Consider the following 982,426-nt stretch of genomic DNA (forward strand, 5'->3'; position numbering starts at 1 on the left):
ACAAGCATTGAATTTCCTTTATCCGTTTACAAACTACACGGGTACCGGAAACATTTCAGCAAATACCCATTTCAGGTAATTGAGGTGTTCCCAAAGTACATATCGTGTGGGGCACTGTACATGGAATCGAGCCATAGCTTTCCACAGGATCTACAAGGCTGAAAATACCTTGTTTTAAAGAATTGGACACCCTCTGCAATCCTGAAGCAACCAACTCCATACATGAAGCTGCTGTAGGATGAGAATAGAGTGAAGATTTGCAGAACGAAATCTCCAGAAGCTGGACGTTTCTGAAGTTGACTGAGGAGAGCTATGGGGTGCTTCCTTCATGCATGACATACAGTAGAAACCTGAGGTATGGTGGCCTCTGAGGGAGTATTGTTGGTGTACTCTGGCCTGCCCGGAGCAATTGAGTTTGTCTGCTAATAAAATACTAAACTGGGCTGCTTGTACAGCCACATTACATATATGCACCAAGACAAATTGCCCAAATACTATTCCAGGTACGTCATTATACTCTGAAATACATCATACAATGCAGATTGCCATGCATTCTTTGAAGATATTTGTGAAATATTCCATTTCCATTCTACAAAACAGATTAATACAATTAGACATTTCCTGAACACTAGTAAGTGCAGTGGGAAGATCAATGTGGTTATAGTGAAGCATGTTAAAATGCCCCAGGGTGCATTAATCTCGTTACTGTGGTGTCAGTTGTTCACAGACTCTATTTCTATGCTTTACTTGTGATTCCCAGTTACTAAACCACATAAGTGGACAATGGAAGACTAATGCTTAGTCGCTGACTGCAGACAGTAAAAGCTTTTCTCTCTTTCTACAAAAGTACAGCACCAAAAACAACCACTACAGCAACAAATACTGCACAAACTGCATGAATAAATACAGCACAATCCATATATTCTCCAAACAAAATTTGCTTCATCACTAGAGGCTAATAATCCAGTTGCCACTTCCAGGGTGCTGCATATTATACATAAAATAACCTGCAGCGATGATGCAAGCATAACCAGTCCCTAAATACCATTAAAAGGTTGCACATACTGACAGAAATACGTATAGTGTACTTTTCGCAGGTGGAAGTACCTTGAAGGAAGCATTTGCTCGTATGTATTCCACACCTAAGATAACCAGAACTTGAGGGGTTGCAGTTCAGTGATTGTGTTTTGGAACAATTTATTTAGCTAAAAATAAATCCTTGCATCCCAAATGGACACAGGATGCATTTTGCACTAAAATATAAAGCTAAATGAAAGCTTTGCTTCTCTTGTGATTGCACATAATCATCCTGAAATTTCATGTAATTGTGTGAATGCAAATTACACACATCTGTAGCCTAGAGTCCGTGGACTCTAGACAACCATAGTCAAAGCCAGTAGGTCTAGCTTACAACTGAAAAAGTAAGCCAGATCTGTTGGGTTTGCCAGTGCTTGTTTATGGAAGGCCCTTATAGATCGCAAAGCTGTATTTAAACTTTACATGCCAGAAGGGCGTGCAAATTAAGTTTTTTAATGTGAGTTATTTGATTTCATTTGATTTGGATCAAAATTATCTGCATAGATTTCTTTCTGGGTGGGCTAGATGGTACTGGGATACCAGTGAGCAGTGCTTATTACAATCTTTGGGACATGCGAGAGTCTGAACAATCGTAACAAAAATGGAGGGGGGGGGGGGTTGTTTAATTTGGATAAGAAGAGTTTAAATAAGACATCTACTGCTTGCTTTTTCACATGGTCCTTGGATGTCAGGTTAAAGTCTAAATGGAAGAAATCACTATGTCCACTAGGTGGAGCAGGAAGAGAAATCTTTTGTGTTCATGTTGATAAGCAAATTCTGGATCTGTTGTACAGTTGTGCTGCCTTTGAGTCTTGGCTCAGCCCCAATTTGATTAGGTTTTAGGTTTACAGCACAATTTCAGGTTTGGTTTGTTTTAAGGCAAGATCTATGGTGTTGGATGTATTTGTTAAGCGACGACTCTAGAACTGTCGGTCATGAGTCTCTAAATGAAGGGAAAAGCACCTGGTGGGAAAGCAAGGTCAACAAGGGAAGGTGCTGTAGGTGACCGGAAGATATGTATCTAGAGGAGGAGTTTTGGACAAAATTATGTCTGTCAGACAATGGAGGTATCCATTTTCGGGTGGAACCAATGATGCCAATGTCGAGTGGTTTCTCTATGTAAGCTTGGTGGTCAGCGGTGTCCAAGACAAGCAACAGTTCAAGCAGACAAGGATATATTCTAGCATGTTAGACCACCTAAATGGTTGTGTTCTCATTGCATCAGTGGGAGCAGAAGCTTGTGACGGGCACTGTATTTTTGGATTTGGATGGCGACTTCACATTTGAAACATAAGACCAGGAAGGACAGTGGGTTCATCAGGTGTTAACTAATTTAATAATTTTTAGTCCTTTTCCTTCTTCCCCCTCCCCTGTCCATCAGGTTACAAAGAGGACTTTCATTGCAAGGAGGCAGTCTTGGGAGAGGAGCCGTTTAACCTCCATGAAAAATGAACACCTTCAGTGCTTTGCTGACATGTGTAAGTCAGCAACCTTGCCTTCTGTGTGCACATTCATAAAACATTATTATTGGGATCTTCATACAAGAAGATAGTATCAGGTTGGACAGATCCTTTTAAAGATGCTGTTTAACTCCTCTATTCTCACTCAAAGTCCACCATTATGATGGAGATGAAGGGAGGACTTTACCGTCAATGCACTGCACATGAATATACAATACAATTTATGCTGCAAGCTGGAAATATTGTATGCCTATAATCATTGGCTTGCAGTTTCTAAAAGCATTGGACAATGAAAATGTCAGATGCATTATATACGTGCTTCCAGAGCAACATGCGCATTTTATGCTGGTGGGAAAAAACAATTAAAGTGGAGGCTGTGTCCATGATCGGCTTCAATGTGACATAAGTGGTGAGTCATTCTAGCCCTACCCAAAGCTAAAGAAAGACTTTGGAAAGAAACCAATGACCTGCAAGTTTCCAAATAGCACACAAGGTGGCAGGACTATACAGAGCATAGGAAATTACAACAAATCAAGCTTCAAATAAATGGAAGGATGTAATTAACATTTTATTATAATTTCAAATGTGTAATCTATTAATATTCATAAATACTGGATTTAGCAAGAGTTCATTTAACTGGGGTTCACGCACATTGGTCTTAGAACACTCAACAATATTTGTTTTTTAAAGTTATGGTAATTTGCTGCAGTTCTATATTTGCTTTAAGCCATCATATCTTAAAATGTAGTGTGACTATTCAGGTTACTAAGGTTACCTAAATGTAACCCTCTCACCTCATTCCTCTCAGCTACAATCCTTAACCCATTTGGTACAGACCCTTGTATTTAATCTGTTTATTGAACATTTATCACCTCTCTCCATTTTTGTACACATTCAGTGCCGAACTAGTTTTCAAACAAGTTGTCACCAGGAAACCCAAGACTAGCTATCCATCTTGAAGAAAGTGAAACCCTTTCTTCCAGACACCTAAAGAATCCTGGAAAAGCAAGCACATTAGTTCCACCAGTATACATATTGCTTCTCTCTACCCTGAGCGAGTCCACGACCCAACCTTATTATCTTTGCCATCCTTACCAGACGTCCTCAGTGGGCCTGTAAAGCTCAAGCTCTGCATCATCTCGGGTATCCGTGGAGGCTTCAACAGATCTGTGCCTCCTGGGATGCAGATTTCTTGGGGCCTTGGCCTTCCTCTCAATGGCTTGGGGGGAGCTGTACACTTGTGTCCCCTTCTGAATGACTGTGCCCCCTTTTTCAAAATCAAGATGATTCTCACTGCCAATCTCCTTTATTCTGAATGAATCCTATGTTAAATGTATGGAGGACTCCAAAAACATTTCTGGCCACACAACATGCCCCGCTTGGTTACAGTGGGGAAGTTAAGTGGTTGGCAAGAGAATGCCCTACTACCCCTTCCCTAACCCCATGTACAGTCTCCTGTTTATGCCCTCCTCTGCTTGAGATTATGGCTGCTTTCTCTTAAAATGAGATTATGTTCACCCCACCATATTTACCCACTCCTAACTATAATAAAAGATTTCACAATTTTAACACTCTAGGACACAGATAGAAGAAAGGTAGAGTCAGGCAGTTTAATCTTTATCAGTATAATACCCTCATTCACTTATCAGCTGCCTCCTATTGTGGGGTAGCAGTTTTGACTGTAACTACTTCAACCTTGTAGCCGCAGTGTCGCTTATTGATAGGGAAGTACATTTTGTTAAAAATATGACAGTAAGGCTCACAGTGGACATCATTTATACACCAAATCAAGAAAGAACAGCTTCTTGCTGAAAATAATGCACTCTGACAACTCTTATTAGCAGGAGACATCAATCAGATAATTCATCGGTGTTAGGTCAATTTTGAGAGAAGATATATCCAAGATTGCATATAAAGACTTTAAGGAAGCATTACTAGAAATAGACTGTGTGGATGAGTGGAGGGCATTACACCTGAAAGGCAGAGTTTACAGTTTTCTAGCATTCAACACACTTGCTCAAACATTTACTTACTAAGTCTGTTAAATGATTTTGTGAAGTTAGTTAGAAACTAGACCAAGGTTCTCCAAAGTCGATCATGGAGGGCTGGATCCATGCCAGATTTTTAAGATGATTACATGTTCGAGGCATATGAGCTGCAGAATACATACTTGTGCATAGATCGCCATCTGGTGAAAGACTAAGTACTAGAACAACAATCCCGACACTCTTTTCCATTCTCTGGGATGCAATGTAAACAATTGAGAGGGAAACTCCTAGCTTTAGCTTAGACTGCCAAATGATACTGTTTTTGTTACAATCTAAATTAAATGATCTAAAAGGAGCAGAGTAGGGGTAAATACCAACATGCTCTATATGTTGGTTTTGATGACAATTGGCAAAATCTAGGGTCAACTCTAGAATGTCAGAAAATGCCCTACTACCACTTATGCAGAAAATATCTGAATCTCGCCTATCGCCCATACGTTATTGGCAAGGAGGCTAAAGATTAAACAAAACTGTAGGCAAACTCTTGGTCTGATGAAATCTAGAGGAATTTGTGTTTCCATACTGAGAAAAGATGGGATTTTTACTGTCTACATATCCTAGCAGTAAATGAGAGCCAGAGAACGCTCCATGGTGCCCCATACAGAGGAGATGAAAATGCATAAAGCTGTCAAGAGTTTTATATCCCATAAAGCTCTGGGCCCTGTGTTTTTTTCCAGGGAATTTTATAAAGCATTTGCCTCTAAATTGGTCTACTTTTTGACAAGCCTATTCCATTCATGTGTGTCTGTGAATGCAGTAACACCGTGTGGAGGAAGATGTCATGGTTATCTTCAAACCTGAGAAGGAGCCTCTCAGTTGTGCCTAATATAGGAGTATTGCCCTCCTCAATGTGCATGTTCAAGTTTGCTTGAAGATCCTAGCTGATGGGCTTTCACAGGGGTTGTATGACATTACAACAAATACCTTTACCACACATATGCCTTTACAATGAAATGGTAAGTGTATATAGAGAAAGTGAAGAAAATAATATATATATATATATATATATATACCTGTGGAAGGCAATTCACCGAAACGCGTCGGTCCTTACTGAAGAGAAGTGAGGACTGTGTGAGGAAACACGCTCTGAATATGTGCAATAAGTAATAAAGAATTTAATTCACCCAAAAAAAGATGTGTCGCTGCTTGTAGCAGTGTGCCGCTGAAACTCACTTCAGTGAGGAGGACACCAGAAGGGAAACATATATATATATATATATATATATATATATATGTCCTCCAAAAGCACTCTCCGAACCTCCACACTGGTGAACAGAGAGAAATGGACCCAGAGAATTATGGCAGGTAAGATGTTTTATTGTCCTCTCACTCCGTGACGCGTTTCGAGCACCCTGTGCCCTTGTTCACACAGAGAACACAATCCGCCTTTACAATTTTAAATGCTGGGTATCCACCCCTGTGTCACATGACAAATGCAATGTAAGAAATACTTTGGTGCAGGCACATAGCGCATTATACACAACTATTCAATGTAATCGCACATAGAAGGAAAAATATCATGATATTATGGGTTGTTATTAATACTTTTGGCAAGTTTAAAAATTAATACATCTGAGTAGCAGTAGTACAATATAGAGGCATCTGTGCAAAAATACGAAATTGTGCACATGTGCATATATAAGATTCCATATGTGCAGATATTAAAAAACACTTCAACTTTTAGAATGTTTTCTAACCATTTGTGCGATGATTGATAAAATAAATACCCACATCAAATTAAATTTGTGTGTATCGCAATCATTCCTGCATCTAATGGTGGCTACAAATGGAATGATGCATGTTGCCACAGCTAGTTGTCAATAATACTACATCCTGCGCCTCACATAAAGTGATCATTTCACAGATAATCCCAAGACCACATTGCCGCTCTTGTTACGTTCTCTCAGCATAAATGCTTGTAAAAACAGTGCCATTCTGTATTGAACCAGAATTCGATATGTTCTGTATAAAATCATCTACAGTACAGTGATATTTGCTTGCTTTAAATTGTATTGCGACTAGTGCCTAAAACTTGATTTAAAGTGCTTCCGTGCCTGGCAGCTCATTGAAATATGTAAACCTGTGTTATTTATAAAGTGCTAAGTGCTCCTAAAATATCAATCTAAAAACCATGCTAAACTATTCTAAATTCTAAAAAAAAAAAAAAAACATGGACCTAAAAAAACACCAAGATATACAATCTTGTTGACACCCCACATCTATATTGATAGCGACTAAAAGCAGTGTATTTAGTCACTATAAAAGTGCATGGAGGATATTTAATAAAAAAGATGTAAAAAATGACTTATTAGAATTGATATAAGATAAAAACAAATTCATAGTTATTCCTACTTACACGAAATTACTAGAAGAAAACTTAATTTGATCGTTGTTACTCATCATAAAAAATTGTGCATATCGTCAGTAGTGTTAAGTCCATTCGGTGCCTTACTGTCTAAGTCTAAAATGGTACGTGTTTCAAGTTGTCTAAGGAGTTTTTCCCTATTGCCCCCTATTCTAAGGGGTGCAATGGCATTGATCACGTAGTAAGTAAGGCAACTCAGCTCATTGTCATGTGCGGCTTTAAAATGTCTCGCGACAGGGTAAGAATTATCATTGTTCACTATCGCTCTGAGATGCTGCAAAATCCTGACATGCACCTGCAGCTTGGTACTCCCAACATAACACAGGCCGCAGGTGCACGTCAGGACATATACAGCAAACTCAGTCCTGCAGTTGTAACTGCCTTTGATAGCCACACTTTCCTCTGAAAATGGAGGAAATATAATGAGTAGTGTTAGTGCCAAACTTGCAGGCATGGCATGAGGAACATTTATAAAACCTTGCCTCGGTTTCAGCCATGTACCTGCTGTGCTCAATTCTGGGCTATTTCTGACTAGTTGGCTCCTCATGGAATTAGGTTTTCTATACGTGATAGTAGGTGAATCTGGGAGTCTAGTACCTAATACCCCATCCGTAAGGACAATAGGCCAGTTTTTCCTAATGATGGACTTTATTTTTCTTTCTAGTCTACTATAGGTGGTAATGAGGTGGGGGGTTTCTTCCATGTTATTGTCACCACTCTCCGCCTCCTTAGTTTGTAGTAAAGTCTCCCTTGGCCTTTCTTGTGCTTTAGCTATAGCTTTAGTTAGCACCTTTTCACTGCAACCCCTCATTCTCAGCCTTTTCATAGTATCTTGTGTGCATCTTTCAAATTCTTGTGGCGTACTGCAGATGTGTTTGAGTCTGAGTATCTCGCCATAGGGTATACTTTCAATAAGGTGTTTTGGGTGTCCACTACTTGCATGCAATGTGCTATTTCCTGCTGTGGCTTATCTAAATAGAGTTGTCTCCAATTTGTTGTCCGTAACTAAAACCTGTACATCTAAAAATTCAATCTTAGTGCTGGAGGTGAAGTTGAGGCTGCTAGAATTAACATTTAAAGTTGTAATAAAATCCTTAGCACTATCCTCATCCCCCTTCCATATGATGAATACATAGTCTATATATCGTTGCCAATGCAGCACATGATGCACATGGTGGATCTTTTTAAGGACCTGTTCCTCCCACCAGCCAACATGCAAGCATGCATAGCTGGGGGAGAAACAGGATCCAATAGCCACTTCCCTAATTTGCTTCAGGGTCTCTTTACCAAACAAGAAACAATTATTGTGTAGGCACCATGAGATCAGATCTAGTAACATTTTGTTGTGCTCATAATATTCACATGCTCTGCTTTCAAGAAAATGTTTGACAGCATTGAGTCCAGTTCTATGATCAGTGCTTGTATAAAGCGACTCAATGTCCAATGTGATTAATAATAGGCCTTCTTCCCATATGATATCATTGATTTTGTTTGTTTATTTATTTATTTATATATATATATATATATATATATATATATATTAATTAATGCTCCAAGGTTGCCCAACAGTGTGGGGAGCACTCCGAGATCGGCAATACCTCTTGGTCTCATCAGTTCACGTGGAGCGGCCTGACGCGTTTCGCTGATAGCTTTTTCAAAGGCCGGTCACCTCCGTTGTCCTCCGTCATGCGCAAACACTTTAAATCACTGCTGCTGCCTGCTGATAGGTCATGCAGTCTTCCATAGCATTATGGTCATTGTAGTGTCCGTGTTGCGCTCTTAAACCTTGGATAGGTACGGAACAGCAGAGGATCGCTGATGCATTTCCCTCAATGAGCCCCGTGTACTGAAAAGTCCTGCTTTATCGGTGCCAGTCTCCCCGCATAAGCCGGGCAGATTCCCAACTCTGCGGCCCGCTTACATTACAAGCAGTGGTGCTACCCCCGCGGCGGGACGGCCGCGTGTAAATTAATGCTCCAAGGTTGCCCAACAGTGTGGGGAGCACTCCGAGATCGGCAATACCTCTTGGTCTCATCAGTTCACGTGGAGCGGCCTGACGCGTTTCGCTGATAGCTTTTTCAAAGGCCGGTCACCTCCGTTGTCCTCCGTCATGCGCAAACACTTTAAATCACTGCTGCTGCCTGCTGATAGGTCATGCAGTCTTCCATAGCATTATGGTCATTGTAGTGTCCGTGTTGCGCTCTTAAACCTTGGATAGGTACGGAACAGCAGAGGATCGCTGATGCATTTCCCTCAATGAGCCCCGTGTACTGAAAAGTCCTGATTTATCGGTGCCAGTATATATCCGAATACACCGTCAATCTGCAGCTTCGCGCCAAGGACGGAGACGGACCACAGTTAAGTGCCAGAATGCGTGATTTATTTAGCCTGTACGGTCTTGACGCGTTTCGGTTCGAAAAATGAACCTTGATCACATGATATATATAATTTCACTGGAGGGGGAATGTTACAGTGACATTATAGTTGGGCTCAGATTTCACTCGTACAAAATCCTAGCATTTCAGTAGTTGTAGTTACCTGAGCAAATTATAAATTACGCCCCTGCAAAGCACTGCTTATGACCTCACATATCACGAATAACATGGTCAGTGACATCACTGATGACCTCATCCAGTGAGTGTAAGTATTTTCAAAGAGTTTGATTGTTCAACATATATTCTAAGCTACTACAAAAGTCAAATTAGTATACTAAGTGTACTACTAATGTGTGAAACTGATTTTAACATATATTATGTGAGTGGCTGTGTGAATGTGTATATTCGTGTGCGAGTGTTTTCTGAGTGCCTGTATTGGTGTATAAGTGGGTGTGTGAGTAGCTGTGTGAGTGAGTGAGTTACTGTGCGAGTGACTATCAGTCAGTGGCTGTGTGGGTGGGTGAGTGAGTAGGTGGGTGAGTGGGTGTCTATAGGTGGGTGAGTGGGTGTCTGGCTATATGAGTGAGTGAAGTTGTGTTAGTGTTGGTATGGGTTAGTGAGTAGCTGTTTTAGTGGGGGTTTAGTTAAGTGAGTGAGTGTGTGAGTGGCTGTGTTGAAGATAGTGTGTGAATGGCTGTATGTGTGAGTGAGTGGATGTGGGAGTGCTTGTATGGATGTGTGCATGAGTACATAAGTGGGTGTGTGAGTGTTTGTATGGGTGAGTGAGTGGCTGTCTTGAGAGGCTGTATGGGTAGGTGAGTAGGTGTATAGGTGAATAAGACCAGTTATATGAGTAGCTGTATGTGTGAGTGGCTGTGTGAGTGAGTGGGTATGTATGTGGCTGTATGAGTGAGTGGGTATGTGAGGCTCTATGGATAAGTGAGTGGTTATGATAGTACTTGTATGGGTTTGTGAATGGGTATGTGAGTGGTTGTGAGAGTAGATATGAGAGGCTGCATAGGGGTATGAGTGGTTCTGTAGGTGAGGTCATAACCGTGCATTGCGGGGGTGTAAGTTATAGTTAGTTTAGGTAACTATAACTGCTGAAATTCTATGGTTTTGTACAAGTGAAATCTGGGACCAACTATAATGTCCCTGTACCCTTTGGATTTTTTCAGTACATTTCTAAGGTTTATTAAATGTTATTTTCTAACTGTAATGTTCCTGTTTTTTAGTGAATTTCTATGTTTTGTAATGTTATTTGCCAACTATAACCTCCCTGTAACTTATGATTTTTAAAGTGAATTTCTAAGTTTAAAAAAAATGTATTTCTTAACTGTAACCTTTAAGAGTGAGTGTTGAGTAACTACATGAGTGTCTCAGTGGCTGTGTGAGTGAATATGTGTGTCTCTCAATTGGTGTGTGTGAGTGAGTGTGTGCATCTCTTAATGGGTGTGTGAGTTGGTATGTCTCAGTGGGTCTGTGAATGGGTGCGTAAGTGGATTTGAGAGTGCCTCCATGAGTGTGTAAGTCAGTCTGTGAGAGTGCATGAATGTCTGGGTCTGTGAGTGGGTGCGTTAGTCTCTGAGTGGGTCTGTGCATGGTTACACAAGTCTTTGAGTGGGTCTGAGTAGGTCTGTGAGTGGGTGTGCAAGAGTATGAGTGGTTCTGTAAGTGGCTGCATGAGTGTCTGAGTGGGTGTATATGTCTGAGTGGGTCTGTGAGTGCGTGCAGGAGTATCTGATTGGTTCTATGAGTGGATGTGAGCGTAAGTGCATCTGTGAGTGGTTGCATGAGTGCCTGAGGGGGTCTATGAGTGCATTTGAGAGTGTCTGAGTAGATCTGTGAGTGGGTGTGTGAGTATATGAGTGGATCTGCGAGTGGACGTATCAGTGTCTGAGTGGGTCTGTCAGTGAGTGTGTGAGTAGCTGAGTGTGTGAGTATCTGTGTCAGTGACTCAGCCACAATGCAACCACCTCTTCATCCAAAAAGAGCCCATAGATTTGCACTAAATATCTACCCAAGTGGAGTACTTTCTACTGGTTAATTACTAAGTGCTGCCTCTTAGGTCAAATGCCCAGTATATATTCTACACTACAGATGTGTAATGGAGCATGAGGAAATTACCCCAGGGAACTTGTGTGCATTTTGGCAATGTGATTGTTCCTCGTGCGTCTTTATCCAGACGTTTGTGATAACATGAATGTGCCTGTAGAGAAGACGACAAGAGTGCAAAAAGGTGAATCTCCACCAAACAAGCGTCCTTCCTCTTAACCAAATTAAAGTGCTTTTTTGTTTGGTGGAGATGTCCTAATATTCCTCAGCATCAAGAATGTGTCTCCAAAATCGGCGGGGAAAAGCACTTGGGGCGGAGGGGCATATTGGTAATCTGCCCGTCATCCTAGCAAAAGGCAGGAAAACCATTGCGTATTATTAAGGTGGACTGGGCATGGTCAAACTGGCAGAGCTTCAGGTGATTTTGCACATTTGTAGTCATTTAAAGAGAGAACCATGGACTCTGCTCTCACCAGTTAAGGACAATAAAGTACCCTCTTGTCACAATCACTACACATTGCGCTCTAATTGCTCAGCGATGCATTCACCTCCATGAAGCTTTTCAGATTGTCTTTCAATGTGGAATTGCAGAGAAAACACACTTGCTTTGCCTTTATCAAGCCCAGGAGGTCAAGGTCATTAGTCCTTTACAGAAGTTGAGCTTCAATTGGGGAACCTGCTATGTTTATATATGTGTTTTCCGTTAAGGTTTAATTTCTCCCAAAAAACAGGATGCCCTTGTTACAGTTCTCCTGTCCAGTTTGCCTGTAGTCCTCTGCTCCCTGACTTCCTGCTGCCCTCTGTTTCCCGACTTCCTGCTGTCATCTGTTTGTGCCTTCTCTGATAGTTTCTTGCTCTGTTTTGCTTTTTCTTGTTTTTCTGCCCTGTTTTCTCTCCTGCTCGTTTTTCTGCCCTCTGCGTTTCCATTTCTGATCTGTTTTCTGTCCTCTGTTTTGCCTTTTCTGCTCATTTTATGGCCCTCTGTTTTGCCTTTTCTGCTCTCGGTTTTGCCAGGGAGATTGGTGGTCCCTAGGGCCTAATGGGGTACGGGAGGGGGCCCAAGCAGCCCCCTCGGTTTTTGACAATTTTTGGTGCCACTGGGGAGGTGATTTCCCTGTGTGGAAATGAGCCTTTTCAGGGGCCCACCAGTGCAGGGTTCACCCTTCTCTGGCACGGGTCCTAAAACCACCAAAGAAGAAATTGCCACTGAAGCTGAAATATCAAACAACATGTTTATTCATTATTCTTGAGTGGGACTACATCAATACAGAACCCTCAGGAACTGTATGAGGTAGTACATAGAAGTCACAGAACACAGGCCTTATATAAAGCTTTTTCTGCACTAAAAGGGGAGGTACAGGCATATACAAGAACAGTTATTGACAAACATGGTCAGACAGAAATCATTTACCCAGCAGAGTGGGAGGAGAAACCAAACCGCTTACATCAGTTAAAATAGCCTGACAGTTACACTCTTAGACAGGTGCATTCTAGCAGCTGCAGGCCTTTCTGAGCATACATTGCTCTGGCTCAGTGCTGAAGGAGTTAACTATAGTTTATGACTCAAACAGAATAGAAAAGCAGGCCACAGTAAAGACGGAAGAAGCACATGGCTAGCACGTGACTAACTAAAATGGCTCACACAACCAAAATGGCTTCAGCTTATGCTAACGGTAATTTCTGCGATTTCCATAGATGGCCCTTCTAGCATTAGCTGAAGACATTCACTATGCAATAGAGGAAACATGAAAGTTATCTCCTATATCCACTAACATCAGTTGACTAATCTGTAGTCGGGCATTTACATTTTTGGTATTTTGTTTGACTGGAATACATGAGGTAGCAGCACAGCATCGGGCCACATTGTATACAAAGGTAGCGGGGGGGAAAGGATCGCAATAATTATATATAGGGCTGATAATAACTTCCAGCCACAATCGGAAAACCGTGTCCAAAGCTAACCAGTCCAAGTCCATGTCACTGAGTTCTGGAAACAATCTTTATTTTGGAGGACCAGGAGGTCCGAACGGAGCCATGGGAATTAGGACGAGGAGCTGCAAAGGGCTGCTCCTCCTCAAAAATGGAACGACCAAAGGGGTACATTGCTAACAAAAAGGTACTTGAGGAATCGAAACCGCTCACTATACAACCAGCCAGAGGGGAGTCTTCTCCCTGTGTCCGTCTGAGCCTCGCAGGCAGGCTCTTATCGTTCATCAAGTGTTCACTTCTCACACGGTGGAGCTGCACAACTTGCAACCCAGAACAACAATCACAGCCCAGGCTAAGGGAAAAGTTTATGTTTTTTAGGATAGGGCAATCCCCCTCCAGGGCAAATACCCTCAACGATCCTGTCCAGTGTCTGACAGTGCACCAGTAGTCTTCATTCTAATCTAACAGGCACCAAAGGCACAGCACCTGTACCCTGAACTCAAGTCCTTCCCTAACTCCTGTGTTGTTCCGCAGGCGCACTGCTCTTTCATCAGGGCCACAGATTGTACCTAGTGTGCCCAGGCACCTCTTGATCAACAAACAGTGGTGCAGACTTGCATTCACTTGGGGACCAGGACTCCGAGGCCTGATGCTGGAGTATCTGAAGCAATCCTGCTTCAGAGGGGGTCACCTCAAGCAAAGCCTCCTTGCCGTCCTTGTCGGTCTGTGACTCAGCCGGGCATCAAAAATCTCATCAATGCAAAGGATCAATTTTCCGTCCTGATTTATGACCGAGTCTTTCCCACAAGACAGTGGTAGGGGTACATGCTTCACATAACTTTCATGAACCGAGTGCTTCCGGCCTTCTACCTTCACTGCGGTCCTGGTTGCCAGCAACGCCTGTGCTGGTTCCCTGGTTGGAGCTGATGTCCTGACTCCTCTGGCAGTGGTTGTAGGGCAGCAGATATCTATTGGTGAACAGAACAAAGATCGTTTAGACAAGGCATACACATAATCTATCAAGAGAGAGGATACTCTATTTCAGAAACCTTCTTTAGTCTCGGGGCACCCCATACATTAGCAGGACGCCCAAGAACCACTTCATCTATCTGAGAGTAAAAACACCCTGGACCTATTAGCGAGTATAAAAGGAACTTTTAGTGAACTGACAAGAGTAAACGTTACATGATTTGATTTGTTTCTCCCAAGCAGCCAAGGAAGTCTGTGCTTATTTACTAAATTCTGAGAGGAAAAGAAAAACAATATGGACATACTCTGAATCCTTACATATGTATATTCCTATATTCTTCATCTGAAGAACCTCAAAAAAGGGAATTTAAAACAACTATTCTCTTGTGCTTCTTGTCTTAGCAAGATTGTGTTTCAGAAGTCATATAGTTCACAACACTTCTACTTTTGAACCTTCCACTACTGTACAGGACTTCAGACACTTCTAGAATTCTTTTTCTTACGTAAAAACTCCTACATTTTGCGCTTATGACCATGCTCATGTTATAGGAGCTGCGGGAAAATCTGAAAACTGCTAATTTAACAGGGATCCTTACTGCATGAATAACTGGCAAATTAAAACCAACATAGTGGGTACATGAATTTCTCCAGCAGAACTTGTTGTAGCAAACAAACTCCTATAAAGCAATATTTTCCGTCAAAATGTTTTCTGAGGATCACACAGGCATCTTTCCTAACATTGTGAACCCTGTGCATCCTACCTTTAACGATCTGGACTATGTAACTTCAGGGGAAAAACCTATACACCAGCTATACACCAGCTCTAGTAAGGGCTGTCAGCTCAATTACACAGACTAACTAATAAGAGACTAGTGATGCTGCTGTAAAACTGTATATAGCAGGAGAATAACATGAACAATAATGGTGGTGTCACCTGAGATTGTTGAACAAAAACCACCGACATATAGTTCCCCTTAAAGGTCAAATAAGGGAACATCAGTCTATTCTACCCATCCTTTCATCCTTATCTAATTCCAATGTTATCAGTTTACAGACAGGATGGGCAGTAACATGGCGTATTTATTTATTCATTTTGTTAATTCTAACAATTTGTTCAAACATTATTACTTAATAGCCAATTAGATGTGCACAGTTGAGGTGCTTTGTCTCTATTTATTCAAGAATATATTCACAGCATTCTGTGAAATGAATGACTAAAGCGAGCCCAACCAATTGTCTCATGGCCATTCCTAGACAGCCTCTCTCTCTCTAGAGAGAGAGAACACAGCAACTAGCTGCCCTGCGTACTTTTCTATGCAGAATAGCTCACCAAGCATAAAAGCAAAAAAAAAAACTGTGTACTACTTAATTTTGCTTACCCTTAATTTGCCCAGGAGGTAGTCTTCTACCCCCCTTCGACAGTAGGTAACCTAAGCAGGTGACCTCCTGTTGACAATATTTACCCCCTTTTTTGGCAGCTGGACACAAACAGACTTGTAGTAGGTAAATAGCTAGGGAAATCCAAACCAAGGAGGCCATGTCCAATACTATGGGACTGTATCACTTTGTAAATTTTACTACACAAGCACATTGAGCTAACTAACAAACATTAATCCAATAACCAACTACCAATTTCTATAGCTATTGTACTGTTTTAACATGATGGTGCATGAATGCAAACTGAATTTCATTGCCTTCTTATCTTAGCCCTGGCACAGTAATCTTTAAGTTAAAACCATTATTTCTATATGCATGACAGAGCTGCTCTCTGCACATGGCCCACAGACGCTGCTGCCCCTCCTTCTCTCCTATGACTTCATAGAACCTACCTGGTCTTTTGCCAAAAATAATAAGCAAAGCTTCTCTCTCTCTCTCGCTGTCACCCCTTCCTTCGGAATGTTTTCCAAGGCCTAAGTGCCAGAGCGAGCCTATCAGAAAGAAACCCTCCTATGTGGGTATTTTGCTTTCAGCCGTGCTAGTCTGCTAAATACAGAACTTGGCTTCTGATCCGTAAACCTGTTGCCCTTTATCTAAGCAAAGTCATCCCCATGTGGGCATTGCAATTTAAAGTAACTCTCTAGAAGCATGACTGAAGGGCATCCCTGCTCCGTGCCTGTGTGCTGATAATTTAAAGGTAGGATGTAACTTGTACTCTTTATTATTTTTTTCTTTTTCTTGTGCACTGTGCGTTCTAGCACCTAAAGAACTAATTCAAAATGTTAGTTTTCATAATGCCATAATACGCCCAGAATTCTTGTGCATAAAGGCTTGTAATGTAATTCACGTGTCTCTAGAGCTACTCTTTTTGTATAACTTTTAATTGTATTTGAGACTGCAGCCATTAGGCCATACTAGAAATCATATTTTAAGTTTGTTCCTAAGATACAGTAATATTTTCATTGCTAGAGAAACTAATATTCATCTTTATAATTTTGTAGCACAATATATTTAACAATTTAGACATTGAAATCTTAACGCACACTTTGCACAGGGTAATTTTCTACATTGCGAAATATTATTGAATTTTCTCAGTGTTATTAGACATTATAAAGATCATAATAATGCGAAAACAATTTTAGTGCAATAACTTTTAACAATTTTTTTCATGTAGTTATATTTTGGGGAATAATGATCACTAACCCTTTTGTTTCCATATATGAAAAGCAAGCCTTATTCCTTTCCTTTTGCCTTTAAATGCATTTATTTATAACACTTACAAAATGGCTTTTTAAACTAAGCACAGAAGCTTTACTGAAACATAGAAAGTTTGTGTCACTTTTTAGAGGGCAGTAATTATTTACCATCAGATCCACAGATGTGCTTATTAGGAAAGCAACAAGAAAGAAAGTCCTTACTTTTATCCTTTCTCTTTTATCCAAAATAATGAAGCTGTATCTCTAACTTTCAAAATCAGTAGTCTTTAATGCACGTGCTTTTATACCATTTTGTACTAACTAGCTTGTGCCGGGTAAAGCCATGTGTTATTTACTCAGCTGTGGTTTATGACCATCAGGTGTTAGTTTCTACGCTTTTTCAGAAGAAAAAGGCCTTGTGCTCTAGGACTGATAAATCCTGTCTGACTTTTCATGGCACAGGGCCCCTTATAATGCCATCTGTTTCCAATATGACAGCAATGTGCTGTATTCTAATGTCCTCCCAGAAACCCCAATAAGTTGATAAACCATTCATTACCTCTGTCTGCTCTGACAGACAACTTCCTTCGGACAGGCAGCTTTGAGCAGCTGTTAAAAAGCTCTCTTTCTGGTGCTGGGAATGAGCACAGTTCAGTCTATTTAAAACCCAGGCATTCCAAGCCAGTCAAAATCTATTGTTTACAGTGTGGTACAAGGAGGACACTTTTATTTTGTCAGCAACCAATTACTCAGATAATGTGAATGCCTTTTAGTATTTAATATAATGTACCCAAGGATAATGCTGTAACATTTGTATTGAGTCCTAGTTGTGTAAAACACACATTCGTTTTTTTTCTGTGAGGCCTATTTTTTCCTATTGAGTTTTAATTCTAATTGTTTACCATTGTGGGAATATAATAATTGAATGTTCACACATCTATACTTTGTTACTGCTTTACTTTAAATAGTATCGTGCAGCTACTTAACATATTTTATTGAATTCATTCTTTGAATTTTTAAGTGTAATTTTTCCAATGACATCTGTAGAACACAATGACGGCAACAAACCAAATTGAACTCTTTCCAGACATTTTCAAGAAGGGGGCCACACACTCCTAACACACAACACAGCTTGCAAAGGCAAGCCACCCTTACACAAAGAGCACAGTTGCTACTCACTCAAACAAGTACTTCATATGCATCACCACCGGTGTCAGTCCACAAACCACAGACACTCAAACACACAATCAACCCACAAATCAACACTTAGGACAAAAACAAGAGGCAGCTCACAGACTGTACTCAAACCAAACCAATTGTAAATCATATTTACAAACAAAAGAGCTCTCAAAAGCAGTTTAGAGACTGCACCAAGACAAGTAAACAGCTCAAACACTGTTCCTTTTTCAAGAAGACAGGCCCTAGCCCCAGACCTTTTCCAAAATACGCCGTTTTACCAGTTCGTCTGGCAGAGTGTTCGCAAACAGTCTGTGTCTTTACCAAATCATACTTATTCCAGAAGGATTGCCTATTACAGGGGTCCACAAACTCACCCAAAACAAGACTAAGTGTGTAGATCAGGATCCTTTGTTCATATATTTGTTCCACAGTGTACTATACATTATGGAAGAAATACCGTATTTGACATACATATGCCTATCGGGTGTCCCCTCTGGGGGAGCTGGCTGACTTTTTTTCTAAATCCATTGTGGTACCACCAATACAGCAACACATCCTATGAAGTGCGCTAATAGCAGGCATGCCAAAAATAATATAATAAATATAATATTATCAGTTAAATAGTACTATCCCCATATATAATACCGATCCGAATATACCAAAAGTAGAGAAAAAAAAAATCTCCTCATTACCTGCCCCTTTTTATTGCAATAGAAAGGTCCAAACCAAACCAAAATCTTGGCCAAGCAAATCCAGAGTCAAAAGTGTCTCGACCTTACCAAACAAGTCTCCAGCTTTCAACTGCCAATCCCTTGTGTGACCTAATGGTCTCTACAAACATATGCCACAGGAAGTCTAAGTCGGGACCAGTCACAACCTGGAGGGTCAGATCGAGAAAACAGGAATAACACGTCGGTCTGCAAAGACAAAGTGTCTCCTCGTGCAGGGTACCTCCACAGTAGAATTCCGTTCCTCCATCCAGACCATTCCTTCGGGTGGCCACTTCTCCGATGAGCCCTGCGAGTTGGGTGCAAATTTGTGGAAATTAGCCTTTTCAGGGGCCTACTGGTGCAGGGTTCACCCTTATCTGTCCACGGGTCCTTAAACCACCAAAGAAGAAATTGGCACTGAAGCTGAAATATCAAACAACATGTTTATTCATCACTCATGAGTGGAACTATTTATCAATACAGAACCCTCAGGAACTGTATGAGGTAGTACATAGAAGTCACAGAACACAGGCCTTATATACAGCTTTTTCTGACTGGAAGCATTGAGACTAAAAAGGGGAGGTACAGGCCTATACAAGAATAGTTATTGACAAACATGGTCAGACAGGAATCACTTAGCCAGCAGAGTGGAGGAGAAACCAAACTGCTTACATCAGTTAAACTAGCCTGACAGTTACACTCTAAGACAGGTGCATTCTAGCAGCTACAGGCCTTTCTGAGCATACATTGCTCTGGTTCAGTGATGAAGGAGTTATCTATAGTTGATGACTCAAGCAGAATAAAAAAGCAGGCCACAGTAAAGACGGAAGAAGCATATGGCTAGCACGTGGCTAACTAAAATGGCTGCCACAACCCAAATGTCTTCAGCCTTTGCTAACGGTCATTGCTGCGATTTCCACACCTGGGGCAATTGGGAAATAGGGGGGGGGGTCTATGTTGCCCCCTCTTCTTTTAATTCCAAAGCCCCAGAAAGACTCCAGGAGCCTCTAAAGGCCTAAGGAGGGGGGGGCCACCAAAACTTACCATGCACAACTAGGCAGAGTAGGGCACTTTTTTCTAGGAAAATTTCATGAAGATTCGTCAAACCGCACCAAAGATATAGGCAAGTCAAAAAAATGATTTTCCTATGGAAACTAGGTCCTAATTAGAACTCTCAACTGGTAACTGCCAGTAGGTCATATCTCTCTCTCGCTCTCTCACTTTCTCTCTCTCTTCTCTCGCTCTCTCTCTCTCTCTCTATATACATATATATATATATATATATATATATCGGAAAGTTCAAATTCCTGCTACTTCCACTCAACGGCGGCGAAGAAGGAAACTCGGACCCCGCTGGACTTCAGGTAAGATGTTTTTATTGCAGATCACAACCCACACACGACGCGTTTCGGGCCTCAAGAGCCCTTGATCACATGCAAATTAACCCTTCACTTTCCACTTTTAAGTGTGTTTTGAGTGTACCACCCACTTCCCCTAGTTCCGTGTCACATGGTAATGAACAAGGTAGAAAGACTTACGATGGGCGCTAGTGTAAGCTAACTCCATTATAGGAATATGTTTACATGTAAGTCTTGATTCACGTATATGTTTTTTTATATTCTTTTACATATTTGTATCGTGCAATCAATACAATTTACAGGATAAATCCATGGAATTATAAAATAGAGCAACAATATAAGATAAAAACGAACTCTTTAACTGGATAAATCCAGTACCATGGCAGACAAAGAAAGTGCATAAGTGCAATAGCAGCAAGAAGGACAATATTAATGTGCAAAATGTGCAAAAAAGTGCAAGAAATGGTGCAAAATGCGCAAAAATATTTCATTATACAGTGCTTTAGGTAAAATACCTCATAAAATCAGTTACAGTTTAATAAATATGTAAACAATCACGAATATTGATAACAGTAAAATTCCATTTTTCTATAGGAATATATTTTTAAATACTGTAAAAAAGCATATACTGTAAGATTGCACATATTCAAAAAAAAATATATTCTTTGGTTTTTTTATTCTAAAAAACTATTTTGTCATAGTTTTTTTGATTCCTTTTGTGAGTTGGTGGCGACAGGTTGTATTCTTTATGCTATTCTTTCTACAACGCACATCTTTTTGTAAATATTAAGTACAGATACTCTATAATACTATTGATGGTAATTAAAAAGATGAAACATGGATCATGACCAGACTCTGTTGTCATATATTCCCCTTTTGTAATTTTACTGAGTCTTTTTTAGTGTACCCATTCATAGGAAGTTGTGCATATCCTCTGTATTATTCAAACCGTTTGGCCATTTACTGTCGAATTCCAAAATGATCCTAGTTTCTAACTGTCTTAATTTACGCTCCCTATTCCCACCCCTTCGTGACTTGGGGACAGCGTTAATGACAAAGTATGTTAGACAGTTGATATCGTTAGCATGGATTCGCTTAAAATGCCGTGCCACAGGATAAGCTGGATCACTGTGTAAAATGGCTCTAATATGCTGCAATATCCTGACGTGCACCTGTAGCTTCGTACTCCCGATGTAGTTAAGGCCACAGGTGCACGACAGGACATATACAGCATATTCGGTTTTGCAGTTGTAATGGCCACGTATTGGTATTGGAGATTCACTGAATGGGGTTGTGTAATGGGTCTTGTTACAGCCAAACTTGCAGGCTATATATATATATATATATATCTATATATCACATACACGCGGCCACCCACCCTTTCCATATAATTAAAAGATATGGCTCAGGCCCCAGGGGCCGGGGTCCCTGAGACCCAAAAGGGTCAAAGGAAGGGAGAGCTACACAGCCCCCTTCCTAAAATAAAAATAAAAACAGAAGCTGGCAACTTGCCAGAGGTCCCACCCCCTTATTCCACTGCTCTGCAAACGCGCCTCCTGGTGCGCTCTTGGTTAGGGGATGAAGTACCCTTCACTGTTGTGGGTCATTAGGGGCCAATCGGCCCACCTGTTACATCCAGTAAGCTCCACACAGTGGGATTGCTGAGAGCTGGTCGGAGGCCCAGCCCCCTTTCTCCACCACTCTGCAAACATGACTGCTAGAAAAAAACCTTAGAAATTCACATAAAAAATAAAGGTTACAGGGATGTTATAGTTAAGACTTAGCATTTTGAAAACCTTTGTGCGTGAGGCAGGTAGTTCTGAAAATGGGCTCACAATTCAACTGGGAGCCATTTCAACTGTGTGAGTGCGGGTGAGATATGGTCATATTGTTTTACTCCGGTGACCATTCTTGCAGCTGCATTAAGAATTGATCGGAGGGGAGCTAGGTGTGATTTTGCTGTGCCTGTGAGGGTTGCATTGTCGTAGTCTAATCTGGAAAGTACCAGGGATTGAGTCGCTTGTTTGAGGTTGTTGGTCGGGATGAAGGATTTAATCTTCTTGAGTAGTTTCAGGTTGAGGAAAGCGCTCTTTGCAGTGTTCTTGATGTGTTTGTCCATGCTTAGTTTAGGGTCCAGGGTGATTCCTAGCGATTTGACGGAGTCTGCCAGGGAGAGATTGTCGTTGAGAGCATCAATTGCTTTTAGCCATTCTGCGACTTGGGGGTTGTCCGTTTTGTTGGAAATGAGGAGGATTTCTGTTTTGCCTTGATTCAATTTCAGGTGGTTTAAAGAGAGCCAGTGTTGGACTTCTCGAAGAGTGTCGTTGAGTCTCTGGATGTCTTCAATGGAGGAGGTTTTGAGATAAATCTGGGTGTTGTCTGCATAAAGGTGGAAGGGAATGTTGGATCTTTTGAGAATAGTGGTGAGGGGTTCCATGTATCTGTTGAAATGTTGATGGGAGAGGACTGATCCTTGGGGGGACGCCTCAGCTGACAGGTTGAAGGTCAGACAAGAAGTTTTTGATTTTGACTCTTTAAGAGCGATTCTGGAGAAAGGAGCCGAACCAGCGTAAGACCACTTCTTCAGTCCCTAGCCTTTCTTGGAGTACCTTAATGAGTAGTTGATGGTCCACCGTATCGAAGGCTGCCGATGGGCCCAGTAGGATGAGTAAGGAGCATTGGTCTGTATCGAGGGACTTGCATACATCATCTATTATATTAAGGATCGCTGTCTCTGTGCTGCAACCTTTTCTGAAGCCCAATTGGTGGGGGTCCAGGAGGTTGATGTTGTCCATGTGTTGAGTCAATTGAAGGAGAACGCACTTATCCATTGTTTTGGAGAGGGAGATTGGAGACGGGTCTGTAGTTGTTCAAATCCTTGGTGTCCAAGCTGGTTTTTTTCAGTAGAGGAGTGACTTGGCCAACTATGAGGCAATTTGTAATGACTCCAGAGCTCAGGGAGCTGTTTATGATCCTGGTCCAGAGCGGTGCTAGGGAGAATTTCAGCTTCTTGGCCAGTTGGGCAGGAATAGGGTCCAAATCATGTGTGGAGGGTTTAGAGGTAGAGATCAGTTTGACTATCTCTATTTCTGATACGGGGTTGAATGATTTCCACCGATTTGGGGGGTGATTGGTTGTGTTGCCCTCTGCTCTTGGGGCCAGGCTCCTATGGACGAGGTTGCGGTTGATCACCAAGGAGAGCTCAATCTTGGAGATTTTGTTGTTGAAGAAGTTGGCAAAGTTCTCGCACAGGGCATTTGAGGCCTGTGTTGAGGATATGGGGGGGCTTGGAAGTTTGTTGCCTGATGAGGGTGAAGACCTCTTTGGGTCTGTTTTTAGCGTTTTCAAGGGGGTTGCGAAAGAAGGAGGTTTTTTCACGATTGATGTGGATTTTGGACTTCTTGCGTTTTGCTTTGCGTTAGTCCAGGAGGATTGGGGACGGATTGTTCTGCCAGAGTCTTTCTGCTGCTCTGAGTTGTCTCCTTTTGGCATTTATGTCTGTGTTGACCAGGATCTGGATGGTATAGGAGATGACAGGATAAAGTTTTGTTTTCCCTCGTCTTGATGTTGGCGGTAAGACATTCAAAAGTTTTGTACTTGAAGTCTTCTGTTTCCGTCACGGAGATGGTGTTCTTGTGTATGATTGCTATGCCCCCTCCGTGGTGGATTTTTCTGTCTTTGTTGATAATTGCAAAGCCTGGGGGCATAAGCATGTCCATGATTGGAGAGGAGAACTCGTTTAGCCAAGTTTCGTTGATGAACGGGATGTCTGTCATGGGTCAGGATGGTTTCAGCCAGCTCTGTGGCATGTTTGATTGCTGTTCTGCAGTTAATAAGCATGCAGTTGGTGTTGGTCTCTCCGTTTTTGAGTTTCTTTGTTGTGGAGGCCCTCGGAATGGTCATGAGGCATGTTGGGGGTCTTGGAGATCTGGGTGGAGAGTGATATCTTCTAGATCCAGTGATGACCTGGATCTGTGGATTAGGGGTGACAGTCCGGGAAGTATCATAGGAGGAGGCAAGGTCTAAGGCTTCACACATGGACATTGCAGCTATTGTTCTTTTGGATCTTTGTGCCAGGTCAAGGAGTGGGGTTGTGTTCCAACAGGGCCATGGAGCCCTAGAGTGCATTAGGTGTTTATTGTTGGTAGTGGTAGGGGTCGGGAGCGGGTGTTGGCTGTGCCTACGGAGTGAGGAGAGGTTCATTGTGATTTCAAGTCAAGTCAAAGTATGCTTTATTCGAATTTCATTCATAAGAGCAGAATACAAATTACAATAAAAACAATACATACAACATTTTAAAATAGAATTAAATTCCAGTCAATAACATCATAATTCAAAACATACTTCTCAATATTTTCTGACTTGGTTGCTAAACCTATATAAATAGAATGCACTGTTCCGTTGGTAGTGGTAGGTTATAAAGAGTGATGAAAATAATTTAGATAAAAGTAATTTTAAAAATGACATACAGAATAAAAATGCAGAGAAAATTGGCATAGCAGAGAATAGTCAAATGACTAGCAGTCTCTATCTAGTCAAGAGAATAGTCAGGTGACTAGCAATCTCTGTCTAATCAGCCATGCCCATCCTAAATACTTTGCGGTGGCAACTGAAATCCAAGTCAAAGTGCTAGTGCATATAATACGCAGAGCTACAATACTACTACTTGTCCCTAGGTTTTTACACATCGGGGACAACCAGATACGTCTTGGAACCGCGTAAGATTTACAAGAAAATAAAAAATGACCGATGGTTTCTTTAGTAATACCACAAACAGGGCAGCTATCACAAGATCCACCTATCCACTTGGCTGTCAAAGATTTGAGGGGGGGTGCACCTGCTCTGAGTTAAAAGAGGAGCTTCCTTTATCCAGGCCTAGTTATAATATCCCAATAGGGTTCTAGACAGGGGTACATCTTAGCCTCTAAAAATTTTCCAGTCATGGAACCAGCACTGGAGCTACTCCAGTGCCGGGAGGCAACCATCTCCCAGTATGTACTCTTTAAAATGCTTTTAGATGGAAAGGTTGCTCTCACCGGATCTTCCCAAAGTGAGCACATTCCCAGCTCATTCAGGGATATCTTAAGTGATTTTAACCATCCAATTTTGTGGTATACATCGGATCGTATGATATCTAAAAAGGCCTCAGCGTAATGAGAGAGCACAGGAGTCGTCCATAGCCTGTCATTAATGTCAAGAATGTCAGGCATGTCATGGAATGGAATGTCATGTCTTATGAATAGAATGTCATGTCATGGAATGGAATGTCAGGAATGTCATGGCTTAGAATGGAAGGTCAGGAATGTCATGTCATTAATGTCAAGAATGTCAGCAATGTCACGAATGTCATGGAATTGAATGTCAGGAATGTCATGTCATGGAATGAAATTTCAGGAATGTCATGTCATGGAAAGGAATGGCAGGAATGTCATGTCTTAGAATGTCATGTCCTGAATGTCATGTCATGAATGTCATGTCATGAATGTCAGGAATGTCATGTCATTAATGTCAAGAATGTCAGGAATGCCATGTCATGAAATGGAATGTCAGGAATGTCATGTCATGGAATGGAATGTCAGGAATGTCATGTCTTAGAATGGAATGTCAGGAATGTCATGTCATGGAATGCAATGTCAGGAATGTCATGTCATTAATGTCAAGAATGTCAGGAATGCCATGTCATGAAATGGAATGTCAGGAATGTCATGTCATGGAATGGAATGTCAAGAATGTCATGTCTTAGAATGGAATGTCAGGAATGTCATGTCATGGAATGCAATGTCAGGAATGTCATGTTATTAATGTCAAGAATGTCAGGAATGTCATGCCATTAATGTCGAATGTCATGCCATGTATGTCAGGAATGTCATGTCTCAGAATGCAATGTCAGGAATGTCATGTCATTATTGTCAAGAATGCCAGCAATGTAATGGAATGTCAGGAATGTCATGTCTTAGAATGGAATGTCATGAATGTCATGTCATAAATGTCAGGAATGTTGTCATTAATTTCAAGAATGTCAATAATGTCATGGAATGTCATGTCAGGAATGTCATGTCATGGAATGGAATGTCATCAATGTCATGTCTTGGAATGAAATGTCAGGAATGTCATGTCTTAGAATGGAATGTCAGGAATGTCATGTCTTAGAATGCAATGTCAGGAATGTCATGTTATTAATGTCAAGAATGTCAGGAATGTCATGTCATTAATGTCGAATGTCAGGAATGTCATGCCAGAAATGTCATGTCTTCGAATGCAATGTCAGGAATGTCATGTCATGAATGTCAGGAATGTCATGTCATTAATGTCCAGATTGTCAGGAGTGTCATGTCATGAATGTCATGTCATGAATGTCAGGAATGTCATGTCTTAGAATGCAATGTCAGGAATGTCATGTCATTAATGTCAAGAATGTCAGGAATGTCATGTCAATATCCAGAATGTCATGTCATGAATGTCATGAATGTCATGTCATGAACGTCAGGAATGTCATGTCTTAGAATGCAATGTCAGGAATGTAATGTCAAGAATGTCAGGAATGTCATGGAATGGAATGTCAGGAATGTCATGTCTTAGAATGGAATTTCAGGAATGTCATGTTTTAGAAAGGAATGTCAGGAATGTCATGTCTTAGAATAGAATGTCAGGAATGTCATGTCATGGAATGTAATGTCAGGAATGTAATGTCTTAGAATGCAATGTCAGGAATGTTATGTCATTAATGTCGAATGTCAGGAATGTCATGTCATGGAATGTCATGTCATTAATGTCGAATGTCAGGAATGTCATGGAAAGGAATGTCATGTCTTAGAACGGAATGTCAGGAATGTCATGTCTTAGAACGGAATGTCAGGAATGTCATGTCATTAATGTCCAGATTGTCAGGAGTGTCATGTCATGAATGTCATGAATGTCAGGAATGTCATGTCTTAGAATGCAATGTCAGGAATGTCATGTCATTAATGTGAAGAATGTCAGGAATGTCATGTCATGGAATGCAATGTCAGGAATGTCATGTCATTAATGTCAAGAATATCAGGAATGTCATGTCAATATCCAGAATGTCATGTCATGAATGTCATGTCATGAATGTCATGTCATGAACGTCAGGAATGTCATGTCTTAGAATGCAATGTCAGGAATGTAATGTCAAGAATGTCAGGAATGTCATGGAATGGAATGTCAGGAATGTCATGTCTTAGAATGGAATGTCAGGAATGTCATGTTTTAGAAAGGAATGTCAGGAATGTCATGTCTTAGAATAGAATGTCAGGAATGTCATGTCATGGAATGTAATGTCAGGAATGTAATGTCTTAGAATGCAATGTCAGGAATGTTATGTCATTAATGTCGAATGTCAGGAATGTCATGTCATGGAATGTCATGTCATTAATGTCGAATGTCAGGAATGTCATGGAAAGGAATGTCATGTCTTAGAACGGAATGTCAGGAATGTCATGTCTTAGAACGGAATGTCAGGAATGTCATGTCATTAATGTCAAGAATGTCAGGAATGCAATGTCATGGAATGTCAGGAATAGCATGTCATTAATGTCGAATGTCAGGAATGTCATGTCATGGAATGGAATGTCAGGAATGTCATGTCTTAGAACGGAATGTCAGGAATGTCATGTCATTAATGTCATGAATGTCAGGAATGTCCTGTCTTAAAATGCAATGTCTGAAATGTCATGTCATTAATGTCAATGTCAGGCATGTCAGGAATGTCATGTCAATGTCAATTCATGTCTCAGAATGGAATGTCATGTCATGGAATGGAATTTCAGGAATGTCATAGAAAGTAATGTCAGGAATGTCATGTCTTAGAATAGAATGTCAGGAATGTCGTGTCAATAATGTCAGCAATGTCAGGAATGTCATGGCATGGAATGTCAGGAATGTCATGTCTTAGAATGGAATGTCATGAATGTCATGTCAGGAATGTCATGGAATGCAATGTCAGGAATGTCATGTCTTTAATGTCAAGAATATCAGGCATGTCATTAATGTCAGGAATGTCATGGAGTGGAATGTCATGTCTTAGAATGGAATGTCAGGAATGTCATGTCATTGTCATGGAATGGAATGTCAGGAATGTCATGTCATTAATGTCAAGAATGTCATGTCTTGGAATAGAATGTCAGGAATGTCATTAATGTCCAGAATGTCAGGAATGTCATATCTTGGAATGCAATGTCAGGAATGTCATGTCATTAATGTCAGGAATGTCATGTCATGGAAGGTCAGGAATTTCATTTCATGTCATGGAATGGAATGTCAGGAATGTCATGGAATGTCAGGAATGTCATGGAATGGAATGTCAGGAATGTCATGTCTTAGAATAGAATGTCATGTCATTAATGTCAATGTCAGGAATGGAATGTCATGGAATGGAATGTCAGGAATGTAAATGTCAGGAATATCATGTCATTAATGTTAAGAATGTCAGGAATGTCATGTTATTAATGTCCAGAATGTCATGAATGTCATGTCGTGAATGTCCTGTCTTAGAATGCAATGTCAGGAATGTCATGTCATTAATGTCAGGAATGTCATGTCATGAATGTCCTGTCTTAGAATGCAATGTCAGGAATGTCATGTCATGGAATGTCATGTCATTAATGTCGAATGTCAGGAATGTCATGGAAAGGAATGTCATGTCTTAGAACGGAATGTCAGGAATGTCATGTCTTAGAACGGAATGTCAGGAATGTCATGTCATTAATGTCAAGAATGTCAGGAATGCAATGTCATGGAATGTCAGGAATAGCATGTCATTAATGTCGAATGTCAGGAATGTCATGTCATGGAATGGAATGTCAGGAATGTCATGTCTTAGAACGGAATGTCAGGAATGTCATGTCATTAATGTCATGAATGTCAGGAATGTCCTGTCTTAAAATGCAATGTCTGAAATGTCATGTCATTAATGTCAATGTCAGGCATGTCAGGAATGTCATGTCAATGTCAATTCATGTCTCAGAATGGAATGTCATGTCATGGAATGGAATTTCAGGAATGTCATGGAAAGTAATGTCAGGAATGTCATGTCTTAGAATAGAATGTCAGGAATGTCGTGTCAATAATGTCAGCAATGTCAGGAATGTCATGGCATGGAATGTCAGGAATGTCATGTCTTAGAATGGAATGTCATGAATGTCATGTCAGGAATGTCATGGAATGCAATGTCAGGAATGTCATGTCTTTAATGTCAAGAATATCAGGCATGTCATTAATGTCAGGAATGTCATGGAGTGGAATGTCATGTCTTAGAATGGAATGTCAGGAATGTCATGTCATTGTCATGGAATGGAATGTCAGGAATGTCATGTCATTAATGTCAAGAATGTCAGGAATGTCATGTCTTGGAATAGAATGTCAGGAATGTCATTAATGTCCAGAATGTCAGGAATGTCATATCTTGGAATGCAATGTCAGGAATGTCATGTCATTAATGTCAGGAATGTCATGTCATGGAAGGTCAGGAATTTCATTTCATGTCATGGAATGGAATGTCAGGAATGTCATGGAATGTCTGGAATGTCATGGAATGGAATGTCAGGAATGTCATGTCTTAGAATAGAATGTCATGTCATTAATGTCGAATGTCAGGAATGTCATGTCATGGAATGGAATGTCAGGAATGTCATGTCTTAGAACGGAATGTCAGGAATGTCATGTCATTAATGTCATGAATGTCAGGAATGTCCTGTCTTAAAATGCAATGTCTGAAATGTCATGTCATTAATGTCAATGTCAGGCATGTCAGGAATGTCATGTCAATGTCAATTCATGTCTCAGAATGGAATGTCATGTCATGGAATGGAATTTCAGGAATGTCATGGAAAGTAATGTCAGGAATGTCATGTCTTAGAATAGAATGTCAGGAATGTCGTGTCAATAATGTCAGCAATGTCAGGAATGTCATGGCATGGAATGTCAGGAATGTCATGTCTTAGAATGGAATGTCATGAATGTCATGTCAGGAATGTCATGGAATGCAATGTCAGGAATGTCATGTCTTTAATGTCAAGAATATCAGGCATGTCATTAATGTCAGGAATGTCATGGAGTGGAATGTCATGTCTTAGAATGGAATGTCAGGAATGTCATGTCATTGTCATGGAATGGAATGTCAGGAATGTCATGTCATTAATGTCAAGAATGTCAGGAATGTCATGTCTTGGAATAGAATGTCAGGAATGTCATTAATGTCCAGAATGTCAGGAATGTCATATCTTGGAATGCAATGTCAGGAATGTCATGTCATTAATGTCAGGAATGTCATGTCATGGAAGGTCAGGAATTTCATTTCATGTCATGGAATGGAATGTCAGGAATGTCATGGAATGTCAGGAATGTCAGGAATGTCATGTCTTAGAATAGAATGTCATGTCATTAATGTCAATGTCAGGAATGGAATGTCATGGAATGGAATGTCAGGAATGTAAATGTCAGGAATATCATGTCATTAATGTTAAGAATGTCAGGAATGTCATGTTATTAATGTCCAGAATGTCATGAATGTCATGTCGTGAATGTCCTGTCTTAGAATGCAATGTCAGGAATGTCATGTCATTAATGTCAGGAATGTCATGTCGTGAATGTCCTGTCTTAGAATGCAATGTCAGGAATGTCATGTCATGGAATGTCATGTCATTAATGTCGAATGTCAGGAATGTCATGGAAAGGAATGTCATGTCTTAGAACGGAATGTCAGGAATGTCATGTCTTAGAACGGAATGTCAGGAATGTCATGTCATTAATGTCAAGAATGTCAGGAATGCAATGTCATGGAATGTCAGGAATAGCATGTCATTAATGTCGAATGTCAGGAATGTCATGTCATGGAATGGAATGTCAGGAATGTCATGTCTTAGAACGGAATGTCAGGAATGTCATGTCATTAATGTCATGAATGTCAGGAATGTCCTGTCTTAAAATGCAATGTCTGAAATGTCATGTCATTAATGTCAATGTCAGGCATGTCAGGAATGTCATGTCAATGTCAATTCATGTCTCAGAATGGAATGTCATGTCATGGAATGGAATTTCAGGAATGTCATGGAAAGTAATGTCAGGAATGTCATGTCTTAGAATAGAATGTCAGGAATGTCGTGTCAATAATGTCAGCAATGTCAGGAATGTCATGGCATGGAATGTCAGGAATGTCATGTCTTAGAATGGAATGTCATGAATGTCATGTCAGGAATGTCATGGAATGCAATGTCAGGAATGTCATGTCTTTAATGTCAAGAATATCAGGCATGTCATTAATGTCAGGAATGTCATGGAGTGGAATGTCATGTCTTAGAATGGAATGTCAGGAATGTCATGTCATTGTCATGGAATGGAATGTCAGGAATGTCATGTCATTAATGTCAAGAATGTCAGGAATGTCATGTCTTGGAATAGAATGTCAGGAATGTCATTAATGTCCAGAATGTCAGGAATGTCATATCTTGGAATGCAATGTCAGGAATGTCATGTCATTAATGTCAGGAATGTCATGTCATGGAAGGTCAGGAATTTCATTTCATGTCATGGAATGGAATGTCAGGAATGTCATGGAATGTCTGGAATGTCATGGAATGGAATGTCAGGAATGGCATGTCTTAGAATAGAATGTCATGTCATTAATGTCAATGTCAGGAATGGAATGTCATGGAATGGAATGTCAGGAATGTAAATGTCAGGAATATCATGTCATTAATGTTAAGAATGTCAGGAATGTCATGTTATTAATGTCCAGAATGTCATGAATGTCATGTCGTGAATGTCCTGTCTTAGAATGCAATGTCAGGAATGTCATGTCATTAATGTCAGGAATGTCATGTCGTGAATGTCCTGTCTTAGAATGCAATGTCAGGAATGTCATGTCATTAATGTCAGGAATGTCATGTCATTAATGTCAATGTCAGGCATGTCAGGAATGTCATGTCTTGGAATAGAATGTCAGGAATGTCATGTCAATGTCAGGAATGTCATGTCAACGTCAAGAATGTCATGTCATGAATGTCATGAATGTCATGTCTTAGAATGCAATGTCAGGAATGTCATATCATGAATGTCAGGAATGTCATGAAATAGAATGGAATGTCAGGAATGTCATGTCTTAGAATAGAATGTCAGGAATGTCATGTCTTAGAATGGAATGTCATGAATGTCATGTCATTAATGTCAAGAATGTCAGGAATGTCATGAATATCATGGAATGGAATGGAATGTCATGTCATGGAATGTCAGGATTTTTTTGTCATGGAATGTCAGAAATGTCATGTCATGGAATGGAATGTCAGGAATGGCATGTCTCAGAATGGAATGTCATGTCATAGAATGGAATGTCATGTCTTAGAATAGAATGTCAGGAATGTCATGTCAATGTCAAGAATGTCAGGAATGTCTTGTCATTAATGTCAGGAATGCCATGTCATGTCATGGAATATCAGGAATGTCATGTCATTAATGTCAGGAATGTCATGTCGTGAATGTCCTGTCTTAGAATGGAATGTCATGAATGTCATGTCATGAATGTCAGGAATGTCATTGATGTCAAGAATGTCATGTCTTAGAATGCAATGTCAGGTATGTCATGACATTGTCAAGAATGTCATGAATGTCATGGAATGGAATGTCAGGAATGTCATGTCATGGAATGCAATGTCAAGAATGTCATGTCTTTGAATGGAATGTCATGTCTTAGAATAGAATGTCAGGAATGTCATGTCAATGTCAAGAATGTCAGGAATGGGAAGGAGGAGCCTAGCGCGCATCCAAGATGGTCGCGTGAGCACAGGGCTCCCCGGACCCTCGCTGCTCCTCGGAATTTATCCTGACAATATCCTGATTTGGTTTATGGAATCTGGGAGATGACGACCGGCTGAGCACGTATCTCTTTTCAGAAATTTAATTGGACCCGGGAATCCTGAGCTATCGTTGTTTGAACTTTTGGGACCCACCCGACGGAGGTGCCCGGGGCGAAGGTGGGCCGTGGGGCCGTGTCGCAGTTGAACAACAACGGCTGCGGCGCGGTGCCAGGGGCCGATCGGCCACTTTCGGTTTCACTTTCAGACCTCAGGGGGCTGGCCGGTGGAGCGATTGAGGTGGCGGGGTGTTCCCTGACCTCTGCACAAAGCTTTGTTACCACCTGCCACTGGAGTGCCTATCGCCTTGGGTCCCCCCGCACCGCCATATTGTGGCCTCGGGTGAGGCGCTGGTTTCCAGGGCCGGTATCCCAACTACTTTTGATCGGCGGTCCCCCTCGGAGTCCGTGGCCGCATGGGGGGCAAGGGGGGCCCCGAGGGGCGCAAGACTAAATCCTCCCTCCGTGGAGGATCGGTCCAGACCAACAACATGGACCGCTACACTCAGGGCAGAGGCTCTCCTGGAACGGCCGGTCCCCCCTCAGACGTCTCCGGTGGTGGCACATCCGTCTCTTCGGAACTTTCCCTACAGGACATCATGGGCGCCATTGATGGCATCAGGGAGACCATCGCCACGCAATACGAGGCCCTGGCCCGCAAGATCGATACGGTGGCGATTGATGTCACCTTAATACGGGCGGACCTCTCCAAAACAAACGAGAGGGTTCAAACTCTCGATGCGCGGACCTCCACCCTGGGTGCGGATGTGTCGGACCTGCGGGCCGCGCTTGGCGACATCAAGGTGGTCAATGAGCAGATGGCCCGGCGGCTGGAGGAGTTCGAGGGACGGGCCCGACGCAACAACATCCGTGTCATCGGCGTACCGGAGTCCTCCGACGACCGCCCGGTTGATCTCCTGGTCGAGGAACTCATCCTCCAACAGCTGACCCCTGCGGGCTTGAGTAAATTTTTTGCCGTTGAACGGGCTCATCGAGTTCCGGGCGGGCGGCCACGGCCAGGGGCCCCCCCGAGGCCTATCGTGGCCAAACTGTTTTACTACAGAGACCGGGATGCGATTCTGCAGGCCTCGCGGGTCCATGGCCCGGTTCGACATGAGAACTCATCCATTAACTTTTATCCGGACTTTACTCAACTTGTCCAGAAACAGCGGATGGGATTCCAGGGGGTGAAGCGTCGTCTTCGTGAGCTGGGCCTAAAGTACTCTATGCTCTACCCTGCCAAACTCCGAGTGGAACATGAGGATCGGACTGCCTTCTTTGACTCTCCTGTGGCCGTGAGTGACTGGTTGGACTCGCTCCCGGACAGAGGTGGCCGTCCCGGGCCCTCTGCAGGTGCCAGCGGTGACGGGTCCCCTTTGGAGTGACTCTTGGTCCTTGATTTTGCCAATTTGCACTGCTCAGCTGGGTTGTACTTCTTTGGTTCAGTGTGTTTTGCTAGTACCTGTATGGGGGGCGGGCGGGGACGGGTCCCTTTCCTCCTCCGGGGTCTTTTTGTAGACTGGGGTTAGTTGGGCGACAGGCACACTGCAATTTGGGGGGGTTTTTTGGCCCGCAGGGGTGCAGGGTGGGGGGAGTTGGGTGTTGGGGGGGGTGGGGGGGAAGGAGGGGTTGTTTTGTAGTGTGGTTTTTGTTTGCAGGGCGAGGTATTGATTTTCTGCCACCTTTGGGACTTGTGCCACTTGCGGGGGGACCTCTGATCTATTGGAGGGGATGGGGGGGGACGGGTTGAAGCTGATGTCATGGAACGTCAATGGGTTGGGGGACCGTATCAAACGGGGTGTAGTTCTGCAGTATTTGCGTCGTCTGACTCCTGATGTGGTGTTTATCCAGGAGACGCATTTGGTTGGCAATGTCTGCCATGCAATGAACAGGGGGGGATACCGCCTCGTGGCTCACTCTGGTTTCACAACTGGCTCCAGGGGGGTGGGCATTCTCCTGCGATCCTCACTTCCGTTGGAGATCACGAGGGTGGTCTCAGATGACAGAGGGCGTTATGTTTGTCTGACTGGGAGGTGGGAGGGGCATCCCCTTGCCCTGGTCTCAATTTACGTCCCACGGGCCTCCAGAACTCAACCTTCGCGGACTTGGGTCGAATGCTGCTTGAACTTCCGGATGGCCTTTTGCTTATGGGCGGGGATTTTAACTCGGTGGTTTCGGGTGACCTGGACCGTCCCCCACCCAGGGCCCTCCCCGCTGCCCAGGCTTGGCTAGGTGGTCTGTTGGAGACCTTCGGCCTGGTGGATAGTTGGCGATTAATGCATCCGACCCAATGTCAATACACCTTTCACTCTGGGGCACATGGGAGTCTTTCTAGGTTAGACTATTTCCTTATGCCCGCGGCGCAGACGGGTCGAATTCGAGAGGTCAGGCACCTGGCGAGGGGTATCTCCGATCATTCCCCGCTGTGGCTTCTCTTTGACACCGAGTCGCGGTCTGCAGGGCGGATCGCTCCCATTAACCCGTGGTACCTGCGAGACCCTACGACCCGCGAGAGTCTGGTTAAGGCTATGGACCAATACTTTCTTGAAAACGAGGGGTCTGTGTTGTCTGCAATGTCCCTGTGGGAAGCCTTTAAAACCGTAATCCGCGGACACGCCCTCTCCCAGATAGTGGTGGCTAAGAAGCTCAGGAGTGAGGCGGTGGTGAAGCTGGAGACTGACATCTCGGGGCTGGAGTCGGCCTTGGAGGTGGGTGTCACTCCGGACGGGCTCCATGCCCTCAGCCTGAAACAGTTTGAATACAGATCTCTTGTCACCGACTCTGCCAAAACTATGTATAGGGAGCAGCAGGGTCGGTTGTATGATGCCGGGGACAAGGCGGGAAAGCTGCTTGCGTGGCTGGACAAGAAGGAGAGAGTGAATCGTGTGGTCCCGGAGTTGCGGGTCTCGGATGGAGTGTGTGTGACTGAGCCTGGTGAGATTGTGGAATGTTTTGCCGACCACCTCCGGACTGTGTACTCCCCGGTGACTGATAGGGATGAGGAAGATTCTCGCCTTCTCCTGAGGGACATTGCTTTGCCTGGCCTTTCTGCCGAGGACCGTGAGCAGCTGGACGCTCCCTTGTCGGTAGATGAAATCGCGACTGCGATTCGGTCCCTTCGCTCGGGCAAGGCCATGGGTCCCAACGGTCTACCTATCGAATTATATAAGTTGCGCCCGGATAAACTAGCGCCCTTCCTCCGTCGTATGTTTCAGGAGTCCCTTGAGGCTGGTTCCCTTCCGGTCGACCAGCGACTGGCCACGATAGTCGTGATCCCCAAGGACGGTAAGCCACGGGACCGCTGTGCCTCTTACAGGCCTATCTCACTGCTAAATGCAGAGCCTAAAATCCTGGCTAAAGTCCTTGCCAATCGTTTGTTGAGCGTCATCTGCGATCTGATTCATCCTGATCAATGCGGCTTCATCCCACATCGCAACACCGCCCTCAACTTGCGGCGTCTCCATGGCGCCCTCGCCAGGGCAGAGTACCTCTCCGAACCGGCCGTGCTGGTTTCTTTAGATGCCACGATGGCCTTTGACACCATCGAGTGGCCATTCCTCTGGGCTGTCTTGACCAAATTCGGCTTTGGGGAGGGATTTCTTGGCTGGGTGAAGCTTCTCTACACGGGACCCATGGCTCAGGTGGTGGTTAATGGGCGGGTCTCTCGGCCCTTCGCTCTCGGTAGGGGTACGAGGCAGGGGTGCCCGTTGTCCCCTCTGCTCTTTGCTCTCGCCCTGGAGCCACTCGCCGCTTGGCTCCGCTGGGAGCCCTCGATCAGGGGGATCCGGTGGGCCCCGGGCTTTGAGGATCGGGTCTCGTTATATGCTGACGATATCCTCCTGTATCTTACCTCGCCGCGGCAGTCGCTTAACGTTCTCTTCGATGTTCTGACTTCCTACGGGAGAAATTCGGGTCTCACGATTAACTGGTCTAAATCCTGTGTCTATCCTATCTCCGGTGGCCCCCCTCTCCTGCCGCCTCGGCTTCCGATCCAAATATCTCTGTACGGCTTTAAATACCTGGGGATACACATCTCGTTGGACCCGGTAGCTCGATATGAGCACAATCTCCTGCTTCCACTTCGGCGTTTGAGGGAAGACACGGCTCGGTGGTGTAGGCTGCCCCTGTCCCCACTGGGTCGGGCCGCATTGTTTAAAATGATGTCCCTTCCCAGGTTCCTCTATGCACTTCAGAACTCCTTCGACATCATTCCAGTGGCCTACTTTCGGGAAGTAGAGAGCCTGCAGGGGAGACTGGTGTGGGACGGACGGGCGCGTATTGCCCTGGCCAAACTCACTCTCCCCTGGTACGACGGGGGCATCGCGCTTCCCGACATTCGCAGGTATTATTGGGCCTCACAGCTATCAGCCATTAACCATGCCACGTATGCGCCTGGCTTGAACCCGGCGTATGAGATGGATAAATTCCTGCTTCCCGGCGGTAACTATAACAGGGCGCTTTACTCCCGCTCGGCTGGACGGACCCTGACGGGCCCCACTAAGATCGCGGTACGGATTTGGAAGGCGGCCAATGTAGCCATGGGCTGGAGTGAGCGACTAACATGCGCTACTCCTTTATTTGCCTCCGACCGACTGGGAAGCCTCTGGACAACGAAGGGGTTTGACCGTTGGGACACGATTGGCATCAGTAGAGTGGGAGACTTATGGATGAAGGGCGCGGTTAAGACCTTCGCGGCGCTCCAGAGCGAATACGAACTCACGGAAAAGGAGTTCTTCCGATACGCCCAGGTTCGGCATGCCCTGCTCTCTGTCTTTGGGGAGGGGACCAAGATCCCGGCCTCTTCGCCCCTCGAGGACCGCATACTTGATGGTCATGTTCCCGACAGTACTATCTCCTTAATCTATAAAAAACTCATTAATAATCGGGCTGACCTATTGGTGCGCCTTCGGGAGACGTGGACGGGGTGGAATTAGACGACGAGGACTGGCAGTCCGCACTATCGTCCCCCAAGGAAGTCGCCATTCCAGCCAGTCTCCGCCTGGTCCAGTTAAAGATTCTCCACCGGGTGTATGTGACGGGCCCCCGTCTGGTCTCGATGGGATTCTCGGAAGATGGGCTCTGCAAGCGGGGGTGTGGGCTCAGTGCCACCTTTCTCCATATCCTTTGGGAGTGCCGGGAGGTGGCGGAATACTGGCGTCGGGTTCATGGGGTCATGGGACAAGTCACCGGGGTGGCGCTGCTGCCGGAGGTGCGTCGCTGTGTCTTGAATGTGTGGGAGCCCAATGATTATAACGCGGCGCAGACTCGGTGGGCGGCCCTGGGCTACATGATTGCTAAGAGGGATATAGCGCAGCTTTGGGGCTCCCAGCGGCCACCCACCGTGTCAGTATGGAAGGAAAACATGGATTGGTGTATGTTCAGGGAGAAGACTGTATATGTGGCCCGCGGTAAACCCGGGGCATGGGGTAGAATTTGGGGGCAATGGAACGTGTATCGTGGGAGTATCTGTACGCCCCCCCTAGTGGACACCGATATTGCCTTGTCCCCCTGACCCTTGATGGTTCCTTGCAACTGATTGTAATAATCGAATATAGATGTTCCTTTCCCGTTACCCCCCCCGATCTTCCAGTACTCCCTCCTGTTGATAGCTAATTGAAGGTTTGGAGTAAAGTCCCCCGGATGTGGCCTGACCCACGCTTTTTGCCCGTATGCCTCGCCTTTTGTTTTTTGTTGTTATTTATGTTAAATGTGTGTCTCCTGCTTCTCTCGAGCTATCCTGATCCATTTCCGGGGCTGGGCCCCAGGTGTCGCCTACTGCTTTAACTAATGTACGATCCTTTCTGAGTCTAGCGGCCGGCCCTGGTGGTTGTAGGCCCATGCTTGTAACTGATTTATTGTTTTAATAAAACTTTTTGAAAAAAAAAAAAAAAAAAAAAAAAAAAGAGAATGTCAGGAATGTCATGTTGTTAATGGCAAATGTCATGGAATGAAATGTCAGGAATGTCAAGTCATGGAATGGAATGTCAAGAATGTCATGTCTTAGAATGGAACGTCAGGAATGTCAGGAATGTCATGTCAAGAATGTCATGGAATGGAATGTCAGGAATGTCATGTCTTATGAATAGAATGTCAGGAATGTCATGTCATGGAATGTCAGGAATGTCACAGAATGGAATGTCAGGAATGTCATGGAATGGAATGTCAGGAACATCATGTCTTAGAATGGAATGTCATGAATGTCATGTCATGAATGTCAGGAATGTCATGTCATTAATTTCAGGAATGTCATGTCATTAATGTCAAGAATGTCAGGAATGTCATGTCTTAGAATGCAATGTCAGGAATGTCATGTCTTAGAATGAAATATCAGAAATGTCATGGCTTAGAATAGAATGTCATGTCATTAATGTCAAGAATGTCATGTGTTGGAATGGAATGTCAGGAATGTCATGTCTTAGAATGGAATGTCAGGAATGTCATGTCAATAATGTCAGGAATGTCATGTCATTAATGTCAAGAATGTCAGGAATGTCATGGAATGGAATGTCAGGAATGTCATGTCTTATGAATAGAATGTCAGGAATGTCATGTCATGGAATGGAATATCAGGAATGTTATGTCTTAGAATGGAATGTCAGGAATGTCATGTCAGGAATGTCATGTCATTAATGTCAAGAATGTCAGGAATGTCATGGAATGGAATGTCACGGAATGGAATGTCAGGAACATCATGTCTTAGAATGGAATGTCATGAATGTCATGTCATGAATGTCAGGAATGTCATGTCATTAATTTCAGGAATGTCATGTCATTAATGTCAAGAATGTCAGGAATGTCATGTCTTAGAATGCAATGTCAGGAATATCATGTCATTAATGTCAAGAATGTCAGGAATATAATGTCTTAGAATGGAATGTCAGGAATGTCATGTCTTAGAATGGAATGTCATGAATGTCAGGAATGTAATGTCAGGAAGGTCATGTCATGGAATGGAATATCAGGAACGTCAGGAATGTCATGTCTTAGAATGCAATGTCAGGAACGTCATGTCATTAATGTCAAGAATGTCAGGAATGTCGTCAATGTCAAGAATGTCTTGGGTATGTCCTGTCTTAGCAATGTCATGTCTTTGAATGGAATGTCATGTCTTAGAATAGAATGTCAGGAATGTCATGTCATTAATGTCAAGAATGGAATGGCGTGGTGTGACGTGGCATGGAATGGAATGTCGTGGAATGGAATGAAATGGAGTGGCGTGGAATGGCGTGGAATGGAGTGGAGTGGAGTGGAATGGAATGAAATGGAATGAAATGGAATGTTGTGGCGTTGAGTGGCATGGAATTAAATGGAATGGAATGGCGTGGAATGGCATGGAGTGAAGTGGAGTGGCGTGGAATGGAACATTGTGGAGTGGCGTGGAATGGAATGTTGTGGCATGGCGTGGGATGGTAATGTTGTGGCTTGGAATGCAGTGGCATTGAATGGCGTGGGGTGGAGTGGCGTGGAATACAGTGGCATTGAATGGCGTGGCGCGGGGTGGAGTGGAGTGGAATGCAGTAGAATGTCGTGGCGTGGAATGCAGTGGCATTGAATGGCATGTCGCGGGGCGGAGTGGCATGGAATGCAGTGGCATTGAATGGCGTGGCACGGGGTGGAGTGGCGTGGCATGGCACAGAGTGGCATGGCATAGAGTAGGGTGGAGTAGAGTGGCATTGTGTGGTGGTATAGCGTTAAGTGGATTAAAGCTTCGGAGAGTGTAGTAAAGCTTTTTCCATGCTTGAATTTTGCCAGGTAGTACCTGCCAAAATTTTTATTTTGGAAACTGGTCATGAAGAGGAAAAATGTGTGGAAATCTAATGTTATAACCCAGATTCCACACATTCTTTATTTCTAAGAACCTCATTTAGAGCTGTCTGTAGTGGTATACATGGTGGAATATTGCTCTGGGCAACAACAGGTTTTTTGGCATTTCTGGGCCCCGAGATATCGGGTCCTCAAACTTCTGAACTGATTTTTCTAAGCCAAGAGACACAGGATGTGAAGACTTCCTAGGAGCATCGGGGCTGCGGGAGGCTGCTGTGCTCAGACACTGCCCACACTCATATTTCAGCATGGGAAGGAAAATGCTTTTCCCAGCGGAAGTTAAGGAAACTGTGCCTTCCAGCCACTCCTGACCCCTTCTACCGAATATGACACTTTACCCCGCATTTTTTACTTCGCAAAATCTTTTACAACACAGGGCTTTACATAAACGCAATCCATTACAATGCATTGTCCTTTACAACACAATTTACTATTCTAACTCCACTGGAGCGTTGTTATGGTTTGCGGTGTAAAGCCCTGCGTTGTAAAAGATTTTGCATGGTAAAAAATGTGGTGTAATGATATGCTTTGTAACGCAGACATTGTAAAGGATGTTTACCCTTCTACCCCCGGCGACCAAGAAAATTAAAACCCTCATCAAATCTACCACCTGTTGTAAGAAGGTGGTAAATGTATGTGAATTTAAGCCCATTTATGCCCCAGAAAGGAGAAAACATGCAGAACGGGCGCTGCAAATATATGATCTGCATGTTATTTACCATTCCGGGGGGGGGGGTGAATTTGTAATCCTTTTTGGCTCAAGGGAGACACCCATTAGTATACCCTCACAGATATAACAGGGAAGTGAGAATGAGACAAGATGTGTGATTTTGAATGGTTCCTAAAGGGAAATTAGCGCACTGTAATTCTTCGAGGATCAGAATGTGGACCTAAAAGAGGAAGAGGACTGGTAAATTACTGATAACTAATCCATTAGTATGACCTGAGAAGCTTTCACCTCCAGAGCTAAATCACAATTGCACTACACATGTTGACAGTGAGAGAATTTGGAACGTTTTATCTAGCACTAATATCTCATTCTAAGCAGCGGGTGCAAAATCACCCTGGCACAAAAACAAATAAATTGGGTCCGTGGTGTGTCTTTACACCAGATTTACAAGTTAGTGTGCGCGCAATCAGTTTTTGTACTTCACCATTTATGTGCCATGTTCCAATCTGCAAAAACAGGTGGAATATTCATGCACAAAATGCCAGTGGGCCCAGTTTACACCTGAATGGTAATCGGTGGAGGGCAAGGGCGAGCATAAATTCTTTTTATACCAGTTTTGTAATTCAGGTAAAATTAATGCTGCATAGCTAATTCTTGCCTTTTGCCCAAATATGACAGTGAAAGAAGCACCATAATAGTAACTACTCTTTCTGCAAAATAACGGGTGTTACTATTACCCACCTTATTCGTGGTAGGTTTAAAAACTGTAGAAGAATGGAAGGTTGAGTAGGTTTTATTGGGTATCCAACACATGACCTACAGATTGGCACACTTTTCAGCATCTAGCGCTTAACTCACTGAGCCATTTTGACAAAGGGAATTGAGGTATTTTGGCAAAAGTAGCGGTTTAATAATCGTTTTCCTAAAATTTCTAACAATGCAAACTGTAATGTAATCAAATACGCTCACTTCAGAAATACTTAATGCCAAGGCCTTCGTTATTATTTGTGTGGGAAAAACATATTGGTAGTTAGTTACCAGTACCATATGCTAAAGTAATTTTAGGTGCATAGCTCCTCAGTGTTATGCACTATAACATGAGGAAGAGAGAACCGAATACAGCTTACTGCTTTAAAAAAAATCAAAAATACTGCACTATTTCAGTTAGATTATCAGCTTCTATGTTCGACAGAATTAGATGTCGATATTCAGTTTCAGAATACAAGTCAAATTAAATTAAATATTCTCGTGAGCAGTTCAGTGGGTTTCCATAAACCTATAAGCCTGCAACAGGGTACAGTCCACACTATTTTTAACTGGTAGAAATGGGCTGACTGTTTTAATGATATGTCATTTTTTAAATGAAATGCTATAGAATTATGCTACCTCACTTCCTCGGGGTATTCCCCACTTTACAATGCAGTATTTGTTGCATGTGGGAAGCTAGAATATAAAGTCCTACAAGTATAATGGAATCCCTTCTTGAGGAGCCGTTAATTATTCTGTAAATCAATTCTACACATCTTTTGTAAATAAACCAGAATTATTTTTATCATTTGCTGTTGATATGTTCTAATCCCTTAAGGGAAATATACTGCATAAATAAATATGGTTGATTTAATTTACACATCCCAGGTATGTTTCTGCAAGGGGCAGAGCTTTCTTGGAGTTTGGGACTTTTAAAATGCTAGGTCTTCTTGAAAGAGCAATTGGTTTGAAAGTGACTCCAGGATGACAGCTCGCCCCAGTCACAGCATGAGGCAACTACACTTAACAATGCGGTAATTAGCACATCTCTTCACCTGGGCTAGGCTGCGCGGCACACCCTTCCTTCAACAGTAGCACAAAACACGAGTTGAAGGATTTCATTAACATATCTATAGTTGCCGAGCAACTGCTCCCACCCCCCACCGGAATCTCCACGCATTAGCAGGACTTTAAGATGCAATGTGCCTTTGGCCTCTCCAGAGCAGCAGTATAAAGTGTATTTCAGAGTGAAGACTGGCAAGGTATACATCCTGTAGGAAATGCTGGCTGTAGTTCAATTATTTACAGGTATACAGCCTTACAATTTGTTTTATTATTAAATATACATTTTGCTACTGTGTGTAATAAAAATGTAGTTTTAAAACATAGTGACTCCTTTAGTTTGTAATGACTACAGATAAGATGCTTTAACTCGTATTACTGCTCGGATAAAAGTCGCAATGATTTTGTATTGTTGAGAAATATTTGTTTAATCGATGGTGTCATTAAAATGTCTGTCAAGCAGTTGTATTGCAGTCCACAGCGTTTGAAATTATTGTAATGCACAGAAGCCACCCTAGTTAAAATCTATCTGTGGTTCCATAAACTGTTTAAATAACGAAAATATTCTTATTTTTTATAATCATGCACATTTTCTTTAAATGAAAATGCCAGCAACATTGAGAGGAAAAAGAAAGAAAATGCGCACAACCTTTAAAAGCATAGGTCGTAAGCAATCCCCAGTTTTACTTTCTCAGCTTTGGTTTAGCATTCAACCTATTGCAACCTAACATACAGAGATAATGTGGAATGGCCTACACAAACTAGCCATTAGTACAATTTGATATTACACTAGCGCTAATATAATTTGCGCACACAAGCAGTCTGGCAATGCTGCGTACTAGAAATACATAGCAACAAAAATGATTTTCCTATAGCGGAGCGCAAGAAGTGAGTCATTTGAACATGCTAACCTTTAGCATATGTTTACTATATAGAGCACCAGAAATTTAAAATACAAAATGTTCTCTGATAAGATAGGTAATGCAAAGCGGTACGTTGGTCCTGGTTTTAGGTTTTGAGATAGATTGAAGGTTGGTAAGAACAGAAAATATGGTATGGTATGGTACGGATATTGTGTAGGGCTAATACCCAAAGTGCTGAAGTGACTTGTAGACAGATAGTACGCTAATCTATATGCGGAGTTGCAGGTTATCATGCACAACATTTACAGACTATAATGCTTTTATTACATGGTTAATATGCATTTGTTTTTGTGTCACTGATTAAATGTATGAATATTACAGACTGTTGTTCAAACTTCACAAAAGGGATGTTTTCTATATTGGAAATGTTGTGTGTAGTTAATTACAATTGTTACACTGTGTATCACACAGTTGTCAAGAAGTCTCCAAAACCTTAGATCAGAAACTAGTTTCCAGATCTACAAATCTCTATTGCTGTCAAACACACCTTCCGATTGGCAAAGCGCCAGACTAACTGACCTATTTTGTGATGTCAAATTCGCAAATTAGCTGGATTTGCAAAGGCAAACTAGGTTTTCCCTATCTATCAATCAGTTTTTAGGAGTCTGTAAATTTATACCAACTCCTAAATTGGGATTTAGAATTGCTACCAACTGGGCTGAGTCACAATTTGTAACCTATGTCATTAATACTAATGAGGTAGCTTGGATTTTGAGCCACTTTATACTGGAATCTTGCAAAATTGCCTATTCATGCATAGGTCAGTTTGCAAAATCTAACTGGATACACAGTGCGACTAGTTCTGGTGAATTCAATCTTAGTACATCTGGCCCATAATCAGAGGATCTGCAAACTCAAAAGGGCATTTGCTCTTCTTTCTGCAATGCAAATAGGTAGGATCATGAAAGAGGTGTGATGAATTACCAAACCCTGAGTTGGGTTAGTATCTGATTCGCAAAGGGTACACTCTCCCCTTTTTAAATCGTGCCAGAGCCATTGGGGGCAGTAGAAATTAGTCCAGAGGAAACCTATTTTTTTTTTTTAAAACACAGGACTTGTGCTATAAATGGACATCAACTTGCTGCTTCTTAAAAAAAATGTTGAACGATGAAGGTCTGATATGCTGTAAGCAAGTCGTTTCGCCAAGTGGATTCTCCTTCAGCACATCCCTTGTTAGTGAACGGAAATGATACATCTGACTAAAGGATATGTAAATTGTCATGATGTTCCTGCAAAGGGGTTACTGACTGTCAAGCTCTTTATACAGTGATTATAATGCTGGGTGTGACAATCTGCATGCAGTTTTTTTGTCTAATTTGTTTTATATATATATATTACCTACTGGCGGTCGCCAGTAGGTAGTTATAGTTAGGACCACTTTTCCATAGGAAATCCGCAACATTCTATTTTGAATAACTTTGGCGCCGGTTGACGAATCCTCGCGAATTTTTCAAAATAGGTGGGGCGCTACGCTCCGCTCCTACCCTGAAAGTCTCGGGGGGATTCGTCAAGCGGGGGCTGAGATAAAAGGGGGGTCCCAAAACGCATTTTTCCCATGCATTTTTCCATAGGACCTTTAGACACAGCAACAGCCCGAACGGCTGAACAGAATTACTTGAAATTTGGCAGAGAGGTAGTCCTCAGGTCAAGGAAGTGCCTTTTGTAGGTTTGGTGTAAATCTGTTCAGTAGATTCTGAGAAAATAGCCTTTAAATCAATATATATATCTGAGCCAGCTTACGGTGCGCTTACGGTACGCTTACCGTACGCGTACGGTGGCGTGCGCGAGCGCGATTCTGATTGGCCCTTAGATCTTAGTAAACATTCGAATCGGTCGAAACCAGGAAGCGGCGGCCGCCATTTTCTCTCTCGCACTCTGAGGGGGGAGCTGATAAACAAATGCCAAAAACATATAAAGGGGCTGTTTAGACAGCGCCGATGCACATAACCATGTTAGTTGAGTCTTGAAAGATCCCCCAAGGCAAAAAACGGTAATTTTTTATTTTTCGAAAATTTCGCCGAGTACGCTTACCGTACGCTTACCGTACGCGTACGGTAAAAAATTATTTAAAAAAAAAAAAACCCACTCTCTCCACCCCGTGTGCAAATGGTGGCCGAAGGCCACCATTTGTGCATCGCATATAAGAGCACAGCATTTCCCCCAAAAATTTCAACAGATTACCTATCACAAGGAAGCGCATAATATGTCCTCCATGTGCGCACGGTGCGCGAAGCGCATCGTGCGTACATGGCCCATCTAGCGTAACGTGGGCAGCGTGGGTAGCGCAGATTTCAATGAACTGCATACTTGTTGAATTGTTATTTGTTTGAAAAACTGCAGTTCTTAGTATTATTCATGCTTTACGAAGGCACTAACTGCGTAAAGTGGGCGCGCGGTGCGCGAAGCGCACCGCGTGCTCACAGTGCGCGCACGGTGCGCGAAGCGCACCGTGCGCGCACGGAACGAACTGCGTTAAGTGGGCGCGCACGCCACGAATGGCGTAAAGTAACTTAGCATTTAAAAAAACGTACAAATTCACTGAAAAAACCATAGGTTTCACACACGTTATAGTTAGGAATTAGCATTTAAAAAACCTTGCAAATTCACTGAAAAAACCATAGGTTTCACACATGTTATAGTTAGCGGAAATTTTACTGATAAAAAACCAATGAAATTCCCCCGTTATAGTTAGTGCAGGAAACTATAACTCACGCGACCGCAATCTTCTGCTGATGACATATGTGTCTTTATGAAAAAAAAATATTTGTAATATATGTATAGCTAAAAATTTATGGAAGAAGACATGGGCAAATAAGTGTCTAAATACAGTATTAGCATCAGCAGAGGATTGCGGTCGCGTGAGTTATAGTTTCCTGCACTAACTATAACGGGGGAATTTCATTGGTTTTTTTATCAGTAAAATTTCCGCTAACTATAACATGTGTGAAACCTATGGTTTTTTCAGTGAATATATATATATATATATATATATATATATATATATATATACACAGATTGCTCTGCACATTTATATAAAATCATCCTCACAATATTAGTAACTTTGTCATGCATAAGGAAATTGGTTTGCAATACTGTTGTCACAAACAATGCCATTTAGTTGGGTATTTATGGTTTTTGTAAGCAGCTATGCATTATGTACTGTCTTACAGAAGAAGGTAAAAAACGGTAATTCATACAGCACCTACAGTAGTAGAAATACTATCCAGTTACGGAACACTAGCTACTATCCTAGCAATATTTGTAGACGCCTACAGAGCCTACAGTAGTAGGTCTGAGAGGCCCACTTGGTAAGGAGTAGCTACCCTAGTGATAGCTATAAAGGCCATATAGAATGAAGCCTTGGGTTGAATGTGAGAAGTTGGCCTGGCATATGCTGGTCACTAGTTATAGTGGCCACCTTGCACCAGTCCAATTTGACTCTTATGGTAGATAGGTTTAAGACAACCTTTTAAAGAAAGCTATCCTAGTGGTAGCTGTGGAGAGCAGCCTACAGGCTAAGTCTCTGAGGAATGTAAAGCAGCTTGTTTTACCTTATAATCTCTCGAATTACCAAATGAAAGGACACCACACAGGTATATATATCAAATATATATGTATTTATTTCTAGACACACTCTACTAATCTCTTTATGAGATTAGAAGTCAGGAACACATTCAAATATCAACGTTTCACAATAAGTTAAGCACAAATATGGCTGGAGCCCTAGGGGCGTACCAGACCATATACTAAAAAAATGGGTTAAGAAAGTCGACTTGCAAAATGACAAGGCCTAGGGCCTGTAGAATCGCTGGAGCTTCACTACTGCAGTGAAAGCAGGTAAGTAACAGGCCCACAGGAGATGCGTGCAGTGTGTGAACACAGCAGCGGGTTCCCTATTGATTACAATGGAGCAAGTCGCGGTTTGATTTTTAAAGTTTTAGGGTACTTCGAGGAAGTCTACAAGCAAGCCACTTACAAGGTAAGTAATTCGAGGGCCAACACACACTAGGGCACCGGAGTGCACGAGTTACCTCACCCACGGAAGCCGGGTGCATAGGTGTCTTTTGGTGTCGGGTCGCGTCGCTGTTTTCTATGGAGACCAAAGAAGATTTGCTGCTTGCGTCGACTGGAGAAGTGTCCGGTGGAATCCAAGGGTGGATTCAAGATGGAGATGACCTGAAAATTGAAGGGACAGTGTTCAAAGTCACTTGCCAGTGTCTGGTGGCCAGGAAGATGGCTGACCACGGATGTCGGGTGATTTCAGGTCGTGGGTGGTGTTTTGACTCTTCGCTCACAAGGTCCAGGAGAGATCGACGATGACCAGCAGCCGGATTCGGAGTGTCCCACAATATCTGCAGCTGACTGAGGTGTCGGCAACCGGATTGGAGCCAACAAGCCTTGGCAACAGCAAGTCTTGTGGAAATCAAAGAAGGTCAGCGTTGCAGACCAGCAAGGTCTGAGGGACTCACCCAGCAAGGGTGAGTGATGGTAGGCCTGGAGCAACTAGGGGAGCCCTTTGAGTTGATAGTCTTCGGGGGACCCACGAGCCAACAGGCAAGAGATCGCAAAGACGCCTCTTGAGGAAATGCTTCACAGGAGCCCACGGTCACTCGGGACGGGGTAGGCCTCTGATTTTCACTGCAAAACCTGCTGAAGGCTTGGGCCACAAATGGTCCAATGCACAAGTTTGTAGTCGTGAAGGGGTTGCACTTGACAATAGTGCACGGTACCCAGGTATTGCTGTTCCTCGTCACTCGTGGAATCCACTCGCATCAGCTCTGCTGGGGACTCACAATGGCCATTGAGAAGTCAGGAAATATACTTCTGGGGCTGCAGGGACTTCGAACTCCAGCGGGAGCGGGAAAGTTTGCGACCGTTGATTAAGGTTTCTGGTGCCTGCCAAGCAGGGGAGTCACTCCTTGACTCCAAGGGAGATTCTTCTGTCTTCCAAAGGTAGTGGAACATCGAAGGGCCAGGATTCTTCTTTGTAGAGCGTCGTCCAGGGTTATCTGCTTTGCAATGGCAAAGTTTGCTATCTTATACTGAAGATAGGGGAGGGACTAGCTCTATGACCACTCCTCTGGGAGGGCCAGGGTTGGGGGTGGTTACACCCACTTCCCTTTGTCCAGTTTCGTGCCAGAGCAGGGACAGGTAGCCCCTGAACCGGTTTGAGCTGGCATATGCACAGAGGAGCCTACTGCTCCCCCAGTGCTGGACTTCAAAGCACCCACCCAGCTCCAATACACTAAATCCTGTCTGGAAGGTGGTGACACCTCCCTGTGACAGGATGCCTATTGTTGGGCCTCCTCCACTGCGAGTTTCGGTCAGCAGCAGGAGGGCAGCCAAGTGTCTGTGCTGGTGGCATCCATTTTGTGATGCCAAGGCTCTTTCAGATTTCTACCGTGTTAACACAGTAGGTACATGTCGTCCCCTCTAGAAGGGTGGGATCATACTCCCACACCAGTTACTGGTGTGGGGGTATGATTCCAAGTTGTTTGACACCAAACACAACATGTTTTGATGCAGTCATTCCAAAGTTAGCATTTATCGTTGGGTTATAATGCACTTAAGAGTATATGATTAACCGCATTTACAAACAGCCACAGAGAATAGACTCTGCCAGCAGCAGAGGGGTCCTGCTCATGCAGAGGCACCCCCTAACATAGTAAACCAAGCACCCTGCCCTCAGGATTGATAGGTCCTGCCATAGGGGTGGCTGATAGGTTTATATGTGTGTGTATGGTGAGATATAGAAACCTATACCTCTGTGAGGAGTGCTAGCACTACCTCACCCAGGCTGCAGTAGCAGGCCTGTGGTGTCTGCTTCCCAGGGGTGGCATAATACATGCTGCAACACCTGGTAGGCCTGTGAAGTACCTATGCCCCAGGTACCTAGGGTACCATATACTAGGGGCTCATAAGGTACCACAGTATCCAATCACTAGTGCATCTAATATGCACACCAAGTCGTTTAGAGAGAACAGAGAGACTGGGGCCCTGATTAGCAGGGACCCAGCAAGACTATAGCCAGAAACCAGTGTATACATCAGAAAAAAAGTGGGGGCAACATAAGTGCAGATCCTACTCTCCTACATTGATAAGACCCATTCAGGACTGGAAAATGTGCTATCTTATGACGACCATGATGTAATCCAAGCCCACAGGTGTAAGACAGAAACCTTTTGAACCAAGGATGTCATGGGACTGTGAATTGGGTTTCCTTCCAATTGAACACAGATTTGTTAGGAAGCAGCAGTAGCAGCTGCTACTGAGCGGGGGTGGTGGGCGGGAAGGAAGAGGAGAGGAATAAAAAATTTAATAAAATGACTTACCTGGGTGCCACCGGCTGCCGCCTCTCCTCCGTAGTCTTCTCTGAGCCGCAACAGGAAGTGTACAGCCTCCCAGAGTCCCCTGGCCAAACACAACGCTGCAATGCAGCGTTGGTATTGGTATGAGCATCGTGGTCCAGCACTCAGACGGGAACATTTAGGCTATGCATGTTCCCCACCAGGCTGTGTAATGCATCCTGGTGGGGAACATGCAAAGTGCGCAGGACTAATTGTTCGGCCCAAGAGGACCGGGCAAACCGTCCTGAACACTTTAGAGTGTGCTTAACACTCCTCCCCCTGGCCCCTGCTCTAGCCAGCCCAGCCCCACCCACCACCCTGCCCTGCACCTAAGCAGGAAGGAAAACGAAAATGATAATATTAGTTATTATCATTTTCGTTTTTCTTTTTAAACTGCTCCCAGAGCAGATGGGAGACGATCCTCCGCCTTAGCGGAGGAGCCATGGCTGGGAAGCAGGGACTCCAAATTGATTACTCAGAAGTGGTGTGCCTGTATCAGAAAGAGATAACCATTGTAGGTTTGTGGCCTGCGGCTCTATCGCATCTTAAAAAGTTCAAGAATAGATGATGTCACAGGAAGAAGCAATTCATTCAGGGATTGCACTGGGATGTTACATAGCCCCAAAAACCAGTCTTTCCAGGTTGTTTTCCCACAGGTTAATCTAAAACCTATCATTGTTATGATTTATGATTTTTCAGAATTGCCAGTCAATCTGGGGCCGTAATACGAATATGGTGCATTTTCTTTGCGCCAGGGTGCACCTTTCAAAAGGGGTGCCCTGCGTAAACAAGGAAAGTGTGCCATATTAGGATGAAGGCACTGCCTCCAGGGCAGCTGCCCCTAGAGCAGCGCATTCAAGTGAAATACAGAGCACCTTTAAAGCAGCTGCTCCGTGTTTCACTGTGCAGGTGGCAAGCCACCTGCACTTTTACGAGGGGATAGAGAGCTGTATGCAGGTGGGTATAGTGAGTGACTGCACCCGCCTGTAAGGGGATGTCTGGGGGGGTCTGTAGAGCCCCCTTTACCCCCTCCAGAGGTCTGCCATTAAGGGGTGTACTGACTGTGGGCTACCTTTTTGTGGAGCACTCTCAGTGCACCTCCTGAGTGCTTCTTTGTCCTTGCGCCCGCAGTACGGCATAGAGGCAAAGAGACTCCCTCCTTTGGATGGGGCTATGCCCCCATGCAAATGAGGGAACAACCTCTGATGATAGTGTAATAAATGCACCAGTGCTATCTGTAGTACAGAAGGGGTGGCACAAGCATTTGCAGCCTCTTTTGTAATACCAAAGTGACTCGGACGCGCAAAGCAGGTGCAAACGCCTGTTGCGCCCCCGGGGCACTTTGTGTAGTAAGGCCCCAGGTGTGCTCTTGCCACCTTGTATGTGTTTTTCCTACTATTACCTGTAACACACCATGCGATGTTGCACGCATGCAATACATGATAACCCCTATTGCAGTGTAGTGTGCAGTACTAATCCCTTGTACTAACTAGCTCTTAGGATATGACTTATATGAGTAATGATGTATATTTTGGTTGAGTGTATTTTGCTACATATTATAGTGTATCTAACAGAAATGATTTAATCATCCTGTGTTGTGCCTATAATCACATAAGCTGTACAATCTCTATCTGTCATACTGGCTGCCATGCCATTCTGCCCACAAATGGCTTATTAAATGATTTACTCAGCAATAGGTTTTACCAATCCTTACGCAGCAAATGCTAACCAAGACCTTCATCTTACAGTAGGTTGCCATCCAGACTAGGCGCCATGGTATCTTGGAAAAAATCTATATTGCCATGTTTTTAGCTAGTGAGAGGGGAGGAGGACTCTTTCTACACACCTGCAAGCTGTGCCGGTCCAAATATATTTTGCACTAATTCGCCAGAACCCCAATTAGACAACAAAAGGGGTCTGCGATACCTGGCTTTTTCTTTTTCCGTAGAAAAAATGGCTATTCCCACCTCTCTGGGAGCTGTGGATGTTTAACTGGGTGCACTCCCATACTAAGAGTGGACATGCTGAACAGCTAGCTGGAAAAAACACCATTGGTACCGCTGGAAGGTCCACTTCAGACTCAATTTTATTTGACAAAGGATGGTAAAGAAAGGGATGCTTACTTTTTGTGAGATGTGCTTCTTCTCACAACATTTGCCATGATGTCTTGTCAGCATAGGATTCAGGCTCCACTTTACTTCAAAAAGTGGATTTGTGCACGGCTGGTGTTTCTTTAATTTACACACAGTTACATTTTCCACTACCTTCAGATCCCAACTCATTCGCTTTATAGTTGACTATCCCCCTGCTGCCTTGTGATTACATAGTTGTCTTCTACCTCATGGGTGTAATAATATTTGTGAAAACCGATATGTTGCCAGCAGTGTTATACACTTAATTAAAATATGGTTTTTAATGTGTCTTCCAGTCTACTACTGCCATGAGTATTTGGCTCAGATACTTGTAATTATTAGGGATGTGGTGAATTTGCAAACCTTATTTTTCCCCAAAGTTACGCAAAATTTCAGAAAAATAGTTGCTCAATTACACAATGTGCACCTCACATGACTTTTCTAGGTGATAGGTGATGGCTGTGGGCATACCCAGAACAGAAAAGTTACAAAATGTGCAGACAGACAGAGATTGGCTTAAGCAGAAATTGACTAGTTCATGGATAAACGGCCTCCCTGCTAGACAACTTCTATTCAAACCAGCATCCAACAGGCTGTCAAGAATACCTGTCATGCGAGGGGAGGAAAACGGTAACCAGCGAAAACGGACTACATCTCCCAGGATGCTTAGCGGTTGAGAGGTTATGTAAACAGGAGAGCTGTTACATAACTCAAGGAAACACGCCCTTATGTAAACAGGAGAGCTGTTACATAACTCAAGGAAAACACGCCCTTATGTAAACAGGAGAGCTGTTACATAACTCAAGGAAAACACGCCCTATAAAGGGAGGAACCGGGAGGTACAACGCTGTCGGATATTGTGTTTACACCGACGTACCTGCTTAGTGAAGAGCAGTGTTCCGGAGTGGTGCTCCAGTAAGGCAAGAACGGAGGTAGGTCGAGTCGTTACTCCCTGGGCCGTGTCTTGCCCCATCGTCACCTGTGAAGGACCCGGAAGCTCTACCGGTCAACCATTGAGCTTCGCTTTTTGACTCGGCTGAGTCAAAGCGCAGTGGCGCTTTTGCTGGTTGGAGTCGTAACTCCCAGCCCGACCAGAGATACAGGGACTGCCAGCTGTAACGCACACCAGGAGGTGTTTGCCGCGTTACAGACTCGGAAGTCCACAGGATCGATCGAGCGGCTGCTCTCGGTTCAGTCTTCTTTGCTTGTGCTTGGGGTATCGGTGACGCATCACCAGGAGGTGACTCCGCGTACCGGTGCAGTCTGAGGAAGAGGTTGAGCGGCTGCTCCCTTCAGGTAGAGACCCCGGCTGGGTGTTTCCCTGACTCCTCGATTCTCCCCAACACTCTTCGTGCCCCTCACAGCCTACCGATTGGCATTGTCGGCCATTTCATTTCTGCCCTCTGTTGGCATACGCCGGGATCGGCGTATATGCAGAGGACGGGTAGGACCATCCGTGCTGTGGGCTGGTAACGTACTTAGCCTGGAGGATTCCAGTGACTATAACCTTTGTTTATTCCTTGTATTATTTTTGCCTTCATTAAAATAACTAAACCTTCACAAGTGGTTGCGTTCTCATTATCGTGTCTGTTAAACGATCCTGAGACGTTCAGGGCGTTACAAAATATCCGACCTTAATAACACTAACTGTCTCCCGGTCGATAACAGACATGGCAACACTTGATGATGTGCTGGCTGCTTTAGCGACCGTGCAAATTGAATTGGCTGCCTCCAGGCAAGAAACAGCCGATGTAAAAGCCAGACTGGATGCTATCCAATTGGACCCGCTCACGCCCAGCACCTCCCTCACGAACCAGACCCCTGCGGTAGTAGTGGAAATGCCGGTAGCCGTCCCCTTGGCAACACCAGAGAGGTACAGTGGGGATCCTAACACAGTGCAGGTATTCCTCACACAAGTGGCGCTACATTTATCGTGCAAACCAAGGGCGTTCCCCACGAGTCAGGCTCGTGTGGCTTTCCTTATATCCTATTTGGCTGGAAACGCGGCACAATGGGCCGTACCTCTGGTGAGCAGGGACGACCCCATCTTATGTGATTGGGGTGCTTTTCGCGAGGAATTCCTGAAGGTCTTCGACAGAAGGGCTGACTCGTACACGGCGGACCGTGAAATGCTTGAGTTGAGACAGGGATCCAACGACCTGGTGCAGTATCTCAACGCGTTCCGAAGGCTGGTTGCGGAAACCAAGTGGCCTGTTGCTAAACAGACGGCGCTCTTCCATCACGGGCTGTGCGATGAGCTCAAGGACGCCGTGGCTCATATTGACCCACAACCCAAGACATGTGAGGGCCTTATCAACCTGGTATTACGGCTGGAACATAGGCTAAGTGAAAGAAAGGGGGATCATGGGAGAAAAGGAAAATCCCTTCCATCCTATGTGACAGCGGGAAGTCCTGAAACTTCCACCGCATCCAAGGGAGAACCCATGGACATCGGCGCAATACGAGCGAGCCTCACAGCCACGGAGAAAGAGTCACGCCGTAAACAAGGATTGTGCCTATATTGTGGCAAAAAAGGCCACTACGTACGTGAATGCCCTGCCAAACCGAAGACGTCACGTTATCGGGCCAACCGGTCGGTAACAGCCGTGGTGGACGTACCGGCGGAAAACTAGAGGACTCCCAGACCAAAGAAGGGGCATCTCGGAGTCACTCATCCATCCCTTCACTTTCCAACTCGGTCACTAAGGGACAACGACACCTGTTTCTCACGGTGCACGTGGGAGTGCATGACCAGTGGATACCCGTTGTGGCCATGGTGGATTCAGGGGCCACTGGCATGTTTATGGACCACAACGAGGCATGCAGGCTAGGGCTAGTGCTTCTTCCCAAAGCTGTACCCGAAGACGTCTATGCTGTAGACGGAAGGCGATTGGTGACGGGGCCCATCGGGCAGCACACGGGGGTCCTTCCGATGAGATGTGGGAGGAACCATTTGGAACAAATCGATTTTAACATCATCCGAGCGCCCCAATATGGCGTCATATTGGGATTGCCGTGGCTACAGAAACACAACCCCTCTGTGGATTGGCCAACACATCGCATCGAAATGACGTCACCGTATTGCATCCTGCATTGTGGAATAAGAACGGAATCCCTTGACGCAGATGAGAGCGGGAGTCAGACGGTGGCTACAGCGGCAGAAAAAGATGTGGCTCTCCCCCAGGCTTATCACAGTTTTGAGGATGTATTTGATGAGGTGAAGGCGGAAGTGCTACCACCACATAGACAGTTTGACTGCCAGATCGACCTGGTGCCAGGGGCCAGCGTTCCCAGCGGCAGGCTGTATGCCCTGACGGAGCCTGAAAACGTGCATCTCCGGGGGTACCTGGATAAACTCCTCAAGCTAGGATTCATCCGCCCGTCCAAGTCTCCGGCCGCCTCGCCACTCTTCTTCATCCCGAAGGCTAATGGGGAGCTGAGAGCCTGTGTGGACTTTAGGGCATTGAATGCGATAACCGTAAAGAATCGGTACCCCTTGCCTCTCATCAGTGTACTTCTGGAACAGGACAAGAAAGCTCGTATCTACACCAAGTTGGATTTGAAAGGGGCATACCATCTGGTGCGCATGAGGGACGGAGACGAGTGGAAGACCGCCTTTAAGACCAGGTTCGGCCTTTTTGAGTACCTCGTCATGCCGTTCGGTCTGCAACGCCCCGGCAGCCTTTCAGTACTTTTTGAATGAGGTATTCAGAGAGGAGTTGGATATCTACGTGGTCGTATATATCGACGACATCCTCATCTATTCGTCCAGTGTGGAGGAGCACGTACACCACGTCACAACTGTGCTCCAAAAGCTGAGGGAAAACATGCTGTTTTGTAAACTCAGCAAGTGTGACTTCCACGTCACATCCGTGGAATTCCTCGGAGTGATGCTGAGTCCAGAGGGACAGGAGATGGCAGAACGAAAGATCAAGGCGGTGAAAGAATGGCCGGTGCCCCAAAGCGTGAAGGACGTCCAAAGTTTCATTGGCTTCGCCAACTTTTACAGGCGGTTTATAGATGGATTTTCAGGATTGGTAGCCCCAATCACACAGCTACTGAGGAAGTCCAAGGAGTTTGTCTGGTCCCCTGAAGCGAACAAAGCCTTTGAGGCCCTGAAAAGCGCCTTTGATAAGGCGCCGGTGTTGGCTCACCCCGATCCGGATCTCCCCTACGTGGTGGAAGCGGACGCATCGGATGTGGCGCTGGGGGCTATCTTGTCCCAACGCAACCACGACACAGGGGTGCTTCATCCCGTTGCGTACATGTCCCGCAAACTCAACGACGCCGAACGCAACTACCATATTGCGGAGAAGGAGCTTCTCGCAATCAAGGACGCCTTCACCGAATGGAGGCATTGGTTGATGGGGGCAAGACATGTGGTATCGGTGTACACGGACCATCGGAACCTACAGTTCATGACGGCCACAAGACACCTTTCTCCCAGACAGCTGCGGTGGATGATCTTCTTTGCGGGGTTCAACTTCCGCATCACATATCGGCCGGGGACGGAAAACCGGAAGGCGGACGCACTGTCCCGTCAATCTGCAGTTAAGGAACCATTGCCTGCGACCGAGCGTTCCATCATTTCCCCGAGGATGGTATTGGGGGTTATCCAACCGGATACTTTCCTGAGGGGAATAAAGAGAGGGATCGGGTCATTCGCATGGCGGAGGTGGCTCCTCAGTCACAGAGAATGGCAGCTGAAGGACGGGATACCCCTGAAGGGCAGGTGCCTATTGATACCCACGCCTAGGCTAAGGAAACAAGCGTTCATCTGGTGCCATGACTCTCCATGCGCAGGTCATTTGGGCTTTGAAAAAACGGTGGCTAGCATGGGACGGCATTTCTGGTGGCCAACCATGAGAGTGGATGTCAGGAGGTGGGGACAGGAGTGTCCTACGTGTGCTACCATGAAGGCCGACCATGGCCGAACCCAAGGGCTCTTACATCCACTTCCGACCCCGGATAGACCATGGGATAGCATATCACTGGACTTCGTGGTGGGCCTACCGGTAGACCAGGGGATGACGGCAATACTGGTGGTGGTGGATTACTTGACGAAAATGGGGCACTTCATCCCCTGCAAGAGAGTCCCTACGGCCGGGGAATTGGCGTCACTACTCCTAAAGAATGTGGTACGACTGCATGGATTACCTGGGGTGATTGTGTCGGACCGGGGGTCGCAGTTTACTGCGCAATTCTGGAAGACTTGGTGCACTGCGCTGCATGTTAAGACCGCCCTGTCCACCAGCTACCACCCTCAAACGCACGGCCAAACCGAGCGCCTGAACCAAACGCTCAAACAGTATATGCTTTGTTTTGTGGACCAGGGCAGGGAAGAATGGGTCGACTTGCTATGGGTTGCAGAGATAGCCTATAACAACGCCACTCACAGCTCCACACAGTCATCTCCGTTCTATAGCAACTATGGCCAACATCCCAGGTTCTTGCCATTTCTACATCCGTTCAGAGAGGACAGGATTCCCGCCACAGCGGACAGGGTGGCACACATAAAAGACACGTTGATGCGCTCAAGGGCTGTCCTAAATGAGGCCAAGAGAAGATACAAGGCTGCGGCAGACAGGAAGAGAAGGCCCGGGCCACTGTACCGCACTGGAGACTACGTCTGGATATCCACAAGAAACATGAGGTTTCGAAAGAACAGTGTGTTCCATCCCAAGTACATGGGCCCCTATCGAATTACCAAGTGTAGGGGTCCCGTGAACGTGAAGGTGTGCTTGCCCCAGTCATTGCGGATACACCCTGTCTTTCATGTATCATTGCTCAAACTAGCACCCTCCAAGCCGTCTGGGACACCTAGGCCGGTATGCGTGGAGTCGGAGGTGGAGTATGAAGTGTCGGGCATACGGGCGTCCAAATGGCGCAGGGGGAAGCTGTGGAACCTGGTTGCGTGGAAAGGCTATGGCCCGGAGGAGCGGTCATGGGAACCAGCTGAAGGGGTTCATGCTCCGCGCTTGGTCTCCTTGTTCCATCGGCGTTTTCCTGCCAGCGCTGGACCCGTGGGGAGCCGCTGAGAGGGAGGATGTACTGTCAAGAATACCTGTCATGCGAGGGGAGGAAAACGGTAACCAGCGAAAACGGACTACATCTCCCAGGATGCTTAGCGGTTGAGAGGTTATGTAAACAGGAGAGCTGTTACATAACTCAAGGAAACACGCCCTTATGTAAACAGGAGAGCTGTTACATAACTCAAGGAAAACACGCCCTTATGTAAACAGGAGAGCTGTTACATAACTCAAGGAAAACACGCCCTATAAAGGGAGGAACCGGGAGGTACAACGCTGTCGGATATTGTGTTTACACCGACGTACCTGCTTAGTGAAGAGCAGTGTTCCGGAGTGGTGCTCCAGTAAGGCAAGAACGGAGGTAGGTCGAGTCGTTACTCCCTGGGCCGTGTCTTGCCCCATCGTCACCTGTGAAGGACCCGGAAGCTCTACCGGATAACCATTGAGCTTCGCTTTTTGACTCGGCTGAGTCAAAGCACAGTGGCGCTTTTGCTGGTTGGAGTCGTAACTCCCAGCCCGACCAGAGATACAGGGACTGCCAGCTGTAACGCACACCAGGAGGTGTTTGCCGCGTTACAGACTCGGAAGTCCACAGGATCGATCGAGCGGCTGCTCTCGGTTCAGTCTTCTTTGCTTGTGCTTGGGGTATCGGTGACGCATCACCAGGAGGTGACTCCGCGTCCCGGTGCAGTCTGAGGAAGAGGTTGAGCGGCTGCTCCCTTCAGGTAGAGACCCCGGCTGGGTGTTTCCCTGACTCCTCGATTCTCCCCAACACTCTTCGTGCCCCTCACAGCCTACCGATTGGCATTGTCGGCCATTTCATTTCTGCCCTCTGTTGGCATACGCCGGGATCGGCGTATATGCAGAGGACGGGTAGGACCATCCGTGCTGTGGGCTGGTAACGTACTTAGCCTGGAGGATTCCAGTGACTATAACCTTTGTTTATTCCTTGTATTATTTTTGCCTTCATTAAAATAACTAAACCTTCACAAGTGGTTGCGTTCTCATTATCGTGTCTGTTAAACGATCCTGAGACGTTCAGGGCGTTACACAGGCGAATATAAGTATAAACTTGACATCATGTGAAATGGTGAGCATTTTGCACATTTTACATAATGTGACATTTATAAATTACTTAGGATTTCACCCAACTAATGAAGATTATGCACGGGCCTAAATGTTACCTGACACTTCCATAGCTCACAATTTACTAGGCAAAGTAGCACTTGATCTGCACCATTGTACTGACCTATGATGAGTCACACCTTTTGGAATGGGAAATAACTATGCAGATGCGAAATTACAGTGTGGAATTCTGCACATTATTCCCAGCTAGTTTTAGCGGATTGTAAGTAGAAGTGGTGGCTTCCGAGTGGGTGGAGAAGTTTGGAAGTTTGGGGAGACAAAGGGAAGAACAGTTCTGGCGGGGGGGCAAGTGAATGCTTCCCTCTCACCAGACAAAATGCTTGTCCAGGATTGGGGATGAGGATTGTATGCTGTTGCAGCCAAAGCTTCATTCAATTTTTCCAGCTGGAAATTTCAACCAGGAAAATAAGATCTGGTGTTCTTGTACCCAGGAAAACTACGTGTGCGAAACCTGTCCCAGTCGTGATAGGGCAGATCTGATTTCCAAATGAGAATTCTGCTCTGTCAGACACATAATCAGTACCTTACAGGTTATATCTTAATTACCCACTGTCATACTCTTTCTCATCACAGGCTGTACTAATGAGGTGGATTACACCTCAGAGAAAATAACTTGCATTTATAAACACTAAAAATCTGTAGAAGATAGTTTTCTTGCCCACCAAATAAATTTGCTAAAAGAGAAGCTGGCCAATTATAGAAGCATTCCAGGCAAAGCAAAGCTCTAGGTGGAAATATGTTTGTTAGGATGTAAAGACTATGACAAAGAAGCTTGGACTAGAAGAATTGGAGATTACCATTAAGCAATCTAGGCTTTACATAAATACTGCTATTCCCTGTCACATTCTTTCTAATCAGGTATGTTAAATTAGAGTTGTTCTGGCCTCAGACTATCCTGTACATGAACTAAGAGGTTTGAACCTGCTTTGGAACTGGGCCAAAGTAAGCAGCTCTGCTGCAACACCACATCCTCTCTCCTGTAGCACTCTGAAAACCCATAGTGGTTCAAGGTTTCTGACTTGACTTCAGTCTAAGTAGTCAGTCAGCATTGTATTTGTGGAACAACAGGGCCAGTGAATGTTACATTTTAAGACCGCAATTGATAAAGTATGCAGCAATCTGAAGATTAGACCTCCCTCTTTCTTCAAACGCCAAAATATTCACATACCATCCATAGTAAAGGAAGTGTTGCTGCTAACAATCAAATACCATAAATGAATTATAGTGGCCTGACAAAGCAAGAAGTAAGCCAATATAACGAGGACACTGAGTTAGGGGTGACACTTAGACTTTTCCTTGCTTCCAAAATTATGTGAATTTGAAGGGCAGATCGCCTTCAACTCCTTACTTACCAGCTGCTTCGTGGGTCAGGCTGAAGTGTTCATCCACGTAGGTGTATGGAGTTATCCTCCAAGTAGCAGGAAGGCTACTACCTCAGACAGGAACTCCATGTAAACCTGTAGGGTGGGTTGGCTTGAAGCCAACAAGTTGGACCACATACTACTAATGACAACCAAGAGTAGCAAACGACATGGATCCCTTATGCTGAAATATTTTTAACACAGCCAAGAATGAACTGAGTAGTTATACTGTCAGATTTCTCTTTTATCGTTCTGGGGATCTTGATGGATCATATCAGAGTGTCTAGTTCAGCCATCAATCTTCAACATACTGAGACTTTGTATCTAGCAGGTCAGCAGAAATGTTTTACTTTTATGGTGTATTGGTATTGGAAGACAAGATAATTTCTACACTGAGCCTAGGAAGCTTTTCAAGAAGTTTACTTTGATTTAAGGTTACAGAGATTGTCACTCCTAATTCCATGGTTTGGTAGAAAAAAGTGAACATAGTTAATCTCCAAGACTCAAACATCTGCAGGAGGTTTATGCTTGATGTGCATGGCCAGATCATCAAGGAATTTTATGTCAAGGCAGGAGGCTAGCATTATGCATAATACTTTTATTTCCCACTTCTGAGCAGCACCTTTAAAAGCTCATGGAATCTTTTTAACATCACAATCTAAAAGAACTTTCACAAACATAAATAGCATGAGGCCACCATCTTCCTCCGCTTTTGTTTGCTGCTTCTGAGCAGATAAGTATTCATGAAGGAAGAGTAATGTAATATATATTACGTGTTAAGGATGAATGGATGCTGTTGTGTGATGTTGGAACCCAATTTATGGGTGAGATGAGTGGTGTTTGATGAAGTTAATTAGTATGATTATTAAGATATAGAGGAATGAAGGATTATCAGGATGATATTCTTTATAATACGAAATGTGTACATTTACAGGAATATGAACAAAGAAATTAATGCTTAGCAGGAGATGTATTTGCGTGCAACCTTGGGAATGAATAAGCAAAATATCTTTGGTTAGTTATAGCGGGGGAATTAATTTGAATAAATAATAGCAGATCGCGAGTGAGAGCAGCTGAATTTTTGAAATATTTAAGTAAAGAAACGAGCGAGTCGCGAGTGAAAATAGATGTATAGAATGTAAATAAGGGAGGCTCACGCTTACCGTGTATTCATTTGAAGGGTAACTGTGAAGCGAGACGGCTCAAAATAAGAGCCGAGGAGTTGACGAATGACACGTGGATGCGTATAGATGAAAGGGGATTGGCTGATACTTAGCTCTATTTCTAGAGGAAATAGAGCGTGTATTCAAACGCTAGTAGAGTTTTTGAAAGGAAATAGGTGTAAGAGATTCTTTGCCATAGTAGCGAGAGATCGAGCAACGCGAAGGAGACAGAAACCAGTAAATTGGATGAGGAGAGTTCAAAAGAGAAATAGGGAGGATAAAGAGAAGAAAGAGTTTAAAATTAAAGGAAAGAAAGGTGGAATTAAATATTATAAAAGGAAAATGGAAAAGTCAGGTGAGGAGCAGAAGAAGATTATAAGAGAGATAATAAATAAGGATTTGAGAGACTCAATACAGAAAAGTGTAAAACGGGTATTAGGTAAAAGGAGAAATAATGATGAGGAAGAGTATTTTTCAATCTCTGATGAAGAGAATGATAGAGGACCAGGAGGAAAATGTTTTAAGAAAAATAAACATTTGGTAGAGAGAAAGGAAGTGAGTGGAGTCCAAAGCGGCTCAAAAAAGAAAGTTATCCTAGGCGGTACGCAGGAAGGCCAGATAAACACTGGAAGGAGAGAGAATCCATCGGAGGATGCAGAAAGTGAAGAGGAATTGGATGAATACATCCTGGATTTAGAATATAAAGATGGTCTAGGAAAAGAAAATGAGAACAAGAATAAAGAAAAAGTTAAGGAGACAGTAGTTGATCCTTTTGGGCAAGTAATGTTTAACCCGAAGGAGATAAGACACCCAAGAGGGAAGGATTGGTGGCCACTTGAACATGTGGCGAAATACATAAAAGGAAGACTGCGTAAGTCTCTGGAAATAGGAGAAAGGAATATAATGAGAGAGGAATGTTCAAGACCTAATATTGAAGATAAAATAATAATGACTCCGAATATTGACCCAGAACTGATTACATACCTATTCAAGATGGGTAAAGATCCAAGGAAAGGGTTAGATCGTTCTTTGAAACCGTGTCAGGATAAGGTTCTGGATAATCTTGGGCCTTTGGCAAAATTATTTGACGCTGTGGAAGAAGCGTATTTGAAAGATTTAAATCTGGATCTAACCTTGATGCGCAGATGGTGCCAGAGAGCAATTTATTTTTTAGGGAATGCGAATGCAGGAATTATATCAGAGAGAAGGAAAACTATCCTTATGAGGATAAATCCAAGATTGGGTAATCTGGCTTCTAAGGAGTCGAGCGAAGAAGCAAAGGGTCTTCTATTTGGAGACGGAATGGTGAAGTCATTATCAAAGTTTGTGAATACTTTCACATGTCTAGATAGAGTGCAATTTAATATGCGACGGGTATTTAGCCATAACAGCCATGGTTTATATGGAAGGGTCGGAAGAAGAGGGCAATCTTTCAGCCGTGGAAGCTACAGGGCCCATTACCAGAACCAAGGAGGAAATTTCGGAAGATGACAGAATAGTTATAACTTCTTTCCTCAAAGAGGAAGAGGCAGAACACGCGGAAATAGAGGAAGAGGTCAGAGTCAGTCACAGAATTACAACCAGGGTGAGTATGAAGACTGGTACTTTTTCTATCCCGGAAAAGTTAGGGTGAAGATTGAAATACTTCAAAGAGAAGTGGAAGGAAGTGACGAAAGACGCGGGGGTCCTAGAGACAGTAGAGGGATTTTGAGTAGAGTTCAAAACAGTTCCATTTCAGGAGATAGAACCAAAAGAGTTGAGGTTTCAGGAGGAATTAAAGTTAATAGTGGAGAAGGAAGTAAGTTCAATGTTGGAGAAGGACGTAATTATTCCAGTGGGGGAAGAAAAGAAAGGGTTTGTAAGTACCCTTTTTCTAGTAGAGAAGAAAGGAAAAGGTTGGAGACCAGTGATAAATCTAAATCAATTTGTGTCTTATCGACATTTCAAGATGGAAGGAATTCAATTTTTGAGAGACGTTCTCAGGGAAGGAGATTGGTTGGTAAAGTTGGATCTAAAAGATGCATACTTCACTATTCCAATTGCGGAAGAGAGTCAAGAATTTCTTCAGTTCAGATGGAAAGGGCAGTTGTATCAATTCAAAAGCCTTCCTTTTGGTCTTTCGTCTGCCCCTTGGTGTTTCACCAAGTTGATGAGGACAGCCGTGGGATATTTAAGAGAGAGAGGAGTAAGGATGATAATTTATTTAGACGATATTTTGATTATGAATCAGGAATGTGTAGTTTTAAAAGAACAGTTGAGTTTAGTGATGAGCTTTTTAAAAGAATTGTGATTTTTGATAAATTTAGAAAAATTAGTTGTGGAACCAGTAAGGAATTTTGAGTTTTTGGGTTTCATGATAGATACAATTTTGTGTCAGTTGTGTCTGCCAGAGAAAAAGATAAAGAAAATAAAGGAAGAGATACAGAAGGCATTGATCAAAGAGAGGGTTACCTTGAGGAATTTGGCAAGGATAATTGGTTTGTTGAGTTTGTCTATTCAGGCTATTTTCCCAGGGCCACTACATTACAGAACATTACAAAGAATGAAGAAAAAGGGATTGTCAAAAGGCTTATGGAATGGAGTTATGGTGGATATTACTATGGAGGCGAAAGAAGAATTGATTTGGTGGAAAGAGAACATGGAGGCATGGAATAGAAGGGCGATTTTTGGGACATGCCCAGACTTTATTCTAGAGACAGATGTGTGCAACTTAGGTTGGGGCGTAGTTGGTTTGGGAAAAGAGACAGGAGTCGTCTGGTCTCTTTCGGAGAAGGAAGATCATATCAATTCATTAGAAATGAAGGCAGGCTTATTTGCTTTGAAGAGTTTCAAAGAAGGTTTTGTAGGAAGATCAGTTCTTCTAAGGATGGATAATGTATCAGCTGTTTCTTATATAAACAGACTGGGTGGAACTCGGTCGCGAGATTTGGCAGAATTAGCGAAATAGATATGGGAGTTTTGTTTAGAACACAAGATTGGATTGAAAGCAGAGTATCTACCAGGTGTTTGGAATGTGATGGCAGATTAGAATTCAAGGAATATGAGGGATTACAGCGATTGGAAACTGAAAGAAGAAGTTTTTATTCAGTTGAGGGAGAGAATGGGTCCTTTGGAGGTGGATCTGTTTGCGTCGAGACTGACAAATCAGCTAGACAAATATGTGAGTTGGAGACCGGATCCAGGTGCAATAGCAGTGAATGCGTTTCAACAGGATTGGAGGAGGTGGAAATGTTATGCATTCCCACTGTTTTCAATGATTCAGAGAGTTGTGGTTCAGGTAAGGAAACAGAAGTGTCAACTTGTGTTAGTAACTCCTTTGTGGAAGAGTCAAGCTTGGTTTCCTTCAGTGATGGAGTTAGCGGTGTCAGAGCCTATAATAATTTGGGCTTTCAGAGGCCTTTTGAGGAATGTGGAAGGAGAGGAACATCCCTTGGTGGAGTCAGGTTCTCTCAACCTTCTAGTTTGGAAGATATCAGGGGTTCAAGAGCATTCTCAGATCTTTCAGGAACGGCTGAGGAGTTGTAGTTTGAATCCTGGGCGCCAGGAACTAGAAGAAGGTATCCAGGATCATGGAGAGTGTGGCTTTGTTGGTGCGTGGAAAGGGATTTGGATCCCTTGGAGACAGATGAGGTTCAGGTAGCTAATTTTTTGGCTGGACTTTATAAAAAGAGTTTGTCATATAGGACTATTAATTGTTATAGATCCGCAATTTCAGCTGGTCACTCTTTAAGTCATGTTATGACTATTGGAAGGAGTAATTTAGTTTGTAGGGTCATGAAAGGAATCCGGGTTAAAAGGCCACCTCTGTCGAAGTATAGGTCCTTGTGAAATGTGGATTTGGTACTTAAGTTATTTGTGGAGTGGCCAAGTAATACGTTTTTGGATAACAGGCAGTTATCTTGGAAGTTAGCTACTTTGTTATGTCTCATTTCTTTTAGGAGAGTTTCAGATGTACAGGCTTTAGAAATTTCACATAGATTTTTTCAACCAAATGGTGTAATGTTTGAAATTTGTAAAAGGACAAAGACTATGTCAAGTTCCGTCTTTTATCCAATGTTTGATGATTGTCCAAGTTTGTGTGTGGTTAGATGCTTGAAAGAATATGAAAGCAGAATGTTAGAAAAAAGGAGAGATGGAATAGATCATTTGTTGATCTCTTATGTAAATCCATGCGAGGCAGTTTCAAATGCGACGATTGCAAGATGGGTTAAAAGTTTAATGAAAGAAGCTGGTGTGGATGTTAGTAGATTTACTGCTCATTCTGTACGTGGAGCAATGGCAAGTAAAGTGAGCATGCTAGGAGGTAGGCTAGAAGACATTATGAAGGCAGCGGATTGGTCTTCAGTTTCAACCTTCAGAAGATTTTACTTTAAAACAGTGGAACATGTTTCTAAATGTGTTTTAGAAAGCTTTGAACATGCATAATGCTAGCCTCCTGTCTTGACAAAAAATTGCGATTCTAATAAGTTTTACTGAATTTAGAATCTGGATTTTATTAAAGACGAGGAGGCTAGCATTATCCCTCCCACCCTTCCCTGGGTCTAAAGGAGGTATGTTTTAAAGACAATTGCAATCTGATGTTTTTAAAGGAGAAGTTGGGAATTGTAGACAATTGAAAATAAATTTATGTTTTTCTTTTATCTTAGAGAATTAATGTTGGATGATTCTCATCTGGATTCATAAGAAGAGTGTTTGAAGAAAGTTAAGAGTTGGAAGAGGCAAACAAAAAGAGTAGGAAGATGGTGGCCTCATGCTATTTATGTTTGTGAAAGTTCTTTTAGATTGTGATGTTAAAAAGATTCCATGAGCTTTTAACGGTGCTGCTCAGAAGTGGGAAATAAAAGTATTATGCATAATGCTAGCCTCCTTGTCTTTAATAAAATCCCGATTCTAAATTCAGTCAAACTTATTAGAATCGCAATTACTAACAACTCTAACATCAGTCTCAAACTATTGTTGCTATCCTTAATTAGTTCCCAGGTTGTACCTTCTGTACAGTTTCACAGTGCCTGCTTGCTGTTGCTGGAAAGGATGAAAAACATACATACAAGATTACAAAGATGAATTCAGTTAAAGTCTCAAACTAGAGGAGTATCCATGTGAGGATTCATCTCCTCTAACTTCTGTGCAAATCATTTGGTGTTGCTATTACGGTTTCTGTGAACAATGTAATACGTTCTGAGTGGGTTAAGGGCAAAACTTGTACAGATTAATAATCTGCTATCTATTTAACTCTAAACATGTACCCCTGGGTAGTGTGCTACTGGCCTCAAAATGCATCAACGCCTCATCAAGGGTAGTAAGCGTTCTATCAATACAATTTACAATTACATGACAAAATATGCCACCATATTTTTAAATATGCAGATGTACAAAGTAAATTATGCTATTTTATGTCATACTTAAGGGAGGGGCGTCCTGACTCATGAGAACTCAAAGACAACGTTGACAGGTTTGTACCCTGTCCAAGTAGGGAACTTTCCTTCTAGTCAGGGTAAGGGGGCTTACACTTGTAAAATAACCTTTGCTCGCCCCCTTGGTACCTTGGCATTAGCAGACAGGCTTATATCAGAGGCAATGTTTAAGCATTTGTACATAAAACACATAGTAACACAGTGAAAACACTACAAATGGACAGCACACCAATTTAGAAAATTAAAATACCTTTATCCAAACCAAACAATGACCAGAATCCAACACACATATATCAAGATATCACTTTTAGAATGAGTATTGCAAAAATAACGCTTGTAACAACATATAGGTCCAACTGGGGCTATTACGACATTGTGACAGGCACAAATCCCAAGTACGCCGCTGACTGCAAGGTCTACAGGCCGGCCACCTACCTATTCACATTGATCCCTAAGTAACAGTACCTTGGAAATCAGAGTCAATGGATGGTGCACAGCATCACGGAGGTGAAGCGTCAATGGGCCAAGGCGAGGGCTGGCTTCTTACTGCCACAGGGAGGCGAGACATTGAGTCCATGAGGCATCGATTCCATTCAGCAGTCAGTGTCGATGAGTTCGGGAAGTCACCCACATCGGTTATTGGCTTCGCGATGATGAGATGCAGTCGCTGGCGCCGTCCGGTGTCATTGCGAGCGCTCGCGTTGGGAAGAACGATAACTTGCAGGTATCGGCGGTTGTCAGAGCTGCGGTGCAGTCAGGGCAGTGCGTCGTATACTTCATGAAACAGGTGCCCACGGCCTCAGTGTATGTTGCAGCATTGCTGGCAGCATCGCTCCCCCAGGATCTGGAATTGGCAACCAGGAGTCCAGCAGAGGAAGCCAGGTGTTGTTTAGCAAGTTGCAGGTAAAGTCTTTGTGTCCCTAAATCAACTTCTACTTCAAGCCCTTAGAAAATCTTCTTAAATAGGATATACAGCAAGGCAAAAGTCCATCCTTTCCACTGCCCACAGACAGAAGCAGCAACTGCAGGCCAACCCAACAAAGCAACACTTGTTCCCATCGCTCCGTGTAATGCACAGAGTCCACGCATTCGATCAGCATGTAATATGCACACATTTATGACCCAATGCCATGCAATGTGAGAAACTCTCACTGCCCTCATCTTCAACTACAAAGGCCTCAACTGAGCCCCAAAAGGAATTGCCATCCCCAACCCAAATTCACCCAGACACCTATGGGCGACTCAGTTCACAGTATGCACTAGACAAGAATTCTATGTTGCATGAAAAAACCCACAGAAAAATAACATCTGGCAAAACTAAATTACACTTGGGGAATGCAGCATGAAAAACATGTGAAATGTAAACAGGGACTGCATTGCTAACATGGATTACTGTTGGTCTAGTGCCAAGGCTTAAAACTGGTTACCCAGTTGCACTGTCTACAGCGCTGGCCATAACACCACATCATGGGAAGAGGGAGTAAAGCAGGCACAAGCCACATGACTTGTTTTTTTTGGATCAAGGTTCTAACATAACTTCAAGCTGATTCAGAGCCAGGATTCAGGCTCAAGCCTGACTCAATATTTCAGTATCCTGAGCCATCTCTAGTTTGTTTGATTGGAGAATCAGGTCTTCAGCTTCTTGCAGAATTCAAGAAGAGAACAAAGAAGGAGGCTCCGATGTGGAGTGGGAGGTCATTCCGCACTTTAGGAGTGATGTAATAGAACGCACATCATCCTAGTTCTGCGTATGCGTGAAATGTATGCAGATTGGAGTCCTGTGGAACAGTGGTGTCTAGTCTGTCTGGTGGAAGGAGATGCAACTATTCAGATACGTGGTGTCTAAGTTGGCTAGTGCCTTCGGTGAGTGTGTGAGGTGTTTAAAATGAGTGTGTTTGTGTATCAGGAGTCAGTGGAGCTCCCTGAGGTGTGGTGTGGTGTGATGTGAGCACTATGTGGGATGCTGTGGATGAGTAAGACTGCTGAGTTCTGAATGGATTGTAGTCTTCTAGTGGGTTGCTTGGTGATCTCAGAGTAGAGGCTGTTCCGGTAGTCTAACTTGCTAGTGACCATTTTTCTAGTGTTGCTTAGCAGCCATTTTGAAAATACTCCTCAGCATTTCCAGAGTGTGGTGATGGTGTTGACTTGTGCATTTATGTCCAGTATGCTGTTGATGATTTTGAGGTTCCTTGTATAGGTGCTGGGTGTGGTTGTGGGTCCGAACTTGGCTGGTTAGCAGTTGGAGTCCTATGGCGAGGTGTCTTTACGAAAATCACTAGTTCTATCTTATCAGTGTTAAGCTTGAGGCAGTTGACTCTCATCCATTTAGCAACTTTGGTCATGCATGCGGTGAACTTGACTCTTCTGTTGGGTCTCTTGTCGGAGAGGGAGAGAATGAGTTTTGCGTATTCGGCCAGTGGCAGTTGGTGACATTTAAAAGCAGCATTTTGTAAACGTTGGTTATGGTTTTTATGTAGGGAGCAAAGAGAGCAAGCTTAATGGACAAACATGAAGTTTGGGTGAACCTCCTCCCAAGAATAAAAAAAAAAACAATTGGCGCAAATGAATTTAGTGAGAATGTAAGCTTTCTAAAGCAGTGGAAACATATAGTCTTAAAATATTAAACAAATTGAAAATGTCCCCGTATCTTACTGCATTAACATGCTCAACAGTGCCTGTAATGTGAAAATTGAACAGCGCTACAACTTCAGGCCAAGCGACTTGCACTACATGCAGCATCGACTTGGAAGAAAATGATGCTCTAACCAGGTTTCAGGAAGCACCCACACCTGCTGGCTGCAATCAGTCATATGGAAATATGTGCAGACAGGTTTGAAAGTGGGATGAAAAAAGTGGGGGCTCGCTAAAATGGGAAATGTAAAATCCATTTTGGTTTCCCATAGTTTGTCACTCAACCAGCATTTTGGTTTCTTTCTGAAATGTTTCTGTATCCTTGTATATGATAATCCCTAAAACAATCCCTTGCCATCCAAAAACCCATACAAATGCAAAACCCTAATAAAATCATTATCACCCAAAAACCATACCCAACCTAAACCCTAAAAATTCCTTATCACACAAAACCCCATACCCACCCTAAACCATATAATTTCCCTTGCCCCACAAAAACCCACACCCACCCAAAACCTTAAATATTCCATTGCCACTCAAAAACCCATACCCACCGTTAATCATACAAAATCCCTTGCCACCAAAAATCCCACACCCACCTTAAATGATAGAAATTCCTTGCTACCCATAAAAACCCATACCCACCCTAAACCCTAAAAAAAAAACCTTACCCACCAGGGAAGGACACGCAGGCTAAAACGGGTTCCCTTTATCTCTGCTTTGCAGACTTAAGTAGGTCCTTTGATTTGGTTGATCATTCGATTCTTTGGGCCAAATTGTTAGAAATGGGCGCGCCAGAAGGAATTGTTTTTTTTCTTGCCCAATTATATACCAATCTCCGAACTAATATACGATATAGTACTAATGGGGAGTGTACGACGAAGTTTAGGCTTCGCCGTGGGATTAGACAAGGATGTGTTCTTGCCCCACTTCTTTTTACACTTTTCATTAATGAGGTAGATGTTGTTTTAAAGGGGGTGAGCGCTGATGTTCCTAAGATTAATGGCCTTGACGTACCGGTACTGTTATATGCAGACGATGCCGTGTTACTGGCAAGGACCCCATTAGGGCTTCAACGTTTGATGGATAGTTTCTCTATTTTCATTGAGAATAGGAAACTACGCATCAACAAAACTAAAACTTTTATCATGACATGTGGGGCAGGGTCTAGGAGACCTCACTCCTATTTTTTAGACGGGCACAAGGTCCAACAAGTAGATAAATTCTGCTATTTGGGAATCATATTTGCAAAGGACAGTAGATGGTCCAATGAAACCACCAATGTGCGGACAAAAATGGCAAAAAGTGCCCATGGAGTTTTTAAATTTGCGGCTAAATTAGGGGAAAGACGTATATGGGACATGCTACAAATTTATCAAGCGCGTAGCATGTCCACTGCCCTTTATGGAGCAGGGGTTTGGGGATATACATCGAACAGTACTTTGCAAGTGGAGGAAAATCTTTTCCTCAAAAGGCTCCTGTGCTTGCCTAAATCAGCCCCTAATGAATTAATCCATAGAGAGCTAGGGATCAACCATTTGTCCGATTTGATCTCCTTAAGGCCACTCATGCTGTGGCGATCTGTATGGTTGAAGGAAGAGACCTCTTTAAATAGAGCAGTTGTAACTGATTGTCTCTCCCTTGATAACTATCTCAACATCCCGTGGCTAAAATATGTTGTCTCCAGTTTCCGAGATATCTATGGTATAGATATTACTGTGGATTGCTAAGCTGCCTCAGTTTTGTCAAAACCTGAGATGAAGAATATATTTATGACTTACCAGGGGGAGAAACGGAAGGAAAGCACTGGTCAACTAGTTACTCGTATATTTTATAACAAATTTGTGGATGGAGATGGCTATCAAATCTATCTCAGTAATGTAACTAGAGCATCTCACCGGTTTGTACTGACCAGATTAAGGTTGGGTATTGTACATAATCTGGTAGCCTTCCCCTCCTCTAAATTACATCCTGTTGGTCCCTGCCCCTGTGATGGCATCTCAGCACAAAGCACTTTACATCTACTTTTGATATGTAAATTGTACCATCATTTACGAACATATTTTTTAAAACCTATTTTTGTAAAATATGGTGTACGTACTGTGCACGATTCAATGAAACTGCTTTTTAATATGTATGAAGTAGATATTTGTTTTTTACTGCTACCTACCTTCTTAAATGTATCCAAGTAAGGAAAAGCATGGTGTTTTAATTATCCGGATGGCTTAGTTGTATTATTATACCCTGTAATTATTCTATATGGTGATGTTATGTAGTTTACATGTGCTTTTATGGTCATTTTTGCAATGTATCGAATAAAGCTTTATGACTGACTGAAACCTTACCACCCAAAAACCTACACTCACCCTAAACCCTAAAAATTAACTTGCCACCCAAAAATCATACCCATCCTAAACCCTAAAAAAGCTCTTACCACCCAAAAACCTATACCCACCCTAAACCTTAAAAAATCCCTTTCCACCCAAAAACCCATACCCACCCTAAACCCTAAAAAATACCTTGTCACTCAAAAATCCATACCTACCCTGAACCCTAAAAATTCCCTTGCCACCCAAAAACCCATACCCACCCGAAACCCTAAAAATTTCCTTGCCATCCAAAAACCCATTGCCACCCTACACTCTAAAAAAGCTCTTATCACCTCAAAACCTATTATCAACCTAAACCCTAAAAAATACCCTTCCACCCAAAAACCTATACCCACCCTAAACCCTAAAAAATTCCCTTGCAACCCAAAAACCCATACACACCCTAAACCATAAAAAAAGCCCATATCGCTTAAAAAAAAAAACATACCCACACTAAAACCTAAAAAAACCCTTACCAACCAATAACCCATACCCACCATAAATCCTGAAAATTCCCTTGCCACCCAAAAATCCATACCCACCGTAAATCCTAAAAAGCCCATATCACCTAAAACCCATACCCACCCTAAAACCTAAAAAATCCCTTACTGCCCAAAAACCCATATCCACCCTAAGCCATAAAAAGCCCATATCGCTTAAAAAAAACCATACCCACCCTAAAACCTAAAAAATCTCTTACTAACCAATATCCCATACCCACCATAAATCCTAAAAATTTCCTTGCCATCCAAAAACCCATTGCCACCCTACACTCTAAAAATTCCTGTGCCTTCCAAAATACCCATACCCACCCTAAACCCTAAAAAACTCCTATCGCCTACAACCCTATATTCACACTAAACCCGAAAAAATACCTCAATACCAAACACCCATACCCACCCTAAACTCTAGAAATTCCCTTGCCACCCAAAAAGCCATGCCCACCCAAAACCCTAACACAAACCTCACAACCCAAAAACTCATAACCACCCTAAATCCTAAAAATTCCTTATCACCGGAAAACCCATACCCAACCTAAACCATAAAATGTACCTTGCCCCCAAAAACCCACACCCACTCTAAACCTTAAAAATTCTCTTGCCACCCAAAAACCTATGCCCGCCCTAAACCCCAAAATTTCCCTTGCCACCCAAAAACCATACCCACCCTAAACCCTAGAATTTCCCTTGCCACCCAAAAGCCCATACGCACCCTAAACCCTAAAAAGACCATATCACCTAAAAATCCATACCCACCCTAAAACCTAAAAAATCCCTTACTGCCCAAAAACTCATATCCACCCTAAACCATAAAAATCCAATTGCCGCCCCAAAAAATCATACCCACCCTAAAATATCCCTTACCATTCAAAAATCCGTATTCACCTTAAACCCTAAAAAATCCCTTGCCGCGAAAAAACCCATACCGACCCTAAAAAAATCTTTGCCACCCGAAAACCCACACAAACACTAAATCCTAAAGATTCATTGCCACCCAAAAACCCATACCCACTCTAAACCCTGAAAGTTCCCCTGCCACCCAAAACCTATGCCCACCCTAAACCTTAAAAAATCCCTTACCACGCAAATACCCATGCACAACTTCTTTTTCTTATAAAATGCCGTACTCTCTATAAGATCATCGCATGAGTAGTACTTCTTTTAGTTAAAAGTCTTTTAGAGCATCAGTCTTTCCACATCATGGTGTCCTTCCCCAAGTCAACAACATCGTACAGTACTAGGCAGTGTCCCGTCCTTTTAAAAAAGGTGTAGTGCTACTTCTCATATCACCATCTACCATTATTGCGGTCTACCATCATTTTTAGACCACAGAAAATTAAATAAATTAGCGAGAGTCACAGAATTTTTTCAACATTGCTCTGCACTTGCTGAGCAAAATTTCTCAAATTCCACCACTTCACATACTATTGTGTCATTTGCAGCAACATTTTACTTCAAGTACATGAGTATAATGCGAATGGTAGCAGGGTTTTGGGTGGTGAAGCTGTAGTAGATCTGCCTGATCTGGTGGTAGAAGAGGGCGCCAAGTTTTTTGCAGAGGTCTTGGGAGGGTGGGATGTATGTTGACTTCTCAAGTCGTCCGCACTCATGGTGGGCGGGAGTGAATCAACTGGCTTTCTTCGAGTGTTGCTTGCCTGGTGTCTTCTGGAGGGGGCCAGAGTGTCGGCTCAGGTGGAGATCCATTGGTGAAGGTTTTCCGCTACGGCCTTGGTGTCTGTTGGTGTTGGCGGAGTGGTTGTGCTGAGGAAGTTGACGAAAAGATCTTCTGTGTCCTTGTTCCAGCTACGACGGGGGATGATGAGGGTGATAGTGTACGGTGGACATGGCAAAGGCGAGATGCACGCAGTGGTGGTCAGTCCAGCCGAATTTGGTGGTGTGACTGTAGGTGATGTTTCTGCTGGCAGAGAAAATGGGGTCAAGCATGTATCCAGCTGAGTGAGTCTGTGTGCTGACTAACTGATTGAGTCTGATTTTGGCAAGGTTCACCAGTAGGGAGGCAGTGTTCTGGTCACTGGGGCTGTCCAGGTGGAAGGTGAAGTTTCTGAGTAGGATATAATCGGTGGATACTAAAGCCTGGGGTACGATGAGGTCTACGTTGGTGTCGGTGAAGAGCTGGCGGTGGCGGGCGCCTTGGGGGCCTGTAGATGAGGGTGCTGCAAAGGGTGTTGTTGGTCTGGATCTGGAAGTGGAGGTGTTCCATGATTGTCATTTGGTCGTTTGAGTGCATGGTCAGTCGGAGCGTGTTCTTGTGGATGATGGCGATGCCTCCTCCTGGTCGGTCGGTGCAGTCCTTGCAGGTGATTTTGTAGCTGTCGGGGATAGTGATGGCGATGTCCGGTCCGTATCAGGGGTTGATCAAGGGTTCCATGAAGAAGGTGATGTCGGGAGAGGCCACGTTGAGGAGGTCCCAGATTTCTGTGGCGTGTTTGTGAAGGGATTGCACGTTGAGGAGTATGCAGTTGAGTCTGTCGAGTGTGCTGTTGGTCAGTTGGGCAGCAAGAGGATCTGGCATGCTGGCGTGGGTGAGGATGGGGCTGCAGTTCTGGCAGAAGTGGTGCAGATCGGAGCTTCCGAATCCCCTCTACTTCCACGGACGGAGTGATCTCACAGTCACACACGAATACACATATCACACGCTGGTGGGGCCCATTTCACCAACATTCATCCTACCACTCTTATCCGTGCCATGTATAAGGGGAAACACACCTTTTAATACCTATCCAATCTGCCTGTACTTTGAGGTCAATGGCATCTACTTAGTTGCTTTTAAATCTAGCGAAACATTTCAAAGAATACACAAATAAATTCAATAAACATGACCAGAAATAATCACCCGACAGAGATTCAAACAGAATTATTTGTTTATCTAAAATTGTAAGAAAAGCCAATTAAATGCAAATTCATTTCTCTCATATTTACCTATTCTGTCTAAATGTCAGATCCTAAATCAGAACTGGTCCTCTGTAGAAGAATTAGAGTTTCCTGCCGTCATGTAGAGTCACCGTCCTCTCCGTCAGCATAAGGACCTCGGATCATCAGTTCGGGAAGAAGTGGCGCTAGACCTCTCTAGCCTACTAATATTTATACTAAAATTTACATTCTGTAAAGTTACAATTCATTGTTCAGAACGGATGAATGGCGGAAATAATGTCATCTTGGTACATTTACGATACTTGTGCGAGATTTTCTCACACTTAGATTGTCCCAAATAATGAATAGGAAAATTGAATGTCCATGACTAATTCGATACATCTACGGATGTTTTATAAGATAATTTGTATCCCAGTGGTGGGATCAACAGTTCATAAGTTCAGTTTTCACTTTTGCAACAAACTTCATGTTCAGGGGCACTTGGCAACCATCCTGGATTTGTCGTCATGATCATGGCTTTTCAGTTTTGTCGAGTGGGCAAGGTCACAGGCAGCGCAAAGCTTCCTTTCAAAAGTTTCCATCAACTCAAATGCAGGCTGTGGGTGGTAGCCATTTTCTGGTAGGCCACATTAGTCAACTTAAGTGAAAATAGACATAAAACAGAATTACTGCAAGAGAATGATTAAACCGTGTTATACCCCTGCTAATACCCTTATGTATATGTATTTATCTAGCCATTTGCAACATCAAAAGCCATTAATGCATATTAATTATAAGCGCAAACACGATGACATCACATAAGCAACATCGATTTCTGTCAGTTTGCTCACCAACTTAGTTCACTTATTATTTTAGCCATGCAATAGCATTCCCACGTGTAATTCTCTTGTTAATAAGGTTGGTTAGACAACATTTGACAAACTTTTAATAGTTAATAATTAATCAGTAGTACTTTTAATTATAACATGCGAAAATGAAACAGGTATTCAATTTTGAAGAAAAACCCTGCTCCATCAATCCCCCCTTTGGTGATATCTAATCACCACAAAAATCAAAACCCCAAAAATCTATTTAGTTTCCCCTTTTGGAAGAATTCAAAATATCTTCTTGTTCATTTTTTTTAAACCCTTGTTTCCATCTCATCTTCCTTTTTAGTTTCTATATACATGCTTTCTCTTAGCTCTTCTAATTCTATTTCTTGTGGATCTCTTTCTGGTTTCTTTTGTCTCCTTTTAAAATTTTCTTTTGTGATTTTCTTTTTATTTCTACAACACATACACCCTAATCTAAGGATCAATAATGCAACAATTACACAGGTTAATGGAAATAATATCTTACCAAAAATGGTACTACCTATTTTAGCTATAAAATTCTTAATAGCAATCATCTTATTAGCCATTCTAGTCCAGATACTTTCATCTTCCAGTGGTACTAATTCTTCATGCAAATCAGTAATATTTTTTATATAAACCTTTAGATCTTTACTTTCGTTAGGAATGTAAGTGCAACAATGTTGAACTTTCAGCATTCCACAGACTCCACCCTCTTTTGCCAAAAGAATGTCAAGGGCAAGTCGATTTTTCATCGCCATGGCATGCAAAGCAACCATTTCTGTATTAACCAAAAGAAAGCCTCCAGCGGTGCTTGTTGACAAGCGATCCACCACTGTTGACAGCTTCCGAATGCCAAATGCATTTAAAGAAATTCCCACTGCTGGAATTAAAGCTCCCAAAATATCTCCTACAATTTCTGTCCATGTTTCTCTTCTATAGCGTGTTAATAGATTAGTTTGTTCCGCATCATCTACTCTATCCATGTGAAAAATCTTTGGAAAGACCAGGCCAACATAACATGTACCAAACCAATGGTCAGGCAAACGTTAATAAGCCTTGTTCCCACAAATATAATACACTCCCGGGAAAAATGGATCTTCTCCTCCTCTAAATCCCCATCCGGTTGCAATAAAGTATGTATCATGGCACTCACTAGTCCCTATGACATAATCATACTGGGATCTCTTCCTGGTAATGCACAGTTTACATTTCTGTGGGGCATCTATAGCCATAGTTGGACCGGCTCCATTTTTCAACTCCTTTTCTTTCTCAATATCCCACATTGTGTCACTCATTTTATGCCCTTCTGCTTCCTTGTGCATGTTCAATATTCTTCTCTCAACCATGTCTAGAAAATTATTCTCTTCTCCCTTCAAACTGCAAGTTAAATTATTTCTAAAAACATATTCTAAGGTTAATTCTTTGGTTTCTAAAAAAATCTCTCCTAAAGTGTTAGCTTCTTTTGCAGGATTCAGTGCTTTATTCATAGGCAGTTGCCCAAGAATATTATCTACATTAGACATATTATAATCTAATTTCCCTAACTGGTAAAATATACTAATCAACACACTACAGGAAATTCCATTCGTAGCCGGAAGATGATGGTAAGTCACTCCTTCCGAAACAGAGGCAGGTAATTGCATGCAAACGTAGCAATCCCTTACTTCCATTGTCTTTACGTACTCATACAACAATTTAGAAAAAACATTGCTAGAAAAATCATTAATTGACCTATCCTTATGTATATGTATATTGCTAGTTCTAGTTGGTACTATTTTGTGTGAACCTTTCCCTATATTAGTTTTGTTCTCAGTATGACCTTCTAAAGTGTCTATAGTGACTCTAAATGAAATCAGTAGAGCAAGCACGCTCCAAAGCAGCATTAATAAACCTGTACAGCAGCAGCACATTTTGCACCATCTTTTCAGAAAGGTACATCTACTTTTATTATTCTCAGTGTTAGCCATTTTGTTAATTTGACCGTGTCTTTTGACTTAGCCTCTTCTACTCCTCTACCGAACTTTTAAGGGCAGCAAGTACCCAACAGATTTTTACAATCTACTAGTTTTAATATTACTTCTTTTCTTCTTCCCTCCAAGCGATTTTCCTTGGATTTACTCAATTTGGATTTTCATCACTTTTCACTGTCTCTTCATCATCATCAAACTGTATCAGGTCCTGAACATCCGTCTCTTCTCCAATGTCGGACAAGATAACTCTCAGGATTCCCACAGCTTCTTCTTCAGCAACCTCTTTCAGTAAAGCCTCCTCTGGACTTCCTTGGCTGTCCGCCTCTTCTCCTTGTTCAGGCAGTGCCACATACGTCCATTCCGGTGACTTGTACCTCTGGTTTGGTTTCCTTATTCTTTTAGTTCTCTCAGGTATCTTTGTTTCTTCTTCTTTAGTTGGATTTTGACTTGACACTTTGTTCACTTGTTCAGCTTTCGAAGAGTTAACTCGTGTCAGTCTGCACCTCAGTCTCTTTATCTTATTTGGCCAGAGATCACCTTTAGCATTTCTCTTTTGTTTTCCCTCTTTATTGTTTCTTTCTCCAAGCCAAGTTCTCTTTCTCAGAACTCGTTCTCCATGTATCTCATTGTCACTTTCATCAGACTCTGTCTCAGTTGCCTCTTGTTCATTAACAGTTTTCTTTTCCCCAACAACTTCCTTTTCTCCAACAGTCTCTTTTCCCTCCTCGGGTCTCCGACACGCAATCTTCTTGCTGTCTACTTGTCCCTTCACCTAGCTTGTTGTTGATGTTCCCTACACCTTCTCGGGGTTTTTCCGCAATCTGTCCCTCACTGTCTTTGTCTGTCCCCTTTTCCTCAATATTTATCTCAGGTGGAACTTGTCCAATTTCCCCATGTGATTCAGGTGTCTCTTCTGTTGGAATGTTCTTTTCTTTTCTTTCTTTCTTTTTGTGTTGGTCACTGTCAATTGGAACCTCAGGTAATTCTTCTGAGTCTTAACTTGCTTCTGCAGTTTGCACTGTTCTCTTCAGAACCTCTTCTGGTGGGATGAAAATTTTCCTTGACTCACTTTCCCCACTTTCAGGATTCTTTTTCCTTCTTACTGTCTCACTGTCTTGCATCATCACTGGAATCTGATTCTTCAAAGTATTCTTTTCCAGTACCATCTCTTGGATTTGGAACTCTCAGTGTGTGACTTGCATGTATCCAATTTTTCACTCCAGCACACTTCACAGCAGTCGTTGTGGTCAAGATGACTTGTCTTGGCCTTCCCCACCTTGGAACCAGGCAATTCCTTCTTCTGTGGACTTTTATCCTTACCCAGTCCCCTGGGCTCAGATCATGGGCTGGTTTTCTTTTCAAGTGTGGTGGCGTCTTCTCCAACCTGGTGAAACACAGAATGAACTGCGTCAGCCAGGCCTTTACAGTAATCCAAAATCATGTCATCAGTTATTGTCATCAACTTGTTGACTGGTCCAAATGCATGTCTCATTGCACGTCCCATGATAATTTCATGTGGACTCAAACCTGTCGTTCTGTCTGGAGTAGACCGAATGGTCATCAGGACTAGAGGCAAGACATCGGGCCATTTCATTCCTGCGGCTAAGCACATTTTGCCAATTCTGTTTTTGATGGTACCATTCATTTGTTCAACCACACCAGAAGCCTCTGGTCGGTAAGCACAATGTAGTTTCTGCTGTACACTCAATGCTTCACAAATTAGACCCATGATTTCATTATAAAAATGCCCTCCTCTGTCTGATTCAATGGTTACTGGGAACCCGTACCTTGGGATGAACTCTCTTAACAGTAATTTGGCCACTGTTATCCCATCATTTCTTCTTGTTGGATATGCCTCCACCCACCTGGAGAACAAACAGACCACCACCAGGACATACCTCAATCTGTTGACTGGGGGCATTTCAATGAAGTCTATCTGCATTCTTGTGAAGGGTCCTCCCTCCCTGCCTATTGTTCCTAGGCTCACCACTGTTTTCTTTCCAGGATTGAATTGCTGACATATCAGACATCTCTGGCAGAGACTTTCTGCTATCAGTCTGAACTTTGGACTGTACCAGGTTTGCTTAAAGGCTCTTATCATAGCATCCCTCCCCAGGTGTCCTTGGCCATGATACATCCTTGCCATTGTTGATGGCATGCTATTTGGCATGACTGGTCTTCCATCCCTATAGACCCACACATGATCTTTCTCTCTAGGTGCACAACCTGCTTTCACGCAATCTCTCATTTCTTCATCTCCTGCCTCATCCTGTAGCTGTTTTACTTCCTCCCATGTTCCCACCTCATTAGTAAACATTAAGGAACAAGAAGATATTTCTCTCTCTTTACTCCTGTTAATGGAATGATTGTTTCTTGCACAGTATTGTGCTATGTCATTAGCAAATTTATTTCCCACAGTAACAAAATCATCACCATGAGCAGCACATTTTACAACTGCTAGTTCTTTAGGCAGCTGTATCGCCTCTAGCAGTTTTCAAACCACTTCAGCATTCTTTATGGGAGTTCCACTTGAGGTCAGGAAACCTCTTTGTAGTCATAGCTGGCCAAAATCATGGACAACTCCGAAGCCATACTGGCTATCAGTCATCACAGTCACTCTCACACTCCTCCCAATCTTGCAGGCTTTTGTCAGTGCCACCAATTCTGCCACCTGAGCGGATTTAACTCCTTTCAAGGGTGATGCTTCCACAACTTCCGAGACTTTACACACAGCATATGCAGCACTCAACACTCCTTCATCTGTTCTCAGACCAGATCCATCCACAAACAACACATGATCACTTTCAGGCAGTGGCAGATCTCTTATGTCTGGCCTTGGCTTTGTACAGTAATCAAGTACATCCAGGCAGTCATTTCTCACTCCCACACATTCAGCATCAGGCAACAGTGTCGCTGGATTCACATTCACACATCTCTCCAGGCTTACATTGGTTGCACCAAGAATGACTTTCTCATATTTAGTCAGCCGACTATGAGACATGAACTGTGTCCGGCTCCTTGTTAAAAGGATTGCCACATCATGAGGTACAAATACCCTTACAGGATATCCCATTAGGATTCCCTCACTTTGTTCCAAACTTTTACAAGTAGCAGCTACTGCTTTCAGGCAACCTGGTAAACCCACAGCTACTGGGTCAAGAGTTGCTGAGAAATAGGCAATTGGCCTCCTCAGACGTCCATGTTTCTGGATTAACACTGAAAGTGCACATCCATTTCTTTCACTACAATACAGCTCAAATTCCTTTTCATAATCAGGCATTCCTAGGGCAGGAGCTTCACATAGTCTGTCTTTTAGCTCTCTGAATGCAGCCATTTCTTCTGGGTTTAGTTCCAATGGGTCTTTCACCTCACTTTTGGTCAATTTAATCAATGGTTTGGCAATCGGGGAAAAGTTACTCATCCACTGACGACAGTAACCCACCATTCCCAGGAACATTCTCACCTCTCTGTGTCATTGGGGCTCTCATTCCTCTAATGATTTTGATCCTGTCAATGGTCACTTTTCTCAGGCCTTTCTCAATATTATGTCCCAGATACTGGACTTCTTTCTTACAGAACTGCAATTTGGCTGGAGATACTTTTAATCCTCCATCTGCCAAGTGATTCAGTAATGCAATGGTGTCTACTTCACAAGCTTCACGTGTTTTTGATGCCACAAGTAGGTCATCAATATACTGGACCAAGAGCGAATTTTCAGGCAAGGCATTGTCAGACTTTCCAGAGATTTCTTTAGCAATTGATTAAATATTGAAGGGCTCTCTGTATACCCCTGTGGAATTCGGCACCATGCCAAAATCCGCTCTCCAAATCTAAAAGAAAATATTGGCTGGCTGTCATGATGCAATGGGATTGAAAAGAAAGCATGACACAAATCAATTACAGTATACCATTCTGCATCATGGGGAATCTGATACAAAATCACTGATGGATTTGGTACAATAGGACAACATGACACAACAATCTTGTTAATTTTTCTCAAATCCTGTACTATTCTGAACTTTCCATTAGGTTTCTTCAGTCCCATTATTGGTGAATTACATGGGCTGCTCAATATTTCTCTAAACACCCCCTGCTGAATCATCTTTTCAATTATGGGTGTTATTCCTTCAATTATTTCAGGTGTCAGTCTGTATTGCGGTATGTTTGGGTAAGCCACTCCCTCTTTTACAGTAATCTCTACTGGATCTACATTTCTCATCAGACCCACATCTTCTCCAGTAAAATCCCAAACTGCTGCTTTCACTGTCTGTTTCAATTCTGGGGGTAATGCATCTGGATTAAATATTGCATATGTTCCCAAAGCCTCACATTCCCTGTTATCCATGGTCATTCTGTATAGAACATCCTCATCAGGTGTCTCAAATGTTATTCCATCTGGAGTACAGAAAATAGTGCAATTCATCTTGCATAGCAGATCCCTGCCTAGCAAGTTCACAGGACTTGTGTCACACACCACAAATCGGTGCATGTCTGAAAATTTCCCTATTCTAACCCTTACTGGTTCAGTAAGTAGAGTTTTAATCTGTGTGTTGGACACACCAACCACTTGGATTGCTTCGTCCGAGAGAGGAAGATTCTTTATATCAGCTGACCTGACAGTTGATCTCGTGGCCCCTGTGTCAACTAGAAAAGTGACACTTTCACCATTAATTTTCCCATCTACAAAAGGCCCTGCCTGGTCTATTTCTAGAATTGCGCCAAGTACGCACTCCTCTTCCTCTCTTCGGCAACTTCAGAAGTCTCCTTCGGAGTCGCTTCCCTCATTTTTCAGCCAGTACTGAGAAACTGCGATTGAGCGTTTTGGTTTGATTACCTGCTCTTCATCGTAGAATCCCGACTCTTGGCTGTACTTCTGAGATCCTCTTCTCTGTGGCAAGGGTGGTTTTGGCACCTGATTCTGCTGCTTATCAGCCTTCTGCTGTTGCCGATGCTGACCACACCCCTCACTCTGCACCTGTGAATTCAATGATGGATTATCATCATTAGTAGACGGTGGATTCTTACACTCCGATTTCCAGTGCCCCAATTTTCCACAGTTGTGGCATGGGAACTTTTTCTTGGCTTCCTCGATGTTCCCCTTTCCTTTTCCTGGACCAAACCTGGGTTTATTTCCTGGGTTATTTGCCTGTTCAACCAACTGAGCTATCTGTCTTTCTGCAACTTTCACCTGTGCCCACATTGCCTTTTCTTTTAGCTTCCTCTGCTTTGCCTCAATCTCATCACTGAAGTATTTTGCATGTCTCAGAATCTCATCAATCTTCTTGCTCTGCCAGTCTACGGTATGCTGCCTTATCATTTCACTGATTTCCGGCCGCAAACCGTACACAAATCTATATACAAAATGGCTCAGGTCCTTGTCACCCAGATGTTCATCTCCACTGAACTGTTTGAAAGCTAATATTAATCTTTCATAATATGCATGGACCGATTCCTTCAATTCTTGATGTGTTCGATCTTTTTGAACCCAATCGGTTTCCTTGGGAGGTACCTTATTTTTCAAGAAGGCCATAACCTGCTCATACTTCTTCATTACCTCCGGGTCTGGAGCTCCTGTCTTTGGATCTCTCGGGTATTCCTTAGTGGGCCAGTCTATGACTATTTTACATTCTGCCCACAGGTCTGCTGGTACAATTATATCAAACAGACTATTCAGGTCAATCCACAGCACTTTTGACAGCTTTACAAATCTGTCGACCTGTCTGTACCACTGAACGGGCTTTTCCCTTAGTCGAGGGAAATCATTTGTAAATGATAAAATATCCTGTCTGGTCCATGGGACATGTACGTACCCACCTCCTGGAATCTCTCTCATGGGGTAAGCTGTCACTGCCTTCTCTTTTTCTTTCAGGGGGAATGCCGAGTAAGTTCTATCTGCCCCATCCTCTCGCTTTCGGTACCATCTGTCTTTCCATCTTTCTACATCTCCCCATTTCTTCAGCAAAGCAATAATTTCCTTAATCTGTCCTGTTCGGCCTGCATTGTTCAGATTCTCAATGTCCTTATCTGTAAAATCCACTCGGTAAGGCTTTTGTAAAGCTTTTACCTTGTCCATGTCAATTCCCAATTCACTGGCTATTCCTTTCAATCTGTTATGTATGTTCTTTGCTCTCCATGTAATACTTTTGCACAGGAAGAGGATCTCCCCTTCCTGATAATTTTTCAGTGTTTCTGTAGGGATTGTTCCTACTATCATCTCTTCCATTTCCATACGTAGTCTAGCTACATCAATTCCCTGTGATTCCTTTTCTTTTCTTTGTAAAGTTTTCAGCCAATCATTCAAATCTTCAGCAGTTATCACAGATTTTTCTGCACCCCCTGGTTCTGTCACTCTTTGCGGTTCTAAAATTGATCCTCTGTTCCCTTCCACACATCCAGAATTCAAACTTGAGTTAGTCTGCACACTCAATTCTCCTCCACATATGGTATGTCTCCACTGATTTTCTCCTGTTCTCCACTGTGTTTCTCCTGCTCTCATTTCTGCCTGCTCCGGAGGAACAATCAATCTATTGCCCACATATGGTACTGTCAAACCATTCTCACCCGTCCTCTGCTTGTCAAAAATTGGCATAACCAGGCCTATTGTCACAGGCACTGTAACTGCCTCAAGATTTTTAGTCAGTTCTCTGATTTTCTCTGTCAGTTCAAAGGTAGTTCTTGCTAGTTCTCTGGTCTTTTCATCCTCAAGTTCATTCTCCTTTTCTATCTATCTCTCTCTCTCTCTCTCTCTCTCTCTCTCTCTCTCTCTCTCTCTCTCTCTCTCTTTCTCTCTCTCTCTCTTTCTCTCTCTCTCTCTTTCTCTCTCTCTCTCTTTCTCTCTCTCTCTCTTTCTCTCTCTCTCTCTTTCTCTCTCTCTCTCTTTCTCTCTCTCTCTCTTTCTCTCTCTCTATCTCTCTCTCTTTCTCTTTCCACCAGAGAACAACTGCTTTTCAACCCAGGGGTGGTACCCTCTGTCTTAATAATCCGCAGGGTATCTCTCATCGGGGTCACTGCTGTCCCTACCTCTGGTTCTCGTCTATACGGAGGTGGTCTTTTATGTAGCATGTCCTCCAAGACATCATCATCAGACTCGTTTGCCCCATATCTCCTGGGTTCTATATTATGTTCTTTCTCTGTACACTTTCTCCCTCCTGATTCCTCTGCCGTTCTTACAGGATATAATCCCTCGGTCATACTGGCATCACGCCACCTTCTCATCCGGTCATGATGGGTTTCGCGATCATACTTTCGCCCAAACATGTACCTGTAGCTACCCCCACCCCTCTGCTTTTCTCGTTCATGCATTTCATCTTCCCATTCAGTCAATGCCTCAAACTGCGTCGGCCTAGGCCGAGGCTCTAGATTCATCATCCGTTCCCATAAGTTCCTCAGTATGGCCAGATTAAATGAGCCATGTTCCGGGAAAGCTAAAACCTCATCTTCCCTTGTATACTTCACCCAGTTATGCAACCAAATACAGGTATGATACCCATACTTTGCAACCATCAAGGATGCCGGGGTTCTTATCGGGGGCAATAACTGTCCTTCCCTGGTCACTATATCTTTATCGTTGTCGAACCAGTTCTTTACTTTACTAAGTAAAGATTTTTTCTTCTTGTCCTCAGCCTGATAGTACATTTTTCTTATCTCTCCCAAACTACTTGTCTTTTCTACAGCTGTACGATCTCCCGTACAATTGCAGCGCGACTCACACTAACGCACCAATCCTGGAGCGTCTACGTCACTGACTCAGTCCGCGAATCCCAGCGCGACTCACACCAACGCACCAATCCCGGAGCGTCTACGTCACCCTGTATGTCTCCCAATCCTAGCGCGGCGTACACTAGCACACCAATCACCGTGCTTCCACTGTTCTAACCTACTGTCCAATCACAGCGCGGTCTCCCTGACGTCAGCAGTCGCTGCAGTCGCTTCTGCTCCCGTCTCCTGTCCTTCTCGTCTACCCCTCCTTTACAAGACTACTCGGTAGACTTTGTTTCAACTTCTACGAGTCTGTTAGTTACAACATACAAACATCTCCATTGTCTGCTTCGCTAGCCACAGAACAGCAAAAGACCTTTCCCACGAGAATTCTGCCTTTCCCGAGAGCAGCGCTTACCTCTGCCCTACTACACAATCGTTACTTCCGTTGATAAAGTAGCACATCCCTCTACTTTACCCTTCTAACAAGCACCAATTAACTGTTTTCTCCGTAATGTTCCTAAGAGTTTCACAATTAACCAGAATGCCTTCTCATTCACGCACTTTCATACCAGAAAATGTAGTTCATTCACACAGAATTCTGTCTTTCCCGAGAACAGCCAACAGTCTGTCCTACTACAGAATTATATCACACGTTAACAAAGCAGCGCTTACCTCTGCCCTGTCCTTCTAACAAGCTCAGAGAATACCTATTACCTCTCTAGTGGTAAGCTTTAACGGAATGCCATACGGATCCCTGAGACCTAAGACCAGAGCTTCACAGATAACCTTCGCTATCATACACACCTCTCCCACACCGAAAATAAGTTTCTAATGGCAACACACGGCGATGCTACCTCATCGAACCCAGACAATGCGACGCGCAACTTCAATTGTCACACGTTTTCCCCTGTCTGCATACAGGGCCAACAATCCCGCCTTTTTCCGAGAGCAACACTCCCTCTGCTCTACTACGGAACTGTCACCGACTCCCTACGTCCCAGAAGCCGTTCACAATACATAAAACTCAACACGACTCCAACATATAGTGTTAGTACAAATATCAATCAATAATCAACAAGCCTATATACACGCAATTTCGCCAGACCAAGACAATAGTAAACCATCATTCTGCTACCAAGAAACTGGTGCAGATCGGAGCTTCCGAATCCCCTCTACTTCCACGGACGGAGTGATCTCACAGTCACACACGCATACACACATCACACGCTGGTGGGGCCCATTTCACCAACATTCATCCTACCACTCTTATCCGTGCCATGTATAAGGGGAAACACACCTTTTAATACCTATCCAATCTGCCTGTACTTTGAGGTCAATGGCATCTACTTAGTTGCTTTTAAATCTAGCGAAACATTTCAAAGAATACACAAATAAATTCAATAAACATGACCAGAAATAATCCCCCGACATAGAGATTCAAACAGAATTATTTTGTTTATCTAAAATTGTAAGAAAAGCCAATTAAATGCAAATTCATTTCTCTCATATTTACCTATTCTGTCTAAATGTCAGATCCTAAGTCAGAACCGGTCCTCTGTAGAAGAATTAGAGTTTCCTGCCGTCATGTAGAGTCACCGTCCTCTCCGTCAGCATAGGGACCTCGGATCATCAGTTCGGGAAGAAGTGGCGCTAGACCTCTCTAGCCTACTAATATTTATACTAAAATTTACATTCTGTAAAGTTACAATTCATTGTTCAGAACGGATGAATGGCGGAAATAATGTCATCTTGGTACATTTACGATACTTGTGCGAGATTTTCTCACACTTAGATTGTCCCAAATAATGAATAGGAAAATTGAATGTCCATGACTAATTCGATACATCTACGGATGTTTTATAAGATAATTTGTATCCCAGTGGTGGGATCAACAGTTCATAAGTTCCGTTTTTCCTTTTGCAACAAACTTCATGTTCAGGGGCACTTGGCAACCATCCTGGATTTGTCGTCATGATCATGGCTTTTCAGTTTTGTCGAGTGGGCAAGGTCACAGGCAGCGCGAAGCTTCCTTGCAAAAGTTTCCATCAACTCAAATGCAGGCTGCGGGTGGTAGCCATTTTCTGGTAGGCCACATTAGTCAACTTAAGTGAAAATAGACATAAAACAGAATTACTGCACGAAAATGATTAAACAGTGTTATACCCCTGCTAATACCCTTATGTGTATGTATTTATCTAGCCATTTGCAACATCAAAAGCCATTAATGCATATTAATTATAAGCGCAAACACGATAACATCACATAAGCAACATCGATTTCTGTCAGTTTGCTCACCAACTTAGTTCACTTATTATTTTAGCCATGCAATGCATTCCCACGTGTAATTCTCTTGTTAATAAGGTTGGTTAGACAACATTTGACAAACTTTTAATAGTTAATAATTAATCAGTAGTACTTTTAATTATAACATGCGAAAATGAAACAGGTATTCAATTTTGAAGAAAAACCCTGCTCCATCAGAAGAAGGGTCCTTGGGTCTTCAGTGATGCGAGGTTGCAGGTGTGATGGCGTTCTGAGTTGTGGGTGAGGAGGGTGCTGGCATCATAGCGGTGGAAGGTCCGAGAACCAGGGTCCCTGGCACTGGGCATGGTCCAGGCACAGAGAGGTGCAGACAGGCCTGCCTTTGGCATCCCAGTGGTGCAGCCGCGCAGCAGCTGCCATTAAATTGTTCTGGGGGCTGGACAGCTAAGAGGCAGGAAATGTAGGAGAGGAAGGGTCACTGGAGGGGTCAGGCCATGGGGATCACAGCAACAGGAACAAGGGTGGCAAACAAAGGAAAGAAAAGGTAAAAAAAATAAAAGCTGAATAAAGGCAGAAATCAGAAAAGAGAGGCAGAGGGACAGCCCAGCAGCAGAGCAGTGACGCTCTACCACTAAACCACCAGATATGAAGCGCAGGCAGGGGTCTGCAGGTGGAGGTGGGCCTCGAGCTCCTGACCAAGGGTCAGCAGCAGGAGCAGGGGCAGCAGCAGCTACCAGGCAGAGCTTTGCTATGAAGGGATCAAGTCCACTAGAAGGTCAGTGTTTGCTACTTTCACTCCAATCTAAGTAACAGTAGGGAAAGTGTTGGACTTCAGATGGGTTCAAATGACCATTTTCACTCCAGTCTAAACAACAGTAGGGAAGGTGTTGAACCTCTGAAGGGGTCAAATTTACTATTCCCATTCCACCCTAAGCAAAAGCAGAGAAAATGCTGAATTTCAGTGAGGTTAGATTTACTATTCCCACTGCAATGTAAGCAACAGCTGGGAAAGTGTTGGACTTCAAAAGGATTAGATTTGCTATTCCCACCCCAATATATAGATAAAACAGAAGGAAAAGTGTTGGACTTCAAAGGGGTTATATTTACAATTCTCCTTCCATCCAAAGCAACAGTAGGGAAAGTGTTGGACTTTGTAAGGGTTATATTAACTAGCCCCACCCCAATTAAGGAATAATAAGGAAAGCATATGAATTGGATGGACTAGACTTACTGTTCCCACCCCAATTTAAGCAACAGTAGGGAAAGTGTTAGACTTCAGAAAGGTTACATATACCTATCCAATACAGTCATTAAAAAAAATATTTAAATACCTAAAAACATAAAATGACTAACCATAGATAAATTAGTGAACATATATTGTGCACATTTAAATAAAATGCACAATGTATTATAAATATACAAAATAAATGCATAATTAAATGAAATATTTAAATAAACATACGTAGAATTCACTTCTCTCAATACTACTGAAAAACCCACAAACACCAAGAAGATACATTAAAATATAAATAAAACAATAATTAAAATTAATTAAACATAAATATAATATAATATACACTTGCTGATATGTATTACTAATTATTTCTTGCATAGTCTAAATAAAACTATTCTTTCATTTTAAAGATTCAATGAAAAATTATATAATGATGTATACATTAAATATTTAAATAACAAAAAATTAATTAAGAAAACTATTTTCATTTAAATAATTTCTCACTCTATTCCCCTACAAACTGAACATGCTGCTAAATTATCTATAACTAATTATACCATAAAAAATATAAATTAAAAATCTAAACTTAAACCCAAATAAATGAAAGAACAATTAAAACATTACATACTGAAATTAAATATTCACGAATGTAAGTTTATAACAAGCACTGCTTTTATATTAAATGTGAATTGTAATAATTTGTATTAATTATGCAATCAACTTGAACTTGATACATACTGACCATTTATATATTGAATTTACCATACATTAATTAACAATAAAAAAATTGTTAAAATGTAATTACCCTCCCACCATATTCCCCTAAAAACCCAATATCTCCCTACTGAATTATAAACTACTTAACATAGGTATTTGTAGATCGCACATTAACTCTTAGGTATCTTGGTGCTAACAGGTGTTTATTGTTACCCAATAGTACTGAGCCACCAGACCCACCTAATTACCTATTGAAAATTCAATTACACATTTAAAATTGCAAACTATATTTAAAAAAGACAATTTTACTAATATTATAAGTATATATATATTTAATTAAAAACAATGTTTATTACAAATATACTAAAGTATCCAATATTAATCACAACAATTGTCTTCATTACCATATTGTAGACAATAAAACCTGCATGTCTATAATTAAACACTATGGTGCCAATTACGATCCGGTAAAAAAATTCCCCGTGTGACTCGTATCCGGTCTTTTTACCGTACGAATCGTACAAGTGCCGTACGAACTGGCAATCGCGATTCGCATGGTAAAAAGTCCATACGAACCGCATTGGGAATCATTCCCCACACGTCCTCGGGTCGGAAAATGTGTCCGACACGTCCTCGGACGATTTAGCGTACAAATGTGAAAGGCGAAGTCCGACCGAGGAATCACGATCCATCCTGTGCGTCCGATTTCACAACCGTATGGAAAAACACACCGTCCGCACCGAACTCCCATAGCAACCATGGAGACATGTGCCCGCATACGTGCCCAACACTCCCCCCCCCACCCCCGTACGTCTGACACGTACCCCCCGTGTATGTACACCCCCACCCTTGTATGTACACCCCTGTACGTTCGAGTCCTACCCCCACCCCTGTACGTGTCGTACCACCGTCTATGTACACCCCAGTACGTTCCAGTCGTACCCCCACCCCTGCACGTGTCGTACCACCGTTCATGTACACCCCTGTACGTTCCAGTCGTACCCCCATCCCTGTACGTGTCGTACCCCCGTCTACCTACACCCCTGTACATTCGAGTCCAACCCCCACCCCTGTACGTGTCGTACCCCCATCTATGTACACCCCAGTACGTTCCAGTCGTACCCCCACCCCTGTACGTGTCGTACCACCGTCTATGTACACCCCTGTATGTTCGTCGTACCCCCACCCCTGTACGTGTCGTACCCCCGTGTACCTACACCCCTGTACGTTCGAGTCCTACCCCCACCCCTGTACGTGTTGTACCACCGTCTATGTATACCCCAGTACGTTCCAGTCGTACCCCCACCCCTGTACGTGTCGTACCACCGTCTATGTACACCCCTGTACGTTCGAGTCCTACCCCCACCCCTGTACGTGTCGTACCCCCGTCTATGTACACCCCAGTACGTTCCAGTCGTACCCCCACCCCTGTACGTGTCGTACCAGCGTCTATGTACACCCCAGTATGTTCCAGTCATACCCCCACCCCTGTACGTGTCGTACCCCCGTCTATGTACACCCCACTACGTTCCAGTCGTACCCCCACCCCTGTACGTGTCGTACCACCGTGTACCTACACCCCAGTACGTTCCAGTCGTATCCCCACCCCTGTACGTGTCGTACCACCGTCTATGTACACCCCTGTACATTCGAGTCCTACCCCCACCCCTGTACGTGTCGTACCACCGTCTATGTACACCCCAGTACGTTCCAGTCGTACCCCCACCCCTGTACGTGTTGTACCACCGTCTATGTACATCCCTGTATGTTCGAGTCCTACCCCCACCCCTGTACGTGTCGTACCACCGTCTATGTACACCCCAGTACGTTCCAGTCGTACCCCCACCCCTGTACGTGTCGTACCCCCGTGTACCCCCACCCCTGTACGTTCGAGTCCTACCCCCACCCCTGTACGTGTCGTACCACCGTCTATGTACACCCCAGTACGTTCCAGTCGTACCCCCACCCCTGTACGTGTCGTACCCCTGTCTATGTACACCCCAGTATGTTCCAGTCGTACCCCCACCCCTGTACGTGTCGTACCACCGTCTATGTACACCCCTGTACGTTCCAGTCGTACCCCACCCCTGTACGTGTCGTACCCCCGTGTACCCACACCCCTGTACGTTCGAGTCCTACCCCCACCCCTGTACGTGTCGTACCACCGTCTATGTACACCCCAGTACGTTCCAGTCGTACCCCCACCCCTGTACGTGTCGTACCCCTGTCTATGTACACCCCAGTATGTTCCAGTCGTACCCCCACCCCTGTACGTGTCGTACCACCGTCTATGTACACCCCAGTACGTTCCAGTCGTACCCCCACCCCTGTACGTGTCGTACCCCTGTCTATGTACACCCCAGTACGTTCCAGTCGTACCCCCACCCCTGTACGTGTCGTACCACCGTCTATGTACACCCCAGTACGTTCCAGTCGTACCCCCACCCCTGTACGTGTCGTACCCCTGTCTATGTACACCCCAGTATGTTCCAGTCGTACCCCCACCCCTGTACGTGTCGTACCACCGTCTATGTACACCCCTGTACGTTCCAGTCGTACCCCACCCCTGTACGTGTCGTACCCCCGTGTACCCCCACCCCTGTACGTTCGAGTCCTACCCCCACCCCTGTACGTGTCGTACCACCGTCTATGTACACCCCAGTACGTTCCAGTCGTACCCCCACCCCTGTACGTGTCGTACCCCTGTCTATGTACACCCCAGTATGTTCCAGTCGTACCCCCACCCCTGTACGTGTCGTACCACCGTCTATGTACACCCCAGTACGTTCCAGTCGTACCCCCACCCCTGTACGTGTCGTACCCCTGTCTATGTACACCCCAGTACGTTCCAGTCGTACCCCCACCCCTGTACGTGTCGTACCACCGTCTATGTACACCCCTGTACGTTCCAGTCGTACCCCACCCCTGTACGTGTCGTACCCCCGTGTACCCACACCCCTGTACGTTCGAGTCCTACCCCCACCCCTGTACGTGTCGTACCACCGTCTATGTACACCCCAGTACGTTCCAGTCGTACCCCCACCCCTGTACGTGTCGTACCCCTGTCTATGTACACCCCAGTATGTTCCAGTCGTACCCCCACCCCTGTACGTGTCGTACCACCGTCTATGTACACCCCAGTACGTTCCAGTCGTACCCCCACCCCTGTACGTGTCGTACCCCTGTCTATGTACACCCCAGTACGTTCCAGTCGTACCCCCACCCCTGTACGTGTCGTACCACCGTCTATGTACACCCCAGTACGTTCCAGTCGTACCCCCACCCCTGTACGTGTCGTACCCCTGTCTATGTACACCCCAGTATGTTCCAGTCGTACCCCCACCCCTGTACGTGTCGTACCACCGTCTATGTACACCCCAGTACGTTCCAGTCGTACCCCCACCCCTGTACGTGTCGTACCCCTGTCTATGTACACCCCAGTACGTTCCAGTCGTACCCCCACCCCTGTACGTGTCGTACCACCGTCTATGTACACCCCAGTACGTTCCAGTCGTACCCCCACCCCTGTACGTGTCGTACCCCTGTCTATGTACACCCCAGTATGTTCGTCGTACCCCCACCCCTGTACGTGTCGTACCACCGTCTATGTACACCCCTGTACGTTCCAGTCGTACCCCACCCCTGTACGTGTCGTACCCCCGTGTACCCCCACCCCTGTACGTTCGAGTCCTACCCCCACCCCTGTACGTGTCGTACCACCGTCTATGTACACCCCAGTACGTTCCAGTCGTACCCCCACCCCTGTACGTGTCGTACCCCTGTCTATGTACACCCCAGTATGTTCCAGTCGTACCCCCACCCCTGTACGTGTCGTACCACCGTCTATGTACACCCCAGTACGTTCCAGTCGTACCCCCACCCCTGTACGTGTCGTACCCCTGTCTATGTACACCCCAGTACGTTCCAGTCGTACCCCCACCCCTGTACGTGTCGTACCACCGTCTATGTACACCCCTGTACGTTCCAGTCGTACCCCACCCCTGTACGTGTCGTACCCCCGTGTACCCACACCCCTGTACGTTCGAGTCCTACCCCCACCCCTGTACGTGTCGTACCACCGTCTATGTACACCCCAGTACGTTCCAGTCATACCCCCACCCCTGTACGTGTCGTACCCCTGTCTATGTACACCCCAGTATGTTCCAGTCGTACCCCCACCCCTGTACGTGTCGTACCACCGTCTATGTACACCCCAGTACGTTCCAGTCGTACCCCCACCCCTGTACGTGTCGTACCCCTGTCTATGTACACCCCAGTACGTTCCAGTCGTACCCCCACCCCTGTACGTGTCGTACCACCGTCTATGTACACCCCAGTACGTTCCAGTCGTACCCCCACCCCTGTACGTGTCGTACCCCTGTCTATGTACACCCCAGTATGTTCCAGTCGTACCCCCACCCCTGTACGTGTCGTACCACCGTCTATGTACACCCCTGTACGTTCCAGTCGTACCCCACCCCTGTACGTGTCGTACCCCCGTGTACCCCCACCCCTGTACGTTCGAGTCCTACCCCCACCCCTGTACGTGTCGTACCACCGTCTATGTACACCCCAGTACGTTCCAGTCGTACCCCCACCCCTGTACGTGTCGTACCCCTGTCTATGTACACCCCAGTATGTTCCAGTCGTACCCCCACCCCTGTACGTGTCGTACCACCGTCTATGTACACCCCAGTACGTTCCAGTCGTACCCCCACCCCTGTACGTGTCGTACCCCTGTCTATGTACACCCCAGTACGTTCCAGTCGTACCCCCACCCCTGTACGTGTCGTACCACCGTCTATGTACACCCCAGTACGTTCCAGTCGTACCCCCACCCCTGTACGTGTCGTACCACTGTCTATGTATACCCCAGTACGTTCCAGTCGTACCCCCACCCCTGTACGTGTCGTACCACTGTCTATGTACACCCCTGTACGTTCGAGTCCTACCCCCACCCCTGTACGTGTCGTACCCCCGTCTATGTACACCCAAGTACGTTCCAGTCGTACCCCCACCCCTGTACTTGTCGTACCACCGTCTATGTACACCCCAGTACATTCCAGTCGTACCCCCACCCCTGTACGTGTCGTACCCCGTCTATGTACACCCCAGTATGTTCCAGTCGTACCCCCACCCCTGTACGTGTCGTACCACCGTGTACCTACACCCCAGTACGTTCCAGTCGTACCCCCACCCCTGTACGTGTCGTACCACCGTCTATGTACACCCCTGTACGTTCGAGTCCTACCCCCACCCCTGTACGTGTAGTACCAACGTCTATGTACACCCCTGTACGTTCGAGTCCTACCCCCACCCCTGTACGTGTCGTACCACCGTCTATGTACACCCCAGTACGTTCCAGTCGTACCCCCACCCCTGTACGTGTCGTACCACCGTCTATGTACACCCCTGTACGTTCGAGTCCTACCCCCACCCCTGTACGTGTCATACCACCGTCTATGTACACCCCAGTACGTTCCAGTCGTACCCCCACCCCTGTACGTGTCGTACCCCCGTGTACCCACACCCCTGTACGTTCGAGTCCTACCCCCACCCCTGTACGTGTCGTACCACCGTCTATGTACACCCCAGTACGTTCCAGTCGTACCCCCACCCCTGTACGTGTCGTACCCCCGTCTATGTACACCCCAGTACGTTCCAGTCGTACCCCCACCCCTGTACGTGTCGTACCACCGTCTATGTACACCCCTGTACGTTAGAGTCGTACCCCCACCCCTGTACGTGTCGTACCCCCGTGTACCCACACCCCTGTACGTTAGAGTCGTACCCCCACCCCTGTACGTGTCGTACCCCCGTGTACCCACACCCCTGTACGTTCGAGTCGCACCCCCACCACAACCTCCTAAGTACGGAGCGCACCCCATGCCCCAACATCACAACCGCATGTACGAGTCGTACCAAGCCACACACAAGGACAGCACCGTACAACCAAATGGCCCATGTACACACCGTACACACGCTAAAAACGCACGTACACAACCAGGACAAACCAAAACAACACAAGAATACACCATTCGAATGGCACTAAGCCACTAAACATGTCCAACAACCACTAAAATAACACATTCACTGACCTGCAACTGCCAAAAACAAACAGAGGCCCAATACACCACCCAAACTTCAAACACAGCCACACCCACCAATGGACCAATAAAAAGGGCCCACACACACAAACCATGAGCCTTTGCAACAGACTCACTGCTGCCAGACACCACAGACAACCTACAGCACCATACTACAAGCTTCACCACACCTTACACTTGCACACCTTCACACAACCACCTTCACAAACACCCCCTCATCACATTCACACACACACACACCTGCACAACCACACCCACACACCCACAACCATCCACACCCCCCCACCATCCACACACACCCCCCACCATCCACACCTACACCCCTCACCATGCCCACTACCAAGAATCCAAAGTTCAGTAACCGAGAGTTGGAGGTTCTTGTTGATGAAATCCTCAGTCGAGCCACAGCTCTTTGGAACATTGGTCAGAAACACCAGCATGGCAGCTAAAACAGCCATGTGGCAGACCATCATCGATGCTGTGAATGCTGTTGGGGACACCAGAAGGACCAGGCATGAATGCCAATCCAGGTGGTACGATCTGCGGAGGAGGGTCCGAGCCAAGATGCAGGAGGAACACAACCAGGCCAACGCCACTGGAGGAGGGTGTGAGGTTTCAGGTTCCAAGGCGCCTACCTAGCGTCTCGGGACTACAAGTCCCAACCACCCTAGAACCAGGAAGTGGGCGGCTACATAAGGCCGGCACGCACGTACGGAGGCGTGCGTTATTTTGAATTCCAGTAATCACCCTGTTCGTTGGTTGGAGCTCGGCGTCCACGGCGAAGCAGGTACGGAACGGCGCATCCGAAGGAGGAACAGCGGAGTACTCTTCCCCGTCCCTCGGAGCTTGGCGACCAGGCGGGGAGAGTATTTACAGGCCTACAGCGGGAAGAAGGGAGGAAGGTGAGAGACCCGTATCTCGGCGGAGATACCGCGGACGGCCCTCAGGGCGGATCTCATTAACTCGTCTTGTTCCTAGAACCCATAGGAAAATCACTGCTGCGTATGGTATTCTATCCCAGCAGGGCGGTGTGGAATTAGGCAACCACGTTTGATTAAAACGCACAGGTGTGCGAATGATAGCAGGATTAGGAAACTAGCTCGAGACTTGGCCTGAACTACGACAGGGAAACAGGCACTTTAGGAGTGAGCATTAGCGCGTTGATATCCCCGGGGAAGGAGCGCTACAACGTAGGAATCCCAGGCGACGGTGTTCTCACCGCGGAAGCCGAATCACCCCGGGAAGGCACCCAGGACATACCCCATTGAGGGAAGAGGAGAGAGACCTTAAGTAGGGGTTCGAGTTCAGGCAGCAGAGTTCATTGCGATTCAGCGAGACTCACAGAGAGTAGACTGTATGATTTACTTGTGTTTTGGTGCTTATTTTATGTCAATGCTCACGGAGAGAGAGCTGTGAAGTAAATGGTTGGTAGCACTGGCGTTAGCGAGACAAACAGAGAGTAGACTGTTGGCTTACATATTGTTTGGTTGTTATGTTGTTTTCTCGTTTCAGGACCTATTCCCTGCTGACCCTTCCCCTTTCCCTGTCCCTCGCCTGATCCCCTCTGGGCTCTGTAACCTACTGGTTGGAGCTCGAGGCGATCTGGAGGTGGAACTCTATTCTTCACCACCCGGATTCCGAGGAGCTCTGTAGAACCTGACAGAATAACGCACCCAAGTTCGGTGCTCCTCCCGGTCCGGGGGGGGAGGCAGAATAGAGTATGACCTCATTAGAAGATGTGTTGCAGGCTTTGACATTGGTTCAGCAAGAACTGGTGGCTTCCCGGGTAGAGGCAACGGCCTTACGGGACAAGGTAGACCGGCTGTCACGCAATCCGTTTGACGTAGCCGCGCCTGTTGGGAAACAGATACACGTGTCCGTACCCCCTCCCATTCCTTTGGCCAGTCCAGAACGGTATGCGGGTGACCCACAAAAGGTACAGATCTTCCTCACGCAGGTGTTATTGCATTTCTCTTGCAGACCCTCGTCTTTTCCCACCAACCATTCTAGGGTGGCGTTCGCCATCTCTTATCTAATAGGGGACGCCGCATCATGGGCGGTTCCCATAGTCAGGAATAATGACGCAGTCCTCTCCGATTGGGACGCCTTTAGGTTGGCGTTCGAAGGGGTGTTCGATAGACGCACGACGACGTTCAGCGCTGACAAAGAGCTGTTGACGTTAAGACAGGGGAAGACCGATTTGGTATCCTATCTTACTACCTTTAATAGATTGGTGGCCGAGGCTGCGTGGCCGGAAGAAAAACGCATGTCATTATTTTATCAAGGGCTGAGCGAGGAGTTAAAGGACATAGTGGCACAGATAGACCCCCAACCCGTAACCTGCCTGGCCTTGATGAATTTGGTTTTAAGACTAGATGGCCGATTGACGGAACGAGGGGGTGACAGGTACAAGGGGAGTGGGATGGTTAATAAAACCCCACGGAGAGAGATGAACCCCGTGTCCCCTAATACGGAACCTATGGAGGTGGGGGCCTTGAGACCGGCACTGACCAAGGCGGAAAGAGAAAGCAGGAGAGCATTAGGGCTCTGCATGTACTGCGGTAAAAGAGGGCATTTTGTTCGAGAATGCCCTGCTAAACCAAAAAATACGGGGATACCGTTTCGAGGGAAGAAAGCGGCAGTGTCCTCGCAGCTAACAGCAGACAGCACCCCAGAGCGGGTTTCCTCTTCTCCACCAGAGACCACAGTATGGAGGATTCCGTCCTTAGCCAATACCAAGTCCACGGCCACGGAAGCACATATAGTGTTGACCGCAGGACTGGAGGTAGGGGGACAGGAGCACCAGGTACTAGTCATGTTAGACTCGGGGGCCACAGGGAACTTCATAGATAAAGGACTGGTTGATCTGCTATCCATTAAGGCGGTACCTAGGGAATCCCCGGAGGAGGTTCTAGCTGTAGATGGCGAACCTCTCAAGTCGGGTAACATCACGATGCATACCGGGGATTTAAAAATGACCATGAATGAAGGAGACCAACAACAGCAGGAATTCATAGAATTCAACATCATAGCTGCGCCACAATACGAAGTAATATTGGGGATGCCTTGGTTTGTTAGCCACAACCCCTCCGTTAACTGGAGGGAACGAACCGTACGCTTTGACTCACACAAGTGTATCGACAGTTGTTTAAAGGAGCCACATTCTCAGGCCCTGGCGCTAGCGGGTCCTTTTCGCTTGGCTACAGCGGCTGAAAAGGATGTAGAGTTGCCTGCGGCGTATGAAGAGTATGCTGAAGTGTTTAATAAAAGGGAGGCGGAACAGTTGCCACCGCATAGACCCTTTGACTGTAGGATCGATCTGATAGACGAAGCGGTGGTCCCGTCTTGTAGGGTGTATGCCTTGTCCGATCCCGAAACCCGCCACTTAAGAGAGTATCTGGACAAGTATTTGTCCTTGGGGTTCATCAGGCCTTCTCGTTCCCCTGCTGCCTCGCCGCTCTTTTTCATAGCGAAAGCTAACGGGGAATTGAGAGCCTGTTGCGATTATCGAAACCTAAACAAAAACACCGTACGAAACAGATACCCGTTGCCACTGATCAGTGTCCTGCTAGACCAAGTAAGAGGTGCAGTGGTGTACACACGTTTGGATCTCCGAGGGGCCTACCATTTGGTAAGAGTTCGGCAGGGGGACGAGTGGAAGACCGCTTTTAAAACCAGGTTTGGTTTGTACGAATATCTGGTTATGCCGTTTGGGCTGTGTAATGCCCCGGCGGCATTTCAGTATTTCTTAAACGAGGTACTGAGAGAGTACATGGATATCATAGTAGTGGTCTATATCGACGACATTTTGATATACTCTGCAGACAAGCGGGACCATACCACACATGTTAAAATGGTCTTGGAAAAGCTAAGGACCAATGGCTTATACTGCAAACTCAGTAAATGCGAGTTCGGGGTCACCACAGTGGAGTTTTTGGGCGTCATCCTAACACCAGAAGGGCTGAGCATGTCGGAGAGGAAGGTGCAAGCCATACGAGACTGGCCTATTCCCCGTTCAGTGCGGGAAGTCCAGTGTTTTCTCGGATTTGCGAACTATTATCGCAGATTCATACATGAATTTTCCTTAACAGCGGTACCCATTACTCGACTGTTAAGGAAAGGAGTACCTTTCCGGTGGACGACGGAGGCGACGGAGGCGTTTGAGGCACTAAAGACCAGCTTCATGACAGCTCCCATCCTTCGACACCCACAAGCGGATGGACAGTTCGTCGTTGAGGCGGATGCATCGGAGGAAGCACTAGGGGCGGTTCTGTCCCAAAGGGACCGGGAGACAGGCCGGCTACATCCGGTGGCGTACCTGTCGAAGAAGCTGGACAAAGCAGAACGCAACTATACGATTGCCGAAAAGGAACTTTTGGCAATAAAACGGGCGTTTCAAGAATGGCGCCATTACCTGTGGGGGGCGCAACATCAGGTAGTGGTCTACTCCGATCATCGGAATCTACTGTATTTGAAAACAGCACGCCACTTAACACCAAGGCAAATGAGATGGACCCTCTTTTTTGCCGAGTACGATTTTATCATCACCTATCGCCCAGGCACCGAAAATCGGAAGGCAGACGCCTTATCCCGCCAGAACCTAACGGATGGATGCATCACCCCAGCGCCTATGCCAATCATCCACCCGGACAAGGTCATCTGTGTGGTGAGGGCAGAGGACTTTTTGACGAACCTAAGAGCCAGTAGATCGGTGGAAAGGTGGGAGGCTTGGAGGCTAGGAGCACCGAACCGACGCCTCAAGGACGGGCTTCCTTTTCAAGGGCAACAGTTGTTCCTCCCGACGAAGATATTACGACGCCAGGCCTTTCAATGGTGCCATGATTCCCCACTGGCAGGTCACCCCGGGTTGCAAAAGACAAGGGTGACAGTCGCCAGACATTTCTGGTGGAACAACATGCAAAAGGACCTCCGGCTGTGGGTGGCTGCATGTGAAGTGTGCGCCAGGAATAAGAGTGAAAGAGGGAAGAGAAAAGGACTATTACTCCCGTTACCCACTCCTCACCAACCATGGCAAGCAATCAGCGTTGACTTCGTCACTGGCCTACCGGAGGATGACGGGCAGTCAGCCATCTTAGTGGTAATAGACAGCTTGACAAAGATGGGGCATTTCATCCCCTGCCACAACCTACCCACGGCGGCTCAAACGGCGCAACTGTTATTGTCCCAGGTGGTCCGCCTTCATGGGTTACCAGGTGTGATTGTGTCAGACAGGGGCCCCCAATTCGTGGCCAGTTTTTGGAAGACGTGGTGTAAGGCCCTGATGATCGAATCAGCTACGTCTACTAGCTTTCACCCTCAGTCGGACGGGCAGACGGAACGTCTGAACCAAACACTAAAGCAGTATTTACGATGCTACGTGGCTCACACCCAGGATTCGTGGGTATCCAAGCTGTGGATGGCCGAACTAGCGTATAATGGAGCATGGCATAGTTCGATAAAGAGGTCCCCATTTCAGGCCAATTTCGGTTATGAGGCTAAAATCCTACCTGTGTCCTGGCCGGAGAATCTGAGGGATCAGCCGGCGGTTCATTCCAGGCTACAAGCATTACGCAGGATTCACAAGCACACGCAGGGGGCGTTGAAGAAAGCGAAACTGCAGTACAAAACATGGGAAGACCGGAAGAGGAGAGCGGGTCCGGAGTATCAAGTGGGCGACCATGTGTGGCTTTCAACCCGTTATACACGGTTTAAACTGCGGAGTGTGTTCCACCCGAGGTTCATAGGCCCTTACCGGGTGGTGAAAAAGATTAATCCGGTGGCCTACAGGCTTAAGTTGCCGGGATCTCTACGGATTTACCCGGTATTCCATTGCAGTTTACTGAAACCGGCCTTGACGACCGCCAGAAGACCGCCCCCCCCGGTGTGGGTGGATGGGGGTCTGGAGTACGAAGTGGCCTGCATCAGAGACGCCAAGTACAGGAAAGGTCGGGTGTGGTTTTTAGTTTCCTGGAAAGGGTACTCCGAGGAGGAAGATTCCTGGGAACCTGCTGACGCGGTGCACGCCCCTGCAGCGGTTCGGAGGTTTTACGGCAGACATCCGGAAAACCTGGCTCTAGGAGGCGCTTGGGGGGAGGACCTACTGTGAGGTTTCAGGTTCCAAGGCGCCTACCTAGCGTCTCGGGACTACAAGTCCCAACCACCCTAGAACCAGGAAGTGGGCGGCTACATAAGGCCGGCACGCACGTACGGAGGCGTGCGTTATTTTGAATTCCAGTAATCACCCTGTTCGTTGGTTGGAGCTCGGCGTCCACGGCGAAGCAGATACGGAACGGCGCATCCGAAGGAGGAACAGCGGAGTACTCTTCCCCGTCCCTCGAGCTTGGCGACCAGGCGGGGAGAGTATTTACAGGCCTACAGCGGGAAGAAGGGAGGAAGGTGAGAGACCCGTATCTCGGCGGAGATACCGCGGACGGCCCTCAGGGCGGATCTCATTAACTCGTCTTGTTCCTAGAACCCATAGGAAAATCACTGCTGCGTATGGTATTCTATCCCAGCAGGGCGGTGTGGAATTAGGCAACCACGTTTGATTAAAACGCACAGGTGTGCGAATGATAGCAGGATTAGGAAACTAGCTCGAGACTTGGCCTGAACTACGACAGGGAAACAGGCACTTTAGGAGTGAGCATTAGCGCGTTGATATCCCGGGGAAGGAGCGCTACAACGTAGGAATCCCAGGCGACGGTGTTCTCACCGCGGAAGCCGAATCACCCCGGGAAGGCACCCAGGACATACCCCATTGAGGGAAGAGGAGAGAGACCTTAAGTAGGGGTTCGAGTTCAGGCAGCAGAGTTCATTGCGATTCAGCGAGACTCACAGAGAGTAGACTGTATGATTTACTTGTGTTTTGGTGCTTATTTTATGTCAATGCTCACGGAGAGAGAGCTGTGAAGTAAATGGTTGGTAGCACTGGCGTTAGCGAGACAAACAGAGAGTAGACTGTTGGCTTACATATTGTTTGGTTGTTATGTTGTTTTCTCGTTTCAGGACCTATTCCCTGCTGACCCTTCCCCTTTCCCTGTCCCTCGCCTGATCCCCTCTGGGCTCTGTAACCTACTGGTTGGAGCTCGAGGCGATCTGGAGGTGGAACTCTATTCTTCACCACCCGGATTCCGAGGAGCTCTGTAGAACCTGACAGAGGGCCCTCCCGCAGACCCGTACACTACCAGCCCTGGGAGGAGAGGGTGATGGCCATACTGCCGGTGGAGGCAGTGGACGGATTAGAAGGACTCCGAGACCCGGGCGAGTACACAAACAACGCACCTCACATGGGGGGAACGTCATCCACAACCAAAATCACTAACAGGCACGCAACCACCCCAAGCTATCGCATGACTCAACCACACTCCATGAACACGCACATGCCACTGCCGCCACCATGCCCCATGCACCCAGCTGGACAATGTCAAGTCACAGGCCCCAGAAGACAACAACACCTGACACGGTAACCCGGATGGCGGGAGGGTGGGCCACAAAATCCACATAGTGCAACTCAGAAGCAGACAACAATACCCTCTGCCCATATGGCCTAGGTCACAGCCAGACAAACACTGTGTCCCCACACAGGAAAGACTCGCCAGCAAATGGCGGACGCCTTGCATCAACACATGGGGGTGACGGCACGTTCTTGCACATGACAGCAGCTAATGAACAGCCAACATTGTGAAAGAGTGGCAGCACACACCACCACAGCAGCAGCAGCGCACAGACACACACTACACCCAATGGGTGCCTGGAGATCGGAAACAAACTCACATCAACAAGCCAAGGGACATTCAAAGATCTGCTAACAGTGTGTGCCCAGGAAGCTGGCCTGAGGTGACAGAGGGTGACACACAGAGGGAGGGAGAGGGGGACAGAGAGGGAGGGAGAGGGGGACAGAGAGGGAGGGAGAGGGGGACAGAGAGGTAGGGAGACACAGGAAGACGGACAGAGGGAGGAGGCTGACACACAGGGAGGGAGAGGGGGACAGAGAGGGAAGGAGAGGGGGACAGAGAGGGAGGGAGACACAGGGAGACGGACAGAGGGAGGAGGCTGACACACGGAGGGAGGGAGAGGGGGACAGAGAGGGAGGGAGAGGGGGACAGAGAGGGAGGGAGACACAGGGACACGGACAGAGGGAGGAGGCTGACACACAGAGGGAGGGAGAGGGGGACAGAGAGGGAGGGAGACACAGGGAGAGCAAATCAGCCGTGTGGTGTGTGCGAATGTCTGCTCGTCAGCAGGTAGACTGCGTGCATGTAGCCAAGGGTGGCCAGTGCCAGAACCCCCCCTCTTCTCCATGGCAAAACACAGGGCCATGTCACAACCTGTTCACGAGCACAACGACAGCTACCTGCATCATATAAGTGTGTGGATCCACTCCATGTGCACATGTACAGTGCTACACGGAAGGCGCCAATGCATGGCTCGCCACACCTGCCCACTCCACTGCTGACTGCAGTCACACTTGACGCAGCAAGTAAGACTGTGCCACACATAGTTAAAGGGGCCAAAGTGGTGCCCAAGGGACACACCCATGCACAAGTGCACTGTGAGTGGAATGCAAGACAGATCCTAATTCCAAGAGGAAATGTGCCAACTTTGAAACTGATGAAACATGGATGTTGCATGGACCAAAATTAACATTGTCTCTCTCACACACAGGTCAACGTCGTGGATCACCCCCCAACACTGGGGGGGAAGACTCACAGGACCCGGCTCTGCAGGATGACGGAGCCACCGGCAGCGACGCCTCTCACCACTCCGTGGACGAACCCGACCCGACCGACCTGGCCCCTCTGGTGTCCAACGACCTGCAGCACCTGCGTCAGGTACAACTGGGCCAACCACCACCCCCACTCCTGACACATCCCAGGAGACAGCCAGGATCCCTGCCCCAACACCACAATGCAGCCAGGCTGGCCAGGAGGGACACGGTGTCCCGGGCACCCAGGAGGAGGCAGGCGACAACGCCAATGCCACCCCTCAGGGGTCCCGGAGACCCGATGTGCCCACAAGGGCAGGCCAGGTGCAAGTGGGCAGGGGTGGTGGGAGTGGAGGACGGCGGAGGCGCGAGCCTGACCAGTTGGCTGGGGAACCGGTATATTCCCATGTCCGTAACATCCTGGACACATACCGGCAGGACACCACGGGCATGGCCCAGGTTGTGTCCATCCTCGAGGAGATCAAGACCCAGCAGGCCCAGCAACATGCCTGTCTACTGCAACACCAACGGAGGATGGAGGACAGACAGGCTGAGCAAGTGACGGTGTTCCAGGGGATTCACAATACACTCCGTCGGATGGCCGACAACATGGGCAACCCTCCCTGTGCCAGAAGGCGGAGAACATCACCACCCACAGGGAGGGATCAGGAGGAGGAGGAGACATCCGACGGAGCATCCCAAACATCATCACGGCCTGCTTCTGAGGGTCCCCGCAGGAGGCCGGGTCATCCACGGAAAGGACCGTGAGGGTCGGCGCTACATCACCATCTCCCAGGACACCTGGCCTGGCACCTGGCCCACTGGAGCAACAGCATCACAGCATCAAGAGACATTCTCTGCCACATGGCCCTGCTGGTCACTCTCTGACCAATGTTGACAAAGACTGTGGCATGGACTCTGAGGATTTCCAATGGCAAGGACACCAACTCCCCTACTGAACTTTGGATTCCAAACTCCCGGAAAGCCCCTCACGTTATACCCCCCCCCCCACAAAAATAAAATATCACACCATGAAGAGAAGATGCCTGCTGGTTGCATTATTACCTTACATGTGTCTTGTAAAGTCTAAACATGCCTGAGTTCTCTTTTGACTTCAACCATCCACACCCTGGGGCCTGAGTCTGGCACAGGACACACGGGTCACAGTGTATTAGGCAAGACAGACATGGAGCACCATACACACCCGTGATGGGCCCAACCAGCTGAGGGGGTGGCCGCACAACCTTGCTGACACACATTGAGTACAGCAACAGTCATGTGCAGAGGTCAGGGATCATGTGGAGTGTCCTGGTGGGCACCCAGGTATGTGTAGACAGGTGGCAGAACCATGTCCTGCAAGCTTGAGTCCGGTGGATGCAGAGAATGGGGGCCTGGCCAACGTTGGATGCATGGGGATGGCACATGTCACAATACCCACACAGTCATGGACATCATGCCCAATACACAGTCTCAGCCCACACACACAGCTTGCATCTTGCTACTCGACACATCGACACATAGCCACTATCCGGGAAAACCATGCCAGACATGCTGGATGCACCGTGGCAACACACCAGCATTGACTGAGAAGAGGCACCTTGGAGGCATAGGGACACCTTTATTAGTCATGTTTTCGGGATTGCAGAGGCAACTTGAATTACACATGAACACTTCTTGTGGAGTAACATGTGGGTCCAACACTGGCACCCCCCTTCTGCAGCACAAATGCGTGTTAGCCATGGAACTGGCACACAATTGTCGGCTAACAGCTAAACACCCACAGCTGCTCACGGAGAGACTGCCATACACCATTGATCCGCTGATGTAGAAGTCCCACACCATGTCAAGCCAATGCAAACCGTATGTGTCCGAGGGCAGTGTTACACACATTGATGCCATCATCACAATCCACTATCCCATCACTGATGACTGTCAACCAGTCTGACCATCTATTCAGGTGTACACAGCTGCATGTCGTGTCCCATGGTGATGCTACATGTCTGCAGAGGAACCAAACATCGACAGGAGCAGTGTGCATACATCGTGAACACCTGCCACACCCAATACACCCCTGATGCATCCCTTACCCTAAGGAGACTTCCAAACTTGTCCGTGCGTGTAACGCTGAGTCAGCACACCATGACGTGTCCATGAGGAATAGCAGTGCCACAACAATGCAACCAGCAGACGCCATGCGCAAGTACCTGGGCAAGAGAGACACACAAGAAGTCAGCCACAAAAAACACAGCCACTTGCATGTGCATGAACTCGACACATGTATGGATGACAACATGCTAGGTCACAATTATGACTGGGGAAATACAACCATCACTGCCACCATCACTCCAGTGACACACCCACACACACCTCTGACTCACGTGCCATACATGCAGGTGGAGACACACATCACAACACATGCAACACGTGGAGCAATGTGTGCACACTCAGACACTGGTACTCACCATTAAGCAAAGAAGTCGCGTATGAGCCGAGTCCGGATGTCCTCCTGCGGCTCCACATCCTCCACATCACTAGCCCCATTGCCAAGCCCTTCGTCCTCCACGGGTGGATGGTCCTGATCATCTTGATCCAGGATGAGTGGCACAGCTTTCTCAACTGCCATGTTGTGCAGCATGCAGCAGACCATGAAGATTTTGCAGACCTTCGCAGGGGCATATGGGAGCGCGCCGCCGGTCTTGTGGAGGCACCGAAATCGGCTCTTCAGCAGGCCAAACGTCCTCTCTATCACTCGCCTTGTCCGGCCATGGGCGGTGTTGTAGCGGAGCTGGGCCGGCGTGATGGGGTTGCGGAGAGGTGTGAGCAGCCATGGCATGTTGGGATAGCCAGCGTCTCCTACATGGGAAGCACATGGACATCGTTAGAACTGGTGAAGTGGTCGTGCTGGTAGGCTATGCAAAATACAGGACAGACAGACTGTACCCACCAACAACACATGCTTGTTCGTTGCGCAGCTGCATCATCATTTCTGGCATCCTGCTACGCCTCATGATGTAGGCATCGTGTGCTGATCCTGGAAAACGAGCACAGACATGTGAAATCACCATGTTGGACAGACACACCACAAGGGCATTGATGGAGTGGTAGTGCTTCCGATTGCGGTACGCTACCTCCCGTGCGTGTGGTGGTACCAAAGCTACATGTGTACCATCTATGGACCCAATGACATGGGGCATCCCTCCCAGGGCATAGAACTCACGCTTGACACCAGTCAACATTTTAGGGGTTGGGAACTTGATGAAGTCATCCAGGTGAATCAACATGGCCTCTAAGAAATCATGCAGCACAAGGCAGAACATGCTCTGGGACATGCCACCAACATGAACTATGGTATTTTGAAAGGTACCCATGGCTAGAAAATGTAGGGCTGCCATTACCTTCAGCTTGGGTGTCAGTGCCGTAGGATACCTGTGCAGCGGTTCCAGGTGTGGTGCCAGTCTCGCCGTCAACTCCAGAATCAACCGTCGGGGGAAGCGGTAGTACCGGATACGATCATTCTCCCGCATGACAGCCAAGTCCGGAATTGCTTGTGGAAGAGGCGGCGCTCTGCAGGAATGTGGAAGTGACAAGGAAGAGTGAGTGCAGTACAACAACAATTTATATGTACTGAGCACATGTTAATCTGTCAATACACATATGCTACATACGGAGTCAGGTATGTGCTACATGCCCTGGACACGTATGGCTGGCAGGTGACACTCCTACCAAGACCCAGCTACACACGGAGATTGAGAGCCTCCACATGCCATGCCATGGGATTAGCTGTGTCCCAGTGCAAGAGAACAGCCAGACGCAACACAGGAGTGACATACACCCACACATCAGCAGAAGGAGGATGCCGATTGCAGAGACTGGCAGCGGAACACTAGAGACACAGGTCACATGACATTACACTAGGACAGCCCACACACCTTGCCATGAAGGTGCACATGTAATGACTCACCACACATTCATAGAGAGGATGCAGACATGTCCTTGTCACGCTAATCCGTGTCCCATGCATACATACGCACCTCACATCCGATACCACATGTGGCATGGTGTGCGGAACAGTGTCCAATGTCAATCTACACACATACACATGTTGGTTGCTGCAACAGCTGCAGCTTTTGAGGGTGCTCCAACATCAACCTAATGGGAACCCCCCACACATACATGACATAGTCACATCGTGCACCGTGGGTAGTGACAAGTCAGGTGTGGTAACCCCTGTTCCGGCCATCAGGGGACATTTGCGTGTGTTGGTGTCCGTGCCATGCCAGTGACGCTCATCCCCAGTGTGCAGTACGACATGCACACATGTCAAAGGAGTGAAGGGCATGCCTGGCACACATTGCACCATCACACATTACATCTGTACACATCTCATCATACATCTGGTGCCTTCTCCACTCAGGAGTAATGTTCCACATCACAGCCTGTCACACCTGTGCCCCACACATGTAGTACTGCCCAGACAATGCCTTGATGTCCATCCATGGACAAGTATGTCATCCCTATTCCTTCCTGTGTGCTGCCTGTCACCACTGTGATGTGTGAAAACCGCCGTACTGCTGCTAAGAGGGCCTGTGTACGTTCCATTTTCACTATGGGAGTGCTGCCGTATGTGTACCCATAGTGATAGTGAGCGTACGCACATGTGAACGGTCCGTATCACTATGGGTACGCATACGCGATAACACCCATGGTGGTACGGACCGTACACACGCCTGTACGCTCACTATCACTATGAGTACGCATACGCGAGAACACCCATAGTGATAGTGAGCGTACGCACGCGTGTACGGTCCGTACCACTATGGGTACGCATACGCGAGAACACCCATGGTGGTACGGACCGTACACACGCCTGTACGCTCACTATCACTATGAGTACGCATACGCGAGAACACCCATAGTGATAGTGAGCGTACGCAAGCATGTACGGTCCGTATAACTATGGGTGTTCTCGCGTATGCGTACTCATAGTGAAAGTGAGCGTACGCACGCGTGTACGGTCCGTACCACTATGAGTACGCATACGCGAGGACACCCATACTGATAGGGAGCGTACAGGCACGTGTACGGCCCTACCACTATGGGTGTTCTTGCGTATGCGTACTCGTAGTGGTACGGACCGTACACACGCCTGTACGCTCCATATCACTCTGGGTGTCCTCGCGTATGCGTACACGTAGTGATAGGGAGCGTACAGGTGCGCGTACGGCCCGTACCACTACGAGTACGCATACGCGAGAACACCCATAGTGGTACGGACCGTACACACGCCTGTACGCTCACTATCACTATGAGTACGCATACGCAAGAACACCCATAGTGATAGTGAGCGTACGCACGCGTGTACGGTCCGTATAACTATGGGTGTTCTCGCGTATGCGTACTCATAGTGAAAGTGAGCGTACGCACGCGTGTACGGTCCGTACCACTATGGGTACGCATACGCGAGAACACCCATGGTGGTACGGACCGTACACACGCCTGTACGCTCACTATCACTATGAGTACGCATACGCGAGAACACCCATAGTGATAGTGAGCGTACGCACGCATGTACGGTCCGTATAACTATGGGTGTTCTTGCGTATGCGTACTCATAGTGAAAGTGAGCGTACGCACGCGTGTACGGTCCGTACCACTATGAGTACGCATACGCGAGGACACCCATACTGATAGGGAGCGTACAGGCGCGTGTACGGCCCTACCACTATGGGTGTTCTTGCGTATGCGTACTCGTAGTGGTACGGACCGTACACACGCCTGTACGCTCCATATCACTCTGGGTGTCCTCGCGTATGCGTACACGTAGTGATAGGGAGCGTACAGGCGCACGTACGGCCCGTACCACTACGAGTACGCATACGCGTGGACACCCAGAGTGATAGTGAACGTAGGCACGCGTGTACGGCCCATTGCAATGCATTTGGGGTGCCCTAGGGCCCCGGAACGCACCGTACCTGTGTGTGAAGCTCCAAATTACATAGGGGACACATGAGGGACAAGTATTAAGGCCTACATGCATGCTGGTTGTCATGGAGACCAAGTTCAAATTTTGAATTTGTTCAGGAAGCTGCACGGCAGAATTCAGTTGGAATAAATCTACTTTGTTGCAATGTGTTTGTGGGGCTGACATCATGCAGGACAAAAAAACAGATTGAGAACCCACAGACTGCTAGGTTTGAAGGGATTGGAAGAAACATAGGATGCAAATGTGAGTGACCAATCACTCTGTACTCCTGTGCATGAGATGGGCCAGCAAGGCAGATATAAGGCAGCAAGGTCCCATGAGGGAGCACTTGCCTGCACATCTCTGTATTCCACGACCCAGCTGCTGCTACTGATTCCCTGGAACCATGTCAAGGGCTGTGGAGAGGTCACAGCCATTCACCCTGGCGGAGAACATGGCTTTGGTGGATGTGATCCTCCCACGGTACCCCATGCTGTACGGGCGACCAGGTTATCAGGTGAGTGCAGTGTCCACTGGCACAGACTGTGTCCCTTTTGAGTGACTGTGACTTCTGCCATTGTGTCCAGGTGTGACACACATGCTATGTACTGTAGGGGGGGTCCCAGGGGGGGGAATGCCTGATGTCTCCCAGCAGTGCCCTGAGACAGGAGGGGTGGGGGCCTATCACTCCCAGCAGTGCCCTGAGACAGGAGGGGTGGGGGACTATCACTCCCAGCAGTGCCCTGAGACAGGAGGGGTGGGGGCCTATCACTCCTAGCAGTGCCCTGAGACAGGAGGGGTGGGGGCCTATCACTCCCAGCAGTGCCCTGAGACAGAAGGGGTGGGGGCCTATCACTCCCAGCAGTGCCCTGAGACAGGAGGGGTGGGGGCCTATCACTCCCAGCAGTGCACTGAGACAGGAGGGGTGGGGGCCTATCACTCCCAGCAGTGCCCTGAGACAGGAGGGGTGGGGGCCTATCACTCCCAGCAGTGCCCTGAGACAGGAGGGGTGGGGGCCTATCACTCCAAACAGTGCCCTGAGACAGGAGGGGTGGGGGCCTATCACTCCCAGCAGTGCCCTGAGACAGGAGGGGTAGGTGTGATGCACAGTGTGAGCCTGGATCATTGATTGTGTAGTTGCCCTCATTCCACCTGTGTCCTTTCAATGGCACGTACTGCTTTTGGCCTTCCCCCAGAGGATCATGTCCCTATGACAAATGTGCAATGCGTTGGATGCATACTAGGCCTTGTTGTAAACAGCGAATGTGTTCTAATCTGTGTCCCTGTGACATGTGCCAGGTGTATTGATGTAGTGTCACTTGTCCATCCTCACAGGTAGACGCCTCTGCCAAGGAGCAGATATGGCTGGACGCCGTCAGCGCCGTGAGGAGTGCGGATGGTCGGAAGCGGCGCCTGTCCCAGGTGAGGAAACGCTGGCAGGATATCCGGTGCTGGACGCGGAGGATCGCACGGGTCCTGCTGGGGTACTCACCTGAGAGCCATAAGAACCGCGGGCTCCGCCGTCTCTCCCACATCCAGAAACGTGTGCTGGCGGTGGTCTTTCCTGACTTGGACAGGCGCCTACAGGAGATGCAGCAGCCGGAAGGGGGTAGGTACATGTGTGTGTTTGTTGTGTATCACCAGCATTTGTAAGTGCACTGTTCCATGGATAAACTTCCATGGTTTATGGTGCTGTGCAGATCCTGTTACCCACAGTGTTGCAGGGCTCTCCTGCCTCCCTTCCCCACCTTGCAATGTGTTCCCTGGTCTCTGTGTAGTCACTCCATCACAAAGTTATGTAGCCTGACACCTTCTCCAAGTGTACAATGCCTGCAGCATCATGTGTGGGGGTGGTGTGTGACAGGTTTAGTGACCTTGCCTGTGCCCTGTCCAGTTCTGGACTTGTGGGTTCCATGTCAGTTGGCACTAATGCTGATTCCAGACATGGGAGTTAATCTATCGAGTGTAAGGCCTTCCAGCAGGCATGTCCCATGTGGTGGCCTGTGACATGATGTGCATGATAGTGCGTTACGCATAGTGCAGGGATGTTAGCGTGTGTTGCAGTCATTCCCATTCAGGAGCATGGAGTTGTGTGGCCACTACTGTCCCCAGGGGCATATTTTCCTAGGTATCATGTGTGTAAGCCGAGAATGTCGACAATCTCTGTGTCTACAGCATAGGTTGTGCTCTGTGCCATTGTCCCCTGGCACCATGTATATTGACGTGAGATGTATTGCAAGTGTCCACTGTCCAGCCTGACCTGATTTTCCTATTACATACTCACGGTGGCCATTGCCTTTGTGTCTTGTTGCAATCATCTGCTGATGGCCACTTGTACATGATAATTTGGACAGCCGCACCTTGGGTAGTTTGTGTGAAATATTGAAGTTTTGCATCCCATGTGTATTTCACCCTGACTAAGAGATGTAAGTGCTTCCTGTGTCTCCACAGATTTGTCTCATGTAGGGGGTGGGTGGTGCGGGCATGGCCTACATGTCAAGACCTGTCATCTCCTTGCTAGGACTGGCCAGTGTGTGATGTTTGTCTGGACATACACTCAAGGTGCATTGTGCCAGTCAGGGTGCCCATGTTCTCAGTATTACCTATGCTGCATGTGCCTCTAGTTCCTGGATGTGGTCCCTGCTCATCCCTATTGCCTGCCACGCTGTGTGGTGCAGATGCAGTGCTGGATTGTCCCCAGGGCCTTGCTCCTCAGTCAAAATTCCATGTCATCTCATTTGCTATTGTGTCATGCTCTCCATAGTTTTTCCATGGCATGGTGGGTCACACAACTGTGTCTTGCAGGGCCTACATATGTACCTTGTTTTGTAGTTGTAACTCTTCCTTTGTTTCAGGCTATGCACTGTGACCTAAGTAGATTTGACTCATGTGACATATGTATACAGGTGTATGATTAATTTCTGTCTCTTCACCCTGCCCACAGCATCGTCGGGGGACACGGAGGGAGACATGGACACAGACGGCGCGGAGGGACCGAGCACCAGTGCCAGCGGTGGCATCGTGCCTGGCACTTCGAGTGGGACAGAGGCGGAGGAGAGTGAACCCGGGGACCTGTCGACTGGCACTACAGAGTATGAAGCTGACGGGTCCGAGGATGATCTCTCCGAGTGGGCGGTGGCTGCACCACCATCTGACAGCAGCTCTACATCTCGCACCGCCCCCTCCATTGGCATCAGCCGCCTCCCACTTGCTCGTGTCCCTTCCCAACGTGCCCGGTCCCCACATGTCTCCTTCCTGCCAGGCACCGCACCCCCTGCCCCTGTCTCCACTGCTGCCGCCAATGCTGAGTCTGTGGACATCCAGCGGCAGTTGCAGATTGGTCAGACTGCGATCCTTAATGTCCTCCATGGCCACAGCCAGGTCCTCAACAACATGGAGGCATACTTGGAGGGCATTCATTCATCGCAGGCTGACCAACGCAACTTGCTGAGGTCCATAGACTCCACACTGACTGCAGCAGTGGGTCTCCTGCAGCGCTACGTCCCACCCCCACCCCTGCTCCTTCCACAATTCCCACTCCCATGCCTGTCCCACATACACACAGACGTATGCATGCACCCACCACAACAGACACAGGCACCACACCAGCAGGGAAGGTCCGCCGCACACCTCCTGACACGCACACACAGGGTGAAGTAGGCACACCCACTGGGTCGGGGGGCAAACGTGTGACACGCAGCCAGAGTGGGAGTCCGCATTCCACCCAATCCACTCCCTCCAAATCCCCTCCCCTCAGCTCTCCTGGCCACATCTCCCCCAAAGACTCCTTCATGGCCGCTCTGTCCCTGAGCCCCACAGTGACACCACCCCGCAAGCGGTCAAGGAAGTCCCCGGTCAGGGTGCTTGAGTCCCCCCCCTGTCCACACCCTCCCCCAGTGGCGCTGCGACCCATCCCTCTGACCCCCCCCCCCTCCTTGGGGCCTGTGGTTCCTTCGGGTGCAGGGGAGTCCCTGGAGGACCTTGCCAAGGTGTGCAGCGCGCTCCTAGAATCCGCCTTTGGCCCTGCCCCACCCCCTGTGGTGGAGTCCTCCATCCCTGCACCCACGTCACATACCCTTTGCCCTCCTGTCCCTGCGGTGCCTGTTCATTCCCCCCCACTTGATGCCCTCACCCCTGTGGAAGACAACAGCTTGTAACTGTGCAGGCAAGCTAGGGGACACGCATCCCACTGTGTCCCCCATCCAGCTGTGACTCCTGGACTGCCCTATGGGCTTTGTAAATATTGAACTTCCTACATACCAGTTTTTGGATCATGCTGAATAAAGCTATTTATTTTTTGCGCTTGGGACACTCCTGCTTTGCTGGCATTGCTGTCGGTGGGGCTGCTACATGGTTGTGGGTGGTGTTCATGTGTTGGGTGTGTGGGAAATGTAGTAGTGTGCTGCTCATAGGGGGGACCATGGGATCTGTGTGCCATCACACGGTGTTAGCTAGCTTTCTCAATTAATGTAAGCAGTTGCTGCATGTTGCAATTGTCCCAAGGTGTTTTCCTTCCTCTGTGTACCCTGACATCTTCCCTGCAGGGTGTTCCCAATATTTAGCGCCGAGCTGTGTGTACATTAGCTGGGTGTGTGACGGACTCCTTCAACTTTGCACATGCATGCTGAGCCATTCTCCATCTGCATCATTCGTGGCATCCTTGGTAGTCATTGTACTTGTGTATGTGGACTATTGACATGACTTCATGTGTACATGTTTTCGTTTTGGCCCTATGCATGCGTATACTTCCAGCCTCGCACACATGTGGTACATGTACTGCAGGGTCTTTGCGCACCTGACTGACATTTGTGGGCATGGTATCTGTGGCTACTCCACCCTTTGCGTTCCATGGGCACTGCTGGGAGTGATAGGCACCCACCCCTCCTGTCTCAGGGCACTGCTGGGAGTGATAGTGTTAGACGGACCGGGAGGGTCGGCCGAGGACAATGGGAGAGGTCTCCGGGGAGAGCCGTCTCCAGCGATCGTACAGATGAATAACTTCCCCCCCACAGATATACACCACACAAGGATAGGATTTAACGTTCTTTATAGGTGATTTCTTAAGGTACGATGAAATGGTACAAGGAGGTCTGGACTCAGGGGTCCCCTCGATTCTAGTCTCTTGGTTTGGGAAAAGCGGGTAGCGGGACAGTCTGGTTACCAATCTGGTAGCTGAGATGGTATGGTGGATAGCTCACAATCCTCGAGCTCGGTGTTCTAGCTTGGATGGGCCGCGGCAGCGCCAGCAGGTCCCGGTGAAGGTGGTCGTTACACGGTCCGCGGCAGCGCCAGCAGGTCCCGATGAAGGTGGTCGTTACACGGTCCGCGGCAGCGCCAGCAGGTCCCGATGAAGGTGGTCGTTACAACGGTCCGCGGCAGCGCCAGCAGGTCCCGATGAAGGTGGTCGTTACAACGGTCCGCGGCAGCGCCAGCAGGTCCCGACGAGGATGGATGATGCAGAAGGCCGCGGCAGCGCCAGCAGGCAGGACGATCTTTCACAAGGCAGGGCTACGGCAGCGCCAGTAGTCCGTCAAGGCTGAGTTCTTCTCGGTGTCTCTCGACTCCAGGATACAACTGCCTTCCTGCTCTGGAGCTGCCCTAGTTATAGGTCTGGTGCCCTTTGATGTTCGGACCCTCGCACTTGGAGGTCGGGGGGTCCGGGATGAGGGAGTCCAGACACCCAGCAGGGGGTGGAGCCAGCGCCTGGGGGAGCGGGAGGGTGATCGGCACCTGGCGGGGGAGAGCCATCGACACTTCTTTCTCCCATTGACCTGCCAAGTGGTCCGTTCACCTCCTGGGTGGATGGTGGTGCCGGGATGTCGGGGCCGGCCAGGCCCAGGGTTAGGGTCGAGCCGAGGCCACACGGCCTCGTGGCGCAGTGTCCAAGATGGCGGCTGATCCGGCTGGGGGAGCCGGTAGTGGTTCGGCCCCATGATACATGGCTGTCCGGGGGCAGGAGTTCCGTTGGGAGACGGGGTGCGGGTTGCCCTTGTGGGTAACACCTGGGAGTCCGGGGCTTGGGCCCTGTCATGCGGGGAGGGAGCAAGCCCTTCATGTGGCCTGTCCAACAGATAGGCCCCCACCCCTCCTGTCTCAGGGCACTGCTGGGAGTGATAGGCCCCCACCCCTTCTGTCTCAGGGCACTGCTGGGAGTGATAGGCCCCCACCCCTCCTGTCTCAGGGCACCCGCGTATGCATGAGCGTACCCCCACCCCAACATTCTAAGTACGGAGCGCACCCCAGGCCCCAACATCACCACCTTCACACAACATCGCACATGTACGAGTCGTACCAAGCCAGACACAAGGACAGCACTGTACAACAAAGTGGCCCATGTACACACCGTACACACGCTAAAAACGCACGTACACAACCAGGACAAAGCAAAACAACACAAGAATACACCATTCGAATGGCACAAAGCCACAAAACATGTCCAACAACCACAAAAACACATTCACTGACCTGCAACTGCCAAAATCCAAAACAGAGGCCCAAAACACAACCACTCCTTATAACACACCCACCCAAACTTCAAACACAGCCACACCCACCAATGGACCAATAAAAAGGGCCCACACACACAAACCATGAGCCTTTGCAACAGACTCACTGCTGCCAGATACCACAGACAACATACAGCACCATACTACAAGCTTCACCACACCTTACACTTGCACACCTTCACACACCCACCTTCACAAACACCCCCTCATCACATTCACACACACACCTGCACAACCACACCCACACACCCACAACCATCCACACACACACCCCCCCACCATCCACACCCACACCCCTCACCATGCCCACTAACAAGAATCCAAAGTTCACTAGCCGAGAGTTGGAGGTCCTTGTCGATGAAATCCTCAGTCGAGCCACACCTCTTTGGAACATTGGTCAGACAGACCAGCATTTCAGAAAAAACAGCCATGTGGCAGACGATTGTCGATGCTGTGAATGCTGTTGCGGACACCAGAAGGACCAGGCATGAATGCCAAGCCAGGTGGTACGATCTGCGGAGGAGGGTCCGAGCCAAAATGACCGACGAACAAAACCAGGCCAACGTCACTGGAGGAGGGCCGCCCCGCAGACGCGTAGAATACCATCCCTGGGAGGAGAGGGTGATGGCCATACTGCCGGTGATGGCAGTGGACGGATTAGAAGGACTCCGAGACCCGGGTGAGTACACAAACAACTCACCTCACATGGGGGGAACGTCATCCACAACCAAACTCACAAACAGGCACGCAACCACCCCAAGCTATCGCATGACTCAACCACACTCCATGAACACGCACATGCCACTGGCGCCACCATGCCCCATGCACCCAGCTGGACAATGCCAAGTCACAGGCCACAGAAAACACCAACACAAGACACGGTAAGCCGGATGGCGGGAGTGTGGGCCCCAAAAATCACATAGTGCAACTTAGAAGCAGACAACAATGCCCCCTGCCCATATGGCCTAGGTCACAGCCAGACAAACAGTGTGTCCCCACACAGGAAAGACTTGCCAGCAAATGGCGGATGCCTTGCATTAACACATGGGGGTGACGGCACATTCTTGCACATGACAGCAGCTAATGAACAGCCAACACTGTGAAAGAGTGGCAGCACACACCACCACAGCAGCAGCGCAGACACAGACACTACACCCAATGGGTGCCTGCAGATCAGAAACAAACTCACATCAACAAGCCAAGGGACATTCAAAGATCTGCTAACAGTGTGTGCCCAGGAAGCTGGCCTGTGGTGACAGAGGGTGACACACAGAGGGAGGGAGAGGGGGACAGAGAGGGAGGGAGAGGGGGACAGAGAGGGAGGGAGAGGGGGACAGAGAGGGAGGGAGACACAGGGACACGGACAGAGGGAGGAGGCTGACACACGGAGGGAGGGAGAGGGGGACAGAGAGAGAGCGAGACACAGGGAGAGCAAATCAGCCGTGTGGCGTGTGCGAATGTCTGCTTGTCAGCAGGTAGACTGCGTGCATGTAGACAAGGGTGGCCAGTGCCAGAACCCCCCCCCCTCTTCTCCATGGCAAAACACAGGGCCATGTCACAACCTGTTCACGAGCACAACGACAGCTACCTGCATCATATAAGTGTGTGGATCCACTCCATGTGCACATGTACAGTGCTACACGGAAGGCGCCAATGCATGGCTCGCCACACCTGCCCACTCCACTGCTGACTGCAGTCACACTTGACGCAGCAAGTAAGACTGTGCCACACATAGTTAAAGGGGCCAAAGTGGTGCCCAAGGGACACACCCATGCACAAGTGCACTGTGAGTGGAATGCAAGACAGATCCTAATTCCAAGAGGAAAAGTGCCAACTTTGAAACTGATGAAACATGGATGTTGCATGGACCAAAATTAACATTGTCTCTCTCACACACAGGTCAACGTCGTGGTTCACCCCCCAACACTGGGGGGGGAAGACTCACAGGACCCGGATCTGCAGGAGCCCGATCCCACCGGCAGCGACCACTCTCACCACTCTGTGGACGACCCCGACCGACCTGGCCCCTCTGGTGTCCAACCACCTACAGCACCTGCGTCAGGTACAACTGTGCCAACCACCACCCCCACTCCTGCCACATCCCAGGAGACACCCAGGATCCCTGCCCCACCACCACAATGCAGCCAGGAGGGACACGGTGTCCCGGGCACCCAGGAGGAGGCAGGCGACAACGCCAATGCCACCCCTCAGGGGTCCCGGAGACCCGATGTACCCACAAGGGCAGGCCAGGTGCAAGTGGGCAGGGGTGGTGGGAGTGGAGGACGGCGGAGGCGCGAGCCTGACCAGTTGGCTGGGGAACCGGTATTTTCCCATGTCCGTAACATCCTGGACACATACCGGCAGGACACCACTGGCCTGGCCCAGGTTGTGTCCGTCCTCGAGGGGATCAAGACCCAGCAGGCCCAGCAACATGCGGAGCTACATGCCTGTCTACTGCAACACCAACGGAGGATGGAGGACGGACAGGCTGAGCTCGTGACGGCGTACACGGGAATTCACGATACACTCCATCGGATGGCCGACAACATGGCCGACCCTCCCTGTGCCAGAAGGCGGAGAACATCACCACCCACAGGGAGGGAGCAGGAGGAGGAGGAGGAAACATCCGATGGAGCATCCCAGACGTCGTCACGGCCTGCTTCTGAGGGTCCCCGCAGGAGGGCGGGTCGTCCACGGAAAAGACCGTGAGGGTCGGCGCAACATCACCATCTCCCAGGACACCTGGCCTGGCACCTGGCCCACTGGAGCAACAGCATCACAGCATCAAGAGACATTCTCTGCCACATGGCCCTGCTGGTCACTGTCTGACCAATGTTGACAAAGACTGTGGCATGGACTCTGAGGATTTCCAATGGCAAGGACACCAACTCCCCTACTGAACTTTGGATTCCAAACTCCCGGAAAGCCCCTCACTTTATCCCCCCCCCCCCCCCCCCAAATAATAAATCACACTATGAAGAGAAGATGCCTGCTGGTTGCATTATTACCTTACATGTGTGTTGTAAAGTCTAAACATGCCTGAGTTCTCTTTTGACTTCAACCATCCACACCCTGGGGCCTGAGTCTGGCACAGGACACACGGGTCACAGTGTATTAGGCAAGACAGACATGGAGCACCATACACACCCGTGATGGGCCCAACCAGCTGAGGGGGTGGCCGCACAACCGTGCTGACAGACACATTGAGTACAGCAACAGTCATGCGCAGAGGTCAGGGATCATGTGGAGTGTCCTGGGGGGCACGCAGGTATGTGTAGACAGGTGGCAGAACCATGTCCTGCAAGCTTGAGTCCGGTGGATGCAGAGAATGGGGGCCTGGCCAACGTTGGATGCATGGGGATGGCACATGTCACAATACCCACACAGTCATGGACATCATGCCCACTACACAGTCTCAGCCCACACACACAGCTTGCATCTTGCTACTCGACACATTGACATATAGCCACAATCAGGGAAAACCATGCCAGACATGCTGGATGCACCGTGGCAACACACCAGCATTGACTGAGAAGAGGCACCTTGGAGGCATAGGGACACCTTTATTAGTCATGTTTTCGGGATTGCAGAGGCAACTTGAAGTACACATGAACACATCTTGTGGAGTAATATGTGGGTCCAACACTGGCACCCCCCTTCTGCAGCACAAATGCGTGTTAGCCATGGAACTGGCACACAATTGTCGGCTAACAGCTAAACACCCACAGCTGCTCACGGAGAGCCTGCCATACACCATTGATCCGCTGATGTGGAAGTCCCACACCATGTCAAGCCAATGCTAACCGTATGTGTCCGAGGGCAGTGTCACACACATTGATGCCATCATCACAATCCACTATCCCATCACTGATGACTGTCAACCAGTCAGACCATCTATTCAGGTGTACACAGCTGCATGTCGTGTCCCATGGTGATGCTACATGGCTGCAGGGGAACCAAACATCGACAGGGGCAGTGTGCATACATCGTGAACAACTGCCACACCCAATACACCCCTGATGCATCCCTTACCCTATGGAGACTTCCAAACGTGTCCGTGCCTGTAACGCTGAGTCAGCCCACGATTACGTGTCCATGAGGAATAGCAGTGCCACAACAATGCAACCAGCAGACGGCATGCGCAAGTACCTGGGGAAGAGAGACACACAAGAAGTCAGCCACAAAAAGCACAGCCACTTGCATGTGCATTTACTCGACACATGTATGGATGACAACATGCTAGGTCACAATTATGACTGGGGAAATACAACCATCACTGCCACCATCACTCCAGTGACACACCCACACACACCTCTGACTCACGTGCCATACATGCAGGTGGAGACACACATCACAACACATGCCACACGGGGACCAATGCGTGCACACTCAGACACTGGTACTCACCACTAAGCAAAGAAGTCGCGTATGAGCCGAGTCCGGATGTCCTCCTGCGGCTCCACATCCTCCACATCACTAGCCCCATTGCCAAGCCCTTCGTCCTCCACGGGTGGATGGTCCTCGTCATGTTGATCCAGGATGAGTGGCACAGCTTTCTCAACTGCCATGTTGTGCAGCATACAGCAGACCATGAAGATTTTGCAGACCTTCGCAGGGGCATATGGGAGGGCGCCGCCGGTCTTGTGGAGGCACCGAAAGCGGCTCTTCAGCAGGCCAAACGTCCTCTCTATCACTCGCCTTGTCCGGCCATGGGCGGTGTTGTAGCGGAGCTGGGCCGGCGTGATGGGGTTGCGGAGAGGTGTGAGCAGCCAAGGCATGTTGGGATAGCCAGCGTCCCCTACATGGGAAGCACATGGACATCGTTAGAACTGGTGAAGCGGTCGTGCAGGTAGGCTATGCAAAATACAGGACAGACAGACTGCACCCACCAACAACACATGCTCTTTCGTTGCGCAGCTGCACCATAATTTCAGGCATCCTGCTACACCTCATGATGTAGGCATCGTGTGCTGATCCTGGAAAACGAGCACAGACATGTGAAATCAACATGTTGGACTGACACACCACAAGGGCATTGATGGAGTGGTAGTGCTTCCGATTGCGGTACGCTACCTCCCGTGCGTGTGGTGGTACCAAAGCTACATGTGTCCCATCTATGGACCCAATGACATGGGGCATCCCTCCCAGGGCATAGAATCCACGCTTGACCGCAGTCAACTGTTCAGGGGTTGGGAACTTGATGAAGTCATCCAGGTGAATCAACATGGCCTCTAAGAAATCATGCAGCACATGGCAGAACATGCTCTGGGACATGCCACCAACATGAGCTATGGTATATTGAAAGGTACCCGTGGCAAGAAAATGTAGGGCAGCCATTACCTTCAGCTGGGGTGTCAGTGCCGTAGGATACCTGTGCTGCGGTTGCAGGTGTGGTGCCAGTCTCGCCGTCAACTCCAGAATCAATGGTTGGGGGAAGCGGTAGCAACGGATGCTGTCATTCTCCCGCATGTCAGCCAAGTCCAGAATTGGTCGGGCAAGAGGCGGCGCTTTGCAGTAATTAGGAAGTGACAAGGAAGAGTGAGTGCACTACGACAACAAGTCATATGTACTGAGCACATGTAAATCTGTCAATACACATATGCTACATAGGGAGTCAGGTATGTGCTACATGCCCAGGACCCGTATGGCTGCCAGGTGACACTCCTACCAAGACCCAGCTACACACGGAGATTCTGAACCTCCACATGCCATGGCATGGGAATAGCTGTGTCCCAGTGCAAGTGAACAGCCAGAAGCAAGACAGGAGTGACATACGCCCACACATCTGCAGAAGTAGGATGCAGATTGCAGAGACTGGTAGCGGAACACTAGAGACACAGGTCACATGACATTACACTAGGACAGCCCACACACCTTGCCATGCCGGTGCACATGTCATGACTCACCACACAATCATTGTGAGGATGCAGACATGTCCATGTCACGCTACTCCGTGTCCCATGCATACATGTGCACCTCACATCCGATACCACATGTTGCATGGTGTGCGGAACAGTGTGCGATGCCCATCTACACACAGACACATGTTGGTTGCTGCAACAGCTGCAGCTTTTGAGGGTGCACCAACATCAACCTGATGGGAAGCCCCCACACATACATGACATAGTCACATTGTGCACCGTGGGTAGTGTCAAGGCAGGTGTGGTAACCCCTGTACCGGGCATCAGGGGACACTTCCGTGTGTTGGTGTCCGTGCCATGCCAGTGACGCTCACCCCAAGTGTGCAGTACGACATGCACACATGTCAAAGGAGTCAAGGGCATGCCTGGCACACATTGCACCGTCACACAGTACACCTGTACACATCTCATCATACATGTGGTGCCTTCTCCACTCAGGAGTAATGTTCCACATCACAGCCTGTCACACCTGTGCCCCACACATGTAGTAATGCACAGACGATGCCTTGATGTCCATTCCTGGACAAGTATGTCCATCGATGGACAAGTATGTCCATCCATGGACAAGTATGTCCGCCCTATTCCTACCTGTGTGCCGCCTATCACCACTGTGATGTGTGAAAACTGCCGTACTGCTGCTAAGAGGGCCTGTGTACGTTCCCAAATCACTATGGGAGTGCTGCCGTATGTGTACCCATCGTGATGGCGAGCGTACAGGCATTTGTACGGTCCGTACCACTACGAGTACGCATACGCAAGAACACCCATAGTGGTAGGGCCGTACACACGCATGTACGCTCACTATCACTATGGGTCTCCTCGCGTATGCGTACTCGTAGTGGTACGGGCCTTACGCACGCATGTACGCTCACTATCAATATGGGTCTCCTCGCGTATGCGTACTCGTAGTGGTACGGGCCGTACACAGGCATGTACGCTCACTATCACTACGTGTACGCATACGCGAGGAGACCCATAGTGATAGTGAGCGTACATGCGTGTGTACGGCCCGTACCACTACGAGTACGCATACGCGAGGAGACCCATAGTGATTGTGAACGTAGGCACGCGTGTACGGGCCGTTGCAATGCATTTGGGGTGCCCTAGGGCCCCGAAACGCACCGTACCTGTGTGTGACGCTCCAAATTATATAGGGGACACATGAGGGACAAGTATTAAGGCCTACATGCATGCTGGTTGTCATGGAGACCAAGTTCAAATTTCGATTTTGTTCTGGAAGGTGCACAGCAGAAGTCAGTTGGAATTCTTCTACTTTGTTGCAATGTGATTGTGGGGCTGACATCATGCAGGAAAATGAAACCGATAGAGAACCCACAGACTGGTAGGTTTGAAGGGATTGGAGGAAACATAGGATGCAAATGTGAGTGACCAATCACTCTGTACTCCTGTGCATGAGATGGGCCAGCAAGGCAGATATAAGGCAGCCAGGTCCCATGAGGGAGCACTTGCCTGCACATCTCTGTATTCCACGACCCAGCTGCTGCTACTGATTCCCTGGAACCATGTCAAGGGCTGTGGAGAGGTCACAGCCATTCACCCTGGAGGAGAACATGGCTTTGGTGGATGTGATCCTCCCACGGTACCCCATGCTGTATGGGCGACCAGGTTATCAGGTGAGTGCAGTGTCCACTGCCACAGACTGTGTCCCTTTTTTGTGACTGTGACTTCTGCCATTGTGTCCAGGTGTGACACACATGCTATGTACTGTAGGGGGGGTCCCAAGGGGGGGGAATGCCTGATGTCTCCCAGCAGTGCCCTGAGACAGGCGGGGTGGGTGCAGAGTCCTCCCAGCAGTGCCCTGAGACAGGAGGGGTGGGGGCCTATCACTCCCAGCAGTGCCCTGAGACAGGAGGGGTGGGGGCCTATCACTCCCAGCAGTGCCCTGAGACAGGAGGGGTGGGGGCCTATCACTCCCAGCAGTGCCCTGAGACAGGAGGGGTGGGTGTGATGCACAGTGTGAGCCTGGATCATTGATTGTGTCATTGCCCTCATTCCACCTGTGTACTTTCAATGGCACGTACTGCTTTTGCCCTTCCCCAGAGGATCATGTCCATATGACAAAGGTGCAATGCGTTGGATGCACACTAGGCCTTGTTGTAAACAGCGAATGTGTTCTAATCTGTGTCCCTGTGACATGTGCCAGGTGTATTGATGTAGTGTCACTTGTCCATCCTCACAGGTAGACGCCTCTGCCAAGGAGCAGATATGGCTGGACGCCGTCAGCGCCGTGAGGAGTGCGGAAGGTCGGAAGCGGCGCCTGACCCAGGTGAGGAAACGCTGGCAGGATATCCGGTGCTGGACGCGGAGGATCGCACGGGTCCTGCTGGGGGACTCACCTGAGAGCCACAAGAACCGCGGGCGCCGCCGTCTCTCCCACATCCAGAAACGTGTGCTGGCGGTGGTCTTTCCTGACTTGGACAGGCGTCTACAGGAGATGCAGCAGCCGGAAGGGGGTAGGTACATGTGTGTGTTTGTTGTGTTTCACCAGCATTTGTAAGTGCAATGTTCCATGGATACACTTCCAGGGTTTATGGTGCTGTGCAGATCCTATTCCCCACAGTATTGCAGTGCTCTCCTGCCTGCCTTCCCCTCCTTGCAATGTGTTCCCTGGTCTCTGTGTAGTCACTCCATCACAAAGTTATGTAGCCTGACACATTCTCCATGTGTCCAATGCCTGCAGCATCATGTGTGGGGGTGGTGTGTAACAGGTTTAGTGACCTTGCCTGTGCCCTGTCCAGTTCTGGACTTGTGGGTTCCATGTCAGTTGGCACTAATGCTGATTCCAGACATGGGAGTTAATCTCTCGAGTGCAAGGCCTTCCAGCAGGCATGTCCCATGTGGTGGCCTGTGACATGATGTGCATGATTGTGCGTTACGCATAGTGCAGGGATGTTAGCGTGTGTTGCAGTCATTCCCATTCAGGAGCATGGAGTTGTGTGGCCACTACTGTCCCCAGGGGCATATTTTCCTAGGTATCATGTGTGTAAGCCGAGAATGTCGACAATCTCTGTGTCTACAGCATAGGTTGTGCTCTGTGCCATTGTCCCCTGGCACCATGTATATTGACGTGAGATGTATTGCAAGTGTCCACTGTCCAGCCTGACCTGATTTTCCTATTACATACTCACGGTGGCCATTGCCTTTGTGTCTTGTTGCAATCATCTGCTGATGGCCATTTGTACATGATAATTTGGACAGCCGCACCTTGGGTAGTTTGTGTGAAATATTGAAGTTTTGCATCCCATGTGTATTTCACCCTGACTAAGAGATGTAAGTGCTTCCTGTGTCTCCACAGATTTGTCTCATGTAGGGGGTGGGTGGTGCAGGCATGGCCTACATGTCAAGACCTGTCATCTCCTTGCTAGGACTGGCCAGTGTGTGATGTTTGTCTGGACATACACTCAAGGTGCATTGTGCCAGTCAGGGTGCCCATGTTCTCAGTATTACCTATGCTGCATGTGCCTCTAGTTCCTGGATGTGGTCCCTGCTCATCCCTATTGCCTGCCACGCTGTGTGGTGCAGATGCAGTGCTGGATTGTCCCCAGGGCCTTGCTCCTCAGTCAAAATGCCATGTCATCTCATTTGCTATTGTGTCATGCTCTCCATAGTTTTTCCATGGCATGGTGGGTCACACAACTGTGTCTTGCAGGGCCTACATATGTACCTTGTTTTGTAGTTGTAACTCTTCCTTTGTTTCAGGGTATGCACTGTGACCTAAGTAGATTTGACTCATGTGACCTATGTATACAGGTGTATGACTAATTTCTGTCTCTTCACCCTGCCCACCGCATCGTCGGGGGACACGGAGGGAGACATGGACACAGACGGCGCGGAGGGACCGAGCACCAGTGCCAGCGGTGACATCCGGGCTGGCACTTCGAGTGGGACTGAGGCGGTGGTGAGTGAACCCGGGGACCTGTCGACTGGCACAACAGAGTATGAAGCTGACGGGTCCGAGGAGGATCACTCCGAGTGGGCGGTGGCTGCACCACCATCTGACAGCAGCCCTACATCTGGCACCGCCCCCTCCATTGGCATCAGCCGCCTCCCACGTGCTCGTGTCCCTTCCCAGCGTGCCCGGTCCCCACATGTCTCCTTCCTGCCAGGCACCGCACCCCCTGCCCCTGTCTCCACTGCTGCCGCCAATGCTGAGTCTGTGGACATCCAGCGGCAGTTGCAGATTGGTCAGACTGCGATCCTTAATGTCCTCCATGGCCACAGCCAGGTCCTCAACAACATGGAGGCATACTTGGAGGGCATTCATTCTTCGCAGGCTGACCAACGCAACTTGCTGAGGTCCATAGACTCCACACTGACTGCAGCAGTGGGTCTCCTGCAGCGCTACGTCCCACCCCCTACCCCTGCTCCTTCCACAATTCCCACTCCCATGCCTGTCCCACATACACACAGACGTAAGCATGCACCCACCACAACAGACACAGGCACCACACCAGCAGGGAAGGTCCGCCGCACACCTCCTGACACGCACACACAGGGTGCAGTAGGCACACCCACTGGGTCGGGGGGCAAACGTGTGACACGCAGCCAGAGTGGGAGTCCGCATTCCACCCAATCCACTCCCTCCAAATCCCCTCCCCTCAGCTCTCCTGGCCACATCTCCCCCAAGGACTCCTTCATGGCCGCTCTGTCCCTGAGCCCCACATTGACACCACCCCGCAAGCGGTCAAGGAGGTCCCCGGTCAGGGTGCTTGAGTCCCCCCCCTGTCCACATCCTCCCCCAGTGGTGATGCGACCCATCCCTCTGACCCCCCCCCTCCTTGGGGCCTGTGGTTCCTTCGGGTGCAGGGGAGTCCCTGGAGGACCTTGCGAAGGTGTGCAGTGATATCCTGGCCTCCGCCTTTGGCCCTGCCCCACCCCCTGTGGTGGAGTCCTCCATCCCTGCACCCACGATGCCTACCCTTCACCCTCCTGTCCCTGCGGTGCCTGTTTCCTCACCCCCACATGATGCCCTCATCCCTGTGGAAGACAACGGATTGTAACTGTGCAGGCAAGCTAGGGGACACGCATCCCACTGTGTCCCCCATCCAGCTGGGACTCCTGGACTGCCCTATGGGCTTTGTTAATATTGGACTTACGTCATACTAGTTTTTTGCTCATGCTGATTAAAGCTATTTATTTTTTGCCCTTGGAACACTCCTGCATTGCTGGCATTGCTGTTGGTGGGGCTGCTACATGGTTGTGGGTGTTGGTCATGTGTTGGGTGTGTGGGAAATGTAGTAGTGTGCTGCTCATAGGGGGGACCCTGGGATCTGTGTGCCTCACACGGTGTTAGCTACCTTTCTCCATTCATGTATGCAGTTGCTGCATGTTGCAATTGTCCCAAGGTGTATTACTTCCTCTGTGTACCCTGACTTCTTCCCTGCAGGGTGTCCCCTGACTTTAGCACAGAGCTGTGTGTCCATTAGCTGGGTGTGTGACCTAGTCCTTCACCTTTGCACATGCATGCTGAGAGATGTCTCCACCTGCATCATTCGTGGCATCCTTGGTAGTCATTGTACTTGTGTATGTGGCCTATTGACATGACTTCATGTGTACATGTTTTCTTTTCTGCGCTATGCATGCGTATACTCCCAGCCTCGCACACATGTGGTACATGTACTGCAGGGTCTTTGTACACCTGACTGACATTTGTGGGCATGGTATATGTGACTACTCCACCCTTTGCGTTCCATGGGCACTGCTGGGAGTGATAGGCCCCCACCCCTCCTGTCTCTGGGCACTGCTGGGAGGACTCTGCACACACCCCTCCTGTCTCAGGGCACTGCTGGGAGTGATGGGCCCCCACCCCTCCTGTCTCAGGGCACTGCTGGGAGGACTCTGCACACACCCCTCCTGTCACAGGGCACTGCTGGGAGGTCTCTGCACCCACACCTCCTGTCTCTGGGCACTGCTGGGAGGACTCTGCACACACCCCTCCTGTCTCAGGGCACTGCTGGGAGTGATAGGCCCCCACCCCTCCTGTCTCAGGGCACTGCTGGGAGGACTCTGCACCCACCTCTCCAATTGCACAATATGTACGCTCATGACATGCACGGATGTGGGTACGCTCCATGCATTCGAGGTGGGGGTACGTGTCGTACTTACACTGTTGGGGTGGGGGTACGCTCCATGCATACGGGGTGGGGGTAGGGGTCGTACTTACACTGTTGGGGTGGGGGTATGCTCCATACGTACGCGGGTGAGGGTAAGGGTCGTACATACACGGTTGGGGTGGGGGTAGGGGTCGTACTTACACTGTTGGGTTGGGGGGTACGCTCCATGCATACGCGGGTGAGGGTACGGGTCGTACTTACACTGTTGGGGTGGGGGTACGCTCCATACGTACGCGTGTGAGGGTACGTGTCGTACTTACACTGTTGGGGTGGGGGGTACGCTCCATACGTACGCGGGTGAGGCTACGTGTCGTACGTACAATGTTTGCATGGGGGGTACGCTCCATGCATTCGAGGTGAGGGTACGGGTCATACTTACACTGTTGGGGTGGGAGTAGGCTCCATACGTACGCGGGTGGGGTATGGGTCGTACTTACACTGTTGGGGTGGGAGTATGCTCCATACGTACGTGGGTGGGGTACGGGTCGTATTTACACTGTTGGGGTGGTGGTACGGTATGTGCATACCCTGTTGGGGTTGGGGTACGCTCCATGCATACGCGGGTGAGGGTACGGTACGTACTTACACTGTTGGGGTGGGGGGTACGCTCCATACGTACGCGGGTGGGGGTACGGGTCGTACTTACACTGTTGGGGTTGGGGGTACGCTCCATGCATACGGGGGTGGGGGTACGGTCCGTACATATCCGTCCCCACGCTATGTGATGCTTGTGCGGGCCGTACCCAGGCCTTTGCCACGTGGGTACAGCTGTCCCGCCATTGTTGGGGTGACGTAGGTGTGGGCGTGGTACGACGCGTACCCACGCTCTTAAGGCGTGGGTACGGGGCGTACCTGTATTGTTGTGTTGCCGGTTCGCGTCGTCAGGCACTTCCGTTGTGGCGGACGCTGGCTTTGCTGGACACGCCCCCACCCCCTCGTAGTGACCAGGGCATGGGGGTCAGGTATGTCCAGGGCATGTGTGCTGTGTGACTTTGGTGGTGGTTTTGTGGCCTGCCCCATGTCCTGCCCCCCCCCGCCTTTCCCCCCCTCCCTTAGTTGTTCTGACTATCTGCGGCGTCTGCGTCGGAACCTGTAGAGGAGGTCCACTGCTGTGAGGGCCGGGATGACACGTAGGTTTGGGTCCTGTCTGTCCGTCGCGTACGGGTCCTCCTTGTTCGCGTCGTCCTGTGTGTCCGTCGCGTACTGGTCCTCCTTGTTCGCGTCGTCCTGTGTGTCCGTCGCGTACTGGTCCTCCTTGTTCGCGTCGTCCTGTGTGTCCGTCGCGTACTGGTCCTCCTTGTTCGCGTCGTCCTGTCTGTCCGTCGCGTACTGGTGGTCCTTGTTCGCGTCGTCCTGATTTCCCGGCAGTTTTTGGCTGCTGGAAAATATTCACCGTGCGGGATGACGTCGGTGCGAATCGTAATTCCTGGTTCGTGAATGGCAGGCTGCGAGCGTCCCGACGTCAGGTCGGCGCTTTCCCGGATCGCATTTGTAGGATTATTTTGTTCGGTGGGGTTTTTTTACGATTCGTACGGAAATGGTGTTCCCGTGCGAATCGTAATTCCATGTTTGTATTTTTTTACGACCGGGTACGCGTCAGACGGAGAATATGCTCCGTCCGACGGTTCGTACCCGGTTTTTACTGGATCGTAATTGGCACCCATATCTGTGGGGACCCGGGCATGTCTATAATCACACACATTCTCTTTGGCAACCGTGGTAATACTATAGTCACACACCATCTCTGTGGGGACCTCAACATCTCTATAATCACACACTATCTCTGTGGGGACCCGGGCATGTCTATAGCCACACACTATCTCTGTGGGAACCTCAACATCTCTATAATCACACACTATCTCTGTGGGGACCTGGGCATGTCTATAATCACACACTATCTCTGTGGGGTCCTGGGCATGTCTATAATCACACACATGCTTCTTGGCGACCGTGGTGATATTATAGTCATACACCATCTCTTTGGGGACTTGAACATTCCTGTAATTACATGCAAGCTCGGTTTTGGCTTGAGGATCATCAGCTTCGCTTTCTCTGTATGGGACTATGTGAATACAGACAAGTAGTAAAGTTAGACTTTTGGTCTAAGTTTACATTTGTGAAACTGAAAAGTAGAAAAGTTAGATTTTTTGTCTACGTTTACCTTTGTGAATAGGGCCCTATTTTAATGAGGACTTAAACACAATCATCTTCATGCACTATCTCTGTGGGGACTTAAACATCGCTATAAAAACACAATATATTTGTGGGGACTTGAAAAAACTATAATAAAACACTATCTTTGTGGGGACTTGAACATCACTATAAAAACATACCATCTCTGTGGGGACTTGAGCATTCCTGTAATTAAACACAAGCTCTGTTTCGACTTGAAGCTCCAGGGGGTGCCACAAGGCACAGGGTCCAGACTGATTTGCATATAACTGGGTCTGAATTGGGGTGGCGAAGTGAGCTAAAGAACGATGATGGATTCAACCCAGATCTGTGACTGGGGGTGAGTGACTTAAAAGTTCCAGCACTCCGTCCATCATCTCCTTGTGTTTGCTTTGACTTGAATATCATCAGCTTCACATTCTCTGTATGGGGATTTGTGAATATTCAAAAGTAGTAAAGTTAGACTTTTGGTCTAAATTTACCTTTGGGAATACTGAAAAGTAGTGCAGTTAGACTTTTTGTCTAAGTTTACCTTTGTGAATCGGGCCTTATTTTCATGAGGACTTAAACACAATCACCTTCATGCACTATCTCTGTGGGGACTTAAACATCGATATAATAACACACTATCTTTGTGGGGACTTGAACAACACTGTAATAACACACCATCTCTGTGGGGACTTGAACATCTCTGTGGGGACTTGAACATCAACAACACACTATCTCTGTGGGGACTTGAACATCTCTATGATAACACACTATCTTTTTGGGGACTTGGCCGTTCCTATAATTACACACAACCTCTGTGTGGACTTGAACATCATTAGCTTCATACTCTTTATAATGGGATTTAAGCTTTGAATGTACACACTATTTCTATGAAGACTTAAGCACAATGATATTCACCCACTATCACTGTGGGGTCTTGAACATCTATTTTGGCAAAAATGTAATCAGCTAATCGAGCTCTGGACTCCACTTGACCATTTTCCTTGGTTCCATATGTTAATTTCTTTATGTATTAGTTCCATTATCTCCTAAGATTTGAAGCACTAATAAATAGGTTAAATACAGCTTTAAGTGTCTTTCTTTAAGCATGATATGATATTTTCTGGCACATTAACATAATCTGCCTTTAATGTATACCTCTAGTATATATGCATCAATTCATATATGAATAGATTATAATGATGTTTGTGTATATTGTTGATAAAATAAACATTTAGCCATGTGCCTTTGACTGTATTAAATCACAAATAGTGTTACAGACTAGGTCACCACAAGGATGGTAGCACGTGTTCAATTCCCCACAAGGATGGTGCTGTGCGCACGATAAAATAACAATATATTTGCAAATTTGAAGCAGGATCCTGTATCATAATTTTTTTCTTAACATTTTTCTGTTATTAGTGTAGTTTAAAAACATTGGGAAAGGTTATTCCCCACAGGGCAGGTATTCACACATAGTCCCCACAAGTGTGTGTGTGTGTGGGGGGGGGGGGTTGTGTGTGTGTATGTATCTCATGCCACAATTCATTTGGCGTGCTTTCTTTCACTAAATTGACTTGGACTCCTTTAGTTGTTGCCCAAAAGCAATTTTATTCAACTTTCATTTCCGTCATAACCCGTTTCGGCCGATTCACATGGCCTTGATCACATAAATGCAGCAGCTCCATTTTGTTTCATATATACTCCCACATTGTATGGAAAGCAAGATCAGACTTCTAGTTGTAATTGTTATCATTTACACTTTTCTCCAATTCACTGCTATTACACATATTATTATAAAATAAATGTAATACACTATAAATTAATCTACAGAGCAGAATTTATTTCTTATTTTCATATTTAAACCTTGCATGTTGTGTAAATCTCCACATTTCTTTGTTCATACTCCGTTATCATCACATCAGTAATAATGTCATTTCTTACATATTTCATCCTATTCAAAAGGAATCTGTAAATATACCAAAAATTCATTCCGCCACCTAATTATAATTATATCATTATCAACATTGTTTTACGTGTGTGTATACTAATGATTTCTAAAATATTGAATATATCAAACAGAGTTAAGCCCATAGTGGACTGTTATTCACGTCCATGTAACCTTCTTCTTACGTAAACTCAAATGTGCTGGGAGTGTAGGCGATTTTTCTGGTAATCAATTTTCACAAAATGATTGACTATTTCTAAATTTAGAACTAAAATATAAACAGGATGCAGTGTGTAGGAAAATGTCAAATTATAAACATTTATGTAAATCCTCTTCACTGTTTACTCCATTTAGTACCTGGGAATCTAAGTTTAATATATACATACTCTCCAATTGCCTTGATTTTTTTCTCTCCCCACCCCCCCTTTTGTTTTGAGGGACTGAATCTATCACATAGTATGTTAGATGTGATACTTCACTATTGTGTACTAACGAGCAATGTCTCACAACAGGATTATTGTTGTCTACATGTTTAATGGCTCGCGTGTGCTGCAGTATGCGCTTATGCACCTGCAGTATAGTGCTGCCAACAAGTGTCAGATTACAGCTGCAAGTCGGGACATAAACTGTATGAACGGTTTTACATGTGCACATGCCCTCAATTTTCTTAGGCACTCCATTAAAGGGTGTATGGTATTAATTTGTGTTTGTGCCTATGGTGCATGCTTTGCATCTTGTACATGTATCGAACGCTTGCACGCTTGCCATTCCTGATAACTAATTCTCAGATCTATTGATTTCCGGACTAGTTTTGACCAGTTTATCTCCCATTGATACTTCTCTCCGGTATGTGATTTGGGGCTTTTTGGGCACTAATGCCCCTATTATTGGATCAGATTGAATGATGTTCCAATTCTTCGTCATAAACTCTATTTCCTAGCCTTGATTACTTACTATAGGTGGTTATTGGTCTCACCATTCCTTTCTTTTGTGGTTTCTTTTAATTTTTGGGATAGACAAGGTTGTCTTCTCTTGTTAATGTGTTGACTTTGACCCGTGATTCTCTATGGGCACTGTCACTATACCCTCTATATTTAAATCTACCAATCTTCAGAAAATAGTCTGTATCTTTCACAAAAGATGGTAAGTCCTGTACATGCAAGTGCAAAAAGTAATCAATGTACTTAGATATATTTTTATATATTCCCACAATGGCAGAAATAATTGGTCTGCCGGGGGCTTTACTGGGTTTTTGTGAACTTTTGGAATACAAGACCAGAATCCTCAGATGGTCGTTTTGTAAGAAAAGGTACTCTTCCTGGGTTAGTAGTCGTTCAATGTGCCACTTCATTAATTGGTCTTTCACTCGAGCTTTTAATTGGGCCCAATGTTCCCTTTGTCCACTCATATAACAAACCTGATCATTAAGTTGTAATAGAGCTTCTTCTTTATAGTCATGACTGACCACAAAACAATATTGCCTCCTTTGTCAGAATTTTGTTACAGCCTCATCATCCCGTGTCCTGAGTTATTTGATCCGTGCATGATATTGTCTCTTTTGTTTCTTTCTCTGCCACTGTATTATGTTGCTGCTATTATGTTTCTGCATTTGCCTAACTTTTTGATCCCATCAATCAAAATGTCATTAAAAACATCTATGTTATCATGTGGTACTGATAGTGTTGGCATTAACTTAGAACTCAGTTTAAATGGTGATTCACTGTCGCCCCAAATAGTTAAACCTTCATTTTCAATCATTATGTCTGTTGCAATTGGTTCATTTATTCCCAGACATTCGTTTTCCAACGTTGTTAGTTCTCTTAACAAAATCAATATCAGCCACTTGTAAACCCCTTTGGTTCAGGGGTTAATTGCTGATTGTATACTGTTCTCCAGGTTGTCTGCAAGACTGCTTTCCAGCATAGTATTTCATTAGTTTGAGTTTTCAAATACATTTGAATACATCTATTCGTATCTGTCCATATTTTAATGAACTTTCAGGGCAGTATGAAAGACACAAAATTAAAATTTGACGTTCAGCTTTCAATAATGTTATGTCTGACAAATTTATGATGGTTTGTGAGTCCATTTGTTTTTCTGTTGTTTCTTCTATTTTTTCCATCTGCGGCTCGCTTGCATTGCCACTCCCTCCTTCTTTTATGTTTCTGTTCTTTGGATCTCTGGGTCTTAAAGTTTGTCATCTGTCATGCCTTAAAAAATCAAATTCTTCGATAAGTGTTGTTTTTGTGCTGCAGCTCGTACCTGGCGGACCTGCATTTTTTCTGCTTTCCTCTGTGTTAGTATCTAGCTTTAACTTGTCTCTGTGTCAGTTGCTCTGTGTTCCTGCAAAGATCTTTTGGTGTTAATTAATTTCTGTTGCTTGAGGGTATTGAATCGCTTGGCAAAGGTAAAAATTTGCCCACGTTCATAATCTAATTTATTGCTTAGGAATTGCTGGGGCTTGTGTGCTTTTATTTTTTTTCTTGCTTTTTTTAACCTCTCAATTGCCTCCTTTTTGCATAGCCACCAATTCTTGTTGTGGATCGTTATTAATTTTATCACTTAGCCCATCAAAATGAGGTTGTAATTGGACCCTGTCAAGGTCTGCATATTTTGACTTGGATGCTCACCACCCTTGTAGATACTTCTAAATTACTTACCACTCACAGAGAATTTCAGGGTTAATATTTTTGAAACTTGGAGCTACTAGAATTCACAAGCCTCTCAGAATTCGCCCGACCTCCAGGTATTTCGTCAGCGATTTATGATCCCACCATTTTGTTATCCCGTTTTTTTCAGTTTCTCCCAAAATTTTAATTTACTCTGTACATTATTGCCATTATATCCCTAAACCTACTCCCAAAGCCTAAAAACACCTTTCCCACCCTATACCCACCCCTAAACCCAGAAAACCAACCCCCCAATACCCTTACCCATCCTAAAAACACCCTTACCACCCAATACCATTTCCCTCCCCTAAACCCTAAAAATGCCACTACCACCCAATACCCTTACTCACCTGTACACCCTAAAAGTGCTCTTACCACTCAATACCCTTTCACACCCCTAAATCCTAAAAATGCCATAACCCTAAATATAAATATATATATTCACTGAAAAAACCAAAGGTTTCAGGGGCGTTATAGTTAGGAATTGGCATCAGTGATGTCACTGACCATGTCATGAGTGATGTAATATGTGACGTCATCAGCAGTGCATTGCGGGGGCGCGAGTTATAGTTAGCTGAACTAACTATAACGGGGGAATTTCTAGGGTTTTGTACGAGGGAAATGTCCAGCTAACTATAACGCCCCTGAAACCTATGGTTTTTTTAGTGAATTTCGAAGGTTTTTTAAATGCCAATTCCTAACTTTAACGTGCATGAAACCTGTGGTTTTTTCAGTGAATTTCAAAGGTTTTTTAAATGCTAATTCCTATCTATAACTTATCTCTGAAGATATCATGTTTAATGATTTTGATTGGATTTCTATATTTTTCAAATTCAGTGTGTCAATTTCATTAATTATCTTTTTTTTTAAATATTTTTTTATCACCATTTTTTAAACTTATTTTTTCAATTAATTCTTTTAAAAATTAAAAAATGTTATTTGAACTTAATGGGTTTTACAAACATATTTTTTTTATATTTTTCAAAATATTTTTTTAACTATATGTTCAAAACTGTACCTTATATATTTTTTTCAATGTTTTTGGATCCGCGCACCCTATGCGCACCGTTCTCGATCCCTACGTGATAGCATCCGCGCATGGTACGAGTTGGGTACGTGTTTAGTGCGCGATAGCAATGCAACAGGTACGTGACTCCCAGCCTATACGCGACACGTTCGATGTACGTAATGCGACGTTTACGCACTTCCGCGATGCGTCATCTGCATCTATGATGCAGTAGGTGCGCGGATCCCACGAAATATTTAACATTTAAAAAAAATATATGTATGTATTTCATGTGAATATTAATTGAAGACAAACTCTAAACTAGTCTTAAAACTAATATATTTTTACATCTAATCCTATATTTCTTTTTAATTGAATTTCGCGGATGCGTGCTGGGTGCGTGCTGCGTATGAGCAGGGTGCGCGGATCCCATGTGACCTGCAAAAAAAGAAATTTGATTGGTTCATTACACTTCCTCTTCTAACTATTGAAATACCCCACCCATTTGAATCATTCTTCTTTGACCTTCTTTAGAGCACCATCTCTTTGGAGAGAAGAAGATTTTTTACACTAAGTTTACACTTAGCTCTAACTTTTTTCAACCAAAAATGGCTTCAGGGCAGCAGGCATCATTTGCATCACCTCATACTTCTGAGGATGAATTTTTGCCGGAGGCACCACCCAAAAAATGTTTTTCTTCAGTGATGTGGAAATTTTTTTACTTTTCCCGAGGGGCAGAATAAGACCAATGCCACCTTGGTCACGTGCAAGATTTGCAAAAGAGTCCTATCGAGAGGGGATCCTAACAAGAAATACTCTTGCGGCACGGCAAGTATGATGAAGCACATGAGAACCCTTCATCCAAACAATCTTGCACAAGAAGAGTGCCGACGGATGAGAAACACTCCTGCTCCTGCGCCATCCACCTCATCGCAGCCGAGCACATCAAGAGTGCATCCATCAGCCCAAACCTTGGACATCCGTCCTCAATTTCAATTTTTAAAAGTGCTCTGCACTAAGTGCAATAATACTTTGTGCTATGGTGAGCAGTCGATCGATCTGATCTGCCGCCGGCAGGAAAGTCACATTTGCTAGATTTTTTTTTTTTTATTGTTCCCTGAAGTTCATTGTTTGGTTTCTCCTGTTTTGTTTTTTGGTGGTTTTTTTTTCAGAAAAACCAAAAAAATAAAAAATTGTTCAGAAAATCCCAAAAAAATTATGAAAGAAGAAAAAAAAAAAGTTCTTGTAAGAACTAACTTTCCTGGTTTAAAAAAAATCTAAATTTCTTTGTTAGTGTTAGTTTAGATGAATGTATGTGTAGTATGTAATTGACTTAATGAATGCATTAGTAGCGTATGGTGAATGTATAAGTGCAGAACTATGAGGAAGTGCTGCAGCATCACACAGTAACCTCTTTAACTGCAGTGTGCTGTAGTACTTCCGAAGCACAGGGATGCAACATATGTACATAAATATGTTGCAAATCTATGCTTCTCTGCACGGCTGCTAAACTGCAGCCATGTGGTGACACAGGCACCCTTGCACCATAGCGCAAGGATATCTGTGTCATGTGCGGTTTGTTTTTCTGCAGGAAGACACACCTTCCTGCACAAAAACAATGAGAAAATGCATTTTCCTTCTTCAATGTATGCTGAACATTTCAGCATGCATTGAAGATGTAAAAATGTGGAGAAAATAAAACGATTTTCCTTGTTGTGCTTTCCTACACCCATTTTAGAATGGTGCAGCATTCACACACATATCGAAATTTATGATTTCTGATAAATCTAGACATGTGTCTTCTTCTATGAGTATTAAGTGCAATCATGCACAACAACACTTATAGAACACCCTTTCAACACAAAGCAGTGTGCATGATGAGGTTATATTTACATGGAGTATAAAAAGTGCACAGAGTGTCTTTTCACTCTTTGTAAATGTAAGAGTATCTTGCACAATAACTATGTTACAAAAAGTGATATATTTCCATTTTTAAATTTCCTTGCGAATGATAGAAGGTAAGCACAGAGTTTTGTCTGCAAAGATGTTCAAAGAAGAATGATTGAAATGATTGCGGTCCTTCAACAGCTAAAAAGGTAAAATATTATGAACCTCTGAAATCTCTTTTTTTGCAGGTCACATGATATCTGATTATGGTCAGATTTCAAAACTACATAAACAGAGTGTTTTTAGAAACGTGTTTCAAGTTTGTAGCTTCTTGCAGGCCTCTTCATTCTGCATATTGAGACTTAGTTAAACTTACCTTCACAGTAATAGGAATAAAAAATGGTATACATTTTTTTCTGTTTTTCATTCAAATATAAATTCATATCAATTGCTTATTTTAAAATTTGGATCTGTGAAAGAAAAGGAAAAAAAAATTATAACATGTAATAATACATTTTTTTACAACACAGCATAATTTCCACAAAGTAAATTTTTTGCCTTTTTTGCTGTTCTCAGAATATATTAAATTTCACTAAAAATAGTGATTTCAATCGTACTCATCACTTAACAGCGGGCAAAAAAAACACAATCTCAAAGATTGTTAAAAAAAAAACATGCCATTCTCAAAATACAAATCACAGAAATATAAAATGCACACAGCTAACACAATTTTTTAACTTTGACTTACAAAAACTGTAAATGATGTCGCTATAAAATATTCACCAAATCTAAAGTTGAATTTTTGGAGGATGCACCACGCCCACAACGTTTTCCTTCAGTGATGTGGAAATTTTCTACTTTTCTCGAGGGGCAAACAAAGACCAATACCACCTTTCTCATGCACAAGATTTTCAAAAGGGTTCTGTTACGAGGGGATCCTAACAAAAAATACTCATGCGGCACAGCAAGTATGATGAAACACCTAAGGACCCTTCATCCAAACAATCTTGCACGAGAAGAGTGCAAACAGATGAGAAACACTCCTGTTCTGTATCTGTAAAAAAGAATCACAAATAAATGTATATTAATAACTTTCAAAATTATACTATTTCATTACTGTACAAACACATTTTATATAAATACTGACAAAGAAACTATGTCCCTGAACCACAAGTGTGACGATGGTTAAAACACCACATGCATAGTGCATACTACTTTGAAGCAGTTCATGCCCTAAAGCCTACCTCACTAAAACTCTACATGCTAACTGACTAAATGATTACAGTACTATAAGGAGACACACTGGGTGAGTGACAGGGTGTTTGCTAGAAGAGGATGAATACTAACTAGGGAATTGAAGGTGTGAAACACAACTGTGTAGGTGATTAGAGGACTGCATCCATACTGCATAGGCATTCAAAGCAGTCCATGTGCTAAGGCCTGGCTCACTGCATGACTACTTGAGTACTGACTGAATGATTAGAGTACAGCAAGGAGAGTGCCTAGGTGAATTTATAAGTGGCTTTTCGCACAGGGAATGGATTAGTACTTGGTACTGAATGGGTCACTAGAGGAGTGCAAAGGCAGTGACAAGATGTTTGCTGGACTGTATGGATACTGACTAGGAAATTGAAAGTGTGAAAGACAAGTGTCTAGGTGTTTAGAAGACTGCATGCATAGTGCATAGGGGTTTGAAGCAGTCCATGTGCTAAGGCCTGGCTCAGTGCATGAATACTTAGGCACTGACTGAATGATTAGAGTACTGCAAAGATAGTATCTTGGTGAATTTATAAGTGTTTGAGTTTTCGCACAGGGAATGGATTAGTACATGATGCTGAATGGGTCACTAGAAGACTGCAAAGGGAGTGACAGGGTGTTTCCTGGAAGTGTATGGATACTGACTAGGTGTGAAAGACAATTGTGTAGGTGGTTAGAGGACTGCATGCATAGTGGATAGGGGTTTGAAGCAGTCCATATACTAAGGCCTGGGTCACTGGATGAGTACTTGGGTACTGACTGAATGATTCGAGTACTGCAAGGAGAGTGCCTGGGTAAATTTATTAGGGTTTGGCGCAGTGAATGGATTAGTACATGATGCTTAATAAGGTCACTAGAGGAGTGCAAGGGGAGTGACAGGGTGGTTCCTGGAAGTGTATGGATACGGACTAGGGAATTGAAGGTGTAAAAGACAAGTGTATAGTATGTTAGAACACTACATGCATACTGCATAGATATTTGAAGCAATCTATTTGGTACTTAGAAACTGACTAAATAATCAGACAACTTCTAGGACAGTGCTTAGGTAAAACTTTAAAATTTTCAGTTCTGCCACAGTGAAGAGAATAGTACATGGTACTGCACCTTAGTGGCAAACCCTGACTCATTTTATCAATGCATAAGCAAAGACTAGCTTCTAATGCAACTAAAACTTGACAACATGACAGGTTTTAAAAGAGTTATCTACTAAAAAATACACGATGTTATCAAATGCTTCTCTCACAGTGGTTCCCAAATGCACACAGACTCAGTGTGATTCTAGACAACAACCACTATACCTAGGAGTTTACCAAAAATCATTCACTACTGTGGAAGTGGTAAGGGAACTGCACACAATCTTCATATTTCAGGACTGCACTTTTGTGTCAAAGCCTGACTCATTTAATCAAAGCATAAGCAAAGACTGGCTTCTAATGCTACTAAAACTTGACAACATGACCGGTTTTAAAACAGCTATCTGTCAGTAAATACACGATGTTACCAAATGCTTCTCTCACAATCCTTACCCAAATGCACACAGACTCACAGTGTGATTTTAGACAATCAACACTATCCTAGGAGTTTAACAAAACTCATTCACTAGTCTAGAAGAGTTAATGGTACTGCACACAATCTACATATTTATGTACAGCACATCAGTGTCAAAGCATGACTCATTTAATCAACGCATAAGCAAAGACTGGATTCTAATGCTACTAAAACTTCACAACATGACAGGTGTTAAAAGTTATCTGTCAGCAAATACATGATGTCACCAAATGCTTCTCTCACAGTGATCCCAAATACACACTAACTCACACTGTGATTCTAGACAAGCACCACTATCCCTAGGAGTTCACCAAAACTCATTCACTACAGTGCAAGTGGTAAGGGAACTGAACACAATCTACATATTTCAGGACTTCACTTTTCTGTCAAAGCCTGACTCATTTAATCAAATCATAAGCCATAACTGTCTTCTAATGCTACTAAAACTTCACAACATGACAGGTTAAAACAGTTATCTGTCAGCAAATACACGATGTTACCAAATGCTTCTCTCACAGTGGTTCCCAAATGCACACAGACTCACTGTGAGATTCTTGACAAACAACACTATCCCTTGCACTATACCAAAACACATTTCTTCATCTAGAAGTAGTACTACATTTTAGTATAGAAACATAACATAACTCATTTCACAAATTCATAAACAATGACTGGTTTCTAATTCTACCAAAATATAAAAACAGCACAGTTATCTGTCTGCAAACACATGAAAAACACAAATGCTTATCACAGAATGGTTTCTACATGCACACACACTGTCAATAAGATTGTAGAGAAAAAAATTCCTCCCTACACTTTAGCAGGAGAAATACATTAGTCTGATTAAAATCAAAATAGTCTACATAAATCCCCTCACAATTAAATAACTCATCTTTCAAGTTCTTTTGTAGATTAAGAAGTATATCAGTCACTCACCATATTTTCTTTTACAGAATCTCTGCACTGTGCACCTCTCAGCGAAAACAAAGAATGGAAAAGTTTCCCTTTCATTTTCCACATATATGCATGTAAACATCAAATCACAATCCTTCACAAATAAACTCAAAAGCAAACGCACATTTCTATCGGTTAAACATTTCAACCCTTTCCAACTCAAATACATTTCAACCCTTCCCCCAATCTGCCTTCTGCCTGTTACCATAGAAACAGGTCATGGAACACTGCACTAAGCACACAGGTCAGAAGTTCAGCACACAATGTTCCTACACAAGAGAGGAAGTGTGCTTCACTTTTCAACATATCAGCTAATCATATATAATGTTCCTTACAATCTGTTTTTGTTAACCAATAAGAATCATACCTTTAAAAAACAGAAATATACACCCTACCTTTCAGTGTACAAAGTAGTCATACAACCAATGATTTCTTGTCTTTTTAAAAAAAAAATCCATGGATCCTCGCACCCAACGCGATAGGATGCGCGCACCGTACGCGCATTTCGCGTTTTTTTTATAAAAAAGGGGGCCCCAGGGGTCCTTCTGGGACCCCCTAAGCACCTCTAGTGGGTCAGAATATTTCCACTCTGCCCCCTTTATATGTTTTACACACTTATTCCCCTTGCTTCTTCAGCCTTGCCTCTACCGAGGCAGAAAATGGTCACCAACAGTTCCTGGTTTCGAATGTAGAGAGACACTCGACAGCCAATTAGCATTCAGCGCGCGATCGGGAGGGTGCGCGCTCAGTTCGGGGAGGGTACGCGTACGGTGCGTGTACGGTCCGCGGATCCTCCGCGGCCATAGATATTTATGTACTTTTAAGTCAAATTTTCTCAGGAACTACTGAACGGATTCACACCATTAATGCAAAAGGCACAAGTCTGAAAAGAGGACTACCTCTTTGCCAAATTTGGTGTCATTCCGTTCAGCCGTTCGGGCTGTAGCTGCGACAACAGATCCTATGGGAAATTGCATGGGGAAAATGTGTTTTGGGACCCCCCTTATATCTCGGCCCCCCCTTGATGAATCACCACAAAACTTTCAGGGTAGGAGCGGAGCAGACCTGGCCAAAAGTTTGGAAAATTTCGCGAGGATTCGTCAACCGGCGCCAGACTTATTGGGAATAGAATGTTGAAGATTTCCTATGGAAAATAGGTCCTAACTATAACTACCTACTGGCGACCACCAGTAGGTAATAAATATAAATATATATATATATATATATATATATATATATATATATATATATATATAATCTACTGGCGGTCGCCAGTGGATAGTTATAGTTAGGACCACGTTTCCATAGGAAATCCGCAACATTCTATTTTGAATAACTTTGGTGCCGGTTGACGAATCCTCGCGAATTTTCCAAAATAGGTGGGGCGCTACGCTCCGCTCCTACCCTGAAAGTCTCGGGGGGATTCGTCAAGCGGGGGCTGAGATAAAAGGGGGGTCCCAAAACGCGTTTTTCCCATGCATTTTTCCATAGGACCTTTAGACACAGCTACAGCCCGAACGGCTGAACAGAATTACTTGAAATTTGGCAGAGAGGTAGTCCTCAGGTCAAGGAAGTGCCTTTTGTAGGTTTGGTGTAAATCTGTTCAGTAGATCCTGAGAAAATAGCCTTTAAATCAATATATATATCTGTGGCAGCTTGCGGTGCGCTTACCGTGCGCTTACGGTAAGCTTACCGTACGCGTACGGTGCCGTGCGCGAGCGCGATTCTGATTGGCTGTTAGATCTTAGTAAACATTCGAATCGGTCGAAACCAGGAAATGGCGGCCGCCATTTTCTCTCTCGCACTCTGACAGGGGATTGAAAAACAAAGTCCAAAAACATGTAAAGGGGCTGTTTAGACAGCTCCCAAGCACCTAGCCATGTTGAGGGAGTCCCCAACGATCCCCCAAGTGAAAAAATGCAAATTTAATTTTTTGAAAATTTCGCCGATTACACTTACCGTACGCGTACGGTAAGAAATTTAAAAAAAAAAAAAAAAAAATATCCACATTTTCCCCACCCCGTGTGCAAAAGGTGCCCGCAGGACACCTTTTGTGCATGGCTTATAAGAGTTAAATCAAACATATATTTTACCTGTCACAACGATGCTCATCATATGTCCTCCATGTGCGCACGGTGCACGGTGCGCGAAGCGCATCGTGCGTTCATGGCCCATGTAGCGTAACGTGGGCACGCGGTGCGCGAAGCGCACCGTGCCCGCACGGAACGAACTGCGTTAAGTGGGCGCGCACGCCACAAGTGGCGTAAAGTAACTTAGCATTTAAAAAAACGTACAAATTCACTGAAAAAACCATAGGTTTCACACACGTTATAGTTAGCTGGACATTTTACTGATAAAAAACCAATGAAATTCCCCCGTTATAGTTACTGTAGGCAACTATAACTCACGCGACTGTAATCCTCTGCTGATGACATATGTGTCTTTATGAAAAAAAAATATTTGTAATATATGTATAGCTAAAATTTAATGGAAGAAGACATGGGCAAATAAGTGTCTAAATACAGTATTAGCATCAGCAGAGGATTACGGTCGCGTGAGTTATAGTTGCCTACAGTAACTATAACGGGGGAATTTCATTGGTTTTTTATCAGTAAAATGTCCAGCTAACTATAACATGTGTGAAACCTATGGTTTTTTCAGTGAATATATATATATATATATATATCTTGGTCCAGTTGAAGGCATTCGCCGAAACGCGTCGACCGTCCCTGCTGTTTTGAACCTGGTGTTTGAAGAAAATGAAATAATTATAAATTAAACTACCTTGCCGGGCTGTGGAATCCCTCTGTGCTGTGGATACTCTGGTGGGGGACACTGCCGAGTTGCTCTGAGGATATATATATATATATATATTATCTACTGGCGGTCGCCAGTAGATAGTTATAGCTACAACCTAGTTTCCATAGGAAATCTCAAAATTCTATTTAGAATAACTTTGGCGCCGGTTGACGAATCCTCGCGAAATTTTCAAAACAAATGGGGTGCTCCGTTCAGCTCCTCCCTGAAAGTCTCGGGGTGATTCGTCAAGCGGGGGCCGAGAAAAAGGGGGGGTCCCAAAACGCGTTTTCCCCATGCATTTTTCCATAGGACCTTTAGTCGCAGCTACAGCCCGAACGGCTGAACAGTATTACGTGAAATTTGGCAGAGAGGTAGCCATAAGGTCAAGGAAGTGCCTTTTGCAGGTCTGGTGTAAATCTGTTCAGTATTTCCTGTGAAAATAGCATTTAAATGCATATCAATATCTATACGCGCGCACCGTGCGCGCACTGCGCGCGCACCCTGCTGTGCGCGAGCGCAATTCTGATTGGTTGTTAGATGTCGGTAAACATTCGAATCGGTCGAAACCAGGAAGTGTCGGCCGCCATTTTGTCTCTCGCAGTCTGAGGGGGTGAAAAAGAAAGGTGGAGAACGTGAAAAGGGGGCAGAGTGGACAGTTCCTGACCCCCTAGCCTTGGTCAGGGGGGGTCACAGAAGGACCCCCAAGGGATAAAAAAACTTTTTTTTTTTAAATCGCGAGTTGCGCGCACCTCGCTCTGCGAACCGTGGGTGCTCGGTACGCGCACGGTGCGCGCACGGTGAAAAACCTGAAAAAAATAATTAATAAATACATAACTTAGCATTTAAAAAAACGTACAAATTCACTGAAAAAACCATAGGTTTCACACACGTTATAGTTACGAATTAGCATTTAAAAAACCTTGCAAATTCACTTAAAAAACCATAGGTTTCACACATGTTATAGTTAGCTGGACATTTCACTCGTAAAAAAACAATGAAATTCCCCCGTTATAGTTAGTGCAGGCAACTATAACTCACGCGACCGCAATCCTCTGCTGATGACGTCAGATATTACATCACTGATAACATATGTGTCTTTATGAAAAATAAATATTTGTAATATATGTATAGCTAAAGATTAATGGAAGAAGACATGGGTAAATAAGTGTCTAAATACAGTGATGTAATATCTGACGTCATCAGCAGAGGATTGCGGTCGCGTGAATTATAGTTGCCTGCACTAACTATAACGGGGGAATTTCATTGGTTTTTTACGAGTGAAATGTCCAGCTAACTATAACATGTGGGAAACCTATGGTTTTTTAAGTGAATTTGCAAGGTTTTTAAATGCTAATTCGTAACTATAACGTGTGTGAAACCTATGGTTTTTTCAGTGAATATATATAGATCTATATATATTTTCTACTGGCAGTCGCCAGTAGGTAGTTATAGTTAGGACATAGTTTCCATAGGAAAAGCGTATTTTCTTTTACAAATAACTTTGGTGCCGGTTGATGAATCTGTGCACAATTTTCAAAACTAGTAGCCAGCTCTGGTCAGCTTCTACCTTGGAAGTTTTGGGGTGATTCGTCAAGCTGGGGCTGAGAAAAAAGGGGGGTCCCAAAACACGTTTTCCCCATGTTAATTTCCATAGGAAGCTTTAGACAAAGCTACAGCCCGAACTCCTGAACGTAATTACACCAAATTTGGCAAAAAGGTAGGTCTTGGTTCAGAAAGAGCCCTTTTTAAATAGTGTAAATCCGTTCAGTAGTGCCTGAGAAATTAGAAAAAGAAAAGGTTCAATATCTGTCCTCCATAGGAAATTTTAGACAAAGCTACAGCCTGAACTGCTGAGTGGAATTACACCAAATTTGGCAAAAAGGTAGCACTTGGTTTAGAAAGAGACCTTTTTTTAAATGGTATTGATCTGTTCAGTAGTTCCTGAGAAATTAGAAGAAGAAAGTTTCGAGCACTGAGGAGGGTTCACAAACCCTCCCAGCATGAGCTTCACTCTGATTGGCTGCCAACATTCAAAACCAGGAAGTGTTGGCAGCCATCTTGTGACTCGGTAGAACCGAGTCACAAGGAAACAATAAAACAAATATAAAAAACAAGAAAAGAGGGCAGGGATAAACACCCTGACCCCCTAGGCCTGCTCAGGGGGTCCCACAAGGACCCCCCAGGGCCCAAAAAAGCATTTTTTTAAAATAATTTTGGGGGAATTTCCGTTGTGTGGGCAAATCCAGCCAAAATTATTAAACAAAAATGAAGTGTGGGCTCTCGTGCTTCATTTTAATGAGGCCCCCGGGTGGGCCAGGTCCTGGGGGCATTGTCAATAAATAATAGCAGGGGCCCGTGGGGGCCTCCACAGCCACGGGGACGGCCACCTCCCCGGGGCTATGTTGATTATGTGCAGGGGAGCACACACCCCCCCGCAGCCCCAGGGACCGCCACCTCCCCGGGGCTTCATTAAATAAGGGTGGGTGGCCTCGCAGGCCCCCCCAAGTCCCGGGGACCACCACCTCCCTGAGGCTGTCAAAATTAATTAGTGTGGGGGGCTCAAGCCCCCCCCCACACTGCCCCGGGGACCACCACCTCCCCGGGGCTTTGCAAATGTTGGGAGGGGGCCACGCGGCCCCCCTCCTGGAGCCCTTGATGGCCTTGGGGACTGCCACTCCCCAGAGCCGGCTCCTGCAATGTTCCAGGGTGCCCACCTCTGGGACACTGCTGTTTGCTATGGCAGGGTGCTTACTGGAGGTACCTGATGTGCTAGTTGGCCACCAGGTACTTCCTGTAAGCGCCACAGAGCTGCGTTGCAAAGAGGTATTCCGAGGCAACTCCCCTTTTTACACCACTCTGGAAACTTGGCTTCTTTGCTACAAGAGGCATTATACCACGGAGCGGACGTAGTCCGCAACCGATTTTCCCTTCTCTCTGTGCAGAAAATATCTTCAATTGCTATGACCAGTTTGTTATGTATATCAGATGCCCTACCTAAGTGACCGATATTCCCCATCTCTTCAATGAATGGAGTAATGATCTCATATAATGCAGCAAGTTTGCTGTCGGACATCTGGAATTCTGGCCATTTAACCCTACGTCTACTATTTGAGATAATAAGAGGAGCTGTGGCACAATTTTCACGCAATGTTTGACATTTCAACCCGAAGCTCCCCATCTTTAATGAGAGTACCAGGGCATTATGGTCACTGTCAGATCTTTCAGTGACCCTAAACTCATGCACCCTATCCCAATGTCTAGCTTCTACAAAGATATAATCAATAATTGAGGACTGGTTTAGTCGATTAAATGTGGCTTTCCCGGGTCTATCGGGTTCAACCCTCCCGTTACATGCTCGTAGAGAAGTGATGAGCGCAAATGACTGTAATTGTAATACTAAGGGGGTCCAAGCCTTAACCCGAGTAGTCAATGGCTCGGGGATAATCCACAATGAATCAACATCATCCAGGCCGGCCGTATTCGTGTCCATAAGTGGTTCAAAATGGCAATTGAAATCACCTCCCACTATTAACACAGTGGAAGAGTCCATTGACTGGATAAGGGTCAGCAAGGTTTCAATAGCCTCAGACACAAGGCCCCGCCTGACTGGCCTTGAGTATACATTAATCAAGGCAATATTTGGCCCTTTTAGAGTTGTCAGCAATACGCACTGGACATCCAACAAATTAGTTGGAATTTGCGATGCCTTAGCTCCCAAGTGCGTGCCGACCCATATAGACAATCCCCCCATAGGTCTGCCCTTCTCACCCTTACTTTCCAAAATATCGTACACAGCAAATCCCTGGGCTATACTTCTTTTTAATGCCCAAGTTTCCTGCAGCATACAGATGTCGTGTAGGGCCATAAAAGAGCCCCACTCCGGAATAGGCAATTTTCTCTTGAGTCCCGCCACATTCCAAGAAAGAATTTTGACATAAGCAGACGGCAGTTCTGGACTAATTGAATCATAGTCCAAGGAATCAGAAACATCATTAGTCACTACAGAACTAATTTCTATTGCCGGCTCATTCTCACAAGTCAGTGAGAGTTGGTCAGTAGGGGAGGGGGCAGTTACAGGATGGATAAATTGTTCCAATAACAAAGTTTGCACTGGGGGGATTAACTTGTCATTCAGAGCCTGATGCTCGGTAGTGGGCGGCATACCCTTAGGGGATCCCCCCTGTCAGTCGCAATCATCGAAGCCTGAAAAGGCATCAAATCTGTTAGTAACTTCCAACGGGGTGAATGGTAACTGATAGTCTGTCCTCCTAGAACTATATCTATAGCTCCTGGGGGGTACAGTATCCCATCCAGGTGCATTTTCAATAGGCACGGGATTGGGTGCATAAGTTGTATGCCAATTATTTAAAGGTATAAATGGAGCAGGCAGTAATAACTGCGGACACACTGTAGCCCCAGGGTACATCATAGGGGTCGCTAGGGGTCTCGGATAAAAATATGTCAAATCACACGGGAGAATTGAAGTGCTAGTTTTCCCTGGGATATAATTTAAAATGTAATTAACTGCTCTAGGATCTCTAAAGTTGATAACAATTAGGTCCCCCTCAATGTCTTTGGCTCTGCATCCCAACCAGGGGAGTCGCCGAACGTGCAAAATCTCGCCATTAACATTAGGAGGAAGGGGTCTATTTTGGCTAAGCCAATACATGGCTTTATTTTTTAACTGAAAGAACCCTTCCCTCCTACCCTTCTCCAATATCGGAACTCCCGTAAGCACTATCACATAGGGAACCGCTTCAGGAGGTAGTTGAACTTGGCGCCTCTTGTGATCCACAGCCCTAACAGGGCTGGTGCTTCCCCTCTCATCTTGCAAAATTCCTATAGGAGGTCGATTCCTACCCTTTGAAGCTTCGCCAGAGTCAGGCTGTACCAGTTGTTGAGCTATTTTAGGTGGAATAGCTCCACGTTGAGCACTAGTAATGGAATTACTATTTATGCTTACGCCATTGTGAATATATGACATAGAAGGGATCACTGGTGCAACAGAAGGGGGCGCCAAATTTACAAAGTCCTTAAGTAACCCCACATTATTGCTAACAGCCAATTCTAGGTCCCCCAACCGTTGCTCCATCTTTTTTAGCCTCTCTAATATGGGTAATACAAGTGACCTTATTAAACATTCAATACTCTCGAGGGCAGCAGCAGGAAATATTTCCTTAGTCAGACAATGTGAAGAAATGGCTGGGCCAGATGAAGGAGATGCGACTACTGCTGAAGCTTTTGGGGCTATAGCTGTTTCTAAGGGAACCAATAAAGGTGAAGTAGTCAATACGCTGGACTTTGACGTAAGTGCAGTCGTTATAGGGGCCCTTAATGTTTTACCAAACTCAGAATGGTTGATCTTACATCTTTGTGGAACACCTACCCTCTTCCTTCTTTTAGTAGGCGGAGGTCCTAGAATGTTAGACTTAACAGTTTTCCCAACCTTCTTTTTAGCAACCTTAACCACCGGTGAAGGAGGTTGTATAATCGTATCAATTCCCATAGTGGGATTGCTAGGGAAGGGTACATTATTATTTATATATGAGCTGTTGAGAATGTCAAAGAGGGGGGGAGAATCTCGTAAAAGTATGGGAACATTATCTGTAAATAATAAATCCTGAGTTCCAATAGGGTAACTTACATTAGGGGGCAAAGTTTGGTGCATAGATTCCACAGACGATCTATTTTTCATACATTCAATGGAGCGGCGCCGTTCCGCCCTGCGCTCTGCAAGTACACTCTCCCTTGCATTATCTACAGCAACCCTAGGAAAATAATCGTCTAGTGTCCCCTTGTTACTACCCCCTACATTTAACAGTAAATGTTTGTCCACAGATGTAGCCATAGCAATATTACAACAAACTAGAATATGTACCCAGGGAGTCTACAACAATACGTTAATATATAGGCCCGGTCTCCTCGTGCCTCTGAGGGCCACAGAGGGCCCGCCCTCTGCCCGGGCTTAGCCCCGGACTGCGCCCCGCACGCGTCCCGCTCACGCGAGACTAGGCGTGACTTAAGTGGACGTGAGGAGGAGGGAGGAGGAGCCGGGAAGAGGATCCAGGTGCGGTCAATAAAGATGCAGCAAAGCACACTGGTCCTCGCAGTCCCAACAGTTAATATCCCCGCACAGGAAGAGTCGGACCTTCAGTTGTGGCCAGTCAGCTCACCCAAGGCAACCTGCAGATTAGAGAAGGTAAAAGAACAATGTCCTCGCCTGCAAGATCGCTCCTTGCGAGACCACGGACCCGTGGAGGGTGGTGTATACACCGGAAGAGCACCCGGTATTCCAATATTCAGTCCGTCAATATGCGATAATAATACACTCTCAGGCTCCAGAGTAAATGATAAATAGGACGTTTATTTCCACGCTACGCGTTTCGGCTAAACAGCCTTGTTCACACCGGGTCACATGTATAATAAGATGGACTTTAGATAATTTTACCTTTCCTATAATGTATGCCCACTTGGGCTTGCAATGTGCAAATAATGCGTAGGAATACCAAAGAATTGAAGTTTGTTTTTTATTTAGTATAATAATGTGTACATTTAAAAAGCTTCAATATTTAATGGGCATTAGTCCTGCATCTAGATCATAAGTTGCTGCTGGGTGTCGATGTTGTGCTCTTTTCTGCAATTGTTACTTAAAGCGCTATAAATTGATTACGTGATGATTATTTAAATCTATACAAGGCTAATGAATTTTATAATATTTTGTTTAGATTTTGAGGCAGCACAAGCAAAATGTTACATTTATTATAATTTAAAGCCTGAGCGAAAGGAAAAACTACGAGTCTTTTTTCCAATGCACTTCACTTGTAGTTGATCATGTGACATTTGTTATGGATGGTTTAAAAATGGTGGCAAACTTTATTCACACTGTTGGTGAACAAGCCTGCAGGTCAGGCGAAACGCGTCCAGCAGCTGATAAATAAACTCATTATTTACACAAGACACTGCGTCGTCATCCTTTGCTACAGGATAAGGAACTTTTGAGAAATATCTATATATGTATATATATATCACTTTGACACTCTTCCACCACTTCTCCTTTTCCTCGGATACTGGATACAAAGAGCACGGACCACAAAATCCTTAAAATTCAGCTCGGTTTATTTAACGCATCTTACAAAGAAAGACGGCAGCCATTACGCATTTCGTCCCTCCCTGGGGACTTGATCACATGACTATATATATATTACCTACTGGCCGTCGCCAGTAGGTCATTATAGTTAGGACCTATTTTCAATAGGAAATCCGCAACATTCTATTCCCAATAACTTTGGCACCGGTAGACGAATCTTCGCGAAATTTTCAAAACTTTTGGCCAGCTCCGGTCCGCTCCTATCCTGAAAGTCTCTGGATGATTCGTAAAGTGGGGGCCGAGAAAAAAGGGGAGTCCCAAAACGTCTTTTCTTCATGCAATTTTCCATAGGAACCTTTAGTCGCAGCTACAGCCCGAACTGCTGAACGGAATTACACCAAATTTGGCAAAAAGGTAGCCCTTCAGAGTCGTGCCTTTTGGTTAAATGGTGTAAATCCGTTTGGTAGTTCCTGAGAAAATCAAAAGTAAACTCACATATATATCTATGGGCGCGGTGGATCCGCACACCCTAAGCGCACCCTGCGCCCACCCTTCCAATCATGAGCTGCATGTTTTAATTAGCTGTCAACTTGCTGTCAACACTCCAAACCAGGAAGTGTTGGCAGCCATTTTGTGCCTCAGTGGAACCGAGGCACAAGAATTCCTTGAAAAAAGTGCGCAAAACGCGAAAAGGGGGCAGGGTAGAAACGGGAACATGCGTGAATGGTGCGTGGAGAAAAAAAACGAAGCGCGGGCTTTTCATTGGTAATTAGCCCCCAGGGGGCCATGTCCCGGGGGCAATATTTTTATGTGAATGGGGGTCCCAGATGGGCCCCCCAGCCCTGGGGACCACCACCCCCAGGGCTTTATAAAACTATGTACAGGGGGCTCACAGCCCGCCCCCAGTCCTGGGGACCGCCACCCCCCGGGGCTTCAAAATTCATGGGTGGGGGTCTCAAAGCCCCCCCAAGCCCCGGGAACCACCACCCCCTGGGGCTTCTTTAGAATATATGCGGGGGGCTCACGGCTCCCCCGCATCCCCGGGGACCGCCACCCCCCGGGGTTTTTCACGCGCAAGCTCCGCATAAAGTAATACTTATGTGTCGCGTATGCGCCTGGAGTCACGTACTAGTCGCATAGCGATCGCGCACGAAAATACACACCCATCGCACATCCTATGCGGATCCTACACAACAATCCTAAAATGGCACCTAGGTTCCGCGCAGTGATCGAGAAAGGTACGCTTTGGGTGCGCGGCTCCCAAAAAAAAAGTTGAAATACATCAATAAAGAAAATAGTATAAATATATTTAAAAAAATATTTGAAAAAATATATATATATTTATATTAAAAAATATATAATATAATTTAAAAAGTAAAATATGTAAAAATAAATAGTTTAAAAAATATAGAAAATCACTATAAAAAATATATAACTATTATTACATTTAAAAATTGTCATTTAAGGAATCTTTTGAAATTCACTGAAAAAACCATAGGTTTCAGACATGTTATAGTTAGCAATTAGCTTTTAAAAAACCTTTGAAATTCACTGAAAAAACCATAGGTTTTAGACATGTTATAGTTAGTAATTATCATTTAAAAAACCTTTGAAATTCACTGAAAAAACCATAGGTTTCAGACATGTTATAGTTAGGAATTAGTATTTAAAAAACCTTAGAAATTCACTGAAAAAACCATAGGTTTCAGGGGTGTTATAGTTAGCTGGACATTTCACTCGTACAAAACCATTGAAATTCCTTTGTTATAGTTAGTTCTACTAACTATAACTCGCACGCCCGCAATCCACTGCTGATGATGTCACATATTACATCATTCATGACATTTCGTTTTGTACAAAACCTATGGTTTTGCAGTGAATATATATATATATATATATATATATATATATATATATATATATAGGGAAACAGCGTTTACAACGCTGCTGTTACCACGCAGGTAGGTAACAACACAGTTGTTAAAACGACCGCATTGTTACCACGTGTGGCTTTACATCGCAAGTCGTTTCTACGACTTGCGCTAGGTGATGTGCAACACCAGGGAATGAGTTGGATTTTAAGTCCAACACATTCCCTTCTGTTGCGCTAACTGGAGTAGGAATAGTAATTTATACTATCAAAGAGCATGCCTCTCGAGCAGGGAGTACCGCAAGGCTCCATATTAAGCCCGACCCTCTTCAACCTATATGTAAGTCCGTTTGCCGAACAGGTCGAACAACATAATGTGTCTATCGTCTCATATGCGGACGACACACAACTAATTGTCCTACTGTCTCAAACAGATGAACTAGCAGCCACCCGTTTCTCTAACTGCCTATCAGAGGTTGCGAAATGGATGTCAAACCACTGTCTTAAATTAAATGGGAATAAAACGGAGGTATTGATTGTGGGGAAATCACCTACCATTTGGTCATCTGCCTGGTGGCCAGCCTCCTTAGGCCCACTACCCAACCCTAAAATGGAAGTCAAAAATTTAGGTATCTTTTTTGACGCAGAGTTGAATTTCATCAACCAAATACATAGGGTTGTGGGTAAATGTTATGGAGCGATCAAGGTTCTGAGGAAAATTCTGAACCTCATGCCCTCCAATGCTAGAAAAACCATTGTCCATGCAACAATAACTTCACAGTTGGACTATGGCAATGTTCTCTATCTTGGAACTACCAAGGGAGGACTTGCCAAACTACAGAGGGCACAGAACGCTGCTGCTCGATTGGTACTTGGCTTACCCAGAAGAGCTAACGCAGAGAATGCACTGAAGAAACTCCACTGGTTGCCAGTAGGAAAGAGGGTCATATTCAAGGCGTTATGCTATGGGCACCGCATCCTCATGAAATCCGGCCCTAAGTATCTGCACTCACTCCTTGAGGAATACAAACCTGACAGAACTTTACGATCATCGGACAAGGCATTGGCTAAAATACCCAGGATACACAGAGCCAGGCAGGGAGCACGGTCCTTCAGGTATCTAGCAGCAAAGACCTGGAACACTCTTCCAATAACCTTAAGAACAGAGACGTCTGAAATACGTTTCCGCAAACAACTCAAAACATGGCTCTATGGAAAAAAGAACTATTAGAGTTCTTATTAGCATCTCCTCACTGCTATTTTCTTTCTCCTGTGTCATAGCGCGGGGACACACCGTTTGTGGTGTAACCAGGCGCTCTATAAATGTGTTATAAATAAATAAATAAATATTCCTAAGTCCAGCGCGCCATGTAGCGCAAGTCGTAGAAACAACTTGTGATGTAAAGCCACGTGTGGAAACCTACCACGTGGTATTTGCTCGCAGTGTAATGTCATACATTTATATATATATATATATATATATATATATATATATTCACTTAAAAAACCATAGGTTTCACACATGTTCTAGTTAGCTGGGCATTTCACTCGTGAAAAACCAATGAAATTCCCCCGTTATAGTTAGGTCAGATAACTATAACTCGCGCGACCGCCACTCTATCACAAGGATGATGTCATTGGTGATGTCATGAGTAATGCCACTGACCATGTCATGAGTGATGTAATATGTGACGTTATGAGCACTGGATTGCGGGCGCGCGAGTTATAGTTATCTGACCTAACTATAACGGGGGAATTTCATTGGTTTTTCACGAGTGAAATGCCCAGCTAACTATAACGTGTGAAACCTATGGTTTTTTAAGTGAATTTGCAAGGTTTTTTAAATGCTAATTCCTAACTATAACGTGTGTGAAACCTATGGTTTTTTCAGTGAATTTGTACGTTTTTTTTAAATGCTAATTTATGTATTTATTTATTTATTTAAAGTTTTTTCACCGTGCGCGTACCGTGCGCGCACGGTGCGCTTCGCGCACCATGCGCGCGCTGTGGGCGCACGGTGCGCTTCGCGCACCGCGCGCCCACGTTACGTAGTTCGCAGAATTTTTCCGCTTCTACCGTGCGCGTACGCAACGCGCATTCGGCGATTTTTCGTAAAAAAGTTCAAATAAATTTTTGCCCTTGGGGGTCCTTTTGGGACCCCCTGACCAAGGCTAGGGGGTCAGGAACTGTCCAGCCTGCCCCCTTTTCACGTTATCCACCTTTGTTTTTCACCCCCTCAGACTGCGAGAGACAAAATGGCGGCCGACACTTCCTGGTTTCGACCGATTCGAATGTTTACTAAGATCTAACAACCAATCAGAATCGCGCTCACGCACGGCAGCGTGCGCGTACGGTAAGCTTACGGTACGCGCTCGGAGCGTGCCCATAGATATATATATTGATTTAAATGCTATTTTCTCAGAATATACTGAACAGATTTACACCAGACCTGCAAAAGGCACATCCCTGACCTGAGGACTACCTCTCTGCCAAATTTCAAGTAATTCTGTTCAGCCGTTCGGGCTGCAGCTTGGACTAAAGGTCCTATGGAAAAATGCATGGGGAAAACATGTTTTGGGACCCCCCTTTTACTCTGCCCCCGCTTGACGAATCCCCCCGAGACTTTCAGGGAAGGAGCGGAGGGGAGCGCCCCACCTATTTTGAAAATTTCGCGAGGATTCGTCAATCGGCGCCAAAGTTATTCAAAATAGAATGTTGCGGATTTCCTATGGAAACACGGTCCTAACTATAACTATCTACTGGCGACCGCCAGTAGATAATATATATATATATATATATATATGTATAGACATACATATATATGTATAGACATATATATATAGACACACATATATGTATATATATATTCACTTAAAAAACCATAGGTTTCACACATGTTATAGTTAGCTGTACATTTCACTCGGAAAAAAACAATGAAATTCCACGTTATAGTTAGATCAGGTAACTATAACTTGCGCGCCCACAATAAACTGCTGATGACGTCACATATTACATCACTCATGACATGGTCAGTGACATCACTCTTCACATCAATGATGACATCTGAAATGACACATTGTGGATTGTGGTCGCGCAAGTTATAGTTACCTGATCTAACTATAACGTGGAATTTCATTGGTTTTTTACGAGTGAAATGTACAGCTAACTATAACATGTGTGAAACCTATGGTTTTTTAAGTGAATTTGCAAGGTTTTTTAAATGCTAATTCCTAACTATAACGTGTGTGAAACCTATGGTTTTTTCAGTGAATTTGTACGTTTTTTTAAATGCTAAGTTATTTATTTATTTTTTATTTATTTTTCTGGTTTTTCACCGTGCGCACCCCCTGCGCGCACGGTGCACTTCGCGCACCGTGCGCGCGCTGTGGGCACTCGGTGCGCTTCGCGCACCGAGCGCCCACATTGCGCAGTCCATACCGTGCGCGCCTCGCCTTTTTTTACACAGTAACAATTTTTTGTTCTCCCTTGCGGGTCCTTCAATTTATTTAATAAATGTGATTATTTCTTTTTATTTATTTTTATTGCCGTGCGCGTACGGTAAGCTTACAGTACGCGCACTCGGCGATTTTTTTTAAAAATTAATAAATGTATTTTTCGTACTTTTGTGTCCTTCTTTGACCCCCTTTCAAATGTTATGGGGTCTATAACTCTCTTCCTTGCCCCCTTTTCACGTTATCTCCCTTTTTTTTTCTGTGTGAAACACACAAAATGGCGGCCGACACTTCCTGATTTCGTCCGATTCGAATGTTTACAGTCATGTGACAACCAATCAGATTTGAGCTCGCGCACGGCACCGTACGCGTACGGTAAGCTTACCGTAAGCGCGCGTAGCGCGCTTACAGATATATATATTGATTTAAATGCTATTTTCTCAGGAACTACTGAACAAATTTACACCAAAAGGCACTTCCTTGACCTTATGGCTACCTCTCTGCCAAATTTCAAGTAATTCTGTTCAGCCGTTCGGGCTGTAGCTGTGTCTAAAGGTCCTATGGAAAAATGCATGGGGAAAACACGTTTTGGGACCCCCCTTTTTTCTCATCCCCCGCTTTACGAATCACCCCGAGACTTTCAGGGTAGGAGCTGAACGGAGCGCCCCATTAGTTTTGAAAATTTCGCGAGGATTCGTCAACCGGCGCCAAAGTTATTCAAAATAGAATTTTGAGATTTCCTATGGAAACACGGTCCTAACTATAACTATCTACTGGCGACCGCCAGTAGATAATATAGACATATATATATATATATATATATATATATATATATATAGACACACATATGTGTATATATATATATATATATACACATATACACACACACACACACCACCTCCCCCAGTTGCAGTTGCCACTAGGTTGTTATAGGTAGAACCTAGTTTCCATATTCAACACATTTTTTGTTTTGTGAATAACTTGGGCTCCTTTGGGCAATCTTCACAAAATTGTCAAAACTAGTACGCCAGTCACTTCAGCTGCTGTCTGGAAAGTTTCGGGGTGGCTCGTTAAGCAGGGGCGCAAGAAAAATGCAGGGTCCCAAAATGTGTTTTCCCCATGCAATTTTACATAGTGATTTTAGGCATGAAGCACTGAACGGAATTAAACCAAATTTGGCAGAAAACTAGGTCTTAGTCCAGAAAGATTTCTTTTTGTAATTTGGTGTATGTTTGTTCACTAGTTTTGGAGTTATTAGAAAAAAAATTATATATATCTAGAGACACAGATCCACTGTGGTGGGACTATGGAATCCACATCTGACCACCTATGATTTAGAAGATGCAATTGCCGGTTTTTCTTCATGGATTAGCCTTGGTGTCAGGGCGGTGTCAAAAGCCCCCTCTGCTAGCCGGCCAAGGACAATTCCATCTAAACCATGGTATTCAATTCAATTTCAATTCAAAGTATGCTTTATTCGAATATCATTCATAAAAGCAAGAATACAATAACAATGTCTTACATAATTAAGAATAAGATTAAATTATGATCAGAAGATCAAATACAAAGCATACATGTACAGTTTTTGTCTTATATAAGACCCTATAAAACGTACTATTCTTTTTGGCGGTAAATGATTTGATTTTTAAAAAGCACAAGATAAATAGTTGAATAAAAATACTTTAAAACCATAATAGAAATGCAGAGAAAGTGACATAGAACATGGGAGAGAATAATCAAAAGACTAGCAGTCTCTCCCTAATCATGAGAATAATCAAACGACTAGCAGTCTCTGTCTAATTGACCATTATCCTCGCTTAGAGATCTTAAACTGGCATGCAAGGCATTGGAGCGACACTGGCGTCGGGACTACTGCCCTTTGGCCAAAACCACCCTGCGTAAAGCCCAGAGGAACTATTATGCAGCCATCGGTGCAGCTAAAAGCAGCTTTTATTCTGCGCGAATTGCTAAAGCTGGTAACAATAGCAAAGAGATCTTTTCTATTGTTAGAAGTTTTTTATCTCCCGTCTCTGAACAAACCACTCTCCCAGCCACATCTGAATTGTGTGAGGAACTGTTCTCCTTTTTTATTGAAAAAATTCAGATGATCCAAGATAGTCTTGGACCAGACCCTCCCTCATTGACTGACTCTTCTTACTTGCTACCCTCAGCTCCCATAGCTCCCTCCCTTCTTTTCACTAAGTTCATGCCCGTAGCTGAGTCAGACACCTTGACCATATTAAAATCTCTTAAATCGGGGTCTCCATCCGACCCCGCTCCTGCCAGGGTGTTGGCTGGTGTTGCTGAGGTGGTCTCTCCTGAGGCCAATAGAATTATAAATTTATCTCTCCAGACTGCTGTTGTTCCGAGGAGCTGAAAACCCTCAGTAGACCCGACTAAGCTAGCTAGCTACCGTCCCATTTCTCTTCTCCCAGCTATGGCTAAAGTGTGTGAGAAGGTGGTCTTTCGGCAGTTGGAGGCTTATGTGGAAACAGCTGGCCTTCTCCACCCAGCGCAGTCTGGGTTTAGGGCATCCTACAGCACCGAGAACGCTTTGGTGGAAATGGCCGAAGCAATTCGGGAGTGCCTCGACACGGGCGGCAGAGCAGCCTTGGTTCTACTCGATCTCTCTGCCGCCTTCGATACGGTTCCCCACCAACTGCTTCTTACTCGTCTATCTAATATCGGTATTGTTGGTTCTGCTTGGGATTGGATGAAATCTTTCCTCGACAATCGGTCCCAGCAGGTATGAATGCCTCCTTTCTCCTCCACTGCCAGGAAGATGTCTACTGGTGTTCCGCAGGGCACTACTTTGAGCCCTCTGCTTTTTAATATCTACCTAACCCCCCTAATCTTTCTGGCAGAGGAGCTAGGTGCAAAAATAATTGCATATGCGGATGACACTCAGCTTCTTTTCACTTGGAAGGACTCTGATTTGTCAACTGGGACTGCTCAGAACTGCCTATCTGCGGTCTTTCGGTGGTTGGCTTCCGCCCAATTGAAATGTAACAAGGACAAGTCCGAGGTCCTCTTGTATGGTAAATTTCCATCGACCTTCAGAGAATCTCTGTGGCCTCCTGACTTTCCTCGCCCGAATTCTGAGGGTGTTCCAGCACAAAAGTTGGGGGTTTGGTTTGAAGAGGACTAACGGTTTACCCACCAAATTAAGAAACTGGCTGGAATGTGCTTCGGCATTCTCAAGTCCCTGAGAAGGTTCCTACCGTTGCTGCCACAGTCAGCTAAGGAAACTGTTGTTCGCGCCCTTATCCTTTCCTGTCTCGACTATGCAAATGCTTTGTATGTAGGGATTCCGGGATACTTACTTAATAAATTGCAGACTATACAGAATGCCGCTGCCAGACTCCTGTTTAACATCTCAGGCAGACTAAGCGTAAAAAAATATCTGCATGATCTGCATTGGCTGCCTGTTTCCAAAAGGGTGCAATTTAAAGCTCTTACTCTGGCGCATAGAGCATTGCATGACGCCGGCCCTATGTATATTCGGAAGCGGTTTGCCTTTTATGTCCCGAATAGAGCGTTGCGGTCAGCCTCCCTGCGTCGGTTGTCGATCCCGCACTTTCGTAGGGCTCGGCTAGGAGGCCAGTCTCTATCAGTCAAAACAGCCGTCGCCTGGAACTCTCTGCCGCAGAAGCTACGGAATATCCAAGATCTTAGACTTTTCAAAAAACAATTGAAACTTTTCTATTCTCAGAGTCGTGTTAATGGTCTTTCCACATCGGACTTTCTTTGGCTCTCGCGCCAGGACACTCTCGAGTACCAGCGCGCGGTATAAGTTTATTATAACATAACATAACACACACCCCCAGCAATGCCATGATTGGCTGGCCACAATATGAGAACCCCTCATGAGCAAAAAATTGCCCAAAATGCTTTTTGGGGGGCACATGAGAATCCACGTATCCACTGTAGCACTCTGTGGGGCCTCCATGTGAATCCACAATGTATCGGGATTCAACCCTCAATTAAAAAACAAAATCTACCCCCCACACAACCACTCCAACACCCACTGATAGACCCACAAAATTACTCACACACCCACTTACCGGCCCATTCATCCACTGATGCACTCACTTACAAAGCCACATTGCCACTCAAACATCCAATCACACCCATTCAGCCACTCACAGATCCACATAAACACTCATGCACCCATTCAAACACCCACTCACACACCTATTGACATACTCACACAGCACTTGACCCACTTGCACACCAACTTACACACACCTTCAGTTAGTCATCCACTTATGCACCTACACACTCACACACCCTCTCACAGACCTTCAGAGCCACTCACACATTCATTCATAGACCCACAAAGCTGCTTACACACGCTCACATACCAACACAATCTCACACACCCATTTACATACTTACACAACCATACACACACACATACAGCCACTTACAAACCTACAGAACCACTAACACATTTACTCAGACCCACACAGTTGCTTACACACTCTAAAACACCCACACTATCACTCACTAACACCATAGCTGCCAATGTTTCACATTATGTGTGACAGTTTAATAATTTCAGTGTAATTATGAGTGACATTTCAACAACTATGAGTGACCCTTTCTCTCAACAAAAAAAAAATCAAGCAATGAAGATGAGGGAAACGTATAAATATCAGAAAATACACCCAGTTGAGCAATAATAAACTCCAAGAATAACTGCAAAGCGACAGAAATGGAAGGGTACTAACCTATGGTCTACAGTTACCTCCTGGGTTTAGTGTCCAGCGTGCCATGCCAGGTCAATGTGGTGGTGGGTCAGTTTCTCCTTTATTTGTGCTTGCAATTTCTCCTGTTTAAAAGATTTATATTGGTAGTTTTATATAGCATTAACTTGTCCCAAGAGCATCTGAGTGCTTTACATGAGCACCAGAGTACGTTACACAAGGTCAGATTAAATTTATTGGCACATGGAGATTAAGCGATTTTCCCCAGAATCACAAGTTGCTGTGCTGACGCCAACTCTCAAACTTGGTTCCAAGTTCCAAAGTTGACAGATTTGGCCTTTAGTCCGCATAACAACTGTTGTGCTCCATGCGCTCAGTGCCAACCTAAACATATACCATGTATGAATGTCTGTTTATCACAGACTGACATTTTGTGGAATAATTGTCCTTAAAAGCTGAACAGTTCATTCCAGGCATCCGCGTATTCCTGTGCTTTCTTGTCCAACTCAACAAACAATGGTGCTCACTTTATTAACCTCAAAAAGGTGAAAGGGACAGCCAGCCCTGCTGGGACCCAAAACCTGATAATCTGCAGAAGTATTTATGTGAAATTTGTAGTGCTCAGCAGTGATCCCCCCCACCCACGACTCACTTCCTGTGTCGCCCACCATCTCATGTTCTAGTCTGCAACAGCGATAGCATGCCAGGTATACGGTAACCTTCATGGGTCTGTGGTATGGCTGGTGGCTTAAGTTCCCCAATAGGCGGCTCCCAAACTTCCATAGAATATACTTTCAGATTGCACGTTCTCCTAAAATTAAATGAAGTGGATTGTGTTGGTCACACTGTGACTGACAGGTAGTGGCTGGTGGTTATTCTCCTAATTACTGTTTTGTGTTAGTGACTCCACCGGTGATGACCGGCCTATTGCTCTCATGCGGTGTGCTGACTGCATAATGCAGCCAGAGTCCCTGGCCTCGAGTCGGCAGGCCCCTACTGCTCGGAAATAATTTGCCATCGGGTGGCACAGCGGCCAATAATTTAACCTCTGTGTCCCCACAACACCACTGGCCTGGCTGGGCAGGTGTGAGCAGCAGTGTGCTGCGAGCCAGCAGCCGAGCACTATGATTTCTGAAACCTGTTGGCACCGCCCACGAGCCCAGACCTGGGACCCAGGCTCACTGTGCCACTAGATTCAAGCTATCTTGGCTGATGAGGGGTGAAACCCTGAAACCAGTCCTAGGATGCTTGTTTCCGGTCCAGGGAGGACCTGGCTAGGCATTTCAGGCTGGACTGTTGCCATGAGGCACAGGGTCAAGACTGATTTACATATGGCCAGGTCTAAACTGGGGTGGCATGGTGACCAAACGAATGATGTATTTAACCCAGATCTCTTGACTGGGGGTGAATGTTTTGATTTGTTCTGAATTTAGTTCATCAATTGTGTTTCTTTTGCAACCAGTGTGAGTGAGACTGAGAAGACTGGTTAGTCTGCAGTCCTTCCTCACAAAGTCTGAGTCTGATCAGGACATGACATCTCATTCCCCCATGGCGCTATGGCCAGAAAGACTCCTTAGTCACTGAACCTGACTGGGGAAGGCCCCGGCTGTAGGTATTGGGCGCTACCTGGCTGGGCTATGATGTCAGGCTGTCTACTGGCTCAGTACCCCAGGCTGCGGCGCTGCAGGAATCAAAACATACATTGTAGCAGTACTGCCTCTGTGAGCCTTGAGCTGTTGGGGGCACCCCAAGCTTACGGGAGCAGCCCATGCAGGCCACTGGCACTTGCTGCCACACACACTGTTTGCAGCATGCTTTCTGTGACAGCTTGACTATGCAGTATGAGTGATCATGCATTTCAGTGCGGTGATGCGGAGCACCACACTGAAATGCATTAGTCTAACAATGATGGGTGGTACTTTGCAGGACTGTGACACACCCATTCAAACACTTACACATCCACTTATATACCCACACAACCACTCACACACCCATACAGCCACTCTCACACCTACTCTATTAGGTGTGTTGTTGTTTTATATTAAATGTGTGCTTTTGGTTGGGAGCATATCCGTCACAGATCTACCTGCAACATAGCCAGCAGACCCCTTATTTAGCCGAGTATCCACGGAGAATCCCGGATCTGAGTGAGAAATTTGAAAAAAGGATTTGAAGAAAAAAAAGAACCAGAATGTGGGAAAAGGGTTGGCTCTGAAAAGAGCCTCTGTGTTTGACGTGTATATGATAATTACACATAGAACAGGATGCAGGCTTTCAAGATATTGATGAACATCTTGTTGCCTCCGTCTGTGAAATGGACTCTGTCTTTTCGATATATTCCGTACATATCTAAGCGTAAGTTGTTATGGTATATAGAGCCCATGTTATGGTCTCCGAAGAATGCAGAAACAGTTTTATTGACATGTTTCCTGGACTTCTCTATCTGTAGACATAATTTGGTTGACCACTACCACTTCTGTCTTAACCAGATGTTTGAAAATACCAAGGCAGTATGTGGGAACAGTGTCATTAATTTACCAAAGGTATCCTTCATTAGGATTTGCAGTCCTACCCTAGTAATCGTGCCTTGGTCATTGCCACCGTTGTGCACAATCCTGAGTTCTGGATGTTGGCCATCTGCTATAATTTCATCCCAAGGCAGCCACTGATGTATGTATTCAAGTTGATGCTGGGTACACCTCCCTTTTATTTCTCCTAGACTTAACTGCGGCTTTTAATACCATCTCGCCTACGAGGCTAGTTGGCCATCTCAAACATATTGAGGACACAGGCTCCGTTCTGATACTTCTCTCCTCATATCTTACGGATCGGGACCAAATGTTTAAGCTGGATCACTTCTACTTTGACGCCACTCATACCTTTTGCGGAGTTCCACAGGGTTTATCAAGAAGCCCAAACTTGTTTAACATCTATGTCGCTCCTTTGGCCAAGGTTATCAGATCTTTTGGGCTGGAGGCATTGTCCTATGTGGATGACACACAAATTATTGTGTCAATCACCAACAGCATTGAGGCGTCTGCTGCAGATTTCGAGAGCTGAATGCAGGCTGTGGCCTCCTGGATGGTATACAGCTACCTGCAACTCAATGGGGACAAGACAGAAGTTTTGATGTTTAGCAGCCAACAAACTATATGGTCCTACTCCTGGTGGCCGGAAATGCTCGGCTCATGCCCCCTTCCAGCCTCAGCAGCAAAGTATCTTGGTGTCATTGTTGACAGCTCTTTCTTTTAACCCCCAGATGAACAGAACGGTTTCTACCTGTTTTGGTGTCATTAGGATTCTGAGGAAGGTCTTGCCTTGTCTCTCCTTTTCCTCATGGTAGCAGGCAGCGGTGGTCCTGGTTCTGTCCATTTTGGATGATTGTAGTGCATCAATAAGAGTTCCATCCACAAACTGCAGCTTGTACAGAATGCAGCAGCCAGACTTGTAATGGATCTTCCCAAATTTCATCCTGTTTCGGCATCCATTTGTAAGCTGAACTGACTTCCCATAGAAAAAAGAATTCAGTTCAAGGCCCACTGCCTTGTTCATAAGGCCCTTTACAATACGGGCCCCAAAGGCAATAAACAGCTCTTCCTATGGTATGTCCCTACCAAACAACTGCGGTCTGCCAACAAAAACTGGTTGGTAGTTCCAAGGTTCAGGAGAGCCAGGTGTCGGGAGGGAGGGGGGGGGGTGGGGTGGTGGTTGCCTTTAAGCTCTGGAATTCTCTCCCCCTATCGATCTCTGGGCAAGACTCACCTTTCGTTCCGCAAGGTATCAAAAACATGGCTCTTCACTCTCAATTGCTAGGCCTTTTCTGTGCTACTTCCGACCTCCCGCTCTATCCATAGCGCCTTGATGCCTTTGGGCAAAGTTTGCGCTCTATAAGACTAATATTCATTCATGCCACTTTAAACCATCTCTGGCCAACCCAAGTAATGTCTACATTAGGTAAGCCTAGATCCCTGTCAATTCCACTCTTTCTAGCACTCTGTCTCTTGCTGACTGAAGGGCTTTGCCCTTCACTCAGCCATCAAGTCTTTCAGAAAAATTAACTCTAATTCCTCCCAGCCACACCTCCTGACAGGGAGTCAAAACGTGCGGATACCTTTGGAAAGTTAATGTTCTCCTCGGCCAGCCTTGCCTTGCGATCTGTCAGTACGAACTGTGTTCTTGGATGCTACATCGAAGCCCTTTAGGACATGACTGGTGAGATCCTACCCACTGTCCTCGACAACTTATGTGCTTTTTAGCTCTAACCATTCAAGAAACCGCAGATTGTCTGGATAGGGCTGCAGGAAGTAGCATGTTGCTCAGATGTCATGCATGGATGAGGTGCACAGGCTTCTGTGGAACTGTCCAGGTGTCCTTAATGGAGATGCCATTTAGCAGCCAGCCTTTGGTTCCACCGCCAGCACAACAGACCTCCCAGCCTTTCCAGGTCAGGGCTGTGGCCCCAACAGACAGTGTGGGGCAGTGCTCTTCCCAGTCCTCTGATACTCCGGCAACAACCTCTAAACCCCTGTAGTGCAACTTTAACAGTGCACAGCCATCCAGTAGGAGGCAGGATTAGCCACTTCCAGTAGGGATATTAACACATTACATCATACCCATAGATACTGCAGAGAGCCTACCGGGGCTATGTCCTGCCATTCTTTTCGACGCACCACACCTGCCACTTACTCTGTTCCGCCATCTGGAAGAAGTGGTGATCAGAGGACTCTGGTCTCAGATGGAGACTCACCTCCACATCAGCTTGCTCGAGTTCTGGGTGATTTGCTTGGCTTGAAAGGCCTTCCTACCAGCCATCAAAGGGTAGACAGTGCAGGTTCTCATGGACAACACCACTGCCATGTGGTTCTGCAACAAGCAGGGCGTGCTGGGATCATAAATCCCAAACCAGAAGGCTGTACTTCTTTGTAATTGGCTGAATCATCAGGGCATTTCCACGGTGGTACATTACCCGGTGGGATCTTTAAACGCCAGAGCGGACAAACTCAGCCCATGATGCCTGATGAATTACAGAAGGCAGTTACACCCAGCAGCAGCACAGAGCATCTTCCAACAATGGGGAGGATCCTGGCCTGATCCTTTGCGGCTGCAGAGAACACGCTAAGAAGGCTCTCCCTCAAATACTCCTTCCACATGCAGCGGGACACGGGACACCTGAATGTGTTCCCAGGCACTAACTCTTGTGGCCTGAGTTCTGAAGATCAGAGTCAACTGAACCCAAGTCATCCTAATGGCTCTGGATTGGGGCACACGAGTGTGGTACCCAGAACCTTTGGCCCAGAGCATCTGTCCTTTGATTAGATTGCCACTTTGGGTGGATATTCTTTTGAAGCAGTAGGGCAGGCTATTGCACCCAGACCTGCACAACCTTCACCTCCATTCATGGAGATTGAGCAGCGACAGTTAATCTTCTTTGACCTCCCTCCCGTATCTTTGTGTCATACTGGTAGCCCGGAGCCCTACCACAAAATCTGTGTATGCCAGGCAGTGCGATACATTTGTGGTGTAGTGTAGTACTCGTCAGACATACCCGCTGCAGGCCAGACTGCTGGATGTATTGTTGTTAGTTTTGTCTTTGGCCCAGTAAGTGATTGTTGCTGGCATTGTTAAAGGTTATTTGTGGGCCCGGTCAGCCTTTTTACGTTTGCCTGGCCAAACACCCTTGTTAAAATTACTGGTTGTGATACATTTAGTTAAAATCAATTTAGTAGGTTGTGATGACATCTGCACGCCTGCTGAGTGAGTTTCAGTCCCTTTCAGTTAAGCATCCTTATTTCTTCTTTTTTTCCGACAAACTGGTGTTAACAACTCTAGCAGTGTTCCTGACACCATTCTTCCGACCTTCTTTGCTCTTCCTCATCCCTCAAAAGAAGAAGAAAGACTTCATGTCATGGACCCCAAAAAGAGCACTTAGCTTTTACATTGGTTGTGGCAAGAAACATTAGGTAGATGATAAATTACTTGTGGGGTTCTCTGGTGCAAACAAAGGCAAGTCTCTGCAGAAATGGACATTCTCAGAAAGGAATGTCTTCTGCATTAAGATCTGCTATGCATTGGCTAAGTAGGAAGAAGCTTCTAGAAGGTCTAAGGGCTCTTTCCACCAGGGCTAAGACTGCTACCTTGGCACACAGTATGCCTGTCCTGGATATCTCTCAGGCTGCTATGTAGACATCAGTGCACATGTTTATGAAGCACTACTGACTTGACAGTCAGGTTCAACGGGATGGGCATTTTGCCTATTCAGTCATGCAGGACTTTTTAGTCTAAGCCATTGTGAGACCCACTACCTTGGTAGGTACTGCTTTAATATCTATTCACAAGGTAAGGAATCTGGGGTTAGAAGTATCCATCAGAGCAAGTTTCTTGCTTTCAGTAGTGCTCTTTCTGATGGATACACTATCTAACTTCAGATTCCTCACCGTCCTTCCACCTCCCCAGTCTGTGAATGGTTTCCTTCCTCTTTAAAAAGTCCTACTTATACGAGTCTGCGCACTGGTTGTTCCAATGGGCTGATTGGCCCCATTTCTGAGAGTGCAGACAGTCTTATGAAAAAACGGATGTCAGTAAGCATGTGTGGCGCTTATCAGTGGCTCAGTTGGTCACTTCTGGGGCATAATGGATTTGCGTGATGCCACATACCAGCACACAGTAGCACTGCTGTTTGAGTTTTTGGATCCATTCTGCCATCTGGGGATATTTTAGTCACAAGGTGAGGAATCTCAGTTTAGACAAAGTAACCACCAGAAAGAGCAATACTGAAGGTAAGTGTGTTTTTCTTCTTCGCTAAGTTTACCCACCACAGGGTGTACAGGTAGGGATGCTAATATTTATTTGTCCTGTCCACTGAGCTGTGTGCTTGTAGCATACACAACTCCCCATCAATTAAGGGGATTTCGTATAGCAGTACTGACTATATGAACTCCCTATTTGCAGAAAAAGTCAATTCACACTCATTTTTAGTGGCTTCAGCCCCACCTTTGCTTGACATCATGACTGGCTTGGAGGAAGAGTTGGGCTATAAAAAAAACATGGAAAATAGATACTGATGCCTCTGAACTTTGGAGACCTTCAGATGTAGCATTTGAAAAAATAAATGCAGTGCCCTGCTAAGAAGACAATCGATTTAGCAACATACTTTGTAAATTGTACGTGGCTGACTTACCTGTTTTTATATGAAAAAATAAAAAAGAACTACACTGATGAGACAATGATTAAAATGAATATGTTTTAGTGGTTAATGTATGCTTTTCAAGCCGCCCTGGTCCTTGTAGGAAAAGCCTTTACTGACCTTCAGAGAGATCTCTTTGACTTCGCACTGCGGCTTTTGAGTCACCTTATTGGGTTTGAGGTCCTTACCCCAGGTTCCATTATGTTCATGCCCACCTTCTTGGAGTACTGCACCATTTTGCCCACACATGAATCATGGCACAACTATTTGGGGATTTCTTTGAGGTGCTGCTTAAGTTCTTTGGGTTTTGACCATTATAATCTTATGGGGCTTTACCTTGCAAAGCTTTGCCCTCAACCTTTTGTGTAAGGGCTTTATTTGTGGGGGTTTTTGGCTCACAAGTTTACCACCCCTCCCCCTTTCCAGGACTCATGATTCTTTAAACCACATGTGTCCAGACCAATTCCACTTATTCCTCCATTACATTTATATCTCACCATCTTCTCCACAGGAATAGGAATTAGTTTCACTGTGCCAGCTATCCAGTCAATCTCCCATGGGGTTTTATCCAATATGTCCATGGTGCTGCCCTACTCCAATGATACTATCAGCTTCATTTCCCCTATCTCGCCAAATCATTTCACTAGGACTCTTGTTCAAGCTTGGGCTGATATTCTGTTTACATCTGACATTTGTAGGATGAACTTTGACTGAGAAAACCTGTGTGCTTACTTATTACTGGAGCTCTCTCAATGGTATGTTGCACTTTTTTGGCTCGTCCCAGTATTGAAGACTCCATCTACCTTAAAGTTATAGCCTCTGCATTGGAGGTTTATCCGGTGTAGTGTATTCAATCATCATTGCAGGTCTATCATAATTGGGCTGTGTACATGACCCTTTTATAGCCCACTCCAACTGGTCATTTCCTTGTGTCTCCTAGACCTTATGTGACCTTAGTCTATGGCTATGTGGTACCTTTCAAAGCAAGTATGACCATTGCAGTGACCCTGCTTGATGTGTGATCTCTTCTTGGACATCCACCTTCCTGCTGTAGGACTAAGGTTTTGCCCATCTTTGGTGGAGACCACAAACATATTTCTTTTTTTACAGAGCACATTTTATTGGTTTTTGAAATAAGTATGGCGAAACATACCATAGCAACAATACAACAAAAGCGCTGTATTACTGGAGCCCTGATTCCCTCTCCCGCTCATCCCCAGACAATACATCTAAATCTGTGTGACAGTTGCCAAATGTAGCCCTGGACACATAAATGTTCGGATTTCACTGTCCATAGTCTTTGTGCAGGGATTGATCCTTGTAGTAGTAATACCCATGAACTCTGTCCACATCCCCAAAACCTTCTCATGCTTTTGGGGGCTCCCTCTGGCCTCGTATAGTGCTGTTTTCTTGTCATTCATCAGTCCAGTTTCTTTTTCCATTCTGCGATGGGCAGTGTGGACTCTTCTTTCCATTGCCTTGCTATATCCACATTTTGCCACTGATAACCCCAGCCAAAGGAATGCCAGCCTGTGGCGACCTAAAGCTAGATTACTGGTGATATGGAGAAGGGTCAACTTGGGCTCTTACGGGATGGGGTGGCTTAACACATATTCTAGGCAGGAGAGTACCCGTTCCCAGTACAGGCGCAGTTTTGTACATCCCCATGTAGTATTCAGAAAGTTACCTTCTTGTGTGTTTGTACAGTATGGAAAGGGAACAGTGTTTGTACAGTATGGAAAGAGAACAGGTAATCAACCACATCCGTTTTAATTGGTGTCTCATTAGATATGTTCTGTGAAGATAGTTTTACTCTATGAGGCAAAGCCGGGTGGCGATCACTGCCTGTCTCTGAGATGCCCTAGCCTCCACCCAGTCCTTGCATTGGAGGGTTTCTGCATCGTACTTCCAGGCCATTCTTCGTGCTGCAAACATATCAAGTGTGCGATGAACAAGGTTGCGATAAACCTGTGCGATTTTATGGTCTTATACTTCCCCCATGGGTAGTTCAGGCTCTAAGGGGTCGCATTCCCGAAGGTCATCTAGCCCTGTGATGTATGGTGTGAGGGTATGCCTTAATTGTAAATACCAAGAGAACTGATTGTGATGAAGGGCTATTCGGATTGTAACATCCGATAGGTTTTAAGTGTAGTGCCCTTTCTTCAGATCCCCATTTGCGACTGGGCTACGACCTACTTGAAGTAGGTGGTAAAATGCGAAAGTTTTGTGACCGCATTCCTATCGCAAAACATTCACACATCACATACCACTGCGAGTTGCAATTAGGAAGGGATGCCCTTAACACACCCCTTCCTAATACCGGATTGCAAACCCATTTTGCAGTTCGGTAATAGGTTACCGAATTGCAAAATAGGACTTTGTACATTCAAAAAGGCTTTTTGCGGTCGCAAATGCCTCAATTCTGCGAGACGGGCCGTTTAAGACCTAAAAAAAAGCTACGTACATCTGGCCTTCGTTCTGTTGTCACTCCATTCCAGAACTGCAGCAAAGATTTATGGAACCCTTGTAAGCAAATTATCTCGGAAAGAGTCCAAGGATCAAGGTGGATTGGATTCTCCTAACATTGTTACGTTATATTAATAGATTTTATAGAGCGCACAAATACCAAGAAGACTTCCTGGTGCTAAGACTGAGATAGTACTAGGATTTATACAGTAAAGTGGTGCATCTTGAGCAGCTTTCTGAATGCCAAATGATCTCTGTCAAATGATCATTGTCAACGCATTACTATCTATCTAAGCACAACAATGCTGATCTTGTATCATCTGTGCCCGTCAGTACATTAATAACTCCGATCCTTCTGTAAATAATTGGAAAAATAGAAAAGAGTGGTAAGATTAAAAACATAATAACCAGGAGTAAGGACCATCTTTGTCTTGTTATTTTGAACTTTCGGCATGCCAAGGTCCTCTGCCCAGGCCTTCTCCACTATTTATCCCCGCCTCTGAATTCTGTGTCCACTGGCATCGGGTTATGACCTGATTCTCCGTTTTCAATTTTCTCTTTTTTGACTCAAGCCTTCCCTGCCATCTCCTCAGTATTGTAAATCTCTTGTAGCAATATGCAGCAAAGATCAGTGGAAGCCTGGCACTCACCGTGTCTGTAGTTCTTCCTACGTCTTCATAACCAAGGGGACTTCAAGAGCCCCATCGCCCCACCATAGCTATCTCCAGGTCTCTAGTGTCCTATAAGGTTCCAGTTTTTACTCTTATTCTTTCTACTCTACAAAGGCCAGGTGCCCTAAGACTACAGTGTTACCTGAGGAGTCCCAGGATTAGGTCCTCGTCTGTGCTCTACCTCTAGGCCTCCCATTCCTGGCCTGGTTTTCTGTGTGGGCCCCAACATTAGAGTTTTATGTCCCTGTGCTTGACTATAGAAACCCTCAAAGGCTTTTTACTTAAAAAAGAAAGGCCTTTCCGGTCTTATTAAAGGCAACTGGTTGCTGAATGATCTTAATCGCCTACCTTAGTTAGCAGGTTCCATTGCATGGTCTATACACTTGTGGCTAAGAGATCTTCCAACTCTAGTTTTGCTACTGGAACTTGTAAGGAGTCTTTTGTTTAAAGTGAGCAGCTCTGGCTGTGTATCTTCACTCTTCTGTAAGTACTTTTGGCAAGAGTTTTGAGGAACATGGAGTCAATCAGAGCAATTTGAAAATAAATCTGAAAGAGACTGAAGGTGTGTATAATTCCTGAGGTGGTACTACATAGGGACTCTTACCTTGTTTCATAGCAAATAGTAAAAGCTCTCTGCGCCTTGATTCAAATTTGTCACTTTATCCTGCTTGTTCTTTCTCCTCCCTGCTTACCCTCATTTTTTATGTTCTACTGCACCTCCACAATAGTGACCTTTTATACTGTCCTCAATGTATGTTACGTCTTAAGTATTACATTGTCATTTCACGTAAATAAAACCTGAAAACAGCACAAGAGTAGATAATCCATCTCTGGAGGCGAGGTATCCACTCAAGTACATTTTCCTTTCAAGTGCACTGTTCAAAGTTCCTCCACTGCTCTTCTGTGCCCACTTTCCCCTTCCCCTTAGCCATAGGTGGGAAAGACCTTTCCATTGACAAGTATGCTACCACAGAACATTTTGTAGCTCCTCTGATCTGGCATAATCCTCTACCAAAGAACATGTTTGGGGTCCCATAAAAGTTTTCTTCTATGTCTCTCTGTGCTCTGTCATCTGTAGAACTACACTTGAAGCCCCCAAAACTGAAATTTCTTGTTATGGCATGTTGTCGTCATCATCTTACGATTCTCTGCGTCTTGGCCCCGATCCAGCAATAGGACTATCCTATTGTCTTTGTATGTAAGAGCGTCATCTTTCTTGTTGGCCTTTCACATGATCTTTTTCTTCCATTACAAATAACATTGCCTACACAAGAAGGAAGTTCTCACTCAGACACCAACTTTTGATTGACACCCAAGAGCTTGAGAACATAGCATGTGTGCAGCAAGACCCTTAACTCGCATTCAGAGTCTAACCGGTGAGTAGTCGTGCTTTACAAGAAACTTGATTGATTGAAGATTAACATATTTCGGGAGGCTAAAATATAGCAAGGTATCTGCTCGGTCCTGTAGAGAGCCACTCGGGCTCTCCACTACAATGTATCCATATCGCACACGCATCCACACACCCCTGGGGCGGGCTCGCCCGAGGGGATAAATAAAGGTGGGCGAGACCGCACGTGGTCTCTATGGTGTAGCCCAGCAACGTATTAACTGTGTGGTGTCCTTTACTCATGCTGAGGTAACTGCGACCCTGGGCCTGCACCTCTACACTGGCGACGAGGCCGGTCGTACCTGTGCGTGCGACGCTACTGCTGGTGCTCCCTCCTCTTCTCTCTCGCTACCTCCGGTGCCCGCCCGCGTGGTGGATGCAGTGGCCAGCGTCCGGCTGAAGCCTGCTGTCGGCGGAGCCCACCCGCTTGCTGGACCTGGAGCCGCTGGTGTCATCGTCTTTGAGGCCGGGTGAGTGGCAGGCATCGCGCGCTTCCCGGAGCTTCCCGGCGGACTGCCTTCGGTGAGGGGGCCTTGGCAGGCTGCCCTTCGTGCTGCCTGCCTGAAATTTGCTCGTCTTGCTGCTCGCTGCAGAGTGGAGTCTCCCGGGGGGAGGAAGACGATCGTGAGCACGAGCGGAAGACGCCCAGGCCCCAGTAAACAACCATTGGCTGCTGCATTTCCAGGACTTGGAGGACAGCCATCCAACAAGCATTGGCAGTTGCAAATCCAGGCCTGGGAAGACCTCACTGTGTTTCACCGCTCCTGAGGGCCAAGAAAGAGGAATACTCACACCCCATCAGGACTTGCGCTTCAGCACAAGCGTTCCTCAGGCTGCCCCACGCCCCACCATGTCCACACCGCCGGTTACCGGCGCTGGCACATCGCAGAGGAGCGGACCCGCCGCGGTGGCGGTCAACAATCCGCCGCCGCCTTCGGTGGTCACCCACACGGCTGTAGCGCCGTTACCCCCTTCAGCGAATCATCTGACCCAGCCACCGCCGCCCCGTGCTGGAAAGCATGGGTGGGTCGTTTGAATCACTACTTCCGAGGGACCCGAGAGACGGACGGAGCAGTGAAGAGATCGTTACTCATCTACTACGGAGGGGCGGAAATCTACGAGCTCTTTGACACGCTTCCGAACACCGGTGAGGATGACGACTACGACGCCGCAGTTGCGGCGCTGAACAAGCACTTCGATCCCCAACTGAACCCGGACTTCAAAAAATTCAAGTTCAGGAGGGCGTGTCAAACGGACGCAGAGTCGGTGGACATGTTCTACGCGCGGCTGCGCCGGCTGGCCAGCACGTGCCCGTTCGCCGATCAGAGGGCTGAGATAAGGGATCAAATCATTCTAGGGTGTCGCTCCAAGCTCCTCCGGAAGCTGATCCTCCGGCAACCGGGTATGTCGCTGGATGACATCCTCATTCTGGCCCGGTCTCACGAACTCTCCGATGCCCGGGCGGAAGAAATGGAAGCCGCCCTCCACACTCCCGTGGCAGCGGGACCAGGGCTCAAGAGCGTGCCCATCAAGGAGGAGAGGGTTGAAGCGATACAACGGCGGCCTCCCGCGCCTCGCTCGACGCCCAAACCCGCAACGTCGGGCCTGTGTGGAGACTGTGGGGAGGACCACCCGGCGACGGCGATCTGCGGAGCAAAAGGCAAGACGTGCTCCCGCTGTGGGAGGATGAACCACTACGCCCGGGTGTGCCGAGGCGGACGCTTCCGGCAGCAGTCCGCGAGGCCGAAGTCTGGACAACAACAGGTGCGCCAGATCGAACACGAGGATCCTCCGCCCACCGACCGATCCTACCGCCAGGCGCACGACCCGGTGTATGAGGACGAAGACGACGAGGTATTCGTGGTGTCGTTCGTCGGCAGGATAAGCTCCCGGAGGCGGCCGCCGCCCATGTGCTCAGTCTCCGTGGGCCGTGCAGAGATCCAGGCCATCATCGACACCGGTGCGTCCGTGAACTTCATGGACTCGGACCAGTATGACCGACTATCTCCAAGGCCCCCGCTGGCGTCGTCGAAAGCACGAATATACACATACGGTGGGATGGATCCCCTTCCGCTCCGTGGCGTCATTACCACCACTGTCGCCAGCGGAGGATACTCCACGCAGACGCAATTCTATGTCACGGAGGGCAAGAAGGGGACGCTGCTCAGCTGCCACACTGCCGAGGACCTGGGCCTGGTCTTCTTTGCAAATCAGGTTCATGACTCCCACGCAGAGGACATACTTCAAGAGTTCCCGGCTCTCTTCACCGGCCTGGGCAAACTGAAGGGCAAAAGGTTCAAACTGCACATAGACTCCAACGTGAGGCCAGTAGCCTTGAGACACCGGAGGGTACCGTTCAACCTGTGCCCGCAGGTGGAAGAGGAGCTGAGGAAACTCGAGGAACTGGATGTAATCGAGAAGGTGTCTGGCCCCACGCCCTGGGTGTCCCCGCTGGTTGTGGCGCCCAAGCCCAAACAGCCCGGAGCCATTCGGCTGTGTGTCGACATGCGGTTGCCCAACACCGCGGTGAAGAGGGAAAGGCACATCACCCCCACGATGGACGATATAGTGGCTGATCTCAACGGGGCCAAGTGGTTCTCGAAGCTGGATCTCAATGCAGGATACCACCAGCTGGAACTGGACCCTAGCAGCCGTTACATAACGGCCTTTTCAACCCACGTTGGTCTCCGCAGATACAAGAGGCTAAGTTTTGGCGTCTCCTCTGCGGCAGAAGTGTTCCAGAACGCCATTCGAGAGTCATTGTCTGGACTGCAAGGGGTGATCAACCTCAGTGACGACATCCTGGTCTACTCCACCACCCTGGAGGAGCACCACGCTCACCTGAGGGCCACGCTTCGACGGCTGGAGGAGTGCGGGTTGACCCTGCACAGAGCAAAATGCTCGTTCTACCAAGACCGGATGGACTTCTTCGGGTACACCTTCACGCGTGATGGACTGCTGGTAGATCCGAAGAAAGCGGAAGCCATCCGAGCGGCACCCACACCGCGGAGCCCGACAGAGGTTTGAAGCTTCCTTGGAATGGCGACGTACTGCGGGCGGTTCATTCCCCGACTGGCCGCTCTGTCAGAACCGCTGCGCGCCCTCACGCGCCAAGATCGCCCGTGGGAGTGGACCCCGGAAGCTCACAAAGCGTTCCAAGAAATCAAGGAAGGGCTCCTCGATAAGACCATCATGGAAAACGGAACTGGTGGTGGACGCCAGCCCGGTGGGCCTGGGGGCCGTCCTCCTGCAGGAGCACAGCTCAGAAGTATGGAAGCCAGTGGCATATGCCAGCAAGGCGCTGACCGACACGGAGATGAGGTACGCCCAGATCGAGCGAGAGGCACTGGCAATCAAATGGGCGTGCCAGCACTTCCATCTGTATCTCTGCGGACAGGACTTCACCGTGGTCACCGATCACAAGCCTCTACTCTCCCTGTTCACGGGATCGACGAGGCTCGCCCCGCCCCAAATCGAAAGGTGGGCCGTCCAGCTGCAAGGGTACCAGTTCAAGGTGGTGTACCGGCCAGGGGCCCACAACCCCGCGGACTACCTGTCCAGACATCCGAAGCCAAGTCTCGAGGCTGGAGTGCAGGAGGACACAGGCAACACGGAGGCGTTCGTGAGGATGGTGTCCCAAGGAGCCTGTCTGAAAGCAATGACTCTGGATGAAATCGGCATAGCCACACGGGAGGACCCCACTCTGACCAGAGTCCGAAAGGCGCTAGATCGTGAAGGATGGACTCATTTCCTCGACGGAATTCGAGCCCTGCGGCCGGAGGTCAGTCATGCTCGTCAGCAGCTGTGGCATATCCGGAGTGAGCTCAGCGTGGGGGACAAAGACATCATCCTGAGGGGGCGGCTGATAGTGGTCCCAGAGAGCCTCCAGCAGAAGGTTCTAGCCCTTGCGCACGTGGGCCACCAAGGCACGGCCAAGACCAAAGCACGCCTCCGAGACAAGGTATGGTTCCCAGCGATGGACGCCAAAGTCGATGAAATGGTCAGACAGTGCCATGCCTGCACCATCACTGGAGGGGATCCAGCACCCGCCCGGGTGATCACTGAGGAAGCGAGCACGTCGCCATGGACGCGCCTCAGCATAGACTTTGGAAGTTTTCCGGATGGGCGGCATATGATTGTTCTGGTCGACTCCTTCTCCAAGTTCCCGATAGTGGAAGTCATTGCATCCACCGCGTTTCCCCATGTCAAGAGGGCCCTGGATCGCGTGTTTGCAACCTTGGGATTGCCCGAGGAGATCAAGTCGGACAACGGGCCCCCGTTTCAGGGGCGGGAGTTTCACGAATACCTGGCGAGTCAAGCCATCCGGCACCGGAAAATCACACCCCTGTGGCCACAAGCTAATGGGGAGGTTGAACGGCTGATGAGGACACTCAACCGGGCACTGCGGATTGCCGTGGAAGCTGGGGATGATCCAGAGGCAGCCCTAAGTCAGTTCCTGGGAGTATACTGTCAGACCCCCCATAGCACCACGAAATGTGCACCTGCGCATCTCCTGTTCAGAAGAGCCCCGAGAGACAGTATCCCGACGGATCCCGCCTGGACCCCCGCCGAGCGAGATGATGTCGCCATTCAGGCCAGGAGAGAGTTGACCAACCAAAAGGCGAGTGAAGCACGCCGAGCCCAGGACACTGGGCTCAAGGTCGGAGACAGCGTGGTCATCAAGGACCGGCACCCGGGCTGGAAATTCCGAACACCCTATGAACCTGAGAAATGGACAGTGACGGGGGTGCAAGGGACCATGATCACGGCACGTCGTGGCCAGCAGGCCATCACGAGGAATGTGTCCAGCTTCAAGGTGGTGCCGGAGACGGGCCGCGAGGTCGAAGATCCGGATCTGGCTCAGGGCGGGGCCCTGGCCGGAGATCCAACGTCTCTCACCCAAACAGCTTCCCCTGTGGCCGGTGGACGATCGTCCGAGTCAGGTGAGGAGACCTGCCCGAGGTCCGGGAGTCAGGACAGTGGGGCGGGTGAGTCTGGGACTCTTTTGCAGGACAGGTCACTTGACTCTTACTCCAGATGCCCGAGGTACGGGCTGCGCCCCAATCCGGCGCCTAGCCAGAGACTAAGAGACTATGTATAGACTTTTCCCAAGTATGGATCGTGTGTGGGCTGTACAGCTAAAACAAAGGAGGGATGTAGAGAGCCACTCGGGCTCTCCACTACAATGTATCCATATCGTACACGCATCCACACACCCCTGGGGCGGGCTCGCCCGAGGGGATAAATAAAGGTGGGCGAGACCGCACGTGGTCTCTATGGTGTAGCCCAGCAACGTATTAACTGTGTGGTGTCCTTTACTCGTGCTGAGGTAACTGCGACCCTGGGCCTGCACCTCTACAGGTCCCAAATTTAACAGCACAGACACCTCAAACTTACGTCAGCTCCACAACATAAATAGGTCTTTTCCATTTTACTGTTTGGTGCTACATGGTAAGAACTGCAGATGGAGTTTTACTCTTGGCTTGCCTGAGGCTAAGCCGACCTGAATCCTTTCACACCTACAATAAGGTTATATCCGAATATTAATTAACCCACCCTCTATCGGAGTACGTCTTAAAGTTAGTATTCTCCTTTTTACCTCTTAAATAAACCCACTCTATTCAAATTTAATTCTATAAAGTGAGCGAGCAAAGACTTCATTGCAGAATAAGTACTCTGTGCACAGTTAAGAAATGGAATATTGTCCACAATTGTAGATGGTGTAAAAAGATATTTTCTTTATCGACTCTTAAAATTAGGCAACTGAAGGCATACAGATGGAAGACTGTTTGACCCAGCTCTTTACATTTGTCTTTCAGACATTACATGTAACCTAAAGCCCTGTTTAGGCTTATGACACCTTTTGTAAAACCACTACTGATTCACGCTATGATTGTCTCTAGGTGAATTAAGGCAAGTGTAAATATTTCAACCTGGAGTCTACCTCACAAACACCATGGTAAGAATACCCCACTCAGACTCCACTATTTGATTCCTGTGTCACCCTTTAGTGAACAGTTTTTCACTCGTATACTGTTCTTTCTAGGACCAGATTTCTCTTCAGCCTATTCAGTTAATCTCCTATGTTCTTCCTTTGATAGGATTTGCACCTTGTATGAGTATTTTTCACCCTCTCCCACAGGACACATTCGATTTTCATTCTGAGAGTGCCACACTGAAATCCCTCTCAGCAATCAGGAACATGTGGAAAGAAGACTCGGATACTTCCATGCTGCTTAAAGATAGACTCCTTGCGGTTCACCCGTTTACTTAAGCCTCCTCACCTCATCCAGAGCTGTTCTGAATAAGGAATGGAGATCTGTTCACTTGTTGTAACCTTTTTATCCAACTTGTCCATTTTGTTTTCTAACCTGGATATCGATTGGCCGTTATCACCCGCTGCCAGTTCAGTCCATGAAAGGGATTCAATGATTGGACGCCTTTGTGTAATGTGATGGTAAATATTCATGTGGAGCAACCAGCCCACTTTTGTTCACTTTTCTGTGCTTTAGGCTGAAAGAAAATGAAAATCCATTAGCTCTCTTTTTCAGTTGCCGGTTTGTCATTTAAATTCCAATGCAATTTCAAACAAGCGAAACAATTATTTATATGCATTCACGTCAATTGCCTTATAAAGCATTGACTTGCAACAGGTAATCAATTCGTAGCTCCTTGTAGTATCACTTCCAACTACAAGGTGAAACCAAATTACTAAGTCATACTGTGTGTAGTAAATCTAGGGCTTGGTTGTGTGGAACTGCCCCGCATATTACCCCAATACTTAGTACAGATATATATGGAGGGTGTTAGATTTATGTATATCAAGCAAGTATGACATAGGACGTTATTCGAAATGCATTAGTATAACAGAAACTTCCTAAGATTTTGTTAAATAAAACCCGCCTTTAACACGTCTCATTGCAGTGCTTGTTTTTTTTTTATAGTTGTATTGTATTTGTATTTATATAGTGCTTACTACCCCTGACAAGTCGTCGAAGTGCTGTTTTGGCGAGTAGCACGCTACTCTGAAACCCAAAAAGGATTATTGGTGAACTAGTATAGTGAGATATGAAATTAATCTGAGGGGTGGACATGTGAGTTTATTTGGATTGAAAAAGGGTGGTGGAGGGATAGAAGAGGGAAGGGTTTGTATTTATATAGCGCTTGCTACCCCAGATGAGGCGTCAAATCGCTTTTAGGAGGGTAGGATGCTACTCCGGAACCCAAAACCAGATAAGTGGGCAATTAGAATAGGTAAATATGAAATTAATTTGAGCAGAGGATGTGTTAGTCTGTTAGTTGGATTGAAAAGGATAGTGGAGAGATAGAAGAGGGAAAGTCTAGAGAGTGTTTTTTGTTGTTTTTTTGGAGCTCCTAGCAGTAGGAGGACGTTTGAGTAAAGGGGAGGTGGAGAGGGGAGAGTCAGAGAGAAGGGATTGGAAAGGCTTGTTTTGGAGATCTGAATAATAAAAGAGGTATGAGATTATGCAAGGAGGGGTAGAGGAGGGAAGAATCTAGAAACAGGGGCAGCTCCTCCGCTATGGCGGAAGAGCGTCGCCCTGCCCCTGCCAGCTCCCTCCAAATCATGAAAAATAAAACGGTAATAAAACGGGTTTAAAACCTGTTTTAGTATTGTTTTATTTTCCTTTGCCGAGTCGTGGAGGCGTGGCCACAGTGACAACTGCCATGAGTAGAATGGTATGTGCACTCCCTTCACTGCACATGATGGTTTGGCCAGCCGTTTCAGGCCGGCCAAACCATCATGCACAGGGAAAGTTCTCTCCAACCTAGCAAAGCTGCTGGGTTGGAGAGAACAGGCACAGACTCAGTCTGTGCTGGGGCGCAAATCGAGGGCGCTCAGGCCAATCCTGAAGCTGCTCTCATGTGAGAGCAGCCTCAGGATTGGCTGCACGGCAGGCTGGGAGCCTATGCCTTCGGAAGAAGAGAGGAGAAGTAGAGCGCAACCCGATGGAGGGCAGCAGGTAAGTTTATTTTTTTATTTTTAACATTGATCCCACTCATCCCCCTTTCCAACCCCCACCATCCCGTCTCTTTTCCGTGACACGAACCGTGGCTGCTAGAAAGGGTTATCACAGTAGTAGAATGGGATTTGGAATGAGTCAGAGAGTGGAGGTAGAGGATATATTGAGAGAAGTATAGGGTGAAAAATAGGGTAGTGCATTGGGGAAAGTAGTGGAATGAGGGTTGAGATAAGTCAGAGTGGAGGTAGAGGATATATGCGAGAGGTATAGGGTGAGATACAGGGTAGTGCATTGGAGAGTGGAGGAGTGTGGCTCAATGGTTAGAGCGGCAGACCCTGAAGCAGAGTTCTTGCCAGGGACCAGGGTTCGATTCCCGCCTCGGCGGGGCTCGGGCTCAATTTCCTCGGACCTGTCTATTCTCGCCTCGGTGCCTATTCTAATCACGGGCCCCACGCTGCAACTCTGGGCAATAGCTTGCTTAGCCTCCACACCGGCCCCAACAGCGCTAAGGATGCCTGGCTTCACTCTGGGGGTGCCCAGGAGTGGACACTTCACAGGGAAAGCCAGGAGGGGTTCCACAGCGGTATGAGTATCAGCGCCAGGAAACCGCAAAGGCGACACCGCAAGGTGTCCGTCTGGTGACAGTGCGCTCTATAAGTACCTTGACATTTACATTTACATTTAGATGCTGAATAAAAGTAAAGTAATAAATATAAAGATACATAAGTGCATGGAAGGTATATATGTATAAGGGAGGTAATATACATAGATTTTACTGGTATTTATTAAACTCTGACTTTCAAATGTTGCTGTACTTTTAAGTTAATGTATTTATTTATTAATTTGGAATTCAATAGTGAACCAATTGTAGATAAATAGTTATGATAAAAGATTCTTATTTATGCAGTCACCTATATACATGTGAAACATTTAATATAAAAGTAATGTGGGTGAAAAGCGCACTCTATTTTAAAACCTAAATCAGTGTGAGACGATATGCGTGCTGTGTTGCTAATATGCCTGCGATGCATATGTGAAATAAATTAAATAAGTGGGCTAGACCCTGATTGGTGACTAGGACTGCAACCTGCACAGCTGATAAATTTTCTTCCATTTAATTCAATTTATTAATCAACGATTGACAGTGAAATATGAACATAATAAACAATAATAAACATTTGCATGTCAAACATAAAACTTTCAGTAGAAGAACAAATTATCCACATTGTGAATTATCCACATTGTATTTTCTTTGTGCGCCACAAGATTATTTCATACACGTCATCGCGTTAGCGTTAATACCAGGAAGTCCTCTACCCGCATCGGAGTTTGAACGCTGCTTAGTCTCTCACAGATGGTAGACCGGCTTCAGGTTTAGCCACTGACACGTCCCGGTGCCACAGAGCATCTCGATTGTTTGAAGAAATTCTCAGCTATTTACGTAACAGCCTGCATGACTCGCTAAAAATTCATATTTATTCAGCTTGTGAGGTGTCCCACAGAGTAGGCATGAGATTGAAATACTGATTATTCACACACGTACAGCTATCAGAGTGGGGACAACTTCGTGGAGTCAAAATAAATACCCCTGACGAAGGGACTCAGTGTCCTGAAATGCATTGGGTGTTGGTGCCGCAATAATCTTGTGGCGCACAAAGAAAATACAATGTAGATAATTCACAATGTGGATAATTTGTTCTTCTACTGAAAGTTTTATGTTTGACATGCAAATGTTTATTATTGTTTATTATGTTCATATTTCACTGTCAATCATTGATTAATAAATTGAATTGAATGGAAGAAAATTCATCTGCTGTGCAGGTTGCAGTCCTAGTCACCAATCAGGGTCTAGGTCACTTATTTCAAACATTTAATATAACCATAAGTAATATGTATATTTAAGCAGAACTAACGATTATCTATATATTTATAAGCATAATTATACATGTTATACAAAGCAATACACGTATGTAGGTACACATCTATAGTTCAAATAAATGCTTATATACAGAGGGATATGCTGTATATTTATGTTTGAGTATGGTGGTTATGTGGGCAAGAGCCAACTCTTGAGTAATCTTCTGAAGCTAATGCAGTTTTTAATACAATAATGAAAACACCAGTCATCCCCGATGCTTAGCAGCAAGGCTATAAAAGAGGGGAAAACGTCATTTTGTAGACATGCACATACAGAATGACTTAAGTGCTTTTTTTCTCTTTTTGTTTGCCGACTCGAGATAGATCAGTAACCAAAAAGAAAAAAATGTAGTGCAAGCCGGTATGGGGCAACAACACGGAGAAAGAAATAGAATCATGGAGGACTTGAGAGGGGAAGTTACAAAATGGCACGGGGAGCAACTGGGGTGGGAGGAGGAGCGACGGTAACACAGAGGGTGCTAATGGTAGGACGCAACACAGTTTGGGTAGTGCAGGGAGGGAAGCAAACTGAAAGAAAAGGAAGTGGCAGTAACCATTCGGAGAAGAGGGAGTGCAATGTGGAGAGGAGAAGCACACAAATGACAATGCAACCCAGGGGGAGTACATGAGAGTGAATGCATCACAGGGTGCGGGGAGAAGCATGCTGTCAGAGAAAGGGGAAGTGCATGAGGGAGACAGCTGAAAAAACACATTCACTATTGTGAACTGCTTAAACAAAAACAAAAAAATAGCCCCTGTAAAGTTAGCAGTGGAAGAACACAAGTAATGCATTTATGCTCCGAGGGAGGGACAAACATGGTGAGAGGAAGTAAAGCCAGCACGAGCTAACAAATTAGAGTGACAATGAAGCTAACCAATGGTAAGCAATGGGCGGGCTCTATGCCCACTGTTAGCTGACAATACCATCATAACAGGCAGTGCATGGGCTGTCTAGTAGGCGAGACCTAAACATGTCTGGTCTTTCTAGTTTTAGTAATTATTATATATTGTTTCTCCATGACTGAGACTGTATTTGTACCTGTAATCTTGTCGGGCTGTAAACGAAACAAGATTACCTTTCTTAAATTACTCAGGAAGTAGTGAGGGTGGTTTAATAAATGTACCTTGTTTGATGCTGATAGTCTCATTTACAATTTCTCACATGTATATTATTTTCTTGGATTTATCACTCTCACCAAGAAAGTGCTTCAACGCCCCATTAGGGGTAACAAGTGCAATATAAATGCAAACCTTTGCTCCCTCTTTTATCCTTCTCAATCCAAATAACTGACTAATATCCACCACTCAAATTACTTTCATATTTCACTATACTAATTTACCACTAATCTTTTATGGGTTCAGGAGTAGCGTGTTACTCATAAAAAAAAAAAAGCGCTTCAACACCCCATCAGGGGTAACAAGCGCTATATAAATGCAAACCTTTTTCCCTCTTCTATTCCTCCACTAAACTTCTGAATCACAATAACTGACTAACCTCTCCACCACTCAAATTACTTTCATATTTCACTGTACTAATTCAACACTAATCCTTCATGGGTTCCGGAGTTGCGTGCTCTTCGCAGAAAAAGCGATTTGACGCCTCGTCAGGGTAGTAAGCGCTATATAAATACAATTACAGTTCTTGGCTATGTAGCATTGACCTAGGCAGTCAACAGCATTTACTGATGTCTCACTCCATTCTGAAAGTGAAAAGTGTAATTAGGATGAAACATGCCGTCAGATTTCTGCCGCTATTAAAAATAGAATTAATTCTCTCTTGGGGTCCCTCATACATATTTTATTCAATTTTTGCCTATTTACTCTTTTTAATTGCCAGTTGGGTCTGCTTCCAAAGAGCACGAGTAACTGATATTGAAGAACTCTCCATGGGGAATCGTCTCATGGAACATCAAAGGGATGCTTTGAAGAGATCATTTTTTCCCAGTTGGCAGTGGAGGGAAAAAAATCTCAGCATCTCAGCACTGATTGTGTGAACTTGAGCACTGTTTGCTTGACCAGCGCATCCGGGCTGCGACCACTCAATGCAATTAGGGCTGTGTGTGGTGTAGAGAAGCTGAGTCTGCGGTTCCTGTGGACCTCATGTTTATGAAAGTACCCAAGAACCTCAGAGAGCGGTGCATTTCTATGGCGATATTTAAACTCCATTTGTGCCACAGATGGCAAATGACCCACGAAACATTTGTGGAAGCTCTACTATTAAGGCAATAGGGTTGTCACCTGTCAATCAATCAGCCAATATGCTATATTATGCTTAGCGAGACCCAATGGAGCCCAGATGGTGGGTAGATGTTCTCTCTGACCCGAACAAAGATGTATCCAAACACGACATTGTTCCTATCGGGCAGGTGCTCTACCAGACTCTGACACTGACGCACTCACAACATATGTCTCTATGTGGCAGATGCTTCCCCTTGTCTGAACATACATTTATCTAGAGCCAACACAGCATAGGTCCATATGGCCCAGGTGTTCAGCTGACCCGAACAATGATTTATTCAGACCCAAAACAAAACGTAAGCCCCTGTGGGGCAGGTGAACTCTCTGAGCCACACAGGTCACTCCTAACAAAACTTTTCCATCAAATCGAGGGATGTGCCAATGTTATCTTTAAGTAGCTTTCCGGCTTTTTAGGCCTTCCAGAAGGTAGCTCAGTTTTGCCTTCTATTTGTAAAGTTTGGATAACTGTGCTGTCCTATCTTTGTGCTATGCAATTGAGTTGGATTAGTCTACCCTATTAGTGAAACCCCCCCCCATTTCTCTCCAAAACCTCAGTGTTTACATATGCACATGCACACATAAATATACACATGCACAAATACATATGCACTTGCACAAATACATAGGCACATGCATAACTACATATACATATGCACAAATACATATGCACATGCACAAATACATATGCGCAAATATCTATGCACATGTGCAAATACATATGCACATGCGCAAATACATATGCACATGCATAAATAAATATACACATGCACAAATACATATGCACAAATACATATGCACATGCACAAATACATATGCGCAAATACATATGCACATGTGCAAATACATATGCACATGCGCAAATACATATGCACATGCATAAATGAATATACACATGCACAAATACATATGCACATGCACAAATACATATGCACATGCACAAATACATATGCTCAGAGTACTGTTAAGATTTAGTCAGGTCCTGTCAGAGAGAACTTTGTTGTGGAAAAGTGCCCTTTTTGTTTGGTCATCCCCCTCCTTCAACATTTTGCTCCCATGCTGATGGTTATGGCTCTGATAGTGCACTGGAGTCTGATGCCCAGACCCCAGTGCCTGTGCTCTCTCCCTAAATCTGTTATGTACTTTACCCCCTTAAAAGTCCCCAGTATAAGGTACCAGTGGTAACCAAGGCATGGGTAGTAAAGGGGTCCAAGAGGCTTGCAGCACTGTTTGTGCCACCCTGAGTGATCCAAGTAAACTAATGACAGCAAGCCTGCCACTGTAGGAACAGTGTAAACTGCTCCATTTTTACTTTGCCCTCACCATGTGTATCAAAGGTAATGCACTGCTTTTTAATAGATGTCAGTCACTCCTAAGGAAGGCCTCCTGAGCCCAGGAGGCAGGGTGCCTTATATTAAAGGTTTGGGCATGTAAGTTCAAGCTTATATGTCCCTTTAGTGGCGTTTACCATTAAAATACACTATAAGTGATAGGGGTCTATAGGATAACTTGGGTTGACACCCGGACAAACCCGAGGTTGGCAGCTCCATTACAGTACCACCTAAATATGTCGTGTTTGACAACAAACAACGTGCCTTATAACACCTAACATGAATCTCATGTCAAGGGTGATGTGGCATGCACCCAGGTGGCTACCTTAGATGTTGCCCACCTGGTTGCCCCAGCTTCTCTGTGCTCTGGGTGGCAGCCTGCGCTTGCTGTTGCCAAGACAGGATTCTGACCTCCTGCCAGGTAATGTGATCACTCCCAAGAGTCAGGAACAAAGGCCTGGGCAGGAAGGTGTTCACACCTTCTCCCTCCCAGGAAGGCTAGTGAAGTGGCACATCAAGGTGGGGAGCTTCAAAGGCTACACCACCTCTGATACGCATTAGGGCTGACTCCCAGTCAAGTAAACAGCCCTCTCCCCTGCCCCAGGAACATTTGCACCTGGGCAAGCGGGAAATTAAATAGGCAAGGAAGTGTACTCCCCTAGATGGCTAGGCACATCTCTAGGGTGGGCAACCCGGTCTGTACACTGAAAGAAGCGTTCTGCCATTTTTGGAAGTGGCAGAATAGAGTGTTCTGGGTAGAAAAGGTGACCCACACCCCCGGATGTGGTGAGATGGGGTGATCTCAGGGTAGGACTAGCTGTAGGGACACGCAGCCCATTGGCTACTTGCTCCCACACCCCTAACTCCCCGAAATCTATGATATAAGAGATTCCTCTGACACCAGAACCTCTGTTCTGAACAACCTGCATAGCAGAGGACAAAGAAGAGACCTGTGTCTGTGACAACAGGACTTGCACAATGCAAAAGAGGGATACTCTGTGCCTGTGGCAACGCTCCTGGAACTGCCTGATCGAGACTCGTCTTAGGCTAACTCTCAGTTCCCCTAGACAGAGAGACCCCTGTGAGAGCCTGAAGCACTCTCAGACTCCCCTGGACTAGTGGCACTCGTCTCCTGTAAACTGCAGGTAAAACAATACTCCAGTGTGGACTTTTGTATGGGCCTAGAAATCTCTGTCTTTGAAGCTAGGGGATGTCCTCAGAAACATTATAAGATCTGGAAGCGGTGGGCCGTTTATAGTGGTTTATGTTTGGAGCCCCCTCTCTCACCTCCTCACATCATGGACATGTTGTTATGAATCCAGTGCAATGGACTATGTGTTGTATACCTCCTAACTGTGATTCTAAGTGGTACGGCCTTTCCGTATGTATGCGACAATTCTAATTCTCTCTGGTGGAAGCAATGTGGCGCAGTTCTTTGTTCTCTTATTATTTTCCTTTGTAATAATTTTCTTGTGTTACTGTTCTCATGCTCACGCTAAAAATGTTGATGTCCATCTTTGTTACTACATACGTGTATTGTGGGTGCCGTGTGAGGCATTCCTATTGCTCTGGCTTTCAACAATAAAATTCTGTTGTGAAAAAAACCCAAAAAACAATACTCCAGATCCAAAGAATCGCTGACCATTGGCCCCTCCGAGGGATTGGCCATATCTAGATGTTCTAGTGCATTGTGGGAACTATATTCCTGCCTTACACAAAGTTACAGGCAGCTACCTCAGGGAGGACTAGCTGTTAAAACAGGCAGCCTATTGGCTACTTGTTCCCACACCGCAAAAAAGGGATAATCGGCACCCGTGGAAATGCTCCTGATTGAGACTTGTCCTAGGGTAACTTTCGGTTCTCCCAATTGGAGGAGCTCCTGTGAGAGCCTGAAACACCCTCAGACTCCCTTGGACCAGTGACACTAGTCCCCTGCACACTGCAGGTAAAGCAATGCGCCGAAGAATCGCAGGCCATCGGGCCCTCCGAGAGATTGCCAAAATCCAGATGGTCTAGTGTATTGTAGTCATGCCTTCCACAAATTTACAGGTAGCTGCCGCATTCCCCGGGCCTCCAGATGGCATAGTACCTTTTTCCAAGGATTATCACTGCCATGGCTGGTTTGTTGCTAGCATGGCAACCGACCCCTGCACTTGACTCTGCAACTAGAAGGAACTGCATCCGACCTTCGACCGCTGCCAGTAGTCACCCCGTTGTTGCGTTTTTGCATCTTGTTCCCGGTAGCCCTATGTAATCGGTAAAATGAACACTCCTGAGACTCCTGTTCAGCACCATGGACAGCCAGCACAACTCTGCACCCGGGCTCCACGGGGCAGGGAAAATTGAACTCACTGTCGTGGCCTGGTCCTAGGACCCACATCACCTTTACCCTGAATGGGTACCACGTAACTCGACCTGCAAGTGACCAATTGTCACTAGTGGTTTTTCCCATTGACCGCAATGATAAAGTTTGATTGTATTAGTCTGCACTGATTTTATATTGCTTCTAAAATCCATAACTCCGGTTATACGTATGCTATTATGTTTGTTTTGGTGCCTAAATAAAGATTTTTTCCAAAACCTATTTTTTTTAATAAACTGGTGTTGGGTTTCTCTCGAGTTGTCAATTACTTATCGTCCATGTTGGTACTCTGTAATGCTTAACACATGTTCCTATAGTTGGGCTTGACTGCTCTTTTCCACACTACCACGACTGAGCTAAGGATTTATTAGTGTGAATCCAAGGACCCTCTTTGGGGTTTGTGATAGTATTGCATGGTGGAGTCTAACCAACTTCACCACATAACACTCCACCTTCCTACATGTGTAGATTAAGCTACATCATGCATCAAGAGGATGCAGGTGTCTACTCTTGATTTATGAAAGAAGTGGACAACAACCTGAGGCATAGCAATACCAACAAAAGTCAAAAGTCAAAAAGTAGTGGTAATTGTCTCTATATGTGTTATGTTCTGATATGAGAAGTGAATCCTGTATTATTTGTTCCTTTTTCTTTCAGGGAAAGTATAAAAAAAAATGTACTTAGTCCGAATATTATTTGCAATTGATTTATGACAGCAGTTCTTAAACGTTTGACTTCTATGGACTCCCACTAAATCATTACTGTAAGCCGAGGACCCCCCTAGCCAATTTCTATAATTTTAAATTCAAAATATTTTACAAAAAGACAGAAATAAGTATTTATCAAACAGATACACAATTTTTGAATCATTTTAATAATTCACAAACACAAAAAATGGAAACATCGAAATTTTCTGTAGGTTGGAGCATTTGCAAAATTTTGTTCTAGTTCTAAATGATGAAGCAACTGTTAGACTCTAGCGTAATACTTTTAGCCTTTTTACTCTAGTGCATGCTCTCTTTTTATTGGTGCGTACCAGTGCTGCTTCAGTTGAGGCCAACTATCGTCCATATTATACTCAGTTTGTCACGAATCAAGATAAAGTTAACCACTGACTTTTTAGCTTGCAATTTAAAACTAAAACTGCTTGCATATACATCATGTTTAAAATGTTTCTTTTTATGTGTATGTACTCTATTTATCAGCTATTATTATTTAATTTTCTAAACAGTCGCGGTCCCCTGCATCCTGAGTACGCGTCGCTGACTAAAAGCAGATCACAGGTCAAGAGCCACCTTAGATGTCATACATTCAATAGATACTTATTGTGAGAACAAGCATTGGACTCCTCTATACCCCCCTTGTTGAAGATATACCCTTCAGCTAGAAGCAGTTCAACTCTGCAAAAAACTTTTGCCAGAATCTATGGAAAGATTTCCAAGACCTTGCCCAGGTCGGCAGTGCAAATTAGAAATTCTGTGGAACTGACCGTACGAAAAGTACACAAATGTCCCCTATTCATATACAAATATTAAACTGTGCTCACTAATTATATTCCAAATTCTTGAGTATTCAGGAAACGATGCAATTTAAATATTTCTTAGAGTTGCAAGTTGAACATAATCCTTTCTGTTTTTGCAAAATGCAACAAGGTGGTATGATAATCAGAGTTCCAAATTCACAGACCTGTTTGTGTGTGGTGTACCAAGATAGGTGTTTATGAGGGCAAAATCATGCATATGATTCATAGAATCAAGAGTGTTGAGATTTTGGCCGTGCAAAGCTATTTACTAACATAGGGATTCAGTAGGGGCTGATGTGTTGATAGAGTGGCGGAGCGGGGGACAGACTGGGGGAGGGTGGATGACGAGGAAAAAAAAAACACTTACCTGCCAACCTGCTTCATTGCTTTCCTCTCCACTGGGGGCACAGGCTCCTAGAGTCAACCGTGTCCAATCCTGATGCTGTTTTCATGCTGCTGAAAGCAGCGTCAGGATTGGCCTGGGCGCTGATGATTTGCACTCCCAGTTAGACTGGAAGCCTGTGCCTGCTCTCTTCAACCTGGAAATGCAGCTTGGGTTGGAGAGACCTTCAGTGCGACGGACAGTGTGGCCATCCTGAGACAGCCAGCTAGACCGTCATGCGCACTGAATAGCAGTGCAACAACTACTCCACCATCCTCCGGCACCGCGCCCAATCCTGGGCTTCAAGAGCAAAAATAGAATGAGAATAAGGAAGGGTTTATTATCGTTTTATTATTCTTTTTTTGCCTGCTGGCAGGTGGGGCAACGCTCCTTTACCATAGCAGAGTGGCCGCCACTGTAGGGATTCCACGAGTATCTGTTCGTCGGGGTGTGTTTGTGGGCCTTTCAGGGTGCTTCCAGCAAACTCGCAAAGCTTGCGTCTATTCATCAAAAGGCTGTCTACAAAACTGGAGAGCTTTCGGTCTGAAGGTTGTTCAAGTTTTAGACTGATATGTGTATCATCTGCACAGTGATAGCAGATGAATTTGAAGGAGTAAATAAGGTCGGCAAGTGTTGGCAGATATATGTTAAAGAGGAGAAAAGTGATAATGCAGGCCTGACGGATACCTACTTTAGTGCTGAATGTCCCACAGTTGTAAGGTGGTGACGTGACAATTTGTGCTCTATAGGTGACAAAGGAGTCTATACATTTGAAAATGATTCATTGAAATCTGTATTTTTTAGTCTTTGCATGAATAGTTGGTGGTCCACAGTGTCAAATGCTGATGAACAGTCTAGAAGAAGTAATGCTGTAACTCCATTCTGGTCTATTTCCAAATCCTGTCTGACTGTCATAGAGGAGTTTTTTTGTTAAAAAAAAGTTTGAGATCTGGGAGAATTATGTTTTTTTAATGAGTTTATCAAGGAACGTACAGATGGATATTGGTCTGATGGTTGCATTGCCTGAGTGATCATGTGACTCCAGTAAGACAGTGCCTCTGCCTTGAAGCTGTTTGCCAGTGCTCCAACAACTGTTCAGGTTGGACTCCGACCAGAGCCAACCAGCTGATCATGATGATGATGGGGTTGATTTTGTCCCCCCATTATGATGACATTTTTCACTTGGACCTACAAGTGGCCAGTGGGCAGGACACTTTCCCTGATGTGTTAGGTTCTCCCGCTGGTCCTTCCATTGAAGAGTTTGCTTCATTAGTCATGATCATTAGATGAGTGGCTGAAGTCTTGGATTTGTAGTTGAGGGAAAAGCCGAAGTCCCCACAGAGGTTTTACCACCCTGAAAGACATCATCTGAGCTCTTACAGCCATTCCATGAAGCCCTGACCGGCCCCTTCTTGGGCACTTTGGCTAAACCCTGCCCCTGCCACCTGTAAACAAACAAGTGACACATACTCACAGATCTGCTCCGGGTGACCCTGCTTTCCTGATGCAGCACCTTACAACCAAGAAGCTGGTAGTACCTGCCTCCACTTGCAGGTTTAACCCCAATTCTTTTACCATGCCCCCCCAAACAGAGAGTCAAAAAGGATTAAGGCAGCTGAGAAGAGGATGTTTTCTTCTGCTAACCTCTAACCCCATCAGTCAATGTCAGCTGTTTGCTGGGAAAGTGCGTTCATTCCTTGTGGGACATGGTTGTTGCAATCTTGCCAGAGGTCCCAGAAGAAGTTCACACCAACTCTGCACAAACCATTGAAGATGGCCAGGATACTGCCAAGTATGTCATACAGTCAGGCTGGGGCACGACTGAATGTTTAGGCAGAACGGTCGGCACTAGCGTGGTACTCTGACGACATGCATGGATGATATCTACTAGCTTTTTTGGTGACGTTCAAGCGTCGCTAATGGATATACCTTTTGACAGGTCTTGCCTTTTTGGTGAGAAGGCAGACTCCGTCCTCAAGTGCTTCAAAGAAAGTAGAGCCACTGCGTGCTTCCTTGGTCTCTCCACCCTGAAAGGCAAAAGCCCCAACAGTTTTACACCTTTCAAGGCATTGCTAGGGATTTCGCCTACAGGAAGTGTCAAGGCCCACCACCCAAACAGGCAAACCAGTCCGCTTGGTTTAGGCGATCCAACAGACAACCTCCGGGCTCTCAGTGACTGCAAACCTCCCAAGTCCATCCGGCAGCAGCCTCCAAGCTGCTTTAGGTTGCCCTTATGTGTGTACAACCACCTTGTGAGCAGCAGAGTCATTCTTTTTCTTCGCTGGTGCGAGGCCATAACATCTAACACATGAGACCTGCTTCTAGTCCAATTGGGCTACACCATGACTTTCATTTCCATCCTACCTGCCTCTTTCGTAGCGGCTTTCACAGGACCAATAACTCATTTTACTGCTGGAAGTCCATGTTCTTTTGAATACAAGACCAATTGACAAAGTCCCAGTCTCAAAGATTGGAATTGGGTATTACTCCCATTATTTCCTAGTGCCGAAAAAGGGTGGAAGCCTTTGCCCTATTTTAGATCTCTGACCTCTCAATTTTGTTTTCCTTTGGAAAGACAGATTTAAGATTCTCATGCTGGCCAAGGTTCTATACACCCTGATCCAGGTAGATGGTAGAGCTGGACCCTCAAGACCCCTATTTCATGTTCTTGTCCGGCAGGCCCACAGGTGTTACTTGAGGTTCAAGGTGGGCCCCAAGCATTTTCAATTCGCTGTGCTCCTTTTTAGCCTCACCAGTGCACCTTGGCTGGGAGTTCACATGGGTGGTGGCAGTGGTCGCAATATACTTTAAGAGGTTGGGGGCACCAGTCTTCCTCTACCGAGATGATTGGCTGTTGAAGAAGGGGTCGCCACAGACAGTCGTGGACCACTTTCAGACAACAGCGAACCTCTTTACAGTACTAGAGATCATGATCAACATGAGGAAGTCACACTTGATTCCTTCGCAGAAGCTCTCTTTCATCAGAGCCATCGTGGATATGGTGCATTTTCGGGCCTTTCCTTTGGATCAATGAGTCAAGAATATTTAGGATATTATCTTGATATTTCATCCTTGATCCTGGGTCTCAGTGAGGGTGACAGTGAGGCTTCTTGGCCTTTTGGCCTCCTGCCTCCTGCTCGTCGACCATTCTAGATGGCACATGCAAGCTCTGCAGTGGAATCTGAAGTCTCAGTAGGCCAAGCACCGAGGGAACCTGTCAGATTCCATTCAGATTTTGTAGGAGACTGCAAAAGATCTGCAGTGGTGGCTGCTCTACCTCAATTGGACCAGCAGCAGACTCCTCTTCCTATTCCACCCAGAGCTGATGGTGGTGACAAATGCGTTGCTAGTGGGTTGGGGGAGGTCATCTGGGAGAGATGGAGGTCAGAGGACTCTGGTCTCTGGCAGACACCCATCTCCACATCAACCTGTTGGAGTTATCGGCCTTTCACTTGGCTTTGAAAGCCTTCCTGTTGTCCATCAAGTGAAGGCTGGTTCAAGTCCTCAAGGACAAAACCAAAGCCTTGTGGTACTGCACCAAACAAGGGGGAAAGTGGTCCTGGGCCCGTGCCAGAATGCCTTGAACATCTGGAAGTGGCCAAACTGTCAAGGCATTATGCACCTCCCTGTAGGATTTTTAAACGCCAGGGTGGATGAAATCAGTTGGCAACCCCTAGCAGATCACAAATGGCAGTAACTCCCGAAATGGCGTGGAGTGTCTTCCAGCAATGGGGAGAACTCTGGCTCGATGTCAGAACTTTTGCGCACTGGAGTGCCCAAGAAGGCTATCTTTCGGACATGCATTGTGCCTTGAGTGGAGCCACTACCTGCCCCGAGATAGGAAGTTCAGGAACGACTTGCCAAAGTCATCCTAGTTGCTACGGACTGGGCCAGTAGAGTACCTGGAACTTCTGGGCAGATAACCTTTAGCCATGCCATTCCGCATCTCCCCTATTTAGTGTTCTCTCTTATCCTTCCACTTGCCTGCAAGAAATGAGGTCTGATCACTAAGACATCCTCTGAGTCTACTACAATCTCTCGGACCGACTCGATGTTCTGTCTTATTCAAGGGTTACCCCCTAAATAACTCTACTATGCCTCACTCCACACTGTTCTGATTAGCTCAGATATAAATGGGTTATTTCAGTTTAGGGAAGGTATATTTGTTATTGGTGGAATGGCGTATCAGACATCTTGTTGCTTCTCTGACAAAACCGTCCTCCCCCTCCTTCCAGCCTTATTGTTGTAGGACGAAGAATGGTGTTTTGGTGCAGCCCTCCGGGTAGTTTTGCCGACACACCTGGACCGTTTTACAGCTGAACCACCAGAAACGCTCTACCTCACCACATCCTGGGAGATTTCTCCCACTGCACTAAAGAGACAGCAACACCTCTGTGTGTCGACCGACTCTCTATCCGACCTGTACACACCGTTGCCCCACATATGAGAGTCTTCCTCTCTGAAGAGGACACCTCTTTCTGAGATATACGGCCCTCAGGGGAAGGTGGTGGATCTTTACCTAAATGTTTGCACCCATATACTGGGCTTTCTGGACCATGAGAGCTACCATAGGGCTGCTATGCATCGTCAGAGTATGGCTCCTATTTCAGTGTGTAGTGAGCTTTGCCCCACTACTGGAAACACAACATGCATGTTTTATGGATTGACTGCACTCTCTCCATAAACGCTCATATCGTCCACACCATCAAATTGGTTCTACCAGTTCTATTCTTTCTAAAACGCTTCAGACCTTTCATCAATCAGTCACCCTTTGCTACCTAATCTAAGCCACTGTCATCTCAAAAATTGATTTAAATAATGGGTTACCCACAGGAGATAATAAAACCTCAATGGCACCTCTAAACGCACTCCTGCATTCTGCTACTTGTCTTGCAGCTAACACCAGAACATATGTCCACCTTACCCCCATTTTGAGAGACCTCCCTTGGCTACTGCTGGAGCTGAAGATTTAAATCCGTCTGTGTGTCTATCAAAGTATTGAAACTTGGCTAACTGACCTACCTTCACCCCTTGCTGGCCAACTCCGGTGGAGCTAAGAAGGAGGCTTCTGCCTCGAAAGTAAGACATTTAAATCCTACCAGCGTTCTCCTGAGCTGCTTCACGCTTTGTAACTCTCTCCCCGAGGAGATCAGACAAGTAGACGACCATAGTTATTTCCAGAAGAAGCTGAAAACCCTCCTTCTTTTGAGACCGCCTTTAAATGTTTACATTTCACCCCTGTGACTAACCTTAACCCGAGTTTTCAGGCAGCTGCGCGCTCTTTTATCTTCCACCTACCTTCCCCTTTCCTCAAGAAACCTTGTGGATTACAATTCGACGTTATTCACTTCTAATAATTGTTAAATTGTTAGTACACATCAGGTTCCTCGGGAGTTGTTGTTTACTTTTAAAGCACTCTGACACCCCGGAAGTCGATATTTCTTTTTTTTTAATACATAGTTTCAAAACAGTAAAAAACTGTGATAGCGCTTCGTGTATTTTAAAAACGTGTTAAATTACACACTGGATTTTGAAAACCAGGCAGCGTACTGTATTTCAAAGCAGACTGTAATGCAAGCAAATGCAGTCAAATTAGACAGAAGTATATGTAGGAAAAGCTGTAGTAAATATCGCCCATGCACTTAAGAAACAAGCATTGGCATAGCCAATAGGTCTCGCCTTTGGGACCTTATAAGTGTTTAGCCATGCAACAGTTGATGTTTTTGCACCAAGGATATTGTGCTGGATAACTAAACACTTATAAGGTCTCAAAGGCGAGACCTATTAGCTATGCCAATGCTTGTTTTAAACATAAAATTGGGCTCTGGGCTCAAACATAAAGCGCAGCACCCGTGTTGTGAATATAAATGCGGGCACCAAGAAGAGCCAGAGCAGAGACAAAGCGGGATGGAGAGGCAGGGGAAGGGTCTAGAAATATGTCTACTGTGGTGTATTGATTTCACAAACCTTACAGTGGAATTTTACATTAAAAACAGGAGCACTTGTAAAAAGCACAATCTATGAAAAACAAGCGTTTGCGCCGAGCGAGTGGTGTTCGTGCGACGGCAAAAGTAGGCTGGGCGAGTGGTGCGCGGGTGCCTGCTACAAAAGTATTAGAATAACGAAAGAATGACGAGGGAGTCGGAGAAGGGAGTGTGTGGGGAGAGGATTAAAAAAACATGCTTAAAGACATCTCGTGGCCTTGAGCAAAAGTAAACAAAGCTGGCGGCTCGAAAGAATGACGAGGGAGTGTTGCGGTGTCCATCTCAGCAAAGAAACCATTGGTTGAGCACGTCATCGCGCAGCAATGATTGTGGAGAGGCGTAGCGAGTTTTCAAAGTGCTGCTGAAGGCTGGCGGTTCGAGCGTGCACGCTCGCGTGAACGCAAGCGCTAGGCCAGCCAGCAGCACTTTGAAAACTCACCTACAAAATGTCTCTCCAAGCAGTGCATGTGCGCTGACTCAGCGAGACCTAAAAATGGAGAAGGCGAAATTGGAGGGTATCTTTAAAACAGCTTTAAATAGCTCTTGCATTCACGCGGGTTTGAGCTATTGGCATTGTAAATGACAATGCCTTTTATTTATGTTTTGAGTTTTAAAACATAAATAAAAGGCATGGTCATTTACAATACTAATAGCTTAAACTCTTGCAAATGCAATACCTATTGCATTAAAGGGCCTTCACGACTGCTTGTCAGATTGTGCATATCAGAGGGAGGGACCGGCCAGCAACGTCTTCAAAGTGGTGATAAATAGTGCAGTAAAGAAGATGTGTACGTGTTGTAAATTACACTGAGACAAAGTGTGAAGTGAGAGTTACATATGATCCGAGCTATAAACACTAACAAAGTGCTCCAACACCTTTCGCTCTGTGATTACACTGTCGCTGCTCAGGAGGAAGAGCGGGTCGGGGGCTATTTCCTGCCCTCTACGTGATTTGAGTGTGCAGTTTGGCATTGCATAATGTCATTGCTATCTTTGGCCCAATGAAAAACACTTCAACTGTAGTAAGGCCCTGGCTTCACCTACTGGTGCAGGGCGGGCTGTGCTTTATGGCAGGCATGGAGGGAGCGAGGGAGGGATGGTCTAGGCTGGAACTCCAGTCCCATACAGTGCCTGCTTTTACTAATGAGCGAAAGGCACTGAGGTGGTGGTTTGGTATTAGTGGTGGTATTGGTATTTGTGGTGGGGGTGGTATTGGTGGTGGTGGTATTCGTATTGGTGGTGATTGTATTGTGGTGGTCTTGGTGGTGGTATTGATGCTGGTATTGGTGAAGGTGGTATTGGTGGTGGTAATGGGGGTATTGGTGGTGGTGCTAATGGTGATATTGGTGGTGATGGTATTGGTGATGGCATTGGTGGTGGTAATGGTGGTGGTATTGGTGGTGGTGGTATTGGTTGGTGATGGTATTGGTGGTAGTGGTATTGGTAGTGATGGTATTAGTGGTGATGGTATTGGTGGTAGTGGTATTAGTGGTGGTGGTGGTGGTAGTGATATTGGTGGTGGTGGTATTAGTATTGATGGTGGTGGCATTGTTAGTGGTGGTATTGTTAGTGGTGGTATTGTTAGTGGTGGTATTGATGGTGTTGATATTGGTATTGGTGGTTGTGGTATTGGTGATTGTGGTATTGTGGTGATGGTGGTATTGGTGGTGATGGTATTAGTGGTGGTATTGGTGGTGGTGATGGTATTAGTGGTGGTATTAGTAGTGGTGGTGGTATTAGTAGTGGTGGTGGTGGTATTAGTATTGGTGGTGGTGGTATTTTTAGTGGTGGAATTGGTGGTGGTATTGGTGATGTTGATATTGGTATTGGTATTGGATTGGTGGTGGTATTGGCGGTGGTGGTATTGGTGGTATTGGTGGTGTTGGTGGTATTGGTGGTGTTGGTATTGGTGGTGGTGGTATCCTGGAGGTGGTGGTGTTGGTGGTGGTATTGGTGGTAATGCTATTGGCAGTGGTATTGGTGGTGGTATGCGGGTATTGGTGGTGGTGGTATTGGTTGTGGTGGTATTGGGGTGATTGTATTGGTGGGGGTATTGGTATTGATATTGATGGTGTGGTATTGGTATTGATGGTGGTGGTATTGGTTGTGGTGTCGGTGTTTTTGATGGTATTGGTGGTGGTGGTGGTATTGGTGGTGGTGGTGTTATTGGTTGTGTTGGTGTTGGTGGTGGTTTTGTGGTATTGGTAGTGGTATTGGTGGTGGTGGTGGTATTGGTGGTAGTGGTTTTGTGGTATTGGTAGTGGTATTGGTGGTGGTGGTATTGGTGGCGGTGGTATTGGTGGCAGTGGCATTATAGGTGGTAATACTGGTGGTATTGGTATTGGTGGTGGTGGTGTTGGTGATGGTGGTATTGGTGGTGGGTGAATTGGTGGTGGTATAAGTATTGGTGGAAGTGGTATTAGTGTTGGTGGTGGTATTAGTATTGGTGGTGCTGGTGGTGTTTATGGTGGTGATGGTATTGGTGGTGGTGGTGTTATTGGTGGTGGTGGTGGTGGTAGTGGTTTTGGTAGTGGTGGTCGTGGTCTTGTTAATAAAACAGGCTTTTGAAAACAACCCTTCAGGTGGCTTTAGTGCAGATGACATGTAACACAGATTCAGGCCATTAGCACAGGATTATGTGCTACCTGAAATTCACATAACTTAATTTGCTAATCATTTCTAAATCCATTTTACTTGGGGGGTTGAAACAGACACGTGATAATGCCGGGCTAAAGTGATTGAAAGCAGGCGCCCGTGTTACTGGGCGGCCGTACTGCTTAAAAAAACACTATAGGTGTCAGCTGAAGCAGTGCATGGTGGCATGCAGTAAGAGAGACTCAATAAAGTAAATAGTGCTTACAGACTAAGTAACAGGTCCAGTGTAACAACCAAACTAAAGGGGCCAGTAGCCATGGAAGGTTACAAATGAAGACAAGGCCGTACTAAGGAGGGACTAACAAGCCTATTAATATATCTGAAAGCAGCATTTACGAAAGACAATGACACAAGCCAATAAAAAATGTGGGCAGAGAGTGGGCACAGCTTCTCTCCCATCCTCTACCACAGCAGTCTCGCAGAGCGAGGAGCGCATGCACGCTGCTGCTAGGCTCAACCTAAAAATGAAGCCCTCAGCAGGAAGTATTTGGTGGATTCACATATCCTTACACTGCCAAGGAACTGAATTCGTTGGAGTGTATGGGATGTAAAGCATCCACTCACTGCAATGGAGAATGCATTCTTCCCTTTCTTCTCCCTCTTCATCAATTATCTACTTCCTTTTCCCATTGATGGGAATTTTGATGGGCCAAGTCTCATAATTATTTAGGAACACATTTTAATGCAAATCAGTCCGCTAGGCATCAACATATCAATTTATTTTCTAGTGATTACCTCTCATGGTATTCATCTGATTCTTCAAGCCTCGTGTTTGGAGGAGGGACTTGAATCTAAAACGTAAAGCAAAGCCTCAGAGGAGGAACATGTGCCTGCTTAATAATATTAATAATAATCTGATTCTAATATAGTGCTTCATACTGTTGTTTAGCTGTCTCAACACAATAACAGATGGTTGTGGGAATATGTAATTGGCTTATAAAATAGGAATGTTACGTGCCTTGTGTGAGAAATGGATAAGAAAGATCCCTAAAGTTAATTAACACCATCAGCTGCATTAAAGTCTCCTGAGTACCCAGGCGTATGCTGCACGAACAACTCTTCCAATGTGGGCTTGTTTCTGTGCACATTGATGAGTGTCCAGCACTGTGTAATCAGTGTCATTTGTTAGGAGACATAAAGACTATTTCCATAAATGCCCCATATCAAGGAAGTCCATACAGCTGGGCAAGACTTGTTCTAAGCCGTTCACTCCTAGAGACGGGAGCTGAAGGCATGAAAGACACCGCTGAAACTAAATACTGAACCACAGAAATAATGACATAAAATAGCTCATTCAGTGGACCCTCTTCACAGAGATGGTGCTGGACAATTAAGTCAATGACCAAGGTTACCACCTGTTGCAACTGGAAGAGCCATCTCAATGACAATTTATTTTATCATTTTAGCTTTGTTGTGTTACTATATAGAAAGAGGTACCCCCTAGAAGTAATTTGTAGGTCAGGGAGTAAGGGGGGAAAAGCAAAAAAACTATAGAAAACTCCCACAACCTGTATTCCTTCTCTGAAGGCTCGCTAGAGCTCTATGGGCTGCCCATTACTAAGATTATTAAGTCATGAACATAGACATACTGATATTTATCATTTTATTATATTTTTAAACTTGTTCCTATTTTTTCAATGAGTTTTTCTGTTTATACAAAGTTAAAAACATATTTCTGAATCCACAAGAAATTCATGAATACAAATATACAGTTCTACCACATTGTAATACATCAGATGATCGTGCGATTACGGATATCTCTTGAAGTGTTATCTCCGTGATCGTCATTGGTGTATGTATGTAATTGTAGTTGGGTAGGTCCTGTATGAGATGAGAGTGTTTTAGTGTGTTGTTGCCTATGAGGTTAGAATGGTTATGTGCGATTGGTTATAGGGGGCCTCCTATATGTTTCAACACATATGTATTGTTTTCAAATGTGTCTCATTGTGATAGGACAATCATCTCTTGTATTAATGTGGAAGAACTGTATATTTGTATTCATGAATTTCTTGTGGTTTCATAAATATTTTTTTAACTTTGGATTAATTCTCCCATAATTTCCTTGAGTAATCTTCTAAGATATGCCAGCCAGTGAATATTATCAGAATAACACAGGGAAGGGCAGTCATTTATAAGATCTCTTGTAAATTTTTGTTTCAGTCCTGCTCCAAATGTTATACTACTCTACTAGAGCACAAAGGTCTACAGTTCCTCAAGGAAGGTAATATCCAGATTCCTGTGAACATTATAAGATGATATTGAGTGGGGAACGGCAAGTAGTCTGCACAGAAAAGAGTTTTCTTGTTTTTGCATGGTTCGGGTCTCCGCCATACCCCATAGGACTGCCCCATATGTGGCCATTGTAATACACTTAGTCTTAAACAACTGTAACATCTCACGTGGGGGTTTGTTACTAATTTCAGTGGCAAATCTAAATGAGATTGGTTGTGTCTATATGAGGTCCCCAGTGTCCAGATCTTGAAACAAGCACACCAAGGTAGGAGAAGATGTGTACCTCCTTCAATCTATGGCCTCACACAGTGTGAACTTTCTTCTACGCCTTCCTCCTCCCACATACCATAGTGAAAGGTTTTGCCAAGTTTAGTTTTAAATCTTTCTTCTCCATATAAGCAGCAAAACCATTTATCAATTTTTGAAGTCCAACACAGGGGTAGAATGAGATGCTATTCTAGGCACATTAGTGGCCATTTCTTATAGCTTTCCATCTACCCAATTTATATTGAGATGGAATAGAATTGCGGCTAGGATACATCCTTGCCTTATGCCTCTGGTAAGCCTGTAACATCTCACGTGGGGGTTTGTTACTAATTTCAGTGGCAAATCTAAACAGTGCCTCTGTGGTTCTTTTAAATTTGAGATTGGTTGTGTCTATATGAGGTCCCCAGTGTCCAGATCTTGAAACAAGCACACCAAGGTAGGAGAAGATGTGTACCTCCTTCAATCTATGGCCCCTCACAGTGTGAACTTTCTTCTACGCCTTCCCCCTCCCACATACCATAGTGAAAGGTTTTGCCAAGTTTAGTTTTAAATCTTTCTGCTCCATATAAGCAGCAAAACAATTTATCAATTTTTGAAGTCCAACACAGGGGTAGAATGAGATGCTATTCTAGGCACATTAGTGGCCATTTCTTATAGCTTTCCATCTACCCAATTTATATTGAGATGGAATAGAATTGCGGCTAGGATGCATCCTTGCCTTATGCCTCTTGTAAGCATACATCTGGGACACAAATGATACTATCTCCACTGGGACGCCCATTTCGACCAAAGTTTTCCAGGGTTTATTATGATTAACAAGGTCAAAGGCACTACTGAGATCTACAAAACAAAGGTGTATTTGACCCTGCTTGGCTAGTGTGTATTTGGAGATTAAAAGGTGGAGGTTAATGCATTGCTCTTGTGTGCCTATATCTTTTCTGAAACCGTACCTGGAGTCTTTCAAGATGTTATTATCAACTACCCAGGAGTCTAACCTCTCCAAAATGATTCTCCCCAGTGTTTTAGCTGAGGAATTCAGGAAATATATTGGTCAATACCACTTAGCATCCTCCTTATTACCTTTTTAAAAAATAAGAACAATAATGGAGTCAGTCCAGGTAGGTGAAATAATACCCTTTGCCACTGTATTAAATACTTGCATCAGAATAGGTGCCCACAATGCTAAACTGGAATTGAAAGCATCCACAGGGACCCCGTCTGGGCCTGGGACTTTCTTGGAAGTTGGTTTTTCTATGGCATTTTTCACCACTCTTAGACTTACTCTATGTAAGGGAAGTATCATTGATGCATCACTCGTGTCCTCGGTAGTAAGTGATTGTTCTGTCTGAGGATTGAATATATTCTCAAAGTGATGTATCCAATACGATGGGGAGACTAGAGTCTCAATTCTCAGATCTGAACTATCCCTGAGGAATGGGGAGTTAATTATTTTCCAAAAAAGGGTATTATCTTTAGTTTCTGAAGCTTGCTGTAGACCAACCCCTGCCTGTTCCTGCAATGCTTTCCTTTTTTGACTTAAAGCGTGCTTGCAGTTTGATCTCAATATTTTGATCTCCTCCTTGTCCCTTGGTGTATGGTGTAAAACCTTTTTAGCTTATGGTTTATTTGTGTACAATTATGATCAAATCATCCGATGGATTCCCTCTTTTTCCCCGTGTTGGTCCTTTTTCGGTTTTCTGCTATAGCCATAGTGATCTTACTGAAGGAGTTCACAATCTTGGCAGGGATAGCCTCTGGGTTAGTTCAGACTTGGAAATCTTCCTTGTTACTTTTGACCACCTTTTCCAAGAGGGCTACTTCATTGATTCCTGTCCATTTTAAACATATCCTGTTTTTCTTTGCGATATAGATATTGACTGACATATGGGAGATCTCACATAGCTTGTAATGCAAAGATAAGTTGAGTCCAAGAGGAAAATTTCCACTAAAACTGGTAGTTTCTACTACCAGTGAGAAATTTGTGGAGAGCAGAATATGATCTATAAATGAGCTACTCCATAGAATGTTGGTAAGGGACTTTTCCCACTAACTACACTTTGTTGCAACAGATCAAAATTATACTTATATGGTTTAGGCAATCACTGTATCTATTGTGAGGAAAGTGTGCCTGTTTATTACATTGAGCATTGATAATACTGCAGATTCCTGCTGATGAAGAAACACAGGGTCTAATATTAAAATCACCGGCCAAGATAAATATAAATTCTTCCCCGGAACCGTTAACAAAGTTTTCAAGTGATCAATCTAGGTCCTTAGACTTGTGGCGGTGCCACAGAAGATGTTACTATCATAGTTTGTGTCCCACTCCACTGTAGCACAATGTACCATACTCTAGTTTACTCTACCTCACCGTGCCTGTGCAACACTGTACTCCACTCTATGCCACTACATTGTACTCCACTCTACCACAGTTTCACGCTCTAGAACACGAATAGCACTCCACTGTATGGCATGCCACTACACTCTGTAACACTTTACCTCACTGTGTGCTATGCCGCCACAGTATTCTACACTACAAAGCACTGTACTATATGAGACACCACCATGATACTTTAGTCCACTCTACACCACTCCACTCGACTACAATGTACGACAGTTAAGCCCACTGTATGCCACTGTATGACACTCCAATATATGCTGCTTCACTCTGCAACACTCGACTGTACTCTATAAAACTGCATGCTACAACACTCTACTACAGTCTATGCCACTGTACAACACCGTACTACACTGTATGCCCTTAGACTGCACTGTACAACACTCTACTCCACTCTATGCTATTCTACGACATTCTGCTCAACTCTTTGCCACTAAACTCCATGACACTCGACTCCCTGACGCTGCAGTCCACAATACTCCACTGTACAGCACTCACCTGTACTGTACGACACGACACGCCACTCAACTGTACAACACGCCACTGCACTCTACAATACTCCACATGACACCCCACAACCATTTCCCTATATAACACTTTACTCCACTATACACAACGCTACTCCACTCTTCAACTCCACAACACTACACTCTGTAACAGTACACTGTACGACACTGTCCTTTACTATACTCTAAAACACTGCACTTAATAGCACTCAATTAACTGACACTCAACACTATGATTTGAAACAGATTCTTATTAAAAAAATAAAGACCATTTAAAGGTTATGAAAAAAACAAAAGTTACAGCTAAGTTATAGTTAGGAAAACATTATTCTTTATATACAAATCCCAACTTAAACTATACAACTGGAGAAATTATAAAGTTATAGTTATAACTTAAATTTATAATTTACGCACCAGTAGATTAACTTAAATTTATCATGTACACACCACCTTCAATTTACTATGTCATGCACCTACGTACACATTCTTCTTGCATCAAACACAACATTACATTAACTATAACTCACCACTCTTCTTTACAATATGTTTTGAGAAATTGTAATTTCAGATGTCATTATTCTTGTTATGACTGCTATGATTTCACATGCTGTAAGTTATATAATTTGCAAGACTATACCCAGTGCATAGAGAAAGGGCGAATTATAGTTAATGTAGTGTGGAGATTTCTCTCTCTCTCTCGCTAATCACATGCTATAAGTTATATAATTTGCAAGACTATAACCAGTGCGTACAGAAAGGGCGAGTTATATTTAATGTAGTATGGAGATTTCTCTCTCTCACGCTATATATATATATATATATATCAAGAGAGAGAGAGAGAGCTAACAAGATGTCAGGATGAAATGACCAGCAGATTTCTAGAGAGGGGATACAATATCTTGATAATAGAGGCAGCTCGAAAAGCAGCGAACAAAGAGAGGAGAATGACAATCTTATTTTCCAAAGAAAGGGAGCAAAAGGCTCCAATAAGATTTTTTAACCACATATAATGAGCAGGACAAGGAGCTTAGAAATTGTTGAAAAGAACTGGCACATAGCAAAAGCAGATCCAGTCATAGGTAATTTATTACCTAAACACCTTCTAATCACATATCGGAGAGCTCCATCATTAAAGGATGCGGTTGTAAAAAGCAGCCCAGTGATAGATCGCGAACAGAGCTGGCTAAGACCACTACAAGGTTTCAGGAACTGTACACATTGCAGGGCCTGTACTATAGGCCAAAACATCACATCATACCACACTCCATTTGGTAGAGAGGAAGTGAAAATTAAGGGAGCATACAACAGCAAGACAGATTTTGCTGTCTACGTATTAACATGCACTTGCAATTTAAGATACGTTAGCAGCACAACGATACCAGTCTAATTCTCCAGCACATGATGGCGGATCGCACTTATCCAGTGGCACGCCACTGTGAATTTTTCCATTAAAAAAACCGAGAGCAAATCAGGTAATTTTTAATCGATGCAGTTCCTGTAAATAGGAGAGGGGGTGACCACACAAGATGCTACGAGAATTGGAAACTAGGTATATAATCATGTTAGATTGCAAAACACCTAATGGGCTAAATTATAATGAGGAGTTACATTCCTGCTTGTAAATACGAGGTTTCAGAATAACAATCATGTCTCTTGACCAAACCATGCACTAGCATGGCCTGACAACAATAGCCCTAATGGGCTAAATTATGATGAGGAGTTATATTCCTGCTTGTGATTACGAGATTTCAGAATAGCAATTATGTCTCTTAACCAGACTATGCATGCACTGTCAAGGCCTTTTAACAATAGGGAATTTTATCATGTATAATTTTGGCATACAGTTTTGAATTTGTCATTTTTTACCTCCGACTCAATCAAAGAGCAATGAAATAGGCTCTTTTAGTACCAATATAAAAACCAAGACATTAGCCAGTAAATTTAACCCCTTGCATGCCCGCCCCTTTCCCCGCCCAGTGCCGCGCTTTTTATTAGCGGGCGGAGTTCATTTCGAGCTGGACTCGTCATGGGCACAGCGCCACCGCAGCCCATGACGAGTCCAGCTCGTCATGGCACTGAAGGGGTTAATCATGTGACCGAGATTTTATTATTTGAATTAATATAGAAATTTGATGCAAAAATCATGGAATTTAAAACCCCCACAGGGCATAAGGGGCAATTACACTATGGGCATATTTAAAGATTCTTGTAGTATATAATGAGGTACTGGCCTGAAATTATTCATAGAATTGGCACGTAAGCACTTTTTTGTACATATTTTCATGTGTTTTTGTTTTTTTAAACAAAATTATGAACTATAGAAGTTATATAATGATACTAGCCGGCAGTATGAATTGTAAGATACCTGAAGTTAATAGGTAATTTGCCTGATATTATCCATGGAATTAGTACTCATGCACCCTTTACACGTAGTTTCCTATATTTAAATATAATGATTAACAATTGATCTCAAAACGGGTCGCATCATATAACATTGATTTATGGAAGGATTTTTTTTTACAAAGTGAAACAATGAATTATCATTGTTTTATGAGAGAAAATATGCAAATGGGAAAGTCTTGTTTTTATGTTGTTTATCAATAACGCACGTAAATTGCTTTGCACAATGCGTACATGTCATGTGACCAAGGCCATCAAAGCGGCCGAAACACGTAATGGTGGACGGAATAAACAGAAGATGAAGTGACCGCATTTGTGTCTGCTCTGTAATGAATCACAGCAAACGTTGAGTGAATATATATATATATATATATATATATATATATATATATATATATATCTCTCCCAACAACAGACTTTGCCCCAATGATAATGCCCACACGGGTGAGTATTTCTGTATTCATTTATTGAAGACTGCAGCATCAAACAGAAGAAACAGCAATATTCTCAAGCCGACGCGTTACAGTCCCCCGCCCTTTGTCACTGGCTCGGTTCTGCAGCTGTGCACTGACCATTAGTGCGCCCATATTTCATCAGGTACCCACCTCAGTAGGTGTGGCTGCTGTCGTGGCCCTCTGGTACTTGTGGTGCTTACACTTTTATTCCTCAAGTGAGTTGGCATGCAGGCTGTAATAAAAGTTTATAAAATACCGCAGTGGGTTGCTGCAACCTTGTTGCTTCTGCTCCGCTGCGATGATCAGCCTCCAAAACAGCACCTGTCCCGTAACCCGTGTACCACTTCCCCAACACCCGGGTCCGTTTCTTACAGCGGGGCTTCCATCGCGGCTGGGCCAGCCGCTAAACATCCCAACAACAGAGTTTGCCCCAATGATGGTGCCCATACGGGTGAGTATTTCTGTATTCATTTATTGAAGACTGCCCATCATTTGGGCAAAACTCTGTTGTTGGGATATATATTTATATAGTAATATAAATATATTACCTACTGGCGGTCGCCAGTAGGTAGTTATAGTTAGGACCAAGTTTCCATAGGAAGAATTTTTTTTGTTTTGCTTCTAACTTTGGCGTCATTTGATGAATCTTCATGATATTTTCCAAACTAATTCTTTGTTCATATCAGCTCCTATGTTGAAAGTTTGGGGGTGATTCATCAAGGGGGGCCGAGAAAAAAAGGGGCTCCCAAAAACGTGTTTTTCCCTGTTAATTTCCATAGGAAACTTTAGACAAGGCTACAGGTGGAACGGGTGAACGGAATTACCCCAAATTTGGCAGGGAGAAGGGTCTTGGTCTAGAAAGCATGCTTTTGTTTATTTGGTGTAAATCCATTCAGTAGTTTTGGAGAAATATTGAAATTTACAGATATCGATATTTGGGAATTCTGCCTTCTGATTGGCTGAGGCGTTATGAGCACAAGCTTGCTGCTTATTGGCTGCGAGCAGTGAGAGCGGTTGCAACTAGGAAGTGTTGGCAGTCATTTTGTGATTCTGTTGAAGCGAGTAAGGGGAAAAAAGGGCAAAAAAAGTAGGAAAGAGGAGGGTAGGAGCACTGTAACCTCTGTGGGGTGCTTAGGGTGTGCTATACAGGGGTGCAAAGCGAACTACTCATCCCTACCGGGCTGAAAGTGCTGGGCTACGGAAATTAGGTGAGGTATTGCCCAGAGTCTGATGCTGCTAAGGTGAGCTGCTGCGGGACTCGGGGATTGAAGCGTGAGCCCAAACTGTGTGTCTTATGTTGTGAAGTCAGGTGCCCTCTCCGTTGCACCACACCTGTGGAAGTAGTGTCAGCATGTGTTTATACCTACTAGGACAAACTACGGACCCCTATTGGTCTGAAAGTGCTGGGGTACGGAAAATATGTGAGGTATTGTTTAGAGACTCATGCTGCTAAGCTGAGCTGCTGCCAGACTCTGGGATGAAAGCGTGAGTCCAAACTGTGAAGTCATGTGCTCTGGCCGCTGTGCCACATATGTGTAAATAGTGTCAGCATGTAGTTATACCTACTCGGAGGAACTTTTGTTTCGAATATTGTAAGTTGTTTATGGTGTTTAGGGGGGTTATACAGTGTGTGCGAAGGTAAATTCGCGCGTATCAAATCAATTCGGTATTTGGAAAGTGCAAACTACTCACTCATATGGGTCTGATGGCGCTGGGGGCGTAAGCTGAGCTGCTGCCGGACTCGGGAATAAAGGCGCTGAACTACTGACCCCTACCGGTCTGAAAGTGCAGGGTATGGAAATTAAGTGAGGTACTGCCTAGAGTGTTTTTCTGCTAAATTGAGCTGCTGCTGGACTCTGGGATGAAATCGTGAGCCCAAACTGTGTGTCCTATGCTGTGAAGTCATGTGCTCTGGGTGCTGTGTCACACCTGTCCAAGTAGTGTCAGTAATATTTTATATGTAGTAGGAGGAAGTTTTGTTTGGAACACGGTCATTTGTATATGGTGCTTAGGTGGTGTTATACAGGGAGTGCGAAGGTAAATCAATATGGTATTTGTAAAGCGCACACTACTCACCGCTATGGGTCTGAAGGCCCTGGAGGCTGGCGTGGAAATTGTGTGAGTTATTAAGTGAGCTATAGCCAGCTACGGCACACCTGTCTAAGTAGTGTCAGCATGTGTGCATACGTACTAGGAGGACGTTTTGTTTTAAACAGTGTGACGTCTGTAGGGTGATTGGGGGGTGCTACAGAGGAAGTGTGAAGTTCAATTCTGCCGTTTCCAATCAATCCGTTATTTGTAAAGTACAAACTACTCACTCGTACGGGTCTGCAGGCGCTGGGGGCCGGCATGGAAATTAAGTGAGCTATTGTTTAGAGTCACATGGTGCTATCCTGAGCTGTCGCTAGAGTCAGTGATCAAAGAGAGAGCTCTGTGCTCCAAAGTCAGCTGGTCTGCCCGCTGCACCACAGCTGTGTGGAGAATACATTTTGGCGAGGGTGCGGGAGTTGCAGTTACCTGGCCCTAAAATAGTGGGCCTAAGTTGACAATTATAGGGCGGCTCTAAAAAGAGCCCTTGTGTTTATTAGTTGGAGCTACATATAAGTGCGGATGCACAGCTTCAGGTTATTCAGAAAAACTCGATTTCCCTGATCTGTGAAGTGTACTTCATCACTTCTGTAGATATCAGCCATATCAAAACGTATGTTGTTGTTGTAGATTGACCCCGTTCTATGGTCTCTGAGGTATGCAGACACAGCTTTGTTGACATCCTTCCTAGATTTTTCAATCTGAGGACAAAATTTGTTTGACCATTTCCACTTCTGTCTTTGGCATATATTGGAATATACAAAGACAGTTTGAGGCAAAAGCAACATCAATTGTCGAAAGGTGTCCTTCATTAGCATTTCCAAACCTACCCCAGTCAATGTGCCTAGGTTGTTTCCACCACAATGCACAATCATGAGGTCAGGGTGTTGGAGATGTAAACAGATTTTAACCAAAGGCAACAACTGGTGCCACTTCAATCCTCTCTGTGCAAACCATTTAATGTCCACATTTTGTAAACCTAGGTCTAAGTCAATACGTCCCTGACCTGCATACCACTTGCACCAGAAAACATAGCTATGTCCTACGATCCACACCATCATTTTGAAGGTATGGCTGGAAGGTATGGAAAGATGTCTGTAGCTCATGCAGTTCCTTTGTAGAGTAAGAGATATGTTTAAAAGATGGGGAAAAATCTTTTTTTTTCCACAGAAAACGATAATTGATTGGAAGATAAGAAGCATTGGGTACTAAAAATCAGGGTGCATATTAGTTGCGTGAAAAAGCATGCTTGTCATTGGTTAATAAAGAGCAGTCTAAACGTGGAGTCCATACGATAGGATGAAATGTGCTCAGCTCAACCAGACGTGCTACTTGCATTTAAAAGGTACATTTGGAACTTAAAACAATGGTGAACTTTTAACCCGCAAGTGCTGTTAAATGTTCGAGGATATGCTGAAAAAAAACCTGTTATGTTTTAAAAAATCATGAACTTTTAACCTGCAGGTGTCGTAGAATGTTCCAGAAAGTGTGGTGATAAATAGGTTGAACTTCTGACCTGTATGTGGCGCGGAATATTAAGTAGCTTTTCAGATGGAAAATTCAAAAATAACCAATGGAGATAAGTTTTGGAATGTCGATGAAGGAATGAAGTATTCTGATTTGTTCTTTACATGTATTTATATGTGGAGCGACAGAGAAATTGTGCCGTTACTGGTTCCATTCTTGATGAAAGCGGTGCATTACGTGTACTGTGTGACAAAGAAAGAATCGCATGCATGTGTGACATTTGAAATCTGCATACCAACTACAAAGGTGAGGTAGAAATGTACAAGGTGTGTTATGTGTTCTGTAGTGATTAAGTATTTGAGGTGATATTTTTAAGTTTTAAAGTATTTCATATTTCAATAAAATATACTGTTATTAAAGTGTGGTGTTTCCTATTGGTTATAAAATATGCATAAAGTTTGACCTGTTGTTAAATAAGTACTTTATATATGTTTAGGAATTTTTCACAAAGAAGAAATGTAGTTTGTCATCTTTAAAGGACTGTATGGTTTTGATAATGAGGTACAGCGTTAATTTGGGTTTGCTAATGTATTCAGGCGAGATAAACAAAATGTCTCACGTTTGCAAATTATACTTTTTGTGGAAGTAGTGGGGAAGGGGGGTAGGATATGTATGTGTTATTAAGTTAAAAGCAATAAAACCAAACCCAGAAATGTTATGTGGACAGGTTGTGGTCTCATTTTTGACAGTGAGAGTTACATTTGAATATAAGTCTAGGTAGGGTGTTGTACTGTAAGGCCGTCTACAGTATTTGGAGATTACATGGAGAGGAGATGGAGATAGTAAAAGTGATAAGTTCCTTTTATATGTACGCATAGTTTGAATCATTTGAACATAGGTTGAGATATAATATGAACATGGTTTCTGGTTTGCATTTGGGTATAGTTAATAGTTTTAGTAGTTTCTGACTAGTGAATAATAAAAAGGTAGATATACTAAAATATATGGTAGTAAATGTATTAATGATTGTCTGTTCTTATGAAATAGAAGGGGTTGGGAAGTGTTTCTTTAGAAGAGATGTTTTATAAATGTGTGAGAGATAAAAAAAGAAATGAAAATGTTCAGTATATTTTCTGTATGACTTTCTTGACATTAGTAAACTACATGTGATTATAAGTGATACTAATTGTCAGGCTGGGTCCCTGTGCTGAATATACGTAGGTGTTTAAGTGGTCCGGATTTTACCGGTGCTCAGCTTCACTATCCCTTTTGAGACACTCGTCAATTTTTTCATTCCATTTAATGTCCTTAATATACATACAGTAAAGGGACAGTATATCAAAAGTTTGGGAAGTAGAACTTTGTTTACTCTCCCCATCCTCTGCTATACACTCTACAGATTGTTTAAACAGCTTTATTAACATACAGATGTCTAGCTAGTAAAGGTGGTGTAGTGCCACTGGGTCCATTTATAAACCGTGCTATGGGATGGTTTATGTTTCACCCACCAATTAGCATGTTTGAATGCTTTTTGCTGATAAGCGTTCCGGAAGACACCTGTTAAAATTAAGCCAGTGTATGGGTTTAGTGGCGCTACTAGGAATGGTGGGGATTTCTGTTTGATTTTGTACGGTTAAGCAAGGGCGGGGATGGGGGTGGGGGAGGGGGAGGTGGGTATGTTGGTGATTAAAACACAGACTTTAGTAGCGTGCAGATGTCTAGCTACTAAAGGTGATGTAGTACCACTGGGACCATTTATAAAGCGCCCTATGGCATGGTATATGTTTTACCTGCAAATTTGCATGTTTTAATATGTTTTGCTGATAAGCGTTTCGGGAGACATCTGTTGAAATTAAGCCTCTGTATGGCTATAGTGGCGCTTCCAGGTTTGCTGGGGCTCTTTGTTTTATTGCGTAAAGTTAAGCAAGGGCGGGTGTGGAGGTGGTGTAATAGTACTGGGACTATTTATAAACCAAATTAGGTAGAGGAGGCACTCCTTTTTTTAAATATAAATATTTATGAAGACTTTAATTTAGTTGATAGATAGCGTGCTGCTGGGAAGGCAAGCGACAGTCAATACTTGCAAATGTATGCACAACAAAATAAAGGGTCAGTGGGACCCTGTCTCAGCGCACTGTTGCTATTGGAAATTCCAAAATTTCTTCCAAAATTATAAATCACTCATTTGTATAACTTCTGCTCTTTTAATTCACAGTTGAAATAAAGCATAAACAATATTCTGAATTCAATATATCACAATTATATTCATTGGATATAATATAATTCACTTCATTGTTGTTTAAATTGATAAACTCCTCGGTTGATCAATACATTCTTTAGGTTGCCCTATGCATTTCGAGCCTGCTTGGCTCTTCCTCAGGGGCTTGAAATTCTAGGATAAAAATAACAATAACGTTTGACTTTAATAATCAAGATGTTAAGAAACGCGTCATACCAGTCAAGTCAATACTAAAAATGCTGGTTAGTGTGTCACTCATAAAAAAAGGATGTGTGTCAATTATACCTCCACCAGGGAAAATGATCGTATGGCTTCATGCAAGAGAAATAATTGTTGCATACCTTGTTCGAGACTGAAAAAATGTCCGTTAGAGATCGTAGTCTGCAGAGTCTCTGAATCTAAGATCGGTACTGGAGAGTGAGCGAGGGTCCTGTAGCCACGGTCTTCATCGGATGATGTTGGGTCAAAGTCGGTAGCTGGAAGAAATACTTCCGGGTATGCTGGTGGAAGCGTTGAAATCTCGCGACAGTGAAAATGCTGTCAGGTAAAAGCTAGAGTGACTCGGCGGCCATGTATAAGAAATGTACCTTACATTGGGAAAAGCATTAACGCACTGATCACGGGTGAAAAAGATAGACTAGGAGAGCAACTATACTCGAAAGGAAGGCAATATAAATGAAAGGAAAAGATCGGAAAAGATCGGGAAATCAAGTGAAGAAACGAAGGAAAAATCGGAATCTAGTGGGGGAAGTTGAATGAGAAAAGAGCGGCCATCTTAGAATGGTTACTATACGGAAATAGTACAGGTCAAAAACCTAAAAAAACCTGATGGAGGAGGGCTCAAAAATATGTGTGAACACTTAATCAAAATGAATATCACATATGTCTAAAGAGAAAACCAACATTCAGAGGTCATGCGTCGAGGCTAGACAACACACAGTTCTATAAGTAACAGACATAATCAATTTTGTCATTCATTCCCTTATTAACTAAAGTGTCCAGACGCTTGATCCAATATGTCTCTCGTTGGAGGAGACTTCTGGTAAGATCTGTGTCTAGGTGTTGGTCCACTAGTTCAAGCACGGAAAACTTTAGTTGGGCTATGTTGTGTTTCTCCTCGTTCCAATGGGTGGCTAAACTGCTGTTTTTGTTCTGTAACCTGATTGTGCTCTTATGTTCGGATATTCGAACTTTGATCTTTCGCTCAGTCTTGCCAACATACAGTTTTCCACATGGACATTTGATGTAATAAATTAGTTTTGATGAATTACAGTCGCAATTGTGATAAAGGTTGATCTTCTCTCCTGTGAGAGGGTGATTTAAAGTATTCCCAACTATCACATTATTACAATGGACGCAGTTTTGGCATTTGGTCATTCCTTTGTAGTCGGTGTAATGTTGTTTAGTGGGTGTATTGATAATTTCTTTGATATTTTTCGAACGTTGATACGCAAACATTGGTGGATCTTTAAAGATATCGTTGAAATCTGGTTCATTTTGAAGCATTTCCCAGCGCTTTCTTATTATTTTCTTTATTGTGCTGGATGCAGTGGAATATTTAGACACAAAAACTTGTCTTGTTGTTTGTTTGCGTGGTTGTGTCTTTAATAAACTTTCTCTGGTGTATTTGGTTGAACGTTGTTTGGCATTTTCTACCACTTCCTCGGGATATCCCCTTTTCCGAAACATCTCTTGCTGTTGTAGAGAATAACTCTCCGTGTCTTCTGGTTTGGAACAGATCCTTTTTATTCTTAAGAATTGAGAGAGTGGTAGGTTTTGTTTAAGACTGTTGGGATGAAAACTTTGAAAATGTAGCGCACTGTTGACATCTGTTTCTTTTTTGTATACTTCAGTTTTGAACTTGTTTCCTTCTTTAATGAGTGTCACATCAAGGTACGATATCTTGGAATGGTTAATTAGATGTGTGAATTGAATATGTTCATCTTTTTGGTTCAGTTCTCTTATTTTTTTCTCGAGGAGATCCTGAGTGTTTGTCCATAAAATGAATATGTCGTCTATAAATCTACAGTATAGCAGTGAATTGTGGGTCCATTCAGTATCATTGTATATATGATCTGATTCGAATTTAGCCATGTACGTATTGGCGTATGCCGGAGCCCCGGCAAAGCCCATAGATGTTCCTTATTGTTGCAGGAAAAATAGATCATTCCAGAAGAAGTAGCTATGGTATAAGCAGAAGTGTAAAAGTTCTAGGATAAAAACTTTGTCCGCTCTTAATGAGGATTGGCACAACAGTGCCCATTCTACTGATTCCATGCCTGCTATGTGTGGGATAGAAGTGTACAATGATTTTACATCTATTGTACAAAACATCATTTCTTCAGAAGGAATAACCTTCTCTAATTTCTGAAGAAAGTCTTTAGTGTCTTTAACGTATGAGTGCCAACCTTGTACAAAGGGTTGCAAAAAATAGTCTATGTAGTGACCAAGAGGTTCAAAAAGGGTACCACAACCTGTCACAATCGGTCGCATTGGAGGATTCATTAGATTTTTATGAATCTTCGGGAGCATATATAAAATAGGTTTCCGAGGATACTCCACTGTAAGATATTGTTTAGTAGCTGTGCTGATCCATCCCATCTCAAAAGCATGTTCTAAAATGCTTCCTAAGGTGTTTTTTAAATCTGTTATGGGATCTTTGTCCAATTGCAAATATGTTTGAGTGTCTGCCACATGTTCTTGTACAGCATTGGTATAAAAAGAACGATCCATTAACACTATAGCTCCTCCTTTGTCGGCTCTTTGAATTTGTATTTCAGAATCTCTTTGTAATGACTTTAAAGTGTATATCTCATGTTTGGTTAAATTCGTTCTTTTAGATCTTTTAAAATTGATTTGTTGAAAATCTTTCCTTACTAGGTTGTCAAATGAATCAAGTATCTTGTGAGAGACAGGTGCTTGATATTTTGATTTAGGGCGGAATTCTAAAAATTCTGCGGTTTCCTCTTCTGGTTTAGGAGGAAGAACATTGGTGAAAAAGTGGCGTAGTCGTAATACTCGTACAAATTTGAAGAGAGCTAGTTCGCACTCCAGTGAGTTTGTGTCATAAGTGGGAACATATCCTAATCCTTTGTTCAGTGTTTGAATTTGAGCTGGAGTAAACTCTTTTGTGGAAATGTTCACTACTAGGTTTGTTTCTGGCTCCGTGTGCGTGCTGTTTTTGTTGTGACTTCTCCTGGTTTTACGTTTTTTGACGGACCTGGTGGTTGATTGGAATCTTGGTCCCTGGATAAAAAATGTGTTGAACTTGGTGTCACTGATTGTTCAGTATTATCTGTAGAGGTGTCTGAAGCTGTAAGTTGACTTTTTGCTGATGGTCTAGTTGTTACTGTGTCCGTATCGGTGACTAGACTTTCTTCTGATGAGGTAGTTGTGGATTTCTTTTGATATGTTCTACGTTGTGCATAGACATCTGCCCACGTATAGACCTCATTCAGCTTATAATCCAGTGTATCCCTCTTAAATTTACGCAATTTTCCTTCTTGGATTTCCTTAGTATATTTATCGAGTCTGTTGTTGATGTCTTCCAAGGCTTTTTTAAGATCTTCTTCTCCCATGCGTGAGGACAAGTTATGTTTGATTTTGTCTATCTCATGGGATAACTCGTTGATTACTTTGGACAACTCTTCAACTAGTAGTAAGATTAAATCTAATGAACATTTGTTCAGAATTGAATACCACCGTTCCATAAAGTCTTTATTCAAATGAAACCTGAACAGCATGGGTTTAATGGTCATTCTCAAACCTCGTGGTATCCTTTTTGCTCGATGATATTGTATCAATGTGGACGCATGAAGACGTTGGTTCATTTCTCTCTTAACTGTGTATTCTAACTGTTTAAGTTGTTGAATTATAGAACTTCCTTGTAGATCAGACGCTTTAACATCTTGGATGAGAGCATAAATTTCTGATGCTTGTTCAGAGGTGTAGGCTAGAGTGCTAGCTCTGTTTTCTGTTAAGCTTGAAATTGTGTCAAATGACATGGTTCGGGTGCTCTCGTCTGTTGACTGTAAACTGAACACCAAATTAGGTAGAGGAGGCACTCCTTTTTTTTAATATAAATATTTATGAAGACTTTAATTTAGTTGATAGATAGCGTGCTGCTGGGAAGGCAAGCGACAGTCAATACTTGCAAATGTATGCACAACAAAATAAAGGGTCAGTGGGACCCTGTCTCAGCGCACTGTTGCTATTGGAAATTCCAAAATTTCTTCCAAAATTATAAATCACTCATTTGTATAACTTCTGCTCTTTTAATTCACAGTTGAAATAAAGCATAAACAATATTCTGAATTCAATATATCACAATTATATTCATTGGATATAATATAATTCACTTCATTGTTGTTTAAATTGATAAACTCCTCGGTTGATCAATACATTCTTTAGGGTGCCCTATGCATTTCGAGCCTGCTTGGCTCTTCCTCAGGGGCTTGAAATTCTAGGATAAAAATAACAATAACGTTTGACTTTAATAATCAAGATGTTAAGAAACGCGTCATACCAGTCAAGTCAATACTAAAAATGCTGGTTAGTGTGTCACTCATAAAAAAAGGATGTGTGTCAATTATACCTCCACCAGGGAAAATGATCGTATGGCTTCATGCAAGAGAAATAATTGTTGCATACCTTGTTCGAGACTGAAAAAATGTCCGTTAGAGATCGTAGTCTGCAGAGTCTCTGAATCTAAGATCGGTACTGGAGAGTGAGCGAGGGTCCTGTAGCCACGGTCTTCATCGGATGATGTTGGGTCAAAGTCGGTAGCTGGAAGAAATACTTCCGGGTATGCTGGTGGAAGCGTTGAAATCTCGCGACAGTGAAAATGCTGTCAGGTAAAAGCTAGAGTGACTCGGCGGCCATGTATAAGAAATGTACCTTACATTGGGAAAAGCATTAACGCACTGATCACGGGTGAAAAAGATAGACTAGGAGAGCAACTATACTCGAAAGGAAGGCAATATAAATGAAAGGAAAAGATCGGAAAAGATCGGGAAATCAAGTGAAGAAACGAAGGAAAAATCGGAATCTAGTGGGGGAAGTTGAATGAGAAAAGAGCGGCCATCTTAGAATGGTTACTATACGGAAATAGTACAGGTCAAAAACCTAAAAAAACCTGGTGGAGGAGGGCTCAAAAATATGTGTGAACACTTAATCAAATTGAATATCACATATGTCTAAAGAGAAAACCAACATTCAGAGGTCATGCGTCGAGGCTAGACAATACACAGTTCTATAAGTAACAGACATAATCAATTTTGTCATTCATTCCCTTATTAACTAAAGTGTCCAGACGCTTGATCCAATATGTCTCTCGTTGTAGGAGACTTCTGGTAAGATCTGTGTCTAGGTGTTGGTCCACTAGTTCAAGCACGGAAAACTTTAGTTGGGCTATGTTGTGTTTCTCCTCGTTCCAATGGGTGGCTAAACTGCTGTTTTTGTTCTGTAACCTGATTGTGCTCTTATGTTCGGATATTCGAACTTTGATCTTTCGCTCAGTCTTGCCAACATACAGTTTTCCACATGGACATTTGATGTAATAAATTAGTTTTGATGAATTACAGTCGCAATTGTGACAAAGGTTGATCTTCTCTCCTGTGAGAGGGTGATTCAAAGTATTCCCAACTATCACATTATTACAATGGACGCAGTTTTGGCATTTGGTCATTCCTTTGTAGTCGGTGTAATATTGTTTAGTGGGTGTATTGATAATTTCTTTGATATTTTTCGAACGTTGATACGCAAACATTGGTGGATCTTTAAAGATATCGTTGAAATCTGGTTCATTTTGAAGCATTTCCCAGCGCTTTCTTATTATTTTCTTTATTGTGCTGGATGCAGTGGAAAATTTAGACACAAAAACTTGTCTTGTTGTTTGTTTGCGTGGTTGTGTCTTTAATAAACTTTCTCTGGTGTATTTGGTTGAACGTTGTTTGGCATTTTCTACCACTTCCTCGGGATATCCCCTTTTCCGAAACATCTCTTGCTGTTGTAGAGAATAACTCTCCGTGTCTTCTGGTTTGGAACAGATCCTTTTTATTCTTAAGAATTGAGAGAGTGGTAGGTTTTGTTTAAGACTGTTGGGATGAAAACTTTGAAAATGTAGCGCACTGTTGACATCTGTTTCTTTTTTGTATACTTCAGTTTTGAACTTGTTTCCTTCTTTAATGAGTGTCACATCAAGGTACGATATCTTGGAATGGTTAATTAGATGTGTGAATTGAATATGTTCATCTTTTTGGTTCAGTTCTCTTATTTTTTTCTCGAGGAGATCCTGAGTGTTTGTCCATAAAATGAACAGCTTACAACTTACAGCTTCAGACACCTCTACAGATAATACTGAACAATCAGTGACACCAAGTTCAACACATTTTTTATCCAGGGACCAAGATTCCAATCAACCACCAGGTCCGTCAAAAAACGTAAAACCAGGAGAAGTCACAACAAAAACAGCACGCACACGGAGCCAGAAACAAACCTAGTAGTGAACATTTCCACAAAAGAGTTTACTCCAGCTCAAATTCAAACACTGAACAAAGGATTAGGATATGCACCCACTTATGACACAAACTCACTGGAGTGCGAACTAGCTCTCTTCAAATTTGTACGAGTATTACGACTACGCCACTTTTTCACCAATGTTCTTCCTCCTAAACCAGAAGAGGAAACCGCAGAATTTTTAGAATTCCGCCCTAAATCAAAATATCAAGCACCTGTCTCTCACAAGATACTTGATTCATTTGACAACCTAGTAAGGAAAGATTTTCAACAAATCAATTCTAAAAGATCTAAAAGAACGAATTTAACCAAACATGAGATATACACTTTAAAGTCATTACAAAGAGATTCTGAAATACAAATTCAAAGAGCCGACAAAGGAGGAGCTATAGTGTTAATGGATCGTTCTTTTTATACCAATGCTGTACAAGAACATGTGGCAGACACTCAAACATATTTGCAATTGGACAAAGATCCCATAACAGATTTAAAAAACACCTTAGGAAGCATTTTAGAACATGCTTTTGAGATGGGATGGATCAGCACAGCTACTAAACAATATCTTACAGTGGAGTATCCTCGGAAACCTATTTTATATATGCTCCCGAAGATTCATAAAAATCTAATGAATCCTCCAATGCGACCGATCGTGACAGGTTGTGGTACCATTTTTGAACCTCTTGGTCACTACATAGACTATTTTTTGCAACCCTTTGTACAAGGTTGGCACTCATACGTTAAAGACACTAAAGACTTTCTTCAGAAATTAGAGAAGGTTATTCCTTCTGAAGAAATGATGTTTTGTACAATAGATGTAAAATCATTGTACACTTCTATCCCACACATAGCAGGCATGGAATCAGTAGAATGGGCACTGTTGTGCCAATCCTCATTAAGAGCGGACAAAGTTTTTATCCTAGAACTTTTACACTTCTGCTTATACCATAGCTACTTCTTCTGGAATGATCTATTTTTCCTGCAACAACAAGGAACATCTATGGGCTTTGCCGGGGCTCCGGCATACGCCAATACGTACATGGCTAAATTCGAATCAGATCATATATACAATGATACTGAATGGACCCACAATTCACTGCTATACTGTAGATTTATAGACGACATATTCATTTTATGGACAAACACTCAGGATCTCCTCGAGAAAAAAATAAGAGAACTGAACCAAAAAGATGAACATATTCAATTCACACATCTAATTAACCATTCCAAGATATCGTACCTTGATGTGACACTCATTAAAGAAGGAAACAAGTTCAAAACTGAAGTATACAAAAAAGAAACAGATGTCAACAGTGCGCTACATTTTCAAAGTTTTCATCCCAACAGTCTTAAACAAAACCTACCACTCTCTCAATTCTTAAGAATAAAAAGGATCTGTTCCAAACCAGAAGACACGGAGAGTTATTCTCTACAACAGCAAGAGATGTTTCGGAAAAGGGGATATCCCGAGGAAGTGGTAGAAAATGCCAAACAACGTTCAACCAAATACACCAGAGAAAGTTTATTAATGACACAACCACGCAAACAAACAACAAGACAAGTTTTTGTGTCTAAATTTTCCACTGCATCCAGCACAATAAAGAAAATAATAAGAAAGCGCTGGGAAATGCTTCAAAATGAACCAGATTTCAACGATATCTTTAAAGATCCACCAATGTTTGCGTATCAACGTTCGAAAAATATCAAAGAAATTATCAATACACCCACTAAACAACATTACACCGACTACAAAGGAATGACCAAATGCCAAAACTGCGTCCATTGTAATAATGTGATAGTTGGGAATACTTTAAATCACCCTCTCACAGGAGAGAAGATCAACCTTTATCACAATTGCGACTGTAATGCATCAAAACTAATTTATTACATCAAATGTCCATGTGGAAAACTGTATGTTGGCAAGACTGAGCGAAAGATCAAAGTTCGAATATCCGAACATAAGAGCACAATCAGGTTACAGAACAAAAACAGCAGTTTAGCCACCCATTGGAACGAGGAGAAACACAACATAGCCCAACTAAAGTTTTCCGTGCTTGAACTAGTGGACCAACACCTAGACACAGATCTTACCAGAAGTCTCCTCCAACGAGAGACATATTGGATCAAGCGTCTGGACACTTTAGTTAATAAGGGAATGAATGACAAAATTGATTTTGTCTGTTACTTATAGAACTGTGTATTGTCTAGCCTCGACGCATGACCTCTGAATGTTGGTTTTCTCTTTAGACATATGTGATATTCTTTTTGATTAAGTGTTCACACATATTTTTGAGCCCTCCTCCACCAGGTTTTTTTAGGTTTTTGACCTGTACTATTTCCGTATAGTAACCATTCTAAGATGGCCGCTCTTTTCTCATTCAACTTCCCCCACTAGATTTCGATTTTTCCTTCGTTTCTTCACTTGATTTCCCGATCTTTTCCGATCTTTTCCTTTCATTTATATTGCCTTCCTTTCGAGTATAGTTGCTCTCCTAGTCTATCTTTTTCACCCGTGATCAGTGCGTTAATGCTTTTCCCAATGTAAGGTACATTTCTTATACATGGCCGCCGAGTCACTCTAGCTTTTACCTGACAGCATTTTCACTGTCGCGAGATTTCAACGCTTCCACCAGCATACCCGGAAGTATTTCTTCCAGCTACCGACTTTGACCCAACATCATCCGATGAAGACCGTGGCTACAGGACCCTCGCTCACTCTCCAGTACCGATCTTAGATTCAGAGACTCTGCAGACTACGATCTCTAACGGACATTTTTTCAGTCTCGAACAAGGTATGCAACAATTATTTCTCTTGCATGAAGCCATACGATCATTTTCCCTGGTGGAGGTATAATTGACACACATCCTTTTTTTATGAGTGACACACTAACCATCATTTTTAGTATTGACTTGACTGGTATGACGCGTTTCTTAACATCTTGATTATTAAAGTCAAACGTTATTGTTATTTTTATCCTAGAATTTCAAGCCCCTGAGGAAGAGCCAAGCAGGCTCGAAATGCATAGGGCAACCTAAAGAATGTATTGATCAACCGAGGAGTTTATCAATTTAAACAACAATGAAGTGAATTATATTATATCCAATGAATATAATTGTGATATATTGAATTCAGAATATTGTTTATGCTTTATTTCAACTGTGAATTAAAAGAGCAGAAGTTATACAAATGAGTGATTTATAATTTTGGAAGAAATTTTGGAATTTCCAATAGCAACAGTGCGCTGAGACAGGGTCCCACTGACTATTTATAAACCGCCTTATGGTATGGTGTATGTTTTACTTGAAAAATTGCAGTTTTCAATACCTTTTGCTGATGAGCGTTCCGGCAGACACCTGTTGAAATTAAGTCTATGTATGGCTATAGTGGCGCTAACGGGAGTGCTGGGGCTCGTTGTTTCGTAAGGATAAGCAAGGGCTGGGGTGGGGGTGGGAGAGGTGGGTATGTTGCTGATCATAACACGGACATTTGTAACGTGCACATGTGTAGCTAGTAAAGGTGATGTTGTGTCACTGGCTCCATTTATAAAGCGCTCTATGGCATGGTATATGTTTTATCGGGAAATTGGCATGTTTTAATACCTTTTGTTGCTGAGTCCCTGTATTGCTATAGTGGCTCTACCAGGTTTGCTGGGGCTCTTTCTTTGATTTCGTAAGGTTAAGCAAGGATGGGGATGAGGGTGGGGTAGTGGCACTGGGCCCATTTATGAACCGCTTTATGGTATGGTATATGTTTTACTCGCAAATTTGCATGTTTTAATACCTTTGGTGATGAGTGTTCCAGCAGACAGCTGCGCAAATCACACAACATTTCTGTGGATAACAAATCTTCGTGCTGATAGACACTCTTGCACTGTGGTAGAAGGCTGCCAGCGTTGATGGCAAATTATGAAACTTGGTGCCATTGTACATTTAAATGGAAGCTTGGACCATTTCTTTGTTACTATGGTACAGTCAGGGCTTTAGGTAGGGAAAAAACTGGGGGTGTTCTAAAAGGGGCGGGGCACAACTCTTAAAGGGGCGGGGCTATCCAAGTAGGGGCGTGGTCTAAATCAAGATAACTAGCATTGTGTGCTTCAGAAAATCCCCTCCAATTATCCTACGTTCGGAAAACACACTCTTTAAAGGATTTCCCTTCCTCCTACAACGTGGCTCACCTAGCATGATGTCTCCACTTCTCAGTAGTGAGCAAAATGAGCATGCACACATCGATGTGCATGCTCTCACTGCAGTCCAATAAAAGAAAACTGATTACCTTTGCGAGGGCCGAAAATAGAGCCCTATAGAGACCCGTTTCGAGGCCTTCTGAAAATAACTGCCGGTGCTCAGAGCCGGCCCACTTAAAGCCTTGCATCCATCCTAAGCACTGCGCCATCCAACCATCTTTCAATTCATCCATACATTCCTACTTACATACATACATACATCTGTCCCTGCACTTATCCTAAGCATCTATCAGCCCACTCACCTATGGTAAGCCCTGTGCCATCCATGCAGTCATATGTCCATATATCCATACATACATCTGTCCCAGAACCAATCCTAAGCATCTATCAGCCCACCCGTCTATCCTAAGTACTAGTTCATGCATCCATTCATCCATCCATCCATCCATCCATCCATCCATCTAGCTATCCATTCATCCATCTGGCAATCCATCCACTCGCACTTCATTCAACTATCCGTCCTTATTTCTGTGCACCTTCCGCCCCGATCCTAAATACCGCGTACTATACTCATCCTCCCAGCCTCTTAAGGGGCCGAAAAGGCTGGCGATAAGCATTGACAGGCAGATGTTTCTGATAAAGAACAAGAAAGCTTTGAGTTGCTCTTTGTGGACCATAGTTCACCACCCTTCTCTGGTGGTGTTTTAAACAAAGGTTGATCCAGCGAAAGAAATGTTAAGCAGCTTTTCTGTGTAAAACGTTAATTTAGAAACATAACGGGGCATATTATCGAGAATGGCGTTAAAATTATCGCCTCTTTAGCGGCAGGAAACTGCCGCTAAAGCGGCGATAATGGGCTTGATAATATGCCCTTGTGAATTCCCATAGCAGCCCAGGTTCTGGTGTGAACCTGGGCTTCTATGCGAATTCACAAGGGCATATTATCAAGCTCATTATCGCCGCTTTAGCAGCAGTTTCCTGCCGCTAAAGCGGTGATAATTTTAACGCCGTTGTTGATAATATGCCCCAATGTTTTGTCCATTTCTATATAGGAACACTGTTTTAAACTGGCTGTGACTGACAGATAGTGAATACCTGTAGTTCTTACATTTGAGAGAGTATACCAGACAGCTAATTTGGGGTGGTGAGAACCTGCACTTCTATATTTCCATGTGAAGCACAGTATAGGAATATAAAGGTAATTCTAAAGCTACTATCTTCGTATTAAAGAGGGAGTGTGAGAACAAAGGGGCATATTATCAAGAATGGCGTTAAAATTATCGCCGCTTTCGTGATTATGGGCTTGATAATATGCCCTTGTGAATTCCCATAGCAGCCCAGGTTCTGGTGTGAAGCTGGGTTTCTATGGGAATTCACAAGGGCATATTATCAAGCTCATTATCGCCGCTTTAGCAGCAGTTTCCTGCCTCTAAAGCGGCAATAAATGCCCCTAAGTGAGCTACGCAAAGAGTGTGTTTTCGTAGCACTAAAACAAGACACTGTGAAAGGTGAGAGCAGGGTTGTGCTGGAGTTGGCTGCATGTGGTCATCTCCAAAGGCGCAACCAGAGTGAAATTTCGGGGGAGGCTAATTCTTTCAGCAACAGGCAGAGTGGGGATGTAGGGGCTCTAAAAAGGGGTGAAAAAGAACAGAGCATCATTTACAAGCAAATGGTCTTTTGAAGACCTGTGAAGTACTCTGGTGCGGCTGTGTGTGTGCGATTGGGAAGCTGTCTCAGGGAGTCCGGGGCAATGGGCGTTGCGCTGGTGGTCTCTCTGCTAATCACGCCACGATGATGGTGCTCCTACGCTGCGAAAAGAGAAGGGAAATCCTGAGAGAAAATGGCTCTTTAAAGGATTTCTTTTCTACTTAAATGAAACTCACCTGGCATGATGTCTCCACTTCTCAGTAGTGAGCAATGTGCATGCTCTCACTGTCTCACTGCAGTCCAATAAAAAAAAAAAAACCAATGGACTGCCTTTGCGAGGCCCGAAAATAGAGCCCCATAGAGATCCGTTTCGAGGCCCCAAAAATAAACTGCCGGTGCTCAGACCCCCACAGATCCCCCCTCCCCACTTAAAGCTTTGAGTGCAGTGTTATGTATGCGAAGTTGTAGATAAAATTGTTAGGCTAATAATGGTAATTTTTTTTCTGTGTGCCGTTTGGTTGATAATATCATTCTAAGTACATAGAGTACAATTTTTAAAAATACTATCTATAAAGTTGTCTGCGGTGGGTTGCAGAGGGAGTGCTGTGGGGTGGTGGGGTGCGGTGGAGAGGTGAAAAGTACGAGGTAGTGCAGTTATATGTAAATTGTAAAGGTGTATGTAAATAATTAAATAAATACTTGCTGTATGTTCTATGGCACTACCCGTCATCCTACTGCTCCCCTGCCCTGCTCCATCACGTTGCAGCACTGCCTCTGGAAGCCGTCAGTAGAACTTATGTAATTGTATGTTATTATTTTAATATATTGAACAGATGTAAAAAATAATTGAATCTATTTTTATTTTTTTTCAGAAAATTATTTTGTTTGGATTAAAATTTGAAAATGCCTAGAAGAACTGGAAAAAGAAAAGAGAAAAAAAATATATTTGAACAAAAGGAAAGATTTTCAAAAATAACAAAATGAGAGTACTACACAAACAGTTTCTTCTGGTAAAAACACTAGACAATTTCTGAAAAAAATATTACGAACATTTAATGAAAATAACATCACACAATAGAAAAAGAAGAATTTTTCAAGTAAGGAGAAGGAGACTTCACCAGGAAAAGAAAACATGATAAAGAAACCGTATCTGTTACCCGGAGACAAGAACAATTTCAAGAAATTCGTCAGAGACTTTTTCGAACTAGACTGATTCAGAATTTAATGAAAACATGCTGCAAATATAAAAAGAAAGTGCTGCAATTCAAACAGAAGCAGCGTATTGAAAGTATAGTGGATACTGCTTTCACTTTAAAACAGAAGTTATTCATTGTGATTTTGAAGAGGATCAAAGTGTTGTATAAAATAATCAAAGTATTGAAAGAGAAAAGTAGAAGAAAAAGACTTGTGAACAGAACCAACTTTCTTTAGTGGACATTGGAAACATACTTCTACTAGTGAGCCTTTTTTTAATGAGGAAAGTTACTTCCAGGAAAATAGTTTACCATTTGCAGTTGATACTGGAGGTCGTTGCTATGAAGTTCAGGATGGTTGTCCCCTTCCAGAAGAGGAATTGGTTGGTATAAGTGCAGAAGAGTTAATAGCTGAAGAAGTGCAAGTGAAACATACACAAGCTCCTGTGTATAAGTGGGGCTGTAGCAGTATTTGTAGTATTCAACAGGAATCTATTGATACAATGCAAAATTTGCTACGAGAATATACACAAAAAAGTATTAAATAGAAGATTAACAGGCACATGCATCAAAGGAAAAACCGGTCGCAAACGGGCAGATTCTCAGAATCTGCCCCTTTGTGACCGGTATTTTTGCATTTGGGATGCATCATCCCAAATGCAAAAATCACAATTTAAGGAATCTCTAAATTGCGATTACTTAAATTGCGATTGCATTTAAGGAATCCCAAATTGAGATTCCTTAAATGCAATGCATTAAAGTAAAAAAAAATTAGCGATTTCGCTAATAGGGGGAGCAAATTACCATGAAGTTGAACTTCATGGTAATTTGCAAAAACTTTGAAATATGCACTTTTGTGCATTTTTCAAAGTTTCATGTTGCGCACACACATGCCCTTAAGGCATGTGTGTGTGCAACATATGTGCACAGATCAATTTCAGGGGTGCAAAAGGGTGTCATTTTGACACCCTTGCACCCTTGAAATTGCATGAGCAATTTGCGAGTACCTACTGGTACTCGCAAATTGCTCAGGCAATCTCCAATTCATTCCTATGGGCCTGGAGGCCCATAGGAATGAATGGGACGGCATTCCTTAATTGCGACTCGCAATTTGTGAGTCGCAATTAAGGAATGTGTAGGAATCGCTATTTTTATAGCGATTCCTACATGCATAGGCTTTTGCAATTCCTTAAGTGCAATTCTTTAATAATCGCAATTAAGGAATCGCAAAAGCCTACGTTGATGCATGTGCCAGTATGTTGTTGCAAGGACTAGATCCATGTAATGTAAGAAAATATACTGAGAAGCATGGGCATTCTCTGGCTTGTCTTTCAAGAAAAGTGTGTAAAAGTGTTTTTCATCACTTGAGGATGTTAGCAGTACACCATTCAGAAATGCGGAAGTTTGAAGGAAACTGTACTATGTAAAAAGTCCTGCATTATGTTTAAGTGAACTGGATACAGGTCTTTTACATGGTTCTTTATCAGATGTTCAAAAAAAGTGTGATGATATTGAAATGCGATATTTTGGTTCAGAAGAGCAGTCCATAGAAAGTGAAAGTTTGACAATTATAGATGTTGAAGAAGATGGGAAAGTGATTAGCGCTGATCAGTGTGAAGAAGGAATTGGAAAGTTTAATGTAGTGTGCTCTGAAATACTAAACTATGTTTGTGTTTGTTGTCGATGTACTCATTATAAAAGTCAAACTAGGAATGTTGATTTGTATTTGAAAAGTGAAAAGAAGAACAATAGTAAGTGGGAAGAATTTGCAACTTACTTGTTGGTGGAAGGTCGATGTGAGTTAGGTAGTGATCAACGTATATGTGATTATTGTTACTACAAATTAGAAGAGAACAAAATACCTGCTAGAGCAATACATAATAACTTAGAATTAGAAGCTATTCAGGAGGAACTGGCAGAATTGAATACATATGAGTCGGTTCTAATTCAATCTGTTCATCCTTTTCAAACTATGATTCGGATGGAGCCTAAAACAGGTAAACTGCCACCAACAGACTTGCAAAGAGGGCTGAAAGGAAGAGTGGTGTACTTACCTTTGGATTTTAAGAAAAATATTGAAACTATTGCTGGAGAGAAAGAGGAAAATGAGGCAGTAGTCATTCAAGTAAATGATGTACCAACAAAGAGTCGGAAAATATGACAAGAATTTGTGGATGTTAATAAAGTCAAAAAGGCTACATTATATCTTATAGAGAACCATATTTATTACAAAACTGTAAATGTGGATGAACAGGTGACAAGTTTAGAAGATGAATGTGAAATTTCAAGTGGTCAAATAGAGAAAGTGGACAAGTCAAGGACTGAAGAGATTTATGAACATTACACAATATGTCCTTTGCATTCAAAAGAAGTAATAGGAAGCAGCATTGAGTTATTTCAAATGAAAAAAGCACAGGGAACTCCAATGAGTGTATGGGAGAAGATCTTGGCAGCTCGTTGTTTTCCACAGCTGTTTCCTACTGGAGAAGGTGGACGATATGATGACCGACCTGTACGGATTCCGGCTTTAGAATATCGGTCAACAAGATTATATTCTGAAGATCCTAGATTTCGACAGTGCATTCCATACATATTTCACCTTTTGATTGAAAGTGATCTATCTTCTTTGTCGTATGCAGTGAACCACATACTTAAAACTGGAGTTCATCAATCACTTCTTTCTGCGAAAGAATTTGTGGAGAAAGTTCAAGAAACAGATGAAAATTTAGAAGCACAGTTAATCAATTTGATGGCATGTCAACGTGGAACAAAAGTGTATTGGTATCGTCGTCATGGAGAACTCAAGTGTATGTTACAGAACTTAGGTACACCAACATGGTTTGTCACACTTAGCTGTGCAGAGTATGCATGAGAAGATTTGCTTGAGTTTCTTAGAGAAGTGAATTCCAATATAACATTTTTTTGAAATAAAGACTCCTGGTGAACTGTGTTCATTGGATCCTGTAAACGTGTGCAGATATTTTAATCATAGGTTTCAAGCTATGATGTCTTTTATCTGCAATAAAAAGAATCCACCTCTTGGAGAAGTTACCGATTTCTTTTGGAGAAAGGAGTACCAAGCAAGAGGTGCACCTCATATACATATGCTACTATGGGTCAAGGATGCACCTAAATTTGGAACTGATTCTGATGAAACAGTATTGTCTTTCATCGAACAGTATGTGACATGTGAGATTCCAAGAGAAGAAGGAGATAGAAGCTTGAGACCGCAAGTTTTACGTTTCCAAAATCACCATTGTGTAAAGTACTGCAGAAGAAAGTACAAGTCTAAAGGAAAATTTTACTACCAAATGTCGGTTTGGTTTTCCACGTCCAGTCATTTGTAAAGGAAGAGTCAATTCTTTTTTTTCCTCTGTAAGGCACACATTAACTCGGAAATCTCCAAAGAATACCTACAACTTAAAAAGAACAGAAGTGTCAAAGTATATCAATGACTACAATCCAGTCATTTTAAAAATGTGGAATGCGAACATGAACATCCAGTATGTTGCTGCTAACTCAATTGCTGTTGCATGTTATGTTACATCGTACATAACAAAATCAGAAAAAACAGATGAAACAAATGTGGGAAGAAATTGCACAAGAGAAAAGCCTTAGCAAACAATTGTACAGCTTTACTTTGAAAATGCTTTCCCACCGAGAAATTTCGATCCTATGGATGTTCAGACCACTTGTGCTCTTCAAGTTTATATTCAAAGTCACGAGGAGTCATTTGGATAAGTTTAGGTCTTGCCTGCTCACGGAATAGAGTGTTGAAATCATTAGAAGAAATTGAATACTTAGCAGAAAATGAACCAGACAGTACAGACATTCTTAAAACTAATATGTTGGACACATACTATCCAAAAAGGAGTTGACATCTGGAACAGCTATGTCTGTAAGAAGTACTTCAACATTATAGCTTCAAAAGAAATGTTAAACAGAATTTAAAAGAAGGAAAATATGCATTAATTGGATGTCATGGTTGTTTAGTAAAACATGCAAAGGGTAATCTTATAAACCACAAGAAACTAAGTTGTGAAACTCCAGATAAGCGAGAATGTTACTATTTAGCACTTCTCCAACTCTTTAAACCATGGCGTAGCAAACGTGAATTACTTGGAGACTTTGACTGCTACGAAGATTCTTTTAATGCATGTAAAGATAGCATTGCATGTACAATTTTAACTAAATATTTAAAAATGTTGAATGATGAAGTTGAACAGGAAAAGACTATTACAACTGAAATAGCTAATGAAAGTTCTCAAGATAGTCGAAGTAGTGGTCAATGTAGTCAAGATCCTCTTGGACAACCAATACTGGAAAAGGAAGCAGCGATTGCCATGCATGAAGTCGAAATTGCAATGCAACAAGCACACAAGGAGAATATTACATTGGAAAAGTTAGAAGAACAACTAAATGTTGAACAGAAAGAAATATATGTACAAGTGAGAGAAGAGGTAGAACATGGTTTGTTGCATGAAAAAAAGAATGTGTGTGTTCATCTTTTAAACCTCTTCTGATGTACATCATTGGTCAAGCTGGGACAGGTAAACGTTTTTTAATTAAAGTTTTCACCAGTTATCTTCAAAAAACTACTGGTTCACATTTATGTTCTGTGGTAACAGCTCCAACTGGATTAGCTGCACACAATGTTAAAGGAGTTACTTTGCATAGATTACTGATGTTACCAGTTGAGCATTATAATAAATTATAATATCAGAAGTTGTCTGGAGAAGCTTCTCATGAAGTGTCAAGAGTGCTGAAGAAAATGAAACTATTAATTATTGATGAGGTGAGCATGGTCTCAAACTTAATGCTTGCTTTTGTACACTTAAGATTGCAACAGGTATTAACCCCTTCCATGCTGCGCAAATTCCGCCGCTGTGCTGACGGAATCTTGCGCGGGCGTGGTCATGACGGAACGGTTCCGTCATGAGCACAGCTCAACCGTGGCTCATGACGGAACCGTTCCGTCATGAGCACCGAAGGGGTTAAAAACAGATTACGACGTTCTCTTTGGAGGAAAACATTCAATTGTATTTGGAGATCTGCTACAACTAACCCCTGTAAAAGGAGAACCAGTGTGTAAAACTCTTCTACATGAAGACACAAATAAATCTCTGGGAAGTATTGGAAATGTGAATCTGTGGTTAAATTTTGAAGATAAAGAACTCACTCAGATTGTGCGACAAGCAAGAGATGAAGATTATGCAAATATTCTAAAAGATGTAAGAATTGGTGTTCTAAGCAAACATGGTACAGAAGCTTTTCAAAGTCGTCTACTAAAGAACTTGTTTACAAATGAAAACACACCAGCAGAAGTAATGTACAAGAAAATGAAAGAAAAAAAGTCTGTAGTTTGCTTAATGCCTACAGTGGAAGAGTGTAATACATTTAATAGAGAGCTTATGAAATTAGAAAATCAAGAAATAGTTCACATTGAAGCTATTGATAAAATCGAGCATCAAGGAATAACAATACTTCTTTCAGAAAACCTACTGAATAAATTGGATTCTCTGGATAAGTCTGTATCAAAAACTGCTGGCTTAGAAAAAAATGTAGATGTATGTTTAAACTGTCAGGTAATTTTGAGGCGTAATATGAATGTAGAAGAAGGTTAAGTGAATGGAGCAATGGGGAAAGTTGTTGATTTTGTGAAATATCACAATAGAAATGGAATTGAATTCTTGAAAGTTAAATTTGATCAGATTACAGAGGTAAAACAGATTGCGCGTTGTGCTGCATGTTTATTGCTTGGATAAGATTTGTATGTTCGTAGAAAACAGTTTCACTTCTGTTTAGCATATGCAATAACTATTCATAAATCTCAAGGTTTAAGTGTAGATAATGCTTTCGTAAATGTAGGAAGAACTGTGTTTAAAGAGGGAATGGTATATGTTGCATTATCTTGAGTTAGAACATTGTCTGGTTTGTATTTAATTGATTTTGATGAGAACAAGGTTAGTGCTGATGTTAATTGTGTAAGAGAATATAATCCTTTGAGAAGGCTTTATGCTCCAAGTTTAGGTGAATATCCTATTTATGAGAAACGTGTTGTGTGTTCAAAATGCAAACTTGTTGAAGGATCGACTAAGGTTGGAAAGCAGAAACAAAATCAAGAGAAAAAAAAGATGTAAAGAAACAGAAAATACAAACAAGTGATGATGTTGTCGGATACCAATTAGAAAATGCTTCTGGTGTCAACTGCTATGGTAATGTTATTCTAAACGTTATATTTTATCTTGAAGATGTTTATGGTGAAATTATGGAAAGTCAGGAAAAAAGATTATGTTTGGCACTTTATACTTTAGTTCAAGAATTGACAACTGATAGAAGTAAGATCCATTCTGCTTCTGGTATTCGCCAAGTGTTGGATACATGTACTGGATCTTTAACGTTCAGTGCTTGGAGTACTTGAAGATGAAGGAATTCAGATTGAGAGTTTATTTGGACTCAGTTACAAATGGGAACATAAATGTGAACAGTGTTCATTAACTTCAGGCGCTATAGTTGACAGCGAACGATTTCTATATTTGACAATACCTGACTGCAAATCTGTACCATTTTCCAAATTAGTAAAAAGCTGATCACGAGATGACCTGTTCTCGTTGTAAATCAACAATGCTATCTACATTATGCCTACAAAGATATGGAAAATATTTGATTATAATGCTGCAACGCTGTAGACCAAATGGAAGAAAAGTGGAAACCAAAATTAAAAATGTTGTTGCTAGTCAAGTATCTATTTCTGGAAGAACTTTTGCAACAGTTGCTATTGTTTTCCATGCTGGAAGTACTACCACAAGTGGACATTATACAGTTTATTTAAAGTGTAATGATGGTTGGAGTCACTGCAACGATACACACCTGGAAATGAAACCGAGATTGCCTTATGGATTGCCCAACTCTTGATACTTGATATTTCTGAAACAAAGATTTTAGATACATCATTCGGCCTAGTGGGAAGGTGTAAAGATACTTTAAGGAATTCATACTAGATGATTTCAAAGCGAAATTTTTGATACATTATTTGGCGTATTGGAAAATGTGAACAGAAACTACAAAGTAAAGGTAAGATTTGAAGATTGGAAATAGTATTGGATGTGTTATTTGTGTTGATTTTGTATTATATTTGTGAGAATTAGGGATTTGGTTTTTTTTTAACAATCCAGTTGATTGTTTTTCCCCCTGCTGTTTATGATGAAACTACACTGACATCACTGTGAATAGTGAAGCTAAGTAGAAGCTGATGACAGCAAAAAAGGGAGAAAAATTGTTTTGTGAATGTTAAATTATTTTGTATTATTTAAAAACTCACTGTAATTTGTGAAATACATTACATTACATAGCAGTTTTGCAGTTTATTTTATGTAGTTGAAAAGTTAGAAAAAACAATACTAATGACAAATAGCACAATAGTAGTTCGATATTTAAAAAACCTTTGAAATTCACTGAAAAAAACATAGGTTTTACAGACGTTATAGTTAGGAATTTGCATTTAAAAAGCCTTAGAAATTCACTGAAAAAACCATAGGTTTCAGGGACGTTATAGTTAGGAATTAGCATTTAAAAAACCTTCGAAATTAACTGAAAAACAAAACGTTTTTACAGACGTTATAGTTAGGAATTAGCATTTAAAAAAACCTTAGAAATTCACAGAAAAAACCATAGGTTTCAGAGATGTTAAAGTTAGTTGGACATTTGACTCATTTAAAACCAAACCAAATATGAGATTCCAAATTCCTGTTGTGCCTAGGATCCCCCAAGGAAGTAGGTACGGACCACAGCGTGTTCTTCTTCAAGTGCAGTTTATTGTATTAAAATTCTCAGCATTTCTTAATGTATCAGCATTACGCGTTTCGACAGTGAAACACTGTCTTGATCACATGACATGCTAACGGCCCAACTGAATTTAAATACTGGTGAATAGACAGTGAAAAAAGACTCATTATGAAGTCAATAATAAATGCCTACAATTTAGACAGTGATATTGCTACATGTTATAACCACAAATATTGGCATTCATATTGTTCACAATCGCAATAATTGATAAATAAATATGTAAACATGAAAAAGTGCAAGTGCAACAAATCATATTAAAACTTCACCAGTTATTTAAAGCAGCATAACTGTTGATAAAAAATATACAACTAGATTTTAAAACAAGTGTTATTATGTGAGAAGCCTATTTACTTGTGAGATATAGAATTAAAGTTTTTATCTCAAAAGATAGATACCATGTTTATATGATGTTGAACTATGGTTATCCCCTGTGGGTTTATCATATAATCAAACTATCAACCTGAATAATTGCCTAGTGCTTATACCTTTCGAAAGTAAGTTTTTTTCAGTCGATAAATATATATATATATCGAGAGAGAAATCTCGACACTACATATATATATATATTGTAAAGGCATCTGAAGAAGGCAAACAGTGCCGAAATGCATCATGCTGAATTGTTCCATTAAACACAGACTTCCTCTGAATCCCTGCTGTGTCCTTCGGTTTCTTTGAGAGAAGCAACCTGTGTGTGAGATATATATATATATATATTAACCCAAGGATTGATGTATTTATACAAATGAGATTCACTTAAGCAACTTTATGTTTGTGGCAATGATTTACATGTATGTGCATTCAATTTCATTAACCGTTTAAATATAGCGGTGATATGAACAAGTTATGACAATTTCATCAACATACAATCAGCTTGAGTACTTCTGTAAATAAATGCTGCGACAGATAGTGTTTTTTCAATGTCTATCACAGGTGATTTGCAAGCAATGATATAAAAATAGAAAGCGGACTGCGTTTCCGCATGTGATCAAGGGTACGTTGTATGCCCGAAACGCGTCATATGGCTTAAAAATAAAGAAGTTCCAGCCACGAAACTTTGGGTCCGTGACTCTATATTCTACGTTCAGGAGTCGCTTTGCAATATATATATAATATATATATATATATATATATATATATATATATATATATATATATATATATACATATATACATATACATATATATTCACTGAAAAAACCAAAGGTTTCAGGGGTGTTATAGTTAGGAATTGGCATTTAAAAAACCTTAGAAATTCACTGAAAAAACCATAGGTTTCAGGGGTGTTATAGTTAGCTGGACATTTCCCTCGTTCAAAACCCTAGAAACTCCCCTGTTATAGTTAGTTCAGCTAACTATAACTCGCGCCCCCGCAATGCACTGCTGATGACGTTACATATTACATCACTCATGACATGGTCAGTGACATCACTGATGACATCACTGATGACATCTCAAATGACATCACTGATGACATCACTGATGACATCATCCATTGAGTATGTGTTTCTGAACAGTTTTAATATGTTTAATAGATATAGGGAAAGGCCTGTTGAAAAATAAGTGGGTGTACAAGTGTGTGAATGGATGATTTTCTAGGTGCGTAACTGACTCTATAAGTGAGTCATTAAATGTATCTTACTGCAGACTAGTGACTAAACTGTGTGAATGTCTGTATGTGTCTATGTGTTGGTGTATAAGTGACTGCATGGTTTTGTGAATAGCTATATGAGTGTCTATATGGGTTATTGATTGGTTGTCTGAGTATCTGTATGGGTGCCTGAGTGTTTGTGTGGGTAGGGTGTGTGTGACTCTGTGACTAGATGTGTGAGTGGGTGATTCAGTGGGTGCATGGTTTTAAGAGTGCATCTGTGATGGACTGTATGGTTGGGTGAGTGTATGTATGGGTGTGTTAGTGATTGAATGTATATCTCAGTTGTACATGTGTCAGTAACTACATATGTGAAACGCAGTGTATATATGTGTGAGAGTATATAACTATCTATATGTGAGAGTGTGTGATTTTGGGAGTGGCTGTATGCGCCATAGTGCAATGATATCTGTGTCATGTGCTGTTTGTTTTTCTGCAGGAAGACACAGAATTTGTTAGTATTTTTATGAGTAAGTGAACTTGAGTGTGTTTAACTGTATAGGTGAGTAAATTGGACTGTGATTAATTATTTGCATGACTGACTAGATGTGTCAGTACCTCAATGGATGATTGGCGGTGTGTGAGTGTCTATATAGGTGTATAAATGCACAGAGTGACTGTAAGTATGAGTGACTGTACAGGTGAGTGAGTGGACATGTATGTAGACCTAAAAGTCAATGAGTGGGTGTGTAGTTATTGGTATTGGAGTATCTATGGTTGTCAAAATGGCCGTTTGAAATTTTGAGTCGGTGTATCAAAGGATATATTAGGGTGTGAGAAGATGCACTAATTTATCACATGGATGATGCCATCAGCGACCGCAATCCTCTACTGATGACGTCAGATATTACATCACTGTATTTAGACACTTATTTACCCATGTCTTCTTCCATTAATCTCTAGCTATACATATATTACAAATATTTATTTTTCATAAAGACACATATGTCATCAGTGATGTAATATCTGACGTCATCAGCAGAGGATTGTGGTCGCGTGAGTTATAGTTGCCTGCACTAACTATAACGGGGGAATTTCATTGGTTTTTTACGAGTGAAATGTCCAGCTAACTATGACATGTGTGAAACCTATGGTTTTTTAAGTGAATTTGCAGGGTTTTTTAAATGCTAATTCGTAACTATAACGTGTGTGAAACCTATGGTTTTTTCAGTGAATTTGTACGGTTTTTTAAATGCTAAGTTATGTATTTATTATTTTTTTTTTTTCAGGTGTTTCACCGTGCGCGCACCGTGCGCGCTATGTGGGCACTCGGTGCGCTTCGCGCACCGAGCACCAACGGTTCGCAATGCGTGCCGTGCGCGCACCTCGCGATTTAATAAAAATGTTTTTTTCTCCCTTGGGGGTCCTTCTGTGACCCCCTGACCAAGGCTAAGGGGTCAGGAACTGTTCACTCTGCCCCCATTTCACGTTCTCCACCTTTTTTTTCTCCCCCTCAGACTGCGAGAGACAAAATGGCGGACGACACTTCCTGGTTTCGACCGATTCGAATGTTTACCGACATCTAACAACCAATCAGAATTGCGCTCGTGCACGGTGCGCGCACGGTGCGCGCATATAGATATTGATATGCTTTTAAATGCTATTTTCTCAGGAAATACTGAACAGATTTACACCAGACCTGCAAAAGGCACTTCCTTGACCTTATGGCTACCTCTCTGCCAAATTTCACGTAATTCTGTTCAGCCGTTCGGGCTGTAGCTGCGACTAAAGGTCCTATGGAAAAATGCATGGGGAAAATGCGTTTTGGGACCCCCCTTTTTCTCGGCCCCCGCTTGACGAATCACCCCGAGACTTTCAGGGTAGGAGCTGAACGGCGCGCCCCATTAGTTTTGAAAATTTCGCGAGGATTCATCAACCGGCGCCAAAGTTATTCAAAATAGAATTTTGAGATTTCCTATGGAAACTAGGTTGTAACTATAACTATCTACTGGCGACCGCCAGTAGATAATATATATATATATCTATAAATATATATATATATATATATATATATATTAGTCCACAAAGTTACTCCTTCTGAAGTTCAAGCCCCTATGGGAGGGGTGGCGCGGACCGGCAGAGACAACACAGATTGGAGTCCCAAACGCGCTCTCGGAGTCAAGAAATCACCAGGGAACAGGAGGTCACTTAGACACAGGTAGGTTTATTAACGTCATAAACCTGCTGCAACGCGTTTCACCCGCGAACGGGCTTGTTCACACAGCGTGTTCAAAACAAATGCCACATTACATACCGATTCGTATAAACATAGTTGTCATAGAGAGAGGACTTCGTAGCTCCCATTCAAAGGTACATGTATCAACAATTTGAGTTACATACAGCGCCATTTTGCACTCTGTTAGTACTACTGGTCAGTATTGTAAAATAAACATTAAATGCATTACATTCTTAGCAATTCGTAATTGTACGCAGTAAAAACCAATACTCTAAATAGTAATACAATAGTGTGGCAAGGTAGAGCGATAAAGTAAGAATGACACAAAACCTAAATTCATGGTCCAAAAGTTGCGTAATAATTCGTAAATTTAAGTGTTAAGTTGTCCTCCGCTATGTGTCATTGCCAGCGTGGCATCTATTGTGGCACCTTGGAATCAAGCAAAGTTACTTTTACTTTGTGCAAAGAAAACTTTATACAGCCTCGTGTTCAATACACAATCTATTGTAATCGCCTAATAGTGGCAAGAGACTGCCTGTTATAAAAAACGCTTTGCCGCCCCTTACATACGCATATCCAAAGAATGTGTAAGAAAATGCTAAGGGGCGCTGACCCAACAATGCAAATAAGACGATGTAAAAATAGTAACATGTAAAACCAAAGGAGTGTCATGTTCGCCCAATAGTGGCACAACACAGAATCTATTCATTCAGTCATATACGTAAAAAGTTTAAAGGTGTCTAGGTGTATGCAAATAGTGCAACCAACAGGATCCATCCAAAAGGGATTACCTTATCGTAACAGGGATCAAGACACCTAACTCACGTCTGTCAGATAGATGTGGTCTCACAGTATGTAAGTGGCAAGTTGAGTTGCCCTGTTCACTCTATATTCCTTAAACACCATCAGTGTAGGCCACAATCAAACAATATAGAAAAACGGAATCATATTAGAGAGGGAGAAAAGAGTGCATCTTTGTTTCCTAAATAACATGAGGTCAAATGAAAGGTTAGAGCATTAACATATCTGATTAGTACATATAAGATTCAATTCATTGTTAAATACTCGGAACCGCAACTTAAAGTCAAGTGCTTGATAGTTGTCAAAAGGCCAAATGCCCGGAAGTGAGAGCGAAGAAAAGGGTAGGGACCCCCTTGGATCCTCTAGGCAACAGTCCCTTCCTTTCCTCCTGCAGACAGAAGAACAAGACAAAAGAGAGAAAAGAAGCACAATGAGAGAAAGCCAACGGAAAGTCATTGGTCATTAAAAACACATGGTCAAGTTCAAAAACAAGTTCAACTGTGAGAAACATGTCAACACATTGCATATTCTGTTCCTCTGGAATACTCTATGTTGCTAACCAAAACGAGAACCTTATAGTTAAGCCTCATGGTTATGGTCATATAAAAAGGTTAATTAAAACACAGGGAGAAACACATGGTAAAAAGCGTAAAGGGAACTTTAAGGCAAAGAAGAGGGAATTGCAATACTTTCTGCATGACATTCAATCTGATTGTAAGTGAATTGCCATCTCTTCATCCATGTTATGTCCATTTGGAAATCTGGTACACATCCCAATGATGTGTCTTGATTCCCTTTGCCTAAGACGTAGGGTGCGGTCCCCGCCTCGTTTGTTCGGTAAGATTTGTTCTATCCCATAATAGGATAGTTTTTTGTAATCTGAGAAATGAAAGCTTTCGAAGTGTCGAGCGATAGGATATTGTTTGTCTTTATTCGTAATCGCTCTCATATGTTCCAGAATACGTTTTTTCGCCATGTGTGTTGTACTTCCCACGTACCTTAACTTACATGGACATTCTAGTACATAGATTACAAAGGTAGTATTGCACGTAAGAAATTGGTTGATGCTGATCATAGTATTAGTACTGGTGTCCCAGAATTCCTTCACCATGCGACTATTGGCACAGGCCTTACAGTGTCCGCATGGGAAGAAGCCTTGAATGTTGATACCTCTCGGGACAGTACTAGATATTAGATCACTATGGATCAGCAGGTCTCTAAAAGTGCGGCCCCTCCTATAGGTGATTTTCGGTCTGTCTGGTATACTGTTACCTATTATGGGGTCATTTTTTAGAAGCTTCCAATTTTGTGTCAGAATCTTTTTTATAGGTTCAGAGTTCCCATTGAATGTAAGAATCATGCGTGCAGAATTAGATTCATCATCGTTATCTGAGTGTTCTTTCAATTTGTCTTTTAAGAGAGTGTTTCTCTCAACATTGGATATTTTTTCCATTGCTCTTTTGAGTACCCACTGCGGGTAACCTCTTTCTCTGAATCTTTTCACCATTGTTTTTTCTTCATTCTGGTAGTCGGTCAGATTACTGCAATTTCTTTTAGCTCTGAGAAGTTCTCCGTACGGAATGCTCCATTTCAAATTATCTGGGTGGCTACTCATGGCATGGAGCAGTGTGTTGCCTGCCGTACTTTTGCGGTAAAGAATCGTTTGTAACTTGTTCTCCACAACTCTTACTTCGGTGTCCAGATAGTTGACTTGCTTATGACTGATGGTACTTGTAAACGTCAGATGTTTATCATTCTGGTTCAGAGATTGAATGAAGAGACTCAATTCATCCTCTTCACCCTGCCAAATGAAAAAAATATCATCTATATACCTTAGCCAAAGAGCAACCTTGGCTAAAGTATCGCAGAAGATAGAGCTCTTATGAAGGTCCTCCTCCCATGCTCCCATGAAGAGGTTCGCAAAACTAGGGGCAAAGCATGTACCCATTGCCGTCCCTAGAGTCTGCTTGTACATCTCGTTATTGAACATAAAAAAGTTATTGCATAGGCAAAACTTGATCATGTCAAGAATCATGGCTGAGTGACTTAAAAAACGTATATTCCTCCGTTTGAGAAACCTGGCGCATGCCTCAAGGCCTTGTTCATGGTCAATCACTGTATATAAGGAATTGACATCCAAAGTGACCAAGATGTAGTTTCGCTTCCATTCGAATTTCTCTATTTTGCCTAAGAAATCATTGGTGTCTCTGACAAATGAGGGTAATGCGTGAACAAAGTCTCTCAGGAAATGATCTACGTAACGGGAAACGTTTTCTGATACACAACCTCTCGATGAAATGATAGGTCTCCCTGGCGGATTATCCCTATTCTTGTGTATTTTCGGGAGTAGGTACATGACTGGCAGTATAGGATGGTCTTTTTTAAGGAAACAATATTCCTCCCACTCAATCAATCCTTGATCTTTCCATTCAGATAATTTCTCCCAGATGTCATTGATACTTTCATTGTACTCAGCCCTGCTGGTCGGGGTATATGTGGTACTGTCGCTGAGTTGTCTCAAAGCTTCTGCGATGTACATGGTTTTAGTTAGAATTACGATATTGCCCACCTTGTCTGCGGGTCTTATGACAATACTGTCATCTTTCGCCAAGTCCTCCATTGCTCTTTTTTGGGAGTATGACAAATTGTAGTTAAAATTTCGTAATTTCTTGGGCCAGTTCTTTTGCCTAAACTTGAGAAGATCACTGCCTACAACCCCCTGAAAAGTATCAATATTATCATGGTTCATTTTGGGTAAAAATACAGACTTGGGCTTAAATTGGCTACACGCTGCTTTGTCATGTTTAATTTCTAGCTCCTCCAGTATGAGTAACGAGTCTGCACTCATTTGTGAGCCATCTGGGTTATTTTGTAATTCATGAATCGTTACCATAGCGTCTATGTCACCAATTGAGAGATTGGATTCTTGTGAGGGTCTTTCTGGTTGATGGAAGTCACGGTTTTTAACTGGCTTGAGTTTGTGCCACTTTTGTAATTTCAACTTCCTGCAGAATTTAAAGATATCAATCCTACTATTTACATAGCTCATAGGGGCAGCTGGACTAAATGATAACCCCAGACAAAGAGTTTTCTTATCTCTATTACTAAGAACTTTAGAAGTTAAATTAACGATAGTTTGATTTACCATTTTTTCTTCCATCAATAGTTCTTCTTGGAGCGAGTTTGCCTTTTTCCCATGTGCTCCACTGCATCTCTCATATTTCCTCTTCCTGTTCCTCTTCCTCCTCTTCCTCTTGTATCCCTTCCTCTTCCCCTTCTTCTTTCTCTCGGTGCAGGGGAATCGTCTCTCTGATCTGGTCTGGACGTTGATCTCGTATCTTGTCTGCTCTTCTTCAAGAGACGGTACTCGTCTAAAAAAGTCGATTTTGGACGTGTTGCATTGTCTCCCGTCTCTTGCAGACTTTCGGTAGAGGAGGTGGTAGCTGACAAATCTGTGTTTGTATCACTGGTGTCGGTTATGATATTGATATGTTGATTGTAGGATTCAGTCGGTTTGGTAGCAGGTTGCTTCCCACTGTTTTCATACAAGTAATCATATTTTTTACTATAGGTCAAAATCCTGCCTGTTTCATAGTCGCCGCAGTCACGGTGCAATTTCCTTTGTTTTCTCCTTTTAATTTCCTCTTCAAGAGACTTTAGGCGTTTACGCATCTCTTCCAAGAAAGTCTTGATTAATTCTTGTTCTTTGTGTTGATTCAAACTCTCTCTCATCGCTTCAATCTCTTTCTTGATATTGTCTCTGTCTGACCAGGCATATTTCACCAAGATGGTCAGCATATTTTTAGAACTACTAGCTGAGTTAGCGGACCATTCTTCCAGCATCTGTGGATCTGGAGACTCATATGATGGCGTTATGTGAATTCTGAGGCCGCGCGGTACCATTGACTTTTCTACATAGTCTTGCAGTGATGTGGCCTCCCACCACTTGGACATCTCCTGCTTGTGTAGTTTCTCAAATTTGGACAGTGTGTCCATAATTGTTTTTTCTGATGCCGTTATTGTTGGTATAGGACGGCCTTTGCCAGGTGCTCTGGCAAACAGAGTTGCTGCCGCCTCTCTTCCCTCTCTCTCGTCATCCATGTTAAAGGTGCTCGGGAAAGATTTTCCTGTCTTTGTGACCCCGTAACCCTGGTAAAGAGTACTCCCCCTTAATTAATGAAGGGTTCCCCTTGCTACTCGAAATCCGGCACTTGAGGAATCACTGTTGCAAAATTCACTGCGTGCCTGGAAAAGCGTTACGGAATTTCACTGCACCCTTACACGAAATAGGTAAGTATAAATGTTCTTACCTGCACGGTATCGTCCTGTGTGCAATATTCTTGTAATCCGGGTGCAAAAGTAATCCGATCTGCAAAGTAGCGGCGAACTTCTCTGATTCAATTAGTCCACAAAGTTACTCCTTCTGAAGTTCAAGCCCCTATGGGAGGGGTGGCGCGGACCGGCGGAGACAACCGGCAATTTTATCAACACAGATTGGAGTCCCAAACGCGCTCTCGGAGTCAAGAAATCACCAGGGAACGGGAGGTCACTTAGACACAGGTAGGTTTATTAACGTCATAAACCTGCTGCAACGCGTTTCACCCGCGAACGGGCTTGTTCACACAGCGTGTTCAAAACAAATGCCACATTACATACTGATTCGTATAGATATAGTTGTCATAGAGAGAGGACTTCGTAGCTCCCATTCAAAGGTACATGTATCAACAATTTGAGTTACATACAGCGCCATTTTGCACTCTGTTAGTACTACTGGTCAGTATTGTAAAATAAACATTAAATGCAGTCATGTTTTTAGGTTTTGTGTCATTCTTACTTTATCGCTCTACCTTGCCACACTATTGTATTACTATTTAGAGTATTGGTTTTTACTGCGTACAATTACGAATTGCTAAGAATGTAATGCATTTAATGTTTATTTTACAATTGTTGATACATGTACCTTTGAATGGGAGCTACGAAGTCCTCTCTCTATGACAACTATGTCTATACGAATCAGTATGTAATGTGGCATTTGTTTTGAACACGCTGTATGACGTTAATAAACCTACCTGTGTCTAAGTGACCTCCCGTTCCCTGGTGATTTCTTGACTCCGAGAGCGCGTTTGGGACTCCAATCTGTGTAACTTTGTGGACTAATTGAATCAGAGAAGTTCGCCGCTACTTTGCAGATCGGATTACTTTTGCACCCGGATTACAAGAATATTGCACACAGGACGATACCGTGCAGGTAAGAACATTTATAATTACCTATTTCGTGTAAGGGTGCGGTGAAATTCCGTAACGCTTTTCCAGGCACGCAGTGAATTTTGCAACAGTGATTCCTCAAGTGGCGGATTTCGAGTAGCAAGGGGAACCCTTCATTAATTAAGGGGGAGTACTCTTTACCAGGGTTACGGGGTCACAAAGACAGGAAAATCTTTCCCGAGAACCTTTAACATGGATGACGAGAGAGAGAGAAGAGAGGCGGCAGCAACTCTGTTTGCCAGAGCACCTGGCAAAGGCCGTCCTATACCAACAATAACGGCATCAGAAAAAACAATTATGGACACACTGTCCAAATTTGAGAAACTACACAAGCAGGAGATGTCCAAGTGGTGGGAGGCCACATCACTGCAAGACTATGTAGAAAAGTCAATGGTACCGCGCGGCCTCAGAATTCACATAACGCCATCATATGAGTCTCCAGATCCACAGATGCTGGAAGAATGGTCCGCTAACTCAGCTAGTAGTTCTAAAAATATGCTGACCATCTTGGTGAAATATGCCTGGTCAGACAGAGACAATATCAAGAGAGAGATTGAAGCGATGAGAGAGAGTTTGAATCAACACAAAGAACAAGAATTAATCAAGACTTTCTTGGAAGAGATGCGTAAACGCCTAAAGTCTCTTGAAGAGGACATTAAAAGGAGAAAACAAAGGAAATTGCACCGTGACTGCGGCGACTATGAAACAGGCAGGATTTTGACCTATAGTAAAAAATATGATTACTTGTATGAAAACAGTGGGAAGCAACCTGCTACCAAACCGACTGAATCCTACAATCAATATATCAATATCATAACCGACACCAGTGATACAAACACAGATTTGTCAGCTACCACCTCCTCTACCGAAAGTCTGCAAGAGACGGGAGACAATGCAACACGTCCAAAATCGACTTTTTTAGACGAGTACCGTCTCTTGAAGAAGAGCAGACAAGATACGAGATCAACGTCCAGACCAGATCAGAGAGACGATTCCCCTGCACCGAGAGAAAGAGGAAGGGGAAGAGGAAGGAATACAAGAGGAAGAGGAGGAAGAGGAACAGGAAGAGGAAATATGAGAGATGCAGTGGAGCACATGGGAAAAAGGCAAACTCGCTCCAAGAAGAACTATTGATGGAAGAAAAAATGGTAAATCAAACTATCGTTAATTTAACTTCTAAAGTTCTTAGTAATAGAGATAAGAAAACTCTTTGTCTGGGGTTATCATTTAGTCCAGCTGCCCCTATGAGCTATGTAAATAGTAGGATTGATATCTTTAAATTCTGCAGGAAGTTGAAATTACAAAAGTGGCACAAACTCAAGCCAGTTAAAAACCGTGACTTCCATCAACCAGAAAGACCCTCACAAGAATCCAATCTCTCAATTGGTGACATAGACGCTATGGTAACGATTCATGAATTACAAAATAACCCAGATGGCTCACAAATGAGTGCAGACTCGTTACTCATACTGGAGGAGCTAGAAATTAAACATGACAAAGCAGCGTGTAGCCAATTTAAGCCCAAGTCTGTATTTTTACCCAAAATGAACCATGAAAATATTGATACTTTTCAGGAGGTTGTAGGCAGTGATCTTCTCAAGTTTAGGCAAAAGAACTGGCCCAAGAAATTACGAAATTTTAACTACAATTTGTCATACTCCCAAAAAAGAGCAATGGAGGACTTGGCGAAAGATGACAGTATTGTCATAAGACCCGCAGACAAGGGGGGCAATATCATAATTCTAACTAAAACCATGTACATCGCAGAAGCTTTGAGACAACTCAGCGACAGTACCACATATACCCCGACCAGCAGGGCTGAGTACAATGAAAGTGTCAATGACATCTGGGAGAAATTATCTGAATGGAAAGATCAAGGATTGATTGAGTGGGAGGAATATTGTTTCCTTAAAAAAGACCATCCTATACTGCCAGTCATGTACCTACTCCCGAAAATACACAAGAATAGGGATAATCCGCCAGGGAGACCTATCATTTCATCGAGAGGTTGTGTATCAGAAAACGTTTCCCGTTACGTAGATCATTTCCTGAGAGACTTTGTTCACGCATTACCCTCATTTGTCAGAGACACCAAGGATTTCTTAGGCAAAATAGAGAAATTCGAATGGAAGCAAAACTACATCTTGGTCACTTTGGATGTCAATTCCTTATATACAGTGATTGACCATGAACAAGGCCTTGAGGCATGCGCCAGGTTTCTCAAACGGAGGAATATACGTTTTTTAAGTCACTCAGCCATGATTCTTGACATGATCAAGTTTTGCCTATGCAATAACTTTTTTTATGTTCAATAACGAGATGTACAAGCAGACTCTAGGGACGGCAATGGGTACATGCTTTGCCCCTAGTTTTGCGAACCTCTTCATGGGAGCATGGGAGGAGGACCTTCATAAGAGCTCTATCTTCTGCGATACTTTAGCCAAGGTTGCTCTTTGGCTGAGGTATATAGATGATATTTTTTTCATTTGGCAGGGTGAAGAGGATGAATTGAGTCTCTTCATTCAATCTCTGAACCAGAATGATAAACATCTGACGTTTACAAGTACCATCAGTCATAAGCAAGTCAACTATCTGGACACCGAAGTAAGAGTTGTGGAGAACAAGTTACAAACGATTCTTTACCGCAAAAGTACGGCAGGCAACACACTGCTCCATGCCATGAGTAGCCACCCAGATAATTTGAAATGGAGCATTCCGTACGGAGAACTTCTCAGAGCTAAAAGAAATTGCAGTAATCTGACCGACTACCAGAATGAAGAAAAAACAATGGTGAAAAGATTCAGAGAAAGAGGTTACCCGCAGTGGGTACTCAAAAGAGCAATGGAAAAAATATCCAATGTTGAGAGAAACACTCTCTTAAAAGACAAATTGAAAGAACACTCAGATAACGATGATGAATCTAATTCTGCATGCATGATTCTTACATTCAATGGGAACTCTGAACCTATGAAAAAGATTCTGACACAAAATTGGAAGCTTCTAAAAAATGACCCCATAATAGGTAACAGTATACCAGACAGACCGAAAATCACCTATAGGAGGGGCCGCACTTTTAGAGACCTGCTGATCCATAGTGATCTAATATCTAGTACTGTCCCGAGAGGTATCAACATTCAAGGCTTCTTCCCATCTGGACACTGCAAGGCCTGTGCCAATAGTCGCATGGTGAAGGAATTCTGGAACACCAGTACTAATACTATGATCAGCATCAACCAATTTCTTACGTGCAATACTACCTTTGTAATCTATGTACTAGAATGTCCATGTAAGTTAAGGTACGTGGGAAGTACAACACACATGGCGAAAAAACGTATTCTGGAACATATGAGAGCGATTACGAATAAAGACAAACAATATCCTATCGCTCGACACTTCGAAAGCTTTCATTTCTCAGATTACAAAAAACTATCCTATTATGGGATAGAACAAATCTTACCGAACAAACGAGGCGGGGACCGCACCCTACGTCTTAGGCAAAGGGAATCAAGACACATCATTGGGATGTGTACCAGATTTCCAAATGGACATAACATGGATGAAGAGATGGCAATTCACTTACAATCAGATTGAATGTCATGCAGAAAGTATTGCAATTCCCTCTTCTTTGCCTTAAAGTTCCCTTTACGCTTTTTACCATGTGTTTCTCCCTGTGTTTTAATTAACCTTTTTTATGACCATAACCATGAGGCTTAACTATAATGTTCTCGTTTTGGTTAGCAACATAGAGTATTCCAGAGGAACAGAATATGCAATGTGTTGACATGTTTCTCACAGTTGAACTTGTTTTTGAACTTGACCATGTGTTTTTAATGACCAATGACTTTCCGTTGGCTTTCTCTCATTGTGCTTCTTTTCTCTCTTTTGTCTTGTTCTTCTGTCTGCAGGAGGAAAGGAAGGGACTGTTGCCTAGAGGATCCAAGGGGGTCCCTACCCTTTTCTTCGCTCTCACTTCCGGGCATTTGGCCTTTTGACAACTATCAAGCACTTGACTTTAAGTTGCGGTTCCGAGTATTTAACAATGAATTGAATCTTATATGTACTAATCAGATATGTTAATGCTCTAACCTTTCATTTGACCTCATGTTATTTAGGAAACAAAGATGCACTCTTTTCTCCCTCTCTAATATGATTCCGTTTTTCTATATTGTTTGATTGTGGCCTACACTGATGGTGTTTAAGGAATATAGAGTGAACAGGGCAACTCAACTTGCCACTTACATACTGTGAGACCACATCTATCTGACAGACGTGAGTTAGGTGTCTTGATCCCTGTTACGATAAGGTAATCCCTTTTGGATGGATCCTGTTGGTTGCACTATTTGCATACACCTAGACACCTTTAAACTTTTTACGTATATGACTGAATGAATAGATTCTGTGTTGTGCCACTATTGGGCGAACATGACACTCCTTTGGTTTTACATGTTACTATTTTTACATCGTCTTATTTGCATTGTTGGGTCAGCGCCCCTTAGCATTTTCTTACACATTCTTTGGATATGCGTATGTAAGGGGCGGCAAAGCGTTTTTTATAACAGGCAGTCTCTTGCCACTATTAGGCGATTACAATAGATTGTGTATTGAACACGAGGCTGTATAAAGTTTTCTTTGCACAAAGTAAAAGTAACTTTGCTTGATTCCAAGGTGCCACAATAGATGCCACGCTGGCAATGACACATAGTGGAGGACAACTTAACACTTAAATTTATGAATTATTACGCAACTTTTGGACCATGAATTTAGGTTTTGTGTCATTCTTACTTTATCGCTCTACCTTGCCACACTATTGTATTACTATTTAGAGTATTGGTTTTTACTGCGTACAATTACGAATTGCTAAGAATGTAATGCATTTAATGTTTATTTTACAATACTGACCAGTAGTACTAACAGAGTGCAAAATGGCGCTGTATGTAACTCAAATTGTTGATACATGTACCTTTGAATGGGAGCTACGAAGTCCTCTCTCTATGACAACTATGTCTATACGAATCAGTATGTAATGTGGCATTTGTTTTGAACACGCTGTGTGAACAAGCCCGTTCGCGGGTGAAACGCGTTGCAGCAGGTTTATGACGTTAATAAACCTACCTGTGTCAAAGTGACCTCCCGTTCCCTGGTGATTTCTTGACTCCGAGAGCGCGTTTGGGACTCCAATCTGTGTTGATATATATATATATATATATATATATATATATATATAGCGCAAGAGACTGAGACATAAACATCCTGAGAGCATCATATATACACAAAACACACCACCAGACAATGCATTTAGATTATTTTCGTTTATGGATATGAAACGTCTACTGCAACATATCTACAGGCTTTCTAACTATAGGGTTGCAGTGTGGGACACAAATATTTTTAACTTAATCTATACATTTTATGTAGCATAATGTTCATGCTATATTTATGTTATTAGATGACATGGCTCATTAAAGTATGTTGTGTTGCAATGTCAAATTTTAAATAAAGTATCTCTTTATAGTAATGTTAGCTAATGTGTACAGAGACTGATCTTCTTTTTGCTCTGTTCAGGTGAGGCCCCAACAAAATATGAAAATCTGGCAGACCATTGCCAGGAAATTGCAGGCCCTGCTGGTCCATAGGTGCCACAGCCTGCACTGCAGAAAGAGATGGGAAGACCTCAGACCCTGGACAAAAATAAAAGCAGAAGTCCAGCTGGGAATGTCTTCCTGGAAGAGGCAGTGGGTGTGACATTGTTTGACCCCCTTGATGTTGTGTATACTGAAGGTGGTCTACCCATAGTGGATGGGGAATAAGAGTATGATTTGCCTTGCTATACATTTGTCATATAACCACTCCTTTTTTTCAGCTTCAATTAAGAGGTTAAACTGATGGCTCCATTCTAAGGATGCATAATTTGGATAATTTGGATAATTTCTTTTGTTTAAATGTTGTTTGGGTTATGAAAAGTATCTTAAAGAAATAAGATATTTGTGTGGTTATATAGAGTTTTTGTCTGGAGCAATAACCTTTATCCTGTCTAGTTCAATGTTGTGTGCAGGAATTTATTATGCTAACATGTAATGAAATGTGTCATCAATCATGTAGCCAGTAGCCCATGTGAAGAGTGTGATTTCAATTGATGCACAATATGTATATAATCAGAATTCAGAATTGGGGTGTGTATAATTTCTTTTTGCAGGTAGTGAAAATGTAATTAATTGAAGCAAAACACATAAAGGTTTTTTTTTTTTAGCTTGAGGGCCTGTTTTAAAATTTACCAGACAGATTACTCCTTCAAAACTGTGACCAATATCCGATCCACACATATTGCAAGAACATTATATTGTATGGCAGTTTTCAATAAGGTGGACAGGATATCTGTTAAGCACCCCTTTCAAAAAGTATAACATTTACCCTGCGTTCATGATTTAGATTTTCGTGGAGGGATTACTCCTTTAGAAAACATAATGGATATCCCATCTGCATTATTACAAGTGCCATAGGATGTAATGCACTTGTAATGAGGCGAACGTGATATTCATTACATTCGTGATGGAGTGACCCCTCCGCCAAACTCTAAATCGGGCACGATTGTGTATTTCATTTTGTGCTGAAAATATATCCAATGCAAATATTTGCAAAGTCATGTTGACAGTCTGCTCAATTTGAAGCAAGCACAAAATGCAAGTGATTTATAACCCATGTAAATATATCACTGTTGTTGGCCTCAAACACATTCTTTACTTTTACAGGTCCAAAAATATTTACTGGAAGGTTTTAATTTGTTTAAGGTGAATGTGTCACAAAAACAAACAGAAATCTACAGAATTTTTAAACATCTTGCACAGTTAACGTCTTGTTACGTTTTAGCAGTGTTTAACAATCTTGCGACTCACATGGGCAACAAATGTTTTGATATCATGATGATATAAGTCCCTGCAAAGGTAGGGGTCTAGCATCCCAGATCTTACTAATGCATTAGGTTCTTAAGGAATACCGACGTGCTGTAGGTGGGATCCATAACATATGCAACCGGGAAGAACATAAAATCAAAACATAACTGCACCACAAAAATTAATAAATCACATTTAAAAATGTATAAATGAATGAATGGCCTCATTGAGACTTTGCAAGATGGTATACTCCCTCATAAACATGACCAATATTGTGTACACCATATTACTAGTGCATTAAATCCTATGTCACTTGGAATATGCTGTATAGGATATATGTCATGTGATGAGAGTATGACGTCTGGCAAAGTTTGCATAAGGACCAAACCTTTATAATAAAGTGTATTAAAATGTAAAGATAGTTGAAGTATACTCTGTTGTTCCTGATAAACAAATACGTGTGCCTGATTTTGAGTTTGGCAGAAGGGTTACTTCATCACAAATGTGATGGATATCCCTTCCACCTTAGTATAAATAATATAGAAAATGATGCACTTGTATAAAGACAGACAGGATATCTGTCATGTTTACAACCCGTCTGCCAAACTCTAAATCAGGCTGTAAGTGGACAGATAAAACAACATATATTATAGAGCATAATGCTATTCATGTATGGTTATTTTTAACTTCAGCTACATCCAGGGCAAGCGAAGGAGATGTTGGCCAAGAACCTGGCTGACAGGACAGCCGATTGGAGTCTGAAGGTGGCAACACTGAGGTATGAAGCAGCACTGAGGGTGAAGATACTGGGCAGGAGGCCAGTACCTCATCAAACTCTGAGGCCTCCAGCTAATGCCAGCCCCATGTGGTGGTGAAGATAACATCTATGATAACATCTAGTTCTAACTCCATCACCACCAGTAACATCAACAGCCTCCCTCCTGATACCCCGGAGATGGGCCGAAACCCAGCCCGCAAAAAGGCTAAGGTCTCCGTTGCCGCAGGCACCTCACCTCCCACCCCTGTCCACCCAGCAGTGCTGTCCAAGGAGGCTGTGGATCTTTTACGAAGCCTCTCTATAGGGCAGACTGCACTGTTGTGTGCCATCTAGGGAGTCAGTCAACAGCTGATTTGGGTAATTACCTTCCTGGATGGCATACACTCTGTCTGCCTGCCATGCAGAGAGACTTTCTTCAGTCCAGAGCACCCTCAGAAACCACTGCCTCCCACATACCAGCACTTGCCCCTCCATCTGTTCACACCCAACCACCACCAGAAAACCCAGCCACACACCCAAACCCACACCTTCACCCAAATCCAAACGATAAAAATACACTTGTTAATGCATGTTTTGAAAGTAAGTTCAAGTGCTAATATAGAAGGTCTAACATCTTTGCATTAAGATGAGGATGAGTAACAACAGTGACAGACAGATATGTACTATATACATAGTATATCTTTTACACAACTCTACAGGTTGGATAGAAAGTATACACGAGTATTTTAAAAAACACGTTAACTAAGCTTTTGGAAGCATTACTACAATTGTGGGACCTAGCATAGGCTTTTTTTAATAAACTAGGTTGAAATGCAGTTAATGTCACTTTGACCGTAGTGAAGGCTCATATTTGACAAATGTCATTAGACATAACCATGAGTGATTCAACCAATACAAAAATGTACATACATGTAAATAATTATTTGTAGTTACTACTATTCTATATTGCACAAATATTTCATCAGGGTATAGGTTATGATAAGAGGGATTTCGCAGGGTAGTTTATGATTGTGTACAGTGTGTGAAATGTATGAGCTACTGTCATGTAAATGTATGTCTTATAGTATTAATTATATATTATTACACAAACTAATGAAGACAGATATTTTGACTTAGGTCTACATTGCACATATATTTATTTCAAGAATAGGAATATATTTCTAGCAAAATGTTGATGCAGATCTAGGTAGAAGGTTCACATTTAGAACTCTGAAATCTTAACATCATGACTTCTATTTACATTGTACATTTTCCAAACAGTGACTCATTACAGATGACAAATATGACTAAGACACTGAAAATATGAATTATGTCGTTTTAAAGGGTAAATGAGTTTTTGTCATTAGATAGGCTCATAGATTTTTGGCCTACATATTGTGTCAAACAGTATATACTATGGTATTGTAAATATATATAAAGTAGGCCATCAAGGGTAAATGTATGTTAGGGGGAGTTTATTAATGACATATGACCGTTTGTGTGTTAAGATAAGATGCGAGAAACAAAGCTTTACATGTGTGCCAGCGTGAGACCTAAGCTATGTGACCATAGCGTGTGCTATTAAAAAAACATACAAGTCCTACATATGACCTTGTAGTGTGATTGCTTAATGTTCTAAAAATTATTCACATTCATTACAAAGACAGCTGTGTCACCATGGAAATGGAAGTAAGACTAAATAATAGTAAGTCTGGTTAAAATTCGTTTGAGACATGATATTGTGAAGATTAAAGAGGATTATTTTCAAATGCAAGAATACAGCCAATGTGTGCATGGATGTGTCATTTAGTGTTAAAAACAAATAAATCTCTAACAGATACATTAGGAATAGCAGATAATTACACTTAAAGTCAGACCAATGAGGTGGCTGATTAAAGGTGTCTGCCATACTTTATCTGTCTGTAGTCACACGATTTTCATGTACCATCAAAAGTATCTTTATTCGGATATTAAAACATCCATAAAAGAACAATGTATTTACACATTTCACATATAGTAATCTAAACAATTCATCTTAAAATATTAAAAAAGAAAACATATCTGATGGACCATTCCAGGATATCAATTGGGCTCAGGATTTAAACTAAATTTCATGTTAAAAGTTATAAAGTGCAGTGCGATGACATCTGTACAGGTAGGGAATACCAAACTTATAACAGTGAATAAAATACAGGATCGTAGTTCATATAAGATCAATCACGTTAAAAATAAGCCGTAGCCTAATTAAAACAAACTTCTTATAGCATCCCAGGTACTGTAAACATTACAGTTCATCCTTTGTGTAAACTCCATGAATCCTCTCCTGTTCTGTGTACAATGTAAGACTATCGTACGGGGGGCCTTTTAATCCGGATGCCTACAGCGCCCGGCAATTAAACTCACTTACATCTCCCCTCTAGATTTCCTCAGTTTCACGGCTAGTCTTAAAAAATTTACAGTACAGAGCAGTGTGAAGGGTTCCACAGCCAGTTTTAAGTATAAAAGGGCCACTCTAACCTGGGTAAATTTATTTGCCCTTAGGATGCTTTTTAAAAATAGAGCCCGCGGATATTCATAAAAAGGGCAAAAGAATACAAAATGTAAGGTATCCTGTGGAGATCCTAGATCGCAGCCACAGGGACCCTTTATACCAATTTCTTTCGTGTACCCCGCGGGAAGTGCTAAAATATGATGTAAAAGATCCAGTCTAAATCTGGTCATTAAAAATCTATCATTTTTGTTATAGATTAGTGCCAGGTAGGGTTCGAGACCTACAACAGATTTAGTTAATATATGAGATCTCACTGACCCTTTCAGAATTTCGCTATCTTCCCTGGCACAGGCTATCCGCCTCATGTATTCTACCTTTAAAATGCCCTTTAGCTGAGGTGTTAGTGTCGATGGTTCCCTAAAGTATTTTGCACATCCCAGCCACTCCAGTTTATCCTGAACATATTTAAGCCATGGAATTTTATGACCTTTGTCCCTGTTAATGCAGTCTGTTATTATTTCTCTGCTTAGGCTTGCTTCGGGGTTGGTCCAAATTTTGATCCAGCACAGTAACGGCCTAAAGCTTAATCTGTCAGAGATATACGGGATCCCTAGCTCCTCGTGAATGATGTGGGCCGGTGTACTTTGGGGAACCTGCAAGATCCTCCTAAGGAACTTGTTTTCCTCTAGTTGTATGGAGTCCACATTTCTAAATCCCCAGACCTCACTCCCATACATAATTTTAGAACAACAAATTGAATTATATAAGTTCAATATTTCCAGCACTGACCATCTACCTAATCTCGTGGCACGATTCATGATTGAGCCCATGATGCTCGCGTGCTGTTTGCATTTATCAGTCGCTAGTGCTCTAAAATTAAGATGTTTGTCGAAGGTAATCCCTAAATAATTGAAAACCTCGACCTTCTCTAGTTTGTGTCCCCCAATTTTACAAATAAAATTCTTGGTTGGTCTTTTTCCTACTTCCATAATGTAGGATTTTGTGAGGTTAGGGGATAGATCTAGGTTTGCCATAAACTCGCAGAAGCCATCAATAAGAGATTGCAGACCCCTCCCTGTACGTGAGAGGAGTACTGCATCATCTGCGTACAATAAGACCGGGATACTTCTACTTGCGACTCTCGGGCAATCCACTCCCAGTGTGCACAGGGCCTTATCCAAACCGTTTATGTATAATGTAAACAAGAAAGGCGCCAAGATGCAGCCTTGTCTCACACCCCCTGTACAAGAAAAGTGGTCCGTTAGGTTCCCCTCGTTACTATACCGGACCTGAGCTGTGGTACTAAAGTGCAATGATTTTAAAATAAATAACAAGCTCGAATCTACCCCTAGCAACTCTAGAATCTCCCATAATTTCCCTCGATTAACCCGGTCGAAGGCTGCTGTTAAGTCCATAAAAGCTAAAAAGACTGTACCTTCGCCAGCCACCGTGTATTTAGCGACCAGATTATATAAATTGAGGCATTGGTCAGTAGTTGAGCGGCCCATTCTGAAGCCATACTGGGTGTCTGTGACAATATCTTTTTCCTCTGCCCAGTCCATGAGACGATTTAATATCACCTTCCCTAAAACTTTTGCAGACACATCAATTAAGGAGATCGGTCTATAACATTGTGGGTTACTCTTATTTCCCTTTTTAAAAATGGGGACAATATGGGCAGTTGACCAGGACCTTGGCAATCCCTCTTCCACGGCTGTATTAAAAATTCTTACTAATATAGGTGCCCACAGCTCGACCTGCGATAAAAATAGATCTGGAGGAATCCCATCAGGCCCCGGGGCCTTGTTTCTTGTCAGGGCACAAATTCCATTTTTTACTTCCTCCACTGTAAACTCTACCCATGAATTTGGCAGAGTCCCCACATCTGTGGCTGATTGGGTTGGATCACTGACATGATTGTATAGCTTGCTAAAATGAGAGACCCATTCATCTGGGAGGATATTACAGACCATCTTCTCACTATTTGATGTCTGAAAAATTGGGTCATTTATCACCTTCCAGAATTTAGACATGTCTCTCAGCTCCGCTGCCTCCTTCAGATTCCCCCAAGCCTCAGATTGGATGGTTTGTTTCCTCCTTTTTATGGCCAGCTTATAATGGGCCCTACATTCCGAGATCCTGCACTTATCTTTCGGTACTTTTTTAAGTGCCCGTTTTAATTCTTTTTGGGCACTAGAGCAAGCTTTGTCAAACCATTTCGGTTGACTGTTGGCCGTGGATGGTGCTTTAGCCCTGAGTAACTTATCGATTTCCTTTGCCATATATATGAAGGCGTTTATCAATTTTTTGCCTTTCACATCCGGGTCTAGACACATCCAAATCCCACTATCGGGGGTTGCAATAAGATTTTTGTAAAATACTTCCCCATCTATATTCGACCAACGTATGCGCCTGCCTTGATCGATTGCTTCTAGTTTGCCCCTCGTCATACTGTCCTTTGCCTTAGCGGGTCCATCCTCAACCCTTAATAACAGCACCAGGGGATTATGGTCACTAAAAATACTAATCTGTATACTAAAATCTACAATCCTGTGTTTAAGATCATTTGAAATAAAAATAAAATCTATGATGGTGTCCCTCCCTCTGCCTTTAAACGTAGGATTAATCACATTAAAGTGAGTAGGCTTAATTAACTCCATCGTAGGAATCAGATCATATGAGCCCAGGATGTTACCAAGTTTGCTACCTTCTAGTGTATGTTCTAGGTGCCAATCCTTGGTAGAGGGGCAACAATCCCATTTATCCCCTTCCCATTTTAAGTGTGGGCATTGGTGACAATTAAAGTCGCCCGCCAGAATCAGGGTTGGGGGGTTGTTTCCTCCAGCGTGTAAATCTGATAATCTATCCTCGAGCTCATTCAACCTATGCGTTGGCTGGACTGCATTATAAAAATTTAATATGACAAAACCCAAGCCCTTCCTGCGGTAAGAAATACCCTGTAGATGATCCGAACTCCAGCCCATGACCTCCCAGGATCCTTGTAGTTTGAGAGACACATAAATCATTAGTCCACCTTTCGCTCTTCCCATATTAGATTTCCGTGCTGGTACGAAAAACATTTTGTATCCCTCTAGATGTACGGTACTACTATCTGTCTCCCATGTCTCTTGCAAACAGATGATATGGAATTTCTGGCTGAAATCCAACCACTCCTTATTTTTTAACTTGGAAGATAATCCTGCGATGTTCCAAGAAACCACCCTAAGCTCCTCCTCCTCGTGAATTGTTGGCCTCCTTACTAGGGTGGGCTGATTTAGGTCGAGGGTCCCTGCAAAACAAGTCTCTTCCATAACCACACTGGTAACTAAAGGAGTTGGTGAGGTTTCAATTCGCCTGAGGGATAATTCTAGAGTGTTTCCCGTACTATCCAAACATTCCCTGTACTCTAAATTGACTATGGGAGAAAGGGGCTCTAAAAGCTCTTCATGAGCCAGTCAGTCCAATTCATCCATCACTGCTCTCTCACATAAAGGGGTGAACCGATTGGGGCCAGACCACGGGCTATTATTTCTTGTGGTGAGCTTTTCCCTTCTTCTCCAGTTCATTTGTCTTTGCTCAGCTCGGTAGTCCCTATAGAAAAAATTAAGTGGGAGCATTTTAATTGTCGACCCACCATCAAAGAACCCGCAACTAAAAGCCAGTAGTTCTTTTACCATTTGCGGGTCTCTGAAGTTGACAACAACGCAATCTCCAGAAAATTTTTTCTCTGATGGTCCTACCCAAGCTACCCTTCTAGCCATAAGAATATGAGTGTTCCTTGTATTAACTCCCCTAACGTTATTCAATAACCAGTGATTAGTTTTATTTATCAGGGAGCTTGTCGATTCTTCTCTGTCGGGGTTTTGGGCTGGAACTCCCGCCAGGACTATTGTGTATGGGCAGGAGGCTGGGGGCAAGTCCAATGTCTGAAGACCCGAGGTACTTTTGGCCTGTGCATCAGGAGGACTGTGAGCTGTTACCATCCCACTATTCTTACCCTCCTGCTGTGATCTAGAGGTTGCCGTAATGGGAGGTGTAACTCTGTCCTTATTCACTATAGTGGCAGCTCTCGTATTGCTCCCTGCCAGCCTACTTTTATTTAAGTCAGCGCTGTCTGGACACAGGTCCTTCCTCGGCCCTTCCTGACTTGCATTATTTCGGGCCACCGGCTGTTCCCTATTTTGTGCGTCCAATAATCTAATTATTTTCCCCTCTATTTTGTTAATATGATCTGCTAGAGGGGCCAAGTGTTTGACAAGAAGGGCTTCTATATTGGACTCTATTACTTTCATTGCTTCCGTTAACCATTCCTTTCTAACTACCGTTGAACAAGTTTCACATTGTGAGCAAGTAAATTGGGATCTTGTGTCTTCAGTGGCTATGGGCTCATTCCTAGGTATACCTTTTTTGGTTTTATTAGCGTTTCTGACTTTTTCGGTACCTTTACGATGTACATTTGGCAGGGACTTGGTATTCGTGATAGGACCAGAGACTGGGGTGGGGACTGTCCCTAGTAGTGTTTTTTTCGATCGGGTAATCACTTCACTTTCTCTCCCTAGTGGGATGTCAGGATCTCTCTCTACCCCCGTGGCGTTCCCGGCTTGAACTTCGGCTCTATTTTCCCTGATGCCCGGGGCTGGTGACACCACCTTATTTGAACTCGAGGGAGAAGTATGATGTTTACATGGGGAGGTTATAGACCCTTCCAAAATTATTACCTCTTGTTCCCCCTCGACTACCGTTGGAGTATGAACTAGCGCTGTAGTCACATGCTGGGTATTACTATTGCTATTGGCTAAGGTGTTTTGACCTTCAAGGGTGCCCCCCCCGGGTGTGACACATTCAGCGATTGCTCCCAGTGACGATCGTTTGTGGGCCAGGAGGGAATCAAGAGATAGCCTCCGCTCGGTCAATAATATTTCGTGTGAGAGTAAAGATTCTGCCCGTGTTATAAATGCGTCAAGGGTTCCCCTTGCTCCTCCCGCTGGTCTACTCTGGGGTTTTTTCGGTTTTACCATAGTCCAATTTTATCAGAAACAATAGGTGTTGTCCGCCAAAAATGTGTAGCCACAAAATTGCCCCCTGCAACTTATCTCCCCTGTCCTCTGTCCTCTTGAGGATATGACAGTGTTTTGGGAATGGCTCAGGAACCAGGAGTTGTGGCCCGGCCCGGCCTCCTCCGGCCCTGGACGGCCACAGACGGTCCCGCCCTTGTCCCGGGCTTCGCCCGGGCGCTGCCCGCGCGCGTCCCGCGCTGCGTGGGGCCTGAGAGTAATTTATACAGCCCGGGCGCTGCCTGATGACATCAGCGGCAGGCGCCCGGAGCTGAGGGTGCTGGGAACTGTGGTTCAGCTGCCTCCCGGCGATGTCCCAGATCGAATCGGATTGGTTATGGCCCCGTTGATGATGCCGTTCCCCTCACGGCGAGCCTGGTTCCAAATAGCAACAGTGGTGAGTTCAAAAAAGCGCGTCCCCGATTTTCATGTACATTTTTTAAAGTCTGAAAATATTTACACATTACAAGAGTAACAGTGGGCCATGCAGATGTGGCCTTCTGAAGCAAGTGGTACATCCTTTCCTTCTATGGAAGTGTATCCAAGCAGGTCTTGATTGCTCTCAGACTAAAAAGTGTGCTAGGGCGCACATAGTAACACAAACCCTTAATTAGAATTATTTTATGAAACCCCCCAAAAATTTTTGCAAAAATGTATGTCTGATATTATTAATAGATTTTTTAGTTTTTCTATGGATCAGTAATACTGATGAAAATTATATGAATATTTTTATGATTTAATTTTTAAATAATCATGTTAAACACTGACAATTTTTACATATTTTATTTTATATTGATATTTTCAACATCGGTGAAAAGGCAACTGTAAAACACCTAAAACTACACAATCATGAAATTGTGAGTAAATATAGTATGTTCAAACGGGTACCAATGGTTTTACAAAAACAAAATCCATTTACAAAATGCGTTAGCAAAGAAAGGGCATTATAAACAGCTGAACATGGGTATAGAGTATTGTATTTTCAACTAAAATGAAATAAAGGCTAACACATGCATTTTGAAAGGAACAGCTGTCTCGAATTTGAAGTGAACTGCAAACTGTTTTTTTTTACCTACCATTCCGTCATGGTCGGCGTGGCTCATCATCCATAACGAGCATAAAAAAAACGAACCTTAGAGCATCAGGTTGATCTTGATCAAGTGACTGAATAAGGTAGGGTGGTTGTGTTTGAGTGTTTTATACTTTCAAGACTGCCAGCTCAGGTGTGGAAAGTTACCTGCCATGAAGACGCAGATGGAAATCTGAGCCAAAATTAGCCGGACCGAGTCATGGCCTCCGTCAACTGCTTTTACAACAGTGCTCTGTTGATAGAATAGAAAGAGGTCGACGGAGACATTAAAGTTACAGAGATTTGTCTGTCATACTACTAAAAGCAAAATCTAGAGGGCGGACAGTCATGGCGGAGAAAGGATACACCGTCCGTATGCCACCGCCAAACTCTAAATCAGGACAAAAGTCTCATCTACTTTAAACCATTTGGTGGCCCATGAGTGTGCCTTAGAAAAGGGTGAGGTAAAGTAAAGTTCAGAGCATAAGACAGTGAAGAAAAGAGAAAAACATTAAAGAGAATACAACGTTATTACTGTGTATGGACAATCTGCTAAGCTTTACATACACAAACCATTGTTATAAAGTCTGTTAGTCAAGTAAAGCGAACCAAGATTGCAACACTGAGAATGCATTTTGCTGCAACAATAATGTCAAGGACTGGAAACGTTGTCCATGATGGCGTGGAGGGAGGTGGCCATACTAGCCATTCCTCTCTGCTCTGTTCACCACAGTATATGTACCTACTACAGCGATCCCGACAAAGCTCACACTATTGACGGTGGTTTTAATGTAGATTAGCCTTAATCTCAAAATTGAATACTTTGGTCCTCGCCCAGTACATTCTTCTGTTAAGGTGACTGTATTACTTCACTATTCTCAGTATGGCATTCTGGTGACCTAAAGTTAGTTGCAGACACATTTTGTGAGAAATATCATCATAGTGGACTGGTCAGTGATATCTTGTCACTATAGTTGTGTCTAAATTGTACTGACAATGATGTTGATCATGATTAAATAAATATCTGTATTCTCAACAGATTACCCCTTCCGCATTTTTAGGTTTGAAGCCATCTAAAGGTTTAAAGTACTATCAAACTGAAAATTGACTAACCCCCACTACTTGCATCGGTTCTTCATGGTTTTGTGAATCGGTATCGAATATGATAATTGTTCAATGTTACTATCTTCTGGTTGCATGTCCTGTTCATCTTCAAAAGCATTATCCATTGTGCATTACTGACCCAAATCTAAATGAAAGCCAGATGCCCAACTCTTACAAGAAGTTGCAACTGATGCTAAATAATCAAGCTATGATTAACCAAAATAACTTCAAACTATGAATGGTCTACTTTGCAGTGTTAAGATAAAAGGATTGGGTGGTGCCATGTCCTGTTGCCATGGTGCCAAGTGCCTAAGGAACAGTTACATTGTTTAGAAGGTGAATTGCAGAGTGTTTTGTAATATTCTCTTATTGAAAAAGTGTTAATATCAGTTATATGCAAACTTTTTTTTACTTAATAAGACTAAAAGAAAGTTCAATATATTTCAATGTACAGTTTTACTTTGCTTTATAACTTTATTTAAAAACTTGCTTTTCTGAATATCTCCTATGTATTCATCCCACATAGGCTTTACTGAACTGAAAGTTCATTTTAAACTATTTTAGTCATGGTTTGCTGCCTCTCTGAAAATGTAATATTGTTTGATTGTTCCATTTCAACAAATCTGTTTCCAGTAACACATTTTAACCCTCTAATTGCTGTATGTATTCATTTAAATGTTGTAATATGAATGGTAGTTTACTATGTTTTTGCTTTGACATCTGCACATGTACAGATTTGAAAGTGTTGTAATTTTAAGAACTTGTAAGGTTCTACTGCACTGAACATGGTTGTTTACACTGTAGGGGCATTGTACTACATTTTGTGTGTGCCTTTCACAATGACAAAGCCGAAAGGACAATAATGAGTGTAAAAATGTCTTCTTCAGCGATCGTTTCTTATGTCCCACATGTAGTGGCAATGAATGAAGGATATATTTTCAATTCCTCTCTTTCTAATAGAATCTATAACTGATTCCATTGCTATTAGGAACACACATTTTGTTGAAAAATAGTTCAGTATTTTCATTTTGAGGTATTGTTCATGTTTATTTTAATGCTCAAACACTGAGTATGTTAGACCATTGTTCCTGCGAAGAAAATCATAAATTGGGCAAAGTAGTGTGGTGAAAAGTGAAACTCTATAGTTTGGTAATTTTTTTATTTCACAGTTTTATATGGCTGTCAAGAACTGGATGGGGAGAAGTACTGTTGAATCACCTCCTAGATTGCCGGATGAAAGGGATACTCCTCCAAGTAGCTGCACTACACTTAATAATACAAATATAAGGTGTCAAGTAGCTCCCTAAAAGAGAGCCAAATAAGATGAAAAGGACACAAAGGGTAAAAACCTCATTGGCAATTGTGTGGCTCTTGAATGTAGAGCAAATATTACAAGGCAAATAGCTTTCCAATACTTCAGGGAAGAGGAAAATCCATGCAAGAAGAATCCAGAAGAAATCCAGCAGAGTCTTCAAATACAAAAGATTTAAAAATCAGAGACAAAAACAGTAGCAAATTGACGATGAATGGAATGGAAAGGAAAAGAAGGGATGAGACATTTTGCAACGCATCCATTACTTGTAAATACCTCCTTATGTGTGATTTTGACAGGAACTGAAATCACTGGAAGTAAACTTCTTCCATTTTGGATTGGGAATCTAGGGTTGGTTTTCCGGTATCTTAATATGGGGTTTTGTTTCTCAGTCTTTGAAGGGGGTGCTCTTTATATAGCTGCCTGCAGTAGCTAGCAAATGGTTTAGTGATTAGCAGTGCACCAGTGAAAAGTTCTTTCCCATTCTTGAGAATGGCATGGACTATTTTGGTATCCACATCATTGTTGGCCAGTCAGCCTTGTCTCCCTAGTTTGCTATTTCTAGCCCAGGAGGCTGTTTAAACTAGTTTTGCAACTGTCAAGCAGTCACTGTGCAAGTGAAGATCTATCAGCCTCGAGCTGTCTGAGGGTTTCATTGTTAAGTGCTGCAGTCTGCTTTAGTCTGGTAATAATTTCTTCACGAGTTGTCACTTCCTATATCCTGTCCTTAGGGTTTCTGCCCAGTAGAGACTTGTCCTGCCCCCCAGTTAACTGTTTTGAAAGCTTCCCAACAAACTTGCTCTTGAAGGCACCATGCCCATATCGAGTTCAATGTATGACACAACTTCTTCTCTGTTGGAGGCTGCAAATTCCTCATCCATTAACCACCTAGAGGTCTTGTACAAACTTTCCTCGGGTCATGGATAATTTTATTTCTATAGAGTAATGATCAGATTTGTGCTGCCAACATGCCAGACATTTCTGCCTCAATGGGGAAATAGTCAATTTGGGAGGAAGGGTGATGTGAGGTTGAGTAATTGGTAAATTTCTTCATCCCTGGGTGCCATTTCTGCCATGTGTTGCTATTCTCAAGGAATGTTGGCATATTTAGTGAAATTAGCCATCCTATGCAGCACAGTAGGACTGCTGATATCTAGCTTTGGGACCATAAAGTCTACGCCAAGAGTATCATTCTGCCTGGGGATTCAATCCTCATAAAACACCTTTAGGTATTGTCAATTAGTGTGGCATGGACAGACACACTGATGAGGATCCATGTTTGACCTTCTAATGTTCCTGTCACCATTACAAATTGCTTCACATCAATGGGAACCGCTGACACTACCAGTTGGAAGGATTTCCAGAGTTGAATTGCCTCCTTTCATGATCACCTGGTAAATCCTACATGGTAAACTCTAGTAAAGCCATATAAACCCAAGAAAATACAGTTTGCGCTCAGAAAATGTGTCTTCAGGTGAAAGAGCAGCACCTCTGGGAAATAATTTTTTGGGTATACTCTAAAACTGCACCTCATTTCATCATATTATTGAAGCCATTTTCATTCCAAGATCTAATCTGTTATTGCCCAGGTGTAATAGTTGGCGTGCATGTTCTGTTGTGATTAGATGCTTTCAACTGCCTGAACCTTGTTACACCTATCTACTCCTCCCAACTCCCCCACTCCTTCTTGACCTTACACTCTAACCTTGAAGCATATGTTGCTCATATATACTTTTTTGTTAACTTTAGGGAAGAAACTTTATTTTGGCATGTTACCACTTTTTAGTGCCTACCTTAGCCCAGCTAAGGCCCTTGTAGATTGTATAAACCCCACATATTTCTTGAACCCCAATTACAGGGATGAGTCTGCCTCTACAGTGGTGTGTACGTTTAGATTGCAAGCCTTGCTAAACTATAACAAGTGCTATCTTCTCAACCGGTGTTGCGATCTCTTGAGTACTGTTCCATGCCAAGGGAGTGAGTTTTTTCTTCTTTACTAGCTCTTGTTGTGGAAGATTTGTCTCATCTCCCGGATGTTACGCCCACAGTGGGACATCTAGTAAACCTTCGATCCTTCAGTGGTAAAACTGTCCTTTCCTCTCTTGCGGTGGTGGGAATATAATGTTTGGACAATCTCCCATATAGCAGAATACTCATTTGAAACCAATCCTTGTTAGGAAAAAGTTTTTTTTTGCTTTACGCCCTTTACTTAAAAAGATAAATGCCAGGTATGGGCTAATAGAATAACAGCAACAATAGTGGTTAAATCTGATAGAAAAATCATGGAATTTCAGGATTTGGATGAAATAGAGAAACTTATATGTGGTCTGGAGGAATTCCAATGGAAATGACCGTGGCCCTGCATGATAAGGCCATTCTCTGTACTGGGGAATAATACCCAAAGCGTAAATGCTCATCAGACACTGAACCTGACCCTCAATAGTAATTGCACTATGGAAATGTTATCTAAAAAAGAAAAGGCTAAATCAAGATCACCATTAAAAGCATAGATCGACCCCTGCCCTGATGACAGTAAATGCACTTGCTGCAAGAGATTCCTTTATATATTTAGTGTTCTGCCAATGTCCACAACACACACATTATTGCGATCCATGGATCGGCAAATCAGTTCAAAACCTAGATTTGGACAGATATAAAAACTATGTTAACAATGTCTAAATTGTATGCTGGTGCAGGGGACGTAACATTACCTAATATTAAAATATACTATGTTGCTCATCAATTATCACAACTTGTGTACCACTTCCAAACAAACCTGGAAACACTAGACTGGGGATTCCTAGAGCGATAGATGCAGCATGATGAAGTTGGACCAAAACGTTCTATACAGGAACCAAACAGAGACTAGAAATCTAAGAAACCCTATTAAACAAAGTTCAATCCGCAGTTTAATCTCAGTCAATACATCTTTCAAACAGAATGGCTTATTTATCTCAGCTCACTGACATGGTGATATGGAACAATGTGGAGCTGATTATAGGGGATGAAACCTTTGAATGCACCACATGGTCTTCTAAAAGAATTCTTAACATTAAACAGGTTCTGGCAGAATAATTTTTCTGAGACTTCTGTGACCTCCAAGGAGTGCTCAATCATGGCAAACATCAACAATGGAAATACCTTCAACCTAAACACTGCATATCTAAGAAACTAATAGAGCCATCATGCACAATATCAACTTCCACCAAGCATGATTACTTAGTGAAGCGGGGCAACTATAAGACATTAATATCAAGTTTATACCATTTCATAATTGATGAACTATACTTCAAAAGCATGAGAAAACTCCTCTTTAAAAATACATGGTGAGCAAAATATCCAAAAAGATACACTGAAGAAGAATGGCAGGCCTCTTGAATATGGATGACAAAGGCTTACGAAAAGCATTATTAAAATGTAGTTATTTTAAGATATTAACAGCGGAGACCTTTCTGCTAAGGCAGAGAAGCATCACTCCACTGCTCTTAGATCAGTGGAAAAAGGAAAAATAAAATGATAATAAAACAACGTTATTATAATTTTATTTTTCATTGCTAAGGGACTAGGTTAGGGCAGGGCGTGGCTTGGCGTGGCATGGCTGGAGTCACAGGGAGGAGTGGTTTGTGCACCATAAGCGTGCATGGCGGTCTTTGGCCACTTAGGATGTTCTCCAACTGGCTGAATTTCACAGCCTGGGTGGAGAACATGCACAGACTCTCACTCCCTGTCTCAGCACCAAACCACGGAGCTCAGACGAATCACGTGGCTGATGTCATGCTGGTGACAACAGCATCGTAATTAGCTTAGGGGTGCCTGTGTGCTTCCTGCTTCTGGGACTCGGAGTCAGGAAGGGAAGCGAGCCGACGGAGGACAGACGGTGGCCGTGAAGAAGTAAGTGGGATTTTTTTATATTTTGTTGTTTTTCAAACTGCCTCCCCTTCGCCACCCCCGTTCCATACCAGCCACCACTGGATCTTAAATGACTGGCATTAATCTCCTTTCAAACCGCACAGAGCAACTCTCATCCCCTACCTCCTGTTGTTGGCCAAGTGGCCACCCAGAGCAGTGCTGATCCATATGCTTTGGTCATACCCAGATATCACCTTGTATTGTGGAGCTATTGCCACTTCTATCATGTTTGATTTGTCTATGAACAAATCAAACAAGCTAAACATTCAAGGACCTGGAACAACAGCCCTGTATCTATAAGGTCATCCCCAACACTGCTGCAATTTAGGATAGAGCTGAAGACTCACCTCTTTATAGAACACAACATTATAAAGCATTAACCATTCGCAACCCAGATTTCTTTTCTATCACTTATTGTCTTTATGATTGTGCTCTGCTTCCTTTTGACAAGGTCCGTACTGTATAAATACCATATACACTTATACATACATTCAACCAACCAGCTCTGGAATTAGTGATACTATGTGACAAAGACAAAGTCAGGGGATCAGTGACCACAAGTTAAGATGGATACATTCTTCCGTAGCTAACTACCTCTACCAGCTAAGCTGTGTGTGCATAGAAAATGGAAATCTGTTAATCCTCTGATGCATTCGGAATGGAGGTAAACTCTGCCTACCGTGGCTGCATTTTAGAAAGCGATCAACAAACTGAATGATCAATTACAGATATATGAGATATGTGGTCTTTTTTTCGCAGACTTGTGTGATTAGATGTAAACACCAGAAACAGACTGCATTGAAAGCGAGTGAAATTGGTTAAACTGTATTGTATTCTTGGTCTTACCACCTATGAGTCCACTAGACGATTGTTACTTAATGGGCTATCCGCAGATTAAATGTTGGTTGACTTGTTTCACAAAGATGGGATCATACTGGCACTGATGGTAGATATACTTAGCCCATTCCAATATGTACTATTCATGGGGCAACCTTTTTATATATCCTAGATCTGTGTTAAGTAATGCCCCTTTGTTTCCCTCATCTCCTTCTCCGACTCCTTTTATAGATTTATATTTTAAGTGTATGTTAGAACTTTACAGATGTTTATTTTGATCTTTTTGAATGATACTATATTGCTGGTAAAATAGCGCTGTTTGTTTCTACAATACTTTATTGACCAGTCTCACCTGTTGCACTCATGTATGAAACCTACTAAACTGTTTTAACTGCTAAAACTCAATCGAAGTATTCAAATTGAATTGAACTATCTTCCCACAGCCATTGTATGAGGCCCTCCATTTTGTAAATGCTCTGTGAAATCTTAAGTGTTTACCGTCATGCCACACACTACTACCTTTACCTCACCCACTAACCTCATTTGGGAGAAAAAACAAATTCAAGCTCTTATGTCTTCAGGAATAGCTTTGCCTCATCTACAGATGAGAAGTAACTTCAGACCTTGTGATGCTGCTAGAAAATATAAGCTGTGATCCCTTGCCAATAGGCCTGGTCATTCAGCCTGCAGCAAGGGGACTTAGTACTTGTTGACCACTGAGGCACTCGCAATGATGAGCCATACTATGATCCTCTGCCATTGGAGATCCCGGACCTCCCAGTATTAAAGGTCACTGCATGACAAGATGCCCACACTATCACCTGAAATGCATCCTTCTTCAGAACTCTAAAGGGGGATCCATCTTCCGTGGAGGATCTCTCAGTCTTTGGCAAACACACTGAGATTGACCACTGCTACGGAGAATTTTAGCTGTGATGGGGAAGCTAATCTGCCTAGTGCAGCATTATATTTAGAATCTGACTCTTGCTTCCTCAGCTCCTGGGCATGTCAATGTTTTCTCTCTTTTCCTTATTCCGTGCTTATTATTTTGTCCTTCTCAGTTACTTGTCCAACAAGACATGTTAAGCCTCCTGAGCGACTCATCACTGCTCTGGACTAAAGTATGTTTCTCCATATGTTAAAGGGGTGAATATAGTGTTTTAGCAAGCCAGCCAAGTATAACGCATCTCGGGTTAGACTAACACATTTTCAATAAATATCTGGCATTTATCACACAAATCAGCTGAACAGCTCAGCAGACAGCGTGTTTTCTCAGTGTTAGCATTTATTTCTATTCTCACTCTCTAACTGTAAAGGGCCAGAGAGTTTCAGTTAGTACTTGCTCTTTATTGAGTAGTTAGTTCAGGTATGGCAGGTCTCTTTTATTCATACTGGTGCAGACAGACAGTGATACAACCCGGCTGGACATATCTTATGAGAGGTGGCAGCTTCATCACCTGTTTGCCACTTACACTCAATTCTGGTGAGCTGAACCTGGACTGCTGTTTAATGTCCACCAATATTGCCTATAAATTTGTGATGAGCCAACATCACAGAGCACTTTCCATCAGGCTCCTGGATATCAAAACAGTCTGTGATCTTTGTGTGAACGTAGGCTCCATTCACTGTTGTATGATAGAGGCACGCATGGCTAAACCACGCGCGCCTCTACAACGCTGCCTTAACCATGAATGCGTCTAAATCACGCATTCTTTTACCACGCATTTCTTTACCAAGCATGACTTTACCACGCATGCATTTACCACACAGTTTCGTGGCAAAGGCATGACTGGTAAAGGGATGTGTGTGGTAAAGTTCACACCTGAGCCCTGCCCTCTAAGTCCTAAATCTACCAGAAACTCCTAAGCCCTAAAATCTACCCTGCACCCCCGAGACCTAAAAACTAACCCAACCCCCAGCTCTAAAAACTTGCGACTCCACCTGAGCCCTAAACAGTTCCACGAATTCCCCAAGCCCTAAAAACTACCTTGCTCCAAGCTCTAAAAACTACCCGACCCCCCTGAGTTCTGAAAACTTTCTCGAGCCCTAAAAACTATCCCAAGCCCTAAATAGTACCCTGACCACGCATACCTCAAAACTACCCTCACCCCTCCATAGCCCTAAAAACGTCCTGACCCCCCAATCCTGAAAACAACCCCTACCCCCAGCTCTAAAAACTACACCCAACCCTTAAAAACTACCCCCAATACCCGGCCCCAGCCTCCCCCTTACCTCACTGCATCCTCTCCTGACTCTTCCTGTTCCTGAGCCCACCCATTCAAGAATCTAGACTGGGCATATGCCTTAACTACGCATATGCGTGGTTAAGGCAAGTGTGGTTGCGCTTGCGAGGAAATGGCACGTGTGTCTTTGCCGGCATTGTAAAGGCTGTTTCTGTCCATCCACATTTCACCTGAGGCTTGGCCGCTTACAAGGAAAGAGCTCTTGTATGCAGCAGGCCTGGATGGCAAGAGAGACCATAGCATAGAGTTCAGCTGAATTGTGCGGTGTGCAGCAGTGAAAGTGTGCATCACTTCCAGCACCAGAATGCATTGTGGCGAGTGTAAAGCCGAGAGGCACCTAATCAAGAAGCAGGTAGGAGATGAAGGTTGGGGCTAATCGCCTGGGTCTTCATATCCTTACAATAGAAGATTGCTTACATGCCAGTTGGTGGTCAACTTTAGAGCCACTAAAAACATCCTGGACACAGGTAAGCCTGAAGGAAGTCCACAAACCTATGAGTTTAACGCTGGTCTGTTTGAAATTGTGCTTCCTTGGCTGGCACTATAAGGCTTTCCATTGGTTTACTTGACTCAAAATAATGTTTTTACTAGCATGGCTGCCAAGCGCTATATAATAGGACGTATTCACAAACAGCATTTGGTAGTATGTTAGCAATACTACAAAATGCTACTCACAAACCTACATACAGAACATACAAACAGACATACACCTCCACCTCTCCTATCTTTTATGTGCAGAGATCTCCCCTGACGGAGGAGATGTCCACACAACTGGATATATGTTTTGGAAAGTAAATGTGGGAAGGACAGGGAGGTGTGGCAGGAAAATGGGGAATAATGTCTACTAAAGTGGAGGGGTAAAGGGAAGTATGAAGGGCTTAAAGGGAAATTACGGAGGGGTTTAGGGAGGTGCATGCACCCACCAACAAATAACTAAGTCCATTTCTATTCACAAACTATACTTCTAGAGTTACTACACCCAAAAAAGGGCTCTAAACAGTTGTAAATGTAATCCCGCTCAGTGCTAGAGTAAATACAACACCACACATAGTCAACCACTGGTACAGCAACACTTTCCCGTAGAACAAAATAGAGGAAGGAACTTAAAATAAAAGACCATAGTAACTAATATTAAATTAGATTAACTTATTTTAACATAATAAATGCATTTAATTTTGTGTTTAAATATATATGTAATGTACATATATAATTGTATTTATTTATATATATATATTATGTGTATATATTACCTACTGGCGGTCACCAGTAGGTAGTTATAGTTAGGACCAAGTTTCCATAGGAAGAGCATTTTTTGTTTTGCTTATAACTTTGCCGTCGTTTGATGAATCTTCATGAAATTTTCCAAACTAATTTTTTGTTCATATCAGCTCCTATTTTGAAAGTTTGTGGGTGAATCGTCAAGGGGGGCCGAGAAAAAAGGGGGGTCCTAAAACGTGTTTTCTCCATGTTAATTTCCGTAGGAAATTTTAGACAAGGCTATAGGTCAAACGGGTGAACCGAATTACCCCAAATTTGGCAGGGAGAAGGGTCTTTTGTTTATTTGGTGTAAATCCGTTGGGTAGTTTTGGAGAATTATCGAAATTTACAGATATCGATATTTCGGAATTCTGCCATCTGATTGGCTGAGGCGTTACGAGCACGAGCTTGCTGCTTATTGGATGCGAGCGGTGTGAGCGGTTGCAACTAGGAAGTGTTGGCAGCCAGTTTGTGATTCTGTTGAAGGGAGTAAGGGGAAATAAGGGCGAAAAAAGGAGGAAAGAGGAGGGTAGGAGCACTGTAACCTCTGTGGGGTGTTTAGGGTGTGCTATACAGGGGTGCGAAGCGAACTACTCATCCCTACCGGGCTGAAAGTGCTGGGCTACGGAAATTAGGTGAGGTATTGCCTAGAGTCTGATGCTGCTAAGGTGAGCTGCTACGGGACTCGGGGATTAAAGCGTGAGCCCAAACTGTGTGTCTTATGTTGTGAAGTCAGGTGCCCTCTCCCTTGCACCACACCTGTGAAAGTAGTGTCAGCATGTGTTTATACCTAATAGGAAGAACTATTGACCCCTACTGGTCTGAAAGTGCTGGGGTACGGAAAATATATGAGGTATTGTCTAGAGTCTCATGCTGCTGAGCTGAGCTGCTGCCGGACTCGGGGATGAAAGCACGAGTCCAAACTGTGTGTCATATGCTGTAAAGTCATGTGCTCTGGCCGCTGTGCCACATCTGTGTAAGTAGTGTCAGCATGCAGTTATACCTACTCGGAGGAACTTTTGTTTTGAACATTGTAAGTTGTGTATGGTGTTTAGGGGGTGTTATACAGTGAGTGCGAAGGTAAATTTGCACGTATCAAATCCATTCGGGATTTGGAAAGTGCAAACTACTCACTCGTATTGGTCTGATGGCGCTGGGGGCGTAATCTGAGCTGCTGCCGGACTCAGGGATAAAGGTGCTGAACTACTGACCCCTACCGGTCTGAAAGTGCGGGGTCTGGAATTTAAGTGAGGTATTGCCTAGAGTGTTATGCTGCTAAATTGAGCTGCTGCTGGACTCTGGGATGAAACCGTGAGCCCAAACTGTGTGTCTTATGCTGTGAAGTCATGTGCTCTGGGCCCTGTGCCACACCTGTCCAAGTAGTGTCAGCAATATTTTATACGTAGTAGGAGGAAGTTTTGTTTGGAACACGGTAACTTGTATATGGTGCTGGTAAGTGATCCGCAGCACTTGTAAAGGCAGTGCACCCAGGACATGTAGCAGACATGCACGGTATAGGTGGACGTGAATGGAGTCGACCATTTGTTCGGGATGCCCTGCTATGCGTCAGTGGCTCTGCTTGTAGCTGCACTGGCTTGCCATGTGCCAGTCTTCTGGATGAAATGGCACAGCTTGGTGCAATGAGCCGGGTCTGTGTGCAATGGGTGCAGGGCAGGCTTGAGGTGGGAGCACGTGTGAAGGCCATTTCACGCACGCTAACTACGACAAAGGACTTTTGAGTGTGGGATGTCCACTCGTTCTCAAATCGGGCAGTGGGTAGTGTGGGAGACCGATGCAAATATTATCGTATCTGTCTGGGGGGGCTGGCTATTTGCAAGTTCCTTCTTGGAGCAGCAGATGTGTTAGCGCAAGATAGCTCAGACAAAGAACCTTTCATCCTTACAGTAACTTCTCCAGGTGCATTCATACAGGGTGTGTACAAAGGCCGGTCCTGGGTGTTGTGGGATGTCTGCGACCCTGGTCATCATGGATGAGATGCCCAGCACGTGGCACATGGGCGGGTTCACTGTGTGTTATGTTGCCAAACAGCTGCTCCTCCCTCCAACGAGCACCCACACTTTTGTGCGCTGCGTTGTTGTATCCTGTGCACTCCTACGGCACACCTTTGTAATGCCTATTGGCGCATGTCCTGCGGCATTCCAATCACACTGTGACACTGCCGTTTGGAGGTGGTGCATGCCACTTTACAACATCGACTGCTGCGGCCACAGCAGAACACAGTTACACTTACTGCACTTCTTGCACACGGACATGTGTGAGACACCCCGTTCCCTTTGCTGCTTGTGCATGCAGGAGGATGCGTGCGTAGCTACATCTCCAGGCTCACTGCCAACGCTGAGGTGACATGGTAACGTCCGCAGAAGACAGCACACTGTGATGTCGCAGGGCCGGTGCCTATCATGCTAACACAATGACTACACAGGCATACTTGCTCAGATGCGAGTTCGGGGGGCGTTGGCGGTCCTGGGGTTGTTGCAAAGAGTGTTATGGTCCTCATGGGTATCCGTGTATCATTGTTAATTATCTCTATGGCACCTGTGGTTATTCAGGTGTGGCTCTTGGCTGTGTTCCTTTTCATGCTGCAGGTAGTCGTCCTGCTTAACACCAGCAGAAAGCAGGTGTAAAATCTCTGGTGCTAACGCGGCTTATCGCCGGAATTTGTTTCGCTTTGCACTTTTTGGCTTTTGTTGTGAAAGTTGTGAAGTGGTTTTTTTGTGTGCAGTAAAATAAACGAACTGGGCAGTGTATCCCGTCAAGATCCAGCACCTGACCCACTATTCCCAATTAATATAAATACAATGAGATTTCTTTATTGATTTTGTGTGTACACTGTAAATGCACCCACAACAGTGAAATTCAATACAGGATTTTAGTAATTAGAATAGATCGCAAAGGTGTACCTCATGTGTTTTTGCACGGGAACGCCTACTCTGCATCGCATTATCAGCACTTTAATGCAACTAAAGTTGAGATAAATCTAACACACTATTCAGAAGCTGGTGCAAACCACAGACATCACCAGTATTCCTGCGATAACTGCTCCAAAATTTAACACCATTGTGGACACCACCAAATAACAGTAATAAGAACGAGAAAGAGTGACACAGCACTTAACAACCAAAAACTTTATTGAAAATTAAAAAACTCAACACAACAAGGCGGAAGACTCCTGTCGGGTCCATCAATGTCGACGACACAGCCTGGAAAATAAAGCACAAAATAAGGATGTTTGTAATGCGCATATCAGAGGAGTGAGACACAGAGAAAGAGAGAAGGAAAAAAAAGCCAGAGAGAAAAAGAGAGGGAAGGAAAGGAAGGGAGTGAGAAAGGGAGAAGGGAGAGAGAGAGATAGAAGGAAAGGAAGGGAGTGAGAGAGTGAAGAGAGGGATGTTAGAGAGAGAGAGACACTGCCATCCCTGCGCAGCCATGACCAAATAATTACCTGCTGCCACCGGAGTGTCTATCAGTGGGCACTCTATGTGCCCGTCCAAACTCCGCGGCTCGGCAGATCGCACAGATGTTGCTGAGTCCTGAGTCATGAATGGCGGAGACCACATCAGCTTCTCCGCGGCCTGGCAGATCTCACACATGTCGCTGAGTCCTGAGTCATCAATGGTGGAGACCACATCAGCTTTTGGGGTCGCTAACCCTGTGCACTGCAAGTCAGCGCCACGTGGTGGTAGGCCGCTGACGGCCATACAACTTAGGGTGCGACTAACCCTGTGCAACTCAAGTCGGCGCCACGTGGTGGTAGGCCCCTGACGGCTACATCAGCTTTGGGTGGCACTAACTCTGTGCAAGTCAAGTCCACGCCACATGGTAGTAGGCTCAGGGTGCGACTAACCCTCTGCACAACTCTTCATGGACTCTTTATGATTCAGACCCGTGGAGCGTCCGCCATACAGTCACCACCGGCAATAAAGGATGTGACGTTGTCGATGCATTATATTTGCGTGGTCACATGGCCTGTGACATATGTGCCGGATGGGTGTGGTGTGTGTGCAAACCTGCCCTCAGGGAGTGGCCGTGACATGTTGACAACTAGAGCACTGACCTGCACACCAACAGCGAGTACGCCTGCATCAGGTAGGTATGTGGGGGTGTGAACACGTGTTTTCTCAATGGATTTTCCATAGGAAACTTTAGACAAGGCTACAGGTCAAACTGCTGAACGGAATTACGCCAAATTTGGCAGGGAGCAAGGTCTTGGTCCAGAAAGCGGGCTTTCTCGCATCGAGTGAAAATTTAAAAGAAAGGTCTCGGGGGCAATTTAATATACCGGAGCTCTATTTCTGCAAGATAACTCTTTCACGCTGCCTCTGCCCAACATCACCACTTCGCAGCTATGCCGTTAGAAGCCAGTCCGTCGGCTCGTAGCTCTCTACCTTTGTGAGCTAGTACGCTACTGTGCCTGTACCTCTGCGAACTACTACGGTGCTGTTCCTTTGGGAGCGGTCGGCTTGTAGTACTGCGTCTGAGTCAAGCGGATGGGCGGCAGTTGTCCCTCTGCGAGTCTGGGTGCAAACTGTTCATAACTCACACTACATAAGCATTGAAAAACCATTTTGTGAACCACTCTGTCAGCTGGCATCTGTCTGAGGCATTTCTGAAAACATATCGAAATTCTTTCTGTGAGAGATGCCCCCTTTTTTTTTGCAGAATTTTATATAGCGCAAACTTGACCCGAATCCAATCGGGTATCAGAGCGCTTTACATAGCACCAGTTACGTTACATGAGGACACACATTCATTTTTTGTCACGCTGCCTCTCCCCACATCAGCAGGTAACGCACCCTCTTCCCACATTACCAACATACCCCCAACAACCTTCTTGGGCCCGGAAGTGTCCCTGTGCAGTTGGACAAATAAGAATCTTAGTCTTGTATAGGTTTACATATGAAACATTTTATTTAAAGAAAACAACAACAAATAAAACTGAAGGGAGTCTGGTGCTGTGGTCGCTGCCACGAAGTTGGGGTCACTGCCATTCAGGACTCAGGACACAGTTCCACATGTGAGATTGGCTTGTGTTGAAGAGGGTTAGTGGCACCACGTGTCGCTGGCTTGTGTTGAACAGGGTTAGTGGCACTTCGTGTCGCCGACCTTGCATATGGATATATGCCTAACTGATCGAAGGGAGTCTGGTGCTGTGGTCGCTGCCACGGACTTGGGGTCACTGCCATTCAGGACTCAGGACACAGTTGCACATGTGGGATCAGCTTGTGTTGAACAGGGTTAGTGGCACTACGTGTCGTGGCTTGTGTTGAACAGGGTTAGTGGCACCACTTGTCAACATTTCAAATTGCGAGCTCTGTTGCTCGCAGTGTAGACTGTTGTTGAGTGCTTGTTTGCACTTGAAGATGAATTTGTGGATTGTACTAAAGGTATAGCTGATATAAAAAAAGTTCTTGAAGCAAGGATACTAAAAGGATATTAGGTAGGTTTTAGGCCTGTGATAGTTACTTGCCTAGTGAACTCTGTAATTAATGAATCAAGATTTAATTTTAATTGTGAGCCCTACTGACCGCAGTGTAGGCGTACCATGAAAAGATGAAATATGTATAGAATACACTGTTGAAGTGTATGAGCCTGTGATGCTCCTTGGTGCGGATGGACCGTAGTGGGTGCTATGTATCTTGCCTACTGCGTCATCTGCAATCCTGACTGTATCTGAATTGTGAGTCCTGCTGCTCGCAGTGTAGGCCAGAGGTAGCGGTGAGCAAGGGCCTACAGCCACATGCATAGGTTGGTGGTCGCTGCTACGGATTTGAGGTCACTGCCATTCAGGACTCAGGACACAGTTACACTTGTGGGATCGGCTTGTGTTGAACAGGGTTAGTGTCACCACGTGCCGCTGGCCTTGCATATGGAAATATGCCTAACTGACCAAAGGGAGTATGCTGCTGTGGTTGCTGCCACGGACTTGGGGTCAGTGCAATTTAGGACTCAGGACACAGTTACACATGTGGGATCGGCTTGTGTTGAACAGGGTTAGTGGCACCACATGTCGCCGGCCTTGCATATGGAAATATGCCTAACTAATCAGAGGGAGTCTGGTGCTGTGGTCGCTGCCACAGACTTGGGGTCACTGCCATTCAGGACTCGGGACACAGTTACACATGTGGGATTGGCTTGTGTTGAACAGGGTTAGTTGCACCACATGTTGCCGGCCTTGCATATGGAAATATGCCTTACTAATCAGAGGGAGTATGCTGCTGTGGTCGCTGCCACAGACTTGGGGTCACTGCCATTCAGGACTCAGGACACAGTTACACATGTGGGATAGGCTTGTGTTGAACAGGGTTAGTGGCACCACGTGTCGCTGGCCTTGCATATGGAAATATGCCTAACTGAGCAAAGGGAGTATGCTGCTGTGGTCGCTGCCACTGACTTGGGGTCACTGCCATTCAGGACTCAGGACACAGTTACCCATGTGGGATCGGCTTGTGTTGAACAGGGTTAGTGGCACCACGTGCCGCTGGCCTTGCATATGGAAATATGCCTAACTGATCACAGGGAGTATGCTGCTGTGGTTGCTGCCACAGACTTCTGGTCAGTGCCATTTAGGACTCAGGACACAGTTACACATGTGGGATCGGCTTGTGTTGAACAGGGTTAGTTGCACCACGTGTCGCTGGCCTTGCATATGGAAATATGCCTAACTGATCAAATGGAGTATGCTGCTGTGGTCGCTGCCACAGACTTGGGGTCACTGCCATTCAGGACTCAGGACACAGTTACACATGTGGGATCGGCTTGTGTTGATCAGGGTTAGTGGCACCACGTGCCGCTGGTCTTGTATATGGAAATTTGCCTAACTGATCAAAGGGAGTATGCTGCTGTGGTCGCTGCCACGGACTTGGGGTCAGTGCCATTTAGGACTCAGGACACAGTTACACATGTGGGATCGGCTTGTGTTGAACAGGGTTAGTGGCACCACGTGTCGCCGGCCTTGCATATGGAAATATGCCTTACTAATCAGAGGGAGTATGCTGCTGTGGTCGCTGCCATGGACTTGGGGTCACTGCCATTCAGGACTCAGGACACAGTTAGACATGTGGGATCGGCTTGTGTTGAACAGGGTTAGTGGCACCACTTGTCGCCGGCTTGGGTTGAACAGGGTTAGTGGCACCATGTGTTGTGGCTTGCATTGAATTCTGCTTGAATAAGTCCACGTGGTGATGACTTGTGGTGCAGTGAGTTAGTGGCACCTGAAGCACTCAGCGTGTGCGCACCCTGCGGTGATGCGTGGTCCGGGCAGACCTCACTGGTAGCAATGTCTTTACATGCTTTGAAAGAATCTTCATAGCAGTCAAAATTTCCAAGTAATTCCATTTCAGTCCTCCAAGGTTTTAAGAGTTGGAGAAGAGCTAAACAGAAAAACTCTCTCTTATCTGGAGTATCACAACTTAATTTCCTGTGATTAATCAAATTTCCTTTGGCATTCTTTAAGAAACATCCATCAGATCCAATTACAGCATATTTTACTTTATTTATTTTGTCTGTAACATTTTTTCTAACACTATAATGTTGCAGTATGTCATATAGACATATCTTTTCCAGGTATGGACTTCTATTCTGGATAGTCTGCAACATATTGTATGTCCTATTGTATTCCACATCTTCAAAATTACTGGATTGTAATCATTAATGTACTTTGATTATTCTGTTCTTTTTATATTATAAGTATTTTTGGGTGATTTTCGAGTGATAGTATGCCTCACTGACATAAAACTGTTCACTCTTCCTTGCGATGACTTATGGTGCACTGAGTTAGTAGTACCTCTGGCGCTCAGCGTGTACGTACCCTGCGATGATGCATTGTCCAGGAGGGCCGCATTCGGAGCAATGTCTTTTGTCTATTGAATTCTGCCTCAGTAGGCGACGTGTCGATGTCTTGTGGTGCACTGAGTTAGTAGTACCTTTGACGCTAGGCGTGTACGTACCCTGCGATGATGTGTTGTCCGGGAGGGCCGCATTCGGAGCAATGTCTTTTGTCTATTGAATTCTGCCTCAGTAAGGCGACGTGTCGATGTCTTGTGGTGCACTGAGTTAGTAGTACCTTTGGCGCTCAGCATGTACGTACCCTGCGATGATGTGTTGTCCGGGAGGGTCACATTCGGATCAATGTCTTTTGTCTATTGAATTCTGCCCCAGTAAGGCCACGTGGCGATGACTTATGGTGCAGTGAGTTAGTGGCATCTGAAGTACTCAGCGTGGGCGCACCCTGCGATGATGCGTGGTCCGAGAGGGCCGCACTGGGAGCAATGTATCTTGTGTACTGCACTGCGTCATCTGCAATCGCTACTACCATCTGAATTGTGAGGCCTGCTGTCCGCAGTGTAGATCGAAGACAGTAGTCTGTACAGACATAAGTCTGTGGTGCTGTGCCGCTGGGTTCGCAGGGGGCCTGTGTCGAGGAGAGCCGCGGTCATGGCGGCAGCCTCGTGGCAGGGTGAGGCCCGCCGCTCTGGCACAGTTCTTGGTCTTCACAGTCCACAAGTGAACCACGCCCAGAGCCCCGGCCTATTTATTCACACTCCTACGCTGAAGTGGCGTATGTCGGACCAGCCCACTCCGGTTACTCTTATGCTTACAGGGGGGGACAATACAGCTACATGACTGAGATCGTCCCTAGTGTTCGACATGTGCACATGGAGCGGTGTGTGTTCTGCATACTGAGATGTGTCCAGCACATCACCGCTACACTTTGCATTGTGTGCATTGTTATTCATGGGTGAATTGCTTCCTTCACATATAGTTTGTTCACACCTGTCCCAATATTCAGCTATTGCGTGGCTGAGGGGTCATGCCGTTTTCAGAAAGTTCGCTGTCTTGTTCTGCGCTGCCTCGGTGGTGGGGGGTTCCTGAGTGTGGTGGTGGGTGTTGTGGCGTTCTTGGGTGTTGGAGCTGCTTTATCAGTAGGTCTATGACATGTGTTGGTCTTCAGATGTGGCTCTAGGCTGGGCTCCCTTTCATACTGTATGTAGTTGTTTAATATTTAAAAAGCAAGAAGACATTAAATAATAAATATATAAAATACAAAAACAATTTTTAGGATATTAAAGTTACAAAATATTACATTTTTTTCAAAATTACTGAGAAAAACATAGGTTTTATGAACATTATAATTAGAAATTAGCATTTAAAAAAACCTTTGAAATTCAGCGAAAAAAACATAGGTTTCAGGCACGTTATAGTTAGAAATTAGCATTTAAAAAACCTTAGAAATTCACTGAAAAAACCATAGGTTTCAGGCACGTTATAGTTAGAAATTAGCATTTATAAAACCTTAGAAATTCACTGAAAAAACCATAGGTTTCAGGGACGTTATAGTTACTTGGACATTGAACTCATATAAAACCATAAAAATTCGCCTGTTATAGCTAGTTGAGCTAACTATAACTAGCGCGCCCGCAATGCACTGGTGATGACGTCACATATTACATCATTCATGACATGGTCAGTGACATCACTCATGACATCACTGATGACATCTCAAATGACATCACTGATGACATCATCCACATGGTAGTCTGACACACCTCCTTACACACTAATATAACCTTTAAAACACATACTCTAAAATACAGACTACCATTTTCGAAACCATAGACACACCAATAGCAGATACTAGATATCCATCCACTGATTCCTATCTATGTATTGTGAGCTATACATACACTCATACAGTCACTCATACATGCTGTCACTCATCATTACATCAGTATAATATCCACTCATACACCTATACATACATTCACACCGTGCTACTGATCCATAGAGTTACTCACACATCTACTCAGTCATGCCAAAAATCAATCACACCCATGTACTCACTTCCGCAGATATATACACACCACCTCCCTTATTTATATAGACGCTAACACATACTTACTCTCTTATACAATCACTAATATAAGTACACATTCATGTATGTAGACACTCTTGCAATCACTCTCTCTCACGTATAGTCAATTATACACTCCAACACTCACATATACATAAAAACATATATAGTTACTCATATATATACAACTGAGACATCAATTCACTAATCAACACACCTGTACACACAGTCAGCTACCCATACAGCCCTTCCAAGATGCACTTTTGAATCTATACAACCAGTGAATCAGCCATTCAGACATATATGCACAGAGTGAGACACCCCCCCACCCACCCACATAGACACTCAGACACCCATACAGATACTCATACAATCAATCAATAACCCATATAGACAATCATGTAGCTACTCACCAACCCATGCACCTGCTTACACAACAACTGAGAGACTAATATAGACATTCACACAGTTTAGTCACTAACCCATGCATTCAGTAACATACGTTTAATCAGTGACTTATACAGTCAGTCATTCATCTACTAAATAATCCATTCAGGCACTTCTACATCCACTCATTCTTCAATAGACCTTGGTATAGATATATATGAAAAATATTTAAACTTTACAGAAACACACATTCACTGGATGATGTCATCAGTGATGTCATTTGAGATGTCATGAGTGATGTCATGAGTGATGTCACTGACCATGATGTCATGAGTGATGTAATATGTGACATCATCACTAGTGCATTGCGGGCGCACGAGTTATAATTAGCTCAACTAACTATAACAGGCGAATTTCTCTGGTTTTATATGAGTCAAATGTCTAAGTAACTATAACGTCCCTGAAAACTATGGTTTTTTCAGTGAATTTCTAAGGTTTTTTAAATGCTAATTTGTAACTATAACGTGCCTGAAACCTATGTTTTTTTTCAGTGAATATATATATATATGTAGTTATACGTATATATCTATATATATATATATATGTTTATTTCTAAAACCTAATTATTAGCATATTATTAAATAGGTCGGTAACCTTTTTAAGTTGCAAAATTAATGTACCTTTTGTTCTGTAATAAAATTGTTGAATTCATTTATATTAATTCTGTACATAACTTTTGATAATTTACTACATAATAAATAAATATACTTTTAGGTGCATGTAAAAGACGTTAAGATAATTCATGTCAGCAATTTAGTACCTGTTTAATATTTTTACGTTTTAATTTATCTTTCATTTCCTAAGAGTGTCTTATATTTCCAGGATGTTGTGTTTCTATATTTTTTTGTGAAGTATATTTCTCTTGTATAGTGCACACTTCGAACAGAGTCGCTTCTGTCCGTGGCAGAGACCACAGCAGCATACTCCCTTTGATCAGTTAGGCAAATTTCCATATATAAGGCCAGCGGCACGTGGTGCCACTAACCCTGTTCAACACAAGCCGATCCCACATGTGTAACTGTGTCCTGAGTCCTGAATGGCAGTGACCCAAAAGTCCGTGGCAGCGATCACAGCAGCATACTCCATTTGATCAGTTAGGCATATTTCCATATGCAAAGCCGGCGGCACGTGGTGCCACTAACCCTGTTCAACACAAGCCGATCCCACATGTGTAACTGTGTCCTGAGTCCTGAATGGCAGTGACCCCAAGTCTGGGTGCTTATAACAGGCCATGATTGAGAGCTCTGAAGTTGAGGATGAAGGCAGTATGTGTTTTTAACAGTGTCTGCCAGTGGGTCAAAATGGTATTCAGAATGCATGGTCATCCAATCTTTGGTCTTCATGCACAGCGCACAGACCATTTGTCGTGTTTCCAGTTGCAGTGGTGATTCTGTGCAAATCAAAATGCTGACTTGATGAAAGTAAAAGAAATACAGTGCTTACAGGTAAATGGGTTTCTTTTGTGTTTTGGGGGGTGGTAAGGTGAAGGCGATGCAAGGAATTGCATTCAGGAGTGAGTGAAAAGAGGGTGCTTAGCAGGAAAAAGATAGGATGTAAGATGTGCACATGGATGCATGTTTGAGAGAAAAAGAGAACAGCTTTCCCATTTCCTCAGTAATGTTGAATTCACATTTCAGAATGAAACATTATCACGATTATTTGCAAAAAATAATTGTTGTTACTCATTTATCTTAAACTGCTAACAACCATTAACAAAGCCTATAGTGCTGATTTCTTTTTGGGTGTATGTCATTTGTTGTGTCAATAAATCTGGATAAAATAACAGAATGAAATACTGGTCGGTGGCACACAATTGAAATCACAAAATATAGTTAATGTTTTTAAGCCACGCCCTTAATAATATAGACCACGCCCCTTTAGAGACCCATCCCATTTTTTGATCCACTGAAAGCCCTGCAGCTGTCTGGGATGTCTGTCTGATCTGGTCATCATTTCCTATGTGCGGCCGAGAGTATAAGTAAATGGGAGCTGAGACGCTTGTGGTCACTCCTGATAGTGTGCCCCGTATGTGGTCTGAGCAGTGCGCATGCAGCATTAGGCCTGCCCTTTCCAGGTTCACTGGCAATGAAACCGGAGCTCCTTGTGGGACAGTAGCCCTGTGCCTGGTAAGTTAGTGCCCTACCTGACTGATCACCATAGTCAGGAGGTGCTTCTCTCATCTACTGGTCCACCTCAACTCTCGCCGAGGTGCAGGCAGTCATCCAGGCTAATGTAAGAGTGTCCAGTACTGCACACAACCTGACAGCAAGGGGGTGGTAGCCCGCAGACCCAACACCCTGCGATTTTGTGCCACAGGGGCTGGACATGAGCGTTTCTCTCCATGGCGCATTGTCTGATATAGGGAGAACCAGCACCCCGCCTAGTGGCACTCCGGTGGTACTGCACCCAATATTGCTTCCTTCCCACACCAGGAAACGTGCTAAAGGCCTTTAAGGCCTGAAAGAGGACTTCGTGAGAATCGGCTGCAGCGCGGAAGATAATATTGGGCACTGAGCACGTGCATGGCACAGGTGCATTCACTCACCAGCCACAGCCTCACCACATTCGCCACTGGCAATAGACCCTGAGTGAACAGGTTCTGCATGCCATGGTTCGGAGAGGGCACACCAGGAAGGGTACAGGAGAACAACAGGAATGCACACGGCTTACTGGACAGCAGGAGACTAAAGGCGGACGATGCACTAGGAGCTCCAGCACCCGCTGAACACTTTGCAAATAGCATCAGCGTCCATTGCAGCACTTCCGCCCTTCAGCGAGCTCATGGATCTTGCCACAGCAGGTCCCAGGTGGAAGACATGGGTTGGCCACCTCAACAACTTCTTCAGGGTTGCCTGAGAGACTGATATCTCAGTGAAAAGGTCAAGCCGACTTTTCGAGTTTCTCCAAGCAACAGTTAATGATATTGATGCGTATGCGGAGGCAAGCACAGCACTTAAGACACACTTCAACCCCAAGCTGAACCCGGACTTTTGAAAGATTCAAGCTGATACAGGCCTAACAGTGTAAGGGGAGACAATTGACGACTTCTATGCTGGCCTGCGGGAGTTGGCAAGCATGTGCTCGGATGATGATCAGCTGACGGAAATTAAGGAACAGCTGATACAGGGCTTCTGGTCAACCACGCTGTGTCACCTAATCCTCTACCAACCAGGTACTAAATTAGAGGACATACTGATCCTTTCCGGGTTGCATGACCTCTCAAGCACCTGTGCCTAAGAAAAGGAGATGACCCAAACTAAGGGTCCATACCAGCAACACGCCAACCTCAAAATTGAAGACCGTGGATGCCATTCAGAGCCGGCCAGCCCCCGGCCCATTGGGAGGACACAATAGGAACCCGGCAGATGTTGCAGGAACTGTGGACTGGGATCCCATGCAATGGACAAATGCCCAGGGCAGGACAAGTCATGCTCCATGTGTAATAAGTATAAAGACAGGTGGTCCCAGCATACAGTTCATTGAAAACAAAACATTCACATTAATGGGACATAATATAGACGGATGACTCAAAAAAGTTCGAATGTTATTTAATCACATCGAACATGTTACATTCTTTCAAATAGAATCAAAAGGGTTTTTAAGCAACAATTTGAAAAAGTAAAACATGTGCCCAAGGGAAGGATGGGGGGTGAGTGAAATAGTGCAGAATTTGGAAGGAAGTGAACACAGTGGTAAACGTTACTGAATTACACTCAAATTGGACGGCATATTAGAGTCAATGCCGTATTTCGAACACAGATTCAATCATAATCACAATATTGACAATTCGGAATAATGCCATATAGAAACAATCACAGTGCAAAATGTACTGTTGACGATATTGGCCAAAGATGTTGAGTCGACGTTTCGACCCCTTGAGTGTTGTAGGTATTGGATGTAACCTTACGAAGTGGGGTCTTCATCAGGACTGGGATAGACAACGAGGGAGGGTGGGCACCTGAAGAAACAAAAGTTTAAATGAGTAGGGACTCATCAATCTTTTATTTAGGGGAGCTAAAATATATTAAATACTCAACAAGAGTTACCATGTCCGTCGGAGGACAGGCCTCTAAGACGTCCGCAGGTCGTCAGAGAGAGAGGGAATCAAAACTCCTCGGTGGTAACTGATAGGCGTAGAGAGTGGTGGACACCTAAAATATAATAAGGTGAGTCAAAATGGTGAACCAGACTAGTTAGTTCAATGAATGGTCGCTCCCAAAGTTTAGCGGGAAATAATTTACCATCGACCACAACTCGTGGGGGTTAAGTCTTGAGGTTAATGAAAAAGCATTGCCTGGAGATCAATCCAGGTGTTGTGGATGGTCGAACTGCTGGAATCAAATCACTGCTAGTTCACCAAAGGAAAGAATCTAAACAGAGAAAAAGACAAATCGGTAGGTGTGAGAGGGGGAGGACCTGCTAATGGAAAAGTGCTGGAGAAATCACTATTAGAGGGAGGTATATTATAGGACTGGTCGTTCGTATAAGTGAGTCCCGTAGGATCTCGTGGACAGTGGAATTGATGTTAAGAGCATGGCTGGTGCTCGGAAGTAGATAAATTACAAAGGGAGAGGAAGTGTCGGGAGCCGACACGGCATGTCACATAATACATGCGGAGAAAAATATACCATAATAGGCAGAGCAGGGTGTCTCAGACAAAGTACAAACACCAAGGAGCCAGCATTAAAGTTGGAGATACCTTACCCTACGTCTCAGCGTCTACTGCATCAATGATTGGGAAGTGCTTGCCCAGGGCGCATCATTAAATAGGGAGACGCGCGGTGAACGCGTGGTCTCCGTTAACGTGCTGGCGCTAGATGCCGGTTTGGCAACCGTAATGAAGAAAAGACTATGGTCGGTAGCGTCACGGAGTAGACAGCGTATTGGAAAGTTGCAGACACGGAAGAAATGTACCGCGTGAGTTTAAACAGAACAACTAGAAGATGTTGATTACCCAACCTAGAACATTGTGATTTGTATAAACAATGTATAACAATACGGTTAAACAATTTTCAGTACAAAATCAGAGAACGACAAAACCATACATGATGATAATCCTGTTGGGAAGAAAACACGTATCCATATGCAAAATGTCCACACAATCAAAGTGTTTAGCAGCACTTAAGCACGGTAAATATGTAAGCATTATAGTGTATACTAAATGGTGGCCAGCAGCTCCTAGCACAACCAACCCAACTCATAGAACAAAGTATGTTTGTCATATGTAAACCTGTGGTTAGAGATGTAGCAGATGGGCTCCTCATATTAGTGGTAGACATAATGACTCATATCCCTCGGGAGAGGAGAGAAACAGTTATATCGAAACCAGATATAGCTCACATTAATTAAATACGGAGGACTGCTAATTGGGCGTTACTGCCATCAAGTTCATTAAGCCCATTAGCCACCGTGTCCATCATAGACATCCATTTGGATTCTCTCACATTGAGGATGGCTGTTAGATTACCGCCTCTGGGGCCCAGCTTAACCTTCTCGAGAAATAGCCATTTGAGATCATCTGGTTTATGATTTTTTGAGGTACAGTGTTCAACGAGGGGGGCTCCCGCCACGTTGCACCGGATTCTGCTATGGTGCTGCAAAATTCTAGCTTTCACCTTTTGTTGTGTCTGCCCAATGTAGAGTAAATCGCAGGGGCAACTGATGCAATAAATCACATTGGAGGAGTTACAGTTCGTAAAAGAACTGAGAGTTATCGTGTGTCCTCTATAGGTAAAGTTCTTCGTCGAGTCAGTGGAATCGCAGGCTTTACAGTGGCCACACTTAAAGTGTCCGATCACTGGTGGTAGACTCCAAAGTTCTTGGATGGTCTGTGTTGTTGCTGTTTCAAGAAACGAGTGGACTACATAGTCCTTCACATTCCTCGCTTTCTTGAAGGAGTGCATCGGCGGGTTCGGTTGGTTGATGTCATCAGCTACTAATTTCCAATGTTTGTTGATCACTTTCTTAATTTCATTACTCCGTGTTGAGAACGTAGTGACACAAATCAGTCTCTGTAATGCTGTATCTTGTTTAGCTTTGGGTGTTAGGAGGGTTTCACGGGGATTGAACCATGCCCTCTTACGAGCCTTCTTAACCAATCTCCTGGGGTATCCCCTTGATAATAGACGATTGCTCAGGTCCTCAGATTCCACAAGGTAATCTTCCTTTTTGGTACAATTTCTGCGGATCCTCAAAAACTGTCCAAAAGGTAAGTTATCCCTAAGACCACGTGGGTGGTGGCTACTGTATCTAAGTAGGGAGTTACGTTCTGTGGGTTTCCGATATAACGTTGTGTGCAATTTATTGTCCTCACAATAGATTTTGATGTCCAGGAAGGCAAGTTCTTTGGCATCCGAGTGTATCGTGAACTGGATGTTGTCATTGCGTAAATTGAGCCATTCATGGAAAACTGCCAATTCTGTGGCATCACCATTCCAAATCAGGAGAATATCGTCGATGTAGCGTCTCCATAAATTGATCTTGCCAGAAAAAGGATTGTTGCTGAAGATAAATTGACGTTCAAAGTGATCCATGAAGATTATTGCTAGATCTGGAGCAAAGGCAGCTCCCATGGCAACACCTTTAGTTTGAAAGTAGAATTCTCCTTGGAAGATGAAAATTTTTTTTTGCATAGCAATAGTCAAGAGTTGAATTATAAACTCTGTTGGAACTCTCATAGGTGCTGGTCTAGTATTAAGGACTTCGGTCATCACCTCCAGTGCCGGTATCTGGGGAATGCTGGTATACAGGGACACGATGTCGCAGGTCACCAGTAGCTGGGTATTTGGATCAAAGGGTAGTTGGTCAACCAGGTTGATCGTCTGCATCGTATCCCTAAGGTAGGCCTCAGTTTCCTCTGCCAGTGGTTTCAGGAAGAAATCGACATATTTACATAATGGTTCCAGTAGGGAGCCGCATCCCGAAACAATCGGGCGTCCAGGCGGTTGCTGGAGATCCTTATGAATTTTGGGTAAGGTGTATATAGTAGGTAAACGAGGGTATTTCTGATTGAGATACTCAAACTCAAGTTTACTAAGTATACCTTGTCCATATGCCTCGGAGGTAATTTGTAAAATTTCTTCTGCCAGTTCTTTAGTTGGATCGGATCGTAATTTGGAATAGCTCACGCCATCCTGAAGTTGCCTCAGGATCTCATCCTTATATGCCGTTGTGTCTTGAATGACGATCGCACCACCCTTATCAGCAGCCTTTATTACAATGTCTCTATTGTTCTTCAATTTTGTTAACGCTGTTCGTTCCAATTTCCTGGTGTTGGGGATGGTATGTTTGTAGTTGCCCAATAGCTTGTTTACGTCGGTTAGTACCATGTTCTCATAAGCCAAGATCTTGTTGGACATTGCACTCGTGGGTGGGACAAAAGTGGAGGGGGGCCTCAGCCCAGTGGCCGACTGTATCGTAGCAGAAGTTGAGTGTTTAAAAAAATATCTTAAACGAATCTTTCTAAAGAAGGCATGTAATTCGACCCTAGTATCAAAGCTGTTAGGATGAGACGTCGGTATGAAGGAGAGCCCCTTAGAAAGAATACGTTCTTCATCTTCAGTTAATGTGTATGATGAAATATTCACCAATGGGTTATCCTTTTCTACCATCTGTAGACCTTGCGTCTGGTTGATATCTCTCCATGGTTCTCCGTCTGAAACCGCACCTGCTTGCCTGCCGATGCCCTGCCTCTCTCCCAGTTGGTTGTGTTGTCGACCTCTCTGAGGGCCCCTTTGCCAAGGGCCCCGTCCTCTGGGGGGTCTCCATTGGCCCTCGTCTAAAAAAGAGGGAGGGTAATAGCCTTGTGGTGGATACCAATTATCACGGTAACTTTGATCAGAGCTGGTAGATGGTTGCTCGTTGTCACTTCCAGAGCTACCTGAAGATTCAGAGAAGTTGGTAAAATTCCTTCTGCCTCTGTAAGGGCCTCTGCCCCTTCCGGTGAATCTGCCTTGATTGTCCTGCTTGTAATAATCCTCTGATAGGTAAGGATAAGTGTTCTTTTTCTCATAAAAGCGAATGTCTTTCGCAAGTTTGTCCAATTTCTTGTTCTGAGTGGTGAGCTCAAAGTCTTTCAAAGATTTAGCCAAATTAGCCAAGGCCTCCTTGGCGTTAGCTAGGGTAGAATCACCGGCAATTTCCTGTTTGAGGGAGGAAATTTCTCTGGACAATGATTGTACTTGCTCCGCTGCCGTCTCAACTCCCAACACCATCCAGTGTCGTGAGGCGTTGTTAGCCACAAAGCTAAAGCCTTCTTTAAATTTTGGTATATCAACAAAAATCGCTGGTTCGTTCTTAATCTGTAGACCGACTGGTATTACATTTGCCTGTAGATATTTCGTGAGTAAGTGGCCATGAAGGCGAGTACGTATTAACTTCTTCTCAAGGCGTTCTAGACGTGCCACTTTGTCGTTCAGTGTAAAGTCAATATTGGGGGTATCTGACGATAAAAATTGATTAGCAGGGTCCTGTAACAACCGATTAATATAATCCTCTGTGTAAGAAAGAGTCTCACTCTCTGCCATCTTCTAGAGAGTGATTAATCACTGAAGGACCTCGCAGGTGTGCACCTGCTCTGAAGTAGAGAACATAAAGGGTCAACCCATATGAAGTCGCTGGGACCTGGGTAGGGAACAGTATAAAGACAGGTGGTCCCAGCATACAGTTCATTGAAAACAAAACATTCACATTAATGGGACATAATATAGACGGATGACTCAAAAAAGTTCGAATGTTATTTAATCACATCGAACATGTTACATTCTTTCAAATAGAATCAAAAGGGTTTTTAAGCAACAATTTGAAAAAGTAAAACATGTGCCCAAGGGAAGGATGGGGGGTGAGTGAAATAGTGCAGAATTTGGAAGGAAGTGAACACAGTGGTAAACGTTACTGAATTACACTCAAATTGGACGGCATATTAGAGTCAATGCCGTATTTCGAACACAGATTCAATCATAATCACAATATTGACAATTCGGAATAATGCCATATAGAAACAATCACAGTGCAAAATGTACTGTTGACGATATTGGCCAAAGATGTTGAGTCGACGTTTCGACCCCTTGAGTGTTGTAGGTATTGGATGTAACCTTACGAAGTGGGGTCTTCATCAGGACTGGGATAGACAACGAGGGAGGGTGGGCACCTGAAGAAACAAAAGTTTAAATGAGTAGGGACTCATCAATCTTTTATTTAGGGGAGCTAAAATATATTAAATACTCAACAAGAGTTACCATGTCCGTCGGAGGACAGGCCTCTAAGACGTCCGCAGGTCGTCAGAGAGAGAGGGAATCAAAACTCCTCGGTGGTAACTGATAGGCGTAGAGAGTGGTGGACACCTAAAATATAATAAGGTGAGTCAAAATGGTGAACCAGACTAGTTAGTTCAATGAATGGTCGCTCCCAAAGTTTAGCGGGAAATAATTTACCATCGACCACAACTCGTGGGGGTTAAGTCTTGAGGTTAATGAAAAAGCATTGCCTGGAGATCAATCCAGGTGTTGTGGATGGTCGAACTGCTGGAATCAAATCACTGCTAGTTCACCAAAGGAAAGAATCTAAACAGAGAAAAAGACAAATCGGTAGGTGTGAGAGGGGGAGGACCTGCTAATGGAAAAGTGCTGGAGAAATCACTATTAGAGGGAGGTATATTATAGGACTGGTCGTTCGTATAAGTGAGTCCCGTAGGATCTCGTGGACAGTGGAATTGATGTTAAGAGCATGGCTGGTGCCCGGAAGTAGATAAATTACAAAGGGAGAGGAAGTGTCGGGAGCCGACACGGCATGTCACATAATACGTGCGGAGAAAAATATACCATAATAGGCAGAGCAGGGTGTCTCAGACAAAGTACAAACACCAAGGAGCCAGCATTAAAGTTGGAGATACCTTACCCTACGTCTCAGCGTCTACTGCATCAATGATTGGGAAGTGCTTGCCCAGGGCGCATCATTAAATAGGGAGACGCGCGGTGAACGCGTGGTCTCCGTTAACGTGCTGGCGCTAGATGCCGGTTTGGCAACCGTAATGAAGAAAAGACTATGGTCGGTAGCGTCACGGAGTAGACAGCGTATTGGAAAGTTGCAGACACGGAAGAAATGTACCGCGTGAGTTTAAACAGAACAACTAGAAGATGTTGATTACCCAACCTAGAACATTGTGATTTGTATAAACAATGTATAACAATACGGTTAAACAATTTTCAGTACAAAATCAGAGAACGACAAAACCATACATGATGATAATCCTGTTGGGAAGAAAACACGTATCCATATGCAAAATGTCCACACAATCAAAGTGTTTAGCAGCACTTAAGCACGGTAAATATGTAAGCATTATAGTGTATACTAAATGGTGGCCAGCAGCTCCTAGCACAACCAACCCAACTCATAGAACAAAGTATGTTTGTCATATGTAAACCTGTGGTTAGAGATGTAGCAGATGGGCTCCTCATATTAGTGGTAGACATAATGACTCATATCCCTCGGGAGAGGAGAGAAACAGTTATATCGAAACCAGATATAGCTCACATTAATTAAATACGGAGGACCGCTAATTGGGCGTTACTGCCATCAAGTTCATTAAGCCCATTAGCCACCGTGTCCATCATAGACATCCATTTGGATTCTCTCGCATTGAGGATGGCTGTTAGATTACCGCCTCTGGGGCCCAGCTTAACCTTCTCGAGAAATAGCCATTTGAGATCATCTGGTTTATGATTTTTTGAGGTACAGTGTTCAACGAGGGGGGCTCCCGCCACGTTGCACCGGATTCTGCTATGGTGCTGCAAAATTCTAGCTTTCACCTTTTGTTGTGTCTGCCCAATGTAGAGTAAATCGCAGGGGCAACTGATGCAATAAATCACATTGGAGGAGTTACAGTTCGTAAAAGAACTGAGAGTTATCGTGTGTCCTCTATAGGTAAAGTTCTTCGTCGAGTCAGTGGAATCGCAGGCTTTACAGTGGCCACACTTAAAGTGTCCGATCACTGGTGGTAGACTCCAAATTTCTTGGATGGTCTGTGTTGTTGCTGTTTCAAGAAACGAGTGGACTACATAGTCCTTCACATTCCTCGCTTTCTTGAAGGAGTGCATCGGCGGGTTCGGTTGGTTGATGTCATCAGCTACTAATTTCCAATGTTTGTTGATCACTTTCTTAATTTCATTACTCCGTGTTGAGAACGTAGTGACACAAATCAGTCTCTGTAATGCTGTATCTTGTTTAGCTTTGGGTGTTAGGAGGGTTTCACGGGGATTGAACCATGCCCTCTTACGAGCCTTCTTAACCAATCTCCTGGGGTATCCCCTTGATAATAGACGATTGCTTAGGTCCTCAGATTCCACAAGGTAATCTTCCTTTTTGGTACAATTTCTGCGGATCCTCAAAAACTGTCCAAAAGGTAAGTTATCCCTAAGACCACGTGGGTGGTGGCTACTGTATCTAAGTAGGGAGTTACGTTCTGTGGGTTTCCGATATAACGTTGTGTGCAATTTATTGTCCTCACAATAGATTTTGATGTCCAGGAAGGCAAGTTCTTTGGCATCCGAGTGTATCGTGAACTGGATGTTGTCATTGCGTAAATTGAGCCATTCATGGAAAACTGCCAATTCTGTGGCATCACCATTCCAAATCAGGAGAATATCGTCGATGTAGCGTCTCCATAAATTGATCTTGCCAGAAAAAGGATTGTTGCTGAAGATAAATTGACGTTCAAAGTGATCCATGAAGATTATTGCTAGATCTGGAGCAAAGGCAGCTCCCATGGCAACACCTTTAGTTTGAAAGTAGAATTCTCCTTGGAAGATGAAAACATTTTTTTGCATAGCAATAGTCAAGAGTTGAATTATAAACTCTGTTGGAACTCTCATAGGTGCTGGTCTAGTATTAAGGACTTCGGTCATCACCTCCAGTGCCGGTATCTGGGGAATGCTGGTATACAGGGACACGATGTCGCAGGTCACCAGTAGCTGGGTATTTGGATCAAAGGGTAGTTGGTCGACCAGGTTGATCGTCTGCATCGTATCCCTAAGGTAGGCCTCAGTTTCCTCTGCCAGTGGTTTCAGGAAGAAATCGACATATTTACATAATGGTTCCAGTAGGGAGCCGCATCCCGAAACAATCGGGCGTCCAGGCGGTTGCTGGAGATCCTTATGAATTTTGGGTAAGGTGTATATAGTAGGTAAACGAGGGTATTTCTGATTGAGATACTCAAACTCAAGTTTACTAAGTATACCTTGTCCATATGCCTCGGAGGTAATTTGTAAAATTTCTTCTGCCAGTTCTTTAGTTGGATCGGATCGTAATTTGGAATAGCTCACGCCATCCTGAAGTTGCCTCAGGATCTCATCCTTATATGCCGTTGTGTCTTGAATGACGATCGCACCACCCTTATCAGCAGCCTTTATTACAATGTCTCTATTGTTCTTCAATTTTGTTAACGCTGTTCGTTCCAATTTCCTGGTGTTGGGGATGGTATGTTTGTAGTTGCCCAATAGCTTGTTTACGTCGGTTAGTACCATGTTCTCATAAGCCAAGATCTTGTTGGACATTGCACTCGTGGGTGGGACAAAAGTGGAGGGGGGCCTCAGCCCAGTGGCCGACTGTATCGTATCAGAAGTTGAGTGTTTAAAAAAATATCTTAAACGAATCTTTCTAAAGAAGGCATGTAATTCGACCCTAGTATCAAAGCTGTTAGGATGAGACGTCGGTATGAAGGAGAGCCCCTTAGAAAGAATACGTTCTTCATCTTCAGTTAATGTGTATGATGAAATATTCACCAATGGGTTATCCTTTTCTACCATGTGTAATAAGGCCAATCATTTCACCCTATAATGCTGAGGGGATGACAGTAGATGCAGACCAAGAGGCAGGGTCCTGCCGACAACTGCTGTCCGACAACTCACCCTGAAGGAGAAGATACTGTCAAATCTCCGAGATCACTGGAGGTGGAGAGTCAAGCGACCTGAAGACAAAGAGACAGACAATGAAGAGGCATTAATCATCTCATGTACATCCCCTGGGAAGGAAGGCCAGTGACCACAGCCAGTCTGTGAAGCGAGAGTCACGAGCACCCCGTCACATTCCTCTTAGACGCAGGTGCCTCTGTAAACATCATGAATGGAATCAAATATCAGAAATGAAGCTGTAGGAAGGTAGGATCATTCTGCATGGTTACCCACCATGTTTTGCCTGGTGCTAAGCTGTTTTTGGACTAGTCTGACTGGGATGCTACTAATCAGGACCCCAGTCTCTCTGCTTTCTCCCATAACTTAAATTGTTGTGACGGAGTCCATTCTCCCGGGTTGTCAGTGAAGCAGCCATATACCATATAGAGGGGCACAGCGTAATTACACGATGGCCATCTCGAAACTGGCTGCAACGAATCCTATCATGTTTGATATCAACCCACACCATAAACGGTGTGAAAGGTATGATTCCAAGCACTGGAAGAGCCCTCCGTTAGGCTCTCCATGTGCCTGGTACCAGTCTTCCAGACCCGGACAACACAAAATGGTTGCTCTCGAACAGAGACACGATTCTGCCCTCCTGCTGCGGAGCCAACCTCGAGCAGGGAAGGGCAGAACAATAGGTATCCTATCACAGACAGGATTTAGTGTACTGGGGCAGGGTGGGTGCACTTGCCAGCGCCACTCAGTCTGCATGAGGGGCACATTTGGTGTCTCCCTGCCTAGTTCAGTTCAAATCAGTTCTGCAAGCCGTTGGCTCCCGATCTGGTGTGAAACTGGACAAAGGACATGGAAGTAACCTACCCCACTGTCCAGACCCTCCCCTGGGAGTGTCCCCTGAATCATCCCAGCACTTTCCATAGGGTACTTAAAGGCTTACCTGGGTGTAGGTCCCTAGATCCGTCATGGGATAAGATTCAGATCAGACACCACTTCTACTGTCTGTGCACCCTGGACTTCGCTTGGGTTCGACTTCATCTCCCTTCCAGTCTGCTGCATCGTCTGTGCCTGTGCACCATACAGGAACCTTCCAAGGCCTGTGGGCATCAAAGACACCTGAATCTCCATTGAAGTGAAGGAGTCACTCCCCTGCATCCGCAGGCACCGCAACTAAGTTGACTGGTCTGCTGATCCTGAGCTCCTCGGGACTTCGAAGGCTCTGCAACACAGTTGGTTCTCCACAGCTCCCGAGACCTGCCCTGACCTCTCACCAAGTTTAAGGCCAATATACCACGTGGGGGTTGCAATAACCGGAACCCTGTGCACTGCACCCACTTGCAGTTGCAAAGGCTTGTTGGCCTCCTTCCAAGAAGATCTTGGGGCTCTAAGTAGCCCTAGCCTCGAGCATCTTTAGTGACCAAAATCTTGGGCCACACTTCATCGTGTGCATCGTGGCCTGCATCTTTTGGTGAGCTGCTTGAGGTCCTCTTGCGACTTCAGTGCCTCCGGCCTGTGGGTCCATTTGAGGGTCACCTTTGCTTCTCTTGGGCTCCACTGATTGCTTGAGGCCTGCCCTGACTATCCTGCTTGTGGTGAGTCCCCTGGACCTTGCTGGTCCCGACGTTGCTACTTCTTCAGCTCCTGAATTGGTTACATTTGCCAAGGTTTGTTGGTACTCCCACCAGACACCGACCCCTCAGCACTGGACATTCTTCATGGGACAGCTTGTGCACGGCTCCTGGTCCTCCTCAGCATTGCCTGGTCCTCACAGCTGCAGAGTCAAGGTCATCATCATCTCCCCTGCAACATCCGACATCGGAGAGCATTTGTCTTCCAAGTCTCCTGGTCACTCCTGAGTGACATAGACTCTGTCCCCTCTGCTTGCAGATACCGCTCATCTAGAATATTTCTCCCTCTTCAGCAGCGGCACTTTCCTGAAGTCCTCCATTGGGTTCGACGGCGGTTTCCGAAACCACTTCACACGTATGCACTCGGCTTCCCTGGTGTAGGTAACATGGGTACTAGGGTTTCCACGAGTGGGGGGGGGCTCTTAAACCTTCTGTCTTCTATGGGGTTTCTTCAGGGTCCACTGGGAAGGGTCCTTAATCTTTAAAAATCCAACTGTGACTTACACGTAGACTTGTACAGAGCATGCGGTTGTGTTCCCACACTGCACACGCTCTCCATAGGGTTCCTAGTCACTCACCTTGGGGGGTTCCTTGGGTCCCCAGCACTTCTACGTCCTCTCGACATTGTCTTGACCCGAGTCATGGTTCTTATACCACTTTCTTAGTATATGGTTGGGTCCGCCCTGGGGTCCACTGTGTATTACATGTTATTTGCTGTGTATTACATGTTATTTACTGTAATTTTCTTTGCAAAGTATTGTGTGCATTGTTCGTACCTCCAGGTAGAAGATATTTGTATGTGTTAGAGAGTATTATATAATAAATACATATTTTTTAAATACCTTGTGTGGTTCTTTTTCACTTAATCTATACTATAAGATTGTATTCTGGTAAAGCAAACTGCTTTACACTCCTTCTGAATTAAGCCCAAAGGCTGCTTTCCACAGCTATCACTTAAAGAGCTTTCTACGGTTGTCTAAGACCTCTTAAATCACAATAAGGGTTGTCTGGACTGGTGCAGGGTGCCCACTTACATAAGTGTTATAGCAAACAAATGATGAACGGAATGCTGACAATGCAAACATTCTCCCCCAGTCAAAAGATCTGGGTTAAATCCATCGTTCTTTTGCCCAATACGCCACCCCAGTTTGGACCCAGCCATATGCAAATCAGTCTTGACCCTGTGCCCCATGGGAACAGTCCAGACCGAACTGCCAGGCCAGGTCCTCCCTGGACCGGAAACAAGCATCCTGGGACCAGTTTGAGGGTATGTCACCCTTCTTCAGCCAGGCTAGCTTGAATCCAGTGGTACAGTGAGCAATTGATCCACGTCTGGGCATACCCATCCCACTTAGGGCAAAAAGTGTTACAGCAAACAAATCATGGACGGTATGCTGACAATGCAAACATTCTCCCCCAGTCAAAAGTTCTGGGTTAAATCCAAAGTTCTTTTGCCCACTACGCCACCCCAGTTTGGACCCAGCCATATGCAAATCAGTCTTGACCCTGTGCCCCATGGGAACAGTGAACAGTCCAGACCGAACTGCCAGGCCAGGTGGGGTGGCGTAGCGGGCAAAAGAACAATGGATTTAACCCAGATCTTTTGACTGGGGGAGAATGTTTGCATTGTCAGCATTCCGTCCATCATTTGTTTGCTGTAACTCTTTTCGGCCTAAGTGGGATGGGTATGCCCAGACGTGGGTCCCTTGCTCACTGTGCCACTGGATTCAAGCTAGCCTGGCCGAAGAAGGGTGACATACCCTGAAACCGGTCTCAGGATGCTTGTTTCCGGTCCAGGGAGGACCTGGCCTGGCAGTTCGGTCTGGACTGTTCCCATGGGGCACAGGGTCAAGACTGATTTGCATATGGCTGGGTCCAAACTGGGGTGGCGTAGTGGGCAAAAGAACGATGGATTTAACCCAGATCTTTTGACGGGGTAGAATGTTTGCATTGTCAGCATTCCGCCCATCATTTGTTTGCTGTAACACTTACATAAGTGGACATCATTTACCAGGCCAGCTTCTCACAGAATCTGTGGCCCTCTTCAAGGCCATAAAAGAACAAGATCTACGCTTATGGAGGTCAGCGTCCGCTTCCCCTGGCAGGAGTGATAGACACAAGTGCATGCCATTTCGAGAAGGAGACACTGGAAAGATTCCATGTCACCACAGAATGGGTGGGGACACTCCTGGGGTTCCACGAAGTTGAAGACATGGGCCTTGTGCTCGTTACCCAGGAAGTACACAAGATACAGGAGGACGACCTATGGGACCACTTCCCACAACTGTTCAAAGGTCTTGTGTATCTAAAAGAGGCTCCCCATGCAACAGCATATCGACAAGACCATTAAACCAACCGCACTCTAACACAGGTGATCACTGAAATAATATCAATACATACAATATTGAAACACAAACATATTGGAAATTAAATAGCTATAGCAAAAATATCCACTTTCTATATTTAACTAGTAAAACCACAAATATCGAGAACCCTAATATCGCTGTTAAAAATATCGATTTTAACCTATATCGAAAACAGCAATTTCAGAAACAAAACTATTGTTGCATTTATATAAACATATATGTCAAAAATATCGATTCACAAAACATCGACTACAATATTATCGCCAAAATAATTAATCATCGATAAATATTTGTAAAAATCTCTTCATACATAAAACAATTATTGAACATAAACCTAAAATACTTTATACATGTTCAAATTAAATATAACTATATTACATCAACAAAATCATTACTATTCACCCCAAAAATTTATATACCTAAAATTATAACAATACAATCCCAAAAAATATTACCATTAACTACAAACATTTAAACAACAACCTAACGGCTCCACCAGGGAACCACCGTTACCTGGCAGTGGGCCAGAGGTCAGGGGCTATGTAATATGCAGGTGGTGCAGCTGCGGCACCGCCATGTATATTACAAATTTTAGGACAGCTAGCAGTTTCATGGAGCTCTTTCCTCTATGAAAAGGCTGGCGGTGCAGAAAGAAAAGGGGCCCGACAGGGCACCGTGTGCCCCTTCAGCCTGGGGATGCATGCAGGGGGGCATAACATGTGACCCCCCATATGCATGCACCCAGGTTCTTGCATTGCATGTACTGAAAAGTCCATGCCGTGCAGGAACCTCGTTGGCACTGTCACGCCACTGCTCTGCCAGAAGTCATAATGTGGCCCTAAAGGGGTGACATTAACTATCCCCACTCCAATCTAACAATGTTAGGGGAAAGTGTTGAACACTAAATTGGTGACATTTACAATTCCCACTCCAGTTTAACCATATTGGGGGAAGGTGTTTGAAACTAAAAGAGTTACATTTACTATTCCCACTCTAATCTAAGGCTATTTGAAGAAAATGTTAGACGCCAAAGAGCTGAAATTTACTATATATACTTCAATCTAAAACAGTTTAAAGTATGCTTATACTAATTAAACATTCTATATATACAATCAATAGTCCATACACAAACACAGTTTCTTAACTAGAAAATACAATATAATTGAATCTAAAATGCACTATCCAAAACTACAGACCTATATATACATGTTCAAATGTCAGGAATTCAATTAATCTAATTAGCAGAAAAAGACAGAAGACTAATCAGTCAGCTCCGTAGATTTTGGGACATTTTCTTTGAAAATTTGACAGGAGTTAGTGTTCCGTTTTGGGCACATGTGCGGAACACGCATTTGAAGTAATTTAATCTTTGATGAAGTTTTCATCGCGTGGGCAGACACGCATTTGCTGAAATTGAAGTTTGAGCATTTGGCAGCTTAAAATTGAAAAAAATGCGAAGAACATTTACGAACTAGTTAAGGCACTTGAATATTCCTCTGGTTCTTTGAAAAGGCAGCGCGGTAGCGCATCAGAGAAGGTATTTATTTCTATTGTTCAAAAATGAAAAGACTTTAAGCTAGTACTAAAGCGCTTAGATTCAGGAGCAGAGTTTAGAGTAGCAATACTCATTTAATAGAATTGAGACCCTACAAAGACTTAGCCAAAGAGATACAAGGATAAATTCATCACTGAAGAAAAGACTTTAAAAGAATGAGAAATTCAGCTGATTAAAAGTTATTATTTAAAGAGACAGCAACAAGAAATTTAACAACAGTACTGTTGCAACCGGGGTGAGAGATTCAGTAAAGATCTTTACAAGTACAAATTTTAAGATAAGAAGAAGGACAATAAATCAACTAATACTGATTCAATAAAAATACAGACTACGAAAGCAGTCAGAGCTCATCTTAAAGTACCAAATTCTGACTTAAATAAGAGAGAGGCTCAATCCTTATAAATATTGGGTAAAGGTAGAAATAGATAAGATTTACAAATAGGAAATGTAAAAGGTTTAGTAGAGGGATAAGGATATTGTATTCTTCTTTTGTATTCACAGGTACATTCCTTCATATACCCAGGTCAAGATACTTAGAGGAGGTTAAGGAAAGCAGAACATCATCCTCTATAAGGCAGTCTCTCTTGTCATTTTCTCCACCTCCCCTTTCCCCCAAACTGTTGTTCAGTGCTGACAAGTTTTTCATTTGCAAGCGCAGACAGTGGATAGGGGGACTTGGGAGTTAGCTTCAGCTCCTGTGGATCTAATTCAGGTACACTGACATCAAACATCAAAATATTAAAAGATTATTGCAAATAATAATTAATACAAATATATTTTTAATGACTACCATTCCTAAACTTCACATCATAAAAAATAAATAAAATCATAGTCCAAAATTAACAATCATATTTAAACCAATTTTTTATTTAAGCACATTTATAGTTTTGAAATATTATTAAAACGTGTTTCAGAAAAATGTATTCTTAAAACATGCTATAATTGTTTTCCTAATAATTTGAATGTAAAAGAAAATTTAAAACAAAAATTCTTTTTTTCATAACGTACAATTTGTTTTATATTAAAAAATATTTTAGTTTAAATTTAATGCCATTAGCATATATTGTATTTAATAACAAATTAACATGTATAAAAAATTTAAATAACAAAATACATATCAAATAATTGTATAATTAAAAATGTATTTACCAGAAATGGCTTTACTACCATATATTTAAAATATTTTCTTTTGTAAATTATTTTAATAAAATTATCTTTTTTTACAATTAAAATTGTTTTTTACACTCAACATTAATATATAGTTTAATTAATATTAAATGTAATTTATTAAAAACAGAATTACAAAAAAAATTGATTATAAATATTAATGTGCATATCATTAAAATTGCTACCATAAATTTTACTTTAAAAGGTAAATTCTTTTTTTTAAATCTCCCCACCCTTATCCCCTAAAAACCCAATATCCCGCTACTATAGAAAAGTATAAAACCATTATTTATATACATTAATAGAACAAAAAAACAAATCTCAACAATTTCATAAATAATAAATAATCGTACTACAAAACCAAATAAAAAAAATTAACAAACATATACAAACACACTACAGTTAATAACATACAAATTACCACTTACGAACGATATTACATATGATATTTTCTACACTGATATTTTTTACAATGATATAAAAACCAACACTTAAAGCAATATTTTTACCTTCAATATTTCAGTTGACAACATTTCCGAAATTCTGATATTCATGAAACAATATTTTTAAATCACAATATTTTTTGTCTGATATTTTGTCGAGATACCAACACAGGAGAGTGCTGTTTCACCTACTGACACTGGTGGAACATGAGCTTCAGATGGTGGAGAAGATGGATGTCATAGAATGAGTATCAGGGCCGATGTCCTCAGTGTCCCCTACGGTAATCAAGGAGCAGACCAAACAACCAAGGACCATAACACTGTGCTTCAACATGCTCCTGCTCAACCAAGCCATTAGGCGTGAAAGATACATCGCTCCCACCATGGACGACGTAATTGTGGACCTGAATGGGGCGTAGTGGTTTTCTAGACTAGACTTAAATGCTGGGTACCACCAGATCAAGCTTAATGCTGAAATTCGCTACATTACTAAATTTTCTTTTTTTTGTTCAGAATCTCTATATTGAAATTTACAAGTCAGTAGAACAAAGTGCGACAGATTCGCCAAATACATCATAATATGGCAGGAGATCAAGTGTCACATGGCAAGTAGACTGAGCGCATAGGCTATGCAATTGAAATACACAAGATCAGTGGAAAATTGGCATAATTCAAGATCATCCGCAATACAGCGTGTCCCAGTACAAAAGAAAGAAAACAAAAAACACTGAAACAACGGGATACATCAACTGCAGGTCAAGACGATCAATGTGCAAGTCAAATCAAGAATCAGTGTCGTGATGGAGTGTAAAGAGTGTGTCCTTCACATCTAGATAGTGATCTACTAGGCATAGAGGCAAAACCCCAGTGGGAGGGTCAATTAAAGAGCTGTAATGCCCTTAGTTTCGTCTGCTTGAAACAGGTGAATTACAGGCGTGTGAGGAATTGAATCAGCGAACGCCAGACAGATTGGAATTTAGTCTCAGTCCGAGTTAAGTTATGGGAGAGTTGCTCCATTGCCATCACATGCCATAGGTGAGCGAACAACTGGGCAATGGAGAGGGGGTGATCTTTTTCCAAGCTAATGTCACGAGCTGCCATGCTACATGTAGCTAAGACGTTTCAAGTCAGCGTGGGTCAAAGCTTCCAGGGCAATAGGTTGGACACCAAGGATAACTGTGAGGTAGGAGGCAGGGAGCAGGAACCCCACAGTGACTTTAATGTGACCCAGGATCGCCTTCCAATAGGTAGTGATGAGGCTGCAGGACCACCATGCATGGCAGAAATCCCCCACTGCCAGGTCACATCGCCAGCAAAGGGAGGAAGTAGAGGGGTAAGTGGTGGAGAGGGGGACCGCTGTATAATAACATTGAAACATAAGCTAATACGCTGAGGGATATGCTCTGGTATGTTTTGATGTTTTGGGTATATTCCGCCATGGGGTCTCTCATTGTATGAGTGAAATGCTCTCAGTAATAGTAGCCTGCCGAGTAGACTGGTATGTGTGGGTGCAAGGGAATGTGGAGTGTTGTGCATGTGGCATATGTTGGAGATGAGTCCCCTAGACCTGCCATACACTGTCACCAACTTCTCAAAGGGGGTTTAGGGCTGGACAACAACAGGATAAATGGAAGGGTGCAGCGCCCATGTGTCGCAGCTGGCAATTTTGCAGTCTCACTGTCTCCGGGAGGTGGTAGTCAGCCCTGCACTGGTCAAATGACTTTGTGGAGGCCCCAATAAAAAGGTCACACAGTGTCCTACAGTTACCATCCCTCCAGCTGTGGAAGGATTGGGGCGACAGCGCAGGTGTGAAATGAGGTGAGGGGAAGGTTGTAAGTCCCCACATACGTGCCAGTCTGTCCGATATGTCGAGTACTGTCTTAGTGGGGATAGCAATATAAGCAATGCGCAGCTTGGGTAATCAGGCTTGATACCACGGAGATCGACAGGCTACTGCCCTGCCCACGTGGAACCAGTGCTTTTCACTATCGTGTACCACCCATTCAGAGATGTATCTCAAGTGGGTGGCCCAGTAATACTCGAGGAGATTAGGGCAGGCCAGCTCACCCCTGTCCAGAGGCTGCATCATTAGGACGTTGGAGATCCTTGGGCGCTTTCCATTCCAGATGAAAGAACGAATTTCCTGTTGCAAGTGCATGATATATTCTTGTGGGATCGGAGTAGACAGAGTCTGGAATGGGTATTGAGCCTGTGGAATTGCATGCATTTTCATGACATTAACCTGGTGTGAAGAAGTACAGGAGGCAGGGTAGCGTTGAAGGTTGAGTTGTTTATTGTAGACTTCAGGTACAGCAACGTCCTATCCACAGGGTGCACTGCAGTAACTGACTTCTGAACACACAGCTCAGAGTTTCAAGAATCAACATTCTAGATTACATAAATGTTCTACATGGAACTAGCTGCCTGACACACGGCAGCATGTCAGGCAATTACCACACACCTTCCCCCCAAACCTAAAGCAAGAACATAACAACACATAGAAATAACAAGGCATGGGCAAGCTCACATGTAACCTAAAGCTTGCGAGTCACAAGAATATGGGAGAACAATCAGTTTAAAACAAAGTCACGTAAAGCCTCAGGAGCTTCACACATGCGAGGGCTCCTGCATAAAGGAGAGGAAATCTTGGAGGGAACAGGTAGGTTATTTTGTTCAGAGGGAGTAATGGGACGCATGCTGGTAATCATACCTAAATTGCATATGCGCCCATCATCGATTTCACAGCATTACGAAATAGTTTGGTTACCTTAAAAGGTGGAGAGAATTTTGCACCAGCAGATTTCTGAGGATGACGTACTTTCACACGGTCACCCACGCATACCTTCGTGTGAGAGACAGCATGTCTCATGTCAAAGTTTGCTGACTTGAGATCCTGGAGTGCCAACAATTGAGCTCCCTTGCGATCTTCAATGCCACCACTTTTCCCTCTCATCCAAGACTGAAACATATAAGTGTAGGCAATGCGGCCCCTAAACAATTCAAAAGGGATTTTCCCAGTGGTAGAGTGGGGGGTCAAGCGATAGATCATCACTCTTTCTATTATTCCAGACCTCCAGTCCCTGCCTTGTTCTTTAGCCAGTTGAATTGACTCTTTTAGTACACGGTTGAACCTTTCTACCATACCATTGCACTCGGGATGGTAGAGGGAACAACACTTGTGTTTGATCCCCTTTTCGGTTAAGAACTCTTTCATTTCTCTTGACACGAGCTGAGCGCTGTTGTCAGTCAAAAGGGATTCTGGGAGCCCTTTCCTGCAAAAATATGTCCTCCAAGAACTTGGTAATGCCCCTAGTTTCTATGCTCGGTGTAACTTTGACTTGAGGCCATCTTGAGTACATGTCCACTAACACAAGGACGTAAGATTGGCCCGCTTTACCAGTGACAGGCCCCAAAAGATCCAAGGCTACGTGTTGCCAACATCGTGTGGGCGCTTCTCGTATGACCATTGGTTGTACTCTAGTCTTGTAAGCCTTATCACAAGCATTGCACTCCATACAGTCTCTTATTACTCGCTCCACTAGGATATCAATGCCTGGCCACCAGAAGTGCAAACGAACCCTTTCCTTGGTTTTGGAGATACCTTGGTGCCCTTGGTGGGCCAAGTGAATAATTTTCATTCTAACAGTTGATGGAGGAATAAGCCTGGTGCAACTCCAAAGCAAGCCACCACTCATGGAGAGTTCGTCTCAAACGTTCCAGAACTTCCGAACACTTTCACTCAAGGGTCCTGATGCCTGTCCAGCCTTCGGACACCAACCTTCATACTTTATTCATAACCAAGTCACTCTTCATGGCGCCTTTCCATTCTGCCTCGGAAATTACTCCTTCCACAATCTCGCACACCTTGTAGTCATCATCTTTCCTCGCATCCTCGGGGTCAATCGGGACACTCCCACACTGTTTGGAGACAAGGTGAGAGAGACAGTCAGCGACTTTGTTCTCTGCGCCGGGTATATATTTCAAAACTAAGTCATAATCTTGTAGAGCAATCACCCACTGACATATCCTGGAGGAGACAGTGTCTAAACTCCTTTTGCAGAACACGTCCTTTAACGGTTTGTGATTTGACTGGACAACGAACAAGCTACCCCAGAGAATTTTTTTGAATTTCTTGATGGCCCTGAAAATACACAGTGCTTCCTTCTCAATCACGGAGTATTGTAGCTCTGGACCAACAAGTGCTCGGGAAAGAAACATGATGGTTACTTCTTTGCCGACTTTCACTGGTTTAAGGACGGTGCCCAAACCCCTTGAACTGGCATCGGTGATCAGAATCGAACTCGAAGAAGTGTCAAAGCTCTGAAGAAAGGGAGCAGAACCTAGTGCCTTGACACCCTCAAACTCCAACTGGCACCGAGGAGACCAAGGAAACTTCACTCCCTTTTTTAGGAGGGATCCTAACGTGAAGGTGCGACATGCGAACTGGGGAACAAATTTATTATAGTACTCCCCCATCCCTAAAAAGATGACTAGGTCGTCCCTGGATCGTGGAATGGGGAGCTCCTCAATGGTTTTCACAAGGCGATTCCTAGGTCTAACAACTCCCTCAGTCAAACTGTGGCCCAGGTAATCGTCTGAGAGGTTAAACTTGCACTTGTTCTCACACAAGATCAAACCTCTTGCGCTAAATCTCTCGAGTACGGTCCTAAGTCTCTCATCATGTTCCTGTTGAGAAGTGCCATGAACCAGGACGCCATCCTGATATATCTTAACCCCCTCCACGCCACACAACACGTCTTCCATGACTCTTTGAAATATGGAGGCTGCAAAGTTCAAGCCAAAAGGAATAAAAGTGAATTTATAAGTTCCAAAAGGGGTTATGAAGGCCGTCTGGTCCATGGACTCATCATCAATTTAGACCAGATGATAGACCGCCTTGAGATCCAGAGTGGAGAAAACTCGGGCATCCTTTAATTGAGCTAGCATCTCTGAGATGTTGGGAAGAGGGCACTTGTCAGATACAACTGCCCAGTTGAGGGCACAAAGGTCCACACACAATCTCACTTCTCCAGAGGCCTTGCGTGCAAGAACGACTGGAGCCAACCACTCACTCGCTTCTGTCTCAATGATGATCCCTTCTTTCCTTAACTTCTCGAGTTCAGAGTGCATAGACTCCCTCATGGTCAACGGTACACAGCGCACCTTATAAGTCACGGGAACAGCACCAGGTTTAAGTGTGATCTTGTGTGTGCAACCCGAGAGGCATCCTAATCTCTCACTGAAAACGCTTTTGAACTCAGTGCATAAAGTACAGCTTTGACCAACCTCACCTGAAACAACATTCAAAGGGACAGGATGCGGAGAGATGTCTCTGAGGATGATGCAGAGATCGTCACCAGGAACCAACGACACACCCAAGTCAGCCTGGGGAAACCAGCTAATTATACTGTCACCTCTACAGGAGATATACATTTTCCCAGCAGTCGGTCTCCCTTTGTATTAAATGTTGCCCATAAAATAACCAAACAACTTTATGGGTTGACCACCATAAGCTAGTGGCCTAATATCAGGTTTGTAAACTCTCACCTTCAGATTCAATTTCTTGTCAAAGAACTCTTTGGGGATGAGGGAAATTTTCGCCCCCGAGTCGAAAAGCATTTTGATGTTATAATCATTCACTTGTACCTCATCAACGGGACCCTTGCACTTGTTCTGTCCATTTTGTACTAAAACTTCCCCACAGTGCAACTCATCAGAATCAGTCTCATCCTCTAGAGAAACTTCTTTGACACGTCTGCCCTTCTTGTTTTTTTGGGCTCTACAAGCTTTAGCTAGGTGACCAACTTTCCCACAATTGAGACACCTAGATGTGAGAGCAGGACATGACTTGTCATTAGCAAGATGACCAACCATGTCACATCGGTAGCACTTCCTTCACCTTGTAGTTTCCCTTGGGTTTGAGAGTTGGAGAGGAACGAACGGGTTTATGCTGTTTCAAAGCAGGTTCACACTGTTTCAAAGCGGGTTCACGCTGTTTCAAAGTAGGTCTTAGTGAGTTCTTTGTCACAGCGTGCACCTTTTCCTCTATGACACCATTTTCCTTCTTGATGACTTCGACACAGGTAAGAGAGTGTTCAATCCTCTTAGCCATGGAAATCATCTCATCTAATTTAGGGTCATCCTTCTGCCACAGTTCATCTTTAATCTGTTCAACATTGCATCCTAACATGAACTGATCGTGTATGCGCTCGTCAAGGGACCTATCAAACTTTCAAGTGGCACCTAACTTACGGAGAACGGTAATGCATGCCTCAACAGATTCATCTGGCTTTTGTATTCGCCTTCCAAAATGGTAACGCTCCAGAATATTGCTGACTTTTGGGAGGCAGTGTTTATCAAGGTTCTTTAGGCAAATCTCAAAATCATTGAGACTATCAGACACACTCTCGCCCAATTCAGGAAGATGCTCGAACACTTCTTGTCCTTCAGGACCCAGACAATGTAAAAGTAGTGCTGATTTTCTCTCTGCGCTTAGCAATACCCCACAAACTCTGGCGTAGTTAAGGAAAACTTTTTTTCCATTTAGACCATCATATGACAGGGTCACCAGGGTTGGAGAGAAAAAACGGGGGAGGAGTAACATTTTGCATTTTAGACAGGTGTGTAGACAAGTAAAAATTGTTAAAATTGGTATAATTGTAATAGAGATAGGTAAGTACTTTTCAATACGAGGGTGTACTTGTCACCGTAGTGAAGGAAATGGTGTGCTTGACACCAAAGAAGTAATTAAATAACCAGCTGTGCTTGTCACCAAAGAAGTAATGATGAGCTGTAAATTGACAAGCGGGTGTGCTTGTCACCGTAAAAGTTGTGTTTGACACTGTAGAAGGTTTGCTTGTCACCGTAGAATGTTATGCAGGAGGTTGATGAGCCAGTCACTTCAGAGGAGAAATTAGGGTTTCACATATAGAGTAAGAGTATAACGTGACTTTTTTGAAGAAGGCATGCAGGAAAGCTTCAACGAGTAAGAACTTTTGTGTTCTTGTGTCTTAATTCCAAGACGATATTAGGAATTGTGCTGTACAGTACAGTAGTGTGCCATTGACATTAAAGGTAGCTGGTCTCTTGAGTGCAAGCGGTATTAAGAGGCCAGGCAGGCCTGGCAGGCAGCGCTTGAATGTTTCCCAAGCGCGTTGTCAGAGAAGCAGAGGGGTTTCTGAGGGCAGCATTGGTGGCTAAGAACTGGTTACTTAGCAACGACAAGGAGTTTAGCGTCAAGACATGGCATGTCAAGTACTTTGTGCGGCACAATGGGGTGACGTCGATGAAGCAAAGGAGGCGCGCAGGAGAACGAAGACAGCAGACAGCGCTCAGCGTACTCTGTACGGCACAAAGGGGTGACGTCGATGAAGCAATGGAGGCGTTAAGGAGAACAAAAGGAGCTTGCGGCGCGTGCAGGTAACGATGCAGGTTTGAATAATGCAGGTCTACAGTCAGGTAGAAATAACAATAACTTTGGAAAACGAGCTATGATAAAGATGTTTGAAGACGCACTAGTTGAAGTGTGGCTGAAAGTCTGGTGCTGTGAAGAAGCGATTGAAGCATTTTGATGCGCAAGCAATGTCAAACAAGTAAAGTGAAAGGTTGTCTCGGCAGAAAGTGAGTATGGGGGCCAATCGCTAATAAGTAATGGAGCAGCACGGCAGATTAACAGTTAGCAGGCTTATTCTCATTCTTTAGATTTCAAATAAAGACTTAGGGGCCGATTTCGATGGCCGGTTGGACAGCTGTCCGTAGCCTTACCCTGCGACCGACACGTACCCGGAGCCGGTCCGTCCTGTATAGGAAGTACGATGCGCATAACTGCCAAAAACACGACCGACACGTAGGCTGTGAATCAAGACCCATTCTCCGTCCGTGCCGTAACTCCCAAAGAGGAACCGTGTCGCCCAGAAGCAGTATCCATAGCAGTTTCTGGCATGACAAGTACGATGCGTACTTCCTACGCGCCGGACGGGTCGTCACGTATGGCACGTCACAGCATCCGGAAAACAAGCATATCAGCTACGATTCGCGCCACAACTCAATACACAGCTACGAGACGGAACAGCTTGCAGTGGGTACGAGACGGAGCAACAAGCAGCGTGTACGACACGAACACATCATGAATCCCATCGCGCAGGTCATACCAGTACTCTACATCTATGACCGGATCAGGGACCGACACCGACGGTGCAGACGGTAAGTCAGACACCTACCACATAAACAAACGACACGTACCCGCAAAATGGCACACACACACAGGGGATACATATCCTGGCCACTAACAACAGCCCACCATACGGGTTGCATGGCCAGCACCACTAACACACCCACCCATAGGGGGCCTGTTGCCCATCACCCCTGCCACCCCTACTCACAGGGGACCAGTTGCCCATCACCCCTGCCACCCCCACTCACAGGGGACCTGTTTCCCATCACCCCTGCCACCCCCACTCTCAGGGCTTATGTTACCCATCACCCCTGCCACCCCCACTCATAGGGGAACTGTTGCCCATCACCCCTGGCACCCCCAGCCATAGGGGATCTGTTGCCCATCACCCCTGCCACCCCCACTCACGGGGCTTATGTTTCCCATCACCCCTGCCACCCCCACTCATAGGGCTTATGTTGCCATCACCCCTGCCACCCCCACTCACAGGGCTTATGTTTCCCATCACCCCTGCCACCCCCACTCACAGGGGTGATGTTTTCCATCACCCCTGACACCCCCACTCACAGGGGACCTGTTGCCCATCATCCCTGCCACCCCCACTCACAGGGCTTATGTTGCCCATCACCCCTGCCACCCCCACTCACAGGGCTTATGTTGCCCATCACCCCTGCCACCCCCAGCCATAGGGGACCTGTTGCCCATCACCCCTGCCACCCCCACTCACAGGGCTTTTGTTTCCCATCACCCATGCCACCCCCACTCACAGGGCTTATGTTGCCCATCACCCCTTCCACCCCCACTCACAGGGCTTATGTTTCCCATCACCCCTGCCACCCCCACTCACAGGGCTTATGTTTCCCATCACCCCTGACACCCCCACTCACAGGGGACCTGTTGCCCATCACCCCTGCCCCCCCCACTCACAGGGCTTATGTTGCCCATCACCCCTGCCACCCTCACTCATAGGGGACCTGTTGCCCATCACCCCTGCCACCCCCAGCCATAGGATGGGTGATGCGCAACACATCCAGCATACGCAAACATCCGGTATGTCCGCAAAATACATCCCCCACGACATCATGACAACAGTGTGTAGATTGTGACAAATGCCCACAACAGTGAATATGGCTACGAGCATACAATGTATGTAACAGCACATGTGTGACCAACACATGAGTGTGACAAACACAAGGCAAGCATCACCATAGCACTGTGGCAATGTAAAAAGAACACCCCCTCACTGTGTAGAACAGAAGTCAAGTGGGGGCTCACAAAATGCAGCAGATGTGGAGCATTGTGGTGATGGGGACCAAACCCCCCTCAACACAGTGACCAAAAGGTAAGTGTCATCATGGTCAAAGCTGCAAATAACTAACAGCATGTATGATCCCTGCTCCCAACACATCAAACACTTCTGGGGGAAAATAGTGGTTGTGTCCCATACACACAGAGATGTGTTGAGGCAAACAGTGCTGTGAAAAAATAATACTCTCGGCCATGTGCAGAAAAGCACCACACATGGGAGCTGACAATGCACACAGCGTACAATGACACAACAGCAGAAGTGACCATCACAAAGCATGCACACATCTCGAAAATAGACACACCAACCAAAACAACATGTGTAGACGGTAGGTGTCAGCTCACTAACTCACATTCCATGCCAGCAATGGCACCCAACAACCAGGATGAATGTGCAGAATGATGTAAAATGACTCACAGGGACAGCATGCAAAATCACAGAAACAGCATCCAGACAAAGGCCCACAACAGCAATACCAATGCACTGGTGCAGATGCACAAACACAAACAGGCAAACTCACACTGCACATCAGACACAACATGTGTGTGTGTGTGTGTGTGTCACAGTATCCACAGGCAACTACACAACACATGAGAGGGGCTGAACCACAGTGACACAGATGTGGACACAGTGCCATACAAAAGTAAACCATCATTGGGACACCCTCAGTGGGCAATCAGGCGTTGGGAGATGAGAGGGAGCGCAACAGACACATGTGACACTAGCTGGAATGAACACCAACTAACACAGCAAGAGACTGACACACAACAGCACAATCCCCAGGGACAAGACATTGGTGTGACACAAGCATGCATGACACCTCCACTGTGATGACAAAGGCAGATGTCATACAAACTGGGAAAACCGGACATGTGTCCTGTGCCACAAAGGTACATCACACATACACAAACACAAATCACTCAGCATGGCCCCTCATCCATGGACAAACGGGAGCTGAGGGACCATCCATGCAAACATTCACATCAATTCACCATCAACACCACACACCTGAACTACAACAATGTGAACCTGTGAAGCCCACATGGACAGGTGACATTGCACATGACAAACACAGGAATGTTGGCAGAAACTAAGGTGCACACACACATCACACAAGGACTGTTTACAACCCTGGGGAATGACAGACACACTGCACAGTATGCGGTACATGGCCATGACCTCAAAGCTCATGTGACTTTCACAATCCCTGCCACTGTCCCAGGACTATGCAGATGCCAAGGAGGAACACAAGGCACCCATGCTGACACCTGCCAGCATCGCTGCCGTGAACCCGACAAGTGGGAGCAGTCACACACACATACAAATGTCTCAATCACTGAAAACTACCACCTAGGGACAACTACATGATATTGCAAACAAAAAAGTGCCTTGAGGAACCCTCACTGTGTCCCATCTGTGTCTGACAACATCATCAACACTCAGAACTGACAAATCCCAATGATGATACACCAATTAACAGGAGTGAGTCATGCACCCACACATCTGGTAGCCCATTGGAAAAGTAGTGGGATTAACCCAGTACCACTCAGCAAGCATCAACAATACGAACATATCAAGGGAACACTGTCTGTGTATGAACAGGGATGTGGACACACACACATGCACATACAATACACACCATGGGCCCAGGCCATGTCACTGGACAACACACTAACTTGAGGGGACACATCTCCCGTGGGAATATAGAGCAAAACCGGGCACACGTAATAGATAAACAGTTGATACAAAATGAGAAATTATCTGAAGGTCGACAGCGGAAGTTCCATTAAAGCAGTTTTATGTAAGCAATATTCATGAGAAAAGCAACAACGCCAGCCGACACGTGTTTCGTCAACAGGTCGATGCCTGTGACTCTTCAGGGCTGGAAATGATATAATGTAACATAATCATGATATGTGAAAAATATAAGCATCTTGAACTAGTGTGGTGACATCACACAACACCCAAATAACAGTGAAAAACCCATAAGAGAAAATTGACTAGTAGTTCACAGTACTAACTTACCGCAAGACAGTAATCGTGGATTTGGAAAGAAAAGAAAATTAACCAAGAGGAAAGAAGGTCATCAATGGGAAAATGTGCATATTGCGCATACAATGAAATGAAAAAAGAAGGCACACCTGAGCGCGAGTGAAATAGGAGAGTAAAGCAACTAGTAATGCGCGCACGTCAGAGCGACATGGCTTGTAAAGCACAAAAGCAAAACATATCAGTGTTGAGCGAAAATACACAAATTAAAACAATCATTTAGATTAAGAAGAAAATTGAGCACAAGTGGCATAGGTGCTGTACTGCAGATGAAAGTGTTCTTAACAAATAGCACAACATTATTAACAATCAGGATGAACAGGAGAAAAATTAACCCCAATGTATTACATCATACACAATTAGAGCTACATTTAGGTAAAATTGTGAGCGGCAAAGTAAAAGGAATGAACACGGTGTAGCCAGAATGCTACAAATAAGCGATAGCAAATAAAAAGGGAGGAGGTGTGCATGGTGGGCTAACAATGCAGGAGGCTCGACTAAAACACAGTGAAAAGGAAAACACAGAGGAAAACAACAGCATGCACGATGGTGATGGTCGTGTGGTGAGAAAGAAGGGGATAAAAGTACCCGAGTAGAGCGTTATGCGGGTATCTAAAATGGGAGCAGAGGAATGAAAAAAGAATAATAATAAACTCAATTAGCTCATCGGAGCATACCCAAAACTGGGCAAAGACCAAAGAAAAGTGAGTGAAGGGTAAATATATAGCGTAAGCCAAGTGAAGGAGAAAATGTGCGACTCACCGGTGAACCGTTGATAAATCCGACCCGGTTAAAGGGTAATGGGAGCCGAAGGTAAGGCTATGAAGGTACTGGGAGAACACGGGCGCGTACGTCCGTGCACTGGCGGAGCCTGTAAGGAAGCACGAGTAACCGGTAAGTGTACTGGCACATCGAAGAGGGAAACTAAAACTCAAATTACACGTGGGTCGAAAGTGTGCCTTACCTGTAAGTGCAGGAAACAGCCTATGCTCGTCTCGTAATTGAGAATGGGAGGCCGGGTGGAAACAGGAAGTGGTATAAATCCTGTTTGGAGTCCAACGACTAGAGTGCTAACCGTGCTGCCTATTGTTGTGTACAGGAAGTGATGGACACAAGGATGAAAAGTGAAGGTGGTGTATAGGAAGAGGGGAGGAATAAGGCAACTGGAAAAATGCAAAACGAAAAGGTTTAACATATTACTACACAATAATGATGTCACATGAGTAAGAGCCGACTTTACAGTATAGCAGTCGGTACAAACGGGAGTATTGAGAACGAAGGAAACATCACGTTCTTGAACTGCATAATTGTTAACAATGAAAATAAAATTAACCCAATCTGTGCATATATAGTAGGACATTGAAATAAAATGATGACATGTGTCACCAAAAAAAATATTTTTTAACAGGTTACAAACAATACAACGTCAGAAGGAATCATGCATATAGGGCAATTTATCGAAGATGACTTCGAATCGCGGAAAACACGTAAATATTTGGTTGGTGAACATGAATCACAAAAACATAAATAAATATGCTAGAGTAAGAAATAAGGAATTGGAAGAAGAGCAAATGACAAATTCAATAAAATAAATGAGTTAAAAGTATCTTGGCAAGAAATGTGCAACTAAAATAGAGCGAAGGACTATTGTAATGAAAAAAGGAGGGGACAGAACAAAGGGCAAGTGAGTCATACCTTCTTGACAAAGAAGGGTATGGGAGATGACTCAAAGGGATCCCCATTACTCAGTATAAATCATCATAGAGAATGCTAACAAAAAGGGAAGGTGGGGGGGGGCCATGCAGAAGTCCTAAGAGCCCAAAAAGTATTGTAATTCATGGTCAGTGTTCTGGCCATGTCTCACAGTGTGTAGGTGCATAATCCAGGTCGCCTCAAGTCTTCTCAGTCTAAGTTCTCGGTTACCCCCCCCCCCTTATGTTAGGTTGGGCCACGTCAATTCCAAAAAAGGAGAATCTCTTGTGCGTGCCCTGGGATGGGCCTGATGCAATGTGTAGTGCCATGGGGTACCGTGTGTCCTGTTGGTGAATTGCTCTAGCATGTTCACCAATGCGGTCTTTAAGTGCCCTGATGGTGCTGCCCACATACTGGCTAACGCAGGAGCACTCCAGTACGTACACTACGAATTTGGTGTTACAGTTAATGTTCCCTTTGATTTCATAGCGATGTTTGTGGTAACTCTTGAATTCCTTGATTCCATTCTGTGCCCATTTGCACACTCCACAACACCCACATTTGTGAAAACCTTTGGCATGTGGTGTGAGCAAGGTGGTGGTTTTGGAGCAATGTGGAACAGTGGGACTCAATCTATTTCTCAGGGTCCTGCCGCGTCTGTACGCAATGAGGGGTTTAGTAGTGATGTTTTCACTCAATGCTTTGTCAGCTAGTAGGATGTTCCAATGTTTCATGAGGCTCTTTCTGATCACTGTGCTGAAATCATTATAGTCTATTATCAGTCTGGTTTGCGTAATTTGGGGTGCCTTGCGTGTATTGGGTCAAAGTATGCTGTCTCTTTTTAATCTCTTTATTCTGGTCGTGGCCTTATTGATCGTTCTTGGTTTGTAGCCTCTTTTGAGGAATCTGTCTTCCATGTCAATCATGCAGTTAATGAATTCAGTTTCCTCACTACAGTTCCTACGCGCCCTGACGAGTTCCCCATAGGGGATGGATTCTTTCTGGTGTGTTGGGGGAGAACTGGTCGCATGAAGAATTGCATTGCAAGAGGTCTCTTTACGAAACAATCTGCTATGTAAACAATTGTCTTTAACATAAAGTTCCAAGTCAAGGAATGTAATGAGGGATGTGCTCTGATTGCATGTAAATTTCATATCCATGTCATTGGTGTTAAGGTGGTTACAAAAGTCATCAAGTTCTCCTTGTGTATCGGACCAGAGGAGAAGACAATCGTCGATGTATCGACCCCAGTAAACAATATTGTTAATCCATTGGGCACCTTTCTCACCCCAGATCCAGATTGCCTCTAATGAGCCCATGTAGAGGTTGGCGAAAGAAGGTGAAAACCTGGAGCCCATGGCTACACCTTTGGTTTGTTTGTACCATTTCTTGTCGTACATAAAGCAGTTATTCTTGAGTATGATGTTCATCATGATGATGAGCATGTTCGTGTGTTGCCACAGGGTGGCTGGTCTCATGTCAAGATATTTGCTCACGGCCTCTAGGCCTTTTTCAGGTTTGATCGAGGTGTACAACGACACCACATCAAGTGTAGCCATAATCATACCTGGTTGCCATTGTACGTCACTGAGAATACCTAAGATGTGTTTTGTGTCTTGGATGAATGACGGGAGGTTTTTGACTAAGGATTGAGAAAAAGGTCCACGTCTTCTCCCAATCTTTCTATCGGACCCCCTATACCCGATACAATGGGTCTCCCAGGTGAAAAGGTGGATTGTTTGTGAATCTTCGGGAGGGTGTAGAGCCATGGTGCGATGGGTCTGTCCACTCTCATGTATAGGACCTCATCATCATCTAATAGACCTGCCGAGTGCCAGTCATTCCAGTGTCTGTTAATGAGGATGAGAAGAGCGCCTGTAGGGTTATTGCCCAGTGGTTCATAGCAAGTGGGATCATGAAGTTGTGTGAGAATTTCATGATGGTAGTCTGTTCTGTTCATGATGACGACGATGCCGCCCTTATCGGCCTCTCTCATGTTCAAGTCATGGTCAGAGGACAGGGTTTTAAGGGCCATGCTTTCATTTCTTGTAAGATTGTCTGAGTAATTACATTTGTGTCTGTTGAGTCTTTTCTCGTGTTTGTCAATGTCCTCTAGGACCAGGTTATAGAAGGTGTCAACAGGGTTACCACCTGGCAGTGTAGGGGTCCATTTGGATTTAACCTTAAGACCACTAGCAATAGTAGTGTCAGTTTCAATGTCGAGTTCCTGAAGAAGCTGTTCAAGTGTGTATGGATGCTCATCTAAGTCACTCAGTGTCATGAGCAAATGAGTGTCTTTGATGTCTTTGATGCTTTGCAGAGTCGGGAGGGGGGGGGGGATTGCTAGGGTTTCCTGTGGGAGCCCAGCTGTGCCAAACATATTCACCGCAAGTCCCACTCATTTTTTTTTTTTTTTAAACTTTTTATTGATTTTCGAGGTTTCACGGTACAAAGACACCATAGTATACATTTGTAGCATCCTATTTCTTTACCTATCGTACTCTACTTCATGCGTAGTAGAATGCCATCGCTGTATAGTTACATTCTTTTTACCCTAGGATAAGTGTTACAAGGCCTGCCGGGGTATCTGTCCCCGCTATAGGTAATGTCTTTGCAATATTACCGCAAGTCCCACTCATGTCTGCAGAACACTTGGTCAGTCAGCCATCAGTTACTGCACAATGAAGGCTCTGGTCACAACAGCCTGGGTACGTGAGTCTCCTTTAAGTCATCTGCACATACTCAATACATATGTACAGCAAGTTGCACAGAGGACCCAGTTGCTCCTATACCAATGATGCCCACACCTGTAGGGCCAGTAGTGATGAGCACGAAGTATGTGGAAGTGACAATTTGGACAATGGGAAGCACATCATATGTGCAGGGGTGCATGCCACAGATGTGACCATGGCAATTAAATGCTCACAGAGAGACGTACACAAATGGTTAATCCAGACACACCCAGGTAGCTGCAAAGGATGACATGGATACCCACCAGAATAGGATACATATATCATGGACCACAGGGAGTACCTCACATCAACACATCAGTATGCAACATTGTAAACCAAGCATTACAGGTGCAAGGGCATCTAAAACAACCTCAACATGATGTACAGCTAAATCAAGTTCACAGGGACAAAGTAAAAAGCGTTATTCAGCATATGAAAAGTGAAACGTCTGTTCCAACAAAAGGCCAATGGCCTGTCCATGTCCAAAGGGCAAGGAGTGAACTAGAGTCACAAATTCAGTATATGAAATTTGAAACGTCTGTGCAACCAAAAGGCCAATGGCCACTCCATGTCAAATTGCCAAGGAGTGAACTAGAGTGACAACTGTCACACCTTGCTTGCCTGCACTGCTAAGGACGGGGTCATCCCCTCGGAGGGGCATACATGGGGGCAGGCCAGGCACTGCTGGGACAGGATCAGGGCGCAGCAGAAGGAGGCAGTGAAGAGGTGGGGGATGCAGGCGAGGCACTTGCAACTGCAGTGGAGATGACTGAAGTGGTGTGTGCTGTCACAACTGTGGGGCACAAGTCAGATGGGGTGGGCTTGGACTCGAAAGCAGTGCCTACATCCATGGGAGCGCAAAGGGGGACAGGTGAGGTCTTCAGGGCAGGGGGTGGTGACACGGTTCCCTAATCAGTGGCAGCAACTGTCTGACCAGGTGTTGAGGAGCAAGTGCTAGGGGGGGATGGCCTTAGAATTTTGAGGATGGTGTATATGTGTGTGGGGGAACCCGGGGCAGGGAGTGGTGGGGGAACCTCTGGAGTGGTAGCCTGGGGGATGGAGGATGGAGACTTTGCCTTGGAGCTGCGTGCTGGCGGGGGGGTCTTGCTCTTCTTGCGCCGGGGGGACTTGCGGGTGGGCGTCTCGTCTGAGTGCGCCTGGGGGAGGGTGTCCAGGTGTGAGGGGCACTCCCTTCTGTGTGTGGGGACTTCCTCTTCCCCTTGTAATCAGGATCAGCTGGGTCGGTGGGGAAGAGGCCAAGGTCACAGAGGAAGAGCTTCTGGGGGGATGGGGTTGCAGGTGAGGCAAGGGAAGGGGGCTGGGAGGGAGAGGTCTCGGAGGACTGTGGAGTGGTTGTGGATGACTGTGTGTGTGTCAGCAAACCAGCCCCTGTGAGTGTGGAATCAGTCCCCTGTGCTTGCTTGTGTGCACGTCTAGACCTTGGTTTGGGGGTTTCGGGGCTTTGGACAGGTAGTGTGCTAGGAATTGTGGGTGCTGCAGGGGTAGGAGGGGTGTGGGACTGTTGGAGGAGGGACACTGCTGCCGTCAGGGAGGAGGCCACGGACTGGTTGGTCCTCTGTAGGGCACACATGCCAGAGTAAATGCCCTCCATGAATGACACCAGTTGTGTCAACAGACCTGTGTGTGCATGGAGGACCTTCAGCATCGACGTCTGCCCCACATGCATCTGTCTAAGTAAGTCCACAGACTCCTCACTCAGGGCAGCAGGGGACACAGGGGCAGGGGTGCGGTGCCTGGCACAAAGGAGACATGCTCACGAACACGGGAGCCCACAGGGACCTCTGGGATGAGAGCCGATGGGAGGGGGGTGGTGGTGGTGGTGGCGGTGGCGGAGACTGCCTCACTAGCTGGGGTTTGGTGGCTGCTGACACCCGCCTCCACTGGGGAGTCATCCTCAGAGCTGCGGTGGCCTTCAGCTGGGGGGGTGGTTCTGACGACTCCTCTGTGTGGCTGAAATCGCCCTCCGTGCCACTGGGTCCACCTGACTCCTCTCCTTCTGTCCCTGTAAGGCTCTGTGGCTCCTCCTGTTCCGTGGAGCTGTCCCCTCCTGTGGCCTTGGCTGTATCTGGATAGAAATAGGAAGTAACCGAACAACATCAGTCACCTGCACCGACTGCACACACCACAGTGAGTACATCACATCACAGGGCAAGCCCTGGCATCATCAGCTGAACACAGCTCAAAGTGCCAACACTGTTTAGAATAAGACAGTTGTCATTTCCAACATCAACCATGGCACACATATCCCTCCTTGATTTGCACACATATGTCTGTTGCATGTTGTATGCTAATACTCCAATGTGCCAACATGCACCACCCACACATTAGTTGTACATGCAAGTGAACATGTAGGAGTATGTCACTAGACCCACAGCGCATCTCTTGCGACTGATTCAGCACAGGTGTCCGGATGAAGGGATGGGCAGAGACTCATTTCACATGCTTGGGATGCATGCCAGCAACACACACTATGATGTACTCATGTCCTGATGGGCAAGGCCACAATGGGGTGCATGGTGCACACTTGAACACAATGCAGGCTCACTCATAGCAAGTTCAATGCCATGGCACTGGGATGGCCTGTAAGGCAGTCAACACTGTCTCCTGTCACAGGGGCAGGGCATCCAGACAACAACAATATGCACTGACTCACAATCCTAGCTCAGGGGCAAATCTGACTCTGCAGATGACCGGCGCACTTGCCCATCCCATGAAAACAACATATCCAGGACCCAGAAGACCTCACATCATGAAAATCAGACATGTGAGTCTCAGAAAACACGACTCCATGTACATTAACACATCACAGTCTGCCATGCATATAACCCAGCTGCATGAGGGACAGAGTTGCATACACCATTGTGCGCTGTCAGATGCTCACACACCTATAGGTCACACAGGTCTTGTCTACCACAGTCACATTGCAGATGTCATGCTAACCCTCGGAATCATGGACACCCCAGTTGTACGTAGCAACAAGCCACTCCCTAATGACACAGAGGCACACACCTGAGGGCACATGTCACGAAGCACAACCTGCAATTTCACACACAGGAGTGGGATTACAGAGTGTTTCTGAATGCCCTTGAGGGGGCAGGACTGGGCAGGACTAAGTGAAACAGTGTTTTTCCCCGGACAGTAGTCAGGTGGCTAAGCAATTGTGGCATACTTGCCATACCTACTCCTGATGCCCAAAAATTGGCGTACCCTGCCTCATGGTTTTGTATTGAATACCCCAGAAACATGTTGCGAGTCAGACCAGCAATTGGTACACATCTCAAGGGCACATACAGTTCACATGTCAGATCTCAGGCATTGTGTAAACAATTGATCCACCCATGACACACACAACAGAGTCACGGGAACTGATGCTGACTGGTACCTGATACATAGCTGACTGCAGGGACACAGTGCCCTAGTGACACAATCCAAAGACTGTAGGGGCCACACCTGTGGAACAGATGAGGAGGGTGCATCACACAGATGAGGGACCTGATTTGGGGACTACAAGACCTACGTAATGTGGAAGTGTGACCCGGACAAAAGACTGCTATGTGCATGTCAGACATAGTGCACAGATCAGGCATTGACTTACCCCCTTCCTGCTGCTGTCTGGCCTTCAGCTGCCTATCCAGGTCCGGGAAGACCACCGCCAGTATCCGGAGCATGTGGGGAGTCAGGGTCCAGTGTGCTCCCTCCTGCGTGAAGGTGACAGCTTCAGCTGGACTCTAGCTATCCTCCGGGTCCAGCCACGAAGATCCTGCCACCTCTTCTGGCAGTTGCGGATGTGGCGCTTGTAGACCCCCACAGAACGAACAGCCCGGGCGATGGTCAGGCAGATCTCCTGCTTCTGGTGGGCATCAACCTGTGAGGAGGACAAAGTGAAAAGTACATTAACGCACATGGCCCAGATTTGTACAGCACACAATTAGATATACATGTCATCATCACAAAGGGAAAATAATTACACAGATAGTGCAACCATGGGGAATGAAAACTCACAAGCATGTCTGACATGTTAACAATGCATGGATAGTCTAAGCTGGCAAAAATGCACTTTAGCAGCAGGAAAAACATTAAGTACATGTCCCTACACACTTTGGGGGATGAAAGTAGTCAGTGATAATGCTTGCCACTGCTGTACACACTGCTAGTACTGCTAGTCAGACAACATGCTTAATTAGGAAGGCAGTGGACAGCACACTCAACTGCTCCCCTGGTGTCCCATAGAGCTTTCTGTACTCTGGAAGGAGCCCGTCCAGCAGGGCCTGGTTCTCCTCCTCAGTGAAGGCTGGGGCCCTCTCCAGTGTACGTGCCATAGCAGGAGCCAGAGGATGTAGAGACAGCAGCAGTGGTAGCAGGGATGTGGTCCAGTAGCATGTAGTGCAAGCAAGTGAGCTCCCTGGGGTCCAGCCAGCCTTATATCTGTGCTGCAGAGGCAGACTCTGTGCCATGTGTCCAAAGTGATAGGTCCAACACGGTTGCATTCTATGAATCTGGCCAATCCATTTAACAGTACGACTTGTACACGCCTTCCGCATCGTTCAAATCTTCACCTTCGTGGAACACTTAAAATTGCAACATTGTTGTAGGCATCCAACTGAATTTCCAGTGCACAACTCGTACAAGTTTTCAATCCGCATCCGTCTCCATGACAGTCCTGAGCCAATGGGTGCGCCCGGCTCGTTCAACTGATTGTACAACGCGTATTTTGAATGTACACATGCACCCGTCTCCATACGATTCAATGGCCAAGGTGTACGCACGGCTCGGACATGACCCGTGCAATGCGTACGCATTGTCACCCGCGTCGGACCTCATTGCATTCAATGACAATGCATACGCACGGCTCGGACATGACCCGTGCAGTGCGTACGCATTGTCACCCACGTCGGACCGCATTGCATTCAATGACAATGCGTACGCACGGATCAAACATGACCCGCGCAATGCGTACGCATTGTCACCCGCGTCGGACCTCATTGCATTCAATGACAAGGCGTACGCACGGCTCGGACATGACCCGTGCAATGCGTACGCATTGGCACCCTCGTCGGACCGCATTAGTGTGACTATTAGATGGATGCAACACACATATACTGGCCATGGACACCTGCACACACCTGCCACACTATAGCATTGGCCACACAGTGTCCCATGGCATGTGAGGCTGCATTCCCTGGGTGTTTGAGGGGGCCACAGCAGTTTTTTTGTCTGGCACTTTGTGCAGCCACTCCCAGGCTGTTATCTTGTACATGGGGGGAGAGTCCTTTGTGTGTTGTGCACATTTGCACTGTGATGTGCAATTGGACAGTAATTGGCATGAGTGAAGGCCACAGTGTCAGGTTGGATATGTTTGGGGCATGTCACATACACCCTGAGTCTTGGGGGTGATGGCATGTACGTCACAGTGAGACCTGTAGCCCCAATACTGATGTGCACCCACAGTCTGTGTGCATGTTGTGTCTCAGATGTGTCTGATCACATGTTACCAATGGTTGACAGTCTCCACATCCATGTGGTATATGCATCAACCTTGATGGGGTGTGTGTCTAAAAGACGTACATGTAGGGCCGGCATGGACAACAGTGGCCACTACCTGTGGGACTTACGATTGCCTTGTGGTGTGTACGTGCTACGCCATGTCCATTGCTATGTTGATGTGGCAATACAGGGAACCTGGGTTTCTGCATGGCAAAGATCTGTGATGCCTGGGAGACATGAGTCCTCATTAGTCACTGGGGTGGGTTTTTTTAACGTTGCAGCAGCACATAGGTTGGGTGACACAGCCAGATGATTAGCCCATTGCACTACATGGGACTCATGTGGACATGTGGAATTGAGATGTGAGGTGGTGGTCTTGTAGGTGACATATGTGTTCATGACCAACAGCACACACCTCAGTACATTGTGTAATGTCATGAACTAGCATGTGAGAGTGATCGTGGTCATGGCCACATGGGAGGATGTACTGACAATCTTCCTTTGTGCATCTCTGTACTGCAGGGCACCAGCTGTGCATCGTCCATTGCCAGACCTTGCAACCATGCAGGAACGCGACAGCATCAGACGGTACCGCTTCACCAGGCCACTGATTGAGGAGTTGGCGGAGCAGTTGGCGCCACATCTGCTACCTGGCCGGACATACCCTACAGCACTGACCCCAGAGGTGAAGGTGATGGCAGCCCTGCACTTCTTTGCTACTGGTACCTTCCAGTACACTGTGGCTACTGCTGGTGGTATGTCGCAAACGATGTTTAGTCGGGTGCTACGTGATGGCTTGGAGGGGATGTTGCAATTCTTCGACCTGTATATCAAGTTCCCGAGCCAAGATGAACTCCCTGAAATTAAGGATGCCTTTTATACACTGGGGAGGATGCCAAACGTCATTGGATCCATTGACGGGACACATGTTGCCCTGATACCACCACAGGCACATGAGCAGGCATACCGTAACAGGAAGCACTACCATTCGATCAATGCTCTGGTGGTCTGTCTTGCTGACATGTTGATCACACATGTGTGTGCACGGTTCCCTGGTTAAGCGCATGATGCCTACATAATGAGGAGTAGTCACATTGCAACGCTGATGTCACAGATGCCAGCTCAGCGTGCCTGGCTTGTCGGTGTGTACTGACTGTTTCTCATTGTATGTGTTTGTCATTGTTGTATTCCACACTCCTACCAAACTCATCTACTTGTTCATTTTTGTGTGTGTAGGTGACTCCGAATACCCCAACATGCCGTGGTTGCTGACACCCCTCAGGAACCCTGTGACACCAGCCAAGCTGCGCTACAACGAGGCACATGGTCGGAGCAGGAGGGTGATTGAGCGGACATTTGGCCTCCTGAAAAGCCGCTTTCGCTGCCTGGACAAGACCGGAGGGGACCTCCCATATGAGCCTGCAAAGGTGTGCAAAATAATACTGGTCTGCTGCATGCTACACAACATGGCAGTGCGGAAGGAGGTGCCTCTCATCCTGGATGAGGATGACGACGACCAACGTCCGGCACCTGTGGAGGATCCCGGCCTGGGCCAGGATGCCAGTGATGATGAAGATGATAGTGACGTCCGCTCCCAGCTCATCAACAACTTCTTCACCTGAAAGTGAGTTTCCAGGAATGTATTGAGCCAGATCTGTTGCTGTCTGAGTGTGTCTGTGTGCCACTTGACTGGATGCGTGCTGGGATGTGTCCATTCAGGTGGTGTGTACTCCACAATAGGGTAGTACTGCTAACTAGTGTTTGTGTAGGTGTTTTGCAACATGTTTTGTGCATGTGTGTTGCATTTCTCTCCTGTTCGTCTGTGCTTTTGACTGTATCTTGTCTGTCCTTCCCAGGGTCTTTTGCCTGTTGTGTGGTCGACACTGACCCCCAACACCCAGAAGCCAACACCAGTGTGGAAGTTGAGAATTCCCACCAACTGATGTACCACACATCCCTGGACTTCCATTCTCCAAAACATTGTGAGCGTGTGTCCACTGTTACGTAGAATTACCGTGCAACTATTGTGGAATAAACATGTTGCTGGTGTGTAATGAACCTGTGCTACGCTTTGTTATGTGCGTTGTCTGACTTCCCACATCTGAGTGACATCTGCTTACCTCACCTGTGGACTTGTTACCACTGACTGTACTTGGTGTTGTGTCTGTGCATGCCAGTGTCTTTCAGGTCAACATCATTGTGTGTGATGAGTCACATGGCCATGGGGAGTATGTTTTGTGTTGCCATAGTGGTGTGTCTCTCTCACATGTGTCACATCCCCATGACTGACCTTACGTTGGTCACATTGTTGCAGTATTTGGCATGCACTGTGTTGTGTAGCAGATCGACTTCGCCCTGAACATGACAAGTTTGAATCACAACAGAGGCAAGTATGGTGTACTGGTGAGTTTATTTACAAACATGTGTGAGTGAGGTGCACAGGATGTTGGGTGCTGTACAGTGGTTTGGGAATCCAAAGTTCACATTTGAGTTGGACGTGCTGGTAAATGAAATGTCCAGAGTAAAGTCCACAGTCATCTGATACATTGGCCCAACATGAACCCTCCATGTCATGTGGGCGAGTTGTGTGCGATTGGACAAGGTGAACGGGTTGCGCACAAAGAACATTGTCCAGAACAGGTTTAGAGGCCCTGGGGGATGTGCTGGGACATCTGCCTCTCACATGTCCTTCTTCGGACGACCCCTGTTCTTCCGGGGGGGGGGGTTGGGATCCTCAGGGGACTCTCCGCCAGAGTCCTCCTCCCTCCCTGTGGCGCTGGCAGATGGTGTTGCGACAGATGTTGTGGGCACACAGGGGGGTGGGAACAGGTTGGTGTTGATCTGGCGGAGGCGTTGTAGTATGTCCCGATGCACCACAGTAAGGGCATCCCACTTTGCCTCCATGCGGGCATGGTGGGTGACCTGCTCCTGTTGCATGTCCTTGAGGATCCCCACTACCTGGCCAAATCCTCCGGTGCTATCCTGGTGCGCATCTATGATGCGTGCCAGTTGGGGGTCATCATGCAGTCCAGACCCCTCTGCAAGGCGTGCCCTGTGCCTCCCACCCCTCCCAGCACCCCTCTCCACACGGACAGGACCAGCGGCGGTACGCACAGGTGACCCTGGGACCCCTTGGGTGGTGTTGCTGGTGGTGTTGGCTGTAGCTTCCGGGGGGTCCTGTGTCCCTGTGCTGTGGGTGTTGATTGTCCTTGGTCTGTCCGTGTTGGCGGGGGTGCCCTCTCGGTGTCCAGATGGTGGAGGCGTGGGTACAGGGGGGCATATGTTGCTGCTGCTGGTGCTGTATGATGGCTCACACCGGAGGGGCCAGGTTGGTCGTCGTCATCCGAAGAGGACAGTGAGAGAGTCAGACCAGAGAGCTCAGTGTCCACCAGAGTCTGGGACTGGGTATCCTCGTCATTTGTCAGTGGGTGCCCAGCACCACCTGTGTTTGGAAGAGACACACAATGTGATTTATGTTTCTACATGCATCGTTGGTTCACAAACATGACATTTTCTACTTTTATAACAGATGCCTGCCTGTACACTGCTTTTTCCCAGCTTGTCACAGAGTTTGATCTTGTTGTTGGCCATTTGCCAGCATGGCCTTGTGCTCCCCACAACAGAGCCCAGTGTCAGACAACTTGTCGGTCCCTTCCCACTCCCTGTGAGGCGAGTATGGTTCAGGTTGATCTTGCTGGGCCATGTGGGTGGGTGTAGGTTGGGTGTGACTGCAAGTCCCATCATACTCTTGGCTACACCCCCCTACCCAGCATGCCCATGCTTCCTCCCTCTTGACTCTGCTTCCCTATGAGGGGGTGTGACAGCAATGGCAAGATGGCTGACTGTGGAATCCTGGTGTTTGTTTGGCTAGCAGTCCCAGCATGGCCTTGTGCTCCCCACAACAGAGCCCAGTGTCAGACATCTTGTCGGTCCCTTCCCACTCCCTGTGAGGCGAGTATGGTTCAGGTTGATCTTGCTGGGCCATGTGGGTGGGTGTAGGTTGGGTGTGACTGCGAGTCCCATCATACTCTTGGCTACACCCCCCTACCCAGCATGCCCATGCTTCCTCCCTCTTGACTCTGCTTCCCTGTGAGTGGGTGTGACAGCAATGGCAAGATGGCTGACTGTGAATTACTGGTGTTTGTTTGGCTACAAGTCCCAAGTGAGCCCCTGTGCTTCACACAGCAGCAGCCAGTACGGTGGATCTTTTGCTGAGATTTCAATGAGGTGTGTGTCAAAGCATTGTACCCGGTGAGTTGTGTGGAGTTTGTGTTGGGGGGGGGTGTCTCCCCATGCTGATTAGTATGGTCAGGGCTGTCAGTCCTGCTTCCATTGTAGGGCGTGCAAGTTGTCTTTCAGGATGTCAGTCAGTGGTGTCCTGCTTCTGATTTGTACACGACCCCTAGCAGGAGCCAGTGTCAGCCATCTTGTCAGTCATTTTTCACTGATGTGGGCATGTTTCAGAGAGGTCTTGATGGGCCAATGAGGAGGGGGAGCATTATCTGTGACTACAGGCCCCATCATGCTTTTGGCAACACTCACTTCACCTGCATCCCCACTATTCCTTCCTGACAGTCAGCTGCACTGTGAGGTGGTGTGTTTGTGGTGGCAAACTGTCTTGCTGGATGTATTTGGCTTAGTGCCAGTGGCTTGCTCTATTTGTTTGTAGGTTGGTGCATGTCATGACAAAGTCCCCAGTCACCATGAGATGGCAGGTATTGTGTGACTGACATACACATCTTGGGTTGATTATCTATTGGTTAGTGTAGGTTTGCTTGGGGTGCATGGTTTCACTGTCCCCTTGCCAAACAATCTTGGGTTTGTTGTTTGTGTATTCACCAGTCTCTGGGATGTCTGTTAGGCCATGGATGCTCTCTGGTGGTAGGATGTCCCGCACCTTCTCCTCCCAGGTCCTGAAGTAGACTGGTTTGGCAGGAGGGTTACCGCCGGTGTGCTGACTCAAGGCTTGATCTTTCTCGATGTATATCTTGACCCTCCTGCGCACGTCATACCACCTGTTCTGGATATCGTCCTTTGTGCGCAACGTTGGTGCTTGTGCGTTCACCTTGTCCACAATCCTCGCCCACATCTTTGTTTTCTGTGAGATGGGGATCCTTTGAACCAATGTACCAAACAAATGTGGCTCTACTCTGATGATCTCGTCTACCAGCACTTCTAACTCACTATCTGTGAACTTTGGATCCTTCTTTGGGGGCATGGTGATGGGTGGTGGTGGTGAGGGATGTGTGTGTGAGGGTGCAAGTGATGATGGTTTGGTGTTGGTTTTGCTGTGTGTATGCTTTTGTATGAGGTGCTGATGGTATGTGAGTTGTGTGATGGGTGAGTTGTGAGTGTGTCTGTGGTTGCTGTGCACTGGTGTTTGCTGCTGGCTGTGTTTCCTGTTTGCAAGGGATGATGGTAGTGATTGTAGTCCTTTATATAGTTGGAGTTGTGGGTGTGTCTTTGTCCAATTATTTTGTGTTGGGTATTTATTGGCTTAGTCATTGCTAGTTTGGTCCTTTTTTCGTGTTTTTTCCTTTGTGTTTTGTAGGCATGTAGGAGACGTTCATGTGACGGAAACGGACGCTGCTGTTGTCTCATGCGGGCTTCTCCGCCTCGTTCATGCTGCATGTCTTCTGTGTTTGGTAGGCGTTGTTCGCGGCGGTCTCTATCGCTTGTGTGCTGGGTTGTCTGTGCGTGTCGGTCGTGCGGCTTGGTCTCCGTGCGAGTCGGTCTGGTTTTACACGCATTGCATTGTACTGCGCCAATCGTACATCGCGGGTACGGGTCGGTCGGGTTGATTCCGGGTTCGTGTCGGTCGGTGAATATCGCGTCGGTTTTCCGGCCGGATCACTATTTTCCCTCCGGCTCGGTCGTACGGCTTGTATTCCTTACGTGACGGTTGTAATTCACTCGCGTTGCATCGTACTGCACGGGTCGTATGGCGCTGGTCCGTGTCGGTCGGTATTCAGTCCGGGTCCGTGTCGGTCGGTTCGTTTTGCAGCCGGAATCAGAATCGGCCCCTTAGCTGTGTTAGGACGGTTGCTGTTCACGTAGGATTCGTCTTGAGAAATCAAAAAGTTGGCCTTTCTTGGGTCCTATGTTCTTCGCTCATTGCCACTGTGAAGAAGTACAGGAGGCAGGGTAGCGTTGAAGGTTGAGCTGTTTATTGTAGTCTTCAGGTTCATCAACGTCCTATCAACAGGGCACACTGCAGTAACTGACTCCTGAACACACAGCTCGGAGTTTCAAGAATCCACATTCTAGATTACATAAATGTTCTACATGGAACTAGGTGGCCGACACATGGCAGCATGTCAGGCAGTTACCACACCTGACCCAGCCAAGAGATATATATGGGTTTCCACCATCTAAGATCTGCCAAGATGGATCAATGGAGAAGTGGCCAGTTAGCACATGTCCAAATTACCATGTTTTCAATGCCTTGGTACTGTGGTGCTACCAGAAGTTGAATTTTAGGATCTCCTCAGCAGTGGAAATGTTTCAAAACACTATAAGAGAAACACTTTCAAGACTTTAGGTAGTTCTGAACATTAGCAAATATATCCTCAGCCATTTAACAATCATTTCCAAATTCAGCCCACCCTGCAGCGACTTAGCGACCATTACTTCATACGACACAGTGACAAGTGCTCATTGTTTGAGTCTAGAATCAATTTCTTCTGATATGTTTTTTCTATAAACGACCTACAGATGGAGCAACGGACTTAGGCGCCATCAAAAGTGTGCCAGCCCTACAAATGACACCAAACTCCGCAGTTTTCTCAGAATGGCAACCTCAAAATATCACACCCCAGTGGTAACAGGCACACGGAGACAAGAATTGTTTCACACCAATACTCAACAAAGCTCTCAGGACTCCTGTTGAACAGGGGACGAACCTAGAGCAGAGCATGTCCCATTTCCTGCATGCATGCAAAAACATGCCACACTGTACAACATGTTGCACCCTTCTCATCATGATGCTAGAAAGACCCGTGAAAGACAACATTCCTACAGAGCCTGACTGGAGACCATGCTGCTTTGACCCCTTTGGCACTCAAGGGTGCTGGCTGCAGATCAACGAGCAAATCAGTTACTCTCGGAGAGCAAAGGCACGCGTCATAGCATCGGAGACCAAGGCCTGATCCAAGACAAGCACCTGGGTAGGAAATTCTGAACTCCTTTTGAGAAGTCTCAGCCACCTGAGAAAAAGAGAATACCATTCAAAATGTATTGTGGTTGAGGAGGGTGGCCCCACCAGTTGAGTAGAAAACTGGAGAGCTGGTGCCAGAGCCAGGAAGACCCACAAGCGAAAGTAAGACATCGCTGAGGTCAACTCTGGGGACCCAGCACCAGTCCCTCACCCCAAATGCCAGAGACTCACCCTTCAATCCGAGACACTCTGAATGCCAATGAGCACCCGAAGGTGACCCGTAGCCAGTGTCATGGCCTGAGGATTAGTCCAGCTCCCACCCAGTGCTCGGAGACTATGTTTGCTCGAAGCATTCCAGGCAATCAATCAGGATTTATAAAGTGCTGCTAATCACCCAATAGGGTATCCAGACACTTGCAGGCTCCAGAGGCTTTTTCGAACAGCCAGGTCTTGAGGACCATTGGAAATTCCGGAAGTGAGGTGATGGTGCGGAGGTGCATGGGGAGGATGTTCCAGGTCTTTACTGCAATGTGGGAGAAGTAGCGTCCTCCACGAGTGGTTTGGTAGATGCGGGGAGTGTAGGCAAGTGAAAGGGAGGCAGAGCGTAGTCTTCTCAATGGTTGGTGGAAGTTCAGGCGGTGGTTAATGTAGGCGGGTTCTTGGTTGTGTAGAGCCTTGTGTGCTTGGGTCAGCAACTTGAACTGGCATCTCTTCTGTACAGGGAGCCAGTGGAGTTTCCTGATGTGGGTTCATCAGGGAAGGCAGAGGATTAGTCTGGCTGCAGTGTTCTGTATGGTCTGAAGTCTATAGAAGGTGTGTGAGATTCCTATGTAGCAGGCATTGTTGTAGTCCAGATTGCTGCTGATAAGGGCTTGTGTCACGATGCGTCTCGTGTGTACAGGTAGCCACTTGAAGATCTTACATAGCATGCACAGAGTTAGGAAACAGGCAGAGGAAACAGCGTTAAGCTATGATTTCATAGTGAGCATGTCAGTGATGATTCTGAGGTTTCTGACATGGTTGTAGGGAGTAGGTGCAGGTCCTAGGTCTGATTGCCACCAGGAGTCATTCCATGTGTTGCTGCTGTTGCCAAAGGTCAGTACTTCCGTCTGGTCTGTGATCAGCTGCAGGCAGTTCTTCTTCATCCAGTCAGTGAAGTTTGTCATGCATCTGTGGAAGTTGGTTCAGATGGTGGTGGGGTCGTCGGTGAGTGAGAGGGTGAGTTGGGTGTCATCTGTGTAGGAAATGATGTTGAGACCGTGGGATCTGACGATGTTGGCAGCAGGGTCATATATGCGTTGAAGAGTGTGGGGCTGAGGGATGCACCATTGGGGACACTGCAGGTGATCTCCTTGGGTTCAGAGTTGAAAGATAGGAGGTGGATCCTCTGGGTTTTTCCAGTGAGCGCTTCCCCTTGGATGCCGATGTGGTGGAGTTTTTCGATCAGTGTGTAGTGGGATATGGTGTCTAAGGCTGCTTACAGGTTGAGAAGGATCAAAGCTGCTGTTTCTTCTCAGTCAAGGAGGGTTCGGATGTCGTCGGTGGTTGCGATCAGGGTGGTTTTGGTGCTGTGATTGCTGCAGAAGGTGTTGACTATCTAGTTGTGATCTAGGTGTATCGAGTTGATTGTTGATGAACTTTTCCAGTAACTTCGCTGGGAATGGGAGTAGGGAGATCTGAGGTGTGTTGGAAGGGGTATAATGAGCCACTTAGCCTCTACCTCATGTGGAACACCAGCAGCGTGCAAACCCACAGCCAGGCATGGGAATAAATAAATGGGAGTGGAGCCACTTGTGGTCAGTCCTGATAGTATGCCCCATGTGCGGTGTGCTATTTGCTGCCCATGCATGCAGAATTTGCCTTTCTGCCCCAAGTACAAGCACCTGCTCAACAAACGTGAAGTGTCACTCACCTGGCTATTCTGTGATCTACTTTAATTGCTATAAAAACAAATTCATGCTGTTCGTGATGATCATGCAATGAGATAATTACACTTGCATACAAGCAAACCTTCACAATTCATACGGGAAACTATCGATTTCAAGGCTAGTCTCTCACCTCCCCATTCCTGCATGCAAAAAACAGATTTTGAGTTTTGTAAAACTGCTAAAAATAAAATGTTGATACCTGTCTCACATGCTCCAATCTCCTCCATGAATTACCTGTGACATTTCTGGTTAACACTTTGGGCCTCCTTACAATAGCGGTAGGACTGCAACTGACGGCTCGTCAGTTGTGGTCTGACCACCATCACCTGCTGTGGTCTGACCGATGAATTACGATGCGTGCGGTTGGAGGCAGCAGTCGGAGAGACCGACCGACGCTTTCCTGGCAGTCTGAAACTCGCCAGAATCCCAGAAGGACACTGTTTCTGCCATCGGGATTATGATATTGGTTTCAGACAGAAAGTTAGAAAGTGACATTGGGGGCCCCTAGCAGGGCCCCCATCCCTCCGGTGCCTCCACATTTAGGCCTGGGGGACACCTATGGTGCCCCCTATCCATTCCTGCACCATATGGCAGGCAATGTGAGGTGCCTGCCACATGGTGCAGGGATGTTTGGAAACATCAATTTTTCTATGGTAGCCTATGCTTTGGGCATTTTCCGCCCGCTGCACAGGCTCCCATGGGAAAATGTATGTTACCGACTGCACTGTGTGCAGTCGCATCCTAATGATGTGGTTGGAACTGCCGACATGAGGTCGGTCAGTTCCCAATCCTCAACGTTGCCGCGCAGATGTTGAATTAACATTTCAGCTACTACGGAGCCACGTGCACGAGATTCAAAGTGGTTGAAGTCACGTAACCCAGACAACTCGGGATACGTCATCAGTGACTTTATTTGTTTGACCAATGGGACTGAGCTCTCGTGTATTAAAAATCTACGATGTGAGACGCTCTGTGGTTTCCGACATTGAAAAAGGCGAAATTTCCGCCGAAATGTGTCTGTCTAATAAACAAGGATTTGAAACCGTGAGTGCTCCCAAATGTTCCTTACTAGGGGGCATTGTTGATGAGAAATTAATTACCTTCAGCCACTTGCACAGTGTGGATGCACCCAGTCTGAAAAGTGTTTGAGAGTCCAAAGTGGCATTTGTTGGTATTTGTTAAAAGAGGACTGTCAGAACCGTCGCCAGCCTGGAAAAGGGTATTCATACCTGGCACCAAGCCCACATTACTGCAATGTACAAGCGTGAGTTACCATAACAAACGTTTTGGGTTGTACGTCCCTGATCTTGGCAAGAAGCGGCCAACCGAGGGAGTAAAATGAAATTTCTTTGAAACCACTCACACTTTGAAGCATACTATAAAATCAACAGGCATCAAATACATCAAGGTGCATTGTGGAACTTGTACTCACTGAGGGTAATACCAGCTACTACGAAGCCACGTGCACGAGATTCAAAGTGGTTGAAGTCACGTAACCCAGACAACTCAGGATACGTCATCAGTGACTTTATTTGTTTGACCAACGGGAGTGAGCTCTTGCGTATAAATATCTACCATGTGAGACGCTTTGTGGTTTCTGACATTGAAAAAGGTGAAATCTCCACCAAAACGTGTCTGTCTAATAAACAAGGATTTGAAACCGTGAGTGCTCCGAAATGTTCCTTACTTGGGGGCGTTGTTGATGAGAAATGAATTACGTGCAGCCACTTATTTTGTGTAGTTGTTGTGGAACAGAGGCGGACCCAACCCCGTCTACGAAGGCACCCGCCGCGTGTTCGACTGCCTGGGTGAAGCAAGATATATATAGTAGAGTCCGTGGATAGAAAAGACATACTCAGGGATGAGACCACAGTGATGGAGGATACTGGGGATGCAGAAACCAGGGTGATCATGACCTACAATACGGAGTCTGATGGCATCAGACATATCCTGTCAAAAAATTGGAACACACTAAAAAATGACAACAGCATAGGACACACTTTCAAGGACAGACCCAATATCACATATAGGCGAGGAAGAAACCTTAGGGAAATACTAGTACACAGCGACATCACTCTGACTCAAGACAGAGGTATCCAGAACCTCAGAGGCTTCTTCCCATGTGGTCACTGCAAAGCTTGTTCGGCCAGTACATCACGTAAAACATACGAACAAGGTCACAATCAGAGAGCAATAACCCAGTTCCTCACATGCAGTACCACATTCGTTATATATGTGATAGAATGCCCATGTGGACTTTACTATATAGGCAGCACTACCCTGATGGCCAAGAAAAGGGTACTCGAACATAAGCGGGCCATCACCAATAAAGACCCAAAATACCCGGTGGCGAGACATTTTCAAGAACGACACTATTCCAACTCCTCACTACTGAAGTATTTTATTTTGGAACAAGTCCGGTTAGATCACAGAGGGGGTAACAGGACACTCAAACTCAGACAGAGAGAGTCAAAATACATTGTAGATCTCCAAACTAAGGCCCCTGGCGGTATGAACCAGGATGAGGAACTGTCAATACATCTGAAAAAAGAGTAATTCTTTACGTTCTGACAGTTTACAGGGGATGTCTTGTATTACCCAGGATGTACCCACTTGTGTTCTATTTTGTCTTGGTTTTCACATGTTTCTCTGACTTGTCAGCTAATGTTTATCTCATGTTTTTTAATTGCAGGAGATAAGGAAGGCACCTAACCACTACACAGGTGCCTAACCTTTTCTTCGGAGTCACGTCTTCACCTTCACTTAGAGAATTGGGGCACTTGATTTACAACTGGACACTTCAAGAAGGGCCTTGAGAGCAACAGGATAAGTGAAATTTTGGTTATCGATTGACCCAGGGCACTTGCTCATCACTGTTTTTCTAACATGTTTTTTAACTTGTTTCTTATCTTGGCACACTGCTTATTTCATTCCTTTTGATTTGAAAGACCTGGTGTTTTGCACTGTATGAGCACTATGCATGTACTTCAGATCATGGATTTATTTACCCATGAACTGTGTCAGGGTTAACTTTTCACTTCGTGCAACGAGCACTAGACGTGACATTGGTCTGTACTATTTAACCATTGCTCAGTTGTCAATACCATCACTGACTCTTTTTTGTCACCATAACATCCTTTATTGTATTAACTCGTAAGGGGTCCAGTTCCCCCTTTTTCTGGCTACTTAGCCACCATCCTATGCAGAGCGGATGTTTATTACTTTGCAGTGCTTCCACACTGGCCTAGTGTTCCCAATTTTGTAAGACGCAGAATTACGATGCTCGCAGTCCACTAGGTATTCATTTTACGATGAGTTAATTATGAGTCATCTGCAAGTGCTCCGATATGCTATTGTTTTTCGAGACATACACTTTTTGCGGTCATTCGATCTATCACTAATGTAACAGTGGGGCATGTTTTTTCGTTCAACTGTACTGTTGGTCGTTTCTGCATTACGTTATTGTGAATTTGCATTGCATTTTGCCTTTCACTATGTTCACCAATGTTGACCTTTCTAAGATGGCGGACGCTTTCTTTCTCTTAGTCCTATTTTGATTCCACTGCCCTTTAGGTTGTGTCCTTTGTATATATTTGCATAAAGTTTTCTAGTACACGGTTCCATGTGAGCAAGGCTGCGGACGCAGTCGAAACGCGTTATGGAATAAACCTGATCACTACTATAACCTGGATGTGTCGTTTACTTACCTGAGAGCGCACGTATCTTTGTACTTTGGTGATAATTTTGCCGGCTGCTTCGCCGGCGTGTACGCCACTTTCCAAGGGGGCCAGCTGTCCGGAAGAAGCGTTTGTGGATTTTGGAGATATATATATATATATATATATATATATATATATATACATATATATATATATATATATATATATATTCCCAGCGTGTGACCAAATCCAATGGTGACTAATTGAGGCGCACACTGACACAGTAAGTTCTTAAAAATGTATTTAGTTACTCGAATGTATGGACAGACGCGTTTCGGCTACACCTTCCTCAATGTCACAAAATTAATTTCAAAGTGATGCAACTTTATAAAGAAAATATATCAACAAAATCATAAAAATCAAGAGAGGACTCACAGTTCATGGAAAAGGTAACATAAACGAGGGACAAGAGTGAATGTGTTTTTCAAATCAACATAGCGGCCATATTTGAAGGTCTTTTAAGTTTTTCCTCATTAACCATTTGATACAATGATGCGAAAATAATCACAAATTTCAATCAGTGAGAGATATATATATATCTACATATATACAACACCTTATATTAAATTCATTCAACCCATGAATAATTATTCAGGTCAAATCATACATGTTAAATACCACATGGTTGTTACAAGTTATTTGATTTTTTGCCATGTATAGGCAATAGCATCATTTAGGACCGATCTCGGTCGCTCTACACAATTGTGCCCTGAATGGGCTTTTTGGTCACACTTTCGCCTGGGAACCTATTTCCTTATCTACTAACTGTCTTAGTGTTGGTCCATATGGGTATATTTATGTTTCTCATCTCTATTCTATATGGACCCAAAGCTCCTCATCATTGTTTAAGTCCCGTGGGGCTTTGGTTTGTAATTCAATGATGTATTGGGATTCGAGTTTGCGTAATGCTCTAACTCTATCGCCTCCTCTTTCTTTTTTGTTGACCTGATCTAGACAAAAGAATTTGAGCAAATTGGCATTCGATTTGTGTTGTTCTTCGAAATGTCTCGCCACAGGATATGCTGCGTCATGATTTTTTATAGCATGCATGTGCTCCAGTATCCTTTTTTTTGTGGGATGGATCGTGCTTCCCACATACTTCCTGTTGCAGGGGCATATGAGACAATAAACCGTATGGTCTGAATTACAGTTCATCAATTTGTTAATCCTGTGCATTTTCTTCCTCCTTGGTACTGAGAATTCTTTCACCTTGCCGCTATTCCTTCATGCCTTACAGGCCATGCAGGGATAGAAGCCGGTAACCATATCTTTTTTCCTTGCTGTTTTGGAAAAATAACTTCTCACCAGCTGATCTTTTAATGCTGGACCTCTCCTTTAGGTGATAAGGGGGGATTGTGAAATTAATGAGCCTATGACCTGATCTGCGCTCAAGACTTTCCAATTCCTTCGGAATATTTGAAACAACTCAGTGGACCCTGTTGAGTATTCGGTTATCATCCTTATTTGTCCTGTAACTTCAGTTTTCTTGTTTTTATCTGTAGTGGATATAAGATTTTCCCTCACTATCTGTTTCATTTTCTCACTGGCTTTTTTTAGAGTTCCTCTCTTGTATCCTCTCTTCGTAAAGCGATCAAAGGCTTTTTCATTCTATGTCTTAAAGTCTTCATCAAGTGAACAGTTTTGTCTTAATCTAATCAATTCCCCGTAAGGGATTCCATTGATCACACTTTTGGGGTGAAAACTGTTCGCGTGCAATACACTATTTCCCGCTGTGGGCTTTCTATATAGTGTAGTCTCGATCCTGTTGTTTTTTATGAACACCATTAAGTCTAAGTAAGGCACACTACTTTTACTCAAACATTCAGTGAATTTAAGGTTGACCTCATTGTTGTTAAGCTCTACTATGTACTCTCTGGCCTTCTCCATTGACCTTCTCCATACAATGAAGAGGTTGTCAATGTATCTTGATCACAGGATCACTTTATCTAACCAGATTTCATTCCTCCCCACCCAGGCCATGTGCTTCTCCCACCAGCCAACGAACAAGTTTGCGTAACTGGGGGTGAAGCACGTGCCCATCGCGGTGCCCTGACGCTGTTGAAACAGTTCACCCGCAAATAAAAAAATGTTATTTTCCAGGCAGTATGTAATCAATTCAATTAACATAACGTTGTGCTCAAAATATTTCAGCTCTCTCTTTTTCTGAAAAAACTGCACAGCCTCTACACCTTTTTGATCTTCTATGCTCGTATAGAGGCTCGTTATGTCCAGGATCAGTAATAACATGTCTGGTTCCCACTCAATGTTGGCAATTATTCTCAAAAAATCTTTGGTGTCCTTGACATAGGAGCAGAGGTCAACCACTAGTGGCTTCAAAAAACAGTCAATAAAGATGGAGGTGTTCTCCAGTAAGCTGTTCTTAGATGATACAATTGGCCTTCCCGGTAGATTTGAAGCAGTTTTGTGGACTTTTGGGAGATGATAAAAGGTGGGTAGTTCTGGGGACTCACAGTAGATAAACTTAAAATCATCCTCCCTAAGTATTCCTTTATCTCTCCATTTCTTTGCCAGTTTGTAAAATTCTTGGATACTTCTTTCATAGTTATCCCTTGTGGTTACAGTGTAGCATTGAGTATCAGATAATTGTCTCCGTGCTTCTTTCAAATAAGTCAGTTTGTCCATAATGACAACGTTTCCTCCCTTGTCAGAAGCTTTTATTACAAGGTTGTTATCATCACCTAGATCCTTTAAAATTTTCTTTTGTTGAGTGGTTAAATTTTCTTTTGTCAGATTTGGGCCTCTCGCCTGCATCTTCCTGAGGTCCGCTATGACCAGGTCCTGAAACATATCAATGGCATCATGTGCCGTCTGTGGGATGAAGCGGCAACGTTTCTTTAAGGTGCGTGTTGCTCCCTTTTGAGTAATTCCCATTTCTTCTAAGATGTCAATTGTCACTATTGGATCATTTTGACTACTGCTCAATTCCAATTCCAGTTCTCTCATTGCTCGTAGAGCGTGTAGTTCTGTTCTGATTAGTGCACCACTTTCCTCCATACTAGTGATATTGGCTTCCTCTTGTGATTTCTTTGGATGCATTGTATGTATTTTTAGCAGCTTCAATTTTCGGGTGAATCTATATAGATCTATTCGGGCCTGTGTGTAGTCAAATTGTGTGGTCGGACAGAATGTAAGGCCCATCTCTAAGACCTTAATTTCTTCAGATGTAATAGGTCTACTTGAGAGATTGATTGCTGTCTTTTTCTTTCTCTCCATTCCTTCTTCTAGTTCCGTTTTCCGCCCCGTTTGCTCCTTGCTCGACGTCCTACTGGTGACGAATCCTTTCACCTTCCTTCCCCGTCGAGTTTTTCATTTCTTCTTTACGGGGGATGTGTCCTTGCGGCTGGGCGCTGTTTTGCCTCTCTTAGGAGTTGGTATTCGTGAAAAAAGTAGTTGTAGTTTTCACAACCTGTGTGTTTTTCTCCTTTCTTCTCCCAGTTTGCTCCCCCTCCGATAGCTCTACTTGAGATTCTGATGTGTCATGTGATGATGCATCAGTTGGTTTTTGGAGCATCAGCTGCTTTCTTGGCATATCATATTTTTTTAGCAAACGTTAGGATCCGGCTTGACTAATAGTCATCTTCATCGCGTAAAACTTTTGTTGCTTTCTGTGTCTTATTACGCCCTCATAATCCACCAATCTCTTTTTCATGCGTTCTTGTAGATCTTCTCTTAACTTGCTGTCTTTATCCAAAGCTATCAGAGCTTCTATTTCCTTAATCTCCTCCAATCATTTCTGCCTATCACTCCAGGCGTACTTTATGAGGATTTTAACCATTCCTTTGGCTGACTCCGCTGTGTATTCTGCCCATTCTTGTAGCAATAGCGGGTCAGATTATTTTTTATATCTCCCACTTACCTGCTCTAAAATGTTGGCATGTATGCACTTGGGTCATAGTCCAGTCAGTTTCAACATATCTTAAGGCAGCAGACGCTATGTATTTTATGGTACAGGGTGAATTTGAGAATGGGTGTGACTTTTTGCCTACCAACCAAATGTCTAAATGAGGTTTAGAATGTGCACACCCAATGCATTGCCATACACGTAGCTGCAAGATCTTCCTTTGTCGAGGATGGATAGTATGTTGTCATACCTGGAACCTCACATGGTTGCCACCATGTGACACTCGATATCAGCTCTCTTTACACAGTCTCCTGGTGAGGAGCCGATATCACACTGTGGCAGAGACAACGAGCTGAAAACCACTGTAAATAATGGGTTTCCAGCTCGTTTTCTAAAGCTTTGTAATGCTGACTTCTATTAAGGGGTGTGAAAACACCCCAGGATATCGGCACCAGCTTCAGAATATATATATATATATTTTTAGGTCAAGCCTGGCCAGCACATGCGCTGCTCTGCGAGGCATGCTATATTCAGGTAGGGACTTGAAGCTCCACCCACTCTCCACCTATCTTTTCAATTGGCTCCTGCTACTGTCCTTTCTAAATGGTTGCTTCTGATCAGTTAATAGGCTTGTTAGTCCCGCCTTAGTAACGCCTTGTCTGTATTTGTAACCTCCCATGAGGACTGGGCTTTTTACTTGTGTTGTTACATAGCCTGTTTTAGCTACAGTCTGTGAGCACAGTTTTCTTTAATGTCTTTATTCTAGCCACTTGTGCAGGCACGACAGGCTCTCCCTAACCCACCCTGTTTTCATGACAGCACGGTACCCGATCATGGATGCTGCGCTTTATCTTCAAAAATGTTCTCTGCACAGTGCAGCACCTCTGCATGTCCTATGCTGCTTAATAAATGCATTTTATTTGTAAAAGCTGCCCAAACTGCGGTTTTACTTTAATGGAGGCAACACCTTTCTTTAGAGGAGCCGCGTCTAAAGCAAGGGGCGTGGCAGACATCAAAATGAAATCGCAGCATGGGGAGCTTTTACAAACAAGCATTTGGAACGCAATAGGTCTCGCATTTGCAAGAGTTTAAGCTATTAGCATTGTAAATGACAATGAAAACATAAATAAAGGGCATTGTCATTTACAATGCCAATAGGTCAAACTTGCGTAAATGCGGGAACCTACTGAATTGCAATGGTTGTTTTTTTGGGGGAGGGGTAGGAAGAGCTTTGGGGGCAGGGTGGGGGTTCAAAAATGCCTCTTAGGTACTTCTCAGCACGAGGCCCCGCCCCCTCCGCACACAGTGAGATTCTATGGCAGGACCGTAGGCTCAGATTTGATTGGTTAGTGAAGGAGGCGTGGTTCAAAACCTCATGGGATATGTAGTGTTTTACAATGGTTACTGTTTTTTCATTGGCTGGTATTTGAGTAGTAAAGAAATTGAGAAGCATAATCCTCGCCTCCGTGTCCTTAATAGAATCAAAATTTCTTATATTTTGTATTGTTTCTCAAGTTGGCAGGTATGTGTTATCGGTTAGGGTAGCACGCCGTACCGGTTTATTTAGCTATGACGCTGGACCCCTAATTTGAAAACAGGATGACTTATTTTAAAGAGTGTGTTTTTCAGCGATTTGGAGAAAATAATAGGACTATATAGCATTCAGCATCATTTTTTCTGTTACTGATAATCTGTTTTCAAGTCAGTGTTTTTACAATTATGAACAATATTTTTACATTAGTAATACTCTACATATCGACTTGATTTCTGTTAGTTAAAATTTATATTTCGTGAATAACCACTGTTCCAATATTTACATTATCTTAGTGAGGTTCATAGCATTTAAATCTGAGTATTCCATTTTGAGATGGCTGTCATTATGGCGCACACGTCCTTTGATAGCAAGCGCTAGCAATACCTAGAAACAACGGACCGCGCATGGTTCCTAATCAAGTGCAGATGGCGGCCATCTTATGCGTAGAGAAACCTATATAATTATTTGCGAAGAGTAGGTGGAGCAAGTAGACTAGTTCCGTTATCTGATAGGGTACTGTTTTGTTTACCTACGCCTTATATGGCAGGATTAGCCACGCCCATTTAGTCACCTGTCGGCTCAGCAATGGCCTGGCTTTGGTTTTGCGCCTGCGCAGGAGTAACGATAGCTTGCGTACAGAGGCAAGGCTGTCAGACTGCTTTTGCAGGGCTAGGAGCAGGGACTGCTGAGCCTCTTCCGCCAGGGGGTGTGTGCGCCATTCAACAAGGATCGCGGGCGGGTAAGCCTTCTCTGGACAGGAAGAATAACGTGGATAGTATGTTTGCAGTATGCATGGGGGGCACCAGATAGCACCATGATGGGTGTTGTTAGACCGCCGCACACAGTCTGTTTTAGCCCCAAACTTCTCAGCAGAGCCAGACACTTTCAAGCCTCTATGGATGCGCCGGTCTGGTTAAATTGTAAATCTTTTGCAAGGTATTATGTCTCTGCAACGTTAATGGTAGCCGCAGACGTATAGTATGTGTGTTGTTTTAATTTCACAAATATTTGGGGTGTATGTCGGATATTGTTAACTGGTCAAGGGGGTCTCCCTAGTTCAGGAAGACTTAGTGCTTTGCAAAGATAAACATCTTCGTTCGGTTTGGCGAGCCAGGAGAGAAGGACAAGTGAATTTACTTTACGAGAAGGGGATAGTTAGACCTTAAAAGTGTGTAATAAAATTACAAAAATCAGGTTGTTGCAACAAAGCTAAGATTATCTTCATAAACATAAAGATACGTACACCTAGCTCCGTCCCGAGTTCACCATTTTAAACCTATAAACATGTTGTAGCTAAAGTTGCCGAGTGACAGGGAAATAGTGATTTGGCAATGGTGACGCAATTTGGTCAAGTAGAAAAGCCGAGATTCGACCCCGGTGGCAGGCTTAATAATGTAATCAATAGACTGCACGCAGTATATTTTTCAAGCATTATTGGTCGACGAGAGGGTCAGACATATGTCGGTCGATGAGACATGCATGTTTATCTTCGGAGTGCTGTAATGTTAGCACCCATGGGCTTTGACAGATGCACAGATGCCAGCGATCAGTGGAGGAAGTGCGGTTGATTTGTTCCCATTGCCACATGAGCATTTTACATAAAAAGCAATAGATTGGAGTTGGAAGCATGGAGCTCTTACCCGTTGCAATAATATACATATATATTAACTTATATTTCGTAATTTTTCATCTTCAGGTTATATAATGTTTACATGTCAATTACTGAATATTTGTATACATTTTCGTGAGGTATGTTATTGAGGCGCACTTCCTCTCTTTTAATACTGCACACAAGTGGAAGTACCCAAGAGCAAAGGCTGTAAATCCCCCAAGAAAGTAGTCGAAACTTACTGGGTTCTAAAATAATGCAGATAATAATTTCGAGCAGCTCTTGACAATGATTTGAGGTCATTTAAGTGGCTTGTGCCATTATGCAAATGTCCAAAACAGTGTAAAGAAACAGTAGAAGCGCAGGATATTGGGAGTCGTTTGCCCTGAAGTTGGGATATGCTGATGCGTCTTGAGGCTTTCTGGCCTGTCTTACACACTTATGGTTTGTTTCACGGTCTGGTGCCTGGTTGTGCAAGTGTGAGGCGTGCTGTGGAATCTAGTCTTGAGGCGTGCTGGGAGTCTTGAGGCATGGTGTGCAGTATTGATTATCTTTGCACAGTCTTGCTGCCCACTGAACAATTGTTCAGTGTTGTGGGTTGCTGGACAATATTGTGATTTATTGTGTAACCTTGGTGCTCGCTGCTCAGTCTGGTAATTTTGAGGCTCAATGGGCCATTGTGCAGTTGTCTAGCTTGTCTAGTTATCATGAGGCTAGATTATTAATATTGTAATGTTGGGGTTTTCTTGTAATCTGGAAGAATGATTGTCAGTCGTGCAATGTTTCTTTCAGTGTGGGGGCTCCTTGTGCGAACCTGCAGCTTTCACTTATTAATCTTGTAATATTGAGATTCACTGAGAAATCTTGCAGTCTTGATGTGAGCTGGGCAATCATGAGTCACGCAGGCTTCAGTCAATATTACAGTTTTGAGCAGATTCGCCCTGCAACCTTGAGGCTTATTAGTCAATCATGCAGTCTTGGCCAGTCTTAAGGCTCACTGGGCAATCTCAAGGCTCCCTGGTAAATCTTGCAGATTTGAACCTTACTGAGCAATCTTTCAGTCTTGAGGTTGGAAAGGAAATGTTGAATGTTTGGTCAGTTTTGCAGTCTGGAGGCTCTCAGGGCAATGTTGGTGCTCACTGGTATATTAAGGCTTGCTGAGCAGTCTTCTGCTCTTAAAGATCGATGATCATTTCTGCCATCTTGGGGCCCGTTAAACAAACTATAGTCTCGCTGAAAACGCGTGCATTGCTGAGGGGCACTGGTCAATCTTGCCATCTTGGGGCCCGGTGGACAATCTGGAGTCTTGCTGGTTACGCGTGCGTTGTTTAGGAGCGCTGGTCAGTCTTGCCTTTTCGGGTTCTGTTGGGCAATCTATAGTTTCATTGGTTACGCTTGCGTTGTTGAGGAGCGCTTGTCAATCTTGCCATGTTGGGGCCTGTTGGACAGTCTATAGTCTCACTGGTTATGCGGGTGTTGTTGAGCTTTGGTCAGTCTTGCCATCTAGGGGTCCGTTGGACAGTCTTTAGTCTTGCCGGTTATGCGTGCATTGTTGAGGAGTGCTGGTGAGACTTGCCACCTCTGGGCCCGTTGGACAGTTTATAGTCTCACTGGTTACGCGTACATTGTTGAGGAGCGCTTGTCAATCTTGCCATGTTGGGGCCTGTTGGACAGTCTGTAGTCTCACTGGTAATGCGGGTGTTGTTGAGGAGCGCTGGTAAGTCTTGCCATCTCGTGGCCCATTGGACAGTATAGTCTTGCCAGTTACGCATGCATTGTTGAGGAGCGCAGGTCAGACTTTCCACCTTTGGGCCCGTTGGACAGTTTATAGACGCACTGGTTACGCATGCGTTGTTGAGTAGCACTAGCCAGTCTTGCCATCTTGGGGCCCGTTTGACAGTCTATAGTCTTGCTGGTTACGCATGCATTGTTGAGTAGCATTGGTCAGTCTTGCTACCCTGTTGTGTATTACGAGGTACACTGGGCAATCTACAGTTTAATTGGTTAAACTTGTAATTTTGAGATTTACTGGGTCGTGTTAATATTGAGATCGTTGCTGAAACGATGATGTGGCAAGATTGTAAGCAACATGGGATAAACTGTTTGGTGTGCGACAGAGAACATATTGAATACTCCCACCAAGCAAAAGGCACCCTAAGCTGGCACGCCTGCCATGCCCATAACCGGAGTATCACAAAATGTTCTCCCTGCACCAGGATGCACGAAGCTTCCTTTAAGGTCATGTTTTACAACGCTGCCATATGGTGTTTGCAAGCACACACTGCCTGATGGCGCACCGGCTCCTCTCCAAGAAAGTAAACAGCTTTTACTTCCTAAATGAGACGCTTGTTCGACCTATCATACGTTTGATACGTTTGTCTTTTTTTAATTTAAGAAAGCTTTATTAGTAGCCTAGTTACTTTTTGTGTAAGACTCTCCTTTATTGAACGTGCAGTTTTGTGAGGTACACATATTTGCAGCAGTTCAGTTCCGTACAAATGGCCACATGTCAGGCTGCAGCATACTGTTGGTGTGTCAGTCCTGAGATCTCTAGCCTCCTGACCTGGTATGTTATATTTGTGCAGACTCACTTTTACTGTGTGATTCATCGAGGTTGTTGGTATGCAGCGATGACGCGATTCACGTATGGGCCATCTGGCTTCCTGTACACGCCACGCAGTGGTTAGTATCGCAGTAGAACCACGCATCACCGCGCCAGGTGAACGTTGTAGCATCTACATACAGAAGACCTACCTCACGCAGTAGAGTATTGAAACGAGATGTCCTTAAATGTCTCCATTGAACCAGACCTGCATCGTCCTAGTAAACATACTGCTGCAGTATTTTCCTGGGTGGTCTTGAAAATGTAATGTGAAGAGGGGGGTTGCACTGCCTGGAAAAAGTGTGTATGATCCGAGCGTTAAGAATGTCCGAGAAAGCGTCATGTCGTTTTCAACGTTTTTAGGGCAGGCGTGCACAACAACTTTCTACGTTTCTAGATAACAATTGGGTATGCAAATGATGTTAACTGGCATTCATTGTTTGTAAATGTATGTCCTGGTTAGCGTGAACGGATGGCATCTTTGCAGCTCTGTTGGACCCTTGTGGTACACCCCAGATTTAGTGGCTTGTCAGAAAAGACGAGTTATATTACAAATGCTACTAATAACCGCCAGCTGTCGAAGTAGCTATTGTGGTGTATTCTATTGTATTGTAATTGCATTGATATAGTGCTTGCTACCCCTGGCGAGGCATCGAAGCGCTTTTTTCGGCAAGTAGCACGCTACTCCAGAACCAATAAAGGATTAGTGGTGAATTCGTATAGTGAAATATGAAAGTAATTTAAGTGGTGGATATGTTAGTCAGTTGTTTGGATTGAGCAGGATAGTGGAGGGATGGAAAAGGGAAAAGGTTTGCATTTATACAGCGCTTGCCACCCCTGATGAGGTGTTGTCAATGTTTCCGAACAGCGGAAGCTACAATTGGCCCTTACTGCTAACTCTTAATTGGTGGGGCGAGCCTTTCATCCTTCCACAGCCGATGCAGTGTGCGTTTGATAAGCCGTGCATCCTTCCGAGGTCGATAAAATGTGCAACTGAGTGGCTAATACACTAATAATTCGCAGTGTTTTAAGGGTATTATTATCACACCGGTTATTTGATGGGCTGCTAGAAGTCTTACTGAACTGAAGCATGCCCCTGTTATGATGGAGGCTATGCAGTACCATTGAAGCGCGTGTAGTCCCTTCTAGAACAGACCTGGCAGTCCTGAAGACGCTTTCTGCGGCTTTAAGACTGCTTTTTGGCGTGTTGCATTAAGGGAAGTGCCCAAGGCCTCCTGTTCAGGTTTACTAGGAGTCAGACACGCCTCAGCTTGAGCATAGGCGAGTTCGCCCAAAGACAAGGAATGGGAGATTTTTCGCCGTCAGCTTGCCCTCAGAATACTAATAACATCGACACGAGGGAGTTTTTAAATAAACCACTGTTGGCCGCTGCTTGTAACCTGTTGTACTGATACAGCTCGCGCTAGAGCGGCTAGACAGAGCCCCCTTCGCCTTTAGGCGCACAGCAGGCATCCGAAGTCGTATAGTTTGCCAAGTGCGGCTATATCAGGGGCACTGTGACAAACTGGCATACATTATGGTTACAACGGGATGAAAGTAGCACAGCCTAAACACAAAACGCACACTGTCATGCGAACCCAGAGCATCATAAGGCTTCGAACGGGTTCGCTATAGAAAAGGCACTCGAGCCGAGCAAAGGGAACTGATCCACCCAGCCAGGGGCCTTTTAAGGATTTCGGGGGCCCTGGGCAAGACATGCTTTAGGGGCCTCTATCCGGACCAGTTTTGTATTTTGTTGCTCGTTTTCTGCTAATTCAAGCCCAATGATTATAAGTAATATTGAATGATGCTTTGAAGGGTGGGGTGGGGAGGGGTATAGACATATGTGGGAATGGATAGATTGTTCACGTTCCCAGGGGGCTCCTTGGAAGATTGGGGGCCCTGGTTGAGTGTCGATTTTACCCACCCCTTAAAGTCTCTCTACCTAGCCAAAACAACAAACCGCTTCGAAGGCCAAACTCGATTTATTTCATTGGTAATCCACACCAACTGTTTTGAAACGGAATTCTAAAGAAATCTTTTTTTTTAATTATGCACAAGCGGTATGAAACAAAATACACCAGCAAACAGTGATTCCTAAAGTTCGATGGGTGCTCTTTCCAGATCACCACAGAAGGGTGCCCAGATAGAAAACCTGCTGCAGTGCCATAATAAGGGTTGTTGGCGCTATGCAAATGCAAACTTACAACAAACAGTGGTCAGATGTTTCAAAACAAGTCGCCGCGTCAGGACTTTTGGTGCCACCTTTGGATGTAAGAAGTTGAACTGCACATATATTGGATTTCTATAAAGGTATTGATGATACAGTAGTGCTGCGAAAGATGTAACCTCGCTGCATAAATAAAGCACATTTAAGTTGTGCATGTTTACAGCATTGGTCTGCCAGCGTGGGAAGTAAGCCTTTTAGAGCTTCAACTGTGCCGTTCGTATACAAATAAGAGAATAGCTGGCAGAAAACGTCAGTCTTGTGATGCATCACTCTAAATAAAATCAAATAAACTTTATTCGGTTTTACATCGGAAAACCATAAAAGTTACACGGATACAGGTGCATAAAAACAGTAATACATTAAAACATGATTAAGAAGTCAGAACCACTTACACAATTTATAAATAAAAACCCACTACCCACCTGCCCAAATTTATTCGAGGCCTTAACCCCTTCCCCGCTCATGACGGAACCGTTCCGCCATGAGCCACGGTTGCCGTGTGCTCATGACGGAACGGTTCCGTCATGACACGCCCGTTGGCGGCCGCTCCGCCTACGCGGCGCTGTTTCCCCGCCTGTGCGGGGGGACAACGCAAATGGGCGGAGTCATGACGGAACCGTTCCGTCATGAGCACAGCTCAACCGTGTCTCATGACGGAGCGGCTCCGTCATGAGCACAGGCCCACCGCGTTGGCCCCCTGCCCCCCCCAGCGCTGCGGCGGAATGTCCGCAGCAGCGAAGGGGTTAAAGGGCAATGTACCAGAAAAGCATGACTTCCAAATGTATTTACTTTATACCCAGCTAGATTAGCTAAACCAATAAAACATACCCAGATCATCCAATGTCTACACATCCATACAAGCCCTAGATTTCACAGAAGCTTTTAAAAACCCTACTATGAAAATGATGCAGTCCTCTTTCAGCAGTTGAAGATACATAAGGGCAGGACGGGCCTGTCTAAAATTCATTCCTTAAAATGGGAACAAGAAAATGCATTCGGGGGGGTTTCATACAACTTACATAGAAACATAAAATGCAGCAAATCCTGTGGAGACTGTCCGTCGCAGCTGCAGGGAGCTAGCACTTGACCTCTGCTGTATCCCTTAGGCCTGGCTAACACAAGGTGAAACAGGCTCATCCGAAACCTATTAATAAAAACTTCTCGTGTGTTGATAGAAACCCCATAAGATAAGGTTCCATTGTCGGGGTTGTTTTGAGCATTAAAAGCATACGCACACTAGTTTTTAGCATCTCCTGCGCTTCCCTGTCCACTTTCATTGAGGTCAAGAAGGCTACCCTGATTAATTCCACATCCTTCTTGACAATGGATTCAAGCTTACAAAATAAATCGCCGCGCCCTACCCCTTCCAAACTGCTTTTTATGTACTTAAGCCAAGGAATTCGGGCTGCATTGTCGAGAGACATACACTCTCTTAAAATTAAATGGTTGAGAGTTAAATCTTTGTTCAGCCAGCACTTCAATAAAAAAACCAAGGGGTGCGGAGCAAGTACATCGCTTAAGTAGGGAACTCCCAGTTCCTCATGGACCGCTAGGTTAGAGGTTCCACGCGTAACACACAATAGGCGCTTCAGAAAGTCATTCTCCGCCTCCTGAAGGGAGTCCGCAGCAGTATATCCCCAGATTTTGCTACCATAGGTAGCTATGGCCATGCTTTTGGCTTGATAGACTTTCAACATAGCTCCTGTTGGTTTCTTCACTATTTTGGAGGCAAAATTAAAAATTGCTGCATTTGCCCGGGCCAGGTCCCCCTTTTTCCTTGAGATTCAAGGACCCCATTTTAATTGGTCATCAAAAGAAGCCCCTAAATAGGAAAATGCATTAGTACGGGGATCTTAGCAGGACCAACACTAAATTGGAAACTCTTTTTGGGATGTTGTCCCACTTTCATTACATAGGATTTGGAATTACTTATTGCCAAGTCCCGATCAGTCATGAATCTAGAAAATGCTATTAAAAGAGATTGCAAGCCCATTGCAGTTCTAGATATAAGGATGGCGTCGTCCGCATATAGCAAGACGGGAATACCACACCGCCCTACACATGGGTAATCAACTCCAGTTGCTCTTAGTACAGTCTCCAAATCATTGATGTAAAAATTAAACAGAAATGGAGCCAAAATGCATCCTTGCCGTACTCCCCTCTTAATCTCAAGGTCCCTAGTGACCCGAAGGTCCTGAGAAAACCTGACAGCCTTGGTTGATTTATGCAGGTCCTCTAGGAAATTAACAATACTGTTATCCACCCCATTGCCCTCATGGACTGCCACAATGTAACCTTGTTAACGCAGTCAAATGCGGAGGACAAGTCCATGAAGGCAAGGTAGATAGTGCCGGGGCGTGCAACAGTATATTTGCTCATCACAGATAGATTGAGACACTGAGCAACAGTAGAACGTCCCAACCGGAATCTATACTGGACATCCGGCAGGATCTCATGCTCCTCTGCCCAAGTTGAGGATCTCTGCAAAAGAATATGTCCTACCAACTTAACTACTGAGTCAATGAGGGAGATCGGCCTGTAACGGTGGCTACTGTTCCTGTCACCCTTCTTGAAAACGGGGACTATAGTGGAAGAGGCCCAAGACTGAGGACAGCCATTCTTTGCCACTGCGTTGAACACAGCCTCCAGTATCGGGGCCCAGAATGGAGGGTCGGACTTAAATAGGTCCGGAGGAATCCCATCTGGGCCCGGCGCTTTATTAATGGATAGCCCTGCAATACCAGCCATAACCTCACCTTTTAAAAAAATTATTACAGGGACATTTGTGTCCCGACTCTCTTGGCAACTATGCTCGGTAGGGCAGTCAAACATAGATTTAAAGTGAAGCACCCACTCCTCCTCTGTGATGTGTGAGTCTATGGCCCCCCCACACTTCCTGACCAAAAAGGGGTCGATTCACAACATTCCTGAACCTGGAGCTGTTCCTAAGAGTGCTTGAATCAATCCGCTCCCTCCACGCCTCCTCCTTCAGAGCACCCTTCCATCTAACCAGAGCTGACTTATATTCTTTACGACAAACGCATACCTCGGTTTGAGTTCTTAGTTTAGCTGACAGAGCTTCCCTCAGCTTCTTTGCTGCCTTGGAGCACCTAGAGTCAAACCATCTGGGGCCGTGAATGGCAGTTCTGCTAGCCGGGACACTTAAGATTTCGCCAACTTTACGTGCTATTGATTCATATGCGCCAATAATCTCATATGAGGAGGAACCTGCAGCTGTGCATAGTGCTAACTCGGGGGCACAGGATACATTTACTTCGCTGTAAAATTTACCTGGGAAATCTGAGACCATTTAGGTCTTTGCTTGCCATCAGTCGGTCTCAGTGCACCCCTGGTTGAGACATCGCCAATTCGTACTGATAATGGGCCCAACATGTGAACACATAGTGGGTTGTGGTCTCTAAATACGCTCTCCATAATATTAAAACCATGAAATAAGGATTGCAAGGGAGAGGAAATTAAAATAAAATCTATAAACGACCCCCTACCACGCCCTTTAAAAGTTGGCACAGAGAATTTAGTTTGCGGCTCAGTTAAGGACATCAAGGCCACCATGTCCAGCTCATTTATCATATTATTCAACAATTCCCCCCGAGCATGATGTTCAAAGTGAAACCCCCTCATACGGGGGGGGCAACCCAACTCAGAAATACAGGATAGTATTGGGTTACCAGAGGGATGTATGTTAAAATCACCAGAAACCAAAAGATTATGTAGAATAGGGCCAAAAGATTGTCTTATAAATGCTCCCAAGGTGGTAATGTTACAAACACCATGAGGACAGGCCACCGAATTGTAGAAGTTAATAAGGCCCCATCTGATGCCCCCTCTTTTGGCTGGCAATGCCAGAATTCCTGGGTTTGTGGATGACGCAACCTGAATCTGGCAATCGACAGCCACAGATATGTATACAGCTAGGCCACCCTTGGGTCTTCCACTCACCGAAGGGGTGGCTGGGACAAAAAAGCCTTATAATCTTCCAAGAGTAGGTCGCAATCCACTGACCATGTTTCTTGAAAGCTAATTACCGGAAATTACTTCACAAATCGGACCCACAATGGGTCTTGAAGCTTATTTGCCAGCCCTGCGATATTCCAAGATAGAAAGTGGTTGGGTCTCTCACCTGTGGGCCCCTCAACTACCTCTACTGGGGACTGGGTAAGTACAACAGGCTCAATCTCGGAGGGAGTGGAGATCCTTAGTCAGTCACACTCCTCCTACCCGGTTAAGTCAGAAAACCTATTATTTAGTTCCAGTGAGGGATCGAAACCAGTCTGACCATCTGTTACAAAGGATGAGTGGGCCATAGAGGTAGGCTGTTGCCTAGGTGCTATTCTATTTGACCACCCACCTCTGGGAAGTGCCCTGGGGATATTATCAAACATATCCCTGAGAGAGAGGGACTGGTTTGCAAAAAAAAAAACCCAGAGGACAAACCCTGATACCAGATCCAGAAAGGGGAGCGAGGCAAATATCCTAGATAAGATCCTGCCCACAGTGTGGGGGTTGTCAAAGTTTACAATAACAGTCACCCGTGACCATTTTTCGCGAGCTCCCTATCCAACTCACCCTGCGGGCCATAAGAATATTTTTAGCCACACGGGCACCCAGAGTGGTGTTATATGTGAACCAATGAGTTAGTTTGTTTATCAGCTGCCCATAGTTCTCGCTAGCCCCTTGGGGGAGGGAGGGAACACTCCCCAAAACCACTATGTAGGGGGTGGATTTCGGTGGGAGGTCGATAACTGGGAGACTTGTTGGCTGTAACTCCCTTCTTTCTAGCCTCCCAACCCTTGAAGGCGCAGAGGACCCTGCTCTTGTAGGGGACTGATGAGTGCAAGCTGGAATATCAACACTACTAGGCATAATGTTGTTGGAGCTACTCCTCGGCTCTTCCTATTTTTGGAGGGGGATTCATTAGTACGGGTTGGCCTCAATTTAACTTTCTACCCTCTGGTCGTAACTTTAGGTTTAACAGGGCTGGATTCTTGGTCAGAAGATGAACAGGAGGCAAGGTTTGTCACTGAATCCGGAACAACATATGGGGACTGACTAAGCCGGGATGGGAATACATCATGGATGAATGCCACCAGAGATTCAGAGATTGTGGGAGTTAAAGAGAGTCTAACATGCGAAGGTTGGGGCTCAAGAGATAACCTTCGTTCAGTAAGCTTTATCTCATTAATGAGTGCTGATTCTGCCCTCAATATGAAGGCATCTAAGGTTCCAGCCACACTTTTACCTATACTCTGCTTACGTTTACTCATGTTAGCCGTATATGTACACGCTGTTATATTATGAAATCCCTGCTAAAGTGCTTCACAGCTTACTGGACAAGGTGCTATATGCAATGTGCTAAATACAATACAGTACTAGATCACAAACCATAAAATGCCAAGTATTAAGACTATCAGGAAGCCTGATGTTAACGGTTAAAGTGCAACGTGCATAAACGTTTTTAGCAGCAATAACAATAAAGGCATTTGGACAACATAATGTCACTAAAGTGCAGCGTGCGGTACAGTGCCCTGGTTCGAAAAAGGCTGGACCCGGAAGTCCAGTTGAATCACATTTAGTATGAAAAGTTTAGTCACACCTAATCCGTTAGACCATAGTACATGTGAGTTTTGCTGATAGCGGTAGGGTACAGTTGCTGCAGGTAGGTGCAAATGATAGAGGCGGCAAGATGAAGAAGCACACAGTACCTGTTAGCCGACTCCAGATGCGGAGCAAGAGCCCAAGGCCTGGGGTGAAAGGGGGGTGGCCCTGCCCTGCCTCTTCCTGGCACTGACTAGCAAGGACGGGCCCGCCCTTGGCCCGGGCTTTGCCTGGGCACGGCCCGTGCGCGTCCCTAGCTGCGGGAGACTTGCGGCATTTAAATCACGCCTCCAGGTGCGCTGTTGGGCGTCAGAACGGGGCGGGGAATGCTGGGGGATGTAGTTCTGGCGAGCCGTTCCCCCTCACGGCAGGTGAAAAGAAAGGAAAACCCTGCAGCGTTGGCCGTTACCCTCACAGCGACAATGGTATGGTGCTAATGCCCCCTTCGCTGCTGCCCAGAGTGTAGATCTGCTGTTTTCCAGATCACCACAGAAGGTTGCCCAGATAGAAAACCTGCTGCAGTGCCATAATAAGGGTTGTTGGCGCTATGCAAATGCAAACTAACAACAAACAGTGGTCAGATGTTTCAAAACAAGTCGGTGTGTCAGGACTTTTGGTGTCACGTTTAGATGTAAGAAGTTGAACTGCACATATATTGGATTTTTCTAAAGGTATTGATGATACAGTAGTGTTGCGAAAGATGTAACCTCGCTGCATGAATAAAGCACATTTAAGCTGTGCATGTTTACAGCGTTGGTCTGCCAGCGTGGGAAGCAAACCATTTAGAGAGTCAACTGTGCCATTCGTATACAAATAAGAGAATAGCTGGCAGAAAACGTCAGTCTTGTGATGCATCACTCTAAAATGCCATGAAGATGAAAGGCCTACATCAGATGAATCAGCTTCCTCTTCCCACATGTGTTCTTTTGTTCCTAGCAGCTCCCCTGCATTTTTAGGTTTCGCCTGCACAGCGCTTCAGCTGTGCTTGTGAAATCTATAGTTTTTAATATAAACTTAAAAGGGGCTTAGATCCCGCTCCCTCTCATTCCTGGCTTTTCGTTGGTTCCTGTGCTTGCCACTTACTTTTCCTCGATTCCTATTGGCTGTAGCATATTTATCTGCATTTACCAATGCTTGTTTACTTTCCCGCTTAGGTTCAGGACCTTATCTAATGTAACAACCAATCAGCAAATCTGGTGCACCCAGAGCCACTCCTGGAGAACCGTAGGATAGGAAAGACCACAAGCTTGTGTCCTTATCTCATAGTGTCAAGAAGGCACCCCCTTGACTCTACTTTGTTTCTGGCTAGTGCAACATATTCATAGTGCTGGTGTACAGAGTCAGACTGGTGACTACTGCCCACCCTAGTGTAAGTAAATCATGATTAACACTGGTAAGAGAGACCCCTTGTGTGTATGTGTGCTTTTTTTAAAGTGAATGTTTCTGATTATATGTGTTGTGATCACATTAATTATCACAAACACTGGAACGTGCGCCGGTGCAAAAAGGGATTGTGATCGATCTCTCTCGCGCTCTCTCTAAATAAGTTTAAGATGAAGGATAAACATTGCCCCCTGAAAAGACAGGAAAATCCCATCCCATACGTCTTGCTCAGGGACTGTGTAGAGGGTATACATACGTTCAAGTCAGAACCCTTTGTGTGGTGGCACATGGCCTGCAGTGCATGCTGGGAGACAGACAAGCCAATCTGGTCATGCCTCAGCTGTGGGAATTTCAGCTATTAAAGATTTCCCTCATGTGATTGTCAGTAGGCTGCTGTGCAACTCAAAAAACAATAACAGGAAGTAGGGCGGATTGGGCAAAAGAGTACCCACTTATCATAGAAACCAAAGCACAACTCTTCAAAGTCCAATCACTCAGTTACTAATGAAAATGATTACCATCCCCATTTCATTATTTTATTTACCCCAAATTCATTAGTGAATAATTATATTATTTCTTTGAAAAACAGAAAACAAATGATCACAAATCATACATACATTCTAAACCCAATCCACCTAACTCAGCTTTGCCCCTAACATTGCAGAGTTACCAAATCCAAAAATGAAGAATTTGGTAAAAACAAGGCCTCTGCTGTAGCCACATAGTCCAGGTGTCACAGAGGTGGATTGTGTTCTTTTTTTCCTTATGTGGCCACGAGCAGTAGGCAAATTAAAAGACGCCAACGTACGTTTCGGTGGATCATCCTAATTTTCCTTCCACCTTCATCAGGACCCGAAACAATAACAAAATGATACAGAGATAACAGATCCTCAATCTCTCAATAAAGTTGCAAGGGAGTCTGTCAAAAACAAAATAATACAAACAGATAATCAGTGTCATGACAGATCCATATATTGACACATTATATGCATTGACAAAATTAATTTCACCACATCTATATACTAGGTAGAAGACATTAGTGGAGGAAAGGAAAATTGTCAAATAATCCAGCATTTGAATACCATCATGCTTCAAACAGTCTCAAAATAAAGAAAGACCTATACCCGCTCTACTTTACATTGTTGCACATTAAATCAGTGTTTACAAAACATCACCTCTGAAAAGCAGCAGATTCCTCATAATAATTAACAGAATGAATAGCAAACTCTCATACAGGTGCAAACTTTCCAGTCTTCTTTGCTTATTGCCATGCATGCACCCCAAACGTTCCATCTATTAAGAAACATTGCGCCCCACTTCAAATACTAGTGTGGTAATTTACCAGAGGAAAAAAAGACCTCTAGAAAATGGTTGTACCAGTCATCACATCCTGGGAATCTCCAGGGAAACAAGTTGTTCCCAAACCACAAACTGCACCAATAGGCGCACGATCAAACGGAGCAGGGGGCATTCATCACGGCTCTAAGGCTGCGGTGCAACTGCCATGGTCTTTATATATAAGTTGAAGGTTCAGTCCAGCTCATTGAAGACCTTCACATCACTTAGACCTGTGGACCCCCTTCCTCAGTGCAACATGAAGTCCAGGTGGCTCAGTTTTTTTCACTAGGCTGGGATTTAGCCAGATTCCCTTCTAAAATCTGCTAGCCTGCCAGGCAGTGTTGCTGGCCTTATCACCTGGAAGTCCACTGCCAGCTCAAGGACCCCATGATGCCCAGTGTAACTCTGCAGAGGTTCAGCTTGTGCTGGCCTGCTTTCCAGCCAGATGCGGAGCTCGAAAAAGGTCCTCGGTGGTCATTGTGTGTGTATTGTCCTTGTACTCACATGCCAAGTTCCCCCTCATGTCTGAACGTTGTCATCCCTCTTCACTATATTTATCTACACTTCTTGGACTTAAACTTTTTGACCCAATGACGTCAGCTCCTGGGCGTCAAAAGAAATGCAATTTTGAGGGTTCTGTGAAAATCATAACCCTAAATTGGGAGAAAGAGGCAGCTTGGATGGACACTCTTGCTTGCCATCCCTAAGAAGCTTGATATTAATGGGTCTTATTGAAGTTTTGCAGAGGTTGCATTCATTCTTTTGTGTTTTGGATTGTAATTTTAATAGTGAACATTCAGTCAATGATCAGGATCAGTACAGCAAAGGACCTAGGAATCTGGTGATCGGGCTAGGAATTCTTTCAGATCCGGGAGAACAATGCTTTTTGGGTCTGGCCTAGAGATGCCTTTAGGTGTTTCCCCAGCCTCTCATTAAAAAATAGTAAAATAAAATACCTACATATGTACATCCCTGCAGGGGCTTCTGGTCCACCTTCGACAACCAATGGTTTGTCCAGGCCAGGTGTCATTCATATGTTGCTTCTCTCCATCACAGGATAGAGCAGTGGGTCCGCGCACCTCATACGCTGGGTAACGTGAACTGTGAGTGATGACCTCTTGCCTGATCGTAGGCGACCACCTACTTGAAAAGCAGCTCACTAGCTGTGCCTGGGCTGCTGGTCTCTCCTTTATTTTCACATTTTTTGTATGTTTGGCAGTTGTTTGGATATTGCATATGTTTGCAAAAAACATAGCAAATAAAGCACTGCACTGATGCCTAGACCAGAACTATTGGCTTTGCGAGTGATTGTCTTAATATGCGCGAGGATCGCGGTCCACGCATTGTGAACAGTGATTTTTAATCCACAGGTGATTTTGCGGGTGCAGCGTCAGACCACCTCCACTCTGTGTTGTTTATTTTGAGTAAGGTTTGGGATGTTTGCTCGTGAACCGACTCTTGATTGTGGGGAGCACAGTATTTGCAATCAGTGTAGTGAAACCAAGCAATGTATCCTTATTGCAGTTTGGGCTCCCATTGTTGCTATCTTTGGTGAAAGTTTACATATTTATTGTGTTGTGGAGTTTCTGCTGTTTGTTTTTATTTTTTCTGTGTCTGTTTTTGGTGTTGCAGGGGGGGGGATTCCAAAGATTTACTAACATGTTGGCAGTCCTGGTTGAGGCCTTCCGAGCCTCCAGTTTCATCCATCACTGGGCCACAGGGATAATATTCAGGCCTTCATAAAACCCTTTCCAGGAGCGATCTAATAATGCCAAGTTGTTTATGTAAAAACAGGTGTCGCACTGCAGCGTGGCGAATATACAGCAAAGTCCTCCTTGTTTGTAATGATGAACACACATTGAAACTGCAGCCTCGCCTCTTAGTGTAAATAACATAAAGCATGTGAGTAACTGAAACAAAAATGAAATCTGTTGACAACACAAAGTGAGTCTGATGCCAACACATAACACAAGCTCTAAAGGTACGAAAAGGGCACGCTCCGTTGTGCAGCTGGAAGACTTTTTTTTTTTTTTTACTATTGAAGGATGAACGTCGGAGCCTGCCATGCTGAGATTTGAGCCTTTGACTTTGGAGATATCGCAGTGCTCAGCAGCGAACACTTAACTCGTTGATCTAATTTGAAAGTGCTTGCACAAATTAATTTACGTCAAACACTTTAATCGCATATGTTAGGAATACCTGGGCACCCCAGCACATGCTTTTTTTGCTGTACGACCTTAAGGTGAGAATGGTTGCAAGTTTATTTTATGGCTTTATAGTAGTTTACAAAGCGACATGTTGCCCCCTGATATCATTGCAGTGTTGTTCATCTTCCTAAATTACTGCTCCGGCTGGATAATGTACCTTAGACAGCTGCATTATACACAGTGGTCGAAGTGGGGAAAAAAAAGTAGGGGAACTGTGGGCGGAGAATGAGAGGGCGGGAATAAACCGAAGATTGGATCAGTGGGCGGAGTCAGAGGTGTGGCTAGAAATAGCAAAACATATTAATTTTTAGTACGTTTGGCATTTCACTGACCAGTTACAGCTTATAATGTTATTTAATTCAAACACTGGATAAACATGTTTATTTGAGGTTTAATATACAAGTTGTTTACATTTAATACATTTACAATCTGGGACATGTTTCCAATCACAGAATGTTCCAAATACGCTTATAAGTGGAATCATAAGACATTTGTGTCCGAGCCATGCAGTTTCTTTCATCAGCACTTCTCCTCCCTTTTTCTAACCATTTCTGAACATAAAATTCAGGTTTAAATTCTATGACAGGAGACCCCACGATTTTTCTGAACATTATAGAAGACAGACGATTGATTGATATTCTGTTCCGCAGTGGTGTGAGCACCTCATTCATTACACTAAAGCCCCGTTCACATTCAGCAGTGGAGGTGCAAAAGGTGTCTATAATGTGCACTAATGGTTTTGGGCTTCCAGGGAGGCAATTTTTATTTTGTTTGTACTCGCTGAAACCAAGGATGTACTGCCTAGTATCAAATACCTGCAACCTGCTACAATGGTTTAGTAATTCTGCCTCACCATATAAGATGTCTACTGGATCTGGCCAATAAACATGTTGTAATTCTATGTACCAACTCTTTGTATTCCATTTCGTCATTGTTTGTGGTTGTGCATCTAGAAACATTTGATGCATTAGTCATTGTCATCCTTTTTCGCAGGTTATTTGCTAAGCTCCTAAAGAACTGTGCCCTTTTGATGCTAACACAACCTTTGTTCTGTTGCAGTCCTACACCAGCAAACTGCATCCCTTCAGCAGCATTTAATGCGATTGTAGCAAAGGGCCCAGGTGAACCAGGCATTGATTCAAGCACTAAAATCTGCATCAGTATTGAACGATCCACCTCATATATGGTCATATCACGCCGCAGCAGCCTTCTGGATAGGTCACCCAGCTGGAACTTTGCATTGTGCGTGTACCATGTTGCAAAGTGCAAGCATGATGCAAGGCCCTTGTAAACATTCCCCTTAGTCTGGTTTGCATGCAAATCCTGCATTGCCAATCCCTGATGAGTTGCATTAGTACTGCTGGAACAAGGCAAATCGAAGCACCAATGGGTGAGGCGGACTGGCCTCGAGGGTCCTGTGAGCTCAGTGGCAAAGTCACTGCTGCTCTACGGTGTGCTGCTTTGTAGGCCTGCCCGCAAGACTGGAGGTGACCTTCAGTATGGATTGTGGTGGACAGGGCTTCAAGGTTAACCAACACTGGCCACCGGTAAGGTCCATCTGCCGGTGCTAAGAGAGCAGGGCTTCTAAGTTCTGGTAGGGCATTCTAAGGTCTAGTAGGGGAATGTGCTCCTTCAGGAGAGTGGTCTGATGGACTAGTCATGAAGGCTGAATCAGGTTTCCCAGTTCCAAATTCTGTAGCTCTGGCCATAGTGCCACATCCTATCCCCCCGAACACCCTTCTGCCCCACTGAGTGAAACTCGCACTGTCTTCAGCTGCAACCCAATTCTGCCCCATTATAAACACCTGGATGTGACTCAGATGTGAAAATGCAAACACTCATAGGGAATGCAGGATTATGTAAAGCATGCGAAATATAATCAGGAACGACATGTTACCTTAACACTTTTACTCTCATTGTTCAGAAATCAATGAGTATTTTTTTGTCTCAAACATTGAGGACATGAATACAGGGCTCCTCCTGTACACATGTGTTAAGCAGGGCTCAGCAGAGAAAGTGCCTCTTCAAGAGAATCTGATCTGACTCATGGAAATCCACAAGGGCTCCTTTATATTCATGTCAGCTAGCTAGCTGCTCAAACATAGTATAGTACATATGTATTCAAGTGTCCTGCAAAGGATACCTTTTGAATTGTCCTGCTTGGCCAACTCTTCTACTCACAAAAAACAAGAGCGATATTGGCGTTGCAGCGCAAAGCGCTGTCGATGGGTGTGAGAATTTGTAGGAGAGTAGATTTGAGAAGGGGACTTGAAGCCCCACCCCTCATTTTTATTGGCTGACGTCACCGTTCATGCTAAACGGTGGCCTGCCATTGGAAATTAGGGTTTTTTGTTTACGCTCTTTGGCCTCCGATTCGGACTGGGTCGCCTGCTTTGCTGCTTTCGCAAAGCACTTTCTTATCTTTATGGGGCCATGTGTTTCTAGATAGAAACACATGGCCCTATAAAGACAAGAGATCGATGCTTGTTTTCTTAACCATGGTGGTTTGGAGTAATCAGCCGGAAGGTGATGATAGGTCATTACTTGGGAAGATGAGAGGCTGTGCGTTGTAACTAACTTGTAACACTGAACAAAACTGTTGAATATTAGAGAAACCACGAAGCAGGTTGTCGTTTTACAGCGCGTTCATTCCCACAGTGATGCAGGACGCCGACGTTGCTTTAGATGACTCGTATGCAGGGCAGGCTTTAGGGCAGTGCGACTGGTGCAGCTGCACTGGACGCTGACCTGTGGAGGGGGCGCCGACCTTTATGTTTAGCAATAGTTTAGGTGTCCCCTCACGTTTAGCAACACCCCCCGTATGACCTACGCAGACTAACACAAAACCCGAATGTATTTCTGCACAGAAACCTTCATGCACCCTGCGTGCAGAACGCCAGCATTTGTCAGCCATGTACACAGCTGAACAGAGGCGCAGGCGCGTACAGTCCAACCCGGAGTGTCTCATATGAAGAGAATTCAAGTATACGTACAGTACCAGATAAAGCTCAAGGGGTATTCGAGAGATGATTTTAAGATGGACAGAAGGCTGTATGGATGAATAGAGGTAGGTTTCATGTACACTTTATGCACAGGAAATAGAATTCGAAGTAGAGAACAGAGCAGAATGCTGGCACCCATACAGTCATTGGCCTCTCCTTGGTACGTCCATTCACATCTAGTAGTCAAAGGCCATAAAGTGGAGGATATTTTTTATAGAACTGGGGGGAAAAACAGTCACCATGAACAGCATGTGCTAGCCTTGGGCTATCTTGTAGTTTGTGTTTCTATCACCTGGTCCTGTTTGATTCTCACTTGATACTCTCTCTCATTCGTGAGGGCTTCCCACATGATTACTGGCAAATCTGAACTTCCGTTTAAGATTACTTTGTTAGGTGAGGCGAATCGGAGTGTCCAAAGGATTACTGAGTGATGTGAACTTTAGAAAAAGAAAATAACTCAGTTGTTTTTTAAAATGTTGCCCGTGTCATCCTGTTTCAGTAATGACTCACTACCAAGCAATATGTAATCTGGGAAAGGTTGAAACTGGTCCTTGAGCAAGAGGGATGGAATCCAAAGATTGGGACAAGGAAGACTTGGAGTAATGCAGATTTTCATTCCTGCATTGGGGAGCTGGTACATTTAATACTCAACTGAGCCCATTTGCTGAGGAACTCGCATTCAAAGCAGAGAATGAGTAGTATATCAATGCCCATTCCATCCATGGCCTCTTATAGTAGAAATCCCTTGCACAGCGTGATGGAAGGCTTTGCTGCAAAGTGAAATGTCAGGGACCCTAATAGATTTCCCGTGGCTCCAGGCTGCAAAGAAAATAGACTGGTGCCTCATAACTCCTCCATCAAATCTTACATAAAGTACACATCATTTGCGTTGGACAGTCCTGTCAGAGAATGGAATGGTTGTTGGTGAGTTCCCCTCAGCCTACCCTCCTGGTTAACACACAACTGAAAACATATGGCTTGGAATACTAATGGCTTCCCCACCATATAAACATATGTACCAAAATAGAAAAATTACAAGTAAATTACTCACAGCAATCTTAAACAAGCATTTGCAATGCAATAGGTCGCACATTTACGAGAGTGTAAGCTATTGGCATTGTAAATGACAATGCTTTTTATTTATGTTTCAAAAACAAACATAAATAAAAGGCATTTTCATTTACAATGCCAATAGCTAAAACTCGTATAAATGCGAGACCTGTTGCATTGCAAATGCTTGTTTTTTCTTGGTGGCGACCGTCAGTCTGCGTGAGCCTGAAAATAAAGGGCAGAGGAGGTCAAGGGCGGGGACACCAAAGTATCCTGACGTGACCATTGTATTGGTCACAGTGGGTGCTGGCAAGTAGCGGCCCCACCAAATGAGGTGTGAATCAGGCAGCAGCAGGGCCATCAGAGGTAGCAGTTTTCGTGCTAACCTAAGACTGATGGCCCTTTGGTGATGTGTTGCAGGCCCCTAGACACAGAGGGGAAGCGGGAGGAGGTCGTGGGCACTTCAGAGGCCTTCCTCGATGTGCACCACACAGGCTGAAAGATAAAGTTGCAATTTTAAAAGTAGGGCTATTCCTGCAGTCCCGGGACGCTTTTTTAAAACAAAGAAGTAGGGGAACGGACTGAAATGATTTTTAAAAGTAGGGGCACGCCGTGCCCTTCCGTTCCCGCCCACTTCTAACACTGATTATACAGTGTCCTTAAATTCACATCACCTCCTTTGAGCTAGGCCGTGCCAGCACACCCAGGCTACAGTGTAGAGTGGAAGAGGATTTCGAGGCCAGCTTTGCCTCTCCGACCAAGTATTCATGGTCCTGGCTCCCAGGGACCACATGTAATCTCTTTGTTTTGTGTTACGAAGTGGGCTCTACAACTTCACGGACCTGGGGAGAAGCCTGGCAAATACGACGAAAAGATTGTTTGTGTCGCCATGATATCGGTGGCACTTTGTTTCATGGCAGCGAGTGTTGAGTTGTTTATAGGAATATTTTTTTAGAAGAAAATACTTAACTAACCCCACCTGAACATTGCTGAGCAAAGTATTTTGTCCTCAAAACCCTCTTGAGGTCCACCCCTCAATTGATCATAAGTGAAGAAAAATGTAAGCGGCTTCTATGGGTGCTCCCAAGTCCATAGAAATGTCTTCCTTTGCAGCCATGCTTAGCTTAGTGTGACAGCCCAAAAGGCGTGTTGTGTAACCCACAGCTTTCGATGACTACTTTGGCTATTTGCTTGCTCGAGAGGACGTTTCCGTGTAGAGTCACTGCTTTGTTGAGGCGGCCGAAACGTGATGGTCCGAAGTCCCAGACGGAGGTTGTACAATTCTGGTCTGGTCTTGCATGATGTCAGAGATCATGGTGAAAAACACACAGAGGTCACTTCCAGAAGGTAAGAGGATCCGGGAAAAGGTATCCGAAATTTGAAATAGTTCAGTGGTCTTCAGCTCTGGAGATCTGTGAAGACGAGGACCAAAGTGAGTTTCACTTTGTCATCGCACAAATCCAGGTCTGGAGAAGAAAGATTTTCTAGTTCCATTGAAATCATCCAACACTTTTTTTCCCCCCACCAGTCAGAAACAGCCGCCGTAAATGGGGGGTCTGAGGGGCGCTACTTCAAGACTATTTGAAACATTCAAAGGTTTTGCTATTCTCTCTGGGTTGTGAATAATCTGAGACACGTGTATCTGGTTTTCTGGCCTCCGTTGGGCCATTATACCTTTAATTACTTGAGTATTTCACTATGCCACGAGAGCGAGGAACTGTAGTGTCTATATACTTCGAATTGTGAGAATACATTTGTGTAATAGAGAAGTCGAGTCATTAGTTGGGCACCTCCAGTATCGTCTGGCCAGAATGCATATGAAGAAGATATGATATACCGCATTGGTTGCTGTGCAGGTTTCAAACTCTAGCCGTATTTTACTCTAAAAAAGTTTGACAGAATATTTGCCACGCGAGGTTGTGCTACAAAAACACCATTAAGCTTCAGTGGCTTTGAGTAATGCAACTGGTGCTCATGAAAAGCGCTCCAATACCTTCGTGTCAAGTTTGCGCTGAATAAAACTGCAAAAACAAACAAAAAAGAACAGTGCAACCCACATTCAATGACAGTACTTTACTGGATGCATACATTAATGAGCACAGTTGAGCAAAAATTGCTCATTGGACTGTCTCGTAGAAGGCAAGGTCGCCTATCTGATTTTAAGAAGGCCTCCCATGAAAGGTTGGGATAAATTCAAAAAAGGACTGGAAAACTGTTTCATTTGTGGCAGACAATAACATCTCTATTATAGAGCTGCGCCAAAAAAGGCCCTTTAAAGTGATCGAGACACCGAAGTCAATTAGTGCACCATCCCTGTGGGACTTCTTTTGGGATGCAAAAATGAGGATACAAGGAAAGCTCTGACAATGTCAGGTGGTCCATCCACTTCCAAAACATCACCAAATCCGTATTTAAGTTTAAGCACTACAGGCAACTCTGTTCTTCTCACCCACAAGCGAATTACTTACCAGGCAGATGTGGCTTGCTATGCCGTTGTTGTGCCTTGGGTAGGTCTTCATTTCAAGTCACAGATTCTGGTTAGACATGTCCAAAATGCACGGAGCCTGATCTCTCAACTGTAACTGACCCATTCAAGAAACTGCAGCGATGGCTTCCTGGCCAGGGGGATGCATTTAATTCCCAGCCAACGCTGATTGCGATAAATGCTGGCATGGGATGTTATTGGGTGATCCTGGGGGCCTCTGTAGGGACAGAAATGCAAAATACCCCAAACTAGAGAGAAGTTTCTGCAATAATTAATGCTACAGTTGCAATTTCCATCTCTTTGAAACAGGGCCTTCTTAATGTACTTTGGTGGCCTGGGCAAGTTACTTTTATTTCCAGTTGCCCCCTTTTTTTTAGCAGCCATGTAGGCATGCCCTGTTCAGAAGGTTCATGAGTGTGGCCTCCTCACAGGAGGCACTATTTATACACACCAGTAATATCTGTGCATGGAAATGGCTTAGCTTTGGAAGAGGCGACTGTATAAATTAAAATTGACATCCGGATGGCTGTCCATTTTTTCTCCTCTATGAACGCCTTTATTCGCCTGGCACTATTCTGCAAAATATACATGCTCAGTACTTCCCCGGTGATGGATATGTGTGGTTAAAAAGAGGACTGTCATGTGTTGCTAAGAATGTGTTATTTATGAAAATGGGACAGTGACCATTGGGGAAGAACTCTACATCTTTCATGTGGCTAAAGGATCCAGTATTTGTCTCCCAGCTTTATACCTTGTTGCCAAAGACATTGAAAGAGTCAAGGAGATGTGGAGAGGTTCTGATTGGAGGCCCCACCTGTGGCACTAGATGACGTGATTTCCTCTTGCTTGGCCGGTGTCTTACAATGTCCAGGGTGTTGAGAGAACTCGAGTCAAGAATTGATGGGATGGACCTGTATCCTTCATGTCTCCTGAGCTGTGAGGAGTTTGTTCGTCCTTGTATCTGTACCCCAGCATTAATTGTGTTTCTGGGCCTACCTCACTTTTGGCTTTCTAGTCCATTGTGGACCTTTATTTTATGGGTTGTGCTGTTCATCTGCCGCATTCTAAGCCCATTGTGTGATTGGCTGGAACCAAGTCATTTAAGCCCATTGCGTGATTGGCTGGAACCAAGTCATTCTAAGCCCATTGCGTGATTGGCTGGACCCCACTCATTCTAAGCCCAATGCGTGATTGGCTGGACCCCACTCATTATAAGCCCATTGCGTGATTGGATGTATCCAAGTCATTCTAAGCCCATTGCGTGATTGGATGGATCCAAGTACATTCTAAGCCCATTGCGTGATTGGCTGGACCCCACTCATTATAAGCCCATTGCGTTATTGACTGGACCCCACTCATTATAAGCCCATTGCGTGTTTGGATGGATCCAAGTCATTCTAAGCCCATTGCGTGATTGGCTGGCCTCGGTTATTTCAGTAGTTCTCAGCCAGTGCCTAGCCGAGGTTTTGTTCTAAACTCAGTGGCTTTTAATGAAAGGCTCGATTCACGTGCTCTGTTGTGTCAGACAAGCCTGTTTTTTTAATCACATTTTTGATTCTTTATATTTTGGTTGGAGACGGTGGACATGATTTTGTCCAAATACTCCCTTGTGATTTCTTTGTCTCAGCTGCACAAATACGCTGTGGATGTACACACCAGCTGCATGATAAAATAATATAATGTGAGCGCTAAAATCGAGCCGCATCCTTTACTTCACCATGCACCGTGGGATCGTTGCGTCTTTTTGGTACATTTGCGTTTTCCACTCTGAATTAAACCGAATGTTTTCTTTCTGAAAGGACTGTTGCCCCGAGCAGTCATTTGGCCCAGATCTTTTTATTCCTTCTTTGCTTTCAGATGCGTTCTGCATCGTCCGGTTTGTACCTCTTGGCTGCCTGTCCGGGACTCCTGCAAGGAGCAGCTGCTTCGGCTGATGCTGATAGTACAGGGAGGAAGAGTCACTGATCCCTTTGCTGCCCCTGTTACCCCTCTTCCTATTCAGGAGCGAGATGAAATGACTGTTCAGCTATACACAGTATAGTCCCGCGGTCCCTGTATCGGAGAAATTCATACATGATATTTGCCTGTCATGGCTTGATCATATACAGCTGCCCACTCCCCAAGGCAGCACTGGAAACATTTTTTCTGTGATATCTGGGAAGCTAACACTTCATGGTTCGCGGAGCCCAACCTTTTATGAAAAAATCTTTATTTTCACTTTCTATCTTTCTCTACATTTTTTTGCCTTTCTTTCCATCCTTCAGTCTTCTTCTTTCTTTCTTTCTTTCTTTCTTTCTTTCTTTCTTTCTTTCTTTCTTTCTTTCTTGATCTGTTTCATATTTTTTAATCCCCTTTGTTTCTGTACTTTTCTTTCCTGCTCTACTTCTCTCCTTTGTTTTTCTTCTTCTTTAATCCTTTCTCCAATTTGTCTATTTTTTTCTCTTGTTTCCGCTGTTTTTACTTTTTCATTCTACTCCTTTCGATCGTCATTTTTTCTGTCTTCCCCTGTACTCCATCATTCTTTTGTTTCTTTCATTTGTCCTCAACTTTCATTTTCTCCAATCTTTCTCTTTCTTTTTTCAATCTCATCGTTCACTTATCATTTTGTAATTTCTTTTCTTTTTCTTTCTTTGCTTCTTTCATTAGTATTCTTTCGGTGTCCTGGCTTTACCCTGTCTGTGTTATTTTTTATGTTCTCTGTGTTTGTTTTTTCTTTTTCTTCCATTCTGTACTTCATTTTCTTCCTTTTATTGTTTCTCTTTTTCTTCCTTTCTGCGTTCCTCATTATCTTTCTTACTCTTTCTATGTCAAGACTTTCTCTTTTCCTCTCATTTTTTATTTTACTCTTTCTTCCCACCTTCCTTTCTCTTTTCCCTTCATTATTTGTTGTCTTTTATTAAAAGTTCTTAGCTTCTTGAAGAAATTTCTGCATGAATTATTTTTTGTGTTGATTACCGGACAGGTACACCCCAGGGGCGACTGCAGAGATATGTTTACTTTTAGAGAGCTATGAAGTCTGCATATGCCTCGCAAAATATATTTTTACTAATGGCCCTAGTTTAGGGTGCCAAAAAGACATTTTTATAATTTGCATGTTTTTGAGATTAACCAAATTCTTTCAGGGCAATTAGCCAGAGAGGAGAAGTCTTTCAGACTTTAGCTCTCAAAACAAGAGCATTGTCATCTCATTTGTTGTATGACAAAGACAAACCAATTAAACTCTTGCCTGTGAGAGGAAATTCATACACAAGACCAAAGGGATACAACAGTTCCTGAGGACAAGGCAGGTAAAAATGTTGCCATACTGCCCTTGTGCTATTAAAGCTGTATGCTCACTGGGATAGGACTGGGGTACTACTGAGGCAGTGTTAAGTTACTAAGGGTCATGTGTACAAAACTAGTTTGCAGTTGCAAACGTGCCAATTCGCAGAATCTGCCCATTTGTGACTGCAAAAATGCATTTCGTAGTGTACAAATGCCAAATAGCGATTTAGGAACCTGTTACCAAATCACAATTTGGTTTAGCGAACCAGTATTTGGAAGGGGCATGTTTAGGGCACCCCTTCCAACTACTGAATCGCGGTGGTATGTATTAATGTTTTGCGACCGAATTACGGTTTCAAAACATTCTTTGTTCACCGACTACTAAAGGTAGCGGTGACCATTCGCAAATGGGATTGGTTCCCAAGGAACACTTTGCCCTTTGAGAATGTAAAAAAAATAATTTTTAAGAGCAGAGATTGGTCCCATGGACCGCTGCCTACTCTTAAAAAAAAAAAAATGAAACTTCAAAGTTTCATTTTCTATTTACTTTTGTTTAAATGCGTCCTGTTCCCTTTAAAGAAAACGGGCTGCATAAAAAATCACGGACCTGGTGTTCTGCTGACTCCAGCAGGCCAATTTCACTGTGATGGCCATCATTCCTAATGGGTCGTGAACTGGGACCTATCTCATTAATATTCATGAGTTAAGTCGATTTGCGACCTACTGTAAGTTTTCTTACATTAGGAATTGTAATTCCTACTTCTGTAGCCCTTAGTTTTTATATACCCTGATTGAATCCTGGTAGTAGGCAGTAGTTCTGGATGGTTGTCCATGAGTAGAAGTAGCTCTCTCTATTGGAGAGGTTGGAGATCCCTGGTGTTGTATCTGTATTGAAACTAAAACCCACAAAGGTTGTTCCTTGTGGTGTCAACCAGTGACCTTGGTTGGTGTCGTTTTCACCCCGTGGAAGAAGGCAGGGCCAGTATGAGTAGAGATTATGCTCTATGCAGGACAGTCTTAGAAGCACTTGACCGCTGTTACCACCTCTTCCACTGTATTCTTCACAGTGGGATCCTGCATTCGGGAAGGCCCGTACTTCTGGAATGTAGTGTGCTCTACACTCTTCTGGAATATTCTGTGATTTAATTTGGGGGTTATTGACAATGTTTCCACGAAATCCTGCATTTTCGCCTCTTGCCATAAAACCTGTTAGAGCGTATGGATGATGGGTATTCACTGCCTCTCTCCAGGTGGTCATTAGGTCTTGAGAGAGGTAGAAATTTGTTTCTGTTCTGTTGGTGTTTTTCTTCACCTTTTTACATGCTGTACTCCACTGCTTCTCATTGATAGTCGCTTACTGACCTTCCCTCTGCCCTCATGTTATACTCGCAGAAAGGTGTCAAGGGAGGTTTATTTTAAATATTCGCGATAAACCCGAGACCACTAATTCTGAGATTTTGAGCATTTATTCTGCTTGGTTTTGATAATTCAAAAAGACATTCATAAATCAATTGGACATGTCTTTTAAAAGGAAACGCCACATTAGTAAATCACACAATTGCAACACATTTGTATGCGTGATTTAGAACCATTTCTTTTGTGAGACAATATATACAACACATACATAATACCAAATGTTATTTGTGACAAAAAGATAAACAACAAACCAATGATCACAAGACAAACATCGATAAATTATGTGTACCAGCCTGAAATTAAACCAGTCCTGCATTTGCACTGAAAACACAAGGCAGACAATTGCTTATTCAAAGACTCATGTCTACTGTCTTGACTGTGGGAGGGTGGGGATGCATATCCTACTTGAGGGTATTGACAACCTAGAACAAGGGGGAAATAATTTCTATTCAGTCCCCTCGTGGCATACCCTGTTCTACTGTCCCCCACACTCAATAGCCAACGCGTTTCGAATCCCCAACAATTCCGGAATTCTATTCAGGACTCGGACTTGGTTTGGGCTCTAAAAAAATGAAAAGAAAATTTTTTGCTATAAATCTGACGACCCCTTGTATGACCAGAACTTAATGGCCAGCACATGTATGATAGGTACCTCAATTGTGCTGCAGACAGATGTCCATTATCTGTTCTTCAATTCATAGTGTTAATCGAGGCTACAAAAAGATAGACATCAGGGCATTAAATGTACGATGTACTACATGAGAAGCACATCGTATTTCAAAGGATCATGGAACGGGGTTCCTACCTTAAATTTCCTGGGCGTGTGGAAATGCTTGTGAAGCTCCGGCACCCCTGCTTCTCATGTCTGGCGCTACTTGCTCCTAACTAGAGGTGAAACCACTGCGGGACTTGATCTACCTCCCCAGATTCACTTTTATGTATTATCGCCGTTTTTTAAACTTCAATTGTTGTTTGGTGAAACCGAAAAGCTTTTATTGTTCTTACTTGCACTGATTGCATTTTGCACTGACCTTCGTGTGCTGCTATACTTCTCCCTCATGGTTAGCCCTGCCCAGACCCCGTTCCGCCGAGGCTTGTGCCGATTGTGCGGAGGGTCGACTGGCAGGATACACTTCCGGTAGTGGAAGTCGCAGGTTGGCGCTCTAGTGGCTGAGCTGCCCTGGCTTCCGCTATTTAATCAGGGCAGGGGCGCGGACACGCGCAGCGGTGCTTGTGAAGCTCCGGCACCCCTGCTTCTCATGTCTGGCGCTACTTGCTCCTAACTAGAGGTGAAACCACTGCGGGACTTGATCTACCTCCCCAGATTCACTTTTATGTATTATCGCCGTTTTTTAAACTTCAATTGTTGTTTGGTGAAACCGAAAAGCTTTTATTGTTCTTACTTGCACTGATTGCATTTTGCACTGACCTTCGTGTGCTGCTATACTTCTCCCTCATTGTTAGCCCTGCCCAGACCCCGTTCCGCCGCGGCTTGTGCCGATTGTGCGGAGGGTCGACTGGCAGGATACACTTCTGGTAGTGGAAGTCGCAGGTTGGCGCTCTAGTGGCTGAGCTGCCCTGGGTTCCGCTATTTAATCAGGGCAGGGGCGCGGACGCGCGCAGCGGCGTGCCAGCAGCGCGCCAAAGGCAAGCCCGTCTGCGCCCGTCCGCGCCTGACCGCCGCCAGCCGCAGGGACCCTGGTCATTTTTCTGGTGATCTTGCGCATGTTTGGTGGGAATCCTTCCTCAGTAGTGTGTGTTTTCTCATAATAATGACCATTTTGCAATATTCAAGGGAGAGCTTACTTGAAATTAACTTATCCATTTTGGCCCGCTCTGACAGTCCTATAGACAGCCCCGTGATAGCCTCGGGCATTCCCCACATAATCAGGCCTGTTAAGCCGGCTCCACTAGGCACGGTAGATGGACAAAAATATCAACAACTCCAGGCCGTTTACCTGAATGCCCGTTCCATTCCTAAGCATTCCACCGAACTATGGGCCCTACTAGATCAAGAGGCCCCTGACATCTTCCTAGTCACGGAGACAAGGCTTCATGACTATAATCTGCCTGATATACATGTAGCGTTTCCCCCTCAGTATAGAATAATCAGAGCAGATAGGACTCAGACAAAGGGTGGAGGCCTATTAATAGCTATCCGGGATGACTTGGACCTAACCGTTTTGGAGGTCCTTACTGAAAGCTGCCTTGAAATTTTGTATTTTTAGACTCAAAGCAGGCCGACACGGAACTTGGAGGGGGCTCTGGTATATCGCTCGCCGGGGCCCAAAGGTAATTTCACTGAAAAGCTTTTGGAGCTCTTAGCACCTCACGTCTTGGCTGCCGATAACTTTCTCATGATCGGGGATTTTAACTACCATATTGATGTGGGTGGCAACCCTGATACTGAAAAATTGATCTCCTCCATGGGTGTTTTAGGCCTCACCCAAGTGGTGCATGAATCCACTCACAGGGCCGGCCACACTTTGGACCTTCTTTTCACTAATCAGTCTGGCATAGTTGTGTCACCCCCCGCTCCATTACTATGGACGGATCACTGCCTCCTAAAATTTCTAATTCCCTATATGTCCAGTGAAAATAAGTCTCTGGAAACTGACTCCTCGTGGCGAAGACCTTGGCACAAAGTGACCCTGCCCACTTTTCTAGAACACTTCTCCCATGACTCAATAAGGCCTGACCAAAATGTAACCCAGATGCTGGACTCCTTGGAGGAAGCAGTTTTAAACACGCTGAATATTATAGCCCCATTGGCATTGGTAAAGACCAAGATAAGAAACTCCCCATGGTTCACGGACCACCTTAGGGCCACTAAGACTATGTGTCGCATTGCAGAGCGTAAATGGCGCAAGAATAAAAGTTCAGACGATCATTCCAATTATAAAGAACTCCATCACAGATATATGCAGGAAATCAAAACCGCAAAAAAACTGTTCCTTGCTAACAGAATAAACATGGCAGGTAACTCCACTAAGGAACTCTACAAGGTCTTGAGCGAATTCACCACTCCTAGGAATCCTCAGCCTGCTCCTGTCTCATTACAATGGGTGGACTCTCTCTCTAAATATTTTGAAGAAAAAATCTTGACCATCCATCATTCTTTTATGTCCAATATTAATAGTCTTAACTTAGGTAATGATCCTCCTGCTTTTACGACTCCCTCCCACCATTTTGAGGAATTCATTGCGGTGGACCCAGAAACAGTCCTCAAAACTCTACAGAGGGTAAAATCTGGTTCCGCTAATGATCTGATTTCCTCTAAATTACTGGCAACGGTTGCCCCTTCCCTGGTTGGCGCTATTACTGATCTGTGTAATAAATCCCTATCAGAAGCCGTCTTCCCTTCTAACTGGAAAACTGCCTGCGTGAAGCCTATTTTAAAGAAACCCATGGCCGATCCCAGCCTCCACTCCAACTACCGCCCGATTTCCTTACTCCCGTATCTCGGGAAGGTATTAGAATCACTCGCCAATCAGCAACTTGTCAGTTATTTGGAGAATCATGAGCTATTAGACCCCTCACAATCAGGGTTTAGAGTAGCTCATAGCACGGAGACTGCCTTGGTCGAGGTCACCGACAACATCAGGCGGGCTCTGGACAGACAACAACCAGTAGTCCTGGTACTACTTAATCTGTCAGCCGCTTTTGACACCATCTCCCATAGCATTCTAATTCATCGGCTCGAGGAGATTGGTGACAGCGGTTTGGCTCTGAACTGGTTCAGAAGCTACCTTTCGGACCGTAGCACTACCGTTCAGCTGGGGCTTAGTACTTCTTCTACCAGACCTGTCACCATGGGTGTTCCGCAGGGTTCCATTTTGAGCCCCACTCTTTTCAATCTTTATGTGGCTCCTTTGGCTCCAGTGATTAGAGCATACGGATTTGAGGTCATATCGTATGCTGATGACACTCAGATCACAGTCACGCTGGGCCCGGACCCTAAGGAAACCATGATGCGTTTCCAAAATTGCATGTCTCGCGTCAATAGGTGGATGAAGGATAACCATCTGCAACTGAACGGTGCGAAGTCCGAGATTATGCTTTTTGGGAAAGCCTCAGAACACTGGTCTTCAGAATGGTGGCCCCACGACCTTGTGCTTGTCCCGCCCCTAAGGAGGTAGTTCGTAACCTGGGTTTCTACATGGACAATCAATTGTCCATGCGGGCCCAGGTTAACCATGTGGTCAGTTCCTGTTTTGGAATTATGCGTACACTGCGGAGAGTGTTTAAATGGATTCCCCTGGAGGCAAGAAAACCGCTTCTTCAGGGCCTGATCAAAAACCGAATGGATTATGGAAATGCACTTCTGCTATCCATAAATGAATCCTTTTTAAACAAGCTCCAGGTGTTACAGAATATTGCGGCCAAGATGATTTTAAATCTCCCCCAACGTACCTCCTCTGCTCCATGTCTCAGAGCCTTACATTGGCTGCCAGTAAAAAAGCGCATCCTTTTTAAGGTTCTTTGCCTTACCCACAAATATCTTTATGGAAATAAACCTCAGTACTGGGCCAGAAAACTCTGCTGGTACAAGCCTCAGAGGGCACTGCGGTCAAGTGCTAAGTCCTTGCTCACCCCATTTAGAGTCTATACAACCAGGCAGGGTGGTAGATCCTTTTCACACCTAGCTCCGTTTTTGTGGAACAAATTGCCCCACGATTTGCGTTCCATCCCCGTCCTTAAGTGTTTTCGAAGCAAACTCAAAACCTGGCTGTTTGATCAGTAGTCCTACCCTACCTCTGTCTCTTTGCTTTCAGCCGCTGCAAGCGCCTTGAGACTCTTCGGAGTGATATGTCTGCGCTATAGAAGTGTTGTTGACTTGACTTGACTTGATAATGATTTAAAAACGGTCCAGGATCTAGGGATGGTAAGTGAAATTTATTATCAGTACTGACTCTCCCTGCATTCTGTGTGCGTATTAGAGTTCAACCGTGAAAAGCTGACTCGGGCTACAATGTTACCTTGAGACTCGTGAAATGTAGTTGGAGCCCCTGGGCGCATCGCCCTGAATTTCTTCTGCAATAATCCTGACTGTTTCCTGTGCGAATGGAAAACTACATGAAAAGAGTCTCCTGGATTTTGTGAAACCCCAACTATCCCGGCAGCAGACTGCCACTTGCCTTTCATTTCAGCCATGCGAAGGCAGTTAGAAAATCATCTGGCTCCTCTCATTCAAACCGGCAGCACTTGGTAACTGCCACTGATACTTCCTTAAACAACCTGGAAGCGAAACTGTGAGATCAAAGGCCCTGGGAAATGTGGGCCATGTAGTCCATGTTCAAAACGTGTGACATTTCAGAGTTTAGTAATTTCAGATAACTCATTCAGGCCGTCCAAGGCCGTGTTAAATTTCATAATGAGAAATGCCTCTCTTTGTGCCAATACTGTCTCAGGGTCACCACCTCTCAGGTTGTTCTTTGTTGTCAGTGACAATACAGTCCATGTAAAGTCCTCAAATCTGTGGTTCAAAGTTATAAAATGTTCCACCATGGGGGCAGTAAGAATTTTATTCTTCAAACGTGAGCGGTGTTGCACAATCCGATTCCGTACTTCTTGCAAAGTTTTTCCAATATAAATCTTATTGCACGGGCATGTAACTGTGTACACCACGTTTTTGGATTTGCAATTCATAAATTCATTTTGATGCCAGTGCCTCTGGCCTTCAGTGAAAGTGCAGCCCTCAGTGGTGGAATTGCATACATTTATGATGCCCCTGCACAGGTGGAAGATTTAGCATGGTGCAAAGTGTAGACGGTTTTTTACTTTGGCCTGCTGTGTTGGCAATTTGTTGCCCAATACTTCTGTTCTTTTTTCAAAGCGAAGAGGGGTGGTCCGATGTTAGGAATTGTACCTTTAAACATGTGCCAGTTGTTGCGTATAATTATCTTCACGGGTTGTGTGTAGGGCCCAAACGTGGAAACACACACAATAACATCAGTAGGTGACTTGATTTTTTTGGTTAGCAAATGTTCCCTAGGTATGAGCCATGCCCTTTTGAGAGTGTTTTAACAATTTCTTAGGATTCCCCCTTTCCCGAAGTTTGTTAACAAGTGCTTCTGCATGGACCTCGCAGTCTTCCCTTCTTGAGCAATTACGCCGTATGCGCAAAATTGGCCAAATGGCAAATTGTCTTTGAGGTTTCTGGGATGGTAACTTCTGTAGTGAAGGGCATTATTTGTATCCGTGGGTTTTGTGTGAAGTGTGTAAATTGACCCACTGGGTGAGGTTTTCACACTCACGTCCAAGAATGCAAGACTGATTGCTGTATTCAAGGCTAAATTTGATGTCTGGGCTGTGATCATTCAACCGTGTTGAATTCTTGTAGGATGTTGGCGGGCCCCTCTCACAGGCACCAAACGACATCGCGAATATTTAAAATAAACCTCCCTTGACACCTTTCTGTGATTTCAATATTTGGGTGGTCCAGTCTGGGGAGTTCAGGACCCAAGCCTTCCTTGTTTTAACTCATGTTATACTCTGCAGCTTCTTGTTGATGGCTCCTTCCTGTCCTCTCTTCCTCTCTTATTTTGTCTTCCTTCTGTACTCCTTTACTTGCCTGCTCTCCCTCTCTGTACCGCCTACTCACAATGTCAGCCCTTGTTGGGATTTCCACGTTCGACTGTACACTGGACCAGAATTCTGGCTGGATCATTTCCAGTTCTTCAGCACAGCATATACAATGTCAGTGGATTCTGGTTTCTCCTGGAGTGCAGCAGATGTTTGGTGAGTTTGAAGGGGTAGGGAGAGCTGCCAGGCCTAGGAGAAAGCACGGCCCTGTCACACTTGTCTTGACCAATGCACACTAAAGGTAGCAGTATGAAATTGACTGTTGTGAAACTTGTGCTGCCTCTGTAATCTATGTATGGACATATCATGTGCAGGGCATCAAGTGAGCCAAAGAAAACTCTTTAATCTATTTCAGGCTGCAGCAATGCTGTTATTTTTTCACTAAGGAGTCTTATAAATTAGGATGCACTGCGTTTTGCCTTTTCGCTCCTTCAGAGCACTTGGCAGAGGAGAAGACAGCCTGATAACTGTTAATGATGCCATGAGTCAAGTTGGAGAGAGTGCTAGACTGTGTCCTATAGTCTTAATAGTGACACCTCCCTGTGTAGGGTTCAGTCAAAGTTAAGCCTGAAAAAAACTTTCTTCAAACGTTTCCTTAAACTCTTGTGGTTGGGTTAAGATCTCAAGATCAGGCTTAGAGCTGCTGCTGCAAAAACAACATGGTGACGGAATGAATACTAGAATTCATCTCAGCCATTGGCAATCACTCTGTGCTATGCCGCTCCAGACAGAGACCTACCATATGCAAATTAATTCTGGACTTGCTCGAATAGGAAAAGTCCAGCCTGAACTGTTAATGCAGGTCCCCTTTACATGGGAACACAGCATCCCAGACCTGTTTTGGCCTACTTAAGTGTCATAAGAGTGGTTTACCTTGAGTCCTGTAGCACCGTGAGCACGGGAACCATGTCTGGACATACTCATTTCACCTAGTGCGTCTCCTGCAAAGACGGTGATGAAAGAAACACTTGGATTGATCTCAGCCACTGATAATCCCTCAGTGCCGCATTCCATATCCTCGTTTTTACCCACTACAGAGACCTACCAGATGCACATTAGCCTTTGTCTTACTCCAATAGGAACACTCTAGCCTGAAGTTTCAGACCTGGTCCCTTCATTCCAAAATGTAAGTCCTTGAACCCCGTGATCTGCCTTTGTATTCTTCATTCTCTTGTACAGCTGTTGGTTAATCGTATGGGCAAATAATGAGTCCAGGACTCTAGTTGGGGCGAAGTGTGATATCCGTATCTGTGGGTAGGCGGGCCTTTTGCCCCAGTATGGTTAATGGACCGTTCATCAGACGTGTAATACTGGCAACTCTTGGGAGCCAAGGGAGTGCTCTTAGGGCAGGCTTGATGGAGTTTGTGATTTAGTTTTGACGTATACTTTTGTTTTGCTTCTGCAGTGCATGGTATGAATATCATTACCACACTAAGAGAAAAAGAAACCAATTACAATTAAGATATATGTTCTAATTTCATGGGCATTTTTATTTTGTTTTTCTTGGGATTTAATCTTCCTCAGATTGCGTCATGTCTTGGCCTGTAATAAGGGTTAGCATGCACCCTTTATTGGAATAGTAGTGTTGCAGGTCACACCGCTCTCTTTCTGTGGATGTGACAAGCATCACAGAATAGCATCAACCCTCCTGTTTGCACTCCTGAAACTTGAAGTAGGCCAAGTCCTGAACTAAAAGCGACTAGGCAGAAAAACATAAACAGATGGAGATGAGCTTTGCTCTGAATGGCCTTGATTAGGCCTTGGGCTTCCTTGCATCAGCCTCCCCCCCCCCCCTCCCCCCCCTCCACCCACGGGAACCTGCCTTGATCAGAGATCAGTCACAGAACAAGTCACACACTTGCCACTCCAACCTACTGTCGCCCATATTTACATTTTTGGATGTTCTCTGGGCACACTCTGGAGTTAGCACATTCTGTACTTCCTGATCTTCTTGTTCTTTTCATTAGTCAGTGCTGAGCTGCACTCTCGCGTCCAGTCCTGAAGAAGGACATGAAATGGAGCCGGCTGTCCTCCCCAGTGTAGTTTCTGGGGCTGCTCGAGAAATGATGGCTCTGGAGAACAAGAGCTCCCTCTGCATAGATGAGCTGGCCGGGTCTGGCTTTGGAAGATAAACCCAGCACCTGTATATCAGTTTGACAAACAAACATTAGTGAATTTGAGCGCTACTGAGTTCTGCAGCCTGGAGCTAGCGTGCAGGACTCCAACAGATTTATAGTGGTGCCAAAGAGCTGCTTTTTCCCTGTTAGCATAAAAGGACGCCATTTCTCAAAGGCAGGGCTTATAAATGTATTTTTTATTCCTTTTGAGGTAGGAGTTCCTCTATTTGTTTCCCTCCGCTTCATTTTGTTTGGAGAGGTGATGTTGACTTTGAATTTCAGGGTCACTCATCCAATTCTGTTTTGCACGGCACTAAGGGCCAGATGTACGAAAATAGGTATAGCAATTACCTAATTGCGAATTGCAATTAGGAAATTGCTATTACTAATGTATGAAACTCTTTTGAGATTAATTAGCGATTCTATGTGGTGTGCAAATAGACCTACCTCATGAATATCAATTGTTTGTGACCCCTTACGATTCGCTGCCATCACTGGGATGGTGGCCTGTGGAGTCAGCAGACCACCTTGTCTGTTATTGCTTTTATAAAAAGCAATCTTTTTTTTAATGTCTTAATAAACACATTTCTTTTTCCTTTAAGGAAAACTGGATGTGTTTAAACAAAAAACTAAAAAAAAAACTTTAAAGTGGGACCAGTGCCTGCTCTTAAAATATATTTTGCAAACCATGCTCAAAAGGGAAGAGGGCCTCCTGTTTTTGAGGTTACGGTGTGTTACTTCCTCAGGATTGGCACAATGTCCGGAAAGGCCCTCCTTCCATTACTGACTGTCCCTATGAAAGCATTTTGAAGGGAACACTCTAAGATGAGAAACTTTTTAGACACTCACCCCCAGTGACTATTAGATTTGAGTGCCTTTCTCACTGTGCCACTGGATTCAAGCTAGCCTGGCTGATGAGGGGTAATACCCTGAAACCGGTCCCGGGATGCATCTTTCCAGTCTATGTGTGACCTGGCAGTTTGGTCTGGACTGTTCCCATGAAGAACAGGGTCAAAACTGATTTGCGTATATCTGGGTCCAAACTGGGGTGGCATAGTGAGCAAAAGAACGATGGATTAAACCCAGATCTGTGACTGGGGGTAAGTGGTTGAAATGTTTCAGCACTCTGTCCATCATCTTGCTGTGTTTACAATTTTGAAGTGGCCAGTTGAAGAGAAGGGTTTGAGATGGGGACAGCAGAAGAAAGAGACCTGTAATGACAGGAGATCAATTAGAGAAGCAAGAATACATACAAAGTGCTTGCCTTGTGAAATACTCTCTCACCTCCCTACAGAACTCTTGTCTTCTGCCCAGATGAGAGATGTATAGTATGCTTCAGTGAAGCGAAGTTGTTTTGGGGGATACATACTACGTGAGGAAAGAACAAAACCACCGCATTGAAGAAGCAAATGCCCTGTAACGCGAGCATCAGTAGGCTAGTAATAAGTGCAAAAGGATAATGACAGCTGCAGACCAGATACTGTGCCGCCAACTATTCCAGGATATCAGCACCTTCTCTCAAAGGACAGGAATGGGCACACGTGAGTTGGCGTATTTACAACAGCACATGCGTTCACAGGTCTTTTGCCTGATCATCCGGTTTCAAAACCACTTTCAGAGCAACAGTGTAAATGTTGCACGAAACAGGATATTCAAATGGGACAAAATGCTAAAAGAAGTCCAATGTATAAGGCATCCACAAACGGTATACATGTGCAATGTACATTATTTTTAGTGAAGATACTTCTTGCCTCTAAGCACAGTCTTACACATATCTTATATACTTTGCAATGAGGGAAGACAATAGTCCCCAGAGTTTCTAAACTTGTGCACCACCTGCACTCCTGCCAGCATTCATGTGCACCGGTCTCCATGCTCTCCAGGAATGCCTCCATAATTGACTTCACAGGATAGCAGAAAGATGACGTGGGACGCGATCACTCATTCATTTAGTCTCTCTCCTTCGCAGTGCTATCAGGATGCTAAGAGTGCATGCTGGACGGAGCTCCTTTTATAGTGAGGCCACTCTTGGGATGCTGGGACTAGTAGTCATGTTGGTGCTGGGTTTGCACTGCACCTTGTAGCTGTTGCAGGGTGTTTCCTACAACATAGCAATACCACCAATGCTTACAGTGGCTTAGGAATCCATGTCTTAGTCCACAAACCCTCCTGACAAGAGTCTATAATTTCAGCATCCTAGGGTATGAGGGGGGCTCAGCCCGTGTAGTGGGATGAATTGGCGGCAAACTGTGAGATGAAACCGAATTGCTGGTGTGTGACTCAGTTCCTCAGATTACCTCGTTAAACTACCATAGGATCCCCGGCATTGTTCCTTTTTTTTTGCAGCGTTTGAGTGGATTCTAATTGCAGATCTAGTGAATCCTTGGGGACACCCTTGGCACAACCCACGAAGAGAGACCCTTATCATTTCTCCCCACCCTTCTCTCTAGAGTGGAGGACCTTGTCCCTCTTACCCGGGTCCATTCTGTGGTAGCATTTGTTTAGCTTAGGGGTAGATTGCTGTACCTGGGAGTGATGTCTGCAGGCCAGTTGGCCTCCCAATGTAAATTAAATCTAATGACCTCTGATAAAATGGGCCCTTTGTGAATGATAATGTATGTGGTCCATTATCGAGATTGCATTTGTAATAATGATCTTGAACATCTGAACAAGTGTGGAGGTGAAACTGATTCATCTCTACAGAGAAATTACATTTACCTGCCCTTCCCACTCCTTCTTCCTCTCTTGCTTCTTTGTCTTCAGGATCTGCCTGAAGAGAATACACAAGGTCTTACACCAGCGTAGACCTTTGCAGTATGTGTCTGTCTGGGTTCGCAGAGGCACCAGCTTGTTTCATAGGCTGGCTAAAACTGATCGGTGGGAGAATCGCAGTCCTCCATGTTAATAAAATAATGTCAGCAAAAGGTTTTTGTGTGTAACGTGGGTGAACATGTTTGTTTATGATGTACTGTTGCTTTATGGCTTGTGACATTTCCATTGTTTGTTTTTGCTTTTTACTGTACATATTTATGTACCCAATGAGTTATTAATTTGTTAATCCTATGCACAGAAACTCAGCTCGGTGTGGACCTTAAATCTTTATTGCAACGTGAGAGTTGGTATACTGTACTTCTACTCACCCCTCACACGAAGCTAGGCCTCTACTGCTTGACCACTCTACCCCAGTGAGTCAAGAAGGCTTTCAAAACTAAATTTCCGTCACAGACTGAGTACCTGGTGGTCTGGTGTTTTGGGGAACCCGTGCAAGCTCCAATTTGCTAATACTAAGTGACGTGTTCACTGCAAGTGTCTGGGAAATACTCCTGGCACTAAGAGAGGGTTGAGATTTTTTTAACGCTGCATTGTGATTTCCTAACCAAAATGAGATTTCCTAGCAATGAAAAATGAATAATATATGTCCCGCCATCATGTTTAAATTAAAAACCTATTGTTTGTATGCCCCTCAGAGATGGTCCATGCAACAGAAAAAACATGCTGCCTGTTAGACCTGGCACATTGGCGTGAGTCTCCCTTCCATTTTTACGTTGTGCCTCATGTATTTTTGCTGGTGTTAGCTGCTCAGGGCACTGTGCCACTGCTGTCCAGTGCCACAGTGCAAGTGCTCCCTATTGTAAATTCATGTATAATTTGTGATTTCATGATTGGTTGGTTTGGTTTACCTGTCAGACCCTAGTACAGTGCACCAGGAGTGCCCAGGGCTTGTAATCCAAATGCTGCTGGTGGGCTTGCAGCACTGGTTGTGCCACCCACAGAAGCAGCCTGTAAACATGTGTCTAAGGTCTGCCATTGCAGAGCCTGCGTGCAGTCTGGTACTGTCATGCTGACTGGGCAAGTGCACCCACTTGCCAGTCCCTAAACCTTCCCTTTTCTTCATATCAGACACCCCTATGGTAGGCCCAAGGGCAGGGTGCATTGTAAGTATAAGTTAGGACATGCCCTGGTGTGTGTGGCATGTTCTAATAGTGAATTACAGCCATTTTCGTTTTTCACTATTGCAATGCTAACTGTTCTCCATAGGCCAGAATGGGCAGTTTGGTTATGACATTTTATAATCCTAACTGACTCAGGGAACATTGTAGATAATCGAATTTAGTATGCCTGAACTCAGGATGGCAAAATACATCTTTTAGTAAAGTTGGTTTTAACATTCTGTGTTTGAAAATGCCACTTTTAGAATGTAGGCATTTTCTTGTCTAACCATTCAAACCTGCCTCTGCTAGGCTGTGTGTATTCATTTGTCTGGAGTTTGAGTGACAGGGCTGGGGAATTCCAGGAGACAGGGTGAGGTGTACCAGTGGTGAATAGAGAGATCTGCATCCAGATGGGTGGGAGGAGTTGCACCTGGGAGCTGAATAGGGCTCCACTTCCTGGGGAGCGGATGATGTCTCTGCCCTGCACAGTGAATGAAGAGAAGGAATCCTGTCAACAAAGTGCTCCAGTGCTGTACTTGCCTTCCACAATGCTGGCTCCACCTCCTGTGGGGCGTCTAATGTTTCTGCCCTGCACTGTGAAAGGAAAGGAGAGGTCTGGTAAACAGAGTGCTCAGGAACTGGTTTGGACTGGGCAAAGGCCCCTCTGCCTTCAGAGGACAAAGTATTTCTTGGTATAAATATTGGGACCCTGATCCCAAGAATTTAGATCACTTTGGGAAAACAAGAAGAACCTCTGCTGAGGGAGGAACCAGAAGAAGCTGAGGAGGAAACTATCCCTGAACCTGGGAATTGGCCTGCAGTGGTTGCCTTACTGCCAAAGAGAGGAGAAAGGAACTTTGTGTGTACTTTTGCTCAACTTGTGAAGGATCTCCAAGGGCTTGGAAAAGAGCTTGCCTCCTGCTGAAGTCTCAGGAACAACAGACTTCACCCCCCAGCTCCCCAGAGTTTTTTGGAAGTGCCTGCTGCTGTTGTTGGGCCTTCTGAGGGACTGCGTGTCGCAAGGAGCTGGAAGCGCGACTCGAGAAGGAGAAGCGTGCCGCCGTCGGAGCTGTTGTCGTCGCATCTCGTAAAGTGTGTCGCCGCTGCAGCATCGCATCGAGCGGAAGCGTCTCGCATCATCCAGGAAGTGTCCCGCAACGCCGAAGAAGTGTGTCGCCATCGCAGCCATCGTAGCTGACGCATTGCACCGCATCAAGAGAAGAGTCTCGCATCGAGGAAGAAGCGTGTCCCCATCACAGCCATCGTAGTTGTCCTATTGAACCGCATCAAGAAAAGCACCTCGCATCCACGGAGAAGCGTGCCGCCGTCGGAGCTGCTGTCATCGCATCGCGTAAAGGGGTGTCGCCGCTGCAACATCGCATCGAGCAGGAGCGTCTCACAAACGTCGGAGAAGAGTGTCGCTGCCAAGGCCGCTGTCGTCGCATCGCGTAAAGGGTGTCACCACTGCAGCTGACGCATCAAGTCGAGCCTTCTCGCAACATCGGAGAAGCGTGCCGCATCTGGAAGATCTTCACGTCTTTGTTTCTGTGCACCAGAGCTTTGCCGCATTTCCATCGCTGCGACATTGCTTGTCGTGGAAGCGCAACGCATCTAAAAGGTACATTGACTTAAAGTGTCGCATTTAAGAACGTAAGAGAACTAAGCAAACTTCTACCATCTAAAGTAACAGTATTGTGTGTTTTTGTCGTTTAATGGTCTTGTGGTAAATCTATATAAAAAATACTTAATTTTAATACAAAACCTGTGTGGTGTCCATTTGTAGTGTAGTCACTTGGTTACTGTATGTGTTCACAAATGCTTTACACACTGCCTCTGAGATAAGCCTGTCTGCTCATGCCAAGCTACCAAGGGGGTGAGCAGGGGTTATTTTAGGAGTGTACCCCCTTACCCTGACTAGAGGAGAGGGTCCCTATTTGTCACAAGTGCATACCTGTGCCAACTAGAGACCCCCCAAGTCTAACACTGCCCAAAAATGTTTTTTGTATGATTATATGTTTAATAAAGTAAAAAGCTAGAAATTCAGTTGAAACAGAAAACACAGAAGATCAGATTTCTCTTTTAAATTGTAGTCTAATTCAGAACAAATCTCGCTGTCAAGTAAGCTTCTTATTTGAAACCTGAAAGGCAGTCGAAGATGGAACAGATCCAGGATACGTGTTCCAGATCTTTCCTGTGAACCTGCTTTTGACTCTACACTGAGACCAATATTACGAGCTGCACCCACCTCTTTACACCCATTCGCTGCTTTGACATGCGCATGTCTTGTCTCCACCTCTAAACTTCTAAGTTGGCTTGGCAGTGGCTGGGAAAGATCACTAGTTAATAACCTCGTACTCTGAGGATATTTACAAAAATAGGCTCCTCTTCTAAAACATAGAGGTGAATGTGGGTGTTGTCCCTGTCTGCCATAGGCCTTCTCTCCGTCTCTTGATGGCAGATTCAATGCTGCGGTGAGGAACATCCGTAAAGTGCCAGTTCGTGTAAAGAAAATGTATGCAATGTATAGCCAGTCACTCAAAGATTTCTTTAATTTTCTGCACGTGAGATCAACCGTACAGTTGACTGATTCCCTAGAGAAATGGAAGACAGTCTGCATTGTTATACTACATCATACATGGGTAATGGGGAGATGACCAATTTTGTAGAGAAGATTCGTGCTATGTGGACACTACAATTGTGCTATGGAATTTCCCATATGATCGATCATCTATAGAGCATTGTCTTTTATGTCCTGTTTCATTGTTGCTACCCTAAAAATGTATATAGTCACTTTTTTTTAAAGGCTCCGTCGTCTGGTATGAGATCCAGGAATTATCTGGATCGGTAGGAACATGGGGTTGGTCTCTTCGGATGATTAGGGACAACTCTCTGCTCTCTACTGCACTTCTGAAATTGGATCCTAGCCAAAGTTTAAAAAAAAGCTATAATGCCTATAGGGTGGCTTGCCTTCCTGTGGACATAAACATTTCACAGGGCTCTGTGCTGGTACTCCAGCCATTAAATGTGTTTAGCAAAATGCTGGAGAAGTCATTAGACTGCTTGGCTTGCAGTGTCTTAAGATGCTGATGACCCTCCAGTGGTTTTCTACTACATAGGGAGACATTCTGCCATGTGCACATTGTTGGATTGCTTTTAAGCAAGCAATGAAGACAAGTTTAGTCAGTGATTTGATAAGTGCCCATTCACTAGAGCTCTAGCATTACCAATGCGGAAGACAGTACTCTAGGACTGTTGTCTAACTGCAACTTAATCAGGTTTCTAATACCGGCAAATACTTTCTTGTTTCTATTACAGATTTATATTCATTGGCCTCATGCCTTTGCCTCGTAAGTTTAAATTTTGAGTTTGAAACTATGTAGCGCTGCCACTTACATGGAAAATATCAAATATTTTGCCCATGGAGAAACAAAAACCAATTTGCATTATAGTTAGATTTTTGCAAGCATATATTCTACACAAGAGCATGCTAACAAAGACCTGTAACTGTCCATTCCTTCCCTATCCTGGAATCATTTGAGAAATCCCAAAAAGACAGGAATTACTTCAAACCTCCTACTGGAGCACATTTTCATTTTTTCTTTCGGTTTTTATGCAAATAAGGCCCCCAATGATGACATTCTGCAAGTTGGTCGATTTGATTAAGCATAAATGCCACATGGTTGACAGCTGTTTGTTGTTAGAATTTCTTTTTCATGCTGCTGAATTTTGATGTTCGTAGCAACATATTCTGCAGTGATTGTCCATCTAAATTGTTTTATTTTTGTTGCCACATTGTGGCCTCTAATATGCCTCTAAAATAAACAACATAAACTTATTTTTAGTGTGAAAATCTTGAAAGTGCAAGTCATAAAGGTATGGCTTCTCTTTCCAGATGGAACCTTTATTACACTCCTCTTGGACTCTCTAAAATGTGTTCTTCGATTTCAGGAGCATGTTTCAGATGCACGCATCCTATTGGGGACTGGCTCCATATCTGCTTTGCATGGCCGGCTTTAGCTGAATTTTGGAACCAGGTGCATCAGTGGCTTAGCAACAAGCTCGAAATAAATTTAGCGCCCGAACCAAGTACTGCTCTTCTCGGATTGTCTAATACACTTGCCCTACCAATACGACAACAACTGTATGTTTTTATTGCATCACTTGTTGCTAGGTCGCTGATCTTGCAAAGATGGAAGGAGGCTGATCCTCCAACATTTTCGCAATGGTTGGTTAAGATGTCTCTTGTCAAGGCGAAAGAAAAACTATATTTGCAAAGAGTAGGAGCCTTAAGGAAATTCTATCAAATATGGGATGGGGACTAGGTCTATGCATACCCTTATCCATGTTAAGTCCGCTTTCATCTACACAAGTATAGATTCGTATTTATGTTAATTGACGTGTATTTATCATCTATAGTAATGATAATTCTAGTCTGATGAATTGCTTATTTATGTCTGCCTTTATTAACTGAAAATAAAATAAAAAAAAGAGATTGCATGTCAGTCCTTCTTTATATTAAGAAAAAGGCTGTGAACAAAACTAAAATATGCAAGGAATACTGTATTTAGAAAGTTTTTAAAATCTACTGCCAAGCACTAGGAAACCATATCGAAGTACTTATGGGGAATATATGTTGAAAGGGATTTAAGCCTTACTGTTAGTGAAAGTGCAGCAATAGTCTCATTAACCTTTTACACATACATCAAAAATAGAGAGGCAAGGCATAGCTGTTCAGCACCCCAACAAATGTGGTATCCCTTACACACCAGCCCCTTTTGTCTTTTTATCTAGAGTTGCACTACTCTGTTTTATTAAAATGCTGGATTCTGAACATTAATGGCTGGACATGAAACTGGACTACTTTGGTATTAGGAGCCTTTCATCTCTAAGGGCATAGGCTCTACTCTGACCCCAGCCAGTGAATTAATCCTTGTAAATATGAGAAATGAGTTTGGGGGGATCTCTGCTCGGCTACCGGTGGGTGCGCTATGTCTTTATCATGTACTAGTACATTTCCATCACAAAAACAACCCTGCTAATTACGCATAGCCAGAACATTGAGGTTGCTTGTGCATCAGCAAAAAGGCTTAGGAATTCACTGGGTGGGTGAGAAGTGACTGTTCTGTCATTTGACTGTCAGATGAAACAGTACTTTCTGAGGTAATGCCCCTCCAGCACCACTAAGCCTAGCCAGTCCTCATTGTAGAGCTTGGTTGACCGACCTTCCACCCGCTCTGGGACCCCTAAGTCATCCGTTTTCGCTGCCATGGCCGCATTGTCTGCCTCCAACTTCTCAAGGTGGTCCTGGGCACCTCCCCACCACTGGCAACATCTGCGTGAGGGTGCGTTCCGCGGCCCCTACTCTCTCCGCCTATTTGCTGTGGTCGGCTCGCAACTGCCCCACCTCCTAGGTTACTGTGTCAATTTTGAATTCAAAGGTGATTTTTGTATCCCGATGGCCGCCAGAATAGCCGCAGTATGGGCCCCTGTCTGTGGTTCGCAGCCTCGGAATGAAAACTCCTGTGCTCCTTTGCAGCCACTTAGGCTCCTCCTAGCTCTTCTATTTTGCTCCATTCCTGCCGCCAATCTTCAGGATGCAGCCCTCCCTACATTATGTACTATAGATCAGGGGGCCCATCCGACTAGGATCCATGGCTCCCCCCCCCATTCCCCGGCGCTGATTTTGGGCCCCAGGCCCTCCCATGCCATAGGGTCCGTCCTGCACCACCAAGAACTGGGGCAAAGCAGGCCTAGGGTACCTCGCAGCTGGTACGCTGCAGCCCCCCCCCCCCCCACTCCCCAGGAGCCTGCATCTCACCCCTACAGGCCACAGCCAGATCCCCGACCTCCTCCCCCAGGGAGGTACCAAAGGGGAGCGCACACTAGCTTCCAGGAAAGGCGCCCCAGCCACCACCGCAAGGCACAAGCAACCCGATGCACCACCCTCCTCTCACCAAAGATGCGGTAGTCGGCAGCCACCGGGCCCAAGGTCCCTTGTGCGGTCAATACTTCTCAGTTCCCCGGGCTAGTCCGCCTCTGTACTAACTGGGCACTCATGGGCATGCCAGGGTCAGGCAGGTCCCCCCTTTTGACGCCAGACCTCTTCTGGTTAAACCCATCGGGCCCTCAAGCCCTCGGTATCTCTGGCAGGCTGCCCGTGATGGGCCAAGAATACTTTGCACCAGGCCTCATGCCCTCTGTAGCACTGCTGTACCACCGCCGTACCAGGGCCCCAGCAGTTAGCTCTTCCCACTGTCCTCCGAATGCAGGAGGCCACCGCCTCTCAACTGTGGGTCTCCTCTCATGCCACCACTCTGCTGCCATTTTGGCACTGATCCACCTTCAGCACTCTTTCGTCACAGGAGAGATTCCCCTGCCTGGGGAAATTAATTCGGCCCCCCCCAATCCCGCATGGACTCTGGCCACTTCCCCCCTCGACAAATTCGGGTCCCGGGGCTCAGGATAATTGTGTCTGCGGGCCGCTGGCTCTGGAGCTCTGTGCTCTTACGACCAGCTGCATGCGGTTCCAAGCTACACCCCTTGCTTAATTAGACTTTGGAGATATCATGGACCTGTATTTGAGTGCACCCTTTGAGAGTAGCACATTGCTTAAAATTGGAACAGCTTCTTGATTGGCATCCAGTGCAGTTCTCTTAGGCCTGCTCTGATAGATGCACATCAGGGGATGTTCAGTAGCAACTATGCCGCTAAGTTTCGAGTTCTCTGCAATCGATTTAATATTGACTGGAATAGTCCCAGGCAAAGAAGATTACTATATTCCAGTTGTGAGATTACTAGATCTTGAATTACAGTGTTCTGAGCCGAGCGAGGTATAAACCTTAATATTTTCTTCAAGCATCTCAGCATCCCAAAGCATTTGGCTGCTAGTGAGTTTACCTGATCATCGAAAGTAGAATTTTGGTCTAGCCAGCCAAATGCAGGTCCATGATATCTCCAAAGCCTAATCAAGCCATGCATCTAGCTCGACTCCTAAGTTTTTTGCTATGGGTGTGGAAAAGAACCAAGTTTTGCGGTCCACCAGGCAGGAGAACTCGACTTAACAGACTTACAAAGAGACAACATCTCCTCTTGTTGGATACAGTCAAACAGTTTATATGGCAAGTGATATCTGCATGCTTGTGTGTGCTCTCTTTACAATATGAACATTCTTACACATGCCCCCTAAAATAATAGCAATGTCATGATTTAGACCAAAAGACATTATGATGCTGATAATAATTGATAATCCCATGTTAACATCCAGTCCTGCTGAGTTATATATTTTAATGAAAGGGTACTGGGGAGACGTTGTGGCTATTTTCCTTGTATCCCAGGTCATCTTTTGTAATGGTGCATGATTTCTGACTTGCCTAAACTATTTACAAAGAGATCATCACTTGCTTTCACAGTCTGTTTTAATGCCCAATATCTATTTTCTACTACCCTATAGGTCCTTGACTCAACACACAACTTTCTGCTATGAAAAAATGAAAGGTCTGATTTGCCATTGACTGTCTTATCACGGGTCTATCTCAAAGAGTATCTTTATGAAGGATAATAAACTAGTATAAGATCTGACGTCTTTATTAAAAAAAAAGCTGAATGTGGTTCACAAGTCCATAAAAGGAGACATGTGCAATGTACAACACTGGGGAGTTAAGAGTTAACATCATGGTTACAACTGAAGGTTCTGGAGCCTGGAGAAAGAAGCTGACATTGGAAATAAAGAGGCAGAATTGTGAAGGAAGAATCGGGAGACCCTCTATTATCTGAAGCAGGGACAATGTATGGTTAACAGCTCCATTTTACTTTAGATAGTGCCAAAGAACACATTAAGCAGCATTTAAACTTTGTTCCTTATGCTCATTCCTACCAGTACCCATATGACATTTAAAATCTTGTTTGTGCTTCATAAAACCAAGAAGACAAAACTTCAGATGGAAACAATACTACTGGGTAGCTTGTGCCATTTTGTTATTGTAGATTAAAGGAAATTTGCTAATAACATTTTGTCAGTTGACTAATTGGAGAACTATTAAAAGCAGGATCACCTACCCAGCGTAGACTAGGCTTTATTGAATGGGACGAAATTCAATGAAATCCAAATTTATCCAATTACTTTTTTGATTAACACTCTGGGGCTCCAACCTTTGGCCTGGATATTCCTTCATATTATTGAACGATTTCACCATATCCTCTCCTTCCAAATTGGGATTTACTCTCGAGTTCCATTAAAATAATCTTACCATTTCTTTTCCAGTGGGTGGGGAAATTATTTCCTTCGTACTTGATGTGCTGCTATGCTCATTTTCATTCATCTTCAAATGTGTCGTCTATCATAGTTTTAGGAAGGTTTTGTTGAATTCCTTTAAAAAAAAAGTCTATTGAAAGATGTTTAAAGGTATTCAGCCTCTAGATACAACAAAGTAGATTGAAAGCAGTAAACGCCTGGATTTTGTTAATCTTCCCAAACGTATGTGCATTCAATTTGAAGTAGTCTATTTGAAAGGCTTTCTCTTCAAGTTGCAAAGTTTGCAGATCAGACCGCTGACAAGTCTGGGAACCAGAACCATGGGAAATAGATAAAAGGGAACCTGCACATACATAAGAGCCGATAGTTCAGACTAGATTTCTCTTTTTTGCATTGTGTCACATACTTCTAGGAAAGGAAGTAATTCAGCAGATAGATAATGGGAGCTTCCAGCTTCCCTTTTGTTTAGAGAAATTTGCCACCATGTAACAGAAATTTGCAAGCCTACCTGGAATTCTTGTGTTTCCTTTTGTTTGTTTCTTTTACAATGTTTTGTGAAAGCCATTCATTCTCTGGTTAAAAAAAAATTGTAATGCAATGCACACCGCACGTGCTTTTTCTGCTTTTTTGATGGAGCACTTGGCAAATGGTTCAGCGACGATAAATATGAAAAGATTACTATCCTAAATTTGCTGATTACAGTCGCTTTGTTTGGACTGCAGTTCACTTTTCATTACAAGATTTGAGATCCCCAGTCAAAATTGACAGAGCTGGCATTTAGTTGGAAATAATGTTCTATTTCTTGGTATAGGAAGTCAGCGACAGGTGAAACAGCGTTTTAATTGCATGCAATACATTGCATGCCATTACAACGTGGTCGTTACAACGACTGCGTTGTTACATCACGAACAATTACATCGCAAGTCATTACAGCAACTTGCTGTAGGGGGCAGAAGGTGTTGGATTTACAATCCAACACCTTCCCTGCTGTTGCACAAACTGGAGTAGGAATAGTAAATTATACTATTCCTAAGTCCAGCGTGCCCCCTACAGCAAGTCTTTGTAACGGCTTGTGATGTAATGGTTCACGATGTAACAACACCAGATGTTTACCAGTTTCCAATTCCTGTTCGTCTGGCTTGGTCCAAGAAAAACTCGACTGGAGAGCAATATTGCTCCCCCTTGTCAGTACCTTCATGCCAGATATTTTCATCAACTGTGTCGCTGGTTAAAAAAAACCATAACCTAGCATGGAGAAGGAACAAGAGGTGGACAAATAAAAGGTATAAGCCTCCACTCAAGGGTGCCAATGTCGCCAAGCATCTTGGATACCTACTGCATCTGACCATTCGCAGAGAAGTGACGGTCTGATTGTTCCGGCAGCTCTGTGTTTTTGGCACCTGGGTCTCCATCCATATTGGCATTGATCCCCCTCCAGTTGGTGTGGTACTTTGTGGGGTATGTATAATCTGTTCAAATAGTTAACGCAGGGTCACTCTTATCATGAGTGGGTGCGCATAAACGCTGATGAGGGTACAGGGATGGCCACAGAGAGCTCCTGTTACCCCAAGAAATCACATATAGAGCTCAGCGAGTGTGTGTGGGTTTTGTTTTGTAACCTGACCATCTCTTGGGTATTTCTTTCAATATATTGTATCACTGAACCACGTTTTATTTCATTATTCATGCCATTAATAATTCACATCAATGTCAGAAATCTATATGACTTTCTTATAATGTAAATCCTAGTAGAGGGGCAGGGAATTACTATCCTGAGCTCACTCACTATGTACTAGTAATTTACACGTAAGATTTGTGAACTTATTGAACATCCACCCCACTAACTGCCCCCTCCCAATACTTCCACCCCAGAAGCTTCTGCCTCCGCAAGAGAACCAGTCACAGAAAAGTGTCCTAGTGCCTACTCGCGCACAGGGCGAGAATATATAATTACTTCAATATATTTCATCACACAAGTGAGTTTATTATTTTGTTAGGATGAGCAAGTATTTGCGTCTTTCTCAACACAGTTTCATGTTGGCCAACTTCTTTAATACACTCTGGGTGATCAGTGCTTGTTTCCACCCCTATGTTAGGCATTTGGACCTCGACCTGGGTCGTTTTCTTACTGTGATGTGGGTGACTCAAACCCTCTTTGTGGCTGGGTGGCTGTCGGATCAATTACCTGAAATCTTCAAGTTTGTTCATCACATGATGGAAACATTTAGGAGCCAGGCCACTGAACCATGGCCTCTGCTGTTAATTGTATTGCAGGGTCGTGGGTGTGGGGATTCCCGGCTTCCTGCACAGGGTCTCGCTGGTCTCCTCACCATGGACCCAGGTGACTTTCCTCGACCCCGTCCCATACCTCCTCTGATCATTCAAAGAAGAATTAATTTTGGCTGGAGTATAACTTTGAGCTGAGCTGGCTACACTAGCATGTAGCATAAGTTCACTGCCCGTAACTTCTGTTTCAAACCCTCAAATGAGCTGCAACACTACGGGCACATGTTTGGTGTAATCTAGAAAAATCATGAGGCCTTTGGATTCAAAGACAAACTCATCTTTGCCATGAGCCGGTGTCAGGATTGTGTTATGTGTGATTTATGATTTAGAGCCTGGAAAATCATTAGTCCAAGGGTGGTGGGGAGACCAGTGTGCATTTCTAGGCCAGTGCCCAGTGGCTAAAACCATAGTTGGAAACTGGAGGGCTGTCTGTTAGGAAAGTTGGAAAGATCTTTCCCAGCTTCTTGTCATCTTTAATCATGTTTATTCCTATGTAGCCAATGTATTTCAAGAGGTTTAAAACCCCTTTGGTTTGGGTGTAATGAAAAAACAAAATGGCGGATCCCCTCACTCACACTGGGTGACACACATCATCATCGGAGACTCCTCCAGTGCCCTGTGTTTTTTAGAGATGATTGGTAATTTATGATGAGTCATATGGAGGGCATTGCATTATAGAATTAAAATTGTATTGGGGCAAGAAGCTCATTATTACTTTATGTTAACACTCCTGTACTATCCAGGGTTAAAAACAAAAGAAGGCAGAGGGGGTCAATGTAGCTTTTATGTTCCTTCCGCGCTACCTTTTTATTTCTCAACATCTTTCAGCTCTGCTTCTGTATTGGAAGTATCTCTGGGCTTTCTTCAGCTCTTTTATCAAACCCTGCCTTCCTTCAATAAAATTTGTAAGAAAGAACAGAAGTCCATTAAACACCTATCTTTAAACACAGGGTCTCTTACTGTGTATTTCAGTAAAAGAGTATAACCCACACATTAACTTTAATGTTGTTAAAAGGTCGCAGTGTACCAATCACCAACCCCAAAAATGCTCCATCATCACACGTGAGATAACTCCACTGTGAACTGTGGCACACTCTGTTAACTAGTCAGACCTAGCTACTGATTCTAAGTAGCTTCTGGGGCATGTGACATCTTGACAATATCATTTAACAAATATACCATCACACATGGATTATTCTTTTAAGACTCTGGGAAACAGAAAACATTCTTCATTATATTCAATGATTTGTTATGATTTAAATATTTTATCCACAGTTTCCAAGGCATTCTTAGGCATACATAAGACATTTCATTATTTACTCAATCATGGATCCTAGCCAGGTGTCAAAAGCTGTCACTTTCTGTTGGATTCCATCCACTTTCTTGTAGAGCTTCTCCATAGATTCTAATAGTGTCCTCTTCCACTACAGACAAGTCTGAAGGTTCACCTCCTAGAGCACTGCTCGACGCAGCTGCATCTTCCATGGATCGAGGTTTGTGATGAAAATACACCTTAAGGGGGTAGGTGCTGTAGTAGATTTTTGCACTGGATTTTGAGCATCCTTTTTCTAGGATTTGCTTGTTGGTTTTCCTCATTGTTCATTTACACTGGAGTGTAAGGGCCAGTCATCTTCACGCCTTTCACCAAAACAGTTCCTCTCTGTCTGATGTTAGGCTGGAGGGATAGCGCGTGCTCTTCAAAGCCAAGTGTGCATCTCTCTAGATAGTTCTGTCTCCTCAGATAGGAAGTCACCCCAGGCATTGGCCCTATGCCCGTCCCAAAGCTTATTTGTGTGACTTTCATGTAGCACTTACCGCGTCAGCTCTAACTGCCTCTAACCACTTCTGAAGGGAGGGATGAAGGCACTTCATTGTTGCTTTGCCTCGGGTTCAGTGTGACGTCCAGACTACTGTCCCACCAATTGTGACAGCCTAGATTCTGGACTTGCAAATGTCCCTGGGTACCCGCAAAGGCTTGCCTAGTATTCTACTGGGAAATCAGGCCACAGCTCATCTCAACAGTGGCTCGTGAGGCCACACCTACGATTGACTAATTTTGTTCTTCTTGAGCTGATACATTATTGATGGACATAAATATGGGGGCAATAGGCCAAAGAAAGTCCAAAGAAATCCTATATTATCTAACTTCTGCAGAGTCATCTTGTAGATCTTTCTTTTTGCCCTCATCAATATAAACAAATCTCCTTCTTGGTTATAAGTCTGAAGGCTTTGCTTGGTTTCATCATTGGAACCATAAAAGCACAACAGTTACAAAATACATTAAATATTAGATAAAAAGAACAATTAAAAGTCATCATTCACAAATAAATCTTAACTAAGTTCATATGTGTCCACAGGCATATCACGTGGGAGTTAAGAGTTAAAAAGTGTTCAAAACATTGCACAAATACAAATCAGGTTTATCCATAGATAGCTGGGTTGAACGCCAGCATTAGTGGGTGCTTATTTTCCTGTTTATCAAGCCAGAATACCATGAAAAGGTAGATCCGGCTAGGCAAATGTTATGGGTAAGTAATTGCTGGAGAAAAATCATGGCTGGCCTGCATTGTCTAAATGAAGTCCTTCGCAAAATTGATAGGATCAATTGCGTCCTCGGTTTCTCATAGCACTTACAAAACGGAACAAAGTACATTGTGCAGTGTTCGGATACATTGTCACATGGGCACCTGTCAAACACAGCGGGCCAATCATCCTGTGTTGGAAACTACACAAGTCAATGGATAATGTTACATCTAAATGTTGTTAACACAAATCTTAAATGTTCTAGGGTAGTAAGATTACTGGATAGAATGACATTTTTCAATCTACAACAGATGTCCTTAAATTACTTAATCCAGTTTTATTTTAGAATATTCCAGGGATAGACAGTCAAGGGCTAACTCTTGTATTCAGAATTGCCTCTCTCTGTCCAAATTCTGTGCCATAACACACTTGGGCAAATCCTGATAAGATCTTCCAGAAAAGGAAAACCCATTTTCCTATGGCAGAAGTAGGTGGAAGTACTGAGAGATAATTTCTTAACAGGTTTTTTCGACTAATTGTAATTTTCTAAATTACCATAGCCCCAAATGCCTGCTCCATAAGTCAGTGAGGAAACATATTTTGCTCTGTAAACAACACCCAGTTCTTTTAATATCTTCATCCCTAGTTTGGCGGAAACAGAATTAGTCGGCACCATTTGTTTTCTAGCTGTAATTTCCTAGCTGTCATCAGCTGCGACCAGGTGCCCAGTGTGTCAGAAAAAAGACACTATGTTGGTAAGATTAACCCTTTCAGTTTTAAACTGTTACTTTGTGTCAACATTTGGACCACGTTTTTTCATAGCCTAGGTTTTAGTTAAATTGACTGCTACCACAAGAACCCCAGAGTTTTTTTTTTTTTAGACAAAGTTTTAAAAAGCCGGCGGGACGTGAGGAGGTATAGGACACAAACTCCCTTTAATGACTCTATCACCTCAAGTGTCCTACACATATTCGTCCATCTCAGCGGTAGGTTAAAATTATTAAAAGGTGGAGCACTGTCCTGGTACAGGACATCAGTCAGTTTTGTTTAGAAGACCACCCACACACCATATTGGTGTCGTGCATCATCATCGGGCCTCATACTGGTCCCTAAAAATCATGATGGGGTCAACCATATCACAGAAAGCACTTTACGATAAAAATACCTAGAAAACACATAAGATATCCCATTTATTGGTGGTGTTTCTGGTATGATTAAAATGAGAAAAATTAAGGGGGGTATATGGAAATTATGATCCTATGCCCTCTCTATGTGAGTCAACCTGTTTCAGTCCCGGTTTTCATTAGGCCAACAGGTCCAGGGCTTACATCTGGACTATAAATTAATGTTTATATGCCCTGGGATCATTCTGTTTCCTATGCAGGTAAGGCCTGTTTTTTTGCCTGATCCAGTAAATCTTTCTTAAACTCTCCCAAGTTTCCCTCTGGTCATTTGTCACAGGGGCGGGGAATTTTTCAATACAACTATATACAGGGTAGCCTGTGGGTGGAGGTCTAAGATATGTTAATGGCTAGTACTTTGCTCTTTATCCAACATAAGGTTATGTAGTGGGTTGAAATTAGACCTTTGAATCTCAGATTCTCCAGACTGTGTCGGGATCCAATTGAGGCCCCCAACCTTCCCAGGGTTATCCCGCCCATCCTTCCAGGTTGGCACAGATATTCTAGCTTGTTTGACTGTTGATTTTCTGGATTACACACCAATACTTTTATGTCTTGAATGTAAGTGGCTCCCTACATATACAAGCAGTTGGAGTGGCTGAGTTATGTGCACCCCGATCTCCCTTCTCACCACCAGGTTGCTCAACAAGGGCAATTAATGTAGGTACTCCAGTAGTTTCAACTACTGCTCTTTAGGCAGATACCAATCCCTCCTCAACATTAGATAGCTCTCTGTCAATGACACCCATGGCATTAAAGTTGGTTATAGACCTTGGCATTTCTCCTGAACCATTGTCTGATGGACCCTTACCTTCCTCTTTCCCGGGAAGAAGATGGAGGGCAATAACTTGATTCAGGCCACGAGAAGGAGCCCAGCCCAGTCGCGTCCATACACGGATTGGCGCAGACGGACACTCTAGGCTCAGGTGCGTCCCGCGCTGCAGGGTCCAAGTCCAATGAGAAAATCCCACCGCCGCCTCCATCTGCAGGGTTGTAGGAGAGAGAGCCCTTCCTCCCACTGGCAAGAAATCAGCATACCACGCTGCGGGATCTGAGCGTGCTGAAATGGCGCTTTTGAGAAAATCCCTCTGCCTCCTCCACATGCGGGGTTGTGAGAGAGCGAGTCCTTCCTCCCACCCGCAAGAAATTAGCATCCTTCTTGGATCTCAAAGTGAGCCACATTTAGGAGCAGGGTAGACTTAGAAGTCTTAATTGTTCCAGTGTCAAGGCGGCTACCTGTAAGGGGTGCCTTTTAAGTTGTAAAGGGTTTACCAGCAGCCCTACTGTATTTCCCTATCCAGTCCACCTTAGATTGAAACTCTTGAACTAGACCATCGTAATACTTTTTAGAATGAGTCACATTGGGGGAAATAGGTAAAGTTATCATCTCTGTACAGTGGAGAGGGCCTCTTTGGAAGAGTGCATATAACGTGGTTACCAGTTACTTTTTTTCTGTATCGCAATATCTATTCATACTGCACGCTGACACATTTCCCGTGGCTTGCAGGGCTTAATTCACTTGACTATATTAAAATATATATTTTAAAGTACATGAAGTTCAGTCCTATGGGTATATCATGAGTTGTATAAATATAGCATTAGGAAAGTTGGCTGCTGGCTATGCCATTCTTCCTTTTATAATTGGTCTCAAATTCTGTGAGTAGAAAGAGTACCCTCAAAAAAAGAATCAGAACAAGTTAATTACATTATCCTTCTTACTACTTCTTACACTGAGAAGTTATCATGGCGAGGGTCAGGGATAAAGAGATCAGTGTCTTATCTGCACCATGAGATCCTTCTGGGGGCCATATGCTCCAAGATATCCTGGCTGTGGTGCTTGCTACAAATGGCATAATGTTTTCATTCATTCATTTATTCATTAATGTGTAAGAGGACACACTCTAGCTTGGTCTTCCATATACAAGTCACAACACCTCCTCAGAAATGCAGTATGCACATTGTCAACATGTATACCCTTATTTGTTTTTGGCTGCATATTTGAAGTACATCCCCTGTACTCCCCCTTTATACACTTTACAGTATGTATTTCATTTGAAGACCACTCTAAAGGTTCAAAGGTCAGAATCAGACACAATGATTGGTACTTCCCACTTTAAAAGCAGCATCAAAGGCTGAGGCGCAGCGCTCTGTTCTATTCACTTTAACAGCAAGCAACCCGCTTCATTGTGTTTCACTTCTGTGCTAGCAACAGACCCCCTGGGTAACACTGTTGCTCTGTACTCAGCTGTACCCATTATTGTGTATGGCACTTATGTGCCTAGAGAATGCCAGGCATAATTGATTACTCTCTTGTTTGCCATAACTCTGTGTATGGAAAGCAGATATTGTCTGCCTGTGTGTTAATTTAGAGCAGTGCATAAACCAGTTCACTCTGTAATTAAAAAGTATTAAAAGGTCACTTTGCTTGCATGGAGAATATATAAGGTATGTATAGTACACCGTAGCAGTTGCTTTCCCTTATAGAATATAGGTCTCTGCCTGGAGTGAACATGTCTTTTGACTTGATGATTTATTTTAGACCTGGCGACAGAGTAAGACAGCCCAGTTAATGCACTTAACATAAGTAACTTTCAGGCCAGCCCAAAGCTACTGAAGGAGTGGCACGACCAGAGGTGATGCTACTGGTTACAAAAATGGACAAGAGTCTCTGATTAAGAAGCCTGTAAGTCCTGTGGCAAGTTGGAAGGGCTACCTGAGAAAGCTGACGAGGACCTTCAGACAGGCCGGGCCTGAAGAGTGAAGTTGATAGTCCAGGTAGGCAAGTGCTGGAATGTTTCCCACCGTAGCATCAGATTGGTGGAGGGAGTTTCTCAGCATCCTCACCAGGGTGAAGGCTTTTGCAAAACTGACTGCCTTGACTCCCAAGAATCAGCCCCATCATGCCAGTTAGACAGTTGAATGCCAATACTTGGTAGACTCCAGTAAGTTCTGGATGAAGTCTGTACTTCTCGCACTTAACAACAGTAGGCCCTTTTTTGTACTGACTTATGCCTCAGACAAGACTATCAGCGTGCACTTGGTGCGACAGAACTACATGGTCAAGGAGCATCTGGTAGTTGTCATCCGATTCTGCCTTCTGCCCAGTCAGCAAACAGAATGACATGAGGGAGTCTTGAGTCCTAATTTGCCTTTTGAAAGGGTTCCATCTCTACTTCCTTGGGGAAACCTTCTCCATCCAAACAGACAACAAGCTCCTGAGGCAGAAGACGACCACGAAATGTAACAACCCGAAGTACTCCAGTAGTCTATTTCTTCTTAAGTTCTAGATTGCACTGTAGAACATAAGTCTGGATTGTCACCCAGGAGGGCAGAGAATCTATGTTTATTCTATTAGATGGTGGAGCATTGTCTGGCCAGGAGTAAATCTCTTAACACGTCTGAATTGTGGAGAGCAGGCTGTAGGGCCAGAAGTACACCTTGCGATCTCTTTGTTCCATCCAGATCCTCATTTCATCATTCTGTTTGAAGCAGCATGTTTTCCTGTGTTGTGTACTCATCAGTAGTCCCCTTGCAGATGCCCTACATGATTTTTATGCTGCTCTCCAAAAAGCTGGATACATTTGGAATGTAGGGGTCCACCCAAAGTGCTATTTCCCTTTATCATGGGTAACTACCATCCCCATGGCCAGGTCAGAGCACAACTAACTGGTACTGGCAGCTGATTTATGGAAGTGCGCCCCTAAGTGGGGAGGTTGTTATGCACATGGGAATTTGATATGAATATGAGTGAGCTAGGCATATAGCATGTTATAAACTTTAGGGAAATGTATAAATAGTGGACAATTTTCTTTTTACTTGCTGGGACGGTAAACTGCTCTGCATGGTAAAGACGTTTACCCCTGTTCTGAGTGCCCAACTGTACTGTTTGGATCTTTAATGCTGATTTGTTTTTGCCAATGGCGATCATGCATGTGCGCAATGACCAAGACCTGTCTCACTGATTGCGGTCGTGTTGGAACAGGCGTGTCGTCCAAAGTAGTGATGGAAGACTAGTGTCATCACGAGAGTAAAGCAGCACTAGTGTGGTAGTGGCAACATACCGTGTACTGATCAGTAGTAGTGAACAGGCCCTTCTCAGCCTTTGTCACTGGAGTGAGGCCTACAGGCTCACTCAAATATTTTGTTTGTTGTTGATTTTTTTCACAAGTTCCGTTGCTGTATGCTTAACTCACCCCTGGCCTACATCAGGTAGATGTAGAGTGCAGTACAGCGCAGGAGCCGCGACTCTGCGCTGGATGTATGTGTACCTGGGACAGGTACTGGTCAGGGCTAGAGTAGTACTGTGCAGTACATGTGGGATTAGTGCATGTGCTGAGCGTATGTATGCCAGCAAGGAATACATGACATGAAAGATGTAGTAATGTGCAGTGCATGCACAGCGGAACCATGTGCTGGGTGTATGTGTGCTTACGTGAAGTACAATACATGAAAGGTGAAGTGTTATACAGCAAGCACATGGTGAGTGTGTGCTGGCAGAGTGTGTGTGGTAAATAGCATACTCTGGTACAATATAGAAACGCTGCAGTACTGAGTAGTGTGCGCAGAATGTATGTGTGGCTGTAGTGGCACAGTACTGGAGAGTAAGTGTGCTGTGAAAGTACACTGAGTGTAAGTATTCCTACAGTGGTACATTACATTCAGGATCCCAGGTTCCACTTTGGGAAGCCCAGGCCTGCCTGGTGAAGGCATAAGGAGGAGAGGAATCCCACAGACAGATCTGTGTATTGCTGCATTCCTGGTAACTGGGTGGGACACACTAAAGGAAGGGAGGAAGGGCCTCTCCCGCTACTCTTCAAAAGGTTGGTCTTTGAATCCGTGATGGAGCACAGGAAGGGGCCTGGACACATCTTAGGAAAGGAGATGGGGCTAATAAGGGAATCGTAAAGAGTAGGGAGCCTTGGATTAACCTTTTGATTCACATATCACTGTGGCTGACATCCAGGTGTGAACTCTGGTCACTCCCATGAATCGTGGTGTGGGTCAATCCGCTTCAGTCTAGCTTGCTGTGACAGACATCCTTTCAGGAGGAAACGAGAAAATTAGAAATGTATACTTAAAAAGAAGCAGAACCCCAACATAAAGCTTCAAAGACTCAGACCCTAAATCCCATTTGGTGTCTGGAAAAGGACTATAAGAAGGGGAGGTTGAGACACCAGAATCTGTCATCTGCCAAGCAGCCAGATGGGCTGTGTCCAGTTGGAAACTGAGGGATTGAAATCTACCTCCCGTCCCCTGCTTGGTAGAAATTGCCTTACTACGTCTTCGTAAGCTGGAAGCTGCTCCTGTTGTTGGGCAGAGCCAGCCGCTCCACTCTGGAGAGAGAGCCTGCGCCTGCCTCGTGCTGCCGCGGGTGCCGCAAGCTGCATGATTTTGAGCAGGATCTGAACTCCTGAGTGCTTGTGCCCAGGGCACTCGCTAGAACACCGAGAGTTTCCGTGCTGCAGGCGCAGTTAAGACTTGAACTGGGCCTGTGGAGGATTTGTTGCAGAAGGTGCTGTGGCACCTTAGACACTTTCGATTAATTTCTAAGAGTCAAAGGACAACTCTTGCGTATGCCTATTAGTGGGTATTTCCTAGATTCAGCCAGCCGGGAATGGGAAATAATCCCCAACCATGTTATAAGCGAGAGGGTGGGACAGGGACGTGCCTGACAACTATTAGAACCCCAACCTCAACGGATTTTTGTTTTATTGCTTGTGAATGTCATTTTTCCTTTGAATGTGTAAAGTTAGAAACGTTAAAAATAAAATATTTATTTTTCTTAGAAAAGTACACATTGGACTGGACATTAATTTTATTATTCTTAAGGTGCGCACTTTGAGTTATGAGTCCTGTTCCCTTACTTGTATCTACAATACCCTCCCTCACCACTCCCTGGGAGCCTTTGACGTGTCGTCCACAGCTACCACTTGGAGTCAAGTGTAGAAGGGGTACTTGGCCCAGTTTCCCAGGATCCATAGTAGGTCGGGCCGCTGGACATGAGGAGTAAAAGGCCTCAACCACCACGGTATGGCCCAGTAGCTCCTGCGTGCCCCATGGCCCTCTGAAAGGGGTTCTGAGAGCACTCCAAGTCAATTTAAAGTGTCTTTAAAAGGCAGTTACTTAAAAAAAGTATTCAAAGATCTATTCCAACCCTGCATCTTACCTGAGTCCCCACCTCATTCCGCCATGTACCCCATGCATGCCCCCTACCTGACACTTTTTAGGTTTGCAGACCTATTATTTCCAGTAATTTAACACATATGTAGAGTGTACTTTGGCTTCACCCACAGCCACAGGAGTATTTCTCTCACCATATTCTAATAGCCGTTTGGTGTTTATTTCTGCATCCTATGGAATGCTTGCGTTCAAACGCATGAGGGACTATTTTAAATCTCAAAAGTACACTGTATCATAACTAAGGCTCCCTGTTTTCCATTTTTACTGATTTTTACAGTTAAATACAGACAAAAAAACATTCATTTTCTTGTCTGTATTTATCTTCAAATGTAGATAAAAACGGAAATTAGGTTGCTTTTTGAATAATTCTAAATACTGTCTGCCGTGACTGCCAGGCCAATAGATGTGTGGATTGATAGATAGGGGTGTTAAAAAACAAAAGGAATTGTAGTAAACAGGTTTTAATAGCAGTAGATATGTACAAGGTTGACATTGAAATTTGCATATTTTCATATAAATGCACTGATTTATCTTCTGATGGTGTTCACTGCACTGAAACCTGGCAGACAATTAAGCATGAGTGCATATTTATCAGTTAAATAAATGTGGAAATATACTAATTTCAGCTTACTTTTTCCACAAATCCCCCCGCCCCCCAAATATGGATAAGTCTAGATAAAATCAGCAAAAAATAAATATGGATAAATACAGACGAAACCAGGTGCCCTAATCATAACGCAGTAAATTATTTATCTAGTTGTTGCATTTTATACAAAAAGCTAATTTTCTTTTGTTTTTCCACTGCAAAAGGCATTTCAAATGATTTGGTCGTGACTTAAATGCAAGCCAAACCTATGGGCTTTTGACAATGCTTATTTGATGCATTTCTGCAGCCCCGTAGGAAGATTAGGATGCACAACATTGAGACCCCGCACACTAGCCCTGCTGCCATATTTACTGCCATGGCTTCCCTTCTCTCCATCAATTCTGCAAGTAGGGCTGGGGAAGTGCCAGTCCCCTCTAGCGCCATACGAACTTGGTGCTCAGGAAAAGCACCGCGAGGCTTTAAATTCTTAAGAATTCAATTTAGGCCTTTGACACCATCTGACAGGGTACCAACTGAGATGATAAAGAGCTTGTTTCAGACAAATGATGTACTTGGGTGCAGCTTGGCCTTTTGCATCCTTTCATTTCATGTAAGCCTTTCTTTCGAACTGTAGCGTCATCTGAATATCATGGAGTCTGGTCAGATTTTAATAAGACACTACATTAAAATTAAAATGCTGCTGTAGGCATTTTGAGATGCTGCCGTGGGGCTTATAGCTGTAAATGATTAGACAGATTGCAGAATTGTTCCTCAGATCTCGCGCTTGGGACTCATCACGTGCACACCGCTGATCTGCTTATGGCTTTTATTTCTTCTCACTCGTAAATCTGCTTATGGTATGAAGCCAGTGATTAAAATAAACTTGGAGGAGCGTAGGTGACTCTTTGTGCTGGAAACAAAGGACGGCGAAACAAAAACACCGCGTTTAGAATCTTAAATATCTCACTGTCTAAAAAAAAAAAGGGCTCTCCTGATGGGGGGTGGCAGGTGGGCTCCCACTTGGCAGGCAGAGTGACGCAAGGGTGGTGTCCCTGGATAAACCAATGGGAAGACACCTTCAGTTTTTGATGTTTAAAGAGGAACTCCAGCCCCATGGGTTATTGTGTCTTCTCACGACCCCTTCCACAAGTTCCCTGGTAGTCTGTGTACTTTTATTTTACCCCTGGTATATGATAAGTACAGTCTGTAAATCAGTAAGGGTGGAACTACTGGCCACTGTAATGTTTCAGGCCGCACATGGGAGTGCCTATACACATATTACAAAAAAGGAGAAGGAACAACTGGCTATTTTGAACAGGTCCAGCATACTTAGCCCAGTCACAAATATAAATATCTAAAGATATGCTGTTCCTCAGAAAGTGATATGAAAAAAGGCCTATAATGATATGTGAGTCAGTAAAGTCAGGAGGAGTTACCTCCTTTAGGAAAAAGACCCTCACACATCCAGCAGACTAGATGTCATACTTCGTCATCAGATAACCCAGATGTCATGTTTCATCATCAGGTCTGCTCCGAATCGGGGCGGCGCTGCAATCCCCGATCGGCGACCTTTGTGGCGCCTTTTAATGGAGATCTTTTTTCCTTTATCTGCCGGTTGGTGTTGTGCGGGTGAGGGCCCTAAAAGTAGTGTGTAATAAGAGACATTCTAAAATAAGTAGTGGAGGTCCTAACTGACAAAAGTTTAATAAAGAAGGTCCCACTCTTAATTAAAAACAAAAATGTGCGTAACCCTACAGTGAAGGTGTCTGGTTTACGCTACAATGGTCAATGGTGGGTACAAATAAACTGGTGGGACTGCGCAGAGGCATCACAGCGCTGAGCTTGTGAATACCGCTACCAGGGGCCCATCACAGCGCTGACCTTGTGAACCAACTTCAACTGTGACAAAGTGTCACACATCAATAAGAAAACCGAAACAGCGACTAAAAACTCAAAATGAATGTGGAGTAATGAGGCCACTGCCTCGGTATCCAAAACCTCATCCCTGTCAGAAGGCATCTGACAGACGAAGACAAGACTCTCTCCGCAGAGGCAGTCCCCGCACCAGACGGCATCCTGTGTCATATATGTCTTCATCAGTGCCCGCGCTGTGCAGGCCTCACTCCAACACTTAGGCTCAGCTCTTGCGGAAGAGGGTTGACGTCGGACGGGATCTACTGCTCATCACTTGGTACACAGAAGGGCCAAACAGCCGATAAGTTTGGTAGAGGAAGGCAGTGTTGTGTCGTGGTCAGCGCGCCTCTGCCCATTAGTAATTGCTATGAGCAAACAGAGAGCCTCGCAGCGTTGAATCCAACACCCACACTGCATTCCTGCATAAATGTGCAGCATATGCTTGGTGAGCACAATTTTTGGAGCGCTCCAGAGTCAAACATAAAGGCCCAATCACATATCACCACCCTACATGACGTGGTCACCACATGACAGCTAACATCAAGCACACAGTACAGACAAGGGAAATAAAAGACTGTGCAGAATTCCTGTAGACACCCTAAGTTGCCACGGGAGAGGCCGCTGCGTGTCTAGCAGCCCCGCAAGTGCAGTTCTGCACCAGAACAGGAGAGGGGAAAGAAGGAAGTCTTCCACCCCACCCTAGGACGATCTAACCTCATCTGGCAGCAGCAACCCCGGCAGCGCTACGAGTCTCAGATATCTACACTCATTTATTTTTTTAATTTTTTTTGTCAAACCATTTTTATTGCAGGACCAAGTATATTGTACAGCAACCAGAACGCATGTCAGTGATGCGGGTTTCCCGTCCCCCCCTTAACCATTTATCCGTGCAGCATACACAGCCGTACTGCCCACATCCCGGAGGCCGGGCGGCATCACTTATTCATATGGCACATTGATACAGTACTGACAAGAACGAACTTCTGGTGGGGAGACCCGCTGCTCAGATATCTACACTCATGACGTCAGTGCCCACCTTCAAACCTTTCGTCATAGCTGCTGCACCATCGTCCCAAGCCACAAAATGGGCCACGTGGGTGGACCGCCTAGAGACGTACTTCACCGCGGTAGATCTCGAGGGGAGACAACGACCAATGCTTCTGCACCTCAGAGGCGCTGCTGTTCACAAACTGTCCAAGAAAGTGTAGGAAGCTGGAGCCCCCCACAACTACGACATGCTTAATTAAGAAGGCTTTGATGACTCATTTTGCACCTCTAGCTAATCCAGACTACTCCGACATCCCAGCAAACGCCAGAGGAGTAGAATGAATTCTATGCCAGCCTCTGTGATTTGGCAACCACGTGCACTCTCCCTGACTAACAGGATGAATTCCGCGCCCAATTCATCTGGGGCTGTGCATCAGCCAGGTTGCGGGAACACATCTTGCAAGTGCCTCGGATGTCAATGGACGACATCCTCACCATGGGCAGGTCAAAAGAGCTGTCTAAATCATGGGCAGCCCACATAGAATCCACGCTCCAACGAGCTATCAAGTCTGAGCCCGTCAACCAAGTAGGTGCCTCCTCCTTGCCTCAAAAGAATAAAGAGTCCCAGAATTCACCACAAGCAGCCAGGCCATGCAGATGGTGCGGCGGCCCAACCCCACATGAAGGAGATTGCACAGCGAAAGTACGGAAGTGTTCGGCCTGCAGCAAAATGAATCACTATGCGAAAGTCAGCAGATCGACACCCACAGCAAAAGAGGCGCAAAGTACGGCCAATCGGGTGGATGCCGAATCTGTCGTATCCGAAGATGACGACATGGATGAAGATAAATCCGAAGGAACAGTCCATGTCATCCACATAGTAGAGCCTGATCCAAGCCAACTCCACAGAGCCCCTCACTGCCAAATCATAGTCGAAGGACAATCGATAGTGGCACTCATCGATACAGGCGCCTCGATCTGTATCCTACCTCTGGCACTACATCAAGCCATGATGTCGCCCCCTACCACCACTGTTGTGTACACATCCAGCGTCTTTATCTTTCTGCATTTGGGTGTCTACCTGTTTTTGCTCTGGTAAAGTGTGAGCGGAAAGAATTAATGTGATTGCTCAGCCTTACATTGTGTGGTAGAAGGAAATGGGATTTTGGGTGCCTTTGAGGCTATGTCCACATTAGAGAACATTTGGAGTGATGAGTGAGTGTTAAATGAGGGCTCCGGTGGAGTTGGCGTACTCGTTTAATATTGCTGTACCAACGTCATATGTTACCTCTGAGGCAAGTTGAGACCCATGGTGTGCCATAGTTTAGCCTCCTGTTGAGGCTTGTCTGCAGAGGTCGAAGCGGGCAGGTAAACGGGGGACGACGTTCCTAAGCTCTATGAAATTAATAAAAACAGTTACCATACTTTTTTTTAATTAATTAAAAACAACCATTACTGAATGGTTGAGTAGCCCAGGTTGAGTTGAGTAGCAGCTAAAAAAGAAACTAACCTCTCTGTCTGATATTTGAAAGAAATGTAACTGCAAGCAATTAGGTAATCTGCAAATCTGGAGGCTACTCTTTAATTGATAGATTCGGGAATGTGCCCTTTTAAAGGAAACTTATGAGAAACCTTTGCACTCGGTGCAATCAGCATGTGACTAAAAACAAACATTTTGAAAGCACTGCAAACATGCAAACAAAATTTTTTATCTTATTTTGTGACATCTTATTTACACTGCGTGCAAATAGTCATATTGTGTATTAAAACAGCTATTGGATAAATCACTAACTTATTCACAGTGCTTTCTGTCATAGGCTTGGACTTCTTAGCTCTATAAATAGCAGCTATTATTTCCCCAAAGCACCGGCCAGGATTCCAATCACAGACCATCTGGTTACAATTGCAAGAATCTGAAGTCCTCGCATTAGCCAACTGAGCTGCCCTACCAGACAGAACGTTTCATACAGACACATTTAAGTTGCATTTGTTTTTAATTTAATAGGTGTACATAATATTTTATCTGCAGTTACCTGAAGATGAAAGACCAATAAGATAGTTACAGAATATTTTGTTCTTCTAAGCCAGGTCTCTGACCCCGCCCCCTTGGTACTCAAGATCACAGTTCCTATACTTTCTTTTATACACTTTGACCGCTGCTGGTCTATAAAGTAGCGAATAACAGGCATTGTATCTGGTGTCACGCCACGTGCGCATTCATTCTTTGCATCCGCCTTTGAAACCCCCTCCCCACATGGACAGCTACTGCGCGTGCCCATAACTGGGGGTGGGAGGGTAGAAGCATTTAAAATACAGTTGTATGTAAATCAAATATTTCAAGGTTGAGGGCAGGGTTCCCCTCCTTACACTCTTCCATTGGATTTTGGGCACAATTTGGCCCCTAACTAAAGCTATTTGGGTACTGAACTATGTCCACAACTGGTTGCCTTAGCAAGCGCACACTTGTTTTGTACTCACACAAAATACTTGAGTTCAAAACTCAAAAAATGTGTGTGCACGTAAAATACATGTGTGGGGCAGACATACCAAAATTGTGGTGCAAGGTACTGGCTAAAATAGTGCTTAAGATGCTGTTCTGACGTAAAACGCGCGCCAAGGCCTGCTGTGCCTCTTCCCATCACAATGCGGCACTTGGAATTTCTCCCACGTGTCTTTGTAAAGTGCACCTAGGCAAAAATGTTGCAGCACTAGTGTTCCTTAATAATCGCTATTAAGGAATTGCAGTTCCTTTGCTTGATGCATGTGCCCCTAGATTCCATGTAGCAGATTAGTAGAGATGTTAATTGTGGCGGAAACACTAAAGCAGGGCGGCATTGTTTGAATTTATGGTCACGAAAAATAGGCAGAATTTTTATTTTCCAAGGTGTCTTATACAATATACAAAAAACATTACGTGCAAATTGCTTTAATCAGATAATCCATCACACAGGTATTTTGGTAGAGTGAAGACCAATCAGTGGTTTTAGGAAAAGTTACAAGTCGATAGAAAATATCTAGTCTAAATGTTGTCAGAACAAAACCTATTTTGATAATTATAAAGAGATGTAAGATAAGGTTGCATGCCATCAGTATCAAGCACCATTTGCTTTTTAATAACACTATGTTTAGCTAAGTCCACAGATAGCCTTCCTTCGTCAAACAAGATTAAAACATTGTTTTAACTCCCTCCTACTTATATGGTGTACACAGAGTCCGGGTTATCAATATATTCTAAACATCCTAATTCCAAACACGTCTGTTTTATGAATTTCAGCCATGTGATTTGCAAAGACAACAACAACTTAAAGTCATTAACAATCTTTCAACTTAAAACTGTGTCTTTACAAATCCAGATCTTATGCCATAGTAGAAGTGGTTGAATTCTAATCGTGTCAGCTAAGAATGAGACACCAAGTTTTTTGTGGCAAGCAAAAGAGGAATAGCTTTAGGGAACCGAAAGAAGTTTCCTAAAAAAGGCATTCTCAGCCAATTAGAGGGGCTTGATGTTGCTGTATCCCCACACTCCTATCCTATACAATGCCACAGATACACACATACCCTTCTAAATAGTGAAAACTTAGTTCAGGGGTCTTTTGTAGAATTTAGTCGTAAAATTAAGCCACGCAGATTAAGTTTTTATAAAGTGCGGCTTTCTGGTATCAATGGCCTGTTTCCAAGAACTATGTGCCTCAAATAAAACCCCTAGGTATGAAAAAGTAGAGGTAAAATTTAGCTTAACATCACCAACCTTGAAATCACGGCACTTCGTAACTTTCCCCCACATTTTATTGTAAACATGTTGCCTTAATCCCAAACCCTATATATAGTTAACAAAACAGGTGAACAACCGCTGCAAACTCATGGGGGTACGAGACATGACACAGCATCTTTGGCATAGAGCAGGGCTGGAATCAGGCGCTGTTCGATCAGAGGAAGGTCTGCACATCGCTGTGTCAAATCTGTACTCAAGCTGTTAATGTACAAATTAAACAGAAACAGTGCAAGAAAAACACCTCTGTGTAAACCTTCTTTCAACCAAATTTGCGAGTGCATTCACCCCATAGTCCATAACATACCCTAACCCAGCTCCTGGTATAGATCTTTCTAAAACAATATATATATAAATATATTATCAGTGGGTCAGCCACCTAACTCTGACAGTACTTTCCACAACTTGTCATGCACCACACAATCAAATGCCCTTGATAAATCGACAAATGTCAAAAACAGTAGGCCCTTTTTGATTAGAGTATAATTCCCAATTAAAAGGTTTAGATTAAGTCCTTGTTCAATCTTCCCCAATCCCCCTACGAAAGCCATAATGTATATCCAACAGAATATAATGATTTCAGTACATTCTTCTAGTTTTCCCAATAATATTCTACCTGTGACTTTCACCAAAGAATCAAGTAGGGAGATAGGGGGTAGCAGCTGTATTAGAACGGTCCCCTTCTTATACATGTGGCCTATTAAAGAATCTGACCATGTGTTCAATATGTCTGATCTACTGCAAAGCTCCTATTACCTTAATCAGTATTGGCCCCCAGAATAAAATATTAGCCTTAAACATATCAGTAGAGATACCGTCTGGACCAGTCACTTTACCACCCTATCCATAAGAGCCCTGTTAATCTTATCCAATGAGAAAGATAGACGTCTATGGTCTTGTAGTAATTCCTCCACAACAGCGTGATCTGGCCCCATAGATATCAAATTAGAGATAGAATACATCTTTGAAAAATGGGCCACCCTGTTGGTTATTTTAATAACAATCTCCAGTCTAGGGGCACTTTCATCCCATAATAGGGGGGTTATTTATCACACGCAAGAAGCTTGAGCAGTGTTTAGTCTTCCTTGCTTCAAGTAATGTCTCCCAAGCAGCATTAGTTCACTCCCCCCCCCCCCCCCCCTCTTTGTAGGCTTGACTGTAATCTCGTTGGTATGCCTTAGCTTCTAAGGTACACCTAGCGGATTTTTTAAAGAGCTGCTCTAAATCGCTTATGGGTTTAAGAATATTTATAATCAAACCAGCCTGCTCTATTATGCCCAAGTCTAGTTAAGTGTTCTTTGATCCCACTAGAAATACGAAGAAAAGTTTCCTTAATAGCATTGTCGTTGGAAGAATTGTCTAAACATGTGTCAAAAACCTCTCTTAGATCAACAATCAGTCTTTCAACAAAACTAACCCGTTAGAGCATAAGAAGATACTGTTATGAGTGGCTATTTCAGTATTGTCAACAGTACACATTGGGAGTCTAACATGACCTCTCTGAAGGTAGTGATCACTCATCGAAATAAAGTGAGTTGTGAAGTTAGATAATAGTGGACTAAACTTGTATGATGAGATTAGATAATCTGTAACCATATTATAATCTGTGCCATTAAATGTACAATTAAATGGAGTGGGAGGCACACAGTTTATTAGCAAAAACAAGATCATATTTAGACATCAAATCATTCAACTTAGCTTTGTAAACATTTGAGATAAAATGGGATTGATTCTTATTATGTATGTCCGTCTTGCCACAAACCTTTTTGGAAAGCAATTAACATAACCATTAAAGTCACCTCCCAAAAGAATAAAAACCTCTTTCCCTTTGCGGAGGCATATAGAAACCAGATCATGATCCAATTGTAGGTCATTGAGTATGTTAAGTAATAATGCATTGTTATAAAACATTAGAGCGAAACTAAGCTCATATGAAATATTGATATCAATTACTTGATAATATGGAGACCCAGTCACTGATTTCAGGATAGAGTCGGACAATAAATTCGAAATATAAATAGACAAACCCCTGTAGCTTTGCCTGCTGAGGAAGGTACCACTGGTAAATGGAATTTCATGAAACCATTAATATAAAAGCACTCGGATGCCCAAGTTTCCTGGAAACATAAAAGAATATTTAGCAATAAAATCATGCCAGTCCGAGAGGTGAACCTTAGAGCGTAGCCCTGCCACATTCCAAAATACAGTACTACAGTGTGATTGGCCCTTCCATTAAGATTAAAGTGGAATAATTATCCAAGGCAGTCAAATGAGGGGCGAATGAAGTCCTGTCGCAACAAAAGGACCCCTAGGTTATGATGTAATTGACCCATCTCCAGGGACCATAAGCTCATCAATTGGACCTCCCTTCTCTGTATTCTCATTAAGTAAATGCACACCTACCAGTGCGCCTAATGGTGCAAAACAGTAATTTGTTGCAACCTCTGGGTACATTTCGTTCGACTACATAAAGGTACACTATGAGGAGATCATATCTATCTGTCCATCTATTGAAAGCCACAGGGCACTGGAAATAACTGGGTAGAAGAGCAGAGACGTGATGAGGTGAGATATCTGGAGACCAGGTTCTTCGTAAAATAGTATCTACCAATCTGAGGGTCTTAAAGACATGACTACGCAATCACCAGATAATACTTTATCCCCCCGCCAACCCACTTTACTCTCCTGACCATTTTGATATCGTCAAAGAGGGCTCCTGTGCTGTTTTGACCAACCAATATATTGATTTATTCCTCAGATTCTCCCAGGTCTCAATATCTGGTTGATCTAGTGTGGGAACATTCGTCAGCGCCACAACAAAAGGGGTAGCTTCCAGAGGAAGATCTAAAAATGTTGCCAACCCACTAGCTGTGGCAGATCCCCTGCAGAAAATCTAAAAGTGACACTCCCAGGGACCCGTTGTGTATCCTGCTTTTAAATAAAATGTTGTTGTGATTTGGCATTTGTTGTAAAGGTATGGGAGGCACTGGCTACATTCTGTTTAAAGTTAAGAGCCTGAACTAAAGTTAGACTTGGATATTTCTAAACATCCTCAATCGATTTTTCCACTTGTGCTAGCCTCAAGTAGAATGTATAAGGCAAGTTAAGTTTTACAATCCTCTGAATTAACAGGAGGAGATTTGGTATCTCTAACCTTTTTACTAGACTGTTTAAATGATTCATTGGCAGCTACGGCTCCTAGCTGTGTGTTGTTACCCAGTACTTTAGAGGTAGGTCCTGGTGTCTATTTGCGCTTCTGCAGTGGCTGGGATAATGAATCGGACGGAGAAATAGAGGTGATGGAGTGAGAGTTGCCTTTCACACACCCATTGACCAATTTCATTGTAGAAGTCCCATGACCCTGATATTTCTCCTGGGAGAGGTGCTTAATAATAAATTACTTTGTAGCTCTGAGTAAGACCAGTGGGAAATTACAAGTCTCTCCTCAACCGTGTTAATTTCTTTGTCAATTACCCCGATTGCACTGATTAAAAAGTTAGTAATCAAAGTGGAAATCTTTACTGGGGCCTTTGCAATTGCAGGGAGGTTTTTTTTCACCATGGTTGAAGAAATACACCAAAACATTATGGAACAAAACTGAACCAAACAGCCAAGATAGTTGGCCCCGCCCTGCCTCCTCTTGGCTCTGTCTGGTGCAGCCAGGCCCGCACTTGGCCCTGGCATTCACCTGGGCACATCCAGGGCTTCCCTTGTGCTGCTAAGCACTCACCCGACGTTGGAGCCCCTCCTCCTGGGCTCTGGTAATGAGTGCTGGGAGATAGTCTCCCTTCACAGGCAGCAGCAATTCAGGCAACAATTGGGGAGTATTTACTCAGTTAAGGATGCACGGATGAGGTCTGTGAATCATTGGTGCGTACTTCCTCCATACAAGACGTTGGTCAGGATCTTGACTAGATTTGAAGCTTTCATTTTTTTGTATCCTCTTCTGGGTGCAAAATATGAAGATGAGAATGGAGTCCTTGGAGGTTTGAGAATGGTCATTTGCATTTGTTCTCTTGCATACTTGTTATTTGAGATTTACGGAATAACAAATAGTTGTTCTCAAACATGCGGGATCAAATGCAGTGCTTCATGTGGCTTCTGAGCTTAATAGCTTGCTTCAGATGCCAACAGTTTCCCTTTTTTTATTGAGTGCCATATTGATGATTTTCTACATCATTTTGACAATGTTGGTAGGCTTGTCCCAAGATCTTTCCCATGCACTTCATGTTGGTGAGCTCCTTGTTGAGTCACTTTTGAAATTTAAAGCCCTTGATTTATTTAGAATATATATTTAAAGAGGACAACCTTGAGTGGCGTCTTAGATGTAAAGGTGTAGACGACTTTCAAGAAGTTGACTAGTTCATGTCGGCCAATGGTCCACACTGATCCAGCTGTTCTAGAATGTGTTTTAATTATTCTGTCCCTCGTGGATTGGAAGCTCTTTCTTCCTGTGGCATGTTTATCATGTTTGAAAGTTGAAAACTGTGGATCTTTCTAACCATGTTTGTGGAGCATTATAAGGTTATCTGTTTTGAGCTTATTTGGGAAAATTACGATCAGAATATGTTCATCGGTGTGCGCGGGGTGATTGAGAAATTGGTTGACGCCAAAGACTTCCAGATTATCTCCCCATTTGTTTTCCAGTATTTATATCAATTGCTTGAAGTATTATGTACTATTTTCTTTAACAACGTCTGCAGGTAGAGTGTTCTGCTAGAGGACCTCTCCCTTGGAGGCCTCGCTATAGACTCTGTGCTGTAGATGAATGCAACTGCAAAGTGATAATAATAATAATAATAATAATAATTTAAAAACCTTTTTACATGCATTGCTTCATGCCATACCTGCGCTGGTGCATATGCCCTTTAGAGATTAAACCCTTTATTAACCAAACACAAACATTGACAGAATAAACGTGCACAATTAAACTGCAAAAAATGTGTAAGTGCCATCTGATCTCTCTATTGGTTCTACAGTAGTATAGTTATCCAGAGATCTCAAGAAAAAGAGTCCAAGATAAACTGAGACCATGGCTAAACTGCTTGTGAGTGAAGCCCAGCTCAATGTGGGGAAGAGTAAGGAACAGTGAGGCAGATCCTGGCCTCTGGATCCACCGCTCCTTACGTTCCAAAACTTCAAACCCCAAAAAAACTCTCCATCGAGCCTTATGACAGGTAGTTATATCCAATAGTTTCTGGTCTTCGAAATAATAACCTACAATACTTCTGTCACTTCTGGATCAGCCTTTTTTATCCTTGACTTTTTTTGGACTCTACTTGGTTTTTAGCTGCAGAAGAGTTCGAGACCATACTGTACTCCCCGACCCCCAATCTTGAATTCGCAACTTCGCCACAAACCATTTTGACAGCTCCATGCCCATGGCTAAAAGATTCCTTTTCATACTCTAAGTTCTTGCCTTCTGATTAAAGTAGTGTGGTTTATGTTTTGAAAGATGTGGAACCTGTTACCGCAAACTCTCAAGTCTTTCCTTTTTATTGCTGCACAAGTGATCATGTCTTGCAAAGTGGGGAGCCAAGGTCATCCATCGTGGTGAGCTTGTAGCACTAACCCAAGGCGGGCCTCTGGTTGGGCAATACACTATGCTTGGTTGTGCCACCTCGGTGTTTAGAAATTGCTGGTTTCAAACCACTGCCTGGGTCGGCCAAAGTAGGTAGCCTCAAAGTTTTAAGTACTTTTTTGTAGGAGCGGCAAGCTTTTTACTCACTTCCATGGTATGGCAGTTGAAATATTCCACATCTCACTACATATGAGCAATGCTGTTTGAGATAATTCTATTTTTCACTACGTAGAAGAGATCGTTGGCTCAATGTGCCTTGTTACTCTCTGCACTGTGACAGTGGTGGACCCATCTCTCCTGTGCATGATGGGGCAATACCACCACACGCCACAAGACGTTTTGACTTAGAACAAAACAGTCCTTTTTGGATTTTAATGATAATAATAATAATAATAATACCAGTATTTGTAAAGCGCGAACAATTACCCGAGGGCCGTCGGGAAGATTAGGCGAGCTATTGCCCAGAGTCACATGGTGCTGGGCTAACCTGACACCGGCACTGGGAATCAAACCGTAAGCCCCCGTGTTCTGGAGTCAGACGCCCTGGCCGCTGCGCCACACCTCTTACTTATCTGTTTCTGCCTAGGCTCCTTGAGGCATCCTCAAAGTATAGCCACACTGCCTCATGCAACCCTAACAGTGCAAAGTGGTGGAAAGCTACTCCCATCTGCTCTGCCCCACCCAGTGGTCGAAGTGGGGGAAAAAAAAGTAGGGGAACTGTGGGCGGAGCCTCAGGGGGCGGGAATATTCCGAGGATTGGGTCAGTGGGCGGAGTCAGGTGTAGCTAGAAAGAGCAAAATATCCCAATTTTTAGTATGTTTGGCATTTCACTGATGAGTTACAGCTTATAATGTTATTTAATGCAACCAATAGATACACGTTTATATGAGGTTTAATAGATGAGTTATTGACATTAAAATACATTTACAATGTGGGATACGTCTTCAATCACAGAATGTCCCAAATACGCATATAGGTGGAATCATAAGCCATTTGTGTCCGAGCCATGCAGTTTCTTTCATTAGCACTTCTCCTCCCTTTTTCTAACCATTTCTGAACATAACATTTGGCTTTAGATTCGATAACAGAAAGCCTCACGTGTTGGGGAGCACTGTTGATGACATCATTCTGTGCCCCACGGTCAATGCAAAATTGTATTCATGTGTTTTTACATGCTTCACGCAACATGTCATGAAGCCAGCATTAGATGCCTCTTAGTTTCCTGTTATTGTATCTAGACCTACCACTCTAAAACAACCCAGACCTGTTGGTTTTGCAGATGCTTTTAGCAGTATCAGATGAATGAGATACAACTATTTTATGAGTAGTTTGTGTAATTACCACTCAAGTTAGATAGCAATCAGAATTGCAAATGCATCAATTCTGAAATTATGAGACTCAAACATTGGTAGAGTCAAAAATAGGTAGTGGTCCTCAGATTATTTCAATCGGTTATTTTCTCCCCTACAGGCTACTATCCTCTGCAATCACTATTAGGCACCTTCCTCCTTTGTCTTTCCATGAGCACTGTAGGTGTCTAGGAATACCACGTACCAGAGACAGCATGAGAGAAGTTCAAACATGAATGGCAAAATATCCTAGTTTGCAAATGTTTTCCACATAATTATAACTCTGCCGTGCTTCATAAGCTGATGGTTTTACCTAAAAATTTGTTTGTATCTCAAATGGATCAAAACAACGTGACTTGTGTTGCTGTGAAGTGGAGGGCCCTTTACAAAGGTAGACTGGTCACGTTCTCAGGGCTGCTATTAATGAGGCGAAAGCTTTGCAGAGACTGTTAGTATGTGTAAAAATTTCAAAATAAAGTATCAGAAAATGTACCACATTAAGCTGCAGTCTTTCATTGCTGCATAATTTAGTCAACACTGCAACATCATTTTGCCTTCCATTACTGCGTAATTGCAGCGGCCCCAAAGCAGGCAGCACATGTTAAAAGTGCTTGCTGCTTGAAGCAAAGAGACACCGTGAAGTTTGAGAACTTAGGGACATATTTACAGGAATGGTGGTGCAACGCATAAAGTTACTTTGCTGTGCTGCGTCACAGGGAAAGGGCAGAAATGCACTGTCTTTATCCAATACGGTGCATTCCCGCCCTTTCCAAGTGTGCTGGTGCCGTTTCGTCAGCCTAGCGCCAACACAGGCACCCTTCCACCATGGTGCAAGGGTACCTCCGTTGCATGCAGCATTGTTTTTGTGCACAAAAGCAAACCTGAGAGGCTTTTTCTTCTTTGTATGAGTGCTGCACATATAGAAAGAGGAAAACAGGGAGAAATAAAGATTTTTCTCCTTGTTGTGCCTCCCTTGGGGAGGTGTAAGATTTTGAATCAGTCTCAGGTTTACAAGTCCTTGTAAATATGGGAATGCATAAAAAAACGTGAGAGTTGAGTGGGAACACCCACTGCAACGCCTCCCTTGTGCAGAGTAAGTCAAAGCAGCAATTTGCGCTGTGTTGCATTACTCCAAATTTATGAAAAAATTCAAAGCCATGCAAAGTGACTTTGCGTGGCTTCATAAATATGACTTGCAGATTTGTGACGTGCATTTACCACGTTCCGTGGTGCAAGCATGACGCAAGGCCCTTGTAAACATGCCCCTTAGTCTGGTGTGCATGCAAATCCTGCGTTGCCAATCCCTGGTGAGTTGCATTAATACTGCTGGAACAAGGCCAATGGAGGCACCTATGTGTGAGGCGGACTGGCCTCAAGGGTCCTGTGCCCTCAGTGACAAAGTCACTGCTGTTCTAGGGTGTGTGCTTCGTAGGCCTACCCGCAAGACTGTAGGTGAACTTCAGTATGGATTGTGATGGACAGGCCTTCAAGGTTAACCCACACTGGCCACCAGTAGGGTCCACTTGCTAGTGCTTAGAGACCAGGGCTTCTATGGTCTAGTATGGCCTTCTAAGGTCTAGTAGGGGAATGTGCTCCCTCAGGAGAGTGGTCTGGTGAACTGGTCAGGAAGCCCGATTCCCCAGTTCCAGATTTGGTAGCTTTGGCCGTAGTGCCACATCCTATCCTCCCTGAGCACCCTTCTGTCCCACTGAGAGACACTTGCACTGCCTTCAGCTACAACCCAATTCTGCCCCCTTATTAACACCTGGCTGTGACTCAATTCAAATTACGCACTGCCTGAAAAAAGTAACAACATCCTGGAAAAAGCAAACACTCATAGGCACAGGAAGATTATGTAAAGCGTGCGAAATAAGCAGGAACGACCTGGCTACTTTCGTTTTTACACTCCTTGTTTAGAAATCAATGAGTGTTTTTTGCCTCAAACGTTGAGGACATGAAAACTGTGCTCTTAGTGTACACAGGTGTGCCTTTGGTGTACTCGTGGACAGCAAGGAAGGGCATAAGCAGGGCTCAGAAGATTAAGGGATTCTTGAGGAAAATTTGATCTGACTCACAGAAACTCACAGGGCTCCTCCACATTCATGTCAGCCAGCAAGCTGCTCAGACATCGACATTATGTATTCAAGTGTCCTGCTAACTATACCTTTTGAACTGTCTGGCTTGCTATCTCTCCTACCCACAAAAAACTTGAAAGAGCTCTTGAGGGTAAAAGGCAAAATTATATTTTCATTTGGGAAGTGAAGGATACATCCAACTTTATTTTTTGTGGTGACACAATCGTACATTAGTTAGGCTGTAATGCATTGCTAAAACAAAATCACAAACCTAAGAGGTCCCAAAGGCAAGACCTATTTGGCTTTGCCAATGCTTGTTTAGATATCTCATTTGTTAAATGGGGCACTTTTAATTTGGTGCCAGACAGGGCCAAACTGGGAACCCAAAGCAGCCCTGGCACATTTGTGTCCATCCCCTGCACAGTGTGATGCATGCGAACGCAGCAAGCAAGCCTGATGACTGCAAAAGGGACACGGGGAGAGGGTGTTCTCTCCCCGAGAAAATTTTGGAAAAAATTACATAAATGGTGCATTCTACAACACATTGTATTATGTATTCCATTGTATTAGCTTTTAGAGAACAGTAAATGATGACCTTACGGTGCACCAGGATACGACAATCTTGTTGGGGCCCTTCAAGGATTCCCTCACTATCACCCTCCAACAGCGACCCTCATCTCTCCACTGCCCCTCTCTCACATGTATTTAAATTGTTTTATAGTGCCTCTCATACCAGTGAGGGACTTGGAGCACTTTACATCATGCACACATACAGAGACAATTAGTCTTACGTGTGTAAATCAATGTTTAGAAAATGATTACAACACAAAAAGGGCTACAAGGTGTTAGGATTCACATGCCATCAATTCTGGTTGGCATTTTTTTAGGATCTGGAACACAACCCGAGGGTTCAAAATGTAACACAGTAGTTGGATTTTCTAATAAGAATGTATTTCTTCCCAAACAAACCAATTTTAGCAGTATTAGGATAATGAATGACTGGGGAAAAAACATAACTTCCAAACCCTCACCATACAGTTTGCATGCAGCTCTCTGTGACAAAAGCAGCAACCCACTGAGCTTTGCCCATTTAATACAGTTCTGTGATTTCTATGGTACAGGTTCTTTGCAGCAGGCATTTTAACCCTCTGCGCTACAATGGATGGGTCAAAACTGGCAATAGACAATACTCCAATCTCTCTCCAACAGGAAGATCAACCACCAGAGATATAAATCTGGACTCTTTTATTGTTGCCTGAAATCTGCTGGGCTTACAAGGAATCATGCAGTGATTTTTGCGTTTTTGAGAGTGTGAAGTGAGTCATTGTGCTGGACTTCCCTGCGGGTTTTGTTACTGGGGTCGATTTTGCAGCCTCCAGTAATAAAACCAGATGCCCAGTACACCAGACCGGCCTTGGAGCCAGGGCTTATTTCTTTTCACAGTCAGACCCTGGATGGGGTTCACAAGGGGCTCTGGTGCTCGGGTGTCACAGAAATGGACACCTCGGGCTGCTTTTATGTTATATCCTTAGAAAAGGGTAAACAGTATTTTCAAAAAGACCACATCCCTGAACATAGACACAGGGCCGGCTTTAGTGCTGGTGGCGCTCTGTGCGACAATGTTTGTTGGTGCCCCCCCCAATGACCACCTCCACCACGGATTCTCTCACTAGCACCCTTTAACAGTGACCAAGTCACCATAACCACACTCTCTCAGATGCATTGAATTAGTTATATAGCGCCACTCATACCAGTGTAGGGTGTCCGAGCACTTTGCATCACACGCACATTACACAGAGACAATCAATCATACGTGTGTAAATCAGTGTATAGGAAATGTTACATAAGCCAAAGGAATGAAAGTGTAGGAGTCACATGTCATCCATACTGGTAGGCAGTATAGTTTAAGAGTGGTTGGTGTGGAGAAGCACAAACGCAGAGTCGAAAAAGAAACAGCATAGTTGTGAGTTTTCTTTAATAATAAGAATCGATTCTAGCCAAATTAACCCTTTTTGCAACATTAATCAATGTTCTAATAATGTATACTTTGCAGTGTGTATGCAGTTCTGGGATGAAAGTTAATAGCTCACTATTCTATATTAGGACTTAAGTTATAAGTTGCAAGTAACAAAAGGTTGTCTCTTTTGAAGGCAGTAATCTGCTGGTCTGTTTACATCATATGCGCTCTGTAATCTAATTGTTACACGTTCTTTGCAGCAGGCATATTAACCCTCTGCACTAACTTCACCTAAGTCAAAACCTCAACTTTACAAAACATTGATCTCTCTCCAGGAAGATAATTAATCACACGAGTTTTCTTGACATTTATGTGAGGCCTGGTAATTGCCGAGGAAAGAAACGCTGCAGCAGGTGCTTTAAAAACATAATAAACTTGCAAACACGGCGCCCCCAGGAAGCCAGCACCCGGTGCGGTGGCACCGGTCGCACCGCCCTAAAGCCGGCCCTGCATAGATAGAGAAGCAGTACACATTTTATAAAATATAATACGGAAAACAGCAGATAAGACATTAAACATTTTCCACATTTATTTTAAAACGCGCCAAGGTTTGAGCACAGTCTGCCACGAATTCCACATGAAGTCCTCTTCCTTTCCGTGTGGTATTGTCAGTCTGGGTGAGCTGGAAAATAAAGGGCAGATGAGGTCAAGGGCGGGGCCGCCAATGCGTCCTAATGTGTCCATTGTATTGGTCACAGTGGGGGCAGGTGGGTGGCCTCCTCACTAAATGAGGTGTAAATCACTGCCCATCAGAGGTAGCCGGGTTTTTGTGCCGATTGATTGCTCCTCCAGTGCACCACGGCTCCTACAGTGTTGCTGGGCATGTCCCTGCCCACAGATACAGTGGGGGAGGGGGTCCTGGCAACTGCAGAGGCCTTCCTCGCTATGCAGCACACCGGCCTGGATGATCCTTTAGGTTTTTTTTTAAACTCCGAGCATTCCTGCCGTCCCGGGACGCATTTTTGAAATGAAGAAGTAGGGGAACGGACTTTGTTAAATTAAATAAGTAGGGGCACGCCGTGCCCCTCCGTTCCCGCCCACTTCGACCACTGGCCCCACCCCTTCATCCAATGTGACTCCGTTCTGTCACAGGTCCGCCGGTCTGCTGAAAGCAGCCTCGGGTGATAACTTCACTTCTGGATCAACAGCTCTGTCCGGTCTTAGGGTGAATGCACTGAGTGGGTCAGAGAGCAGGGCTTGGGCAAGTAACTCTGGTGCCATATTTCCGGCTCTGTTGGAGGCACCCAAGAGTGGCACTACCCTCCACATCCCCCGAGGGTCCGCTTCAGGACCGCATCACAATTTTGTCTCTCAGCAATGGCCCCGTGAACTCAGCAGCTCACAGAACGAGTAGCTCTCCAGACTCCACTTGCTTCTAGGCACTTTATATGACAGTTTTAACTACTATCCAGTTTAATACTACTTAGTTTAATGACCTCGTCAGAATAAAAGTTTATAAGAGGCATGAAATGATTTGAACTGGTGACCTGCAAATCACTGGAGGGGTCAGTGGGGAACACTTGTCTGGTTGTGCCACACTGTGCCCTGTAAGGTGTTATTTATACAATATGCAATTTGCGGATAAGCACTCAAAGACCTCGTATTTTAGCTGGATCTTTGTGCCTGGCACCTCTTCGGGGAATATCGACACCTTCCTCTTCCTGGTTGTCTGTCTGTCTGTCTGTCTGTATGATGGATGGTTCTGAATGATGGGGCAGATAGCACTTACTGATGATTGCATTGTCTCCAAACCATGTTTCTGTGGACCTGTGACATAGCATGTGTTTTCTCTTATTAAGATGTGGATGTAAGTGAAGTGTTTCTGCTACAATTAAGTGTTGTTTTACCCGATGTTTACTATGTTTGAACATTGGGGGGATACGCTTAGTGTTTAATTTTTATTGGTATCATCCACATGCCCTTCCCAATTTGTGTTGTGCGGCCAATTGGGCTCATTCTGAGATTGATGTGTTTGGGAGTTCGAGCCACATATGTTACCCAGAGGTACCCTAGTAGGCAGCCTTTACTGGCTTCTCTGTTTTTGGACTGTGGTTGGGGGCCTGAGATGTTGGAAGCAGTGTTTGGTCATCTCAATGGTTGCATCAGTAATCTTCCTGTAATGGCTCCTTCAGCTGCCTCACCCATACATCGTATGTGATTTGTTACCCTGTGATGTTGGTTTCCATTACGAGTGGTGCCCGAAAGCGGGCAATGTCTGTATGGTGGCAGAGTATTTTTCCTGTATAATTCTCAATGCTAGTTCCATCTTTGTATCAAGGGAGATCTTTCTGAACTTGGTTTTCAACTGCTTATTTGGTTCTTTCGAACATTCATGACTTCTAGGTTCTATTGAGTTTGTGTTAACTTGGCTTCCCTGTTTTATTGGTGTTTCCGTTTTGAGGCTACCTTCGTTTATGATGTTCTTTAAATCTTAGGTTATATGGCTAGTAGTAGGATCAGGATATGCAACATTGGTTAAGTGACCTTAACTTTTTAAGTCTGTCTTGACTGTTGTCAGACCTTATGCGATCAAGCAAAAAACAGAGCTTTTATGAGTACCACAGAGAGGGGCATTGGCCCACCCTCATGTTAGTAGCCATGTTTACACAATTTGATTAGGCAGACGTAGTGTGCTTCCCCTGAAAGAGTGCTTGTATTGCTGTCCTGATGGCTGTTGGAGGTTTTCCCTTCACCTAGTATGTCCGCCATGTTAAAATGGGATGACACCGATGTTCAAAGGAAATCCTCATAATGCTGCAGTCCTTTTGCGTGTGCATTCCTCCCTGGTAACGCCCATAGACTGGCTGAAACCGGTGCATTGCCCTTAGCTCCCTCTTTTTGCACCAAAAAGAGGGTCTGCTTCTCTCTGTGCATGTGACCTCTCACTGTCCCGCCCCCACAGTGTGTGCGCCCCTTTCTCTATTGGTCTATTGACAGAATATGTTGACAGTGTTGGCCTGGTTCTGGATCAAGGGCTTTTGACTGCCTCAAATTGTGTCCAGACCTAGGTGCAGGGTGAAACGCTGTACCTGCGAGCCAGGTACATCGTCTCCATGCTCCCTCTGATGCTTGACTGTTCCCGTGAGGCTGCTCTTCGAGACTTTAGGAGGTGGATGAATGGCAGGAAGAAGGGGTGGTCCAGTGACCAAGGTGGATGCCATCGTTGTGGTGATGATGGGAGATGGGTTCATGAGAAGGTAAGGCATGAATATGACATGATGTGTGGTACGATGGGAGGTTGACAGTAGAGATGGCTTATAGGAGGTGACGTAGGGGAGTGGTCAGTGGAATAGTGTAATGCTTTGAAAGGGTCATGAAGGTTATACCGAGGTGAGGAGGACGCCATAGAGAAGGATGGCCAGAGCAAGTCATGGCAATGGGTGTGTGGGTTGTTGAGTGATAGAAATGACATGACGTGGTATCATATTTGATGTAGACATAAAGATATGAGATCGGGGAGGCACTAGAATATTTACCACTTATAAGGTGTATGCCAAGAAATGTGGTGGCAGTGGAGGTGGGTGAGGGGTGGCATGGCCTGCGATTATGTGGGGAAGGGTGATATGTCAAGATATGTAGTGGTAAGATGCAGCATTAACGATACATCCTTATACAACTAATGGGGCGTCGGGTGGTAGAAATGATGCAGGAGTAAAGGGAATACGTTTAGGAGGAGGGATGATGGACATGCGATATGACACGGGGTTGTGAGGAAGTGTGATCTGGGATGTCTTACTGATAAAGAGGGTGACATCGCTGAGGCTGTACGACCCTTTCTACTATTCTACCAGAAACCCCTGTTTTCCTGCCCATTATTTTTTATGACCCCCACTACAGGAGTCTTCTAATTCGTGTGTCGAGCTTGGGACTCACAGGATACCATCCACATAATTCTGGTGCTCAGCTTAGTTGAAACCCATTTGACATCCATTTCACTGACAACGGATCTTCCACAGCACCTGGTACTCTGCTACCGCTTCTCCCTTGGCACTGCCACCCACAATCTCCTCACCTGACTCTTCAAGCTACCTGTTTTCCCTCAACATCGGGGTATGCCCAGACGTGGGTCCCTTGCTCACTTTGCCACTGGATTCAAGCTAGCCTGGCTGATGAGGGCTCTTAGCCCGAAACTGGTCCCAGGATGCTTGTTTCCCGTCCAGGAAAGACATGGCTTGGCATTTCGGGCTGGACTGTTCCCATGAGGCACAGAGTCCAAACTGATTTACATATAGCTGTGTCTGAACTGGGGTGGCGAAGTGAGCTAAAGAACGATGATGGATCTAACCCAGATCTGTGACTGGAGGTGAGTGTCTGAAAAGTTTCAGCACTGCATCCATCATCTCCTTGTGTTTGCTTTGTTCGGCATAAGTTGGCTGGGTATGCCCAGACGTGGGTCCCTTGCTCACTTTGCCACTGGATTTAAACTAGCCAGGCTGATGAGGGCTGTTAGCCTGATAGCGGTCCCAGGATGCTTGTTTCCGGTCCAGGGAAAACATGGCTTGGCAGTTTGGGCTGGACTGTTCCCATGAGGCACATGGTCAAGACTGATTTACATATAGCTGTGTCTAAACTGGGGTGGCGAAGTGCGATAAAGAATAATGATGGATTCAACCCAGATCTGTGACTGGGGCTGAGTGTCTGAAATGTTTCAGCACACCGTCCATCATCTCCTTGTGTTTGCTTCCCTGAACAGTTCTACCTCAAAGCTATTCTCCACAGCCTCCGTGACGTTGCACTTTATATTGTTAAACACATCCAAAATGGCTGCTTTTTCTTTTGTCAAGCTTTTACCACCAGCTGTTGTTTGCCTTTCTTCGAGCCTGACTAAATACTTGCATCCTCAGCCCACACCCCCGTAGGACATCACAGACCCTGCATTCGCAGTTCCTAGTTTTTATTTTAAGAAGATCCACTGCTTCTTCCTGTTTAACCTACCCATGCCTTATTATTGTAACTTCTTTTTGTTGATATTCTGTTCGCTTTAAAGTACCTTTTATGAAAAGTGTTGCATTAATTAAACGTAAAGTGTTTGGGGCAGGGCCAAGACAACAATATTTATTCCTCCTTACTCCATATTGTACAAAATGTACGTGTTACTACCCAGTCCTATAGTTTATTCTACCCTGGTATTTCTACCCAATATCTTACTGGGCCTTTCCATCTGTTTCATTTCCTTATTCTCTTCAACACCCAACCCCTTTTTTCTTCAACAACGATTTGGTATACATAGTGCTTGGAGGAGGGCATGAGTATAGGATATTAAGGAAGACAAGGTGGAGGTCCGGGATCTCTTTCCATCCTGTGCCTCCTAACCCCTTCAGTTTTAGATGATCCTTCTGATTCCATTTTCCTATCCTATAAGCCTTTGCTGATGTAACACTTATTTTCTTTTCTGAGAGTTGATCTCCATGTCGGTCTGGACATGTTCTACCATCTATCTCTTTAGTGTTCATATCGGTCTCTCAGTACCTTCCTACCTCCAGTACCTTCTCGCCTTCCAGTGGGTCCATCTCATAATCTCCTCGCATTTTTCACAAAAACCCTATGTCTTTATAGCTTTTGTGGCCCTCCTCTTCAGTCATTAACACCTTTCCACTGAGAAGGCTTACAACATCTGCAGAGGAGGCTGGTCCTACATGGTGGCTTGGCACCATTAATGTTGCCATCTCTTCAGGGAACACTTTGCTTAGCATGCTTTTGGTGTGCAGGCCCAAAGGGGTTGTAAACGATGATGGCTGCCTCATGGCAGCTGGCTTCCTCCCGGCCGATGATATAGCGTCGTCATCCATGTGGGTAAAATATTCATGACTGGGACAATCTCGACAGATGTTGTTTTGTAACGTTCAATGCACCACCTTTTTGTGCACTGTCACATCTTGTATGGCACGTTACGGGCCACTCGCGAAACAGCATTTTTTTTGTTTTTTTTACCATTTCTTCAAGCTGTATTGAGATAGCAGTGTCAATTTATAAAATGAAAATGTGCTGCTGAGTTCCTGGTATTGGCAGAGAGAAACAACAGTGATTGGGCCTTTAGTCAGACTATGTTTCTCTCTAAAAGCTCATGTCATTGGACCTTGCATTTAAATTGTTAAAAGGCAATAAATGAATGGAACTGACATTCAGTGGATTTACATAACTTAGCAAACAGTAAATCTGTAGCTATAGGTCTATTTATGGATCAACAGGGTTGCAAGTGTGGTAAATATTTAATCGGTCACATGCCAATCAGAGGTTATTGGGCTTATATTGTGACAATCAGAGCCATTAACCACTGGTGCCTTGGGTCTTTGCCTTACTGTTGGACCCAAAACTGATCTCCAAATATGCACCTGACCCTCAGGGTAGAGGTGTCGAGCCATCCAAAGGTTTCTTATGGAGTTGGTTTGTTGTGTAGACTGTTAAGCATGTAACAGCGATCAATTTATTGTCTGGCCAGGGCTTTTACCTATAAAGGAAAAGTACTTTATTCCCAGCACACAGTTAAATACTACACATAAAACATGTAGATTATATAGACACAGGTCTCACCAGGGAGCCTGTATTACTTTGTGATTACTCCCAGGTAACCTCACAGTACTGGTGCGACAACACAATCATTGGATCCAAGGGTTGATGGGTATATTTCTCCTTTGGTCCCCCTTTACCCCCAAAGCAGCAATTATGCAATAATGAGACTATGAAGTTAAGGCCTGCGTAGCATTTCTAGTTATAGATGGCCCGCCCGATGCCAGTAAAAATTATTTGTGGTCACCACAATCCCACTCTATCTTCAAGACACTAGTGCGCGTGGCTCTCAACCATTGTCCTGTCAGCTGAGCTGGAAATGCGCTCTGCCGGGTTGCGCGCTCTCTGGAAGCCGCCCCTCTGCCGGTTTGCATGCTCTCTGGGGAGCGGCAGTGCTTGTTTCTGCCCCAGCCTGCTCTTTTTTTTTTTTACTATGTTCTTTTGAACATTTCTGGGCTGGTGATGAAGCAACCAACCACTGGCACATATTTCTCTAGTGTCATGTCACTTTTCTTCTTCTTGGAGTCTGTTCTTCTGAGTCACTTCCCTCCTCTGTGGTTGCTGTTCCTCCACTCCTCACACCCACCAGGAGTAACTGAACTGCCGTAAAACTACCGATTTTGTGAGCAAGTTGTCTGGGCACGCTGCACATCTCAAATGTTCAAAGTACTGTCACTCATTAAATTATCCATCTCAAGCATTATAGTCAAAGTATTTTTTTTTTTTGCTGGGGTAGGCTTCAAGTTTTAGGCATTATTTAAACTGCAAGCGAAACTATTGGCTTTGCCATTGCGTGTTGTTTTTCTCATGCCCGTGGGTAGGTGTTTTTCTAACTATAACTGTTTCTTTCTTTGTTTTGCTTTCTCAATCGTTTGTTTAGACAATACTTTGGTCACTAGTTATTGGCCACTGTTTTGCTCTGTTCCTGGCCTCTCATTTGATGTGTTTTTCCTCTATCTTTATTTTAACATCTGTATAATTTTTATGTGCAACGCCAGATTGACTCAACCCTTTTTAGGTCTCACCTAGTGTGGCAGCGCTTGCGCTGCTCGCTCGGCGAGATTCATTGTTAACCTCTTCAATGCCCGTGACGAGCTGGTCTCGTCATGGGCCGAGGTTGCGCTGTGCCCATGACGAGACCAGCTCGTCACAAACCCCGCCCGCTAATGAAACGGCCGGCACAGGGCGGGGAAAGGGGCGGGCACTGAAGGGGTTAAGGAGGACTTTCAGACGAGGGCTTGGAGACCCGCCGTTCATTCCCATTGACTTAAACGGTGGCCTGCTATTGGAAATGAGGGTTTTGGGTTCACGCCCTTTTGCCTCCGATCCGATCCGAGTCGCAAAGCACTTTCTTATCTTTATGGGGCCATGTGTTTCTAATTAGAAATACATGGCCCCATAAAAACAAAAGATCTCCATGCTCTGGCTGCAGCGCGGTCCTCTTTCACTTTCGGGACCGCGCTTGTTTCTTTTTTTTGGGAGCCACTCTCACTGCAGGCACAACGTGTTTTTTTTTTTTTTTTTAGTTAACGGAGCATTGCGCTTTAATGCAGTACTGGGCTGTACAGAGCCCTCATTGCTGTGCGTGCGCTACATGAACGGATATAATAGCTCTTGCTCTACAAGGTCTGCTGGCTGTTTGTTTAGCAAATTCATACAGCGCAAACTGAACTAAAGAGTAGTAGAGACCTTTACAAGACACCCAGTAACATTACACAAGAGCACATTCACACAGGAACACATTGCCTTTTAGAAGATGAACTAATTTGCCCAGAATCACACATTGGTAAATCAACGCCGTGACTCAGAACAACACCAGCTTCCGCACTCGATCATCATGCGTGATTAATCAATGAATCGTACGCGATCATCATGCGTGATTAATCAATTAATCTCCCCATGGTCCCCCTGTGTACTAAAAACGGGGTGCTAAGGAACATTCACATAAGCTATAAGAAGGGACCACCCCGTTAAATCTGTTTCGTATTCTATCTACTCGCCGTTTTCTTGTTTCTAATATTCGGCCTCTTTCTGCTCTCCCATGTGCCCCCTTCGAGATCCTCCTCTCCTTGCGCATTCTGCCAGCACCCTCCTACCCAATAGTCGTCCACCACCACGTCCACCACCACGTCCACCACCACGTCCACCACCACGTCCACCACCACCACGTCCACCACCACCACCACCACGTCCACCACCACCACATCCAACACCATCACCACCACCACCTCCACCCGTAACAGTTAAAGTGTCAGTGGAGGGCAGGGGTAATAGGAGTGTCAACCCCGGCTGCACATGGAACATTTAAGGATGCATTGGGTGCGAGAAGACGGGAATAGGGGCTAGAACTTCATTAAGTTAAAGCTATTTGCTTTGCTATACAATACCATTAGCAAAGCAAATGTCTTTAACTTAATCAAAGGCGAGACCTATTGCATTTTCAATGCTTGTTTCTTCCTCCCGTTGCTTGAGGTATCGGTTTTGGGCATTTTAGACCTCCTATCGCCTCTTTCCTCTTAGACGTTTTTCGTGTTTGTTTTGAATTCTTTTTAGTTTGTCACCTGCTTCAATAATGAAGTGTTCACGGATCTTTAGTAAGTATTTTTTGTGTAATTTAAGAGTTCAGATATGTCAAGTGTATGTCCCCTAGGAGCGTTTCATTTGCCATAACCACAAGATGGGTTCCAGAGTAGCGTGCTACTCACTGAAAAAAACAATCCAACCACTCATCAGGGGTAGCAAGCGCTATATAAATGCAAACATTGTTTCCCTTCTTTAGCCCTCCACTATCCTTCTCATTTCAAATAACTACTAACATTTCCACCACTCAAATTACTTTCATGTTTTCATTATACTAATTCACCAATATTTCTTTATGGGTTCTGGAGTAGCGTGCTACTCGGCAAAAAAGCGCTTCAACACCTCATCAGGGGTAGCAAGCGCTATATAAATGCAAACCTATTCCCTCTTCTATCCCTCCACTAACTTTCTCAATCCAAATAACTAACATATCCACCACTCAAATTACTTTCATATTTTCACTATACTAATTCACCACTAATCTTTTATGTGTCCTGGAGTAGCATGCTACTCGCCGAAAAAGCGCTTTGACGCCTCATCACAGGTATTAAGTGCTATATAAATGCAATTAGAATACAATACAAGAAATTAGTCAAATGTGACATCCAGTCCTGCGCGTCCTTAGTATACAGCAAGAGTCTTTCCAGAATTTTTCTCTTTCTCGTACGATGGTGAGAATTTGCTTGCACTGTTTCCTGGTGAATCTTCAACACTGCATTTTTCAATCTTTTCTTTAGTATTAGTCAGCTAGGATATGGAGTGCTTAATTTGTGCCGGTGTTGTCTGGTGCTTAACATCAGACCTTATATCTAGACACCGGGACTTATTCATGACAGTCTACCATGTGGTGGTGCCATCTGTATATTTCTGAGCAGAGCTAATGAACAGCATGCCCGGTAGACATAAAAAATGAGATCCAACCATATTTACACCATTAGGTGACGTAGAATAGTCAAAATGTCATACTTGCATTGTGTGATGGCTAGTACTGGGCAGTGCTGGCACGTTCAGGGGGTAGTGGCAGCCACGAGGTCCTCCTGAGAAATATCTTAGGCACTGACGCTTACATTTTCACAAATTAAGCACAGACTGGATCTGTTCGTAATACTGAAAGGCACGGCTCTGAAAGGTTGTGCCGTCAAAGGTCTGTGGTTGGGAGTAATTTACCTATCGTGCGTTTGCCGCCTAGTAGAAAGTACTAGATTGTTGCTGTTGTCCTTGTAGTTTGGTGCATAAATCACTTCTATCTTTCCTTTCATCTCTTGTGTATTCCTTATTTATTTGTGTCCTTATTAACGTAATGTATCTTGATTTTGCTGTTGTACACTTTGCTTTGATGTTTATATCGATTTATTAAATTATGCAAGAGCTTTTATTTTCCGTCACTTTTGATATTGCTTTTCTCCAAGTGCCTTGCTTTGAGACGGCCCTGGCTATATTTATTTTGTGTCTGAATTGAAATTGCATTAGGTGCTCTTTACTGGCCTCAGACAGTGGGACACTGTACCAGTGTAAACAGTGACCTCTTTCTTCCGTCTTCCTCATTCAAGATGAAGGCTGAATCTTTTCATAGTTTTTCATGCAATCCAATGTCTCACATGAAGTATCAAGTCAACCATTTTGGAAGCCCTCTGGCCATGCAAAGCAGCAGAGGTAATCCCCACATTGCTGCAAGCGGCCTCCTCCAGCTGCAGCCACCCTTGCCGCTACTGCTCTCCACCACACCTTTAGCCGTTTAAGTTCTGCTAGCTGCAGGCACCTCCCTCGACTGGTGACCTCATGCTTTGCCATAATACGTGTCTGCAGTATCTTCTAGTGCCTACCTGGGAATTCCATGTTTAAGCATCTCTCCCCCATGCTTGCTCTAGTGCAGGGTTCTCCAAAGTCGGCCCTGCAGGGCCGGATCCATGCCAGATTTTTAGCATATCCCCGTTTAGCTAAATGTAGTTATCTTAAAAATCTGGCATGAATCTGGCACTCCAGGATTGACTTTGGGGAGCCCAGCTCTGGTGCAAGAGTGGATGTGCATTTTAATGTTGCAGCACTGCTGACCTCCAGGGAATCTACAGGTACATCTGCTTCCCACAGCATCTGGCCGTCCATTGGGTGCTGCCTCTAAAACTCTGAGGTCCTGCTGAGAAATGCCGCGTTGAGATCCCAAAACCCAGAACTTCAAGAATGACGAGTTCATTTCAGTCCATCAACACGTATTTTAGATCAGCTGATACCTCTTGTATCTGTTGATGGCGAGCTTTTATGCAGGATCTGAATATACCAGTGGTACATGCCATGCCCTTGTAGCATCACGGGAAATAAGTGAAATGTAATGTATACACGGATACTGTCTTTGTGAATGACGCTGAAGGTAGTCAATGGGCTGTTAATAAATTACATTGCTATCATTAGTTTCCAGGAGTGACGTTCTAGCGCCACTAGGGGGCAGACTGTGGCACTGATATTACCAGGAGTGATGGATAAGGCAAGAAGTGATAAACCACTCCTTATGTCTTGGCCTCTGTAAAGGATTCCTTCCGTTCGTGTGCGCCATGTTTTAATGCTCATCCCTGGGAGCGTGGCACACAGATCCAGTTTTATGCAGACACATTTCTCTGAGCTGAACAAGAAATGAAAACCTTTGCTGTGACATTCTTGCTAATAAATGATCTCATTCGGGGAAAACCCTCAAAGATTTTCTTAGACTCCAAAATTCTTTGTAGAAATTGAGGAATATAGAACAACATTCCAGGTTAATGCTGCAGACAATTAATTGGAAGCAATTTAAGAATATATAACTTTTATCTTGGATTTCATACAATGGCAGTGGAACATAGTGAAAGAGCCAACAAGTCAAGCATCTCAAAATGAGCTTTGTTTACTTGTAATGCAGCAAGAGGGCTTTTGTATAGCACCTTCTTTGCAATTTGGGTGTTCCAGCAATGCAAAGTCCATAGACCATTTCATAAAGGTCGAAAAGGCTTTGTAAAGAGAAGGTTGATAGGAGAGAAAGCAGGTACTCCATGATACATGTGTTAAATGGAACATGTTATCTGATGTTGCGATGCTTCAGAAGGAGGGGACTAATCAAATTTTACTAGGTATTTCATTCTATTCAGAAGGAGCAATGTGTTGTGATATATCGGGGCATGGTGCGATATATCGGGGCATGTCTGGATATATCGGGCATGTCATGATATATCGGGGGGGGCGGGGGTATTTGTGATATATCGGTCATGTGGGGGATATATCGGGGCATGTTGTGATACATCGCTGCATGTTGTGATATATTGGGGCATGTTGTGATATATAGGTGCATTTTTTGATATATCGGGGCATGTTGTGATATATCGGGGCATGTTGTGATATATCGGGGCATGTTGTGATATAGCGGGGCATGTTGTGATATAGCGGGGCATGTTGTGATATATTGGGGAGTTTTTAGCTCAAAAAAGCAACTGCTACAAAGCTTTCTTGAACCACCTGAGATTTTGGGTTTGCTTTGCATGTATTTTTCCCTGTTTAGTTTATGCTTTAAAGAGGATAAACTTTGATAGGGAAATGCTGTGTGGTTACTGCAGTAGGAACCTGAGATGTTTAAGTTCTGGAGTATCTTGGTTCCATTTTCTGGTGTCCATGGGTAATTTGGCTGCCGCATTGAGGACCACCTAAATGTGGTTATTGTTATTTTGGGGATGAATATGTGATGTTACATCGCGTGGTAACGCCACTCAGTAGGTAACAACGTGGACGCTACATCGTCCGCGGTGTTACCACGCATGGCATTACAATGCAAGTCATGTCTACGACTTGCAACAGATGGCGCTTTCTTAGGAATAGTATAAATTACTATTCCTACTCCAGTTAGCGCAACAGCAGGGAATGTTTTGTAGTTAAAATCCAACACATTCCCTGGTGTTGCACGCCATCTAGCGCAAGTCGTTGAAACGACTTACGATGTAATGCCATGCGTGGTAAACATCCGCGTTGTTACCAAAGTGCAGGGTACTGACAGCATTGTAAATGCTGTCTCCCTTTGGCGACGCAATTGAGAATGGATATTCCATAGTCTAGTTTGGAGATGACCACTGCATGGACAGATTGATGAACAGTGTGATATGTAGGTCAATGTCTATTTTGTCGTGGAAGGTGAAGCCGGAGGGTTTGTCTTTGTGAATAATCTCTGTGGTTAGATCCACTCTTGATTCTGCTTGCAGCGGTTCATATTGATGCTGATCCAGAACTCCTTTTCTGGGTCGCTTAGTTTCAGTTGTTGATTGGTCATCCAGCCCCTAATTTGGGGTAGGCAGTTGTTGATCTGGTCCATGGATGTATGTAGGTTTATTCTTAGATACAACTGAGTGTCGTCTGCATGTTGGGGATAAAATACTCCGGGTGTGCTTAAGAGTTTATTCAGAGGCTCAAGATGGACAGGTACTTGTGAATACACCCATCATTATCCCCGGCACACAAAGGCGCACATGCAAACTACACCGGTGAATGTACCATGAGAACGCATGCACAAAAGCAAAATAGCAGGGTTTATTAGGAAGTGGCTACCTGAAGAGAGAGAGTGTAATGCTGCCAGCATCAAAACGTCTAGCTCCTCCTCTCTTTCCTGCTCTTCTAGCTCCTCCTCTCTCCTGCTCTTCTAGCTCCTCCTCTCTCCTAGCTCCTCCTCTCTTTCCTGCTCTTCTAGCCCCTCCTCTCTTCTAGCTCCTCCTCTCTTTCCTGCTCTTCTGGCTCCTCCTCTCTCCTGCTCTTCTAGCTCCTCCTCTCTCCTAGCTCCTCCTCTCTTTCCTGCTCTTTTGGCTCCTCCTTTCTTTCCTGCTCTTCTGGCTCCTCCTCTCTCCTGCTCTTCAAGCTTCTCCTCTCTCATCTTCTTTCTCTTCTGGCTCCTCCTCTGCCCATCTCTTCCTCTAGCTCCTCCTCTCTCTCTGCTCTTCTAGCACATCTCTCTCCTGCTCTTCTAGCTCCTCCTCTTTCACCTTGTATCTCTTCTAGCTCCTCCTCTCTCCTGCTCTTCTAGCTCCTCCTCTTTCCCTTTCTTTCTCTTCTGGCTCCTCCTCTCTCCTGCTCTTCTAGCTCCTCCCCTTTCATCTCTTCTTCCCCTTCTAGCTGGGACCCTCTGCCCCGATCCCTCTGCCTAGCTAACACCTGGGTCCAGTACAGGGCTGCCTGTGCTGCAGATTACCAGGGGAGCAAAATGATGGGCACGTCTTCCTCCACCTCTAGCCCACTAGTGCCCTCCACGGAGGTAACTATGAACTATGACGCACCTTCCATGCACAGCTCTCAGGTGACATTCGGACAGGGATCAGTCTGATTTTTAACTCGCATTTCAAATTAAGTTAAAAAATATCTCAAAGATACTGGCGTCGGATTGAAGGAGTCCTGTCCAAGGTCCTGGAACAACGACCGGTTGATGGGAATCGGCCACAACGCGGCCATTACCACGCATGCATTACAACGCATGCGTGGTTACAACGAAAAGCCTTTACCACGAATACCTTTACTACGAGATTCGTAGTAAAGGCATGTGTGCTAAAGTTTAAAGAAAAAAAAGGAGGGGTTGGGGGTCTCTTCCCCCCCCCCCCCCAAAAAAAGTGTGGGATTAAAAAAGGGGGCGGGGGCACCCCCCAAAACAAAATATTTAAAAAACGCACCTGTTTCCATCATTTAAAGGAGATGTGGAGGCAATCTGTGTCGTTAGGGGAAATGGAAGTACACTTCCACTTCCTCTTAACGATGTGCAACGTCACCAAGGAAGATCGAGGAGAGGTAAGGGGGAATGAGGGGGTGGTGTCGCACAGGAGTAAATTTAAAGGGTAAATTTTTAGTGTGATATCCTTTAACATGAAAATGCCATTAACATGCATAATTTAACAACGAAAATCGTTGTAAAAGGGATTTTCGTGGTAAAGGATATGCGTGGTGATGGCATTCGCGTTGTAACGCATACGTGGTAAAGGCATGCGTTACAACGGAATGCGTTGTAAAGTCATACAACCCCGGTTGATCTGACGCCCAAGATCCCTCTCCTGGGAATCCCGGAGAGAATTGATGGGACCCGGGTGAACAACGCATGGTGGGCGTGGCCACCTTGGTGGCAAAGAGACAGTGCACACGGTTGGAAATCTCCAGATCCCCCCTCCTCCCAGCGTTGTCCGAGTGGCACAGGGGTCTGGATTGGTGCACCAAACGAGAGGAACGACTTTATAGAGACAGGGGTTGTCCCCAAAAGCACGCCAGGATCTGGGGCAAATGGTGGGATGGACTGGACTGTACGCATCCTCTCGGTAATAGATTGTATGAGGTGGGGTGTACACTGGAATTGCAATCATCCGTTAGTCAGATGATGCTAGAATGCACTGTTTTGTTTTCATTGTATAAACTCAATACAATTGAATTAAAACATTCCAGGCGTCCGAATCACAAAGCAGCCTGTCGTCCTCAGTAGGCGCTCACACAGAATCGTTTACAAGGGCGCGATTCACAGAATCAGCAGGAAGGAGTTGCGCTCTTGAAGCTGGGTTTAGTCACACTCAAGACACCAGGATAGCGTCATTTGAAGTGTGAGTGAATCTTCTCACGTTAGGATTGTGCATGCTACAGTGGGGACCGCCACAGAAGGTGCTGGACATCCGCTAACGTGTGAGTTTGCAGTAAACGCGTGTCGTTGAAACCCTTCATCAAGTTTCTTATGTAAAAAGGCAGGAGTAAATCTGTTTCCTCGGTGGGTAAGACGAGGGAGGAGCCAGGTGTAAGGGTGTAGAGTCAGGAGGTTCTAGGCAGGGGGGGGAAATCCCATTGGAGAAGCAGCGAAAAATGTTAAACCTTGCAAAAACCCTCATACCTATGTGGAAATATAGACTTTCTACATTTTGGTAGCAGTAATTATTTACATTATACGAGTATCCTTGGAAAACGTTGCCCCTTACAAATTTTCATGGCTGCTCTTTGATTTGCTTTTGAATCTCGAGATAGTTGGGAATGTGCTCCAAGCATAGAGAGTCACCCGAGGAAAGAACTTTCCAAACTCTTTGAGAATCGGCCCCTGAACTTTCCTCCAGCCAGGCCCACGCATTATCATGGACATTATTAATTACACTCGGATTCCTTTATCAGTAGCAAACAACCTTGCATCCAGTACTAGGCCATAGGGGGGGCATTCGCTCTCATTCCCGTAAAGTGGCTGCAGACCCAAATTCAGGTGTTACGAAAGCCGCGCCGGCTTTGGCCGCATCTTTAGAGCCGAGAAAGTGATAGTGACCACACCGTCATCCGCTTCAGTCAACACGCATCCACAGACATCACCCAAAGATTACACTGACACTTTATTTGTGGGTGAAGAACTGCTGCAGGTTTATTTCATACAACACAGTATGATAATAAAATTGGGTTATCTTACGGGCGATCCAGGGCAGGCAGCCCCTTGCTGCCCGCCCGCCTGGTGAGCCAGCACACACGGTGGGTCGATGCCCGGCAGTGTGGCACATAAATATTTGCAGATCATCCACTGGGTCACGTGATCTGCCTCCTACTCCCGCCCCTTCCGACAGGGGCGGAGCGTGTTGTGGCCACCCCCGGTTGGTCAGGCCCCCCAACCGCCCGAAGGACTAACGGGGCGCCGTCGCGGTCTTCCCAGAACCCCCTTCGGCTCCTGGACCTTGGCTCGGGCACCCTTACTGTGCCGGACAGGGGTACCCTTACTGTACCGCCTGTCGCAGAGGTACCCTTACTGTACCAGTCTGCATCCAGATCGCCCTGTAACTCCGCCTGCAACGCAAAAGAAAGAAAAAATTAAACATTCCAATAACGCGCTGAGCCTGACACGCGGGGTAAGAGGAAAGGGTGGGTGAACGCGTGTCCAGGCTGGTGCGGCGCGCAGGAGACAGAGGAGGAACTGGGCGAGAGAGCCAACTAAGTAGGGGGGGTAAGCCGCGCCCCCCCGGCCCGCCTCCAGCTCCACGCGATAGGGAGTTTTACCCGAGTGGGCGTAGGCCTCGCGCGCGAGGCAGCAAGGGGGGGGAAGGCTCCGACGGGCGGCCACTAGAATGCTGCCCCGCTGATGTCCCATTGCTTGGGACGCGGGCAGCGGCATAGTGACCACACCGTCATCCGCTTCAGTCAACACGCATCCACAGACATCACCCAAAGATTACACTGACACTTTATTTGTGGGTGAAGAACTGCTGCAGGTTTATTTCATACAACACAGTATGATAATAAAATTGGGTTATCTTACGGGCGATCCAGGGCAGGCAGCCCCTTGCTGCCCGCCCGCCTGGTGAGCCAGCACACACGGTGGGTCGATGCCCGGCAGTGTGGCACATAAATATTTGCAGATCATCCACTGGGTCACGTGATCTGCCTCCTACTCCCGCCCCTTCCGACAGGGGCGGAGCGTGTTGTGGCCACCCCCGGTTGGTCAGGCCCCCCAACCGCCCGAAGGACTAACGGGGCGCCGACGCGGTCTTCCCAGAACCCCCTTCGGCTCCTGGACCTTGGCTCGGGCACCCTTACTGTGCCGGACAGGGGTACCCTTACTGTACCGCCTGTCGCAGAGGTACCCTTACTGTACCAGTCTGCATCCAGATCGCCCTGTAACTCCGCCACAGCTCTGGGGAGGCTACCGTCGCTGCCAGAGCCCCCCTCTCCCAATAGGTGTTACTGATGTCCCTTGCTAGCCCGTGCCTCTTGTACGTCAAGCAGGAACATGTCCATCCCTACCCTGGACAGGTGACCCCGTCAGCCTCATAATACCCCTCAACCTTCTCCTGGATCAAAGCATGTCGCTGCCAGAGCCCCTCCTTCCGCCCTTCGCTGTTCTAGGTGCCCTGCCCCTGCGAGCCAGCTTCTAGTGGGCTGAATTATGGGTCCTGTTCTGTAACCCGTAAATATACGGCATTAATTTGCACATTACTCAGGAGCCCAGGGCAGACTAACAAAGAATGTCTTTTGGCCCCACTGCCGTTCAGCTTAGACGTGACTGGTGTTCCTAGCTTTCTTAGCGATGCCACTGGAGATCTTCCTAACGTAATTATGGGAAGCTCAAGCACCTACATATGGAGCCAGAGCTGAACCATAGCTGGATTCGTCAAGCCATAAATCCCCTTCATATCCTAGCACGAAGGTTATCATTTCCACTTTGTCTACAAAGGTGATGCATAGATAGCGTCATGGTTCCTGAATTGCTGCTGCTGCTGCTGCGGGGATTGCACGATTTCTAGCAGGAGAAAACATTTTAACGTAACTGCTAAAAGGGCGTATTCTTTTATCATGACTCCGGATAAAGCCAATATGACTGACTGAGGTGCCGGAGAATACATCGCTCAGCTCGGGACCCAAAGCTGTGCCCGTTACCCACCTCCCTGGAACCAGGGAAAGGCTGGCCGGGAAGAGCAACACCTAAATCTGATTCTCAGGCTGAAAAATATGGCATAGGTCACAAGGCAGTGGTGAAATAGGCGCTTGTGGACCTGCAATCCTGTTAAGCTTCTTTCCATTGGCCAAATTAAGTGCCTACCTGGCTTGGAATAGTGTGCCCTGCGGCTACAGCACAATAAGCAGGGTGAAGGTAACCACCCTACCTACGTATCTAAACACAAGCTGACACCACGGGTGTCTAAATTTGCTTCCTTTCACATCGTATTATCCTATTGTTTACTACAAACTGACCCCTATCTTAGCAACATCTCCTCGTTTTAGCCTTTCGACTTGCAAATTAAGGTACTATTAGGATAACTTCATGTTATCAATAATTTGTTGTGAACCCCAGTTATGATTCCGTTCATATCCTCATAGTTGGCAGGTCTCTATCTTATGTCAGTGGAGAGCAGCACAACTCCGGTCCTGCTTATTTCAGAAGGTGTTAAGCCCTTCCCATTACCAGAAAGGTTAAGTGCAAAATTCAAGAGGTATGGTCGCTCTCTGCTCTCTCAATTATTACCATGTAGATGAGGGCATCAAATTCAGCCAGCCACCCCCTAGGTGGAGGCTTGCACCCCCCCAAACTTCTGCTAGTGTAACTCCCGGCCTCACCTCCGGTCCAGTGAAGTTTAGTAATTCGCGACACTGAAAACCCCAGGGGCCAACTACTGGGCTGTGCAAATGCAGCCCAATCTCACCATGAACAATTAGCTTGGAGTTGATGGGTGTTAACCCAGACTGGCTGAAGGCAAAACCTTTGACAATCACTCCTGGCAAGGTGTGCCAACGCAGGTAGAATAAAGAGTTATCCAGCCCGCCTTACTTCCTTTCCCAGTTTGACACAGGTCGAAGAAGAATGCCCCTTCCAGAGAGGTCATGGCCTTATCCCTGCAGCCTATCCATACAGCATTCTACCGGAAATCTACAGCATTGCTTTGTAAAGCTTTACCTGGTTCCACGATTCATTATGGTCGATATCACGTCGAGGGGCAATAACGCGTGTCCAGGCTGGTGCGGCGCGCAGGAGACAGAGGAGGAACTGGGCGAGAGAGCCAACTAAGTAGGGGGGTAAGCCGCGCCCCCCGCCCCCCCGGCCCGCCTCCAGCTCCACGCGATAGGGAGTTTTACCCGAGTGGGCGTAGGCCTCGCACGCGAGGCAGCAAGGGGGGGGAAGGCTCCGACGGGCGGCCACTAGAATGCTGCCCCGCTGATGTCCCATTGCTTGGGACGCGGGCAGCGGCATTCTTGAGCTGACGCTCGCTGCTTACATCTTGAAATCACCAGTTTATATCCAGCCCGTTCAGACTCACCATCCGCACGAGATTGTAAACTGAGAACAGTTACATTTGGTAGCAATAATATTTGTGATGTAGTGTGCTTAGAAGCGACAGATGCGCTCTATATAGCGCTATATAATACATAATTATGGTCAGCACCTTTTAGTCTGAGCTTGTCTCATTATTTTAGTGTAGTGCGTCTTTGCCTCGGACAGCAGAATCAGCCCCCTTTATTTTTTTTATTTTTTTTATTTACAGTTTTCTATAGCGCGACTCGACCCGGTTTTGGAGCGTTTTACAAGAGCACCAGTTACGTTACACAAAGACGCATTCATTTTTTTTGGTAGGCAGGGGGAGATTAAGTAATTTACCCAGAATATTAGAATGTTGAACCGATGCCGAGACGTGTTCCCCAGCACCAAAGTCCGCAGCTCTGGCCGTTAGGCCACATCCTCTCCCTTCAACTACAGTCTCTCCAGGCCTTGTGTTTTAAACGTCCAGAAAGCGGGTAGTTTAGACAAATCTTCGGCGGCCGGTGGTGTATTTTCAGCCACGCAGAGCCCCGGCCGGGCCTCGCCTGCTTGCCTTGTCGAGGGTTTGTTGTAAACCACGGAGTTTGTTTACGTGAAGGGCCCGCTCCCTCTGAAACGCGCTGTAAATTCTGGAAGACAGCAGACGGGTAATAACCAATAATGATGGCCGTGCGGCTCGCCCCCTCCCGCCTCCGAGGGGGCTGCCCTTTGCGGCGAGGCTGCAGATTGCTCGGAGATGGGCTCTTCTGACACACGCGGGGCCGGGGAGACAGTGGAGGAAAATGTCAAAGCAATCCGAGATCATTAGGGCGATGAGTCACGCAGAAAGAAATCCGTGGGTAGCGCTGCGGAGAGTGGATTAGCCCAGGCCATCTCCCCGATGGAGCGTGCGCTGTCAGAGCCCGGCTCGCAGGCCTCGCTGCCCGTTTCATTATCACCAAAACACGGCCGGGAATGGGGGCAGCGGGGGCTTCACGGGGTCTCAGTCGGGTGAGCAGTGACTGGAGCCTAGGTGAGAGCCAGGACAAGTCTCACTTCGTTTCCGGAGCCGATGCATTTTTTTGTTGCACTTGCACTTTTTATATAGTGCGAACTCTACCCGAAGGTTTTGGAGCGCTTTACATGAGCACCCGTTACGTTACACAAGGACATATTCATTTTTGGGAGGATGGGGGATGAAGTGATTTGCCCATAATCACAGGATGCTGTGCCAACGCCGAGACTCGAACCTGGTTCCCCAGCTCCAAAGTTGGCAGCTCTGGCCCTTACGCCAGTTGTTCAATTTCCTGTTCTCTAAGGCCTGAATATGATTTCTAGGTTTGCCGAGAAGGAGCATTTGCCAATTCTGTGTAGTTGTGAGGTAATAACGCGTGCAAAGCCTCGTGTCACACAAGCGGAAGTACTGAAGTGACGTCTATCTAACACGCCACAGAACGGGAAGTCCCATCTGAGGGAAGGCTTTCCTCAGGGCCTCTGTGTGCGCCTAGACTAGAGATACCCGACACCGGTGATGTTTATACAGTGTGTGTGCGCGCGTGGAGCCACTAAGCATCTAATATAAACAGTTTTGTGTTCTCAGGTTGTGTGTCTACCTAAACTAGCCTCTTGGTACAGTCCAGTATTTTTGAGGCTGAAGTTAGCCACTTGTTCGCCCAGCCTCATAAGTAAGTATCCACCCTTTGTCTCTGTCTGCACTATGGACGTTCTACAAACAGTGAATGGTCACACTCTGTGTGTGCTCCCAGATTAAGCGGATCACACAAAGGGTGTTCAGAGTCTGTCCCTCCCTGGTCTGCAATTACTGAAGTGTGCACCGTGCTTGTCTACCTCCACAAGAATACTCCACAGCCAGTGAGGCCCTTAGTCCGTGTCTGCCTACACACGGTACACACAGTGAAGGGTCTGCAGCAGTGGTGACTGGAAAGTACGGCGATTGGAGGGGAGGAAAAAGGGGTTAATATCAGGGCTTTAAGTGGGATGAAAAAACTGGGGGGGGGTCTATCAACGGGGTGTGGTCAATGTAATTAAGGGCGTGGCTTAAAAACATGTAAGCTAAAAATCTATGTTTAGCACAGTGTGCCACCCTACTTGTATTTTGCTGTTCCTGTCACTGCGTCCAGATATATGATACAACAAGTCGCATCATACCTACAAGTCAGGACTCTTGGCTTTGTCAATGATTGCTAGTTGCATAAGATAAATAAGCTGCAACTAGGGCTTGTATATAATATTGAAAAAACGTACACTTAAAGCCCTGGGGACACCAGGACCATGTTGCTGCTCCTGAGTTTCAAAAAGAGAAGGGAAATGCAGAGAAAAAACGACTCTCATTTAAGGACTACCCTTCCTCTACAATGCTCACCACTTGTACATCGGTGTGCCTGGTGTCACTGCGGTCTGGAAAAAAAAAAGCGACCGCTTGTGCCAGGGCACAAACAGAGCCCAATAGAGACCCGTTTCGAGGCCCCCTTAAAAAACTGCCGGTGCTCAGACCCGGTGAGACCCGGCCCACTTAAAGCCCTGGTTAATATATATAACCAGCATTAAAAATGCAACAGGTCTCGTCTTTATTAAAGTTAAAGTAATTCTGTTTGTATTTATTCTGTTTTTTAGTGTTGCTTCTATTAGTGTTTTTCATACTTTCATGTCCTTAACATGCATATGTATATATGTATATTTATGCCTGCATTAATATTTGTATTAATATAAATATGCAGATGTATATATTTGTTTCTAAATGTATGTGTATATATACATATAAACATACATATTTCTAAATGCATACGCATATATATATATATATACATACATATGCATATGATGTACATGAAATCTTGAATAACAGTAATAAAAGCAAACCAAAAAAGCTTCCTTTGCTTGTTCTCTAGTGCCTTTAGTCAAAGAGTAAAGGGTTTGAGAAATATCACGCTGTTTTGGCATATTGTGTTTTAGAGAGTGAGTAGTTGACAGTGAGTAGAGTGGGTAGTAGAAAATGAGTAGTAGAGAGTAGCAAAGAATACGAGAGAGTAGCAATAGGTAGTAGAGAGTGTGAGTAATAGAATAGTAGTGTGATTAGTAAAGTCCGTAGTAGAGTGAGCAGTAGAGTGAGCACTAAAGAGTATTAGACAGTATTAGTAGAGAGTGAGTAGTAGATAGTATAGAGTGAGTAGTAGACTGTAATAGAGAGTAGAGAGGAGTACGCAGTATTAGAGAGTGACTAGCAGAGTAGTATAGAGTGAGTAGGAGAGAGTAGTATAGAGTAGTATAGAGTGAGTAGTAGATAGCAGAGTAGTAGAAAGTGAGTAGTAGAGAGTAGCAAAGAGTACTAGAGAGTAGTAGAGAGTATCAGAGTAGTAGTGAGCAATTAAATAGAGTGAGTAGTAGTGAGTAGTAGATAGTAGATTGAGTAGTATAGAGTGAGTAGTAGATAGTAGAGAGAGCAGTAGATAGTGATTAGATACTTGAGTATTTGACTGAGTAGTAGAGAGTACTTTAGTGTAGTAGATAGTGAGTAGTAGATAGTATAGTGAGTAGTAGAGTGTGTCGTAGGTACTAAAGGTAGTAGAGAGTGAGCAGTAGATAGTAGAGAGTAAGTAGTAGATAGTGAGTATTGCAAATAGTAGAGAGTGAGTAATAGAGAGTAGTAGAGAGTAGTAGAGAGTGAGTAGATAGTACTAGAGAGTATTAGAGGGAGTAGACAAAAGTATTCGATTGAGTTGTAAAGAGTGAGTAGTAGAGAGTAGTCTAGTGAGTAGCAGAGAGAGTAGCAGAGAGTTGTAGTAGGGAGTGAGTAGTAGATAGAGAGTAGTAGCGAGTGAGTAGTAGTGAGTGAGGTTGAATTGAGAGTATTAGAGTGATAGTGAGTAGTTGTGAGTGAGTAGTAGAGAGTGAGTATAGTAGTAGTGAGTAGTAGAGAGTGAGTAGTGGAGTGGAGTGTTATAGAGAGTAGTTGAGTGTGAGTAGTAGAGGGTGAGTAGTACAGGGTGGCTAGTAGATAGCGAGCTGCAGCTGATAGAGATCATGGTTAGTAGAATAATTTGATCGCACATTTTTGCGTGATTACAAGACAAAGTACAACTTTATGATTAACATTGAGTAGAGGCTACTTTTAAAATACGTTAAAACAGGTGCTAAGACGGCAACACGATAAATTATTACAATTGCTATGTTATTGGTAGACTTACCGTTTTCTAGTAACAGAAGTGGATCAGCTCACAAGGTATACGGAATGTCGCCCTGACAAGAAATGGTTCCAATGGTTGCAAACTCCAGCTTAAGTATACTGAAATTAAAAAAAAAGGGCAGTTACTTGACATGAATAACAAAAGAGGGCAACACGTGTTGTTTATAAACTGCATGTAGGTAAGATGTTGTTGGCTAGCTGTATGTTAATTCTTAGGTGGGAGCCTCCTTCAAAGGATGAAAGGGATGTCTAGGCGGGAGGTGATTGAATTGTTAGTGGGGATGTGCGAGTCGCGTTGAAACTGAATGTGAAAGCGTGCATGTAATCGATGGTGTTGGTGTGAAAGCGATGTGGCTCCAAGTCGTCTGCCTTGGCAATCCGACGTTCCGCATGTAAAAGAAAGAAAGAAAAAAAACATCAGCAGAAACAAACCAAACCAACACCGCTTACCTTACAGATGCAGGCATGGCTGCATACATACCGGCGAGAGGCACCCAGTCCAGGACGCTCGGTCCTTCTGACACGGCCGCGGTACGCCTGGAAAGTAAAGGGGGAGAAAAAGCATTAGCAAAAACAAACAAAACCAACAGCGCTTACCTTACAGATGCTGGCAGGGCTGCATACATACCGGCGAAAGCAGTCAGTCGTCGCCGCTCGGTCCTTTCGACGGTCCGCCTGTAAAAGAAAGAAAAAGACTTTAGTGACAAAGGAAAAAGTGTAAATAAAAAAAAAATGTGGCTTTCTTTGCTTTTACATTTTATCGTCCGGCACGTAGGATGTTGTTATCTAGCCGTATGTTAATTCTTGGGTGGGAGCCTCCTTCAAAGGATGAAAGGGATGTCTAGGCGGCAGTTGATTGAATTGTTAGTCCGGATGTGCGAGTCGCGTTGAAACTGAATGTGAAAGGATGCATGTAATAGATGGTGTTGGTGTGATAGCGATGTGGCTCCAAGTCGTCTGGCATTGCTATAAAGTACTGTTGTTTTCCGGAAAGTGAAACGCAAGTATGGCATATAGAAAATAAAAGCATGCACCCCAAAAACACAAGCACATATCCTAAATTAAATATAATTGAAAAAGATAGAGAGTCCTACCTTCCGGTGGCTTAGCACAACCTACTTACCTTAAAGTTGCTGTGCACTGCCATGACGTATCGTTACTTATGGAACTTTCACGAACATACCAATGCACGCAGATTCAACAATAAAAGAACATCAATCTACAATTCTGAAAAGCATATTCTAAACATTGACAGCAAGCAAATAAAAAAAAAATGTAACATAATTCAAAAAGAAAAGTAAGCAGACTAGCAAGAAAAACACACGTTATCAATACTTTATCTAAGCACATGTATAAGGAAAATATTTAAAAAACCTCACACATACATTAGATTAGATTTACCTTAAAGTGTATATGCCCCGCCCCTGTATCGTAAATGGTGGAACTTTCCGGAACATACGAAGGCACGCAGATCCAACAGTAAAAGAACGTAAATTTACAATTCTGAAAAGCATATTCAAAACATTTACTACAAGCGAATCACGGAGGGAAAATACAATAAGAAATTAGAACGAAACGTACGCAGAATCGAGGGAAACAAACGTATTAATTCAACAAAATTACATTTATAAGCAATACATAAAAAAACTTACCTTAAAGTCGCTGTGCCCTGCACTTGTACCGTTAGTTCTGGAACTTTCATGAACATACCAATGCCCGCAGATTCGACAATAAAAGAACATAGGTTAACATTTCAGAAAAGCATATTGTAAACCTTAAAATAAAAACTACCCAATGTCACATTGCTGACCTTACAAAAAACGTAATCACTGACTCAAATAATAAAGCGATTTTTTAACAGATAAATAACTTAGCCAGAATCAAGAAAAACATGGAAATGTTAAAAAAAACCTCATAGATACATTATACACTTACCTTTAAGTTGCTGTGCCCTGCCCTTGAACCGTTAATTATGGGACTTTCCAGAAAATACCAATGGCCGCAGTTTCGACAATAAAAGAACGCAGATTAACAAATTTGAAAAGCATATTCTAAACATTTACAACAACCCAGTTACGGATAACAAATTATAAGAAATTACTACGAAACTTAAGCAGAAGAGAGAGAAACATACACATTACTAATTTATTAAAAGTACAATTATAAGTAAAATATATAAAAATATCACATATACATTAGACTTAACTTAAAGTGGGTGCGTAACGTGAATTATGGGACTTTCCCGAAGATAGCAATGCAGCAGATTCAACAAGAAATGCGTAAATTAACAATAACAACAAGCATATTCGCAACATTTAAAACAACACACGTACGGCGCAAAAAAACTAAAAGAATACATAAAGAAACGTAAGCAGAGTGTAAAAAAATACATTCATTAGTAAGTTATAAAAATGTAATTTATAATCTACATATATACAAACGTGATACATACATTAGACTTACCTTAACATGGCTGTGCCCCGCCCTGCTCTACCGCGTAGAAGTAAAAAAAAATGAAAACATTCCAAATATCAAAAACACGTTTTTCTAAATAATAACTAAAAAGTACTTGTACCTTGTAACTGTGTGTCCACGTGTTGCAACTGATCGCTTCCTGAGGATTATTCAGAACGCTCGTTTACCCAAAAAAACTCACAAATTGCAGACCAAAAACCAAAAAAACTGTCAGACAACAGAAAAGCACAATGATGGAACGTTCCTGAACATACCAATGCACGCAGATTCGACAATAAAAGAACTTATCCCAAAAATCTGAAAAGTATATCCAAAGCATTTACAATAAGCGCATTACAAAGCACAAAAATATAAGAATTACAAATGATAAAAAATGTGAGTAGAGAGAAACACACGTATTAATAATTTACTCAAAGCATATTTATAAACGAAAAGTAAAAAAACCTCACACATACATTACGCACTTACCTTTAAGTCGCTGTGCCCCGCCCTTGAACAGTTAATTATGGGACTTTCCAGAAAATACCAATGGCCGCAGATTCGACAAAAAACAAAAGCATATTAACAAATCTAAAAAGCATATCCTAAACATTAGCACCAATCCAATTACGAACATACAAAATCTAAGAAAATACTAGGAAAAGTAAGCAAAAGAGAGAGAAACATACGCATTCATAATTTATCAAAAGTACATTTACAGGGGGGCGTGGCCAAGATGGCGGGGTGAGCGGACGCTTCCTCCCGTAGCTCCTCCGGCCCGGCCAAGCTAAAGCCTTTTTGTTATGCTTTTCTCCCCCCGCTGAGGCTCAGCGCGGGAGAGGAGCGTGGCGGAACATCAGGGGCACACATCGGTGCTGTTTTGGTCCGGATCGCCCCGGGGGAACCCCCCCAAAAGTTCGTCTGAGATCAGGGGACGACGGCGGTGAGCCCGAGGGGCGGAGCGTATTGGAGAGCTGTCCGGGCGCCTCGGTTGGGCCTGGTGCTGAAAGCTGCGGTCTGGAGGGGATCTGGCCCGCCGCTCGACGGTGACTGAAGGAGCCTGGCGGGAAGGGGCCCGACGGTGTGGAGGGCTTGGGACGGGTGCCCCGGCACTCGGACTGGTGACGGCGACACCTGGCACTGCGGAGGCCCTGACCCCTAGCCGAGGTACGGCGGACTCCTTGTTGGGGCCGGATCATCTGGCCCCCTGTGCGTGACTAACGGGGGCCGGTGGTGGAACTTATTTCACGGCGGGGCACCTCGGAGGCCCCGGGGGTGTCGCCGGGCCTAGTCGGTGTGGCTTGCTCCGCCCGGCCGCCATTTTGTCCCCGAAGGAGCAGTGGTGGCGACCTCCGCTGAGCCCTGGATGCTGGCTGCACACGACCTCCCGATATTGCTGTCTTGACTACCGGAGGGATGAGCTGTTGGGACCCCCTCGCTGCGGCCCCCTTGGTTGTCTCACGCTAGCTCTTGCGGCTGACGGTGACCGGGCTCGGCCGCCATTTTGTCACCTGTGACGCAGCGACCTCACTTGTGGGGGATCCCCCGGCCCGAGTGCTTGCCGGCGGCTGAGCATCTCTGGGGCGCCTGGATCGGGGCCCGACTGCGGAGCTGACGATGGCTGGGAAAGGAGGCCCGAAGAAAGGGGACCGTACTCTGCCGGACATGCTTGGCAGGGCCCAGCACTTGCGGGACAGGACACAGCCCTCGCCGGGGCCCTCCCGGGCTCCGGCGGATGTGACTGGAGGGGAGCCACCCGTCACGAGGGCCTTCATGGAGGAACTGTTTAGCTCCCTCAGGGAGGACTTCCAGACACTGAAGCGGGAGGTGGCCAGCGAGGTCCGAGAAGTGCGCAGAGAGGTGGAGGGCCTAGGTGAGCGTGTGGAGGCGGTGGAGACGGAGGGCCAACAGCGAGCGGAGGAGATAGTCCACCTCCAGCAGGACGTTCTTCGCCTCCGGGAACAGTGTGTGGAGCTCCAGGCCCACTCTGAGGACCTCGAGAACAGATCTCGGAGGAACAACATCCGAGTGCGTGGCGTGCCGACTGCGGATGAGGGGTCCGATCTGGGGGGCTATCTGCGGGCCCTGTTCCGAGAAATCCTGGGGGAGGCCGCGGACTTTCCCATCAGCATCGACAGGGCGCATAGGGTTGGCCGCCAGCGCCAGCCATCGGCACCCCCACCGGACATTCTGGCCTTCCTGCCCGACTTTCCACTAAAGGAGCGTATCATGGCTGAAGCCCGCAGGAAACAGCCCCTGACCTTTCGGGATCGGCCGGTGGCGCTGTACCAGGACCTCTCTGCCATCACTCTCCAGAAACGCAGGTCCTTTAGGATTGCCACTGACTTTTTGCGCGAGCATGAGACGCCGTACTCTTGGGGTCACCCCTTCCGCTTGATTTTTCGGTGGAACGGGGTATTGCATCAGCTACGCTCCTTGCAAGACATTTGTGGTGTCCTGGGGCTCACGGCAGCGGAGGAAGAGGGAGCTACGCCGTCGTGGAGGTCCTCGGAGGGACGGAATCGGCGGAGGTCATCGAGGCGGCGCTCAGCGACCAGTGCAGGGCGCCCGGACTCCCCTACCATTAGGGCGGACATGGCAGACGCCCTGAGGGCGGCGGCCGGGGACTCGATCGGCTCCTCTAGCGTGGCCTTGACGGCCTAACATACACTCCGGGGGGAGATGTCTTTAGCTTCTTAACATGCTTGGCACGGGGCGGGGGGTTGGGGGGGAGCGGGCGGAGGTGAGTGGCTGGACGTCCACTTTGCTATTTTCTACGGACTTGCCCGTTTTGGGGCTTGACTGAGACTATGGGGTGTTTGAGTTTGGGGATGGCTAGTTGCCAAGGTTGTGTTTTGGGTGGGGGAGGGGGTTGTTTTGGGGTTGGGAAGGTCCCGTCCGATGTTGTCTTTGCCCGCTTTGTCTTGGCTTGTCCCGCGCTGCGGCCCCGCGCGCCCCACCCGCTGATTCCCTACCCATTGCATGGCGCTCCCGATCCCTGCGAGGAATGCCGGGCCTAAAGGTAGTGACCCTTAATGTTCAGGGTCTGAATAACCCGGTGAAGCGCAGGGCGATCCTGTCGTTGCTGGAGGGGACGCAGGCGGACATTTGCCTTTTGCAGGAGACACACTTATTGCCCCGAGACTGCCACAGGATGCGCTCTGCTAAGTTCCCCACCCAGTTCTTTTCCCCGGCAGCGAACAAGACGGCAGGGGTAGCCATTCTCCTAGCGAGCTCCTTTCGGGGGGAGGTGTTGCATAAGTGTGCTGAACAGAAGGGGAGGCTCCTTGCGTATCGCATGAGCCTGGGAGGCATAGCATTTACGGTTGGCTCCGTTTATAGCCCAAACGAGCACCAGGAGCGCTTCCTAGACTCCGCGCTGGTGGATGTCACTGCTTCCCCGGACCGACACGTTATCTTGGGCGGAGACCTCAACATTGTCTTTGACTCTGGGATGGACAGATCGGCGCAGCGCTTCCCGCAGACGGGGGAACTGTCCCAGGCTGGGAAGGCCCGAATTGCGGACATGGACTTGCATGATCTCTGGCGCTCCCTGCACCCCACGGATAGGGACTACTCTTTCTTCTCGCACGCACACCGCACTTACTCACGGCTGGACTACCTCCTGGTGAGTGGACCGATGCGTGCCGCTGCCACGGCGGCGGACATCGGGGTCCTGACCCTGTCTGACCACTCTCCAGTTATCGGCGTTTTCCAGTGGCCGGCGGCCTCCCCCTCTCGGGGGGTGTGGCGCCTCCGGGACACACTTCTACACAAAAAATCGGTGGTGCAACGCATCGGAGAGGTCATACAGGACTATCTCACTCACAATAGCAACACTGACACCTCGCAGGCGACACAGTGGGCGGCATTGAAGGCCGTCCTACGGGGGGAATTCATCTCTATCTCTGCAGCCGAGAATAAGGAGCGACAACTGAAGAGGGATGAGTTGACGGCTCAAGTTCGGGAGCTTGAGCAGGTCCACCGCCGTACGGGAGCGCCGAGGGTCTGGAGGCAGTTGAAGGCAGCGAGGAAGCTCCTCTCGGCTCTGGATCTTGATAGGGCGGAGTACGCCGCCTTACGTTTGAAACATGCCTACTACACTGGGGGGGACAGATGTGGCAAGCTCCTAGCACACCGGCTCCGGGTCGCGCAACAGCGCAGCGTCGTGAAAGAATTGGTGGGCGCGGACGGGGGGGTTGTCTCCGGGGACGCGGAAGTAGCGGAGTCTTTCCGCGGCTTCTACGAGGCGCTGTATGCTGAGGAGCCCTCCCCGCCACGGGAGACCGATAGCTATTTGGAGTCGGTGACCCTCCCGGTACTGGACCCGGCTCAGGCTGACCACCTGGAGCGGGACATCCATGTGGAGGAAGTGATTTCAGCTATTGCGCGGCTGAAACATGGCAAGGCCCCGGGCCCGGACGGGTTCACGTCGCTATTCTACAAGACTTTTTGCACGGCCGTGGCCCCTGTCCTTACGCGGCTGTTTAACTCTTTCTCCGCACCGGGAGCCATCCCTCCGGATCTCCTGAGGGCGACGGTCGCGGTAATCCCGAAGCCTGGGAAGGACCGGGCCCTCTGCGGCTCATACCGGCCCATCTCTCTCCTAAATGTCGACCTCAAGTTGTACACGGGGATTCTCGCAGCCAGGCTGGGTCCACACCTCCCCGACCTGGTGGAGGCGGACCAGGCTGGTTTTGTGCCCGGTAGACAGACGGTTGACAACACCAAGAGGGTGACACATGTTCTGGAGAAGGCCTCAAGGATCTCGGGGGAGCGGATGTTGTTGTCCGTTGATGCAGAGAAGGCCTTCGACAGAGTTCACTGGCCGTATCTTGAGCGGGTCCTTAAGAAACTGGGAATCGGCGATAAGTTCCGCACCATGGTATTTAATTGCTATAAGCATCCTTCAGCGTCGGTGCGGGTAAACGGGTGTAGCTCTGGTAGCTTTGCCATCGAGCGCGGCACGCGGCAGGGCTGCCCTCTCTCGCCGCTCCTGTTTGCCCTCTACATGGAGCCGTTTGCTCAGAGGATTCGTGACAATCCGGATGCTGTCGGGGTCCGGATGGGCCAGTACGTCCACACCGTCAGTCTCTATGCGGACGATGTCCTGCTGACTTTGGACGACCCTAGGAGGTCGCTGCCTACTTGCCTCCGAGAGTTGGACGCCTTCGCGGGGGTGGCCGGCTTCAAAATGAATATGAGCAAGTCGATGGCACTGGACGTGTCCCTGGCTGCGGAAACCAGGAGGGATCTTCAACGGCTCTTCCCCATGCAGTGGTCCTCGTCCACGGTGCCGTATCTGGGGATTCTGCTGGCGCCTACACTGTCGGAGATGGTTACGGCCAATTATGCCTCCCTCAGCAGGAAGATCAAGGACGAGCTTGGCCGCTGGAACAAGGGCCTGCTGTCCTGGCTGGGGCGAATCGCGGCGGTCAAAATGACGGTGCTGCCCCAGATACTATATCTTTTCCGGGCCCTTCCACTCCAACCCCCGGTGGGCTGGATACGACAAATGCAGGCTGACATCTCCCGCTTTGTCTGGCAGGGCCGCAGGCCACGCATGAAGAGGGTCCTCTCCACGCTTGCTCCGGAAGCGGGGGGTCTCGGCATTCCGGACCTCCGTAAGTACTTTCAGGCGGCACAGCTCCGCTATCTGGTGGAGTGGAGCAGGTGGGAGTCCGACAAACATTGGCTCTTCCAAGACCAGGCAGTGGCGGGCCGCACCTTACAAGAGGTTCCATTCCTGCGCCGCGCGCACCGCCCCGCTAATCTTTACGCTTCCTTTGTTACGCGGGTCCCCCTGCGTGTGTGGGACGCGGTCTGTGAGGCCCGGGGCCTTACCACCTTCCCTTCGCCGCTCACGCCCATTGCGGGCAACCCGGACTTCTCCCCTGGGATGGAGCCGGGGGTTTTCTCCCACTGGGTGCAGGCGGGCTGCAGGGCACTCTTCCAGATCTATGGCCCGGAAGGAGTGGTTCCTTTTCAGCAACTCCGCCAGGAGTTCGGCCTGACGGAGCTGGACAGATTGCGCTACATGCAAGTTCGGCATTGGGCCCTCCAGCCTCAGGTGCGTGCCGCCGCTGCCCGTCCAATTACACCGTATGAGCGGTGGTTGGCTACTCGGACCTCCGACGCTAAACTGATCACTGATCTGTACAAACACCTACAACCCCCGCCGTTTCACTACTACAATCCGGGGAGGGAGCGTTGGCACAGGGAATTGGGTAGGACACTCAGCCACAAGGAATGGGACAAAATTGCGTATCGGGCGCGGCACTCTGCATACCACACGGGCCTTACGGAAACCTTCACTAAAGTGTCCACATACTGGTACTATACCCCGGAGAGACTGTATGAAATGCATAGACACACTGACAAGGGGTGCTGGCGGAGCTGCGGGCAGGAAGGTACCCTTACACACATCCTATGGGATTGCCCAGTGCTGACCGCCTACTGGAAGGAAGTTCTGGACGAGGTGGATGAGCACTTTGGCATAGAGCTGCCGCGCCTCCCGGCGTATGTCCTGCTGGGCCTCCCCAATGACCTAATGTACCCACTGAAGTCCCGCAGGGGTAGGCAGATTGCGATAGCGCTGGGGTCTGCGGTTCAGAACATTCTGATCCACTGGCGCACATCCACCGCCCCCTCCATCACCGGTTGGTTGCACAGACTCTGGCATGTGCTGGGGATGGAGAAGCTGTCGCTTACGGTTGCGGGGGAGATAGACCAATTTGAGGAGCTATGGCAACCCTTTCTAGCGCTGCTGTCCACTGAATTCCGGGAGCTCACCTGCCCGAGGTATCTTAGGCTTCTCAGGCTGCGGCCGCCGGTGACCCCGGCGGACTAGCTTACATGTGAGATGGGGACCCCCGGCGGGGGGGGGGGGGGCTGTGCGGGGCTTCCTGGTTAGGGCTACTTTGCTGCGGGACCATAGGACGGGGGGAGGGGGGAGTGTTGTTGTTTTTGTACTGGGAGGATGGGGGATGGGAGGGGGGGGACTGTGTTCTGTTGAGGGGTTGATTGGGGGGGGTTTTATTGCTCTGCTTTTGGGTGTCGGATACGCGCGTGGGATTCCACAGCTTGTAATTCTAGCGTTCATTTACTGTGTTCTTCCCTCTGAGCCAACGCTTCACCTATTGCCAACCCTCTGGAGATGCATCCCTTCTTCTTTGACTGTATTCCACGTATCCTGCCTCCTGTCCCCCTCCCCCATGGTTTGTTTTGTCTCAATAAAAACGTTTTAAACATAAAAGTACATTTACAAATCAAAATATATAAAAACATCACACATACATTAGACTTATCTTAAAGTGGTTGCATCCCATCCGGCCGTAACGTGAATGATGGGACTTTCGTGAGGATGCCAATGCCAGCCGATTCGACAATAAATACATAAATTAAGAATGACAACAAGCATATTCGCAACTTTTAAAACACGACTATTACAGCGCAAAAAAGAAAAACACAAGAATAAACGTAAGCATATTAGAGAAAAAAAATGCACTAATAAGTAATGAAAATGTAATCTATTAACCAAATATATAAAAAAAAAAGTGATACATACATTACACTTACCTTACATTGGCTGCTTCCCGCCCTGCTGTACCGCCTAGAAGTAAACAAAAAGAAAACATTCCAAATTCCCCATAACAGGTCATTGTAATTAATAAAAAAAGAACTTGTACCTGTGTGTCCACGTGTTGCAACTCGATCGCTTCCTGGCGGTCCATCGGAACAGTCCTAAAAAAAAGAACACACAAAAGTTAGGGACAAAAAAGCCATTGCAATTACAAACGCAAAGGGCAGACAACAGAAAAGCACACAAATTAATATCTTAACCAAAAACGCAATGTTTAAACAAATTATATAAAAACATCAAACATACGTTATGCTTACCTTAAAGTCGCTGCGCCCGGCCGTCTCACGATTTATGGAAGTTTCAAGAGGATACAAATGACAGCAGATTCGGCAATAGATACGTAAATTAGCAATGACAACAAGCATATTCGTAACATTTAAAACAACACAATAACGGCGTAAAGACCAATAAGAATACAAAAAGAAACGTAAGAAGAGTAGATAAAAATACACGCATGAATAAATTATGCAAACTAATAAGATAAACCAAATATATAAAAACGTGATACATACATTAAACTCACTACATTTATAAACCAAATATATAAAAACGTGATACATACATTACACTAACCTTACATTAGCTGCGCACCGCCCTGCTGTACCGCCTAGAAGTAAACAATAATAAAACATTCTAAATACCCAAAAACACGTCATTGTAATGAATAAAAAAAGAACTTGTACCTGTGTGTCCACGTGTTGCAACTTGATCGCTTCCTGGCGGTCCTTCGGAACAGTCCTAAAGAACACACACAAGTTACTTATACTTATATATAAGAAAGAAAAACATTAGCGTAAAGAAAAAAAAACAACTTCGCTTACCTTACAGATTCTACCATGTCTGCATACATACCGTCAAAAGCAGTCAGTTCTCGCCGCACTGTCCTTCCGACGGTCCACTTGTAAAAGAAAGAAAAAGACAAAAACATTGAAGAAACAAACAAAGCCAACATCGCTTACCTTACAGATGCTGGCAGGGCTGCATACATACTGGCAAAAGCAGTCAGTCGTCGCCGCTCGGTCCTTCCGACACGGGATGCGGTCCGCCTAGAACGAAAACAAAAAGAAAATATTACGAAAACAAACAAAGACAACATCGCTTACCTTCAATATCCGAAAAGCACACAGTCGAAAACAGGATTACGTCCGCCTGCAAACAAACATCAAAACAAAGTGAAACAGAACATCCCCCCAAAAAATTATTTGGCCCAATAAAAAAAGAAAAGCACGCCCAGTAAGATAAGAAATCGTTTACCACAAACGTAAAGCAAATGAGCCAGTCCAACTGGGACGGCTCTAAAAGAGAAAAGTGTACGTCACTAGACGCTCTTTTCCAATGGCTGGCCACTGTTTAGCATAAATGGTGACGCCAGCCAATGGAAAAGAGGGGCGGGGCTTAAAGCCCACTAGAGAAATCTACCCTAAAACATTTAATCTCGCCAGCGAGACTGCGCATGTCTGCGCAGCCTACGCTAGCCGAGACCTAAAAAAAGACATAAATACAAATAAGTACACTGTCAAGAATTCCTGTCATACGAGGGGAGGAAAACGGTAACCAGCGAAAACGGACTACATCTCCCAGGATGCTTAGCGGTTGAGAGGTTATGTAAACAGGAGAGCTGTTACATAACTCAAGGGAAACACGCCCTTATGTAAACAGGAGAGCTGTTACATAACTCAAGGGAAACACGCCCTTATGTAAACAGGAGAGCTGTTACATAACTCAAGGGAAACACGCCCTTATGTAAACAGGAGAGCTGTTACATAACTCAAGGGAAACACGCCCTTATGTAAACAGGAGAGCTGTTACATAACTCAAGGAAAACACGCCCTATAAAGGGAGGAACCGGGAGGTACAAGGCTGTCGGATATTGTGTTTACACCGACGTACCTGCTTCGTGAAGAGCAGTGTTCCGGAGTGGTGCTCCAGTAAGGCAAGAACGGAGGTAGGTCGAGTCGTTACTCCCTGGGCCGTGTCTTGCCCCATCGTCACCTGTGAAGGACCCGGAAGCTCTACCGGTCAACCATTGAGCTTCGCTTTTTGACTCGGCTGAGTCCAAGCGCAGTGGCGCTTTTGCTGGTTGGAGTCGTAACTCCCAGCCCGACCAGAGACACAGGGACTGCCAGCTGTAACGCACACCAGGAGGTGTTTGCCGCGTTACAGACTCGGAAGTCCACAGGATCGATCGAGCGGCTGCTCTCGGTTCAGTCTTCTTGCTTGTGATTGGGGTATCGGTGACGCATCACCAGGAGGTGACTCCGCGTCCCGGTGGAGGAAGAGGAAGAGGTTGAGCGGCTGCTCCCTTCAGGTAGAGACCCCGGCTGGGTGTTTCCCTGACTCCTCGATTCTCCCCAACACTCTTCGTGCCCCTCACAGCCTACCGATTGGCATTGTCGGCCATTTCATTTCTGCCCTCTGTTGGCATACGCCGGGATCGGCGTATATGCAGAGGACGGTTAGGACCATCCGTGCTGTGGGCTGGTAACGTACTTAGCCTGGAGGATTCCAGTGACTATAACTTTTGTTTGTTCTTTGTATTTTATTTGCCTTCATTAAAAGAACTAACCCTTCACAAGTGGTTGCGTCCTCATTGTCGTGTCTGTTAAACGATCCTGAGACGTTCAGGGCGTTACATACACAAATGAAATAAATAAAAAGGTACTTACCTTGTTTTCCAGAGACACGTCCTCCTCACTCCGTTGTCTTCTCCTGACGTCACCTACAGCTGGGCTAAACCAATCCTGGGTCTGCGTGAGAGCAGTGCCACAACTGGAGGGAGGGGCCTCTCTCGCCATTCCAGAGGACACTGGAGGCTTGCCTGGGTTCTCAACCCGGCTGTTTAAGACAGCTGGATTGAGAGGTTTATAGCGCACATGTCAGGCTGGCCGTCACAAGACAACCGGCTAAAGGGACATGCGCACTATAAACTAGGGCACGGGCAGCCGACCACTGCTGCCACTCAGCAGGCCTGCTCAGTCCTTACAGCAAATAAAATGGTAGTGAATTAACTTCATTACCATTTTATTTTTTGTCTCTGGGGCAATTAAGTGGGGTGACGCTCCTCTGCTCAAATGAAGGAGCCGCCCCTGGTCTTCAGTCCGTCTTGTTAGTTATGTTCTGTTAAAAGGGACTTATAAAGCACGCAGCTACTCAAAAGTGTCCCGACGCTAACAGGGCAGTAAGGGTAAATGTGAGAGTGAGCTCCGGTCTACTGGACAAAGAGCCAGGCTTTAAGCATTTTCCTAAACAGTCCCTCCTCCTCAGTGAGCCTGTGTTCTATATGAATATTAGTGTAGCCCACCGGCCCCAGAAGATGGAAAGATCGCCTGCCAGCTGTTGCGAGGCGGACTCTTGGAATCGCGGCCAAGTGATTATTGAAGGAGCGCAACTTTCTCAAAGGGTTGTAGTAAGAAATCCTAGAGGACAAATAGTCCGGTCCAGAGTGGTGTAGCGCTCTGTGCACCAGCAAAGAAGTCTTAAATAGAATTCGCCTGTGTATAGGAAGCCTGTGCAAATGTGTAGAAATGTGCTTCCTTCTAGGTAGTCTAAGAGCAAGCCTAGCAGCAGCATTTTGTACTGTTTGAAGTTTTCTCACAAGATATTGTGACAAACCTATGTGTAAGGCACTGACATAGTCCAGCCTGGGCATGACCAATGCCAAGACCACAGTATTCCTTATTAAGACCGACAGGAAGTTCTTGACCATGCGTAGTATGCCGAAGCATTTGTCTACCACAGAATTAATTTGATTATGGAAGGGTAGTTCATTGACAAATTTCACATCCAGGTTATGTACTGTTTCTACTTGCGTATTGGGAGGAGTTGCCCTCTCTGGCCAGTGCACATCCAACTTGAGGTCAAAATTATGCCCTACACCTAGTACCTCAGTCCTCTCGGTATTGCACTTCAGTTGGAAGAGGCTCATCCAACGGAAAACGGCAGATAAGCATGGTCATATAGCATCTTGTTCAACAGGTACCCCCTCGTCAAAGGAGAAAACAATCGGGGTATCGTCAGCATAGGAGATTCTTTTGGCCTCAAACGACTCAACCAATTCAACGAGAGGGGTCATGTAAATATTAAATAATGTGGGGCTAAGAGCCGACCCCTGAGGGACCCTGACCGAAACATTTTGGCTACCAGCAGAATAGAGAGGTAGCCAAATCTCTTGCCTCCTATCCTATAGGAAAGATTCCATCCACTTCCAAGCCTTGTCTCTGAGGCCAATCTCCTGAAGTCTGTCGAGCAGCCTGGCATGCAGGACCACATCGCATGCTGCTGACAGGTCTAGCAGTACCAGGACTGCCCTATCGCCAGCATCAATGGTGCTTTTAGTCCGTTCAGAGACCCTTCAGTAGGGCTGTCTCTGTAATGAACCTTGGCCTAAAGCCAGATTGGCCAGGATGTAATAGTTTATTAGTCTCAATATACTTGGAGAGTTGACAATTCACTAACTTTTCCAGCAACTTGAATGGTTCAAACCAAAGGGAAATGAGCCTGTAGTTGCCTGAAATGTCTGGGCCCACACTTGGCTTTTTTAAAAGTGGTAGAATTTTAGCCTGCTTCCAGCTGGATAGAACAGATGCTATAGCCTGGGACTTATTTAGGATAGCGTTCATAATGGGATCAATAACGTCTACCCCCAAGGCCAAGAGGGAAGGTGGGCAGGGATCAGAAGGTGAGCTGAATTTAAGATGGAGGATCGCCCTTCTAGAATCTTCAAGAGAAATCTCATAAAACGTGGTCATCAAACAGAACATAGAATTAGGGGATTGAGTTAATCTGAGAGCCTAGGCATGAAATGGCAATGATATATTGTTAGACTGTTCTGGATCTCCTGTATTTTGTTGTAAAAAAAAAAAGAGGCCAATTCTAAGCACCATTTGGCCGAAGGAGCCTTGCTTCTGTGACATGCAGCTGGATCCGAGAAATCATTTATGATCTTAAAAATTGCTTTAGATTTGCTGCTTGCCATTTTGATCCTACCTTCATAGTACTCTCTCTTCGAATGGTTTATCAGCATCACATACCTTTTGAGAGACTTTTTATACAATGCTTTACACTCCCGCACTGTAGTTTTTTCGCCATTCTCCTTCAGCCCTATTTCATAATTTTTTCTTCTGCCTGAGCTCCTCGCAGAACCAGGGGCTCAAATTCCTAATTCTGCTAGGCGCACAACCTGAGACGGGAGCTACATTTTCTGCTGGAGTGTGCAGCCAGTTGTCAACATTCAGCTTATCTGAATCAATGAAGCCCAACCGGATCAGTCTGTTGTTTTCCAGGGCAAGCAGCAAGCTGCTTTGAGTGATCTTAAAGAAAGATCTAGTAGATCACGAGCTAGCATGGGACCCTGGACTGCCCTGAGGTGAGATAAGCTAATTGAATTGGATCCAGTAGTGATCTGTCCAAGCCAGAGGAGTAGGGTCAGGTACTGCTTAACTGAGATTAGAAAAAACAAATCAATAGTATGGTCCACCTAATGAGTGGCGTTGGCGACCCATTGAGAGAGTCCCAATGGGGACATAATGTCAATTAAGGTGCATTTGTCCTTATCGGATGAAAAGTCCAAATGAATATTGAAATCTCCAAATATGACGCAATGGGAACATCAAAAAAATAACCTGAGAGAGAGCTTAATTGAGGGAATTTGAAAACGTCCCAGGAGGTCCCATGAGGTCTGTAAATCAACAGGCCCCCTACCGACTTTTGGCCATTTTCCGAGAGGCAGAATCCAAGCACCTCTGCTTCCAAAAGTTCTGAAATTGGGAAGGAGGAGCAAGTATGGATATCCTTGTAGATAACAGCAATGCCACACCCTCTTCCGAGACTTGTCTAGATTCAGCATTCAGTAGGCCTGACCTCGTGTAAGGCCTTCTTACCTCATCTTCTTTAACAAAATGAGCACAATGGCAGGCGCTGGGCGCTTCCAGGATGCTGATGGGGCAGACGGGCTTGCCATAGGCATGTGGCAAGTGTTTACCACGTGTCTCTGCAGTTACTGAGCACTCAGTACAGATAGTGAAGTGTTTCCTATCTATATAATTATCAAACACAGGCTAACCCCAAATAAATACTATAGGTTTCTGGAAAGGGAAAAAATGAAACAATCAATCATAGTAAGTCCCGCTTAACCTATTTGTCAATTAAATTAATGTAAGATGGAGAGAACTGAAAAATGTCATTTACATTGTTATTTTATTTTACATGATTTATTTTCAGATGTTCTTATATTTATATATTTCATTTTTATGTAAACTTTCTTTTATATAAATACGGTGCTATAAAAATCATTTAGATTTCACAAGCAATACTACAGTGAATACAATATCAAACCAAACATATAAATCATAATACGTTTTAATCTCCCCACTCACCAATCACCATGTTTATTATGTGTCTCTGCAGTCGCTAAACACTTGATACAAATAGTGAAGTGTTTACAATCTATCACTGCCTGTACTAAGAACTTGATACAAATCGTGAAGTGTTTATAATCCATCTCTGGGCTGATTAAGCACTTGATACAAATAGGAAAATGTTTACTATGTGTCTCTCTAGTCACTTAGCACTTGTTACAAATAGTGAAGTGTTTACAATCTATCTCTGCCTGAACTAAGCCCTTGGTACAAATAATGAAGTGTTACTATGTGTCTCTGCAGCGCTTACTACATATAGTAAAGTGTTTATAATCTACCTATGCCCTCATTAATCACTTGATACAAATAGTGAAGTATTTACCACGTGTCTCTGCCTGCACTAAGCATTTGATACAGATAGTGAAGTGTTTACAGTCGCTCTCTGCCTGCACTAAGCATTTCATACAAATAGTGAAGTGTTTACAATCTCTCTCTGCCTGCACTAAGCATTTGATACAAACAGTGAAGTGTTTACAGTCTCTCTCTGCCTGCACTATGCACTTGATACAAATAGTGAAGTGCTTACAATCGATCTGTCTGCACTAAGCACTTGATACAAATAGTGAAGTGCTTACAATCAATCTCTGTCTGCACTAAGCACTTGATACAAATAGGGAAGTGTTTACTTTGTGTCTCTACAGTCACTAAGCACTTGATACAAATAGTGAAGTGTTTACTTTGTGTCTCTACAGTCACTAAGCACTTAATACAAATAGTGACATGTTTACCAAGTCCCTGCAGTCACTAAGCACTTGATACAAATAGTGAAGTGTTTACAGTCTCTGCCTGCACTAAGCACTTGATACAAATAGTGTAGTGTTTACTTTGTGTCTCTACAATCACTAAGCACTTGATACAAATAGTGAAGTGTTAACCACGTGTCTGTGCAGTTACTAAGCACTTGATACAAATAGTGGTGTTAACAGTCTCTCTCTGCCTGCACTATGCACTTGATGCAAATAGTGAAGTGCTTACAATCTATCTGTCTGCACTAAGCACTTGATACAAACAGTGAAGTGTTTCCCACGTGTCTCTACAGCCAATAAGCACTTGATACAAATAGTGAAGTGTTTACCACGTGTCTCTGCAGCCACTAAGCACTTTATACAAATAGTGAAGTGTTTACAATCCATCTGTGTGCTCTTTAAGCACTTGATACAAATCGCAGTGTGCTTATAGTCTAAGCGTCTGGGGCACTAAGTGCATCATAATAAAGTCATGTGTTATGTCTGTCAGTGAACACAGAGCACATCATGTAAACAATAGTGTTTACGGTCCCTGTCTGTTCACACCAAGTACATAAGACAAATAGTAATGCATTTACAAAAGCCTATCATATGTTGTGTTATCTGGCATTTCTATTGCGCTTTGTACTTCTATAATTCTGTGTCACAGCACTCAATCTTTTCGAAGTCATTTCCCACAGACCAGTATGTTTGGATGATGACCGAGTATGTGGTTGTAACATGGTGATGGTTGAGGTCTAATGCTTGAAGACATCGAGCGATACAATTAATGCATGTTTTATTCTTGACAGCCAGTGTCTTACCACGCAGAGCACATGATCCCCATAGTGCAGTGTCCTCTACCGGGCTACATTAATCGCCGCTTACCATTCATGGTCAGTAATTGAACAGCTAGAGACATATTAATAGGCTTTGCCAATGCTTGTTTCAGTCTATCTCAACTAGAACTCTGGGTACCTCGAATCAGGGGCCTCTGCTGTCTTGTGTGATGCTGAAGGCATGCTTGTGTGATGGTGCACAGGTCACGAGGAGCTGATGACGTGAAACACAGGTTATCGGCACTCCAGTGCACCTGTAAATCTGTTTTTGATGCTGTTGTGTCGGCCAGTGCTGGTAACTTCTAAGTTCACCTGTAAATGTGTTTTTTTTTAAATGTATATATTTTTTATTAACATTTTCAGTTACAACCATTGCTGCAATACCATATGTCTTCATTGTTGCATACATTATATTATTGAACAGTAGCCGAACCGTAAACAGCAAGAATTTAGTAAATACACATTTCGGGTTTTCTTATGCACCCTCTCTTTGTTCACATTTATATCCAATGCATTAGCACCTGCTATTGTCACAGTAGCTAGTCAGTGTCTTCTGATAGTAATTCTTCTTGTGGGGGATCACAAATGTTGCCTCAATACACATTCCACTTTCCCCACACTCGTGTCCACTTTTTGGGGCATCTCCTATGTATGTACACTGATTTTTCGGTGATCATTACTTTGTCCATATCCCGACACCACCTACTGACGGTGAGGGTCTGTCTGGCTTGTAAATGTGTTTTTGATGCTGTTGTGTCGGCCAGTGCTGGCAACGTCTACGTTTAAGCTTCGTATTACGCGTCTTTATGTTTAATGCTGTTTCAACGCAAGTGTGACAAGAGTGCGTCTAGGGAAATATATTCGAGTTCTACACCGTAATATGTCGAGAAATGTTGCAGGTCTGCAAGGCTGTTAATGTTCTCTTTGCTGGCTGTGTGGAGAAATTGCTGCAGGGGTCTCGTGACTCATGTCCAGACTCATATTGGTTTAATAAATCTATAGTTCAGTGTCTGTATCCTATTTTTAATTTCTTCACAGTTCAGCATCTTTTTGAATTCGCATTTACCTTGGCTTCTGTTGGAGTACATAGGTTTAATGAAGGGGAGCGCTTTGTATAAGCAGCGGACAAGGCACTCGAATGCATTGAAAAAGACCACTAGCCTTTCAAGAAGACCACCCTTCAGATGAGAAAGGATTGAGGTGGCACAGTGGTGAAAAAGGTCTCATTTAAAAGGTTTTTCTCAGCTAATTGGTTTCCAGTCCAAGCCCTCACTTTTTGTTTATAATGTTCCGAAATAAGGCATATTCATAGTTCGTGCCTTTTTGGATAAATCTTTTATTTCTTCTGTGCTTTCAGTAGATAGAAGAGAACTATGGTTTTCATTTGCATTTAACTGGGCTTGTGCAAAGTGTATACGTTTAGTGCAGGGGCATTGCCCAGCGGAGAAGGCATTCGAAGGTATTGGCCATAGGCACCGTAAGTGCTACAGACTTGTTTACTCCCTTCCACCTCATTGAAAAGAGTTATACACTTACATTTCCGCCCTCTGTCTTCTTGAAAGGAAGGTACCAGACTACTTTATTTGCCCTTGATATCATGCTAGACCGTGTGCAGATGAGTTGAATGTTTTATTGAACCTTGAACAAGATTGAGCAGTAGGGAGAGGGGCCAAACCATTCAACTATTAAAGAAACCTGGACACAGCCCAACCCACTAAGGCTGTTGCTGATTCCTAATTGCCATAGTGGGACTGCCGCACCTCTGGCGGTCGATCCCGTTTGCCGTTATGGTGGCGGGCGGACAAAGTCTGCCCGCCATCGTAATAGGCCCCTTAGTCTCACAACCGGTTCGTAGTAACAACCTAGGGTGAGTCGAAACCCGCATCCTTATCTGCGACTACCTTTGTTAGAATCCTATAAATTAAGGATTTTAATGCTTAGAATGAGCTTATTTGATGTGGGGGAAATAGTCCAGAGATGGAAACTCACATGGGCGGGAGATTCCTGCTGCTTTTGCCCTTACCAGAAGGAATCACAGGCCCATGTATTGTGTTCCTTCCCCGAGTTTGCATGCGAAAGGCAATTTTGGCTTAAGCCATTATTTCGAGAACTGAACATTTTCTTATGTCCGGATGCAATCGACCACTGTTTGGAGGGAAGGGATTGCCAGCTTACAGAGCGCTTTGTGAGGTTTATGGACACGCCTCACTAGCGAGCCCTACACCCACTGAAATGCAGCACATCCATGACCTCTGAGACTATAATATATGGTCCTGCACTTAGATTCATATTTTAGAATCCCCTTATTAAGTTTTAAACACCCGACAACTGCTTGGTACATATGAACTGTGGGTTTTAGATGCATGAACTCTGTATTTTAAAGAGTTGATTGGTTTTAATTAACTATCAAAAAGATTTTATTATTATTAAACAAATTAATTATAAATACTATTGTGCTAGAAAGTTACCACAACGTAACAGAGAGGAAGATGCTGTGGGGAGTTCTCATTATTTTACCAAATGCTTTGACTTTAAGAGCCTGTGTGTATTACGCTTAAAATGTGTTTGTCTAAATATTAAGAACTTCACTATTATATCATTTTAAATGCCTAGCGTGTTTTCGATTATATAAATTTGTAAATTGTATTAATTGATTTATTTATTTATTTTGTTAAAAACATTTTTCTTGATGCCCAAAGTTTCATATTGGAAGGAAATAGACCCTAACAAAAATTGCAATTGGCTCTTATATTGGCTATTGATTTTTTTTGGGGGCGAAATCACCTTCCTTCAGAAAGCCATCTAACAAATTAACTTGCTACATTAACGTATTGATGTTTATTTGGATATGGCAAATTAGTACTATCCCTAGCTCTTTTAATACTAATGAATATGTTGTTACATTTATAACACTTGCAGAACTCTTTCCCTGCCTCCTTTGAGTATAAATATTCTTAATCTCATTTGATTGTAATTCTTAAAAGTATCTTGTTATTTAAAAAAAAAAAAATTATTGAGGTTCTAGGTAAGTGCCATTTTTAAAGCTCATTCTACAAGTTCTTGTCAGTCTAATCTTTCTTTACCTCTAGAACATCTAAGTTTCCAAACTGGTGCGTAATCTTAGTTTTATATATAACTTCTGTATTACTTTCAGCACTTTTGACGCCTCTTCTATCATTGGAATCAGGATCTAGTAGTTACATTTTTGCCTTTTTGCCCCCAGGCTTGATATAGGGCGACCACACCAGCCTAGTTTACTTTTAATATCGCCCTAGCATAATTTCAAACTCATAGCAGCTTGCATGCATTTTTAGTTGAAGTAGGCCACATAGAGACAGTGGATGCTTAAATGAAGACAGGTTTTCTTCATATCACTGTTTTTGCGGAACTCATTTAAAGGTTTTGAAGAAATAATATTTTAATTTGACCAAAGTGAGGTGGTCCTTTTGCTTCTTACTATATTGGTGTGCGTCAAGAAGATATTTTATATTTTTCCTATTTTACAATGCGTTTAAATACTCTGCATTTTTATAAACAGTTGTTATTGAATAATTGAAATGAATAACCATTTACCAGTTGGTGATGAATAAAATGCACACTAATTTATTGTATTTGAATTGGTGACCTGCATTTCTCACACAAATCTCTTCCGCCTGAGGGCTGTTTCAAAGAGTTGTTCTCAGTGAGTTATTTCAGCAGCTACAGTTACGCCAGATAATCACATGGGAGATCTTACGGCCTTAGGGCCTGATTACGAGTTTGACCGCCAAACCTGTGATGGAGGTGGTGGTCGGGGACCACTGCACGAGTGGTCTGCTCTACATGTCACCGCCGCAACCTCCAGGGATCTGCGATCACTAGCAGTGGTGCGGCGGTGTGATGCCACAATGTGCTTGGCAGGGCCTATGCGACCCGCCAAGCAGATTACAAGTTTCCTCACTGCCAGCGGTCTCATGGCGGTGTTCACACCATGAAACTGCTGGCAGTGAAGAAACTAATGGGGCCCTAAAGGGCCCGCTGGTACCTCAGGCCATGGGGATGCATGCAGGGGGTACATGCTGGCTCCAGTGTTTGCATACAAATCCAGTTCCAGCACGACATGGACTTAACAGTCCATGCCGTTCAGGAACTTGCTTTGGCCTTCCCATTGCGGTGCCTTTTTCAAAGGCACCACCATGAGACTGCCAAAGTACTGCCTGCTAGACAACAAGGAAACTCGTAATCTGGGTGGGCAGCCCTCGGTCGAGTTTGGCCGCATGGGAGCAGGGCTGTGGTGTGCTGTCCCGCTCCAGCACTGCCAAACATGTGATCAGGCCCTTATTTAGAGTTGTGTAGATGGAGACTCCATTCTAGATGAGGTGGCTGTCCCATCCACTGTATTGCAAGTGCATTACAACCTGTGGCACTTTTAATACGGCGGCGGGCTACCCGTCCTGTTTTGCTGGAATACCCTATCCGGCAAAGTCTAAATAGGGCCCTTGCGTTCTGCACTTTTTTGCATACTGAACAATTCAGATAAGTGAAAAGAACTGAGGGTAAAAACAGACCTTCTGCTTTATAAACTAAGGACCTGCAACCCTTAATTGAAATGAAATGTGAAACGTTCAGGGCTTAACTTTGTTGATTCTATGTATAAATTCAGAATGGCGTCATCTAAATAAAGGAAAAATTACTTTAGAAGTGGCGAGGAAGACCGACCTCTCTTTAGGGTATCAAACAGTGCAGAAATAAAAGTCTTAATTTAGTATAAAAAGTTGTTAAACATGAAAATTACATAACCCACGGACCTGTTGACCACGTTTGTAAGAAATAACATTTTTATTTGTCTTCCGACGTGATCAGCATAAAAAACAGTTTATTGAACTGTAAAAGCAAATCACAGTAGCTTTGTTTCTTGTCACATGAAGTGCAGCTGACTTGTGCAAATTCTCAGTTCAAGTTGCAAATCAAAATCACTTTTAAATGGTTCTAATTTTACATCATTGTAGGGGTGCACATTTTATGGAAGCTAGCATTTATTGTTTTTGATCTGGTAAGATGATTTCATCTACTTTTTAAAGGGATAGGCATTTTCTGGACCATACATTAAAGGATTACAACATTTACATAATTAGTCCCAGATTTGCAAAACTACGGAGGACGTTTTGCGATGAGCACTTTGCCCCCCAAAAGCTGCTTCCTAAAACAGCTCGATTCACCCACGTGACCTCTGTGTCCGGGATTACTGGGGGCGGCCTCAGTGCTGCTCCAGATCCGCGCGCCCCGGCTGCCCCTGCATATTGCAGTATTGTTGGGCCAGGGCGCTGCTGCTTCTCTTGTTTTCCTGATGCACTTTGGGAAAGAATATAGCATGGGGAGTCCCGCGCACCGTGGGTAAGAATTAACTGCAATGTGCGTGTGTGTTTTATGCTGATACTTAAATTGCAGTTTAAAGCAGAATAAGCAAAAATATGTCAAAAGCATTGCGACTGAGTTTAGCATCACATCTCTGTTTTCTGGAGGCCTCTGTTTTGCTGATCTTTGTGTTTATTTTTCACAGAGCTCTAATATTTGTCAATGTCTTCAATTTCCCCCCTCCTCCAGTTGCTCCTGTTTCCCGTTGTTTGTTGGCAGTTTCCCCCTCCCTGCCTGCTCCACCGCTGCTCCTTCTCATTCTTTTTAAAGTACATTTTTTAAATCTTTTAATAAAACAATAAAACTAACCTTGTGCACACTTTGGTGCAATCTTATTTTTTACAAATGTATTTATTTATTGATCCAAGATGGGCTTTTGCCACAGTGGAACTGTAAATCTTCCAAGTGTATTGCCAGAATATTTTTTTACAGAATAAGTGTCCTCTGCAAAAACACATACCATAGACATAGAGCAGTGATTCTCAAAGTACGGGGCAGCGGCAACCCTCCTTACCTGTATGTGCGGCCTCGTGCACTTAGCTGCTGTTCACTCACCTGAGCAATAACATTTATATATTTTTTTTAAACAGGCCAGTATTCATGTAAAGGTTAATTGAAGTTAAAGAAAGAAAGTAACTAGGGAGTCTTGTACAGCTTAACTTTCGAAACACCCTCATTTTTAAAGACCTCTTACAGCAAAAGCGTAAAAGTATCAAGTCTGTTCAGAATCCAAAAACTGTACTTTATTCACACGTAGAACCATTTTTCCTAAGTACATCTGATTATATCAGTGAGAAGTATTTTTTTTAAAGTGGTAGTTTTCAAACATTAATTTAGAAACATGTATTCCTCCCCCACACCCTGAAAACAATGCCAATAGTTCACTAAGAGGCAAGTTAGTTGATTTTTGTTTGGGCTAGGTTTCTATTATACATGAACAACATTACAGTTCAAGAACAGAAGATGTTGTACATCACACATTCTGAAGTAATGTATTCTGAGGGCCTCATATTCGATATCAAATAAATAGGTGGTAAAGTGAAATAAAACAATTGCCTTGGATCATCCAAATTGGTTAAATGTAGAAGCTGATATTAATCCCAGGTTTTTAGTTTCACATTGTGCAGTTCTGACACTAGAAATATATTCTCGCTTCCTCTCCACCCCCAACCCGCTGGCACCAATATGGCCCTCAGTCACATCACAGACCAAACTTTGTGGCCCTTGGAAAGTGTCTGCGAGTACCCATGCCACAGAGTGTAGATTTTCTAATGTTTTTTTTTTTTTTTTTTTTTTTAAGTTTGAAAGAAAAATTTTTATTGAGACAAATAAAGGTATCCGTATTACAGGGAATAACAGTAAATACATATCAAGGTAATCCATTGACAAAGAGCAAAAAGAAAACGACAATTTCATGCCATCACATTATAATCAGCTTATACTGCATAAAAATAAAAGACAAACTCATGAGTAGGAGATATGCTAGTAATGCATAGAAAATGAATCAGCACAGTATTAAAAATTTGGAAATAAATCTGGGAACGTGTGGGGGGTTCATGGGGGCTTCAGGACCTCAGGGTGGGACGGCTTTATCTGAGAGGATTTTTTGGCACACATGTCGAGGAATAAGGTAACAGGGGACCACAGTTCTAGACGCTTCGTTGCCAACTTCACGGGATATACAAAAGAGGTGTCCAGCCTGTGATTATGGCAGATTACATACCACCACGCCTTATAGGAGATTTTAGTGGAGTCCTTCCAGTTAACCGTGATCTGCTGAAACGCAGCCGCTAACAACAGATCAACAATTTTGGTTTTACCTGGGACATTCTCCCAGCAGGGTGCGAGACTCCCCAAGAAAATATGAGGGGTAGAAAAAGGAAATGCAGTGTCAAAAATCAAGTTTATTTGGGACCAAACTCGCTCCCAAAAGCTTTGTACAAGTGGGCATAAAAACAGCGCGTGAAATATGTCAGCGTTTGGGGACGAACAAGACCAGCACGTGTCTGGAGTAGATGCGAATCTTTTGCTCAAAGCACTCGGTGTAAGTAGAATACGATTATACACGAAAAATAACGTTTGTGTGAGGTTTGCTGCCCTGGAGGATTTACGCAGCTTGAGCCAGATATTGTTCCAAAGAGAAAGTGGCCATGAAAGTTGAAGATCGCGCTCCCAAGCTTCCTCCACCTTAGATTTCTGTCTAGGGGTACCTGCTCCTTGCAAGTGTTTGTATATGCTAGAAGCCGAGGGTTTAGACTTAAGTAGGGAGGAGAGTTGTGAGGGAGAGGTCTGAGAAGCGGGGACCTGAGGCAAAGCAGATAAGTGATCAAACCTATCCATCACAGCCGATTTGAGCAAAGGATATTTATGCGCGAATGAGGCAGGCAAGTCAAAACGCTGTTTAAGCAGGTGAAAGGACATTAACTTTGAGTCTGAAAAAAGTTGGTGTACCCATGCTAAACCCTTTCGACGCCAGGTTTTCCAAAAGAATGGTTTGCCGCGAATAGTCAAATCTTTATTATGCCAGATTGTTGAACTTAGGAAGTGGTCGATCGAATCTGGAGAAGAAGGAGGAGGGGACAACAGGAGTTTGGAAGTCAATTTAATTATAGGAGAGGACACCGCCTGCGGTTTACGTGAAAATGAAAGGTATTCAGGGAAGGAGAAAGGAGAGAGGTAAAGACGCTCTATCCTAAGCCATAAAGGGCAATTCTCCGAGGGGTCAAGCAACCAAAGTGAGGCTTGTCGTAGAAGGAAAGCTTTTTGATAAACCTGAAAATCAGGAAAATTAACTCCTCCCTCAGCTTTTGGGCGAATCAGCTTAGCTAATGACATACGAGGACGCTTTGAATTCCACAAGAAGGAAGAGAGGGCGGAATTGATTTTTTTGAAGAATTTGACCGGAATGGGGACTGGGATGTTGGATATGGTGTATAGTGCAATGGGTGCAAGCATCATCTTTATGGTGTCTAGCCGACCCCACCACGATAAGTACAGTGGATGCCACCTGGCCGTTAAATCAGTGATTTTTTGTATAGATTTTCTAATGTTAACTACATTCAGGCGCTGTTTTAGTAGACTGTGTTTACGACACCATATATCTCTCTTCACCCAAGGGTTGAATTGTGCAGTGGACTGTACTATTTGGCCTTAAACAGGGCTTTAAGTGGGGAAAAAACAGTAGGGGTGCTCTAAAAGGGGCGTGGCAAATTTCTTAAAGGGGTGTGGCCTATCCGAGTAGGGGAGTGGTCTAAATCAAGATAACTAGCACTGTGTGCTTAAGAAAATCATGAAGTCACATCCAGCAAAGGATAATAAAATGGGCAAAAAGGTATATTTATTAAGTATAAGCCATAAAATACCAAACACTTTAAAAAACAGGTAAAAATGATTTACATTACTTAGAAATCTATTGCAGGATTTCCCAAAACCCTTGAAGATCTTCACTGTGTCTATTTTGCTGGGGTTTCTCATAACAATTGAGGCCTGAAAATAGAGCCCTGGGGGTGCTCAGACCCCCACAGACCGCCCCCCCTTAAAGCCCTGGCCTTAAATCTTGTATTCCACTTGAGCCAATTGTGTGACCCGGTAGTGGGATTCTTAGTAACATGGTGCCTAATTTGGCCGCACCTAATTCTTTTCTGTGTGTTCGTCACAAAATCCTCAGTCATATGGATTAATAGACTGTGATGCCACCCTCCCCCACAATAATAACATTCAACATTGATGTAGCAAACATCAGAAATCAAATGTTCTCATGGCGTCACCCTCTGCGTATCATGGAGTCTTATAATCTTTTCTAGGTTTCGGGCCTCTGCCTTGTAATCATTTTCTGTGCAGTGACGTAGTGCAATCCAGAACTGTAAAAAGTCCTCTTAAATTGCTTGATTCCAGTGCCTTTGGTTCTTAGAGTTAGACCGAGCACCAGCCTCCGCTTTCTCAACGTACCTCTAATTTGCGCCCATCAGCCGCTTCGGGGGAGGGACAAGGCCTGCTGACGTCCACCTGTGTGGTTCAGGGAGCACATTTACTCAAGTGGATTTTGAAGGGTCCTCTTTAATAAAAATAAGTATGAATAATTTTGTGACCACCCTAACTAAGGGGCACGATGATATGCAGCCAACAAGCACTTTTGGCTTGCACGAGCCTGGTCTGCCAGGGTCTTCAGTGCAAGCAGGAGATTCACTTCCGTGTGGCCCGCCACTCCCCCGGTGCAGATCTTGCACATGACCAGCTTCCGTGTATGTCCGCTCACATACATGGCAACATTTCAAACTGGGAAGTTGAAGATTTTGAAATCAAACCAGGGGAATGTATATTCCCAGTTGGCTAAAATTGAAGTAGAGGTAATTTTGGGTGGGAGACACCTAAAATAAAGCCATTTTCGAAAATGGGTGGTCTCCTACCTGAATTGAGTGCATTGTCATTTATTTATGCACTCCGTGGCAGTGCAGTTTGCCCATACACAACTACACAATCACCTACGAAGTGTACTTTTTCTCCCCAAAAGGGAAGTGTAATTTTTGTTGCTGGATCTAGATTTTGATTTCCAGGCAGGAACCCCTGTGCCGCCCCCGGAATCCTGCTCGCCTTACCCCGGATGTACTTCCCTACGAAGCTGCAGCTCAAGGTCACGCGCTCCCAAGCAGCAGAGCGCGACCATCCTGCCGTTCTCACAAAGATGTTTTCGCAACATGCTCCAGAAATGTCCTCGCATACTCACTCGGCTGCTTTCTCCTTTCCAAATTAAATATGTTCCTTGGCACTTGTCTGGGTGATAAGACAAAGGGTACACTATCTCTGCTGGGGTTTTTTCCACCCTGTAGAAGGTCATTCTCCGCATTTTGCTATCACACCAGCCCTGTGACCGAGTATGGTATTAATAGGATAATATTGACTTAATCCGCGAATTAAACGTCTCCAGAAGCTGGAGCTGATGTCCCCTTCGCCAGAGACTGCGTCCTTGTCTTGTATTCGCCTGGTGTCCCAGAAGAAGCCTTCACAGCAAGTCTGCATATATTATTTTATGAAGTGTTTGACTAAGTATCATAATTATTATAATAGAACGTGCGAACAAAAAAACCACAGAGTGTTCATTTAGGGAAGTTGTGTGTAAGCCAGGGCACTGGTTCGGCACCAGATCTCTCCGCCGTGGCGCTGGAGCAGTTTTCAGAGTGGGGGTGCTGCCATCAGTGTGACCCGACTGAACTCCTGGGATTGTGAAAAATCAAAGTGGCACACATAGAAGGAGTGTAGCAGATGGCCACGTTCATTCAGCCGGAGAGTGGTAAGGGTGTAGCATGGAGCTGGTGTCAGATACAGACTGGCATAAAGGGCAGTCGGGCAGTACCTGATGGGCTGGTTTGACAGATCAGTGCGTGGGCCGGTTTTTAGCAGCTGTGGGACACTGGCAAGGTGGGCCGGTTTTTACTGTTGATTTCCCAGATATTACTTCTTTTTTTTATATATGCTAAGATAAGCGGGACCAATATTATTTTGGTGCCTAGGGACAATTTTTGGGCCCAGTCTGACCCTGGCTGGATGATGTTGCATTCTGGAGCTCTTGGTCACAAATACATCATCAAACCACGGTGGTGCAGTAGCTCACGATCGTTTGCAGACAGCACATTTTTCATTGAATTGGCCGCTAAATGTGTACCGTCATGCAGTTTTACTGGTAAAACTATATGGCGCACAAGGAGCAATGTGTGGAAATCGGGTTTCAGTGAATGATTATCATTCGCACATCACTAAGTAAAGTGTTTTGATTTATTTTGATCCTGTTCAAATGTTTTTTAATCAGAATCATTAGAAAAGTGCTTTATTTGTGCTTTTTTTATCTGCTGACATATTTTGAACATTTGTACAGTCCATTTACGGGTATTTAGATTTTGTGGTGTTTGAATTTTTTTTACATCCTGCAACCTTTCCTTTAATGCTCCCTACACGTCTGCGAGATTGTCACTTACTTCCCTTTACAAGATCCTCTCTCATTGTAGTCAGAGAATGAAAAGTAAACATCAATCCATATGTTAAAAAAATAAGCAGCTATTTGTCTGACATAGCTTGACATTTGACCTTTGTCTTTGAACACAGCAAAACTAACAAGAAAAATACAAGATTTAAGAGCATCTTTATTGCTTATTCACCTTCTAAACTCCAGCATCGTTATTTCTGGGGGTGCTGCAATCATTTACCCCACTCCACACTACGCCACTCCACACTACGCCACTCTGCATTGCGTCACTGTACTCTACTTTGCACAATTCCATTCTACACCACTTCACAACTTTCTACTCTGTACGTCTCTACTCTGTGGCAGTGCAATCTACCTCACTGTACTCTATGTACCACTGCTGTAGGAGAGTAGGATCTGCACTTATGTTGCCCCCACTTTTTTTCTGATGTATAAACTGCTTTCTGGCTATAGTCAGGCTGGGTCCCTGCTAACCAGGGCCCCAGTCTCTCTGTTCTCTCTAAACGACTTGGAGTGCATATTAGATGCACTAGTGATTGGTTACTGTGGTGCCTTATGAGCCCCTAGTATATTGTACCTTAGGTACCAAGGGCATAGGTACTTTACAGGCCTACCAGGGGCTGAAGCATGCATTATGCCACCCCTGGGAAGCAGACTAAATCTTACACCATAGGCCTCCTACTGCAGCCTGTGTGAGGTAGTGTTAGCACTCCTCGCAGAGGTATAGGTTCCTATATCTCACCATACACACACATATAAACCTATCAGTCACCCCTATGGCAGGCCCTATCAATCCTGAGGGCAGGGTGCTTGGTTTACAATGTGAGGGGGGTGCCTCTGCCTGAGCAGGGCCCCTCTGCAGCTTGCAGGGTCTATTCCCTGTGGCTGTTTGTGGATGCGGTTAAACCATATACTCTTAAGTGCATTATAACCTCGCGGTAAATGCTAACTTTGGAATGACTGCATCAAAACATGTTGTGTTTGGTGTCAAACAACTTGGAATCATACCCCCACACCAGTAACTGGTGTGGGAGTATGATCCCACCCTTCTAGAGGGGATGACATGTACCCACTGTAGTAAAACGACAGAAATCTGAAAGAGCCCTGGCATCACAAAATGGATGCCACCAGCACAGACACTGGGCTGCCCTCCTGCCGCTGACTAAAACTCGCAGTGGAGAAGGCCCAACAAAAGGCATCCTGTCACAGGGAGGTGTCACCACCTTCCAGACAGGATTTAGTGTATTGGAGCTGGGTGGGTGCACTCTTACAGTGCTTTGAAGTCCTGCACTGGTGGAGCAGTAGGCTCCTCTGTGCATATGCCAGCTCAAACCGCTTCAGGGGCTACAAGCCCCTACTCTGGCACAAAACTGGACAAAGGGAAGTGGGTGTAAACACCCACCCCCCTGACCCTCCTAGAGGAGTGGTCATAGAGCTAGTCCCTCCCTTTCGTTCACTATAAGATAGGTACACCGTGCCATTGCAAGTTAGATAACCCTGGATGACGCTTTACAAGAAGAATCCTGGCCCTTCGACGTTCCACTACCTTTGGAAAACAGAAGAATCTCCCTTGGAGTCAAGGAGTGACTCCCCTGCTTGGCAGGCACCTGAAACTCTAATCAACGGTTGCAAACTTTCCTGCTCCCGCCGGAGTCCGAAGTCCCTGCGACCCCAGAAGCGGATTTCCTTACCTCTCGTCGGCCATTTTGAGTCCCCAGCGAAGCTGTGCCGTCTGGACCCCACGAGTGACGAGGAACTGCAATACTTGGGAACCGTGCACTATTGTCGAGTGCAACCCCTTCACGACGTTCAACGAACTTGTGCTTTGGACCATTTGTGGCCCAAGCCTCCAGCAGGTTTTGCAGCAAAAATCAGAGGCCTACCACGTCCCGAGTGACCGTGGGCTCCTGTGAAGCATTTCCTCAAGAGGTGTCTTCACGATCCCTTGCCCGTTGGCTAGTGGGTCCCCCGAAGACTTTCTCATCAACTAAAAAGGCTCCCCTGGTTGCTCCAGGCCTGCCCTCACTTACCCTCACTGGGTAAGTCCCTCAGACCTTGCTGGTCTGCACGATAGAGTTTCTTCACTCTACACAAGACTTGCTTTTGCCAAGGCTTGTTGGCTCCAATCCGGTTGCCGACACCGCCATCAGCTGCAGTCGTCGTGGGACACTCCAAATTCAGCTGCTCGTCATCTTCGATCCCTCCCGGACCTCGTGAGCGCAGAGTCAAAACACCATCAACGACCTGAAATCACCCGACATCCGTGGGCATCCATCTTCCTGGCCCCGGGTCACTGGCAAGTGACTGTGAACACTGTCCCTTAAATTTTCAGGTCTTCTACATCCTTGGATTCCACCGGACAATTCTTCAGTCGCCGCAGGCAGCAAAAGGCACCAAAAGGCACCTATGCACCCGACTTCCCTGGGTGAGGTAACTCGTACACTCCGGTGCCCTAGTGTGTGTTGGCCCTCAAATGACTTACCTTGTAAGTGGCTTGCTTGTAGACTTCCTCGAAGTACCCTAAAACTTTAAAAATCCAACCGCGACTTGCTCCATGTAATCAATAGGGAACCAGTGTCTGTGTTCTCACACTGCTCGCGCCTCCCATGGGTCTGTTACTTACCTGCTATCACTGCAGTCGTGAAGTCCAAGCGATTCTACAGTCCCTAGGCCTTGTCATTCTGCACGTCGACTTTCCTAAACCTCTTTTTTAGAATATGGTCCGGTACGCCCCTAGGGCCACAGCCATATTTGTGCTTAACTTATTGTGATACGTTGATATTTGAATGTGTTTCTGGCTTCTAATCTCATAAAGAGATTAGTAGAGTGTGTCTAGAAATAAATACATATATATTTGATACATATACCTGTGTGGGGACCTTTCATTTGGTAATTCAAGAGATTATATGGTAAAACAAGCTGCTTTACATTCCTCAGAGACTTAGCCTGAAGGCTACTCTCCACAGCTACCACTAGGATAGCTTTCTTTAGGTTGTCTTAAACCTATCTACCATAAGAGTCGAATTGGACTGGTGCAAGGTGGCCACTATAACTAGTGACCAGCATATGCCAGGCCAACTTCTCACAACTGCACTCTGCACCATCACACTGTACACCACTCCAGCACAGACTACTCCACTCTACTCTGCAACACTGCACTCTATGCCACTGCACTCTACACCAATGCACTCTATTCTGTACCACTTTATGCCAGTGCGCTCTATGCCAATCTACTCTGCACCACTGCACTTTACGCCACTCTACTATAGGCCACTGTATTCTATTGCTCACCTCTCCACTCCTCGTCACTCTACTCTGAAGCAATTCACTCTGCGCCATTCCACTGTGCGCTATACCACTTCACTCTGCACCACTCTACGCTACTCCACTGTACTCCAAACTACTCTACTCTATGCCCCTGTACTTTATTCTAAACACTGCACTCTATGCGACTGTGCTCCACACCAATGTACTCTATACCACTTTACTCCTCACCACTGCACTCTATGCCACTATACTCTGCAACACTCTACTCCACTGCACTCAATACTACTCTAAGCCATTGCACTCAACATCACTGCCTTCTATGCCACTGTTCACCCGTGCACTTTACGGCACTTCACTGCTCTACTATATTCTACCCTTATTCACTGTACTATATGCCACTGCTCTCTACGCCACTCTATTCTGTCTGCACCACTCTACACCACTGCACTGACACTCTTCCCTGCAACAATGCCTTCTGCGCCTCGGCATTTTGCACCACTGCACTCTCCCCTTTGCCAATGCACTCTATGCTTTTCTATTCTAATCTGCACCACTCTACACCAATGTGCTTTACCACACTCTACTATGCACCTCACTCTGCACCACTTCAATCTAGGTCACTGCACTCTTCTCTGCGCCACTTCATGATACTCCATGCTACAACACTCCACTCAATACCACTCTACTCTGCAATACTGCACTCTATGCCTATGTACTCTACTCTGAACCACTCCATGCCAGTGCAGTTTATGCCACTGCTGTTTTCCACTGCACTCTATCCTGAACCACTCAATGCCATTTTACTCTGAAACGCTACTCCACTCTACTTTGCACCTTTCTACCCCACACCACTGCGTTCTATTTTGCTCTACTCTGAACCATTGCACTCACCACCAATGCACTTAACACCACTTTATGCACCAATGCAATCCACACCCCTGAACTGCACTCTATGGCACTCTGCAATACTGCACTCTCTGCCACTCTACTCTTTACCACTCAACTCAATGACACTCTACTGCACTCTATGCTACTCTGCTCTGCATCACTCCACTCTATGCCACTACACTATGTCACTCGAATCTTCTCTGCACCACTCCAATCAACTCTTCACAACTCCACTCTACCCTTCACCACTCCACGCAACTTCACTCTACTCTGAAACAATTTGCTCTGCGCCACTCCACTGCACCACTCTACCCAACTCTGTGCCTTTCACTCTACTCTGTCACTCTACTGTACACCACTTTACTCAAAACCAATTCACTCTATGCCACTGCACTCTACAGCAATCTACTATGTACTTTGCACCACTTCACTCTAGGCCAATCCACTCTGACACTCCACGGTACTCCAGTCTGACACTTTACTCCATTAAATTCTACACCACTTCGACACTCTACTTCACTCTGTGCCACTCCACAACACTCTACTCCCCTCTATGCTGCTTTATGACACTACTCCACTCTACAACACTACTCCATTCTACGACACTCTACCCAACTCCCTCAGCGCCACTCCATGCCTCTTTACTACACTCTATTATATGAAGCAATACTCTACGCCACTCCACGATACTCTGCTCCACTCTCCACCACCCAATGACACTCTCAAACACTTTACTCCACTCTAATCCACTCTGCGCCACTCCACTCTACTCTACTCCACTCTACACAACACTTTACGACACTCTACACCCTCTATGCCACTCTGTGCCTCTTCATAACACTCCACAAAACTCTACTTTACAACACTCCACTCCATGCCGCTCTCCTATATGCCACTAACTTTTAGCCATGCTGACCAGCAGCCTCACTGGTGTACAACATGGCTAAAACAGATTGGCAAAGTCAGTAGCTCTTGCATAGGTGCAACCTATTGGCTTTGCCAATGCCTGCTTATTTTACTCTTGCAGGTAAATAAATTCCAAATGTTTTATTTACCGATTCCAGAATTATCATCAACCTTGAATCGTTTAGTAAAAAAGCAAGGCAAGTGGCTCCCACGTCATTCTGCTGGGATATCTATGGTATCACTCATGGGCATTCCAGTGGAATAACACAATAGCTAGCAGCAAACGCGTCATTGCACTTTTTTTTTTTTTTTTTTTGCTAATGCATTTAACTTTTTTGGCACAGCGTAGCCAAAAGGCATTGGCAGAGCCAGCGGGTCCCACATGCGATAGCTATCGCTTTTGCAAATACTTGTTTTTGGTTTGTGTTTACTGCACTAGTGCAAATGTTTGCTCATATACATCAGCTCCGTCATTTGCACGCAGTGAATGCATTTTGCAGGACACCGGATTAAATTGCAGGCATGTTGACAAGATCTTTCACTGCATGAAGATGGACGAGTTCTAAGCAATAAACTATAATCCCTCCAGAAACGTTAGTTTGATATTTTCTGTCACCTTCGTCATTAAATGGAATATCTGGTTGTAACATAGTGTAACAATATTCTGTAAAAGGACACAGACGCGTGGGATAGCTCATAGAAGTCTAACACACTTTAATGCAAAATAGTCAGGAAGCATAAAAAATAAACTAAGGGTAAAACACCATATCCAGGGCCCAGACCAGCACCCCCTGGTCAGTTGAAGAAGAAATCTAAAATCCATAAATTTTGATGCAAAACTTATACTTTGAGAAAACAATGTAAACCAATACAGGAAAGAACACATGGCATAATAAAATTACAGATAGGGGCCAGTAGGAAGAACGCGAGAAGAGCTTGATGACTCTGTACTAGAGTAAAATATCTGACTTCACTCATTTCTGCAGTTCTCACTTCCTTGTGTTAACTCCAGAACACGGTTACACCTACTGGAACAGTTAGGCAAAAATGAACAGTGTACAACATAGGATAACAAGACAGCAGTGCATGTAAAATATGTGTAGATGTGCAATAATGATTTAATGGGCTTTAAGCAGGTATAAAAACGAAATCCCAGTTAATGCATAGTGATACAAATACAATTTTACGTCAATTATACGTTTCTACAGAAATACTTTCTCAAACTTGATGATAACTAAGATGTAGAAACTATTTTTTTATCATGAAGTAGATTGTTGCATATGCCGTCTAGTGCTTTGTTGGCTTGTCCCTGGGTGGTAGAAAGGACATGGCCACCAGTTTAGTGTGCGTAAAGGAGGCATGACGTGAGCGCCCACTTCCTTTTAATTTGGCTTACTCACATCATGTGATGCATCTTAGGGGTTGGGTGTTGTGTGCTTAAGTGACGGCCTCTGTGAAATTGGCCACTCATGTTAAAATGTCCTTATCCACTTTACGTTCCTGCTAAACCCAAATGAGACAATATTGTCCAAAGGTGAAAATCAAAGAATAGGACAGAATGATTAGTCTGCCTTTATCACAAAGTAACACCAGCAGGATTGTGAGGATTGCTGATTCCCACCAGCTGCAAAAGGACATTGCCACTCCTCTTCAGGATTTAACTTGTCTGGTGATTAAGGGTAAGAACACAGTTTGTGTACATGTCAAGAATGTGACCACCGCTACTGGTCTACTGCAGCGCAAGCTGCGGGTTAATGCCTGGGGAGCTGGGGGTTAGACATCCTGGCTGATTCATGTGACAGTTCATGGTCAGTGGTCAACAACTCAAATCATGCATCAGAAATGGAGTCAAATTTGTACATGATGCTGCACTATTTGAGATGCTAAATTTCTAAAGGCTGCTGTTGAGGGACCTGGAAACGTGTCGGCAGAGTTCCTGGAGTCTTCATCAGGGCTTTCTCAGAATCTTGTATTCAGAACATCTAACACATAGTGGTGTGACATTGATTTAGCACCACAGGACGGAATGTTGGCTGTACTGGTGCTCCATGTGGGTCACTGCTCAATCAATCAATACTGGACCGCTGAAGTAGCAATGAGACATTACAAAGTGATTCATGTGACACTTCCTTACTCGTGGATCCTTGTTATGTTATGCTGAGTACTGCAGAAGAACACTAATGAAGTGAACAAGTCTGTTGTAATAGTCAGGCTGTTCTTGCGGAGTGCCACTGTGCCAAGGATGTTTCAGGTGGCGACTGCAATACGCTTTCAAATGGAAGTATTAGAGTTTCATTATCACCAGTTCATCACACTTTCCTGGGTTTGTTACATTTGAAATGGAATGGAAGCAGTTTACTGTGAGATAATCTAAAGCCAGTATTTGTAAAGCGCGAACTACTCACCCTTACGGGTCTCAAGGCGCTTGGGGCAGTCGTGGAAATTAAGTGAGCTACTGCCCAGAGTCACATGGTGCTGAGCTGATGTACTTCGTGGTGGTACAGTATGGCACCTTCCTTAAGCATAGACCAATAATCCCACTGTTAAAAAACCTTAGCACTCAGGGGGCACTTTTGGGGCAAGTGTCAACCCTACTCACTGCTGCAGCATGGCTTTTCTGTCCGCCGAGGGTTGTCTTCCTTGGTTCTCCCTCACAAGGGACTTCTTTGATTGTCAGTGGAAGTGTGGACCTCCTGCTGTCTGAAGTATTTCGGAAAGATATCCCCCCAGCATATCAGGCAGCAGGAGAGCTGGTTCGGTCCTCCTCATGGCCAGAGCGCGGACTCTCCTTGTCGCCATTGCTGTGTCAGGATGTTGCTGGTCAGCGCAGAGGCACAAGGGGCCGGGGCACTGAGTTAGTATGGGTAACTGGAGCCGGGGCTCGAACTCCTGACAGCCTTTTAGTGACCTATTAATGCCCTGTGATACTGGTATGCTGATGGAGGTAGTTCTTTAGTACAGATATTGTAAAAGTGGATTCTATCAGACATTAATGGTACACTGTACACTAGGCCCAGCTTGTGGCCACAGCAGTATGCGTCTGTTCCATTTAGGACTGTTCCTCATTTAACCAACATGCCTGTCTTGGTTAATTTTAAAAATACTGGGAATTCAACTGGCATTTTTCTCATCTATAATAGGTCAGTACATGATGGCCAAAATGTCCTTTTTTTCTAGATGTGGTAAAAAGATGAGAACTTGGTAATGTGTTCTTCTCATTCCCTGTGTCAGACATTTTCTAGACTGCCTGTAATTGCACATTTCAGATGCATTCAGAGGGAGAGTCTTTGAGAAGTTGATGCTGAATGGTCCACTGAGCAATTCCCAGCAGGCAGTGGAAGAGCTGTCCCCCGAAGGGGTCCATGCTGTCACAGTGTGTGTGCGCGCACTGTACACGGATCCCGCTCCCAGGGAGGTAGCGTACTGCTGGCCGGCCTCTCCCTCCCCCTCTCTATCAGCCTGAACAAACATTAGCTCTGTCTCACAATGTCAGTCTTGTATTTTATGGGGGGGGGCTGTGCTTTAGAATATGGCAGGGCCCTGTCAAGCATTTGGGAGCACAAGGGGTTATTTGTCACAGCATATCTACATAACCCCTCCTCTTTCTATTGGTTCTGGTCAGCTTCATCTTAACCTCCTTCCCTAGTGTCCCTTCCTGTAGATCTTTAATCCAGTCCGCCACCCTAGGGTCATCCGGCATATTGCAATCCGCCTCATCGCCAGCAGAAGCTTCAGCTGTAGAATGGACCTCTTAGTCTGACATTGAGCCCTCGTGACCGGGATTCCTTACACTTATGCTTTAGGAAGCAGCTATACATACCTACCCGAAGGTGCTTATTAGATCTGCATCTTACTGAACCCCAATAAGACAATAAAGAGGACAGCCGCATGCTGATTAGAAGAAAGTACCACTTCTCTGTTTGCGTTTTGGGCCGCTCCTGTCTCTTATACGGGCTAGTTTATGTAGCATTGCCGGTTACGTATGTTTTGCCTAGCATGTTCTAGTGGGTAAGGCGAAATCTAGCCATGTAGGAGGCCTGCTGTATCTATAGGAGGGTGTTGTCTATCTATGTATATTTCCCTTAATCCATCTTCTGATTTAGTCACACCAGCAGTGGCTGCTTAGGCATATTAATGCAAAGAGTTGTGTAGAGACTAGTGAGCACCCCTCTGCCCTGGTGGGCTGAGGCCATGTGAAACTCGGGGGCACTTGTACTGTCCCTCAAATCTGCCTGGCTACTCTAAGAGTGCAGTAGTACAGTATGAACTGTTCGCTATCGGTTAAAAAAATGTGATAGTACCATCCTGGGTGGATAGCAACACCTGTTCTCCTACTACTTTCCTGCTGTAAATCTTACACCCACCCCTTTTTTCCATGCGGTCTAGTTCATTTTATCTTCTAATCTGCCAAACTCTGGCAGTATCGAAAGTGGTAATTGCTGTGTGCAAGAATATCTGGTCAGAACAATCTCCAGCCTGGCCTCATCCTCTTTACCAGGCACGGCATGTTTTATTCACATCTCCAGTATGGGCAAGGGTAGCCTGCAGCTCAGCCCCTGGCAGCCGGCCTCCTACCAATTCTCTATCTATACTTACTGTGGCCTTGATCCAGCCAGCAGCACATTGCAGTTGGGCAGCTAAGTAGCAAGTCTCCAATTCAAGGACCTATAGACCCTTGTCACATTTGTGCTGCGGCGTATCCACACCAGGACTGTTAAAGCAATCTTTGGATCCTTGAAGTTCTTCCGCAGGGCTGAATGCATGACGCTTTGGACCGTATAAATATCTAGGAAACACTAACATCTTGGTTATTGTCACTCCTGGCCAGGGAAATCAGTAAGGCTATCCAAAAGTCTACTGGCGTGTAATTGACATTTAGCATTTTATTAGCACTTAATTAATGCCATCTTTTATTAGTCTGTGTGACGTTAATGCCAGGGTGGCGGAATAAGTCATACAACCAGGACCTTCCGAACTGCAATAGTGCTCCAGCGTCTGCTCAGCCAAGGGCTCTCAACAGGAGTATCTGTGATTTGTTTCTTCCTCTTCAGTCCAGACTGATGCCTGAATAGCTCCTATCAGTCTCTCAAAGATTTCTAATGATACCAGTGGTTTTGTTATTTATACTTGCAGGTTGTCAGTGTACAGCGACACCACAAGCCTATAGCTCTAAATTTCTATTGACCTTTTACACGGATCATTGTGTAACTGACAGGCCAAGTGATCAACTACTAAGGCAAATGGTAATGGAGACAGGTGGCACCATGTCTCCTTACTCGCTCCATTTCCCATACAGACTGGTGGTCATGGCACTTGCCATGGGCAAAAGCTTGACAATCTTACTGATGTGGCCAAAACTCATTGACTTCAACAGTGCATCACTCTTGTCGTTTAGTGTCCTGATTATGAATTGAATTTGCCCCGAGAGATGCTACAAAGTTTTATGCAGTAGAGGAAATGTTTTATTCCAGCTGTGTTCTGTCCCCAAATTTTCTTCCTGACTTTACATGCTACAGCTTTACTTGCTGTTTGATAAAATAGATCTACCCAGAGAGGAAGAATTTGTTTGGCAAGTGGAGGCTTTCCAGATCAGCCAGTCCGTAGCAGGATATGTCAGGCTAGCATTGATAAAGTCAAGTCTACACCAAAGAAGAAATCTTTTATCATATAATGAGCTCCCTGAAACCCATGGGAACTGAAACTGCTGTCTCTCTGTCCTCGGACTTCTTTTAAGTGCTCTGGTTGGTAATCTAATCCCAAAAAGTAGCTGTTTGAGGGACTTGGGCAGTGGAATACGTATACATTGGTTATCACTACAGGTCCATTAGTTGTAGTCTGTGGGTGTGTTCATGTGTCCACCCTTCCCTCTGAGCTCAGATGAGATGAACCGTTTGATGCTGAGACTGTCAAAGCAGCTTTCTAAATTATTGCTGTGAAAGGCGGGAAAAAGAAGTCTAAAAAAACCTGGTTTAGGAAGTTGGGTAAACGGGTATATCTGACACAGATTACCTAGTACATGCTCAAACAATGACTGTGGGAAGAAGAGCAGCCTTCTCTGCCCTCCACGAGCATGAACTTCAACAGCTTTGCTGGAGTCCATTCAAATAACAAGCATTGGCAATTCCAATAGGTATGCCTTCTGAATGCACTGTCGAGCCAGACCTAAAAATCCATGTGCGTTGCCTGCCCTCCTTCCATCTGTGCTGCCATTCGAGGGAAACACCATAAATTATCTAGCATTTAATAGCATTGTAATGCCATGCATGTGCCCCTCAAAGTTCACGCTCCGGCATCTGGATAAATAAAATGACCACAGCTGTGTGAAGGGCAAGCACTTTTTTGTGGAAGCACACAACTTCTGCCCAATCAAAACCGGTACTCCTGGTTCCCAACCTGTGGGTGGAGCCAAAGCCCCTCTCCTGGTGATACTCATAAAACTGTCTGGCGACTGCTGTGTTGTCAAGCCAGACCATACACATTGATGCTCATTATTGCACCAATTGTGTTAATAAAGGGATGATATATCTCAAACATTTTTGTAATAAAATTCCTAGTTTCTGAGTCAAGAAACTAGAAAACATAAGATAGATAATATTCTTTATTTGGTAAAAGAACCCATGAAAGATGCAAATCAAACAAATTATACACATATGATGTCAAGAAGATAGATCACTCAGCCTCTCACTGTACATAATGTTATAGTCAGTAAACCGTCTCTATCGATGTTATTTACAGTTAAAACCTGAGATAACATCAAATAAAAACCATACACATTTTTGCGGTTAAACAGTCGACATAGTGAAGCCATATTTAAGATTCAATAAGCTTGTATATACAATGCATAATTTAAATAAAGTGATTGCACAATCAAAATGCATCCTTGCAAGCCAAGGAAAGTACCAATAGAATCATAAAGTGAAATCGATATACCGTTCGTAGCAAGCAATGCTTGGGCCAAAAAACCTAGAGGCTTTTATATTCCCAAACGCATACTGGGCTTAAGACGCTGCATTATGCCTATAATGTATGTCTCTCCATTTATATCTGTATTAGAACATTGGAATGTTGGGAGCTCCATTGAAAACAATGGAGTGCTCCAGGCTTATAATGGCTGGTATAAGCCCGGAGCACCAACATTCCAACGTGTCTTTGTTCACAGCTCTGGCTGTGAACAAAGACTTCAGGGAGCCTGAGGGAATTTCAATCCCCTCGCGCTCCCTGAAGCCTTTGTTTTGTTAGAACATTCTGCCCTATAGTGGTAGAATGTTATAATAGCCTTGTAGCCCTTCGTAGCATGGCTATACCGGCTTTTAAAGTCCCTCTGCTTTGTTAAAGTCCCTCGCCTTCGGCTCGGGCCTTTAATGCTGCAGCGGGCCTTTAACAGCCGGTATAGCCCGCTACGGCGGGCTATAAGGCTATAATAGTTGTTGCGAGATATCCTAGTCACCTTGGACGTCGAATCACTTTACTCTAATATTCCCCAAAGGGAGGCCTGCAGAGTGGTTAGTAACATCATTGCCACCGATCCCTCCTTGGTAAACAGCACTTTTCTGACACAATGCCTTGAGATTGTTTTGGAGGAAAACTTCTTCGAATTTGACGGGCAACTCTATCAACAAGTGCAGGGAGTCAGCATGGGTGCTGCCTGTGCACCGAGCATTGCATGCCTGTACATGGGTGATTATGAGAAGAACAACATCTTTAATGAAGTAGCTCCTTTTTACGAGAACGTCCGACATTGGTCACGTTACATCGATGATGTTTTTTTCATTTGGATAGGCGACCAATCATCTTTGAATGATTACATTGAATGGCTGAATGCGGCGGACCATAACATCAGGTTCACTGCCCATGTCAGCACCACCAAGCTTGAATTCCTTGACATCTGGATTGAACATCACGATTGTAAACTTACAGTATCGCTGTATACGAAGCCCACAGCGAGAAACACCTTGCTTCATTTCGAAAGTTTCCACCCTAGGAGCCAAAAGGACGGGATTCCGTTCAGTCAATTTCTGCGCCTCCGCAGAAATTGTACTTCCGTTAAGGATTATCTTATTCACGCGGAAACGATGAAGCTTAAGTTCATCAGTAGAGGCTATCCTCCCAGAATGGTGAGAAATGCCTCCAAAAGGGCGCGTTTTTACAACCGCGATGCCATGTTTGAACCCAAACCGCAAAACAGAGTTGACAAACTTGTTTGTGTCACTAAACATTCTCCACTCAATAACAAACTTAGGCAAATCATCAACTCAGAGTGGCATCTGTTAAATCTGGGTGAGCAAACTACCCCTATCCCAAAACCAATCTTTGCATTTCGTAAAAACAAAAACCTCAGAAATCTGTTGGTGAGAGCTAAAGATTCTGATCAAAACACTTGGATACAAAAATCAATTGATGGTCCATCACCTGTAAGAGGCAACCACAAGTGCGGCTCCTGCCATGCATGCATTAATGCCATTATTGGTACCTCCATATGCATCAATGGCTATACCGCTGATTTGAGGGAGATGACTAACTGCAGAACATCTAACTGCATATATGTGATTCAATGTCCTTGTCTGCTCTCCTATGTGGGCGAAACCTCTAGAGAGGTCAGGGTTCGAATAGGGGAACATAAATCCAATATAAGATGTTCCAAATATACTGCACCTATTGTGACCCATTGGATGGAGAAAAATCGTACAGAAAACGAGCTACGCTGGTCTATCCTTGAAAGAATTCGTCCCCAAAAGGGATATAATCCAGACAGCATTCGCAAAAAACGCGAAGTTTTTTGGATTTTTATCCTTAATACAAAGGAAAGGGGACTGAATGAGTCCCTTCCATGGGAAAATGCGCTTTTATAACTTGATCTGGTCTTCCCTATTTTGACTGTATAGTTCGGGGTTTACCTGTGCGAAATTTTGACTTAAATCGCAGAAATTGTTTCTTTATTTATCTTTTTGTTTTTCCTTCATTCATTTATTGCCTTTGGGTATCTATCTGCTTTAAATTAGCCCGCTCACCGCCACTACCGATTCCTTTGTAGTTCTGGTATCTCTGTGTATTCGTTTTCGTTTTTATTTTATTTTATTTTTATCCTTTCTTGATTGTTAGGAATCCTTCCCCTTTAAATCCGAGGCCATAGTCTTTTGGTCCACACCCCCGATTGATGCCCTTCCGATTGGAGGGTTTAAATAGCCTGATCTTTGCGGGCTTTTTCACTCGTTAGCGACTGCTCTTTCCCGGACGCCGCTTCAGAGACGTTGGTCTATCCGTTTTGGAACGCCCGTTGAAAAATTGAGGTATTGCTGCTCCTCCTAGCTCCTTTGTGTCCCTTTGTGTGGTGCTAGTATTCAGAGGGCTTATTGTGTAAGGTTTTCTGACTCGTGTTCGTTTTGTTTTATTATTTTAGCATATTATCGGCCATTTTGCCGTTTTGCCAGTTCCCCGCATCAATCGATGAATCTGGCTTACATCGTTTAGCATTTCTGTTTTCTTTCGCACGGATTAAATGACGTCCCCGGGTGTTTTTTGTAAATAGGTGAGTTCAGACCCTTACGATATTTCAGACGTGGATTTTATCTTTATTTGTGGCCTTACGATTTTTCTATCTTGCCCTTTTCTGTTTTTTCATCTTTTTCTGCATTAGCGGCGACTTGACAAGAGACAGGTTCCTTCGCTGCTGCTTATCCGCCTGCATTGAATTTCTGAAATTCTTGGCGTGTTGAGTCTCTAGCGGCGTTATTACCTTTGAGTTTTCCTGGACTTGAACTCTATCCTGGTAAATACCTTCAGGGTTGTATTTATTTCTTTGCCAGTTTATCTGTATATATATTCGCTGTCTACATATACTATTATTTCTTTGTTGGTTCAGCTTGTAATCGCTAAAGTCACCCTGAAATCTCGAAGAAGTTATCTTGCAGATTTTTGTCTCTTCTATCGACGCAGGTAATCTTTTGTTCTAAATAATGTTTGTCTGCATATTGGTCTTTTTGAAGATTCGTTATTGTTTTTGTTTTGTTTTACTTGCATCTACATTCTCCTTGTTTTTCTTTTATTTTTGTATGTTTTATCTGTTTCATCTCTCTTTTTTTGTCCTTATCTTCAGTGCGCACGCTTAATCTCCTGATTTTAATTACATTATTGTATATATTATTCCTTTGATGCAGCTGAGATACTCTATTGTGAGAATTACACACAGGAATTATTTTTCATTGATTGCTTCAGTTTTTCTTATGTACATACGTTACTTTCCTTTGTTTCTATTTCAGGTCCCTTCTTTTATTTGTGTGGTTCTGTTTTTCGCCCTGAAGAAGGTGGTTCTCCGCTCCTCGGAGTTGTTTCACCGAAACGCGCGTCGGCGTTTTTCACAAGAGCCCCTCCCTCTTGACCCTCTATATTGGACTCAACATCCAGACATATTGTCCTCCTCTGAAATCTTTATTCCATCTAGAATTTCTATACTCATTTGTGTTCTTGAGTAATTTTGTGAAGACTTCTTTTGAGGGCTGGGTCCTTGGTGTTTACCACTCATTCAGTTTTTGCATAAACAGTACAGTTGTATATATCTTGATGAATGTGTGTGATTGGTTGTGAATGAATGTGTATATGATTAGATTTTTCCTCCTTTGAAGTGGGAACCTGTGTTTTTTGAATCTGTTTTTTGAATCTGTTTTTTGAATTTGTTTTTGTTTTCTGAAATTTGTTTTACTTAAAAGTCTTTAATGTATTATATCTATTTACATCATTTATCTAAAAGCAATGCAATAAATATTTGTATAAAATTTCAATCAAAGCTGTGTGTGTACTTATATATGTATTCAATTGTATGTTCTTTGTTCTCCTTCCTTTGTGTGTCTCTAGCTTGCATCTAAAGATACTTATTGATACTGTGTACTTTTTTGATAAATAAGGTAGAGTTTTTCTTCGTTTGCTTTGAATTAGTCTCCCCATTGTCTCTACCTTTATTTGTGTTGTTTGGGGCCCCCCTTTTTGTTGATTGGCTATAATAGTTGTTGCGCCCTATGTAGCTGGTATATACAGTGCTTATGTTCAAAATTGCATGTGCAGTGAAAAATATGCCGTCTGGAGGTAGTTATGAGACAGTCAAAAAACAGTAAAGATATAAAAGCTGGTATTTCCCAATGATCTTACGTTGCTTGACAGAAGACGCAATGTACCTTTAGACTGTATGACACACCATGTCTGTTTGAAGTAATTGTATGTATAACAGAGATGGTCTGCATTGTTTGATATTTAGGCTCCTGGCAGAGGAACAAGTAAAGCCTTCCAGATCTTGTCCTACAGGCCACAAAAAAAGAAAAAGTGTAGCTGCGACCTAACAGAGTTGGAGCCGCATGGGCATGCTATGAGATCCTGGTCACGGCTGGCTGTAGAAGGGTAGTCAACCAGCAAATGAGACATATTAAGACGAAATCTCATTTAATAATATCGGTATGAACTAGAAATAGTGAACAAATATGGTTCAACACGTCTGGTCGCTACCAGCATACCATATGACCTGACTGACTGCTTGCCACTCTTCCCCCTTCCTCAATTTTTCTCAGCATGTGGCGTATCCATTCCATTTTGACCATTGCTTTCATGTGCCTTAAAATACGTGTGAGGTTGTTGAAAAGTTCTCGTCTCCCTATCAATTGGAATTGAGTTTTGACGTATTCCAGCCACTGGATGTTACCTGCCTTGTCTAACTTCGGACAGTCACTAATTACCGCTTTGGTCAAGGCTGCTTCTGGTATATTCCAAATGGAGATCCATAGTATAAGTGGGGCTAGCAGAACAGTGTCTCTCATATGGGGGGGACCCAATTCTTCGTGACATATAGATGCTGGTACAGGCCTGGGTAATCATAGCAGTTTGTGTATAAATTAATTTACAACAACTTAATATTTTACTGGCTCCTGTGTTTCCCAGATACCTGCCTCTTAGATGGCTGCTGAGACACTTCTGGCCATCTATATATTGAGCAGTGCACCCCTAGGTTAAGATCCTAGCTTTTTAACAAACTTGTCAATAGCGGCCACATTTTGTTAAAATTAGTTGCATCTGACCTGGCCAAGCCGTTTCCAGTTGCATTCACTGTCAAAGGGTAGCCCCAAATACATAACTGTATTCACAGTTTGTAGTCAGGTGCCTTGAATATAGAATGGTCTCGTCTTCCCCTGGGGGTGACCACAAATCATGGTGAACAACTTTGTTTTATTGGATTGCAACACTAGGGAGCCCATAAACCCCACCAACCGCTCTAGCAGTCTCTGGAAACCCACACCGGTCTTCGACATGAGAACGCAGTCATCTGCATACATTAATACCGGAGTAGCTCTTGACCCTGCCCTTGGTGGATCAGCCACAATCTCTCCTAGATGTTTCTCCAAATCATTGATGTAAATGCTGAACAAAAATGGGGCAAGGACACAGCCTTGGCACACTCCCGCCCTGATGTTGATTGAAGTGCTACATTCCCCATGGGGCCGTACCTAACGCAGGCCACAATGTCCTTAGGACATACACCAACCCCACCTCCGTCCCCCAAGTTTAGCAATTTGGACCAGAGTGTGCCTCTGTCAACATTGTTGAATGCTGAACTTAGGTCCATGAAGGCCTGGTATAGTTTTCCCCTCTTAGCTCCTACATACTTGCTATGCATGATAAGAAGATTTAGACATTGGTCATGCCTATTCCGCTCCTAAAGCCGTACTGGGCAGGGGTTAAGATGTTTGTCTGTTGCCCAAGTCTCCAAACGCTCCAATATAATCCTGTCCAACACTTTTGCTGTACTATCTATAAGCAGAATTGGGCGGTAGCATTTGGGATCCTCTCTTTTTAAATGTGGATACTATGGTGGCATTTGACCAAGACTTGGGGGAGGGGGTGGCACAGATATGATTTTAAGGTGTTACCCAGTATAGGAGCCCAGAGCTCTGTGTTATCTTGAAAAGGTTAATTGGCACCCCGTCAGGTCCTGGTGCTTTACTATTTGGGCATCTAGTCACGGATAAGATGACTTCGTCTAGTGTGATGTCCAGAAAAGGGCCAGTCCCTAGATCCAAAATTAAGTTTGCAGCCGATTGACCTTGGTTTGAGTAACTTGTCATTAAATAACTGTGTGAAATGTGTCACCCAGGCAGTAGATTGAATGGGAATATCCGTGCGGCAGTTGTGGCCACTTGCAAAGTATGGGGAATATACCACTTTACAGAACATTTTTGTGTCTTTTCCCATGCAGCTGCTCCCAGGCTTCCTTTCTTATGGTCTCTTTCCTAGTCTCACGCATGACCGTGTAAGAACATCTACAAGATTGTATACTCTCCATGTCCCTGGGGAGTCTTCCAGGGCTTTCTTTAGCTGTTTGTGTGCTCTAGAACATGGGTCGTCGAACCACTTGATGGCCTTTATCGGATGATGAGGTGCAGGAGTTTTATTTTTATTTTTTAGTTTAATTATTTATTTTGATGTACCATATACAATCATAAGAAATGTTACAGGGTTAGCCACGGGTGGTGGCGATCATTATTACATAGCTGCTTATGTAGCTTCCCCTTACTTTTATCTTATGAGAGTGAAAGAAGTGTAAGGAGGAAAGGATAGGAAAATTAAGTGGTGAAGCCATAGAGGGATAGGACAGGCATGTAGAGAGGTACAGAAGTTTGGTATTACATTGGTGGCAGCTATACATACTGCATTATGACTTTTCAGATATACGGTGACTGTGAGTCCACTTGCGAGCCTGCGCGAGACTTGTTTCGGTCTGCGGCTTTGGCTCGAGGTGGAGGAGTTTTTAACAGCTCAGAGATTCGCCTACATAATCCTGAGTATGCCTCCACGATGTTTGAAGGATTAGCATCGCCGTCCAAACAGGTTTCTATTTTGCTCCCCACAAGATGTCTCAGAAGCTCCCCTGTATCCACCTCCGCCCACTTGCACCCGAGTCCCTGGTTTTTATATTAGTCTGCACTATGGGCGAGATGAGTAGGTGCGGACGTTGTTAATCCCAATTTTAATTAAAGGTCTTGTGGTTTGTGGTCACTCTTATCACAGGGTAAAATAGCGTGATTGACAATTTTCTCTCTTATCTGCTTTGGGACTGCTATAAAATCAATTAGGCTACCAGAGCCTTTCCTTGTTTAAATGAAACTTGTCTGTCAATGTTATCACTTGCCAAATCAATGGTAATCAATAGATTATAGCTTAACAAAAGGGTGTTTTAGAGCAGTACCACAAGCACTGTGATGGAAGTGCGAGAGATCTGGTGAGTCAGCCTCCCACAATCTGCAAAGAAGATTACTAGTAAATCGGCACAACCTTAGCTAAAATCAATATATGAATATCCCCTGACATGTTTCCCATAACTTAATTAAAAGCGGAACCCAGTAAGACTATAACAGTCCTCCAACCTTTTCTGTAATAAGAGCTACTTATGGTAGATGAAAATCACCCGAGCTTCTAATATTAGAGTGGTAACAGTGATCATGTCAGATAATATTACATTAGTGGCCACCACAAGCAAGATGTACCAGCAGCGATCACTTCATTGCATCAAGCAGAGTTGCCAGCAGTAATGGGGGAAACGGCTTTATGAATTTGGAATGCCTATCTATGGTTAATACATTACAGCCATAGCTGCAATTACCCTGATGAACTAAAATTAGTAATAAGTCTCCCCAGTGATGCATGATCAAAGAATTGACTATAACCTTTTCAATTGTGGGACACATACATTAAATGAACCAAGCAAAAGCTTCTAATTTAGTTGGGTGGGCTGATCACTGGAGAGCTATTTACAAGTGGCTGGTGAGCTACCAGTAGCTCACGAGCCACTCGATGGAGAAGCCTGGTCTATAATCATACTGTCATTTGCATCAAAGTTATTATGGTAAAAGTTAATCAGGATCTCTGCAGACCTAATTCCTTGCGATATGCATATAAATTGAAAGAAAGGCGGATCTGTAACGGCATCCATTATTTTTCAGGGAAAAGTCGTGCTAATTAAGGTCTATAAGTGCAACTATTCTGACCATGCGTGTCGAGACCGCTGGAGTTGAAGTGGCATGATACCCATTCAAAAATAGGTCTCCTTGAGGCAGATTATCTGATATTCAGTAATCATATTTAGCCACACTATATGTTGTAGTTTATGCACAATACCTGCAATGTTCCTGAATAAAAACCTTTGTGTCTCACCCTCTTGCAGAAACATGTGTATCTATTATCTTGAGATCAGCAGCAGTTTGGGTCTCAGGGGCAATAGTAATAGACGAGACCTCATCACTCGGCCTACATTTGTCATGTGCTGTGGGAACAGTGTTATCCAGTCAATCAACATCTGCAAGTGCTGAAAAGCGATTGTAGGTTGGTACTGAATAAGTGGTGGCCTGATGATTACCCAGAGTAGACCTCACTGCAGCGTTATCTGGGAATATGGAAGTGTTAGGTCTGTAAAAAAAAAGAAAAGCTATGTGGAATAGCTTTTACATTCTGGTTGTAATCATTGCAATTAAATAATTGGAGAAGATGGAGTCGACTAAGTGGACATTAGTGAAGTTGACAATGATACAGTCACCTTGCTCGCTTTTTGGCATGTTGCCTATCCATTGAATTCTTCGTACAGTAATGATGTCGTGTAAAGCAAAATTGCTACTCATATCGCCTAGCGATGAACATAGCCAATGAATTGCCTTGTTCTTTAGTTGGGCCTCATTTTCAAGCTGGCTGAGTAGCAAGGCAGGTACATTGTTTTAAAAAATGACCAGCCGTGAGGCCTCAGGAGGCAGGTGTATGATGGGGAGTGCTGAGGAGTGAGGCATACTTGTATTACCAGCATGGCAGCTTTCATGTGGGACTGGTTTAGAATGTACATCTGACAGAACATTTATCATCGAAACAGTTGAGTTGCGGTGTGATAATTGCTTGGAGGCAGTCTCGTTTGATAACCCATTGGTTTGGCCAGTTTGTGCCCCTGATGATACTCCTTTGGTTCCACTAAATTTCTTTTGTCCCAATACCCGACCCTCGTTGTTGTTAGTGTGGGGCACTCCCCCTGTTGGCTTGCTGGTGCTTTTAGCAGAGAGATCAGTTAGTTGCCCTTTGATATCCTTCAGTTAGTTTCATCCCTTTTAAGACAAAGTACCGGATTAAAGAATAAAACGGTCTCCAATAACTCAGTGTTGTCCTTTGGTTCAGTAGCCAGGATCAATATGGAGGAGGTAGCATTGGATTGACCACCCTGGTGGAAATCCTTACCCAATGCTTCCCCTCTAACAGTCATGTTTGATTGAGTTCTGATGACAGGAGAATTCTTTAAGCACAGTTTGGTTTGTTTTTTAATATGTCTTTGCCATTTAGGGGGCACAGGTCCATGGTGCTGGCTCAGGATGTGTCTCATTCTCGATTGCCTGTGTGATCCACAACGCACCCTTAAATATACACAGCTTACTTGCGCTCTTGCCACCGCCAGAAGGCAGTTGGTCCGACTCCTCGCTTGATGCCAGCCTGACTGAGAGGTCTTGTTCATTTTCTGTATTACGACTAGTAGGCATGCAAGTATCTTTTACAGAAACACTACTTGTAGAAACCAGCGCTAAAGCTTTTTTTGAGGCATCCAATCTCTCTTCCACAATCTCAATTTCATTGTTCATGCCTTCCTTAGAATCAGTCAGGGTGCCGCTTCTTACTTTCCTCACCAGAAACAGTGGATGCATCAGATTTCCTCTTACCCATGGCAGTAGACATGGCATTGTCTTCAGCAGGCTCCAAAACACAGGCCTTGGTCGGGTGCGGACGGGCCTGCCCTTGGCCCGGGCGCAGCCTGGACAGCAGGAGTGCTGGAAGCCCCTTATGCGCCTGTTGGCGCTCTGAAAACAAGCAGGCGGCTCTGGCCACAAGGATCACTCGAGCCCATAGTCCCGGGCAATGAGAAGGGCAACATAAATTAAAGAAAAGTTGATAGTGAGTCTCTCTTCGCCAGTCTTAGACATAGTAAATGGACTACATGAAAGCAACTCCTAAGAGGCAAAACAGTAAATAGTACTCCGGGCAGGGTCCAAATGTATGCTTGAAATAATCATGTGTGCTACAACAATCAAGTAAAATTTTATTTTACAGATAGAAAATATAGATGGAAAAATATCATGTATCAAATTTAATAATCAAATCTTACTGCCGTGAGTTTCTTTCCCTCGATTGCACCTTTACGGCAGAACACATTATGCGATGCTAGGATAGGTAGTTTAATGCTAACTCCAGACCTTGAATATTCGGGGGGAGGGGAGAATAACATTCTGCAAAATATACCTGAATGCTCAATAATTATTGTAACTCAAATCTTGGAATATTTTGGGGTACAATAAAAAAAAAAAAAAATCCCAAATATGGCAAAATAGGGTTGAAATGTTGTAAAGGAGTGCCTTATCACAATCCTGTTTGCTGCTTCCTGGTGGAGAACCATGGAAGGCAACACAACAGGAATAGGCTAAAATATGTAATGTAAATTTTATCCAGCTCTGTGTTAATAACTGGTAATCCCAAGATAATGGAAGCAACAATTTACAAAATATCAACAGACTCCTGTTCATCGGCCTCATTGAACCCTACTGTAGTCGAGTCCAAACGTTCCATCTATTTGCTCTTATATGAACAGCGTATGCTTTGAATGTCACCTCTGCAAGTAGGATTGGATATAGGTTCAATCGCCTGCCATCTGATTCCATTTTTAGTATGGTTTCGTTAAATGATGTGTGAGTGTGACCCATGTGGAGTCTTTACAATTTTACAAGAATCTTGCACCCATATTGCCCTGTTTTCATATTTTAACTCTGTCCAATTTGAAAGAGATCACAAGGGTCCGTGTACAGTGGATAATCCCACTGGCATTGTCACGGTATCGCATTTGAGAGAGTGGGTTACATTTATGTGCTTCAGGGTGTTGGTGTTGAGTGTGAATAGTCAGACATACCTGCCACATTTGTAATGGGCAGCAATAGCAGGAAGACCCCGATAGGTTGAGACCGTGTTGATTGCACTGGGGGAAATTCAGTTTGTGCAAAAAAACTGTTTGCTAATTGTCATGGCACATTCTGGGAAACTGACTGTAGAGTATTTGATATTGAATTGAAGCTGAATCCGGAGAAGTCTGTTCTTCAGTTGCTCCTGGAACTACACAAATGTTGTAAAGCTAGGTTACGAGTATTACCAGCTAAGTAGACTACAGCCCCTTCTCCCTAAGGATAACTTATTTGCAGTTGTTCAAGGTTTTACTCTTTTTCTTTTACATAGTCAAAGGAGTGCCTTCTTTTTTTATTAGTTATCTTCTACATAATAATGTTTAAGGTAGTGAAAAATATTTTGAATAGATAGCTATGCTGGACATTTCAAGTTGGACAAGGTCTGCAAAAAGTACATAACAGTGTCGGTGAATGTAAAGAGACTGAAAAAAACACCATATTAGATTACATAGAAAGGACAACATCCAAAGCAATAAGGATAGATGGAAAGTGGCTGGAAAATGTAAACAATCCTACACCTCTAACAAATACTTAATTCTAATGATATCAAATCTTTTAAAACATCTGCTCCATGTACATTTTTTTTGTACAAAAACACATTTCAAGTTTAGGAATAACATCTGACTTCTATGGTCTCAATATTTGTTTTTATAGCCACAGTTATTGCACGATTGAAACACAAAACTTGGCTGTGTGAATTCTCTTCTAGTAGTGAAATAGTGCAGTAGAATCAATAGGGAATATTTAGCAAACGATTATAACAAGTACTAACTCCAAATGTTCCATTGCCCCAGTCCAAAAAAGAACCACTTTTTGAAAGCTCCACAACGTGTCACTTTACATGTTTCTTAGGGGTTTGGGAGAGTAATGGACTAAACAACCTCACTCTTAACCACTGTACTTTCCATTCAGTTTCCCTCTTTCTCATCCCCTTTTTTGCACAATTTTCCAATTATTCATTTATTTTTTTAAAGGATTTTTTTCTATTTTTTTTATATATTATAGCTGGACTTTGCCATTAAGCATCACCAAATTGACTTTTTTTTTTTAAAAAAGAAAAAGAATTACACGGTACAGGTTAATGCATATTACTTTGCCATCTCCCAATGCCCTCCCAGAAAAATGGGAGGTGTGTAGTGATTACTCATTCTCCAATGCATTGGTCAGGGATTCTGGATACTCCGTCTGCACCACCTTCTTAAATTTCTTCTTGCCTTTGTTCAGCTTGTTGAGTTTGGAATAGCTAATTTCCAAGCTGTATTTGCCTTACGTTTGGAGGGTTGTTTCTGTCAAGAGTGTTTAGTGTATTCCTAGATACATGTCTAGTTTTTCTGTGAGAATAGACCTTAAAGTCTAGTCTTTGTCGGTGGCATCAACCAAGTGATTTGAATAGTACTCGGCATAAAAGTTGTAATTTTTGGTGCAACTTTGAGATTATGTAACTGCCTTTTGCAAGGTGGTAATTTGACTCAATCAATGAAGAGAAGGGATTGGATAGGCCCTTAATGAGTTAGTCAGACTTCCGGATGGTGGGGTGGCCTCACTGGCAAAAGCAACCTGCAAAGGGGCCTCAGCAGACGCATCATAGATCATCAGTGGCAGAGCCTGATAAATTGGAATGCAATCTGTGTATGTTTTGAAAGGTCTCAACTTTGTTATTTTAATTTGCTTCAGAGCAAACATTCACGCATACCACAAAAGTCATTGACATAAATGTATCATTTCTACATACTCATCCTGATTCCACAGCACTGAGTGAAAACTTGTTTATGAAACAAAAATACTCTTTCCGAACACAACTATGTAACAGCGCACAGCGGACCCTAAAGACAATACAAGAAGGAGCAGAGAGACCAAGCAATAAGAAACACTATCAGAACTATTTTCAAACTATTGCCACATGGATCTCATGCCGCTCCCCTCCTATAGGAGAAACCCTCCACCCACTAAGTCAAAGCAGAACTATCCTAAGCCCATGCTCAAGACCATAATTGCAGCCTCCAGCAGTCCCCCAATTTCTATATTTAGGCTGTCCAGGAAGGCAGTGTCTAAACGGTGTGGCAATAAACGTTGCTTTTCAAGATGCTCCATCTTCCCCCTTGCCTGGAAACCCAAAGAAGCCTCCAGTCCCTTTGCCACCATGTCCTTCTTCATCTTCAGGAGTGATTGCTTTCTGGTGAAAGTTGACCTCTTTAAATTGGAGGCTGCAGGTGATCACGGTGCTCAATCTTCTCCTCAAGGCTCTTGCCTCTCTCAATGACTTTAGGCCATGAAGGTGGCTGTGTCCTGCTCAGCAGAACTAGACTGCTTCATCTATTCGAATCTTGAATCCTGCGTTTATTTTACAGTGCATTCTGCTAGAACGCTTCTCAAGAGTCTCTTCCACTGTTTGACCCCCGTTTGAATATTCGTTGTCTTTTCAGTCAGATTAATTTGTGGATAGATTGGGAGGGGGTTTCTCACTACACGCAAGGCCTGCATCTTCAGATGAGTCCTCTGACTGCTGTGCTACCTCTGTCTAGCATCCCGTCCCAGCCCCCCTGAGTGGCTTAGACCACTACACTTCATTTCTCTTTTCTGACTTGGCTGTGCTCTGTGAATAGCCTGGAACTGCTAGAGATTATTTGTGGGTAACCTGGGAGGGTCTTAACAGCAGTGACAGGACTACTTTTGTCTCCAATGGGTAGAGTTGTGAATTCCAAAATGCGGACACTAACTTGATTGTTTTAGCATTTTGTGGTACTCCCACTGAAGATTGCTGCTGAGTTCTTCAGAGAATCGAGTTCACTCTGATATGTACTTTGATATGGGGGCGCAATAGGCAGAGGGTGGCATTGAGGAAAGCACTCCGTCTGCTTGATGGGGTGGTATGGGGGCCCCCAACTGTGAGTGATATTATTTATTGATGCAGTCACAGTGACCTATGCGGTGGATAGAAAAAAACACAGATGCAGAAGGTGTGGAGGTGAGGAAATCCTTTAGGAGGTTGGCTGTGCTGAATGTGTTAATGTGTAGAATGAAAGTAACACATATACATCATTGAGCCCTTCATGTTTCACGTTGGTGTTGGAAACTGTACTTATTGAGGGTGAAACTTCAATCAGCATACGCCCCTGAGATACCCTTGTAGAGCCTTTTGAGATTGAGAGATGGAGAACACATTTACATTGAGCAACTTTGGTTGGATGCGGGATTGACTAGTAGGGGTCTTGTATAGTGAAGGGGCACGCTGCTCATTCGACATTTTGCAGGACCATTTTCGGTCTGTGTGCTGGCCAGTTCTTCGTGTTTGTGGCTAGAGGAGTCGATGAGCCCCCAAGGAACGATGTTCTGACACTATTGCTGACACACGGGTCGTGTACAAGAGCAGTGCTGTCATTATATACGTTGCTGTCACCGGTGTTTCATTCTGAAATATTAGGGGTGTGGAGGAAATGGGAGGCTAAACCTCCATTGTGACCTGACTGATAAGGAATCGCTCTGTATGCTTGACTATGTTAAAATCACGATCAAAACAACAGAAGAGTGTGCCTTTCAAACAGTGGATGTAGAGCACGACAGAAGAATCCAACTAGGTTCTTTATAAAGCCCTCCCTCACCAACCTAGTTGGTGACATGCTTCATCATTGGGCCCCACCAGGAGAGGCCGAATGCCACCCTGGTGTGCTACAACGCCAGAATTACTGCGGAGCTGGTTGTTCGTGTTTAGTGAATGGTGAAAGAGTCAATTTAAAAGTATCACGATTGTGTCAAAAAACAAATTTATTAGAAGCCAATCGGACACAGTAAAAACAAAGTGTGGGACAGTTGAGCTGAATAAATTGTTCAGCAAAGTCCACTTATGAAGTGGTCAGCATGTTTCTGCCTATGTGTTGTAGATTAAACAGGCATTCGTCAGGACCGTCAAGTGTAAACCCCGGCGGTATGGACGCGCTAAGGCCCACCCTAACCTGAGGTTTTAAATGTGAAAAAGTAAAAGTGTAAAAATATTACACGTAAGATCTGGTATCCCTCGTGTGTGAGAGGAACCGAGTTTATTATGGGATGCAGTCACTAACTACATCATGGGTCTCGGGAGGGGCGTGGTCGCAACAATGGCACACCGCCTGCAGTGCTGAACACCCGCTTGGTGCCTTCAAAATCCATCTTAAACCGGACCCCGATGACTTGGGGGACTTGGAGTGTTCCTTATTTTGCTTCCCTCCCTCTCTTGTTGTTATCAACATACGTTAAAATCACTTCACAGACCTCGTTGATTCAGGTATACACAGCTTAATTATTTATATCGGACGTACCCGCTCCTGACCATAGAGAGGATATACCCAGGTGGTCATACAGTAGTTCTGTATGTGAGTTCTCTCTTTGAATAATGATCTTCTGTGGGCAACAACTGAGCTTTGTGTGTTGGGTCAGATGTCTAGGCCCAGTGAAAACAAGTTTGTAAATGTACATAGACTTGTCAATGATATTTGCAAACAAAAGTTTACAATGGAGAGGAATGCGGTGTCGGCGCCCATCCTGGAGGCATGAATGAGAGATGTCAGTGGACCAGAGCGGTGATTGCACCAATTATATGATAGAAAAGTGTGATGAGAGGGCCAAACCATCCGGGGAATGGGATCCCATTGTGGTTACATTTCATGGTAAGCCAGATCGAAGACTTCTTTGGAGACTGGATTATGAGGTATGTGTTGTGATTTTGATAAGAGGTCTCTCCTTTTGGTATCCCTAAATTTAACATAAATGTATTGATGCTGCTTAAGATTGAAGTGTGTTAGTAAATTTAAGGCCCTCCTAACGGCTGATTCTATAGGTGGCTTTTGGAACCACCAACCACTTAGTCCTATCTTCCTGCGATTGATGTATATTCTCTAAAGAGTTCTTTTACATTCTTTCTGTGTGAAGTTTGTTATTATTATACCTTAACTTACCTCCTTTGCTTGTAGCTCAAAATACAACATGGACTTGGAAAATGTTGCATGATGTGGGAGATGTACCCATGTTGTTGTTATGGGGGGGTTGAATTTTAATTTAATTGTACTTGCTGTGTCAGTCTTGTCGAAGCATAAGTTGTAACACAAAACCCAAATAAACAGCAAATTAAAAAGAAAATCTATATTTGAAACTGTGCCTCCCAGTCAATAACCCCTCAACCTTGGATAGTTCCTCTCAAGCATCTCGGAAACGGGGCTAGGAATTGGCGTTACAACAGAGTTAGATGATCATAGGACGATCTTTGCCCTCTGGTGGGTCAGTCTACATCCTTCGTTGTCACAATCTTCTTGCTGAGATCCTCAGATGCTACGCTCCACCCTATGTCCCTGGTTGAGAGACGCGCTCAAATTTGAGCTATTCTGCTTATCTAGTTTCACCAGTGGATTCCTAACCTCTGAGTACCTTCTGACAAGGGTTCACTACCATAGACGCCATCCGCCTTCATACCTAGCATATATTGACCTGGGAGGGAGGAAGGAGATACCTTGCATCATCTCTGCTGGAGCTCGGAATCAAATTTTTTTACTATAGCTGGGTCACCACTTTGTGATCCGTTCACCGAGCCAGTCCTTCATGCGCGCCCGGGCTCACCAACAGGCGGGAGTTGGGGTGTCTTTCAAGAGCTCCAAGGAATGCTGATCATGCTGGCCCCACACCCTCAAAGTCTCACCTTTGGTGCTATTTATCTCTCACCCCAATTTAAAGACCTTGGATAGTCCTCTTATTTAAAAAACAAAAAAACTAAATACATCGGGGAAAAAAAATTAAAAACTTCAAAATGTCATTTTCTGTCACTGTCTCAATGACAAGTGACACAATGTCGGGTCTGCTAGTATACAACCCTGTCTTCTGCCTTGTTGCGAGGACCTAAAAATCTGCCAGTTCCATTAGTATTTTACTGTTTATTGGAAGTCGATCCATTTTTATTTATTCATTTATATATTTATATCTATATTTTTAAGCTCCTTCCATTCTTTTTATTTCTAAACCATCTAGTTATTTGTACGATAGAAACATGACTGTGCAGCACACAGAGAAAAATTTTACCCAAAAAATGAAAGAATCGAGACTGGTTTATAGGAATTTTTACCAGAGCAGGGCAACTTTGCCCTGAAATTTGTCCCAACTTTATAAAAACGACATTGGCTCTGACCGACCTATGCAGAAAAGGTATTTTAGCACTGTTCGGTCAGTGCAAAGGTTGGTGCACAGTTGGCCAGCATCTGGGTAAATTCTGCTCACAGAGGTATCCACTCCGGTTCTCATGATTGCAGACCCGCAGACTTCAACAGATTTCACTGTGAGAGAAGGGTGGGGGGCTTAGTGCCGGGAACTGCCTCCTAAGAGACACTTATGGCCCCTATACAAACAAGGCCTGCTGCTGCTGATGTTCTGAAGCATTTTCAAAACACTTAATGGACATTGGTTGCTCAGAGCCTCCTAAGAAGCAATGGAAACCTGAATGGTACAGGGGTATCCATCCATCCATCCGTCCATCCATCCATCCATCCATCCATCCATCCATCCATCCATCTTAGCCGGAAGGTATATATGTGCTTCCCAGAATAGCTAGCCAGAGCTGACAACTTTGGAACTGGGGAACCAGGTTCCAGTTCCGGCGGCTCCTCAACATCCTCTGATCCTGGGCAAATAACTTAATCTCCATAGGCCCACAAAAAAATGAATGTGACCTGATGTTATGTAACTGGTGCTCATGTATATCGCCCCTATACCTTCGGGTCGAATTCATACTTTATGAAACTGCAACAACAAAGCAAAAAAACTAGTAATATACAAATATCAAATTCACAATACAATACAGAATAACCTGTAAGGAAGTTGCCAAGGAGGAGAGAACAATGAGTCCATGCGAGATGTGGTTGTATCGAGGGACAAAATATTGAAAGGTAAATGCATAGAGGCAAGTAAAGATTTATTATTCCTAACTCCACATCTACGTACCTTGAAGATACATGTACCACATAGGTACATATATGTGGAGTTAGGTATAAAAAAATCTAGACTTACTTACCCGTTGATATTTTTTTCAATTTTCTGTTCTGCTGATATTGTGGGTTTGATATTCAGGTTTCACACCGCTAGACTTGGCAGGACAAACGAGGTGGTGGACAATCAGAATGATTGGTCAAAGAGTGCCCACTTAGACTTATTGCACAGGTGTATCATCTTGCATTATGTAGTGTGCAATGGTTAGCACAAAATATAACATCCATATTTATTTGAAAACAGATTTTTGATCAATTGAAATGATAGCACTGGGGAAACAGGGAGCAATACCACTGAACAGGGAGAAAGTGTGAGTAAATACACCCTGGATTGGTGCTATTTCTAACAAGTTTTTATTTTAAAAAATGTATATAATGCTTTATACAAGGCTTTTGCCATTTCTAAGCGCTGTAAATAACAAGTGTTACTAGAACCCTGTATAACAGTACTCACTTTACTGACATCAGAATGTTAGAGCGCGTAGTTGTCCTTCCCAGGATTTAAATGCATGACCTTCAGATCATCACAGATGTCAGCGACGAGTAATAAACACTTGCACTTACCTTGCAATAGTGCAGGTTATCTGCGGTATGAAAGTGTTATGTTATGCAAAACTTGGTATAGCACAGGTGAAGCACTCCTGAAGGTATCTCTGCACTTTCCCAGAGTCAGGACAAGACAACAAAATTAAAATAACCAGGTCTAACAAAATTGTTTTGAATCTGTCAAAATTCGTACAGGAGCAAATGTGAAAAGGCATTTTTTCCAGTGATTAGGGGGAGAGGCGCAAGGTAGGAGAGAGACCTACTGCTATGTCTTGAAGTATGGAAATGGCAGGAACTGACCAGAGCTTAAGCCTTAGATCTAAGGTTTCTGCTGGGACAGTAAAGGATTAGGTTCCTTCATGAGTAGATCGGGTCCTTGCATGCCGGAGACTAGTGAGTGATACAGAGGAGTTTGAACAAGGACCGGTTTCTGACTGGTAGCCAATGAAGAGCTTTTAAAGTGGAAATCGAAGTAGTCCCAGGAGGATGATTAAAAGCCAAATGTGCCCCACTGTTTTGTGCAACCTGTAGTTTAAAAATAAGGGCTACGTTGACATGCTACCAACAGTGCATTTCCGTAGTCAAGGCGACTCATGATAGGGCTTGTATTGGTGTTTACCTGGCCCACAAGGGGAGCCACTGAGGCAGCTTTTTGAACAGAAGCATAGTGGCAAAACAAGTGCCACAGGCAAACCGAACATGTTCTTTCATAGAAAAGTTATCATCCACCATGGTACCGAGGTTTTTAACTGATCCCCTAGAAAAGGGTGCAGGACCCAGCTCAGGTGGCCACTAGTCTGCCGACCATAAGACCTGAGCCTTCCCAAACAGCAGAATCTCAGTCTTGCCTCCATTAAGCTGTAGACAGTTGCGTGTCATCCAAGCAGCTATTTTCCTCATGCAGTTGATATATATATATTTTTTTCTTCAAAGTCTTGCCCAAATGAAATGATTAGTTGGCTATTGTCCGCATAGGATAAGGTCGCATAGCCGCAGGAATTGACTATCTGAGCAAGGAGGGCCACATAGATGTTAAACAAAGTGGAGCTCAAAAAAGAACCCAGAGGAACCCTCTTATTTACAGACATAGTTAGAGATTTAAAAGAATCAAGTGTGATCATCTGGGTCCTATTTTCCAAAACGTCTGTAACCAGTGCAAGGCGTTGCCATAGATGCCTGACTCATGTAACCTATGGACCTGAATAGAATAAGAGACCGTGTCAAAAGCGACTGATAGATCGAGTAATACCAGCATAACCGGTGTGCCAGCATCCAGTGAAAGTCTGATGGAGTCAGCTACTGCCACCACTGTGGTTTCCGTACTATGGAAGGCTCTCAAGCAAGATTGAGAGGGGTCTAGTATACCATGTTCCACCAAGTAGGACGTAAGCTGTTTATTAAGAAGACCCTTAAGAACCTTGCCCAAAAGGGGGAGGAGGGAAATGGGCTGCTAGTTGGGAAGGTCTTTGGGAACTGTGATGGTTTTCTTCAGAAAAGGTGAGACCTGAGCGGATTTCCAAGCCTGTAGAATTTTGCAGAGTCTAATGATTGATTAAATTGAGACGTGATGGAAGGCATAAGTATGGCTGCCAGGCTGGCAACTGTGTGAGGATGACAAGGATCCAAAGAAGAGCCGGATATAACTTTTAGAAGTATCTCCTGCACTTGTTCATGGGAGATAGTCGCAAACCTCTCCAGTGGTGCGTAAGATTAGGTGGTGGTGAATTATAGGTGGAAGAATCTTCTACTTCCGGGGATAAATTAGAAAGTTCTGAAAGGTTTTATTAACTTTCCCTTCGAAGTGATCTGCAAAAGAGCCACAGGGTCCTTGTGAGGCCCTAATAGTAGATGTGCAGGCATGCGACTTGGTGAATCCCTTAGGAACCTTAAATGGTTCTTTGACAGAATTGCCGGCTTGATCAACCTTGCTAATAATGTGGGATCTACGCGCTTCTCTGATTTTCCTATGGTGGATAGCAAGCGTTTGTTTATATGCCTTATTATCTGAAGGGGATTTAGTTGAACGCCACCTCGTTTTTACTCTTCTACTGTTCGTTTTCTCAATCCTCAATTCCTCTGAATTCCTGGGTGCATGGTGTCTGATGGGCCTGAATGAGGCGAGTTTGAGAGGGGCAACTATATCAAAGGCTTGATAGAGCAGTATTTATATCCTTGCTATGCGTTATTTCGGGTGCTTGAAAGTTTGTATCAAACAAGAAAGGGGTGAGATGTTTCCAGAGTCTCCATGTTCTTCTGTCCACACTCTTCAGCTCGCTGGACCCTACCACCCTCAGAAAATAAGAACTGCTTGGCCACATAGATGTGACATTTCTTAGTGATGTTGAGTAATTGTTCTACACAGATTTTCCAACAAGCATTTGCTGTACCAATCTGAAAAAGGGTGCACTGCAAGGAAGACTTTACATTTTAGTGGTAATTTCTAATTTTACCAGCTTGTATATGGCACCAGACTCTCTTTATAGTAGAGTTATAGTCAGTTGTGCTACCCCTACATCTAGTCCACCACCCTTCTTATTTTGACCTTATTTTAAATCTGGGACTGCAGGGGACAAAGACTGTTGGTTTTGAGACAGTTTTTCCTCCAAACCTAATATTCCCTGAGGCCTCTATTGCAGCTGCATCCTTCACTGAAATTCACTCCCGGTGGGGAGCATGGCTCCCAATTTGGAATTAACACTGTTATCACAGTCTACAAATAGGTCCAGTTGTGAGAGGGGGAGGAGGATGTGGTGTAACAACCAGAGCTGCCAACTTTGGAACTGGGGCACCAGGTACAAGTCTCGGCGTTGGCTCAACATCCTTTGATTCTGGCCAAATCACTTAGGGCCTGATTACGAGTTTGGTGGTCTTACCACCGTACCGTTGAGGCAGCGGTCCCAAGAAGACCGCCGCCGTAGTGGTCTCCCACTCGCTGTACAACGATGTTCACTCTGGGCCCGTGGTGGTATTTCTAACAGCGGTGTATATTTTTTCATATATGGTGATGCAGATATGTATATTCTGACTGCTGTGTACACATATCCATGACACCTGAAAAAATACCTACTACGAGTACTTTTCCCATTGCTGGAGTCTGGACCATATGTGCCCAGTCAATTGGTAAATACTTCAAAATGGACTAACCTGGATTTCGGCGCCAACAGTGTAATTTCTTCAGGATCAAGATATTGCTGTGAAGGGGGGACCTGGAATAAGGGATCCATGTTAGAGACTGAAGATAAGAAAAGGAAATGGGTGAGTATACACTCCAAATCCTTTGATCATGCTGACTCCGAAGCAGGTGGTCCCACCGTCACGGTCAGCTTGTCGGAAATACAACTTGTAATTCAGATGGCGGTGAAACTTCTCTGTACCGACCTATGACAGCTGCTCTTCCCTGACCGCCATTGAGGCAGTCTGCGAATGGCTGTCCGTGTTGGCGGTGCTCCAGCTGTCTTTCAAAATAGCAAACCGACAGCATCGTAATAGGGCGGGTTGACCGCCTAGTTGGTGACGGGGAATCTGAAGCTGATGCAAGAGCAGAGGTGGGACCGCCAAACTCATAATCAGGCCCTTAATCTCCCAGTGCCTAAAAAAAAAAATGAATGTGTACCTGTGTAACGTAGCTGGTGCTCATGTAACACGCTTCAATTCCTTCGGGTCGAGTTTGCGCTAGGTGTAAAAAAACAAAAAAGAGGGAAAGCAAGATTCAGACTTACTACTGAAAGCATCAAAACGAGTAATCTGTGAATCCCATCAACCATGATGAGGAGGGCGAGGTTCCACTGCAGTGTATGAGCAGAGAGTGGCTGGCTCCAGCTTCAGGCTGGGCTATTGAAAGCGTTCTTCTGGCCTGCTACTTTTTTGATTCTTCATACCAGGCCTACCTCGCAGTTGCTGTGTCTCACTCCTGCTGTCAGTGCACTGAGTTTCTAGTACCATTTATTACTTCACCTCTTGGGATTCCTGGCTTCTGGCTGCTGCCTTGCAGTGCTCACTTGCTCTAGTATGTCATGTTTGTCACTTGTCATGTTTTGGTGTTTTTCTGTGTTTCCATATGACCGCCTTTGTGGCTCCCTTCTTTAGTGTTGTATGAAACGCTCCCTAGTGGTTTCCGGTTAACATTTTTGATAGTGCCCCCTAAAGCACCTTGTTAGGCTTTTCAATGTAGTATCCGTTCCCTCTTGGGCATGGCAACTTGAATGAAGCGATTTTGAGGCCGTGGTGATTTTTGCATGATTATGATTTGCCGCACTGCCACAAAATCCATCCTCTGCTGCATAATCTGCTGATTTTAACAACAAAAAATTGTTTCTAGCTCAAACAGTTCAAAAGTTACTAAAAATGCAGTGACACGTGTTGCTGTACACTGAAGGGCCCTTTGTAAAGCTGGACTGGTCACCTTTTTGTTGCTTATTGCTATATTTCCAGAAGTGTAGCTTCAGGAGGGGTGTTTGGGGTGTTACACCCCTGTAATAAATGCATTTTCTATAAATACTTGGGTACAGGTGCTTTCAGTCTAAGATGCTGAAGTGTCTGTTGGATTTCGCCACAACTTTTAACATGCACAAAGACAAAAACGCACACACTCTCTCCCTCTCTGTTTGAAAGTCCTAAAAAATGTGGGTTATTCTACAATATATTATTTCCCTCAGTAGTACCCCTAACAATCCCAATTCCTATGTCTTTTTACTGTCCCTTAAGCCCCTCTCAAACGTCCTGCTTGTGGTGTAATCCTGTATTTTGACATTATTGAAAAATCTGAAGCTCACACCCCCAATCTTACTGACCCAGCTACACCCTGTATATTTGGGTATTAAAATGGTGCGAATGAGGTGCAACCAATGCCAAGACAATGTATGTTACCAAGTCTAACAAGCATTTGCATTGCAGTAGGTCTCGCAATTGCGAGATTATGAGCTATTGGCATTGTAAATGACAAAGCCTTTTATTTATTTGTTTAAAAAATCTGTAATAATAAAAAGCATTGTCATTTACAATACCAATAGGTCAAAGTTTCTAAAATGCAAGACCAATTGCATTGCAAATGCTTGTTTACAAGCCCCCCATGCTGCGCTTTCATGTTGACCGAGGCCACGCCAATTTTTTTAGACGAGCCGTGTGTAAAAGGTCCGTGGCCGATTTTAAAGTGAAAGCGTGGTATGGGGCGTTTTACCAAAAAAAAGCACCCTGTGAAGGCACGCATGGCGTGCTGAATGTTGCAGGAAAGCATGTTGTGACTGTAGTAGGAGAAACGCATTAAAGAAAATAGTGCTTACAGACTAAATAAGACATACTGTGTAACAACTGAAGTAAAAGGGCTAGTCCTCATGGGAAATTACAAATGTAGACAAGGCGGTACTAAGGAGGGACTAACAAGTCTATTAACAAATCAGAAGTCAGCATTTACGAAGGACAATGACACAAGCCAATGACAAATATGGGCGGAGAGTAGGCGGGGCTTGAATTCCATACTCCATTGCAGCATGCCTCGCAGAGCAGCTCATGTGCTTCCCAGGCTCGACCTAAAAATTATGAAATAACGAAGTTAATACTATTACATAATTTGCAGTATAATTTGCCTTTTCTTGCTGCAAAATTTACTCAACCCCCACTGCATAATTTGGGCCTCTCCTGCTGCATAATTTCAGTGGGCCTATTTTTAGGTATCAGAATTTTTTTTCCCAATGAGTTTCCATGGTGTCTTCTTTCTAACGTACTTTGTATGCTGCCCGTGCTCTTTGTTGTATAAGTGTATATTTGCGAAGATATTTCATGAGTAATGCCTGGATAATGCTTGCTTTGTGAAATTGCCTACTTCGCATTTTGTTTCATTTGTGTCGTTTCTTTTTTTTGCAGCGTAAGTTGCCGACGGATGTTCCTTCCTCAAACTGTGAGTATTTTAAATTCTCTTGTTATCGCTTGTCAGGAAGTGGTTGTAAACCGAGCTTCTATAGTGCTTAATTTGTACAAAATAAATATGTGCGTAGTCCCAAAAAATTTCGGGGGCACTCGTTTCCAGTGTTGCAAGTTTGCCTAGTCCCGATTCAACCTAGTTCCCTTTTTTCCACCCTACGTTTCCATGTAATTATCTCACTCCTGCAGGTTATATTTGAGCTCTGCGTTCTCCCTTTGTCACTATATTCCGATTTTTCTCTTTGTCAGGTTTCTGCCTTCCTCGCTCTTGCACACCGTTAAAGTCTGATAATGTAAATTAAGTTCTGGTTTGTAAAATAAGTGCTGTTGCCAAGTGGAGGCCGGTACTTTTAGGAGGGAGGGGGGGCAAATGGGAGACACACACACACACACCACACCACACCACACCACACCACACCACACACCCCCACACACACACCACACCCCCCCCACACACACACCACCACCACCCCCCACCACACACACACCACACACCCCACCACACACACACACCACACACCCCACCACACACACACCACACACCCCACCACACACACACACACCCCACCACACACACACACCCCACCACACACACACACCACACACCCCACCACACACACACCACACACCCCACCACACACACACACCACACCCCCCCCACACACACACACCACACCCCCCCCACACACACACCACCACCACCCCCCCCCCACACACACACCACCACCACCCCCCCACCACACACACACCACACACCCCACCACACACACACACACACACACCCCACCACACACACACACCACACACCCCACCACACACACACACCACACACCCCACCACACACACACACCCCACCACACACACACCCACACACCCCACCACACACACACCCACACACCCCACCACACACACCACACACACACACACACACCCACACACACCCACACACCCCCACACACACACCACACCCCCCCCCACACACACACACCACACACCCCACCACACACACACACCACACACCCCACCACACCACACACACCCCACCACACACACACCCACACACCCCACCACACACACACACACACCCACACACCCCCACACACACACCACACCCCCCCCCCACACACACACACCACACCCCCCCCCCCCCACACACACACACACCACACACACACCACACCACACACACACACACACACACACCCACACACACCTTCTCACTCCCAAATATTCATGCACGCCTGCATGCACCAAACATTTGTTTTAAAACCACACTTACCTGCGCAGCTCTGCTTCCGAGGTCCCAGGAGGGTTGGTACTGCTGCCTTTCCTCATTGGCTGATCAAGTCAGCCAATGAGGGAAGGCAGCAATCCCTACGCATCACAGAATAGGATGAGGTAAAAAAGAGTTGCTGACCACACCCCACTCTGTGACGAGATATTGGTTATTGACACAGCCCTGGTCACTCCAGGGCTTAGAACTGAAGCACCCAGGTCGTGGCAATCGGTGACGCTCCTCCTCGTCACGAGGTGGATGGCCTCAAGGTGCTTTACCAGGCTAAAAAGATCATGCCCAAGAGAGCTGTGAAATCTTCAGCCCTGGCAAAGTTCACCTCAGGCAGCCAGGAGCCTGCGCATGTCTATCTTCAGGCTGCCTGACCTGAGCAAGAAGACTGTCAGACTGACCTTTGTTCACCCTGACAGACACTCTTCGTTTTGGGGCAAAAGGTGAGGGGGCATGGCCCCTTCGCCCATTAGGACGGTCCGCAGCTGCTATTGACAACACAGAAAACCACATGCACAGATTAAGCACTGACTTTCTAGATACAAGCAAGTCATATCTGCTCATGGAGGGAATATATCTGATGCCAGTCTTTCTCGGTCTCCTTCTCCTCCTGGGGTACCTAAACTAATCTCATTGGTGAATACCCACTATCTGACTTCTTACTGGTTCTATTTTAATGTCTGCCCTGATGTTGGAGTAGCTTTGCATGTGATCCCACATGTATTAATTTCTCACTGTTTTTCTTGAGTGCCATATTTTACTGCTGTTACAATGAAGTCCACCTCCTTGTACTCATGTAGATAGGTTTAGTTAGTAAAAAGGAAAATCTGAATCAATGATTCCCCGAAACACCAGTGTTTGGTTAAAAGTTATTCAGTCAGTTGACGAATGAGCAGCTACTCTGCTGCTGTGACTCCACTGCCAGTAAATATGTCACTCCACCGCCAGTAAACATGTCACTCCACCGCCAGTAAATATGTCACTTCATTCTCATTGCTGTGTTTTCACTTGATGTTATAAAAATAACGCGCCCATGTGATCAAGGCCACTGCGTTGGCCGAAACGCGTCTGACCGAATTGCACCGCTATTTGAAAAATAAAACGCTATCACGGCATTACAAACCAGCTATTTGCAGTTGTCCGTTTCTATTCCGGGAGCTGGAAGCACCTCGAGTGGTAACTCGAGATATATATATATATATATATATATATATATATATATATATATATATATATATATATATATATAACAAAATGACATGAGGACGGACAAGTTGTAAGGAGGTGTTTCCCATTAAAAAGTAAAGGCGGAGGTGGGGTGGTTGGAGGGGCACCCCTATTAAAAATTAGTCATAAGCAGGTGAAAAGGATGAAGGTTGCAAACTAAGCTTTCATAGTGTGGCCTTTCTACATGATCTGCATTCCGCTGCTATTTACCTGGCCTGAGTCACGACATATGGTATTGCTTGAAAATGCATTCTAGATACTTAGTGGGATGACAGTAGCGGTGATGTCTTGGGATGGGCTGTATTAAGATGCTATCGGTATCTGTTTTTTCATTCAGGAGCCTTAATTGAGCACACTCTATTCAGCATACATGTAATATGAAATATAATGAAACTGCGATAGACAAGAAAGCAATCAAATCATGAGCAAGGGGTGAACTCAAAGTCTACATTGGATACAATAAGTCTGTTGCCAACAGACAACTTAAGTTGTATCTAGGCCTACAAACTGTACCGCGTGCAGTCTAGTACTATCATATGATAATGCTTACTCTATTCATCACATTTTTGGTTTTTGTAATCTGGTCAGACCCAGATCCTCCCTTGGCCCTTTTCCCACCCATTCTGTTCCCGACACACACACACTACTCCTTGTTACATCCTAGTTTCTGTAATCTGGTTTCAACCGGACCCACTGAGTTCTCCCTCCCCGCTTGGACAGTATTTATCAGGTGTTCAACATCATGGCTGTTGTTTCTTTGTTGCAAGCCTGTGAACAAGGACACATGGATGTCAGAAACGCGTTGGGCGTGGCATTTTAAGATCTAGTCAAGGTAGTATGCTGACTCTGCTGCTGTCGACAATAAAAGGGTGACAACTCCTTGTGTGCAGGTGTCTTTATTGAGGGCAACCTTGTTGATTGATGTTTAGTGGCCAGTCCAGTCGCGAAGACGCACCGCTACTGAGTAGGTGGCTCTGCAGCGCTCGTAATCACGAGCGTTGAAAGAACGAGTGGGCCATTATTGCCTGAGGATAAGGGCAGCAGGAGCAGTGTTCTCACCTGAATTTAACCCACTGGGGTAAGAGACTTTCAACACAGCAGCACCCACTTGGGGTGGATATTATGTGGAACCACAAGTACCAGGAGGCAATTCTGCCAACGCCCACTGGGGCGGCACTTGGACAGTATTTATCAGGTGTTCCACATCAGGGCTGTTGTTGCTTTGCTGCAAGCCTGTGAACAAGGACACATGGATTTCCGAAACGCGTCAGGCATGGCATTTTAAGATATAGTCAAGGTGGTATGCTGACTCGGCTGCTGTCAACAAGAAAAGGGTGAAAACTCCTTGTGTGCAGGCGTCTTCATTGTGGGCAACCTTGTTGAGTGATATATATATATCCACATCTCAAGGTTTGCCCCAAAGGAAGAGCCTCAAACAGGTAGGTGATTCTCCATCTCTTTAATCATGAAAGCTGTAGTTGAACGAGGCAGAAAGCGGCAACAGTCATTTCAAATGCCAGACGCGTTTCGAGTTGTCCTCTTAATCATTGAAAATACCGCCCTAGTGGGAGTGGTCACTTGCGTGGTTTCCGCAACTTGAAGACAGGCTCACTGCAGCGATATTGGTGTGTTAACTACAAATACCATGAAGCCACGCAAGTGACCACTCCCACTAGGGCGGTATTTTCAATAAGTAGCACACTTCTGTCTCCAGCTGCGGACATTGCCAATGATTAAGAGGACAACTCGAAACGCGTCTGGCATTTGAAATGACTGTTGCCGCTTTCTGCCTCATTCAACTTTAGCTTTCATGATTAAAGAGATGGAGAATCACCTACCTGTTTGAGGCTCTTCCTTTGGGGCAAACCTTGAGATGTGGATATATATATATATATCACAGCTTCCAAGTCTCACCAACGCTGCCGAACTCCAGGGCGGGTGCAATAATCCACTAGCGTGAAGGTGAGATCACGTAAAACATCAAAGCTACCAGGTGTGGAGCACTCTCGGGACAAAGGATTTTATTTCAACAAGCAAATGCATTTCGGCATTTTCGCCTTCTTCAGTGCTTTTCGTAATGGCATGCAAATACAGCGCTTCATTTAAAATAAGTCCAAGTTGATTTGATTGGACCACCACAGTGACGTAGCAAGTGACGAAGGACTGCAACACTCCTTGACCCAAATGCCAAATACGCTGGCTTCCATGTCTGTGTATGTTGATTACAGTTTGAACCTTGAGGCACATTTCGTTTTTCTTAGATTTACTACATTTTTTGCAGTCTCTCATAGACAATCTGTAAATTTATCTTCTATAGAGGAAAAACGAAAGTGCAAGATGTCCCTTTTCTCATGGCTCGATATTAGCAGTCTCAAGTCAATTGCATGGCCTCTGTGTCTCCCAGCACAGCGCGATGATAGCCACTTCTCTGTCCCTCGCCCAACCGTTGTGTAGAATTCAAATTAGCCCACAAGTAAAAGTCTGTATGACTCCATACCTCCAATTCAATAATTGACGGCCTCCTGGCCGATAGGGAAACATTCAGCTACACAACGGCGGTTCAGGCAGTAATTAAATCACAGCTTCCAAGTCTCACCAACGCTGCCGAACTCCAGGGCGGGTGCAATAATCCACTAGCGTGAAGGTGAGATCACGTAAAACATCAAAGCTACCAGGTGTGGAGCACTCTCGGGACAAAGGATTTTATTTCAACAAGCAAATGCATTTCGGCATTTTCGCCTTCTTCAGTGCTTTTCGTAATGGCATGCAAATACAGCGCTTCATTTAAAATAAGTCCAAGTTGATTTGATTGGACCACCACAGTGACGTAGCAAGTGACGAAGGACTGCAACACTCCTTGACCCAAATGCCAAATACGCTGGCTGCCATGTCTGTGTATGTTGATTACAGTTTGAACCTTGAGGCACATTTCGTTTTTCTTAGATTTACTACATTTTTTGCAGTCTCTATAGACAATCTGTAAATTTATCTTCTATATATTTGTGTAGAATTCAAATTACTTGTGGGCTAATTTGAATTCTACACAACGGTTGGGCGAGGGACAGAGAAGTGGCTATCATCGCGCTGTGCTGGGAGACACAGAGGCCATGCAATTGACTTGAGACTGCTAATATCGAGCCATGATAAAAGGGACATCTTGCACTTTCGTTTTTCCTCTATAGAAGATAAATTTACAGATTGTCTATGAGAGACTGCAAAAAATGTAGTAAATCTAAGAAAAACGAAATGTGCCTCAAGGTTCAAACTGTAATCAACATACACAGACATGGCAGCCAGCGTATTTGGCATTTGGGTCAAGGAGTGTTGCAGTCCTTCGTCACTTGCTACGTCACTGTGGTGGTCCAATCAAATCAACTTGGACTTATTTTAAATGAAGCGCTGTATTTGCATGCCATTACGAAAAGCACTGAAGAAGGCGAAAATGCCGAAATGCATTTGCTTGTTGAAATAAAATCCTTTGTCCGAGAGTGCTCCACACCTGGTAGCTTTGATATATATATATATATATATATCTACCCACCCTACTGGCAGTCGCCAGTAGTTAGGCCCACCTTTCCATAGGAAAAGTATTTTTTTTATGTGCTTAGAACTTTTGCGCCGTTTGACGAATCTTTACGAAATTTTCCAAAAGGTTCCTCTTTTCAGGTCAGATCCTATCCTGAAAGTTTGGGGGTGATTCGTCAAGGGGGGCTAAGAAAAAAGGGGGGTCCCAAAACGTGTTTTCTCCATGCAATTTCCATAGGAAACTTTAGACAAGGCTACAGGTCAAACTGCTGAACGGAATTATGCCAAATTTGGCAGGGAAAAAGGTCTTGGTCCAGAAAGTACACTTTTGTTAAATGGGGTAAATCCGTTCAGTAGTTTTTGAGAAATATCAAATTTTACAGATATCAATATTTGAGAATTCTGACATCTGATTGGCTGAGGTGTTATGGGCACGAGCTTGTGACTCATTGGCTACGAACTGTTGAAACTAGGTAGTGTTGGCAGCCATTATGTGATTCAGTCCATTAGCTCGCATCACTCCCTCTACAAGGCATCGGGTCCGTAGTTCTACCTCTGCGAGGCAACACTGAAAATATACCGCAGCTTTGTTTGTGCGAGATACCCCTTTTACGCTCCCTCTCCCCACATCACCAGCTTGTGGCTCTGCCTTTAGAAGCCAGTCTGTCGGCTCGCAGCTCTGCGTCTGCGAGCTGTCAGCCATTTTGTGACTCGGGCTGTCAGCTCGCATCTCTCCCTCTACAAGGCATCGGGTCCGTAGTTCTACCTCTGCGAGGCAACAGTGAAAATATCCCGCAGGTCTGTCTGTGCGAGATACCCCTTTTACGCTTCCTCTCCCCACATCACCAGGTCGCGGCTATGCCTTTAGAAGCCAGTCCATCGGCTCGCAGCTCTGCATCTGCGAGCCGTTGGGCCCGCAGCTCTACCTCTGCGAGCTACCTCGTTAGCTCGTAGCTGTGTCTGTGCTAGCAGGCCTGTCACTCTCCCCTCTGCGAGTCAGCCCGTCGGGTCGCAGCTCAGGCCCGCAGCGGTACCTCTGCAAGCCAGCCCGTTAGCTCGTAGCTGTGTCTCAGCCAGCAGGTCTGTTGGCCCGTTGGTCTGCCTCTGCGAGACAGACTACAGCTCTCCCTCTGCGAGCCAGTATGCTGCTGTGCTTTTGCGAGCCGACTTTTCTGTAGTGGAAAAGTTAGAAAAAACAGTACTAATGACAAATAGCAGAATAGTAGTTTAATATTTAAAAAACCTTTGAAATTCACTGAAAAAACCATAGGTTTTACAGACGTTATAGTTGGAAATGAGCATTTAAAAAACCTTTGAAATTCACTGAAAAAAACATAGGTTTCAGGGACGTTATAGTTAGTTGGACATTTCACTCGTACAAAACCATAGAAATTCCACCGTTCTAGTTAGTTCAGCTAACTATAACTCACGCCCCCGCAATGCACTGCTCATGACGTCACATATTACATCATTCATGGCATGGTCAGTGACATCACAGATGACATCACTGATGACACCATCCACATGAAAATCTGATGCACCTCCTCACAGTCTAATATAACCTTTTATACACCCACTGTAAAATACAGACTACCATTTTCGAAACCATCGAGATCCCAATACCAGTTACTACATATGCACTCACTGATTCCTAGGTCTACACACACATCCACCTATTCACCCATACAATCACTTATACATGCAGTCGCTCATCAATACAACACTATCATATGCACTCATACACCTATTCAGACACTCACACACCACCACTCATCCATGGAGTTACTCACACACCTAGTCAGTCATGCAAAGAATCAATCACATCCCATTTACTCACCTATACAGTTATACACACACCACCTCACTAATTCATACAGATACGAACGCATACTTACTCTCTTATATAATCACTGATACAAGTACACATTTATCCATACAGCCACTCTCACAATCACTCACTCTCACATATAGTTATTTATATACACCATCACTCTCATATACTGCCTTTTACATATGTAGTTACTCACACATGTACCACTGAGACATCTATTCACTCACCAACACACCCATACACACACTCACCCACCCATATAGCTGTTTCCACATGCACTCTTGAACCCATACACCCAGTGAATCAACCACTCACACATCTATGCACACAGTCACACACCTCCAACCCACCCACACACACTCAGTCTCCCATACAAATACTCAGGCAAACAATCAATAACCCATATAGACACTCATGTAGCTACTGACCAACCCATGTAGCAGCTTACAAAACAGACAGACTGATACAGACATTCACACAGTTTAGTCACTAACCCATGCATTCAGTAAGACACGTTTAATCACTCACTTATACAATCAGTCACACACCTGCTAAATCCTCCATCCAGACACTTATACACCCACTCATTCTTCAATACACATAGGAATAAATATAAAACATATTTAAGAATTACAGAAACACACAGTCACTGGATGATGTCATCAGTGATGTCACTGACCTTGCCATGAATGATGTAATATGTAACGTCGTGAGCAGTGCATTGCGGGGGCGCGAGTTATAGTTAGCTGAACTAACTATAACGTTGGAATTTCTATGGTTTTGTACGAGTGAAATGTCCAGCTAACTATAACGTCCCTGAAACCTATGGTTTTTTTTCACTGAATTTCAAAGTTTTTTTAAATGCTAATTTCGAACTATAACGTCCGTAAAACCTATGATTTTTTCAGTGAATATATATATATATATATATATATATATATATATATATATATATATATATATATATATATATATATATAGCAGTCAACCTTTCCTTGAACGATCCGCTTAGTCCTGGATCAAGAAGGGGACGGACTCCAGTAAGTTGTACCCAATTCAATTTATTTTTTGTTTGTGCGCTCTGCCGCCATGACGCGTTTCGGGCTCAACAGCCCTTGATCACATATATATATATATATATATATACTAATACTGTAGAAGTCCTTGAACTTTGGAGGACCTAATGATGTTTGTAGAGTTGATGCAAACAGTTTGAGGACAGCCTACAGAAACGCATGCATAGTGCTAAAGAGCCCCAAGCATCAGAGAGGACACAATGGCACCTGTTCCTATTTCCGGTGAAAATATTTTACTTTTATTGTGGCATTCGAGGCATTTCAGTGCCTTCAGTACTGAACATTTCGAGGACTTAATTTGAAAGATCGAAGCCATCATGCATGGGTTACTGTAACACTACAGGTGGAATAACACTAAGGGGCCCATTACGATGGTGGACGGACGGGACCGACCAACAGAGGTGCGGCGGTCCCACTGTGCCCATTAGGATGCGCCCGCCACCCTGGTGTTCGCATCCCGCATATTTGCATATTTAGCATTGTGGCGGGCGGTGCTGTAAGCAGCACCCGCCACAATGTTAAAAATGCATGTTGTGCATTGGCATGCACAGCGTGACAGGCACCGCGCGGTGCCTGCCACCTTGTGAATGCTAATGTAGGGGTGGTACCATGAGTACCCCCCAAGTGCAGATCATCACCCCCCGGGGCCCGCAACGGGCCCCCAAAGTAAACTCTGCATGCCTTTCCGTGGCGGAATCTCCGCCATGGAAATGCATGCACACCGCACACATCATGCCACCATATTTTGGGCCGTTTCCGCCCGGCAGGCAATCGTGACGATTGCCTGTCGGCGGGAAAGTGGCGGACGGTCTTTCCGTCTGCCGCGGTACCCCCACCATGCTTATGTGGCGGAGGGTAAATGGCCGTCTGGCGGGGAGTTTTGGCTGGCGGATCGCTACCGCCGGTCGGGCAGTGGCAATCCGCCCACCATGAAAATAGGCCTCTAAGTTCTAAATAGTGTTTTTAAGCAGGTGAATGTATAGAATTAAAAGCTCCTTAATACTATGACTGAAAATGTACATTAAAGAAAGTTGTGGTTAGATGTAAGACATCAGTTTCAGAACTTTTTATAGCATTTAACTAATCATAAAGATTTTTCATGTGCATTTTTTCTCACAATTGTGGATATAAATAAATGTATTATGTGCCTATTCAGTGTAGGGCATCAGTTTGAAATATGGTTTTAAGACGCATCTATTTGTATGCAAAACGGTCCTATCCATAAATGTGTTGAGATAATACATTCACAAAATGGAGATATCCTCTCTTTCATTCCTTCTTTCAAATATATAAAAAAAATACAACTGCATAATGGCATTTAGATTTCTCGCCTGAAGTGGCATAAATTGATTCCTTGACCTTGTTCTATTTCTTGACTCGGCGACCAGGATTTGGGGTATATTAAACACATTGGTGTAGCGCAGGCACATCATTTGTGTGGTCTCAATGCACTTTCAGATTTAGACCTCTATATTTGTCTCTTCTTAATGGGAGTCAGACCAGTCTGTTGATATAAGATTTGAATGCGTTTCCTGTTGCCTAGGTGTTAAAGTGATTGACAGTATTGTATAGTGGTCGTCTAGGAGGGGTTATAGATTTGTGTGTGGCACTGTGTGCAGGAATGTTTGGGCCAAAATACTTTGCTGTGTTGGAATGTTATGTTTATAGATCTCCTTCCCTATTATTTTTCATTGATGCTAATCTGTGTGTTTGCGTCCAAGGGTTCTCCATTCTCTTTTTGTGCATCTACCCTCTTCCATTTCTTTTTTATAGCTGCATAAGTGAGTAGCGAGGGGTGAACGGTGAGATGCCTGGGAACCTGGTACTTGGCTTTTTAAACTAGTTGAACCCGTTTTAAAGTAGTTTTATTACACAGCAAAATATTCCTGGTCCAGAAAAGGCACTCCTATATACCAACATACACACAGTTTTTTTTTTTAACATACTCTCCCTCTTTTACACTTTTTTCACTTTGTCACTCTTTCACCGTCCCACTCTTTCACTCATTCTGTCTCCCCGAAAAAACGGGTCTAATTCTTACTCGCACACACTTGCTTCCACACTCACGTCCCACTCACACACTCACTTGCCTCCTCTCACACGTTTGCTCAAGTATATTCGCTCGTTCTCACTCTCCCACCCTCTCAATTCTCCCTCAAATGCACATTGTCTCTCACATTCTCTCAAGCACCTTCTCTCTCTCTCGCCCCAATTCATTTTCTCTCACACAATTTTCTCTCGCATTTGCTTACCTTCTCCCTCTCTTACACACTTCCTGTCAAACTCATGTTCGCCCAGACCCCCTTTCCCATGCTCTCTTTCAATCTCTCTCGCTTGCTTTCTCGCTCTCAAAGCCGTACACTTCCCCCTTACACATTCGCTCTCCCACACACACACTCTCGCCCTCTCTCTCATTCACTCTCACACCCCCTTTCCTTTTCGTAAGAGATAAATTTATGGCATAAAGCATGCCCTAGGGCACGAGCCACCACAGTGTGCCTTCTGGTTCTACCACATTTGAGTTTCCTTCTGGTCTTCTACCGAGAGGATTCCTGACAGCACAGTGTCTTGCTCTCAGCCCCAAGTTTTTTGATTGATTTATAGTTTGTCGGTCTGGTTTCTTCAGGTAGTTGGTGTTTTTCAGAAAAGTGCACCTCCCAAATAATGCTGCATAAACGTACTTTTCGCTTCGGAATGCATAACAAATAACAAAAGTACTGTTGTGTGGCAGACCGCAAAGTAGGTATATGAGCTGTGCCAGGCTGAATGCACTGGAAGCGAATTCTATGCATTTCCTTTCAGGTCTGAAACTATGGGCCATAATATTATACGCCTGATTAGACCTCCAACCTCAGAGTAGCAGAGGCTGTGTGTATCAGACCATCGGAGCACCAGCAGACGCGGTATATCTGTAGATACCCAATGCTCAGCGGAGATTTATGGGCCATGGTGAGTATTATTCTATGTTACAGAAGATCATGGGTAAGGACTACCAGTTGCCCAGGGTCCAACATATGTGCTGGCACAGTCCATCCTCTGAGCTGCTGTGTTTGACTTCCGGTTTGGTAGAAGGGCACGCTGCACACAGGGCCTTCCTATAGTTGAGACATGTTGACAGAAAGACTATGACAAATACCTTCTGAGTGTCCTACGGTGGTGGTCCTTTGTGGATGCTTGTGCCTACCTGGGCCAATGGAAGTTGTTGCCCACCACTATTTGTAGCTCTTGCTGTCTCCTCATGCAATACCAAGCCTCTTTGTACCAGGGCGATCAGTTTTTATTGGTCAGCTTGTCTCCATCCTACTTCAGCCAAGAAAGTTGTAAGGGAGGCAAAGTTTATCACTAGCTACCATGAAATGAGAAAAGGATCTAGATATTATCTGCAGAGTGTTGACGTTGCAGACCATGACTCGGCCGTCCAGCAGTCTGACGGGTATATCCAGCCAATGGCCGACAGCGCAGCCGGCCTGAGGAGGGCCCGAAAAAAGATGCTAGACCCACAGGCCATACATGCGCACTACATATCGTTCGACATAGCCCTTCTCTTCAGAGAGTAGTGTATCCATTGCGCACTGTCCCGAGCATTCACCCAGAGGAAAAAGATTTGTTGCACTTGAGAGTTTCCATTTTTAGAGATTTGCAGGCTGCTTTCTGTTAAATTTAGTAAAATGTTTGATTGGTTCTTAGTATTTTGCTGTTTTGTTATTGTTGGTTTAGACTTGTTTCAAGGAAAACATTGATGCATGTTTTACTTGTTTTAACAAATTGTTTTCACTATAAAAAACATTATGCTGCAACGCGAAAAGGTCCACAGAGCCGAAAGTGTAAAAAACAAAAAAACCTTTCACATTTTCCCCAGCAAGAGTTTGAATTGTACCAGTCCTTATTTATTCCTGCTTGCATTCACTAGTGTTGTTTTCACGCCGACCATGTTGCGCCCATTCCCTCCCAAGGCATTGTGGTGGATGTAGTTGATCATTTAGTAGACTTATTTTTCATAGTTGTAATAGTCGAGTACTTGCATGTGCTGGAGATCCCGTGACACGTCGCCACCGATCTCGATTCTCACCAGAACAGAGCATTTCTGTCATTTGGGGGTACTTGCTAGCTGCTGTCCACCCTGAACATGTTGCACCATCCCTCACAGATCTAGATGGAGCTCGCTTGGTTAATTGTACTCCTATTTCAATCGTTTTCGCAGTCAATTACTTGCTCCACCCGTGCTGAAAATCTCTTGATGTATGTTTCATGGTTATCACTACTCAGCAGAGCAGAGTATTACTTTAATTTGAGGGTCCTCTCAGGTTGCTTGATGTCCCTGCAGTGAAATCTTACCATGCATTGGTGTGTACCACTAACTTTACAACCCCTTCATCTCTGTCCTGCTTAGAAGAATTGAAATACGACCCTAGTAAATGGCTATTTGTAAACCTTCCTCCACCAGATGGGGACAACCTCTGCCCCCTGTCCTGCTCCATCATGAAGCATCTTGTCGCCAAGAACAAAGCTTTTTCAACTTTCCAATGAAGGAAGAACCCCGTCTCCCTTATTTAACCTGCAAAGGGCAGATGAAGTTTTTGAAGTTGTCCCATATTTGCTTGAACTTGCGCGGCTGCTGTGGTCTACTTAAATTAAGGTGGTTTCTGTAGTATATGTGCCTTCCCGCCCACTTCTTTATCCTCCTCTCAGTTTTGTGATCTTGCTGTCCAGAGCAAGACTCTGGAGAGCTGAAGAAGGCTAAAGTTATGTTAGCATCAGAGGAGCCAGAGTCACGGTGCTTAATTTGAGCCGGTGGGAGGCACCAGGCAGTCCTTTTTCGGGACCGGCACTTATGATTCTTAATCAGACATTTCCGTAGTAGAGCAAGAGAGGGAGAAACACACAAAGGGGGAAGAAGGTGGAAGAGAAAGATAAAAAATCCCTTACAAAGAGAGATAGCAGAAACCTGCAAGAATGAGATAAAAGGGGAGGGAGTATCAGATAGTGGATTAAAGAGGCATGAGGTGGTTTCAGGACTACCATTGGTTGTATTCAGTGCACTGACATTTAACAGCACCGACTGCGGGCCTATGAACAGCATTTTGGGCACCGGAACATATTATTTTATAAATTAAGTACCGCAGACTGAATATGTTTTTTAAAGTGGTTTGATTGTCCCATCATATTAACGTTATATCGCTAGGTAGCATGATTTAACTCCGTGTATATGTGATTTTTTTGCATATACTTATTGCATGTTTAAACTGTGAAGCTTTCACTAGTTTACTTTGTGGTTTAGTTCTTGGTGCAAATCCATACCCTCTACCTCGTTGTGACTTGGGTTTGCCTTAGTGTTGGTTAGTTTACCAGCAGGGCCACTGGAATTATGCGTTCCTGCAGCCCCAAATTATTTCGCATAATTATGGATTTGATGCCACATAATGCAATATCTGCTGCATAATCTGCAGATTTTAACCAAAAAAATGTGTTTCTAGCTCAGACAGATCCAAGGGTATTAAAAACATGACAACAGGTGTTTGCGTGCAGTGAAGGCCCTTCTCAAAAGTTAATCGGTCAACTTTTGGTTGCTTTTGTCTCCATTTGTTTGTTAAAGGGGTAATAATGAGGTAAAATCTTTGCCCAGACAGTATCACCATGTGTAAAAATGAGAAAAAAATAAGTCAATAGTATCAATATTACATTATGCCTCTTTATTTGCTTTTTCATTTTGCATAATTTAGTCAACACTGCCACATATTCGGTGCTACTCCGGTGAATTATTGCAGCGGCCCTGTTTTACCAGTTATCCTTGAGGGTTTGCTTCCCCTGATAGAGACTTCTTTTCACAGTCAGGAATCGAAAGCCCAAAGAACTGGTTCTGTTGGTCTTCTGCCAACAGAGAGACAACTGTGTCTTACGCTTCACAAGATATGTTTGTTATGATTGCTTTGTACACCTCTGTTTGATTAAAGGCCCTGTCCTTAGCTGTTTCTGGTCCCCAGTGACAATTTTTTAACCAGTGTAATATTTGGTCAGGTTATAGGTTCACCAGGTTTTGTCGTCATGTTTACCACATCATGACATATACTGAAAAGACTAACCTGTATTAAAATAAAAATGATATGTGTTGAAAAGAATACGAGACGCATTGAAATGAAAACGGCAGGCATAAAATGGATCTGCCATGTAGTGAAACGATTATGAAACTCGAAACATGTGACAGGCTTGTGAAGCGAATGATGCACACTGAAATCATGTTGACATACGTTGAAGAGAATGACACTGAAATAAATATGACAAGCAGTGAATTGACTAAGACAATCATTAAAAATGAACATGACCCAAAATAAATATTACATGCTTTAGAATGAATGACAAGTAGTGAACATAACACACATTATATGGCTCTCCGATTTACGCTTTATAAAACCTCTGATATATATACGTGTCTACATTGTTAAGCATCCGACTGTGACTCAAATAATGCTAGCATTCAGATCTTGCCAACGCCCAAGTAACTGCTGGCTGCCCAGACCTGCATTACCTGGCCTTTTAATTAAAAGGTGCATCTGTCCTGCTGTTATAATTTATTTCTCTGGGAGCACGCCATTGTTCCTCAGAGAGCACTTTACTTGATCGTGTCCCTGTAAAAAGAATTAATGGCAATACCCGTAATCACGTCTCTACAATTATTTAGGCTGGTCCCTGTTTTTTTGGGCAAGGCATGGAGCTCACAGAAACTCCAACCATGGACCTGAACCGGCATTTGATTTCCTAATTTCTGGCACTTGACCTGTTTTTTCACATTTCAGGATGACCTCCTGATTGAGGTACACAGTGCGTTTAAGTGGAAAGCCAGGTTACCCCGAACATGGAGATGAATCGAAGTATTGTGAGGCAGTCATGGTATGTGGAGAAATGATGAAGCCTATTCACAACATGACTTGTCGATGCTATGCAGCATCAGCAAAAAAAAATACAAAACAAAATTGCTGAATCTGTGCAACATCGTCAAGAGAGAAAAACAAAAGCGCAGTTATGTACCCACATTTGTGTCGTATAGTATTGGCTCGCATGCGTCACAACGCATACGAGCTCTTACAGAGTGACATGGGTGGCATTTTCTTTTTTTTGACTGATCTAAGACGACAGATCCCACTTAGATCAGTACATTAAAAAAGAAAAATTAAATGTACAAAGGTGCTTTTAATTTTTTTGCTGGGGAGCCCCCAACTGCACATGCCAGCTACTGGGCCCTCCAAAAATGGAAAAGAAATGTAAATGCCAGCAAGAGCAACGGAGGAGTGGGTGGAGCGAAGCCAGAGGAAAGGGTGGAAGGAAATATAAATAAAACCGGAGGGGTGGTAGAGGAAAAAAGCATCACATGAAGGAGAGAGCAACATGGAGCACAGAAGGAAGATAAAACAGTGTGGGAGGAGAAGCACACGAGAGAGGGAGACCGAGAACAGCACACTAGATAGAGCTAACAACATAAAGCATGGAGGCAGGGTCTAGTGTTAGGGGGGAAAGCGGCTCCCGAAGGAGGGAGCTATAAAATACATGCTGTCTCATGGAGTGATGAAAGAAAAAGAAAAGATAGCTTCCTAAAAGTTAAGCAGTGGAAGAATACAAGTCAGCCAACCAAAAGGATGTTCCAGTGCCTATGCTCTAGGAGAGAGACTAACACATGATGGACAAGGCAAGCCATAAAATAAGAAACAAGCAAATGAGAGTTACAATAAAGCCAACCAATGGTAAGCAACGGACAGTCTTTAAAGCCTCTAAGTTTCTGAAGCCACAATAAGTCTTGTGCTGTCTAGTAGGTGAGTCCTAAAATGAGGACAGAAGAGCTAGACTGTGACCAGACCATGTTCACAGGTCCAGTTTCATTTGGTCACACAATGAATCTGGTTTGGTTTTGCAGTTTCAGAGCTTTGCCTGGCCCAAATGGATGCCATCTTGACCAATGGGACAATCATTGCTTATGCCCCTCTGGAATGTTGATGCCTGCGTAGGAAGTGGGAAAGCCACCTGTTGATCAAAGAAGCTGATGATTCCCAGTATCGGCTAGTCCCAGCCCGCAACACGCCGGGCTTTAGTCCCTCTACCACTCTTTAGAGGCCACTGCTGTAAAGTGCTGGGCACGGGTACAACTCTGCCAGTGCCCTGCTACTCTTGATGATTTGTTGGCCCAGCTGCCCAAGTGGTACCCAATGTCTCTGCTGACACGGTTCTTTACTAATCTATAGTATCTCATGCATCCCCCTCTCTACTGTGAGCACTCCATCACTCTCTATTGCATCTCTGTTGTCTTTGCTGCTCGAGTCCTTCCTCTCATTGAGGCTGGGTTTAGGAGAATATAACTTTGAAACCACATTGTCACTGATATATTTATCAGTCGTGCAGGAGGTACAGCTGCATCGGCCCCAAGGGTGTGAGGGGCCCTCTACACTTCAAATAGGGTTTATTCTACTACCCATCTTTGGACAGGGGCACTATTTTCATTGCTTGCATTAGGGTCCCTTGTCCCACTGCCGGGGTGCCCTGGGTTTCAAATCTACACTGTTCAGATTAAATTTAAACTCCTCAGCAACTTGCTCACAATGGGAGGCCTGAAATTGAAATTCGGGTCTTTAATGGTAGAAGTAAAAAAATGATAACTTTTTTCATATTTAGTGCACCTCACAAAAGCTTTCCCAATAATAACAATGCGAGCACCGCATTAGTTTTATTATTATTGACTTTGCAGGACAAAAAGCTGAGTCAACACTTGCAAAAATTCAGACCTGTGAACAACTGTTCTTAGATTCATCTGAGTGAGAGCTCAACCTACTGAGCTATCTGACCAGCTGCCTCTGATTTAAACCACAGGCCTTACTTGCACCACCAACATGATCTCTTGGGGCAAAGGACGAGATGACTTGGAGGAGGTTGATAGGCTTTGGGAGTGGGGGGAGGGTGGTTATTGTCTGCAGAACCATATTCTGGCTGTATCAAACCGGGCAGAGCGGTGGACGTAGGTTCAATGACTCGTATCACAGATGATAGAGAATTACGGAGGCAGAAAAAAGCCTGGTGAAGGTACATTTTCTAGATAGTGCCTTGTTGAAGGATTGGGTGGGGGTCCTACGGGGGAGTTTAAAGACGTTTGGAACAGAAGAAGCGAAGATGTTTGCGAGGAGAGCAGTGGGAGAAGGAAGTACCCTCCCTGTGGTAAGAATGACGTTTACTTCACACGAGCTGAATGTCACTGATTTCTCAAGCGACAGCCAGAGAAGGAGTGACGAGGTATGTGGTTGAACTTGCCGAGCCTCCGTAGAAGATGCATATTCTGGAGATCAAAGCGCTGTCAAGGGACTCTTCCTTCTGCTTAATCAACTAATATAGGTCAAGAGGAATCACTGATACAATATCGAAAGACAAAAAATCGACCTACAAATATATCGATACAAAATTATCGATCACATTATTATCGACATCACATACTTATTTAAAACATTACAAAAATATCGAACACACAATATCGAAATACATAAATATAGGTACACAAAATATCGCAAACACATTTATCGAAATCCTGAAATATCGACGCTCAATAATATACATATACTTCATTACAAAATATCGTAAACTAAAATATCGACCACTAAAATATCTCCGTTTTACTAATATCGACTATATACCATTAAATTAAACAGTAAAATCAAACAACATAAACACCAAATAATGTCTTTTAACTCTACACAAAATTAATATTAAACAATTATATATTTACTACATTTAAAAATCGATTAAAAAACTTAACTATTTACTAAAACATTATTAACAACCTTCCTACATTAAACAACTATATTATTAAATTATACTTTATCAATTCATGCATACAATACATAATATAATTATAGAAAAATACATATAGAATAATACACCACTAAACCACTAATTAGCGTTTTCCTTATTAGGAAACTAACTACCAGAATAAAAAAAAACAAATTCGAACTAACCAATAAAAACACTCCTAATTCAAACTAACCAATAAAACACAGATTACAACATCCAAAGCACTATAAAAGGAAGTTCAACTTCATTCACAGTCCAGAACCAAAAAAACGCAATTGAATGAAGAAGAAAATCTACTGGATTGCAACTGCAGATATAAGGAAATCAACATAGAGCAAATATTTAAAACTATCAAAAGTAAGTTAACTATATTATACTCATTAAGACTCAAATCTAATAAATTGTAATTACAATATACATACACTATAAATAAATAAATTTCTTCTTTCTATTTCATGTTTTCACTACAGGAAACTCCAAAAGAAACTAAGAAAATACAGAACAGCACCAAAAAAGATACAACTAAAAAGTAAGTATTTCACAACCAAAAATCAACTAATAGATTAAAATACCACCCTAATTAAATCCCAATTACAAATCCCCTAAACATTCCCTATAAAAATATAGAAACAATTATTAAAACAAATTTACTTTTATTTTCCAGAGAAAGAAAATACTAGAAGAAAATCCCACAAATAAAGAATAAAAAGCATTCTACTCAAACACATCAAAACCAACTTTGTAAGTATATAGTAACTAAATCTTGGTTTTTTTCTACTGAAAAATAATACAACAGCATATATAATAACTATAATATATATTTTTCATAGATAAAGCTACATCAAAATGACTGAAGGAGCAGAATTCATAACAAGCCAGAAGGGAAAAATGTTACTATGCTATATGGGATACACTTACACACAGGAAAAAGTGTATGGTTTAAAAGTTAACTGGAAATGCACTAAATACTACTCTAATAAATGCTATGGGCGTGCTACAACACGACAAACAACAGTACTGTACACTAGAGAACCTAACCATCCACCAAACATTACTGAAATAGAAGTCAGATCTGCTTTAGAAACTATAAAGGAAGCTAGCACAAGTTCTCAAAAACCTACAAGTGTAATTTTAAAAGAGCAGCTTCCCAAAATTCCTAAAACTGCTACTACACAAATGCCATCTGTAACTTCACTCAAAAGAACTATAGCACGTACTAAAAAAAACACTACTACTTCAACCCCAATTCCTCACACATATAGTGAAGTTATTCTAAGTCCAGAACAAAGTATAACTTTAAGCAAAGAACCATTTGTCATTTTTGATAATAAAAACAATGACAAAAGAATAATAATATTTGGAACAGCTAATAATCTCTGTAACCTACAAGAATCACAGAACTGGATGATGGATGGGACTTTTACCATATGTCCCAAACCCTTTTTCCAACTATATACAATACATGTCCTATATCACAATTGCAATATACCATTAATTTACACATTATTACCAAACAAACATAACTCCACATACACTGAACTATTAAATACAATTAAACAAAAAACAAATAACTTTTCCCCACAAAAAATAATACTAGATTTTGAACATGCAATGATTAATACTATATTAAAAACACACTCCCATACCTCCATACAAGGCTGTTACTATCATTTTAATCAATGCCTATGGAGACACATGCAAAAATCAGCCCTAAGCATTGAATATGCAACTAATTCAGCTTTTGCATATCAAATAAAAAAACTCCTAGCACTAGCTTATGTACCTGACACAGACGTAACAGAACATTACAACATTTTAATAGACAGCGCCTTCTACAAACAAAATGAAGAAAAACTAAGTTCGCTATTGGACTATTTCGAAGATACATGGGTCGGCAGACTACATAGATCTGGCCACAGAAGATACCCTAAATTCTTAATTCCCTGGTGGAACGTATACAGAAGCACATTAAATGGAGAATCCAAAACTAATAACGCAGTTGAAGGATGGCATAACACCTTCCTACAATCAACAGGCAGAACAAAACCAACACTAGAAAGATTTATATCATGCCTACAAAAAGAACAGAGTTATCAAAAGTTCCGAATGGAACAGTCCATAACTCAGCTAACTCCAAAAACCTCAAAACAAACTAAACAAATGTATAAATATCTAGAGCAACAAGTAAAATTGTACCCTACTACCAAAGGCCTAGAATACCTAAACATCATAGCTAAAACACTTCTTTAAAAGACCAATACAAATAAATGACTAATTACTCATTTTCAATAATATCAAACACATTAAATATATTTATCTTATTACAAAAATAATTACTGTGTGTAACATATTTATACATATTGTCAAAAATATATTAACACACATTAATATTATTTGTAATAAAATAAAAATAAACAATAATATTAAACAATACCCACCCACAAGAAATAATAATAAATTAACTTACCAAGTTGATTCCAAACTCTGAAAAATCCATTTCCTGCTTACACAATCCAAACATAAAATAAAAAAGGTTCCCAAAAAAAAATGAAAAAATACAACTGTCGATTAAATCCATAATCCATTCACCAAATATCCTTCTAAAAACCATGAAAAACCCGAAAATAGTTAAAAAATATTAAAAAACGATCCATGAAAACCAAAACATTTAAAGAAGTGTAAAAAACATATTGTTCAATAAAACGAACACACACTTCTTTAAAAAAAAAAAACGACTCCATCCGAAACGAAGAACCTAGAAATAAAGTATAAAAACAAAGCAACATACATTCCCACCCACATAAAACAACACATAAACACTTACTAACAATAGTACTAGATTTAAAACAGTTCTAAATATACATTAAACACCTTAAACCTAACTCTTGAAACATCCCTACGCAATGTTAAAAACACGTAAAAACACAACACGCAACTCTAACACATAACATTTCCAAATATAACTAATATATACACAGCTACACTAAACAGTATCTAACTAGGCTCAAAATAAAGTTTTAAACCATCTAAAACATATAAAACAAACCTTACCTTTCACGACGCGAAGTAACTCCCAACCGCGAGCTTCCCTTCAAACCAAATGACCCAAAACAACATTACCGGGTTACAAAATAGAGTGCCCAAAACATAATAAAACCTTTAACTGTACCAAAAAACCCTCATTAAATCAGGTAACAAGTAAATTCACACACAAATATTTTATATTATTTTGCAAAAATAGACCTATTTTTTTCATGTACCTACAAATTGTCAACAAATGTTCCTAATGTGTAAAATTATAAAAATAAATATTACAAAATATAAAATATTTATTATTATAATTTCTAAAAAGAAAATACTACAAAACAATGTATGAAAAATTGTTACAAATATTTTGCATGAATGTTAAAATTTTATTTATGTTAAAAATATGTTTGTTTTGAAAACATTGTAAAAAAAAAATATTAATATTTTACATATTAATATTAATAAAAACCGTATAACATGTTTGTACTACAAATATTACAATGTTTATATATGAAAATATTTCCCAAAAGTTTTGTATAAAGATTTACAAAACCTATTGCTATGTTAAATTTAATTTAAAACACTAAATTGTACAACATTATTAATAATAATTTTAATTTACTAAAAAATGGTAGCAAATATAGTAAATGTACATAACATTTGTTCTGACCTATATTCAATATGTTAGAATTTAATTACAATGTAAATAATGATATTTCTGAATGATCTTACTCAAATGAAGAAACAATAAAAAATTAGAAAAACTACAATAAAAACCATGTTCTTGTCTTATTAATTGTGGTTCTCTGATTATTAATATTTACCTTCTATTATCAATATTTAACATATAGAAAAAATTGTTTTTACAAAAATAAAAATCAATAAATATTATAAAATTACAGAATGCCATTACCCATTATTCCAATACAAAATATTCATATTTTTTTTCCTACTAATAACATTAAATATATCAATAAACATATCACATTAAAACTTTAAATCTATTTATTATCCTAAACTATAAATATTGAATTAATTAGTACAAATCCAATATATAATAATAAAATACAATTAATATACACTAAAATTATATTTTTACTATTGCTATATCAATGTAATTTAATTTCATGAAATACCAGACAGTAAACCTCAAAATATACTATAACCACTGCACTTAACAATAATCACAGTACATATTGCAAATTAAAAATTACTAATTCTACACTTCCAATGCTATTTAAATTAATTAAATCAATAATAACAAATATACACTATTTATATACTGTTATCACTACTAACTATAACAAAACATTATAAATACTTAAAATACTAAACATAAACTATTACCTATTTCCACTCTAATCTACAATAAATTGTAGTAGATAGATGCTGGACAGTAAACATGAATAATTTCCTATTACCACTCCACTGTACAATAGGATACAGTAGCTGCTGCTCAGTAAACATAAACAATTTACTATTCCCACTCCCATCTATAATAAATTAAAGTAGGTGCTGGACAGTGACCAAAAATAATTTACTATTCCCACTCCAGTCTATAATAAATTAGAGTAGGTGCTGGACAGTGACCATAAATAATTTACTATTCCCACTCCAATCTATAATAAATTAGAGTAGGTGCTGGACACTGACCATAAATAATTTACTATTCCCACTCCAGTCTATAATAAACTAGAGTAGGTGCTGGACAGTGACCATAAATCATTTACTATTTCCACTCCAGTCTATTATAAATTAGAATAGGTGCTGTACAGTGACCATAAATAATTTACTATTCCCACTCCAGTCTATAATGAATTAGAGTAGGTGCTTGACACTGACCATAAATAATTTACGATTCCCATTCCATTCTACAATAAATTTGAGTATGTGCTGGACACTAACCATAAATAATTTACTATTCCCACTCCAGTCTATAATAAATTAGAGTAGGTGCTGGACATTGACCATAAATAATTTACTATTCCCACTCCAGTATATAATAAATTAGAGTAGGTGCTTGACACTGACCATAAATAATTTACTATTCCCACTCCATTCTACAATAAATTAGACTGGATGCTGGACACTGACCAGAAATAATTTACTATTCCCACTCCAATCTATATTGAATTATGGTTACTATATTTTTTAGGTTTTTTTAAAAAAATTACTAATTTCTAAACACTACCCACCCTTATCCCCTATAAATCCTACATCCCTCTTATTAAATTAATTATCTTCTTAAAATAGTTACATTTTTATTCAAAGAACAATTCTAAATGTAAATATTGTTTAATAAATATTAAATTTTATATATATTTCTAAAACACTCCCCACCCTTATCCCCTATAACCCCAAAATCCCACTTATTACATTTATTTTATTATTAAAATTATTAAATTTAACTTTTAATACCAAAATTGAAATTTCAATATTTTTTTTAAAATATAAAATATTACATATATTTCTAAAACACTCCCCACCCTTATCCCCTATAACCCCAAAATCCCACTTATGACATTTATTTTATTATTAAAATTTTTAAATTTAAATGTTAATACCAAAATTGAAATTTCCATTATTTTTTTATTAAATATATTTCTAAAACACTCCCCACCCTTATCCCCTATAACCCCAAAATTACATTTATTTTATTATTAAAATTTTTTAATTTAAATTTTAATACCTAAATTTAAATTGCTATATTTTTTATAAAATATTAAATATATTTCTAAAACACTCCCCACCCTTATCCCCTATAACCCCAAAATCCCACTTATTACATTTATTTTATTATTAAAATTTTAACATTTAAATTTAAATAAAAAATTTTAAATTTCATTTTTTTAATATAAAATATTAAATATATTTCTAAAACAATACCCACCCTTATCCCCTATAAACCCAAATTCCCACTTATTACATTTAATTTATTATTAAAATTTTAAAATTTCAATTTTATTCCAAAATGTATTTGTAAAATTATATCATAAAATATTAAATTGAATATTTATTTCCAAAACACTCCCCACCCTTAACCCCTATATACACAACATCCCACTAATAAAAATATTTTCCTAATTAAAATGTAAATATTGCAATTTTGTTCAAAATTTAAATTCAAATTGTACAAAAATGTATTAAAATATTTTATTTCAAATATATATTTTTAAAACACTCCCCATCCTTATCCCCTATAAACCCAACATCCCGCGCCTAAAATTATATATCAAAATTAAAATTATTATATTAACATAAACAAAAATTATTATTTTTAATACACTCAAATAAACATTTTCTAACACTTCTAAACAATAAATTTTAACAAATCACAAAATGACAAAATACTATCCTTTTTCGATATTTTTACAACACGATATTATGTCTTTCGATATACTATACTTCGATATTTTACTACACATAACCATCTCGACATTTTTTACATCGATATTAATGACTGAGATATTTTGTTCCATCGATATTTTAACTTCGATATTTCTGTATATCGATATTACATTTCCGATATTTTGTCTACTCACCGGTCAAGAGAATAAAGCATACAATTAGTTGTCAAGCGAAGGTGATATATATAATCCAGTTTTGGCACTCACAGCCAAGAAATAGGGTGACCTTTTTTAATGTGCAGTGACCAAGCCTCTATTGGTGTTTTGGGTGGCCTACGGGGCAAGGAAAGGCTGGTTGGCATTTAGGTGGAGTTTGATTTTTATCTTTTTTGCATGGTGAGTGTCTGGAGGCAGCAGGGCCACATAGAGCAGTTTCAGAGGTTGCAGTGGCCGCTAAGGACCAAAATCGTCATCAAGTCTCCGAATCACTCTCATCACACCCGTGTAAATAGGGGAACGACTGAACAGTGTTCATTGGATTGGCACTGACTTTGGGGAGAGCTTAATCACAAAAGATGACCCTAGTGTACATTTAATCAGGCGGGGATAGATTGAAACTTTGCCAAACACCCAAAGAAGGGCTACTGGTTTGGACATTTGAAGGGAGGTGGGTTTGCTACTATGTGGACCTGTAGAACCAGGACATTCCGTATCACATCTCTGTTCTGGGACAAACAAGGAGGAAGGTGTAGCCGACTAAAAAGAATGCAGAGGAAAGACCAAGACAAATTTAAGGGGCTAATCCCAATGCTGTCAGACAGCATGAGCAGACACTCAAATACAGAGTGGAAGATAGACTTGGAGCCTCTATTGGAAACTAGTTCAGTTATTTTTGAGATTGCAAATTGAAACCCTATGCTGGGCAGTGTCTTTGCCGCTGAGAAGATTTTTCGGGTCTGCAGATTTAGGCAATTGGGGAGATTTCCTGGCAAACCCGCCAATGGCTTTGCCACCCACTTACCTTGTGGTACCCATCTCCTGTTACACCATTGGTCTCTTTGGTACCTGATTTCTTGACTAACTCAACTCTTACATACAACATGTAAACCCTGCATTGCTGCTTTAAGATACAGGTTCAGGGTCCTCCTCGCGCCCCTACACAAACAACCTCTCCCCTCTTCCCTTGAGTGTAACAGCTGTTCTCTCCCCAAGCAGTGTAAAATAGCCCTTATACCCTGGCTTCTTCTGTACCTCCATAGTTGACAGCGGGAACTTACAGCATTTCATGAATTCCTCCTGGACTTCAGTGTATAACGTTTGAGGTAACTGCTGTTAATAGTAAAACCATCTATAAGACAGCCCTCAAAGAATACCGCAGAATGATCGTGGAGCACAAAAGGGACTACCTGGCTTCCAGAATTAAACACGCTAATAACGGTGCCAGGGAGATCTTCAGCATAGTTAGGTCCTTTACGGACCCCAACGCGCTGACTCGGATTCAGCCTGCCTCCCAGTCTTTGTGCGATAAACTTTCACAATTCTTTGAGGAAAAAATAGAGACCATCTATTCCACTTTCCCAATTTCCACCAGTGAAGACCCGAAAGAGGAATCCACTTCTCACATGCCCCAGTCCCCCTCGCTGATTGACTTTTCAGTCATCTCCGAAGCCGACTCTATGGCAGAACTGCTCAAATGTAAGTCTGGCTCGCCCAATGACCCTTGGCCAGCCAAACAATACAAGAAATTGGCCCCCTTGCTCAATCCCTACTTGAACCATATCTGGAACGAATCCCTAAGAATGGGCTGCTTTCCCGCCAAATGGAAACATGCCTCCCTGATTCCCATTTTGAAAAAACCAAATTTGGACCCTGACAACCCCAGTAACTACAGGCCGATCTCTCTTCTGCCTGCCCCAGCTAAGATCCTAGAAAAACTGGTACATTCCCAGCTGGCGAATTACATCGAAACCAATGGGCTCCTACATGACTCTCAGCACGGCTTTCGGTCGGGCCACAGCATGGAGTCAGCCCTTGTTGAAATGGCTGACTCGGTGAGATGGTCGCTGGACCGGGGGTCGAGGGCGGTGTTAGTGCTGCTAGATCTTTCAGCGGCATTTGACACCGTCTCTCATAAGATCCTGCTGAGAAGACTGGGAGACCTAGGCATTGGCGGAACGGTTCTTAAGTGGCTCGCTTCTTACCTATGTGACCGCACACAGCAGGTATATACCTCTCCTTACACCTCCTCAGCCAGACCACTCAAATGGGGAGTCCCCCAGGGCTCATCCCTGAGCCCGCTTTTGTTTAATGTCTATTTTACCCCCCTAGCTAAATTGATTGCGCAAACTGGGATTAAATCCACCTCCTATGCTGATGATATTCAGTTACTTTTTACCTTTGAGACTCCCTCCGCTTTTGCCTTTGATCCGCTGAAATCCTGTCTCAGAGACATCTCTAGTTGGATGGACTCTAATTCCCTCCGACTCAATGCTGGAAAGACAGAGATCCTGTTTTTTAACTCACCATCCCCTTTGGATTCCAATCTGTGGTGGCCAGCTGACCTGAGCCAAGCCCCCACGCCCAAAGACTCGGTGAGAAACTTGGGAGTGCGCTGGGACCATCAGCTTAGTTTTAACGCTCAGGTCCAAACAGTAGCAGCATCCTGTTTCGCAAAGATCAAGACGATTAACCGGCTTATCAACTATCTGCCGGCAGGCTGCCGTAAGACTGTGGTACATGCACTTATAACATCTCACCTTGATTACGCCAACGCACTATATCTTGGTATCACAGCAGGCCTTTGCCACAAATTACAGACTGTCCAAAATGCTGCCGCCCGGCTGGTCGAGAGAATCCCAGCCAGACAACACATCTCTCCCCTCCTCCGAAAACTACATTGGCTACCGATAGCCAAGAGATGTGTATTCAAGGCCATGACGCTGGCCTTTCGTGCTTCCAAGGGTAATGGCTCAGCCCACTTGAAAAGCACTCTAAAGCCGTACGTTAAGGCCAGGACATTACGTTCTAACTCCCTTCTTCTCCTGGAAACCCCAAGATTCAAACGTTCTCGTACTGGAGGGAAAACCTTCGAGGTCTGTGCCACTCAGTGCTGGAACAAGCTTCCGATTACTCTACGCGCATGTCAAACTGAAGTGGCATTCCGAAGGTCACTAAAGACCCACCTTTTTTCCTCATAAGGTTATCCTCTTTTTCCTACCCTCACTGTCTCCAAGTTTTACTAGCGCCGGGACGCCCCGTTGGGGCAGCTGTGCGCTTTACAAAACACACAAATAAATAAATAAATAAATAAATTGATGCACTGTGCACCCTCTCGCCCAAACTTCTTTTTTGTTACTATCTACTATTAAATTCCCAGGTCGTACCTTATTCAGCATTTCTGCTCCATATGCTCCGCACATGAATAAATAGATATAAAAGGTGCCTCTGTTTGCATAGCTTCTGAACTTCAAAGTGCTTAGAAACCTGCTGAGAAACAGCATTAGATGCTATGGAATAAAATTAACAATTATTGAATGTGTCATGCTACCCTTCGACACGCTAGGCTTGCTTCCCAGGACATTTTATCTATTTAGGAATTTTCTGTAGCGGGCTTTGTGATCAAATTGGCAGAATTAATGTAGCCTTATGTAGCTCTGTACCCTTCACCAGCATCCATAACATCCTGGTCCATGGCCCAATCACTGACACCCTGAGTAACTTGACTGTTCAAGCAGATTCTGCTGCTCCTGAAGAACTGTGCATCGAGCGGATTGTGCCTGCATTTACTGAACTGCAAAGGGCTTGCCAGTAGAGCCTGAAATCACCCCTAGAGACTTCAAAATGGCACCCCCAGGTGCTAAATGAGTGGAAGGGAGCTGGTCCCCAACTAGGAGTCCATTCTCCTGGCGGGGTGCCATGGAGAATAAGAGCAGAGTCATGTATTCATGTTAGGCTGGAGAGATCCCAGGCTGTATACATTTAGTCCAATATGTGTTGGACATATCTACCAGACTAGCATGAAAATCCTGAAGTAGTTCCTTTCTCCGACGGTGTGTCCACATGGTGAAGCCTGAAGCGGTGTGCATTGGAGAGGGAGGTGGAAGCCGTGGGATGGATTGATAGAGGTGGTTCGATCCTGGGGGCCTTATCTGCTGATGACGAAACTGAAAACATTTGACGAGGATAGGGTAGAGTTTGGGGTGAAAATAGGACATTCTCTTTTTACGCCTGACTAAGTAGGAAAATCGAGCTACTCTGGCCAGGGTTCTTGGGCAGACCCCAGAATCCAAGACCATACACTGTGTTGTTGAGACTGGATGATAGTGGCCGACATAGTTCCCTTAGCTACAAAGCTGTCAATGAAGAGTGACTGCAGGTACATCAGGGGATAAGAGACAAATGGGATTACCAACTTAATCCACCCTCTGGCGTACAAGAACTGAAAAACAGTACGGGGCTACCTCGGTGTGAACTCCAGCAATTCACTTTTCAAACTCCGTCAGAGGAAATATCTCTACTGAAAGCATTTCACTCCAGCTATGCTTAGTAAAATGTATCCAGATCGCCCTGACATGTCCCAAATGAAGTACCCCTAGGGCCGACCTATTGCATATGGTATGGAACTGTGTGAATGTAGTGGCGTACTGGGATGTTGTGATAAGACAATTGCAGGAAGTTTGGGGGAACGCGGTTCAGAAAACACCGCCAATCTGTCTCTTGGAGCTACACCCCAACTCCAAAATAGAAAACTAAACCATAGATTTGTGTGGCACTGGGGCTTGTCTGGACACAGTTGCATTGCCAAACATTGGACACAGAGAAGGGGCCCTGAGATGGAGAAATGATGGGGGAAAAACTATGCAGGTCGGTATTTGAAGAGGCGGAAAAAAATGTCTCTGGTGAATACAGATAAGAAGCTGAAGACCGAGGTCGACTTCTGGAGGGGTTCCTCAACTGAGAGTGAACCCCATCTTGGTCCTCAAGATGATTGGACCTCATCTATTTTATCCATTTGGGCAATATTTCTGAAAGCGAGGAATTGCGCTATGTCATTATGACTGGTAGATCTTTAGCAGATAGCCACGCCTGCATATTCTTTTACTGTGATTATGTTATGTTAAACTGTACACACTGCCCACGCATCTACATTAAAAGCATGCTGTTTTGTTTTCCTGTAAACTCAATAAAATGGTTAAAAACATAAATGATATATAGTTTTGACTATTTTCCCATTTCTAGTTACTTCAAAGCCTGCATGTCAGTTAAAGATGGACTCGCATAAAACGGAATAGTGGCCGCAGTGTTTGCATTGGTCAGTAGTAAGAGCTGGTGGCGCTATTTAATTAGTTGTGCAATATGTTATTGTTTGAAATACCATGTGCAACAAGAAAAAAAACACTCCACGTAGCTCCGCATGGTGCTAACAACACCAAGCAACGTGCAATTTACTGCTGACGAAGATACAGCGGACCCAGCGGAAAAATGCAGTTACCACTGACAGAACTGTGTGGGATTAGCACAGTAGTGCTGTGCTGACATTAAAATTCAGCTGCCCCCCGGTGCCCTGTGCCTCCTGTTGGGTAGTTGGGAGTTGAGCGAATTTAGGGAGGGTCCACTTGGTCCCTAATCCGAATGGGCAGCGGAGGGCACGGGCTGCCCTGTCACTTCAGTTCGTTTATGCCGAGAGCGGTGCCATGATGGCACACATGGCAGATGAGAGTGGGGGGGCTAGTTTCCCAGTCTGTCCCGATCCGAAGGCGTTGGCTAGAGCTCGCTCCCTCTGATAAGCTGATAAGAAGAGGGTGACGCTTCTGTGCCCAGTGCTCCTGTTTTATGCGAAAAGCTTGTTAAAGTATGTTTTTCAGCTTTCCCCCCGAACCTTTGAAAGTTTGTCTGCATACAGGCCAACATCTGAGAAGAGTAAAGAGTGAGGTTTTGTAGAAAAAAAATCGGAATCCTCTTTTTCCTCATTGATTTCTATTTAAGTGAATGCAATTTTAGGCCGGAGGCAGCTCAAATAAGGCCCTTTTTGCTTTAAAAATATGGAGTCTCTGGCCTGAATCATGTATGTATGTGGCTGGGCCCGAGCGGTTGTTTCAGAGCTGCATTCCCGGCGTCCTCTCTGCCCCTCGACCTGTAAAAGGCGCGAGTCTGTGTAAAACAAGGGTTCGCAGAAGATGCCACGCGCCGGGCGCGCGCGCTCCCGCCCGCCATTTTCTCCGTGAAGCGATCGATGAGTCACCCATCAGAAAACAATGACTCTCGTCTCTGCCGCCTCGACCTGTTCCCAGGGCCGGCGCCCGAGCAGTCCTATAATTTACCGCCCCAGTGCTCCGGAGAATAATGAGAAGGAAGGTTACCCCGGTAGCATTTCTGAAGGGCTCCATGCCGAGCTGACTCCTAATGAGAGGGCTCTCCAGTCAGATTTTGACAACCTTCTGATAAAATTATAAGTTGGAAAGATGAGACTGCGTTATATATATAAGTGGGGCGGGGACTCGAGGATGGACGAGAAGACGGGCACCCCCACTCCACACTTAAATTCATACCTTTCAGCCTGCTCACAGGAAGGGTGAAGAGTGCATAGGGTGGGGGGCGATCACTGTGTCAATGGAAAAGTGAAATATTTGAGCTGGCTGTACGTTTGCCAAAAGAGCCAGTGAAACACTTGTAAGTGGTTTTCTAGGCGGTGGCCTTGCGTGGAGTGAGAAGATAATCTGAAAGCACGAGCAACACTGGTAAGTATCTTTGTGGGGCGAAAGGCCATTTTACCACCCCTTCTTTAAAAAGTCGGATGCTGATGGAAGCTCTTTCTCATGCCATGCTCTACAACTCAATTTGTGTAAGCGTAACAACTGACTACCACGTTGCATTTTGAAGAGCCTTAAAAAAGCTGGCTATTTCCAGTCATATATTATGAAGAAGAGTTTGGCTAAGGAAGATAGTTGTCAACCTTAAACTTGCACATTTGTCCAAAACGTCATGCTAAAGCATAGCTTCAAGATCACTATACTATGATTGGAGCACGTCTGATCATCACACACCAAGGCTTCCTGCAGAGGCCTGACTACAATCCCACACCATTTTCAGCATGTACTCCAGAAGGGCCTGATTAAGCTTGGAGCACTTCCTGGCCTTGTCATGGCTACAAAGCACTATATAAATTCTGCAATGCACTATATGCTTTATATATGTCTGTGTCACGTACAGGCAGCACCGCGCTGTCGAGGGGTTAACGCAGCATTTCTCTCACCAGCGATCAGTAACAGAAGTACTCCTGAATTTGCAATAACTGTTACTTAATCACAAAGACAGGCATTTCCATGTGCTTTATAAATTGTCTGTATTATCTCTAGTCGCGCTGTCACTGGCCCGCGGGCTGCCTCTGATACGCTTCTACCATCGACACATTGCGGAGAAAGCGAGAGCTGGTGGAGGGAGATTAGAGATGCTCTGGAGCTGAGGAGGAAGCTGTTGACCGAGGGAAAGGTTGAAGCATATGCAACTGCGACTGTTTTGTCCTCGTGTATTCCTTACATGGAGGAACAACTGGAAAATTAAGTGTATATTGAAGTAGATTCGGAATAGGTTTTCTCTGTTAAATCTTTCTTTTGAGATATCCTTCTCAGATTCCCGCGACTGTGGCACCCTGTCTCTGGGTTCACATGTTCATTGCTTTTGTCTAGGTAATCTATTCAGAGAGGGACACATCTACGAAGGGTGAGCAGGGATGGCTCTGCTTATCCAGCGCTGCTCGAGAGCAGTGTCGAGGACCACTCTTGCTGAACTCTGTGTGTGTGACCATTTCTAAATCGGTTTCTTGTTCAGAGGCGGCCGTCGTGACTTTCTTCCTGCAAGTTTTCTTGGCTCCTCATTTGCTTGTGTCCATTGGGTGTAATTATTTTATTTTGAACTTAAGGTACTGCCAAGTCATGTTCTAGGTAGAGGGGCCCTGTCTGCTTAGTCCTTCTTGGCAAACTCTTGGGTTGCAAAAGCCTTCTTGTGTTTGGAAGTCACTGTTTCTGCGGGGTTTAGGCTTTCAGATGTGCTTTGGAATAGCAGGTTCATTCGTTCACAATGGATGGTGTTTGACACCATGAGGAAATCAAGGGCCAGATGTATCAAAGGGTTTTACCCATTCTGTATCTATGGGAAAATGTCTTTGTACATATGGCCCCACGTCTCAGTTTCTCTCTCGGTGCAATGCTGATCTCCTCAGAGAGGATTCAAGCTGGCTTCCTAGGCTGACCCAGTGCCTAGGATACGAGGCATGACCTACCACGCGTTCTGTCCCTTAATGAGAACCATGACCTTTCTCCAAGTCTTGCTTTGATTTGACTTTGTCTTGGCGCCGAATGTGCACCATCAGTACAATTATGGGAGTAAGTGCTGGAGGTATCCCACTGAAGTACACTAAAGGGATCAGGCCTTACTTGGATACTGTCAGCTCTTGATTGATGTTCAGGGGAACAGTATGTGCTTGGCTGGTCTCTGGGGTGCATTACTGATGTTATTATGTTCTTTCACTATACCTGGTGTGGACACACATGATGACTTGGAGGAATTTATCTTTGGCAATTGCTGCCTACCTCCTCCAGGATGCTGGCTGGTGGGACAGCAGCCTCTACTGTGGTGCAGACATGATGTGCTCGGCCTTCTCCTGCGCATCAGGGGTGACTGAGGATGATGGATTCCGTTTTAAGCTTCCATCACAAAGAATTGGGAACCTAGAGTGCATAAAGTTCCAGCATACATACTCCGCTGTTAATTCTCAAAAGAAAAAGGTATGCTGTCCTTTAAACAGTCAGTTTGTCCATGTCTGTGAAGCCGTACCCTTGGAAATCAAAGTTCCACCTTATAGTGCGAGGTGGTGGGTGGATTTTGGCTTTGGAAAAGGTGGCACTAGTGGTTTGTGACCTGTGGCCAAGGTGAACGGGGTATTCTTAGAGATACAAGTTGAAATTGCAGCAGCTTCTAAGGTGTATGAGTGGCATCCACTACCAACTTGGTGTTTTTTATGTGGTGTAAGTGTTGGTGAAATTTCCAATGAGTGTTGGATCAAATGCGTGCAGCCACAAATCTGGCATCACGCCAGGAGACTGAACTCCTTGTGATGGTCTTTGCTTGTTTGATAATCTTGTTGCTATAGAACACCTGTTCCTGTCTATTGCTTCTATTCTTGCCTGGTGGTTAGGTATGAAATGTCTGGAGTATGTGAGCCCGTCGAGGAAACTCACATTTAGCAGATCTTTTGCTAGTCTAACATTCTGTAGAAAGTCAGACATGCCATAGGTACTCAAAGCTTAAAAATGTTGGTCCTGGGTTGCGAATTTCAGTCTTATCTCAGGACTGTGTCTGTCTCGTTTCTTTTATATGCATTACTCTGACTCCTGAGAGTTCCAGTGATATCACAAGTTCTAGAATGTTCTTCAGAAGTGTTCCTTGAGAGCTGATGCGGCTTGCAAATCGTTGGCCTTATATTAGTTTTTCATCAGATTTTCACACCTCAAAAGTGCTTACCGCCCTCTGCAGCTGTAAGTGGAAGACACCCAGATAGGTATCCTCAGGGCCTTAAGTGGGATGGGAAAACTAAGGGGTCTCTCAAAGGGGCGTGGCCAATGTAATTAACCCCTTCAGTGCCCATGACGAGCTGGACTCGTCATGGGCTGCGGTGGCGCTGTGCCCATGACGAGTCCAGCTCGTCATGAACTCCGCCCGCTAATGGAAGGCGCGGCACTGGGCGGGGAAAGGGGCGGGCATGCAAGGGGTTAAGGGCATGGCTTAAAAACACGAAGCTAAAAATCTGTGCTTGGCATAGTGTGCTGCCCGACTTGTTTCTGTCTTTGTATCCAGATATGATACAACAAGTAACATCATACCTAGAGCAAGTCAGGACTATTGGCTTTGTCAATGGTTATTAGTTGCATAAGATAAATAAGCAGCAACTACGACTTGTATATAATATTGAAACAGTTTCCACTTAAAGCTCTGGTGACACCACAACAACGTTGTTGCTCCTGAGTTTCAAAAAGAGATGGGAAATGCAGAGAGAAAGTGACTCTCTTTAAAGGATTTTCCTTCCCTTACAACGCTCACCTCTCATGACTTCATGCCGTAACTTCTCCACTAGTGAGAAGTGAGCAGTGTGAGCACGCGCACATCCATGTGCCTGCTGTCACTGCAGTTCGGACCGTCTGTGCTAGGGCTCAAAACAGAGACCGATAGAGACCCGTTTCGAGGCCCCCTTTAAAAAAACTGCCCGTGCTCAGCACCGGTGAGACCCGGCCCACTTAAATCCCTGGGTATCCTTCCTTAACTGGCTTGCTGCAATAGGAACCATTCATATTTGGTGTGTATCTAACTGTGTATCTGACTGTAAAAATGAATATTTATGCATCCACTGCCATCATAATGTCATCTGGTTTGTTGTTCAGTGGCTTCAGGAACATTTTGGTCATTGGAGCCCAAACACAATGATGTGGATAGAATGTCATGTTGGCACCATCTTCATCACCTTCAACTAATTACACAGTCTTGTCGTCCATAGTTTCCCTTTTGATGCATTTGTCACTGGTGAGACATGTGGACGAAATAACAGAGGTGGGTCTCAGAAGATAGCGGCCTTTCCAGAAGCATCATCATCATCAGACATGGTTCAGCGGTGGGGGGGGCTTTGGTTCAGCAAATGTTGGAGTAGTGGAGCAGCCACACACAGCCAGTAGAGCATCCTTCATTGCTAGTTGTGTCAGCAGAGCTCTGTTTATGGGTGAGCCGCAGGCTCCTGGTCTGAGAAGGTTTGGGAGCAGCAGAGCACCGATCCTTGTTACTAAGGAGCTATCCACCGCATATGAAGCATCCTTCTTCTGCAGTCTGCCACAAGGTCTCGCCAAACACCACAAGTGAATGAAGATTACCCCATGAGGCACAGTGCACCCTCTCAGTACGAAAGTCTCTACCATTCCCCACCTGATCCCTTAAAATGTAGTCTCTCCCATTTCACTTTGCCACATTTTTAAGGCAAACTATCAAAGAGCATGCGTTCTCTAATTGGCAGAGTCAGTCACTTACAAAGGAAATGATTTAGTTACCTCTGCAAATGTCTGTCCCTCTTGCATGCTAGATATGTATCCATCAGGGTAATTCTGTGGCCGAGCCAAATGTGCATACTTTCCAATGACCAATATGGGTGTTCCAGACATATCTTTGTATGGTCACCGTCCTTGAATAATTATGCCAATGCACCTTTTGTGCCAGGATGTAACACCAAAAGAACAATGACGATGTCATTCTTTTAAGTCATGCTAAGTGCTGGAGGTGTAGTTTGCCTTTACACAAAAGAAGATGCCTATTATATGCACAGGGCCACTATATGCGATTGTGCGGCTGCAGCGTTTTTCACATAATTATTGATTTGTCTCAGTTGCCACTTAATCCATCATTTTATGCATAATCTACAGGTTTAAACTAGCACAAAAAATTGTTTCTAGCTCAAACATTTCAAAAGTTACTAAAAAGGCAGCGACATTTGTTACCCTGCAGTAGAAGGCCCTTTGCAAAGTTTTACTGGTCACCTTTCTGTTGCTGAATGCTAAATTTGAGTGTTAAACTGCTACTAATAGAGTGCAAACTATGCCCAGACAGTGTTAACGAGCATAAAATTGACAAAATAATGAAGTAAGACTAGCACAAAATGTGGCGCATTATGCCACATAATTTGCCTTTTTACGACGCATAATTTAGTTAACCCTGCCACACAATTTAGCCCTTCCCTCCTGCATAATTCTAGTGTCACCAGAGTTACAGATTGTGTCATTAACATTAACGCACATAGATTCATGAGTACGTGAAATTGATAGGCAGACAAAGCAGACTGCAAGTATAAAATGTAAGTGCAGTGAAATGGGCCAGGACAATAAAAACCCCAAGGGCAGATTGCAGCTAACAGGCTGTGCACCGAGTAGGTCTGTATCATACTATTTTAACCTTCATGCCTTGTGCCTGGCTACGCAACACCCAATAAATACATTTAGGTAGTATGTGGGAATTATTTTTTGTGAGACCTTGAAGAGCAGATTAGAAAGAAGCCACCTTCCTTTTTACAAGCATGAATTCCAAAAAGAAGATTGCATTTCACTTTATCTCCTATGGAACACAGAGAATAATGGTGCATTGACCATACTTTTTATACAAAGATAGAGTGATGACCTCGTGTCCTTCCGCCTGTGAGAGGGGCGTGGGTAAAATATATAGTTCTTGCATGGTTGAGTCCTTCTGTTGTGTGTTGCCTTCGCTCACCACTGCTTTAATGTTTCTAATTACTGTAATGAGTGTGCACAGCAGGAAACTGTCAGGCTGATGGTTCTGTTAGGAACACGCAAAGGGGCTCAGCAGCTGCAGCCCGTGGATGCTAACGCGACCAAATTCGCTAACACTACAATTAACCAAAGTTTGACTGGGGGAATATATGGTTAATGTTGCATTCTATGTGGGTGTAAGAATCTGTCCACCCATGTAATCTGAAATAAAAGTTTCTGTCGCTAATCCCATTCCAGAAGGTGTACGCAATCTCTTTCAGATCCATCTCTCATGCTCAGCGTGATATCTGTTTGTTGATCAGAGCTGCACTCTAATTTAGAGCGGTAACAGAAAATGCTTTAATTTAGCGAGGAAGTGCTAAATCTGATGGAGAACCCACCAACAGAAATTTCGTACTCGTAAGGATGGATTGGCGGCTCTTCGTGCTCCGGTCAGGTGTGGACCAGATATTTCGAGCACTCAGACATGGACTAGATTACCAATTAAGCTCCTGCCTTTTTTTATTGATGGGAAGTCCTCCGCAGCAGCTAAAGGAGACGCAGAGCATTTTCTCAATGTAGACCCCACTTCACAGTATATCCTTTCTGGGTCCCCTATCCTAGAGATCAGTCTATTTTAGACTCCCAGGCTAGCAAGCAAATGGTTGGTTGGCAATGCGTGAATTGATCTGAACTACGTCTGGGTGAATTTCATTACGCTGTTTTTAGCTTGCCTTTTCTATAGAAGACAGGGACCAGCCATATGCAAATCTGCTTTGTCTCACCCAAAGAGACAGTCTTGCCTGAACTGCCAGGCAGTGTCCCTTCTGAATGGGAACACAGACAACGAAGAACTGTTTTGGGCTTTTGGGCCTCGTCAGTAAGGTACAGCTTGAATCCAGTGCTGGAGAAAGTTCGAACTCCGTGGATGGAACAATGGAAAACCCAGAATATATAATTACCCCATACTTTGATCCATGCATTTGATGGCACTGTTAGAGTAAAGCGAGGTTGCCCAAACCACCTAAGTAGAGTTCTGTTCTCCCTTTCACCCATCTGTATATCCACCCTTTGGCCTTTCCATCTATCCACTTACCTCATCTACTCATCTTTCCTTTCATCCATCCATCCATACATCCTTTATCCATCTTTTCATGCTTCCATATGTGCATCCTTCTAACCCTCCTTGGCTCCACAAGGCTCTGTTAAGAATCTTCGACCTACTCCTTAATTATAGATTCATATTTTTATTAGGACAGTAAACACCCCAGAAAGGAGAAAGAAGTTCGATCGATCCACAATCACCAGTGCTGGAGGTTATTCACTGGGGAATGGAATCTTTTTTTTTTTTTTTGTTTTAGCTTCCCCTGCCTCCCCCAGATCTTAGTCCGGTAGACATGTCTTTGGGGCAAAATTGACATGCCTTGTAAAAGTTCATCTTAACAATCACTTAACTCCTCTCTTTCTTTTTTTGTCGCTCTTCAATTTACATTTGCCTTGGCAGATATGGAATTGGTTTTGACCTTGGCTCTGCTTTTACTCTACCCCTAAAAAGGGTTTCTTTACTTTTTGCCCCTCCATGCCTACATTCTTTTGTATGACTATTTATGTATATAGTTGTATCTTTTTTATGTACAGAAGTTCGAAGGTTAATGTAATCAAAGTGTATTGAATTATAACTTGAGCTATAATCCCAAGTGGCTGGGATTAATTCAGTCATGTAATTCCTTCCATCACATATGTGTTTTTTTAGGTCCTCCATTGATGTTCCAGGCCTTAAAATAAAGGCAGTTTATCTCAAACGACTCTCTGAATGCGTTACCTTTGAAGGTTGCTTGCGTTGTTTCATTAACCCCCCTCCACATAAATGTATCTTCCCTGGACCAACACCGTACTGAAATAGTTTGCTATCACAGAAGGACACACACTTCATGTGGCGACCAGGGTCACAGAGTGAGTTTATATTCCTAACGCTTTCTGTCATCAAACTTCTCATCCCTGAACCTGAGCTAACCCCACTGTTTGTTTCATGGAGCTCTCAAGCTTTCAAGGTCGAACAGCGCTGCCTTAATCCTAAAATAGAAGTGTGAGTTTCCATGACTTGTTGACTAGTTTGACAGCAGATAAGCCTGTTGTGCCCTCCCCCTCTGCTGCCTTCCTGCCTTCTTTCGGCTCCCAAGCCCTATATGGTGTGGTTTCAAACCTTGTCATTGGTTATTCAGCAATAATGTTCATCTGTTTCTGGTCCAAGAGTTTAGAAACCTCGTTATCACACGGCCCAATCCAAGAAACAATCAAACCTGACTGTGCAAACGTCATGAGCCCAATGTGGCAACCTAAGCACAGCTTCTTTCGCCCATGTGTTGCATTAGAGCGCTACATGCCACCCTTGCGGTCCAGCCTTCATTAGTTCTGCTTCTTCCTATATCAGGATACTCCCTGTCAATGTACAACCCCGCTCGCTGTAGCGGCTGTACTTTATATCAAGATATCGCGATAGTCACTAGATCTGCTGTGTCGTATGTAAGGCCACTGTCTGTCCTTCTAGGATCCAGGCAATGGCTAGACCTGAAATGACTTCTACAGTGCATTGTCCTGTATCTCACTGTCCATCAACCTAGCAGTTCAGACAGTCATTAGACTTGCTTTGTTATATATCGGTACACTGTGTTGTCAACTTAACATCCAGTCTGTAGACCTGCTGTGCCCGATGTCGCATGCTGTCCTCTATCTGTGCACTGTGTGTCAAACTAGCAGGCCAGGCAGTCCTCGGATCTGCTGTGTCAAATGTCAGGTCGTTGTGTGTCAATCCAGCATTCACCAAGTCCCCAGATCTGAGTATTGTAAGTTGGTGCTCTGTGTGTCAACCCAGCATCCGGATAGCCCACAGGCTTGTTGTGTTATATAAGGGGGTTCTTGGCCAGCCTAGCATCCAGACAGTCATTAGAACTGCTGTCCCTATAACGTTGCACTGTCTGCCAGCATAGCAGGCCAGACAGTCGCTGAATCTGCTATGTTATATGTCCGATGCTGTGTGTGTCAGTCTTTCAGTCCAGATAGTCACCAGACCTGCGGTGCCCGATATTTGTGCACAGTTCATCAACTTGGTAGCCCCGTCAACAGACCGGCTGTGTACTATATAATTCTGAGCCTAGCATACAGACAGTCACTAGGTCTACCGCACCTTACTTTGTTGAGCTCCCGTCATCCTTGCAGTCTAGACCAGCGGTGCCATATAGCCGTGTGTTACCCCTCAACCCAGCAGTTCACTGAGTCACTAGACTTGCAGTGGCTTATATTAGTACCTTGCACATCAGCATGGTGCTCCAAACACCTGCTGTATCCAGTCGTGGTGTGTTCACCAACAAGCAAGCAGAGGAGTCACGAGATCCGCCATGTCCTGTAGTCTGCAAATTTAGAGCCAGCAAAACTATTTATTTATTTAGGGTTTTATATAGTGTGCGCTCGACTCCTGAAGAGTGTTAGAGCACTTAACATGATACAAAGTATACAGAACAAAATACGTTAGAGACACAAAGTGTGTGGCATACAACTATGTACACAGCAAATTAACTTAGCGCACAGTGTGAGTTACCCTGAGTTGTTATGAACTATCTAAACAAAATAATCTGCAACAAAAAAATTCAACACAGTTTAGCATAGGGAAGAAGATGGGTGAAGTTTCCCTATTTACATAGTATAGAGTGATGGTCTTGGATGAGGGGTGCTTTTGGTACAAAAATGAGACTGTGGCCTTGGCAGGCCTTGGTTAAGAAGGAATCATGTCCATTATTTGTTAAAAAAAACAAAGGGATTTGTGTCACCAAAGACTGTTGGAATGTAGGCTATGACTGCATTTCTATCAAATCAGTTTATGTGCTGGGCAGTTACTAATAGAGAGAATATCTTAATTGGACTTTCATCTAGATGTTTCCTGCAAGCTGGTTATAGGGAGATAACGATTAAAAGAGAAACGTACAGAGAACATAGCCTTGATAAAGTCGTGGGACGATTTCCCTGTTAGCGACGAAACCCGTTTCGGCTGTTTGGTGATTCAAGGAATAAAAGAAAAGAATAAGAATTTACTTTTCTGTATTGAATTCTGTTCTCACACTTATGCATTCTAATGATTGTTGTTACATCACGTTCGTGTGCTGAGGATTTTCTTGTGTATCTGTAGGTTTTTTTTACCACCGGTTTTGGGGAGATCAGTGGTTCTCCGCACCTTACAGCACCAAGATTAAATAGACATACCAATAGCAATATCAGTGCTATTCTCTTGAGTGGCGCCCTTCTCCTATAAAACAATACCACTGTTCGTTAGTGACTTTAACTGTATACACTACACACACGTGGATCATTTAGTACCCCCCCTCCTGGGGACACAGAGAATTCACGCAACAAGACACTTTAGACAGTGGAAGGAGGCAGCGCAACTACATGACGTCTGGCGGATGGGTCACACTAGGTAGACAGAATACTCATACTATGCCCCGGGGCACCAAGTACACACCAATCTCAATTACATTTTCTGAAACACAGAGCTCTGGCCTAAGATGGTTAGTTATGAATATCTGGGCTGAACCATATAAGACCATAGCCCTCCTAAAGTCAAGATTGAATGGTGTGGGGGAGTTCAGTTACCGATACCAACGTGAAGACTGCGGTCTGAAGCTCTTCCTGACATGGTCTACAAGGACATTATCCGTACACATTTGCTTCACTTCTTTTAGGAGAACGGGGGGTCCGTGGGTTCCAGGGAACAGAATTGAATGCGATGAAGGTAGTCACACAGGGACACTTCATTAAGACTCCTTGGAAGTCGAGGTCTTACCTACTCTGCAGCGTGTTGGACTTAGAAACACAATTGAGGGTGGCCGAGGAAGATGTGTTAATGCTGGTTGAAGCATGTGCGCTCTCGACAGAACTCTGTAGACAATATAGAGATGAGACGTGGCAACTCAGACTTTAAGAACCCCCTGGCTCGTCAAGATGGCGACAAACCAGGATGCATCCTGGCATGGCTGCTATGGTCAGCAGTCCGTAGGACCCTAATAGGGGCGATCCGTGACACCTCCAGAAACACTGTAAATACGCAGACTGGTATAAATGAGGTCTTTATCCAATTTCATGAGGCGCAGTATTCCCCACTCCCCCCCCCCCCCCCCCCCCCAAGTGCCTCCCCCGGATCTGGGACTACATACAGGAGATTGCTCTACCCCACCGGACACCCTTACAACTACAGGACTAAGAGCAGTCTCTACAACTAGAGGAGGTAATGGCGGCGATCCGTCACATGGCCCTAAACAAAGTCCTGAGGACCAATGGATACCCCATGGAAATTTATGCTGCCTACAGTGTGAACCTTGCCACAAAACTACTTGAGGCCTATCAAAAGGCACATGGGCAAGGAATATTAACTGATTCCCTGCTTGAGGCCCTCACTGTGGGATTTCCCATACCCAGCAGAGACCCCCTTGAGGTGAGCTCCTATCGCCCATTGTCCATGCTTACCATTGGCTACAAAATTCTAAGCAAGGTGCTCACCAATAGGTTGCTTCCCTTGCTTCCATCTCTGGTACACCCCTACCAATGTGGGTTTATCCCCCAAAGAGCCACCTTCTCGTGGGCTGTGTCACATTATGGGAGCAATCAAGGGGACCCCGCAACTCCCAGTGGCAGTATCCTTAGTGTTCGGGTGGACATTTGTTATCCTGGAGTGGTTCTACCTGTTGCTAGTGTTGGAGGCCCTGGGGATGAGACCAGAGTTCCTTGGTTGGGTCAAACTGCTATATTTTGCTCCATGAGCCAGGGTGAGGGCTGTGCACCAGATATTGCACCAATTTGAGATCGGAAGAGGTACCCGACATGGCTGCTCTCTATCGCCCATACTTTTCGCACTAGCTATGAAACCCCTTACCAGGATACTATGGACTAAGGGTCTGGACTGGAGCATGTCATGGGGAGGACAGACTGGAACACCATATCCCTATAAGTTGACACAGTCTTGGTTTACATATGGGACCATAAACGGGCACTGCTGACTCTATATGACCTGCCGCAACTTTTTTGTGAAATGATAGGCCTCCGGATTAATTGGGGAAAGTCATGTATATTTCCCTTACATGATGTGGAGCGAGCAGAGTTTGCAAGGTTAGAACCTGGGGAGTTTGAGACCTTCTGCTACCTTGGAGTAAATGTGTATCATAGACAGAGACCTGCTGGATGGCAATCATGGTAGTGCCCTGACGGCGTTACGCCACTCCCTGGGTTTCTGGACGCAACTACCCCTGTCGTCTATGGGCTGGGCGTCCATAGCCAAGATGATAGTTCTCCCACGGCTTTTATACTTCTTTATGTCATGTTTGTTCTTTGGACAATTAAAGGGAGTGCTGTCTGACTTGATATGGGGCTGTGCTTGGAAAAGAGTGTCCATTCAGATGCTCCAGCAGCCACTAGTGGTGCAGGGTTTTGGGGCACCTGACCCTGGGATGTATTGTGCGGCTGCACAGCTACAGTGGCTCATACGGTGGCTTGCTGGTGATGCGATAGCTGAAAGTAGAGCAATCTGAGAGGAATTTGGGGGCACTGATGTGTTGGATTGGCTGCTGATGCCTGGTGGCCCAGTCAGGGGACTGGGCAGACTGGCGCAGGTAGCTTAACTTTGCTGGAATAGATATATAGCCTAGGCGCAGACGAGTACCATACACACCACAACTGCTGCTGTACAGGGAGGTGAGGGTAAGCCAAGTTGGTGACTTATATGAAGAGGGCACCCTTCAATACTTACAAGACCTGCAAGACACGTACGAGCTAGGAGCTGGTATTTTTCTTGCTCACAGTGCCTTTGTGTTAGAGGTGAGAAATACTTGGACGGTGGGACAGGAGGAGCCACAACTACACCATGGGCTACAGTACATCCTATGCACGGAATGGGCAGAAGGGCGGTCATGCTGCTATACGCAGCTCTGCAGGCCTCGGACAAAGATCATACACTGCTCAGTAAGCCCCGGTGGGAAGAGTGCTTTGGGGTGGCAATGATAGAAAAGCAGTGGGGGATGGCACTGGAGCAAGTTAAGTGGGCTTCTCGTAATGCCTGATTGAAGTTCACTCAGTTCAGTTTTCTACATCAGATCCACCTTACACCACACCGGCTCCATAAGATGTTCTCAGGCGGAGACCTATCGTGGCTATGTTGTGGGCACCCGGATGCGAAGTTTCTACACATGGCATGGGACTGCGTGATACTAGCACAGGTTTGGGTGCGGGTGATTGAGCATATCTCTGAAGTGATAGATGTACAGCTGCCACCTGATCCCCTGCCATGCCTGTTGGAGGATTACGAAACGGACGGAATGCACCAAATATTATCTGAAATAGGTAGACCGGGCAGTGGCCCTATTTAAGGGCCAGATAGTGATGTCCTGGAGGGCAGCACATCCCCCCTCGGAGAATTGTTGGTTCCTGGTGGTACATAAGTGGTCAATGGCGAAGGCGGATGCCGTTCCCCATGAAGTGCAGCTAAGAGGGAGAGCTGGAGCTGCCACACTGCGGGACACTTACGTGCTTAAACTGCTTGACAAACTAGAAGCCCCCGCATAATGGCTATAATTGATTGGAGGCTTGGGTGGCTGCCAATGATGATTGTTCAGGGGTCCGTTGAGGCATCATGTATCCCCCTTTATCCCGGAATCCTATGTACCAGATATCATATGCCCCCGGGCACGCCGTCCACCCCCACACACAGTTATTCCTCTGCGATGTAGTATCCATGCTGAGTTAAACCTTCGGCTGTTAGGTTGCCGCTCCCAAGGAACTCGTGTCTGTTGTTGTTATTAGTTCTGTTGAGATAGCAGTGATTATATTTTTGGCGGCACCCTAAATGATTGGAACGATACCGATCTACCGATTTACTGTATTAATGGAGCAATTACTTTATACGAGTGCTAGTGTGATATGTATTATCCATCTGACCACTGTTATGTTAATGTAAGTAAGTGCTGACGTACGTATGAACTCAGGTGTGACCAGGTGTTGCGATAAGTGAAATGCCAATAAAGACCTCTTTAATTTTTTTTTAAAGGGAGAAGAGGGGCCATTTTCGGAGGAACTGCTGTGTTCCGAATTAGTACTCTGCTTTAGCCCTCCAAAGACCTCCATGAGTTTATCTACTGTCACCACTATATAGGGTTAACAGATTTCAGCAGGCAGTCTGTCGCTGCCCTGGGTCTTACTGCCATCCATAGCTTTGACCGCCCCTAACAATTTCACATTCAGGAGTAGGGCATCTGGGTCACCCTTCTGCTCTAGTACAAGTCCTGGGAAATGTTTTCTCTGAGTCATTTCAACTGAGAATATAGCCTTGGCCTTTCCAAAGAGTCCCTGAAACCTTCTTGACAACTGCCTGGGTGTTAGCACAATCCTTTCTTTTTATGTACGGTCTCAGCAGTACCCTCATGGGTAGTTGGTGAACAGCTTCTCTGTTCTGTCCTACTCTCCTTGTAAGTTTTGGTGATATTGTGTGTGGGCAAACTTATGTAGAGTATCCTTCATCTCACCTCTCCCTTCGTATGCCTTTTCACCACACGTCTCACATTTTCTGTGGAACAGTAGTAACCTCTTTCTCCAGTGTGTGATGTTGTGTTCATGCTTGGTAGTAGCTTTATCGAATTCAGACCTGTTCCCATAAAGATTTATCATCAATTCCCATCTCATGCACACTTTAGGCACTGACTATTCAGTGCACTGTGATCCACTGGAATCACAATTGGTTGTGAAGTGGTGTCTTGTTACTTCTTTAATCTCTGATGTGACAGTGCTTCTGCCCTGTGTGATCATGTGAGTGAACATGCCCCATCTTTGGCCCATGTGCATGCAGCCTTCAAGGGTGAGTGATCCGACAGAGTCTTACCCAGATGATTATCTTTCAAGCAAACACAAGGAGATGATGGACGGAGCTCTGAAACTTTTCAGAGACTCATCCCCCAGTCACAGATCTGGATTGAATCCATCATCATTCATTAGCTCACTTCACCACCACAGTTCAGACCCAGCCATATGCAAATAAGTCTTCACCCTGTTCCTCGTGGGAACAGTCCAGCCCGAACTGCTAAACCAGGTCTTCCCTGGACCAGAAACAAGCATCCTGGGACCGGTTTTGGGGTAACACCCCTCATCAGCCAGGCTAGCTTGAATCCAGTGGCAAAGTGAGCAAGAGACCCATGTCTGGGCATACCCTGCCAACTTAGGGCATACAAAGCCAACTCAAGGAGATGATGGACTGAGCACTGAAACTTTTCAGACACTCGCCCCCAGTCACAGATCTGGGTTAAATCCATCATCATTCTTTAGCTCACTTCACCACCCCATTTCAGACCCAGACATATGCAAATCAGTCTTGACCCTGATCGTCATGGGAACAGTCCATCCAGCCCGAACTGCTAAGCCAGGTCGTCCCTGGACCGGAAACAAGCATCCTGGGACCGGTTTCGAATCATCACCTCTCATCCTAGCTTGAATCCAGTGGCGTAGTGAGTACAAGACCCATGTCTGAGCTTACCCAGATCTTTGTGACTGTGGGTGAATGTTTGCATTGTTCAGCATTTCGTCCATCATTTGTTCCTTTTGCAATATCACCATAACAGCACCAACAGAAACTCCCATTAAATCGAGATTATCTACATAGTTCTGTGTATCGGAAACATGTGTGCTGGATCTGGCTGTCCTGTGCTTAGGTTAGACACCCCTGGTGTAGATAAATCCATTGGAAATGAATCCTGCGAGGGCTGCGGGATTAGAATTTCTACTAATGCAAGCGGTCACAGGCGAGGGAGAAGGAAGCGAGCGGCGTGCGCGGTTGTGCATTCTGTCTTTAATTGCAGCCTGTCCATAGCCTTCCTCTGTGGGTATTATCCGGCTCTGAGCGCAGGGCACAGATGTGAAGAGTGCGGGTGCCAAAATCTGGCAAATTATACCCACCGGCTGAGCTGGGAGGTGAGCTGTTCGCGCTGAAGTTATAATTCGGGCTCTGCGATTGTCTCTGGTTTCCAAGGGTGTGCCAGTCACAGGTGCGGAGCAGGATGCTTATTTGGGCAGGCTGGCAGCAGCGAGTGGGCACTAGAACTAAAAGGGTTGGAGAAGGGATGGCAGCGCAGAAGAACAATAGGAATGGAGAAAATGAAATCCCTTTAGAAGCCTTATTTGTGTGAAATAAAAATGTGACTTAAGCTTCTGCAGAAAAACTTGGGTCTGTCCCTCGTGGGGCTAAATTTGTGCCGGTGTTTGTATGCGGTTGGCACCAGCAGTCCTATTTTGGCACTAGGACTCATTTTTCTTCATCAGACTTTGACCCAGAGAAAGCAATACAAAGGCAGAAAAGAAATAAAGAAGGACGAACAAAAAAAAAAAAGAAAAACAGTAACCCAGAGAGAAAGTGTGGATGAAAGAGAACCTGCAAGAGTGAGATAAAGAAAAGTGTGGGGGTGGCAGAAGAAAAGGTGCGAGGTGGAATCAAGACTAGGCAGCCTTTGGTATTCTGAAAAGCTTGCATTTGCCTGCACTTGCAATGGGCTCCTGAGAGCAACTTTGGGCCTCTGCACTTACTTTTGTATAAAGTAGGTACTGGGTGGGGCATCACCATTCACCAGGCCAATAACACGTGAAAGGCTTTGCTTGATGTTTTCTTTCCATTAGTTGTCCCATGTCTCAGAGTCATTACAGAGTACGAGACATGTCCTTTGATTAGGCTCAGTGCCACAAGGCTTGTCCTGCCCAGCAGAGAAGGTTGGAGGGCTCACCAAAGATGGGTCATCCCTCGCCTTATGCTTTTTAGGTCTCGCCTGTTGTTGAATATGTATTGTGGATGATACCATTACTTACATTGGGTCAGCACATTGATTGCCATTGATTGGTGTTCTTGTCAGTCTCATTTGCTTGCTTGTTATTATTGCCTTACCTTCATCTTCATGTATTTATCCATCTCCTGGAGCATAGGTTCTTTACCTTCCTTTTGATTGCATAACTTAATTCTTTCCATTGCTCGCATTCAGGGACATACCCTTTCCATTTGCACTCATTGGAATTAACTTTTTTTCTTGCTCTCTCCCTCCTGTGCTGCTTTCCTCCTTTAATCTATATCCAGCACACTCTGAGTGTTACACTAACTTGTCACTTTAGCTGGTCCCGTTGCTTTCCCTACCCCTCCTAAATTTCCTTTTCCTGCTTTTATTTTTAATTTTATTTTTAAACCCTCCCCCACCCCCTTAGCTCCTCAATTGCTTCCCCATCTCCCCTTTGCTCCTGCCCCTCAGCAGTGGTAACTTGCTTACACCACACACTCCTCTGCTGCTTCCCGTTCTGTATTTTTGCTTTATAAATTAAAAAATACACACACATTTAATTTTGTTTCTTTTTTGGAGGGCCTAGCAGTTACTGGACACTGTTTTCATTCTGATGCCCTTTTACACATTTTCTTCAAAATTTACTACTCAAAGATTGGCATCCCCCATGTTAGAACAATAAATTAAATGTAAAAACATTGGCTGAAACCTCATGACACATATATGCGCACGCTTGATGCATATACCTCTATGTGTCATCACATTGTGACCCTTTTTGTTTTTTGGCAGTGCTGTTCTGCAACAGACATTTTTAACTTTTTAGGTTGAGCCTGGGCAGGACATGCGCTGCTCTGCGAGGCATGCTGTAATCTAGACTGTGGCTTGAAGCGCCTCCCATCTTTTCCATTTGTTCCTCTTTGTGGCCTTCATAAATGCATGCTTTTGGTTGGTCCGCATGCTTAAGTAGTTGGGAGAGTTTGTGTATCAAACTCTCCCAAGAAACTGCTCCTGTTACACGTGGTCTTATGCTTGATTTTTTAATTAGGTTCCGCTGTGTGCACTAGCTTTTTTTGGCCTCCGCTGGTGTATCAGCACAGCGCACACTTCATGGACGCTGTGTGTCATGTTTCGGTTATCTTTTTCATTGCAGGTTTAATTATTTTTATACTTTGGAGGCCGTGGGCCTTTTAACAACATGCCCACTTTCATTTTCACCATCGCATCTTGTTTCCTGCTCGTGGCAGCCTGCTCGCCCTGTGCCGTCTCTCCCTTCACCCCCCCCCCCCCACCACCCCTTGAAGATCGCTGCTTGTATTTTAAGTGATTTGCCCAAAATCACAGGATGTTGAGCCGATGCCGAGACTTGAACTCCAGAGTCGGCAGCTCTGACTGCATGCCCTTCACAGCATGTTTGATGCCGTTTCATTGCTGTTTTTTAAATGTTGCCAGATGGAGTAATTTATAAGCTCAAATGCTGTTCAAGGCACATTGTATGCTATCTCTCCCCACCCCCTCACCGATTTCATGTTTACCATTGCATCTTGTTTCCTGCTCGCCCTGTGCCATCTCTCCCTACCCCTTCACCCCGCACCTCTCCGAGATCGCTGCTTGTATTTTAAGTGATCTGCCCAAAATCACAGGACACTGCTTGTTAATCAGTGACTCAGCACCCTGAAAGCTCTAGGACTGCACAACATGCTGCATTATAAAACCCTTCCCTCTGACTCTTCTTCCTCCTCCACCTCCCATTAACTCATCCCAAACCACCTCCTACTGCTATGACCGAAGAAGAAAAAAATCTAAATCCTTCCCTTCCCTCTTTTCTCTCTCCACTATCATTTTCAATCCAAATAAGACTAACATGTCCTCCACTCAAATTAATTTCATATTTCCCTATACTATTTCCCCTCTAATCCTGTTTGGGTTCCGGAGTAGCGTGCCACCTGCCCAAAAGAGATTCAATTCCTGATCTGGGTTAGCAAGCGTTATATAAATACAAACCCTTCCCTCTTCTATCCCTCTACTATACTTTATAATCCAAATCAATCAATCAGGGGTTGGTGAAGCGCGCTACTCACCTGCGAGGGTCTCAAGGCGCTGGGGGAGGGGTAGGTCTAGCAGCTCCGATCAGTTGAAAAGCCAGGTCTTGAGTGCCCGTCTGAAGGTGAGTAGGGTTGTCAAGCATCTTATTTCAACTGGGAGAGCCTTCCATGCTAAGGCGGCGGTGTAGGAGAAGGCTCTCCCTCCGGCTCTGCTTTGGTGGATGCGGGGGAGCTCTGCCAGGGCGAGGTCGGAAGGGCGAAGGTTCCTCTTGGGTTTGTGGAAGTCGGTCGTTGAGCTATTTGGCAAATAACAGACTAACATGTCCACTGGTCAAATTAATTACACATTTCCCTATTCTAATTCACCACTAATTCTTTTTGGGTTCCGGAGTAGATTGCTACCCGCCGAAAAGCGCTTCAACACCTCAATTACTGGCCTTACGATGAAAAGGAGTGCCCCAGCTCGGTTGAATTGACAGATCTTTTAACTGGGATGAATTGCACCCAGCATGTAAGGGCTGCTACACACATCAAAGGGCATACCCTAGACCAAATTTGGACTTCTAACTTGGAGATTTCTACTCCACTGATCTCTCCCTGTATTTGGTCAGATCATCATCTTATAACATTCTCCCTTATTGATGTTTTCCCTCCCAAACCCCAGCATTTAAGGAATGTAATGTCAAGAAACAGGCGACGTATGAACATTGATCAATTCAGATTACTGTTAACTGACATTGCCCCCTCTGCACAGGAGGCGTTTCAGACTCAGGCAGAGAGCATTAAGACATGGCTTGAGCTGGTCAGTGACCGTGTCGCTCCCCTCAAGAAAATCTCGATTCTGAAACCCCATGATGCCCAACAATGGTTTTCTGACGACTTAAGAAACCAGAAACTTTCTGATAAGAGGGCTATTTATGTAACCCTCCTGAAAGAATAAAAAAAAGAGATTCTTCGTACCAAGGAAGATTATTTCTCTAACAAAATTCTTAATTCATCTAATAAACCCAAATACATCTTCTCCACAGTGAACAAGCTTTCTAAACCAGACAGGATCATGTCGAAGCCAGTTCCTACACAGTCCTTCTGCGATTCCCTCACCTCTTTCTTCCTCGAGAAAATTGCTTCTATTAAAGCTAGTATTCCCTCTTCTAACTTTGCTATATCCAATCCGAATACTTGTCAGAATGCGTCTTGGATGGATCAAATTCATTTGATCTCTAAGGAGACCTTTCTTGATCTACTAAAAAAGGTTGACTCTGGTTCCTCCACTGATTGTTGCTTTTACTATCTGTCCTGACTCCCCTCTCTTATTCCTTAACAACTCACTTAAATATGGCATTGTCCCTGACATATTTAAATGTGCGGGAATCGTCCCTATTCTGAAGAAACCGGGCGCGGATCCGTCCGTTCTTAGCAATTATCGCCCCATCTCTTTGCTACCCTATTTGGGTAAAGTCCTAGTGTTGTGTGTAAATTTAGATTCCGTATGTATGTTAACCGATTTATGCCCTTGTATAGGTACAATTCATATTGCCCTTATTTAAGCATAGAAAATCCAGCCCTTATTTAGGCATTGTCCATGCTAACCAAATACAGGCATGGTCTCCTACATCCGTCAATCCACATCACGAGTTCTTGGAAAACCAGACTCTTAAGCCTTTAGGAATTTCACTTGCTTGGATATTGATTTCTCCAAGAACTTATTTATGATGCATGAACATCTATTCCTTAGGGGTTCATTCATGACATTCCGATGCCCGACTTTTACGTCAATACAGGCATTCCTAAACACCTTCAAGGTATAAATATACCTGCACTTGCCCTGGCAAACCACGGTTCTGGTACGGTCCAGTTCGACTGCCTACTTGCGATTCGCCACGACAAGTTCGAAAGGAGATCGAGTTCCCGCCTGATGCACTGACCAGACGCTGTCATCCTCCTCCTTGCAGAGAATCCAGCTCCAGTGTTTCTGACGCCCCTTGCGGGGTGTTAGATATCGAGTACTGGAAAGAGATTTCAACCTCACACATTCTAAGGTATGGAGCAGACTAGAACTTAGAGAAACTTTTGGCAACTCTTGGCAAAACTACTTCTTACCTCGTACTACACTTAGGTTAGGTACACTGTGGTAGAACTATTTAGAAGCATCAGATGAGTATTCACATTTTAGCCTGTGTTATTTATGTATGTATTTTATGAATATATGTCATAGCTACAAACCATGCTATTGCAGTATTATTTTATCTTACTGCTAACCCTGTACGTATTGTACTTCGCATCCTGTCTTACGATTGTAGCAGTTCATATCTCTTGCATGATAAATAAGACTTTTCAATAAACCCCTTTTTATTGAAACGCCCGTCTCTCTATTTCTGTGCAACTCTGTAGAAACGAAGCATGCACGATTGAGTGAATCTGTTATCTGTTGTTTCCACAGTTCTGAGATTGTTCCGACTCTAAGGGAAACAAAGTTGTCATGTTTATGCGGTTGTCAGAAACTAATCCCTTCTTGTATATTCGAGAAGTTTCTAGTGACCTCTGAGTTAGCTGGCACACACAAGTAATTAAGTTTGATGTACTCGATAGAGACATACTGACCTCAGTCCTATGTCAAAACTATAGTGTATATTATTCCAATGCGCAGAGCCTGTGAGGGATATAGGAACTACACTACACTAGTGGCTTATGTGGCAAATTGCTTTAGTACATTTGTTGAACATCACCAGATCTTGGACTTCCATCAGGCAGGTTTCAGACCTGCTCATTCTACGGAATCTGTTATACTTACAGTCTTGGACGAATTAAGAAGAGGGGCTGATAGTGGCATCCCCCAGGCTCTGGTTCTCCTGGATTTGTCAGCAGCATTTGACACGGTCGATCACAACAACCTGGTTGACCGTGTCAGAAATGCCGAGGTCCAGGGTCTGGCGTTGAGATGGCTTTCCTTCTTTCTTAACAACCGTTTCCAAGCAGTACGGCTTGCTAATTTTTCGGCCAACAAGAGGGAACTGACCTGTGGGGTCCCCAGGGCTCCTCCCTTTCTCCACTCCTCTTTAATCTGTATCTTCTCCCTCCAATTCGATCTTTGAGAGAAAGAAGGATTGGGACGTTTAACTATGCTGATGATCTCAATCCAATTGGTGTTCGACATCAACTCATCAGCATCCTCAGTCTCCCGCTTTCAATCTACTATGAACTTTATAAGTGACTGGATGAATAACAACCAACTTAAGTTGAACCCTGACAAAACTGAACTGATTCTTACAGGTGGCTCTACCAATCCTTGGCATTCCAACTTCTGGCCATCCTCTCTGGACAACTCTCCGGTGCCGGCAAGCTCTGCCAAAAGCTTAGGTATTGTGATCTCTAACGATTTGTCAATGAATGCCCAAATTGGTTCAGTGGTTTCCGCAAGTTTCTTCCAACTACGGAGAATAAGGAAGATTAGTAGATTTCTGTCTAGGGAAGCTTTAACCTTGGTTATTTTAGCCTTGGTTATCTCCCAATTCGACTATGCTAACTCGTTGTACTATATGTCTAACAAAGGGACAAGCCTGAACCTGTTTTATTTTGATTGGCGTCTTCCAATTAACGCTAGATCAAACAATTTATTTTCGTTTGAACCGGTACTTTATTTATACCTTTTCTTTAGTTTTGCTTTAGTTTTTTTGTTGTGTGCTCAAAAACAGAAAAAGACAATAAAGTTCTACTTAATTGTATGCAGCAATATGGGTATATTGATATCTGGCGGGTAAGGGTAGGCCAGCAATCTGTTTTTTCCTTTCGAAATGTTAAATATCGCCACCAGTCTAGGATTGATTTCTTTTTGACTAGTCGCAATTTGCAAGGTTCCATAAGGAATGTCAGTTATTTGCCTTCTCATCTGTCGGATCATTCTGCAGTAAAGTTAGATCTTGTAGGCATCATGGAGCTCCCTAATAGATCATGGTCTTTTGATCGCATTTTTCTTTCATCATCGGATGATGTTGCCTACCTTAAATTGGAGGCACGTGAATTTTTGCAGCTAAATATTAATACAGCTTGTACAAATACTGTATGGGATTCGTTTAAATGCTTTCTGCGTGGAGCTATTAAAAACAAGGTCACATTTCGCAGAAGGCAATATACCCAGGAAGTAGCATCTATTGAAGCCAATCTTCTATTAGCGCAGGCGGAATTGGATCTCTGTAGTAGTAGCAATAGTCTTAGTTTTATCTCAGCTAAAAAAGAGAAACTGCTTGAGCTGAAAACGCAATTGGCTTCGGTTCTAAGACAACGCCTGCTTTGTAGATGGGAAGTTAGCAAACTGGCCCAATTTGAATTTGGTGAAGGGGCGGGCAAATTGCTTGCCTGGAAATCCAGAACTGACCAGGTCCGTAATACTATTAATTCAATTACTTCCAGCTCGGGGTCCATAACGTCTGATGCAGAAATCAGAACGGCATTTAAAGATTTCTTTCAGGAGATTTATCAAGAGGATAAAGACATCTCCCCAGAATGTATTAGGGAGTGGTTAAACAACATATCCTTACCTTCGCTCTCGTCAGACCAAAGAGCCTTCTTAGATATGGCAGTTACGGAGGAAGAAGTGGTAGCCGCAATTTGCGGAAGCAAGTGTGGCAAGGCGGCAGGGCCTGACGGCCTACCGGCTGAAATATATAAGAAGCTGGTAGAAGAGATTTCTCCTCTTCTGGTGCTGCTTTTTAATCAAATATTGCAGGAAGGGGTACTTCCTCCTAGCTCCTGGAATAACGCCTCTATCAGTTTGATACTCGAGCCCGGTAAGTCCCCCACAGACTGTGGGTCATATCGTCCCATTTCCATTCTCAATGCTGACTATAAAATCTTCGCATCGCTTTTGGCTATGAGATTGGGTAAGGTAGCTTCGGACCTTTTACATCCTAACTAGAAGGGATTTGTAAGGGGTCACCAGCTCTTTGAATTAACCTACGATTTAGTGGGTGCTATAGATATGGCTACTACTAACTCTTTGCCATTTGCTATCCTCACGTTGGACGCCACCAAGGCATTCGACAGAGTCAATTGGTTGTACCTGTCGGGTGCCTTGGCCAAGTTCAACGTGGGTGAGGGTTTTCGTAGAGCTGTACGACTTTTATATCCTAGTCAATCAGCATCCGTTCTGGTTAATGGGGGCCTATCCGAGTCCTTTAATATCACAAGAGGAACGCGGCAGGGCTGCCCTCTCTCTCCACTGCTTTTTGATCTCTATATTGAGCCTTTCGCTCAGACATTGCGGGATAATGATATCATCAAGCCGTTTAAGTTTAAAGCATGGGAGAAGAAGGTGGCCCTGTATGCGGACGATGTTATGATCTTAACATCAGAGATTAGTACTGCCTTTCCTACTGCCATCAAGCTAGCCTTGGAATTTGGGAATGTTTCGGGGTATGAGGTGAATGCCTCAAAAACCGAGATGATGGCTTGGAATACGGATCTAACAGGATTTACTGTACCACTCAGCACAAGCCTGAGATATTTGGGGCTAAGAATTGTTAAAGATATTAATTTAATTGTGTCTACTAATCTATCTGCAGTAGCTAAAGAATGTCGGAAATTAATGGAAGCATGGGGACATCTCTCCTTGTCGGTTCTGGGACGTGCAAATCTGGTTAAAATGTCTATTTTGCCAAAATTCTCGTTCTTATTTAATACAATCCCACTTTATTTTGACAAATTTTCTTTGACTAAGTTACAAGCCAATATTAGTTTGTTTATTTGGAAAAAAAAGAATGTTAGGATTGCATGGAAAAAAATTAGGCGGCGTCGTGAGAAGGGAGGATTGGCAGGGCCTGATCTACAGATTTATGCTTGGGCATTCCAGCTATCTCACGCCCGCATGCTGCTAAAAATGCCACTTAATCAGGGGGTAGGGACAATGTTTTCGGCCTTGTTGGAAGGTGAAGGATTTGGACAGTCTGGTTTTTTACTTAAGTTTGGTGATCCCAAGTACTTTAAGAAGGTTAAACTTAAGATACTACAGAGTTTTGCTAAAACTTGGTTTAATATTAGATCATCTATCAAACTGGGATACCATTCGGACAGAGCACCTATTTGGGATCTACCGGAACCCCCGGCCTGGACAAGGGATGCACTATCAGCTCCAATGAAAGAGGCGGGTATATCAACTTGGGGAGACCTATTTGCTGAAGGGGTGATGCTTCCTTGGGAACTCTTAAGCAACAAAATAGGTCCCAATTTTTCTAGGTTTAAATTCCTCCAAATGTCAAGCTGGGCACAGGCTCTTCATAGTCAAAATCGTCGTAAGAACTTTTTAGTAGGGGGCAGCAGTCAACTGTTATCTCTTCTATTGGACAAACCACCTGTCTCAAAAGAGATTTCCCTGTGGTATAATTTAATACTTGAAGAGATTGACGGGGAATTTAATCTACCTGAGCAACTTTGGGGCCCCGTGGTATCCAGCTGCAATGTGCATGATTGTTGGATAAAATCCTGCACAGTTATGTGGGATATAGTTAAGCCAGCTTGGCTTCGAAGAAATCACCTATTTACTATACATAGGGCATACTATTCCCCACAGAGGCTGTCCAAGTTTTCTAGTGACAATCAGGTTGCTTGCCCTCGATGTGGCTTGATATCAGCTTCCGACATTCATATGTTTTTTGAATGCCCTAACCTGTCATCCTATTGGGACGCCATCGCCAAGAATCTTACTGTTTCCTTGGGTTTTCCTGTCGTTATTGATCTTAGACTAGTAGTCTTCGGAATTTTTGACTTGGTTCGGAGTCCAGTAAATAATCTTCTTTTCTATTGTATGCTGGTAGCACGCAGGGAAATCTGTAAACGTTGGAAAGAACCTGATCCCCCAACTCTATTTGATTGGTGTTTATCCATCTCCCAAATCTCGAAGCTCGACCTGGCCAGGTCTGGAAATCCAAGGAAAAGAGCTTATTGGTTGCTGCTAGATTGGATTGCTTAGCGGATGGGGTTCCCCCCCCCCCCTCCCCTCCCCCCCAGTCCGATGATTTTCTAGCCATGATACTATCTTTTTGCCACCTCAAGTAGCTCTCATTTGCCTGAGTGGTCAGCATTGGCGTCATTGGCATATGGTCAGCAGTTGCCGACTTAACAACTGGGCTCTGGGCTATATATGATATTGGCTGTTGCTGTAGAGTTGGGTCCTCTTCGGTAAGCTGCCAACCTATACCAGTTGAATACTGAGTCAGCACGCCTTTTATCTAATAAGTCCTTGCTGCCTTTTTTTTGTACAGTCTGGCCTTGCAGTCATGGTAGAGATGAGGACAAAAAAAAAATTAAAAAAAAAAAAAAAAACAAAGTTCATATATACATTTGATTCACAAAACATTAAACGACGATACTGCGTTTTGAATACCCAATATGGACAAACATTAATGGGAAAAAATCATAAACAAACAACCATCCAAATATGTTATGACATAGCTGTGCTTTGTTTTGTTTGTTGTTTGGGAGTGATGTGGGATGAGAAGAGAGAAGTTTGGGTTCTATTTCAGTCGTTGTCCTGGTTTTAGCTCAAAGCAGGGCAGGTATAAATTAATATTCTAGGGCCTTCAGTTATGAAATAAAAGGATGGATGCGGGGAGTTGACTGAAAAACATCAATTTGTGTGCTTGCACCTGCAGCACATTTCTCATGACACAGTTAATGGATCAAAAGTTGTGGAAACTGGCCTTCACCATGTACTGAATCAAGGTAGACTGTCCAGTAGTTACTATAAGGGAGTATTTTCCAACCCTGAGGAGCAAGAAAAGAGTAGCATTGGCAGAACAATTAGTCCTACTGAGGGCAGTGGTGGTGGGGTGGGGCAACATAGAGAGGGTCACAGCCTGGAAGACGATGAGTTGATAAGAATAGAATTCATATGCATGATAGAATTTGAGAGTAACCTTCGACTTCAAGCTCACTTTTGAGGGTCATGTTAAAGCCATTACCTCAGCTTCGTTCTACGCGTTAAAACTTCTTCAGTTTTTCCGTTTATCCCTCATAATCTTCAAATACTGGTCACCTCAGCCCTGGTGTTGTCCAGGGCTGACTATTGTAATGGTCTTTTTTCTAATGTTGTTAATGTCTCATCAAAATTCACATCGCGCAAAATGCTGCCACTCTCTTGCTTTTGGGTATTCCCAAGCACAAGTCTGCCGCTTCTGTGCTTAGACAACTTAACTAGCTCCTAGTGCAGAAACGCATTGACTTTAAGGCTCCTTGCATTGCCTTCAAAGCTGTACACGGTACAGGTCCAATTATTTTTTTTAAACGTAATTTCCAATGGTATGCTCCAGCTTAGACGCGGTGGTCTACCTCTGCTTACAACCTTGTTGTTCCTAAGTTTAAAAAAGCTGGCTGTGGTGGCAGAAGTTTCCTGGTGGGAACCACCAGACTCTGGAACTCTCTCCTTCTAGAACTAAAAAAGGAAACCCAATTGCTGGCTTTTAGGAAAGCATTAAAAACTTGGCTGATCGCATGGGTCATTGGTCTTTCTCTCCTTGAGTCAGCGCCTAAACGCCCTTGGGTAGTAGCCGCGCTATATACATATCTTTTTCATTTCATAAGACTTCAGCGAGGTTAGGTGCAGTAAGATCTTGCTGGGATTTGTACAGTAGGGTAAGCCATTTTAGGACCACTCTGTACTCTGGGCCATATTAATTTTATAATTTTGTCAAGATTTCTCATTTTGGCAATTTAAGTCTGTTCTTACTTTTCTCCCCTTGTATAGCTAAAGAGACACTGTTCCAGCGATCATTAGATCAGGAATTGATTACGGCAGTTATCTTTATTGAACCTCCCCAAATCTTTGCTTAATCGTCTGCAATCCGTCGAGAAGACTGCTGCCAGAATGACTCTGAATGCTCTCCTCTCTTGTGACCCGTCCATCAGCCATAATTTATTAATTGTTTGAGTAGCTGTAAAATGTAATTATGAGATTACCTCGGAGCACTGCGAGTACAGAATGATTCAGGAACTCGATAAAGGTGGATAGAAACCAACTGGTATGATGATATCTGGTCCAATATTTTTAGTTGCCACCTTAATCATGGTGGTTGCTCTCATCTATATCAAATTTAACAGTTTCCTCTTCAAAACAACAAATCCGCTAATTAAAATAGAGGATGAGGCCTAATGACTAGAGCAGTTGACCTCCGATCTGGGGAACCGGGTTTGAGTCTCGGCAGAGAAGCTCAACATCCTGTGATTATGGGCAAATCACTTAATCTCCCCTGTGCCTACCAAAAATGAATGCGTCCATCTGTAACACAACTGCTGCTCATGTAAAGTGCTCTGATACCTTTGGGTCTAGGTTGTGCTATATAAAACTTACATTACAAAACTATCCATAATAGAAATTCTGGTTGCTCAACTGCTAATTTTTCCTGCTAAATCTAGTTGTGGTATTTTGATTTTTGGAGCTTGTACTGTAGGTGTTCATAATAAAAATAAAAAAAAGGGAGTTCTGCAGGTTTATTAAAGAAATCACAGTTGAAACCAATAGTCCGCCTTAGACACCAGTATCCGAGTCCATGATTTTCTTCATAGCAGTTTATATCCACAAGTTCGTATGATTCTAGCTGAATCCTGAATAAACCATTTGGTACAGGTCCACTAGAATTTACTCTAGAGATTGTAATGATGGTAATGGTGGGAGAAAACTAGGAGTCTGAAGCAAAACAAAATGGGAATATATTGAGGATGATATGTGGATTGATGGAATAGGAAGGGGAAATAATATGAGGGAGTAGAGTGAGGCAGTGTAAGGGGTACTAGATTTGGAAGCAAAGTATGGGTGCGAGGTGGCAAAACGATGGCAAGTCACAGTTGGTAACTTGGAGATCTGCTGAGATGATGGCAAAGTAATCTAATGGAAAGGAATCTTAAAGCGAGGTAACGAATGGTAGCTGAGCTATGGGTAAGGTTGAGTTGGAGCGAGGAAATAGGAGCCTGAACCTGGTACACCAAGGAATTGATACTCCGTGTGGCAGTAGGTGTTATGTGGGAGGGGGCTTGGTTGCAGCAAGGGCATGAGAAGGGTACAAACTGAGTTGATTGGATCATCATTAATGCGTATTATGCCAGTTGTGTTAGCAAAGAAGGTATACTGGCCCTCCTGGACTTGATAACTCTGTGATGGGTATCGTAGAGTCTGCGTCAGATAGTCCATCAATACAAATGGTGAGAAGTATAAGCAGTGGTCTGATGCAACTTGAGAGCACAACCTAAAACCTAGTAATAAAGACGAATTGTAAGTAACTCCTCTGGCAGACTCCTCAACTTTTTGGGCCACTCATGCCAAAAAATCTAGCAACAGGCCAGATCGTGTCTTCATTTAACAGAATCCACTCTCAGCTGGTCAAGGGCGGCCGTAGAGAGAGTTCTGGAGGCAGAGAAAGGCATGGGGTGTTACTTCCGATACTTTTTAGTGCTAACAAATACACACGACTCGGGCCAATACTAGACAGTCCACCTCTGAACACTTTCCTTCAGAAGGACAAGTTCAAGAGGGTGACTGTTATATCCTGAGTTTTACTTAATTGTAATTAGCCTAGGTCTTCCTAGCTGCTCAGCCAGAGTGAGAGATGGTAACGGAATGTTGGTGTGACTGTGATGAATGGAATGCCTGGGTGCCTGTGTGGGTGAGTGATGACAGTTGGAGATGGGCTGAGCAGCTAGGCAGGCTGCTCCTGGTGGGGCTGTTACATGGGCTGACATAGAGGCTGTAACAAGGGCCTAAGATAGGCTAATGATGAAGCTGGTACGTGGCTGAACCTTGTCTGAAGTGATCTGGAACTGGTACAATAAAGAAGGCTTTGAAACCTACAACATGGCTACAAGTGTCATCTTGTACAGATCACAACAATGACTTTGACCAAGTTTTTCGTCCTGGACCCAGGGGACTGGGTGGGTTGGATGGGGCCCTTGAACTTGCAGGACACAGTTTCATGTACCCATCCTTCAGTTCCAAAGATGCTTTCTTCGTTTCATGGTACGCTCAGAACACTCCAGGTTTCTGTCCTACCCTTTGTCTTTAATGTACTGCTCCAGTGTAGATGTCTGCCATCTTGGAAGAGCAAATTAACAAAAGAAAAGCAATTTGCAGCTGCATCATTTCACATGCACGTGCATGCTTTTAATGCACGCATCATGATGCATGTGCATTCATATGTCATGAAGCATGCTCCTGCATCATGACGCACGGCAGCCATTTTGGATTGATGATATTCACGCATAACCTAAATAGATTAGAAGCATTTTAGCATTAACTGCAGTAAACCATTCGGTATCCATTATCGTGCAGTTGATGCAGTGATCCCGGCAGCATACTAAACAGCAGTGTGTCCCGTATTTTCAGCTATTTGAAATATTCATCCCCGATCTTTGCTGGATCGTTTACACGCCGACAAAAATATTTTAATGATGACCAGCACCTTATTTAGAAAACTTAAATACTTCCTAGTGACTTATTGCTGATCGTAACGCAGCAGATGCATGCTTATGGTATGTAGGCCGCATTATATAGAGCGCAACAGAAAAATAATAGCATTTTGTTGGTTTTGCAAAAGGTATTTTATTACTGTACACGCTGACGCTCATTTTACTAACCTCGGAAGGGTGAGTGGCTAACCCTCCCCAATGCGGGATTGAAAGCTGTGCCCTGCAGGACACGCGCCTCTCTCTGGAGCGGGTGCACAACCACTGAGCTTTTTCAAAGCCAGCACATTAGGTAAACAGAAAATGAAATGCAGGCGCTGTCCTCTCGCGCCCGTTGGTATTTTCGGATAATACCTTCCCTGTTCAAAATGTCACGCAGCATCCGAAAATCCTCTTACCGAGCAAATCCTCCGCAGAGAAAGCAGAGTTTAATATTCTGTTATCTTGGTGTTATTTGGGAAGATTATGCAATCTGCTAGGCTTCTGCCCCCTTCCTCTTCGGTCACGCATGCTGACGTGTTTTTTCATATACCGTTTCTACCGCAGTATTTGCTTCTCCTCAGGCGCCCACCGTTGGTGTAAACATTTTTGCCGTGGATTGGTGGGAAGTAAACTACTGCAGCGCGGGGAACAATTGGAGACAGTTTCCATATACAACAGTTAAGAAATACACAGTTAAATCGTCTATTTTGCAAGAATATGAGTAATCGTGATAGTAACCAACCGAGCTTTTTGTCGAGCGCCCTGCCTCTAAGCTCTAGCTCGCGCTGGGAAGTGGGACTGCATGATAAAACGCAGCTAACGCGAGGGAAGCGGTCTGGGATTGTGGAACACCTCAAAAGAGTTTGTATATAGAAGTTATCTTTTTAGCTCAGCACAGCCACTTTGCGGCACTAGGGGCAGAGGCGTAGCTAGAGCCTGTGGCGCCCGGGGCTATCCCTCAGATTGCCGCCCCTGGGAGGGGAGGGGGGGGTTGCTGGGAAAAAGGACGGCAAGCACTTGAAAGAGGACCGAGAGACACATAGTTACCTCGATCATGCAAGTTACATGCACATACATGACACGGTCCAAGTCTACACAGTTGAATACAACAGTGACTGGCAGTACAAAAGAGAACACACAGACTGCATGATCTATCTGGGGACTCAGAAAAACCACATGTGACATCCATCAGAGAGCTGCGTGAACAATTACCTGGTAATCCCCTCAGCACAATGCAAACATGCACATACATGACACTGTTCAGGGATCCATCATCTACAGCTGACATTAAATGACCATTCATCATGGTCCCCCCCCCATTAAAGCAGTGCACTTTGTGTACATGTTCTTTGCAGCAGGCACATTAACCCTCTGTGCTACCATTCCAGGAGTCAACCCTTCCATTAGACAAAAGTCAGATCTCTCTCTAGGAAGAACATTAATCACCGAAGTTATCATGACATTTTTATTGTTTCTGAAAATTGCTGGAGGCCAGGAAGGAGGCAGCAAGTTTTTTTTAAACCATAATATACTTGCAAACACTACGCACCCACCGAAATATGTACCCAGTGCGGTCACACCGTTCGCACCACCCTAACCTGCTCAAGGTTCATGTGACCTCAGTGACAGAGTCACAGAGACTGGATCACTGTTTCTCTAGGGTGTGCTGCTTCGTAGGCCTGCCCACAAGACGAGATGAACTTCAGTATGGATTGTGGTGGACAGGCCTTCAAGGTTAACTCACAATTGACACCACTAGGGTACACCTGCTTATGCTAAGACATCAAGTCTTCTAAGGTCTAGTGGGGCCTTGTAAGGTCTAGCATGGGAATATGCTCCCTCAGTATAGTGGTCTGGTGGACTGGTCATGAAGGCTGGACCCAGTTCCCCAGTTCCAAATTCGACCGCTCTGGCCATAGTGCCACATCCTCTCCCCCACTGAACACCATACTGCCCCACAAAGAGAAACTCTCACTGCCTTCAGCTACAACCTAATTGTGCCCGCTATAAACACTTGGATGTGGCTCAATTCAAATTATGCACTTGATAAGAGTAATATGCTGCCTAAAAATAGGGAATGCAAGATTAAGTAAAGCATGTGAAATGTAAGCAGAAACAACATGGTTACCATAACGATCTCTCACTCACTATTCAGAAATCTGCGAGTGGTTTTACCTGAAAAGTTAAGGACATGACTACAGGGTCCTGAAGGGAACCGTTTCAATGTCCATTGCTTATATCCTTAATAAACGTAAGCAGTATGGTTTAAAAAGACCACATCCATAAACAGAGCCATGGTACGCATTTTGTTTTCCAATCCACCCATCAACCAGGTATTGCAGTACCTCCAGGAATGGCACACTTCCCCACCTGGGGACAACAATGCTGTTCAAATAAAGACGAGAAAACAAAAGTAGCGCTTCACTGCAAAGTCTGTAAAGTGAGGCTGATGTGTTTGGATGTGAATAAAACCAATCTGGCCACTTTGCAACCACTCTGTCGTGCTTTATTTAGTTATGTATTTATTTTTCATATTTAAAACTTTCTATTTCTCTCCATCCCGCTGCACTTTGGAATAGAAAAATCTCAGAAAAAGGGCATTTCCCGCAAGAGTGTTTTTCTTTTTTGGATCCATTTCACAGGGAAGCAACTAACTGAAATAAGGAAAGAGGTTGTGAACCGTTTCTTCAAGTTACGGTTTTCAGTAAGTGAGGAGCAAGACAGAAAGAGAGGGAATAATAGGAAGAGAGGGGGGGGGACAGCTGCCAGCACAAAAAAGAAGAGGACATTGCCCGAGTCCTATTCCTTCTCTGCCCGTCCCGAACGTCCATGAAAGCAAGCCGAGCCTTATCTGAATGCCTTTGTTCGCCCCCAAAATAGTGCCGCCTGGGGCGGACCGCCCCCACCACCCCCCCCTAGCTACGCCACTGACTAGGGGGTTGTTCCGCAGCAGGGACCCTCTTGGAAGATGGTGGAAGGTGTAGGTCGTCGGTTGGGTGGGGCTGTTATGAGGGTCTTAGTTGGAAGAAGTATGTAGTGCTTTCCCTCTGCTTCTAGGAGCCAGCCCCTTCTTGAATATGCAGGTGGCGTTTTCAGTGAGCCCATTATGTAAGATGAAAGCTTTCTTTCCGACAGGGTTGGATTGGGATTCGAAATCGGCCCGGGCACGGCAAAAAAAAAACTGGCGCACATTTGCATATTGCCTTTCCTCAAAACACTGCTTCGGCGGAATTTTATTAAAAAAAGGGGGGAGGGGGAGATACAAAAAAAATGCAAGGATTCGTTTACACTGGTGACTGAGAACAAGTGAAGCCACTTCTGCTCAGGCCCCCTGCCCCGCTAGGTATGCATACATTAATGGGCCAGCCCTGTGAGAGAAAGAAAGTGACACCTCTGCCTGTTGCTTAGCGTGAGGTAATGAGCGTCCATCTGCCTCCAGAAAGGCCACTCAGACTCCCACTGGGCCGCTTGCTGTATCCGAACAACAGCGACACCGCCCAAATCTGTCCCCCAGACTGCTCCAAAAAGCAGCCCACAGTTGGAACACGGCACCGGCCCCTCAGGCATTGCCCAAGTGCCCGCGTTACCAATCCACGCTGCTTTCAGAGGCTGCCATAAGTGGTTGATTTCGCACGTTTGGCCTCAAAGGTGTTAACCAGTGCATCAATGAATCTCCCTCTGTCTCTTCCGGTTTGATCTATTTCTTGGCCATCAGTAGAACTAAGAAGGTTTGTGGGGGTCAGGATGACCATTATTCATGGGCGTCGATTTACTAAAACGCCAGGGGTAGCGGAACTAACATCATGTGCCCTTTGACCCCTGAATGACAGAAGAGGAAGTGACATTATTTGGCCCTTTAAGCCCATACATAACTGGAAGTAGTAGCATCGTGTGACCTTTTAGCAAAGCTAAATGGCGGCAAGTGCCATCATTTTTTTATTTTTATTCTACAGAGATTTTTTTATAGCTCGAACTTGACCCGAATCAGGTATCAGAGCGCTTTACATAGCATCAGTTGAATTACATGAGGACACATTCATTTTTGTTAGACACGGGGATAAAGTGATTTTCCCAGATTGTGGAGACTCAAACCCAGTTCCCCAGATTCGAGGTCGACCGCCCTAGCCATTAGGCCAATGGTGGAAATTACTACCAGAACATCTCACTGAAGTAGGAATACATTAAAAGCCTTTAACACACAAAGAATACCCCAAATCCGGCTAAAACTGCTGCTAAGGGTGCAGTCAGTACTGCAGAGAAAAACCGCTCTTGTTAATTTTGTAAGATTTACATGGAGTGATGCCTTTGAATGTTTTCACATTTTTTTAAGTCTTGAAATTGTTTTAAATATTTTATGCATGTTTAGCACTGGAATTATGTAAACGTTAGAGTTCATTGTTTTAAATTGTTGATCTTAGCTGCGATCTTAATCAATACATTTTGAATTGAATTCAATTTATTACTTTGATAAAAACTCTACCAGTGAGACTCAGAGATGTCTAGTGGCATGGTATGTGAAAATCCATATTATCTTTGACCGCTCATGACATAAGACACATTTGGAAATGGCCAGGGTCGCCTCTGGTAACCACTGCCAACTATCATGGCGTGCAGCAGAGAAAGAGAACAGGTTCCATTGTCCAAAGGAAGACTTCTGAGCTCTTGTTACCACTTTGACTAGACACCTATAACTCGGACAGAGGTCAACAGTGACTCTCTGTGCAACACTTTATTTAACTGCACTATATAACAAGGACAATACACAGTGCTCAACTGTGATAACTGGTACCAATTATTATGCAGAGCAACAGTGCAGCACAACGCATGAAATATAAGGAGGGCCCCTGGAATTATGCGGCAGGGGAAGGCCAAACTGTGTGGCAATGTTGTTCAAAATATGTGGCAAGAAAAGGCAAATTATGCGGCATAATGTGGCACATTTTGGGATAGTGTTAATTATTATGTGATTTTCAAACTTGTTAACATTGTCTGGGCATTAATTGCACCTCATTAGTACCAGTTTAACACCCACATATAGCAATAAAAATGTAATCCACTACGCTGCAATGCGTTTTGCTGCATTTGTAGTAACTTTTTAACCGTTTGAGCTGGAACCAAATCTTTTTTGCTAAAATCTGCAGATTATGTGGCAAATGCAGCAAATCTATGATTATGCGAGAATCGCAATGGCCGCACAATTGCATAATTCTAGTGGCCCTGAATACAAGTCTGGTAATTTAATTAGCAAGGACATACCCCTTCAGCGGCGGGAGGCATACTTCCACCGCATATAATGCTATAAAAAGTGCTTTAGAACTACTCCAGGGAGATGTGTTTAATTTCTGAAATGGTTAGAGTGAGAACGAGATGTGCATTCATTTTTTTTAATTCAACTGACTGCACTAAGAAGCAAGGCTAGAGCAGAACTTAGCATTAGTCTGAGACCATGGGAGCTGTAACCATGAGCACTGGCATGCAACACCTGAAAGAGTTTGCTTACATTATTTCACACATTTATACTTTTCAGTCACATTATTGTGGAACCAAAATGCAGCTTTCATGTAATGGGTACATCAAACATTAAATCAGTCAGCTTCCCAGATATTGTCAGAGACTCCATCTGATCGCTGACAGAACTACTTGAACCCAATGATGTGCATGCATTTTATGATTTATGCAAGTAAAACACAAATTCGACATTATGTTCTCTTCATAGTTAATGTGTCAGCTGAAGTCATGGGCAGCCTAAATAGTGCAACCCTCAAAACTGGAGTGGCTCGGCGATGCCAAGGTCTGCCCATGTCGCTTGCGGCCTGTACACACGCCTTCACTTTGCACCTCCCACCTCCCCCATGCAATCCCACTAACCAATCTCACTGACCATTCCTACTGACCATTTCAAATATAGACTGAAAGTTTCCCTTTAACATATGCCACTTTGAGCCTCTGCATTTTATTCCTGTGCTCCTCTTCCCCATGTCACACAGCAGCCTGGCAGCACCAGAGAGGAAAAACAAGTGCCCTGAGACTTCTTTTGATTTAACAGTGCTCTGCAAATAAGAACTGTGACTTAAAGGCATGTGTGCAGTATAGTTGTTGCTTCCTTGGCAGTCTTTAAGCAGACAAGGCCAGTGTACATACCAGAAGAATATGCACTGACATTACTCACGCTATAACGTTATGCGTCATAAGCAGTCAGTGCTTGCATGGCTGACTCCTCCCATACATTTCAGTGGGTATTTGGTAGAAAAAGTAGCTGACCGCACAATAAAAAGAGGAGCCCGAGTGCCCAAGCTGTTTGGACATTACTGTGTGGGTAACCTATAATAATTGCGGTGTAGCATCATAAATATTGGGGTTGCAGACAACATGTCAGGGGTCGCAAGCTGATAACTAGGGGTCGCAGCTGCGACCTCTGGCCACCCCTAAATGACGTCCATGTCAATATTTCCAGAGTTATCACTTTTTCAATGTTGTAATATTTAGTTATAGATTTTATAGCGACCCTTCCCTATTTATTAATACCGAGGCAGTTAACTTGGCTAATGCTTTTAGATGGCACCAGATGCTAGATCATCCCAATTTTCGCTGGCCATCAGACCATTTTCTAACACTTTTAAAAAGGCCCTCGGCCTATGGCGGCCGCACTTTAGATGGTTGACTCGGGCTCCACAAAATCTTCTGACATGGTTTGCCATCAGGTCTGCTAAACGTGACTTACGGTTGCGACTAGGCGTGCAGTGTGATATCACCATAAGCGGTTTCTTCACGAGGGTGGGGGAAGTGTCACCTCCCCGCCTGCTGGGAGCCACGCAGGAAAAAATAAAATGACAATGAAAAGATTTAATTGCCACTATATTTTTTACCGATGTGCGCACTGCAACAGCCAGCCTACCGCAAGGCCAGACCGATATGGGGCTTGTCTTCTGCTGCCGATTTGGCAGCTTGGAGGACTGAAGCAGTGGCTGCCCAGACACTTCAAAGTGTGCATGTCACTTTGGCCAGCTGTCTTGCCCTAGCCCAAGTTACATGCACACTTTAAAGCTCTCCACCCAGCTGTCCAAGACAGCTGGGTGGAGACCAAGTACAAGCCACCTGGGCCTGAAGAAAGGTCCAGCCAGCCCGCTCCATCCAATCCAGGTGCTTCTCTCATGCTGGTTAATTGCATGAGAGCAGCGTCTGTATTGGCTAGGGTAGTTCAACTTCCCCAGCAGACTGCAGATTCAGAAGTGGAGCACTGAGGTGGATGTGCATCCGTAGGCAAGTACCATTTATTTTATTTATTAAAAATGTTAACGGAGTTGTTTTTTTTCGGCTTTTGAAGGGAGGGGTTGTTTTATTTTGGGCTTTTGGATGGAGGGGGTATTTTATTTTGGGCTGTTGGAGGGAGGGGCGTTTTACTGTGGGGTTTTGGAGGGAGGGGAGTTTTTTGTTTTTTGGAAAGTGGTGGGGCACTTGACTCGCCCACCACTTTTAAAGTGTATCAGCTGCCCCTGGATGTCACCTTTTTGTAGGTACAAACTTTGAAAACGAGGCTGGGGGTTTTAAGTTTGATCTCTGCACCATAGGCAGCAAGCCGGCCTAGCTCTTTAGGAACAGTGTTCGGTGAGATGGTTTCTTTAGGTTCTAGCAGAGCCCTGCCGCTTGGTTTAGCATTCCTTGCATTTCTGAACATCTTTTCAGGCAATACCTAACAGATAATGTTGCTGAATTCTAGTTGGACCAGCACCAGTCAAGTTCGATGTAGGGGCCTATCTGTAGGAGAGCGAGAAGCTTTCCAACATCATGAGCTGGTAGTTGTTTTCATCAGCTGCTGAGATGTGGTGGTCTGCAACTGCAAGTGCTGTAGTGAGAAGCGTGCATTGGGCAGTAGTATAAAGACTGTTACTTACAGTGTTTTGAAATGGCGCAGATGCGTTCTAAAGCTCTATATAAAAATAATTAATATAATGCAAGCTCTCTAATGATATTGTTTACAGGATCTGAGTGTTGTAGGTTATGATTCCTTGTATTGGGCCAGGAACTGAAGCATGAAAGACCATCTAAACCTTAGCCAGTGGTCCCACTTAGGTCTGTTGCTCAGATGTACTTAGGTGCGAGTACACATACCGAGACCTGCTGCATAATCTTTTATGTTCTTGTGGCTTTGGAGTTTGTAAAGGTTTTGTCAAAGAAGGAACCAAAGGATAGGGTTGAGGGAGCGCACAGTAGATGGTCATGTGCGCATGCTGCAGTTCAGCCACTTAACCCATAGACTAAGGGTGATGCATACTAGTCTGGAATTCTCAACTCACACTGGTGTGGATTTCCAGCCCATGTGAGTAGACTGGTGCATACACCATCGCTACCACCAATTGTGGCTTCTGAAGCATCTTCCTATGTCCCGTGGTCATATAAGGCTGCTTCAGAAGCCTTTGTTTGCATTTTGGGGGTGGTTAGTAGCGGGCCGGTCAGGCCTTTTATTCCATAGGGCTTTTCCCGATTGTCGGGAGCCTCTGTCACTTTCCCCAGCTCCTCGGTGCTAATTGCCGCAGGCAAAGGAAGCTTCAAGAAGGAGGGTGTAGAGAGGGAGGAAAAAGAGAAGGAGAGCGAGGATGGATGGATGGCAAGAGAAAGAAAAGGCGAGGATACAAAGTGAGCGGGGCTGGTTTGAGCATTTTTGCCAGGGCTGCTTTTTGTTTCCCACTGAGGTCCTGGTTAGTAGTGGGGGCTAACGTAACACAAAGCCCGTTCCCTGTGCGGGGCTTCTCCTACCTCCATAGCGGTTTGGCTGTGATTTGCCCCAATGCCTGCCCATCTCAAGGTCACACCGCCTACAAGGCCCCTCATCCTCTCTCACCTGGTTAATTCTTTTTAAAGGTAGCAGTTCTGGGATTCCTTTATGTGCCCAGCTTGAGAAGTGGATCTTTGGAGGTTGGCTCGGCCTCTAGGCCTTAGTCCAGGTTGAAGATCTGTCTTCAGACCCTTCATTTAGTCTTAGGAGAAGAGAAAGCGCTTGCAAGAGTAGATCAGGTATGTAAAAAGAACTCCTTAAGATCTTTTGTAGCTGTGTGGATGGATAAAGCTGCCTCTGTCCATTTCTGGTGCTTTGCAATCTCACTTTAATATGCAATTTATATTCTTAAGATTTTTTTAGAATACATTTCAGAGGTTTGTATCTGAAGACGAGATCTGTGCTAATGGAATATGTCCTGTCTGGGTCTCATTTGTCGTACACAGCACATGGCATGCCATAGTCTCTCTTGGAGCAGAACAATAAGACCTTTTGTATGAGGTGCAAAACTCACCTGTCCTCTTTCACTGTCTGTAAATAGCTCCATGTTCTTTCAACAGGCATTTCTTATGGGATCCTGCACTCTAGAGTGTCTGTTTTTGAATTCTAGGTCACCAGTCTTGAGATCGTTTGGGTGTAGGCTGCTCAAACCTCATTCTCATTCGAGATTTATACCCGTGAGTGTGTGGATGATCTGCTGGGTAGGGGTGGGCAAGCTGTTACATGGGTTTGTGCATTACTTAATAGTGTGTCTCTTGAAGAGCCTTGTTATTGTTTGCCAGCATTGTTCTGGATATAGAGTGTGGGGCACTTGGGAGTTGACTGCCTTGACTGAAGGCAGGTCTTGTGCTGTCTCTGCAATAAATCTTCTGGCAATAACTCTTGGAGTCTTTGGGTTTACTACACAAGTCCTGGACTTGAAATGGCTCTACTGCCAGAACACAAGCCGAGGCGTCAACATACCCGGCAGCTAAGTCGTGCAACAAACTACCTATGCAAATATGATAAATACTTACATTTGTTTACAAGTACTTGATAAACATGCAGAAGCTTTTCACGTTGGAAACAGTGGACTGTAACACAGTATTGAGTGCCATTTATTTAAGGCGATAGTTTCCACACATGAACCTGGAAGCATTAATTCCACCCCGTCCCCCCCCCCCCCCAATCCGCCATCAGTGAAGCAAGAGGCAACTCATATGTCATGTTGTGTACCGTGTATGTGGCTTAGGTTTTTTTAATAATAGATTGAGCACCATTATAAACGTAAAACATTTAAAGTATATGTTTTGTATGCAGAACTCCGGGATTGATCCCAGGTACCCTGGTTTGACTTTATGCAGCTCAGTTTCTAGATGCATATCTCTTACGCTCTCATTTTACATCAATAGCTATTTCTTGGGAGAGCAACATCAGTACACTGTGCTAAAAAATGCACTTATTATATGTTAATTAAAGTTTAAACAAGAAGACTTTCTAGACAATGGCGTTTGAGGTAACCGGGTGGGCAGCAGAGCGAAGCCACTTTGAAGCTCAGCTCATGTTTGGCTCCATACCCAGGAGGACCTCATGTGAGTGAAGTTTGAGCTAGCGCCACGTATCCTCGTCGAGCCTGGTTCGAGCCTTGATTGGCTGTCCAGCCTCTACTGTTAGGAGGTTTCAGCTCGGGTACTGTCTGGTACTGAGTAACTGCACTGCTTTCATTTGAAAGGGAGAGTACTTGCACTACTGCAATACATTTAATTGAGGAGTACTGGCACTTCTCAGAAGCATACAAGTACTCTAGTGAGTACCTGCAATTCTATATTTCCATTTAAAGCACTGGTGCCACCTCACACTAACATGATCATTGTTATTGTTACACGATACCATGCTGTCTGTCAGTCTTGACTACAGTCTTAATAAATGGAGCCTAAACTACCTGCTCACTATTCAAGCAAGTTTGACGTCCACTGTCAGGCCGTTAGTTACCCTGAATTGTGAAGTTCAGTGTGCCATTAGTCATGGCGGACTGGTTCACCCATCGCTTGTTTTTGTGTGCATGTTGGTGTTCGTACTTATTGTTTTTACCCTTTATAAATGCAGAGTACAAGTATGTAAACACAAAAAAGGAAATAGTCCAAAAGCACAACGGCGGACCTTAAGGACCTGCACCTCAAACTAGTTCCAAAAGGTATGTTCACTGCGCAATTACAACCCCAGCGCCCGCCGTTAAGTAGCGCTGCTGTGTTCCAGATCAAACAGAAATTTCCTCTTAATCCGACGGTGTTGCAAAGTCATCCTGTGTCCTGGGCACCCCCCAACTTTTTGCTGACTGGAACTGGTGGTAACTGACTCTGACTGACCATGGGCTCTGCCTAACCAGGCCCAGGGCCAGTGCCAAGCTGAAAGGAACACATTAGATTTATATATAATATGGCAGGGGATTGAAACTACCTAGAGGTCCCCAGTATCCTGGGGCACGGCAGTTTAGAGGCCAGCAGCTTTTCTGCACTTGCATGTGTGCTCTGCTGAAGCCTGGGGTCAGTTTAAAACCAGCCCTGGTTGCCAGAACTGCTTTTAACAAGTAAAGAGCTGCTCAAATTCGACTTTGATGCTAGAAAACCTGGTTAAGAAAGATCTGCAATATTTCTGCAGATTCAGAACCCCTAAAGTCTCCCTTAGTTGCACAGGGGGTGGGGGTCCTGTAGAGATTAGGGAAATACTTATAAAATATGTTTTTATAAGCCCTGGTGCTAGAAAACTGACCCAAGTCATTTTCCCCTTCGCAAACCCCATGGCCCATAGGTTAACATGGTAGGAAGTTATTGATTAATAAATATTGATAGGAGAGGACTAGCCGGACCATTCAAAGACTTCCCAGAATGGTAGTAGTAAATCCAACAATATTATATTGTTGAATTTCGGCTAACGTGTACATACAAGAAGACTTTCTTGTTTGTAGTCCCAATTCAGCCTTCCAGTGGTCTGCCCCGATTGGTCAGAGATAAGTGGATTAGCCAGGCTGCTTGGAAGAGGTGATAAAGAACCACTCTACTGGGAGGGCAGTGTGCTAGGTATGCCAGGCCAGGAGTTGGAGTCGTAAACTATGCTCTTCAAAGGCAGAGGGGAGGCCTGGGTTTCAGTTTCAATTTGACACTCTTGACCCAGAGTCAGGGCTAGGCTTAAGGAAGGTATGTGCAGATGGTAGGGGGAGAGTCCATGGAAATAAGCCATCCCAGGGGGTGTGTTTAGCCAGCTCTTACCTCCTTGCTGGAAAATCAGCCATTATGGATTTGGAAGAAAGATGCACTCTGGGACAACATAATGCCACACTCTGCCGGATGTGGTCATAACTATGAGGAGTTACCCTGCTTTCATTGGTCAGAAGTGACCTGTGGCTTGACCCAGAGAATTGTGAATAAGTATCTGAGAGGGGCAGAGCCTGCCAGATCTGCTGCTTGAAACTTACTTGAAGCAAGACGTGCCCTGCTGCGAAGTTCTGCTGTGCAAAGACTTCTAAGGCCTGACCTCTGAAAACTGCGCCATCTGAAAACTGCAGCCCTGTGGATTACCTTGCTACAAAAGGACTAAGAAGTAGACTCCCTGCAAGCTACAGGTTAACAGAGCTCACCTGGACATCCCCACAAAGAATCCCCAGCCTGGAGTGTCAGTGGATTTGAAAGGGTTTTGTTCAAGTGGATTGCGGAATTGAAGTTTCACACTTTCAAGGACCCTCTTGGAGATTCCAGAACCTTGGACTGTGTGTTGGATACTTTGGAACCCGCAAGCAGAACTTCAGGAAGGAGTTCTAACTGGACCTAGCCTGCTGAAGAAGGCTACACAGTGGTGAGACATTCTTCAGAACCGTTTCTAAAGGTGTGTCCCTGTCAGAGAAAATGAAATGACTAAAAGGGGCACTGTTGGTTTCTAAGCACTAGAAAGTGACTAATCTTTAAAAATTCATAACTCTGGTTCCCTACAGTGGATTATTTTCGTTTTGGTGTCATTTAAAAGATAAAAATATTATATATTTTTATAAATTGGTGTTGGATTTTTATTTTGTGTTGTGTCTTAATTATTTACTGAAATGGTGTTTTTGAATGCTTTACATACCTGTCTTTGAAGTTAAGCCTGTCTGCTCGCAGCCACGTTACCAAGGGTTGAGCATGGGAATAATTTTCTAAGACCTATGCTGGGTCCTATTATGTGTTGGTGGCCTTATTGCTAGTGGCAGACCGACATTTGCCCCTACCAAAAACCCACCTTCCAACAGACGGTTTCTTAATCATTAATTTGTTAGATGGTCCAGACCCGTGTATTGCACTGTGACCAGTAGGAAGGTCAGCAGGTATAATAACTCCTGTTACAAAAAATCTGGACGCCGTGTGTGCGATCCTCCTTCCCCGCGTGTAAAGGAGAAGGGAAAGGAGGATCGCACACACGGCGTCCAGATTTTTTATAACAGGTGTTACTATACCTGCTGACCTTCCTACTGGCCACAGTGCAATACATGGGTCTGGACCATCTAACAAATTAATGATTAAGAAACCCTTGGATTAAGAGGGTTTTTTCTTCTGAAGAATATAACCTTTGGGGCACATTTTGATAAGATTGAATGTCGATTTTGACCCGCATGAGAGGGTCTCATACAACTGTTACCATTGGACTGCCCTGAAGAAATTCCTGGGATGGGAATGAAACGCGTTGCTCCGAAGTATGTTTGCTGAATTTTACAAGTTGAAAATTAAAGAAATTTTATACTTCACTATCTGATGTTTTGGACTTTATGATCTGCGCACCCCCACCTTTTAGGAAACAAAAAAGGAAATAGGACTGAGTGAACAACTCACAGATAATCTGAGACTGTTCCAGATGTCTTTGCATTGTTTTGAAGGACATTAGACTGCAGCTGTAGTTAAATTCACCAACCACCGGCTAAAAGCATTAAATGATCTCTTAACGCACGGAGCCAATTCTGTTTGTGCTATGCACTACACAAGAAACTTATTACTAGTGCATGTAAGGTTGCTCCACTCAATTTTAGCTCTGGTCAGGAGACAGCCTAATGGGTTTCACCAGGCCTCAGATGATCCAAAAAACTCCTGCCTCACTTTTTCAACTTGTGCGATCGTAACTCCCACATATCACATTAGCTTGCAACTAAAGCTCAAACGATTCACAGCAGTCCCGCTGCACTCCAGCTTAAGATGGTGGACCACTCGGGACACTGCATTTACTGGTCTAGTCCTCAGTCACAGACGCGCTCCAGCTCCGGCCTGACTCACGTGTTTTTCCTCCACACCTGCTCACAATTACGATGCCAGCTTCTCAGACCAGCATTTAAAGTTCCCTCCCGGCCGTCATACCACCTCCAGGGTTGCAGAGTGAAGTAGGTCTCCTGATCGTTACCGTGCAGGACGTTGTGAGTACTGAGTAGGATCCGCTACTTAAATTTTGCTCTTTTGGTTACCTCTGTTACTATAAGGACTATTTGTGCCTTGTGTGGCTCCCAGTAGTCTCATTTTCGCAGCTAGCGCGGTACTCTGCCAACACCTAAGGGGCAGATTTTTTTCCTCAATTAAGGTAGGATCATCTGCTATAGTGGCTTATAATTCTTTTATTTTTTAAACTTTATTTTGGGGTTTTTATCCTTGTACAGAAAACCACTTAAACATAAACAGCGGCAGTAAAATACAGTTGTCTTATGCACAGCAATAGGCGAATATTTATTATTGCATTTTTACTTCAATATGACATTTGGATATTTACCTGTTTACCACGTTTATTTACACATGAAATTTTGGGTTTGTGTGTTTTTTTTGTCACATGTGTACCACCTGCCTGTGTGCTTTTTTTACATATTTGCACGTTCACTGACCGACATGAATTCCCCTAAGGCATGACGTTGGTAACTGTTGCCTAATGCATATACAAATTACTTATGGGTACCATCGTTTGAATGCCCATTGCAGTGATGGCTTTTATCTGCAGTTTATCTCTCTTATAGTTTGGAGTGTTTACATTTACTCATATAAGGTATACCCTACAATATAAGCGTGATTTTTTGATTAGGTTCTTTACTGAACACCATACCTGCAACCCCAATCATTTGTAGATTAGATTTAGTTATGGTCCTGATGAATTGTCAAGATCTACCATGACTATTAAAGGCAAGGAACATGTTCACCCCTGTTTTCACCACATTATGAGCTATAAAGGATCATTGTCTCCTGCACAGCAACACTTTGTTTTTACTTGTGACATGAGTACCTGCTTACTAAAAACCTGAAGGGTTTGTCTTATTAATGTTTAAATCACACAGACACCAATCTACACGCACTGCACCTCCATACTTCATCATGGCTTTTAATATATTCAAAAGATATCTGGCATAGAGCCCCCTCGATGGGCCTGTTGGGCATTGCAGCACCGGCCCAAAGCGGCGCTGTCCGATGATGAAGCATGACACCCATCTTGGTGTGTGAGGGCTCTTGCTTCTGATCAGTCGGATCCCCCCGATCTGCTCTATCAGCCCTTTCCGACCTACTATCTTGCTCTCTCTTCTTCTTCTCTAGTCTGTATAGGAACTGCATATATTTTGTGGATACATTAACATTTTACTACCATCATAAGCATGGAACAGCGAGCTCACCACTTCAAGCATTGGCTCTCTTAAACTCTATAAAGGTATGAGTGACAAAATTCTGCCTTCGTATCTTTGCACACCCGCCCAAAAAAGTGCACCTCAATGCCAGGGCTGGCGGGCCAATACTTTAAGTTGCCAGTACCTTATTCCTTCCATTTGGAACCCATTTAAATATTTAGTTGTCTCGGTCTTAAGGTTACATTACTTCAAAGTCAGTAGTAACTTTTCTTTGCACCAGATGCATTTTACTGTGATATGGACAAAAATTAAAAGTTATCCATTTTTAATTTAAATATTTCCTTGAAAGCATATGCCACTGCATTTCTATTTTGCTAATGTCAGACCTATTGGTGTGTGTTGCCACTGCTTGTTGGGGCAGGTTTTTATTCTTATTTGTGGAAGCAGAGAGATTGCATTCATGATTTGTAGCGAGCAGCTCGGTTAAATGAATCGTGTCGGCCTGCAATTGAGTGTTTTTGCTTTCCCCAGCGATAAATATGCCTTTTGCAAATTGCTCGAACACTTCTATCAATCTCATGACATGTAATTCCCCCACTGATCAAGACAAATGGACCTGTCCTTTCAGAAATAATCTCGATGCCTGAAGTGTTTTTGGTTTTTTTTTGTTGCTGAAAAAATTACAAGTAATGCTGAACAGTATTCAGAGCTGAATCAGTAGGTAAAGCATAAACAAATCAGCATAGCATCTCTCTTCATGGACTGACCATCAGGCTATACATTTTACAACAAGAACATCCTTATTCTGTGACTGTACTACATGGACTTCACCCATCTCCTATTCTCCAGCTGGCAAACCCCCATACTTCCCTCAGTGGATCAACATCATGTCTAACCTGGACTGCCTACTCCCCATTTTGAATAACCGCAGGTGCAGTTGTCTCAAGTTCTATCCTCAGGTTGGACCCCATTGTGGTCCAACCTCTTCCCAAGGCCACCTAGATCAGGGTCTCCAGAGGGGGACACAACTACCATAGCAGCAACATAAGCAAGAGATCAAGAAAAGCAGAAGACCAGTTCAGCAACCCACCTCCCTCTTCACCCAGGAATGTAGAAGAACATCCCATTACACATTCAACGGGAACCGACAACATTGCTTTTTTGTGGGGGGGTTTCTGAACTGGGATTTATTTTCCATCTTCAGGTTTTGACCAGGAATAATAGGGAGGAAGGCAGAAAAGGGAGGAAGAAGGACGACCCTTTTTGGTTTTTATTACTCTTCTTTGGATGAATGCAGGAACATTTAAGATAGGACTTCTGCTGACCCAAAGCCCCTGTTTGCCAGTGGAGCCTCTTAAAACATAAAAAAGCCATACAGTATAACTCAAATTTCAATAGACTCCGTATCAGAGTTTTCTAGCACATTATCCTTTTTTGTTTTTTACATTAAAAAATATTGATATATGCCAAACAAGGGGTGCCCCAAAATCCCTGGTAACATGGGAAAAGTACACAATAGTAGAAAAACTGTTGCTCCTTCAGGTTTATTTAACTTCTAGGCTAAAAAATAATAGATGCAATTCAGACTTTTGCCAAAGGCTAAACTTCTTGAATGATAACATTTCAAACCCTGAATATATTAAATAAACATCAAAAACATATTGTGGCACAATATTGGCATTCAGAAGAATTGGATTGTTATAATTTTCAGATGTAAATTACTGTCAGCAACCCCAACAGGTGGTGCGGCGCAGTGATCTAGAATAGGAACTCAGTGGGTGGCTGCCTTTTTTATATAATAAGACTTACATTAACTAATTTATCGCTCACAAATAAACGTTCCTATGGTTCAATAAAATGCAGCTCTCCAAAATAAATATGTCGCCGTTTCAACCCCAAGGGAAGAGTTCTGTACACAGGGCCATCATCGAGATGGAGTCAAGTCATTTGATAGATAGTGTAGCGTCCTCCACAGCCTTGGAGCATGTAAATGATTACGCCGCACATGGCGCTTGGTATTACACGTCTTTATTGCTCAGCGTGTAATCATTAACTGAACATTCTACATCATGAATTATATCAACCACACCCTAGCATTTACGTCACTGTTATATGGAAATGAGGAACCGAATGGGTCCCGTCATCTCTAACTCACAAGCCACTACAGATTGCAACTCTAAAGTGAATGCATCAAGGAGGAATGAGTCCTAAAGTTTGTAATGTTTCCATGTTAACAGTAACACTGGAAGGTAATTTCTCACATGATTTGATAGCAATGCAGACCAGTCAGAATACAACTGAAACAATATATTGGCACTGTCGTATTGTGCAGAGCGTGACAGATTAACAGTGCACCATCAAAATTCTGACTTGAATTATTTTCCTCATATTTGCAATCCATGGTTGGTTGAAATGTTTTCCAACAGCAGTTCCGTGTCTCATATCCCACATACTTCGCAGATATTTGTTAGACAGAATTTCCCTTCCACAAAATTCCCAAGTGTGGGGCCAGTGGTGTGTGTCCGTCACAATCTCACCCATCAGTGCATTGTGTTCTATAACAGTCACATGATGCCCCATTGTAGTCAGAAAAAAGGGCCTCGCTCGTAATCTTCTGTGATTTTCCTTGCTGCTCTCATTCCGTTGTGGGACTTTGAGGCCCCTGTCATTGCATATGCCATGTTTCTGTAAAAGCTTTTTCATACATGTTACAGACAAATGTGTTCAATCCACTTTTCCACTTTTCACTACTCCCTTTTTTAGGTCGAGCCTGAGCAGGCATGTGCTGCTTTGCGAGGCATGCTGTACTAAAGTATGGACTTAAAGCTCCGCCCGTATTTTTCATTGGCTTGTATCTTTGTCCTTTGTAAATGCTGGATTCTGATTTGGTAATCGGCTTGTTAGTCCCTCCTTAGTACCGCCTTGTCTTCATTTGTATCCTTTCATGAGGACTGGCCTTTTTACTTCTGTTGATACACGGTCTCTGTTATTTAGTCTGGAAACATAATTTTCCTTAGTGAGTTTTGTCCAACTGCAGGCACAATGTGCTTTCCAAGCAGCCGGTACAATGGCGGCCGCTTATTTGCAATGCAATCGGTCTCGCATTTAGGAGAGTTTGAGCTATTAGCATTGTAAATGACAATAGCTTAAACTCACGCATATGCGAGACCTATTGCTTTTCAAATATTTTTTAAACATAGCATCCCTGAGCGGTGCCCTCCCCCACCACCACCTCCCGTCGCTGGTTGTTTAAGGTTTGCTGAGGTTATGAGCATGCCCTTTAAAAAGTGCATTCTTAACTGCTTTTTTTATTGCTTATATCTAAGTTTTTTGTACACTGGGTGCATTTAGAAGTCTGTAAGGTACAAGTATATTGACCAATATTGTTTGGTGAGGATTTTTGTTGCAGAGAAGCCCCTCAGAACATATTTCCAATATGGGCCATTGCTGCTAAAGCTCGACCTTAAATGCCAATCATAACATAGACAAATGCATTGCACAAGACAGCACTAACCAACCTTATTAGCAGATGAACGGAAAACAAATATAATAAGTCTGTCCGCAGACTTTTCTTAATATCATAATTGAATAAATCTGTTCCTGGAACATTGACATCTGCTTGTCTGTTTTAGGTTCTAGTGAGAATGTCCTGGCAAGCCTGATTTACTTAACTAGCATTTTTATATAGAAGAACGGTAGGAACGGGACACACGTTTACTCATAGTATCAAAGGCAGGATATTGTCTGGTAACCTTACATTTAAAAAAACAGTACACCCAATTTCAATGTAAAGAACTTTTTTACAATAGCATTTACTTGTCTAGCACAACTTTGTCACAGAGCGGGGAGAGTTTTTTTTTTTGCGTAGAGTTCCAGCAGTCCTACATGATGTTCTCTTTGTATATACCAGTTCTTAGTTTGTGCAGAGCCCTAATGTTTTTTTAGGAGCATGCTGCGGTAGTATTTGACCTAGTCTTGATTCCACCTCTTCCTTCTTTCTTCCACTACCCTACACATCTTGTATCTTCATCTCACTTTTGCAGGGTCTTTTTCATCCATGCCTTCTCCCTTTGTCACTGTTTTCCTTTCTTTTTCTTCCTCATCCTTTCTCACTTTTCTGCCTTTCTCAGTCTTGCTCCGGGTCTAAATCTATGATGTAAAAATAAGTACTGGTTCCCCCGACCTCTGAAAAATGATGTATATAATAGTTATAGATAGGACCTAGTTTCCATTGGAAAAGTGTTTTTTGCTTTGCTAACATCCAAAACGTTTCAAAACTAGTTTGCACTCACTTCAGCTGCTGTCTGGAAAATTTCACGGTGATTCATCTAGCGGGGACCGAGAAAAAGGGGGGCAAAAATGCGTTTTCTCTATTCAATTTCCCATATGGATTTTAGACACGACTAACACCATAACCACTGAGCGGAATTACACCCAATTTAACAGAAAGCTAGATCTTGATACAGAAAGATCTTTTTTTGATTTGGTGTAAATTGTTCCGGAGTTTGTGAGTTATTAAAGAAAAAGGATTTATTTATATATAGAGACGTGGAGGGTCCCCAAATCCAACAGATGTCAAAATGAGATCTGATTGGATGCCACCATTCCAACCAGGAAGTGATGGCAGCCATCTTGGGACTCTGATTCGGTCGATTCCCAAGAAAAAACATAGAAAAGGGCCTGAGGACGGGGTAGGAATACCCTGAAACCTGGGGTCCCTGCGGGGTACCAAAAATAAATGAAAACAATTCCACAAATTCACTCTTGTTTTTGCTAGCCCCCCCAGGTTGACCAGGTCGACCAGGTCCCAGGGAGGAATTCATTATTATATAATGGGAAGGAAGCGCACGCAGCCCCCCTCCCGGGGCCTGGCTGTCAATAACAAAGGGAGGGGGGCGCGCCCCCCACCCCTTAGATGGTTTTATCCCCAGTGACCCCATCCCCTGGCTGCTTTTAAAAATGGGGCCGCATGACCTCCCTCCCGGGCTGATTTTGACCCAGGGACACCGTCTCCTGGAGCCCAGCTGTGCTTCAAATAGTGAGGGGGCGTGCAGCAACACTCCTGGAACCATTAAAGGCTCTGGGGACCCCACCCTAAGGGCCAGCTCCTGCTTTGTCTTGGGGTGCCCACCCCAGGGACATAGTGGTTTCCCTGCCCACACTGGCTTGGTCTGGGAAACCGGTGTGTGCTCTCGCTTGGCGGGAGCAATTTCAAAGCTCCCACAAAGCGAGAGCAAAGACTAAGTCTGTTCCCAGTGGGCTAGAGCATGAAAAATGATCACGCCCTCTGGAAGCCAGACTTTTCATCTGTTTCCCTGCCCGCACTGAAGTGGGCAGGGAAACAAATGAAATTATTGCTCCCACCCGCAGGGAGCAGTATTTTTAGCTGCTCCCGCTGGAGTCAGGGTGCCGTCTGGGGGGGGGGGGGGCCTGCACCCTCCCAACAAAGATGCAGTGGGTGCCTTGGCTCCAGGGCACACCCCCTTAATAGGCCGGAACCTGGGGGATGGACAGCGGGGCAGTGTGCCCCTCTCCCCTTTTGTAATATGACTGGGCCCCAGGAGATGTGGTGCCCCGGGGACAGAGATCGGCCCAGGGAGGGTGCCTGCATGCCTCCTCCCCCTTTATAATACGACTGGGCCCTGGGAAATAGCGGCCCCAGGCTAGAAATTGGCCCAGGGAGGGAGACTGTGTGCCCCCTCTCCACTTACAGTGTGGCATGACCTCGGGAGATTGTTCCCCCTCCCATAAATCCAGCGGTAGGCCCCGGGGGATGGGTTCCCCAGGCGCCAATACCAACCATGGGAGGGGGGGGGTCACATAACCCCCTAAAAAATGTGGCAGGCCCTGGGGGATGGGGTCCCTGGGGCTGATATCGGCCTGGGGAGCGGACCTGCGTTCCCCCTCCTGGGTTGGCTGCCTTTGGGGGGATTGGCCGGGGTTGGTCTCATGTGAGGGGGTGTGCCACAGGGCCTGGCTGCAGGCCAGGCCTTGCGGCCAACCCACCGCAGCTGCATGCGGGGGATGGCTGCAAGCCCTGCGGCCAACCTCTTGCCGTGTACGGTCAAAGGCCGTGCATGTCGGTGGTTGGATTAACGTATGGTAATTACATTTTACTTAACATTTAAAAAAATTGGAAATTCAATGAAAAAAATGAAGGTTACAGGGACGTTAAAGTTAGGGAATGCCCACGTTATAGTTGGGTTCAGATTTTATGCACACAAAACCATAGAAATTCTTATCTCAAACTATAACTCGTGCCCTAAGGTAAGGTAACTGTAACTTGTGCCCTCGCCATTCACTGCTAATTATCCCACATCAATCATGACATCTTTTATGACTTCACTAATAATACCACTGTAACATTTTAAATAAATTATTGATGAGAAACCTGTGTGTGACGGGGGCGCGAGTTATAGTTACCTTAGGGCACGAGTTATAGTTTCTTGAGATAAGCTTAACTATAACTGCTCAATTTCTATGGTTTTGTGTTTAAAATCTGAACCCAACTACAACAACCCTGTAACCTTTGTTTTTAATGAATATATATATAATTACTCTCTAATATATATATACATCGTACACCAATATAAGACACACAGATGGTTTGAAGGCAACTGAAAACAGAAGACCAATTCGACTCTTGGAACATAACAAAATGATTTTAGAATTAATGGAATGGTGTTTAACAAAGAATATTTTTTTGTTTAATGAGAAACTCTTTCAGCAGGAACAAGGGACTGCAATGGGCACCTGTTTCGCCCCCAGTTATGCGAATTTACATCTTGGCTGGTGGAAGGAATAGGTGCTCAGAGGCAGTCCACTGGAACACTGGTCGGAACACATACTACTGTGGGTTAGATTTATCGATGACGTCTTCGTGCTGTGGCAGGGCACGGAGACAGATGTAGAATTATTCATCAAAGACCTGAACCATAATTCAATCAATTTAGAGTTTGTAGGTCACCACAGCAGAGTTACTATAGACTTTTTGGATATCCGGGTCAAACCGGTAGGAGGTAAGCCGGAGACCTCAGTGTTCCGTAAAGCTACTGCCGGGAATACAGTGCTCCATGCGGGAAGCGCCCATCCATCTGCACTAATTAGGAGCATCCCCTTTGGGGAGTTCTTTAGAGCAAGGAGAGCATGCAGTAATCAGGAGGAGTATGACAAAATTGAGAATGAGATGACCTGCAGGTTCATCCAAAGAGGATACTCCCCGGCTGTAATAAAGGGGGCCTCACTCAAGGCAAGAAACCTAGACAGACAGAAAATTTTGTTTGAACCATTGAGAACTAAACAAAGGAAAAGACTTAGAGAGGAGAATAAAAATCAAGTCAATTCTAGATTCATAACAACGTTTAATGAAAAACATAAAGAAATAAGATCTATTTTAAATAAACATTGGCATCTAGTGAGAAATGATTCTGTGTTAGGTCCCAAAATGAAGAAACATCCTGACATTACCTATAAAAGATCAAAATCATTGAAAGACTTAGTTGTAAGGAGCGAATACCAGGAAATGAAAGGGCGAGCTCCTACCTGGTTACATCAGAAACCAGGTTTTAAAAAATGCCCAAAATGCAAGGCGTGCCAACATGGCGTAAATTGCACTGACTTGAAAACATTTTTTAATAAAACCATAGTTATTAAGAGTTTTTTGACCTGTAAATCTAGCTTTGTTGTTTACTTGTTACGATGCCCCTGTCCGAAAATGTATATAGGGAGTACAACCCTTCCTGTGTATAAACGAATTTTACAGCATAGGAGGGCAATTGTAAACCAAGACAGAACATATCCCATAGCACGACACTTTGAGACCCATCATCAGAGTAACCCGGTATTCTTACAATATTCCTGTATAGCTGAAGTCCCGAAGAAAAAGAGGGGAGGGGACAGGGAAAAGGAATTAAGGAAATTGGAAACATATTTTATCCTAGAATTTAATTGTAAAGAACCACAGGGGTTAAATGTGGATGAGGATCTCTACACATGTCTGCCTTGAAATACCCAAAGAGGAATAGAGAGTAGGAAACTGCACACATGGTAAACCATTGATGATATGGTTCTTCTTGCCCTTTTTGTTTTAAATGGTAAATATGTATCAATGTAGAGGTGAATTCGACACAATCAATTGCTCTGCTGAAAATAGTACCTTATTTTTTTGGTCTTAGTATTTGTAAATATGTATATGCGTATGGTAATAGTCCATATTTTGTTTTATTTAATTGTGCCGGGTTGAAGGAAGTAAATAGGCATTTTATCTAATAACTGCCTAAGTTTACATAAGCACTTGCACTTTAAATCTGTTATGATATTTATCATTAGGAGGAATTGTTTTGTTTATTTAATTTTTCTACGGAATGTACAAAAAAAGTTTTTTGGTTTTGTCTTAATAGTAGAAAACCATGATATGCTATATGTATCAATTATTTATACATAGTAGAATGGGGATCTCTATCTTAATTTGCACAATAAGCACTAGCACTTTAAACTGCTAATTTTTATATCAAAACGAAAAAGGCACTTGCCGAATATGACCGCTAAGAACAAATAACATTTGCTTTTGCTTTTTGAAAAAATTCTTCGAAGTTTATAGAAATATATGGACACATCCGACCATAATTGACTATTAAGAATATATGCAAGGAAAGGTATTCCTACTGTATATAGAATAGTTTAAAGTATAGGGTCGCTGAAAAATATCTCTTCTCTCTTCGCTTCCTCTTTTTTTAAATATATAGAGAAGTAATACACTCTCACATAATTTTGGAGAAAATATCAAGGGAGGAGAGGAGAATATATACAATGTCCAATAAAAAAACATGTGAAAGAAATGAGAATTAACATGTTAAGAAATGGCGGCCAAAATACAAAAAGCAGAGCCTGTGATGTAATATGTTGAGTCCCTCTTTGATGTCGTTCACCAAGTGATGTGTATTTTATTGACAAAAAAATGGTGCACAAACATCGTGAACAAGGCAGCGTGAGTCTGCTGAAACGCGTAGATGTTACACCTCGTTCATCAAAATAAAGACCGAGTGCCCAGATTTGACCTTGGAGTGCTGGATGTTCATTTCATAGAAGAAATGTACCTATAATTGGAGATATATATATATTCACTGAAAAAACCATAGGTTTCACACATGTTATAGTTAGCTGGACATTTTACTGATAAAAAACCAATGAAAATCCCCCTTTATAGTTACTGTAGGCAACTATAACTCACGCGACCGCAATCCTCTGCTGATGCTAATACTGTATTTAGACACTTATTTGCCCATGTCTTCTTCCATTAAATTTTAGCTATACATATATTACAAATATTTTTTTTTCATAAAGACACATATGTCATCAGCAGAGGATTACGGTCGCGTGAGTTATAGTTGCCTACAGTAACTATAACGGGGGAATTTCATTGGTTTTTTATCAGTAAAATGTCCAGCTAACTATAACATGTGTGAAACCTATGGTTTTTTCAGTGAATTAGCAAGGTTTTTTAAATGCTAATTCCTAACTATAACGTGTGTGAAACCTATGGTTTTTTCAGTGAATTTGTACGGTTTTTTAAATGCTAATATATTTATGTATTATTTTTTATATATTTATTTTACAATAAACTACGTATTAAAAATTATTATTTTTTTTTTTGGTTTTCACCCTGCGAATAATTTTTTTTTTTTTGCAAAAAAAAAAATTTTTTTTTTGTGTTTTTCAGGGTGCGCGCACTGTGCGCGCACCCCCGCGATTTTTTAAAAAAAAAAAAATTTTTTTTTTGCCTTCGGGGTCCTTCAGGGACCCCCTGACAAAGGCTAGGGGGTCAGGAACTCTCTACCCTGCCCCCTTTTCACGTTTGCCACCTTCCTTTTTCACTCTCGCACTGAAAACAAACAAAATGGCGGCCGACACTTCCTGATTTCGACCGATTCGAACGTTGACTAACATGTAACCACCAATCAGAATTACGCTCGCGCACGTTAGGGTGCTCGCACGGTGCTCGCACGGTGCGCGCACCCTGCGCGCATATATATATATATATGCTTTTAAATGCTATTTTCTCCAGAAATACTGAACAGATTTACACCAGACCTACAAAAGGCACTTCCTTGACCTAGGGACTACCTCTCTGCCAAATTTTGAGTAATTCTGTTCAGCCGTTCGGGCTGTAGCTCGTTCTAAAGGTCCTATGGAAAAATGCATGGGAAAAACGCGTTTTGGGACCCCCCTTTTATCTCAGCCCCCGCTTGACGGATCCCCCCGAGACTTTCAGGGTAGGAGCGGAGCGTAGCGCCCCACCTATTTTGAGAAATTCGCGAGGATTCGTCGACCGGCGCCAAAGTTATTCAAAATAGAATGTTGAGGTTTTCCTATGGAAACGTGGTCCTAACTATAACTACCTACTGGCGACCGCCAGTAGGTAATATATATATATATATATATATATATATATATATATAATATTAGAGAGTTACCAGGCACAGGTCTGACTACCCCCAAATTAAGCATGTTTTTAATCTTTAGTAAGTCTGAAGGATATAAAAATAGGATCAGAATACTCCGGTTATTTTTGTTTGGAAACGTGGACAGTTGCTTGTTTTTTCTTTCCCTGCTGAAGTACCACAACACTCTCAATTTTGAGCTTCTATTATTAGATGTATCAGACATAGATGTTTTCAGACAGTTTTTCCTTGTTCAAATTCTTTGGTGTCAAAGTTTCTGAGAAGTTAGCTATATGCAGCCATTGCATATTTAAGAAACCATTCACCCAGAAAGGATGCCAACGATTAAATGTTAGGATGAGATTGCAGTTCATTAAAATGGTCTCCAAGCATTTTACAGAAAATTAAGCTATAAAAGCTCTGCCTGCATCACCTGCATCAGTATTTAAGTGCACGTAATGTACCTGGGACGCCACTGCCAGTTGGAACAAGGTGTACAACTTTAATTTATGTCTTGTAAATCAGCAGTCACGTCGACTTTCTGCTTTGTACAAACACACATAGAACACAAGAGCTTTATTAAGGAGTGAAATGCGGATGATGTTGTCACCACCAGGAGAATGCGATATTATGACAACAAACTGTTAGTACTAATTGAAATGTTATAATTTTATGTAAGCATGTAACATAACGCCACTAACAAAGAACGAGATAGCTGCAGTGTTGTAAAGTGTAATTGCCTTTATAGCGGGTGCCGTGATGAGTTATTTTTGCCTGTGTGAAAATGTACCACTCCAATATGGCGTGATTCAATTTTGCCTGACATTAAGTTTTGCCTGACTTTCAATTAATTTTAATTGACTGTGATGATCGTGAAAATAAAATGAGGCGCGAACGCTGCGGCAGCCAACACTGAGGAAGGCGTACTGCTGAAACACTTTTGTTGTGCCAATAAATCCGAAGGAGGATTATACCCCCTGCAAGTTCTAGTGATTTCTTTTGAGCACCGATATATATAAAAATATATATATATATAATTTTATATTCACATGTTATTTTCATGGATGGTATATACTGATTCATGACTTTGTTTATAACAGCCCTGAAGAAGCACAATTGGGCGCGAAACTGAGCAGGCTCACTGAGCAGGCCTACCAACCATACTATGTACACAGCCCCTGCCTGCCTGTCCAGCCCAGCCAGATATAGCCTTATGTGTTCAAGGAATGCCCCCTTTGTGTATTGCTAACTCATATTATCAGATATAGCTTCACGTAGCATAGCTCCCAGTATAGCGCTACATTCCCTTACACCCAATCGAATGAAGCGAAACTTGAGCCTATCACAGTATGAACAGTGCACCTCCATATTTCCTGGTTTGACCTCTAAAGCTCTGGTATGGCACCAATGCTCAGGTTTATACCCATGTGCGTTGATATAGCCTATTATGCCTAAATATTTTTAAGGGTAGGGTATAACATATGTTCTACTATAGACCCTTGCATTCGGTTATTGGTCAATATGCTAATTTATAGCTCCATATATCCCGCTATAGTTCAGTATACATAGATCAAGACCCTTTTCCTCAGGTGTAGCCCCAAGTACGCAGTTATTGTCCCACATGACCAGTTGCAAGCCCTATATTCAGATGCTCGCCATATGCTGAGACAAGCCAGTCCTACTTAGGTTAGCCCCATGACCTGAGATGTCCTGTGGGGGAAAGTGATGACCGCAGGTTGGTTTTGAAATTTGGTTTTCTGTGGAAGTCAAGGCATGTGCCGGACAGTTGCTTTTTTTGGGGGGGGGGGGTGGGGGTGGGGGGGGGGGGGTAATTCATGGCATATAGGGCAGGCTTCCAAGAGTAGCCGATTTAAAGCAGACCACTGCTTTCTTAAATGGTGAGCACTCTAGGGTGACTCGGTGTCTTTGTCAGCAGTAACTAGCTAGGTACACGAGCCATTGATGTGGCGGCTCTAAGTAAATATGGTAGGTAAGTCATTTAGAAGGGTTATTGGTTCAGTAAAATACAGAGAGTGAAATGCTTCAAGTGTGTGTGTGTGTGTTGTTGCTTTGGTTGGTTTGGTTTGGTTTGGTTGGTTCCCCTTAAGCATTTTATGACCTGTCAGAGCCGAAAATAGCTTTCTTTGGTGCTTTTAATGAGGCCTATGGTGTGTGTTCGTGGGGCCTTTTGCTGCATTTCTTCAGGCCTATGGTGGCTTTTTCAGAGTTATGTGTTTTTTGGGGGGGCCTATATTATCCTGGACTTAGTGTGCCTTTACCTGGGGCTGAAGGTGCCTTTACCTGCAGCCTAGGGTGGCTTTTCCTAGGACATATGATTGTTTTTAATGGACAAATGATGGCTTTTACTGGCAGCACATAGAGGAATTATAGCATTTCCTGGCTGTATGATGGCAAGTCTTATTAGCTTTGTCACTGCTTGTTAATCTTCGCTATACATGCTGTAGTTGGTTTGCAGAACCATAGTACCTCTGCTATGTGGCAGCTTAGTGTGGAAACTTGTCAGTGGGGGTTCTTAAGCTTATACCATACAGAGAGTTGGATAGGGAGTGAAAAATAGGGGACTTAAATGCTGTGGCATACTAGGTGAAAAACGATAGACTGGAATGTGGCGAGGTGATTACCAATGGCTGAGATTAATTCATGGTTTCCTTCCATCACCTTACTGTTTGTTGATGTAGACCCCTAGGTGTGACAGATATGCCGAAATATGGGTCCAGTGTTGGCTGTGCCAAAGGACTCGAGCTATACCACACTGAAAAAAGCCTAAATATGCCGAAACTGGTCCAGAATTGCTTGTGTTCCCATCTAAAGGTGGCATGGCAGTTCAGGCTGAACTGTTCCTATTAGAGCATGACTAATATTGATTTGCATAAGGTGTAGTATAGTGGTCGAAAATGAAGCGCTGGAAGGTTGGCCAAGCGATCACTAGTGGTTCAGATTAATTCAAGTATTTCATCCATCACTTAGTTGTTACTGAGATGTGAAAGCAGACAACGGCTATAATGATTGGATTGGGCTGGCGACAGCTAAAAGGACTTTAAAACTACTGCAGTGAGTTTGTATGTAACCCTTAACAACCAGAATGGGGCAGACATCATCCGGTCAGCCAGTGGCTTAATAAGCCCTATATTTATTTATTTGGAGTTTTATATAGCGCAAACATGACCCATCCAGGTATCAGAGCACTGTACAAATAGCCATCAAGTCATACAATATCAGGGAGGAAAAAAAGCAAATGAAAATCGGAGAAGGAATAACCATGGAGTTACATATATGCAGTGTATCATTAAGATGAGCAGTTCTGGGAGCCTTTGGAAGTCCACCCGAGGTTAGCCAGGTTGATGAAGGTTCATCGCTCCTGGTGAAGGAATCTATGCATCGAGAGCGTTTTTGAAGTGTGCAGACGAGGGGTTTGTCCTGATTTCCAGAGGTTGAGTGTTCCAAATTCTAGGGGCAAGGCCAGAGAAGGAGTGGTTGTAAGTTGTCTTGTTTTTTAACCTCTGTAGTTTCAATGAAAGGGAGTCGGTGCTTCTGAAGGGGCGTCTGCCCCTTAGATATCGTGAGTTTTTGGGCCAAGTATACAGGAGTAGTGTGATGGGGGGCCTTGAGTGTCATGCAAGTGATCTTTATTTGGATTCTGGATTTATGTGGAGCCTGTTAAGGTGCTTTAAGTCTGGAGTAATGTTGCCTATTCTCCTGGAACTTTTGAGTCTAGCCGCTGAGTTCAATGTGGCCTTTAACGGGGCCAGCTTTGCCTTAGGTTGGCCAGCCTGCTTGGCACTCCCGCAGTCTAATCGGGTGATGACCAGAGATTGATCTGCTAATTGAAAATCCATAGGGGGCAGAAAGGGTTTGAATTTTCTCAGAATGTTAATTTGGTGGCTGGCGCTTCGGATAGGTACACTCATATTATCTTGCACATTAGGATGTTTGTCCAGAGTAATGCCTAAAGATCGCGTAGAGTCAATAATCTTTGTTTCTAGTTTTGCTTTACATTTTGGAGCACCTACTTATGTGCCTCACAGTTCACACTTCACACCTTTATTATCCTTTCTCTTGGCTAGTGGCCCATGTCCGTGCACTATGATGATTATAGTGCAGCAAATGTGAGTGCAATCCCTAATACATAGAGGATGTAGCCTAACGGTTAGGGCGGTCGACTTCAAATCTGGGGAACCGGGTTCGAGTCTCATCAACGACGCTCAACATCCTGTGGTTCTGGGTGACCCACTTAATCTCCCCGTGCCTGACAAAAATTAATGTGTACTCATGTAAAGCAACAGGTGCTTATGTTAATCGCTCTGATACCTGATTCAGTTTGCGCTATATAAAACATCGGGGGGAAAGAAATAATAAATATATATATATATATATATATATATATATATATATATATATATATATATATATATCGCTCTTTTTGATGCTCCTCAAATAAATGTAGCACAGCAAGTATTAGTAGCAGTTCGACTGTCAAATTGTCACCGTTTGGTGCAGGTACCTGTCCAATAACCTCCCCTCTGCAAGTGATTTAAGCAATTAACTCCACCTGACTCTACCCACCGCATTTTAACTGATTGATGACAAGTGCATGGCGGGCATTTATTCTAGGGAGGGGGGCGGGGAGTAAGAACTCTATGGCTCACTTTTGTATGTGTTGGTGAATGTAGCGAAGCTAACCACCCTGCGATAGCATGATGGAATCTTCCATATTCATCCGATTCTCCTAATGAATCCTGTTGATGCTATGTACTCCCCCCGTGCATGCAGCCATGTAGTTACTTATGCATTCCCTCCATGCATGCAGACTTTTATTTATGGATGTTTTTAGTAGAGCGCAATGTGTTTTGGATGGTGCCAGTGCTGTTTTCAAATAAAAAAGGAGCAATAATCTGTTTCATAAATTGATGATAACCATTAAAATAGTTATTTTCCCCAGATGCTTAAATAAATAGAGGAAAAGAGCCAGCGGCAAAAATAAATAGCTGACTACGGTTGCTTTAACTTGTCCACTGAAATATAAAAGCTCTAGCAGGCTGACATTGTTGAAGTCATAAAATCTTTGCTGACGATATCACAAACAAGAAAGGCGCTCACGGTAGCGCGTGTTTGCCCTGAAAATGGCTCCTTTGGCATTGTCTGTTAGGTTTCTGTGCTGTATGCATTTTGGCGGGAGGCGAAAAACCCTGGTGTGGCATCGTCGTGCCTGAGTGAAGGAATGAATCGTTCCAAGGCAGGTCCTGTCATCAGGGGCGGTGGGTGAGATTTGAAAGTGGTGGGGCGCAACCGAATTAGCATACATCACCGTAGCGAGCGAGCGCAGCGAGCGAGCCCGAACCCCAAAAGGGGGGTTTGGGGGAATTACCCCCCCAAGAAAATTTTGGAAAAAAAGAATAAAAATCGTGCATTTTCAAGCAAATTTGAGAAAGCAGGAAGGTTAATAAAGCAATTGTGAAAGTGCAGTTATTACATTAATAGATGGCATAACATAGGTAGCTGCTTATTCAGTATTACCACAGAGCTTCATACATTCTGTCCTATTATGCTCAGGTGCTGAATTCAGACTATAAGACTCATGGAAATCTCAGCTCTAAGAGTAGAAGAAGTTGCACAGCAGTGTAATGGTTGCCAGGCTCGTTCCGCAGGAGCGTCAGGAACTTGAAGAAAAGTCCACAGTCTTCCCCTACGGCCTTCCGACTCTATTAGAATAGACTCTAGAGTAACGAATGGCACGCAAGGGGAAAACAGGGAAACAAAACAAGGAAAGGCGGGGGAAGAAAAACAGTCTTACAACATACTGAATATTAGACTCTAGAGTAACGAATGGCAAGCAAGGGGAAAACAGGGAAACAAAACAAGGAAAGGCGGGGGAAGAAAAACAGTCTTACAATATACTGAATATAAAAGAGGCAGCGCAATGCGCTGTTACCGTGATTCTGGTTGAGCTGAACTTTGTACACACACTTCACATAGGTCCACGCAAGTACCCCAAATATAAATGGTATAAAGCAGTGTTTCCCAAACTGTGGTCACATTCCCAGGGGGGTCCTCAGGCAGTAATTTTAAAAGCACAAAAAAGTTCCTTGTAGAATCAGCAGTTTTCCAGCAACAATAAAAGTGTCAAGATTACGTCGGTGATTAATGTACCTGCTGGAGAGAGATGAGAGTTGTGTCAAGTGGCAGCTTTGACTTATCTAATGTAGCACAGAGGGTTAATATGCCTACTGCAAAGAACGTGTACCATGCATTTTGAAAAACATTTTTTATGTGCCTAGGTTAGTGGGTTACTGCTTTAGTCACAGAGTCTTTTGTTACTGTGCAGTTCATAAGTGACAATAGTAATCTAGCACAGTGACCTATAAACTGTCATCAAAGAGCTGCTTGCAAGCTGCATGATACAAGTTAGAAACATATGTTTGTTTCAAGTCTTTCATTATCCTAATCCTGCTAAAAAGGTTTATTTGGGTGGAAATACATTTTTATTGTTAAAGTCAATGCTAACCACTGTTATGTTCTGAATCCTGAGTTTGTGCTTCTCCAGACCAAGCACTCTTTAAAAATGCCTACCAGTATGAATAACATGTGAATCCTACACCCTGTAGTCGCATTTGCCTTATGTAACATTTTCTATACACTGATTTACACGTATGAATCATTGTCTCCATGGGGCAGATTTGCAAGAAAATTGACTGTGTGTGTCGCAAGCCATTTGGCTGCGCCGCACTGAGTCACTTTCGAAGCACAGGGATGCGACATATTTACAACAATATGTTGCATCTCTGTGCTTCCCCCTGTGCTGGCGCACAAACTGCTGCCATACGCCTGCACAGGCACATTTGCACCATGGTGCAAGGATGCCTGTGTCGTGGGGAGATTGTTTATGTGCAGGAAGTAACCCTTCCTGCATGTAAACAATCAGAAATGGTGTTTTTCAACTTCTAAGTGTGCTGCATTAGCACACATAGAACTTGCAAAACGTCATTGTTTTACTGATTGTTTATGTGCAGGAAGGGACACCTTCCTGTACATAAACAATCACCAGAGGTAATATCCTGTTTCTATGCGTGCTGCAGAATGCAACATGCATAGAAAGAGGAGAAATTAATAAATTTCTCCAAGTTGCCCCTCCCTACGCCTCCCCTGGGGTGGCGTATCATTCAGACACATTTCCAGATTTACGATTCCTCGTAAATCTGGAAATGTGTCTGGTTCCATGGGTTATGCGTGGGAACACCCACAGCAACACTCATGGAACGTCCCTTTCACGTAAAGTGCTGTGTGCAATTGGGCCATATTTACAAGACCAGTAAAAGTCACGCAGGGTTGCTTTTCCTGCCTTGGAAATATGGGGCACTAAAATGCGTCACTGGTGCATCACTTTTTGTGACGCACCTGTGGCGCAAGGGGCTTGTAAATCAGCCCCTATATGTGTGTGATTTAAGGTGCTCTGACATCCTTCAATGGTATGAGAGATGTTATAAAACAAATTAACTACATGTGACAGAGGGGCTATGGAGAGATGAGAGGCACTGTTGGAGGAGGATAATATGGGAATCATTGAAGAACCCCAACAAAGATTGTCATATCCTGGTGCATAGTAAGGTCATTTACTACTCTTTAAAAGCTGATACAATTCAATATATAATGATACATTTGTTGTAGAATGCACCATTGTTTCCTAAATTGTCTTGGGGGGAGAGCCTCCCAAAGCCCCCTTTGTAGTGGTCAGGCGCACTCACTGCACTAGGTGTGCACTGTATGGGGACTGGTCTGAAAACATTTGCCTGGGCTGCTTTGGGTTTCCAGTCTGGCCCTGGCAGGAGTCTCATACTGCGAAATAAAACCAACCATTTAAAAGTTAGTCATGGAGATGCAGCGCTAACCCTCCTGTTTTTTGCTAATTCTTTCAATATAAAATACTAAAATCCTTAGTAATTCGAGTATCCGTTTTGTGTGCACACGTGTGTTTATTGTTTTCGAATTACTGTTTTAATGTTTGAAATTTAAGTCATACAAATTGCTTGGGGGTCCCCGGCTTCCAGTGGTGACTCAATTGGGGTCCTCAGGAGTAAACAGTTTGGGAACCACTGGTATAAAGGTTTTCGCAATTTGCCAAGGGGAAAGGTTTGATAGGCAACACAAGCAACGAATCGTTCACCCTGCGGGAGACAGGTCCGGCCAGTGAACAAAGGTGAGCAAATCTGTGTAGTCTCCAAATAGAACAAACACTACAAAACTTTTAAAAACAGAGATAACAATGCATTTCTTACCTCAATCAGAATTTTTTGTATTCAAACAAGTAGCAGCATTCACTTTTTGTAGATGAAATCCGCACGTCTCTCTTTCAGTGTAGCAAACTTGTCAATTACTTTCATGTTGAAGTCCGGTATCTTTTGGACTAGCTTGCTCTCTACAGATAGCATCGCCAAAGCATTTAGTCTTTCCTCTAGCATGGTGTTCCTGAGGAATGTCTTTATGCGCTTTAAGGCTGAAAAACATCGTTCAGCTTCTACTGTTGTCATTGGAGTCGTAATCACAATTTTTAGTAAAGTCACTGTCTCTGTAAGTGAGTTTTCCATATGCAGTTTATGAATTAAACTCAGCAAAGTCAAGGCGCTTGTGGCCTTCCGGTACACAGGCATTCCGTAGAGTACAGTTAACTCAGTTCTCAGCTGCTCTTTTTTGAGCATAGGATACGCTTCCACAGCCTGATTCAGAGCACGCTCAGGGAAGGATTCATCATATTGTGCAAACTCTTTACCTTGCAATAAAGTCGCACTCACCAAATGTTTTGTGAACGAAAAGCGTTCTTTCGCCTGCACAATTACAATGTCACATATCTCCTTTCCAATTCGAACCAGAGAGGTGATGTTTTGTCTGCGGTTTGCAAAAACAGAATGCTGCGGCAGTTTGCTCTCTAAATCTTCAACCCCATCTCTCACTTTCATAATCTGTTGTACAAATGCAGATGTATTGGCTTTCACAGAGACAGTATCTAGGTCTTTTCTTTGCAACTGATCGTATAACACATCAACAGGAATCATTATGTCATGAAATAAAAACAGTAAGAACTGAAACTCTTTGTCTTGTAGTGTTCTAATAAAGCCATGGGCTTCATTCTGACTTGTGTGATCAAAGTCTGCTCTGGATGCTATGGCGACAAAACATTTCTCAAGGCCCTCCCTCTGTTCAAAGATTAAGTTGACTGTACGAATGTGAAAGTTCCAACGAGTTGAGGATCCCCTTGGTACGCTTTTGTCCACAATCTCATGAAGGGCTTCTGTTCTTTTGGGGGAACGTGTGAAGAATGCTGCGATGCCTCCGATATCCTGAAAGAAGACTCGTGTCTCTCTGATCTTTGATACCGCCTGTTGCATAATAAGATTGAGTTGGTGGGCGTAACAGTGCACAAAATGAGCATTAGGGTACACATCTCGAATTCTCTTCTGAACTCCACTAAGGCTCCCACTCATTACGGATGCACCGTCATAGCTTTGTGCGATAAGCTTTTGTTTTTGAGGCAGGTCCGGGAAAATTAAGTCCAGTTGACACAGTATTGCTTCAGTGATGGTTGCTGCACTAGAGTCACTTAAATGCGTGAAGCCATAAAATCTTTCCACAATGTTTCTGTCACTGTCAAGGTACCGAAACACTAACACGGACTGTGTTTGAGTGGACACATCAGTGGTGTCATCAGCCTGAATAGCCACAAAGTCTGTGTTTCGCAACTCTTGCACAATATGGCTTCTTATAATTTCGAGCATACAGTCAAGGAGTTCATTTTGTATTGTATTAGAGGTGCCCTTAAAGACTGTAGCATGTGCTAAATGTCTTTCCAAATCCTGGTCTATGGTTGACATTAAATCCACTAGGCCTCGGAAGATCCCAGGTTTTGAGGAAGTTTCCGATTCATCATGGCCTCGCAATGCCAGTTCGAAAGCACCACAGAAACGAATGCAATCAATGATCTTGGATAGATTTTGTCTGTTCTTATCCACAGCTTCATTGTGTTTTTGAATGGATTTGCGATACGCATCATTTATCTGCTGCTCAATTGGTGCGTCTTCCCCCAACATTCCCAGTCTTGTCAGGTTTTCCAGATGATTTCTTGTGAGCGCATGCTTCTTTATTTTTTCAGCGATGTGCTTCAGGTCGACCATTCCTTGCCGTGTCCAAGAAAAGTCACCGCCAAACAGCAAGCAGGGGAAGCAGAACAGAGAATTGCGTATAGGGCAGCCTGTAAGCCAATCAGCTTTTGTGTACCAGGCATTTGAGAATGTACGTTTTTCCTCTGTCCTGGGTAGTTTGCTGTAGGTTTATTTCAGGCTGATGAGGTCCCAATTCTTTTAACTTCAGTTTTTGTTCAAGTGGCCGTGACTGGAATGACTTTGTAATCAGCTCTTGTACTGTATTCATGATGGGGTGTCGGGTGTTGCTGGCCTTACCAATATATATATATATATATATATATATATTAAAGAAACCTGTCAATAATCAAAGTACAACGTATAAGGTGCAGTGCAATAATATCAAATTTCAGTATAAATACATTATACATATATATTGTGCATTATCCTAATACATCTCAAATGACTGCTAAAAATAGAGCCGTACTGCCTCCTGCCTCTCTGTGCCATAGTGGTTGCTGGAGGCACTGAAAGACACTGCTTGAGGGCCTTGAGAGTGACCACATGACATACATGCTCTAACTACGATGTAAAAAAATATATAGCATCAGTTGCCTTACCTTTAACACTGGTGTTTGCTGGGTTGTAGCCGGGGTCGGGTGAGAGAGCAACAAAGGAGGTTGGGGTCCTCTTGTTGTTTGCTGGAAAATTGCCCCAAAATGCGGTAATATTTCAGGTTGTCAGGTGCTGAAAATGAAAAGATAACAATTTATTTTTGAAACAGTAGGGTAATGAAACAAAGACTGTGGGGAAAAAACATAACGCTCCAATAAGCATTAATATTAACAATACCCATTACAATTCACAAAACAATAAAGGCAGGCTCGCAACGCACTGGGAAATTCACAGATTTCATTTGAATCAGATTAAATATTCACCAGTGTACATTCAAAAGTTAAAACTTTAATTTAGCTATCCGCATGTTTTTGGACGTCAGCACACGGTGGTGAATTAATGAGCCTTGACATTTCCCTGCCTACGATCTGCTTGTTTGAAGTTTTGAGAGCGGCTCCTGAATTATTAATGAAAGTGCCTTTTACCAGCAAATGTAACCACTGGTGTGGGCATCAAGAAGCATGGATAATAAGCTGGCTGGCCATTCAGGATTTTAGATAGTGGGATCCTCTCGACACCGGGCCGATGGCAGCAGGTGCATTAACACTTTAAAATGGCATGTAAGGTAGTGACATTCTTCAGAGACTGGGCTCTCACAGTGAACTGTGTGACCATATCCTCTGTTACGTAGGTGTACTGTGCAAAGAGGAGGCGAATGGTAGCGAGGAAAGCACTGCAGGAAGGGACAAGAGGACAGAACATATTAGAGGGAAGGTGATGAAGGCTGGCCAGGATAAAAGGGGAGGTAGCAAAAAAAGGAATGAGAGAAGGGAGGGAAGAGAAGAAAAGAAAGAAAGGAAGGAAGGAACATATGTGATGGTAACTAAGCAATGATGGGAATAAAGGTGTGTAAGAAAATTGAGACGAATGCAGAAAGTAAGGAAGTATAGGAAGGATGAGATCAAGGAAAGGAAGAAGGAGTTAAGTGAAATTAAAGAAGGGAATGGGAGGGAAACTGAGTTGAATTCAGAGCCAGGACTAACCGGCCATGGCTGATCTCTCCGGGACCAGCAGGGATCTATAAAGTAGGGTAGAGGAGGGCGACACGGCACCTCTGAAGTCAAAGAGACGAGATGGGGAGATGCCTGAATGAACATCATGCGGATGCTCGACAGCTGAAAAGTGCAAAATGAGACAATTTTTGGATACGCACAAAATATTCTGCGTGTACTATTCATTAGACATCAGTCAACCTCAGATGTATCAAAAGACAAACTGCAGGTTTCGCAAGCCCCTCCGAATGAGTGGAGCCTTAGTAATAATCCGACTTGATGGTCCTACATTAAAGGGGTGTGTGTGCTCCCTGTAGGCCTCGCAGCGCTAATTTAGCAATGCACAGCACTGCACGCCCAGTGTTAGCTTCCTTGCAGCTCTGGGTTGCCTCAAATATAAAGGAGGCATGACATAACTGTGCACGTCTTTGTGCACAAAAATGAATGCATGGATGAAGGGCCGCACGGGGCAGTAGATTTTATGTCAGTGTTCACTTTCCCATCCAGCATGTCAACCCGTGTCCCATTGGAAGGACAGGAGTCGCAATGCAGAGATAAGTGCCACAATATGGCGGGGACGTCGGAGGGACCATGCAGGCTTCCATGTTACTGGTGAATTGGTCACTTGTACATGCTTCGTCAGGGCTGTTCACACGGTCCCCGCATGCTCGAGACGCTAATTTTCTTGAAAAACAGCTACCATTTTAATGGAGATCTTTAAAAAAAATGAGCCAGTTCAGTCACACTAACGTGGGGGCTGTTCCACTGTCTGGAGCCATCCTCACTGTTGGAACAGCAGGTGGTGTCTCCACCAATAGCATGTCCCTCATTCTAGGACACACTTAATAGGGCAGTTACACTATAAAACATGGGACATGGATCTGTCTGTATGTCTGCACATGTTCTACTAGCCCTAACTCTAAATTACATAGTTAATATTAAAATGGGACTTTGTCTTAAATCTCTGGATTTGCTGGTCTTGCTTAACTCTGAATATTCTCTGTAAAAAACATAATTTAGCCTTATGGAGTTTTAACTTAGCCCATCTGAAGTGAATCAAAAATAAAGCTCCCAGAATTAACTCATTTGTGTGTGATTTTTTTGTGATAAAACCTTAAACTATCATCAAGGTATCCTCGTGTCAGGAGGAATCATATATCCCCAACCTAGGGTACGCGATCTCACTCACCGAGGACTCATCTCACACCTTTGGCCAGTCACCAGAGGCTTACTTTCAGCCAATTACAGAAGCCTGCAGAAGTCACTTCTCTCCACCTCAGCAAGGGCAGTGATCCCAGCTGTGGACTCTGCACCCACAAACCCTTGTTATCAGGTATGTCATGTCCATACCTGTCAATCAAATGGCTCTCGAGCGAGACCATATGCTTCAGGGGGATCCCATTAAAGTCAGTGACAAAAGGATGCTGCAGGTTCGCAAAGGTGACCTCATGGAATTCTGTGGACGCGCATTGCGTTCCAGGAGGTTGTCGGTTACAGAAAAGAGCGTGACACCCGCCGCATGAGGACGAGATGGCAGACATATTAGTCTAATTCTAACATAAACAAAACAATGGTACACACACCGTGCATGAACAAGTCATGCGAAAGTCCCGATTTAAACAGTTGTCATGATTATATTTTGCCAGGGGGCTGGCTACCTCTATGGAGTGCTGTAGCAAAACTGCCTACTTTAAAATCTGGTCGAAAACACTGCCTTTCTGTCCTGACCTGCTAATGTTTCCTTTCGGCAAAATCCAAGAGCGCTTAGAAACACACGAATCACCAGAATGTAGCGCGCCATTAAAACAAACTTCCTGGTGAAGAAAGTTTGAGGCTTCGCTAATAATATTATCTACGTTTGATCTTTGTTATGGAGTGTATACTTTCAGGCATTTACCGCAGCTATGGACAAACAGCAATGACCGCAGCCCAGCGTGTCCTTTCGAGCCGGCGGTGAATACCATCACAAGTGCAAAGTTAATTTTAGTAGTACAAGGAAATCAGACTAGCATGCAGGACTGACAGTACTCGTGCATTAAAACCGGACCCTATGCCCGGCTCCACTTCTGCTTACGACCCCTCAGCAGTGGCTCTAAAGAACTTCTATCATCCGGACAGCACCCCTCACGGCTCATTTTCACTCTCTCCCATAAATAGTATTAAATACTTGTATCTTACCTATGGGAACGAACTAATGAAGGTCCTGCGCAAGCAGTAGCCACAGCACACACACCGTCCCTCACGACCACGAGGCTGGGCTCAGGCAGCGACGCGCACGAGTCAGTCGAGTGGAGACAGAGTGAAGTTAGTGAACCCGACCGTTACTTACGTCACGCTCTCGGCATCCAATATGGATTGCCCGCCCCTGCGGTGACCGGCCAATCCTGGCGCAGTGGCGCTGCATGCAGCACCAGGATTGGCTTGGAGGGCACAGTGACTCCTCGCCCTGTCGCCCTTTTGCTGCCAGCGCTGCCGCCAGCAGGTCCTGCACCCCCCCCCCCCCCCTACTAGCTAATGGGGCCGGCCTGGGTGCGCATGCTCGGGCAAGTTGCTGCCCGAAGCATACATGCGGGGATAAAAACGTTTTTTTAAACATTAACACAGACGTCACCAGCCAGCCCGGCCCGCCCCCCCCCCCCCCCTGCACACTCCCGATAAAGTCGGGTGCTGCCCGGCGCCGTGTAAATCGGTAAGTAATTAATTATTTCGAGTTTAAAACTTGATTTATTTTAATTCTTTAACGCGGGTCCAGGGCTGGTGGGGCTACGCCCCTACGCCCCAATGGACGCACCGCGGCTGCCTGTCATATTTTGTGCGGCTCCCGACATTCTCCTCGGCGCATCCATCATCCTGTTTCGAATGCTCATCGGGTCGGAACTGGCGCGAACACGGAGTCTGTGCGCACAGAAAGAAAACCCTCCGGCTCTGAGAAGAGATTGCAGGAAGAACTTGAACAAAAAAATGCTCAATGAAAACAGAAGCATTTCTATGCTGCGTTGCAGCCAGTTCCTACTGGGTGGACCTTGCACGCTGCCCACAGCTAACTAACACAGTGACAGCTCGTACGCTATGGTGGAGGAGCGACGTCCCCCGCTGCCAGAAGCCCAAAAAACCCACGTGTTTGTTATCATTTACTTTTGGCTGTCGGAGCCGAGGCTTCGGGCGGGGCCAGAGATGACAGGCTGGTGGAGGAGTGTTTTGCACTTTTATCAGTGCGCATGACAGTTTGTCCGGCCGTCTCAGGACAGCCAGACTGTTATGCGCAATGAAGCTCTCTCCAACCCCAGATGCGCTGCTGGTTTGGACAGAGCAGGCACAGGCTCCCAGTCTGCCTGGGAGCGCAAATCCACGGCGCTCTGGCCAATCCTGATGCTGCTTTCATGTAGCGTCCGGATCGGCTGCAGAGGATTCTGGGTGCCTGTGACTGCAGTACACGGAGCCAGATCGGAGCGTGCATGCAGGTAAGTTACTTTTATTTATTTTTTAGTTTGTTGTCCGTCCCTAGTTCACCCCTCGCCTCACCACTTTTCACAATACCGGCCGCCACTGAGCTAACACCCTCTATATTCAGATTACAGATTTCTTCCCATTTGGTAAACTCCTCCTCTGCACAACCCTCTTTACATGCAGGGACGTAGCTTCTATTGGTGCAGCAGGTGCAGTGGCACCGTGGCTCAGAGCCCCGTGGAGCCCACTTAACCCTGATTATTGCTGTATTTTATAATTCAATGTGCAGCCAGGGGCCCCATTGCCTTCCTTGCCCCAGGTCCTACGCCACACTGGCTGCGCTACTGTTTACAGTGGAAGTTTATATGAATGGCACATTGTTGGCCAAAGGTATATTTAGAATTTTACCACCATCTCCACTTTGATGCAGTTCAGGTGGAAATATTGATCCCGAAAACATCAATTTCACTTAACATCGAGTTTTTTTGCTTTGGTTCTGAGTCCTGGCTGAGAATAGTTTTTGCTGGGGGGGGGGGGGGGGTTGATGAATGGACATTAAGGCGCAGAGACGGCATGAACGTGTGAGCTTCCCCACTGAAAGGCACTGCCAACCTGGTGCCACCTCCTCTTAGTAGGTGATGGGAGAGCAGAGGTGTAGGAAGCCCACCTCCAAGAGTTAGCAGAAAAGTGGCATTGGCGCATTTGGAGATGAAGTGATCTGCTCACAGCCGCACATTGTTTTCAAATCTTGGGCCAGGATTACTCCAACATTTGCAGATTCATAGCTGAATTTTCTTCGATGTTTGCATTCTTTACCCCTTATATTCTCTCTCATTGCTATGACCGCAAAGCAACTGCTTCCTTTGAGCGCAGTTAAATGCTCTCAATATTTCCCTGTACATATTACTGTTTGTGTTCTGCATAAATACATTAAACATTGCCTCTAAGTTAAGACTGGCTACTTTTGTGTCTAGCTACCAGAGGGTTAGGCACAAGTTGGTTTAGTGAGTTTTGTAGTTCACCTTTTCAGGGACTGTGGTTATTTTATTGCTTGAGAAGAGTTTACACCTTCCTCAACCAAAAAAAGAAATTCTAACACTGTCTCAAACGGGCTCCTCCTACCACACTCCTGAAATTCTGCAAGAAAATGTGTCCTTGACTTGAAAAGTTCTTTCGAATGATCCAGTCATGAGCACATCTACCCATCCCACAAACCATTTGTCTAAACTCACCTTACCCCAGCTGATGCTGACACTGAACTCTAATCTACCACAAAGAAACCAGAGCAAATATTTGGAATGGTTTACTGAGAGCACAAGACTAATCCCAATAGCCAACAATAACCACTTGATTGATTAGTGGGGAACAATTCTAGAAAGGTAACATTGCGTGTGAGCCCAGACACAATCCAGTCCCCAGGCTATTGTTGCATGCACCACCGAGAGCCCAACACTGCCCCAAAACCAATGCCACCCGCCGCATCTGTGTAAAGTGCAAAAACAACAGTTGATGGACAGAATGCAGAACAATGTCATACATTCACCCCAGTACAGAGATCTGGGCCTAAATCCATCGTTTTTTTGCTCACCATGCCGTTCCAGTTTGAACCCAGCCATATGCAAATCAGTCTTGACCCTGTGCCTCATGGGAACAGTCCAGCCCGAACTGCCAAGCCAAGTCCTCCCTGGACTGGAAACAAGCATCCTAGGACTGGTTTCGGGGTTTCACCCCTCTTCAGCCAGGATAGCTTGATTGCAGTGGCATGGAGAGTACGGGACCCACGTCTGGGTATACCCTTCCCACTCGGGGTGACAAATGCAAAAACAACAGTTGATGGACAGAATGCAGAACAATGTCATACATTCACCCCAGTACAGAGATCTGGGCCTAAATCCATCATTTTTTTTTCCCCACATGCCGTTCCAGTTTGAACCCAGCCATATGCAAATCATACTGCTTTTTTTTTTTTTTTTTTTTTAAACAGAATGTCATTCATTTAAAAAAAAAAAAAAAATGTTTTTAATTCATGGTAGGAATCGAACCCCTTCAGCAGCAGACACCATAGTTGCACGCTTACCCCCTACCATAAATGACTATGCTCCCATCAGGGTTAGTTCCCCAAACAACAAGGGTGCACGCAATACCCTTCACACTCGGACCGACTACTAGATAAATGGTGCGAGAAACTGAAGCCCCACCCCCTTTTTGCACGATGAGGCCACCGCAAGACGGCCAACCATGCGGTTGATCTTGGTTTTAAAAAAAATTCGAAATACAGATCGGCAACGGGAACCGAACCCTGCCTGCCACCGCCGACGTGCATAACCCAGCCGCGATGCCACACCAGAGTGCATTAAAGAATTACAAAACAAAGTAGAAGAGACACAGGGGGCGACGATGACGCGCCCACCCTAGCCCCGCCACCATCTCACGGAACACCACGAGGCTGCCTATAGCCAATTCCTGCATATTACACCGCGAGGCACTATGGAAAAATATCTACTAGTTAAAGGATCAACTAAAAATACCTTTTCAACAATAAATATACATATATATATATATATATATTTTTTAAATAACCAGGATCGAACCCGTCATGCAAAGTGTCTTATTGGACTAAAGTCAAACGCTCGCTGCACTGAGCTCCTTGCAAAGCTACGCCAGGCCTCCCTAGACCCACCGTGCCACACGCCTCGCTGCTTCCGACGTTCTTGCGGCTTCCCAGAGTCCAAGGAGACAAAGAGGAGGAGACCCCAGGGACGCCGCCTTATATAACCGAATCAAGTTAAGTTTCGGTTTTCAAACGTGTCTCCTACGTCATAGGGAACAAGGACTATCCCCCAAACGAGCCCCTCCACTAAAGCTTGGTTTCATGGCGCGACTAAGGGCGCCCCTCCTCTAGGTGAGGGGGCGCCTAGTCATTGGTTCTCGGCTAATGTGCTACTCAGTGTGTAGTGCTCAAATGCCTCGTCAGCAGTAGCAAGTTATATATAGATGCATTTACAATACAATACATCCCTTACAAGGGTACATCTCCCTTGCCTCTATGTCCCCTCTGCTCTTCCTTGGTCCTCCAGCCAGCCACAGTCTTGGGCCTCCATTATCATGTTTACCCTAAACGAAAGACAGGAAAGCAGGGATCTGGTGACAGACGCCCTGCTTCTTCTTTGACACCCCCCCGCCCTAAAGAGGAAAGCCGGAACTCGCAATGTTTCCATTGCAAGTCTCTACTCTTCCTATCTCCAGTACCACACAAAGCACAGTGGGAGCCCCCTGGGAGACAGGGGGCAATACAAGGAGTGAGTGAGATCTCTTGTGGCGTAACAATAGCTCCTGCAGCCCCCACGGTATAGGAGCCCCCCCGAGATCCAGGGGGGCCCCCTCAATCACTGTGCACAGATGGTAGGCCCCTGGCTTGAGAGTTCCTGACTGGATCTGGAGCGTGGGGAGCCCCCTCCATGTACTAGGCAGGGGGGCCCACTTAAGTTTCAATATGTCACTGGAGATCTCACCCCACTCCTATTCCTCATCACTTCCTTCTGCCTCCTGAGCTCATGGTCTAGGAACCAAATAACTATATCCAAGTTTTCACTAAAACGATGCTAAAAGCTAGATACGGCTTCTACTTTTAGTATCTTTCTCACAGCATGTTGGTATATTGTTACAAGGAGAGGGTGTCCATTTCAGGTTTTCTAACATCTTTCCAAATCCTGTGTTGTAGGTTGTATCCATTGATGGAGACCATTAGAAGGTATTGTGATGCTCTTGAAAGATGCTGGGTTGAGAGTACTGACTGGGGCCTGATGCCCTTCACCCCACTGTGAACTCCACACACTGCCCGCCATTGCTCTTCACTACCCACCAAGGAGCACTCCTGGTACTGTCAACCAGTTCAAGGCACTTCCTAAAAGTGAGAACTCCATGCTGTCCATCAGCAGCAACTTTATATACAGTCCACCAGTGCCATGCACTTGCACTCTCCACCAACACTGGTTTCTCACTTTCCCCACTAGTGTCCCCTAATTTTACTCCTCACTCTTTTCACTGTCCACAGCTCCTTATCCTGCTCAGCAGTGCATGCTACTCAGTGCCCACTAGTGCCAATTCCCAACGTTGGCCACCAGTGCCAATTCCCAACGTTGGCCACCAGTGCCAATTCCCAACGTTGGCCACCAGTGCCAATTCCCAACATTGGCCACCAGTGTGCTTCTCAAACTCCCCACTAGTACTAGTTCTCCACACAGCCAACTGATGCTAGTTCCTCACACCGTCTTTAGCGCCGGCTCCTTGTCTTGTCCATCAGTGTAGTTCCTTATTCTGCTTAGAAGTACAAGATCGTCACTGCCCAACAGTGATGGCTCTTCACTCTACTGACCAGCTAGAGCTCCTCGCACTGCATTCCAATGCCTGCAGCACCCACTGACCACGAGTGCAAGTTACTTCATCAGCCAATAATGATAGCTTATCTTACTGCTCGCCATTGCTAGATCCTCACAATGTGCACCGCTCCACGCTCCTCCGTCTGTTTTAAAGTGAAGATTGTCCCACTTTCCGCCAGTTGTAGCTCTTCCCACTGCTTGTTGACCAGCTCAGCCCTCCCCAATGCCTAGCTTAATTCCCTACTGACCCCAGTACATCCTGTAAGGTATCTATGAGCCTACTTAGACATTGTAATGCCAGAGTAAAGACCTTTTAACAACACAAAAGCCGAAACTTTTGTGTTTGTCAAATATTGTTTTACATTGGGAGGGAAGGGAGAGGTCCCTGCAAATTCCACCATTCTTCTCCCCTTCCTTATTTATTTGCTTTCTTCTACTATTAAGGCATCTGGCCTATTATTTGCTCCCATTGTTGCCCTTTGATGGGTCCCATTGCCCTTTTTAGGTGTTGCACTCCACACAGTGCTGTTGTCTGTAGGCAAAAAGACATATTCTCAGCTTACAGGGGACTTGAAGTTTGCCCACTACTCACTGTTGGTTGGCTTTATTGTCACTCATTTGCTTGCTTCTTCTTTGTTTCTTTCCTCTGCTTATATTTGTCCCTTCCATGAAGCAAGGATACATGTCTTGCGTCCTCCCACTGATCATTTTTCAGGCACTAATTTTTTCTTTTTGTTTAAACATTTCAGGAGTGCATGTGTTTTCCAGCTGTCTCCCTCGTGCACTTTTCTCCCTCACCAGCTCTTTGTTGCTCCCACTCGTCTATTTGCTCCCCCCCCCGCTCGATGGTGCTCCCTCCCATTTACTGTCCTCCCTGCACCTTCTGTGTTGCTTTCCCAGCCCACCTGTTGCTTCCCCACCACACCGTCCTCCATGATTCAATCCCCCCGCCCTCCGTATTGGTTCTGCCCCTTGTGTTGCTTTCCCCAGCTGCGCTACTTTTTAGGTCTCGCCTGACCCAGCGCATGCGCTGGTCTGGCGAGACTTATTGAGAGGGCTCCAAAAAGTGCTACCAGGCCAGCCTAGAGCTACAGTGCATGTGCGCGGGTGCGCGCGCCGCGCTTTACCGCGATTACTTTCACTTTCGCGGCCACACGGCCGCTTTGATGTTTGATCGTGATCACTTTCGCGGCCGCAGGGCCGCTTGGCATAGCCAATAGGTCTCGCTTTTGGGACCTTATAAGTATTTAGCTATGCAACTGTTGCATGGCTAAACACTTATAAGGTCCCAAAAGCGAGACCTATTGGCTATACCAATGCTTGTTTATTTTCCGATCCAACTTTGATTGATAAACAAAAAGAAACGCTTGTGCCATTTTGTAGGCGCTCAAGTGCTTAGTGCACGTGCTTACAAAAGGATGCGGACGGCCAGGTCATAAGCATTTTTTCTCTTTTAGACATGCTGCACAGCATCACTGATGCATGGCTAAAAACCATTTGCCAAGCCAATAGGTCCCAAAAGTGTTTTGTTGCAGTGTGCCAAATAAAAGGTATTTAGCACGTTCCCATCAAATTGAATTTTTTTGTTGCATCAAAACATGTTTTTATTTTTCAATTTGCTTCAGTACCACGCTGGGGGTTTATATTATAATTATACAATGCACAACATAATTGAACATTTATTAATTGTATTATGGACTTAAGTTATTTGCATAGGCTTTTCACTTAGTATGTCTGCTCGTCGCTCATTAGTCTAACACTGGTCAGCGAAATACATTAATATTAACACCTTTGAACAGCTGGTGAAAACAGACACAAAGACAGTAAATTGCTACATTCCCCTCTGTTTTTTATCGTGTTGGTTCATAGACCTCCACGTGCTGCTGACCTGCTAATTGTGAACAAAGTGCCGCATTCGCAGCGCTCGGGTCTCTTTTACGCGTCATTGTGCTGCGGAAACGTAATGCGGACCTCTTCGGGCCGCCCACGGCGTAAGGACGTCGTTGTGCCCGCGAGGAAGGTTAGCGCGGAATTAATCCGCATGCTCTGCTGCAGTGCATTTTGGATTAGCTCATTTGCAGTCCCGCGGTTATTTTCACTCCGTTCAATTTAAATATTTATTTATATTGGTGGGTTACAGTCCTCCTACGCGTGCAGGTAAAAGCTAAGACCTCTGTGATGTATTCCATTTGAACACTTTGCCAGAGATTAGCATCTCATGTTTACAGTTACATAAAAAAACAAGCTTTATTTTCTCCTAAATTGCTTTGTCTAGACAATTTCATGTCCTTTTCTGCTTACTCTCTGGCCTTATTACCCTTCCAAAATGGCTTTTTAGCTAAAGCAGCCTCCCATTAGCAACTCACCCAACTTCAGCTTTCTGAAATCGTCAAAACAAAACCGTGTATCCTTCTCTTGGCATAAACTGGGCACTTAGGGCCCACTCGGCTCAATGATTTTAATCGTCGCCCGTTGCAGGTATTTATTTTGTATGGCCTCTCACTCTGCTCCCCACAAAACTCCTACCGCTGGATATGATTCAGGGGACCCCCCTCCTTCAGGCCACTGTTTAGAGTCCTCAGCTTTCGTGTGATCACCTAATGCCTTCTGGGTGTTGTAGTCTTTTTTTACTTCCATTGTCCTCATTAGCCTGACTCCTGAAAACAATGATTTTTATGTGAAAACTTAAAGGCTGGAGTCAGTGTCCATAATGACCCGGAGTGAGGTGGTCACCCTAGCTGTGATTCACCCTAGCTGTGATTCACCCTAGCTGTGATTCACCCTAGCTGTGTTGAATCCCGTGCATTACTTCCCTGTTTGTCTCTGGAATACTTCACTTGACTCTGGTCCTTTATAGCTGTGGGAATAGAATGTAGATGTTTGTTCCAATTAAGTTTAAAGTCTCTTTTCAGAATTATGAAAGCCTTTGCTTTTTTAATAGTCATTTTCCTATCTGCCATTGAAATTATCCCTCCTGCCGTAAAGGTGTTCGAACATTTGCCTAAGCAGTGATTTGGAGATTTTTTTTTTTTATTAAATAAAGTTTTATAAAAAATTACAGGGGAATATTTTATTTCATGTATTAAATAAGGTTTTATACAAAATTACAATCACCACAACAATTGTGCGCTATAGGTGTGGCTGTAGCCGCAGTTGTACCGAACAGCGAACAAACTCTTGCATGCATATAATTACACTTGTGCAATACAACAGCATTACATCTTCTGAACACTTTGGGCCTGATTACAAGTTTGGCGGACAAATGTGACTGATATCCCGTCCGCCATATTTCGAGTTCCATTATTTCCAAAGGAACATAATAGAACTCGTAATAGGGCGGACGCGATGTCCGTCATGTTTGTGATGGAGTAACCCATCCGCCAAACTGGTAATCAGGCCCTTTGTCGTCAGACAACATGATCAGGAGTACACTTCAATTTGATGGGACCTCATTGGGAATGTGGGAGTAGGAGACCGAGGCCTTACTGATGTTGCTGTAGGGGAGTGTATTATGGTCACACATGCGGGCGCTTGTATTATCGATACAAGGCTTAAAAGGGGTTGTATTGGTTGGCTCTAATTAGTAATAATGATTTGTGATCCGGGGATTCATTAGGCCACTTTTTTTTTTTTATAACTCATGTCACAGGGATCTTTCATACTTCACACTTAGGTGGAATAGAAACCTATCCCATTAAGACATCATTATATTGCCTTCTGCTCTGTCCAGTGCTTAATTTGAGCTCGAGGTTTCCGGTGCTCAGCACCAGCACTTCATCATCAACACTGGCGCTTTTAATAGACACCAGTTAAGAACGCATTCATTTATGGCACGGGGAGATTGTGATTTGCCCGAATCACTGGATGTTGAGCCGACACAGAGTCTCCAACCTGGTTCTCCAGCTCTGAGTTTGGCAGCTCTGGCCATTACGCCACATCCTCATCCCGCTTTCATAGTTAGTAGATGGTTCTGTTTTAGGAGGCGCAAATAGGAGCAATGGGCTGGTCAAGCTGCCTCCTGACCAGAGCCCCAGCACTTATTTTTTTTTTTTACAAATTAACCACTGTCTCTGTTGCTTAGGTTATGTAGAACATTGCTTTTGGCTTGAGACTATTTAACTAATTCAGATCGCCATCTGTGAATCGGTTGGGGCAGAGCCCTGCCCAATGCATTGATTTTTTCTTTATGGATGCTCGGATTGCAAATCTACACGCAGTGTTTAGATGTGTGGAACAAGGTATCAAGTCAAGCTGGCATACAATCGGCTCACATGGAACTGCTTTACTAGTGTATTGTTTGATGCTTTTGCTAATTGTGTTTGTAATAATTCTGCATTTGTGGGAAAGAGCCTTTGATATGCATGATGCGTTTGATCATCTAGCGTTGTGGTATAGTATCTGTGCATTCTAGCTGGTGTAAAGGAAGTTTGATATTGGAAAATGTACAGTCTTTAATTTAAATCTGGGATTTCCGGAAATTTTACCTTTGCATCTTTTCGAGAGCTATCCATTTCATCCTAGTCGTTATTTACGTTCACTGAGCTACTGGCTTTGTTGACTTTTCCCAGCATGAGTAGCTTATTCAGGACCAACGTGGGATCATTTAGAGTTTGACAGAGCAAGTACTCTGTTGCAACGGTGACGGAGAACCCTCTCCACCAAACTGAAGGTATGCAGACCTGATTCATAGTCGGACAGATTTTAAGTATGTAAGATACTCCTCCGAAAGCCCCAATGGAGTAAGAGCCATCAGAGGTTTGAACATTCGACTGCCCACCTAATTTAGAGTGGCCGTTTGAATGGCCAGTTCTTATTCTTCCATATTGCCCTGACAAATGTGGTGGTAAGGCAAAGAAACAACCTTCAAATGACCCCCCCACACCATGGGAGAAAACCAGCGCTGGGATTAAATTTTTTGAAAGTCAATTTTATTGATTTTGAAAAAAAGCAAAGGTGAAAACATATTACAAACGGTACAGCATAAGCATCAGCACCACAACATGTGACATCCTGTAAGCAAACACTCTTGTGTTGTTATACTTTGTTAAATTGCGATCCTCAACAGCCCCTGGAATGATCTTTGAAGAGACAAGGGTGACAATCAATTCAACACACCCAGCCATTCACCCCACACCTTGCAATGCTTGGCCGGACAGCGCCAAGCCTCGTATAGAGGGAGTTCCTGCGCGGCACACCAGTCCACCCCCCTGTGCCATTTAGGAACTGTGGGTGGAGAGGGATACTTCCATGTCATTGCTATGTCGCTTTTGGCAACTACCAGGGCGGTCCCAAGGAGCGTCTTGTCCGCTTTCGATCCGTCTAACCCATCTGTGCAACCCAGTAATATATTTAGTGGGTTGTGTGGAACTGCCCACTCCAGCACCCCTGTGCGTTCAGTTTCCAGGGTATTTCAGTATGAGGTTATAAGTGGGCAGGACCATACCATGTGGATGAAATCCGCATGTTCGGCCCGCATCTTGTACAACTGGGGCTCAGAATGAGGCCTGCCGAGTGTAAGCTGGTTGGGGTGAGGTAGGAGGCGTGGAGATAGTAGACCTGAACCAGGTGAAGCCTAGCTGAGGTTGTGATGCTCCTGGGGGCCATCAGAGCATCTCTCCAATCCTCCTCCTCTAGAGGGCCCAACTAAACCTCCCATCTGGCCCTCAACGGGTCGAGGGAAGTTGGACCGTTGTTTTTTTAGGGAGTCGTATATACCTGAGACTCCTCCTCTCCCAAGATTGCCCATTGTGATCTGAGCTTCAAGTGGACTGTGTTCTGGCAGGGAAGTGCGAGCTTGTATATGTATTTCCAGGGCACGACGGAGTTGCAAGTACCTGTAAAACTGGGACGGATGAAGCGAGTGTCTGATTTGCAGATCTGCAAATGAGCGGATATGGTCGCTGACCCACACGTCTCTAAGCAGTGTGATACCAATGAGCTCCCAACTCCTAAGTCCCTCTAGGCCGCCCACCTCCTGCAACCATGTGCCTTGCCATAAGTGTGTTTGCTGTGTAAATTTGCCTTTCCATTGGGTGTGCCGTGGGGAGGTGTTACATGCTAACAGGATTGCGTGAGTAACAGTGGGGAGATCTTGGGGAATGGGCGATCCATACATCATGGCTTGAATTTGTGAGAGACCCAAGTCCCTAAGTTCGGTCCTGTATGTAGGGTCAGACCACCCCCCATTAAACCAATCATGTAAGACCAGGAGGGGGGTTGCAAGATAGTAGAGGTATAGGTGTGTTAGACACATTCCGCCGTCAAAGGGAGGGATCTGGCAGCACGAGAGTGCCAGACGCGGCCGTAGGCCATTCCAGAGGAACTTTGTGATAAGGCTGTCTATTCCTCTGAACCATGTTTGTGAGTAATGTAGAGGAATCGAGGGAGGATCATCATTTTAAATAATGCTATCCTCCCTAGTGTATTACGCAGTCGTTTTTGCCATTTCTGCAAGTCCAGTTTAGTTTTGGTGATTAGGAGAGTCACATTGAGTGCCCAGGCAAGTTCAGGGAGTAGGGCAATCCAAATAGCTAAGTATTTAAAGGATTGCCTTCTAATGGGGATGGCGGATTGCCAGTCGAAGCGTTCCCAAGAGAGATGTAGGGGGACTAAGGTCGACTTAGCGGAGTTCAGGCGTAAGCCTGAGACCCGTTCAAAGGAGTGCAGTATATAAAGGCATCTGGGACCGGATCGGGCCGGGTCTGCGAGATACAGCAGAACGTCGTCGGCGTAGAGGGCAATTTTGTCGTGGTGCGATCCCACCCAGTTCCAGCCTTGGACCCAGTTATCCGACCGGATGAGATTAGCCAGAGGTTCCATCACTAAAGCGAAAAGGAGGGGGTGAGGGGGCAACCTTGTCTTGTTCCCCTTCTGACTGGAAAGGTCCTCGAGAGAGTTCCATTAACAAGCACCTATGCAGTTGGCTTGGTATATTGGATGTGCACCATACGGCGAAATTTAGGGCCCATACCCATGGTCAGCAAGACGTCCTCTAGGTAACCCCAGTCCACCAAATCCAATGCTTTCTCAAAGTGAAACAGGAGGAGCGCCAAGTATGTGGTAAGCAGTTGACGGTTGGCTAAGGCCAGATGCAGATGCCTCAGACCGTGTCTGGTGCCTTGTGCGGGCATGAAGCCACACTGGTCGGGATGGACTAACCTGCTGAGGTGTGGTTTAAGACGTTGCGCCAAGATTATGGCATATATTTTGACTTCAATGTTAATTGGGGAAATGGGTCTGTAATCGGCACAAGCTGGTGAGAGCGGTTGTATTTTGGGAATCATGACTATTGTGGCTGTGTCAGTCTCAGGGGCGAAGAGCCCTTTCCTATGGCTTCTTCATACAGGGCCGCAAGATAAGGAACAAGTGTGTCACAGTAGGCAGAGTAATATTCCTGTGGGAAGCTGTCTGGGCCGGGAGTTTTACCAGCTGGACCACCGATAGGGCACCCTGTATTTCTTCGCAAGTGATCGGGCTTTCCATTCCGTCCGACTCAGTCACCGCGAGTCGGGGAAGGTGAAGGTCCTCTAGAGCGATCATCTCTATCAGTGAAAACTCAGTTTTCCGGGCGAAGTATTGGTTGGAATAGTAGTCTGCGAATGTTTGGGCCATCGCTTTAGGAGAGCAATGGGTGTTACCTCCTGGGTCGTGGATCTCCGGGATTATCCCGTTTGCTAAGGGGTAGGACACCAATCTATGCAACATTTTCCTGTTCTTATCACCCCAGCCGTACACTCGGGCAATGGAGGATCGCCATAGGATTTTCTCAGTCAAGAGACACTTGCCTCAATTCGTCACGCACCAGTGTCAGCTGGCGCCGTTGGGTTTCATCTGTTGATCCAGCTGCCCCTCACTCTAGCTGGGACGCCTGGGATTCAAGGAGGGCGAGCCTTTTGTCTCGTGCCTCTCGCTGTTCTTTGAGGTGGCTTTTGGTGAGGCCACGAATCGTGGCTTTACCTGCCTCCAACAGGGTGCCTGGGGATGAGACGGAGCCTTGGTTCGTGAGAAAGTACTGTTTGACTTCAGTTTTGAGTGTTTCTTTGAAATTCCTGTCCTGGAGAAACCAGGCGTTCATCCTCCCTACTGGACGAAGAGCAGTGGTTTGGTCGCCTAGGGTCAAGAGGACCGGCGAGTGGTCCGAGATGCCCCGGGGAGGATTTGTATGTCCCTGACTTTACAACACTCCGGCGCCAGCATGAATATCATGTCGATGCAAGAGTGGCTACCATGCGCAGCTGAAGTGTGTGTGTATTGGGTTTCCTGTGCATTCCAGGTACGCCATACGTCACAAACACCCATGGGTTCTGCCCAAGCCGCCAGTTGTTTGGCTTGTGAGATGCGTGAGGTTGAGGGGGCCCCCGTGGTGTCGTGTTCGGGCTGCATGACAGCGTTGAAGTCACCCCCCCACAACCATTTCACCAGGAAGAAGGGAGGAGAGTATGTTACCTATGTGGTTTAGGGTCTGTGTGTGAGTGGCGCCAGGAATGTAGATGGAGAGGACATTAAGGGTTTCTTCACCCAGTGTGCCAGAGAGGGCTACAAAGCGGCCATTGGGATCTTTGAAAAATTGGTTTGGTACAAAGGGACGGTTACGCTTCCAAGAGAATTACGACCCCACGTGAGCCCAGCGTGAAACCAGAGTGCAAGGTTCTATCAAAGCCATACCTTGCGAGGAAGGGGCAGAGATTGCCCATAAGGTGGGTCTCTTGGAGCATGAGAATGTCGGGGCATGTCTTTGTGCCTGTCTCAGGACTGCGGTCCGTTTGATCCTATCTAGTAGACCATTTACGTTCCACGACATAATACGGAGGGAGTTGTGCTTAGATGTCATTGCGTCGTGGGTAGTGTAGGAAGCCTGGTGTGCCCCAGGGGGCTGTTGTGGGGTGGGTGCCCCAGAGGCTGAGGTACATGAAGCGTGTTTGGCATCTTTTGACATGTGTTTGCGGTGTTGTGTCTTAATATAAAGGAGCTGAGATACTGTAAACCTGCGATTGTTGGAAACTAGAAACTCTGGTCAACGGCATAAACCCTTCCCCCCCCCCCCCCCACCCTATACTTCAGAAACTGAAGCATCTGTCGCCCCTTAACTCTTGAGATGAACTAAACGATAACGTTTAGAGCAGGGGTCTCCAACCTTTTCTGTAGTAAGAGCTACTTCTGCTCAAGGAAAGTCTTCCCGAGCTACTAGCAAATTTTATACCTGTAAAATAGTGACTACACTATGACCACCCAAAGCAAGATTTTCAGTAGTTACCACCCAAGTATACCAAGTGCAGTTACCAGCAGAAATGCTGGGAAAAAGTTCTTCAATATTTTAAATGCCTCCCCTTGACTTATGAAGTAACATTCAAATCTTGACATGCCCAGTGGCACAAAGGACATAAGCACAGCAGTACATCTCCCCAGCTCAGCTTGAATTATCATTCACCAATTTCTGAAAATGCACATTTTTCTATCTGATACTACTTTCCACTGTGGGCAAACAAACTCAATTTTCCAGAAGAACCCCATTTTTGAAAACTAAAACTACCTTTAAAATATCAGTTTTCAGTTTTTGAGAAATGCACAATCTCAAAACATCAGCTTGTTATTATCATCATGTACTCCATGTACAAATGCCTCATATGGACAGACTACTTTGAATTCCCAGGTACAGTCATATGCCATGGATGCTCACCATTGGTATGGGGAACAATGGTCCTAGACTTCTTTAAAGCTATAATTCAGTTATGAAAAACATTCATTAGTCAAGGGGCATCAGGACGGGGGAGGGGAGGCAACGTAGGGTGAGGTACAGTCAGGATACAGCCCCTGAGGAAGACCCGCCTGCCGAGGATATAAATTACCCTCATTGCACCAGAGTCGAAACGTCAACACTCTCCCCAGTGGGCCTGTACCTGATATCATCCCAGCCTACCTTTTCACAGATGAATGTTCTCAGACCATCATCAGAAAATCATGAAATGAATATTTGTAAATCCATAAGGGACTGGCCTATCTGTAAAACTGGTGCCACTATGAACCACGTCTAAGGATACCAGAATGTGTAATTGATTGGTTATTAAATTTGCCTTTTGGATTCCCCTCCTTTATATATGTCCTACTTCACGAGCACTTTCCTTTTTCACACTCCCCTTGGAGAAACCTCTTTCTCTATTTGGAGCACTGAATATGGTGATCTGTTATAAAAGTAACTAAATAATAAACAGCCACTATTGGAGCGATATTTTGTGCCTTTATGTCGTTCGAGGATATACTTGTTTGCATTGTAAAGAAAATGGTGGTACATTAATGACACAATGCTAATTCTATATGTCCCGGATGCCCTTTGACTAATTAATGTTTTTCATAACTGAATTGTAGCTTTAAAGAAGTCTAGGACCGTTGTTTCCTATACCAATCGTTACCCACGTCCCTGGACAATTGTGGGTTACCCCATTATATCATAATGGATGGATGGATAGCACCACGGATGCCTGGATTATGCCAGTAATGCCCACCATTATACTAGGGCCACAGTTGTGCCAAGGCTGGAAACCAGAAGGATCAGGGTTAAGACCACATATCAGTCATGACCATTAATATGCTAGGAATAGGTACATATAGGCCAGTTATGCTCAGAGTAGGTCTATGATGGCTGCCAGCATGCCACAACTATACCAAAAATACTAAAATAGTCAAGGATGACCATAATTCTGCCATTGGCACTATTATGGCAGGAATGGACACAATTATGGCAAATATAACACTCTTATGATGGGGCTAGCATATATATTTGGTGGTTCTTGGCACCAGGCATAGTTTCAGGAAGCAATAGTGTTTATTATGGGCACACACATAAATGTTGATGAATCTCTTAATTTTCTCTGGTCTGGATCATACCCTGTTCCCCTCAGGTCTTGAGCCGATCATGCATCTAACTGACACATTTTCACTCTGACTCTGACTCCTGCAGTCCCGCACTTTGGTGGGTCAGCACTGATTACAGCTCAGGCTACTGCTCAGGCTACTGCTGTCATACTTTTTTGATGGTGCACTGTTCACACACATGTTGTGACTGATAAAGGAGGGACTGCAACATGGTCAATCTCCTTGTGGCTTAATTATATTGAGATTGGATATACAGACTGTCATGTAGCAGGTCCTATAAGCTGGCACAGTGTGTGTTTGAGTGTTAGTATGAGTTACTGTGATAAGTTTGGCTGGCTGTCACTCTTAGGGTCTTGAGATGATCAGTGCTGCCTTCTTTAATAGGCACCTACGCTGAAATTGATACTGGGCTTGACTTCACCTCAGAGAGCTACTTTGAAGGTACTGGCGAGCTACCAGTAGCTCCCGAGCTACTCGTTGGAGACCCCTGGTTTAGAGTCAATGAAGCCTGGTGGACCCCTCTCGTTACAGGACCAGAATATACATTTGCAGAAGTATCCGATTAATGGAGAGTTCGTTAGTGCACAATTGGACTTTGACTGGTGTGACAGCTCTGCTGCGGCATTCCGTGGGAGGTTCAGCTAGGGATGGCCGGGTTGTGGGAGAGGTCGGAGGCCGCGGATTCTATGGCCGTGCCTCTGGAGGGAATGTCCACAGCAGGTGAGTTATCTCAGGATCCAGAACTCCGTCGATGGTGGGGCTCCGATGACAAAGCCTGGTATTGGGAGGATGAATATATAGACGTTGGCGAGCCTGACTTGGCCCTATCCGTCTTCCGGCCTCTGCGGGACGGCGTGCGCCTCCTTTGCGGAGCAGGGTTATGTGTAACTGTAGTTTGGGCTCCTGGGGTCGAAGTAGCGGTTTGGAGTCGGAGGGGGCACTCCTCCGTCAGCCAAGCCGCCTCAGGACTATCAAAGAAGAGTGTTTTTCCTCAGAAGACCACACGCAGTCTCGCTGGGAAGAGTAACCTGTATTGTAGGTTGAGGGCGCGGGATTTAATTTTTAAAGCCGCAAACACAAGTTAAATGTTTGGCAGAGGGTACCATTATTTTGACGGTATCTTTCACCAAACTTTTAACTCAGTCTTTGGCAGGAGTCATTGACAGGAGTCGTGACGGCGACTTCTGTAAATGATTAGAGCGTACATCTCTACATTCAGAGTAAAGGTTCTCCATCAGTGTGACAGTGTACAGTTGGGTGGCGAAGTGAGCTAAAGAATGATGAAGGATTCAACCTATATCTGTGACTGGGGGTTAGTGTCTGAAAAGTTTCAGTGCGCCGTTCATCATCACCTTCTGTTTGCTTTGTTTGCCCTAAGTTGGCAGGATATGCCCAGACGTAAGTCCCTTGGTCACTTTACCACAGGATTCAAGCTAGCCTGGCTGATGAGGGGTGTTAGCCTGAAACCAGTCTCAGGATGCTTGTTTCCGGTCCAGGGAAGAAATGGCTTGGCAGTTCGGGCTGGACTGTTCCCATGAGGCACAGGGTCAAGACTGATTTGCATATAGCTGTGTCTGAACTGGGGTGGCGAAGTGAGCTAAGGAATGATGAAGGATTCAACCCAGATCTGTGACTGGGGGTGAGTGTCTGAAAAGTTTTGGCGCTCTGTCCATCATCACCTTGTGTTTGCTATGTTACAATCCGTACTCTGAACTCTAAATGAGGGCTAAAATAAGTTTGTTGTTCGGTTGCCCCAGACTCCTTCCCAAGTAAGGCTGATGGCTTTCACTATGGTGTTATATGCTGAGAGTTGTCCCTTGTGTGCAAGGTAGAACCCTGTGATTTCTTGCAATGTGAGGAGTACAGTGTTCTTGAAGAAGTCACCTATGTGTAATAATTCAGCCTCACTTCATATCGCCTTATCTACCATGATTGCCTGCTCTCTGAATTTTCCCCTTGATAAAGCTCTTGAAGTCGGGGACTAGCCTGCACAATCAGTCCAGAATTCATTTAGGCCTTATCTGCATAAGTGCATACTCTTGTGAGTTCCTCTTCAAGCTGTGTTGCTTGAAGCAGACCAGTGCTTGCGAATGGCTGCTGGTAGCTTGTCAGTGTCATTCAGTGTCATACTTGGGTAGGCCACTTCACCCATGTCGCTGCTAAGGCAAGAACTATCCAGTTTGTTGGTGTGTGAAAACGTGCACCATTAAGACCAGAAGCCCATCTCTCACCTATGCATTCCTATGCTGATGACTTCACAAGCTTGGATTGCGCCTGAGACAAAATGAGGAGACGAGAATCCAATGCATAAGAGATTTAATGGCCAGGAAACCCCCTCTCATCTTATGAAAGGCAGAGCTTCTTGAGTCTGTGAAGTCAAAACGTGGACATTTGCAGGAGTCAAAGGTTCTCAATTGCAGTGTGAAAGAGCCACCCCTTTCTGAGAGGATCCTTGGTGTGGTTTAGAAGCGCCAAGAGTCCTCTCACAGGAAGTTAAAAATGTGGCTTTAGGATTTTTGTTGGGAAGGGCTTCCTTGCAGTTTCTGAAGGTTGTTTGTGAAAAGCCGTTTTCGCCTGGCTTCATGGTATGGCTTTGCAATTGCTATTTTCAAGTTCAGGTCGACACCAAAAGTGCAAAATGCAAACATTTTTGCAGTCATATCACTGCATCGTTGATTTTATATAATCTCTTCTGACTTTAGAATATTGCTTCTCTTGCACACAGCATGACTCTGTCCCTCCGAACATGTTCAGGCCTCTGTTCTCTAATTTCCTGTATAATGTTGACATTTAACATTTTTGTTGCATTCGCTTTACTGGACCAATCCGTGAAGTGCAGGCGTCCCAGGCTGATTGGCTTAGCTAAAGGCATGCTTAACCAGAAAAACCGGTTTCTTGACCAGAAGTGGAATTTTTTAAAACAAATTTGCCACCTCCAGCCACTGCCTCCTTCAGACGTCTTCCTTCCGTTTCTCTGCATCGCTTGCCCCAATAACCTTTTCTAATACCACCATTGCTTTGTGTACTAACACAAGAATAGTGTTAAAAAGTGGCATCTATTTTATCATAAGTCATGAGGAAATAAAAATTGCCTTTCAGCTGTGATCTCTGTCTGCGGCTTTTCAAACTGGATAAAGCCACATTCTTGGAACGTCTATTATTTCACTCTAACTTGACCAGAACCGAGGAGGGCGGGAAGTTGATGATACGCAGATGATTGTTTTTGATTAAACATGCTCTGTTGAACATAATTAGGTAGACGGCTGAACCTGTGCTGTAGAAAAAAAGCATAGGCTCCTCCCCCTCCACAAAAGACCCTCTATTTAGGAAACAGATAAAAAGGTACCTTTTCATGCAAGTTTTCACCCCCACTGCCAGTTTAAGTAGCACTTACCAGACTAACCGTCCCCACCAGACAATCACCTCTAAACAAACACCCAGGCACCACCAGAAGGCAGTCTCGCACCTCTGATTGTAACTTTAGCAGTGTACTGACAGTGGCGGATGGTATTTGAATGCAGTTGGGGGGCGTGTCGCAGGGGCGTGTGGGAGGGAATGAAATAAAAATGAAAATACACACTTGCCTGTCTGCCACTGCCACCCGTCGCTGCCACCGCCCTGGGTCCTCTTCTGCCCGCTTGCATGGCAAGAAGCACCCAGCTTCCAGCCTCCCGATAGCCAATCTCAACGCTCTAATGCAGCATTGTGATTGGTCTGAGCGCCATGAATTGGCACTCAGGCAGAGAATGGGAGGCTGGGCATGTTCTCCATGCAGGCTGTAATGCAGCCTACATGGAGAACTTGTAAAGTGCGCATGACGGTTAGACCGTGCCCGGTCAAAGCATCCTGTGCACTTAGATTGGACAAACCACTCCTAGCCCCGCTCCAACCCAGCTGAGCAAGGGGAGAAATAAAATGATAATAACAATGAGTTATCATTTTAGTTTTTCCTTTTTAGGTCTCGGCTAGTGAAGGCTGCGCTTGCGCAGTCTCGCTCGCGAGATTTAATGTTTTTCAGAAGAGGGGCTTGAACCAGCCCCTCTTCTCCCCTCTTCTCCATTGGCTGGCCTCTTAAATGCTGGTCAGCCATTGGAGAAGAGCTTTGTCTCTCTAAACAAGCCCCGTCTTTTTCAGATTCGGGGGCGTGTTTTTTCGCGTCTTTCTCTTTTTTGTACTCCCTGCCCCTTTTACACGTGGTGGGCGTGTTTTCTTTTTTTTTTTTTTTTACATCGGAAGGTTGGGCCATTTTATGCGCGGCGGGACTGGGAACGGATCATTTTTTTTATCCTCGGCAGACCGGAGTCTGCAAAGGTACAGAGCGGTGGCTGTACTCCCTCTCACCTCTGTGACTGAGCACCGGAACGGCCCTAACATCAAATACTAATTATTATGGCTGTAAAGGAGGGCTTCCCTTGTCGAGGGGTCGCGGCACCCCGGCAGTCACCGCGTCTGAGGGGGAATGCGTTGTAGGCTCCGGGTCCGCCCCCTGTTCTCGTGCTTCTCCCGATTTGGAAATCCGCAGTGTTTACCCTGCGTGTCAGCTCAGCTCCCTCCCCTCGGCTCACGTCTGTGCCGGGCTATGTTTTTTCCCCCGTAGCTACCAAGACGCCGTGCGCTCTGCAAAGCAGAGAGGCCCCTGGAGTTTGCCTTTCCAGTCTTAAATTCACAAAAGTAAATGGGTCCTGGCCGTTCTGACCACTGCCGGTAATGGACGAGCAAATGCTGCCCGGAACCGTAGCTTTCCCTCTTGTGCGGTCTGGCAGCTCACCAAGCTCTATTCTGACACCTGGTCTCCCGTCCACGTTTTTGGTGAAAGCGCAAAAGATGGCGATAGGATACATGTTATTTCTTTGAGGGGTGGTGGAATGTGTTCTTCACCAGCTACTTTGTGCTGTAGGCCAATTGTAATTAACACAGCTAGTGGTCGAGCGCCTCGTTTGCTAGGGACGGATCTTCGAACGCATAGCAAACGTAGGGCACTTTCTGCCTTTTGCAGTTGATAACAATCAGCATTCTTGCGGTGAAAAGCTGATCCGCAGAGTAGGATTTGTACATTCTCCTCCGGCCAGCGAATGTTGCAAATACAAACAAGGAGTAAACGTATTACATACTACGGTTTTGTTCGAATTAAAGTTTTGTCAGCATCAGCTGAGCTGGCGTGTAAGCTTAATGATCTGCTTAAAAGGTGCATGTATACACGTTTGAGTAACCGAGACAGACATTGCTATATTTACTTTTTAATTACAGTTGTCATGGAGTGCGGTTGTGATGCAGAATACACTGTCCGCATATTTCACTGTATTGAAGGAAAGCGCGTGGGTCATATATATGCGAACTGCTCGCATATAAGTGCTATGACGTAAAAAAAAAAAATTGAAATCCCAAGAGCAGAACGCTGGCAGTGGTGTTGATCAGAGGTACAAGGAGGTACTAATAGGGTGAATAGTGGCGCCAAAATCAGTGTAGCCACTACTAGCGACATCAGCTTATGTTTCTGTTCGATGGAGAAAAGAACGTACTGTTCAAAGAACAACTGCGTACAGACAGAATATTGTTTCCATGGGAAGTGCTGAGGGGCGCAACCCCTCCTTCCAGTAGCCCCTGCTACAAGAAGGCGGGCAAATAAACTCGCTGCCTCTTGCAATTCAAAACACAAGCTCTGAAACGCAGCTGGAGGAATGCGTTTGGAGGCCGCCACGAAGGATCTCGGTTAGAGCAGAATTTGACCCCCCCCACCCCCAAATACACGCTCTTGAAACGATGCAAGTGCAATGTTTTCTCGCCAGTGGCAACAGTGATGCCAAGGAGCTCCACGTTTCATGATGTCTGGTGTGCGGTGAAGTGCCAAACGCTTGGAGTTGGCATCTGCAGTGCATTGAGCTCTGGTGCGTTCACCCCCCCGCCCCCCCCCCCACCAAATAATACGAGGAATTCCCAGGAGCAAAACGCTAGTTGGGAGAAGGGTGCCACTGACAGCTTCCTATGTAATATGGCCAAAAAGGTGACCTTTGAATTACTTATATCATAATTTTCGTACGCGCGTGTGTGACATTTCAATAGGTGATGAGTGGCGTTGAGTGACACTTTATCCCACCGATGAGCATTTAATGTCACCTATTTAGAAAGAATGCTTGACTTCACCTGTGTAGCTCGGGCATGCTCCTCGCCGTGATAAAGTCATAGAAAGAGAGCAGCCGTGTCTCCCACACAATGTTACAACCACTCACAATCTTACAAAATACAACTATACCCAACACACGTCCGTAAATAAAGCCTGTCCCACTGAATTTCTCAGTGGTGCTTTCTGCTGTTCCCAGCACGGAATTTCTTTTATAAAAAATTACAAGATTCCAATGTAAACAAAACTTAAACTGTCTTGTCGGCGACCTGATAACTTCGATTAAAGTGCTGGAGACTGAGGCCTCGGGTCTAAAGTTGCCAGCCCTCTAAAGCTATGATAATTTGCCATGTGTTTTGTTCATACAGATCAAAGCTATGCCACGAATCCTGACCTCTTAAAATCAGTGGTTCACGGGCGGCAGAGAAGTAACAGGACTCTGTCTTTTCCTTCTTACTTAGAGAAGAAAAATACAGTGTCCGCTTCTGCTCTGCCGCTTCAGCTGCCCCCCCTTTCTTTCATTCTTCCCTCTCTTTCTGTCTAGCAGTTATTCTCATACTGAAAACCGTGACTTCAAGATGGCGTTCTCACTCTCTTTCCTCTCCTTTCTTTTATTTGCTCCCCTGTGAAATGGATCCAAAAAAGAAAATTATTTTTGCTGGAAATGTCGTATTTAATTCCAAAGTGCAGCATCTGTAATAAAAGGTTAAAAATATGAAAAATAACTAAATAAAGTAAGACAGAGTGGTAGCAAACTGGCCAGATTGATTTTATTCACACCCAAACACATTAGCGCCACTTTTACAGAGTTTGCGAGTGAAGCGCTATTTTTGTTTTCTGGTCTTTGTTTTCCCTGGGCTTGCAACTAGTGCACCAATCCTGGAGGTACTGCAAAGTGTGGATTGGAAAAAAAAATGTGTACTGCAGCTCTGCGTCCAGGGATGTGGTCTTTTTACCATACTGCTTACGTTTTGTAAGGATATAAGCAATGGACCTTGAAATGGGTCCATTCAAGGCCCTGTAGTCATGTCCTTAACTTTTCAGGCAAAAGCACTCCCTGATTTCTGAATAGTGAGTGTAAAAGCGTTAAGGTAACCATGTTGTTCCTGCTTGCATTTCACATGGTTTGCTAAATTTTGCATTCCCCTATGAGTGTTTGCTTTTTCCAAAGTGATGTTACTTTTTTTTGTAGGCCGCATATTGCTCTTGTCTATTGCGTCATTTAAATTGAGCCTCATCCAGGTGTTTATAGTCGGCAGCAATTGGGTTGTGGTTGAAGGCAGTGTGAGTTTTTCTCAGTGGGACAGTATGGTGTTCAGTGGGAGAGACGATGTTGCACTATGGCCAGAGCTGCTGAATTTGGAACTGGGGAACCAGGTTCAGCCTTAATAACCAGTCCACCAGACGACTCTCCTGAGAGAGCACAATCCCATGCTAGACCTTAGCAGGCTTCGCAAGACCTTAGAAGCGCTGGTGTCTTAGCACTAGCAGGTGGACCCTAGCACTGGCATGTCTGGGTTAACCTTCAAGGTTTGTCCACCACAATCCATACTGAAGTTCACCTCCAGTCTTGCTAGCAGGCCTATGAAACAGCACAGCCAAGAACAACAGTGACTCTGTCACTGAGGTCACATGACCCTTGAGAAGGGCCAGCTCTAGGGCAGTGCAACCGGTGTGACCGGGCGCTGACTTTGGGTGGAGACATTATGTTTGCAAGTAAATTAAGGTTTTAAAAGAGCTTGCTGCCTCCTTCCTGGCCTCCAGCAATTTTCGGCAACAATAAAAATGTGATGATGACTCTGGTGTTTAATGTTCTTCCTAGAGAGAGATCGGAGTTTTGTCTAGTGGAAATGACTCCTGGAAAGGTAGCACATAGGGTTAATGTGCCTGCAGCAAAGAACATGTACCATGCAGATCAGAAAGTGCACATAATGTAAATAGGTCAGTGGGCTACTGCCTGTGTGTGTGTGTGTGTGTGTGTGTGTGTGTGTAGGTGGCTCTGTGGGTGGCTCTATTTGTGTGTGGGTTGCTCTGTGTGAGTGGCTCTGTGTGTGTGGCTCTGTGTGTGGGTGCAAATGCAATAGGTCTCGCATTTGAGAGTGATTAAGCTATTGACATTGTAAATAACAATGCCGTTTCTTTAAATGTTTTAAAAACAAAAACCTAAACAAAAATAATGTCATGAGCAATGCCAATAGCTCTAACTTTAACAATGCCGAGACCATTGCATTGTAAATGCTTGTTTGATCTGCTGAGTGGGGAGTTGCTCCTCCGCCTTAGCAGAGGAGCCACCCTTGTGTACTGATCCTGTTGCTTTCTGTTCAGTTATCTAAAAAATGTGCAGCACACTATGCCTTTATTCCGCCAGTAAGACTGCAATACAAAGATCGACAACATATAAATTGAACATCAATGCACAACATATTTTTCTTTACGGTTCTACACCACATTCTGGTTAAGCTGATATTTATCTTTAGGAGTACTTAGTGTCCCTGTATCTTTAATTTCTTTGCGCATCGACCTTAGTGATCGGTAGATAGTGGGGCAGTATTTTAAATTGCCAAACTCAAATGTACCCTTTATTTTCTGGCTGGGCAGCGTTTGACCAGTGGTACAGTGGAAGAAATAAGAAGTTTCTGTCTCAGGAGAGTTAGATTAAAACAAATCCCAGGGGTGTTTTGTAATTGCACAAATTTGCCATTCCATGAATCCTTTGAAACAATATGGTGGTGCCCGAGTAGTGCTGGCGAAGCAAGCAGAAGTGTAGTCTCTCTAATATTATTAACAGACCTAACCCTGCTTGGTCCACACTAGTGGCAATCCACTCATTGTTACAGGGGTCTCTGTGTCCCGCTTGTTGAGCAGGACTAATGCTAGATTAATTAGCTGATTTAAATGAAACCGCGCCAATTTGTCAGAAGTAAAGCGGAAATTGAAAACCACTTAATGTGTGATTTGAATGTATGCAAATTAATCGAGAATGTTAGAAGCATAATCCTTCACAAATTTCAGCCTGCGTCTGTGAAATGTATTACGAGGTGGCATCTAGTCACAAGTGAGGCTTGCACGTGATCATGAGTCAGGTGTCAGTCAGTGCATTGGCAGAGCCTGCATCCTTCCCGATTCAGACACTTCATTGATGAATTGAATGCCAAGATTAAAATCTGGCTGTTCGAAATAATCATCATGAATGTAGTCCTGAATTCCATTCACAACTCTGTGTCTCATTTCGAGGCAGCCAACATATTTCCATGATGAACACACGATTGCAGGTAGTCAGTGCAAAAGTGAAAGTGAAAACAGTAACTAATGACCTTGTTCTAGTTTGAGCCAGAACTTCTGATTCGGGCGCAGGTGAGAGTTTTGTACCCAAATTGAGATTCCAGTTTGTGGGGATTACCGCACCTGAGCCCCCCCTTCCCAAAAAATGATGTTAGAATAACCAGTCCATGTTCCTCATTTTAAAACACGGGACAAATACATAGTCTTACTGTGTTAGTCCCCATTCCAAGTTGCAGAACTTTTTTAGATGCGGTAACTCCACTTGGTAAATACTACAGTGTGCTCTATTGCTTTTACAGGGTGAGGCTTTGCCACATCAAAACTTCAGCCCTGGAAGAATGAGGGCCTAGGTGTTTTCCTGCTTAGCTCCCAGAATGCAGAAAGCACTTTCTGAACCTCTTCGCCATTCTCCCACACTGCTTGGGTTCAAACAGCCATGAAAATTCACCAGTTTAAGAAACACTTGCTGAAATGTAGTACTTTTCTCAGTCTTTGGTGTGAGGTTCTGGTGCAATTATTTATTTATGTATTTATATAGAGCTCTACTACCCAATTAAATATACCTGATGTTAAATGTAAAGCTCTATGGTTTGGTCGCGCACTCGCGCTGTTTGAATAACTTAATAAATAAAATATTTTCTGGACATACTCTATTTGGTTTCAAACCTTGGTGTTCTTGCGCTCCGCCCGCCCCATTTACGCATTTGAGTGTGTTTTACAAACCTCTGCTTCAGTGTAAACTCTTGCCAAATATTGCGTGACGTTGCAGAATTACTCCATAATAAAATCTACCGTGAAACTAAATGAAATGCTACATTATGTGGTTTTGCACATTTGCCATGGGTTGGGTGCACCGCTCTTTCTCTCTGTTAAAGCAGGGCTTTGTGTAAAAGGATCATTGTTAAGTCAAGAGTTTTGCCCTGAAGTGCTGGTCGACGTAAACCTCGTAGTCAGGCCGAGATGCAGTCATTCACTGAAGGGTACTTCTTACTCTTCTGGGCACAACAATCTGGGCTGGGCAGCCTCTTACGCAGCGGGTGGTTGGGTAAACAGCAGATCTGTTCTGCTTCGATCAGTCCCACTTTAAAGAAAAATATGTTGAAAAAACTTGCTGTAAGGATCTGCTGTGAAAAATATATATTTAAAAGTTTTGCTATAAGGGTCTGCCATGAAAAAAATATTCGTAAATGATGTTTAAAGATCTAAAAGCAAAAAATAATAAGCATTTTGAAGATGAGAAACATGGAGGAGAGGATTGTATTGATTTGTAGGGGGAAGATCCTTCTAAAAAAAACTTGTTGTCCAACTCCTTACCCAGCTGATGGGGTTCACTGTTTACCTGTATGTTCCTTAATGCGCCATCATGTAGCCTTATGCCCCTTTTGTGCTTGGGAATATGAAGCATATCTGGCTGTTTGTCTGTTCCTCCTGAAGTGGAATAGCAGGCAAGCTCTTGCACCTATGTCTCTATTGGTGGACTTGATCTTCCATAACTCATATACACAATTGACCCTTATCCCCCAGGAGATCCCAGCTCTGAACCTGTATGCTGAAACTCTTTATCACCACCTGCAAATTTGTTAGCAGGCCTGACTGGGACTTCTCCCTAAAAGTCCTCAACCTTTGGAAACAACTCCCCTCCCCCCTTCCTCCCCCATCCCAAATCTCATTTGTGTGCATCCGCCTGGGGGAGATCTTAAAAAAACAATCCTGTACAGCTACGCATTCCTTATATTTTCCTGATCTGAGCCCTCGCTACACAAAACATTGTGTGTCTCTCTCAACAGGAAGGAACATGCTCTTGCAAGATGGATTAGAATTGCTCCACTGGGCATAATTATGTGGCTGTGGACATACAGCAATCCCGATTGTTCTCAATGTCTTTGCTGATTTTGTTAATGGGCAATAGTTATTGCACCCATTTTTTTTTAACAGTTACAACTACTTCTATATTCCAGCAGAACGTGTTACGTGGGTGTTGTACCAGGGAGAACTGCTTCCTGGTCCTTCTGCACAGACACTCTGTTGCGGTCTTAGCCAGGTGACCAGTGTATTCCTGGAATGGAGACTTGATAAAGAGAGTCTCTTTTCTTAAATGTAAAGTTTAGACCATTTTAGTGTACCTGTACCTGGCACCTGAAACATCTTCTTTCTTCATAGACTTGATGGCTGAGCACATGCAGGCCACCCAGTCTGTTGAGATACCCAAGTCTAGGACTATTGCCAGAGTTTTGCTAGAAGTTGTACATCATTAAGGCTGGGGACCATGAAGATGTAAGGTGGGTGGTGGGACCATACTTAGTGGACTCTGCATTATAGAGTGTCGTAGGACATGTTCCTATCTCAAGGCATCCTGCAGTCTTTGGCCTTGGAGTGAGATGGCCTGTGCCTGGTGCATGTCTTTCACCCAGCTGGCATCAGGCTACCTTTGCATAAGAGCCTGGTGGCTGCTTTTGCTAAATACCAGTGAGATATCTTCCAGGACTAACACGCCCAGATCTTCTCTGTCACCAGAAAGCTAGAATTGTCCACAAGACACAGCCTCAGTTGAGCTGGACGTCTAGAGGACGGTGCGGGAGTTGCCTTGGGATGAAGGTTAAAGGTGAATAAGACATACGATTATTTCAGACAAAAACGATGATTCGAGATAGAAGGAAAACTGCTTGGGCATAGAAACCAATGCCGATAAAGATTGATGCTAAATCGTTTCTGGGCAATTGTGATACTTTCTGTACACAAGACATTAAGGAGTATTTGCCTGTGTCACCACAGGGCTAGCGTCGACTAGTACCAACATCCCTCAGGACATTTTTCAAGTTTCCTCTTGCGTCCTCTACCTGGTGAGACTCCCCCTTTGTGGGCATTTATATGCATTGCCAAGTATCTCATAGAATGCTTACGGTGCAAGCTTCATGTGGTTTATTTAACATTTCATTTCCTCCTTTGGGTTTTATTGTTCTTTTCATCTGTTGCCATTTTATGACTGAAGAAGGCATGTTGGCCTATTGTCGGAATGTTCTGTTTGTTTGGCTTTTCCTTGTATTTATTTTTCAGGTGCGGCATCCCCTCGTTTGTTTGAGAGAGCCGTCTTAGCTTTCACTTCCTCCTTTTTGCCTCTGTTGACTTCAGTAACAGGATTCATTCTTGTGATCACGGCAGAGATTCCTTCGCAGCAACTTCGTCAGGGGATTTCGCCCCAGAATCAAGACGCTCGGAGAAGTTTTTGATGTTCACTTTTTCACCCGTGGGACTGGAGCACGCGCTCAGAATGTTACGTCATACGCATCGGTAACCAGGCAGACATTTATTTAGCCAAGATGTGCAGGAAACGCAACCGGGCATCTCCGTTCATTTTCACTTTGTTTGCATGTTCCCTTTTTATCTCGCCCCTTGCTTTCTGTTTTTTCCTCCCTCATCATTTGTTCCTGTTGGCACGGTTTACACCCATGCCCTAATCTTCTATCTCTTTACTACAACGGAAGTGACTTTATTTTAGCCGTTTTTCTCCAAATTGTTTTGCACCTTTTCGGTCTACCCTCTCATCTCCCAACAGTTTTTCCATTTTAATGCAATTTACGCCTTCATTTTGCTTTGACCTAGATTACGCCAGCCCTCTACATCCATTGGTCTAGTCCAAGTGCTGTTCACATTTTGCTTCTCCTCACCACAGCATGGGGCAGTGGGTCAGTTTACCGCTCACTCCGGCCTCACTGAGACTGACCGCATTTTGCTCTTCCACATGTGGAAACCTCTTCCACATCTGAGGACTGGTTGCTTTCTGCTTTCATTTGTTTTTGCTATGGTTGATTTTGTACTTGCTGTTTTTACAGTTCTTTGTGCTAACATGCACAACACTTTCGGTTGGTAATCACCTTACTTTATTACGTTTACACTGTTAATATATTTTGCATATGCGTGCAGAATAAGCACGTTTAAAAATGGTAAGCTTTTCAGTTCCGAAATTAATGCTTTGCCAATGATTTTTTAATTTTGGTTTTCTTGCCTTATATTGGTGCTTGACTCAAGTTAGCAAAGTGCGTTTTACATAAAAATGTGCAAAAAATATTTTTTTAACACTTGTGCATTCCTGTCTGCCTTTCAATTAGTTCAAATCTTAGTTCTGTATTTCAAAGGTAAGGTTTATTCATTTAATTGACTTCTTTGATAAATGCAGAGTCGCCCCTTGAGTTTTTGAAGTATCAGGTGATTAGAAGGCAGTTTTTCAGAGCTTGATCATGCTGAAACGTAATAGAGAGCTTGTACATGGTGCTCCCAAGCTGAATTGTCCTCCGGTTGGCAACAGTGGTTGATACTGGGATATAACTCACTCTTTCACATTTAATGGCCCTAGAATAATGATAGGGTGGATCTACATGCCAAGATTCAAATCTGTGTCCTTCAGGTTACATCTATATATCTGTAGCAGGTGCATTAACCCACCAAATCTCTAAATTACCTCGGTGGCACTGGAGAGCTATGTTGCTTCTGGAACATGGCTATGGTGTAGCTCCAGTAGAACTGGATCCATGCCAGATTTTCAGGGTGACCTTTGTGTGAAACAGTCCAATTGACTTTCATTGTGTGTGGATATCCCTACAATTCTATCAAATATCCTGCTCTCCTAGATCCATGCTGAATGCCCTTGCTCTACATTGCTTAGATCCTAAAAGCAAAACAGGGTATACATAATCACAATGCGCAGATTATGACAGGATGGACTGTGGTGAACTATAGTTTAAGTATGCTTTTCTGTAACAGTAGTCATGGTGTTCTGTTTGCATTGTGCCTATACAGTGATGCTGTGATACACAACTACAAAGAATGCACTTGTAGGTAAATTATGGAAACTTTAAGCCTGTGCGCCGCATTCTATAAATGCCGTTGAATGGAAATCTCCTATTGTAGAATCTCTGTCCGCATCAAGTGGTTCATTCACCTTGCCCATGTTGCCCATGCTGCCCTACATGAAAGGGTAGTTTCGTTCCACATTGCCATTATTGTACAATTTGTTTCCAGAGTTTTAGGTAAATGAGAGACTTCAGGGAGCTTGTCTCTTCTGAGACTCCCTATAGGTTTCAGGGCTGTCTTGGGTTCAAGTGTTAATAACCACTCATCAGAACTTGACCATCACCCAGTCTGTTTCTTGCCTGAATTGGTGCATCATTGGACAATTCCAGTGTGGAGGTAGTGAGTATCCCCCCTTGCTGTCATGTGGGCAAGCATGTTTATTATTGTTTCTCATTGTGTAATCTTCCTCCGGTGTTGTAGGTCACAGTTTAATGAATCCTAATGTTTAATAGCCACAGCGCATGTGCCAATTGGAGCATCTACCCATTCTTCTACATCTAGTTTGCACAGGTGTTTGTACCCATTATTCCTTCAAATTCCTAATATTTTTGTGAGTAATTGCAGTCAGGGTTGTATTTCAAGCCTTATCCCTCCTAAGTTGAGCTTCCAGTGATAATTTCTTATAGTTTATGATCTTTGAGTTAGCCATTCAGGTTCCTCGGTTTTAGATGCTTATAGAATTCTTTATTGTGCGGTCCAAGTTCTCATCTGAGGGCAAAACAATTTAGTCTAATCCAACCCCTGAATTTGGAGATAAACTCATTTTTCAAGTACTTTGAACATGAGGTTCTGCTCCAAAGAACCAAAGTCTTTGTCTGCATCAATCAGAGGCAAGCCTGGGATGGGACTGATTCGATTCTGCATCAGTCGCGGCTGTGTGTAACTGTCCTGGATTAAACCATATTGTGAAAGGCAGGATAAGTCTAGATTTAAGAATCTTAAGGGGTGAATTTAGGGTGAGTGACTGATTGTGAACTCACTATATATCGTGTCTGTATGTACCTTTGCAGCGTAATCTTAAGGTGCTCAAAAGGAGGAGGTAATCACCCTTCAACCCCCCAAACAGGACCTAGCCACAGAGTCCTAATAATATTCAACCTTATCCCTGAGCACACACTTTCTGTGAAAAACACCAATAATTAGGCTATTTCAATACAGATGCAATCAATATTTGTTGTTTTCTTTATTTTCAATCTTCATTAAGCCTTTAGCCAAGGAAAACAACAAATATTGATTGCATTTCTATTGAAATAACCTAATTAATGGTGTTTTTCACAGAAAGTGTGCGCTCAGGGATGAGGTTGAATACGTCTAGATTTGTCCAAGTGGACAAAGCATTTTTTTACTCTTCTGCACCAATTTGTTAATGTTTTCACTAGTATCTTTGGTTGCATGTTAAGCAAGGATACCTGGCAGTTCGTCTCACATTCTTCTCTGTTTTTCCCATCTTTATGTAGGCGCGGACTACATTTTTAAATTCTTTTAACCGCTGCTGCCACGGACGAGCTTGCTGGACAAACTGCACTGTGTTGCACAACTCCCAAGGCTGCTAACGGTGCTGGGACTGCGAGGACCAGGGTGCTTTGGCAGGCATTTCCACACCGCACCTGGTTCCTCTTCCTGGCCCCTCCCTTTTCAGCTATTAAATTCACGCCCACCATCGCGTGAGCGGGACGCGTGCGGGGCGCAGTCCGGGGCGAAGCCCGGGCAAAGGGCGGGCTTGTTTAAGCCCGTTCAAGCTCGGTTAAGACCGGACCGGGCCCCTTCTCTTGGTCCTCAACCCCTGCAGTTGTTGTGCCGTTAGTCGACTGCTATTATGGATACTCGAGGTAAACTTACAAGACCACAACCCTTTGTAGCAGGTACTCTGGACAATTTCATTATCAGGGCGAACTCTGTTGTACAAGGTGAATTGAATATGTTAGAAAGGCGCAAATCTGATGGGATTGATAGTACCAGGAGGTCTTCGTTGGGTTTATTAGCATCTGTTAGGTCCCCCTCGAATTTGGATGATTCACATACAGCTCTTTTGGACTCTATTGACCAAACAATTGAATTGGTCTTACAAGATCTTAGGTCCAGCACTTCCGCAGGTAGAGACATACTCCAATCTATTCCCGAGTGTATACCCCCCCTTTTCTTGAAACATCATCTGACCCAAGCTTGAGCCGCGCCCATCTGATACACCAGGGTGCTGTCCCTAAAAGGAAACGTGAGGGGAATTTCAAACGAGGGAAAAAAGCGAGATTGGACCGCTCCCATACTAATGCCCAGAATACATTGATTATAATCCCAACTAGGCCAGTTATAGATACTAGGGTGATATCCAACACATCCCCAGTGATAACCCCCGGCCAATCCGAGTCTCTGCCTCCTGCCTTAGACCGGAGTGAAAGGTCTGATCGGGGGAATGATTGTATTATAGACACCTTAAACAATGTCCTTAAGGGATTTTTTACTCCGATGATGGCTAGGTTTGACGCTATCGATGTAAGGCTTAAAGAAATAGAAAGGGCTATTTCAGCTATAGTTAATCCACCGGGGAGTAGAGGTAAAATTCATAACTCATCCGCAAAGAGCACGAGCGATCCCCAACTCCCTCCTCTTTCTACACCTGTAGCCTCGACAACTCCCCTTCCCAGAATGGAACCTATTTCATCTAGAGTATCATCCCTTACATTTAATTCCTCTCCTTCTACTATTCCCATCCCTTTACTTCCCCAAAGCCAACTACCTACCTTAATTAGAAGTCCTAATGGAGCATCTAAACTAAACCGAACAGAAGCAGGGGGTACTTCTAGGGACCTCGGTGATCGTATCTGTAAAGATGTGGCTAGTGTCAGCTGGAAAAATGTGATCAACCTCCCCCCTGAAGCTTCGCCTTATGTTATCATCTTAAGCGGTGTTCCAGAGCTCACTAACCCCGACTCAGAAACCTATGCCTCTCTTAAAAACAAAGTGATTAGTTGGCTTAACACGCATAGGCCTCTTCCCCCGAACATAAGTTCTGAGGTCTTAATGGTCAGGAGGGTTTCTTGGCTGGGAAGTTCCATAAAGAAAATTAAGGGTGATTGTATCTTGGTGAATTTTAGCAATCCCCAGATTGCACCCTATATTTGCAACTGGTTGGGCAATATTGGAGCTACCTCTATTAAACCCCTACCATTGTCTTTCTTCTATCCCCCAACCAATACCCTCTTCCAGCCCGAGATCGATGGAAACTGGACTAGAGTTGGACTTACTTCCTTAAGAAGAAAACAGAGGCACATTCGTTTTGATGTGCCTTCACGAGGTGACTACTTGTGTAACAACAGGTATGCCTGCCTCGAAGAGGTCGACTGACTGAGTCGAGGGGATGGTATTCTTAATTCCCCTGTTGAAGTGATGTTATCCCCCAAGCAACAGCCCACCCGTCCTGCCTTCTCTGTTGCCTCTCCAACTGCCTTGTTGAATTCGAGTGAACGTCTTATGTGCAAAAAATCTGATGCTATTGTAAACTCATCGAGTACATATAAAGTTCTCTCGTGGAACATAGCTGGTTTAGTTAGTAAGCTCGATTGCCCTTTGTGGGGCTCCTTCATAGACCTTCATCATATATGCTGTTTTCAAGAGACATGGGCAAGGCAAGAATGTGATCGTGAGGGCTTTGCTTCCTTTTCTATTCCGGCTGTGTGGGGAGGTAGTGGTCGCCCCTCAGGAGGTTTAACTATTTGGGTTGCTACCCATCTAGGCTGCAGTGCTATGACTCTAGAAACCGGGTCTGAGGATGTTCTCTGTCTGTTACTAGACTGGTCCTTAGGCACAAAGTTAGCAATGTTCTAACCAAGATCCCTGAGGGTACAATGTTCCTTATAGCTGGCGATTTTAATTCTCACTTCGAACCACTCCAGGGGTTGGTGGACCAAATAAATCAAGAGGAGGATGAAATATGGCAAATCCCACAGGTCGCTGGCCCAATGGTTAGGTCCTGGGCCCCCCTGGCTGTCCAGATCACCTCCCTGGCAATGACCCATTCAATCAGGGCCTGCAATGGCCGAACAACTTCGGACAATCCCTCAAAGCCTACGTTTAATAAGCCAGGGAGGGAGGCTAGACTTGATTATATTTTTATCCAGTGCAAGGAGTGGAACAGAGTATTCGACTTCGAGGTGGTTCCCAGGGGTGAGAGCGATCATAATCCCCTGATACTGGATGTATTTTTATTGGGTTTGTGTCCCGGTGATCCAAGGTCACTACCCAAATCTGAGGCACTGAATAAAGCAACCCTGACTAACAATAAAGGTAGAGTTAAATGGCCTAAATTGGCTGGTAACCAAGGAGAACTTTCTGAAGTCTATGCGAGGGTTGGCCGAGCACTGGACGATGTACTAAATCTTACGGAGCAGTACTCTTCCCTTGACTATTGTGGAAAACTGGCCGAGGTAAATAAAGCACTATTTTCCACCTTAGCTGATATATTTAATCCAACTGTTCCTTGTATCAAAAGGACTTGTAGACAGTCCCATTGGTATAATAGGGCATGTAGATCGGCTAAAGGTGATTTGCTGGATGCAATAAAAAAGAAAGTCAATAGGGAGGACATACAACAAAAGAGACGTATCTATAGGATTTTAATACATTATGCCAAACTCGAGTGGGCAACAGAAAACTGGGTCAGGTTAACATCTGCCCTTCAGTGCAGAGACTCACGGAGATTTTGGCTGATTGTGTCTACTGGCACAACTGAACCCGCCCCAGCAGTAAATCCTAATATTGCCCCTGAAGTCTATGAAGAACATTTTAGCACCCTTTACAGGGGGGACCCCCCTACATTTGAATTTGTCCAGTATGCTGCTGCGCAGGTAAATTTCACCTTGAGTGAGGTCCAACGTGCTATATCTATGCTTCCCGCGGGCAAAGCTCCCGGTTTGGATGGGGTTCCCGGTGATCTGTATAAACATGAACTCAGAGTCTGGGCACCATATTTTACTGCACTATTTATTGCAATTCTTGGGGGTATGCCAGTTCCTTCTACATGGCTGGGTGCAGAAGTTGTCCCTATTTTTAAAAAGGGGTCCCCTTTGCTCCCTGGTAACTATAGGCCTATTAGTCTGATAGATGTTGCCCAGAAACTCTTTTCAAGGTTGATTCTGGACCATCTTTTGGACTGGATGGAGGAGTCTGAGATTCTGAGCCACTATCAAGCGGGATTCAGAAAGAGCGTTTCAACAACTGATCAGATCTTTAGATTATGTATGCTCTTCTGGAAGACAGTCAGGGTGGAGGGGGGCTCCCTTTATACTATTTTTGTTGACTTACGCGCGGCCTTTGACCTGGTCCCACGCACGAAACTTTGGACTGTGATGCAGGAATTAGGCCTTCCAGCACCTCTTCTGCAGATTATAGTCCGTCTTCATACCAATAATTTTGCAAAGGTCAGATGTGGGAGAGAAGGAGGTTTATCATCCAGCTTCCCCGTTGAAAGGGGGGTAAGGCAGGGCTGTGTTTTGGCACCGACCCTGTTTTGCCTCTACGTAAATGGACTCATTTCCCATCTGAACGAGGTACCAAACCGAGACGCTCCACGACTCGCTGGTATAGGGATCTCAGCAATTATGTTTGCTGATGATACCTTGTTACTTGCTAAGACTCCCATGGGTGTCCAACGAGTCTTGGACGGTTTTGTCTCCTTCTGTGCTGACCGGGGGTTAGAGATCAACACAGCTAAAACAAAATTCATGAACTTTAATCCTCCCAGGTCATCCCGTCCCAACCCGGTTATTCACGGTATTAGTCTTGAGAGGGTTCACACGTTTGAGTACCTGGGACTGACCTTGAATGAAAATATGACATGGTCTCACCACCAGATAAAATCAAACTTAAAGCTAACTCAAAAGGTCGGGGGTATTTTGAACTTATGGAATGAATCCATGACACATCCTATTGGTTCGCCACTAGAAATTTACAAACTGCAGGCGCGTGGGGCAATAATATATGGTGGTGAACTGTGGGGCAACAATTGCGCCCCTGATATTGTTGCAACGGAAAACAAGTTCCTGCGGAACTTGGCCGCTTTACCACCGAGCACATCACTTCTCCCTCTCAGGCTTGATCTGGGATTAAGATCAATAAAGGAGGAATTAGGTGTGAAGCCCCTTACTTTCTGGAGGCGACTTTGGACAACCCCCGAACTCTTGAGTTACCGCTCTGAATTCATGGAGTTACACCAACATATAGCTCTATGCAAAATCCCATCGCTCATGTACATAACGGACGAACTAGCGGGGCTGGGTTTATCGGCCCTGTGGACAAATCCTCAAGAGGCCTGCAGTACCATATCCCGCAAAGATTTGGTTGCACTGTATCATGACCGTAATCTCTCTGCCTCTTTAGCAAGCGATACTTTGGGGCATATGTCTTCTACCTTTCTAACTGTGAAGGACTACTATAAGCTGGAGACAGTCTTGGATGACATTAACCCCATTGGTCTTAGGAAATTATTCCTCCAATGGAGACACAATGCATTGCCAATTAGAGCCCTAACCAGTAGCTGGCACCCACCCACTCCTAAAAATTGTCCAGCCTGTACTAACGAGCTGGAGAACGAAATTCATTTAATGTTTTTCTGCCCATCTTACTTGAAATCCAGGAAAAAGTGGATCATTCCCATCTGCAGAAATTGGGGTTTTAGGCATCATCTGGATGCCTACCAACTGTCGAAATCTGACCTATCCCCTCCTACTGTATTTGCTGTCAGCAAGTATCTAGCTGCTGTATGGAACACCAGAAGAACTTTTTTGATGATTTGAAATTTTAATTGTATCATATGAAGTTCTTATTCTCGGCATATATTTCTGCAGATGATGTAACCTTTTATATCCTGGATGTTTACTTATCGTGGGATCATTTTTTTGTTGTATCTGTATTGTATTTCTTTTATGACTTCACGAAGTCGAAATAAAGATTAAAGAAAGAAAGTATATAATTGATGAGGTCTCCCCAGAGGTCAGTTACTAAAATACTTATTTTTCCTGCCTTTTGGAATATTCCCAACACCGATTTGTAAGTTCCATCCTTCAACTTTTTAATGAGGTTGGGCAACAACCATTTCCTTTCGAGTGTATTGTTTGTTGCCACGTGGGTCAACACTTGTCTCCATTCCTAACTATTATTTCTCCCCCATTTTCCTCTCTCTGTGTTTGTGAAGCTGTTAAAAATTCAATTAATTAAAAGTATTACGTTGTAATTTTCGCCATCTGTGGCCTATGTAGGTTCTTCTAATATTTGACAAAAACATTAGCAATGTTCCATTCCTTGGCCTCTATTACCTTTCTTGGCTCCCTCACATTCCCAACATATCTAAGCTGGTCATCTTCTTTTTTACTAAGCCGTGCCATTATTTTCTCCCCTTATCCATTTGTTTGCCTCTGTGTGGCAAGATATTGAGTTTTTGTCTCTTTTGTCATCCGAATGGAATATTTCCCTTTTTAGATCCAGAGTGTTCTTCTGCGGATTATTGGGTGTGTTTTCTCTGTGTCCAATAATTACTCCTCTAGAAGCCTTAACTTCTCGAGTTGTGACCTTAAGTTTCATGAAAGTAGTTACATGTCTATAGTTATGGCTTAAAGTCTCCCACAATATTCACACTGGAGTAACTGAGTCCGTATTCAGTTTAAAGAATTTCACCTGCATCAGTTGTGGCTATTTCACGAATTCTGGGTGAAGTAGGTGTAGCACCCTAAGCTACCACTTTCTCTGTTTCTTTCTCGCTCCTTGTCTGAGATCCTCCTAGTGAGGTATTTTCATGATCGAGAAAGTGAGTGTCTAAATGTGGGATTAAGAAGCGGTCTATCCTCCAGTGGCGGGCCCTTCAGTGCTGTGCATATGTTGTCGTTGCCTAAATGGGAAATGACTAAAGCCTGAATGGTGGTTGTAAATTCAGCTGCAAGTAGATTCGGTATGACACTAGATAAAATGAGGAACTGATGCAAGGCAGTCCAGGGTTGCTTAGAGAGTAGGACTTTGAAGCATGTGTTGATATAGGAATTCATCACAGTTTGTAAGTTGAGGTGTGACTTTGTCAAGGTTTGTTCCTGTGAGCCACTCCTGAACTTGCCCTTGTTTGTTGTTCCCTGTAATTAGAATGAATTCCTTTTTCAAGGGTATCCCCATTTAGTTCAATCTTTAACATCTAGTTTTGGGTGATGAGAAAGTTGCTCTTCAGGAAGTTGATAGTGTGGTGGGAGTAGACCTTCAATCAATCAATCAGTCCATGTAAAGCACGCTAATCATCCCTAGGGGTAGTCAGGCGCTGTATGAGGTGGAGCTACTCAAACAGCCACGTCTTGAGTCCACACCTGTATTCGGCGAGGGATAGAGGTCGGAGGTGGAAGATGAGCTTGTTTCAGGCTTTGGCTGCGAGGTGGGAGAAGGAGCGTCCTCCGGCCCGGTATGATGGATGCAGGGAAATGGTGGCGAGGGCCAAGGAGGCAGACCGCAGGAGTATGGTGGGCTGGTGGAAGGTCAGGCGGTTGTTCAAGTATTCTGGTTCTGTATTGTGGAGGGCTTTGTAAGCGTTCATAAGCAGCTTTAAGTGGTATATCTTCTTGACGGGGAGCCAGTGCAGGATACGTAGGTGGGGCGTGATGTGGGATCATCTGGGAAGGCCCAGGATGATTCTTGCTGCTACGTTCTGGATCGTTTGGAGGCACTTGAGGAGGAGGGTGGTCGTTTCTGGCATAGAGGGTGTTCCCATAGTCAAGTCGACTGGTAATGAGGGCTTGAGTGACGGTTCTTCTGGTGTCAGTTGAGATCCATCTGAAGTCCTTACGGTGCATTCTGAGGGTTTTGAAGTAGGTAGAGGCAACCAAGTTGACCTGTCGTCTCATGGAGAGCTCGCTGTCGAGGATGATTCTGAGGTTGCAGGTGTGGGTAGTGGGGGTGGCTGCTGGTACGAGGGCCACCAGTAGATGTTCCACAGCGAGGGGGATCGTCCGAAGAGGAGTATTTCAGCTTTGTCAGTGTTGAGATACAGGCAGTTGGCTCATTCTGTCGGTGACGTCGGTCATGGCATTCTGGAAGTTCGCTGTGGTGGTGTCCGTGTCTTCGGTGAGGGAGAGTATGAGCTGGGTGACCTTCCGGAGGAGCTAGATGTCATCCGTATACTAATAAACCTTGATGTTCTCAATGGTCAGGAATGCTTCAAGACAGTGCTTCCCAAACTTTTTAGAACCACAAACTACCTTTTATAACAACAAACTTTCTTGACCCACCTAGTGTTTAAGGACACGAGGCATTACATTTTGTAATGTAATTAAAGCATCGTGTGGTAGCACATTGTCATTTACAGACAACACATTTTCCATTTAAATGCCCACTAAATTTGCACTGACAAAGTTTTACTGATAAAATGTATATTGCATACAGATAATGTGTGGAAATCGGATTTCAGTGAATATGTATTATTTTTCCATCACCAAGTAAAGTGTCTTGATTTGTTCTGATACAATTAAAATCTTTGTTTGCATCACACTTCAGAATTACAAAAAAAGTGCTTCATGTTTGCTTTCCTAACTGTTGAATGTGCACAGTTCATATACAGGTATTTTTAATTTATTGTGCGTTATGAAAAAGTGACATCCTATATTATAGCCTTTCATTTTACACTTAACTTTACTTTATCTGACCACAAAGTGAGAGAAGTTTGTGAACACTAGTCCCCATGTTAAAAAACATAAGCAGCAACTTGTCAGAACACACAGCCTGACACGTGACCACTGTCTTTGAAGTGCAGCAAATCTGACAAGACAAATGCAGAATTTAAAGGTATCGTTATTTACTGCTTGGACTTTCGTGACCCACAAACATGGACTTGTGACCTACAGTTTGGGAAAAACTGCTACAAGAAGTTCCATTAAAAGACTGAAAGTGATTGGTGACATGATGAAACTTGTAGTAAGAACATGTAGGTTACCATTAGGTTATCTGATCTTAAGTTGTTCATTTTGTCAAGTCATTGTATATCAGGGCAGTAGGAGAAAATGTCTAGAGGACAGTGTTTTTTAAAATCCTTAGGTGAGGAGAGGGCGTTGTTTAGAGTTTCGTGACAGACTGACAAAATCTGTCCAGAAGCCAAGGATAATGAGGATGCAAATGGTTGCCATTGTCAGTGATGTGTAGGATTGTGTTGATCACTTGGATGTTTGATGTTTGCTGTTTCTATGTTAAACTTTATCTGACATTTAACTGGAAGTCCTGTAAGTGAACATTGGGTATTGTGTTTTTTAAATGAAAGTGGTGTTCTGGTTGTTTTCACAATGAACTAGACTAGGAGTTGGAAGTGAAGGGGTGGGAAGTTGTTGGCGAGATGGTCTGGGCTGAGATTGACTACCTTGAAGAGTGGAAAATCTGTTTTGTTTTGAGTGAGTCTAGGAAGATAGTTTATATGAGGGAATCATTGATGATGTTGAGCAACATCTTACTTGAATGCCTCACCATTGGGAACCTTCTCTGTAGGGGATAAGATGACATTTTCTTAAGCCATGACTTTGAGGCAACAGTAATGTTTGAGAGGTCTTTGATGTAGAAGAGGTAAAGTGGGTCATTTTGTGTGCTTTTGAATGTTGTATAGATGGGATCATGGCTGTGGATTCACACCTCTTGATCTTGTGATTTTTTTTCTTTGGAAACCTTGTTTATTTAATATATCACTTCTTCAACCATTGTTCTCATTCTGGAGGAAGCTTGATGGGCTGCTACATGGCTTTTCAGAGACCCCAGCTTTTATTCACGGTGGCGGTGTCAGTGCAGTAGGTTGCTTTGGTGTTTTTGATAAATTTCCTGTGAGTTGGGCAGACAGCTTCTAGACCTTGAATCTGTACTTGGAGCTGTGACCTTTGCTGCTTTAATTTGTTGTTGAATGCTGCATTTGCTCTTGATGGGTTTTTATATGCACCACAGTGCTGAGGGCTTTGCCATATATGTATGGGTTTCCATGGGTACATTTTTAGACATATTGATTTGGATTTTGAGGATGCATGCTCTGAGTTGTTTTCTTACCTCTTTAGTGTGATTAGAAAATCGTTTTGGTGCTGTGAGGTTTTGAAGGATTTTCCTGATAGAGTAGTCTTGAAGAAGCAGAAATGTTGCTTCGACGCTGTAGTTGTCCTCAATGCAGATGTCTGAAGTGGGTGAGACTGATAATGAAGTTGGCTTTGTTGTTGGTAGAATGATGTGTTGCATGATGGCGGTTTTGTTAAAGAGGTTGAAGGGTGCTTTTGCCAGGTTCTCCGTTTCACAATGGTAGCGAAGGCACACTGAAAGATGTTGTTGGAGTATATTGGTTTAGGTTGTGCTTTGAAGGGAAGAGATTTCGGTGATGAAGGTTTAAGTGGGTTTTATTGGCATGTGGAGGAGATGGATAGTGTTTGTGCAAGATGCTGAGAATGGGAAGTAACAGGTGAAGAGTACACAAGATTTAGTTGAGGAAAGTGGTTGGAGGGTAAAAGCCGTGTCCCATTGTGGATGACTATGAGGCCATATCATGTCTTGCGCTGCATCCAATGGTACGGTGAACAGTTATGAATATCATTTTAAACCTAATCTACTACTATCCCAGGCACACACTGTGAATAGGTAGATATTGTAGGGTTTCCCTCTAGAAAGAAGGTGGGAGGGGGGGTCTCGGTAGAGACTCACCCTGTACCCAAAGGTGTTTGGTTAAGCACAGAACTGCTTGTTGTCCAGATCAGAATAGATCCCGGAATAAAGGCATTTTAATAATTCAGAGGTGTCTGAGAATGACAGAGCATTGCTACACGCATACATTGTCTTTGTTTATGTAGTAGAGCCACAATGGACTATGCCTAACATATTACACATTGGAGAAGATGGTAGATATTCAGATTTCAAAATAAAATAGAATGAATCTGTGTTTTTCCTGGTCCTTGGATAAGAAGCATCCAAGGACCATAGGAATCCATAGGAATAATAAAGAGATATGACACGATTTATGGCGCACAACCATGAGTCAATGTTTATTATTTTAACCGTCAGGCCATTTGCATCTATACCGCCAGGATCTGGAACACCGTTATTGTATCCCTCGGGACTGCCTCAGCGCTTCACCAATTTAGGAAAGAGTTAAAGACCTACCTCTTTATAGAGCAGCACATCACAATTCATGAACCGTCCGCACCCCACCTTTCTTTCCTATTACTCGTCTTCATGCTTGTCTTTGTCCATGAACAGCGCTCTCATTCATGGGGAGGGGTGCATTATTTGAATGATCACACACCTGCTTTTCCCTCACATCCCACAGAATACACTCTTTAGATGGTACCCAAGGCCTCCCTTGGAACAGTTGAAGGGGAACTCTGCAAACTGCTCGTTAACAGCACAATCCCCAGAATAACCTTATTAAATGTACAGCATTGTTTATGGTAGAGGATTAGGCCTGCCTGCTCAACTTGTCAGAATGCTGCTAGGCCTCAAAACAACTATCTGTAATGGAATAGTCACTTAGGTTCTTGGATGAGCTAAGTGCCGTTTAGAGAGGGACGTCTTTTTTTAATAAGCCTGCCACTTTACTAAACCTTTGTCGTCTGTAATTTACAAATAAATGTAATTTTCAGTTTGTGTGGGGAGCAGTTTCAGCGCGTTTTCCATGCTTCTTTTTTAACCTTCACTGTTTTTTCCCTCAGCTTTATTTACTTTACCAAATTTCCCCTATAATTTGGAAGATCTATATTTCTTTATCTTCCTCCGCACCTTCATCACTGGGTCACATGTAGATGACATAGGTTCTACTGAAGGTTAAATTGTTTTGACACTTCAATCCACCCAAAAAAGAATTAAAAAGAATTACTTTATTTTTAGTGTTTGGCACCACAGATCGCTTTAGCTGGCTGTTGCAAGTGCTAATGAGATTAATATAGCGATCGGGTATTTACACTATACCATTAACTTTACCTTATGTTGTTAATATTGATGGCTATTGTGGTTCGTACACTTATTGTTTACTTCACAATGGGCCAGCTGTACGACCCTTTTATTTAGCGCCTCGCAATTTGCAACTCATTGCGAGTCGCAAATTACGAGGCGCTAAATGAAATGTACAATAGTGTCATTACACTGTTTTGTGATTCCCAATGGGGTCGCAGATTGCGAGGCTCATTAATATTAATGAGCCTCTCGCAATTTGCGAGCCCATTGTGAATGGGTGGCCCTCCCAGGGATGGTGGCCTGCTGGGCTCAGCAGACCATGTCTGGGACTGCTTTCCAGTAAAACAGCTTTATTTTTTTAATGCAGCCCGTTTTTCTTAAAGGGAAAACTGGATGCATTTAAAAAAAAACAAAATTAAATGAAACGTTTTTGTTTCATTTTTTAAGGGCAGGCTGTGGTCCCTGGGACCACTGCCTGCGCTTAAAAAATATTTTTAGAGACAGTCACAAAGTGGAAGGGGTCCCCAATTGAGACTGCATAACCACCCTCTTGAAGAGGGTGATAATTTGCGAGTGTTTTGCGACTGCAATTGCGGTCACAAAGCATTTACACATAGCATTGCGGACGGAATTCGAAAGGGAACGCCTAAATAGCAAGTTGCAAATAAATGGTGACTCGCTATTTAGGAATTGTACATGGCCAGCAGTGATTTTGCATGCGCAAACGGGTTCGCAAACCCGTTTGCACATGCAAAATCACGTCGTACATCTGGCCCAATGTTACATGTATGGAATAATGGTGCCTCCCTGTGCCTAGGATGTGTATTATAGGCATACATTCCTTTTGAGCTCATGCAATATAAATAAAATACCAGCCAGACGTATTGGCTTTACCTGCTTGTTTTATGCTGTACTGGCTGAATTATTTTGAGCCTATCATATTTTGCTAATTTATCGTATCCAGTGCTAAGCGAACTATTCTGTACTGCCCTAATGTGTTGCTATTTCCCAACAGACCCTCCTGTTTGCAGCAGGTTTCCTCCTCTCTCCCACTTTTGTCTTTCTTCAGTACCTCAGTTCATTTGTGCATTGGTATTTACACTGATTATGAACCTGTTTGTCAATTGTAATTAAGCTGCTTTTCTTCCTCCAAACTCCTTGGTACTTGCACACAAGGCAGTCTTAAACACATTTCCCCTTGCATGCCTTTTAGTGCCAGTGCCCTCCTGCTGCGGGGATTGTTGCTTCGCCCAAAGCTCTCTCCACACCTCAGTTTGATATTAACCTTGCCATTGTGTGGACTATCTTAATCCTTCAGGATCAGCGTGGGCACATGTCCTGGTTCACTGTATTATCACCATTGGCTCAGAAGCCCCATTAAATAGACACATATCAGAAGCGTTGTTGGAATCTGGCACCATTTACCATCCTGGGATTCTCATTGTCCTGTATGAAAGTGGCCTCTTGACCAGTGATTAATTTGTCTGAGAATAAGTGCCGGGGCTCTCGTCGGGAGGCCACTGCAGCTTGCACCACGCATTGCCCCTGCCAGCTGCCAATGACAGTACAAACACAGCTACTAACAATCAGACTCCTGCGAGCGTGACAATTCAGACTATTCCAGGCCCCCGAAGCTATAAGAATGGCTTGGGAGGCAGGTATTAGTCATTTTACATGTAAATTGAACTAATTTACAGCTGTTGTTTTGCTCATACCTAAATTATCCAGACAATGCCACCATGTGGCAGACTGTCATAAGCTCCGGTGTTGGCAATTAGGTGCCGGTGCCAAGCACCGGATACCACTGGTTCAAATTAAGCACTGCTCTTGACACTGTATTTGGTTGGTGTTTTGTAATGCTTGGAATTAAATCCTGTTGCATAGTGGCTGTTTGAATCAAAATGAGGAATGTAAAAAGTTTTTTAACCTTTCATATGCAGTTGAATGCACCACCGGTCCCAAGAATTGTGACTCTTCAATGTCTTTCCTTTTTCAGGCGCCTCCATTCAATGATGTCAGCCATTGAAAAACGTGCTTGGTATAGAAAATTGTAGCTTGAATTTGTTTGATGAACCAGATTCGACTACAAATAAATAATTAACCTGGATAAACTTACAGTAGCCTAATAGCCGAATCTATAGACATGGAGTCACTGGATGTTCCTGTGGGGAATCTGATAGACTTTGATGCGGATCCAGTGGTGACTGCAGGAGACCTTCCATCCAAACTCTATGATGGCCTGCTGCATGATGACAATTGGCACCCTGAAGAGGATGGAAACCATGTGCTCATAACAGAGGGTGGAAACCATGTGCTCATAACAGAGGGCAATGGGCTTCCCGAAGAGGAGGTGAATGAACATCGCGATGAGGAGGGCTACGAGCTGCCTGAAACAGTGGGAAACACGGCCGATGGCGAAGAGAGCGACGCAACCGAATCAGCCGACAGTGAGAATGACATGGCATATTCACCCACCCACCAGAGTTGGAACAACTCCAGGAGATCCTCCTCAAATGAGTCGTTTTCATCGAATCAGAGCACAGAATCAGCCAAAGATGAGGTGATGGCTGAGCAGAGGGAGTTCATGAGGAAATACGTGGAAAAGATATTCATTGGAGGGTAAGGAAGATACTTTTTGTTTTCTGGATATACTTTGTCTTTGTATGAATTAATTTGTAATGAATTGAGCTTAGATATTAAACCTTATTTAAAATCAGATTCATATAGGTGCTTGCTTTCTGATGTATTCAGTGCACCAGTGCAGCAAAGACAAAGCTAGGTAAGTAGTTTAATAAAGTGCATAGTGGCAAAACAAGTACTCCGTCTGTCTCTGCGGTAGGAGTGTGTAAAACACAAACAAGCTTCTCATTGCTACTATGGAATTTGATGCTGTGATGCAATCTTCAACTTTGCATTTACATTATTTCCACTCCATTTTTTTCGTTTTCCTGGTCATTTACTCTAACATCCATCAAATTTATTTTTGCAGTGTTGAATCTAGCAGCTATTCATTTCAAACATCAATCTCTGTCTTCCAAACACATACTTACACCGGGAGCAGTGGCTAGATCTGCCCACAACATTGTTGTGTCATCGTTAAACACCCAAAACTGAGGACCATGAGCTACAATAAAGTGGGATCATATATATGTTAAAAAAGAGCAGTGAGAGGATTGAGGTCTGGGGCGTGTTGTAGGTCTGAGCCAGGGCTACCGATGTAAACTGACCAAGCTGAATGCGTGATACAGTCACTTAAAATGCATAAATCCAGTACAGAACTCTGCCTTCCCACCTCCAACTCTAATCTCTGACACAATAGCTCTTGATTTACAGTGTCAAATGTCACAGAGAGATCCAGTAGAATCAATGATTCTGAGTGACCCTTATCACAAAATGGAGCCACCTATTCCCAGATGTCTACAACAGCAGTCTCTGTGCCTCACTGGAGATGGAAAGTAAAAAAGTTCATGAGAGGAATTGCAGGAATCCTATTATGATGATAGCTACGTGTAATATTGTATTGTTTTGCAATTTAGTTAATGTAATTTACAAAATACCTTGTCAGTTTCAGACTTGGTACACTATCTTTCAAAATGGTGCTTAATTAACAATCATCAAATATCAGGTTCTCTTCAATGTACTTCAGTGGCTGACGATTGTTTTTGTTATTTTCACCAAGAACAGAAGATTTGCAACAGGCATGTAGTTCCTGGCAGGTTAGGGTAAAGTGTGAACTTTCACTATAGTGTAGGTGGCTCAACAGCCTTTTTTAAATGTAACAGAATAGAATTTTTGTAGAAAGGCATTAATTGAGAGGAAATGTCTTATGAAGGCAGCCTGATATTGTTCTTAACTAGGGCACCAGGAAAGATGTCTGTACTTGGCCCTATTGCCGTCAAAAAATTGTCCACCTCTCTTGGAGAAACCAAATCATTTTTTTTAAGCCAACATATGGTAATATTAGATCATTTTGACCTTGAATCGTTGTTCTTCAAGCTTAGTATTTCTAGTATTTCATGTTTAAATCAATAATTTTAGTTCAAAGGACAAACTTGATTTGTTACAGAATTCCTGGGAAGATAACGCATGAGGATTATTTATAGGAGTGTTTGTTAAATGTCTATACCTTTTAATGCGTCTTGAGAGGATCTGCAGTAATCCCATTCTGATGATAGCTACATGTCACTAAAATTATAGCTTTTTTGTAATTTTGGGAATGTGCTTTACAAAATATCTTGTCCTTATGAGACTTGGACCTTTACTACAGTCTTTTTAGCTAGTGCCTTTTTTCATGCTAGGAGTTCTTTTGAAATCCTACGGTTAAAGGACTTCTTAGGTTGTAGCATTATTTGTTTTCCAGGGACCAGATCGTCTAAACTTTGTTTGCAGTTATGATATAAACTACCAGGCATATGTTGTGTTATTTTTACCTTGAGGGAGATATTGGAGGAGCAATAAATACGCTCTAAGGCTTCCTCAGTAACTTTTTTGTGGAGTACGCAATGTTTTAGTTACTGATGTAGACTACCTTGGTTTGATTAAGAGATGAAAAAAGAATGCTAATTATGTACATGACCTGTCCAAAGTAGATACTGAATTTATTAGTTAAGAGGACAGTAATTAAATTCACAAAAGGCTTAAAATACGACCAGATTTGTGTAGGGCCATCCGTTTTGTTTTGTAAAACCCACAGTATCGAATATATCTAAAAAATGTGAGCCAAAAAATATTGCTCATGAGTCCTAATATTTATGAATTTCATAATTACAATGCTTTTTTTATAATGGTAAGTAATATAATGTCTAAAGATCTTGGAATTCATCTAATTAGCTTCATTTTATTGAGTGGTTGAAAGACTATATAAACAGTCGCTCTCTGGTCGGCACTTGGCAATTAGATTCTCGAAAGTTAGATCGGTGCCATGATTAAATTGTCTACACTGAAAATTATCTGTATTAAAAAAATAAAATAATGCTACGTACCCCTCCCCCAATAACCTCTCCCAGCCAATTTTTCCTAATGGTTATTTGAGATATCCTGGAATGATGTAGGTAGATTTCTGTTTAAAACTACTGGTTAATCCTCTTCAAACCAGATTTTGATTTCTACCATTTATTGAATACTAATGTGATAACATGCTTTCTTTTCCTTTTCTGAATTTTATGGAGACCGAGTAGTGAACGCACCTCATAACATTTACTACAGTGCACACCCTGCTTTAATTGTTGTTGGTCAGTTCACAGGAGGGGTACCCTGCAGCTGGGTTATGCACCGTACACCTTCAGGAACCCTGTAATACGCTGTACAGCTAAAGCAACAGACCTGGGGGGGTTACACCCATTCCAAGGGAGAGCCAGTCCCTATGGCTCCTGTTCTCTAACAATTTACTCACAGTGCCAAGCACTGACTCAGCATGCCAACCCGCTACACCCTGATACATTGGCATGCATGAATTGCTATCATATGGTCATGGTTTGGGATTGATGTGAGTAAGCACACGCACAAGGTGAGTACATGATTCATATAGCCTTATAGCCTACTTATGAGGGCCATGTCGGTTATTAAAGTCCCTGAACCAGAGTTATCGGCCCGAGCTGCAGGCGAGGTCCTATAACGAGGGAGAGGGCCTTTAACAACTATATAGTCCGAGCCTGAATGGCGATAAGGTTATTAGAGCATTCCACCCACTGAGAGTACAATGTTCTAAATAAAAAGTGAGAAATAGAAAAACAATCATAAGAATGTTGTAGCAGGCGGCTTATACCAGCCATTATAAGCCCTGAGCCACTTCAACGTCTTCAGTGGATTTCCCAACATTACAGTGTTCTACTATAGCCCGCCGTAGCGGGCTATACCGGCTATTAAAGACTCGCTCCAGCGTTAAAGGCCCGAGCCGAAGGCGAGGGACTTTAACATGGGAGCGGAACTTTAATAGCCGGTGTAACCCAGCTACGAAGGGCTATAAGGCTAATTGAACATTCTGCCACTAGAGGGCAGAATGTTCCAACAAAAAAAAACAAAGGCCTCTCGGAGTTCGAGGGGTTTAAATTCCCTCGGGCTCCGAGAGGCCTTTGAAAACAACATTGGAATGTTGCTTTGCGGGCCTTTCCCGGCCCGTAAAAGCATAGAGCACTCCATTGTTTTCAATGGAGCTCCCAACATTCCAATGTTCTAATGTGTTATATAGTCACAGTTTGTGATTGATGTGAGAAAGCACACACACAAGTTGTGGATGCGATTTATATATGTTGTATGGTCCCGGTTTGTGATTGATGTGAGTAAGCACATGCACAAGTTGAGGATGTGATTCATACGTGTTGCATGGTCATGGTTTGTGATAAATGTGAGTAAGCACACACACAAGTTGAGGATGTGATTCATATATGTTGTATGGTCACGGTTTGTGATTGATGTGAGTAAGCACACGCACAATTTTAGGATGTGATTCATGTATGTTATATGGTCTCTGTTTGTGATTGGTGTGAGTAAGCACATGCACAAGTGAAGCTGTGATACATGTGCGTTATATTGTCACGGTTTGAGATTGATGTGGGGAAGCCGCACACAAAAATGTGAGAATGTGAATCATATGTGTTATAAGGTAATAGTTTGTGACTGTTGTGAGGAAGCACACGTTGACTTGCGATGGGAGGCCACCAGGGAACAGGTGAGTGCCAACTTCACACATATATTTACCCCACTGGTGCCAAAAATTGAAGAATGAATGCGCAGCTTTGTGGTACCGCTTGTCACCTTCTGGTCTCCCCAAAGCTAATGCCACTGCAGATCCTGGTAGTTCGCTTTCGGTTGGCAGAATACGTCACCTGCTGTTTAACGCTGCAGGTCACTTGACCGTGCACGAGACTGGTGCAGTGTGTAAAGATCAGCAGAGCAGCACGGACAGGGAAGGTACAGGCAGGGACTGAGGCAGCTCTGAGTGTGTCAGAATGACCCCGAGAGCTGTGTTCAGACCAACAAGTTGATGTCCATTTGTGCATCTCGCAGGAAGCCAATAATAGCCCCTACCCAGCACTGGGCTCAGATCCAGGACACATGGAGACGGTTTAGTGAGGCAGGACGACACAGAGCCCCCGAACGGAGAGGTGTCACTGTTACCATGGCAATGCTGTTTCCACAGCCAACCGTGAATAACTAGCTTTGCTACGTCATGGAGAGCACTAACGAGATTAACACTGCGCTGTAGGTGTCATTGGTGGGCACACGTTAGCAATGTGCTGTCACAGCCATGAAGAACCACGTTTGAACCACAGCATACATGTACACGGAGCTTAACTGTGGTCTTTCGTTCTTGTATGAGGGAAAAAAGTACTTGCCAGGCAATAGGAGTTTGTCATATGCAAACGGAAAATGGTTTGCATTATATTGCTTGCATTGGAAGGAACGCATATTCCAGCTCCTAAAGACACTTTTTGATTACGTGCTATATAAATAAACAGCAAATTAAGTACTAGGTTAAAGCAATAAACAGCCAAGTCACTTGGGAAAGAGACCTTTCCCTCGGTTTTGCACTGCCTTGCTTGGCTCTCGAAATACCCAAAGAGGCAGTGTGTAAGAAACATGGTCTTCAAACAAATTGCAATAACAAGGAGATATATTGGTCAGTGATGGGCAGGAATGGAGCAGCACGCCCAGTTTGGGTCACTTGCCTTAGACTCCTCTCTCCAATGACTGCTCTTAGCTGTACCTAAAGCTTCCGTCCACACGAGTAACCCACAACCTGCTCACACCCACATTGGAAGCCCCAATCTGCTCGCACCAACAGTGAAAGCCCCAATCTGCTCGCACCATCAGTGAAAGCCCAATCTGCTCGCACCAACAGTGGAAGCCCCAATCTGCTCGCACCAACAGTGGAAGCCCCAATCTGCTCGCACCAACAGTGGAAGCCCCAATCTGCTCGCACCAACAGTGGAAGCCCCAATCTGCTCGCACCAACAGTGGAAGCCCCAATCTGCTCGCACCAACAGTGGAAGCCCCAATCTGCTCGCACCAAGAGTGGAAGCCCCAATCTGCTCGCACCAAGAGTGGAAGCCCCAATCTGCTCGCACCAAGAGTGGAAGCCCCAATCTGCTCGCACCAAGAGTGGAAGCCCCAATCTGCTCGCACCAAGAGTGGAAGCCCCAATCTGCTCGCACCAAGAGTGGAAGCCCCAATCTGCTCGCACCAAGAGTGGAAGCCCCAATCTGCTCGCACCAAGAGTGGAAGCCCCAATCTGCTCGCACCAAGAGTGGAAGCCCCAATCTGCTCGCACCAAGAGTGGAAGCCCCAATCTGCTTGCACCAACAGTGGAAGCCCCAATCTGCTTGCACCAACAGTGGAAGCCCCAATCTGCTCGCACCAAGAGTGGAAGCCCCAATCTGCTTGCACCAACAGTGGAAGCCCCAATCTGCTCGCACCAACAGTAGAAGCCCTCCACCCTCCCAAACTGACACCGACAACTCCAGTAATCCTCTGCCTCATAAAGCCCCTCACAAAGCCCCGCTGTATACCTTGGAAAGGGAAGGAGGCACATGGTGGCAAACAAGCAGAGTCGGTGTCGGCGGAGAGCAGATGGAGTCTGCAGAGTAGCCCTTTACGGTGGCCATGAGGGTCGTCAATGGGCCTCCCAAAGCAAGGATTCTGGGCACAAATCTTGTCCTGTCCTTTACTCCTCTGGCTTCACCAACCACTCCAGGGCAAGCAGCATAGGGTGTCTTAAGAGTGAGCTTTGAAAAGCAACAAGGCTGTGCATTGCTTCTACGTCTTCGGTAAGCTTATGTGTGACATTTCTGATAGAGACTTCTAAGTGCAGATCCCTCACCTTGTGATATTACCCATGTGCCGGATTGGTTCTGGAAACTTTTCAACAATTCTCTTGTGCATCGATAATGGTGGCTGCACATCAGGTCCGTCCACCCTAGATATTCAGTCGAGACCCCATATGCGCCACCCTCGTGCTGAGGTCCGCTATTTTCTTTTAAAGCTGTTCCACACAGATCTGGAGCTACCAATGCTGATTTTTAATAGACTTTCCCTTTGGAAAACTATTTTTCCTTCTGAACACTTCAGTGTGCAGAATATAAGCTATAAAAAGATCAGGTTATAAGCAGCGCCGTGACTGCCATTGACGGATGTTGGTGATACACACCCACGACGTCTGCCTCTCAGTTGTGTCCTTGCTGCATAAAAATGAATCACAAAGTTCTCTGCAACTGCCAAGCTAAATTAGCCATTGCTGAACTCCGTGAGAAGAAGCGGTCCCAGTGGAGTGCATAGGTGTGATTTAGTTCCTGAGGGTGCTTGCATGAGTGTTCCAAATTGAAATTGCAGAGCTCAGGTAAGTCACACAGATCCCACAAAAATATATATAGCACAACCTGTGATGCCGTTCTCAGTGCCACAACCAACACCACCAGCCCCAGTCTTAGATGCCAGTCCCGATGCCACCAACGCCGAACACACATTTGCTAGGTTTGTCCGATTGGCAATCTCTGGCCATACCCTCTGAACTATAACAGTATCTGCATTCAAACCCAGACATATCTCACCAATTGTGGTAAATGGCACTACCACCTGTGAGGGAATCCTGACGCTGGCTGGGTGTGTGTTTCTAGCCTGCCTAAGATAGGTTGTTTAATTAAAAAGCCAGGTCTTCAGCTTCTTGCGGGATTCAAGAAGACCGGAGGAGGCTCTGATGTGGAGTGCGAGGCAGATTCACGGTTTAGGAGCAATGTAAGAGAAACTCCTGTCCTCCTGATCTGGTTCTGTTCAAGTGTGGGATGTGTCCTGCAGAGTGGAGGCGTCTGGGTGGTTGGTCGAAGGAGATCCAGCTGTTCAGGTAGGTGGGGCCTAAGGTGTGTAGTGCAGTGAATATGTGTGTGGGAAGTTTGAAATAAGTGTTCTTGTGTATCAGGAGCCAGTGGAGCGCGCTGAGGCGTGGCGTGATCGGAGTTCTGTGCGGGAGGTGGAGCATGATGCTGGCTGCTGAGTTCTAGACGGTTTGTAGTCTTCTAGGTGTTTGTTTGGTGATCCCGACGAAGAGGGTGCTCCCATAGTTTGACTTGCTGGTGTCTAAGGTCTGAGTGACAGTTTATCTAGTGTTGCTTTGGGGCCATTTAAAAATGTTCCTCAGCATCTTATCGTCCGGAAGCAGGAGGTAGTGATGGCATTGACCAAGCTGAGATGCGGATTACATTATGACGGATGCAGCCACTGTCAACCATGCTTATTGGACTAAACTATGTGCAGTCAAAGGGAGGAATTCTACTGGCAGTTGACGATTCCCAAAGCATATGTGGGTGCACTGCCATGCTCAGGAATGGGGGTGACAGCATCCGTGCCCTGGCAGAGGAAGAAGAGATGGGGATGACAAATGGAGCTGGGTGACAATCAATACCCAGAATATGTCTGGAGAATTCATATCATTGTGCTGGAGGATGTCAGCTCAGTTACTGTCTGTGGTGGTTTTCAAGACTGCATACGGCCCGGCTGCTGACATGAAATGTTATTTGTTTATTGTAATATTGTGAGATTTGACATTTCAGCTGACTGCCATTTTAAAAGTTGTTTTAAATAACTAATTTGAGCTGTAAATTGGAAACTTGGATTTGATTTAAGAGCTACAACAACATTAGGTTGTATTGTAAAAATTGCAATTATAATTTACAGGAAGCATATTGAAATGGGTAAATTCTAGGCAAGTGAAGAGACCCAGGAAGTATTTTCAGTCGTGTTTACACACAGACTGGTAGGATATATTTTGGTTTGTTAATTGGACTGCTAGATACTGCGTTGGTGGAACAGATCACTTCAATTAATGCCAGCATCGAGTAAGCCTGCTCTTTTTCCACTAGAACGTCATTTGCGGTTGCATCTCCGATCTTTTCTACTGTGTGTGTCTTTTCAGTTCACAGACTGTTGTTTTAATGTGTTTTGTTGATTTCCAAGTAGAACATTCTTCTGTATCATGCTTCAGGAGTTTCTTGTGTCTCCTTTTGTCTTCATCAGCTAAAGCGGAGATTTTGTTTTCATTTGTACATTGTTACAATATGTTATCGGCGTTTGTATAGCACACATTCTGCCACAGGTAGGACCTCTTGTTGCATTCGGCACACCAAAGAGTTTCCTCTTGGTTCTGGGGTTTCCATTGCAGACCAGAGTCTGTTTACGCCTTTGATGATGTCTTATGGATATTGTGTAGTGGTCACACTCTGGATTAGGTGGCTGTGTTGTGATGAGCTGTTGGTGTTTGATTTTGGTGTGTTAGGAGTGATGCTGGAGGACTTTGCCAATTACTAAAACATCTTCTAAGACACAAGGCAAGCCATTTGCCCTGCGGATAGAGAGGTGTTTGTTGGGTCCCATCATGGCCGAGTACTTGAGGTACCCGGTGTTGAAGGAATGTTGGCAGTTTTGTCCAATGCGCAACATTGCATGTTAATGTAGGGAAAAGGGGGGCAGAGGAGGGCCAGAATAATCACAACCTGTGCTTTACACTGCATAACATAATACATCCTAGCCTAATCGTGCAGTTTGTTTAGAACAAAAACTCGTAATTTAAACAGAAAACTAGTCTTTAATGGGAGGGACTGCTAGCTATTAGCAACTAGTGTTCCTGGCACTCAGCGGTGTCTCCTCCGCTAAGGCGGAAAAGGGTCACCTACTGCTTTTCAGCAGTGCAAAAACGGAAAAATAAAATGATAACACGATGTTATTATAATATTTTTCCCCGCGCTGCAGCCAGTTTTGTGGCAGGTGGGGCTTGGCTGTCATCACAGCCAACAGGGGGAGGTGTGGTTGGTGCACTTGCGTGCTCATGGCGGTTTGGCCAGCCGTCTAGGGCCGGCCAAACAGTCATGCACTTAGCATGTTCTCTTCCTGGCTGTATTGCACAGCATGGTTGGAAAACATTCACAGGCTTCTACTCCCTGTCTAAGCGATCGCCACCCCTGTTCCATACCAGCTGCCACTGCTGGCATTGTCTGTCACTAGTGCACATACATGCCACGAAAAAAGAAAATCCCAATTGATGATGCAAGAACCAGAGACCATCTTTACTGCTTTAGTAGAGCCTTTCATAGGAGCTCTTTCTCCTTTAAAATCACAGTATCTCAAAAGCTCTAGGAAAGTCACTCACTCAAGCCAGAGATTGCTGACGAGAGCCCCAGAATCAGGTCCCCTTCCACAGATAGGGCTGGTTGTTTACATTTTCTGGCACGAATGCTGTAGGATGGTTTAGACCGTATGCTGTAGCTGCTAAGGTTGTGGTCTATATTTTTATAGAGAAAGCCGTGTCTTCAATAATATGACAGAATGTTCTGCCAAAAGCGGAATGTGATCTTTGATAACAGAGCTAGATTTGATGGGTAGGAAATAGCAATACACAGCATGTACCCTGCAAAGCGAGTAGGGCCTTCTAGTGACAGGCTACTTCAAGAAAGGAAAGAGAGTCAAATAATTCTAAAACTTTCAGGAGTTCATCTTCTTCTGCCCATGTATTGAAATTGCTGAGAAGCAGCAGATTAAAAGCCCTCTCCACCGAAGGAGCATAAGAACTATTTGAAAGTTCTCCCAAGGAGTCAGATGGGCGAGGGTGGTGATACACTAGAATACAAAGGATGTTCCATATTAGAGATAGATTGATGGAGTAAGCAACTTTGCTGCGGAGAAAGTCCACACTGAGATTTTCCCATCTCTACAGATCATCTCTACATATGTATTGCTTTTCTGACCATTGTTTGAGGGTTTGTGGGCAGCATGCTGGGCCTGGGTGGTTTAGGAACAAGTGCACCAGAACTTTGTAAATCAATCAATCATTTGTAGAGCGCGCTACTCACCCTTGAGGGTCTCAAGGCGCTGAGGGAGGGGGGAGCAGCTACAGGTCGAACAGCCAGGTCTTGAGATGTCTCCTGAAAGTCGCCAGTTCCTGGGTCTGACGCAGGTGGATGGGGTGGGTGTTCCATGTTTTGGCGGCGAGGTGGGAGAATGATCTTCCACTGGTGGTTGTTCGGCGGATGCGTGGGACGGTGGTGAGTTCGAGGTCGGCGGAACGGAGCTGGCGGTTCGGGGTGTGGAAGGATAGTCGTTTGTTGAGGTATGCTGGTCGGGTGTTGTGGAGCGCTTTGTGAGCGTGGGTGAGGAGCTTGAAGGTGATCCTCTTTTTGACCAGGAGCCAGTGCAGATCTCTCAGGTGGGTGGTGCTGTGGCTGTGTAGAGGGAGTCCAAGGATGAGGCATGCGGAGGCGTTTTGTATGCGTTGGAGTCTCTTCTGGAGTGTGGTCGTGGTTCCTGCATAGAGGGCGTTGCCGTAGTCCAGCCTGCTGCTGACGAGTGCTTGGGTGACCGTTCTTCTGGTTCCGGTAGGGATCCATCTGTAGATCTTGCGGAGCATGCGGAGGGTGTTGAAGCAGGAGGAGGAGACCGTGTTGACTTGCTGGGTCATAGAGAGCGTAGAGGCCAGGATGACTCCCAGGTTGCGTGCGTGGTTGGTAGGTGTTGGGGCGGCACCCAGCGTGGCCCGCCACCAGGAGTCATCCCATGAGGAGGGGGTGGAGCCAAGGATGAGGACCTCGGTCTTGTCAGAGTTCAGTTTCAGCCGGCTAGTCTTCATCCACTCTGTGATGGCCTTCATTCCCTCGTGGAGGTTGGATGTGGCGGTGGCCGGGTCCTTGGTGAGGGAGAGGATCAGTTGGGTGTCATCGACGTATGAGACGATGTTGAGGTGGTGGGCTCGGACGATGTTAGCGAGCGGTGCCATGTAGATGTTAAAAAGAGTCGGGCTGAGGAATGAACCTTGGGGTACGTCGCAGGTGATTGTGGTGGCTTCGGACCTGAAGGGGGGAAGGCGGACTCTCTGCGTTCTGCCGGTGAGGAAGGAGGTGATCCAGTCCAGGGCTTTGTTTTGGATCCCTGCGTCATGGAGGCGTGTGCGCAGGGTGTTGTGGCAGATGGTGTTGAAGGCGGCCGAGAGGTCCAGGAGGATGAAGGCCGCAGTTTTTCTGCTGTCCAGTATGGTTCTGATGTTGTCGGTGGCAGCGATGAGGGCGGTTTTGGTGCTGTGATTGCTGCGGAAGCCGGATTGAGAGGAATCCAGGACGTTGTTCTCTTCCAGGAAGTGGGTCAGTTGTCTGTTGGCAGCCTTCTCAATGACTTTCGCCGGGAACGAGAGCAGGGAGATGTGTCGGAAGTTCTTGAGGTCCTTTGGGTCCGCCTTGGGTTTTTTGAGAAGGGCGTTGATCTCTGCGTGTTTCCAGTTTTTTGGGAAGGTGGCGGTCCCCAAGGAGCTGTTGATGTTCTTCCTGAGTTGGGGTGCGATGATGGAGCTTGCTTGGTTGAAGATGTGGTGGGGGCAGGGGTCGGAGGGTGAGCTGGAGTGGATGGTGTTCATGATTCTGATGGTGTCTTTGTCGTTGACGTTGTGCCAGGAGAGTAGAGGGTCGATGTGCTTATTGGGTGTAGAGTCGGGGGTGATGGCGTCTATCGTCGGTGTCTGGGCGTCGAAACTGTTGTGGATGTCTGCGATCTTGCGGTGGAAGAAAGTGGCCAGGGAGTCGCAGAGTTCTTGTGATGGCGGTATGTCATTGGAGCAGGAGCTGGGGTGGTGAGTTTTTTCACGATGTTGAAGAGCTCTTTGCTGTTGTGTGCGTTGTTGTCGATGCGCTTTTTGAAGGAGGTTCTTTTGGCATTTCTGAGGGCTGCGTAGTTGTCTGGTGTCTGGTCATTGCGCCACTGTTTCTCGAGTCTTCTGCAGGTATGCTTGGAGTTTTGGAGGTCGGCGTTGAACCAGACAGCTCTCGTGTCGGTGCACCTGTTGGGAGGGTTTCCTTATCAGGGCGAGGGTGTTGGCGCAGTTGTCGATCCATTGTCTGAAGTTGTTGGCTGCTGCGTCGGTATCGGAGGGCTCGGGTGGGGGGTCTCGGGCGAGGGCGGTGGAGAGCTGGCCTTAGATGACTTTTTTCCAGCTGTGGTGTGGGATACGTTGTGGTTGGTTGTGTGCACTGTGTTTCTCAAAGGACACGTGGATGCAGTGGTGGTCAGTCCAGTAGAGTTCGGTGGTGTGGCTGAAAGTGACGTGGTCGCTGGCGAAGAAGATGGGGTCGAGCGTGTGGCCGGCGAAGTGGGTGGGTGTTGACTAGTTGTTTGAGTCTGTGGTTGTCGATCAGCGTTGTAGGGTTGCTGTCGGCGTTCTCGAGGTGGAAGTTCAGGTCTCCGAGGAGGATGTAGTCTGTGGAGGCGAGGGCGTGCGTGCTGATGAGGTCGGCGATGGATTCGCTGAAGTGTGCTCTGGGTCCCAGATGCCTGTAGACGAGTGTTCCTCTGAGGGTGATGATGTGATCGACGTGGATCTGGAAGTGTAGGTGTTCGGCCGTGCTGAGGGAGTCTTTCGGTGTTGGTCGAAATGCTGATGATGTTCCTGTGGACGATGGCAATTCCTCCTCCTGGTCTGTTGTTGTTACGATCCCTGCGAGTGATCTTATAGCCGTCCGGGATGCCTATGGCTATGTCGGGCGCTGAGGAGTTGTTCATCCAGGTCTCTGTCAGAAAGTCGACGTCTGGGGCGGAGTTGTCGAGCAGGTCCCAGAGTTCCATGGCGTGCTTGTGGACTTAGCGGGTGTTGAGTAGTACACAGCTGAGGTGGTTGTGGCAAAAGACACACAATTGATGGACGGAATGCAGAACAAATCGAAACATTCACCCCCAGTCAAGAGATCTGGGTTAAATCCATCATTCTTTTGCTCACCATGCCACCCAAGTTTAGACCCGGCCATATGAAAATCAGTCTTGACCCTGTGCCTCATGGGAACAGTCCAGCCCGAACTGCCAAGCCAGGTCGTCCCTGGACCGGAAACAAGCATCCTATGACCGGTTTCGGGGTTTCACCCCTATTCAGGCAGGATAGCTTGATTCCAGTGGCACAGTGAGCCTGGGACCCACGTCTGGGCATACCCGGCGCACTTAGGGCGAGAAAGCAAAAGACACACAATTGATGGACGGAATGCAGAACAAATCAAAACATTCACCCCCAGTCAAGAGTTCTGGGTTAAATCCATTATTCTTTTGCTCACCATGCCACCCCAGTTTAGACCCGGCCAGCAGTGTTGGGGTGGGCAGGACGTGCAGGTGTGTGCTGGCTGGTGTAGCTGCAGTTTCGGCAGGTGAAGGGTTCGTGTGTGAGTTTTGGGGTGGCCTGGAAGCAGGTGGTGAATCGGCCGGTGTTGAGCGTGTGGAGGGTTGTGGCGTTTTAGCGGTGTCGGGTGTTGTGGCTCTTGCGGGGGCAAGGGGGTTTGGCGCTGGGCGTGGTCCAGGCGCAGACGGGCTTGCCTTAGGTGCGTCTTCGGCGCGCCAGCAGCGCGACTGCGCAGCGTTCGCCATAAGAAGGGGAGGGGGGGTGGTAGCAGAGGTAGGGGGCGGGAGCGGGCTGGAACGGTGGGTGGGGCCGCAGGGGCAGCAGCGGCGGGAAGAACAACATGCACTCACAGGTACAGAAAAAAGCAGGGGCCACTAAAAAATGCAGTCACGCAAATACAGGGGCAAGACCACGAAAGGACAATCACCAGACAGATATAGAGCACATCCCTCAAATCTCTGCAGGGTAAACATAAGGATACAACATTTCACTTTGAAGAGTAACACATGGTCCTGGTGCCCACTGAATTGCATAGATTGGTGAACAGAGGGTGTGAATTGTGCTTTTACCACAGTGATCTTGGCTGTATTGAAGCCATTGGTTATCAGCTTACTGTCCTGGGTTCTGTGTTCACAACGTTTCTGTGCTCCGAACACTTCCCTATGCTAACATTGGCTGCTGCTTCAGCATTAGAGGGAACTCTACTGCCTACCACATAATAACATTTGGTTTCAGATGTCTGCTTAGGAGCGAGCTAGAGAATGTTGCTTTCATTTGTTTACCCTTATCTTACTCGGTGCTTTTCAGATCTCCATACCAAAGGCCGACCTCCAGATTGGTTAAAATCTTTCATGTCCAAGAGAACACTGGCAGTACTGCTGGGTGCTTATACTGTTCCAGTTAATCTTTAATTTAAAAAATGTAGATGCTTTTTCAGCCCTTAAATGCATTCTTGCAAGAAGGGGAGGAGCATTCTTTATGATTCCTGGCTCCTGAATGTGTACCACTTTTACCTTACAGAATAAAGATGAGTCTAGTGGACTTGACTATCGTAGACTTGGCTTCTCATAAACTGGAGGAGCTAGTTACAGCTGGTGACCGGGAGGGATATTTCCTAGTGACAATTATTGAAGCTCATTGTGGATGAGGTGGGACTTGGAACTCATTCATCCCTAACTCCTAAAGCTGCTTTTAAGTTCCAGATAAGCCACTAGACAACTCTTTACGAATTTTTCATGGCTCTGCATTTTGATGGCCAAAGAACACCTTTCACGACCTTACCACCTGAAGGGAAGATACTTCTTGTGTCGGACACACCAACGGCGTCCGCAGTTTGTCTACCAGCACTTTCCCCCATGGAATGTGTTGATTAGACAGTTTTCCAAGACTTCTACACCTTGTGTCTCTGGTCTGGAACTATGCTCCATCTAAAGGGAGGCCTTTGGAAGCCACAATGGCATCTTTGGCTTCTCAATCCCAACATGCATGTGCTAGAACCCACGTCTCTTGATACCATTCTGGCCTCGATGTCTCCACACTGCCATGCTTGCTTCTTTTGTAGGCTTTCTTCTTATAGGAGAGGGCAGCTTTAAGAGTAGCAAACTCTACTCACTTACAACTGATTTTCCCCTGTGCTCCTTACATTGCCACTAATGCATGAGGCTGCGCTAGGACGTGGATGCTGTTACTTGCAAGACCATGTGTTAATTATGGATACAGTTACAAAGAGTGGTACTTTTCCCAATGATTTTTACCTAACTAATGTGGGGTTTTGCAGGAGAAACTCTAGCACCCGGTTGTGCTTTAGGATGCTTAAGTTTGCCTTCCCCTAAAAGCACAAAATGGTGCTGTTACTTACTGCTAGTGGGAAATACAGAGACACCCATAAGCCATTCTACATGAATATCCTTTACTTTTTTAGGTCGAGCTTCAGCGCGCATGCGCTGTCTGCAAGACCTATTGTAACCTAAAAAAACACTTTTATTCCGCCTGCTACCTACTATTGGCTCACTCCAGTGTCCGTCTTCTCTGCTGCCTTCTAACTCAATCCCCATGCCGATACGTCACTTCCATTCAATGCTCAGGCGCACCGGTAAAGTACAGTTTAATTGCGCTTTCCTTCCTTATCTGTTCTGTGGGAGAACTCGTTTTTTTTTGTTTCCTGCTTCCTGCTGCTCGCAAGCTCTACGGTCACCAACGCTCGCAGCTGGCCCACAGAATGTATTTTTCCATTCATATACCACAGGCCGTGACACACATAATTTTTATGTAGACGGGTGCCGTGCTTTTTTTCACCAAGGTGCCCGTTTTAATTTTTAAAGGAGGCTTCACCACTAGCGAAACCAGGGGTTATATCCGTGCCCGAACCAAGTTTTATTCATGTGGCTAACAGGCATCCCTTCTTCTAGTGCTCTCTTCTCGCTGCCCCGGGTGTTATAGTTCACAGGCCACAGGTTTCTGAGCAGACCTTTGGGCACCAGCGCTTATGCTGAACGGCAGGTCAGTGTGTGTAAAGCGTTTTTGCAGTTTGTGGGCATAATTTATAGCCTGGTGAATGTTCAAATATTTTATGAAGACGGGCACTGTGCTTTGTTTCACCACAGCGCCCGTTTTCATTTTAGAAAAGTTTTTTCACCACTAGAAAACCAGAGCACTAGGCGTTAAATCTGTCACAGAACTATTACTCTGTTTTATTAGGGTGGCTAACAGGCATCCTTTCTCTAATGGTTTCATCTCACAGCCCAGGATGTTTTTCAGTGGGCTGTCCCCTTCGCCCCACACACTACCCCGTCCTCCAATCATTAAGTCTACGGACCTTTGTAGGTGGTGAACACATGAGCCCAAGAACAGAAACTATTTGGCAGACGAGGAAAAATGCTGAAAAGTTACCATCCCCTCGAGAAAACAGTAAGTTTTAAAAAGGCATTGAAACAACAGAATAAAAGAGACCGAAAAACAAAACTCGTTTTATAGCTCTATATATGTTATTAAACGTCAAATTAAGCACCCTTTAAAATTATCATCTTAAATATTAACTCGAGTTTTAAAAGCGGGTTAATTTTCAGGGAAACAGTGCAAAACACCGTAATCAATACTAAACAAGTGGGAATCAAGCGTCCATATCTGTGCAACCTTTAAATGAAGGGGTTGCATTTACTCTTTTGTATTGCTTGCATCTCACTCGATTTCAAGCATGTGAGAACGGAAAAGTTAATGCGGTTAGAGGCTGAGGTGTAACTTTTTATTCCCTTGCTTCCGCCTCAAGAGCTCGCAGTCTTTGCAGTCACAAGCTGGCATGCTTTGATGATATTTCTGCGAACATGCCATTGCAAGAATTCTGCAGGAATAAAACCAAAACAGTGGGATTGGCTAATGCTTTAACCCCTTCAACGCGGCGCGGATTACTGCACCGTGCTGAAGGTTCGTTGCGCGGGCGGGGCCGTGACGGAGCGGTTCCGTCATCCGCACTGCGCGATCGATGCGCATGACGGAACCGCTCTGTCATGCGCATCGAAAGGGTTAAAGCTTTCTTATAGTACACATTACTCCTAAAAATAACCATTGAGATCTATACTATAGTTGGTTGGTCATTGTGTTTGAGTGGAGAACCTTGTTTTCTTTTTTTAACCTAATGGACCATGAACAACTTACCAAAGAATGATACTGATGACAAAGTACACCAGAGGGGAGCGTGCATCAAGTTACAGTTTTTGGGCAAAGGAGGAATTACTCGCTGCTCAGAATTATATCTGTTTATTCAATGCCATTTTTGGGGGGGAAGTGCTCGATTTTCAACAACTATTACAAGTGCAGGTGCTCAAACCATAATCTAACAACCAAAGCGCTGCTGAAAGTTAATATCGGGAAACAAGGAGACCACCTGTGTTGGCTTCCAACGCAATTTGCTTATTTAAAACAAAACCTAAGCATACGCTGAGATTAGCTCAGCTTCAGGTAATAGGAGAACTGGTTTCTACTCCTACATTATCTGTCTCTTTATAATTCATTTCTATGGGGCACATTACTTTATACAGAAGAGCTGCAAGCTGCTGTAGTCCATTCTGGACACATTTCCAAACCACACCACATAATTCTACACCAAACTGCAAAATTCACATCAACAGCACAATTCCACTACACATCGCATACATCCAACCCACACAAGTCCACATCATGCCACAAAATTCAACAGCACACCACATAATTAAACTCTAGTGCCTATCACTCCACAACACAAAACACCATTCCACATAATTACTCTACTTAACACAATACCACTCCACATTTTACCAGTACACTCAATACCACATAATTACTATCCACATAATTCCCTGCACACCATGCCACATATTTCGACTACAAAATGCACTCCACCCCACACAATCCAACGCCACGCCACACAATTCCACAACAATTCCAGTCCAGCCTACATAATTCCACTACACACCACAAACATATACTCCAAAACTCATTGGTAAAGCACTATCATTTATAATGCCAATAGCTCTAACTCAAGCAAATGTGAGACCTATTGCATTCCCAATGCTTGTTTAATATATGGTCTCTTTCACACAGAAGGGTTTTCTTTCTCGTGTCCTTTGTCCTGCATGGCTAACTCTCTACCAGGATACAGCTTGATATTAAATAATAGCGTTTATCAGTCGACAGAAGGACGTTCTATAAACAAGATCATATCCTGTCATCAAAAAAAGTCAAGGAAACAGACTGCACAATTTTGAACCGGAAGTGACTGCCACCTCCTGATTAACATTTTTCCATGTTTTTGTAAGACAAGGTTTTATGCTGTTATTTTACTGAAATACATTGTCAAGGAAATTACTACTTTTTGAGTGGGTCATGAGAACTCGTTTAGGTGAAGATATTTAAACGGTTTTGTGGTTTTCTTCTGAAATGATCAGTGTATATGTATCCTTTGCCCAGCGAGAGTGAGTGACCAGAGGCCATTTTAGAGGCCGCACACACTCAAGCACAAGAAGGTGAAAGAGAGTTTCAGGGGTTGAAAGATAACCGCAATTTGGTTTGTAGGTAGTATCAGTCCTCATGAAGTAGACTTTTCATGGAGTGCAGTGCTGGATAGGCAGGGGGTGGTGCCCAAAACTGGTTCCAGTAGCTACTTCTGGGCTGAATCTGGGCGACCAAGAAATTCGTCCTGGTGTCATTTCCAACACCGGGATACAATTCAGCTCACCTCCACACAATTCAGCTCACCTCCACACAGTTCAGCTCACCTCCACATTAGGTGCAGCAACATGCAGGCAGCAAGGAGGATTTCTTATTATCACTTACATCCGGACACACACAAAAAGCTTGATTTAAAGGGTCATCAGCCCTCCTTTTGTTAAAGTATCATCTTGGTTGGGAGCCATCTGGAGCCTAACACCTTGATGCCCGTGTAATGGATAGAAACAAAGGCACCAGGCGCGGTCGGTCCTTTGGGGCTGAAGGGCCACGCCCCTCTACCTTTTGCCCCTCACGAACAGTGTCTGTCAGGCTGAACAAAGGTCAGCCTGGCCGACAATGTTCACTTTCAGTTCAGGCAGCCAGGCGCCAGACATGCGCATTTAGCGCAGGCTCCTGGCTGTCTGAGCTGAACTTTGCTGGGCTGAGGAAGTCACAGCTCCTGTGGGTGTGACGTCCTCAGCTCAGCAAAGGTCCCAGAGGCCTTCCCTTCAGTGACGAGGGGTAGCTTCACTGATTGCCTTGCACCTGTGTGCTTCAGGTTTAAGCCATGAAGCGCCCAGGGTCGAGTGTCAATCAGTGACACTTCATCATAGAGTGGGGTGGGGTCAGCAGTCTCACTGACCCCATTCCACTCTGTGATGGCGTTGGGGCTGCTGCCTTCCCTCATTGGCTGACCTGAGGTCAGCCAATGAGGGAAGGCAGCAGTCCCAAGCCTTCTGGAACCGCCGAGGCAGAGCTGGCTGCAGGTAAGTGTGTGTTTTGTTCTCTTTTAAATAAATGTTTGGTGCGTGCGTGTATGTATGAATGTTTGGTAATGAGTGTTGTGAATGGATGTGTGTGTGTGAATGCTTGGTTGTGAGGGTTATGTGTATGTGTGCGTGTGTGTGTGTGCCGTCTGCCCCTCTCCCTCCAAAACTTACTGGCTGCCACTGAAAAGGCACAGAGCTTATCACTTCACAATTCCTTTAGCAAAAGGATAACTTCAAGGCATATTTTTGACTTTGTTCAACAACCCCCCACCCCCCATGTAAAGAGATGTGCATGCAGTTTAAGAATGCCAGATTTATATGTGTGTATGAGTGATTAAACAAACACTGATTTAATTGACACCTACTAACCTATTTGTTTTTATAGCGCTACTCATCCAAATACAGGGTGTCAGAACGCTTTACTTCACACACAGACAATAAATCTTACAAGTGTGTAAAGAAATGTACAGGACGTTTTACTTCAGACAATGAGGGTTATAAGGTGTAGGAATCACATACCGTCCATACTTGTAGACATTATATTTTCAGAGTGAACAGATGGGAGAAACACAAAGTCAGCATAGAAAATGTAATGATTGGGTTTGTTTGTACTAACAAGACTTTATTAATTACCAAAGGAACCCTTCTTTGCAATCTTAGAATAACTAAAGATTGAGGGGGGGATAAACCCTACAAAGATCTAAGCACATGACCTACAGCTTGCATGCAGCTTCTTGATGCCGGTAAATAGATCAATCAATCAGAATTTATAAAGTACGGCTAATCTCCCGAAAAGGTAGCCAGACGCTTCACTGAACTATAATAGGACTGCAAATTATGAACTGGAAGTAACCAAATGATCTCGGTGTCGAAAGCAGTAGGCCGCTTAAATGTCTACATAAAATACAAATCTGCAGCAGTCACATTAAACTTCTGTGTCAAAACTGTTATTGGACTAAACACAGAACTCTCTCAAAAATCCATTAACCACCAGAGTTGTCTTACTGCTCCTGTAACCCCCTCAAAATTGCCAGACACACAAGGATCTCTGCAGCAGGTGTTTTCAGCTTGTAAGATATTTTGACAATGCAGCCTCTGACCTGTTCAGTAAGCTAGAACAAATTTGCTGTCACGTTTGTCCTTGATGGCAATTCATTTGCAGCAGATTTAAAAACTAAATAAATGTATAATGTCAGAATCTGCTTTTTAATCTCCGCCCCTCATAACCCCACCTCCTTTTTTCTGTCACACCTTGACCCCCAATTTCTACGCCCAATTTCTACGCCCGTCGGAGATTTATTACGTAAGAATCCTTAATGAAGGAAAGAATATAAAACAGTCACCCGCGAGAAGAATTTATTGTCAAAAAAGAACGCAAGCGCAAAGCTACGACCAGGGCTCGTCATTTGAAGAGAGCCTCTTCCATATAAGAATTCAATTACGGGATGAATGCGAGCCTGAAACTATAAGAAATAGTTCGAAAGATTTTGATACAAGGATTAGAAAAGCGTAGCACCAGTAACACTAAGTAGGTGCGGAGAAAACGAAAACAAGGAATAAGACCACTGTTTTTAAGAGACTCCGCGGATGAATGGCAAAGAACACATCGAGTAAGCAAAGGGGATCAATGCCCTAGTGATATGAAATAAGGACTGAAGTTTAAATATAAGGCAACCAACCAGTGACCACTATGAGAGACGTATAATTGTCTTGATAAGGATGGAACAATAAAATAGAACCATCGAAACACGTTGACGCTGCATTCAACACAATACGGGGGAATAGCTAATCCTACGGACAAACTGTATCTAGGACTAGCTTTTAACTTTTAAAACTGTTGTAATCGGATGTGTTATCAAATGACAAAATGTATTGTCTATATGTGTCTCTCTGTTAAATTGTCTTGTGGTATATAAATCTCAGGTATAAGCTGTTGTTTGTTTCATTCCATACTGGACTGGAATCAAGTCTAATGATATTTAGTCCCCCAGTGACATCTGGATCTTCGCATTTGTTGGCAATAATTGTTTTTATGGTATATTAATTTGACTTTAATGTGATTGATAATAATTTCTACTGTGTCTTTTAACTGCTAACACTATCTATTTTTAATAAAAACACTTTTTAATACTTCACATGTGGCATTTTTATATCTAGTATTGTGTATAACCTAACATATGGGCTAATATTTCCTCTTCTTTGCTGAGGACTTGGATATTTAGAATGTATATAATCTTCCACCAAGGGATCTTTATTTTCTACTTATCAGTAGTACCCTATTCCCCTGGTTGTTTAAAGGGGTCCCTCTCAAATTTTCTTCTAAGCCCCTGACAGTCCAACCATACCCCTAGGTATTTATATGAGGAAACAATTCTCAATTCTGTTCCCATGACAAAACCATGCTCCACTCTTAATCATCTTTCAGTTGGCAGTCACCTGAAGCCTTTGTCTTGATTTCAAGTACCTTAACCAATACTGTTGTGCATTACGGTGCCTGAAAAAAGTTATCAGCTGTAAAAGCAGGATGGTGTCCTCCTAGCTGAAGGACATTGTTGCCTGCTTCATCACAAATATACATCAACTTTAGGTCTTATGGCACCCTCTGAGAGCAAACCGACACCCTGCACTGTAGGCGCCTAAATCATGTCTCTGGTTTTCGCTGTGGCACATAATATGGATTAGAGTTTTGCAATTGTTGTGACACACCAGCTTTTTTCATGCTTCTTCTTTCAACCTCAGCCTTATTTAGTTTTAGTACTCGGTAAAGTGCAGACCTACTCCACATGCAGGGCAGAGCAGAGCAAGGTAGCTTAAAATAGGGAGCCTCCTAAAAGCGCAATACAGCCACAATGAGTAAACAAGACCAAAGGGAACCCGAGACATCTATATATTTCTAGATAAAAAAGTATTTTAGTCTTGTAATGTAGAGAATGCGAGAAGGGGACAGGTGGAAGTGAACTATTAACACTTAAGTGAAAAACAATTGAGAAATTCTGTCCAGTTTTAGAGTAATGAACAAGAAATATATATATATTTTTTTTAAAGAGTTGATGAATTCCATGGCTGGCTAGTCGAGATTCTACCTCGTGTCTGTCTTTTACATTACACTTCACTGCCTGTCTGTTAATCTCACTCCTGAAGGTTTTTTTTATCCCTACTTCCTCTTCTTCTCACGGTTCGTGCTCGTTCCTCCTCCCCTTTCTGCAATTCTCTCTCCTGCACTCATCAAAAGTTTGATGATAAAACAATATAGGTTCCTATCACCAAAAATGAGTGCCGGTTCCCGCCACCTGCAACCACCGGCACAAATTAAGCAATATGGGCTGCCTTTCTGTTAGCCTTCTACAATGGGTGGGAAGTCTTGTGCTCAAACCGAGCATAGAGTGAGGGAATTTCTATCTCAGAAAAAGGTAAATGGAAGAACAAACTTTGTTGTGTGTTAAACAGAGCTGCAAAAGCAGCAAATCTTCATCAGGCACTAAAGAAAATGAAAACTTTTCTGATATCAGTCCAACTAAAATCTGCAGCTAATGAATTGATTGTGTCTAGACCAGACTTTGGAAATGCAGTTTTAGCGGATGTACCACAATCCAAACTCAAGGCACCGTCTATGCCACATCAAGACTAGGCTCCTCTTCAAGCAGTAGGAGCAGATGTCCTCCATCCTCTCTGTTTTACATTGCTTCCATTTTGAGGGGTGCTCTGAGTTTTAAACTATGTTGTCTCGCACACATGGCTCTGCATCCAGGGTTGGATTGGGATCAAAAAGCGGCCCGGGCACACCGAACAAATGTGGCCCACATTTGCGTATTGCCTTTCCGCAAAACACTGCTTCAGCGAAGTTTTATGAAAAGAAAGGGGGTGGAAGGGGGGGCATGTTTTATTAACTTCACTTAGATAAAAAAAAATGCACAGATTAGTTCACACTGCTGAGCCATACATGAATGCAAGTGAGACCACTTCTGCTCAGGCCCCCTGCCCCCGCTCAATATGCAAACATTAATGGGCCGGCCCGGCGAGAGAAAGGGAGTGATACCTCCCCCCCATCTGCCTCTAGAAAGGCCACTCAGGCACCCACTGGGCCGCCCTCGGCTTCCTAACATCACAGACCGCCCCCAGGCTGCCCAAACAAGCATTGGCATAGCCAATAGGTCTCGCCTTTGGGACCTTATAAGTGTTTAGCCATGCAACAGTTGCGTAACTAAATACTTATAAGGTCCCAAAAGCAAGACCTAATGGCTATGCAAAGCGGCCGTGTGGCCGCGAAAGTGAAAGTGATCGTGATCACGATCAAACATCAAAGCGGCCGTGCGGCCGAAAGTGAAAGTAATCCCGGTAAAAGTGGCGCGCGCGCCCGCGCACATGCACTGTAGCTCTAGGCTGGCCGGGTAGCACTTTTTGGAGCCCTCTCAATAAGTCTCGTCAGGCGAGACCTAAAAAGCAGCCCACAGCTGGAATTCGGCTACTGGCCCTTCGGCCGTTTCCAGAGTGCCCGCGTTACCAATCCGACCCTGTCTGCATCTTAACACACCCTCGTACCTCACAGACCTTGAGATTAAACCCAACCTGCTGTCTTTTTGTCGATCATTAAAGTACCCCCGGTTTAGGTTATGCAGACCACTGAATGTTATACATCCTTGTTTATATTACTGTTTACTGCATCCAAAGCTGACAATTATATTTGTGTTACTTATAGCAGTTTGTTCAAATATACAGCGCTATCTTGCTCCCGAATAATGGGTGCTATAGACCCTATTTAAATAAATAAACAAATGCAGTTTTACCTTCTGTGAACCTACTCGCTGTAAACGAAAATCAGCAGAATTTGTAGATCAGACAAACACCAGAAGGATACTGGACTTGTTGCTGTGCCATTCAAGGCTTCCCCGATGCACTTTAGTATTTTGGATGAAGCATCACGCAATCAGATAATGCTACGCCGCTGGCTGACGGATTGTCCCTCATCCTGTGAGCTTTTTAACCTATTCTCCTGTGTTTAAATTCTCTACCCAAAGCACTCCAAGACTACCTCTTGCAGCAATTCACAAAAAATCCAGCTAAAATGAAATAAAATATTATCCAGTAAGAAAGAGCAGGGCCGGCTTTAGCGCTGGTGACGCCCAGGGCGACAATAATTTTTGGCGTCCCCCACACCTCATGACCGCCTCCTCGGATTCTCTCACTGCCACTGGGCGAAAATGCCCCTCATCTCTCCAATCATAAGTTATTGCTAAACACAGCTCCCCCCCACCCCCGAGAGTGCCGCGCTCCACGGGTCGTGCCCAGTGTGGCCGCACCAGTCACACTGCCCTAAAGCCGGCCCTAAGAAAGAGTGTGGGGGCACAGAGGAACACAAATAGAAGAATCTCAGTTTTGGGTGAGCTTTTGATGGACGGAGGCCATCCAGTTCTTTATGCGCCCAACACTCCCTCTAGTCTGTATCTTTAGGAGACGACACTTGCACGGAGAGAGGCGCTTCATCAATTGGTATATCTCCAAGCAGTGTCATATTGAGGTCAGGTATCGGTCCCGGCTGCACTCCACTTGACAACTGGATTGTGTAAGTTCAGTCTCACAAATTGAGTCTGTCCTGAGAGGAAGGACCAGAATCCTCTGAAGGCATCCAAAGACCTTACCCTCCCATGCCTATTATCAAGTAAAGTAGTGTCTGCAAGGTACACTGTGTCAAATGTATTTACTTAATTAATTTTGGTTTTGATTATTACAAACCATACAGACTTTGAGGCATGTAAAGTTAATTAACCATCATCCTGTCGTAATATTTTACACCTTAAATGCCTAATCATACAGTTTATCACTATTCCACAGTGCATAATAGGGTTTATACTGCAGTCCTTAAAATGAAAATTGTCCCATTTACAGCAGAGAATGCTTTCACAGCATACACACGTAAGATACAAAATTTTCACGTAAGCAATCCCAAAACTGCCTTCATTCGCTCTATCAAAGTACTTCCTCTCCGTTATTGTTTCATCCTCCCATATATTGCGGAAAGTGGCCAGGCGGCTGCATAGAATGGTCTTCTTCTCCCTTAGATCCAGAGTAGGAATCCAGGGCCTTTTTGTGTAAAATGCAAAGTATATCCTGGTATTGTTCGCAGGTATATTGTACACAAGACGTCTGGCTTCTTAATTAAGTGACATCACCATGGTTATAAGCCAGCTAGATTTGGAGAAGGACAATGTCACCTTCCAAGGCATTCCTAATTGATGGCTGGAACATTGCTTAATTTAATAGAATATTTGGCAGCCTTTAAGCTCAATGTCTTTGGCTTCCTGCCGACTCGCTCTGCACGTTATTGACTTGACCCAATTCTCTTCTCAAAGCGAATTATGGCAGACTAAGTATCGTGTTCACCTCACGTGCACCGATCACTGCAGAGTTTCTATTTAAGTACTGCACACTGTAAATGTCTGATTTCTGGAAACAGGAGACAATTAAATCTTGTACCCTTGTTGCCCCAGTTTAGCCTTAACGCAACAATAATGCAGACCTTATGATCAATTAAGTACTTCTGGTTGAAACATCACATGCCCTGGGGCTGGATTTTCACCTTTAACACACGCATATCTTCTGACCTACCGAGAAGCAAATGAGACCTCTCCCAGCTGGGACGACATTGGAGAAAGATCACTTTATGGAACTGAAAGGTGCATTTATAACCAAATTATCATTAGCAGACCCCAACTTAATACTGTTTAAAAGCTGTTCCTTACAAGTTGACAAACCCCTAATATTTCCATAGCTCCCAATTAAGCCATGTTCTCCCCTTTGGAGATGCTGTATGACGGTCTAATTGTTTTGTCGACAAACTAAGATTAGATCACATAAGTAATGGGAAGACATTCCCTGCCCCATCGGAACCTTCTGTAAGACTCCCTTGTTGTGAAGTGGTGGACCATCTGGACAGTTTTCTTTACTCATAGATCCCAGCCTTCTCTCAATGATTTCCAACGATCGTACATCTGGGCTTCCTTTTTGACCTAAAATACATTTTCTCCACACTTAAGTGTAGGTCGTAAAACTTCATCCAACCCTACCTGCTTAAGTGACTACCTTGTTAACTTATTCATCTATTTACGAACAACAGGAGAGGCACCAGCTAAATGGAAAGAGCTGATTTTCAAATCCCTGCTGAAGAAACCTAGCCAGTGACTTACACAAGTTTTACGCCATCGCACTTCTTCTATACATTGTCAAAATCCTGGAGAAAATATATTTTTTTGTCTTTGGTGTGAGGTGGTTCTCGGTGGTGTCCTGCACTGATATTCTTCGGTCTATTAGCTACCTTCAACCATGCCATCTAAATTTTAATGCTAAATAAATTTTGAAGATTGGTTAAAATCATTTCTATCAGTTGGAAAGTAACTGGCTTTTCCTCCGCATCTCTGCAACCACTCTGTGACTTTAGTGTAGTGTCTCTCAATAGTGAATGCCATGATTGTGTGAATTATATATATCTACTCCCTGCCTCTTGCCCATTTTCGTCATGCAGCAGTTGTCTACTTTCAGATGTATGGTGATGACACCAACCAGACTGAGGAAGACAAGTGCCAAGACTTAACTTAAAACATTTCCAAAAGCTCACAAAAATCAGTTATGACTCATAACGAACAGAGGTCCAGAGTTATGGAATCAAGACCGAAAAAGCCCAGTCGCCACACCATGGTTTCATTTTTTAGGGTATCCTAAGAAGCTGCAGGCTGGAATTCCTCAGGATCCAAGATGGGTGATCTTGTTGAATGAGATTGTGAAGGAACGCAGGAGCCATGCCATGGATCAGGTTATGGATACCACAAAGGGTCTTAGACGAGATCCTGGCACGAACGGGAAGCCAGCGAAGGTAATTCAAGATTGGTTTCGAATGACTGTTTCCGTTGTGGTAACAATTGGTCTAAGCACTTGATTTGGGATCACCTGTGAACATTAAAGCAAGTATTTGGGAAAGCTAAGGTACAGGGACTTGCCACAGTTTAGGTGGAAACCAATGCTATCCAAAACGGACAGATATTTTCCTTTACAAGAAACCATATTAGCAATGTAGATGGAAGGAACGTGAAGAAAAGGCCAAGGACATCCGGGGACCAGAAAGAGTATGCTGTCGATTTTAAAGTCACAATTCTTGAAAAAAGGGACCTCTTTATGTGGGGGCAGAAGAATTCAACCCATAGGCCTCCACCACCAACAACTGTGTTTTCTTTATATTTGAGCTTGAATCAGTGGCTGCCCGTCTGTTGCCAGATGTAACATTTGCAAAGTCGGAAATCTGTAGGTCATTGGCTCTCAGCCCACCAGACAAGGCGGCGCACAGGAAGACGTGGATAGCTGGGTTCTCACCACTGCACAGGGTGTGGAAGACCAACTGATACGATCTTAAAGCGCTACGGGCAGGATGACTCGAATGCTTTGCATACACTAGTTGTGAAATGATCCCCTCGTCGGGAAGGGCCACACTAGGAGGAAAGTTGTTGAGAGATGAGGATTTTATTTTGGGTTTTGAAAAGCACGTCTAACTCAACTCGATTTTAACAGACTGAAAAAGAAACCTTGCACCAAATATGCATTTAAAAAGCACTATAGACATTTAAAAATGTTTGTTGAATTTTTATCTTCAATAAATAAATAATAGTTAGCCACTTAGCAGAAGACATTTAATTGAGTCAACAAGAACCCTGAAGCACAAAAGAGTCAAAAATGTGTATGAAACAAATGCATTGAACACTAAGCCTGTGGGAGGGGATCATTTTTGTCAACATTCACTCGAATTTTACAAATCTGTGCAAGATGCAATTTGTGTCTAGTGACAGATCAGAGGAGGCGGCTGCAACAGAGGGTGAAAGCAGCGCAATACTGGGAAACAAAAGAGCGTGCATAGAGACAAGCAGAATGATTTTTTGGCTCTTAATAGTAGAATTAAGTATATTTACGAGCTTCAATAAAAATGATATTGTTGTGCCATAGATGTTGTTTTCTTTTTTTAATTGTATTATTATTTTTTTAATAAATGGTTTTATTCGCATTTTTCGTTAATTGGTACATAATTACGCATATTGAGATAGAAAAGAACTGTATGTTATTAAATATATCCTTATACAAATTTAGTACATCTTGTTGCTCTTTAACACGTGTTTCCTCCACAATCACAGTTACAATGCAATGAGAAGCGGCGAGACCATCAGAACACCCCCAGATTGCATAATCAGTCACTGACATCAGACACCGGCTCAACTGCAGGCGGATCGCAAATATTGCCCCTGAAGGCGTTCCACCTTCCCCACACCCGTGTCCATTTCTTGGGGCATCCCCCATGCATATAAACCACTTTCTCCGCTATCATTGCGCCATCCATGTCACAGCACCACTGATGGTATGTGGGAATAAGTCTCGCTCCCCAGTGTTGGGCAATGTTACGTTTTGCTACCATTATGCCCAACGTCGCCCATCCTTGGGCCATTTGATTAAGGTCTGTTGGCTCCCAAACATTTAGAAGACTTCTCTTGGGTTTCTGTTTAACGGTAGCACCGCCCACCTGCGAGATGGTGCGCAGGACTGTTTCCCAATATGGTTTGATCCCCGGGCAATCCCATAGTATGTGGTAAAAGGTACCCAGCCCCCCACATTGACGCAGACAGAGAGGTCTGTCAGTGCATCCCATGAGGTGCATAGTTGTTCGTGTGTAGTAGATTCGGTGAAGAATTTTGAGTTGTACTAACTTTAGTTTGGAGGGGATTGCTACCTCTCGTGAGGATGCAAGTGCTTCCTGCCAGTCTGTCTCGTCCAGTTCCCCTACGTCGGTCTGCCATCTGTCCCTGAGGGTTTTTGTGGGGTCTGGTTGATTATTCACAATTTTGCGATATGTTTGAGAAATCGCTTTTTTTGTCATGTGATCCGTCAGTAATCTGTCCTCTAGAGGTGAGGCCTCTGGGAGCTCAGTTCCCAGGGGGATGAGTTTCGTCAGTGCGTGGCTGATCTGCATGTATCGGAAAGTTTCAGTCGATGCCAACCCGTATGTTTCCTGAAGCTGAGTGAATGAAAGGATCTTTCCCTTATTCCACAGATCCCCGATCCGGGAGATACCAATTAGGTCTCATTGTCTAAAACCCTTGCTGTTTCGTAATTTGCCTAGTCATCGGGTTTCCCAAAGTGGTGTAGCTTGTGTCCGTACGCCCTCCCAACCGAGTGCGCGGAGTGCAATGAACCATATTCGTACCGTGTGTGCTACTGGTCCTATGAGATTAGGTCCCCGACGTTTATTGTAAAGTGCACCCATGACGCCCCCCCACACCAAGGACATACCTGTCCATACGGAATGCCGGTTCTTCCTGCGGAACATGTAGCCATTGGTTTATCACGGTGGGCTGTGAAGCCCAATAGTACAGTTTAATGTTCGCAAGGACGATTCCGCCATCATACCAGCTCTTCACTAATTTATGCATCGCTATACGGGCGGGTTGCCCATCCCAGAGGAGATTGCTAACTCCGGTTTCAATGGCTTTAAAATAGTTGGGGGGAACTGGAAACAGGGTATTTTGCAGGGCGTTGAGGAACCTAGGGAGTGCCTTCATTCTAAAGAGGGCCGCTCTTCCCAACAGCGTCAGTAGCAGGGAGCGCCAGTGCTTCACATCTCGTCAGAACCTACCCAGGGGTTCTAGGAGATTTTTTTCCATGAACTGCTCAGGCTGTGGTGTTAAATGGAGCCCTAGGTATTGAAACCCGTCTTCCGCAATCTGTATCTCGCAGCCTCTTAGTAGTCGGCGGGGGGGGGGGGGAGGGTCTCGAAGCACATAGAGCAGCGATTTTGCCCAGTTAATGGTATACCCTGAAACCTTACCGTATGTCGCGCAGATATCTAGGAGGCAATTAATGTAGTGTGCCGGGGATGCCATGTATAACAACACATCATCCACATATAAGGAAATGCGGTGCTCCCATCCCTCCGCACATTTAAACCACCGAATGACCGGATCCCGTCTTAGCCAAGCTGCCAGTGGCTTGAGCACCAGTGCAAACAGGAGCGGTGATGAGGGACAGCCTTGTCTCGTCCCCCTGACCGAGGGGAAATCCGCAGAGATGTGGCCATTCACCACTACATGCGCCAAGGGTTTCGTATATAGTAGTTGTACCCATGCACAAAACTTGGGGCCGAAACCCAAGTGTCAGAGGACTGCAAAAAGAAATGGCCATTTGACTAGATCAAATGCCATACTTGCATCCAGAGAGAGGAAGACAGCGTCTTCTTCTATGAGTGGAATATATGCCAAGACGACATGCAGCCGCCACAGGTTGAGCACCGTATTGCGACCTGGCATGAACCCTGACTGATCTGGGTGTACCGGCTTTTTGAGATAGGGTAGCAGTCTGGTGGCTAGCGTCTTAGCCAATATTTTGGCTTCTGCATTGAGCAATGAAATTGGCCGGTAAGACGTTCATTCCTGTGGTGGTTTACCTGGTTTGTGACTGGCCGCTATTGTTGCTAGGCGTTGGTCCCTAGGAAGTTCCCTGCGTTCCAAACTGTCTGTATACATTTAGCAGGTGAGGAGCTAGGCGACTCGCCACCTTTTTGTACATTTCGATAGGTATCCCATTAGGACCAAGAGCCTTTCCCGTGTGTAGTGCGCCGATTGCTAGTGTCAGCTCCTCAGCCGTCCGATCTGCTTCTAGTTCCTGTTGTTCACTAGGGGCAAGTGTGGGCATCCGAATATCTTTAAGAAATGCAAGATTGTCATCTATCGTGGCTGTGGCGGTAGGTGTGTACACTGTCTCGTAGTGATGCACCAGCGCATCAACTATCTGTTGTGGATCTGTTGTATTGACTCCGTTGTCAAGTCTCAACTGCTTTACCCAGCGATTAGCAGTCTCCCTCTTATCTAACCAGGCTATGAGCTTACCCGCCTTGTCTCCAACCTCATAAATAGTGTGCAATGTTCTGGTGTGCCTTTCCTTCGCCTCCTCACACAGGTAGTCCCTGTATTCCTGTTTGGCCAAGTTCAATCTATGTGTCGTTGTGTCCTTGGCGTCGGAGGCGTGATCTGCTTTCGCGTGGCCCACCTTCCTCTTGAGAGCCTCTAAGTGGCTTGATTGTTTCTGTTTGTACCATGTGATCAGTGAGATGGCTTGACCCCGCAGTACCGTCTTGTATGCCTCCCACAAAGTCGTCGGGATGTTACAGAGTGCTCGTTTTCCTCAAAGTACTGTTTCGTGGTTGTAAGGAGACCCTTCCATATCTTGGGGTTTTTAAGGAACCCTGGGTAGATAGGAAAAATGCGTTGTCGTCCCAGGATATGAGATGAGTATTTAAGTATGACAGGGGAGTGGTCGGAAATACCCCTGGGCACATTTGATATCTCTAGTATCCTCCCTAGGCCTGTCGCTAATGTGAGAATATAATCTATTTTTGATAGACTGTCATGCACTCCAGAAAGGAAAGTGTACTGTCGCTCTTAAAGAAACCATGATTGCCAAGCATCCACAAGGCCAAAGGCATCAAGAAATTCCGATAGCGGGAGATTTATCCCACTTTGGTCCCTGGGGGGCTTTCGATCTACGGTGGGATCTACTGTAGCATTGAAGTCGCCCCCTTATACTAATTCATCTTGTGGGAGGGCAAGTAGGAAGCTAACCAGGGCAGGGAAAGTCACACGGTGTAGAGCCGGTGGAATGTAGACAGATACCAGGTTGTATGGACGCCCCTCCCACTGACACACTACGGCCGCAAACCCGCCCTGAGTGTCGCACCATGACCCAGTTACAATAATCGGGAAGCATTTATTAATCAGGACGCCCACTCCTTGAGAACCGGAGGAGAATTCTGAGTGCGCCACCATTTGGAAACCCCACCTGTCCATTGCCTTACAAGCCGAGCCTACCAGGGCCACTGCTGGTGCCTGGCGTTTAAGGGCAACTGCTTGTATCATGCATTCCGTTATGTGTGGGAGAATATAAAGAGCATTTTAATATAAACAGTATATATATATTTGGTAGGTACCTAGTGATCTCGCAGTGTACCTGTAAATGGAAAAAACACAAAACTTGAAACTGATCCCCTCCTCCCTCCCCCTTCCCTGCCTCGCTGCTCGGCGGACTTAGAACTACCCGCCACCCAAACTTTGCAGATTGCTTTGTCCCCATAACTGGTACTTGCGTGCGGGGGGGGGGGGGAGGGGGGGGGGGTTGTAGTCCCACGATCACATCAAACCATCCCCATGGTTAATACAGAATGTATCGGCTAAACAGTCAGAGAAAAGTCTTCGGTCCATGACAGTGGCGACGCCGGGTAGCGTTGACCCTATGCAAACAAGTCGGACAGCCTATGGGCCTGACCGTCTGGGATATGGAGTCCTACCCCACAGCAGTGACGAAGCACCAGAGCCAAATTGTGTTTTCAGTGTCCACCCTCTTCCTGCCGTGGGTCCTCTGTCATTCCCAGGTTCTCTGAGTCTAGGGGCGTCTCCCCCCGTAGTGGATGCTGTTGTTTCTTTCCCAGTCTTTTAGGCCCGGGCGCCATCCCTCCAGCCAGTCAGGTGCTTCCTCAGGAGTTTCAAAGAACCAAAGCTTTCCTTCATCCTCCACCCGCAACTTCGCCGGGAAGAGCAGGAAGCTACGGCGTTGTTTGGTCACCGCTGCTGTATAGTCCAGAAAGAATGTAACAGTATAGTTCTCAATTCGGATTGGAGGAGCAATGCGTGCCGTTTGAAGGATTGCATCGCGATCACGGAAGTTGAAGATGCAGGCGAGTATGGGCCTGGGGGGTCACCCGGATGAGGTCTGCCGCCCGGCACACGATGGGCCTGTTCGACGGAGAAGAAATTGGATAGTCCCTGTGGCTGCAGCTGATTCTTTGAGGTCCTCAACGAATAGATCCAAGGCAGGGCCCCCCGTTCTTTTTGGCACGCCAATGATGCGGACGTTGTTGCGCCTCGAGCACCCTTCCTGGTCGTCGAGCTTTTCCGCCATCAGTTTATTATCTGCTTCCAGTTTCTTGACCTGACGCTGTAGAGTGTCCGTGGAGAGGGTTGCTGTCGTGGTTTCTACCTCCGTGACCCGCGTGGCCATTTTATGGAAGTCTGCGTTGGTGAGATATCGGTAGAGATCGTTCCCACGGAAGTTTGCAGCTGAGTCAAGGTGGTTATAATGTCCTGTAAGGTGATCTCTGCAGGTTTATCAGTCTTGGGGCTTTCTTCTCGTTTACTTTGTGACCCAGACTAGTCTGGCAGGTGTTTATTATAGGCGTATTTATCCAGTTTAAGTTGCTGCACTGTTCGTTGACCCCGGCCCCCCATCTTTACCCGGCCTTCGTGATCCACCCTCGATTACGTGGGTGGGAGGCAGTTCTCGCCGCTGCTTGCCTGCGGGACTAGCAGCCACACGTGGCCTTTCGGTTTTCCTGCCGCCCACCCTTTGCAGTAGGAGCAGCAAGATGCGTCAATGGAGATTTGCCGGTAGTGGGCCTACTCGTCCTCCACCCCCGGTTAGTGCCCCATGAATCACTCTGGCAGCCTATGTGCGTAGTTGAGCTATAACAGGGGTAGTCGCTGTAGGATTGGTCTCTCTGCTCAAATATTAGAAGTCACTGCGGTCTTGAGCCTTCATTAATCTCGGGCCTCCACGAAGCCCATTCCACGCATCTATGCCAGCAATAAGGTGGCCCCTGCACAGGGCGTAGGCCTTCACGCATCAACTCTTGGGCCCGTGGTGTGCTGCGTCCAGCGCAGCGCTGGTGCTGTTACATTTGCTGGTGCTTTAAGGATAGTCCCTGCCCTCAACACAACCCGTGCCGTCCCAGGGAGTGGCTCTCCAGCCACCACAGGTCGCCAGGGCTGTCCACTATCCTCGCTATGCACGGGCAGTCAGGCGCATGTGCGAGCGCCAGGAGGTTCCCTGCTGTGGGACAAGGGGGGGGCGGCTGGTGTCAGACCCGATTCGCGGCCCCACGGATGGTACCTGAGTCCACGGTAGTAGTGCAGCCCTAGCCTGTGGGCATGCACTCAATAGAGGCCCCCACTCCCCCTTAGGCAAGTATTAGATCGGTCCTCCGCCAGCAAGGCACAGCCGAGGGGGTTGGCGGTCCCGCTGCCTGGCCGTCTTCCAAGCAGACTCAGCTCCTGCTTTCACCAGCCTTACTTGAAAAGGGGAGGTCTCCATTTTCCCACAGGTTACAGTCAGCGTATGGGGCACCCGCTGCCTGAACGCCTCAAGTGCGGCACCACGTTCTCTTGCTTGCACCGCTAATCCCCGCCACTGCAGGTCACCGGTATTTGCCTACGCAACTCCCCGGCTTCTACGAGTGTTGCAGGCCACGTCCTCTCCAAACGACTTAGTCCCCATTTCACCAGATGCTCGGGGCTCGGGAGCGAAGTATTGTAATCCATGGTGTTTCTGACGCTTAAATCACTGCCATTAAAGTGTCCTGCGCCGTCAGATCTGTGGTCGGATCAATAGGGAGGTCGTCCCAATCGCGGAGCCTCTCTAGGCAGCGGCCATTTGCTTCGGTCGCTAGCCACGCCCCCTCAGAAGTTATTTTCTGAGTAGTATTTAACACGCATATAAAGGACCCATTCCTGAGAATACCCAAAGCATTTGGTTGGTTTAGCTTTTTGAAATTCCGACTTAAGAGGAGCTAGGCCAGTGGTTCTTAGCCTCTTGACTTTTGTGGACCTACACCTACTCATTTAAAAAAAATATATATATATTTTAATTCCATATTGCAACCAAATGACATTACACACCTATTCATTATAGAAGTGCAAGGACCCCCACTGAATCATCATTGGAACCCGGGGACCCCCAGTGAAGAGTTACTGGAAGTGGAGGTCCCTGGCCTAGGCAATTTTGATGATTTGAACACATAAAAAAACCACATATGTCGAAACATTGTATTTAATTCACAAACCTATTTTAAAAATCTACATTTTAAAGGGAATGTTGGAGCTTTTCTAAATTCGATTGAGGTCACCCATCATCTATACTATATTCTGTTTGCTATACTCCCAGAAATCAATCTCCCAGGAATCAATCTGAAGATACTAGCTTATTTCTTTCTTTCTTTATGTATACCTTTCTAATCTCTTAATATTATTTCATTTTGTAAGTCGTTGCGGACCCACTGAGCAGGCATCGTGCAGCCCCAGGGATCCCTGGACCCCAGGTTAAGAAACACTGAGCTGGGTCATTGAAGCAGCAGGGTGATTAAAGGAAGAGGCTGACTTATTGGCATAGTAGTCTGTGAGAGATGTAATAAGAGTCTGATTTGTTTTTTTAAAGGTTATTGTACAATCTTGCAATTTATTCCAGCTGTTTATATTGAGCAATGTTCTTACTTATCATCTGACAGTAAGCGGGCACATGTTCAAAAAAGAGCAATAAGGCACGCACGTAAGGCAACTTCGTGTACATTATTGAATGATAAGCAGAGCCACCGTGGAACATCTCCCAGTGATCCGAGAGTGCATGTTGACATTGGCTTTGGTATTAGAAAAATTTGGACCGCCAGACTGGCAGTTCTGTTAGAGAAGGGGCGTGTTTTGCTCAACATGGAAGAACTTAAAACCACAACAACCATTTGAACAGAATTAAAATGCGTTGAGTAAATTCAGTCATTATATGTGAAAGTAGTCAAGGCGAGCGTGGGCAGCAAAGCCATGGACACAGAGGTAGGGATTATTGAGCACAAAATGGGTATAGAGGATGTAAGCCCAGTTCACAAATCACAAAGCTGGCAAGGCAAAAGTGAGCAACCACAGTTTTGATATTGTACAGTCTTGTACAGAGAGTGTGTTCTCTGCTTAAGAAACAATTGAAGAGAGAGTAGAAATATAATGGACTGTACAAAAAGCCAGCTGGTGTCATCACAGGTATGGTTAAGGAAATCAGTGTTTGACTGATGTCCTGGAGCCTGAGATAGTGTGATCCAGTAATTCTGGATAAGAGCATGTCTCTCCTCGGAACCTCCAGACGTCAGCAACTCCATCACTGACCACCTCCACACTACTGATGCTTCACACCTCAAGAAGATTGATGCTCTCCCTCCTCGGGGATACACGTGCTGCAGTCAATGTACCCTAAGGTGATGCATAACCCGTAAGGCTGATGGGACACTGAACTGGAGACACCAGATTATTATTTGCAATCAAGCTACTGCATCATGCATTCCTCTTATTTCACCCAGGAGCAACCAATTTCAATTGTTTGCATGTATTGAAGAGATGCACGGTGACCATAATGTGCTAGGCCAGCCTTGAAGAAATCAGAAAGATGATTTAAGAAATTTAAGAATATGAATTTAATCTCGGTATGATTCACACAAGAGCAAGCTAGCAGCGATTATGTGAAGAAGGAAAATCATGTGACGGGCAAGAATGCCACCACAAAATAAAGGAGTGAGGCAAAAAAAGAGAGGAGACGGAATGAGGATCAAAGAAATTGCCCAGTGGTCACTATCTTGCAAACACAGAAATATCGAGAATGGTGACAATATTTGTTACGGCCATTTAACATTGAACATGGTATACTGGTCTGATATGATGCTGTTGTATATAGAAATAGGTGGGTTAAGATAGTGTGGCAGAGAGTAAAGGCTATGCTGGTGTGAAGAGGTGGTCTAGAGATTGACCAATTTGAAAGTTATATAGGAGGCACCTATTGTCTATATTGCGCCAGTCAGCCTGTCTGATGGAGTAGGTAAAAAAACATTATTGATTGTGTTAGATTTCTTGACAATAAAGGTTTAGACTCCTCATTCGAATGTGGTGAGCACTGATGGAGCTACAAAACATGCCCCCTGACAGTCAGCAAGTTGCTTCTCTCCATTACTACTCTTTATTAAAAGCGTTTGCAGGGGAAGTTGTCGTAGTGTGGAAGGACGTGGAGCTGATCCAGGGATGGGGAAGGTAGCTGTGAATGTTAAGTGTGCCTTTCCATTAAACCCAGCTAGAATTATTCCATGAAACAAATAAGGTACTTTAAAATCTCTTCAGTGTCCCTTACGTTGCCTTGTGGGCAGTCACACTAGATCTATGTGTAGGGGCCCCCAATTGAGCTTTTGGTGTGCCTTTTTTGCTGATTCATGCTATCTGAAAAGTAATTTGTGCATTAGGGCCATTGGAATAATACAATTCAATAACTCATTTTGAGGGGCTTGCCACGCTATCCATAGATTAGCCATATTATCTGATGATTTTAGCGAAACTTACAAGTGTTTCCGAATCAACTGGATCAAAACTTTAGCAATAAAGCAAAGTGCCAGCCATTCAACCTGTCTTCCTTTTCCAGCTGTGTCTTTTGTAGAAGAATGTACATGACCCCCTGGACAACACTGTCTGGTCGCCCAGACTCATCATCATCTCCTATGCTGATGACACTCAGGTCATCCTCTCGCTGTTAGAAGACCCCTCCACTACCAGAACTAACTTCCACAGACGTATGATGAACGTAGCCAACTGGGTGAAAAGCAACTGTCTCAAGCTCAACTCGAACAAGGCGGAAGTCCTCATCTTTGGGAACAACACCTCGCCATGGAACCACGCATAGCGGCCTGCTGAACTCTGCCTTCCCCACAAACCACGCCCGCAACCTCTGAATAATTTTGCAGAAACAGGTAAATGCAGTCTTGTCTGCTTGTTTCCATACCCTACCCATGCTAAGTAAGATTTTCAGGTGGCTCCCAGTCGACACCAGAAGGACCGTCACTCAAGCCCTTGTAACCAGCAGACTGAACTATGGTAACACTCTCTATGTAGGAATCACTGCACGCCTCCTGAAGAGACGACTGACAATACAAAATGTAGTGGCAAGACTCACCCTTGACCTCCCCATACGGACTCACATCACTCTGCACCTCAAGAAGCTACACTGGCTTCTGATCCAGAAGAGATGCCAGTTCAAGATGCTGACCCACGCATACAAAGCCCCGCACAACGAAGAACCAGCATACATCAACAAACAGATGACCTTCCACCAACCGACCAGACACCTGCGATCCGCCTCTTTTCCTTGTAGACACCACCCGGATCTGCCGATCCAACAGCAGAGGATGCTTCTTATCTCACATGGTGGCTAAAGCCTGGTACGACGTTCCCCGGTACCTTAGGAATGCTGCATCTTTCCGCGAATTCAGAAAATGACTCAAGACACAGCTGTTCGAATAAACAGAGCATCAGGAAGCAGCTAGCAACTCCACTGATTTGAGACCCTCACAGGTGATTTGCTGCGCTTTATAAATCCTGATTCATTGATTGAAAAAGACCAGAGGTAGGACCTTATCACAGTTGGAAAACGAGTTTTAATGGTTAATAAAAAACAAGTACGTGGGTCAGATGTGTAACCTGTTCAGTTTAACCTTATTTATAATCTCACAGCTAGCTATATTAATAAAAAGTTTCATTTAAAAAATGTTGCACGTCAGCATATTTTTTTCCCCCTTTTGCACTAAAATTGGCACAGTGTGCTGATAATTCTAAAGGCTCTAATAAGACCCGGTGGAACATGCTGGAAAGTTCCCTACCCACATGATGGTCGCCACATATGGGCAGTATGTCGTGCTGTCACGCCATGTTGTGGGTTGGTAAGATTTCACCTTTCCTGGCAGCGGACGCCATTATCTTTCATGTTCATGTTTTGCAGGAAGGATGCTCTTAGTATGCAGTAATGTTGATTGAAAGAGCTGCATTTCATTGTCAATAGTGGAAAAAGTTGAGTAAAAATATTCAGCCCATTGTGTCAACCTCTCCTCCTCTTCCCCTTTAAAAATATTGTTCTTTTTTTAGTTGAATCAGACAGGGTATTAGACCAGGAAATTGCATCTCCTTTTATAAATGATATCAATGACTCATTTGCTGGTGCCTAGGGCTTGCCTCTGCCAGGAAGCAGTGAAATCTGTCTTGGCAGCCAGCATGTCTGTTTGTTGTCTATCCATTGTAATATTACATGATGTAGCCCCAGAGGGGTCACATCCCCTCTCACCAGCTAAACTCGGAGCTCATGCAAATGAAATTTCCTTCCAAAAAAGCAAACCCGTTACTAAACGAGTGCAAAGCAGAGATATTTACAGTGGTAGTAAATATAGCAAACAGACATGTATACTTCCTCAAGAAATAGCCATGGTATCATCATGTTTTAATTCACTCAGTCTCCTTTTACAACCATCCCTGTTTGATTCTATAGTGCACTTGGAAAGGATTTGATATCTTCCCCCCCCCCCCCCCCCCAAAATGGTTTTCTGATCCCATCTCTGTCTTGTGTGTTTTTCTGCAGAGAGGACATGGATCAGGAGGAAAAAGCCAAGTTTGGGGAACTTTGTAGCGGGGAAAATGGGAAAGGCCGAGAGTGGTTTGCCAGATATGTGAGTGCCCAGGTAAGCACACAAAGCAGAATCTTTGTTACAGAAAATGCTGCTACAGCATGTTGCTGTAAATGCATCTTTGCATCAATCTTGGGTGTGAATGCACATTTTTATATTAAAAAGCAGAACTGTGAGTGATGCAAACAGCTGTTGTTCCCCTGCTCCCACTATAGCATTTTTCCTGATAAAAATCGTAATCATGCGACACTGTGTAATGGTGTAATTTAATCATTGTGTGGCAGAGTAGTAACACGAACTGCTGGAAATAGACAACCCAGGTCTACTTGAAACATAACCAATGAACTGTTCGACTTTACAGAGTTTTGATAACAGAAGCGAAAATCCCCTTCCTCCCCTCATAACCTCCTAATAAGGATACTCCATGCTATTAAAATACATCTTTCGATTTAAGGATCCATTCTTGGTAGTGACAGACGTTCATGCTCCTGAGGTCAACAAAATGATTGTGAATAAGTTCGAAATAACAAAGTCTGCCTCTTCTGTCAATTTATTATGTATGATCTGCTATGTCAGTGTGTAAATTATAGGGGTTAATACCTAGTTTTTCTTGTAGACAGGCATGTGGAAAGCAGGGTACATATTTTCTGTTTTTGCTCCTTTTGATTGTATTTTGTTTTCATTATTTGTTTGTCTCCTTTTTCCAAAGGAATTAAGACGTTTTAAAAATAACACCTATTCTAAATGTTTCCACTTAATCTGTTCAGGTTCCTTTTTACCACTGGTAACATTTATAGGCTTTCTGCAATAAAGGAGACATGTTTCTAAAAAATAAATGACGTTTTAGAAACACTCGTAACAGTATTTTGTGAAAAAAAAAACATTCAAAACTGTATGTATTGTATAAGTTTTATTGGATAATTTGTTAAAATTATTACAAAACCCACATGCATAAATAAAGAATATAAAAGTTGACTACCATTAAACATCTAGTCATTGTCACCAAGGCCCATAAAACTTATTAGATACAATTGTAAAAATTTGATTCAAGCATGGGACAATTTGTCTCTATAAAATCTAAGTTGTCTATTTCCACAGTTTATTTTCTTTATTGCTTTTTCTTGAGGGTTCCGATGTTGCAATCTTCCTGCTCTTGCTGCTTCAAGCGAGTCCTTACTACCCCCATAAATTTGATTCCCCTGCATGCCAGGATTATGGAGGATCCTCCCAGCCAACTTGTTACTGCTTGTCTACAAGTACGAATTTTTAGGACATTAAAAATTTGTTTTAAATACCGTCGTCTCAGATCCAATACAGCTGGGCATACACAAAAGATATGAGCTAGGGGTTCGAGGCATGTGGGCTGCTGAATTCATATCTGTGCATAGATCGCCGCCTAGTGTTGGTTCCGGATGATTGCACATTGTTGTCCTGGAAGAGTCTTCGAAGTATCACGAGATAGGTGACTCCTCCCCTGGACCACAGTGCGCATGGGCATCCTCTCCATCCTTGGATTGTTTTTTTCCGCCATTGGGTTCGGATGTGCTTATCTTAGCTCAAGTTAGGAAAATTCAGTTTCAGGCCAAAAGGCCTGTAGTTCTCGTCGGTACTGTTCCCGTTCGGTATCGCTTAATTTCTTTAGTGCTTTAGCACCTTCTTCGAGATTTTCAGATCCGCTTGGTCCAAACATCGAACTTCGATCGACGATGGAATCGAGGACTCCATTCAAACGGTGTACTTTATGCCACGCGAAATACCCACACATCGACGTCCACCCGGTATGCAACAAATGCCTCTCACCGGATCACGATGAGTCGAAATGTATGGCCTGTGCCCGATTCCATTCGAAGAAGACTCTCCGGAATCGACGGGCGGCGAGATTGGAGGCGCAGCAATCGGCGCCTGCCCCGGCCAACATCTTTAGCACCGAAGACGAGGACGCCGAGAGCGTGGAAGACGTAGACTCCAGCCCCGCTTCCGAACACGACTCCCGCTCGGAGGACGACGATGAGGTGATCTTTCAGAGAGAAGAAGTCGTCGAAGAGGTAGGAGACTACGATGAGGCCTTTGCGGCCGAGGAAGATGGCTCCAGCGAAGAGCTAGGCCAACCCGTCGATACGGAGGCCGAAAACATATGTCGTCATAAGGCTCAGGTCGAGGGATCGCCTTCGGGCCTTACCCAAGATCAATCTCACGGTTCTTCGGCCCCGCCATCAGGCCCTCCCTCGAACGTTTCGCAAGAGCCATTACTATCGAAGACGACTGGATTCCCTTTAGCGAAACAGAAACCATCCATCGCATCAGTTCCATCGAAACCGAAAGTGAAACTGGTTGTGATCAGCTCGAAGGCCTCGAAGCCCTCCACTCCTTCGACGCCGACAAAGGTTATCGGCTCCGACCGCGCAAAAAGGGATTTCGGTGCCGAGCTCACCGCAGCGGATACGGGTGCCGAGCCGAAGAAGAAGGCCCTCGGTCCCCATGAGGCGCCTCGGCCTCTGGCACCGAAGACATCGGCCCCGACCACCAAACTCAAGGTGGCCACCCCGTCTGCTTTGACGTCGAAGACGGCGGCGCCTGCCAAGTCATCGACTCCAATGAGCGTCGATACCTCCCTTCGGATCGATGACCCCATGGCTGCAAAGAAGTCGGGTGCAGCTTCGACGCCTACCTCCAGGGTGCCGACCGGCTCCAAACAGCCATCTGCGTTCACCGTGCAACAGGTCTCGGCATCGTTGCAACGCATCAAAGAACGGGCAGCCCTCCACTCTACGTCGAGTACCGACACGCACAAGGCTTCGAAAGCACCCTCGGCGCCGACCAACATCACGTTTGGGTTGCCGCCGCCCACGGCGCCGAAAATGTTCGAGATTAGGACACGTGCCCGCCAGACACAGTCCCCATCCACTGGACACACAGATTTCGAGCCTTCACAGCCACAATTTATCGACGCCAACACTGTTAGGTTGATGCTCCGCAAGCGGAAAATCACGCCAGAGAGTGGATTTGACTCATACAAAATCCCTCTCAAACACAAATTGCCGGCAGGGTCAGAGCCAGTGCTTCACGAACACTTTCAACCCTTCCATCAGGATCCACCGTCCTTTTCTCCTACGCCTTCAGAGGCAGACGCAATAGAGGACTATGTAGGGGATGATACCACCTACCCTGAGGATGTCGATCCTGATGATCACCTGCAAGACCCAGATCAGGCATGGGATGACCCCACAGACCAGGGTACCGCACCAGATACCCATGACACGCAGCTTTATAACATAAAGACATCTCCCACAGAGGACACTGCTGCCTTTAATGCCCTCATAGAACGGGCTGCTGCCAATCATGGAGTAGAACTCCATTCAGACACTGTCGAAGAGGACTTCTTGGTGGACACTTTCGCCTCTTCTGAAAGAACTGTCAAAACTCTGCCCATGTTAAAAGGAGTTCTCAAACCTGCAAAGGACATTTTTAAAGAAACAACAAGGGCACGGGTGCTAAACCCCAGGATTGAAAAAAAATACAAGCCTGCACCCGGAGACCCTATGTACATTAGGGGTCAGTTACCTTTGGACTCCATGGTGGTTGCTAATGCTCGCAAAAGAGCCCACTCACAAACAACAGGTGATGCTCCTCCCCCAGACAAGGAGTCCAAAGTGCTGGAGACATCAGGCAAATGGATTTCAGCGCAAGCAGCAAACATCTGGCGCATTGCCAACACACAGGCACTCCTGGCCCGTTATGATAGGTCCCACTACGACACACTAGAATCACTACTCCAACATTTGCCAGATTAATATAAAGAGGCTGCGGAGCTCCTCATCAGAGAGGGACAACTCCTTACCAATGCATCCATCAAGTGCGCACTGGATGCAGCCGACACAGCGGCGAGGGCAATCAACACAAGCGTCATGTTGAGAAGGCATGCATGGTTGAGAATCTCAGGCTTCAAGCCGGAGATTCAGAACAATATCTTAAATCAACCGGTCAACCCAGACTATTTATTTGGCCCTGAAGTTGACACTACCCTCGAGAAAATTAAAAAAGACACTGACACTGCAAAATCAATGGGGGCTCTGCAGACGCAGCAGTTTCGTAGTGGCTCCTTTCGTCGCCCCGGGAATAGAGGAGCAGCTAGAGGTCAGGGGTCACAGCAGCAGTACACTAAAGGGGGCACACAAAGTGCCTATGATAAAACCAACAGAGGTGGATATCGTGGCTCCAGCACCAAGGGCAGAGGACGTGGTTACGGCAACACCAGGTCCTCCCCCAAAACAAACAGTGACGCCCTCTCCCTTCCCCCCGACCACATAACACCTGTCGGGGGGAGACTCCAGCAGTTCCTGTCAGCGTGGAAAAACATCACCACAGACAGGTGGGTCAGGGACATTATCCAGCACGGTTACTGTCTCGAATTAACGTCCACTCCACCCAACATACCGCCAAAGCACCGTCCTATGTCCGTAGAGCACTTGGCGTTATTACAGCAGGAAGTGCTAAGTATGCTGCAAAAAGGTGCAATAGAGGTCGTGCCCGTCAACCAGCAGGGGACAGGGGTGTACTCTCTGTACTTCTTAATCCCAAAAAAGGACGGGTCGCTCAGACCTATACTAGACCTGAGACCCCTCAACCAATACATTCTCTCAGAGCATTTCCATATGCTCACCCTACAGCAGGTTCTCCCGCTACTCAGTCAGGGAGACTTCCTAGCCACACTGGACCTCAAAGATGCGTATTTCCACATACCCATACACCCATCACACAGGAAATATCTCAGGTACACTAGTCAGGGACATCACTATCAATTCAAAGTTCTCCCCTTCAGAGTAACAGCACCCAGGGTCTTCACCAAGTGCCTAGCAACAGTGGCTGCACATCTACGGAGACAACACATTCACGTCCTCCCTTACCTGGACGACTGGCTTGTTCAGGCAAAGTCAGCCCAGCAATGTGCCAGCCACATGTCCCTCACCATTCACCTTCTTCACAGTCTGGGATTCTCACTTAATTACCCAAAATCACATCTCCAACCCGCACACGTACGACGGTACCTGGGCGCGACCATAAACACTCTGGCAGCCACAGCTCAGCCAAATTTAGTGAGGATCAACAGCATGCAACTGCTGATCTCAAAGTTCAAACCTCAACACTCCCTTCCTGCGCGAGTGTTCATGCAGTTGATAGGCATGATGGCCTCCTGCATTGTCATAGTCCCGCACGCGAGACTACATATGCGCCCGCTTCAGGAGTGCTTGGCACGTCAATGGAATCAGGCTCACGGGCAATTAAAAGACCTAGTGTTGGTGAGCGGTCGGGCATACAACTCTCTGCATTGGAGGAATCCACAAAACCTTTGCAAGGGCCGACCGTTCCAAGAGCCTGTTCCACAAATAATACTGACAGCGGACGCCTCTCTCCAGGGTTGGGGAGCTCATGTACTCACTTACACAGTGCAGGGACTGTGGACAACGCAACAAAAGAAGATGCACATCAACGTTCTGGAACTGATGGCAATCTTCCTAGCCATGAAGGCATTCAAAGTACACTTGTGCAACAAAGTCGTGTTGATCCGAACGGACAACATGACTGCCATGTACTACATACAGAAGCAGGGAGGAACACACTCTCCACAGTTGTCTCATCTGGCTCAGAGCATGTGGAAGTGGGCCATTCAGAGGAACATATTCCTCATGGCGGAACACCTCCCCGGCAAGGACAACCATATGGCGGATCTGCTCAGCAGACACAGCCACCAGATGCACGAGTGGGAGCTACATCCGTCAGTTCTCCAACCGTACTTCCAACAGTGGGGTCATCCAGAGATAGACCTATTCGCCACAAACGAAAACGCAAAATGCCAAAGCTTTGCCGCCAGGTTCCCACATCCACAGTCACAGGGCAATGCGATATGGATGAACTGGTCCGGCAGATTTGCGTACGCTTTTCCCCCAGCGCCATTAATACCGCTGGTGGCACGCAAACTGCGACAACACTCACTGACACTCATCCTAGTTGCTCCCACATGGACGCGCCAACCATGGTACACCAACTTTCTAGAACTTTCCGTGGTGCCGCATCAAAGGCTGCGGATCAAACCCGCACTTTTAACGCAGAACCATGGCGAAATTCAGCACCCAGATCCGCAACAGCTGAACCTAGCAATCTGGCTCCTGAAGTCTTAGAGTTTGGCTACCTAAACCTGCCACCTGACTGTATGGAGATCATCAAGGAGGCCAGGAGACCCACTACCAGAGCTTGCTATGCGGCTAAATGGAAGAGGTTTGTCATTTACTGCAACAACAATGACATTAACCCGCTGGACGCATCCATTCAAACATCATCTGTTACCTCCTACACCTATACCGATGCAATCTGGCATACAACTCAATACGTATCCATTTAACTGCGATAGCAGCCTATCTCCAAAACAGGCAGCTCCTCTCTTTATTCAGAGTGCCTGCCATCAAAGCCTTCTTGGAGGGACTCAAACGAGTAATCCCCCCAAGACACCCACCGGCACCGGTGTGGAACCTCAATTTGGTCCTCACCAGATTAATGGGTCCACCCTTTGAACCTCTCCATTCATGTGAGATTCAATTCCTCACCTGGAAAGTAGCCTTCCTAGTGGCAATCGCTTCATTAAGAAGAGTTAGTGAACTCCAGGCACTAACCATTCAAGAGCCATTCATACAGGTTCACGCAAACAGGGTTGTACTACGTACCAACCCCAAATTCATGCCCAAAGTGATATCGCAGTTCCACATAAATCAAACTATTGAACTGCCTGTTTTCTTTCAAAATCCACAGAATGTCGCAGAGAGAATGCTCCATACACTAGATGTAAGGAGGGCCCTCATGTACTATATAGACAGAACTAAGGACTTTAGGAAAACAAAACAACTTTTCGTTGCCTTTTCTCCGCAACACAAGGGCAACTCCATTTCCAAAGCAGGTATAGCCAGATGGATCGTTAAATGTATTCAAATTTGCTATCAAAAAGCTAAACGCACATTAACGATTCCCCCACGAGCCCACTCAACACGAAAGTTAGGGGCGTCCATGGCTTTCCTAGGAAACATTCCTTTACAGGAAATATGTAGAGCAGCCACATGGTCCACTATACATACATTTACCAAACACTACTGTGTAGATGTACACTCAAAACAGCAGGCAGCTGTAGGACAGGCTGTTCTCAAAACTCTTTTTCAGACTGCTGCAGCTGGCACAGGTAGCCGCCGCTAATGGAGGTACTGCTATGTATTCTATGCACAGATATGAATTCAGCAGCCCACATGCCTCGAAATGAATATGCTACTTACCAGTATGCATCTGTTCTTGGCATGTAGGGCTGCTGACATTCATATCGTCCACCCTCCTCCCCGGCGCCTGTAGCGGCTGCAGCACTCAGAATTACTGTATAGCATGGTCATCACTTACTGTATCTACTCCATCACTGCCACAATGGCGGAAAACAATCTAAGGATGGAGAGGATGCCCATGCGCACTGTGGTCCAGGGGAGGAGTCACCTATCTCGTGATACTTCGAAGACTCTTCCAGGACAACAATGTGCAATCATCCGGACCCAACACTAGGCGGCGATCTATGCACAGATATGAATGTCAGCAGCCCTACATGCCAAGAATAGATGCATACTGGTAAGTAGCATATTCAATTCGGATTTGTAGCCGCATAAGCGGCATTTTTCTGTTTGGTAGCTCTGTTTCCAGGAGGGGAGTAGGTCTTTTGACAGGTGATCACCCATCCGATAGTCCATGTAACATTTCTTTAGGAACCCGCTGAACTGAGAAGATAGGTATGCTTGTGGTTTTAATGATTTGTAAGATGCAATAACTGTCCACCCATGCCTGCGTTTGGCCAATGAATTTTGATCTTCCAATAAGGATTCAAAACTGTATTGTCCCCTGTTGTCGTTTGACATTGTTGGAAAAATAGCGGGAAATTGTGCACTGGAGAGATAGTTATGCTCTGGCTTGACAGCACCGCGGTCACCAGACAATTATGTGAGTATCACAAGGAGAAGGGATTTGGTTCCGCCCACATGTCGAGAGTCAGGAGTACCTGTTTTGATTGGGCAGAAGTTGTGTGCTTCCACAAAAAAAGTGCTTGCCCTTCACACACCTGTAACCATTTTGTTTATTTATCCAGCTGTCTGAGACTACATTTGAAGGTGTTCTCTCAGGCAGCAGCACAGATGAAACGAAGGCAGTCAATGCACTTGGGTTTTTAGGCCCGGCTTAAAAGTGCATTTATAAGCCAGACCTAAAAGCTTTGCGAATGCTTATTTTTCTTTTTTTTGATTGTCCTTAAATAAGAGTTGAGATTAAAAAAAGTGTGGAGTAATGTGCCCTGTCTTTCAGGAGTCTAGAGGCAGATTGTTTCCGTTAACCTGATGGTGGTCTTCTGGCTATGTGGCGTCTCCTCTTTGGCAGCGGTGCGTTGCCCCACTGCTTTTAAGCAGTGCGAAGTAGAAACATAAAATAATAATAACTTTGAGTTATTATCATTTTATGCTTTGTGCTGCTTTGTGGGCGGGCGGGGCTGCTCTGCTCTTGGAGCAGGGCACGGGAGGAGTGGTTTGCCCACTCCAAAGTGAATATGACTGTTTGGTCGGCCCTCTCAGGCCACCCAAAACAGTCATGCACACTTACCCTGTGTTCCATGCAGGCTGGAGAACATGCCCAGACCCCATTCCCTGGCTGAGCGTCCAACCATGACGCTCAGACCAATCACAACGCTGCACTGCAGCGTTGTGATTAGCGTTGTGATTGATCAGCTGGGCCTGGCTGTGCTTCCTGTTTCTCGAGTTCGACGAGGAGAGCAGGAGCAGAGAGGCTGAACCTAGCGGCAAGGTAAGTTTATTTTGTATTTGTTTTTATATTGTGCACCCCCACCCCCCACAACCCCCCCTGCCCTGCCACCCGCGAGCCATGCCGGCCGCCACTGTCTTCTAGGCGTGTGTGCTGAGTCTAGAGAGAGAGAATAACTAGATAGGCTGTGGCCAAAACGGAGGGAAATACTGTCACATATTAAATGTGAGCTTCTTTTATCCCCCACAGCGTTGCAACTCTAAATGCGTCTCGGAGCAAACCTTCTATCGGCTGGTCCAGTCCTTCGCTGTTGTTCTTTTTGAGTAAGTAACAAGGTGTTTGTACCTAGGGAGTGTGAAACGCTGTAAATGTCTCTTATTGATAGCCTCTGCTTTTTCCTGCTTTGGAATTGCTTGGATGGAATATGCAAGCCTTGACCCCATTGAGAGTTATGGGACCTGGTTGTCATGGTAATAAAGAATAACTTCATGTGCTTTTTCATGGGAGGAGTATACCTGCTCTTGCAAGTTCACTGTGGTTTTTTTTCTAAAACACTCTGAAGTTTGCAGTATTTTATTGTATTTCTGTTTTGAGTAAAACGTACTGTAGTCTTAATTAGTGGTGGGCGTAACTGCATTAGTACGGTTTAAAATAAACATTCAAGACTTAGATTGTCTCCAAGAGACCTAAACTTGCAATTTAACAAGGCAAGAGGGAGGAATACAGAGGGTTCAAGAGGCATTGAAAAGAGTGTTTTTGGCCAAAATTAATTGGAATGAATGTAGAATAGCTGCTTTAAAAATATGTTTCGAATTATAGGAAGTTGAGTTTGCAGATCTGTTCGCAAAGGGTTGGAATGTCTTCTTGAATCTTAAGTGAAGGAATCATTCAAAGGCAATGATGTTTTGAATGTTTGCCATTTCCAACACAAGTCTTTTTTTTGTCCCAGGCCTGATCTTTTAGATATCGTTAAAAGTCTGGAGGGGTAAGGTGGCTTCTGAAATTGAAGGGCTTTTTAAATGGGGCAGCCAATGTTAAATTGAATTCTGTTTTCATCTGGGAGCCAGCGAACGTCTTTCAGAATTGATGACGTATTTACATTTCCTCTTTATGGATACAAAATTAGCAGTATCCCGAGGATGGCTTTGATTGGGCTCAGAGATGATTGTGGTAGGCCGGCCAGTAGAACACTGCTGCCTTTGAGGTGTGATCTATTCATGGGTCGGGCTGTTTCCCTGGGTAGATCCTGGATATAGAAACTCTTGATTCATTGAGAAAGAAGTTGTTATACATTTATTTATCCACATTTTACACGGTAAGTCCTGCCTCCAGACTGAGAGCTCTGGCGGCCGGGGCGCCCACCAGCTGATAGCTATTCGACAAGTTGCCAACACCACCCGTGGTGCAACTATTCGGGCTGGCAACTTTGGTACCCTGCTCCCCTGTGAAATCACTCCCAATAGACACACTTTAACCGTTCGTGGCAGCAAAACTCCTGTTATATGTGACAAAATACTAACCACACTGATCCAAAAACCTGTCAGCCGCCCTCAATCTCAGGTCATATGCAAAATCCAGTTGATGGCTGACCACATCTTCTACATCTGGAAAACAAGTCTGGGTATATTTTACAGAGTCTGAGAGGGGTCATATAGGTTTGATGTAGCTATTTAAATTATATGAGTTTAAAGCAGGCGTTTGGTGACACATCGGATCTGTTCACAGACTTTTTGCCACTCTGAGTTCATCCGGGTCTCCCCACAGTCCACCCTCCCATCTCCCTCTAGCCCAGATAGGCTCCCCGTCTGCCAGCAGGGCCACATGCAGGTGTGTGATGAGGTGCTGGCAGCCCACCAGGTCTCCCAGTCTCAGCAATAACTCATGCTCCCTTGGTTTGTTTGGAAACATGATCCAGATGCCCCAGGGTGTATGTGCTAGGCAGGCATACTGCAAGAATTTGTGCCAATTCTAAACTGCTCCTGGGCTTGGCATTTATTGACAAATGGGTCTCCTACCCTCTAGCACCCTTCCCGCCATCACCGCTCAAAGGTAGCAAAGATGTTTCGTAGCGGCGCGGAAAATGGTTGGGGTACCCACATGGGCAAGTCCTCGGCATAGGTCGCCCTTTGCAAAACCACCATCATTACTATGTGCCACACTCTACCCATCTGGCACAGCAAGTAGGGAGGGAGCATCTGGGACCATATTCCCCCATCATAGGAGTCACCTGAAGCGTGCAGGCGTCATAGGTTCCCTCAAGGAGGGTCTTTTTCCAGTTCATCTCTTAGTCCAACCACTCCACTGCATGCTGAATTTGTGATGCCACATAATATAGAAAAGGGTCTGGTAGACCAAGACCCACACTCCGCCACGGGAGCTTGAGCGTGTCCAGTTTGACAGACTTCTACCACCCACTCACACCAGGCGGCCCAACAATCTGTCCAGTCGTACGAAAGTCGCAGGAGGAATTGTCCACATTTAGTTCTGCAGCACATACATACAATGCAGCAGGAAACCCATTTTTCCCACAGAAATGCCTCCCTTCACGCAGAGTAGAGGGGCCTTCCAGAACTCTGCCGACTGAGACAACTCCTCCACCACCCTTTCAACATTGAGTGCTTAGTAGGCTTACAGGTTCCGCACCACCCAGATCCCCAAATATGGGAAAGCCTACAATATCCAGGATAGTCCCAGGCGCAGAGGAAGTTCCGGGTCTCCCTGCGCCAGTCCCGCCAGAGGAAACAGCTTGTATTTTGTCCATTTCATCTGCAACCCCGAACATGCCGCAAATTTGCTCAATTCCTCCAACAACAGTGGGACTGACCATTCTGGGTCCCGTAAATAAGTCAGCGCATCATCGGCCTACAGGGACACCACATGCAGGCTGCCACCCAAATTGACCCCCTAAGAGCCAATCCTGGCACGGAGCACACTCGCCCCTTCCTAGTTCCCAGGGGTGCAAAATTAGTCCCCCTGTAATAACTGAGACACCGGACGCGAGTATAAGAGTCTCACCCAGTTCATGTATTTATGGCCAAATATCATGTGCTGCATAATCACCCACGGGTAGTGCCACTGTACAGTATCAAACGCCCTCTCTATATCCAGGGACCTCGACGCCGGATTAAGAGTTTAGTCAAGTCTTTAACATAATCCCTGAATTCTAAATCCTCCAGCACCTCTGTGTGGAGCCTTCAAAGTGGGACTTTCAATCTCATCCATTATATCGAGCCTACTTTGAACCCCATATATAGGAAACCAATAGTAAAACTCGCTGTCATTCGAGGGATGGTGACACCAGATCTCAATTAGGTTCAGTCTCTCAATCACCTCTCACAGGGAGGCCTCCATTCGGGGTTTATGGCCCTGCCTAGGGGAAACCCTGTGAAGGCACCAATCCCACACCCCTGCTCACACCAAACACATATGGAGAAATGGGGTCACTAACTTCTGAATTCCATGGTAGAACTTTGTCATCAGTGTTAGGTTCATAGGTATTTACTATACAGGTGTCTACTCCGTCCAGTACGTCCACAAGGTTTATGTACTTCCCCTGAGGGTCTGAGTGCACCTCCCTCTAAAGGCAGGGACCCTCTGCTGCAATTCAGGTCACCACCCCACAGACATAATTTGAATATGTGGCTGCGTAAAGGTTTCTTCACTGCCTTCCCAAGCTCGCAGTAGGAGTGTCTCCTGGAGGAGTGCCACCTTCTCTGTATACCTCCCCAAATAAGTACGCATGGTACCTCTTCACACAATTGTTCAGGCCCTGTACATTCCATGTTACAGCTTTTTTTGTTTATCACACCACTGAATTGCAGCCCTGGCCCAGTTTTATGCAACACTTTCAGCCATGCACAACCTCGTATGGAGTGTCAAAAAAGTGGGCTTTATCCTGAAAGATCACTTTGAGCCGGTCTGCCCCGTACCAGGCCAAGCACATTTATCGGAGGTTCAGTGCTCGAAGCTTGGCTTTCACTTCCGTGTAGGACTTGTGCTGCTTTTGTACTCTCCTTGTGTAATCTCGGTAGATGGAGATAGCATTGTTCTCAAAGGCCAAGTGGCCAGCCTTCCTGGCTGCCTACAGAATGCAGTCCTGATCCCTATAATTGAAGACCCGAGCAATTAGGACCATAGGAGAGGGGCCTGGTGGCGGCAGCGGGTTCAGGGCTGCATGGACTTGCTCCACGGTAAACATCACAGATAAATCTTTTGTTTCCAGCACATTGTGAATTCAGCGCCCTCTGATATCTCTCTGGGAAACCCAGGAATCTAAAGTTATTTCTGCAAAATCGGTTTTACGCATCTTCCTTCCTTTCATCCTGTTGAGCAACCCTTGAGCACAGAGAGGTCACCTGAGACTTTAGCGCCTACATCTCAGTTTGTAGATCCGATGCAGAGCTCACCACTGTGTTCTCCCTCTCAGCCACTTTGTGGAGATCCGTTTGTACTAAGTTCACATCAGTTCACATTAATTGTGATTTCTTCAATCCTTCCCTTCAGTGCCTCTTGACAGCTCCCTAGTGCTGCTAGGCTGTCTGCCCTAGAAGGCTCCCCAGAGGCATCACCTGCTTTGACACCCCAGGGTCCCGGATTGTCAAGTTATGTGGTGGGGGTCCGTATATTGAATGATCATATTGTTTTGTTGCAGATAGCTTGTGGGGACCCCCTATTAGTTCGTCACTCTGTAGTCTGTACTGGGACCACTCCTCCAGCCATCACCCCCACACAGATTTAGTCTCTCTGGGGAGGTACCCCAGGGGTGCAAGCGCCGTTAACTCGGGGGCCCTGCTTATGTTGTCCAGGACTACCACGCCCTCTGTGGTCCCTCCAATGCGTTTATCTCTGCCACCGTGCCCGCTGCGGCCCCACAGCAGCGTCCTTAGTCCTGAAGCCTAGCTCCACCATATTTATCATCAGTTTTAGTGGAAAGCAAAAGGTACCATAGTGACTGTGGAGAATGTCTGAGGCGCCCGTATCACAGGCGTCGGTCCATCATTTACAGATTGCTGGAAATGCTAGTTAGGTTTGCGAGAGTCAAGGAAGATGAAGATAAATGGTGTCTTGTTATAAAAGAAACAGATGTTCCAGAGACAGCAAGAAACTGTCTTGATGAGTGGATGCAACTTAGTTAAGGTAGGAGTCTGGGATTTAATAAGGTTGGGGGTGAATTTTGATTTATGTGGTGTTCTCAGGTAATGAAGGGCTATGGAGGGAGCCTTGAATGTGGATGTGAGAGTTTGTGAGTTGGTTGCGGCAACGAATGATGAAGAATCCTAATGACTACCCTGAGCATCGCAGAGCACGAGGACCAGCGAAGATTCTCCTTGAAATTTCTCCTTTTGTTTCAAACTGAATAAGTTTGATTCCAATCTTGTCAACATGATGAGATCTTTTGCTTATGTTCCATGGGATATTTTAACGCCACATTTCTATTGACTAGATTTGGTCTTGTTCACAACTTCCACCAGAAGGAACAAGATGCCAAGTTTGGGAAGTACATTGCTGTCATTCAGTTCCTGCTTTCATACTTATATTGCACCCTTGAGCTGGGCTGCTTCGATGGATAATGCATGACCAGTTTCTTATCTGCCACTCACTTTGCTAAGTTTCCTTATGACTAACGTTTCAAAGTACCACGAGGGGGTTGGTAAACGGTTATGCTAAGAAGAAGATGGGCCCAGAGGGGACATCTTAATAGGGCTGACGACATTTATTCTGTCATATGCCAATATCGCAGAGTGTGCTTCGATTATAGCGAGAATGATGCGTACATTTGCCAGTGAAACCTTTTACATGACATAGACATATATTAGAGGTCTGTGTTTATTTACAGTTTGTGGAGAGCCAGTTTTAATGCATTTTCTTTTTTACACCTATGGTGTGTTGAGGACTCAATGCGTAATTTGTAAAAGAATACAGTCTAGGCACTGTTATCAGTCATCTGTCATTTTGAGTATTTTTCTCTTTCTCTCTGTCTGTTTGTGGTTTCTACCCCCCCCCCCCCATCTCTTACCTTTTTAAACCATTTTCAGCTGCTTACGCCAGGATGCCAGTTGGTGACTGAGCACTTTATAAATTCTATAAATAAGTGCGGGCCCAAATTTTGCTCAGAAACCCGGAGTCGGCACTATTGCATGTTGGCAAGCCAAATACCAAGACTGTGCAGTCTTGATTCTACCAGATGCCTCTTAAATCCACCATCAGACACTGCCTGCTCCTTTATTTCACTCTTGCTAGTTCCTCTAACAAGTTTTTCCCTCTTTTCTCTTCCTCTTTCTTTCCCCTTTGTGTGTTTTTTCAATCTCTTGCTCTCGATCAAGTTCAGGTTAGAAAAAATGTGCCAGTCCCATTTGTAACGACCGACTCAAATTAAACACTGGTTGAAGTATGTGACAATTGAAGGTTTTAGGCCTGATGTATGGTTTTGTCGGGTGGAGGACAGGCAGAGGACTTTATATCCAACACCCTGCCTTTACTCTGCTTACCAAAGAGAGAGTTCTCTGTGGACCTTTGCCATTATCATGGTTCCTGTCAAATTTGGAAAAGTTGGAGGGATAGTTCTGTCAACCATGATGGCTGGCCTCCAAATTTTTCCAAAGTTTTTTATTTTTCAAAAACAACCTCCCAAAGCAGAAGTTTTTTTGTTTTTTTAAACAATGGCACCTGCACCAGAGGAGTTTCTTCCCATGGTGTGAGGATCATTCTATATTTTTTCTGTCCCTCACTGCCAGGTAATGGACAGGAGAAAAAACACATAACACCATCCGCCTTATTTAGGGTGGACAGAGTTATGTGCTTCCTCCGAGAGCTCACACTCCTTCGGGCCATAAGAGGAAGGTTTATGCTAATGGAGTACATTTTTGCAGTTTGCCCATCTCAAAATCAAGCTGATGGACTGAGAGTTTGGGGTAGAAGGTACTCCGTTGCCGGGAGAAGTGATTGAACATTTTTAGGAGTAGTTTAAGATTTAAAGCACATGCTTGATGAATAAAGTGAACACACACAAATGTTGGCCGCCGAAGTGATCACATGTATGAAAAAAGAGAAACTAAGGCCGTGAACCATATACAATTGATTATGTAGAGTATGCAAAAAGGATTTAGGTGTTTATAAGAATGTTACTGTACACAGGAAAAATCAATAACTGTGATTTCACTGCCGTTAGGATGTTGACAGCATTTCGACCCTAATTGAATGGACGGGTCATCATCAGGAGAGAGCATTTGTAAGAGTGCAGCGGATAATGAACATCAATTCCAATGAGGTGAAGAATGGGCGCGGCTGGCTGATGGCTCTAAGCCATAGGAAAAATGTTGGTGCTTAAAATGAATCCTCAGGTATCTGGAGAAACCATAATATGTGTGCAGGAAGATGCCTAGTCACTGAAACCTGGAGGGGTCCTGGTTGCCAGTGAAAACTAGAGAAGGCAAAAATGGAATTGATCAAGGTAATAGATGCCGTGCAGTAGCTGGGGAATTAATGTAGCTAGCGGAAGACTAAATATTGCCTATCAATTGGGAGGAGCCGGTTCACTCAGTAGGAAAACAAATTCCATTTGCCAAAGAAAGGCCCACAGGAAAAAAGAAATTCAAGGGAATGTATGCCGCATGGATCCAATCTAAGTGCGGTGGGCATGAGGGACAAACTACACCGGAAATTGTGAATCACATGGGCAGAGGGCCAGCAGATGCCTCTTGTTATGAAATGGTGCTGTCAAAAATCCGATGACCACAAAGCTTTCTGACCCTTTGGATGCTGGGTTTTTGATACCTTGGATCAAGAGCTGCCACAGAGGATGAAGCACAGAAGGCTCCCAGCTTCTGCTACCAAGAGCCGATGCACCGTCATTGTTCGACCAGGGTCCATACAATATTGGAAAACAAAACCTGACATATGGAGGTCTAGCTTTAATATGCACTCCTTTATTAATTATTGACAAACATACTAGAGTGATACAATTAAAGAGGGTTAATCCTAAAGAATGCCCATAGCACCTACTTGAGGGCTACTAATAGGGTTGAAACATGTTGACTTGCCTTGTAAGAGTTGAAACATTCCTCTGATAGTTTTAACTACACCCAATGGGAACCTTAATTACATTTCTCAGTCCACTAGGATGTAGTCTTTTTTTTTTTTAACTCTTTTTATTGAAAAATAGGCATGTAGACAGTCAATACACAGCAATATTCAGGTTATCGGCAGTACTCATTACGATAAGGCAGCAAAGGCTCATTGTCCCAATACAATATGGATGCCCTCAGGGGTTCAATACTATCAAACTTCATCAGCAGCATCATCATCTCGACTCCTCGGTGGTTCACATATATCACACTGGAATGTGTTCCACGGCCCCCATACATGAGACCACTTCTTGGGGCATCCCCTAGAGAAGGATGTAGTCTTAACAGTTCCCATCTTTACTCCATTCATAAATTAACCGCACACCAGATCCTTAAGTCCCCGTGGCCCGCAGGAGTGGACCTCCAGTTTTCCATCCTCTGAAGCTCCTCTGGTTAGAAACACACATTGGTGGTCACTTCCACCGATGCGAGGAAGGACCCTATGATCAATCATGCCATCTCTGGGTGGGTGAGAGTGTCTGCATTTAAAAAATTGAACTTTCTTCAGTAAAATTCCACCTGAGGTTTAGCGCTTCTGCTTCCCCCTGGGCATCACATGTTTTTGAAAAAATCAACAAACCTCCTCCTCTCTTCCAAATTAACTGAACACCTGTACAAACAAGCATTAAAAATGCAATAGGTCTCGCATTTACAAGAGTTTGAGCTATTAACATTGCAAATGGCAATGCCTTTTATTTTTGTTTTTAAAAGATAAATAAACAGCATTGTTATTTACAATTCCAATAGTTTAAACTCGCGTAAATGCGAGGCCCATTGCATTGCAAATGCTTGTCTCGTGCTGGAACCATAATCCTGCCTTCCTGTCCCTGCCTAGAGGGCAGCTAAGGAATGAGTTTCCCGGAGATAAGACCTGATTTATTATGAGGTCTTTGAGCTTGACAGGAAGGCCCCTTGATGTTTACAATCCCCAGGGGTCGGGGGGTTATGGCCTTCACAGATGCCTGCCAGAAGTTTTTTAAATGTTAGCTGTATCTGGGTCCGTGCGCACTCATCATCGGGCCTAAACACCACAGGAGTTTGGGATTCCACATCAGTGCTCTTCCATCACTTTCACAGCAGATTCCTCATAATCCTCTAGTGACTCTATGAACCTCCCCATGTTAGACAACAAGTCACGATATAGCTGCATGCCCATTGTGCTGTCACCAAGGCATATTTGTTCACGTGACTGTGTGAATGTGTTTTAATTCATGCAGAGTTCGAATAATTGACTGCCCATTCACACCCAACATTGTGCTCCATAACTTCACAGTACAATGCCCCCCAGCAGGAACACGGGAAGCCCCCAACCACTGCCCTCTCACTCGGGACTTAAGTCTCAATCAAACAGCACCTTGAAGGTGAGGCCATGAGCAGTCCTATGGAGTTATAACATCCAGAGATACATTTCATCAGCTCCCCAACTCAGCGGGCTACTTCACGTGACATGTCTGTGTCATAAAGAATATTGACATAGATACAGAGTAGATATGGCATCCATGAGCATGTTGCTGAACCAGGGATAATAGGAATAAATGCACAAAACGCACCCTGAGATGGGGCACAAACCCCCAATGTCTAGATGTGCTTCTTAAAGAAGGAAAGGTTCGCCTTCTCCCCCACCCCAGGACTGCATCAAACTCCCAGTGTGTTCTTCCTATCACCCACCCCCGAGGGAGCTCTGCATACCGCGAAGACATTGCTCCCTGTATAGCGCCTCCCCTCCCCAGACAGTGCTTCACACCTAGTCACCCGGGACCTAAACGCTGCACTCCCCAGCCGTGGGTGTAGCGCCCACCAGTGCCTGGCACTGCAAACCCCCATACTCCTCCACTTCCAGATGTGGCAGGAATGCCGAGGGATTCCTCGGAAGCCCACCCCACCCCTTCCACCTGAGGCCGAAGAGAAATGAGGATAGCGGGAGGGGAGAAACCCAGATGTAATTAGCCTCCAGGTGCTGTACACCTTGTCCGTGCCCATGGCACCTCCCTTCAACATGTAATGAGACCCGACGCTGCCTCTCCCCAGTGTCCCCTGCCCCCACCCCTCCCCCCGGCGTGCCTTCGTCCCCCTCCAACTCCAATCAATGTGCGTCAGTCTGTCCCAAGACCACCCGCTGCGCCACACCCGGACAAAGTCCGCCTCCCCGGACATCTGACAACCTGCCCAGGACCACCGGCTGCCTGTCCACACCGAAAACCGCACCCCATCCCACCGGCCCAAAGTCGACAGTCCCTCCCACAAGGCCCGTTGCCCCCCTGGGGTCCCGATCCCGCCTGTTATTGCCTGCTTAATAACATTCCGATCCTCCTTTCGCAACCTCCACAGTGAGCCTGCAGCCCTCCGAGAAACAGTCCCCCCTCCCAACCGGTTCTCTTGCAACCAACCCCCCCAGGCGCCATGCGAATTTCACACATCACCCACCCATCCAAACCAGCTCCGACACTCTGGCCGTCCCACGTCAAATCCTCCGTACTGCCCCTTATCCTCCACAGCTAGCCGCATGCCAGCAGGCCGAGCCCAGCCCGGCAAAAACATCCATCCTCTCTGAATGGTGCTCAAACCGCCGGCAAGCCTCCTCCCAGCCTTTGCGCATACTCGACCCGCGGAGGAACGTCCACCTCCCCTTCATGCCCCATCCCGCACCCTCCCACGCAGCACTCCGACCCCCAAAACCCACAATGCCCCCCCTCCTACCCTCAGCCGATCGCCCCCACTTCCTTCACCCAACCATCCCACTCCGCCCACACCCCAGAACAACATCTTTGCCACTCCGTCCGATGGCACCCTGACCCATTCGGGTAAAGTCTGCGTTATATAAAAACGCATAAAATAAACTCCCGTGTCGCCCTCCCTTCCCCTCCAACTCCGCCCGCTCCCACTGTTAAACCCCCCCACCCCCGAATTTTACTCTGTCCCTTAATTTAATTTCTTGCACCCATCACGAAAGTCTAGGCGACCACAACGCCAGTCACGGCGGGCATTCCAACACCGCATCAACCCTAGATCGGCAACCAAGCAGCCCACGCCGACCTCCACAGACCCCAGCCACCTGGTGGCTCCATCACCAACACACCCATCCCCACAAGTGTGCCTTGAGGAGGAAATTCACCCTCGGGCGGGGACCTCGCCAGACAAGCCACAATCGGTGAAAGGTGAGCTAGGTGATTACACCAATACTCAGAAATATCCTGCAACTATTTCCCTTAGCACTTTATTAATGCCCCATAACGTTCTTGCCGTTTATTACCATTTCAGATGGTAATATTAACCCCGCCAGCTACCCCACATATCTCTCCCACCCTCTCCCCTGGGCAACGGCACCTCATCCCTCCCAAGGCCCACTGCTCCCTGCCCCCCATCACCTCACACTCTGTAGCAGCAGCATGTGTGGTAAACTTTACGATTCACAACCTGGCATGTAGAATGCACAGCATGGCTCGAGCGCATATAAACACAAGTGCTCGCCATGACATTTTTGTTTGGCTTTTTCTGCTGTGGCCTCGCCTGCCAAAAGGTTTCTTGTCTTTATGGGGCCATGTGTTATAAGACAAGAAACCTTTTGCGACCAACGCAAAGCAGGCGAGGCCGTCCAAATGGGACGGCTCGAAAAGCCAAGCGAAAACGTCACCGGCACCTCTTTCCCAATGGCTGGCCGCCGTTTACCATAAACGTTGACGCCGGCCAATAGGAAAGAGGGGCGGGGCTTAATGCCCCCTACTGAAAATACCCTGTCAACACTAAATCTCGCCAGCGAGACTGCGCATGCGCGCAGCCTTACGCTAGCGAGACCTAAAAATTGAATAAACATGCCTGCCAATGCACAACTTTGCAAAACAATGTTATTTTGCCTACTTTATCATTATATTTATCAACATTAACAGCAAACAACACTTTTCCACACATATTTGATGAAAACGAGGTTACCTATTATAGGACAGATAATGCTTTAATTAAATGTAGGTTCTTCTTAGATATACTTTGGAGAATGACCATGTAATATCAAAGCCAGCAGTGAGGATTATGCATCTTCAAATCCTCTCTATCTTAAAAACCAATTTCATAACATAGATATGCTGCCCCTATCTACCGCCATTCGAAACCTATCCATCTCACCTTCATGGGTAAAACCTGATGTTAAACAAATTCACTACTTCCCTCCACTGCTCTTATATGGAAATTATCAGGAAAGCAATAAACCGAAAAGGGTTGCAAGCTGCAAAGAAATGACCAGTTAAGAAATAAAGTAAGCAATATATTTACACTGAGCAAATCTTTACCAGGAACTTTGGTGGCCCCGGAGACTGAATAACCTTCATATTACCCCAGACCACTGGATATGTGAAGACAAACTGAACTTCCAGTAGACCGTGACCTTTTGACACCACTGACATACAGACACTCATTTTCAGTCAGAGGAGTATAGGTTGGTGAAAAAATGTGCCAGTCAGTAATGGTTTGTCCATGGAATTCAAAACCCTTTCCTTGCACCAATTAACCCATGCACCAAGTAGTGGCACCAACTTGGCGTAAAGGAGCCTGAACATTTTTCCTTTTCGTGTATGGGGAGCAGAGTAGTAAGTAAAACACCTTTTTTGCCTGATTAGTGAAAGTCCTCACACCATGCCTAAGTGCACCGCATAGTTCTTATGCAGACTGATAGAATATCCATAATGCATTGCTGCTAAGTAGTCGTATGTCCTGTATAACCCCTTCAGCCACACAACGTCGACCAGAGTGTTGCAAAGATGCCATCCCTGGCTGAAGATCAGATGGATGACATGGGTCCAATGCTCAGCTCTGATGATATCATCAGCTGTGTATGATTTGACAGCATACATGCGTCTTACGCTAAAAGGACCCTGCCGAAACATGTCGGTGAGAGCCATGTTTGGAATCGAGGGGAAATGTTGCAGAAGCTTGGAAGAATACGCATTGCTTGCTGAGTGAAGGCTTGTCAAAAAAAGAATAGGCTATTATGAGTTAAGTGGTGTGCCTGCCAAAATACTGATGTGGAGGAGGCCCTGACTTCACCATGCCTGTCACTGCTGTCCTGGCATGTTATGAGATGCCTGCTGTTCTGGTAGGGCACTTTTGGCAAAAACATTCGGCTGGGTGGTTTACCGTGTCATTAGGGCCATCCAGCATTGATTTCTGTTTTCAGCATATGAAACATCTAAACCCACCAGTGCTTGATGGGTCGATGGCCGAACCCAATGAGGCTCCACCACCAGTAAATAAGCTGTTCCACCACTCTAAATGAGGCATGAGAACTGAGAGTGATGGTGAACGGAACATCCTCTGTACGATGACCAGTTTTTTCACCCTAAATGACAACCAAAGTCCTTAACCTTGTTAGTTCGTTTTCTTTGTGGAAATTTAGGGACCATGAAGGGCTATCAGATGGATCAAATTTCACAACTTAGCCTAGACAACAAGTTAATACATTCAATTAGTTTGAAGGCAAACATCAGATTAGTATTGATTAATAATTAAAATATGAATGCATCAAATATTATGAAGCTCAAATTAGGTCAAAGTCTTATGAATTGGAAGACGAACCAACATGGGGCCGCCTTAAAAGGGAAGGACAAAGGAAAGTCAGGGTCTGAGGGCGTGGCTTGGAGGCTGATGGGGATGGACGCGTGAGCTGAGAGCTCCGCATCCAGCCTGGCCGTAATCCTGACTACCGACGCCCCGGACCTGCTGTGAGCCTCCCGGGGGCCGGACCTGACCGCCCCTGACTCCCGCCACTGTGCCGCGGCTGGACCGGCTCCGGAGGAGAGGTGGCGGAGTGGGCTGCCGCCGGCCATTTTGTGAGGCCTGACCTCGGAGAGGGAACCTCGGGGTGGCGTGCCGGAGGCGCCGGCCGGAAGAGCGGGGCCGCCGGCGGACAGCACCGGAAGCGAAGGGTCGGCATCGGAGACCCGTACGCGGCGCTGCAGTGGTGGCATCTGCGGCAAGACGGCGGAGTGCGGGTACCGGGACTGCAGGTCAGTGCGCAGCCCCAGAGCCCTTGCAGCGGACCCTGTGGTTGCGAATAGCCCTCAGATAACGGGACGAAGAGAGCGGTTCCCCCTGCGAGGCGCCTGCTGCTGGATCCGCAGTGGAAGAAGCGGCTGGGGCTGCCGAGGCAGAAGCGGAGGGGGCTGTGAGGCTCCATTTGTGTGGTGGCGCCCTGCGCTGGAACGAGGCGATCAATCTGGTGACCAGCCCTGAGTGGCGGCGGTGGGGCCCTCCTGGAGTGCTGTGGGCCTGCGGCCGGGGCGGACCGGCTTACCTGCCTGGGTGAGGTGCGGCGGGTGGGGCCTCCCCCCCTGCCCCCTGTGTCGGGTCGGCGGGAATACCCCGGTGGCTGGACAGGCCCCCCGTGACGGCGGCGAGATCTACCGGGACGCGGAGCGGGGTCGCTTCGCTGCCGCCCATAGGCCGTCGCGGAGTTGAGGCCTTGCCCGGCATAGCGTGAGCGATCGGAGGTTGGGGAAGTGGGGCCCTGGACGAGCCGCCCCTGATGGTACGTGGAGCGATGGAAAAGGCACGCCCGAGGCAGGGTGCCGCTGCCGCGAACGGGGACCCGCTTGGCGAAAGGGATGGAGACGAGGCGGGGGACCCCTCGGGGGGCCTACAGCAAAAACAGCTGGACCAGATCCTACAAGCCATATCAGACACACGGATTGCGCTGCAGAACGACATAGCGCAGGTCTCCACGGACCTGGGGTTGCTTCGGGGGGATCGTCGGAAGCTGGTTGATCGAGTCAAACAGACGGAGGTCACGCTTGAACAGCTGGCACCAGCCCAGAAAGCTTCGGAGGCTGCTGTGGACGATCTGAAACGGAGGGTGCAGCTACTGGAGAAGAGGGCTGAGGATGCGGAGGGACGTAACCGCCGCAATAACATACGGGTGGTGGGGCTGCCGGAAGAAATTGAAGGGAACGACATGCTTGCTTACCTAGAGACTTGGCTGCGAGAAGTGGTTTGCGCCAGAGGGGCTAACACCGTTCTACACGCTGGAGCGAGCGCACAGGGTCCCGGCTCGCCCCTTGGATCCTGGGAGACCGCCGCGTCCGGTGGTTGCACGTCTTCTGCACTTCAAAGACCGGGACATTATACTCCAGAAGGCCAGGACACAGGGCCCCTACCGGGTGGAAAACGCGTCGGTCTCTATCTACCCCGACTACCCCTTCGAGGTCCAGCGACACCGGTCATTGTTCCTGGCGATCAAAAAGGCTGTCGGGGACGAAGGTATTCAATACGCGCTGTTGTTTCCTGCACGTCTGCGGATCATACTGGGCGGCAAAACATTCTTTTTTAACGACCCTGAAGCCGCATGGGGCTGGTTGGAGACGCACAGAACCGGGACAGGGGCTCATGCCGCAGGAGGGGAATCGCGGATGTCTTCGCCGAAGCCTCGTCGAGGCCGACGTGCCAGGACTCGGCTGACTGGGAGGGGCTCCCCCCCTGGCGTCCCAGACGGAGTTGGAGCGGAAAGCAGCGTTGCAGGCGGTCTCCGCCATCTCCGGTGCCATGGTGGTCGCCCCTGCTGGGGATTCGGGCTCCCACAAAGGGTCTGACACTCAACGCAGTGATGAGGAAGATGCGACAGTGCTGCCACATGTCACGCCGGGGATGGCGGACGGCATAATGGACACCTGAACTATTCCTGACGTGCCGCTGACAGTAAGGAGGCTAGCCGGGGGCTGGAGGTGCGATATGCTGCACTGTTGACTTTCCACTGGGGGATGGGGCTGCCGCGGATCTTCAGGGGACTGCCAGACTCTCCGTGATTGCGGGGGGGGGGTTGGGGCGGGTGTACCGGGGGCGGGACATGTCCGGGGAGACACTGTGGAGACTGGGCTAGGATTTCTGTTGGGAACACTTTCTGCACCCGTTCGGCCCCGGCCTACCTCCTCCTACTCACACCAGTTGTGAGGCTCTGGTGGCTATCGGAGAAGTTGGTTAATCGTATTGTATTTGGATGGGTAACTACGGTTGGGAACCTGTTCTGGGGGCGGGCGGGATTGGGGGTTGTTGGGGAGTTGAGAGGGGTTGGGTGATGTCAGTGTGCCTAGGACGGGGCGTGGTTGGATAGTATGTGTTACACGGTGTGATGGCTCCCCCCCTGAGTTGAAGTGTATAACCTGGAATGTGAGGGGGCTCACCTCCATGACAAAACGCTGCAAAGTCCACGCTTACTTGGTGCGCAGGGGGGTGCAGGTGGCCTTTCTCCAGGAGACTCATTTGGATCGGACGGAGGGGCGGGCCCTTCATAGGCGCTGGCGGGGTCACCTATTCCAAGTTTGCAAGGGGTACCCTTATCTGGGTTAGAGCGGGTCTTCCCTTTCAGCCCCTCGCCACGCAGGTGGACCCGGTGGGATGGTTTGTGGCAGTACAGGGCCGGTTGGATGGGAGGGACGTGACATTATGCAGCCTTTATGCCCCGAATATAGAGCAAGCGGCCTTCTTTACGCGCGTCTCAGGCACCTTAGCGGAGTATTTAAAGGGGCCGACCATACTGGGGGGTGACTTTAATTCAATCACTGATGTCCACCTGGATCGTTCTCACCCACCCTTGGCCCAATCAGCAATACATCGGGCGGCTAGAAGCAGACGGGACTGGCAGACTGCGTGGGGGTTGGTGGATACATGGCGGGAGCATCATCCACTGGAGAGGGACTACTCCTTTTATTCTACCCCACATGAGCTGCATGTGCGCCTGGATGGCATATTATGCTCTCCGGGCGTACAGGCTCTGACTCGCCATAGTGAATGTTTGGCGAAAACCATATCGGACCACAACCCCTGTTTGGTTATAGCGCACTGGAGTAGGCAGCGTCAGACGATACCCACCTGGCTCCTGAATCCGCGGATGTTGGAGGACTCTGTCTTCCAAGCGGAAGTCCAGGATGGCATCACAAATTATTTCACAGAGAACACGGGGACAGCGTCCAGGAGGGCGTGGGAATGGGACTCGTTCAAGGCGGTCAGCAGAGGGATATGCATCTCCGCCACGTCCGGGGTCCGGAAAACGCTATTGGGAGACATAGAGAAGGCGGACTCTACGCTGTGCACCACGGAAAGGGCACATCAATCGGGGGAGCAATCCCAAGATGAGGTGGTTGCGGCGCGCGAACACATGGCAGTGCAGGTAGAGCGGCTCCGCTGTTTTGACTACAAGACATACCTCACTAGGGCGCATGCAGAGAGGGACAAAGTCGGGTCGCTCCTGGCCTGGTTGGCGAGTCCGAATGCGTGCGGCTCTCCCATACTCTCGCTGACCACCGGGGAGGGGACAACGGTGTACTCTCAGAGTGAGATTAATGGTCAATTTTTGGCGTATTATACCGTCCTGTATACTAACACCATGCAGGACGCTCCCGGGGAAATGGAGGAATTTCTGGCAACTGCCCAATTACCAAGACTAGATCCCACTCACAAGGAGGCGCTGGGAGGGGACATCTCGCTAGGCGAGATTCGTATGGCGATCAAACATATGGCGCATAAGAGAACTCCGGGTACAGATGGGCTCCTGTGGAGTTCTACGCGGCCTATGTGGACCGGCTTGCTCCACAGTTACAGTCAGTCTACAGGGAGGCCTGGAAGGAGGGTCAGTTGCCCGCCTCAACACGTGAGGCGCTGATTATACCGCTCCTGAAAAAAGGAGGGGACCCGGGTGCCAGGACGGCATATTGTCCACTCTCCATGCTCACAGTGGACTATAAGATTCTGAGCAAAATTTTTGCCACGCGACTGTTGGCACATATGCCCTCCTTGATACACCCTGATCAGGCGGGGTTCATCCCTCGACGGAACACGTCGACGTGTATCCGGAGACTATTGCGGGTTATGGAAGTGGACTGCATGGATTACCCGGCCGCCTTGACGCTGTCGGTCGACATGGAGAAAGCCTTCGATAGTGTGGAGTGGCCTTACTTGTTTAGGGTCTTGCAGGAGTTTGGTCTGGGGGATGGGTTTGTGCGCTGGACGAGGCTGCTCTACGCTAACTCGGTGGCTAGGGTGCGAACGGGGACCACGATATCGGCTCCCTATCCCGTTCGACGGGGAACGAGGCAGGGTTGCTCGTTATCGCCATTGTTGTTTGCCCTGGCGGTGGAGCCCCTGGCGGCCCATGCTCGACTGGGACGCGCATATGCTGGGCTGCTACTGCGGGGGGAAACCCATTATATTTCTCTCTATGCGGATGATTTATTGCTTTCCCTGGCTGACGCGGGAGGGGCATCCAGGGCGCCAAGGCACTACTGAAGGACTTCGGACACCTGTCGGGCCTGAAAGTCAACTGGGGCAAGACTTGTGTGTACCCCATCACACAGTGGGAACGGACCCCCCCTCCCTGGGGGCAATCCGCTGTGAGGATAGCTGTCTGCCGTATCTGGGGGTGCATATCTACCGCACCCAACATGACCTGTTGGAGGGGAATGTAGGGAGGGCAATCAGGGGCCTGGCGGGCAGTATTGGATTCTGGAGCACTCTCCCACTCTCGGTAGCTGGACGGGTGGCGCTACTGAAGATGGTGGCACTCCCACGCCTGTTGTATTTCTTCTGTACGCTCCCTATTTGGGTGCCGGTGTCGCTCTTCCGCAAGCTCACAGCCATGATCACGGGCTTTATCTGGGGAGCTGGCAGACGGCGGGTGGCGCTGGCCACACTGCGACGGCCCAGAGCCGAGGGAGGGCTTGCGGTACCCGACTTCGAGTGGTATTATTTGGCTGCCCAGCTACAATGGCTCACGCAGGCAGTGGCTAGGGAATTTAGAGGCCCTGAAGGCCTACAGGGCAGAATGATCCCGCGACACGTGCTTTCTTTTATTGTCTTCCAACAGCGACTCGAGCAGTCACAACTAACGCTTGAGGAGCGAACGCTCCGGCTGTGTTGGAACCGAAGCCTGCGAAGGGTCGGCACTGCTCACCCCTGCGCCCCGGAGATCCCATAGGGTATGTGCACGGCCCTCCCCCACGGCGGGGATTGGTCGGGGCTGGCTCACTGGGAGGACCTAGGGATACAGATGGTGGGGGACCTGTACCTAAATGGAGTGCTTCAGCCATTCCAGGGGCTGCAGGACTCCTTCGGGATCCCGAGGGGAGACTATCTACTCCACGCAGCCCTGGTGGCGGCTCTACAAAAGCACTGGAACGCGGGACTTTCTGAACCGCAGACGGCTGCCGGCTGCCAATATGTGGTCATGGCGGCGGGCACAGTCAAGGCCATTACGTGCCTCTATCAGAGACTGGCGACGGAACATCTAGCCCCTTTGACTGCGTTGAAGGATAAATGGGAAATAGACATCGGGAAACCCATCCCAGATCTGACGTGGCCCAAGCTGCAGAGACGGGCCTGAAAGAGCACACGTAACGCCCGGTTTCAACTGGTGCAGTACTTCATCTTGCATAGGGCGTACTTGACGCCAGCTAAATTATTTCAGTATTTTGGGGGCCCCACACCGCAATGTCCTCGCTGTGGGGAGGAGGGGGCTGACTTTAAACACATGTTTTGGTCCTGTGGCGCGCTAAGCTGCTACTGGGGGGAGGTCATCGATTGCTTGACCCAAGTGACAGGGCGGGAATTGAGGGTGGAAATGGGAGTTTGTCTGCTGCTATGGTTTCCCCACACGCCGCGCACGAAAATCACGAGCAAGTTTTGCGACTTAGGGCTGGTGGTGGCCAAAAGAGAAATTACCCTACACTGGAAATCGAGAACTGGTCCCAGCTTTACGAGGTGGAGAGCGACCTTCACCAAATGGGCGGGTAGCGAGGGCACGCTCCGGCTGCAGCTAGCGCTGTGGGGAAACGATGAAAAGGCGTTGGCCATGGCACATGCATGGGAAGCGCTAGTGGTTGACCTCCAGGGATGGGGAACAGAAGCGGAGGAGGGCGCTGAAGCACTGGAGCAGCCGGCAGAAGTGTAGGTGTGGAGAGGCACCTGATGGATTACACATGAGGGCGGGAGGGCTTTCCTTCTCCTTTCTGCTCTGAGCCTGACCATGGGGGTGGGGAGTAGCCCGCGGCCACTAACACGGCTACTTACAAGAAAGACTTATCCCGGTACCTGATGTTATGGCACACTGACATGTGGGTGGGGGGAGGGTGCATTTACATAGGGGGGTGTTGGGGGACAGTGCATTGGTAGCTGGAAGTGGTCTACACTGTACTATGCAATGGTTTCTATCTGCGGGAGACGACCACTGCTATGATGGCTATTGCGGATGGCAATTGTAACTGAGAAATGCAATAAAAATTGTTTTTGCAAAAAAAATAAAAGGAAAGTCAGTGTCTGTCTTAGAGCGCACTTTGAATCTAGTATTCTGCTCCATGTTGCATGGAACGCCCTCCGAACTCTAGTCTGCACTAACTTAAAACATTCACTTCTAACACTTTAAACACCTACACACAGTCCTCATAAGACTATCCAATCAGGTTAAAGTTTGATTATACAATGGCATCTCAGGACTTCTCACAATACATGCTTCTTTCAGCTATACTATCTGTAACAGTATAAGGTACATGCACAAGGCTGCACTCTGCAGCTGTCTTCTTGAATGTGCTATTCAGTAAAACATTCCATGATTAAAAAAAACATTTTTTCACATAGGAAAGAAGGAATGAGAACATTCTGTTCGTTACTTAGGACTACAACTCACCTTGAAATGAAATGTTCTCGTGTCACAAAGCAAAGTTGGCAAACAGAGGTAGCCATTTTAAAATTAAGCCCAACTTTACCTATAATAAAATTAAAGGTAAACAAGCATGTTTTCTCTCTACAAACAACATTAGCGTGTCTATGCATAATGTATTAATATAAAAAATCTAATTTATGAAAAAAAAGTCTCCAACTTTACGCACTTTTAGCTGTAGGGCTTCGTACAACAAAAAAGGGGGCCGAGAGGCACCACTTTATAACTGAATAGCTTAGTTCGGCTCTGCCTACTTGTCTAAGTTTTTTCCTACATATTACTTATATACTGTATTAGCTTTTTTCTGTCGGTGTCGAAGTAATATACAGTTTTGTGCTGTATAAATAAAGGAATAAATAAGACTATGAAAGACCTACATCTTTGAGTTCTATTCCAACTGCCTTTCCTCTATATCTTTCTCTCTCAGGTGCCACCAGATGGATGACTTCGGACCTGCCAAGAATCTCATGACCATGTGCTTCACATATTATTACCTGGGTAAGCACTGTGCTCCAGAGCTGTTTTATCACAGCTTAAAGTAAACGGAGCGCTAACCGCGCAAACCCCTCCAGGCTGCTCTGTAGAATAGCTTCACTGCATCCGGATCTGTACTGCGGTCTGTAGCAGAGCGCCACCTGCTGGCTGCAATGCAGACTCACAGGACTGCGTCTACCTGTGTAGTCTTCAGCGTGCCCTTGAACTGTATACAATTCGAAGGCCTTCTCCTTTGTTGCGTGCTGCAGTGTGCCTAATTTGTGGTCTGTTGGGATAAGAAATTGAGGTCATAGATTACTATTCTGTCTGAAAGATTAAAGCTCTTGCACTTTAAACACGATGGACCATAGAAAAGAAAAATACTGATTGCTTGGTCCCAGTACTAGAAGTGGAAAAATAGAAGTGCAGGTACTCTGAATCAGAGTACCTGCTTGTTTCTGAGAAGTGTCGGTACTCTCCAATTAAAAGTATTACGTCACTCTTGAAGTGCAGGTACTCTCCCTCTCAAAATAAAAAAGTGCCGGCCCATTTAAAGCACTGCTCGGGCCTAGTCTTTGTCACTTTTCATTTTTGTGCATATCCTACTAACTAGAGGTGGGAAATTAATCTGCTTCGTTACCTGTTAATTTTACAGCTTTATGCACCAACCCCACATTCGCAGTTCACATATGTGCCCCCTTACCAGATCCTCTTTTTTCCACTGAACAGAAAAGTTTGTAACCTGATTCTGTTAAGCCTATTTCTAAAGTGTAGTCGCATCATCTTTTTTTTAAAAAGATTTTTTTTTGTTTGAACTTTTTTCTTCAACCCTCCTCATTCTTTGTCTCTGGTGCCTTGTGCTACAGTGCTGTTGCTTTAAGCTGTGCATGTCCTGTCATTGACAGTGTTCAGCAGCTGACGCATATAACCCTAGCGTCCCTTGTTTGGGGAAGCATCCGGTGCCTGCTAGTGTTTTGTATGTTGCCATGAGTAAGCGGGCCCTTCAAGACAGCCTGGTTATGCCAGAGGAGAGGGTGAGCCGCCGACTCTGGAGCTGGGGGTCTGGGTTCCAGTCTCAGCATTGGCTCAACATCCTTTGATTCTGAGCAAATCACTTAATCTCCCTGTGCCTATGGACAGCGCCTGGATACCCTCGCGGGTCACAAGCAGCACTATATAAATCTACTAATTACAATTACGTGCGTAGTAGAGGCACATGGATCCTTTAGAAGAAGTTGGGTTTTATCATTGGGAAGAAGTGTCAGGAAGCAAGTATAGCTGAGTGCTCTTTCTGCCAGTTGGCTGACGACGTCCCTCCATGGACCAGTCCCCTTCCATACAGAGGCCACTCTCAAAGGCCCTGCGGGTCACCTCGGGGAATGTGAAAGTAACTGGTCTTAAGGCAGTGTTTACCCTTCTACCAGGCACCTTGTGCAGGCATGAAGTGCCTAGGTGTAGAGGGTTCCACGGGAACCTAACCCTCTCTCACTCCTTAGTCTTCATTGCACTATTTCTTCAAGCCCAGTTCGTCATCTTGGTACAAAAGTGCCACACTGCCATTCAATGAAAGGCTTGCACCACACTCTCCTGGGCCTGATTCTGCTAGCTGTTTACACCAAGAGGTGGAGCAAGTCTGCTTACCTGGAATCATCTCGGGGATAAAACCGCAGTTCACCGTTTACTCTAGAGGCGAGTATGGGGAAGTCAAGCCCAGCTCCTCTCCTGTCGCAGCCCAAGCATGACCCGGCAGCCCATCCCCAGGCTCCTCATCTGCCGCAGTCGTGTTACCCAGATTGTGCACTTTACAGGTTGCAGTTGGGAAGGTGGGTGCTCCCAGTGTGTAAATGGAGAGCCTCTCTGCAAGAGGTTGGCTACCCCTGGTGTTCCCTTTATCACCATTGCCATGGAGAAGGGCAGAATAAAACCTTGACTTCGCCAAGCTAGTCTCACTGGACACCCAGCTGCAGTCTTTTTTGGAGATTTTCCTTGCACCAGAGACTATTCTCACTGTAGAGTAGGTGACCCTGCCACTCTCCCTTACAGCCCAGGCCTTGCTGGACCAGGAGCTGGTGATGGCCACCCTGGCACAGCTGCAGAGCTCGCTGGAGTCTCATGTGGTACTGATGGGATGTGTCTTCAGGACTCGCTTGAATCTGGAGCCCCCCCATTGCTTTCTTGTCACCCTGACAGGTTCCTGACTCAGTGGCAGAGAGAGAAGATTCATCTAATCTTTCAGATGAGGAGCCGGTGGCCTAGTAGTTGGGATGCACTTCACAGCTGCTCTTGGATTTGAATGCTGGCATCACCTCCATGCTGCCTTTGATACTTAGCCCAGAATCCTTCCTGGGTGTTTACACAGAATATCTGAACCAAAAATATTGTGGGACAAAATATCATGTCAAGAATATCGAGGACTAAAATATTGTGAAGGTAAGTTTCTATAGGTAAGTGAAGTTTTACTATATATAACCACAAATATGTACCTTGATGATATATACATATCTTCAAGGTATGTAGATGTGGAGTTAAGAATAGTAAATCTATACCTACCTATTTGCACTTACCTTCTCGATATTTTGGTCCTTAATAATTTCGATACAATATTCTGTCCACACAATAATTTTAGTTCCAATATTTTGCCAGTGATCCCCTTCTTGAAGGCTCATAGAGTACAAAACTAAAGCTTATGGTGTCCCCTTTCGAAATCCCTCAGTCACTTGCCCGGTACAGTTTTTCTCCACTCCAGTGCAGCTTCCGCAATCCCAAGCACAGCTCCCTCCGACTTTGGCGCACCTCTTTGGTCCAGCCCCAAAGCATCAGTCCCAGAGACAAAACCAGCACTGCAGGTCCTAATGTAGATGCCAGTCCTGACCATCCTTGTTGGACTTAAAGGGATGAATGACAACCTCCCATCCCTCCCCTAATGGATCTGTCTCTTAGGCTTCTCACTCCCCCAAGCAAGCCATACGGCCAAGGTTCTGGAAGTGCTGTCAGTTAAAGCCCTGCTGAGGACATCTGCATGGTGGTAGCTGTGACAACCGGTGACGTAGACAGTGTGTCATGGATCTCAGTGCAAAGAAGGAAATGCCATCCCTGTACACTACTTGAACTGTGAAATACAGCAACAATGCGGGCTTAGTGGGCCCCTCAGGCCTCAGGGCACCTGCTGCACCAATGAAGCCTACGCCTGTAGTAAGGAATCCCTTAAATACGTACATACATTGTTAAGTTAGCATAACCACGTTAGATGTTAGAAAGCCATCTTGCTGTTTTTGCGCACGACACTGCATCTACATGTTATTGTTTAAACAAACTGCTGGCTCGCGCTTTGCCTCACATGAGAGCAATCTGTTGTTGCCATCCTGAGCTCTGCGTAGCGACCTTGGTCTGTACATGGTGTAATAAGAACAGTCTGGGTCGTTAGACAATGCATGTTTTCCACTCTAGGTTGATCGACTCACTATTTAGCCATAACATACAGGCAGCTGCGAATACCTGAAAGTTGGTGCTTTTAATATTGCAGACATCATGTTTAATATTCAGACCGAAGACGAGCCTTCCTGCGAGAAGACTTCTGATGCTCCTGTGATGTGATTTCACTAAGCTGATCTTTGAGGTATGGGGTCCCCCATTCAAGCCTAAGAGACCTTTTATTAGCATAATAATAATATTAGCTTCTTAGTAAAGGGAAGGTGGTAGTGTCCACTGTCATTTATAACATGATCACTCCCTTTATATTCTATGGTATTGTAACGATGCTGATGGTTTTAATTATAATCATTTGTCTGCTTGTATTAGCCAAAGTACTGCATCTTAGGACATGTGGTCTATAAAATAAAATCTTTTTATTTTCACCGTGTCTCCGTTTATTCTTGTTGTGGACTGATGTGAGAATAATATACGAACAGGTATTTCCGATTCCCACCATTCCTGAGAGTACACTGAGTCGCTTGTTCTGGGTTGTCTTTTCATTGGGACCGCCGAGCTAAACCTCGGATAACGAATGGGACACTTATGCTAGCCGGATACTGGGTTCTGAGGTGAGTTTCTGGTACACCATAATTCACTGAGGTCCTGGGGTTCTACGCATAGTTCTGTGTATAAGCAGAATCCCTGCAACATGGCGCACCTAACGTTTGGTCTATGAGTTGAAACGCCTTAGTAGTGCTTATATTAGTCCACAGCACCCTCATTCTTGTTTCCGGATAACAAGTCTGACGGATTTAAACTTACCTATTTCTGTTGATATAGGTTTCTTCAAGCTTGATAATTAAAAAGGTTATTGAACCCTTGTGCTACTAATTGCTTCGAGTGTAGCTTGTCCTTATGGCGGTCGATATAGCGGCGCACAGTCGGGACCTCTGAGACGTCATTTGACGCAGTATGGGGTGCCGGACACTGGTATGAACGTAATCTTTGTGGTTGGAGCCGATGCGACTCATCCTTATGAGTTGTTTTACTCTTGGGTGACGCTTCCGGCGGTGAGTGAGGACGATAACTCTTTTCATACTTACACTGCCACTGCCGTGCCAGCGAACTATACACCGTATAGGACACAAGAAATACCAATATCTGCTTGGCAGCATCTTATTTGGTTTAATGGCGCCCTCCCCCATGCGGTTATACCGCCGAGAATGGGCCCTTTGTCAATTGCAGGGGCCACTTGGCCGGTACTAGCCGGATATATGCCTCATTCCTGTTACCTAACGGTGCCGGTGGCTGATTTGCGTGTACTGCACACTGCCCTTATTACGGTACATAGGGCTTTGGTACAGTACGTGTCACGCAATGTGCAGGCGGGGACACCTGCTGTTGCGGGGCAGCCTACTGACCACCACGCAGTGGTCATTAGTCCTGTTATGGTTAATTCTGTTATGGGCAAGCGCCCCCCAAATAGGGATGACTTCCCTTTTTGGCTTGCTGAAAAATTTGACCAAATAGTAGCGGTTTACCCGAATACATCTCCTGTGGAGAAACACAGGATCCGTACCATTAGTTTGCCTAAAGACTTGGTCCCCGACATTGATGATTGTGTAAACTGGGGCAAGGTCTTTGCAGCGACGTACTCGCAGTGCTTTGGCACTCCGTCTATGTCGGTACTGCCCTCCGTTATTAAACGTGTTCAAGATAACCACGGTGCGGAGTCTGCGATAGAATTAGGCATGCGGCTCCTCGGACAGTTTGACCTGGTGGCTACCATGGTAATGTGTAACCTTAAGGGTGATGCTATGCAATTCCAAGTTCGTAATGAACTGAAGAAGGTTGCTGATGAGGATTAGCCGCGGGAGTTCGCGAAAATAATCTCGACGGCATACAGAGATTTGGGTCGTAGCTCTTTAGGAGTTAAACCTGTTGTAAAAACTCCCGAAATTAAGCAGCAGGGTAAGGCAGAAGCATCTGGTAAGGATGACCGTCCAAACTTTCCGAAACAGAGTTGGCGGTCAAAACAACAGGGAAAGCAGCAGCAGAAACAGGGGTCTCGGCCTGCCTCTCCCGTTCAGTCAGGTAGTGAGCGCACTTATGATCTGCGTGATCGTGCTACTATTAAGTCTCCTGATAGATTTCAGGTTTCTGAACAACGTTCTCCTCGTTCTTCACAGGAGACATCGGCTTCACAGTCCGGTGGCGGAGGCGGTGGCAAAGGTCGGGGTGCTCCACAAACACGTGACCAACCCCGACAGACTGAAGGTAAAGGCAAGCAGGACGAATTCGCACGACAAAGACCCCCGTTTCAAAAGAAGAAAGTGGCTGCTCTGACGGCAAGGTATGCCTCAGATAGTGCGGACACGGCTTCGGAACCGGACATGGGCGCTGATGCTACTGGACAGCGCAGCGGAAATTACCATAGTCCGTCAAGCTCTGCGTCCATTTCTGGCGGCGACAGCAACTGATACATTGGTTACTGTTGAGACAGCTGACACCAGAGTGGCTCCCCCTGACAGACTCTATGAAATAGTCTTACTGATTGAGGGTGACATACAACGTACAATAAAAGGAATTTTTTGGGATAATCTGACTACCACCTATGATATCCTCCTAGCGGAGGCAGATTGGCCCCCAGCTTTCATTTTAGACGCTCCTAGAGGGGAGGAGGTGATCCTCCCGTCCTTTGCGCACACAGTGGCTCAGGACCAGGCTGGAGTGTATGCTGAGGAGTGGGCACTGGCGCTAGCGCCGGCATTGTATCGTACTCAGGTGGGATGGGACCGGTTGTCCCCCTGCCATGAGATTCCATTGCGGTCTATGCCCCAGCCACAGCCCCAATATCCTATGCGTCGTGAAGCTAGACCGCACGTCGCTGCAATCCTTGACCAATTGGAATATCGGGGTGTTATTGAAACTTGTGTGTCCCCTATGAATAACCCTTTATTCACAGTGGCGAAGCCTGACGGATCGTACCGTTTAGTTTTGGATTACCGGCACTTAAATTCGAATTGCCGGACCTGCGCGGTACAAAATACTCACAGTTCGGCTCTTGTCGACAGTCTCGTGCGTAAGAGATTTAAAACGACACTTGACATCTCCAATGGCTTTTATAGCCATAACCTGTCCACACTGAGTAGCCAGTGGACGGCGTTTACTTCAGGCGGCAAACAGAAACAGTTCACAAGATTAGCCATGGGCTATAAAAACAGCCCTGGCGTCTTTGCCGCTCGCGTGGTCTCTCTCTTAGAAAGAATGGACCCCGACGCATACTCTTATGTTGACGATATCTACCTCACGGATGATGAGCTGATGCCACATCTGTCTCGAGTCGACAATACCGTTACGGGTTTTGCGGAATATGGCTACAAATTTAATTTTGCGAAGTCTCACATCGCGGAATATACAGTGTTGTTTTTGGGCTACGAGCTCAACAATGAGGGTAAGGGATTGGCTCCTCACTTTCTGGAGAAGTGCGCATGCTTGCGTGCTCCTACAACACTGAAAAACTTACAATCTTTGCTGGGCTTTCTGAATTTCGGACGCACGTATATTCCTGATTATGCCCAGCGTATCAAGCCGCTTTATGCCTTGGTACAACCTTCTTTTTCGAAGTCTAGCTGGCAGCTAGAACATTCTGCTATTCTACAGTCTTTACAGGCTGATCTTCTTGCTTCACAATACTTACTGACGTGTGATAACCGCACTAACCTGATAATAAGAATAGTACCAGGCGCAGTGGGTTTCACGTACTTGACGTTCAATGAGGGCGACACAGTCCCCATAGCGTATAAATCACACTTGTACACCTCTGCTGAGTTGCGTTTTACCACTGTCGAGAAAGTTCTGACAGCAGTACAGATGGCGATCCTTAAAGAACGCGCTCTGTCACAAGGAAAACGCATACTGGTTGTGACACCGTATCCTGCCCTAGAGGCAGTGACAAAAGCAAGTGTACCAAATTCTAAAGCTTTGCATCCACGGTGGATACAATGGGCCACGACTCTGACATCACCAGATGTCACTTATATCTTTGACGCCTCTTTGCAGACTCAGGAGTACTTACAGTATGAATTCGTTCATCCGGCTCCTCTGTCTTTGCGCCCGCTCGAAGAATACCATTGTGTCATATACACTGACGGCTCGGCGCAGCCGGCGATTGGATCGAAGCATGCCTATTCTGCTACTTGCGCAATTGTCGTGGGTACATTCGTAAATGGTGAATTCCAATCTGACGCCGTGCATACGCAGTCGTTGGGTGATTGTACCGCGCAACTGGCGGAGCTCCGGGCTCTGGTGCTTGCACTGGAGTTTGCTGATCCCCGAGTCACTACTCTTATAGTGAGTGACTCCTTTTATTGTGTCCAGTCCTACAATGACAATTTACACTTCTGGTCTCAAAACGATTATCGCGATACCAAAGGTAGCACAATTAAGCATAAATTGCTTTGGGTTCGAGTGGCAGACTTTAAAGAACGTCTCCCACTTGTGAATGTTATTCACACTCTTGGTCACCAACGACTTGGTGTCCATGCTGTCGGTAACAGCTTGGCTGACGAGGCAGCAAAAACAGCAGTGGCTACATACTTGGTGGCAGCAGTTACAAGGTCTAAAAGTAAGATTGATGATGACATCTTGGCAGCTATTGCTGCTTCAGAGAAGGGAAGTGATTACCCGAAGGGTTTTCCTTCTCGTTATTTTTATCACTTAAGTCCTGATAACGTCCCGTTAGTGAGGATTAACGACGTTGGTGACAGAATTATTCCCAACGCGGACTGCAGACCATCTCTGATACTAGCAGCGCACGAGGGGTTGGCATCTGCCCACGCCGGCGTCTCCGCTACTGTATCTCTGTTACAACAACGTTACTGGTGGTTCGGTTTATACAAACAAACGCGCGCTTATGTTCTTGATTGTGACATTTGCTAACAGATTAAACCTTCCACTGTTGCGCGCCCACCACAAACACAGTTGTACAGATCTAATAAACCATTTGGTTGTGTTTATCTAGACCACTGCGGTCCTTTTTCTTCTGACACTGCGTACAAGTATATCTTGGTTGCAGTGGATTCGTGCACACGTTTTCTTTGGGTATGGCCACAAAGGAGTGCTGATTCACGGACTGTCATCAGGGATTTGCGTGTCTTTGTGGGAACTTTTGCGTGTGGTACCTTCCATTCTGAGCAGGGCCCTGCGTTCGCCTCTAAGGCTTACAAGGAGGCTATGAGAAATTTGGGGGTCCAAGTCAAATTTTCGTCCCCCTACCGACCTGAGGGTAATAGTGTGGTGGAGCGAATGAACCGTGACTTAAAGCAATCTTTGACAGCACGAGTTTTAGGCACAGGCCTGAATTGGCTAGCCCATTTGTATAACGTCCAACGTGCACTTAATAATCTCCCTAGAAGGTCTCTGGGTGGGCGGACCCCATACATGATGCTCTTCGGAATCAGAATGTTTGTCCCAGACCTTGATGGTCTAGACATGGCGGCGTCGGCCGCACCCTTTGACGTAGATGATGGCTGTGCTGTTTTGCAGACCCTACAAGACGCCAGAGACACTCTATCAAAGGAACACTTGCCCTCCACATCTGATGCTGCGCTTCAGATTCCGGTAGTCGGCTGGCTACCCTGAGTTGGAGACCTGGTCCGTGAGAAGGTGGAGAACAAGAAGGAGTTCGGCCCCTCTTATCGTGCACCGGTTCCGGTGCTTGGAGTGCAGGGTACAAGAACAGTCATTTTACCTCCACTTCCTGGTCGCAAGGATAACAGGTACATCTCTATTGACAATGTCAAGCTTCAGCGAGTGGCCGATACTTCTTAGTATGACTCCAGCAGTTTCATGCCAGACGACGCTAAGAAATTCAGTGTTGGTTCCTGCTTCTAACACCTTGTCTGATGTTGCCATCGAGATGCAGTCAGTTACTGATCCCTTGTTATTACCGCCGGCTGGTGGTCTGCCCGAAGAGACTGAGTATGCTTATCCTACAAATGGTCAATCGCCTGTTTTACAATCTACGGCGGTTAACCAGTCACGTTTCTCCTTTGACACTAACTCATTGCCTTCCACTTCCCCTTCGAACATTGCTATTTTTGTTAGTTGGTTCAAAAAACATTTTTTGATTCCCCCTTGGACATACATTTGGCTGGTGCTTATAAGTATTTTTTTGTTTATGTCCATTGGATTTGTAATAGTATTTTTCCGTCTGGTGAATGGCCACTATCTCAAAGAGAGATCTACAATTAGACTTATCAATGGGACTTTGGCCCCCCACTCCTCGTCCCACATCATGAAAAGGGACCAGACTTTTGTGAATATTACTGCCTGGCCCGTTTTGGATGGAATTGCGTGGGATGCTGTTAAATTCCAAATTCATGGTCCTACTGAGGTCATCAATGTGCCTAATGTATTTCGTGTTTCTATGGGTGATGTGGTTAAGCAGAACATTCGTTCTGATGATTGGGATGTTCATGCCATTGAAGCACTGTTTTCTGATTTGAAATATTATGCCGCTTTTGATGCAGAAGATTTATATGAAAATGCGGCTAACTATGCAGAACAGTATTGTTTTCAACATTATGGCAATCACTTCCTGGATAAAGCAAATACATTTCGAAATTTTGTAAATTTTACCCAATGGGAACACTGTCCTACTCCATCTTTAGGCAGTTCACCTACCTTGGTTGATAAATATACTTATTTTACTGATTTCAGTGTTTCCAGCCCAGCATCCTTTTATTTTAAAGTGATGTCTGAGTCTGCCTCGAAGGTTAGACTGACACACACCTAATTAATATATTCTAAGTCCTTTATGGATGAGTTGTCAATCAAAGGTTATGATCTGTGGAAGGCTACTATTGATCTTAAATCGGTTTGGGGTTCCAAACCGTGGCAGGTTCAGGGAACTGAAGCTTTACATCGTGCCTGTCTTGTACCAAATCATATGTTATTTTTAAATTCTACCATCTTCCAGACCACCTGTTTCGGATTGGCCACTTCTAAAAAACTAAATATCCCCTCTGTTCCAGATCTGGGCGCTTACCCAAATTGGGATAACCAAACAGATCTGTCCCTTCCTGCTTTGCAGTCATTAGTCTCTAATACATCTTTCAATGTTTCGAAATTTAGTAGTGAAGGATGGTTGATTTGGCAAAGCAGTTCAGATGCCTGTCAACGTCGTTTTCTAGGTCTGAAACCAGGGTATACGCAGTAACGCGTAGACCCTCGGTTTGAGTCCTCTCATACAGTAACTACCTACTCTGTAGGGAAATTATGTCAATCCTGGCTGCGACATTCCACCTTGGCATCTGTCAAGATTCATTTATCAAAATTACATGACAAAATAGATTTGAATGATTTTGTTAAAGGTCCTGTGGGTGGCAGATCCAAGAGGTGGGCGTATGCTATTTACAACGAAGTATGGAAATTATCGCAAATTGAAGCGGCTTCAAGATTGAGGGCCATTGATCAAGCAAATATGGAAAAGGTCTTGGCCGTTATAGATAACAGCATTAACACACTTTCTTCCAGAATTTATACATTGGACAATATTGTTTCTTCAATTGTTGATATTGTACATGATGATATGTCTGTATTGTATCATGGTCAAAACCAGTTGCGTTCTGTTATGCAGTTTGCATGGACATTACAAACGTTAAAGGCAGGAAAGGTCCCCTGGGACTATCTGAATACTACATCTTTATTCCTTCCCTTTAACCTTACTGTAAAGCAGCAGTTCATGTCCATGAAAGATGCTACATATTCATTGTTACACATTGAAAAATTGGAGCCGTTACCTTTCTCTGTGGCGGAATTGAATTCAGCCGTGTGGTTAGTACATGGGTTGATCACGCTCCCTTTTGCGCTTTTTAAGTTTACGTCATGCATGAAACACTATGCTCTGGGTAGATATGAACAGTTGGGTACCGCGTTCCTACATGAGGTTTGGTCTCTCCCTTTTATGTATAGATGTACAAGAGACGGTACTGAGGTTTTCCTGAAAGGTGAGGAGTGTACCTCGACACCTGATCATTCTGTAGTGTGTCGGCACATTCAGTTACACGGTGCATGCAATGTACACGCCCCAAATTTGGCCTGCGTCCTCAAAGGTATCCCAGTGCCAGTGATTACACCATCTTTCACGCTGCTTGCAAACGGTAGTTATTTAATTTTGAATAATGAAGCTTGCTGCGGGATGTTGGTGGGAATCGCATATATAGTAACTGTATCGCAGAGAGTAGTCTGCTGCAATAATGTTCTATTTCCACCCCCGCATGGGCGGCTGGATGTTTCCATCTGGCCTTCGATTCCGACCTTGAAAGCAGAGTTCAACAAGATGAGCAGAATAAGAGCTCTATTGTCCCAAAAGGAGTTGCCATTGACTTCCTCCCGAGAAACATTTGTCCTTCACGTGGCAAATACGCGCACTGAGGTACAGGCGCTTTTGAATACTGACCTCCCCCTGCATTTTGGAGCTTTGATCCAAACAATCTTCAATGCCTCGTCAACAACTGGCCTGGCTCATTTTTTTAAACTTGTAGGCTCAGGCCTCGTGACCTCCTTCCAAACTATTTTTGGTGTGATTCCGGCATTTTTTCATTCTATTTTTTCGAGCGTCTTTGGCGGTGTCCCGCTGATTCTGGCGCTGGTGGCAGGTGTGCTGCTTTTACTTTTCATACTACGAAATGGATGCACTTTCTGTGCCTCACGACAACCTGCCCCGTCTGCATCTTCTTCGTGACAGGATGCTTGATTATTATGGTGCCCTGCCATTGGCGACTTTGAGCCTGGCATATGGATTATCCTTCCGGTATTCCTACTTTACCTGCGTTCAACCTGTCTTTCGCTGCCTTGATTGTCCCTTTGAATGGCCTCTGGATTTGTGCTAAACTTACACGGTGTCTCCGGTCCTGGATTATGATCGACTGATGAGTCCCTTAGTGTCTCACGAGTTTGCCTGTTCTGGTGTTCGGATTATGGCCTGTGGTGCGGCGCATGGAATCCTGGGTAATTGGGACATCGCGAGGGCTGCCTATGACTTCTTGGATATGAGTTTTCTGGAAGAACACGTCGGTTGCCCTCTGATGGTGCTAGAGGCTCCACTTATTGAAGAACATGTATGTTCCTTTTCTTTGATTAACTGGATGGCTGAAACTTTTAGTGGCCGTGCCAACGATTTCCTGTTGGAAGCTGTTGCTACGTATGCTGCATACACGTTCATGGATTGAGTGAACTGTCATCCTCTATATTTTTTCTAACATGTCTTAAACATTGCCTGTGACTTTGGATTGTTACCTAAAGCAGCATTTTTTCAATTTTTTTTGCCTTTTTGAGGTTTTTTGCTTTTCTTTTTTCTTTCGAACTTTCTCTGAACCGATACTTGGTTTTAATTTGAATACGCCTTGTTCTGCTCTGTCGAATTTGAACTCTGCGTCCTCTCATTTCTTCCCTACTGGTTAGTGCTTCGATCAAGGGGGCATGTAGTAAGGAATCCCTTAAATACGTACATACATTGTTAAGTTAGCATAACCACGTTAGATGTTAGAAAGCCATCTTGCTGTTTTTGCGCACGACACTGCATCTACATGTTATTGTTTAAACAAACTGCTGGCTCGCGCTTTGCCTCACATGAGAGCAATCTGTTGTTGCCATCCTGAGCTCTGCGTAGCGACCTTGGTCTGTACATGGTGTAACAAGAACAGTCTGGGTCGTTAGACAATGCATGTTTTCCACTCTAGGTTGATCGACTCACTATTTAGCCATAACATACAGGCAGCTGCGAATACCTGAAAGTTGGTGCTTTTAATATTGCAGACATCATGTTTAATATTCAGACCGAAGACGAGCCTTCCTGCGAGAAGACTTCTGATGCTCCTGTGATGTGATTTCACTAAGCTGATCTATGAGGTATGGGGTCCCCCATTCAAGCCTAAGAGACCTTTTATTAGCATAATAATAATATTAGCTTCTTAGTAAAGGGAAGTTGGTAGTGTCCACTGTCATTTATAACATGATCACTCCCTTTATATTCTATGGTATTGTAACGATGCTGATGGTTTTAATTCTAATCATTTGTCTGCTTGTATTAGCCAAAGTACTGCATCTTAGGACACGTGGTCTATAAAATAAACTCTTTTTATTTTCACCGTGTCTCCGTTTATTCTTGTTGTGGACTGATGTGAGAATAATATACGAACAGGTATTTCCGATTCCCACCATTCCTGAGAGTACACTGAGTCGCTTGTTCTGGGTTGTCTTTTCATTGGGACCGCCGAGCTAAACCTCGGATAACGAATGGGACACTTATGCTAGCCGGATACTGGGTTCTGGGTTCTGAGGTGAGTTTCTGGTACACCACAATTCACTGAGGTCCTGGGGTTCTACGCATAGTTCTGTGTATAAGCAGAATCCCTGCAACACGCCTCTGGTGACAACTTCTCAACAAAAGCCTGCCGAGGTCATTGAGCCACAAGCAAGCTCAGGAGCTCTGGAATACATCTTTGTCTGAGCTTGAAGTCTCAAAATCTTTGGGCAGGTAGCAGTTACCAGACGTACAAAGACTGTCCAGTCTGTGTCTGCAGGAATTGCGACGGTGGCTTCTCTGATGGGTAAAGTGATACCCTCTCACAAGGAGGCCAAGGATCTGCAGACCCAGCAGCAATAAAATGCATGAATCCACAAGTCTTTTTATTTTTTTTAGACAGGCTAACCCTGGTGTTGTCATGACTTCTGTGGCTTACATCAAGTGACCCAAGGTCAGTTGAATGACCACCTTGCTCGCAGACTGCTCCCAAGAGGAGTATATGTCTGTGCTCAGCCAGGACAACGTAGTTGCAGAACCAAACTTGCTGATGTCCAGAAATCTTGTCAGTGATGGTGCCAGAACCATGAACACTATCCATGTTCCTGCAGTCATAGCTTAGATCGTTAACTTAAAACACTGGGTTATGTCTTCAGCCTTTCTTTTGATACTTAGGAATAACTAATTTGAACCACCTTTGAATGAGGACCTTCTGCAGTGCAAGACAGGCACAGAACAACCAGATTACTAGAGTGCCATTCAAACAGGTGGAGGAGGCGCTCACCTGATCTGTAGCCACAGCAGAGGCAATGGAGTCCCAATAACTCCTGTCGTACTAGCTGCCATCCTTGGCACCATTTTAGAAGGCTCAAATACTTTCTCTTCTCTACCACATCTGGATCAAAATAACCAGAGATGTATCAGATCACTCAATGTTGAAGAACATCTGTGCCCGACAGCTGCCACCACTGCTTCCAGCTAGGTCTCATTTGCAACAGACAGCATCTCAAGAACTCTTGCAGATGGACACAGCTTGTTTTTAGGAGCAGTACACCTGATCCCGAACCTAGAAACTTTGCAGGGAAATTCATTCTGCTATTTTTATATAAGAAAAGGATGACCAGTTTCCTTCTCATCTTAGACCTGTCTTTTTAAAATCATTTCTTGCCCCAGCAAAAGTTCAAGATGCTGTCTTTGGCTCAGGTGCTTGTGGTTTCCTGACGTACAGACTGGTGGGGCATAGTGTACATTCAGATGCTTTCACGTGGCCCACAGGGACATTGTTGTCTTCCCAAAGTTAGCATGAGTATGCTATAGACTGCCCGCTGCTTTGCACACGTTACTACACAAGTTTATTTTGCAACTGCCTCTTTTGACACTTTGACATGAGAACCTACTGCTGTGTTCACGCTTTGCAGTTTCCTGGTATTTAGGCTGAACATTGTGAACAAGGTCGTACAACAATGCCCCTTCTTATTCTGTTCTGGCCCTAGCACCTAGACAAAACATGCAGCTGTTGTTGGGGCATACGCACTTTGGTCTTATTGGAATGCATGGATAGGGAGCACACACTTGAAGAGAGACCTTTCCAGGGAGACGAGCATTACAGCGCCTATGATGTAGATCTACCATCTATAGACTGAGGCACGGGGGCTGCAGGTAACGCCCAGAGATCTTCTAATATATAATCGTCCTGCTTCTATACAAGGGGAGGGAGGTTAGGCTACACTGTTTTTCACTATGACAGCTCCTTTTATGATTCACGGACTACTTGCTATGCTGACCGTATTTGTGTTATGCATTTTTCTGCTTATTGTGGCATGTATACTGCATACTGGAGCACGTTAGTTAAAATAAGTATTTTAAACTTGTTTGTTTCTCTGTCAGATCATATTGTGTACGAGCACAAGAGTGTGAGTGAAAAAGTGTGTCTTGCAACCACGAGTCCTGAAAGAGTCTGGAGTGTTGTGTTCCGGGGTGTCTAATCACTTGTTTCTCTGTGGGTGAGTAGGAGGGTAAGTGAGACACTATAGCTAGTCAGTCCCAGGCACATGGGGTACTAAGGTGGTAGGATGACTCAGTCCCTATATATTAAGGGCCCATAATCCTATGCATGGTTCTGTGTTTCCATGAAATCCCTACAACAATGTCTGCTTCCAAGTTTGAAGGGTCACATGCCCTATCTTCTTTTTATGGTGGAAAACCAACACTTTCAGTACAGGGCTCTGCCGTTCGGTCCAAATGCTGTGGTTCGGGTCCTCACCAAGTTGTGACCCTGGTTTTAGCTTTTTTGATGCATCAAAAGAACAGTTCATGTCCATAGCTAGGCATTTCCACAGCTTGTGGTCTCTACTGTCTCTGCAGAGTATGGGTTTATCCCAGCATATTAACACATTGGAGCTGAAGGCAATCTTCCCTAGCACCAACAGCCTTTCTGCTAAAGGTGAGCTGCGGAGTGACAGTAGTTCACACTGACAAGACAACTGACTGATTTTATGTGGTTGAGCGCTACCACAGCTCTGCCAGCTGGCATTGACAGTGCAGGAATAGACCTTACATCAAAGCATCTTGCTGTTAGTCTTCCGTTTTGCAAGGTTCGAGTTGACTGGCTGAGCAGTCTTCTCCTCTTGCTACACTAGTGGAAAATTCACCAGAGAATTATTGATCCTGTCTTCAAATTGAAAGTTTGTCCATCTATGTAAACATTTACTATTCTTCTGAGCAAACAGTGAAACCAGTTTAGTTCTTGGTGGTTACAGGGCCCAGGTGCCCTGGGGATGGATTGATTCTTATGGCTTTGCTCTTGAGAGCAATCCAGAAGATCCAATAGATATTTTGATGTTCAGCCATCCTCCTGGCTGTGGCATCAGCTTTGGTCTCGGGCCTGTTCCATCTACTTCAGAAGGTCATTTGCTGCCTCCTTCCATAGATAATACCTTCTGCCCATATAGGAAGGGAGAGGATTGCAAACTTGCCAGCATCACACAGTGGGAGGGCATGATTACTGAGGAGCTAACCTTAGACCACCCTGGTGTCACATCAGACAACTTGAAAGTTCTGAAAGCATTTAGTAAATCCTCAAATGATCTAAGTAGAAGAGCAGATGTCTGAGAATATGTCACTGAAAACTAATGAATGACATGACCTACTCACCTGTTCAACTGATGATGTTGTGTGACCCTGAGCCCAATCACCAGTCAGTCGTGCTGGTCTATGACTGTCATCTGCTACCTGCAGTCACATCACAGCTTGAGTCCTGTTGTTTTCGGGGAAGACATCTTCCAAAGCATACTGCCCGGTGAGGGTTTGTGGAAAACAGACAAAGTTGGGAGCAGAGCTCTGGATCAGTGCTGAAGGGCATGGAAAGAAAAGAACTGACATCAGTGCCCAAGGGTATGCGGCTCTCCGACACACTTCTGAAGCGTTGCTGAAAACATCTCTAACTTCAGGCAGGGCCTAATAATATTGTAAAGGTGAAGTATCTGTGGTTAGAGAGTTTCCACCAGAAGGATCGTTACCAAAGGTTAAGTACCTTTTTTCCATGGGAGACTTCTTTCTTGGTGGCCTAGACGCCTTGTAACCACTCACAATTCTGCATAGGTATAGAGTAGGACTTGGAGTTTATTCTTCCTTTATCCCAAGAGTGCTGTTGGAATTCTAGATGAACTAAGAGATTGTGCTCATTACATTTTTTTTATGTCCCTATGCTTCCTCTCCTGAAGTGACAATAAACATTGTGGATGTAAGGTGCGCTTGGAGATTTTTATTTTGAGATAACCAGAGACCTGTGTATTTCGGAACACAATTAGGAACTTTATAAGCATTGAGGCTGCCCGAACGCTGCTAAAGCCAGCTTTACCAGATGGACAAAGTCATGCATCACCACACATTGTTACACTTAAGATGGGAGTCAGCTTCTTTAGCACCACAAGAGTGAAGTTGGAATTTTGCAGGCATTACCCTGACATGTATATGCCAGTTTGCTGTGTGGGCTACTGGGCTACTCGGCATGCATTGTGTCAACACTCCTCTCTTAAGGCTTTTTCCCAGAAAGATGCAAAATTTCGCAAGACCGTTCTTTGCTACCGGTTTGCCTAATCCTTAACTGTTGAATGGTGCCTTTCGTCCTCTTTCTTATTCTCACATGCTGTTGAATCTACCTAAAAAGTTGACAACATGAGAGTCCGGATGTAAGTGGAGGATAGAGGTGGCTTTGTCAGGAAGCTGTTACACTTATTCCTTAGTTTGATTGTCATTCTCAATGCCCTACCACGTACCACTCCACTATTGGCCAAAGCACCAACTGATTGCCACATTTTATTTGACGAGAACTGTTGAGTGCGCTTGTAAGTGCAGTAATGGGAGCATGCTGTGCCTGATGCATAACCGTGTCCATTGTACTTTCTGGTCATGCCACTAGGACATAGGATACCCATAAAGTTGATAACGGTAGTGAGCTTACAAATTAGAGTACCAGAGTCGCAGTAAACAGATCTTTATCACCTGCCAAATATTTCTAGATAAGAGGCATAAATAAGATATTGAACTACTTCAAGTGTCATAAAATCATATCGGTTGGTGCCATACTTCACTTTAGGGAGTGGATAGTTGAGCAATTATTTTACTTAATACTATTATTTATACAAACTAAACAATGTTATGCATTGACATAATGTCATGGCAGCATGACATACATTTCTAAAATGTGACCCAAATGTATTTATTATGTATCATAGTCAATGTTGGATCATTGAACACTGTATATGCAAACGCCAGCAAATTAACCCCATGTGGTACAAGCACATTATACCTTCCCAAATGCTTGCTCATGACCAGGCATGCCTTCACAGATTACATAATAAATTCTGTTAATTATTAAGTCCCACTTATTATAGACTCATGAACCCGTACCTTTGTCACTACTAAGTGATTGGGGTCTATGTTAAATCAATTATACCCAATTAACGCTGGCTGTGACGTGTGTTTAACAAATCATCTCACCAAACATGGACTGTGCCGTCAGACTTTGCTGACATGTCATGAAGACAGCATGTTTCCACTCCTCATTTATGAATACAGAATTTGATTGAAATGCCCAATATGATGATTCACATTAGGAATTCATTTCTTAAATGAAAGCTCTTGAAATGCTGTTTTGGGGACATTGTGTCATCTGGTATTTTTGGTCTGGCCGGGCCACCAAACAGGGGCCTATGTGTAGATGGCTTTGTTTTCAGTCAAGTTACTCAAAATCCAATTCTCCAAACATGAGTCTTCATTTGGGGAGGTGATATGGGCATCTGGCTTCTCAAAGCTGCCTAAAGGAGCTTGATTCCTGCTTAAATCTGCATTAGTAGAAGCTCTTTTTAGAAGCGCAGATGTAAACCACAACCCTCTGATGGAGATTATCTTCACTAGTTGTGGCAGTGATTAATGCCAGAACTTGTGGAATTTATTCCCAAGATAGTGAACGCCATTTCCTGTTCCCATAGGATCCAGAAATCCATAAGATGTCAGAAAATGAAACCAAAACCTTCAGCCTGTCAAATGCAGAAGTTGACAATTGCAGAGGGTAATGATTGAATTCTTAGATCTGTGATTCATAGAAATCAATATACTTCTGAGCATGCGCAGAAGAAATTTTACTCAGGAGAATTTCCCATAGACTACCTGATCATAATACACCATTTCTACAAAAACATCTGCATTCATGTGGGATCTGATCTTTTACTTTGGAGATGAGTTGAGGTTTCGTTCAGCAGTTTGATTTCTCACTTTGCTTTTTAAGACCAATGCATTATTAAATGAGAAAGTATAATATTCTGACCATTTTACAACGCTGTTCCCTCCCATTGGCAGATCTTGACCAAATGTTTCAAAAACAGCTTAAAGTGGGCCATGTTTGGGTAATTTCATCTAGATTTGTTAAGGTGGGCCCAAAGTGTCTAAAATCTGCTTAAAAAGAGGATCTTTTCCACTGCTCTACTGCTACAGTCACATTTTCTAGCCTTTTCACGTGCCACATGCCTTTTGAAAACAAATGTTCAGATGTACAAGCTGTGGATGGTGCCATAACTTGTATATATTTGTTGGTTTTCTTTTATTGTTGGCATATGCTTTATTGAGAAATGATTCTGCTTCGAAATATCTAGAATTCCAAGTCCATCTCTTGTTGATTTTAGGGAAAACGCACTCGCCACTCACGGAGAATAAGCAGAAGCTGACGGCCGCTGGCAGCATTGACGCCTACTTGAAGTCGGCTAACAGCTGGCTGGCTGAAAAGAAAGACATTGCTGAGCGGCTCCTTAAGAACACATCTGCCAAAACAGAAGGTTTCTTCGGGGGCCTTGAGACCAAGCTGAAGGGACCACAAGGCAAGAAAGAAGAGTAAGTTATCATTATTGTGGTACTAACATCTTTTGCACATTTGTATAAGTCAACTTAAGTTGGAGAATGGGTGCCTTCCTTCCAGAGTGGGGGACATGCTGTGTCTTGCATATGTGGTATGTGTGATTCCTTCCCTGGCAAAGCATAGGAAACAAATCACTATTATTTAAGTGGCACTTGGTAGGTAATTCCCCATTCCCCCCTATGTCTGTGACCTCTGTATTTCCATTGTGTGTGAACATTGATGTTGTGTGTCTGAGTGAAAACAACTGCAGAAACTGACATAAGGTAAAGTGAAACATATGAACGTTTTAAAAAAAAAAAACATGCAAAGCCTTGTATGTCTTCTGATCATCGGTGAAGAAGGATATTTGCGCACTAACTTCTTTCACGTGCAAAAAGGTGAAAATTATAGTTGGTCTGGCTTCAGGAGCTTCATGCCATAGAAACTATTTTATGGTGCTAAGTTGTATCTTCTAGAGGTGGTTCTCATGAGGTATGAGACATGCGCACACATTTGTGGTGGCTCATGCTCGTGCATGCAGACATAAGGACGGCCATCATAGAATGGGCTTTCACCTATTGAAAAGCCATTCTAAAATGGTAGTCGGTGCATATGCATGTGCTCTGATGCGTTGTAGTGCATGGACAGGCATTTTTCATTTAACGTTCCAACATGGCCAATGGACCTGTTGGAATGGTAAATGAAAAATTAAATAAGAAAGTGTGCAGGAGAGTAGGAATATTAGTAAACAGCCCGGTGGACATTTGAGCTGCAGTACCCTCATAAAAAAACAAAGAAATCAACTAAAACGGGGAGCAACAGATGAGAGGTCGAGGGTACAAAATAGTGCACAGGGACATTGAAACAACAGATTAGCAGGTAGGATGCAAACGAGAGCGTGCAAGGCAACGGATAAAAATTGGATCGTGTTTTCCAGCTAATTGCTCTTTTTCTCTCTCATTCTATATCCTCCACTTACCTCTCCCTCTTTCAAGCACATTTCTTCACCCTTTCTCTCTTTTCTTCTCGCTTCTGGGTCTCAGTTTTGCAACAGTTTGATTTTGAGAAAGAGTAAATACATGCAATTTGGAATGCATAGCTACTATCTCTGAGGCATCTTGGTGTGGAACTCTTACGTGGGCAGCCTATGCATGTTTAACAGTTTCATTCATGTCTGATTACCCAGCACCCAGGAGTTTTACTATCCCAGTTTTAATCGGGGTGCTGGATTGTTTTACAAAATGTGTGTGAGTTAAGCACTTGCACCTAAGTTGTCGTTTTCGTTTCTATCTCAGTCACATAAAGCAGAGATGCTCAGTGTGGGTCCAGGAGAGTCAGATTTTGAAGATGTCCATGTAAGGAAATGTTTCATGCAATGAATATAATTGGAACTAATTTACATTTATATCTTGGTGGTATGTATACTCCGTTTGCAACGGCGGTGAGGTATACATACTGCTAAGATAAAGGTCCACCTGCCAAATTTAAAAGTGGGCGGGCCTTAGCTGGTGGATTCAGCAGCTTGGTCAATTAGCTTTTCCACTGGCATCCCCTTCCATGCTTGAATGTGCCCCTCCAGATTCTGCGGCATGGCCAAGTGAATCCTATGGACATGGCCTTGACGAAGCTGACATTTTCCGCAGCAAGAAGGACTTGACCCTGGAGTTCTTCAAGCACGAATGAGGAGAGGCCCAATTATGGGACCAGCTTGCTTTCCCATCATCAGGACAAGTTCCGGGGCAATTTTGAGGTATCACCTTATGGCAGTGTCAGCCTTCACAATTGGTGAAGCAGCCTAACAAGCTCTTGCACAACTGCAGGGGTTATGATGAGTCCAGGAGCTGTTGTGGACTGCAAGAGTAGTCCTCTCACACCTCCTTCCTGGCCCCTAGAGTGAAATGTCTTTACTCTGCCTTTGACGACAAATGTGCAACCTTTGGGAGGGAGAGAGTACCCCATCATTTGACATGCTGGCAGTATATCACAATGGACCGCTGAATCCTGCAGATTGTTGGGCAAGCTTACGTCATTCCCTTTAAGAACTCGCCTCCTCCCATTCCACTCCTTTTATCACCTCGGATGACCATGTTTCCATTTTTCAGCAGGGGGATTGGCTCTTTTGAGCAAAGGGACTGTGGAGACGGGCAAGAAGGAGATTGGGCAAGGATACTATTTTGTTAGTTCTCTAGAAAGTCCGGGCCCTCAGTCGCATTCTAGATCACCGCCTACTGAACGTTGTCCTCTGCAGGGAGACATTTAAAATGCTGTCTCTGGAACAGGTTCTCTTAGCTTAGGAGCTGGAGGACTGGATGGTGTTTCTCGACTTGCATCTTTTTGCATACTGATCCTGCGGTCAGACGGAAGGTACCTGCGCTTTGTGGTGGATTCCGCCCACTGTCAATTAGCATTCCTACTATTTGGGTTAACTTCTGTACCTCAAGTCTTCAGAAAAGTGTTGTTGGTGGAAATGACACCATGCCAGAGGTACATGATCTTGCTGTTCCTGTACCCTGAGGACTGACTGATGAAACCAGGCTTGCCGCAGCAGGTCCTGGACAATATGCAGACCATGATCTCCTCACCATTCTACTCGGGACTTCCATCAACCTCCCCAAGTTGCACCTCCTGGCCTCTCAGTATCTCTCTTTATCAGAAAAAAGCAAGATTCTGCCTCCTATAAGTCCTTCCTGCCTCCATAATGAGTTTGGGACATTCTGGCCATGAGCCAGATGTTCTGGGTGGGAACTTTAATTCTCTTTCGTCTTCTGGGTCTTCCTGCCTCACGCTCTGTGGCAGATGCAAATACGTGTCTGTGCAGGCCATTTTTGCCATTGTTCTTGCTACCTGATAACAGTAGTACTTGGTTGCCTCCCTCCTCTCCTGTGTGACCCTTCTGGCGGACTGGTTCCCTTTGTTTTATATTTTTTGCACTCTGGGCCCGCTAGCTTCTAGACCCTCTCTGTATTCGACCTCATGACTAGATTTTGAGCCTTCATAACATTCCCTATAGTACGTTTATTTGGTACTATTCCCAGTCGCGGCCCGTGCAGGTAAGACTGGTGGGGCCAGCTGGAGGAGGGAGGGAGGCTTTCGCTTGAACGATGACCCGGGAAAATTAAATAAATAATTAATTTTCCCTCATCATCGTCCGTTGAAATCGCCCCCACCCGGCAAGGCCGGGCCACGGCTGATTATTCCTGGCATGAATCGTCCCAGTCACAATGTAATGTGGATTACATACTTGTACCTCCATAAGGATTGTTCATGTGATGCTCTTGTATACACTGATAAACATCGCGGAGGAATATGCCTCTTCACTCCGCATACCATTATCCCGCATGCTGTCACAACGCGGTCGTAACAACGACGCGTTGTGACAACGCATACCATTACCCCGCAAGTCATTACAACGACTTGCAGAGGGGGGGCGCTGGATGTTGGAATAGTAAAATTTACGATTTCAACTCCAGTCTGTGCGGACTGTAGGGAAGGTGTTGGATTTTAGATCCAACACCTTCTCCCCCCTCCGCAAGTCGTTGTAACGACTTGCGGAGTAATGGTATGCATTGTCACAACACGGTCGTTGTTAAGACCGCGTTGTGACAGCATGCGGGGTCACGGATGCGGGGTGAAGACAGTTTATCTTCTCGAGTTCATCTTTTTGGCTTATTGTTCCCTTTTTCCCTCTTTGTTTTCCACACACATGTAAGTACACCGTAAGTGTTTTTTCTTTATTAATAGGCACTATCACGCACATTCTTCGCTAATAATTGGTTAGTTTTTCTTTATTTTGCATTTTTTCGCGAGTTCAGATGCACATATCAATACGGTTGTTCATGAGGATGAACCCCTGATTAGTACATATTTGTTCGAAATGTCAACATACCTTAGGTGGCCTTTAATTGAAATATTGGCCCCTCACCATTACTCATCTCATCGGGGAGTCTCTTGCCTTATGTATTTTTCGGCTACCCATAGACATTGCTTGTTGGCCATTCATGTAATCATTTTTGAGTGTTTTATGCATCATTTCTGCACAACACCTCTTTCTCTGCACTGAGCACAGCATGCTCTTTAAGTTCAAATGGAAATATGCAATTTTCGAGAGTATTTTTTTTTTTATTAACATTATTTAGTCTGTGGTCATGCGCTTAAAGTTATCCCTGGTGCTAGCATATTTAGCCTGCCTCAAATGACCTAAAGTTATTTTTTCCTAATATACTCCATATCATTCTCATAGCATTAGCTAAAAGATATATTTCTCATCAAGGATTTCTGAAATGCACCACTTTACTTCTCACGACACGAGCGTCAAACTTTCTGTCCAAAATATATATATTAAAATATTATATTTAAATAAAGAATCCCTCTCTGTAATGGGACATTTATCTGTGGCAGACCTAAAAAACCCAAGCAGTATAAAAAGGCCTGTATTATTTAAACTGTATTATATTTTGTTATTTAAATAATGCACTTATAAAATATATTTGCGTTTTAATTATTTGCGATCATCTATTTCAAACAGCAGTTAGAGGGTGGTGAGTGAATCGCATTGCGTTTCCTTCAAACAGGCAATTGAGTGACCACAACGTTTATAAACTGAAGTCGACGATACAAAATTTGATTCAAAGCCATATTACAATGATTCGACTTCCAAAGCTGAATCATATCAGGTTTCGGAACAACACCAGGTGGCGCTATTCCAGGGCACATTTTAGCATTTTGTATTGCCACATATTTGAATTCTCATCAGGACGAACTTTAGTGTGTGACAAGCACCAGCTGGTAGAAATATAATTACGTGAAGTAAATAGATTCTGTTTGTTTTCTTTGCAAGCTTATGTAATATAGATTAAACATTTATTTGTTTAATGTATTTATAAAGCGTGTGACGCGGCCTGTAGCTGCCCCAAGGTGTAATGAAGTTGGAGGGCATGATGGTAGAAGTCACAAGAGTTGTACTTGAGGATAAAACAAAGACTGCAGTACTCCAGAGTGAAAGTTATTCTTCAATCCACTACTTTAGATTCGGTTGAAAGGCTGTGCAAAGGATTACAAATTGAATTGAATTTTTATTGACTGTTCGATTAGTTAAAATCATTACAGTAAAAAAATATATGAATGCGCCCACCCACCCCCAACGCTTACAGTTTAAAAAATATATAGTGCAAACAAATCAACATAAATTACTCAATTCATATTTGTACATTTTCTTTGGGGGGGGGGGTCTCATTACTGCCCTGACGTAACGGGTATCCTCAGAAGAGATATATTAAACCTATTATTGCATCTGATCGTTTGGAGGCACAGCACCCACCTCACACGCACCCTTCCCCGTCGCCGTTTATATATTCACCGATTCAGAGCAATATGATTCGATGAGGATTAAAAAAAAAAAAGTGTGCTTATTCGAGAGTCTATTATTTATCAAGCCTAACGTGTATAGGTCTGGTTCAGATTCCTACAATTCGCAGAGCTAGATGGGGAGGCAGGAGTCTATCCCACTAGGCAGCTAAATTGTGGAACAAGCTGCAGGCCACCATGAGGCTACAGCCAAATATGCGGCATTTTATGAAAATGATCAAACCTGGTTGTTCCTTTCCAACTAAGTTCACGACCGAACTGAGCAGCTCCCCTCTCACTTCCTCAGCGCTCAGACGCCGCGGCATTCGAGCGCTTTATAAATACATTTTACTTACTTACTATAGGCATATTCTTCCACGGTGAGGAGTACACAACTACATCTGGCATAGGATAATTTGGCTGTCTAAGACTGGGGGGCAAGAAGATTTTCTTGGTGCCCTCAGGCACCTGGAAGGTTGGTAGGACGGTAAGCTTTTATAGAAGCTACTGGTGCTCTGCAGTGCAGCGCTTCTCCAGCACGGCATAATGTTTTGAACGGAGACCTTTCATTGACAGGAACCAGTTCAGGATCTTGAGGCCTGCTGCAGATAATTTGATGATGTTTGAAGATGTCACTCAGCAGGACCATATATGTTGAACAGTACCTACAATTTGTTTTTGCCAGCAAATGTTAAGTTTGGTAAAGTGCACATATTGTTCAACCCATTTAAAGAGGGAATGACATTTAGGGCCTATTTAGAGGTTGACAGTTGGAGTAAAGGTGCTCAGGGTGGTGGAGGACTCTACTTCTGCCACCCCACCTTTACTCTGCCCACCAAATCTGAACTCTGTAGATTTGAATGAAGCACTGTCATGGTGGGTCATACAAAGCCATTTAAGTTTGGTGTGCATCTATCATTGGTGACAGACGCTTACACCAAACTTTTAAAAGTTTTTACTTTTCCTAAAACAAACTCCCAAAGCAGGAGTTTGTGTTTAGAAAAGTAAAAACTAATGGCCCCAACACCATGGAAGAGTTCTCCCATTGTATGTTTTTTTGTTTCATTTTTACTGTCTGTCACCATGAGGATATTTCTGGTGGTGACGGACATTAAAAAATACAAAAGCCATCTAACCACGCCCTTTAAGTAGAGCTGACAGTCGGACGGCTTACCTCTTATGGCCCACAGTCTCCGGGCCACCGGACAAAGTTTTAGTTCAAGAGAGTACATTTTATACCATAGGCATAAACCTGGTGGTCCGCGCTGTTCAAAATTGGTTTGGGTGGATTGAGAGTTTGACTAACGGGGTACTCTGTCGTGATGGAGTAACTGTCCCCCAAATACATGTCCCCTAAATTCTAAATCGGGCCCTAAGTATTTTATAATCCACTAGGGCACAATTAGAATTCTTACAACATATTAAAATACAGTTCAAATTAATTGCTAGAATATTGTCAAAATAATGATGAAAGAGTACCACTTGAGATTCACTACTCAACTGCACCATCATACTATTTCTGTTGAATAGTTCTAACCGCAGATCCCTCACCTTTAGACTATTCTCAGGCACCAGACAGGATCTGTAAGATTCTTCAGCCTAAACCCTGCATGCCAGCAGGTGGTGTTGTACAGCTCCGTGTTGACTCTGTTCCAGAAGTGACAACTGGAGCTGCATATAACTGCTACCCAAGCGCTGGCGTCGGTTCCTTGCTTTCCATGCTGTTATATCTGGAGCTAGCTCCTACATTTTTCTCGTCAGTTGACAACTTTGTTTTCTCAAAATGTTTCTCCAGTGTGCAAGGTGACATGTCACCTCATAAAACTACAGGGTTTAAGCCTTGTACGGTCTGTCACAAACAGATGTTATATAAGGTGCGTACCTGGTGTTTGGGCCACTGCTCCAAGTTGTGCAAGGAATGTGCCCTGATGTACCAGAAGGCAATCCTGGAGCGCGAAACCAAGCTGTACATATCTGAACACTGCAAAAGTTACATAAGGTCTGCTCCTGCTCGAAGTCAAGGATGCAAAACCATTCCTGCTCTTGGGGCCACTCCCACGACAGGTTGTCATCAAGGTCCAAGTTGTTGAGTAAGTTGAAGTCCAAAAAGAAGCATAAGAAGTCCAAGTGGGCTACGTCCCAGCTTCGCCACACTCCTTCTAAAATGCAAGGACTTCACAGTGTCCCTCAATCTCACTCCAGGTCCCCACTAGGGGCTGTTCCTGGTAATGATCTGGAAGCACTCTGAATTTCCAGAGCTGTTGGTGATGCCACTGCAGGTAGAGGCATTTAGGGAGGCCATTCTTCGAATCTTTGGCACCTTGAAGCTCCCTCTGGAATGCCTTTAGGTCCCACAGATCTCCAGAGGCCTCCAGTCTGGTTACTGCTGACAGGTCTGCCCTTGGCTTCGTCTATGCCTCCTGAGCCCGCCTTGGGTTCAACTCCAACTTCAGAGTCTACTACACATCCAGCACCACTATCCATGGTGGTCTCTACCTTGACAATGCTGCAGACGCTTGAGGAGGATGCCCATCTCATTGTCTTGTCCGACTCTGAATCAGATCCTTCTCAATATTGGCCAAAGTCGTGCCCCAGAACAGTTCTGACTAATCCGGCCCCAGTACATTGTGACTCTGATAAGACATTAACTTTGCCTAGGAGCTGCCCTCCAGTGCTATAACAACTTTCCGAATCTAGCTCTGACCAGAGTCAACCAGCTTTTGGTGGCGATGCAGATGAATTCCCTCACAATATAATGATGACAGTTTTTATTTGAATCTACATGAGACCAGTGGATTGGACACTTTCCCTGACATAGGGGTGGGTTATCTCCCTGGGCCTTCCATGGAAGAGTCGGCCTCAATCGCCGTAGCCATCAGACATGTGGGTAAAGTTTATGACTTGCAAATGCCTTCTGTTGAGGTAAAAACAACGTCCTGATTGAGGTTTTACAAACGGACAGACCTTATCTGAACCTTTGCCGCGGCTTAAGTACCTCATGGGTACTTCAGCTAAACCCTTCTCTTGCCTACCTGTGAACAAACTGGTGGCTCAATGCCACAGACCGGGTGACTGTGCTTTCCTGATGCAACACCTTAACCCTGGGAGCTTTGTAGCTCAGGCATCTACTAGCTAGCAGGATTAATCCCAATTCTTTCCCTACAACCACCCAGAAAAAGAGTCGCAGAAAATTGAGCATCCTGAAGGCGGATGTTCCCTTCAGCTAGCCTCGCCCTTTGGTCAGTGAACCCCAGCTGTGTACTGCGAAGGCACTCCCATGCATTATGGGGCATGGTTATAGAGGTCTTGCCAGCTGTCCTAGAGGAATTCTACACTAATTTGGCACATACCATTAAAAATGTCCAAGGGGCAACGAATAAGTAATATAGTCAGGCCTTGACCTAACCAATCGATTCGGGCAACACCTAGACATCACTCTTGGATATGCCTTTTGATGGATTTTGCTTTTCTGTCGAGAAGGTAGACTCCGTCTTTGAGGTTTTAAAGAAAGTAGAGTCACTACATGCTCTCTTGGTCTTCCTATACCCGCAAGATTGTATCCCCAGCATTTTTTTTTTTTTTTTTTTAAAAACCTTTATTTGTGCATATTAAAAGAACAAATACGGGCCTACAACCATCAGGCCGGCCACAAAACGGTTAAGCACTGAGACAAACATTACATCCCCTGTGCATCAATGGTCAAGATTAGCAACGATTCAGGAGTTATACACTGGAGAGATCCTTGACACCAGGGGAAGGAGAAGTGAAGGTTAATTTTAAGGTTTTCAAAATAATTTTATCGAGGAAAAAGTCAGTAGAGGATAGAACCAAGGAGATTCGAGTCCGCAAGATGGCTTCATCACACGGGAGAGCAGCAGCATCATTAAAAACGGCCATAGAAAATCTCAGACAGTGAGGCGATGCAGTTATATAACAGGATAGTCACATGAGTAAATACGCACCCCTCCAAAGCCGCCCCCACTCAATCCACCCCACACCCGGACCCCGAATCGGAAACAAGGAGAGCGCAGAGACATAGAAGAAAAAGGCCCATAGAACTAAAAAGAAACAGTAAATTACCCCCCCACCCTACACCAATGCGGAGGCTACGGCCTGCCCCCCCCCAGCATAGTGCCTGTCGCCCAATGAACCCGAAATATAGACAAGAGAGAAAGTAGGAATAAAGGAAAGAAAATAAGAAAACAAAGAAGAAAGCGGGGAGGAGCCCACGTAACCTCGGAGCGCCCGAAACCACCGGCCAACTACGTCTCCACACACTGAGAACCCACTACACACAAAGGCGGTCGTGTGAAGATAACGTGTCACAACAATATAATGAAGGCAGACAATTCGCGACGAGTGCGCACAACATATGCAGACAGTTCCAGTCCCAGTCCAGCCCATCCGTGAAACCATGGTGATAGAAATCAATCTAGCCCTGGCCCGATCGCGGGCGTAAGATTAGACTAGCCTCCACATGAAGGCCCCGCAGCCCGTGCAGACAAAGACAATATGGCCGCTGGGGAGAAGATGGAGAAGTAGAGTCACAAAATGGCCGCCGATCATCTATTGAGGTCCCCTTGTGCACCATATAAAATCCAGACCTGGCCTGTAAAGTACAGGAGTTCCACATAAAAGAAGCCGTAGGCCACCGTGAACGGTTCCTCGAGGACGTCAGGTGTCGCTCAGCTGGATACTCTTGCGGGCGCGGTGAGGCAGGCAACAACAAAGCAGGCAGCAATGAACGGGGAAACAAAGTGTCCACAATTGAGCAGGAGATCGATTGATCCTGGGTGCCGGGAAAGCCAGATGCAGACACCAGTGTAGCACGGTTATACCCAGTCGTTGCGTCCCCGCAAGAGGACAGAAGCACTGGCAGACCCACGAGAACAAACGGGGCGCTCACGACCCGCAGCCGACAGTATGGAGTCGAACCGCTCACTCAGCGTTTGCAAGCCAACACACAATTGCAGACGAAAGTCCCGCAGGGCAGCCAGAACGGAGCCGCATGTCAGCGGAAGCTGCGCCCCCACATCTGCAGCAATCCGGGACGGCACTGTGGAGCTGGAGTCTGGTAGAGGGAGGGCGAAGCGGGCAGCGGGCGAGACCGGAGCATCACCCCCCAGCAGCGAGCAGGCAATCAACGCCATGTTTTACCGCTGAACGGTACAGTGGCCAGGGGGGGGATCGTAACAAGGAGGCAATTCCCCGCAGGTCTGCGCCGCAACAGGTGAAAGCCAACAGTCGCTTCCCCTCCCTCGGACTCTCTTTGCAGCCGACTGGCAATAGAAGAAGAGGGTCTGCAGCCTTCCACAGCGCGGGCCACAGAGCGGGGCAGGAGACCCGCCACACCGGGGCTTACCCTATGGCTCCAGCCCGTCAGGTGAAAGGTGAAGGAGGTGTCCGGGCGTCTCTCCCCCGGCTCGTCTGGCGACAGTCCGTGGTGTGAGGCGGGATCGGGGCCGCGGGGCTCAGATTTGCGCCGGGGGTCCAGTGACTGCGGAGCTTCCAGGGGGCCGGCCAAGGCCACAATGGAGCAGGGGTCCAGCGCGGAGAACAAAGGCACCAAGAGCTCCGGCATCCGGGCGGGCTCAGACTCCGGGAAAGCGGCGGCGCGGTCAGCGCGTCGTCGCGCACGTTGCACCTCGAAAATCGGCGAGGATAGGAATCAGGATGATAGTCCGAGGCCAAGGGCCGGCGGAGCCGGGCGCTCAAGCGTCTGCTCCGGTCGCCATCTTGGCTCCTCCCCCATCCCCAGCATTTTTGCCCCTTTCGAGGCATTGGTTACAGGCAGCATCTTGGCCCATTTCCCCAGCAACATACACCTCCAGTCCTTTCGGGATCGGGATAAGTGATCCAGCAGACAGCGTACAGGCCTGCAGGGTCTACAATCCTCCCAGTCCCCAGCCCCTGCGGCAGAACCTCCAAGATGCTTTAATTTTCCCTTAACGGAACACAACCATCCTGTGGAAGGCAGGCGCAGTCATTTTCTCTACTGATGGCAGGTCATTGCATCCAACAGGTAGGTCCTGCTGATATTCCGACAGAGCTATGCCATGCAATTCCTTTCCATCCTACCACCTTTTCTGCCTAGATCAGAGCAGATTTCAGAGGAGCATTTGTAAAAATGTAGTGCAGGAAGTTCAGGCCATTTTGCCAAAAAGAGCCATAGAGGGAGTCTCATCTTTGGAGATTGGAACTGGGTTTTACTCCCGTTATTTCCTAGTGCCAACAAGGTTGGATGCCTTTATCCTATTTTAAATCTCCGACCCTCTCAATTTCTTCCAGTGGAACAGCAAATTCAGGATGATCATGGTGGCCCAGGTTCTGTCTGCCCTGGATCCATTGGACCTGCAGGACCCCAATTTCTATGTTCCAGCCCTCCTGGCCCACAGGTGCTGCCTACGGGTCAAGGTGGGCCACAAGCATTTTCAGTTGTGCTCCCTTTTGGGCTCACCTGTGCCTTTCAAGTGTTCGTGAAGTTGATTGTGGTAGTCACTGCATACCGTTGGAGGTCCCAGTCTTACCTTACCTCGACGACTGGCTGTTGGAGGTAGTCACGCCACATCTGTTGTAGACCACCTACAGACAATGGTGAACCTCCTTGCATCACTGGGGCTGACGATCACCATCCCAAAGTCGCACCTGACTTCTTGCAGAGGCTTTCTTTCATCAGAACCATCTTGGACAGGGTGCGTTGTCGGGCTATCTCTCCAGTTCTGCGAATCTCGGGCATTCAGGCTATGGTCCCAATGTTTTAGCCTTGTTCCTGGGTCTCAGTGAGAGTTGCTCTGTGGCTTTGTTTTAGCCTTTTAGCCTCTGTGTCCTTCTCTTAGACTGTGCCGGATGGCATATGCGGGCTGTGTAGTGGGATTTGAAGTCTCAGTGGGTGCAGCACCAAGGAGACCTGTCAAATCCAAGGAGACTGCAAAAGATATGCTCTGGTAGCTGATCAGGTGCAATTGTATCAGCAGCAGACCCCTCTCCCTACCCCTCCCAGAGCTGTAAGTGATGCAAGATGCATTGCTGATGGGTTTGGGAGGCCATCTGGGTTGAGATGAGTGGACTGTGGTCTCTGTTAGAGACCCATTTTCACATTAACCTGTTGGTGTTGCTGGCCCTTATCTTACTGTGTAAAGATTTTTTGCCATTCATTAAGGGGGAGGCTGGTTCATGTTCTCATGGACAAAACTACCGCCATGTAGTACTGCAAAAAGCTCAGCTGTGTGGGGTCCCGTGCCCTTTAAAAGAAGGCACTTCAGGCAGCGACGCCTAGCAGATCACAATTGGCAATTACAACCAGAATTGGTGAAGGGATTCACCCAGCAAAGGCGAGAACCGTGGCTCAATCACTTTGCTTCTGACAAGAACATGCAATGTCCTCACATTTGTGTGCTGGAGTTCTAATGATGGCTCTCTCTCTGATACATTTCCTCTAGAGTGGAGCATGAGAATCTTGTATGCTCTATGCCATCCTACCGATACCTCTCCTGCTCCAAGTTCTGTAGAAGATCAGGTACGACACTGCCCAAGTCATCTTAGGGGCTTCAGTTTGGTCGGGAGAATCTGGTACCCAGAACTTCTGGGTATGAGCACCCATCCTCCGATCAGGCTACTTCTCCAGCCACAGCACCAGGGCAGGGTGTTGCACATGCGTCTACTTAATCTACAACTCCATGATTGGAGACTAAGGGGCAGCAGTTGACTACATTTGATCTTTCTCCCTAAAGTAGTGGGTAGCATCTTGATGGCCAGGAATCCTTTTATAAAGTATCTGTACACTGGATGCTAGGACAAGTTTGTGGCCCAGTGTGGCTTCCCAAATACAGACCCTCTGCATGCCAATCTGGAGGATGTCTTAGTCTTTATTTACTCTTTGGCCTAGCAAGGTCTTGCTGCAGGCATGGTTAAATGTTATCTGTCTGGCTTTTCATCATTTTTACTTTTACTGGACCAACTGACCACCTTGAAATCATCCAATGTGATGCAATTTCTCAAAGGTTTAATTCACAAATGTCCTCCAAAACATTTTGTGATGCCCCATTTGGGACTTCAATTGGGTCTTTACTGTTCTTATGTGCATCCTTTTTGAGCCACTGCACAGCTGCCCTCGGTCTCCTGACCCTAAAGAAGTACTCTCCTTTCTCCCACAGTGTAACTACTAGAAAAGGGCTTTTGGGAACAGTTTGAACTTGAACAAGCGCCATAGCAGAAATTATGATGTTGCAATGTTATACTGTTGTTTTCCTAGCCTACGGGGGCTCAACTGAATCTGCAACAATGATAAATTTGTCAATTACGAAACCATGAACAAACATCCATGTTCATAACTGTTTAATGTATTGAGATTTTGAAAGATTTATATTTTTGTTTTTTGTATATTTGTACGGCAGTGGCTCTGTTTATACTCGCTAAAGTGACCCCTGCTTGATCTTTTCTGGTTCCACAATCAAGCATCTCTGCAGAGTCTTTCCCATTATGGAGCTTCGCTGAGCACCACAATGTCTCATTCTAATTCCACGCCTACATTGGAAGCACTCATGGTGCACTGCCTCCTGCTGTAATAGTGTTCAGCCCCACATGGTAGTAATATTTATTATATTAAAATCAATCCATTACAATATAAATTAGGATAAAAATCAGTTCATTAACAGATTGTCCAAAAACAATTCTTGACAGCAGATAAATCAACCCAGAGTCACCTGACTCTAGCATTCAGCTTGGTCTTTGCATGGTACCACAGTGAAGCACCTAGTTAAAATGCAGATTAGTCGCAAGGCGAGCCTCAGGGATATTGTCAATGTATTTTGCCAGACTACTGATGAAGCGGTTGGTCTGAAGTGAGAAGCAGCAGTTCATAGTTTCCTTGACTGGTCTTATTTTATGTTCAATAAAAGACTGATGCAAATATTTTTTCCTCTTATCCAGGAAATTAGGGCAGATGCATTGTATATGTCCCAAAGTTTCAGATCTGTAGCCGCACAGGCAGCACATGGGCTCAGCCCTTTTTTTTCCAGAAGCCCTTCAGTTCAGCAGTAGGAATGTAGAAGAAGTGAAACCGTAGGCATTTGATGTTTTGGGCTGCACCCAGGTCTGAGTTGAGGTGAGGCTGTTTTGTTGTCCAAAAAGTGTCAGAAACTAAATAGCTGTTTGCATTTTGAAGTTGTTTTTGGTCATTGTAGCAACAGAAGTGAAAAAGATAAGTGTTTGTAAGGTGGTTAAATCGGCTAGAGAAGGCAGGTTGTGCTCAGCTTGGAGTTTACCAATGCGGCATATGGTGTTTGGCTCAGTGGTTGTGTTTCCCTGCGCCTCCCTTGTTTTGCATTCTATGTTACCTTTGTTTCATTTTGGATATTTGTGAGACCGTCACATAGTACCAGCTCTGCTAACTTCAGGTTTCAGATTTGGCAAGAACTCTTCAAATAAAACATCATTTGGAGATTATTGTAGTAAATCTAATTCTTATTATATATATATGTTCAACTGGAGAAATTGGTGAAGGATCATTTTTCTGCTAATTGTGGCTGTCAAATTAGACATTTTGTAAACACCTCTCTGTTTTCATTTTAGGATGGATGAGATCCAGATGAAAGAGAAACCTTCTAAGAATGGTAAGCTGTATTTCTGTTTATGTTTGTTCAGCGAGGATCTCTCAGAAAACTCTGCATGCAATTGTAAATGCAAAGACACCTGTCCTCTCTCAAGATGGAAAATTCAGTTTTCTTGCCCATGTGTACTGTGACCATCACAATTGGGTAGTGTATTTTTTGTAATCCTAAATTTAGAAGGTAAAATGAACTGTTACATTCATCAAAATGATTATGTATTCGCTATCATCTTTGCTAATTCTTCCCTTTCTTTAAGTCAAATCCCCATTATATTACCTTGGACGGACCATGAGTATGGCAGATTGATAATAAAATAAACAAATAAAAGAGGAAATCAGCATACCACAGTGGACAAATGTGTATATGTCTCAAGATGTATATTCTCTTAACAGCTCTTCTTATCAAGATCCTCATTAGGTTCTCAAGACATACATAGATATGGACATGACTAGACCTTTGTTAAATGTTATGAAGAGAAATCCTTGAAAAGCAGAACTTCTGTCTATGATGTAAGAACTATTTACAAGAGAACAAGCATAATTGGCAATTACAGAACCATTACTATAAAACAGTGATCGCAAACTAAATCATGATATTAGATCAACCTTTTTTATCTGCCAGTAATATATCAGCGGCTATCTTTTCCTCTGTCAATGATCTTGAAGAGCCCATTCACCCTAACTCTTTAGAGGCATCACCGCAGAAGTGAGAAAAAATTGATCTCTCCGTGTAGATCAGCTTAATTTTGCATACCCTGGAAATCCAGAAAATTGTATACCTACTTAGAAAATTTGAAAATTAATATCGGAGTTACACGATCCACTACTATGAATTTCTCCGATTTTTAACCTCTCCACAAAGTTGAATTAGACCCCATAATAACAAGTATAGACTTTGGGATCATCAGAAGATGTGCAACCTTCTAAATTCCTAAAGGATATTACAAATCGACATCATATAGGTGCAAAAAGTCATTAGCGCCTCATTGCATATTTGGAAAGTACCCAGTGAATTTAAATCTGCACTGGCCATGCCAGTGTAAAAACAATATTGCACTGGACCCAACAATACTGGCAAATTGTCGGCTATTTAACAATTACCATACTTATCTAAACCATTAGAGAAGGTGTTCCACAATCAACCAAAGCAATATATGGATACAAATACCATTCTCCACCCAGCCCAGGCTGGTTTCTGGTCTGGTAACAACACAGAGACTAAAGTAGTTGCAGCTTTAGATGAACTTAGACCTGCAGGTAATGCAGACCTTAAGTTGGTGGCTCTTTCTGCAGCATTTGACACTTTAGACCATCAGACACTGTTAACTCGTCTAAATAGTCTGTTTGCCAAAGGCACATTGCTAACATAGGTTCAGGATTCCCTGACCTTGCAAACTCAGATAGCAGTTTTATCATCTTTTGCCTCTAGAGCACAACCAAAGTATTGTGAACTCCGATAGGAGGCTAACCGATCCCCTTAATTATTCAACCTAAATGTCGCTCCTCTGGCACAGTTGATCCATCCCTTCGGTTATACTCTTTCATGTTTAACAATGATAGTCAAATAGCTCTTAAGTTATCCAATTATCTGGATGTCTGTGCTGGCAGTTTGTTTTCTTGACTCCAAGAGGTCGAATATTTGGCGAGCCATAATCAATAGAAGTTCAATGGGGACAAGACAGAGCTTCTTAGCCCCACTTGTCCAAACACCTTTTTGATTATATCCTGTATGGCTTTCAGAGCTGGGAACTTGCCCCTAGCCTGTCTCCCAGTTAAAGAACCTAGGGGTAAAACCCTGACTCTGGATTAAATCTCACTGGCCAGATTAGTGCCTCCTTTTTTATATATAAATATAAATACATATATATATATATGTACATAATCCACATATTCTCATTCTCCCACGAAGTTATGAATACCATTATCTTTGCATGCATTGAGTAGTGTAATGTCACGTACTTGGATCTAGCTACAGACATTATTTCCAGACTTCAGTTAATTCAAAATAGTGCAGTGAGAATGCTTATAGGATGTCCAAACGAAGTCGCATTTCTCCTGCCTTGAAAACTCAACATCTGCGTCCTGTCAAATTGAGAATAATTTTTAAATCTGCGTCTTGTTCATAAGCCGGGACACAAACCTGTCACCACTTTCATTGGCACTGTCCAGTTTGTCCACTTAGATCTGTTGATTAAAGTACACTGCCAGGAAGCAAGCTTCCTTGATCTCTGCAGCTATTCAATGAACAGACTCCCTCTAACCATTAGACGAGAAAACTTACTGCTGAAATTTAGGAAGGCGCTGAAAACGTATGCCCTTTGCCTGCGATGAGCTTTGCTGTCTCTTTGGAAATTCACTTCAAGCGCCAGGGTGCCTTCGAGTGCAGAAGCTCTCTAGAAAAATTCTGTCTAAAAAGTGACAATTTCCTGTCCAGTTTTCATATGTTTAAAATTTGTTTTAAATATCACTATAATGTTTTTTTAACCACTTTCCCTCTCTTCTCTTTCCAACTTTTACTCTTTAAAGCTGTATGGTGAGCATCATTTTAATGATCTCACACTTTGATGTACCCTAACATGTATTCTACAAATGACCACTGTCCTAATAGGCGCTCCAATTTATTATTCAAGTTTGGAGAACATTAGAATAGTAGTGAAGCCTTGTTGCAGCATTGATGGATGGATTGAACATTATGTAGTGTTAAAAGGCTGGCCCTTCGGTCTAGTTGAACCCCGGTGCCTTGTTTTTCATCCCCAGCAGCCGTGCAGAGTCCAGAGAAGACTAAAGGAGAGAAGATGTATCTTTACACCCACCTAAAGCAGCAGCCAATCTGGTAAAGTTAATCTTATGCCCTTCTTGTTTTGCTGTACAAGTGGCTGGAGTGATGCCCCTAAATCCCACCAACATGTCCTGAATGTTACCATATTTGACGTCTGACATGATTGAATGTAATACCGACACGGGGCAAGAGTGAGAACCTAACAGGGATGAAGATGTGAAGTGCTCTTCAGTAGCTCTTTTTTGCAGCTCCCAATCTCTTCCAATTCCAAGGACAGATTGCGAACAATAAAGCTGAGTAAAGTAATTTCAATACCCAGACACTCTGGTGAATTATGTTTATTTTAGTATTGGCTGTGTTTCTTGTCCCTAACTATTAGTACTTTTTGTTATACATTTCTTCCAATTAAATATGTGATTTGATTTTTAAGAAGTGATTTTGTTAAGGCATAAACATGTAAAATAACATTAAAATGCCTTGAGTAAGTTCAGAAGAATCGATTATTGGTAGGATCTCCCTTTAAACAGTGTGCCCCATTGTGCCACCTTGTGCGTGTGCCAGATAGACAAATCATACTGCATGTTGTATAGCCGAAAGGTCATGCATGACTTTCAAATGCCCTGAGCCTGCCTCCCATGGATTCTTTTCAAAACATGGGGACTGGACCCATGTCAAAGTCCACTTTTCCAGAAGCCTGCAAAATTGAATGCCTTTTTAGAAGAGACTTTAGGCACACATGGGATACCTTTGCAGGTGCTTTCTTTTGTGGTTGGTTTATAACAGGGACACCTTGTGTGTTGCACCCAAAGGATTAAGGGACCCATGCATCAAGGTATTTTGCGATCGTAAACAGTGCGATTCGCAAAAATCACCCGTTTACGATTGCAAAATGGTCTTTTTCAATGCATGAAAGTTTTTGAGATTCATAATTTAGGTAATCGCAATTTCTTGTAATTACCTAAATTGAGAATGCAAATGATTCCCTAATGCATATGCAAGAAGCCTTTCCTAAATGCAAACTATGCATTTAGGAAGCTCTAATTAGCATTAGATGCGAATATGTGCATACTTTGAAAAATGCACAAAACTGCATTTCCCAAAGTGCCGTGTGGCGCACACATGCCCCTAGGGCATGTGTGTGCCTTACATGTGCACCTTAGGTCCCCGGGCACCCTTGCCTTTGCATGACCTAATTTACGATTATTTAGGCAATGCAAGTCCATTTCCTCCTATAAGGCCCATAAGAAACAATGGAGTTGCAATAGCAAATAGCGATTCCCTAATTGCGTTTGCGATTCTTAAGGAATCGCAATTAGAGAATCGCTATTTGCAGCCTGTTTTGATGCATTGGATTTAGCGATTACCAAATAGCGATTTCTTAAAAATTGCTATTTGGTAATCACAACATGTAACCTTCATGCGTGTGCCCCTAAGACATGAATGCACTCCTTATCTCAGCTAGTACCTAAAACTGCAGGGCTGAGGTTTCATAGGTGGATGAGAAAGCTGTGTGTTCCCAAAGCATCTGAATCCCTTTCAAGTTTTACTCTTGATCTCAAATGGGTGGGGATTCTCTGCAGGAGGAGAAAGCGCATCACCTTTCAGATCCCTTGCATTCCTACATTGAATTAAATATCCCTAGCAATCAATGCATGCTGTCATCGTCACCAAGGTAGAAGAAGAACCTGAAAGCAAAAGGTCTGAACACTTTTACCTCCAACCTTGTGAATAACAGTCATTCTCTCAATGGAAGAAGTAGCCCTGGGCTAAGGGGGGCAGTGAATCCCCCAGCTTTACCAGCAAGGTTGAGGTTCTTTATGGGCCTCATTATCTGCAACTTGGCAGATAAAAGCTCATAACTAACACTAAAAGGAAAAAAGATGGATGGGTGATGGAAAACAGAAAGAGTATTAGATGAGTCAGTGCATGAGTAGGTGAAAGGATGTGGGGTGAAAGTATGAATGAATGAGTGGGTGAAAGGATGGTAGGGTAAAAGAAAAGTTGGATGAATGAGTGGGTGAAAGGATGAATGGATGAGTGGGTGAAAGGATAGGGGATGAAAGGATGGTTGGATGAGTGAGTGAAAAAATGGGTGACTGGGTGAAAAAATGCGAGGGTAAAAGGAATGGTGGATGGATAAGTGGTTGAAAGGATAGATGGGTGGGTTAAAAGATGGGTGGGCGAAGTGTCAAGTATTAAGAAATTGCAAAGGAAAAAATTGAAGGAAAAAGTCCACCGACTAATAAAGTGACTTGTTTTGTCAAAAAGTCAGTAGTTAAACTCGTGAACAGTTCATAGTGTAAAATCAGAGAAAATTCCTTGTGGAGAACACTACAGGATTGTGGGAAGCGGTTGGAAAAACTCACGTGTCGTGAAGTTAAAGGTAAGTGTGGAACCATAAACACATAAAGACTTATTTATGTGTTTATGGTTCCACATTTACCCTCAACTTTTCCTTCCATGTTTTCTTTTGGGCTAAAGTGATTCCTACTGAACTTGGTTTTACTATCAGTCACATAAACTGCCTTGCTTGGATTATGTGTATTCTGGTTACATTGCAGGACACCTTCCCCTGATGAAGTGTTTAACAAAATAAAGTGCTAATTTACGCTTCAATGTGTGACTACTTAACACAATGAACAGGAATTATGAAAACCTGATCAAATAAATAATTTCGTTTAAAAATTAAAATGATATGAACGAACATTAATTACTGGATGTCATTTATTCAGGAGTGCCAGTGGGGACGTTGCTCTTGTTCAAGACAACGCAGACTGTATGTTTTCGGATTTTACCCCCCTGATCATAGGGCAGTACCCACCTACACCCTACATCAGATTTATTCGGAAAGAAAAGGAATATAACACGTTTACAACTCTGTGCCACAATCTAACAATTAAACTTCAAAATGTTGAATTGACAGGATGGGTGGGTGAAAGAATGGATGGGTGGGTGAAAGGATGAATGAATGGATGGGTTGGTGAATGGATATGTGTCTGAAAGGATGGGTGGGTGAAACGATGAGTAGACGGGTGGGTAAAACGATGACAGAGTAATTGGAAATCTAAGAGGATGGATGAAAGGTGGCAGAATGGAAAACTGAGACAATGGATGGTTGGCAGAGTAAATGGAAATCTGAGAGGATGAATTGAAGAATGGCAAAGTAAATGGAAATTTGAGTGGATGGATGGATGATAAAGTAAATGGAAATCGGAGAGGATGGATGGATGAAAGATGGACAAAAAGATCAATTGATGGATGAAAGGCTTTATTGATTGATGGGTAATGCAAATGATGGAATTGGGATGGATGGATGCATGCATACATAGATGATGGGTGTGTGAATGGATGGATAAAATGGCCAATAGATTGAACGGTAGAACACGGAATGATTGATGAAAGAATGAATGATTGACGGAATGTAAAGATGAAATGGTGGATATCAACAGCTAGATTGAAGTGTGAAAAGATGAATGGATAGGTGCTTGGATGAAAGAAAAAGATGAGCTCATCTAGCGAGGTTCAGGCTCTCTTTGCTTGCTTGGTGCCATCAAAGCTTTGGCTCCAAGTGGAGGGGGGGGCATGAGATGAGTGATGCTCGCCTGTTCATTTTGTTAGTTCTAGGTCGGCTGCTCATGCTTTTAGCATGACCAATGATATCCACAATTCGTCTAGCAGAGCGCCCTTTGAATAGCCTGACCATTTAATGGGGGATTACATTTAAAACATGCTGAACTCCACAAAAAACATATAGTGCCCTCCCTCCAACCATGTGGGGTAGGTGGTCGTAGACTTTCCTCCTGTTCTAACATCTTATGTTCTTTAACACTTTTTATGTTCAGGTCATTCAGTCCCAATTCAAGGAAGTCGATCATGCTATTTTCTCGCTGACATGTTATTGACCCTGGACCAGCATTGGCAGCATCTGAGGAGGACACACACACTTTGGTCAAGTTTGTGATGTCTGAGGTTGCACAGCAGTCACCACTGATCCCACAGAGTTAGACCCAGATCATTATGTCAGTCAATGTTCAAGGAAATAGCTTAGAGAAAACTTCTACGCTTGACTTTACCTGAGGGTTGTATCCCTTTATAATAGTTTAAAAATCCTGGAATGCTTCGTAAACGCTTTCTGGCAAGATAAATAGCATAAACAAGGAAGCCCAAGTTGAAACTCGCATCACTCCTACAACAAAAACAGTGGCACTGCTCAAATGAAAATGTTCCTTTGGGACCCCTACATTCGTGTCCTTCACCTTGCTTAGGTTCACTGGTTGGCATTGTTATTGAGTGGTTATGCCTACTGTATTAGGAGCCGGGGCTTCCTACATTCAGCACAATACTGTAGATTGTATTATCAATTTTTAGCACGCTAACTGTTTGGCTCAACATTCGTGCATTGTATTGACTTTGGAGAACATTCTAATGCTTTCGTGGTCCAGTCAAAATCACAGCAAATGGGTTTCACAATTAGTATAGATGACCAGAGACATTGTAATATTTGTGCCCATGCTTCCTCTCCACTTCCATTATCTGGGCAGTTACCTAGGAACTATTCACAAGAAAGATTAAAAAAAATTACTGAATATTTTACCATCTAGTTCACAGAAGGAAAACAAGTATGCCTTTCTTTACCTAAAATGTATGGTTGTAACAACTCCCTATAACCTTTCTAACAATTCTGGTACCTGCTAATAGCGTCATGTGGAACTTTCAAACTATACTGGCGAATCAGCAAGAATTTCATTACACCTGACAGAGAAGGATGCTAGTCATTTCTCCTACAGGAAGGCTATGTTGTGTTTTGTCCCACTGATTGGTCACAGGTTGCCTTAGCAGACCATCTTGAAAGCCCCATGGGCCGCTAACAAAAGAGAAATGCATTGAAGCACATAAGGGGTCGAGTTTCGGTCTATGGACCGTATTGGTTCCAGGGTCAAAATCTGGCAGGTCCTTCCTTTCCTCTGCTCCAAGTGTTGGGTGGTGCTTTTCCTACTCACCCCTACCCAGTAATACAATCTCTCCATCCTGGAACTGAAGACATTGAATGAGTCTCTAAGTACCACCTCTAAAAGCGGCTTTTTCTATAGCATATATTTTTGCTGTGTATTGTGATGAAAGATTGAGCCACCTTTGGTTTATTAGTTACATGACGGAAATTGTATAAACATGAGTTAAATCACATTGTTCCACATGGGTTTACTAATGCATTTCCTTGAGTAATAAATACCTGATTGGTTGAGGCGATTATTTTTGTACATCGGACAAGCAGGCTGACCTAGCTAAAGGAATTACCTGTTCTACATAATCCTGTGTGATGAAAGTCCTGTTGTAATAGGTTTTCTTGTCTTGTAGGCATACTTTACGGTTTTGGAATGCCGCTTTTTTCGACGCTGTCCATTGTGAGAGAAGGAAGAGGTCGCCAACCACCAGGTACAAAGTAACTGCAAGTCCTGCGTTCGGTATAGATTCTAGCCAATCGGATGAGTGCAGACTCCCGAAGCATGAACCAGTTATTGGCTGCTGTGCCAGAGCTTGAACGTGTTACTGATGGTGAAGGTGTGGTGGTATGGCAGAATTAAAGAAATTTAGTAGTGTTTTACCTTCGGATTTTAATTCTGTTTTTCTTATACTGCATTGTCTACAATGTGTTCTTTAGTAAACCAGTGCATGCAAAGGCATTTCAGTTTGTAGGGCGTTGCTAGAGGCGGTGAAGTTGTACCATTTATCCTGTGATCAGTACGGACGTTTTCAAAAATGGGTTCGAAAAGTAGTTTTTAGGGAGAAAAACACAACTGGTGAATCCTTTTGCAAAAAATGTTTTTGTGGAATTTCCCACCATTCCTTTTTTGCAGAAAACTTCACTCTTGGGTGAAGCTGTGCAAGTTTCCCAAACTTCTCACAAATACACAGACAGTATTGGAATTCTGCGCTGCCTTGTTTTTACTCCATTTTACTCTGCTTCTCCTATGTTGCTTGCATGCTTTAGGCTGGTGTTACTTTGTAAAGCACAACTACTTTAGCTTTGCTTAAACATGATGTTTGCAGACCGAAGAACTCTGCATGATTTATTTCAGCCTTGTTAAATTGTTCAGGGACACTATTAAAAATGCATTGCCAAAGATAAGTGTGATATTGTTTTTGACCTTATGGTATCAATGTTTAAATAAACATAAACTGGAATTCTGCATTAGCCAGATTACAAGAAAATCAGGGCACCTACCAGCCTATCAAATAGGTGGCATCTCATCAGACCTGCAAAAGCCGTTAATCTGATTGGGAATGTGGAAACACCCATCCCACTCACAAAAGCATTACAGGCTTCCAAGACACACAAAAGATTTGTGGTTCCACATGGTAGACTAGTTGAAAACAAGAAACACCACGCCTTTTCTCCCACAACAGAAAAATTTATGGAAAAGATTACAGAACATTCTGAAACGAGAACCATAATCCAGGTCTAGTTCACTACAGCACCAAAACTCTCCAATAACATAGTGACCAGCCTTTAATACATATTCAGAAACTAGTTCTTCTCTATCACAGCAGCCAGGCTCTGAAACAGTGTACTGATCAGCCTCTAGACAAGAGGCTGTAGAAGAGCAACAATATCTTTAATCAGGAACCAAAACTTCTCTGCTGAGGAACCTAGATTCTGGAACAACCTGCTGACTATCATCAGACATAAACCAACAGCTGGGCCACTGTGGCCATTCTCTGCAACGGTTTGCAGACCACCCATCTACATATGTCAGCAACCAGACTTTTACTACGGCAGCAGCCATACTCTGGAGAGGTTGCCAACCTTCCTTCAGCAAGAACAATCAACCAGGCTTTGTATACTGCAGCAAGCTTAGCTTGGAGCTTCCTCCTGAATGATGGAAATCTGATATTCTCTACCTGGGCATCTGGATTTGGAACATCCATTTCCACCGCAGTCCGTAATGCAGCATCCACATTCTGGAAGATATTACAGCCTGTACTCAGACAAGAACAAGACCTACTTGAACTAAACAATCTCCTTTAAACAAACCTCTTTATGAAGCCTACCAATGAGGCGTTGCTTTAGTCCCCTACTTGAAATGTGTGTCTGTTAATCAACCTAAGCCCGTTGGATAGTCATCTTGGTATGATGTTTGAGCAACAGGAAATCTGTCAACTGATAAATAATATTGGAACCAAGCTGCCTATAAAATCCTAGCTGGGTTTGAATTTTACTGATTCAAATTATTTCAAAATATTGATTGCAGTGGTGCTATTCCAAGCCACATGTTTCTAGCATAAAATCTAAACTTCACAGTAATACCATGCACCAAGGACACTATCTCACCAAAATGCCAGAGGTTGTGAAAATGACTTCACACATGCCCTAATAGCATCACTGGGTTGATTTTGATGTGTTGCCTGACCCATAGACTCTAAGCAGCCTTCTGTTTAGAGTTTTTAGGGCTAACGGAAGGGCAAGATATGGGAACAACTCAAAGTAAGCATCACTCAAAAATTGTATTCACTTTCTATTTGTGCCACTGCCTTCATGACCACTGGCACCATGGATATCCACAAATAAAGTCCATGACCGACACTTCTGTATATACTTAGGCTGTCCTGTTTTTGGTTTTAGCCTATAGTAACTGTTAAAACCCCACCAAAAGGGAAACCACCCTCATCTTGGTAAATTGGGAATACTCAAATTATATTTGACCTTTTGGCAGCATTGAATTCATTCCCTGATTGGTGAAATGGCTAGATTTTAGGAATCTTGGCAAGTATGTACTATCACATTTACCCACATACACAGAATGAGTAAAAGCATGGATACATTGGCCCCTTTTCTAACAAGTCAGTATTGAGAGTAGGTCAACTCCGAAACACCCCAGGGTTTAAACATTGAGTGCAAGGTGTAGTGACAGGCACCTCTTAAAACAGTGCAGTCACCATGCACATGACGCAAGACTTTCAGCATACCAGCAACATTCGTAGCTGCAAGGTATCCCATTGTTATGTGTGATACTTACATCTAATCTTGTCTTTTTACTAAAATGTGCTTTATTGTTGTTTTTTTGTCAAGTCCCAGCATACGTTGTGATGTCTGTTAAAAGATCGGACAGAGTTAAAGTGAGGCATTTGCCATGGGCACACTTGGCAGCTATAAATGTCCACACACCAGCAGCACCAAGTTAATGTATTCCAGCATACAGAGTAGAAAAGCATCGGTGAGCATGCTTAAAGCATCACGTTTAAGGTGCGTGAGAATGCAGGGCTTCAAATCAATCTGGTGTAATCTACAATTGTAATGGTTTCACAAGTTATCATGCTATTGGAAGGGTTGCCCACCCTACCATGTAATATATTCAGTAAGGAGCAAGTGAATTACCCCAACTGGAATGTGTTTAAACCACTTTAATATAGCACTCTTACTTTTTAAATCCATTAATAGTCCCATTAAGCAGATAGAGTTCTGACAGTGTCATAAGTAATGAGATGTGAGAGGGTAATAATATGAGAGTGTGAGTGCAATGCACACTTTCTATGCTTAAAACAGTGTATCTGAAAGAAACAGCAAGTTATAGATTCCTTACCTTAGAATTACCCCCAGACGTCAGACTGGATCCAGAAAGATTTTCGTCAGCAGTTACCCCTGCGCGCTGGAAGGTGGCGTCGGTCGACTCTGCGTTCGTCGTCAGAGTCGTGGTCGCCGGGATGACGTTGCAGTATCTACATAGACGCCGCTCTCACGTGCTGACATAAGTTCTTGTTCGAGGCACATGAGCTGCAGATTACACACTTTTGCATAGATCGCCATCTGGTGTTGGGCCCGGATGTTTGCAGTTTGTTTTACCTCTTGGAAAGTCTTTGGAAGTCACGAGGTTGGTGACTCCTCCTTTGGATCGAATTGCGCATGGGCTTCGGCTCCATCCTCAGATTGGTTTTTTCCGCCATCGGGCTCGGATGTAATCTTCGCGCTCCGGTTCCGAACATTTCCAGTTCGACGATCGAAGCGGAATCCTCACCTCACATCGCGGTATTGTTTCGATCGCGATCTCCTCAAATCAACGCACCTTCTCATCGACAAATCTTCGGTTCCAGTCGTCGACGGCGGCCTTCGGGCCTACCCAAGCTCCGGTCCCGGCTGATGGAAAGAACTCCATTCAAGAAGTGCCCTCGATGTGGGTCCAAATTCCCCCACACCGATCTTCATGAGGTATGCAACCTCTGCCTCTCCCCTGAACACGAGGCTCGAGACTGTCCGGCCTGTAAGTCTTTCCGATCGAAAAAGACTATTCGGGACCGAAGAGACAGAAGAAACATGGCACACTCCTCGACCTCCGTTCCAGTCGATATCTTCGGAGACGACATCGAAGATCCGGGACAGCAGCGCACCGAAGAGGACCTAGTCAGTGCTTCCGAGTCCGACGACTCAGATGTGGAAGACATCACTCCGGCGCAGAGGGTCGTGAGTACTATACCCTCCCCCCCCCCACACCCGTGCCAACACCCAAAAAGGCTTCGGTCTCGCCTTCGCCTCCTGGCCTAAGCAAGACCAGAGACACTGCTTCACACACCCCACCTTCGGGCCCGGTGAAGCAGCCAACTAAGCCTTCCGGCGGCTCGGGCTCGAGCCAGCCTGCCAGGGGTGCCGAGAAACACACTTCGGCACCGAAAAAGAAACCAGCCTCTTCCTCGACACCGAGCTCCGCACCAAAGCCCTCGGGGTCGAAACCCAGCGCTTCCGTACCGACGCCATCTTCGGTACCGACCAAACCCCATAAGGCCCTCGGCACCGACACTTCCAAGCCGAACCCGTCTCAGCGCCGATCAAGAAATCGGAGGTTCCCAAGCCCAGTGCTAAGCAAACTGGCACGGACAAGCCTAAAAAGTCATCGGCCCCGAAAACTTCGGCGCCGACGGACCAACCATTGTCACAGGAACTATTTACACCGGATCCCTTACAAAAAACTCTCACCAGGGATCCAAAAACTGGACATCTGGCACTCTCTTCCAAAAAGAGACATTTGGACAAACCAGCTCTGCCTCCACCTCCAAAGAGGAAGGACTCTGCTACCTCTCCTTTCAGAATACCTTCCCCACCTCCCCCACCCTCTCCACCTCCGCCCCCTCCGCCTTCTCCACCAGTAAAGGTGGAATGTACGCAGGCATAAATCAGCGCCAGATCAAGGATTTAAAGCAGTCGATAGTCAGCGTCAAAAAGTGATCGGCACGGACGCTTCATTCGCCCGTCTTTTCACTTCTTTGGATTTGCTCCCGTCCATCGATTTAATCACCCTTGGACCCATCTTTACGAGATTTGACTTCCATGCCGGGCCCCAGGACATCCATTGCTCCCGGCCACAGCCTAATTTGACCTCTCAGGTTTGCTCCCGTCCATCGATTTAATCACCCGTGGACCCATTGCTTCCAAATCCTCACGAGATTTGACTCCTATGCATGGCCCCAGGAGATCCATTGTTCCCGGCCACAGTCCTTTTTGACACTGACTATTGACTGCTTTAATCCTTGATCTGGCGCTGATTTATGCCTGCGTACATTCCACCTTTACTGGATTCCCTGCACTTACCTGTATTACGCCCAGCATACGTTAAACTATGACCATTGTCCTGATGATGGCCTGAAATTATATCAGGCTGAAACGCCGTCGACAATCCTCAGCAAAGAACCTTGGCTTCTCTGTGGTCATTTAAAATCTGTTCAAACCAGACTGTATATAATCATTTTCCTTGACCACTTTGTCATTATAATTGTTTTTCGCCGTTCACGCTGTCTTCACTCATTGTGTCACTGCGCCGTTCACTATCACCAGCACGCCCAGTGCTCACTTGTGTTTTTTGGTCATTTGTACTTTGATTGTACCGTAGTGCTGTTAACTACCTACAATATATACCTTTTTTCTAATTTTTCTTGTGGTCTCCCTTCCTTTTTCCCTTTCCCTTTGTGATTTATATCACTGTGTTTAAACTTGCTATTTTAAATGATATCCAGTTGAGACATTGTTGTTGTGTTAAAAACCTTGCCAGGTCTCTGCTGGGAAAACGGGTTGACTCCTGTTCATTGTTTCTTTCTTTATATCAAAGGGCCAGCGCCACTAGATTCCCTAGTGGTTTCCACTGCACGAAAAAGATCAAATTCCCAGGCGTCAGGCGAAGCACCACCACCTGACAAAGAGTCAAAGCTACTGGACGCATCAGGAAAGCGCACTGCGTCACAGGCAGCCAATATATGGCGTATCGCCAACACCCAAGCGCTATTGGCCAGATACGATAGGGCACATTATGATGAATTGGAAAACATAATGCACCACCTCCCTGAAAGATATAAAACTAGGGCCAATTAATTAATTCAAGAGGGTAAGATAATCAGTAACACCTCTATACGCTGTGCCTTAGATGCACAGACACAGCCTCCAGGGCCATTAATACTAGCGTCCTCCTCCGTCGCCATGCTTGGCTAAGAATATCAGGATTTAAACCAGAGGTACAAGCCTCCATCCTGAATCATCCCTTTGACCAGGAACACCTATTCGGCCCAAAGGTAGATGAGGCCCTCAAAAAAATGAAGAAGTACACCGATACAGCGAAGTCCATGGGAGCCGTACAGTCACACCCTCCTAGGCGCTCTTTTCGCCGCTCTTCCTTTCGGAGTACATCTAGAGGATACTCCTCAGATAACGCGTCCACTTCCTACAAATCCCCCACTCAGTCCACCTTCACAAGGGGTTATCAAAGAGACGGCTATAGGGGCAACAATAATAAAGGCAGAGGTAAAACAAATACCGCCCTGCCACACCGCCTACCCAATGACTTCCCCCCGCTCCCTCCAGACCATCCCACTCCGGTCGGGGGCAAACTTCAAAATTTCCTTCATGTCTGGGAGACCATCACCTCAGACAAATGGGTGACCCAAATTATTTGGTCAGGATACTGCCTGGAATTAACATCTACCCCCCCCCCCAAACATTCCACCCAGGCAACGCCCAATGTCACAAGAACATTCCACATTACTAAAACAGGAGATAATCTCCCTCCTACAAAAACGGGCAATAGAACACGTTCCCGTCAATCAGCAAAATTTAGGGGTCTACTCCCTATATTTTCGAATACCAAAAAGGGACGAGACTCTACGACCTACTCTAGATCTCCAGCCCCTAAACACATACATACACTCAGACCATTTTTACATGGTAACGCTTCAGCAGGTGCTTCCGCTCCTCTCCCACAACGACTTTCTCACCACACTGGACTTGAAAGACGCATACTTCCACATTCCAGTACACCATGCTCACAGAAAGTACCTCAGATTTGTAGTGGACAGACAACACTACCAGTTCAAGGTGCTCCCATTCGGAGTCACAACAGCACCACGGGTATTCACCAAGTGCCTAGCGGTAGTGGCGGCACACCTCAGAAGACAGTACATTCACGTCTTCCCATACTTGGACGACTGGCTGATAAAAGCCACTTCATACAACCAATGTGTACACCACACCGCCACTACAATCCAACTACTTCACCAACTAGGCTTCACAGTGAACCACCAAAAGTCCCAGCTAACATCATCCCACATAAAACAATACCTTGGTGCCACCATAAACACCTCAAAAGCAATAGCCTACCCCAATCCGGCCAGGATTGCAAGCATTCAGGCTTTGCGACAAAAATTCGTACTTCAACACTCCCTTCCAGCAAGAGTGTTTATGCAACTGATAGGGATGATGGCCTCTTGCATTTTCATAGTGCCTCACGCAAGTCTCCAGATGTGTCCACTCCAAGAGTGCTTAGCGCGCCAATGGAACCAGGCCCAGGGGCAACTGACAGATCTGGTGTTGGTAGACGGTCGCACCCATCGCTCTCTGCAGTAGTGGAACACCACAAACCTTTCCAAAGGTCGACCGTTCCTGGACCCGGTTCCACAAATAATACTAACAGACGCATCGCTCTCCGGCTGGGGAGCTCACCTATTACATCTCACAGTGCAGGGCACATGGACGACTCAGCAAAAGTTACTCCATATCAACCATCTGGAGTTACTAGCAATCTTTCTAGCCCTAAAGTCCTTTCAACCGCGGATTTCAGGCAAGGCAGTCCTCATTCGGACAGACAACATGACGGCCATGTATTATATTCAAAAACAAGGCGGCACACACTCTCCACAGCTCTCTCAATTAGCACAGAGCATATGGAGATGGGCAATTCCACACAAAATCTTTCTCCTAGCCCAACATGTCCCAGGAGTCCAAAACACCGTGGAAGATCTGCTCAGCAGACAGACACAACAGATCCACGAGTGGGAACTTCACCCACAGGTTCTTCATCCGTTCTTTCAAATGTGGGGGCATCCACAGATAGACCTCTTCGCCTCCAACGAAAACAAAAAATGCCCAAGCTTCGCCGCCAGATACCCACACCCATTGTCCAAAGGAAATGCAATATGGATGAACTGGTCAGGCAAATTTGCGTACGCTTTTCCACCTCTCCCACTAATTCCATTAGTGGTGCGAAAGCTACAACAGCATTCCCTCACACTGATCCTATGGCTCCAACATGGGCCAGACAACCGTGGTACACCACGCTGCTGGAACTCTCGGTAGTACCACACCAAAAGCTACACCTCTCACCATGCCTCCTAACCCAGAACCATGGAGAGATCAGACACCCGGACCCAGCTCAGCTCAACCTTGCGATCTGGCTCCTCAAATCCTAGAATTTGGATACCTAAACCTTCCCCCTGACTGTATGAACGTCATCAGAGAAGCTTGACGCCCTACCACTAGAGCCTGCTACACTGCCAAGTGGAAAAGATTTGTGGTTTATTGCCATAACAACACAATCAATCCTCTAGACATGTCTATACAACACATCATATGCTACTTACTCTACCTACAAAGGTGTAATCTAGCCTATACCTCCATTCGGCTACACCTCGCAGCAATTGCAGCTTACCTACAGAACAGGCAGCACCTATCACTTTTCAGATTACCTGCCATTAAAGCCTTCATGGAAGGCCTAAAAAGAATAATTCCCCCCAGAGTACCACCCTCACCTGTGTGGAACTAAAATATCGTTCTCACAAGGCTGATGGGGCCTCCCTTCGAACCTTTGCATAAATGCGAATTGCAATTTCTCACATGGAAAACAGCTTTCCTTGTAGCCATCACTTCCCGTAGAAGGGTCAGTGAGATACAAGCACTTACAATACAAGAACCTTTTCTTCAAATGCACCAGAACAAGGTTGTTCTCCGTACCAACCCAAAATTCCTACCTAAAGTCATTTCCCCTTTTCACCTAAACCAATCTGTAGAATTACCAGTATTTTTCTCACAACCTCAGACCGTTGCAGAAAGAGCTCTACACACGCTAGATGTCAAACGAGCCTTACTTTACTATATACAAAGAACACAACCTTTCAGAAAGACCAAACAACTGTTTGTCTCTTTCTCTCCACCACACAAGGGCAACCCCATCTCAAAATCAGGGATAGCTAGGTGGATTGTAAAATGCATCCAGATTTGCTAGCACAAAGCAAAACGAACGCTATCGGTTCCCCCTAAAGCCCATTCTACACGGAAGATAGAGGCTTCTATGGCTTTTCTAGGGAACATCCCATTAGATGATATCTGCAAAGCAGCTACATGGTCAACACCGCACACTTTCACTAAACACTATTGTGTAGATGTGCAAACCAAGCAGCAAGCTAGTGTGGGCCAGGCTGTACTAAAAACATTATTTCAAACCACTGCAACAGATACCGGTGGTATCCGATAGGGTTGGGAACTGCTATATAGTCTATGCAAAAGTGTGTAATCTGCAGCTCATATGCCTCGAACGGAATATGCTACTTACCAGTGTGCATCTGTTCTTGGCATGTAGAGCTGCAGATCTACACACGCCCACCCGCCTCCCCGTCTACCCGTATCTGTTTCAGTCTATCTTATTTAGATACAACACACATGGGTTTCTTCACTGTTATCACTATGCTCCATCTTTCCCTGCCGGCGAAAAACAATCTGAGGATGGAGCCGAAGCCCATGCGCAATACGATCCAAAGGAGGGGTCACCGACCTCGTGACTTCCAAAGACTTTCCAAGAGGAAAAACAAACTGCAAACATCCGGGCCCAACACCAGATGGCAATCTATGCAAAAGTGTGTAGATCTGCAGCTCTACATGCCAAGAACAGATGCACACTGGTAAGTAGCATATTCCTTTTTTTCCACACCAGCAAGCGCAGATCCGGAGGGAGCGGTACCCCCAGTCAATTTTTGACTGAACTTTATCTCGACTTTTGTCGACTCCGTTGTGTTTGAGTCCATCGACTCCTGCTACACGAGGGATGCCCGGCTTTAAGGCTTGCGGTTCCTGTCGGTGATGGATCTGCACCGCGTGTGCCTCTGCTGTCTGGAGCGCGACCACGACCCCGCGTCGTGCTTCGACTGCCGGACCATGGCCTCGAAGTATTTGTGGGAGCGGTCCCGAAAGCTACTCGATTCCCGGCAGTCGGCTCCGCGCCGCTCGAGGTCCCGATCACAGAGGAGGTCAAGGGACAGGTCGCGGAGCCAACTCCATTCTTCGTCGAAGTCTTTGCACTCTGGGTCAGGTAAGTCGAGGCACAAAAAGAAGTCAAAGAAGCATCGTCACTCTTCGACTTCACCCCGTTCGTCGACCGACGCGACGAGAGATGCGGGTGGTGCCCCTCCTGCGGCTCCGCGTGCGGAGCCTGCTGGGTCGACTCTGAGTTTCCCCCCTTTTTGGAACCCGGTGTGACCCATGTCCAGCTCCGGAGTTTCTACGAAGCGATGCATGCAATCTTTGGGCATCTCGACTCCGCTGGCGTGCCTTCGGGGCCCGCGGTCTCGGTTGGGGGCCCTGAACCTTCGGTGTCGGCAGCTTCGGCCTTGGCGCCCCAGGATCCCCTTGGATCCAGATCGGCGCCTGTCGACCTTGTTACGCCTCCCCTGGCGCTGATTCCACCGGCACCGCGTCCGCCACAGGCATTGGCTGTGTCCCCAACCGACGTCGACCCCAGCCTCCACCTCGAGGTAGACACGGAGTCGGACCGGCATGGACGGACGCCGACAGGTACGTTTGTGCCCCTGTTCTACCCTGGCTCTTTGAGACCAGATTGGCAGCCACAGAAGGGTGAGGAGGACTGGGAGGGATCTGGAGACCCTCTAACAGACCAGATGGTGTATGAGCAGGACTGGAGAGAGGAACTGTGGGATGCCCATGGTTTGGATACCTCACCAGACCTTGGCATGTTGTCTCCTCCTACCGTTGCTATGGAGGAGGGAGCGTCCTACACAGTGGTGTTGCGTAGGGCGGCCAAGGCTCTCCACCTTGAGCTACCTACAGTGACAGTCAGGACTAACATCCTGACAGAGGTGCTTCAACCAGCATTGAGCTCTTCGGAGCCCCTGCTGCCGTTTAATGAAACCCTGACAGACATCCTTTTGGGCACCTGGTCTAGGCCTAACACAGGGGCTCCTGTGGACAGGTTGATTGCCCGACGCCACCGCCTGGCCCCGGGCGACCCCACTTTCCTCTCCCAACACCACACCACTGAGAGCTTGGTAGTCCAAGCCTCAACGTCCAAGGGCGCATTCCCTACCACACCCCCATCTGGGAATCCAAAAAGCTGGATCATCTTGGGAAGAAGATGTTTTCTTTCTCCAGCTTGGGACTGGGTTCGGTGAACACCTCATCTTTATTGGGCCGTTACACCCACTAAGTGTGGGAGACGGTTGCGCAGGTGCTGCCTCAGTGCACAGAGGAGGCCCGGGCCGTGCTTTCACGAGCTTTTGCTGAAGGGAGAGACGCAGCAAAGTTTACCATCCGCTGTGGACTGGATACTGCTGACGCACTTGGCAGGACGATTCCCAAGTCAGTAGCTTTTTGACGCTATGCCTGGTTGCGTTCAACTGTTTTTTTCGGGGGAAGTCCAATCCACACTTATGGACATGCCCTTTGATGGCTGTTGCCTTTATGGCGACAAAGCACACAATGCACTAGAGCTCTTTAAGGACTTTTGGGCTATGGCCAGGTCCTTGGGCCTCCCCACCACCGGCCCTGCACAATCTGCCTTTCACCCCTTTCGTGACAACGGAAGGGGTGCCCCACTATGTCCTGCCCAGAGCCACAGGCCGGCGCTAGCTGTTCAGCTCCAGTGGGGCCGGGGACGTGGGAACCACCGCCGTGGTTCTGGGGGCCAGCAGGCAAGCCAGTCCACCACAGCCCCCTCTGTAGCAGCCTCCAAACCCTCCTAGTCTGACCTTTCAGGGCCACCAAACGCCAGTGGGTGGCAGGATCTGCCTTCACCTCCCCCACTGGCACACCATCACGTCGGACAGGTGGGTTTTCAAATTATCCGAAGGGGCTACTCCCTCCCCTTCGAGACTACCCCTCCACCCATGCCACCTCAGTACCATCGCATGTCGGAGGATCACCTGGCCCTTCTCCAATAGGAGGTTTCGGCACTCTTGGCCAAGGGTGCCATCGAGTGCGTTCCTGCCCCAGAAGTAGGTCGTGATTGTTATTCCCACTACTTTCTGGTGCCAAAGAAGGACAAAGGCCTGCGTCCTTTCTTGGATCTCAGGAACATCAACCGCTTCCTCCGGAAGGAGATGTTCTAGATGTTGACGCTCGCTCAGGTCTTGTCTGTCCTCGACCCCGGAGACTGGATGGTAGCGTTGGACTTGCAGGATGCTTACTTTCACATCCCTGTCCTGCCGGCTCACCAACGTTACCTACGGTTCACGGTAGGCCACAAGCACTTTCAGTTTACCGTGCTCCCCTTTGGCCTTACCAGTGCCCCTCGGGTGTTCACAAAGTCATGCCAGTGGTCACAGCTCATTTGCGCAGATCAGGGGTTCTAGTCTTACCCTATCTCGACGACTGGCTGTTGAAGGCGGGCTCACCCCAGACTGTCGTCTCCCATCTCCAGACTACGGCCGACCTCCTGCATTTGCTGGGATTCTCCATCAACGTGCTGAAGCCACACCTGAAACCCTCTCAAAAGCTCCTCTTCATCGGAGCGGTTCTGGACACAATGCAGTTTCGGGTCTGACCTCCCGAACAGTGAGTCTGGAATATTCGGGCTATGATTCCGATCTTTCAGCCTCTATTCCGGGTTTTGGTCAGGATCACCCTCAGGCTACTGGGCCTGATGGCCTTCTGCATCCTGCTGGTGGACCATGCCAGATGGCATATGCAGGCTCTGCAGTGGGACCTGAAGTTCAAGTGGGCCCAACATCAAGGGAATCTGTCCGATTGCGGCCGGATCTCGGAAGGCACTGCACATCAATTACAGTGGTGGCTTACGAACCAGGATTGGGTGGAAGGCAGATCCCTCTCCCAACCTCAACCAGAGTTCACAGTGGCGACCGATGCATCACTTCTGGGATGGGGCGGCCACATGGGGGAGGCGGAGATCGGAGGCCTCTGGTCTCCGACGGAGTCCAGGCTCCACATCAACCTTCAAGAGCTTCGGGCGATTAGTCTTGCACTCAATGCATTCCTTCGATCCTCTGATTAGACTGCCTTTTCGAGAGGATCTGCTGTCGCAGCAGCAAGGGACGGTCCTCCACCTGAACCTGTCCAGCCTCCACCTCCTTGTGTGGAGATTGAGCGGTGGCAGTTGACGTCGTTTGACCTGCCTCCTGAAGTCTGCGATGTTATCTTGGCAGCCAGGCGTCCCTCCACTAAGACGGTATACGCCTGCAGATGGAACACATTTGTGGCATGGTGCACAGCAAAGGCTGTGGATCCCCTTTCCGCCCCTCTTTCTGAGGTTCTCTTGTTCCTCTTTTCTTTGGTCCAACAGGGCTCTGCTCTTGGCACACTTAAGGGCTATCTCTCGGCCATTTCAGCCTTTCTTAGGCTTCCTGATTAGCCTTCTCATTCAAGTCCCCTGTTGTAATAGATTCCTTAAGGGCATTACTCATCTTTTTCCTCCTATTCCCTTCGTAATGCCTCAGTGGGACTTGAACTTGGTTCTTACCTACCTCATGTGCGCTCCCTTTGAGCCGCTACATAACTGTCCTCTCAGACTTCTCACTTTAAAAACTGCCTTTCTGGTGGCCATCACCTCTGCACGCAGGGTGAGTGAGCTACAAGCTCTTTCTTCCAAGCCTCCCTTTCTGGCTATCCATCCGGACAAGGTTGTCCTGAGAACTAGACCTTCCTTCCGTTCTTCCCAAGGGGGTTACTTCTTTCCACATTGGCCAAACCATCACTTTGCCCACCTTCTTTCCGCCTCCACACCGTTTAAAAGAGGAAGAGAAGCTCCACCATCTAGATCCTAAACGTGCGCTTTCCTTCTACTTGGATCGCACCAAACAATTCCGGGTGGATATGGGCGCTAGGAAAGGTCGGGCCGTACACAAATAAACCAACTCCAGGTGGGTCGTTCTGTGCATCAAAGTCTGCTATTCTTTGGCAAAGAAGGAGCCTCCAGTGGGACTGTGCGCCCATTCCATCAGGGCGACGGCAGCTGCTTTGGGACGGGGAGGTAACGGTTTTTCTGTAAGAAACATAGGTTAGACATAGATTCCTTCCCGTCCCATCCATCCTCCCCGTTCTGACTCTGACTTCCCGGGTTAAGGACATCCTTTCAGGGCCCTAGTTTTGTGCACCAGTGGTCAGTCTCTTGCTTGGCTCTGCGCTTCTGGCGTGGAAAGTTGTGTACAGAACTTACGTCTGCGCGAATGAGGGCGGCGTCTATGTAGCTACCGCGACATCATTCTGGCGACCACGACGCCGACGACTAACGCGGAGTCGACCAACGCCACCTTGCGACGCACAGGGGAACTGCTGACGAAAAACTTTCCGGATCCAGTCTGACGCCTGGGGGTAATTCTAAGGTAAGGAATCTATAACTAACCTATGTTTCATACAGATATATTGTTACCAAAGGTAAGTAACTTGTTCAACAAGTCCACTTGACATGCTCTCAGTAGGAAGACAATACATATCCTATATTACTTCCACTTTAAATTTAAATATGTGCTGTATAACAATCACTGCAAAAAACACCATGTATTGAAAACATTGGAAAAACACTTTGTTTTCTATTTTGGAAGTTAGGTAGCTGAATAAACACTGATAGGCACTGATTTCAACTGCTTTGAAAAACACTGAGAAAACACCACTGAAATCCACAAAAAATAAACATCAGAAACAGGGCAGCCTATGTATACCCAACATTGCGCATCTACAGACTCTGGCCCATGGGCTGGCTACAAATGAAGGCTGGCTCTTGGACCCCTGCCTGCCCACAGTTTAAATGAATTGCATATTTAGAGCACTGAATGAGGAACTACTTGCTTGAAAGCAGTCCTTGCTTAACTTGTTCCGGTGTTTGCTGTGGTGGGCATCAGCACTCCATTTTGGAGACCAGAGGCCATAATTTCAAATGTACATCGGGTGTTAGTGCCTACTTTTTGCGTCCTCAGGCCACTTTGGTATCACAGAACGGGCTGCAGATGCATACGTGCCCCCTTTAGGAATACTGATGATGCGGGTCAACATGTAGTGCCAGTGTAACCTCAAGGGCCATTACCACTTTTGCATGGTGGTGTTCACCTATGCAAATGAGAAAACACTTTGCCTCTGCTCTGTAAACTAGATGCAGGTACAGAGACTAAGAGGCTGTCGGGGGCATACAACTATGCATTCCAAAGAGGTGGTGCAGTCAGCGTGGCTGCCCCTTTGAAGGAAGCAAACAAGCTCATATGGACCCTACAGACAGCCCTCTGAAGGTGGGTGCAATCACTGACTCTACTCCACTACAGGCAGGGCCGAACTGGGAAACCAAAGCAGCTCTGGCAATTTTGTCGGACCGGCCCCCACCCCTGAATGAGGGGGGTGCAAGCGTGAAGCACTAATGCATAACAGAACCGGCCCCCAACACTGATGCTTTTGTTACTGGGGGCTGATAATACAGCATCTCTACAAAACCGGCCCCCAATAACACCAGCCCATACCTCTCCAAAACCGGCCCCCAATAACACCACCAGCCCACACCTCTCCAAAACCGACCCCCAATCACAACACCAGCCCACACCTCTCCAAAACCGGCCCCCAATCACAACACCAGCCCAAACCTCTCCAAAACCGACCCCCAATCACAACACCAGCCCACACCTCTCCAAAACCGGCCCCCAATCACAACACCAGCCCACACCTCTCCAAAACCGGCCCCCACCCTTCCAGCCTCCCGGGCCAATGCCTGATGCCCGCTCCGGCCAATCCGGCCCTGCCTAGAGGGCGATCGCTGCCCCCATTTTCGGTGCAGACTGGGTTGCCACCAACACTCTTATAGGCTTACTCGGCTTCAAAGGGCGGGTCTGCTCGTGTTTCACTAATGCGCTGCCCTAAGGGCAGGTGTAGGTTTGGCCTAGAGTCAGGGCAGCGTATTCATTGTGATAGGGTGCACTCGCCCAGTCTGTGCCCAGCCCACCTAAATTCAAATTCAAGGTATGTTGTAGCGCAGACCATGGTAATGCATCCTGTGAGATATCGACCCAAGACATGTTTTTGACCCAGAGCAGAAGAGAGCAGGGCAGAAAAGGGAGACACGGGGTCGCATTTATTTTTTGTGTTTTTTAGGCACGGAGATATTAGATGATTTTGCCCAGTATCACAGGACGTTGAGCTGACGCTGGGACTAGAACCTGTTTCCATGTTTCCAAAGTCGACTGCTCGGACGGTCTGACGGTAACACCATGAAGTGAGGTGCAGCCATAACGAGGCAACGCTGGTGTTTGACAGCGCCGGCGGCAGCAGGCTCCTATGAAAAGTGTAGGCTTTTGCACTTAACAAATTAAGCACTTGGCACAGTGTATTTTGAAGAGCGTCTCTGTCCTTTAATCACGCCGCAGTCATTCTAATCACGCCGCAGTCATTCTAATCACGCCGCAGTCAGTGCTGACTGACGTCAAAGCTTAGACGATGAGACATAACAAGAACTCCGCCGGCGGAGACGTCCCTGCAGCCGAAGGGATTTGCCGCAGACCAATCCTAAACTCGAAATGGAAATAAATAACATTTTCTGACACCACAAGGGAACTCTCCTTTTACCTTGCTTCGAATCTGTTTTTACTTAAAAACCTGCCCTTATAAACCCGACGCGTTCCGCAAACCACGACGAGGGCATTGGGTATTAAAAGCGTGGCTGCTGGGTGCACAGCGCCTACGGAGTCTGCTGAGGGCTTCGAGGGTACGGTGACGTAGATAAATCAGAAATTAAATCCGTGGGCGCGTGAAGGAGTCCGGGGGGACATGGACGGCGAAGGTTGCGGCTAACCTTTGAGCGGCTTGATGCGAGATTACTGCTCCCCGTTTCTTTAATTAAGAGCGGCGCATCACGGGACAATCCATTTTCTATTGCCTTTTGCAAACGTGTGTGAAATTGAAAAGTGCGTATTCCTCGCCTTTGGCGCCTGCGCCTCGCTATTAATACCCTTTCACGACTGAGTGGTGTTTGCTGCCAGCGCGGGTGTGACGGACTTCGCGCTGTTTGTTTCCAGTGCGCTGCACGCTGCCCTTCTAGCAGCGCCTGTTCCTCTGTCTTCAGAAGACACGAATATGACATTACAGCTGCAGTGCGGTAACCAGGAGCAAGCAAGGAAAATGGACCCTTTGACTGGTGTTTGAATAGTCCAATACAGTAATTATTTATTTATTTATTTGTATTTGAAAAGTTTTGTATAGCGCGAACATGGCCCAAAAGGGTTTCGGAACGCTTTACAGAAGAGTTGTCCAGGTACAGTGGGCATCTCCAAGTTCTGGGCCTAGGTAACACTGCACCCGCTGCTCCAATGGACGCTACACCCGTGGCGGTAGCACCATGCAAATAACAAGCACTTATGAGTTAAAGGCCTCCGAATGGGGAATATCCTTTTCCAAGGTGTTTATCATATTCATTTACAGCCTGCTCGAACTGGCTATTGCAACCAAAGTCTAGGGTGGTATTACCGGCCAGTAAAATTGGGCTTAGTGCTCCAAAACCTGGGGAAAACGGTTGTATGAACCCTGGGCTTGTGATCACACAGAGCGGCAACTTCCCGAGAAATGCTGCTCTGTCTGACTCGTAATGAGCCCTATAGCAGAAATGCAGTACCTTCTGCTGTACATGTCAAGGATGTTGCAAGTCACCAAGGAGTTCCTTAACCGTATAGAGAGCCGTGTCCACGGGCCGAGCTCCAGCGAGCCATGTTCACAGGCTGAGCTCCAGCAAGCCGTGTCCACAGGCCGAGCTCCAGCGAGCCGTGTCCACAGGCCAAGCTCCTGCTAGCAGTGTCCAGAGGCCAAGCTCCTGCTAGCAGTGTCCAGAGGCCAAGCTCCTGCTAGCAGTGTCCAGAGGCCAAGCTCCTGCTAGCAGTGTCCAGAGGCCAAGCTCCTGCTAGCAGTGTCCAGAGGCCAAGCTCCTGCTAGCAGTGTCCAGAGGCCAAGCTCCTGCTAGCAGTGTCCAGAGGCCAAGCTCCTGCTAGCAGTGTCCAGAGGCCGAGCTCCTGCGAGCAGTGTCCAGAGGCCGAGCTCCTGCGAGCAGTGTCCAGAGGCCGAGCTCCTGCGAGCAGTGTCCAGAGGCCGAGCTCCTGCGAGCCGTGTCCACAGGCCGAGCTCCAGCGAGCAGTGTCCAGAGGCCAAGCTCCTGCTAGCAGTGTCCAGAGGCCGAGCTCCTGCGAGCCGTGTCCACAGGCCGAGCTCCAGCAAGCCGTGTCCACAGGCCGAGCTCCAGCAAGCCGTGTCCACAGGCCGAGCTCCAGCGAGCCGTGTCCACAGGCCGAGCTCCAGCGAGCCGTGTCCACAGGCCAAGCTCCTGCTAGCAGTGTCCAGAGGCCAAGCTCCTGCTAGCAGTGTCCAGAGGCCAAGCTCCTGCTAGCAGTGTCCAGAGGCCAAGCTCCTGCTAGCAGTGTCCAGAGGCCGAGCTCCTGCGAGCCGTGTCCACAGGCCGAGCTCCTGCGAGCCGTGTCCACAGGCCGAGCTCCAGCGAGCCGTGTCCACAGGCCGAGCTCCAGCGAGCCGTGTCCACAGGCCGAGCTCCAGCGAGCCGTGTCCACAGGCCGAGCTCCAGCGAGCCGTGTCCACAGGCCGAGCTCCAGCGAGCCGTGTCCACAGGCCGAGCTCCTGCGAGCCGTGTCCACAGGCCGAGCTCCTGCGAGCCGTGTCCACAGGCCGAGCTCCTGCGAGCCGTGTCCAGAGGCCGAGCTCCTGCGAGAGCCGTGTCCAGAGGCCGAGCTCCTGCGAGAGCCGTGTCCAGAGGCCGAGCTCCTGCGAGAGCCGTATCCAGAGGCCGAGCTCCTGCGAGAGCCGTGTCCAGAGGCCGAGCTCCTGCGAGAGCCGTGTCCAGAGGCCGAGCTCCTGCGAGAGCCGTGTCCAGAGGCCGAGCTCCTGCGAGAGCCGTGTCCAGAGGCCGAGCTCCTGCGAGAGCCGTGTCCAGAGGCCGAGCTCCTGCGAGAGCCGTGTCCAGAGGCCGAGCTCCTGCGAGAGCCGTGTCAAGAGGCCGAGCTCCTGCGAGAGCCGTGTCCAGAGGCCGAGCTCCTGCGAGAGCCGTGTCCAGAGGCCGAGCTCCTGCGAGAGCCGTGTCCAGAGGCCGAGCTCCTGCGAGAGCCGTGTCCAGAGGCCGAGCTCCTGCGAGAGCCGTGTCCAGAGGCCGAGCTCCTGCGAGAGTCGTGTCCAGGGGCCGAGCTCCAGCAAGCCGTGTCCAGGGGCCGAGCTCCAGCGAGCCGTGTCCACGGGCCGAGCTCCAGAGAGCAGGGTGCACAGGGCGAGCTCCTTTAAAAGTGGTAGAACTCCTCAGTGACCTGCAAGATCCTTACCATGTATTGTATTGTAATTGAATTTATATAGCGCGTACTACCCCTGACGAGGAGTCAAAGTGCTTTTTCGGCGAGTAGCATGCTTCTCCGGAACCCATAGAGGATTAGTGGTGAATTATTATAGTGAAATATGACAGTAATTTCAGTGGTGGATATGTTAGTCAGTTATTTGGATTAAGAAGGTTAGTGGAGGGAAAAAGGTTTGCATTTATATAGCGCTTGCTACTAAATGGAAGCTATATTATCCCCTATAATAGACGGCTGCCTCAAACCCCTTTGCTGAAACCTCTAAACCCTTGTCCTCTTGCTTCTTACAAAAGAGTTAGGACTGTTACAGATAGTAGCATAAATGTAAAAACAAAGGCTCTAATATGTGCCACAAAATTTGATGCAAATAATATTTTAAACAGTTTAATTTGGCACTTTGAAAAGTTGCTGTGGTTTAAAATGTGTGGTAATGTGCGGATACATTCTGGCTGTCTTGTAATGAACTCTGGCAGTGCAGTAAAAATACATTCCACCATATATGTCACTTTACAACCTAACATCAGAGCATTTTGAGACCAACAGCTCAGAAGAAAGAGCAGAGCAGCTAGTTATTTATTTATTTTTATTTATTTACAGCTCCGAAGAAAGAGCAGAGCAGCTAGTTATCCTTTTCATTGGTTAAACATCTCGTTGTAGTCCTGTTCAGGGATTCCCCTTTCAGATTGTCTGCTGGTTGAGTAGCAGGCATTGTGATGTTTCGACTCATCTGTAGTAAGTTATTACAATAGAGTAGCTCACTTAATACAATTGACTAGCAATCCCACTGCTAGGCCGTAATAAGAAAACTAGAGACAGTCTTTTAAACTGGCAATACATATTTTGTATTCCTATGTAATATAATTGGCATTAAGTGTGATCATTAGTAGGGTCTGTGGGAGTTCAAGCCAAAGACCGCTGCGATGTATAGATAGGCTAGAGGCGATGAAGTCACTGTATCGTGTGGTTTCAAGCAAGGAGAGGGTGTGATCTCTGAATTGAGGCGTGGGCAATTTGCAGAAATACAGTAAAAGAGATTAATGGCGACGGGCATGCGGATTAGAGCAGGCTGTACTCGGAGGCATGCGGCATGCAGAGGATAGAAGTAAGGAGGGGTCACAAGGAAGAAGGAGGAGGGAGTAATTGAAAGTTTTAAGCTAAGGTCCAAATTTTAAAGAAGGTTTAGAATACAGAGGGAGGACTTTTTTGGATAGCAAGCAACCCGTGGATGGAAAACTGTCGAAAGAAACACACGACCCGAGTAATCCATGTATTATATTTGAATATCCTGCTTTTAATCCCGGATATGTTTTTACATGGAGCTTTAAGGCATGACTACAGACAGGGAAGTCTTCTTGCACTGAGTGTCAGGGGCCAGCCCATACCACACACCTGGTTGATTTCCTGCACATCAGGGGAGCTACCCTAGAGGGTGACAAGGTTCCATCATCCAAAGATGGCACAAGAGAAGCACTGGAGGACAGGCTTTCCCTCTCCTCGCTCATAAGGTGTCCTGCGGGCTCCTCCTTGTCCTTGTGATGCCAGAGAGGAGAGATGATGAGGGGGGCGGGTGTTGGAGGGGGCATCATCACAGGCCCAGTCTAACTTGCCCAGGCAGAGGGGATAAACTACCTGGCAGACACTGGGGAGCTATGGGGGCAGATGCACCTGCAAGGGACAGAGTATTCTCTCTCAAACAAGTACCCAAGTGCGAGTCGCAGGGGGACACAACATTTTAGCAATGCACATAATCCTTTTAGCTGAGCTTCTCTTACATTATCCACACCAGCTTTTTTATCAGACACATATTCAGCTTATTTCCTAGTTACAAGAAGGCAAGCAGGTAGGTTAGCCCTTAATAGCACATTGCAATATTTTCCCTAAAGTTTATTCAGTTGTATAAATAATGAATCACATTTTTCGTTTGCTTTATTGTGTTGATTTTTGAGACCTACTCGAGCGTTAGCAAACACTAGAGTCCCTTCCATGACTGGGATATATTTCAACTTGTTTTTGTCTAAGTTTCATATCGACATTCTTTTTAAATGAATGATGTCCTTTAACGTTTAGACAAATGAAAGGACATTTAGAAAAGTTTACAATATTAGGAAGCAGTCTTAGGACTGTCGAAAAGAGCAAAAAATAATTGCACAGTGGCCTGAACCCCACACCCTTTAAATGCCTTGAACCCTAGCATGTTATCCAAAACAATGACAATAAGCATGTTCTATACACAGGCATTCCTTACATTACAACATCCTTGATGGTTTATCTTGTTAGAAAGTATTAGGACTGTTCTGGACATATTCATCTCTTTGAGGAAACCTCTGATGCAATGATTCAGGTTGGTGGCAGGAAGGACCGGGAAAGAATAGGTCACTTTTTCTCTTCTCTGCCATCCTCCTTCCTGACCTGTGGGTTCACCCGCGGTACGCCTCCAAAATGGCTTCCTTGGCGGGAGATGCCTCCAGAGGCGACCATATTGTTATGTGTTTCTGCTCTGATGCCGAGTTTACTTCATACATCTGTAAATACGAGCTCCGCAGTCTAGCAAAAAAGTATTTTACTGTATCCGGCATCTCCAGGACTGAAAAAATTTGCCTAGATCTAGTTTCTTCCAGTGCTAAGGATTTGCTTGCATAAATACACAATTGTGCCTCCGCATCCCACCCCCTGCTCGAAAACTACAATCTCTGACATCACTAAGGTGCTCTTACCTTCCGAGTGTTGGAGGAGCTGCTCCAGTCTATCAGGGATGGCTGTCATTTGGTGTATTCGCCTGGCACTTGCAAGGGCTTTTTTGACACTCTGGGCCATATGATATTGTAGCCATCCTTTTCTGGGAGGTCAGACAGGTGCTGGGAGCAAGTGGCAAGGAAGGAAGCGGGAAGACTAAGGAGTAGGAGATGTTCTTTTTTTTCGGTGCTGTTCCTCTTTAATGAACTGATGGGTGAGGCCTGAAAGCAGCGGTCAGGGGGATGGACACTGGGACGTACATGGGACACTGGAGCGAGTTTGACATAGTACATGGTAGAGCCCACAAGACAGTGCTGTAGCTAAATGTAGCAAATTGGGTCTGCTTCAGGCCTAAGAGCTCTGAAGTTACTTGATCGGATATGTGTGCTTTTTTCTTGAAGTAGACACTTGCGTTCAAAGGTAAATTCTGCAAATTGTGGCTAGTGGGCTCAAAATAAATAGGGTCTCATAAGAGACGAAGGGTGCGTCCATAGGTGTGCGTGGTAGATGACTTTAATTTGGAACCAAGACAGGTTTTTTGGGAGGATTGTTAAGGAAGCAATGGTGCTGTGATTTATACGTCCCCATTTAATACGTCACATGGCCATCAGCAGCCATGTCTTACTATGATATGCAAAGTAGTAAGCTTTATGCTTTGGGTTGGATTTTTGTATTTTCCAAAGTTTTGTTTGGATTTCTAAAACTCTCTAGACCTCTGCTTGAAGTGGCTTAAAGCTGTAGAATCAATCAAAGAATTGAGCTTAGAGCGATTCGTACATCTTGTTTGGTGAATAGTAAGTTTGACAGACATGGGGTTGTCTGTTAGTTTTTACCTTTGCACTGTGTTTCTCAGAGTCCTAGGAGTCTCAAACCCAGGTTGGCCAACCCATTATAAGGTGATTCCTTTTTACTACCATGACCATGTAATGCGGAATAGGATAACTAATAAAAGGCCTCATACTAAACAAATAAATGTATGTTATAGGTGTTTTTTTGGGATTACACCATTCAGATCGAAAATGTGAACATGATGTGGGTTTTGAACCTGTGAAACGCTACTTTATTAAATACTGAAAAGTGATGTGGGGGGGGGTAAGGGTGGACAGACAATATGATGGTCTTTATTTTAATTCTCTCGCTGCCTTTTATGATTTTCATACTCATCTGTTCTTCTTTCCATCTATATATCTTGCATGACCGCTAACGTATTACCTTTGTTAACTTTATTTCTGCTGCTACTCCAGAGGGAACGCGGGCGAGGAAGAGGAAAAGAGGTCTGTCTGTCTCTGTGCTTTGCTAGTGCTCTTACCTGTAGCCTTGATGTTTTTCGGGCCTAAGCATTTGTCAGGTTGTCCATTGGAGTCAGTTTCACTGCCTGCTGCAGGAAGCTCTTTCAGTGTCCAGAATACAGGTTGCACTTGGTAATACAGAAGACCTGAAAGCCAAACACAAGAGCCTTGTTGGACATGGGCTGGACGTGGACTTATTTATAACGCTGGCATTTTGTCATCATCCTTAAATCACAGTGCTTATTGTTGAAAGGTTATTCTGGATTTAAAAAAAATATATTGGGCTTTTATTTAACTATTTTTTGTATTGCATGAAGATTTTTACTCCGACAGAAGCCCTTGCCTATAGAAGAAAACTCTCCTTGTCATACATATAATGGTACCTCTTCTGATAGTTGTAATAAAATCCAGTGTTCATGTGGCGCGAGTGAGAGTATATTTAAAGATTCAGCTGAATTTTTGTCATATAAAGTACTTTAGTAATTATCCAGATCATAGCCATTCCAAATTTTACCTCAGACCTAGGTGACCGGTTTACATTTTGAGGCATGCTATTAAAATAGTTGACTTTTCACCTGAATCTAACAACTACTCTAATAGTCGCCTGTGGGCCAACAGGGACCGTCCACAAAAACATCTCATCAAACCCAGATCATTTCTCTGAAATTGCAATACTTTTGAAGCAAGCACCCACCTTCCCAAAGACCTCAATTGTGAGTTGCTTTCAGCTTCCATTTTGAGTTGGAGACAAAAGAGACTAATTTTCATTCTCTCGTTTTTTTGTTTCCTTCTGTGGGGGCTGTAGTTCAAGCATGTTGAACCAAAGGTGTTTTTGGTCAGAAAGTTCTAACCTTGCCGACAGCCGACAGTGACCTTGTTTTGCTGGGAATAGATCACTTGACACTGTGATGGTATTTCCCAATTGCTAAGCTGATGTTGGGATCTGCGATACTGTAGGGATCTTGGGCCAGAGATATGACCGTTTTTAGTGGTCGCAAACGAAAAATCGTGCTGTTTGCTGCCGCTAAAAAGTGTTGTAGCATGTACAAACCCTATTTTGCGATTCAGTAACCTATTACAGAGTCGCAAATTAGGGTTTGCGAGTCACTATTAGGAAGGGGCCTGCCAAGGGCGTCCATTCCTAATAGCAATTCACAGGGGGATGTGCAATTGTTTTGCAACCGCAAATACACTCGCAAATACACTCGCAAAACAATCGCAGTTACCACCAATTTCCAATTGGTAGTAAGCCAGTCGCAAATTGTGTTTGGCAGCGAAAATATTTGTTCGAGGCATATGAGCTGCAGATTGTACACTTAGCATAGATCGCCATCTGGTGTTGGGCCCGGATGTTTGCAGTTTGTTTTTCTTCTTGGACAGTCTTTGGAAGTCACGAGTTTGGTGACTCCTCCTTCGGTCCGTACTGCGCATGGGCTTCGGCTCCATCCTCAGATTGTTTTTTTCCGCCATCGGGCTCGGATGTGATACTTCGTGCTCCGGCTTCGAACTTCTACGGTTCCAGCCTCGACGGAAAATCCTCGTTTCTTCGAGTTTCTTCATCATCATCTTCATCTCTCGAAGCGGCACTTTTCTCCATCCCGTACATCGGCACCGGCCTTCGGGCCCTCCTCGACTCCGGTCCCGGCCGATGGAAAGGACTCCGTTCAAGAAGTGCCCAAAATGTGGGTCTAAATTTCCCCACACCGACCTCCATCAGGTGTGTAATCTTTGCCTCTCTCCAGAACACGAGGCCAGAGACTGCCCCGCCTGTAAGTCTTTTCGATCGAAGAAAACCATCCGGGATCGAAAAGCTCGACGCACCATGGCGCACTCATCGTCTGCAGCTCCACCGGACATCTTCGGAGACGGCGCCGAAGCTTCGGGGCAAACACACACCGAGCAGGAAGAAGACGTCGTCAGCGCTTCCGAGGCCGACGACTCCGACGTGGAGGACATCACACCGGCGCAGCGGGCCGTGAGTACTGTGCCCCCTCCCACCCCCGCGCCCAAAACCAAAGAGACTCAGGTTACTCCCTCGCCTGCCGGCCTGGGCAAAACCAAGACCAAAGCTTCGATCACCCCACCTTCGGGCCCGGTGTCGAAGCCTCCAAAGTCTCACGGCAGCTCGGGATCGAGCCAGCCGACGCCCGGTGCCGAAAAACAGCATCCGGCACCGAAGAAAGCAATATCCAGCTCGACTCCGAAGCCACCGGTGCCGAAGCCTGGACTCTCGGTGCCGACCAAACACAAACACAAATCTGTCGGCACCGACGCTCCGGCGCCGAAAACTCCTTCGACGCCGAAAAAACCGGAGGCCCCAAAAAAGCATGGCGCACACAAACCATCGAAGTCCTCGGTTCCGAAATCACCGGTGCCGACGGACGATTCGACGCCATTGGCTCTGTTTACACCAGACCCTTTACAAAAGACTCTGTCCAAAGATCCAAAGACTGGACTATTGACTTTAATTATCAAGAAAAGATGCCTTGATACTCCGGCTCCTCCTCCACCACCCAAACGGAAGGACTCTGCTACTTCTCCCCTCAGAGTGCCCTCCCCACTACCACCTCCCCTACCTCCTCCACCTCCTCCACCCCCTCCCCCTCCCAGGTCTCCGCCACCTTTACCTCACTACTCTCCGGCCCCGTCCCCAGATCCGGACGACGGGGACCCGGACAATTATCCGGCGGACGCCCCAATGGATCCCACTCCACCAGGGACCCCAGACCCGTGGGAGGATTACAATAACCCTGATGTACCCGATATTCCTCAGGACGACCTATACCCATCCAGGCCGTCTCCTCCAGAGGACTCCTTAGGGTTCCATCATTTAGTGCAGAGAGCAGCACACTACCATGGGGTGGACATGCACACTGAACCAGTGGAAGACGACTTCTTACTGGATACATTCGACATACAGGACAAATCCACCTCTATCTTACCCATGCTTAAGGGTGTCACCAAGCATGCCGCAGAGGTGTTCAAAGACCCTGTCAGGGCCAGGGTACTAAACCCTAGAATAGAGAAAAAGTATAAGGCGGCACCCACAGACCCTGCATACATTAAGGGCCCTGCTCCCTTAGATTCCCTAGTTGTCTCTACAGCTAGAAAGCGGGCTAACTCCCAGTCCTCAGGAGAAGCCCCACCGCCAGACAAGGAATCCAAACTCCTAGACGCGTCTGGCAAGCGCACCGCCTCTCAAGCTGCAAACATGTGGCGCATTGCAAACACACAAGCGCTACTTGCGCGCTATGACAGAGCACACTACGACGAACTTGAGGCTCTTATGCAGCACCTCCCCGAGAAACACAAGCGTAGGGCTCATGAGCTAATACAGGAGGGTAAACTCATTACAAACACCTCCATTAAGTGTGCCCTCGATGCAGCCGACACTGCTTCTAGAGCCATAAATACCAGTGTCCTGCTTCGTCGCCATGCCTGGCTCAGGATCTCAGGGTTTAAGCCTGAAGTCCAGGCGTCCATACTCAATCACCCCTTTGACCAACAAACTCTCTTTGGGCCCAAGGTAGACGAAGCGTTGGAAAAGATGAAAAAGGACACAGACACAGCAAAGTCTATGGGGGCACTCCAAACACAAGCGTCTAAACGTTCCTTTCGACGCTCCTCCTTTCGTGGCACAGGCAGAGGCTTCTCCACCGATAGCACCTCTACCTCCTACAAATCCCCTCCTCAAAATACCTTTTCAAAGGGCAACCAAAGGGGTGGTTACAGAGGCAACAACAATAAGGGCAGGGGCAAAACTAACAACACCCGTTCTGCCACCCCGCCCACACAATGACTTCCCTCCGCGCCCCCCAGACCATTCCACTCCGGTCGGGGGCAGACTACAAAACTTTATCCACGCATGGGAGTCCATAACATCGGACAAATGGGTGACCCAAATCATTCGGTCAGGGTACTGTCTCGAGCTAACATCTACCCCACCCAATATCCCACCAAGGCACCGCCCAATGTCTCAAGAACATTCCACACTGCTCAAACAGGAGGTACTCTCCCTCCTCCAAAAACACGCTATAGAGCAGGTCCCCATCAATCAGCAAAATCTAGGGGTTTACTCCCTATATTTCCTAATACCAAAGAAAGACGGGACCCTCAGGCCCATTCTGGACCTCCGGCCTCTAAATGCCTACATACATTCAGACCATTTCCATATGGTCACCCTACAACAAGTCCTCCCGCTCCTCTGTCAGGGAGATTTTCTCACAACCTTGGATCTGAAAGACGCATACTTTCACATTCCAATACACCCCTCTCACAGGAAATACCTCAGGTTCGTGGTGGACGGGCAACATTACCAATTCACGGTTCTCCCCTTCGGGGTCACCACCGCACCACGGGTGTTTACCAAATGCCTAGCGGTAGTAGCAGCACACCTCAGACGTCAACACATTCACGTCTTCCCTTACTTAGACGACTGGCTGATAAAAGCCGCGTCTTACCACCAATGCGTGCAGCATACAAACAGCACCATCCAAATGCTCCACCAGCTAGGCTTCACGGTGAACTACCAAAAGTCCCACCTCATACCATCTCACACAAAGCAATATCTCGGGGCCACTATAGACACCTCCAAAGGTATTGCCTATCCAAACACAGCCAGAATCACAAGCATTCAAGCCTTACGCAAAACATTCCTTCCCCAACACTCTCTTCCAGCAAGAGTGTTCATGAAGCTCATAGGAATGATGGCGTCTTGCATCTTTATAGTGCCCCATGCAAGACTACACATGCGTCCACTTCAAGAGTGCCTAGCACAACAGTGGAACCAGGCCCAGGGTCAGCTGACGGATCTGGTGTTGGTGGACGGCCGCACACATCACTCTCTGCAGTGGTGGAACACCACAAACCTTTCCAAAGGGCGGCCGTTCCTGGACCCGGTTCCTCAGGTGATTCTAACAGCGGACGCATCGCTCTCCGGCTGGGGAGCGCACCTCCTACACCTCACAATGCAAGGTCTATGGACGCCACAGCAAAAATTGCTCCACATCAACCATCTGGAGCTCTTGGCGATCTTTCTAGCCCTAAAATCTTTCCAAAAACAGATTTCGGGCAAAGCAGTCCTCATTCGCACAGACAACATGACTGCAATGTATTATATCCAAAAACAGGGGGGGACACACTCTCCCCAGCTCTCCCGCTTAGCCCAGAGCATATGGACATGGGCAATTCCCCAAAACATCTTTCTCCTGGCACAACACGTTCCAGGCGTACAAAACACCATGGCAGATCTGCTCAGCAGACAAACGCAACAACTACACGAATGGGAACTGCATCCGCAAGTTCTTCAGCCATTCTTCCAACAGTGGGGGCATCCTCAGATAGACCTCTTCGCCACCCACGAAAACAAAAAAAGGCCAAGCTTCGCCGCCAGATACCCACACCCATTGTCCAAGGGCAATGCGATATGGATGAACTGGTCAGGCAGATTTGCATACGCCTTTCCACCTCTCCCACTAATTCCATTAGTGGTCAGGAAGCTACAACAGCACTCCCTCACACTCATTCTGGTAGCTCCGACGTGGGCCAGGCAGCCGTGGTACACCACGCTACTACAACTATCAGTGGTACCACATCAAAAACTGCACCTATCCCCATGCCTCCTAACCCAGAACCATGGAGAAATCAGGCACCCGGACCCAGCTCAGCTCAACCTGGCGATCTGGCTCCTGAAATCCTAGAATTCGGATACCTTAACCTTCCCCCTGATTGCATGAACATCATCATGGAAGCCAGACGTCCAACCACTAGAGCATGTTATGCCGCAAAGTGGAAAAGATTTGTTATTTACTGCCGTAACAATACAATCAACCCTTTAGATGCATCCATACAGCACATCATATGCTATCTGCTCCATCTTCACAGGTGTAACCTGGCATATTCATCCATACGCCTACACCTAGCAGCGATTGCTGCTTATCTACAAAACAGACAGCATTTATCTCTCTTCAGAGTGCCCGCTATTAAAGCCTTCATGGAAGGCCTTAAACGAGTAATTCCTCCCAGGGCACCACCTTCCCCTGTATGGAATCTAAATTTAGTTCTTACACGACTAATGGGTCCGCCCTTCGAACCAATGCATAAATGCGAGCTACAGTTTCTCACCTGGAAAACAGCTTTTCTCGTAGCTATCACTTCCCTTAGAAGGGTTGGTGAAATACAAGCGTTCACTATACAGGAACCCTTCATACAAATACATCACAGCAAGGTCATACTTCGCACAAATCCGAAGTTCCTGCCCAAGGTCATTTCCCCCTTCCATCTCAATCAATCGGTGGAATTACCTGTCTTCTTCTCGCAACCTCAATCTGTTGCAGAAAGAGCCTTACACACACTCGATGTAAAAAGGGCCTTGCTATACTACATACAAAGAACGCAACCCTTCAGGAAGACTAAACAATTGTTCGTCTCCTTCTCTCCACCACATAAAGGCAACCCCATTTCTAAATCAGGGATAGCTATGTGGATTGTAAAATGCATACAGATTTGCTACCAAAAGGCTAAAAGAACATTATCTGTTCCGCCTAAAGCCCATTCTACAAGAAAGTTAGGGGCTTCTATGGCCTTTCTAGGGAATATACCCTTAGATGACATCTGCAAAGCAGCCACATGGTCTACACCGCACACCTTCACAAAACATTACTGTGTAGATGTGCATTCCAAGCAGCAAGCTAGAGTGGGCCAGGCTGTACTAAAGACACTATTTCAAACCACTGCAACGGATACCGGTGGTCGCCGCTAGGGTTGGGTACTGCTATATAATCTATGCTAAGTGTACAATCTGCAGCTCATATGCCTCGAACGGAATATGCTACTTACCAGTATGCATCTGTTCTTGGCATGTAGAGCTGCAGAGTTGTACACGCCCACCCGCCTCCCCGGCTACCTGTATCCGTTCCAGTACATCTTATTTAGATACTACACACATGGGTTTCTCACTGTGATTACCAAGCTCCATCATTTCCCTGTTGGCGAAAAACAATCTGAGGATGGAGCCGAAGCCCATGCGCAGTACGGACCGAAGGAGGAGTCACCAAACTCGTGACTTCCAAAGACTGTCCAAGAAGAAAAACAAACTGCAAACATCCGGGCCCAACACCAGATGGCGATCTATGCTAAGTGTACAACTCTGCAGCTCTACATGCCAAGAACAGATGCATACTGGTAAGTAGCATATTCCTTTTAAGAGAAGGCAGTGGTCCCACTGGCCACTGCCTGTTCTTAAAAAAATTAAATGAAAACCTTTCATTTTTTTCTTTTAAACACTCCCTATTCTCCTTTAAGGAAAACAGGCTGCATTTGGAAAAAAAACTGTTGCTTTATTTAGAAAGCAAATATAGACGTAGACATTGTGGTCTGCTGTCCCCAGCAGGCCACCATCCCTTTGATTGTAGCCCATTACCAACGGGTCGCAAATTGCATCCAGCCTCATGAATATTGATGAGGCAGACCATTTGTGACCCCATTGGGAATCGCTTAATGTGTCTGAGACACATTAGTACATTCAGTTTTGCGAGTACCAAATTGCGAGTCGCAAAACCAAATGATCGTACATTTGGCCCCTTGTTTTTCTGAAAGGTCAATAGAAAGCATTGCATCTTATCTGCATGGTCTCAGTGGTTTCATTTACATGTGATGAAGAGTGATTAATCAAAGACAGCAGGTCCTGTTGTCAGGTAGTGGCATGGTGCTAAAATTTCCAGTGACTAGACATTCAAGTCACTTTATTGATAACTTTGAATGAGATAATGGGGTTCGTATCTAAAGCCACGAACCTCTAGGAATCTCAAAAGAGAGGATCATTCAAGTATAGTAAAGGAGATGGTCAGTCTAGCCCAAAAGTAATGCTTTCCTTAATCTTTAACTTTCTGTCGATTTTCTCCATCAACATTTCTCAAGGTAAAATCTTTAATTTAATTTTACTTTCCACTGACAAATTTACTTACCTGGTACTCACAACCGCCTCCAGCCTCCGAATGATAATTTAGTTATTCAAGCAGAAGGCCATTGACAGAGTATAAATATAAAACTTACAGATTTTTCCTTTAATGTAAAATTTGGCACAACTTTACACAGTAAGAGTAAAGGAAACATTGTTTTAAAATATGTATGTTACATTTGACTGCCATAATAGTTCATTGCCCTAAATTCCAAATCCTGGCGGTTTCTTTTATGAAAATGAGAAGAACTGTATAAAAAATTTACAAAAGTCCCAAGATGTTGACAACAATTTGGCATGATACTCTTTTTCATTTTTTTATTTCTTATTCAATGCAGTCTTTCTATGAGTATTAGTGAAAATGTGTTTTCTAATTGGAAACTTGGAAGGCTTAAACTGGAGGATATGCATTGCTGTAGGATAACCGCCCCAATGGTTAGTTCTTTAAACCAAGAAATCCATACATTAATACTTAAAAGGGAAACATACACAGCACAAGATCTTAATGTCTTTTTCTAGTTTTCCTTGCATTGCCTTAAAATGGCAATGAGACAGTTGGAATTGTAGATTTGCTGACCTTTCCTTTGCTACCAGTGGTTAGTATTTTCTCCTTTTTTTCGCTTGGTAGTTGTATGTGATTAACCATTTGTCTGCCTTTACTCCGAGACGATTCTCCTCTCCCTCTGTAACTCACCTGTCCCTTTCACCTTCTCCTTACATGCTAAGCTTGGCTGTACTTCAGAACTTTCCATTGTTTTGAGGCTGGTCAGACCATCTTGGTATAATAAGATCCACTTCAGAACTGAGCGTGAAGCCGAATAAAGGGGGTGGCTGTGCTGAGGATAAACCGTGATTCATTGTCTTGTTCATATGTTTGCAGGGAGAAGTGGTGTCACATGACTCAGGAGGAGCGAGACGACAGCCTGCGATTTAATGAGAACATCACATTCGGCCAGCTCGGGTAAGTTAAATGTGTAGATCTAGGCTTATTGACCGCAGATCTTTTGAGGGGCCGGTAGGTAGGCAATAGCGCTGAAGGCTTCCTTCAAGAAGACCAACATTTTTTATTTTTACATCACCCACTTGAGTCCTCTACAAGTGAAAGTCTGATCGACACTTCAAGCTTTACTGACACAGTGGCTTTCACTTAGAGGACAAATTTTCACCATTTACTTATCAGTTGTAAAAGGTTAACTTCAAACGCATGTGTCTTGCGCACAGGGTCCTATCAGTGGCTGCCCAGAATGCACACCCATTAAACTGCTCCTTGTTGAAGCCACTTGTCCATTCAGATCTTAAGGCACATGTTTCTTGCAGCCCTCCTATGTCAAAAGAATCATGGTGGGAGGAAGGAGCTTCTCTGACTTGACCCCTCAACTATGGAACAATCTTTCCAAATCGCCAATAATGGAACGCTCAGATAAGATGTGTCCTGGCTTGTACAAGACTCCCTTTTCCTCATGATGGCCCCAGGGCAGAAGGCAGCCCACTGCCCAGAAGATGCCTTGACTTAGAGGGTGCCACATGGATGTACGACGTACTCCTTATTTAATACCACATTGATAATATTAATTAGTGAAGAGGCACTCATATGTACCACATATTTGCTCACGGTCATTTAATTGCAAGTAATGGCATTGTCGCGCTGGTGGTTTATCAAGCGATCAAACGAATTTCTCCAGTATGCGTGTGTAAGAGAAATGGTGATGTCGCATAACCTTTTGCCCAGTTTTGTAAAAAAAACAAAAACAGGGCGGCAGATCCAGTTTCGATAAATGTTGACACAATCTGCCCATAGATGTGGCCATTCTTCATCGCACACACGTGAGCCTGCAATGGTAGCTATCAACAAATTGGAGAGGTACACTATTAAGATCTGGGTCAAGGAGCTGGGTCAATTTAGATCTGTTTTTTTATTAGATACCAACAGAAGGTAATAAACGAGGAACACAATGGAAACCTCATTTGGGATTGAAGACACAGAAACCATATAGCACGGCTGCTGCACATGGAACCTAAGGGAAAGAAATGAAAAGCAGAGTGACCAATAGGAAGACTGGAACTAAACAATGCATCTGAAGGACCCGCGCCACCAGCTTTCCATTTTGACCTTCCACTGGCTCAAAGCCTGCTGCCCCATCACTATTACCACTTGACCAGGGGGCTTGTGCGACTGCTTATGCCACAGTGGCATGTTTTGTGTAGAAGTCACCCTTCATCTTCTTGCTTGCAGACATAGCATAAGAAGGTTTGTGCCCGGCCACATGTATCAGGTGCTTAGGCAAGGTGTCGTAAGCGTATACAGCCTTCATATACCTAGGCGAAAAATACTATGGATAGCCAGATACAAAATTACATGCCCCGGCACAGCCATTATATTCTAAGTGCTGCATCATTCGACCAGGCTGATAGGCTAAGGCACAGCCATGTGATACCAGGTGCCACCCCTGTCTGCTTAACTTAAGTTGTCACATGCTTTGGTAAAACTAATTTGACCAAGTGCTGCCACATGTGCCCCGATAGGTCATCCCATGCACATCTGCAGCGAACACGCGCTAGTTGCTGCCTTCAAAGGCCTGGAACAGTTTCCAAGGGTCGTTCTACCTACGTCAGTGCTTGGTTCCAGGGGCTTCTGGCTATGGCTAGAGCCAACCACTCCAGCACCTAATGTCTTGCTAAGTTGGGGGAGCAAAAATCCAGCTGGTGCACTCTAGGGCTGCAGGCTTAAAGCTACTTTTACCTAAAGGCTCATGGACAATGCAAGATCCCCTTCCCACCAGCCTCTTCAGGGCTGACAATCATATCCAGAGACCCTTTGCTTCCACCCCTCAACCAATGTAGAATTTCAATAACTTTAAAGGTAGACAGGACTGGAAAGAAACCAGTCGCACTAGGTACTGAAGTAAACAATCATTGTTGGCTTTCCTGGGCTTGGCTTCAGTCTCGGTGGGATGGCAGGCGCTCTTGTGGGATGGCAGGCGCTCTTGTGGGACAGCTTGCCCAGCAACAGGCCTCGAAGAGCTGCAGGAGGTGCCACGTCAACAGAGCTGCACGTGGAGGGCAGTGGACAAAAAAGCCTGGTTCAATCTGTGTGGATTGGATGTTTGGACGGTGTAAGAGCGCGGTTACAGTCCTGGTATAGTGTGCAGTGTTGTGAATGAATAGAGATTATGTGCAGTGTCTTCAGTGTATAGTCGAGCTGTGCTATGAATGGAGATGCTGTGCAGTGGCGTGAGTAAATGGAGAATCGGTGCAGTGGCATGAGCGAACAGAAACGTGCTGTGGTGTAAGTGAATAAAACATCTGTGCAGCAGTGCATTGGCATGAGTGAATCGAGTATCTGTGCAGCTGCATGAGTGAAAAGAGATGTGCTGTGAGTGAATAAAGAATCTGTGCAGTAGTGCGGCGGCCTGAGTGAATCGAGTATCTCTGCAGTGACATGAGTGAAAAGAGAATTGTGCAGTGGCATGAGTGAATAGAAGATCTGCAGTAGCGCAGTGTCATGAGTGTAGAGAGAATCTGTTCAGTAGTGCAGTGGCATCAGTGCAGACATAATCTGTGCAGTAGTGCAGTGGCATGAGTGTAGACAGAATCTGTGCAGTAGTGCAGTGGCATGAGTGTAGACAGAATCTGTGCAGTAGTGCAGTGGCATGAGTAACTAGAGATTCTTTGAAGTAGTGCAGTGGCACAAGCAAAGAGAGAATGTAGTAGTGCAGTGGCATGAGTAAATAGAGAATCTGCAGTAGTGCAGTGGCATGAGTAAATGGTGAATCTGCAGTAGTGTAGTGGCATGAGTAAATAGTGAATCTGCAGTAGTGTAGTGGCATGAGTAAATAGAGAATCTGCAGTAGTGTAGTGGCATGAGTAAATAGAGAATCTGCAGTAGTGCAGTGGCATGAGTAAATAGTGAATCTGCAGTAGTGCAGTGGCATGAGTAAATAGAGAATTTTTGCAGTAGTGCAGTGGCATAAATGAAGAGAGAATCTTTGCAGTAGTGCAGTGGCATGAGTGAATAGATAATCTGTGCACTAGTGCAGTGACATGAGTGACTAGAGATTCTTTGAAATAGTGCAGTGGCATGAGTGAAGAGAGACTCTGCAGTAGTGCAGTGGCACTTTGCCTTGCGTATAAGGCCTTACACAACTCAGGACCCGCCTACCTTAGACACTCTTTCTCCTGGTACATTCCTAATTAAGATCTACGATCAAAAAATACGTTGATAATCGCTCACCCCAAATTCAAGAGAGTTAAATGGGGGAGGGGCAGCTGTTTCTCCTCTGAACCCCGGCACTTTGGAACACTCTACCTGTACATATCAAAGCGGCATCCACTCTTCGGACTTTTAGGAAACTGTTAAAAGCCTGGCTTTTTAATGTCTAGCCGCCCTGTTTTTTTTTTCCTGACGACTGCCCTACTGCAATACCCTATATAGCGCCAAGGCACCCACGGGTATTCGTGCGCTCTACAAGTTTATTAACATTAACAATAGAGAATATTTGCAGTAGTGCAGTGGCATAAGTGAGGAGAGAATCTGTGCCGTAGTGCAGTGGCATGAGTGAATAGAGATTCTGTACAGTGGCATGTGTGAAGAGAGAATGTGTCCAATGGCATTGGTCAATAGAGAAGCTAACGTAGATGCTGTGATTAGTGCTGGCCATTCCGCATCCTCAGGGGAGCCCTCGTCTTTCTGTATGAAACTGATGAAGGGAAGAGCCCAAATATTGATGAGTTTATTTGTAATACTTTTCTGCTGTAGAAGGTATCGCAGGGTTTTCTTTAAATGGGCAATGATACCTTTTGACAGCTGTAAGGAGATGTGCAGTGATTAATAAATCTTGGGGAACCGGTAAGGATTGAATGGAGACATTAATCTATTTTGACTAATCGCGCAGAATCTTTTTTCTGCAATATTTGTCATTTCTTTCATGGCCACCAAATATGGAGCATTGCGCCGCATGTACAAAGGGTTTTATCATTTGTAAACCCTCTGAATTGGGAACCAAAATCCAGTCTTTCCAATTTTTCCAAAATGAGATTTGAACAGAAACCTAAGCACTTTTTGATGTTGGCATGTTTTCATTTAGTTATTTGTTTTGTAAGAGATGTTCACTTGCAGTTTCTTCTCAATTAAGTCTCATAAGTAGGTAGATACACACCTCAGTTTTTTATGTCATATTTCAGGGACATCCTGTGATAGAAATTAGGTACTTTATCATGTTACCATTTAACTACATTTCATCTACTGATTTGTGTAGATTACAACGCAGCAAAATGTTTACTTTAGAAACGTTCTGATTCGTTTAACGTTTAGTTTACTTCCTTATATAAACCAGATTACCATACATTTACATGGGGAAAGCCAAACATTGAGCTCTACTCTCTTTAGTCTGACTGCAACTTAATTATGGAAAACTCAATGCACTTTTTTTTGTACTTTTGCAAAATGATAAATATCTTGCAATAAGCTACTTTTTAAAATGTTCAATTTAAAATGTGAATGGATCTTTTGCTCTTGTAAATATTCAGCTTCTTGCAGTTTGTTTGATTTGAAATGGAAGGCTCGTTAGGGACGACTCACAGAGAGGAGTCAGGGTTGAGACATTACCAACTAGGGCAGCTCTGGAGACCATCTAGTGCCTCTACCTGATGTCAAAGGGGAGGGAACATGTCGACAGAGGCTGATGTTGAATATTAAATGGCTATCGTTTTCAATTTTGGTGTGCATTTGACTAATGCATGTGCTCTACACATACTCATTCATCCACTGTGCTCGCTCTCTTTGCTCCGACGTGCTTTTTACCATATCCAGTTTTTAGGTCGAGCTCGATCGGCCTGTTATATCTATTCTGTGGGGTATGGAACATCCACCAGTTGCCATTGGCTGTTATCCGGGTCATTTACAAATGCTTACTTGTTATTGGTGCATTTGCTTAAATATCCCTCCTTTGAGGGTTTAGCTCCCTCGCTGGCGATTTCACTAAGAGATCCTTTTGTTTGGCCATCACACTGTACAGCGTGTGATGGCCCCTCCTCCTTGTTCTCCCATTGGACATCCTTGTGTCACATGAGAATTGTTGCCTTTGCAGTGCTTGTTGTTTTGTAGTTCTATATAGCAGGAACCGGACCAAAGGGATTAGAGCACTTTACATAACACTAGATAAGTTACCAAGAACACATTAATTATTTGAGGAGATTTGCCCAGAATTACCGGAGGGTAAGCCAACGCTGAGGCTCGAACCGGGTTCCCCAGCTTGAAAGTCTGCAGCTCTGGCCGTAAGGCCACATCCTCTCCAGCAACAGAAACAAAAGCGGTCTTTCACGCGCCTTGTTTGAGTAGATTTTCCTCTAAAACATGCTCGCACTTCATTGCTGGCATTTTTATTAGCTGGCTAGCACTCTGTCCCTTTTCCAGTCATGGCACAAGAAACAGAGGCAGCGCCCGGTCCTTCACATGTGAGGAGGTGAGCGGGCGTAATTCTGCTGTGCCTGCATCAGCTGATATATTCGTATTTGTCTGCCATTCTCGGGTATTTTGGCGTGTGCTCTGGTGGGGAATTTTACACGTCACCTCACTTCCAATAACGGAGCTTTCCAAGACCTGTGAGCCCAGCTGCAACAGCCCCTGATACCTGCTGACCGACCGCAATCACACCTATATCCTGCCGGTAAACCTTTACAAGCTGACCCTGTGCTGAGGCGGTCTACCACACTGGCTCGTGCAACATGACTGCCATCCTCATGCAGCACCCGGCGTTACCAGAAGACTGTATACGCATCTGCACATTAAGTTGGTAGTGTGAGATCGGCAGCTATCTCTAAATGTATAGGGTCGCTATATAATTTGTCATTGTTGCGGGTTTTACATTTGCAGTGGGAGTTCCAAAGAGAATGTGGCATAACAGCCAGTGCTAGGCTTTTGACAAATAAGGGCATCCTTTGTAAAGTGAATTATATGAACCAATGTGGTTGCTTACACTTTGCAGCTCCTGTCGGGGGCCCGGGGGCCCAGCTTGTGTTGATTAGGCCCCATAGACCCTACCCTTGTTTTCAGTCATCGTTCTGTCTCAACTCGGGCCACGCCCTCTTGACATTTAGATATCTGCAGCTGCTGAGCTATAGGCATGATGTACATTTTTACACAACTCGGGCCACGCCCTCACGGTATTTATACTTGTATAACATAGTTTGCACTGTCACCTGCACTCATGGGCATGCTGCAGTTTCCAGTTAATCATTTTTTTTGTTTACTGCACGACATGCCGCTGCTATAACAAGGTAGTGAAATAAGCATTAGTGCAAGACCGGTGTACAGGTGAGGTCCAGTGTCCATGCTTCACCGGGTGTGCTTGAAGCAGTCGCTTCTGGAGCTAGTGCAGCATTAGCAGCATGAAGAAGGAGTAAGTGTTACACTCCTAGTTCTTGTGTGAGAACCACTCTTCCAGACACTCAGCATTCACAGGTACCGGAGCCTTCTCAATGCAGGATGCGCGCCCCTGCTCTGCTGAGAAGTGGACTGGTGCAGTTTCGGGGCAACATTGGATGGGGCCCCAAAGAGCAGTTTAACTTCAACACTGTCTCTTGAGTCAGAGCTGGCCTTGGGCCCCGCCTCAGTGACCGCTACTCAGAATGCGGGTGTGGAGCTTCGCCGCCTGGGTTTCTGGCTTTTTTTAGGTTACCAAACAGGCACTGTGATTGCAACAAAAAGATACACACATAATTGTCGCCCAAGAGATCTTGGAGCAAGGACGCCAGTACATTACTGTCTCATAAAGAAAGGGCTTTAATTTCTAGGGGTGATCGTGGTTTTTATTGCCTACTAAGTCCGCCTCGTGGTTATATAGGACACCGTTTTGCAGAGAATAAAGTTGCTAATGTGATTGTGGTGGGGCCGATGCGGCCTCCCTAAAGATGACAGTAGAATTTCTTACTATTGTCATATTTTGTACACCTGTAGCTATGGTACAAATGGAAATTGCGCAGAAGTTACAATTTTATGTTGTTTTGTCACGTTCCGTGTCCAATTATCTCCAAAGATTTAAAAAGCGTTTCACTTGCTATCTTTTGTGCACACGCTGTTCAGGTTTTCTGCTTATTTGCATATGCATACTTGCATGTCATATCTTGGCTCGTTTGTCCCACCCTACCCTCTGTGATCTTTGTTGCCCCAGGTCATCCATCTTTCCACCTTCATGTTGGCTTTTCACTCCCCCACATACCCTCCCTCAGTTTTGCCTATCCACCAGCCCTTGATCCATTATAAACAGAAAAAGAATGCGTTATGACATGGCCAGTGCTGGTAGTGTCATAGCACTTTTTTCCCACCTTTTGCCCCCCAAAGCCTTCGTTTCCTCCATGTTGCACCCCCTCTCCCGCCCCGCCAGCAATAAAATAAAGACTGTGCTCCCTGTTAATGGACATCCTCCAGCATGTGTCCCAGGTGGTTCGCTCCACGCCTTCCACTTCTATCATAATTTTTTTTGCGTTCATTTTAATTGATGGTTATAACGTAGGGCTCCCGGTTTTATGGTGTATATTTTTTTTGACATTTCTGTCTGTATGTATCCATATTTATTTTTTGTCAACTTTATCTGTATTTATCCATATTTAATATGGGTTTTGTGAGAAAAATAAAGCTAAAACTGGTATATTTCCATATTTATTTAACCAATAAATATGCAGCCATGCTTGAATGTCTGCCAGGTTTTAGTGATATGCAGAAGATAAATCAGTGCACTTATATGAGAATGTGCGCATTTCAGTATCAGCTTTGTGCATATCTACTACTGTTTAATCCTCTTTACCAAAATGTCTTTCTTTTTTAACCTCTTTACCTATCGGTCACACAGTTATTGGCCTGGCAGTCATGGCAAAGTGTATTTAGAATCACTCAAAAAGCACCCAATTTCCGTTTTTATCCATATTTAAAAATAAATACAGACAAGAAAATAAATGGTTTTCTGTCTGTTTTTATCTGTAAAAATTGGTGAAAACGGAAAACAGGGAGCCTAAGTTATAAGTAATGGACTAGGGTACCCTCGACCTTTCCCTTTAGTTCTTTTTTCTTATTTACATATGCTTACCGGGAGCCAGCCAGCCAATGTTAAATCACCCTCATCTCCATAGTGCATACTTACCAAACATTCTGTGACCAAAAAGAGGCAGGCTTTGTCCCGTTCTAAAGCCAATTGGCTTAATAATTACATCACTAGAAATTACATCACACAATATTAGACCCAGAGATGGGAGTTGAATTACTTTGCTATGAAACCCGTCTCTGAGGAAGAAAACACTGGGGCTCTGATGCCAGGTGACATCATGAGACATATGTGTTGTTTTCACTTTTACTAATGTTAAACCCTTATAATATTCCTCATTAAATACTGCAGTGGCTTATTTAACAAAAACAACATATTAGCAAAATCATGTAGAAATGTGAAAATAATTTTTGATTAATTTTACGTGTTATAAATTACATGTAGATTTCTCACAATGTGTAATTGAGCTCAGACATGCCTGAGAAGTGCGCTATCTTTAAACCAACGTGTGAAAATTGGTATTGCATCTTTAAACTGCGTTTAGATACTCAAACATGATGCGCTGGGTGCATTTTTGGAATACAGTCAACTTGCTGTTAATGTGGTATGTATTAAGAGTTTGCTTTGCCTTTATCCAGGGGGGGGCTTTCGGCATTAGCATAATGGAAACAGTTTATCTTTACATGACCCAGAAGTTGGTCTGCGACTAATAAGCTCTACAAAGCATTCTGCAATATTTTAAAGCATGACTTCAATATGAAGTTGGTCTGCGACTAATAAGCTCTACAAAGCATTCTGCAATATTTTAAAGCAGGACTTCAATATCTCCCTTGTTTCGCATGCTTCCTTTGTGCATTGTTTTTCTTGTTTACAGTGTCACTCCATTTATCCACGTATTTTTCCTTAATTAGAGCAAGTGTCCCACAGGTTACTTCCAAGGCGTTTTAATATCACACCTGAAGGAAGTGACCCAAATAGGGTCACCCGGGTTACTAGACAGGGCACACATGATCAAGCGGGCAGGGCAAGCCACGGAGACAGGGCTCCATCAGTGGGGGGCCCCCGGTCCGCCCACTTGACCAGCCTGCACCCGACCCCACGACCTGTTTGCGGGTGTTACGGGTGATAACGCGGAGTCCCTGTTCGGGCGCCAACTGTAGGAAGTCACCCAAATAGGGTCAACTGGGTTACTAAACCACCTCTCTGCCTTACCTATATTATTGAAGAGTCGGTCAGCCAGTAGAGAATACAAACAAGCCGTTTATTAGCAATACTCTGCAGAGGAGCCCAAATACAACAAGCTGCATGCGATGCTTGCTACTGGACTGAATCAATAGTCTTGCACAGCATAGTATAATACATGAAACACGTCATGAACCTCTAGAACACGCCTACAAGGGAAAGTTACAGGTTTGGGCTGCGTATTCTAGGGACGCAGAGGAGCGTACATCACCAGCCCGATACGGGCACACGGTATCTTCTGGCCGAGGTCAGCCAGCTGCATCCCTACTCCTCCCCACGTAGGAGAGGTGCTATGAACAGCACATTGCTTACAGACAAAGAAAGGGCCTATTCATTAGCGAGGCAGTGCCCCTTGCTCAATACAGAAGCAAAACTGGGTGTATACTTATTAGGTGAACGACAAGTGTCATGGCGCAGCTATCTGGGCCTAACTTGTTTGCAGTTTGAAGCTCACCGCGTGCTTCTATGTAACCAAAATCTAAAATGGCGGTCAGTATACAAAATTGATGCCACCCGTCCAAGACTAATCTATACTTTAAAACATCATCTTTATTATTATAGCTCAGAGGGTTGTAACTATAGATGTTTACCATTATTATATTTAGCTATATAAGGCTAATCTAAAGAGCGTAACATAAAGGGCCTAGCCCTATGATTATTTTGAAACCTACACACACTAGGTGCAAGATGGGCGAATGATTGTTTGGATTAACACAAAACGAGCAGTATTTTCCTTTCAAGGGGTTTTCGTATATTGACCTGCTAGTGTATGCAGATTGTTAATGTGATCTGTATTTCTTTGTTTCCGAAAAATAAATAAACAACTTTTCTGTCTTTGTAAAGACTTTCTGCATGAGGAAGGTCTATGCTTCAAGTTTTAAGAATGTATGGTATGCGGTTGAGACTTGGGTGGGGCATGTGTTGGAATTTAATATATTTCTTGTGTTTGGCCTTGCCTAGAGCACGGACGAAGTACTTGTCTCCTTCCACTACTCATGTTTTTGGAGCATTTCTTTTATTTTTCTACCAGCACGTCATAGTACTTTTATTTTTAGGCCATCTCCCCCATTCGTGTTGCTTCTTCTCCCTTTCACCCTTCTGCCCTGTCTGTTTCTTCTCTACCATCTACATCCACTCCTCTTTGTAATTGTATAGCTCTTCAATCCCTGGTGGCACAGCACCCAGGATAATGTGCTGCATGGCTACACACTTATTATGTCCTAAAAGTGGGCCTGTTGGCTATGCCAATTCTTGTTTTGCTTGTTCACAACATCATTCAGTTGCTCTTAAAACTGCATGGTCTAAATAGGTAGCCAAACAAAGCGTCTGGCTGGGGATATGAATAAGCAGTTATATTTTCAATTGTGTTCCTAATAGAGCCGCTAGGTGGCAGACGAGACTCGCATTTGAACATATGCAGACCTGGAATTAGGGAGAAAAAAAAGTAAACGACGGTAACTACAAATTGTGGAGATAGAGTAGCATTGGAGGAGTGACGGAGGCCACAATGGTTAAAATCAGACCGTCGTTTTACACATTTTCTTTTTAACTCTGCCATAAACAAAATGGCAACAAGGACAAATGTGACCGCTAACCTGCTTTCGTTTACTTAAAATTGCCGTAAATCTGTATTTTCAAATAGCCTTAGGGGTTTGGGCACCTGCTGCAGAGATGTTTATGTACCCAGCAACATATGTGGTATAACAAGAGTAACTCGATCTACATGCATTCTAGCCACAGCTTTGACTTATCATTAAATCAAATAGAGGGTTAATCTGCCAACTGCAAAAGCCTGCATGCAGCAGGCAGGTCGTATTTTGTGCAGATAGCTCAGTGAGTTAATGCTTCTGCTGCAGATATGCAAGTTACAATCCTTTTGATTTAACTTACTGAGTTATGAACTGTCATCAAGGAGCTATACGCAAACAGAAATGAATACATTTAGAGCCATAATGTTTTTTCTCAATGTTTTGTTCCCTAATATTTCTAAAAAGAGTTCCTTTGAGCAGTTATTAGGACGTATTACCAAGTATTATGTGAATGGTGTCTGACGTGCTTACAGTTCATGGATAACATTCATACAAAGATTAGAAAAATCAAAACTTGCCCTCTATAGTTTGACATTCTTACAGCCTATACATATCACTTTTATACAAAGCTTCGAAAACCCCAAATCTTCCCCCTAAATCCTAGATCTGTGTAGTGCATGTGAAGTGACATGCTGGCTGTCTTTCTTTCCTGGCACCAATGCGTTAAAGTTGCATTTAGCCCCCAGCCAGGAGGAAGACTCAAATAAAAGGCGTGCTGTCGAGCCTTACATTGAGGCATTTGTTTTTCTTGGGCACAGCTAGAACTGAACTATAGAGGCCTTCCTCACCCCCTGCACACAGTGCTGTGCTGCTGAATGGTCCTGATGTGGGCACCAGGACTAAGCCTGCACGTTTCATTGGGGCTGGTAGGATCCCGGATCGGGCTCTGTAATGTCTGCCGGATCTGGCATCAAGATGGATGCACTGCATTTCCAGCTCTATGAACAAAATTGTAAGTGGTATCAGTAATTTATTTATTTATTTATTTCCGATTTGTATAAAGCTCTGAAATCATAAATCGACATCTCAGAGTGCTCGGTGGGGGGACAGTTTAGACCTTCAGTGGAATAGTGATCATGCCTTGGATGATTGAACAACCTTGAAGATGGGTGTTGTTCTGTCGTAGGCTAGTGTCCTAGTAGGGAATGTTAGAAAGGAAATGGAACAAGCACTGGAAAAACTAATAGGCCTCACCCTTTCAGTTTATGAAAGATAGCAGAATTTGATATGCACAGTGAGAGAATGGTCTGTCATCAGACGAGGGGCCTGATTTGGAGTTTGGCAAACAGGATACACTGTCACGTATGTGAAAGATGTCCCGTCCGCCTTTTTGCAAGTGCAATAGGATATAATTAGGACTCCCGGTTTAATGGGATTTATGTTTTTTTTAAATAATTTCTGTCTGTATTTACACATATTTATTTTGTGGACTTGTTATTGGTATTTATCCATATTTATTTTGTGTTTTGATAATAAGTGAAGTTGTAAAATTGTATTTTTACACATTTATTTAACTCATAAATATGCACTGATAAATATCAAATGAACCAGCCAAATATATTAAAACATTACACCAACAGGTAAATATTAGCGTTATACTATATATATATATATATATATATATATATATATATGTGTGTGTGTGTGTGTGTATATATATATATATATATATATATCTTCCTAAAAGCCGAAACGCGTATCTCTTACCTCAGGGGTTGAGGGTGGATCTGAGAAATAAATATTTGCCACATCTTGATTACCTCGTGTCCGTGCCTTCGTCCATGGAGTTTTCTGTGGGAGCTGGATTGTTTGTTTATATATATATATATATATATATATATATATATATATATATATTCACTTAAAAAACCATAGGTTTCACACATGTTATAGTTAGCTGGGCATTTCACTCGTGAAAAACCAATGAAATTCCCCCGTTATAGTTAGTGCCGGCAACTATAACTCACGCGACCGCAATCCTCTGCTGATGACGTCAGATATTACATCACTGTATTTAGACACTTATTTACCCATGTCTTCTTCCATTAATTTTTAGCTATACATATATTACAAATATTTTTTTTCAGAAAAACACATATGTCCTCAGTGATGTAATATCTGACGTCATCAGCAGAGGATTGCGGTCACGTGAGTTATAGTTGCCGGCACTAACTATAACGGGGGAATTTCATTGGTTTTTCACGAGTGAAATGCCCAGCTAACTATAACATGTGTGAAACCTATGGTTTTTTAAGTGAATTTGCAAGGTTTTTTAAATGCTAATTCCTAACTATAACGTATGTGAAACCTATGGCTTTTTCAGTGAATTTGTACAGTTTATTAAAAGCTAAGTTATGTATTTATTTATTTTTAAGGTTTTTCACCGTGCGCGTACCGTGCGCGCGGTCGCCAGTAGATAGTTATAGTTAGGACCGAGTTTCCATAGGAAATCTGAAAATTCTATTTTGAATAACTTTGGCGCCGGTTGACGAATCCTCGCGAAATTTTCAAAGCTAATGGGGCGCTCCGCTCAGCTCCTACCCTGAAAGTCTCTGGGTGATTCGTCAAGCGGGGGCTGAGAAAAAAGGGGGGTCCCAAAACACGTTTTCCCCATGCATTTTCCCATAGGACCTTTAGTCGAAGGTACAGCCCGAACGGCTGAACAGAATTACTTGAAATTTGGCAAAGAGGTAGTCCTCACGTCAGGCATGTGCCTTTTGCATATATGGTGTCAATCTGTTCCGTAGTTCCTGAGAAAATTGCAGTTAAAAGTACATAAATATCTATAAGCGCGCACCGTGCGCGCACCCTAACGTGCGCGAGCGTAATTCTGATTGGTGGTTACATGTCAGTCAACATTCGAATCGGTCGAAATCAGGAAGTGTCGGCCGCCATTTTGTGTGTTTTGTGTGCGACAGTGAAAAAGAAAGGCGGAGAACGTGAAAAGGGGGCAGGGTAGAGAGTTCCTGACCCCCTAGCCTTTGTCAGGGAGCCCCTGAAGGACTCCTTAGGGTGAAAAAAACATTTTTTTTTTTTTAAATCGCGGGGTGCGCGCACGGTGAAAAACCTTAAAAAAACTTACAGGATACAGTCAATCTATAACTATATACATAGGTAGTTTATTGTAAAATAAATATATAAAAAATATAATAATAGATACATAACTTAGCATTTAAAAAACCTTACAAATTCACTTAAAAAACCATAGGTTTCACACACGTTATAGTTAGGAATTAGCATTTAAAAAACCTTGCAAAATTCACTTAAAAAACCATAGGTTTCACACATGTTATAGTTCGGTGGACATTTCACTCGTAAAAAACCATTGAAATTCCCCCGTTATAGTTAGTTCAGATAACTATAACTCGCGCGACCGCCACTCTATCACAAGGAAGATGTCATCAGTGATGTCATGAGTGATGCCACTGACCATGTCATGAGTGATGTAATATGTGACGTCATCAGCAGTGGATTGCGGTCGCGCGAGTTATAGTTATCTGAACTAACTATAACGGGGGAATTTCAATGGTTTTTTACGAGTGAAATGTCTACCTAACTATAACATGTGTGAAACCTATGGTTTTTTAAGTGAATATATATATATATATATATATATATATATATATATATATATATATATATATATATATATATATATATATATATATATATATATATTGACATATGCCTGTATTGAACGAGATTGTATCCTGTGTTTTTTAACTCCTCACACTGTCTATCCATTCAGCTATTGGCCTGCAATTCATGAAAAACAGCATGGAGAGTCACTCACAAGAAATCCAATTTTTCTGTATTTTTTTGGGGTCTGTGCCTATCTGTAAAAATAAATAAAAACTGAAAACTACGAGCCTCAGATATAATGCACTTAATTTCTTTTTCATGGAAAACACATTGTTTTCTGTCTGTACCTATCTGTAAAAATGGAAAACTATGAACGAGCCTCAGATATAAGGCACTTGTAATAAGGTGGACAAGATATCCATCACTTTTGTGACTGAGTTACCTGCCCACGGACCACAGGTTGTTCCCTCCACAGCATGAACAGCTGCCTGGAATGCTTAAGTTAAGACCAGCGGCATCTGGCATTCCGGCGCAGGCTGCTATGTTGAAGATCACCATTGTTCCAACTCAAGTTATATTGTGGGACTCATTCCAACCTAGACATCCATATTGCCCACAGATATTAACTGGTAACAACAGTGCTATTTAATTTCTAGTGGTCTAGAGATAGACAAAAGTTCTAGTAGGATTTGACATGAAGGTTTTCCTCGATTCTACACATGGGTCAACAGCAAGTGCCTTAATCACCATCTTAGTTCTTGTCGTTATCTGAACCATTGGGTTATATACCAGAAAATGAGTAAGAAGCCATGGCGGCATGTTGCTGTAACTATAAAGGGCATTGATCTATGTTGTGCTTGGAACCTGAGGGGATCATGGTATGCCATACACAAACTGGAAAAGCATAAGTAACTTGTACATTGTTAGTCATTTACAACATGTTTCAGCCCGTACTCTGAGGCTCTAGAAGTACAGAATACCACCTTATCTTTTCCTTGTCGGGACACACAGATCCATACCCATTGCTCGTCACGTCTCTTGAGAAGGCAATTCCTAAAACCCTATGCAGTATCATCTATTCAGCCTGAGCAAAATAAAGACATTCATGGTTGGTGGCTGAGGCAGAACAGAAGGTGAGAAACTCAAGTCCAATATTCAGCCTCCTTTAATCCTGGAAACCCATGGTTGAACTCGTAGAGGCAGGCTTATACTTAACAGTCACCAGGCTTGCCCACAGTAGCATCACTCAAGGTACTGAATTGAACACCTAGATATTGTAACTAAAGAGGACAACATGGTCTATTAAGCAAGGGTTATCCTGTGCATTGTATGTATTCCACCCGTGCCTGGTATTAATATAGCCTGGGCTGATGTAAATTCTAGGAAGCCCTGAAGATAGATATAGGGAGCCAAGCCTGAATTGGCAGATCCCATCAAGTGGGAAAATGTCTTCTCTGCTTCATTGAGATGCATTTCTGATAGTAAAAGATTTTGTGTTTAAATGTGGCCCCAGCTGAGAACCATTAAGGGGCTTGAAATGTGGGTTTGGTGTGATAGCCAGCAGAAGGTGTTTGCATCAATTGAGCAGTGCGGCATACACATGATTTGCTGGACTGCACCTAGATCTCAGTGAATTGTAATTTCTGCTGTACAGTATTGTCATTCCATCACTCGTCACTACATGTTTTAAGTTATTTTGTGTCAGAGGGACAGTATGGTCCAGGCACTCATACTGCTGGTATCTGTGATTGCCCTACTTTTTATTTTGATTGATTGTTGTGCAGCGGTAGGATTTACTGATTGTATCACCAGCCACAAATGCACGGTTCCCATAACTGCATACCTTGTTTTAATCAATCAATCAATCAATCAAGCATTTATAAAGTGCGCTACTCACCCGTGAGGGTCTCAAGGTGCTGGGGGAGGGGGGATGCAGCTCCCGATCAGTCGAACAGCCAGCAGGTCTGGAGGCATTTCCTGAAGGTGTGCAGAGTGGGGGAGTGTCTGATGCTGAGTGGGAGCTTGTTCCGGGTTTTGGCTGTGACGTAGGAGAAGGCTCTTCCACCTGCTCTGGTTCTGCGGATGCGTGGGGTTTCTGCCAGGGCGAGGTCGGCGGAGCGGAGGTTCCTTTTGGGTTCTTGGAAGGAGACTCTTTTGTTGAAGTATTTGGGTCTGATGTTTTGGAGGGATTTGTAGGTGTGGGTGAGTTTGAAAGAAAGTAGGTGCCTCTTCTCTTGATTTTGTGAACCCTAGGATTTATAGTACCTCTATAATTGTAGTGAGTACCTGTTCGTATTAACTGTGAAATAACTGTCTGGGATATAAGATTTGCTGTCCTGATTTGGAGTTCTTTATTGCTTTACATAAGTATTCATTATATTGAATGGTGAGTCATACAGCCGATTGGTGGTTGGTTTTTCATTGAAATGCTCTTTTAGGAGAGTGTGGTCTCCTGTTACAGCTGCAGGGTTGGATCTGGTTCTCCTCACATTGTAACCCATTGGTTTGATACTCATGTCTGCTGGATTCAAGTCAGTCATTTGAATTGTGTCTTTTGCTATTTTTCTTCATTATTCGGTTACGTACAACCAGCAAATCGCATCTTAGTGATATACTGTGCACAATTGGACGCACACATTTTTGAATTGTTAAATATTTGTGATTTCTCTGCACTGTTATCCTGATCTTCCTCTGTTGCCCCATGTCTAGCACCTTCACTCACAACATGTTGGCTTTCGGCTTGAACAAGAAGTTGTGCAATGACTTTCTGAAGAAGCAGGCAGTCATCGGCAATCTGGATGAAGGTAAGGAACAGAAGCAGCTCAGTCTACATAGGATATGAAACATCTGCATATCAAAGTGTTTTGATACACATTTTTAAAAGCATCAGTTTGACCCTAGGACAGGGTGCATGACTGCAAAGCATTAGGTCAGTGGTTGAATTTCCTAAGCAATAAACAAGTAGGTAAACAGTTTATTGATAATTACCTAAAATCATTGCTGTTTCCACATTATATGTCAGAGCTTTACCGTAGCCGATTATAGAGTAAAAACAACTAGTCAAGAAGTGGCGGCGCTACCAGGGTTTATACACTGGGACTACAGTGTAATCTCCCAACTGGGCGACGTGTGGGCAGGAGACCACATAAGGACTTTTCAGGACCTACAGACCCGCTTCTCCTTACGCACCTCACAATTCCACAGATACTTAGTTATGACACGCCCTGAGCACACACATCTCGACGGGTAACACACTTCCTGGATTCAGTCCACCAGAGGCACAGGTCATGATGGGGAATCTCGGGAAAGGAGGCATATCCCATATATACCGCACCATCACGAACAACAGCCCTACATCTCTGGACCCGCTGGGAGGGTTAGCTGGGCCCCCTTGAAGATGAAGACTGGTGGGACGCTCTTATGGCTCCCAAAACGTTCACGACCTCTGCCAGACTCCGACTCATCCAAATCTATTACCTTCACACTGCATAGCTTACCCCAGAGCGACTACACAGAGCAGGGTTATGTACCTCACCCGAATGCACGTGCTGCAAGCACCAACCAGCAGACTTCTACCACGTGGTCTGGTCTTGCCCCCGCATCATAAAATACTGGAACAAAATAGAATCCGAGCTCACACACATCTTGGGCTGGCATGTGCCTAACGATGCTAGGTGCCTCCTCCTGGGCGTTATGGACAGTTTAGACGGGTCCCGTGCAGACAAAGTATTCCTGGGGACGGCCATCATGGTGGCCAAACGAGATATTGCCATGGCCTGGACACAACCTGGACCCCCCCTCGCCCCCCAATAGCTAGATGGCGCCGAGGGGTGGACTGGTGCGCTGCCCAATAGAAACCTTTATTTGAGGCCAGGGGTTACCCAGCCAAATACCAAAGAGTGTGGGGTAAGTGGACTGATCAAATGGGTTAACGGGGTCCGCAAGGATGGACTTTCGCATCCGACAAACCGGTTTCTTTTTGCTATGTTAAGTGCTTGATCATTGTGCTTACTGTATGATTACGCAGCTGTGCCCCCATTATTTCCAATATGCAAATCTGTATATTGTGCTGACAGTGCTAACTTTTCTTTGTTTTCTAAAATCAATAACGTTGATTATCTAAAAAAAAAAAAACTAGTCAAAATTTCGAGCATTTGTGAAAACTAAAACACTTTATAAAAAAGGTTTGCGATGAGATATACCAGTGGGTCTGTGCTCTCTGGGAGATACCTTGGTACAGAAGCTGAAAGTGCACCCTAGCCAGTGCTGTTCTAACTGCCCAGTTCTGCAGTCTGCCTGCACTTCCTCAAGTCCAGCCATGCATCATATATTGACCTATTTCATTTCATTATCCGTCACATACCTGCCAACTTGAACAAAAATCTCACCGTGTGAGGAGGGGGCCGGCCTTGGAGGGGCGGGACCTTGTGCCAAAAAGTGCCTAAGAGGAAATTGTGCCCCCACCCTGCCTTAAAGCTCACGCCTCAAAAAGCTGACTAAGGCTGGTGCCGAAGTCCTGGTGTGTTTTCACACCCCTTAATGGTCCTAGGCAGTACAGAGCCTCGGAAAACGAGCTGGAAATTCCCTATTTACAGTCGTTTTCTGCTTGTTTTCCCTGCCTCCGTGTGATATCAGCTCCTCACCGGGTGACCGGGTGAAGGGAGACGATATCGTGTGTTACACAGTAGCACCCTGTGAGTTGGCAGGTCTGCGGTCCTCTCTTCCTCATTAACGTTCGGCTGTACCTCTTATGATCACTGCTATTTTAAGAATGGGGTAAACGCATCCCAATAAGCCTATTCCCACCGAACAGACAATAACCATCCTCGGAACCTGAAACGTTGTTTGATGATTTTAAAGCATCTGTCGTGTTACTTGTATCTTATTTTAGTTTCTTTTTGTAGTGCATTAACTGTCTGTACACTGTAGAGCCTTGGGTGTGAATGAATGTTGGCCTGTCCGTGCATTTTAGAAGAATTAAGAATGTCCTACAGGAGGGCCAGCCAGGTGTGTTTGTTTACAAAGGTGAAGTGAAGGTATTCATACTGCTGAAATTTATTTTTCAAATAAAAGTATATTCTACCAGAATGTTGTTGAAACAGGTGTTTTCATTCTCTCTACCTACATCCTTCGAGTACAGCCTTTGAACTGCATTGAATCCACAACAAAGCGTTTCATGAGCTCTGATTGCTGCCTGATGTACTTTGATTTGCAGATTTACCAAGGCTGGTTTCCATTTCTTGCAGAGCAATACAAGCTGCTGAGTGATCACATTGATCGAATGGCCCCCGAATAGCTGTAGGAGCATCTTGGCAGCGACAGGATCGAAAAGGGAGATTGCCTCCAAGACAACTCAGTATTGAAGATCGCCTCCTAGCAACTACTGCAATAAAACCTGCATGTTCGTTTGCCAACCGCCTCCCTCAAGTTGTGCCATGTCACACATCTTATTAACCCACATCAATGCACCAGAAGCTACCTGTAAATTATATATTTTTAAATAATAGGTTGTTCAAAGTCTTTTGTCTACAAAACAGAGTATCTATTTAGAGTTTCTAGTGAAGTAGCTGTGCACATTGTCTGATGTCTGGTCTGGTGGGCAGGTTGGATGTATTGGGTTCCGTGTCAATGTCCAACCCTCAGTGCAATGTTCTCCCAGTGGTCATCAAACTTCAAGTGTGTGGCATGTAGTAAACTTTGAGAAGGTGGGGGTCCTTTGAAGGATATTGCCATTTAGTGTGCACTGTTGCTACCCATGGTTTTCCTTCAGAGTAAGCCATTGGGTCAGAGAGCCGCGGTTCGGATTGCTTCTGCTGTTGGGTTTGCAGATGTACACGTGGACGACGGGGCACACATAAGTATAAAGTGGTCCACAGTATTAGTTGTTGTTCATTCCTTTCAGGTGATGTAGCTTTGACACTGCCTGGCGGCCTGCACATGTCCCTTGAGACATATTTACATGATATCTTTGATAGTCAAAGTGCTGATCTGGGGCTTGCCTCGTAGTTGGGTGCTGGGCATTGTCCTTTGCAGTGAAAGGGCAAAACCACTGACATGGGAGACTGGTGAGAATGGGTTTTGTTTTCTTTCTGTATGATGTATTGGTGAGAGTGGGTTAGTCATTGCTAGTCTTACCGTTAGAAGATGGGTTGGAAATGTATTTACTAAGCTGTAGGCTTGCTGCGCCTGCGCTCTCTGTGGGCATGAAGACCGTTGATTTTTCTTTGTTCTTTATAGAGCATTTATAGACCTTCTCAGAAAGGTACATGTGCCCTCCTAGCAGCTTAAATGTCTATTATTTCGAGACAAGGCTGTCTAAAGAATTATCTGCAGTGTTATGACAGAAACTATAGTGTGCATTTGCACATTTCAAAATCATAAAAATAGCAAACAGTAGGATAAGGAGCTATTAAAGTGCCACCATGAAATATTTTGCTTCTGATGAGAGCTTTTAAAGGGTTTAGATGACATGAACAGCTTAATTAGAGGTTGGGTTTATAAATGTTTGATGTCTCTAAAGTTGTTTGGTTTGGTAAAGTTGTTCGGCGGTTCCTTGCGGGTAACGGTACAGACATTTGTAGCTTACGATTCATTTGAATGAACATTTATATAGCGGAATACACCAATATTGAAATCTGCATGTTTGGAAAAAAAAGCTTTGATTGGCTCCTACTTTTAATCACTCTAGAAGATACCACAAAGTAACACAAATGACATTTAGTCCTGCCCATAAGCTTGCAGTGTCAAATGGCATTTTCTTTTGTTATTGATCATGCTTGTGCCAAACAGCCATTGGTGCATCAAAATAAAGACCTAGGGCAATATCAGCGTCATGCGTCCTAATGCACATTGACTCAAGGCGATTGTTTGATAGTGTAGCGCAGATGTGAAGCTCTTCGTTTATTTTCCTATTTTGAAAAGTGCTTGGATTTGGGGCAGATCGAGGAAAATTGATCACAGTGATAAATTTAATTCATTTGCAGAGTTTGTTCACATTCGCATGTGGCCAGGTTTGACCAATCGTTTCTTAGAGCAGGCGTGTGATACTCCAGGCTGCGGTGTGCATTACACCTGATCATTCAGCATGCATTTTCGATGTGTAGATGTGTATTATTCCAGTCTTGGATGTTACTCACAAGTTTCCAGGTAACTCATGATTACAGTCATTAGGCAAATCTCACGCCTAGAAACACCTCCCAGAAAATAGCTTGTGTATGAGGCCTGGGTATTTAACTGGAACTCATATCCAAGATAGGAGGAGGACACACTTACTCGAAGGAAAAGCTTTGCGAATCTGCCCAGTTTTTTGAAGATTTTTTCCCTTGCGCTTTTAAACAAATCTGAGAGTAGACAAAGTGTGAAGCAATATGGGCATCTAAGCGACTGTACCCCTTGATTCAGACGTATTACATTCTTCTGTTGTGTAGAATTCAGATGAGATTCAAATGAAAAAGGAAGAAACAGTGATCATGTCCTTACATTTTGAATCAAGAGTCTTGGTGATGCAACAAATCTTCCTAATATATCAGAGAGTGCTCCTCAACAAACTGTGTTTAATGCTAGCTGTCAAATTGGTAGCTTTTGGAGTGACAGACAAATCAACCAGCCACCCACTTTGCTTCTCTTTCATCAAATGTCAGTTCAAATGTACCTGTGTCGCATCAGGATTTTATCTGATCATCTGTAAAACCTTGCTGGTTCTTTTGTAATGATGAAGTAAACCTCTTCTGGGTCCAATGTGCCAATAGAGATCATCACAAGTACTCAATATAGCTCACAACCTCTTGAGACCAGTCAACAGTTCTGGGTTTTCTCTAATGCCTCTTCACTGTTTACGGCTCTGGCTCAGTATTTGAGCAGCAGTGGTGGTGGTGACACGCTGACCAAGAAGGTACTTCCATTTCTTTCTGCATCAATCTCCAGAGTGCCAAAGGTCTAATCTTGCAAGAGATTCCCAGGTTTGGTAATGGGTTGATCCAGTCCCCTGGTCTTTGCCCTCTACTAGATGGATACAATTAGGAAAATTAGCACAAGAGTGCTGAGTGCTACCTACTTAAATGGCACTCGACTCCCAGCTCTATTGCAGACCGTCTTGGCTGTTACCGTCATGCCTGCTAAAGGTGATCATTTCTCTGATCCAAGAATTGTCAATTAGTGACTGCCCTATTTTTCTTTACAGAGATCTGTGTACAATATGTCAGTTTTTTATTTGGTTCCAGTAAAATGTTGCAAATTACCTGACTTAAAATGGATTGGGTGATTTCACTCACCTCGGAATTTTAAGGGAATTACAATTTGGAATCTTAAACTTTTTAATACGAATTTAAACTAATAAGGGATACATAGTTTTAGTTTTGTAAACTGATTACTTTCGCATTCCAGTATGGAATGTAGTGGTAAAAAGGCATGATTTCTAGGTCTTGTGGTCAATAAAGAACTTATAACTACTTGTCAGCCAGACAGTACATTACGTTATAAGAATAACATTGGGCATTGCAGGTAATGCTGCACTAAGCAGTTGATCAAGGCTTGGCTGTTTGCCCACTTATAGCGCTGGTAACATCAAAACTGTGCCTCGCTGTCTTCTTTCATCATGTGTTTGGATCATCTACACCAAGATAGACTGAGCTGTTCTTCAGAAAACTCTTGTCCAGCATCTTCTCTTGAGAAATTTCTTAAATATCTTTGCACCTCTCAGTTGTTATTGTAGAGTTTCCATTCTTAAAAATGGCCAAAGTCTAAAAGTGCAAGTGAAGTAGAAAAAGCATGATAATTCAATTCACTGCTTAAAACAAATGCCATTTTCCAAGTGTGCCATGGTACAAGAGGTTAGCTGCTTAGCTATCTTAGCTTTATGCACCACTTCTCTTGTCTCTTTTATGTTAATTTCCAGTAAACATTTCTACATACATTTTCATAATTGATTTCCCAGTTTACAGTGTGACTGCAGAGAGACAGGTTGTTGCAAAGCATTTTGGGTGATTCCATTCCATGAAGCAGGAAGTAGCAAGCCACCTTACCTATTTTTACTATTAACTTAATAAGATCTAGCTATATCTTCTCTCGGTCTTCAGAAAACACTTGTCTTTGCAAAGTCTTGCAGTCGGTCTCAAATGTACCATATTGATCTTTTCCCACTCTTTAGGAGGTCTCCAGGAAACACATCATCTGTAGATGGGTTTATCGTAATTGCTATGCATGGTCATCTGTTGAGTCTGCCACTGCGTGCAGGGAGCTTGGTTATGGGTCCTTGCCACTAAGGTACCCGAGTGGAATGCAAGCTGTGTGTTCTTGGTCTCTCTGTGGGTTGATGGATGTTTGTGATTTTTCATGAACAACTGGAGGTTTTAGTCTCTCTTAAAATTAAAAACATGTTTATCTTCCAATATTTATAGTTTGGAGTAAATGTGTTGTCATGCTATCTAGATGCTTAGCAAGTTTAAAGTAGATTTTGTTTTTCCTAGTGATCATGTCGGTGTTATTCCTGTCAAGCACATTTCCCCAAATTCGTTTTTTTCCGATTTTTCACTTTATTCTTCTGCATCTTTTTTAATTTGATGTTTTAGTGCCAGTGGTTGTTTAGATGTTTTTTGAGTAGTCATTTGTGACTACCTTTCCATGTTATGTGTAAGTACTTGATTGTCACTACCACTATGAGGCTGACACATCTCCCTTGGCATGACTGTTCACTAAGTTTTTGCTACTTTGGGTACGCTCCCTACGTCTACTAGACATCCCCACCACATGCTACTGTCTTTTGCCATTCTTTTTTAGTTAGCATACTCCTACCTTCATGTCAGCTGCTCCTCTTTCTTTATTGCCTCACGTCATCTATCCCAACTACGTTTTCCCCATCTATTTTCTTTTTCATATTGCTTTGCAATGGTTCTTCCATTTTTATTCAACTTTAACAATTCTTATTAAAGCCAATGTGATTTCGTCTGCTCATAAATTCCTTTCTAACCTTTTATTTTTTTTAATTAATGTAAGTATTTGAGCTTTTCTCAATTTTTAACTTTATCCTATTGCAAATGGAGACTTGCATCTTCTACAGCCTCCGTTTGCAATTAACTGGTACTCAAAGTATTTATGCTATATGTTCTCTAATTTGTATAGCTTGTCTCCATCAATTTTTCTCCCAGTTTTCCCACTCATCTCACACCTGCAGATTGTATTTTCTAAGATATACAGGGACCTAATCAGGTCTTTCTATGTAGCCTGACTAAAGTCTAAACTCAGTGTAGTACTGTAGTAATCCTGAATTTATGTGGCATAAACCATAGAATAAACCAACCTTATATATGCTGTTTAAAAACAATTCCCTGAGATTTAGCAAAGAACTATCACTGCCTCTTGAGGGTGTGGCCTTTCATTTGTTGCTTATTGTCCATCTTCTTTGTCCAATAGCACGTCATGTGTTGATGCTGTGCAGCCATTAATTAGACCTATAAATCAGAAGAGATAGTTGCGAACCTGCTTGATGCACTAGAAAAGCCATACAATAGTTTAATAGCTGGTTTTATAGGCAGGATTCTCTGATTACATGCCTGTCCAGAAGGCGTAAATAATTTAGCCTTGACTGGTATACTTATTCTCCTCGCCGGATAGCTTATCTTCTCTTTATGCCCATTTCCAAAATATAGGTATTGAACATAATCTGTCCTGGCCTCTCTCCAGGACTGATTTGCCATTACCACTGATCAATCTGTCTTGGCCAAAGAACTATATCAAATTTGACCAAAGTGTAAGGGATTACTTTGCCTACCTGTGCTCCAGGAGATGAGGGCTATTTTATCAACAAAAAGATTTTTATTGTGCCAATTACTTCCTCTACCATGTATTACAGTAGTAATACAAGTCTACAGTGCTGACCCATGAGGAGCTAATATTACATGTTCAAATTGGACAACACCGTTGTAAATTATAAACTTGTTATGAACCTTCATGCGCCATGTCTATACTCTATATTTTATTTGTCTTCATTTCATTGCTGTGTGTGTGTATATATAAAATGTAGATCTGGCCCTTGAGAACTGCTGAGTCTTTTTGATAGAATTAGGAGCTGCGTGCCATGCACTCATGGTTAGGGTGTGCGTGAGGATACTTGTATTTCGGTGTTCACGTGAAGAGTTCTTTAGAGCCACATTGAGTGGTGCAAAGACACTTTGCTGGTATTCGATGAGTCCAACTCTTTTGTGGTTGTTCAAGAGTCATTGTATCTCTGGTTATAGATGAAGAGTTTGTCTGAATCCGTTTGAATGGTGGAAGGACACATTGTACAATGTAATATGCCCTACACAGCTCTGGCTTGTAGTAATTCCCTTTCAGAGCACCTTTGCTAAAAATGTGATTTCTCATGTTAGACATCCCAAGTCTTGTTCTTTTGGATAAGATAACCCTTTTCAGGATATGCTCCATTAACCTTTTTAGCAAGTGAATGGAAATTGTTGCTCCAATGTTGGTTGGGTTTGTTGTAGCATATTTCCAGGCAGCGACAGGACCTCAAAATGTGAATAAAGTTTTTTCCCCAATTCTTACAGTTTTAGAACCATATTAAAACGAGGCAACTAGCGTCGCACATCGTCCGGGAACTTGGTTGCTTTGCTTCTGGTCCCTAAGCCGTTGAGTTCTATTTTCTTAGATAAGATTTTGCACTTTGACACTTATCATTTCTTTCCCTTTTCCTATATGTTTATGTATTTATTTTTATTGTAAGAAGTATTAATGAGAAAAACACCAACTCCAATGGCAATGGCTTAGGGTCTGTAACTGTGTTTTATTCCAGTGAATTCTCATGCCTAAAAATCAACCTGTGGCGTTGTCCTCTGTACCCCCGTGTGCCGCTTTTGACCCGGTTTAGAGCAGGATTGAAAAGTCTAATGAGATAAGCGAGAGATGAAACCTTTAAAAAAAAAAAGCTTAAGTAATTTACCGGATTTGCCAAGCTTGTTTTATGGAAAGTTTTAGCAAGAATGGTGAGGCACATATTTGGTTTCAGTCTTGTGTGGCTCTTTGTGTATTTTTACAAATGCTTGCCCACTCCACAGTGCTGTGCAAGTGCAGAAACTCTACTTGCAGTTTCCAGAAGCACGCAAATGTGCTCCTTGGATGAATATTAACCAGCATTGCTACATATTGTTGCATTTACATTGTTTGGAGTAAAAGTTTTGTTGCTGAGTGGACAACATTTGAAAAGGAAATGACGTTTGTCAATTTTGGTTTGGGGTTTAAAGCAAAGGCTGCCTAGCATAGTGACCAGTCAAGGTTATTGGGGAGAAAGGTAAAGAAAGCAGCTAAAAAAGAAAAATGGCTACCTACCCTACATTGTTTTTTTATTTCTTCAAAAGTCTGTTACAAGTGTATATTTCACATATAGTAGAATGTTCCAGACCGTTCCTCATCCGACTAGTGAATCATCATCTCTGAGGGATATTATTTTATGACTGTGTACTCATGTACTATTCACTTTAACATTGTCACTGTACTTTAAAAGCGTCAATGCCATATATTGTTTTCTGTACACGTTGAGTATTTCAAGTGTAAGAGTATTTCATGTGTTGTTTTGGGACTGTGAAACTGGAAGCCATGTCATGGGGAGACAGTGATATGGGCATGCCAGTCTTTATTTATGGAAAATCCGTCGCTGCATAAAATACAGCAGTGAAAATGGCGACTGGCATTGGGATTAATATTTGTGCAAAAGTCTCACCCTTGACTGTAAAATAAAATGAAAATTAAACCGGAATAAATTATTGTGTACAGACTTGTGTCAGACAATGTATTTGATTGTCCATTGTCAGTTTCTGTGCTCTTGTTGCGACCATTTATTTGGGTTGTCGCTTTATTAAACTTACTCGCTGCTAATACTGAATAGAATATGTGGTGGAAATCATAACAATTGGAATTCAGTCGGTGTACCTAAAATGCTTTGGTGTGGTGTGTTTAGGAGTGCAACCTCACCTTTGTACTTGACAAGTACGATATATCATGTGCTAGAAATTTTGCACACAAGGGATGGTTTGTCAGTTTTCCAGGGTTGGGCTATCTGCCTTAGTAAAAAAAAAAATATATAATAACTCTCCCTCCCTCTCTCTCTCTCTCTCTCCCCCTCCCTTCTCTCTCTCTCTCTCTCTCTCTCTCTCTCTCTCTCTCTCTCTCTCTCTCTCTCTCTCTCTCTCTCTCTCTCTCTCTCTCTCTCTCTCTCTCTCTCTCTCTCTCTCTCTCTCTCTCTCTCTCTCTCTCTCTCTCTCTCCCTCTCTCCCTCTCCCTCTCCCTCTCTCCTGCTTTCCCTCCCTCGACCGTAATGAAGTGTGAATTTAGTGTTCTAACTCCATACGCACTTTGATAGTAGGGAAGGTTATAAAGCGGACCGAGCCAAATATAACTGCACTTTTACTGGTCCTCCTAATGCACTGGGCCTCACAAAGATAGCCTTTCTCTGCCTCTGTCAGGGCTTACCCCACACTATGAGGACCGATCTAGTCCTTACAGAGTGGGTTATACATTCACACACACAGACAGTTTATCAAACCCCTAAAATATTGTGGCATGGTTTAGAAATTTTGCATTTTTTCTGAATTTCTGTGCCACTTGATTTTTTTTTTCTGCCCACTCTTTCTCTACCCCACTAAACAATAATGGATAAGAAGACTTGGCACTCGCAGTTCTCGCAGAACTTTGGAGGCGAGTCCAATTTTGCCAGATCCCAATAGGGAAAATCCATTGTAAGTATGATCAATGCATGGTACACCTCGTTCTTCATCAAACTACCAACTGCAGTGTCGCCTCACTTACACTGCCAAAGGGCACCTGCCTGCCCATAACTGGTCACAGACATATTGGGTTAAAGGCCAAGTAATCTCTGATTGGCTTGACTAGTCTTCCCATGAATTGCCTTTTCTTCATACACAATCCAAGTTGGGTTTCTCTAGCATTCTAATTGCCATCTGCATGAATGTACAACCAGACACAACTGAGTTTGTTTTTCAATTTAGTGATACATTTGAAAAAGCACATTTCTCAGCAAGCACGTTCAGGGAATACCCCAGTGACTAGGTAAAATGTCTCGCTGTCTTTACGCCCGCTGCATTGATTTGCCTGTCACGTATTTGAATGCTGGTGATGACGACCTAATCTTCCATGCTTTGGAGGTCAGTATATTACCCACTATTCAGTTCTTTACTCAGAGGAGCAAGCAGCAGTTTCCAGTACTATACATTTTTGGGGGTGGGGGAGTAGGATATATTTTTTGTGGTGGTACTTTTGAGGTTTTCCTTGCGTTTGCATATTTCTCACCTGGCCTCCCAGTGTGTTTTGGCGGGTACTGTTGCCAAATACAGGCTTGGCTTGCTATATATGTTGAGACCTGTGTTCTTTCCCTTATTTGGGCGCAGTCTCCTGAGGTGCAGGTTGTTCAGTCTAGCCTCACTCATTTCAGTGCTTTAAATAGAAAAAAATAAGGGCATGTACTGACCAAATTTAACGGCGGTGGCGGGGATTGGGGCGGAGCTAATGATGTGGTTAGTAGACACGCATTTCATTTGAGGTTTTCTTGGTGTGCAACTGTGCACAATATTACAGCAATAGTTCTGCCATCTGCTGAGTACTCTTTTTGTCCATGCATGCACTAAAGAGTAATTTTAAAAGTATCTTTCAAATTCAGTGTAGAGTTTACACATGAAAGATATTTGTATATTCACATTATACACAATTATTGACATTGTGGGCAGTTTGTGAAAGGAACTTGCATAATGATAAAGTGTGATCCCTTTCTAGTTCGGAGATTGGCAGATCTTACAAGCAACCGATAAGTTTCCTCAGTGCAAGTTAATATAAGGAATGATAGTTCAGTGGCGGGGAAGAGGCATTCCAAATTGGGTGGTAGCTTAGAGAATGCTGTTGATGAGTTCACTCTTCAATGACATTCTGAATGAGGTCGAGTAATTCTGCCTAAGTGGGGCAGACAAAGCAGGCCCTGTGCGACCCAGTACTTCTGGGCTGTTTAGGATGTCTAATATCTTCTACTTTCCTTAAGTGCAGATTTGGTTCTGGCCTCAAGCTGAAGCCCTGCTCACTTGCAAGTTATGCACTCAGTCATGAGCATGGAAACAGAGGCACACCCCTTCAGGTAGGCGTGTGTATGCAGAAGGGGCAGGGCAATGGCTCATTGAAAGGAGCATAGTACTGGGCCAGCTGCTTTGAAGGTTGAACCTGTGGCACAGTAATTGATGAGAATAAAACTATATGGAAAAAAGGATATTTTTAACTTGAAACGGATTTTATACTTGCACCTTTAGCCTGTATACTTCTTCACAGAGCCACATTTAAATGGAAGCTGCAGAGAGGGTCCTTTATTACAATAGATAGATTGCACCCCTACAAAAATTCTTAAAGGACTCATATTAAAACACTGACCCACTTAAATGTTATGTTATAGTAGCTGGAGGACTAAGCAAATAAAAAAATACTTCCCTAGAGACTCCTGTTGTGATGTGTTGCTACATGATTTCCACACACATTTTCCTTTGCGTTCACCCTGTCCTCTCGCCACTCTCCTGCTGTCTCCCTTCTTCTAGCCATGAAACACCTTTTTCGTGGCCATTTAATCTCACTCCTTGCCTTTTACCCGTCTTGTATGTCTAAACCTTTACCATGTCAACTTTTTTCTGTACCTCACATCTTACCCCTGTTTGTCTCCTTTCATATATTTGTCTCCCTTTCTCTCCTTTGCCTTGTCTGTCTCACTCTCCCCTGTCCTGTCTCTTCGTCTCCTATGTTTCTCTCTACCTTCACTCAGTTGCTTTTCTTGATTCTAATCCTCCTATCTTTCTAGAGGTTCTTTCATCTTTTTTCCCTGTCTTTACCCCTCATACCTCCTTTTTCTGGATCAGTCCATCTTCCTCCCTCTGTTTCCCATGCGAGATTGGCGGCTCGGAATTCCGTAGCTATTTGTCTCTGCGTTTTATAATGAATACAATACACAAAATCTTGGGTTTGTTCCATATTTAATCTTTTTGCAATGTCTTCTCCCTCTTTTTTTGGCAGGATGTTAAGTCATACATCTCCCAATCTGGTTTGCAATTGGAGAGGGAACTAGCCGGTTGCACACTATCAATTAACTGATTGGCTAGCTGCCGCGTGTGATTAGGCTGCAGGGCTTGCTCTCTGGTTGCCAATCAGGTGACCTAATGTTTAATCAGAGGCCAGGTGGAGCTAGCACCTGCACTTCTGCTTGAACACTGAGTACCGGTGCTCTTCCTGTCTAGGGAAAAGCTCCGGTACTCCAGGAGAGAAAATTGAAAAGTGCTGGTGCTCCATACCGGTGAGTCCCGGTGCATTTAAAGCACTGCCTCATTCTGCTTACTTTTTCCTTTTGATGGGCAGATAGTTCAGCCTGTTTCCGTCACATTTATGCTATGTACGGACGGGTCTCTACCCTGCGATTGAATGTCACAGAGTGCACCCCTTCGCTCTAAAGAACAGATAACACATACATTGGAGAAGCAAGGTGTCAGAACCCTAATGCAAGCAAGGAAATTGGGCCCCCATCTCCAGGTTTGGTAGTAAAAAATACTTTATCTGGGGTGCAGTGAGGCACTCAAACCCCTACACAGGACCGGCTTTGTCACTGGTGGCGCCCCCCCATCCATGGTGGGGGTGCTGACCACCTCCACCACGGATTCCCTCACTACCACCTTTTAACAGTGCCACTCAAGTCTGCATAACCACTCTCTTACAGATGCTTTTAATTGGTTATATAGCCAGGGTTGGCTCTCAATCAGTGCAACAGGTGCCACTGCACCAGGTGCTTACTTCAGGGGGCACTGTGGTTGCAAGCTTGTTTTGGTTTTAAAAAGCACCTGCTGCTGCGTTCCTTGCATCTGGCAATTTCCAGGCAACAATAAAAATGTCAAAATAACTCCAGGGATTAATGTTCCTCCTGGAGAGAAATCATAGTTTTGTCTAGTTGAGGTTTTGACTGATTATAAAATAGCACAGAACATTAAAATGCCTGCTGCAAAGAACATGTACCATGGAGATCACAAAACGCATATAATGTAAATAGGTCAGTGGGTTACTGCTTTTGTAAGAGACCTCGGACATCGGATCCATCTAACTTCTTCAATGCTGTGTTTCGCATTTTTGCGAGTAATGCATCTCCATCCGGTGTGCCTGCGGGCCCCATGGGTCTGCTCGCTTACTCTCTTGGAGGTTTTCCACTTCATTACCATTAGGCTCCTTTCATGCCATCCATGCCAATGTCTCCACTGCCTTGGCCTCCACGGGCACCGTGGCTGCCGACGTCGTTGCCTTTGAAAGAAGGGCGTGGTCCCTTATTACGTGATTCATCCCCGGCACCGCCTGGATCCGATCCTACTCCGGTTCATCCACAACCAGCTTCATCAGCTCTGCCACTGGGTGGTCCTATGATGCCGGTTCCAAAGTCACCGGCGCTGCCTCAGGCGCCACCGACACCAAAACCGAGAATCAGATCTTGCAAGGAGGCGCAAAGAGTTTTGGAAGATGAAAGATATCAAGAAGAGCATGAGGGAGCTGAAGACGGTGAAATTGTGGACCTAGATCCTGATTTCATAGGTATGCAGGAGGCTAGTGGACTGGATACCTCCCATGAGTGGAAATTAGTTTTATCTAAAGGTTTACCACCTCCTGAGGTGACATCCTATCACATAGTTATTTGCAAAGCTGCGGATTTATTGGGGTTGGCACTTCCTTTGGTAGAATTTAAATCAAATATCCTCACTGTGGTGCTTCATTCATCGGCTTCTGCATCAGAGCAATTGTTACCATTCAATGAAGCTTTAACAGAGCCGATTTTGGAAATCTAGCAAAAGCCTCTACTGCAGTTTCTAGGACAGTGTCCAGAAGATACAAAGTGGCCCCTGGAGATCTGAACTTATCGTCGCATCTTGGGCATGAAAGTCTCTAGTTTTTCAGGCTTCTTGTTCCTCCAAGGTTTCGGCAGGTTTTTTCTCAACCACACCAGCTTATAGGGATTCCAAAAGGAAGACGCAGTCGGCCAGCCAAGAAGGTCTTCTCTTTAGAAAGTATGGCCCTGAAATCCACAAATGTTACTTGTCTTTTGGGTCACTATATTCATGTCTTAATGGACTCGGCTAAAGAAGTCATCCCTAAGTTACCATTGGAGCACCAAACTCATTTCTCAGAGCTTTTGATGGATGCTGAGGTGGCTTCCTGGCAAGCTATTCAATCGGAGCTGGACACTGTGGACTCGGTAGCAAGAACCATGGGGTCGTCTGTGGCTACCAGACGTTATACCTGGTTAAGGGGACCAGGCTTTTCACCAGATGTCCAAGCTACTCTTTTGGACTTGCCATTTGATGGGGATCTCGCCTGTTTGGGGCCAAGACTGATTCTGCGCTGCAACGTTTTAATAACAGAAGGGCAACTGCAAGATCCTTGGGACTTCAGACTCAGTCTAGAGACTACAGACAATTCTGTAAGTTTCTGGGTTTCTCTAGAAACCTGTTCTTTCATGGAAGACAACAGCAGCAGTAGATAAATCCCCTTTGAGTTCTACAGGGAAAGGGGCAGAGATTGTCTGCGGGGTTCTGGCCATCAACCACTCTCCTCCTCCTCTCCAGCTGTTGTTGCAGGAAAGCAGCTCTAGCTCTGCTATCTTAGAGCAGGGGTACTCACAAACTTTCTCTCGGGGGGCCAAATTTACTGTGTGGTTTGTGGCTGAGGGCCGCACCGGTGGAGGCGGGGTCAGAGGGGGAGGGGCGGGCTAAAGCAAAAAATAAATTGTGACCATGAGGTTGAACACAGGTCCCTGCAGCAGACGCCTTCGTCCACTGTGCCACCAGACCCGGCATACGACATCTCTCTCTCTCTCTCTCCCTCTCCCCCTCCCTACCCTCTCCCTTCCCCTCCCCTCCCTCTCTCCGCCTCCCTCTCCCTCTCTCCTGTCTCCGTCTCCCTCCCTGTCTCCGTCTCCCTCCCTGTCTCCGTCTCCGTCTGTCTCCCTCCCTCTGTCTCCCTTCCTGTCTCCCTCCCTGTCTGTCTCCCTCCCGTCTTTCTCCCTCTATCTCCCTCCCTCCCTCCCTCTCCCTCCCTCCCTCCCTCTCCCTCCCTTCCTCCCTCTCCCTCCCTTCCTCCATCTCCCTCCCTCTCCCAATCTCGTGTCCGCAAACACAGACTCTCTTATCTGATTTTATTTTTATTAGACAGCTGTGATCTTTTCCTTTCAAACCCCTGTCAGTAGTGCTCTGCAGACATGTAAGTTATATGATTAAGGAACATAGTGAACTGTATAATCAGTCATAATCATCCGGGGTTTCAGTGACATGACACATGCACCGCAACCAGAGTAGCAACAGCAGCATCTGGCACTGACTGACAGCTATCTCGAGCAGTGTCAGGAGGAATATGCTGTGTTTCTACAAGCCTGCCTTGCTTCTAAATCCACCGGCACCCTGCACACCCCTCGCAAAACAGGGAAATACCCCAAAGACTCGGAATGGTGTCTGCATAAAGCAGACGATGTGAACGTGAAATCGAGCGCAGTTAACGGCGGCGTGTTCCAGGGTGACCAAGGGCGGTACACTCATAACATCCTGGGCTCCTCGATCAGTTGACCGGGGGCGAGCGGTCCGTGTGACTACAATTGAATGGATGGACACGGAGACAAAGGCTGACCGAAGGAGGAGGGCTGTAGTGAGCTATCAAACATAGGAATCTTGCTGGACTCCCCACCCTGGCCCTGATCAGAAGTTGCATGGTACTGGGATATCAGTAAACCCGCAGGTAACCTTACAGATACGCTTTAGTGATTTCACACTAGTAGCATGCAATTAGGAGTAGAACCCCACGGATGGGAAATTACCACACGGGACTGTATTTTCTGGTTGTAAAACCAAACAATTCACGATTTCATGGTGCTTTACCGCAGACATTCGCCACCTGCTCAAAGGAAGAAGTACATGCATTCACAGACCTGCGATGAGGCGGGGATTGGTGGTGGTGGGGGGGAGGGGGGTGTACTCTAGGAAAGGGTAAAGTATTTTCTCAAGGGGGCTCACTCTTACCTCCCCTGTAAAGAAACGAGGGTGACACTTAGCTGCTGCTGAAGCCGTGTGACTACAATTGAATGGATGGACACGGAGACAAAGGCTGACCGAAGCGCGGGCTTCGGCTCCAACGACATCATCCAACCGGAGGGTTCCCTTTTCTCCACAGCTCATTGGAGAGACAGCCTGCAGCCTCCGGTTGAGTAGCCAATCGTTGCACACCGCGGGCTATTTTCGAACGTGGGGCGGGAGCTTCAGCCAACCAGAGCAGCCCTCCGTCTTCGAGTGCATAATAGGGCTCTTGCCTGCAGAACTCCATTCTTCCTCGCTCGTACACCGGTACGATGTCTGAAAGGGCCGCCAAGGAAGGCTTGCCGGGCCGCTGGCGGCCCGCGGGCCGTACTATGAGTAACCCTGGCCTACACAATCAAATATATGAAGGCCATTAATTCAAAAAGATTTGAAGCGACCAGATAAAAGTGGTATTAATATAATCTTACGGTTATATCACTATGTTGCTGGTGGTCTTACCAAGGGTGGTGGATTCCTAGTCTGTATAATTTTATATCTGCACGTTGTAATGTCACTCCGTCGAGTGTTGCCACCTTTTAATAGGAGTGAAAGATGGAACTTCTGTCCTTATACAAGATTCTATAATAAGAGCTGTAGAGAAAAGGATTTTTTTAAAAGACGGAAAGCAGATATGAATTGCCGCAATTGCGCCTTGTCATTGACATGATATGTACTGACCTTAAACCCTTTGATGTATGTATTTTCCAAAAAACTGGAAAAATCCCTTGACTTTGGTATAGTTGGATCTTATATGTCCAAATGGTATATCACTTCACACTATTGAAGAAATGAAGAAAATGAGGACCGAAATAAAAAGAATGAAAATATAACAGGTACAGCTACACCATTTTAATATATAGTATATTAGAGGGGTTCCCCTTCAAAAACGAACTGATATCCTGACTGAATAGTACTGGCCACACTGTACTCAACACGGTGTGCGTATAAGGGGTTCCTGTGATGTATCATCACTTCTCTTGAAAAGTTTACTATTTGAACTATCTATCACCCTAAATGCAATGTCATAATCAACTAGAAATGAACAGAAGCATGACGGGTAAAGATTCCTATTCATCAATACAATTTACATTCGCCGCAATCTATTTAAATTGTGATAAAAAAGGCCCCTTTGGTGAGGTATAGTGGCAATGGCTCACTGCAATCTAAGTTTACTCCTCTGATAAAGAGACCACCCTAACATAAATTGTATGACATATGTATGACTTACCGATTGGTATCTTACAATGATGTACGCCGGATGCGAGTATCAAGAGGTAATGATGAACAAGATGGGCTTTATATGGCCGGCAGAACTCACCCCAATCGCGCCAAAAACACTTGTATGCTCGTGATGAGTGTTATGCGATACTTTAGGCGCCATGTTGGAATGGTTAACGTGAAACATGTCGACATGATATAAGCGCCATGATGAATTGATAATATAAGGTTTATGATTGCAATGAAAGCGAGCCAATCATACCCTTACAATCAAACTAAATTTTGAATATACAAAGAGACTGGTTGGAAATGTCTCAAATTGTTATACCATATAGAGCGATTCAACAAATGGGCGTCATCTTGAGATGGTTGTTATAAATATGTTGACTAGCTAGAATGACGCTGGTGAACTCACTAAACACTTTGAGCGCCATATTGCAATAGTTAATTTGAACATGTCGACCTAGTAGAAGTGTCATGGTGAATCAATAGTGCGAGGTGTATGGTAGCAAAAGGGGCGAACCAATCATGCCCTTATGATTAAACAAAGTTTCAATGAACACCATCTTAAAATGGCTGACCAATCATACCCTTATGTTCAGAAAAAGTGTAAAGTCTACATGGGGTAGTGAGCGAGACTAGATGGAAGTCTCTCAGGGTGTATTCCCATGTGAGTCCATGCAAAAGGATGCCTTCTTATTATAAGTCAATTGACTTGCTGTAACAACACTATTAACCCCCATATCCAAATATAGAGGATATAATACGGGTAATTTACCCTATTTATCTAATTTTGGGAGAAAAAGATGAGTCGCAATCATAAAGCTATACTTAATATGATTGTCTATAATGTCACACTCAAAGGCAATCTCTAGTTGAACTCCCAGTTTATATGTGGAAGGGTCACATGTGATTGTCACAGTGTCCCCCAGCTATGCATGTCGACTAACATGGAGATTGTAATTGCAGTTCGTATATTTTGCTGTATATGTGAATGGAATACACATCTGGAGTTGTGGGAGAAGTATTTAGTTATTATATTTAATGGCTTGATCCCACGGAATCTCTTGATTAAGTCCCCTGGTTGACGTGCCTAGAATAAAAATTAAGTGTACACCTCCCTAACTTTTCTTGTTTTTTCTGTAGTGGTGCCTGGTTTATGGAGAATCTTTTCCAAAATATACCATTGCATTTCATCTGGCGAATGGTTCGTATCGAGGTAATGTTTCACCAACGGAGCTGAAATTTTGTGGGTTCTGATGGCAGATCTCTGCTTTGTGAGTCTAGTACTGATTTGTCTGCCCGTTTCTCCCACATAACCTAATTGACAAGGACATATGATTAAATAAATTACATCAGATGTCTTACAATTATTGAGTCTAGTTGAAGTAATGACTTGTCCATTGAAATGCAAGGTAGGAGCCTGTAAGGCTGTGTCACAGAATTTACAGGTAGTGCATTTGTATGTGCCTACTACAGGTTTTGTGCCATCTATGCTTCTTTGTTGTTGACAGGCAATTTTACCCATTCGTAAAAAAATAAATAAAATTGATAAAAATATGATTGTTATTATTTTCATCTTTCAACAAAAAGTTTGTATAGATTTAACAAAACTTAGCATATTGATCTAATATTTGCTCCTTCCTGCACAGCGTACCAGTTGTATAGCAAGTGTTTCTCCCCCCTTTTTCCAAAGCAGAATACTGCGATTATTACATCCTGAACTAAATCCGTAAGTTGTAATAGGTGGTGCGGATTACCGTTTGATTGAATGGTTGATGAAAAATACCCCTTACTGATATTGTTTACAATCAACTTCACTCTGCACTCCAGAGGTTAAAGGTTCGTTACAGGTGTAGCATTTCCTTATCTGACAAGCTATTTAGAAAATAGATTTTTTTTTTATTTGCCTTGTAACACAACTTCAAATTCTTACATTTCATTAAGAATGCAGTGTCTTAAAATGTAAGCACACACAGGAATCCCCAGAAGGAGAAACATTTCATAAAAGGCTTTGTGAAATAGTAGTAAGATTATCTGCTAATCATAGTAAGTGCGACAAATAGCAAGTACAAAATAGATTTTTATCAGATATAAGGCGTACTTCTCATATATACAATTTATTAATAAAATTACATTGAGCACAGTTCCCAAACATAGGGTCAAAACAGTTATATCTATGAGTCGCACTATCCTGTAGCCCAATTCAGATCATTACTTGAGAGTCACAAAAAGGTTGATCCGAGGTACAGCAGGGATCACCCAATATATGTAGTCCCCCTTCTAGTTCATCAAAAGGATTTTGTAGGCTGGGGATTTAAATGTCCTCATTACTGGATGAATTTGGTGATGAATGCATCAACGTTTTGGTCCCCAAACATCTGACCAGTACATGAGACTACCCTCAGGACAAAGTGTTGAGTGAAATATAACCATTGTTCAACAGTCAAACCCTGAGCGTACTACAAATGGGGCAATGGTCGGTCTCTTCCCTCCATCGTTATAAATACTCAGAATGAATCATCACACAACCTGCAAAGGAATACGAAAGTCCTCCGTGTAACTAATCAAGCATGCGGGGGATTAGAAGCGCCAATATTTATACCCATTCCTCTGGAGAGTTACCGGGTTGCCCTAGTATGCTGTGTCTTAAAATGGGGCAAGGGGGGTGTTTGGAGTGTGACACCCTCAATATATTTTTGGCTTGGTAGTTGGATTTGGGGTCCGTGAGTCATGTCTGCTATGTCTGTGTTGTTTTTTTTTCTTTGTCATCCTGATTTCACACTGAGGTTTTAAGTTGTTTATTTTTTGGATCAAGAAATCAGATATATTTAGGCCCAGATTTACAAAAGTTTTACATCGAATTGTCACATTTTGACATTGCCCGATGCCAAGTTTTTGGGTATTCACAAAGCATTGCAAATGTTGATTTGCCTGGCTGTGTAAGAAAAAGTAAGACAGTGCATCAAATTGGTCTGCCTTGTTTTACTTGCATCGGGTAGGCGTTCTGTGCATGGTGCATGGGCGTTCCCATGTATCCACCCATGGATTGTGATACAAACTCATATTTACAAAGAGTTGTAGATATGGGATTGCTTCTGCAACCATCATGTTCAGCTATGCATACTCTTTCTCTGCCCTGCAGATCTAGTCCACATTTTGTAACTCCAATTGCTTTAATAGCAAACCAATGGCACCAAGCACTATACAAATGGTACTGCACAATACAGTACAATGTTTGGTTAATGGAGACTCATTCATTCCTCTGCCTCCTTAGTTGTAAAAAGCCCAAGAATCCTGACATGTACATTGCACTATAAATAAATGGTGTAACCTCCGTTTTAACCATAGCTTATGGAACGCTTAAATCACTAGAAGGGTGTTACCACCTATGTGCACTGCAATGAATTAAACCCAGATCCCTGTGACTGAGGATGAATGTTTGCAATGTCCAGCATTCCGTCCATCAATTGTTTCTTTTGCACATGTCGCCCTAAGTGGGAAGGGTATGCCCAGACGTGGGTCCCGTGCTCACTATACCACTGGATTCAAGCTAGCTTGGCTAAAGAAGGGTGATGCTCTGAAACCGGTCCCAGGATGCTTGTTTCCAGTCCAGGGAGGGCCTGGCTTGGCAGTTCGGGCTGGACTGTTCCCACAAGGAACAGGGTCAAGACTGATTTGCATATGGCTGGGTCCAAACTGGGGTGGTGTGGTGAGCAAAAGAATGATGGATTAAACCCAGATCCTTGTGACTGGGGGTGAATGTTTGCATTGTCCAGCATTCTGTCCATCAATTGTTTCTTTTGCACATCTCACCCTAAGTGGGAAGGGTATGCCCAGAAGTGGGTCCTGTGCTCACTACACCACTGGATTCAAGCTAGCCTGGCTGAAGAAGGGTGATGCTCTGAAACTGGTCCCAGGATGCTTGTTTCCGGTCTAGGGAGGACCTGGCTTGGCAGTTCGGGCTGGACTGTTCCCACAAGGAACAGGGTCAAGACTGATTTGCATATGGCTGGGTCCAAACAGGAGTGGTGTGGTGAGCAAAAGAATGATGGATTACACCCAGATCCTTGTGACTGGGGGTGAATGTTTGCCTTGTCCAGCATTCCGTCCCTCAATTATTCTTTTGCACATAATTGCAGAACAGCACGCAGGAAAATGTGCTTTATAGCGAAACACTTGTAAGGTCCCAAAGGCAAGACCTATTGGCTATGCCAAAGCTTATTGTAATTTGCTGTAAATCTGTTCAGTACTTTTGAAGTTATTAAAGAAAAAAGATTTAAGGATATCTAGAGACACAGATCAGGGGTTCTACGCATCAACAACAATGCCGTGATTGGCTGATAAAAAGGTTTTAACCGCCATTTTATCAATCGGTATACAGTTCCAGGGAGGGGAGTAAAGTGTATATATGGAATAAGGGGTCAGGATAGAGGTATGTTGACCCCAATGGACTGATGGAGGGGTCTGTCAGGGAACCCTCATGAGCAGGACATTGTCCAAAAATGTTTTAGCGGATCCACTGCAGTGCTCTGTGAATCTGAGACAGATCTGAGAATCCAGATCCCAATAAAAAAATCACTAACATACTCAATCACCCCCACACACATCCATGCAGCCACTCACATACCCACTCAGAGACCCAGAACACCACTTACACAGCCACTCACATACCCACTCAGGGACACAAGGATCCACTCATACACCCACTCACAGATCCACACAGGCACTCACACACCCATACAGCCACTCACCCACTCATAGACCTAGAAAACCTCTCACACAACCAGTCACAGAGGCACTCACATACCCACTCACAGCGGCAGCCACTCACAGACCCACACAGCCATTCACACATGCAGTGATACAGCCATCACACACACACACACAACTACTCACACATCCAGGTTACAGGTAAGTTATAGTTGGACAGTAGCATTAAAAACATAGATTTTCTCTAAAAAATACAAAGGTTACAGGGACGTAACAGTTAGTTTCAGATTTTACACACACAAAACCATAGAACCATAGAAATTCAGCAGTTACAGTTGTAGTTATCTCAGGTAACTATAACGCGCGCCCTAGACATGCACATGCTAATTAGCCCACATATTGCATCACTCATGACATCTTGTATGATATGATGTAATATGTGAAGTCATAAGCAGGTCATTGCGGGGGCTCGAGTTAGTTAGCTCAGCTAACTATAACTGCTGAACTCTGGTTTTGTACGAGTGAAATATCAGCTTAACTATAACATCCCTGTAACCTTTGTTTTTTTCAGTGAATTTTTAAGGTTTCTTGAAATTATATTTCCTAACTCTATTGTCCCTGTAACTTTTGGTTTTTTCAGTGAATATCTATGGTTTTTTAAGTACCAATGGTGTTTGCAGAGTGGTGGGGAAAGGGGGCAGTGCCTCTGACCAGATGTCAGAAATCCTGCTGTGTAGTACTTACAGAAAGTACTATGAGGGCTTCTTGGTCCCTTAGCGTCCAAGAGAACTTCATTCCCCAACTAGTAGTGAGCCAGGAGACGCGTTTACAGAGTGGTGCAGAAATGGGGCATGGCCTCCGAAGATCTCTTCGCAAATTCACTGTGTGGGACTTGTTAAAGGTAACAGGAGGGGTAGTTGGACCCCATCGACCCTCAATAGCCAAGGGGACTTCATCCCCCAACTAGTAGTGTGCCAGGAGGCGCATTTGCAAAGTGGTGGAGAAATCCTTGATGATTGCATAGGGAGTGCCTGTGTGATTCTATGAGTGCCATTGTCAAGGACACACTGCGAATACCGGGTGTTTTTGAAAAAGTGTAAAACATATCTATAGACATATTTTACATAACTTTTCAGTGTATCTATTTAGTAAGATACTAATTTAACTCCCCCCCCCCCCCTTTGTATACATTTGTCGAAATACATTAAAAAAAATGTTTTCCTTCTTCACAGCAACACCGACGGCCGCAATGACATCAGTAGTCACAAATACAAATTACAAAATGTAAAACAGATATTAAAACATATTTTAGGGGGGAGGAGCCTAGCGCGCAACCAAGATGGCCGCATAGGCTTACGGCTCTCGAGGGCCTCCGCAACCTCCCACATCTATCCTGACTAAATCCTGGTAAATTTTGCTGATGCATTCGCGCTGAGGTGCCACCCATTTTCCGAATTCAGATCGGACGCCAGGAACCCGAATGGTTGCCCTCCGAAGTTTGCGGCCTGCTATTGCCTAGGTCCTGATCTCGAGTTGGTGAGGTGCCCGGGTACGAAGTGAATAACAGCGGCATGCTGGGCTTGACTTGCCGCGTGCCCCGCACTTTCACTTTCGTTTTCAAGTCTGTTTTCTGAGATCGGCTGAGGGACCCTGGTGTTTCAGAGGAGCGCGGACAGCGGAGTGTCTGGCTTCGGACTATACACGGACTTCCTGTCTACGACTGCCGTGTTCGCTTAAATTAGCCAACTGGTCCCTGTCCCTGGCGGGTGCCAACCTTGGTGGCCTCCGGACGATGGCGGCGAGACTCGACGGAGACAAGTCGAAACCCAAGTCAACCCGGAGGGGATCCTATGCTCAGGCCAACAACATGGACCGCTATGCGCAGCTAAAGGGATCCCCCGCTGGCCTGCATAAATCGCCTGAGAGGTCTAAAGAGCTTGCGGGCCCAGCGTCACAATTTACCCTGCAGGACGTCATGGGCGCCATTGAAGAGATGAAGGCTGCTGTGGGTCAGCGGTTTGATACCCTGGCACATAAATTGGACGCGGTCCTGATCGATGTGAATTTGGTCAGGGCAGACCTGTCCAAAACCAACGAGCGGGTCGAGTCCTTGTCTCAAGCGGCGTCGAGCCTAACTGTGGATGTGGCCGCCCTGCAGATGGAGGTCCGTAGGTTGCGGCTTGCCAGTGACCAGACGGATCGTCGACATGAGGATTCGGAAAGCAGGGTTAGACGGAACAATGTCCGTATCATCGGAGTGCCGGAAAGATCGGAGGAATCTGCTGCTGATCTTTTTGTGGAGGATCTGGTGATCAATCGTCTCGCGCCCAAGGGATTGAGCAAGTTCTTTGCGGTGGAGCGGGCCCACAGGATTCCGGGTGGTGCGCCCAAAGTGGGTGCTCCCCCGCGGCCTATAATCACCCGACTTTTTAACTTTCGGGATAGAGATGCTATCCTTCAGGCGTCGAGGGTGGCTGGGCCGCTGAAGTTTGAGAACTCCAATGTCCGTTTTTATCCGGACTTCACGCAAGCGGTCCAGAAACAGCGGCTGGGATTTTTGGGTGTCAAACGGCATCTGAGGGACATGGAGCTGAAATATGCGATGTTATTCCCGGCGAGGTTGCGGGTTGAGTTCCAGGGTCGTTCCCACTTTTTTGACCGACCGGAGGCGGTTGATGACTGGTTGGATGCCCTGCCGCGGGGACAGGATCGAGACGGTCGGACGGAGGAGAGCGGACGGGATGTGGTGGAGCAGGACTAGAAATTGGTTCCTGGCGATGGACTAGACTGGCTATCTTTCGCACCTTGGCTCAATTGCACTCTAATCTTGCACACTATGCCCTTCAAATGCCTGGGGGTTGTGGGGAGCTTATTGGGGTCTTTTCCTCCTTCTGGGGTTCTTTTGTGGTATATGTTAGGGCGACAGGCACACTGCAAGTTGGGGGGGCTGTTCGGGCTCAAGCAGGGGTGCAGGGAGGGGGGAGTTGTGGTTCTGGGATTGTGGGGGAGGGAGGTTGTTGGGGATTGTTGTTTTTTCGTTTTGCAAGGCAATGTGAAGTTTTCTGCTGATTTCTCCGGGTTGTGCTCTCCGGGATGTGGGTATCATGTGCGGGAGTGGGATGGGGGGTAGGGGATTGCGAATCCTTTCGTGGAATGTGAATGGTCTGGGGGACAGGATCAAGCGCGGGGTAGTGTTGCAGTTCTTGAAGCGGATCTCGCCCGACATTGTTTTCCTGCAGGAGACACATTTGGTTGGGAACTCCTTCCAGGCCCTAAATAGGAGGGGCTATCGCCTTGCCGCTCACTCTGGTTTCACTTCTGGCTCTAGGGGAGTGGGCATTCTGGTTAGGGCCTCCCTCCCATTGGAAGTGGACGAGGTGCTTCACGATGATAGGGGGCGATATGTGGCACTGGTGGGGAGATGGGAGGGCAGGACCATTTCGCTTGTGGCTGTGTATGTGCCCCCGGGGTTACAGACGGCTACATTTGCTGATTTGGGGCGTTTGGTCCTGGGACTCCCTGGGGGGGGTTCTGGTGTTGGGTGGAGACTTTAATGCCGTGGTCTCTGGATTGGAGGACCGTCACCCCCCCAGGAATCTCCCTAGGGCTCAGGCCTGGTGGGGGGTTTTTTGGACACTTTGGGACTTGTAGATTGCTGGAGATTGATGCACCCGGGACAGGCGCAATATACCTTTCACTCGGGGGCCCATGGGAGTCTCTCGAGACTTGACTACATGCTCATGCCGGCGACCCAAGCTGGGATGATTGGGGAGGTGCGTCATGTAGCCCGAGGTATTTCTGACCATTCCCCTATATGGTTGCAATTGAGGGTTGACCCTGGGACAGAGGGAAGAGTGGCCCCCATTAGCCCCTGGTATCTTCGTAACCCTAAGATCCGCGCGGAGCTGGTCAAGTCCACTGATCACTACTTCACTGATAATGTGGGGTCGGTGTCGTCTGCCGTCTCCCTATGGGAGGCTTATAAAGTGGTGGTCAGGGGGCAGGCCTTGTCCCTTATCTCTCATACTAAGAGGTGCGAGAGAGCTAAGGTGGTTCGCCTGGAAGCTGAAATAGCTGAAATGGAGGAGGACTTGGAGCATGGAGTTACTGATGAGAAATTGCATGTTCTCAGCCTCAAACAATTAGATTATAGAGCGCTAGTCACGGAAGCTGCTAAAGGGATGTATAGAGAGCAGCAAGGGCGACTGTATGATGTGGGGGATAAGGCCGGAAAGTTGATTGCTTGGTTGGATAAGAAGGAGAGAGCGAGCAGGGTGGTGCCCGTTGTGGAGAGAATGGATGGAGTGCGTGTGACTGATCCTGTGGAGATTGTTGACTGCTTCGCGGATTATTTCCGCGGGGTATACTCTCCGGTTTCTGTGCATTCGGAGGAGGATTCTCATCTGTTGCTTAGAGACATTGCACTGCCAACCCTATCGGAGGCGGATGCAATATTGATGGAGGCGAAGTTGTCGTCAGATGAGATCGCTTTGGCCACTCGCTCGATCGCGTCTGGTAAGGCCGTGGGTCCTAATGGTCTTCCCATTGAACTATATAAGTTGCGTCCTGATAAGATAGCGCCGTATCTTCGAGACATGTTTTTGGCGGCACATGCGGCGGGCTTCCTCCCTCCTGACCAACGCCTCGCCACCATAGTTGTGATACACAAAGAAGGGAAGCCGCGAGATCGCTGCGCCTCCTATAGGCCCATTTCGCTGTTGAACGCAGAACCCAAAATTCTGGCTAAGGTGTTGGCTAACCGACTGGTTCGGGTCGTGAGCGACTTGATTCATCAGGATCAGTCCGGTTTTATACCCCATCGGAATACCGCTCTAAATTTGAGGCGGTTGCACGGCGTGCTTGCTAGAGCGGAATTTATACGGGAGCCGGCCATCTTGGCATCTTTAGATGCTACTATGGCGTTCGACACTTTGGAGTGGCCATATATTTGGGCCGTTTTGGCGAAATTTGGGTTCGGCCCTGAGTTTATTGGTTGGGTAAAATTACTATACGCTGACCCACTGGCTCAGGTGGTGGTGAATGGTAGGGTGTCGGCTCCCTTCGCACTGGGGAGGGGTACGCGGCAGGGATGTCCGCTATCACCCCTTCTCTTTGCGCTTTCCTTGGAGCCTCTCGCCGCCTGGTTGCGTTGGGAGCCGTCGTTGCGAGGCATTAGATGGACGCCGGAGTTCGAAGACCGTGTCTCCCTTTACGCGGACGACATCCTTCTGTATCTCACTTCTCCCCGACAGTCACTAATGGTATTGGTGGACGTATTGAAGTCCTTTGGCCGCAACTCCGGCCTGGTCATTAACTGGGCCAAGTCGTGCGTCCACGTCCTCCCCGGGGACGCCCCCCTCCTGACGCAAGATTGCCCTGTACAGATTGCTACCCTGGGGTTCAAATATTTGGGAATCTTTATCTCACTTGATCCCGCGGTCCGCTATGAGCGAAACCTTCTCCCTCCCCTCCAGCGATTGAAGGCCGACGTCGCAAGATGGCGACGACTTCCGCTTTCGCCGCTCGGACGGGCGGCATTGTTTAAAATGATGTCGTTGCCTCGCTTTTTGTACGCTTTGCAAAATACTCTTGATGTCGTGCCGGCCCGTTATTTCTGGGAGGTGGAGGGTCTTCAGCGCCAACTGTTTTGGGACGGGCGGCCGCGGATTGCTCTCGCCAAATTGACGCTCCCTTGGTACGATGGGGGGGTCGCCCTCCCCGATATTAAACGATACTATTGGGCGTCTCAGTTGGCGGCGGTGAACCACGGGATATATGGTCCTGCCTTAAACCCGGCGTTCGAGATGGATAAATTCCTGCTCCCGGGTGGGGATTATAATAGGGCGCTGTACTCTGTGACCTCGGACACGCGGTTGACGGGACCCACGCGGGTGGCGGTACGTGTGTGGCACGCGGCGAACGCTGCGATGGGGTGGAGGGATCGCTTGACTCGGGCGACGCCGCTGTATGCCTCTGGGCGGTTGGGCTGTTTGTGGAGATCGAAAGGCTTTGAGAAATGGGATATGATTGGTATATGTAAGGTGGGTGATCTGTGGGCGAAGGGATCTTTCAAAACGTTCGAAATGCTCAAGATTGAATACAACTTAAACGATAGAGAGTACTTCCGGTATGCTCAAGTCCACCATGCGCTGTGTTCGGTTTTTCCGGACGCTGCTGCCATCCCCGAGTATTCCCCACTGGAGGATAGAGTGTTGGATGGCTACGTGCCCAACAGCACTATTTCTCTGATTTATAAGAAACTCATCAATGATCGTTCGGACTTGCTGCTCCGTCTGAGGGAGGCATGGACGGGCGATGGCTTGGAACTGGATGATGAGGACTGGGTATCGGCGGTGGCCTCCCCGAAGGAGGTGGCGATCCCGGCCCGCTTACGGTTTGTTCAGTTGAAGATCCTTCACAGAGTGTATGTCACGGGGCCCGGTTTGCTGCGTATGGGTTATTCGATGGATGGACTGTGCAAGCGTGGATGTGGCCTACCGGGCACCTTTCTTCATATCTTGTGGGAATGTTCGGAGGTTGTGCGATTTTGGACCGATGTCCACACTGTTCTGGAGGAGGTCACACGCGTGGCCCTGTTGCCAGAGGCTAGGAGGTGTTTGTTGAATGTTTGGGAACCGAATGATTGTACGGCGGCACAGACGCAGTGGGTGACCTTGGGGTACATGGTGGCTAAGCGCAACATTGCGCAGTTATGGGGCTCCCCGAGGCCGCCCACGATTGAGGTATGGAAGGAGAATATGGACTGGTGTATGTTTAGGGAAAAGACGGTGTATGTGGCGAGAGGTAAGCCAGGGAAATGGATTAGGGTATGGGGTCCGTGGAATTTATATCGAGGCCGTATCTGCACCCCGCCTTTGCCATTAGAGGTCGATATTGCTTTGACCCCCTAGCCGTGCATTCTGCGGGAGGGTGTGAGGTGTGTTCCATGCTTTGTTTTCCCATTGCCCCCCTTTACCGCTTCCGGACCAGAACTGCTTTGGACACTTCATGTTATTCCCCGTCCTGGGAAGAGCACACTGCGATCTCGGACTCTCATTGCCTTGAGTGTGTTTTATATTTAATAAAAAATGAAACTGTTGTTTTAAATTGCTCCTGGCCTATGGCCATGGCCTGTTATAGGTGCTTACGGACTGCCGGGCGCTTTGCCTCTGGTTCATTCGACTGTGTGGCGTTACACTGCGGGCCCTCGGGCTCTATAGCGGCCGGCCCTGGTGGTTGTAGGCCCTTGTCAGTCTTTTATTGTGTGCTAACGGTTTCTAATAAAAATATATTTAAAAAAAAAACAACATATTTTACACAAAGTTTGAGTTTAGCTGTTTAGTAACATAATTGTTTAACTTTATTTTAACAACACATTTAACAAAAACAACAATTTCAAATAATAACTTTCAATATCTGAACTCACGGATAGAACATAACTACAAAACACTCATCAAGCTACCCATTCTTACTAGAACTCAAGAGGAATCAAAAACGGCTCCAAAACGAGTGCAATGCACACACTGTGAAAAGACCCACTCTAGAGGGATGAACAAAAAATATTTATGTGGGATGACATCCATGGTTTATCATCTTAAAACCTAATACAGAAACATCTCTAAGTGGCAATCAAGTAGAGGGAAGCTGGAGGACCATCTACATCAGTGGTACCAGCAACAATGGCCACCCAGAAAGCCTTTTGAGAGGTGTAGACTACTGCAACAGGTATGGCTCCAGAGTTTACAAGAATGGCCATGTACAAAACTACAACAAAAAAACCAAAACCAAAACAGAAAATCATGTCACTGAGAAATAGAGGACTATCATTGGATAGTACACGTTTCAACTAAAAAAAATAACACGTCCATGTATCTATCTTGAACATTCTTTAAGAGGAGTTCATAGTGATCAGATTTGCGCAATGCACAATATGTCACAAGACATTGTCAAGGGGTGCAAAAAATATTTTTACGGGACTCAAAACATACCAAAGCAATAGTGTAAAAGCAGCAAGAAGACAATGCAAGGCTGAAGGACCCTGAATTTTAATACCAGCCACAACAACACTGGGGCAGAGATTCCCTTCAGAGGTCCAATCTCAACTTCCAGATTTGGCTCCACAGTTTTCCCGGATGACATCATACTGCATGGCTTGTGGAGTTGTAGTGAGTGCTGGAGAGCAGTCCATAGGAGCCCTTCACAATGCTGCAAAGAATCATAAATGTCGATTATTTTGTTTATTTTTGACCCTTCATAGTTTTTCTACATTAGCAGGCATTTTATTTTCTTACAAAATGTGCATCTAAAAGCTATCTTTTCTTCATTTTATTATCTTCTAATTTATTGTAACACTACTTACATATAACTTCCTGTATGGACAAGTCAAAGCATTCCTCTACAAATAAATACACAGCTAACTTTTGCCAGTTATTATTTACTTTTTCACTTTTTAAATACAAGTCAACAGTCTGTGGCTAGTGAGTGTGTCAACAACATATACAAACACACTCTAATTTTTTAGACCACACTGTGTAAAATGTTGTAATCTCTTCTTCAAAACTATCAATTGTAATATCTGTGTCTTGTTCTACAACTCCTCCTCTTAACAACTCTTAATTGTCCCTAGAATCCTGCTCAGGACCAAAGAAACAAAACTGCACATCATCACAAACCTTTTCTACATCTGCCACTGTACCATACAAAAGTGCTCTATTAATTTCTCCTAAACATAAAGCAGGAGTTTTCACATAGTACAGCCTCCTAACTAAAGTTCGCATTGTTGAGTGGTGTACAACTAACATCCTGAAATGATGAAAAGTGCTTTGGCACACTTTGTTTGATAAACAAGTTAGTGAGTGTCGCTGCAAATTTGTATGCTTTCTAATCTTGCAAAAATCCAATCCTTGTAAAGTACTTATTTTCTGCTTTAAACTTCGACTTGGAAAGATATGTAGAATTTTCCTTAATATATTCATGAATTGTTGTAGAATACTACAATTCTATACAGGTGCCCGACTCCGCCTTCCCTTACCTGTTCTCCAATAACTTGTTCTACATTTGTAGGTACCATCACCTCTTTCGCAATAGGGGTGCCATTCTTCATTTCATAACATCGTCCTCTGTAGTCAATAGCATGAACTAATCTATTGTCCTGAGAATAGCTTTCTTGATTAAAGAAAGATTCTGTTCTAGAAGAATGTATGCATTCTCCACTAAAAACTGTACAAAAGTTACTTCTATTTACCAATCTTTTTTTTGGTTTTGTCTCAAGTACAACACCATTTTGTCAATAGTCTTCATTCTATTTACATTCAAAATAAAAACCTTCACCTTCAAAGCAAAGGCTTTATCAACTACTCACTCAACTCGTTCTTTCTGTTTCACTGCGTGTCTCCTTCTTCTATACTTCTTCAATCAATCAATCAATCAGTACATTTATATAGCGCGCTACTCACCCGTGAGGGTCTCAAGGCGCTGGGGTGGGGGGTGCTGCTACTGTTCGAATAGCCAGGTCTTGAGATGTTTTCTGAAGGTGAGATGGTCCTGTGTCAGTCCTAGATGTGCAGGGAAGGAGTTCCATATTTTGGCTGCCAGGTAGGAGAACGATCTTCCTATGGTGGTGGTTCTGCGTATCCGTGGGACGGTGGCGAGGGCGAGGTTGGCGGAGCGCAGCTGGCGGGTGGGGGTGTAGAACGAGAGGCGGCTGTTGAGGTATTCGGGGCCCATGTCGTGGAGCGCTTTGTGTGCGTGGGTGAGGAGCCTGAACGTGATCCTCTTGCTGACGGGGAGCCAGTGCAGGTTTCTCAGGTGGGCGGATATGTGGCTGTGGCGAGGGATGTCGAGGATGAGTCGTGCGGAGGCGTTCTGTAAGCGTTGGAGTCGTTTCTGAAGTTTGGCAGTGGTTCCTGCGTATAGCGCATTTCCGCTATACGCAGGAACCACTGCCAAACTTCATATTTCTCAGTAGATTTATAACTAATCTACTACGATTCATCCTAGCTCTGATTTCCTTAAAGGGCTTCTGTCTCCTGGTTAAGGTGTATACAGCTTTGTTACATTCTTTCGTGTTCTTTCTATATAGATTGTGTCCATTGTTATTCTTTCTCATAGCTTGAATTTTATTTTCATAATTTCATAACCTTTGGAAATGTCCACATATATTTTTAAGAGATGAGTTTGTCCTCTTACCAATAGCTCTTTTTTTGTAAACCACTTTTTCTTCATTTTGTCCCTTTTGAGTCTCAGTTCTGCATATTTACTGTAGTTGCTTTTGTTCCTTTTCCCTCCGAGCTTTTGTAGGCAATCTGTCTGTAATTATGCAGATATTATTCTGTACAAAAAAAACAATTTTGGAATTGGTTTTCTAGCCAATGTACCAGCTACTTTACTACTGGCTTACACATACTGCACAAATAGTTTGTATGTTATGTTGCAGTTTTAAATCTACAAATCAACATACCTACTTAACTACTTCAATGTACCAATCCCAAACCAAAACACAAAACTTAATTTATTACTTACCTTTTAATATTCTAGCACCTTCTCCTACAACCCAGCTGCACCACACCATATCTTAGGTCTCTCTTATGCACGCCAAACGACCACTTTATCCATTATGTACTCAATTTTAAAATAAATATCAACCAAAGTGTAAAAGTACATTGTGTCTCAATACGGTAAATCCCAAAACACAACGTAATACCTATTTCTGTGCCTCTCTACAGCTATGTCACCGGTACAATTAGTGTTTCAATACTTTTCCATTTAGATGTGTTAGGTTTAAATTTTGAGAAACACTCAATATTAAAATCTGCACATTGTGTATCACAGCATATAGCTCACTAATTATTCTAAGTACATGCAAACAGTGTGTGACAGTTTACATATATAATTCACCAGATGGTTCTAAAGGAGTACATATTCCTCACTAAAACTTGTAAATACATGTGTTTCTGGTTGAGTACAACAGTACTCCCTGGATGATTGCATAGATAGTGCCAACGTAATTTCCTCAGAATATAGGTAGTGCCTGCATGATTCCCAGAGTATAAAGGAACTACATCAGTGGTTCCATATCTGCATAGTTAGTGCCTGTGTATTCCCATAACTATATTGCTACTATCTGGGTAATTGGATGAATGCATTGGTGTTGCCTGCGTAGTTTAATGAGTCTATAATTAGTGCCTGTGTGGTTGGTAGAGTGCATGTGTAGTACCTGGGTGATAGAATAAGTCTAGATATCACACTTGATATATATTTGCATACATGGCTCTCTAAGAGTATACATTGCACTGTTACTCAGCGTCCACATGCATCAGTAAGTTTCTAAGACTGAAAACAACAATTCTCACCTTTTGAAAGCACAAAACCTTTCCCTAATGGCATACCTACATCATTTCACAAATATTTCTTGTGTCTTTAAAACATATATTCAGAATTTCCCAAAGAAAAGTTACAAGTGAAGCTAGCTCACAAACTCTCAAAAGACATTCTGCACTATTACCCTACCCCAATTTTAAATACAACATGTTGAAAGAAATAAACCACTCTCCCTATATGTATGACATTTTCAACAGCCTTGAAGTACATAGATCACCATGTAAACATATATGTGATTTCATAAAAGATATACACCTTCAGGCCATCGTTCCAAAAATGTAGAGTTCTCTGCATCTTTAAGTAAACTCAACAGTCTCATCGCATATATTACTATCTGCAACCAGAAAAACCATGTCTCACCATCTAAACATATTCAAACTGGTCATATAAGTTAAAAACCACATTGACAAACACTTCCTAATATATACCTAACAAGTATTACTACTTTATAATTTATATACAGGCACCGCACATTTTCCTATGTTTTATTCATGACTACAGTACTCCTGTTTTATAATACGACTAAAACTACCACAACTCCCAGAATGCAAATAACGTAGATGTATCTATTCCGAACATAATGCTTGGATATTAAAACAATTGTCATTGCTAAAGGCATTGCTCATGGTAATTTTCAACAGTACTAACATCTTAAACACATACCCTCTGCCAGATACAGTTCATCTGATATATTTTTTTCACATCCATGTGATACTTTTTGAATCAAACTCCCATGTACATCTTCATTTCTAATGTACATTTTTGATATAATTAATAAAGTTCTATACATACCAGTGAAATTAGCTTGTAGATTGTATTTCTCTTTTAGCTCTTTGTGGATAGTTTGGACACTGTTGAGATTTGTAAATATTAAGCACAAGTATGGTACACCAATCTCATACAAAGCAACTATCAAATGGCAACCTCTTCAACTTTCCACTCTACCATCATGAGAAAGGCAGCAAATGAAATAATGTCTTTAATTTTAGACTTCTCTAGCTCCACTTGTGAATGGTTAGCATCTGTTAACCCTTTCCCTTTCTTTCAAAACGTGGTTCCTGTCGGCCCATTTTCGCAAGTTCAAATCTATATCCACCTTAATTTTTTTTATTTAAATACTACACTACAGTTTATTATATAGTCCTGAATTGGAAATTAAACGTTGCCACTACTTACATTGTGTCATCACTCCTCAACTTAAAAAAAAAAAATCTAGAACACCGTTCCCCCAAATACACTCTTAGCTCAGTGTACCTAACAACCTAGTGGAACCAGGAGGTCACAAGTTCACAGCACATTCTAGAAGGAACATGCTACTTCCAAATGAGATACAGCATATGTGGTTTACTCCACATATTTGAAAGCCTATCCATGTCTGTATTACATTTATTTTTTTAAACAGCCAATAATAGGACTTCTTCCTAAGGCATCCAACCCACTACCTAATTGTATTCATTTTCATGCTGACAGCATCCAATTAAATATAAATATATATATATATATATATATCACGGCTCCATCTGCACCTTGAGACAGCGCACTCTCTGGACGGTGCTTTTGACGCGAAGGTGCATCCGCGTTTACATATACGCGCTCACTCCCAATCTTTGCAAGACTCGGAAAGCACTCTACGGGAAACTCCTGCAATCTTTTAAATCCTTTATTGTGTTGCAAGCATGAAAAACATGATGCGTTTCGGCTATGCCTTAGTCGAATGTTCTCATTGAACGCGCCAAAAAACGGCATATTTAAAAGTGCATTACGTGAATCACATGACACAGTGAAGCATGGAAATTAACAAAGGACAATCTCCTTGCAAAATATGGCGCCATATTGGAGTGTAGTTTTGACTGCTTTTCCTTTGGAAAATTACCTCATTCAGCTCCAGCCTTCTCCTGACTACTATTGTTCCTTCTCTTCAAAATGCTTAGAGTATGGATTGTGGGCCACAACTATATCTATTGGGCTAAAGAGGCTGATTACTTGGTTTGACGAGTGAGGGTTAAAGCTTTATCAGATGCTGGCTTTGGTTGAATCCACTGTGGATTCCCAAGCTCCTCACCTCATGATTGTGCACTGTGGTGGCAATAACCTAGTCACATTGATGGGGTAGGGCTGGAAATCCTAATGAAAGAAACCTTTGAAAAACTGATGTTGCTTTTCCCCTCACACTGTCTTGGTGTACTCTAATATATGCCAAAGACCGAAATGGAAGTGGTCAAATCAATTCTGTCCACGGATTGACAAAGCCAGGAAATATGTTAATATAAGTGTTTCTGCATTCCTCAGTGACCATCCCATGGGCTGTATCTATAACCACAATCTGCGTTTTGACATGTATGGAATTTATAGAAATGATGGAGCGCACTTTACAGATGAAGGCAACAGGGTGTTTCTAACTAACCTGAAACTCTGCATCTGGTGTTGTGTAGCAGCCACGCTAGTTCTTGAAATATTGGGAAGTTTTTTCTAAAGGTTTTCTTTTTGTTTTTGACAATCTTCGTGATGACGTCCCGATCCCTGCGGATACGTCCCGAAAACAGAAAACAAAAGCAGACATTCAATGACCACCAACACATCCAAAAATATGTAAAAAATCCATTCTGAATATTGCACTACACATATTCATATATATTTAGTTATTTCAAAGCACGTTTAAACTCATATTTTTGTACTAAGGTTCTCTAAGAACCATCTTTTAGACCTATTTTCTGTTACCGCGGTTATTCAAGACGTTGCGATCACGTCTTGATCACTCCTTTTCCATAAAGTATAAAACGCATATAACCACACATATTACAGTATTTTACAAACTAGAGGTTTCTTACAGTATTCTTTAAAATCATGTTTTTCTAGAGAGTTTCTATAAAAACCATCTCTAAAACCCACTTTTCTGTGTTCGCGGTGACGCCAGAGATCGTGATGACGTCAGTACAAGCGATAATCGCGGCTACGTTGCGAAAATGCAAAGCAAAAGCAGGAATTGAATAGCCACCACCACTTTCAACAATTAAAACTATCTTACTAATTCTAACCATCACACTAGATAAATCACTATCTAACTCTATAAAAACATTTATCAATATCTCTATAACAGTCTGTATTAATGATTCACTCGGTTATGTGAGCACATGCATAAGTCACGGAGTGGGCCTGTCACTGCATATATAAGCCTGAGTGGCTATCTGAGTAGACTCATGAGTCTTTCAGTAGGCGTGTCACTGGCTGCATAAGTCTGAGTGCCTCTCTCTCTATCACTTAATGTATGAGTCGAAATATAATTCTCTCAGTGGCTCTGTGAGTCAGTGCATGATTGTCAGACTGGATCTGTGACTTGGTCAATTAATCTCAGTGGGTGTGTGAGTGGAATTATAAGCCTCTCAGTGGGTCTGTGAGTCAATGCATTAATGTCTGAGTGAGTCTTTGACTGGGTGTATGAGTATCTGAGTGGGTCTCTGAGTGTCTGAATAGGTCTGTGAGTGGGTGTATGAGTCTCTGACTGCATATGTGAATGGGCACATGAGCCTGTGACTGGAACTATGAGTTGGTGCATAAGTGTCTGAGTGGACCTGTCTATCAGTGAGTGTGTCAGTGGAAGCAAAAGTCTCACACTGGGTCTGAAAGTGGGTATATGAGTGGGTTTGTACATGGATGCATTACTCTCCAAGTGAGTCTGTAAGTATGTGCATGAGCAACTAAATGGGTATGACAGTGGGTACATATGTCTCTGAGTGGGTATGTGACTGGATATATAAGTGGGTGAGTGGGTCTGTAATGTGTGTGTAAGTGTCTGAGTGAATATATGAGTAGGTACATAAGTGTGTGATAGTCACCAGATAATGTGTGCAAATATATAAAATTGTTTTACATTTTTACCAATATTCCAAGTGTCGCCGCAATAGTCGCAACCCCTTATGTTAGCTTTTTCAGAGATTTTCAGCCCTGGGAACCGTTCCCGATCAATAAAATGGCAGCCACAACTTTTTGTTCAGGTTCTGTCCAGCCAGTCACTGTGAAATATCCACGACCATAGATATCACTATAATCTTTGGCTTAAATTTCTCAAAAACTACTGAACAGATTTACACCATATAGGCAAAAGGCACTTCATTGAACCAACATCTACCTCCCTGCCAAATTTGGTGTATGTCCATTCAGCAGTTCAGGCTGTATGTGTGGCTAAAGGTTCCTATGGGAATTAACATTACAAATGCACCCTTATTTTGTGCCCCAAATTCTCGGTCCCCACTGCACAGATCACCCCCAAAATTTCCATGACAGCCAGAGCCTATCTTGACACTTTTTGGGAGCATTTCATGAAGATTGGTCAAACGACACCAAAGTTATAGCCAAGTCAAAATATGCTTTTCCTATGAAAACTAGGTCCTAACCATAATTAACTACTGGCAATGTGTATATATATCTCCTACTGGTGGTCACAAGTAGGTAGTTATAGTTAGGACCTAGTTTCCATAAGAAAAGCATTTTTTGGTTTGCTTACAACTTTGGTGTCATTTGCTGAATCTTCACTAAATGTTCCTGAAAAAATTACCCAGTTTGTCCAAGAAAAGGGGTGATCAAAAAATGTGATTTTCCCATAGGGTTTTTGAACACTACTACATCCCGAACCGCTGGTCAGAATTACACCAAATTTAGCAGAGGGGTAGCTCTTGGTCCAGAAAGAGTCCTTTTTGTGATTTGGTGTCAATTCATTTAGTTGTTGTGGCATTATTAAAGTAAAACCAAAATTGTATATCTAGGGACGTGAACCATCTGCGGATCCTACTCTGCGAAGTCAAACGCCACCAGCAATGCCATTATTGGCTGATCACAACGTGACTGGGAGGTTGCGTCTGCCATTTTAAGTATAAAGGAATGGTCCCAGGGACTTAAAATGTATTTGAAAAACGATCTAAGGAGTCCGGGCAGAGGGCATGGGTGTGTGAATGGAGTGTCCGAGGGACCTATGTTGGGTCCGAAATTGACTTAAAACATTTTTTTTACTTCAAGAATCTGCAGATTCCCAGTGGGGCTCAGCCTCCCTTGTAAATCCACGACGGATTCTTGAAACTTAGTGCCCTTTGGGGGAAAAACACTTTTAGATGCACTCAGACACCTACACAGTCACTCTCACATCCATTTACAGACACATACAGCCAGTTACATACCCACAGACCCCCACAGCCACTCACACACCCTCTCTGAGACCCACACAGGTACACACAGACCCACTCACGGAGTCACATAGTCACTGGCCCTTCCACTGACGTACCCATGCAGGCAGTCACACACCCACTCACATACCCATGCAGGTACTCACTCACCCACTCACAGACACACACAGGCACTCACATACTCATGCATGCACTCACACACCCACTCACAGACCCACACAGGCACTCACACACCTACTCACGGACCTATGCAGGTATTTAGAGACCCACTCAGAGACCCACTCAGGCTCTCACAGACCCATGCATTCACTCACACACCCACTCACAGACCATCACAGGCACTCAAACGCCTATCAGAAAGCTATGCAGGTACTCATAAAACCATGCAGAGCACCACAGAGGCACTTTCACAGCCACTCACAGACCCACACATGCACTATTACACCCACTCACAGACCCACACAGACACTCTCGCCCACTCTCAGACCCACACAAATGCTCACACCCATTCACAGATGCACACAGATACTCACACCCACTCACTAACACACACAGACACACACACACACCCTCACACAGACCAACACACACACTTGTACACCCACTCACACACCCACACAGACACTCACTCACACAAACCCACTTATAAACCCATTAACAGACCCACACTCACTCACTCACCCACTCAGAGATGCACACAGATGCTCACACCCACTCACGGATGCACACAGACACTCACACCCTCTCATGACACACTGACACTCACACACCCTCTCACAGACCTATACAGACACTCACATACCAACTCACATACCCATACAACTACCCTCACATCCACATAGGTACTCAAACAACCACTGACAAACTGAAAGAAACACTCACATACCCACAAAGCTACTCTCAAACCCACTCACACACCCACACACCAACTCATATACCCATATTACCACTCACACAGCTATTGACACAACCTGTCACACACTCACAGACCCACTCACATACCTATCTAGTCTGTGACGCACCTACTCAGACACCGAGTCAACCACCTGCTCACTCATGGAGTCACATAACTCACAAATTCACTCAGCCACCCAAACTAACACTCCCACACGGTTAGAGACCCATACAGTCTCTTATAAACCGACTCACACAACATCATAACCACTGACACACCTACTCACAGACCTATACAGGCACTCCCACACTCTCTTGGATACCAATGTGGCCAGTTATGCCTACTGTATTATAAGTGTTGTTATTTTACTTAACTGGTTTTGGTTGAGGAAAACCCATTGCTATTATGTGTTAAATGCATTTTTTTGGTTTTGGATGCACACTGCTCAAAAGACTAAACTATGACCCACAATCCGCACTATGACCATTTTGGTAGGAAGGAGGAGTAGCACAGAGGAGAAGGCTGCAGTATAATGAGGCAGTTCTGAAAATGAAAGGGAGCAAACATAGAGGACAGCAAGTAGAATATAAAAGAACATATTTGATTGGATGGTGGAGATGTGCAAGGAATTAAAATTAGGTTGTGATTTGGAGAAAGAAGTAACTACACCTGTGATTGGTTTTAAATATATATATTTATTCACTGAAAAACCCATAGGTTTCAGGGACGTTATAATTAGTTGGACATTTCCCTCGTACAAAACCAGAGAAATTACACCGTTCTAGTTAGTTCAGCTAACTATAACTCGTGCCCCCGTACTGCACTGCTAATGACATCACATATTACATCATTCATGACCTGGTCAGTGAAATCTCAAATGACATCACTGATGACATCATCCAGTGACTGTGTGTTTCTGTAAAGTTTAAATTTGTTTTATATATATGCCAAGCTGTATTGAAGAATGAGTGGTTGTATAAGTGTCTGCATGGAGGATCTAGTAAGTGTGTGACTGACTGTATAAGTGAGTGATTAAATGTGTCTTTCTGAATGCATGGGTTAGTGACTAACTTGTGTGAAAGTCTGTATCAGTCTGCCTGTTGTTGTGTAAGCTGCTGCATAGGTTGGTGAGTAGCTGCATGAGTTATTGATTGCTTGCCTGAGTATTTGTATGGCTGCCTGAGTGTCTGTGTGTGTGGGTGGGAGGTGTGTGACTCTGTGCATAGATGTGTGAGTGGTTGATTCACTGGGTGTATGGGTTCAAGAGTGCATGTGGAAACAGCTGTATGGGTGGATGAGTGTGTCTATGGGTGTGTTGGTGAGTGAATGGATGTTTCAGTTGTCAGGTGCAAGTAACTACATATGTAAAACGCAGTATATGTGAGTGATGGTGCATATAAATAACTATATGTGAGAGTCAGTAATTGTGAGAGTGGCTGCAAGGATGAGTGTGTATTTGTATCAGTGATTCTATAACAGAGTAATTATGTGTTAGCATCTGTATGAATAAGTGAGCTGGTGTCTGTATAACTGTATAGGTGAGTAAATGGAGGTATGATTGATTCTTTGCATGACTGACTAGCTGTGTCAGTAACTCTGGAAATGTGGCAGTGTGTGAGTGTCTGTATAGGTGTATTAGTGCATATGATAGTGTTGTATTGAACAGTGACTGCATGTATGAGTGACTGTATGCAGGGGCGGTGTGCCCGTTGGGGCGTTGCCCCCGTGCCCGCAGCTCCCTCGGCGTCTCTGAACTTAAGTAAACTCAGTTTACTTAAGTTCAGAGATGCCGAGGGAGAACTGACAAACATGTCAGTCTGCATGACGTCGGACCGCCCACCCCCTTCAGAGTCTGAAGGGGGTGGGCAGTCCGGCATCATGTTGACTGACATGCATTGTCGGGCCAGGGGCAGCAGCACAAGTGCGCATGACTGGTGAAGGTCGGTGAATTTTTCCGCCGTGCCCAGTCATGCGCACTAGTGTCTGCTCTGGCTGGTGCATGCCCATTAGGAGAGCGAGGGTTGAGCAAAGGCTCAAACCTCGGTCTCCTAATGGGCAGGCGGACGGCTAGTAACCCTGCTAAGCCAATCCTGGCGCTGCTTCACCAGCGCCAGTATTGGCTGAGAGGGGTTGTGACGCAGCTCTTCCTGTTCAGACTGAAGACAGAGTGCCAACGCGGGACCTGGGCCAGGTAAGTTTTATTTAAAACTCCCACGGCCTCCGCCCCCCACGAGTATTGCAACCGTGACTGGCTGGTACAGAGTGGACCGGCTACTTTACATTTTGAAGAGCTGCTTTCCTTCCATCATGTTAAGGCCTGCAAGAGAAATTAAGGCCAGAAGTTGTCTCGTGAGTTTATAAAAAGCGAAAACTGCGTTCCACACATGTGAAAGTTTTTTCCGAGTTAATTTTTTTTTTATTTAAGCATACAATGAACCGAATATGTAGGGGGGCAAGCGCTAACGCATATTCAACAATCACAGCCGTGTATCGCCTGCCTTTGGAGCTCATCTCGGGTCACCGAGGCACCTTGCCCCCATTATGCATAAAGAGCAGAGGCAGCTGCTGATTTCGCTTTTCCTTTGGCCAACTCACATCAGCTATAAATAGGCAGAGAATGTTCTCTTGCCATGGAGTGGAATGAAATAGCAAAATTGATCATTTGTTTCATGTGGCGCCTAAATTTGCTTGAGCATCTTAAAGGAGAACATCATGTTGAGGATTAAAATTTGCCCTTGCTTAAAGTCACTCTGGAAAGAACTTGGTGAGAAAACTCCATGCCACGTAATCTTAAAAGCCTCTCACATCAAAAAGAACTAAATCAAATATTTTCCGTAAAAAATATACATCTCTAACTAAGACCCCTATTCCTCACTAATTTTAACCTTGTCTGAATATCCACCCATGACTTAATGGTTTTGATTACGTATAATTATGAACCCTCCAATTAAACTGTATGTTCATGTGTATCTAGTCTCCCCTTGTTTTAATGCATTCTTGTAGTTCAAAGTATAGGCATCTCCTTTAATTACAATTTTTAGCACATAAATCTGGTCATGTAGTGTGTTCATTAAACCAGAGCTTGTTTTCTTAGTAATCCATGTTCTTATATTTTCTGTGGTATTACAGGTTAGTTAACATCTCTCTGCGGTAGTTAAGATAGGTGGAGGGTAACTATATGCAATGCTGTAGTTTGCAAAGCATACGTTGGTTGTACATTCTAATAAACCGTTTTACTAATTTTTCTAAAAGCTGAACGGTTTTCTTGTTTTGACTTATTTACGACAACGAGAAAGTGAATGTTATACTCTATGAAACAAATATTGGCTAAACTTATGAATTACCCAGCTTTGTCAGTTATCCTTGAAGTAAAATTGATCAATGGAAATCTGGCCCAATAATTGTTTATTAATGTATATCATAAGTTGAGTTTATATGATCTCACTTGTATATTTTTTAATCAAATGTATTGCCCTTTTCTGTACATCATTGTGTGGTCATATAAAATATTCTTGCTTGAAACTGCTGATACAAAATATTTCATGGTTCCAGCTGCCACTAGTTTGAATTCAGTAAAGATCATGCTGGTGGTAGTGGCTACAGGACCCTCTGGAGAGGGAACTCTTAGTGCCCTGGAAAGCTCCTCAGTGTACAAATGTCCAATTTCAGCTTTGGTTATGGTGCCCCTTGGTGCATTAGGTGAGGACATTGCAGTCAAAACTAACTGGTGACCAAAGTGCAATACAAAAGCTCCGTAGCATGATTTAACACTTTACGGCATTTAGAAAATTGCACCATTTGTCCACTCTTTTTTTTTTTTTATAAAAGCCCGTAGGTTGTTTGGGTTCGCTCGCCAAAGTGGAGTATGACAATCATTTTATGCCTCACCACTTTCAAATGTCACCACCTGCCACTTACTGTATGGGTGAATGAGTGGATGTGTGTGTAGACCTAGGAACCAGTCAGTGCGTATTTAGTAATTGGTATTGATGTGTCTATGTTTTCGAAAATGGTAGTCTGTATTTTAGAGTGGGTGTATCAAAGGTTATATTCAGGTGTGAGGAGGTGCATCAGATTTTCACGTGTATGATGTCATCAGTGATGTCATTAGTGATGTCATCAGTGATGTCACTGACCACGTCATGAATGATGTAATATGTGATGTCATCAGCAGTGCATTATGGGGACGCGAGTTATAGTTAACTGAACTAACTATAACAGTGTAATTTCTCTGGTTCTGTACAAGGGAATGTCCAACTAACTATAACGTCCCTGAAACCTATGTTTTTTTCAGTGAATTTCATTTTTTTTTAAAATATTTTTATTGAGTTTCAAAAGTTTTTCCCCTTACATCCATCAATAATCCATCGTTATCACAGCATAATACAGTATATTACTTTTGAAAAATAACCCTCAAACAATCTTAATTCAGCCAATATTCACATTATATTGCATCTCTCTACATGTATATGTGATCAACTATATCATAAAGATATTTAAGCTAACAAACAATCCAACATCCTTAACTTAACACCATTCCCTGCTTCCATATTCTTACAGGCTCCCAAATTTTTAATCCAAGCTGCCTCTTCTTTTTACCCTTACGTGCATAGATTGCTTTTTCTATATTATAAGCAGACAATAAACTTGCCAACCACTGATGCATGTCCGGAGGTCTTACATCTAGCCATGCCCTGGCAATCATTAATCTATATACTGCCATTGCTATAAAAAGGAATTCCCGATGTGGGACCGATGGGTCTGTACTAATCCCAAGTAGTACTAAAGTTGGTGAAATTACAACTCTAATGCCTAAGTGTGTTGCTAAAAAGATTTCCAGATCCCGTTTTAATGTATATAGCTGAGGACAAGATGCAAATATGTGTATAATATCTGCTCCAACGGAGTTGCATCTTGCGCAGCTCGTCCCATTGGTACCTCCCCATTGTTGAATTCTAGCAGGAGTATAATACAGAGCATATATAGTTTTATAATGCTGGGCCTGAAGTGGGGCTGAACACGAAACAGTATATCCCAGAGTCAATGATTCCTGAAAAGATCCCTCCTCGATAGGGAGCTTCTCCACCCACTTCTTAGCAAACTTATCAATATCATCCACTTTAGTTTCTACTAATGTTGCATAGAAACCACGTATTGTACAGCCCTGCCCCCTGCTTATTTTGTCCAATATTAGATTATTCCCAAACCCGGCAGGCCCCCCTTTCTTGGTATTCAGAAAACTCCTAATTTGGAGATATTTAAAAAAATTTCTAGTGTCCAACTGGTACTTAGTTCTTAAGACCCCAAACTGTGCAATGCCGTCTTGTCCCATCATGTCCCCTATCTGAACTATCCCTTTACTCATCCATTCTGCCATAACATTATCTGCAAAAATCATTTCCGGGAACGATTTATTCTGATATAATCGAGTATATCTGTTTATCCTACCCATACCAAATTTCTTCCTAAATGCATTCCAAATCTTGATAACTGCGTTGAGAGTCTTAAACCTAGTCCTCTTGTAGTATGAAAAATCAATACAGTTCAACAAACAATTTCCAACGTCTTCTCCAAAAACCACTGCGTAAATATCCATGGAGCTATTAATATCCCAACAATCGTGTAACCCCCCCCCCAATTAGACCCTGCATATGTTGTAAAACTGCGGCCCAATAGTACAACCTAAAATCTGGTGCACCCCACCCGCCCCTTTCTCTAGGTAGTGAAATAAACTTGTAAGCCCTACGTGTTTTCCCCTGAGCCCACATAAACCTATTCAAAATTAACTCTAATGCATGAAACCACCTACCCTCAAAAAACAAAGGTATGGATCTAAAAAAGTACAGAAATTTTGGCAGTATTAACATCTTAATAACATTTGTACACCCAACCAAAGATAAATGAAGGTTATTCATTCGTTCCAGTTCTACTCGTACAGTTGCCATAAGAGGGGCCATATTCTGCTCTACCACATTCTCCACCTCTGCAGAAATCTGAACCCCAAGATATACTGCTGATTTTACAACTCGATTGTCCAAACAATGCGTATACTGATTCTTAACGATCTGTGTCTTAGTACTATTAATTTTATATTCTGACAGCTGTCCAAAACAATGAGCCTCAGCTTCGACCTCCTTAATAGCCTCCGATGGATTAGATGTTATAATGGCTACATCGTCTGCATACGCCAAGATTTTACAGGCTCTTCCATTTATTGAAACTACAGGTATCTTAACATTGGCCTCTAATTTGCGTAAATATGGGTCGATAAAGAGGGCAAATAATAATGGGGATGACGGGCAACCCTGTCTCGTCCCTCTGCTTATCCTAAATGTTGAGGAATACCCTCTATTGACTCTTATCCTAGCTTTAGGATTCCTATATAATGTCTGTATTGCTCGTATATACCCCTCCCCTATATCAAACCATCTCATGATTGCCCACAGGTAATCCCAGGAAACCCTATCAAACGCCTTCTCTGCGTCTAAGAATAAGGCTGCCATAGGGTTTCCCAGGACCACCGTTGCATCAAATAATGTGATCAACCGCCTGATATGATGGGTGGTGCCTTTCCCCGGAATAAACCCGTGCTGTGTTGAGCTAACTATATTTTCAATAACTCTACCAAGTCTTTTAGCCATAATCTTAGAAAATATCTTAACGTCTGCATTTATTAACGTAATTGGTCTATAGGAACTGGGGAGTAACGAGGACTTTCCTTTCTTCAGGATTACTATAATATCTGCTCCCCCCCATGAGTCTGGGATTGATTCCCCACCCTGTGCTAACCTCAGAATATTAAAAAAATCGTTAATTATAATATGTTGAAATACCTTGTAAAACTCAAGTGGGATTTGGTCGGGACCAGCTGCTTTACCTGAAGGTAACTCATTCAGTGCTATTTTCAGTTCATCCATCTGTAAAGGTAAGTCTAAAGCCATTCTCTCTTCCTGCAATAGTTTGGGTGAAGCGATATTTCTAGTATACCCTTCAACATCAGCATCAGTTAAAAGAGTACCACCCTCTCGTGAATACAAATCTAAGTAAAATTGCCTAAAGATTTCTCTAACGGCATCAGGATCTGTAACCAGATTACCCTGCCCATCTGTAATCTCCTTGATATCTGCCGCAGCTACTTTCTGTCTTGTACGAACGGCTAATATGTGCCCCACCTTCTCACTTAATTCATATGAATTTTCTTTCCTTGTTAGGTAGTTAACTACTGTTTTTGTTGCAATACTCTCCATAGTTTCGGATTTAATCAGCATGATTTTAAGCAGAAGATCCTCTAAAGGTAATTTTAAACGAATTCCCTGTATCAGCTCATTCTCTAAATTCCCCAGCTCCTTAATCAAGTCATCTACTCTCGTTTTATCAACCTTACGTTTGTAACCAGTATAACTAAGAGTCTCCCCTCTAATACCAGCTTTAAACGTATCCCAAACCACTCCTGGTGCTGCTGTTCCTCGATTTGTTGCCCAAAAGCTCTCTATCCAAATGCTCATATGCTGTCTATATCCTACATCCTTTAATACTGCTCTCTCAAATGTCCACTGTGAGCTTTTCCTTTGAGTCTGCCCTATATTCACTTCTAGGATCAGGGGGTTATGATCTGAAACAATCCTAGGTTGCTTTTCCATCGATAATCCTGAACTAAGGGAGCTGGAGATTAAAAAATAATCGAGTCGAACCATAACTTGATGTGGTGCAGAGAAGAAGGTATTTTTCAGTGAATTTCAAAGGTTTTTTTAATGCTAATTTCTAACTATAACGTCTGTAAAAACCTATGGTTTTTTTCAGTGAATTTCAAAGGTTTTTTAAATATTACACTACTATTCTGCTATTTGTCATTGGTACTGTTTTTTCTCACTTTTCCAGTACAGAAAAGAAAATAAACTGTAAAACTGTTGTAATGTAATATATTTCAGAAATTACAGTGTTACTTATCAAATATTACAACATAATTTAACATTTTGAATACATATTTTTTCACCCTTTTTCTGCTGTTTTCAGATTCTACTTAACTTCATTATTCACAGTGATGTCAGTGTAGTATCATAAACAGCTGGGAAAAAAATCAACTAGATTGTTAAATAAACCCAGATTACTAATTCTTGCAACCACAATATGAAATCAACGCAAATAACACATTCAATACAATTTCCAATTTTTAAATCTGGCTGGCTCGTAGAGAGAGTGCTGTGGCCCCAGGGGCGTAACAAACACCCCCGCGGACCCTGCGGTGCGGGGGGGGCAGTCTTCGGTAGGTGAAGGGGGCCCCCTCAGCTCTTCGGTAAAGAGCTGTGAGAGAAGGGCTTGCTCTAGAAAGCAGGTGCAGCCTGCTCTGAGCTCGCTGACTCCTCGCGCTGACCCAGGACTGAAGAGAAACAAAGTAACATTTACATTGTTTCTCTTCAGTCAGAGCCAGGCCGGAAAAAGGATGGGGGTGGGGGCCCCAGAGAGAGCATTCTGCGAAAGGAGGAGGCAACACAGAGTTGGTAGAGCCGGGAGGTGATTTGCAGCTCCAGGAACAGGACTCTGCTGGGATGCATTGGAAGGTAAGCAAGCATTGGAAATGCAATTGGCATCGCATTTGTTTGAGTTGGAGCGTCTCCCAGGATGTCACAGAGTGTTTCCTCAGTGGCCTGCCGTGTCCCTGATGCTGATAGTGAACCTGGAAACGTTCCCAGGTCTCCACAGAAGAGATTAAAAAAAGTGGCTCAAAATGTTTGAAAATGGATTTATGTGTAGAAAATGACAGAGAGTATTGTTTTCAATAGTTCATTATAGCGCAAGCTCGCCCCCAAGGTATTGAAGTGCTTTACATGAGCACCAGTTACATTACACAAGGCCACACTTATTTTTTAAGCAACGGGATATTAAGTGATTTGCCCAGAATCACAGGATGTTGAACCAACGCTGAGCCTCGAGCATGATCCCCCAGTTCCAAAGCCAGCATCTCTGGCTGTTATGCCACATTTCATTTGTATTAGTGGTCTTCCCAGTTGCAAAGGAAAAGAGAACATGTCTGTGGTTGTTGCACATTTTTGAGCGACATTTGAGACCAAGTGCAAAACTATCTGGAGCCTTCAGCAAAATTCTATTTTTTATGTTTTTTGCTCCCTCCTTGGAATAAATTGGTAATATTTGATGCTTTTGGTGTCAATTTGGCACTGTCTGGTGCTGGCACCTAGGCACCTGCCTAGTATTATTGAATCGCTTTATCATCAGCCCTTTATTTACTTTTAGACTCTGGCCATGGGCGTACGTACCAATGGTGCAGCATGTGCAGGGGCATCGGGGCCTAGGAATGGGATGGGCACACTGACTATAGCTATCCTTCATTACCCAACCAGGAGCCAGGGGGCCATTTTCTCCTCCTTAAATGAGGGCGCGTGAGGCTCGTGCTACGCCACTGATTCCAGCTTAACTGAAAAACTCACATTTTAGGGGCCTCCGGAGTACTGTAGAGTTTGCGAAAGCCAGGTTCCACACCACAGAACCTTCATTTTCTTTTTTTTAAATACATTTTAGGCATTCAGTTTCCGCCCAGGCCGTGCACTTTTTATTTTATGTTTGTTTTCCTATGAATTTTATTTCTTGTTAGTCACATTGGTAATATTTTTTATTGAAGAATCCAATAAAGAGCATGTTATAAATTGGTACTTAAAGTCTAATGAAGCATAGAATGAGCCCCCAGAACAGCACCGAAATGCCAAAAATAATAGAGATATTTCAGGGAAATAAATGGGACTGGAGTGTAGCAAACTATCACCAGAGTCATATGGGAGAGAGTAGGACACACATAAGAAGGGAAGGACATTGTGAGTCGGAAGGGGAGAATCCATGTAAGATGTCATATCTAATAAGCGTTGGCAAAGCCAATAGGTCTGACGTTGGTTGCAGAACTATTGGCTATACCAAAGTATGTATGTGGACAGTGGTGTATGAGAGACAATGAAATACGAAAGAGTGTAAATACAGTAGGTGGACAGCGGTGTATGAGAGACAATGAAATACGTAAGGGTGTAAATACAGTGGGTGGACAGTGGTGAGTAAGAGAATGAAATACAGGGTGTAAATACAGTGGGTGGACAGTGGTATATGAGAGACAATGAAATACTAAAGGGTGTAAATACAGTAGGTGGACAGTGGTGTATGAGAGACGATGAAATACTAAAGGGTGTAAATACAGTGGGTGGACAGTGGTGTATGAGAGACAATGAAATATGAAAGGGTGTAAATACAGTAGGTGGACAGTGGTGTATGAGAGACCATGAAATACTACAGGGTGTAAATACAGTGGGTGGAGAGCGGTGTATGAGAGACAATGAAATACAGGGTGTAAATACAGTGGGTGGACAGTGGTGTATGAGAGACAATGAAATACTACAGGGCATAAATACAGCGGGTGGACAGTTGTGTATGAGAGACAATGAAATACTACAGGGTGTAAATACAGTGGGTGGATAGCGATGTATGAGCGACAATATAATACAGGGTGTAAATACTGTGGGTGGGCAGTGGTGAATAAGAGACAATGAAATACTAAAGGGTGTACATACAGTAGGTGGACAGTGGTGAATGAGAGACAATGAAATACTACAGGGTGTAAATACAGTAGGTGGACAGTGGTGAATAAGAGACATTGAAATACTAAATGGTGTAAATACAGTAGGTGGACAGTGGACAGTGGTGTATGAGAGACAATGAAATATGAAAGGGTGTAAATACTGTAGGTGGACAGTGGTGTATGAGAGACAATGAAATACAGGGTGTAAATACAGTGGGTGGACAGTGGTGTATGAGAGACAATGAAATACCACAGGGTTTAAATACAGTGGGTGAACAGCGGTGTATGAGAGACAATGAAATACTACAGGGTGTAAATACAGTGGATGCGACAGCGGTGTATGAGAGACAATGAAATACTACAGGGCGTAAATAAGGCTGCACGACATAGACCATGAATTAACACAGGGCAGGGAGTAAACACAGTGGGCTCTGAAGTCGTGACCCTCAGCTGTTCTGCAGAGAACTGTACGCCAGTGCCCCATAGCCAATTACAGATCTCGCATATAGGTCAAGCTATTTTTATGCTCTAAAAGTTCTTCGCATACTTTCCTAAATAAGTAACCATTCCAGGATGGTTGATATGCATTTGACCTGTAGAAGGGTACAGGGGACATATGGGTGTCCTTGTGAACTGTGGGAAGGGCCCGAGAAGTGTTGTTGGGGGCTATGCTTCAGAGATCCGTGGTCTAACTCGCAAGGGAGCAACGGGCCAATGGGCCTACTAGCAGAAACACTGCTACGAACCAATGGGCTGGCTCGCAGAGGTAGAGCTGCGGGCCCCAACGGCTCGCAGACGCAGAGCTGCGAGCCAACGGACTAGCTTCTAAAGGCATAGCTGCTAGCTGGTGATGTGGGGACAGGGAGCGTGAAAGGGGTATCTCGCACAGACAGAGCTCCGGTATGTTTTTTAGAGTTGCCTCGCAGAGGTAGAACTACGGACTCGATGCCTTGTAGACGGAGAGATGCGAGCTGACGTGGACTGAATCACAAAATGGCTGCCAACAGTTCCTAGTTTCAACAGTTCGCACCCAGGCTCACAGAGGGAGAGCTACGGGCCGTCTGCTCGCAAAGGCACAGGAGCATACTGGCTCGCAGAGGTAGAGAGCTGCGAGCTGACGGACTGGCTTCTAAAAGCATAGCTGCGAGCTGGTGATGTGGGGAGAGGGAGCGTGAAAGGAGTATCTCCCACAGAAAGAGCTCCGGTATAATAAATTGCCCCCGGGACCTTTGTTTTATTTTCACTCAATGATAGGCACAAGATGGCTGCTAACATTTCCTGGTTTGAAGTTAGCAGCCAATCAGAGGCAAGCTTGTGCTCGGGAGTTAGGCTCCGCCCAGATATATATATATTTTTTTCCTTTAATATCTCAAAACCTACTGAACGGATTTACACCATATCAACAAAAGCGTGCTTTGTGGAGCAAGACCTTTCTCCCTGCCAAATTTGGCATAATCCCGTTAAGCAGTGTGGCCTGTAGCCTTGTCTAAAATTTCCTATTGAAATTTCATGGAGATAACACGTTTTGGGACCCCCTTCTTTCTCAGCCCCCCCCTTGAAGAATCCCTCCCAAACTTTCAAGATAGGAGCTGATCTGAAAAGAGGAACTTTTGGGAAAATTTCGTAAAGATTCGTAACACTACGCCAAAGTTATAGCACATCAAAAAATGCTTTTCCTATGGAAACTAGGTTCCAACTATAACTATCGGTCACCAGTAGATAATATAAATATATGTATGTATGTGTGTATATATATGTATGTATGTGTGTGTATATATATATATATATATATATATATTAGGGATATGCTTGGAATCACAGCCAGTCAACCACACCTGCTATAGTTTAATTTGTAGCTAGTATGCTGCTTCCTGAAAGTAATGTGTGAGTGATGTAATATGTGAGGCCATAAGTAGTGCATTGCAGGAGCTATAGTTAGCTCAGGTAACTATTACTGCTGAATTTCTATGGTTTTATGCATGTACAAAGTAAGCCTAACTATAATGTCTCTGTAACCTTTGTTTTTTTGTGTGAATTTCTAAGGCTTTTTTAAATTCTATTTCCTAACTATAACTTCCATGTAACCTTTGGTTTTTCAGTGAAGATCTATCTATATGTGCGTATATATATATATATTCAGTGAAAAAACCATAGGTTTCACACACGTTATAGTTAGCGGACATTTCACTCATAAAAAACCATTGAAATTCCCCCGTTATAGTTAGTTAAGCTAACTATAACTCGCGCACCCGCAATCCACTGCTGATGACGTAACATATTACATCACTCATGACATGGTCAGTGACATCACTCATGACATCACTGATGACATCTCAAATGACATCACTGATGACATCATCCTGTGAATGTGTGTTTTTCTGAAAATTAAATATGTTTTATATATGTATATCTCAAGGTCGATGGAAAAATAAATGGGTATATAAGTGTCTAAAAGGATGATTTTTTTTGAAAATGTGTTTGTGTAACTGACTGATTAAGTGTATCTTAGTGAATACAAGGCTTAGTGAGTAATGTTTAAATATGTAATTATCTGTATCAGTCTCTGACTTTGTGTATAAGTGTCTGCTTGGGTTGGTGAGTAGCTACATGGGTGTTTATATTGGATTTTAGGTTGTTTTTTAAGTATCAGTCTGAGTGTCTGCATGGTTCGGTGGGGGGTATTACGTAGTGCATAGGTGCATGTATGATTGACTCTCTGGTTGTATGTGTTGAAGACAGCATGTGTGCATGACTGTATGGTTGGATGAGTGTGTGTATGGGTGTGTTAGTGAGTGAATGACTGTCTCAATAGTGTCTTTATGAGTTACTAAATATGTTTTAAAGAAGTATATTTGACTATTGGTGTATATAAGTGAGTATGTGTGAGAGTGAGAGATTGAAACAGTTCCTGTATGAATAATTATGTGTTTTTATTAGTGATTATTTAAAAGAGTAAGTATGTGTAAGTTTCTGTAGAAGAAAGTGATGTGGTGTGTGTATAACTGAATATGCAAGTAAATGGATGTTTGACTCTATTAGCATGAGTGACTATGTGTGTGAGTAACTCTATGGATGAGTGACAATGTGTAACAGGATGTATAGGTGTATGAGTACATATGATGAGTGAGTACATGTATGAGTGACTGTACAGGACTGTTGGTGAATGAGTGGATGTGTATGTGGATCTTAGAATTACTGAAGAGGTTGTTGTAACTGGTATTGGTATGTCCATTTTTTGAAAATTTCAGTCTCTATTTTTGAATGTTTGTTTCAAAGGTTATATTAGGGTGAGAGGAGGTCTACCACTCTGTCACAAGGATGATGTCATCAGTGATGTCATTTGAGATGTCATCAGTGATGTCATGAGTGATGTCACTGACCATGTCATGAGTGATGTAATATGTTACGTCATCAGCAGTGGATTGCGGGTGCGCGAGTTATAGTTAGCTTAACTAACTATAACGGGGGAATTTCAATGGTTTTTTATGAGTAAAATGTCCGCTAACTATAACGTGTGTGAAACCTATGGTTTTTTCACTGAATTTGCAAGGTTTTTTAAATGCTAAATCCTAACTATAACGTGTGTGAAACCTATGGTTTTTTCAGTGAATTTGCAAGGTTTTTTAAATGCTAATTCCTAACTATAACGTGTGTGAAACCCATGGTTTTTTCAGTGAATTTGTATGGTTTTTTAAATGCTAATTCTTACCTATAACATGTGTGATTCCCATGGTTTTTTCATTGATTTTTTATGTTTTTTTTTGTACAAATTCTTATATTAAACGTGTTTTTTTTTTATTTGCAAGTGTTTTTTTTTTGTTTTTTAATATTCTCTTAAAACACTATGCTTAATTTTAAAATATTCTGCAATATATTAATTTTTCTCATTTTTTTTTTCCAAACAGGTAAGATATATTAGTATAACATAGAGATTATTTTTTTCCTTTTTTTTTTTTTTTTTTAAGTGCGCGTACGGTAAGCTTACGGTAAGCGTACGGTTTGCGTAATGTTCGTAATATTTCTACTCTTTTTGCGTATGGTTACGCAATTTACGTAGCCGTGCGTACTGCGTATGGGGCGTGTAAGCGGAAGTGTTGGGGAGTGCCTGTTATGCGCATGCGCGCGAGCGCGTGTTTTTTTTTAAGCGCATGCGTACTTTTACCGTAAGCGCACCGTAAGCGCTCCGTAAGCGTAACGTAAGCGTAACGTACGCGCACGGTGGGTCATGTGATCATGAAACAAAACTTTTGATTGGTTCAAAGTAGTTTCAGTTCTAGAACTCTCCTACACCACACCCATTCCCCTCATTTCTGCTTGTGATCCCTTAGGAGAAGGAGCTGAGTTGTCTTTGGGATACGATGGCAGACCAGCACTCTTCTGCTGAGAGTGAGGCTAGCAGCACCACCATCAGGCAGAGAAAGAGGAAACAGAAGAGCTCTTTTATATGGGAGTATTTTACTTTTCCTGAGGGTGAGAAAAAAGTCAATGCTGCTTTGGTGACTTGTAAGCTGTGCCAGCGTGTACTTTCAAGAGGTAATCCTAACAAGAAGTATTCCTTCAGGAATCACACTATGTTACGACACCTTGAGGATGTACACCCTAGGACACATGCACGACATACTAGAGGTAACCCTTCAGTAAGTCGAGCAAGCACATCCACAGCAGCTCAGCCGAGTCCATCTTCGGAAGCTCAGCTGAGCCCTTCATCTGTGGGGGCAGATTCACCTTTTTCTGATCCTGTGGAAACGAACCATCGGTTTGCGAGGGTTACAATGCGGTGTTCATTTTGCCATGGTCTAATTGTTCATAGGGAGACCAGTCTTCCCCTCATTAACAACAAAATAGACCAGCACATTTGTCCTACCAGCTAATGTTCCCATTCTTCCTTTCCTCTGTCCCTGCATGAACACAACGGCTCTTTTAAGAGCCAACCTTACCTCTCAACTTTTTTTTATTTTTTCTTAAAAACTTTTTTTTTTTTTTCCCGTAAGCCTATTTTTTTTTTTTTTTTTAAAAACACTAAAAAACAATTACCACATTTCAAGATCCTTGAGGGATTAATAACTAAATACTGAAAATCTGTTTGAGGAGAAGTGGAAGAAAGGGACCATCTAATTTCTGACTTACCTGACCCACCCAACAATTTAATTTTTTATTAAAATTTAAATTGAAATTACTTGTAAAAATGGTTGTTTTTTTTTGAGAATTTTCTTTCACAATCTGAAAAAAAGAAAAAAGTATTAATATTTAATACATCATTATATAACACAGTACACGTATTTACATATTTTCCAAAAACACTTTTTTGCCTTTTTTTTCTGTTTTCAGAATATATTGCATTTCACTATAAATCGTGAAAGCAATTGCATTCATCACTTAACAGCGGGCAAAAAAAAAATAACAATCTCAAAGATTGTTTTAAAAAAGCCCAGAATCTCTTCTCACTTAAACATAACATTATAGAAATGCAAAATATTCAAAAAAAATATCATCTAATAACAATAACTATTTCTTTAAAATACCTTCTGACAATTTTGTTACAGAAGCATAATCACAAAAATAATATATCTCAAATAACTCCACAATACATCTGGTTACCTTTCCTTTAAGCCAAATGGTAATTTTAAAATTCTTTTTTGATTCAATTTCCAATGGTAATCCAATAAAATTCCAAATTTAAATTGGACAGATGTTACCGATTCTCTCTAAAATTTTGGTTTCCGAAAGATTAATTAGGAATTAAATAAGTCCACAATACAATTGATTACCTTTCCTTTAGGCCAAATGGTATTTTTAAAAATCTTTTTTGAAGAAATTTCCAATGGTAATCCAATAAAATTCCAAAATTTAAATTGTACAGATGTTACCGATTCTCTCTAAAATTTTTGGTTTCCGAAAGATTAATTAGGAATTAAATAAGTCCACAATACAATTGGTTACCTTTCCTTTAGGCCAAATGGTAATTTGAAAAATCTTTTTATTTGTAAATTCCAATGGTAATCCAATAAAATGGTAAAATTGTTTTGTACAGATCTTGCCAAGTCTCTCTAAAATTTAGGTTTCAGGAAGATTAGATAGGAATTTGCTAAATCAAAAGGCAAACGTTGCTTGAAAATCAATTGGGAATCATTACACAGTGTCCAGCCTTTTTCACATTTAAGATAAACTGTGTAATGTCCAGAAGTTACAGTAGGTCCTTCATGGAAAATTATTGCAACTGTTACAAAAGTTTTTCCTGAAATTGATAATTGCTGTCCTATAAACTTCTTTATTAAAGTATCCAATTTTGAACCATCAGCTTTACATCGTTGCATCATTAAAATTACATACTGTCCGTATTCCTTTAAAATTAACGTTGAAAACATGTCAGATTTACACTCACCGCATTCCATGCTATGATTAGCATCTTTAACTAATTTAGCAAAAGTGACTGTTTTACTGTCTGGCAATGTTAAATAAATTACCCTTTCAGACTCAACATTAGAGCCACATGTATTGAAACAGTTTTCACAACTATGTTCCCATTTATAACAGACACCAAACATATTTTCAATTGGCACCCCTTCTTCTTCCAGTACCTGAAGAAAATACATCAAGAATTCCTGTGCGTCTTGCTGTACATTTTGAGAAAACTGTGTTCGTCCTGAACATACATCTAAAAGTTTTCTAATTTCAGTAGCACTTTCTATTTGAGTTTTATCATTACTCAGCTTTTGAAAAAGGAGACTCAACTCAGAACAGAATCTTTTTCTCTGATTTACTATTATCTGCTCTTGCAAACTTTCCAGATAAAATGCAACATTCAGCACTACATTAGCGTAGCAGTTGACACCAGAGCTATTTTCAAAATGACAACCTACAACCTCTTCAACATTTTCCTTTTTCTTTTTGCTTGCAATTACATCACTCCTCTTTTTTTCCTCCTCTCTACATCCTCATTACAGATATTCTCAATTCTCCTTTTTCGAGAAACTACACGTTTCTCCAACACAGGATACTGACCTAAATGAGGAGCATAGGTTCTTCTTAATCTATTATACTCCTTTACACAGTTTGTATCAGCACTAACTTTTGAATCATCAAAGTCTATCATGAATAAACCAGATAATGTTTTCACTCGTGACAAAGCTACATAAGCCATACCTTCTTTGAACACAGTTGAACCAATGTTTACAAATGCACAATCTACAGTCAATCCTTGAGACTTGTGAATAGTTACAGCATATGCTAGAGAAAACGGAAACTGTTTCCTTTGTACATATAAGTCTTTCACAAGCATGAAACGAACTGTACAACGACAAATGTCTATAACTTCTTCTATCTGATCAAATTTTATTTTTAAACATTCAATTCCATCTTTTTTCTGATAATTAATAAAACCCACAACTCTTCCCATAGCTCCATTTACTAAGCCTTTTTCAACATCCAAATTTCTCCTTAAAAATACTCTACAGTTCATGCAAACATATAGATTTTTTTCTAAACCAGCAGTTTTGGAAATGTTCTTCTCTAGTGAATCCAATTTATTTTTCAGTTTGCCTGTTAATGTGATAGTAATTCTTCCATCCTGAATTTTGTCAACTGCTTCCAATTTCCTAATCTCTTCCTTTTCCAATTTCAAAAGCTCCTCATTGAATATTGAGCATTCACGTAGAGTTGGCATTAAGCAGATGACACTTTTCTTTTCTGCAATGTTCTTGTATATCTTCTCTGCAACTATTTCTTCCTTTGGAAATAAATTATGTAGCAAACGACTCTGTAATGCTTTTGTGCCAGCTTCAGTGAGTAGTCCAATTCTGATATCTTTCAGAATACTTCCATATTCTTCATCGTTTGCTTGCCTCATATTAGTAGTAAGTTCCTTGTACTCAAAGAAGGACCAAATATTTGCATTACCAATGCTTCCCAATGACTTCTTTGTCACAGTATTAAACACCGGTTGTCCTTTAACTGGAGTAAGCTGTAGAAGATCCCCAAAAACTATGACATGTTTTCCACCAAATAACATGTCATAGTCTGTCCTTAGAATTTGCTGCATTCTTAAATGCACAAAGGCAAGCATTAAGTTTGATACCATGCTCACCTCATCAATAATGAGAACTTGCATCTTCTTCAATACTCTTGAAACTTCCAAGCATGCTTCTCCAGTTAGTTTGTGGTATTGTATTTTGTTCTCATGCTCCACTGGTAACATTAGCAAACGATGTAAGGTGATTCCTTTTATGTTATATGCTGCTAACCCAGTTGGAGCAGTAACCACACAAGACAAAGTTGAATCCGTTTTTTGCTGTAGGTAGCTTCTGATGACTTTTATTAAGAAACTTTTTCCAGTTCCAGCTTGTCCGCTTACATACATCCTGATTGGATGAAATGATGTGCATGAGCACTCTTTTTTTTCATGTAGTAATCCGTGATCAATTTTGTTTCTGATCTCTTCATAAATTTGTTGCTGCTCTTCATTCAGTTGTCTTTCCAAATTTGGTAAGTCTATAAATTCTTCTTGAGCTTGATTCATAGCCGTTTCCACTTCATTCATGGCTATTGCAGCTTCATTTTCAACGATTGGTTGTCCTAGGGGATCTTGACTGAGTGTTCCTGAACTTTGGCTGTCTTGAGAACTGTCTCTAGCTACTTCAGCTGCAATTGTAGTTTCCTGTTCAATTTCTTCATTTAACATTTGCACATCATTTGTGAAAGTACTGCATTCTATGCTGTCTTTGCAAGCATTAAAGGAATCTTCATAGCTTTGAAATTCTCCCAGTAGTTCATCATCTGTACGCCATGGTTTAAACAGCTGTAAAAGAGCCAAGTAGTAAAATTCCTTTTTGTCAGTAGTGTCGCAACTCAGCTTCCTGTGATTTATCAAACTTCCTTTTGTTTGCTTCACCAAACATCCTTCCTCACCAATGACTTTATATTTTCCATTGTTGATGTCTTCTGTGGCTTTCCGTGAATAAATGTAGTTCTGCAGCACTTCATAAAGACACATGTTCTCTAGATGACGACTTCTCTTGGGATAATATGTGTCCAACATGTTTGATTTCAAAATATCTGTACTTTCTGGGTCATTCTCGGCCAAATATTCAATTTCTCCAACAGATTTCAGTACCCGATTTCTCATTGCTGCAAGGCCTAAACTTGCCCAAATTCTTCTTCTTGATTTCGAGTAGAGACTTGCAGAAGATAACCTATCTGAACATTCGTAGGATCCAATTTCTTGATGCGATAACATCTTTAAACTGAAACTGTACAGCTTCTTACTGACAGTCTTCTCGTGAGAAATCTCTTCCCACATTTCTTTCAATTCAGTTTTTTCTGATTTAGTAATGTAAGACGTTACATATCGAGCAACAGCAATGGAATTGTCAGCTACATACTGTATATCCATGTTAGCATTCCACATGGATAAAATGACTGGGTTGTAGTCATTTATATTTTTTGATTCTTCTTTTCTTTTAAGGTTGTAGGTATTCTTAGGTGAATTTCTTGTAATAGTATGTCTCACAGATGACATAAAACTGTTTACTCTTCCATTTGAAAGAACAGGTCTAGGAAATCCAAATCGACATTTAGTGTAGTATTTATCTTTGCTCTTGTATTTCCGTCGACAGTATTTTCCACACCGATGACTTTGGAAACGTAAAACTTGCTCCTTTAACTTTTTCTCTTCTGTGCTTTTTGGTATAGCACATGTTGCATATTCTTCAATGAAAGATAACACTGCTTCATCAGTATCTATTCCAAACTTTGGGGCATCCTTGATCCACAACAGCATATGAATATGAGGAGCACCTCTTGCCTGGTACTCTTTTCTCCAAAAGAAATCCACTACTTCTCCAAGAGGTGGATTTTTTTTATTGCAGATGAAGGACATCATAGCCTCAAATCTATGATTGAAATATCTGCAAACATTAACCGGATCCAATGAGCACAGTTCTCCTGCTGTCTTGTATTCGATGTTTTTAATGTTTGAATTTGCCTCTCGTAGAAAATCCAGTAAATCATCCCAAGCATACTCAGCACAGCTTAGGGTAAGGAACCATGTTGGTGTTCCTAAATTCCGTAACATGCATTTTAATTCACCATGGCGTCGGTACCAATATTCATTTGTCCCACGCTGACAAGCCATCAGATTGATCAGTTGTGTTTCCAAATGATCATCTCGGTGCTGCACTTTCTCCATAAAATCCTTAGCAGACACATTTTGTAAATGTACTCCACTTTTTAAAATGTGATTTACTGCATATGATAATGCAGACAAGTCGCTTTCAAATAAAAGATGGAACAAATAAGGAATACTTTGTCGAAATCTGGGATCTTCTGCATATAGTCTTGTAGTCCGATACTCAGAAGCTGGAATCTGTTCTGGACGTTCATCGTATCGTCCTCCTTTTCCTGTAGGAAACAGCTGGGGAAAACATCGAGCTTCCAAGCTCTCCTCCCATACACTCACGGGAGTTCCTTTTGCTTTCTTCATCTGAAACAGATCAATATTGTCTCCCATAACTTCTTTTGAATGAAGAGGATGTATGCTAAAATGTTCATAAATTTCTTCTTCCTTTGACTTGTCCACTTTTTCAATTTGTCCAGTTGGTGTTTCTGTGTCTTCTTGTAAATCTTCTTCTTCTTCTTCTATATAAATTGATTCATACCATTTGTTATTCCTTTTCAAATACAAATTTGCTCTTTGTACTTTCCGTACATCTACCAGCTCCTGCCAAATCTTCTTATTCTTTGTAGGTACACCATTAACCAGAATAACTAATGGTTCAGTTTCCAAAGTATCTGCATCAATAGTTTCCATATTTTTTTTTCAAATCCAAGGGCAAATACACCACTCTACCTTTTAATCCTCTCAGTAAATCTGAAGGAGGTAATTTACCAGTTTTGGGCTCCATACGTACTATGGTCTGGAACGGATGAACACATTGAATAAGTATAGACTCATATGTATTTAATTCAGAAAGTTCGGCAGGAATAGCATCCAATTCTAAATTATTATGTACAGCTCTGGTCGGCATTCTATTTTCTCTAACTTGTTGTAACAGTATTTACAAATACGCTGATCTTCACCCAATTCAAAACAATTTTCAAGAAATATATATGTGGCAAAATCCTTCCACTTATAATTATCTTCATTTTCACTTTTTCTGTAGAGATCAACATTCCTGGTTTGTTTTCTATAATGAGTTCTGCGGCAACAAATACAAGTAATATTTGGTCTTTCATTAGAGATTATTGCAAATTTTGTTATGTGATCATTAAATGCCTTACTTACAGAGGGTTCTACATTCTCTTCCACTTCTTCCTCATTTACTGTGTCCTTTTCTGCACTTTCTTGTTCTGGACCAAAGTAACAAAACTGAATTTCATCAGTAACCTTCTCTACATCTGATACCGATCGATGGAACAGAGCCCTATTCAATTCATCTAACTTTATTGCTGGACTTTTAGCAAAATACAACCGTCTCACAAACTTTCTCATTTCAGTATGATGAACAGCCAGCATCCTAAAATGATGAAAAACACTTTTACACACTTTTCTAGATAGACAAGCCAGAGAATGTCCCTGCAAACCAGTATTCTCTCTCACTCTGCATGGATCTAGACTTTGAAGCACCTTAATCTTCTGTTTAACACTTTTTTTTACTATATTCTCTTAGAAACTCACGAAATTTATCAATAGATTCCTGACGCACAGTGCAAATACTACTACAATTCCAAGTGTACACTGGGGCTTTAGGACGTCTCCCCATAGCCTCATCCGCCATCACTTGTACCTCATCTCTTGGAACCATTTTCTCCTTCTCCATTATACAACCATTTTTCACTTCATAAGCACGACCTCTGGTGTCAACTGCATGCAGCAAACTATTACTTTGAAAATAACTCTCTTCATTAAAAAAAGGTTCACTACTTGAACTATGCATTCATTCTCCTAAAAACACTTTACAAAAGTTTGTTCTTTTCACTAGTCTTTTCCTTTTGCTTTGTGATTTCAGTACATTGACAATTTTATCTAATGTACGCATCCTGTTCAAAATTAAAATGAATAGTTTCCTTTTTAATTCTAAAGCCTTTGCTGCAATGGCTTCAATTTCTTTTTTTCTCTTATAAAATGTAGCTTTTTTCTTATATTTCTTCACATCCTTTATCAAATTGGACATAACTCTTCTCTGAAACATTTTTCTACGAATCTCTTTAAACGCTGTTTTTCTTTTTAAGTTAATCTTTATTGTTTCTGAAGGTACATTTGCATTAACTAAATGCTCAATTTTTTCCTGTTGTTTTCTATTTAAAACATTCTTTCCAGTACAGACATTTTGTACATTTTTCCTTTTTTTGAAGATATTGCTTAAAAAATCTTTTGTCTGCTTACCAGAAGACTTTCTCTTTTTCCCAACATGAGCATCTCCAACTAACTTAGGTCCTCCAGTTGTCTTCAAATATAGTTTTTTTTTGTGGTTTTTCCTTAGTCTGGATTTTGTAGGCATCTTACATTTTGTTCACTGCTCTTCAGCAATACCTGAAAAAAACTAAAAACAAAATTCCTTTATTTTATTTAAATATATTACTACATTTTTTATGATCTTTTCAAATCTTAAAATACTATGTACCCCTTTCCTACAAGTGAAAATCACAATAACACCATCACAAATTAAATATCTAAAAACAATTCCTGTGTGCACGCAGAGTCATGGTTTGAAATTAGGCAGAAAACGAAATTTCTTTGCCAATTTGAAAGCACACTTACTACTCTTTTTTTTGGCAAGTGATAAGAACTTTTACAGTCTGACACATTTTGAATCCACTTTTCAGATTCTGAAAAAAGCACATGTCCAAACAGCTTTTTGAGACCAGCAACATGTGTAACCTGGGTGACTGACTACACTCCAGCAAGGGCAACCAGCCTTAGTGATGCTGAATGTATTTGCATTAGTGACTGCAACCTCAAACCCCACTCGGTTGTGAATACTATGCATGATTCCAGAGGATAAGCAGCTGGATGTGTGCTAAGAGTCTGCTTCTGCAGAAAAAATATCTCCCCCTTTCCATCTAATGCAACTGTAAAATTACCAGAGTAATACGCAATAAATCTCTGTCTATAATTCCTCTTTGCACACAGAGTCATGGTTTGATATTAGTCAGAAAACGAAATTTCTTTGCCAATTGGAAAGCACACTTACTACTGTTTTTTTGGCAAGTGATAAGTACTTTTACAGTCTGACACATTTTGAATCCACTTTTCAGATTCTGAAAAAAGCACATGTCCAAACAGCTTTTTGAGACCAGCAACATGTGTAACCTGGGTGACTGACTACACTCCAGCAAGGGCAACCAGCCTTAGTGATGCTGAATGTATTTGCATTACTGACTGCAACCTCAAACCCCACTCGGTTGTGAATACTATGCATGATTCCACAGGATAAGCAGCTGGGTGTGTGCTAAGAGTCTGCTTCTGCAGAAAAAATAGCTTCCCCTTTCCTACTAATGCAACTGTAAAATTACCAGAGTAATACGCAATAAATCTCTGTCTATAATTCCTCTTTGCACACAGAGTCATGGTTTGAAATTAGGCAGAAAACGAAATTTCTTTGCCAATTTGAAAGCACATTTCCTACTGTTTTTTTGGCAAGTGATATGTACTTTTACAGTCTGACACATTTTGAATCCACTTTTCATATTCTGAAAAAAGCACATGTCCAAACAGCTTTTTGAGACCAGCAACATGTGTAACCTGGGTGACTGACTACACTCCAGCAAGGGCAACCAGCCTTAGTGATGCTGAATGTATTTGCATTACTGACTGCAACCTCAAACCCCACTCGGTTGTGAATACTATGCATGATTCCAGAGGATAAGCAGCTGGGTGTGTGCTAAGAGTCTGCTTCTGCAGAAAAAATAGCTCCCCCTTTCCTACTAATGCAACTGTAAAATTACCAGAGTAATACGCAATAAATCTCTGTCTATAATTCCTCTTTGCACACAGAGTCATGGTTTGATATTAGTCAGAAAACGAAATTTCTTTGCCAATTGGAAAGCACACTTCCTACTGTTTTTTTTGGCAAGTGATAAGAACTTTTACAGTCTGACACATTTTGAATCCACTTTTCAGATTCTGAAAAAAGCACAAGTCCAAACAGCTTTTTGAGACCAGCAACATGTGTAACCTGGGTGAGTGACTACACTCCAGCAAGGGCAATCAGCCTTAGTGATGCTGAATGTATTTGCATTACTGACTGCAACCTCAAACCCCACTCGGTTGTGAATACTATGCATGATTCCACAGGATAAGCAGCTGGGTGTGTGCTAAGAGTCTGCTTCTGCAGAAAAAAATAGCTCCCCCTTTCCATCTAATGCAAATGTAAAATTACCAGACTAATACGCAATAAATCTCTGCCTATAATTCCTCTTTGCACACAGAGTCATGGTTTGAAATTAGGCAGAAAACGAAATTTCTTTGCCAATTTGAAAGCACACTTACTACTCTTTTTTTTGGCAAGTGATAAGAACTTTTACAGTCTGACACATTTTGAATCCACTTTTCAGATTCTGAAAAAAGCACATGTCCAAACAGCTTTTTGAGACCAGCAACATGTGTAACCTGGGTGACTGACTACACTCCAGCAAGGGCAACCAGCCTTAGTGATGCTGAATGTATTTGCATTACTGACTGCAACCTCAAACCCCACTCGGTTGTGAATACTATGCATGATTCCACAGGATAAGCAGCTGGGTGTGTGCTAAGAGTCTGCTTCTGCAGAAAAAATAGCTTCCCCTTTCCTACTAATGCAACTGTAAAATTACCAGAGTAATACGCAATAAATCTCTGTCTATAATTCCTCTTTGCACACAGAGTCATGGTTTGAAATTAGGCAGAAAACGAAATTTCTTTGCCAATTTGAAAGCACATTTCCTACTGTTTTTTTGGCAAGTGATATGTACTTTTACAGTCTGACACATTTTGAATCCACTTTTCATATTCTGAAAAAAGCACATGTCCAAACAGCTTTTTGAGACCAGCAACATGTGTAACCTGGGTGACTGACTACACTCCAGCAAGGGCAACCAGCCTTAGTGATGCTGAATGTATTTGCATTACTGACTGCAACCTCAAACCCCACTCGGTTGTGAATACTATGCATGATTCCACAGGATAAGCAGCTGGGTGTGTGCTAAGAGTCTGCTTCTGCAGAAAAAATAGCTCCCCCTTTCCTACTAATGCAACTGTAAAATTACCAGAGTAATACGCAATAAATCTCTGTCTATAATTCCTCTTTGCACACAGAGTCATGGTTTGATATTAGTCAGAAAACGAAATTTCTTTGCCAATTGGAAAGCACACTTCCTACTGTTTTTTTTGGCAAGTGATAAGAACTTTTACAGTCTGACACATTTTGAATCCACTTTTCAGATTCTGAAAAAAGCACATGTCCAAACAGCTTTTTGAGACCAGCAACATGTGTAACCTGGGTGACTGACTACACTCCAGCAAGGGCAACCAGCCTTAGTGATGCTGAATGTATTTGCATTACTGACTGCAACCTCAAACCCCACTCGGTTGTGAATACTATGCATGATTCCACAGGATAAGCAGCTGGGTGGGTGCTAAGAGTCTGCTTCTGCAGAAAAAATAGCTTCCCCTTTCCTACTAATGCAACTGTAAAATTACCAGAGTAATACGCAATAAATCTCTGTCTATAATTCCTCTTTGCACACAGAGTCATGGTTTGAAATTAGGCAGAAAACGAAATTTCTTTGCCAATTTGAAAGCACATTTCCTACTGTTTTTTTGGCAAGTGATATGTACTTTTACAGTCTGACACATTTTGAATCCACTTTTCATATTCTGAAAAAAGCACATGTCCAAACAGCTTTTTGAGACCAGCAACATGTGTAACCTGGGTGACTGACTACACTCCAGCAAGGGCAACCAGCCTTAGTGATGCTGAATGTATTTGCATTACTGACTGCAACCTCAAACCCCACTCGGTTGTGAATACTATGCATGATTCCAGAGGATAAGCAGCTGGGTGTGTGCTAAGAGTCTGCTTCTGCAGAAAAAATAGCTCCCCCTTTCCTACTAATGCAACTGTAAAATTACCAGAGTAATACGCAATAAATCTCTGTCTATAATTCCTCTTTGCACACAGAGTCATGGTTTGATATTAGTCAGAAAACGAAATTTCTTTGCCAATTGGAAAGCACACTTCCTACTGGTTTTTTTGGCAAGTGATAAGAACTTTTACAGTCTGACACATTTTGAATCCACTTTTCAGATTCTGAAAAAAGCACATGTCCAAACAGCTTTTTGAGACCAGCAACATGTGTAACCTGGGTGAGTGACTACACTCCAGCAAGGGCAACCAGCCTTAGTGATGCTGAATGTATTTGCATTACTGATTGCAACCTCAAACCCCACTCGGTTGTGAATACTATGCATGATTCCACAGGATAAGCAGCTGGGTGTGTTCTAAGAGTCTGCTTCTGCAGAAAAAATAGCTCCCCCTTTCCATCTAATGCAAATGTAAAATTACCAGACTAATACGCAATAAATCTCTGCCTATAATTCCTCTTTGCACACAGAGTCATGGTTTGAAATTAGGCAGAAAACGAAATTTCTTTGCCAATTTGAAAGCACACTTACTACTCTTTTTTTTGGCAAGTGATAAGAACTTTTACAGTCTGACACATTTTGAATCCACTTTTCAGATTCTGAAAAAAGCACATGTCCAAACAGCTTTTTGAGACCAGCAACATGTGTAACCTGGGTGACTGACTACACTCCAGCAAGGGCAACCAGCCTTAGTGATGCTGAATGTATTTGCATTACTGACTGCAACCTCAAACCCCACTCGGTTGTGAATACTATGCATGATTCTACAGGATAAGCAGCTGGGTGTGTGCTAAGAGTCTGCTTCTGCAGAAAAAATAGCTCCCCCTTTCCTACTAATGCAACTGTAAAATTACCAGAGTAATACGCAATAAATCTCTGTCTATAATTCCTCTTTGCACACAGAGTCATGGTTTGATATTAGTCAGAAAACGAAATTTCTTTGCCAATTTGAAAGCACACTTACTACTCTTTTTTTGGCAAGTGATAAGTACTTTTACAGTCTGACACATTTTGAATCCACTTTTCAGATTCTGAAAAAAGCACATGTCCAAACAGCTTTTTGAGACCAGCAACATGTGTAACCTGGGTGACTGACTACACTCCAGCAAGGGCAACCAGCCTTAGTGATGCTGAATGTATTTGCATTACTGACTGCAACCTCAAACCCTAAAATTGTTCCTCATTTATAACAATACACCTTATTTTATGGTGAAAACATAGTCCATATTATTTTACATGTTCCTTACATTTGAATTTCTCACAAAACACAAAACGATAAACACAACTTCAACAAAAGGAATTCCAATTCTATTATTCATTTCTTAATTTACCATATACATCCCCTCTCAAACTCATAACTCACCTTTAAAATTAGTTAGTTGTGAAAGAAATGTGGCACTCAAACAGCAGATTATCAGAGCCAGGATCTCTGTTCTGTACACCTCTCTCCTCTCAGCAGAACCAGATAATGGCAATGTTTCCCTCTCTTTTTCCACACATATACATGTTAATTTCAAATCTCAGTGCTTCCCCCTTTTTTTCAAATGTAATCACACATTTCTATTGGTTGAAAACCAACCCTTTTCCAAAAGTACCCTTTCCCCAACTTGACTTCAGCCTAGTACCCTTCCCCCAACTTGACTTCTGCCTGCTACCATAGCAACAGCTCTTGAAACACTGCTGTGTAGAGTTAGGTCAGAAGTTCACCACACAATGTTTCATTTCCAAAGAGCAAGAGTGCTTGACTTTTCAAACCTAACAGCAAATCCATAGTACTGTTCTTTGGTAACACGTTTTTCTGTACCAATACAAAACATGCTTCTATATATTGACACATACAGCCTAGTTTTTAGTGTAGAATGGTATGAAACAGCCAATGAGTTCTTTTTATTTTAAAAAAATATGCATGCCTCCATTTCCAAACTGTCTTTCATTTCTTTTTTCCATTCTACTAAAATACACCTCCTGAGTGCATCCAGATCTCCTTGGAAGATGTTCACAGTGTGGATTGTAGGGCACAGCTATGTCTTCTGGAGTGAAAAGTATGCAGAGAAAACAGGTATGGTGAGAGACCTTGCTTTGCCAAATGTAGACATTAAATGGATTGGTCAGAGAGGGTTAAAGTGGCACCAATTGATGCCATTGGTGAAATCCTTCATGCAAATCCAACACCCTGACCTCATAATAGTGCACTGTGGTGGCAATGACCTAGGCACTTTGACTGGGGTAGGTCTGGAAATGCTTATTAAGGAGACCTTTGCACAACTGTTTTCACTTTTCCCTAAAACTGCCTTTGCGTATTCTAACATATGCCAAAGGCAAAAATGGAACTGGTCCAATCATTTTTGTCCGCAGATTGACAAAGCAAGAAAGCACGTCAACAAATCTGTTTCTGCTTTCCTCCGAGACTATGGTATGGGTTCCATTTACCACAACAACTTGCGTTACGACATGCAAGACATTTATAGAGGAGATGGTGTACACTTCACTGATGAAGGGAACAGAGTCTTCCTCTTGAACCTTAGACTCTGTATCGGTACTTACTTGTAGGTACCACTAAAAAATCAAATCACTTCATAAACACAACGGCTCTTTTTAGAGCCCCCTAATATCTAAACACTTAAATCTGAATTTTATTTCTTTTTTTATTTATTTTTTCTACCGTACGCGTACGGTAAGCTCACCGTACGCGTACCCCGCGATTTTTTTTTTAAATTAATAAATGTTTTTTTTGTACTTTTCTGTCCTTCTTTGACCCCCTTTCAAATGTTAGGGGGTCTGTAACTCTCTTCCTTGCCCCCTTTTCAAGTTATCTCCCTTTTTTTTTGTGTGTGAAACACACGAAATGGCGGCCGACACTTCCTGATTTCGTCCGATTCGAATGTTTACAGTCATGTGACAACCAATCAGATTTGAGCTCACGCACGGCACCGTACACGTACGGTAAGCTTACGGTAAGCGCACGGTAAGCGCACCGTAAGCTGCCACAGATATATATATTGATTTAAATGCTATTTTCTCAGGAACTACTGAACAGATTTACACCACACCTACAAAAGGCACTTCCTTGACCTGCGGACTTCCTCTCTGCCAAATTACAAGTAATTCTGTTCAGCCGTTCGGGCTGTAGCTGTGTCTAAAGGTCCTATGGAAAAATGCATGGGGAAAACGTGTTTTGGGACCCCCCTTTTTTCTCAGCCCCCGCTTGACGAATCCCCCCGAGACTTTCAGGGTAGGAGCGGAGCGTAGCGCCCCATTAGTTTTGAATATTTCGCGAGGATTCGTCGACCGGCGCCAAAGTTATTCCAAATAGAATGTTGCGGATTTCCTATGGAAACAGGGTCCTAACTATAACTACCTACTGGCGACCGCCAGTAGGTAATATATATATATATTCAGCTCCACACTGCCAATCGGTAATCGTTCCGTAACACAGACGACAGCACTCACGGGGGAGAGTTCCAAGAGATGATTTATTTGGGAACTCTGGGCGCTCAAAACAGACGCGTTTCGGCAACTCGCCTTTCCCGATGTTAAGCTCGGAACGCCAACATCGCCATTGTTTTAAATTCATGGTTCGCTCTTACATTGACAATCAACATAGTGAAAGGACTAACAAAGCCCTGAAATCAGGGTGTTAACGTTCCGCCATCTTAAGATGTTCCAAATGGTAACATGAGGCATCAACATTAATGCAGTAAAATGGCGCAAACAATCATAATAAAGCCCTGGATGGGCATACGTTCATATGGCGCGAAAAAGAACAAACTGTCACCGGTAATAAAACAATGGACAGCGGCTTTCAATTCTCGACGCATAATGTTCCAAACAGTGCATAGTATTTCATGAAAAAAGAGAGAGAGAACTCAACGGATACAAACGTCATATACAGAAACAGACAGAAATTCATATTGAAGATGCAATCAGAATACTTTAGTCTCCCAAATGTACCGCTAACTCCTCACTACTATTCAGACCAAACGGATTTTTACTTTGCAGATCAATGATATAACGTGACTCAAGACGTCTGAGTCTTTGAATCCTATCACCTCCTCTAGGATTGATAGGTACATGATCTAAGCAAAAGTATGTTAACAAGTCTCGGTCTCTCTTGTGACATTGATTAAAATGTCGAGCAACAGGATAGGACTCATCAAAATTAGAAATAGCCCTCATATGCTCCAGGATCCGAATCTTGGCAGGGTGAATAGTACTGCCAATATAACGGAGTCCGCAAGGACAAGTCAAACAATATATAGTGTAAGGGGTGGTGCATGTTAGGAATTTGGTGATTTTCTTAGGTGTTACCAGGCCTGGGACAGTGTATGATAAGACCCTTTTGCTTTTCTTACAGGCCTTGCACTTACCGCAAGGAAAGAAACCATTCAGAGCCCCAAATGGTGATTTCGGATCTACAGTAGGTTGATAACTGTGCACCAGGGTGTCCCTAAGGGATCTGGCCTTCTTGAAAGTGATCAGGGGGTTGGAGGGTAAGTCACTGCCAATGATAGTGTCAGATAGGAGAGTGGCCCAGTTCTTTTTTTAAGATGCGTCTAAGATGACCTGCATCCTTCGAGAATGTGGTGATCATTCTAAATTTACCTGTATTCTCCTCGTCCCTGTGTTTATGTTGATTACTCAAGAGGTCAGTTCTGTTAACACGTTTGGCCTTGTTAAGGGCTCTGGTCAGGACATTCTCACTGTACCCTCTCTGTCTAAAGCGGGCAAGGGTTTCATTAGCTGAAGATTCAAAGTCTATATCCCTGGTATTATTTCTCCTTAAACGTAACAGTTCTCCGTAGAGGATACTGTCAATCAGTTTTTTGGGATGACTGCTGGACGAGTGTAGAATAGCATTTCCAGCCGTAGGTTTACGATATAGTTTTGTATGTAATTTCCCCTCTGCTATGAATATGCTAAGGTCCAGGTAATGAACAACATCTGTACTGACCTCCCCTGTAAATTTCAAGTTTACATTGTTGGTGTTTAAAATTTGTATGTATTCAGATGCCAATGTCGGGGGGCCCTTGAAAATTATAAAAAGGTCGTCGATATAGCGATGCCATACCACAACTCTGTCCGTCCAAATTTTATTGGTTTCGGCCCATGCCACCTGCTCCTCCCACCAGCCTACGAAAAGATTCGCATAGCTGGGGGCGAAGCAGGTGCCCATGGCCGTCCCCGAGACCTGTCTGTATAGCTGTCTTTGATAAATGAAAATGTTATGAGTAAGGCAGAAATCAATAAACTCAACAATCATGGCATTATGATCCATAGAACACAGCGGACGATTGGCAAGAAAATACTTCACTGCTCTCAGCCCGTCACTGTGTGCTATACAGGTATAAAGACTAGCAATGTCTAACACCATTCAACAAAAAACCTGTTCACATTTGACTTGTTCAATCTGTACAAGAAAATCTTTAGTATCTCTAAGATACGATTTCAATAGTGCCACCTGTTGGAATAAAAAGTGATCTATGTACACAGATAAATGTTCAGTTAAGCTGCCCAAGGAAGCCACAATGGGCCTACCTGGGGGATTTATTATGTCCTTATGGACTTTGGGTAGGTAGTAAAATGTAGGAATTGTAGGGTTCAGACATCTCAGGAACAAATGTTCATCCGCTTCCAGTAGGTTTTTTTTGTACCAAGAAGACAACATGAGGTGAAAATCCGTGATGCCCTGATTGTACAATAGCATACTGGTTTTTCATAGTACAAAGGATCATTAAGTTGCCGGTACACTTCCTGATGATATTGTTCTTGAGTCAATAAGACAATATTTCCTCCTTTGTCAGAAGGTTTGCAGACAAGTGTATCGTCCTTGCACAGATTTTCTAGTGCCAGTTGTTGTTTTCTGGAGAAGTTGTTGATGTTTCTCCGATATTTCTCTTCGCTTCGAAAACGAAGTAGATCTTTTACGACTGAGTCCGAGAATGTATCCACCGCGTCTGTGGGCATTTGTGGAAGAAACACAGATTTAGGTTTAAATGAACTATTACCACTTCTCTGCGGTATATCCAGATCAGCCAAAAGTTGGGTTTGACTGATAGTTGTTTCACCAGCCTCCACATTAACTTCCAATAGACTGTCCATAGTGCGTAATGTTCCAAGGTCAGATCCCGTTAGATTTCTCATGGGTCTCTCTGACTCGCAAATGCCAATAGATTGACTTTTCTTCGTAGTAGGTTTCAGCTTGAAATATTTGAATAATTTCAGCTTACGAATGAACTTGAATAGATCTATCCGCGTTTGTGCGAATTCCATTTTACGTTGTGGACAGAATGAAAGTCCAAGTCTCAAAACCGATATTTCAGTTTCGGTGAGGATTTTGGGTGTCAGGTTGATGATTGTAAGATTGTTACCATCTACCTCCGCTTGTTGAAACCCTTCTTGCTGCGAGTGACTGGTGGTGAGTGGTCGTTTCTTACGGCCCCCGCCCCCCCGCCTCGTCTTCCTCTTCCTCTTGCCGAGGATTCCGGGGGTTTGCCTTTGCCTCCCTGTTGCTGTTGTTTCCGGATCAGTTTGAATTCTTCGTGAAAAGGGGTAGCCTCGGCGCCATGGCTTCTGTCAGTAGCACGCGCCGCACGGCCACCAGCTGCTGCGTGTGCCCCTTGCCTGCCCTCTGCCTCGCTGCTGCCTCGTCCGCCGGCTGCCGCCGCTGCAGTTGTTTTTGCCCTTGTCTTGACGTGAATCTGTGCCTGCTTGGTCTAACTCTCTTTTTTTGCCTTGTTTATCGTATTTTTGCCTGTTCTGTTGTTATTTCATTTTCCCCGTGTTTGCTTTCTGCCCCGTTTTGCCTTCTGTAAACCCTCCCCGCTCCCGCCACCGCCGCCTGTCCCCGCCCCCTTTGCCTTCTGTAACCCTCCCCGCTCCCGCCACCGCCGCCTGTCCCCGCCCCTTTTGCCTTCTGTAACCCTCCCCGCTCCCGCCTCCCAGCTGCTCCGCCCACCCGCGCACTTGGCCTTAAATGGCGACCGTGCGAAGCAGGTGAGTGTGACCCACTTGTGGGACACCCCCGCGCCGCACGGCCACCAGCTGCTGCGTGTGCCCCTTGCCTGCCCTCTGCCTCGCTGCTGCCTCGTCCGCCGGCTGCCGCCGCTGCAGTTGTTTTTGCCCTTGTCTTGACGTGAATCTGTGCCTGCTTGGTCTAACTCTCTTTTTTTGCCTTGTTTATCGTATTTTTGCCTGTTCTGTTGTTATTTCATTTTCCCCGTGTTTGCTTTCCGCCCCGTTTTGCCTTCTGTAAACCCTCCCCGCTCCCGCCACCGCCGCCTGTCCCCGCCCCCTTTGCCTTCTGTAACCCTCCCCGCTCCCGCCACCGCCGCCTGTCCCCGCCCCTTTTGCCTTCTGTAACCCTCCCCGCTCCCGCCTCCCAGCTGCTCCGCCCACCCGCGCACTTGGCCTTAAATGGCGACCGTGCGACGCAGGTGAGTGTGACCCACTTGTGGGACACCCCCGCGCCGCACGGCCACCAGCTGCTGCGTGTGCCCCTTGCCTGCCCTCTGCCTCGCTGCTGCCTCGTCCGCCGGCTGCCGCCGCTGCAGTTGTTTTTGCCCTTGTCTTGACGTGAATCTGTGCCTGCTTGGTCTAACTCTCTTTTTTTGCCTTGTTTATCGTATTTTTGCCTGTTCTGTTGTTATTTCATTTTCCCCGTGTTTGCTTTCCGCCCCGTTTTGCCTTCTGTAAACCCTCCCCGCTCCCGCCACCGCCGCCTGTCCCCACCCCCTTTGCCTTCTGTAACCCTCCCCGCTCCCGCCACCGCCGCCTGTCCCCGCCCCTTTTGCCTTCTGTAACCCTCCCCGCTCCCGCCTCCCAGCTGCTCCGCCCACCCGCGCACTTGGCCTTAAATGGCGACCGTGCGATGCAGGTGAGTGTGACCCACTTGTGGGACACCCCCGCGCCGCACGGCCACCAGCTGCTGCGTGTGCCCCTTGCCTGCCCTCTGCCTCGCTGCTGCCTCGTCTGCCGGCTGCCGCCGCTGCAGTTGTTTTTGCCCTTGTCTTGACGTGAATCTGTGCCTGCTTGGTCTAACTCTCTTTTTTTGCCTTGTTTATCGTATTTTTGCCTGTTCTGTTGTTATTTCATTTTCCCCGTGTTTGCTTTCCGCCCCGTTTTGCCTTCTGTAAACCCTCCCCGCTCCCGCCACCGCCGCCTGTCCCCGCCCCCTTTGCCTTCTGTAACCCTCCCCGCTCCCGCCACCGCTGCCTGTCCCCGCCCCTTTTGCCTTCTGTAACCCTCCCCGCTCCCGCCTCCCAGCTGCTCCGCCCACCCGCGCACTTGGCCTTAAATGGCGACCGTGCGACGCAGGTGAGTGTGACCCACTTGTGGGACACCCCCGCGCCGCACGGCCACCAGCTGCTGCGTGTGCCCCTTGCCTGCCCTCTGCCTCGCTGCTGCCTCGTCCGCCGGCTGCCGCCGCTGCAGTTGTTTTTGCCCTTGTCTTGACGTGAATCTGTGCCTGCTTGGTCTAACTCTCTTTTTTTGCCTTGTTTATCGTATTTTTGCCTGTTCTGTTGTTATTTCATTTTCCCCGTGTTTGCTTTCCGCCCCGTTTTGCCTTCTGTAAACCCTCCCCGCTCCCGCCACCGCCACCTGTCCCCGCCCCCTTTGCCTTCTGTAACCCTCCCCGCTCCCGCCACCGCCGCCTGTCCCCGCCCCTTTTGCCTTCTGTAACCCTCCCCGCTCCCGCCTCCCAGCTGCTCCGCCCACCCGCGCACTTCGCCTTAAATGGCGACCGTGCGAACGCGCAGCGGCCACGTGCAGCGGGTGCGCCGATTGAGCGCCGAAGGTGCGCCAAAGGTAAGCCCGTCTGCGCCCGTCCGCGACCGGATCGCGTCCAGCGCCAGGACCCCTGGCCCACGAAGACCCCGACCTACCCGCCTGACGTACTCCGCCGCCACCCTCATCGCTCTCAACACCGGCCGACTCCCAGATTGCCACCAAGCCACACCACGATGCACCCACGGACCTTTCAGCTGCCACGCCTGCAAGTTCTCCTGCACCCAGACCAGCCTCACACCAGCACCCGCCAAGTCGAACACCAGCAGCACCCACCTCAAGTGCATCCTGCTCAACACCCGCTCCGTCCACAGACACGCCATCGAACTCTGGAACCTCCTAGACGCCACAGCCCCTGACGTTGCCTTCCTCACGGAGACCTGGATGAATGCCTCTTCAGCTCCCGACATCGCCATCGCTATCCCAGAGGGCTACAAGATCGTCCGAAGGGACCGAAACGCCAACCAGATGGGAGGAGGCATCGCCATCATCCACAGGAACGCCATCCGTCTCACGACCAGCACCGACAACACCCTGACCAGCGCCGAACACCTGCACTTCCAGATCCACACCAACCCGAACACCACCCTCAGAGGCACTCTGATCTACCGACCCCCTGGACCACGCACGCAATTCAGCGAGGACATCGCCGACTTCGTCAGCCCGCATGCCCTCCCCTCCGCTGACTACATCCTCCTGGGAGACCTCAACTTCCATCTGGAGAACAACAACGACCACAACACCAGCACCCTGCTCGACAACCTCGCCAACCTGGGACTCAAGCAACTGGTGTCCACCCCCACCCACCTCGCCGGACACACACTCGACGCCGTCTTCTCATCCAGCACAGACATCGTCTTCAGCCACGCCACAGAGCTTCAATGGACGGACCACAGCTGCGTCCACTTCACCTTCAAGAGAACGACGACCCACCAACACCAGCAACAAGCCGCCCGCAGAAGTTGGAACAAGATCACAGCAGACCAGCTCGCCACCTCCCTGAGCCAGCACCCTCCTGCCAGCTCAGCGAACCCCAGCCAGGCCGCCGACAACCTCACGAAGTGGATCAGCAACTGCGCGGACGAGCTCGCCCCGCTGAGGACCCCGCCTAGCAGACCCGGCAGCAAGAAGGCCCCATGGTTCACCAACGAACTCAAGTGCTCCAAGGAGAACCTCCGAGCCCTCGAGAAAGTCTGGAAAAGGGAACCGACACCGGACAACAGGACCTCCTACAAACTTGCCACCCGGAAACACCACCAGCTGATCCGCGCCGCCAAGAAAACAGCATTCAAGGACCGGTTGGACAACAACGCACACAACAGCAAGGAACTCTTCAACATCGTGAACGAGCTCTCCAACCCCAGTGCAGGAAACAACGACATCACCCCATCGCAAGACCTCTGCAACTCCCTCGCCTCATACTTCCACAACAAGATCACGAACATACACAGTAGCTTCAACAACCAACCAACGCACACCATGACCGACCAACCACCCCCACCCACCACCACCCTCCACGCCTGGACCCCGATCAGCACCGAAGACACCACCCGCACGATGAACTCCATCCACTCCGAATCACCGACCGACCCCTGCCCTCACCACGTCTTCAACAAGGCCGACGCTGTCATCGCACCCCACCTGCGAGACATCATCAACACATCCTTCGACACCACCATCTTCCCCGAGAGCTGGAAACACGCCGAACTCAGCGCTCTACTCAAGAAACCAACAGCGGACCCCACCGACCTCAAGAATTACCGCCCCATCTCGCTTCCAGCCAAAGTCATCGAGAAGACCGTCAACAAGCAGATGGCCGCCTTCCTCGAGACGAACGGATCCCTCGACCCCTCACAGTCCGGCTTCCGAGCCAAACACAGCACCGAGACCGCCCTCATCGCCGCCACCGATGACATCCGAGCCCTGATGGACAATGGAGAAACAGCGGCCCTCATCCTCCTAGACCTCTCCGCGGCATTCGACACGGTCTGCCACCGCACCCTAGTACGGCGCCTCAGCAACATAGGAATCAAGGACAAGGCGCTGGAATGGATCATCTCCTTCCTCGACGGAAGAACACAGAGAGTCCGCCTACCACCGTACAAATCAGAGGCCTCCGAAGTCATCTGCGGCGTCCCCCAAGGATCATCTCTGAGCCCCACCCTCTTCAACGTCTACATGAGCCCCCTCGCGGCCATCGTACGCAAACACAACCTCAGCATAATCTCCTACGCCGACGACACCCAGCTGATCCTCTCCCTGACCAACGACCCCGCCGCCGCCAGAGCCAACCTGCACGAAGGGATGAAAGAGGTAGCCGAGTGGATGACGACCAGCCGCCTGAAACTGAACTCAGACAAGACGGAGGTCCTCATCCTGGGCTCTTCACCCTCCGCCTGGGACGACTCCTGGTGGCCTCCCGCCCTGGGCACCGCACCCAAACCGACAGACCATGCACGCAACCTGGGCTTCATCCTGGACTCCTCCCTCTCCATGACCAGGCAGGTCAACAACGTCTCCTCGGCGTGCTTCAACATCCTACGCATACTTCGGAAGATCTTCTGGTGGATCCCCACAGAGACCAGGAAGACCGTCACCCAGGCCCTCGTCACCAGCCGACTGGACTACGGTAACGCCCTCTACGCCGGTACCACCGCCAAGCTCCAGAAGAGACTCCAGCGGATCCAGAACGCCTCAGCCAGACTCATCCTCGACATCCCACGATCCAGCCACATCTCCGGACATCTGAGAGACCTTCACTGGCTCCCCGTCAACAAGAGAATCACCTTCCGCCTCCTCACCCACGCACACAAAGCCCTACACGACCAAGGCCCGAGCTACCTCAACAGCCGAGTCAACTTCTACGCTCCCACGCGCCACCTCCGATCAGCCAACCACGCCCTCGCCACCGTCCCCCGCATCCGAAGAGCGACTACAGGAGGAAGGTCCTTCTCCTACCTGGCCGCCAAGACCTGGAACTCCCTCCCGACCGACCTGCGCCTGACCCAAGACCACCTCTCCTTCAGGAAGAAGCTGAAGACCTGGCTATTCGAGCAGTAGCGGCACCCCCCCCCCCCCCAGCGCCTTGAGACCCTACGGGTATGTAGCGCGCTTTATAAGTGTCACTGATTGAGTATCCTCGCCCGATGTTTCCCCACCTGTAACATCTGATTCGGTGGTGTCCTGGTTATCTGCTGGTGCCTGTGTCGGTTTCTTCTTCAGTTCCTTACTCGGATTATCGTATTTTTGGGCGAAGGTCAGTATACGTCCGAGATTATAATCGCGCTCATCGCGTTCAAACTTCTCCTCCTTACGTTTCTTGATTTTCTGCTCATAAGTTTTCAAGCGTTTTTTCATTGATTCTCTCTTTTCCTCCAATTTACTCTGATCTGGTTCTTTGAGTAGTTCTTCCTCCAATTCCTTGATCTTAAGCAATGCTGTCTCCCGGTCACTCCATGCAAATCTCACAAGTATGACCAACATCCCCTTGCAAGATTGGGCCGTGTGTTCTGCCCATTCATCAAGCAAACGGGGATCGGGATTTTCGTAAGCGGGACAGTATAAATACGCAGGCCGTGTGGCACTCGGTTAACCTCAATATAACTTTGTAATGAGGTGGCCTCCCACCAATTCCTGACCTCCCGCTCATACAGTCTCTCCAGGGCGTTAAGTTTGGTATTAACACTCGTCGGAACCGCCTCTTCATTGCTATCACGTGCACTGTTGCCATTACGTTTACGAAACATATTTTGTGCCACTTCACGGCGCTCCATTTCACAAAACATATTTGTATGACCTTAGTATGATTGATACAGTCACAAAGATGATTCTTCGCCCCTATTCCCCCTAATTCTTGCGATAAAGGAGTATCCACAAATGGATCCGTTGTGCCATCGGCACCTTACCCGGAGGTCTCGTACTTCAACTTGTCCGTACGCCGCCACAGATCAGACAGCAGTCCCCAGGTTGCACGGTTCCAGGTCACACTGATGCGTGTAAATCCCACGGTAAAGTTCAGTGGTCCTTGGTATTCCTTACTCCTTATCCCGGTGCGCCAGGAAAATGTCAGTCTTTGCTCCTGAGTTAGAACCAGCCCAGCGCACACATGAACGGTGCTAGTCACGGCGGGGGTGCTCCCGCCTTAAAATTCAGCTCCACACTGCCAATCGGTAATCGTACAGTAACACAGACAACAGCACTCACGGGGGAGAGTTCCAAGAGATGATTTATTTGGGAACTCTGGGCGCTCAAAACAAACGCGTTTCGGCAACTCGCCTTTCTCAATGTTAAGCTCGGAACGCCAACATCGCCATTGTTTTAAATTCTTGGTTCGCGCTTACATTGACAATCAACATAGTGAAAGGACTAACAAAGCCCTGAAATCAGGGTGTTAACGTTCCGCCATCTTAAGATGTTCCAAATGGTAACATGAGGCATCAACATTAATGCAGTAAAATGGCGCAAACAATCATAATCGAGAAAGGCGAGTTGCCGAAACACGTCTGTTTTGAGCGCCCAGAGTTCCCAAATAAATCATCTCTTGGAACTCTCCCCCGTGAGTGCTGTCGTCTGTGTTACTGTACGATTACCGATTGGCAGTGTGGAGCTGAATTTTAAGGCGGGAGCACCCCCGCCGTGACTAGCACCGTTCATGTGTGCGCTGGGCTGGTGCTAACTCAGGAGCAAAGATATATATATATATATATATATATATATATATATATATATATATTCACTTAAAAAACCATAGGTTTCACACATGTTATAGTTAGCTGGACATTTCCCTCGTAAAAAACCCCCGTTATAGTTAGTGCAGGCAACTATAACTCACGAGACCGCAATCCTCTGCTGATGACGTCAGATATTACATCACTGATTACATATGTGTCTTTCTGAAAAATAAATATTTGTAATATATGTATAGCTAAAGATTAATGGAAGAAGACATGGGTAAATAGGTGTCTAAATACAGTGATGTAATATCTGACGTCATCAGCAGAGGATTGCGGTCGCGTGAGTTATAGTTGCCTGCACTAACTATAACGGGGGAATTTCATTGGTTTTTTACGACGGAAATGTCCAGCTAACTATAACATGTGTGAAACCTATGGTTTTTTAAGTGAATATGCAAGGTTTTTTAAATGCTAATTCCTAACTATAACGTGTGTGAAACCTATGGTTTTTTAAGTGAATTTGTACGGTTTTTTAAATGCTAAGTTATGTATTTATTAATATTTTTTTTTTTCAGGTTTTTCACCGTGCGCGCACCGTGCGCGCACGGTGCGCTTCATTCACCGTGCGCGCGCTGTGAGCACTCGGTGCGCTTCGCGCACCGAGCACCCACGATGCGTTGTGCGTGCCGTGCACGCACCGTGCACGCACCCCACGCTTTTTCGGAAAAAAAAATATTTTTTTCACCTTTGGGGTTCCTTCAGTGACCCCCTGACAAAGGCTAAGGGGTCAGGAACTGTCCACTCTGCCCCCTTTTCACGTTCTCCACCTTTGTTTTTCACTGCCTCAGACTGCGAGAGACAAAATGGCGGACGACACTTTCTGATTTCTACCGATTCGAATGTTTACTGACATCTAACAACCAATCAGAATTGCGCTCGCGCACGTCACCGAGCGTGCACGGTGCGCGCACGGTGCGCGCTTATAGATATATATGTACTTTTAACTGAAATTTTCTCAGGAACTACTGAACAGATTGACTCCAGATATTCAAAAGGCACATCCCTGACCTGAGGACTACCTCTCTGCCAAATTTCAAGTAATTCTGTTCAGCCGTTCGGGCTGTACCTTGGACTAAAGGTCCCTATGGAAAAATGCATGGGGAAAACGCGTTTTGGGACCCCCCTCTTTTCTCGGCCCCGCTTGACTAATCACCCCGAGACTTTCAGGGTAGGAGCGGAGCGGAGCGCCCCACCTATTTTGAAAAATTCGCGAGGATTCGTCAACCGGCGCCAAAGTTATTCAAAATAGAATTTTCAGATTTCCTATGGAAACACGGTCCTAACTATAACTATCTACTGGCGACCGCCAGTAGATAATATATATATATATATTCCAAAGTCCCTAAGTGCTGGGAACCAGGCAACAAAGCCATGCAAACAGGTGCGAGACCAGTAACGTAGCACAGACACTCTCCAACAATTCAAGGAGACACGCATTCCGGTGCAAGGAAAGTCTGCAATAAATACAGCTTAACAAGCAGTGTTTATTTCAGTGCAGACATACGAAAAACAACTCAACGCATTTCGGCGTAACTACATTTTGATAACGGGTATGGCAGCATTATTCTCGGCACCTTTTCAAAGGGAAAATGTAAATGACATAAAGAAAGGGTTAGGAACACTCATAATAAACATTAACTAGCGGCTATATTATAATGTGTTTGTGCAGTGGTCTGTGTTCATAGAAAGTAAATTGCAAGTGATACAAATATGGGAGTGCATTTACCAATGATATTATGTGAACATAGATATTTGCAGTGTGAAACAGATCATATATTGTCCAACTGACATTCAAGTTCATTGCTCATAAAAATCAGCTGACCAACAAATCACTTGTGAGAGCATTCTTTCGTAACATTGTTCGGTATGTCCATACCCCTCATAACTGTAATACGGGAGTCAAAAAACTGTAATTCCATGGGTCATAGTACAATGTAGTTGACCCTTCCCACCATAGTGCCCCAGTGGGCTGAGTAACGGAAGGCCAACTCATCCACAAAGTGAGCCTACCTGTCAGCCCTCTTTCAACCGGTTTGTTACATAATTAATGCAATTAGCAGCGTGTTTTGCATGCAGTACAGTGTAAAATTATACATTTCTAAAGAACAAAACAATGATGTATAAAAAAGGGGGTATTCACTTGCTGAGTGTAGCAGATGTAATAAACATTCTTGTTCCGCCCTGAAAGAATTGCCCAAGCCATGAGCAGAGCCACTCACCAAGTGCTTCAAAGGTCCATATTCCTCCAGTGCTTGTGTGTGGGAGTTAAAAAAAAAAATGAAAGTTGTATACATTCACATATAATGTCAATTTCTTAGTCTTTATATAATTTTAAAGAAATTCAGCACATCATGCCCCAGTTGACTGTTTTAAAAAAAATCATCTCATAAAATGCATTGGCAAGGGGCAAACATATACATTTTGTGTGCACAGTGTTGGTTGTATGGACATTGACTAGAAGCAGAGTTATTCAGCTCTCTATACATATCACATATAAATAAGCTTTGTGGAGGCAAATCCCAACCTAGGTTTCTAAAAATTGTAACTATATAAAGTCAAATAAATCTAACTTAACCAGTTATAGCATCTCGCCCCAGTGGGCTATGTTTAAAAGAAATCAGCTAATAAAAACATGGCAGCAGGCTGGTATGAGAGTAATCGGTCTTCTTTCTGTTCAATCTAGGTGTGTGCCACATGATTATTACATGATTGCCCAATTATCAAAATCAAACATAGACAAACACAAGAAGATCACTGCATCTTGCCCAACATAAGCCAACCGTTTAGGCAAAAGACAACATAACCATCCGCATAGTGTAAAAAGAAAATTTAGAACAAGTAGGAAAAGTAGGAAAAGGAAAAATTTAGAACAAGTATGAAAATGAAGAAATTAAATATCCCAGCTCTTTTGTTTCTTGTCTTCTACCGGGATAGCAGGTACAGGATAATCCAGAATAACAAGCCAAGTCAAGATGGAGGGCCCAACCCATATGGACATAAAAACACAATAGATTAACAAGTGAAAACCAAATTCTGGTGACATACACAGATCATGAGAGCTAAGCGAACAAAACCCCTAACATCAATATCAATATAAACAAAATTTCTCCTTAATAAATTCAAGAGAAAGAGCAACAAATGACCCAAAAAAAAGACAAATCCATACATCATAGTGGCAGATTAATCCCCCAAGTGGATAAATATTTCTTCCTCCATGTTGAGCCTATTAGGAATCTTAGTACTGAGTTCCAGAATAAACTTGGATTCAAGCTGTCTTAAAATGTGAATGTGATTCCCCCCTCTGGTTGAGACTGGAATCCTATTGATTGGAAAAAATGTCAACAAATCCTTGTCACTTTTATGTACTGCATCAAAGTGGCGAGCGACAGGGTATTGACTGCATGTCCTCCAACACTTATTTTTTTTTTACTGGGTGGGTGGTACTGCCTGTGTACAGCATGTCACATGGGCATTTTAGGACATATACACAAAGGTCTGAATGACATGTCAGATATTTCTCAATTTGTTTGCTGGTACCTAACAGAGGAGAAAAGTACTGTTTGATGTTCTGACTGTGTTTTCAGGCCTTGCACTTTCCACATTTGAATAAAACCTTTAATGTCATGGGGGATTTGTGAACATTCAGTGTAATTTCTTTCTTACATAATCTGCCTTTTAACAACATTCCTTTCCTGAATGTGATGTTGGGGTCGTCATTCATTAAATCTTATAAGGTATTTTCAGTTCTTAAAACTGCCCAATGCTTGTTGAAAATGTTCCTAACTTTCCTAGTATTGCTATTGTAGGTGGTGATAAATCTAGACACTTTGATGGGTTTCAGTATTGGGAGCAAATTTGGAAGCTAGTAGATTTTCTCAGCATGCTGTCTGTTCCTTCGTCTGAGCACTTTTCAGTACAGACTAATTGTACCTATGCTCCCTGAATCTCATCATCATAGTCCTGGGCTCCTCTTGAAATGCTATTTCTGAACAGCAGTTTCTGCGGCCCTACAAAAACTCAGCTTAGGGGCTGCTGTTGATTGGGCTTTTAGGGTTACTGTTTTGAGCATGCACTAAGGTGTTTCCTGCCGTGCTCTTTCTATGCAGTTTAGAAATGAGTTTGTTGCCCTCTACGTCCATTTTAATGTCCACAAATTCCACATTTTCACTACTGATAGTCTCCTCAAATTTTAAAAATTGAGTTTATTCTGGTTTAATTCAGAAATAATATTGGATGACTGTTCTTTTTCTCCTTTCCAGATCAGAAACATGTCACCAATGTAGTGAGTCCAGAACTCCATATGGGAATTGTAATCTTCCAGGGCTTTGGACACCTGTTGCTCCCACCACCCCATGAGAGGGTTTGCTTACCTGGGAGCAAAACATGTGCCCATTGCCATGCTTTGGATGTGCCTGTATAGTCTATTGTTAAATAGAAAGAAGTTATTTTGAAGACAGGATTCATTCATGGTAAGGGTTGTTTCTGTATGAAACAACAGGGATAAGGAGTGTGCCCTCAAAAAGTATCTGTATGTAGTAGTCTGGATTCCATATCTCTCTCTGATGTTGGTGTAGAGACTACTAACATCTAGGGTGATCAACAGATAATCATTCTCCCAGGAAATATCATAGATCCTGCACAGGAAGTCTTTGCTGTCTTGAATGTAAGTAGAAGGGATGAAACAAATGACTGTAAAAAGAAATCAATATTTTGACATGTTCCCAGTAGGGAGCCCAAGGAGGAAACAATGGGTCTCCCTGGAGAGTTGGTACATTTGTGTGGCTTTTGGGTAACGGGTATAGTATTGGCACTTTCAGAAATGTATTAAGTAAGAATAGGTACTCTTCCCACTCAATTAGACCTTGTTCTCTCCAGCCTATAAGCATTTCAAAGTTTTTGGTATTCAACATTTCAACTTCTCTTTCTGAGATGATCTCATAGAATTGACAGTCATTCAATTGGTGCAACCGTTCTTGTAAGTAGCCATCCACACAGAGGACCACAACGTTGTCACCCTTGTCAGATTGTCAGGTGACAATGCTGTGGCCATCCTTCAGAGCTTTCACCACCAATCTCTGATTCCTAATAAAAGTGTCATATTTCCATATCTGTTTCTTTGTGATTTTCTTCCAATCGCCAATAACCACTGATTCAAAGGTGTCTATTACATCAGAAATAAGTGTAGGATTGAAGGCAGATTTGGCTTGAAGTTGCTGGGGTAGCTTTTACCTAAGTGAATCCCCAATCATTTCAAGATTAAAAAACCTATCCCCAGTGTGGTCCTGCTCTGAGTCTAGCTTAGTGAGGGTAAAGAGCAGATCTGCATCACCAATATCTAGGTTACTGTAAGTGACCTTTCCTGTGGCCTAAGGCGTGCTGCTAGCTTTGAGTTTGAACAATTTGTGTAGTTTAAATTTTCTTGTAAAATGAAATAAGTCAGTCCTGTTATGTGAATAATTAAAACCATTCACAGGACAAAACAAAAGCCCCAATTTAAAAACCATCATCACTGGAGGTGTTCATCATTGTACCGCTCTCTGTCCCCTTGTTACAATTCCCACTGGACTTGATGTTGACCTTGTTCCGTCTTCCTCTCCTTGTTTATTTATGCCTCTGCCTCTGCCTCTTCCTCTGCCTTAATCTTTCTTCTAGCTTTGCTGGTTTCTCTGTTGATTGAGGAGACAGAATTCTTTCTAAAAATTTACTGGTTTTTGTACATTTCCATCTGGTTGTCCGCTCGAGCCCTCTTCTGATATATTGCTTTCACAATTGATGCAGAGAATTGTGTTGCTCTGAAAACCATCATCTTGATTGAGGCATGCTCAACCATTGGCTGATACATAATTTTTCTAAAGTTCTGTGAACCAGATATAGATTGCAGCACGATTCAGACACGTCCGAACAAGTGGTGATTTACACACTGCATTTGCGTAGTGTCCACTTGATTGATAGTGCTTCTGTAAAAACAGGTGTACACAAAACTATGCAAAGTTAAAGACTTCTTAAGGTGTATTAGTTTTCATGTAAATGCCTCAAAACCCTGATCAGTTTGGTGCCTTGGCTGATCCTCATTACGACTGGTTGAAACCCATTGACAATTAAGAAGCGCATCATACTCACGTCTGGCTTTTGAAGCATTTGCATGGAAAGAGCTACACTTGCCTTTGTGAGTCTTTTAGATTTACATACATTCACGTGTATCTATTTTCACAGTGGTGCTATCGATCAAGTTAGACACCATGCAAATGCTGTAGGTTATTCAATACTTGTTTGGAGTTCAAAAGATAAACCTACTGTATGGAAAATGATGGTACAGAATCAAAGCATACATTATTTCTGCAAACATGATTAATGCCAGGCCTTGAAATGAAATGGGCCATTTTTTTAAGGTGTTTTCTGTTTGTACAGTATACTAGGTGCTCTTTTATTAAAATTAACACATGCATGCAATTGTATAGGAAATAGGTCTAGAAATTCCAGAAATGGAGAGGCCTTATTAAATGATTAACTATAACTTACAGTTCATTGTATGCAATTTATATTTATTTCAACAGAACCTATAAATAGAAAAATGGAAAACTGCTCAGATGACCATTCTAATGCTCACTTGTCTTTGATGATGAAGATTTATGGAATACATTTAGAAATAGACTATCACAATCACAGCACATACGTTTTTAGTAATAAAGAATTTCGGTTGCTTCAGATCTACAGAATTGGTATAGGCAAAAAATGTAGTGGATCAAGTGCCACATATTCCCCTGAGATCATAATAAAATCCCAAGACCTACTGTGTTTAATAATTTCATTACTACTCTACTGCTTAAGAACTAAGGACCTAGGGCTATCGCAATTAATTTGATAAAACCTGTAAAGATTAGAATCTGTCTTTTTCAGATTTTCCCTGGGGTAGCAGTTCACCTTTTGATTCTGCTTGACTTGAATTCATCATGTCCATTCCTGTGAGGGGAGCTAAGGGTCTGGCATTTTTGGATCCCATATCCAATCTAAGAAGAATTTAGGCAATCTGATTGACTACACTACTACCAATCTGATTTGGCTGAAATAAGACTGCTCTGATTCGTTAAAGGTTGGCCCATCACGTTAGCAAAAATTCCAGGGACTACTGCCTTCTCCTAAAAGTATTTTGGGACATTCACAAGGGCGAAGGCGTACCTTGCTGACCCCTTCCCATTTGAAATCAGGTTACCACCTCCTTGGAGGTGACGGTAAAACATTGATGTTTTGTGACCGCATTTCGGTCGCAAAACATTAATACATACACTATTTGGAAGAGATGCCTTAAACATGCCCTTTACAAATAGTGATTCCTTATGATTTAGAAATTCAGTAACATGTTGCTGAATTGCTAAATTGCTTCAGTACATTTGAAAAACACATTTTCTAGTCGCAAAGCCTTCAATTTACCAAAACGCAGGGTTTGCAACAAGAAAATGTACTGCATCTGGCACTAAATGTTTGAGGTTATTTTGTAAAATAACACCTAATCTTTTTTCTTGCAAGTACTCTATAAGAGATGAAATTATACACCAAAGTCAACAGCATGAGGTTAGAGGGTAAAACTCCTTTGGGTAGAGCCAAAGCCTACTCAACCTATAGTTAGAAGACATCTGTAACAGTATACCAGCACAGAGCTGCCCTGTCAAGTAGTACCTAACAAGCATTGGCAAAGCCAATAGGCCTCACCTATGGAAAAGTTATTGGCTTTGCCAATGCCTTTTAGCCATGTTGTACATCAGCGTGACAGGAGCATGGGGGTTGGGAGAGAATAAGCAACACATACAATCATTAACAAGCAACATGACAGCAGGAGGGTGTGAGGGAAGTAGCAAGAAGGACCGATTAATGGGTTCGGGACAAGAAGCAACACGGGTAACAGGAGGGTTCGGGAGGGAGGGTAGAGGCACCAAGGACAATAGGGGTGGTATAGAAGGAACAACACAACAGTAAGAAGAAAATCTCTTGCAAGCAAAAGTGCATGCCCTGTTGCAGGTGAGACCTATGAATGAGCAGAGTTCTATTCGGCAAACTATAACAGATGCAGGATTGAACAAATGCTACTTCTTCCCCTAGAACAACTAGGGTTGCCACCTTTCTCAGTACAATGTGCTATCAATTTGTTCAGGTTTAGAGTTAGAGAAAAGCCTCCAAAACAAAAGAGTCATCCCTGGTCCACTGGTCGACATATCGCTGTATAACAATATCAGTTTATAACTCTGAGTAGTTTTGAATCCACAGTACAATATATGGATGAAAAACACACGCACCTATATATTTGGTTTTGCCTGGCCTACACATGTCTACTTTAGCAGGACTCTGGTACTACGCGTGTGTGGCACGCTGATTGATGTGACTAGCATCATACATTGGAGTTGGTACCTTCCAGGGCTTTTTCTCTGAGTTAGTCAGTATGTTAAGCCAGAAGCCCTTGAAGGTAAGAAATTTGACCAGGGAGCAAGAATTTAGGCTGTTTTTGCATGTATATGACCTTATGTTGGTAAATGAATTGGTTAAAATCAGGGAATGGCAATTGCCCAACACACTCAAATTGATACAAAAATGCAGGTTGGGTTCAATATGAAATATTTTGAATAAAAACCCTAATGTGAGAGTTCTCATTATGAAAATCGATGGATGGAGGTTTAAAATGATATTAACTGACATGACTGCTAAATATACAAAAATAACAGCACCATACCTCTAGATAACTACTAACACGGCTTATATGGGGAAAGACGAGACATAAGCATTGTTTCTCATATTGTGAAAATCTGTCTAAGGTTAATAGCGGAATTTATTCTCTCATCAAGAGAGGATGAAAGAACTGGGGGGAGAATCTCAGCGTTTTTTTCAACAGAATCTAGATAGTGCCCCGATAGGCGTAGTATGGGACGCCTATAAAGCTTTTTTAAGAGGAAGGATAAGAGCTATTCAGTCCTATAAACGTAAACAACGTAGGGCAGAGATATCTTCTATCGAAGATAAGATTAAAGTGCTAGAACAACAGATACTGAATCAAGATATGGCACAAGAAGCTGGGGTGGCTACTATTGAAGGTTTGAAAGTGGAGTTAATGGGTATCCTGGAAAAAAAAGAGTACAACAGAGATGGAAAGCGAGCAGACTAGCCCATTTTAATTACGGAGAAGGATGCAGCAAGTTACTTGCCTGGAAGATAAAAAACGACCAAGCAAGGAATTTTATAAAGGAACTAAAACTTTGGGGAAGTGTACTCTGAAAATCTAGTTACACAGGGAGAGGAAGTGAAAGAATGGTTGGGTCGAGAAGCTCCCCACAAGCTCTCTGAGCCCCAAAGGGAAGAATTGAAAAGTTCAATTCTAGATTCTCAAATAAGAAGCGCTATTAAAGCAGGGAAAGCGTATAAGAGTGCAGGGCCAGATGGCATCCCTGCTGAGATGTATAAAAAATTGGAGAGCTTCTTAGTCCCAGTAATGGTTAGATTGTTTACCGAGATCTTTAAGGGTGGTAAGAAGATCCCACAATCTTGGAATGTCACCATTATTACTCTGACCTTCAAGGCAGATACACCACCTAACTGCTGTGACTCCTACAGACCTATCTCATTACTAAACTCAGACTATAAGATCTTTACGAAGGTGTTAGCAGATAGACTGAGTGGAGTATTGGATGTGCTGCTGCATGAGGATCAGAAGGGTTTTATGCGTGGCAGAGGAATCAAAGATCCAACCTACAACCTAATTGGCGCTGTGGATATAGCAACCAGTTTTAAAACTCCCTTTTGCAGTTATTACCGTGGATGCGACAAAGGCATTTGACCGGGTCAATTGGTTGTTTTTGCAGGGAATTTTACAGCTCTCTAATCTGGGTGATAACTTTTGTAGGGTAATAGCTCTCATATACAAGAAACCTACTGCCAGGGTATTGGTGAATGGAAATATCTCTAATAGTTTTAATATCTATAGGGGGACTAGGCAGGGGTGCCCATTATCCCCTCTACTTTTTAACTTATATATTGAGCCGCTAGCTGAAAAGATAAGATGTCACAAGAGCATTCATCCTTTTAGCTATCGGGATTGGGTGAAAAAAGTAGGACTTTACGCAGATGATTTAGTAGTGTATACCTCAGACCTTAATACAGCATTACCTGCAGTATACGATCTGGCAGCACGGTTCAGGCAGCTGTCTGGGTATGAGATCAATGAAAACAAAATGGTTGTAATGAAATGGAATATTAATTCACAACCAAGCTGTGAAAAGGAAGAAATTAGGTATTTAGGAATTCAAATCATGCAGAAAGCAGAACAAATCCTCGAAGTTAATTATCAAAAGGTCAACAAGGCAATAGGGAAACTTTTACTCAGCTGGTTCCATCTTCCTTTAACAATCTATGGCAGAGTCAATCTTGTGAAAATGCCAATTCTGCCTAAATTTACCTTTTTGTTCCAAAACATTCCAATGGCCTTTAAAGATGTTTGGTTTAAAAAATCTCAATCAAAGATTAACAGCTTTATCTGGACGCCGAAAGGGACCAGAATTGCCTGGAAAAAGCTTAGGCGGCATTATGATAAAGGGGGCCTATGGCTACCAGATCTGTCTTATTATGCCTGGGCATTCTTATTAAAAGGAGGAAAATGTTTATTGGGCAAACCAGACAGTTCAGATACCGGGAGAATGTTTAAAGCTATGTTATCTGAGGTACAAGGGGGTGAGCATGAGTACATACAAAATACAGAGACCCACGATATTTTAAAAAGGTGCAATTAAAGACTCTGCAAAGCTTCGCAATAATTTGGTATAATATCAGGAGAGAATACAACATAAATTATTATAGTGAACTCGCCCCTGTTTGGGACTCCCCGGGATCGCCGGAGTGGTCAAAAGACTGCCTGGCACGTCCTTTGAAGGAGGCAGGGATTAAAACCTGGGGTCAACTGATGGATGAAGGTGTATTGATTTCCTGAGAGGACGTCCAGAAGATAGTTGATGGGAAACTGTCAAAATGTAAATACCTTCAAATGAAAAATTGGAGTCTCACGGATGGGAGAGATGCAGGACATTCGAATGTGTTAGAAACCCTAATAAAATCTGAAGGACCCTGTGGAAAAGAGGTGGCAAGATGGAATTGGAGTCTAGTGGAATGCTCGGATAGAGACTTTAATTTGTCAGCAATATTGTGGGAAAAGAACTTGCCGGGAGAGCAGTCTGCAAATTTATGGCAAGTATCTTGTGACACGCTATACTCCACAGTACGCGCTGCAAATTTAAGGCAGAACCACCTTTTTTGTCTCCACAAGGTCTACGGGACGCCGTATAAACTGGCGAAATTTGCAAAAGGTGCTACACCGAAGTGTCCCAAATGTGGAAAGAAAGAAGTATTGATGAGTACATGTTCTTTGAGTGCCCTTCACTCCAAGTTTTTTGGAGGGATGTGAGTAATACATTAAGTTTAATAGTCGGAGTGCATCTCCAGGTAAGCATACCTCTTGTATTCTTTGGGTTACCGGTTAATTACGATTCTCTAACACGAAATATAAAAAAACTAATCTTCTACTTAATATTGTTGGCTCGCAGGGAAATATGTAAAAACTGGATTAAAGCTACGTACCCGAACAAAGTAGAATGGCTGGCCTCGATTAAAATAAAAAAAGTTATGTTAGACAGAGCTCTAATGCTTAAGCAAAATGAGTTCTGGCTCCCCTTTGAGAATTGGGTAAATTCTTGTGGAAATGTATAATAGTCGTCCTATGATTAGGCCTTTATACCATTTTGCTTATTCACCCTGGTGGTGGCTTTTGAGAGGGTTTGGCCGATGACAAGGCTACCTATGGTCAGAGTATGAGAAGCAAGGTATAGAGTGACCCAACTTAGGTCAAACAACCAAAGGGCTCCGGATGGTACTATTTCAGGGATACCCCGGAGGTCGCCACTGGGCTGATGAGGACAATAAAAAATCTTTTTTAAAATAGCGGAATTCATTAGTGTACTATAGCAAGAAGAACTAAACCATTATTTGTGGTTAACCAGTTGTTTTTTCTTCTGATGTATCATTTTATTGATTTACAGTGCCATGAATGATTGACTAATTAAAGAACGTTTCACAAACAGGAAAAAGATGGATGCATTTGCTAAATAACCGCATCCTTGCATCGATTGCCTTTTAATGTATTGATTAAAAAAAAGCTAAGAGACTGTTATTCTTAAGTCTCTAGTATTCGAGAAATAATGTAAAAACCATATTCTCACTTGCTCTTCTCTTTGTGATTTTTATTGCAGGGCAGGTTCTTCTCGAGGCACTCGACTGGTTCTATGACTTATGTGTACCATTGCTCATAAAATTTAAATTGAGGACATTTTATTGAAAATAAACAAATTAAGTAAGTATTGAGATTTAACTCAACCAAGAAAATTCAGGCAATAGCAATATTAAAATGAACAATCCTTATTGTTTTCTGTTTCTTCTTGAAATGTTTATCCAATCCATCCAAAATACTCTGGATAAGGATATGGTCGCCGGGATTCATACTCCAGACCCGTACTTGATGCATTAACAAGTGCATTACCTGCGCTCCTCTGCGAGTATTCTTTTTACAGGTACATTTAACACAGATCTATTAGTGACTCCTATATAGGAGTAGGGAAGGTAGATTCAGAGTACCATCCCAAATGTTATTAAATGAATTATGAGTTTTCTAATTCAAGTTTGTGTTAATTTATATTCTATGGTGCAAATATTCTGTGGGACACTTTTGTTTGGTATTTCTTGGTTATAAAAATGAATTTTATTTTTAAAGAATAAATAGACATGTTCTTTTACGGCATGAGGCCCATAGTGATGCAACACCCATGTCGACACTAGAGTTGGATAATTCCTGATTAAGGGGAGTTGGTTAAAAAAATAAAAGGATATGAATAAAATAATGAAATACTGTTGAATTTTATAACTTTAAAAACTGCTAGATTAACGATATGCTGTAGTAATTGGTATGTATATTTGTGTCCTTCTTTGTCTCTATAGAAAAAATGTTATGTGTTTGTCCTGAAGAAGGTGGAAGAAAATAATACTTTATGCTGCATTTACAATTTTATGTTTACTTTAATTTGTGCTACGAATGTGATGCAAAACATGTAAAGGTGGTTTTATACGAAGGAATTTGTTTCTAGATGCACAGTGATAGCATCATGTGTTAGAAGTTTTAAATTGTGACAGAATATTTGGTGGATTTATTGTAATACAATTTTGTTTTTTAATAAAAGCAAATAAGCATATTTTTGCACAATGTCCGTAGTTGAGGACATATATTTATGGACTCAGAATTTAATTGTTGTTTTTATGCGTCCCCCCCCCCCTCCTGCTGATATCAGAATATGTCCATTTAATTTACAATTTATAATGTTTATTTCCAAAGTAAGTGTCCACGTTTTTAGTTATATACAATATATGTAAGGAAAGGGAATCCTTATTTGTGTATGATTTAGATTTAGAGAAAAGGCCAGAAGCTAGTACTTTAAGATGTTGATCTTATAATAATCCTCTGTATTAGATGTATTTAATTACAGGTATTTTTCCTGGTTTTGCTTTAATAATCATTTAGGAGTAGTTTACAAAGCTCTAAAAATGTGCCTAATGTGATTTCTTCCTGTATTTGTTTTGTGTCACCAGTGATTACCCAAGATATCAGCCATGTGGATAATATATTGGCCAGATTACAATCATAATGATAACGCAATCTGTATTTGGTTTTGTTTTTTCCGCCCTTCTTCTTTATTTTTAATGCAACATGAAAATTAGTAAAAGATCTATATTTTGTAATCCAGTGCAAAGTACCGGAGCTATAGACCAAAGTGCGGTAAACCCTAATTGACATTGTGTGGCATGCGGCGAGGCTTTCAGCCAGGTGTATCTCGGCTGCACGCGCTCAGGTCAGAGACACCCGGAGTGAGGGAAGTCAAAGATGTCGCCCATGTCGGCAACGCGGCTGCTCGTCTTGGCCGTTGTCCTCAGGCCCTCTGGCGCCCCCGCTACTCCGGACTGCGAGCAGATCGTAGAGAAACCGGGGGAATTTTACATTCTGGGAATCTTCGGCATCTGTGACGGAGAACATGTTAAGTAATTAATCCGGCGGGACCCAGCCCACTCGCGTTGCCATGTCGGGGGTCTTGTGATGTTAAACAAGTTAACTCGACAATGTAAAGGGGGGGCCGCTCGGCCCTCCCGCCCACATGGCGGTGCGGCGCCCCCCCTCCCCCGGCCTCTCGGTGGTGGGGGTGCGTCACGGGTCTGTGACGCGCGCGGCGTGCCCCCACCACCGATAGGCTGATGCCTCCCCCGTGACCCGGAAGCAGCTGTACAGCTTCCGGGGCGGGGGGCGGGTCGGCAGGGGGGCGGGCCGGCGACCCCCTGGGGGCACAGTCCCATAAGAGGCCCGGGGAGCGAGCTGGGCGCCCTCTTGCCCCTTGCTCGCTCCCCGCATACCTCGGGTGCACCCACGCTCGGGGCATTTAATTTTCCCCACCCACCAGCCCTAAAAGCAAGGTACTAAACAATGCTAGTCGGTGGTGCTATGTAAGTTTGACTTAGGCCTTTTTCCCGTTACTTGTGTAGGAGGTCGACATGATTGTATGGTTGTACATGGGCCCCCCTTTTTTCTCTGTGGCCAGATCTGAATTTAGGCCCTTTTTCCGTTTTAGCGGTGATTGGTTGTGATCAAATATAGATGTTGTGTGTACTTAGGCCTTTTTTCCCGTTATAGCTGTGATTATGTCATCATTAAAAGTGTAATATTGTGTGTATTTATGCCTTTTTCCCATTAGTACAGCATGCTTTGTATTACTATGGTCTGGTTTTAGTTTAGTGTAGTTGTCCTTTAGCGAGTTCTTTTTTCCTTTTTCCTTAGGTTCATCGTCGTATTTATTAGGGTTGGTCAGGCGGTAAGGTCATGATCGGTGAGCAGCAATTTAAGGTCCTGGAGGGGACGGTCCAGGGGGAGGGGCCACTGGTCCCTCCTAGAACTTCAGGGGCAGGAATATCCGCTAGCTGCTAAAGATGCGGGGGAGGGAGTCACGCTTTCCTTGGGCTGGTAGCCACCCCGCACATACATCATGACGTCAGCAAATGACGCAGAGTGTAAGGGCCCTCCTTGTTGGTTAAATGGAGTTCATGATGCCGACGGGGTAGGCGGTCCCCTGTCGCGCATGCGCACCTGTAGGTAAGGGCGTGGCTAGTAGGACTTGACACCGGTTAGCGACCTTGCCGTCGGGCCAGAAATGTTAGAATGCAAAATTCAGGCAGGATGTTAGATTCGGATAGGAAACACGCTGTATTAGACTTTTGTTAAGGTTAGCCTTTGATATTTGTCTTCAATACTGTAGATCTAATGTGATGAATTTTGCGTTTCTTAACATATTGATGTAATGTTGATATTTCATCCTTTATTGTTTTTGTATAATAAATACGGCCGGGGGGTCCCTGACCCCCCGCCTTCCAAAGACAACCTGCTGATGTCAATCCTTCAAGGTGTGGTGTGGGAAGCTGGGAGGGGAGGGTAGCCAGTCACGGACCATGTGACCATTACGCAGCACACTTCTGCGACTGTAAGGTCTGCTCTATCTATAACAGGTGTTAAGCGACTCGATGGTGCTTATGTTCCGGGCCTCTAAGGATGAAAGGTCTAGTTGAACCTTTCAAGAAAAAAACCATGACTTGCAGGGTCACATACATAGATGTCCTCGGTCCAGGATTCCGTAGTTATTTTACCCCCCCCAACAATTTTTCAAATGAGCGTGGCCATCTATGTAGCTCTGTGGTTTAGAGCACCAGCTGCAGAGCTATAGATGCATCATGATTGAATTCACGTTTGAGTATTTCTAACTGATCAACGCATGCAGCGTTTCATTCTTCAGAGGTCGAGCATCTGAGACGTATGTTCTTCACAGCGTCAAGAAGTGCCAAGACTGCGAAAGCAAGCACTATACAATACTATTGAAAGAAAAGGGTCATAAGTATGCTGGCACGTGGATTTGAATGTTAACAGTGGATTACTACTACAAGGCCTGGAGTGGGAGGCTTAGGGTCTCCTATAATAGACTCTCGTTTCAGACATCACATAAGAGTGTAAACACAACTCTGCACTGTGCTCAAGGCTAGCGATGCTACAGCAAAAATGGACTCCCCAAAGATGTGCGTTTTGCCCCTGGGTTGGGTGTCCTTTCCATCTCCATTGTTCACTAATCAGGATATTTCTAGATATCATTTTTGGCATCTTTTTTGAAATATGTCTTCTTTCTTCTGTGACCATCGCCTTTCTACTTGATAGGTGAACTCCTTACTTTCGGCTTACTTCTGTCTCAGAAATGTGTTTGCAACCTGTATGGGTTGGTGTGAATCGTTGTGGGGCTGACTCAGCCTTCCTTCCTTACCGTGTCGAAAAAATTAACACCATTGGCTAATAGTAAAATCTGTAAACTACAGCGCTTTGAAGTGGGAAGACTAAGGCAATAGCAGCTACTTTTGTATAAAAACATTTTATTATGTTTAATGTCAAGTCCAACATCTGTTTTGGATGCAGAAGAGGACACATTCCATAGTATAGTGTATAAGAGCAAAACGCAGCCTATTTTCAATAAGTTTTCTGTTCGAGTTGTAGGCAGCAAAGTAAACTCATTTTGATCTACTTTCCACTGTGAGAGATATATGGGGTAAGTTTGGTGCAAGGTACATTTGCTCACTTCCTATTACATAAGCAGCAAACAAACAAAAATAACATATCATATCTATATATAAAATATATGGGCAAATCCCGCTGCTCTAGTCTCAAATTTGCAAGTATCAAACATAGTGCTTAATGGACACTGCCCATTATCATTCCATTGCAGACGTAACAAAGAGGTAAGGGTTTTCATGTGTGAAGTACCTTTGTGGATGGGTGTACTTTACAGCTATATGGGTATTCATGTAAATTTCTGTCTAACTCATGCACAAACTACGTAACTCGTAATGAGCCTGTGCTTACATCTGATAGTCGCAAGCATTGCATGTGAGGTGCAGTGGCGGCCGGCACAGGTAAGAGCGGTGATCGCAAGCATTGCATGTGAGGTGCAGTGGCGGCCGGCACAGGTAAGAGCGGTGATCGCAAGCATTGCATGTGAGGTGCAGTGGCGGCCGGCACAGGTAAGAGCGGTGAGGCGGGTGGGTTGGGTAAGTCGACATACCATCATGGGAGAAGTAAAATGAAAATTTTTAAAATAATAAAACTGCTTACCTTGCACTTGCTGCATTGCCGAGTTGGCGATGCGGCGAGCGTAAGGTAAGTGGTTTTATTTTTTCATTTAATTTTACTTATCCCATCGTATATCAACTTACCCGACCCCCCCCCCCACCATCCCGCTCGACCCGCCCTCGCCCCACGACTGGTGAGGAGCTACAGGTGGCCACTCCCCAATTTCCGGGCGCACAAACTTGGCATCTAAAGAGGGTAAACAGAATTCTTACCCCCTGATTACAAGTGCCCCAGAGGGAAGGTACTAGTTATCACATCTCATATAATCCCACTTTCCCTGGCTTCAGAATTGACCGGATGCAATAAATTGCACCGGCTTCGAGACTGTGCAATAACGTGTGAATTTTGATGTTTACATACCCCCATGACACTTTAAATACCCTATTGCTTTCATACCTGCCAAGTTGAAGAACAATCTCACAGTGTGATGATGGGGCGGAGCCTTGCAGGGGGCGGGGCTTCGCGCTGGGAACACTAAGAGGCACTTTTGACCCCCCTCCTGCTCCAAAGCCCCCGCCCCGCCCCAAATAAAAGCTTGCTGAGGCCGGTGTTGATGTCCTGGGGTGTTTTTGACACCCTGTAATAGGCGTCAGCGGTTCAAAGCCTCGGAAAATAGCTGGAAAACCACTATTTACAGTGGTTTTAAGTTTAGTTTCCCTGCCACTATGTGATAACAGCTCCTCACTGGGAGACTATATGATGGGAGCTGATATCCTGTGTCACACGGTGGCACCGTGTGAGTTGGCAGGGTTGTGTTTTCTCCATCAAGGCCCTGATTATGAGTGGGCTACAGTTTTCTACTTGGGCTTGCACAAGACTCGTGCTTCCAAGGTGTGTGGACTTTATGACACCTGGTGACCAAGCGTGCTCAAATGTGTGCACTTTGGACAACTTAGGCAGTATCCGGAATTTAAATGAGCAAATGAGTACAATATTAACCATGAGGTGAACTGTGGCTCAGTAGCACCAACATCTACACGTTCTTCCCCAAAAACTCGGAATAGGTGCAATTTATTGTACTCAATAAATTACAAACCCCCTGGGGTCAGATGGATTTTATCAGGTATGAAAACAGCACCACTCATAATCTGGGCCTAAAATTGTGGCAGGTTTGACTTGCCAAAATGTAACAAAGCGCAGACTCAGTCGCACCCACTAGTTCCTGAGTGTAGTAAAGTCGGCCCCAATCCGAATTCTGACGTCTGTGCAAAGTGGACCTTGGGCATTGGTTGGAAAACTCCAGCCCACTTGTAATCAGGACCTTATTGGGAAATCATCTCTAATGCTTGAACCCCCGAGTACCACAAAAGATCAACCAAGAAACCAGTGGTTAATTTGTACAAAAAAAATGTGCTGGGGCTCTCGTCAGGAGGGTTCCCGTCAGGAGGTAGCTTGCACCAGCCCTCCTGCATATCCTATTAGCGCCGCCTAAAACAGAACCAACTTCTAACCAGGAAAGAGGATGTGTCGTAACGGCCAGAGCTGCCAGCTTTGGAGCTGGGGAACCAGGTGTAAGTCTCGTCGGCGGCTCAACATCCTGTGATTCTGTGCTAATCACATAATCTCCCCATGCCTACCATAAATGAATGTGTCCTTCACTGGTGCTCATGAAATGCGCCAGTGTTGATTAAGTGCCGGTGCTGAGCACCGGAAAACCACTGGCTCAAATTAAGCACTGCATGAAACTCTCATACTCTTACAACAATGATAAAATTAGGAACCCCTTCCCATCTACTACAAGCCCGCCCACCTTCTTTAGAGATTCCACCACTAGCCTAAAGACGCATCCACTAGCCACCTGCTAGTTTCAGAAACATGGCAACATTCTTAATTGGGCTTTCTTGTCTTTGTGCTGATAAATCCGACCTCAAATTATGATTGTTACTCGAACATGTACGTGTTATAATTACCAGTACCTACTGTGCATTATGTATACCCTACTCCTAAATTTCTAAATTAATGTTACACTAAGTTTTACAATTTTTGTAAAGTGCTCTGGCACCCTTGCTGATGACTGTGCCAGAACTATATAAATGCAAATAATGGTTAAAATAATATGTGCATTACTCATTTATAGATTTTGCCAAATACTGCATTCACAAAAATTTGCATGCATAAGGATATGACAAGCATTAGGGTAAGAAACGTTAACATATTTAACTTTAATTAATGTTGTTGTAAATGCCACCACTTCCTAATTAAACTCTTATTGGGAAAATTGCACAGATTGGTGCATTTTCAAACACTCCCTGCTACCTTAAAACAGAACCTTAACTTCTGTATGCACTTTAGGTGCCGAGGTAAAGGAAGCAAACGACACACAATTGATGGACAGAATACAGAACAAATCAAAACATTCACCCCCAGTCAAGAGATCTGGGTTAAATCCATCATTCTTTTGCTCACCATGCCACCCCAGTTTAGACCTGGCCATATGCAAATCAGTCTTGACCCTGTGCCTCATGGGAACAGTCCAGCCCGAACTGCCAAGCCAGGTCCTCCCTGGACCGGAAACAAGCATCCTAGGACCGGTTTCGGGGTTTCACCCCTCTTCAGCCGGGATAGCTTGATTCCAGTGGCACAGTGAGCCCAGGACTCACATCTGAGCATACCTGGCGCACTTAGGGCGAGAAAGCAAGAGACACACAATTGATGGACGGAATGCAGAACAAATCAAAACATTCACCCCCAGTCAAGAGATCTGGGTTAAATCCATCATTCTTTTGCTCACCATGCCACCCCAGTTTAGACCTGGCCATATGTAAATGAGTCTTGACCCTGTGCCTCATGGGAACAGTCCAGCCCGAACTGCCCAGCCAGGTCCTCCCTGGACCGGAAACAAGCATCCTAGGACCGGTTTCGGGGTTTAACCCCTCTTCAGCCAGGATAGCTTGATTCCAGTGGCACAGTGAGCCCAGGACTCACGTCTGAGCATACCTGGCGCACTTAGGGCGAGAAAGCAAAAGACACACAATTGATGGACGGAATGCAGAACAAATCAAAACATTCACCCCCAGTCAAGAGATCTGGGTTAAATCCATCATTCTTTTGCTCACCATGCCACCCCAGTTTAGACCTGGCCATATGCAAATCAATTTTGACCCTGTGCCTCATGGGAACAGTCCAGCCCGAACTGCCAAGCCAGGTCCTCCCTGGACCGTAAACAAGCACCCTCAGACCGGTTTCGGGGTTTCGCCCCTCTTCAGCTAGGATAGCTTGATTCCAGTGGCACAGTGAGCCCAGGACTCACGTCTGAGCATACCTGGCGCACTTAGGGCGAGAAAGCAAAAGACACACAATTGATGGACGGAATGCAGAACAAATCAAAACATTCACCCCCAGACAAGAGATCTGGGTTAAATCCATCATTCTTTTGCTCACCATGCCACCCCAGTTTAGACCTGGCCATATGCAAATCAGTCTTGACCCTGTGCCTCATGGGAACAGTCCAGCCCGAACTGCCAAGGCAGGTCCTCCCTGGACCGGAAACAAGCATCCTAGGACCGGTTTCAGGGTTTCACCCCTCTTCAGCCAGGATAGCTTGATTCCAGTGGCACAGTGAGCCCAGGACTCACGTCTGAGTATACCTGGCGCACTTAGGGCGAGAAAGCAAAAGACACACAATTGATGGACGGAATGCAGAACGAATCAAAACATTCACCCCCAGTGAAGAGATCTGGGTTAAATCCATCATTCTTTTGCTCACCATGCCACCCCAGTTTAGACCTGGCCATATGCAAATGAGTCTTGACCCTGTGCCTCATGGGAACAGTCCAGCCCGAACTGCCCAGCCAGGTCCTCCCTGGACCGGAAACAAGCATCCTAGGACCGGTTTCGGGGTTTAACCCCTCTTCAGCCAGGATAGCTTGATTCCAGTGGCACAGTGAGCCCAGGACTCACGTCTGAGCATACCTGGCACACTTAGGGCGAGAAAGCAAAAGACACACAATTGATGGACGGAATGCAGAACAAATCAAAACATTCACCCCCAGACAAGAGATCTGGGTTAAATCCATCATTCTTTTGCTCACCATGCCACCCCAGTTTAGACCTGGCCATATGCAAATCAGTTTTGACCCTGTGCCTCATGGGAACAGTCCAGCCCGAACTGCCAAGCCAGGTCCTCCGTGGACCGTAAACAAGCACCCTCAGTCCGGTTTCGGGGTTTCGCCCCTCTTCAGCTAGGATAGCTTGATTCCAGTGGCACAGTGAGCCCAGGACTCACGTCTGAGCATACCTGGCGCACTTAGTGCGAGAAAGCAAAAGACACACAATTGATGGACGGAATGCAGAACAAATCAAAACATTCACCCCCAGACAAGAGATCTGGGTTAAATCCATCATTTTTTTGCTCACCATGCCACCCCAGTGTAGACCTGGCCATATGCAAATCAGTCTTGACCCTGTGCCTCATGGGAACAGTCCAGCCCGAACTGCCAAGGCAGGTCCTCCCTGGACCGGAAACAAGCATCCTAGGACCGGTTTCAGGGTTTCACCCCTCTTCAGCCAGGATAGCTTGATTCCAGTGGCACAGTGAGCCCAGGACTCACGTCTGAGTATACCTGGCGCACTTAGGGCGAGAAAGCAAAAGACACACAATTGATGGACGGAATGCAGAACGAATCGAAACATTCACCCCCAGTCAAGAGATCTGGGTTAAATCCATCATTCTTTTGCTCACCATGCCACCCCAGTTTAGACCTGGCCATATGCAAATCAGTCTTGACCCTGTGCCTCATGGGAACAGTCCAGCCCGAACTGCCACGCCAGGTCCTCCCTGGATCGGAAACAAGCATCCTAGGACCGGTTTCGGGGTTTGACCCCTCTTCAGCCAGGATAGCTTGATTCTAGTGGCACAGTGAGCCGAGGACTCACGTCTGAGCATACCTGGTGCACTTAGGGCGAGAAAGCAAAAGACACACAATTGATGGAGGTAAAGGAAGGAAAATGTTTTTGCAAACCTGTTTGAAAACCTAAAAATGTTCTTCTTTGCAGTGCGTGAGAAGTCCTAGGGGAAAATGTAAGTGTTCCTGTAGACCTGCATATGGACAGCGCCCACAGATCCTTTGCCAAGATAGCTCCAAAGATGAAAGGTAAAGATATGCTTAGAAATATCCTTATGTTACAATTTAACAGCATGGGCTGAGCTCAAGGTTTTCTCAAAAGAGCACATTCTTTTTCAAATTCCATTAATTATTTTAAAATACAAAACCAGAATAGAATCACTGATGTACACATTGGCACACAAGAACTTCACAATTTAAGACCTTTCCAGTTACAACAACAATATTCAAAAAGAAAAACATGTGTGAAAAACAGTTGATACCCACAAACCCCTATATCAAGAAATATGCATTAACACACTATCTAAAGATCTGCATTAAAAACAAAACCATTCCCCCACTGATCACTTTCTCTGAGTTTTGACTTATGACAAAACGGAATAACGCTAATTTTGCTGATGGTATCAGTACTTTTGGGGAATTAACTTGATGAAGTAAGTTTAAAATCTCCTTCCAATAGTTAGTAAACTGACCGCAGGATCAGAACAGGTGCGGCCAGGTTATTGGGAATACTTCAGAACATCCAGGACAAACGCTTAAGATGTTTTCATTTTTCCAATGTGAGTAATCTGGAGTAAAATATATCAACCACATACCATAAAACTGCATCCTTTGTAGATGCCCACTTGAACAACAGGGACCAGATTTACAAAAAGTTTGCGTCGGGTTTGCGTTACGTTGTTAACGCAGACCCGACCCAAAGTCTACTGGTGGAATTTACAAGCCAATGTTTGAATGCGCTGCCTTGCGTTACTTAGCATTAAGGAAGCGTTCCATGGCAGGTGCATGGCCAATCTCATGCAACCACTCTTTGGTTAAGATGCAAATCCTTATCTCCAAAGAATTGTAGAGTTAACCAGGATTTGCTGAAAAATCTTGCACCTCCATGAGGCAGGCGTAACAAGGAGAAATGTTTTAATTTCTCCTCTTTTTTTCTCTTTGCATGTGAGTTGCATTCTGCACCACACAAAAAGAGTGTAAAATACATCTGAGCATAGTTTCTGTACAAAAAGGGTCCCCTTGCTGCACAAAAACTATGCAGACTACAACAATAGGGATCAAGGGGGCCTGCATTGATGCATTGTTTGCATAAGTGCACCAGTGTAGGGAGAGAGCAGAACTCCGCCACTTTTTACTAAATATGGCCCAGTACTGCTCCCTCCTGTTCATGCAATGCATCGTACCAACTTTACTTGCTGCGCTGCTTTGCATGAACTCTTTGTAAACCTTGCCACAGCAGGTGTATTAAAAAAGCATACTTTATGCTATTCTCCTTAGGTCATTTCAGTCCCTCATTCTTCTTTCCATCTCTGGGAGATACGAACCTCTGGACTCATATTATGCTCCTGCAGCCAGTTATACTAGTTTACTCCTGTTAATTTACTTGCATTTGTTTTATAAAGGTTTTCTAGTATATCCACTATATGAGCATACAAAAACCTCCCCTAAACTTGATTTAAAAAAAACCAGGGTGTGCTATTCTCAACTGTTATTGTAAGTTCTAAAATTCTAAATTCTAAAATCAGCTAATTTTACTATCTTGGTTGATATTAACCTTCATCTGGAAGATCTCAAATGCTCTCAAAGTAATTCTCTTATTGAGGATCTTGGGGCTCCAATTTGTCTGACCTGACTACTGATCCCCTTGCCATTTATCTTGGTCCGAACACTGTGCAGTGCCCTTCACGCTGAAAATGGCTTCGTCCCTCTCTTCCTCTTACTTGGCCCCCAAGGCAAAAACCAGGAGCTGCTCTACGTGGAAGGTCCTAACCCATAATAATGTACTTCATGACACTAGATCTGACCTTAAACAACTATCAATCTCGGACCAGGAGCTTGTTCATAACTGGCTTATGGGAGCTGTGGATAAATATCCTCCGGTCTCAGTAAAAAGCTCAGGATGATGTGTGCCTCCTGCCCCTTGCTTCAATAAAACGCTAAAATCCGATAAAAAACAATGCAAGGTCCTCGAAAGGCTTTGGAGGAAATCTTGCACAGAAGACTCCAAAACTAACTACAAAATAGCTCTAAAAAATATCACGGGCTCTGTAAATCTGCCCGTGTTGATTTCTGCTCAAAAAAGATTCTAGACGCCCAAAACTGTTCTAAAACTCTTTTTAAGGTGACGAAGGAACTGTCGGAACCTTGTAAGTTGGTAGCCCCCCCTCTCTCCCACACTCAATGTGAGGAACTTGCCCTTCTTTTATCAAAAAAGTTGAAAATGTACATTCCCAACTGACTAGCAATCACTTACAGGGAGTGCAATTGGATGATGCCAAGACATCGACAATTAGTCAAAACCTCGTTTCCACTAAGGTATCTAACCTCCAGCCTATTGTTAACCCTACACCCAAACTCAATACCTGGCTCCCATTGGATTTAATGTTTTTTAATTGCATTCTTCATTAAATCAGGCTCTCCCCTTGACCCCTTCCTCCCCTTTTGTTGCACCAGCTGGATCCCTACCTACTATCCATGATTACGGATCTTCTTAATGCTTCTCTGAATGAAGGGGTAGTCCCCCAGAAATGGAAACACACGATGGTCCTTCCTCCACTACTAAAGTTGAGAAATTTCCATAAAGTTCTATGAAGAAAAATTCCAAAGTTGAACCGGGAAATTCTTGTTAAGTATGCCAAGAGTCATGAAGTGTTTGGAATATTATAAAATATAAAAGCAGTTCATAGTTACACTAAGGTCACTATACAGTTGAAGCAGTTTGACTTGGGTGATCTGGGCATACAAAGGAAGCAGGAAAATATTTTGAAATACATCAAAAATATGTTTTAACATTTGACTGATCAGGTCCTTATCCCAGCAATTTGATCTTTATGGTTTCAGAAAGAATAAAAAGTGCATTGGAAAAGTGCCCAAAAAGTATAAATGAAGATTAGGAAACCCCAAAGCTCTCTCCACTTCAGGCATTTGAAGTCCTTGTAAACTGAGCCTTAGCAGTCCATTACTCTAGGTAAAACTAGTTAGCCAGCTTTATATCTTATGAAAAAAAGAGGGAAGGTAAATAACAGGGTGCTCAGCAAAAAAAGATATAGAAAAGCTGTAGAACAGACATCATAAGAAGAGTGATTTATTCAGACATGGTTTCACTTATTCAGCATATTATTAACTTGTCACACCAATGAGTGTAGTTCAGGGAGTACACAACTTTAACATTTTCAGATTAATTTATTCCTAATTTTTTGGGGGAGTGTGGGTTGTGGCTTAGTTCTAAATTGGTTAAACATATGCCTTGTATTATTGAATTGGGATTCAGAGAAATTGACACCTCTGATAACTGGCATCACTCCACTCAAACTGAAGACAGATGAGATTGCACTTGTCCTTAATGTTGAAACTTGAATAATCGAAGGGTCCTTTCACACCATAAAAGGGTTTACCCATTTGAACAGTTTTTTATTCAACTAGTGGGGGTCTTAGTCAGCTGTCTTCATCAGGGCCAGACTGGCTGTAGTGGGCACCAGAGGTTTTCCCGGTGGACCGTAAGGGGTGGGGCCGGTTTTTGACCCATGGTGGCCGGTTTTGTGACTGGGGGCCAGTTTTGCAGCAATATCTGCCCCCTGTAACCAAAGCAGCAGCGGTGCTTGACACTACCATCCCCCTCCTTGTCTCCCCAAGGCCGTCAAGAGGAATTGCCAGGGCTCGTTTCTGTTCCCAGTCCGGCCGTGGTCTTCATCCATTCTGCTTCTGTCCACCACAGCATATAGCATGGAGCACCGGGTCATCCTACTTCAGCCAATGGTTCCTTCTGTGTGAGTGATGGTTTTATGCGCAGGCACCTTGCCATCATTTACACAGAAAATAGTTCTCATTGATCTCAGGGACTGCTGGACCAATGTGCCCTTTTGAAATAGATAATATATATGTTTTCCCTTCTTTTTCCAAAAAGTTTTTTGCACATGCCCAGCAGCTCCCCAGACAATGATACCTGGCCCTCGCTGCTGCTTGCTGTATGATTCATCTAGCACGGGTACTCCAGGCTTTAAAATTATTGAAAGATTGCTAGGCCTTGAATGGAATTTGCAATAATTTCAAAAGAACTATTCAAAGATGGCCATGCCTACAAACGTATGTGTGCCCACACACTGGTATCCACATTTGAGTACTTTTTTGCTAAAGTATAACTAAAACTATTCAGAGATGGCCACCTATGCCTGTGGAAGCATGTGGACACTTGGGCTGCCATCTTGTAATGGTTTTTGTAATACTTACACTACGCGAGTGTAGACGTGCATGCACAAACACTCATTGTTGGAAAGTGGGTTATTGGTAGGGGCAAATGTAGGTCTGCCACTGGCAATAAGGCCACTAACACAATTATTCCTATGCTCAACCCTTGGTAACGTGGCTGCGAGCAGACAGGCTTAACTTCAAAGGCAGGTATGTAAAGCATTCAAAACACAATTTCAGTAAATAATTAAGACACAACACAAAATAAAAATCCAACACCAATTTATAAAAATATGTAATATTTTTATCTTTTAAATGACACCAAAATGAAAAAAATCCACTGTAGGGAACCAGAAATATGAATTTTTAAAGAGTAGTCACTTTCTAGTGCTTAGAAACCAACAGTGCCCCTTTTAGTCATTTCGTTTTCTCTGACAGGGAAACACCTTTAGAAATGGTTCTGGAGAATGTCTCACCACTGTGCAGCCTTCTCCAGCAGGCTGGGTCCAGTTAGAACTCCCTCCTGAAGTTCTGCTTGCGGGTCCCAAAGTATCCAACACACAGTCCAAGGTTCTGGAATCTCCAAGAGGGTCCTTGAAAGTGTGAAACTTCAATTCCGCAGTCCACTTGAACAAAACCCTTTCAAATCCTGGGGATTCTTTGTGGGGATGTCCAGGTGTCCAGGTGAGCTCTGTTAACCTGTAGCTTGCAGGGAGTCTACTTCTTAGTCCTTTTGTAGCAAGGTAATCCACAGGGCTGCAGTTTTCAGATGGTGCAGTTTTCAGAGGTCAGGCCTTAGAAGTCTTTGCACAGCAGAACTTCGCAGCAGGGCACGTCTTGCTTCAGTAAGTTTCAAGCAGCAGATCTGGAGGGCTCTGCCCCTCTCAGATACTTATTCAAAATTCTCTGGGTCAAGCCACAGGTCACCTCTGACCAATGAAAGCGGGGTAACTCCTCATAGTGATGACCACATCCTGCAGAGTGTGGCATTTTGTTGTACCAGAGTGCATCATTCTTCCAAATTCATAATGGTTGATTTTCAAGCAAGGAGGTAAGAGCTGGCTAAACACACCCCCTGGGATGGATTATTTCCATGGACTCTCCCCCTACCATCTGCACATACCTTCCTTAAGCCTAGCCCTGACTCCTGGTCAAGAGTGTCAGAGTGAAACTGAAACCCAGGCCTCCCCTCTGCCTTTGAAGAGCATAGTTTACGACTCCACCTCCTGGCCTGGTATACCTATAGACCAGCACACTGCCCTCCCAGCAGAGTGGCCCTTTATCACCTCTTCAAAGTAGCCTGGCTAATCCACTTAACTCTGACCAATCAGGGCAGACCACTGGAAGGCTGAATTTGGACTTACAAACAAGAAAGTCTTATAACTTCTTGTATGTCCACTTTAGGAGAAATTCAACAATATACTATTGTTGGATTTACTACTACCATTCTGGGAAGTCTTTGAATGGTCCGGCTAGTCCTATCCTATCAATATTTGTTAATCTTTAACTTCCTACCATGTTAACCTATGGGCCATGGGGTTTGCAATGGGGAAATGACTTGGGCCAGTCTTCTAGCACCAGGGCTTATAAAAACATATTTTATAAGTATTTCCCTAATTTCTACAGGACCCCCCACCCCCTGTGCAACTAGGGGAGACTTTAGGGGTTCTGAACCTGTAGAAATATTGCACATTCTCCTTTTACTGTGTTTCTAGTATCAAAGTCGAATTTGACCAGCAATTTTCTGTTTCAAAGCAGTCCTGGCACCCAGTGCTGCTTTTAAACTGACCTCAGGCTTCAGCACTGCACACATGCTAGTGCAGAAAAAGCTGCTGGCCTCTAAACTGCCATACCCCAGGGTAGTGGGGACTTCTAGGTAGTTTCAATCCCCTGCCCTATTATATACTAGGGGCTTATGGGGTAGGTCATGCCAATTACAGGGGCACCCCACAATACTATAGTGTACCCTAGTGTATGTTGGGTGTTTTAACTGTATTCTAATATGTTCCTTTCAGCTTGGCACTGGCCATGGGCCTGGTTAGGCAGAGCCCAGGGTCAGTCAGAGTCAGTTACCACCAGTTTCAGTCAGCAAAAAGTTGGGGGGTGCCCAGGGCACAGGATGACTTTGCAACACTCATCTTATAATGAATTTTCACTAAGTAAAACAAAAATCAATACACCACGGCTGCCAGTGTGTCTACACACACACACACACACAGGAACGCACCTCTGAATGTTTTTTTGTTGCACTTTAACAAAAAACATTCAAAGCAGACAGCCATTTGAAAAGCCAGTTGGTCTGCAGTCTATGCCAGACCTGTTGGTCTTACTAATGCTTGTTTACCTTGCAATGCATGCTTGGAACACAGCACTCTTGAAAATGCATTAGGTGCAACATATTCTAGAAGGACTTTGACGCATTTCAAATTTTCTGGTATGATAGTTCATGAAGTTAACATGCCTGCAGGAGAGATTTTCTTAATTTAGGGGTTCACAATTTTGAACCCAGAGGAGCTAAGTCAACATTTTATCTTTCGAATTCTATTAAAAAAAATACCTCTGAGAACAGTATAGCAGTAATAACATCTGCTATGAACTATTTCGGTGCACTCCCCTTACAAAGTATTATACAAATGCAGTCTGTTTCATAAATGTGCTCAAAGAACGTACCTAAACTGTTTCAAAACATGGTTCAAAGGCAGTAGAAGGCCTTAAAACCCATGCAAATATTTTACTCACTGTGTTTTGTTGAAAAGAGATAAAGGTAGGCTAGTTATATACCAGTAGGTTATACGAGTGCCCCACAAAATGGTTTCACTGCCAGCTATATTTCTTGGAAACTCACTTTCCATCAGAGATGTGTAACATGAAGTCCATATGTTCAGATTCTAGTACATAGTTTGTCAGGTTAATGCACCTGCTGCACATTTCTATGTCTAAAGTCGAGGTTAAACGTTCATATACCTGTGAGATAGTAACAGGATTATGCACCTGCTGCAGAGAAATGCTGTGTAACCTGCTCGTGACAAATTCGAATTTGGTAGTACATCTCAAGGGATTAATTTGCCAGGTGTGAAGAAGTGTGTGTACTCTGTACTTTACACGTTCCATTACGGTAAAATAGATAGCTCATGTTATTATTCTGCCTACTGTCTGTTCTAACTTGGATATTCAGGTTAATGTGGTGGTTACAGAGGGCTACTTCCAGCTTGGAGGGAATACATTTCCAGCCCGAGTTAGACGTTCGGAGGTTTATCTCGTTGCACAGATTTCATACTTCTGTCGTTGATAAAATTATTACATTTAAAATTGATATTACTAATAGCTTTTCTTGAATTGGGAGTTAGAACTCAAGTAGGTCTAAAAAGCAGATCTGAGTTCTGGTGTTGCCTTTTCTTGGACATCGCTCTAAGGGGAATTTATCCCAAAACGTTTTGCTTTTTTCTCCTAGTCTTTGCCGTCCACCACATTACCGTGCGTGCACCTTCCTACACAAGAGGCGCTGACATGGTGTTCAAACACCTGGGTCGGTCTGCCAACACAGACCTGGGAGTGTGCATTTGCACCGGTGAGGTGTTAACTATGCATCCAGCCTACCATTACAGGCCTGGGTGCACGCACAGGCTGTTTCAAATACGTGTCCAGCCTGCCGTTGCAGGCTGGAGAATGGGCACTGGCACCTATGGCATTATATATAGGTGCCCGGCCTGCGGGTGCGGGCAGATGAGTGCATACCTGCATCCCCGGTGTGCTAACACCCAAGAGGCCTGTTTCTGTGCGCTTGCACCCATGGTGCTAGCGGTAAGGTGCCCAGTCCATTGTCGCAAGCCGGGAGTGTGCATTCACACCTGTAAGGAGTAGACCTGTTTGGAATATGTGATGTTACATCGCATGCCATTACAATGCGGTCTTTACAACGACCGCGTTGTTACATCCCATCCTTTACAACACAAGTCGTTACAACGACTTGCTGTAGGGGGTGCTGGATTTTGTAATAGTATAATTTACTATTCCAACTCCAGTGTGTGCAACAGTAGGGAAGGTGTTTTTAAATCCAACACCTTGTGCCCCCTACAGCAAGTCGTTGTAACGACTCGCGTTGTAAAGGTATGCGATGTAACAACATGGTTGTTGTAACAACCGTGTTGTAACGGCATGCAATGTATCGCATGCGATGTAAAGGATGCTTCCCCCTGTGTTTGGCTGGCGCAGGCAGGGTTGTGTGCGTGCACTCACACCTAAAGCGCTAGGGCCTGGGAGACCTGGTCCAGCCTGCCATCGCAGGCTGGTGAATGTGCACTGGCATCTATATTGATTAAACTCATGAGCAGCCTGCCATTGCAGACAGCTGTGTGTGCGCACCTGCACCTATGGCACCCGTGATTTGATGTGCAGGCTGCCATTGCAGGCCTGTGCATAAGCACTGACACACATATTAGTTGAATCAGTGTTTAGTCTACAGTTTCAGACTGGGGTAGGGGCACTTGCACCCCTGGTGCTAGGGACTATGTGTCCAACCTGCTATTGCAGGTTGGTGTGCGCACTAATGCAAGTGCGCTCAGGTAGTGAGGAATACCAGTGCGTGTTTTCACTACTTATGAGGCTTGCTGTTCCCATAGGTATATATGGGGAAGTGGGTGACATGATTTCGGGCTGTGCTAGCGGATTGCAGTAGAGCAGCCTCATGATGTTTCCTATCAATGGATTCACCATGCCAAACCCTTTCCAGTGATAAAGGTGGCTGTGGCATAACTCGCATAGAAATGATACTTATAGAATATAGGCATTTCTATGCTCTAAGAATCTCGTGTGCCATGGTACTTGGCTCCAGTGGATACCACGGGTCCGGGGAGCACAAGTGTGCATTCTCCAGAAACAGCCATAAACCATGGGCATACAATGGGAACGACAGACCTCTGCCGTTTGAGGGTCAGATGGCATAGTTAAGAGAGAGGTTTTGACAATTGACTTCTGGGAGCCGGAACAAAGGCCCCACTAAAGATTAAGATTTGCATTCCATGGCCCCATGGAAGACAGGCCTACAATTTAGGGGAGACGTCCACAGCCGGACTGGAAACCGAAACCGGCCCTGGCAAACACCTCAGCCGGGTGGTGCAAAACTGCCACCCCAGTCCAAAACCGGCCCCCACCCTAGCGGCCAACCGGGGAAACGCCTGGTGCCCACTACAGCTAGTCCGGCCCTGGAGACATCTGTGGTTCAAAGGGAAACCCCTGAACCAACCCTAACTTCAAAGACACAATAGTATAACTACAGGTGCCATCCTTCAGCAAGGGGTGAGAGAGACTTGCGGGGACTTGGAATATGAGAACCCAGACTGTGTGTTGCACACTGCCAGATGACTCTTCTTATGCACAAGGAGGATTGCTGCCCTTGAAGGAGACCAGGTCCCCTTTCTGAATAGTGTCTGGCCTGGGCTGGAAAACCTGCTAAGTGTGGCGCCCTTAAGTGTGCTCTCAAATGGCCCATCAGCAGGCGTCCTGTTCTCTCTGAGGTCTCAGGGACATCAAAGATCTCCCGCGAGAGACCTACACCATCTACCTGACATTTGGAGAGCGGTGCCCTCTCAAATGCCCACGTCAGCTATTGAGTCCCAATGGGTAGCGCAACGTGAGCATGGAATTAAGACTTGTGCCAGGAGGCTGTATGTGGTTGTGTGTGTGTGTGTGTGGTTGTATGTGTGTGTGTGTGGTTGGGTGTGCGTGTGGTGTTGTGTGTGGTTGTGTGTGTGCGTGCTTATGGTTGTGTGTGGGTGTAGGTGTGTGCGTGGTTGTGGGTGTGTTGGTGTGTGTGCTTGTGTTTGTGGGTGTGTTTGTGGGTGTGGGTGTGTTTTTGTGTGTTTGTGGTTGTGTGTTTGTGGTTGTGTGTGTGTGGTTGTGTGTGGTTCTGTGTGTGAGTGGTTGTGTTTGTGGTTTTTTGTGTGTGCGTGTGTGGTTGTGTTTGTGTTTGTGGTTGTGTGTATGTAGTTGTGTGTTGTGTGTGTGGGGGTGGGGGTGTGTGCCTGTGGTTGTGTGTGTGTTTGTGTGTAGTTGTGTGTGTGTGTGTGGTGGTGTGTGGTTGTGTGTGTGTTTGGTTGTGTGGCTGTGTGTGGTTGTGGGTGTGTGTGGTGGTGTGGGTGTGTGTGGTTGTGTGTGTATGTGGCTGTGGTTGTGTGTGGCTGTAGTTGTGTGTGGTTGTAGTGTGTGGTTGCGGGTGGTTGTGTGAGTGGTTGTGTTTGTGGTTGTGTGTGGTTGTGGTTGTGTGTGTGTTTGTGGCTGTGAGTAGTTGTGGTTGTGTGTGTAATTGTGGTTGTGTGTGTGGTTGTGTGTGGCTGTGGTTGTGGGTGGTTGTGTGTGTGTGTGAGTGGTTGTGGTTTTGTTTGTGGTTTTGTGGTTGTGTGTGTGGTTGTGGTTTTGTGTGTGGTTGTGGGTGTGTGTGTGGTTGTGTGTGGGGGTGTGGTTGTGTATGTGGGGGTGTGGCTGTGGGTGGTTGTGTGTGATTGTAGGTATGTGTGTGTGGTTGTGTGTGTGTGATTGTGTGGGTGTGTGTGCTTGTGGTTGTGTGTGTAGGTGTGGTTGTGGTTGTGTGTGTGTGTGTGTGTGTGTGGTTGTTTGTGTGTTGTGGTTGTTTGTGTGTTGTGGTTGTGTGTGTGATTGTGGTTGTGTGTGTGGTTGTATGTGATTGTGTGTAGTTGTGGTTGTGTGTGTGGTTGTGTGTTATTGTGTGTGTGGTTGTGTGTGTGGGTGTATGGTTGTGGGAGTGTGTGTGTGTGTGGTTGTGTGGTTGTGTGTGTGGTTGTGTGGGTGTGCTTGTGGTTGTGTGTGTGTGGTTGTGGGTGTGTGGTTGTGGTTCTGTGTGTGGTTGTGTGGGTATGCTTGTGGTTGTGTGTGTGGTTGTGGTTCTGAGTGGTTGTGGGCAGTTCTGTTTGTGTGTGTGTTATTGTGTGTAGTTGTGTGTGTGTTATTGTGTGTGGTTGTGTGTGTGTTATTGTGTGTGTGTGGTTGTGTGTGTAGTTGTGGTTGTGTGTGTAGTTGGTTGTGGTTGTGTGGTTGTGTGTGTGGTTCTGAGCGGTTGTGGGTTGTTGTGGTTGTGTGTGTGTGTTATTGTGTGTGTGGTTAAAGTTTTAGTCACTACTCAAAATGAAATCGATTATATCAGTGTTGCCAGTGCTCCTTTATGTTTAATGCCCTAATTGAAACACAATGTTAGAGGCATCAATGGGCTGGCCGAGAAGGGAGGGGGGGGGGGAATGCGAGGAGCAGAGGAGCCAGAATGAAACTGACGAAAAGGAGCCAGAATGAAAGTGACGAAAATGGAGGAGGGAGATGCGAGCAGAGCATCAAAGGGCTGTGCGAGAAGGGAGGGGTTGAATGCGAGGAGCAGAGGGGAATGTGAGGAGCCAGAATGAAACTGATGAAAAGGAGCCAGAATGAAAGTGACGAAAAGGAAGGAGGGAGATGCGAGCAGAGCATCAAAGGGCTGTGCGAGAAGGGAGGGGTGGAATGCGAGGAGCAGAGGGGAATGTGAGGAGCCAGAATGAAACTGATGAAAAGGAGCCACATTGAAACTGACGAAAAGGGAGGAGGGAGATGCGAGCAGCGCATCAAAGGCCTGGGCGAGAAGGGAGGGGGGAATGCAGGGAGCAGCTATGCACATGCACGCCATCATGTGGGTAGCACTTTGAAAACTCACCTACTAAAGTCTCTCCAAGCAGCGCATGCACGCTGACTCAGCGAGACCTAACAAGCGAGGCAGGCTGCCGGCAGCAGGGGGAGGAGCGCGCACTATTACTAGGGGTTGTGCAATCAGAGGGACGCTGAAGGGAACAGGCCAAGAGCAGAAGGGAGGGGGAAGTGCAAGCAGAGAAGCCTCAATGAAGCTAATGAGAAGGGAGGGGGTAGTTCAATCAGAGCTGACGAGATGAGCGTGGAGAGAAGGGGGGGGGGAGTACAAGCAGAGGAGCCTCAATGAAGCTGACAAGAAGGGAGGGGGTAGTGCAATCAGATGAGGAGAAGAGCGGGGAGAGAAGGGAGGGGGTAATGCAAACAAAGGAGCCTGAATCAAGCTAACGAGAAGGGAGGTGGGAGTGCGAACAGAGGAGCCATTAGATGCCAGCTGTGCACGTGCACGCAATTGGGAACGCAAGCATTAGGCCAGCAAAACACTGTGGGTAGCACTTTGAAATCCCACATACAAAATGTCTCTCCGACAGCGCATGCACGCTGACTCAGCGAGACCTAAAAAGGGTTGATTTCTGTATATAATGCTTGCTTGAGATATTATTTGCAGTTAACTTCCATTTTGGTTTTTGTGTTAACTTTACCTCATATTCATATTCTAATGGTGCGTTGTACATGATTTTCTATAATTGTTTTTATTTTTTATGATTCAGTACATTTCCAAATGAAGCAGTAGGAAAGGTACAATATGGGAGACACAACTCCTACACTTCCAGGCAATAGTTACATACTCAATGTAACCCCATTCAATCAGAATGTATGAAGATCACTAGACCCTTCTAGGGGGCCTCAGCGATCCATATCAATCAAGTTGGGTGTTCAGATCCCTGTAGCTACCCTCAGCGTCCGAGGAAGTCATAACATAGATTTCGGATGCCCTCAGAGTCCTGGACATCGTCATGTGAATCCCTCTCGCCCTTTGCAAATGCCATGCATAAGCAGTGAAAGGGTGTCACATTACATCAAATTTGGCCACTCGATGAGGAACAATCGCCGATTGTTTTTCATTGACTTTCAGGGGCCAGATCTTACCCCACAACATGTTCAAGGAAGGGGGTTGTGGTAGTTTCTACATCTGGGCCACACAGAATTTATTTTGCAAGAATGACCTTACACACACATTTCTTTCAGATAGATATTGACACCTGGAAGCCTGCACAGGTAGTTCCAAGGTCGCACAAATTTAGAACATGAGGCGTTGTTTAATTTTCTGTGCTCACAAAGAGACGACTTTTCAGATTCAGTCTAATTAAAACGCTGTCCCACACATTTGATACAGTTTGATTAGCCTGCTGTTTTATTATTTAAAACGCATCCGTGCTGAACTCATGAGAGGTTTACTTCTGTCCGAAGTCATCATGGAATGCTGCTGAAAGAATGCAGGTCCATGAGCTTCATCCTAAGAAGGAAGATAGCTTCACCCTTGGAGGTGCAGCTGTGGATACACTGATCCTGGCTTCCTGGCATACACTCAGCTGCAGCCCGTACAGGAAAGAGCACTCGGGCGGTAGTGCCGGGTGGGAGGACATTTCAACAAACAACGATGAGGGAAAATTAAATAAAAATCGTTTGTCGAAATCCCCCCGCACCCCACCCCACTGCTCTTACCTGCAAGGGCCGCGGCTGCATACACTATTAAGGTATGGAGCTAGGTCATTCCAACAGACCGTGCAGATTGGTATTCCTGATATGCTCTCTTTAGTATAGAGGCTATCAATAGATAGGAGTAACATTAATACTACTAGTAACACTAGTAATGTTATGAACATTTACCACGATTGAATTGTTTGTGTTTCACTATTTTAATAATGCTTAGTGCAATAATATGCCTAATCTTTCTTACAATCGCTATTCATGTTTATTTGCACAGATTAGAGCTTTTCAATAAATGTTTTGAAAATGCAAGGTTGTATCTTTTCTTTATAACACTTTGGGCATGCAAGAGTGACAAACTAAAGGGTTAGATCTGTTTCCACTATTTCCCTGGAAATGTGAGAGTCATGGTTTAAGTTACTAACATCCATAACTCTTGAGGTTTAGGAGTTTGGATGCGATACTTTGAGCTAGCCATTTAGGCCAACATTTACAAATTATATAGGAAGACTCTGTGTCTGTATATGAAGTTGTGTTGCTCTAAATACTAGATTAGTAGGAACTGTATAAATGTATAACTGAGATAAAGAAGAAGTAACAGTGTGATGTTTGAGGGTATTTTCAGATGTAAAATAATTTCTTGTTTATTTCAGTGCACATACTCTGTAGGAGGTGGAATGATATACTAAACAGCCAACAGAATAAGGTTAGAGGGAAAACTTTGTGGGGTGGAGCCAAAGCCTATTAAACCTATAGTTAAAAAATGGTAACAGTATATCAGCAGACAGCTGGGCTGTTAAGCCATACCTAAAATTGAGCAGTGCTCTGTCTTGGTGACATATAACAGATGAGGTACTGAACAAGTGCTGCTTCTAACCCCATAACAACTAGGGTTGGCACCTTGCCTTTCTCGGATGAATGTACTAGTAATTTGTTAATGTTTAGGGATACCAAAAAAGGCAAACATCTAGTACTTTTATAAGATTTTGCATTGAATCCTTTGTGCTCTAATCTTTATCACAGCTACATTACCTGTGTTTTATATAATAAATATGTAGGGGTAGTTTACAAAGCTTTAAAAATATGCTTAATGCTATTTCTGCTCATATTTCCTGTGTTAGGGCTCACTTGAGACTGCGCACATGTGCTGCCACCTGAGATGATGAATTGTTTAAAAAAAGCTCTAAATATGGGCTTCTAGTCCACCCATTACTTACAATTGGCTGGCTTCCTTATAACTAGAGGTGGGCGGTGAACTCCGCTCTGCCGGCAGAGCTTGCAAAGTTTTGCCACTCCGCTTGGAGTGCGGAGTTCAGCAAAAACTCTGCCTCCCACCACAGCGCATCAGAGTTTACCAGCACCAGCCCACCCCTACATACACAGCCAATAAACATGGCGAGCAGCAATGCCTGGAAGTGATTGGCACATACGAGGCCACATGCCCCATGCCTTCTGAGGAAACACGCTTTCCGAGGGCTAAAAAATAAATGTATAGCGGTAAGCCTGTGGAGCCTGAGACACTCTGAAGGATTTGCTTGCTGCTCGAGGTACACAAGACAGCTAGGGGAGCTAGGGGAGACCCTGGGACACATCCTCTACAGATGGGAAAGTGTGAGCCAGCACCAGCCCCTCTGACCCACTGTCGGGCTCCTGCACCTCCAGGCAGTATGTGGCTCCTACACCCCTGTGGCTTCTGGACTTCCAGCTTATGTACTGCTTCTGTTGACCCGAAGCGGGTTGCTGCTCCCACAGGAGGACGGAAGGGTTCGCTGGCAGCTTAGGTAAGAACGAAATGTCGACATCTAACCCAATCTTCCCTTTAGTGATTGTTAAATTCATCTGGGCAGATCTAGTCCCTATGTATAGGACAGACTACAGTTTGGTAATGTGTAGATGGGTACTTTTTACATTGATGACTAGTTAATCTTCACTTAGTTCAATTTGAATTTCTTTTATTAATGTATGTCAGAATTTGTTGCTACGAACCCCTAAGTTTGTGCATTTTGATAAAAACTGAATAATCAGTGATACACCTGACCAAATTAATTTATTTCTCTTCATAAATACAATACATGCATTTCTTCAATTAATTTGTGATGTCATGATGAGACGCCTCATATAAATATAAAATGAAGAATTATATGTTTTGTGAAATAAATCCCTTGTAGGCACCCTTACCTGTTTACTGTAATCTACCAAGCCCACAAGAGTATATTGGATTGGCAAATTTCACTTAAATATTCCTTCTAGACCGGCGCACACAATGGAAACTTAGGTGTGCGTGATGAACCATCACTGGCAAGATGGGAGGGAGGAGCTTGGCCCAGCGTCACTTACACCTGAATAGGATATGTCCTGTCTCCACACAACGGGCTGCATACCCCCTGTAGTTAGTCTGGAGCAAGGGCAGGGGAGGCAGGGCACCTGTGCGCTTCAAAGGCATGCCTCCATAAGCTTTTCCCCACTTCGAAGTCACAACTGTGCCTAAAAGGAGGTCCTCCAAAACCACCACTTCCAGGGGCAGCTGGTGACATTTCAAAGTGGTGAGGCGTAAAAGTTGGTGAGAATTTTTTTGCGTAGCGTGCGAGTCTGGACGACATAATCATCATTCACTGAATCATCCCCCAATAATTAGTCCAAGTTTCCACCATCCACTACGTACATCTGTTCAAACATACATAAATACATCTTTCTAGAGACTCTCCCATTCACTCATCCATCCATATATCTATTCACTAGAAAATCATCAATTCATTTGTCCATCATATGGAGCACTCATCCATTCATGTACACATTCACTCATCCTTTCGGACATACTCTCCTGTAGCTCTTCGCTCACTCATCCATCTATGTATTCTTGCACCACTGGTGAATCACCAGAGCACCCAACCCTCCATCCATCTTGATGAAAGTGCATTTGCTTGCCTGTATTTGAACCACATTCTCAATCACTCTGTTAGCGTAATGTTTTGCAGGCGTGAGTCATTAACAGTAATTGTCTCCGTCTACATCAAAGCTGGATGGACGTGCCTTCCTTAAGGTAAAGTAATTCAGGTTAACAAGGGGCATATTGCATTTCTTTCTCTACTTATACCCAGAATAGGTTAAACTTTTCAAGAGAACGATCGACCACAATTGAATGCAGACGGCACGTGCTGAACCTAACCTGGTGCTGTGATTAATTCCGATTTGCAATCAATCCACAGTTTACACTGATCAGATGACACGTGTTTCCTAATCTGCTCACAAATAAGTTTGGCCATCTAACTGCTCACAAACAAGCTAACTCGAGCATGCTTGATATTTAACATATGTATACACGCCCAAGTGGATGATAAGAAGTAAGGGCCTGGTGGAGGTACATTTCAAGTTTTCATTTCTTCAGGTGCTTAGCACCTGAATCATACTGCCCATTAAAAACCTGCTCCCTCTAGGCAGAGACATTTTAAGACATGGGCAAAGTGGGCTCTGGCCCAGGGCCCCATGCTTTTAGGGTCTCCTGATAGAGGCAACTTGGTTCTGCAAATACTCTAATCTTCCCCTGATGACCTTCAATAATTTTGACATTGTTTTAAATACTGTTTTTATTTAATATATTTTTTATGTGGGTGGTGTATGGAATGGGAGGTTGCTGCAGACAGTTTGCAGAGAAATGTTGTGTTTATGTTTTATGTAACATCCATAAAGCACGTTTCTTTGAGCTAAAAACAGGACCTCGCATAGGAAATGTGAGGAAGTGACAGATTCCATTTCTTTTTCACAGTAATTATTTGCAGTAATATTAGTAAGCTGCTGCTGTATCCCTGAATAATAGATGTACATGCATTAACAATTTGGAGGAGTGTGACTGTGCACAGTCTGTGACCTGGCCAGAAAGGGTACTAAAGAGCTTAAATGAGTTCATAAATTCAAACGTAATCAAAACTGGTGTTTTCTTTTCCCCCCCCTGCAAGTGCATTCTTTTAAGTTATCGTGCTTATAGGCCCCCTCCCTCCGTAATTCTGAATAACTCCACTTGCCGCCTGGGATATTTGTTGCCAGTCGGCCTTCAATCCAATCACATCTGCTGCCTTGCCTTGGCACTGAGGAGCGGTTAGGTGAATTTTCCCACTGTGTGTGGCACTTATGGAAACTAGTTGCTTTTGTCACGCAGTGCAGACTTCTACAGCAAACCTCGTGTGCACCGAAAACCTCTCAGCTCCTCCCTGGGTAGGGTCAGGTGGGGTCATGTAGGCTTGTTCCCACCCTACCCTATGACGATTGAGGAAGTAGATGGGCTGCAACAGTACACAGCCTCGCCGACTGACAAACAGCCTTGAAAACCCAGGGCTTTTGCTTAAAGCGCCCAGGCTGTTTTCAATCAGCGAGGCTGCACTGCGTCATCAGAGGGAAGTGCCTTTGATTGTTTTACGCTGCCGGAGGCCAGGGCTGAGTTCAGGTAAGCCCTATAAATCCTGCGATGGCAGCCGCCAGCCCATGTCCCTTTTGAAAGTGCTTGACCCTCGCGCAGAGCGAGGGTCACACTCTGTGAAATTATAATGAAATGAAAATGTACAACTTGACAGCAATTGATGCAAAAATCGAAGCTGGGGCGGAGCCCTGCCGCCCTAATGAAGAAACCGCCCCTGACCACTTCAGTACACTTCTGGACCTGTGGATACTTTGCCAGAAAGAAGAACTACTGTGCTTCTACAGGGGCTGCCACTCTGCTGGACTGCTGCTCTAAAGGAACTGCTTCCCTTTTGTGCTGACCTGCTGCCATCTTGCCTGGGAAAGAAGAACTGGACTTGCTACTCATCTTGAACCCAGGACGCCAGCATGGCTCAAAGGGCTAGTCTGTTGGCCTCCTGATCTGAGCCTCACAGACATAAAAGGCACCCCAACAGCTCCTGGACCCATCTTCAGCAAGTTCCTGGCCCCTAAGTGGTGCCTCTCAGGTCCTGGATCCTTGGTGTGGCTCACAAGTTCTTTAAATTAAGCTTTTGAGTTCTGGGCGACCGTGAACGGGCCTGTTTGCTTGAAACCGCACTATTTGCACTGAAGATCAGCACAGGCCGCTGCCGCCAGCCTGACTCTTCACACAGCAGCATCGACACTCCGAGGGGACCACCAACATGAAGCTCCAGCTCACCCCTCCACAACACTGGGTCTGCTCTTCGCACCACTGACGCCCATGAAACTCTCCTTGCTCCTCATGACCCTCTAACAAGCAGGGGAACCTTGCACAGAACTTGAGAAGGTAAAACCTCAGCAGGACTAACCAGGGACTGTATCTGACCCACTCTCAATCATGGTCAGCCTGAACTTATGACTTTGACCCAGTCCAGCATGATCAGGTGTCCCTGGTTAGTGCTTCATGTTTTAGGCACTATTTTTAACTTTATTCTCTATCTGTTGTGGGCTCCTTTTGTGACGAGTTTTCACAGTGTTACTGTTTGAAGTGTTGCACAAATACTTTACATATTGCCTTCTAAGTTAAGCCTGACTACTCTGTGCCAAGCTACCAGAGGGCTGAACACAGGTTAATTTGGGGCTTGCTTGTGCCTTGCCCTGACTAGGATTGTGGTTACTTCTTGACCAGGGTTCACATCCCAGTCAACCACCAACCCAATTTCTGACAGTCACTCTTATTTTCTTCATTTTCATTGGTGAGCGCGTCCATGAATATTGGCTTCACTTTTTCTCAGTGTTTTTCTTTTCTTTCTTGGAGCATTGACCAAGTACTGATTGATTTCTTGATTATTGTTCTTCCGTGCTGCTTGTGCTTGGATTGTGGTTATTTTTGCGTGAGTTTGAATTGATTTTTGTATGTTCTTTTCACAAGCTCCTATTCCACTGTAACTCATTTTTTAGCTGTTTTTATGCCTGTTCAGTTTTACTTTTTCGTCATAGGCCAGCGACTCCCCTGGCTCATTGTTAGCATTCCAGAATTTTCATAACTTCACTTTCCAGTAAGCTGATTTTTTCTGGCAAGTCATATATGAGCCACATAACAACAAAATTCAATACATTTGAATAAAGTAACATGTTGCAGTATTCAGTAAGGGTGTATTTGTTTGACTCATACACACTTTAGTCTTATTCTGTGTAATGACGCCTTCCTTCCCAAGTTGGAAATCCAGCGTAAGTTACATGTTTTTAAATTGTGGAACAGTGGGAACACCGCGCTCTGAACCATGAGTGTTCCAACTCCGCAAGCCCTACTACGCGTGCCTTAACCACGCATATACCTTAACCACGCAAGTACATGGTTAAGTCCATGCACGGTAGGGCTTGCAGACGGACGGAAGCAGGAAGAGATTGCGGTGAGGTAAGTGGGGCTGGTGGGTTGTTTTGTGGGCATGGGGGGCAGGGTTGTTTTGTGGGCAGGGGGTCAGGGTTTGTTTTGTGGGCTGAGGGGGTCGGGGTTGTTTTGTGGGCAGGGGAAGTCGGGGGTTGTTTTGTAGGTGGGGGTTGTTATGTGGGTTGGGGTGGGTCAGGTTTGTTTTAAGTGGGGTTGGAGGGTCAAGGGTTGTTTTGTGAGTGGGGGTCGGGGTAGTTTTGTCAGCTGGGGGTCAGGGTAGTTTTGTCAGCTGGGGGTCAGGGTAGTTTTGTGGGCTGGGGGGTTGGTCGAGAATAGTTTTGTGGCGTGGGAGGGTTGGGTAGTTTTCTGGGCTGGGGGTGAGTCGGTGTAGATTTCTGGGCTTGGGGTGGGTCAGGGTAGTTTTCTGGGTTTGGCGTGGGTCGCTGTAGTTTTCTGGGCTGGGAAAATCAGGGCTAGTCTTCAGGGCTGGGGGGGTTGGAGGTAGTGTTTAGGGCTGGGGGTTGGAGGTAGTTTTGGGCGTTTTCAGGGCTGGGGCGATTGGGGTTGTTTTCAGGGCTGGGTCCCTGTAGTTTTTAGGGCTGGGGGACTGTTGGGGTAGTTTTTTTAATTTGGGTTTAGGGAATTAGGCCGCAGGGAGGGGAATGGGTAGTCGGGGAAGTTTTTAGGGCTTCGGGGAGGGCGGAGCAGTTTTTACGGCTGGACCACGGCTGGCTAGGGTCTGGTTAAAGGTCAGGGTCTTAGGAATTAGGGTAGGGGGAGGACACAGCATGGGGGTTACACCTCAGGGTGGGAGGGGGGATTTTGTATCCTAGGGCGGTGGAGAGGGGGGTGGTGACCTTAGCCATGCATACCCCTTTCTCATACATGCATTTACCACGAAAATTCGTGGTAAAGGCATGTGTGGTAAAGCAATGCATGGTTAAGACGCGGTCGTTATTCAGACAGCGTGGTTTAGGCATGCGGGGTTGTGGAACTCGTCCTTCCGTCATACAACCTTTTAAATTGAACCAACTGGTGAAATTGGTGCTTGCCTAAATGCATGTGCATGCATACTGTTAGCAGATCATAGGTTGTACTATGCCATACCACACTCATACCATAATATACTATACAATAACAGGCTATGACATACCACACCATAACATAGTATAAAACAACAGACCAAAACATACCACATGATATAATAAACTATACATCACCTCCATTTACCACTGTCCACCCTTGAACCCTCAAGTCATCCTCACCTTCTGTTACATATACCTACCCCTCATGCTCACGTCGCTGTCACCTGCCTTTACCTCTACTCACCCTGAGATTTCAAATTACCCTCATCTCCCTTTATCTTGGTGCACCCGAACCCTCAAGTTACCCTTACCTCACCTCTAACAAGTCCCAAACCCTCAAGCCACCCTCACCTCCCTTTACCTTGACTCTCCCCTGAACCTTCAAGTCACCCTAACCTCCCTTTACCACTACCCACCCCTGAAGCTTTAGGTTATCCTCACCTCCCTTTACCTCTACCCACCCCCTGATACTCAAGTCAACCATACCTCTCTTTACCTTTACTCATTCCTAATCCCTAAATTCATTATTTTTTAGATAGCACAAAAAGGCATTTTGTTTACTTAAGAGGCTTGGAGCCCTTGCATTGCTTACCATTGACTGGCTTCATTGTCACTCTCTTGCTTCCTCTTTGTGTGTGTCCCTACCCTGGAGGATGGCCCAAGTACTGCTTCCTTTGTACAGTGTCCTTCCACTACTCACCACTTTCAGAGGTACTCATTTTTCCTTTTACTTGCACCCTTTCCTTCGCCCTAATGCACTGTTGCTTGCCCTGCTCCACCCTACTACATTGTTGCTTGTCCCATCTTCCCCTCCCCTATTGTTGCTTGCCCTGTCCATCTCCACCCCCACCTCTGCCTTGCTTTCCTCCTCCTATCCCTCCAGAACCCCCCCCCCCCCAAAGTCATACCAACGGGTGTCAACATGCTACAAAGATGCAAATTGACCTGTACACCCTGCAGTTCATCACCTTCATTGTCCCTCTCGCTTCCTCTTTGTGTGTGTGTCTCTACCCTGGAGGATGGCCCAAGTACTGCTTCCTTTGTACAGTGTCCATCCACTACTCACCACTTTCAGAGGTACTCATTTTTCCTTTTACTTGCACCCTTTCCTTCGCCCTAATGCACTGTTGCTTGCCCTGCTCCACCCTACTACATTGTTGCTTTTCCCATCTTCCCCTCCCCTATTGTTGCTTGCCCTGTCCATCTCCAACCCCACCTCTGCCTTGCTTGCCTCCTCCTATCCCTCCAGACCCCCCCTCAAAGTCATACCAACGGGTGTCAACATGCTACAAAGATGCAAATTGCAATGTACACCCTGCTGTTCATCCCCTCTTTGGCGCTGTCTTTGTGCGGGGCCAAAATGGCGAACTTCAGCTCGGAAGTAAGATAATTAACCTTTTTTTGTGAAGACAGAGAATAATCCCATACTAAAATAATGGATCACTGCCCCTCACGGTCTGGCCGTGTCATATTCCTCTATGTTTTTTCTAACTTTCATCCTTCAACATGGGTAAAAGAAATTGATAAAAACAACGGTGAGACGACCTATCTGCTTTGCCAATGGTTGTTTCACCAGCCATCACTTGAAAATATCAGCATGTGGTTAACATATTGACCAAGTTACAACCATAATGATAACACAATCTGAATTTGCTTTTGGCTTTCCGGCCTTCCTCCTTGATTTGACCCAACATGCAAAGCAGTAAAAGATCTCTATTTTGTAATCAAGCCAATGCAAAGCACCGGAGCGGAAGGCCTGGGTGCTCATTTTAATAACCCGCCCGCCGAGCGGGTGTATCTCGGCTGCACGCGCTCAGGACAGAGACACCCGGAGTGAGGAAAGCCAAAGATGTCGCCCATATCGGCAACGCGGCTGCTCGTCTGCATCGTCATGGCAGTTGCCCTGAAGCCCTCTGGCGCCCCCGCTAGTCCGGACTGCGAGCAGATATTGGAGAAACCGGGGGAATTTTACATTCTGGGAATTTTCGGCATCTGTGATGGGGAAGGCGTTGAGTAAGTATAAGGAATCCGGCGGGCCGCAGCTCTCTTTCGTAGCCATGTCGGGGGGTCATGTCATGTTACACATGTTAACTTAATAGAGTCATTCGTCGAAGTGCAGAAAGAAAAGTATGGGCACTGTGATCCTGAATACAATGGGGCATGACCAGCAGGTGTGGGGGCGGGGTTAGAGATGGGCCTAAAAGAATACAGGTAACTGTACGTAAAATAAAATGCACGCATCTCAGATGAAAAATAAATGCATCTGTGGGAAATGCATTTTTCGGCTCGGATAGTTTGGTTGGTAAATGGGATCAATTTAGATATCTGTTGGTGAACAGGGTGGTCTCTGATGATTTGAATCCTGGTAGTGTCGTGGGTAAATAGTGACGTTTATTTATAGTGTCAAGAAGGCCGAACAAATGACAGAAAGCGCAGTGAAATAAATACATCAATAGTTTAAATATGTATTACATACAGTATGAGCTAGGTTGCACACAGGCTGTCGCAAAATGCACAACAATATTTTGTTTACAGTGCGCTGAAAAGTTATGTTTTCAGTAATGCAGCGATGGTGCCTAGTGCAAACGTTTTTGTAGAATTCGTTTAAAAGGACAAATTCCAGGTTTCATTCATCGGGTAAAACCTGCATTGGCTCCCATGCAGACTTCGGGTTTGCTGATTAACCCTTGCACACTTGCACATTTCTTTCAGGAGCAGGGACCCTGGAGTGAAGGCAGGCTGCTCTAGCTGCCCCTCCCTTGTCTCACTTCACAGTAGAGGAGGCCTTTCTTCTCCACCTTCAACCTGGGGAAACTCGACGGTCAGGGACAGGTTTTTTTTTTTTATAAAAAGTTTGGGCACTGTTTTGGTTAAATTGATCAAGCCTGGGAACGTCGTCCCCCGCCCACTTCGACCTCTGGATAGTGTCCATTCACAACTCACGTCTGCAGCTGTATAACCTGGGAAATAACCGGTGTTATTATTAAGCGACTCGATGGTTGTCCTGTTCTCGACCCCTAAGGATGAAAGGTCGAGTGCAATCGCTTGTCTTGCAGGGACACGTGAATAGCTTTTACAGGCGCAGGACATTTACAAGATCCTGCAGTTTTTTTTAATCTCCTCTTAATCTTCAATTGAGGATAGTCATCAATGCAGCTCAGTGGTTCAGGGCACCTGCTGCAGAGAAATTGACGCATCGATAATTCACTTTTGAGCATTCGAACAGACCAACCCTGGCCTTAAGAGGACCGGGTCCCCCCAAGTCTCGGACCCGGTAATAATTAAAAATGGACATTGAAACGGGTCCCTATCGGGCCCTACATTTATGTCCTTAACTTTGATGCCAATAACACTGATCTAATTCTTGAATAATTAAAATATAAAACGTTAGGGTAATCCATGTCCGTGATTCCATTTCTGTGTATATTTCACGTGTGTTATTCAATCTTGCGTTTCCTAAGAGTGTTAGCTATTTCCAGGATGTTGGGTTTCTGTATTACTCTTTCATAGTGCATACTTTGAACTGAGCCGCCTCCAGGCGTTTATATCAGCCTACGATTGAGTGCTCTGTAGCGGAGGATGAGGGCGAGCGAGTTTTTCACAGTGCCTCTGAATGGGTCAACCGGTCAAAAGGTGTTCAGAATACATGGTCATCCAATTCTTGGCCTCTCTGCAGAGTGCATAGAGCAATGGTCACCTATACCAGTTGCAATTGTGATATTGTGCAAATGTTGGTGAAGGAGGTACACAGTTGTCAGAATATTGTCAAGGTGAAACTAAAATGCTGTGCTTATAGCTGAGTTTTTTTTTAATGTGTTGGGGGTGGTGAAACAAAACAGATGTGAGGAGGTGCATTTAGGAGAGAGTGAAAAGAGGGTGCTGAAGGGGAAAGAGGTGTGTGATAAGCATATGGACGAGATTTAGTCCCGACGTAGGGTGTTCTCTCGATCTCTAATATGCAGAAATCGGGCCAACTTAAATATTTCAAAATCATATGCATTTTATATCACGTCTGTTGCATCTTTGTTTGAAATATGTTTTCCTTATTCTGTGACCATAACCTTTCTATTTGATAGATGTCATCCTTGATTTTTTGTTTATTTTTGTCACATAAATATGTTTTTAACCAGTAGGGACTGGAGCACATCGTCATGGGGCTGACTCAATCTTTCATCGCTACGATGTTGATCAAATGAACACAATTGGTTGATAGTGAAACCTGTAAACTATAGGGCTATGCAGCAACACAAATCTGGCCGCAGTATCTACTTATGCACAACAAGCGTTGGCAATGCCAATAGGTCTGGCTTTAAAGGAAAGCGGTATTGTCATTTGAAGCATGACAAGTAAATAGCACGGGAATAGATATGTATTTGTGTGGAAGCAAAGAAATGTAGAATAATATTGGTGTAGGTTAAAAGGTCCTAGTGCAATCGCACTGTCAAGCCAGACCTATAATCCACATAAGCTAATGACTGCCCTCCTCCCATCTGTACTGCTGCCAGAGAAAAACAACATACATTACCTAGTTATCTAAGACCTTTTAATAGCATTCTAATGACACGTGCATGCCCCTGAAATTTAAAGCTTAGGCAGTTGGATAAATGACCAAAATGATCACAGCTGCATAAAGGGAAAGCACTTTTTTTGTGGAAGCACACAGCTTCTGCCTAATCAAAACATGTATTCCTGATTCCCAAAATGTGAGCATAGCCAAACTGAGGCTCAAGTGGGAGGCTGACCTTGAGGAGGATATCCCAGAGAAGACCTGGGGGGGAATTAGTAGAGAGAGCGTGAAAGAGTACCCGGAATGCCAGGTTTCAGTTAGTGCAGCGGTTCCCAAACTGGGGTCCGCGGACCCCCAGGGGTCCGTGACACATTCCTAGGGGGTCCCCAGGCAGCAGTTTTAAAAGCACTGCAAAGTTCCTTGAATAATCAGCAGTTTTTGGGTAGCAATAACAGTGTCAAGATAACTCCGGTGATTAATGTACCTGCTGTAGAGAGATGAAGGTTTTGTCCAATGGCAGCTTTGACTCATCTTAGGAAGCGCTGGTGGTTAATATGCCTGCTACAAAGAATGTCTACCATGCATTTTTAAAAACACAGTATATTGTTTTGTGCATAGCTCACTGGGTACCTGCTTTTGCCACAGAGATTCTTTTGTTATTGTGCAGTTCACAAGTTCCAATCGTAATCTAGCACAGTGAGCTATGAATTGCCATCAAAGAACTGCATGCAAACTCCACAGTACAAGTTAGTAAGTTATGCTTTTTCCCAGTCTTTCATTATTCCGATGCTGCTAAAAAGGTTTGTTTGGGTAGAAATAAATCCTTATTATTAAAGTCAATGTTAATCCCTGTGTTATATTCTGAATCCTGAGTTTCTGCTTCTCCAGACCAAGCACTCTTAAAAAATACCTACCAGTATGGATGACATGTGAATCCTACACCTTGTAGTCCCTTTTGCCGTATGTAACATTTTCTATTCACTGATTTACACACACATGATTCATGGTCTCTCTTTGTGTGTGATCTAAAGTGCTATTACACCCTACAGTGGTATGAGAGGTGCTATAAAATAAATTAAATACATGTGACAGTGGGGCTATGGAGAGATGAGAGGCACTGTTGGAGGGTAGTAGTGAGGGAATCATTGAAGATTATAAATCATTGAAGATTGACAAAAAATTGTTGTATCCTGGTGCATAGTAAGGTCATTGTTTACTATGCTTTAAAAGCTAATACAATTTAATATATAATGACAAATGTGTTGTAAAATGCACCATTTCCCCCCAAATTTTCTTGAGGGAGAGCTCCCCAAAGCCCCCTTTGTAGTGGTCAGGCTCACTCGCTGCACTTGTGCACTGTACGGGAACTGATCTGACAACATTTGCCAGAGCAGCTTTAGGTTTCCATTCCAGCCTTGGCAGTAGCAGGAGCCTCGGGCGGCGAAATAAAACCAAACAATGAAAAGTTAGTTGCAAGATACAGCACCAACGTTCCCATTAGAATTTTTTTAATTTTTGAAAATATTTTTAATATAAAAATCTAAAATGTTTAGTAATTCAAGTCAGTCTTTGTGCACACGTGTGTTTTTTTCCTTCAAATTACAGTTTTGTTTGAGATATAAATTATACAAATTGGTTGGGGGTCCCCGGATTCCAGTAGTGACTCAATGGGGGTCCTCAGGTGTGAAAAGTTTGGGAACCACTGAGTTAGTGCATTTCTACATCCTACACAGGGCATACCTCACCCCGGCAAAACTAAATAAGTATTTCCCAACATAGACGGCGGCTTGCCCGCGCTGCAATAGAGAATATGAAGATTTACTACTCACCTCATAATTAACTTATGTCTGGTAGTCGCAAGCATCACATCTGAGATGCTACATGTGGCCATCCCTCCCCTAATAACAATTACCAGGCACGGAAACTTGAAAACTCAGGAGAAAACAGAATTTGTAGCACCTGACTCAGTGTACCAGAGAGAAGGTGATATTTATTATATCTCATAAAATCCGACTCCCCAGATTTCGGAATTTACCGGATGCAATAAATTGTACCAGTTTCAAAACTTCGTGCTATAACATCCAGATTTTTATGCTTACATAACCCATACATCACTGTAAATACCCTACTTTTTTCTCCTTGAAGGCCCTGATCATTAGTGAGCTGGGGTTTTCCACAGGAGTTTGCACAAGAGTCAGAATTCCAAGTTGTGTGGAGTTTATGGCACCTGGTAATGACCGCCGCTCGGAGGCTTGGACACTCTGCAGAAATTGCCTGACATCCTGGGACCAGCTCGGAGGAGAACACTTGCTGAATCAGAGGGACGTGTGTTTTTTTATTTCTTTTAAATCACCAACTTTGCACTCGGGACTGCGAGGACCAGCCGCCTTTGCGTCACAATCATTGGTTGCAGCTGGGGACTCTTCCCGACCCCTCCCTTACAACGCACATAACGCCTCGCGGCCCCCGTTTCGCGGGCGCCGCTCGGAGGCTTGGACACTCTGCAGAAATTGCCTGACATCCTGGGACCAGCTCGGAGGAGAACACTTGCTGAATCAGAGGGACGTGTGTTTTTTTATTTCTTTTAAATCACCAACTTTGCACTCGGGACTGCGAGGACCAGCCGCCTTTGCGTCACAATCATTGGTTGCAGCTGGGGACTCTTCCCGACCCCACCCCTTGTTTTCTATTTTATTAACACCCACTCACGCGTAAGCGGGACGCGAGCGGGGCGCCGACCGGGGCGAAGCCCGGGCCAAGGGCGGGCCCGTTCTAGCCCGTTACAGACCGGACCGGGCCATTCCTCTTTCATTTGTTGTATGGACTGATTTGCAATTGTTCTGTTCTCAATCATTTCTATACTTACTCGCACTGTGATTCACCTTAGAATGGCAGCGAGGGAAACTCGTAGCAAATGTCCTCCAACCAGTGGATCTATTTCAGGGACGCTAGATTCCTTCATATTTAGAGCTAATTCCCTACTTACCAATGAGATAATCGTTCTGGAGAAACGCCTCTCTGCAGGCATTGAAAATGTTAAACGATCCTCATTGGGATATATTGCCAATGTAAGAACGCCTGATAAAGAACTTATGCCCTGTAACTATGCATTACCAACAGCCATCTCTGAGCATAATTTCCTCCCAGACATTGAGTGTCCTTTAGGCATGAATAGCGCTACGGCATCTCTTTCTAAATGCTCTACCCCCATTCCAAGTCAAATTTCTGAGGCTGGCCGGAAGCGCTCCAGAGCTGCTAGGGAGGGGGCAGTCCCGAAGAGGAATAAGGGCCCTCCGCCAAAGAAAAATAAGACTCACAAGCTACCAGCCCCCCTCCCCCATACAGATTTTGTCTGCGGGAGCACTGTTAGTTCGAATACGACCTCTGTTTTTACTAATAAATCTGTACCTACTCAGATCACTTACTCTGCCCAGGTAGTCCCTGCTCAATCTCTTTCTACTATTACTACTAACACTAACATGGGCACAATGACTGAACCTCAAACACAAGATCTGAAGACCCTCCCAAAATCCCTAATTGACCCTCTCTGTATTAAATTGGACCAAATGGAGGCTAGACTAGTTAACCTGGCAAGGGCTCTTGAGCCACAGTCTGACCTCCGTTCCGTCCTACCACCAGCACACAGGGGGCGGGTTAATACTGTTGTAACAGAGAGCCAAAGTGTCTCCATCACTCCATCACTCAATTACCCTTACATTCTCAGGAACCTCCTTCCCCGCATGTTCAAGTTCCTACAGCCCCCATTAGTGGTTCTACCCTTCCTCTCCCCATTGTGGCAAATGAAAACCTTGTAGCCAGGGTTGAGAAAGATTTGCATCTGCTTACTACTACTAATGTTTTTACTCCTGGAGTCTACCAAACTCTTAATCTCCCACCGGAGGCAGCCCCACTTGTTGTTGTCCTAGCGGGACCGAGGGAACTATTGAATCCTTCGGCTCACTCAAGAACAAAGTGATAAGCTGGCTCTCAAGACATAGACCACTTCTCCCAAAATACTCGGGCGAGATCTTAATGGTCCGAAGGGTCCAATGGGTGGGTCAAACCAAGAAGGGCCTCACTTGAGATTGTGTGATTGTAAACATGAGGGATAAGGGTGCAGTTTCTTTCATCTTAAACTCCCCCCATTTGGGGACAGCATCTTCAATCAAGACCCTCTCACTAGCTTTTTTTTATCCCCCATTTAGTAGGAATCTCGAACAAGATCACGACCAAGGGTGGACGCGGGTGGGACGTAAAGGCTTCCTTCTGGGCATAGTATTAGCCATGAACTACAGGGCTCCTCTTTACACCCTAGGGAATATAATCGGTTTAGATGCCTTAGTGGACTAGACTGACTAACTTCAAATCCTTCCATGGTGGAATCCCAGGTTGATTTCCTGGGGGACTTCCATGGATCTTCAGGCATTAAATCTAACTACACTAAACCATCCACCCAAGGTGTATTAGGTATGGGAATTGCTAAAACCAAACTGCCAACGCCCCCAATCACCATCTTGTATCCAAGTCCATCCATAGCGACTAAAAAGTCGTCAGCGGAGGAGGTATCTAATATTCTATCACAGAGCTTTTCTCATATGAATCCCTTTTCTGTTCACCACACCGGGGACAATGTGTCAGGCTTATGCCCTATTAACCATTCTACTACTGTAGATATCCTAACTGCAACCTCAGACTCATCACCCTCACTTGCCCAATTGAAAATTTTATCTTGGAACATAGCCGGTCTGGCTAATAAACTAGGGTGCCCTGATTGGGGTCACTTTATAGACAGCACGGACATCTGCCTTTTCCAAGAAACATGGGCCAGGGCCCCTCAGTTCCGCACCGGCTTTGCTTCCTTCTCAATTCCAGCTCAGTGGCAGGGCCGTGGTAGACCATCAGGGGGACTGACTATCTGAGTTGGTACCCATTTAGGTTGTAAAGTGACTGAAGTGAACACAGAATCTCCAGATATTCAGTGTGTGACTCTGGCTTGGCCGAATGATGTTCGACTTACCATGGTCAATGTTTACTCGAGACCAGTAAATCCAACTGCGGAGTCGTCAACCATTGCGCAGCTCTCATCTTTCCTCAACACCGTTTCTAAGTGTTCCCCTATTCTAATAGGAGGTGACTTTAATTGTCACTTTGAACCTCTCCCTGGTATGACAGAGGGTGACATCCAGGAGGAGGACGATTACTGGAAAATTCCACCACCTGTGGGTAAGCCTCCGAGGGCTTGGACCCCTTTGGTAATCCAGATTACGGCCTTAACTTTGCAATTCTCATTTAGGGCTTGTAATGGTCGTACCAAATCTGACGCACCCGCCAAAAATACTTTTAATAAACCCGGTCAAGAGTCCATTCTGGATTATATATTTGTGGAGACTTGCTCCTGGAATAAGATTCTCGATTTTATGGTCTGCTCGAGGGCTGAAAGTGACCATAACCCACTACTGTTATGGTTCTTTCTTGAGGGGGTTTGTACAACTCCGGACAGTGAAAATGACCCATTGAGTATTGATACAGGCCCTCTCTTATCTACCAACAGAAGAAGGGTGAGGTGGGAAAAATTGGTTAAAATGCCTGGCGCAATTCCTGACTTGTACCTCAAGGTAATTCCGTCATTGGAAGCAGTTGGACATTTACCGCTCCGAACTCCTATTGAGGGTACCTATAAAAAATTTGAGGAATTGAATCTAGAGCTAACTATAACACTGGCTGGTGTCTTCAACCCTACAACCCGTAAGGAAAGAAATTGCCCCTTTATACCAAATTGGTATAATGCATCATGCAGGGAAGCGAAAACACAGCTCCTGATTGCACTAAAATCCACCGAAAACAAAATATTAATAAAACAGAAACGCTGGGAATACAAAACATTAATTGCCCAAGCCAAAGCGGAGTGGGATGCCAATAATTGGGATGAACTAACACAGGCACTTAACAACAAAGATTCCCGAATGTTCTGGCAAATTGTCAACACGGGCTCATCTGCCCCTACCTTAGCATTTGTTCCTAACATAGCGGCTACCGTTTGGGAGGCTTACTTTTCAGCTCTTTATGCCTGCAACACTCCTCCTCCTTATGACGGCTCAAGTGAAGAGGTAAATTTGGAGGAGTCTGGTGTTCATCAATTTGCTGATGAGTTTGCGGTCCATGAAGTAACAGACATCTTGAATAGCCTCCCTACTGGGAAAGCTCCGGGCTTAGATAAGCTTCCGGGAGATCTTTTTAAAAACGAGCCGTTAATTTGGGCCCCTTATTTAACAGCACTATTCAATGCTATCTTAAAGGGTATGGCAATTCCTTCCACCTGGCTTGGTGCAGAGATATTTCCAATCCACAAAAAAGGTTCTCCTTTACTCCCTGGTAATTACAGGCCGATTAGTCTCATAGACGTCTCTCAAAAAATCTTTGCTCGCCTGATTCTAAATCGACTACAAGATTGGATGGAGGATTGTTCTATCCTCAGTCCTTACCAGGCTGGGTTTAGGAAAAAGGTCTCTACGGTTGACCAAATCTTCCGGCTTATGCTTTTACACTGGAAGACCGTCCATGTTGAGGCTGGTTCACTCTATACAGTGTTCGTCGACCTCCGGGCGGCCTTTGACCTTGTCCCTAGATCAAAGCTATGGACTGTTTTAGCTAACCTGGGAGTCCCTGCCCCCTTGTTGAACATTATAATTCGCTTACACAAGGGAAATTTTGCACAAGTAAGGTATGGGAAATCTGGATCACTCACTTCTAGATTTGCTGTAGAGAAGGGAGTTAAGCAAGGCTGCGTTCTTGCCCCTACTCTCTTTTGTCTCTACGTAAATGGAGCCTTCACTTATCTGAATAAGGTTATAAACAGCGATGCACCTAAGTTGGATCGTAGCAGGATACCGGCGATAATGTTCACTGACGACACCCTGCTCCTTTCCAAATCCCCTATGGGTTTGCAGAGGGTATTGGACGGGTTTGAGCTGTTTTGTCTAGAGCAGGGTTTGGAAATTAACACCTTAAAAACCAAATTCATGATCTTTAACCCCCCAACCAAAACACGCCCTAACCCCTCTATAGGTGGGATTACTCTAGAGAGAGTCCATACCTTTGATTACTTAGGCCTTACTTTAAATGAAGGACTGTCCTGGGACTCGCACCAAACCAAGGCACATCTAAAACTAGTCCAGTCGATTGGTGGGATTTTGAAGTTTTATAATTCCTCATCTGCTAAACCGCTAGCGCCACCTGTTGAAATATACAAACTTCAGGCACGTGGCCGGATATTATATGGCGCAGAACTATGGGGACTAAAATGCTGCACTGAGATTCCACTTGTTGAATCTAAGTTTATTAGACATCTGACAGCTCTTCCCCAAAGTACACCTTTATTCCCATTAAGACTTGACATAGGACTACGACCAATAGATGAAGTTCTTGGCCTAAAACCTCTGATTTTTTTGGAGGCGGATATGGACAAAGCCCGAGCTGAAGATCTATAGGAATGAACTAGTCGAAATATTGAGCCTACTGGGTGCAGCTAAACTTCCCTGGCTTTCGTACGTAAGGAGGCAATTTGCCGCACTCGGACTTTCTGATCTCTGTATAGACCCTGCGACAGCTTGTTTTACTATTTCCCGCAAAAAACTCACCCATATCTATTACGAGTACAAACTTGTAGAGTCTACTTCTAAACTTCAATCTTCTATCTTAACTCAGACCTTTTTAACAGTCAAATACGATTATCATTTTGAAGAGGCCTTAAGTGAGATTAGACCTCATCTCACCAGGAAGCTGTTCATACAGTGGAGATATGGCACACTCCCTGTAAGAGCATTCACAGCCAAATGGTCCCATTCCGCTCCGGAAAATTGTCCTAGTTGCGATGCAGAATTAGAGTCCGATATCCATATATTATTTTTTGGCCCCGCTTACAAAAAGAGCCGGAAATATTGGATCCTACCTGTTTGCAGGAATTTAGGGTTTTTACACTGTATGGAAGCATACAGGGTCCTTAAATCAGATTTATCTAGGCAAATAGTATTTGCAGTCTCTTCATTCCTTGCATCAATGTGGAGGACAAGAAGACTAAAAGTGCCTTTAACATGAACTTTGATACTTTGGCTTTTGTTCTAACTTGATGAATGCACTTCCGTAATTTTACGCCAATTAGACTATTATTACCCTGCTAGATCTGAGGATTGTAATGATTTTCTTGGTGTTTGCTTTTGCGATTAATATTTTATTGTATGTTATTTACTTTTTTTATTGTATGAGCTTTTATGACTAACTAGTCGAAATAAAATTGGAAATGAAATGATAAAATTCACACCCTGTGGACAATTGTGGTAGTTTCTTCCTACCAAAATTTAAAATGTGACAATGACTACAATATTAACCATGATGTGGATTGTGGCTTGGGATCACCAACATCCTCATGTTATTACCCAAAACTCAGAATAGATGCAATTTGTTGCACCCAATAAATTACAAGCCTCAGATTTTATTGCTCCAGGGCACTCTTAGGCAGGGTCTAAAATTGTGGCAGGTCTGACCTGCCAAAATTTAGCAGATTTTATCTCACTCACTAGATATCCAGGTGGGGTTCACAGGGCACCAGTTGGAATTCTGACCCCTTCACAAACCAGAGGTTGTGCACTGGTCTTAAAACACCAGCCCACTCATAATTAGATACTTATTGGGAAATCATTGCTATGACCTGAAGTCCACCAATACAAAAAAAGTGCTAGCATGAAACACTCATACTCTAGGAACAATGCTAAAATTAAGAACCCTGTCCCATCTAGTATAAGCCTGTCCACCTGATTTAGAGCATTCACAACTAGCCTAAAAAGCCATCTACTGGCCACCTGCCAGTTTCAGAAACATGGCAACATTCTTAGTTTGCTTTGCTTTGCGTTGACAAATCCGACCTCAAGTTATGAATGTTACTCAAATATTTACGTGTTATGATAGTTACCAGTATCTACTCTGCATTATGCATTTCCTACGCCTAAGTTCCTAAATTAATGTTCCACTATGTTTTCCAGTTTTTGTAAAGTGGGGGGACTCCCTTGCCGATGGTCATGATAGCACTATATAAATACAAATAATAAATAAAATAATAAATGCACTGTTCTTTTACAATTTTTGACAAATCTTTGACAAATCCCATGGTCCCTTACGTTTGCTTGAATAAGGTTAGGACAAACATTACAGTGGTATATGTCAACTTATTTCCATCTATTAACGTTTCTTGCTGAACTTTTTTTTCATGAACTTCCATCTCTTTTGTTGTAAATACCACCACCTCCTAAACTTATCCTTCAAAAGTTGCAGATTGGTGCATTTTCAAAAATGTCCTGCAACCTTTAAACATGCATTTTTGCATGTATGTTAGGTGCCCAAGTAAAGGAAGGAAAATGTTTTCGCACATCTATTTGAAAACCTACACATGTACTACTTTGCAGTGTGTGAGAAATGCTGGGTAAAATGGAAGAGTGCCTGGAGACTGTGGTATGGAGAGTGCCTACACAACCTTTGACGAGAGAGCCACACAGAAGGGATCCAGCGCTTTGTGGCAACCCTCTCCGCTGGACCTTTTCTTTCGTTCCTGAGAGGTGATGGTAGTAACATTAGATTAATCAGAATTCAATTAACAGTGTACCTCATTTGACTACCCAATAAGGGCCAGGAACCAGTAACTCTTGTGAAGAAGATATATTACAAGTTAGCGGTCAAGTTAAGGTACACCAGTCTCAGCATCATGCTATAAAGATAAGGAATATCAACTGGGAAACCCAACCTCTTTAAGAAGTTTAGGTGTACCAGTATGAGGCAAACAAGAAGTTTAGTAACAGCAGTACAAAAGATCAAAAATAAGATCTGGTGCTCAGAGAAAAGTTTCTGATTGTCCCTTCTGTACATGAGTAAATCTAAACTTGTCTAAGACAAGTCCAAACTAATAGGATGGTTGTAGCTAAAATAATCTCAAACTAGGAAAATTCAATAAAGGAGAAAATGAAGGCAGTGCAGGAAAAATATGGAAAATAGGAAGAATAGGAAGGTGTCAGCATTTTAGAAGCTCGGTCAAGAGTCTTCTTGGGTCATGGGAATAAGTGTTGGCCTAAGCCACACTTAGCAAAGAATCAAGGAAAAGCAAAGTGGTCTAACCCTCTCACAGTCCAAAGGAAAAGTGCCTAAATTCAGACATGTGAACATAAGTTATTTCCACCAGGATCTCACAAGCAACACCCCTCTGCATGCATCATCAGAGGTTCCATTGTCCTTTTTCCATTCTCACGTTGTAAGCTGCAACATTTATGAAATATCACAAACCGGGCATGGGAATGACATAGTATTTGTTCACTCAGCCGATGTTTGGAAAAATGCTGACTAGACCCTCCAGTTAATGCTCTGGCTCTCCATATTTGTCCATCAAGGTCTTCTTCTCAGGCTCTCTCTCTATCACTAGTACAGTATTGCATCTGTTCTCAACTAACAATCCCATGTGCTTCGCACCTGCAAAGAAAGTTATGTAAGCAAAAAATGCAAAACAGTATTTTATGAGGCATGGAAAACAGGCCCAGTCAAGTTAATTTAAAGTATTAAATCAATAGTCCACATTTAATATACATGTGTACTTTTAAACACAAATGAATGTAAATTGCCAGTAGTACATTAGATTCATATTACATGCGGCATACAGTAAAATCTTGAGTGTATACGTGTAAGTATATCTAAGAACTACACTTGAAAGCAATCTATGAAATATTAGTGCACACATTATATAAATCAGTTTCGTTTCTAGAGTAAACATGTTTAATAGGTAAAGATGGTTATTCATCAAGTCTCTAAAGAATATATAATTTAATACAGTTAAGGTACACAGTTTGAATACATTTTCTAATCCTAAAGTGAGTGCATTTTAATAATGATGTAAAGTGCAACACTTACATTAATCACTAGACCACACAAGAAAAATATGCTAAGGGTATGTTTATGTTAAGTATTTGTGACATGTAAAGATGGAGCCAAATGTATGCTGCACCAATCCCCCTATGACGGAAAATCAAGCCATCACTTTAAGATAAGAATCTTTTATCAGATGGACAAATCACAATCTGGTTGTTTTCATCCTTTTCCTTCTGGATTTCTCCAGAAATGTCATGTCATCATTGCATTTGCTCTCTCTACATTCTAGTTCTATATCTGCTCTCTTTCTCTTCAATCCTTTTTTCACTTGTGCACGTTTGTATCCCTTTTAGATTACAAACAAGAATAATCCACAAAGAGCAATTATCACTAAGGGTTTCAAAATGCTTCCAACAATTCCACTACCTAGGTTTCCAAACCATCTGCATAAAGCAGAAAATCCGTTACCTATTAAAATCTTTCTTTAAGTCAGCAATGTTATTATGTATTTCTTCAAGTCCTTACTTTCTTCTGGAATGTAAGTACAACATTGTTGAACTTTGAACATCTGAGAGACTCCACCCTCCTTTGCGAGTAGGACATCTATTCATTAAAGCCATGGATCTGATAGCAACCATTTTAGTATCTATAACTAAGAATTCTCCAGCTCCAGCTGTACTAGTGGCTAACTTACCAAGTATATTAGAACGCTTTCTAATATTGTGTGAGTTTAAGATCACTCCTACAGATAGTATTAGAGCAGCAAAGATGTTTCCTGCAATTTCACCAGCACCTCTGTTTGTGCTCACATGTTGTTCCTCAATGAGGTCATCAAGTTGTCCTACATGACATATTTTTGGAAAAACTATCCCCAAGTAACATGTACCATACCATCTCTTTGGTAACCTATAAAATGCATTTTCCTCACAAATGTAATAAAACTCCAGGGAAAACAGGATCTGCTACATCTAAGTATTATCCTCAATTTCCACGTACTTCAAAAGTATGCTCACATTCACTATTTCCTACAAAATGTGAGTTAATGGTGGTTTTTCTAATGAATATGCATCATTTCCCTTTATGTTGCTAATCTAAAGCTAATGCTGCCATATTTCCCACTAACCCATGCTCACTTTCCTCTTTGGTCCATTGGGGTACTTTTGAATGTTTTGCTGCTTTAGCAAATATGTCTCTTCGTCTATCTTCTACTGAATTTATGAACACCTGTTAAGGAACAAGTTAAGTTATGTCTATGTGAATAAGCATTGTCTAATGCCATGGTGGGTCCAAAGAAAGTCCCACTATTGCTAGGGTTTTAGCACCAGGCTGACGATTCAAATGTTTGAACACAGGAACTTCTGAAAAAACCAAGTCATGATTTGAGTACTGATACTGAAGATGGCTCTATCCATAGATTAAGCTCAGCAATAAACTACAGGTAACGCCATATGACATGGGATGGTGATGGTATGTTATCCCCTCAGCAACTGACACAGGTAATTGCATGAAGACGTAGCAATCACTAGCATCCATTGTGTCAACCTATTCATAAAGCAATTTGGAATACACATTCAATGAATGATCTCCTCTAGATACTTCTACAAGCAAGGCTTTCTAATCTATTGCAGATAAACTATTGTCAGTAGGAAGTGGTGTTTGAGGGACACTTGTAGATCTAAGCTCCTCTACATTTGAAGAATAGGGTAAAGTCAATATTACAAGCAAAGTAAATAGTACTAAAGTCACAACAACAAATAGTCCTACACATGAGCATCGACATCTACTAGTATTACGGTTAGTCTCCATGAGTTCTCTGACGTTAGACCGTTTAAGTAGAAGATTGCAGCACAGTCTTTTCAGTTTGGTTCTGCTTGTGCAAACAAAAAGGCAAAGTTCAAGTGTCTTTTCAGCAAAATATGTACTAATGATCTTCGGGAGACTTCCTTAGTCCTACTTTTGTGTACTTCTTTGTGACAACCTTATGCTCCTTCAGCAGACTCAGGCCTTGGTACTCTTCTTAGTAGTTTGGGCAAATCTATTAAGTTCATTCTCTAATAAATGATTAGTTCTAACTCCCTAATGATCACTAACAAGATACATTTAATCAGTCTGTTTAGTGGCAATGTAATTTCAAAACTCCATTCAGCAACAAAAGTTCTGTTCAAGGAGGCTCAATTTAATGTAAATTGTTATGGCAAAAGGTGCAATATGCTCTCTCCCAGTCATTGACAGCTAGGAATGTCCTTTCATGTGAGAAGTACCTGCAATGGAGTACTCTAGCTCTCTTTGATCTCCTTACTGTTGGCCCTTCTTCATCACTGTCACTTACGACAGATCCTTTAGTATCTTTTGGGCTAGTCTGTGGCACACGCACTTCAGACAAACTGTGTCTTCCTGTCTCCATGGCCACCAGTCTCTAGGTACAACTGGCATTACTGCTGCTCTAGGCCCTTTGCCAGGGTCTGAATCTGGCACAGTCAACAGTACAGAATGGGACCCTTCTGTAGCGACTTCAACTGTTGACTCTCTCGGACCCCCTTCAGGCCGAACAAGTGTAGTCCCAGCTTCTTGGTGATCCCCAACAGCTTGACTAACCTGCTCCCTTTGTCTCACTGTAACCAACAGCACATCAGGGGCAGGAAATATATCATCAAGGGGACAAGGGACTTGCGAGTATGGGTGGCATGTACCCAGTTGGGGAGACCACTTTTTACAACTTTTGTAGTGACCAAGATAATTTGATAAGGGCCACGCCACCGAGGCTACAAGCATGAGTTGAACACGTGTTTCTTCACCATAGCCCAGTCACCGGGACTGAGATTATGGCACTCCTCCTGTTGAGGCGTGACTGTAGCGTCTCCAAACTGGCGAGACACAGAACGCACCACATCAGCCAGTCCTTTGCAGTAATCAAGAATCATATCTTCTGTAATGTTCACCAGCGTATTCACAGGCACAGGTGACAGTCTCATAGCCCTACCCATGATGATTTCATGAGGACACAATCCTGTCCTCCTATCCGGAGTACTGCATAGGCTCAACAACACAAGAGTAAGTAAGTAAGTAATTTTATTATTATGCTTGATTAATTAAAACCATTGCATACATTAATACATTTTGAATAAAATATCTAGCTCTTATACAATAAAAACTCTATTAAAAGGACACAACATTTTACAATAATAAATACATTAGAGTAAAAAGTGTTTAAAAGAAGGACTCAAGTTATTGATAGCGTCTGCTCCGCCCTCTTTTAAGTCTGTTGATATTGTTCCAAACAGTGGCTATTCTAATGAAAGTTAATTTTTAGACAATGCATGGAGGTTTTTTCATCTTTTTGCGGTTATATCAAGAAATTTAGTTAGCCGGCAGTTCAGCTGTGTTTTCTGTGGGTTAAAACACATCATTACAGCTTGTCGGCAGGACCTAACTCCATGTTGTCTGAACGTTGGTTTTAGCAAGGTTATCCTTATGTCTCTTACGCTGTTACAAATACATATAATGTGGATAACATCCTCGATTCCACAGCCACATAAACGGCAGAGCTGGTCTCCTCTACTTTTCTCCCACGGAGGTAAGAATTGTTTGAAGGGCCCGACCCCCAATCAAAGTTTTAGGAATTTTTCCTTGGTGGTGATTTTTATTCCCGTTGTCAAGTAGGGTTGGGGTTTTAGAGCATTATATGTATTCAGTGCTACCCAGCCGTGAGCTCCTTTGGCTAGTGAGTTTTTGTCCTCTATGACCGATAATAGTCGAGTTATCTTTGTTACTGCTTGTTTAAAGACAAAATGATTCGTTGAGATGTTCCACAAGTCAATTAGGCCTAAAAGTTTGATGGATTCCTGCAGGTATTCTCTTGCTGGAGATTTTTCGGGGCGAGACAATTCTTTCCAGAGTTGATCGTTCAGGGAACCTTCTTCATCGCTTTTAATTTTAAGCCAGCATTTCACATATGCTCCTCTTCTTTCCATTGTCTGTTTTTGAAGCCCAAATTCCAACCGTATTTGTGCTGGGGAAACATTTCTAGGAAGTTGGAAAATCGCTCGGTATGAGTTGGATATTATGTTATCTAGAATAGTTGCATCTTTTCCTTTCATCGATTCGCTCCCATAGGTTATTATGGGCTGGAGTTTAGCTCGCAGGACCCTTAACAAAGGGTCAAGCGTCAGGTCCGGTAGCAACTTCTTCAGTGGTTTTATAGCTAGGTAGGTCATTACCCCCTTTCTCCGCAGAGATTCCATTTGTGGTTTAAATGAATTGTTGTGGTCTAATGTTATCCCCAGGTATTTGTAATTTTGGGCTTGGTCTATGCGGCGACCATCCAGGAACCAAATGAGGTGCTTCTTCTTGTGGTAGTTTACCACCATCATTTTTGTTTTATTGAAGTTTATTTTTATGCCGTTTTGTATTGAAAAACTGTGAGTCGCGTTCAAAAGATGCTGAAGTCCAATAGGAGTCCGACTTATCAAAACTAGGTCATCGGCATATAACAAATTTGACAATGTCATGTTCCCTAGTTTTGGTGCATGGGCTTTACTTCTGGTCAGCTCCCCTGGAAGATCCACTAAAAAAACGGTTAAAAAGCAATGGGGCTAGGACACACCCTTGTTTTAGCCCTTTTGATGTAGGTATTTTTTTTTATATATGAGAACCAGCTCCTAGCTTTATCCTGAGCCATGTGTTGGTGTGCAGGCTCCTGATTTTATCTAGGAGCGGGAGCGGTATCCCCCAGCCGTCCAATTTTTACCAGAGTTTTGTTCGGTCGACATGGTCGAACGCTGCTGTGAAGTCTATAAAGCAGAGAAACAGGGGGTATTTTCCCTGCTTAGCTGCGTCCATGAGTAAGGTCAGCGCCATAATGTTTGTTATTTTGCCCTGACCCTTCCGGAACCCTGTTTGCGTTGGTGGTATTATTAGGCCTGGGTGGAAAACTACACTACGCTTGTGTAGTTTGCGCAACTACGCACTACGCGAATTGCACATAGCACAGTGCAAAAACACGTAGCGTAGCGGGCATTTTTTGCTTGCTCGCGGTCCTCAACGTCAAGTTGGCGACCGCGAGTGAGCAAAATGACATCCCGGCAAGACTTTTTCCTCGTTCGCGATCAGCAACATCAAGTTGCAGATCGCAAGCGTGGAAAATAAACCTCCCGGCGAGATTCTCAACGCGGGTAGGTCAGGTTTCTCATTGCGAGTGGTCGCATATGCTCGCGACCGCTCGTGATCAGAAACTACCAGTCTGCGTTGAGAAAGCTGCAGCTCGACTAAAAATCTACTCGAGCGGCAGAAAACAACCGCTTGCACTGTGCAAGATGCCGTTTGCAATGATTGCACAGTGCGGACAAGACGATTATCATTTTGAAGAGGCCTTAAGTGAGATTAGACCTCATCTCACCAGGAAGCTGTTCATACAGTGGAGATATGGCACACTCCCTGTAAGAGCATTCACAGCCAAATGGTCCCATTCCGCTCCGGAAAATTGTCCTAGTTGCGATGCAGAATTAGAGTCCGATATCCATATATTATTTTTTGGCCCCGCTTACAAAAAGAGCCGGAAATATTGGATCCTACCTGTTTGCAGGAATTTAGGGTTTTTACACTGTATGGAAGCATACAGGGTCCTTAAATCAGATTTATCTAGGCAAATAGTATTTGCAGTCTCTTCATTCCTTGCATCAATGTGGAGGACAAGAAGACTAAAAGTGCCTTTAACATGAACTTTGATACTTTGGCTTTTGTTCTAACTTGATGAATGCACTTCCGTAATTTTACGCCAATTAGACTATTATTACCCTGCTAGATCTGAGGATTGTAATGATTTTCTTGGTGTTTGCTTTTGCGATTAATATTTTATTGTATGTTATTTACTTTTTTTATTGTATGAGCTTTTATGACTAACTAGTCGAAATAAAATTGGAAATGAAATGATAAAATTCACACCCTGTGGACAATTGTGGTAGTTTCTTCCTACCAAAATTTAAAATGTGACAATGACTACAATATTAACCATGATGTGGATTGTGGCTTGGGATCACCAACATCCTCATGTTATTACCCAAAACTCAGAATAGATGCAATTTGTTGCACCCAATAAATTACAAGCCTCAGATTTTATTGCTCCAGGGCACTCTTAGGCAGGGTCTAAAATTGTGGCAGGTCTGACCTGCCAAAATTTAGCAGATTTTATCTCACTCACTAGATATCCAGGTGGGGTTCACAGGGCACCAGTTGGAATTCTGACCCCTTCACAAACCAGAGGTTGTGCACTGGTCTTAAAACACCAGCCCACTCATAATTAGATACTTATTGGGAAATCATTGCTATGACCTGAAGTCCACCAATACAAAAAAAGTGCTAGCATGAAACACTCATACTCTAGGAACAATGCTAAAATTAAGAACCCTGTCCCATCTAGTATAAGCCTGTTCACCTGATTTAGAGCATTCACAACTAGCCTAAAAAGCCATCTACTGGCCACCTGCCAGTTTCAGAAACATGGCAACATTCTTAGTTTGCTTTGCGCTGACAAATCCGACCTCAAGTTATGAATGTTACTCAAATATTTACGTGTTATGATAGTTACCAGTATCTACTCTGCATTATGCATTTCCTACGCCTAAGTTCCTAAATTAATGTTCCACTATGTTTTCCAGTTTTTGTAAAGTGGGGGGACTCCCTTGCCGATGGTCATGATAGCACTATATAAATACAAATAATAAATAAAATAATAAATGCACTGTTCTTTTACAATTTTTGACAAATCTTTGACAAATCCCATGGTCCCTTACGTTTGCTTGAATAAGGTTAGGACAAACATTACAGTGGTATATGTCAACTTATTTCCATCTATTAACGTTTCTTGCTGAACTTTTTTTTCATGAACTTCCATCTCTTTTGTTGTAAATACCACCACCTCCTAAACTTATCCTTCAAAAGTTGCAGATTGGTGCATTTTCAAAAATGTCCTGCAACCTTTAAACATGCATTTTTGCATGTATGTTAGGTGCCCAGGTAAAGGAAGGAAAATGTTTTCGCACATCTATTTGAAAACCTACACATGTACTACTTTGCAGTGTGTGAGAAATGCTGGGTAAAATGGAAGAGTGCCTGGAGACTGTGGTATGGAGAGTGCCTACACAACCTTTGACGAGAGAGCCACACAGAAGGGATCCAGCGCTTTGTGGCAACCCTCTCCGCTGGACCTTTTCTTTCGTTCCTGAGAGGTGATTGTAGTAACATTAGATTAATCAGAATTCAATTAACAGTGTACCTCATTTGACTACCCAATAAGGGCCAGGAACCAGTAACTCTTGTGAAGAAGATATATTACAAGTTAGCGGTCAAGTTAAGGTACACCAGTCTCAGCATCATGCTATAAAGATAAGGAATATCAACTGGGAAACCCAACCTCTTTAAGAAGTTTAGGTGTACCAGTATGAGGCAAACAAGAAGTTTAGTAACAGCAGTACAAAAGATCAAAAATAAGATCTGGTGCTCAGAGAAAAGTTTCTGATTGTCCCTTCTGTACATGAGTAAATCTAAACTTGTCTAAGACAAGTCCAAACTAATAGGATGGTTGTAGCTAAAATAATCTCAAACTAGGAAAATTCAATAAAGGAGAAAATGAAGGCAGTGCAGGAAAAATATGGAAAATAGGAAGAATAGGAAGGTGTCAGCATTTTAGAAGCTCGGTCAAGAGTCTTCTTGGGTCATGGGAATAAGTGTTGGCCTAAGCCACACTTAGCAAAGAATCAAGGAAAAGCAAAGTGGTCTAACCCTCTCACAGTCCAAAGGAAAAGTGCCTAAATTCAGACATGTGAACATAAGTTATTTCCACCAGGATCTCACAAGCAACACCCCTCTGCATGCATCATCAGAGGTTCCATTGTCCTTTTTCCATTCTCACGTTGTAAGCTGCAACATTTATGAAATATCACAAACCGGGCATGGGAATGACATAGTATTTGTTCACTCAGCCGATGTTTGGAAAAATGCTGACTAGACCCTCCAGTTAATGCTCTGGCTCTCCATATTTGTCCATCAAGGTCTTCTTCTCAGGCTCTCTCTCTATCACTAGTACAGTATTGCATCTGTTCTCAACTAACAATCCCATGTGCTTCGCACCTGCAAAGAAAGTTATGTAAGCAAAAAATGCAAAACAGTATTTTATGAGGCATGGAAAACAGGCCCAGTCAAGTTAATTTAAAGTATTAAATCAATAGTCCACATTTAATATACATGTGTACTTTTAAACACAAATGAATGTAAATTGCCAGTAGTACATTAGATTCATATTACATGCGGCATACAGTAAAATCTTGAGTGTATACGTGTAAGTATATCTAAGAACTACACTTGAAAGCAATCTATGAAATATTAGTGCACACATTATATAAATCAGTTTCGTTTCTAGAGTAAACATGTTTAATAGGTAAAGATGGTTATTCATCAAGTCTCTAAAGAATATATAATTTAATACAGTTAAGGTACACAGTTTGAATACATTTTCTAATCCTAAAGTGAGTGCATTTTAATAATGATGTAAAGTGCAACACTTACATTAATCACTAGACCACACAAGAAAAATATGCTAAGGGTATGTTTATGTTAAGTATTTGTGACATGTAAAGATGGAGCCAAATGTATGCTGCACCAATCCCCCTATGACGGAAAATCAAGCCATCACTTTAAGATAAGAATCTTTTATCAGATGGACAAATCACAATCTGGTTGTTTTCATCATTTTCCTTCTGGATTTCTCCAGAAATGTCATGTCATCATTGCATTTGCTCTCTCTACATTCTAGTTCTATATCTGCTCTCTTTCTCTTCAATCCTTTTTTCACTTATGCACGTTTGTATCCCTTTTAGATTACAAACAAGAATAATCCACAAAGAGCAATTATCACTAAGGGTTTCAAAATGCTTCCAACAATTCCACTACCTAGGTTTCCAAACCATCTGCATAAAGCAGAAAATCCGTTACCTATTAAAATCTTTCTTTAAGTCAGCAATGTTATTATGTATTTCTTCAAGTCCTTACTTTCTTCTGGAATGTAAGTACAACATTGTTGAACTTTGAACATCTGAGAGACTCCACCCTCCTTTGCGAGTAGGACATCTATTCATTAAAGCCATGGATCTGATAGCAACCATTTTAGTATCTATAACTAAGAATTCTCCAGCTCCAGCTGTACTAGTGGCTAACTTACCAAGTATATTAGAAAGCTTTCTAATATTGTGTGAGATTAAGATCACTCCTACAGATAGTATTAGAGCAGCAAAGATGTTTCCTGCAATTTCACGAGCACCTCTGTTTGTGCTCACATGTTGTTCCTCAATGAGGTCATCAAGTTGTCCTACATGACATATTTTTGGAAAAACTATCCCCAAGTAACATGTACCATACCATCTCTTTGGTAACCTATAAAATGCATTTTCCTCACAAATGTAATAAAACTCCAGGGAAAACAGGATCTGCTACATCTAAGTATTATCCTCAATTTCCACGTACTTCAAAAGTATGCTCACATTCACTATTTCCTACAAAATGTGAGTTAATGGTGGTTTTTCTAATGAATATGCATCATTTCCCTTTATGTTGCTAATCTAAAGCTAATGCTGCCATATTTCCCACTAACCCATGCTCACTTTCCTCTTTGGTCCATTGGGGTACTTTTGAATGTTTTGCTGCTTTAGCAAATATGTCTCTTCGTCTATCTTCTACTGAATTTATGAACACCTGTTAAGGAACAAGTTAAGTTATGTCTATGTGAATAAGCATTGTCTAATGCCATGGTGGGTCCAAAGAAAGTCCCACTATTGCTAGGGTTTTAGCACCAGGCTGACGATTCAAATGTTTGAACACAGGAACTTCTGAAAAAACCAAGTCATGATTTGAGTACTGATACTGAAGATGGCTCTATCCATAGATTAAGCTCAGCAATAAACTACAGGTAACACCATATGACATGGGATGGTGATGGTATGTTATCCCCTCAGCAACTGACACAGGTAATTGCATGCAGACGTAGCAATCACTAGCATCCATTGTGTCAACCTATTCATAAAGCAATTTGGAATACACATTCAATGAATGATCTCCTCTAGATACTTCTACAAGCAAGGCTTTCTAATCTATTGCAGATAAACTATTGTCAGTAGGAAGTGGTGTTTGAGGGACACTTGTAGATCTAAGCTCCTCTACATTTGAAGAATAGGGTAAAGTCAATATTACAAGCAAAGTAAATAGTACTAAAGTCACAACAACAAATAGTCCTACACATGAGCATCGACATCTACTAGTATTACGGTTAGTCTCCATGAGTTCTCTGACGTTAGACCGTTTAAGTAGAAGATTGCAGCACAGTCTTTTCAGTTTGGTTCTGCTTGTGCAAACAAAAAGGCAAAGTTCAAGTGTCTTTTCAGCAAAATATGTACTAATGATCTTCGGGAGACTTCCTTAGTCCTACTTTTGTGTACTTCTTTGTGACAACCTTATGCTCCTTCAGCAGACTCAGGCCTTGGTACTCTTCTTAGTAGTTTGGGCAAATCTATTAAGTTCATTCTCTAATAAATGATTAGTTCTAACTCCCTAATGATCACTAACAAGATACATTTAATCAGTCTGTTTAGTGGCAATGTAATTTCAAAACTCCATTCAGCAACAAAAGTTCTGTTCAAGGAGGCTCAATTTAATGTAAATTGTTATGGCAAAAGGTGCAATATGCTCTCTCCCAGTCATTGACAGCTAGGAATGTCCTTTCATGTGAGAAGTACCTGCAATGGAGTACTCTAGCTCTCTTTGATCTCCTTACTGTTGGCCCTTCTTCATCACTGTCACTTACGACAGATCCTTTAGTATCTTTTGGGCTAGTCTGTGGCGCACGCACTTCAGACAAACTGTGTCTTCCTGTCTCCATGGCCACCAGTCTCTAGGTACAACTGGCATTACTGCTGCTCTAGGCCCTTTGCCAGGGTCTGAATCTGGCACAGTCAACAGTACAGAATGGGACCCTTCTGTAGCGACTTCAACTGTTGACTCTCTCGGACCCCCTTCAGGCCGAACAAGTGTAGTCCCAGCTTCTTGGTGATCCCCAACAGCTTGACTAACCTGCTCCCTTTGTCTCACTGTAACCAACAGCACATCAGGGGCAGGAAATATATCATCAAGGGGACAAGGGACTTGCGAGTATGGGTGGCATGTACCCAGTTGGGGAGACCACTTTTTACAACTTTTGTAGTGACCAAGATAATTTGATAAGGGCCACGCCACCGAGGCTACAAGCATGAGTTGAACACGTGTTTCTTCACCATAGCCCAGTCACCGGGACTGAGATTATGGCACTCCTCCTGTTGAGGCGTGACTGTAGCGTCTCCAAACTGGCGAGACACAGAACGCACCACATCAGCCAGTCCTTTGCAGTAATCAAGAATCATATCTTCTGTAATGTTCACCAGCGTATTCACAGGCACAGGTGACAGTCTCATAGCCCTACCCATGATGATTTCATGAGGACACAATCCTGTCCTCCTATCCGGAGTACTGCATAGGCTCAACAACACAAGAGTAAGTAAGTAATTTTATTATTATGCTTGATTAATTAAAACCATTGCATACATTAATACATTTTGAATAAAATATCTAGCTCTTATACAATAAAAACTCTATTAAAAGGACACAACATTTTACAATAATAAATACATTAGAGTAAAAAGTGTTTAAAAGAAGGACTCAAGTTATTGATAGCGTCTGCTCCGCCCTCTTTTAAGTCTGTTGATATTGTTCCAAACAGTGGCTATTCTAATGAAAGTTAATTTTTAGACAATGCATGGAGGTTTTTTCATCTTTTTGCGGTTATATCAAGAAATTTAGTTAGCCGGCAGTTCAGCTGTGTTTTCTGTGGGTTAAAACACATCATTACAGCTTGTCGGCAGGACCTAACTCCATGTTGTCTGAACGTTGGTTTTAGCAAGGTTATCCTTATGTCTCTTACGCTGTTACAAATACATATAATGTGGATAACATCCTCGATTCCACAGCCACATAAACGGCAGAGCTGGTCTCCTCTACTTTTCTCCCACGGAGGTAAGAATTGTTTGAAGGGCCCGACCCCCAATCAAAGTTTTAGGAATTTTTCCTTGGTGGTGATTTTTATTCCCGTTGTCAAGTAGGGTTGGGGTTTTAGAGCATTATATGTATTCAGTGCTACCCAGCCGTGAGCTCCTTTGGCTAGTGAGTTTTTGTCCTCTATGACCGATAATAGTCGAGTTATCTTTGTTACTGCTTGTTTAAAGACAAAATGATTCGTTGAGATGTTCCACAAGTCAATTAGGCCTAAAAGTTTGATGGATTCCTGCAGGTATTCTCTTGCTGGAGATTTTTCGGGGCGAGACAATTCTTTCCAGAGTTGATCGTTCAGGGAACCTTCTTCATCGCTTTTAATTTTAAGCCAGCATTTCACATATGCTCCTCTTCTTTCCATTGTCTGTTTTTGAAGCCCAAATTCCAACCGTATTTGTGCTGGGGAAACATTTCTAGGAAGTTGGAAAATCGCTCGGTATGAGTTGGATATTATGTTATCTAGAATAGTTGCATCTTTTCCTTTCATCGATTCGCTCCCATAGGTTATTATGGGCTGGAGTTTAGCTTGCAGGACCCTTAACAAAGGGTCAAGCGTCAGGTCCGGTAGCAACTTCTTCAGTGGTTTTATAGCTAGGTAGGTCATTACCCCCTTTCTCCGCAGAGATTCCATTTGTGGTTTAAATGAATTGTTGTGGTCTAATGTTATCCCCAGGTATTTGTAATTTTGGGCTTGGTCTATGCGGCGACCATCCCGGAACCAAATGAGGTTCTTCTTCTTGTGGTAGTTTACTACCATCATTTTTGTTTTATTGAAGTTTATTTTTATGCCGTTTTGTATTGAAAAACTGTGAGTCGCGTTCAAAAGATGCTGAAGTCCAATAGGAGTCCGACTTATCAAAACTAGGTCATCGGCATATAACAAATTTGACAATGTCATGTTCCCTAGTTTTGGTGCATGGGCTTTACTTCTGGTCAGCTCCCCTGGAAGATCCACTAAAAAAACGGTTAAAAAGCAATGGGGCTAGGACACACCCTTGTTTTAGCCCTTTTGATGTAGGTATTTTTTTTTATATGTGAGAACCAGCTCCTAGCTTTATCCTGAGCCATGTGTTGGTGTGCAGGCTCCTGATTTGATCTAGGAGCGGGAGCGGTATGCCCCAGCCGTCCAATTTTTACCAGAGTTTTGTTCGGTCGACATGGTCAAACGCTGCTGTGAAGTCTATAAAGCAGAGAAACAGGGGGTATTTTCCCTGCTTAGCTGCGTCCATGAGTAAGGTCAGCGCCATAATGTTTGTTATTTTGCCCTGACCCTTCCGGAACCCTGTTTGCGTTGGTGGTATTATTAGGCCTGGGTGGAAAACTACACTACGCTTGTGTAGTTTGCGCAACTACGCACTACGCGAATTGCACATAGCACAGTGCAAAAACACGTAGCGTAGCGGGCATTTTTTGCTTGCTCGCGGTCCTCAACGTCAAGTTGGCGACCGCGAGTGAGCAAAATGACATCCCGGCAAGACTTTTTCCTCGTTCGCGATCAGCAACATCAAGTTGCCGATCGCAAGCGTGGAAAATAAACCTCCCAGCGAGATTCTCAACGCGGGTAGGTCAGGTTTCTCATTGCGAGTGGTCGCATATGCTCGCGACCGCTCGTGATCAGAAACTACCAGTCCGCGTTGAGAAAGCTGCAGCTCGACTAAAAATCTACTCGAGCGGCAGAAAACAACCGCTTGCACTGTGCAAGATGCCGTTTGCAATGATTGCACAGTGCGGACAAGCATCCGGCACTGTGCAATCATTGCGAACAGCAAACTACGCAGTTCGCGTAGTGAATGAATGAATGAATGAATGAAAAGTGAGTTTATATAGCGCAACTGTCACGCCGGATGGAGCCTCCTGGCGCTGACGCGTAGTGCCACGCGTAGCTCGCGTAGTGCGAAGTGCACTTTCCGTAGCTACGCGTAGCGCTACTACTCGAACTACTCCCAGGGTTAGGGATTGTATAGTTTTTTGAAGCCTAAGTGGCTAGGTCGTTTAGGATGAGCCCCGCGTAATATTTAGCTTCGATGTCTACCAGGGCTATCAAGCGGTAGTTCTTTGGCAAGGACCTTGCACCTTGTTTGTAGATTGGGTTTAAGATTGAGCCTCTCCATGACTCAGGGTTTATGGTTGTTCTTGCTGCATACTTGAAGACTGGTGCTAATGCGTTGCTCCAAAATTCCGGGTCGTTTTTGAACAGCCTTGGTGGAATTCTGTTGGGGCCAGGTGCTCCCGCCTGTCTGCCCCTTGCTATTTGTTTCTTTATTTGAAATACGACTTGGCTATTATGCTCATGGCTTTTATGCTCATCCCCTCTTCCGAGTGTGTAGTTTTGTTCAACAATTGATTCCTTCTCCCGTTGCTGTTGGGTTGACACTATGCTATCCCTTTCCTCCGTTAGGGCTGAGTTATGGTGTTCCACTTCCTTTGCTAGCCTGCTATAACTATCGGTCCCCAGATGTACGGAAGGTATCGCCTTTAGTTCTAATTCATTGAAGTGGTTGAAAAGAAAGTCTATCCAGGCTGCTTCGGCAATGTGGGAGTTAATGCCGAGATGGTTTGGGCGCTCTAGTTTGATAATAGATTGCCAAAATTTGGCGCTATTTTTCTGTTTTGCGTCATGAAGGAGTTTCGCCCAAAATTCGTTGTTCTTGGTTCTTTTGCTGGACCATCTTCTTCGCTTAAATAGGGTCTTTGCTTCGTGAAGGGAATGTTGCAGACTCTCATTTCCCGGTGATATCCGTAGTTGCCTTAACTTGTAATTCATCGTTTTTTCAGTGTCTTTGAAATCGGGCTCCTTGCATTCATCATTGGCAGGACTATTCTGTTCCTTTGTGACAGACTCGTTTTAGTTTTGATTTGCTCGCCGAGAGATGCGACAAATTTCTCCCATCTTTTCAACGGCTGAGTTATATAGTCCTATGCTTGATTGAGTAGGTCTTTAGCTGTGGTTGATACTGCTTCAATATTTGTTGAGTTGCACCTTATTCGTTTAAAGTTTGTTGTTCCTACCATGACAATGGTTTTATTGACCTCCGGTGGTGAGGTTGTATTCGCTTGAAGTTTCATTTCTTGCGGCATGTGGTCACTAAATTTGTTGTTTTCTATTTGGAAAGAGGTTATTTTATTAAACAAATTTAAAGTTACGAATGTGAAATCCAAGTAAGAGGATGTTTTAGCTAAGTGGTATGTAGGTGCCGGCGGGTTGTCTCCCTTGAGTCGACCATTGTCTACTCTTATGTTTAGGTGCTCTAGTTCTGGAAGAAGATAATTCAAGCACCTTGCTGTTTTGACTTTTTTTGAGCGGCCTTGAGTCGGAATCTCCCATGCACTGGTAAGATCTTGTGTAGTGTCATCTTCCGGGTCGGGTCCTAGGAGGTGCATGTTAAAATCTCCAGCCAAGATGATGTTGTCTGTGTCTTCATCTTCCATTACTATTATTAGTTCTTTGATCAGCTCCTTGGCTGCCTTTCATTTGTATTTGGGGTGTATGTAGACGTTTATTATTACAACCTTCTGAGCTGTCTGATTTAGGATCAGTTTAACTGTTAAGGCCTGGATGCAGCTTGGAGGGGCAATGTGAATCTTTAGAGGAAGAATTTCACCAGTGTGTGTTATGGAGGATAGAAAAGTAGGCCCCTGATCGGCGACCGAAGTCAGATCCCCTGGTAGCCGGGATACAACTAGAGAGGTAGCCTTGCAATTCAAAAGGTTTGTCCTCCCAGGTCTCCTGGAGTAGTATTATGTCAAAGATTTTTAGATAATTTAAGATTTCATGGTCACTTGATATGGCGCTCAAGCCGTTGATATTCCAAATACATATTTTTATTTCGTTGTAACACTGTGGACGATTCAATGGACTGGGTATCCGATGTCAATTTGGTTGTGCTGGCAGTATTGTGCGTTGTATACTCTGCCAGTTGTTCATTTGTATTGGTTCTGTCGAGAAAGATTGGCCGTCTATTGGGGAGCGGCCCCTTGCTCCCCTTATCACTGAGGTGGACTTTCTATTTAGACTGTTTGATTCAGAGGTTAAAAAAGGTGCAGTGTATAGTGGTTTTGGCATTGTTTTCAAAGTGATCCTCCAGTTTTGGAATCTATTTCTTTCTTGAATGATTCTGCTTGCTATCTCTGGCGTTTTCCATCTGGTTTGGGACACCTAGGTGCTTGGCAGGCTGTTATTTGGCAAGAATTCTATGGAGAGTAGGTCAGAGGTGTTGATGTTGGCTAATTGTGGGATGGCTTGCAGAAGACGTAGCACGTTCCCCCTGTTTAGGATATCTGCTCAACCTCGCGACTTATAATGGGGGGAAAATATGATAGTGTCTGATCCCTCGTCCTTCATGGTCAAAGGTTGGAAGCCGTCTCTGGCTGTGGTTGTGTGCAAATAAGACCTAAAATTGTTGGAATAATTTGCTAGACTGGCAGTACTATTTCGATAAGTTGACAGGGGGTCGTGTGCTGGCCTGATTATATCTTGCACGTCAGTGCTGTGCGCGAGTATTTTCTTTAATGGTTGATGACGCTTTATGAGTGTCCTGCAGACTGCTGTCTTGTGCCAATAATTGCGACTGGTCATCTACTGTAGGTGCACTGCAGGCTTGGGGGAACTTCGCTTGCGTGTGGGTCTGGTGCACAAATTCCCTGGTGTTGCTGTGGAGTTTTGTGGTTATTAATAATTGACTGACAGGTTGTTTTATTGTTATGATGTGCGGCCCAGCCTCAATTTGATTGGTTTTCAATGGGGGGTGCGAGTCCCCTGGAGGTGTTTTTTGCAATTTTATGTTAGTTGGTGAGTCCATTATTTCTTCTTCCGGTGATGAAGCTGGGGAGTGTAGAGCATTTGTAATGCTGGCATTCATGACCGGTATTCGTGACAGTAGCTTGTTAGTCGGATGATGGGTCTGTAGGGTTAATTTATTTTTTCTCCCCTTCCTTTTTTTCCTGCGACAGGGATTCACTGTTGTGTTTTTATCAGATGGTTCAGGTGGTAACTCTGTTGAGTGAATCCACATTGGAGTTTTGCAAGGACCCACTCTCTCCTATGATTGAAGTTTTGTTTGTTATAGTCGTCACAGTGGATTGGGTTTCTGGTTTTATTTCCCCTTCTGTGAGTGGTTCCCAGCTTGCTACGGTCTGAGTTTCAGTTGTTGTTTTCATAGTGGATAGTAAGTCACCTAATAGTGATGGTAACATAGATAATTTGTCCACTATTGGAGCACAGGAACATTCTTGCTGTAATAGCTTGTCATTAAATGCTGCTTCTAGCCCTCGCTTTATTAGTGCGTTTAAGTCGGCTAATTTCCTATTGATCCCTGAAGTAAAGTCTGCTAAAGTTTGGAGCACTGTCAGTTTAGATCCATTTTATGGGATTGGTATTGCAATGCTGCAGTTGAATATTGCATCGTACTTAGTAATGTTGCCCAGATTGGGTCTTTAGTCATTTGGACTGTTTGTTGCAATTTTAGGGTCGTGGCTGTATGAGGCGACTAATTCCACCCACTCTTGCGATGCTAAAAAGGACATGTCACTATTAGAATTGTTGTGGTTGACTTGCAAAGTTTCCTGGCTGTGCTCTGGCGATGTGCTTTCTACTGTTTTCCAGGCGGCCATCGGGTTTATTTCTTCCTGTTGGGTCAGTGGCAAATGTTGAAGGGAAGAACTGGTTGCTTGTAAGTTACATTCCTTTGATTTTGCTCTACTCTCTGTATTATTTTGCTTCGAGTTGCCTGATGGAGGCTTGAATGTAGCGTGGTTGTTAGAGCCAGTTGTTTTGGTAGGCTTTGAGTGGTACTGGCAAGATGAGGTTCTCCTATCTGTGAGAAGAACTGACTGAGGTGGTGTTGTTTTGGCATGACTGCCTCTGATTCACTTCTGGCGGTGGCCACGGGGGGTTGGAAGAGTTGGTCGATTTTTCGCATGATGAACAAGGTGGTCCCTGGGCCATCCTGTTTTTCCTGTTGTTCTTGTAATCGGTCATTATCAATGACATTATCAGTGACCTCTAATTTTTGATTATGGACGGCACTGTTGGAACTCTCGAGGTCTGCTGTTGTATTAGGTTCTCTAGTCATGTTAGGTTCATCTATTACTTCTTGGTCATGGTTTTTATTTAGCCCGATGATGTTCGAAGTACAGTTGATTATTCCGTTTGTTTTAGGTTGCAGAGATTCCGTTGTGTGTATTAATGCGACGGTTTCATTTGTCTGGGGTTTTATTACGAATTGAGAAGTTGAGTCAGCTTCTTGGTTGCAAAGGGGTCTGGAGCCCTTTAATTTCGCCAGTTTTGTAAAATATTGCAGTGCCTGGGTCTTTCAGAAAGGCAAATTTTGTGTATATCTTGGGTTGGTAGAAGCATGGGTTCGTCCGTTTGGGGGAACCCTCTATTGCTATTAGGTCTTGTGCATCAAATCCCGGCCTTGCATTTACCTCAATTTTTGGCGCGGTTTCCTTAGGTGATGTCTTAGCCTGATATGGTGAGGCATTATCAGAGATATTATGAAAACTGTTGTGGGGTGAGATTGTTGGGAAGGTTAGAAGTCACAGTGGCTATCAGTGTGTCATTCTTTCCGTTGAGTTTTATTTTTTGAGTATCGAAATCAAAGCCAAAAGGGCCGTCGTCTTTACTCTCACTTT

The 982,426-nt window shown here is 44.5% G+C and overlaps 2 protein-coding genes across 14 annotated transcripts; one reads left to right on the forward strand and one right to left on the reverse strand.

Moving 5' to 3' along the window:
• Window positions 1-88,437: 88,437 nt before the first annotated feature.
• On the reverse strand, window positions 88,438-316,916 carry LOC146776455 (uncharacterized). Of its 10 annotated transcripts, XM_085637638.1 has the most exons (7): window positions 316,829-316,916; window positions 316,627-316,735; window positions 293,704-293,832; window positions 293,509-293,613; window positions 288,514-293,420; window positions 288,319-288,423; window positions 287,805-288,230 (listed from the first exon to the last, which is right to left on the reverse strand). In XM_085637638.1, exon 5 carries the CDS (start codon window positions 292,795-292,797, stop codon window positions 289,618-289,620), a length of 3,180 nt encoding a protein of 1,059 aa, XP_085493764.1. In that variant the 5' UTR covers window positions 292,798-293,420; window positions 293,509-293,613; window positions 293,704-293,832; window positions 316,627-316,735; window positions 316,829-316,916; the 3' UTR covers window positions 287,805-288,230; window positions 288,319-288,423; window positions 288,514-289,617. The 10 variants fall into 10 exon arrangements, 2 of the variants coding, with proteins under 2 accessions (XP_085493764.1, XP_085493765.1); XM_085637639.1 differs by lacking the exon at window positions 293,704-293,832; XR_014971994.1 differs by lacking the exons at window positions 287,805-288,230; window positions 288,319-288,423; window positions 288,514-293,420; window positions 293,509-293,613; window positions 293,704-293,832 and adding exons at window positions 88,438-88,839; window positions 163,655-163,755; window positions 181,712-181,853.
• Window positions 316,917-344,608: 27,692 nt separating this feature from the next.
• On the forward strand, window positions 344,609-831,074 carry KIAA0513 (KIAA0513 ortholog). 4 transcript variants are annotated; one of them, XM_085639334.1, is made up of 14 exons: window positions 344,609-344,731; window positions 513,452-513,485; window positions 660,716-661,338; window positions 701,062-701,161; window positions 710,180-710,253; window positions 731,166-731,236; window positions 751,115-751,319; window positions 766,237-766,277; window positions 769,031-769,106; window positions 774,408-774,485; window positions 797,885-797,914; window positions 806,767-806,847; window positions 824,044-824,138; window positions 826,581-827,705. In XM_085639334.1, exons 3-14 carry the CDS (start codon window positions 660,863-660,865, stop codon window positions 826,628-826,630), a joined length of 1,377 nt encoding a protein of 458 aa, XP_085495460.1. In that variant the 5' UTR covers window positions 344,609-344,731; window positions 513,452-513,485; window positions 660,716-660,862; the 3' UTR covers window positions 826,631-827,705. The 4 variants fall into 4 exon arrangements, with proteins under 4 accessions (XP_085495460.1, XP_085495461.1, XP_085495463.1 ...); XM_085639335.1 differs by having other exon boundaries at window positions 769,034-769,106; XM_085639337.1 differs by lacking the exon at window positions 797,885-797,914 and having other exon boundaries at window positions 769,034-769,106; window positions 826,581-831,074.
• The last annotated feature ends 151,352 nt before the right edge of the window (window positions 831,075-982,426 follow it).

This window comes from Triturus cristatus, chromosome 12 (genome assembly GCF_964204655.1).
Source record: "Triturus cristatus chromosome 12, aTriCri1.1, whole genome shotgun sequence".
Classification (NCBI taxonomy): Eukaryota; Metazoa; Chordata; class Amphibia; order Caudata; family Salamandridae; genus Triturus; species Triturus cristatus.

Bases quoted from the DNA above. Each gene is read 5' to 3' on its own strand.
- LOC146776455 (XM_085637639.1), bottom strand. From the start codon at position 292,797: ATGGCAGAGAGTGAGACTCTTTCTTACACAGAGGATTATATTAATCGG.
- KIAA0513 (XM_085639334.1), top strand. From the start codon at position 660,863: ATGGAGTCACTGGATGTTCCTGTGGGGAATCTGATAGACTTTGATGCG. The intron at 731,237-751,114 runs GTAAGCACTGTG...TGTTGATTTTAG, and splicing joins CTTCACATATTATTACCTGG to GGAAAACGCACTCGCCACTC. The intron at 824,139-826,580 runs GTAAGGAACAGA...CATTTCTTGCAG, and splicing joins CATCGGCAATCTGGATGAAG to AGCAATACAAGCTGCTGAGT.